This window comes from Thunnus maccoyii, chromosome 23 (assembly GCF_910596095.1).
Source record: "Thunnus maccoyii chromosome 23, fThuMac1.1, whole genome shotgun sequence".
In the NCBI taxonomy this organism is placed as follows: Eukaryota; Metazoa; Chordata; class Actinopteri; order Scombriformes; family Scombridae; genus Thunnus; species Thunnus maccoyii.
This window is the reverse complement of record NC_056555.1, coordinates 18,617,863-19,766,905: the sequence shown is the minus strand read 5'-3', so window position 1 is coordinate 19,766,905 and position 1,149,043 is coordinate 18,617,863. Positions and strand designations below refer to the sequence as shown.

At 39.7% G+C, this 1,149,043-nt stretch overlaps 32 protein-coding genes and 1 long non-coding RNA gene across 68 annotated transcripts; 13 read left to right on the top strand and 20 right to left on the bottom strand.

Annotated features, from left to right (window-relative positions):
- Positions 1–4,054: 4,054 nt before the first annotated feature.
- Positions 4,055–35,881, bottom strand: tmcc3 (transmembrane and coiled-coil domain family 3). Its single transcript, XM_042403881.1, has 5 exons — positions 35,583–35,881; positions 10,806–10,976; positions 9,081–9,859; positions 7,329–7,464; positions 4,055–6,076 (listed from the first exon to the last, which is right to left on the bottom strand). The coding sequence occupies exons 1-5, from the start codon at positions 35,583–35,585 to the stop codon at positions 5,774–5,776; spliced, it is 1,392 nt and encodes a 463-aa protein (XP_042259815.1). The 5' UTR covers positions 35,586–35,881; the 3' UTR covers positions 4,055–5,773.
- Positions 35,882–66,024: 30,143 nt separating this feature from the next.
- On the bottom strand, positions 66,025–69,050 carry ndufa12 (NADH:ubiquinone oxidoreductase subunit A12). Its single transcript, XM_042403655.1, has 4 exons — positions 68,927–69,050; positions 67,706–67,791; positions 67,400–67,487; positions 66,025–66,296 (listed from the first exon to the last, which is right to left on the bottom strand). Exons 1-4 carry the CDS (start codon positions 69,013–69,015, stop codon positions 66,116–66,118), a joined length of 444 nt encoding a protein of 147 aa, XP_042259589.1. The 5' UTR covers positions 69,016–69,050; the 3' UTR covers positions 66,025–66,115.
- A 1,659-nt stretch (positions 69,051–70,709) lies between these two features.
- On the bottom strand, positions 70,710–93,718 carry fgd6 (FYVE, RhoGEF and PH domain containing 6). Of its 2 annotated transcripts, none has more exons than XM_042403674.1 (21): positions 93,426–93,718; positions 89,292–91,338; positions 84,296–84,407; positions 82,574–82,641; positions 82,418–82,448; positions 79,347–79,498; positions 78,177–78,333; positions 77,683–77,770; positions 77,346–77,396; positions 77,165–77,223; positions 76,999–77,070; positions 75,911–75,979; positions 75,685–75,768; positions 75,246–75,325; positions 75,034–75,136; positions 74,809–74,952; positions 74,624–74,726; positions 73,711–73,805; positions 73,489–73,617; positions 73,259–73,407; positions 70,710–72,503 (listed from the first exon to the last, which is right to left on the bottom strand). In XM_042403674.1, the coding sequence occupies exons 1-21, from the start codon at positions 93,433–93,435 to the stop codon at positions 72,461–72,463; spliced, it is 3,846 nt and encodes a 1,281-aa protein (XP_042259608.1). In that variant the 5' UTR covers positions 93,436–93,718; the 3' UTR covers positions 70,710–72,460. The 2 variants fall into 2 exon arrangements, with proteins under 2 accessions (XP_042259608.1, XP_042259607.1); XM_042403673.1 differs by lacking the exon at positions 93,426–93,718 and adding an exon at positions 92,253–92,350.
- Positions 93,719–95,150: 1,432 nt separating this feature from the next.
- vezt (vezatin, adherens junctions transmembrane protein) lies at positions 95,151–108,443 on the top strand. Of its 3 annotated transcripts, none has more exons than XM_042403739.1 (12): positions 95,151–95,332; positions 96,563–96,700; positions 101,115–101,204; positions 101,305–101,489; positions 101,936–102,220; positions 102,658–102,804; positions 103,388–103,535; positions 103,871–104,229; positions 104,743–104,936; positions 105,272–105,378; positions 105,500–105,707; positions 106,734–108,443. In XM_042403739.1, the coding sequence occupies exons 1-12, from the start codon at positions 95,297–95,299 to the stop codon at positions 107,294–107,296; spliced, it is 2,460 nt and encodes an 819-aa protein (XP_042259673.1). In that variant the 5' UTR covers positions 95,151–95,296; the 3' UTR covers positions 107,297–108,443. The 3 variants fall into 3 exon arrangements, with proteins under 3 accessions (XP_042259673.1, XP_042259672.1, XP_042259674.1); XM_042403738.1 differs by having other exon boundaries at positions 102,646–102,804; XM_042403740.1 differs by lacking the exon at positions 95,151–95,332 and adding an exon at positions 95,418–95,745 and having other exon boundaries at positions 102,646–102,804.
- A 2,237-nt stretch (positions 108,444–110,680) lies between these two features.
- On the top strand, positions 110,681–119,910 carry LOC121891145 (methionine aminopeptidase 2-like). The gene is made up of 12 exons (XM_042403913.1): positions 110,681–110,879; positions 113,179–113,274; positions 113,370–113,432; positions 113,540–113,642; positions 114,771–114,932; positions 115,028–115,209; positions 115,940–116,034; positions 116,158–116,254; positions 117,399–117,502; positions 117,720–117,835; positions 118,781–119,060; positions 119,126–119,910. The coding sequence occupies exons 1-11, from the start codon at positions 110,723–110,725 to the stop codon at positions 119,031–119,033; spliced, it is 1,428 nt and encodes a 475-aa protein (XP_042259847.1). The 5' UTR covers positions 110,681–110,722; the 3' UTR covers positions 119,034–119,060; positions 119,126–119,910.
- Positions 119,911–121,546: 1,636 nt separating this feature from the next.
- On the bottom strand, positions 121,547–133,697 carry usp44 (ubiquitin specific peptidase 44). The gene is made up of 6 exons (XM_042403848.1): positions 133,543–133,697; positions 127,417–129,127; positions 126,154–126,352; positions 125,236–125,344; positions 124,872–125,125; positions 121,547–123,554 (listed from the first exon to the last, which is right to left on the bottom strand). The coding sequence occupies exons 2-6, from the start codon at positions 128,974–128,976 to the stop codon at positions 123,430–123,432; spliced, it is 2,247 nt and encodes a 748-aa protein (XP_042259782.1). The 5' UTR covers positions 128,977–129,127; positions 133,543–133,697; the 3' UTR covers positions 121,547–123,429.
- A 10,283-nt stretch (positions 133,698–143,980) lies between these two features.
- On the bottom strand, positions 143,981–173,106 carry ntn4 (netrin 4). Its single transcript, XM_042403524.1, has 10 exons — positions 172,549–173,106; positions 170,326–170,879; positions 164,089–164,367; positions 157,662–157,788; positions 156,137–156,322; positions 149,631–149,844; positions 148,061–148,155; positions 147,548–147,616; positions 146,765–146,938; positions 143,981–145,200 (listed from the first exon to the last, which is right to left on the bottom strand). Exons 1-10 carry the CDS (start codon positions 172,592–172,594, stop codon positions 145,061–145,063), a joined length of 1,884 nt encoding a protein of 627 aa, XP_042259458.1. The 5' UTR covers positions 172,595–173,106; the 3' UTR covers positions 143,981–145,060.
- Positions 173,107–179,179: 6,073 nt separating this feature from the next.
- On the top strand, positions 179,180–182,141 carry snrpf (small nuclear ribonucleoprotein polypeptide F). Its single transcript, XM_042403577.1, has 4 exons — positions 179,180–179,311; positions 180,301–180,426; positions 181,175–181,239; positions 181,838–182,141. The coding sequence occupies exons 1-4, from the start codon at positions 179,309–179,311 to the stop codon at positions 181,902–181,904; spliced, it is 261 nt and encodes an 86-aa protein (XP_042259511.1). The 5' UTR covers positions 179,180–179,308; the 3' UTR covers positions 181,905–182,141.
- A 274-nt stretch (positions 182,142–182,415) lies between these two features.
- amdhd1 (amidohydrolase domain containing 1) lies at positions 182,416–188,869 on the top strand. The gene is given in 9 exon segments (XM_042402549.1): positions 182,416–182,552; positions 183,813–183,919; positions 184,033–184,097; positions 184,172–184,449; positions 184,535–184,760; positions 185,297–185,466; positions 185,557–185,665; positions 185,667–185,905; positions 188,283–188,869. Coding segments are annotated over 9 exon segments (1,437 nt in total). The 3' UTR covers positions 188,389–188,869.
- Positions 188,870–188,893: 24 nt separating this feature from the next.
- On the bottom strand, positions 188,894–195,033 carry LOC121890368 (tetraspanin-9). The gene is made up of 9 exons (XM_042402550.1): positions 194,787–195,033; positions 192,418–192,459; positions 192,102–192,181; positions 191,757–191,948; positions 191,319–191,393; positions 191,130–191,231; positions 190,698–190,829; positions 189,419–189,502; positions 188,894–189,316 (listed from the first exon to the last, which is right to left on the bottom strand). The coding sequence occupies exons 3-9, from the start codon at positions 192,162–192,164 to the stop codon at positions 189,245–189,247; spliced, it is 720 nt and encodes a 239-aa protein (XP_042258484.1). The 5' UTR covers positions 192,165–192,181; positions 192,418–192,459; positions 194,787–195,033; the 3' UTR covers positions 188,894–189,244.
- A 2,580-nt stretch (positions 195,034–197,613) lies between these two features.
- On the bottom strand, positions 197,614–217,713 carry LOC121891146 (endosome/lysosome-associated apoptosis and autophagy regulator family member 2-like). The gene is made up of 22 exons (XM_042403914.1): positions 217,457–217,713; positions 211,964–212,084; positions 211,118–211,307; positions 210,856–211,003; positions 210,316–210,405; positions 210,119–210,224; positions 209,790–209,939; positions 208,949–209,037; positions 207,917–208,097; positions 207,115–207,243; positions 206,013–206,103; positions 205,810–205,912; positions 205,499–205,636; positions 204,313–204,585; positions 203,499–203,672; positions 202,449–202,638; positions 202,275–202,371; positions 202,095–202,196; positions 201,593–201,719; positions 200,473–200,651; positions 199,506–199,668; positions 197,614–198,076 (listed from the first exon to the last, which is right to left on the bottom strand). Exons 1-22 carry the CDS (start codon positions 217,559–217,561, stop codon positions 198,005–198,007), a joined length of 3,018 nt encoding a protein of 1,005 aa, XP_042259848.1. The 5' UTR covers positions 217,562–217,713; the 3' UTR covers positions 197,614–198,004.
- A 5,125-nt stretch (positions 217,714–222,838) lies between these two features.
- Positions 222,839–227,869, top strand: klhl42 (kelch-like family, member 42). Its single transcript, XM_042403368.1, has 3 exons — positions 222,839–224,026; positions 224,740–224,933; positions 226,468–227,869. Exons 1-3 carry the CDS (start codon positions 223,263–223,265, stop codon positions 226,920–226,922), a joined length of 1,413 nt encoding a protein of 470 aa, XP_042259302.1. The 5' UTR covers positions 222,839–223,262; the 3' UTR covers positions 226,923–227,869.
- A 2,517-nt stretch (positions 227,870–230,386) lies between these two features.
- nrip2 (nuclear receptor interacting protein 2) lies at positions 230,387–263,982 on the top strand. Its single transcript, XM_042404076.1, has 6 exons — positions 230,387–231,006; positions 249,195–249,509; positions 256,274–256,356; positions 257,023–257,129; positions 260,432–260,484; positions 261,662–263,982. Exons 1-6 carry the CDS (start codon positions 230,851–230,853, stop codon positions 261,776–261,778), a joined length of 831 nt encoding a protein of 276 aa, XP_042260010.1. The 5' UTR covers positions 230,387–230,850; the 3' UTR covers positions 261,779–263,982.
- Positions 263,983–279,043: 15,061 nt separating this feature from the next.
- Positions 279,044–289,265, bottom strand: itfg2 (integrin alpha FG-GAP repeat containing 2). The gene is made up of 12 exons (XM_042404053.1): positions 288,502–289,265; positions 288,232–288,327; positions 288,092–288,133; positions 286,551–286,728; positions 286,319–286,458; positions 285,094–285,242; positions 284,912–285,006; positions 284,700–284,753; positions 283,374–283,465; positions 282,636–282,753; positions 281,873–282,046; positions 279,044–279,191 (listed from the first exon to the last, which is right to left on the bottom strand). The coding sequence occupies exons 1-12, from the start codon at positions 288,595–288,597 to the stop codon at positions 279,127–279,129; spliced, it is 1,299 nt and encodes a 432-aa protein (XP_042259987.1). The 5' UTR covers positions 288,598–289,265; the 3' UTR covers positions 279,044–279,126.
- Positions 289,266–292,520: 3,255 nt separating this feature from the next.
- On the top strand, positions 292,521–293,826 carry ascl1a (achaete-scute family bHLH transcription factor 1a). The gene is made up of 2 exons (XM_042403813.1): positions 292,521–293,136; positions 293,261–293,826. The coding sequence occupies exon 1, from the start codon at positions 292,521–292,523 to the stop codon at positions 293,121–293,123; it is 603 nt and encodes a 200-aa protein (XP_042259747.1). The 3' UTR covers positions 293,124–293,136; positions 293,261–293,826.
- A 2,645-nt stretch (positions 293,827–296,471) lies between these two features.
- LOC121890373 lies at positions 296,472–361,285 on the bottom strand. Of its 4 annotated transcripts, XM_042402557.1 has the most exons (16): positions 361,060–361,285; positions 351,244–351,309; positions 344,329–344,512; positions 341,591–342,094; positions 340,182–340,646; positions 336,468–336,620; positions 330,934–331,149; positions 329,522–329,617; positions 328,116–328,192; positions 325,682–325,787; positions 319,210–319,440; positions 304,024–304,094; positions 302,915–303,025; positions 302,720–302,817; positions 299,752–299,821; positions 296,472–298,776 (listed from the first exon to the last, which is right to left on the bottom strand). In XM_042402557.1, exons 3-16 carry the CDS (start codon positions 344,456–344,458, stop codon positions 298,525–298,527), a joined length of 2,580 nt encoding a protein of 859 aa, XP_042258491.1. In that variant the 5' UTR covers positions 344,459–344,512; positions 351,244–351,309; positions 361,060–361,285; the 3' UTR covers positions 296,472–298,524. The 4 variants fall into 4 exon arrangements, with proteins under 4 accessions (XP_042258491.1, XP_042258493.1, XP_042258492.1 ...); XM_042402559.1 differs by lacking the exon at positions 329,522–329,617; XM_042402560.1 differs by lacking the exons at positions 296,472–298,776; positions 299,752–299,821 and adding an exon at positions 301,154–301,353.
- A 13,287-nt stretch (positions 361,286–374,572) lies between these two features.
- On the top strand, positions 374,573–390,933 carry pah (phenylalanine hydroxylase). The gene is made up of 13 exons (XM_042403804.1): positions 374,573–375,004; positions 376,296–376,418; positions 382,136–382,316; positions 384,610–384,698; positions 385,216–385,283; positions 386,609–386,805; positions 387,138–387,273; positions 387,388–387,457; positions 387,643–387,699; positions 388,405–388,500; positions 389,051–389,184; positions 389,301–389,416; positions 390,423–390,933. The coding sequence occupies exons 1-13, from the start codon at positions 374,588–374,590 to the stop codon at positions 390,464–390,466; spliced, it is 1,728 nt and encodes a 575-aa protein (XP_042259738.1). The 5' UTR covers positions 374,573–374,587; the 3' UTR covers positions 390,467–390,933.
- Positions 390,934–391,264: 331 nt separating this feature from the next.
- Positions 391,265–398,577, top strand: th2 (tyrosine hydroxylase 2). Its single transcript, XM_042403805.1, has 12 exons — positions 391,265–392,265; positions 393,643–393,817; positions 393,999–394,087; positions 394,221–394,288; positions 394,371–394,421; positions 394,509–394,654; positions 395,831–395,966; positions 396,055–396,124; positions 396,223–396,279; positions 396,536–396,631; positions 396,732–396,865; positions 398,264–398,577. The coding sequence occupies exons 1-12, from the start codon at positions 392,035–392,037 to the stop codon at positions 398,427–398,429; spliced, it is 1,419 nt and encodes a 472-aa protein (XP_042259739.1). The 5' UTR covers positions 391,265–392,034; the 3' UTR covers positions 398,430–398,577.
- Positions 398,578–403,549: 4,972 nt separating this feature from the next.
- On the bottom strand, positions 403,550–416,058 carry nup37 (nucleoporin 37). 4 transcript variants are annotated; one of them, XM_042402669.1, is made up of 10 exons: positions 415,951–416,058; positions 414,007–414,199; positions 413,802–413,923; positions 410,841–410,913; positions 410,542–410,636; positions 405,507–405,597; positions 404,467–404,648; positions 404,318–404,368; positions 403,836–403,929; positions 403,550–403,749 (listed from the first exon to the last, which is right to left on the bottom strand). In XM_042402669.1, exons 2-10 carry the CDS (start codon positions 414,160–414,162, stop codon positions 403,636–403,638), a joined length of 978 nt encoding a protein of 325 aa, XP_042258603.1. In that variant the 5' UTR covers positions 414,163–414,199; positions 415,951–416,058; the 3' UTR covers positions 403,550–403,635. The 4 variants fall into 4 exon arrangements, with proteins under 4 accessions (XP_042258603.1, XP_042258605.1, XP_042258604.1 ...); XM_042402671.1 differs by having other exon boundaries at positions 415,954–416,054; XM_042402670.1 differs by having other exon boundaries at positions 415,946–416,042.
- A 186-nt stretch (positions 416,059–416,244) lies between these two features.
- Positions 416,245–429,113, top strand: LOC121890434 (PARP1 binding protein). 2 transcript variants are annotated; one of them, XM_042402667.1, is made up of 11 exons: positions 416,245–416,350; positions 416,781–416,937; positions 417,706–417,939; positions 418,066–418,170; positions 418,751–418,921; positions 419,068–419,222; positions 422,278–422,461; positions 422,625–422,806; positions 424,478–424,559; positions 427,267–427,483; positions 428,121–429,113. In XM_042402667.1, exons 2-11 carry the CDS (start codon positions 416,788–416,790, stop codon positions 428,441–428,443), a joined length of 1,803 nt encoding a protein of 600 aa, XP_042258601.1. In that variant the 5' UTR covers positions 416,245–416,350; positions 416,781–416,787; the 3' UTR covers positions 428,444–429,113. The 2 variants fall into 2 exon arrangements, with proteins under 2 accessions (XP_042258601.1, XP_042258600.1); XM_042402666.1 differs by lacking the exon at positions 416,245–416,350 and adding an exon at positions 416,571–416,653.
- A 78-nt stretch (positions 429,114–429,191) lies between these two features.
- pmch (pro-melanin-concentrating hormone) lies at positions 429,192–434,329 on the bottom strand. 6 transcript variants are annotated; one of them, XM_042402678.1, is made up of 5 exons: positions 433,352–433,431; positions 431,856–431,984; positions 431,546–431,760; positions 429,427–429,568; positions 429,192–429,286 (listed from the first exon to the last, which is right to left on the bottom strand). In XM_042402678.1, the coding sequence occupies exons 3-5, from the start codon at positions 431,717–431,719 to the stop codon at positions 429,237–429,239; spliced, it is 366 nt and encodes a 121-aa protein (XP_042258612.1). In that variant the 5' UTR covers positions 431,720–431,760; positions 431,856–431,984; positions 433,352–433,431; the 3' UTR covers positions 429,192–429,236. The 6 variants fall into 6 exon arrangements, with proteins under 6 accessions (XP_042258612.1, XP_042258614.1, XP_042258610.1 ...); XM_042402680.1 differs by lacking the exons at positions 431,856–431,984; positions 433,352–433,431 and adding an exon at positions 433,766–434,329; XM_042402676.1 differs by lacking the exons at positions 431,856–431,984; positions 433,352–433,431 and adding an exon at positions 433,503–433,722.
- Positions 434,330–436,793: 2,464 nt separating this feature from the next.
- Positions 436,794–466,731, bottom strand: igf1 (insulin-like growth factor 1). 2 transcript variants are annotated; one of them, XM_042402674.1, is made up of 5 exons: positions 466,514–466,731; positions 460,080–460,239; positions 442,903–443,159; positions 442,232–442,267; positions 436,794–440,619 (listed from the first exon to the last, which is right to left on the bottom strand). In XM_042402674.1, exons 2-5 carry the CDS (start codon positions 460,231–460,233, stop codon positions 440,560–440,562), a joined length of 507 nt encoding a protein of 168 aa, XP_042258608.1. In that variant the 5' UTR covers positions 460,234–460,239; positions 466,514–466,731; the 3' UTR covers positions 436,794–440,559. The 2 variants fall into 2 exon arrangements, with proteins under 2 accessions (XP_042258608.1, XP_042258607.1); XM_042402673.1 differs by lacking the exon at positions 466,514–466,731 and adding an exon at positions 461,577–462,298.
- LOC121890440 lies at positions 452,599–459,651 on the bottom strand. The gene is made up of 4 exons (XR_006093789.1): positions 458,964–459,651; positions 453,730–455,044; positions 453,119–453,277; positions 452,599–452,939 (listed from the first exon to the last, which is right to left on the bottom strand). It is a non-coding gene; the product is annotated as an uncharacterized LOC121890440 (long non-coding RNA).
- A 4,675-nt stretch (positions 466,732–471,406) lies between the features above and the next one.
- Positions 471,407–479,094, bottom strand: LOC121891129 (zinc finger protein 585A-like). Its single transcript, XM_042403892.1, has 7 exons — positions 478,743–479,094; positions 476,899–477,101; positions 476,185–476,286; positions 475,997–476,092; positions 475,732–475,842; positions 475,491–475,614; positions 471,407–474,304 (listed from the first exon to the last, which is right to left on the bottom strand). The coding sequence occupies exons 1-7, from the start codon at positions 478,768–478,770 to the stop codon at positions 471,681–471,683; spliced, it is 3,288 nt and encodes a 1,095-aa protein (XP_042259826.1). The 5' UTR covers positions 478,771–479,094; the 3' UTR covers positions 471,407–471,680.
- Positions 479,095–486,234: 7,140 nt separating this feature from the next.
- LOC121890896 (ankyrin repeat and BTB/POZ domain-containing protein BTBD11-A) lies at positions 486,235–682,335 on the bottom strand. 2 transcript variants are annotated; one of them, XM_042403522.1, is made up of 17 exons: positions 681,110–682,335; positions 550,540–550,689; positions 521,713–521,920; positions 512,516–512,668; positions 510,035–510,200; positions 505,261–505,350; positions 502,777–502,878; positions 501,839–501,932; positions 499,120–499,255; positions 493,818–494,050; positions 492,089–492,267; positions 491,707–491,812; positions 490,441–490,543; positions 490,234–490,315; positions 489,725–489,793; positions 489,507–489,620; positions 486,235–488,275 (listed from the first exon to the last, which is right to left on the bottom strand). In XM_042403522.1, exons 1-17 carry the CDS (start codon positions 681,972–681,974, stop codon positions 488,045–488,047), a joined length of 3,081 nt encoding a protein of 1,026 aa, XP_042259456.1. In that variant the 5' UTR covers positions 681,975–682,335; the 3' UTR covers positions 486,235–488,044. The 2 variants fall into 2 exon arrangements, with proteins under 2 accessions (XP_042259456.1, XP_042259457.1); XM_042403523.1 differs by lacking the exon at positions 681,110–682,335 and adding an exon at positions 627,483–627,543.
- A 3,611-nt stretch (positions 682,336–685,946) lies between these two features.
- On the top strand, positions 685,947–704,733 carry LOC121890535 (cryptochrome-1-like). The gene is made up of 14 exons (XM_042402896.1): positions 685,947–686,938; positions 697,005–697,113; positions 697,237–697,379; positions 697,605–697,789; positions 697,891–697,979; positions 698,205–698,345; positions 698,551–698,862; positions 701,005–701,156; positions 701,415–701,617; positions 702,691–702,801; positions 702,933–703,031; positions 703,203–703,280; positions 703,515–703,619; positions 704,526–704,733. Exons 1-13 carry the CDS (start codon positions 686,781–686,783, stop codon positions 703,613–703,615), a joined length of 1,881 nt encoding a protein of 626 aa, XP_042258830.1. The 5' UTR covers positions 685,947–686,780; the 3' UTR covers positions 703,616–703,619; positions 704,526–704,733.
- An 854-nt stretch (positions 704,734–705,587) lies between these two features.
- Positions 705,588–708,238, bottom strand: LOC121890536 (transcription termination factor 2, mitochondrial-like). The gene is made up of 2 exons (XM_042402897.1): positions 708,076–708,238; positions 705,588–707,228 (listed from the first exon to the last, which is right to left on the bottom strand). The coding sequence occupies exon 2, from the start codon at positions 707,206–707,208 to the stop codon at positions 706,069–706,071; it is 1,140 nt and encodes a 379-aa protein (XP_042258831.1). The 5' UTR covers positions 707,209–707,228; positions 708,076–708,238; the 3' UTR covers positions 705,588–706,068.
- Positions 708,239–710,433: 2,195 nt separating this feature from the next.
- tnnt2c (troponin T2c, cardiac) lies at positions 710,434–793,602 on the top strand. 4 transcript variants are annotated; one of them, XR_006093889.1, is made up of 4 exons: positions 710,434–710,523; positions 737,575–737,682; positions 778,895–779,006; positions 793,433–793,602. XR_006093889.1 is itself a non-coding variant. In XM_042403203.1 (2 exons), the coding sequence occupies exon 2, from the start codon at positions 714,446–714,448 to the stop codon at positions 715,289–715,291; it is 846 nt and encodes a 281-aa protein (XP_042259137.1). In that variant the 5' UTR covers positions 710,434–710,523; positions 714,140–714,445. The 4 variants fall into 4 exon arrangements, 1 of the variants encoding a protein (XP_042259137.1); XR_006093892.1 differs by lacking the exons at positions 778,895–779,006; positions 793,433–793,602 and adding an exon at positions 757,729–757,836; XR_006093891.1 differs by lacking the exons at positions 778,895–779,006; positions 793,433–793,602 and adding an exon at positions 747,581–747,653.
- Positions 737,589–749,188, bottom strand: syt10 (synaptotagmin X). The gene is made up of 7 exons (XM_042403202.1): positions 748,767–749,188; positions 747,630–748,023; positions 744,583–745,144; positions 742,055–742,175; positions 741,542–741,713; positions 739,178–739,307; positions 737,589–737,675 (listed from the first exon to the last, which is right to left on the bottom strand). Exons 1-7 carry the CDS (start codon positions 748,951–748,953, stop codon positions 737,604–737,606), a joined length of 1,638 nt encoding a protein of 545 aa, XP_042259136.1. The 5' UTR covers positions 748,954–749,188; the 3' UTR covers positions 737,589–737,603.
- Positions 793,603–812,840: 19,238 nt separating the features above from the next.
- Positions 812,841–847,883, top strand: ppfibp1a (PPFIA binding protein 1a). Of its 2 annotated transcripts, none has more exons than XM_042403754.1 (25): positions 812,841–812,929; positions 822,851–822,929; positions 824,638–824,843; positions 825,909–825,989; positions 826,650–826,763; positions 826,919–827,029; positions 828,739–828,831; positions 830,474–830,591; positions 832,285–832,346; positions 832,432–832,498; positions 837,353–837,471; positions 837,710–837,783; positions 838,867–838,903; positions 839,238–839,388; positions 840,359–840,494; positions 840,580–840,702; positions 841,132–841,282; positions 841,845–841,956; positions 842,045–842,133; positions 842,325–842,447; positions 842,573–842,698; positions 843,603–843,791; positions 845,265–845,423; positions 845,575–845,640; positions 845,759–847,883. In XM_042403754.1, exons 2-25 carry the CDS (start codon positions 822,866–822,868, stop codon positions 845,849–845,851), a joined length of 2,664 nt encoding a protein of 887 aa, XP_042259688.1. In that variant the 5' UTR covers positions 812,841–812,929; positions 822,851–822,865; the 3' UTR covers positions 845,852–847,883. The 2 variants fall into 2 exon arrangements, with proteins under 2 accessions (XP_042259688.1, XP_042259687.1); XM_042403753.1 differs by lacking the exon at positions 812,841–812,929 and adding an exon at positions 813,222–813,411.
- Positions 847,590–853,243, bottom strand: LOC121891043 (NADH-cytochrome b5 reductase 3-like). Its single transcript, XM_042403770.1, has 9 exons — positions 853,103–853,243; positions 852,682–852,807; positions 852,458–852,530; positions 852,201–852,307; positions 851,982–852,111; positions 851,802–851,885; positions 850,614–850,699; positions 850,362–850,461; positions 847,590–848,471 (listed from the first exon to the last, which is right to left on the bottom strand). Exons 1-9 carry the CDS (start codon positions 853,121–853,123, stop codon positions 848,299–848,301), a joined length of 900 nt encoding a protein of 299 aa, XP_042259704.1. The 5' UTR covers positions 853,124–853,243; the 3' UTR covers positions 847,590–848,298.
- A 2,483-nt stretch (positions 853,244–855,726) lies between these two features.
- syt1a (synaptotagmin Ia) lies at positions 855,727–1,060,235 on the bottom strand. 14 transcript variants are annotated; one of them, XM_042403757.1, is made up of 14 exons: positions 1,059,933–1,060,235; positions 1,059,477–1,059,521; positions 1,042,431–1,042,512; positions 992,538–992,592; positions 969,460–969,531; positions 953,634–953,729; positions 905,458–905,661; positions 891,383–891,555; positions 888,361–888,486; positions 881,252–881,419; positions 877,253–877,420; positions 873,233–873,350; positions 863,863–863,996; positions 855,727–859,870 (listed from the first exon to the last, which is right to left on the bottom strand). In XM_042403757.1, the coding sequence occupies exons 7-14, from the start codon at positions 905,630–905,632 to the stop codon at positions 859,664–859,666; spliced, it is 1,269 nt and encodes a 422-aa protein (XP_042259691.1). In that variant the 5' UTR covers positions 905,633–905,661; positions 953,634–953,729; positions 969,460–969,531; positions 992,538–992,592; positions 1,042,431–1,042,512; positions 1,059,477–1,059,521; positions 1,059,933–1,060,235; the 3' UTR covers positions 855,727–859,663. The 14 variants fall into 14 exon arrangements, with proteins under 14 accessions (XP_042259691.1, XP_042259689.1, XP_042259699.1 ...); XM_042403755.1 differs by having other exon boundaries at positions 1,042,431–1,042,492; XM_042403765.1 differs by lacking the exon at positions 1,042,431–1,042,512 and adding an exon at positions 976,878–976,938.
- Positions 1,060,236–1,070,797: 10,562 nt separating this feature from the next.
- pawr (PRKC, apoptosis, WT1, regulator) lies at positions 1,070,798–1,140,217 on the bottom strand. 2 transcript variants are annotated; one of them, XM_042403308.1, is made up of 7 exons: positions 1,140,006–1,140,217; positions 1,139,002–1,139,695; positions 1,089,307–1,089,432; positions 1,082,339–1,082,373; positions 1,076,527–1,076,653; positions 1,073,748–1,073,852; positions 1,070,798–1,071,264 (listed from the first exon to the last, which is right to left on the bottom strand). In XM_042403308.1, exons 2-7 carry the CDS (start codon positions 1,139,548–1,139,550, stop codon positions 1,071,178–1,071,180), a joined length of 1,029 nt encoding a protein of 342 aa, XP_042259242.1. In that variant the 5' UTR covers positions 1,139,551–1,139,695; positions 1,140,006–1,140,217; the 3' UTR covers positions 1,070,798–1,071,177. The 2 variants fall into 2 exon arrangements, with proteins under 2 accessions (XP_042259242.1, XP_042259241.1); XM_042403307.1 differs by having other exon boundaries at positions 1,139,002–1,139,692.
- Positions 1,140,218–1,149,043: the final 8,826 nt, after the last annotated feature.

Here is a 1,149,043-nt window from a genome sequence, read left to right as displayed (position 1 = left end):
TACAAGTTAATTTAATCAATTGTCAAAGCTCCACTTCTCTCTTGAAATATTGAAAATGTATTTGACAAAATTGGAGCTGCAATCATTAGTCGATTAATCAATTAGTTGCCAACTATTGAACTAATAACCAACTATTTTGATAAAGCAATCAATCATTCTTCCAGCTTCTTAAATGTGAATATTTTCTGGTTTCTTTAGTCCTCTATGACATTAAAAACAAGACATTTGAGGACATTTTTCACCATTTTCTGACATTTTATGGACCAAACAACTTATCATCTAATCAAGAAAATAATCAACAGATTAATTGATAATTAAAATAATCGTTAGTTGCAGCCTCAGACAAAATGTTCCTGACAAAATACACCAGAAGCACAAACTCGACTGGAGGTTTAGTGAACTGATCGAGTTGCACTTGATTTAATTCTCAGCAGAGCTTTTCTGCAGCTCTTGCACGTAGGCAGTGAAGATATTGGATTTTTAAGGATCAGTTTCAGTCTCCCCGAAAAAAGCAGACAATAGGAGCATTCAGACATTCCTTCCACAGCACTTTGAGTAGTTTTATCAGGAACACTGAGGTTCCCTGAACAACACAAGTCAAATAACTCACCTTCATTTCCATACTAACCAAATTCGACAACCTCATTCGCTGAGCCTGTCGCCATCCATCATTTCACTCTAAATTATTTTTCCATGCATGCTTGTCAATAACTCTGACCTTCATCATCTCGTCCAAAATTTGCATAAGTAAGACACGGTATTCAGAGGAATAGTTTGATTTTCTGGGAAATGTGGAGAGAATTAGATGAGAGGACTGATAGCACTCTCATGTCCAGTGGTGGAAGAAGGAAGTACTCAGATCCTTTACTGCAGTAAAAGTACCAATACAGCAATATAAAAATACTCCATTACAAGTAAAAGTCCTGCATGAAAAATCCTACTGAAGTAAAAGTACATAAATATTGCAGTAAAAGTAGTGGTTTGGTCCCTCTGACTGATATATTATTATATATGACATCATTAGATTATTAATAGTGAAGCATCAGTGTTAGAGCAGCATGTTACTGTTGTAGCTGCTGGAGGTGGAGCTAGTTTCAACTACTTTATATACAGTTAGCTAGTTTAGTCACCAGAAAGGTCAGCAGATAAATCTGAGGGGTCGTGAGATGATTAATGGGAGAGGAAAGAAGAAAAAACAAAGTTCTGATACACAAATCTGTTTTCAGTTTTTGGACTTTTTCTCTAATCTTTGATTTTTGCTGAAATATTGGATCATTTGAACATTTACTGAAATGAAACCATGTGAGGAGTTTAGAGGGAAAAATCACTATTTGGTGGAGCTGTTAACAACTCATAGACATCTGAAATGTGACCCCGACTACACACTGCTTTTTGTAAGACATCAAAAGCCAAAAAGGTTGGAAACCACTGGTTTCATCTTTAACAATGTGTTGTATTTTAAAAGCTTGTTATATTATCTATTGTGTCAAATCTTCATCTGAAAAGTAACTAAAGCTGTCAAATAAATGTAGTGGAGTAGAAAGTACAATATTTCCCTCTGAAATCATTCACATTGAAAGCACATTTGAAGAGGATCTTTTTCAGTGTTTATTTGGGCACCTGGTGCTCACTTATAGAGCCCCACATGATCAGGCCCCACAGTATATTAAAAACCTTCTGCACCCCCTTAGGTCCTCTTAGGTCCTCCACCCAGGGCTTTCTAAGTGTACCTCAGACACATATTAAGATTCTGGGAGATTGTGCTTTCCAGTCGGCAGCCCTTAAGCTTTGGAATAGTCTCCCACTGGATACTGTGGACTCTTTTACAAAGCAGCTAAAAACCCATCTGTTCAGACTGGCATTTGGGTAGTAGGTGGTATTTTATGTTTTAATTTGTCTCTTATGTCTGTTCTCCTTGTATATTTTAACCGGTGTCTTTGTTTTTATTTATTTTGATTTGATTTCTTTGACTGCAAAGCACTTTGTGACTCAAAATAACCAAAAATAAGTGTTGCAAAAGTAATATGATCTATTTAAGTTTAAATGTAATATCTAACTCTGACCCTGAATACTGTAAATACTGTAACTGAATACTGTTACACATAAAAAATATCACCAAGTGATCGAATATTCTTTCTAAAACTAGACAGAATATCATTAGTGGAGTTTTCTCTACATCAGTGCAGCACACTGCACAGCTCTTGTGTGTTTGTTAAAATAATTTACGCCTATTTTATGTATGAATTCCTTATGGTGCTCACAGGAAGGTTTGATCTTTACAACAGAGCTTACATCATGTAGTCTGTCTGATCTGTCATGTATAATGGATGAGATATTCAGAAATAAAAAAAAAAAGTCCCAAAAGGAAACACATCAAGAATTTTTTTTTTAATAGAAAAACAAAGATTTATTTTCTCATTTGAAAAAAAAAAAAATGTTATGGAAAACCCATAACCAGAAACTAATGCACATATAAGAGACAGATATTTGAAAATATACATTATGGACTTACAAATACAGCTTTGGATGAAGGGTGCATGTCACTCTGGAAGAGCAGACAGACATAGTGTTCGGGCCGGTTTGGGAAAAACAAAGACGAATGTGGTAAGAAAACAAAAAGGAAAAAGTCATCTCAGCGTTTCTTAGAAAGGCTTAAGCGCCTTAAAACTCCCTATTTGGCTTTTCTGAAGGGACACAAACAGAGTACAGAGTCACACAGTAGAAGGATTAAGCTGCATTGAAAAGGCATCAGTCCCATTTCATCCTCCTCATCACAGTGAAACAGGGCGAGGGAACGTGGAGCTACATTGTTCACTTCCCTCTGTGTCCAAATTTACGATGCTGCAATCACGTCACATGTGGAAAAAACGTCGCTATGAATTTTCTAAGATGTTCCCGCTGCAATTTTTCCATCTTACTGACACATCAGTATTTTAGAGAAACGGCTGACTTGCTAATTTCAAGTAAAATAATCATCCTAGGAGTCATTACAATTCATACATTTTAAAAGGTGATCGCAGGGCAGGACTTCCTGTGCTAGTTTTAGACACCGTCATCTAAAATGAGTCACTTCCCAGCTGTGCAAGAGTCAAGTGTGAAAAGGCTGAAAGGAATTATTATGAGCAATTAAAAAGGTACAGCAGTAATCACTCATGGGTCTCTCTGCAGCTCAAAACAAGTCTCAACAGGTGGGTGTCCTTTCAAGTCTGGACTTTGAACCGTCAGAACGTTGTTGCCGTTGTTCCCGACGGACGTGAACGCAGCACAACATTAAAGGCTTCACACACATTTCTTCTGTTCACCTTGTAAATAAAAAAAAGGCAATTCAATAAAATCAGGATCTTAAAGTCAAGCAAGCTTTTTGTTTCTAATCGTCAAGGAGGAATCACAGATAGGCTGTCGGTGCTGCTTACAAGTATCAGGTCGGCCTCTGTTACAGCTTACAAAGCAAGCTAGTCGATGCTAAAGCTGCCGTCTTTGGAACTGAGGAAAGATCGTCGACTCTCGGAACAGTTTTTACTTCTCAAATCTCTTTGAGAAGTAAAAATTACCGAAAAACATGAAACATATTTTACATGACGAAAACCTCAAAGCATCAAATGAACACAACAGGAGCTTTCCTATAAAGGAATAGTTTTTTGAGAAATACACTTGTAAATGAAAAAGGTGATTAGCTGATTAGCTTAGCTTAGCATAAAGACTGGAAACCGGGAGAAACAACAAAATACAGCTACCAGCACCTGTAAAGCTCACTAATTAATACGTTATGTACAACGTTTATACATATACGTTGTGCCGGGAAGCAGACAGAACCAGGCTAGCTGTTTCTCCTCGCTTAGTCTTCAAGCTAACATAAGCTAACCAGGTAGCGGCTGTAGAGCTGCAACAATTAAACAAGCTGTTTCACAACCGCCAAAAACATCAGAAGAAGAACAAGATTCGAGTATTCAATTGACAGAAAATATTTTGATAATTTTGGAGATAAAAATGCTAAATTTCTCTGTTTCCAGCTTCTTAAATGTAAATATTTTTTGATTTTTTTTAGTCCTTTATGACAGTAAACTGAATATCGTTGGGTTCTGGACTGTTAGTCGGGACAAAACAAGAAGTTTTAGGTTGCATCTTGGGCTTTTTCCAGCTTTATATTTACCATACAAACAGTGGTATCTTCTAATCCAGGGGTCAGCAATTAGATTCAACTATGGCTCAGGATTTTTCACTGGGGGCCTTTTAACCAGTGCAGTGGAAACGCGGGCCTATGTGTTTTATTTCTTTTAATTCATTTAAGAGTAAAATGTATTCTTAAATTACTTAATTGATTTATAGCATTGTATGAAGGATTGTAATATTGTGTTTCCCATTGGTTCAGTAAGTGAGGCGTAACAGAGTTTATTTTACTCATTCAGCTAGTAATGACTCGTATGCAAATACAGTAAATGTTCTGTGTTGATTGAATGTACTGTTGTTGTAGCCACAGAAAAAAAAGGCACCTGCACACAATTTCTGTTAAACTGACACCTATTTGTGTTCACAAAGAACAATTCTGCTTCTCTAAAGCTGTGGAATTAAAACAGTGTTAGAATTCACACATGAAAATGTTATTTCTGGTAGTTTAATTAGACTTAATTTCAGCACTGTGCGCTGTTCCAATAACATGATGCAACCACTGTTTGTGAGGGCAGAATTAGATGTAGCAAGTTGCTATTTATTTTGTTATCTACAGCAGATTTGGGAAGAATTATGTAAAAGCTTTAACATAAACAATGAAAGTCAAAAGTCCAGCTTTCATCGGCGGGCCAATTTTTTTTTTCTGGAGGGCCGGATTTGGCCCACGTGTCACTATTTGCTTACCACTGTTCTAATATAACACACAGCAACAAGGCAAACAAGTGTATTTCCCAAAAATTCACACTATTTCTTCAAGAAACACAGTATAAACACACAAACAGGTGTACAGTACATGACACAAACACACCCATAGTTTAAAACAAACGTGTATGCCAGACTTCAAAACGTCCTTATGAAGGATGGAGACACTGGTGAAGAAAAAAAAAAAACATCACACAAATACAAGAACAGTTCAGACACACAAGTACAAATCAACCTTCAGGTGGATTTGTCTTTGTGTTCGTCACAGCTGGCTGGTGTACGAGGAGGCGTACGGGACTGTAGGCGTGTGCAGGTTCAAGACTGATCGACTGCCAGTGAGGGTTTTGTTTTTTTTAGAGGTGATGCTATAACAAATACACTTCACAGGGCCAGAAATAATCTATTCCAATGCCCCGATAAAAGCCCACCCCTCTATGTTTAGACTTTAGTGTCATTTGTTGGTGAGACCACAATGACATGATTGTGGTTTTTATCTGATCAATTCCAGCTGATTTATCCTTTACGACTGTAGTGATACACTGTTACGGCAGTGCAGTGCCGTACTCGTATTTATGCACCTTCAGCTTTGTAGACAGCATGTTGTAGAGCTTTGTCACATTTCTGTCACGAGATATCAGCTTACAAGTATATCTGTGCGTTATTCGTTTAAATTATTTTGGCGAGGCATTCTGGGAAAGGCTCTCCGCCCGTCTGGGGATCTATGTGGACCCCGTTTAAACATGCAAAGCACAGACCCCGTAAATCAAGTCACCGCTGGAGAACTAGGGCTGGTGTAAGGCTACATGTAAACTCCTCCCTGTTTTCCTGCGTCTCCATGACGACACACCTACTGGAGACCTGGACGCAGGGTTGGCCGATGTTTGCTGGTCCCGTTTTGTACTCCTCAATGTGGGAGGAGCAATCGTTCCAAAGCGCACTGTAAATGTTCCCAGTTCTTCCACAGCAGCGCTAGAACGGACACTCCCACGCAGGTGAGCGCCAGGTGGAGGCGGCTGCGCAGGAGCGGGGCGGTGAACTTGGCCGCCGTGGAAACGCACACCAAAATCACGGTGACGATTGCCAGCATGATGTTGATGCACTTCCCGAGAAGCACCTTGGCATCGGTGTTTTCCAGCTGAACCGTCTGTTGCTGCTGCTGCTGGAGCTCCAGCTTCGATACCCGAGTCTGGCACGACTCCAGGACCTCCTGCACACACACACACACACACACACACACACACACACACAAACACAGTTAAGATCAGAGAAACACTAGAGAGCAATGACTTAGAAGGGAAGGGAAGTCAAACTGCATTAGATATGAATAGACACCAAGCTGTTTATTACTTTATAAATAGCTGTGAGACACTGGAGGCATCTTGGTGGCTCCTGTGTGTGCAATGTAAGCACAAATCAGTCTAACCTGTCTTTATCTAACCCAAAATAATGTGAATTGTATGACAATTTAGAAAGAATGTGATATTTTTTGCAATGACAGTGTGTAATGTGTCGGTTGTGGCTCGTAGATGATGAACCTATCAGCGACTCTGCAGCTCCTCTTGGCTTTATGGGGCTTTACAGCGACTTTCAGCTCATTTTTTATCTGTCCAGCTGCAACTTTACTGTTATGGTTCAGTCTCAGCGCTCTTATAGTGCCATTTTGGGCCGCAGCAGGCAGCTGTTTTCAGAGAAAAAGCTCTAAAAAGCCACTGTACACTACCTGCTCAGCACAAAACGGCAAACAGACACAGTTGGCTGTATACTAGCTGGTGAACATAGTGGAGCATTTAGCAGCTTAAGAGACAGATATTTCTCTCAGGAGTTGGTAGAGAGCGTAAACAGAGTGAATATTGGACTTTTATTCACCGAGTCGACAGAAATATGACTCCAAATGGATGATAATGTTGCTCCGTAACTGCTGGATGTGGAGATAAACAACTGTTTGCTGACAGGTTCAACATAATAACTTAAAATGTGTCAGTGTTGTGTCTCACAACTTGTTTCTGCTGCCCCCAAGTAGCTAGAAATCAGTTAATGTAGGTTGAAGTTTGGCTGCTTTTGAGTAATGAATTAATCATTTGATCAGAAGTGACTGAATATATTGAAAAAATACCCATTAAAACTTGTTTAAAGTTGTTATTTTATGTAACCAAACATCCAAAACGCACAAATATTTAATTTCCAAAGATATAAAACAAATAAAAGCAGTAAATTATCACCTTAAAGAAGCAACAGACAGTGAATATTTGGTATTTTTGTTTGATTCATGACTGTTTTCTGTCAATTGATCAGTTAATCATTTCAGTACTCGAGTCAAGTATCCATATAGTCTAAAATCAAACAGATAAATTCCAGCGCTGTGCATGTGCAGCATCTTGTTCGTTACATAACTGCTTCGTAAAAGGTTAACTGTGTGTCAGTGTGTGTGTGTGTGTTTGTATGCAAAACACACACATTACCTGTATGTCTCTGGCCCTCTCGTACGCCTGATAGGCAACTTTCTCCTCAATGCTGGCCAGTTCCTGCTTCAAATTACTGGTCTCGTGCTGGTGGAGCTCCGTGAGGTCATTTAACTGGTCCTCCAACCTCTCATACCTGACAGACAGAAACACACCCCCCACCACCACACACACACACACACACACACACACACACGCATGCAGAGTGGGTGGAGGCAGAGAGCCAAGGAGAGAGCGGGAGAAACGATGCATAATTGAGTGCGTGTGTGGGCGAGTGACAGTACAGCAGTTTATCTACTACTGCAACTAAGCTGCTGAAACATTTGCCCTTGGTTGACTTAGCAACAGTCTGGGGGTTTGTGCATGTGTAAGCCACGCTATCTATTTTTAGTTTTACAAAAGCTTATAATAATGGCCCAGTTAACTGTCAAAAGCTCTTTAAAGTTCAGCACCAGATGTGTGAAAACAGAAATTTGCCCGGTTAGGAGTGTTGTTACAGCGGAGCAGATTCATTTTGTTTGGGTAGTGAAGCACCTGCAGCGGAAGAGCTAATATTTCTTATCAGCTATATTTATTTGACATGTTAGGTGTTAGAACAAAGTTATCTAGATCAGTGATTCCCAATCGTTTTGGCTTATGACCCTTCAGCACAGATTTTGGATGTAGGATCCTCTGAAGGACTTTTATAGGCTCAAGAGGATGAAAGTATCCGATATTTTTCAAGGAAATAAGCAAATATTTGAGGAAGAAAAAGAAAAATATACATAATTTTGTTGCACAGAAATATATAGTTTTTCTTTCTTATTCCTCTAATCATCTTGAACCCCTTTAGAAATATCTTGGTTAGGATTCACTGCTCTAGATGGCAGAATAGATATTTAAAGCACTCCACCTTTTTTACAACTTAAAAACAATTTACTGGAGATGGAGAGTCTTATTCAGCCTGTGAAAACAGTTAAATGTCATCTCTGTCAAGTCTGACAACCTGATTATCTCGACTTGGGTTTGCAGAATTCACATTTTTAACAGCCTGTGTAACAAACTGGGGCCTAGAGTTGTGAAAGACACAGGCATTTACCAGATGGGGAGTTTTTATGGTGAACTATTGAACTGCATTATGGGAAATGTAGGATCCAGTGTTTTGGTGCTTGAGCCATACAAGGGATTAATAGTCAGGATATCTCTGCTTCTGCTGCATCGATTTTTGAACTTTATTTTTTTAATCTGTCTCTCAAAAGTGCTTAAACACTTTGGAAGTGACATAAAAGAAATGTCTGAAGTACTTTTTAACCTACTGAAACACTGTTGGTGCTTATTTAAATGGTTGATTTATATTTCTTAAAATATATATTTTCATTCTTATTCTGTGGGTTTTGAGATTTGGTTTAAAGAAGACTAATTAAAAAGGCAGAAAAATGCCAAAAATATATATATTTCAATATTCAGTTCAGTTGAGTAAAGACTCTTTTCAGTAATTAGTGTTGGGAGAGAATGTGATGGCACTAATTGACTTTTAATAGGGTTGAGTTGGGGTCAATATAATCACTTATAGCAGACATCTGTGTTCACATGAACTGCTACAATTAATCTAATAGAGGAAAATTGAAGTGAGAAATATGTGAGTGTTTGACCTTCCTATTTGTGAGTTTTAACAGACCATAACTGCGTGTGTGTGTGTGTGTCTTGTATATCTGTCAGCGGTTAAATCAAATAATTTAATTAGAAAAACACATTTTCCGCGGCTGCACTAACCTGTATCTCTCCTCCTGCATCATCTGCGTGAAGTAGCTGTAATCTCGTTTGAACTGCGTATTCAGAGTTTCCATGTCATCCGCCAGCTGTTGCTGGGCCTCCCTGATCTCCCGGACCATCTCCAGCACCTCCCCCAGGCGCCCGTTGGAGTCAGACCTGCCCGGACCTCCCGACCCCGCCCCCGAGCCCCCGGCCGGGTTCCCGTTCGAGTCGGCGGATGCAGACGTCCCGGTGGAGCACTCGTCGTCGCTCTGGTACTTGTTCGTCTTGGCTACTGTGTTGGCGCTACCGCTCAGACCCCTCGCCCCGCCGTCCACCTTCAGCCCGGACTCCGTCTCCATGGAGCTCTTGAGGTGCGCGATGTTGTCGGCGCTGCCGAACTTGTTCCTGATGAGGTTGGCGAACTCCCTCGACTTGTTGAAGAAGAAAGGCGGCGAGAGCGACACGCCGGGACCGATCGTCTTCACTTTGTCCAGCGCCGGGTGTCGTCCGGTGGAGCTGACGTCACGCAGGCTTCCCTCCTTGCTGTGAGTCCCGGACTCTTTGCCGTTATCCTTGTGGCCGTGCTTGCCGTTGGTCTCGCTGTCTTTCATGCGACGGTGGTACTGCTCCAGCTTCCTCTGCAGCCTGGCGATGCTTTGCGCCGACTTCTGGTTCTTCTTCTCAAAGACCTGACGTATTCGCCCTACCTGCTGCTTGTCCGCGTTGTTCACCAGCTTCAGGTACTCGGCCACATTCTGGTCCCGAGCCGTCTGCTCCACCTTGATCTGCTCGGTCACCTGAAGAGAACCAGACCAGAAAAACTGATTTATCATGAAAACAGATGTATAATCATTTAGGGATGCAGCGTTTCAATGCGTTTATTTTATCGAGCTTTGTTAAACATGTAATAAAATATGTTCTGTTCATGCAATTTAAACCTCCTGATAAAAAAGTGTCTTCATTAAAATGCATTTATCGTGAAGCACATGGAGGAAGAGGGGAAGCATCAGCGGTCTGCATGTTAGCTTATTGCTGTAAAATTAACAGTATGATGTTGATTGGTGTTGTTCGGTCGATACCTGATCGGCTTAATAAGGTCATTACTGCCGTTGATACCGATCCGAACATCCACAATATTGACATTGAATAAATTATTCCATTGCAGTTCATCTTTAAGTTGCAGTGTTGGGGTCGATACTTCCTGTTACTTGCTACAAACTTTACTTTTCTGTGTTTTACTTTTTATTACTCATTGGGAGCAGTAATTCATTACATGATGTGTTAATAATCTCTCCATTAGGTTTTGGTTACAGCCCTGAAATAAGAAAAAAAGCTATGAAACTGATGCCCAATGTTCCTGTGGTGGGAATTATTCCACTCTGAGAAACTTTTCTAATTTTTAATGAAAGCTGAGACCACATGGACTGTGATTAAAATGCAGCAGAAGATGGGCTGGAATAAAATTTCTTCTTAAATCAATCAATGAATTTAATATTTTTGATGAATGATAAATGAGCTATCATAACTGAAATTCAAATGGGAAGCAGCTCAATATTAGATGGCAAAATACTGCCGTTATTGCTCTGCAAACTGCGACCCAACCGAGCTACAGAGATACTTAAATTTTCCTTTTTGTCCAGCGTGATGTTTGCTCAGAGGGCCGACGCTTCAGCCGTGTACACACCGCTCTCTCTAAGTCAAACACCAGATATCACGGAGAAGGTGACTAATGTTTCCTCTGACCTTGAGGATCTTCTGCTGCAGGCTGTCGATACCCAGCGCCCCCTTAGTGAAATCCAGGCCCACTCCGTCATCTCCGACGCTGTCCACCACGTCCAGGTTGGACTCTGAGCCTCCGCGGCGGATGGGCACGGGGATGCTGAGGATGTTGACATTGCAGGCGCTGCGCTCCGCCTGATAACACAAAACACACAAAAGGAAGGAAGATAAATGATTTTACTGGAAAAGCAAACCTTCAGATTTCAGTGTTTTATCTCTAGAAGAGCTGATATAACGTTGGGTTGAACGTCAGAAAACATCAGAAACTGTTTAAAACTATTAAAAAAGGAGAAATTATGTTGTGCAAAAATTCCCTGAGTGACATAAATGTTAGCAGCCGTTGTTGAAACAAATATTTGAAAGGTGCAAAATTGTATAAAGCCTCATTCAACAGAGAAAATGAAAGCTCTTCTGAAGTTAACTAACTGCTATTCTTGCAGCAGAGACTAAGGACACAAAAATATGTGATGTATTTTGCAGACAAAAGACACTCAGATGATTCAAAGACCTTCAGATGCTGCAGTCTGAACAGGCTTTCAGGTTTAACTACGTACTAAAAACCTGCTGCACAGACAACGATCCGTCATTGATCGGAGATATCAGGTGTGTTTGTGAGCCTTGAAGAAAAGCTTCTTTCATCGCAACAGTTCACTGCTTTTCTCTGTAAGCACGTCGCTCACCTCGGCAATAAAAGAAAATAAAGGGCGACGCTAACAAAAGAAAAACAAGAGGATCAAAACACTATCGAGTGTGCGGTCTTGAGAGGATTCTGGTGTTTAGACTGGATTGAAAGAGAATGAAAAAAAAAGCAGCTGATGAGATAGTAAATCTGTCTTAAGACTGCAAAATGGTCAGTTAATGGCTCCAAACAAACAGCCCCCCAGTGTCTCTTGTACTGAAAATCCTCTCTCTGTATTGACAAAAGCAGACGATTATATAAGGCAACCTAAAATATTAGTACAGTATGTGGTAACTCTAGTTGCCACGGCAGCAAAGAGCACACAGACAGACCGAGCTCTAACATACACACACACATGAGCAAACTGCTGACATACCCCGAAGGCGAGTTGTTGCTTTTTCTCTTTTTCTTACAGAAAGACAAGCAGAATAATGACACTTTTATTGCCTCCTGCAGCTTGTAGCTGTGTAGCCTGCAGAGTCGACACGACACCGAGCAGCAGTTAGTACCTTAAAACATCTTTTTTTTTTTATTAACTCAAGAGTCATTCATGCAAATACATTGTTGTCAGTTCTCACTACTCCTGAGTACAGACGGCTGATACGTAACACATCCATCAGTTCAACCCGATGGGCAGAAATCCAGCCAGTTCAGAACCAACCTGTGTCGTAAATAATGCTGCTAGAATTAGTCAGTCAACAGAAAATACAACGTTCTGCACTGATGATTGAAGTAAAAACAACTTGCTGTTTGTAGCTTTTGAAAATTCTCTGTTTTATGTCATGATAAACATAAATAATATGTATTTTTCTTACCGCTGGTCAGACTGAAGAAGCGGTTTTCACGGTCTGATAGTTTGTGATGACATCTTTAATAATTTATAGTCTGAAGGATGAGGACATAAACCCTCTAAAGCTCACCCCTGGAAACATTTTGAAAGGTTTCGATTGCCATTTTTACAACAGGGACTTTTTTGAAAATGACGACAATCGAGGCTGTAGAAAGTATTTCTGAGGTCATGAGTCTGAATTCCCCTCTTATAGCAACAACATTTCCTACCAAATGATTTGCTGGCCTTCCAAAAACAAAGAAACAAATGAAAAACTAAAATATTTGTCACGTTTTGTTTTTGTAATTTCGGTAAATTCAGTTATATTTTCTGTACATTTTATCTCCCTACATGCTGTTTTAAGATTCCTTTTATATGAATTTAGGTATTTATTTTTGTGTACCTAAAACTTCAAAAAAAGAAAAATAAATAAAGATATTGTGTCTCAGATCGTTAAAATTTCCGATCACACCCTCTGACATGACCTTTGTGTCCTCAGCAGCAGCTTTTTACTTGAACTCACTGATCAAAAACAAGTCAATCAATACAAATTAATTCTCATATCAATCTAACTTTTCATAGTACAAACAGTCTGTGAAACTTCTACATAGTTAGCGTCTCTTGCCTGGAAAAATAATTGGAGTTAATATATTATTTGATCGTTAAAACTGATGAAGTTAATAATTGTTTGTTAATAACAGCCTGAGTTATTAGAATATATCATGATCCATACATGATTACGCTGCGAGACCGCGGCTGTGAACGACATACATCATCTTCCTACTGCGGCAGCATAAACTAAACCTCCTGCTTTAGACTCTCAATCACTAAAACACACACACACACACACACACACACACACACAAAACCGATTTCTCTGCCTCTCACGGCTGTAAATCAGCTGGGATTCAAGTGTGCAAACACGCTGCTGTCGGCGCCTCGCGCTCGTCAGTCCAAACACGTATCGGACATCCAGTGGAAAAGTGGGTCTGAGGGTGAAAGCGGGAAATTATTAACATGTGAACACACATCAATTTGTAATGTTTGAAGCAAGCTGCTGTCCAGCAAGCTGTCAGTAGCATTTATGTTATCGGTTATCACTTTATAGTCTTTACTGCAGAGATGCATGGATGTGTTTAAGCACGTATGTATGAGAAGGTACATGTTAACTTTATTTTTTTAAGCTGTGTGGATGTATATACATATATATATGTGTCTGGGCTTGTACTGTATATTCATTTGCATTTATTATAGTGACTTAGAGTGATGTTAAATGTGGTTTTTGTGGGTCTTTTATTGTTTTTTATAGTCATTTTATTGTTACACTTTACTAACTGGTCTTTATAACTATAGTGTCTTGTTTTATTACTTTTATTCGCTGCTGTGTTGCTGATTCTACATTTCTTCATGTAAATAATAATAAAAATGTGATCACAAAAAACTAAACGAAACATGTGAACACAGAGAGAGGCACCATATGTCTCAGAGGTCACACGTGTCTGGTCACTACTCGTCCTGTGACCCTGATCTGCACTCAGGCCATTAAGATTATTATACAGATGGATGGACATACAACCAAAACACACACACACACACACACACACTCACACACCGGGGTCAGGCATTAAGCGTTTTCCAAAGCGTTTGTCCGCTGAGGGATATTCACTCGTCTGAAACTAGGTGATTCAACAACTTGTCTCTTTAAGAAATAAAAAATGTATGAATGAATGGTTGTGAATGCAGAATGTGACACATTTTCTCTGAACCTTAAAACTACTGCAGAAATGCTCTAAATTTGATTTTTCACAGCAGCACAATATGCAAAGTGAAAAACCCAACAAAAAATTTTTACATAACATCTGCAGCATCCGGGGTTCAAGTCCGGCCTGGAACCTTTGACGTGTATCAAAACCATATATTTATTTATATAAATATACACAAAAACACCAAACTTTGCATTATCTACTGCCTTTCGGTTCTGTTTCTTTCACAAGACGCTGATCTTCTCACTCCCAAAAACAACCACACAGTTACATGAATATTTTAGTAGTCGAAGATTAGCCAGTTCATTTAGTAAATATTAAAGTCGTTCATCAAGTAAAAACTGAATTATCTGTTGTTGTTTCAGCTTCTCAAATGTGAGGATTCGCTGCTTCTCTCTGTTTTATATTATTGTAAATTAAATATCTTTGAGTTTAGACTCTGGGAACTTGTGATGGTCATTTTTACACATTAATTTATTAATTGATTCGTCTGAAAAATGAACATAAAGCACAGTTGTGTTGGTTTTACAGGTCAGCTCATCATCAAAATAGATTTAATTCGTTCTGAAGGGGAGACGAATATCTGTATCAGTTTTATAGCAATCCATCCAACAGTTGCCTTGACATTTCACTCAAAACCACTTATGTAAACCTAATGGTGGCGCGAGAGGAAAAGTCAGAGGATCACTAAAGCCATCAGGACGCATCGTTATGGTAACCACGAATGTCTGTGCAAAATTATGTGTCAATCCGTCCAGTAGACGCTGAGATATTTCACTGGATAAGTGAAGATTTTAACCTGCTGGTGACGTTAGAGGGAAACTCGGGGAATCATTAAAGTCAGCAGAATTCATCGTTGTGGCGCCGCGTATATCTGCACCAAATCTCATAACAATCAATCTGATAGTTGTTGGATTATTTTAATCTAGACAAAAGTGGCGACGCACTGACTGACCTCGCTAACCCTGGAGCCACGCTGCTAGCACGGCTAAAAATAATTAATAGATTAACTTATCCTAAAATAATCATTAACCCTTATCTGTTCCAAATTCAGTAAAAAACCCAACGTGTAAAGCGTACGAGATGAGGCAGATATTATGTGTCTCTGCTGTGCGTCGGTGTGTGATTTGCATTGGCTTCCTATATTCAAAAATCTAAGATTAGATACTGGAGACGTAGCTTGTAGTGTTGACTCTGTGTGTGTGTGTGTGTATTGTATCTGAAAAGGAGAAAGAGAGGAAGTGGGCCAGTGAGTGCTACTCAGACTCCCACTGAGTAAAGCCGGCTCATGGGAGAGTCTCATTGATGGGAGCTGCGAGTAGGGGACCTTGCCACTGGGAGAGGGAGGCCTGGCACCGCCACACAGGAAACCGCCGAGGGGAAACCTTTCTTTTGTCGTTCCCAGCAGAGTCAGGAGCTATTTTATTCCTGCCTCTAATCCATCAATTTATTTTCCGCTAACATGAGCCAGAGGTAGAAACGAGTCATGAGAGACAAGGAACCAGTAAAGCTGTCGTCTCTCACAAACGAAGCAATCCGAGGCCTTCGACAAATCAATGTAATTTTCAAAAAACGCCAATACGCAGAGGTGAGACACGACACTCGGTCAAAAACCAATCAGCAGCTGTCTGCCCGGAGACGAATGTACAAACAGGTTCACAACACTAATACATCAAGCCAAGGCTGTTTACTGAGAATGTAGAACTCCCTCTGAACGCTACTTAAGATAAGTACTTAAAAAAAAAAAGTCATTAGTCAGTGTCAACAGTCTCACAGTTAGCTTGGCCATACATATTAATGTGCTGATAAGACGTCATACTCAACATGCATGTGTGAGTAGATAACATGTGGTAACCTATGTTGTCTCTAAGGCGTGATAACAGACCTCTAAAGGCAGTTTTATAGTGAATATCTTTGGGTTTTGGTCGTCACCTTTAACAGACCAAACACTGACTCACTTAATCAAGAAAAAGATAATTAAAATCTTTGTTTTTCTCCAGTTATATCTCTCAGATTCTCATTAGTATCAAGAGAAGAATGAATCTAAAGAAAAATGTGTGAAAGCTAAAGCAATTACAGATTTTTATTGGTCTTCTCTCTTATAAAGCAAACAGATTTAAAATAACAGAGATAATATACAACATTAGTCATCATCTATGAGTCGGCTCTAACACAGCATGGTGCCACACACACACACACACACACACACACACACATACACACACACACACACACAGCGAGTCTGAACCAGTGCACCAGATTAACACCAGCTGATTTAAACTGGTCTGTGTTTAAGTGTTGAGGGGGGGAAGTAATGGGATTGGGAGAATCCAGATCAAGAGATTTAGTGGTGGAGAAGTTTAAAACCAGGCTTTTTAAGCCAATCACAGGAGGGTACGCAAACCAGAATAACATAACATAATAAAGACATAATGTTATCATATAACTGCCTCATAGATGGATAAATGTGGAGGATCTGCATGAGCAAAACATTGGAGAATGTATTGCCGTGGTATAAAATAAAACTGCAAACAGTTAAATAATTTTTCTAATTTAGTGCTCTTTAGCTGCAAAGTAACCATAGCAACAATACTGGTGCTTTATGTGATGTTAATGGTGGAAATATTAAATTAACCGAACATATTTTAGCCAAAAGAATTTTTAAACAGACTAGGAGTCGACTTTGTGAGGCACAGCGATACTCTGATCTAAATGCTAACATTAGCATGCTAACATGCTCACATATGTAGCACTTTTACAAAAAGAGTTGCGAGCAAAAAATCAACAAAGTAAAGAGTAAAAATGTTAAAATAAGTAGATTACAAGAAATATTTAACAGTACAACACAGACTGAAACAGTAAAAGAATGAAGGATATAAAAAATTAGACAACAAGAAGATAAAAACAATAGTAAAGGTTTTTAAAAAAGGCAATCTGATAAAAATGAGTTTTAAAAAAGTGATTTAAAAGATGCTACTGAGTCGGCTAACCTGAGATACTCAGGCCTGACATTTCATAGTTGAGGACTAAAAAGGCTCGGTCACCTCGGGTAACAAAACGAGTGGTTGGAACAACCAGGAGACCCCTGTCTGAGGACCTCAGGCTATGCTGTGGCTCATAAGGGATCAACATATCAACAATATAACTAGGTGTCTGGTCATGCAGAGACTTAAAAGTTATAAACAAAATCTTAAAACCAACAGTAAAACTCACAGGGAGTCAGTGCAAAGATGCAACAACGGGGGTAACATGATCTGATTTGAGTTTGCTAGAAGCCAACAGCAGCATTTAGGATGGTGGCAACGCTAACATGCTAATGTTTAACAAGTATAACTTTAACCATGTTCACCATGTTAGTTTAGCTTGCAAATTAGCACTAAACACAAAGTACAGCTGAGGGTGATGAGATTGTCTCTTGTTTTGCAGGTATTTGGTCATAAGTGATGAAAAAGTCAGATGACCACCAAAGTTATTACAATTCAACCTGAGGGGGGACATTCATGTTTTTACCAGATTTAATGGCAATACATTCAACTGTTCTACCAAATTTTACTCAAAACCACAAACGTAAACCTCATGTTGGCGTAAGAGGTAACCATCAAAATCAGTAGGATTCAACTTCTAGGCAACGTGAAGGTCAACACATCCAATAGTTGTTTAGATATTTCACTCTGGATCAAAGTGGTCGGCTGACTGACTGATACCTCAATAGGTCTACAACTAACGATTATTTTCATTATTAATTAATCTGCCAGTTGTTTTCTTCATTAATTGATTACTTGTTTGGTCCATAAAATGTCAAAAAATGGTGAAAAATACCGATTTCCGAAGCTCAAGATGACGTCCTCAAATGTCTTCTTTTGTACAAAGAAGACTAAATATTCACATTTGGGAGGCTGGAACCAGATAATTTGGAATTTTTCTTTCTTAAAAAAATGACTCAAAACAACTAATTGATCATCAGAAAAGTCAGTGATCTCAAAAAAAGGATGATAAGTTTTCCTGTTTTTTCTTTGGCCATGCTGTCAGTGTTGATATTGGTTGGAGAAACACTCCACTTTGAATCACAGCTGTCTTCTTTCTTTGTCCGTTACGTCCTGTATTATGACGTTCTTACTTAACAGCACAAAATATACGACGGCTCTCTGGACAAATATGGAGATGTACTCAAGACATGATTTAGGTTTTTGAAAGGCTTAATCCAGCAAACCCTTGTTATATTTGCCAAGGCCGTTCTGTTCCGAGCGAGACTTTTGAGAATAACACACAGCGAGTTTTCCTGGTAATTTATGACTGTACTTCCTGAGCCCTCGGAAAAGAAAGCTAATGCATCATGCTAGTATAACAGCACAGTTTACACAAACCGCTGCACCTGCAAGTAAATTCAAATTCATTCAAACCTGCGAGACATAAATCAACTCTGAAATGCAAAAAAAAAAAAAGAAGAAGCAGGCAGATGACTAATGCTCTGCCTGGAACAAATCGAACAGAAATGGGTACAGAAGTATTATTTGTGCTGCATGAATAATGAATGAAATAGTCCCACACTGGGTCTTTAACAATATGTTATGCATCATTAAGATTAGCTTGTGCGCTCTGTGGGGCTACGAGACCATCTTAATGCACCACAATGTATAATTTTCACATGATCTTATAAAAAAAAAAAAACTTTCACATCATCTCGGTACTTCTATCTCCGCTGATGTGATTTGACAGCTCATTACTTCTCTTATCTCCTCCGTCGAGATTTTAATTTAAGCAAAGGAAACCCACGATTAAAAAAGGAAACCTCTGGAGTCGCTTTAAAGCAAAGTTTCTTGATGTTGAAAATGAATAAAATGATGAAGATCTGACCTAGTGACGTCAAATAGTAAAAAGATTGGGGGAAAAAATGTATTTGTGCCAAGAAAGAGAGTAAATAACAGCTTTGTTTTGGTGAAAAGGATATGAAAACTGTATTCACATCACATACCGAGATAAAAAAGAGATTTAAGTTCACCTATGATTAAAAAAAGAGAGGACGCTTTAAGGTGAAACGCGACATTCGGCTCATGTGAACCAGGTCTATGGAGCCTCCCGCCTGGAGGGGGATCAGCCGTGACTCTGCGACCAGGGAGAGGAGCCTCCTGTGGGGCAGAGGAGCCGGCAGACAGGCTCACCGCCCCCACGGGGCTCCAGATATAGAACAGTGAATTACCAAGAGAATTAACGCGGAGCAAAACAGTCACAGAGCAGACGGAATAATGAGGAACGGGCTTGAATACAAACACAGAGAGTTTAGGCATTATTCAGCATATAATGAATGTAGGGGCAATATTATTGTTTAGCAGTGGAATTTTGTATTTATATCATAATATTTTATTGTTTTACACATTTATGCTGTTTAAATTAATGATTCCAAGAAGACATGTCAATGATTAATCAACAATCGATTAATTAATATAAGTTTTATTAAGGTTTTAGTTGTTAGATATGTTCAACACATTTAGTCTGATCTTATTTATGTCCTCTAATGAAGCAGAAGTGGGAGATAATTTTAAATAAAGTCATTATTTTGTGTTGTTTAATGTATAAACTAAGTAGTTTGGTGTTTATCTGTTCTTTAAATTCATAATTGACTCTGATTTTGCAGCAAACTTTGTTCACGTCAACAGTTAAAATGTTTATATTCTGGAAAACCACTGTATCCACTGTATGTAAACATTGCTGACTATAGATTAAGTTAGCTAATTCCAAGTAAATCAAATGTGTGAAGAATTTCTTAATCGATTAGTCATATTGACTGAAAATTTATCATCGACTATTTCCATAATCAATTAATCATTTCCATTCCATCTCACTCAAAAGAAGGCAACTTGAGTTAATCGAGTAATCAGTTCAGTCATTTTTTGAGCAAAAATACCAAAGTTGTACTGGTTCCAGCTTTTCAAAATAAAAGTATTTGATGTTTTTCATGTTTAACAGTAAACTGAATATATTTGGTTTTTGGACTCTTGATTGGACAAAATAAGACATTTTAAGACCTCAACTTGGCAAAATATAATGGACATTTTTCACAATTTTCTGGCTTTTTATTGACACAATTGATTAACAGAGAAAATAATCAGCAACTTCCAACTAGCAGCCCAACTATTGAGCATCTATTTGATTATTTTACATGTAATTGCGCATATAGTTGCCACATTAGGATACATACTGCTATAAAAATATTATTATTAACATCTTGACATTGATTTCAACCATACAGCTGAGTATGTGTGTGAAAAGTCAAGAGAGAAAACAGAGATCCACATAACGTCAGACCTAAAAGAGCATATGAAACAGTATCTTCCATATAAGGCTCTGCTTTTTGCTTTGTTTTAATAACTTCACCTTCGTTCTGCCTGGAATAACACACACACACACACACACACACTCCTGCCGCTGAGGCCAAACCCAAGGTGTGACCGAAAGGAAGTAAACAGCACTGACTCAAAACTTCAAGTCTTAACAGGCTACTCCGCGCACGCACACACACCCACTCACTTATTGAACTCGTGGCGGGCGAAACGGGACACGTTATACAGACGTGATGTATGAGACAAACACAACCCCGGTGTCCGCGAGGTGACGTTAGGCCACACTGAGCCGAGCTGTCACGTCTGATGGATCACTCTCCGAGCGATCTTCATCACTCCGCTTTATAAATCGCTCTGACACTGCTGATATTCACAGACATTACAATCTAATCGCCGCACTTTCAGGTCATCATGATTATTTTAATGCTGCTTGCAAAGCAGTTTTATTTGATTCAATAACAGTTTAATCTTCTTTTTTTTTTTTTTACTGTGGTCATATTATTCTGTCTCTATCTGTACACTTGATCTAATCAAAGATGTACCAGGAGTCAGTGAGATGGTGATGAAGACAGTAAGGAGTCACTGTCTACTACTGCAGAAAGTGCTGGAAGTAAAGTGTTTAAGAGGACGTATAATGCACATTTCCAGGTCTATATTTTTATTCTGGGGCTCTACTTGAATATATAAAAAATTTGCATGATTTACAGTTTTTTTTTTTTTTTAATTATTTATCATATACTGGCTCTTTATGCAGCCCCTCAGTTCAGTTTTAGCTCCTGCCTCGTTAAGACCCCCCCCTCCACCTGATGAACTCTGTTCTGATTGGTTAGCTTCCAAAAGCTGGCCCTCGACAAACTGCGCCAGCTCCAAAGGTTACGTAAACAACAAATACTAATAAAATTTTGCTTCCTTTTCTCTTTATTTACTAAAAATATAAACTGCTCAAGTACATCAGTACATGTTTGGGATCCAAAATATGCGAGTACACAACACAAACAACCCACTTTAGCGACAGAGACCACCAACGGATGGCCTTTTTTGGGCATGCACAAACACAAAAAGCATATTTTATCCCCTTAAAAATCCCCTAACAACAGCTCTGTAATGAGAGTGAAACCAGCAGCGAATAGAGAGAAACGGTGGCATCAAAAACTGAAGTGAAATGAGTTGATTAAATGTACTTGTGCATTAATGTCAGCAAGACAGAATTCAAAATGACAGCTTGAATGATCTCTTGATAGCTTTTTTAACACTATTATATATGTATGTATATGATTATAAGCACCGTTTAACTCTAATCTCTTTGCAGCTTCCCTCTCATGCCTCACAGTAATCTATTCTGACAGGAGTCCAGAGGTGTGTCACCGTTGCATAATCTGTGTAATAACTTGATAATAGAGGGTGTGACTTCTGACGAGACGGAGATCTGAGGTTTAAAAAGGTAAAACGCGACGCTTGTTTTCAACTATATGTCAAAAACAGAAAAGAAATATCTGAGAGAGAACATGAAATAACTTTGTATTTGCATTTTTCTCGGTGCCTCTCAGCTCCTCAGACGCAACTGTGTGCAATATGTGTGGTGGGAGATAAGACATGAAAAGCAGCCCGATTTCTAACAGAGCTCTGCAGTCAGACTCAGATGTCCATACAGTATGACAGTGTCATAGTGCCCCCCCCCACCCCCCCACCCCCCTCAGAGCCTCATTAACAAGCCACAGATGGAGAGATGAGGGTGGAGGGCATGTCTGACTGTGTCTGACTCTGGCTGAGATATCCTGCTCTCCCCATTACACTCGCTGCGAATTTAAGCAGTGATCAGTTAGGATGATCCAAGGGGAACGATGGCTGGGAGCTACTGGTGTAGACTGTAGCGCCAGAGAAAACAGTGACGTGGGTTTTTTTATAAAGGAGACGTATGAGCTAAACACTGGGTTCATCAGGGGTTAAATGCTTAGGATTAAGATCTACAGAACTAAAGTCACTCAAACAAAAGATAGACTGGTACATTAGCATGAAAAAGACTAAGACCTCAGCGACGTAAGCGGCTCTGAGGATGTACTTAGACACAATGTGAATTGCCGGATACATTAAAATATGAGAAAGAACATAGTTGGAGCATAATAGAAGAGTGCAGTACTGATTTACCACAAATAGAATAACATAATAATCATTCTCACTCATTATAACATATTTTCAGACTTCCTTCCACTGCTTTTTCCTGATCCGGACCACATTAGACAGATTAGAAAATTTAGTCTATAAAGATGATTAGGGCCCGAACACAGAACGGTGCGAAAGACGAGCTCTACAAGGCCATAACTAACGAAACGGAGAGACGTGGAATCATGCTGTGAATGTCTAGCCGCAACATTAGTGACATCAGCATTTTTGTGTTTCCACAAATAGGTTTGTTTCCATAAAGGTTTGACAAAGCTGAAACTGTGTTTTAATGACTCTCTGGAGCCTCCTCAGTAATCTACTCAAGATTTGTACAAGGTAAAATTTCAGCAGTGACGCCACACAGCTCTACGTTGTGATTCCAAATTATTTGTCCAACATGACTCTGATTGGCTTAGATTTTTTTCATCATCGACTAATCTGTCATTTATTTTCTAGATTCATGGATCAGTCGGTTGGTCTATAAATATCTGAAAATGGTGAAAAATTTCAATCACTGCTTCACAAAACCAAAGATGCAACCTCAAAATGTTATCTTTTGTTCTGACCAACAGTCCACAACCCAAAAATACTCTGTTTACTGTCAGAAACCAGACATTATTCACATTTAAGAAGCTGAAGAAGCTAAGAACACAAGAATATCAGCATTTTTCCTCAAAATTTATCAATTAGCAAAATAGTTGCAGATTAATATTCTGTCATGTCAATCGACTAATCGATGAATTGTCAAATCATTGCAGCTCTAAATTCATCTAATAATTGTAGATATTTCAGTCAAAACCACAAATGCCAACCTCATGTTGGTGCTGGATGATAAAAAGCCAGAGGGCTTCCTCCTCTGGGGACCATAAATGTCAGCAAAAAAAAAAAAAAATTTTAAAAATCAAGCCATCCAATAGTTACTGAGATATTTCAATGGGCCAACCGACATGGGCTTCCCTAGAGCCATGCTTCTCATGTTGCTAAAAATAGCGGTGCTTCAACGTGCCACACATTTCAGTTTGTGCTTCTAAACTTCAAACCACATTTCGCTGAAAACTCCAGCACTTCCTGACACAAAGTTGCTGCCACTTGTCTCCACTCTGCAGCCGTCCTCAGCTGCTGCAGGGTGGACAAGGACAAGAGTCGACAATAGCCTTTCATAACAACAACAACTGTGCATTTTAAAACATGGTGCTCAAACTATTTAAGCAAAACAGTACATGATTTGCTTTAAAAATTAAACCGGATGGCGCACAGAGTTAAATGCATCTGCCAATATTTTCAGTAATCTGGTTTTATCCAGTTGTAGTAATTAAACTAATGTCTCTAAAATGAACCACACTAATGATATTTAATGATAGGGGGATATTTAAAAAGTTTTTTGGAACATTTCACACAGTGTAAGGGATCATTAAAGCTCCTCTTGTTGTTGTGCAAGTATAAATAATGTTGGACTGCAGCACACGGAGCCCTTTAGGTAAGAGTGGCCTTTTTTTAAGCGAAAAGAAAAGAGCAACACAACAAAAATGATGTACAGTGTGAAGAGGTTGCTCTTTTATCTACACCAGAGAGAAACTAGGTAATAGAGTGAATCAATAAATCACACTCCAGGGAGAGAGAGAGAGAGAGAGAGAGAGTTGTGGATGGTTATTGAGTTAAAATCAATAAACTGTTGGCAATCCATTTACTATCTGGAGAGCTCAGCGTCAACTAACGATTTGGTAATATAGAATCTAAATATACAGCAACAGCTATATCTATATAAAGCTTTTAAAATAGAGTACAAGATGTACTGCACTATCTAAGAGAAGGAGGTTTATCAGTGTGTGAGAGTGACTCGACACAATCTGGACCACGTGTGTGTGTGTTTGTCTATGACCTGCTTTACACACCCACATGCAGTTTGGGATTCAATGAAAAAAAAAAAAAAAAAAAAAAAAGTTGTAATCCCTCCTCTTCTCTCTCCTCTCCTCTTGTAATCTGAGATTTTAATCTCCGCTTTCCAGCACAAAGATTACCCAGCAGCCCTCGCTCTCCCCATTCTGAAATGCTCAGGAAGAAGATGAGGATACAGATGTGTTAGGTTGTAATCTTGAGAGAGAGAGAGGAAAAAGACAGATATGGTACGACGGATTTAAAGGGCGTAGAAGAGGAAATGATGCGGATATTAAGTGACAGAGGTACAAAAAAAAAAAAAAAGGGAGCGAGAGTTAAAAAGAGAGAAAACGGTTGCCTGCTGTTACAAGTCGAGGTCAGTTATTTGAACTCCGCAGGTGGAAAATCAGAATCGGATTAGTTTTCAAAGACGGAATATTCAAACACGTTAAGGTCGGAGTTTATATCAAGGTCTTTAAGGGAACATCTGTACAGGTTACAGAGGTAGCATGTCTGCAAGGTGAAAAGTCATTAGCCAAAGCAGTTGTCTTTAACATACTAATATTAGCAAATATCTCATGATTATTTTCAACATGGCGGACCTGCTCCCTATGTAGATGTAAAGGGCTCATTCTAAGGTGACAAAAAAAACACAACAATTCTTATTTTCAGGTGATTATACACCAATTAAAACATACTTACGATTATTATACTCCATTTCTGCTAAGTCCGTTCCCGCTAGATGCCGCTAAATTCTGCACACTGCACCTTTAAGGCATCATGCAGCTAAAATATCTGCTTCTATCATACGAAGGTGAGCTCAAGGTTGCGGTCCAAGTAGAGTTTTCTCTATTCTTTCCTTTGAAAATGGGTCAGTGGCCTCGTTACAGCCTGTAGCTGGATGTAACCTGAGAAAAAAGTTGATCTTTATGGCCACTCTGTTGACCAATTAGGAACACTTGATTGATGAGAACGGCCGACTTTATGGTCACTCCGGTTGTTTGTGGTGCTCCGTCCAGTTATAATAAAGATGGTAGATTAAATGTTAGTGAAACCTGTCAGTATAACAAACAAAAGCCTCCAAAATGTCCATAAAGTTGAAGCAAATTGAATCAGTTTATTGTCGGCATGTTGCATTAGACTGTAATTGTTTCAGCTCAGTGTACCGAATATATCTGTTTCCAGTTTATTGTCAGCCTAGAAAGGATTGTAAGAGTGTGACATTTTCAAACTTGTAGTCTTACACACCAACTGACACTGACTCAAGTGAGTTTATCAGGTTTTCGTTGCTCCCTCTGGAGCCACAAAAGGCTTTAGTTTGGAGAACTTCTTCACATAAGACCTGAAAACAGACTTTGATGTGTAAAACTGCTGGAGTTCCCCTTTAAAATTTAAGTGCTGCACTCATTTCAGTCAATGACGCACACACGCTGTCACTTTGGCTAATTATTTTTTCATGCCACTCTGCAGTACAGTCACAGCTTCAAGTCTGCTTTTACACCTAAAAATAAGAGAACAAGAGGGGAAAGACACAGGAGCAGCCCAGCAAGCCAAAAACAACAACTTGATGTAAGAATATGACGACAGCAGCTGAGAGGTAGAGTCCACTACTGCAAACCTAAATCAATGTGACAATGAACTGCTTGAAACATTCTTCATGTGTAAAAATAAACTGGAACTGGAAATAAAACTGCAGTTTTATTTCCAGTTCCAGTGTCAAATTTTGGTACCTTGTGGGACTGAGAGTGAGCACAGCCCCCAAAATAAGTTTTAAAAACACACATTTACCCACTGAAGCATCTCAGGCGGAGGCTCCGACACAGACAGGAGCACCAACCCGCAGATACAAAGAGACGGATTAATTTCACCAACCTGTACGGCAGCTAGCAGCTAATTAGCATGGCTAGCATCGTTAGCATAGCCATGCCGTGCTGTGCGTATCCCATAGACTGTATAAAAATAAGGCGTCTCCAGTTTAACAGCACCGTGCTGAGCAGGTGACAGGTGTGTTTTTACAGTTTCACACAGTTGACAGACTGTTAGCTTAGCATGCTAATCCTACAGTCTATCTGTAATGGTCCTATTTACACCTGGTATTAACATGCGTCTCGGGTGATCCGATCACAAATGGACAGCTCTAAATACGGGTGTACACATTTGGAACTGGTCTGGGCCTCATGTGGCCACATTCATGTAGCAATGTAAACGCAATGCGTACTTGACCACATTGAAGGACCGCCTACTCAACTGACGTCCTCTATTTCCCGGCAGACTAGGCAGGGAATTGCATTGCTGCCTCCAGGTCCAAAGCTGTTCAACTTGTTTGATAACAGGATAAACAATTTAATTTGTTTTTCATGTGAATTAAAAAAACGTAATCCACCTCCCGTTCCCCTAACCGGTTTCCCTCTTCAAATCGACAGTTAGAATAGTAATTAAACCAAAACCAGAAACTAACTTGTTTTTCGCTTGTCTGTTTGAAGCTAAACGTTGCTGGATAGTTTCTTCTTTCCTTTCAAGTTGATAACGACAGTTTTTAGTTTTGCTGCGCTGCTCGACATGATGAGCTCAGGATTTATCAGGAGGACGACTGCTTTACTCCAAACAGTATGAACCTGGACTGTGTGTGTAACAGCTGATCTATGAACAGGGCCTGTAATAACAACACAGGTGCTACCTTGTTATTAGGCCAGTTGGTGTGCCGAATGATCGAGACTGACATGCTGCCGGTCAGTGTGGCAGATGGCGAGGGATTGAAAGAGCTAGTTTGGTACCTCAAGCCCGAGTACGTTACGCCATCGAGAGCTACTGTGACTAAATGCATCGAAAACACTTTAAAGTGAAGAGGGATGAGCTAAAAGTCAAGCTAACCAGGGCAGACAAGCTAGCTTTGACCACCAACTGCTGGACAGCTCTAACAAATGAAACCTACATCACAACTTTTCTCAAAAATGAATGGGTGTTGGTCTATCGAAAGCACAAACTGAACCAAAACATCCCTAGTCGGAAAATACATGTATCCATTCGTAACACTCCTCAAATTCCCAATCTCAAATCCTTGATATCCCAGGATATTCTGGGATCAGTTGTTCCTACTATAATGTTCTCATGCAGTCACACATACACTCATCTGTTCTGTATTTAGATATCAAATGAAACAGAGGAAGGCGTTCAGCTACATTCCTCACCTCTATAGAGAGACGAAATATTTTTGGATGCTTGAATCAGAACACAGCACCGCTCTGCACTTAACAAACACACACACACACAAACACACACACACAAACACACACACACAGAGCCAAGTGCACTGAAATGTTGGCGCGAGTAAAAGCCAGAGCTATCGTGCATAGTAACTTTGAAATGTGACCGCACAGTCTGAATGATCCTGTTTTCTTCTTTCAGCACACAACCGAATACAAAACACTCCCCTCTGAATTACATAACAGTAAGTAGCAGGTGTGCGCAGGGGCAGGAACTCTTCACTCTGACAGCACTTGAATATCTATCGTGACTTTATTTACACACAGTATGTTGGAGTACGTGCAATATGAGGGTTCCGACTAACAACTATGATCTTTTGATTTACGGCTGCAGCTGAAGATTAGTTTCATAAATCCATCAACTGATAATTAATCATTTTTTTGAGGAAAAAATATCCAAATTCTCTGGTTCCAGCTTCTCAAATGTGAATATTTTCTGTTTTTTTTAGTCTTCTATGATAATTAACTGAATATATTTGGGTTGTGGACTGTTGGACGGAACAAAACAAGACATTTGAGGACGTCACCTTGCGTTTTGGGAAACAATGATCAACATTTTTCACAATTTTCTGACATTTTACAGCCCAAACAACTAATCAATTAACCAAAAAAATAATCAACAGATTGATTGACATTGAAAATAATGATTAGCTGCATTCACAGTTTCTTAAGATATTCAATTTACTGTCATGTATGACAAAGAAAAACAAATATATCCCAAATATCACATCTGAGAGGCTGGAACCACAGTAAATCTCTCATCACAGATTGCTTGTTTTGTCAAAAACTCAAATTATATTAAATTCAGTGATATAAAACAGAGAAAAACAGCAAATCTTCATATTTTAAAACCTAGAACCAGATGATATTTGGTATTTTTGTTTGATAAATGTCAAATTTCTGATGATGGTCTTGTGGTTTCAGCTCTATTATGCTAAAAATAATACTGGATACAAACACGAGTTATTAACCACATATAATTACATGAATAAGTGATCTTTTATTTGTATTTTTTTAAATTTCTGACTGACCTGTCCTTTTAATAATAATTATGTACAAGCTGTATCGTCAAATCTGAAAACGCTGCAGGGGCTGAGCCAAAATTATAGAGTGTAATAATTGGTGATGAATCAGCTTTAAAATATGACTAGGGGGAAAAAAAAGCAGTGTGTGTGTGTGTGTGTGTGTGTGTGTGTCTGTGTGTCTGAGAGAGAGCCCAACACAGGATCTCTTTGATGGGCAGAGTATTTGTGTGCTGGTTAATCCGCACCGTGTTACTCACACACCCGGCATCACTGCTGGTGTGTGTCTATTCACTGTCAGCTTAGCCCACTCAATCCCTAATCCAAAAGTACGGAGAGAGAAAGACAGACAGAGGCAGAGAGATAAACCGCTGCACCTCCGTGTTAAATGTCCCGATAATCTACGTTTCAGAGATTGCCTCTCTTGTTGCGCTCCTTGCTCACATCTTGCCTCACTTTTAACAGATTTACATTTATCCCGGGATACGAGAGGCAGAAAGAGAAAGAAGCGGATTCCACCGGTTGCCCTGACAACAGACGCGATTGAGCAGAGCCCGGGCTAGCACCTCCATCGTAATGACCAGTGAGGCGAGTCGCGGGTGCGAAGACCATCAGTCAACCCCCCCCCCCCCCCCCCCCCCCCCCCCCCCTTTCCATTCAACAACATTCACTCCTCCCCATTCGCCCTCTCTCAATGGCCAAACAATGACCGGGGCTTAGCTCATCACTGTGATTTGTGGTGCTGACGGGGAGGAGGGGGGGGGTAGACTCGGTGTGTGTGTGTGCTATAAAACGAGGCTAACTGCAAAACACTGGTTTCCTGTGACCTACAGAAATAGAGCAAAAAAAAAAAAGCTCTGACCTGACCTGTTGTTTCATATTCAAATTGTTTTAGTCATTTTTTTTAAAGCAAAAATGCTCAAACTTTGCTGCTTCCAGCTTCTTAAATGTGAATATTTAAAGCTTTTCTGTGTCATATATGATAGTAAACTTCAGACTGTTGACAAAAGACAAAACCAGACATTTGAGGACGTCGCCGTGAGCTCTAAGAAAATCATGACGGGCATTTTTCACTATTTTTTGTTATTAAAATAATCGTTAGTTGCAGCCCTGAAATGGAGCGTTGCTGCAGGCGATAACCATCATACTCCAAGGCAGGGAACATATTATATGACTTTTGAGCTCAATACAGTCAAGGCAGCGGTGTGCTGTCAGGAACTAGTTTGTGTGAAGTGTTTTCCATCTATAGGAGCCTTTAGTAAATATTTCAACAATGAAGGGAACAAAGAGAGAAAGGTATACGACTGGAAACAAAGATACCCGACCAGAGTCGAGCAGGAACATTAACCACGAGGCCGTCAGGACAACGCCTGTCTAAACATGAAGTCTTAATTTTATCCAATTAACCAGTCAAATCTGAACAGAGACCGAACACAGACAATGAGAGATAACAAAACAGGAAAGGGGAAATAAAAATACAGCACTGATAAGTTGTCTAGTCTATGAAATGTCAGAAAATACTGAAAAACAGCCCATTATAATTTTCCAAGGTCCAAACTGACGGCTTTATCCGACCAAAACACAAAAATACTGAATTTATAATGATATAAAAACAGAGAAAATGAGAAAATCCTCACATTTGAGAGACTAGAACCAGGAAATGTTTGGCATTTTGAGAGATAAATGGCTTGAAATAGTTGGCGAATAATTGTCTGTCAATCAAGTCAATCTGTACCAGGAAGAACACCTACAACACAAAACTACACTGACAGAAGAAGAAATTACAGACGAGCTGACAAAACAACCCACAACGATGATTTCGGGTTCTCAAATGTGAGAATTAGCTGCTTTACCTTGTCGTACATCATAGTAAATGTATTATTTTAGGGTTTCGTAATGTTGGTCGGACAAACCGAGACATTTGATGACGTCACCGTGGGTTCTTGGAAACAGCGATCTGCATTTTTTACTCGTTTTTGATGTTTTGTTGACCGAACGATTAATCAGCGGATCAAACAAAGTATCGTTAGCTGCAGCCCTGGTCAGATTATTTGCTTTTCATGAGTCTTTTACAATGAAAACTCTCAGCCAAAGCAAACTGAACACACAATAACAAACCTTCACCTCGCTTCACTCATAGCAGAAACGTACTATTTGAGTAATAAACAAAATCTTTATTGACATGAATCCAAAGAAGAAGAAAAAAACTTAGCAAACAAACACACTCCTACCCAGAGGGAATACTGTCAGGGTAACAGAAGGAAGCAGACCCCCATCCCTTTCCTCTGGATTAAACACACACACACACACACACACACACACACACACACACACACACACACACACACAAGAGAACAGTTCACAGAGGACAAAATCCTTCTCTTTGAAAGTGATCTAATGATAGCAAGAGAAAAGACACACACACACTCATTAGGCGTATATAAACACACACAAGAGTGGAATGACCTTTAAAGATCATCCACATATCCATATTGATGTTTCCATAACCCAAGTCAACTACAGTCCTTCTACTGACTGAGAATATTAATCTCCTCACTGATATCAGTCGCCTTCCCTTTTCATCACAGCAGACAGCTCCACATGTCTCCTGCGTCCGTGTGACAGGAGAAAATGGCCATTTAGGACACATTTAAACCCTCCAGTAGACCGAAAAACCTCTGATCTGACCCCGGTGGATCCGCCGTGGAAATGTCTTCCTGTGTGTTATGTATTCATGGAAAAGAACAAAGAGACACATTTTCTTCCCAGTAGCATCACAGGTAGGCCTCCGACCATGAAAATGTTTGCTTCATTTCATCGACGACATATTAAATCTACATCAGCAAACAGAAAATGAATCGGCAGCTATTTTAATAATAATAATAATAATAATCTCTCGTTTTTTAAGCAAAAATGACAAAAAAAGTGCTGATCAGAAGATATTTGAGGACGTCAGCATGAGCTCTAGGAAATTATAACTGGCAATTCTCACTATTTTCTGATATATTATAGACAAAACGATTAATTGAGAAGATAATAGTAGATTATCGCTAATGAATTTAATACTTAGATTATTAAGATTATTTTGGGGGGGTTGAACTGTGGATGTTGTGGTTATGTGTTATCCTTGGACAGACTGTAACAATGACAATTTGTGGTTTTTGAGAGAGTTACGTGCTGTAAATATTGATGTACAACAAGACGGGAAGTGAATCCTGCTTCTGTTAGACAAAATATTTACAGCATGTATCTCCCCCGAAACAAAAAAAAAAGTTTTTGTGTACAGATTTAACGACACAGATAACCTGTGTTTGGTACTTTAGAAGAGTTAACAGGTATATTTTAACTGTAGCTCTGTACTTAATGCACAGAGACGACAGTTGTATCAATCTTCCCTTAAAGAGGGAAGCGTATTTCCAAAGATATTGAACTACTCCCTTAAAAATCATTCATTTTTGTAGTCGACACTACTTCATTCAAGACCACTTTTGACTTAATCTTCAATATAAGATCTTCTGTCCCAATCTGAAACCCAGTGGATCACCTGGCTACCAACTCATAATGAAATACAGTCAGTGCGAGACAGAGAGGTGAGGTAAGTTCCTGTCGGCGTAAGTGTTTCCTCCAACTTAACCTCTTAACATCCACCCGGATCGCCGGAAACCCACTTAAACCAGTTGTAAGCAGCTTAGCATCACGCAGTAATGAGCAAAAGCAACTGACACAATTTGGCCACTTGGAGATGTTTTGGAGAGGTTCCTGGACACCAGTGACACCAAAAACTAAAAACTTTCAAGAATCAATAAGGTTAGGTCTAGAGGTCTGAAATTTTATACAGCTGTGGTTGACAAGATGTAGAAGGTATGTGGTTCTGGCATAAAGCATGACCTAGTTATTGTTATTCAAGTATGACTCATTAGACAAGGACTTAAAAAAACAAACACTTTTTTTGAGCCATATTTTGAACTGATGTAGTTTTGGTTTTGTTTTAGCCACACGCTAAACAGAAACTGCAAGATTTTGCCTTTCAAATGAAGCCTAATACATGCATTTTGGCCTCACAGTTCTTCTATTATAAGATTTTTCCATTTGAGTATGCCAAATAGGGGAAAATTTCAAAAAAAGGATGGCTGTTTAAGAGGCTACGACATCCAACCCTACTCCGTCCGGCTCTCCCTTCCAGACACCAGACTTTCCAGCTACCGCCTGGAAAGTGAATGACTAACGCCGCATCCTTCCACAACAACTACTGCTGCTGAGGTGCCCTTTGGCAAGGCACTTCCCTCCTGCACCAAGAGAACGGCTGAGCAGTAAACTATGTTTATACCGGGCAGCTCCCGGGAGTGAAAGACGCTCCAGTCGACACCACCTTGGTTATCAAATAAACTTTAACAACTGAGGACATGATGATCTGTCCTCCAGACTCTGAGCAGCTCATAAAAAAGGTGTTATGGATTGAAAAATGCCTTCCTGTGTGTTATCTCATGTGTACCTGCCTTGCCGGTTGGGTGTACTGATTTCTAACAGACAGCAGGACAAGATATCACATGGTTCACAGTTGTGTATGTGGGTGTCAGCTGGTGAAAAAACACTGCTGCCAAGGATTGTGACTGCTTGACTGCTTCTTTTTAACAATTAATATTCAATTTAAGTCCAACTGAAGAGGATAGTTGCCTATTAAAAGCAATTTCACAGGGCTTTTAAACTGTGGATCACTAAACAAACACACCTAAGGATCAGCCTAGTAACCCAAAAGCCTCTGAGCTTTACATTTAGGCGTGACTCCTCTTTTGGCAGCTGTCACATGACTCTTAGCCTGGAAGTATGCACGCTTACTCCGTACAGGGCTGCACAAAGCAACAGAGCAGCAGCAGCAGCAGCACTCTGTCCGTGAGCTCCCTGCAACTGGGTCAGAGAGGAATCTGTGTTGTTGTTTTTTTTTTCTGTCTTAACGTGTCACGTTTTTCAACCTTTAAGGGAGAAATAACATCATGACACAAACCTGTAGCATGTGTGTCATTCATGCAAAACTTAACAGGAAGGGACACACTGTTAAATCAACACGGAGATATGTGATACAACAGGAACTCGAACACAACCTGGGGATTGAATAAAGAAACATCCTTGGTGTCTTGGTCTCTTTATTTCCATATTCAAACCATATAGCTGAATATTATGAAACACTTGAAATCAAAGCAACACCTGCCGACAGACTGGATAAACCTGCACCACTACTGGGTTTACTGACTGGGAGTGTTTTCTGCTTCGTAAACAGTCTAGATGATAAAAAAAAGCACCTGAGCACAGTGTCATATTGTCTTAAAAACATTATGACAAGTTCCGTCTGGTCAGCAGATAATCTGAAAGATTATCAACCAGACTCCATGTAAAAATCTGTAAATTTAACGCTGCTTTACATATAAGTACAGTAGCGTAACATAACATATGAGCCTGTAGGACTGGCTGACACTACATTTTTGTAGAGGAAAATTGTAGGAATAAAAAGATCTTAAGAGAATAATATTAAGAACAGATGGCCAAAAAATATCACGATATTTTTGACAAAATACCTCGATATCAATATTGTGACAAAATTGAAAAGCATATTAAAATGATGAAGGTGTGGTTATATCAGAGATCTGTACCAATTAAAGATATTTTCATCTCTGCAGCAGAGCCCGACTGATACTGAACTTTTGGGGCCGATGCCCATACCGATATCAGAGAGTAAAAAAAATTCCATTATCGATATATCGGCTGATAAACTTCTATGTACAGAATATATACACATGCAAACATTTTTTGCAATGATCCCTTAAATGTGGTTTTAAAAGACTTGTGTGATATTTTACATTTTAACAGTAAACTTTATCATATTAAATGACATCAGTGGACTGAAACATGTAATATATGTGCATATATTATGTATATATATGTAATACACATAAAATGCCGCCTATACAACTTTAAAAAACATATCGGCGCATATCGGACAATATATACACCAATACCAATGTATTGATGATAGGCCAATATCGGCAGATAATATCTGCTGACCGATATATCAGTCGGGCTCTACTCTGCAACATGACAATATTTCAGTCGGTCATACTGTGATAAAATCTGGAGTAATTGTTCAGCCCCAATAAGGGCTAAATTGCATCATTTTACTGTAATGTAGCATTTAAAACCAGGAAAAGACAACAGTTATGCCACCTCATGATATTATGATCCAATATATAGACGATATACAGTCTCATATCACAATATTGATATGATATCGATATATTGCCCAGCCCTGGATCAGTGTTTACTGCACTGAGGCTCTCATCAATACCTGAGGGGCATTTGATTATGTTGTGCTGCAGCTGATGTGCACATTTTCCCCCCATTAACAAAGAAAAAATTTAAATTAACACGTCTGTCTGCAGCCGCAAACGTGTCAGGACTAGTCGCTTTAGAAAAAAAACAAAAGTGACAGCTGAAAATATCACCTGAAAAAGAAAAAAATATCTCCAACTCTTTTCCTTCTCGTCCAACGACAGTTTCAAAGATGCTCACCTGAATCACTCCGTCAACTCTTAATATACTCGTTAAACTTGAGCATTTTTCCCACCTAATTAACACCAGATTTGCATTTTTATCGACGTGGCCAAAGAGGACACAACGTACACATGCAGTATGGAATATGTCTCAACACGGAGCGCTCGTTTCTTTTAACAATGAAGCACTAATGTTTGTTTTTGGGCAGTTTAATTGAGGTTATTTAGCTAACGTTAGCTAACTTCGTGATAGTAAAAAACGTTATTTACCATATTACCGCCGTTGGTGTGACTGTATCCCGACTTCTGATAAACTTTTCGCCGCAGCAGCAGCACGAGCTCCGGACATAATCTCGGCACTCGAGCTGGTTCTACCGTTTCGTTGTCTTCAACAGCGGAGTTGACGGTTGTCCGTTAACGTCGCCGGTGCCTTACATGCCATCACGGCTCTCCTCCGCTCTGCCGGTTATAGCTGCTGGAAAACCGTCCGACAGCAGCAGCGACGGTAGCGACAGTGCGGTTCGCTCCCCCTGCCAGCCCCGCCGCGGTAATCCTCCTAACCCCCGCGAGCCAAGGGAGACACACAATGTGTGACTACGCCCCGCCCACCGCGTTACACAGAGGGAGGGGCTGCGGAGGATATCAAGTACACCCACATGAATTAATTAATAACCAGAGAAGCCACGTAAATAAAAGCTGTTGTTTTTTTAGTTAAATATACAATAAGTATGTATACTGTGGAAGACAAAGTATAGACAATAAAATTGTAATGATGTTTAGATATGAAAAATATTAAATTATGTTATTATTCTTACTCAATGTATCCCGAAATAACTTACAAAAGGCCTACAAAGCACTTATTAAAATACGCAGCTGTATAAGAGGATACATTGTACCATTGCATTAACCTGACAGATAAATGTTACTGGTTACAGATTCAGATTTTACTTACAAAATATAACAATTAAAATATGAGGCATTATTGTTGATTAAAACTATCCAGCATTATATAAAACAGTTAGAATTAAAAGCTCCACCTTGAACACAAGTTAAGTAAATTTAAGTACATTGTGCTTTACGTTTAAACTTTGAATGCAGTACTTAAACTTTTAAAATACTTTTAACTGTGTGGTATTACAGTAATAGTTTTACTAGGCCTATTAATAGTTAATAGTTTTACTTCAGAAAAAAAAAAGTTTTGAGTTCTTCTTCTAGCACTGCCAATTCCCAACAATCCCATTTAGAGAAAGGATGGAAATAAAGCAAGACAGCGTCTGTCTGCAGCCCTCAAATCACTGAATCCATCCCTGAGTAGACATTAACATTTATGAACAACTAACTCAGGCACTGTATGATAACCCTGAGATAATTATTATACATTAATTTTAGTCTAGAATACAAAATGTGCCATAAATTTAATTTATTATTGTATATTTGAACAGGCTGTACACAACTACTATATGTATATAAGGTAACATGTCACTTATTTTTACCCTTTAATAGTCATCTCAGCACTCTGTGAACTCCTCACCTCTTTGCACTATTTGTATCCTGTTTCCACGGAAACAGTTTCACCTGTTTATAGACATACCTTGTGTATATTTCTGATGATCGTTGCGTTGTGGGGTGTGAATACATTGAGAGCCATTAAACCGGAGTGAAATTGGCCAATAAAGATGATTCTGGTTCTGGTTCTGAACATAAGTAGTCAGTGTTGGAAGAAGTATTGGGATCATTTACTGAAGTGCAAATACTAATACAACAATATTGATATATTTAGCAAGTAATAGTCCTGCATTTCAAAGTAAAGTACACTGTTATAAACAAAATGCACTTAAAGGACAGGTTCACAATTTTTCAAGTCTGTCTTAAAACAACAATCAGGAGCCCAAATGAACATTGAAACATGTTTTTCTTGCTGTAATCATTCCTCCTGTTCATACTGACCATTAGAAGATCCCTTCATAATGCACTTACAATGTAAGTGATGGGGAATAAAATCCACAGTTTTGTGGGAAAATGTACTTAAAAGTTTATCTGATGCTAATATGAAGCTTTTGCTTCATCCAAATGAGTCAAATCAAGTAGATATCTTTCAACATTACAGTCTTTTTAGTGCCAAAGTCCTTCTTTTTGTTACTATACTTCCACAGGGAAACACAAAGAGGGAATTTGATGCTAAAAAGTCTGTAAATGTGGCAAATATCCACTTGATATGACTAACTCAGACTGCTGAAGCCTCATATAAGCTTCACATCAACTTTTAAATGACTGTGTGGACACACTGTGGATTTTGGCCTCCATCACTTACATTGAAAGCACATTTGAAGGGTCTTTTAACAGTCAGTATGAACAGGAGGAATGATTACAGCGAGGAAAACCTCTTTCACTGTTCCTATGGACACCTGACTGTTGTTTTAAAACACACTTGAAAAACTCTGAACCTGTCCTGTTTAAGTTATCAAGAGTAAAAATACTCATTATGTAGAGTGTCCCCTTTCTCAGTGTTATAGTCATATTATTTATATTATTGAATAATTATAACTGACACATTATCGTGTAAGCAGCATTGTAACGTAAGTTGGTCAAGATGGACCTAATTTTAGCTACTTTCTTTACTTCTATGAATTGAATCGACACAAATGCATCATATTTCATAGGATTATCATGTGTTTTGGGTGAAAATGTTAATCTGAAAATATCTGATAACTATAGTTAGTAAATAAACTTGTCCTGTTCTGTTTCCTTCAGTTGAGAAATACTGCAAAAATAAGACCTATATTGTCCCCTACTGCTCTTGAACAATTAATCCACACATTCATTTTCTCCCGGTTAGACTACTGTAACTCCCTCCACATCTGCCTCAGTCAGTCTTCTCTAAAATGTTCACAGTTAATCCAAAATACAGCGGCTAGACTTCTAACCAGCACTAGCCGTAGGTTCCACATTACCCCTGTTCTTGCATTCCTCCATTGGCTTTCAGTAAAATTCAGAATAAACAACAAGATCCTGGAGATTACAGATAAAGCGCTCCTTGACCTCGCCCCTAGCTGCATTTCTGAGCTCCTTGTTCCGCATTCCACTTCACGACCTCTATGATCCTCAAATCTCGGCCTTCTATCTATCCCCCGCACAAATCAAAAGGTGACCGCGTGCATTTGCATTCTGAGCCCCGACTCTGTGGAATCATCTTCCGCAATCTGTTAGATCTGCCGAATCCTTGGACTGTTTTTAAACGACGCCTAAAAACCAATTTATATCAACAAGCCTTTCTATAGACCTCCCTTCTTTCTTTCCATGTCCTGTTTTATTTCAGCTTGGTTGATTTCTCTCTGCGCCGTGTTTGTCTATTTTATTAATCTATCTGTTTCAATTATGCATGTGTATGTGTCTGTAAAGGGCTTTGTAACTGTGTGTTTTAAAAAGTGATATATAAAGCTTACTTACTTACTAGCTGTCAGATAAATGTTACTCTGAAATGAAATGAAGTAGAAGTATAAAGTAGAATAATAAGGAAATACCAAAGTATATCAAAATCATATACCTTAACATACTTTAAGCTCTGTTTGGGCTTTTCATTAATACATCAGGTGGTTGTTTGTCTCATTATGATCAGCAGCTGGTGGTTATTTCCCCCCCGATAGCTTTACATTCATCCCCAGTAATCCTCAACCCTTCTCTTTCCCATCATTTACAGGCAGACTGTTCAAAAGCCCCGAAAGCCGTTTACAGCCGGATGAAACACATAAACACGTTGATAATTAGATAAGTGAGATACGATAGACACGGCACAGGTCATATCGCAAGTGAAAGGATAGATGAATTGCACCGCAAAGATCCGAGAGAATGTGTCATGAATGATTTAAAGGCACAGCAGATCTACTGTGGTCTTACTGATAAAGAAACTAATTACTATGGTTAGTGGCCCTGCAATATGATCTGAACCTGCTGCTGATAGTTTACTGTCTGAGCACACATTAAGTATTCATCCCCACAGACATGGAGTCCTCTTGCTGCCACCTGCCATCTTAGAAAAAAAACAACAACACTAATAATCACTTGGGTTTTATCTGTTGTCTTACTCTCATGTCATTCTTTATCACTTTCTTCCCTCTCGTGGATGTATCGACCCCAAAGCCCACTTTACGAGGACGGCGAGTGAGTCAGCCTGACTGTTAATCACTGTGACGAGTGTTTGTGCTGACAGGTTGGACGCTCCGAGGCCTCGGTGATTCACCTGGCACCAAGGCTGCAAGACCCAAACACGCAAGAGCTCCCTTGTCGAAATTTGAATCTGACTCAAGCATATGATTTCTGTGAGTGAGTGACTGAGTGAGTGCACATTCAGAGGAATCAAAGATAGATCCACAATAAATCTCTCAATCTGCTATGATCAGTTCTAATAACCTGATAATACACAGTCTATTTCCACTGGGTATTGATTTATAAATATCGATACTTTACAAGATTTAAATGTGACATTTAATTAGATCCAGATTGGTGCTGTCTTTGTACTATAGCATTGATTTGGTTCTGAGAGGGCGTAGTGTGTGCTCACTAAAAAACAACTTTAGCCTTATGTAAATGCCATTAGGAGCAGATTTCTAATGGGTATTGCAGCACTGCAGGCTAAAACTGCAAAAGAGCAACAGAAGAGCATTAAAGACTGTTTTCTCTCTGCCTGCTCTGATTCACTGCGAGCGAATCAGACCGCTCTGTCAGAGCCGACCGGACACACAGACACTGACTCTCTGACATGCAGGCGATTCTTCATCTAAATGTCACCGCATTTGACTTTTAATGAGTGCGGTAGAGTTCAAAATCCAATTATCCTGAATAAAAAGGAGGGCGAGTACGGGTTTTATGATGATGTAAAATCCATGTGTGCGTCAAAGAATGAAGTATTTGCGTGTATACATAAAAATCTACACTGTTAATCACCAAGATGCCATTGTTCCCTCCATTCCCCCCTCCCACCACACCCCATCACTGATGTTTGTGTTCTTTATGAACTTCCTGCAGCACTTCCTGTCTCCATCTCAGCTGTAACACCAGAGACGTCAGGACACAGATACTGGCCTGGAGCATTTAGGTGGGGCTCTGGATTGTTTAGGTGAAGGGCAGGATCAGGGCGTCCTGGTGAGGCTCTGGAATGTTGGGGGGTGGGGGGGAGGAGGTTCTAGAATGTGTAGGTGGGATGATTTAGAATGTCCTGATGGGATTCCGGAATGTTTTAAGGAAGATTGGAACATTCTGTGGAGGTTCTGGAATGTTTTGCTTGAGGAATATGTGCATTATGCAATACGCAAGCTTTAAACAAGTCAAATAAACAAGTTTATTCTTTAAAGGATACGGCTGATGAACCTCATGGGCAGAACCAAACCAACTATGAATTGATCTACTTACAAGTATTGTGTGTGTGTGTGTGTGTGTGTGTGTGTGTGTGTGTGTGTGTGTGTGTGTGTGTGTGTGTATGCAGGGTCAGGAATTAACACCCGCCAAGCAGCAAATGTGGGTAGATTATGTATATACGTGACTTTCAGGTCGCTGCTCATGTGGTGATCAGCTGGCACGCAGAGTAATTTTCTTTATATTTACTAGTGTGTTATTTCTTGTTTATGTCGCTCATGTTACATTTACATCTGCCAGGATATTGTGTTATATTAATATTAATGGCACTATTATTATCTTTCTCACATCATCATCATTATTATCATTATGTGCAAGGCATATATGTGCTTCATTATACTGCTTTATACCCTTTGCACTATCTTTTCATAATCATTATTATCATAATGTGTACAGCTATTTCTGCTTTTTTATGTATATACTAATGTGTACAGCTTTTTTCTGCTTTTTAGGTATTTTTAAATTTCCCTGTATTGTGTTGCTTGTTGACTGTGCTTCTCTATGTGCCTCTGCAAATTGCTCCTCAGGGACAAATAAAGTGTTTTGAGTTGAATTGAACTTAATTGACATTTTCCGTTTTCCGCGAGTAAGTCCCGGAAGGCTGTCTGCCACATTGGCAGGTAAATGTTTGTACCAAAATAGTCATGTAATAAAATATCTGGCATGATGGCTCGGAGGAAATTACCCCATACAGTGTAGACACACTCACTATGTGTTTTTTAACGCACATCTAAACAGTGCTGCAAAACTGTAGATGTGCTCGAGACAGTCTGAGGCGAAGGAGCATCAGCCACAGACCTCGAGCGCTGCTTGTTATTTTGGCCGGTAAAAAATATGTACTTGGCCGGTGGATTTTTTCATCAACCAGTCCCCTTGGCAGGTGAGTCAAAAAGATAATTTCAGACACTGTGTGTGTGTATCCAAAGCCTGATATATCTTATTCCTCTGTGCCATGGACCTCCGTTATTGTCCAAAAACTATTAAAAACATGTTACTAAGCCACATGGCTGCACTGGGTGACATGTTCCTTCACCACAAAGATTTATGGTCACAGCAGTCTGTTTAGAAACACCTCCAAAGACCAACAGCGATTACATTTTCAGTCTCCAGAGAGTAGTTCCGTGTAAGGCAGAGGCTGTTTTGTTTACAGTGCTTTGCCAGCTTGTTGTGCTGCATATCACAGCCTCTTGACTTTATGCTACATTGTAAAGAACTTTAGTGCAGTACCTTACTCAGAACTACTCTCCAGAGACTGAAAATGTGATCAGTCTTTGGAGGAACATGTCTCCTGGTGCAACAGTGGGGGCTGATTGACATGTTCTTAATAGTTTTTGGACAACAACAGGTCTACGGCACAGAGGAATAAGATATATCAGACTTTGAATACACACACATACCTTCAAGTTGCTCAATTCATTGTTGGTTTTGCTCTGCACATGAGATTTATTGACAATAAGAAAATGTTATGATTCAGTCTCAGCCTTGTTTCCAGCCACAGCAGCCAAAAAGTTCTAATAAACCAACTGCAGACACATCTTACAATATAATTGGTGCTATAACTAAGGATTAGTTTGTAAATTAATCATTTTAATTAAGCTAATAGAGAGAGAGCAACAGAGAAACATGCACATCATAAAGATGACATTATCAGATTGGTTTTTGAACTGTTGTTTGGTATAAACAACCAATTTGATGATGTCATATTCAACTTACAATGACTTGTGCTTGATGAAAGACTTTTGCTGCTTCATTTTCTGTTTATCAACTACTTGTTTCCACACTAGATATAATGCAGAGTTGAATTACACCTATTAGACCAGTGGTGTTTCTATTTTTCTATTCAATAAGTGTACTTTGATGCCACCATAAATGACTTCAACGCTACTACAGTAAATGTCACTTGCTGCCAGTATATCAACCTAATGTGTTAATGATAGCTACTTCCAAGCCAGTAAAACTGACGTCAAATATAATATCAGTTCCAAAACCTCGATGTCAGTGAACCTAACAGCTTCCAGCATGTGTGTGAAAGGAAGTGACAGACTGAGAAAGTGAGACAAGAAACTGAGAGCTAATTGACACACAGCTTTCCTAATCCGGCCCTGACGTTGCTTTGTCTCTGAGTCAGACAGGAAGAGAAACTCTCCAGAGCAGACTGTGTGTTCAGAAGAAATGTCTCTTTGCTTCCCCATTTTCTTTTGTTCCTCGGAAGACAGAACAGCTCTTCCCGTACAGAGTCGGACAGACAGAAAACACACCCACACACATGTTATACACACTGTCAAATCAGCTGATGTTACAGAGCTGAGATTAAACTTAGAATAGATGTTGTTTAATTAATCTTGCACTCGTTGTTCTCCATTATTGAATGAATGAATTGTATCATGACAAGCAAATGATAACATACATCTTCAGGAGCTCCAGGGAAAAGGTCATTAAGTGGAGACAATTACATTAAGACACCTAATATTTTGCGGTAATGACTCCTGTCTAATGTCTTGCTGATGTCACTCTCACAGAGACGCTCTAATTTTGTGTTTTGTCCGTTGGGAGTATGTCTGCATCTAGATGAGCACAGAGGCAAAAAAACTGCTGTGTGCATCTGTTGGCATAACTCATCGTCTTTCATCGTGAGCGCCGTGCGGGGCGAAGATGGAATCAACATCAGCGCAGTCAGAATCAATTGAACATGGAGACATTTCCGCATACACAAGCACATCCTTCGGGCTCAGTAATTAGAGCAGTGAAGTTAACAACGTATTTTTTTTGGATTACATAACCCCACAGAAGCCCTATCCAAAAAAAAAAAAAAACATCCCATCTTTCATCATACACCCCTTTATCTATCCTGCCCTCACATCACACCCTCTTCTTATTATTAAAGCTGTCACCCCCCTGCTCACTTTTTTATTATTATAAGTCAATGCTTTAGTGCCGGCAATTACATTTTCTTTCATGTCTGTCTCTCTCAGACAGTAATTTCCTTGTCTTTCTTTCTCACCTTTTAGCTTTTATCTCTACCGCAATCTCTACTTCCTTTCACTCACATGTCGCTGCACTTTTATTACTTTGCACTCATATTCAATAAGCACGCACGCCGACACTGCAGCCGAGCTTCAATCGAGCAGCACTCACAATCTGCGTCTTTCAGTTTCTCCCTAAAAAAAACTTTAATTTATGTAATCCCTCTGGCGCTCGTTGCCAAAAAGATGGATTTTGTCAGCAAAGCTTGTTTCAGCCACACAAATGTCCTTTTCCAGCTTGTGCTACTGATGCTGATAAACCCCATTAAGGGGGCTTGGTAGTGGGTGAGTAATGATGCTTACTAGCACATAAACACAAACACGGTGCGACAGAGAGAGGGTAAAGAGAATGAAGGAGGCTGCTGCTGTGGCCACCGCTCGGCAATGGGGACAGTGACTAATCAGTCTGAGCATCTGCATACATCACCAGGCAGAAGTAATCTGCAGAGAAGACTCAGTCATGACACGGCATTATCAAACAAACCCCCAGTGGCAGGGTCAGTCATGGTACCCAGTCTGAAATGTAGACTTAAAAACATCTTGACAAGCCTATGAATTAGAGCTAGTTTGTATGGTGCAACCTGTTTTTATTCAGTAAACCTCCAGTCAGTAAACACTTTTGCTATTTGAGCTGATGCAACTGGCTCCAGAGCTCCTTTAATTCACTTTCCACTTTTCAGCTATTGCCTTCTATCCTCTCTCTCTGCTATCTCTACCTAAAAAGCAACTCTCTCTCACAAACAAATTAAGAGACAAAGCCTCTCTCCTCCTCCTCCTCATGCTCCTCAAGCTCTTTTCAGACTCTATAATAGAATTTCTTCAGGGACAGCTAAGGTTCCCTACTATCCAGCTGTGTCTTTTGTCCAAGGCCTAGCAGGGGAACTAAATCAATGGGGCACTTGAATGGCCATGCTGGGGATGTAAAAAAGAAAGGGTTTGGCAGTTTTTAAGGGGCACTGGTGGTAAATTTAAGCTGACTGCAGTTGAAGCTCCGCAGCAGATAGATGCAGCACTGTCATGGTTAATCACACCACAACAATCTGACAGACCCCGATGATACCGTTTTATTGCGCAGTTGTGTAAATGGAACTGATGATGCCAGTTATGAAACAGATGGTCTCCTGAATAGGCAGAACAGAGATGAGGGGGTTTGATAGCCTCGAGGTGAAAAGAGCAAGCTTATAAATCCACAAACTGACTCGGAGAACACAAGGAAGAACATAAATCAGTTGTGCTTTTCACTCCCTTAAAAACTACTGAATAACTGCACTCTACCTGCAAAATAAAGGAAAACCATGTGATGATATACAGCACAAGATACAGCAACTATTACTTGGCAACTGCCTAAAGGGGTGTTTACATACAACAATTAAAAATGTTCACTTTAGCCCCATTTCCACTGCAGGAACTTTCTCAGGGGACCAAGAACCATTTGAGGATCTCAAGTCCAATATCTGCTTTGCCTCTGGAGGAACCAGAAGTTTCTAGGTGATTGTTCTACCCCCAAAAAGTGCCTGCTCGGTGGATGGTACTTTCCAAAGGAACTGTGGGTAATTACAGGCTGATTCCAGTGTCTTTTGTCTCAATATACTTTAAGTACTTGTAAGCCAACAGAGAATAAATCCATAAAGGATTAGAGCTGTGTCTAAATTGGTGCTAATATGAATCCTTTCTTTGGGGAATATAAAAATGATTTGACCCTTTTTTATTCATTTTACAAAATATATCAAACTGTAACTGATCAATGAAAAGCTTTGCCTGAATAAAGTAAAGTTTAATTAGTGTATAATCATCTTAAAATAAGAATCACTGTGTTTTGTTACCTTAGAATGAGCCCGTTATATCTACAGACAGAGCGGGTAGCCCAGAACGGACAAACCAAAAGCCTCTTTCACACATAGTTCCTGGTAAATTACTGGGATAACCTTTCAGGCAACGCTAGTGTTTTCACTATTCACACATGCAGCTACACTCAGGAACATTTCCATCTTGCACCTTGTCACACATTTCATGGCGATGCTGAAATAGATGGAGCAAGGCAGAGTCCATCAGACGGTGGTAATGCAACACTTATGGATGCCAACTGCCATAAAACTCAATAGAAGAAGAGGACGAAACTCACATAACTCGGATCAAACTTTCAAACTAGGCAGTCCTGATTAAATATGAATCAAGATTCTGTTATTGGCCGCCATGTTGAAAACAGACGAGCCAAAACCAAGCACCTCTCAACTCACAGTTCGTCAGCCACACATCGAGTCTTGTGATTGGTTCGCTCGCTCCACGTGAAAGTGTCTTTCGTCAGACGAACATAACCCTTTACGCACTTGTCCCTGCGATGTTACTGCTTTCATTCATAACACGGTCGTACCAGCATTTTCCCTGAAATGTTATTAGATCTTGAGTTGGGAAATTGGTGGTGCAGATTTCCCTGAATATTGATCCCTGCTTCCATTCACTCATGACCTCATGCAGGAAATGTTCCTGAACATTTCAGGGATAAAATGCATGTGTGAAAGGGGCTAAAAATCAGCTCTACAGAGGGCCTTTTGCGTTTTTCGCAAGTTTCATGGCTACCATACGTTCTCCCATATGCTTGGAAGGGGTGGGGGAGGTAAGGGGTATTCAATCATTTGCAGTCTGCAACTTCACTGCTAGATGCCACTAAATCCTGCACACTGGACCTTTAAAGTAGAGCTGCAACGACAGATTGATAAGTCGATTAAGAGAAAATTAATCGGCAAGTCATTTTTTCAAGCAAAAATACCTGATTTAATGAAGAATTGGCTGCTTTTCCTCATCTTACATTTCAGTAAGTTAAATATTTTGGGGTAGATATTTGATGACTTCACCTTGGACTCTTTTCACAACTAATCGATTAATCAAGAAAATGATCAGCAGATGAATCGATAATGAGAATAATTGTTAGTTGCAGTTTAAAGTAAGAAATATTTACTGATTTACTGATCAATGATGTACATTATACCTGGTGAACATGGACTGGTGCGATGTGTCCGTGCTGAAGATTCGTGCTTTCACATTAAAGCCTTTTGCATGTTTTAACGAAGCTTTTGTCTTCAGTTTTAATATATTTAACTGATGGAAACACTGGAGACACACGGTAATGTGAGCTGATGTCACTATCATAATGTGTGAATGCTTTCATAAAGCACAATACGATCTTCTGTGAGGGAGCACGGACACCAGAGGCTGTTTGAAATAAATATCTAAGGGGTCACACTTTCAAAGCATATGTGGGGGAGGAGGGGTGGGACACCAGCCACCCTTTTATGTGTCATCTCGCTACACGCCCACGTCACTGTCTACCCCACATCACCAGACTGTGACATTTCAGTCCCTTTTGTCTTTCTCTGAGTGGTTTTAGGTCCCTTGTGAGATTTATTTTTGAGAATAAATGACAGCTGCTGCGCTATGTGGGTGTTAAGAGAGCGAGTTAAAGGAACTGAAAGACACAGAGGTGTGACATTTAAGCGAGAAGTCATAGAGAGGTGAAGAGCAAACGTTAAACAGACTGATATATGACAACATCCCTATTATTGATCTGTCAAAATATCAAATGACTCATAAGATAAAATAGAAACCTTCAGGGTGGCTGAAAAGTCTCCTCTGGAGCTTCGAATAATTCGTAGCTGATTAGTCGGTTTGTTGATATTAAAAACAATTGCGTGTGTTTAAAGGAATAGTTTGAATAGTTTCATCTTATTGTTGAGAGTTAGATAGCGCACTTGAATGTCTGTTAAATCTTTAAGATATCACAGTATCAATCTTCTCATCTACCTCTCTGACAAAGCGAATAAGTGTATTTCCCAACATGCACAATATTAACTACTTTATCTTTTTTATATTAGTGTTTATATAGTTCTTTGACACCGTAGCACCATGTTTTTTGAGGGCTTTTTTTGTCCATTAAAACTCTCTTACAGTACTACCAACTGTTGCAAATAACAATAACATATGTTCCTGCATCCCAGCACTTAAAAACAGATTAAGAGTAAGTATATACATAAATTTAGCAAAGTCTACCTATAATAGTCTTCATAATATGCTTAAAGGGGGCAAATCATGCACATTTTCAGATCTATATTTTTAATCTGGAGCTCTACTAGAATATCTTTGTATGATTAACAGTTCAAAAAACTCCTTATTTGTTTTATATTTGACCTTTATGCAGCCCCTCAGTTCAGCCACTGTATGAAACAGGCCGTTTTAGCTCCTGTCTCTCCCGATGAGCCCACTCTGTTCTGGTTGGTCAGCTCCCACTTGGGCGTCTACGTCAACAAAAACCACGCGACAAACTATAGTAGTCGGATTTCACTACTTTTTTTTGTTCTTTACTCGAAATGTCAGCTTCTAAAATACATCTGCACATGTTCAAGCTGGAATCTGATCTTAAATATGTGAGCAGACAACGTGAACATCACATGGAAAAACTTTAGCAACAAAGGCTAACGTCAGCTCATCGGCAAGGTAGAAGAAACCGTCACAAATGAAGCGTTCAGTGCAGACTGTAGCCCTGACTTTTGACTTGCAGGGATGATTTTTACATACGTTCACTCAGGTTTTAGGACTTTGACCATGTTTAACAGAGACATCCGACATTATAACAGTATAAAAATAATAGAAAATCTCAAAAAGCATGAAACTGAAACAGAAATGGTTGCATGAACTTCAATAATGTATATGTAAATATGTACATATGTAGCATGTGATTACAACATAAACTAATAATAAAAGACAACTATGTGCCTAAGTAGCACCGTTTACTTGCACTCCAGTATTCAGGTTTTGAGCCTTATACTGGTTTTGATGTGATAAAAATGATTTACTTTTAATAGTGTGGACAAAACATTAGAAAAATGTCCGTCAGTAGAAGTCAGCCCCCACAAAGCTGAATCAACACCTTTTCAAACAGTTTCAGCAAAAACGTATTAACCCGAAGGCAAAGATTTATTGCAGGACTGTTAAATTAATTTCAGCGAGGTGGACCTCGTTAAATGGCAACTGAGTGAATAAAGTCAAGACGATATGAAATAAAGAGGAGCAGAAAAGGAATCTGATGTTTCTTTTTCTGCTGACTTCACTGAGAAAATACATGACATGATAGAAAAAGAGGCTAAACCTTTGTTTATAGTACACAGCTTGTTTTCCCTGTTCGCAGCAGGTATAGCTCGAGGCACCAGACACAGACAAGGTCATATGTTAATGAAGCTGAGTACACACACACACACACACACACAGATTTACACACACACACACATTCACAGATCTGTTCACCTTGATTTAAACAGACAAGTTAATTATGAACAAATCCAACTATATCTGCTGTAATGTTATTCACACAAGTGGAAAGAAAACGTGCCCTTTTTTATCTCGCTTCCCCTTCAGACTTTAATGGCAGCTCTCTCTCTCTCTCTCTCACACACACACACACACACACACACACAGTGGTTGCGTGCCATAAATGTCATTAATAATTGCTTGACGTGTTTTGACATCAATGCTCAAGCCCTCAGCAACAAGTGGAAACACTGTGTGTGTGTGTTTTTCTATATTTGTGAGGACAAATTAGTTAGTTTTAATTAGTTTTAGACCTTGAAGTGATTGTTTTTCTTCTTTCTCATCCTATTAATATTGTTTTTATTGTTTTTTTTTTATCTCTTTCTCTTCATTACCTCTACACTTACACACACTGATACATACTACTACATTCATGTGCTCTGCAAAGGTAATATCTACAGTATCTAACCCTGTAACTCCTGTTTTTTTTTTTTTAAATTTTCTTTTTATTTGCCGTTTTCACATACATTCTGCTTACAACTGGTAAACAATGACGTATTCTTTTCTCCATTCCTAATATTATAATATTATTCATTTAAACATGACAGTCTTCCTTAGTTTTTACTTTGGATCCAGATAGAGAACAACTGTGCCTACTCATACCTATCAAGAGGAAAAGTAAAATAAAATAAAATATAGAATATATTATTCATATACCTCTGGCTATATATCCACACATGGATACATATACACATGTCCAAAGCACAACAGTTCTTCACAGTCTTCCATACCTCATGGCCAGTTGAATTAACAGAGTTCTACCATGTAATCGATTATGCAGATATTGTGAAATAGCATAAAATTTAAAAAAAAAAACAAACGAACCATAAAAGAAAACAGAACCTTTCAACATCTGTAGCTATGAAATATGAACTAGGGGTCTTTGTTCCTATGATGTACATCTCAAATAAAGTCTGATCTAGTTGGTTTTATGTACTCTATCCAATTTTCCCAAATTCTTTCAAATCTGTCCCTCTCCAGTCTCACAGAGAAAGTTAACTTTTCCATCCCATATATATTGTGCATAACCTCAACCCAGTCCTCGACCTTAGGTACCTCATTCTTCAACCACTTTCTGGTAATCGCTTTTTTACTTGCAATCAGCATTATTCTGTAAATATATTTGTCCCCAAATCTTGTTAGATCTATGCCCAATATCCCCAAGTATAACACCTCAAATGTAAGTGGAAGATTTACCTTCAATACTTTATCCATACACTTTTTAAGCCCCTGCCAGTAGGTGCGAATGGAGGGACAACTCCAGAACACATGGAAGTGGTCAGCTTTCTCAGCTCCACACAATCTCCAGCACTTTGTATCGTGATACTTTGACTGTGCTGGTGTTCTAAAAAATCTTATAATATTCTTCCACCCATGTTCTCTCCAAGATAAAGAACAGGTTGTTCTCCATTGCTGTTCATTTATCTCTTCCCATTCATCCATTGATATAACAATATTTGCATCCCTCTCCCACCTCTCTTTTATATACACTGTGTCTGTTCCCTTTAAGTCCTCCACTGCCTTATATAGTCTTGAGATAAGCTTCGTTCCCAATTTTGATTCATATGTTGCAGTAAACATCTCAATAATTTCTGTCCTCCTCCCGCTTATGACCCCCCTCATTGTATGCTCCAGATAGTTCCGTAATTGCAAATACCTATATTGATCCGAATTTGTTAGGTGATATTGGTCTTTTAGCTCCTGAAAACTTTTGATTTTCTTCTTACTTAAGAGCTCCAGGAATATTGTAGGTCCCCTTTCCCAATTTTTAAAACTCTTATCTAGTCTATTTGGCATGAATTCAGAATCAAACCCAATCCATCTTAATAATCTACTTTGAGTTTTCAAGTCATTTTCCACAATTAATTTGAACCAGATCTTCAATGATATATCCATCCATGGGTTTGCCCCTTCTCTAATATGCTTTCTCAGGTTACTATCCCCTATTATAGCCTGTATTGGGACCCCATCTGTTGTGCCGGCCTCTATCTCTTTCCATCTCGCCGAGTAGTAAGGATTGTATATATTCAACAATGTTTTTATTTGTGCAGCTTGGTAATAGCTCTTCAGGCATGGAAGTCCTAACCCTCCTTTGTTTTTGGGTAACTGCAGCGTTCTGTACCTGATCCTCGGTCTTTTTCCCCTGCCAAATGTATCTAGAAATCATTTTATTCCATTCCCTATGTAACTCCTGTTTTTAATGCCTTTTCTTCACTTGTCACGCCTCCCGTGTCATATTTATCTCCCGCATTAACAATGTACACTCATCTTCTCTTGTTAGTCACAGAGAAAAAAAAAAGTTTTAGACCTTGAGAAGGAGGACATTTGTTGGAAAGTAAGGACTTTTTGTCCAGTTGTCATTCTTCAAAGGGCTATACTTGAGGGTTAGAAATTAAATTAAAAGAGAAGTTATTCAAAAGCCTTTTGAAAGAGATAAAATTTCTTCAAGGAAACTGTCACTTAAAAGTATTCAAAGGACTCAAACTGCAGAAAAATGGACCCTGTGAGCATTGCACTATTACATGTTACATTTCTGGTTTATTCTTACTGATGCATTAACGTGCAAGTAGCATTTTACTGGTGGTAGATTAATCTGTAACAGTGCATCATATTTTATTAACTCATATGATTTTTTTAGGGAAAATCTTAAGCTGTATATGAATAAGTGTAGTGGAGTAAAAGGTACAGTATGTCCCTCTGAAATGTAGGAGAGTAGAAATATAAATTAGCATTAAATGGAAATTATAGCTATATTTCATCACTGGAATTAGGTTAGTCCCAGTTCTTGTCTCACATTTGTTCAAGAGAAAAAGTACAGGGAAAGGAGATAGCTACAATCATTGTTTAGACAATAAAAATAGTTTTTATTGTGCAGCTGAAAGAATATTTATTCAGCCACATGAGCAGAAGAGTCTTTTAGGATACTGGAGAAACCTTGAAAAAAGCAGTACATGCTATAAAACAACCTACTTTTTCAAAGATTTAAAGATTTATCTTCCAGAAAAGAGACTTACTCTCATTTCACCAGTGTGAAATGAGAGTAACTGGGCACTGACATCATCCCTTGTTTCCATAGTGATAAATTGAGTGGTGCATCTGTAACAAACATGATGAGAAATGGATGGAAACTGTGGAATGACAGCTTACGTGTGTGTGTGTGTGCAGAATTAGAGGTTGGGGTCTGCGGACGTAAAAGCTCAAACAAATGTACTTTGTCAGCGGTGAAGGTCATCATCATCATCAGAGGAAATAACATACTTGCAGAGACACAAACACGAAGCCTGAGTCTAATCAGTGTGACTGAGCTTCGGGCGACGCCTGCGGCTGATGAGGTCGTGTGCAGGTTGTGTGTGTATGTTGTCTCCGGGGGATGTTAGTGAAGGTCCAGTGATGACCACAGATTCTAGTTACTAGTCTAACTGGGTCATATGTGCAATAACATCTTGTTTACAGTGGTGGAAGAAGTATTCAGATCCTTTACTTAAGTAAAAGTACCAATACAGTAATGTAAAAATACTCCATTACAAGTAAAAGTCCTGCATGAAAAATCCTATTGCAGTAAAAGTACATAAGTATTATGAGCTTGATGTAGTTAAAGTATTGCAGTAAAAGTAGTGGTTTGGTCCCTCTGACTGATATATTATTATATATGACATCATTAGATTATTAATACTGAAGCATCAGTGTTAGAGCAGCATGTTACTGTTGTAGCTGCTGGAGGTGGAGCTAGTTTCAACTACTTTATATACAGTTAGCTAGTTTAGTCCAGTGGTTCCCAACCTAGGGGTTGGGCCCCTCCAAAGGGTCACCAGATAAATCTGAGGGGTCGTGAGATGATTAATGGGAGAGGAAAGAAGAAAAAACAAAGTTCTTATACACAAATCTGTTTTCAGTTTTCGGACTTTTTCTCTAATCTTTGATTTTTGCTGAAATATTGGATCATTTGAACATTTATTGAAATGAAAGCATGTGAGAAGTTTAGAGGGAAAAATCACTATTTGGTTGAGCTGTTAACAACTCATAGACATCTGACTTACTGACTTATCTGACCCCGACTACACACTGCTTTTTGTAAGATGTCAAAAGCCCAAAAGGTTGGAAACCACTGGTTTCATCTTTAACAATGTGTTGTATTTTAAAAGCTTGTTATATTATCCATTGTGTCAAATCTTCATCTGAAAATAAACTAAAGCTGTCAAATAAATGTAGTGGAGTAAAAAGTACAATATCTTTTATATACTGTAATTTTCACTGTAATGTCACATAAAAATTGTTTTTTTAACAGTTGAGTGCTGCTAGTTTGAAGTTGCAGCAAACTAAGCCAACTCCAGTGTTGGCTGTATACAACCAACACAATGCAGAAGACCATCGATTACACTTTAATAATGAGTTGACATTATTGGCATATTGTTTAAGTCTTTTATCAAACATTATCTGGTTCCTGCGTCTAAAATGTGCTGCTTTTCTTTGTGTTATATATCGCTGTAGATAGAATATCATACAGTTGTGGACTGTTTACTGATTGTGGACTTTAAGGTACATGTGGGAGTCAGTAGAATCCCACTGACAGCTGCTGAATGCTGACTCCAAAAAGCATCAACTTATTATTTCTCTAGAAATATTAAGTCATTCTTTTTTTTTTCAACGAGTCATTATGGCCTCAGTCTCTACATTCAGGCCCTCTAACGAGTGTGCTGGTTGTCATTTAGGAAATGATTGCTCCTTTAATAAGATTTAAGCTAGTTAGTAGCTAATTATACTAGCTTTGATGTCTGCTGTGCGGGCGTTGATTGACAGCTGTGATCGACACCCAAATGCTTGATTCAATTGACATTTGCTAATTGAACGTCAGCAGTTTTGCAGGTATTTCATCATAAACCAAAGTACTGGACAAATTATAATTCTGACCTTATGAAAAGTCAGGGGAACAGCAAAGTTATTATAATTCATCCTGAGGGGAACGAGGATGTCTGTACCAAATTTCACAGCAATCTATCACCGAGATATTTCAGTCTGGACAGAAGTGGGGAACCAACCAACCATTGCAGTAGTTTCAGTTATACAGCAGCAACTTTTACCACATCAAGTTGTTTCTAATGCAAACAGCCTTCTCATAAATATATATCATGAGAGCAGATACTTTCCTGGCCTCCTGAAAATGAGTAATGTCCAGCAGCAGGAACGAAAAACACGTGAGTTTAACTTTTTGTTAACAAAATGGCAGACAAAAGCAGACACACGCAGTACACTCTGTAAAATGTCTGCGAGCAGAAATGGAAAGCAATTACTGCAGGAGATGAATAAGAGTAATAATGGGACAGCACTTAACCAGTTGAGACAAATAACCAACCATGAAATATGTAATTTTACTGAAGGGATGTTTTGTTATGCAGTGACACATTGATAATGGAGCATGTGGAATCAGTAAGATGAATGTTCCTAACCCTGCCTCTCCGTTAGCAGGTCAGTCATTACAAACTCACGCTGTGCAGCCAAACTTAGCTCAAACCTGCAAAACATTGTCCTTAATTCTAGTGGAGACTTTATATATTGTATGTATACTTTAGTGCACAATATAAGTAGATATCTTCATTTGATGGAGGTGGTTCAGCTTCAATAAAGAGCTGCAACAAACTGGTAAATAATATGTATGTATACAGTATATATACAGTGCCAGTAAAAGGTTCCAGTTCACTTGAACGAGAAAGTGTTTCCAAACTTTTGACTGTGTGAATCTGTCAGATAATATTTAAGATGGTTTTAATAACATTAAAGCGACCACAGAGGAAAAATAAAAGGGAAACTAACTGGATTTTAAGACCAATAGTAGTTGTTTAATGTGATTACTGCATGTTTCAAATTATTCTGAAGACACACAAGGACAATATTTGTAAATGAAATTAGACAAATCCAGTGAAAATTGATGCTTTCAGCCCTTCGTTCCCCATGACAGTCAGATCTGTGATGTGTCACGGCGATTTTAAAAGCTGGAAATTTGTAGATTCGACACGCAGTTAATCATAAATAATGAGCTGTTGTTTAGCTTTATCTGTGTTGATTAGAGATCTTACTTGATGGGAGGGAGAATCTTGGGGTATGCAGGCTTATTTAAAGCACAGGGGAAATATAATTTGCAGGAAGCAAGAACCACTAATATCACTTTAATCCTTAATGTGATCCAAATCAAAAACTCATTTTAATTTGAGTCTAGCGGTGGGCAATATGGGTAAAATCCTGTCATGTATATGTTCATTTATAACACAATCAATATATGTCATGAGAAACTGTTTATGAATAACTTGTGTTTCAGTATTTTCAGTTATTTTTTCTATATTTTTCTTCTTGTCAATGTGCAGAGTCAAACCAACAATGAATTGATCTACTTACAAGTGTAATCATCATTATGAAGATTGTGCTGCATATCAAAACCTCTTGACTCTGTATTACATTATACACTGTAAATAGCTTTGTAAACAGAACTACTCTCTGGAGACTGAAAACATAATCGCTGTTATTAGTCTTTGGAGCCTTTTCTAAACAAAATAACATGAGCATAATCAGGGTGAATAATCAGGTCACCCAGTGCAGCCATGTGGCTTAGTAACATGTTTTTAATAGTTTTTAGACAACAACAGAGGTCTACGGCACAGAGGAATAAGATATATCAGCCTTTGGATACACATATAATACTTATAAGTAGATAAATTCATTGTTGGTTTGCTTCTGCACATGAGATTTGCTGACAATAAGAAAAATATAGAGAATCACCAGCCTTATCTAATCTATCTAATGGCTACTGTACCAGTCTGACAGTTGGCACATTTATATTGATTCACTTTCTATTTCGTCGTATTGCCTCCTCTATTCTCCAATCCAATCCTTAACTAACCGCTTTACAGGAGTGAGACTCTGCAAAATGTTCTTACATAATTTTTTCCGGAGAGCATTTAATACTCCTAAAGATAGAAGTACAAAAACACACACATGCACTCAATGAACTATATTAGCGAGAGAATTGTATTGTTGACACATTACACTGCGATGTCCTCAATTACCTCTGTTAGGGGATAAATACACAGGGGGGGGGGTGATGCATCGGCCAAGGTCTTGAATGCTTTGTGTCTGAGACACTGCGATGGTTGCCATGGTAAACGTTAGTGTTAGTGACCACAGTTGGAGGGTTTTTAGAGAGTAAATGGTAAATGCATTTATAAGGCTCCTTTCTAGTCTTATCAACCACTCAAAGAGCTTTATAATACATGCCAGCATTACACATACTGATGGCAGACGCCGCTATGCAAGGTGCCAACATGCTCAACAGGAGTGATACAGCACTTCCTATCCAAAGCACCCCCCGATGTGTCTATACTCACAAATTCACACACACATACTCACAATTTAGGGTTCAGTTTCTTGCCCTTCGACACTTGCAACACGCAGACCGGAGGAGCGGGGGATCAAACCACCAACCTTCTGATCAGTGGACGACCCGCTTTACCTCCTGAGCCACCGCCGCCAGATATATTGCACACAGACGATTAGACAACATATCATGATCAGGACTGATTGCAGACTTGTTGCAGAACTTTTTTTCCGCAGAGCTCAGACCTTGATGAGGGCGAAAACACACTAAGGAGCAATAAAAAAGCAATGTCCTGCTGCTTCTTCCTTCTTCAATTTCCTTGTTTGTGGACTGAATGAAGGCTGTTGACTTGACAGGAAAAGATCCATTATACTGGATGGGGTTACATAACATTATTTTTTATGGAATTTTGTTGTGCACATACCGGCATAATGTATGCACACACAAGAAAACACACAATGTCAGCACAATAAACCCAAAGCACCGACCGTCTAGGGATTCATATAAGGATGCTTTGCTTTTAGCGACTGGGCGAAACAACCAGACATTTTTTTTATGTTGCAGAAGAGACTGTGATGGACAGATAAAGACAAGAGAAACACAAACATGACCTCCTCCTGCCCGAGCACTCAGAGCCTGAACAGAGGAGCTTTTTCTAAGAAAGAGAAATGAAAACATGCTCCCGGCAATTTAAGAGGTGTGTATGATATATGGCATGCTATAGACATTCCTTAAGTGTTGCTCAAGCAGCAAAAGGCCAGTCACATGCTTCATATAGACGCAAACTGGGAAGTAGACTTGTTGAACTTTGTCTGTCTCTACATGCAGTTGTTAAATATACAAAGCAACTTCCTTAATGATCACTGTTCACAAAAAGAACAACATGTTTTACTTTAAAACGACCAGAACAAGCTATCCATTGACAGACTCTCGGTATGCAACAGACTTAAAGCCTCGGCCGTAAACGAACTGATCTCATTGACACAAACAGCTCTTCATGTGACCCCAGGTAATCGCAGAGTTCACTATGGAAATAATGCACTGCTGATTACATGTGACTCCGCAGCTGACTTCGTTTTGCCTTCCAAGGGAGCAGCTGCCTTTTGCAGTTGTTCATCCATGCAGGAGAGATAAACAGCGAAAACAAGTGATTTCCTCATTGATAACATTGAACAGACAGAAAACTCAAAAAAAACAAAACAAGGAGACAGTTTTAGAGTCTTAACAAGCGTTAACACTACCTCTGTCACATAGATGAGCGGAATAGCGCTGTGGTTCTTCCTCATGCTTCCTCGTCCTCAGACCCTGAGGTCAAAGTGCATGCCCAAACCGGCTTCTGAAGAGCCCTGCACATCAGAGAGCTCTGTCTGCCTCTTTGAAGTTTTAAGACCACCCTCAAAGGGAGGAGAGAGTGAGTGTGTCTAGTCGTTCGTGTGTGTGTGTGTGTGTGTGTGTGTGTGCAACCCTGTTATTGTGAAACCTTTTGCTTCCTGTGTTAGAAGCTATCAGGCTCAAATCAGCGGCTCCCTGTGTACCTTCGTACACTCCAACATTTCCTCATCCTGAGGTGCGTTCCCTAGCTGTACTGTTCGTTCTCAGTTCTGCCCTGTTGGGGAAAAGACTACCTTAAAAGGCATAAAGCAGCTCGAGACCGAAATCCTCTGATCCCTATCAAGCACCCTCCACTGGCCCGGGCACACTTTGCCACGGTAACAACAACCTTCGCTGCCAATCAGGCGGGAGCAACACTGACGATGGAGAGCCTGGGAGCAGGGGGTGAAGGAGAGGGAGGAAGAGGAGAGATTTAAGGGTATGAATGAGTGTTGGACTGTCAGGCTGCTAATGTTGAGTTAGTGCAGGAATCTCATGCCAGACTCTGTCCCTGAGGGGTAAACGCACTCTATGGGACGGGGACTCTGACGGCACTTCTAATCTGCAGAGCCAGATAACAGCCTGCATGTTTGTGTGACCAAGGCTGGACCCTGCAACCGCTCCCACTCATGCTCAAAGGCAATCTTTAAGAGTGGGAGTGAGAGAGGAGTAAACCAGCCAATATAAAGGATAACAAACAGGCATTATTTAAGCGTTATTTCATTATTTAAAAAGACTGGTGATCTTCTATATTTTTCTTATTGTCAACAAATCTCATGTGCACAAGCAAATGAACAATGAATTGATCCCACTAATAAGTATTGTGTGAGTATCCAAAGCCTGATAGACATCAAGAAGATTTTGAGTGTGTTGTTTTGTTTAGAAACGGCTCCAAAGACTTACAACAGCGATCACATTTTCAGTCTCTGGAGAGTAGTTCTGTGTAAGACATTGTACTAAAGCTACTTACAATGTGTAGTGTAATAAAAAGTTGACAGGTTGTGATATGTAGAACAACAAACTAGCCAAACGCTATAAACAGAGTTGTATTCCCACACATGCAGTGTCTTCTGTCTTACACAGAACTACTCTCCGGAGACTGAAAACATGATCGCTGTTTGGAGGCTTTGGAGCTGTTTCTAAACAAACTAAAATTCCCAAATGCTCAGTGGTGAAATAACATCTCACCCAGTGCTCAATAATGTCCCTGGAGAGTAGTTCTGTGTAAGACATTGTACTAAAGCTACTTACAATGTGTAGTGTAATAAAATGTTGAGAGGTTGTGATATGTAGAACAACAAACTAGCTAAACGCTATAAACAGAGTTGTGTTCCCACACATGCTCAGTGGCGTCTGCCTTACACAGAACTACTCTCCGGAGACTGAAAACATGATCGCTGTTTGGAGGCTTTGGAGCTGTTTCTAAACAAACTAAAATTCCCAAATGCTCAGTGGTGAAATAACATCTCACCCAGTGCTCAATAATGTGATTTTAATAGTTTTTGGACAACAACCGCACAGAGGAATATGATATATCAGGCTTTGGATACACACACACACAATACTTGTAAGTAGATAAAATCATTTTTGGTTTGGCTCTTGCACATGAGATTTGTTAGTAAGTAAGGGGGATATTTTGCCCAAAGCAAGAAAAGTACAGTCACTACTGACATTTATTACCAGAACTTGCAAACACCTACATGAAATCCAGCCATAGTTAATATCATTACTCACACCAGCGCTTTTCCTCCTGCAACATGTTTAAATGTCTTTCTGTGAAAAGTCAATTTCTTAATAAAAGTCCTGTGTTACACAGAAAGTGAATCATTTGTTTTGAAGCATTGGAAGAAGAGCAAGTTATCTGCATGAAAAAAAACCCTGCAGAAGTTAAACAGAAAAAAGTGCAGTGCGCCATCTACAGAAAACCCGAGGACAAAGAAATCAAAGCACTGGACTCAGTGAATTATGGAGTCTGACAAAGATTCTGATTGTAATTTCAGCTCGACTTCTTCTCAGTCTAGCTCTGAGTTTCTCCCTCTTGTGTGCAGAAACACAGATGGGAAGTGGGCAGAACTGGGACATTTGTGTTTTTACAGCACAATGCTCAGAGGAGAGGCCTAAAAAAAAAAAAAAAAAAAAAAAAAAAGACCCAAGGCACTGACTCTGACCCATTAAGCACAGCTACAGTCACATTTGCAGAATTAGAGATAAAACAGGAGCCTGGAAATACTCATCAGTGATCTTCCTCTAGGAGTCAAATCCTTCCATGGGAGGAAGTCGGGCATGCATGATGCAAGAGGAGAGGTAAGGAGAAAGAGAGGAGAGAGCAGACGACAGTGACATTAAAGAGAGGAGATGGGGGCGAATGGGAGTAGAGGAGGTGATGGGAGTATGAGTGCAGTTCGGATGAGATATGACATTTGGCAGGAGGGAAAGAGGGCAGGAGGCCAGACAAAGACTGTGTCTCAACATCAACATGACCCTCTTTGGCCTCTCTCTCTGGTGCCCAGCTGCCACGTCTGTATAGTGCTGCATCAGCAATCACAAATGCAGAGAAAGAGAGATTATCTACTTCATTTTGCAGCGGATGAATCAGACGATGACTATCAGCCGTTAATGTGATATTCAGACATAACAGAAGAGCAACAAATGAGCCATTCACTGATGAATACACATGTACAATTTGGATTAGAGAGCGCATTAAATGCCACTCAGGCTTACTGTCATTTGTTAAAGCACTTCCAGCACATTGTCCTTAATTAATTTCAAGGATTCAGATGTGATGCAGCCACTCCCCTCTCCGAGCACTCTCCTCTGATTTTTAAATAAAGACGAGGAGAGAGGACGGTTGTTCACTGAAATGCTGACTCAAGAGGATGCCACAAGCCTTTTCTCATTCCCTCTCACTGATGTCGCACTGACATATGAGGGGAAAAGGCTGACTAACAGGTAGAAATCTAAAAGAACAGTGTCCCCTCTTGGCCAGTTAACACTATTACAGAGATGATGTGTCAGCTGGAGCTTACGTTGAGGTGACTTTCTGCTGCTGCTGCTGCTGCTTCCTCCTGTTCCTCCAAACTGTCCACAAGAGGACAAACAGATGTCAGAGTGAGTCGCCTCATTTAACAGCTCCAGATTCCTGAAACTGCAGAAAAAAGGTCTCAACTGCTGACACACACATATAACATCACTTTAGCCCTTAGATACTGACCCATTTTACATGTGGGAGCAGTAAAAACACTCTGAACACAATTCTTTTAGACTGAAATGTTATGACATTTCCCAAAGTGACCTAGAATAGAGAAAAAAATTGGAAAGTTTTTGTGCAACTGATACATATTTTTGTACATAGGGGTTCTTGTTCCAAAAATCACCACTCAACAATGTGTATATTCAACAAAATTCATTGAAATCATGATGGATGTCATGTTCTCCTGTTTAAAGTAACATTAGACTGTAATATAGTGAGATTGTGAATGTTTTTTTCTCTATAAACAAATTACAAAACATGAAGAGAACCTAAAGAATACACTCTCTCGGCTTTTTGAAAGTTCAAATCATCTATCTATTAATGACTGATGAGGTATTTATGCATAAAAATAGATTGGTGGCTCAGAAATCTGGTATGGAGAATAATTATGACCAGTGTGTAATGGTTAACATCATCACAACACTTCATTTTAAAATGTAAAACACTGAAGCAAGGCCTTTAAAAATGTGCAATAACAATTTCTTTTGGATACATCACAAAAACAACTGCTTCCTCTACACATTAAAGATCATCTCCACAATCTACATGTTTTGAAGAATAAAAATACTCTTTTTTTAAATAATAATTTGTGTTTGATATGGTTAAAAATTTGATTTAACTATTTAAAAATTCCATAAATTACATCTACTCTTTTTCCCGTATTGAAACATCCAGAATCTATGAATATGCAAAATGTATTCATTTTAGAAGTTTAACTGCTGGACACCAGATGTTTCCTCACATTTAAAGAGAAATTCTGGTATTTGTTTCTAAGTGACTAATGGGGACATAACTTTCTGGAATTGTCTAATTCCTGTGTTTACTTTCGTTGTCACTTATAATAACAATCTGAGCCTGTTAATAGCAAAAAAACAAGAACTTTTAGTGAACAAACTTTGACGGCGCAATTGCCCCCAAAAGATTACATTGCAGCCTGTTTTGCATCTGCCGGCTGAAGCAGTCTTGCACAATACTGGACCAATTCCAAAAATCTGTGTCTCCATTAGTCACTTAGACCCAGAATGACAGGAAAATAGAGTCTGGGTTGAAAAATACCAGAATTTTCCTTTAAAGTGAGCACAAAGAAACTTTCATCATTCAGCAGATGAATGTGAAAACAAACTCTGCACAGTGAAGCTCAAACATCCAAGTGAAGTAAAAATAAGAAAAACATATATTTGAGTGAAGGGAGACTTTAAAGATGTATACATATAAACATGATTTTGTGACATCACAACTAGTTATCATGAATTACACATTAAAGATCTCCACAATCTACATGTTTTGAAGAATAAAAATACTCTTTTTTTAAATAATAATTTGTGTTTGATATGGTTAAAAATTTGATTTAACTATTTAAAAATTCCATAAATTACATCTACTGTTTTTCCCGTATTGAAATATCCAGAATCTATGAATATGCAAATATTCATGATAACTAGTTGTGATGTCACAAAATCATGTTTATATGTATACATCTTTAAAGTCTCCCTCCACTCAAAAATATGTTTTTCTTGTTTTTACTTCACTTGGATGTTTGAGCTTCACTGTGCAGAGTTTGTGACTAATGGAGACACAGATTTTTGGAATTGGTCCAGTATTGAGCAAGACTGCTTCAGCCGGCAACTGCAAAACAGACTGCAATGTAATCTTTTGGGGGCAATTGCGCCGTCAAAGTTTGTCCACTAAAAGTTCTTGTTTTTTTGCTTCTAACAGGCTCAGATTGTTATTATAAGTGACAACGAAAGTAAACACAGGAACTAGACAATTCCAGAAAGTTATGTCCCCATTAATCACTTAGACCCAACCACCAGAATTTCTCTTTAAATGTGAGGAGACATCTGGTGTCCAGCAGTTAAACTTCTAAAATGAATTTTGAATATTCATAGATTCTGGATGTTTTTTAATGAGGGAGAAGGAGTAGATGTAATTTTAAGGATTTTAACAAGGTAATTGATTTTGTTTGGTGAGAAAACCACATCAGACACAAATCATTACTCAAAGAAAATCATTTGTAGATGCTTTAAAACATGTCTGGAGAGGATAAATTATATCTTCTCCTTATTCTTCACTGGATAACTCAGAATATATCGATATGCAAACATTGTTTATTTCAAAAGAGGCTTCAAGTTTCCACATCACACTTGTGTCAGCTGATACTGGTCCACGACTGGCTTCCAAACTAGTTGTGAGGCTCATATGTCCAAACAGAATTTAAACAGGATTTTAAGGCGAGCACAGAAAAAAACTTCAGCAGATAAACGTGAAAACAGGCTTCTAGTGTGAAACTCTACACATATATCATCCTGCACAGTGAAGCTCAAACATCCAACTGAAGGAACAAGAAGAAAAACACATTTTTGTGAAGTCCAGAGGGACTTTAACATGTACTAACAGTTGACAAAAGCTCAAATGTGCCTTGTCAGCAGAACAATATTCAAAAAGTAGGAAAAAAAAACAAACCTCTTGAGTTGCAGTGGTGCCACATGAAAGCTGCGGTCTTGGATGGTGTTTCACAGTCACTGAGTCATCATAAATGTGTCCGTTCACTTCAACATGCTCTGACCATTTTAAATCCAGTCAGCTCTGGAGAAGCTCTACAACACCTCAGCGTGAAATGCTGCATGTTGCAAGTCTCCCTCAGCTCAGCATAATCCTGCAGTGATTAACCGTGCTGTCAGCTTACTGTAACACACAACTGTGCTGCCTGTTCTGACAAAGTGCCTGCTGTAATATTAGCATCAGCGCACTGATACAGGCTCTTAATTCAGATCAGTTCACTGACTTTAATGCCTCCTATGTCTTACAGTTTATTGGATTACATATATTTTGTAGTACGTACTAGGGATGTGCAGAGGACCCGGTATTTGTATTTATATCTGTATTTGTTGAGGCAGCAAAATTATTTGTATTTGTATTCGAATAAAAGAGGTTTAAAAATCCTGTTTTTGTTTTTGTTTTTATTACGCTTTTAATTTTAGAAAATTAAAGTGTTACAATAAGTGTTCATGAAGCGTTCCCTTGGGTGCACTTCATTTGTGTCAGTATTTCAGCTTTATCTCTGGGGAACACCCCCAACTCCGGGACTGATGTCCAAATTAGGAAATGTGCATCATGTAGCAGGTGGATGTGACTCCCCTCATTGAGATCTGCTGATAGACGTAACAGCGAAGCAGAGGAGAGACTGAGATAGTGATGTAACCGACCTGTGCGCTGGTATTTAACATGATTTTTTTTTCTTCCTGAAAACAAATAATTTTTAAAATATTTGTATGAAACAAATATTCATAACCACTATTTGTGCTTTGCCGAATAACGCATTTGTATTCGGGCACACCCCTATTATGTACACACTTTATATTATTTCCAGACTGAAAAGAAAAGACCAAATATTTAAAAACAACTTGACATCACTGGCGTTTTGGAGCCAGATGACAATAGTGATTGATTGAAGCGTAAAGATAAGGTGATGTTTTTTGATTTCTATGTGAGAGATTTGCATTTGTATTTTTTTAAATATGTTATTTTGTTCAGAGTTGTATCGTCTCTCTTTTCAGTTGCTTTATTCCTTGGAAAGCTGCTTTATATGCAGGTTGATCACTCTTGTTTCTGTGTGTTGTTGGGGTGATAATGGGATGTTCTGGTTGAAATATAATCTACTATATCATCTTTCTGTTGTTTGGCTGATGTTATATCGCAAAACAAAAATTTCAAGTTATAAAAAAAAACAAAAATAACTTGATGAAGTCTCTGTGCCAACACACAGTGGTTAAATAAAAGTAGATACTTCTAGTAAGTCAGTAAGTCTCAAGAATAAAATTTTAGGGGGAAAAACATTGAATAACAAATTGGGGAATTTTTTTGACGTAAAAATTTAGATACGTTGCTCAGGTCCAAATATGGAAGAACTGAGATCTGTTTCACAAAAGCGATTAATGTGTGAAACATCAAAATTAATAAAAGTGTAAATGATCTCATGTTGCAGATCACAGCTTGCATGTTGTAAATTTGGTGAAATGGGCTCCAGGATTTCAAGAAACAACGTAAAACCACAAATTATGGAAAAATCACCAGAAACATATTCAGTGTTTCCCATAAATAGAATTTATCTGGACAGTTCACCCACACACATATGTTTTTCTATGTAAATATTTAGGTTTTCTCATTAAACACCTGCATGTAAATTCTGACAGAACGCTGCAGTTGTGTTTAGTTGTATTTTTCAACCACTAGTAGAACTATGGAGCAGTTGTTTTTTTCTTTTACATGTAAGTCTGTTTTGTTTACACACATGCATGCAGGTGATGCGATTTACTTTCCTGTGGTGTCACACTGTTCCACCGATCTACAGGTGGCAGTGATGCACCAACACACACAGCAACGTACCAACAAAGGCAGAGGAGAAGAAGACTGGTGGACGTAAACAATGCAGGAATCAAACTTGTAAGAAAAATCTGTTTTGCAAATGTTTTATGAGGAAGTAAAGACATTGTTAGACCTCAAGGATACACAGTGTGTTTTGATGGGTAACAGTGGATGTGAATAGAAACCTCATTTACAAAAAAACCTCCCCAGGGAACCTTTAAGTAATTGAAATATTAGAAAAACACTTAATTTTGTCAGTCGGAGAGTATAGCATGTATTGTGAATCATCTAGTTCCAGCTCTTTGTTGAAGCTCTATGATGTTTATGTGTTTTATTGCAGCACAATTCAATCAAATGTAAAGATTCCTGTTTTGTGCATCAATTTATGCACATTTCTACAAAATTCAGCCTGACATGTTTGCTATCTTTGAAAACTTTGTGATTTTCAACAGAGTTTAAAATGAACTCATGTGGGTTTGAAAGGTGAGAATAGAGGGATTGTGTTGTTTAATCAGAAGTGAAGTTGTAAATTTAGACGACCACAAATTAATTCAAGAGAAATACCACCATAAATGTGTGTATAGAGATTTTATTGAGGACTAGTTGGACACAGCGGCAGGAAACCATAATTTACAGCGTGCAAAACGAAACATTCAGTCAGAGGTCACTGAGATCCAGCTTTAGGGGGAACCCACTCGTGGATCTTCTTGCGGGTGGTGGAGAAGGGCACGTACTGCTGTGCGCTGCCGCTCACGTTGAACTGATGAACCTCAGCCAGGAACTTCTTGGGCTCTGGTGGGTGCGTGGTGGGGGGGTCGTCCGTCATACAGTGCAGCCAACGATGCCTGGAGAGCAAGAACATGAGGAAGGAAGAAAAGCTTAAAAAACTAATTTAAACTGTTCCTCTGAGGAGCAAATCATCAAAAGACTTTATATCAGACTCAAAACAGTCTGGATCTACTAGAAAATCTGTGTTTTAATTAATGTAATTTAGCAGAAACTAAAGCGTGTTGTTTTAAAAGTACGTACATGTAAACCAGAACTGGAATAACAGATTCTAAAATTTTGCTAAATCAAATATAAAAAGTGTTAACAACTTATGCCAAACATAGTGGAAGCTGCTTATCAGGTAAACAGAGGAGGTACTGAATATTAATTTTCAGAAAACATTAAATTAACAAAAAAATGAACCTTCTATGGAAGCAAATAAGCTGAACTTGTAATTTTTATTTTTAATTATCCATTTAGTTATTGAGATTATTCATCTATTTATTGTCATTTAGTTCTGTCTTTTCTGTTCTGTTTACTTTTCTGTTTGCTTTATTATTCTTAATCATGATTATGTTTACTTATTGTTGTTTGTCTTATTGTTTGGCTGATGTGTGTTTGTTCAGGGGTGGGGGGGCGGAGTAGGGGAAATAAAAAAGGGAAATGGTTGTTTATATATCTTGCTCAGCTGTTTAATTAAAAAAAATGTGATAAAAATGAACAAAAAAATTATACTCTCTCTCTCTATATATACACTACTATTATTATTTTGCTTTATACTGTTATTGTGCTGTCATATGTTTTAATTGTAAGGGACTGCAGATGAAAATTAGCTTTTATGTTTAAAACTGTACAACAACTCCATCATTTGATTTCAGAAGGAAAACACTCTCAGCACTTGTACAGCAACACTGAACATCTTTCATGTTTACTTTACTTTACTGTCATTTAAACCAAATATTGACATATACAGCAGAATGAAAAGACATTTCTCTGTGAGAAAGCTGCAAGACAAATAAATAATGCATGTTTGGGACAGATACACTTTCACATATTAATGACATCTAGCTTTTGTTCCCATGGAGTTTATAAGTTGCTTTGGATGAAAGCGTACAGTAACGTCTGACTCCATGTTGTAACTGTTTGTATTCATTTTAATTCTACATATCTCATGCCGTACCATTCAGCGGGCACCATGCTGCCGTCCACCTCCCACAAGGTGTTCTTTCCGTTCATCTCTGTGGTGTAGATCACCCAGCGGTGTCGTCCTGAACACATTTGACACAAAAAAAGAGTTTATTTACCAAATAACACAAGTGTCACACTGAAGCAGTTACAGCATTCTGAATATTTATCTACCAGAGATATTATAAAAGCAGCCAAATCTGAACATTTGTTGTTAAATCATCCTGTAAACAATCAGTTTAATCTCGTCTGCGTTCGTTTTGGTACAGATTTTATGCATATTTGGGGAATCTCGACTCACCAAAGAAGTAATGCTGCTTGTCCTCATAGTATTTGTTTCCATATTTATCCACACCAATCAGGGTTCCTGTCTTCACATCATTCACCCTGCAAACAAAATGATGATAACAGTGGTAACTGACCCGACACATGCAGATCTCTCAGACTTGTCAGTCAATCAAAAATCTGTCATCTGTGTCAACAAACACACACACAGTCACTTAAGTGTGAAAATGCTCAAAAACGTTCTTTCTCACATTTTCTATTGTGAAAACAAGCTGTTTTTAATTCAGAGTGGTGTCAACTCTCTCATCTAACTCATCAAAGAAGTAAAAAATGGGCAGATTTCCTTAAATGTCAAACTATTAATTGAAGTCTGTTCCATTTATTGAAGGTAATAAATGAGTGATTGCTTCAGTTTGAGCACTGATGGTAGTCAGTATCATCTGTTGTCTCAAATCTGATGTGTTAGATTTAGTTGTGACAGAAAGGTTTACTGCACTGTTTAAACCTTTTAGAAAGATTATTCTAAGGACATCAGTGTTTAAACCAGACTAATATCATGTTGTCATGTTGTAGGGCTGAAGGAAACTCACTCATAAAGTTTTAAAGGTGTAGATTTAAATTAGAGCTGCAACAATTCATCGATCATGACGAAATTAATCAGCATCTATTGATAAATGATTAATAGCTTTGAGTAAACTGAATATCTTTGGGTTGTGTACTATTTTTGGACAAACCAAGTGATTTGAGGACGTCACCTTGGGCTTTGGGAAACAGTGTTCAACATTTTTCACCATTTTCTCACATGTTAAAGACCAAACAATTAATCAAGTAATCGATTCCAGCTTGTTAAATGTGAATACAGTATTTTCTTTCATCTGCTATGACAGTAAACTGAATATATTTGACTTGTAGACTATTTATGGACAAAACAAATCATTTCAAGTTGCATTTTTCACCATTTTCTGACATTTTATGGACCAAACAACTAATCAATTAACGAAGGAATAATTACTAGATTAATAGATAATGAAAATAAAGGTTAGTTAGCCGCAGCTCTGATTTAATTCGTTATCAGCTGTTTACAGTTTCAGTCAGTTAGCTTAGCTGTCAACATGCTAACTTAACATTAGCTCTGAATAGTAAACTCGGGTCACACATCTGTCTTCTGTCTTTATTAAACTTTCACAAACATCACTGTGGTTCAGTATAAACAACACAAACATTTATTTAAACTCACCTGAATAACTGAAGGAGAAACCCTCGGACTCCTCCATGACCTCCTATTTGCCCCAAAGCCCTTCGGACGATGTTCGCATACTCCGCCATCTTCAGACGGAACTATTACGGAGACGGACCGTTCTGCGTTATTAACATGTCCGGGTAACACAAGCCAAAGAGTCTTTGGTTCCACATACAGAATAAACGATACTGCGTTATGGATAAAAACATAAACATCTAAAGTGCCTAAAACTGTTGCAAAGTACTGTTTATACACATAGTTACCTGTCAATAAACACTTAAATAACATTACTTTGTGTGCAGGTTGTTTGTAGTAATATAATATTATGCAGAAAATTATGCTGCAGAAAAGGTGAAAACCTGCAGACAGCCATATCATAATATTTCGTAGTAATATTAGACATATAGACAGGTGACAAATAAAAGTAAAAACAACATATAGTGTCTTATATATTAAAGTGAAATCTCATAATCTTATATTTGTACATCTGCATATACTGTTTACACTACGAACATTTGAACATTCCTGGTCAATTTGTTGTTCATTTTATTTAATTCTCTTCAATTTAAATTTAAACCTTTCGAAGCTTTTCTCACTTAGAATATATTTTACATATTTTTTACTGTAAATTTCTTTCTTTTTTTAATTATTTAGGACTACTTCATTTTGTGTATATTTTTGACGGTTATGCACCACAACAACATCAAGGCAAATTCCTTGTGCATGCAAACCCACTTAGCCATAAACCTGTTTCTGATTCTGATTCTGATGAGATTAAAATGTTTTTCCACAACAAGCTGGTTTCTTCACACACTTATTATAGTTTCTCCTTTAATTTTTGTCGTCTATCTGTACATGAAAAGTAGTTCTGTCATGTTTAAAGCATTTAAAATCCTTAAGGCAGAATTCACACACTACAATGCTAGTGATGAGGTTGTGTTTAAAGTGGCCAATAAACAATTAAAAAGGAAAAATATAAATATATAGTCATAAATAAATAGGAAACATATCTGAGGAACTTGATATTAGAAACAAATATTTACTAAAAATTCTCATGGTAGCAAACAAGAAGGCAATTACAAGATGCTGACTTCTTAAAGATCCTCCCAACCTGAACCAATGAATAGATATTGATACGGATATATATAAGCGTAATGGATTAAATGGGATACATACCTGACTAAAGAAGAGTCTGACAACTACCATTCTGTGACTAACAACTCCCACTGCATACCATCCAATGTCAATGAGTGAATTCATGTTTATTGTGTTATAAAACAATAAATAAGGTATAAAAAAAAAACACCTTCACAGGGAGGTCTGCTGCAGTACAGAGACCCTGTAGATGCCGAGTATTAAGCAAGGTTACTAAAGGACACTTGAGCAGAGCCGACGCTTCCTGACACAGACTTGAACTGGTGCTTTTTTTTTTTTTTTTAAATTAAAGGACAGTCTCTCAACCTGCTGCTGCACAAGAGAGCTGATTTAATACGGTCCAGTGTCACTGCAGAGGGAGACAGAGGGGAAATATATAAAACTGCAGCAAAATTCAAAGCTATGGTACATCATAAAAAACGCCTTATCTCTAAAACCAGTGCTTTGATCACCAGCTCAAAGAGAAACCCAGACTTCATTAACGGATGCACACAGATGTATACCTGCCTCCCACATACATCTGTCTGCACTCTGTAATTAAGTAGCGACAGTGGTTTGTGATTATTATACTCTCACACAGCTTTTCATGCCTTGAAGTGAACAATTAAAAACACAAAGGACAAGATTTATATTTATATATATTTTATTAAAAACTGTTGCCTGACAGTTTAGAATCATTGTTTATAGGAGACTCTAACTCTGAGTAGAGCGTATGTTTACAAAATGGTCACTGTTAATGTACAAATCGTGAAAGAAAACGCATGCTCGGCTAGTGTTTTCAGACCAGGCTGCGGCAGATTTATCCTCTCGAGCCTAAATCAGATAAATGAGCCAAAGCCAACTCTTTAATTCTTTCCCTAAAATAGTAAGATTTAGGATTCTACAACTGTGGGAATCGACTAATTTGCCGTGATGGGAGTAGTGCAACAAACGGCAATCCAACCGAGAAGGAACAGACCTGAAAAATTACTGTTTTTAAATCTAAAAATCCCCAAAGTACCCTGGCTAAGAAAGTGAGTAGTCATGAAATCTGGATCTAAATTTGATCGATGTAAATAACTTCAAACAGAGCACCAACTAATGTATATTATTGCAATTTTATCTCAAAAAATAAGGCAAAAAGCCTGCAAAAACAACCATAATTCAAAATGTCTTCTCGCTTTTAAGCATTTCCTCAGAAATATAGTTCATGCAAACTTTCCACAGTATTTGCTCATAAAAAAAAACTGTTTTTGTTTCTGTTTTTGTTAAAATGGTCTAAAACAATTTTTAAAAAATAACGGTTTTGATGGAAACATGTTTCCTAACAAACCCTGACTCCCAAAAATAAAAAGAAGACAAAAAAGTGGCAGCCTGTGCTTTTCAAACAATAAATCAGCCTCTTCCTACTTTATAAATATTAGCTCTTGGCTTTGATATAAAAAAAGGTCAATGTTCCTCTTTCCTATTCATATACACAATATCACCTATTACCTAAACAGGCAAAGATAATATTATAAATTGTATGAAAAATATATCTACATTATTCGTGACATTTCCAGTTTTCTCCAGGACGTTGTTTTAACCCACGACTTACATGTTTTGGTGTTTTAAATCTAAAAAATATAAGAATAAAATCTCTAAACCAGAGAGATCAACCGTAAAAGAGAAGAACATCCAACCTCTGTTTCTTAGTAGAAGCCTTGTTTTCACAGTTAAATTTCACCTTGTTACATCATTCAATCCATGAACAAACATCAGCAATACTTTTGCATCCATGATTTAGTTGAAACATTTTAACCATTTTGGATATTTTATAATGTGTGTGTGTGGTTTTTTTCTTTTTAGATTTTGTTTGAACAAATAGACACTGTAGTTTTTAACACTACGAGTAAAGAAGCCGACATCAACATGTTTGAATGAAGGTGGGAAATTTTGCATTTTTTTTTTTTGATTCACAAAATGTGATTCCTTCATTCGCTTTAATTTAAAAAAAAAAAAAAAAAAAAAAATCACTCCCAGACTTCAGACGTTTTAGTATTAACTAGGATTTAAATGGTCCTGACAACTGTTCTGTCTCACTTCCACACACATGCTTCTGGACTTGACCTTTGACCCACAGCTGTGACACACTATTAGCTCTTGACCTCAACCAGCACTGCTGAGCATCAGTCGCTGTTGGTAGATAGAAATATGTTAAGAGAGCAGAAAAAAAAAAAGAATCCAGTTCTTTGAGGGGAAAGCAGTCTGGTTTCCACAGACAGTAATGTTAAAGTTAACAGTCTATCCCGGAGTCCTTCCTGAGCTGGTGACCCTTGACCTGAGGTCAGGGGTCGTAAGTTGTCTTATCAACTGGCTCCGGGGCTGTGATACGACTTCACTGCTATAAAAAGGTGATTACTGTTCAAGAATCATGGCCTCTTGGAAGGCCTCGATCCATCTATAGATGAAAATACAAAAAAAGAAAGAAAATTAGGAGAAAACACTTTAAAATGAGCAAAATAACAATGTTTCAGTTTAATTTAAAGGATATGGCTGGCGTTGTTCTATATCATATTACTATTGTGTATTTTTAAAGCCTGATATATCTTATTCCTCTGATCCGTAGACCTCCGTTGTCGTCCAAAAACTATTAAAAACACGTCAATGAGCCGCATCACTGCACTGGGTTACATGTCCCTTCATTATGAAGAGTTTGGTCAGGTTAGTTTGTTTAGAAACGGCTCCAAAGACTAATAACAGCGATCACATTTTCAGTCTCTGGAGAGTAGTTCTGTGTAAGGCAGACGCCACTGAGCATGTGCAGGAACACAGTTCTGTTTACAGCTTTTGCTAGCTTGTTGTGCTACATATCACAACCTCTTGACTTGGTACTACACTGTAAATTTCTCAAAGAACTTCATTACAAAATCAAGAAGTACACAGAACTACTCTCCAGAGACTGAAAACATGATCGCTGTTATTAGTCTTTGGAGCCGTTTCTAAACAAACTAATATGCCCAAACTCTTCATGTGGCTCTTTGACGTGTTTTAAATAGTTTTTGGACAACAAAGGAGGTCTACAGCACAGAGGAATAAGATACATCAGGCTTTGGATACACACATAATACTTGTTGGTTTATTGACAATAAGAAATATGTAGGAAATCGGCAGTCTTATCCTTTACTGTATCGTCAGCCTCTTAAAGTCAGATACCTCTGTGCTGTGGGGATGTCGTCAGCTTTAAAGATGTAAAACAGCGTGTTTTTATGGTACAGCTTGAACTGCAGCTTCTGAGCCGGCCCGTTCTTCTCCTCTCTCAGGAAAAACCCAAGCAACGGTTGACTCTCCAACGCAGCAACATCCTGATGAGAGAAATAATTACTCAACAAAAAAATACAGAAAAGCTACACAGAGTTCAGAAAACAAACAGACATTATGAGTACCTCGCTGGCAGCGTAGGTGTACAGCACTTTGTTCTTAATGACAAACCAAAGCCTCTTCCACTGCTTCTTGTTGCCTTTTGACCTGTTTAAGTAGCCGCTCATGGAGGAGTTCTCTGTGTTGGCGGACACCTGGGAAAACAGCGAGAGCAAAATGAATCTCCTCACAAAGTTGAATACAATAATAATGTGTTGAAGAAACTGAAGTGTTTTTGTGTTCCTCACCTCTTTTAGTGCAGCAGGAATCTTCTTCTGTTTTCTAGTGAAGGAGAAAGCTCCAGATTTGATGGGAGAAACTGATGTTGAGGCACAACGATCACCTAAAAAAAAAGAAATTCAGTAATAAGAACAAAACCACATGGTTTCACCTCAAGCAATGATCCATATAATGTTAAAAGATACAGCTGGTGGTACTCTATATTTTTGTTATTGTCAACAAATCGCGTAAAAAGACCAACACCACAAGCTTGCTTTTTATCTATTTTTCAATATTTTCCCATTTCCCCAGCATGTCTGTAACTCTCCACCCCAAACCAACTGGCTCCTACTGCAAATGTGAATCTTTAAAAACAGCTCACAAATGTATTATTTTATTTTTAAAATAGGTCCAGTGATTTTCTAAAACAGCTGGGCACTGCAGGTTTTAGCAAACATGACTAAAACAAAAAGAAATAGTGCTTTTTGGGGGGACTATTTTCAAAGGCGGATTGATACACATTTTGTACTCTACTGAGTATTTCTGGCAAAAATCCAAGCCAAATCAGAACATAGATAAATTAAAAATAAGAATACTATTCCTTATTTTGCTGTGTTGGAAAGACAAGACTGCTCCACTTTTAATTTATTTCTTGATCAAATATCTTATTTTCTTCCCCTAAAGAAGTTTTCATAGGAAAACAAAAAATGTGGACATACTTTCTATGATTTTTGGTCAGCTTTGGTATCTTGTATTTGTTATAAAAAATGTGGTTCAATAGACTTTTTGTAAACACATAATTTTGGCTCATTGTATATAACTTAAGTGCTGTTTTTGGACAACAATGGAGGTTTATGGCACTTGGCAATAAGAAAAATACGTAGATCACCACAAAACATCCTTTAATCATATTATCAGTATTTCCAGAATAATTTCACTCACTGTTCTCCTGTAACTTGGCGAAGCAGTGGTCACACACGCGTGCCGGCTGGTTCTTCAAGTACTCCAGATAGTACTTATTAGCGGAGCATGCCTGACACACCACCTATCAGATACACATAAAACTTTGATGAGAAGGGGAGTTACTTAGATAACGTTTGTGTAGAAGCAGTTGTAGCGGTGCAGACCTTTCCGCAGGCGCGACAGTGATGCCTCCTCCAGGTGAGGGTGAACTCGCAGGTGCAGATCATGCACATGGTGGCCCTCAGGTCTGGTATCCAGATCGGAGCCTTCGAACCCAACGGGGCGCCGCTGTCGACAACACCCTCAGCCTGAGGTGATAGAGAGGAGGGTGAACATGGGTGCAACCACAAAACAGCATATATTAACACCCTCACAGATCTGAGTGTTACCTCCTCCTGACTACGGCTTGATATGAAGGTAATTTTCTTCTTCGTGTAGTCGTCTATGGCCTTGGCGATGGCCTCCAGCCACTCGTCTCTCTCTGTGGCCGAGCTGTAAGTACAAAATACATCAGAACCCTCAGCTACAGCGAACACAACCAGCTCATTATACGATATATTTGACTCAACTGTCAGCTGTTATGACATGTGTGAGTGCTGACCTGGCAGACAAGATGAAAGAACGTTCCACACTTTCGATGTTCAGCTCGTTCTGATAGGCCTCCTGACTGGGTTTACTCACCTGGAAAACACAGAGAAGATAACATTGATTGTGTAACATTGCAAATATACGAGCAACGTTGCTGCAGACTCAGCCTCGACGCATCAATAATTCACTGAAGCCGTGTTTAGCTGTAGATGAACACTAGTAAATTTGTAGGACTGGGTATCAAAAACAGCAGTACATGAACCAGCAAGTAGTTGAGCTGAAGATATAATAAATAATGTAATATCTATTATATCAATATTAAAAACACAATTATTAAAACAAAGAACATCTAACTAGAGAATAAAATATGAAAAAAATTGATCTTTTGGCTCCAAAAAGTGATTCAGAATAAGATAAATAAGTGTATATAATACAAATGAAAAGTCTCTAACCTTCATCCCAGCCAGAGAGAGGACACTGTTGAGTTTATACTGGCCAGACTGGACAGGAGTGGTGTACATGAGAGCGTCGTTAAACTGAAGAAACAAAAAACACAATAAACCTTAAGAACGAAATACAGCAACATGCAAAGTTAACTTGAAACTGCTCTGAGAGTAAAGACAGGAAAGCAAAACATAATATTTTCCAGACTGGTGCACCAGTTCACTTATTGCTCACCAGGAAGAACATCCGCGGCTGCATGACTTTCCTGGACAGCTTCATTAGAGTTCCCTCCTTCAGAAACACCTGCAAATATGGACGTGTTTGCTTTAAACAGGCTGCATTTAAAATATAGAACTCAGAGTCTGATTAATAACTATTCTGACTCTAAAAACGACCAAAACATAAAACAACAGTGGATACGACGTTTGGGTAATAAAGGGAGTTGAGGCTTGTTATTGTGGGTGATATCATCAGTTGTACCATGTGAGTGCTATAGGGTTGTAAAAAGGATTAAATTTAAAGTCTTGGGGCAGAAGATGTTGTAATATCAGCTAGATTATGATTTTTGATGAATGTAGATTGTTATTATTAGTTAATTGACCTCTGAACCGTAGCGATTTTTAAATATATTTTATAAGATATTCAAATGTTGCCGGCTATGTGTCTAAAGGAGCCTCTACACTGTGCGATTTTGGGCTGTTTGAGACAAAAGTGAGAGAATTGTGGTGAAATCTTTGCTGCTCCTACATCATAATATGAAACATGTCCAGCTCTGGTGACCAAACACAACAAAATTGACAGTGTCAGAAATTCAAGACTAAATTCTCACAACATCACTGCTGCTTTGACCCCCAACAACACACAAACCTATCAGGATACGACACGGAATGACACAGAATACAATAAAATATGTTCACGGCGAGTTGCGTGAACATCAGAGCGGCACGGATGGATGGATGATGACGTACCTCTGCTTTCATAGCCTTTATTTCTAATTACATCGTAGCGCTGTGATTCACCGCGCATTCATCACAAAATCTGACATGCCTCATATTTTACAGTCTGACACGGACTGTGACCAAGATTTTTATCACAGGCATCTTGCACAATGTGACACGCAAGAAACTTACACGATTGTTGTTGTCGCACAGTCTAAAGGTGTTGTTTTTAAGTGTGGGAAATGTGTTTTTTTCTGCATAAAATAATGAAATTTGAACATGTTTCTATGTCTGATGGCATTTGTGTGGAAATTCTCCCACTGGGAACAGTTTAAAGAGGCTATCAACTTTGGTTTGGGTAAGATTTTACAGAAAATAACTTACTCTGCCTGGCTGAACAATCTCATGGTGACCATTGAGGCTGTACTGAATCTGCATCAGTTTCTGAAAGTTATCCTGCAACACAACACGAGAGAGTTTAGAGGAAACGTGAGGCTACAGTAGACCATCACCTCAAAACTTAAAAGTTTTAAAAGGAATCATTTCTTACCCCTTGTTTCATGATGTCATTGGCATGGTTGGCCACTTCCTTCACTATGCAGAGGGCAGCTGCAGGGAGAACACAGATGAAACATTACATTTGGCATAAAGATGATTTTTAAGGCGTATTTATTTGTTTTCTATCTCTGTGTTGTTGTTTTCTGTTGGTGTAATAGTGTCCTTTGTCTAACCTTGTGTGTCTTTATAATCCTCAGAGTCCTCGGGAAGATTCTTCAGATAATCTGTAAAAGAGCAAAGAGGTTTCACATGACTTTGAAGGACGGAAATTTGTTTTGCAAACGCAGGTTTCTGTAAGTGTTTGTCCACTGGGTGTCAGTATAAAATCCTAATGAAACCTAAACAGACAGACCTCAGTTTGTGTTCATGTGCTGCCAATAAAAAAAAAAAAAAGAGCGCCATAATTCAATAAAACCTTGACCTGAGGTGTGCGGGAGTTGCTACAACAAACCGAAACAGGGAGCGAGTGTGTGTGTGAGTGTGTGTGTGTGTGTACGAGTGTGTTTGTACCTGTGAGCAGCAGCTGGTACTGGGGGATTCTCTGCACTGGTTTCAGCAGGTAGTGTTTCAGAGCCAGACTGGCACATCTCGGACTCATCTGAGTCAAAACAAACACAAAGTTGTTTTTCACACACAAGCGCTCCAGATACCAGGATTTTTTTTTTGATGGTTGCTACTGATAATAACGACAACAACAACAACAACAACAACAACAATAGAAGTTACTGTAAAGATGTAAAGGCCTGCAGAACGGAATTTAGACGATAACGTTGCATGAGATGTTCTAAATAAAAACCCTGGTGGATAATAGTAGTGCTTATGATGATTATTTGATTCATTGCTTTGTAGTTGTAGCTTGGAGTTTTCTTTTTTCTTGTCAGTTGATTCTTTAATTGAAAGAGAAATCAGTAGTGAAAACATTTAGTTAGCTGCAGCCTTGATTAACAGCAATATAATAATAAGAATATAAAAAATGTAATGACAATCCGATTTTCTTGCTTTACCTCAAACTCTCGGACGACGGCGGCGAAGGCGGGGTTTTTCCTGCACTGTTCGTCTAACAGCGCCACGTTGTTGTCAAACTGGCGGATGTAGGTGGAGTACATCTTCAGGTAAGGACCCTTCTGGACAAAGATGTCCGACAGTCTCTGGTGATCGCTCCTGTGACCGGACAGACGGGAACAAAACACCCGTCAGACAGTAAACAAACTAAAAAAGGCAAAAAAACAACTTTGTGCTTTTGACTCCAAGTAACAAACAATGATCCAGAAGTGAGTCAGAAGGTGAATTAAGCAATGAACTCCAGTTGGGTATTGTGAAAAGGCAAGAAACCAGTCACAGTGACAAATAACAACAATATCTGCAGAGCTGTGTTCATTTATTCATACTTTTTTGTGACTGTCTAACCTTATTTAGCATTTATAAGCACTATAGAAACATTTAATAAGTAGTTTATAACACTCAATTAGCAGATATAAGTGTTCATTAATGTATTTGTTAACAACTATAACTAGTGTTTAAACAGATAATGAATGACAATATATTAAAACATTCCTAGAAGACAAATACTGTACATTAATAAACACTTAAAAACATCCTTATATCTGCTTACAACTACATTATAGTGTGTTTTAAAGCATTTATTAAATGTTTATATACTGCTTCTTAATACTAACTCCAGGGACTCAAGGTTTTACTGTGTCACAAACTTACAATCTTATTTTCATTTAGGATGTTTTCGTCATTACTCTAATGGCTTATGGTAACGTTTTAATCATCAACTTGACTGCTAAGATCCGGGAACGCAGCTAAAACGAGTTCAGCGGGGAAGCAACATGAGTAAACAAACCCCCAATGAATTCACAAATCTGTCAAACACTGCAGAAAACAACAGTATTGTTCTTACTGCGCTGCAGATGTTGAACCGCTTATCCTTCACTTTTATATCTTATAAGTGGCGTAATAATATAAAATAGTAACACTGGAGGTTTGTTTATATCATGATAACTGATCATCTGACTGCTAATGCCATAAAGCTGCTGGAAAAACCTCTTATCATAACCAAAAAGAGTGACCAAAACACTGGAAGTGAGCTCCGGTTTTTAAGTACACTGATAAAAATGTGTTTATGTGTGTGTGTGTGTGTGTGTGTGTGTGTGTGTGTGTGTGCGTACCAGTGTGCCACCCGCTCCTCCAGCTCCCTCAGCAGGTCTCTGTTGAGCTGGTAGAGTTGCGGCAGGTAATACAGGATCTGGCTGAGGATCCTCTCGTCCACCACCGGTTTCCCGTTCTGGCGGGTCGCCTTGGCAACAGCATCCCTGAAGTCCTTTAGAGACACAAGAGGATGAATTCTATCATTACTTTCACATTCACACACAGCTGTATAGGGTGGGGTGACACATGACAAAATACTATATCGCAGCTGAACAGGAACGCCTGGTTGTCACCTCGTAAACTTGCCCCCCACTCCCACCCCCCCACTCCACCCTTCCCCCACACCTCTGCACGAAATTCATGACACACACACACACACACACACACACACACAGCTGAGTCAGCGGTCTTGACTTTGTCCAGTGTGCCAACACACACATCCACCTGGAAGGAAGCTGGGAGGCCACGTAGGATCCCAGTGTCCCAGTTAACTTGTGCTAACACACACATACACACACACACACACACACTCGCAGTTCATGTAACATTGACTTTTACGATACAGCAGAGTGTATTCAGCGAGAGCAGACACGTGATGACATAAAACAGTCAGCCAAAAATCATATTTAATATCCCATAATCCCATAAGTATTTTTTATAGATCTAATTTGATAGTTTTTAATCAATTATATGGCAAAAATATTTATTTTTCTACATACCTGTTATGTTTTATTTGTCTTTATAAGTTAATTTAACAATGTGTGTTTAACTTATATGTTATTTTTAAGAAGTAACACATAAATAACTTGATAATAAATGTAAATAGAAATAAAAAGAGGAAACTAATTGGGTTTAGGAAGAAAAGCGGTTCAGAAATTCAATAATTATATCATGATGAATCACTATTATCACAGCTCACCTGCACCACTTGTGTTTTGTGTGTGTGTGTGTGTTTTCTGAGCACCAGTTTACACAAAGATCTGCCAAAATTGTCCACTTAAGGTCCAGTCATACAGTCTTAAAACAAATACAAACACATATGGATGTTAGAAATAAATACACCGACTTCAAAAGGGACAGAAACATTTAAGGAAGCACGTCGGCTGGATGACTCGCCACAAGTATGTACACACAGTCACCGACCCACGCACCCACCTGCACGCATACAGCATATACTACACACACACGCACACACACACAGGGAGAGAGGATTATCTTGGTATGCGTGTGTCTGGAGGTCGTCTCTGTGGCCTGAGGAAGCAGCTGCTGCGCGGCCGGGCCGTCCGCGGATAGAGAAGAATGCGAGCTGACCTCTTTTCTTGGACAGAGCTGTGCGCCTCGCCCTCCCCCGTCGGCCACAGGGCGACGTTTTCTACTAATCCTGCAGCGGGTTTCGCTAAAGCTGCGTCTGAGGCAGCCAGACAGGTGGACCTTCGACCCTCGGTGTGGGTTGTCTGAACCCGCTCACCTGGGATTCCCCTACGGACAGGACGGATCCAGAACAGGATCTGTCCTTGAAGTACTCATAAACAAAAGCACAGCTTCCCTGTCAAATGTTACACCTAACAGACGAGAGTTTAAAAAAAAACAAAAACACTGATGAAATAGCGAACACTGTCTCCATAAATCCATTATTGTTTGGTCTATAAAATGTCAGGAACTAGTGAATAATGTTTAACTCTAACCTTGTTCACTTTACTTTCACGTATGACAAAGAAAAGTATTAAATCATCACATTTGAACAGTTGAAAACTGCACATTTTTGACATTTTTGCTTAAAAAAAAAAAGACAAAAACAATTATCCGATTATCAAAATATTTGCCGGTAAATGTCCCGTCGACCGACTAATCGATTTATTGAATCATTGCGGCGTTTAATCGTTGCAGCTGTAAACTCAAATCAATAAGTTCTGTTAAATACGTTTTATGGATCTCAAAGACAGAACATGTACATAGAGCTGCATCAAGTTCACCATCACTAATATTAAAAGTCACAAGACTGACTGAGTTCTCTTCATGTCAGTGAAAGTTCTTTCCGTCTGTTGTGCAATAAAAAACAAAGCAAAAACAAACAAAAACTACAACATCCAGTCGTCCTTCATTCAAAACAAACAAGCGTGCGACACAATGACGCTTCAATACAGCATTTAGTGGTATCATAAATTATAATTATCAATGTAAATTATAATAACTCAGCTTTAAATGGACAAACTAAAAAATAACATCTGCAAAAAAATATATTTTCAGAGCAGCAAAGGTCAACTTGTAAACTACTGTTACTCTTTCTGGGCTTTACCCTTTAATTTCCTCATATTGGCAAGAGATTGCTGAAGATATATGGAAAATATTTGTAATAAAAGTTTATTGTAGCTACATTACACCCTTGCAAAATCCTGGAAAAAACTTATGGTGAAGGTGAAAACCTCTTTAAAAGATATTCAACAACTGGACTCTAACTGTCAATGAAATGAACTATGTGGAGAAATTAATCAATATGTAAAATACTGGAAAAATGGACAACACATACGTCAGTGAAAGCCCACCGCTTTATAGATATATATATATTATATATATATTTATTTATGGGCATCTAAACTCATCAGCTCATCCTGCCAGACCAACTCTTAACTCAACACAGACTAATAATCTTTCTTTTTCCTGACTCATGGTCTACAGACAAACACACACACACACACACACACACACGCTCGTCTGCCAGTGTCTTCTATGATGAAACTGATCAAAGCACCGCCTCCCTAGTTGTGGCTGTGTGTTTACCTGCCCACAGGAAAACCAAAAACCCTCCGACGCAGCAACTTTTAAAAGCCTCAGCTGTGGAATAACTGCATTATTCAACTCTGTGCGAGCACTTGAACACAGACAACACAAGCCAAGAGCTCATTAATTCATGTCCATCCCCGGGGAAAAAAAAAAAAAAAAAGCTTTGATCACCATTCAAAACCATCACAGTGTCAGCACCGGTAAAAAACCCCACAATAAAAAAAAAAAAAGCGGGTTAGACGCTCTTCTTCTCTTGACTATTAAAACAACATTCATGAAAATGTTCCTTAAATATAAGTAAGTCACTCACTATGTGAAGAAGCTTCAGGACATCCACAAACCTGATAAAAAAAGCATAAAAACATCAGTTAGACGATCTTAAATGCAGCTAATTTGGGCTTTTTTTATTTTAAGCAACAAAAGGAAGGATTAACACGTGTTCCTGGTTCATTATTAAACCACTCACACTTTCTCAGAGCTCATGATCTCCTGGGCGATGTGCACCACCTTCTTCCTCTTCATCTCATCCTCTTGCTGAAAGAGAAAGAAAACACAGTCAGAGAGATGATGCTAACAGAGAGAGAGAGAGAGAGAAAAAAAACTTTTTGTTTCTGTTCACTCACAGGCTCACTGCAAATCACCATGATCACCGGATCCCTGCTTCAATGTGGGAAACCATCGGGACTGAACTGTTCAGTCTCCCAAACAACAGCTCTATCAGAAAGTAGAGCAGCAACTTTTCCCTTCTCTCTCTCCCCTTCTCCCCCCCCTCTCTTCCCCCTCTCCCTGTCTCTTTCTGATGGTGTGTGTTGTGGAATGGTAATGGGGCGGTCTCTCTCGCCCCGACTTAATTTGGACAGCGGCCTTGGCCCCCCCTTCTCGACCGAAATGTCCTACTGGTCCTATCGGAGCCTGTGTTTGTGATACCCTGGAGCTTTGAGGGGCGTCGGGCACAGGTGCTGACAGTATCATGGAGAGGGTCACGCAGGACGAAGGGAGAGGAGGGAAAAAAAACTCTTTGAGTCATTAAGAGAGCTATTCCTGAATGTGTAACCCTCCTGTGTTTGCTCACCATCCCCCCCTTTCAACACACACACACCCACTTCTGACAGACTACACACTCATTTGGCAGCATGCGTGCATACAATCTCCCTGCGGTTACAGTCACCGGCGGTTATATATGACGTGTCTGTTGTATTCTGTAAATGATTTACCGCTTTTATACGTCGGCATCATGAGTATTTTTCTCTGTAAAACCAGATCTAGTAATCTGCTTACTTGGTAACATTTTCCACTCATCTTGTGGGTTTGGACCTCCCAACGAGCTGTAAGATAAATCTGAGGGAGTCACAAGATTAGAGCTGCAACAATCAGCCATTTTTTAAGCAAATATGCTAAATATTTGCTGTTCTTAACATCTTAAATGTGATTTATTTTGTCATATATGGGGTTAAATTGAGCATCTTTAGGTTTTGGACTGTTTGTCGGACAAAACAAGACATGTAAAGACATGCAGCTATCATTTTTACACTATTTTCTGATTTTTATAGACCACGCTTAATCGCAGATGAATTGATAATGATAATAATCGTTAGTTGCAGCCCTACGCAAGATGATTAACAAGACAGGAGATAGATTAAATAAAATCTAGACGCTGCATCGATTAGCCATTTTTTAAGCAAAAATTCCAAACATTTGCTGTTTTTAACATCTCAAATGTGATGATTTCATGATGTATTTTGTCATATATGGTATTAAATTGAGCATCTTTGGGTTTTGGACTGTTTGTCGGACAAAACAACACATATGATTAATTTTAATTAATAATAATAATTAACATTAATTTTGACTCTGGGAAACTGCGACAATCATTTTTTCACTATTTTCTGATATATTTATAGAGTACACTTAATCGATAACTTGAGAAAATCATCGGCAGATTAATTGATCATGAAAATAATCGTTAGACGCAGCCCTACGCAAGATGATTAACAAGATAGTGTTATAATAAGTCATCTCTGCTGGTGTAAACTACAGGTATGATGCTACAGAATATAAATTTATTTGTATTGGCCTAAGTAAGGAAATAAATGATCAACTACTAAGTTTCTGTTTCAATTTGATTCATCCACCATCGGTTTATTACTTCATACTCAGCCACCATATCAGTTAATAACGGCTGAATTACCTGTCTGTCTACCACGTCCAGGTTCTCCTTGCTGGAAGTGGAGCTGTTGTCCTCTTCATCCGAGCTGTGTATCTCCTCCTCCTCAGAGTGGACGTGCTGCCTGAGCCAGCCGCTGCCAGTCGAAACACCGACACCACAACAACACGACAGACAGAAACATGGTAACAGTCAGAAGAAGATTCAACTTAAGCTTTTGATTTAGAAGGGATGTTTAAATATGTGGGAGGGCTGGAGAGGAGTTAGTGTCTGTGTGTGTCCAGACAAACACTCCTTAGATAAATAAAGATTAAGTAGGTTTTGTGCAACGGATTGAACACACAATAACCTTTACTCACAATAGCATGAGTCAGTAACTCCAGGAGATTTTACAAAGGAAAATATCGGCTACCCTTTCATATCTCTGATAAAAAGGGGTAATTCCAACATTTTCATTTAGGAAGTTATGCTAGCTATGTGTCACGTGGCATAAGAAAAGAAAAAAAGACAAGACAAGACGATTCAATGCAGTAGGAGAAAATGTTGAAAGATACAAAACCACCGCATCCACAAAAGATAAAACAATCACACACAGCGGAGGCGTGACAGATGGAGTGTTTGGGTGCAGAGAGTTTAGTGGAAAACCTGCCGCCAGGACAGAACAATGGAAACAAAAAAACATTTGTGCCACAAATTGAGTACCGAAAAGAAAAGAAAAAAAGACCAAAATGGCCCCGAAAAAACAAATTAAAGCAGGAAAATAACTCCTGAAAAAAAAAGAGGACGTAAGTGTTTTTAAATGATGTGTGGAGATGCGACAGTTAGTCGATTCATCAATTTAATCGCCGACTATTTTGAGAATCGTTTAATCTGTTTGAGTCATTTTTTAAGAAAATAATTTTAAAGTTCTCTCGTTCCAGCTTCTCAAATGTGAATATTTTCTGGTTTATTGACTCTTCTGTGACAATAAACTGAATATTTTTGGGTTATGGACAAAAAAAGACATGTGAGGACGTCGCTTTGGGAAACAGTGATCGACATGTTTTATCCTTTTTTTTTGACACTTTATGGACCAAACAACTAATTGATTCATTGAGAAAACAATCAATAGATTCATTGATAGAGAAAATAATCATTAGTTGCTAATGATGTGTACTACCTGTTATTATCGCTATTATTTCATTATTATTATCCAGTATTGACATTTACTGACTTTTGGTGGGATTAAATTGAGGAAGATATGATCATATCATGTTTTACATGTGTGAAGAGTTTTGTTTGATGAAATGCTAAACTGTTAACTGCATTAAACCTAAAGTTTATTAACTTATATGTAAAAATTTGAAGTTTTCTGAACAGCAGTGCAATTCAGTTGAGTGCAGGTTATGTGAGAAGAACAAAAAATGAAGATGGGAGTTTGCCAAGCACAAAAAAACTCTTGATAATGACTTTAACCTTTTATTTCCAAGTTGAAGAACAAGCTTAATCAGACTCACTTAACAAGTTAGAGACGGAGCTTATTGTTTTTAATTTTTCATACACATATCAATATCAGAAAAAACTATAAATCCTATTAATGTTGCCATATCAGCTACTTAATATCATATCATGTTTTACGTAGGCCGACAGCATACCCACTACACTCTACTTCAGTGAACATTTTCAGCTAATTTTACCTTTAGAGCTTTAAAACCTGTATTTCTGCATGCTGAGTTCCCCGCTGCGTCTCTATCAGCCCTGCTGCCGCTGGCAGCAAGACAACATGCTGGCTGGGCGCGACCCATAAACAAGTGCCGTCTGCCAGGTTGGTACAAGCAGCAACATGTGTTTGTGTGTCGCTAATGTTTTGATCTGCCTCTCATCATCTTTTCTCTCGAATTTAGCTGTCGGATTTGAAAAGAGCGGCGGAGTGGGACAGTGCAGAAAACGAGGAAATAATGTGTTTTTGATTTTGTCTCTTCCTCTCTGTCATCAACACGACTGTGCATGGCGGCCTGCGGAGCTTGTAGATGTTGTAACCTTGGCGAGGCGGATGATAGCTAAGAATAAGATTAGATTAGACACACATTTCCTTTCACTCTCATCAGCAATTGCCCACTTTCTCAACTTCCTTGTTTTTCTTACACGTCCCTTGACAGTTTCTTTTTACCTAAAACTCAATACACTCACTCTTCCTTCCTTCTTCCTCAAAGTCTTTCGCCCCTACGCTCCTTTCTCTCTATAGTCGAGCATTCCAACACACTGGGTCAGGCACAGAGCGCCACTTGTTTACAGCCCGGGACGCTACTTACATAAACTTAACAGGCTCAGATGCCTGGGAAACACTACAGATTCACTCGCTCCCTCTTTCTCTCTCTCTCTAACACACAAACACCCCTCTAACCACTTTGCATACCAGACAGAATTAAGAAGCAGGCTACGTCTTAAATTGTTTTTAACGGCACATTTCACACTGCTGTAACCTCAATGCCACGTAACGTGGCCTTGACCTCATCACTTGTAGTGCCTCGGTCTGAGAAGAGGAAATAGGAACCGTGCCATCTATCATGGGAACAGCTCCTGAGTCTGGGCCGACTGTCAAGACCAGAGTGACTCGGTGGAATCTTAATAGCATGAATGCCACTAGATGACCCTTACACTTAAAACTAACACTGAAGTTATGACAACTGACAACAATTCTCATAATCAGCTGTTTAAGTCATTTATCAAGCTTCTCAAAGCTGCACGGAACAATATTTTTCTAAATTAACAATGGATCAAATGACCACTGACATTGTGAACGTGGTGACAACCCTGCAGAAAATGATCCCATGACTCAGTTTTCCAGCTCTACTAAGCGTTTTGGTGCCTTTCAGCTGGTTGTTCTGGTTTTACGGCCCACAATAGCACTGTTTTAGTTCTCTCTCAGTGTTCTCACTGTACCATTTTCACTGAAGAAAGCACAAAAATGACCACCATACATTACCTGCCCAGCACCAAACAGCAGGCTAACAAAGTTAGCAACTAGCTGGTGAATGTAGCGGAGCCTTTAGCTGTTAAACACATGGATATTTCTATTTATCAAGCAACATGCACCACGTTCCAGCTTCTTAAAGCTGCACTGAACAATATATTTATATTAACAATGAATTTATTTTTAAAATGGCTATGTGTAATGTGAACAGAATCGTGATAGTGACAAAGCCACAGAAATGTCTCACATGACTCCTCGTGTTTTCCTCAGTTTTGCTAAGTGCTTTAGCATCTTAAAGCTCGTTTTGGTTTTACAGTGCATAATATTACTGTTTTAGTTCAGTTTCAGGCTTCAATACCTGCAGCAGAGAGCTGTTTTCAGCGAAAAACACACTAAAACTAACTTTACATTACCTGCCCAGCACCAAACAGCAGACAGACATAGTTAGCGACTAGCTAGAGCCTGATATTTTCCTTCCTAAAGCGAAAAGTAGATTGAATATTGGACTTACATTTATCAAGTGGCCAGAAACAGAAACATGACTCAAAATGAATTATAATGCTGCTTCATATCTGCTGGATGTGTAAATAGGCAACTGTTTCCTAACATGTTAGCTGTAACAACTTTATAAAAGGTGATAATATGTCAAATGTTTATTTTGCTGCTAATGAAACTACTTGTTTGTTGCAGCCCTGTTCAAAACACCTATAATCATCTTCACTAAATCCATCATTCTAGTTTGACTTGCTTCGTAATATCTGAAAAAATATTAATAAAGTCTAATGAAATTTCGTGAACAGCTGGCCAACAAACAAATGAATGGATTTTGGTTGTAATTTGGATTTGTTAGAAACCGCTTCATTGCTGGGGGTTTTGTAGTTATTTCATGTCCCATATCTTTTATATGATGTTATTTATTTATGTATTCATGTTCTATTCAATGTCCTCTTTTTAGTTTCCATCTCTTCCTTAAATACTGTATCTCAATAAGTTTGTTTTAATAGTGTCTTTCATGTGTAGCCCTCTGCAAACGTTTGTTGCTCTTCCTTAAGTACTGTATAAAAAGATTATTTGTTCATTCACAGGGATGAGTACAAAAGTACAGTAAGCTCTCACAAAGAAGAAGAGGAGGAGAAGTGATGAGGTTGAGACGAGGCTAAACGCAGTGCGAGGGCAGGCAGCTGAGGAGGAGGAGGAGGAGGCTGGTGGTTGCTGGAGGTTTATTTTCCCTGTTCTAAAGAGCTGTGTGGCGTTTCTGCGATTCTCAGACATTTCCTGCCCTGGCCACTGAAAATAACCCACAGGAAAACAGGCTGACCTGCTGCACATCAATGCTCTATTCAAATTCAGTGCCACTGGCTCAAAGGCTGACTTTCACACTCTTGTAAACACAAACCACTAATGTCACCTGTGCAACCTGCTGCACACAACGGCTTGCCGCAATGTAGCTAGGGGTCGCCTGCAATTACACGGTGATAACGGAGGTTAAGTGTCATACGGCAGATCTGGACGTCGGCCTACATCACACACACACAAACACAGTCGTGCCATTGTTCTTAGTATAAAAATCTCTTTTCTTCATCTATTGATAATGTTAAACACACATGTTTCTGTTTGTTACAGTGTTATTAATCTTTCTGACTCAAACGATTGGGAAACAACATTTTGCGGCCGTAACATCTACAGGATTAGTGTTGAAATGATTAGTCAGTTAGTTGATTGTTAAATGAATAAATAAATATGAGGATTTGTTGGTTTTATCTGTTTTACAGAGTCCTGAATTGAATAGCTTTAAACTTTGGACTGCTGGTCAAACAAAACAAGCAATTTCATAGACTAAACAATTGATAAATCATTAAAATAATTGACCAATGGGGTGCCCTGGTAGCCTAGGGGATATGGCTCCTATCATTTCCTGTCATCTTTCTACTTTAATCCCTCTAATGATGCATAAAATGCCAGGAAAACACTAACAAAACCGACTATTAACCAATAATAAAAGTAATCATTAGTTACAAGCTGAAACAAGAGGTTTCCAAAGTTCTAAATATGAGTAAAATACCGTACCTCTCGTACTCGTCGTCCTGGCATCTTTGATAGGGATCCTGCACTTCATAGATGTCTGAATCGTCTCCATCGGGATCAGACTGCCAGCCCAGCCTCGCGCTGTGAAAAGGCAGGTTCATATACTCGGGAATCTCCTCATATAGAGGAACATTCTCATACTCCACTGATTCCCGTCCACCTCCTCCGCTAAAGTCAGCCTCCCCTATGCAGCTATTGGGCCGCTCCAGGCTTTTCTCCCCTCGGTTAGAGTCCACGCTGGTGCAGTCCAGGGACTGCCCTCCCTTGGCCAGCAGCTTTGGCAGCATCTTGACAGACAGCCGGAGCTCCAGCAGCTTCCGGAAAGAAAGGCTCCTCTTTTGAGAGTCGGCCCGGGTTGCCAGGTCAGCTGCAGAGAAAGACTGCGCCCTCTGCTTGCCCCCCAGCGTCGGGGCTCGGCTCTTCGGAGGCACGCTGCTCCTGGTGGGCATCTGCCGGCTGAAGAAGGTCACGCAGGGTCGGGTAAAACGCCATGCTGTTTTCTCCTGAGGAGGCGCGGGCAGCTCTCTCATGGGGGTGTTAGCATGTGGAGGGGCAGGTGGGCAAATGGAGGGTGGAGGAGGCGCCGGCAGGCTGTGTCTCTGAGGTTTTCTGGGCGGCGCCCTCAGCGACTGCTGGTCCTCGGCAGAAAGGGCCTTCCTCGCGTTGACCAGAGGCGGGTGGCAGCCGAGTTTGATCTGCTTGGGGAGGCTGTGAGTGATCGGGTACCGCTCAAAGTCGCCGTACCCGTCCTCTTCGTCCTCCTCCGCCCGATGCTCCTCACCCTCTTTGCTGCAGCACATCGACTCGGGTTGTGAAAGCAGGTCTAAGGAGTGGGAGGTGTTTTTGTTTAGTGGAGGGAACATGTGGAATGATCTGTGGAGGCGAGGCGAGAGGGAGGTCTGTCGAGGAGGGGGGACGGGGGCGCTGGGCTCATCGTCTCCCCGACATGAGTCTTTTCGGGGTGAAGGGGTGTCCTGTTGGAGCTCCTCGCCCTCTGAACAGAGAGACAGACCAGCAAGACTCCCCTCAAGCCCCCGTTTTTGTTCCTCCGCCAACTGATCCTGGGCGCCGCCCTCCACACCATCCTGCCTCACCAGGGCTGGCTTCTTAAGTTTACGCGGGTGAGGGACCGGGAGAGGCTTACTGGGGGGAGCAGGGACCTGCAGATCTGGGTGTAAACTGGTAGGAGACGCCTCGACGCTTTCAACCTGAAGATTTTCTGCGGAAGGAGCTGCAAACTCATGAAGAGGGACACTTGGGGAGACAATGATGCTGCCTGCAACATCACAGGCCCACGTAGAGTCTTGTAAATCTGTGTTTGGGGCCTCAGTCTGATCAGCTTTTGCATCATCAGGCTCAGCAACAGAACGTCTTTCCTGATGTTTGACAGTCTCCGACACTTTCCCCTTCTGCTCCTCAGTCCTCTGCGCGTCTTTGCTCACCGATCTCCTGTCCAAGTGTCTCTGTCTTTGGGGTTTATCCCTGGGTTTTTTACTTATCCCTCCGCCTTCGCTCCTCTCTACAGACACTCCCTTCTCCCGGTTTTCCGATTTCTCTGCAAATTCTTCCGTAGAAATCCCATTCTGCAACAGGTCTTTGTACAAATCGCTCCCAATCTCTGTTACATTTCCGTTTTCCAGACGCTGGCACTGGGAACATTCCTGAAGCCCACATGAGCAGGTGGGAATGATGTAGACTGATTCACGTTTGTTAGTCTCTGATAAAATCCCATTTTTGGAATTGAGAAGGGAGAGGCTATCATCTAAAGCCTCCTCCTGGTCCTGGGAGAGGATGAAGGCTCCGCTGGGTTTGGGTGGCGGGGGTGAGACAGGGGGAGAAGAGGCTGAAGATTTGGGGATGCATGGTTTAGGGGCAACAGCCGGTTTTGCCCTCTTGAGGGTAGCAGGAGAAGGTTGGGAGATGACGGAGGTCTGGGAGAGCAGACCCGGTTTGGGGGCGATGGGCGGGGGAGAGGGTTTGGTGGTACCAGGGAGTTTAGGTTTGGGAGCTAATGGAGGCTTCTTCACACCTGCACGTAGAGAAGGAGGGAGGAGATTTACTGAAAAGTCAAGAATTGTTTATACACCCTTCCTCTCACATGAATCATGCAGCACTAGCACAGCACGTAACAGCATCCTCCCCTCCTCCTCTAATATAAGCATAGACAGCTGCAAGCTGTGGTAAAGGTTCGGGTCGAAAGGTCACTCTCAGGGTCAAGAGGGGAGGAACGTGGGGTTGGATTTAAGTGTGAACAACTTCAGGGATCCGAATTAGGATGCAAATCTTTGACAATAAATGATACTAAAATGAAACTAAAATATAAATAAATACACTAAACTAAAAAATAAATACATTGTTCGGTATTATTTCCTGCTTCTTTGCTTCCTTTTATGAATCATTTAGCTAATAAATGAGTACTGCCTGAGCTTACATCACACTTGTTGCAGCACACACAAAGCAAAACTGGATTATTCAATAAAAATTACAACTGAATTGATGCACTCCTCCCTTTTCTTGGAGGAGTTTGGCATGTCTCAACTTCTTGTCTACAGCTTTTTACACTACAGTAAGCTAAAAAGCAATAAATCTAATAGAATTTTTTTTTTCTTCCTGCAGTTCCCTCCTACTGGCAGCATTTTTCTGTATTTTCTCTCTTTCTCTGCTCTAATAGGTTACTGCTAAACCTCACACCTTATTGGTAGATTTATACATATACACAAACTGATTTATGACAGTTTGTGTTCTTGCTCTTTAATTTTTTTTCCTCAAAAAAATGACTGAAAATGATTAATCAGTTATCACGATTTATTCAATAGTTCACAACTAATTGATTAATTGTTGCAGCTCTAAATAATGTCTGAATCCCTTTGCGATTCACCTTGTTAAATAAAGGTTAAACAAAAAAAACTACACACACACGCACACACACACACATACACATACTTATAAAAAGCTGTGAATTGAGATTGTAGGCCATATTTTCCGCTCTACTGGCTGAAACTCTCGGCTGGGCGACACCACGAGAAGCGGAGTCATCGAGCGGATGTTTCCGAAAAGGCCAACGACCAAAAAACCGCTTCACCTCCCCCCCACACCTCCCCCCACCTCCCCCCGATACACGCTGCCGCTGTCCTGTGCAGCTAAACCCAAACTCAGTTCAAATATAACTAAACTTAATGAACCTCTGCTTATAACAACTGTTACACGCAATAGGAAACAATTAAAACATTATTTAAGGCACGATTAAAAACCACTTTTTAATTCGGCAAACACTTTATAGAGTTCAATATTAAAAAGTTGGTACATCCCATCATTTACAAATACTTCTTCCAAGCGGTTGGCAGCAATGAGAGCCAATACTAAAGTTTTTAACTGTTGTTTGCTTACTAGATGTAGCTGCAACTTATTTATTTTATAAGCCGAATTGACCAAAATATGCTAAAGATACCATCAACTATCCTGTCAGGTTTTATACGCCAAACAATAAACAAATGAGCATAAATTTCCAGATGTTTGAACGAAGTTTGGCCCTGATGCTTTCTCTAGAAAAAGCCAACGCCAGGTAAAGCTGAGCTAAAGCCGCTCATGTCGTGAGGGGGGGAGAAAAACAACCAGAAAAACTGCGAACATGACCAGTTAAGTGCACCGGATTCACTCAGATAAAAGTTTAACCACTGTTTTACATGATGAGTTAACATTGCAGCTTATTATGCAGTTTGTCTTGCTGCATCAACAGCAGGACAGATGTTTTAAGACAAAGGATTTAACCCCCTCCAGCTGCAACTGTGGCTGTTATAACAAAAACGGAAAAGGGGGATTTTTTTTGGATTGTGAGTTATGATTGCGTTTTTAGAAAGCACTAAAAACTGAGGTTTATTCTCTTTTATATATCTTTTTGAAAGCTGTTATTAAGAAAAACTGTAATTAACTGTGGCTGTGTAAAAATAGAGTGGATGCTAACGTCCGTTACAACGTTCAAATTGGGAGAGTTTTTCTTTTTTTATCTTCTAGAAACAAAGTATCAGAAGTAGTAAACACGTATATTTTGTTAACTAATATAGGCGCTTGCAGAGTAGGATTTTTGCTAAGTAAAGTTAGCTCCCCCACGAAACAAACCTGTGCTCATGACTCCCGACTTGCTCCTTTCTCCATTTACTTTCAATGGAATTGCGAGAAAATCTGCGTTTTTTCCTCCCTCGACACCATTGTCAGTTGGAAATCCGCCTCAGGGAGAAAACATGCAGATCCATCGCTGTTTTGTTCCTTATCTCGCCAGAGCATCCACGGATAAAGACTTCATGCCTGTTGCTTTTCCCATTTTTCCCAAAGTTTTTTGGCCACGGGTGATTTTTCCCAACAGCGTCAAGTCGGATACAAAAAAGCGACACACTTCCTGTACGACCTTTAAAAAAAACCTCTTGCTGGCAGAAGTATTCAGAGCCTTTACTCCAGTAAAAGTACCAATAAATCACTGTAAAAATACTCCATTACAAGTAAAAGTCCTGTAAATCCTACTTATGTAAAAGTACATAAGTATTAGCGGTAAAATGTAGTTAAAGTATTGCAGTAAAAGTAGTGGTTTGGTCCCTCTGAGTGATATATTATTATATATGACATCATTAGATTATTAATACTGAAGCATCCGTGTGTAAGCAGCATGTTACTGTTGTAGCTGCTGGAGGTGGAGCTAGTTTGAACTACTTTATATACAGTTAGCTAGTTTAGTCCAGTGGTTCCCAACCTAGGGGTCGGGCCCCTCCAAAGGGTCACCAGATAAATCTGAGGGGTCGTGAGAGGAAAGAAGAAAAACCAAAGTTCTGATACACAAATCTGTTTTCAGTTTTTGGACTTTTTCTCTAATCTTTGATTTTTGCTGAAATATTGGATCATTTAGAGGGAAAAATCACTCTTTGGTAGAGCTGTTAACAACTCATAGACATCTGAAATGTGACCCTGACTACACACTGCTTTTTGTAAGACATCAAAAGCCAAAAAGGTTGGAAACCACTGATTTCATCTTTAACAATGTGTTGTATTTTAAAAGCTTGTTATATTATCCATTGTGTCAAATCTTCATCTGAAAAGTAACTAAAGCTGTCAAATAAATGTAGCGGAGTAGAAAGTACAGTATTTCCCTCTGAAATGTAGTGGGGTGGAAGTATAAAGTAGCATCAAATGGAAATACTCAAGTAAAATACAAGTACCTCAAAATTACTTAAGTAAATTAGTACATTTTAAACAATAAAACTAAACTGAAATGAGCAAAACCACTCTGGAAACTAACTGAAACAAAATGAATTGAAAAAAAATTAAAATAAAAATTAAAACTAATGAAAAATACAAAACTATAAGCACAGAAGTGAGCATGAAAATGTGTTTAAATGCATATATTGATGATGTTTGTGTACTGTTCTGCATGTTGAATGTGCATTAAGTGATAACATCAGATTTTTCAGTGTTTTACCTTTAATTTTTAATGGATCTTAGAATTATTAGAGTATTTATTGATTATTATTTTTCACCCTGACTAATTTATTGTACTTTTTTTATCACTCTATTTATGAGATGTGTGATGTGTAGTAATTATTTGGCATTGTACAGCTAATTTTCCCTCTGGAACAATAAAGTCTTATCTTATCTTATCCTAAATTGAAGTGAAATTGCTGCTGTTTTTCTGCATTTAATCACAGCAACGTTAAAAAAAGGTAAGTCGCTGCTAGTTTTCCGTTAACTTTACACTCCAACGGTTGGGCCGCCATTTCCCTTTCGCTACCAGTGAAGGCGCTCTAACTGGCGCGAGCACACGTCCGTTGGTCGCGAGGAAGCGGCGACGGCGGCGGTTGGAGAAGAGCTTTGTGGGAATTGTAGTTCTATGCGACGCTTTAGCAACCGGCTAACAACCAACTTCTAATATAATACGCGCTGGCTGTTCCTGCTGACAACTGCCGCCTACAACTTCAGAATGCAAAACGGGCTGGCGGAGAGCAATGACTGAGGAGTTTGATGAAGATGTGGTATTTGAGGTTTGTATCACGGCCGCTGTTTGTTGACGAAACTTGTAGCTGATGCTTTGTCATACCTACCCGGGCAGAAATAGACGTTAGGTAGCAAGCTAGTGGGCATGCTAGCCTCACAGTAAGCAGCCGTCTTGCCCTGTTGCCGTGCATTGACAAGCCCAAAACAAATCCTCATATTTGGCTGGTTGCTTACTGTGTTTCTGCCAAGGAGCTTTATTGGTCATGAGAGGGGGCTAAGCTGGGCTAGTGTGCGCATTGTTGTCGGCGTTTCATCATTACTGGACTGGTAGTTGGAGGAGGTGAGGTGGGGTGGGGGGGATGACCTGATCCAATGCGTCGGTTCTGACACATAAAATGTAACGAAGCTAAATACATCTGGCTGGTGACAACATGAGCTGCGACTTCGTGTGACAATGCAAGTGAGTAACATTTCATAGTATGACTGCTACCATTAGGCTATTTGAAGATGGGTGTGTAGAGGCAATATGTGGGTAATAACATTAAACTGCTGTGCAGCTGCCCAGAAGCACCAAAACACAGCAAAGATGCTCCGAGTAATCTTTTTCCCAGCAACAGAGGATCAGCAGTTTGGAGAGAACTGGGTCAGGCATCTTTTAGTCAAATTTTAGCAGGGGATGTTTGCTTATTTCATGGCTGATTAGTTTCAGAGCCTTCTTTGTTTAGGCCAGGGAACAGTGTAATGCCTGTGTATATCTTTGTGCCAGAAGATAGGATTATGACTTTATGACTTGTGCTTACATTCAGTGTCCTGTTTATTGGAGAGAAGCATGTGTGATGACAGTCCTGTCATTTGTGTGAGAGTATGCTGATGTACAGATTCACATGTGAATTCACTTAGGCTTTACAGAATTCCTCCCAGAATAGAATAATAAGCTTCATGGAGGAGAGATCGGCTAAAGGTGGAGCCTCAACTTCAGCTGATGGATCCTGAGGGGAAAGTAGACCGGCTCATGAATCAAAGGTTCTTTTGCCTCGCTTATCAGAGTCGGGACACCTTTTAGATTCATACTGGGGGGAAAAAAACTAGGGCAAAATCAGGTGGAGTTTTAGCTCAAGCAGCACCAGACTAATGACCTAATCACCACTCTTTCTCCTCTTCTCCATCCATCCACTCCTGGCACTATTCTGTCTCCCGCTCTCTATTTCCTCTTCTTCTCATCCAAAATTCCTCAACTATTCCTCAAACTGTCTGACCATCTCTCTTTCTCTTTGCAGAACTCTCCTCTTTTCCAGTACCTGCACGATCTAGGGCACACAGACTTTGAGGCATGTCCAACGGCATCGCAAGAGGAGGAATATGGAGGACAAGAGGGTGACCTCGCCTCTCCCGACGAAGGTCCACAGAAAACTTCAGTGAGTCCCCGCCATCGCTGACACAAACATGTGACTGCCATCAGCGCTGCTGTTCTCTTCCAAAGAAATTATTAGTTTTCATCAACCAATTTACTAATTGACTTTAATTGAAACATTAGTCAGATGTAATCGCTTGTATTACTGCCTGTGCAGATGAGTGCAGTTATACACAACCTCAACTTGAACTTTTATTGTCCCCAAGATGGAAATTAGTCTTGCTGCTGGTTAAAACACAGACCACACTCAGGCTTGAACATGAAACCTAATAAAGCACATAAAACATATTACAAAGATGCATAAAACATACACAAACCTACCTCCCACACACTCAAGCTCACACAAAACTTAATTGTAGTGTACATTAGATGGCATAACCAAAATAACCATAAAACAACAACCAGAAGGATCAATATCTCATAATTAAGTGCTTAAAAGAGACAAATGTTTTGACTTGACCAACTAACTTAATGGCTGCATTTATGTAGCGCTTTTTTTCCAAAGTGCTTCACATTTCTTGCCGCTTACTCACCCATTCATACTCACTCACACACACACTCACACACACTCACACTCCCTCCATTGCACCTGATGATTCAGTATCTTGCCCCGGGACAGTCTGACATGTGGACAGGAGGAGCCGGGGATTGAACCGCCACCCACGGTGATTAGTGACAACCCGCCCAACCTCCTACACGTGTGAATATTGTTGTGATGTTAGAGATACTCCTGTCATTTTCAGGAGATATTATTTTCATTCTGACCAAATACAAATAGGGCTAGTACACATTAATAAACATTAAATGTGTTAAAAGGCTATTTTTATCCATAAATAAATCATAAAATGACCAAAAAAATATTGAGAAATTGTGGGGCTCCAACTAGCAATTATATTTATTATCAATTCATATGGCAATTATTTTCTTTATTAATCATTTGGTCTACAAAATTTTACAAAATAGACTAAAATGTGTCTTGTTCTAAAAGATATTCAATTTACTATAATAGAAGAATAAGAAAACAAGAAAATATTTACATTCTAAAAAGTGGAACCTGTGAATTGTTGACATTTTAGCCTAAGAAATGACCTAAACAATGAAGATATTATCAGAATCGCTGCTGATTCGTTTCCTATCAATCAACAAACCGATTGATTGGGTAACAGTTTCATCTCTAGATCATAAAAACACAACAAATGGACTTCAACCAACCCAAGACGCCATCAGGTCAGACTCGGTCAACTAATCGTCTAAGTAGGGGGGCAACCCCAACTAGCACCCATAATTACTTTCACTTCAAAGAATCTGCATCCCTGACCCGGGGCAATATGTGTGTGTGTGTGTGTGCGCACATGTGTGTTTGTTTGAATTGTGCAGTCAGACAGAAAGTAATTAATTTGACTATTGACTTCAAACAGTGACGCATATTGACACACAGTCACCCACAGCCCAGTTATGTACACTGCTTTATACGCTCCGCTTCAGTCAGACAAGATACTATAGAGATGGCGAGAAGTGTTCCCTGCACACAGATGGAGGTATTTAGTGTTGCATGTTCTCTTTCCTCTCTCTCTCTCTCTCTCTCTCTCTCTCCTGCATCTCGCTCTCCTGCCGTTGTTCCGATTTTTCGAAGAGATAGTCCAAATGTGATTACAGAGACCACACTCTTGCTTTCTCGCTGACGTTATTCCTGCTGCCTGCTGTGAGCATCCTCTTACAAGCTACATCTTTCTTTTTTGTTATTATTCACATGTTGTATGTTTGCTTTATTTTTTTTATAAATGGATCAGTGTGCGCTTCAACTCTGCAATCAAAGGATTAAAAATCCGCAAACTCTTAATAAAGCTGGCATTAATCTAACAGTTGATGTCTGTAGTTGGACTCGACCTGTGGTTTAGTCAGATGAGTAATGTGTCCGGGGTAGCTCAGAATCACTTGACTCAATCTCCTCTCTTCCTCCTCCCCTCCCTCCCTCCCCCCTCTCCTCTTCTTGCTACGGGAAACGGTGTTGTGTTGGCTTCGTTCAGGAACTTTCCGTACGTGTCACGCTTCCTCTCTGGTGTGCTGTTGTTGTAAGGAGTTAAGGAGGATGAGGGATCGAGATGAGACAGGAAAGCTTTTGGGTCGTCCCCCTGTGACCAATTTCCTGCAGCTTAGATAGAGCTGGAGCCGAGGTAAACACCTTGTTCACGTACATGGATCATAGTTCATCTTTCATTACGTTACCAATAAAAGGCTAAATTGTGATTTTTTTTATTTTTTTTTTGCTGTTTTACTGAACGCAGCCCGGAGAGGCCGTTTGTGATACGATATGTGACAGAAATAGTCCTGTTAAGAATGAAAGAAGAGAGAAGTTCAAACCTTTCGGCTCCTCTCTCACCTCCGCACAGCTGGTCAGTTGCTGGTCAGTCGCTGGTCAGTTGGTGTAAATGTCAGATTGTGTGATTTGAAAACAGCGCGGCGCAACCCGGCGTAGGAAGGGTGTTGAGGGAGGGGGTTTCCGAAGCTACTCGACCATCAGACAAGCACGCCTGACAGAGTATACCAGCCCTAATCTGCTGACTATGCTTTTTATTCATTGATTATTTGATATAAAATATAAAAAATAGTGTAAGATGTGATGTCTTCAAATTTTGTCCATCCAAAACTTAAAGATGTTCACTTCCAAGAACAAAGAATGATATAAAAATCTTCAAATTTGAGAAGTTAGAACAAGCTAATGAGTGCTACTTTTTAGAGCTGCAACAACTAGTCAATTCAACGAAAAATAATCCACAAATATTTTGATTGTCGGTTTATCATTTAAGTCATTTTTTAAAGTAAAAATGCCAAAAGTTTGAAGTTCCTGCTCATCGTTTCAGAGGATTTTCTGCTTTTATTAGTCTTAGCTTGTAGTAAATTCAAAATATTCTTTGATTTTGGACTGTTGGTCGAACAAAACAGGCATTTTTCACTGTTTTGTGATGTTTTATAGCCCGAAAGGTTAATCAAGAAAATAATAGTCAGATTAATTGATAATAATAATAATAATTGTTAGTTGCAGCCCTACTATTTTTGCTTGCAAAATGACGTTAACAGAAAAACACACAGAGCTTTTGTTCATTAATTATCTACCAATTGATTAATTGACTAATTGTGTAACATATATATATATGTAACATACGGTGTATGTCCGTTCTCTCACATTGTTGTAAGTGTTCCCTGTGTGACACCAAGCAGAACACTGATGAGCCACAACAACACTGAGCCGTGATATTAACAGAAGTGAAAGTAATCCGTGTGCGGTTTACATCATCTCCGTGATAGTATCTGATGCGATTAACAATAGAGTTGTGTTCTACTCGGAGCGTGCACACACAAACATACATGAATTCACATGTGAATAACCCCCCCCCCCCCTCCTCCCGTCCGGAAGCTCAGTCTCCAATCAGTAATCAATACGACCGGAGCCTTTAGACTAATAACACTTGTGCTTTTCCCCCCGCAGAGAAGGGTCATCATGCAGGATGCCCGGTCTGGATCAATAGCTTCATGCTCACACACACACACACACACACACACACACACTTCACACACACTCACGCCTCACATGTTATGATGCTTGTTCTCTGATTTTTAACTTTATTTAAACATGAACGGAAAAAGAACAAACATCTCCCCCCTTTTTTTTATTTTTATTTTTTTTTAACAAAGCATTTTTCTGATTCCATGAAACACGAAGTAGATTAGTGAATATAAATCCTATTCACGATTAGGCTTTACACATTTTAGGATTTTTCTAGGCTCTTAGCACCTGCAAGCAAAACAACGAGCAACGTTTTCAAGCCTGAGGTTCGTTATATATGGAAATGTCAGAGCACTTTCAACTGTGTGGCTCTAGATTTGTCTTTCTGGTCGGGACTGTTTACAGTGGGAGTCCCCGCTGCTGGGAGATTCTTTGGAAGTAAGACATGAAACAGAGATGTGTGTGTGTTTGCATAGTGCCTCTCTCTTCTTTTATTTTATTTTATTTTTTTTCCTAGAACTCAAAGAATCCTTCCTTTCCATCTGACAACCATATATTTTGAAAGGTTAAAAGTTTTATTGATGCTGAATGCCAAAATGGAAATTAAACAAAGAGAAGCAGTTATGTGTGTGCCACAGTGGTGCTGTACAAGACCCACGAGTGAGTGTAATATAAACACATATTGCACTAATTGTTGTTGCCTCCTGGACAAACTCAACTATTCCAGGGAAATTCTCTCGTAGCTGTGTAACATGTGTGATTCCTGGGAAATATACAGAATGCAATGATACACTAGTGAATGAGTTGTCTAAGTCTGGAACATATTTAAACAGTACTGAATGGTGAATGAAAAGGGGGGTGGCGGTAGTTAATTGACTGAGGAATAATATTTTCCTGTGTGTTTGATCTGCAGGGAGGACCTTTATGGAGACTGGCTGAAGCCTTGTGGAGATGGAGCCCCATTCACCAGGCCGCTGCATCTCGTAAGCTGGAGCAGCAACTGGTGGGTAGAACGGGCAACAGAAAGGAATGCTGGCACTAAAACCATCAAGGCATCTGTTGTCTTTAAACCCTTTTTTTTTTTTTTACCTCGCTCCTTGCAGGACTGTGTGTTCGGTCAGTACTCGGTGAGGTGCATTCTGGACCAGGATGTGCTGCTGCAGGAGGATGTGGAGCTGATTGAGCTGTTAGACCCCAGCCTGCTCACACTGGGCTCTTCGCCCTCTGGCTCACCCAGCCGAGCCAGCGCCCTGCCCAGACCGAGCCTCATCGCCAGACCCTCGCTATGGTACGCTGTTAGGAAAGAAAGAAACACACACACACATAGATCACAAGAAGATATAATACATTTCAATACAGCACCATCACAAATATAAAACTATGGCCTTAAATATTACCTTTACAAACTGTACTGTGTTGTTAGATGTTACTTTGTCCTCCCAGTGTATTGTTTTTTGTAAATGTGCAAGATTTCAAAGATTTTCAGCATTGACAGATTAATTGATTATCAAAATAGTTGCAACATCTAAGAAACTGGAATCAGCTGTAACTGCTCGGCATTTTTACTTGATAAATGACTTAAATGATTAATTAAATAAAGAATTAACAAAATTCCATATTTTATTAGTTCTAATAATATTTTATTAATCTCAGCCACACACAGATCTCATGATCTAAACTGTGAAACGGTCATAAACACTATAATCAAAGTTCCTTCCTGTTCTCCTCGCTCAGGGACATGGCGGGGCTGGTCGGCATGGCTGCGGTGCTGCTGGGTCTGTGCTCTGTGTCTGAGGGACTGTGGTCGCTGGCCGCAGCCCCGTGGGGCCTCGCCCTGCTGGGCTGGATGGGGCTGAGGGGGGCCACGCTGTGGAAACGGGGCCGCATGCAGAGAGGCGTCCACGCCAGAGCCACGCAGCTCCAGACTCTGGTCCACAACAGCAAGACTCTGACCGGCTTGTCTCGCAAAGCCCTTCGCCTGGTGCAGGAGACCGAGGTCATCTCCCGAGGGTTCACCCTGTAAGTGTGCTCGTTTTATGTCCACATACGTTCATATCACCCAATCACATGATGTAAAAATTTGCATTCATTTCTCCAGCTGTCACTACTGTCTCATTAATCCACTCCCATGTTGGTAGAGTCCTGTTAGTTAAGCTAATTCTTCAGGTGGTGTTGTTTATCTATAGCTTTAGCATCGTCTATAGAAAACACTGTCTGTCCGGCTTAGTCCTTGAATCACCAAGTGATTTTAGCATGTCATACTGTCTCCTCCGTCACTACTATCTGGTGTTGTTTACATTTCTGTGTAGTCTTCATGTCTCTGTTCGTGTTTGTCTCGTCTTGTGTGTCGTCTCGTTCAGTGTGATGTCATGTGTTCAGTGTTGTGTGTGCCCCCCTGCCTCTTTGGGACGTCTCCACAGTTGTATCACATTTCACTTGTCAAGTTTGCTCGACAGGGTGAGTGCGGCCAGCTCCTTTAGCAGGGCGGGGCCGGGGGCGGTGCCACGCGGCCAGCAGCTGATCGGACTGAGGAAGGCCCTGTACCGGGCGCTCCGCTCTGCCTTCAGAGCCTCGCGAAGAGCCACCTGTCACATGCTCAAGGCATATCCTTTACCTGTCGAGAATAACGGCCTGAATATGGTCTGTTTTGTAGCGACTGGATTTGGTTATTAGTGTAAAGCTGAGAACTTATACTTTCTTTTCTGCAGACATATTGACAAACAACCAGCTCTTCTTCTTCTCTTTTGTTGAATCAGGTCACTAAAAAGCAGTCAGCATCATAACGTCTCTTTTAAATGTTCATATGTCCTTAACTTATGAACTATGTCAGTCAAAAGATGACATTCCTTTACCATAGTGCCTGCTCTCCTTGTGTCTAGGGCTTTGGAATAATGTGACACTTGCTTAAAGATACTGTTGCATCCAAAAGCAGTCAGATATACAGTATATAACTTGAGTATAGATGTGAAAAGGTTAAAGGGAAAAATATGATTTTGAGGTTAACAGTTGTTACTAAGCAAGAGGAGAATGTTGATTCTTCAGGGTCTAATATGATGACTTTTAAAGTTGATGCCTTTAAGTCATTTATTGGCATAAAAACGCATTTGAAGTAACACATTTAAATAGATGAATATGTCTGTAAATACGCACATTTTTAAGGGTGACGTGTCCTTAACGCTTCCCAACGTTCCCTCTGAATTCTGAGATTGATAACGTGACCAACTATGTGTCTGCGGTGCCTCTTAAGGAGCTGGGCCTCGGCCTGGGAATCGAGCACCTGGGTGACGAACAGGCCCAGGAGCTTACAGACGACTACAGCCTGCCTGCCCTGAAGGTAAAGCCTGAGGGGGGAACCAGGGCGTGCTGGTAGCGGCGGGAAAAAATAGAACCAAAAAGACCATAGAAACGTCTCTCAATCCACTTAATCCACCTCCCTGCTTTCAACCTGTAAGCTCAGTGTCTTTACAGATTTGTCAGAGCTTTGAGTAGGTCGATGGCGTGAAACTCAAGTAGCGTATTCATGAACTGACCTCAATTTTGCTCTTGAGGTAAAAAGACTGAAACAAGAAACCCTTGACAGTTAAGAAACCAAAGTCCAAGAAAGGAGTGGGTTGTACTTTCATGCATGAATGGTATTTAGTTGGTGTTTGTTGGTTTGTCCTCCTGCAGATGCTGTTCCAGCTATGGGTGGGACAAAGCTCTGAATGTTTCCGTCGACTTGCTCTCCTCCTGTCACCGCGGCGAATAGAGGAGCAAGAAGAGGTCGGTCCAAAAGGAGACAACTCCCCTCCTCCTACGCCAGCGTTACACCGGTCCATCGCCGCGGTGACCGAGCCCCTCCATCACGCTCTGGCCAGCTGTCTCGGGGAAGTGCAGCGCAGCTACGACTTCCACCGCCACTTCGAGACCCAGCCGAGGACGACGGGCTCCGACAGGACCGGGCGAGCCAGGGAGAAATGCCGAGAGCTCAACACCCTGCACACCTCCATCCGAAGCCTCCAGCTGCACCTCAAGGCTGTGCTCAGCGAGTGAGACACACAAACACACACACACTGGCCTCATTTTACACCTCCCATAAGATGAAACTTTAATGACCAATATGGAGGAAACTGGGTCGCTGTATAAGCAAAGCAGTAATAACACACAGTAAATAAAATAGTACATAAAAAATGGAAACTGCGGTTGTAAATATGATTTTTTTTGGATGTACATCCAGGTAAAAGTAATAGCAATCAGAAAGGAGCTGGTGGTGATTAAGAGAAACAGAAGAATTAGGTTTTAGGACGTATTTTTAAACTCTGAGACAACTGAGAAGTGTGTTGAAGACTAGAAAAAGGCGCTTCAATCAGTACACACAATATAAAAGTGCCATTTAATGACCTTTCACGTTTCACACTAGAGACCTAAAAGCCAGCAGGTAATCACACCTCCAGTTTGTGCCCTTCTACGAATCTGCGTCTATTTTAAACCCGAGTCTAGCTAGATTTCTTGTGCGCTTTTTGTTACATTCCTCCTCCCTCTTCTTTGTGCGATATCTTCAGGATGATCATTCTGGAGGACGACCTGGAGAAGTTGATGGTGTCCAAAGAACTGGCGGAGTTGACACTGGAGGGTTACAAGGATCTCAGCGACCGGCTGCACCAGCTGCAACCGCACATGCAAGCCAGCTCCGGCTGCTGGGAGGACACCATCACCCAGGTGGAGCGCATGCTGAGACGGGCCAACGCCTGTCCGGGTGAGCAGAGTCAGACTTTCCACGGTGTTACAGATGTTTCCTCACACATAATTTCCCAATTTACCATAAAATATGTGCAAGACAAAGCAGTGACACCCCTTCTTTAGTGGTATATCGGTTTCCACATTTAAACTGAGGCTATTTTTAGCGCAGACTTCCTCCTTCCCCCTTCCTTTGCCGTGATTCAAAACTACTGCCAGTCATATAGGAAGTACGTGTCTTCCCCAGAATTTAAGACAAGAAACACACAACCAAACCAAACTCCAGAAATAAGTTGTTGAGATCATCATTTTTTTTATTTGTTTCAATAATATCAGTGCACATCATCTCTGCAGGTAATGCTGAGTGCGCGGAGCATTGTGGTCCTCCTGTACCTGAGATCCCCGCTCCTCCTCCTTCCTACCCCTTGATCCTGGACAGAGACCCGGTACCGGAGGAGCTGGTAAGATGATCCACGAGTGTCACGATACAAATCTAGAGCTGATTTCGCTACATTTTCAGCGATCGCAGCTCTTGTCTCGTTTCCCCGTCGTCAATCTCTCCCCGCCGCTTCGTTTCACCAGGAGTGGGAGGCCTACGTGTCGGACTCGGACTCGGACGGTGAAGGCAGGGGTTCTTGGTGCGACATGTTGACACCGGAGGAACGGGAACGCCAGCGCAGGGAGAGGGAGGAGTCTCGTCGCGTCCTGTCAGAGCTCAAAGCTGTGCTGGGCTTCCGTGCGTCCGAGGGCGAGAGGATGAAGAGGAAGCAGCTGCTCTTCAACGACCAAGGTCTGCACTGAACAGTGTCATCTCTCCTCTGTGATAATTTAAATATGATGAAGCTGGTGGGTTTGACTGATGGTGGGTTTTCCTGGTTGCTGTTTATTCGCCTGTTTTCATCCCGTCTCCATGTTTCTCCCACATTTTTTTTATTACTGGCAAAGTGTTTAGACCTTGTTACTGTACAAGCCGGCATTTGGCTAACGCTCAGGATGATGATGATAATACGAGGTAGTACGTGTGTACTTCCTTTTCTATATTTAGGCAGCAAATTCAGGGAAGGAAAGACCAGAGATTATCTGCACTGCAACTGTCTATAAATAAAAGTAAAAAAATGACCTTCACAAGTTCCAAATGCTCAAGGTAACGCTGTCAAACTGTCCAAATGCCCCAAAATATTAAATAGATGATATGAAAGAGTGAGAACACTAAGTTGCCACTTTTGAGACGCTTTAACTTAAAAATATCTGATTTGTTTTTCTTGATAAGACTGAAGCGATTACTATCAGAGTTGTTAATGATTATGTTTCTATCGATTGAACAGTTGATTAATTGTTTCAGCACAAGTGTAAAGTCAAGTGAAAAGCTTCATTTCACAACAATTTTAATTATTTAATAGTTGTTAATGCAACAAAAATACAAAAAATTCACTTGATCCAGCCTCTCAGATGTGATGATTTACTGTTTCATATTATTATAAATAAATCTCTTTTGGTTTTTGACTGTAAGTTACACAAAACAAGCAATTTGAAGATGTCAACTTGTGTATTTTTCACTATTTTCTGACATGTTATAGACTAAACAACTAATAGTATATTGATTATGACAGAAATAGCCTGTAGATTAAACATTGATGAACATAATTTTAACTAGTTGCAGCACTAATCCGGTCAAACTGTTGCATTACAGTTAAATACACTATCAGTGTGCTATTAATCACACTGACTGACTCGTCTGTATCACATTTGTAATTCAAGGTCAAGTGTTATGTATCAGTCCAACCCTGAATCAAACATTTCTTCTTCATTCTTGCAGCTGCTGTGCCGCCTTCAGCTCGCAGTGACGGTTCAGATCCTGCCGTGGAGCCTTCAGGCGCTCCGGCCTCTGTGGGCTCAGCAGAAAGTGGAGACGAAGAAGGAAACCACCTATCAGAGCGCGCTGCAGGAAACGAAGGGGAGGAAGAGGAAGGAAAAGACGAGAGGGTGGGGCCTGACCCCTCCACAGAGCCGGTGACGGAGTTCAGCTGCGGTTTGGAGGAGGAGGGAGGGGAGGCGGGAGGAGCTTCGGTCTGCGCGAGAGGAGGAGGCGGAGCGTCCGAGCTGCACCAATACGACGGCGTCCTGGAGGAAGGGGAGGCGCAGAACGGTCTGGACTGCTTCCTGAAGCCGAAAGTCCCCGCTGTCACTGTGATGGACAGACTGACGGAGATGCACGGCTCGCAGGCTCTCAGCTTCAGCTCCGCCCTCGCCGCACAGGTGGCGGCGCGCTCGCACTCGCTCATCAACATGGAGGAGCAGACGTTCGGAGACGAGGAGGATGAAGAAGAAGAAGAAGAAGAAGAAGAGGAAAGCAACAGACGAACCCCTGAGAAGGACTGAAATCAAACCCCGCTGCTGCAACCGAGCACTGAGCAGAGACTGTATTTATGTCTGATTGTCTGGGTGTCTTTTAATCGATGGGTCTGTGTCACATCTTAACTGTTTTATGGTGTGGAGATATTTCAAAATTTTACGCCACTCTCTGTTACCGATCCGTCCGTGTTACATTACCCACGATTCTTACTGCTCTTTTGCTGTTAAAACTCAGGTACCAGAACCACTACAACAAAAACACGACCTTATGGTGTTAAGGTCGGAAGACCAGAATGTCTACAGTTTACTTGGTGACATCCGCATAGTGTATATCTCACAATCGTTCGGTAGATGTGGAAACAAAGATTGTAAGAAACATAAAAAAACGGTTTTAATTGCAGTTTACTTAAAACACTCCGAGTTATTTTATTTGTCAGGAAAGCAGAAGGTTGAATCAGCTGATCTTAATTCTTTCAGGCGGACAGATACATACACACCCACGAGAGCTAGAGGGAGCTCTGCGAGAAGAGGAAGTGGATCACTATTTTTACCGTCAGCGCTTTATTTTCGTCCCGGCCCCCCTCCCACCTGATTGGACACAATAGGGTTACACATAGCCGACCATACATTCACAATCCTATTTTCAAGTGGCATATTTGGAATACAATGCTATTGTATGTAAAAAAAAAAAAAAAAAAAGAAACAATCCACGGAGCGTCTGTGTTTACACTCGGCGGAAAGGGAAGGTCAGGAAGCCTCGTTTATGACTCGACACTTTATGGACTGAATTGTGTGATGTGGATGGCATGAATTCATTGAGCTGTGCTGCTGCTGTGAGGTTTAAAAATCCGATACGAAGAGGAGGGGTGATTTTTAAAATATAAATAAATAAACAAGAAGAAGAAGAAGCATTTTCTCTCATGTGAGGGCAATCTATAACTTTTTTTTTTGTTTGTTTCATATGAAGTTGCCATAAGAGTGACAGCCCTGATGTGTGTGTGCCCCCCTCCACCACCTCCTCCTCCTCCTCCTACCCCTCCCCAAGTCTTTCTTGTCACCATGTCTGCCTTGTCCTGACCCCTCCCTGCACTCTCCCCTCAGGGGGGGAGGTGAGGTCTATTACCCCTCCTGCATTTTTTCCAATGTGAAAATAAAATATCATTCTGGAAGTGTTCGATGTATCCTGAAGTCTTTTCTGACACTCATGTTTGTCTGTTTCCCAGTCAGAAACAGGTTTGGTGGTGTTACTTGATATGTTTTGTGGGATTCTGCATTTGTCTGACCCCACAACAGCTGCTGCTTCCCCTTTAAGCTGTTCTTGCCTTTTTCTTTGCAGGAGAAACCTGATGTGGTGGACTGAAGACTTAACTTTTAAGTCCCCCTGTCTCGGGGATTTAATACATCTAAGAAGGGGGAACACCACATTTCAGTAACTCTATCTCTTGACTTTAAAGCTCAGCTTTAAACACATCATGGAAGGATTTGACTCCCAATGAGGCCACACATACCGAAACTGTCCTGTAACATGTCACGAACACAACAAAATGTGCATCAAGTAGTGAAAGAGCTTCTAAATATAAAGAAGAGCACAACTTTATTAGTGACATTATTTAATTAGATCATTTACTGTTACAGCTTTGCCATCTAGTGGCCAATTCTGTTACTGCAACTGGTGCTTAGGATCTCAAATAAGATTTTATAAAATATAAACATATTTGTGTGGAAAAATTTAACACATAAATAATCCAATATCTTGCTTCTTCAAATATATTAGTTTAATTGATTATTTCAATTTAATCTATTCAGTTTTGTATTCTGTATTTAGTGTACTTAATGTCTTATTTGCTCCTTTTTCATTGATCAGGTCATTAGTGCAGTTTAATACTTTATTTCTATCACTTCACGGGATATTTCTTCATTAGACTCACTGATCGGTGCAGAAACTCCACTTTAGCTGATTCAGCATGTTTTACTTTGTGCTGCGTTCAAGGTCTCTCCAGAAGCTCCGATTTCTGACATAAACACGTTAGTAAGCCTAGCTATTAAATAATATCAGATAAAATAAGACTTTATTGATTCCCAGGGATGGAAATTCACACATTAAAGCAGCATGAGAGACATGCTTAGAGAAAAAAAAACATAAGGAACTAAATGAATGATATAAATAATAAAGGAATTTAGAGAAATTAAGGAAATTAAAATACGTTAGAATTAAGGCTGCAACTATTGAATATTTTCATTATTGATTAATTTGTCAATTAGTCCAAGGCAACATCTTCAGATTCCAGATTTTATCCAACCAGCAGTCCAAACCAAAAATATTCCGTTTACTACTGTGTACAATAAAGAAAAGCATTAAATCCTCAATTATGAGAAGCTGGAACCAGTAAATGTTTGTGATTTTTACTTTAAAAATAACTAAAATGATTATTTGATTATCAAAATAATTGATAATTAATTTTCTGTCAATCGACTAATTGATGAAGCAACTAATCATTGTAATTCTACTTAGAATAGTCTATGTAAAGGAATTTTTCAAATATTTGTGCAATAGAAATAATAAACTCTGCATCCTCACTGAAGTAATTAAGTGACTTGTTAGACTTTTACTGATAATATGATAATAATTATAATATAAATATCATAATATAAATAAACTAGGTATATAAACTAAGTGTTGACTAAAAATACAATATGCATAAACATACATCATATTCAAATAATTTGTCTTATATGCAATACTTGTGCAGGATATGTAATAATGTAGAGCTGCAATGATTAATAGATTATTTGCCAACTATTGCCTGTTGACAATTGATTAATTATAAAATGTTCAAATTCTCAAATGTTGGATATGGATATTTTCTGGTTTCTTTAGTACTCTTTGATAGTAATCTGAATATCTTTGGGTTGTGAATAAAACAACAAACAAAAACATTTGAAGATGTCACCTTTGGCTTTGAGAAACAAACAACAACAATGATTAATTGAGAAAATAATCGACAGATTAATCAATAATGAAAATAATTGTTAGATGCAGAATTATAATATACAAACACCATACAATAATAATACAATACTATTATATATATATATACTGTAAATAAAATATAAAACACACCAATAATAATATACTACTACTACTACTACTACTACTAATAATAATAATAATAATAATGATAATGATAATGATAATGATAATAATAATAATAATAATAATAATAATAATAATAATAATGATAATAATAATAATAATAATAATAATATTATTATAATTATTATTATTATTATTATTATTTTCATCATCATCGTCGTCATCGTCGTCGTCATCATCATCGTTATCATTATCATTATTATTATTATTGTATACATTCCGAGTGTCCGTGAAGGCAGCATCACAAACAGCACTCCCACAATCCCTGGCGCTTCCTCTTCCAGCAGCAGCCTGAGATCATGGCGGACGTGGCTGCGGAGCAGAAGCTCGTCCCAGACCGGGAGCTGAACGGGGAGGCGGAGGACCGGGAGGAGAACCGGGAGGAGGCCGAGCCGGTGGAGGAGACCGCAAAGAAGAAGAAAAAGAAGAAGAAGAAGAATAAGTCTGCCACGACAGGTGAGAGAGTCCCGAGCAGCTTCAGGCTAACAGGCTAACAGGCTAATGTTACTGAGTAGAGCGGAGTCAAGGTAGACAGAATGAACACACCCGGAAACACTGGGAGGATACCTTCAAAATAAAGGCATCAGACTCGTTGCTCGTGGAAAAGTGGCTAAATTAGTGCTTTATTGGGTCGCGGATCAACCCAAAATTATTGATATATTGGGTTGTAGATCATTTTACAATGATTGATTTATTGGGTTGTAGATCAGCAGACTGATCACGTAAGTCGTCACTATGATCATGAAACTAATTACTTGGTAAAGGAGGCCTGGAGGTGCGTGGTAAACATATTGATTATATATTATAAAAACACGTGTAATAAAACTTATTTGAAAGAAGTTTTTATTAATGTTGATATGAACATTAATAGAGACCCGCAGGACGTTTTACCAAGAATAAAAAAGCACAGAGTAATTGTTTTAACAGTCCTCTGATTGGTTGAAGTGTTCGATTTCATTTAAGATCAATAAACTTTTGTTAAATGTATATTTCGATTTGTTGGTATGGATATTATTTCAATTAATATCCAATATCAATTAACAATTAATTAAATTCTATAAATCCACTTCTATTTGCCAATGTTAATGAAAACTCTTGGAATCAAAAAGTATATTTTCCAAACATATCTTACGATCAGAGATTATACGTCATCTGTTATGATTTTTTTTATGTTACACCTCAAAAATTATTATAACGACAAAACCAGAATGAGTAAAACTGTTTCTGGTGGCCTTTTAATATTCAAAAACAGAAACCTACGCAGATGTTATTCTTACACCACTGAAGAAAATGGTTGGCGTGGCAAACGCGTCCATAATCTTGGAAGAAACGTCACTTTATTGGTCAGAAAATGGTTATAAAAGATCAACATGTTGTAAAATTCTAGAGAAATGGGCTTGGTGTTGTCGAACGTGACGTTTATATTGAAAGTCATGCCGGAAGCGCTCTGATGAAACATGGCGGACTTGACGCAGATCCTCATTAGCCATGTGGGTTGTGTAGCTGCGGCGCCTGTCAGGCCTCATGAAACACGCCGGGCTGTGGTCAGAGTCACAACCAGGATCAGAGACGTTTAACTGGGTCGACAGAAAGAAAGTCATCGATCACTCGAATCGAGAGAAGAAAAAAACAAAATCAGCTGCTCAAACCGCTTCCTCTGGCTTTAATTCCCCTCCGGTTGAGCATCAGCCAAGTTTTGCTGTTTCGTAATTTGTCAGAGTTATTATATAAGACTGAAGGACTCAAAAGGAGGATTTTTTTAAAAATAAATCAACCAGATTAAACACGTGAATACGTTTAAATCCAAACTCCAACAAAGCAGCTGCAATTTAAAGATAGTTTAGTAGCTGTCAGGTGTTTATAGCACATAAAACATGATACAGGTTGATTAAAAGCAAAGAGTCTCCAGTCTTTCCACCCGGAATACAACTGAATAATTAGATAACATCAGTTTTCATAATAAAGTCACTTTGCAGTGGTTTTCCACTGTCTTTTTCCTTATAAAAATTGCATCTAGAAACAATTTCTTGACGTTTATTTATGTTTTGGTTGTTTTGTTATTAACCTGAATGCCTTCTTGCTGTGGAGAAAGAAAAAATAGTTGTACTCCTCCTCTAGAAAGGAAATGTCATCAAAAAGTGGCAAAAATGAAGATGGACGTGTTAAAAGATGTTTATGTTTTAACATTTTTACTAAATGGTTCGTTTGTGGTTCATCTTTATGCCAAAATTGCCAGAATAATAATTTTTATGTTGTTGTATGAGCTGTGTTTCAGAATAAAATGACATTTATTTTTTCTCAATTCAACATTGTAGTTTAAAAAAAATTCTTCCTTCATTATTAATTTCCTCGTTTTAGCTGCTTTGTAAATATTTTAAGAGACCTGCTGTACATGCACATCGATTAATTGTCAACAATTTCGTTAATTGATTAATTGTTTAATTTGTTTTAAAAAATACAAGAAAACCTCTGGTTCTAGTTTTTTGAAACGTGAGGATTTGCTGCTTTTATCATCATAACGTCAACTTGGACTTGAATATTGTTGTTTTTCTCAATTTAACAATTAGATGATTAACTATAAAAAAAAAAAAGTCAACACACGAGCCGATAACGAACACAACTGTAGCCGTGCTCTCCCTCCTCTTTGTGCAGCTTTTTGCTGACGCAGCACCTGTCGGCTGAAGCTCGTTAGATCGCTTATTGGAGTGTGTGCGCTTGTAATTGTTATTGACGTTATTTCCCCTCGCCGCCGCAGGCACCGAGGCGGAGACGGACGGAGTCGCCGTCGTGACCAAACAGCTGGAGAAGCAGGCGATAGAGGACAAAGAGAAGGAGGAGGACGGCGAGGAAGGTAACGCCTGAAAACACACATCCATCCGCTGTGTTGACACAGCGGCGACGCGTCAAATATCAGATGTTCTAATCCCCCCGTCTTTGCTCGCACAGATGGAGATGACGGAGAAAACACTGCAGGGAAAAAGAAGAAGAAGAAAAAGAAGAAGAAAGGACGTAAGTTGCTCACGTTTTCGGCTCTTTGTGTTGTAAATTCAGACCTTTACTGTAAGACGTCGGTTTGTCAGTTTGATGGGATGTTTTTTTTGCCTTTTTCCTCGCAGCCAAAACTCAGACTGATCCCCCATCTGTGCCCATCTGCGATTTATATCCAACTGGAGTTTTCCCCATCGGACAGGAGTGTGAATATCCCACCTCACAGGACGGGTAAGAAGCCAAATCAGAGCACGTTTGTTTTCTTTGTCTTTTTCTTGACTTTCTACATCTTATTTTGTTAGTTTTACACTCAGTTCTGCTTGTTTTTTTATATTATTTTCTTGTTTTATTGTCTCTTATCTCCTTCTTTCCCTTTTCCATCTTCCAAAAAACCACATCATAACCTCTGATTTGAAAAGTGCTGCAGCAGCTCTGCAACTAATGGATTATTTTTTATGATCCATTAATCTGTTCGGCCAATAAAACATCCAGAAACAGTGAAAAACAGTCATCACAATTTCCCAGAGTTCAAAGCGATGTCTTGTTTTGTCTGACCAGTGATCTAAAACCCCCCAAAATATTCAATATACTCTCATTTTAGATGAGGAGAAGAAGAAGAGTCTCCCATTTGAGAAGCCAGAACCATCACGTTTGGCATTTTTAGCTTGAAAAATGACTCGAACGATTAATCGATCATCAAAATAATTAAAGGTTGTGTAAAAGCTCGTTTGGACACACAAATTAAGTCACAGTGTCGTATTTTGCAGGTTGTGTAAAAAGTCATCCTGCCTCTAATTTAACAATATTGAATTTGGTGTCTGGACACTAAAAACATGTTTATTTTCAGGGAGAGGCTGGTCGACTGCAGGTGTTTAAATTAGCTTTAAAAACTGCTCTCATGTCTAAATTTAACCTGCAGACGGTTTGAGAACGAGCTCATCACAGTCTGTCAAAGTTTGAATTTGAACAAATTCCACTCAGACGTGAACAATGTTTAAATATTGTGATTTACATGTCAGTAAAAGTCGGGTGGTGATAATAACTCTGAAGCTGCTTGTAAAGACAGACGTCGCTAACTGTGTGCAGACGAACTCACTGACCCCGGTCAGGTGACGGCGGCCAGACGATGAGTCAGCAGCTTCATTGTTGTTTTTACGTTGTAAAACCAGTTACAGCCTGCGGCGGGAACATGTTGAGTTAATCCACTGATGGCTCAGAGTGTTTTATTCCTCATTAAGACTTTTTATTAGAATTTTTTTTTTTTAAAATCAAAAGGCACCTTTTCTATAATCAGTCTCCTTTTAATATCGATGCGTTTTTTGCCAGTTTCCTTGTTATAAAATCTGTGTCCGTCTTCAGTCGCAGCGCGGCGTGGCGTACGACCAACGACGAGAAGCGGGTGCTGGATAAAGCCAACGAGGAAGTGTGGAACGACTTCAGACAGGCAGCCGAGGCCCACAGACAGGTCCGCCAGCATGTCCGCAGCTTCCTGAAACCCGGCATGACCATGATCGAAATCTGGTGAGACAGTTAAATCCTGGATTCTGCAGAGTTTTAACTTAATTTTCTCTGTTGAATAGTGTTTAATTCTCTGTTTCTTGTCCGTCTCTCCTCAGCGAGCGGTTGGAGGATTGTTCCAGGAAGCTGATAAAGGAGAACGGGCTGAACGCCGGCTTGGCGTTCCCCACCGGCTGCTCTCTGAACCACTGCGCTGCCCACTACACTCCCAACGCCGGAGACCCCACTGTCCTGCAGTACGACGACGTCTGCAAGATCGACTTCGGCACGCACATCAACGGTAACGCACGTTCAGATACTTTACAGATTGAAGCGGCTGCCCAAACGGCGAGCTACAGGTCTGAAAAACAAACCTGCATCCTCTCTAACGGCCAGCAGGGGGCGACTGCACTGGTTGCAAAAAGAAGAGCGATTGTATAGAAGTTAGAGGTGTAACCGTACAAAACAACTCAGGGCTCTGGAGTCACAGTTCAGTACGTTTTCAGTGGAAACTAATAGTGAAAACTGTTAGTGAAACAGTTTAGTTGCTGCTGTGAAAAATGAAAACAAGCTTTGTGTTTCTTGCAGGGAGTCAGAACTCCTGCTGACAGCTGTTATATGTTTATTTATGGTAACTGTAACTGTAGTTAAACCAGTTAGTTATGTTGTTGTTTCATTTGAAAAGTTGGAGAGAGCATTTTTGCTTGAAAAGATGAAACAACTGTTCACTAATAGTTGCAGCTTTAAACCAGCAGCTTCCAGAATTATAGAAAAATACACAAAACTCAGAAACATGACTTGCAACAATGGTGAACAGTGATGTAAATTACAGTTTAGTTTATAGTAAAACAAGCAGAATCGTTGGTTTGGGCCTCTACAGTTGCCGTAGTTGTAAACTGATTCTTCTTACCGACTCCAAATGAAAGCAACCAGCTCAGATGTTCTTTAACTGTTGAGCTTTAGAAAACGTTCTGTTTAAAATGAGGTCGAATGCTGTTAAGTCTCTGAAAGTCGCTCTGCTTTGTTTCCAGGGCGAATCATTGACTGTGCCTTCACTGTCACATTTAACCCAAAGTATGACAAGCTGCTGGAGGCTGTGAAAGACGCCACCAATACTGGAATCAAAGTATGACTTTGACAACACACACACACATGAACACACACAAACACACACACACACATGTTTCACTCTGATGTGTTGTTTTTTTACTTTTCCTGCAGCTCATGTTTTGTTGTTGTTTCGTTGCAGAACGCTGGTATTGACGTGCGTCTGTGTGATGTTGGAGAGGCGATTCAGGAAGTGATGGAGTCTTACGAGGTCGAGCTTGACGGCAAAACCTACCAAGGTTTGTTCTCATCTCCACCTGCATAAGATACATAGACTCTAACAGAAGATTGTAGTTAATTTAATTATTATGCAGGTGTTTTGTGCTGTTTTATAAGAGCCCACATAGGGACCAACATTTCAAACTATCTGGTTCATGCTTGCTCCTATGAAAATAAACATTAAATAGATAAAATGAACTCCTCCTAAAAATGGTCTTTCTGTTTACATGAAGATTGTGCTGTTGGAAGAGTTTTAGGTTGTTTTTCTGCAGATTTGTTTTATAAATCATGAAAAAACATTTCCTACAAAGCACCTGTTGAACAGTTTCTACATAGTGAAAAATAAATGCATTAATGGGATTTGAGACAGTAATTTTACATCATTATAGAACCTGAAAATGACAAAAATACACATTATCAGAGACCAGAGTTAGTTGAACACTCACCCACCAAACAGCAGTGCAGATTTACAGCATGTTGATGTTACAAAGTGTTTAGTTTGCATCAGGATTTACTGGGTTACATCATGTTTTTCATGTCTTTTAATACTAACACAGCTGTATGTAACACTGTGAACTCATATTTAAAGGTTGTTTTAAAGGTCTGTTTACTATTAAAGTGAGTTCAAGTGCTGCACAATTAGAAAAACCTGAAATCTGACTTTCAGAAACCTTATTATGCAACAATATGACATTTACTGCACATATAATACTATCACAATTATTACTCATATCAGAGCTTCAGCAATGAGTCGACTGACACAATTAATCACCAACTGTTCTGATAATTAATTGTTTGAGTTTGTTTGAGTCATTTATAAAGAAAACATAGAAAACGTCTGGTTCCAGCTTCTTAAATGTGAATATTTTCTGGTTTCTTTAGTCGTCTGTGATGGTAAACTGAGTATGTTTGGGTTGTTTATTGTTGATCGGGAAAAAACAAAACATTTAAGGTTTCACCTTGATGTTTAGGAAACAGTGATCAACATTTTTCCATTTTCTGACATTTTATAGACTAAATAACTAACTGATTACTCAAGAAAAACAATCGATAATGGAAGTAATTGTTAGTTGCAGCTTCACAGTTCATATGTGAACTAATAAACTGCACTTTTTTTCAAAATGTCTTGTATTTTATTAATGAAACGTGTGTTTTCTGTTCCAGTGAAACCAATCCGAAACCTGAACGGTCATTCAATCGGCCAGTACAGGATACACGCTGGTAAGACTGTGCCCATCGTTAAAGGAGGAGAAGCAACGAGAATGGAGGTGAGTTAATAAAGACCGTCGTCACTCAGACTCATAAACACATACAGGATGTTTATTTCATAGTTTTCAGTTCTTCAGGATGTCTGCAGGTGACGAGTCAAGTCGTCTTTATGGCAGAAAGAAGTTTAAGACTTTCATGCTTTAATTTTAAATAACTTCAAAGCTTTTTCAAACCTGCAGAGTTCGTGTTGTTGATTGTGTGTTTTTTATCCTGCAGGAGGGAGAAGTTTACGCCATCGAGACGTTCGGCAGCACAGGGAAAGGTGTGGTCCACGACGACATGGAGTGCTCTCACTACATGAAAAACTTCGACGTCGGCCACGTCCCCATCAGGTAAGAGTTCAGCTGCCGTCGTCATATTTTTCTGTGTTTGGTTTAAAACGTCTTCTGGTAGCCACAGTGGAGATGCACAAACCTGCTGCTGAAATGTGTATACGAATGGATAGAAGGTTAATCAATGCCCTTTTATATACCCTTATAATTAACCTTTAACACCTGATTAAGGTGTTTTGCATCACACCCTCAACTCTGTGAGTCATAAATGGGTCAAATCAGAATGTTTTTTGATCTCTGGTGAAGATAAAAGTCCATAAATTAGAAATGTTATTAAAAAATCATCAATAAATTTACAACTTCAGCTCTCCATTAAAAACTCTAAATATTCATAAGATAAGACAAAGACCAGTCCACTGAAAATATGAGCGATTTTTCATTTTACAATATTTTGATAATTAAATTATAATTTAAGCAAAAACATCAAACATTTGTTGGTTCCTGTTTCTCAAATTGTGATAATTTATCACTTTTCTTTATCTTTTATTATAGTAAATTGAATATTTTGGGGTTTTTTGACTGTTTATCAGACAAATCAAGACATTTGAGGAAGTCACCTTTGTGCTCTGGGATACTTTGACAGACATTTTTAATCATTTTCTGGCGTTTTGTCGACCAAACGATTAAATTGAGAAATCCAATTAGTTGATAATGAAAATAACGGTTAGTTGCCGCCCTCACTGACACTTTATACTGTTTATACTATTAATTAACAGGTATTTGGTTTGTATTTTAAACCTGTGTTCATACAGGACAAATTACCTTAATGTCACATTGTGTTTTATAGTATGTAGAGAACAACTGTCGAGTCTTATGTTTACTAACAAAATAACAATATTTGATGTCTAGAATCTCTCAAAAACAGGAAGTGAAATTAAAACTGTGGTTGTGGCGTTTCTCTGCTAAAATCTCTGATGTTTACTTCCTTCCTTCTTTCCTCTCCAGGCTGCCCAGAGCGAAGCACCTGCTGAACGTGGTCAACGAGAACTTCGGCACGTTGGCGTTCTGCCGGCGCTGGCTGGACCGCCTTGGCGAGAGCAAGTACCTGATGGCCCTGAAGAACCTGTGTGACCTGGGTATCGTGGACCCTTACCCTCCCCTCTGCGACACCAAGGGCTGCTACACCGCTCAGTTCGAGCACACCATCCTGCTCAGGCCCACCTGCAAGGAGGTGGTGAGCCGGGGAGACGACTACTGACACCCCCCTCCTCCTCCTCCTCCTCCCACATCCCCCCACCCGCCCCCTTCAACACCACCACCACACCCCCTCCTCCTCCTCCTCCTCCTCACCACCACCACCACACAGGACCTCCAGACCCCGTTAGCAACAGATAAATCAGCTCAAACAGGGAGCGGTTGTCTCAGAGCAGCAGTGAAGGATGCCAAAACGCTACTGTATTCTACCCACAATGCACCACTCACAGCTTGCAATGAAGAAGGACTGGCTTTCTGAAATTGCTGAGTTTTCTATGTATGTGTTTTAACACGGCTAAAGAAAAAGTGTAAACAAGGCCAACGAGTTTCTGTCTGTTGGAGGAGGCGTTGCCGTTTGCTCTCACTGTCCTGCGGACCTCATTTTACAAAAAAACATGAAAAAGTTAACTGTCAAACAGTTAAAAAAGTCTATTTAAGCTGCCGCTGCGTTTAGTGCGACCCCAGTATTCCAACTGATGGTGAGCGTAGGAAACCCCTTCATACCTCCCTGTTCATTTTCAAAGTTTCTATGGCGCCCCACTGAGCCTCCAGTGCTTCGTGCTTGAGTTAAATTAAGCACAAACGCTACTGACGGGTTTAAGAAGTGGTCAGGCCAAAATGCATGGCCACGTATCTCTCCGCAAACAGACAATTCCTTACATTTAAAGCTCGGGGTGTCGTCGTCGTCGTTAACAATAACAAATAAACGCCATCTTCTTACAGACACCGTGCATCTGCAGCTGTATGTTTGGCTTTCTGTCGCTACAGGAGGGAACTCTGCACTCTGGCCCTCCAGTCATTGTTTCTTTGATATTTGTAAAATATCTTTGGAAATGGCTGCTGCCACTGTTCCCAAAAATAAAGAAATGCTTCATTTTGAACTCCCTGAAAATGTTTTTTGTAAGAAAAAAAAAGAAAGATGAATAAAATAATTTTGCTCATTGTCTGCTGTCCTCTTCTTAAGTCTCTTTAATTACAGGCAGGAAATCTAATCACAAGACTGTATAATTAGTGTATAGATATACATTTATAGCTAAAATATAGTTTATTTTTTTAGTTTATTTGCACATATATATAAAAAAGACTAATTTAAAACAATTTGAACATTGTGCAGAGAGGTTTGAGGCCAAAAATGGCTTGTGAAGGTACCTCCCCCATATAAATATCAATTCATACTTAAAAAAAAGAAAAATTGTTTTATCATTGAAGTTTCAAGACTAAGCAATAATAGAAAATTGATAGAAATGTGCTATTTACATAGAAGTTTCTTAACAAGTTGTTATACATTATAATGAAGTCCATGAAGTGTTATAAATCTCTGCTAATTAGTCCCTTTTCAGGTGTTTTTTGAAAAATGTAACAATTGTTTAAGCAATTAATAAGACAGTCAATTTACAGAAAAACTTTATTTTTAACAATATAAGTCACTGAAATATCGTTTGTCCTTTTTTGGGGGGGATAGTTTTACATTTTTGGGAACTAGTTTAGTCTCTTTCTCGCTAAGTGTTGGATAAAACTGACGTCTCTGTGTTAAATATGAACATAACTGAAAATGGGGAAACAGCTCGTTTGTCCAAAGACCATCTGAAAACCGCAAATTGCTGTTTTTACACTTCTGTTTTTTGTTGGCATTAAAAATAACAATATATAACATGTTACAGAAGCAGGCTAGCAGTTTCCCCTTGTTTCCCGTCCTTGTGCTAAGCTAAGCTAACCGGCTGCTGACTGTAGCATGAAAGTGAACGAGTATATCAACTAAAATGTCAAAATATTCACATAAATCAATAAGAGGCAAAAGCTCAGTGGTTCCAGCTTCTCACATGTGAATATTTGCTGTTTTTTATTCTCATAAAGTAAAAACAAACACACTATCTTTGAACTGAAGACTCAACTTGGACTCTGCGAAATTATGCTATATTGAAATTAAATTAGTTACAGCCTTAATGTGGATTTATGATCAACAACTAGCCATTACGTGAAACTAATAGTATTGACGGGGGGAAAAAGCTTTCTTAAAGTACTGGATCGATATTAAGCAATTATATTAAAAATGTTTAAGTGTTTTGAAGCATTTCTGCTGAACTATTGGTATCTCATTTGTTTGGATTAAATCTGTGACCGTTAGTCACAATATAAGTGATTATACGGCTTTCCTTATCGTTACTTTGTTCAATAAAGTCTACACTATTAAAACTGATCACTTTTAAACAGTCTACAGCTCTTTTTTAGATATTGAGGCAGATAGAGAAGAAGCTGCGGTATCCAAAAACATCGTAACACCTCTGTGATACGAGTGTGACGTAAGAAGGCCGCGTGTAGGGTGGTGACGTCAAATTGAAACGTTTTGCTGCCATATTTTAGCGCTTCCAGCGTAACATCACTAACTGCTAGTTTTAGCAATTATACATTAATTTTATTTGATTTAAAAACACTACAGCTCCTCAAAACACTGACACATAAACCCCGACTGGCTGTGAAAAGTGACTTATAAATAAGAAAAAACAAGACACCAGCATCTTTTGTAGAAAAATGAAAAAATATTCTCATTTATTGAGGTAATTTTCTCTAGAAAAAAAAAATTGAGGTAACAATTTGCATAGTATAACTTCCATAAATTTACACACACCAAAAAGTAGTAGTCAAAGTAATAGTAAACAGAGTTACTACTACTTTACTAGTACTACTACTAACAAAGTAGTAACCAAATGCCAACAAACAATGTGTCACAATGTCTGACAATGAAGTAAAAAGAAGATGAAGTGTGCTTTGAATTCCTCTTGGATAAATCAGAGGAAACATAGTTGAGGCGGAGAGGGTCTTTTTTCTTTTTTTGTGCAATTTTCTCCAGTATGGAGATAAATATCACAATCTGTATACACTCCAGAAATCCTGTTTAATCTGGCTTTTTTTTTTGTACTGACAGATGGTAAATAAAATACCAGTATATGTACACATACAGTACACACACACATACACACACACATACACACACACACACCTACTTAATGGTGAATGACAGATCTGTCGTAAACTGCTGGTGGCGTTGAACAATCAGCAAGAAAAGTAAAATCAGCGGTTGTATAAAAACTTTTTTCCAAAAAAAAAACAAAAAAAAAACAGCCAATGGCCTTTTTTTTTTTTTTCTTCTAAAAACCTCTGAGAAGAATTGTATAAAAATACATTCATTATCTAAATGCTGGTCTGTGTGTGTAGGACAGATTCCCACGTCGCTGAATGTGATATGAACTATAAAAATATATCTGCTTTTCTCAACAGAAGGGCACTTTTTTTTTTTTTTCTAGTTATCTGTCGGGGTTCAGATTTTACATTCTGGTGCAGAGAGGTGGCAGCATTTCGCCGTAAGAAAAAAACCTCCCGGTAGAAGCTTTTTTTTTTCCTCCTCTCCTCAATCCATCATTGAAAAAGAAGAAGAAGAAAATAAAAAAAAACAACCCAGCAAATGTTAAACCGTTTTTGGAAATGCTGAAACATTTCCCTCCAGGCTTTGGCTTGAGGTCTGCCAATTATTCCTGACAGACCCAGGAGTACTCCAGAGTGAAAAATACACTTCCTGCCCTGCTTTTTGTGCACAGATTTGGATGTTTTAAACCAACACTGAGAGTCTGAGTAAAAAAAAAAACAACAACAACAACAACAAACAAAAAAAAACACAATGCTGACAAACCTACTCTGTAAAAATTAGTGCATTCTTGGCTGTGAAACCTTCCCAGTTGAGGCCATTTCTAGTGATAGTGAATGATTTTTTTTTTTTTTTTTTAATATAACAACCCTACATCCAGTTTTGTGTCGACTATCTAAAGTGACTGAGAAACATTTCAGTTGATTTAAAAAAACAAAAAACAAAACAACAAACAAACAGCATTAATAATCATCAAGCCACCAAACGCAGGCAGGCAGACACCTGTACGACTTGTAGAGGACACTTTGTTATGTAATGTAGTCATGCCTCGGCCAAAAGTCTGTTGGCTGCTACTGAGACGCATCTTGGCTGATACTCTCTCTCTCTTTATAAAATACGACTGTACACAAAAAATCACAAACATCACCATCTTTTTTTCTTTTTAAAAAAAAAAAATACCTACATATAAACACCATATACAAGAAGTTCACAAAGCAGAACTGTTTTAAAAAGGAGTTCTTCCTCTCTTTTTTTTTGTTTTCCTTATTTAGAAAAATAGACTAAAAAGACCCATCCTCCCAGGATATAAAATGCCCAAAGAAAGAGAGAGGGAAGAGAGAGAGACAGAGAGAGAGAGAGAGAGAGAGAGATAAGTGGGGCTGTGCTGATATCTTCTCGCTGAGTGGTCAGGCTGCAGCAGAAGAGGAGGAGGAGGAGGATGAGGAGGAGGATGAGGAGGTTCAGGGGAGGGATTGTGGTCCTATAGCGGCCGGTCCTTGTCCTGAGTTACACGCTGTGTGTAGAAGAGGATGTAGGCCTGGGCACGGCACACCTCCTCCACAGAACACACATTCATCTTAGAGTCATTACAGTGAACCCAGAAGCCTGCAGGAGAAAAAACATGGAGAAAAAAACGGTTTAATAAAAAAAGGGAGGAAGCTGAGGGGCTTTCAAGTTTCATCAGGAGTCATTAATAACAAAATCAAGCACATCAAGTTTAATTAGGAAAGTAGTTTTAAAAAAACACGCACACACAAAGGGGGAACATTTACTGCCGTTAGAAACCGAGTCCAATTAGTTGATGATTAACCTAATCAGCCACCGTCAGTAATCAGTACAAACACACGTTATTAGACTGTAAACCATTAATCAAACCAGTAACTAACATCAGTCAGACAAACTTATCATACTGAAGCATTTATTAACCTGATGTTTCTGTAGTGATGAAAAAAATATACACATTAGCTGTTTGAATTAAACTGAAGGAGTTGTTTGTGCAGATTACACTTCAGTAAATGCGTCACTTGTGTGCGTCTTGGAGTCTGTTTGGATTGATAGATTTAATAAAATTGAAGCATTTCTGTTCTGTGAGTCAGTAAGTAATCATGTTAAATAATCATGATCTTAATATTGACTAATATAATCGTGACTCTGCAGCCCTACTCTACAAACACAAGGCAAAAGGCGTCGTATGTCGACAGTCTTCTTGTCATTTGGCATCAATATAATCCATAAAAATAAACTGTATTTCTGTACAAACTTTACATTTTGGATTTTGTCGCCTCAACTCGCTACCAGTTTGTTTGCACTGTTTCAGCAGGAGAAGACGGTGAGAATGAGAGTCAAACTGTTTCCAAAATGAAGATTTCTCATTAATATATGCGCTGGTTGGTGCATCAGATAAACATTAAACACTGACTCATAACACAGTTTCTTCACCGTCTTATCATATGTGTGAGAGGGCATTTTGGCCGTTACCTCAGTAACTACACGGTTTGTTGCTTCCTGTTTGGTGCTGGAGAGATATACATGCACTGACGGTAAGAAAAGGGGTTTTTTGACAGTGAGGTTTCAGTTGTTTATTTCTATGATTTCATTATGGATTTGTTGTTCACGACGTAGCGTCAACGAGGATGCAGGACGCCTACCTATCAACATCATTGCATATCATTAACAATAACCCAAATTTTAGTGATTTATTGTGCCAACAGTCAGATTTTTGCCATAAAAATGGTAAAGTTTTCACTTTAAGGGCTACTTTAACAATTACGTGTTGTACTTTAAGTAGTAATACAAGTTAAATGGTAGTAAACAAACTTCTAATTAGCAGCTTCTATCTAAAAACAAATGAACTGCAGATCTAAAAACAAAACTACTTGTTTTAAAACATGTATTTCAGTTATTGCAGTTCTCTCTCCTCACCTCCTCCTGTGTTGTAGCAGTAGGCAGTGTAGTGGCCAGAGCCGAAGCCCTTCCCATGATGCATCACCACAGCAGAGAGTTCGTAGAGGAAGTGCTTGGGGCGCGGCGAGCCTGCAGAGCCGGGGCTGCTGGGACTGGAGCACGGCGAAGCTTTCACGGGCGAAGGCTCTCTGCAGCAGTAGGGCTCCATGTTGAGAAGCTGGTCGAAGCTGACGTGAACTCCGATCTTCTCCCGGTGGTTCCGCCCAGACCACCTGAGGACCAATCGCAAGTCAGAGAGACAAGTCAGCCACCAATCACAGCACTCCTCAATTAGATTCATTAGAGCCGAGCGAGTCAGAGTGACTGACTCTGGTCATCGTACCTGAAGCGTTTGAGGTGAAGCCGCAGCACCTGAGGCAGTTTGTGGACCATCAGCTGTTTTTGTGCTTCGGTCAGGATGACGGGTTTGGAGGAGGTCCGCCGTCGAGCAGCTGCAGACAAGAGGAGTGAGTTTCGATACAAGATAAACATCTGTGTTGCTGAGGAAGATTTTAAATTAAGATACTTCTTTTGCACAACGCCCAAGAGGAGAGCAGCGTCTGAGACGGAGCTACAACAGATCTGACTATCGGTACTAACAGAGCAAAGAGAAATACAGCGTTTATGTTACATACAAATGCTTGGGGGGGCTGGATAGTTGAGCCCAGATGTCCTTTTTTCCTGCAGTCCTCTGCTTTAGCACCCTAGTTGTGCTGACAGACTGGCTTCAAATGAAAGAGGGGGCTGCTTCTATTCACACAGGGCTGAAGTCACTCTTAACGGAGCCTCAAGGGCGTCCTGGTAGTCCAGTGTTTAGACCCCTGTGCCCTGTACCATGTAATCACAACCCCTGTACAATTCCACCCAGTTTGTCTCATGTCATCCCTCTTTCCCTCTAATAATCTTTCAATGAGTTTACTTGTAGCTTGATGATCTTTTCTCTCACACAGATATTTTACACATTCTCTTTCAAAAAGGGGAAGATTTCTATTTCTACTTTTTCTCCCTGACATGTTTTACAGACATCTCAGATTTGGGATAAACTGCATGCTCTGGTGTTTCACGTAGACTTAGATGAGGAGATAAATATTTGTTTAATCTCCATCACTATCAAAAATATTTCCAGGACATGTTTATCCAAGATCTAGCCATATTTATACAGGGTGTAAATGGGTTAATATTAACTAAATCCTTTGTCTGTGCAGTTAATGTAGCTGAAAAGTGTGCGTGTGTTTGTTCATGTGTGCATTACTGGACTCACAGTTACACTGGTCACAGGCATAGATGTTTCCCTCCAGTGCTTCGGTCTCTGTGAACTTGGCCAGCATTTCAGTCAAATGGCACGAAGCCTGTGCAGCCGACTCCCTGCTATTACTGTGATACCGCTCAGGGAACTCCAGGGAAAGATCCCAGAAAGGCTCCACAGTGTTGGAGCGATGATCGCAGGCCAGACACGTCACCTGCATATGTGAGTGAGGGGGGAAAAGATGAGCGGGTCACAGAGGATAATATGGTGATACATTAAAACTTTAATCTTTATCTAACCCTACTTGTAACTGCGTCTTGAAAGGATATGCAAGTTTCATGTTCCCCCCCCCGTTACGGCTTCCTACTGTCTCAAAAAACATAAAATATAAAACACAAAGCGGTGAAACTCCGAGATACTCAAGAAACCCCAAAAAACCCCTCGCAGACACAGCCCTCTATTCAGCAGGAGCAGGTGTCACAGTGTGTGCTCTGCCTCTACAAGTAGACACTCAGCTCCTGTCCTCGAGCTAACTCTCCGACACTCGCACGCTCCCTTCATCCTCTTCTGTTGATTACATGAAGCGATGCTGAACTTTGCTAGAACCCAAACTGTACATCCTCACGCCCATAAATCTGAATAATGTTCCAACTAACTGTATGTGCAAGCAGTAAACCAGGTGTCACAATAACATTTTTAGGACATAAACTAGAGGAAAGTAGATTATTTTTCGTTCATAAATAAGTCCTGTAACTTATTCTTGAGAAACTGAAATGGAATTATTCATGTGATATTATCCAGGTAGTAAATATAGGTATGTTTACATCTTTAAAAGTTGTTTTTGTTAGTTTTAGTAGTTAGTTTTTTTTAAATATAAAATGGGAAATTCTGTTCTATTCCTTTTTGTTTATGTGCTCTATGATTTTGAGGACTCTTTTGTCAAGCAGTTACAGTGAATAGATGACACAATTACCAAAAACATGAATTCAGTTCAAGTTAACCTTAAAAAATAGACTCACAATGTAAAATTCATGACAGTGTTGGAAGCTTAACCTCTACCTTTAAGTGACAAGTGAACACATAAAAGTCAATTCAATCTGAGTTATGATACAGTTCAGTCGGAGCTGATGATGTTTGTCCGAGTATCAACGCAACTCGAGTGTGTGGGCAGATTTGAGTGGGTGCGTGTGTGCATGCATGAGTGAGTGAGTGAGTCAGCGGAAGCCCAGTTAGTTAATGGTTGGAGAGTAAAGGTGACTGCAGGTGTGTGTGTGGTACCTGGCTGAGGAGCTGGCCGTGAAAGATGGTGTTGACCACACTGAGCACCTGTTTGATGAGTCGTTTCTGTGTCTGCGGGACTCCTGCGGTGGTCGTGTACTGGCCGGTGCTCTCCAGCTCGTGCTGCACCTTGTCCAGCAGCTCACACAGGAACTCCTGAGCGTCCTGCTGAGCGTAGCCCCGGAAAGCCGGGATCAGCTGCCACACCGAGTGGAGCATAGCAAAAGGCGATACCAGCGCCCACTTGCCAGACCACATGACCTGGAACAAGGTGTGCAGCTCGTGGCAGAGAGAGATGTGCTTCGAGCTGGGCTCTTTGGGTTGTATCAGCTCCATGCTGCGGCCCCGTGAGGCCCCGCCGCTCAGCCCGGCCCCAGAGCCCGAGCTGGCTTGGAATCCCTTCCTTTGGGCTAGGGGGAACTGGGACGAGGTCTTGCCTGTCAGTTGGCCGTGGACGGCAGATGCCAGTAGCTCCAAAGCCTGGGTCAGATCCAGGCGCAGGAAGCACTCCCTGAAGACAAGCAGGTGGCTCAACACCTGCAGGATGGAGTTCATATAACAGGTGTTGCCCAAATTCCTCAAGCCCGTCACTCCAGGAGTGACTGTGGGACGCCGTTTGAAGGGTGAACCACCTTGTTTGGTACTCTGCTTGTGGCGGACAGGAGTTTGGGCATGGCGGGGGGTCGCTGATGAAGTTTTGGGTTTAGATTTGGTGGTAGAAGAACGGCTTCGGGTCTTAGGCGTTGGTTGGGTCTTTTTCGTGCGTCCAGTTTTCTTGGGGGTGGGAGTGGCGGGGCTTTGAGTCCTCGGCCTGCGGGTGAGGGACGAGGGCACGGGGCTTTTTGTCTTGTTACGTGGCCTGCGAGATGTTGGTGTTATGACTGCCGCGTCCGCAACTCTCTGGCTCTTCCGACGTAAGCGCCGACTCTTCCTGAGAGGCGCGTTCTCCAGCTCCTCCTGCAGCTGCCTTTTGAGAGCCCGCCTCCTCTCCCTCGCTTCCCTTTTCTGCTCCTCCTCCTCCTCCCTCTTTCTCTCCTCCTCTTCCCTCTTCTTTCCGCATTCAGTCAGTCCAAACCACAAGCGGAAAACACGTCCCATAAGCGCCCTGCGGCGGTGCCAGAGGGCGGTAAACATCCTGTCCTCGTCTCTTAGCTGCAGCTCGCGGGCGCCGGATGGCATGAGGGCATCAGGCGCAGCGCTTGCGGAGCGGAGGGTGCGCCCGCTGCGGGTGGTGACCTCATAGCGTTGGCTCTGGATGGCGCTGAGCGTACTACGAAGCAGCTTGAGGTCTCCGGTGGCATTGTCATTCAGGACATAGTCGTCACATAAGTAGCAAAAAACATAAAGTTCATTAACCTCCATAGCCAACGGGTGGTGTTGCTGCTGGAAGTGTTGCAGAGCGTGTTCCTCGATATAGCGTCCGCACGCCACATGAGCGCAGCCCAGACAGGCCCATATAGACTCTGAGGTGTTGCAGTCCACGCAGTGCCACTTCTGGGGGTTGAGGATGGAGTGGTCTGGGGCCAGGCGCAGCCGCCCCACATGCTTACACCTGTCCATTACACAAGCCTGCCCGCCGAGCTGGCTGGCTGGCTGTGTCAGTCAATAACTGACCGTCTGTATGTGAGTCTGTGTGTGTGTGTCTGCGTTTCACACTGGCTTCATATCACCATGGTGACCATGGTGAGCTGAGAACAGGGCATGGTGTTGTCTACAGGGGGACAGAAAGAACACATTTGGTTAGTCAAGATGAATAAATTGAATAAAAAGCAGGTGATGGGAGCTGACTGTTTAAAAGAACATAGACATAGAGAGAGAGTGCAATAAAGTCCCGTCCACCCTGTAGGGGAAAACAGTTCATCGACTTTGTATTGCGTGAAGGTGCCTCCTTGTCACTTCTGTCTGCTATCAAACAACAGAAAAATGCTTAAAAGTTGCTGTGTGGTAGGATGCACTACCAACAGGGTGAAGAACCCACAACTAAGTTTTCATAAGCTGCTGAACCCAAAAACTGAGCCTTTAAGAAGACAAAAGTGGATACAGGGTTGTGTGCCGTGTGGTGGGAGAGACAGACCCGACCTGAGCTGCAGCCTGCAGCTCAAAAACCTGCGTAAAAATGACACATATACCTGGACACACTGCTGAGAACATGCAGGTTGAAAGTTAAAACAGAACAGCTGTTTAACTGAAAGGCATGCATTGTTTGTAATAGACGTTTAGATCACAGAATAGCTAACCTGCATACAGCTGAAACTGTAAAAAAAGAGCCTGAATGGGAAATGACTGCATGTCTGTGTGTGTAATTTCCCGCCTTTATTAACAAATTGTATTCGTCGTATCTGTTGTGAGCAGCCCTTGCAAGTCATCAAAGCATATACAATGTAACGGGTTTCAGGATATGCTATAAACTATCACATCAATTCAAAAACAGAAACGGCTAACAGAGACTGTTAGACCTGGATGTGAAAACACCAACAAGAGAAGTCTTGGAGCTTTTCCAAAGATAGTAACAACGAAATAAAAACTCAGCGGGCGCAAGGTGATTTCACAGGGATATGAACATATTTTACTATATAAAGACTGTGATGGACAGCTTAAACGGCACAGAAGCTCCAGAGCCTCTTCGTGAAATCCCGGTCTTTATTCTTAAGCTTCTGAAGAGTCGTTCAAGAATATTTATTGAATTATGGATTTTAATTTAATTAAAATACCGAGGAAACGACAACAATCAGTCTCCACTCAACCTCTTCCTGCTTTTTATTCACATCCCTGGGGTTGGTGTACCTCAGCTGAGAAAGTGGGGATCCTTGAGTGGGCTGAGCCCCATCAAACCCCCCTCCACCCCCCCACTGAGGTCAAAGAAGAAAGATTATCCAACAAAAGGGGGACTGAGCTTGCAGAGTGGTGCACCCTTTGTCTGGGTACAGGACTACCTCTGCTGGGGAAATGAAAGAGAAGAAACTAACGGAAGAAATCTAACTGCTAGGAAATGGCTTAGATAACAGAGGGGGAAAGTGATGGATGGAATGCGATAAAGGGAGGATGGGTGGTCTGCTGCGAGGAAAAACCTCCTTCAGAGTTCATACGGACACCTGACTGCTGTTTTAAGACACACTTGGAAAAACTATGAACTCATCCTTTAAGTTTCTCAACTTCAGAAACATCCAGTTTTCTTCCTGCTCCGCTCGCTGTCTCTTCATTTCATAAACCACTTTTTTTTTTTTAAAAAAAAAAAAAGCAAAACAAGTGTGACTCAAAAGCGTACGGGTCAACGTAGGCGTTTGTTTACCGCTTATATCGCGCGAGTGGGCGTTGTTTGTTCGATAAGTGCTCATCAGAGTGTGTTGCCATGAATATGTGCAGCCGCTGAGATATATAAATAAATAAATAAATAATCACTGCTGCAAAGGGTCCAAGACAGTCCCCACAGGAACAGATATACAAGCCAAAGTTAAAATAACTAAATAACAGAGCGTTAAATGCTTCGAGCTGAATCTTCAGGTGGCATCGTGATGATAATAATAATGATAATAAAGTTTATTTATTTGTTTTAAATGAAAAAGCAAGAAAACACATGCAGACACATTCTTCTAAATTGAGGGAATTAAGTTAAAATACATTTTCAGAAGCAAGAAACTAATTTTAAATAAAGCCTTTTGAAAGACACGTGTTTTTCAGAAGCGATTTAAAAGAAGACGCTGATTTTGCAAGTCTGACTTCATTGTTCTGAAGTTGAAGTGCCCTCTAACAGCAGAAAGCTCTGTCCTCTTCAATCTTACATCTGGATGTGGGAACCGCCAACTAGTTCCTGTCTGTGCAGGCTGATAAGGAGCAAGTCATTCAGAAATATAGCCTGGAGCCAAGCCATGAAGCGCTTTAAGAGTCAAAAGTAGAATCTTAAAAAAATCGATTCTGTAATAAACTGGTAACCACTGTAGAGTCTCATCTCTGCTGCGTTCTGCACAAACTGGAGTCTATGAACTGTTTTCTGATTTATGACAGTTAGGAGAGCAGTACTGTTATCTACATGTGAGGAAATTAAAACATGTTTGATAGATTATGTGTCTCTGAAGCTCAGATATGAACAGATTTTAACAATACTCATAAGATGATAAAAGCAAGATCGGACAATCTTACTAACATGAATTTCAAAATTGAGATTAGATCAAATAAGACACAAGAATTTGTGCTGCTGGAAAAGACACCAAGTGAAAATTTTTAAATGTACATGCAGATGATAAGGATCTCAGTTTTATCTGGATTTATCTGGAGAAAGTTAACAGATATCTGGTTTTTAATGTCAGGATGAGAAGCAGCAGCACTTCTGTTGAAGTCTCAATTCAAAAATCCACTCAAAAATGTGTTTTTATTCTTGTTCATGCGATCGGATGTTTGAGCTTCACCGTGCAGAATGATGTATGTGCAGAGTTTGACACTAGAAGGCTGTTTTCACATTTATCTGCTGAAAGTGGAAAGTTTATCTTGTGCTCACTGAAAATCCAATTTTAAGGAGCGAGCCTACAAGCATGATTTGAGACATCGCAACTAGTTTGGTCCAATATTTAATTTACACAAGTGTGATCTGGAAACTTGAAGCCCGCAGTGCACAAACACTGACAATGGACTTTAAGAGACACCTTGAGTCCAGCAGTTCAACTTTAGAAATGAAATGTATTTGCATATTTATAGATTCTGGAAATTTTATATGAGGGAGAAGGAGAAAATGTAATTTTAAAGAATTTAACAAGACAATTTAAAGATCCCCTCCAGACATGTGCTAAGACATGTCGAAATACTCTGCTTGGAACTATAACGTGTGTCTGTCATGAAGAGAAGGTATAATTATGATCTTAAAATCTTTAAAATTACATCTACTCCTTCTCCCTCATTAAAAAAATTCCTGAATCTACAAATATGCAAATATATTTCATTTAAAAAGTTGAATTGCTGGACACAAGATGTCTCCTACTTCACTGTAAAGTCTGTTCTCAGCGTATGTGCGCTTGAGGCTTCACGTTTCCACACCACACTTGTGTAAGTTGAAGATTGCACCAGAAATGGCGCCGTGAACTGTTTGTGATGTCACAAATCATGCTCTTTAAGGAGGTACACCTCTTAAAGAGAAACTTTCCTCTTTCAGGGAGATGAAGGTGAAAAACAGCCTCCTGGTGTCAAACTCTGCACATACATCATTCTGCACAGTGAAGCTCAAAGACTGAACTGTAGGAACAAGAAGGAAAAACACATTTTTTTGAGTGACATTCAGAGTGTTTTACATATATACTTAAAGCATGTCTGCAGGGGAGATCTTAAAGTCAAGGAGTAACTTCAATGAACACATCACAACCTCCCTCACCCAGAGAGCACTGTAATGATTATCTAACTTACACCTTGGAGCGATCACCACTCTGACCTTTAGATATAAAGCGATTGAGCCGATATGTTAAAAGGGAGTGGCGTCAAATATGACAAACAAGTGTTCAGACTCTCTTGGGGGAGCTGTTTCAAGAGTTTATAATGCCTCTGAAGTTTTATCAGCAAGTTAGCGCGCCTTGCCTGGTTTGTCCTTGTGGCTGCGTGGTCTTAAAAGTGGCTGAACACTGCACATTATTGCGTTAACTCGAATTAAATAAACCACTGCAAAAGCAGCACCAACTAGTTCACACTTTCAACAATCTGCAAGGCATAACAGCAAACCGAGACACATGATAAACTCAGTGGAAACAGCAGAACTTATAAAGGTTAGCGTGTAATTGATACAAAAATACTAAAATCATGCACAAAGAGAGGCTAAACTGATTAAAAAAGCGTACACAATACGTGTCTAAAATACAAGCAATACATACACATACACGACTAAGCACCGGTAATGCTGGCGCCACCGTTTTTAATGTATTTATTAAAGAGATTAGTGAAGCCTTTAGCCGCTAACGTTAGCCTAGCTTAGCTTCAGGCTAACCGCGATAATCCCCAACAAGTTAGCCGGAGGTCAGCTCCCGGCGCCCGGGTTAGGCTTCGCAACCGACCCGCTGAGTGTGTTTTCAACCGGAACACGTTCACCTCCGGGCACACCGTTACACCTGTAATGTGAAAAGACTTCCATGTGAAATAGGTAAAACAGCCTACCGAGCCTCTCCTTCACGGCAGCAGCTCCTCTGTTTCTTAAATGATCGCCATCTTGTCAGTCCCTGTCGCGTGGTGCTGGCTCGAGCGCGTCCTCGGCACGTGACGTCATTGTTGTTGTTGTTGTTGTTGATTTGGAGGATGGTGATGTTCACTTCACATATGAAGTTTAACTATTTCTACCTATTGAAAGTAGCAGCAAGTGGTGGAAAGTACGTTAACTCAAGTACAATTTTGAGGTGCTTGTACTGTATTTCCATGTGATGCTACCCTATACTTCCACTCCACTATGTTTCAGAAGGAAATATTGTACTTTCTATTACACTACATTTATTTGACAGCTTTAGTTACTTTTCACATGAAGATTTGACACAATAGATAATATAACAAGTTTTTAAAATACAACACGTTGTTAAAGATGAAACCAGTGGTTTCCAGCCTTTTGGGCTTTTGACATCTTACAAAAAGCAGTGTGTAGTCGGGGTCACATTTCACATGTCTATGAGTTGTTAACAGCTCCACCAAATAGTGATTTTTCCCTCTAAACTTCTCACATGGTTTCATTTCAGTAAATGTTCAAATGATCCAATATTTCAGCTTTTTCAGAGAAAAAGTCCAAAAACTGAAAACAGATTTATGTCTCAGAACTTTGTTTTTTCTTCTTTCCTCTCCCATTAATCATCTCACGACACCTCAGATTTATCTGCTGACCCTTTGGAGGGGCTCGACCCCTAGGTTGGGAACCACTGGACTAAACTAGCTAACTGTATATAAAGCAGTGTAAACTAGCTCCACCTCCAGCAGCTACAACAGTAACATGCTGCTCTAACACTGATGCTTCAGTATTAATAATCTAATGATGTCATATATAATAATATATCAGTCAGAGGGACCAAACCACTACTTTTACTGCAATACTTTAACTACATCAAGCTCATAATACTTATGTACTTTTACTTAAGTAGGATCTTTCATGCAGGACTTTTACTTGTAATGGAGTATTTTTACATTGCTGTATTGGTACTTTTACTTAAGTAAAAGCTCTAAATACTTCTTCCACCACTGTAAACACGAGGTTATTGTAAATACTGTATGACCCAGTTACACTAGTAACAAGGATCTGAGTACTTCTTCCACCACTAGTAGTCGTGTTTGCTTTTAGTATTAAAGTCAGTTGTTGCTTTGTGCTACTACATGTAGCCTAGTACTCCTAGTTGTGTTTTACTGTGTGTTAGTTTCAGTTAACAATGTCAGTGTCACCTTTTTATGGAAACAGCCAATGGAGGAGCAAATAAAATCACTGCTTTGCACTGATAGTGAAATAGAAGTAGTTTAATTTTATACCACTAGATGGAAGTGTCTCACCATTTACATTCACAGTCTCAACGACTTTGTCACCGTGGCTTTTATCCACAAACTTGTACACAAAAATGCAGATTTAAAAAAAGTAAGAAGCCTCCTCACATGATGCAAGGCAGAAAGTAAGACCTACTGTAGGTGCATACAAGTACACTTTTGAGGTATTTGTACTCAATCTGAGCATTTAATACTACTTTCACTATATTTTACTTTATTATTGTCATATTTTCTCCACTACATTTATTTGTTACTTTGCAGATCTATATTTTACATGCAAAACAGATGATCAGTTTATTAAAATATGACGTAATTTTATAAATTAAACTATCCAACAGTATATAAAGTAGTTCAAATAAAAAAATATTTTTACACATTGATTAAGAATATGATATATAACACTGACAGGTACCATGCTGCTGCATAATGACTACTTTTACATGTGATATTTTGACTATACTATCTTTAACATATTGAATGCAGGACTTTTGCTTTATATGGAGTATTTTTTACTTGGAACAGCTACTTTTACTGTATCTAAATGCTTCTTCCACCACTTAAACTACACTTACGGTAAAAAAAATCAACTTTCACCTATCTTATGCCTATCTTTTGTATGTAATGTGATCATGTAAATCTGCTAGTTTTGTCTCAAAGCCCTTTGTCTATCATTTTCAAGGATCACAAATGTATGTGTATTACCTGTTGCCCTATGTCCCTGAAGTTGTACTTTTAGGGTAGTAGGTATTTTAAAGTCTTGTGTGCTGGTGTGGGATGCAGGTGTAGCGCTTCATGCTGGTTAATGGGGGCTGGTGGCACTCAGTATGTACAGTAGATCCTATCAGTGTTTTTCATAAAACAACACTTTACTGTCTGCTGTGCAGACTTAAGTCTCAACTGCAACCCTGCCAACCATAACAGCACAAAATATGATCATTATATGCTGTAATGTACATGACTATTGTGTCGCTATTAGGGCAAAAGATTAAGAGAGAGAGAGAGAAAAGTTTAAAGTGAAGTTTATAGAGTGTCCCTGTATAAATATTACAGTCATTTCTCATTTAGTAAACTTCTCTATGAAGAGATGAAGGGAGGAGTAGATTTTCATTGAGGAAATTCTGCCTGAAGGCACACTATTAATCTCAACACACGCACCTCGACTGCATGTAAAGAATCCCTCTCATGTACTGATTAGTGGGCAACTGATCCACACAAGCCTTCTTAAACCCCCATTGAGCAGCGAGAGAGTGGTAATAGTTGTGTGTTTTAATGCAAGTGTGTGTGTGTGTGTGTGTAACGTGTGGTGTGTTATTGGCAAGGAGAAAGACGACAGTTTGTGTGAGAGAGATTAAGGGGCGTTTGTGAGTGACTTAGAGAAAGAGGTATGTGTTGATGTGCCATGCGATGCCTGTGAATGGACTCTAATGTTTTTCTCCCTCTATGTCCCCGGGCCTTTACTGCCGTCATGTCCACACATGCTACCACTCCCTCCCTCCCTCCCTGTCCTCTTTTCATCTGTACCCTCTCCCTCTCATAAACACACACACACACTTTTGTGTTACTGTACCCAGTGGTGGAAAGTAACTAAGTAAATTTACTCAACCACTGTTCTTAAGTGCAGTTTTGAGGTACTTGTACTTTACTTGAGTATTTCCATGTGATGCTACTTTATACTTCCACTCCACTATGTTTCAGAGGTAAATATTGTACTTTCTACTCCACTACATTTATTTGACAGCTTTAGTTACTTTTCAGATGAAGATTTGACCCATTAGATAATATAACAATCTTTTAAAACACAACACATTGTTAAAGATGAAACCAGTGGTTTCCAACCTTTTTGGCTTTTGACGTCTTACAAAAAGCAGTGTGTAGTCGAGGTCACATTTCACATGTCTATGAGTTGTTAACAGCTCCACCAAATAGTGATTTTTCCCTCTAAACTTCTCACATGGTTTCATTTCAATAAATGTTCAAATGATCCAATATTTCAACAAAAATCAAAGATTAGAGAAAAAGTACAAAAACAGGAAACAGATTTGTGTATCAGAACTTTGTTTTTTCTTCTTTCCTCTCCCATTAATCATCTCACGACCCCTCAGATTTATCTAATGACCCTTTGGAGGGGCCCGACCCCTAGGTTGGGAACCACTGGACTGAACTAGCTAACTGTATATAAAGTAGTGTAAACTAGCTCCACCTCCAGCAGCTACAACAGTAACATGCTGCTCTAACACTGATGCTTCACTATTAATAATCTAATGATGTCATATATAATAATATATCAGTCAGAGGGACCAAACCACTACTTTTACTGCAATACTTTAACTACATCAAGCTCATAATACTTATGTACTTTTACTTCAGTAGGATTTTTCATGCAGGACTTTTACCTGTAATGGAGTATTTTTACATTGCTGTTTTGGTGCTTTTACTTAAGTAAAGGATCTGAGTACTTCTATGTTGAACTTCTAACTTTAAAGCTGCATTAGTCACATTTTTTATTTCAAGATTGAATCAAATGACTAAATCTAACGTAACCATTGTTGATCACAGAGATTTATCACTCAACATTGCAGCTGGATAGCTTTTGAGCCTCTTTTGGCTCATTGTTTTTGTTTTCCGGCACATTTACTGTATTGTTCAGTGTCACTTTTCTCACGAATCCTTGTTTTCAGCAAACAAGGCGATGAACACGCTGTACTCACCTGCTCAGCACCAGACAGCTCCTAGATAAAGTTATCAAACAGGTGGTGAAAACAGTCAAACATTTAGCAGGAAAAAAAGCAAGATATTTTTCCCAGCAGTTGGTGAGAGATTAAAACAGAGATACAGTGCCAGTGAATATTGGACTTATATCTGTCAGCTGGCCAGAAACGTGACTCTTAATGGGATGATAATAATAATGTTGTTGTGCGACTGTTTGCGTGGAGTTACAGCAGTTATGGAGATAACACATGGAGTCCACTAGAACTGTGATTAGTCAGCTTTGGCTACTTGTGTTTTCTCTCCCACAAGTTTCTGATGCCAGGAAAGAGTGCAAGGCTTGTGCTCAATGTAATTCCTGCTCTCTATCATAGTGAAACAATGTAAATACGGGAACTTCATGGAGAAGTCTCATACTGAGTAATCAAGCAAAGCATACCCTCCCACCATCACTCATATCACAAAGTGAATGAAAGATTGTAAGCACGTATAAAAGCACAATACTGCCTGATCATGTATAATACATCTGTCTAGAGTTGTGGTGATGCTATCAACAGGTGAAATCAGATACTGGATTACAAATCAAAACATTCCTTGCTGTTATCTACAGCAGGGCTCCTATTTAATCCTTTGTATCAAATTATAAATCCAGTTTTTATTACTTGTTGGCACGTTAGCCATAATATGAAGTTTTCTGCCCCCTAGTGGCCAGAAATGAGGTAATACACCTTTAAAGGGTTTAGCTGCTGATAATCTGTATTTTTCTTATAGTCAACAAATTTCATGTTTGGAGCCAAACCAGCAATGAATTGATCTACTTACAAGTATTGTGTGTATATATCTTATTCTTCTGTGCTGTAGACCTCCGTTGTTGTCCAAAAACTACTAAAAACACATCCTTCACCATTCATTTGGTCATGTTAGTCATCTCCGCCAGGGGTAAGTAAGCCTGGGGATCACGCGTTTGGTCATGTGTGTGCGTGTGTGTATCTGTCCGCAGCTAATCTCATATACCACTGGACCCATCAGCCTAATATTTTTTGTGCACATTTATGACTGAATGCTGAAGGATCTCTCGTGGTTGCGGTGATTCACATTTTTTTGAAAAACCTGTTTTATAACGCCATTGACTCCTCTTAACCAGAGTTTTTTTTCCAGTTTGGAATCTTGTTTCCACCAGTGACAACCAATCATGCTTTGTTGCCACTTTCGATCAATCGGTGCCAAATCTGGTACCTTGAGAGCTAGTTATGTTGTGAATTCAATTAAATATTGATAATATTCCTTATGAGCCTATTGAAGAGCTTAAACTTTCGTCTTTTCAGCATTCCTCGCCATTTTACGATATGCGTTATGATATAACAAACAGTTGGCTAGGCTAAAAACAAGGTTTAATTAGTCTGTTGCAGGCCACGTTTTTGTAATCTTTGCTGCCATATTGACTGTACACACCTGACGGAGATCTGCCCTCTACTGAGTTTACTCTTCCAGTTTGTTTAGAAACAGCTCCAAAGACTAATAACAGCGATCACATTTCAGTCTCCAGAGAGTACCTCTGTGAAAGGTGGATGCCACTGAGTATGTGTGGCTCAGTTTCACTAGCTTGTTGTGCTACATGTCACAACCTCTTGACTTTATACTGAAGTTATATACTGTTCAGTGTAGTACATATGTGCCCAAAACTCTTTGGGGCCAAGGAACATGTCACCCAGTGCAACAGTGTGCCTTATTAACATGTTTTTAATAATGTTTGGACAATGAGAAAAATATAGAAAATCACCAGCCATATCCTGTAATGTAAAAGTTTTGCTGTTCTCTCTCAAGAGAGTCAGTGAAGAGACGGTACCTGTAGCTGGTCTAAACACCTGGTGTCTGGTGGGTCTTTCTACTAGGATCAAAGGTTATTTACGTCTGCAGCAACTGTGTTTCCTTTTGAGTACATTTTTTTAAAAACTGGCTTGTTAGCATGACTGAACACAATGAATAAATCAACCAACATTTGATTAAAAAGAAGGGACTGTTTGCTTGGGAGGTACAGTAAAAGAAAGAGTCTTGCAAAAGTGTGGACCAAGAAAATTGCATCGTAATTAGTTTAAAGGCTTTGTTCTCATCTTTAAAATATGAAAGGGAAAACCTGGACCTTGTAAGAATGGAAATTCATAAACACACACGCAGGGAAACATGCAGCTTTGCAAGCTGTTTTCATTGAACGGTGGTGGATATTTAAGTGAAAGGAAGCCATTCCGGTGGTTTCACGGTGGTGTTAATGCAGCTGGATACGGTGTTGGTTTTGTGGCGGGTGAAAACACAGGTGCTGATGAAGCAGGGGAAGTGCTTTACAGCCTGTAAATAAACACATCACCTGTAATTTCTGCTTTAAAGATTTTGCGGCCTGCCTGCTCTGGTTGGTGAGGCTGAATGTTACCGTTGGCAACACGACAGCTAACTGATATTTTAATCTGTTTTTTAAAGAGTGTCCCAGCTTGTTGTGATTGCCTGTTTTCCGTCCATCTGCGAGCCAATCCCTCCAAACTGACAATGACATCAGGTCCTTGTTTGCAGGTCCTCTCTGTTGTGGCTTGCTCTGACGCTCCTCTAGTGGAGAAACATTCCTGATACATGTGTGCCTGCATGTGCGTTTTTGTGTGTAATGAAGTACAACAATAGAGCATGGATGGTTTCTGAGGACAGAGCGTGACTGGATATTTTTAGGGTGCAGGCCCTGAATCGAGGAATTGTGCCTTCAATTCATTTTAGTTTCCTACGACTCAATCTTTTCATTTCCTCTGTAAGTGAATCATAGCTGATGGGATAATACTGACCACATGACTCACTTATCCAGCACACACTTCCTCTGAACATATCGCTGAGGAGAAATCCTCTCTTCTCATATTTTCTGCTTTTATTTTCCTCCCTATGTCCTCCGCGGGACCTCTGGGTGCTGGTTGCTGTGTGACACCCATAGCGGGCCTGTTTCGGGCTGTCTGTCTCAGGGTGATGGGTGCTGCCGAAGAGGGGCATTGTGACTCCCAGCGAGAGGAGGGGAGGGGAGAGGGTTGGGGGGGTTATTGTCCCCAAGCCTGCGGGAGCTGCCATGCACTCCGGGGCCAATAGCAACACAAGAATGCTGACAGGACAAAGGCCATAACTCCATTCTATAGCAACACAAGCGGGGCATTGTGTTCATACAGGCACGCACACACTCGTACACGCACATGCATGCATTTGCCGTTACTACAATAACACACACACACACACATACAAACTATACCGGAGCAAACTATGCATCTATGCAAGCATGCCAAACACTCATTCATCAACTAGTTTCCCACACCATGCAACCCCCCACAGGACATCTCCATCACAGGCTGAGAATGGCCAGTCATTCTGGGGACAATGAGTGAGCCAACGAGTAAGAGAAAGAGTGAGAGAGCAAGAGAGCAAGAGAGAGAGAGAGAGAGAGAGAGAGAGCGATGAGGTCCCCGGTTCAGCTGCAGCAGTGCATGTGTTTGTGCCTCCCTGTTGCGTCTATGCTTCAAGGCCAGTTCCTACCACATAAAACACCTCCTTCTCTTTCAACCTGAAGGTCTGCGCTGAGCAGTGTTGGAAGAAGTATTCAGATCCTTTACTTAAAGGGGACGTATCATGCACATTTCCAGGTCTATATTTTTGTTCTGGGGCTCTATTGGAACATCTTTGTGTGATTTACAGTTTAAAAAAACTCCTTATTTATCTTATACTGGCCCTTAATACAGCCCCTCAGTTCAGCCTCTGTCTGAAACAGGCTGTTATAGGTCCTGTCTCTTTAAGGCCTTCCTACTGATGAGCCCACTCTGCTCTGATTGGTCAGCTTATGGGGGTTTCCTGGAGGCTACGTGAACGACTGTAAAAGGATTTCACTTCTTTTTCTCACCTTTTACTCTAAATATAAACTTCTTAAATACATCCTTACATGTTGGAGCCCGAGTCCGAATCCCATAGAACAACTTTAGCGACAAAGACTAAGGAACGGACGGCTGTTTGTCGGCATGTGCGAACAATCTGATGTCATCACGAGGAGGAAGTAGAGGTAACATGAAGCCCTGGCTTTTGACTTGCAAGGAGCATTTTTACATAGGTTCACCTTAAGTTTTGGACCTTTAACATCTAACATCATTACAGCATAAAAATAACAGAAAACCCACAAAAAGCATGATATGTCCCCTTTAAGTAAAAGTATCTGTACAACAATGTAAAAATATTGTACTTTTGTAAAAGTACATGAGTATTATCAGCATTTTTGGCATATTTCAAGTATCTAAAGTAACAGTAGAGGTGGAGCTAGTTTTAACTACTTTATATACAGTTCAGTAATTTAATCCAGTGGCTCCCAACTGAGGGGTCGTGACCCTTTCAGTGGGTCATTAGATAAATCTGAGGGGTCATCAGATGATTAATGGGGCTGGAACATTTTTTTGTACTATTCTCTAAACTTTGCTGTTTTGGTGAAGTAGAATTGATATGACCTCATTTGGCCACAAACCATTATTTAAATGAAACCAGCTGAGAGGTTTAGAGGGAAAATGTGTTTTTGGTGGAACTGCTAACGACTCATGACAAGGAGCTCTGTCTAGACACAACTTTTTTGTAAAAGTTGGGATGCACTAGAAGGATTTTTAACAATTCATTTTGTTTTAAAAGTTTATAATATCCCTTTTTAAAGTGAAATCTTTGTCCGTAAAATAACCAGTAACTCCAGCTGTCAGATAAATGTAGTGAAGTAAAAAGTGCATTTTTAGAGGTGTAAAGTAGCATAAAATGTAAATACTCATGTAAAGTACAAGCGCCTCAAGATTAAGTGCAGCACATGAGTAAATGTACTTAGTTACTTTCTGCCAGTTGCACCGAGGCATTCCCCCCAGTCACATTCCTCTTCCCTGTATGCACTCGTTCAACCCTTCCCCTGCTGTCTGGAAACAGCCCGGCAGAAACTAGGAGGAGCCGTGACCCCTCTGCCACAAATCTGTGAATGGACCGTGAATGAGGAAATGTGGGTACAAGAGGCTATCCGGCCTCGGCTGCGAGAGAAAACATCCATTCCTGCTCACCTCTCGCTGTCGAGGCGAGGCCGGCAGACAGGTGAGTGACCTTCGACCTGGCCTGCTGCAGAGCGCCGCTCGACGCGCCAGGAATGTGTCCACACCTCTCAGCCAACCACGTCACGGCGAGTGGGCGAGGAGGCGGCAGAGAACACGCACTCCGCCTAAACCCAAACAGAGTGTGTGTGCTCGCCCCGGCCTCTCTGTTTTGGTCTACATTCTGTGGCGCTGTGTGAATGTAGGGGAGAGTGTTTTGGGAGCGAGAGTGATGGATGACTTAATCTGAAGGGACACAGCGAGAGGAAAGAGAGGTGTGTGTGTGTGTGTGTGAGAAAGAGAGCAGGGTGATAAGGATATTTTTGTCCAATTTATGTGAAGTATTTCAAGGCCCGGGCAGTTATATCAACTGTTGTTGAGAGTCGGTGTTCATGTGACTTGAGTGTGTCTGGAAATAGTTCTGCTCAGAAAACAATGTTTCAATGATAAGGAGAGGCTGCTGCAAGCTATTAAAGGATAATTCATTGCAACTTGGGTCTTATTTTCAGAGTTTTGGCAATCGCTACTATCAGTGGAAATCTTGTGCTCATCAAGTTAATTGCTGAGATGTGATCGGATGTAGCAATAAACACAAGCAGTCAGATGATTGCACAGGTTGTAAACAAACTCTCAGATATTAAAGGGGACATGCTTTCTGTGGTTTTCTGTTATTTTCATACTGTTATAATGTCTGATGTCTGTGTTAAACATGGTCAAAGTTCCAAAACTTGAGGCGAATGTGATGTGAATTGGTTGAAAATGCCATCTCTGTGCAACTGGTTTTAAAACGAGAACGGTGTAAAAGGACCAGTGTGTAGAATTTAGTGGCATCTAGTGGAACAGACTTGGCAGAAATGGAACATAATATTGATAAGTATGTTTTAATTAGTGTATAATCACCTGAAAATAAGAGTCATTGTGTTTTCGTTATCTTAGATTGAGCCCTTTATATTTGCATAGGGAGTTTCTACAGTAGCCCAGAGCAAACACTGGCTCTAGAGAGAGAGCCTTTCGCGTGTTTTGCGAGTTTCGCTACCACTGTAGGTTCTCCTACGTGCTAGGAAGGAGATGGGAGGGGCTGCAATCTGCAACCTCACCACTAGATGCCACTAAATCCTACACACTGGTCCTTTAATGTGCAAAATAATGGCTACATACATGATATCATGCTAAAAGATTGACGCTAAAGCTGTGGCTAAACCTTTAAAATATAAGACTAAGTTGTCATACACCGGATTAGTTTTGATATTACCATACACAAGGACAAAGATGAACAATAATATTTATATAGATATATACAAATAATACTGTACATGAGCACAAAGGAAGGAATAACAAGAGTTTTCTGAATTCAGCAGTGGAGTGTAATATGATGAATCAATATACATAACGCTGTATCATAAACATTGGAACGGCTGTTTTTGATGAGTACACAAACCTAAAGAAAAGCTGCAGAGCTGGACTGAATCTGGACTGTGCTCGTAATATACGTCTGCGTTCAAACATTCTCTCTCACATGCACACACACACACACGCACACACACACATTCGCAGGCAAATACATTCACGTTGGGGGTAAAACCCATTCACTCTGATTTCAACACAGGCACACCTGGACTGGCTAAGATTTAACCACCTGTAGTGGCTTGTATGGCTTGTTCAGCGTCACTCTGGGTGCTTTGCACATTACGTCTGCACACACACACACTGCTGCCACTGCTGTGAGTGTGTGTGTGTGTGTCCACTGTAACCGAGCACACACAGGGAATGGACGAGCTCCATCCACAGTCACACCACACATACTGTGATTGTGTGTGTGTGTGTGTGTGTGTGTGTGTAAATCCTCCTCTCTTTTTGTGTCCATATGTCCTCAGTCCATCTTCGGCTAAAGTGCTGCAGAGAGGAAGAGAAGTTTTGTGTGTTTTAATGTATGTCAGTGGGTTCTGGGGGGCATTCAGTCACTCAGAATAGAGAACAAATTGGCCATAGCGCTGAATTCCTCAATTTCTTGAGCTGCAGCAGCGACAGCAAAGGAAATTTTTTTGCTTGAATCTTACACGGAAATGTAAGAGTGACAGTTTGCTCAGATGTGAGACGGATATGTCTTAATAAAATTACGTCCTGTGTGCTTTTAGCTGACACAATCCATCAGCAGAATCATGCTCTCATTGGACAAAGCAGAGCAAAGGAAGGGTTTCAATCGTCAGTCCGGTCCTCCAAAATCTGCCCCCGCCCAGTGCGACTTAATCCACATCTGGAGGACAAGATAACACGAATCCAGTTTTGTCAAAAACAGTCTCATCTGTCCATGTGTCCGTCTGTCCTCCAGTGCTTTCGCCGTCCGTCTACCAGTTGCAGTCTTTCTTGAGTAGCGCAAGGACTTTGCGCCCCAAGCTGGCTTTCCAAGGCTTGACAAAGCTCTTCATGTTGACCAGGAGGCGACCCTGCTTACGGTCCGAGTGGCCCGCCACCAGGTACTCCACCCCTGAGAAAAACAAGGTCAACAGGTCAGACATACTTTGCCAAGCAGAAGGAATTTAAATTTAAAAAAAGGCTGCCAGATATCAGGATGTTATTGGCCTTGATGCCAAAGCCAAGAAAAACACTTGTTCCTGTTTCTTGTTTTCTCTGTAAGCCTGCACACTGGCAACATCTTGACACCAGATATTGTCCTATTTCCGAGCTGCAGCGTTCTTCGACATTTCATAACATTTTTTTTCTCACAGATACCGACTGCTTTGCCATTCGAGTGCTGCTGGAACGAGTTTTCTTTGGGCTGCATGCAAGCAAACATGTGTCATTAAGAGATGTAGCTGTTTCTTTTCTACTTGTACAGATGGGGGTACAATGTGAATGTGTTTTTTTGTTCTCCGTTTCAAACCCAACTGCCAACAGGAGGTTGTATCAACAAATCGGCTTGTTTGACACATGTTGTCGTGAAGGATTTGAGAGCTTTGTTGGCTCCCCTGAAAGCCTTCATGACTTTAAACTACCTATTACACCCTGTTCTGTACAGATCTGTAGATCTTTAAGTGCGTCTTAGAAACACAAGAATTCCACCTTGACACTTGACAAGTGTGTGAGGTATATCCAGCTGCAGGTATCCATAGCAACAGCAGCTGCTGCGGTTACTACTTGCTGACAGTTAAGCTATTTCCTTTTTTTGACTCAGCTTTTGACTTTTTTGACAGCTAACTTTAGGATCAAACTGAAGTTGATGCAAAATAATATTATTCTGTATTTATTAAATGCATCTCCTCGAACTCTGTTGAATGTGATGAATTCAGAAGGATACGACTGCTGCCAGTTCAGCTCAGAGAAGAAAAGCGTTCATGTAAAGTCCTTCGAGTAATTAATGCAGACAGGTGTTTTTTTTTTTTTACTTTGGTGCCATGTTGTGGACAAACCCTCCGCTACACATTCAAATAACCTACAGAAATCAGGTTAGGACTTTAATTATGGAACAGGGTCACAGATTTATAATGAAATCTTCGACATCTTTAGTTAAGCTATCAAATTGTCCTTGTTGTACTTAGTTATGTCGATGTAGGCGTTAATATTTTTTATTTAAATTGTGGTGATGTGTTTTTGGATTTCAGGATTTAATTGCTTATTTTGATGTTGAATGTCTGGTGCTTCTTTATGTTTCTTTGTGTTTTAAACATCTTGGGACCATGCTGATTTTGTGTTATCCATCAATAAATCATATCATTTATCCTTCTGGTCAAACAGATCAAACAGCACAGGAGTTTTCTTGTCACTTAATCAAAAATCTGATATGATCCAGACACACTCGGATACTGTGTAATAAATACAATAAAGCTTGTTTGATTTATTGTTGACCCGATAAATCTGATACCAGCATCAAGACACATTTGATCATATTTTTTAAAACATATGCATGAATATATCGTCCTTAATTTTTATCCATTTCAATCCAAGATATCTCATATCTGTCTTTAAAACCTGGCAGCACCTTAATCTTCACATCCGAGCTGCACTGGAGGAGGGTGACAGTAATAATAAGTGAACGTATGCGTGTGTCTCACCTGGGTTGAGGATGGGGCAGGTGCAGCCCCGTGCCGTCCAGGACTCGGGGTAAAGGGTGACCCGACCCCGCTGTATCTTCACCTTGGCGTTCTGACTGAGCACCTTCTGAACTTTGACCTCCACCTCAGCGTGGGAGCCCTTGTCGTGGGCTGACAACACCTTCACCTTCAGCACTGATATTGGGGAGGGGATGTGAGGAAGAGGCGAGGGGAGTCAGGTGAAGGAAGAGCCAAGATGTTAGAAGAATGAAGGTGAACTACTTTTCTCTCAAAGTGTCAAACTAACGATCACTTTCAACCCAAAAATGAAACTCCGTCATCCTGTTTATCACTTGCCAGCTATCGGAGGAGATATACTCCGCACAAGAGGATGAATTAAAGGTGGATGAAGTAGAAATACAGCTGCTGTGTGCTTGATGTGTTTGGTAGCTGGACAAGCTTCAAAGGAGTTTTATCTGATAATGACAGCTTTTTTAATTGGAACTGTGCTGTTTATTTATTGCTATTGCTCATGTTTTTATTACCAGTAGCAGTGATGGCCAAAACTGCAAAAGTAAGATCCAAGTTTAAAAAAAAAAACAACAGAATTATCCTTTAAGTGTCATCCAGGGGGGAAAAAGTTAGTATATTCTAATCACAGACACAGTTATTTACAGTCCAAACAGTATTTCTGAATTATTCCATTAATTAATTTCATTAATATATTTGATTTTTGACACTTATTAAAGTCTTGGAGTGAAATCTGGCTGATGAGTTATGTGTTGAAGTGTGTGGAGTTCTTACCGTACGCATAATTCATAGTGCAGAAGAGTTTACTGTTGGTCAGGGCTTGCTCTTTGCACTCACACTTCTCTGCAGGGGACAGACACAGGAACGCATTAATATTTGTACCATAACTGATGTGTTGTGTGTGTGTGTTACTCTGTGTGTGTGTGTGTGTGTGTGGTCTTAGATATTGTACATGGTGTCCTAAGGATGCGAGCACAGTGTGTTTGTGTGTCCAGTAAGGAATGTGCCTATGAAAGCTGCAGTTACACGGTGGTGGTGGTGGTGGTGGCGGCGGTGGTGCGGGGGGTCTGAGAGAAGGGACACTTGGAAACAGTCCACACACACACACACGCACAAACACACACACACATAATCTTTGTTCCATGTCCTTCTGAGGCCCTATCAAGACTTTCATTACTTAACCATTAACGCTTAGTCACTGGACTGTGGAAGAGGATGAATACCACCCACACACACCCCCCCCCCCCACACACACACACATACACACACACAGTTTCTGTATCTCACCTGAGTAGTGGAGGGCAGAGAAGAGTTCATCCGCTCTGAAGATCCTGACCGGCTCGCTTGAGTTTCCATCTAAGTTGTACAGTTCCAGATCAGAGCTGCAACACAAACACACTACTCCATTAGCACACACACAAATCACATCACAAATGTTGAACTACCATATCTATTATATGAGAATTTTTGATAAGGTTTGATAAGATCTAGCCGGTGTTTGGTTTGTCCAACATGTTGCTCCGGAGCAAGATATCTCAATAACTACTGGCTACAATGTCAGATCTATATTTTCCTTTGACAAATATGAATTATTTCAAAACATAATAGCCACACTCCCATGACTCTTCCATGACTTTTGGGGAATTTTATGTCTTAATTAGACACATTAGAGAGATGACAGGAAATGAGGGAGACCGAGAGATGCAACAAAGATCCCCTGTAGGATTTGAATTATGTTGCAGCTCATGGTAGGTGTCTTAAAGGGGACATATCATGCACATTTCCAGGTCTATATTTATACTCTGGGGCTCTACTTGAATATCTTTGCATGATTTACAGTTAAAAAAAACTCCTTATTTATCTTGTACTGGCCCGTTATGCAGCCCCTCAGTTCAGCCTCTGTCTGAAACAGGCCGTTTTAGCTCCTGTCTCTTTAAGGCCCGCCTCCTGAGGAGCCCGCTCTGTTCTGATTGGTCAGCTTCCTCCAACTCTGGAGGCTACATAAATTAACAATAGCAGTAGGATTTAACTTCGTCTTCCTTATTTTACTCGAGATAGAAACTTCTCAAATACCTCCGTACATGTTTGAGCCTGAATCCGATCAGAAATATGCGAGTGGACAACGTGAACGACCTTAGCAACAACCTTAGCAACAAAGACTACTGAACGGACGGCAGTTTGTGTGCATGTGCGAACAATCTGACATCATCACAAGGAGGAAGTAGAGGTGTCTTTGCAAATGAAACGCTCAGAGAAGGCTGTTTAAGCAATGTTTAACATAGAAATCTGACACCATAACAGTATAAAACAAAAAAAAAACACAAAAAGCATGATATGTCCCCTTTAATCTCTAAGCCAACGGGGACGCCAGATCTCTGTGAATCACACTGTGGACCTTTATAGAACCCAGAGCATTAATCCTAACTGGTAAAACAGTCTCACCATAAGGTCCATTCAGTAACTGTTCTTGAACTTTTGACTGTATCACACAATGTTCGTTAAAATTTGCAGATGTTTACTTTTCTATTTTCTGTCAGAACTTGTGTGGCATTTGTTTTGCCAAGTCCTGTTCCCAACGTCAAGAATGAACTAGCACCACAATAAGGCCAAAATTTCCACTTTTACACAAGCATTATTGTGGTCAGATTGCAATAAATTCTTTTGAGCCTTCAGGGAAAAACCCGTCAGGACAGAACGCAAGAATTTAAGACACTGAACTTTTTGTCTTTTATTTAAAAACACATACAACAGTTTCTGCACATGAGAAACAGCTTTTATAGATTTGGTACTGCTTTTAAATCTCTTTTCTATACTTTGTCTCCTATGTAGTGCATGCATCATTTTTTTTTTTACTCACCCAAACATGCAGTCTCCAGTGAACGGATCACAGTCGCCTGCACAGTCACATGGACGGCAGCCATATTCGTGGAAACCCCAGTATCCCACCATGCACCTGTCGCAGTGGGCTCCACCTACTCCTGGTTTGCAGATGCAGTTTCCGTTGGAGGGGTCACAGAGCGAGCCGTCGGCCAGGTGGAAGGGCATGGAGCCCAAGGGATGACAGTTGCATGCTGAGAGAGGAAAAAGTTGAAACCGTAAATATAAACTTGTTTCTACATGTAGCATTTTATCATCGTTTTTCTGGCATTTTTGCCTTTTTTTTTTTTTAGATAGCTGTCAGCGGAGAGTAACAGGAAATATGAGGAGAGACAGACAGACAGAGGGATGGCGTGTTTCCAGGGCGTGAAAGACAACTCCCTTCCTTATTCAGAAGGTCCTGGCTCCGAACGGAAAAGATGAAACCGACTAAAATTTCAAACCGGCTCGAATCCAAACCAACGGCTCAATTTATCATTAATAAACCACAACTTAGTATTTCATCAGTCATCAGTTGTTCTATTTGTCTTTCTGGTTTTGTTGCCGGAACTTCTGATACAAAAGGTCTGTAATCCATAAATAAATCATATATCCTACTGGTGGAACAGAGCAAACCGACAAAAACAAACACTCTTTTGGCCTGTGGTTGGCGGCTATGATGTACTATAAATGTAATAATACACTCTGAGTGGGGCTGATATTGGACTAGGAGGAGAAAACATCTCTCATCTGCCTTGCCTTTTTTTATATCAGAAGACCTAGTTGTGTTTTATTACCACTTAATCAATCAGACATGGTCCAGACTCTGATACTGTGTAATTGACATGGTAAAGCTTGAGCTATTTATTGTTGACCTGATTAATAGTATACCAGCATCGAGTCTGATTTTTAACATATATGCATGAATATATTGTCCTTAACTTGTGTTAAGCGTTAAGTTTCAAGGTGATTATTTGTCATAAATTATCCAAAATATCTTGTATCTGTCTTTAAAAGCTGGCTGCTAATCTTCACCTCTGAGCTGTACTGAAGGAGGGTGACAGTAATAATAGGTGAGTGTATGCGTGTGTCTGAACTGGGTTGTGAATCTTATACCGTTTATGTTTAAAGTTTCTCTCGTCTAAACTATTAACTGCTCCTGCAACAACTCAATTTATCATAAAAACTTTCTTACTAAATCTATATATAAGAAAACAATCCGGACGTAAAACAAAAATCAAACCAGATGAGTCCAAAGGTCCTTTTTAGCTAATAGTTTACTGACCTGCGAATTCTAATTTATCACCACAATTTAGTATTTCATCACTCATCACTTGTTTTATTTGTCTGTCTGGTATTGTTGCAAGAACTCTTAATACAAAGGCCCCTCTCTTTTTCTTATCTCAAACACACCTCTCCAGCTTTCTCCCTCCCACATGTCCCCTCTAATTGTGTGCTGATATGGTGTTCCTTAAACAACCTCCAAAAACAATATACTTGCTCTGCACGCACACACAAACACACACACACACACACAGAGTACATAACACTCATCCGTGTTTCCCCCCCAGCAGTCTGAGAAAACTAGCGTCTGCTGTCTTTTTCTTTTTTTTTTTTTTTGCACTGTTGTGAACACAGAGACCCTTGCAGGAGGTGTCGGGCCTCCCCCATAAATCTGTCCCTATCTCGGGGGCAGACGGGGGGGGAGGACGAGGGTGGGGCGGGGGGGGGGTGAGACGTGGTGACGGAGAAGTAGAAGACGAGGAGAGAGAAACAAAGAGGGGGTGTTGTTTTGGAGCCATTTCTCTGCAGTTTAATGATGCTTGAAGCCTCACTGGCAGTAAATGACTCCGAGTTCTTACAGTAGACCCAGAGCCTCGTCTCCCTGCGCTTTTAACTCCTTTTTTTTTTAAATGAATGCTCTCTTTGATTTTAGATCTAAGTGGAAAATATAATAAAAAATCAACTTTTAGTCAAACTTCTAATTTGGGAGGTTTGTGTTTTATCAAACCAAAGTTCATTAAGTTCACATGACATTCAACTGTAAACAAATAACACAGGCTGAGATTGACCTTGGAAACAGTAGCTGACAAAATAATCTCACCGCAAGGTCCACTGAGTAGCCGTTCTGACGCTTTCATTCCCGTCACACAGTCGTCTTCGACAGATGGAGTTTGCCCAGAAGTCATGAATTCGTAGATGTTTAAACTTTTTTTGGGACGCTTTAACGACTTCTCGCACATGTTGGCTTAAAAGCTTAAAAGAGAAACTATGAAGTCTTTTTAATTATTGTTCCTATACCAATACAGTGTCGCTGCATTAAACCTTTACAGTCTTTTCAGTGTGTGTCCATGTTTTTCCCAACTTGGCAGCTCAAACGCACAGAAGTCATGAAGGAAACTCATATTTTCTAACATTTGAAAGTTAAGTACTCCTGCAGTGATTCCACAGATAAGTTTCTAGATAAACAGCAACACTTTCGAGCCTATTTTAATACTTTATAAATTGATTGATTTAATGACTAAAATGCATACGAGTCTGCACTGCAGAGCACAATCATTGAGGATAAAAACACAATAAAGCCTAATGCTGTATTTCCACTGTTGTTGTACTTCCAGACTGATCGGCTGATTATGACTTTAGTACTGAAACAATTAGCCGATAAACAATCAATTACCAAACTTACTTTTCTGGTTTTTATGAGGCAAAACCGCCAAACATTTCTTGTTTCTAGATTCTAAAATGTGACTATTTGTTGCTTTTCTCTATTTCATATCATTGTAAATCAAATATCTTTGGGCTTTGGAGTGTTTGTCGGACAAAACAAGACATCTAAAGACGTCACCTTGGACTGTATAAATTAAGATTTTTTAGTATTTTCAGACATTTTATAGACTAAACTACAAATCAGCTAATAAAAATCAGCAGAGTAATCGATCATGAAAAGAACTGTTACTTGCAGCCATTTGGGGGCTGCAGTTTTACAAAATATGTGCAATATTATAATTATATCTCCTGAATTTAAGATGTGCTGTACTTCTGTGTTGTACAGGGTGAGTTGAGGGTTAAACTTTAAAAATATATGGATGTAGAGTTGTATTTTTTTGCAGAACTTCCTCAATAAAAAAGCACTTCTTACACATATAAAAATAAAGATGTCACATCGGTCCTACTGAGTTCCCCGACTTTTATTAGGCGAATCACACGGGAGAACAAAGATAAGATAAAACGTATCATAAGACTAAAGTGAACAGTATCAATAAAATCATAAAGATATCGCATTTATAGACGAGGTCATGCGCAGAAGCACACACGGTCGTCGGACTACTGAACACACACTGACCCTTAAAAGGCAAGAATTTAATTTCCAGACTGAGAGAAGCTAGAGGTCTAACATCAGTCTGAAATGTGTGTTTAGTTTGTGTGTGTGTGTGTGTGTGTGTGTGTGTGTGTAGCTATACTATTGTTTAGTGAGTAGCCTGCTCTGCTAATAATTAACAGCAGCACCTCAGTCCCATGTAAAGCCCAGACACGTGTGACTATGTGTTTGGTAAGTATGTGTGTTTACATAACTGTGTGAGCATTTGAAGGGGTCACGACACAAGGACTCCTGTATGCAAATGTGTGTGTGTGTATATATATGTGTGTATGTGTGTGTTCAAGAAAGCTGCGGGATCTCTGACAATGAAAAATTTATGAGCGTGTCCTGAGACATGACAGGACACCTGCCTGAACAACCACTAAAAAAGCACCCAGTGTAGGACAACAAACTCAACACACACACACACACATACACTGTAACTTTCCCCCGCTTAAGTGTTTTGGTGTGTACGAGCTTGCGTGGAGTATTTTCTTTCCCGGGCCCCTCGGAGCCTGGTATGAAAAAAATGTTCCTCACGACCGAGGGAAATTCCTCCATTGTCAGCGAGTGGCTGCAGTGGGATTTCACAACCTGCACCTTTGTCTCAGGGGTTCTCCAAGCATGCCATCGCTCCTTTTTTTTTCTATTAATCAGACATCAGTGATGGTTGTTAGCACTCCAGCCTCCATAGTTACATTACAAATGAGTTTTCAAGTGCAAAAAAAAAACCCTTCATGGAAACCACCACAACTCTGACAGATAAAAATTGGATGTTTCCACGCAGGTGTTTTTGTATGGTCTGGTGCAAAATGACAGTTGTTTTAAATTTAAAAGGACATGTTCACAATTTTTCAAGTGTGTTCTAAAACAACAGTCAGGCGTCCATATGTACAGTGAAAGAGGTTTTCCTCGCTGTAATCAGTCCTCCTGTTTATACTGGCTATTAGAAGATCCTTCAAATGAGCTTTCAATGTAAGTGATGGAAGCCAAAATCCACAGTGTGTCCACACAGTCATTTAGTGCAAAAAATTTAAGTTTAAAGTTGATGTGAGGCTTATATGAGGCTTCAGCAGTCTGTGTTAGTCATATCAAGTGGATATTTGACACATTTACAGTCTTTTTAGCATCAAATTCCCTCTTTGTGTTTCCTCGGACAGTGTTTCCCTGTTGAGCTGTGGTGGAAGTATGGAACTAAAAAGACTGTAATGATAAAATATATCTACTTGATTTAACTTATATGGACGCTGAAGCTTCATATTAGCTCCAGATAAACTTTTAAATACATTTTAGCACAGGAGGAGGACTGTGGATTTTGTCTCCCATCACTTACATTGTAAGTGCATAATGAAGGGATCTTCTAATGGTCAATATGAACGGGAGGAATGATTACAGCAAGAAAAACCTGTTTCAATGTTGGGCTCAGACTTGAAAAACTGTGAACTAGTCCTTTAATGAGACATGTGTGCGCATAAATGAATACACACACACACATTCGAGCGCACAAGTCCAGCATACCTGCAGGACTGAGCTCACTGGGTCAAATCTGACAGATAATCGGAGGGAGAATGTAGCCACTGCTCTGTGTTTATAGATGAGTATCTCGTGTTTACTTAAGACTCGTCTCATCACTGGAGGGCAGCACGCCGCGTGACCCACCCACCCACTCATACACACACACACACACACAAAGAGGACCCTCACACATTTACTACCGATGATTACCCTGAAGCTACTCGAGCTGTGAGTCACACGTGAAAAACGGCAAAACATGCTGAGATGGACAAGCAGGCTTGTGTGTTGAGCTTTGAGTCAAGACGAAGGTATGCCGCCATCTGATGATTAACTATGGTGTAAACCTTGGACGCAAGCGTGGGCCGTCTGCGGTCTCTCTCTCTGTCTCTCACACACACGCACACACGCGCGCACACACACACACACACACAGAGGGCCAGGTGCCCATCAGGAATCAGCGTCATCCAGCACGTCCCAGCTTGCGATCGCAGTCCTCGTACATTCCTTGCGAGGATGAAATTGCTGTGCCAGTGTAGTGTATATGAGGTTAATGTTATGATTCACATCAGCAACATTTTATCAACACTGATATGATTAATTGCGCTTCATGACATTTTACGATGTGTTCTACACGTCACAGTTGTGGGTTTCACAGTTTACTAAAACGTACGGTATGGCAACGTCCCTGCATCTAATGTTACCAGTGAAATTCCTGAAGTGATCTCATACAAATAGCATCTTGGGTGCTTAATGGAGGAATGACTGAGATCATTAATTACATAATATGAGGTAATCTGATGTGAGATGATTTTTTTTTTTTTAGATATGACCGTATTATACATTACCGGAAAAGTTTGCTCACTGTTTGAATGATGAGAGTGGAAATGTGTGGCATTTCTGAACATGAACAAGAAATTTCAGCCCACTAAAACAAAATCCTTTCAAAATAAAATTAAACAAAAAACACATAGTTTATCTTTCAGGTTTCCTGTACTCATTGTTTAAACAATAGGAAAATGATGGATGTCATGGTTACAGCAGATGCAATGTACTGCACTACATCTACAGTATATGTGCACTGTCAGTTGTATTTGAACAATTCATTCAGCAATTTATGAGTTTTAAATGCCAATTATAATTGAAAATTAGACAAATTTCAACACTGGGAAAACTGGTCAAAGTAAATTATTTCACAGTATGCCCATTTCTTCCTACTAGACTTCATCACTGACTGACAAATTAACTGTTACACCTTGGTGTAAGTTCAGTAAATTTACCACATTGGTGGTGGTCACAGTCTCACACCAGGGATTCTGTTATTGCTGCTTCTCAAAATTCAGACCACATTTCCCATAATCCCATATTGCTCGCTGACGAATTAAGGCTAGGCTATTTTGTCCTCCTCCTTGATTATTTTTTTCTCTTCCTTTATTAAAAAAGATGAATATATAGGAATGGATTTTTCCTCTTTCACTTCTTTTCACTTCTTGTTCTGCTTTGTGCTATAAAACAAACAGCATAAAGATCCAACCCAGATGTATAAAAGGTCAAATTTAGTGCAGCAGTTGGCAAAGGTTTGCTGATTCATGTTTCGTAAGAGGTACATGATGTCTGTTTTGGTGTGAGTGTCTTACGTTTGCAGGAGTCGGGGGCGGTGGTCGGTCGCTGGGGGTCTCTGAAGAAGCCGGCCTTACAGTTCTGACACTGGCGTCCTTCGGTGTTGTGCAGACAGTCACACACGCCTCCGCTGCGCTGGCCGGACTCGCGCCACGCCGACCAATCAAAACGGCAGCTCTGAGCGTGTCCGTTACACTTACACTCTGTGTAGGTGAGAGATCACACATCGTCAGGAATCTGCTGTCAGTAACTTTAGTTTGCCATGTGGTGCAATATCCTAGTAGATATTTTTGTTTCTTACAGCTCCCTCTTCTCCCCAAATACATGTCAGGACTTGGATATAACATTATTTTACTGTTACAATAACAGCCCTCTTTGCAGTAGGAGTAGTAAATAGTGGTTGTTGTATTTTGTTCGTTCTCGTATTTCTTTTTGATGTTGATATGATGCAATATTTGCTCAACCAATCATGACTGACAAAACTGCTTTCACTGACTGAAACCTGAACGTTGTATCATCCTGAGCAGTGCTGAGACTTAGCTTCACAAACTTCTCCCCAAAAAAGATTAAATAAAAGCAGGACAAGTGACTATGGCTATGAATTACATAACATTTTATTAAATATAGAGCTGGAAATGAGCATATTACCTATTATGCTCTATATTTTTATTCTGAGACTCCACTAATATTTAAAAAAAACTCCTAATTTATATTATACTGGCCCTTTATGCAGGCCCTCAGTTCAGCCTCTGTCTGAAACAGGCAGTTTTAGCTTCTGTCTCCTTAAGGCACCCCTCTCGATGAGCCCACTCTGTTCTGATTGGTTAGCTTTCAGGAAGCTGTATCAGAGTCGTGTTAAGTTACCGCTGATGCAAACCCAACATTTCCTGCTTTACTGCTTCATATTAAAAATTACTAAACAATGGGAGACTTTTACTATGAAGAATTTACAGGAAATTAAACATGTTCCTCACTGAATTAGCAGAGCTTTGTTAGCGGCGCTAAAAACCGGGCGATACAACAACATATGGAGATATTTGGAGCTCTTTGTTCAGCAGATCAGTTAGAAATAATGCAGAGACAAATAGTACAAGCATAAACAAGCAGCTCACCCCCAAGAGGTAAACAACTTATTTTACTTTGCCTTGCTGTGTAATGGAAAAACACTCACAGCGTGCCAGCTCAACTTGAGTCATGGCTCGGTGTGACTACCCTCAAAACAATGGAAAAACACCATAACGTTAGCGGAGCGGAGCAGTGAACTCGTGCGCTGTGTGTGGATCAGATGACCATATATAGAAATCACGAGCCGAAGACAGAAAAAACTGTTGGAAACCGAGTTTTCAGAGCAGTCTGAAGCCGGTGCCTTTTGCTCACAGGGATTACTTCTACATACATTTACCTCATTATTTGCCACTTTGGTCACGTTTAATATGAACATCCGACATTGTAACATTATATATATATGACTGAAAATAAGGAAAAGCATAATAGGTCCCCTTTAACTTCCTGTAGTGGAAAAGGTGTCAATGTTCGACTCACTCCGACATTCTTGCGGAGCCCCCGTCAGTCCGTCAGCGGGCTGCCAGGGTCGGTCGTTGTAGAGAGGAGCGCATTGCTCGCAGTGATCACCTGCAGTGTTGTGTCTGCACACACACTTCCCATGGACCTGAGAGAGAGAGAGAGACAAAAAAGAGAGAGAGAGAGCTCATTAGCAACAGCCGAATGATAGACAGAGGTAGAGATGGAAGGATGGGAGGAACAAAGAGGTCAGTGTGATGGAAAGTTTCCCACGTGAGAACAAGCCTGTTGGAGGTGAGGACTTCCCTCTTCCTCTTGATTTAACATTTCTTCTTCTCTCTCGCCTTTTCCACGACTCTCTGTCTCTTTCTCTTCTTCTTCTCTACTTCCTCTGATTTTCTCACTCCATCCCTCTCTCAGTCTCTCTCCCTCGCCAGAAATTAGTGAATGGAGATTGATTGTTTGGCTTCATCACTGGAAACAAGAACGGGCCTCTGGTCTGAAAAGCCTGTGTGTGTTTGTGTGTGTGTGTGTGTGTGTGTGTGTGTGTGTGTGTGTGTGTGTTTACAAGTGTGTGTGTATGAGACGAGTGCAAGTATGCAGCACTGAGAGCACAATAACAATCTCCTTGTCATTCCTGCGAGCTGGAATGCCATGCATGCTGGATAATGATTGAAGGGGGGGGGGCAAGGCATCTGAGGAAGCTCTTTATTTGTTTGCGTTACACCGTGCAACTGTAATGTAGGACACACACACACACACACACACACACACACACACACAGAGTTATACAATGATTACAGAGGTAGACACACACAAAAATGCTCGCTAATTTCACTAAATTCGTTTCCCACGGTGTGCGTTGTGTCATTACCTCACAAACAGCTCTGATTCACACACACACACACACACACACACACACACACACACACACACACACACATAGAGTTAAACACATCCACATGCTATAGGAATACAACCAACATGTCCTCTGCCTGAACTGACCCCAGATCAGTCCAGCACTGTGCAGGTGAACACACACACACACACACACACACACACAAATATATGCACACATGACTGATTTTACACACATCACACACCATTTCAATCACTCTAATAGGGCAAGCAATTGCATAAATGAGAGGTAGGCAGGAGACCTAATGACACATATCGCAAAAAACGGAAGAAGGAGAAGTAATTAATGAAAGTTGAAGAAGTCCAGAGTGGAGAGAGAAAAGGAGGGGCATGGAAAAAGAAAAAAAACATGACAAGAAGGAAGGAAAAGAAGGGGAAAAGGCCAGCAGCAGCTGGCTCAGATCCAGACAGCTGGTATTTCAACCCATTTCACATGTTTACCATACCGTGATACGGGACAATTAACACATGTACACACTGAGAGCTGCACACACGCAAACCATGTAAACTTGGCCATACAAAAGACAGAACAGGGCTGGACTGATACAGGATTTTCAGTGCTGACAGATATATCTCTGGAGGCTGGTGATAGTTAGTATGTTTAAATTTCACCACTTCCATGCCTAAAAAGGATAGTTTTGTACTAACATAACAAAATCCAAACACTCTGGGCTTTTTGTGTGTCAACTATGATACACTACATGGGATGAAACCATAAGTTGTTGTGCCCATTTTGATCCCGACACCCTATATCTGCCATGTTGGGCTCATGAAGTCACCCACTGGTTTGCATTGGAGCCGTTTGAAGCCAAGAGTTGCAGCTTATGGTCGGCATCATCTTTTCCATTTGGAGCCAGGACCTTCCTAATAAGGAGTGCAGGGTGTTGCCTTTTATGCTCTGGAAACATGCCCCGCTACCTGGGACTGAAGCTAACACGGGGCACACTCGGGCTAATGTTGTGCTAACAGAGCAGGTATCATAATCAAGTAACATTAAACTTAGTGAAATATTGCAACAATGGTCCAACTCAGTGCGAGTGCCAGAGCCAACTGTCAATCACAGCTGTCAATCAACACCCACACGGCACACATCAAAGCTAGTATAAGTCTTCAAATCTTATTAACGGAACAATAATTTCCAAAATGACCACCAGCACACTTATTAGAGGGCCTGGATTAAGCGATTGAGACCACAATGACTCGTTGACTTAGTATTTCTGGAGAGAAGTTGAGGCTTTTTGAATGGGAGTCAGTTGGAGCATCTAGTGGCCGTCGGTGACACTCTAAGGTACTTAAACATTGACTTCAGCCTCGAGCTGTGGTAGTTGCTGCTTGGTTGGGCTATTATCGGGCGAATAGCATGGCGTCTGAACCTGGTACAAGGAGAAGAAATTGAGAAATTAAGTGCAAATCAAATGAATCAAATAGTAAAGAAGATGGAAAAGAGAAAGAGATGTGGAAAGAGAGGCAGATTGTGAAACAGAAAAACACACACACACACAAAAACACACACATCCTGGCTGAACTAATTGCTGCTAACGCTCCAGTAGCTGTCCCTGGACGTCATTATGTGTGTGTGTGTGTGTGTGTGGCTTTGTGGCAAACTAACAGACAGTGTAATCACCCTGGACCACAAAACCCCATGTGGGGGGACAGGAGCGCAAAAACACAACAACAAACAAACTGGTCCCTTCGTCCTTGTTCACACTGTCTGGGCAGTAATGACTCGACGTATCAGGGCCACTTTCACACACACACACACACATGCGCAGACACACACACACAGAGCAGACAAAACATTGCATGCTTAAGCACACACACCTCACACATGCAGCAGACCAAACAAACATAGTGTACATATATGAATAGAACAGAATAGAAGCCTGCATTGTATGTTCAGTGTATACACATGTATGAAAAGCCCTGAAATACACACACACACACACACACACACACACACGCACACGCACACACACATTCATGCCCTTCCCATCCCTTCCTTGAGTAATCTCTGCCCTCATCTCCTGTCTTGTGCTGCTCTGCTTGTTTGGGTTTTGCTAGAAACGTCGGCTCTGGCTCGAAACGGAGACACAAAACAAACTGCTGATAGGCGGGAAAAGGCACTTATATAACCTCTGTGTGTTTACCGAACGCTCCCGCATGGCACATAGCAAAGCGACACTCCGATGACCTGAGGTAATGTTGTCAGCACAGTCGAGAGGGATTTACTGTTCAAACTTTAAGTCTTCTGTGCAGTTAGACTAATATTTGTGGCCGATTTATGTCGAGAAATGAACTGGTGCTTTATATTACACACAAATAAGCATTAAAATGTTTTATCATTATTATTAGCATGGTGCGCAGAGGAGAGTTTTACAGTCTCGTTGTCTAAATACGGTTTAAGAGGATTTTCTATCCCTCAAAAGAAGGAAATCCTGATGAAAACACTAGTAGAGCTTCTTGGAATTTCTTGGCATGGAAATGGTTAGATTTTAAGATTTAAAGAGCTTCAGCATCCTTCCAAAAACACATATGAATCGACATGTTCATTCATCATGTAAAATACCGAACATATTCCCTGTTTCATATCAGTATAAAATATGAGCACTTCAAGATTTTTCCAGCTGTTGGGGCTTGTCTTTTTTATTGTTTCATACACTAAATGACTGATTGAATATTTGAAAGAATGAGCAGTAACAAATTTAAAAATAATCATTACCATGAGCTCTATCTGCATTATTCTTCATAAACTGGATCTTATTATTGTTAGGGATGTTCCAGTGAAGGTTTTTGGCCCTGAGTCTGACTCAGTACTTATATTTACCTCAATAACACAGCTGCACAGTGCATACTCTAGCTACATCCTGAAAAATGAGATAAGAAAGAACATGACCTGGATGTCTGACAATCTTCAAAGACAAGATAGAACGTAACTCATCCCGAAAGAAATTTTTGTGCCAGAGATGTTCAGCTATAAAAATATACATACATTCATAACAGCAGAAGACACGCAACACTGATCGCAGCTGTAGCTACTAAATTTGGCACAACTTATTCTTTACATGCTACTTGATCCAAATACTGCTAGCCCTGGTTCAAAACTATAAAGTCGATTATCTTAAATTATTGATATGATATGAATGAAAATGCAAGTGGGAGAATGTGACTCATGAAATTGATGTGAAGGCTCCTCACTGTCTGGTCTTGTCAGAACAACAAACACAATCAACTTGCAATTGTACAGCATTGTCAGAACGAAATGATCTTTGGCCGAGCACAGACGACATCTCGCAGAGAGCAAATGTTTAATTTTGGGCTTCCGACAAGTTACTCACGGAATTCACATTAATTAACGACAGCTGATATAATCTACCGCTGCAACAGTTTTTCATTTTAACCAGTGAAAGCGACGGTAAAAATGAGAAGCTGCAACACTAATGTTTTGCACACTCCGATAAGACAACAGAAAAAAGTTGGCAAAAGAGGTTAGCTATCAGTAATTATATGAGATATAGCTACTGATAGCTACCAGGGAAAGCAAAAGTGATATTCTCTTCCTCTTTTGTTTGTGCAATCGTTGGCACACTACCTTCGTTTCGTAAATCGAGCCTTCATCTTCCCGAGAGATCGTACCCGGTGGCAGACAGGATTGCACAGTGATGGCGAGACTTATGGGGAAACAATCTTAACGCTGATAGTGTCAATAGTCTTTAGCCATTACACTGTGCAATCAACATTTACATCATACTGATAAGTTAAAGCAAAAAAAAGTCTATTTCCACTTTAATCTGGGGAGTACGATGTCATCATAACCAATATAAATGATGAAATGCTGGAAATAAAACAAAGAGATCTTTTCAGGCTGTAAATTCTGTGACACACTAAAAAAATATTACTTGAACAAACAATAAAACTGCATCAGAATTAGTTCAGGTTGAGAGTTTCCCATAGAGATCCAGCCACAAATTGATCAGTTCTTCACTAAATACAGACTAAAATGAACCCGCATCATATTTGTCATGTCAACTCTGACTGATTTCTCATAAAAGGCCCGTATCCATCCTTCTGTATATTGTAGTACCGCTATTTATCTAATGTCTTTGTTTATAAATGTAAAGGAAACTCCTTGTTGACTCTCACTTTCCCTGTCGAGCTTCACTGATTGCAGCTGAACAGGCACTCTGCTTCAAAGCCGTCCAGCGATTCTGTTTGTGGAGATGGCTGCGATAGGAACCCGGCTCTGAAACACTTATGGTTGATCTCTAGCAAAAACACTGTCTGTTCACACCTTTATCAACGCGCACACACATCAACACCATCATTAGCCCTCAGATGAGTCAATATCTACATCTATCTGGTTTGTTCCTATCAGGAAAGGGGGCTGTTTATCTGACCAGACAGAGCTAGAAGACCAGAGGAAGCAGGAGAGAGAAAGGTGATCCCCCTCCACCCCTCCTTCAGTCTGTTATTAAGACGACTGCCAACACAAAGAGACCGAGAGGCAGAGCAAGCCATTTATTCTGGTATCAAGCTTTATAATCTTGATTTACATAAAACAAGTGAAAAAATCTGCCCATGGGGTGTGATTACTTCGTGATGATTATCAAAACAAGTGAAACTTGAAGAATGGAAAGAAATGTCTAAACAAGGCAGCTTAAGGACAAGTGTTGAATTGTTCAAACTATTTATCCACTGCTGAAGACAAAGATGCAGTTGAAATCTCAGGAAAAAGCGAGTAGAAAGTTTTATTTGGTCAAACAAGTGTATCTAGGATTACAAATGAACATTCACACTAAAGTTGACAGATTCAATTGTATTTTTATACTTGTAATTTTTCAAAAAGCATTTTTTTAAAGTTAGTTTTCAAAATTTACAAGCAGTCTTTGACCACTATTGGTGCTATGGAGCAATATTTTTATAAGTGCGTTCCTATTTCGTTTGTGCTCTACTTGCACGTGCAAAAGGATGCACATATACTGTACATGTGCAAGTGATGCAATACATATTGACAGCAGAGGGTAAATGTGTACTACATGCTATTCCACTGACTGCAGTTGGTGGCGGTAAAGTGCCAAGAATGTAGCAACATGCTAGCAAAAGGCAGTTAAGACTGCTAGCTGCTGCTAAAATTTTGGCCTTACAAATGTTTTATAAAAGAAGAAAATACATTCAACTGATTTGTTAGTGAGTAATGCAGAATTTAAACAAGTGTTTTAGTTTACATGGAAACTCCACAGTGTACCTTTAATAGTAAAGTACGATTTGGCGAAATATTCTTAACTCAAGGTCCACTTACCTGCTTTTTGTGGAGTTCTCAACTGCAACTCACAGTCTTAATGAGAGGACGGAGTTCGGATGCCATAGAAATATACAACCACCTTATATCATGACTCACGTTCCATACTTAGGTTATGTGATAATAACTGAACCATCTCCATGACAACTGAGCAAAGTCTATCCATTGATAAAGACCATGAGATGTGGTTGTGTGTGTTTTTTTCGATACACTCACTCACTGCACTTCTCTTACCACGTGGTTGGTGCGGTCTCTCATGGGCTGGTACCCCGGCGCAGGAACACACTGCTCGGCGTGTCCGTTACAGAAGCAGCTTCCCTTCACTATCAGGTCATAGATGGCAAAGTGTCGAGTGGGAAGGGCTTCATGTGCGGAGGTGGGGTCTTTGGCCTGGCAGGGGCACGACTGGCGCTTCAGCAGCCGGATTCGGATGTTGGTCACCCTCAGCTGTTGCTGACCCTCCATCCCGAACGGATCCAGGGACTCCCACTTTGGGAGGGTACGGTAGATCACCTGTCAGACAAAGAGAGAGAGAGAGAGAGAGAGAGATCCAGTGTCAGATATCACAATGAATCAGCTACATATGGAGGTTGTTTCATCTTCTGATTTTACGGGAAAAAGTTCTTTGTAGAATTGGTGTTAATTTAATAGACTAAATATTTTCCAGGCATCAAAAAAACACAATCGAGACCTACAATCTCACCAGAAAACACATCACGATTTAGTTCACAAAACCAGACGTCTGTTTTTTTTTTTTTTACTTTGATGAATGTGATTTGATGCAGCCTAATCTGCATTTTTTAGCAAGTAGACTGTAAAACAGATGGTTGCTGGAGCGTGCCACTCACTGAGCCATCACTAGTCTTTGTCTCTCAGTTTCATACAGAAAATGTTTCTTCTTAATTATCCAGCAAATTTGGTTTGTGAATAAATTTGAGACTGGAAACAAGCCGTACAGGTGCAGAATCATGTGTAGCTTTATATAGTTTAAATAGTTCATTAGATTTGGGAGTTTTAAGAGGCAGGAAGTCAGGATCACTCTATTAGATTATTGCTTCAAGCTATAAATTTAAATCATTTCTCAGGGGATGTTTTCCGGGAAAAATTTGCAGGCACATCAGTAGCCAGTTATATCAAATCAGACTCCAGGTTTCTTCAAATAGAAATGAACTGAAACTCACTATAAAGCTCCATAAAGCCGAAGGGAGCTGTTAATTCTCTGTAGGTTCATCACTACAAGCAACATCTCTGACACTACACGTCATTTGAAACCTTATCAATAAGAAAAATATCAATTATAGCTGTTTTTATAGTACAAAGAGGACATTCAAGGTTCTTCCCACTGCAGCCCCACTTCATGATTTAGAGGGATCAGGCGAGTTTATTCAGTGACACAATTGGTTTCATTGATGCTGCTCATGTTACTACATCTGTCATGTTAATGGCGTTTATTTTGGTGCCATTTGTGCACAAAACTATGGCCTCACACCCCGTCGTCATTGACTACATCCTCACGTGACCATGAGGGTGCTGGGTGTCCTTGAATGAATGCACCCAACCTTTCTCTCTCTCTCTCTCTTTACCCTGTCTGGTCCAAGACCTTCAAATCGAAGATCCCTTTATAGGCTGCCATCGCCATGGCTACTGCTGCCACTAGCAACCAACACCGCTGCTGTTGTCGGGGTGAAAAAGTTGGTGTCTGCCCCAACTCTCGCTGTGAAACAAAAGTGTGTGTATTTGCAGTGTGTCTCTTCACCAAAGTGTGTGTTGTTGTCACTGACTGGCTGTCATTGATATTATTGGACAAGTATTGTGTGTGTGTATGTGTATGTGAGTGTTTTTGGTGGAAGGTTAGGGGGAGATGCAAGCGAAGCCCCCATGCTGATCCCTCATTGGCTAGATGACTGGCCGAGAGTGTGATGGGAGGAGCACTATTAATTTCCCTGTTGTTGGAAAAGGTCACGGGGTCACGGCATTGTGGTCTGCAATTAAGAGAACACGACAAATAGGACGAGGGGCGCCGGTCCGCGGGAGAGCACGGAGAGCAGGACCAGACAAAGACAGGGACGGAGATGCAGCTTCACATAACTCAGGGCCGGACAAAAGGCCTGCGACAGCACGGCGACACCACAGCAACACCAGTACACACACACACACACACACAGACATACACACATACACATCCACACTGGCCTGCACACAGTAACACATCAGCGTTTTGCATTCCTTAACACAACAAACATTCCACATGAGGCCTTCTTAGAGCTTTTACTACATAATCACATCTCATAGTTTTCATTTGAATGTGGAAACAAAATATTAGTGTTCGCAGATACGCCGACGACACCCATGTTTATGTAACTCTGTGTGCTGCAGAGATGTGAGTCCAGGGATGCCCAAGAGTTTGTAAAATTACAACTGAGAGAAGTTTAACTACCCTAGGAATGTATGTTTATCTTTAATTTTAAAAAAAATGGGTGACATTTGGATCTAAAAAAATAAATTATGGTGAAATTGGATGATGAAAGTACCATTTGAAACAGAAACACTCAAATGTTTGGAGGCACTGCTGTTCATGATCAGCAGCTTATTTGTGTTGTCTTGCCCCTTTTTGTCTTTTCTTTTTCAATTACATGAAGCATTTTCTGAGCTGTGTTTGTCGCAAGAGGAGCTAATTTAATAAACTAATGTGAACATTGTCTCTTGTAGCAGATAAGACAACTTTTGGAAGTTTTGTGAAATAAAATCTGGGAGAAAATTAGTTTGAATGAATCTGCTCCTTTCTAAAAAATCTGGATATTTTTGGATGAAAATCTGTAGAAATCCCCAAATATTAAGCATTAAAAGGTACAGTGTCAAGTTTTTCAGCACTAGTGGCTTTATGAAGCGATGTTTTGATGAGCCAATCCATTTTTTGTTTGTATTCATGCTCTACTAGCATGCACCCAACAGTGCACATGTTCATACATGGATGACACAACACACATTCCTAACAATTTATTGCTATTCCACAACTTCTCCACAGAAAAATAGTGCCACAAAAGGCGGTAAAGACGATGACAGTTGCAAAATGTGGATATAAACTAATTCAAAATGTTCTTTACAAATGTTTTATGAGGAAGAAAATGTATTAATTGGGTTTGTTGGAACACAAAGATTGAAAAAATGCGTTGTGGTGAGAATCACTGAATGTTAACATAAATGTAATTTACAAAGAAACTCCGCAGGGAAACTTTAATTAAACTTTAATTCACTGTAACATTACAAGTAGAGAATACAAAGCGTCAACTATTATTAATCTACCTTCCATCACTACTGTATAACTGCTGTGTGTCTAGTGTGGGAGTCTAAAAACATCTGCCCTACAGAGGATATTAATCATTACCATCATGATGGAGGTTGGAAACATCAGAGACACAATGGAGGTGCAGAGTTGAAACCACACGGGTGAAAAAGTTCAAAAATATGTAACAAGTAAAAATATGTAACAGGCTAAATGAGCCATATTTGAATTTAGTCTCACTGAGGCCTGAGGCAGTGGGCTCACTATGGGCCATGTGTTCACTCATAATCGTTCTTCCTGTTTCAGGCTGAAAACTAAAGTAAGTCTGGCTTTAACAGCCCTAATTCCATCAAAGCACTGTGGACTGTAATCTGGTAAACAGGCACAATGGGCATTGATGGAAGGAGAAAAACGGAGAGAGAAACAGAGAGGGGGGATGGGTGTCTAGCCAACAGTACCGACATCCATCAGAGCAACGGCACTTCCTTCCCAGCAGACAGACGGAGAGCCGACTGTATGTGTTTATTTGAAAGGGCATGGATGTGTGTGTGTGTGTGTGTGTGTGTGTGTGCTCGAGGAAAAAAGAGAGAGAATATGTGTGCTGCCCTCGCTCCCTTCCCTAAGGAGGTCAGTCTCTACAACAAACACTCACATTCTTTCAGCCCAGCTGACCTCATAAATAAGACAAGGAGCCCTGCATACTCACTCACACACACACACACACACACACACACACACACACACACACACACTCACTACCTTTTCCCCACATTACAGGTGAACATGAAAAGCTTTCAGCGCAAGAGATGACATGCTTTCATGTTTGCGGGAGAAAGAAGACAGGTAGAAAGCTGAGAATACCTGCTCCCTGTAATCCCCCCTCCTCCTCCTCCTCCTCCTCCTCCTCTTCACCCCACCACCCCAAACCTTCGCTGCTATCCATCACAGCTCCCATCATCTGATCACGGAAAGCTCAGACGCTCACATGCAACCCAACATGCTTTGATACACGCTACAAAAATGCACGTGAAACACACTCGGCCAACAGCGATCCCACACATGCACGCATGCAAACGTGAAATCGAGTTATCAGTCAGGTGATGCACCTTTTGTTTACTCTGCTTAAATAATTCAGTACATATTGTTAATGCAAAGATATTTTGACAACTTAAGTTTTTAGTCTTTTAATATATTTGTTATAGTGTGCAGGGTAATCTTTCCTAAAATGAGCAAATCTGCCTTTTTATGAGGCACAGAGCTGACCCCTTTATTAGGCTTTGGGATGTACCTTCATAGTTCAAGTTGCCAGTTTTGATCAGTCAATTAATTTTTTACTCTGTATATTGTGAAAAATGTCAATCACAAGTTGGACCAAGAGTCCCAAACACAAAGATATCCAATTTACAATGATATAAAAGAGAGGAAAAACAGCAAATCCTCATATTTGAGAAGCAGAGAGAAGCAAATGTTTGATATTTTTGCTTAATAAATGACAAACAGTTATGAAAATTGCTTTGGTGTCATTTTTGTTTAAAAAAACAAATTATTGGTCTTCTGATAAATGATTTTCATTGACAATCTTTTGATGGATGATTGTGGTTATGAAACGATTAGAGGTTCATGGTAATGTTGATACAACTCCATCTTCTGATGGAAAAGCTCTGGAATTTTTTGTCAAAATAAGATTTCCAAAGCCAAAACTGAATCTTAAGAGGTTACATGCTCTTCATATTTGTGCATTAAACAAAGAGGAGGTGAGTTATTGTAGCCAAAAAACACTAAAACTCACACTTAAAAACCCTAAAAAATACCATGTTTTAATCACCTTTTGCAGGCCACAGACAGTAAAACTGTCAGCATAAGTGATGTACAATCACAACAATACACAGAGGCAGAAAAAGTGTGAACAGCTGAGCAGCTGCAGCAGCAGCTGTAGCAGGTCTGTCAGAGCACCACTTGACCTCTTTTGACCTCTGGGTCACTGGTGGAAGGGTTGGAGAACAAAGGTTGTGCTCCTAGCACAGGTGGTTGAGTTGTACAGAAACCAACATGCGAAGCTTAGAGTCGGAGAGAGAATAAAAGGAAAATAAGTTGCTATTTTCACACCTTCATGGACAAAAAATAGAGAAGAAATCATGTCGTAAATGCACAAAAAGTGCTGGTTTCTTTCTCAAGCACAAACACAGACGTGCAAACATACACACATATAGAGAAACACAGCAGGAATACATATAGAAAGATTTATGTTACAGCAGCAGAATAAGGCCATAAAAGCTGTCAGGAATACTTGGAGGGAGTCGTAACAGGGAGAGCCCATCAAAGAGGGCGTAAACACACATTACATATGAGAGCACCGCAGGGAGCCCAGAGCTTCACCACGCTTGGCATGCGCCTCCACACACATCTGCAGAGCAGCTCCTGACACACACTGCTTCAATTAAACATCAATGGGCTTCAGGAAGCCCTCTCGTGCTACAGTCAAAGTACGCCTATTAAACACTCACTCATGCACATACACACACTCACAGTGCTACCCCCACCTGGTTGCTCAGTGTGCTAAGTACGTCGTATGACTCTCGCATGTTGCGTGACTTACTGCAGAGAGAACTGAATTTGTTCCAGCAGGAGGGGTGATGATAGAGAGGGTGCACTTTAAATCATCTGTTTAGAAAAGAATGAGCATCCATCTTGCTGTCCGGTAGCATGGTTTACCTGCCATACATTGCGTGTACAGTATGATATGACATCATTTGCAATTTGTAGCACAGCGGGAGAAGTGGTTGCCTACTACTGAACAGGAAACTCCTCTGGTTGGCCCCTCCAGCAATTCACTGCAGATGTGTATCTGCCCTCCTTTCCACCTGCATTAACCTGCTTTCTGAGGGATCTGACTGTGTTTGGATTGAGGTAAAAATGTATAATATCCAGATGGGAATGTGACTAAAATAAATCGGATCATGGCACCTCTAGAAGGTTACACGCCCCTTCACAGCTCATTGTTTGGGAAAGTGGTGAAGAAAATCTGCTGTTGCAAGTTTAAGTATTATAACTTTAAAGAGTTTCTTGTGAAGAAGGTGGGAAGATTTTAAAGCTCTTTGACACAAATTTGTGATTTTGATAAATAAACTTGACTTTAGACAGACTTTGACATCACACAATCTGGACCAGACACACAGCTTCCACCTCACCTCTCCACGGTTGCAGGGATAAGCCCCTGAATATTTGGAGGTGCAGGTGGCTCCATCCCGGCCCGCGCCCGCCTTTCCCTCCTCCAGCCCGAAGGCGGCGCTGCAGTTACTGGCGTAGTACTGCAGCATCTTCCACGTTCGCCCAAAGTCCTGCGAGCGCTCCAGGGTCATGGCTGCAGGCCGTGGCGAGCGAAACACTATGATGAGATGCGTGAAGTAGAACTCGGCCTCCAGGTCCAGCTGCACCGTCTCGGACTCCACCCCCTCAGCTGACTGCCACCAGGTGTTGGGGTGACGGAAGGAGGAGTCGGACATGGCGCTGGCCAGGTGGGACATGAGGGGCAGGCCGGCGTTGCACTTAGCACACTTGGCTGAACCGCAGGCCAGATTGGCGTTGGGGTCGGCGTAGGAGCAGTAGAGCTCGGTGCCGTTGTTACCGCAGACGGTCTGGGTGAGGACGCGGCGGCCCAGAGCCAAGTTGCCCATGCGGGGGTTACAGGCCCGGCTTTCACAGCGAGGGGCCACACCTGCGCGAAACACGTCCCCCGACAGGCCTGAATGAATGGATGGAAAGAAAGAAAAAAAAAAGAGAAGTTTACACAAGTACTTTGGCAAATATGGGGTGAGGTGACATAACGGCTTTGTAGAGAAAACAAGAAAAAAAAAAAAAAAGAGTGAAAGTGTGGGTGCGGCAAGGTGTGGCACTCAGGATGCCTCAGCTTAAAGGGTCAGTTCATCCAAATCACTCATCTCTACTGGAATCTAGCCAGGCAGATGGTTTTGATTTGCCCATATTTTGTCTCTGAGATGTCTGTCTTCAACGGAGGTGAATTCAATTTAACTTCTGGTGTTCACAGAATTTCTTTTTATATATTCAATAGCAACATATCTTTCCAGACACAGCACCCTGGTTACTCTAGATAAACCTCAGACCTCACAGTTTTCTTTTGGACTACTCCTCTGATAGAAAGGAAGAAGTGTCAGACAAGAATATCATAAAATCTAGACAAATAAAATACACCAGAGGATAATTTTGTGACTTATGTCTAATAATTGGCCATATTAACCAATAAATGATAACTTGTTAGAGAGAAATGATTGACTTTCTATGCAGGTTTAGAAGTTCTGGAGATGTTTAGATGTTCCAATTCTGTGAACTTTAGTGAACCGAAACACCTGAGTTATAGTAACAGGATGTTAGTGAGAGTGAGTGGGTGAGCTGTGAATAAGAGTGACTCACTGTGTGTGTGCATGTGTGTGTGTGTGTGTGTGTGTGTGTGTGTGTGTGTGTGTGTACACAAGTCAAGTGATTTACCTCGATCGGAAATGTTATGCAAAAAAGGATAATAGAGGCATTGTGCACCTGCCTGCCACAGACTGCAGCCAGCGTGGACTCTGACACAGATAAAGTTTGGCAGCTCTGGGAAGATGAGCAGCATTCAGACGCCTTCCAGACGCTTTGCAACCGCCTCAGGGCCACAGTGTCATCTTCCACTGTGGATTTATTATCTTAAACCTGGAGCTCTATTTCTTTTTTCACGTCAAAGACCTCACAGATGGACTCATATTAAACCACTGGGCCTTAATTATGAGGTTTTGTACTAAGGAGCTTTTTCTGATGGTTTTCTCTTTTTGTTAGACTGGAGTTCATGCTGAATTACATAACTGTCTGTAGGTGGGTAGGTCACACTAGGAAGACTGTAACATTTCATGTAATTTGTAATCACTCACCCATTGTGCTAATTACAAGGGAGTAAACAAGTGATTAAGATAGTACAGTAATGTTAAATTAGGATATATTCAATTTAACAGGAACTTTGATACACCTAATTTGGAAACTACTCATCTAAATATAAATTCAAATACAAACCACGACTCTTACAATGTTTTTTAAATACCAAACCTCCATTAAAATCTGTGGCAGTGAACAACAATGAGACTCAGACATGTTCCCTGTTGTTCTGTTCATCCATGAGGTTAATATGAACACTGGAGCTTGATAATTAAGTGTATTATCGTATGATAAACTTCCAGCTTTTAATATAAGCGGCCTCGTGTGTCAGGAATCTGTAACAAACGCTCTTCTAGGCAGATATTAAATTGCATAATAATTCAGGCGAGTTCTGCACTGCTGCACTTGTCCCTGAGGTGGAGGATCAGCGACAGTAACTGTGACAATGGGATGTTTACGCATGTGAGTTATAGATGTGAAAACACACTAACCTGCATCTGACAACACGGCCAGACTGATCACAACTAAAACCAACATACTGCAGCTCCTTGTTTCTTGAATAATCCAAAATATGTGAGGAAAACTTGAACCGGAGAATCCGCTGGTGTTATTCAGACATCAAGTATGCAAAGACCTCATCCACAGTGGCTATGGGGGAAAAAACAAAAAAAACAACAAGTGCGCAGGTTCAAATCCAGTGTGGACTTTCTCTTTCACTCAGCTGCGATCCAATAAGGCAGAAATAACTCTGTCTGAGGAAAAAACATGATCCCGCACGGTGTGTGGTGTCCCGCAGAGAGAGGAGGAGGAGAAGTGAAGTAGTGAAGGAGAGGTGGTGAACGGCTCTGCTCAGCTCGTCTGCTGCTGCTGCTGCTGCTTCGGGACCTGCAGCGTGTTTCATTTCCCTGCAGTGTGAGCCTGCCGCCTGCTCTATCCCCGCACATCTATTTCTAAGGAGCGCAGAGAGAGAGCTTGTGTAGTGACAGCGCCGTGCAGCAGCTCCGCCTCTCCTCCGCCGCTTTTCTCGGACTTAAAGGAACATTCCAGTTTGTGCAAAGCTGGCATGGATGGAGCTCACATCCTGCTCCACAGGGCCGTAATTATAATATATAGCCTGTAGAGGGCCCCCCAATATTGAAATATGCTCAAAATTCCCCCCTCCCCCAATATATTGATATAAGAAAATATGAATTAAAAAAAAGTTCTCTGCTACGACAGGCAGCCACACACACCTGTCTGAAATACTAATTAGCAAATGTAGTCATAATCATAACTAAACTTAAAGGACCAGTGTGTAAGATTTAGGGGGCTCAATTGGCAGAAATGGAATATAATCTTCATAAGTATTATTGTATAATCACCTGAAAATACAAATCATTGTGTTTTTGTTACATTAGAATGAGCCCTTTATATCTACAGAGGGAGCAGGAACCCGCCATGTTGCACTGCCATGTAGAACGGACAAACCAAACACTGGTTCTAGAGAGAGCCTTTTGCGTTTTTTGCAAGTTTCACAGCCAATGACCAAAATGCATCTCGCTTGTTAACCTGCCGAGTTCAAGTTCAAGTTTATTATTTGTCCCAAGTGGGCAGTTTGTACTGCAGCAAGCATAAAAACACATAACAAAACAAAACACAACAATATGCCACAAAAACACACAACAGTTTACATAGACAGTAAGTATCCACCGTAACCCCCCAAAGACATCGGCGGTATTAATGATCGAGGTAGCAACAAGGTAACACCAGCAGCAGTTACTTCCTCCTGACAACAACGTTTATGGGAATTCATAGGGATGAAGGAATTTATGCACCCATATTCTGTGGCCATAAGGGCACTAAAATGTAGGCCAGATGGTCACGGCTTGTACTCTGAACACTTTCTAATCGAATTCTCATAGCTTTATTAAGCACATGCTTTTTGAATATATGATTCAAACTACTGAACTGTAGCCTACTCCCACTATCTTACTTGCCACCTTCACGATCTTATCAAGGGCATTCCTCTCTTTGGTACCAAGGTTGCCATACCAGCAGATAATAGAAAATGAGATAACAGACGCAATAAAAGCTCTATAGAAACGGTGTCATTAGAGTCTTATCAATCTGGAATTTAGTAAGTTTCCTTAAGCAAAAAAGGCGTTGCTGACCTTTCTGACATTTCAACATTTCAACATTTCAGTATTTGAATCAAATTTCAGGTGGTTGTCAATCATGTTGCCCAGGTATTTATAATTGTTCACCATATCCACTGCCTGACCTCTGACAACACTGCTCTGGCGAGTCTATACACATATCTTTTGCTTTAGAGATATTAAGTTGTAGAAATGCATTTTCACACCAAGAAACAAAATCGTCAACAACTGGGCCATGACCAGCTTCATTATCACCAAGAAGGCTAACAATTACAGAGTCGTCAGCAAACTTAACAACGTGTCTGTTGGCATAATGGCTGCGACGGTCGTTTGTGTATAAAACGTACAAGAGAGGGGAGAGAACGCAACCCTGAGGCGAGCCGGCGGTCTCTTAGCCCTATAAGCAAAAGCAAAAGGGTCCAGAAGGCACTCAGTTTTAGCTAAGATCTCTCCTTTAACTAGTTTTTCAAATGATTTCATAACCAAGGGAAGTTAAGGCAACAGGCCTGGGGTCATTGAGGGCTTTAGGGTGGTTACCCTTAGCAACCAAGATGAACGCTCTCATAAAGATAGTACCCTCTGCTGAGTGTGTGACAGTTGAAAGATGAAAATAGGACCTCTGCACATACTATAAGCAGACGTCTACCTACATTATCTTGGCCTGGACTCCTCCTGGTTCTACAACCTTTAAAACACTTGATCACACTGTGCTCATCAAAGGAGGGATTAAAGGTCTGATTTGTAGCCGTTAAGCTCTATATTACTCCTGCTACCTTTCTTGAGCCCTGCAATAGTTTTCATGCGGTGCCCAGATTGTTCATCCTGAGCTGTGTCTTAATTTTGTCCTTATGCTTCCTTTTACCGGCCAATTAATTTCTTTTTGCAGATTTGCGCAGTTCCAAGATGTTCCCTTTTCTAAATTACCTTTTCTTTTTGTACAGTAGCATTTTAAGGGATGTTGATACCCACGGCTTGCTGTTAGGATAGACCTAAACAATTTCTTTCCAGTGAATATTCAGTACCTTGCCTCTTATTGTGTCTGGTTGGGCATGTGACATACTGGTGGAAGTCTCTCAGTGTTTGTGTCAATGTGCAATGGTTCATATCACCGAGAATGATGTTAAGGGCACCAGGAGATGTTGTTTGAAGCCTCAGTGTTAATTGGTGGATAAGTTCACAGGCATTACTTTCATTTGCTCTCAGATGTATGTACACAAGAGTGAAAAATATCTGAGGAAATTCCCAAGGCAATTAATGAGGACGTAATGAAACTGAAAGTAGTTCAAGATCAGCAGAATATAAGTTATCTCTGACAATAATAGATTAACACCAACATTCATTAACATAGAGGCAACCCCCCTTACAGTCATAGATGACTAAAGAAACCAGAAAATATTCACATTTTAGAAGTTGGAATTAGAGAATTTGGACATTTTTTTCCCTAAAAAAAGACCCAAAGGAATTAATCGCTTTTCAAAATAGTTGATTAATTTAACAGTAGTCAACTAATCGATTAATCCACTAATCATTGCACCTCTAGTCGGGACTAAACAAAACATTTCAGGTTGCATCTTAAACTTTGGGTAACAGGGATTGATATTTTTTACCATTTTCTGGAATTGTATACACCAAACAACTAATGATTAATCAAAAAAATAATCAACAGATTAATCGGTAATGAAAATATTTGCCAGCTGCAGCTCTAGGAGGAAATATTCAAACATTTTATTTGAGTAAAATATTAGATTGCAACAATTTTCATTACAAGTAAAAGTCCTGCATTTAAAATATTCCCTAAATAAAATAAACAATTTAAATATTATCAGCTGAATTAAAGCAGCTGTAATCAATATTTTATATGTATCAAATGTGATGTGTGATGTCAGAGTTGTTGATCGTAATGATGAAAACAAACTGAGTGTTTTTTCGTCAGAGGTCAAAAGCTAAAAATGTTGAGAAGCACCAACCCTGCCAATACATTACATTTTATAAGTGTATCATATGTTTTTTTTTATTTAAAATGCTACATAACTAGTAAATACAGCTGTCAAATAACTGTAGTGGAGTAAAAAAGTACAACCTTTCCTCTGAAATGTAGCAGAGATGAAGTATACAGGAGGATATCGCTCACTGCAGGTTTTGTGTGACTACTAAGTTTTATGAATGTATGCTTGTGTTTAATACCACTAGGTGGCAGCAGAGCACCGTTGACGACAAACCTGTGAGCATCAAATCACGTTTTTTCCCTCCTGAACAAGTCCTGAACTCCACACAACAGTGACATGAGGAAGAGCTGCTACAAAATGTAAAATTTCCTCACTGACACTCAACCATCAACAAACCTCTGTTTATTAGTTGACATACTATTGTAAAACAGTTTACATTCATTTTGATTAGAAAAGGATGGATCAGACATACATTAAACTTCTTTCCCAAGCAGCCAGAGTCAGACTTTAATGTATAAAATACATCAGGAGAAGCTCCTCACATTGAACCACTAGCAGGAGACAAACAGCCATGAAATGTAACTCATTTTTAGAGAGATTTTGACCATCCTAATATTCAATTTGGATATGGGTTGCAACTACCGATTACTCACTTTATCGATTAATCTATTGACTATTTTCACAATGAATCGATTAGTTGTTCCCAACCTAGGGGTTGGGCCCCTCCAACGAGCCACAAGATAAGATCTGAGGGGTTGTGAGATGATGAACGGGAGAGGAAAGAAGAAAAAACGAAGAAAAAATTCAGATCTTTGGACTCTTCTCTAATCTTTGCTTCTTTTGTGAAAGATCGGAAATATTAGACATCTGAAAAATGACAAAGATCTCCAAGACACAGCTTTTTTTTAGGGTTGAAAGCCAAAAATGATGGGAACACTTGTATAATCTTTTAGCAACATGTTGCATCTTATAACCTTATCATTTGTTTCTATATGTGACATCTTCTCTGACAAGTAACAAATAACTATAGCTGTAAAATAAATGGAATACAAGTACAATATTTCCTTCTGAGATTTGGCATAATGGAAGTATTTCAGTTGTACTTAAGATACAATACTTGAGTAAATGTTCTTTGTCATTTAGCATCAAATCTGACTTACAGTTTTGAAATATGATTAAAACATGCATGTTGATATTTCACAGCATTCTTAATCAGAAAACTCATTTGCAATGAGCAACAAAGTGTCGAGATGCATGAGGAATATTTCAGAAAAACAAATTTGAAAAAAGAAAACCAAGTAGCTATACAAACAACTAATGATACAAACATGAAGAAGGCTGCAGCAGAAGGTTATACAACTTGTAGGAGTTAATCATTTACACTCACGCAGAGCTACACTGTCTGTCTATCTCCCTGCTCAGCACACACTCACACCCACATTGTCATCATACCGTATCTGACACGCTGACTGACTGACGGATTAGTTAATTACACAGAAGGCAACTCAAAAGGAGCGAGAGAAGAAAAAAAAAAATAGGCTAAATGATGTAAGGACACAAGTATTTCAAACATGCAAGGAAAAGCTCTAGTGCAATTTCTGAGGAATTTACAGTCAGAACCCAACCCTTTACTGTAGGAAGTTAGATGTTAGGTTTATTTAAAGTATCAGGTTCGAACTTGTCAGATGCTTTAGTAGCAGATGAACACTTTAGAGCAGAGAAATGAGGGAAATCTTCAGACTGTTTGTGCCCGGAGAGAAAAAAGCTGCCCAGACAGAGAGCCGGCATGACCCAGATATGACAGTCATTTCACTTTTTTTGCTCCTAAAATAGGCCACGATTTTCAATTACTGAATAATTCTTTGCGAAAGTTTGTGTTAAAATGAAATATTTTATGGAGCAGGTGTTGTACATGCAGTATAGTGTAGTTCAAGTAAAGGCAGATTGAGAGATTCATAGAGAGGCTGGATTGTATTTGCTTACGACTTAATGATACAGTAATCTTAGGATAATTTTAGAAACCAGACAAGTTGAAACAATAAAGTCATATAAGGTCAATATTGAGGATCACAGATTTACTGTGAGTTGTTCTTGGTAGATCTGTAATGATGAGTTGTTTAATCTGTTTGTAGATACATAAAAATAATCTGCAACAGCTTCTCAACTTGTGAAGTTTTGCTGCTTTTCTTTGTTTAACTTAACAGTAAACTGAACATTTTTAGGGTTTGGAGTCCTGGTCAGAGGAGACAAGCAACTTGTGGACATCACCTTGATGAAATTTAAAGAAAATTATAAACATATGAATCAATAATGAAAAATAATTGCTAAAGTTGTTGAAGTTAGAAGTTAGTTATATGGATACTTGAGGGTCAAAGTTCATTCTTGATCTTAGAAATATCTGAACTTAAAGTCCTCTTATAAGCTTCCTCAACAGTTGGAGTTCATTCGGTTGTCATGGACACAAAAAGGTTTATAAATATATATAATGTCAGTTTAAAGTAAACTGTTGTGATTACTGGCTAAGGTAGAATATTTAAAAAGAAAAGTTATATTAAAATATATGTGTATATAAATATATATACGAATGTATAAAAAAATGTGTTATACTAATGTTTAGGGCTGCCATTGGTCGGATTAATCAGTCGATTATTTTCTTAATTAATTGATTAGGTGAAAAAAGAAAAAAGAAAAATGTCATTATTTCCCAAAGCCCCCATGATGCAGCATAAAATGCCTTGTTTTGTCCCATTTGCTATCATAGAGGACTAAATAAACCAGTAAATATTGACATTTAAGAAGTTGGAACCAGAGAACCATTAATTGATTATCAAAATAGTTGGCATCTATCTATCTATCTATCTATCTATCTATCTATCTATCTATCTATCTATCTATCTATCTATCTTCAAACATACATCAAACATCCAGCTGTAGGAACATGGAGAACAACCCATTTTTTGAGTGGACCGAGCCTTTAAATGACCTGCAGTGTGAAACTCGGGCCAGTAGGCGGCAGTAAGTAAAAACATGAAAATCTCCTCAAAGGTCAAAGTTAACATCCGGTCCGGCGGTAAAGCGTGTGTGCAGTTTTTGTAGAGCAAACGTTATTGTGACGAAAAGACATCAAATCCGATTTACACCTTTCCATAAAATAATAATACTAAAGAAAAATGGTGAGTATAACGTACTTATGTTTGCTATCAACTCATTAGGCACTTTTTAAAATGTATTTGTCTTCGTTATCACCGCGCAATGATAGCAGGTTAGCTTGTTAGCATTAGCCACGTTAGCTTCTCATTCATAATCTCGACCGAATGAATGAAGTCCTCACATTTACGCACACAAGTAGTGTTATAAGTAACATGTACTTACTTAAACGGTACTTATGTGGATTTATTACCCCCCTCTTACGTGTATAAATGTAATTATGCTGCCTTTTGTTTGAGTTTGGCCCATTTTTTGTGCGGGGAACAACACACCAAACTTCATTTAGAAATCTTGCAATTCAGCTTGTAACGTTATGTGCTTAAATGCAAATAAAACGTGTTGTACTTTTTAACATTTGACTTGGCTCCACTTTAAGTCTCTAATGTTATCCGTAAAGCCTGTTACTGTTTGTGTTGTTTGGCCTGTGTGAAAGTAAGTGGAGGAGGAAGTGTTCAGATCCTTTAAGTAAAAGTACCAATTCAGCAGTGCAAAAATACGAAAATACTGCAGTATTTCAAGTAAAAGTGCTGCATGAAAAATCCTACTTGTGGTTTGGTCCCGCTGACTGATATATTATTATGTATGACATCATTAGATTATTAATACTGAAGCATCGGCGTTAGAGCAGCATGTTACTGTTGTAGCTGCTGGAGGTGGAGCTAGTTTCAACTACTTTATATACAATTTTTATATAGTTTAGAGGGAAAAATCACTATTTGGTGGAGCTGTTAACAACTCAAAGACGTCTGAAATGTGACCCCGACTATACATCCATCAAAGCACATCTATTCCTCAGATAGCAATGTGATCTATGAACTGTGAATTTAGAAACAAATGTTTAAAAGGGAAGAACTTTGCAGACAGCTGTTAAATGCATAGTTATGTAACTTAGCTAAAGTGTCTTAAGCAAATTTCATGTAATGTTTTCAACCGGTTTCATTTTGTTTGTCTGTAGAGTTTACCGCTGAACCCAAAGCCATTCCTGAACGGCCTGACAGGCAAGCCAGTGATGGTGAAACTGAAGTGGGGTATGGAGTACAAGGGCTACCTGGTGTCTGTGGATGGATACATGAACATGCAGGTAAGAGAGTAGTCATCATTAAACATTAAGTACCATACTTCTTGCATGTTCCAATAAAAATGTGCCTTTTTTTTCTCTCTGCTTTTATTAAGGAAGATTTTAGTAAAGTTGAATTTGTAATTTCCATTTGGCTTTGAGTTCAGTTAACTAGAGCTGCAACAGCTAGTTGATCAGCATTTGGGTGTTGCATCTTTGCACATGTGATTTTTTTATTTTCTGTGTCACATGATAGTTGATGTCATTGGATTTTAGACGAGACATTTGAAGATTTATAACAGCATTTTTCACGATTGTTCAGATATTTTATAGACAAAACATCAACAGCAATTTTTTTCAGCAGGATAATTGATGATGGAAATAATCATTAGTTGCAGCTCCACACTCAACACAGTCAGAATAACTTCCTTTACTAGATCAGCAAGGTTATCGGATAAAATCACAGACATAATTTTGTTTGAGGGATGATGCACTTGTGGATTTTCTTCTCACAGAGGCAGACAGACAACTTCTTTCTAGCTGTCCTTAATATAAAGAGCCTACTAGTGACTATGTTTTGTGTTAGTATGAACTGCTCAGTGTACATCCTGTTTTTTATCATTCCCAAACTGTGCCTCTTACCTCAGTGGAAACAAGTATCAACCTTCATATTTCTGGGGTTTATTTTTGTTGCTAAATGAGATTTAACGATGCAAACAGACCTTTTATCGGTAGCCTTTTGACTCTTCTATTATACATGTTTTCCTGACAGCTGGCGAACACAGAAGAATACGTGGATGGAGCGTTGGCGGGTCACCTTGGTGAGGTGCTTGTCAGGTATGTTGAACATCTGCTCATCTTCATTCCAAAACTAGATCAGTGTAGCTTTAACTTTTTACTAGTGCTGCAACGTAGATCGTCAGAAAATTAATCTGCAGTTATTCTGATAATCTAATAATCATTTTAGTCAAACGTTTGCTGGTTGCAGCTTCTCAAATGTGATGATTTGAAGCTTTTATGTGTCATGTATGATAGTAAACTATCATATTTTGGACTGTTAATAAACAAAACAAGACATTTGAAGACATTACTTTGGGCTCTGACAAGTTAAAACAGGCTTTTATAGACAAAACGATTAATCAAGAAAATAATAGGCAGACTTTTAAACTAGTATTCAACAAGATTATTTGAAATAAGATTTATGAGACCTGTCAAACAGCAGTGTAGACACACAGGTGCTGAAAATCAGATTTTGGCTGAATAATGCAGAGAAAGTGTTTTTTATGGCCTCTAGATTCTAGTTAACTACCTTAACTAACCTGAGGCAATAATTAACATTTGTTCAGAGAAATCAGTGGAGTTTTACCTTATAAATGCACTGTTCTTCTGTCTTTCTTTCTGAGAGTAAAGTCGTCTTTTCTCCCCCCCCCCACAGGTGCAATAATGTTTTGTACATCAGAGGTGTAGAAGAAGAGGAAGAGGACGGAGAAATGAGAGAGTGATGTTGGTTAAGAGGACTCGGCCCCGATGTTCTGTATGAGTGTGACTGTACCTTTGTAGTTTGAGTTAATGTGTGTTTGTGTTTTCACCATGTGAAACAAATGAACGCTTGGGGGTTTAGGTTATTTTTTCCAGCTTTTTTTGAGAAAGATTTTTTTTTTTACTGTACATGAGGCCAATGTAATGTTTTGATGTTATAATACAAAAACAATAAAATGATTATTGTACTCTTTCTTAAACCGGAGTGCTGTGGTTTTTGCTGTCTGACGGTAAAAAGATAAAGTAGAAATTGTAAATCCTGCTTTAATTATTACACTGAACAGTGTAACTACAGAGATAGACTCACAGTTTGAATGGTTTTCTCTCTGATGCCTGTGACAGGAGCACCGCCCCTCTTTGTGCACTTTAAACTCTGCTCTCCTGGATAAATATTTGCCTGTTTCCAAACCGCTAGTTAAAGCCAGTCAATCTGCAGCAACAGTCTCTGAAGAAACCGTGTTGGATGAATTTAAAATGTCCAGAAATTACAGACTACTGGTGAAGAACGCCAAACAGGTGGTTCTGATCTGCAACAATGGAGAGAAATACCTGACGAAGAATGGGATGCAAAGTCTTTGTGTGATTGAAAATGGGAGCGTTGTAATAGGGAGGTAAGAGAAAGTCATATATATACATGTGATGCAAACTTCAGGCATCTGAGAGTATTTCACATGTGACAGTCCTGATTAGTAGTGATAAGCAGAGGTTTATCAGGCTAAATCAACCAAAACTAGGCTTTAGTTAAATTAAGAAATGTGATGATCTGCAGAATTAATACTGTCACAGCTTTACTTGATCTGCAGGTTTGGGAGGTTTTGTTAAATAAAAAAAATGGAGGGAAAATTATTCTACTACAGCATTGATGTAGAGTAAACGCCCCCCCTGAGGCTGCAATGACTCATTACACACCAGAAAACTAAGTGAATGAAAAAATGAATTGAGACAACTTTGCTATTATGATTTCTTTTATCATTATCTGACAATTTTCTATTATTAAGTATCTTTAATGAGACATTATTTGAGTTCAGTGTCCATATTTCTGGGTTCACAGCTCTAATTTAATCACGTTTCACAAGTTTTATGTGCAATAGTGATAAAAAATCATCAAAAATATTACATAATTGTGATTCACGTAGGAAAAAAGTAATTATATAAATAAAATAATAATAGAATAATATAATGAAGCCATGACAGTGTCTATGAGTCAGAAAAGACTGGAGATATGCTGTTTACCTACATATCTGTTTGCATGCACACACAGACAACTTCTTACTGTTAGTGGGGGCGAGAATGTATGAATGTACAAAATCTATATTATTGAAATTGTTACTGTACAATAGTCATATTTTCAGATATACTTTAAAACTATCAGCAACAGCAGGTAGAGCTGGTTAGGAAACAACAGCCAATAACTGTCAGTGTGCCAGTTAACTGCTCAGTTGCATCAGTTAGGCTGATGATGTCACAGGCCTTTTGAACATCAACACCCGTTGCTCTCAGTGTCATGTAAAGTTCATGAGAAACAAGCCATCAAAAGCTTAAAAGTGTAAAATATGCTACTGTCTTTTTTATGTATTCTAAATAAAAGTTGAGTCTCCTGGTTGCAGGAAAATTACTCTTCTTATACCAGCTACCACTCTTGATATTTCCTGACCACTACTGAGGCAAAAAATGGAAAGTTTGGCCTGAGGAAAGGCCACGTTGTTACCTAAATCAGCGAGGTTTATCCTCTGTAAGGACATCTCAGACTCATCCTGTCAGGCTCAGTTCAGCTTTAATCAGTCTAAACTGTGCATCGTCAGGCTCAGCTGTACTTTAAAGTCAACCCTGACATTAGTGTGTTAATTAAATGAACTAATTTCTTCTGCCAGTGATGGGCTGATTAAAGCCGTGGGGCCTGCTGACACCATCAGGACTCAATATCCAGAAGCATCTTTTGATAAAGTGATCGATGCAACAGGAATGTGTGTCCTGCCTGGTGAGTATCACACCACACACAGGCTCAGTAGAATCTACATGCAAGTAGTAGTTTTGGACGCTTACATAATATTCCAATCAGTGTTTCACATTTAAAGAACGCTCTTCTTTCAGGATTGGTTGACGCCCACACCCATCCAGTCTGGGCTGGTGACAGGGTGCACGAATTTGCAATGAAGGTACATCATTATGACCGATATGTTTTGACTTCTACAACTGCATCTAAGTGATGAAACGCTTGTCACTCCTGCAGCTGGCAGGTGCCACCTACATGGACGTACACCGGGCCGGCGGAGGGATCCACTTCACGGTGGAGCACACCCGAGCTGCAGAGGCCTCAGAGCTGCTGGCCTCGCTGAGCAGCAGGTTGGTTCGGATGCAGCGGACGGGTACCACCCTGGTTGAGTGTAAGAGCGGCTACGGCCTGGAGCTGCAGACCGAGCTCAAGATGCTGGAGGTGATCGAGGAGGCCAGACGCACCCTGCCCATCAACATCTCCTCAACCTACTGTGGAGCCCATGCCGTGCCCAAGTATGGCCTTAAAAAATGATCTCATTTCACATCCTGAACGTTAATCTTCACTCTAATCTTTACTGTTTCTCTGCTTCCTATTCAGAGGGAAGACAGTTGCAGAGGCCACACAGGACATTCTGCAGGTTCAGCTGCCTCGGCTGAAAGAACGTATGTCTGCTGGGACTCTCAGAGTCGACAACATCGACGTTTTCTGTGAGCAGGGAGTGTTTGACCTCAGCTCTACGCGCTTGATCCTGCAGGCTGGCAAAGACATGGGTCTAAACATCAACTTCCATGGAGATGAGCTCCATCCTATGAACTCTGCTCAGGTTTTGTTTACTCTTGCATTTATTGATATTTTTGGTGATACACTTGGAGGCAGACAACTCCACACTAAACTGAAAAACCCCAAATGTCTCAGATACTGCTTTTCCTCCAAGACTATGATTCAACAGCAGCACAAAATACAGCCTCCAAAATGATTATAAAGCTGAGTCAACAGCTCTCTAAAAACTGTTTTAACAAAAAGGGAACATTATATATCACTCAGTGTGGTTGTGGAAAGGATTGCCTGGTATTTACACATCCAGCAGACATTAAGCAACAATATTTACTCTGTGTTGGTCTCTTGTTTGCACCAGAAAATAGTAAAAAAAAAGTCATCACAAGTTCTGAGTACAAATTGCTTTCACAGATATTCGATTTAAAATGGTATGAAATAGAGAAAAGCTGAATTTTTCACATTTGAGAAGCTGTAATCAGCCACTGTTTGGCATCTTTTCTTGATTAAGGTCTTTAGATTATAACTTATAACTAAGTTTATGGACTTTACTGCAATGTATTACAATAATTACCTTAAAAAAAGACTACTGCTTATTTGATTGTGAGCTTTGTTAACTTGTGTGTGTAGTTGGGAGCGGAGCTAGGAGCCTTAGCCATCAGTCACCTGGAGGAGGTCACAGATGAGGGGATTACTGCCATGGCAAAAGCAAAAACCGCTGCAGTCCTTCTACCAACTACAGCTTACATTCTGCGGTATTTTAACACACACATGCACGCTAATATTCCCACACACTAAGCCTTTACGGCTGTGAGGTGTCTAGTGATATGTGTGTGTGTGTCCAGGCTGCCCCAGCCCCGGGCCAGAGACATGTTGGAATCTGGAGTAATTGTTGCCCTCGGCAGTGACTTCAACCCCAACGCCTACTGCTGCTCCATGGTGAGTGCAACAGGAGAGGTGTGAGGTGTCAAGAAACACGTCTCTATCCTCGGTTTATGCGCTTCCCATCTCTTTAACTTGTGTCCTTCCCCAGCCAATGGTCATGCACCTGGCCTGTGTCAATATGAGGATGTCCATGCCAGAGGCTTTGGCGGCTGCCACCATCAATGCAGCCTACGCCCTCGGGCGCTCCCACACACATGGCTCCCTGGAGGTCAACAAACATGGAGACCTGCTGGTCCTCAACGCCACACGGTAAATCAACCACGACAGAAAAAGATGTCAATGGTCATATTTACACACAGAAAAATAATCTGTCATTTGTTCAAAGATTTGATGTCTTTATTGTCTTGTTTTTAGTATAAGTTGAACACAGATATGATTTGTGTTTAGTTGTCAGCTACAATTTTAAGTCTTATCAAGGAAAACCACCAGAGAACCATGCAGAGTTTAATGTTCAAGATAAAAAAAATATTCCTAATATTTTGCCCCCTTTGTGTAGGGTGAAGTTAAGTAATGTGGGACATCAGGTAAAATGGGACAAATAAGATTTTACATCTTGGGCTCATCAAACATGGTATTGTGTTGTTGCTACAAATGTCCCTTACATGAAGCAATCATTTTGATTGGTCTGAGATAACTAAGATCAGCAGAGCAAATATTAAAAAAAATCACTGGTCCCAGAATTTGCAAGGTGAGACATGCAGCATATTGATTTTCTCTTTTTGGTAATAAGAGTATAACATAGTATAGTATAACACCAAAAATAGTTGTGGGATGTTGCATTTTATTAACTGTTTGACTTATAATCAAAAAAATTTCACAATACACTTTACTTTTTATGGGAAAGGGTTTTGAGTGACTGTCCCATTTTACCTGAATGCAATCAGGTGAAATGGTAAAATAAGCTAAAATGGGACATTTTTCTGAAGTGAAACTGGCATGTTTCTGGGTACCAGGTTCAAACATGAAACACAATTGTTCTTCAGTTAAGCGCAATTGTTTGGTGTCCTTTTTAACCATCAATGACTGTCCCATTTTACCTTACCAGCTGTCCCATTTCACTTGAACATGTCATTGGAGTGAGGTAGGGGCTCCTGATGTGTTTGAAGGTCCAAAGTTTCTAAAGTATTTTACTTGGCAACATATTTTCTTTATAGAAATATAACAGAGATCCACAACAAGTTCTTAAAGTAACACTTAAGGTAGTCTTCAGGATTTTAGATGGTTTTTGTGGTAATCCACCACAAAGTGTCCCAACTTACCTGACTTCACCTTATATTAATGGGGTGGACAAAATATTTGGAACATTTTTTAAATATAATGCACTCCAGTACACCATCACCACCCACTACGGCCTCAATAATAAACATAAAGTGAAATTATCACCTTTTTGAAAATGAAAATGTATAAGCTTCATAAGACTAGAATCTATGGCAGAGCTGTTGTATTGGATTGCATTTGATTTAAACAGATGTCCCTAATAAAGTGCTCAGTGAGTGTACATTTAGCTCCTGCAAAGAGGAATAGTTAAAGCTGCACATTCAGTTTGACCTGAGTGCACTTCAGTAAACATCCAGTAGAGGGCTTCAAATACCTCAAACTAAAAAGAGCAGTCGGTGAGACCACTGAGATCTCTGTGTGGGTCAAACTTCAAGAATTTGATATTACATTACAACACATGAATCTGGAGGAGAGTAATATTAAGAAGATCAAAGTCTAAGACTGAGCCTATGAGAGGCCATTTATCTAAAACTGTCTGTGTGATTTAACTGTGAAGTGGTTCCAAAATAGATCATTTCCTCTTTTGATCTCTCATCTCAAGGAAAGTTTTTGAGACTCAAAGTTCATTTGGCCATAAATCGCAGCTTTGCAGAGATCCGGCTGTGTAAACTTATCTGTTTATTAAACCTTTACAAATAGTTTACTTCCTTATTACTAGGAAATGTGCAGGTTTTCCAGTCAGGCTGAACAACAACAACACATTCCTAGTGACAGCAGAAACAGCAAACGGTGCAAAATACGTGGGATGTTTTATTAGCTGTTATTTTTGAATGTTCCAAAAATATGAAGAGGTTGCACATCTCAAATGTACAAGTCAAGGAGGACAAAATACTAACATTTAACTTGTTTATTTGGCTCACATCACAATAGAAAAAGCCAAATAAACAAGTGAAGTGTTATTTTGTCCTCCTTGACTCGGATATTTGAGACGTGCAGCCTTTTTATATTTTTTGGAACATGATCACTGGATTTTGGGTTTAGCCCTCCACTGAGAATCCCATTGTTGAAGCATAACCTCCTTTTCTAATTCTGTTTTAATAAGATGTTTGGACCTCTAAAATGAAAATGTAATGAAGTCCTCTCAATATGGCTTTAATTGCTGAATGAACTGAGTCTTGTGTTGTTGCTTTCTCAGCGTAGACGAATCTAATAAACCTGCTAAAAACCGAGTTGAACTAAAACTAAAGTATAATTATGTTTGTGTCTGAACCACAGTATCGGCTTGTACAGGGGTTTTTTTTATGTGTCAGACACTAATATTTATTCGTTATACAACTGCATACCTCACATGTTTATATGTTGTATTAGTGTGTGGAACAAACGTTGTCCTCTGGTTACTTCACTGCAGATGGGAGCATCTGATCTATCAGCTGGGAGGACATCAGGAGCTCATCCGTTATGTCGTCATCAAAGGCAACGTTGTCTACGATAACGACAAAACTGTGGACTTATAACCAGGGGAAAAAAGAACGTTCTGCCTATAAATCGATGCGCTGAGGCCGACGAATCAATGTTACTATCTTTACAGTATTAATGAATTGTCCACAGAGCAGTGTTTTTTAGATAAAACATCATGTTTGATGTCTCCCTATCCATGTATCGCTGTTACTGTGATGGATAACAGAACTTAGGTCAACTTATTCATGGACTTTACATAAGAGGAATTTCATTATCAGCACAGAAGCAGGTTAAATATTTGGCACCTCAGATGATCAAAGAGTTTATTGATTGCAGTGATCTGACCTAGAATATATGTAACGTTGCAATGACCTGACGCTCACCCTGCTTTTATCTGTGTGACTGAAGAGTGTCTGTGGTGAAAGCAGATAACAGAAACTACAGAATAAAGATTAATGAAGCAAAAGAAAACAGCAGTAATGAAGTCAATGAGTCAGTAATACTCGTTTTCAGCACTATCACCTGAAACAAAACGTTATCAATTAACCATTCACACACGTGTGAAGAGTGCTCTCTGCTTTTATTGAACACGTTGACACACACACACATGCTCCGTTTTTATCTAAATGGATCCACAGGCATAGCTTAACCAGCCAGATACTGACAGAGACCAATACTTACCAAATATTTTACATAAAAACACTCATTATATAATGTGATTTAAAAAAAAAAAAAGCTGACGATAAGAAAAACTAGTTTAAATGCTATTCACAACAATAAATGGGTGCATAGATAAAAGGTTGTAGTGGCACACACGGCTAACTGGCTTGTTTTTATTATAAACAACAGATGAAGGTAACAGATATGATGTTTTCTGGGACTTTTATGTCACCAGGATTGACTGAAATCCTGTCAGGCTTCGTACTTCTTCCCTGCTCGGTGGATCTGTTGGTAAAGCGTCATGGAGAAAGCCATACCAAGGAGCTGGAAGACCAAAACCACACTTGGTCAAAATATATCATCATCATCATGATCTAGTAGCTGTTTGAGAGTTTGAATGTAAGCACCACGTAAAGAGTTGTTTACCTGTATGACCAACACACACATAGCGATGGTTCCCAGAAGGTGTTTGTTGTCATCCAGCCATTCCTCTACTTTCTCATAGCAACCCTGGAAACAAACAACAACAGTATTTAGCAAAGGAGAAAGAAAAGCAGATTAGAGGAATCCAGTTTGAAACCCAATCAAAAGGTTTAACTGGGAATGTAAAGACTTTTTTAAATGCTGAATAAAATCACAAATACATTTAAAGAAATTGATCTGTGACATCCTTGTTTTATATCTTGTCTACTGTGGTGTGTTTTTAGTTTAATTTCACTGCTGATGAGGTCTGATAGGGACATGAAACTCCTTTAGTAACAAATTCACACACATGTAGAAAAGATGCAGGTTATGGTATTTATAATAATGTATCAAATGAAATGATTGTAGTGATGAACCTACAGAGAATTATCAGCGACTCTGCAGCTTCCCTCGGCTTTACGGAGCTTTACAGTGAGTTTCAGCTCATTGTTTATCTGTTTGGCTGCAACTTTACTGTTCTGGTTCACTCTCAGCGCTCTCATAGTGTCATTTTCGGCCCCAGCAGGCAGCTGTTTTCAGAGAAAAAGCTCTAAAAACCAACTGTACACGTCCTGCTGAGGACCAAACAGCAACACAGTTAGCTGCAGACTAGCTGGTGAACATAGTGGAGCATTTAGCAGCTAAAGAGCCAGATATTTCCCTCAGGAGTTGGTGGAGAGCAGAAACAGAGCTAAAAGAGAGTGAATGCATTATGCATTGATGTTTATGCAGAAATTTTAATGTAGCTGGTCGAGGTGGGGATCATTTTAATTACTTTTTATAGTGTTGTTTAGTTTTATTTAGAGCAATGGAATGTAATTGGTGACTACAGTATAGCTGCCAAATAATCTTAGTGGAGTAAAAAGTGCAGTATTTCATCTTATGGAGCCCTTCCAAAGTCTTTATCTTGTGTGCACAAGATATGGAACTTGTGATAAATAATATTTCCATCTGGCATGTATTGGAGTAGAAGTATAAAGTGGTAGAAAGTGGAAATACCCCGGTAAAGTACTTAATAAATGTAATTAGTTACTTTTCATCACTGCCAACATTCCCACCAAGAATGATTTTATCAACTTGACAAAATCAGTTGTTGGTCATAAGAATGCTAATAATGTACTGGAGCTGAGTGAGAGGTTAAATTGCTTTTTCTTGTTGAAATTTGATAAGAAATGTCGTAGTTTGCCAGTTTTGAGACTTAATGACTACACCCACACACACACACACACACACACACACTGACCCGTGTCCAGAAGGCGTTGGAGGCATTTCGTCCGCAGCCCTCATAAAACTGCTGGCAGCAGAGGTCGGGAACCACGTTGACTTGCAGGGCAGTGTACCAGTCACTGTGGCTCATCACTCCACAACACTTCCACTGGTGCACAGGCAGGAGAGGAAAACAAAGTCAGTAATTAATAATAATGATAATAATGAGAACTTTATTTACCTGTAAAGAGCTTATAAAGCTTATAAAGCACTGGCAAGACTAAAAACAAGAGTGCATACACTTAAAAAGAAGAAAACTGGATAGAAATAACTACATAAAACACAATATAAAACAGCTAGAGAACTTTTTTTTATTCTTAAAACATCTCAGGACTTAAAATATACCTCCATAATTTCCAAAACTAAACATAACCTTTGCTATGTTGTGGTATGTGTGTGTAAAACATACTCCTCCCTGTATGGTGTCCCACGCATCCTTCAGACCAGCGTTGTTATCCGTGTTGTACAGCACCAGCCCTTCTTTCAGGTCCCGTCTGGCATTTTCGTTCACCTGCGAGGACAGAGGTGAAGAGGTGGATCACAGGACGTGTAGACACACTCGTCTATAACGCTCATTAATAAACATAAACGTTCCTACCTTGTCGGTGTAGACAAAGAACAGGATGAGGAGGATGAGTTCGGCCAACAGGATGATCAACAGAACGATGAAAAACTGAATAAAATCACAAGAAAAAGTAGAAAAGTTCAGTTAAACATGGCCAGAAACATGCATGATATACTGATGTTGCATTTAAGTCAATGAAAAATATGGGAAATATGAGCTCCTTACTCAAAAAGACACTTCATTTTAGCTTTTTGGGGTAAATCACAAAAAATAAACATGAAGGTTTGGTGGAGGATTCTCACTTTTCTGATATCAGCGCCACAAAAAAGCCAAAATAAATTAATTAATTTAGAACGTCAGGTTGTTACAAAAGTTATAATTCCCATGCACCCTGAACACAACCTCATTTAAGTACTCTGATACAGAAACCAGCACACCAGTGACACTTGATGGGTACTGTATTATACTCACGCTCAGCAGCAGGCACTTGTTCTCCTTGATTGCACCCAGGCAACCCAGGAAGCCCGTCACCATGACAACGGTGCCGAGGGTGATGATGAGGTTGGCGGCGGAGAGCGACGGGAAGGAGGGCGACAGCGTGGCAAAGCTGCCCTGGGAAACCGACAGCCACACACCGACACCCAACAATCCACACCCGCCCAGCTAGAAAGGCACACAGGAAATTAAGCAACTTCCTGCCGATTTAATGATAACTGAGCGCTTTAATTGGCATACTGATCTTTCTGCTGATTCATTGTAACATCAAAAGTACATTTTTCTGAGTCAGTGTGCGTGGAGCTGATATGTTATAATTACCCAAAAGAGCAGGTTGAAGAGGAAGAGCATGTATTTAACGCAGCAGATGCAGCCGCGAGCCATGATTGAATCGACAGGCGCTGCAAAAAATGATAAGGGAAGAGAAATGACAATATTTTTAAGAAAAAACTGGACTAAGATTGAGTTTTATAACATCAAATTATCTACTGGATGATGTTTGGTTGTTCCATGATCACAAACCGGACATTAGAGCTCACCAACCATCTTTATCTCCCCTTTATATCACAGTAACTGTAAACATTTTGTTCTCCCTGGAGACTCATACTGCAGCCACACCAGAAGGAGATAGACTCACCACTTCAACACGCAGATGAACCGAGAAGCTCGAGTGGTGAACCTGCAACAGGAAGTGGACAATAACATTTATACGATACTGTATTTTGTAAACAAGTTATCATTGAAAACGATGTCTTAGGTTTACAGGAAAAACTCAACTGACTGTTATTGTTGTTTCAAGATTAACACAACTGCACAGAGATTATTCATGTTCAGGGTCATTTTTTAAGAAGAAAATTTCCAAATTCTCTGATTCCAGCTTCTTAAATGTGAATATTATCTGGTTTTGTTTAGTCTTTTATGACAGTAAACTGAATATATTTGGGTTGTGGATAAAAGAAGACATTTGAAGACGTCATCTTGGCTTGTGGGGAAACAGTGATCGACTTTTTTCACCATTTTATGATATTTTATAGACCAAAAAATTGATCGATTAATCGAGAAAATAATCGTTAGTTGCAGCCCTACTTGAAAGATACTGTACCAAAATCAGATAATGACCAATATTCATTTATTATATATACACACACAACATTTTTAAACAGACAAGTATCTCTTAAAAATCGTTTTTCTTTTAAGAATTGTGATCGACATATATAGGACACATAATCTTTTAAGTGTTGGTGGCCTGAAACACTGTTTCTACATGATCTCAAACATATATTTCATATTTGTTGACTGTAATTTCTTGTAACTTAACAGCCAACATATATACAGATAAATATATATCTGCAATTAGCTAATTAGATTAGTTGATAAACAGCAACTGTTTTGGTAACTGAATCATCTTTTTAATCATTTTTGTAAGCAAAATATTTGCTGGTTCCAGCTTCTCAAATGTGAGGTTCTTATGGTTTTCTTTGTCTTCTGTGATGGCAAACTGAATACATGTAGATACTGGACGTTTGTAGTCATCACCTCGGGCTTGGGACTATTTTCTGACATTTTATGTCATCAACAATTATTCAATTAATCACAGAAATATTTAGCAGATTAATTGGTAACTAAAATAGTCATTAGTTACAGCCCTAAGCTAATAACAACTGATATAAGTGTGCCATAAAGCAAAACACTTTGCTAAGACAAGTACTTTAGCTCAGATTATTATTATCAGTGATGGAAGAAGTATTTAGATCCTTCACTTAAGTAAAAGTACCAAAACAGCAATGTAAAAATACTCCATTACAAGTAAAAGTCCTGCATGAAAAATCTTACGTCAGTAAAAGTACATAAGTATTATGAGCTTGACGTAGTTAAAGTATTGCAGTAAAAGTGGAGGTTTGGTCCCTCTGACTGATATATTATTATATATGACATCATTAGATTATTAATACTGAAGCATCAGTGTTAGAGCAGCATGTTACTGTTGTAGCTGCTGGAGGTGGAGCTAGTTTCAACTACTTTATATACAGTTAGCTAGTTTAGTCCAGTGGTTCCCAACCTAGGGATCAGGCCCCTCCAAAGGGTCAGCAGATAAATCTGAGGGGTCATGAGGTGATTAATGGGAGAGGAAAGAAGAAAAAACAAAGTTCTGATACACAAATCTGTTTTCAGTTTTTGGACTTTTTCTCTAATCTTTGATTTTTGGTGAAATATTGGATCATTTGAACATTTATTGAAATGAAAGCATGTGAGAAGTTAAGAGGGAAAAATCACTATTTGGTGGAGCTGTTAACAACTCATAGACATCTGAAATGTGACCCCGACTACACACTGCTTTTTGTAAGATGTCAAAAGCCCAAAAAGGTTGGAAACCACTGGTTTCATCTTTAACAATGTGTTGTATTTTAAAAGCTTGTTATATTATCCATTATGTCAAATCTTCATCTGAAAAATAACTAAAGCTGTCAAATAAATGTAGTGGGGTAGAAAGTACAATATTTCCCTCTGAAATGTAGTGAAGTGGAAGTATAAAGTAGCATTAAATAGAAATACTCAAGTAAAGTACAATTACTTCAAAATTGCACTTAAATACAGTACTTGAGTAAATGTACTTAATAAGTTTCCACCTCTGATTATTATTATTACAGTGATTATAATTATTACAGTGATTATAATTACCACAGTATTATTACTACAGTATTATTATTACTACAGTATTATTACTACAGTGTCCTCCATCTCCATCTCGTCTCGACGTGACGTCACTGGATTGAACTTCAGTCTGCGGTTTTCCAAAAGTTTGCACTAAAAAACTGACAAAATAAGCAGTCGCAGGCTTACTAAAACAACTAATATTATACTTTCACGATAACCAAACACGAATATCTTTGCCTACGGACAATGAAAACACTTCCTCGCTGCTCAGGCCGTCATTGTTTTCATGCCCATGCCCTCGAAAACGAGACAAGAGAAGGGGGGAAAGAAAAAAGAGGGATAGTTTCCTACCGTAGGCTACAAACTGGAGCTCATCGTCCCGCTTAATGTCTCAAGTTTCTGCCGCAGGAGCTTTCACATGCCTCCCCTTCACAGCATCACCCGGTATGAAAATATAAACCCGACGTTTGCAAGCTATGAACTCGGCTTTTAAGTTTCGACGATGGTTGGAGAAGAGGAGGGTAGTTTCTTTACAGAGGGCGGAGCTCAGCGGAGGACGAAGCCGACCTGGAGGCGTGACTGTCGGTGGGGTAGAGAGGGACCCACCGGCCAGCGACCCTGGTTGTGAAAGTCGGATCTTTAAAAAATAGCAGAGCTGGAGAGTAACTAAGTACATTTACTCAAGCAAGTACTTAAGTACAACTTTGGTCTTGGTGCTACTTTATACTTCCACTTCACTACATTTCAGAGGGAAATATTGTACTTTCTACTCCACTACATTTATTTGACAGCTTTAGTTAGTTTTCACATGAAGATTTGACACAATGGATAATATAACAAGCTTTTAAAATACAACACATTGTTAAAGATGAAACCAGTGGTTTCCAACCTTTTTGGCTTTTGACGTCTTACAAAAAGCAGTGTGTAGTCGGGGTCACATTTCACATGTCTATGAGTTGTTAACAGCTCCACTAAATAGTGATTTTTCCCTCTAAACTTCTCACATGGTTTCATTTCAATAAATGTTCAAATGATCCAATATTTCAGCAAAAATCCAATATTAGAGAAAAAGTCCAAAAACAGGAAACAGATTTGTGTATCATTTGTTTTTCTTCTTTCCTCTCCCATTAATCATCTCATGACCCCTCAGATTTATCTGGTGACCCTTTGGAGGACCCGACCTTCCCAGCAACATGGTGCTCTAACACTGATGCTTCAGTATTAATAATCTAATGATGTCATATATAATAATATATCAGTCATAGGGACCAAACCACTACTTTTACTGCAATACTTTAATTACATCAAACTGCTAATACTTATGTACTTTTTTTGAAGTAAAGTATCTAAATTCTTCTTCCACCTCTGAAAAATAGGTCACATGTTTGTTGTTTTTGCCTGAACCAATCTGAGGAAGTCTCCCCTGGTCCAAACCAAACAACAAGGCCAGATCAACAATGGGGCCCCAAGGCAAAAACGAGCTTTGGGGCCTCCGCTGACCACCATTCCTTGCTGTTCATCCTGTACTTTGTCGCCTTTAAGTGCCCATCATTAACAAAATTCTACCTACCAAACACTAGCCTTCTAGTTTTAATATGCAGGAATAGCTTATAGCTGGCTGCAGGTTTGCCACATGTCAAATTTTCACAGTTTTTTTGTGATTATTGCGGCCAAAAAGCTTGATTTTTCATTTTGAAATATGACAATAGGTACAAATCACAAGCGATCTGTTGATTTGACTTTTCATACAGAAAATTGTGGTAATTTAGCAAAACTGCAAGCTCTTGCAAATAATGCAGAGATTTCTTGAATTTGCATTAATTACTGAAATCGCATTTTCCTGGAGGGACTGATTAGTTTGTGGTATGACTGTGTTCGATTAAACACGTTTGTTTACGAATATGAACCACTTAGTAGCAATAAACTAAAATAAGCATCTAAAAACTAGCTGTTACACTGATGTATGACCTCTGTATAAGACAGGGCCTCGACATTAATCACAACCTTGTTGATTGCTACTTCTCAACCAAATTTGTGTTAACTTATAGGAATATTTCAACACTTTGGTAAATAAACTGACTATTTAGAGGTTAGAGGTGTTGGTAGGCAGACTTTTTAACCTTTTGACAGAGCCAAGCTAGCCGTTTGCTCCTTCTTCCACTGTACACTAAGCTAAGATGAACTAAATATGAGAGTGGCATTGATCCTCTAATGTAGCTTAACTCTTGACTAAAGTGTAGTTCCCAAAATGTCAACACATTGAAGGGCTTTAATAATAATGATAATAATAATAGTACATTTTATTTATAGAGCACTTTTCAAGGTACTCAAAGACTTTAGAGGCCCCTTGGACAGTTGTTATGTTTTGACAAGGTGTAAATTTATTGTAATGAATGGTATGGCACCTCGAATGCTGTTACTCTTCTAATTTTGAACTTTTAAACCATGAAGATTTCATGCATTCACCTGTGATGTCTTTGCAGTATGAAGACAGTATTCACTTCCCAGTCCTGCTTCAGGAACACGCAACATGCTAAAGAGGTTAAAGGTGAAAACCCTTTCAAGTCTGCAAGCATGAATTCTCTTACGACACATCAAACTCTCACTCATTCAAGAAAGGCTGGTGTCACACCTGACCTTCTCTCAAGACTCCATCCCCCTTTTATTAGGCAGGTAATGGGTCTGGATCCACCAGGAGCCTCTTAACCTTCACAAGCTCTGTTTTACTTCATTATTATATTACCCTGCTAAAACATTTTCTAGGTTTTAATGAGATTTCTGATTCAAAAGAAAGAACAACACATTTCTGACCTTGTAAAATATCCTATTAATTTACACACTTTCACTATATGCGCAATAACTTTTATAATTTAGGCTGTTTGATCTACAGATTGGCAACTGGTTTGTAACACAGAACTTGATTTGTGTGCAGTCTGACGTAAGTTTTTGATGATTATTTTGAAGACAGTATATCACATAGGGTCCTGCTTTTAATTAATGTGTCAGTATTTATTATTTTTGTGTTTTGCTGTGATTGGTGGACAGTCCTCTTATCTCTGCTGTCTGTATTTTGTTGTTTTGTTACATTATGATTCTCTAAGCCACATTTCCAAGATAACACAGCCTCTATATCTGTCACACCTGCGTTTTATAAGACCTCTAATCATGTACACACAAATCCCAAAGCCAAACAGGATTTTAATAAAGGTTCATCATTATAACATTGATATAAATACACGACTCTGAACAGAAAACCTCAAATAAAAGTACAAAATATACAAAAAACATTAAAAGCATGTTTCTCTTTCAGTTGCCTGCCTTATAGCATCCATGGCATTAAAGCAGGAGTGTGTTTCCTGTGTATTCTAGGGTCGAGGAGTAAAAGCCGTTGTCCAGTTTTTGCCAGCATCCTAGTGGCGACCAGTCTCCAGTGAAAACTGGGACCTGGTTGGTGGGGTGAGGGGGGGGGGATCAAAGGACATATAAGGAGGTGGACAGTGATACCATCACTGACTGACTGTTCCTCCATTATTGAACTCTGTCGCTCTTTCTCTCTGTTGGTATCTGTTTTATCCCAGAACCCATCGATCAGACTGGGAGGAGTTCAGCTGCACTGACTCGCTTCTCTCTCCGTCCTCGTGCTGAAAGATACAGAGATTAAAGATGTTATTTGGAATATCTGTTACTGTACAACAAAATATACATGTTTGACAGTGTTAACAAAGATTGGGAAGGTAAAAATGGTTGTGGTTTTCTTGATAATTTGGACTTTTTTTGTATGATTTGGGCGATTTCCCCCATTGAAAGATCAGGCTTCATTCCAATAAACTGGCCCCTCTGATTATGATGGAGACTGGCAGTTTCAGCGCACCTGACACGCAATGATGGGCAAGTGATGACCGACAAAACCAAATGACATATAACATGTAAGTAAAGACGTTTAATGTAAGGTAACCCAAAAGACTCAGTGGAGATATTTTTTTCCACATTGTAATAGCGTTTTTGGTCTTACGTAAATGTGGTACAAGCATGTTTTAGGATTATTTTCATACTGTAAAACTGTAATCAGGAAAAAATGAAGAAAAATAATTGGCTACTTTTAAGTCGGGTTTGAAAGTCTGATTTGTAGGTCAAATCTCACAACAGTTCCTTAGAGTGTCATAAAAGTGACATATTGCAAGTACTATATCTTATTATCATTAACATGCAGATAGGATGGCTGTAGATTACACTACAATAAATTAGCAACTTTACATATAATTTACTTTATAATTGAGACCTTATTCTTATTTTATTAAAAGTTAAATTAAAATTTACATGTTCTTAATGTGCAGGACCTTTCTCTCACAGTATGTGGTCCATATTAACATTTGTTTCTCCATTGATCTGCATTTTTAAGGAATTTTCTGCATTCTTGCTGCTTATTATTAATGTAATTGTATGTGAATTTTGCATTTTTCTCTTAATTTACATTCAGTGAGCACTTTATTAGGAACGCCTTTGCAATCTAATGCAACCCAATACAACAGCTCTGCCATAAATTCTACATTGACGAAGCTCATACATTTCATTTCAAGCAGCAGCACATTTCAAGCTCATACACGTTTTTGTTCATCTAATGTTGTGTATTTCAAGCTCTGCATGGGAGGTTTGTGAGGACAAGGCCAGTGTGAGTCAAGCTTGAACAGATTTGTTCTGGAGCAGCACATGATTAGAGCCACACAGACTGTTTTAAAACGCTGTAAAACCTTGACTGAAATGATTTCATGTGATTCCAGTCAGCTCCTTTCAAGATTTTTTTTTTTTTTACAATCTAATGGTAATTTCTTAATAAAAGTGCCTAGAAAACTGAAGGCGTAAAGCTAGGTGGCTAAATGACTTGTTAAGACAGGTATGCTTTAGTTATGAGCTACACAAGTCAAATTATAACTTACATCTGGATGTAGAAAGTGAATCTAAGAGACACTGAACACATAAAGTGAAATAAAGTTATTGGAGGGAGCAGGCAGTACATGCTCAGCTCAGTCAACCTTCTTAAATAAAGTTTAAAGTAAAATAAAAAATACACACTTTGTTGGCGATAGCTCGGAGCTTTCCCAGCAGGGAGGGTTTCTGGGTGTAGACCACGTCATCGTCAGGCTCCTCTCCTTCAGCCAGAGCACAGCTGTCTGCAGCTGGCAGCTCACACTCCTTGTTGGCAGACATCACCAGACGAGAGTACTTGTACTCCAGCCTGGCCGCAATTCACAGAGAAAACGTCATCGTGAGGCAGCATATTATTATTTGGCACAGACAGCTTTTAGTGTGGGTGTTCGAGGGATACAGATACAGATATTTTTGGACTGATATTTTGTGAAAGTATCTAATGAGCTTAATCCAAGAATTAAATTTTTATTTTTCTGTAGTCACAATTAAACCAGTGGTTCCCAACTTGGGTGTCAGGACACCAGAAATGGTCGTAAGATATGTCTGAGGGGGTCATAAGATTATTTGTGTTACAAAAAATTATGTTTATTATTTTCAAACTTTTCTCTAATTTGTGCTTTTTGTGAAATACTGGAAATTTTCAGTTCCTAAGGCAACTACAATGCCTTCAAATGAGACAATATATGAAGTAAAAACAACTTTTCAGTTGCTCATACTGTAACTCAAGTTATGAGACGGCCATAAAAGTGCCACAAATAGACTTTAATTTGTCGCCAGCCAAAAAGCTCATAACCAAGTGACACTAAAACTGTCTATTAAAACCCAGGATTATATAAATGGGGTTACTACTAGTGCTTTTATGGGCTTTAGGCCTCATTCATACTTTTTTCATTTGCATGTACAGTGGTAACCAGCAAAAACAGTGTAAAAACATGCCTGACAATGTTTAACATCTGGAAATTGAAAATATTATTATCCTTTACTGTCACTGACAATCATCTGCTGACATCTCTACCTTTAAGTAACAATTTAAGCTGATCTTAATGACTATGTTGAGCTGGGATGAGATACAACAGGTGTTAGTGTGTCCTTGTTGTCTGATGCCTCTTACCTCTTGTTTTTCTTCCAGAAATAGCAGGTGAGGGAGATGAGCAGCACAGCCACGAAGGCTCCGCCGCCAACCCCGACCTTCAGCCACAGAGCGATGGCCTCACAAGGGGAGGAGCTTCTAGCAGGCAACGATACACCTTTGGTGCACAATTTTGGCTCGTTCCACATGTACAGAGTTTCCTGGACAGACAGGAGTGAGATACACAGAAAATTTCCACATTTTTCTATTCAAGCACAGAGTAGCTGCATGAATTAAATTAAACTGACAGATGTCTGATGTTTATTTTTTTTTATTTCTATCCTGATTAAGTTATTTGGTCCACATGAGAGGGAAAATCTTGCAGTGTAATGTAGAAAGACAATTTAGTGTACTTTTAATCAATAAACCTGTGATTTGAACTTGTGAATGAGTTCAGATGTGACTTTTGTTGGTCACGTTTTATCTTTCATTAAGCATCCAGATGTGTTTTAATTTGTCTTGTGAGGAAATTCCCATACCTGCATGAACTGACTGATGCAGTTAATAATTAACTTTCATTCAGTTAAGCTAAAACATTTACACGATGACTTGGCAAAAAAAGAAAAAATCAAAATGGTACTTTTGGATTCAATTTGGGGTTAATTTCACATTATTGAATCAGAATCCAGCCAGGACTCAGTTGATTGATTACTTACTTTATTTAAATTACTCTTTTAATAAATGTGACAAAGTTTTAATAAATTAGGTACTGTAGATTATATATTTGCTATTTAGCTAAGTGACTACCTGAGTGTTTTGTACACACTTTAATAATGAAAAAAAGAGTGTAGACATCATCAATTTACAATTTCAAAGAGGTTTAGTGTGCTCGATGAACTGGAAACCCTTGTTGGATTTGTTTTAGATTAGGATAATGTTAGAGAATTAATGCAGGTCTCAAGTATTGTAATACAAATTTATGTGTGAAAGAGTGAATCACTTTGTGTCCATAGTGATTTATTTCTGTCAGAAATGTGACAAAAAGCAACTGTAGTGTCTTTTGTCCCCTTGAGACAAATCATGTCAGGAGTTCAATAGTAGAACTGTTAATCTGGAGCTAATGAGGTATGAGGCGTGTGAGTCGTGTGTGTGTATGTGTTACCTGGACGCCTCCCTTGCATGCTCCCTCTATCTGGTGGTAGTCATCCTCAGTGCATTGCGGACAGGCGCTGGCGGTCTCCCACAGGAAGTGGAACGTACACCCATCACATGTTCCTGCAGGACAGGAGCTGCACAAACACACGCATGCGTTCACACATTTTTTTTTTATATTCTTATATTATTAGTTTTTTTAATGTACTGATACATCATATAACTGTAGTTCTTCATACTGCAAGTATTTTCATATTCACATGCTTTGATATGGTGTATATTTGCATATCAAACCCATTCACATGTTTTTCATTATGTTTTACTACTGACATTTTATGCAGTCTGCGTATGTGCGAAACACATTCGTATTTCTATTCATATTATATTGTGGGTTGTATTCTGTTCACACTCATAATAATGAATCAACAAAAAATTAAAAAACTGAAAGAATTTGAAAGTCTTGCACTAAATGACGCACACACACATACTCTATACAGAACATTATCACCCACCTGGGCACAGAGAGCTCTCCACGTTCAGACTTCTGTGTGTTACAGCGAACAATGATGACCGAACTCCGACCCTGATCACAGGAAGCTGTTGCCTGTGTTGACCTGAAAGAAATTTGAGATCACAGTTAGGACTGAAATACTACAAAAACATAGACTAACTCTCTGACTTTTATACTGTACCTGTAGAAGAAGTTGATGTCTGGAACATTCTTTGAGTCTTCTGGGAAAAGTTCTGGTTTAGCGTTCATGCCGTCGAGGACGGTGTCTGCTGTTACTCCTGGAAAATAAAAACAAAAGACAGACATGTCAAAGCCGTTATGATCAGCTGATGGTCAAACAGCCACGACGTCTTACCGACGAAAGTGTCTGCGAGGCTGATGGACTGGGAGGAAATGGCCATCCTGAAACCCCGCCCATCTGCCGGGATGATGGTTGATTGACAGATGAAGCTGTCCACTGAGTTGACGAACTGAGCTGAGTCGCTCTGGTCGTCTTTGCTGGAAACGTCGGTGACGTTATCTGTGCAGATGGCGGCTCTCTTCCCCTGTGGCAGACACATGCACATGCAGATAGCATGAAAATCATCTGTCAGTTGCTATGGTTACACCTGATGTTTCCATGCAGCTTTTTTTTCTAATTTTTATCACACCAGGATGTATGGGGGCCCAAAAGTGACAGGAAATAAATAAATAAATTAATTGCAGTTATTAATTAAAAATAAATAAATACATTTAAATTTTGCCAAAAAAGGATAGATTAAGAAAATATTAAATTAAAAAAGTGTGGAAAAAGATATTTATAATATCAGTTTATTTATTGATTTTTAATTAATCATGCTCATTTATTTATTTCCTCTGACACTTTTGGGCCCCAGCAGGTGTAAAGACATGAAAAAAATAGATTATTTTTCACATTGCAGTTACAGTACCAGTCAAAAGTTTGGATACACCTTCTCAAGGGAATTGGAAGGTGTATCCAAACTTTTGACCAGTACTGTATATCTTCAAAACAGTATTTATAAAGAGATTGAGAAGAAAAATAATATAATGCTGATGAATATTTGAATATGTCCAGCCACAGAAAGCTCAAAATATTAATTTCTAAGTGTGGACATTAAGTTAGATGCAATGCCATTAAATCTAACATTAAAAATCTGTTCTAATTAAATTTTAGGCATCAAAGTGATGCTTTGATACAGGACAGCTAACCCTAAGCATAATAAGCCCCAGTTCCTACATAACCAACTCCATACACAACAAAAATATTGAGTAAAAAGTAGAAAATAGTAAAAAATAGAGTCAGATCTATGGAGTGATACTAACGAGGACACTGACAGATCTTCAAAACTGCATTGAAATAGTAGCTGTAGTTATTATGACATGATATCAGGTGTGTGTGAATTACCTCGTGGCCACACAGACTAATGTTGAACAGGTGAAGGTACTTTGTGCCTTTAGAGGTGAAACTCGGGCCGATGGTCATCGAGGCCACGTCGCTCAGAGCGCTGAGGTCAAAGGTCATCGTGCGGTTGTTGTCCGTGTAGGAGAAGGAGCAGTCGCTGTAGCAGCGAGAATGTTCCTGACAGAGAAGAAAATACAATCGGATCAAATATTATATTATTAGATGTACTTTGGACAGTAATACAGACTCAGCCTTAGTTCAGAGAGGAAATAAAATGGTTCTAAAATAATGAATAAAAACAATAAATATAATTAATGATAATTTAAAAACATTTAGCACTCATGTTGGTCGACTACCTAATCTGCAGAGTAGTGATGGGATTGTTAATATAACAGACAGAAAACATCACTTATATACAATATTTCTTAAGTGACAGCTTGTTTTTAGCTGTTATGGTCTGTTACCATTATTTTATAAAAGGAGGATAAGCCTGTTATTGGTTTAAGTCACTGTAATTTCTGAACAACTAACAAGGTTTTTAGATCTAAGAACATCTTCTATGTCCTGCAAATATTTGTTAAGTAATAAAAGTAATAAAAATTAATTCTCCTACATTCTACATTTTAGTATGCCATACATTTGTATTTTGTATTAAAATATGTTGAGAACTCCAAATGTAATATATGGATACTATGACATACAGTATTAATTATCTTTATTTAGAAATAAATCAAACAAACACCAATATATCAGTCTTATCAGTATTGTGTTCCCCTGAGAGGGAACTGGAGAGAAGAGCCTGAGGAACTCTCTCTACCTTGTTGCTAATGCTTCCTTGCCCACATGGGACGCAGGCGTCCTGGCCGTATGTGTGGTGTCCTGCCAGGTGTGTGTTCGGCGGGCACTCCTGGCAGCGGTTGGTGTCTCTGTCGATGTAAAAACCAGCGGGGCAGGGAACGCAGGCGGACCCGGCCCGCTGGGAGTTCTGGGGTATCAGAGCGCAGGCCCGACAGGCAGACGCCACCCCGTCCAGGACGTTGGTCACACTGATGGAGTACAGCTTCACCATGTCACTGACATAGTGACGCACCTACAAACACACGCAGGAAAATGACAGAAACATATGTTAGGATATACATAAATATGTTCTTGATGTTTAATTTAAGTGCATATATTTTCACATTTTGCACTCGTCAAACCTTTGTCTTTGTCACAGTGTGCTGAGATTTTATTTTGTACACAATGATAATGCTGCAATGTATTTTATATATATATATGCATACAATTCAAATCAATATCTTTTAGTACTGGAATTGTCAGTTTTTTTAATGTAAAATGACACAAAAAATAAAACATAAAACCAGTCAGTGATACGGAAATATTTATGTTTTTTGAGTAGCTGGAAACAAAAATTCCACTTGCAGAAAATAACAAAACAATAATGGGAATGACATGATTATTAACAAGATTAATCAGTGAGACTGTAACAATGACAATGCTAACATGCTGCTATGTTACGCACGTATTTACCATTTTCACTCTTTTTGCATGTTAGCATGCTTACATTTGCTAGTTAGCACTAAACAAAAACTAAAGCTGAGGCCTGCAAATCTTTTTTCATCATTAAATCGCAAAAACGTTTGGAAGAAATAACATTTTTGACCTGAGGACGATGCTAGATGAAAAGTCACCAAACTTATTACAATTCCTGCACGGGACATGAATGTCTGAAACAAATGTCATGGCAATTTACCCAGTAAATATCAGGACATTTTAATTTAAAAGTACAAATGTGAACATCATGGTGGTACTACAGGAAAACTAGAAGATCACCAAAATCATACGCATTTATCCTCTGGGGAACATGAATATCTGTACAAAATTTCATGGAAATCCATCAGTTATTGAGATATTTCAGTCTGGCCCAAAGTGGTGCTATATGTGATAAAACATAACATTACATTAAGAGGAATAAGGTGTTTTTAGTGTGTGTGTTCACTCACGTCCAGAGCGTGGTTAGTCCTCTGGAAGGCCCATGTATATGTAACAGAGGCGTTCCTGGTCATGCTGTGTGAGTACGACTGTTTCCCCTTACTGCCTTCCCACGACTCCACCACCGTGGTGCTCTTCCTGTTCACATCCTGCAGGGGGCGTCACAGTGAAACAATTCAAAAGGAACATGTGGGATAGAATACACTTTATTTATAAACTGGACCACAGTGAGACAGTGTCACTATTTAGGCTTAGTGGTGGAATAAGTCACGTAATTATGACCTTCTGCTCAAAACACACACACACAAAAGCAAGCACACACCATCATGAAGTAGAGCTCACAGTCGGAAGAGCAGATGGTCTCAAACACAAAGGTTATCCGGCCGAACTCACTACCAGTCATCCCTGACAGTGAGGCTGGGACCCTGCCGCAAAAAAAATACACACAAAAGCAGAGGTTTAGTTAACACACACACACACACACTAACTGATTCACAGCATCTGAGAAAACACAAGCATACTTACTTGAAGCCGGGTACGTGCAGGCTGAGGATGAGATAGTCGTTATCTGAGCTGCCTGCCCCACTGCGAATGTGGTCTCCTGCTACCTCCCATCCTGAGAAACAGCAGGTGTGACGCACATGTTATTAATCACACGACTTTCATGTACATCGTACCTCATAGACATCTGGATTACAGATCTGTGCATATATTATTATTATTATTATTATTTTATAGCATAAACCAAAACTGTCTCAGAAACAGGTGGTGTCTGTGTGTGATTGTTGTTCTCAGGTGGACATAAAACATTGTGTTTATGTCGAGAAAACAAGGTTTATTTTACATCCAGTAGCTGCTCTGCTGGCTTTCAAACTATCACATGATTGATTTTATTTGACAATTTCATTTTAAAAACACCAGCTCTGCCGTGGCATTGAGTGCTTTTATCAAAAGGAAAAGTAAGGATAACATAATAAAGCCCAGAGGTTTATTTCCATTGTGGTCCCTTTGGGGACGGGGGACGGGGGGTGGGCGGGGGGGGGGGTCATGACGGGAACAGTCAGGATCTTTATCAGAAGAGTTTGAGAAGTTTGAAAAGTCTTCAAAGTGATCAGATCGAAATTTAAACATCTACTATTCTGTCAGCTTGATAAACTCCATGTGCTGATGAAGATCATGTGAGAGAATTCAAAGCTCCAGAACAGCAACTAAATGCACCTTGTGGTGAGATTTTTTTCTCAAGTGCAAAGATCTAGAATAAACTTGAACAGACCGATGGACAGTAGGTAGGTAGTCAGTTACTCAGTTGGTTAGTTAGTTGGTTAGTGGTTGGTTAGTTAGTAGTAGTAGTCAGTAGGCTGGTTGTGGGTAGTTGTTAGTAGTTAATTACTCAGTCGGTTAGTTAATGCATATATAGTGGTTAGTTAGTTAGTCAGTTAATTAATTACTGAGTGACTTAGTTAGTAGGTATGTATCTAGTTGTCAGTTAGTATGTATTGTTTAGTTAGTAAGCTAGTTAGAAGATATGTGTTAGTTAGTTAGTTAGTTAGTTAGTTAGTTAGTTAGTTAGTTAGTTAATTTCATCTGACTCAGTTTCTAAAGGTGTGAACGTCTCCTTTGTTCTCACCATTCATGTCGTCACAATTAGAGTTTCCCACATTGAAGCAGGAAGTCTTCATGTTGGAAGGCAGCACATTCCACCATTTATACTCGTAACCTAACACCGGCTCTGTACCTGCGGGGCACTGGGCACATACTGGTACACACACACACACACACACACACACAAACACAAATGCTTTATTGTGATACTACAATGACATTTTCTTCCTTGGTACAACATTATGTTTGCACAAGAAACATGCTTTCAGGAGAGGATTATCAATCTGGGTCACCCCCCCTCTTTTTGAATACATTTTAGTGGATGGGGTGATCAATATGTGACCAGACGGAGAGGATATTTTAAGTATATTGCTAGCATGAATTGCATTGGCACTATGAGGGAGCGCAGGAAGTCAGGACTTTGAATGGAGTATGCTGAAGGTTATAAAATGGACTTAAACGTTAGATGATAGAATGGGTGCAATGGAAATAAGTATAGCTATGTATGTGAGCATATACTGTATATTTATGTACATACATATGCATATATGTTCAGTATATGCATATATAAATATATATGTATGTTTATGTGTATCTTTTGTTCTGTATTTTTATTTGTTCTGTATTTATTTGCTTTTATCTACATTTCTTTTCTGTTTTGTAATTAACTTATTAATACATTTCTGTATTTGTCTTTATATCAAATTCATTTAAAAATAGAAATAAACAAAGGCCTTAACTGATAATTAGGAGAGTGTCTTGGGTGCTCTTTAGTTGACTTTTGTTCGATAAATAAAGATTTAAAAGAACCAAGAGGTCAGGTTTACCGTAGGTGCCGTCGGAGTGGGTTCCAGGTGGGCAGGGCAAACAGGTGGAGTCGTTGCTGTTGTAGTAGCCAGGGTTGCAGGGCGGGCAGGGCTCTCTCTGCCCAGTGGCAGGCAGCTCCATGGCCCCGGTGACGTTCTCCACACAGATCTTTGGTTCCACCCACCGATACAAAACCTGCGTCTGTAACCGGCACAGAAACAGAGGTCATCAACAGGAGCGGAAGAACGTACTGCAAGTATTTAAATCTAAGCTTCGAATATATAAAAGGAAATAACACACATCAGCAACCGAAGGATGTGTTTCTTTTCTGATAATTTTCAATCATCACTCTTACTCAGGGCTTTTCAGAAATGTGAATCAAAACAGGGCCAAGGTCGTGGACGAGCGCCAAGAAAGGTGACTTTGGATCAGATGACATGCAAAGCTTTCACTGAGCTACTCATCATTTCCTTCCTCATCACACTGTGTCCCTGCTCTGGTGCCTGATGCAATCTCTAAAGAGAGCTGACAAGTCACTTATTATTATTCATCATCAATTTAAATGTAATGCAGTATTAATCGTTAGGTCAAAACAGAAGATATCCTCTTCTTTCTGCATGAATAAGCAGAGGTCTGGGACAATGTGCGGAAGGGTGAATTTAAACAGGATAAATTATGAGATGTTCTTTGGTTAAATGTAATTGTTAGTTAAATGCTGATCATGCATTTAGTATAAAATCAGTCATGGGTATTTGTGGTTGTCTTGTATGTACAATATAGTCAAAAATCTTCACATGTTCAAATTGTCTTGCTCTAATTTTGACACATTATAAAAGAAACTGAAGCTAAAAACAACTACATTGTCAACTAATCTTTCACAGATTATTAAATATCACCCTAAAAAGTTTTGCTAACTTGTATTTGTATGCTCATTTTTAATATACACTTCATGAGAAAGGGCGTGTTTGTAAGTATGTACGTCTGTCCTCGTCTAGGTGAGAAGGTGAGGACGTCTGTGTGTGTGAAATACGAAACGTGTGGATGCTGCTGACCTTCCCTTCGCTGTCGCAGGCCGTGTGGATCTGGAAGTAATCCTTCTCTGAGCAAGGCGGCCTCACTTTACACTCTGCCCATCCCTCATCTGAGAGAGAGGAGTCAAACACAGAGCGGAAGGAGACAAGAGGTTAAACTGAATTTACCTGCCTTAAACTTTATAAATAAAGTTTAAAAAAGTATGAAATATTTTAAACTGTAGTGAAAAGCAGAGCAACATAGCAGCAGGCCAACCAGCTCATAACAGATATATTGGTCTCATGTTTGTGTTAAAGGGATGCTATAATATGCATCATACAGGTGCAGAGCTATTAATAAAACAGCACCAATGGAAAAAAGGGTAATGGCTGCACTCTTTCTCCTGAGCCACAATTTTTATTCAAATAGACAACGTTTCGATCCAAGTCGGATCTGAAAGATCATAAAATATTCAAAAACATTTTGACTTGATGAAGATCTGACTTGGATCGACATTTTATATGAATTAAAAGTTGTGGCTTTGGACTAAGTGGGAACGTTACTCTATCTTGTATGTGTTGACATAAATACTGAAGGCTACATATTTTGTATTTTGGACTGTTTTTCAATTCAAATTTTTACATAAAGTAGTATTTATATTTTTAATTAGAGCTATTATTTATAATCAGTTCATTTCCAGTTGTGTTTACTCTACAAAATCTCTTTTATTTACAGTTACATGACAAGGCCGCTGTTGTTCACACTGTATATAACTAATTAAGCCAACAACAGAACCGCAGCTCATAACAGTGCAATTATTGAGACAACAAGTCTGAGCTTTCATGATACGCAGTTATATACTGTTGTCACATGTGTGCATACGTGAGTAGTGGTTTTCAGGGCAGGCGGTACATGAAGACGCCCCCTTTGTGGAAAAGGTGTTGCTGGGACACGGCTGGCAGGACGAGGAACCAGGAGCCGGGCTGAACCAGCCGGGTCGGCACAGAAAGCACTCCGATGTGTAGGCTACACCTGGACACACACATTTGGACATACAGGAGTAGCACGATATGGACACACACACACACACACATGACAATGTCACTTTTAGTCTTTTGAACTGCAATTCAGCAGTCTACATCTGAGAGGGGATTCATCACAAATGTAAAACAGAACAGTTAAGCTGGTTTTTGAGTCTACATTTGCTTTACCTTCTATTTGAATGTTCTTGAGCAGCACAGGTTTGACCATCTTCCCTCCCACCAGGATGCCGGTTGTTCTCCAGTACAAGATGTTTGTCCCAGACTTCAGATTCACCTAAAATATAGACGAACATGCACACAGTGAGCCACACATACAGTACATCCTAACACTGTCGCCATGAACACAGGCGGGATGACGTACTCACCGTGTGTGTGTCCCATTCTCCATTGTTGGTGATTTTAATCCACTTCTGGTCATCGGTCTGGGCCATTTCCTGGCATTGCTCATTCTGGACCTGAACATATGTTAATGTGGAAGCCATTACCCACAAAAAAAATCTTTTCCAAATAACAGCTGCTGCTCCTCACTCATCCACAATAAACCTCCACTAATTAATTAGCTGTTAAATAATTTTAGAGATTTTCGAAGATGACAATTTTTGGCAAAGAGCTGAAAATAGGGGATATTTTGAGCCAATATTCAGTGTTTTATTCAATGTATTTTTCTAAGGTGCAAAAAGTGCCTCTACAAAAAAATTTTAATCCATTACGGGAACTTAAAACTCTTCATATATTAAATAACTTGGCCCGGATAGTTCATTAAAGCAGAGATTTCCCTGCTTTTACAGATTGTTCAGGAAAATCCATAACACTTATAGCAGCCAATAGGCAATAGCACCCTGATATATTGGCAAATGATTATATCAGTATATATTGATTTGTAGGAGGCAATTAGAAGCACTTACATAAAACTCAAAGAAGATGTTGTTGTCGGGATATTGGTAGGTGAAGGAGACCGAGCCCTGTTTCTCCAGATGGACGGCGTAAACCAGAGACACCGTACACTCATCGCGGTTTGACTCCAGATACACACCCTGCGGCGTCCATGATGAGCTGCAGCACATAGTAAACACACTCAGCAATCCGCACCTATCTCCATCTTTATCTGTCTAATGTGTGTGTGTGTGTGTGTGTGTGATTAGTAGTGTCTATGAGAGTGTGTGTCACCTGTTACAGGCCTGAATGTCCTCTCCAGATGGCCCGGGGTCCAGGAAACTGGCGAGGCTGGTGAAGCCTGCAGGGATGGCGTCCCATTGGTCAAAACGAAGGCCGCTACCCAGCGAATAAGAGCCGGCTGCACAGGGCGTGCACTGCTGGGTAGACATCTCTAAAAACTTCCCAGCTGGGCAGGAGAAGGCTGTAAGACAGGGAGAAAAAGATGGTCAAGTTAGATGGTTTTAATGACCCCGACCTCCCAAACTCTAAACCTATTGGTTGGTTCTGTGTTGCTTTTCTATTGTATTTTACAAACCAGTAAGGATCAGATGTCTAAGTTAGACATTGTAAATTGAAATTACAATAAAGTCCTGCAAAAGACAAATAGAAAGGACAATAAGAGGAATAAATAAATACAATAAATACAATAATACATTAGAATAAAATAAAGTAAAAGCAGATTAAGTTCTGCATTTTTGTTTTGAGGAAATTTCAGAGAGTTCTGTAAAATATGTAAAATCATGAAGAAAACGTGAACAAATCGATAATCTTTTTGCAAAACTGCTCCCATTATAACCATTATATTTACAAAAATATCCATCTTAGAGTCTTTGCATTTAAATATGTTATAAAATCAGTTATAACATCCAAATGTGGTTGTAAGGTTACAATTTAAAAAAGTGTTGAATGTGTGATTCGATTGATTTTCTATAAAAACTACAGTTAACATCAACATCAGCAAAATGTGTAAAAAAGCATGTATGGGGTTCATGTTATGTAGGATTTTTATATGTATTTCTCTTGCATTATTAGGTATGCAGAGTTTATATGGTAATGAAAGACACTGGCAGTACTCACAGCAGTCTGTTCCTCTGCTTGGAGGTGGAAGGTCTGAGCAGGAGCCTGGATTAAGAGGGATGGCCACCCTCCATCGTGACCCTGTGCTGTCACACTCTGTGTACTGGTAGTAGTAGTCTGTCTGCAGAACACACACATGAACACACACATACACACACACATATACATAAAAAGATACTTCTACAGATACATACAAACACTCACATACAGCATTTGCCTTGATACGAGCATCCATGACTTTATATGAAAACAAAAGCTGGTCATACATAAGAGACATTTGAGGAGGAAGGAGGGGGGTTCTCAGGGTGAAAGCGGTGCCTGACCCGATCACCACGGCAACCAACTGCTGGAACGCTAATGGTCCATTAAGAGCACAACAACAACAGCGGGTCATCTGCACGGTCGCTCCTTTCCGAGGACTGCTGGTTGTGACATTATGTGCATCATGTGGACTGATAGAACGTTACTTTACATTCATTTAGCAGATCTCTTATCCAAATTGACTTACAATGAGTGTAATCAACCTTCTTTAGAAACCGGAGCTGGATGTCATGAAAAACTGGAAGCAACAAAGTGTTCAGTACTTCAGTACAAGTACAGAGTTATGTCACATTTCTTTGTTTTTCAACAATGTTTGCTAGTTTTGTTTCTGTTTTAAATTATAGTTTATATGCTGTGTCCATTGCTTTTAAAGATTCTTGTAAAGCACTTCTTTTAGAGGAATCCTCGCTTGAATGAACTCCTGCACAATGTTTTGCTTTTTAGCTGCATTTCATATTATTTAAAACACAGTTTTGGTTTAAACAGCCTTCATCACGTATATTGTTTAGAGCTAACAACAAAATAAATGTGAATAACATGCGAAATAAATCAGCAATAATGAGAAAGTGTGCAGGAGATTTTCGAGTTGTGCTGCCCTCCAACTAATCTGCAACATATTCCGGTGTGCAAAGTTATAATTTTTAATGATTTTGAGGAAATGCTGTCTAAATACACTTAATTATTTATTCTCTTTCTTGTTTTTCATATCTGTGGAGTTAAATTAGAGACACTCGCTCCTCTGAGGGACTTTAAAGTTTTGTTAGCTGATATTATTCATCATTTTCGTGATTGTGATGTGAATGAACGGCCTTATTGTGTTCCTGTGTGTATGTAACCTGCTCTCAGGTCTCTCTTGTAAAAGAGATCTTGATCTTGATGAGAATTCCTGAATAAATAAAGCTTAATAATAATAAAACAATAAATATGAAGCTAAAGCCGGCAGCTGATTAGCCTAGCTTAGTGTAAAGACTGTAAACAGATGGAAACAGCTAGCCTGGCTCTGTCCAAAAGTAACAAAATCTGCCCACCAGCACCTCTACAGCTCATTAATTATCACTTTATATCTTGTCATATTTATACAAAAAATTTAGTCTAGTAACAAAATTTTTAACAGACAGATACAAGAGTGCTATCGAACTTCAACCTGCTCTGAACGCTTACTCTTCGTGATGACGTCAGATTGTTCACACATGCCAACAGATGGTGGTTCTTCCTGTAGTCTTTGTTGCTAAGGTTGTTTCATGGGTTGTCCACTTGCATATTTCAAGTTGAATTTCTACTCTAACATGTATGGATGTATTTGAGAAGTTTCCATTTTGAGTAGAGAACGAGAAAAAGAAGTGACATCCTGCTACTATTATTTGTTTATGGGAGATACTGTAACCAATTAGAGCAGAGCGGGTCATCAGGAGGGGGGGTCTTAAAGAGACAGGAGCTAAAACGGCTTGTTTCAGACAGAGGCTGAACTGAGGGGCTGCATAAAGAGCCAGTATAAGATGAGTAAGGAGTTTTTTTAAACAGCAAATCATGCCAAGATGTTCCAATAGAGCCCCAGAATATAAATATAGACCTGGAAATGAGCATGATGAATCTCCTTTAAATTATCACTCTTAACTTAACAATGTATTTCTAACAACCAAGGATGTAATATTGACATTTTAATGTCTTGTACTTTCCTGTGGATATATTGTATTTCACCCTATAAATCAGTTTCCCACCATATGCAACTACTGTAGAATTAAGGCAGTAAAACCTGTAAGCAAATAGCTCTTGCGTTGTACTTTTAATGCTCTGGCAGAACTCCATCTCCTCCCCCAAACCTGCTGCTAAACTGGGCAGACAGTCAGCAGAGCGCTCACATCTAAGTAGCAGCTAATTGAACTGGAACAATCACAGAAATGACCTGCGATGTGCGGACGAAGAATTAATCAGAGATTGAGAGAGGTGGTTTGCAGATGCTGTGTGTGTGTATGTACTATATATATATATATATATATATGTGTGTGTGTGTGGAGATAAGCTTGAGCTCTTCTACATGACTAATCACCTCTCTGAAGCAACAAACATGGCCATTCATGCTGCACCCCCTCCCTCCCCCAACACACACACACACACACACACATACAAATTGTGGCGAGGCGGCAGTAGAGACCACTTCATTAACATGTAGCATAGCAACCTGTGCTGCGATTCACCTGCCGTCTCTCTCTCTCCGCACACGTGGACAAACAGGAGGGCCGTTGCCCGCGCTAATGTGTTGACAGTGGAGGGAAAAGGTGAGGCTGATAAAAAGGACACGGGCTAATGTGTTCCGCCGGTCTCCTGGGTGACTCACGCCGGTTGTCATGGAGACTGATGAGAAGAAGAAGGGGGGACAGGGGATAAAATCTCCACCATGACAAGCCATATACTGTGACTCAGGAGATTGTAGGACTGGACGGTTTTGGGGGTTTTACGCAGATTTTATGTGAGGCTGCAGACGGCTGATATGTTCTACTGAAAGTTTGATGCCAAGAAAATCTTTTTAATCCCAGAATTTAACTGTTGTCACGGTGAAAAAGCCTCTGAAACAGAATTTACCACCATCACTCACTGAAAGCTTGAATAATAAAACTGGTTCCAGATGGGTTAGCATCTCCTAAGGCAAGTTTTATTGATTTCTACATATTGACAACAGTGAATGATTGGTAATATAACTGAAAGGCCACGTCAGACAAAACTAAAAATACTGTTTCATGTCCTGCTGGATGAACAAACCTGGATTTTCCTCTTATTTGGACTTGTTCTTTCATTCAAAAAATAGGAATTTTCTTCTGACATTTAACATTTTTGTCTGATGAATTTACGCCTAAATGGCAGATGTGACTAATGGAGCGTCTCTCTCATAAACTGGAGCTCACGGGTTCATCAGCCTCCATCCATCCGACTGGACTGTGCTGAGGAAGTTGGAAAATTTGGGAAATGCACTTATTCACTGTCTTGCTTTTCTTTTTCTCTTATGTTGTTCTGAGTTTTTGAGAGAAATGCTCTCTAAATACAGGTCATTATTTATTAGAATAATAGAAATATGCTTATTCTCTTTATTGCCTACAGTTATTTTGGTCAATAGGAAGCTGGAGTCAGGAGCCAGTTAGCTTAGCTTAGCATAAAGACTGGAAACAGGGGGAAACAGCTAGCCTGGCTATGTCCAAAGGTAATAAATACCAGCTTTGTGTTCAGACTCAATGCAAAACAAATTCTAAAGGCGATGCAAGTACATATAAAGTCAATGGAAGGATGTAGATATAGCTAAGTAGCAGGGCAGCAGTCTTTGTTGTTATGATTTGGAGCGGACCAGGACCACTATGGAAATAGGTTATTTTTAACTTTTAGTGTTTTTATTCTGTCATGACTCAATTTTATACATAACACTTTGTGCTCATTGCAGTTTGTTTTATGGTTTTTGTATGTTATGCTCATGGTTTTAACCTGTGTTTTTGTTTTCCTTTTGAAAAATGTGCAAAATGTGTTATGTGTAGGTTGTTTTTATGACAGAATACAACCAAATCAAACCAAATAGAGCGAAAAATGTGTGTGTATCCCGGGGCTTTAAGAATGTGTTTCATAAACATACAGAGGAGAGGAAACAGGAGAGAGAAATAACAGAAAGAACCAGAGTTTCTGGTGAGTTCTGAGTTCAGTTTGAAGTTGAGCTGAAGACAAAAACACACAAACACACTCCCACAGACATGGTCGATGTGTCTGTTGGGCTGTTTGAGGCGAATAAACACAAACGGTCCAGAAGTCAAATACATGCAAATGACGCAAGATGAAAATTTGCTTCATGTTCTGTCTGAACACACAGTAAAACTCACTAATTAGCAATTTATATCTTGTTTGTTTAATCTGTACAAAACTCAAGCGTTAAAAGAGTGATTATGTGCCGGACTATTTCTTGGCTGGGAGCAGTGACTTCCTGGAGTCTTCTTGTCATCACTGTGAGGTGGAAAAGAAACCAGAGGAGGTGCTCTGTACTTTTGGACAGAGGGCTAGCTGTTTCCCCCTGAAAAGTTGCCAACTATTAAATTAATCGCCAACTATTTTTATAATCGATAAGTCATTTTGAGTCATTATTTAAGAAGAAAATGTCCATATTCTCTGATTCCAGCTTTCAAATATGAATATTTTCTGGTTTCTTTGGTCCTCTATGATAATAAACTGAATATTTTTGGGTTGTGGACTGTTGGTCGAGACAAAACAAGACATTTAAGGACGTCAACTTGCGCTTTGATGGATATTTTTCACCATTTTCTGACATTTTATGGACCAAACAACTCAATTGAGAAAATAATCAACAGATTTATCAATAATGCAAATAATAACTAGTTGCAGCCTTATTCCAGTCTAACTAGCTGATGGCTGTAGCTTCTCATTCAACTCTGCAAGAAAGCGAGTGGACAATTTGGGAAAGTGCATTTCTCAAATTGTCCAACTATTCCTTTAAACCCCTGGATGTCACGTACATTTCTGTAAAAATGGGAAAACAAAATTGAACTTAATACAATATAATAAATCTCATCCTGCAACTTCCTCATTTTGGCTTATAGGTCCTAAAAAAAAAAAAAAAAGACCCCCTGGAGACACCTGAACTCCCAATGATACTGGCTGCTTTATTGATCTGCCTGGTTAACAGAAAGGACAGCCCGGTGTCTCCTCCTCCTCAGCGGGTAATCCTGGCCCGTGTGGCCGCTGCAGAGAGGCAGGATGGAGGCCAGCAGACGGTCTCAGCGCGGAGCTTCATCTTGTTATGGAGTTTTGTTTGTATGTCAACATGAACCGCATTTTAAGCCGATCAGCGGCGTGAAGAGGATCGTATGTTCTCGCATATATACGGAACAGTATATCCACACACTGCTGAGCCTATAAAAGACTGGAAAACGACTTATAGCCTAGTAGTGTTTTTTTATTCTGCATTAGGAGCCTTTTGCATTTGATCTGTTTGTTTCTGTGGCCATTTTATTGGCTGGATCCCCGCATTATTTATGGGTGATAAACAATTGTAAGATCAAGATAATAATAAAAGAGAGCAATAAAGAGCGAGATGTCTTTCCTGCACAGTTAAATTTTAATGTAAAGTGCAGGATAATTTGCGGGTAATACTAACAATAAGCGGGCGGTGGATATGCTACTCACCTCATGGCACGGCCGCAGGTCTGTGTCCGCGGACGCTGATGTGTGAGCGGTGATGATGAGTAGAAGGCAGCGGGGGAACCAGGAGGCCCACACCTGCTGCCGCATCCTCAGCTCGGATCACAAACAGCCCGCTGTCCGCTGCCTGGAGCCAGAAACATGGAACAGGCCGAGCGGTGAGTGTTTGTGTGGTGTCCCTGTCATTGATGCGCCTGCCTGGCTGTCCGTCCGCCTCTCTCTCTCTCTCTCTCTCTCTCTCTCTCTCTCTCTCTCTCTCTCTCTCTCTCTCTCTCTCTCTCCCTCTCTGTCTCTCTCTCTCTCTCCCCACCCACACAAGCATCAATTCACACACATCACTAATTGCATTTCCGGCCCAGGCTTTCAAATTAAAACTCGCCTGTTAGAAATATGTTTATTAAAGTCGCCCCTCCACTCAAAAAATGTGTTTTTCTTGTTGTTGCATTAGTTGAATGTTTGAGATTCACTGTGCAGAATGATGTATGTGCAGAGTTTGACACTAGAAGACTGTTTTCAACTTTCATCTGCTGAAAGTGGAAAGTTTCTCTGAGCTCATTGAAAATCTGATTATAAGGGGCGGTCCTACGAGCAGGATTTGTGACATCAACTAGTTTGGAGCCAATATTCATTTTACACAAATGTGATGTGGAAACTTGAAGCCTCCAGTGCACAAACACTGAGAATAGACGTTACAGTGAAGTAGGAGAAATTTTTTTAGAATTTAAAACTTCCATACAGAAATTAGATGCTCACGAAATGCCGTTTCAGGTTTCATCTGAACTTAAGTAATTATACATAAGTATCAATTGCAAAATGTACTTTAAGTATCAAAAGTGAAACTATTCATTATGCAAAATGCCCCTACTATGTTATATTTGTCATATATATATATATATATATATATATATATATATATATATATATATATATATATATAAACAGATATACAGTGCCTGTAAAAAGTATTCACCCCTCCGGCTCCAGCACTTCAGATAAGTCTGATACTGGGTCAGTGGTATATTTTTATATAAAAAAAATTACAACATTGAATCAAAAAGGATTGAATGTCAAAATGAAGTTCAAGTTCAAGTTTATCTTTATTGATCTCTACAAAGTAATCTAAATTAATTACAAATATAATAAACAGGGCTAGGCTATAAAATACATAAACTGTTTTACATATAAGATCTAGATCTGAAAAGTAACTAGCTGTGAAATAAATGTCGCAGAGTAAAAAGTACAATATTTTCCTCTGAAATGTAGTGGAGTAGAAGTATAACCCATAAGAACCCATGGTGACACAGGTGTCACCAACCCTTTCAGTGCTCTGGAAAATTCCTTATTCAGCTTTATCCTTGACTTTAACTCATGAAGTCCCGAAGTGACATCTACTGAACATCCTGGTGCAGTCATGTGACAATGTGCGAATCTGTGAACCCATGACATCACTTCCAAAATGGCAGTGTGCTTGGTCAGCAAATCTGACAAAACTAGCTTATTTTAAAAAGCTTGTTTTTTGTTACTGAAGGTAAGTTTCAACCCATTTAACAGTTCTGATGCTTTAATAAGACGCCCTGTATTACATTTAACCTGTTCTGACCATATTTCTTGAACAAATTCATATAAAACAAGTTAGGGAAATATCGTTGTGACATATACATGACATTACAGATTTTTGACACTAGGGGGTAGAATTAAAAAAAAAAAAAATCAGAAATGTGTTCCTTGTGGTCCATTTGGTCTGTTTTATATTCCCCATAATTTTCCTTTAAGGAGAACTGGGTCGGGGTTCTTATGGGATAAAGTACTGTAGCATAAAATGGAAATAGAAAATAATTAAGTACAGTACTTGAGCAAATGTACTTTGTTAGATTCAACCACTGATAATCACATATCATCTGATATATTATATGATTTACTATTAGCCTAATTTAATTACAGTGGTGGAACACAGCCAAGTACATTAACTCAAGTACTGCACTTATGTCAGGGATGGATGACTAATGTACTTTTTTTTCCAGGCCAACAACAGACTGATGTATCCACAAACAAATTAAATATAAGCTGTGTTTTTACACTCTGCTCTACTTGTGTCTTTTATTACACAACCAGCATTATGTCTGCCGTCATTGTGAAAGCACCGCTGCCTGTCTGACTCCGGTTCATTCTCGGTGCTTTCACTCATCTCGCTGCTAAAACTCTCACTCACTCAGTGACGCCACGAGTGTGATAACACACGGTTATCTTGATTGACAGCTAGAGATGGACAACAGGCTTGCTGGCTGCTGAGCTTATTATAACTCTGATAGATGAGGATGAGCCTAAAAGTAACACGTCACATGCAAGATATTATAGTTTAGATTAAAAGAAGGGTGCAGGAAAAAGAATTTTGTATTACATTGAAATATAAATCCACATTCAGATATGTATATAACAATTGTGTCGATCTTTAGTCACTGTCATTTGTCACCAGAACTTCCACACACACTTATACTGATTGTTTTTAGATTCTTTTTAAATGTTTGGTCTTTATTTAATGATTACAATTTTCCAAATTTAAATAATAAAGCCAGTGGACTCAGAACAATGGCTCTTAAACAGCAGGTTTTACTGACTGACTGAGTCACCATGCGAGAAAATGAAGATTTCAAATGAATATTAAAGACAGGGCAACAAAAAAGACACAAAGGCAATTCAAAGTGCAACATTTAAAAGACAACAAAAGCACAATAATGAACTAGAAGGAGGATAAAATGATGCATATGGAACATTTCTGCCTTTCACTGTCCAGTGTAATCGCTTCGCCTGAAACAAAGGCTCACGTAACACCTCTCAGCTGGGGCTCATTGGCATGAAAACATCATAAAATCTCTGCGTAAAACCCTGCGATCGCACTTGCAAACTGACGGTGTTGACAGGAGAGCACTGCATGTTCTTTTAGGACACTCATCGGGCTTACACTTCCCTCATGAGTCATGTTTCTGTGGAGCGTGAGGAGCAAAGAATGCAGAAATGTTTAATGACAACAAAGCTGGTTTTAAAACCCGGTGATTCACCATCTTTCTGAAGTTAGATCACATGCCTGATGAACTGTGAAATTTGAGACATTCTTTCCTTTAAACATTTGCAGGTCAAGAGATGCAACTGACAGATTTAAAGTTTTTTTTTAAACATCTGGGTAACATATAAGCATTGTTTCAACAGCATGTAAATGACCATATCTCACTGTGAAGAAAGTCAAACTATATGTTGAAATATAATTATTTAAAATGTGCTGAAAAAACTATGAAAATATACCCAGAGGTCCAAAAAAATGTTGACTTTTCAATCAACTTTAGACATCAAGGCATCAAATCACCACATCAGTGCTTAGTGAGTTGACAGTTAGTATGTAAATGATGCTGAAAAACTAATGTGGTGCATTTTAAATTGTTGTTAATTTACATAGTACACTCTCACTGGTGTTTAAAGCAAAACTAGCAATATTTTCCACACTTTGATGAAGTATAATACTGATAAATATGCAACCATCTGATAATGTTGTTTGTGCTGCAGAAAGACGTCAGTATTCGACTGTAATTCAATATATTTTTTTAAAAACAGGTGTAATTAGTCGAGATGAGTGGATGTATTTCATATTTTACTGTTGATATACTGTGTAAAAGCTGAGTTTGAGTGGCTTTTAAAAGAGCTGTATGAATAAAATTTATTCAAATGTATAAATATTGTCTGTTATTAAGTCTATTAAGTAGCATAGGCACACCATTTACTGCTGTTATCATGATGCTTTATGCTTCAATTTAATGCATTAACACCTTGTGTTGCATGTTATTTATAGTTTGTTTTATTTAATTCTTTGATTAGATTTTATTTTTGTCTGTGCAGGTCCGTCTCTCATGACGTGTGTATTTGTTTTTGTTGTTATTTGTTTTCTTTTTCTTCTTGGGTTTGTTTGATTTTATATGAGAAAATATGTTGTCATGGAAAGGCTGACTGTCTCCCCTCTTTTCTATGATGGATCAAGGAGGTCATGATGTGTCTACAAATTGAGAAGATGAGATCTGAAAGGCTCACAGAACCTAGTTTCCCTTTATTGATTATGTGGAGAACCTTTACTTCCCAGCAGCTTGATGATACATTTTATACATGAGTTGACTCTGACCTGATTCTAATTTTTTTCCCTTAAGCGCAAATAACTTGTGTACATTTCCTGTGTAGTACAGCTGTTGTCATCGTCTAATATTTATTCTTTTAATTAGAGCTGCAACGATTAATCAATTAATTGAGTCAGTTTGAGTCTTTTTTTAAAGAAAAAATTAAAATTCTCTGATTCCAGCTTCTTAAATGTTAATATTTTCTGGTTTCTTTAGTCTTTTATGACAGTTAATTGAATATCTTTCAGTTGTGGTCAAAACAAAACATTTGAGGACGTCATCTTAGGCTTTGGGAAACAGTGACCAAACAACTAATCGATTAATTGAGAAAATAGTCAACAGATTAATCAATCATGAAAATAACCCTACTTGTAATCTTTGCTCATGGATCCTGTCTAAGTGTCATTTTCATTAAACATGGGGGGTCTAAAACTGTCCAACGTTCTTGTATTTATCTCTGTTTTTGTGTTTTTTCTTCTTGTTGTCTGTTTTGCTTTATTGTATGTGGAAAATGAATAAATTAAATGCTCAAAAAAAGAAAATGTTGTCAAATAATAGAATAAAGTCAAATGGGATGAGGAGTTATTAGTCTATATACCAGCAGGTAGCAGCAAAACACAGCAGCTCTGCAAATATATATCTGTGAAGAAGTTTTAGACCTGGAAATGCATCAGAGTTGTGCGCAGCATTAATGACTGTAAAATTTTGCAACTCCAGGTATTTAGAGGATTTATGTTTGAAATACTTGAGTCATTATTCAGAATTCACCCTGCTCATACTGGGTCCCTGCTCATACTGGAATTGATGGGAATGGGAAGGCGGATAAAGCAGAGAAAAGGGCTTTAAAGAGTGGGAGTAGTCACATAAATGTAAATATCAGCAAGTTAGAAGCGAAAGTTGTGATTTAAATGACAACTTTAAATGATTTACTGCTATCAGTAATAATCTAAAAAGGTGACAAGTATAGGAAACTCCTACTAGAGTATTTAAGATCAACAAGATTAATGAATAGAATCTAAGAAATATTAGTAATAGTTATTTGTTTATTTTTATTTTCATTTAGTTCCCTTTTATTTATTTCATTATGACTATTTTGTTTATTGTTTTGATTGTAATTCTTTGTTTGGTAGAAATAAAGACTCCAGATCAGTGGGTGGCGGTAATGCACCCGAAAGCCTATAAAACCAGAAGAAGAGGAAGCAGCAGCAGCAGCAGCAACAGAAGAAGAAGAGGACCCGGAAATGACGCAAAGAGCACAGAACCAAAACAGTTAAAATCTGACAGCTCGGCAGCTGACCGTCCTGCTAAAGGTTTATAAAATGCAATGGAAAATGTTACTGCCAGTGTCCGAAATAATTTACATTATGTAACCAACAACTTTAAAAAACAGGAGAAACTTTTTCTCGGACTGTGGAGGAATGCTACAGCGAGGAAAATGCTCTTTGGGCTACTTTATAGCTGCAGCAGCTCTTCTCTAGCTTGCTCCATGGCGATCTATGGGCTGAACATTACCATATATAGCCCGGCCACAGACCTCCCTCGCCGGTGAAATGTAAACGGTGAGTTACTCCGTAGGGCAAGCAATAACAAAACCACCAGTAGAAAAGAAAGACAAGAAAAAACACCAAGCTTCCACCATGTCATCTGACCAGATTATCGCCATCGTCATGGATGACAAAATCTTCGAGGTGAATAAAAAGAAGCTAATAGAGAAGAGCGACTACTTCCGCGCATTGTACAACTCGGGCATGCGGGAGTCCACGGAGGACTGTGTGCAGCTGCAGGGGCTCAGCGTCCCCGGCCTGGAGCTGGTCCTGGAGTTCATCAACACCTCCAAGGTGCAGGTTGTCAACGAGACTCTAGAGGACCTGATTGAGACCGCCTCCTTCCTGCAGGTCACTTCCATCCTCAAGCTCCTCACCTCAGAGATCCGGCAGGACAACTGCGTGGAGCTGTACAGCCTCTCTGAAGTGTACGGCACTCATGATCTGCGTAACGCCTGCCTCAAGTACATGACCTGCTACTATCACCCCATGCTGAGGCGTCCAGAGTTCAGCAGCCTGCCCTCTGCTGTCAGAGAGCAAGTGAAAGAGATGCGCATGAAAGGCACCGCCACCCTGGTGGCCATCGGGGACTTCACCTGCTTGTCCCTGGACGTGCCAGACCAGGATGAACCCTGGTCCATGCTGAGGTACGGAGAGGTGGAGCAGCGCTGGAAGCCGCTCGCAAACAACCTGCCTCCAGACATGATCAACGTCAGAGGGTACGGCTCAGCTGTCCTGGACAACTACCTGTTCATAGTGGGTGGATACAGGATGACGAGCCAGGAGATCTCTGCAGTGCACTGCTACAACCCCTGTAGGAACGAGTGGAACCAGGTGGCTCCGCTCAACCAGAAGAGGTGAAATGCATGTGCACATTAGGGCTGCAACGATTGTTGTCAGTATCAATTATTTTCTTGATTAATTGATGAAATGTCATCATGTGATGTCTTCAAATGTCTTGTTTTGTCCAGACCAACAGTCCACAACCCCAAAATATTCAGTTTACTGTCATAGAAGACTAAAGAAACCAGAAAATATTCACATTTTAGAAGCTGAAATCAGATTTTGGACATTTTCCTCTTAAAACGATGAATCGATTATCAAAATAGTTGGAGATCAAGTTAAAGTCTCCCTCCTCTCAGAAATGTTTTTTCTTCTTGTTCCTACAATTAAAAGTTTGAGCTTCACTGTGCAGAATGATGTCTTTGCAGAAGGGCACAAAATTAGCAGCAGCCACCAGCCAAATGCAGGTAAAATATGCAAAACATGGTTGGTAGATTTGCTTCACTCACCAGCCAAAAAAACAATGATAATCTATTGAGTTGCTGGTAAAATATGAACATTCACTAGACATTTGGCCAGTGGACAAAAAAGTTAATTTTGCACGCTGATGTGCAGAGTCAGATGCACATTATAGTTCCAAGCAGAGTATTCTCATATGTCTTAATACATGTCAGGGGTTCTTTAATAGTTTCCAACTAATTGACTAATCATTGCAGCTCTAAAATAGATGTTCACATGTCCTCTCACAAATCAGTCCTATGTCAGCTGTCATGTTTTTCTCTTTCAGGTCCAATTTCAAGCTGCTGGCGGTTCAGGGGAAGCTGTACGCTGTAGGAGGCCAGTGTCTGGGCACGGTGGAGTGTTACAGCCCGGAGCAGGACTGGTGGACCTGTGTGTCCTCAATGCCCGACCCGTTGGCTGAGTTCTCCGCCTGTGAGTGCCAGGGAATGATCTACGTCATGGGTGGATACACTGCGAGAGGTCGAGTATAGTTTGGTTGATATTGAAGTAATAAATGCTCCACTGTTACCGGTGTGTTAGTGTGTCTGCGTAGGTGAATGTGAATTGTTCTGTTCTCAGATTGTAGTGTGACATAAATGCAGTCTATTAATCATTTATTTATCTAATAAGAAATTACACTGAATTATTCTGGAGATACACTGAACTGCTGCCAACAACCTTAAACCACTGGATGCCATTTACCACAGTTCACATTCAAGTCATGACAGCTAATGCAATTAAAGCTGGATGATCATCACCCACATGCAGAAGGTGTCAGCATACCTGATGTTTACCTGAGATATTTAATTCAAACTGACTAACCATGACTTAGTTTTAAAAGTTCTTTCATACCAACTCTGAACTGGGGAAGACTGGTTTGAGCTGCTACGCACCTCACTACTGGAATGAACTGCAAAACAAAGTGAAGTTAGACACTTATTCCTCTGAGGGAATTGAAAGCTCTACTGATATTTTGTTTATATGCATTGTGTTCTCAGGTTTCTGATGTAAAAGAGATTTTGATGTCAATGAGACTTTCTGATTAAATAAAGTTCAACTAACTAACTATCAAAACTAATTAACTTTTACATCCTGAAGTTGATAAAACTCATTATCATGGTATTATGTACAAACTTGGGGAGTCAGGAGTCAAGGGGTCCCTAGATGCATCTGAGGGGTCACAAGATGATTAAAGGGATAAGAAAGAAAAACATATATCTCCTCCACAAAATTATGTAGAGTTTTTTCAGACTTTTCTCTAATTTTTGCTTCGTTCTTGTGAAATACTTGACACCTTTACCCTTGTTATGGCTGGTAAAATAAGACAGGCAGAGCAAGGAGAGAGGTTGTATTAAAAGCCTTTATTTAGTTAGACATATTGTTAAAACGCAGACTGGTTTCGACCTCACAGGATCTTCACCAGGCTGGAAAAAGTCACTCTGGTTAAACCGCCCACCAATCATTGTCCATATTAGACATACTGTAATCTGTGATTAGGGTGTCACTAGTAAACATTGCTTAATTTTTGGGGGTCGAAAAGGTTCAAATGAAAAATGTCATGCAGGAAAAATAAAGGAATAACACAAAAAGTTGTTATAACAATGTTGACTGAACATTTAAATCCAACTTGAGTCTCAAAACTCTTTTCCATACAGTTGGTTTGGAGGCCATTTTTCTGTGCCGACCTGCTGCTGGAAGATCATCCCATCGTCCTCTAATAATCCTATAAACTGTATTTTTAGTGGTTATATCTTGCTGCACCAGTCAACAACAAAAACAGCAAATTACCACTATCACTGCTCGGCACTGCAGCGTTCTTTGCTTCTGTTTCTGTGTTTGTTATCAGGACACCTTGTTGTGTATTATTGCTTATATAACTTTAATTTGAAGGGCTTTGGCATTAGTGGGTGTTGCGGTACTTCTTGCTGCTATATTTTTTACAAGTTGGTGGTAAAAAAAGAAAACCTATCACTTCTGCTTGTTTGAGATTAACTTTTTTTTCTGTGTCTGACAGACAGGAACACAAACCTCCTCTGTTACTGCCCCACCTCTGACACCTGGACGGTGTTTCGATCCTGTTCGTCGCACATCCGCAAGCAGCAGATGCTCTCAGTGGAGGACACCATCTACCTGGTGGGTGGCTACACCCACGAGCTGGAGCCCGGTCGGCGGCAGCGGCGTCCCAGCCAGACGGAGGACGTGCTGACGGTGCAGTCCTACAACGTCACCACCGGGGAGTGGATCCAGCTGAAGGAGAACACGTCCAAGTCGGGCCTGAACCTGACGTGCACGCTTCACAACGACGGCATCTACATCATGAGCCGGGACGTCAGCCTGCCCACCAGCCTGGAGCACCGCGTCTTTCTCAAGTATAACATCTTCTCCGACGCCTGGGAGGCCTTCAGGCGCTTCCCGGCTCTGGGACAGAACATGCTGCTGTGTTCGCTTTACCTCCCTAACACGCTATGATCGTCGGGGCTGATGGGAAGAACTTCAGGGGACACTAACAGGGAAAGTGAAGCCCGTACAGCATTAATATTGGCCAGAGCGTGGCTTGCTTGTTCTTGCACAGAATGTGGCTCTGTGGGATTAGTGGGAACAGTGTGTGGTTGCCAGGTTGAACGCCTCGTGACCTCTGTGCCTCAGAAAACGCACTACCATTGTACATACTGCTGTGGATGCAAATACAAAAGCTACATTGACAAGTATGACACTGATGAATTGCCATGGCCTGTAGATCAACAGCATCATAACAGCATGCTTCTACATCTATAGGCCGCAATATTCCTGATGTTTACACTCCAAATATGGCATTGACACATTACATATTTATCCTTAATTCACTACCAACCTTAAATTATCTCAGAAACAAAACACATTCTTGTCTTTGTGTACTGTACATAGCAGATAATCATGAAAAATGGCTTTGGTTTTACACTGCCAGTTTCATGGGATTTGAAAGTTATTGGCTCATGTGTTATTTGCACATTTGTTTTATTTTTCAGAGATACACTAAGCAAAGCTTAATGCGCAATTCCATGAAATGAAACGATGCACATGTGCCTTCTGCAACCTCAGTTAGGAATTTGATACAAATAAAAATAATAATAATAAAAAAAAAAAAAAGCACAAAAAGCAAGACTTTGTTACATTGCCAGCAACTGACCAAAACTGCTGTGTTTTATTTTTCCTCTGTGCTAGAAGCAGATTTTCAGTTCTTCGGTTGAATAATTAGTGTATGCAGACATGAAAATACACGCCTCAAATAGAGATTATTTTCTGAAACTCTTGGGAGTTTTGAGTAAATACAACACTTAACGATGTTTTATTTGGTGGATTAAAGCTTCTCTCTGCGTTACTCATATGTTTGACACTTTGGAAAATTAGGCCATGACAATAAAGATGATGTTCAGGGGTCTGTTTTGTGTCATTGATCCTCATTCCACTTGTGTCTTTTGAGGGTTTTTTTTTCAACATTCACTGAGAGGACAGGCTGTAAGATGTATATAATGTTTGATGTGACATCTTCCCACAGTATCTGCCTCGTTGTCAGTCCATGTGACCGGGAGTATGACCCCAGAGCGAGCCCTCTCTCTGGAGGTTACTGCGCTCTGTTCCTTCCCAGGAAAAGCTTGGTACAAACCACCCAGATAATCTATATTCATGCTCCCCCTCAGACCCCGATTGGATGCCTGCTGTTGCCCCCTGTAGGGAGTCTGAATCCCCTGCTCCTGATTTTTCTGGAGCTGGGAAAGTTATAGCATCAGGCAAATGAAAAGTGGCGGAAAGTTACAGAAAGTATAGTACAATTTTGAGGTTGTGTTACTTCGCCTACACTACATTTCAGATGGAAAATTTTATTTTTTAGGAGGTAAGTGGTAAGTAAACAAGTTTATTTAGAGTCTAATACCACAGAAGTCTCAGTAGACTTGAGTTAATCAAATAAAATGAATATTTTCCACAGTTAGTTTTTTTAGTAAAATTTTCCCTCTGTGTGTCCACAATGTTTTCCAGTTCAGCTGCAGGGGAAGTATAGCAATAGATAGAATAGATATTGACTTGATTTGACTCATTTGGACACTGAAGCTTCATATTAACTTCAAATAAACTTCTAAATACATATTTGCACAGAAGGAGGACTGTGGATTTTGTCTCCCATCACTTACATTGTGCATTATGAAGAGATCTTCTAATGGTCCGTATGAACAGGAGGAATGATTACAGCAAGAAAAACATGTCAATGTTCATTTGGGCTCCTAACTGTATTAAGACAGATTTGAAAAATTGTGAATTTCATTATCTATTGATTTACCGATGATTGGATTGAATATTTTGTCTATGAAATGTCCCAGAGGCCGAGGTGATGTCTTTAAACTGCTTGTTTTGTCAGATCAACAGTCAAACCCCCCCCCAAAATATTCAGTTTACAGTGATATAAAACAGAAAAGCAGCAAAATCCTCATGTTTGAGAAACTGGAGCGAGGAAACATTTGACAAATGACTTAAATTATTTTTCCACTATCAAAATAGCATCATCCCACATCCCAAATCATTAAAATAAGTCTCTTTTAGAATTTCTGTATCCAGAGTGTGATCAGCATCAGCATCAGAATACACCTTCCATAAAGAACATTCTCAAAAGATATCTCTCTTTTCTATGAACTGTGACAGACTCCACACCTCCAGAGCTGTGTATCTTTTAGAGATACAAAATATACAGCATGTTTGGCAGAATTTGATTCAGTTCAGGCTGCAAAATCCAAGAAAAATGACCAGCAGGGGGCAGCATATGCTTTAAAAAAAACAAAACAAAACAACAAACTGATATCTCAGCAGGCACATTTTCCACTTCACCTTCACAAGGACTCCCTCCTTTAATAATACATATCAAAACTCTTTCAATTCGATATTAAATCTGTTCAGTGTTTAAAATGCAATTCCATTCCAGATATGGCTCGACAGTGAGGACACGAGCACAGTTTATTGTATTGTATGACACCTCCCATACCTGTAGGCTGAATCATCACTGTTATAAAAAATGTGTCATCATGTGGAGGTCATGAACACGGAAAGATGTGATTATTCATAGGTTTTTGTTGGACGGATGGACGGATGGACGGACGGATGGTAGAAATTGCATTCTTTAATTCACGGTAGCTGCCACAGGGGAGGCAGAGGAAATCAATTGTGGCCATCAGCGGTCCAGATTGATCCTCTGTAAGGGGTCAGATCACAGTGATATCTCTCACACCTCCACAGCGGGGCAGCTGAGGCCAATCACCGCTTCGAGGGACTAATGTTGGCAAACTATCAGGATTAGAAACGAGATACTGAGTGTGCTGCAACATCACTTTTAATAACTAGATAGACAAGATGATCTGATGTTAAAGGATAACCGTTTCACTCAGCGTTTAGATGACACTGCAGTGGAGTGAGAAGGTTTAATAATTAAGAGTGAGAATGTAAAACACAATGACTGTCCAGCTTACCTATAATGAAAGTCTATGGTATTGGTGGAGGCTTTATTTATAAGTTAAAGATCCTTCATTAAATCATGGATTAACCTTTTATTTTTGTTTTTTATCGATCCTTATCCTTGAAGAGCACCTGTTTTTTTTTACTTCAGCATTACCAACACTATTGGTTTTGACACAGTGCATCACTCCTTATTTTTTCTTCATTAATAATTAAGAGTGTTTGCTTTTTTTTCCCCTTTATGCTTCCTTTTCTGAGAGTCAAACTGAGAAAATGTGAGCTGTATTCGGAAGTGAGCATGCGTCTGTGTCGAGTGTGTGACGGAAAGAGGAGGGCTCAGAGAGAGGGGGGGAAGAGAGAGAGAGAGAGAGAGAGAGAGAGAGAGAGAGAGAGAGAGAGAGAGAGAGAGGTCCAAGGACAGACGGCACTGAGGGGAGGGGAAAAAAAAAAAAAAACACACTCACTCACTCTCAGTCACACCTACCCAACAGCCTCGCACAGCCCTCTGTGTGTGAGAGACAGAACCGATCTTGACATCCTGAGGAAGATGATGCATGTCTACACCAGAGGAGCATCAGCATCCAGGACAGGAATATAGCTCCTAAACCTGCTGAGACAAATACATGCCAAGGACTGCACAGACAGACAGAGAGAGAGAGAGAGAGAGCCCTGAGGGAAGGACAGCAGCAGCAGCAGCAGCAGCAGCAGCAGCATTTCAGAAAGGGCAAAGCAGGGTGGAAGAGGCAAAAATTTGCAGGTTTATTCTGTTGCTAAGGATCTTTAAAGAGGACCTATACAGCATCGTGGGAACACAGACATCAACTCTCTCTCTCTCTCTTACTGTCTAACAAGAGATCCTGCTGCTGCTGCTCTTACTATAGAAAAAAAAACACCCATTAAAACTGCTTCATAGTCTGAGACCATGAGTGAGGCGAAGAAAGGTGAGCTAGTCATCCGGGATAAAGCCATCCTGCACCAGCAGAGGCGTCTGAAGCAGGCCACCCAGTTCACACACAAGGACTCAGCTGACCTCCTGCCCCTGGACGGGCTGAAGAGACTGGGCACGTCTAAAGACTTGGTGAGTGGACTCCAAGGAAAATGCCTTCAGAGACGATCAATGAGCGCTTAGGCAGTTAGTTTGTAATTTATTTGATTGGAGAGGCTGATATCTGTGTGGGAAGGTGCTTCACTGAGTTGTTGAGGGATGAGTTTGAGTGGAAATAGGTGTCAAAATTGTACGGCGTCCAGTAGCATGTCTGGCAACGTTTGAGAGAAAGATGGTACTTAATCACCTCGTTGCTGCTTTGACAATGGATCATCTGCTCAAGTAATCAATTAATCTTTTAGTCTATAAACTTGTCAGAACATAGTAAATTAATGTCCCAGTTTCCCCAGAGCCCAAGGTGACGTCTTTAAAGGCCTTTTTATTGGTCAAAAACCCAAAGATATTCAGGTTACAGCAATATAAAACAGAGAAAAGCAGCAAATCCTCACATGAAGGAAGTAAAACTGTTGATTTTTTGCTTAAAAAAAAACAAAATAATTACTGTTTTTCTGTCAATTAACCAACTAATTGTGTCCAACTCTACTACATCCTGGCTGTCGATTGTGCAATGTCAATTTCATGCATAGGGAGCTATTTAGAGCTGCAGTGATTAGGCAATTAATTGATTAGTCGATCAACAGGAAATTCATTGCCAACTATTTTGATAACTGATTAATCTTTTTGAGTCGTTTTTTAAGAAAAACTGTCCAAATTCTCTGATTTCAGCTTCTCAAATGCATATATTTTCTATTTTCTTTAGTCTTCTATGCTGGTAAACTGAACATCTTTGGGTTTTGGACTGTAGGTCAGGACAAAAAAAGACATTTGAGGATGTCACCTTGGACATTTTTCAGACAACATTTTGTAGACCAAACGAATAATGGAGAAAATACTGGACAGATTCATCAATAATGAAAATAATTGTCAGTGCCTAGAGCTAATTGACTCCTAATGCATGAGTATGACCATCATTTCCTGTAAGCTTTTATGCTGCTACTGTATATATTGTATGCCAGAAAGTAAGTGCAGCCTTTAAAAGGAAATACGTCATCCGAAGGGTCATGAAAGATTCAGAGTCTTGCACTCTGCATGAAGGGGAGGGAATGTCTTGTCGAAGCGTGTTACAGTACTCTGTGCAGGGGCTCTGAAATAGAGTGTGATGTCAGTATACATTCAGGAACACACACACACATATCAGACCATGGTCACTTTTGGGGACATTATATAGACTAGCATAGACCCTAACCATGACCACTACTTGGCTAACCCTAACCCTAACCCCCCCTTAACCCTAACCTTAATCTTAACCACTGACCCAAAAATCAGCTTTTTCCCAATTGAGGACACAGCTTTTGTCGCCAACTGGACAAGCCGTTCCCAATTAACTGGTCCTAAGTCTGAAATTTGTCCCCAAAAGTAGCTTACGACAGACCACACACACGCACAATTTAGGGTTGACATATGGGGTGAAAGACAGTGTGATACACAACCTCTGCACTTCCTCCTCCTCCTCCTCCTCTTCTAGCAGCCTCTGAAACTGAAGCTGTTATACACTCTGGAGGAACTCCCTGTAATAACGTGAACAATTTATTGCTCCACCTCTCCTTTGACACAGTTTTTGGTTGGTTTGATGGCAGCTGCCCAGATTCCCCAGAGCTTTCCAAGAACCTCGACAAAATCACTCTGGCACCGGGAAGCAGCACAAGCAGCGCTCTGTGCTCTGCGAATATCACACTGTGCATTCATGTCTGCCAGATTTTAAAACCAACATTTGTTGCTAGAAAAAAAAACATCCCACCGCCTCCCCGCTTCTTCTTTGACTGTTTTGTAATCTAGTGATAGATATATATTTCACTCTCTTCTCTGCTTTGGCTTTCCCACCTCATTGTCTGAGATAACATATTTCAAAAACTGCAAGTCTCGCAGTAATAACCAGATGTCATTTAAGGTATAAATACCAATTTCTCAGAGCTTTTTTAGCTAGCAGTGGCTCTATGGATACAGATTGGTCTGTCAGTTAGGCGGTTGGTCCAGACTGAAGTATTTGAACAGCAACTGGATGGATTGCCATGACATTTTGTTCATACATTCATGTTCCCCAGAGGATGAATCCTAATAACTTTGGTGAACCCCTTACGTTTCCTCTAGCGTTGCTATTGAGGTTCACATTTGTGGTTTTAAGTGGAATATCTCAACAAATAATTGTTGGATTGCCATTAAAATGTCATACAGACATTCATGTTCCCCTCAGGATGAATTGTTATAACTTTGGTGATATCTTCTAGATATCTAGCACCACCAGCAGTGGTCATGTATCCATATGACATATCTCAATATCTACTACATTTACATTTTTTCACTTGGCAGACACTTTTATCCAAAGTGACTTACAATCGAAGAAAGAAAGTCAAACATTAGAGGTGTAAATTCTCAAGTAGCTGATCAGGTACAAATGCAATGAGAAAGAGTGCTAGACAGAAGGTTGTTGTTGGTTTTTTAAATTATAAAGTAAGCAAGAACAGAAGTAGACAAGTGCGTAACAACAAGAGAATAGTGCAACAATCAACAAAGTGCTAAATGGTTGAAGGGGCTCAAGTGTTGAGGTGTTCACAGAAGAAAGCATCACTTACTAGATTGATTAGCACAAAAATGAAATTGTTTTTGACATTAAATTTGGTACAGACATACATGTTCCCCTCAAAAAGAAATGTAATATCTTTGGTGATCTCTTGACTTTTTATCTATCACGATCATCAGGCCAAAATTTCAATTTGTTCAATACTTTGGTTTATGACTGAATACCTCCAAAACTAATGACGTTCTCATCAGCCTCAGCTGCACTTTAGTAAATGTCGTCCTCCCAAGAAAAATGACACAATAGGTCGTGATGTCAGCTGCCCAAAAACAACATGTAGTTACGTTTGAGTGACAGATGCCACCTAGTGGTCGTAGTAATTATGACCTGGAGCAGTGGTGCAGTTCAGATGACAGGATACATATATGTTGACGAATTTCCTCATTTGTGGAAAGGGGTGGATGGAGGCTATAACCCAACATTGGACTTTGCCACAGGAGACTGTTGTTTGTTTCCTGTTTCTAACCATGAATCAGGACAGTAACTACAATCGTCCCCTAACCTTAACAAAGTGATAATTTTAACCCAAACCATGATCTTCCCCTAAACCTAACCAGGTGGTTCTTGTGCCTAAACCTAACTAGACCTTAACCACAGCGTTGTCACATCATAAAACATTATTATTTTTTAACAGTGATTCGTAGCAGTGTTGGAAAGTGCAGACAAATGTCCTGTTGTTTACTGCTGATAGAGGCATCATGTTAGAAAAAGGTTCCTATGCATCGTTCAGGAATGCACATTGTCAAACCATGTATTTGGTTGTTTAATTTGAATTTATTCCTGTGATGGCAGCCGGGGGCAGCAGGTATGACTCCAATAAACATCTAAACACAATAAAAGAAAAAATGGAAAAAATAATCTAAGCGGAGATGAGATTCCCCAAAACTCTATTACATTAAAGGAGCTTAATGTACAACTCATCTGCTGGCAGCCTGGGATTCAACATCTCCTGCAGGGGCCCGAGACCCTCTTATCATAATACCAATTATCTTCTCTTTGACGACAGAACGGAGCTCTTCTCAGTAGCTATCAGAAACCCAATCTGTGGCGCAGACGTGGCCACAGGGAGCACAGCGAGATTTACATGGAATCTGTGACAAGTAAATTTTTGATGTCAGAATAGCTTTGGGAACTTGAGCAAGGAGTACCTAGAAATTGCCAGCACTCTGCCATCATGCCTGTATCTCCTCTCTGCAGACAGCCAGCAACATCACTCAGGCACTGAATAGATATGGATACACTAAAAGAAAGAGAAAGCATGAGTTTCTGAGATGCATTGCATACAAAACATTCATAGACAAAAGATGAGATCATCTGGATATGACTGTCAGATGCATTTGTACGTCTGTCGTCTGTTTGGCTACAAATCAATCTGTTGTCTCCGTTTTTCAGTGTGTATCTTAATGTTTTTATCTAATTATATTAGATAAAAAATACAGTTTTTCTTTTTGGCTTGTGGCCTTAAATGTTAGACATTGATCTTTGACAGTCAATGATAATTTTTACATTCCCTTTTCTCATTAAGCCTATATGCAAATATTTGTAATTTCAAATGGAAAAGCAATTAGTTTAGCTCTTAAAAAGGGCTTAATATACTTAGTTTGGAAATCCAGATTCCAACATTTACTCCTGAAATCATTCAATTGATTCTAAAACCTTGTTGTTGTAATTGATCATTTAATTAATAGAAAATGAATCGACAGTCGCTCATTTTAGCTTCTCAAATGTGAGGATAAGACTGACATCTCGCTGTTTTCTTGGTGTTTAAATCTATGGTCTGCTTCACACTGCCCTTACATAAAATTATTTTAAAAAAAGATGCATCTACTTTTTTATCTACTGATTTTTATCCTCTCCCGAGAATGCCCGAGCTGCGTGCAGACCTTTAAACTGTAACCTCGTCTTTCTTCTTCTTAATTTCTGCTAGCTGGCCTGTCCTGCCCTGTGTGTAATTCAGCATTGGAGCCTGTTATGTAAGAGTGAATTTGTTTTGCTGCTCTTTAGCCTGAGGTCCTCTCAGTCTCAGCAGCAGCAGCAGCAGCAGCAGCAACAGCAGCAGCAGCAGCAGCAGCAGCAGCATCATCATCATCAAGCAGCATCAAGCAGCATCACTCCAGCCATGTTGTGCTGCAGAGTGAGAGGAGCTGTGAGCATGAAAAGGACAAAATCCACCGTTCCAAAGTGACAGCGATGGAGGGGAATGAAAGAGATGGCTGGAGATGGGGTCGAGGAGGACACTCGGCTGCTTTATGTAACACAGTGTAGATACACGGGTATAAAATGTACAAAGAGCAAACAGGACGAGAGGGAATTGGTTGCAAACATCTGAGCCCAGTGACATGAACACCTGAGCTCAGCATTGACTGAGTTATTGTGTAACCAATGTGTAACCTTGCTATTCTCTACTGTAAACTATCAACATTTGCTCTCCAAAGCTGCTGCAAAATGAAGGACAGAAGAAGAAAATGATGGCTTTGAAATAGCAAGTTAAATGCAAATGCAAAACAAGGCAATACTATTATGCGCTGAAGCTTACCATACATATTTTTCCCCCCATTATTTTCATTTAAGGTTAAAAATTAAAGACAAAAAATTTGATTGTTTTCCGAGAATTTAAATCTCAGGTCATCAAAGCACTGAGGTTATCAACCGCTCCAGTGAAACCCATACAAGTTAAATTCTCTAGGAGGGGTCGCCGCTCTTGAACACTGATCAATACAGGTTTTCATGCTGGTTTTTAAAGGGTCAGTTCAACCAAATTACAAAAAATACAACATATTCTCACTTGCCTTTAGTTTTGAGCTTATTTCATTCTTGACTTTGGAAACAGCATTTCACAAAATCTCAGCTCAAGGTCTACGTACTCGCTTGTCTGGGAGCTTTCAGACATATCACATGGTCCTCATCAGCAGATTGAGTTCGCTCAGTTGCTTTGAAACTGGCTTTTATTCTGGGCACCTCCAGAACTTCAGCTTGACAATTCATTCTTGGAAAAAGCAGCCGAACAATCTCATTTCAAGGTCCACGTATTCATTTTTTCACCTTGTTTTTGTCTTTTTTGTTCAGGTTTGAGATTCAGATATCGCTCTGCTTTGCTGTTGAATTTTTTAAATGTAATAAATGGTAAATTCCATTAATGGAGGAAGAGAGAGATATCTCAAAATAAACAGAATCAAAATGATCTGCATGGTTAATACTACTAGAAGTAAATGAGAAAATATGATTTTTTGTAATCTGGGAGAATTGACCTTTTAAACTTTGCCAGTCCTCAAGCTGTCTGACTAAATCAGACAGATTTCAGTGGCACACTTAGTTTTTAGTGTCACTCTTTTTGATAAGGCTAATCATGATCATCATGATCAGGCTAATATTCCAGAAAAAAAACATTAATCTTCTAGTTCTGCAAGAATATATGGTTTTAAAGTGGTAAAATATCAGGTCTAAACACACGTATTGACTGTAGGAAGCTTTAACATTTAAAATATGCCCTTCAAAATCTCATTTTGGTCCAATTTCACTGCACACACTTCATCTGCCTCTGCTGCAAAGCCTCCCTCCTCTTCTCCCTGCAGCTTAGCTGTCCGTTTGCTCATGTCCCTCTCTTACAGATGAGTGAATCTGAAACCTGTGTGTGTGTATGTGTGTGTGTGAAAGAGTGAGGGCCTGTCTAATCGAGAGGTTGGAGTCTCCAGGTACTTCTGAGGATGATCAAAAGCTACAGAACTGGGCTTGAATATAGAAGAACTGCGGCATAGAAGGAACTGTTTGTTTCCTTGTGTGCATCAAATACAACTTATTTACAACAGATTTAGTAAACATTATGTTCAATATTAACCAAAAAATCTGCAAGTCATTTAGAAGACATTTTAAAAATACCGAATATCCAATTAGGAAACGTGCTATGCTTTCGTCAAACCAGAACTTTACGAACTTGGTGATCTACTGCTCTTTCATAAAGTCATGGGTTTTAAACAGCAGATGGTGTACAGTGCATCTCATCCTGGAACGGGTTTTTAAATCCATATGCATCTTGACTCGCATCCTATGAGCTCTCGGTTGTTTACAATTTTCACCAGAAGGCCAAGTAGCACTTCAAAGTGACAAGCAAACACGACACTGTCACTCAGTGAAATCCCCTCGGTGCTCTTGGGAGTTTGTTTCCCTTCGCCTTCTTCCCTCCAGAACAAACCGCGTTGAATCGGTTCGGGTGCAGGCTTTATTATTAGCTCCGGGACAATTAGGTGGGCTGGAGAGAGGTTAGTGTGAACCTGTCTCTCTCTCTGTCATCTGGAGCTGTGGATGGGCGGTAACACTCTCCCTCAGCTGCTCCCTCGGGAGGCTAAAAATACCCAACACAAACAAATAGGACAAAACAGCCTCAACAACAGTGGAGAGGAGAGAAGGCAATACTGAGACGGAGACGGAAAGCAAGAGAAGAAGAGCGAGTTCAGACATCAATATTTGTTGGATATGGCAAGTGGCTCCAACTTTCATTGAATAATTCACATATTTTTCATTGAATTTTCAGAATAAAAGGCATCCAAACCATTCTAACAGAGTTAGAGCTGCAACGATTAATTGATTAACTGATAAGTTGATCAATAGAATATAAATTTGCAGCTATTTTGATAATTGTTTAAATATAATAACATTTTTAAAGTAGAAAATGGCCAAAATTTCAAGACATTTGTGAGGATTTGCTGCTATTCTTGTTCTTGTTTGATAATAAATTCAATAAGTTTGGATTTTGGACAGTTGATTGACCAGAAGAGGCAATTTGATGACATCAGCTTGGACATAAGAAAACTATGACAGACATGTTTCACTGTTTTCAGGCATTTTATAGACCTAACGATCAATTGATTAATGGAGAAAATAATTGGTGGAGCCCTACACAGATTCACTTCTCAAATACAGAAGCATTAACACCAGCATACACCTGTCCTATACGTAAATACACATACACATATATTAGCTTTCCTGCTAAAGTCTCCTTCTTATCTAACTTATAAACATGAACACATGTCTTATCCTGCAGCCAACGAGCCCCCAAACAAATATTCACCAGGGGAAAAGTGCACCGCTAACATCAGTTAGCAGGCTGGATAGCTAATTAGCTGCTTAGCCACAGTACATTAAACAGGATGTTAACATACCTGCAAATGTCACTTCAGACCCATACGATGCTGGTTTGGTCGTTGCTCTTTAAAATCCGTGGGTGACTCTTTATTATAGAGACCTCTTATTTCCTGTTAATTATCTGAGTAATTTGCTGGTTTTAAACAATTATTTTTTAGGACATTTTACAGAGAAGGTGGTGCAATTATGGTACAAATTATAAGAAAAACAAAATCAAAAAGTTGTTTCAGTTGGTAAGTACAAACTCATTATATTTGGGTTCATACGCAGTTGTTAATTTGCAAAAATTCTTATTAAATTAGACTCTTAATTCTTTAACAGACAGAAATTACTGAAAACTACATATTAGCATATTAAAGTCTATTAAAAACTCTAATAGAAACATCCTAACATGCTAATATATTGAGAGTCTAATTTATGAAGAATCTACATATGAACCCAAATATACTTAGTTGACATCAACCAAACCAACTTAACACTTTTTTCCTTATAATTTGTAACAAATTTCACTGCCCTTGTCCTAAAAATGTATCATTAAATACTTACAAATTACTCTGAAAATTTCCAGGAAACGACATACTGTCTGTCCATGACTTGTAGCTACAGCAGTTAGTTTACTTTGTCTGTCGTTCGGTGTAGCACTACATCAGTAACCTGCCAGCTAATGTCAATCAAACAAGCCTCTGACACTCTCCTCCAGCCAGCTGAGAAAAATTGGAGCCTTTCTAGTAATTTTCCAAAGAGCTTTTTTCTTTATCATAATTTAACAAAAAGACACGTTGACATTAATTTTGAATGTAAAGAGGGATGATTAAATGTATTTTCAGAGCCAGACTAACACATGGGATGAGATTTGTTGACCATAAGAGCTTCACTTCCATAATTACACTTATTCATTCTTATATGTTATTGTTGCTCTTCAATGGAGCAATAAAATGCTTTTTTTTCTCAATGTCTAGTCTGTTAAAGTGGGAAAAAGTCTAGGTAAAACTAGTTGCCAGTCTCTCAGATACAGTGTTCCTTTTTGTTCCTTCATACGTGGGCTGTTGTTGATTTTCCTGATGTGAGTCCTGCGGTGAACCCCTGAACGCAAACCAGTCCAAACCGATCTCCTGCCAATCGGACAACTGCTAATGTGTAACCCAAGCGCTCCACATCCATCCTCTGTAACTCTCTCTCTGTGAGTCAGATTAGAAGCTAATTGCCATGTGGACTAATTACCTGCTTGCAACAGGCTCCAGCCAGTCACGCGAGCTTTCTAATGCCCTCTTTCTCATTCTGATGGAGGTCCCCATGCGGCTGATTTCCTGTCGCACCGACCAGGAGGCTCCGGCAGCTACGCATCTGCCGCCTGCCTGCCTGTCTGCCTGTCCCTCCTCTTCCTCCCTTCCTTCATTCTCATTTTACATCTCTGTCTTTTATCTCTTTTCTGTCTACTTTCTTGCGTCACTGTTTGTCTCTTGACTGAAAATCATTTGGTTAGTGTGATAAAACAACAGCAGTGGTCATCAGTAGTGCTGAAGGCCTATTTGATGATTTGATCCCAATAGGGAGGGGCTTTGTTGTAATGCTGAAATGATTAGTTGTTTAATTGATCAACAGAAAATTAATCCACCACAGTTTTTATAATCAATTCATTGTTAATTAACTGTCTGTGTGTTGTCTGCCTGCAAATGAGCCTCTGTTTTAATTTGCTAGAGTATATCCTGATCTTTTTAATTACATTAGTGCCGAGCAAAAAGTCAATTAAAGCTACAGTGTGTAGAATTCAGTGGCATCTGGCGGAACGGACTTGGCAGAAATGGAATATAATATTCATTAGCATGTTTTAATTAGTGTTTAATCACCTGGAAATAATAGTCATTGTCTTGTTGTTACTTTATAATGAGCCCTTTATATCTACATAGAGAGCGGGTCATCTTCCACGGAGGCCGCCATGTTGCACCGCCATGTTTCTACAGTAGCCCAGAATGGACTACTGGTCCTTTAATCGATTACTCCAACAAGAAGTCTTCTTTTTGTCATTTTTATTGTCCCTTTTGTAGATGATCTGCAGCGTTCATCACCAAATGAAGCATGTTTGTTATGGTAAATGAGCTGCATTTATAGGCTATAACACTTTTCTAGACTACCGACCACTCAAAGCGCTTTTCAACACATGCCAACATTCACCCATTCACACATACATTCACACACTGATGGCAAAAGCTGCCATGCAATGTGCTAGCCTACTAATCAAGAGCGACACAGTGCTTCACAATGTTTCTAATGCTCACTCACCCATTCACACACATACACACACACACACACATACACAAAGAGTCATTTGGGTTCAGTTGGGGATCGAACCACCGACCCTCTGATTGGTGGATGACCCACTTTACCTCGTGATGATGATAAATAATCAAAAGGCCATTAGCTTAGTTAAAAAAAGGTATAATATAAATATGCTGAAAATCTGGATTTTACAAAATGTACATTTTTAGAACAATAACTCCACTAATCATCCCACTGGCTGCAAAAACGCAAAGAGCTTGAAACTACTCACTGTTTTAATCTATTAGCTGATCAACTGATCATAAATCAGCAACAATTTTGATAATCAATCAATTGTTTTTAAGTAACTTATCAAACAAAAATACTAAAACCAATGCTAAAATTTGGACATAATCTGTTTTATTGTCATAAATTCCCAGTAGAAATTTAACATCTTTTGGGTTTTGGACTGTTGGTCATAAAACCAGCTATTGAGGACATCACGTTGGGATCTATAACCATTTTTTTGACATTTTACATTAATCAATTAAAAATAGTTGATATATCAATCAATAATGAAAATGATTACTGGTTGCAGCCATAGCCACCAATCTACCTTTCAAAATCACACATGCAGGATGTATATTATCACCTACCTGTGAATTATACATACTGTATGTTTTTGACCTGTCTATGTCTTCATTACTTTTGGATACCTTCTCAAATGTATGCATCACAGTTATTGATCCTTACTATGTGACACAAACTAACCCATATTTGGGGTGTTTCTGGACTACTTAAAGATCCCAGCTGATCATAACTGACTGATACTGTGACTGATTCTCATCAGATGGATTGAACCCACTGACTTCTAGTGAAGACGTAAAGCTTTCAAAGAAAAATATGGCTGGCAATTTGTATTTTTTTCACTGTCAACAAATCTCATGTGCAGAGCCAAACCTACTTACAACTTATTCTTCTGTGCCTTAGTTTTTGTCCATAAACTATTAAAAACACATCCATGAGCCATACTGTTGCACTGGGTGGCATTTTCCTTCATTATGAAGATAATGTCTACCATAGTTTCTTGTGGAATCTGCCTTACACAGAACTACTCTCCGGAGACTGAAAATGTGATCGCTGTTATGCTTTGGAGCTGTTTCTAAACAAACTACAGTAATCATTGCCTTTGTGATGAAGGAACATGTCACCCAGTGCGACAGTGTGGCTCACAGACGTGTTTTTAATAGTTTTTGGACAACAATAGAAGTCTACGGCACAGAGGAATAAGATATATCAAGCTTTGGATACACACACAATAACTGTAAGTAGGATCAGTTGTTGGTTTTGGTGTTTTCATGGGATTTGTTGGCAATAAGAAAAATATGGAGTACAACAAAGAGTAGAGTATGCCATAGAGAATGGCAACAAATAACATATTTTGACTACTGCTGAGCTTCTGGCTCAAAAAGGAAAAGCACAACAACTTCTCAGCAAGGAAAGGAAAGATTGATGGCCTCAGTATTAAATCAATGCCTTTAATTCTCTGATAATCATGATGACTAATACTGAAAGCTTTCTTCAGCTGCTGTGATATCTGTGAAACATGTTACAATCAGCAGCAATGACTGTTCAAAAATGATATCGTCCTAAATCACTCTGGAAAAATGAACAAACAGATTACACCTCAGCGATGCCAATTCCACCTCAGCTGCTTCAACAATAAAAAAAAAAAATCACTAGCAAATGAGGCGTATCACCAGCTTGCATTGTGTTTAGTAGATAAACTGTTTATGGGACCATGCTGCCTGCTGTCTTCGTTGAATACAATGATACATCTAAAGGGGTTTATCCTGAGTTAATCTGCAACATATCATCATGGGAAAAGGCCACATGATTCATGCCGTTTCATATATTCTCAGCCTGTTAACAAGCAGTCACTTGAATGAGGTGAGAAATTTCTCGAAACCTCGAGATGCGTCACGATGGAAGAAACTCTTCTCACATGACATGACAGCTCACACAGTTTATCTTGCAGGAAGTGCACTATATTAAAAGGCAGACAGAGAACAAGTGTAAGGTGCAAGATTAGCAATTCACCCCTGAACTTTACAACAGAGCCGTGGCACATGTGGCGACACCGAACGCCGCCTGTTGCTAACATGATTTGCTGGCGAACTGGCCCTGGAGTAGTGAGGGTTCAGCAGAAACAGACGCCGACCATCAGAGGACACAGACAAAGAGGGGAAAAATTAAATTGTATTCATTGTCTATCAGATTAATCTCTGTCTGATGAGAGCACAGATGAGGAAAACATATCAAACAAAGAACCCGTAATCAAAATCTCTGGCTCTCGTCGTCCAACTGTTAGCTTGATATGATTTCCCTTCTTCTTATCCTTCGCCTACTGAATAAAAACATTCTGGTGTGCAACCAGACTTGATAGCACTTTAATCTAAATGGTATTTTCCACAAATAAACCTTCATCTGTCACTGTTTGCGTCCCCTTTCACGTGCTGGTTTTTTTCGCATTCGGAAAGGAGGGTAATTATTGTTAATAAATGTATGATTTGCAGTGCAGAGGTGGGAAAGAGGTCAAGTGATCTGCAGCATATTGAGAGCAGGAGAGAGAGAGAAAACTCTAGCCAGAGCTAGAGGTCATTGTTGAGATCTCAACAATAATAACATCAGTTCAATATAAAATTGGATCCAATCAGATTGGATTTGATTGGTGCAGATGTCAAGGAGTGTATAGTAAAGGCTCCCATTTTGGGCGAGCTCCAGCAGATGCGAGAGGGTTTTTAGGATTGGATTACTCTTATGTCAGGCTGGAGGTTTTGATTGGTTTAGGGAATGTAAAATAAGGAAAGAAAAGGTAGAGGAAGGTGGTGGAGGTAAATCATAGGAAAGGAGAGAAAAAGAAGGAACTGTGGTGAAAGCAAACAAAGAGAGGAAATGAAAACAAAGGAATGGAAAAGAAAGGAAAGATAATTGGAGGGAATGAGAGGGTTATGGAGAGGAGAGCGAAAGAAAGAAATGTAATGGAAGCAAATGAGGAGAGGGGAAATTAAGAGAGGAAATGAGAGGAAAATGAGAGAAAGAGAATGAATGGTAAGGTGAGGAAAAGGAAGAGGTAAAGACAGTAAGAAAGGAAAGAAAAGATAGGAAAATAAAAGTACAGGGAGGAAATGAGGAGAGGGGAATAGAGGAAAAATAAGGAAACAAATGAAAGGTAATGGAAGGAGAAAAGTAAAGGAAAGATAAGGAAAAGAAAGAAAGGAAGGAATGGGAAATAATGGGAAAGTGAATGGGAGGTCATAAGAAGAGGAGAAACAAGGAGAGGAAAGAAAAGGAGAGAAAAGATAATGCAAGACGTTGAGGAGAGGAGAGGAAACAAGAGAGAGGATGAGACAAGAGAGGAGAAGGGAAATGAAGGAAGAAAAGGAAAAGAAAAGAAATGAGGAAAAGAAGGAAAGGGAAATGACAGGAAAGGTAACAGAGGGAAATGAGAAGATGAGAGGAAAAACAAAGAGAGGAAAGGAGAGGAGAGGTCTTCATCAGTGCTTGTTTATAAGCCAGCAGCTCGGCGCTCCTCAACCACAGCTGGAGCTCAGAGAGAAACCAATGGGCTAAATCGAACTCAGTGACACGGGTGGTGATTACTAGTGCTTGCTGCTGTTTCGCAGCCTGGCCTGGAAGCCTGGCAGGTTGATGAAGAGCAACCTATGAATAGCAAAACAATTTACTACAAAGCACTAAAACCTGATTTTTTTTTCAAATGAATGCTTTTTGACCTGACAGGCAGACAGAAATGACCCGTTGATGGCATGTTGAGGTGGATTGAGCTTCACATGACTAAGACTGCCCCCCCCCTCCTCCCCTTCTGTGTTCATTTCCCTGTGTCTCCTGTCTCCTTATTGCTTGCCAGTCCATGAAATTGTCCTTATCTTCATTCAAATTCTGCTCAGGAATACTTTAACAGCAGAATCTCACATTGCTGAACGCATGTTAATCAGAGCAGAACATCAAATAATGACCAGTAATGTGGAAAAAAGGGAGCAGGGTCTATCTTTGCCGTTCCATTTTGTCTGCCCAAAGCTTTCTCCTAATAGGGGTCAAAGTCACACAATCACAGCTGCTGGATGGAGTTCCCCTCGTAGACACGAGGTCAGCATTTGTAATCAACCATTGTCATTGTACAACGCAATCATGCAGCGCATTGTCTAAACTGTCTAAACACTGATGCCAACACGACGTCTAAAAAGACTTCTCACAACAAGTCTTATTCACAGTGCTCTCGAAAATATCTAAATTCAGCTACCATGCTACTTTATTCTAAGAAATGAGCAATCTCCTCTTTTATTTAACGAGACGGCTCATATTGTCTGCACATCTGATAGGGCTCAAAGGTCACTGCAAAGAATGGCCCAGTCTGTGGAAGTTGTCGTCATTGCTTACAATAGTAAGAGCGTCAACAGCAATGTTTAAATGTTGTTTCCTCCAAAAGGAACATTGTGAAGTGGACAGACACACCAATTTCTGTTAAAATGTCATACTGCAGGTACAGCGGCCTGTTGATTGCATTAGGAAAGAGGTGAGAGATGACTGGATGTAGACATCTAAGGAGTAATACAAAGCATGTGAGAACAACAGGTGGGCAGATGGTGTTGTCCTTTATGGGATTGGCATTCAACCAAGATACTTAAACTGTGACCTCATGGTTCTTTGGATGCCAATGTTGGCTGGCAGGGTGGTTATTTGGTCAGTTTGTTCAACATTTTGGTCCAAAGGACAGGCTCAAATGACAAAACAAAACAAAAAACAAACAGGTTTATGCTTAGATGAATGGTAATATTAGTCAGTGTTTTGGTCACAAGTTCTTAAGTTAAACTCTTTGGTCCAGAGTGAAACATCTCATCATCTATTGAGTAGATTTCTGTGTCGTCCTCAGAGGATAGTTCCACATAAGTGCAGTTACATTTTGACTTCTAATCTAGTGCCACAAATTTACACTTGTCCAACACAAATTAAACAACAAAATAGATCATTTGTCCATGCCCTCTAGAACAACACATGTAAGTATTCGTCATCATCGTTACAGTCATAATCATGCGGTTAAGGTTCGTGGTTAAAAGAAAATAATGCTGACTGATGGACAGGAAATGGGAACTTCCTCTCTCTGCAGACTTTTTGGTTCCAAAACAAATGTCACGAAAGGACTGATGGTGTTGTTTTTCTTGCTATATATTAAACATTAGCATAATAGTAAGATACCTCTGAAGATTAGACTTTTTCACAGCAGACCTTTTGTTTTTGATTAGTCATAGTTGGAAAAACCACAGGTGTTACCAGTGGGTGATTTGTTAATTTTGAACAGGGGGGATGGCCCAACAGGAGGGTTAGGTTTAGAGTTAGGGTTAACCTTAACCCTAATCCTAGGACTGCAGGATTATCATATAGGCCTAGCCTAACTCTTGATATTACAATTGCAGTCCAGACCTGCTATTAGGTTTAATACATACTTTGTGTAGGCCTATTTTTTATCTGGATGTGGACATTAAGCATTTTAATAATGCTTATTTTTCAAAATACACTGCAGTATAAACTTTACCTTGAATTATGTCACTGTAGCAGCTGAGCACAGTGTGGTCAGTGCAGGTTCATTTCCTCAGTCACATTACCTGCTCCACTCCCAGGTTACACAAAACATCTATAGTCATAACTATATCTGTAGTCATGTCTCCCAAATATAACTAAATTATTTTGTTACAGAGGTGGCTTGGTACGAGGGTGTATTTTTAGCAGCACAGACGCTACTGAATGATCATAGAAATATTATAGGAATATTATAGGAGGCAGTGTGTCTCTATGATCATCTCGCTCTTCTGCAAATACATGTTGCTACTTGTCACTTTGATCATGAAGGTGACACTACTCTATAGAGTATAAAGGCTGTAATATAGTATAGAATTGAGTATTTATAGTATATAGTTTAGAGAATATTATAGATCCAAGACAAAACTGACAGAAAGGCAGGACTGAGAGAAAAAATCTGTCTGCCACTTCAGCACCAGGGACAGCGCCATGGATTTATCAATACACAGCACAGTTAGGCTACTGATATTGCAGAGCCATAGATTCTAACTTGCACAAACCTTAGTCAGATAAAGGTTGAATGAGTCAGGCAGACTAGACTAACATCTTCAACTAAACAACCCCTCTGCCCTTGTACTCTCTCTGCTACTAGGGGATGGAGAGGGGTGTGGCCAGTTAAAATGCAATTTGGTCATTTTGGTCAACAAGGGGGACGGCATTCCCTGTCATCCTCCCTCAAATCGCTTACTGGGTGTTACTAATAACATTAACATCCCAGTAAGTGTAAGTAAGCCATGACATTGTGACATCCTCTACAGTTTCACCCTCTACAGGATTAGTTTTTAACATTTCAAAATGTATTTGGTATTCAAGTACAAACTTTTTATTGAATATATCAAAACTGATCCAAAAGATCCTATGCAATTATTGTAATTTCTAAAATATGTGTTGATTTTTAGTCACTGAAATCTCCTTATTCTTGACACTTTTTACAACAATTGATCAGTAGTTTAATTTAACTTTATGACACATGTTGATTCATTTGGACACACCGTTGAGCTGTATATCATCTTGGTGAACCTTGAAAGGAAAGCAAATGCTTTGTGTTTAATTAAAGCAGTGACCGCCTGGTGTTTGGTGACTGCTCTTTTCAAAGCATGCTGTCTGAAAGTCTGTACCCAGACTGTGCTGGTAGAACAGCAATGTGATTATAGAGGAGCAGGCAGCTTAAATATGATTTGCTTTTTATATGATCCAGAGGGAACAGCAAATCACTGGCCACGTGTTCTTTGGAAACAGTGGAAGTCTCGCCTTGAACAAGATAAACATATTTTTATTCGACATGTATGGCACAATAACACATACATGTTGTACCTTAGACAATATGTAGTTGAAATTGTGTTTGTGTAGCCATAAAGAAGACTATGTGCGTTTTTTGCTAGTAGACTGGTTCAGTAAAGTGAAGACAAGAGCAGAAATCTTTTGATGTGTGCTGACCGTGATGACCTGAAAGTGTTACCATGCCCCTTGAATTGGCTTTCATGACATGATAATGTGCCCTTCATTTCAGCAAGATTAGAAAGCTTTTCTTTTTACCTTGCTGAAGCTAAAGTTAGCTATTTCAATCTGCATGGTTGTTATTTTGTGAGGGGGTGGGGGGGCATGAGGGAGAGGGAAAAGGGAAGGAGGCTCTGAAATATCAAAGCCTTGCTTAAATCTCTACAGTCAATATAGCCTCCATTTGCCACAGCATGATAAGTTTTGGCTTAAAAGATGGTTCTGTGTGACTGATCTGATTCTTCTGGCAGTTTGTTTGAGAAGAAAACAGACATATTTTGTCTGACACTTAAATTTAGCTACATCATGTATAACAGATATCTTACTTGCTGGTACTCCATGCCGATGGGTAATGGCTCAATCCAAACTAAATACTAAATACGCAAATATATCAGTTTTTGTATAATCAAGCCAACATTTCTTTTTAAATAATAACTCAACTGTGTGATATATCAAGCAGTTAGACTGATACCACTGGTTGTCTGTGTACTGTAGGAATAATCTAACCTGAACGGACTTTATCTGAACGCATGTGCATAAACATGCTCAGTTATTACTATAATGGGAGAAAATAATGACTTTTCCTGAATGTACAAATGATCTGAAGCCACAAGGGTAATGATGACATGTTCGTCACACAGCGACCTAGACGCTGTATCTTATTTTTGTTTCTTTTAGATTAAATATATCTTGAGTCATGGTGTGTCACAAGCTATCTGTGACACAGTCTATTAAGATAATGCTACGAATTATCTCTCAGCATGCAAAGGAAGATAGACAAGAGGATGTTGCCTACTCTTTGACACACAATGAATTGACTCACTTCAGTTGCCAGCTCAGAGAAACTTCACTGAAAAATGACTCAACTCTATTTAATTATTGTGGATTTTATTGGGCTTTTAGTATTTTTCCCTGTAAAGACTAAATTTAATCAGAATTAATTCAGAATCTTAGCTTTCATCAATGCTGAAATCAACTTCCATTTCCACTTGCACATGTTCCTGTCTGACTATTCTATTTCTCTTGTGCCCCCCTCCAGCAACCTCACAGCATCGTCCAGCGTCGCCTCCTGGAGGGAAACATCACACGGCTGCGAGGGGAGGCCCGGGACCCAAGCTCTAGGGTTCGCTCCCCACTCGCCGACACCAAGGATGGACCGGCCGACGCCGAGGAGAGGAGCGAGAGCACAGCTGACGACTCCACAGAGGAGAGAGAGTCTCTGGAGGAAAGCGAGAGGAGCTTACGGTCGGATGAGGAGGACGACAGCAGTGAAGCCGGGGCCAGACAGACAGCTGAGAAGACCGAGGGCACGGAGAGCTCGACCCTCCTCACAGCTCTGGTTGTTCAATGCAAGGTACCACACTGTGTAAAATGTCTCTCCTCGCTCACATTCAATGCTTTGACACCTTACTACTGCATAAAAACTGAAAACAAGAGTGGATACAAAGACAGCAGCATTCTACTCCTATGACTCATCATTTATAGCCGACACTTCATTTATTCTCCTTTTACAACACAACAAAAGCTTGGCAGGGCCCGGTGGCTGATTGACTGGATCAGAAAAACAGACAACTGAGTCATTTAGTGACTAAAAATCCAACCTTATCATGTCCACGTGGGCCCAAAATGGATTGAATATAGGTTACAGGGGTAACAATTGCATGGGCTTGAAATGGGCAAGGTGTGTGGGCCTCAGGACAAAAGGAGGAAACAAAACGTGAGGAAAATGTGTGCAGTAGCCTATTGAAACCCATGTTTAACCCATGTGGTAACCAACAGACAACCCTACCAATGGGGACCCACAAGTTTTGCCCACTTGTACCCCATGTTGTCCCCTTAAAGCCCCCTTGAACAGGTGAGCCAACTGTCAATCAACACCCACACGGCAGACATCAAAGCTATTATAGGTCTTCAAATCTTATTAATGGAGCAATAATTTCCAAAATGACCACCAGCTCACTTATTAGAGGACCCGAATTTAGCGTTTGAGACTACAATGACTCTTTGAAAAAAATTTACTGATTTAGTATTTCTGGAGAGAAGTTGATGTTTTTTGAATGAGCTGTTGGTGATATGGCATTTTAAGGTACTTCCACATTGACTTCAGCCTCAAGCTGTGGTAACTGCTGCTTGACTTAAGCACAGGGACCATTACAGTTTGAGGTCGCACCAACTATTTGTGGTGTCAATCATCTGGTGTTTACACAGTACAATATTCTTTTGCCCAGCTTGCATGGTAACAAGTTCTTGATACGCTTTGAGCTAAATGGGTGACAATTTGGAGGTTCACTAGTCAAAATATGTGCAAACAACTGTCAGTACAAGCATTTTATGCCTTTGTTAGACATTAAAGAGCTGACAATAAAAACAGGGAGAGGAAGGGGTCCCTTGTATGCAGGAATCCACTTATGACATAAAAGAATTCCAAGATGCCTGATTTTTTCCTCAACCTTCCTGGTGGCTCTCCAGTGGATTGCTATAGATTTTTCCGCAGAGCGTACTACAGTGTTGGAGTGCAATGGAAACTCCCTTAGGTACAAGAGTGCAGCAGTGAATGCAGACAGTGCAGAGGGGATGGGGCAGGGTCCATGCTGACAGCTTTAGACAGATACCATGTAATCACAATGTCCCCTGTTTAAATCCAGATGGGAAACTTTGTTGCATGTTATTTCCCCTCTAGCTCAACCCCCCCAAAATCCCATGGTGATGTTTTCAAATGTCTTGTTTTGTCCGATCAACAGTTCAAAATCCAAAGATGTTCAGTTTGCTATCATATATGACACAGAAAACCTTCAAATCCTCACAAATAAGAAACTGCAACCAACAAATGTTTGGTATTTTTGCTCAACAAAATGATTATACAAATATCAAAATAGTTGCTGATTAATTTTCTGTTGATCAACTAATCGACTAATCGTTGCAGCTCTTGTAGCTACCATCAAATAAAGACAAAAATGTTCAAAGTACATTTATTTTGGGTTAGGGTTAGGGTTAATAAATAACCCTAAATCCAACCTTGACTGCAACTAGTGGAGTTAACCCTAAACACACCTAAACCACATGGGAGGACTTTAGGGTATGTTCAATTCTAAATCCTCACCTCTTACTCTGTGATTTATAGAGAAATGTCAGGTTATTCTCTGGACAAAACTGTGGGTTTTAGTGCCAGATTATGGTGCATTTTAAACAACCACTTTAAATGAGACAGGTCTGAAAAACCCAGAAGAAAACAGCAGCATTATGCATGCAGTGACTCAGTATTTACGCTTTTATTTGCTGCACATTAAGCATTATGGTTGCCTGGTTTCACATGTAGATGCTCACTGTGGTCACACATCACACAACACACTCAACACTCCGGTGACTAATATATACAGAAAAGTCACACAGAATAGTCAAGTAATGATTCAGTCCATCCTCAGTGTCAGGCCAGCACCTCATGTGATACTTCATGTTTTCAGCTATCAAACAGTGAGTACTTGCTAGGACTAGCAGCAGAGGAAAAACAAAAAAGTGATTAAATCAAATAAACAGAAGATAAGTTATTCCCATCACACATCTGTGAGAATTTTAGTTTAAATAATATAATTTCTATTCTCTTTAGATGCTCTCATATACATTTTTTTTAAACAGAAATCTGCTTGTTGGTGCAGAAACAGAAGATAAATTTGGTGTTTGGTTTACTGACAACACTGCTATATATATTTTTTAAAAAAACAACATATCAGATTTTGTCAGGGATTGAAATAATTGTCCTGAACTAATTTCCATCGATGTTTACTTGTGTTTTCACAGTCTACCAACTATTTAATTGACTGAAATGAATCAACAACAAGCTTTATCATTGATTAGTCACTTATCATGCAGAAATACCCCCCAAAAATACTCTTCAAGTCACTCTTTGCAGACTTTCTCTGCATTATATCTTTATATACTTTGGGGTTTTGGTTGGTAGACTTTTTTGGGGGGTCTGGGCGATTGCGATGGGGTTTACGGTAATAATTAATTACAGTCCCATAGCCTGTCTTATAACTTGACATCCTTTTCATGCAAAAAACATGTATTCTTTCATTGTTTCATTCTCTATTAAATCTAACCAAGAGCAAACAAAGTAGATAGTAGATATAATTAAAAACATAACCTACTATGTCCACGGGCCAAAGAGGTAATATTTTGGCAATTTGAATTCTAGTTAGGCAGAAATGCAGATTGGCATGACACCAAGGACAGAGCTGTTTCAACACCATGGTGCCCTCCAGGCTTGTTAGTAAGCTCAAGGATCTGGGCCTGAATGATGATGGACCGCGTCCAGGTGGCGAGAGTGGACAACCACACCTCTTCTCTGCTGACTCTCAGCATGGGAGCACCACAGGGATGTGTCCTCCGTCCCCTCCTGCACTCCCTCTACACCCACGACTGTGTGCCGACAAAGGCTACAAACACCAGCAGTTGTGGGGTTGATTTTCTGCGGCAACGACACAACCTTCAGGGAGGGGGTGACCATCCTGGAACAGTGGTGCCAAGACAAACACCTCTCCCTGAACGTCTCCAAGACCACAGAGGTCTTTGTGGATTACAGGGGGGAGGGCACTCACCCCCGAGTCACCATTAATAGCACAGTGGTGGCGAGGGTAACAATTTCAAATATCAGGGAGTTGACATCCATGAAGACCTGACATGGGCCCCAAATCCTCAGACACCTCTACTGGGGCATCTTAGAGAGCCTGTTGCTTCATCACCTGGTACAGCAGCTGTACCAGCACAGACCCCAAGGTGCTGTGGAGGATGGTGCACACTGCCCAGCACATCAGCAGGTGTGAGCTGCCCAGCCTGCAGGAGCTGTGCACCCAGTGGTGCCTCAGGAAGTACCTGAGGGTCATTACCCACCCCCACACAAACACACCACACCACACACACAGACACAAAGTGCAATCTAACCATCTGTGCAACATCTGATTAATGATTAAATATGCACATTTTACTGCTGTTATACCTTTTATCGCTACTTATATTCTGTTTTTATATTTATTGCTTTGTATACTTTTTATTGCTTTTATAGCCTTTATTGCTATTTATATTCTGTTTTTATATTTAATGCCTTATACATATTTATTTACTGTTTTCTGTAATGGAGCCTCCCAGCCAAAGAATTTCACGAGTGTACTTGTACAACCGGAGTGACAATAAACATCTCGAATCACTTTTCATCCGTTGCAAGAAATCAATACAGCGATATAAAAGAATCCCTACTCCCGGAGGTGTTTAAAGTACGCAGCGCAGCGTCTGTGGATCCTGTATGTGTGTGTGCATGTATTTAAAATCAGTAGACCACTTAAGACTTTTCTAGTGGATTCAGCGTTTTCACCTATTACTCATTGTGCTTTGCTTGGTTTTATCATCAACTTATTAAATGCAAAGTGTTCCCCGGTTACTCATTCAGCAGCTATTTTTAAACTTCAACAAGAGAGAGAGAGAGAGAGAGAGAGAGAGAGAGGGATTTTTGCACCGGCGGGACTGAGACAAAAGAGCAGGTTTGTGGTGCTGCTGATAAGCCTGTGTGCCTGTGAGGACAAAGAGGGCTCAGCTCAGCCTGTACAGAGTGTGAGGGATCAAAACAAGGCTCATGGAAACTGAACATGTTTATTTCCAAGGGGGGGAAATGTCCATGAGTCAAGTGGATAAGGTATTGATTTATGAATGATGACGGAAAGGAAAAAGATATACAGACATTGTTCTTGGGAATCAGGTTGGGTGCTGGACAGTAAAACCCTCAGATGTTAGAGAATCTCTTAATATAAAGCAACTATTTCTGACTAAAACAGACATAAAAAGGGCTCACCATAACTTCTATAATGCTCTTAATTTTTTTTATAAGATGAAAAAAAAGTTGTCAAATGACATTTAAGTAAATAAAAACTCAATCAAAAGATCATTAATGCTAAGGAATACAGAGACAATTATGCAACAGATATATAAAATATACAAAACATATCTCAAATATATCAAAAGCATACAGAAAAACAATTGTAAACCCCTTGAAAGAAAACATTAAAGTATCGTACATGACAAAAATCACTAGAAATCTCCACACATGCACTGAAATAAATCTATGTTATGGTCGAGACTATGGAGAGCTATCAACAAGAAGTTATAACCAAAATACATCTAACTGTACAAAATCCTCCTTTTTGAAGTTACAAGAAATGTTTTATCTCATATTCTTGGTTCAGACCTCTGAGTGTCAGAGTTTGAAGTGTAAAGATGTAAAAACTCTCCCTTTGGTGAAGAGGAGCATTCATGTCCTCTCCTCTTCTTGGCGTACGAGCGCGCTTGATGCAGATGTGACTCTGCGAGGGCATTGGATGTTTTACCTCTTTCAAATGCACTGCCGCTGGGCTTCGCTGGTCCTGTGTGCCAATACAGCTCCTCTTGTCGTTTGGAGTCATTGTGCAGGTGTTAAATCAATGCTGATTTGTGACTTGCACCTGTGATGTACAATTCTCCATCTAAAATTGCATTGTAATTTCATTTTGAGTGGTTAAATTAATTACAATTTCAAAAATCTACTCAGTCAGTATAAGCTTGGTTATAAAATCATATAGTATCTATATAATATATAGTATTAGTAGCTCGTCAAGGTCCAATATTTTGACTTAAATGATCACAAAAACTGTTTCCTGAACTGCAGTTTGCAGACAGTCTGAAAGTAAAACCATGCAAAAATAACTATAAAAGACCATAAGGTAATGTAGCTGGAATGTATTTGCATCTGTAAGTGGAAAAATATAAAATGTATGCACAGCCTGATGCACACTTACCAGTGTGGGGGTGGTGTCTGCATACTGCTAATCTCACATGCATGCAGAGCTACCATATGTTCTGAATGTATTCCTCGTTCTTCCATTACTGTATTTTTTTCCCCCCCATAAATATGTCCTCTCATTTGTAGACCAGTTGCATGACATTAAGCAAGAAGATGTTGAAAAGGAAAAGGCCATTACAGACATTACAGACCGTCCCCATAAACCATTACAATCTGCTGCACCATAGGCTTTTTCTTTGCTTCCCGTGAAACATGTCTTTGTGATATGAAGTGCCCTGAAGGCAGCAGAGCAACTGTGAGATGCAGAAGAGGAGAAATGTCAGAGGAAATTAGGACAAGCCGCCTGTTAGTTTTGCCACTGTAAAAATCTAGCTTAGATGATGGAAAAATCAGAAAAAAAAACAAAGATTAATGGAATAGTGTGGGAAATACGCTTATCTGCTTTCTTGCTGAGAGTCAGATGAGAAGATTGATATCACCCTTGAATCAATCTTCTCATCTGACTGTAGGCCAAAAAAAGTTAATAAGTCTCGTTTTCCCAAAACGTTTAAAGATGAAAATAATCGTTAAGTCAGCTATACTGTTAGTTCAAAGTTTGTAAAATGAATCATGTGACTTAGTGTTCATTTTGTACTTTTCAGAGTAGTTTGGCTGACTTATGAGTTTAATATTCACATATGACTGACCTGGTTAATATTTTATGCTCTGGTGATGCATTCAAGATCATTAAGTTGGTAAAAAAAATCAAAGCAGACTCAAGAATCAGCATTTTGTCAGGAAATGGAGCCAGCAACACGTGCATAATAGATCAGCAAATAATAAAAAACAACTCATGTGATCCTTAATAGCATACAGAGTGGCCTTGTTGGTTAATTTTTTAACTTGATTATAAACTGTAAGACTACTCAACCAAACACATGCAGCGCTTTACAGAAGACCAGTGATTCAACACAGAATCAATACAGATCAAGTTACAAACACAAAATAACATTAGGCTCCGAAAAAACCAAGTGCTGGCTTGGAAATACTTCAGCAGCAATGGGAGATTTGTTTTGTTGGTGCAAAGTTGATTAAATATTCGCCTCGGACTTTATATTTCAATCTGGCAGTTTCACAATCATGCTGCAGCCGAATGGGTTTGTTCAAAAGAAAAGAGATCAGTGGTTTTCAAAGGCTCCACAGAGTTGCGTTAATGTGCTGTTGTGACTAGTTGTTTCCTTGCATGTGGGGGGGGGACCAGACTGAAGTGAAAATTCACACTGTGACACCAAAATCCCCCTCTGTTTTCCACACAGTGCTGCGAGACTGAAGTCAAGGCATCTATCAACACCGGCAGCCAACACAACCACATCTCCTCCTCCTGCTGCCAGAGGCTGGGGTAAGAAACACCGAGCAAATGCATATCTACCTTTTTAAAGCGGTTTTTAACAGTCGGATCAATCAAAAGCAAACACTTCACTCTAATAATAAAGAGTAAAAGTAAAACCAAGAGGAAGCCTGATAAAGCGATAACAATAGAGGATAAAGACAATTCAACAGTAAAAGAATTTGTTAAAAATGAATCTTTGAGGTGAGATTTAATAATGACAGCCTATAAGCTTTTTGAGGCAGGTTGGTGTAGATCATAGGAGCCTCGATATCACCTTCATCCTAACATTAAGACTTCAAAATGACTGAAAAAGCTCCGCCTGAAGATCAGAGGCTGTGCACTGGCTTAATAAAAGTATCAAAAGGATGTGACATTTTGTTCTCATCTTAATTTCAAATCAGATCTGAAGGTAACGGGTAAATAGTAAAAGCTGCTGAAGTTTCTGTACTGTTTGTCTTTAAAATCCTAGTTAATTTGAAATCCCAGCTGCACAAACTTTTGATTGTCGTTTTAATAGAAACCTAATGCAGTTCATCACAGAGTGACATATAATGAATAAATCTATTTCTGGGATAAATCAAATTAAATGTTCCAAAATGTTCTTGTCTTTGAACTATTGAAAATATTGTTTTGTGTGTCTCTTTTGTGTGTGTGTGTGTGTGTGTGTGTTATCAGACTGGTGCCCAGTCAGGACAGCCCACCATGTGGTGGGACCAGTTCAGTGACGGGTCTGGAGCTGCAGCTGGGCAGACAGACGGTCCAGTGTTCAGCTTATGTCAAAGGTAAGAATGTTTGGTCATACTAGTGTAACCGGTGGTATCTAACGTTGTGTGCGTTGTGTTTTGACAAAGAACAAGAGAACAATAAAAAACTGGTGTTGCAACCAACACATTAAAACAAAGAAAACATACCTGATGACAGAAGTAAATAACAAAATCCTCCGGTCAATGGTGACGTCTAACTTGAGCTCCTACACACATTAAATGACATAGAAATGTGTTAGCATACTGCACAATAAGTTTAAACTAACAAATAAACTTACAACCATAACAGGAAGACCACAATGTCGCTTACCTCTCCCATGGAGTACAATAAAAAAAGGGGAGACGTAAAGGCGAGAGACATCATTTATAGGGGGGGGGGGGACGTCGGGGTACAGAAACTGAGACTCAAACATTCCACATATTGACCCTGGAGGAGTAGCACGTCAGGTTATAACTATTTAAAGATTTTGTGTAATTACAATTCTGCATATTACTGCTGTATGATTGACTCTGTTACACTAGAATAGTGCTGAACTGGGGAAATTAAGTGATACTACTTAATGATTTGGAATTTTTTTGCTAGCAGCTCTGAGAGGTTGTACTACAGTGGTGCTTTGAGCTAAATGCTAACACCAATATGCTAAAATGGTCAAAATGACAATGCTAATGTGCTGCTGTTTATAATTAGCATTAAACAAAAAGTACAAATGAGGCTGATGGGAATGTCATCAATTTTGCAGATATTTGGTCATAAACTTAAGTATTGGACATTTAAATTTTGACCTGATGGTGGCGTTTCCTCTAGCTTTAGTAACGTCAACAGGGATCACCAAAGTTATTACTATTCATTCTTAGGGAAACATGAATGTGAGTGTTGAATTTCATAGAAATCCATCCAAACTATTAATCTCAGCTGTCCATCAACATCCACACAGCAGACATCAAAGCTACTATAAGTCTTCAAATCTTATCAACAGAGCAATAATTTTCAAAAGGGTCACCAGTACACTTATTAGAGGGCCTGTCTATTGGAGCCAGGGGTTTTTTGGAACCAGCATCTAGCGGCTGTTGGTGGCATCGCATTATACTTCTGTATCGGCTTCAGCCACAAGCGGTGATAGTAGCTGCTTGGGTGGCACTAAGGAAAAGGCCTAGGATCACTTAAGTCATTAAAATTCATCCTCTGAGCACCATGGTGGATTGACCACAATTCATCCTGAGGGGGAGAAGAATACGTGTACCAATATTGGCACCCTTAAAGCCAAGATGGCTAAAAACCCAATGTTTTTACTGTAGTGGACATTTGAGTGCTCCCAAAGGGTGCTGGGGGTTTTTCAAACTGTCAAAACAAACTATGCATAAATGCAGTCACAGCTCTTGCAGAAAATACATGCTGTGTAATTTCTGTATAGTTGCTGTTAAAAGAGGTTTTGAGTTGTGCTTGTCTGTGTATTTAGCATTTAGACAGTGCACCCTTCCATCCAGACAGAAATTACCATTAAACAAAACAATAGATAGGGAGACAAGAATAGCAATATTTTCAGTCCAACAAATGTCTGTTTGGCTGCTCTGTGACACTTATAATGATGTATACACTGTTTATGAGTATTATGTTTACATCTGCTGTAATAATAACGTCAAGTACGTCTTTCCTGGGAAAAATCCCAATGCCTCAAACACTATTGGATAGATTGCCAAGAAATATTGTACAGACATCCATGGTTCCCATAGGATTAAACCTACTGACTTTGGTGATCCTCTGACATTTCACCATGAGGCTGACATTTGTGGTTTTGAGTAAAATGTCTTGACAACTATGAGATGGATTGCTATACAATTTGGTAGAGACATTCATGTTCCCCCCCCAGGATTAATTCATAAAGTGATATCTTTGGTGATCTCTTAGTTTTTCATCTACAACAACATCGGTTGAAATTACAAATGCTTGCAAAACTAAGGATATTCCCATCAGCCAGAGCTTGAATTGTTGGTTTGTGCTAATTATCTAATGTACATCTCATGTATCTAACTAAGATATAGGGTGTTTCCACCACAGGAACTTACCCAGAGGACTAAGAAACTTTAGGGGAACCCAAGAACTAAACCTGCATTTCGATTGGAGGAACTAGGGACTCATTTAGTTCCTGTAGGATAGTCCTAGGGGCTACAAAAACCCCTGGTTCGGGTGCACTTTCCGAAGGTACAGGATCTTAAGGGGCAGGGTTTGCAGGGATGAGTGTTGCTGATTGGTCGAATACAGACACCGTGGCTGCTTCAAATTGTGTATCGCTTCATTCATAAAGCAAAGAAGTACTAATATTAATATTAGGATGAGGGGAGGACATTTCTCATTGTTTGTTAATGTTAAAAGTAAAGTTAGGCTTTGCAAATTTACTTAATACACAGTTCTTCAGATAAGGAGGACAAGAAAGCACAACAGTTCCTGAGATTAGTTCCTCTGGTTCCACAGTTCCTGGAACATTTTGGTTGAAAAGTTGCTTTAGGGATCATGGTAAACAGTATACCAGCTTGGCATTGTCATTGTGAGTATGTTAGCATTTAGCTCAAAGCACCACTATGCCTAAGTACAACATAGAGCTGCTAGCATGGCAGTAGACTCTTGGTCTTCTTTTCAGGAAAGATGTATCCCGTCACGGATGTTTTACAGCAAATGTAAATGCTCTCATGAACAGGGACATCCTTGCTTCTAAGATAGCTGAAGATTAATTCGTCAAGCACATTTGTTCCATCACTTGTAAGACTTAGAACTTATTTTAGAGTCAAATCCTATTTCGAGAGCCCCAAACCATAAAATTAGAGAAATATCCTCACATGGTCAAAAATGTCGTTATACTCTGGAGACTTATCTTAAGCTTACCTTAGTTATGAGGACATTTGTTCCTCATAAAGATAAAAGACCACACACAGTTATTTATTTTGTAGTTCTTATCTGGACCTTCCACTTACTCCTTAATTCATCCTCTCCAGTGAATAATGACTCCAATTCAATCCCTAAACCCGGCGCTTGACTCTTTCATGGACATTAAAATCTCACTTGGCTCCAAAACTCTCACTTCACCATTACAAAACTCACATCTCTCTCTCTCTCTCAAGTTCATATGCTTATCAGCGCTCATTAACACAAGAAGGAATAATTTAGTTGTGTTGATGACTTAACCTGGATTCAGGCTAATATATGCATGTTGAAAGTGTTAATGAGGGGAAATCAGTGTGGCTTTCATAATGCAGTAATAAAAAATTTCACTTTCTTTCTTTCCTGTCCCTCGCCGCTTATCTTCCTTCTCTTTTCTCACTTTCAGAGGATGAGGCGTTTGAGCTGTGCCTGGGTCTTCAGACTCTGCTGGAACTTAATGTAAGGTCCTCATTTGCTTTGCTAATGTTTTGTGTGGCCTTATCATGTCTCTTTTGGTGTGTGCTATTTCAAAGAACCACCTGCCTGGCTTGAAATTAGGAGCAAAGAGAAAGAGCAAAAATACATATTGGAGGAAAAATTAACATTTGAGCAAAGACATACTGTATGTGGTGTTATCACAGGGGGGAAAGGCTAGGTAGTTATTTTGGTGGTACAGCTATCTGTTCGCTCCTCGCTGTGCGAGTGAAGCCTAGATAAGAGTGAATCAAGGACATGTGGAATTTTGAGTTTGCACATTTGAAAAACGCTATTTAAATCCCATGAAAAGACTACCTGCGCTCCGGTTTCATGATTACATCTGCAGCAACTGTTTCATATCTTCTCAAAAATCTAATTAGAGTAAGACTTGAGGGTGTGAAAGGAATATGAGCTGTAATTTTGTAAATTAGCCCTTAAGGACTTTGTAATATAAGATTGAATTTTTCCCTCCGAGCTCATTCCTCTAGTTATGTCTGCTAAATTTTCATGAACAAGTTTAGTAATTAATGATTAATGTCCTTCATGATCATAGTGTTTACATAAATGTTGTTTAACAGAGATGCATCAGATATATTATAGTCAAAAGTCTTCATCATGTTAAACCCACAGCTAGGTGATTATAGCATCAGTAAGTTATTTAAATTACTCTGATTTGTTTATAGGCAAATGTAGAGCTGTATAATTTCTGTCATTGCTTAGTGTTGATTATTTTTTTTGTTGAATCTATGACTTGCTTTGTCTAAAAAATGCCAGAAAATAGTTAAAATTGCTGCTTGTTTTGCACGACCAACAGGCCAAAACCCAAAGTTATTCAATTTACAACGATAATGCAGCAAATCCTCAAATTTTTTGCTTAATAAACGAATTTGATTATCAGATTTGTTGTTTATTACATTTCTGTCCACTCACTAATCATTAAAAAAAACACACACACACATGTTTCCTTGTCAGATTGGTTATTGTTTAATAATTTTTAGATGCCTGAAGGGGTGAGCTTGTGTTGCTGAATATATTTTTTATTGCTTTCTATCCTGTTAATCGTCTCCTTGTCCGTCAGATATGTCTTGTGGGTGTCCTGAACCCCCGGACTGGGAACTGCTGATATCTAATCATGTTTCCCGTTTATTTCACCACACAGTGCTGCTTGGACCTGAGCAGTCGGGTGCTGAAGCTGCAGGGCTGTGACGAGGAGCTGCCCTTCCTGAAGCCTTCGACCGACAGCCAGTGCCAACACGACACCAACGAGAACCTGTGAGCCCGATTCGACGGCGGCGATCGCTTCCTCGCATCTCGACTGCTGTTTGCGGCGACGCGGTGCGATGCAGTTTGTGTCTGGACCGTCCGATCACAGTGTCTCCACACTGCCAGAACACGGATGAGCATTTGAGTTTACATCATTGTGTTTGTAGAAATGAGACATTCACCATGATTATCTTAAACAAAAATTAGTCTAGTTTACGGAGCGGATGAAAGCCTGTTATGGCTCAATCCGATCTCCGAGAGTCTGATCTTTCTTTCATGATTTATCTGTATATTCAAACCAATTTCTCTGTTGAGCTGCTTGAGTGCACTGACGCTCTCTAAAAAGGGAAAACCATTATAATCATCTTAAAGTGAAATTAAGTGGAATATTTTGTGATTTGGCTGTTCAGAAAATACTTTTAAATGATCAAGTGAATGACTAAAGTGGCAGTAGTAAACCTAAATTATTTCACTTCAGATGTTTAAGGCATTGTTTGACATTTTGGGACATAGACTTATTTGTTTTCTGCGATGAAAGTTAGACAAGAAGATCAATACCACTCTTACGTTTGTAAGGTGCAGCAGCTGGTTAGCTTAGCTTAGCACAGAGACTGGAAACTGGCTCAGACTGACTATCAGCACCTCTAAAGCTCACTAATCAACATGTTATATATCTCTTTTGTTTAATTCGTACAAAAAATTAAGTCTAAAAATGTCAAGTTGTCACTCCTGGCTAAGAAACAGTCCAGCATATAACCCCTTGTGAAATCACAACTAGACATTTATGCACTTCAGTGTTTAAACAAATGAGATATAATGTGTGAAGTGTAGAGCTTTAAAAGTGCTGGTAGTGCAGTTTTGCTACCTTCGGACAGAGGCAGGCTAGCTGTTTCCAGTCTTTATGCTAAGCTAAACCTTACAATTAACAGACAGATCTTCTCATCTCTTGGCAAGAAAGTGATAAATGTAATTTTTTTTTCCTTTAAGAATCATCATGACTCATCTAAAAAAAAGTGTTGGTACTCAGGATGCCCTTTTGAGTGTGTTCAAAGGAAATTTTGAGATGCCTTGAAGTTTTTTTGAAATCTCGTGTAATTATGTGTGGCTCAGGCTACCTCCTTAACAGACAAGGACGGATTCTCATCTAGAATTTTAAAAGAGATCTGAGGAAAATGCCCCCCTTTTTTTCCCGTAAGATGTACAGTCAGCTTTGTAAAGCCCCTTTTGCCCCCCTTTTTTTTTTTCCAGGAGCAAACTTCCAGCCTGTCACGATGGCCTAGACGGAATTACAGTAGTTCCCTATAAATCCCCTCTAATAAAAATAGACTTCGGGCCAGCCAGCCAAACGTATTTGAGTCAGACTCAGCTACAGAAATATCAAAACATTCCATCTGCATGACTTTGTAAAGTTCAGCCTTTGTATAAGTCTGCATGTTTGTGTACTAGTCTGATTGTGTGTATGTCTGAAGGGTATGTGTGTGTGTGTGTGTGTGTTAATGTGTGTGTGTGTCGGGAGTTGAAGCAGGTTTTTACTGCCTTGTTATGGCTCGTTGTTTCACATGGGTGGGGGGGGGGGGAAGTGGAATGAGTCTTATCTCCCACAACCGGTCTACCGAGCTCCGGTCAAAACAAGCTGCCAAAAGCCGACCCCAGCTGCCTTCCCTCTCTGCCTCTTTCAGGAGATTTTAATCACTCGGCTGAGGCTGCACTCTGTGCCAAGGCCCCTTCTTCAAGCTCATCTTCCTCTTTATTTAGAGGGCCGCTCTTCTTTGTGTACGTACCAACTTTTTTGGCTGACGGTTTTCACTCCAAACACCTCACGTTTGCTAGGTCTTTTACGAAGCCTGTCACGAGAGAACGAAAACAAGCCCACCGTCTCCGCCCCACTACAGTTGCCACCCGCCTCTCTTGTCTCTCTTGTGTTTTTCTTAGTGTGGAGAATCAAGAACTGCCTCAGATGTGCTTTCCGAAAGGCCATCAACGCTCTGCTTTAATAACACCTTGAGCTGTTGCCGTGCTTATGACTGTGCTACAGTATCCATTCTTCATGAGGGGTCATCCACGCGTAGTTTGGCAAATGTTTGTTTCTCTTTGATGTACTAGTGACCTTCCTACGCTGTGTGAGAGGAATCGATGTATGACAGAAATTTATTTTTGGTGTTCTCTCTTCTTCTGAACAGTATTTTCTCTGCCTAATAAAAATATGTATTCTGGCTAGCTCCGTTTATATTTGTAATTTTTTTTAATATTAACCAACACAACAGAGGAGTGAGAGTTCTGTTTTGACAAGCAGAGCGATATTATGTGAAAGGGCAGCCGTTTAACATCTCTAATCTCTCGTCTGTGTGAATAATGTGACTCAGCAGGCTGGTTGTGAACGGGCTCCACTAGAAGACAGCGAGAGCAGCCAATTCCTCATAGTGATTCCCATGGTCTGTACTAGCAAAACACCCCTTCATGTGCCCTTCATTGGTACATTCTGCTATATAAAGAACCTCGTCATGTCAGAACAGAGAAAGCAGATGTTCCCAAAGCACCAGGGGGCTTTGACGATTGACCCCTCTGACCATCGAAGGTTCCCATCTCGCTGTACTGCATTTCTTTCAGATAGAGAACGGTACAAGTCAAATCTTCAGGATTCTTCTTCTTTTATGGGAGAGCCATGGAGAGACAAGTCTCGAGTAAAAATTACATTAACATTTGAACAGTTTCCTTTCAAAACCCTGTTTTCCAAGGTCAAAACCTGAGATTTTGTCAAAGATATTTTTATAGAGCATTTTGGTTCATATACAGATGACAATGAGTCAGTTATTGCTCACTGTGAAGCCAAAGGATGAGTTATATACGTATCCACTTGACTTTCAATCAGTGATGACTAAAAAAGAGAAAGAAGAAAAGGTGGAACAGTAATAACAAACTTGCTTCCTCTAATTCTTTCATATTTGTGTGATATGGTGAAATGTTACAGATGGAAAATATAGTTTGTCTCTAATTTTAAGCTGTGAGGTATTTAACGAGGGGTTGCCAACTCTCTCAAATAGAGAGTTGTTTTTTTTTGAAGCAAATTGAATCTTTTCTAAATGTAAGTTGTTCATTGAGTCATCCAGACACATCTTTAAGGGTTTGAACCCTGAGATTTTAAAGTTTTTGCTGTCAGAAGTGAAAATCCAAAAAATCAAGTCAAGTCTGTTGACAGTCAAGTCTTAAGTCTTACCAACAATCAAGTCCAAGTTAATTCTCAGGCCCTTCGTTTGGAGGAAAAGTTATGTTTTCATACAACCTGGTAATTTTAGCCATCATCATGATTGCACTCAAGTTAGTGGCAGTGACTTCACTAAAAACAGACTCACAGGTCAGTCTCCAAACGCTTCGCACAACTAGACACTGACGACAATCTGACAGCTTTCATTGTCAGATTGAGTGGAGAACAGAGTGAAGACAATTAGAGAGTTTTAAAAAACACTCTGCATTGCAGAACCAATCCAAAGTCTTTAGGGCGGCCCTTCATATTGGGGCGGTGACATGCACTTCACTACGGAGGAGAATGGGAGGGAGAGCATCATATCCAGTAAGGCGTGTCCTTGACAAAATGTGAGGGGCGTAGGTTTGTTAGTGCCTGTTCTCACCACCGATCAAGCAACTACCGAGCATTTAGAAATCCCCAGATGAGATCTCTGATTTCCTGGTATCGTGAGACTACACTAAAAATAAATCCAACAAGGATAGAAATACAAGGAGTCAAACCATCGGACATGTTATGAACAAACTCACCAGTTAACCAAATGCATTTGGAAGAGAACAATACGATTACAACTCAATTCGTCTGCTGGAAACATCCATCACATTTTCCAGACTGACCTCCTTTCCAACTCAGATAGCTGTAGTTGAATGCGCATACAGTTTTAATTTAAAAAAAAATGAAGGGTCAATGACAACATGTCAGGTTTGAAATACGAATGAAGTGGTTTAGATAATCTGCAGAGGTGGGCTGATGCTATAACTACTAATTACTGTTATGAGTAATGACACTAGTGTCAATACAATCAATACAAAACATCTCTTCTACACTGTGCACATTTTAATTTAACCAAAGAGTAGAGAAACTGTCTCTGCAGACACCCTTCTGTTGTTATCCTTCTTTGACTTTAGATCACTTTCTTCTGGGTGAAGATACTTCTTAGTGCATGCATTCGTTTGGTCTTGCAGTTTTTAATAAGCATGTGATTAAGTAATTAACAGAGAACAGTGAAAAGAAGTGTTTAATGTCTGAGAAAACAACTGGTGGTTATGAAAGTAGCATTCAGAAGCAGCCTAATGAAGCATTGCTCATTTATACATGATAATACACTAGCACACATGTAATAATAAATAATACTGCTATAAGTATTGATAATTCTGGCCCTTGTATAACATGCTATTGGATCTAGAGCTGCAACGATTGGTGGCCAACTATTAAATTAACCAGCAGCTATTTTGATAATTTATTAATCATTTTGAGTCATTTTTTAAGTCGATAGTTAAAAAAAAAATCAAATTCTTTGATTCCAGCTTCTTAAATGGGAAAAAGGAAAACATTTGAGGATGTCATCTTGGGTTTTGGGAAACAGTGATTGACATTTTTCAACATTTTCTGACATTTTATGGACCAAACAACTAATCGATTAATCGAGAAAATAATCAATAAAGAAAGTAATCGTAAGTTGCATCCCTAATTGAATCAAAACCAAATTTTGTGTTATCGTTTGACTTCTCTTCTTCAGGATCTTCTCCAGAACCATAATGTTATCATAACTAATAGAAATGATGGCCAAAACTATGAAAATAAGACCTAAGTTGTAATAAACCGTAATTTGTGTGACTTGAGTCCAAGTCGCAAGGATTAATAGGCTCAACATATATGACACTACACATGATGACGCTAACAAAAACCAACAACATTTCACAGGAAAGCTAATGAGAGTAGATGCTAAACCTCGAGGTGTTCAGGTAAGAGATGTATAAAAAAAGAAGTCATCCACTTCCATTACTCTTTTTTCAGGGACACATCTGCATTAAATTGGTATTTCAGTTCTGGTTTGACTGGGTTGTTTCCTTGCAGAAAAAGACAAACTGCATTCATCATGTCAGCGCTGCCGGGCGATGCTATTTTTTTGGTTAAGCTCCATGTGACAGCTCCCTGCAACCGATAAGCCAAGGAGAGCACGAGAAAAGAGCACGAAATTACAACAAACCTTGTTAAAGAAGATCCCCCTCAATCCGCCCCCTCGCTTGTTTTGAGTCACTCTGTGCACCACATCCTGTTACCGTTGCAGCAGGTAACACCCCTAGTAGGAAAGTACCATTATACTCACACAAAACACTGCGTGGTAGTGCATTTTAGACAAAGAAAGCAAGACGCTTTGTCTCAAAACCACAGACTTGATCACTCGAGACGCTGCAGGAAGAGAAAGAAACGAAAGGAAGGTGTCTTAAATTTTTGACTTTGACCATCAAGTTGCTCTTTAAGCAGCAGTCAGCGTTGAATTGTGTGTGTTGCATTAAGCAGTGTCCCTCATATAGTATGTAGAGAGGCTCCTCTAACTGAGAGGGCAGAGTTTTATCTAGACTAGAGATTGCAGTAGAGGGGGCACGCAGTGATCTGCAACAGAGAATGACTAATATAAATCTCCACCCAGAGGAATAGAAGCACATACAATAACACTGTGATCTCCCCGAGCTTTCAGTACTCATGAGCAATGAATCCTCTGAGGCTCTGCAGGCATCACAGACTTTAAGTATAGAGCTGCATGCTTAGCTACCCATGTAATTGTATTTATAGATAATTAATCTAATCTAATAAGTGAAGTCAGACGTAGGAGCAGAACTGGGAATGTCCTCAACAGATACAATAAGACAAGCGGATATACTGTACAGGAGTTATAGATACTGTAGATTTGTCTGTGAACCTGCTTCCAACATTAACTGCCGTCATCATTATCGTATCCTTTCAAGGTTGTGCAAGTTTTTTCTTAAAACAAACAGAAATGTCAGTGGATTGAAGCAGTTTTCCTTCTTTCCCATATAATTCATCTTACTTAAACCTGCATTAGCTGTTTTTTTGGCCATATGGGGGCAGCAGAGACAAGTTGTGAACGCAACATTGACATATCCTCACCTTTTATGTTGATATATTGCACTTGTTAGCAAACAGTTGCTTATTTCCACAGAGCAACATTATCATTCATTTGGAGTCATGTTTCTGTCCATCTGGTGAATCGTTTTAGAGCTTTTTCTACAAAAACAGCTGCCTGCTGCAGCCAAAAATGGTACCATGAGAATTCTGAGAGTGAACCAAAACAGTAAAATTGCAGCTGGACAGTTGAACAATGAGCTGAAACTCACCATAAAGCTCTGTAAGGTTGAGGGGAGCTGCAGAGTTAGGTGATAATTCTCTTTAGGTTCATCACTACAAGCGATGCCTCTGACATTACACACTGTCCTTTGATACATTGTTATAGTGGAAAATATTGCTTATAGCCACTTTAAAGGGCTCTAAAGAAATGCTGGTCAGTCTGCCACTATGGTGCAGACTAAAACATCTATTATGTATCATCTATAATGTCATTGCCGTGACATTTTGTACAGACATTCATGGTCCACAGAGGCTGAATCCTACTGACTTTGGTGACCTGCTGACTTTTCCAGCAGTCAAAGGTTTTCTCTTATCCAGTGAAATATCTCCACATCATAATTTGTCCAATACTTGGAAAACTAGTAACAATCTTAGCTGTAGTTTCTGTTTGGTGCTAATTAGCAAATGTTAGCATGATAACACGTTAAACTAAGATGGTCAATATTTCCTTGTTCTGGTTAAAAGATTCATAAGATTAATGAAAGCACAAAGCAAACCAAATGTTCTTAACCTGTGATCAGTATTCTTGAAATGATTAAAACAAGATTGTATGAAACTCTAATCTGCACTTTTTAGATTTCTACTTCACATTATTAGGATTAGGATGACTAGATGGTGAGATGGGAGGGTTAATGTGGGGAGAAGGACCCTGCCTTTGTCACAAACCTTTGATATAAGCACAGCCTAGTCCTCCATCCAGAGCCTTATCACAGCATGTTCACTCCCACACCAGCAAGACTGTCTGCAAGACGGGCTGCAGAAGAAATTATTTACTTTGCCTGTCACCAGAAATAGCTTTCTATCTGTTTTTGTCCTTCATCTCTATCAATAGCATCTCCTCCAGCTTTGTATCACTTCTTCCATCTGGTGAAGTGACACACACACACACACACACACACAAAGTGCAGCCCTGCAGGTTTTAGTAACTCAGTGGGAATAACCCGCAAGCCTTAACCTCAGCATGTCAGGTAGGGATGCTGAGAGGGGAATATCGATCAGACCAGGTCCTCTACGGTGAAGCAGCTGTTATGTAACGTGCTGTGCCAGTGAGTGGGAGATCCTCCGGAGAGGGTTTGAAATGAGACAATGAAAACATTTAAGCTCTCGCCTCGAATGAATCTCATGGAAATTAAGATGCAAAACCAGAAACATTCATTATTACAGGCTGTAGGGAACGAGGACAGAACAAGACTAATGCCGCATTTGTTTCATGTTATTACCGAAGGTTATTTTTACCTTAAGGTATTACTGTAATTACCATTTTCTGATTTATAAATACCGCTCATGTGCACGCCCCAGTGAAAAATCCCATTTTCCCTGTAATTTCAACTGGGAAAGCTGCAACACTTGAAAGTACCTGAAAAAGCAAACAAACATGAACGTACAAGGTAATTAAACACAAATTTAATCCACATAGTGTTGCTGAATATGCATAGTATTATTCAACCCTCATACGACCGTTTTGAATGTTTTGATGAAGTGAATTCTCGCAATTCATAAACATTGGAATTTTTCCATTTCTACCATCCATCTCACATGATGAAAACACGGCAAAGAGGCCGGAGATCAGGGTTTGTATGCTGGGATTAATTAAAACAGTCAGAATGTAATATCTAGGGGACAGGGTTGTGTTGAGGTATATTCTGTCCCATTCTGAAATGTTTGACAAGTACATGTTCTGAACTGTCGGAGGCTGCTATGGTTGTTAAGGTGTTTATAGTACATAACCGGCAAACCCAACCCTGCTGCAGCTCTGAACAGCTCATTTCTGTGGAGAAATGTTCTTACTTTCCTTTATGTATATACAGCATATAAAAATCCTGTGACATAATTGATTCTGTGCTGCATCTTAAAAAGGCACTGCAATATAAACCCCACAGCGGCAAAATGACGTGGGATTAATTAAAACAGTCCTTTTCTATTCAGCCTTGCACGGACTACCTTTCATGCTTAGTCTCAAAGTGACACAGAGTTCAAAAAGAAGCATTAGCCAGTCACATTTGAGGCGTACTGTTCTGCTGATCAAAACACTATTAGGACTTTTAACTGCATCTGTAAAATGGATTCCAATAAAAACTAACCACTTGCAGACTACTGTGTATAATCAAGCAACCAGTTAGATTTAAATCGTCTCTGCATCTGCTCAGATAAAACTGGTGGTTATTAAAACTGCCTGTTGTGCTGTTCATCCCGCAGCTATCCCCCAGTGTGCCTGAGGGGATGATGAAACGGCGCAGAGTTAAGCCCGACGTAGACGAAATTGGGTGCTGTTAATCAGTGGTGTCAGTTCCCTCAGCGGATTGGAGCTGTTGATGGAATGTGATAGAGCTGGTGTCAAGCCCTGCCCCCGCTTTGGTGGCTGGGGGTCCAGCTGTCTGTCAGTCAGGATCAGATCCACATTACCACACCCACCTCCCACTGTGTCGCCAGGACCGAGCATGGGCACTGGGCAAAAGCTATTTCTGCAGGGTTTTCCAAGCCTTTACAATCCTCTCTCCACTTAAAGAGGACAAATCATGTCCATTTACAGGACTATTTTTGTATTCTAGGGCTCTACTGGAATATCTTTGCATGATTTACAGTTCAAAAAACTCTTTATTTATCCTATACTGGCTCTTGATGCAGCCCCTCAGTTCAGCCTCTGTCTGAAACAGGCAGTTTTAGCTCCTGTCTCTTTAAGGCCCGCCTCCTGATGAGCCTACTCTGTTCTGATTGGTTAGTTTCCAGAAGCTGCTCTGAAGCTACGTAAACAAAAGTAGTTTCATTTCATTATTTTTCTCATTTACCCAATATGGAAACTTCTCAAACTTTAACTTCATGTTCGAGCAGATCCGAAATATACAAGTGGACAACATGAACAACCCGTGGAACAACCTTAGCAACAAAAGCTAAGGAGTGAACAGCCGCTTGTGGGCAGGCATGAACAATCTGACATCATTATGAGGAGAAAGTAGTTTGCAAACAGAGTGTTTAAAGCAGGCTGAAGCCCTGGTTTTTGACTTGCAGGGAGCATTTTTACACCTCAAATTTAGAAACTTTAACCATGTTAAACACATCAGCGTCGCCTGGTAATTTTGCGGAGGCTTAACCCCCGAATGTTTTGAGTGTAGCTGCAAATATAATTTTACATGTAAGCCTATGTGAAGCTCAACAAAATACGTAATGTGTGTGACGCTGTTCAGCCACTTCTCAATTCAGAAATAGCGTAACTTGCGCAGACTTTACAGCTGTTAGCTCAGACTGACTTCCTACTGCAGTTTCTGTTGTAGCTACTAGGAGCGCCCAGTTTTGTTCTTCAGTTTGAACACTGTATCCTTGCATGAGACCCAGAGACAGCTGTTACTGTTAACACGGACCATCAAGCCACCACCAGCTCCCGCTACGTGGGTGTTTAAAACAAACAAACCCTCCATGCTGACGCTAGCAGGCAGACTGGAGCCGCTTTCATGAGACAGAAGAATGAATCAGAGTTCAGAGGATCATCTATGATGTGCAGCATCAGATAATAATGTCAGACAAAATACAGCGGAGTAAGTGGTTAGAAAAGCTCTTAAGTGGAGCTAAAGTTTATCAAATTGACATAAGTGTTGTTTTAACCATCCAGTTTATCTGCTGCTGCTGCTTTTCATGGCAGTAATGTTAATGTAGCTGATGGTTTAGATAACTTGATTGCTGATGTATTCCTACTGTGCGTCGTTTGTCCACAATTACTGTAATTAACACCATACAAGTAAAAGTTCTGCTTCCTGCTTTCAGACTTTTAAAAAGGAAGCTTTTTATATTTCCAGAGTGAATGAAGGAATCAGGAGAGAGGAGACAGAAGAGAGGAAGAACTGTGAAGTTAATGATGCTGAAATAAAAATTAGAGAGAAAGTAAAGAACTGATTGAAGATTGAAAGAAAGAGTTGAAGGAGGAAAGAGAAACACAGAGAGGCCATCCAGAGACATGAACACATTCAAAGCAGGAGGCAGAACAAACTGGCAAGGTCTGACTTCCACCTGTATCTGGATGAATTACTGTTCTGTAAATATTTTTAAAAGGCACAATCCCTTATCCAAATGTAAACTGAAGGACATCCTGGCAAACAAAAGTCAAAGCACGAGATTAAAACCTGCCATAAAAGGACTTACAGATACTAACACTACACAGCAACTCTATTAACGTGATGTTAAAAAAGGATGTTGACCTCGGTAAGTGTCGTAAACACAGCACTAAAAACTGACAGATAGGTTCAGTTATTAGGAAACACAAAATGCTGATTCATCATTCAACTGATTCATCTATAAGTCAAACTGTTGTCTTGATTTGACTTTAAGTTTGAGCAAATTAATCCCCCATAAGTCAGTTTTGTTATATTACAAGCATTGATCTATATTCAGGACCGTAGAGACGGTGTGAGCATTGAGATTTGTTTTTAAGATAAAGCCTGATTGGTCCATCTATCATCCATAAGGCCGACGTTTATTTATGTGTTGCAATTACAATTCGTGTGAACTCATTTCCTTTCAGCTCAGTGTAGAGAAACACAACGATACGGACAACCGTTGCAACGACACTGTCAACATCACGTATCTGTATCCGTGACACGTCCGCCTCCACGACAAAACTAGTAGTTTCAGGAGGTCGTCCCACCCACCACCCCTGAAAAAAAAATCCTGAGGTAACAGAAAGACAGAGAGACAGCAGTAGATGATGGAGAGATGAACACTGCATTAACTGTACCTGAAAATTGTGTGTGTGTGTGTGTGTGTGTGTAAGAGTTTTTTCCTCTAGTCTGGTACTGAAGTATGTCAATATATGTTTAATGATAGCAGCTGTGAAGTATTCTGCTTCTACTCAATACTAATACTAATTACTAGCAACTACTAATATTTATAACATCACAATTTATAATTAACCTGGAAAGTAAACAACAGTTTCTGAGGTACATATTTCAATTTCATTTGCAATGATTAATCATGTACTTTGAATGTAAATAAGGTGCATAAAAAGCATCAAAATAGAGTTTGTTTATCAAAAATAACAAACAAAAACCCTACAGAGGTCCAGGCTAAACCCTGAATGTCCTCAAATCCTACAAACGCCCTCTCGTTTAACACAGACGTCTGACATCATAACAGTATAAAAATAACAGACAATCTTTACAAGCATATTATGTCCCCTTTAAGAGTCACATCTCACCATTTACAACCACAGAAACATCAGGAACTGTGGTTCCAGACACAATTATATAGACACAAACTGAATATTATGAGCTTCAACCAAAGCAGTGCAGTAGAATTGATTTGTATTAAATTCGCCGGTGTTGTTGTTTACCTCCGTCACCTGCAGCGTTATAAGGCCTTGGAGATGAGCTTTAGCTGCAAACCTTGATCCATGTTCTTTCAAAGCCTGCATGTAAGTATCCTCATGTATCTAAGCAAATACAACCATCACTGCTGTGTGTGTTTTTCATCTGCTTTCTGCTCAGGATGTGTATGAGTAGTGTAAATGGATAGTGCCGCTTTGTGTAAATGAATGACTGGCGTTTTTTTGTGCAATATATGACACAATAGCTGTCTATATTCCTCATGAATCATATTCAGGTGTAAGTGCACATCAAACAATACTGTGGATCTTAAAGTCTTTTGATGGTGAAGTACAGAACTAAGTTAATCTATAAGTGGAAAGCATAATGAGAGCGATTTACTTTCCTCTCTCCTTTAGACGCACAGGACCGTCTTTACCAAAGACTTAGAGGATTCAATGGTTTATTTGTCACTCACACAAGTAATATCTAGTGCTATGCAATGCAGCGTGCTCCAATGGTTGAATGGGAATAAAAGAAGAAATAAGAAAAAAATAAGGAAAAGAAATAAAAGCTTAAAATTCAAGATATAAAAACTAGTGTAAAAATCATAAAATGTACATAAATCATGGGTGAAAATATGCAAAGTGCAGGTCAGTGCAAAGGATTCTCTGAAGGCAACGTGCAGGAGATATTCCCGTCACTAATTCAAGGACCGAGTATTGGAATATTTGCCTGTATCGATAACAAAACAATATGTTTGATATGTTAGATTGGGGAATATTAACTCTTTATTTCATTTAAAACAACACGTCAAACTGCTCAATGCATCATCATCATCAGTGTTTCTGGATTTAGATGAAGGAATCATGTATTAAAGATTAAAGTCTGATCAAATATTTGATGCCAACTTTCAATTCTTGGCTTTTTTCTTTTCATACAGTTTTTCCAGTTAGTGCTGAAAGAGTCTCACTCCTACTGAATTTCTATTTCCAGAAATATTTCTAAGAAGACACACAATCTGTTTTACCACCGCATATCTTAGGTATTCTGTTCTGTTTCCTAACTTTTCTTCTTCACATCTTTCCTTGACATCATGACACTGTGCTTCAGAAAGTTAAAAGAAATGTTTTCAGATGAGCTTTAATCAAACTGTCAAGGTACCATTTGTCTCCTCCAGTACTCTCGCTCGCTATTCAGCACAGACTCTGTTTGATACTACGGTGAATCTTTTATTTCATTATGAGAAAAGGATGAGTTGTTGCTAATTGTGCAGAAATCTGCAGATAAGGTGTGAAGATATTTTATACCACCACTTTTACTTGTTTCTTAATTAGATACTGCTTTAGTACGGCAACAAATAGACAACAATTTTCATAATTTATTAGTTGTTTGTCATTTATCAGGTAAAAATGCCAAACATTTCCTTGTTCCAGTTTCTCAAATGTGAAAATTTGCTGCTTTTTACTCTTTTATTTCACTGTAAATACTTTCAGATTTTTGCACGGCTGCTCAGACAAAAGAAGCGATGTGTGTGTGGTTTAAAGGAAGCAGAAGCCGCAGTGATGTTTGGCTTCAGTATCATTTGGTCCTTCATCAGCAGAGCAGACCTTGTGCTAACAATGACAGCGGAACAGCCATGATATTTCTGCCACTGATTTGTGGATGTTTTCTTACTGTCTCACGCAGGAACCATGACAACAGATTGTCTCAGTCGAATATACCTGACTCCCCTGTGACCCCAGGGTTATGGAGGGTGGGAGGATGCAGTGTTTGCTTTAGGAGAAAGATGGGCTGTCAGTTCATGTTCAGCTCATCGAGGAGATTTTTTTTTTTTTTTTCATTTCGGAGCGGCTACGTTTCTTTTAACAGATTAATCTGTCACGACTTTTATAAAGTTTACAAAGCTCCTTTAAAGACGGATGAAACCATAATAATTCCTCCACCGTTCACCTCATTAAAGAGTTTTCAGCTTAATGTCTTGAATTTATTTATAATCATAAAGAAATCATGATTAAGTGCAGCTCTGGTACCCTGCAAAAAAAAAAAATTGTATTTTACATAACACATCATGATTATGTCGTCTGTATCTGACAGAAAACCAAGCATGCGGCATGTATTCATAGGAGAGCGCAGAGCGAGCAGCCTCAAGGGAGCGTGGTTACATGCTGTCAGATTCCACAGACGGGGTCCTTGTGATGGGTTTATTAGTCAGTGAAATGTCTCATGGCAGTGGTCTTTTATAGACATAGTATAGACATCTCAACCCTTCAGGTTTGTGTCTTCCATATAGAAAGCCATACCTTGAATTCCATTCATCTTTGACAGTAATTGATCTCTTTTGTTTTAATTTTTCTAGCTTATTTAGATTATTTATTACTGGATAAAACTTCAATGGGAATGTTTTATTGCAGATGAAAAAAGCCAAATGTAATCACATCTGCCGGTGCTTTAAAATCTGTAATTCCAACTGAAGGTAAATCGTTTCCCGCTGAGAGTAAGAAATAGTCTTTTTGAAGTTCTCATTTACCTTCGTTCTAAATGTTTATTCATAAATGTTTAACAAGCATAAACATTTATGTCGGTACCGTCCTCAGTGTTCAGGGTCAATGATTCACACTTCGACCTCTTTTTAAACAGGTAAGCAGTGTCAAGTTCACATAAATAGAGCAAAACAAGCACTGCTGTAGAAATAGACAATACGAAGCAGATAACAAGGAAACTATGTGTGTGGCAATTACATCGATGTAAAACTTAATAGAGGAAGAGTGAATATTTAAACGATAGAAAAAGAAGAAAAACTAAAGAAATAAAGAAAAAAGTAGATTTCAAAATTGAAAAAACAAAATAGACAAAAATATACAACAAATTAAATAAGAACATATATCTTAAAAAGGGTTTCATTATGTTTGCTTTGCATTGAAATACTCCAACAGCCACTATAAAATATTCAATTTCTGGAAGCTGCTGAGTGAAGTCTGTACATCCAGAAAGCTTCTCTTTAATTACATCTCAAAGTTGTTTCCTCTGCGTAGTTTCAAACAGCAATAAGTTATCCAACTGATGATCCAAGAATAGGACCCACAGCAAATAGAAACCTTGTGCCATTTTCACAATACGCTCTGATACCATGATGAACTTTTCTTTACTAGAGAAGTGAATCCAACTGAACAGTGACCGACTCTCTAGAGGAAATATCCCATGTGGCCCCGACTTCCAGATGGCAGTAATGCTGCTAAAAAAGGGCAATTTTGAGTTTTGGGTTTAGTTAATACATGAAATGATGTGACTGAAATAGTTCCAGACAAATCACACACACACACACACACACACACACAAGGTCAGTTAGATCACAAGGCCGTTACCCCTGTGTGGTCGTGTTCGGGGGTCTGAGAAGTGTTTTACGTCCTGCCTGCTTGTTTGTGGAAATTACTGGAGCAAAAGTCAAAGTCACACAGGATTCATCACTGGAAACCACGGAGGACTCTGCATAACAAATAGGATCCATAAGAACAACAACACAACATATCAGCCTGGTCCTGTTTGACCATTAATGGTCATAAACATGAACCAGTCTGAGCTTAGTGCGCAGGAATGTTCGCCACTTATAAGGACAAACTGCAGCTGGGCAGCTGTTGACTTTGTGATAGAACAGTAATTTGCCATAACGTGAACCACTGAGGTTAATCTCAATCGAAAGTGAATGATTACGTCATATAAAACACATTTATGAGGTGAACATATTATCATGATATAACACTTTTTTTTAATGATTGAGGAGAATTAGAGGTCTTTGAAGTCTCTTATTGAAATGATACCAATTAAAAAGAAGGTGATGAACAGAAAAAGATCACCTGATGAGTGATTTTTAACAACTGAGATATGGATTTACCTTAAAGGAATAGTTTGACATTTCACTTTCTTGCAGAGAGTTAGTTGAGAGGATTGACACCACTCTCATGTCTGAATGGTAAATATGAGGCTACAGCTATCTTATATTAGCTTAGCATAAAACCTGTCCAGCACCTCTAAAGCTCACTAGCAAACATCCAAGATATGACGTGTTATATCACAACTATTTAAATGTTTCGATTGTGGTTTCTTTAGTCGGATGTTTGAGCTTCACTGTGCAGAGTTTGACACTAGAAGGCTGTTTTCACCTTCATCTGCTGAAGGGAGAAAGTTTCTCTTCTCACCTCAAATCTAAAAAGTTCCAGTCGTGTACCTACCAGCAGGATTTGTGACAGTTTCCAGAGCGCAAACACTGAGAATGAACTTTACAGTTAAGTAGGAGGAGACATCTTACATCCGGCAGTTAAACTGTTGATTTGCATATTGATAGTCTGGAATTTTTAATGAGGGAGAAGGAGAACATATCATTTTAACAAGGTAATTGAACTTTACGGGGGGGAAAGAACCATATTAGACACATTAATATTCAAAGCAGAGTATTTTTTACATATCTTAAAGCATGTCTGGAAGGGATCTTTAAGTCATTTTTTAAGCAAAGTTGCCAAAAATATCTCATATGACTCATATAGAACATTTTATGGACAAAATGATTAATCAAAAAAAACAACAACAAAAAACAATTGGCAGATTAATTGATAATTAAAATAATTGTTGCAGCCCTAATATTTAACACGAGAGGTATCAATCTTCTCATCTCTTTCTCTGCAAGAACGCAAATAACTGTATTTCCCAAAATATCACACTCCTCCTTCAAAAGAAAACCAGATGGAGAAGGATCTATAGGCTTTGAAACAACAAAGATGTGAATTTTTCTTCACAGCTCTCAGTCCTAAAGTTAAAACCTTCCCTCAAACGTGTCTCTAAAGGGCAGAAGCACAGGAGAGATGACAGGCTGCGGCCTACCAGGACACCTGAGCCTGCGTTTACCCTGCAGGCGCGCAAACACCCTCGATTACACAGAGACAAACACACACACGCGCGCACCACTCATTTATATTGCATGAGAAAAAGAGAGGCAGTCTACATAGGTGGTTATAGGATCCTCCCATCGGGAACAGTAGGTGATTCCCTCGGTAACTCCAGTCGTCACACCCTGCAGGCGCTTTGCTGCACGGCTGACAAACAATACTGCCGTCTTGCTGTCAAACACATCTGATTACGCAACATATATACTGTATTATCTCTGGTGTCTTTATGTCTTTGAGATGATACATCAGATAAAAAGGAAATCTAGTCTTAAACACTGACAGACGATAGAGGATGAAAAAGGAGGAAGGCCGTTTGATCGAAGAGCTCTTTTCATCAGCTTGTCAGCGCTGACTGACAGCGGCATAAAGCCTCCGCTGATCTTCCTTGCTCACGAATTCACACGCTCACCGGTGAAAACAGCAGGTTAAAAAGTATAGAATATCCCCCCGCATTGTGTCCCACCTTTTCAGTCTCTCTCAGCCTTGTTAAAAAAGCAACCTGGGTGAACAGAATACCAACAACAGGACAGGCGGTGCATGTGTGTGTGTGTGTGTGTGTGTGTACATCTGAGATTAGCAGCCTGCAGTGAGCGGATCAGAAACCTGAACCCTGACACGTCTATCTGCAGTGGACACGCAAATAACGAGAGACCGGCAGCGCTGGAGACAGACGTTCAGTGTTTATTAACAGAGTATTTACAGTCACGGTGAAAAACAAGAGAGGGCAGCGTGTTGATGTGTGTCACTGTGAATCCTTGTAGAGTACATTCGCCACCAGTGCTCTCACTGCTGCTGGGTCCTCAGCATCTGTGGAGGGAGAAAACAAAAACTTGGCAATGACCCTTTAAATGAGACACTTTGTGTGTGACCAGATGAAACTTATCGGGATTTCTCAACAGCTGAAACTTCTGTGGTAGGAATTATATCATTCATTTCCACTGACACAGTATAGCTTGTTTGTTGTAGTGATTTTTCCATCCTAGCTTGACTGTCAGGGTCAACAGGCTGGTGGTCGATACGCAGGTGACATTTTATTTAAAGGATATCTTTAGCCATTTTCTACATTTTTCTTACTGTCAACAAATCTCACATGTAGAGTCAAACCACCAATGAACTCATCTACTTACAAGTATTGTGTGTGTGTATCCAAAGCCTGATATATCTCACTCCTCTGTGCCGTAGACCTCTGCTGTTGTCCAAAAACTATTAAAAACACCTCAGTGAGTCACACAGCTGCACTGGGTGACATGTTCCTTCACCACAAAGATTACGGTCATGGTAGTTTGTTTAGAAACGGCTCCAAAGACTAATAATAGCGATTTTCAGTCTCAGGAGAGTAGTTCTGTGTAAGGCAGACACCACTGAGCATGTGCAGCAGCTTCACTAGCTTGTTGTGCTACATATCACAATTTATGACTTTGTACTACAGTGTAAATTCCTAAAAGAACTTCAGTACTTGTGAAAAAGCATTTTTACATTGTGGTATTACTACTTTTACTTAAAGGATCTGAATATTTCTGGAAATACTGCCACCGCTTCTCTTTCGACATCCAGTAAAATATCAAAATATGTGCAAAATATTGCAATGCACAATTCTCTCAAGCCGAACAAGCTGATGATTGAACTCAAATTCGAGACGATGAGCACGTAGGAGAAGCTGTCCATCTATAGAAACCTTCTCTGGCTGTGATGGAGACCTGGCAGACTCTTCGTAATTACCCTTTGGCTAAAGGGCGGTTATGAAGGTGAGCGAACAGCAGGGAAGAGCCTCGGAGCTGCTGCTGCTGACATTTCTGGGAAGTAAGGAGGGCGAGGCAGCAAACACAGCTAACAATTTCAGTATAGAGTTGCACATTTCAAATATTGTGATCCCTGTGGCTTTAAACTGATATTATGTACAATGAGGCTGTTTAATTTAATTCCTTTTTTTTAACTGCATGACCTGTTTGTGATAGAGGTCTGGTTGCCTAAATCACAGGTTGACATCTGACATGTATATACAGGGCAATGCTAAATGTCCCCTCCCCCACACTCTACATATCAGACACATTTTTACACCATTATTTGTCCTTAATTATGTCTTTTTCGTCTGACAGCCCCCCCTCCTCCTCTTCCATCTATCTCTTTTTCTTGTCCAGAGGCTGCTACATCAGACATTTTCCACAGCGGGTTAGGAAACAAGCCTGTGAAATCACGGTCAAAAGAAACAACAACAGTCCCAGAGGTTGAATTATTAACACAGGCAGCAGGAAGCTAACACGACCACCGGGCTTTAAAAGAAACAAATCAGCTGCAGGAACCTGTGTTTTTTTTTTTTTTTTTAATCTGCAATGATAACGCTCCAACAAGTGCAGCTAATGTGTCATCATTTTTTCCCTCACTAAATAGGTTTCCACTCTTTCCACAGAGATTTATGAAATGAAGCGGTTGACTAGCCGATAAGCCATGCGGACCAAACAGCAACGACTAATTTGTAATTTAATCAGATTCGTCTTCTCTTACAGGACATTTTTATTATTAACAGCATGAGCCAGAACTTGGTTACAGACGAAGAGAGATAGGCTGAATTAATATTCCGCTACAAAAGGACATTAACGGACAAAGGAAATTAACAGGAAATAAATAACCACTGTGAGCCTTCACGATGATAAGCGAAGTTACTGACTTAGTTAAACATGGTATTAGTCAGGAGGAGGATTGCATTTGGAGGAATTCCTGCACACAATTTATCTGAGAGAGGAGGGTAAAAGGATGAAGAGAAAGAGTCAGAGAGCAGGTCTGTGTGTTTATAGATCACAGCTGCTCTAAAAATACTTCAGTATTATCAGCCCAGTCGACTAACAGGCTATAGATTTATATACATTTGGATGTAGAGAGGAAAACTCCCTGACCTCTTCCTGTGAGTGTATGTGCGGTTCATTTGTTAAATAGGACACATCCTGCACATTTCAAGCTCTATATTTATATTCTGGGGCTCTACCCGAATATTTTTGCATGATTTACAGTTCAAATGATCTTTATTTATCTTATACTGGCTCTTTATGCAGCCGCCTCAGTTCAGCCTCTGTCTGAAACAGGCTGTTTTAGCTCCTGTCTCTTTAAGGCCCGCCTTCTGATGAGCCAACTCTCTTCTGATTGGTCAGCTGCCAGGAGCTCGAAAGGCCACATAAATAGGTGAGGAGGAAGTAGAAGTAGACATCGCAAACATTGCCTTTCCAAATACGTTCACCTCTAGTTTAGAACTTTGACCGTCCGGCATCATAACAAGACAGCGGAAAATAAACATGCCAGCAAGCAGGATCTTGTTGTCTCTTTCCTCATCATTAGTATTCAAGTCAGGGTCCGAGTGTTATAACTGGACGGCAGACAAGTTGACTACAAATGGTCACAGTTGGTCTGCAGCGCAATCGCAACGACAAACAGAAGAGACGTCGGCTTGAATCTAATAGCGGACGCTCTAATCTGAACAGAATCAGCTTCCTACTCACCGACTCCCAGCGACTTCAGGTGGCTCTTGAACTCGGGTTTCTCCTCCAGGACCCGCAGCATGTTAGTGGACTCCATGCGCTCCAGCTGCACCTTCCAGTAGATGTAGATTTTATGATTGAAGCTGACGTAAACGAGGCAGGGGCTGTTCTTACCCTCCTTACACGTATACTGACCTGCAACCACAGATTACATGTATTACACACGTTTTTCACTCAATATGTGGCAGACAGTGTTGTGATACAGTGTGTTATATGAATCCTAATGAGCGTATCAGTAATCCTCTGCTGCCTGGCTACTAACATGAGCCTCTGTGGCGGGGCCGGCGTCCACACAAACAGAGAAACCAATCTAATCTGCTTTAATGATCGCACAGAGCAGGCAGAGAGCGGAGGGGAAGAGGAGGGAGAGTCGGCCTTGTGTGCCACAGGGTTGACTGTTTTCACACATACACACACACTCGGTACGTGCAAAAAAAACCCCACAAAACCCCCGTGAAATCAGGCAGCTCAAACAGACTCTTTTTTTCTAATCCACTTACTACTGTACATGTCATATTAGCTCGCTCAAACAAACTGTGGCTTGTTCAAACACTGCAGAAAGGTTTGAAAGGACAGACAGAGAGAACGTAGGAGGAAGAGCGAGGAATCCGTAGCTCGATGTTGCCACCTACTGGTGTTGAGAGACGTGTGCATGTTTGCAATTCTACACGTTTACTGGTATTTACTGGTGTCAGACGATAAGATAAAAAATGAGGTTTCTAACCCGCACAGAAGGCGTTGACGTTCTCGTCGAACTGGAACCGCACTACTGTCCGATTGTGGTCGATGATGTAGGTTTGACCATCCCAGGCACACGCCACCACCTCCTCTCTGCCGTCGCCCTGGAAACAAACAAACATCCTCGTCCGTCATTCTCAAAACTATCAGAACCGTTCTGCTTTGAGGGATGCAAACACATAATTACAACAACTACTTTCATTGATCAAACAAAAATGCCAAACATTGTCTGGTTACAGTTAGTAAAATATGAAAATTAGCTGCTTTCTTTGTTTTTTCTCTAAATACATTAATGTTTTTGTCTGCTGGCCTGACAAACAAGCAATGTAGAGATGTTTTCTTGAGATCTGGAAGCTTCTGTTGAACATTTTTCACTGTTTTCTGACATCTAACAGTTTTTTTTAGTTGTCTTTTTTCTTTTTCCAGTTTGGAAATATGTATAATTTGTTTATTTCACTCGTTTTTATCTTGTTTTATTTTGGGCTATCTATCTATGTCATTCTTAAACCTTTATCTGCCTGATTTTATTCAACTGAAGTGCTGAAATGTTTTAATCTTGATATTCTTGTGCAAAACTCATTGTAACTTTGTTTTAAAAGCTGTTTTATATATAAAGCTTCTACTTCTTCTTCTTATATCTTTATTAAATTCTTAATCTACCAATCAATTAAACGGAAAAACATCATCAACCGATCAACTGATAAACTGATGGAAGCAAACTCACGGTGACATCAAGCTTCTGCAGAGCAAAGAGCTGATGATCCACCTGCACCGACCACAACAGCTGCTCTGAGCTGTCCATCAACTTCAAGGTTCCTTTAACACGTGAAGACAAAAACAGACTCAAGTATAAAATTAAAGAATAATACATTTTATTCTACATTATTATCAGCTGGAAACAGATTTTTGCTGATGTTATGAGAAATAAAGAATAAATACTGCAGTCAGTACTCACTAGATTTGCTTTTCATGGCTCCTTTCATAAAAGAAATAAGTTTCTGTGACCGTGTGGCATTTTATTAAAAATGAAAATCACAATGAGAAGCCACAAATCTGTTACAAGAACCAATATGATTCAAAGAAAAGGGCACAGAAATGAAATGAATTCAACCCTGAGTTCAGTTTCAAAAGAACACATCCTCTTGCCAAAAAGGTGAGAATAAGAAAACGAGAGGACTTATGACACCTCCGCGCTGTGGCATCCTTCACAAATAATCCCTGACGCTGTTGTCAACAGAACTGAAATACAGCTGGTAATAATATCTCTGTTCCTTGTGTACAATTTACTACACTCTAAATGTCTTAACGTCGGCTCACCGGAGTGTCAACGAGAGAGAGACTGTGAGAGTAACGTTGGCAGCCAGAAGCCTTCAGTGATGATAATCCCACCGGATCGCCTCTTCTTTATATATTGATGGACTCACCAGCTGCTCTGAGAGCCGTTTGCCAGTTATCTGCTGTTGGCAGGAGGATACCTCGCATCGCAGGCGGCCAACTGCGCACGTTGCAGGCTTTACTACATCATCTCTGCTCTTAATACTTAATTAATACTACTCCTAAAACACCGAGGGGATCACGAGCCATATGGCGCTCACAAATGGAGGAAATGCTTTATTTTATGGGTCATTTCCCAGAAATATCTTGGACCGAATTTGGCCCTAATTTAAAGGAAGATAACTGTTCAGATGATACACTTCCACTTATTTAATTAATGTTGATGTATCTCAGAGAGTCTTTCAGTCAGAGCACAACAGGTCAGCTGAACATGAAAAAATGTATAATATGTCAACGGACAAATGCACAATTAAACATATATGAAGACATGAAGTTGCCAGTAATAAATAAACAATGAATGGATATTCACAGGGGTTTGAACAGAGCTTTTCTCTTTGTAAAATGTACATTTTCTCTATCCGGGGTTCCAATTTACAGAGTTCTTTGCAGGGAAATTACTAGGAAATTATCAAGAAATTAAGTGTTACCCAAATTTTCCTTTTACCTTGTTATATAAATACCTTCTGTTGACTGATAAGGTATTATTATGACTTACCATCTAAAGTGCAGAGAGCAAACAGCCCACATTTAGAAGATTCCTCTTTTGAGCCTGTTGAAAAACAAAGATCATCACATTTTCTTAACCAATGTATTTTGAGTTACATCATCTTTTTCATATGATATAACTTATGATTTACTAATCTAAAGTGGTCTATTGTAACATAAAACCAGCTCACTATTTGGTGGAAGGTTTTAACTGTTTTGTACCTTTGCTTATGCTGCCGATGAGGTGAGTTGAAACATTCTTGTTGTGAATCCGCCCGGTGGTCAGGTGGAGAATTATATCTCTGGAAGGTCCTTCACTGTGAGAAGAGACATCAAAGCATGTGGTTGATCACTGCTCTTTATATCTGTATGCCTGTAACTGCTTTTTTTGTAACGGTGTGTACCTCCCAGGGGTGGCAGGGGCCTCCTCCCCGGAGCCGGAGGAGTCTTGTTGTGTCCAGGAACACAGCAGGATGGCGTAACCACAGCCTGGCTGCGACACCATCAGCTCCGGTAAACCTTCTGGACCAGGGTTCACTGACAGACTGTCCACCTGCAGCGCAGACGATATCATTATACACTTGGGACTTAATGTTGTGTAATAAGCTACTAATCTTACATGTCAGTGTTTATGAAATCTAAATACTCAATGATGAACATGAATAGCAACTTAATATCTGTCATTCGATATTTTTCTGACTTCCTGTTTGGATGGAGAATGAAATAGATGCCTGTAGTCTCTGCGTACCTTCACGCTACAAAAAAAACAACCCCCAGACCTTTCCACGAGGATAATTGCTATTGATCCAAATTCTAATTACTTTCCCAGACGTGTACAAATGTTAAATATGGCAAATAAATCTTCTAAACAAAACAAAAACAGAGAACACTGACCCTGCTATTAGCAGAGCCAACATAGCATTTAATTAATCAAACTGATGTTCAAGTAAAAGAACTGTGTTCCTCTATTATTCACTGCCTGAGACTAAAGAAAAACTTCAGTAATAAATGCCTGGAAAAACTGACTTGGACGACAGACAAAAAAGATTATATTGTCTTACTATCATTCTGCTTAAAGTCAGTAATACTCAGTTATCAACCAGCTAAACCAAACTAGCTCCTTTCAGATTTGCTCCTCACATTTTCACTTACTACATGTCGTGTTAATAATTAATGTATCCTATTACTGTGATTCAGTTTGTACCAAATAAATGAAAACCATCGTAAGGGACTTCCTGTTGAGTACTGGTGTTGCAAACTACAGCTGCAACTAACATCATTGATTAATCTGCTGATTGTTTTCTCGATTAATCGCTTAAGTCTATAAAATGTCTAAAAACTGTCTCAGAGCCTGCAGTGGTGTCTTCAGTTTGCTTGTTTTGTCCGACCAACAGTCCAAAACTGTAAAATATATTTGAATTTACTTTCACGCAAACCAACAAAAGCAGCAAATCCTCACATTTAAGATGATGGCCAGAGAATATTTGGCCCTTGTGCTTAAAAAATTACAGAAACGATAATTCGATTATCAAAATATTTGCAGATTAACTTTCTGCCGATCGACTACTTGGTTAATCAACTAATCGCTGCAGCTCTAGTGTGAACGCTGAGCACTGAAGTGAAGGTTACCTGTCCTTCCAGAAGCCATTTCTTCAGCAGAACCAGTTGTCCAGATCCTATATCTGAACCATCAGACGGCTCCTCCCAACGGAAAGCTCGCACCACTCGGTCTGTGTAGCCCACCACCAGCTCACAGCGCCCGTCACCATCTCCGGTACAAACATGCACACACTGTAGTCAGATTTATATAAAAGGTATCAAATGCACATATGATAAATAATAAAGTAAAACAAGAATTTACCAATATCACTGATGAGGATGACTTTGGTGTTGGCAGGAATATGCTGGGTGAAGAAGGGCCTCTGGTCTTCAAATGACAGGAATTCATGCTGGCTGGATGAATCCGATTTGCTCCCAGTTGCAGCTGTCAAGTCAAAGAGGTGAAACCATCCCTCTGCACCCACGGCGACCACCAAGTTCTGACAAACAGGAAAAACACAAGACACAACACTAAACGACTAAAATATTCACAATCTTTAACATCACATTGTTTGCTATTTTTTCATTAATTTCAGAGTCAAAGTAAAGTGCAAAGTAGATTTACACATACAAGGAACTTACCTTGCTGTTGTGGTGCATAACAGGCAAAATATACACAAAATTAATATATGAATAATATAAAAAGAAATTAAATTCATAATAATATATATATATATATATATATATATATATATATATTCTAAGTGAGAATTAGCTTTAATATTACTCTTTTCCTGGTGAGTTTGAGGCATTAGACCTCTGTAGGGTTGTTTACACCTTAAAAGATTACTCCACTAATTTAGCATTGCACTTCTATAACATTATCAGACTCACAATGGACAGTTTAAAGAAAAAAGTAATAAAATCGATGAAGCAGAACCAGAAATATCATCTTTTTTTTCTCCACGCATTCTTCTTTGTTGTAAACCTGGCGCTTACATTACCCACAATGCAACTGCTGGGTGTGTTAATAGAAGTGGCTAATGTAGCCTCTAGCAGAGATGAGGAGCGGGCTTTTCTATCTCCACACGTCTACATTTTTTCATTTTCAAACTTGTGGTCTTCAGTCTCAACCAGTGTCTTGAGGAAATTCATCAGATATTCCGCAGCTCCCTCTGGAGCCACAAAAGGCTTTAAACAGCTTTTCCTTTCACATACACAGTAAACCCGTCCTCCCGTAAACAGACGATGATCTGTAAAATCCCCTTTCCCCTTTGAGTTCCCCTGTGTGAGTTACTGATGCCATATGTGGGTCATTGGTCCACCAGACCAGAGGTTTTCAAAGTGGGAGGTGGGAGTCCTCAGGGGGGCTCCAAATAGTTTCAGGGGAGGCTCAGTGAAGAAATATTAGCTATTACATTAGTTATCAAAAGGAGATCACGTAGAATAGCCGAAATGTGTGTAATTTGGTTAAAGACATAGCTCAGAGATACAGTAGTTTTGAGGAATTTCCAGAGTAAGAAACAAATCAATGCCCTTGGAGAGACATTCGTATGTATTCAGTGTAGCCTGAAGTTATGTCAAACAATAATATTAGGCTATCTTGGCACAACTGTTGAGTGCCTATGGGATCAAATAACATAATCATGATCCCATAGGCATCCAGGAATTGAGCGAAATTAAGCAAGTAAACTAAGGGGGGGTGAGGGAGCACTTTTTTCTAAGTTTTGTCTGAGGGGAGGCCCAAAGTCTCACACTCAGACTCTCAAGGTGTAAACACTACAGAGGTTAAATGCGAAACATCCTCAAGAATCTTAAACAAGTCCAGTTCATGACCTGCACTGTGGATCATCTCAGACTTACCTTCCCTTTGTTGCAGACGTCTCCAACTGCAACACAAGTCAGCTGGAAAATCAAAACACATGATGAGTAATGAGAAAAACATACACCACATATAATCATCAACCTTTAAAGTCCGTTTTTTTTTTGGTTACTGTACCGACCATGCCCACACAGTGTCTTGTGATCCAGGGTTTGGAGTCATCATTCTTGTAAACAAGCAGCTTTCCACTGGTGTCCCCCACAACCAGCTCATTCAACTACAGTCAATGGAGACACAAGATGTTCATTTTACTATAATACAGAGCCAACAACTGTTTTTGTTCATCACCACTCTATAACCACACTGTAAAATAATCGGATTGCTTTTGACACAATATAGGAAACATGATTAGAGACGTTAGAATTAGAATAAGAAAAGTTAGCTTCATTACCGAGTCGTTGTCTGCATCTCCCAGGCAGATAGCATGAGGAAACAGAGTTCCCGAGAAATCCAAGCTGACACGCTGGACGTAGTTCAGGGAGCGCATATCTGCAGGCTGTGATGGTTTAAAACCGCTAAGTCACACTAAACATGAGTTTCTTCTTATAGTTAGCTAGATAGCTTATAGCAAGCTCCAAGACACGAGAAGCTAAACTAAACATTACATTAACTTACACAGCGCGACATAAGACCGCAGCCTTAGTACATAAATGCTTTTTAAAAATAGGCATTTTTAGAATTACTTTCAAGTCTTTATGTATATATTTTTTTTATGGTTTAGCAGCGATATAGTTGTGAGCTCAGTTAACGAGCATGCTTTGCTAGTAAACAAAGTCATATGACCTGATTGAGTACGGTAGCTCAGTATAGACAAAATCAGTTTCGCGAAATTTACCACTACTTTCCCACTTTTACTGGTGCTGAGGTATTATTATTGTTTGGCTATGAAAGTGGGTGACTAATATGTATACAAAAAACTATTAGGAATCGATGAAGTTTGATTGGCACCGTCCTTTAAGCCAACGAAAAATGGGGAACATTTTAATTTCACTATTATTTGTGAGAGAATGTATAAAAATTACTATTCTGTTCACAGGTTTCTCTTCACTGTTAATCTGCCAGTCTACAGTACAGACAGTTATGGAATAACTACATCTTATCAGATGGGATCTCTGAGACTACATCTTATCAAATACGGGTCCGCGGCCTGATGTCTATCAATATGGGGGTCTTTGATACCAAAAAGTTTGAGAACCACTGGTTTAAGCGACATTAGCGGTGAAACAGTGCTATCTAGCGGTGACAGAGCGTAAAGTGCCTCGTATATTTACTCCCAGTGTTAAGTGCTACTGTTGTCCTCTAGAGTGCGATGTTCATTCACAACTGGTCATATCAGGCAGAAAGCATCACAGACAACAGAGACGTGCTGTTCACACAAATATCACAGAGGAGGCAGAAATAAGAGAAGTTAGTTAAAAAATGCCATAAAGTCGTTGCAACTATTTCGGAGGACGAAATGTATCTGTATAGTTATATTGTATATGATGTTTTCTTCATAAATTGCATATACTGTATATATGCCTAGGTCACTCAGTTGTATGCTCTGTGAATGGTATGAAAAACAAATAAAACGTTAATCACAAAAAAGGTAATTGTACCTTCAGTATAACTCGTGTTCCTGCAGGGTTAGACCGATAATGTCCTCAGCAAACTTCTGAATGTCTCCCCTCATATTTGTATGCTCTGTGTGTGCTGAAATGTTCACACCATGCACTAAAGTTTGTGCATCCATTTTTGGAAAAGAAACTATTAAACCATAATCTATCCAATGCATTATATATAAAACGTACCACAGTTAATTCAGCCCAGTTTTACATCCATTTACAGCTATGTTGCCTTTGCTACAGTATTCAATAAAGTTAGTTAATATAGGAAATTCCAACTTTTTTGTGTGTTTTATGTCAGCTAACATGAGTTGTTGCTTTAAAAGTCCACTTCAGTGCTAACATGACTCTTTATTCCCTCTGTGCACCTGCTGAAAGTAAACAAAACACTGTCAGAAAAACTGTTTTTAATAGCAAAGAAATTGAAAGATAATCCTTTACATCACACAGGGAGATTATCATCGGTGCTTATAAGTTTTTTTGTTTTATTATCCTCCTCCTATACAGCAAACTCTTTAAATAAAAGAGAAGGAGAAAAAAAGACAGAAAGTGGTTAAATGGGAACTCGGGCGCCCAGATGTCATATTAATTATTACACTCAGCTATGACTGGAAAGCCCCTCAAGTAAAGTGAGCGCCCTCACAGCCTCTGGAAGACCGCAGCGGAGAGAGAAAGTCCTTACAAAGCGCTAATTGGACTCTGGAAGCACACTGACAGGGCATGGATAGGTTTCAGAAAGCCTGGCGATGGTGAAGGGGTGCAGGGGGAGGCTGAATAGAACCCACGCTTCTTTTCTAAACTCTCTTGCTGGGCCAAAGAGAGAGAGAGAGAGAGAGAGAGAGAGAGAGAGAGAGAGAGAGAGAGAGAGAGAGAGAGAGAGAGAGAGAGTGAGAGAGGGAGGGAGAATAAGGGGGAGGGAGGGAAAGAAAAGAAAGTATTGGTGGTGGGGGCTGGGGTTCCTCAATGCAAGCTTGATTTTGAATGCCACTGCCAACGCAGAAAAATTGCACAATTTATTACAATCCCCTCTTCAAGACGCGCGTGCACAGAGGCACAGAAATAAAGGAACACGCACGCACACACACACACACACACGCACACACACACACACACACACACACACACACACAGGCTACATAAATGAATTTTACGCACGCACGAATGACCCACCCAATCACATAGTGCGCACAAACTCAAAAACAATCTTAATTTCTGGCTTCTCTGTGTGTGTGTGTTGGGTGTTGTTGTTGTTGCACACACACACACACACACACACACACACACACACACACACACACACACACACACACACACACACACACAGGGCATTAGGCTACAGTTTGGTCTTGGTTTTTTGTTCCCCCGTTGAAAGACATGTTTTATTATTCTGCACTTTTCAAAGCGACAATAATCGACAGAACACACCGCGTCGACGCTACTGTAACCATATCGGGTGTATCAAATCATACACAAAGCCTCCTGCAAACTGCTTCTTAGGGCCCCTCCGCAGATTTGCGCCCCTCCGTTCCGCCTCTGCGCTGCTGATGATCTGCTCTAATCAAAGTGGAAAATTCGGCCCTCTGATGCACAATGGTGCCTCAAATGAGAGGCATTCAGACGCGTCTGTAATGTTAACAATAAAACTAGACTGCGTTTGAGTTGAAACGCCACCGAGCAGCTGATTTACATGCAGAGCTCTCAGATAAACTCCAGCAAACCAAAGTAAAATAAATAAATAAATCTGAATCCTCGAGGTGAGCTGTCTTTCAGCACCACAGTTCGGTCCAAAGCAGGGGAAACCCACATATATGTACACTGTACAAAACGAGACTTTATTTATTTTATTTCTTACTCTGACGGATTTCTTCTGCTAGACTACAGTAATCCTTTCATTTTTTCCATTCCTATCGACTGGAGGCTTCTTAATATACAATAAATGTATCATCTGTTCTTCCACAGGCTACAGAAACGCCGTTTTCGCTGTTTAACAGACTCGATTTGAAAACACAACCTATGATAATGTTAGTTATAATAATGTCACCTGTTGAAATGAGAGTGAGAATGAGAGAAACATATTTTCTGAACTCATTTTCCATCACCGACAGCTCGTGGGATGTTAGTCCAGTGAAGCACAAGAGCAAAAAAGTTCATATACGTCGATTTTTACAGGACAATGTGGAGATGATTTGGCCAAAGTGATAATATATTCCCTGCGAGATCTCTAAATGCCCTCATAAATCTTTCTCAGTTATATTTATCTTATCTGTATAGGCTTAATGACGGACACTTTGATAAAAGTGGCGCTCTTTAAAAAAAAAAAAAAGAACAGTCTGGTTTGGCATAAAACACTCAAGTTTACTGTTCATGACACGCGCTGACATTGTTGTTCACATCTTGTCCTCCGTGTTGGAAACTTTCCTCTGTGCTGTGCCGCACACCTAACTGACACCCGTGATAGATAGAAAGAAAGAAAAAAAAACCCCTCACCGCTGACTGTTTGTTTAGTGCTTCAAGTGGCACGCGTCCGGCGCGCGCAACGCACCGGCACCGGGGCAGGAGCCCTAGGTGAATCCACGCGACCGGAGGGCGTGGCCATCCCCCCATCCAAACGTATTGAAAAGCAGTGGCGTCTTTCCTCGAGGACTCAGTGCAGCTTTGAGGAGCGCGCGAGGCAGCAGCCCAGCGGACTGCCCCCACTGAAACAAGTGCGCGTCAAGCGGCCACACCACGTGAACGGCACGAGCGGGACGCACCGCCTCAAGACTTTGCGATTCTTTTAAAGTTTGTGTTTTTTTTTTTACTGTGAATGGACCACACAGCCAAGATGGAAATTAACATCAGCCAGCAGCAGCTGATGCCGCCCGCTTGTTTCTTTTCCACCGCAGCGGCGCAAAGCATCCAGTTGAGCCCGAGCGGCAGCAGCCAAGGCAGCGGGAAGTCTGTGTCCAAGCAGCCCAAGAGGCAACGCTCTTCATCGCCGGAGCTGCTGCGGTGCAAGCGGAGGCTGAATTTCGCGGGTTTTGGCTACACTCTGCCTCAGCAGCAGCCGCACGCAGTAGCCCGGAGGAATGAGAGGGAGCGCAACCGGGTGAAACTGGTCAACAACGGCTTCGCCACTCTCCGGGAGCACGTCCCCAACGGCGCCGCCAACAAGAAGATGAGCAAAGTGGAAACGCTGCGCTCAGCCGTGGAGTACATCCGCGCCCTACAGCAGCTACTAGACGAGCACGACGCGGTGAGCGCGGCGTTTCAGTCCGGCGTCTTGTCGCCCACCATGTCGCAGGGATACTCCGCTGACATGAACTCCATGGCAGGTTCACCGGTGTCGTCCTACTCCTCCGACGAGGGTTCCTACGACCCCCTCAGTCCAGAGGAGCAGGAACTGCTAGACTTCACCAACTGGTTCTGAGCATCTATATAAGGTAAGAACAGACTTAAAGATGTCCAAGTCACCATCAGACACTTTGACTTAAAAACATTCGTGATAAACATTTTGAACAGTGATTAACCCTCCTATTCTTCTTCTTCTTCTTCTTCTTCTCGCAGAAATATGGATCAACTCAATTTACTGTTGTCGTGCGCTTGGGATGGTCCCGGAGGAGGCAAGGTGTCCTCAAGAACAAGATGCACTGACTACGCGTCCTTAAAGCCCGGTCCTCCCAGACAGACAGACAGACAGATAGACAGACAGAAACGGCCTTAACGTCCTGAAAACTTGGGAAAATCAGGCCCGAGATCAGCGCCAAAGGATTACAGGAAGACGGGTCTCCTGACAGCGTGGGAATCCAAGCTTCTGTGCATTTGCCCATGATAAACAAAAAAAAAACCCTAAAGTGAACTAATGCTCCTCAGCAGCACATTAAAAACATTATTTAATACGTTGCTCTTCAACTATGCTAAATCCAATCACAGAACACCAACCCTTTGGTAAACCTCTCAGACGTTTAATTCAGAAAATGCTTCCAAGTCGCGGATTTATTCTATGAAATTCTATATCAAACGCTTTTTTTTGAAATATATTAAAATATTTTTGTATGTAAGAGATTTATAGATGTTTTGTACACATCCTTTTGTATATATTTTGTCTATATATTGCGAAGTTGCTTCTATACCTCCTGCCTATGTAGACGTGTAGTCTATTATTCTCTGGCTCTTCTGTTCATGAGGTTTCCAGAAGGAGTTTGACACTCCGACGTTTTATTCTAGCACCAATGTGTCTTATTTAATAGCAAAACCATGTTATTGCATTATGTCATGAAGTTCACAATGATCAAAAGTTATGCAGCTATTGTCCAAACAGAGCGCAATGGCCATGCATTGTCTCTTTATACTGCCAGCTCTATATTGTCTTCACATAAACAGATGTTGGAAAAAGAAGTCTTATAACCATATTTTCTACACTCTAGTCCAAGAATAAAATGATTTGCTACTGAATTATTTTCATGTCTTATTTTTTTTTTGGGTGTAATGAAAGGAGGGAAAGACACTTTTGGTTACAGCTTTCAAAATGTGGTCAGTAAGAAGCTGAGGGAAAGGGAAAGGGAAAGGGAAAGGGAGGGGGAATGATGAAGCTATATGATGAGATACACACTACACTATGGGGATTTAAAAAAAATGCCATAATTTGATCATGAACAGCGAAAACTGACTTTTACGCACAATTACGCACATTTTACGCACGATATATTTTCTTACTCGTCTTTCGAAATTCAAGACACAGTGACTCCTTACAGCCTGCAGTGACCGGTCACTCGGCTAAGCCCCAATGTCCAACTCAGTCTTCTCTCTTTTGTAATACTGCACAGTATCTACTCAAGAAAAGACCGTTTTTGCGCAAGCGCAAAAAGTAAGTCTGGTAGCACCAGTGCGTGAAATTTAAGCCTTCTCTGTTTAGTTCTACCTCCCCGTAAGAGATTATAAAATTGTAATCTGGTACTACATAAGCAAAGGAACACGCAAATAAGTGTTTCTCTCTCTCTTAAGAGAACGATCTTAAATGAAAAGAAACAAAAGCAGAAATTATGATTAATTACACATTTCTGTCAAGTTAAAACGCCTCATCCTCTCACTCTGAACTAAGAGTGAATGGGTGTATAAAAAGCAAACTGGGTATACATGAAATTACTATCTGTTATGTCCAAACGGACAAACAGGCTCAAAGTTATAAAAAGCACGAGGGTTACACTTTGGAAGAATAAATAATGATAACATATCTGATGATGAAAAGTCTTTATGTTCACCAGGAGTCTCTTTTAAATGAGCAGTTGGAGGGAAAGGTCACATCACCAATAGATTTTTGAAGCGGGGCTTGTGTTTCTGCAAAACTAAGTTTGACAGGTAGGGCGGAGGGTGCAGCCGGACGCGTGTCTGGTTTAATGAGTGAGTGGGGTTTGTATGGTGGTCGAGTGGAGACACAGAGCTGAATTGGCTGATGGCGTGTGCCTCCTGACAGCAGCATGCCGCTGAACACACAACAATCACCACCTGGGAGGAAAAAAAAAAAAAAATCCAGTTCGTGTGTGGCTGAAGATGAGACCGTTTGGCTCGTTTTGTTCTCAAATTCTTTTTTTTTTCCTTGCAATTATTGTAACTCCGAGGAATCAAATCAAATTATGAAATTCAAATATTTGACTCAAATTCTTGGAATTAAAAAAAAAAAAAAAAAAAAAAAAGATTTACAGAGAGAAACAAATTGTAAAGCTTGTGGTGTGTTCAGGGTTCATTGTGTAAGATGCGCGTGCGTGACATCAGTTATACTCAAAGGGAGGGTTCACGGACCACCAGGGGGCCCTGAGCGGGGGCTTGAGGGTCCCATTAAACATGAACAGAGCTGCAACACCATCATTACTCACTGGAAGATAAACAATAGTAAAGACATGCGCATTAGTAAGAATTACTATTTAACTAAGAGTTTTATTTTTATCATTATTCTCTGCTTATGTGCAGATCAGTATGCTTAGGAAATAAAACAAAGTCAACCCATTTATTAAAGACACAACCCTCCATCCAGATATAAACATAAGGGATGTTCCACCTCCAAAATACAGGATTGAAACCTGCTGTCACTCCCAAACTGATTGACAGGCTTTTTCATTCATAAATCTAATTTTCAAAGTGTTTTCTGAAGGAATTAAAGTTTTATTCACAATATGAATATTTGTAAAACAGCATTGAAGTTGGCCCACACTTTCAAATACAATAAACTGACAACAATGTTGCTTTTCTAGAACTATAAATAGTCTATATTTGATAGCAAATTCTTCAGTTATACAGTATATATGAATATACAGTATCTTAAATATATATGAAAAAGAAAATTACTGATTGGTCTTTTAACATGACACCCTGCATATTTTATTTATCTGATTCATTTAGACAAACACAATGCAAAACAAACGTCTCATATAGAATAAGATTCTACAAATCAAAAATATAATAGACACATTGAAATACACATAAGATAGAACAATGTAACCAAACATACTTTCAACCTCCACAGTACAGACAACACGAGGTAATGTTGTTTTCGCTTCAAGATGCATTTACTGCAACCTGCAGAAAACATTTAGTTCTTTTGTCCAACTGAGTACAAGATTCTTACATAGTCGACACACTTTGAACAGGAAATCACTGTCTGAACAGACGCTGATGATAGATTGTTGAGACATTTCAGTGGGGGTTTCTTCTTATTTGCAAACAGCTATTTAGGGTTAAATTTTTTTATCTCTTTGGTTGCAGAGGCCAGAGAGCACACAGAGAACTCTTGGGATAACGTTCAAGACATTAGAGACGAATATATTCTCAGAGCTGCTGTTGTTATTTTAAAACAGTGATAAAACCATCTGGCACAGGATGCACAGGTAGAGATAATTTCCCAACAGCTTAGCAAGAGAATTACCTTGTTAAGGTTCTCAGTCTGTTTTAACCACATGGTGGTAACAGTCTTAAAGGTCACAGTAAGGAGGGCACTGCAGCTGAGAGAGGAGAAGGTGAAAAACAGGGAACGACATGTAAGAGGGACATTTTATTTAACATCAAAGTGAGGTTTAAGTCTGTTTCTAATAGTTTTTAATTCAATAGTAGAATTGCATAATGCAGTAATTTTAAAAGAAACTTTACATAACATTTTTTTCTTTTCGTTCTGGGCTGTAAATGATGGCATATGCTGCTTACAGAACGTCCCTGATCTAACAGTCCTGGTTTGCTGCCTGTCAGAGCCCATTATGTTTTCCTCCGTGGCGGTCTGTCAAGCGTGCACACACCGCAGGAGAGCACGGCCATATCTAATTGGCAAAGCTGAGGCAAAACAATGGCTCGAACTATATTAGTTGAATATCTTATTGAACATCATTCGTCAGTGTTGATTAAGTCGGATAGAACTGGACAACAGTCTATCTCTGTGGCTATGTTTGCTCAAATATTGTTTTTTTTTTTTACTTCTGGACTATAAGCAGTTGTTGCATCAGCAAATTTACATGAACCCCGCCAACCAGCCCCCCCCCCTCTCCACCCCCAGAGCAGTGTGTCAGATCAATTTTGTAAAGAAGGTTGAGAGTTTTCATCCAGTGCTCACTGATACAATAGTTGTGTGGTGGGTTTGCAGTGTTGCTCAGTGAGCAGTTGTTGTAGTGGAAGAGTTCAGGGCAGTTCAGGACCATAGACAGCACTTCACAGCTCTGTCAAATGGTCCATGTGCTCAACAGCAACAAAAAAACTCCCCATCAACTTAATATTGCCTCTCCTTGTAGGGTTTTCTATACACATCTGTCATTATCCTATCATGATCTTTAATGATCAAAATATTATCAATGTGAGGAGGGACGGTAAAGCGTTCTATATGCACTGTTGTTCAAAGAGGCGAACAAATACGTTGGCAAAATAGTCACATTAATCCGCAGGTAGACGCCATCTTTGTGCATGAAATAAATCGTTGTTAAGACCAATTTTACAATCAACACTTTGATTGAACTTTTGGTGATGTATTAGAATGCAAATCCTGTAGAAAAAAGTAAATTCTGCACATGTTATGTTGATGTAAAGTGACTCAGTGTTAAAGGTTTATTACCAAGTATTTCAATAGATTTTAAGGTTTTAATCAAATCAGAAGTATTCTTCAAAAGCGAAGGAAGAGACATAACTTGAGTTTTTAAGAAGAAGTTGACAAAGATGGAGAATTAACAGCATTGTTATGTGTTTTATTCGGTGTATATTATGTCAGCGGTGATAAGATGATCTACCTTCATGAAATCAGGTTCTTTTTAGCATTTTCACAACTGTATGAAATATATTCATTGCAAAGACACTTGCTTGATCTGATCTTAATTTTGTATAGAGCAGGGTGCAGATTAACTTCTGTCATAATAGGAAAAGTTCATTACAACTGTTGCTCCACCTTTGTTAAAGTCATTTTAAATTTCTAATAGAGCTTGCCTCTTGTCTTTTATTAAAAGCATGTAAAATAACAAAGTGCATTTTACTTCAAAAGCGTCTTGCGTTTGAGATGCAAGAGACTGATTTCTTTTGCTTTGGAACAACAGTTATAACTGAATGCTTCACATCATCTTTTCCTTCCACAGATTGGTCTCTGGCGTAGATGTACAGCTCTGTTTCACTTTCAATTATGACTTCTCCAGAATCAGCTTGCTTGATATTCTGATCATTAAAGATCATGATAGGATAATGACTTCCCTTTTAAGGTGGAAATGATTTCAGTGTCTTTGATTCAAACCTTCTCTGTTAGTCAGGTATTACCTTTGTACACAAGACTTCATCTCTGATAATGGCAGTTCAGTTCAGTGCGGTGGCTGAGGTCAGAGGTTGCTGGAGTCATCTAGAGGGTTGGAGATGACCGACTTGTGAATGAGCATGAAGAGGGGCAGGTAGGCCAGGAAGTCCAGCAGGTCGAGGGGGGGAATGTGCTGGAGCTCCAGTCTTATGGCTGCCTCCTGCTCCAGATGGATTCCCCCGGCCTTCAGCTCCAAAAGCAGCTGCTCGGCACTGATGAAGCCCTGCTGAGTACCGACCTCCCCTCTCTGCTCCTCCAGGAGGAACAGGAATAGTTGCTGCAGGAGTCATAATAATAATAATTATACACATAAATAAGGTTTGAAACAAGGAAAACTGGCTCTGGACTTGTTGTCCGCACAGTTGTGAATGTGTGGGTGCACGTGTGAGTGTGTTATTGTGTGTGTGTGCTCTTCGGGGTAGCCTCAGATTACCTCAGCCTGTTTCTAGTCTTGTTTGAGTGCACCTGTTTGCACAGTTAATGCAGTCTAGGTAATAATTGCTGTGGGTTTTGGAGGAGGGGTGTGGGAGGTGGTGGTGGTGGGGGGAATAATCCTTCTGGCAATTAGCCCATTTCCCCCTCCAACCTCTCCAGTTAACAACCCTATCCCTAACAGCTCTATAATTACAAAGCCTCCCCTACCTGGCCAAGGGCTCAGTTTCCACACCCATGACCACAGGCTTTCATGTTCCTTCTGCCTTTCAGTTGCTCACTACTTCCTTGTATGAATGAGGGCCGGGCCGGCTTGTGAGCGGCCAGCTGCTAGGCTAGTCCCGGTCCATCTGAGATGAGCCGTGTGTCTCAGGCTGATTACAGGGCTGGGCGGAGTGGACGGCATGTTCACTGCTGGGCACTTTAATGAGATTAAGGCTGTGCTAATCTATGAAAAGGGAAAAGCACCCCTCTCTTTCTCTCTCTGGCTTGCTTCCCTCATTTCTATGCATGAGGGCTGAGTGGCTTTCATAAAAAAAAAAGCTAGCTTTACAAAGCATGCTTTGGAATTGCTCTTCAAAGTGTTTACCAGTATTTATTTCATTATAATTATACCCGCAGAGCCATGAAAGAGAGACGGAGGTGGTGTTTGTGGCGTGAATGTGGCTAATGTGGGAGTTAATCTGATGTTGCATGGAGGTAATCAAGTGTACCTTGTGCAAACAAATCTGAGAGTATGAAAATGTGGTGGCGAGGTCTTCCCTGCACATCAGCACGCCAGCAACATTTACAACAAATACAAGCCAAACCATGACTTTACCTTCGCTTTAAAGAGCCTCACTTCAAGAGAACGGAAGTCCATGTTGTTGATAAGTGATCTCATAAAATCACTGTAAGAAAAAAAACAAAACAACCATCAAAATAATACCATTAACTGCTAAAAGTTGTCTATACAAAGAGCATATAAGAAGTTTTTTTAAAAAGCATTTTGTGACACACAATCAAAAAAAAGTTTATTTGTCATATCAATGTAAAATGTGTACAAAATAAGATGATCCGGGGGTCGGCCTCAGATGACAGCCTTAGGTCAGTCTGGTTGCCATGGCGGGTGATTTTTGGCGGGTTCGTCCCATGCGATGTTGTGTTTGGAGAGACGTGATGGTAAAGTGTTCTGAGCCCATTGTGGTTGCTCACAGTGGCCTAGCTGCCAAACAATGCGTGGGCACACGGGGACATCCCGCCACAGTAACGGATAAAACTGCTGTGGTTTTGGGACGGTGGGTGTAGGGGGGGTGGGGGTGGGGGGAGCTGGAGCAGGGTGAGCGGGGTTCGTGTGGAGGTTTGAGGAGGGGAATAAGCGACCGGGGCACACTCTGGTGCAATGTGACCACTCGCAGACCGATAAAATCTAGGTCCACTCGGATAATTAGAGGGAGACACAACCGATTGTGTTGGGACAGACCTCTCCTGTCCAGCGTGTGGCACAGCGACGGTCGTCCCTTCTCTAATGAGCGCCCGGTGTTAATGAGCCCCTCCTCATCGTGCGCTCAATGGCCTGTTAGAGCGAAGAATGGCCAAGCGCTAGGCCATCGAGTGCAATGCACGCCTGAGTGCTCCCTGTGCCGTGATTGGCCCTTGTCCTCCAACCACGGTGCAGGCAGGGGCTTGATGGGGATGAAGCGAGACAGGGCAGCTAATGATCATTAATTGCACTTGGTTTGCAGTAAAAGAGTCCAAATGCTGGTGTGCTAAGGACACTGGCGTGATAATGGCTAGCGTAAACTAGGGGCTAGGGGACCGGTGATGGACTGCAGGGAGGATAATAGCAGCCTAACCCATTTTCTTTTGTTGGCCCTCCTCTGGCACCCTGCTGAGGCCAACACAGCAGCCTTCTCGCTTACGTAATGCCAAAAAATTTGGCGGTCTCCTCGTTGGGGAGGTGCGCGGGGGGTGCTGGGTTGCAAACATATTCTGACCTAGTTTGATTTGACAGAATTGAGAGTTGTTTTGGGATATTTTAGAGCGGGCTGCAGTGACGCTGTGCTATAAAGGGAAACTCTCCGGAGGAGGAGGCACATGTATTGTTTGACAGTTAATGTGGCGGGGAATGAGTCTAGGTTGTGCTGTTTCATGTTTTCCCTGACATACTGAATTAGCGCTCCTTCGCTCACTGACTCATTTAGTCTGGTGAATTTCCAGGAACGAGGAGACTTACTGTAACTCTCAGCGCACGCATGCATGCTCACAAACCCAGAGGGACCACAGTGGTGATGAGCACGACCGGTGCGGCTCCACTGATGCTGTTTGGGAATCCTGTGTGGCAATGTGCTTCTTGGCAGATCATGTGACTTGCCCTGAGGGAATGCGGCGCTGTGTGAGGTGGACTTGTCAGGGAGCACAATGCTACACAGGGACAGATGGGCTGAGTCAAGGGCCAAAACAGCATGGCACAGAGGGTGAGAGGGAGGCAACAAGAGAGTCGGGGGAGATGAGAGAGATGACGGGGACGGACAGTTAAAGTTGAAAAGAAGAGAGAGGAGTGTGAGCGGGGGGAAGGGTGCAATTAGTGTGAAGTAAAACTGGAAGAAAAAGAGATATATATATATATAAATGTGGGATACACCTTCTCAGATTTCAAAGCCTTACATGATCAGAAAGGCTGATTGTGTAACTACTGTTGCAGCTCATTTCTAAGCTAGGATTAGAGACAACAGGATTAAGTGAAACAGGTAAGAGGATCAATTTAGTTCAGTTGGGATGAGATGACAGAAGGATGCTATTGTTTTCTCCTTGTTTAGGTGGTGGTATTATGAATGCTGATCTTCTCTCTTCGTATTTAAATTGCAAGAAGGAGTTTTGTGAAAAGAGGTTTAATATGGACATTCATTATCATTACTATAATTGCCTCTATACAGAGCAGACACCCTGGTCTTTCTGTGCCAGTGAGTCAGTCAGTCTACAGGCCTCCTCTAATACAGAACACAAAGGGCTGGCCGTAAATCAGAAGACCCATGACCCTGGCCCTGTCCTCGCTGAGAGGGAGCTCTCACTCTGGGGTGAGGGCTTTGGGAGCAGGCCTTGACCCTCAGGGACCTCCGGAGTAGGCTTGGCTCCACACACTCCTGTCTGTAGGAAGCTATAAACCCCAGGGCAGGAGCAAAAAAAAAAAGCGCTGTGTGTGGGAATCTGCAGCATATGGGGCATAATGTAGTGACACAAGGACGCTGAGGCCAATTGAATCAGAGTGATGGTTTTCTGTCTGCACAGGGTTCAAGCCATGTTTTAGCTCCATAAAAAAAATCTATAAAATGTCAGAAAACAGTGAAAAATGCCAATCTCAGGGTCCAGGATCTTCACTGCAAAAACCTTGTTCTTACAAAGTCTGTTTTGTATTATATTTGAGTCCTTTAAGCATTAATATCCACTATTTTCTAAAAGCAAGTCATGATTTTAGTGCTGCAACCTGCTTTATTCATTTATGTTTGAAGATAAAGACAGTTATCTCTAGATTTCTATTGGGTTGAAATATTCTTATTGCACTGAAAAATTAGGTTTTAAGAGGCAATAATGGACAGAAATGGCTTCATAAGAGAGATTTCTTATGGTGGTCTACCCTCAAACATCATATAAAATGTGACGAGAAGAAGATCAAAGAGAACCCCACACACAACGACAAAATCGCTGGAACAGACTTGCGTATACACTCTTATTCTTATTTATGGCAGGTCAGTGACTCCTCTTCCGGCTTCATTGAGAAGTGTGGAGTGTGTCTGTTGTCTGTCACTTACTCCATGGTGGCTATTTTCTGTGCCAGGCTAGCAATCACAGCAAAGAGTCTCAAGTCCACGAGCCCATCTCTCACCCTGAAGTCCACCATCTCCAGGATCTGAAAAAGATTCGACAATCAAACCTTTTAATGTGACAGTGTGTGTGCGTGTTTGAATGAGTATATGCATGTGTACATATATAAAGTAAAGGCAAACCCTGTAGACGTAAATCTCTTCTTCGTCAGACAGCAGCTCAGGTGGGATGATGTTTTTAATAGCAAGTAGAACCTGAAGGCAGGAGATGTAGCCATCACCATCACTGTCCTCCTGCAAATAAAGAACATCATCATCATCTAGAGCTGAAACAATGAATCAATGAATCCAGTTATTTAATTATTTCTAAAGCAAAATGTGAATAAATGTTAATATTTGCTGGTTTTCATAGTCTATGATTGTTAATTGAATAACTTTGGTTTTGGTTTACTGGTTGGACAAAACAAGTCATTTTATTGCGGCAACTGTTCTGGGAAATTATGATGGACTTTCCTTTAAAGGGGACATACAGTATCATGCACATTTCCAGGTATACATCTATATTCTGGGGCTCTGCTGGAACATCACTGCATGATTTACACTTAAAAAAACTCCTTATTTATCTTATAGTGGCCCTTTATGCAGCCCCTCAGTTCAGCCTCTGTCTGAAACAGGCCGTCTTAGCTCCTGTCTCTTTAAGGCCCTCCTCTATTCTGATTGGTCAGCTTCAGGAAGCTCTGGAGGCTACGTAAACAAACAATAGCAGTATAGGATTTCACTTCTTTTTTTTGTTCTTGACTCAAAATAGAAACTTCTCAAGTACATCCGTACATGTTCGAGCCCAAACAACATGAACAGTCTTAGCAACAAACTTAGCAACAAAGGCTACGGAACAGACAGCCATTTGTGGTCATACGTGACCGATCTGACATCATCACGAGGAGGAAGTAGAGGTCACTTTGCAAACAAAGTGTTCAGGGTCGGCTGAAGTCCTGGCTTTTGACTTGCAGGGAGCATTTTTGCATACGTTAACCTCAAATTTTGCATCTTTAACCACGTTTAACATCCAACATCATAACAGTATATAAATAACAGAAAATCCCAAAAAGCTTGATATGTCCCCTTTAATATCTTCTGACAATTTGTAGACCAAATGATGAATCAATGATCATAATAATCTCCCTGGAGTCATTATTTTTTATAGGGAGTGCAACATATTAGAGTGAGTGAGAGTGAACATCCAAAGCACAGGGAACATACAGTATAAAGGTTCAAAATCCCTTTTCACTTACTGCTTCAAAAGCTCTTTTGTACTCAGCCAGCTTCTCCTGACTGAAAATGCAATACTTTGCCAAGAAGTCGACTGCAAAGAGAAGAGAAAAAGACAAACGTTCAGAGTTTGCAGAATCCATATATGCACTATATACTTTCTGACTGCACACAAACAACCTTTGACAACGTGTTTCTTCTATGTATCAAATGTTACACCACATAAAACAGTGATTTCTAGCTCGAGCAACAATCTCAGGCTGCTGTGCGTGTGTGTGTAGAGTGGATTAGAGCAATATTTCTCCCCTCTGGTAGCACTGGGGTCAGGGAGAGGGGACAATACAGGGTGAGCGGTTCACAGGGCGTCCAATTGGCTGTGATCTGGGGGTGGAGGGGGTGGGGGTGGTGGTGAGAGTGGCACTTAGCTGCTGTGCCTTTTTATGAAGACAGAAAGCGAGATGAATGGATGTCGGAGAAGTATAGTGGTCAAGGCCTTGAAATAAACCACATTATTCTGCTTTTTTCGAGACAAAGATTTACTGTCAGTGAATATTTTGTTGCAAATGAAAACAGCATGAATGGACTGTGAACAGTGACTGGAAATACACTTGGATTGGTCAAAATGATAAAAAAATCAACCTGACATCTAACAACATCTTTCCTAAAAAAGACTTTTGCATTGATTATGTACAAGATCTTGAAATAAGTGACTCATAATCCTCAAACACACTTGTCAAAAGACTCAAAGTTTCACTCGTGTTGATGATAAAAACAGTAGCTTGTTTCTTCAACTTGTGATCATCAATGCAAAAGTCTCAAATATAAAAATGATGATTACATGAAAGGCACAAACTGAGGCTAACCACACCCATGAATATTTCAGTAGCTAAATTTGGGAGTGAGAGAGACTTGGGGAAAAAAAAGGGGGTAGAAAATGGGGGCTTTTAAGCTGCTGCCACTTCAATTTAGGAGATGAGAATGAGTCTACTGAATAATGGATCTATTCATTGGTTTGGAGAAGAAAGAGAAGCAACAGAGTTGATATCAGTCTGGACTTAAACCCCTGGACCTCTGGGGTTTCTCCGCAATAGCAGGGGGCTGTTTGAATCTGCCATTTATCAGCTTAGGCCTAATCAAAACCAGGCCTTCCATGGCCTTGTTCTTTCACATGCAAAATGTTACATTCGCATGTAGTCAACTTGACTTGTTAAAGCTTGATTGATCAAAAAACCTGCAGGGTCGGCTTCGCGCATCTGTTTGCAAATATCTGTGATGAGAAGAAGGCTGCAGCGCCGGGATCTAGAGGCACACATGCAGCCGCTGCTCAGCCTGCATGGGATTTAAAAGTCCTCTCTCTTCAAAAGACACACACACACACACACATGCATTCACACAGTGGCTGGATCAGTGCACTGATCAATCTGCTAAAGTGAGATGGCAGCTTGTGCGACAGAGTGAATGGATCCACTTTCTCTATTTTAGAGCGAGGCTGGCCAAGGTTCACTGGCCATCTGGAACAGAGAGTCCAGCAACACAGATATGATAAATATTTAAAAATGACCCATGCTGGTTTATTTTACTCTATACTGACTGACCAGAACCATGCAGGTGGGTCATCTTTCCTCAGAGGTGGAGAGAAACTAAATACATTTACTCAATTTGGAAGTACTTGTACTTTTCTTGCACATTCTGTACATCTACTTCACTACATTTCATTTACTACTCTACTTTTGACTCATTTTAAAGCCAAACCATGTGATTTTACATGATAAATTCATGATAACATATCACATAACTTTATTATAAACAAGGAAAATGCTTTGTGACTTTGTGCCAACAACCACTAGTTTGATGGAGCACCACATGGATGAACTAAAACTTTAAAATGTTGCTCAGATGTAAAGCATCACCGATGTAAAACGCTCTAAAATGGTCCATTTTGCATAATAAGTACTTCTAACTTGTGATACTTCTTTATTTTGCCAACACATCTGTATTTTTATTCTCTTTTACTGTCACTGGATCATTTTTACAGTATTAAATTGTTACTTTTAAGAAATTCAATACTTCTTTCCCCTCCTGCTACAGTTTTTAATATGCCAAGCCACTTTTTGGTGAAACCTGATTTCAGTTATAAGAATTGATTTTCCAAATTGTTCCCCCTTGATTGTCTGCCTCTCAGCAAAATGAGTGATTATGATGAACTAGACAGAGCACAAACCATCTTGCTTTGCAATAAATAGATAACCGGAGGAATATTTTTGATGAGTTAAACACAAGGAGAGCAGTGGGAGGCCACTGGGACATGATCAGGAGCTTCATGGAGCTGCATCATGTAACTTAGTCATCGTGCTGTTCTGTTTGTTCACACATTTCCATCCATTCATCATCTATTCATCCACTAACTACTGCTTATCCTGTAACAAAATAACAATATGCTGCTTTCAGGTACCAGAACTACAAGTTAAGCAAGCATATGTTGTGTTTTGTTCATACTTAAGTTACAAAAGTTAGTTAAAAAGTTTCAAATACACATATTTCTACTATATATATGCAATCTCCGAACCCATCGGCTGTCTCTCTGATGACAATTTAGCCTCTGGGGGCAACAGCCAATATTTTGGGGCTTCCAGTGTAGCCAGCGGATATCCAGATAACAGATAATGGATTTCTGGGCCAAGACTTCCTCTTTCATGCACCGCTCTACAGTCCGTTTAGCAACTTGAGACGGTCTAGACGATATTTCAGCTAATCTCTGTAAACAGATATATGCATATGAGTGCAGATACATTTTTAAAAAAGCTTATAAAAAGCTAAATTGTCGGGTTCTGAGATTGCATTTCAGCCAATGCATTCTGCCTCTTTTGCTCTCCACATGGTCTATTTAGCTGCATGCAACCAAAGCCCGCTCAAACGTGACTGGTCAATACCACTCCGACAACAAATTGAAACCTTAACATAAAGTAATGAAAAGAAAAAAAATGTGTGATAAATGTGTGGATCAATCTGGTTCAACTTTTCAGGCCCAATTTCATGTGTATTTTTGCAGATGGCTACTGTGTTCAGTACCAGTAATGCTATTCCTGATGCTAATGGTTTCTCAGTGTTATTCTAAATTTATTCACTTTTTCTATTTTCACCAGAGACAAACAGACAGCATTGTAGGGTTTAGCACAAATGTGACTGGGGGCTAAACCATAACCTCTGCTCAGTGATTGTGAAAATCCACCTGAAAAAGAGGTGAAATCATTTGTTTTGATGAAAATATATAATAAAACTAAGATACATTTTATGGCACTTCCTATAATATTCACAATGATGTTAACTTCTTATGATAAACCGCAGAGTAAATGCTGTTCTGTGAATGAAACAGAGTTTAAGTGAGTTCACCCTCAACATCAGCCCTGACTGTGTGCACTGCTGCTCTCTCTGCTGCTGCTGGCCTGCAGTGCAGTGTTGCTGGAGGAGGTCGGGGGCTCCCTGGCTGAGGGGAGCACTCCGTCAGGGAATCAGCTGCACAAAAGGTGCAGTGGAGTGAGAGATTGAGGGAGGAAGCGAAGGCGGGTGGAGGAGCGGGACAAAGCCGAGGCAGTAAAGCCTCCTGCCTGATAGCCTTATCTGATTCCACTCCAGCGCTTGATGGCTTTTTTTCCACCCTGCCTTTAAAGCGCACAGGTTGTGCCTTTGGTGTGAAGCCTAGCAGAAAATGTTAATCAAGAGAGGGACTGTGAAAGGCGAGAGAAAGGGGAGAGTCACTCTGTTGAGGCCATAATCTGTAATGAGACCGAGGCGATTCAGTAGCAATTGAGAGAGGAAGAATGGGGCCATGATGATGATGAGCAGGGAGGTTCACTCTTTCACTGGCGTTTGTTTTTCTGTTTTGTTCCTTTTCTCTTGCAGAGTCACTGCTCGTGCACCGGTCCGCGGGCTGCAAACAGCCCCGGGTCACAACTCATTTAACACACACTTGGACGTCACTTTCAATGTCTGCAGCTGACAGATGAAAAACACTGCTGACTGCTCGTCTGACAACTATTGGTACTCATCTGTGTATGATTTATACTTCCCTCTGTGGCCGGCAGGGCTGGGTGTCAAACCTCAGTGCTTTTTTTGGTAGCAGCTGAAATGTGTCTGCAGCAATGAGTATCGAAAACTGTCAGGTACTGAAAAGCTGGCATCAAATGTCTGGTCAGATTCGTAGTCTTGATTACTAATTTGTTTGATCAGATGGTTTCTTATTTAAATCGTCTAAAAAATCGGCCTTGTGTTAAAACATTTAACATTTAAGAAGTGCAAATTATCTGAGTAAGGCCATTAACAACATGGGCAGGTAGAGGAGTGCTAGAATTGGAGCAACATTTTGTTCTTGTCTTTTTTTAAAGGTGCATGCTTATCTAAAACTGAGTTAAAACATTGGTAAATAAGCTAGTTCAGGATCAGGGATTTTGAGAGTGTCAGTGATTGGACTGGAGTAAAGGTCATGTAGAAAGTTTCCTCTGATCTACTATGTGTGAATTAGTTTTCCTCTGTTTCACATTTCTAATGCAAACATTCAGTCAATGGTCACTAATATCAAGGTCAAAAACACCACAGGCAGGATATTTGTCTGGTCTGTTTGTTAATATTGGGATGTAAAATAAGCTTGTAGAATTAAAATTATAGAAAAGTTCTTTAAGATTATTAGATGCCGAGGTAAGCCGCTCTAAATTTAGATCACCAAAGATAATCACCTCATGATCAATCAAAGGTGCAATTAATTCACACAATTTTTCCTGGGCTTCTGTAGACATCAATTACTATTATTGAATTATTACGCCCCAGATCAATTTTCAAGGAAATTAATTAAGATTATTTAGGAATTTTTATTGAAGCTCATGTACAGAGAGAGATGATTTTACATATATTACCACATCGCCTCCTTTACCTGCTCTATCTGCTCTGAAAATATTAAAACAGCTAAAAGAAACAGTTTGATTATCAGTCTCTGTTAAAATCATAACATCCGGATGAGTTTGAGGTAACAGGATACTTAAGTGATCATATTTGTTATGACTTAGTAAACTACGTATATTTATATGTAAGAAACCAAAAACACTTCTACTAATATAAACCTGTGGATCATGTAAGACCCACTACAAGTGTGTGGCGGTGTATTTATCTGCAGAGACTCTCCTCTCTGCCCGTATTTTCTTATTATTTTGCTGTGTTCAGGACGTTTCTAGGCATCAACCTTTGAGCAGTGGGTGTGTAGCCTCCAGCCAATAACAGTGCTCATGTGTGAGGTCGGTGTAGCGACCAGGTTACATCACTGTCTGCGTCTTGCTCCTCTGCTCCGCTCTGCTCTCTGTCTCTGTGTCATAGATGTATAAAGAGCTGCAGGTCTGTGTGTCTGCTTGACCGAGGGCGGCGCTGAGCTACACACATACAGAGCAGAGAGGCCACAACGGACGGGATGAAGCTCTGCATTCACACAAAATCCGACAATGCGGCACCTTCCTGCAGGGTTGCGCAAAGGCGTGGGCGTGTTTATTTGTGCTTTAGAATGTAACCGCCGTGAAACAATCAGAAAATAACGTTTTATTTATCTGACTCACGGGACTCACCGGCGCCACTCGCTCTCTTCATTCAGTCTCTAGCTCGCTTGACTGGGGAGGACAACTTTGAATGCTGTGTGTTTACAAACACCAACCGATAAATCCTGCATAGCATATCTTTAAGTAAAAGTACATAAGTATTAACAGTAAAATGTACTTTAAGTATCAAAGTAAAAGTACTCATTTCATCCCTCTGACTGATATATTATTATATATGACATCATTAGATTATTAATACTGAAGCATCAGTGTTAGAGCAGCATGTTACTGTTGTAGCTGTTGGAGGTGGAGCTGGTTTCAACTACTTTATATACAGTTAGCTAGTTTAGTCCACTGGTTCTCAACCTAGGGGTCGGGGTCCTCCAAAGGGTCACCAGATAAATCTGAGGGGTCATGAAAGTTTCAGTTTTTGGTCTTTTTCTCTAATCTTCGATTTTCACTGAAATATTGAATCATTTGAACATTTATTGAAATGAAAGCATGTGAGAAGTTTAGAGGGAAAAATCACTATTTGGTGGAGCTGTTAACAACTCATAGACATCTGAAATGTGACCCCGACTACACACTGCTTTTTGTAAGACGTTAAAAGCCAAAAAGGTTGGAAACCACTGGTTTCATCTTTAACAATGTGTTGTGTTTTAAAAGCTTGTTATATTAACCATTGTGTCAAATCTTCACCTGAAAAGTAACTAAAGCTGTCAAATAAATGTAGTGGAGTAGAAAGTACAATATTTCCCTCTGAAATGTAGTAGAGTGGAAGTATAAAGTAGCATCAAATGGAAATACTCAAGTAAAGTACAAGTACCTCAAAATTATACTTTTGTACTTAGTTACTTTCCACCACTGCAGTTTACTGATGTGCATTTACATGAAAAACACTTCTGTAATTCAGTGAAACAATGTCAGAGCCTGGATGCAATTTTTAACACACACACACACAGACAGGGGTCTATTGTGTTTTTAACGCATTCACTTGTTTGTTGCTCTCTTTCCCGCTTAATCCCAGACTTTTGTCTCTGCTCATCATCTACACTGTATAAAGTGTCCCATAATTCCTTTAACAAAGGTCACATTCAGCAGCGGAGAGGAGCTGACCCCCTTTTTAATAGCAAGAGAATGTCAGAGTGCAACATGCCCCACATATACAGCCCTAAACTATGTGATTAAGAGCGCGAATTTAGAGCAAACAGCATTCACTCACACACACACACACACACACAGAGATAAACAGAGTCTAAACTGATCTCTAACGGATGAGAAATAGGTTTATGGGAGGTTCTGGGTTTAAGTTCTTAAATATGTGATGATCCTGTAAATCTACCGCCTCAGTGCGATGAGACAAAGCCATAAAGTATGAAGTATGGTGCAGCAAGATAAGGAGGTGAGAGGTCTGAGCGCCAAAGCAGACCTGTAAACCAGGCCAAGCGTATCATTTCACAATAGTATAGAATGAGGCATTGTTGGGTGTTTTGAACAAGCTCCACATCAAAGGTGAAGATCGAAATCTTATCTGATAAAAGCACTGCAGGAAAACAGTGGGCAGTGCAGCAGACCAGCAGGAGGTGCAGTAGAAGGGGCTGTGCAGGTTTTCAGACTGATAAAGCAGTCAGACGACCCACATGTGCACATGAAGAGTGACTAAATGTGGTTTGAGCTGTTGTAACCTTCACAAGTGTGCACTTATGTCTGTTTGCGGATGAGTGAAAAAGCATGAAAAGTAAAATGTAGCACCTGTTTTCATCAAGCAGTCGAGTCAGTAAGTAAAGTGGTGTATTATTTACTGAATTTCCCATTTACCTACTTTAGTTTGATGCTATGATACAGTAGAAATGTGTGTCATACAGTTTGAGTTAAGCCTATAAAGATTAAAGGATTAAGATTAAGTCCCTGTTAACAGTAAAACTGCATATTAGCTTCACATTCCCAGGAAACAATGCTCACTGGCACGTTCACACATTTTCATGTAATTTCACACGATATACTTTTTCATTTGACCATGAAGTTAGAGAAATGATACAAAATCACTCTCTATTTGCTATCTAGCAAGCAAGATAGGTTGCTTGTCAGGCCAAAACAACCCACATGACCATTACAAAAACACTTTATATGAGTATATTCTGCTCTGCCACCTGCCTGGTTATGGTTAAAATGGGATGTAAACTGTGGTCTGTCATGTGATTCATCCAATCTGACTTTCTACTGAAGATCTTTTGTAGAGCCTGAGTGATACTGTGTTTCTGATATGCTGATATTGAAATTTAAAAATCCAATCCAACAACATATCGGCTGATGATCTGCATTTTTACAATGTTGTCTTTCTTCTCCTGCTGCAGTTTTTAATATGCCAAGCATATTGGTAAACACTAACTTCAATTATGAGTCAAATTTTTCATGTTGATTGATCCAAAATTGTCCTGTTGTACGCCTGTCAGGTCATCAACTGTCTTCTTGCGTTGGCAAATAATAATAATGATGAACTAGAAGGAGCGTAAACACATAACTTAAATAATCTTGATTTGTTTTCTTCTTTTTCGTTGTAATCAAGATACATGCTGTCGTCTTGTCAGTGCTCTCTGCTGGACAAACTATGTAATGGTGCTACTGTTTCTAAATGACCTGAAATCTAGTTTGGTATTTCTTGTTACTAGTTACATATACACTGATACCAGTATGTCTACTATAAGCTGATATCAGCTGATGTATTGGCCTGGAAGATTTATTGGTCTAGCTCTAATGTTTTGTGACGTCTTGCCACATCTACTATTGCTACTAAGAGAAGACAGTAAATACTCTCATGACCACAAGAAGTTGCTTGTCAGGAAAGTGTAAACATGATTCATTTTAAGTGATGGAACAAACGATCTGAAGAAACTCAAGCAGCCAAAGTCAAGTTGACCTGAAAAGACGCAAACTAACACTGGCAGCAGCATAACGCTGCACCGACGCTGTTGTAAAGAGCAATGATACCTGTCGTTTATCTTGCACTTTACAGTTAACACTCTCCATCTCGCATCAAGAGCATATTTTTCTTCTGTGATCCGGGCTGATAGCGAGTCCGCTCTTATCAACTCGACTATTAGACATTCAACAGATCTGCGGCAACCCTACAGTACCAGATGTGATTAGACTGAATATCCTGATGTCAGGTCTCAGTTACTATGAGGTGAGCGGACTTGTGAAAACCGCCGTTCACATCCCATCTCCTACTAACAGTCAAGATCGATTTCTTTTAACCATGACTATAATTTCTTCCATATAACCACAATCCTTCCTTGATAATAATCTAATAATTTTAGCTGCCTCAACTTAACCAAACCATTGAGGTTGAAGAACAGCTTCTATCAATCATTTCTTTTAATTGTTAAATAGATTGTGTTGGAAGACAATAACAAAGGGCCTATTTTGTTGTTTAGGTTGTTGGACTTGTTGGACTGGTTGTTGTAGGCTCATGATTCTACAAATACTGAGGGATGGCACAATAAAAACAAAGATCTGCAACACATTGAATATAAAAGCAGTCATTTTGCTTCTATATTCAATGTGCTGCAGCAGTGTAGTAAAAAATAGTCTTTTCAGAGCAGAGTTTGGCAACATGTGCTGGTTTCTCTTGAGTGCTTACTACAATGTAAAAGAGGGTGACAGTATTTGGCAGCCTTCTCCTTCTGCAGTCGCTGTTGTTGCTCCATGAACACACGACTCCTCCCCCTCACTTTCTCCAAAAAGACTGAGAAGTGTATGTGTGTGTGTGTGTGTGATGAGGCGGAGGTTAAATCTCTGGTAGGAAAACAAACAAAGACACACGTAGCGGCCACACTCCTGTCTCTGGCTGCACGCCATCGGCTTTACCACAAACCACAACTTATGCTTTCCACACACAAACACACACACACACACACACACACACACACACACACACACACACACACACACGCCTACGCCCAATCAGATCCTGCCACAGATCCTCACTGATATGCCCCCCAAAGAGTCTAAATCATCTGCTATATTGCAATACAAGATCTCCAGAGATAACCTCACAAAGCCAAATCATCTGCTATTATTGCCCTGCCGCTCCTTGACATTGTGCCATTAATAAGGCCATTGTGGAGGGCGCTCTCTGTTTGGACACTGTATAATAGACTCTTTGACAGATTTACTTTGCACTCTCTCTCTCTCTCTCTCTCTCTCTCCCTCTACCCCTTCCTTTTTTCTCTCTCTTGAATACAACGGGCATATTCCACGCTGCCGCTCATCAATAGGCAAGCTGTTTGTTTGCCCAGTCATTCTGGACTGCTGGTAAATACATAGAGGTATTCTAGACCAAAGGCTGAGCAAACAGGGGTTACATAAAGGCACTGTACCCGAACGCACCACAAGGAACATCCTCCTGCACACACACACACACAAACATCTCACACTACTTCCTCCCTTCATCCCTCTAGCTGTCTTTTTTTAAGCGATTGTTTATTTGGTATGCCTTGTTTTTTCCTTTTTGCTCCTTCATTGACTTGAAAAACAATATTTGGCTCCTGATCCACGCCCACAAGTATAGGACAGTAATGTAAGCTGGTGTTGGTGGTGGTGGGTGGGGTCAAAGTGAAGCTCGCCCCGAAGCCGCCAGGTGTTCCATATCAACACTGACATTCATCCCACAGAGTCCCTCACACCACACAGTGATTCGCTGGTTAACAGGTGCTAGCTGCTGCTCTGTGGCGACACAAAAGGAGACCACAGCTACTTGACATCGGTGTCACGCCGCTCTCCGTGACTCAGCCTCAGTCTGTTCAGCCCGCGTTGTTCATCACGGTCAGAAACTAATGGAGCCATTTTGCAATAAAGGCCACAGTGAAGTTCAGATTATGTAAGCACAAATTGGCAAACTTCAATAAATTCCTTTTGTACAATTCATTGTATTCCTTCAGTATTTGTCAGCCGTTTTGTCATGTGAAAGAAACTGACTGTGGCTCAACTAAAGGTGAACGAAGTTATTGAAGCATTATTGCAATATCAGCATGTTCAAGATATTTAAGTATTTCAGCTTGTATGAAAAAATAATGTTTATTTCATTGACTCAAATGCATTTTTAATGTTTTCCTGTCCTTTTATTTCAGATATCTGTGACTGATTTTGGTAAGATTTAGCCACAAGACAATGAACATGAAACACAATATCTATATATGAGATAAATAATCTAATTATATGGATATAGAAGGACAGTAAACAATTATCATCCAGTCCTTGGTCCACCATACTTGGCTCATGAGAGCCTTTTTTTTTTTTTTTACATTTTTTTCCAGCAATTTGGGAATGAAAAAGTGAGTGATTTTTGATCGAATAACAAAGTTTGCAGCCAGCAGTAGAAAAAAATGCAGTTTTAACCCAAACCACTGTGGTTAAAGAACAATTAAACATCCAAAAATATAAAATACTAGAGGAGTGAAAGATGAACAGGCAGGGACAGAGCGGAAAAAATCAACACCAGCCTCTTCTGTAGAAGCCGTTTGGAGTTTCCAGTGGTTGAAGAAGTGTGGGATATGTGGTATATAAGGATAAATAAAGAATAATTAGAGGCACACATTGAGGTTGAGTCCGTATTTGTCGACATGTAATGCCGTGGTATTATTTGATAGTTTTTATTAACAGGAAAGAGAAGTAAAGATGAAAAGAGTTTCATCCTGGTGAACTAGTCTTAACTCATACTCTCTCTCTCTCTCTCTCTCTCTCTAAACCACTGATCTGTTGATACAGGAATTTAAATGCACTAAATTTAAAAGGCATCAATTAGGAAAAGTTAATGCAGTGGGCAAAATCTCTTTGGTGAAAAGCAGCTTTCTCTGTTGGACATTTTTAACAGATAAACCACATGGAAAGCTACATCCAGACCATCCTTTCTTTAAGGAATTTGAGATACAGGTTTCCAAGTTTTCATTTATCCCACCTGTAATAAATGCTGTTAATTCTAACACATTATAAACAGCCTCTTGGTTCTTCACACAGTTCAATGCTTTATTTCTCTCATCTATATTCTTCTTGTTACAGTTTTTCTTGCTTTTAACATACATCCTTATTGTCTGAAATGCATGTAAAATACCAGCACTTTTAATGTCTTATTGTTTATTTTATTGTGTTTATGTTTTCATGGTTTTGTGTCTTTATGCTGCAAAAAGAATTTCCTCCCGATGGACAGTAAAGATCTGAACTGAATCTTAAAATAAAACTCAAAAAAATCTTAATCTGTTTAGTGGTATATAATTCATGTGCTCAACACTTGGCATTATGAGTCAACAAGGAGGGGACAGGTTCGGCTCCACTCGTCTCTGTACTGAGAACATGATTACATCTGCTCTTTGTGCTTTATGTACATACATTATCCTCCGTGCTCTTACTCTCGTCTGCGGCACGGATGTTGACTCCAAATACGAGCCGCATGGCAGCGACCGCTGACTGATGACAACCTGGAGGGTCACGGAGTTGAATGGATGGATGAATGGCTGAGTACAGGAAGTTATAGGTGGGGGTGTGTGGAGGGGGGGAGGGGTCTCTCTATTTTGGGAATCCTTTGGCAAGTGGTCAGTGTTGGACAAAACAGAGACAATTATGACCAGTTAGACCCTTTCAGAGCTTAATGAGGGGCCACAGTTACAAGTGTTTGGATGAGAGGCGGCCAACACACACACACACACACACATGCACACACACACACACACACACAAACAACAAATACACAAACACTTTAATGTGCTTGTGCACACAACCCACACATGTGTGTATGTGCAAGGACAAACACCACAAAACAAAAGCACCCTGGCAAACATTCAGGAGCAAAATATGACAAATTGTACCAGAACACACTTTGTAAACACACCACACCCATAAACACAAGAACAGAGAGCACAGTGAGTGAGTGTCTTTCTCTAAAGAATACCGCAGACACACACACACACACACACACACACACACAAGTTTGAGCAGCTATCCTTGTTAGGACATTGCATTGACTTCCATTCATTGTGGACCCAAACTGTAACCTTAACCTTAACCAGGACCTCAGAGATGACGTGTTGTCTCATTAGGACCTGGCTTTGGTCCCCATGAGGGCTACTGGTCCTGACAAGGTTGGTGTTTATACTGGAAAAGGTCCCAGTGAGGTAACAAAAATGCACACGCACACACATACACACACACACACACACCCAAGGCACATCTTTGTACTTTTAGTATTATGAGGGCCTTTAACTCTAACCTGAAACTAATCTTTTTAGCTTTTATTAACCTAAATCTAAGTTTGTTTGATAAACATAACAGAGGGCTGATGTGATATACAGTAGAAAAACATGATCCTCTCCTGATATCAATATAAGGTATCTGATTAGGTGCAGAAGACAAATGTCAAAGTCGATGTTAATCACACTGGATCACACGGTGACAGGAAATCAAATTACAACTGCTTGTTACTTTTAGCCACTACAGGCAAGAAACATATAATTTCTTTCAATAATATTTATTTTTATTCATTATTATCAGATTTTATTAAAGGGGAAATGAACCTCACCTGTGTTTATTTTGTTGATTAAAAAAATCTAAAACAAAATTAATACTGAATATGGACATTTGTCACCTTATACAAACGTCACCTCTATTGCGTCACTTCTCTGGGTCATAATAGATAGATGGCGTCTGTCACACAAACGTAACTGTAGGTCGTTTTTGGCGACTGAATTTATGACCTATTGTGTTGTTTAACGTGGGAAGGCAGGCTCATTACAGCTGCATTCATATCTAAGCAGCATTTGAATGTTGTAGTCAAAGTGAAGCTAATTTTAACTACTTTATATATCACAAGTAGTTTTATCTGTAACAGTACATCATGTTTTATAAACTGATGATTTATTTTGTGTGTTAACTCTTAAACTGCAAGCTGTCATATAATTGTAGTTAAGTAAAAAGTATCAATATTTACGTCTAAGATGTAGTAAAGTAGAAATATTGTAGCATAAAATGTAAGTACCTCAAGGTAAGTATTGCACTTGAGTAAATGTACTTTAGTTACACTGCAGCTGTAGCAATTAACTAACATTAGCCCACGTAACGTAGTGTATTTAAATGAAAAATGATGTTTTATCGCTTGTGAATTTCATTTGTTAGAGGAAGATTACATAGTATTGCATTAAACCCAAAACCTATCCTTAAATATGCTCCTTAAAAAAGCAAAGTCCAGCCAACATGACATCACTTTGCAAAACTTTCCTCAAGCTCTTATGATAAAAACGTAGCCTGGTTTCATAAGAATAAACGTACAGACACACACACCACACTCCTGTAATACCACTACAGCTTTCCATCAGTAATAACCTCACAGCAGAATAGTGAGGCCAGCTGCAGGGTTCTTCATCTTGCTTGATTACCGTCTGAACAAACCTGTCCAATCAGTCCCATTCATGGGTGCCAGCATTCACAGGAGACCTGACTGACCTCTGCGGAGGGCCGGCCCCTCAGCCTTGACCTTAGGTGTGGATGCTTATTGTCGGACTCACCAGCCCCAGCGCTCTCACAAAGGCTTGGATGCCAGAAATTAGGCACTTGAGGGAAACTGGAGAACTCCTGGCTAAACTCCTGTTTTTTTAAAAAAAAGGCAATTCTAAAAATCAAGTGCCGTAATTGAGGGGAAATTTTTAGAGTCGAGAGGAGTGTTGGTAAATGCGTCGGGGTGTTATTGTTTTTCCCACATGGTCTTTTGTGTGAATAGGAGGCAAATAGGAGTGCTGGCAGACAGAGAAAGATACAGCCTTCAAACACTTAAGTATAACACTCAGCATTTTCAACAAGGACCCTATTTACTTGTATTAATTTATCATAATGACTAATTCTGACCAAAATCAAAGACTGATTCAGTAATAAACTGAAATTATTTTTTGCATATGGTAATCTGACTTTAGGTAGCTTTAGGTTTTCTGCATTGTATATTACTTAATTTTCCTTATATTGACTTGATAATTTATTGAGTTTTTAATACTGATGAGTTATTTGTTTCTTTTAAGTACATTTGATTAATCATACTATATTCCATTGATTGTCTTTCTTTTTGCGTCAATCACATCCCTGTGAACATTTCAGTAAAAGTACGCAGAGATCCATTATTCATATATTTATTTATTTCTTTTTTCTAACTTTTGTTGTTGCTGCAATGTTGGAAGTGCTAAAAATTTTCATGTTCCCTTATTTGCTGGCTTCAGCTGCTGTCTGAACGGCCTGTTTCAGATGGAGGCTGAACTGAGAGGCTGCATTAAGGGCCAGTATAAGATAAATAAGGAGTTTTTTGAACTGTAAATCATGCAAAGATATTCCAGTAGAGCCACAGAATAAAAATATAGACCTGGAAATGTGCATGATACCGTACGTCCCCTTTAAATAAGCTGCACGTTTCATTACAGATTCATTTCAATGTGAGACCTTTGAGCTATTCAGACTGTATTTGACAGCTGTGAAACTATTCAAGCTGTAGCTCTACAATGAGGCAACTGATAAGATTTTGATGAAAAATAACTGAATAATAGGGTCCAGATTGAAAATGACAAAGTTTTGTATTAACGGCTAATTTTCATTTTATAATAAACTCACAGTCCTCAAAGTTGGAGCGGCCTTTGTTGCCACTGTGCTGACGAGGTGTGTCGTCCTGCAGTTTGGAAAGTATGTTCAGCACCTTTGTTTTCCTCTCCTCCATCCCTCTGTCCTTCTCTTCATCTTGGTGTTCGGTCGTCTTCCCTGAGGACGCTGAGGACTCGACTTGTTCCTCCCATCCTGGATAATTGGACTCCTCCTCGGTGGGGCCCCCTTCATCTGCACTGGAACCTGGAGCAGAGGCATACAACATAAAATATATTAAAAAAATCAAATGAAGTCTTGCATCTAGTAGTCTTTTTGCTCTGTCTGAAATGTATTTATCACTGTAATCAACACAGTTTCGGACAAAAAAAAAAACACATCTGTATTCATGGTCGTCTACGTGGAAGTAGCCACTTAGTAAAAAGCACTAAAACCAATTCCTGTTCCTTTAATAAACACTAATTCTCATCACATTGTTCTCCTAAATGCCACATCACACCTCCCTTCAGTCCTTTCAGAGTCTCACTAAGGAGCGGACACTCTCCCTGAAACTTAAACAGCCATCCATTTTGTCACTGACCAGCCAATTAAGAGTCCCATTATCTCTGAATACAAAGTCCACAGAATACACCTCTTGGTATAGCAGCACAGAGACAAAGAGCACCATCAATGCAGACTTGAGCTTAAAGAAGGCTCAGATTGTCTTTTGCAACAGTTTCCATTAGAGTTTCGGACTCTTTTCTTTATACTACTTTTGCAAACATGAGTGTTACTTGTGTTAGTGCATGAGCGATAATTCCAGTGTCATACATTTGGAGATGGTTCTATTCATTAAGAGGAAAAAGCTTGACCAGTCGAGTAGCTGACAGGCAGCAGATTCATCAAGCCGTCAAAACATGGCGGCGCGTATTCATTTATCCCGTCAGTGAGCGAGCAGAGGTCAGCAGCCCAGATTGATGGAGCCATGTCTCATTTGACGGGGCCGTCTTCCACCACGCTGCACACAATCACACGCTCCCATCAACCTCCATGTCCCCGCTGAAGTCTCAATGTCACCAAAACAGATGGCAAGATGAAAAATTTATTCATCTTTAGAGCACAGAATTCATCATTCCTTGGTGTTTTTTTGTATGCAACATAAACCAAATGTCTCGGATGTCTGCAGGGACATCGTGATGCATGTGATGTGAAGAAATTAGTTTTCAAAAATCAAAAACTTTTCTTCGACATGCATCTTACATAGCATTTAAATTAGCTTCAGCTAACAATGCCAACAATTTCATTATTGATTAATCCATATTTAATGTATTGTTTCAATAACCAATTTACTGATTAGTCTACAAAATGTCAGAAAACAGTGAAAAGGCTCTTTATAGTTTGCCAGAGCCCAAGATGATGTTTACAAATGACTTGCTTGTCTCCATAACCCAAAGATTTGCAATTTACAGTGATATAAAACAGAGAAAATGGCAAATCCTCATATTTGAGAAGCCACAGCTACAGAATATATTGATAAATGACTAAAATAATTGCTGGATTTTCAAAATTGTAGTTGATTATTTTCATTTCAGATGTTATATGATGATACAAAACAGAGAAAATGGCAAACGATCACTTTAGACAAGCTGGAAACATTAAATGTTTGGCATTTTTCTTTGGGAAATAATAATTAATCAAGTATCATATTTGTTGATGATTCATTTTCTATCAACTAATGATTAATCAATAATAATTAAAGTCTGCAAGTCCAGACTATTTCTATGATGTGCAATCTTTAAAGCCGGGTGAAACCACGACTGAAATTATTCAGGATTTGGTTTCTTCCTTTTGAAACCCTCCTATCCTAACCTCCAACACGGCCTAATCCATGAATGCACCGCAGTGATTACTGGTCAGTTCAAGCTGGAAACAAGAGCCCATCTAAAACACACAGAGCAGGTTACCATACCAACCATAGCATCTGAACACAGCAGATAGCTGGATTTGGCTGCAAGCGGGCAAGTCAAATCCCCTCGCTAATCTCAAAAAGGCCACTGAAGACAATAAACGCACACACACATGCGCCGCCCACCCTTCGTCCGACTCCCTTTACACAGCATGGTCCAACATCCAGCGCACCAGGCAAAGGCAAGAAGGTTGGACTTGTATCTTTTTCTTTACATGTTTGAGAAAGGGATGAGCATCAGCGAGACAATCAGCGTGCCGAGGCTATTCACTGATGCCACCCAGAGCCTTCACTCCTCTATCTCCTGAAAGAATGGCCCGAATAGAGCGGGGTGGAGTAAAAAGGAAAATCCTCGCCAAATTATTATTCATGGGGAAGGGATTTTCCTTTCAGGGCTCCTTTATCGAAGCCTTTCCCAACACGTCACCCTCTCTATCAGCCCTGACAAGTGCCAATCAAAGGGTGAGTCCAGGTTTTTTTAGAGGGCGAGAGGGGGGGGGGGGGGGGGGGGGCAACTTGGAGAAGCGCTGGAGGATTTCAGAGACAATAGCCAATGAGTCCACATTGGTGGTGGCTTAGCGACAATGGTGACATGGCTACACTGTCAGTGTGTGGTCCTCTGGGGGGGAAACGATCCTTGCTTACACGACTAATCTCTGCTTGCACCATCTCTGTGTTTCTGCAGCCTAATCTGTCCCGTTGCTTCCTCAGCCTACCGGAACAATCCACCAGGGTCAGTTCAGATTAGTGCTCTTTGTGGCCCCGCAGATCGCTACATTCATTTGGACACTAACATCTTCAGTAACAGCTGAATGCTAAACACTGGGGTGAACGTGGAGTGACCGGGGCAGTGGGGAAACAGTCATGAAACAATTATGAGGGAGGGATTATTCTACCTATGAATTCCTGATGAGCAAAAACAGACAAAGGTCTTATCATGAGCCTCGCTGGGGAGCAGGGACGTATTATCGCAGCTGAGTTTTGGCTTCAGATTGATCCAAAAACAGATTTATTGAAGTGGAATCAAAGTGGCGACAGAAAAATATTTCATAATTGAATTAAAAAAAAAAACATTCTACATGATTTCGGAAAAAAGTGAAAAATATTGGTGTCTGTTTTGTCCAAAAACCCCAAAATATAAAAGCCGTAATAAATGATTTTTATGGCCACTTGGGGCAACATTGACATTTTATCACCTTATAAAGTTCATATGACAAACTTAATGAATGTAAGTTCAATATTCACTCTACTTTTAGCTCTGTTTTGGTCTCCACCAACTCCTGAGGGAAATATCTGGCTCTAGCTGCTAAATGCTCCGCTATGTTCACCAGCTAGTTGCTTCTTGTTTGCTGTTTGTTGCAGAGCAGGTAGAGTACTGTTGGTTTTTAGAGCTCTTCTTAATGAAAACAGCTCGGGAGCAGTGAGAGTGAACCAAAACTTTAAAGTTGCGGGCCGTAAAACCAAAACAATAAGCAAAAAGACACTAAACGCTACAACGAGCTACAGGAAACAGCAAAATTGGGTGATAATTCTTTGTGTGTGCATCACTATGAGTGAACCATTTCACATTGCACGCAGTCATTTGATCCATTTTTAATATAAAATATTGATTATAGCGACTTTAAATTCATAAGAAAAGCGGCAAATTGTCACTTTTGAGACAGTTGTACCAGCAAATGTTTGGCATATCTGCTTGATAAATAGCTTAAACAATTAATTGAATATCAGAATATTTTCTACTGAATTGTTCGACTGACAGCACTAATATTATATATTTTCAATCCATCCTCCCCAAATCTAAATGTAAATCGGCACTTTGTGTCATGTTAACTGGTCATCTATCCCATATGCAAATGCTCGTACAAGCCTATTTTCTCAACTGTCTCATATACGTTGAGTCAAAATGGGGTCATCCCCTCCATTAGTTAGGAGCCTCTTTTGAAAGGTTGAACTGCTCGCACCTCCAGGGTAACCAAATCTCACCTATCCACACAAAGACATGCCACACACTGGGCATCTTTTAGAGACTGTGTGACCTCAGGCGTGACCTCTCTACGCCCTGCTGATGACCCCCTCCCTCTCCTCCTCCTCCTCCTCCTCCTCCTCCCTTCTCCTCCCTCAGAGGGTGACCATGCCTTTGGCCTCTAAAAGGTCAAACAAAGCACACAACCACCAGGATCCTCTGGGTGACATCTTTTTTTTTCATGAGTGGAGTTTTCCTAATTCTAACAGCGCAGTTAAACAGGGAAAGTCTTGTTTTTATATGTTTGGGAAACTAGAAAATCTGCATTTTATAGCTGAAGGGAATTCCACTGATTGTATGCTATGACAATGGATGTATATTGTGCAGATTTAACAAGCTAATAAATCCAAGCATTCTCTCTCAAAATATCCACAAATTGTGTCCCAGTTACAGAGATGAAAATGGATGTGGTCACTCGTTTTGGTCTCCTTCTTGTCAGAAATACACAGAAAATCAAGTATCACATTGCACAGCGGAGTCAACGTTTGGGAAAGGCGTATAGCTAGAAGTTATGAAGTAAATATCTGTGATCACTGGTACAGTGTGGGCTTTGTTTAGCTCAAGGTCGCCTTAATCATTCACTGATTCATCATTGACTTTTTCTTTCCATTAAAAGAGTACATCAGCAATTTTGCATTGCACTTCCTTAAAGTTGGGGGACTTGGGAAAGAAGGATTAAAAAGGCAATTTGAAGCAGTAGAAGTAATATAACGTAATATAACAAAGGGGTTCTGTAAAAATTGACTTTAGAAAGGTCCTCCTGAGCCACAGAAGAAATTATACAACCATTATCCCAGGAAAAGTCATTTCCCATCATGATTGTTAAACTGATTTTGGTTTGCAAAGGTGGTGACGCATTTCAGCAGATTGTAAAGCCCCCTGAGGGGTGATTTTTGATATTGGGCTATACATATAAAATTGATTTGACTTGAAAATTGAATAGAAGCATACAGTATCATCCCCATGCATGATGCAATCACCCAATATACCAAACACTAGCAAGATGCATTATTGCCTAAAGGTTTTGCAAAATTGCACCAGCAATAACCTGAGATGCTACATTTGAGATTAAAAGTTTGACCTTTAAAAATGCAAAATATTATACAATATTAACAATGTATCAAATGACTATGTATAATATGAGAGGTGTTGTTTGTAGTGATGAACCCTCAGATAATTATCACCAACTCTGCTGAGCTTTTTAATGTCTTTCAGCTCATTGTTTTGGATTTAAGGCTTTACTGTTTTGGTTCACTCTCACTGTTCTCATCAGCATTGTTTCCGGACTACACTACACTAACACTACCTGCCCTTCACCAAACGGCAGACAGACAAAGGTAGTGGCTAACTGGTGAACATAGTGGAGCATTTAGGAGCTAAAGAGCCAGATATTGTTCTCAGAAGTTGGTGGAGACAAAAACTGAGCCTAAAGGAGAGTGGCTATTGGACTTACATTCATCAGGTAGACAGAAACACAACGCTATTATGTTGCTCTGTGTCTGTATTTTGCTAACACATGTGCCATAACAACTTTATAGGGTGATAATATGTCAATGGTATGTTTACAGCTTGTTGCGTTGCCCCAAATTGGTCAAAAAAATCAGGAGAGAGAGAACAGAGAACAGTGTCAGGATGATAATTTCTGAAGGTTTTGTGAAAGCTGATGTCAAAATATTTCATGTTTAAAGCCTGATTAATCCAAGTTTCTGCCACCGGATTCACAAAATTCCTTCAGAAACACCAAACACTGAGTAGTCATATAATTAAACCCAGCAGCATTGTCTCTCTGACATCAGCCGTGAAGGATTAACATGACATATCAGCTGCCTTTGGTCCAAACAATTAGCTGCAGCTCAGATGTTATCAATCTCTGATATGATGGATGCATCTGTAACATCCTCTATGAGCACAGCATACATGGACCATTAGCGTCACAGCACAATGACTGATACTGGACAATTGAGTCAACAGCGAGAAAGAAACAGAACATGATCACAGTCTGACAGACGTGGTCCAATGAAGGTGGGAGGGAAAAAAGAACGAACCATTAGCTCAAGGATGGCTCTTCATTTCCATGTGCTGACAGTACTCCTGACCTTTTTCTTGTCTTGCGCTGCCAGTTTTCCAGTGTTTGTGGTCTGTACTGTAAGCACTGCCTCTGAACCATCACTCATGAATGTACACAAGCCGGCCACACAGGTGAAGGTGATACTGCGAGCCAGCTGGCCCTAGGATTAGCAGGCTTAAGTGTACTGGAGGCAAGGGAACGCCAAACACAGCGCTGACAGTGAGGAGACAATGGCTCCTAATAAACCAGAGCTGACAGGGACTGAGTGGGCTTTTACCGGATCAGACGCTAATGGTTAAGACAAGCTCTTGTATTGATTAAGTATTGTTGTTATAGGCGCTTAAGAGGGAGCGCCAGTTTTAACAGAGAGGTGGTATGTCATAGCAACACACACAGATCACGAAAAAAGTGTTTGAGGACACATTCTGAGTAGATTTAAGGGATACAGTACCATGGTTGGACTTGCAGGGAGAATATGAGGATCTGAACATGTTGTATGACGGACTCAGGTCTATTATCCATGATGAAGGCGACCCAGAACCTCCTTCAGACTGGTCCTGCAAGGAAGCAGAAGATAAGCTTTGAAGGGATATTCCAGATTTTTTGAAGTGGGGATGTATGAGGTACTTTACCTTGCTGTCACTGCTTTACTTTGCCGTGAGACAGCCCTTTCCTTTGGCACTACATTTTCTTAACAGTAGAACGTCTGTATTCCTACGCATGCTGTACTGTATTATGCCGCAGGTCAGCTGTTTGGGTCAGAAAGTGCTGCTATGCCTTAGCAGCAAAGGGCTGTCTGACGGCAAGGTGAAGCGGTGAAAATATTCTAAATATAATGTACACTTAAACTGATATTGATTTTTTTTAGGTGGGCTTTTATCTAGGTGGCTAAAATATGTTTTGCTGCTGGCCCCGTCCACAGCAATACATCGCATAGCTTCTGAGTCACTACTGCTGCCTGCTTCTCCAAACTGGGGCGTGCCAACCCCCATCTACTGCAGGTAATAAACTGACTATGGATAAGTACCTCACACTTCAAAAAAATGCTAAAAATCCCTTTAAATAACAGTGTCATTTTTGGGCATCCAGGGTTCTTGATGTAAAAGTCTGGTTCATTTTCTGCATAGACAATGTTAGGCACATCCAAGGTTTGGATTGGCATGAAAATCTCCTGATAGCATCATGAACAACTGTGTTTAAAATATCTGGTCATATCTGGTCAATTTCCCTCATGTGTGGACACCTGCAGCATGCTGTGAGGAACTGGCATTAGAGCCTGTGATGCAACTATGGTGCAAATGGATGCATGTACAACAGAAACTTTCTTTTTATAGGTGCTGCTTCCAGTTTAAACTGCATTAAGAACCAGAAGCTCAACTGATGTAATGACAAAAATGCACCTAAAAATGTCCATACCTTGATGTGAATCAGTTTTTTAAATATTTAAAACTGAAGGAGAGAAGTCAACAATAATTCACAAGGAGCATTTTTGGTAAAAAAAAAAAAAAAATCCAACCACAAAACTTTAAATTCTGTTGCAGTGCTGAGGTAAAATCCAAAACTGTTTTAATTTTGGCAGAGTGTTCATGTAAGACCCCATTACAGAAAATAAGAAATACGGTTATTAGCTTTCTTATCAGCAGTTAGATGAGAAGGTCAATACCACTCTTGCTACAGACACTGCTTTGCTTAGCATAAAGATTGGAAATGGGGAAACGGCTAGCCTAGCCCTGTCCAAAGGTAATAAAATCCATCTGCCAGCACCTCTAAAGCTCACCAATAAATACATCATATCTCATTTGTTTTATCTGTACAAAATTCAAAGTGTAAAAACAACAAGTTGTGGTTTTAGGGGGGGGTTTGTCTCGGACCGTTGCTTGCCTGTGGGCAGTCACTTCCTGGAGTTTTCATTGGTTGCCAGGCAACCTCATGGTATCAATCTTCTCATCTAGCTCTCTGCAAGTCAAAGGAATAAGCATATTTCCCAAAATGTTGAACTATTCTTTTTAAACTCTGAGATCTTTGGAGATATTACTAAAACTTTCAAATGGGAATTTATAGTGGTAGAAAAATACTTTTGAAACCAGCAGCTCCTCCCACTTCACAATTTAAAAAACATACTCCTGGTTTATCAGTTTCTCTTCATTATAAATAATCCCATGTGTGGATACTTGCTTCAGGGAGGTGCATTATGCAAATGACTGTATGAATCCTGCTCTGAGCACTCCAGCTCGTCATTGTGGTGGGGCATGATTGTGGGGGGCTTATGAGGCTCATTCATGCTTTTCAGGGGCTCCCTCTCATCCGTCATAAAGGGGAGATTAATCTTAGATCACGTGGAGCACCTGCGTTCATTCCGCTGCAGCGCAGCATGCACAAGCCCTGTTTACCCCTCTGACCCCTCAAACCCTGTCTGATTCTAGTAGTGGTGCATCCTCCAAAAGAATCCCACCGTGTTGGGCGTTTAGCAGAGCGAACCCCCCTGCGACAGCAATGAGCTGGTGTAAAAGCCCGCCTGCTCCCGTACAGTCGGGCCTCCCCCCTCCTGCAGCCCGTGACTGATTAACCACACACCTGCTGCACGCCGCGTGCCCTCTGTTATATTGTGTCTCAATTATCAACAACAATTTGGCTCTCGTCTTTCTGGAATGACAGTTATAAATGCATGCCAGTTCAAGTTTATAAATGGGGGTCTTTGTCTGGGAGAGAGACTATGTGTGCCAGGTTTGGGGTTATTGTCTAATAGGAGTTGATTCTCGAAGGTCTAGTGTTTGTTCAGGACAAGGCGCAGTCCTGCTTTTGCGGGAAGTCTGATAGATGAACGGTGTTGGGGGTGGGGAGGTTAGAGAGTGAAAAGCAATTTCACAAGGGGCAGTGGCACTCACCGATTTGTTTTCCGGGACTTTCCCTGCAGAGTCACACCTTTCAGAGATGCTGCCAGCTGTGAGGGGCCTCAAAACACCTGACAAAACCACACAGGACACAGCGTCAAGCCAAAGGGAGAGGAAACAATTGTGTGCATGCAGTTGTGGTGTGTATGTAAGTCGTGTTGTAGGCAGGCAGGAGTGCGCGTCCATGCATATGTGTACATAAGTGTTAGCCTCCGGCACACACTTACATGCACTTGTCTTTTGTACTTGAGTGTGTGTGCAGAGATATGAGTAATGTAGTGTATTAGGTCCAATTATGGTCCTTAATCTCTGAGCAAATAATGGCAGAAATAGAGCAACAAAACCCTAGCGGAGCACCTGTCTACAGAAGCGTGCCAGGTGCAAACATTGTTCTGGAGACACAGAGAGAGGAAAGACAAGCTTCCAGCAAACTCAAATGGATTTTCTCTTGTTGTAAATATTGGTCACACAGATGCATGAACAGAACAAAAGACATTCACCATGGTTATCATATTTCTCCTCTGCTGCTAAAGGGCCAGTCCATCCAAATAACAAAAAAAGAAAAATGCACCTTTATTGGTATTTAGGTATTTATGCTTTGAGATATGAGCCACTGGGATTCTTGCTGCCAAACCAATACAATGGAGGTGAATGGAATTTCATCTGTGGTGGCCGTAACATTGGACAATTTAACAGTAACATCTTTCTCCAGAAACAGTGTCCCTGTTACTCTGAATAACCCGCAGTCAACAGTTTTCACAGGAATTATTTCTTCCATAAAGCACTTTGAATGAAAACTATTCACAGCAAAGTCTGTGGTAAAGATATGGCCCCATAAAGGCTGAGGTATTCTTAAAACAAATTAGTTTATTCAAAGTGTCTTCTGACCACATTTAAAGGCAGTACTTTGGTTGGAGCATATGCCTCAATGCTGTAAAAATCAGGGTAATGGCACTTTGCTAGAATGATAATGATTTCCCAACACAGTGCATCATTATATATAATTTTGTCATCCTGTTTTGCCATGCTGTATTTCTATAATTTTGTAATCTGGTCTACTCTGTACACTACATTTATTGTATGTCTGTCTGTCCTAGAAGAGAGATCTCTCCTCTCTTGCTCTCCCTGAGGTTTCTTCCATTTTTTTTTTACCATTAAAATGCTTTTTTTGGGAGTTTTTCCTTATCTGACTTGTTGTATCCCTGTTTAGGTTGTAAAGCCTCCCTGTGGCAAATTTGTGATCTGTGATTTAGATTTATTGGCAGACTGTGCAAATTTGCAGGTCAAAGTTGAACCATGCACAAAAACAGGAAATGCAATCATGAATTGGTAAGTCAAAGTGGCTTAAATTGAAATGAATGAGTGAATATTCACAGAGAAAGGTGCTAGTGTGTCCTTACCTAACGCTTTATGGAAAGAGATGTCGCTGTTGCTGATGTTTGCTGTGGCTCTTGGTGATGGTAGTGTTGGTCTGTCGGTCCACCACTTTGGTCCATCTTATATGATAATATTGGATAAACACAAATTTGTGGTTTCTGGAGGATGCATTCGACTGACTTCAGTGATCACCAACCAACAACTGTTGGATAGATTTGCATTATGTTCCCCTCAGGATGAACTGAATTAGCTCTTCACTTTTCATCTGACACCATCATCAGGGGGAAAATTTTAGATGTCCCAATACTTTGGTTTATGCCTAAACACTTGCAAAAGTAACGACTTTCCCATCAGCCTCAGCTGTGCTTTTCTTTTTGTTTGACAAATGTTAGCATGTATGTGTCTCAAGTAGCCTACAGCTAAGTGCAGCCTCACTGAGCCTCAAGAATGGGTGCTGACTTGTTAAATGTAATTTTTCAACACTGTATGCACTAAAAATTAAATTCCATTCACATCCATATTACTGACATAGAGGCAGTCATCTCTGAGACAAATATCTCAAAACCTGCATAAATAAAGCAAACCAAACTATCAGCATGACAAGATACCACTAGACATAAGTGAGAGATGTTTCTTTGTAATTTAAGTGAACTGACCCTTTAAACATCTGTGGTGTTTATCTTTCTCTCCAGTGTTATCATATATAGACAACAGGCGCTAGACTAAATGAGTTTTCTGTACACACTCTCCTCAGTCTCTTATCCATTGTTATGTGTGCACTGCATGGTTCTAAGTATCTCCAGCTATCTTTGTCGGACTTTCCCGGTTAATGATCCACTCTAGCGGTTTGATCTTTATTAATATAGCACATCCTGATATCCCTATAAACCCTTCTTCTAAGTTGCCACACCTTCAAAAGCAGTTAAGAGCTCGCAGCAGCATGCCTGGGAGCAGATGAGAGGCGGTATCACAGCTTGTTAAAAGAAAAGCCGCTTGACGCAATAAAGGCATTGCTTACTCTCAAGGCCGGCCACGGATCAAGAAACACACCTACGGTGTCATGTTTTTCCCCCTTGTCTGGTCATGTGTTTTTTTTTTCTTCTCCACACATAAACACACACAGACACACCTGTCTGACTGTTCCCTGTTATTAATGTGACGGTTTTTCGCTTATCAAACGATCTCATTCAAACTGTCAGTAAGATTTGTCAGAGCAGGAGGTTTTACACTCAGTAAACTGAGATTGCTTGTCAGTCACTCCTTTTCCACCTGGCATTAACATGCTACTTGTATTGTAAGTATCTGGATGATTCTGCTGGATTATAACTAATCCTGGCATTAAGCTTTGTGTATGTTGCTTTCCCTTATATTCCCATGAACGTCACTTCTTCCCACAATATTAAAGGTCTGTTTAAGAACTCTTGGTTGAGCTTGCCTTTCTTTACTACACCTGCTGAAGTCAACTCTAGATCATAGTTCATCCCGAGATCTGGCCAGTCCTGCACTGGAGAGAACTCCTCATCATGACAGTAGGGACTCGGCAGGGTCTCCGGCTCCAGTCGGTCCAGGAGGAGCAGCTGGACGCGGGACAGCGAGCCCAGATTCCCGGAGTCGCAGCCCACCGTTAGCGCTGCCAGGCCTGGAGACAGCTCTGCATGGGAGACAACAAAGTTTAAACTACTATAAAAATATCCTGGGGCACCGAAGCACGAATAACGATGTATCTTCTGTCAAACAGTGTTGTTTTGCATAATTGAATCATTTGGAGAACTGAACAGACCACTGATGGTTCTGCAATTCATCTGTTAACAATAACCAGCCTAACAAGTTATTTCATCTCAGAGATAAAATATTATTTTTCTTATATTGTTGGAAACTAGATAATTTCGTCCTATTTAGTGCCGTTCCGATGTTTGTTTTAGGAAGAATTGTTGAAACAGGTTGATTGGTGAAATGATGTCACCAATTTTTAAAATGAGACTAAATGAATCTTCAGAGCTCCCCACAAAGAAAATGAGTCACTGCAGTAGCCAAATAATGAGATACATGCAATTAAAATAGATCATTTTGGTATTAAACTGTATTAAAATATTTCATATTTCAATTCCGTCCTCCCCCATTACTTATAGTGTTTCACCTGTCCAGGACTTTTACTCTATTTTCAGGTTTCAAGGTTTCAAGTATCTCTAGATCTTGAGATAAACGTTTGTCTCATTTTATGTAAATATTTGATCAGTTATTGAAGGTGTAATTTGTGGTGTAACTGGTTATGTGAATGTGATGTAGTACATGCCCGGGGGCATTTTGTGGGTTTTAGGAGGAGCATGTGAGTTTTCGTTACAGTACAGTATGACGCAAGTTGGTGGTAACAAAGATACGTTTGCAAAGATACACAGTTGTAGTGATTTCCCACGTAGCCAGAAACGATAACACAACATAATTGTCTAAGGTGTCCTTATTATTTTTTCACAAAGCACATCCAAAATAATAACAACAACCACAGTTGTAAATTAAACTGAATTAAATACAAATCTTTTTTTTCTTCAAAAAGTACAAATGAAAAGTATGTATATACATTGAAAAAGGAGCGTACACAGCGAGGTGCTTTAGATTGGACACAATCCATCAGTCTTAACCCTGAAAAGATTTCAGTACAGGATCCCAAATCTTATCAAAAACACCTCCTCCGCCATTTCTCTCAACCACAAATCATACATAGGTAGAGAATTCATTTTCCACACCTGTAAGAGAAACTTTTTTGCTATTACCGTTCCACACAAAACAGTTATTTTTCCTTCTTATTGGCCAAAGATGAGGAGCTTGTTGAGGTGTCCTTTTTTGATTTGGTTGCTGCGACCTGTGGCAATGCTAACATGCTTACAATGAATATGCAATATCCATCTTAGTTTAGTGTTTACATGCTCTCCACCGCCATCATCAAAACACCAAAAGAGTTGTAGAATCAATGCCGAGGCTGACGAACACTGTTCTTCCAAAAGATATTCCCTCATTTGGTGTTTTGATGATGGTGGTGGAGAACAGCGTCTAACACGTCAGTCCAAAATCTCCCATAGGTGTTCAACTGGGTTGAGATGTGGTGACTGTGAGGGCCATAACATATGATTCACATCATTTTCATCCTCATAAAACCATTCAGTGACCCCTCGTGTCCTGTGAATGGGGGCATTGTCATCCTGGAAGAGACCACTCCCATCAGGATAGAAATGTGTCATTATAGGATGAAGGTGATGACTCAGAGCAACTTTACGTTGATTTGCAGTGACCCTTCCCTCCAAGGGGGCAAGTGGACCCAAACCATGCCAGCAAAATGCCCCCCACAGCAGAACAGAGCCACCAGATCCCCTCACTGTAGGGGTCAATCATTCAGACCTGGACCAGTTTTTCCTTTAATTTGTCCCCCGTTTATGTGTCTTTTACCCTCAAATATAAGGATTCAAAACTAGTTTGAATGACTTGAACTGGGTTATGAAATTACTGTAGATTACAACTTTCTCTCCACACAAACTCAAACCTCCAGAGTGACTAACCCCCCCCCCCCAACACACACACACACCCCTACCTCCCCCCTCGGGCTTCAAAGTTCTCATCGTCACACCCAATTAAAAGCGGATCAGTGACAGTGTGGCTCCGTGCCCATGCAAATCCCCAGCCCACGCTGGCTGGGTGTAGAGCTGCCATTCCTCTCCGAGGGGATTTCACACAACACGCTCCGCTGCAGGTACCCCGTTACACACACACACACACACACACACATTTCCCAGCAGCATACCAAAAAGCTGCAGAAAAGCCTCCACATCCCCCCTTTACATTAGAATAGCTTTCACAGACAGAAAGTTTTTAGTTTGCCCTTGAGAACTGATTGTGTTATGTCCAGTTTGCTCTACACACACACACACACACACACACCAAACTCTGTTTTTCAGTTGGGAAGTCAAACTTGTGTGGGTGTCTGTAGGTGTGCTGATGCTTGGTAAAGTAATCCCACAGGTGAGAAAAAGGAACTGTTGCCTTGGCTGATAAATTAAGGAGTCGTTGAGAGGAAATCCCTGGGATAACTGTGGGTGTAACATAATGTGACGAGACACACTTTCAGTTAGGCCGGGAATTAGTCCATCATTAGTCAAAAGTAGCCAGAAGATCGAAAGACACTTAGCAAACAAAGTTGCAGATAACAAATGACTAATCTTGTGATTAAGGTGTTGTATACACTAGTTACCACCCACTTTGTGTCAGAAAGACAGAAGAGTGTGGACACATTTAGATGCTTTATAAGGAAAAGGTTCTTAAAAAGTGGATGTTAGATACCCAGGAATCATAGAGTGATACCTATAAACTGCAAGGAGGAGGATCATATTTACCAGAGTTGTTTTTTAAAGTCTTTTAGAGAAAGTTAAAGTCATGTCTAGAGTCCTTTAGAGCAAATACAGGTCACAAGTCCTCATAATCAAATTGCAAGTCAGTTGCAAATCTTTTAGGTGTCTGAATGCTAACCCTTAAAATGACAGAGGCTGGGTTAATAGTGTTTGTTTTACAGCTGAGACCAGTCCTTACAATGCACAGGCCTAATAATTGGTCTTTGGCTATGCATTTTCCCTTGTTCTGGGATTTCAAAACTTGTCCAAAGTCCAAAAACTCAAATCAAGTCAGGTCTTTAAGTATGGAGTATCACAGCAATCAAAGTTTTACGTCCTTGTTTTTGTGACTTAAATCTGGCTCAAGTCGAAGTCTCAGATCTTAATCCGTGATGTTTACCAACCTGTCATGATCTACATCAGTCAAACTCAAGTCAAACTTAGTTCTGCAGGTGCTGCGGACTGCATTCAGTCATTTCAGTAGTGATACACTTGGACATGCGGACACAAGTCAGGTTGGGTCTCGATTATTTCCAGTCTAACTGGGTCAGGCAGAGACTGTTGCAGTGCTGTCGGTCTGCGTGTCAATATGTCTGATATGTGGGTGGACACACTATAAACTCTGATCATGTGTTGCAACACAATGATCGCAGAAGAAAAAACTTGTTTTTTTGTTGTGAGGAGAATTTGAAATCTCAAGGGTAAAATGATGTGTGTTACTGCTATTTTCCACCGCAGTTTCTCTTTAATTGGTGGCGCATCATGCTGCTGCCAGTGTTGGTGTTGTTTGTTTTGGTCTATTTTAGAGTGGGCCTGACCGTCTTTGGGTCTCTTTTTTTTTAAATTTTAAATTTTTCTAAGTATTTGTGTGGGTAGATTTTCCTGTTTCAGATTGCTCTTAATTGCTCACCACCACAACTGCGCAATTAAGCAAATCTGTATTATGTCAATTAGTGATGACGAAATGTTCCTGGAGACACAAGAAGACAACTAGGAGTTCATTGCACACAAAAAGCGAAAATACACGCCGCCTACCTTTCTGCATGTTTTGCTGCAACTACTCTGATTTTACTCTGACGTGCACTTTTTGCATGCAAAAAAATGGGCCTGTTTGGAAGCCATCTGGTCCCACTTGTATGTGAGGATAAGTTTTTGACAAATGTCTGCCACTTTGTGATTCAGCCTAATAAATTATCTGTATTTTTTTAGTAAAAATCCTTCTCTCTGCAGGTTTAAATCTTTTCTATACAGATGTAAATTGTGCCTCATGTAAATCTCTGATAAAGATCAGGCTGGTGCATTAGTTCACATTTGGCAGAGCATTTAGTTTTAACCCCCCGAGTTGATTTTATCACGCCGTGGTTGCTGTGGCAGCGGCCGCCCTGATCCTTCCACATCCTCAGGGCAAAGGTCGCCGGGGTCAGACAGAGGTTCGGGTCAAGCAAGCAGGTTAAACACCTTGTCAGGGATTAGCAGGCCATGAGGGAGGTGGAGGAAGTCTTCATTGGCTAACGTCTCTTTCCGCAGCTCACTGAACTATCTCCAGGACACACACACACACACACATTTACACATGCTATCTAAAACAGGCATGCACACACACATCACATTTACTCGGCCTTTGTTGGCCAACACGGGCTGATACAAAGACCTGACACAGTGAGTGCTCAGATAAGCCCATCCCTGTCTGTAACAGGACAGAAGTCACAGAGGAAGGAGAGCATGTCTAATTGAGACATTACTGGGAGCCACACAGAGAGAGAAACAACAACAAACAAACACAAATACATTAAGTAGAACACAATGTTGGCTGTTACACCTTTTCAATTATGGACATTTTCCTTTTGTCGCAATTTACTGAAAAAGGAGCTGGAACAAAGTCAGCAGCTGATTATCCAAACCTTAATATTACATAATATCAAAGGCTTTAAAGCAAAAATACCCAAATTCTGTGGTAGCCTCAAAAATGTGACTTTTTTGTTTTTTTTCTCATGAGTGTAAACTGAATATCTTTGGGTTTTGGTCTGTTGTTCTAAAAATAGAGCTGTCTGAATATGTGAACATGGGCTTTAGGAAGTTATGATGGACTTTTTACACTATTTTCTGACATTTTGTAGTCTAAATGAAAGTTTAGACAAAAATTAATCAATAATGTAAATCATAATTAGTTACACCCCCTCATAATATATACATACATAGTGTAATATGCATTTAAACAAGATCAGCACAATTAAAATGGTTCTTTGAAAATGTAAAAGCTTCAAATTCAGTGTTTAAGTTGATGTTTTGAAAGCATTGAAAAAATACTCAATTAGTTGATGGACAAAAAAAATCAGCAACATTTTTGATAATATAATGATAATATTTTAGTTATATATCAAGCAAAAAATGTCACACAAAAATGTATGTTTTATATGATTGTAAATTAAATATTCATGAGTAATTTCAAGACTTGACACCTTGGGCTCTGGGAAACCGTGATGGCACTTTATAGACTAAAGAATAAATAAAGTAAAAATAGACTGATCAACAATGAAAATAATCATTAACTGAAGGTTTTGTTTGGAGGTAGACTTATGTGTGTGTTTGTGTATACCTGTCTCAGGTGAAGGGCAGCCCGATGAGTCTGACGGCTCGTCCAGAGACGGACAGGAAGTTGACCGAGGAGCGATGGCCTCCAGTTCGTCAAACACATGAGACTGACTGCAGCTGAGCTCCGAGTAACGTGATGCTGCTGAGACGCAGCGTCCTGCAACAGCACAGAGTGGGTGTGTTGATGATAATCACGATCATGATGATGATGAGGATTAGATGTAACTTTAATGATGCTCGTGGGCACAGTGGGCTGTTGCATTAGGAAATAATAAGACAGCAAAGGAGTGTAGGAATAACAACAAAGCTCTAGGAGTACTGCGTGACCACACTGCAAAAAGGGAAATTCAGCAGACATATTATCTTTTTATAGGATTATTAGATTATTAAATTCTCACCAGAGATACATTTGTTTCATGGTAAATGTTTGTGATATTTCTTAGTAAGATTTTTCAACAAAACAAGACTAAAATGTGGCTTCTATTGACTAAAAAACAAGATTTAACTTGTTAATTCATGAGCTTTAGAGGTTCATAAGCTAAGCTAACTATGGCTTTGTACCCAACAGACAAACATGAGAGTGGTATCGAGCTTCTCATCTAATTCTCTGCAGAATTACTCTTACAATGTAAGTTTTTTGCTTATCACATTGGCAGATTTCTTGGGTGACAATATTCTCAATTACACAAATTCCACTTATTTATAGAAGGAATTGTTTGCGGTGCACTTAAAGCAAAAAAAATCTGATTATCACAACAATAACAAAAAGTTACATCATTTTTATCACTACACATTTTTAAAAAATAATGTATCACATTACAATTTGGCCACTTGTGATGTCAGTAAATCCCAGGGTAGTTTTGACTTATAACTAATGAGGTGTAAATAAACAAAGAATACCACAGAGGCCGACAGCTCAGAAAGCTCCTGGAGGACATTTTCTGATGCAGCGTTATCAGACTATAAATCTAGGCTGGATGCTGTAGTGGGTTTAGTTAAAGCCTGTCTCTTCCAGGTTTTTACACTCTGACAAGCCAACAACTCTCAACACAAACCCCAGACCTCCATGAGTGCCCCTCAGGTGAGGTCGGGGGGCTAAAGTAGTCTCATCTCACCTTCAATAAACACAGGACACGAAACTCTGCCCTTAAGCCCTAATCACCACAGACCTCACTCCAGAGGAATGGTAGAAAACTGTCAAGCTAATCACTAATTCCTTATCTCCTCTCAAAATATCAAAACAAAACTGTTTCACTCTGCCTGGTTTAGAAATGAGAGGATTAGCAAGTGAAACAGTTTCACTGGGTGGCGTGTTTTGTCGTCGTCCTGAAAGAGGCTTGTCGAGGCTTTTCTCACATTAGAAATGCAGAACAGCTTGGCCCGGACAAAAGGATAATATATACGGAGGCTCTAAAAGGAAAAGGCAAACTCAGCTCCTTGGTGTCTGCCCACACGGACAAGTATAAATGTACACATCAAGCCTCCCTCACACAGTCAAGTATGTGAACAACTGCACACACACACCAGCGCACTATTGTGCACTTGAGCAGCTCGACGCTCTACTCAGAGAGACAATGGAAGGACTTGACTTGACACTTCAAAGCATATTGCTGCTGTCAACTCAGCTGTCATTCTCGGACGACGAGGGCCGCACTGAGTCAGGGTGAGTTTTTCGGGGAGGTTAAGGGTGGTGGTGGGGGTCAGCGGGTTTGATATGACAGAGTTAGAGGAAGAGAAGGCCTTCTCTGTGCGCCTATGGCCCCTCTTTTCCTGGTCACAGTGCCAGGCTGAAAGGCTCTCAGAGGAGAGGGCAGGCCAGGCCGGGACAGTGCCCCGCTTCATTGTAAGGGGCAGTTCCACTCTGGAGATAGTGCTCAAAACAGGTCAGTTGGGGGTCAACCTCTGGATTGTAGGGGGATCTGAGAAAACCGTGCTCGGGGCAAGCGGCAACCTCCAGGGATGAAAAATGAAGCTAATGCCAAAGTGCCAAAAAACTGCAGTTCCTCAAATGGCCACTTGAGGCTCCAAAAGTTAATCCCCATAGACCCCCATGTTAAAACGCCCAACTTTACAGCAGAAATAAACATGGTTTTGTTCTCTATAGGTAATTTCCCCGTTCATGACAACTGTACGGGGGTAAACTTTTATATAACTCACCCATTCAAATTTAATAAAGACTTAAAGTTATGCATAATTAAGGCCGTGGCCGCTTTGAGTGACAGGTGCATGCCATCATAGGCAAATCGCTACCATGGTGACAATGTTGGTTAGGTAACATAACCATGGCGTAATCCCCAGATTCACAGAGTAGAGGCGTAGCTGTAGCCATCGCTATTTCAGTGTGTTTTCACAGTTCATGACAGTTAATTGTAACATTTTGATCACCTAAAAAAGTCTTGTTCAGCGGTAAGTACGTTTTGTTTTAATAGTTTTAAGCCTGTTCACAAGTGAAAATTAGCATTAGCATTAGCGTTATTACAATTAACCACAGACTGTAAATCCACCATGATAACTGAGCTAGCAGCTAGCAGTTAGCATTAGCCTCAGCTCCACCCTCTCGTCAAAATATGGTCACTTCTGGCTCCAAAAATCCAAGATGGCGACGGTCAAAATGAAAACTCGAGGCTTCACAAACCAATAGTGACGTCACAGTAGCTACATCCATTGTATTTTTACAGCCTACGGCTTGGTGTTACAAGGGGCTGAGTGGGAACTAATTTTTTTTAGTTTTGGCCTTCACTCTTACAGTATACAGTAGGTAACTGCTGAGATCTGGGAGCACGCCACATCTCAGCAGTCACTTTGATGAGAACAGTCTTATCATAACTGTCTGAAATGACAGCCAAAACTACAAAAATAAGACCCAAGTTGTAATAAACCAGACTTATCCTTTAAGCTTTACACGCTGCCACATTGAGCTTGAATTGCCTCCATCTGCGGTGAAATAAATGAACCAGTGACACTCGTCCTGTGTCTGCGGTGAAGAGAACAGCGTGCTACGATACAGCATGGGCCCCCCCGCAGCACAGCACCACACAGAGAACAGTAGATGTCTCTGATAGAAAAGAGAAAATCCCTACACAATTTCCACATTGTTTGCTTTCTTTCATAAAGTTCTCGGAGGAGTCAGATGTCAGTGGCCCGGTTCTTTATCCCCATTCGGAACGGTAAATTAGCGGCCGCAGGAAAGCCGCGGAGGTATTCTATTGTGGCGGCCCTCCTCAGTGTTCTGCCGTCAGCGAGCGGTGGTCAGTGTGGATTTATGACCATCGGCTACACGTCTCCCTCTCAGAGCCCAGAGAATAGCGAAGGCATGGGGGAGAGGCACGGCACACGAGGCAGGGACCCCAACCTCTATTGTTGGGGCCTCATGCCTTTGAACAGGGAATCAAACGGTACCAGCTTTTCATCAAAAGCTCTCCTTTCTATTGCTGATTTAGAGGAAAAAGAAAAGCTTTCTGTGTTATTTATTATGGGGTGGGAGGAGGTGGGAAAAACAGGCTGACAGCAATGCTTTCACAATGTGTTGATGGGGGCAGGAGCATCTGAACGCCTCACTAAGGCAGCAGGCTTTGATTTCTCTGTGGCTTTGTTTATGAGTGGATGTCCAGCCATGCTCAGGACAATCCGTCCTTAAGAATGTGGGCAGGGGTGTAACGCCCGGCCAAGGAGGAGGCTGTGAACGGTCCATATGTGGCCGGCAGAGCTCATTTCTCACCTTTGACAGGGGAGATCGGAGGCAGGACAGGCCAGCGATGAGACTCCAGCTGAGGAGGAGAAGAGGTCAGCTTTGCTACTGACCCTGAGCGGTAAGTGGTCCTTTGCGGACTTGGGCAGGAAGACCAAGTAGTGGAGGGAAAAGCCAGTGTAACAAGGCCATGATCAGAGTCCAAGGACGGGTTGAGACCAGGATCTATGGATGTATCTTGGATGAGATTTTTGGTGCTCCTACGACTGCTCACAGGCTTGTCTGAACAGGGACGGATGCTTGAAGTCGGGCGAGGTGAGAGGGGTTTGGTTTGACTAAAGAGCAGCTCACAGGGTGGAGGCGTGGTCGTGGATGTGGATTGGTGAGGGTTGGATCCTGCTGGAGGGGAAGAAGCCAAAGGTGACTGCATCACTGGGGAAGGCTGGAGTGGGGAGAAACAAACGCTGCCCTCTGGGTCTAAATCCCTGATATCTGCTGCAAAAAGACAAAGGAAAATTACAGAGTAGCTTCATTCAACACACCATTTTCTACATTAATGAAATGATAAAGACTGTAATCCTGAATTTTAAAACCCACAGTTACATTAATTAGTTCTGGGACCCATTTCATAGTATTTGCACCATGCAATCTGGAATTTGTGACCTGTTAATTTTGACACTTTTACCTAATGAAATGAAAATGCGATATCCCTTTATGACAAATTTATCTTCAATTCGTGAGCAACAATTATTTGTGAATTTGTGTTTTTTTCCTCCTAACTTTAACATTTATTGTTGTTTATTTAGTCCTGACTATTTGTTGCAGTGACCAGATTTTCCCCCATACTGGAACTTATAGAGAATGTATCTTAATAACTGTTTAGATAGCGGAAAAGTACTGTATTGTTTAGCAGAGACAAATAAACATCTACATACTGCCAGATGAAAAATAAAAGACTGTATATTCATTTTACTACAATGACTTTTGATTAACAACTATTACGTGTTGTTGCTCATGATTTGGGGAATTTTCTATCCATCAATCACCCATCCATTCATTTTATTTACTGAAGAATTCCAGTAAAACAAGTAGTTGATTAAATTATTGCGTCATTTGACCAAAAATTAACCAAGAAAACTAAATATTCTGTGGTTCTTGCTTCTCAAATATGAGGATTAACTGCTTTTTTTCTGTTTCATATCAAGGTAAAGGAATTATCTTTAGGTTCGGGCGTGTTTGTTGGATACAATTTGAAGAAATCACAAAAAATGATGCATTTTCCACTTCTTTTTTGTCATTTATTAGATTAAACAAATCGATTAGCCAATTAACTAAGTGGTGGATTGATCGATAATGAAAACAATCATTAGTTGCATCCCTTAAGTATTGACAGGAGATGCTACAGCTAATGCTAACTCCATTGTCACAGTAAGTTTTACCAGACAGGACACTGCTCCTGCCGCTGGACAGGACACTGCTCCTGCCGCTGGCGAGGTTCGTGCTCCGGCTGAACAGACTGGAGGGTGGACGACTGAAGTCTGAGAGAGACCCGTGTGAGACCGTGGAGGTCGGCGTCTCTGAGCGCTCTGACCGAGCAGGCCCGAGATGCAGCTTCCAGTCTGGCTCGGCAGCCACTGTGGTAGACACCAGGGCAGGTTGTGGCACTCTTTCCCTTTCCTGAAGTTCATCTTTTTCCTCTGGAGGAAAAGGGGGGCAGGAGGGAGATGCTGGGACAGTGTTTGTTTGTTGCTTTTGCTTGCTTTGTTGTTTTCCAGAGTCGGACTGAAGGGTGTGCTGGTGGGGAGGTGTTGGATTGATGGTTGAAGATGGCGGAGTAGAAGGGAGTGGGAGACAAGGAACAACAACGGCAGAACGCCTTCCTATCGTCAATCCCTCATTCTGCACACCACTTCTTCTTCTGTCAGGGTTGAGATGGAAGAATCCTTCAATAAAGACAAAAACACAACGTTTTTTTCTTACTTTAAGGCTTTAAATATGGGTTTAGATAAGTTGGTGCAAGAGCCAGAGTTAAATAAAAGGCACATTTCTGTTTCTGAATGGTCAACATGGTGCAGGTCGTCTTTAAAACTGCCAACGTCTGCTCGTGGCATTTTCATTCCCAGTTTCCTCAGCCCTGGAGCAAACACTTGTTTCCCTGCTGGGTGGGTCGGCCTGCTAACAAAGGCTGCGAGAAATCACCCCACTGGAGCAGCTGCCTGTTTCCCAACTCAATATTCACAATACCGGAGGGCAGGGGAGCATGTATGCACACAATCTTCTTTACAAGCTGGAGTTGGCGGACTGTCATGTCAGTTACAGGTTTCCCTAAAAACAGATTTTGGCAACAAGTGCTTGAGGAATGTCATTGGCAGCGCTGCCATATTAACCAGTTTTCTCCCCTGTTGATTTGATTTGAGGAATGAAAAATATTTTGAGAGGGTTGTGATGGTTTGGGCTAATTTTTTTACCATTTGGATGGTGTCCTCTAACAAAAAGCAAGGCTAATTTGGTCAGCTGTGTGATAAAAACCTTGTAAAAGCTTACATCTGTTCATTTAAGTGAAGACTTTTAACTTTGTATGATTTAAAAGATTTGATCGCCTACTAGAAGACAAGAGAGGCACATCTTTGGACTTGTATAAAGCCACAGAACATACAGTATATAGATTTGCATATTTTGGATGTCAGATGGACATAAAATCCCATCCTACATCTGAAATGAGCAACTTTTATGGTGATTAGGCAGATCTGAGGATCCCACTGGGCTACTTGGTGTCAGTCAACACACACTTAACACTTACTTACTTAACATTCACTTAGAAAGAGCTGAAACTACCATTTTCATTATTTTCCATAGAGTAGTGAAGAATAGAGCCTAAAGAGACAAATTTAGCTGCTTGTTTTGTCCAACCAACAATTCAAACCCAAAGATATTCAATTTATGAAGATAAAAACTGGACTAAAGCAGCCAAATTGGCACTTCACTAGCTGGAACTAGTGAATTATTTGGTATTTTTGTTTAATAAATGACTTAAACAGATACTTGTTTTATCGTTTTCAGCACTACTGTAAAAATACCCATACACTGCACAAACCCAAACCCATTTCTCAAGCACCTGTAGCACTATTTTATCCATCCAAACTTATCTCTCCTGCTCAAACTCCTCTTTCTTCTTCTGAACATTTCCTTTCATCCCTCTAAGATTCTCTTCCACAAACATCAACTCCATCCAGCGCCGCCCATTTCCCTTTCGCCTTCTCCATTCTTCCCCTTTGCACACCCCTTCTTTTCTCTCTGCCCCTTTTTTTTTTTTTTGTTGACCACTGAGTATGTGTGTGTGTGTGATGGGGGGTGAGGGGGGGGGGGGTGTAGAGGGTGTCAGACAATCTGCTCTTGTTTCCTGGGGGTCTGCCACCAAGAGGAGTCAGCACAGGGGGATAAAGAGAACGCATTGGAGAGCACATTTCTGCACTGCTCTTCTTACAATGCCCTGCCATTCCCATCTGTTACACACACACAGAAGTGTACGTGAATGCGCGCATATGTGTGTGTGTGTGTGTGTGTGTGTGTGCTAATGTGCATATTAATGACATGTGTTAGAGCGCAAAGCCACGGCGTTGGGCGCAGCACGTTTCTTCAGGGAGCAGGGTTAAGAACGATTGTGAGGAAGGCGACCACCATATGGCAGAATAATTAGTATTAGACCTCAGTGCTGAGAAATGCCCCCCTCCTCTGCTGTACACACACACTCATACACACACACACACACACATACACAGAGGCCAGCATGCTGAAAGCAGTGCCCTGCTGTGGAGCTGAGGTGAGTGCTGGGAGGAATGCCTTCACATCAGAGGCCATACTCTGAAAGGAGCGGCAGGTCTCACAGGCTCGGGCCTTTCACTCCCACCAGAAGACCACCAGGAGGGCGGCGCTGTGGGCACTTCCTCGCCAGAGAGGATGGGCAAGATTTGCACTTAACCAAACACAACCACAGAGGGAGATTAAGAGCTAACGACGAGCTTGGTGGCCTCTACCTCCTCTGCTCCAGGAGAGGAAGAAAAGGCGAGGAAAAAATTCTTAATGAGAGGAGTCAAAGGAGTCAGCGCCCCCCTCCTGACGTCGAGGCTGAGGTCTGAGATGGTGTGAAAGCACCAGGTGTTTTGTTGATAAGCCTCACCCTCGAGCGTTTGGGTCTTTAAGGCAGTGAGGGCGTTTGTATTCTGCGTCCTCCCCTGAGATGGAGGCTGTGGTCTGGACTTGGAGCTCAGGAAACAAGGAGGTCTGAGGTCTTCAGGACGGGCTTTCATGTGAGACAAGAACCGTGGACACAATAATGGGCGGTGATTTGGACTGGCATGTGTCTGTAAGAGAGGAGAAGTAGAAATGCGCTCATTAATGTGCAAGATAATGTTGGAGAAATGAACTATTTTTAGTATTTTCACATCAAATGTGACTACCTTTTTTAAATAATAGTAAGTAAGTTAATAAAAACTGATCACATAAAAGAAATAAGCCAATTAAGGATAAAGAAGTAAAAACTGCAATAAATAAATCAGTAAAAGCTTAAATAAAAATGTTACTATTTTTTATAAAAGTCTAAATAAAAGTAAAAATGTAAAAGACAACAAATAAATAAATAAATAAAACTCTAAATAATTAAAACCTAATTGAAAAGATTAAAAAAAAAGTCAAAATAATAATACATGCAATATTTTAATTAAAATAAATTACAATAATAATACAAATAATATGTAAAAATAAACAAATATTTAAAAAAAATGGGCATACTGGAATAATAATTTAAAAAACTAATTAAATATTGTGAAAAATAAAGTTTGAGTGCTATTTCATATTTTTAACAAACTAAAAAATTAGTAAAAATGTAAAAAAAAACAACAACAACATTTTAATGTATTTTAAACAAATAATTTTAATGTAATAAAGGTTAAAAAAATTCAGAAATCCTAACAGAATTCATTTAACCTGGCAAGAAATTATTATAATTAAAAAATAAATATTGTGCAAAATAAAATTGGAGTGCTCATCTATTTAATATCCAAATACTCTTAAACATCATAAACAAGCAAACAAATAAATAAATAAGAGTAAGAAGTGAAAAAATAAAACTAAGTGAAAATAAAAAAATATTCATGATGAATTATTAATATGTAAATGAAAAAATATATAAAATTAATTTGATTGTATTTTTAATATGATGAAAAACAATACAAAAAAGTGGGTTTTTTTAATCAAAGCAAGAGGTGATTTTATTGCTTGGTTTTATCCTCCCATTTAACCTTTTATAGTGATCAACATTCCTGCCAATCCAAAGAATATTTGTCCTAAATGCCAATTAGTTTGCAGAGTGAAAGTCACACTGACAAACAGCTGTGCTCCAGACCACCAGAAAATGAAAGCCTGTAGCAGAGAACCTTCTGTACTGTATGTGGAAGAGAATTCAAATGATGCATGGTACCACCGCTGCCCCCTTGTGTCCGCAAAACAGATCACAGCTTTCTCCCTCCAGCACAAAAAGTACATCCAGCTTTCTCTCCCGCTCTGCTCTTCTCTTCTCAACCTCCTGCTTTAAAAGAAAGCGGGGAGAAAATTATCTCAAGGGTGATAAAACTCTTTAGAGTACACTGTCACGGACACGGGAGATAAAAGCAGGCAGGGACGGTCAATATTGAAAATGTGGAGGGACGGCTGCCTGCAGCACGCCAACCAGTGAAAACCAGCCCAGCGTACAGCGGCGGTGCCAGTGACTCATTCAGTTCCTCTGTGGCCTTTAGAGAGCAAACAATTGTAATAAATGGCCCTGTGATCCACACACACACACAGATGCAGTGCTTTTATTTGTCTTGGATTTAAGCGGCATCGGAGGCTCCGAAACAAAGTTCAGCTCCTCACCCTTTTAACACACAATAAAAACAAACAGAAAATGCACATGCTACATCTGTGTGTGAATACAATGATGAACCAGAAGACCTTCAGACAGAGGGAGAAAGAGGAGGGTGGGGGGTGGGGGGGAGGAAGGTGGGGTCACTGTCTGTGACTCACACAGGGAGGATCAGCTTTTAAATCCCCCGCACCATCTCCACTGATTCCCTTTTCTTAGATCTAGAGGCTTTAAAGATTTGCATTCTTGTGATGTAAAGAGGGAGAAGTGAGGTAGAAACGGCAGAACAAGAGCCGGTGATGGGGCCTTTCTCCTCCACGCTCCTCTTCCTCCCCTACGGCCTCCTCATTACCTGTCACTCAGGCTCGTCAAAAGGCTGACGAGGGCTTTGTGAGGCTAGACTCGGCCGGTGTCATCAAACCAGTGAACTTCTGCGCGGCACGCCCGGGCACGTATGCTAACGTACGTGTGTGTCATTACAACCCACGCAAAAAGCCCTTTTAATGCATCCATACACGCCATCGTACATACAGTACAGGACGATGCTGTGTGGCCTTTACACACACACACAACTGTTTTTTATCACAACATGGCCACCTTGCAGATTTTCTGTGCAAGAGAGAGCTGTTTTCAGACAATATTACTCAAAAAATACGTAATCTATTGCATGTCTGTCCAATCTAGAATCCAATCTGATGTTTCTTCCTTCTTTTATTGCCGTTAAAGATTGTTTTGGGTAAGTTTTTCCTTACCTGAATCAAGGGTCTAAGGATCGAGGGTGTGGTACGTTGTACAGATTGTTATTGAAGCTTTTGTCATCCATGTGTGAAGAGTTTTGTCTGGTGCAACAGTGCATTATATTTCATTGCTTTCATTGCTTCGTTTGATTTCCAGTAAGCACACATTTGTCATACTGTTGTACATATTGATGTAAGAACATCTACGAGATCATGCGATATGATCAGAAGCTATTTAACAGCTCCTGATCGACCTTTTGGTGACATTGTTCTGTAAAAAAACAAAAAAACCTGATGCGGTGAGAAACACGTGCAGTGAAATGATCAGGCAGTTTTTGAACAAAGCCCCAACTTAGGCGAACATATTCGGAAGACAAAAGCAAAGACAAACAGTAAAGTTATTCGCCAAACTGCCACATCATTACAGTTTAAAAACCAACTCCCTGCATGGTTCAACTTTCACCTGCTGTACCAAACTTTTTCCTCTGCAATGAGGGCGTATTATCAACATTTCAGGTGCGCTCACGTTCGGGTTTACCTCCAAATAAAGTTCGTAAACTGGCTGAATTGTTGCTTTACAAGTTGTCACACGCGTCTGACCGCTTGTGGTTCTTGCTTGCTGTTCAGTGTTATCATAACTGATAGAAACGATGGCCAAAACTATGGAAATAAGACCAATGTATGTTCTAATAAACTAGAGGTATCATTCAATATTGTGATATTATTGTCAATAATTTTAGCATCATTTAACTTGTGTGGTCTTGGGATGATCAGGGAATGATCACCAGCCAATGCCCTTATGCTTGACAAAGTAAACTTTTCTCTGTTTTTCATCTAAACTGAAGGGATTATATTAAAAAATGCATCAGGAGAAGGAAGTTGGATATTGTGTTTTTTGGATAATGCAGCTTTAATCTAATATTTACTGAATTTACTGAAGTCAAAAGTTGAATCATTTAAATTATTGAAATGAAAATAGCTCTCTGCTGCACCAGTAATTACTGGAAAAGGGTTTAACATCATTGCAATGTGTCAATTATTGTAGGAAAGCATTTCCAGCAGGGACAGTAGGTAATACTGTATCTTCTATGGACACCCATAACACTTGTGTGGGCTCCTTCAGGCCCCTGCAGGCCCCCAGGAAACAGGCTGACCTCCTGGCGTCAGGCAACCCACACGCTGTCCTCACACAGCCAGAACTGGCTAATGTCATTATGGGCCTGTTTGTGGTCAACAGCTCCCTGATTGAGATGTACAAGTAGTGCTGCTAGATGAATGTAGGAAGTCTATTAGTTAGTCAGAGTCCCAGATGGCCTGCAGAGGACAGACTTGCGTGTGCTCCTTCACCCCCCCTCACCCCTAAACACACTCTGATACACACATATACACACAAACGCAAGCATACATAAGCTGACACAGACACACATGCGCACACACACACGCACTTAATTACACTGCCTCCGAGTGAACCCTCTGACAGGCGGACGACTACGAGCAAAGACAGAAGTGTGTCTATGTCCCAGTGTCTGCAGGAACAGAGAATTCTTCACAGAGCTGATGCACAAGAAAGCCAGGCTTAGGCCCTAACAAGGTTAAACCCCTGAAAAAGAGTGACTTTTTAAATCATGGAGATTTGTGTTTCTGCGGGGTGTAATTAGCTTTGCTGCAGGGGTAGAGGGAGGGTGGATGAAGGGTCGGGATGCTGGCGAGGGGGCCGGCAAGAGGCGAAGCGGGGGACGACGACAGTGGGGCGCATTGTGGAGTCCGGCGGATTCAGGGGAGTAAATCTGATTATCAGCTCGTGTCAGAAGCCAGGCTCAGATGCAGCTTAGCATTCAGAGCAACTTTCTACTTTCGATAGTTAGACAATGACCCCGCTTTTCAGGCCCACGCAGCCCCAGAGGGCCCGTCAGCTCTCCTCCCGAAGCCCCCCACATCCTGAAACAACGCAACACACCACAGCAAAGCACAGGATGACACCACTCCAAATGACATGCAGTGGAGGAAGAAGTGCTCAGACCCTTTAGTTAAAAGGGGAACTGCAACGATTTTATACATCAAAGTCAGTTTTCAGGTGTTGGGGAGTAGCACTGTATGTCTGAAAATAGCTGCATAAAACTTTTTGTGGCTCCAGAGGGAGCTGCGTCTGATAAATTACCTCAAGTGATGTTATTTAAGTGAGCAGCAGTTGGGGCTGAAGACTACAAGTTTGAAGATATATTATCAGACCTCTTAAAAATGTATACATACGAGCATGATTTTGTGATATCGCAACTAGTTTTGAAACCATTCCCAGTATATTATGTAACTTACACAAGTGTGATGTGGTAACTTGTAGCCTCAAAACACTGAGAATGGACTTTTCAATGTTGTGGGAGACATCTTGTGCCCAGCAGGTCATCTTTTGAAATGAAAAATATTTACATATATTCATAGCTTCTGGATTTTTCAATAAGGGAGAAGGAGAAGATCTAATTTCTAATGTAATCGAGCTGTTTGTGGAAGACGGGTCTCAGACACAAATTATTATTCCAAGCAGAGATGTCTTTAAATATGTCTGATGAATGTAAAGTAGAAAGTAGGTAAAGAGTAAAAAGTACAATATCCCTCTAAAATGTAGTGGAGTTAAAGTACAAACTAGCATAAAATAGAAATAAAAGTATAAAAAGAACATGATGAAACTTAACAATAAAGCAAAACTTGTCAAAGCTACTGTAAGTCTTCTGTATAAGAGGTTTCAGCTTTGGTAACAAGTGTAAAGAGTGATGAAGCTTTTCTCGTCTCACTGTCGCAATTTAAGTAAACAACTAAACATACCGCTGAAACCATAAAACCAGGGGTTTGTGCAAAAACACATATATTAAGGTTTCAAGCGGAGCTCTGCAGCTCTGTTGCCTTGTTTGGGCACCTGTGCATTCTGACCTGGACTGTCCCATTGCAGCTTGTGTCCCGGGTGACAGTACAGGAGCTTTTGACGCCTATATAAAGCAGACCGATGGGTCAACAGCCTCTTGTCGGCTGTCTGTCTGTTTAGACAGGGACACCCTTGTTGTAAAAGTTGTGCCACTGTATGACGGGAGCAGTTTTACCATCACAATGCCCTCGTGATTTATAAGATTTTGCAGTGGCGGAGCAGAAACGGAGGGTGATGCCAGGTCTGATGAACTTGCTGAATGCAGAAGTGCTGAAGGCAGTTGAGGATGTAAATGAGGCTGTAAGGACCAGCGAGCGTCTTTGTCTGCTGACTTTACTTGTTTGTTTAACCAGAGGCCAAGACAGGAAGCCAGCCCACACTCTGCTGTCCCCATGGCAACTCCACTGTTAATTGTGGCACATCCACTCCCAGACTCTTTTGAGCAAAGGGGAGAGGTGGGGACTTGTGAGTGTTAGAGGAGAGAATAAGAAGAGTGTGTGTATGTGTGTGTGTGTCTTTCTTTTTGCTTATTAGGGGAAAGGCAAACATATTCAGATTTTGTATAATTTTTTTTTAAAAAGCCTTTATTGAAATTGAACGTTAAAAATTTGTCCCAGTGAATAAATCCTATAATGGATGAATCATTTTTGTCATTTATCAAGCAAAAATGACAAACTTGGTGCTGGTTTCTGTTTTAAATCATTGTATTCTGAGTTTTTGGGATGTTGATCAGAAACAACAAGACGTTTGAAGACATCATCTTGGACTCTTAGAAATCATGATGCAATTTTTACTATTTTTTTTAATGACTAAACAAGACTGAACATCTACAGTCACGCTAGCGACTCTGTGATGATGTTTAGCAGGAATAATGTTTACTTTTGTTGCCAGAGTCTGTTAACATGTGAAATTTACTGATTAATTACCAATAAGTACAGCTGAGGCTGGTGGGAAAGTATTGGACTAAAGTTTTAACTTTATGATGGTGCTAAATGAAGAATTTAAGAGCTTGACCTGAATGTCTGCATCAAATTTCACTGCAAACTATCAAATAGTTGTCCAGACATTTCTCTCAAAACCACAAATGTCAACCTCATGGTGGCACTAGAGGAAAGGTCAGAGGTCATTAGGATTCGTCGCCTTGGAACCATGAATGTTTGTACAAAATGTTGTGCCAGTATATCTACAGTAGCTGTTGAGATGTTTCAGTCTGGACTGAAGTGGTGAACTGACTGACGGGCCGACATCGGCAGCACTAGAGCAATACCACTAGGGCGACTAAAAAAGCCAAACATTTGCTGGTTTCAGGTGAGGATTTGCTGCAGTCTTTTGGTTTTGTTTGTTGGACAAATCAAGCAATTTGAAGATATCACTTTGGATGTTTTTGATGGTCATTATTCACTATTTTCTGAAATGTCACAATCAATTAACTGATTGATATTAAAATAATTGACAGACTTGAAAATAATCATTAGTTGCATGCCTACAACTGCTCTCAAACGTTGCAGAATCATTCAGTTCAAATAGTGTTTGAGCACTCACAGTCTCGTGGCAGAGTCCTTTATCCCATAAGATGGCCTTGCTGACAAAAGACACATAAATGGGTTTCTGCAAGAAACAGAAAAAAAGCCAAATAAGAACACAGACATATTGACGACAGAAACAGAACACTTACATATTAAATTTTTTAAAAACAGATCTATCAGAACTAGATTGGGATCGATCAATCAATGGAGTTCAGAGATGAACTGCTTTTAGTAGCTCAATCTCCTGCTCTGTGGGCCTCCAGGCTGAGAACAATGACTGAAGCCTGGTAAAACAAATGTAAAGCCACACAGTGAGAGGGCTCTCCAGAGACATTTAACCCCCCACCAGTGCATTAATAACCCCTCTGTCTTGATTATTGAGCTCCTGTGAAACACCTCCAGTGCTTTGAGCTAGTACAGCAGAGGCTGAGGACTCAATGATGGAGTCTGCTCTCCCACGCAACCACTTTCCTCCATCTGCTCGGTTTACAAAACGTCTGTTCCTCTCTTTCACTTTGAAGCTTCTTCAGGACAGTATGGTGGTCTCATGAGCGGGGCGCAACAGTTTGACCCACGGTGCAGGGGGCGCTGTGTTAACTCATCCATCACTGGAGACACATCACCAGCCAATGCCCAGCAGTCAGCACAGCAGCTCATCCATCTCTCTTTGCAGCTCCTGGCAGCTCCCAGAAGCACCGAGTCAGCTCCAGTAGTCAGTCCACTCCAGGGTGCAACAGAGCAAATCCTCCCAGGACTCACCCTCTATTCATGGGCTGTAACCTCAGACCAGAGTGGGTGACAGGGGGCACGAAAGGCTCGGAGGGTAGGAGAACAATGGAGCTTGATGTGTGTCTCCCTTTCCTTTGGAGTGCACTGGTGTGAAGCTCTCTGCCAGCTTGTGCCAGACTCTCAAACCCATTCACTGCCACTATGAGAGGCTAGAGGGCAGCGTCAGGTCTGGTCGTCTCACCGCCTTTGTCTATTGGCTTCATTTAGGCTGTACCTGTTGTATTCAACAAAGCACACCACATATGATTATGCACATTATGCCAAAAATACCTCGCAACTCTTCCGTCCTTAATAGAAGCCTTAATTGCCGCCGAATAATGAAGCGAGTGGGGAACAACAACCAGTTTCCCAATAAATCATGGGTGCTTGTGGCCCAATGACCTTGCTGTTACTAATTATACGCTGAATGTGAAATCAAGTACATTTTCAGACAGTAGAGGATGAAGTGGCTTGGGGGTTGGGGACGCCTATGACAACAAAGTGGAGAAATTAAATGAACTGAAACAGAAAATAAGGCAAAGAAAAGGGCAAGATTCAAATGAATGTCTTTTTTTTGCCTTCGAAAAAACCAAAAAGACAACGTCAAAAGTGCAAAGTGCTTTTTCAGATGGTCAGAAAAATGGAAATTTGTACATTAACAGGTCCATGAGAACTGGACAAATTGAAGATGGCTGATGGAGATAGTGTGATATAATCAAAAGCTCCAGTATAGCTAGTAAATAGAACTTAACTACTATTTCCAAGGTCACGAATTAAGTTTCACTCTCAGCAGCTTTGCTAATAATACAGATGACAATTTGATGACAATAAAGATTAAAAAAGGCATCGAAATTATATTAACTTGTAAAAACACTCCAAAAGCAAAGCTAGCACTCTGTTAGCTTTAAAAATAATGCATCCATCAATAGCCCCGCTCTGCCTTTGATGTCATCGTTTGACCCGTCATTGTACATACAACACATAATCCCATAGAGAGTTTGTCTAAAGTGATTGCTGCTCCTCTTTTCCTTGTTCAATTCAGATGATGAGATTAAGGAGATTCCTGGCAGATGGGATTTCCACTGTGCATGTGTTGACAGCATCTATCTCCCCCTTTTCCACACAGACTCCACCTCAAGGTACTTCCTGTCAAATTCGTCGAAAGCATTTTGGCGTGGGCTGACAGGACTCAAGTGGACAGGAAGTGCTGTGCTGCCAGTGTGAGCCAGCAGGGGGAAATATGGTCAAATATGGGCAATCTTATCAATATTGAGTAGGTGGAACTGGCCAGATCAAATTACCAATTTAGAGCTAATCACCAAAGTGGTGGCTGGTCTTTGCTTTATCCCCTCTCCCACTCTGCTTTTTCCTCTCTCTGGTGATTCCTGCCGCCATCTGTCTGTCTTTCTCAGGGGAGCCCTTCCTTCTCTCCTGAGCACTATGCTGGATGTTTTATTAATTCCGTTTCACCTGATTACACCCTGTCTGTGAGTCAGAGCACATTAATAGGCATTTAATCAACGTTTAATTAAGGGAGCAGGCACTGAACAGAGAGCCAGAGATCAGAGCCGCATCCTGCAGAGGTCAGCACCAAGGACACACCAACACACACATTATTATTTAAACCAACTAACATTGAGACAAAAGAGCTACACAGTTGCCAAAGCACGGACAAAACTTTAAAAAGCGACGCCACGGGAACTCGTCAATGCAGCGCAACACAACAGATGAGGAGATCCAGTTCAGAAGACAATCAAGCAAACGGCCGAGCTATCAATGGCAAACAAAAGGCAAGGGTGACCACCTCAGCATGGTTTTGGCCAGGTTAGAGCCAGAGACAGAAGAGGGGAGCACCCAGATTGAGAGAGAGAAAGCCCGGGGTCAGCTATAATGAGCCGTGAATGTGAGCATCCGACCAATCCTGTTTAATGGGGTTCATCCCTGGAAAGGTTTCTGTCCTGCCCCGCACCGGTGTTTGTGTGTGTTCACGTCGGGGTCCGGGTCAGGGGACTGCAAGGACTCTGTGACCCTGAAATGAGCTCTGGGAGTCAGTAGGGACCCCTGCTGGTAAAACAGAGCTCCTTTTATGCTTTAATCTGCAAGCAAGGGGGATCAATATGGCGACTATTGGCGCTGGGATTGTGTGCGCAGGAGTAAGCGGTCCAGCCATTTTAGATGTCTCAGAGGGGGTTGGCGCACCCTGACAAAAGCACAGCCCCGCTGCAACCACCGGTCACAATGACCAGTGGGACAGTGGCACACCAGCAGCTAACCTACTTAACATTCATTAGTGTCAGAGAGGTGGACAGATGCTCCGGGTCTTACGGATCTTCTCTCTCATGTTCTCTACATGGGGCTCATTCAGCAGCGTTTGACGTGTCTTTCATTTGGGATATTGGAGTTGTGGGCGGTGGCGGCAGCAGGCCGCTCAGCTGTGGATTTAGGAAGAGCTGGGTGGGCATGGATGGACTCACCCTGTGCGCGTGGTGTGCAGAGCGGGAGCCGTCAGGCAGCCAGGTGCTCATGCTGAGGGGATGCCTGGGCCGAGCCAGAAACCTCCGAGGACGCATAAAATCCTGATTTCTGGAAGGTCTGTTTTCCAAGTGAGGCTCTGGAGCTGTTCTTCTCTCGACAACAGACATGTCCAATAAGCCCTAGTCTTTCAATTTACTCATTTTCTCTGTCAAAAGATGAACATTTCATAATTTAAGTCCTAAAGTAGCAAAAAAAACACTGACACTTCCCCAAGGACAGTTTTTGATAATACCTTCACTCTAGACTAGAGAACTGAGCGAACACAACAGTTTCCTGTTGATATGCCTCTCTGTGGGAGGCCAAAAAAATGCAGTCTATTTAAATAGCTTATGGCTGTTAATAATTACCATCTTGCTAAACTGGTGCAACTCTCTCATGCACATCACTTCCTTGGCAAACAAAAGGCACAGAGTCTGGGCACAAAACAATATTCCCCTTCTGAGTTTGCTACAAGTTTTCAGGCTAACAATGCACATCAGCCCTGTGTTTTTTGCACATGCAACACAAAAACAAGACCGACAATAAACCAAAGCTTTCAATTAAGCAGTGAACAGCACTGTAGCCTCACACAGTGACAGAGGCCAGAGCAGAAATCAGGACCAGCTGGACAGAGAGAAGGCTTTTCAACCCGACTCCAGACACAACATGGATCAGGTTCTGGGCTGCTATACAGCGGCATAAATCTCTTGACCTTAATTACATTACAGGGCATATAGTGACATGCTCTGTGGAAACAATGGACCCTATCAATTCCACAAATCAGAGCTCTGTGGTGTGTATGTGCCTCTGTGCGTGAGTGTGTGCATGTTCTGAACAGCCCTCTATCTGTATCTCCAATCAAAGCTTATTATCTAGAGTGTGTCTTGGGCTCGAGGTTCTTCATCTTCAGATTTGTAGAGCAGGAAAATCCAAGTAAATAGGTTCTTGGTATAATATTAACAAAGGCTCTGGACAAGTGGGGAGTAGTCAGTGTTTTCCATGGTGACCAGACTAAACACTTACAGCAGTGACACAAGCAGCCAACCCCTACACAACCCATGTCCCACTTCAGCCTTCAGCTCAGAAATATGTTTTAAACTTGGTCCAAATCCGGAGACATTTGTCTTCTGCAGAATCAAAAGTAAAAACAAGAGTCTGTTTTATTTCATTTCTGTAAAACTGGCAAAGAAAAAAAGAGAGAGACATGAAAATCATTTGATTTATAATAGCACAACTTGTGACATGTATTAAAGCTTCTTGGGACCATCTGAGATCAAGACCTTTGCTTTACATCTCCCTTCGTAAAGCACACTCTGCCTGAGGTGTCCCTCTGTTCGGCCCTACGGGGGCTCTGCAGTGCATTTTAGGGTAATCCAGATGCCACAATACCAGTTGCTAAGACACTGCAAGAAAATGCATTGTGTGAGGGGAAGTAAGGTTGGGAATCGCAGTATTTTTTTGGCATGGGCAGTGTGCTGCTTTTGCTTTTATTTTGTTATAAGGAGAACTTTTGCATAGTCAGTGGGTCCTTCTCTCAAAGCAAGACTGTACCTTAGTGGTGGTCTGTGACTTATATATTTTTATGTAGGTTTGTTTATTGTCTTGGATAATCTATTCACTGAAAACATTTTTATTAATCAACCGCTTTTCAACTTGTTTGTCTTGTTTTGATTTCACATGAAGTCCTTTTTATTGGTAATTTAAAGGCTAATATGCTGTAACATCTTACTGAAAGACAGCAGTTTAAAATAAGTAAAAAATGCTGGCACAGTTACAGTGATGTTGGTCAATGTGTGATGTCCCTGTCTAAAGCAATTTTTTTAAAGTCTTAAAGACATAATATGTAACTTTTCTGCATTAAAAAGTCTAAAAATGACTAGACTTACATGATGTATTTTGTTGAGTTGTGTTCTTACATTATCCCAAAGTCTGTAAATTTAATCAAGGTAACAGTCCGTTTCATTTGGTTGCCTGTCAGTGGCGTCATATCCCCTTTACGCCCTCTACTTACTATAACTTCCGGGGAAACACTGGAAAGACCAGATGATGCATCAGAGAGTGAGGAAGGAATTCGACAAACTAGCTAGCTAGCCACTCTATTGTTTACTTTTGTTTGTATTGCTCACTTATTGCCATTTGCTGCGTGTTCTGTCACCAAAGCTCTCCCTGTAAAGTGAACATTAGCTAACGTTACTTGTGGCTATTTCATTAGAATGAAATGACATAATGTAAATATAGCTTTAATACATTACCTCATCCATGAGCATCATTTCACCTCTCTTCTTTTCTTCTTCTGTCCGAGTCACGTCAGATCAGTTTTTATTGGCAATGGTGGTTGTTTAACAATGAAGACTCCCATCATCCCACACTACTTCACAATGTCAGCAAATGTCCTATTTTATTATTTTGATTGAGAGACCCCTAGTGGCAGAAATTGCATATTGTGCGTTTAAGATGAAGTTTTAAAATCGCATTAACTGTTTTTAACCGCTAAGAGGCAGCAGAGACAAGCTGTAAACACAACATGTGCTAACAAACATTGGCCTATTTAAACATCCAGCAGACACACAACAACATTAGCATTAATTTCTAAGTTGTTTTTCTGGTCACCCAATAAATATCCAATAGTCCAATATTTACTCTACTTATAGCTAGGTTTTGTTCTCAGCCAACTCCTTAATGACATATTTTGCTTTTTAGCTGCTAGATGCTCCAAGATGTTCACCAGCTAGTCACTAACTGTTGGTGCTGAGCAGGTAGTGTACAGTTAGGTTTTTAGAGCTTTTTTTTTTTTTACTGAAAACAAATAGCTACCTGTTGCATCCGAAAACTACACTAATGAGGTTGATGACACTAAATCAAAACCAAAACAAAGAGCTGAAAGACACTAAAATGCTCCATAAAGATGAGGGGAACTGCAGAGTCTGATAATTCTCTGTGTTTCTACTACGAGCCACTCGTTTCATGAACAAGTAGTCATTTGATCCAGTGTTCAAAAATAGATGTTTTATTTATTTTCATTTTTGAAAGAAATAAAAGTTTAAAAAAAAAATCTTTTTCACCTCTTTTCTCTTGTCTTAATTCTAAATCTGCTTTACTGTTAATTTAATGGCTAATAAAACATCTAGCTGAGAGAAAGCAGTTACAAAAGTAGCCACTTAGCTAGCACTGGCACATTTATAGTGATGTTGATTTTGAATGTTGAATAAAATAAAGCACTATTTAGATGAACATTTAATTAATTTTCAATCCTTTCTCTTTAGTAGATTAAACTGTAGTCAAAAAATGCTAAAACACACTCACGCTCACTCACACACACACACACACACACACACACACAAATAAACACATACATCAGTACACAAAAGCTGACAAAGCCTCTCAGAAAACACATAAAAATACCATTACAAGGGCTTTCATGCTGTTCTAAGGAAAGCAGCCCTGCCCACTGCGTGCTGCCCTTTGTCGGCTGCGGGACCCAGAATCAAAGAGCGCTGACCTGCACCGGCTTTGCCTGGCAGGCCTGCGGGGAGTCCTGCTCTGACTCCAAACCCTGGTTGCCGTGCCATGCTGGGATCCCCACCCCCCCTCTCTCCACCCCTCCCTCCCGCCCCCCGGTTAGCTCCGTTATTTCCTCATCTCATCAATCTGTCAGCTAAGCCCTTTGACACGCAGCACAATATGGTCCCAGTATTTCTCAGTTCATGCCCTCTCTTTCAATATGGTTCCAGCATTTCAAGATTAGTCAGTTCACCCACAAGGTCTGGTCCCCTGGTGCCTCAGTAACGGGGGGGGGGGGGGGGGGGGGGGGGGGGGGAGAGATCAACGGCAAATATAGTTGCTACAAGTGGTGGCAGCTTTCAAGTAGCCTAAGATGTTTTTAAAATCTCTGTATAATCTGTGCGATAACTTGTTTGCAAGTTCCAAACGAAGATTCAGACGTGGTGTAATGTCATAAACTCTTTCTTTGGGTATACTGGAACCCAGATCATGTACATCAGATATCATTGTGTCTTCTTGACTCATGAGGTATCAGATGTTGGTATCTGAGTGTCTCTGCGTGGGTAATTTTTTTATCATGCATATGTTTATCCAACATTTAAGATGTATTAAAAGCTATTTTTTCAATCAGTTAAAGTTAAAACAGTTTTGGTTCTTTCATATCATAACGTCTTTCTGTCTGTGTCTATCCTCACTGGTTTGAAGTTGGCCTCTGTTGGCAAAAAGTAAAGTTGCAGACCTCCGCTAATCAGGATTTAAGATTTGAATCAGAATCAACAAGTTGTGGCGTTGCCAGCTCGCGTTGCCAGGCCTGTGTCGCATCAAACAACACACACACACTGACAGTCTCGATGAAGCGGATTAGCTGAGTTTTTGAGCGTTAACCTCTAAATAAATAATATATAAGGATGTTTTTTTTTCCCCTGAACTTAAATCCTGATTGTAACTTATTATGAGTCATGAGTATTTTGTTTCATCGAGGAATAGCTTTGATAGATTTGAAGCACAACTGGACAATTTGAAGTTACTATAATTTAAGCTATGAGAGGTGGAAGAGGGATTGAAAAAAATGTTTGGTTGAAAGATCCTAATAAATTATTTTGGTGTCAATTGATGAAAAGTTTTAGATGTTAAAATGAAATGAGGAGGAAAATCTAAAGCAGTGGAGTTCAGATATCTGGGAACAATACACGCTGAATATGCACAATGTTTTATGACACAGACAAATGGTTTAGGACATGAATTATAGCATCTAATTATGAACTAATTGAAAGGACTACTTGTGCACTTCATTCAATGAGTATTTCTGTTTTTACATTACAGCAATATTTTAGTTTGCTCCATTTGATTTTATGCAGAGTACAAATCTTGCAGGCTCTGCCTTAAAAACTGTCTGCATTGTGATTGTGTTTGTTGAAGCAAAAAGCAACACGGAGACGTTTCCCCCCAATAATTTTACCTGTAAATCAGTAAAATTAAACCTTATTGTCTTTTCAGACTTTGCTCGTAAACTCTGACCAGCTTCTCCTCATATCTGCTCTCTGTACACTCATCAGAAATGTGAACGATGAGCAGAGAGACTATTTTTATAGACTTTCTTGCTTATGTGAGAGTGCACCAATGAGATTAAGATAAAATCCATCTGAAAAAATATATTTAGGTAAAAGTTGTTCGTGCTGGCTGAAAATTTTCTATCGAGCGAGAGATGAACAGAACATAACGAGAGAGTGTATTCCTGTTTTGAGATCCCTGCCGCTGGACTGCACTCACTCGAGAACGGACCATTCAATTTATTTTCAAGTAAGGATGAAAGGAAGACTCCAAACTATGCATGTAGTCTATTCACTGGTGACGCTCTTTAAAGAAAGAAAAAAAAGACAGCAAAAAGAGTTGGAAAAGGGTGGAGGGGTGGAGCGCTGCATAAATTTTACATACACAAGGCAGCAGACAAAGTGATTGTTGCTTCCCCAAAACTTTTTTTTTTTTCTCCTCCAGAAAACACTTTCCTTGCTGAATAGGCACCTATTAGTGACTCCATTATGGGCACAGGGCTCTTCAATGGCTCCTCACTGTGCGTCTTTATCATAGTCAGGCCATGAATACAGGCAGCCCCCTCCTCCTGCAGCCCAACCAAGCTCCTTACAGCCTGTATTGATAGGTGCTGTGGTGCTGGTGATGATGGGTGAGTTGGAGGAGGTAGTGGGGAGGGGGGAGAGAGAGAGAGAGAGGTGGGCTGCCACTCTCACCCCCTGTTGTGTGCTCCAGGTGTGGTGGGTTAAGCATAGAGCTCCGGAGCCTCTATTGTGCCGCACACTTTTTCTTTACCACTTGTTCCAGTAAAAAAAAAAAAAAATGGATGCAGTGTTTTACATGCATTAGCTGATCTCCATAATGCCATTCCCCCGCCCCTCCCGCTGCACCCCCAAAACAAGTCAGGCCTCCGGCGAATCGCTGCACACCGCCACAGAGCCCTGTATTGTTGCTGGATTATTCAGGAGTTAGCTGAAAGAAAGAGACGGGGAGAGTGGGGTGTCTGTACTTTATCTCCAGGGGAGACAGGGGCTAAAGAAGGAACTTCTTTAGAGGAGTGAGTTACTGCAGCAAAAGGCCCGAAAACACCTGCAGAAGACAAGCGCAGGGAGGCCGAGGCAAGGAACCCCTATTGTTCGTCTTTACTTTCCCTCTGTCTGCCATCCGAGGGCTCGACGTACAGTACACCGGCCTCCGCTGAATGCAGGAGCCTCTATTTATCACTCGTCCGTCTAATAACCTGTCACAACATTATCACCTCGCCTGGTCTGCACACACCACGTCGTATTGACAGACCCATCAGAATGTTGGCTGTTTCAATCAGCAATTCACAAAGAGCAGAGTGAACAAATATCTCGTGTGTGTGTGTGTGTGTGTGTGTCAGTGAAAGTGTGATTCATCAAGGGGAGGGTTGAAAAACTTTGAAGTTATGTATGCACATGTAGTTGAAGGAGGCAGAGACAGAGAGAGTTAGAGAGACTTTATGATGAATATGGAAGCATTGTTCAGCCATGCTTACCTCCACAGGGAACCATCTGCTCCCTGTCAATGCATCACCTGCTCGTCTGAGCCGTCTCCAGGCAACAAGGGGTGGGGGGATTAGGAGAGGTTATGGCTTTGATGGGAGGGGCCGTCGCTGGGGACAGGGAGGAGGTTGACTGGAGGAGGAGGAGGAGGAGGAGGAGGTGGGTGGGTGGATGATGGGAGAGAGGTTGGCGGGCGAATGTCGTCCTCTGCTGGTTGAACTCTTTACAGCAGGGTATCCCTATAAATATAAATGCACAAACCCAAAACAAACCAGCATTTGATGAGATTTCCTCCCACAGAACCCACTTGTTGAGCACATTTCTGGTGGTGAAGATGAAATTAAATGCCAAAAACTCACTTAAAGGATCAGTTCACTCATATTATTCACTCACTTACCTCTAGTGGTGCAGTATAATGTTGTGCAGATAGTTTTTGTTTTACTTGACAAGGTTTTGAGACATCTGTCTCCAACTGAATACAGTCAAGATGAATGATTTCAACTTGTGGTGCTCACACATCACTCTGGATGATCAGAACACACAGCCAACAGTTTTTCAATCAATAAATCAATCAATCAAACTTTATTTGTATAGCAACTCTCATACAGGTTAGTGCAATTCAAAGTGCTTCAAAGATGACTGATAAGCCGATAATAAGAGAATAAATGCAAACATTAAAACTATTTGAGACTAATGCACATGAGAAATAAAAATTATGAATATGTAATTCAAACTGACAACAACAAATCAGCAATCAACAAAAAATTCAGTAAAAGGGGTTTTAGGTTTAAAGACACTTTCAGCTGCTCTCAGATCCTCAGACGGACTGTTCCAGCGTCTCGGAGCATAAAAACTATAAGCTGCCTCACCAAAACTTTTTGTCCTGCACTTTGAAACATCTAAACACTCCTGACACGCCGTCCTGGTTCATACAGTGCAAACATGTCAGACAAGTAGGTTGATGCATGACCATGAAGTGCTTTAAACATAAGTAAAATCATTTTAAAATCAATATAGAAACTGACAGGCAAACAATGTAAGGACATTAAAACAGGTGTGATGTGTCTTATCAATTGTAACTGATTTTTAACTTTTTTTTGGAGGATCAGACAGTAGAGCATTATAACAGTCTAGTCTGCTGGATATAAAAGGGTGCATTAGTCTCTCTGTGTCACTCAACAAGAGGTGTGTATGTATATGTGGGGGGGATTATATTATATCTTTGGTAGAAAGTAGTTCCAATGAAAACTGGTCTCAAAGTGTTCTGTGAACCCTTGAAGAGAAAACTGAACATTGCACCATTTGAGGGAATTTTAGGGGCCTTGATTTCAATTTTACAAATTGTATTTCATGTCTTTATCATTTGATCTCATGTATTTATGTTTGAATTATTGCTGATTTTTTGTTCTTGTATGCTACGTCTTGTTGTTGCACTTGATTTTTCCGACCACTGGAAAGCACTTTGAGTCTCTCACTTGAAAGATGCAATCTAAATCCAAATTATTTTAAATAATTTATTTATTTCTTGTCTGTTTTTTAATGTTGGCTGAGTCACGGGTGCATCCAGGTTTTGACAGTCCTGAAACAGATTTAGGAGATTAAGGAGTTGGAGAACAGCTTCACAAGTAAGCAAGTATGAACAAGTATGTTTGTTTGTTTGTTTATCACACTTTTTATAATGTAAAGAGAAAGTATAAGTTAATTTTCAACTTAACCATCCTTGAGAATTTCCCAGATTGAAAAAAGAGTGGAACTTGCAATCAAGGTGAACTGCATTATAAAAGCACCCGTCTATAGTGAGTGTGATTAGCAACTGAAGAGTGACAGCGACGCCGTGTCTTTGTGGTCGGCAGCCATACAGACAGTCTGGTGTTGTGTGACAAGTGACAGTGAATGTCGGTCAATCGCAGGGTTCTCATTAAGTCTCCTCTTGTTCCTCCACCTACAGTACACTGTACGATCTGCCCGTGACGGCTGGGTAAACACAGACCTGAGGACAGCTTAGAAGGCAAACACGTACTGTAAGAGTTGAAATACACCTGATGAATGAATCAGCCGGCAGTGCTTCAATGTTTGAGTCAACAACTCCTAGTACAGTGGCTTATAAGATTAAGCTTTACACGGAACACATGTCTTAGTATAAATATGTACTATTTATATGTAGTGACAGTGAATTATTAATGCCATCTAGTGCCTTTAACAAATGCTGCTAACTTCCAGTGAGCAAAACATTTACAAGACATTTTTTTATCTCCTTATTGCAGCGTTCCACATTAACATAATCTCTGCTGACATGGGGATTTTGAATTGCACAGAGGGTTTAATTGCATTAATGAAAATTTGTGTTTCATGTGAGTTAAAACAAGTCTGTTAGAACTTATAATCAGGTGTATAGATGAGACAGCAAGTTTGTCAGTTTTTGGTAGCAGAAGCGGATATATTACCCATGAGCCTCATTGACCGTTGCTGTGGAGACGAAGACAGTCCGCTTTGCTTTACTTTACAAAACTGTTATTTACTATTTAATATATCTGCTATTTACTTTCAATTACTTAATTTATTCCAAACTGATCAAGATTTTTGTGTGCAGCTGGTTCATTGAGTCCCCCCCCCCATACACACACACACACACACACACAGTGGCTGAACAAACATAACAGACAAGCTCCTTAAACACAGTTTGAAGCGTTTCATAACTCCCGTCAACATTGAACACCAACTCAAAACCCCATTTCTAGAATAGAAACAAAAATATCTTTACTTGTTCTTAACACAGATCATCTAGATGCAGTGTAATTACTAGTTCGCCTGTACTCAATATTTGATATATTCAGTTGATCTTTTTACGACCCTGTTTACAGCCCTGCTTTGCAAACCAGAAGAACTACAAATATGGTGCTGATTTGTATCAAGCTGCATGATTCTATGATTCTTGGTGAGTAATATTAAAATTAAATGAGTATTAGTATTAAGTATTCACAGAATGGAATAGTAATAGTTTTTTCAAATGAAATATTGAATGTGCTTTGGACAAAGAAATGAAGTGTATGAACTATATGAAGGTGACAAGCGCAACAATTAAATGTGACATGTGCAATAAATAATTAAATTATGTAACAGTGGAGGTTGAATGCAACACAATCTAAAGTCCCGTTTGATAACCTCGTCTTCATCCCGTTTATATGGTACATGGTACAAGATTTGATGCAGTTTAGTGCAAATGCAGATTAGAGTTAGTACCCATGATTTATTTATATCTATTTTATATATAATTTATTCCAAACTGATTAAAATGTTTTGTGTGCAGCTGGTCCATTTATTCCTCCCCCTTCACACACACTCTCACACACACACACACACACACTCACACACACACTGAGAGACACGTTGGAGTGCTTTATTGGATGACGTGGCTAAATATTAATTGAGGAAGACTGTATGTTTTAAGAAAGATGATTTCATATTAAATATCCCCAGCAACATATATTTAGAAATATAAAATTAAATGAGCAACTTCACATTTTACAATCACAGGCTATAAAAGGCCTTTTCTTAACAGAGATAGTGGCGTTTGGATTTGGGTTGCAGCTTCTGGGGAACAATTTGAAATGGAATGAAGCCCACTGACGGCAGTAGTCGAACGCACCCTTCCCTCCCTTTGAGCCACGTCATCCGATAAAGCTCTCCAACGTTATGTGTGAACCAGCTGCACACAAACATCAGTTTGAAAAAAATAATCAGTAATTAAAAGTAAATAGCAAATAAAGCTTTTGTAAAATAAAGTGAAGCAGACTGTCTTCATCTCCATAGCAACGGTAAATGAGGCTCATGGGTAATGTAGCTGCTTCTGCTATCAAAAACTGACAAAAAAACTCTGAATTCTTAGAATTGAACATGAAATAATTAAAACAGATGACCATAACATTAACCAATCATACTGTCGAGTTATCAAAGACACTTTTGAGTTTTTGTATTGAGACATGTTGAGGATATCATTAAAATCTACAGCGAGGAATGTAGATTCTCGACAGATGTGTACAGGCACATTGACTGCGTGGGCAGATAGACCTAAACTTCATTGGCCTTCTGGCAACTTTTCGGAGGATACTGGGAGACGCCAAGTTTCTGTCTGATATGCAATCTTCGTCGTTGACCTCATTGAGACATTACAGGACACATTTGTGCACTACAGCAATGAAGCATTTTTTTGAGGAGCTGCGGACAGAAGTGCTGGACATTGCTCAGCAGTGCAACATTAGCAGCAAGAGAGTTTCCAACAGGCAGCCAAAGACTGACTGTGCTTCATGGATCTGTTGTCACATCCACAGTCGGTCAGCGAAACAGAGATCAAGACAAGGACTATTTTTTTACGATTGTTTTCTATCCCATCTTAGACACTGTGAATGCTGAGCTAAAGAATATCATGAAAGGGATTCAAGCACTCAATCCCAAAAGCAACAGCTTTTTGGAGGAGACCAAAAGCTTTTTGGAGGAGACTCCTCTGTTTTTGTTGGGAACCATTTACAACACAAACCTGGATGATCTTAAGCATGAGCTACATCAAGCCAAGCGGATCATGGAGAGGAAGAAGGATGGAAGACTGGAATGAAGAATCTAACCCGTCTGCTTGGACTCACAGATTCAGTGACGTCTTCTATGAACTGTTCAGAATGTGCAAAATTGCCAAGGCCCTACCTGTAAGAATAGCTGCTCGTGAAACGCAGCTTTTCTGCATTAAAATTGATCAAAAAATCACTTGTGCACCATCATGAACAATGAAAGAGTGAGTGACGGCAGGGTGCAAAGTGTGGAGTCCAAGAGTGCCGAGGCCTTGGATATGGACAAGTTCATGAAGTTTTTTAGTAGCCGACATGGAAATCACTAAATAAATGATGAGAATTTACTGACTGCTGCTTATTCTGTTTAAGACTGATTACTATACAGAACACTAAGATGTTTACTGCACAGAGAGAACATAATAGTAATAAATATTGCAATATTTGAAAATTGACAGTGATGTAAATAGTGTTATTCTTGCACAACACATTGCAACCACTTAATCAGCCTATTAGGCTACTGTTGGTGAGGCTACTACTTGCACATAAGAGCCAGAAGTTGGTGAGAATATAAACAAGGGGACGTGTCCATCAGAATTTTAATGTTGACAGTGCAGAATGAAAAGGTCATATGCACCGTCTTTACAAGGTGAAAGAGTTAATGTAGCCAACAAAAACACCATGAAGACATAAATACACTCTGTAACTGTACAATCCCCCCCCCCTCCCCAATTTAACTGTTGTTCCAACATGTGCCCCACACCTGAAAATAATCTGCATACGCCCCTGAGTATATCTACTGTATGTTATAATGGAAAAATACAATATGTATATTTAAATACAATAGGTCATACTTATTCTGATACTTTGCTACATACACTTATACTGCGGTGATGTTTTATGATCTGGTGGATGATGACACTACTTTGCAGAGATAACAGGCATGTCGCATCTGTCCGTTGAAAGGACAATGACGGTCTGTGCGTTGCGTCGACATTGGAAAAGAAGGCCAACTGCACTGTCCGTTGAGAGAACAATAGTGAACTGTGACTGTAGAGATAACTGAAGAGGAGGCCGGCCGTAACTATCTGCTGAGGGTATAATAATTGACTGCTCAGAGAATAACTTGTGCTTTACTTAAGACAGCTCTCTGTATCTGTTGCCGGTATTGTACCTGTTTACAAGTGTAATATTAAACCCAGAAAGACATTTTCTGGTTTGTGAGTCTTTTATTGCAGAAACTGCCACCACAATGTGCAGAAATATGCAAAGTAATATATGCTCTTGTTAATCTAAATTTGATCATGTTGTTTCTGATCATTTTAATGGAGAGCTGAAATATGCTAATAATGCACAAAAATGTGCTTAGATTTAAATTAAAAACCATAAAAAGGGAGCATTTAAAGAGAAATGTCTTTCTAAGCTGGTCCGAAGTCCATCGGTCATCATTCATTGTTCCACAAATGGACATTTTGGTGGTAAATGACATTAAATGCTGTTATTCTGCACACACACCAGGTGACGCGAGGACACAAGAGCCTTTGGGAGTTTTTGCACACGCTGCGCTCACCAGAGGAGCCGTTAGCCACACTTGAACGCTCACCTGAAACCGTCCTCCACAGACTCCGTCAGACACAGAGAGAAAGTCTGAGTGACAGGTGAAAGTGACCACGGCTGCAGGGAGGAAACGCTTTTTGTGTTTGGCCAGAGAGCCGGTGAGGGCGGTGACCCAGGTCTCCCTGCCTGACGAGATCATCAGCCTGAGGGTGAGGTGGGAGGGTCTGGATCACTCTCTCTTCACATCATCAATTCACCCCCCCCCCCCCCAAACCAGCCACCTTAACATGTCATCCCCCTCAGTTAGGAACCTCAGCTCTCCCCCTTAAAACACAACTCGTGGGAAACAACACACCGATCTAATCTACATCTTTGCCACATGTTGTGTTGGAAACTAACAAGATTACTCAAACAGCCAGTGGAGAACAGTGTCCACCTGCATGTGTTCTGTAAAGGTGATGAAAAACAAGCTCAGAGACATAATCAATGCACAAAATATTGGGTTTTCTTTCTCTTTTACAGAGGAGCATATCTATCCAGTATCCCTTATTGATTTCTCTTATTAAATCTACTCCAATCACAAAGCAAGGGACGTCAATAAAGAGAAGCAGATGGGGAATTTGACCCTTTGAGACGTGAAATGTGGATTGTGTAACAGGCTGCAAGTCAGTATCAAGAAGAAATTGTTCCTTCACATCACGGCACCGTTTTCCTCTTGATATTCTGGCTTCTTACGCTGACACTGGGCCTAAACTCAAAGTCTTTCCCTGGATGAGATGTTGATCCTGGGAGAGTTCCTGTCAGGGCCACGTGTAGCGGGGACACTGCCCAGGGAAGGGGGTGACTTTTCCTGGGTGTAAAATTCAATTATCCAGTGGGAGAGCGTGTCTGAGCGTGTCTGTTAAGAGCGGCGGGCGGACGGCTGCCCGTTCCCAGCGTGCGACAAGGGGGTTAAGGACCACAGAAAGGCCTCCATTATGCCGAGTGAGAACGGCCCATGTGGCTGGCTGCACGGCCCCCGCTCTCATTCACTCCCCTTTACAACAGCACTGCCGAAAGCCTCAAAGTTTCATTCTCTTTTCTCTGCTCCCATTCCTTTTCTTCCTGCTCCCTCCTCCCTTTTCTTGCTCTCCTACTCTCTCAGAAAAGAGTCTCCACAATGCTGCTGGAAGGCTGGAGTGGATTCTTCAGCACCCCTGCGGACAGTGCACATGTGGACAACATTCACAGGATGTCTGTCAACTAGTCCATTAATCAACGACATCTCATGAAAGCACAATTAGGAACCTCACAACTCTATAACAGATTATCATCTCTAAGCACCCCTGCTACTCCCTCTGCAAAGCAATGCTCTGTGCTGAAGTTTCCCCTCGTCCAACAGCACTTTTTCACCACAGCGCTTGTAGAAAAAGCCGTTACATAATCATGACAAAACAAAAAAATTTTTTTTTTTTTTTTTTACAGCGAGGGCAGCTGCAGCGTGTAAAAGAGCTCATTCCTTGCAGTTTGAACCCATCGGTCAGTAAAACTGACTCGCATCTGGCTAATCATTAGTGTGAGAATGGATCTTCAGTGTGTGAATAAGACTGAGGCCCTATGGTGCGAGCCATTGTGGACGCACACTGCACCACTTCTCGTGATAAATGAGCAATTGTCTCCATCACCATTAATGACAGTAAATGACGCAGTAGGGAGCTCTCCACTGTACAATATGAAGAGGACACTGAGGAACCTTGGGAGTTTTATGTGACATCATGCGCACGTCTCGTACGGGTTCATCTGCAAATTGCTGACAACCAGACAGTGGCCCATTATGAAGTCTCATTGGCAGAAAAACATGGATGCTACGTATATATGCTAGTAGCCTGTGCAGCATTTCAAACATCCACGGTTGTCCAACATGATTGTCCACTCCATTAAAAGTCTAACTTTTCTTTTGATCCTAAACAGCTTTAATATACAAGAAATAATTCTAAAAACTAAAACAAGATTCTTATAGTGAAAGACCTATACAGTGTATGATCTCTCATTCTCTGGTATTGGCGGCACAATCAAACAACAAGTCCCCCAAACTGAAGGACCAAATACATTGTTTGATCATTTCTAATCTGGCGGCCCCATCGGCAGGACAAAATCATTTGTCAGTGCTTTCCAAAACAAATCACTGTTACAAAAATAATCATGTTTTATGATGTGACAACACTACAGTTAAGGTTTGGTTAGATTTCTACAGTCCTTGTTTTGAGCGAAAATGTATTTAGAAGTTTATCTGAAGCTTATGTGAGGCTTCAGCCATCAAATAAAGTGGAAAACCGCCACATTTAGTAAAAAACATCCCTGTTCCTGTTCAGTTGCAGTGGAAGGATCGTAACAAAAAGAGGGAATTTGCCACCAAAAAGACATGTTTCACTTATTTGGATGGCGAAAGCCTCGTATACTCTTCAAATACACTTTTAAATACTTTTTTGCACAGAAGAAGGACTGTAGATTTTGTCCCCCATCACTTACACTGTAAGTGTATTATGAAGGGATCTTCTAAAGGTCATTATGAACAGGAGGAATGATTACAGCAAGAATGCACCTGATTATTGTTTTAGGAGAGACTTGAAAACCTGTGAACTTATCCTTTAATGGTTGCATAACAACAGTAACAGTTACAGGCGCCAGCATAGCCCTCAAATACTATGACAGCCCTTTCAGTACCGCTAATGTAGTCTGGATAAAAGATACTGTCACAAGTTCTTTGGAGAACTCATGACATGTCAAGTGATAAATAATGCTTGGAAATGTTGGGATGGTAATTTCGCTCCACCACTTTGGTTCAGTCTGAAATATCTCAACAACTATTGGGTGTATAACCATGAAATTGTGTACAAATATTCATGTTTCCTGCAGGATAAAGCTTGCTGACTTTGGTGATTCTCTGATGTTTCCTCTAGCACCACCATGAGGTTGACATTTGTGTTTCAGAGTGAAAATGACAACTGTTGGATGGATTACTATACTATACTATGTTTGGTGCAGACATTAATGATTTTTGTGAACTTTGCTGACTTCTTCTACTTGCCATCATCAGCTTAACATTTCAATTTTTTTTTAAATACTTTGGTTTTTCTATCTGACACTTTCTTTTCAGAGAGAGCTGTTGGTGTGGCTGCACACTCTTTATGTTGTTACTGTGTTTTCTATGCGTGCTGATGCTGTTCTCTAAACATTACCAACCCTACACTGCCCTCATGTGGCACCTGTTGATCCTCTCAGTGTCAGGTGTGATGATGGGAGCAGCAACACTCCAAGCACTTTAATAAAAGAGTGATAGTGTTATTTTTAATCTTTTTTTTTTGTTCAATTAATTCTTTATTGCTCATTATAATTTTAAAGACTCCAGGAGCAATCATCATCCTAAGAGGCAAATCTCATTCTCATAATGATGTCAGTGAGTCCACTCTTTTATATTTCAAATGTTTAGAAGACGACCATGCTAGTTTGTGTGTCATTCATTGTCTAGTATATCATGCATCCTATAAACCAGCTGAATGAGTGTTATTACCTGTAAAACAAAGAATTCTCAGCAGTGAGGAGCTTTGACGCTTCATGAGAGCACAGACAGGTGGTGAAGTAGCCACTTACAGCATCTCATGGGCCATGTTTGCTTTCTCCATGATAGTCATCTGTTTTTTCTCCTGGAAAGGGAAACAATATAAGTTAAAACCCAAATACATGTCATGAGTTCTCCAAAAGAACTTGTGACAGTATCTTATCCAAACTACATTAGTGGTACTGAAAGGGCTGTCATAGTATTTAAGGACTCTGTTGGCCTTTAATCGTCTCTTTTGGATGTCTTGACTGAAAGCTTTGTTGTTATTGACTCTGCATGTGATCATGTAACAACTAACCTTTAGATTTTGTATGACCCCCAAGACCATCTGAGCTGTTTTCATTTAAAAGATAAAAAAAACAGAAAACATACAAATAACGATTTGATCACGTTGAGCCAAAGTAGTTTATAGGCTACGCTGCTAATTAAACAAGGTTAATGCATAAAAGGAAAAAGCAGAGAAACCAATTCAGAATTTACATCTCAGACACGCTGCAGGAGGAAGAGCCAGACACTACTGGAGCCACTTTGATCATAGTTTTAGAGGATTTTACAGCTTAAAAGACAAGCGCTCCTCTGTAGTTTCAAGACCTTCTCAGATATATTTCCCTGCAGTGAATGTGAACACTGAGTAGCCAATGTAATAAATATACTGTGTATATACACTCACTGGCCACCTGTGCAATCTAATACAACAGCTCTGCCATAAATTCTACATTTATGAAGTTTATACATTTACAGTTTTTGTTGACATTGTCAGAAAGGTGAAAATTCTACTTTATGTTTATTATTGAGGTCATAGTAGGTGGTGGTGATGTTCCTAATATTTTGCCCCCCTCATGTATGTTAATGGGGTGGTCAAAATATTAGGAACACCATTCAATATAATGCACTCCAGTACACCACCACCACCACCCACTATGACCTCATTAATAAATATAAGGTAGAATTATCACCTTTCTGACAATGTCAACAAAAACTTAAAATGTATAAACTTCATAAATGTAGAATTAATGAGAGAGCTTATGTATTGGATTGCATTACATTGCACAGATGTACCTAATGAAGTGACCAGTGAGTGTATATATTGCAACATAGGAACAGAACAGCTGTACAAACATAGAGGAAAGCAAAAGGTTCAGCATTGCAAGAATCAAGAACTCAAGTACAGACATTATGATGAATGATAGGTTAAATAGCATTTTGTAAGTTGTTGCAGTGTATATGTGAGTTTGAACAGTAACACTATTTTATATCTATTCATTTTAAAAACATCTATTGCTGTCAGGGGCCCCGTTTAGTTGGGGGCCTCAGGCAGTTGCCCACCTTGCCTATTGGTAAAGTTCATCCCAGGTCAATCACACAGAGGTCTTTGCATTGTTTCCTGGAATTTCAGGGTTTTTATGTGTAATTACACAGAAAATACACATGGTGACTTTTTTAAGGCGGGGCCTGACATTTATAACACTCAGTATTTTTAAAGGTACACTATGAAGGATTTGTCCGTTGGTGTTTGTAAACACAGCATTCAAAGTTGGCTCCTCCTCCCCGGCTCAACCAGAGTGAGCTGAGAGCTGAGCGAGAGAGTGAATGAAGAGAGCGAGTAGCGCTGGCGAGAACAAAGCTGTGACTCAGAGAAATAAAACGTTATTTTCTGATTGTTTCACAGTTACATTCTAAAGCACACACACCCACACTTCCACACAGCCGTGCAAGAAGGTGCCACACTGTTGGATTTTGTGTGAATGCAGAGCTTCATCCTGTCCGCTGTGGCCTCTCTGCTCTGTGTGTGTGTAGCTCAGCCCTGCCCTCGGTCAAGCAGACACACAGACCTGCAGCTCTTTATACATCCATGACACAGGACAGAGAGCAGAGCAGACCAGAGGACAGAGACAGTGATGTAATCTGGTGGCTATGCTACGAGTACCAACCTCACACCCTGTATGCTGCTATTGGCTGGAGGCTACACACCCACTACCCACCCACACCCACTTTACACATAGAAATGTCCTGAACACAGCAAAATAATAATAATAAAATACAAGCAGAGGACAGGGTCTCTGCAGATAAATACACCGCCACACACTTCTAGTGGGTCATAAGTGATGACTGATTGAGAGGGATTATTTTTGAATGAGACTTTTTGGTGGCTATTTGAAAAAATTTTGGATGGGTGGGGTTGTGCTGGGAGAATTTAGGACTCTAAAAGGTCCGGTTGGCTTTATAACATGCTATTATACTGTATATTGTTTTTCAAGTGTTGAAAACATTTGTGGGAAAAGTGAAACTTTTTCTTTTTCTTCTTATGCAGTGTCCAGTCTTCAAATTGAATAGGGGAGACCAGGGACAGTTGTGACATTTTTTGCGATTTTCCCAATAAATCAAAAACTATTGGAACTGGAACAGTCCTTTTGCTATATTATAAACTGCAATGTGTCAACTACTGAAACAATATATTTAAGTGATTTTATGAAATATGTACAGGTCGCAAAATTGATTTAAATACAGTATACAGGGACGGTTGTAACAAAAATGACAAAATGACAAAAAATATTTATCATTCATGTTATTATGACTATTCATTTCTCTTTTTTAAAAATAATGAATACCTTTTTTTTTACACTACATGACAAAAAAGAGGGGAAGCCACCAAATTATAATGCAAGAAAATTATTTAATGGGTAGAACACGCATCCTCAAAAAAGTTTAAACATGAAATCAAAATGGATTAGTTTGAGGACAACATTCAGTAAAGGGTCACATGACAAATTCAGTATGATTTGGCCACTGTCCTGACTGATTTACCCTGTTTTATGCCATCTGAAGCCCTCTGCAGTAAAAGAGGTGGGACTCCCCTGTCTGTCTTCCTCTTTCTGACATTTAGCATGCAACTGATTATCATTAACTTAGCATGTAATTTTATGACATTTTACATTTAATTTTCTATCTATCTATCTATCTATCTATCTATCTATCTATCTATCTAGTTTATGTAGGCCTTTAAGTTTTTAAAATAAAAATGAAACTTGGTTCAGGAAAGGTTGTAACAAGGTGTTACAACTGTCCCAGTATCGCAAGCTATGTTTTCACCTCACGTTAAGTAGCTTGACTGCTAGTTTGACACATTTTAGCCATTTCTTTTTTTTTTTTTTCATTTGATCTCAGGACAGTATCCAAAAAATACATCTGATAGAAAAGTCAAATTTTTACCTCAAAATGTGGCTCCTTTTTTGTAAGCAAGAAGACAATCTAACTTAGCAAGTGCAGAGTGAGTGTAATCACTGTAGCTTGTTTCTGATTGGAGGAATTCAAGGTGTTACAACTGTCCCATGTTACAACTGTCCCTGGTCTCCCCTATTGGGTTTTTTTTTTTCTTTTTTTTATTTTATTGATTTTGGCTTTCATAAGGGACAAAAACAACACAAAACAAAATGAAAAACAGACAAACCAAAAGAAACAACAGAAGTAAATAAAAAGAAAAATAAATCACACATATCATACAATACATATCCATATGCATACATAAGACAATCACTAGGAAGGGAACTTAATTGAAATAAATAAATAGCTTTCATATGTTTAATTTCATAGGTAATTATTGACATCATTGTAGTTTTGATTTATCTTATACTTCCATTATCTACTTCATTATTGTTGATTTCATTCATCCGGAACCTGAAACTCTCCTAAAGGCCCCCATAAAGGTCCTCCAACCGTGGCTTAGGAACCATGCTGCTGCAGCTGTATAATCAGACTTGTTTGTTTCGTTGGATACAAACAGAAAATGTCCAATATGTTTATAATTAACGAATGACTACGCGTGTTTTGTATTGTTTCCTGCTGTTACCTGTTGTCAGGTCAGCCAATCTGCATAAACGCGCGCGCACGCACAAACACGCTCACGGGCTTCTTGGCAGCAGCAGCGGTGATAGCTCAAAAAAACTTGAAACGCAAAGCCCGCGTACCCAGCGGTGGACAACAAGAACCACATGTGCCATTGTAATTCTGTTTCACAACAACCGTCCCGTGACATACCGATGCAGAGGGGGGTGTGGTGTCACGTGGCCCGGCGTTAAAAAGGAGAGGTGCCCCAGACAGAGTCCACTGAAGCTCAAAGCTCAGCATCAAACCCAGACACACTGTTTACCTGAAGAACAGAGGATGGACGCAGCGTATAAGAAAATCAATGGAACCTACCCAGATGCAGACCAAGAACCAGGCACAACGGTATCTGATTCTTGACATGTTATAGTATCTGTTAAATGACTTTAAAAGTGCCTTGCATTTGGTTTTATCACCACTTCTTTATTTCCAGGAGCAAATGCATCAACTTATCCTTCTTTTCTATGTTCTTTTTGTCAGCATATGATTACTTTAAGATGAAAAAAGCAAGTTGTTGCATGTAATATTTAATCTACTAATTCAAATCTTTTTTTTAATGCAACAACAGTGAAACAGTCAGTGATAACTGGAATATTCCAGGTACAACAGGAGACAAAGATAGGAATTGCAAAAGGTCTCTCAGTGAATAGAGTAAAAAAAAACAGCTGATGTTACTGAAAAATGGACAATAGCTAATAGTATACGTGGTTAATATGACAAGTTCCTGCAAAATCTTCTCCAAATATGTTTCAAACTTTTTAAAGAAAATGCTTCAGGTGAAAAAAAAAAGGACAAATGATCAATAGAAAAGGCTTGTGCATAGACCTTTTTACTCACTAAACCTCTGTGGTTTTACAGAGAAGGAATTCCTGCATACTCTTCCTCTTTAAATTCTGTTTTTGCTCAGTGGAAGAAAAAAAATCTAATGAATATGAACTAAAATGTTAAATCTGGACTGTGCAGGAATTTCCTCATCTGTAAGATATTTTGCTTTTCTCTGACGCACCTGCAGATGAAATACTGGATGTGTTTTTGTCCTTTTTTTTTTTTTTTCTTCTTCTATTTGTTAAGGAGCATGTGACCCTGACAGCGTTACTGCAGGGGTCAGAGATGAAAGGTTAAAGGTGTGACTGTGTAAGATCAGAGAATGTCGGATGTCATGGTTTCAACTAGATTTCATGCTCTTTTTTTTTCTCCTACATATGGCTGTGATTAAACACAGACACTCAAATAAGATCAAAACACCAAATCAAACAGAAATATCAAGAACTGACATCAGGAATCATCGTTCCTGCATATCTGTGTATCTTGCTGTGGTGTTTTGAAAGCTTAGTATGGGTTTGGTAGAGTTACGCTGCCAGATTTATGGTTAAAAACACATGCTTTTCATCCCAGTGATCATAAGGAGATCAAGATGATGACTATAAAAATGTCGGTTTTGTTTCGGGCAATAACTGCATTTAATATCCGTTCTTCTCTGTCATGTCTGAATTCTACAGTACCAGTAGTATTAGCTGCTCCCCTGACAATTCCACTTTTGTAAAACATAAAGTCCAAATCACAAACTCCATAAATTTCTGCACAACTCCACATTTATGCACCGAGTTATGACTGTGACTGGATTGTTTCTTTTCAGCGGAGGCGAAGGGGCTCCATGTACCTGGAGGAGGAGACCAACAAGAAGTCTGAAGTGATCTCTTGCATCTTCTCGCTGAAGGAGGAGGTCGGAGCTTTAGCCAAGGCCCTGCGGCTCTTTGAGGTAAATCCATTTTCTCCACTGGAGAGCACACATACATGTCACCCCTTCACTCTTATCCCTCGAATCCAGCTTATTACGTGATAAGACTCTTAATTATCTGTCATTAGTCACCCCCGCGGCAAACATACTGTAAAACTGGCATCATTAGAAGAGCTATTCCTCCTCTAAGAACATGAAAACCTGGTTCGGCTTGACCCCCAAGTGATGAGGGCAAAATTACTAGCAGTTACTCCTGCATTTAACAACCAACCAGAGGACGGAGGAATGTTTATTAAGTGTTTGGGTGGTGTGGCCTAGTTTGGGTAAAACTAATCTCTTCATGGTGTGGTTAAAACTCACTCTTCCAGTCGCTAAGAAAGACTTTACATCACCTGATCTCCATTGTTTTAAAGGTCAATGTTATAATGTTTTATTTAATCAGAAGAATCCACAAGATAATTGGTGTCTGATATGGTTTTTCCACATAAAAAAATCACTTTGTTTAAAAAAAAGGAGGCTTCAAGTTTCCACATCACACTTTCGTAAGATGCATATTGGACCATGATTGGCTCCAAACTAGTTGTGACGTCATGAAATGCCGCTCGTACGTGCAGATTTAAGGTGAACACACTTTCATGAGATGAATGTGAAAACAATCTTCTAGTGTCAAACTCTGCACAGTGAAGCTCAAACATCCATGTAAAGTAACAATAAGAAAAACTTAATTTTTTTGAGTGAACGGGGACTTTAAAAGAGTGTAAAAAGGCTGAATGTGTAAAAGAATAATCGTCTGATCCAAACAGAATTGACCATCAAGCTTTTTCAGGTCATTCACGTCCGTAAAGTTACTGATTAACATTAAACAAAACAAGCTACACAAACAGAACATTTAATTACATTTCCTTGAGGTACTAATATATTACAGTGTTCATTACATCATTTCAAATAGTTACACCATTTAATTCTAACCGCTTTAGTCAGAAAAAAGCATACGTATGATTATCTGTAGTTGTTTTGTTCCAGTTCTTGTGCTCATCTCTCTCCCTTCAGAAAAAGAAATTAAACAAACGGAGCTTATCTCAGATGTTTGTCTATCAGTCATGTGCAAACAAGATAGGTGGTTCTTTGATCCACAAACCCACCTCCAATGTTCCTACAATAATGAAATACTCAAACATTGGACTGAATGTGACTCAGCCTCCACGAAAATGATCCTCTGTCCCACTGATAGTGAACTGATCGACCACTGGTAGTTTGCAGATTTGGGTAAGAACTAAGTGTACTCACTCAAGTATTGAACTTTTGAATTTTATGTGCAAAACATATGATCTGTTAATACACTGCTATAGACTAAACTACCCAATATTATATAAAATAGACATAAAATTAGTCAACCATAACCAGCTACAGTATTAAGCCTCTTTCACACATAGTTCCTGGTAAATTACTGGGATAACCTTTCAGACACCGCTGGTGATTTTCACTATTCACACATGCAGCTACACTCAGGAACATTTTCATCTTGTGCTATTCACACATGACATGGCGATGCTGGAATAGATGGAGCAAGGTAGAGTCCAGTAGATGGCGGTAATGCAACACTTATGCAACAGAAGAAGAGAGCGAAACTCACAGAACTCAGATCAAACTTTCAAACTAGGCAGACTTGATCAAATATGAACCGAGATTATGTTACTGCATTGCCTGTTTCTAAAATCAAATGTTTCCAGAAACATATTTTGGTGTACGGTTTAGCCGTAATATGAGAAAGTTCCAACTCGCAGTACGTTGCCCACAAGTCCAGTCTTGTGATTGGTTCGCTTGCTCCAGTAGAAAGCGTCTTTCGTCAAACGGATGTAACCCTTTACGTCCTTGTCCTTGCAATGTTACTGTTTTTATTCACAACCAGCATTTTCCCTGAAATGTTATCAGGTCTTGAGGTGGGAAATTGGTGGTGCAGATTTTCCTGAATATCCATCCCTGCCCCTCCCTCCCATTCACATATGATTCTATGCAGGAAATGTTCCTGAACATTTCAGGGATAGACTTCATGAATTTGGAGGGCTCACAAGATTGAAAACAAAATGGTTAAAAATCAAAGCTGCAATGGCCGAGATATCCTGACCTATAGTCCCTAGTATAGGTTAAGCTCCAAAAAGCTACTGGATCCTGTGTTTCCCATAATGCAACTCAATAGTGTCTTGTATTAAAGGGCCAGTGTGTAATATTTAGGGGGATCTAGTGGCAGAAATACTGACAGAAATGGAATATAATATTCATAAGTTAATTAGTGTATAATCACCTGAAAATAAGAATTGTTGTGTTTTCGTTACCTTAGAATGAGCCCTTATATCGACATAGGGAGCGGTTCCTCTTCCACAGAGCCACCATGTTGCACCGCCATGTTTCTACAGTAGCCCAGAATGGACAAACCAAACACTGGCTCTAGAGAGGGCCTCTCACATTTTTGCGAGTTTCGTGGCCACCATAAATTCTGCTACGTGCTTGGAAGGGGAGGGGAGGTATTCAGTTGGTTGTAATCTGCAACCTCACCGCTAGATGCTACTAAATCCTACACACTCGCCTTTAAACGCATCCTAAACGCCTACTTCTTTCAAACCCCAAGACCTCCACTTTATAACACCATAATAATAATAATAATAATAATAACTTTATTTATATAGCACCTTTAGAAACACAGTTTACAAAGTGCTTTGACAGACAAAGCAAAAGTAGTACAATGCAAAGCAAAGACACAACACAAAAAAAACAATAGAGAGATGATAAAAAGATTAAAAGACAATACAAAGATGCTCGAAAGACAACATTAAATAAAAGAAAGTCTGTAAAAATGGGTTTTAAGACGTGATTTAAAAGAAGTCACTGATTCTGCGAGCCTTATATCCTCAGGCAGGTCGTTCCAAAGCCGAGGGGCCCTGATGGCAAAAGCACGGTCAACTTTAGATTTAAGCCTCGACACCATGATATCATCGGGGTTATTTTTCAATTTGGAAAGCTCCCTGCAGAGCCACAAAAGACATTGTACAACTGTTTTCAGAAGCAGGGTAACACTCCCCACGATGAGTAAACTGAATTTCATGTGTAAAAATGGGTGGAGTGCCCCTTTAAAATGTTGCTTATGTAGTAACACATCAGTAATAATGATCCACCATAATAAAATTACATTGTAAGTGACCATTTAGTATAACAAGCACTTCAATTTTTGATACTTAATTACATTTTTCTAATAAAACTTGAATAATTTTACCAAAGCATGATTTCAGATGCAGGATTTATACTTTTAATATAGTATTTTTACAATGTTTGCTGTATTGTTGCAATAATTTAGCGAAGGATACGAATACACAAGAAGGTCAGCATGCCACTTTTTATTCTCTTAGGTGGCTCAGATCTTATCGATCTGAGCCACCTGTGTGTACGTGACTGGATGAAGGCTCGAAGGCTCGAAGCAAACACTGATTGGCAGCACCTCCATTGTTTGATCTTCAACATCGATGTCATATCAAGGTTCGAGTTTGCTCTTCTTGCAGGCAAAACACAAAGTGTGCCTCCCGAATATTTCGCTGGAAACGGTCCAAAAAACATGCAAAACATCCCAAAATGCAAGATGGTTTAAATTAAAGAAAAAACATATTGCGGGAAATTCTTTTCTTGGGGGTAGATGTGGGCGTGTTGAGTCTGATTAATACCAAATATGAGCCAAATGCTGCTCTGCAAATGCAGCAGTAAACATCAGGATCCTCTTTGAACCTATGAGCTCGCATTTTTCAGATCCTCCCCCTGCTCCACCCCCTCCTCCTCCTCCTCCCTCCTCCTCCTCCTCTCCTCTTTCCAGCCTGTCTGTAAAACAGACCAAATGACCCCCAAACCATCGACACACCCCTCCCTTACTCCAATGTAACATATGTTGATTCCCCTCAGACTACATCAGTGCTGATAGTCTGAAAAACACAGCTTTAAAGAGAACGCACTGCACTTCTCCCTCATTTTTTTTTTCTGTCAAATTGAAAACGACTGCTCTGTGGAGCCATGTGCTAACGTTTAGCCGAGCATCTATCATGTGCTCATTTTCATCTCGTGTGAGTGTCTAATCTCCATATTTCATTATGAAAGTCCTTTCTGAGACCGCCACATTGTTTATCCGCTTGAGACTCCGGCGCATGTGACATGGCAGCGTGGTTTTCATGTGACGAATCAGATCCATGGAGCGACCTTGACCTTGCACCTCAGTCAGGGTGACAGAGGGGCTATATCACCTGCTATAAAGCAGAGGGAGAGCTCGGAAGGGTACAGAAATCTGATAAAACGACCCCTGCATCCAGCTGCTTTAGGATTTAGTCATGACCATGTTAAGCTGGACTAGGCCACCGATAACACACATGCAGAAATATTTCTCTTTGTACACGGCAACATCACTGAGCTCTCTGAGCTTTTTTCTAAGGACAGGGGCCACATATTTGGTTCAAAGCTGATCAAGTGACCTAATATTTATCTTACTTGACTGTAGAAATGTACATAGATTGTAGCTTAATCATTCCAGTTTATTGTTGCAGTGCACAAACAAAATATGAAAAGGGCATCAACCACATATTGAAGTGAAACCACTTTTGCACAAGCCATATTTCAATTCTTTAAAGCTTAAAAATCTCTTATAATTCTCTGTATCTAGACCACTTTGTGATTAGTGTAGATTTAAAAGTCAATAATGCATAATAGCCTTTATGTGGACTCACTTCATGAGTGTCCTGTATACATAATACATTCAGTATAGGTTGTATAAATGTTTTTCTTGAAAATATATCTTACCCTTGAACTTGTGGGGAATAATTATGTGAATTAAGTTGAATAATTGAAAATTTGAGTTGCAAAATATTATTTATCACCTTTGACATACGCATCAGGCTACAGTGAATCTGCTGACAGTGACACACAGCACATCACAGAGAAAGAGTTCATTCGTTCTTTTAAATGCCAACCTGGACTCGTTCCAGGTAAACTCATTTCTACAGTGACTCCTGGGGGATGCAAGCCCACATATGGCCCTTACTGTGATAGACAGAATAGGATCCAGATGGGAGAAAACGGGAGGCCCCTACTCACGCCCTCCTCTTCACTTGGCCTATAGTAAAGAGAGAACAACATACTCCCTCTCCCTCCCCAAAGTTACACAAAACAAAAACACATTTTTTGAACCTAATTGCCACTTAAGGATAGTCATGCCTTCCAGCGTAATCCAGCGCCGCTGTGTCTAAAAAAAAAAAAGAATCTGGAAACATCCCAAAGGTCTTCTTATGTTCATGCTATAGAATAAGAAATGTATTTGACGATGTTGAACTAAACCTCTACAGTGTGTCCTGAATGCTTTTATTATGCGTGTCCAGTTGGCTGGCTGAGTGTCAGTTTTCAGAGAGAAAGTTCAAGGCAGCTCTGACCCCGAGGTCACGGCGGACTCCACAAAGTCTGATAAATAGCCATCGCTTTAGTGACCACACGACTCCATCTAGTGGTCGAACGAAGGCAGTGCCGCAGCCTGATAGAGCAAACACATTTTCTGTTGTTTGCCACAAAAGTGTTTATCTTTTATGCAATCATTTTTTAAATAAAATGGATTTCTTTCTCAGAGATGGACAAGCTAAACAGCTAAATAAACACTCTTTAAAACACCAACAAAGATCAACCCAGGTCTCACCAAAGTCCTGTGTTTCTGTAAACTGCAGGACAAGGGCATCAACCTGACGCACATTGAGTCCCGTCCGGCACGGATGAAAGACCAATATGAGTTCTTCATCAGCGTGGACTCCAGCTGCTCCCAGGCCTTGGATGAGGTCATCGACGGCCTGCGCACACAGATCAGCGGCCACGTGCATGAGCTGTCACGCAACAAACAGAAGGACACAGGTGAGGGAGTGTGTGCACAAGCGCAGTGAGGAGGATGTACAGTGAACAACAAAACCATGAATCCTCAACATGATAAAAATATGTATAAATGTTGATAATATATATGGTGGGAGAGTTTAGAACTGGATGCCACTGATCATCATATGAAAACTGATAGAGAATAAGCTGATCCTACATGTGATCTTGCAGTTTTTATCACTATATGAGGAGCCGAAATCTAACAAAAACTCTTAAAATAAATATAATAATAATAATAATTAAGTTTATTTGTATAGCAACTTTGAAAACCAATGTTTCAAAGTGCTTTAAACACAACAAACAATAAAAACTGTTACAAGTATCAACAGAAAATTAATCGGCAACTATTTTTATAATCAATTAATCATTTTGAGTCATTTTTTTAAAGAAAAAAATGCGGAAATTCTCTGATTGCAGCTTCTCAAATGTGACTATTTTCTGGTTTCTTTAGTCTTCTATGACAATAAGCTGATCAGTGAGCAGTGATCAACATTTTTAACCTGTTTCTGACATTTTATAGACCAAACAACTAATTAATTAATCAAAAAATAAATAATCATCCGATTAATCCATAATGAAAATTAGTTGCAGCCCTAACAGCAGTAAACACCAAGGTTACAATGTGCTTTACTGACACACAAGATAAAAATATACAACGTGCAGCCTGTAAAACATAATAAGAATATAAAAATGTCACATAAAAGATATAAATAGAAATTAGTTTTAAGGAAAAAGGAGCCCTGACGGCAAAGGCACGATACCCTCCAGTCTCAAATCCAGAGACAGGAACAGCCAGCAGGTTATTGTTTGGGCAACTCTGAATCTAGAGCCTGAGGCCTTGGTTAAAATACTTAAAGTAATCAATAAAATGTTTAAATCAATCCTAAAACAAATTTGTAGCAAGTGTAGTGATGCTGCAGCTGTTACTAGTTGGAGTCTGTTGACTGATCTCTGGTTTTACTCCTGTTTAAAGACCATCATCGTTGTAGTCCAACTGTGAGGAGAAACAACTCCTGCATCTATAAAACCTGTCGAATCTTGGAAATATTTTTTAAATAATAAAATAAAACATTCAGGACTCATCTGATCTCATTTATCATAAGTAAGTAAGTCACAGATTATTGTGTTGCACAAGACAAAACCCCTGTGGATGTACAAGACAATTCAAACGAAAATAAAAAAGAAAATATCTAATCGACTTGGGGATTTGATGCGTGACTTTGGTTAACCGCACCCGAGCTTATGTCAGTGATTTATATATATTTTTAAATAAGATTAAATTGAGACTAACACAGCTGAAATGGTCCATTTATCAAGTGAGCACAGTGTTGGGTGGCGTTTTATGAACCGTCCCAGCCAGACTTGGTAATAGACAGCCAGCGTCGCAGATAAGACTGATGGTCCATCGCCCTCATCTAGACCCCTTTATTAGTTGTTTCCAGAATGACATTAGTTTAGCTACTGAGGACCAACAGGCCTGTCAGAAACAGAGGAGCTCTGTGTCTCAGTCCCAGACTAACACAGGCAGCGAGAACATGCCAAGGTCACGGCGGGCTGAGACAGACAGGGCCACCATGGATCCTCCTCTGACCTCGGCAAAGACGCTGGTCTACTGGTCAGGGTCAAGTGGACGATGGGATATTTATGGCCTGTTTTGGAGACGGCCTGTTTATCGAGGAGCCTGGCAGGGGCCTATTGTCTTCCCGGGCCCTCGGGCTGGACCACACGGCACAAATGTAGATTAATGATCGGGCCCCAGTGTTTTTGAGTGTCATAAATCCGTATGAACAAGCAGATGCTCTTTGTGTCCTGTTCTGCTGAGTGTCAAAATGCCACGGCAACGAAAAGAAAAAATCCTATAGGCAAAACATCGTCTTCACCATCATCATCAATATCAATTTGTACTCATTTATATCAGTCCAGAATTACACAATATTCAGTATAATTATATATAATATCTGGGGGTTTTTTGGTAAAATGTCAGAAAATGAGAGTTCAAGATGAAAAATTATTCAATTTACAAAGATATAAAATTGTGAAAAGCTGCAAATCTTCACTTCCTGTGCTTTAAAAATGACTTAAACCATTAAATAATTAGAATTTTCTGTTGATTGATTGATTACATCCTAATCAAACATATGCCAGTTACTCTAGAAAACACTTTTTTCTAACAGTGAGTATCTTAGAATGAATATTTAATTGATTTGACCTGCATAAATACAAGTTGAATAAAAACATAAATTACTGACATTGAATAACTGTTATTGTCTTCCAGTGCCATGGTTCCCTAATGACATCCAGGACTTGGACCGTTTTGCCAACCAGATCCTCAGTTATGGCTCCGAGCTGGATGCTGATCACCCAGTAAGGACTGACTCATCCATCACTGTCTGTTTGCGACATCCTGCCTCTCTGCGTGTGTGCGTGTGTGTGTGTTTGTGTGTGAATTTGTGTGAATACATGTCCACTCACGCCCACATGTCTTATGAAAGACAGGCCTGCGGAGATGACAGGCCGCACTCTGCCGTCTATTCTAATGGAAACTATCTAGACACACAAAATTGATGTCATTGCTTTAATTGAGCCCCTATAATTATAGATAATTGCTCCCTTTTGCCACCGCCATTAAAGCGAAATGTATTCATCATAAGCTGAAAAACACTCTACAAAGGCTTCATTTGAATATGTATTTGCGTGCTCTTATTAGAGACGGAGTGCATAATGCTGTCAAAGGCCACAGGGTTTAGCCTTAGCAGAGGATTTCCTCTCTTTGATTTAGTTGTGAGTGGCTCGGCTCCGATCATGAGATCTAACATGGCTTTCCTTTGTGTGTGTGTGTGTCTGTGTGTGTGTGTGTGTGTGTCCGTGTGTGTGTGTCCAGGGCTTCACAGATCCAGTCTACAGGGCCCGCAGGAAGGAGTTTGCCGACATCGCCTACAACTACAGACAGTAACTACTCTTAAAAATGTTTCTTTTTGTTTTTCAAGCTTGGAGAAAAGTTATGGAGGAAAGATTTTTTTTTATAATCGAGCGGCTGATTTATTTCCCTGCTTTGCCTTTAAAATGATCGTAAACAAATAAGGACAAATTATAGGGAGCCGCTGGTGGATTTAAAGGGCCCCTGGTCTTTGTGTGTATAATTAAGAAGTATTATTCACAGGCACTACAAAGAGCATCAAGCCCAGTAAAAATGCCCACTGAGGTGGTTCACATTTACATACTGTAGCTGTCTAATACTGACAAATAATGGAGTTCAACTGTGCTGATGTGGTCCATCATCATTGGGGAAATGTGGTCACACAACCGAAACAACCGAATAATTTAAAAAAATAGAATAAAATACTAAACCGACAACTTAAATGTGTTCATTACTCTGTGAAGTTTAGGAATATTAGGATATTATGTGATTAGGGTGTGTAGTGTAGAAGCAAAAAGACTTATTGTGGCAACTTTTATAGTGTGAACAAATTACCAAAACAATGAAATAGATTTTGTTGAGCCATTATAAAAAAAATACTGATACTGTATATGAACCGAGGGTTGCTGTTGACATGCAGACCTACATGAAAAAGTCTGTAGAGGGTTTATAGATATGGAAAAAATGCGGATTGTAGAAAAAAAACTGAGATTTTTGTGGGCCAGCATGCTTTAAATTATTCTGAAGGCTAAAAGATCCTCTCCAGACATGTTTTAAGACGTGTGAAAATCCTCAGCTGGGGACAATAAAAAGTGTCTGACAAGTTTTTTCCACAAAAAATGTTCAGTAACCTTGTTCAAAATCCATAAATTGACATCTACTCCTTCTCCCCCATCGAAAATAAAGAATCTATGAATATTTGTTTAACTGCTGGACACAAGCTGTCTCCTGTTTCACTGTAAAGTCCAGTCTCAGTGTTTGTGCGCTGGAGGCTTCATCACATTTGTGAAAGTTGCATACTGGACCACAACTGGCCCCCAAACTAGCTGTGATGTCACAAAACATGGTAAACGCTTTAAACTCAGATTTTCAGTGAGCACAGAGAAACTTTCCTCCTTTAAAAGATGAATGTTAAAAAAGGCCTCTAGTGTCAAACTCTGCACATACATCATTCTGCAAACATCTCCAACTGAAGGAACAAGGTCATAGACAAATATGACAGTCCCTCCATAAAACGTGCTGCATGCGTGTCTTTTCTTCATTTTCCTGTGTTTTGTCTATTTACATCCCGCCATGCTTCACTTTTAAATATATATAACAGTTTATAACTATTAAAACCCTTGTGTCTTTGTCCCAGTGGCCAAATCATCCCCAGAGTGGAGTACACAGAGGAGGAAAAGGTCACATGGGGGACGGTGTTCAAGGAGCTGAAGACTCTGTATCCGAGTCACGCCTGCCGCGAGCACAACCGGGTCTTCCCCCTGCTGGAGAAATACTGCGGCTACAGGCAGGACAACGTCCCCCAGCTGGAGGACGTCTCCCGCTTCCTGCAGTGTAAGTCCTGTCTTCATCACCTATCATCTTCGTCACCTGTCATCTTCATCTGTCATGTGTGCTGCCTCGACTCTGACTAATGAATGATCCTGAGATTTTTATCTTTACTTGTCTGCCTTATTTACTTGTTAAAATTAAAATATATTATTGTCATTATTAGTCATTCTCTTATTGACTGAGTCATACAGTTAATAATGTGAATGTGGGAAGTAGGTCCTGCTCAAATGCCCAACTTCCTCTTCCTCCCTCCCTCTCTCCTCTCACCAACTGCTCTTATTCAACACAACCAAACACTCATCCTCCTCCTTCATCTCTCCGCTCCTCCGCTGCAGCGTGCACGGGCTTCCGGCTTCGCCCGGTGGCCGGTCTTCTCTCGTCTCGGGATTTCCTGGCCGGGCTCGCCTTCCGTGTCTTCCATTCCACGCAGTACATTCGCCACAGCTCCAAGCCCACGTACACACCTGAGCCGTGAGTGTCGAGAGTCCATCCTCAACCGTTGAAAGATGGAGAAACACTGTATATAATATAATAATAATAATAATATTAAAGAAAAAGAGAGTTTAAATTGTATTTCTATTATAGGGATATCTGCCATGAGCTGCTGGGTCACGTTCCTCTGTTTGCTGACCCCAGTTTTGCCCAGTTCTCACAGGTAAATAAGCATCTTATCATAGCCAAAAATCTATTAAATATAGCTTAATTTACTTATTATATACTGTGTGTATATACAATAACTTTCTAATTACATATCCTGTTACCTCTAAGATCTGTTTTTGCTGCTGCTGCAATAAAGCATCAATTAAGTGTTATCCTAACATCTCTTTATCTCCTGAATAGGAAATTGGTCTCGCTTCCCTCGGTGCCCCTGATGAGTACATAGAGAAACTTGCTACTGTGAGTACTGTGTACAAGAGAAATATTAATATTAGATGAACTAATCAGCATTTGGCAGCTTCTGATTCTGGTAGATTGTATTGATATAGGTTGCATTCATTTATAATTTCATCCTTGTTGCACTAATTTAAGTCAGGTGTGTTTTTCACCTAAATAAGACTGAAACAGGTGCTTCTGAACTTTTACATCCCTGAATGATAGACTTTGTGTAATGTTTAATATTTCATTTTTGGGGTCAGGTTACCCAAATCACAAAAAAAACCAGATCTTCTCATGTAGCTGTGCTATGGAGATAGTTTTGGTTTCATTTGCCTAGGTTCTGAGACACGTGTCTCTGAGATTTCTGTCGCCATGCACACTGAACAGTTTCCATTGGAAACAAAGAAATATTCACCATGAAAACTGTTGACACTGAGGTCTGCGGATTATCCATTAATGTCAATGCTGTGAGCATCATTTCTATTGCATTGTGCAGCAAAAGAAATATATGATGGATATTTTCAAACCGCGTCAAATAAAAACCAAAACTATGTGTTTTTTTGTAATTTGGGTGAACTGATCCTTTAAATCTTCTCAAGTATTGGGTTTCTGGATTCCAGAGGAGCCTGTTGAATAACCATAGAGCCTTGCTTTTCTGTGTTTACTGAATCGTTGCCTGGGTTTGGTGTATAAATCATATTTTATGAACCTCATGTCTGTCCTCAGGTCTACTGGTTCACAGTGGAGTTTGGCCTGTGTAAGCAGGGCTCAGAGATCAAAGCTTATGGAGCTGGCTTGCTTTCATCGTTTGGAGAGCTGCAGGTAAGGAGGAGGAGGGGGGGAAGGGGGGGTGACACAATTGTTAGAGTCATAAGCTGCAAGAAAGCAACCTGTACGTCAGTTTCAGTAAACATGGACCCCCCGCAGCTGCAAGATAAATGGTTTGCTTTTCGCCTACCTCCTGCTGACTCCCCATCTGTTGTTATAACACATTCGCCTTGTTGCACAACCACAGCGGTGCAGGCAGTGGGTTAGTGGTCCACTCAGATTCGGGTTTAATGTGTCACTGGGGGAGTCGGAACGGCGGCCTCGGCTTGCCTGCCCAGCGGGGTTGTGGGTAAAGTGGTTCACTGGGTAAGTGTGGGCAGAGAGAGGATGAACAGCGGGCGCGTTATCCAGGTCATAAATTACATCAGCCGCTGTCAGGAGAGGATGTGCACTCTGCAGATCCTCACATCAGCAGAAAAGCCGCACCTTGAATCATGCTGCACTTCCTGTTTACCGACGACGCGACGGAAACACAGAGACTCATTGAGAAATCGAAACCTGTACAGTTTATTAAATATATCATTTCTACACTGTTTTCTTCTAGTACTGCTTGACAGACGAGCCCAAGCTCCAGCCATTCGACCCAGATAAGACCAGCCTCCAGAAATACCCAATCACAGAGTACCAGCCTGTTTACTTTGTTGCTGAGAGCTTTGAGGATGCCAAAGAGAAAGTGAGGTATGAAATGATGTCTGATTTTAAGCTTTCCTATTTCTCCTGCAGTGCATTTATATACAGGAAGTTCAGGCTACATACAAAACCTGTTGAACTCTGATGTCTCTCTCCGTCTACAGGAAATTTGCAGCCACTATTCCCAGACCTTTCACAGTGCGCTACAACCCCTACACCCAGAGTATTGAAGTGCTGGATAGCACCCAGCAGCTCAGCAACCTGGCAGACAGCATCAATAGTAAATATCACCCCCTACATCAGTTATTTTATCATTTTTGTGCATCACTTATTATCTAAAGCTTCGGTTCCCAACCTAAAATGAAGCAGTGTCCTCCTGTGACGCCGTCATGATTGGTTGTTTATAGGTTACAATTAGGTCAACAAAAGAGGTTTTCCCCAGGAAAGTGGTTAGCTGTGGTGGTAACACAACCTGATTGTGACTGATTGGGCCGTTTGTTTTTTCGAAATTTAAACTAAAAACTCAGCAGTTTCTCTATGAAGCAGATGTACGATGTGATCGATCAATGTGTCACCTGATCCTGACACATCTTGTTACTAGATGATGGTTTAAACAACCGTTTCATTCATTTAATATGTGGTATTTGGTGTGTGTGTAATGCCGAACCCCATTTACCTTGAAGCTTAATAAGCCTAATATGATATTTTAGAGCTGCAACGATTAGTTGATTAATCGCTTAGTTGATCGACGGAAAATTAATCAGCAACTGTTTTGATAATCAATTAATGATTTTAGTCATTTTTTAAGAAAAAAATACTGAACTTCTTTGATTTCAGCTTCTCAAATGTAAATATTTTCTGGTTTCTTTAGTCCTCCATGACAGCAAACTGAATATCTTTAGGTTTTGGACTGTTGGTCATCACGAAACAAGATATTTGAGGATTTGAGGATCTTGAAAATAATCGTTGTAGTTTCAGCCTTTTTATATTTAATAAAAGTGTAGTTATTTCTTCTGATGGGGTAGGTGCTCCTTATATCAGCTGAGGCGGAGTAGACCATAAAAGACTGTGATCAATAGTTTTATTTTGAATAATTTAGAAGAGGTAATATTATCCAGTTATTCACAAGAAAAAGCAATTATAGAAATGTCAATATATATATAGCATGAATGTTTTATTAGTCGTTTTGATCATCTAGACAGTGATTTTAGGGATTACACATTACATTCACATCATGCTATATTATGATTTCTTTTTACAATTTGACATTTTTCTTTTTATTTCAGGTGAAATGGGGAAACTGTGCGAAGCCCTGCGGAAGCTGGAGTGACGTATCGTCCGAGCCGAAGCGCTCAGAGAATCTCTTCTTCTCTTCATTGAAACTGTCCTTCATTTATTAAGCTGCTGGTTTGTTGCATTTATGCTTAGCATGCTTGCAAATTAGCTTTCTTTATATTAAAACAAATATACAAGTCAAATAATGACAATATTACTGTAATCCAATTAGTAGGAAACATTGTCTATGTATTTTAGTGGCATGTAGCCTGTTACTTATGGACGATAATAAGGAGTTTGTGGCGTCAACAGCCAAAAATTTCGCTGTCAATATTTGTTATTATAATATGCTTTCTCTGAAACAAGAGGGTTTTGTCAATCAACATCTCCTCTGTGATTTTAATGAATTTAAAACCCAATATGTGAACATTTAATTTTGCTTCTTAATATAATGCAAAACTTTCTTTTTCCATTTTTTCTATGCATTTTAGAGATATTTTTGTCTCTATAGCTTTCATTTCGCTTGGCTAAATTAAATATTTTGTATATGCATGAAATGTTTTAATGAAACAAATAAATAGATAATTCTCCTTTTAGACCATCTTCTTTATTTCTGTTTCTCTTTTTTTTTTACCTCTATTGGTCATTACTTATTACATATCTATTAATAATATTATACAGAATTATTACTGAAAGAATGAATGAATGGATGTTTTTATTATGGTTTCTTGCAAGATACCGTAAATTCTAGTAAACCAGATGCAGGATGCTACTTCAAACAATACAACAAGCCCAGAAATAAAGAAAACCACCTCAAACAACTTTCACAGTCAAACCGTCAGACATTCTTGGCTACAACAAAATTATTAAATCTCTGACAAACACATTTTCTGTATAAATAATGGATAAATCAGAATAAATACTTACTAAATTGCCAGCTTGCCTCCTTTTCCAGACTTCTAAGATGCAGTAAAAATACTTGAAACATGAAGCATTCCAATTTTTGGTCTATCTGCACAATATTTCAAGAGTTTGCTGAGCCATTTCATGGAAAACTGACTCTTAAATCATCACCATGTATGTAGTAGGAAAAAAATGTGATTACTTACCACTCTTCCTGAATAACACAGATATCACAATTTGTTTTCCTCCTGAATACTGATGAAAAATTATATGTTATATAGTACATAAAGGCATCACTGTTTTTAAAATGTATTAAAAACTAAAATACTGATAAATTAAATCAACCAGTCAAACAGCATCAAGTCACCTCATGTTATTTTTCCTTTTATAAATAAGATGATGTAATATTTATGCAACCTAATAATGACCTGTTTTGGTTGAGAGCATCTCTGATCCATAATGCTGTTTTGGTGCATCACTGCTAAAATGGGCTATTTTCCTCCTGATAGCACTATTTTTGTCCCTTGAAGAAAATGTATCATCATGACGCAAAACAGGCCTTTTAAAAAAAACAAACGCACGTGCTGTGCTTGCGCAACTCATCTCCATAAAGCCTTCAGATGACAGGGTATTTAAACCTGTCCGCGGCGCTGATGATGGCACACACACTGGGGGCTCCTGTGACTCTGAAGCCTGACTGGTCCAGCAAATCCCACATAGATGAAGACTGACAGCGTGGTGCAGACTGCGCCGTTTAGCGGGAGGAAGCAGAGTCTGATCGAGGATGCTCGCAGGGAGCGCAGCAGCGGCTCCTCGGGCTCCCCGGGGCCCTCCAGGTACGGAGACAGCTTCGTGTTTGAGGAGAAGGACGGCAGGGTCACCCTGAACGTCCTGTTCGCCCTCAGCAATGAGAAGAACGCAGGATTCTTCAAAACGGGGAAAATATTTGAGGTAAGCGTCAATTACACAGCATTCATACCTTTGATTTATGTAGAACTGGCAATACTGCACTATAAAAAAATTCTGTTATAAGTAAAAGTCATGTATGTAGGTATATATATAGTGTTACTGAAGTAAATGTAGCAATACTACGCTGTAAAAAAAAATCTGTAACACGTAAAAGTCATGTATTTATAATTTTAATGAAGCAAATGTAGCAAATACTGCACTGTTAAGAATATTCAAAGTAAAAGTCATGCATTTGTAATGTTACTGAAGTAAATGTAACATATACTACACTAAAATATTCTTTTACAAGTAAAAGTCATGTAATTTTAGTTAAAGAAAAGTAGCAATACCACACTCTAAAAAATATTCTGTTACAAGTAAAAGTCATGTATTTATAATGTTACTGAAGTAAATGTAGCAAATACTACATTAAAAATATTCTGTTACAAGTAAAAGTTATGTATTTATAATTTTACTGAAGTAAATGTAGCAAATACTACATTAAAAATATTCTGTTACAAGTAAAAGTCATGTACATACAATTTTACTTAAAGAAAACCAGCAATACTACACTGTAAAAATGTTCAGTTACAAGTAGAGGTAATGCACAGTATTTATAATGTTACTTTTGTGAAAGTAGAAAATACTACACTGTAATAACATGGTGTTAGAAGTAAAAGTCATGTATTTATAATGTTACTTAAGTAAAAGTAGCAAATACTACATTATAAAAATATTCTGTTACAAGTAAAGGTCATGTATCTATAAGGTACTTAAGCTAAAGTACACAAGTATTAGTAGAAAAATGTATTTACAATGTCTTATGCAGCCCTTGAGTGGTGAATTATTATTACTGATGTTTTCATGTGCTGTAAATTCTCTGTTTCTGTTAATTAGTGAATCATTCTAACTAATGTTAGGTAAATAGTTTATAAGATAATCGCATTTTTTGTTTGTAAGTTCTGAGAAGTAACTAGCCAGCTACATTATTATATCTTTGAATCATTATTAGTGGTGCATTTAAGGTACTTTGATGTTGTAGTTGGTCGAGTGGATAGTAATGTTATACTGTTGGGTAGTTTAATCTATAGCAATGCATCATATTTTATAAACTGATTATATGTTTTGTTTGTTAAATCTTAATCTGAATAGTATCGATCAAATAAATGCAGTTGGATGAAAAGTAATGAAGTAGAAGTGACTGATGAGTGACAAGATATTATTATTCAGTCATAGTGAGAAAACATCTTATTAAATGACAGTATTGTGGAAATTGCATCTCCTCGGTGGACCTTGATGTTTAGGAAATGAATACAAGATCATTTCTGGATGTAAGAGTATTTTTTCCTGATGCTTTTTCTCATTTTTTTACCCTTGCAGACATTTGAAGCTAAACTTCTCCACATTGAAAGTCGACCAGGGAGGAAGTCAAAGAACAGCACAACAGACCTGGAGTTCTTCATGAAGTGTGAAGTTCACAGCTCTGACCTGGATGTTTTCATCAACTCACTGAAAAGAGTGGTCGATGACGTTCGCTCCATCCCAGAGGAAAAAGGCAAGTGCATGATTTTATTATTACGCTTTCTTTTTAATATTAATGTCATGCAATGTTATCAGGCCTCATTTATCCAGTGAAAGCTCCTTGTTTGTTAATGCTACTACATGTTAATAACATGCAACCAGGCCTTTTACAAAAGCATTAATTAGTTCTTTTTTTCCTCCTGGCAACGTCACAGTTCCCTGGTTTCCCCGACAGATAAAAGACCTCGACAGATGCAACCTGTTAATAACCAAATTTGATCCGGATATGGACCAGGAACATCCGGTGAGTGTCTCCATTTTTACAGTAAAATTTCACTTTCATTTCATTTTGCTGTTTACTGGTCAGCCATTTTTTATCAATGACCATACAAAAAAATAGCCTATTTATGGGGGTTTGTGTCACATGTCTTTTGCAGGGCTACAGCGACCTAGAATACAGAAAAAGACGTGCTTTCATTTCTGAGCTTGCCTTCAGATACAAACAGTGAGTCTAACAGAAAATCACTTCCATAAAACTTTGAAAATCACTCAAATATTCTTTAATAAATTAATTTTGTTTGTTGCAGGGGGGACTCGTTGCCCATTGTGGAGTATACAGCAGAAGAAATATCCACATGGTGAGGATTGAGATTATAGATGCAGATGCATTGTTGGGAATGATTAAAGTGCAATAATGTGATGATGCTGTGTTGTTTTGTTTAAAGGAGGGAGGTTTACCAGAAGCTGCGGAGTATCTATCCCAGTCTGGCCTGTCGGCAGTTCCTGGACGGTCTGCAACAGCTGGAGAGAGAGTGTGGCTATGGAGAGGACCGCATCCCTCAGCTCAGAGAGGTTTCCGCCTTCCTCAAAGGTGACAGAGATGAGGAGATTGAAAGAGTTCAATTAAGAACGGCTTCTATTTTCAAAACACAGCATACACCAGATTTAAAAAAGTAGATTCAAGATATTTCTGACTTCCTAAAAGATGACAGAAGTAGGAAAAAGTAGAATTAAGACAGGTTTGTCCACCTGGAATGTAACAAATACTGAAAGAGTATAATCAAGAGAAGTTTCTGGCACTCTAAAAGGAAAAAAAAATGATTCAATCGAAGTTTCTGCTGCCCTAAAATGAGCCAGAGAAAGGAAAAATGAAATCAAGACATGCTTCTGCTATTACAGGTTTTCTACTGAGAGATAAAAATTCAGACAGATGTTTTTGCTATCCTAAAAGATTGCAGAAATAGAAAAGTCAAGTCAATTTGATCTGTATAGCTCAATATTACAAATTACAAATTTGCCTCAGGGAGCTTTACAATCTGTACAAGCTAGACAGGTGTCCATGCTCTACCAAAATAAACAAATGTTAGGTGAGAACAGCTGGGCTCAAAGCAAAAAAGAAATACTGACAACAGTCTGATAACAGAATGAGACAAAAGTGCTGAGAAACATCCTGCAATGCCCGAAAGGTGTCAGTGTGGTGATTATTTATCTGATGCGCCATCTTCTATCTGTAAATACTGCATGCATGAACAGTTTGGAAGGCTGCACCTCACAGTTACAGTACAAGTAATCAAAATGTATACTCAGTTATCTGCTACAGCATCTGTAGCACACACAAGTAACAAAATGTGAACAACTTGTAAAGTTCATGAGGTCACAAGTCCAAGTTTTCTTCTGTGTGACATGTAAGATGAAAAACAGATCTCAGCATTTAAACAGTTGATGTTAAACAGTTTCCCGCTCTCAATTATGTCTCTTTACAAAAGTAAAGTTAGCATGAACACAAATATTAGATAATACTAAAGCAACAAAGGGTCATTTCAGCAGTCCAGACATTACATCAACTATCCTTCTATTCATGGACCTGAGATAGTCAGAGATGAAATAGAAAGAAGGAGGAAAGAGAGCCAGGAATAGAGATTCAGAAATGGTGAAGAGACAAGATTACCAAATGAGAAAAAAAACTTGTGAATTTGTGGATATTTAAATGCTTCTGTTGGCTTTAGTGTCAGTGTTTGACAGTTTCTCTCCTCTCTGCTCCTCTAAGAGAAAACAGGCTTCCTGTTGCGTCCAGTAGCCGGCCTGCTGTCAGCCAGAGATTTCCTCGCCAGTTTGGCCTTCAGGGTGTTTCAGTGCACGCAGTACATCCGTCACCCCTCTGCACCCATGCATTCCCCTGAGCCGTGAGTCAACCCTTTATTTGGGAACTAACTTATGCATGCTTGTATTCATCTGCTTTTCCTGTTACTGACTTTCAATTTCCTCTGACAGAGACTGCTGTCATGAACTGCTCGGCCATATTCCCATGCTGGCAGATAAAGAATTTGCCCAGTTTTCCCAGGTAATTGAGTGTTGCATATTATTTTTTATTGATTTAGCTTAAATTGAGTGTAATCTAGTTGTATTATCTTTAATAATCTTCAATTTGAACACCTCCAGGAGATTGGACTTGCCTCGCTTGGAGCATCAGATGAAGACATTGAGAAACTGTCAACGGTAGGTTTTACCGTAGTTAGATTTCCTGCATTAAATGAGACAATATTAAAGTACCTTAAGTGTAATTTAATCGTATTACATTTGTATTAAGAGACCTTAAGGTAATAAACCATCACAGGAGTAGGAAAAATACTCAATTTCTCCTCACTGTGCATTTAATAGGCCTTTAATGCCATCTAGTGGCTAAAGCTGATGACTGCATGACATGACTTAAAACTTGCTCATATGCCTTCTTCTCTTGTTCTCTCCTTCTTAGTTATACTGGTTTACTGTGGAGTTTGGCCTCTGTAAGCAGAATGGAACGGTGAAAGCTTACGGCGCTGGACTCCTGTCATCCTACGGCGAGCTCATCGTGAGTATAATCTCTATGTTCACTCAGATATTTTGCTGTAGTGTGTTCTTCATATTCTTTTCTGCTTGGTGTGCTGACTGTCATTGACCTGTACTTCCAGTACGCCCTGTCTAATGAGCCGGAGTACAAATCGTTCAACCCAGAGGAGACGGCAGTCCAGCCATACCAGGACCAGACCTACCAGCCTGTTTACTTTGTGTCTGAAAGCTTTGAGGATGCAAAGATTAAGCTGAGGTATATATTTATTACTTTATGATGAAAACATTATTGTTGTTGGTGGAAACCTTTTTCCAACTGTGATATAGTGATGCACCTATCCAATCACTATTAGGGCCAATATTGACCTTAATAAGAGGATGGCAGAGATGTTATTATAAAATTCAGTGTTTCCATTAAGTCACGCTGGGCCGCCAACTCAGTTTTTAGTGTCACAACAATCATGCAATTCGTCAAATGAAGTAACAAGATAAAAGTGACTATGTGGGTTTTAAAGAACAGCAGTGATGTACAAATAAAAGCTCCTGTTTAACCTAATTTCTACTCTTAAAAACTAAATTTGTTACTCTTAAGCTGTCCACTCTTCTGTAACAATAAGACTGCACTAGGGCTGCAACTATTTTCATTATCGATTACTTTTTCAATTAACTGTTTAGTCATTTGGTCAATAAAATGTCAGAAAATGGTGAAATGTGTAGATCACTGTTTCCCAAAGCCCAAGCTGATGTCTTCAAATGTCTTGTTTTGTCCTGATAAAAAGTCCAAAACCAAAGATATTCAGTTTACTGTTAATGAAAACTAAAGAAACCAGAAAATATTCACAGTTGAGAAGCTGGAATCAGAGACTTTGGACATTTTTTCTTAAAAAAAATTACTCAAAACTATCAATTGATTATCAGAATAGTTGATTATTAGTTTTCTGTTGACTAATTGTTACAGCTGTAGACTACACATAAAATTGTAGAATCGTTATCTGTCATACATACCCGTCATACTGTGTACTTTACATGTTTATTAGCCTAATGCTAAATTTGGTAATTTACTGTGTATAGTAAATACATATTTGGACTCAAAAATATGGCCCTAGTTTAAGTTCAGTTTATATTCTTAACTTTATTTTAGTTTTTTGTTTCTTATCCACTTCCATTTGTTTTATTTTGAACACAATTTCCTATTATTAATAATTAATAAAGTACTGTATCTATAGATGGCACCAAATTAAGGGAAAATCTGAATTAAAATGTATCTTATGAAGTTTTCTTGTAAACAAACTAACAAAGTTTCTGTTTACATTCAGTGTTACTCACCAAAAAACACATTGTGTATCCTTGAGGTCTAACAAAGCAAACATTTTGAAAGCTGCATTGTTTACATCCATGTTTACGTGCTTGCAGTCTTCTTCTTCTTCTCTGCCTTTGCTGGTGCATTACACACAAGCGCAGACAAAACAGGGACCCACTCATAAAAACATTGTTCCATGGTACTACTAGTGGTGAAAAACCCTGCAATGTACCTTTAATGAGTGGAGAAATATAACAGATGCAGATCCAGAGACTTGTGTTTTTTCTTATATCTGTCACCCATCTGAATCTATGCATCTTCCTAATACTGAGCTGCATTCATTCACTCCCACAGGAGGTACTCTGCAACCATCAAGCGTCCTTTTGCGGTGCGCTACGACCCCTTTACCTGCAGCATGGAGGTTCTGGATCAGCCCAGTAAGATCCAAAACGCTCTGAGCCAGATGAGAGAGGACCTGAAGACCCTGCACAGCGCCTTGGAGAAGCTCAGCTCATCTTAAGGTCATAAACAGACATTCTGCAGAGAAGTCAGGCCGATAGAAACACTTGCAAGCACAAGGTTGCACGACTGATACATGTACATGAGATGCACTATAAATGAATAAAACATGACAAGCAGAAAATCACAACGTAGACAGGTTTGTGAGGTTCCACGTGGGCCATTTATTTGTGTATAATGTATTGTGAAGATTATGTAAAAAGAAATAAACATTTATTTTCATGAAGATATCTCCTCAAACTGTCAGTGTTTTGCATTCCAGAGAGACAGGAAAGATAGAAAAGGTGCTGAAGAGAGAAGTGTTGTCTTATGTTTGCCAGCAGGAGGAATAAGAGAGAGAGAGAGACTGAACCACTACAATACAGGGCTTGTAGGCCATTTTCTAGCTTTTAATTCCAAACCAACTATTTCCATTTGGAAAATTCTTGGAACCCATTTATCTTCATGTGTTATTAAGCAAAGGGAAGGAGCTAATTATGAATGATTTAAGTATCATGTTCCCTCTGCTGGTCAAGGCCAGAGCCAGCACTGAGGCCCAGCACATCAGTAGGGCCAGGTCACCGGGACCTCACAGTCAACCACAGCACGGTCCGCAGGGCTGCACTGCTGACAGATGCTCTTCTCTCTTTATTTCTCTTTCTCCGTGCGACTGGAGAATTTGGCCTTCAGGGTTTTGACGGACGTCCAACGTTTTGATCTGCACAAAGGCGATAATGCGTATCAGAGCCGCGCACGTCAAAGCTTTCCCTTGAAAAGACAATTCATCCTTATCTGCAGGACTCATAAAGCATCACCACCATCAGCACGGTGGCTGGCAAACCCTCCGAACGGCCACCTTGTGTTGGGAAGCGTTCCCTTCCCATAATTCCACTGTACAGTAAATCAAGCCCTGCTCCGGCCTCCCTGGGAAAGCCTGTGTTTGCAGAGTAGAAAAAATTGTGTGTGAAGCGAGAGAGAGAGAGAGAGAGAGAGAGAGAGTGGGATGAAGCAAGTGGGGGGAAAGAGTGATCTACTGCTTGACAAGTGTGCAGGGACACACACATGCACACTCTCTCTCCAACCAAAAGTCAAACACTTTATAATTTCTTGTATCTCATTCTACATCCAGCGCCCTCAAATCAACAAATCCCCATGAAACCACCGCCAGGATCCGAATCTGCAGAGCGCTAAACAAGAGCAGGTTGCCGCGGCAACAAGGCGACCAGTAAGGGATCCAGCTAGATTCTTGTGCCTCGCGTACTCGCCACAAATCCCAAACGCTGTATCATCCTGACTCCAACCATAAGTGTTTCCTTTATTGATGTCATGGCCATCCCATCCCTACGCTGGCTTGGTTGCCTCCTCCAGGCTGGAAACAGGGTCATGAGGTTCACTTTTTTTCCTCAGGCCTGAGAACTGAGAGGGAATCTTGTGATTTCTAGCACTTTAAGGGCCTGTTAAAGAGCTATTAGCTTTATTAACACTTAACAAATCATTTACTGATGCTTTACAGATCAGTTATAACATCATACATCTGTTTAACTTGTATAGTGAGATAAATGCAAAAAAAAATGACAGTTTGTAGTTTTAGGTGGAGTTTTCCCCTTGAAACAGTTTTTCCTCTACGTCTTTTTTTCACAGTGAGGTTGTCAGGTTTGGCATCATTGTGCCTGAACAGAAACTGAAACCACAACTTGTGCTCACCAAATTTGGAAAACCATGCTGTGCAGATGCTGCACAGAAGTACTCTAAAGTGCAACTCACCCAATTTTTTTTTTAAACAAGTACAAGTACCAAACAAAATGCATGTAAAGAAAGTTTGTTTCTCCCTGGTTCCAGTCTTTATGCTAAGCTAGGCTCAACACTTCCTGACTCCAGCACTTAATGCACAGAGCAAAGATTGTTATTGATATTCTCATCTCTCATAAATCTTGGAAAGAGCAAATAAGCATACAAAATGTTGAGCTAATCCTTTAAAAAGAACAGCTTTTAGAGTTGCCAGGTAGTGAAAAATTCCCTTGACTAGTGTTTATCCTCCTTTAGTTCATCAACTGCACTGCAGATATACATTTTTGTAGTCATTAATAGATGCTCAGGAGTTTCTCATTTATGTTAATGTGTTAAACAAACTAACAAACAAACAAGGTGTTAGCTATACAGGTGGGTGGTTGGATGCGCATTATTTTCTTTGGAACAGAGCCAGACTTGTCCTTGTGCTAAACTAAGCTAACCACGTCTCAACTCTTAACACACTTCACACACAGCCATTAAATTGATCCTCTCATCTCTTACATGCCTTGAAAAGAAAGCAAATAAGCATATTTCCCCAAATGTTGAACTACTGCCTTTAATAAAAAAAACAACTATTGGGTTGCCAGGTCACAAAAAATGGTTTGTTTATCCTCCTCAAGGAGAACATTTTGTCTTTTCAGCTAGCTCTTTAGCTCATCAACTCCACTGCAGTTATAAATGTGAGCAAGTGACCAGATTTTCACATGTGTATATGTGGGTTAAACTAACAGGATGCAAGGTGTTCATGTGTCAACTTCCAAGGTGTTGGTAAGTTGTTTTTTATTCACTTGGGACAGAGCTAGGCCTTATACTAAGCTAGCATAAACATGTCCTGACTCCAGCTCTGTACTTTACACACATGATATGAGATTGATATCAATCATCTCATCTCACCCTTCAAAAGAGTGTAATTAAGTGTATTTCCCAAAATGTTAACCTATTCCTTTCATAGGAAAAACTTTTACCAGGTTTACCAGGTTGTCAAAAAATCCCTTTGGCTTGTTTATTGTCTTCCAGAATGACACTAGCTTTGGGTTCAGTGGACTGTCAATAATGAATCCTCGTGGGTTTCTCACTTTCTTTCTAAGTGTTTAAAACATCATTAATAAATGGACACAGATCCTCCACTTTCTAATAAGCCAACAACAAAAGATCATAAGTTGTCTCAAACTATAAATGTTAATGAATTAACTATAAAGGGTCCTAATAATACTAGATCAAGTCTGGAGTTGTAACCATGAATAAGCTGTTAGATGGATGTTAGTCCAGATGCTCTGCAGCCCTTTTACAGGAGGTAAGTGGTCAATAGTAGTTTATTAATGATTTATAACTGACCTATAAAGCATCAGTAAATAATTTAATCATTTATTAGTAAAGTTACAACTCATAAAGGGTGCCTCATGTGAAAGTGGTACCATTGAATTCATTCTACAGCTGCATCGACTGTTTAGATGATCAACAAACTCCACTCAGAACTAGTGATGGAGCACTTTTCGACCGAATCACTTTTACTCATCAAGACCAACATTATTGCTTCATTCTGGGAAAGCATCGCACAACAAACCGGCCGTGAGATTAAATCAAACACCAGCCTCAAAGAGCGTTAATCTCTTTCTTTGTTTCCCTTCATATCAAGCTCCTCATTATTTTTATTTGCTCTGCTTTTGTTGAGCCCGGGCTTAAAGTTGGCAGGGCCGCAGAAGAATTATCTGAGGAGGAGATTAGGAGAAACTTGGTGAGGATTTTAAAGGTGGTCTGATCTCTCTTTCATCCATTTCAAGTTTATTAGTCCACACACCGTCACAAGAGATCAAACTGTTTGTGAGGCACAATCGCTTAAGTCAGGTTACATCAAAGGTAACATGAAGGCCTCAGGGGCAGTGACATCTGCGGACGTGCTTCCAGGAAAGAATGGGCACAAGGTGAGTTTGTAAGAGCTCCAAGATGGATCATATGTTGCAGAAATGAGTTCCCAGACAAGATGGAATTATGTTTTGATGCTATTCTGCTCATCAGCCATCAGATGGTGTCCTTGAGTCACTGGGATTTGTAAAGCCACTGAGGCTCATGTCTCATATTTCAGAGGAAAGTGTCTCAGTTAGCGATTCCAGTGCCCTCTGAGGGAGGTTTTATACTCTTTGGAAAACATTCAGTGTGCACAGATGAAAATGGCATCTGAAACTGACATCTCCGTGTTATACGCAGCTGCTCCAGCACCACTTGCACCTAAAGCACGGCAAACATAGAGAGTAGAGACCACATTGGACTTGTTCAAACAAAAGAGTGGACAAGGAGAGCAGTAGCATGTTATGCTTTGTGGATGGCGGTTAACGCGTCTAGTCCAAGAAATATACGAGGTTGACGAACTGGTTTGAAAGAGTGGAGGTCTCTGAGGCCTATACTCGATCTGTTCTGTCATGCAGAGACATCACCGTACAATACAATCTTGTGTTTCAGTTGAAATATACATTAATAAAACAGCTCTGTTAAGACGTCTGAGTATGAATGCACATTTATTCGACTTCAAGTACATCTGTGGAAACAAGTGATCAGCTGTCTCCCACAATGATGCACGATCAAGTCCATTAAATGAGTGCCCTCTGCAGTGTAGAAGGGTGTATGGCTGCCTTGAAATGGAGATAGTGGTTTCTCACGCATGGTATTCCAGTGACAGTACAATGAGTTCTTGTTTTAGTGGAGAACATTACAAGTTTCTGCCACACGATCCCTTGTTCTTCCATGTTTGGTCTATGGAGCATTGATAATTATTCAACAAGGTGATGCACAACTCTTCCTCTCCCTGTAACCTCACAAACTTCTCATTTTGCACGCCATAGAGTTAGTGATGACCTGAATTGCCCCCAAACTCCTGTGCTTCCCAAAGCTTCTCCTATGATTACACTTCTTATGACCACATTCCCTCCTGCAAGGCTTGTCCAACTGCTGGAATACGGCCAGATCCCATAGTTTTCTTTGTGCAACGGCAGGTGGACCAGACCATCCAAAGATAGAGGATATTCTTGATATAATTCAAAATCTGCCATGAATAGTGAGAAAAATGAAAAACACTTAGAGACAGAACACCTGTAGTACAATGATCATGTTGACTGGTGAAGTGGAGAGTTGGCACCGGTGCCTTGATGCATTCCTTTGAACTACAGCTCTCTTGGCAGGACATAACAGACAACTGATGTAACCTACTCTTCAGAGAAAAGAAAAACGAGCTCTTCACAGAGACCAGACCAGCCTGTTGTTTATCTGAAGCTGACCTTAAGTGGTAGTCAGAAATAAAAAAGAACAAAGCCAAAGCATGCAGCCAATTTCCATCAAATTCCAAACAAAGTCGGTAGATACTCAGAAAAATATTTTATTGAAATATTTACTCAAACAGAAACAGAGGAACCAGTTATCCCCCGTAGAAAGTGCAGCACAGATGGTTACATTTCAGTCATCCAAAAGCAAAGTTTTCTGTCACCGCCGATCACGCAGAGTGGGAGTGTCCGGTGCCAGCTGAGGCCTGACCCTACTGTGGCCGATCCGAGCATCACAGGCTGTAACAACATCAGTATGTGAAATCAGACTGGAGCTGTACCAAACATTAAAAACACAAAAGACTGTTAAAAGGCATCTGACTGACCTGTGGGTGGCCAAGATGGTGGATGAGTAACTGACTACTGATCTTTCCTGGACATCCGGTAGTGGCGAAGAGGTTTTCATTTGCTCGAGACCACCTGAGGTGAAGAACAACATCGCTTTGAATGTCATCACACAATTATACTAATTCTGTTTTAATAACTGCTGGGAACCAGAATATTAACACTTAAAGCTCAAAAATACAAAAAACAGATTCTAAACATTCACCTCTGCTGATTTTAAAAGAATCAAAAAGATTTTAAATATAAAATTTTTAATTTTAGCACTTTTTTACTTTAACCATGTCCTGTTTTTTGCATATGTAGAATGACTCTCAGTAGGCTGTTTTTTTTGGTAATGAGGACATAAAACCTGGGTGACAAACAATTAATACAATCCACTCCTTTTGAAAAATATGGGATATCAGTAAAAACTAAAATTAAAGAACTTTGCAAGACTTCAAAAAAATCTATCAATCTTCCTTACTTGAATAACCGTGCTTTATCTATGTGGGCTGGTCTTTTTTCTTGTGGGTAACTGCAAAGACAGAAAGCAAAGTTTAGACACATTCCATCCTGTTGTGTGCCATAAATGCAGCATCAGTACATAGTCGTCGTCCCCGAACCCCCACTCACCTGGAGCGAGTTATGTCCCAGATTAACCAGTCGTTGCCCACCACAGCGCCGACTTTGATAGTGTTTGTGAGGCACCAGTCAGCGGACATGAGAGGTGACTGGCCGCAGTCCAGTGACAGAATGGCCTGCTGGGTCACTAGGTCATAGAAGCGAATCGTCCCCTTCTTCTCAGCCACCAGTAACTGAAGACAACAGACCATTTATCCTTACATGTATGTCATTCAGGGTCACACAGAAACTGAAAAATTATTTCAGCATACAATGGTAAAGAAAGGGAAACAATCTGGACAGGTTGCACCCCATTGCAGGGCTAACACTTGAGCTACATGCACAACTTGCTCTGCTATTTTAGCGAACCGTGTTGTTAACGAAATCCCTCTCCTTGCAACATTGACGGAATTGGACAGAACCACCAAAACAACATGGAGGAAAAGCCTTGAACGGTTATCACGACTGAAATGTGAAGCTTGGTTTGAGTGGCTTGATTCTCATGATTAGTGATGTGGTTGAAAAAGTTGAAGAACTTTCCTTTTTTGTCTAAATAGAGCAGAAATATTTTGTTTAAGAATGAACACCCATCATTCACTCTCTACATCCGGTTTTACTCTCGGTCTGGTTTCAACACAGTTTGAAAAAATTCGTCGTACACCGATGGCCAGCGTATTCAACAGCCACAAGGGGACACCAGTTTGTTATTATCCGTCATTCACCCTTCGTTGACATGAATGACTTCGAGTCTCTGTCAATCTGATAATACATGAAGTTGTGCACGAACCTTTGGGCCAGACTTCCACTACACAGTTTTACTGGAGGATATTACTCAGCGTAATTACTATTTTAAGTAGGCAGAATTCGGCTCATTTGACCTCTCACAAAATTATGTTCTGCCATCTAGTGGCCACTTGGCATGAGCCTATGGAAAATAACTAAAGCAAATTTAGATTTTACAGTTCACCTGAACTCACAACTTTCTATGTAGTTGCATAAACTGACCTCAGACCTCCCAATACGAGCATGTATCTGAAACAAACCCCTCCTACCTTAAATACTTCCTCTGGGTGCCAGCACACACTGATGCCAGGAGAACGAAGTCGGAGAGTTGTATTTTCATTTCCATCCAGGTCCCACACCCTGTAGAGATAAATTAAGATGAGTATTAAAAACATCAATAAGATAGACACAAGATGAGACAGACTGTAACCTTGTATGACCTAATTTACAAGGGCACATTTTGCAAATAGTCTCATTCAAGATTTATAACTGATTACTTCATTATAAACTCAAAGTGTTGTGGAAATTCTTTGCAAAAACCCATGCGGTTATCTGGTTATTGTGGCCAACAAACAGGACTTCTAATCAGTTCTCATTAGCAATGTCATGGACGGATTAAACTTTGATACGCAAACCATTCTTAACCTTAAATCCAAAACAAAATCTACTACCGCTTAATTAACAACAAAGATGGGGTTTTGCAGCACAGTTCTAAAAATAGCATCGGTATTTGAGCCACCTTTGGATGCTTACATAATATCTGAAAGAATGCACTTTTCCAAGGTTTCTTTCTCGGTGGTGCTTAATCTAAAACTAAATGACCTAGTTCATTGTCCAGAAGGCAAATAATCTTGACCCTAACAGATATAAGGTCAAAAGTTTCCTTGTTACCATATTCACAACTGTTTTTACAAGAGGCATTTACTTGTTTTTGCCTCTGATGCTTTTTTTCTACAGAATTCAAGCTATACTTTCCCCTAAATTTGTGGTTCAATACAAAACATACAACTAACAGGGATTTATGGCACACGGTGGAGCCAATGATGGACGACATGTTTTCGTCCAAGTTCATGTTTGCTCCTAATTTATCTAACTCCTGCCAGTTGTGCGCAAATAATGTACAGGGTCTTTGTGCTTTTCCAAGGAAAAGGGCTCTTTTCTCAGATCTAGGCCCTGAACTGTGAAGACAGACAGACTTCTGCTGGACTCCTCTTACAGGGAAAACGCCAGCTTCACATTACATTGAGCTATGATAGCAGGGGCAGAGAGGGAAACATCACCCTCGCCTGAGTCGGCGTTACGCTTCACTCACATTACAGCAAATGTTTCGCTGTGGGCGGCCCGCTGCCATTCATTTTCTGTGGAGTACACAGAGGGCAGCAGAACGCACGTCAGTTGAGGAAGAGCAGCGGAGAGAAGTTGAACAGCCTCCTACTTTATGCAAATGAAACAGACGGGTCCCGCAAGCAAGCGCCAACCTACAATCAAAGCTCGTGTGAGGATTATGACCAATCTTTATTAAAATAATGGCAGATTCAACAGCTCAGTAAGACCTATGATAGCAAAAGCAGAAACACTGTGCAAACATGCACACGGATGTAATGAATCACTTGGATGGAGAGAGCTGCGGTTCCTGAGACCTGGATCTATGGTTAACCACATCTGAACGAGCCCTGAACTAGAAGAAAAGGTGGAGATGGGGACGTAGGGGTGGGGGGGGGGCTGCAAGTGTTTCTGGGAATATAAAACAAACGCTTGTGAAGCATGGGAAGGTGCTGACTGATGAGGTCATGCAGAAGACATCATCTTATAAAGCCCAAAAAGTACCTCCAAAGACCATCTACATGTGAGCTTGATGTCCTCAGTGGTGTGGTGTAGGGGAGGACATGCCCCGTCTCAGATGAAGACCTCAGTAAACAACTCAACTTTTCCTGCCTCTTCTCCTCTGCTGCAAGATAGAGCCCTGTCGAAACTCTGGGCATCTTTCCTTTGCCCATGTGCAGACTCAGCCAGAGCCTCCATTGTGGAACATGAGTGAGGGTAAGAAGAACAAAAAAAAAGAAAAACCCCCAGACCACACCAGGAAAACAACGACTAAACCCTATTCTTTCAGACCACTAGCCAAGCAGAGCTCAATTGCACGCTATACCACCAACGGCCAAACTGTGGTCAACCACTCTACCCTTCAAATGGAGAGCACCGGCTCCCCAAAAAAACATAACCTTTGCCGAACGAGGTGAAAGACATGAGACACGAAAACACGCGTGACCGCCTCTGATAAAACACTGTGTAATTGCATAACACTACATCAAGCAATAACACTCGGCTTCCATGTACAACAGAGTTCAAAAGGACATCTGAAGTCCTTTATTGTGTTATCTAAGTGAGAAAACAGTGAGGCCAGAGCGTTATGGTTTGTCAATGTTTCCCAAAAGTGGAGGAAATGGCAAACACCGTTAGCGCTGTGTGATCTGATTTATTGTAGAGAGCAGAGTAAATAATCGAACGTGACTCTTTGGAAGGAGAGAAGTGGAGAAGTTGGACAATATAATCTCATCGCAGTGCCTCGCCGGGCCACCCTGCTGAAAGCCGACATAGTATAACATATAAGTGTAAGGAAGTATTGGATAAATAGTTGAAATACATAGATAAAAGTAACGGTCAGTCAACTGAAACAGATAAAAATAATGCATAATCAGTTGAAATAGATTGCTAAAGCTAATGGATAACCAGTTGAAATAAATAGCTAAAGGTCATGGCTAAACAGCTGAAGTAGATAGCTTCATTCAATAGATAAATTGTTGAAATAGTAACCAACAGTAAAATAAGCTAAAAGTAATGGATAAATGGTTAAAATAGCTACAAGTATTGGTTAGGCTACATGGTTGAAAATGTTAGCTAAAACTACAGATTTCTAAAAGTAATGGATAAACAGTTTAAATAGGTAGTAATGGATGAGAACACTGGATAACTGGTTGAAACAAATAGCTAAAGGTCATGGCGTAAGAGTTGTAGTAGAAAGCTTAAAGTAATAAATAAATGGTTAAAACAGATAGCTAAAGCAAATGGATAATTGGTTTAAATAAATAGCTAAAGGTCATTATTAAACAGAAAAAAACTAATGGATAAATGGTTGAAATCTCCAGGTTCTGGCAGTAGTACAGTTTGACCAAAGCAATCTAAACATTTACATTTCAATTGTATAAAAAATTATTGTAACAATAACTACTTTTATATAACTGTTAAATAACATCAAGTTTATAATCCATTCATAAGAACATACATATGTAGAACCTGATGGGTCTATGACGCACTTGATCTGATTGGACTGTGGGGATATATCACACAAAATAAACCCCACTGGGATAGAAGCATGGATGAGATATGTAGCTGGTATAATTTGTTTCCCTTACACAACATATAAGGGATGGAGTAAAACCAATGGATTATCGCTGAGAACAGGACAAAATGCTTTGAACGATACACATAATGCAGCAGAAACAGCAGCAGCAGCAGCAGCAGCAGCAGCAGGTGTGCGTTATACTAAGTTCATCTGCGAACTCAGTCAACCTCAAATCCCCTCAGGAACCTGCAGTTTGCCCTGATGATCTCTAGGTGGCACATTTCCCCACAGACTCCCTTCATTCCATCTATACTGATACAATGAGTTGTTTAGACTACATGAACCAAATGTAAAACTGCCCTGAGGAAGTGGAGTCTGGTTCCCCACCTAGATGCGGCAGCGTCAGGTTGCATGTTGGCAAAAGTCGAGTTCCCACAACTGCAGGGGACAGTGATGACAAAGCTAAGCAAACTTATAGTAGAGGTACTGCTGCCAAACGTAACAGAGTGATGGAGAGGTCATGAGCCTATACATGCAAGCATACACTACCCTCCCTCCCTTTTCACAGGACCAGTTTCCTCCTCTCATATCGAGGCTCAGTTTGTGTGGGCTGACTGGAAGGTCCTCTCCTGTTAACTTGAGCTATCCCTTGTTCCGCCTCTGTCTTCCTCCTGCGTCCCATATTTTCTCAACATGACAGAGTTTAAATCTTTCAGCAGATGGAGCGCACTACTATTTTCTCTGGCTGGTCAGAAGAGGGAGGGGAAGAGGAGAGTGGAGGAGATTGTTCTCCTTTCTGTGCGCTCTCAGACGGTCAAATGTGGCAGGACAGGGCGATGACCTAGATGGGACAATCACCAAGCCTGTGACTGTCAGAGTGTAAAATAATGACACGAAATAAACCAGCTGTTTGGTTTAAGATAGACACACTGCTTTTAAAATAACATGAGAGCATGGACATGCTGTATCCTGGGCCTGGACAATAGACCAACTTCATTAAATTTCCTCCTGACCTTTAAGTACTGTCATCACAGTTTGCCATAAAATTAAATTAGTAGCTACAACAATCAGTGTAATCTAACCAGACTAGGGCTGCAATGAACAATTATTTTAATTATTGATTCATCTGTTGATGAGTCCACAAATGAGGAAAAACAAATGTCCATCACATGTTCTGAAAGCTCAAGCTGACAGTTTCAAATGTTTTGTTTTGTCCAACAGTCCAAAAACCAAAGATATTCGATAATGATATAAAACACAGTAAAGTAGAACATTTCTACATGCAAGAAGTTACCGAAATTATTAATAACTGATGAAACAGTAATGGTTGTGAATCATAAAACCAAAACAACAAGCTAAAAGACACTGGTCATAATTCTCTGCAGCACCAGTCAAAAGTCCGGAGACACTTTCTCATTCAAGTGAACAGGAAGCTGTGTCCAAACTTTTGACTGGTACTGTGCCTCATCTATGTTACTCATAGTCATTTGACTCATTGCTCATATAAAAATATTGATCAGAGCAGCTTTAAAAGAATGTATACCCTTACTGTGCATTACTAATATAAGAACAAGACTGGGTGATGCAACACAGGTCTGCATGTTGCAAGAGACCCAGCCTCCTGAGGGGGGTGTCCCTGAGGTGACCCTGGCTACTGACACACTTTTTCCCTCCTCAAGCATTAATTGAAAAGGGAAATTTGGGGACCTTGTTATAGGTCCCCCTTAGAGAGGAAAATCTTTCTGCAGCTAATTGGATTTCCATATTTAACCAATTAGCTAGAAAAGCTACAAAGCGGCTCTGTGCTTACGCACGGTCACACCGGAGCATGTTGTGCTTAGCATCATGTTTCACTGTGGAAACACAGTCAGGACTTTCTGCACCATTAACAGAGAACAGAACTCAAAATCAGAAGCTGGGAACATACAGACACACACACATGGAAATAAAACGGTTTGGACCTGCAAGTGTGGTCATCACTGACGGAAGCAATTTGTTTCCCCTCTGTGGGTTCGAACACCAAATGGTTAATGTAGCTGGTGTGGCCCTCCATCACCTAGGCAACAGTATAGAAAAACAGTATGTAAACAGCACAACACATGATCAATAAACTGTTAAGTGAAGATTTTGTTGAAAACTTTCTGTGTGTACGACTACATTTCCTGTATCACTAAGTACCAAATGTTAGTGCTAAGTAGAGAAAGTTTGATGCCAGCTGACAAGCGCAATTCTGGCCAATTTGCTCCAGATGTTGCACTACCTTGACTTCATGCCTATCCTGAAGATCAGAAGTCAACAGGCGTAGCTTTCTGTCAGCTGCAGCGGTGCAAAATCTGCAAAGAGAGAGGAAGAGGAAAAGAAAGAGGATATAAAAATAAAGAAAGAAAGAACATCAAAACAGAGTCAGACTGTATAGACCCAATGACAGATGACATCTCTTTCTACATACATGCCCGCAACCGCCTAGACTGACACCTCTGGATGAGAGTGTCAGTGTGTGTGGTAGAAACTTGGACAGTGATCAGTAGAAACGCTGCCAGGGAGATTCTAATTGCAAGCTAAGATAAACACGGAGAAAAACAAGATTCCTCACGCCATTTACGCATGTCTCTGTTCAAAACCTGTGCAGAGCCAGGCAGAGGACTTTCCCTCTAATCAGTCCTAGTATATACCAGTGCCTGCAATTATTCACACAATTACACTAACTCACTTATGACAAGAAAAACACACACATATCACCAGAATAAACAGACAGCGGTTCACACATTTTCAGTCGCAGGCACAGATGGATTTGGCATGATGTCACTACAAACACCCTTAACGTGCTTCAGGGTATTACTGCTACAGTAGATTAGATTATATTAGGATAGGCCCGCTAAGCCTACAAATTAGTGTTGTACTTTGGAATAAAGCATGGAACACATTTCAGCTGTTTTCGCTTTTTTTGTTAAGCTTAATGTCAAAGCCGTTTATTGATTGATCTCCAATAATCCTGCTTAATAAAATAGAAGTCGCTATTAACTTAACTTCAGCACCACTGAATTTAAGCTTTGTTGTTTTAAAGCATTGTGGGGTTTTTTTTTTTTTTTCACAAGACAGAAATGAGGTCTGCCCTTTTTAGCATGTGATATTACCCCCAATATACAACTCCACAGAGACCTGAAAAGACAAAGTCATCTGGTTCAGGGGTACAACTTCTAGTTTGAAACCCCCTCCCATGTGCCCTGTTCAGTTCTGGCAGGGACCACCTGGAACTGGGGGAATTTTGGGGGCATTTTTGCTTGAAAAATTTGCAAATAATGAATCAATTATCCAAGTTGTTGACAAATAATTTTCTATTGATTGACTGATCGATTAACTAATCGTTTCGGCTTGTTTGATACATGCTTCCTTTTGACTGTTGAGAGCCTAAAGTGTTAAGAAAGACAGCAAATCATCACATTTGAGAAGCTGGACCAAGAAAAACTTTGGTATTTTTGAATCAAAAATGACTGAAACGATTTATCGATTATCCAAATATTTTCTTGACTAATCGCTTAATCGACTAATTGTTTCAGCTCTAGACTGAAAAGTCTGTGTATTCAGTTATGTGTGGGGTGTTTGGTCTTTGTAGGTTTCAGTAATCTTCAGGTCTCTTCCCTTTACAAGCTGCTGTGGTGGATGGTGGCGGCGCTGCAGCTCGAGCCCCCTTTTCCTCCCCTCATCTCTCTCGCTGGGCCCCCGCTCGAGGCAAGCCCGTGAGAACGTTGTACTTTTCCTGGAAGGCACAGCTACGTGCAGACCAAAAGAGGGATGGAACCTGAGTGGGTAGTCATCAGCGCAATAACATGTGCGCACGTCACAGGGCTGGCTCGAAGGCCCTGTGGAGTAAACCACAGAAGGCCAGGAATTATCGCTGCCTTTCCCTTTCAATTACAGAAAGCCTAAACACCTCCGGAGGGACCGCGGAACCTTCCCATCCACCTCTCAAATTAGGAGGAAACTCTTGCTTTCTAACAATCTACAGTTAGGCTACTTCCCTCCTGTCCAAGGCCACCTGAAATAACTTGGCTCACATCCTGGCAGCTGCAGTGTGACAGTGAGAGGCGGCGATGACTACTTTCACACAGCGTGGCTGCTGTGCTTTCTCTACAGCTGTCTCTTGTTCTTGTCACAAGAGGAATGTTTCTGAATAATTTTCCTGTTGTGTTAAAAGACAAGGACGTCAGGTTACTATGAGGGAGTGAAGTACTATGGCTTGACACCTTTTAATCCTATAACAATGCTCTGATGATCTCTTATATAACAAGAAGCACTTGAACTGCAGATTTCACACCATTACACCATCTTACATTGAGGTCTGATTAATGTATAAGCACATTTCACATAATATATGGACGGCACTAATATGAACTCTGGATAACTTCTGTAACTGGGGCATTTTGGATGTTTTAGTATTATCATATTATATTGTGTATAAATAACAATACTGTTTATGTTTTTCCAAAGCAAACACATTTTTTTTTACAGTTTTTTTGTGTGAGATCTGAATCATATGAATTTTATCATGAATTTATGAATTTTAGTTTGCCAGCTGAAAAACAAGAATGCCTTATTTTTCAGGATTTAATTTTTGTGCATATATATTTTGACAAGTGCCCTTTCATTTGCATAGTTTTTCAACCCTAATAGGAAACTTCCAAGTATCATTTTTGCCCTCATGTGACAACAGAGAGGTACTTGAGCAGCCAAAATGCCCTTCTGGTTTTCTCATGTGCTGCTTTGGCTTGACAAGAGTGAAAAATCAACCCTCACCTTCACCCTATATCCGGTTGCAGTGTCCTCTTTTTCCATTTTCACCCCTAACACTTAGAGAGTCTGTGAACACCACTGTATGTGTGATATTGTATTATATTGGATTGTCCGTGGCAAAGTGGAGAGTTTTTATTTCCCATCAAGCAGTAAATCAATGTGTATAGTGTATCACTGAGCCCAATATGCCTTATATTACATTGCAACCTTTGCTATTTAATGCTGACACAATATATTCTTCAGCCCTGCTTCACAATTTATCCTCAAGGTGCTCCAAAATCTACTAAAGTCATCTCTGCAGGGGTAACCTGAGGTTTCAATTGTTGTTCCTTTTCATAAGAATATGTCAACACACAAAAAGGGGCACCTTGTGTGTCCTGTGCAACATGCAACATGGTGGAGACATAATATAAATAGTAAGTGGCAGTACCTGATAGTGGGTATCCTGTCCAGGTGGGATTCTGGGCTCCAAGCAAGAGCATCGACTCGCAATTCATGATGGAAAGCACGAAGAACGTTGAATTCAACTCCCTCAATCTCCATATCTTCCTCCTGTGGGAACATGCATGTTTTCAGAGAGGAAGGAATAAACTGGGCTTTAGAAAAACCAAGTTGTGTGAAGGTGCATCGCTCACCTGGAAGAGGCAGGTGCCAACTACCACATACTGGTTTCCACCATAAGCCAGGAGAGAGGCAGGAGTACCAGAACTGAAAGGACTGAATTCCACCACATGAACATAGTCCTCGCACGCCACCGTGTAGCTGGGACTGCGGCTAGTGTCCTCCTGCATGCTGTGTGTCCTTCTGCGATTGGCTTCAGATCAGAAACTGTACATCAGAATGAAAGAGGACAGAAAGCAGTTAGTCTCATGTTTGGTACAATCATCAAAAAAATCCACTTTCTTAATACTGAACAAAACTAGATACTGACTTGAGCTAAATTAGGGTGATATATTTTGCCATTCTCCTTAATACAAAGGTATTCCTTTAATATTTCTAGGGATATTAAGTCATTATTGGCGATCGTGCATATCAACGAGAATGTCGTCTTTAAGGCAATGTTGGAATTTTTTGATTTTTGCATCAATGTGATGAAATTCATTCCTGTCTGGTTATTTTATACATAAAGATTTTCTTAATAGATTCTCCAGAAAACTTATTATAATCATGACATAAATGAGCATATCTATGATAGAGAACTGTGTCAATATTAGCAACTCCTATCTTGAGCAGAACCACAAGTACTCCTTTCTGTATATAATTAGATTGAAAAAAGGACATTATATGACATTTTCCCTATTTAAAAAAAACAAAACTGTATTCAACATTCACCTGAACTAACTAACTGAGCACTGTGTCCAGTGGCAGGACTCAATATATTCTCAAAACACATTATTGTATAATGCTGACTGCTCAGGTCAGTTTAATGGCACAAAAAACTTGAATCCCTGCTGTCATGGATCAAGTAATTCCTTAACATCTGTGATGAAAAGTTAGACTGTAAAATCAGACAACCTCACAAGGAGGGCACTAGATTTTTCTCAGGTTGCTTGGAGACAAGGTCAGGCCAAACCTCATTTATATCTTTGCCTGTTTAGTATATCCGGTCTTAGAAAAGGCACACACCTAGATACTGGAACACGAATCAGGTGTTATGAGTCAATTTTCAATTCGGTGAACATCATAAGATGAAGAAGTGTTTTACATTTGATATGTTTAACTCCAAATCAGAATTATCCCAGTTTAGCTGGGGCTAAATTAGAGGGTCAGAATCAGAAACAGGTTTATGGCCAAGGAGGTTTGCATATACAAGGACTTTGCCTTGGTGTCGTGGTGCATAAATCACAAATATACACAAAATTAAGTAATACTACATAATATAGAGAGAAAGAAATTTATAATAAGAAAGTATGTAAAATATATTCTAAGTGAGAAGAGCTGCTACTAGTTTAAAATTTAAATTGAAGAGAATGAAATGAAATGTACAACATATTGACCAGGAATGTGCAGATGTATAGTGTAAACACTGTATGCAGTGTGCAAGTCATAATAATAATACAAACTGCGTTAATGTAACGCATCACAGATATAATATGATAATGAGGGTAGACCGTTATTCCCCCAATGAACCAATGACCTTATGGTTGTAGTAAGTTAAGATACATATGCCTGAATTACGGGACGTAAAATTAAGCGAGGCAACCTAATAAATGGATATGGTGTGAAATTATTTCGCTATTTATAGCTAAATGGCTCGTATCCGGATTACATTGGTACATTTACACTTACTTATAATGTGTACATTACTTTCTGTGAGCTACCGTTAAACCGACAGAGTGTTAATTACACGTGTGACCTGACAAAAACGTGACTCAAATGTGACAAACGTGATAAACGTGACTGAATTATTTGTATTAGAAATGAGCGCACAGCTAGTTAGCATTTAGCCAGACATAAGTTTATCTTGCCTTCTCATTCCTCTCGTTTGACGCCCCGTTTTATAACTAGACAATGAACCTTTAGTTAAGTGAGTCTCGTCTATTCCGGTTCAGTTTACAGCAGTGACTGATATACCTTACCACCTTATTTTCAACAATTTCGTTGAATCAAACGGTCCGCGCGTTTGAGATGTTTTCAACCTTCTTCCTGGTACGACATGGAATGTACCATCGAGTGCAAATGTCAAGGGGTGGTTCGCGCAACGTGAAAGAAAACATCACTTTTTTTCGCAGTGTATCGGTATATATTTTTAAATAAACGGTTTAAATTACTTCAATTAATATGTGTTAGCATTCAGACATGAAAAAACAATATTTAATGTGAGAGAGACATCGTATGTTTATGGACGGCTCCCACTGTTATCTATTACAAACTGATTGGTCGAGAGGCGGTTAACGTCACTGGCAATTTAAAAATTCAAAACAGCTGCTTTTTGTCGTGGACGTGTGTTGTCGTTGGAGTCGACTACAACATTTAGAGGTTTGAATCGTTTAATCGACATTGTTTGTGATTTATTGCATCCATACACTTAGAAAACTCTTATATTTATGCATGTAGTCGGGGGTGAAATAAAAACACGCTGATATATGTTGTTTTGAATAAATTAACGTTACATGTGCCACCCACGCCAACGAGCCTCTTACCAAGAAAAGTAGAAATCTTTGCACCCCACCCAGTCACTGATTACTTTTTTATATATACTTTGATGTTACCTCACTTTATTCTGCCCCTTCAAAGTTATTTTTTTGTAGTCATTCTTTGCCTTTTGCTGGATGCACTCAAGTAAAAGAGAAACCTACTCTAGATTTGAACGATTTCACATGTTTATCTTTGTTTTAAGTCTAATAATCCACGTGTTGCACAAGTTTTGACTGAGTTTTTTTTTTTTTTTTTTTTGGTGCTGTTCTAGGGGAGCAATGGAGACTTCAGGAGACCGTCTAAAGCAGATGGTGAAAACCTTCAGGAGAGAGTGCCACAGGATTTTACAGTCTGAGAGGACCACCATTCATGGAGCTGATAGCATGCTGATGGTGCTGCAGCTGGCCATGGCAGAAGTAAATAAACAGGTAACTGTTCAATTCAGTTCAAAATACTTTACTCGTCCCTCCAGTTTGCAGAAACAAATACACACAATTCATTCACACCCACAAAACAATCTGCAAATACAACAATGAGAATGTAAGAAAAAGAGAGAAATGCACAAAGATTAATGGCGATGACCAATCCCTAGTTGACCAATAATATCCAACACCATGAGGCCCCATTATATCAAAAAATGCATTTATTAATCTACACACAGGGTTAACTGACCATTTCTTGTACTGTGACTTTTCACAAGTCCAATGGCTTCTGGAATAAAGCCAAACTTTCTGCTTGTTTCACATAAAGGAAATCCAGGACATGTGTGGGGTCATTTATAATCTAAATTTTGAAGACTTGTTCAGTATGAACCTCTGCAAGATATTTGTTTTGCTAATAATTTTAGAGCTGAGGTCTTTTGAGAAAAGGATGTAAACCAGCAAATAAATGAGAAAGTAAAAAATATTTTCAATGAAAGAGGAATAAAACAGTGTCAATATTCTCTTGTGATCTTGCTGTAAGTCATCCACCCAGGGCGCACTAGCCCAATCCACATCATCATCATTTCAATTGAACCATCAGGCTGACTGTCATCACGTCTATAACTGATGACATTACCACAGATTTCCGGCTGAGACCGCTCATGGCCCATTTTTGGACTGCAGGAGAAGGTCTCTCTGCTTTTGAACTGATTGGTTCCAGGCCGTCGGTAATTATGGCTGCTGCTTTCACTGTTTTCTCTCTTCCTGTGACAGCAAAGCGGAGAGTTCAAAGTGGCTCTGAGTGATGTCCTGATGGCCTGGAAACACTTACTGTTACACAAACTTCACCTGCCACCCCCCAACTTTGCACGCTTGGAGAACTATGATCTCATCTTGGAAGCATACGAATCCTTCCTGAAGCGCTCCAACACTGTGGACCTGGTTGATATCCTCTCCATGTATAAACAGCTGAGAGTGGACTCAGACCCAGACGAGCCTGTGAGCCCGGTGAGTAGGAGCTGGTTGAAATCAGTCTGATGATGTCGATTGTGGTCGATCAGATTGGCTACCGAGTTAGAGATAAGGCCGATTAATTTATCTCTCTGATTATGTTTTTCTTATTCTTTTGCCAAGATCCAGCTGTTTGAATTCCTATCAGGCAACACGGAGGTCTTAGAGGTGCTTGACCTCTCAATCCCGTCAACACCGTCTAGTAAAGATAGGCCCTGCCGCTCACAGGTACTGCTTACACTCTTTCATGCACTAATAAAAGGTGCAACATGTACATAAATGGCCATGAGAAACTCCCTCTCTCGCCCTCTTTCCTCATATAAAAGTTTTTGTTGTAATATAAAATGCATTTTCTCCCGCTGGCAATAATCCATGCATTTACTTCTCCAGAATTCAGCGTACTTAATTCCTGTCTGGAATCCATCCTGCTCTTATTGACAGGAACTCTAGATCATATCACTTGGATTTAAGAGTGCAATGTGAATTCAATTACTGGGCAGATGTTTAAAACACAACACAATGTGTGGCTGGCCAAGAGCTTCTGTAACAGTCTCTTTTCTGCACTTTTCTCTGTCACTTGCAAATTTATGAGTTTTTAGTGGAGGCTTGCTTCTGCTACACTACCAGCTAGGGGTGACGTAATTTTTTTGGAGTTTAATATGAGCTGTCAGCTGCTGTTACTCAGGCAGTAAAGCTACTGTCCCTTTTTCGTAGTTGATAAACACAACCTGGCATCAAGCCAAAGGTTTTGTTTTCAAGGCGGGTTTCTAACCTCCAAATGATCGTGTATTCTGTCTATTATCAATAGGTGAAAATGGCAGTGAGAAGGGTTTTCTGCTCCTATCTGACTTTGCTCGTGAACGCCAAGAACGACATGGCCTTGGCGCTTACCCTTGATGTCCCCAGTCGCGCGCTCGGACGACAGACATTTACCGACATAAAGCACGCCGCACATAACAACAACACTTCCTTCTTCTTGGTAAGAAACATCCACACTCTGCATGCACTTATACTTTAGTGGTGATGTATTTGCTCTTTACATAACGAGAAAACCAAAACTCTGACTTTTAAAATTGGAGTAATCCTCTCTGGTGCAACATTTGGGGCTCTTTCCCGCATTTGCAGGCTGTGACATCTTTCGTGAGGGCCATCCAGCTTGGAGGAAAGGGCTACGCTCCAGCTCAGTCTGACCCACTGAGGAAACATGTCAAAGGCCTGTCTGACTTTGTCCAGTTTCTAGACAACCTGGAGGAAATACTGGGGGAGATTCCTGACCCAAGGTACACAATACAGCATAATCCAGGCTTCCACTCGCTCCCTGTCTTTCTGTTGCTTTTGAGGTAATGCCTCCCTTCTTGCGACAGGATCAGCTGTAAAAGTTGGGAGGCATGAAGGTGCTTCATTCAGAACTGAGCTGTTAATTCCCGAAAGATTCCAGTTCAGTTTTGAATTCGAGTAAAAGTGTCACAGAGTTGCAAGTCAAATCTTAGACAAAAGGAGAAGAACTGAATGATTCAAAACTCAAGAAGTATACACATGACTCATCTTTTACTGTACAATATATATTTTCATGTTTCATAGATTTAAAAGCCATTATAAATTAAGGGAATAGATTTTTAAGAAATACACTGTCTTGCCAAGAGTTAGATGAGAAGATTGATACCACTTTCATTTGTCTGCTAAGAATGAAACTACAGCAGCTGCAGATTAGCTTAGCATAAAGACAGGAAGTAGGGAGCTGGCTTGGCGTTGTCCAAAGTTTAAAAAAATGTTCCTACCAGCAATTCTAAATTTAACTAATTAACACGTCATATCTTGTTTGTCAGAAACAGGCTAGCGGTTTTCTCCGCTTCCAGTCTTTATGCTAAGCTAAACTATGCTAATCCTCTGCTGGCTTTAGCTTCATATTTACCATACAGACACAAAGGTAAGGTAAAATTTCCCTGATGCCAGTCTCCAAAATGTTAAACTATTCCTTTAAGTACTGAAGCTTTTAATTATTGTCATTAATTTTCCCCCAAAATGTCCGAAAATATATTAATAAGATCCTAACGGACTCTAAAAGCACCCGCTCTGATTGAAATTATTGCTGGTGGGTTCACAGTAGTACTGTTACCTTTTTCTCGGTATAACTTGGACGTACTTTGTTGGTGGCCCCAAACCTACTTTGTAATCTAATATCACATCTGAGCTCCAGAGCAGATTAGACAGCACATTTGGACGGCCACAGGGCATGGAGACTTCTAGGAACTCATCAGGACGGGTTTGTTCTGGTGACGCGATGCCTCGTGCCAAAGCAGGAGACCATCAAGCCATTTAGAGCTGTTGCAATATTTCTGTCTGTGGTCCAGTTAAAATCACTTACAGTTTCAATAAGTATCTGAAAGTAACCGAACTGAGATTACAGTATTGTGGTGGTTTATGATGGTCTTAAGTGGTTTTGTTGTGTAATTATCTCTATCATTTATGGCTAAATATCAATTTAAACATGTCAAGATTAGGTTGATTGGAGTCTTTACACGTTCTGAAACATCTTCTTGATCACTGTCATTCTTTTTCCCTGTTTTTTTTCTCATATTCTTAAATCAACGATAAATCACTTAGTTTGAAGTAGATAATCCTAAACATTCTAGGACCGACAATATGATGACATTTCCATCTCAAATAATGCATCATGAAAAACGCTGTATTTAATTTATTATAGTCTTATACTCATATAAACATACTCCCTTCTCCGGAGAAATCACCCTGAGCCGAAGATGGGAATACACAGATTCCAAGAAAAGTCGAGCACGCTTCGGTATCTGGCAGCGACTGAAGTCAAATACAATGAAACTCGTAATTTATTATTGAATGGAATTTGCTTCACTTCTTCTTGCAATTCAAATTCAGGTTAAATAATTCAGTTTCCTCTCTCTCTCTGATGTGGCCCATTCAATTTTCATGAATTCTGATTAAATTCAGAAAGCTGAACTGATACCGGTTGGCATATTTGCAGCCGTGGGCACTGAAATCACACCTGTGATCATAAAATCCACCTGTCCCACTGCGGCTTATTATTTCCCTTCAAAACCCTGTAATGACTCCCCTCTTCTAAACTTCTTCTCGTGATAACATTTGAATTGCTAAAGCATGTTCATCTTCGCTACATCAAAGCCTGTCTGTGTTAAATAACTTGTTCCCTGTCTGGTGCGCTTACTTTGATGAATTATCATCAAATCTCGAGCCCCACAGATCATTCTCCATACCATTACAGATTATTTTGGACGATGAAGCCTCTGGCACCACAACAGAAGTGGTTATCAGAAATGATTTAGCCATTCAATCATGTGAGGGGTCGAGCTCAAGAGGTGAAGCCGTTGAAGGCACCCTTTGTAGCAGTCCCAGTAGCGACTATAGCTTCACTCAGTCCGAGCCATAACAACACATTGTGATGTTTGTGTAGTAGTGGATTGGATTCTCTCTGCTCTTCTGAGAGTTCTCAGTTCATGCAGGCTGATGAGACACTGATGAACTGGGCCAACACGTGTCTTTCAACAGTCTGTGCCTTTACGCTCTCAGCGGAGTACTGTATTTCCTCATACAAACACCTTCTATGGAGAGTTCAGGGCCCCTTGTTCAGTGAACATCTGTTTTCCCAAATGATTCTGTTACTGAGCCCCGATCCCTCACATCAGAGCTGGGTCAGGGTTAGACCACCGCCTCTCCACCTTACTGCAATCTTTTTCTAACATGCTTTAGTGCACTTGCCTGTTAGAAATGTACAGAAGTGATATGTTGCTATGATTTTTGGACACGCAGTGCAAACAACGTGTGGACAAAAATCCCCCAAAACTATAAAGAGGAAAATCCTGGAGTTTCTCCGCTGACAGTCCATCGGTGAGCGCAGTGACAGTGCCCAGGGTGACTTTAACAGGGATTTGGAGCATATTTTCTGCTTCATAACTGTTAACATTGGCAAAGCTGAGTTACAGTGAAATAAAGCTGAACTGGATGTTAACACCGAAACAATTACTCTGAGCCCTTAAAGTCAGTGTCCAATTAATTGAAAGTGAAGCTGCAGTATATCTTTTGATGACATTCAGAGTAAGGCCCTGGCTTTTCTGGGTTTTCAGTTTTAGGAGAGAGTTATTCATGTTGGCAAATATTGGCTGAACTCTTGAACACTATTAATTCCATCCAGATGAAAACCTGCGCGTGTGTGTGTGTGAATGTGTGTGTGTGTGTGTTCAGCAGAATAAAGACCTTTTTTCCAAAAAAGTTTCCCTCTACCTACAGCACAATACAGCTCTCCCAGCAGATGTCATTGTGACTGTCACTGTGTTTAAATCTCAGTGTGTGCGGAGCCAGGCTGGTGACCGCCATAAGGACAGCGCTGGTGAAGGGACGCAGCAGTGGCGATGCAGTGTACGCTGCGGCTGAAGAGACTGCAAAGGAGCTGAAGGAGAGGATCTGCCAACTACACCAGATCCAGGAACAGACTGCTAATGCAGGCAGGACGGGGATTAGCCCTGCCAGGGTAATGTATAACCTCCGCTCTCCAGCCAGTGAGCTACAGTTTTGGCTTTTGCACCTCTCCTGAAATCTATAAGTTCATGCAGACGCCACTTCATCTTCTTTGATTTTCAGCTGTGTGAGCTGACAGTGCACTAACCCGAAGTTGTGGTGTTGTTCCTCTCCAGCCAAAGGCTTACGCAGTGAATCACTCCACTGCATACGGAGGTCGGGACACCGTCAAGGTGCTGATGGCGCTGCTGGATGAAGAAGCCTTGACTCCTCCGTGTAAGAACAAGGCAGAGCTGCTGTCTGAGGACCAGCCCGTCCTCAGTGGAGCTGAGGGGACCTGCGTCCTCATGTTGTTCAGGTTGGCACAGCTGGTCATACAGGATAAACTGGGGTTTGACTTGAATGACCTTTGTATTTCTAATATGTCAGTATGTTTTATTTGAGGCTCACAGTGATATTTTATCAAGATTTTTAGCCACACTAGCATGGTTCCACTTTGGGTTCAGACTGAAATATCTCAACAACTATTGGACAGATTTAGATCAAACTCTATACAGACATTCATGATCCCCAACGAATGAACCCCACTGACTCAGGAGATCACAACTTTTCCTGTAGCGCCACCAGCAGGTCAAAGTTTTCACTTATCCAGTGAAATATTTCAATATCAACTGGATGGATTGCCGCAAAATCTTGAACAGACATTCATGGTTTTCAGGTGATGAATCCTAATTACTGTGGTGATCCTCTGACTTTTTATCTGGCGTCACACTTGTGGATCTGAGTGAAATAACTGTTAAACATGGTACAAACATTCACGTCTCCCTCAGAATTAATTGTAACTTTGGTAATCCTCTAACATTTCTTTTAACATCAGATTAAACTTTTAATTTGTCCAATACGTATGACCGAATCCTTACAAAACTAAACATCTTCAGCTGTAGTTTGTATTTAGTGCTAAATAGCAAACGTTAGCATGCTAATGTGCTAAGCAAGGCATTAGCATTAAATGACAAGCGATTGGCATTTATCAAGCACAAATGCCAAATATTTTGCTAGTTCCAGCTCCTCCAATGTAAATTCATCATCTTTGGGTTTTCGACTAAGTAAAATATGCTATTTGAAGATGTCACTTTAAGATTTAGGAAACTGGGATGGGCATTTTTCCATACTTTGTTGACATTTTTCACTATTTTCTACTACTCGATTAATACGTAAAATGATTGACAAATTGTTCTCTAATAAAAATGTCCGTTAGTTAGCTCTATGCAATGATTTAGCATATCCGCAACATCATTCTACTGTAAATTTCTCAACATTAGACATTAACAAGTATGTGCTACCTGTACCTCCTAAATCACAATATATAAGGAAACGCATGCAGAGTGGAAACAATATTGTTTTTACCACTACCTTGTGTGCTGCACTATAATTTTGCAGCATTGTACTATCTTTATAACATAGGGCCTTAAGCTAAATGTGGTGGTGCATCCTGTCAGGGTCAAACGTAACATTTGAAAAGTTATGGTTAGTATTTTATATTGAAATAGTCATCACTAGAGAGCTTTGTATTAGATTTGACCATTTTCATGACCACAAGGATTCAGTCAGAGTGGGAAAGCCCCTGAAACATCTATTAGACCAACACAGGACACTACAACTCTCCACTGAAACCATACAGAGGAAACTCCTCCCACACCACACTGGAATAATTTCTCTGGTCAAACATCTGAAATAAAGATAATATTATAAAAAGAATAGCTACTGGCTGTGGTTGGGGGGAACCTACATTATTGTCGGAGGTGGATGACATTGGATGGCCGGTATCCAATTTGTTGCAAAAAGCCAACATCGGCTCAGTCTAGTGAAAACATCTCCCACATGTTGAAAATATGAAGCTGCAATAAAGAGAGAGCAGTGTTTGAGAAAAAGTGGGCAGATTTCTTGGTGAGTGTGACCATGTAACCTTCTAGCTTTTTATAATTTATAAACCTCTTGTCTTTGCCTCTCATTGTGGCTCGCCTCTCAGATCCCCTGAAGTGTCTACTGGATGTTCTCCAGAACCCCTAAGGAACCGAGTCCAGAGCCGGCTAGACCTGCTCAAACCCAAGGTAACATTTATTTGCTTAGCTGAAGCTCACATCTTAACTGACTTCCACCGTTCCCGTTTGCACAGCTGTGTTTTAGCTCTTAGTGTTGGTTTGAGGGTGCTGTTTAAATCCATGGCATAAAACTACTTATTCATGGGGGATTCAAACCATTAACCAATCCTGATGATAAGTTATCCTATTGTCAGGGCTCAGGTCCATTTGCTTACAGTGCACAATGTAGTATACTGTATATCTGATATCAATATCTCTTTCCTTCCTTCCTGGCTCAGCTGTTTTGTCACTTTACCTTGCTGTTTTTTGGGGTCAGAATAAGACAATCGGACTGATTTTTGGCAGATTCTCCTTCTGTTGCATGTTCATTTTTGAATAGTTTGACTATACACTTGACTGTTTGTGTGCTACAAGGATTATTTCATCAGACTCTTGCAGGTATCATAACATACTCTCCACAACTGCTGAGTCACCCTTAAAAATACTGACGAAATCAGCTTTAGATTTTAAGGTTGGACCACTTTTAACATGAAGTAGCTCCACTGTGTGAACTCCTTGTGAAACATGTATGCTAAACACATTTTGTGAAATGGCTCCTTTATTTGATTGCGCTAGCAGATGTCATTTTAGCTCCCCACAATCTGGCTGCCTTCCTGTTTGAGTGCGCTGTAATGGTCCCTGGGCAGCTCACCGCTTCCTGAACTCGGTGAGCGGAAGCTTTCTGCATCAATTTCACTTTGAAGATGCCATATCAGTCGCGTAACTCGACTAGCAAGGGAAACTTGAAAGGTTATTGTTTCCTGTTGTCTGCTGAATGACTTTATCCCAGACCTCTCCAGCAGTTTCATCATGCACTGACGTCAACTGGCACACACAGAAATGGACAGATTTAGTTTCTGCTTTTGGGACAGTTCCAAATCTTTTCCTCAGTGCCACAGATGATCCAAACAGCACTGAAAAAAAAAAACTTTTACTAAAACTCTCAGTGCCAGTTTAGTGTTGCTCCTCTGACGTTATCAACCTTTGATTATATGATAATACTTTATACATTTATTTCAGAATGACTCCATCATTCTCTGATGATAATAATAGTAATGGCACACCTGTTACCCGTTCTCTCTTCAATCACCTGCGTATGAGAACACAAAATCAGAGAAATTGCTTGCACCTGCTTTTGGAAGTATTATCAGGAATGTCTTGGTCAGGTGTCTCCAGCGTCGGGTCAGGCAGTGTGCAGGGGTTATTTGAGGACAGCTTTCCTCAGAGGAATGAGGGCCGTCTGACCACACGGTGCCACGTTGGGCTCCCACCTGTTGTAATTGGATTAGATGTTCCCCGTCAGTCATAGTTTGGCCGTGTTCACTCTTCCATCCCCTCCCATTGTTTCTGGGGCGTTTCAGATATGTTTTATTAGCATGCAACCAGGGCAGCATACATTTTTAGCTCCATTATTGAAGTGTGCCTCGATCTTAGGTTTACTGTTGTTTTAGGTGCTCCTTTAAGAAGTTCTTTTGAAAAAGCACAAAGGCTTTGATCCCTTTGTGCTTTATGGACCCACCCAGCTTTGCTCGTTGTATTTTTTCCCTCAGATTTCTCCTCCCTACTGTGGCCCACTGGCCTGAAGGGTGAAATCCTTGGATTGTGATAATCCCAAGCAGGCGTAGATCAAACAGTGGATGAAAGCTGTGGATCTGTGTGCCCCAGGGCCTGGATTGAAGTCTTCAGTATCATTCACTTTGTTACAACTATCCACTCTGTCCAAAAAGGCTTTTTGATGAGGTGTTACACCGCTGCCTTAGACATTTTGACTGTGATAAGATTGAAGACTGTTTCTACACCTAGGCTTAGAGGTGTACATTTGGGTTGATGTATTAGGTGTAAACCTTTAGCAATGACTAAGGCAATAAATAGTCAAATTGTCATAACTAAGAGGGAAACTTAGCTTATTACAGCAGAAGAGATTGATGTGCAAAACACTGTAACATGTCTTTCTCTTTACTTTATAGCCACATTAGCAGGAAGGTTCAAGGAATGTCTGTTGATCAGCTGGTCTACCACTTTGATCCAGGCTGAAATATCTCAATAACTATTCGACGGTTTGCCATTACGTTTGGCACAGACTTTCATGGTCCCCAGACGACAAATACTAATGACTTCCTGACTTTCCCTCTAGCGCCACCATGAGGTTGACATTTGTGGTTTTGAGTAAAATGTCTCAACAGCAATTGGGTTAATTCTCATAAAATTTGGCACAGGCGTTCATGTTCCCCTGGATGGATGGATTGTAATAACTTTGGTGATGCCTTACTTTAATTTGAGCACCTTCAGACTCAGCTGTACTTTGTGTTGAGTGCTAATAAACAAATGTTAGCGTTCTAAAACGCTAAAGTAAGCTGTAACCATGGTTAACATCATACCTGCTAAACATCAACATGTCATTGTGAGCATGACATTTTAGCTCAAAGCACCACTGTGCAAGCATGGCTGTGAATCAAATGTCATTTGGCACTCCCTTCTCTTTTCTTGAGCACTTGAAAACATGCAGGAGTGGGAAAGTACTTCTTGAAATTGTAATTAGTGAAGGGGGTTTTGGTTCAAAAGTCCGAAGTAAAAGCCAAAAAGCTTGGCCACCTGCCTCGAGTCACTGATACTCAACAACCGTGTCAACATGTTATATCAACTGTATTAAAGATTTTTTTTTTCCCGTTTATTTCAGGCTAGAGACCGAGTCATCCGATCCCAGTTCGCCTGCACATACAAAGATGAAGAGCTGCCACTCAACCGTGTGCTGGAGTTCCCCAGCAGCAGCCAGGTCCCTACCTGTGTGCACCCAGCACCCAAACCCAAAACCACCCCAGGTGTGGAGGAGCAGCAGGAGGAGGAGGAGGAGGACACAACCACAGTTACAAATTCATTTTCAACAAATAATACAGGTACTTTATGTACTTCACTGTATGCTGAGAACAGCTCAAAATGTTATCATAAGCTGTGCAGCGTTTTTTTTTTTCTGCTGGGATAGATTTCTGTTTCCTCTGACGCCACACAGCTGGACTGAGGCCCAGGCACACCTTCTCAGCTCCAGCCTTGAACCCTTCCCAGTCCCAGCCCTGGGACTGGTACTTACCATCAGCCATTAAATGAATCCCCATTCTATAAAACCTGCTCACCCCCACATCTGTAGTAAAAACCAAAAAGCACACACACTCACACAGACTTTTTGCCCATTTCCCCTTCTGTCTTTTGTTTTGTGGGAATTCAGGCTCTGCTCCATCAGGTTACATGACAAATGTTCAATTTCAGTTTCGCAGAATAAACACACAGTCTGCTCAAACTAGGAACTAACGTCAGCAGTTTCATCACAACTTTTTCCTGTTATTTATTTTTTTTAAAGGGCCAAGATGGCGGCCGTGTTGCTCACCCCCGTACAAGCACTGCTTCTGTCTCGCACTTCTGTCTGCATTATGTGTTAAAAATACATTTAATTTAATAAATTATTTATTGATTGATTGATTTTTTTTTTTTTTCTACCTGGTTGTCACACTTCCTTATGCTTTGTTCCAATCTTTTCAGCCAAAGCAACCTCTGAATGTCCAAGAAAGGAGCCGAGCAGCGCAAAGCAAGCGGCTGCTCTCGGGGCAAGAAGTGGAAATGCCCAGAACAGAGGTGCAGGCCCGGGCAACAGAAAGAAAAATGGCGGTCAGACACAGAGCAAGGGCAACAAGAGGAAGAAGGCGGATTCTGACCAACATGAAGGATCAGAAAACGAGCCTCCAGGGAAGAAACTGCCCACTAGTGTCCCGAGTAAAATGCCTGCAAAGAACGTCAGCAAGGCTTCGAGTAAGAAGAAGCTGATAGCTGGACAGGGAAAGCTAACCAGCTTTTTCCGAGTTTGATCGTTAGTACTGCTTTCATGACGGTTTATGGACTTCCTGTCAAAGCAGCTGTTTTCTCCCAGCGACAACAATGATGTGTATATAGTATGTAAATGTTCCAATTAGAGCTGCAACTTGTATTTTTTTTAATTATTTTTATTTTCAGTTCATCAGTTGACTGTTAAGCAACCGAATCGTGGAAAGTGGCCAAAAAATAATATTTCCCAAACTGTTGAACTGCTCCTTTTAATAATGTGGTCTATAAAATGTCAGAGGATGTTGAGAAATCTCTTTCAAAAATTCCCAGATCCCCATGTGATATCTTCAAATCAATTATTTTGTCCAACCAACCTAAATATATCCAAAATACCAGGAAAAAGGGGCGAAGCTGCTTCTTTCACATGTGATAGGCGGGAACCAGCAAATGCTTGACATTTTTGCTTGAAACATGACGAACTGTTGCTGATTAATTTCCTGTCTATTGACTAAGCGATTAATCATTTCCACCCCAGTTGGTATTTTTACGCATGTAGCATGTTGGGAAATGTGGTGCCAGTAAGCTTCATTTTACGCTTGAAATTGAATCTAATCACTAGTTGTATAGTTTATTTAACCTGTAAATTTCCACAGTATGATCAAATCTGTAAATATGATGCAGACTTCATTTTTAATAAACTTTTATTTAGTTTTACACACTTGTGTTTTTTTGTTGTTGTTTTTTTCTACAAGGAATTTGCATTTCAGTGTAACACACATGAGGAAGAAATTTTTACAGAACATTTTGGAGGAAGGCGGCAGCACGGGGAGGAAACGTTTATGCTTCCCAGCAGGGTCGGTACACTCTTCCTATCATACACCGCAGCACTAGAAAGAGATGGAGAGAATAAGGACAGTGAAATTAGACATTCGTCATGTATAATACACATGGGAAAAATCTAAATTGGAAGCTTTTATTCAACACTTTCTTGACCTTAATGCAGAAACATGGAGTTGCAGGTACTCACTGTCGAGGTCAGTGTCTCTGCGGTCTGTTTTCAAACTGTACTCGGCAGGAGTGTGGCTCAAGCTTCGTTCCGTGATCAGAGGAAGGCTCCGAGTAAAGGCTGGGTTCAGTCCACGAGCACTGTGTCCCTTCAGCCTCATGTCCTGAAACACAGCATTGATCGGTGATTACATGTGACAGAATAAGACCACACATAAAGGCATACTACAGGATCTGAACTCTGGTTGCAAGCTGCTTTTTTTTTTTTTTAAAGATGATCTTTTCTCTTGCAGCACAGGTGTTGGATCACCATGTTTAACAGCTGATCCAAGCCACATGAACCCCAAATGGAAGAAATGTGTTTCCCAGTTTTTTACTATATCACAGTGGCCCGTTTTCTTCCAGAGCCCGGGTTCACCCAGATGGCTTTGTTCTCAACATCATGGCTGCCTGTTCCCCATTACCGCAGAGATAACCACCATGTTCATGACACACAGGAGGCACAGCCGCCAGATAAACTCTTTACACATCTCAGCCAAACGTTTGAGGGAGAACAGATATATCATCATTCTTCCCACTGTAACTCCAATAAATCTTTATAGGCTTGTGATCATTTGACCTTTTCAGCTAACACTATTTCCCGGTTTTCCAACGCTGCTGTAAAATATTTTCATAGATGTGTATGAAATATTGACTTAACAGTAGACACGAGGACGGTGGCCAATTGAAAAGGGTCAAATGTTCAGTCACAGGATGGAGATAATGTGCTCCTTTGTTGTTTTGAACTATGGTTAGATGAGGTTGTTTATAGAAAGAAATCTCATACAATGAATAGTTATGACGCATGACTCTCTTTGGCAGAATAGTACAAGCTGAATGACTTGCATAAGGAGAATAGCCAGACATTTATTTGGGTTGAATAAACAATCGAATAATAACCGAAATAGCTGGTAAAATTGGATTCAATTAATTTGTACAAATCTAACAACTTTAAAGGAATAGTTCAACATTTTGGGAACTATATTTATTCGCTCTCTGGCGGAGAAGTAGATGAGAAGATCGACACTCTCATGTCTGTCTGTTAAATGCGTAGCTTAAGCCAGCAGCCAATTAGCTTAGCTTAGCATAAACACCAGAAAAGAGCAAATCATCGCTTTTACACTTTGGTTTTTTGTACGGATCAAACAAAGAGATTATAACATTTTAATGTCTTTTGTTGCCTGTTAACGTTTTGTTCCCAGACTTTGTGCTAAAGTAAGCCAAGCAGCTGTTGGCAGCGGCTTCATATTTAACTTACTTGGTTTCAATATAAAAGTAAGTATTGATCTTCTCATCTAACTCTCTGCCAGAAAACAAATAAGCGTATTTCCCACAATGTCAAATTATTGCTTTAAAAGATTGGTTCATGAAAATGACAACATATTTTCTTAGTTAACTATTGTGGCATCTCGCCATGCAGATAGTTTTGGCTTTGTTTTTCCAAGTTTTGAGATATCCATCTCTGAAATGTTTTACTTCTTTACCTATTATGTGAGCACTTTAATGCTTCCTGGCACGACTGAAGATTTCTCATTGACCCGTTTTTGCAATATAAATAATTATGTCCAGAGATACTTGTTTTGTTGTTGAAAGCTCCTTCTTTTAATGATTGTTATCGTGTAGAATAGGCAACTCAACTTGGCTACATAGTTGCCATTATGTTTTATAGATCATCAGTGCCAGTTTGGATGCCAGAATGGGCATCTGCCCGAAACAAACGTACATAAGTAAGGAACTTAATTTGAGTGCTGTCCTGGTTGTGATTTTGATTTTTGCTTATAATGATTCAACACCCTTTTACATATGCATGCTGATTTATAATTAGGCTCAAAGGCTCTTTTTCACAGATGGATTTCTCAAAATCTAGGCAAATAATACCAAAACTTTCTGCATGGCTAGATACCACCAGAGATAAGTCACTTTCTAATAATTAGCTCTTTATAAAAGGGTTATAAGTTGTAACTAATTGCTATATTCTTGGTAAATAAATTAAGAAACACTTCTGGTTTGTCAGGTTTGGCTTTGGATGCATGGCTAAAACATTCTCCTTCTAAGTGATATATAACCAACTCCTTAAACAGTGTTTGAAAAGTCACACTTACTGAGACAATGATGATTTTTGGGTTTCCATCGTCATCCCTGATGTTGCTGTCCAGCACGAGGCTTCGTCTGTACATGGGGGGAACCACAGCCTGCTCAGTCATGGGCCCGTCACCCAGTAATGAACCCAGGCCGTCTTGCTCTGTTTCGCCATCTTCTATTTTGCTTGCAGGCATGGCTACAGTAACCAAGTGGCTGCTCAGTTCAGAGAACAGCACTAGAGTAAACAGGACAGAGTAGATGGAGATCATGGTATCTACAGTATTAAGTTCTACACTACACAACTTTGACATAAAACTGGACCGTCCTCACCTAACGACTGTTGTGACTGAGCTCTCAGCCGTCTTATATATTCAGGGAGAGGGCATTTTGCTTGCAACTTCAAATTGTTAGATGTAAAAACCAATCACGTCTCCTACAGTGATGCATCTATCCTCAAGGCTGAAGGTCACAGGAAGTTTAAGGGTCACAGCAAAAGCGTCAGTGAGCTACATGATTTCATTAATAGGTGTTCCCTTGTAAAGAAAAAGGTGAATGACTCTATTTTGTCTGTTTAGAGATGGGATGAATTCAAATGGATAAAGAGGGGAAACAGGGTGGGCTGTAATTCCTTCCAATAGGGTCAAAAAAGCTCACAGGAGGTCAAAGGGCAGGGATTAATTATGTATCTCTTCCCTCAATATCCACATGCTAAATTGAACCCAGCAGGTGACGGGACAGGCCGAGTGCGCTGTGTGACAGATGCCTATTGAATTCTCATAGTGAGTCATTTTCTGTGAATGGCATCAGTGTGCTTCACGTGGCACAGGTCACGTAATAAAACATCCAAAGTCTAGCCACTGATGACACTAATGACGACACAGAAAATAACGATGAGCGATTTTAAAGGAATAGTTTAGATTCATGTTTGTCTGGAAAATGTAAGCCCATCAGCCCATGGATAAGACTGGAAACCAGACCGAAAATGGCGCCCGTTCAGTCCAATAAGAATTGCTTGGGTGGCGCATACGCCAAAAAAAGTTTCTAGCTTCTAGGTTTGCTTCCGCATCGTGCAGCCCACTGAATATGTGCAATGGTGTTTCCCTCGCTGGCCCCATCTGTGAGTTCCCGCTCAACCCATAGACTTTACATTGTGATGACGTCTCAGATTTTTAAATGGCTTTTCTCAGCTTGAGGAAAGTTCTTCAAGTATAAAACCCCCTGCAATACCGCGAGTGGCCACTGGGAAAAATTTGCTGCAAGTCTCAGTGGTGACGCCCTATCCAGGTCTTATAATACATCCACGCAGCAGCCAGTTAGCTTAGCATAGCATAAAGACTAGAAACAAGGGAAAACTTGTCAGCTAGCCTACCCAAAGTTAACAAAAAACACCTAGCAGTACCTCTAAATTAACATGTTATATCTTATTTGTAATTTACTGGAGTCTTGTCATCACCATGAGGGTCCAGACAACCACCTGAGACCCCTGGATATTACCGTGCTAAGCCAAGAAAAAGTGCAGCACATAATCCCCTGTAAGTGTTGTTTTTACACTCTGGTTTTTGTTTATAATATACAAATAAGATATAATGTTAATCAGTAAAAAATCAAAAGAGTAAAAGAGCCAGGCTAGCTGTTTCCCTCTGCTTTTGGTGTTTATGCTATGCTAAGCTAACCGCCTGCTGGCTGTAGCTTCATATTTACTGTATAGACATGACAGTGGTATCAATCTTCTTATCTAACTCTTGGCAAGAAAGCGAATAATAAGTATTACCCAAAATGTCAAAATATTAATTAATTAATCATTATTAGCAATTATTTAGTCTTACAAATATCAGAAGACGGTTGTCCAGGAAGTAAGTAATGAAATATGTTGTGTTAATCAGTGAGCTTTAGAGGTACTGGTAGGTGGATTTTGGTAGAATGAGACAGGCTAGCTGTCTCCCCCTGCTTCCAGTCTTTATGCTAAGGTAAGCTTACCGCATGCTGGCTCTAGCTTCATATTTAGCAGATACAGTAGTGATATTAGAGTGAATAGGAGTATTTTCCAAAATGTTGAACTTTTCCTTTAAAGAATAATATAATATGCCACAGCTCTATGATCAAGGCCTTGGGATGTTTGATCGACAAGCACCCACAACCAAGATGGCAATCATCGGCTGATGATAAAAGGCAAGCACAACCAAAGGGCTTTCATATTGACATAGCTCCTTGTAGGCTCCTTCTCAGCTCCGAAGGCTTACCTTATTAACATCACAGGAGCCGTAGCGCAGGGGATGGAGAAACGGTACATGAATAATATCTATTGAACCCAGCTGAAGTGATTTTACTTGGAGCGGTCAGCCTTTATTTTGTAAGTATTATTGTTGGAGGGTGAGGACTTCTACTGAAGGACTGAACTTGTCCACAGGGGCACGGCCGTTCCAGCAGAAGCACAACTGAACTTGTGAGCTTCGTGCTCTGTTGTTGTAACCTTTCTCGCTCTTTCTGATAATCTGTCTCTCCCTTTTCCCAAACTTCTCCTTTATCTCTGCAACAGCCAGTGTATGTAGAAAAGAGATTCTGAAAAGTTGCATTATTTTTCACTTATTGCACTAATATGGACAGTACATGCTCTGCAAATATGCGGTCCCACCACAACCAAAGCTTCTGGGCTCTATCAGCTTCCTTGGCACTTACTGAGAGGATCCAACGAACTCTGAGCTGTGGTGAAGGTCTTTATCTGGTAACTCTGACATTCATTTTTCCCTAGTCTAAATTTCTAAGAAATCATTACCATAATTCTCTAACAAAGAACATTAGCAAAAAAGCCAAGAGTCAAATAATCTTATGAGGACCAGATGTGATTCGGTGGTATCCATGAACATTATGTACTAAATCTTTATGTTTACTCAATGAAGTTTCCACAACACAGCTTGTCAAATTTTCAGCTGATGCCAGTAAAGTTTATTGAACTACTGACTGAGCTGTCACTGATTTACAGTTGGTCTTGTTTGTAAGCAGTCGTAATTGCCTCCAGGTCCTTTTCGGTCTCTGTGCATGTTTTAAATTTTGAACTTGAGGAAGCTGCAGAGTAGTTTTTTCATCAGCTCTGTAAGCTGCTTGCATCACCTGTCAGTTGCCGGTGCTGTATTTCAGTCACACCGCCTACATCTTTCTGCGTAAAGAGTCCTCAGAAGTCAGGGCCCTATGACATCAGTAGCAGCATTGTTTTATAATCCTCGCGGGGCCAACACAATATTTCCTCGTCCTGTATTAACACGCTGCCTTTCATCACCAACACTCTTCTTCTAATAAAAAATAAAAAGACAGAAATAACAAACACAGAGTGTGTCGCAGCAGAGAGGATGCTCCAGTTCCAGGGAAATGTGATGCACTGATGCTCCATGCATGAGTGTGTGTATCCCCGTATGTGTGCAGCAGGGACTCGAGTTGTGCCAGAGGCCGGCGTGCTGCATTCAGCAGAGATGCGGGTGCAAAAGGGGGGACCGCATTTGGGCAGGATTCTTTGGTTGCCCAGAGAACAGACCATGGTTTCCTGGAACAATGCAGCTGATGAGAGTCTCTCCAAGGAAAATAAGGCTCTGACATCATGGGTTCTTAAAGCACACAGCTGAGCCAACACTCTCTCCTGCTATAATCAAGCCTCAGTGAATTTCCACTGTCGACTGAAATTGAGAAAGAGGGAGAATCTCCTCCAATGGTTTAGACACTTTTTTTTCACATTCTTTAATCTAACTGCTAATATTCCCATTGTAGCATGAGGCTCAACAGTGCACTTGCTGGACCCTTGTGCCTCTATTTCCTTTTACATCTGGCCTTGGCTCAGGATAACAATAAAATGTGACACCAGACTACTTGTAAATTTGTCATGATCAACTCATCGTTGGCCAGGAATGGATCTTTCGCCGTATTATATGAAAATATTCGGGATTAGAGACAAAGGTTAAACACAGCAAAGTGAAATCCTGTGTGTCCTATTGGGGGAAAAAAATGAATGGTTGAAGACTGATGAAGCCTTACAACCACTTTTCCTGTAAAACAAGCAGTAGAATAAGTAGTAAAATTGGTGAGAGTAGTAAAACAGACCACAAGGTCATTCAAAAGACAATTGTGTGCTTAAGATGAGGAGTTGAAGAGTGTGGAGAGATTGTATTTCAGGGCTTAGTCCAAAATGTGTGTCCTTAGATGCACTGAATCCTGAGTACACGCAGATCAATGGGAACAGATTGAGTTCTTTCCAGAACCATCCTGGTTCTTGAGGTTATTCAAACATCTTTGTGTTCCACTCTCTTACTCACCATGAAATCCAAAATTAGCACGTTAGAGGATAAACAGAGCGTTTTTAAGATATCCTGAGCTTTGCATTTTGTAGTAATTACAACAGGATGATACTGTATATCCGTATCTTGGCTTATTTGTTATGGCTTGGTTACCTGCCACTGCCCAAGCCTCTCTGCACACAATTTCTCTCTGATTTATTTGAACTCTAAATCTTGCAAGCTTGCAGACTGCAATTGGACCATTAGGGTGAGATAATTGATTCTGTATTAGTCATTGAGAGGGATGAAATAACATCCAGGATGGCCGGGATGATCGAGACCTTGCCAACCTCCCTGCTGCTACACATTTTGATCTCTGCCATCTGCTGAGCGCCGGCCAGAGCACCCGCCAATTCATCAGGGTTTGATTGTTGCCCTATATACATCCGTTTTAAAAAGTGCTGACAGTGAGTGAGAGCTCGGCGCTGTCACTGCGAGCATCCTCCAAAGAGCTGAACACGCAGCTCTGGCCTCAGGGAGCACCACGCCCCGCTCTGTTTGCTTTGGCAGACCCTGCCGCCTCGTAGGAAGTATCACTTTGTCATTCTGCACACTCACAGTACACTCAGTTTCATCCTGCATGGTGCACAAAGCCTCAGCTTGAGTTACGGCTTCATCTATAGCCGAAATGCCTTAAAAGATTTGCACATGCTTAAGAGAGAGAAAACCTCTACTTTGTAATTATCTGCTGTTTATGTGTCTGAATCCACAGGGTTCCTCATAAAAGCCTTATAGAGTTTACTAGTGTGATCTTGCGTAATAGGGAGAGTAATGTCTTTACAGGATGATGTTTCCCTAGAGGGTTTACAAGTGTATGTGCACACCGCATGAAAGAACTCTCCAGCCATTTCTGTGATGTTGACAAGTGGTTTATTCAGCAGGAATGGTGAACAATTTGTCAGTATTTTTTTTTCTACAGAAGGCAATCGAGCACCATAAATAACAGCGCTGTAATCAAACAGTTTATTGGACAGTGAGCTTACGCAAATTACATTTCCTTATTAAACACCTCACAGAGTCATGAATGTCTCACAAACTCCCACATTTTTTTATGTTTTATTTCACGTTAGTGACAAACAGAAATGTTTGAACGATGATTTCAGGTTGGTTGTCGTAGGTTTCTTCATTGCTGCTCCAAATTTACCAGATACACTAAGGGACTTTTGTCTGGCTCACTTAACTATCCATTACACAAGCTGTATTTCAGGTACCGGAGACAGTGTGTGAAGGGCGTATTGTAGCTGCAGTGCAGTTCAGACAGGGATGGCATGAGTCTTTAATGATCTGGTCATAGGTTTAGTTCATGACATAACAATGCTGAGTGAGGCTTTGTTCTCATCAAAAAGTCTTTGGTTTGTACTGTATATCTGAAGAACTGGAAGGACCAGAGATGTTAGCTCTTTGTTCACTTCCGCCGCCAGGTCGACTGATAAAGAGAATTTGTAAGGAACAGACACCAAAGCACAAACGCAAATTCCCATTTGGAAAATTTTGATCATTCAAGATAAAAACACACTTTTAAATTACTTGGTGAAAAGACTTAATTCAGAGAGCTGCTAACAAATGTTTTGGACGAAATAAATTAAAATCCTAGCTTATTCTTAAAGCGAGACTACGTAACTTTTTATAATTACAAATAACACAATCCTTCCTGTTACAAACGAATAGTTGAATTCATAAGCGATAAACGCACCCTTGCTCACTTCAATACACTCAATGGTTTTGTCGCTACAGCCTTATTTGGTCTGGTATCACCAGTAGTTTATGCAGGCTAATGTTAGCAAACTTAAAGCAACAGTTCATCATTTTGGGAAATATATAAGATGAGAAGATCCATACCACTGTCACCTGTCTGATAAATATAAGGTTACAGCCAGCAGCTGCTTAGCTTAGCTTAGCATAAAGACTGGAAGCAGGGGGAAACCAGTGTAAAAACTACATGTTTTGCTCTGTCTCCAGTCTTTGTGCTAAGCTAAGCTAACTGCCTGCTGGCTTCAGCTGACAGATGTGAGAGTGGTATTGATCTTCTCATCAAACTCAGCAAGAAAGCGAGGAACTGTGTTCTCCAAAATGTCAAACTTGTCTTCCTTTAAGCTAGATATTGAGTAAATTTACTAATTTTATGGCTTCTCTCTACTTGTGCTCCTGTTACACTACATTTTAGCGTGAAACAGATAAACATGATGATGTCTTTAAAGCGACCGACTCGAGAGAATCTTGGGAAATGAAGGCAAAGTCAATGTGCCACGATTGTCCTGTAATTACCACTTGTGGCCACAGTGGCTGGAAAAGTTATGCAGTCTCGCTTTAAGTGTTTTTTAATAGTCAATACCTTGGCTTCCAGTGAGGTGCATGTACACACACATCTCAGGACAGACAAAAGCACACAATGACTTTTAACAATCTCAATACAATTGGAAGAATCACAGTTCACAGTACTTTTGTCAAGTTATTTGGCATAAGGGATCTATATTGAGAAAATAATTTAAAAACAGTAGAAAAAATAGCATTTTGCCTTCTTGGGACCACAACATGGTATTTTCTTTTTCTTTTTTTTTTCTCCATGCATTCACAATTTCACACAGATACATTTACTCGCTTACACTACTACCTTATTGAAACAGCTTACAAATAAAAACACTATTAAAATGGTGGCCACAAGGCTGTGCAAAAGGGAAGACCTCCAATGTAAGCCCTGCCATCTGTCTGTCTTAGCCATCTCTTGCAAGTAACAAACTACAAAATAGCACCATTATACAGTGGATAGGATTCTTAATAGAGTTTTGTTATATGAAACCATCATGTACAATGAATGATAGTAATGCATAGGTTAACATAAATGGGAGTACTGTTTGATTATACACAGGCAGAGGAGGCAGAGCCAGAGATGAGATGTCTTGGGCGGTTTGTGTGATAAAATGACAGTAAATCCGCATGGAGGCTTGAATAAACAGTCAGTCCTCATGCAAGGACTTCTCAGAACTGGCTTTTCATGGAGCTTGTGTGTGTGTGTGTGTGTGTGTGTATGTGTGTGTGTGTTTTGTGTGTCTGTGCTTGACCCTTGCTCAGTTACACAACTCTCATTTACACTGTGGGTGCTTTGTATGTGTGTCTGCGTGTCTGTGTCTGTGTTTGTGTACTGTTAAAATGTGTGCCTAACTCACATCTCGGGAGTACTTGTCACTTTGGTTTGCAATATTTACCAAATCGTCTAATCTACGTGTTTATCCGGTGGACTTTTCCACGGATGCTGTGGAGCCAAGATGTCAGGTCTATGTGATAACTGAAGTTGCCAAATTCTCGGACTCCCCATTAACTAACAACATATTGCAGGCCAAGATCGATCAATCATTAAACTTCCCCATGTGGCTATTGTTAGAGCCCCTCTGTCTTTTGCTTTAGTGCTTTAGTAATTAATGACATTTTAACTCAGAATAACCGCAATAAAAAAAAAGATCTTACTATGGTTGATTGTTTTTTTTAGAGCGCCCATTGACTTGCTGTGACTAAACTTTTATGACTTGCGCTTAACCTTGAACACAGGCCTCCACTCAGACTCAAATGTTGATCACCAGTGGCTGGATTGTTGACAAAAATCAAATTTGGCCACAGTGGTGACATGTGAAAAGGATGCAGACAACAAACCTTTTGCCTCATTGTTGCTATTTGACTTATTCCACTGACTTATGCCAAATGCACTTTGAATCCACCGAATGACCCATTTCTGACAACCAAACAAGCACCACTAACTGGCCAAAAAACTTTCACTCAGTTTTACTTCAGGTTAATTTATTCTTCAGTCTTATTTTTCTAGTACTGTATTTTCCATCTTCCTGCAAATCTCCTCTAATGGTGCTTGATCTGTTGTTATAGATGTGTTTGGATTGTAGACTTCGGACCTCAGGTTCTCAACACTTCCTGAGGCTTAGGAGGGATTTTGGCAAACCTTCTAGGGACTCCAATTAGACAGAAGAGCCCTGACTTGGTTTGAGATACTGAGAAGTAGGATTTGACGTGGGCTCAAGGTAAAATAACTACAACAACTGTGTTAATGTCTGATGATGAACCACCTGGTCTTTGTCTTTAAATCAAACCTTGTTTTTACTTTTTTAAACGTATCCTCAGTAATGCATGGTGCATAAAAACAACTGTAGTTTTTGCAAAAACAAACTCTGAAGGTAAAATAATCAGATTTTAACTGGGATTGTAACTGTTATATGTGACCGGTGACAAAGTATCCTGTCTTACCAAAGGAGTAAATGAATCCACTCTCTCAGAGTAAAAGGATTTACCTCCGTAAAGTTCAGGAGACAGGATGGACCACTGATTCTCATACACAGCCTGCAGCTTTCGGTATGGCTGAAGCCCAGATCCGTTCCCACCTCTCCTGGAGCCAGGGGATGCTGCAGCTCACACATGGAGGTATAATAAGCTCTTGTTCGTGTCTCAGCAGCTAAACTAGTCTGTTACATTGCATTAACAAAGAATTCCTCCCGATATGGAATGGTGCAGTGTATAAAATAATCACAAGATCCCCCATCAAACCCTTAAACACCACTTAGCTCTCAGGTTTCAATCATTTTGAAGAGCTTTTCGGACCATTGTTAGCATCCTCTTTGTTTTGTTTTACAGTGAACCATTCCACAGGGGTACCAGGTAAGGCCACTCCCTTCTCTCTTCCCATGTCGGTGGGTATTTGTCCATTCGCTCCTTCCCTACATTCTGTAATTTCTGCCCCCCGCGCTGCCTCGACTTGAGTTTTTCTGATGCACTTCCTGTAACGAAAGAGAAACACATTTAGACATATGTTAGAGATAGATACAGGATAAAAAAGAGCAAGTTTTGGGATAGATTCACCCCAAAAACACAGCTGTTCTTTGGATGGTGAAATAAATAAAAACATACAAGCTAATATATGTTTTTGCTGCGACAACGTCCTCCACTTTAGTGTCCAATGGTCATAAACTTTTGGTTCTGACTGACGATGTTGGTACTGTATTTCATTGGTGCAATATATGTGCACTAAAAATAGTTTGTTATATCACGTCAATTCCAACTTGCCGGTCCCCGGCTGGGGATTGACGTTGATTAGTCCCATCTGTGACTCGAGCACTCCCTACGCTAATCTGTGTCATGATTTGAATCACTGAATAATGTAAGGAGTGCTGTGGCTACAACACTACATGTTGCTGTGAGTTTTGACAGTCTGGTCATTTGCAGTCACCATATCTGGACCCGTAAAAGCCAATCCTTTGTATAATGTGGGAACATTGAGTGTGCAGGAGCTGCCAATGACTCAGCGGGTGTTGAAATAACATGAACAAAAAGTAACATCTAGTAGGAATCAGCAAGCTATGCCAACTAGCTTCCACTTTCCAAGTAAAATACAAACTTAACAGCACGATGGGTTTCTTCCAAATATTCAATGTTATAACGGGACAGATTTTAAATAGCTAACAGTACCTGACAAACGTTGTGTGTGCTTTTTGAAAAAGGGGAATAAACCTCTTGTATCAACGTTCGAAGGGCTACAACGAGCTCCAGTCGGTAGCGCACCAGAGAAGTTAATGCATGTTTCCTAGCAACTCCTAATCTCAAATGTCAGTCAACTTTTACCAAGCAAACCGCCCACCTACAGGCATGAAGCATCGATGCTATTTCCACAAAATATGTGCAAAAATGCTTTTAAAATTATGCACAATAGTTGCTGTATCATTATATTTATATTTCCTGAGACAAAAAGTGAGGAGAATACAAATTTCTATTCGAACATTGAAGAGAAAAACTTTAGAAAGTGTCATTCTGAGCAGGAATAGCAGCATTTACAGTGTGCCACAGTGCACAAATGAACAGATGAGTGATGTGCAAGACACTGACACGATAATACACTAAACGTGATATGCGTGCCTGATCAAATCTGGATCTTGCATGCGTCACCCTGTTATGGTGAGATGCCAGAATTTCAGCACATAATGTACAGTAGCAGAGTGGAGATTCTGCCTGGGGAGTGGGAGTGCCACTGGGTCTACCACAAAAACCACTTAGTTCCTTCTCTTGCTAATGGTTTTCTTTTTTGAGAGAAGGATAAAAAGCACATGGTTCAATCTTAAAAGGATCACACTCTCCCGCAGGTTGGCAACTCGAGGATGAAACAGACTCTGCATTTAGACATCAGGCTTTCTTTTGTTGGCCAAGAGATGAGGATTTCAGAACTGATGACTAAGAATGTTTCAACGAATCTCTCTCGTTTCAACATGAAGTTTGTTCTGCTTTTGAAACTTTAAAGAACACCAAAGTGGAGACAGTGTGGTTGGTAGAAGTTTAAATTACATAATAATAATACAATAAAAACACAATGAGATGAGAAGTGTTCATTTGCAGGCATACCTTGAAGGCTGAATGACTATGTCCAGATGAAGGTCTCTGTGGGAGGAAAATTAAGCCACTTAAGTTGGATGGATTAATTTCTCTTGATATACAGTAAACTGCATGCTATTGAACATATAGACTCCTTAAACAAATAGTTTGACATTTTGGGAATATGCTCATTCACTAATTAATGCATTATATCTTGTTTGTTTAATCTGTACAAAAACCAAAGTGTAAAAACGACCAGATGTGGGCTTATGCAGGGTTATGTGGGAGACTACTATTTTTTGGTTGGGCACAGTGACTTCCTGGAGTTGCTTCTGGTTGCCTGGCAACCTCTTGGTGATGACAGGTAAACAGGTAAACAAACAAGATAATTAGTGAGCTGTAGAGGTACTGACAGGTGGATTTTGCCACTTTGGACACAGCCAGGTTAGTTGTTTCCAGTCTACCTGACTGCTGTAGCGTCATATTGAACAGACACATATCATAGAGGTACTTAACTTCTCATCTAGAAAGGAAAGCAAATAAACATATTTCCCAAAATGTCTAACTATTTCTTTAACATACTCAAGTTATTACATGTGCATGCTCTGACATATGCGACCAAAACATCAATCCCATCCTCTTATTTTGTCAACATTTCCTGATTTTTCAGACAGAGTGTATCTGTTTGGTGTTGTGCTCACCTTCTTGTTTTTTGTCTTGTCTGGCTGCTGTGCCGTCCTACGCTCTGTGCCCTTGTCCGCTTTTTGTCCCGCTGTACTAACCTTAGGTGCTCTCGGCATGTCTGTGTGCCGCTGTGCACGCACAGAGCGAGCTGCCTTGCTAGTCTTGGCAGGTGCACAGTACATCTCCAGGCGCCGCAGCTCACAGCTTTGGAAGCAGCACTCGTCCACAATGCCACGTGACCGCCGTGCGTTAGGGCCATAGCCTGTTGGTTTACCTGTTGGAGAAGAACAGCAGGAGGAGTTAATCAAACAAACAGCATTAAAGAACTGGCCAGATTCTACAAATTGACCGTTGGCTAAACCCTCTTCCCCGAACAGGGATTATTGAGTTATAGTTTAGCAACCATGACTAAGGTGAGGCAGGCCTTCCTCCACATATTAAAGCATTGAGCATGAGGCTGTAGTAACAGCAATACAGCGTACACAAAGAGTTTAGATGTTGGCTTCTTTTATACCCTCTTCAGAAACCAGAAATACAAGAGCAAAAGTGGGAATCAAGGAATTTGATTTGTCTGATTTATGCAAGCAGCAAATGTTCAGCTAAATAGCTCTTTACAGTAGTAACTCAGCGCTACTTTGAAGGCCACAGGCATTTCATACTACATTAGTTTGTGGGGTTACAGGTCAAAAGAAACCCTGTTCATGACTAGCACCAACACTGTGTAGTATTTCCCCACTATGTGGCTGGCGGTCCTGGATGCTACTATGAGAATTTAGGCTAGCAGCTCTTGTGCTGTTGATTACTTTTAGACTCCAGTGACAGCCAAACTTGTTATCCAAGATAGAATTACATTTTCCCAATACATTAGTTAGTCTTCATCCTAATCTCTAACATTAAAAGTGAAATATAATGTTTGCAAATACAAACAATAAAGCCTAAATCTAACCTCTGCTTAAACTAAGCAGCTGAACAGGGTTATGTTTGAATTAAATATTATCTTACATTACAACTACTACTTTAGCCTCAGTCCTTCTGCACAATATCACATATGTAGCTCTCAAGTGCATATTTAAGACCCCTTTACAGGGTTCTTGTTTTAAAGAAATCAGCCGCAGAGGGCGTTTTCAACCTGAAGCTAACATTAGCTTGTTAGTTAAAGCTGATAAAATCTGCAAGCAGCAATTCCCATTTCAGAAATTACAAACCTACTGATTGAAGGACCCTTTCTTTTGAGAATAACTAGAATTTCGAGTATCAAATATTTGCAGCAGTTAAACTACATAAGTATGTTGTGCAAAAAAGGAAAGTTTGACAGGCATAGCAACAGTAACTTAGAGCGGTGGGACATCTCAACTTCTATCAACAAGATTTTTTTTCTCTCCGAGGCTTTACCATTTCGGGAATTAATCAAAAAAACTGTGGTTAATGGCCCAGACACTACACCTAATAACGTAATGATAATGGCAAGATCATGGGTCTGATTCCTCTGATAAATGAACAGCCCTAATTACATGGATTTCTTCCGTTCAAAATTTACAGCGTATCACATTGCACACTGTCGACCCTTTATGGCAGTTGTTTCTCCCATAAAGAAAAAAAAGGGGTGTCGCAGTCACCCAAACGTTGAGAATATCACACTCAGCCATTTTGGCCCAGGTATCTTTTACACAGAGGCCCATCCAGCGAGGCTAAACCACAAGCCCCCTGGGCCCGATCAACCTGCAGAAAAAGCCAAGGAGGCTTTAAGGCTGCACCCCCATTGGCTATACCCCACTGTTCATTCACATTTTCATTTGGCAGAAGCCTGAGCACCAGTCAGACAACACGGATGCTGAAGATGGAGGCACGATGCACGTTCCATGCCTATGAAACGTAAACAGAGGAAGTGAAAATGCTCATGTATTCGTCTCAGTTAAATGGATAAAAGTCTATCTGAAGGTGTGATATACATCTTTTTGACTCAGTGACCACATCAAGTTACCATGACGTCAATACTCACTTCCTTTTTCAACTCCCTTACCCCCCAAAACCCACCCTCTTTTGGTGGCCTTTAGAAAATCTCTGACTCTCCATTTACAATTCCCTGCTCACCTTGAGTAATATAGCCCTGATGGGCTTTTCCCTGTTACCAAATGAAATAATAATAATTTAATATGGCATTTACAAGGAGGAAATGCCTTTCCCTCTCAGAGTTAATAGCTCTTGGCTCAGAGGCCTGCCAGTGCTGACAAAGTACATTAACTTCGGCTCTGTGTCTACCTTGTCCTGACAATGTTGTTTTGGACAGAGAGCAGCTTTCATTCAGAAACAGAAGCATCTTTCTCCTTAGACCCCCAGACCACAAAGCAGGGTGGACGCTAATGGAGGTGTGAATGAGTGGGAGGAAAAGGGGGGACGATAGGGAGGCTTTCATGTTGCACATAAGGTAGAATGATGCTAAAAATACACTGTGCACCTGCATTATTTAGGGAACAGAGGAACCGGATTTACCCAGATCTCAAACTTCCAAACTCAAGTGTTGAACGAAACATGGAGATGACAAAAAAGATCTTAGTTTAGCTTTTGAAATATGTATCTTTATTCATCCCAAATGCTAATTTATTTACCTCTTATAACCGGGTATTCCACTGTGTTTTTGTAATGCATTCTTTTCATCTGAACAAACAAAATCAGCAATTTCTCCCCTGTGGTGTCTAGCAGTGGGACCAGTACTGGCTGTTATATTAACACCTGATGTCAAGAAATTTAGAAAGAGAGAAATATGACATTGAGTCCTGGCTAGCGATTATATAATGGCTGCTGAAAGCCAAATATGGGGCCGTGTCTCGTTGTCTGGACTGTTTTCCAATCCCTCCCAATAAAGCCTTACAAATTAACATCCGTTATTATTCTGAAAATAGCTTGCAACCCTGCTGCACAAACAGCTGGAAGGGAGAGAAAAATCAGCTGGCACCGGTTGTAACATGTAGGATAATCAGCTCGGGCAGGTTGGGGAAAAACATGCATGTAATAATCACGTCTAAAAGCCTTGGAAGGTTTTAAATGCTTCAATTCCATGGATAACTGCTGTAATCCCTCATAAACAAAGAGATGTTTTCTGTGACTGTTGTTAAACCAGGGCTGCCAACTCTCACGCAGTGAGCGTGAGAGTCACGCAACTGACACAGATCTCACGATATCACGCCACACATGCCTTTTCTCACGATATTTTTTCATCTTCGCTTCCTCCAATGTAAAATTTGTGAATTTTAAGCAAAGGAACAGCAGTCTTTTCAGTTCAGAGGCACAGAGGCTAACAAGGTTAAGATGGCACTTTTCACAGATGTGAACGCACCAGTTAACATCTGTTTGAACCGAAAGTGTGCAACAACAAATCATTGTGATGCACATTCAGGTGGAGCAGCCATTCACAATGATTTTGTTGGTTGAGCAACTACATAACTCACTGAGCATGAGTGGAGGAAGGCTGGAGAGACTGCGGTGTTAGCATTGTTCGCACTGTGCAGATCACTATGTCTTTGTTGCAGTTATACTAACGTTAGTCAACCATGGTTCAATATTCAGTTGTTAAGTACCAACTACTTAGTTGCAAATATTTAATTGATATTGGACATAATAAATGGAAGAAGAATCAGTTCATTGCTGGTTTGGCTATTGACAATAAGAAAAATATAGAAAATCGCCAGCCATATCCTTTAATCTTCTTGCTGGTAACCAAATCAAGGAATCCACTTTCGTCCATGAATCTTTGTGTGTGTGATATATCTTATTCCTCCATTGTTATTAAAAACACATTAATGAGACACACTGTTGCACTGGGTCACAATAGTTTGTTTAGAAATGGCTCCAAAGACTAGATGATGCCACTGCTCTGCACATGTGAGATATATCACAACCTCTTGACTTTGTATTAAAACTTTTTGAGATATTTACAATGTACAATGTAGTACAAAGTCAAGAGGTTGTGATATGTAGTGAAACACTGTAAATGTAACAGCGTTCCCGCATATGTACTGTATTTTACTGGGCAATGCAGCACCTTGCCGGATGTTGTTGTTTTTTGCGGGAGCTCTCTGCTTTGGGACCCCTGCTGTGCCAACACAGGGTCTCATTGAAATGCATGAGGGGGGCTACGTGGCTGTAGTCTGTCCAGACATTGCCTTATGCTGCAGGAGTCGTTTGAGGAGACATTTTGATATACTCTGACATGTTTTCACCGTTGGAATCCATTTTAACTGCCATGGATTCAAGCTCATCCTCCACGAATGAACAGGTTATGACATTTCAGGACCATATTTCATAAGAAGGTTTGATACTAAAAAAGAGTATTCCTTTGTAGTGAAGTATTCATATAAATGATTTACATTAGATGTCAATCAGTAAGCATCCCTCTTCACATGAAACTATGCAGAAGCACTAACTCTCTTCAACGTGTCAGATTTTAGTCTTTGCACAGTGTTTCATCTGATGCCACTGCACTACTCCATCTAACATCTTTGGTTTGGTCTTTGACAGGCACAGCACACATAGTGTTCGTTCCTCTAAGGAGCAGCACTGGGGAGAGATGGCTGGATTACCCCATTCCAGAGTGGCACAGAAAGCATCTGAGTTTTATAGCTTGGTCATGGTCAATAAAAACCAGTGGATTCTTGGAGCCGGTGCACTGCTCTTCCTGCGAAGTGTCAGGCAGTTTACGGCTGGGCAGGGACTATAAGAGCTGCTAAAGTACTGGAAACTACCTCTTTATCACTGGTACCACAAAGAGTTTATGGCATGAGTGAAGTGTTCCTTATATTACTGTGCTGTGACACTGGAATCTTATCTAAATGCATTGGCACTAGCATTAAAAGTATTCTTCACAGCATTATTGATCTCTATCAAGGACAGATTTTTTTTGTTGATAGTATAAGACATCTTTTGGAGATCGAACATATCCCAGGCCGGTTTTGAAACTATGAGATAGGAGAGGGTTTACAAATGTACAAAACACAGGTGGTTCTTTAATAAATTAGGTGAAAACACATAATAAATCATCAAGTAAGACTATGAAAAATGGGTGTTAAAATCAAGGGGTGTTAGACAGGGTTGTCCCTTGTCACCGTATCTGTTTTTTTGATAATAGAAACATTTGCAACAAAATTTTAGCGACTATACACAGTATCATTCAAAAGTTTGGACACATTTTCCAATTCCCTTGAATGTGAAAGCGTGTCCAAACGTTTGACTGGTACTGTATATACTGTATATAGTTCATCCTTTTCTTGTGTACAGCTGGAATCCAACGGTTAACAATTTCAACAAAGCCCTATCTACATGCTATAAAGTCCTATTTGGCAGGTGCATAGGATCAAAAACTTGACTGTGACTCTGTCTCTTTATTAACAAAGTCTTAGTCCAGAACTTTACCTAATAAAGGTAAAATTGAAGGTCTAAAGTTGATAAAGTAAGTACACATCATGAACAGTGTGCTGCATTTTCTTGGTTCCTTTACAACTGGTAAGTGAAATAAGAGATTATGTGTGAGGCAACCTAAAAAGAAATAACGCACCAGAAAGGTCCATGATATCAACTATAAATCTTGGTGATCTCTGCACTAATGCAACTAGATATATCCTGTTTTTTCTTTGTAGCGTTCCTAAATTATGTGATTGGATTAAACAGATAAAGAGTTTCAAAAGGTAAAGTACTTTTTAGTCCTAGAGTGCCCTCAAATCCCTCATGTCTCAACCTCACCTAATGTACAGATCTAAATCTGGAGGATGTCTGTCTGTCCTTTTCATGAGATGCCTCTTTGTTCCACTGAGCAGTTATTCACAGAGGGGTCGGAGATTTTTAGTTCAGGTCTTAATGGGAAAACGACACCTTTTCACAGTGATGGAGAGGACACAGGGGGTCTTTCTTCAGATCTCAGTGGCTTTCGCTGTGTGTCCACTGTAAAACTAGGGAGGGAGGAGGAGGGGGGTGTCCTGATCATCCTGTAATCCACATAATCCCCTGCTGCTGAGGGACAAGGCCGAGCTATGTGTGTGTGTGTGAGTGTGTGCATGTGTGCGTGCATGCATGTGACGTCCTGTTTACACATTCTACCTCTCTCCACAGCTCCAGTAGCTTTGAATAAAATTGACAGGGACAAACACTGAAGAGGAAGTCTCATCAATGGCTGCTAAAAACAATTTCCACCTTCCTCAATTCACATGCCATTAGTACAAGCCAAAACAACACCTTAAAAAAATACCACATTTCACATTTGGCTGCTCTGTTTTTATTAGAACTTCATGTACCAGCAGTTAGCTCTTGGCAAGAAATGATGGATTATTCCCTCTTGTCGTAATTCCTGAGAGTGTGTGCATCATTCATTAGCCAGAAATAAACAGTAAGATTAAAGATCTCACACTCACTCTAGAACAAATGTGAACATTTCAGCATGAACTAAAAGTGACTAAGGACAGGGAGCTACTTAGCACTTACACTTTAGCCAAAAAAACTCCCATAACATCTGATTCATGGAATGAACATCCCAGTCAAATCACCCCACGTTCCTGCCTGCTAAAGCATTGCAAAGACAACTGAGGATTTCTAGGTCAGGCTAATTGGAAAAACTGACTACAGTTGTGGATTTTTTTTCTGTTTCTGAGACCGCAGTTTGTTTCATTACCTAAAAAAAAAAGAATTTCCACCAACTAGTATTTAGCATTTCTGTCAGGGTAGGAAATCTATAGTCTCGAAATGCAAGTTTAGGCTACTTAACCGGTGTCATGCGTAAGGTGGATTGGCAAAAGCCCTCTCACCGCAGAAAGCCCACTGTCGTTGCAACACTGTCTCTGGACACATTATCAATCTTGGGGCTGCCAAGTTCAACACAGCCAGATTGGAGGGGAAGAGTTCAGGGAAGGGAGCATGCCTCCTTTAGCCAAACTATTACGCTGCCGGGTCCTATAGACGACAGAACCCAAATGGATTCTCCAGATATTTCACGCAAACAGCCACTGGTACATGTGGCAACGAACGAGAGGAGAGGGAAAAAGAATGACAGCGAGAATATGAGAGAGCGAGAGAAACCGAGGAAGACAGGGAGAAGCATATTTTCCGAGGCACAGCACCCTGCTGCTCAAACCTCATCGTCTCTTCAGAAAAAGGATGGAGTGTTCGTGAAATACACTTCTTTTTCAACACAGGAAAATGTGGTATTGATAGATGGACGCTGTGCAGTTCAGTGACTGCTCAGTGTAAGGTAATGCGGGAAAGACAAATACATTCCCTGTACCACAAAAAGGTCTGTTCCTGTTTAAGAAGTGTATCCTGCATGAGGATTCATGAGTTACATTGGCCTCCATTCAAACCTTTCTCATGACATGAATATGGACAGTTGTGCTATACTTCTATAGCCCTTGAGAAACATTTATAAAGCTGTAGTAAAACTCTGCTATCAGTAGCCAATACTTCATCATACTCTCACATCATCCAATCTCTGGACACCCTCATACCTTGTCAAAATCTTAAACATTTCATCAACTTTCAGCTACATCTGCAGCCACTTCTTGGGACAAATTTGCAAACGTTCAAACTGAGATATGAAACATTATTGTTGGGATCTAGCATTGAGTTTGAATTAGAATCAAACAACTGACCAAAAATTTTTACAGCTATCACCATCTATAAAGAGGATGCCAATGTCTTGTTGGTGTTTGATTATTGCAGTTTACAAGAGAAATTTAAGGCCTGCATTAACTAAAATGTAATCTTTGATCATGTAATCCATAATCTTCCACTGAGCCTGAATGAAGAGAACATGGTCATTTATACAGGAGAAGTGCTGCAGCAGAAGGAATCCAAAGACCAAAAAGTCTAACTGGCAGAAAACTGGCAATCGAGCTGGCTGTCATGACCACTTCACAGCATGCGGGTGTTGCCAGCAGCATCTGGATGAACAAGACTCGCAGCTTTGCAGCAGCTTGGTGGTTCTCCAACAACTCTCTGGCAAACTCCGTACAAAGGGCCCGATACAAAGAATGATGTTGACTGGTCTTGGAAGAGGTGCTTGCAGAGGTGGAAGAATGAGACAGTTGGATGGTGGGGAGCAGCAGCAAGGTGCATGGTGGCCCTACTGCCAGACAGAGTGTTGAAATTAGATGATTCTGCAGAAAACCCCAGCATGCATGACAACAACAGTATGGTTAAGATACGATCCAGGTTAAGCAAATTAAACACTGTCAAGGTTAAGGTAAAGGTTAGGGGTTAGGTTAAATACTGGTGTGTGACAGGACATAAACTCTGGTATCACCCCCTTACTTTCCACCTTGCTACATATAGGACACTACTTCCTGCATTGGTCGTGACTGTCAATACTGGGTGTAGATTGTGTGCTTCAGAATCATCCAATATGAACTTAATTATTGGGCGCACTGGGCTGTGCATGGACAAAAAGAGAGCATGCAGTCAATGGAGTTGAGAGGTCTGCTGGTCAGGACTCTGGGTGCTTCCCTGTCCATACAACTTCCACAAAGGCAAAGTGGAGCCATCATATCTAATGCACTTTAAGAGCACGATTTTGGGGTAGACCCAGAACATGCTGGGGGGATTATGATCCCATCTGGCCTGGGAATACCTTGGGATCCACCAGGAATAGCTGGAGAACATGCCTGGGGAGAAGGACATATAGGCTATCTTGCTTAGTCTGCTGCCACTGCAACCCATACCCAGATAAGTGGCAATAAATGGATGGATCTTCAGCTCTTTTGCTAGCACAGTTACTAGGTGTTGTAGGCCGTAGAAGACACCATAACCACAGGTATCGTCCACAGCGGAAATTTCTACAAGCACGACAGAGATTTGATTTGGTTGAGGCTGAAAAAAGCCTCACTCCATGCAAAAATAGTCACTTGAGCTTTTCACAAGTATTAAAGACTAGTTTGTGACATACAGGAAGGCGGTTAAAATTCTCAGAAACCTGTGCAGCGACCTTTTGTTGCTGGAACATAATGTTGTCTGAAACAACAAGGCAGGTGGTCCTGATGAAGGCCGTTCACAAAAGAATTGGGCTGTGAAGTTAATCAGATGAAGATTGCCAAGAATCTTCACTTTTCATAGTACATCAAGAGCAGTTAAACAGTCACAGCTGACTCAACTGGATTTGGCCAAGATAATAAAATTACCATGACAATTTCTTTGGAAAAGTATTTCCAAGTGTGATTGTAACTTGAACAAATGCAAAAATGGTCAATACTTTCTAAATAGTATGATTAGAAATGAGTTTTAAGGTTCCACCAGTGGATATGAATAATATGGTCTATTGTCAAGTTATTAGCATGTTATTATGATACCCAAAAACTGATATTTACAGTAAATTACAGGTAGCAGAGATGCCACCAATATACCGTAATTCTGCAGTATTCATACTGTTAAATGATTTTACAGTCTATTACAGTAAAAATTAAATGCAGTATATTTCTGTGATTATTTGAATTTACAGTAACATTCTGGTTTGGGGGTTATTTTAAATTCTCATTGTTTTACAGGCATAATCTTAATACAATAACTCAGTTTACCAGTTCAGAATATCTAAAATATCAATCTTCATTGTTCTGTGGGCTACAGACATCTGCTTAAAAATATGCATTTTTATGAAAATTATGCAAAATAAGCAATTAACAACTTAGAAAAGATATGAATTAAAGAAACTTTTATTTATAAGGGCAGTGTCACCATAAATACTGCTAATGTAAAACAACAACAATAAAAAATAACAAAATATCTACAATATCTAAATTTACTGCAATGTATTCTCTGCTGTCTGAAAACATACATCAGTAAGAACATTTTGAAAATATGCATCATTAGCAACATTTGGAAAACAAACTGTACTATTAAGAACATTTTGAAAATATGCATCAATATCAACATTTAGGAAAAAAACATTGGTAGGCTCATGTTTTACTTCTTAAAAGAGTCATGTGATGTAGGTGCATGCATAAGGGGAATGTTCTTTGTTTAGGTAAAGATGACCATCACCTTGCTGGTCATTGTTCCTCTCCCTAGGTTTATTCCAGTGTAACCCCTGTAAAACAGCAACAAACATAAATAACTCTAGAATTGGGAATGTACAATAAAAATGCCGAATCAATGCTTATAAAGCTGATTATAACCAACCCTCTTGTGGCTTAATGTGGCAACGTCATTCTGTCAGAGCAACACATGGAGTGAGAGAGAGAGGGAGATGAGAGAGAGCTCACTGACCTATATGAAGTCCCATTCAAGGTCAGTGAGGTTCTTCAGTAGTGTGGAGACGTGTTTATTGACTGTGGCAGACTTCTTCTGGACGATCACACCCGTCCTCTTGGAGACAACCTTGCCCAAGATGGCCTTTGTTCCTCTCTCTGGATACCAATGAAGCGCCTGAAATCAAAACAGTCTAAGATCAGAGACTGAATGGAAAACTATTAGGAACACTTTGTGGTCTTAAAAGGATAGTTTGGGTTTCCTAACATAAGGTGATATGAGTTACTAACCGGTGCTGATATCATGAGGTATTTTGTGTAATTCTGCTGCTTGATTTTCCTATCAGACCTCTCTATATCTTGGAACTATTTTGTTTATTTTGTTTGTTGAAAATTGGCAGTGTATTACTGTATTATTTAAGCCTCTCTTCAAGCTTACGGGCATGGTGATATGAGAATCGGCTCCACTGCATAGTAATACACTTGCGTAATTCAACAAAGAAAATATTTTCAATATATAGAGAGGTCGGACAAGAGCATCAAGCAGCAAATAATAGGTATGATATGTGAATAAATAGTTATGGCATTCAAAATTTAAAACACAAGGCAAGAAAGAGAATATAAGCTTACATCTGTAAGAGGGACCAGCTCTGTTAGGCTCTGTCCAAAGTGTGTGCCATGAGCAGCTGAACAATTCGATGTTCCATCTCATTAACTTCACTCTCAGAGAGGACATCCTTGACATCTTTGTTGGTAGGTTTTCCCCTGGCGTCTTCTGTGATGGCTCTCCCACATTCCTCCACACTGAGTTCCAAGCTACGAAGCACATTGATGTCTGTGAGCAACTCAAAATGAGCATATAAGCATCTTTGAGTGAAAAGAAAAGGCCATTTGCTTCTCATATCTTCAATGTCAGGAGGCAGAAGTGCATTTATATTACGATATTGTAGACAGAATGTGAGCTCCTTTAGATTTTTGACCTCTGCTCTTTCAGCTCCACGTGCACCCTCCTGTCGGTAAATCTCCTCCAGTCTTCGGTGCTTCTGCTCCACAGTCTCATTAGTTTCTTCTTGAGGGAGCTCTGGCTGAAATCTTGTACATCCATAAGTGTTGGATGGCCCCATCTTGTATGTAGAAATGGATCTAGAAGCTCGGTGGCGTGCATAGCTTCCTTCACTGTTCACATTCTCTATGTGGTTTTTCTCGTGAATCAAAAGTGATGTACTGTATAACCTCCACCCAAAAGTGACCTGTCTACTGTCATATCAGCAAACCTCTTTGGATACTGCCTGATGATATTTCTAATCACAGTAAGGCACTGTGAGCAAGTGAGGTTAGCCTCATACCTCCCCATTTCATCTACGAGTACTCATACCATCTGGCGTCACTCCACTGGTTTAGGTCTCTTGCCGACTACAATTGCAGAACGTATCTCTTCTGGCATTTGTTCCCAACTTAGGGACCTGGAATGTTTCTGGCCATGTTTTCAGTACTTGAGCTGTTTCCTGCCTGGCTTGACAATAATGCAATGGCTGACAGCTGTGATGGGCTAGAATGAGGCGGAGTGCCTGATGACGGTCATGGAGACTCAGAGACTGACAAAGCACTACTCAGTGGTGAAAAGGTTGGCTTGCAGATCCAACACAAAGAAAGATTTAGGGTACATTGCTAATAAGCTATATGGTGTGACTGGTGCATCCCTACTTAAATGCCACACTGAATTAACCATAAATTACCTAATTTAAATGCATCCAGGAGTTTTCGGAGCTTAACAACAGGTAACAGATCAGCATTGTCTTCCTGCTGTATATATTTTGAATCTTCTTTTGACCCCAAAGCAGAGCTCTGAAGTTTAGAAATTACTTGCCACTGGGTCTCTTCAGAGAGATTTGGCAAGGTCTTGCAGATGATCTCCTTGATTTCTTCACTCAAGTTAGCCATTGTTCTGAAATAAAGGGAGAGAATGGTGAAGAATTATCATTGGTGTGGCAAGGGATACTAATCTAGTAGATTCTCCTGATTAAAACAACAGTAGCTTCTCTTCATCAGTGAAAGGCTATGGACACCCATGTCAGGATGACGCATGGCATGATATTTTTCAGTAACAAAATATACTGCCTTATGAACAAGAACAACTTTGTTTCTTCCTACTACAAGTCCCTTATCATCATCATCGATCTCAATGATCACAATGTTCTTTTTGAATTTTTTCTACCCTTCACAGTCACTTCATGGGCTATCAGAGTGTTTACAGCCTCAAAATTATGTTGTGCAACTGCCTCTCTGACGTCATCATTGTAGTCGCTTGAGACTTGAGACTTTTCCACTAAAACAGCTGGAGGGAAGTTGCCAGCAATCCGAAAGGCCAGTAGAAGCTGATGTCTCTCTGCAAGAGTAGCACATTGATTCTTAATGCAATTTTCTCAAATAACTGCTTAAAATATGTGTGTTTGCTCTCAAAACTTAATGTCCATAGATGAATAAGTGGTCCAGACTAGAGAATGAGCTCTGGATAATGACTGAAATAATGATGTTTGGGTACAGTGTGTGGTCAGGAAAGGCTCGCTTTCAGCAATGCAAATTATTCATCGATCAGAACACTTAGATAGGCTATTTGGCCGGTTGAAATGGCTGGTGCACAAATGAGGTCCACGACTTCTCTAAGTTGTAAAACAAACTGCCATATTTCGTCGTCACCTGGATTTTCTATTTTGTCTCCAATCAAGGCAGGCAACATTCTGAGTAAACACTAATTTTGCACAGCATGTCCCCTAAGTTTTCCACCCTCTGGATTATCCTAACAAGGTTTGTCGTTAGAATACTTACTGAGATACTTGAACTGATTTATTTGCCGAGCCAACTCAGGATAGCTGGACTGTTTATCCACCATAACAAGGTGGTTAATGTACAATGCCAGATCAGAGGATACAATACCTTCAAAAAGATCATGGCTAAGACATGGAGGAAACCCTGGCTGACATACATGGAAGTATATGAGTGCATTAAACACAGAGTTAGATTTAACACCTCCACTAGATTAAGACTGTCCTTCATCTTTATTGGAAACAGGCTTATATTAGAAAGATGCCTTTATTTTCTATTCTATTCCCTCTGTTTGATAAGTATATTTGCTCATATTTTAGTATGAAGCCTCCTTTTTTTTTCTGATCTGCTTCCATTTGCTCTGTTAAATTTTTTGTTATATTGTGCTAGTTTTTCCTTGCTAGTATATCCTTGCAATGAGACATGAAAAGCACAAAATACATAGCTAGTGGTTGCTGCGTTTTCCACATGAAACACTAAAAACAACGAAATAATGAAATGCTAAAGCAGTGTTAGAAATGCTAGACCTAAAGTGCATTCAGTGCACAACACCTAGCTGCAACCAAATAAACAAAGTCAATACATAAAAACAGAAGGTAACCACTAATCTTGTTACCGCTCTGTGACACTCCTCAGTTTTCTCTTTGGTCATATTTCCCTGTATTGCCAAAGAGAACGGTGTGTCACAGCTTGGTATCCCTGGCTCTACTGAAGGTGCTAGCGAGTTGCTAATGCTGGCTGATGACACACTCAGACTAAGACCTGCAAGACATCAAACACTGAACATTCTTTTAGATCGATGCCGTGCTGCCTTAAATGTTTGGTCAAATTTGATGTGCAACCTCATTTATAGGTAATTGGCTTCCCACATGTGTTGCCTTGTCGTTTTCTTTCATAAAGTGAGGCCACACTTTTGAGCGTTAACCACACTCCATCTTTCACTACTGCTGTGACGTTAGCCATGCATCTTATTTAAACAAATCGACACGTTGATGCATCATGTAGACAGGACCTTGCAGATATGTAGCCTTTGTTTGCAATAATAAAGGAGTATTGGTATTTTAGGAACCGATAAGCAGAACTGAAATTCAACTTTTTTTAACGGGTACCTGCTTCTTGGCATTTTGGATTTGGCTCTAATTTGGAACTGGTTTTCTGTTCCCAACCCTACCAGAACCCCCAGTATAACCAGCTCCTCTCTCAGTTTGAAAAGCAAATGTGACTGGCTTATATCATGTATTTCCTGGAAATCTTCAATAATTGTCTGAATGACAGAGGACAGAAGCAACAACTTTGCTTGCAATTTCAAATAAAACAGGGCTATATTTTTCAAGAACTGGGATTCATCAGCATTTTCTGCATAAAGCTCTGATTGCTCATCACCTGCGTCACTGGGAGGCTCAATCTGCATATCAGACTGCTCTTTTTCACTCTCGTGGGAGATCCCAGGATTCAAAACTGAATCAACCAGATTTTCCTCGGCACCATTTTTATTTTTCCTACTCATGTGTGACGTGAATGTGGATAAAACTGCAAAGCTCTTGTCACACTGTCTATAAGGACAAGCTGTTTTCCCCTCTCTGATGTGTATTTTCAAATGAGAGTAAAAGGCCTTCAAGTTCTCACACATTGCACTGCAGAAGTCAACTTGACATGTTAGTTCAACTACACCAGACAACCTAGGCCTGACCACACATTTGTCTTTATGTCTGTAAGTGTGACACTTAAAAGTTGAAAAGTTTTGAAAAGTCCGACTGCAATCTGGCAAAACACACTTAAAAGTTAAATTAGGTGTATTTTTATGAATTCTCATGTGCCTTACATAAGCCAATATCGTGGCACAGTTATGACCACAGACCTGACAGGGGAACATTTTTGCTGCCAATGCGGGAAAAAATAAAGTGGCCTACTCAATTGCCAGATTTTTACTCCAGATAGTCAATTCCATTTCATCAACATTCAAAATTAGTGTTGACATTAACCAAATGCATAATGAAACATACTATGCATTGATGGTAATAAGGCTAAAATATGTCAACAAGAAGCCCAGTATAATTACTGACTGCTTTTCTGTACCATCTGTATCAGTTGTGCTGAAATTTCTGGTCTTAAACCACGTCGTAATGTTAACCTTGGTTGACTATGAAATCAAGGGTGCAAGAAATCAATGTTTTAATTGTATGTAAACATTAACGCTATCAGCTCGCTCTCCTCTCAACGATAAACCACCTTTCTGCTTGAAATTATCCCATCACCATTCCAACCTTCAAGTTTGTTTAGTGTTTTTTCATGGCATTTGCAGCTATTAACAAGGGGCAAAAGGCTATCAGCTAGCTAGCTAGCAACAACCGCTACCAATCTTAAACCTGCAGTGCGGAACTTTTGTCTCCTTCTGGCAGTGAGAGTTAATCATAATTACTTGGATGTAACTCCAGTTCTATGAGCACATGTGTGAACCGGTCCCTGTCGCTGCTGTTGCGGCTGTAAAACGGTGGATAAATTTTATCCCGCAAGTTAGCGGAGGGGCTAAACCAGAAGTCTGGCGGAAGTCTCTGGTGCACATGCTCTATGGGCACCCTTAAGCTCTGGCAAACCAATCATTGCTGGTTGACGTAAAATGAATCACTACCGGTTTGCCAGGGCGGGAATGTCACCACAGACACCACATTAAAAACTCTGGTATACTGCGAAATACAGAAAGATTTATCTGGCGGTGATAGGCTTAATCAGCATTGTGTGAACTCGTTTGGGCTTGAATGTAATGGATGCTCATTTATATGTAAAAGTCCCGCACTCCAGCTTTAAGAAAATTCACAGATAATCCAAAATGGTGAGCATTTGATAAAACACAGTGAATCTAAAATTCATATAAATATAAATGTTTGAGCTATTCACATCTCAGCCTCACTGATAAGTGACATTTTAAAATCACACACTCACTAGCTAGACAGCTTGCTGAGATTGATTTCAAACATTGTTTTTGGTAATGCTACCTTTATGAATAAGATACTAACAAGGAAAATAAGATTGTTTTTAATTACCGTCTAATTTGTAGATGCACAACCCCGATCGATGCAGATGAAGCAGGACGTCTTGTTGATGTGTAGCACATGTCCTCGGAAGTACGTCCTCCTCTGGAAAAACTGCTTTTCAAATGACCGTTTCTAAGAAAATCCCCTCACGAGTTCCTAATGGCAAATTATTTCCGACTTTTTTTTCTACTGGAAAACGAACTTTGACAAAACAGTAATTTTAGTATTAAAAGACTATGCCAATTTATTATCAAACTTCTTATCAAGCTCCAATATTCTCTGTGCAAAAATACTGTAGTGTAGGCCTACTGTAATTTAAAACATTAGCATACTGTTTAGGGCCTCTGTGCTGTTGCTTCATATGGGGCAGCCCACAATGCATTGCTAACCGCAGTACAAAACCGTATTACATCAATACAGTATATTAGTGTTGAAAACCGGCTGTAAATTAACAGCAATTGCTTACAGCGTGCTGCTAATGTACAGCCGCTCTGCTCGTCTCTGACAGACAGATCAGGATACATGTTCTGAGAAACAGTGGCAGTCGGTGGAACATTGCACCTAACCTCGGTAGCTCCATATATCCTGTGCTGTTTTGGCCTGGGTTGTACCCTTAATGGAAAATCGGAGATTTAAATCCTGGATTCTTGGTGGAGGGTTTTCTTTGGGTAGCTTTCCCTTCTCTGGTGGAAAAAAGAAAAAACTTCTCTCTAACATTTAGTTTCTACCCCTCCTCTTTCTTAGAGATAGTCAGCCAAATTCCACTTAAAGCCTTTTCCCCATGGGCAAAACTGTGATTTGCCACAAACGATAACTAACTACAAAAATGTAGTTACTTATCATTATTCCATATTTCATTAAGGTTTGCTTGTTCAGAACCTGGGCTTCAGTCCATCAATGAGAGTCAAGCATTAAAACAAATGTGCAGGGATGAATGTGAACTTCCACAAGAGAAGATGTAGCAGTGGAAGAGGAATGAATGAAGGAAGAAAGAGAACATTAATGCAGGGAAAGTCAAGACAAGATGTCAAACTGGCTGCTTTTTTATTTATGAGCCCGCTGGAGGTGGAGAGCTCTGGGACAGATACAGCCAACCTTTATGAATAAATAAAAAGGTGCACTTACTGAAATAAAAGCCTCTCTCTCCACACACAAACTGCAGCGTGTCGACCAGCTCCGCCCCGCACAGGGTCTCTGGCCCCGCCCCTGTTGCCGTCGGAGTCAGGGTGAGGACGCACAGCAGTAGTGAGAGGGTGTGGCTACAGGAGATACAGCACATCGCACTCTGTGCATAGGGAGAGAGGGAGAGCTTTAATATTATCACTGCCGTAAAACACAGAGCATCATCAGAGACAGAGTTTCATTAAATCAATAACTTAACCGAGGAAAGTCACACTTTTAAAATAAATGCTCTCTTATTACATAGTCAGCCATTGAGCAAACCAGCTGGCACAGATGTTGGCTCAGTGCCTTGCTCAAGGGCATCTCAACTGTGGCAATACTGAACATTTTCCCGGACCAGTGAGCTTAAGGCTCCAACTTCCAGGCTTTCCCCTCTGCTAAACAAGAAATACAAGTGGCCGTGGCCACAGATGGTAACTTTACAGGGTTTTGGAGATGTAGAGGAAAATGTATTAAATCCAGACTTCCACTTGGTGCCAGAGTCAAACAGTCAAACAGGAGGCTGACAAGCTCTGATGCTCCGGGGCGCCTGTGCGCAACGGAGCCGAGCGCGTCCAAATTGAAAACACACTTTTCCTGCTTATCATCCAGCTACTCAGCCCCTGTATGTGTCATAATAAGTCAATAAAAACATATTAATAGATGAAATCACCCACTTCACAAATCTATCATCAATGGCCACTTGGCAATAAACCTTCAGCATGTCCCCTGTGCCATAAAGCAGCTGTCAGTGCATTATTACGCACAGAACTGAGGCAAAAGTGCTTCAAGATTGAAAAAGCAGAATAAAAGATGCAAAAAGCACCGGGGATCTTTCCGATCCAAAATGTGAGATGGAAAACGGCTCTCCCGCCAAACCCAGCAGAGGAAGCTGAGTGGGCCAAATATACATAATAAAGAGAATAAACACAGGGCATTACCCATCTACATTACAACCCCAACCGCTGCGCCCGTAAGCATTTCATGTTAAGATCTCCTCTCTTAACCCTGCAGCCTCAGGTTAGATATTTAGCACTTAATAATGCAGACTCAGCAGTAATTGCTTTGAAAGTTGCAGAGCTGTATTAGGGCTTTCTGGTGAAAAAGAGCGCAGGACGCACAGAGGCGCTGAGGATGAACCCATTCATCCGACCAGTGAAAGTCATGCACGATTCATGTCAAGATTCCCAAAAAAGAGAAAAGTCAGTTAAAGCAGAAGTGGACATTATCTGTGGAGAAAATCACCAAGACATGCAGGATAAATACTCTGTAAGAGAATGACAAGGATAAAAATTGAATAAATTCACATTTATCATGCATTTAAAAGCAGTAAAATATAAATAAACGTTGAATGTCCCCTTTTATTGCTCCAGTTTAAGTTAAGGATGCTCTGTGCGAATAAAGAGCAAGTGAAAAACCAAGGTGATAATCTATAGTGTCAAAGGAAATCAGGTAAGTTACCTTGAAGACATCACATAAATGCCACTGAAAGGAAAGAGCGCTAGACATCCCCACGGGTCTCCGCAAGACAAAACCCGGCGAAAATGAACTTGTTTGAAGTCATTAAAAAACGGGAGAAAGAGGATGAGATGCGGGCAATGTCACATCTCAATATTCCGACTTTGTTCCATTGCGCAGGCTCGTTTTGGAGAAGTGAGATTTAGCGAACAGGAGACGGATTTAGAGAGAAAATCCCTCACATTTACACATTACACACACATTACACAGACATTTTCAACAGGAAACAGCTGGGGCAGCATTTGCCTCCTACTCGTCCTAAGTTATTCATTAAGGATTTTGGGCACATATTCAAATAACGTCATTTCTCTTTTTTTTTTTTTTCTTAGAACTAGATTGAATTTTGATCTCTGTAAGACTTGGTTAGTAGTTCAGATCAAGATAGAGAGAAAAAAAAAAAGCGGTCCTTCCCCAGCGGCAGCAGCAGCAGCTCACACTCTGTTTTATGCGCTGAAATCTCATGAAGTCGAAGTTAAAGACAAGCTGAAGGTTATGATATGACTGCTGGTTGTTGTGCGTAATTTGGCACCGCGTATCTCAACAGCTCATATACCCAAAGTCTTAACGGTAGCAGATTAACGGTCAAATTAATCATTAAACCCACTTTCCCCACTTAATCACCACTGTGATACGAACTTGGATACCTAATAAAAAAAAACCCTAATACTAAAACTGAATACATGAATATGGACAAGTGAGGCACTTTGCTTGTCATGCAGAGCAAATATAAGCCAGAGATAACACCTGAAGTAAACTTTGTGCCTCTGTGCAGGATTTGGTTCTTTTCTGCACTTTGTCACTTTCATTTCTTGGTATAAATCAGTCACTGCTTTGGCTCCTCTGCAGTCAATACAAACAGGTTTGTTTGCAAATGATATCTGATGACATTTGATGCTTTCGTGAACTGAGTGGACATATGAAAACACAAGAGAGTTTATGATAAGGGAGACAATTATTACATGTTTTTCCAGATTTCAGATTCGAGCCACCTTGGAGCCAGATGCTTTACTGGTGGACTGACAAACACTGGATGGCACTCATTGTGCAAAGCCACCCACAATTATCACAGGGGCCCCAGTGTTCCCACTGTGTCAATGCAAACCCCCCCCCACCCCCCCAGCAATGACAAACCACAGCTTCACATGAGGCGAGGGCTTAAAGAGAGTTGTTTTCAGCAGTGATGGGATATCAACACTGATCCAATCACTAAACATGAGATCAGTGCTGTGACCCAATCATAAAACAGGACACAAGCACGTATCCCAGCATGCTCGGCCGGCGTGTGTCAGTGCATCACAAGCAAGGTCGGATCCAAAAGGGGAACCGTGGCTCAAGACACGCAACAGCCTAGTTTGTTGGAGTAAAGTGGGTCAAAAAACATAAGCGTGACCAAATGTCCCCACATGACACAGGCAGCACTGTGAATCACGCTTGTGGTATAGAGGCTACAGGTTTTTACAAGGCTATAGGTCTCCAACATAAAGGTCAGGGGCACACAAAAGGGTCATGAGATAAATCTGAGCAGTCACAAGTTGATTAACAAGACAGACAAGAGGAAGAAAAAAACATTTCAGCCACAGAAAATTAGGTCTTTGCGCAATATTTTTTGAAAAACAGATTGTTCTGTAAAAACAAAAACAAAAAATTAAACAAAACAATCTCGGAAGGGAAAACCGCTTTTTGTGGGAACTGCTCACAGTCATATGCAACCAGCAACAAATGTTCGTCAGTTTGGATCGGTTCATTTTTAAAGAGTCATACGCCAGAAATGTTGGAAACCACTGAGCTAAATAACTGACAGTGATTAATCTTCATTTATCTTGTGGCTTCACACCAGAGTTGAAACAATTAGTCAGTTAATTGATGGACAGAAAATAATCTGCATCAATTTATGATTTGACTTAAGCAAAAAAAAAAAAAAAAAAAAAAAAAAAAAAAGCCAGAAATGTACTGGCTCCAGCTTCTCAAATGTGGTTTTCTTATTCCTCTGTCATAGTAAATTGCATCTCTTTGGGTTTTAAAACTGTTTATCAGACAAAACAAACAACTTAAATATGTGAGCTTGGGATCTGGAGAAGCACAGACCAAACACAGTTGCAGCCCTACTTTACGCCATCACATTTCAACAAAACGCATGTTTGCAGACGGCTGGCGGATTAAATAACATCTGCACTCAAAACGTCAGCTCCTTGCCAAACTTAGGTTTGATTTAAGGGTTTTTCATGACTAACCTATAACTCTCGACTTTAGGTTCACTGCCACAAAATGCAGGTCCACGACCTCAATCTGTGACCTGACTTTTCTTCCCGTCAGGACTGCTGTTTGGAGGCGAGATGCACACTGAGCGGCGTCTCAGTTTGCCTCCCCTGGTGAATTGCGTCACTGTCAGGACGCTGCTGATATAACGTGGAATATGATGATGATGCTCCTCTGATTAGAGGGACAAAGCTGCTTTCAGACCACAGGATGACCTTGTTAGCATCAGATCAGGGACGTGGCCGGTCACTGATGCCTATAAGCCTCTCTGTCAGTAGCTGATCTTAGATGTGAAATTATCTCATCTTTCACTGCCTCTTGACATAAAAAAAACCCACAATGTAGCGTGTAAATGCTTCATCACAGACTTTCCTGTTATCACTGTAGCTGTGGTCTGGCAGTATTGATGATGGGCTTGTGCAGTACATCTGCTGATGCAGTAGTAGGAAGAGGAGGGGAAGGGGGGGGGGTAAGGGGGGGTGGAGGGGGGGCTGACCTTCCCTTGTTCGCCGTCTCTAATGCCCAGTGCTCTGAACTGTCTTGGTGCCAGGTTTCTCTCCCTCCCTCGCTCTGACTCTTTTCTCTTCGGTTGCAAGACTTTTGAACCCCCCTACCACCACCACCACCACCCCCTCCCAACCCCCCCGCAGCCTTGTCTAAGGAGACGTCCGCCCCAGTGAACTCATTGACCAGAGAAAGGCTTGTTTTCTCACTCCCTTTTGCTGTAGGAAGGAGAAAGTGTTCACTGCAAAAAGTGTCCATCTCAAGTCATTTTGATCAGGAATGACTCTTAAAATCTCTTTTTCTTTTAAAGAAGTGTTTAAAAATGTCTCAGTGTCACTTATTTACAATACATTTCTACTTTTTACTGTATTTTCCCCTAGATTTTAGTATAATTTTCTCAATAATAAGTGAGTGATCTGCCTTGTTTAAAGAGTTATCCTTGCAAAAGAAAATTCTTTCAACAAAATTGGCTACAAGCAGAGTTATATCACCCCATTTGGAGGATTTTTTATGTGCTAACAAAAATCTTGCAAAGATGGACATTTTTTGCAGTGTTAACAGCATCCCGTCTGGTCTCTCCTGCCAAACAAATGTCAGAGTCAGAGGGATACATACAGACAGCAGTGCAGAATGCAAATGAATGCAAGCGGATGGAAGAGAGAGGACGGAGGGAGAATGAGAGAGCGGATGAAGATGAGATGGAGATAAAGCTGTGCGAGCACTACAGCGGTGACAGAGGATGCAGGGCTGTGTGTGGGGTTTGCAGGGCTGGTACCCAAGATGGGAGGGAATGCGTGAGGTTGGGGATATGTCTGGGCACACACACAGGTTCACTCAAGGACACGCACACACACATGCAAGTGCATGCACGTACACACACACACTTGATTAGGAGAGCAATCCTTCTCTATTCTCTTGATTAGTCTGAGGGTTTTTCCAGCTCAGTGGTTCTCTGTGTTATATTTCCTCCTTTATCCATTGACTAAAACAAAAAAAGCTTTGCAAAAACAATGAAAGAAGGGTATCTATTGCAAGTGATTGTAGGGGTAATTTGTGATTTTTTTTTGTGCATGTGTGTGTATGTGTGTATTACTTTCCCAAGCTTAGTGGTTAAACAGGGTGTGGTGCTGGTGTACACGAGTTTGTGTGTGGCACTGTTGTTCATGCATTCAAAGCAGATATTGTTATCAAAGCGCTCCGCTGTGCCATACACTGTTCATATGGAAGAAATAAAGGTGCGTCATGGAGCAAAAGCAAGAAATGGGGCGCTTGTTTTGATACGCTATGTTTCCGTAGTAACATGCAGGGGTCATAGTATTTTGGCAAAAAGGCCAGGAAATTCCGTTGTGCCTGTTGATGATCAAAACCTACTTTTTCAAAAAATCTCTGGGACAGTTTAACTGTTTGTGATCGCTGAACCTGCTGGGAGTTGTAGGACTTTCAACAAACTGTATGATATAATAGAAAATTAAACCTGGAGGCTGTATTCCACCCACCCTCCTCCTCCTCCTCCACCCCAATTTCCTGGTGATGAAAACAATATAGTCCCACGTTGTTGCACAGACACTGGTTGTTATTTACTGTATGTTTCTCTGTTACCAGTCTGTTCAGCTACAATATGATTGTGTTCTGTTCTGTGTGACTGGACATAAAACTAGGAGGTCAAAATAAAAGGGATTTTTTTGATCAGTAACGTTACGTAACTTTATTACAAACAACAGTGATTCCTATATCAGTTAAAGCTGCACTAATCAAAATTTTTATATCAACAATGGAACAAATGATTGCATGTAATGTGAAAGTTTTTCCTTGTAGTGACAAACTCACAGAGAATTATCACCAGACAGGCAGCTGTTTTCATCGAAAAGCTGTTAAACTCACTGTACACTACCTGCTCAGCACCAAACGGCAGACAGACGCAGTTAGCAACTAGCTGGTGAACATAGTGGAGCATTTAGCTGCTAAAAGAGCCAGACATATCCCTCAGGAGCTGTCAGAGACCAAACCAGAGCTAAAATGAGAGTGAATATTGAGCTTAGCATGTACCAAATTAATGCTACATGTCCACAAGATGTTTAAACAGGTAACTGTTTGCTAGCATGTTCACCATATCGACTTACCAAGATGTTAATGTTGCTTATCAGGATGCCAGAAGAATAAAAAGACTGCACCCGTTAGAGACTGTTGTGATTCTTACTGCCAAGGGCAGCTACACCCATAGTGGCAAAAAAACCATCAGTTAATGCAGGCTTAAAGCTGGAGTGCCAGACTTTTACATAACGTCTGTAACATTCAAGCCCTTGCCAAACGAGTTCACACAATGCTGAGCTTAAGCCTATCAGCGCCAGGTAAATCTCTCCGTATTTCACAGTATACCAGAGTTTTTAATCTGGTGTCTGTGGCAACATTACTGTGCTGGTGCACCGATAGTGATGCGTTTTACATCAACTAGCAACACATGAGAGCAGGCGTACATCACTTCCCTGTCGTCAGAACGACCACGCCCCCTTAAGGGTGAAAATAAACGCTGTAAAAGTGCTGCCGCCAAATTGGAAAAACCAGTGGCAACATGCCTCAAAGCTGCATAAACAATAAATGTTACTGATCTCAAACCCGTTAATTTAGCTATATTCTTCATTACAGTGGCTAATTACCTGCTGTACATTTAAACTTACACTAGTTCTGCTCAAGCATTCAAAGCTCTCTCCTTCTTTAAGCAACTTTCTTGCTAATCCCAAAGTTGCTTACATGCTAATCAGATCTGTTAGTTACTTTAGCTTAGCAGATAGCGGTGACACTCATCAACCCCTATTTCTTTATCTAACCCTAACCACACTCGCGAGTTCGTCCCTCTGGCCCATCCAATCTAGTATTTACCCTGAAGGGCGCCCATAGAGCATGCACAACAGAGACTTCCTCTGGCTGAGCTAGCTAACTTCCAGTTTAGCCCTCCGCTAACTTGAGGGATAAAATAATTTAATTGTGCTTTCTAGACTTTTCAAATGTCATCAGACTGAATTTGTTGTTGTTGTGACACTCAAAACAATTGTACAGCTGCAACATTAGCGACGGGGACCGGCTCACGCATGTACTCATAGCCCCGGAGTTACATTCAGATAATTACTATTTTACTGTCACTGCCAGAAGGGGAAGACAAAAGTTCTGCACTGCAGGTTTAACTTGCACTTTGATAAATGAGTTTTTAAAACTTCAATAATTTGTTTTTGGCCACTTGGGGGCAGAGGAACTGAAATACAAACAACCCTAATGTTTTATCACATTATTAAGTTGTAAGTGCTAATGTATTACAAATAAATGCCTATTTACTCATTGCAGCAAACACAGAGGAACATTCATTTGGAGTCTTGCCTCTAGCCCCTTGATAAATGTAAATCCAGTGTTCACTTTTTCTTTAACTCTATGTTGGTCTTCCCCAACCCCTGAGAAAAATATCTGGCTCTAGCTGCTAAACGGTTTCGCTAACTCTTGTTGTTTGGTAATGTACAGCGGGTTTATTGGAGCCTTTTTTGCTGAAAAATGCTGCCTGCTGCCACAGGAAATGAAAGTGGTGAGAGTGGAGGAACTGAGCCGTGAAGTAAAACCGATGTAAAACCAAAACAATGAGCTCAAAGAGGCAAAAAAAGGACAGAAGAATTTCTACATCATCTGTGACCCCTCTTAACATTCTCACGTTTCATTCATTTATATAAAAATATGGGTTGGTGGAGATTTAAAGCAGTGGTTCCCAACATTTTTGGTTCATGACTGAATAAAACAAACCACTGCCACCTTGCGACCCCTTGTCACAAGTTATGGCCTTATGTGGGCATAAACTGTGAGTGGTTTGACCAAAGAATGGTTTTTCCATCTCAAATTGTTTCATTTGAAGGATTTTTAGGAGCCCAAAGGAGGAGGTGAAAGCATCCAAAAATTTGAGAAAAATCAGTTTCTTTCTTATACCTTGAATCATCTTGTGACCCCTTGGTTGGGAAACGCTGCTTTAAAGCATCATGGAGAGCTATAAGAGCTCCAGAGAGACCACATAAACTGCAGGTGCATCGGTTATACACATGATTAAAGGTCAATGAAGACATACTGGAAAAATCCTGGCAACACATGCCACAAGACGACAACGACAATCTTTGTAGCAGTGTTTACAATGGTGGCTCCCAGATCCTTGTCCATGCATTATTTTGTCAACCCCCACCCCCCCCCACCCCACGCGTTTGTGACACCATGGTAATCACGAGACCTGTTCGAGCGTGCAAGCATTCCATTTATTACAAAATCCAGGAATGTTCCACTGAGTCAGGAACAAAAACACAAAACAAATACTTGAACAATAGCATGTACAGTAATTACAGCCTTAATATGTGATTTCAGTAAACACAACTAATCCTGGAGAGAGAGACCGCAGACAAGAGCCAAAAATGCACAGATTCAGGACTTTTTAGTGTCAGTGATATTGCAGCGAGCCATCCGTCCCATCCAGCTTGACTGATAATGTGCTGTCTCGTGCAATTAGAGCTGGACGAGGGCCTGCGAGATACCTCAAAGCATGCAGGGAAGTGTACTGTTTGTGCTGTTTACTTATCCCACAACGAGGAGCGGTTTTGGGGGGTAAGGGCCACGTTCCCTGGCTCTCTCCGGCTGGGTGTTTGGCTGCTCGGTATGGCTGGGGAGTGGGTGCGGTGCTCCTCTCTGCCCACCACCTGGCACCAGAGAGACTATGTCTAGGAAAGAGACCTCTGCCAGGCCTCAATTACGGGGGGAATAATCCAGGACACACTGAAGCAATTACAGCCCCATATAAATCAATATGCTTTGGGTTAAAAAGTGATCTGCTCCCAACACTCTGGAGAGGCTCTGACTCAGTCCGCCTTTGATTTCTGAGAGATGGGAGCAGTTTCTCTGAAATTGGACAGGGATGCTGCTCGAGCTGCTGCTGCTGCGGTTTAAACTGTCACTCAGGCTGAGTAAACAGTCAGGTGACACGGACTGTGGCTTCAGTTTCAGACGGAGGAAGAACAGAAAATAAATATTGATTTGCAGCCACTGGGCTTGTATAAACAATTGTTGGGAAATTTATGTTGCATAAAGTGAAAAGCAGCATAAACAAACAAGGCTTCCTCGCAAATTACCGTGTAAACAGATGCCTTCATGCCTGCACTGATTTCAGCATTTACTGAGAAGTGATATATGAATGCTAATGAAGGATACATTAGCATTATTTATGTATCAGGAAGCTTGCAGAGCATAAAAGCCTCCAACACAAGCTGTGGCAGCAGGGGGCAACACTGACAGCTTCCTCTCCACTATGTGGTTCAGCCACTGAGTCGTGAGCCTTATTATCACTACTATACTGCCATCTTGTGGTTAAATGAGACTACTGCGTCTATAATGTAAAAGCAAAGATGTATTATCAGTAAAATGTGCTTAAAGTTGATCTGCAGAAAAATGGCCCCTGTGACTGCCATAATATTATAAGATTAGTATGTGTAAGCAGCTTTTTAGTGTTGCAGCTGGTCATGGTGGAGGTAGTTTTAACTACTTATTAACCTAAAAGGTCACAAGATAAATCTGAGCAGTTGTCAGATGATTAAAGGGGTACGAAAGAAGAAAAAACAATTTTTTGGACACAGGACTGAAACTTTGCTTATTTTCTTTCCCAAAATATTGGATAATTGAACCTTTCTGTATCTCAAACTGTTATTTACATAAAACCATTCGAGATGTTTAAAGGGGAAATATTTATTTGGGGAAACTAATGACAACTCAGACATCTGAAACATGACGAGGGATCACAAGCCAAAAATGTTGGGAACCGAGGTTTAGATTGTATTGTGTTTCATATGATTATTATGTTTTTAATGTAAAATCTTAATATGAAAACTAACTTCTAACTATAGCTGTCAAATAAAGGCAGTAGTTGAAATGTATTGGAGTAGAAGTATGAAGGCATAAAATGGAAACAAAGTAAAGGTACATAAATAGAGGTACCTCAAAATTGCACTTTCTAAATAATCTAAATTTGCAGTTTCTTCCCATCACTGCCAAAATAATTTAATATCCGCTTAAGGCCAAAACAAAATGTTTTTTTTAAAACTTTTCTTTCATGTTTTACAGATTTAGCTCAGATGGATTAATACTTTAGTAAGATTCAATATTATCTAAAACAAAGTGAATGTATTATCTGTAGCCCTAAAGCACATTATTAATACTTTCAGTTTTAATTTCCTTGAATTTAAAATGCATCTTTTCTCTCAATAACCTTTATGTTAATAATAACCTTCAGGGCTGAAACTAACAATTATTTTTAATGATCAATATCAATGTTTTCATTAATTTTTTAGTCTTTAATATGGAAGTTATGAAAAATCCTTTTCACCCATCACAAAGACTTCATTTTGCTTGTTTTGTTTGACAATCCAAAGATATTTAATTTACAATAATAATAAAAAAAACACAAGACAAGTAGGTCATTTTCCATTTCTAAAAAGCTGGAACCAAAGAATGTTTGGAATTTTGCAGGACTATTGACTATAATTGATTATAAAGTTGTTGCTGCTTACTTTTCCATCTACTAATCCATTCATTGACTGATTGTTTCAGCTCTATTCATCTTACTCGTGTGTTTACTTGAGTGGAAACTACTAAGTTAAACTGTTACTATTTCTTTAGTGAGTCTGCAGTCAATTGTTCCTTCCATTATTGATTGATCTGTCAATAAAATGTGAGGAAATGAATGAAAAACGCCCATCACATTTCCCTTTTTTTGTCCAATCTACAGTCAAAAACCAAAAGATAAATAATTTGACAAAACAAAAGCAGCAAATTCTCATATTTGAGAAACTAGAAGTAGTGCATGTTTGTCATGTTGTTTGATAAATGACTTAAAACTACTAATTGACAATCAAAACTGCTGCCAATTAATTTTCTTTCCCTCAACTAATCTATTTATTGATAAATCATTCCATTTCTACCCTTTACATTAAAATGAAGGGAACAAGAAATACATTTAAAGTTGATTTATTTCAAAAAGCCATTTAAGCAGAAATGATTTCATTGGCTTCCAATATGTACATGCCTTATAGATCATCAATAAGCCTTATTGAACATGTGAATCAACACTGTAACACAACAAGAGGAAAAAGAACAACACTAACTTACAAATTGGTCAAACTCAAATAACAAAAAAGGAGGAAATTGAGTGTTTTTTTTGGTGAACTCACTGGAAACTGACGTCCAATAAAAAGGAAAACAAAAGTCATGAAAACAAAAGAATTTCTACTGAAATTCTATTCGCACTTCATCAGTGAACGACTCTTCGATTTTCACATCGTGAGTGAGCGAGTGTTCCCAAAGTGACTTTTTATGGAGGAACCCTAACCCGCACTCCTCACATACGTAGCTCTTTGGCTTTCCGGCGTGAGTCCGCCTGTGTTTCTTCATGTGATAGGACAGTCTGAAGCCTTTATCACATATGTCACATTTAAATGGCTTCTCTCCTGTGTGGATGCGCATGTGAGACTTCAGATATCCCGACTGGATGAAAGCTTTCCCGCACAATTCACACTTGTACGGGCGTTCCCCGGTGTGATACCTGTTGTGGAGCCTCAGCTCGTTGGCGGTCAGGAAGGTCTTCCCGCACACGGTGCACTGGTGAGGCCGCTCGCCCGTGTGGGTGAGCTCGTGCCTCTTCAGGGACGTCTCCTTCATGAACTGCTTTCCGCAGCTGTTGCAGGGATACCTGACGCCGATGTGGACCTGTTCTACGTGGTTTGTCAGCTGCAGCTTGGTGCGGTACGCCATGTCGCATTGTGTGCAGGCCCAGGGCCTCTCCTCAGAGTGGGTACCCATGTGCACCGTGAGCTCCGAGGCAGAGCGGTAGCACTTTCCACACTGCCAGCACAGGAAGGGCTTCTCACCTGTGTGTTTCCGCTGATGCACCGTCAGACAGTTGGAAGACCTGAACTTTTCAGGGCACATATTACAAATGTAAGGGAACTCTCCTTTGTGGATTCTCTGGTGGATGGCGAGGTAGGACAGCTGGATGAAGGTTTTGTCACACTGAACACAAGGATACGGTCCGGTGAAGTTGTGCTGCTTCTCGTAGTGTTCCCTCAGGCGTCTCATTAAGGTAAAAGTCTTGTCGCACATTGTACATTGCATTGGTCTGTGCATCAGTTTGTGCCTCTCGAACGCAGCCTCACTCGCGAGGATCTTCCCGCACTCTTTGCAGTAGAGGGGATCGTGAATCCTCTGGTGCACCTTGAGCATGGTCATGCTCTTGAATTCTTTCCCGCAGTCGTCGCATTTCATGATTTCCCTCATTTCCACTTTGCAAACGTTTTCCTGGTGCTCCTTCAGAGCGGACAGGTATTCGAAGTGCTTGCCACAGTTTGAACACCACACGGGTATCTTCAGAGGTTGCCCCTGCTGGGTGTCCACGCTGGTCACTTCGCTTTGGCTGGGTCCTGCTCGTTGCTCCTTTTTCCACGCGAATCGAGCTATTTTCTTATGACAAATGGCATAAATCTGGTGTCTTTTCAGCCCGTGCATGTGCTTAAAACGCTTCTTGCAGTGGACGCAATGGTACGGACGATCCTCTGTGTGACACTGTATGTGCCTGTTGAGTGTTTTGACGCTGTCGAACGCCCTACAGCAGACGGGACACACTTTAAGAGCCTTTTTGCTAGCTTTTTGCTGAGCGGCAGACGGGGGCTCTTCTGAAGTGTCAGCAGGCGCGTCAGGGTTTTCTTCTTTTTTATCGAGGCTGCTGCTATCGCTGCAGTTCTGAGTGTCGGCTTCGGCCAAAATCTGTTCCACCGTCTTGCTCTCTTCCTCGCGGATTCCCTCGTGGCCGTGAATAATCTGATGCTTCTTCAACGTGTCCTTGTACTTGAAACCTTTCTCGCAAGTGATGCAAATAAAGGGACGCTCTTCCGTGTGAGATCTTAAATGCTTCGCTATGTCCGCGGTGCAAGGCAAGATCCTGCTGCAGATGGGGCAGATCTTGCCCTCAGTCAAGCCCTCCAAAGGCGGCTGCGGATTTGCGCGCGGCGTTTCTTTCCTCTTGGCCGCCATGGCGGACTTTTTCAGCTCTCTGCTCTTACATATCTCCTTCTGATGCCTCTTTAAAACATAAGGATTCTTAAACTTCTTCTCACAGAATGAGCATTTATACGGGCGGTCCTCCGAGTGAGACTTCATGTGCCTCTCCATGTCTACCTGGCGAGCGAAATACTTCCCGCACAGAACGCAATTTTTGTTTTCCGACATCTCAGACGTGCTAGGATCCGCCAAGTCCTCCGATTTAGCATCGTTGCTCATCTCTTCCTTTTCATGAACGCGCATGTTGTGTCGGTTCATGTCATAATGGTCCCTGAAGCGTTTGTCGCAGTTGGCGCACTTGTACCTGAGATCCCGATTTGAAGAATGAATTTCCTGGTGTCGCCTCATGGCCGCAGCCCGCAGGAAAGTCTTACTGCACACCGGACATGTCTTATTATTGGGGTATTTTTTTCTTTGTCTCTTAGCTGATGTTGAAGAGTCTTTCTTTTCTTTTAAAGCTTTTCTCTTTAACTGGAGCCTTTTGCTTTGTTTTAGCGGCTGAAAAGATGCCGGCTTTAGTGTGTCGCTGATGTCCTCGTTCGTGGCGTCTCCGGCCGTTTCCTCCTCGTTTACAGACTCGTCTTGATCGACCAAACCTGACGGCTGTTCGATCTGTATGTAGTCCAACAGTGTGACGGTTTCACCCTCCACCTGGACAGTCATACACCCTGGTATCTGCTCTGATGGAGGCTGTAACTGTATTTGGTCTGCGTCAATTACAACCTTCTCCAGCTGTGGGAGAGACAGGGAGGAGAGGATGCAATTCCCAAAGGAAGATGGAATGGTCTGAGTTTCATCTGTGGGGAAAATAAGAATCATATTAGCTTTATAGTTAGCGGTACGAACAAAAATAACTTTGCTCTGTCACACTTTCATTTGATGATATTTATTCATAAAGAATGGATCTTTGTGGACCTGGATCAGGTGTTGATAGGCCACAGTATCCAGGTTTCTATCAAATACCCCAGCTAGCATATCTAGGTTTACTAAAACTGACATAAAGGCTTTTTCAAGTTTCTGAAACCAGCATATGATGCTTACATGCAAGAAACATAACTGGAACACTCAAATATTGATACTGTAGATGCCCTCTTTAACCAATAATTAATGTATAAAATCTTATTCAACAAAAAAAAGATATTTTGGTAGCACTTCATTTTACAGGTACCTTAACTTTATACTAATTTATAGTAAATAGTAATTTGCAGGTATGTAACTGTTCATTTTTAGGATATTATGCGAAACATTTTGGTGCAAGTTGGTACAAATTATGAAAAAAATGGAACAAAGTTGGTTTGTATGTGGGTTCATATGTTGGTATGTTGTATTCAATTTGATTTTTAACAATTCTTCAACTGTAAAAACTTTTTTATTTGTTTTTTTCTTAAAAATGTTCTAATGAGTGAGCATCTATCAACAATTTCAGTAACACTTGATTTGATGGATCCTTACTTTCCTGCTCACTTCCAGGATTGTTTTCAACAGTTTCCTGCTTTAAGAGGTTTTGTAATTTGGGAAGAAATGTGCTCATTACAGATTTAATCAAAGAAGAAGAAGATATAATCAAAAATGCTAATGTCTAGTTTGACACACAAAACTACACAATGAAAACTGAATAGTTTCTGTCAGTTAAAGAGTCTAATTTATTAAGATTTTCTGTCATTTATTAAGATTATAAATTACCAACCAGATCATAATGAGTGGGCACTTACTAAATAAACCAACTTAACACTTTTTTTTCTTCTAACTTGTGACAAATTGCACCACCCTTTCTGTAAAATGCATTAAAAATTGACTGCAGCAGATTACACAGAATATTATATTCCATTTCTTCCAATATTTCTGCCAGTGGATCCCCCTAAATCTTACACACTGGTCCTTTACGAGATCTGTAAAATAAAGTGGTACCAATACTTTTTTTTTTTTTTTTTTTACCAGTGACCAAGAGTTCAGACACTATATGCAGCCCAAGAGGAGACTCACCAGATAAATCGAAATGTCCGAGTGTCGTGTGGTACTGGAGCACAGATTTCAGGTGCTGCAGGTCGGGAACAGAGTGCACACACTCCTCCAGGGCAGACGGGACAGCGCTGAGCATGGACGCAGTCTTGAGTAGAGAGAGAAGATTGGGTTGTTTATTCTACCTGCCTGCAGTCACAGTTCCCTTTTATACCTTAAAATAAATTTGTCTCAAATGTTAAGTTTTCCATTCTGGTTAAAATACCTGCTGAATGTCTGGTACTGGAAGAAGCTTCTCCAGTCTGGACAGGAAGTCCAGCATTAGCACCTGTAGAGCGCTGTCATATTCAGGCCCAAAATCGGTGGGGAAAACATCCTGGAACAAAATGATCACCGCTTATAATTTAACACTCAAGTAATACACAAACACTGCATGTTATTTATTCTGCTCCTGTTAAGATTGCTTCAATTATATAAAGAGATGTTTAACATAACACATAAATTCAAAGAGCCTAAAAGAAATGACAAACCTGGAAAAACTTCTCCTTCTCTTCAGGGTCTTTTAACAGCATTTCAACTTGATCCACAAAGTTTGATTCTGGAAACTTGACCTCTGCAAAACATGGCTGAAACAAAAATATGCATAGTTGCAATTCAAGCAGGAAAAACAAAACAATCTGATGGAAAACTGCTGCATATCACATTTTCAGAGGCTAACCTGTGCTGCCCAAGTAGATACGAGGGCCTTGATCCGCTCCAGGTCCATCTCAATGGTCTCCGTTTCTGTTATCGGTTCAGCCCGACACAATTCAAGAACCACCTGCAACAAACGATTTCAGCTCAGGGTAAATACAACTGACAGGACCTGGAGATGTTATTCACTAACAGTAAACTGTGGAAAGTTAAAAGATTTAATAACCCTTTATTAGTGAGATTTAAAGGGCCTTGCAGGCGGTGCTGACATTTTCTGCTCAGGAAAACTTATCTGTTATCATCTTATCATTACTGTCAGTCAGGCAATAACTCAGCTGTGAAGTTTGGAATGATGTTGGTATGATTAAACTCAAGGTGACTGCTCTCCTGCAATGCATAACAATAAGGCTCTGCACTTTGTTTTGGCAGCTAAACATCTGCAAGAAAGACAACAACCTACTGCTGTTGTCATTCTTTTCACTGTGATTTCTTATAAAATGTATTTTCTGAACACCGAACGAGCCGAAGAGTTTACAGCTTTTAGTTTTGCAGGTATTTAGTCATAAACCAAAGTATTGGACAAATTAAATTGACCTGATGGTAGCAGCAGAGAAATAGTCAGGGGATCAAAGTGATTACAATTCATCCTGAGGGGAACATCAATGTCTGTGCAAAATTTTTATGGAAATCCGTCTAATAGCTGCAGAGATTATTTCCGTCTGGATCAAAGTGGTCTTACCCGTGCTCTGAGACCCAACAGGAGTTGAGCTTTCTGATCTGCATTTAGAAGTTCAGGTACGATATCTGTAACCGTGCTGATGAACTCCTCCACCATCCCGTAGTCCTGCACGTCTCCCCTCTGGACGACCTGCCACATGGCTGCAGACACCAGGCGCAGCGGAGGTATGAAGAGGCGAAGAGACGGCAGCAGAAGAGGTGCATCTGAAAAATGTATAATGATTAGAGCGTGACCAATACTGGATGTTTATTTAGCAGATACAGATAAACATTTTAGTGTCAAACAAATACAAAGCTAAGGCTGCAACTAACAATTGTTTTCATGATTAATTGGTTAATTGTTTGGTCAGAAAATGGTGAAAACTGTTAATCACATGTTTCCCAAAGCCCAAGATGACGACCTCGAATGTCTTCTTTTTATCCCAAACATAACCGACCAATCAATAACCCAAAGATATTTAGTTTACTATCATAGAAGACTAAATAAAACAGAAAATATTCACATTTGAGAAGCTGGAATTAGAGAATTTGGACATTCTGACTGAAAACGATTACAAAATTAGTCGGCGATTAATTTTCTGTCAACTAATCGATTAATCAACTAATCACTGAATCTCTATACAATACCAGTGTATTGGCTGATATTTTTAGTCTTTTAGCATTAATATTTTTGATAAGGGAACCCTTAAATCTGGTAGTATGTGGTAGGACCAAATACACAAATACAGAGCTGCAACAATTAATCAATTAGTTGCCGAATATTAAATTAATCACCAACTATTTTGATAATCAATTAATCGATCTAAGACATTTTTTAAGAGGAAAATTTCCAAATTCTCTTATTCCAGGTTCTCAAATGTGAATATTTTCTAGTTTCTTTAGTCCTTTATGACAGTAAAATGAATATCTTTGGGTCACCTTGAGCTGTGCGAAAAAGCTGAAATTTTCTGACATTTCATGGACCAAACAACTGATCGATCTATCAAGAAAATGACTGACAGTTTGATTGATAATGAAAATAATCGTTAGATTACACACATACACATATATTTAGGAATATGCACAATGTAAGCACAACTTCAACTGTTCTTTGACCTAAGACCCTCAATAACATGCCTCAAGATCAGTTAATGATATAACACCTGCTTAAGGCCCAAATTACTTTCCCTAACACAATTATCCATAACCAAATTTCATTAATTAAATGATCTCAAAACAGCTGTCAGTGAACCTGACAGTGATGACGTTACCTCCCACCTGGCCCGAGGCTGCCTTCAGGGACTGGCGAGTGTGTCGTAATCACGACTCACCGCACATGAGCATCCCAATAAAGTGGTAGCATGGCTGCGACAGTCGTGGCTTTCTCTGCTACCCCAGTTGTATAAAATTAGTCTTCTGTGTGACATTACTTTTCTTTTTTGGGCGTTTTAATTGAGAAAATACGTTGCTGTACGTCTCTATTGTTCGCTTGTTCGACTTTCAGACGTTGACGTTAGTTGTATTTTTGTAATTAGTGGACGCTCATGAAGGCAGCATCTGACAGTCGTTTCAGTGCAGATTTTCAGTCGCTAACAAACGTTAGCTAGGTAGACAGTTGCCGCTACCAGTTATGTTTAATTATTTCTGTTATGATAAAATGTCAGGACGAACTGTTAGCTAACTAGACGTTAAAGCTGCTTCTGTTACTACCGCACACATCAGCTTGTTGGCGCCGCAACGCCACACAAAGCCACCGCCGCCATCTCATAGCGGGGTACGCCATGTTCAAAATCGGGCGCACACAATCCCAAAGAAAACCTGATAACTCTCGAAGGGCGGCACATGAGTCAATCCCCGTTGGCTTACCGTTCTCGGTACGATGTGGGTTGTCCATTTTATGTCGGAAAGTGTTCAATTAGACAAGCAAATGAACTCAGGGTTGTTGTGAGTCCACGTCCGCCCGACCCTGCGGTGCAAGTTGGCGGGGCGGAAGGGCGGCTCGATATTCTGTTTTGAGTGCGCAGGCGTCGTCAGCAACAAACGTTTAACTGGTTTCATTCAGGAGCCGCTTTCCGTGACGGGTTCATGTCTACTCACACGACCTGTTTACACATATATTCTGCTCACTTTAATCATGGAAACTACACCACGTATCACGTTCACCAACTTTCAGATTGCCTGCAAAGGAAACATGTTCTTCTTCCTCTACTTTGGGGTTTATTGACGGTTGGCAAACAACGAATTGGTGCATTACCGCCTCCAGCTGGTATGGAGTGTGGACAGATGTCTAGTATTTACAATATTCATTAAACAAATCATCATATCTTCTCAATCAAATTAGTTAGTCTAATAGGATTTGATTACACTCATCTCCTGAGTTCCTCTGTAGATAATCTTAGATCAAAGTGTATTTTTTATCTTTCTGAAGTTTTGAATCAGATGCCTTCTTTCTGCCTCATATATATATTCTTCTTGCCCACATTTGCCTGCATTATGTTAACCTATTTTGAATAGTGTACTGTTTAGTCCAGTGTCCAAAGCTAAGTCTTGATATTATTGTCTGTACCTTCCTGCATTTCTCCCAGTTTCCTATGAACTCTGTAAAACCATTGTCCTCTCTTCCTCTCATTACTTTTGCCATCTTTCCTTCAGTCTCTGCTTAATAATTATCTTTTTTGTGGCCTCCTTTGCAATCTTATCTGCCATTTAATTTCTCTTGATACCAATATGCGCTGCTACCCATAAAAATATTACTGTAAGACCCATCATTCAAATTCTGTCTAATGTTTGTTGTATTTCTATCCAAATGTCTGGTCTGCTGTCTGAACAACGATTGCTCTCAATGGTCTTGCATCCTCTATCCACTGCACTGCTAAGGATATTTCCAGAATTTCTCCTGTGTAAACTGATAAATCCTCACTGATCATTTTCCCTACTTTGAGGTGAAACTCTGGAACAATAAATGCTACAAGGAAACAGGTTCTTCTTGTTCATCTAGGAAATATCTGGCTCACATGAAGCTGCTTTGACTGCCCTCTAGAGGCCGCTTGGAGAAATGAGCCTAAACATAAACATCCTCAGCAGCAACTTCAACAGACTACTCTACTCTTAAACAGGCCCTAACCTTAACCCCTTGTTAAATTTTGCATTAGTCTTTCTTTTAAACCTTTATTTATTCAGGGAAGTTTCACTGGGAGGAAGTTTCTCTTTTGCAGGAATGACCTGATCACATTCACACAGTTGCACACATTCACTCCTGAAAGCTGCCCAGTACAATCACAGTCTGATCTGCCGGCTCCACTGGAGCAGTAGGGGTTTGCTCAAGGGCACCTCAGTGGTGGTAAGTGAGAGAGGGACAAGTGCTGCTTTTTTACTTTCCCCACCAACATTTATCCTGCTGGTCCAGAGACTGAACTGACGACCTTGCAGTCACTCCCTTCTCTAACCTTTAGGCCACCACTGCCACTCAATGCAGTACTATTATATAATCCTAACATACCACATCGCTTTATATAACATACTGCATCACTGCACAACTGTATATCTGAATATCTACATCTTGTTTATCTTGTAAGCTGCTCATAGTAATTTATATCATGCACATCAGCACTTTATGCCTAAATTGCACTCTGGTAAGAGGCCAACTGCATCTCGTTAAGTACCTGTACTTGTTCAATGACAAAGTTTAATCTAATTTATTAAGTTATTTTCTGATACAGTTGTAACTATGAGTAATGTGCAATTCTACCTTTAGGGGAGGACAGTTGACCTGATGTCTATGGGACCAGTGATTACTGTCAGCAATGATAGAGTTTTGCTACAGAGTAGAGGTACAGTAGATATTTTATATTAAGGCTGCAACAAACAATTATTTTAATTGTTGATTAATCTTCTAATTATTTTCTTGAATAATCCATGAGTTGTTTAGTCAGTAAAATATCAGAAAAGAATGGAAAAATGCCCTTTGCATGCTTTTGTAGATGTTGTCATATTCATACAGCTTATTTTGTCCAAGCAATGGTATATTTGTATATTCAATCTGGCATTTCCTGTAAAGAAAACCATAATTTAGATGTAAACCTAATGTATGTGTTCATATTTACATAAACATTACCAGTCAAGTGTTTGGACCCACCTTCTCATTCCCTTGAAATAGAAAGTGTCCAAACCTTTGGCTGGTACTCTACATCATACAAATAAATCAATATTATTGAATTTTCATGGCTACCGTGGTATAATTCTTCCATGAAGGAATGGTTGTGGTTCCTTAAATATCTTTGGCGCAGTGTATTCCTGTGGAGACAGAAAAAAAAAAGAGGAATCCCCCAAAAAAGGACTGTCAGCCAAACTCTCCCCCAGACTTTTTATGACCTTGCATCTCTCATCATCAATCTGTCTGCAGACAGTCCACTGGCTTTGTGGGGGAGCTGTCACGACTTTAGTACTTTGAGTCATTTGCTCGGTCGAAGTAAAGGGATCAATAAAACACCCTGGTGCTGGGCTTTGGCCAGATTTGTCACATTTTTATTCAGAGGATGCTGCAGTGTCCCTTTAATACAACAAAGTTTGCTCTGCTGGCTTTGATCTATTATTTCTGTGTTGTTGCATATTGTCTGTGAACGATCCTCTTTTTCATGAGTTGCTGCAAATATTTGGAATCCTTCAGGAAGCATTTGCAATTTGCAGATAAATGTTGTTTACATGTATGAGTGTTGATATGCGCTATATGTGTTGTTCCTACAAATAGGAGAAAATCCATTTCAAGGATAAAATGTTCTACTATCAGCTGCCACACACCCGTTATACTATTTACATTATATTGTTGCTCACACCTCTTGCTGCTCCTCATGATGGTATTAAATTAAACTGAATGCTTTCAACAGCAAACATGCCTCAGCCTTTGTGGATTTGGTCTTTTACTTCTTAGAGGATAAGTCTGCTGATGACGTTCTGCATTTTTCTTACTTTGAAAAGACCAAAACCAACAGCTAATTGATCCTACTAACAGGTATTGTTTCTGTTTCCAACGTCTGATATGTCTTAATCCTCTATAGTACGCCATTGTTGTCTAAAAGCAATTTAAATGAACCACCGTTATACTGGGTGACATGTTCCTTCAATACTATGAACACTGACAATTTAGTCAAACCAACATACACCATCCTGCTGCCAGAAATACTAAATTAGAGCCAAATGTGTATTAATCCGCAACTGAAAAGTATTTCAGGGTCATATTCACAAGTGAGGGTAAGATGGAGCGTGAGGTGGAGATGGAGTTGGGGACCGTTGGGGTGAAGAAAGAGCTGAGCCAGAAGGCAAAGCTCTCAATTTACCAGTCGGTCTACGTCCCGACTCTCACCTATGGTCATGAGCTTTGGGAAGTGACTGAAAGAATGAAATACAAGCGACTGAAATGAGTTTCCTCTGGAGAGTGTCTGGGCCCAGAGTTAGAGATAGGATGAGGAGCTTGGACATCCGGGGGGAGTTCGGAGGAGAGCCGCTAATCTTTCACATTGAAAGGAGCCAGCAGAGGTAGTTTGGGCACCTGGTTAGGATGCCTCCTGGACGCCTCCCTCTGGAGGTGTTTTGGGCATGTCCAACTGGTAGGAGACCCCCGGGCAGACCCAGAACAGGCTGGAGGAACGACATATCTCTACTGGCCTGGAATTGCCTTGGGATCCCCAAGGAGGAGCTAGAGGGAGTTGCCACTGTGACCCGGTCCCAGATAAGTGGCGGAAAATGGATGGATGGATGGTTTTTAAAGGTTTAAGTTTTCAGAAAGAACAGATGGGCTTGCAGTTGAGTGCCACGGGCAGGGTAAGTAAGTCAAAAAGTATCTGAAAGGGACTAATGTATTGTTGGTTTTAGTATTTTCATGGGATTTGTTGACAATAAAGAAAAGAGTACTGCTAAAATTATCTTTTTAAGTCCAACTGCTTAAGATATTAGACATTTCTACTTCTACCAGAAGCATTTGTCATTGGTAGTAGTAGTTATGAGCAGGTTTGGGTGTTTATATGATGTTGTGAGAGTTTATTTTATTGCATATGTTGATGTTAAGTCTCTCAAATCACTAGAATACAGATCTTTTACCAATGACTGGATGTTCCGCCATCAGCTGTCACACCTGCTATGTTAGCTGTTGTTGCTATGACCTTTACCTCGGTTCATAATGTTGGTTTAATGTTTATTCATCATTGCAAATATTAGACATTTCTACTCCTACCAGAAGCATTTTTCATTAGTAGTGGTAGTTATGAGCAGATTTGGTGTTTATTGTCAAGTGGAGTAGCAGGAATGGACCCAAATGCAGAGACTGACATGCAGGATTGACGAAAAATCTTTTGCTACACTAGATAACCACCATGACCATGTCACCTACTCCTGCACCAGGCAGGATGTGACAGTTTATATAATGTTGTGAGAGTTTATATTTATTGCATATGTTGATGTTAAGTCTAACAGATCACCAGTATCCAGGTCTTTTACCAACAATTAGATGTTCCGCCATCAGCTGTCACACCTGCTATGTTAGCTGTTGTTGCTATGACCTTTACCTCTTCCTCATGATGATTTTAAGGTAAAACAGAAACCTCAAAACAGCGAAAATGTCTTTGTCATGGTGGATTTACCTTATATTTCTTTAATGTCAGTCAATATCTTTGTGTCCTTTTAAATGTGCAGGATTTGTGAGTGTTAGAAGCAGATATAACAGTTAGCAGTACACAAAAACTATACTGACAAATACATAAAAAACATGGCAGAGCTCAAACAGAAAAAAAGATCTTCATACAGATTAAACTGTGGTCGTTTATTAGCTGTCCACAAAAGTATGTCATGGAACGACAGAAACTGTAGCACGAGTGTAACATTCCTTTTTGTTGTTATACTCAACCACATCCCTGCTTCTCACACCATGTATAATTTATATTTCATATATATATATATTGTACAATATACATGTTCTCATCAAAGAAAAAAGAATAGCAAAAGTCCGCCCCTCCCCCCCACCCGTGTTGTTTCGAAATCTAGTGAGTATCCCATGCATGTTTCCACTGCGTCTAGGAGAAATGTTGTTTATTACCAGGAACAAATACTGTACGCAGGCAAATAAATGCTCAGACAAATTAAGGGGAGAGTCTTGTCTAGACAAAGCTGGTGTACACAGCACATTCTCGACAACATTAAACAAGAAGAGCCATGCAAACCGACATTTACTCTACGGCTTTGACCCAGTTTCGAATCAAAAGCACCAGTACAGGGGCAAGCTAAAGTCAGTCTTTTGCTAATGGCATAACTTTAAGAGTAATAGAAACAGACATAAGCTTAAAGTCTTTTGGCTTATGCTCATATTTTCATGTTAAAGCCATATTCAGCTGCTGATGGTTAACAATAAGACTTCAACTTACGCTTGTGGTTAAAATACTAATGCTTTTGATTGTGTGTGAGGCTACAGTAACACTAGCACAAAAAGTGCTTGACATCATTATAAACCCTTTTTTACCTTGGTGGAGACAAAATGGTTTGCATCTTTAAGTTACATTGCACATTCAAAGAGCAAGTGGTTTCAATTCAAATGTGGGCGTGTGTTCAGCGTAAAGCCAAATATAAAGATGAATTATCTCAACCAGAGTTAATCTGAATAATTTAAGATGAGCTTCGTTAAAGCTATCAGGGTAAAAAATCAATAGATTTTCATTTTATAAGTTAGAGATATTCCTTTCTAAAATGAGTGACATACATTTAAAAGAAAATACATCATGGGATGTCACAAAAATATAAACAAAAATAGTATATTCAGGTTTTTTCAGTGACTCATTTGTCCACTTTGTTATGTTTCTCAATTCACATTTATCACTCCTATATCCTGTGGCATATTATTCATTGTACTACTTAAAGTAATACAGTCTTAAGGAAATATTGCTTAATTTCAAACTTTAAAGCATCTTTTTATATAATCTTTTTCACTTTTGTAAAACAAAATAGCTGTGGAATGTAAAATAAAATATATAGTGCTATGTATGTAGGTAAGAAAATAAAGTCGTAGGTTAGTATCTATATTTCATTTTCTGTAGCTATTTACAGAACGTAAAGCTAACTCTTACATGCCTGTTTTTTTCCCCCACTTAAAATATTTTTGGCCCAAATAAACAAATGATTAAGTAATTTTGAGTGTGCTACAACATCTGTTATAAGATTTGCCTCTTGTCTGAAGGTAGAGAGAACCAGCACGATCCATGAGGACACTTTAGAGACGTTTGCATCGTAAGCCGCTGGAAACAGAGGGAAGCATCTCTTTTTGGTTTGTTGCTGGACTGGAGACATTGCACATTTTGTAAATATTAAAATTTTGTTGCTTTGTTACATTCATAAAATATACTGTTGGTTCAATGGTTTCCTCCTAAATTCGAATGTATTTTGTCTGAGTGAGTGGGGTCGGGGTCAAGTCAACTGGGTTTTATTCAAATTCTGTTCAACTGCATGACATTTGATCCTTTTTGAGTGAGTGTGCATCATTTAAACAGCAGGGCTGATACTCCAGAGCTGCTGCTGGATAAAATCTGTCTGGTTTAACATTTGGTCCTTTTAGAATTGATGTTAGTGAAGTGTTATCTAATGCACACCTGGAGGACAGAACATACCGTAAGGTGGTATTTCCACTTTCAGCAAGTTTATTAGAGACACAACATTTCTCTCATGGACCATTGTCACGCATCAAATTCCCAACATGAAACAATAAACCTATATACTAGAGTCATAATAGACCAATCAAATAGAGGAACCAAATCTCAAAAACGCCTGAGCCAAATCTCAAACTGAGACAATTACCACATCAGTAGTTGATATAAACATCTGTAGAATGAGTCAAAAAATATGTAAAAATCTGTAAAATAAAAATGAAACCTGATCTGCAACCCATAAACCCTCTTTTTCGACATTTTGTGTTGATAAATAATTGCTTATTTTGCATTTCTGATCTAATATTTTATCTAAAAAAATATTGCTATTTCCTTTTTTTTTTTCAATTTTCATTGGTATTCTTTGGATTTGGACTTATATTGTTTGTCTCATTCTAAGGATATTTTCATCATTATTGATGTGATGATTGTCTCGGGTGAGATTTGGCTCCTATTCTGGTATAAATATGTGTTGTTTCACATTTTGAATTTGATGCCTGACAATTTTTTCTTTAAACAATATCCTCACTGGCCTCTCCTGGATAATATTTCATTCATATATGTTTATGTTATGGCCACCAGTTAAATTGTTTCAACTTCATCAGTTTGCCATGGCAGACAGCTCTTAACACTACAATACCCAAGAGCCTCTGCTGCTGTTGCTATGGAGAAGGAGCCAGTCAGAGGCATGATAGTTTATTCAAAACGCTTCGTAATGAATTTGTGAACAAAATGTGGCACCACAGATGCTAAATTCATCCACAATTCACCCAGAATTCAAATTAATTGAAGCTGCACATTCTAAAATTAGTAAAGTTTACCTTCAATCCAACATTAGCAGTTTACTCTAAGATCATTTTAAGCTTGATGATTGGGTGTTTCTTGCCCAAATGCACCTTGGGAATTATAGGTAACTTCTCCCCTAAAGTGTTATTGTACATAGTCTTGTTGTATCTTTTGTACTGATGATTCATCCGGGAGAGTTTCTAAACTCCGTGCTGACAGTGTGCGGGAATTTGGCCTTTTCTTTCACAGAAGTTATGTTATTGAGAGATGTTATTGAAGTCTAAAACAAAAAGGGTCTTGTGGTTGACCTTGATAATTTGGAATGTGTCAGAAATGGGGAAAACTCCTTTCAACTGGTTTCTGAACAATCAACAACCTACTCAGCCCTACCAATCTACACAGAAAGCACACCTAAAGCGGAAAACGGAGTCATACAAACAGATCAAACATGCAACTTTGCATAAGACATACAGCTAGAACAAACTGTTCAGGGAGCACATTCAATGAGACTGGTGTCATCAGCCAAGCGAGTGTAGGAGAATACTGTATATCAGTTTACAAAAAAGAATAAACAGCACGATGACTTTTCAGGACGTATTTACACTTTGCTTTAAATATCTTTAAAGAGAAAGTCCCTGCCATCGAAATCCATCTCCAAGCCCGCTCAAGTCTGTTTTGCAGTGGATAGAAAGTTAATAAGCAGCGTTTTTCCCTTACTTCCCCCTTGCGAAAGTGGTCCGTGAAGTAAGCTCTGCATAAAAAGCAATATCAGGGCAGCTCAGTTGAGGAGGTGTCATGCAAAAAAAGTCGACAGTGTTCGTGGAGTTATCACAAGTTAATTTCCCAGTTGGACATCCATGTTTCAAGCATACGTCAGCATAGATTTCACTGAGTGGGCCGTTTTAGTAAGTTGAATCGGCGCTGCAGTGTCGGCCACGGTGGAAGTTCGTGTGATCAGTTTGGCCTCTGCACACAGTAGATAACACAGTGAAACGTATCCGACACAGAACTGACAGAAAGAAATGCAAATAAGTTCAGTTCCACCTAAATGTCCGTCTGCTGGCATTGCTACTAATCACTTATTGTTATTTTTATTGATTGTATAGTAGGAGTATATTTTGGCATGTGTCAAACTTATACTACAGGTGACTTCACTGCAGTGGCATCCACTTCCATTAAGTGATTTGTAAACTGAAGTCTCATATCTGAGATGATGAAAAAGCTGCTTTTATTGAATTATTGAGTTAAAATTCTAATCTACCTTTTTAAGCCCAAAAAAAAAAAGGTGTACAGTGTGTATTTCATGCATGTATCCTATATGAAATACAGTAGAAAGTTTCATAATCACGGCTAGGTCTAAGTGATACTGTTGGGTCGAGTCTGTTTTGCTTACAGTTTCAGATACTGGTGGGGTGTGAAGTGATCAGTGGGAGCCGTTGGGACAACAGAGTTCAAACCTCTGACAAGGCGAGAAAGTTCTCTCTCTGGTTTTGTCACGTATGCCAACATTAACGTCCCCTCAGGGAGCTGCAACAGGCGGAATTAAAGGGAATCCCTGACATAACGACATCCGACAGCTCCTCTTCAGCAGCAGGGGGGGCCAGGACAGGTGGACGGGGCTGTATAGTTAAAGACACTGGATGTTAAAAGTGGTGTTACATGGATGCTGTGGCTGGATCGGAGGGGCTCCGGAGCGGGACGACGTCACACCACGGAGCCCTTGGAGGTGGAGAGGTGGATGGAGTGGATGCGCGTGGCCAGAGTTTTCTCCAGGTCGTAGAGGATGTCGGAGCAGACGCCGGGGCTTGACGCGGGGCTCTCGGCGGGAGGAGGATCGTACAGCAGCTGCTTGAAGCCGTCGAGCTCAATCAGCAGCACCATGTTCTTCAGGAAATAGCCCTCGATGAAAGCCGTAAGCTCCGTGGCACCAAGGAACTGCATAATGAAAAAAAAACAAGATGAGTGGAAGAGTTTTACAGTTTTAAAGGCAGAGAAGAACTTAAGTATTACTAGATTAAAGTCATTTTGTGTAGGACTTTAATGTAATTGTAGCTTCTTTCATAATATTCTGATATAATACGTTTTTGTTAGTGGAAAAGTTAAACAAGCCTGGTGACAGTAGGTGCAATGTTGATTGCTTTTACAAAGAGTTATTAGTGTGGATGAGTCTTTTTTGATACTACTACTGTCAGAAATGTTTCAAAACATCTGATATTGGTTATGCAAATATTACAATTCGACCATTTTCATGACAAAAAGTCCAACATGACTAAAACCACACTTGTGGCTCTGTGAGGCTACGCTTAAGCATTGCAACACTTGGAGCTAAATGCTAACGTCAACATGCTAACATTCTCAAAATGTCAATGCTAACATGCGGATATTTAGCAGGTATGACGTTCATCATATTAACCATCTTCATTAGCATGATAACATTTGATAATTATCATTAAACACAAAATACAGCTGAGGCTGCTGGGAATGTCATTAGTTTGTCAAGTATTTACTCATAAATCAAAGTATTGGACAATTTGAGGAGAGGAGGAGAATTGAGGAGAGTTATTACAATTAGTTGTGAGAGAGATGTGGATTTTTGTACTAAATTTCATTGCAATCCAGCTGTTGAGATAGTTCACACAAACCACAAATGTTGACCTGCTGGTGGCGCTAGATGATCACCAAAGTCATAAGGCTTTATTTGCTGGGGACCATGCCAAAATACAAAATTTAAGGTAGTTTACAGTGGGTTTTTTGCTAAAAACAGTTGCCTTCTGCATCTAAAAACAACTGATAAGAGCAGTGAGAGTGAACCAAAACAGTAAAGTTGAGGTCCGAAAACCAAAACAGGGCTGAAAGATGCTAAAATGCTCAAAAGAGCTAACGGTCACTGCAGAATCAGGTGATAATAGACATTGTTTATAGTAGGAATTAGAGGAGCTTTAAATAAAGTAGATATAAAATAGACAGTACAATTATTTTATTGTCAATTTAAAACATATTTTATTCATCTAAACTTGTCCATTAATGTAATGTTTGCAGCTTATGTTAGAATTTATACCATAACATTTTTGTTACACGTCTGGCATGTTTACATTGACATTTGATGACAACTTGACAAATAATTTGATCATCAGTTCTCCACCAGCTGCTGGAGATGGTTTCTCACCTTGGCGTGTTTGTAGAGGTCCACACAGGTTTCGGTGGTGATGTTCTTGGAGCAGATGATCTCACAGTGTCTCTGAAGGGCCTCTAGTTGGAAGAATTTGGCTGCAGACAGGAGCTGCAGGGAACAGTACAGCCACACAGAATGAGGCACAGGACTCGGGATTAGATATGCTAATACTTTCGCTGTCGCTCAGCAGGCTTTGGTTAAGTCTCTCTTACCTCCATAACTTCAGTGTTGCGTATATGCAAGGATTCGGTGCCTCCACAGTACAGATACTGCATAACCAACTGAAAGACAAAACAGGACGGTTGTCAGTCTGTAGTCTGTATAATAATGTAGATTTAAATTATGTTTAGAACATGTATATTAACAACAGTTTTGATAGTTGATTTATCCTACAGGTCATACAGGTACTTGGACTTGCTGCTTTCTCTGTTCTATGTGATTGCAAACTGAATGTATTTGGGGTTTGAACTACTGGTCAGTCAAAGGAAGCAACATGAAGGCATCATCTTAAGCTCTAAGAACTTAGTATTTTTCACTCTTTTCTGATGTTTTATAGACTCAAGGATTAATCGATTCATCAATAACAAAAACAACTGCTGGTTGCAGCCCTAACCTAGTCTGCATTTTAAACACAACCACAACATAATGATGATGGGATCTGGTTTTGTCTCATCAATGAGCCTCCTCAAAAATTAAAAATTTGAGACAGTGAACGTCTTACGTGGAATATATTGTACTTGACATGGCTGATCTCAATACAGGTGTTCTCTGCTGCTGGTCGGTTTTGGAGCAGCGACTTGAACCTGAACGAAGAAGAAGAAATTATACATACTGTATATTCTAGTATATAGTATCGCCCACTCTTCTTTTATTCAAAGACAATAAAAAATGCAAAATAAATAGCAATGAATTCAGAATGTGACTTTACCTGGCTGATGCTGTAAACAGCAAAACCTTATGTGCATAAAATGGTTTCCCCTCCACCAGGAAAGTGACATCAGACATCTCCTTGTTGTTGAGGAAGTGAGGGTCTAAAAAAAAACCCCAAAAATGTGACAATTAGATCCAGTAAAAACAGCTAAATGATGCCTCATTATTCAAGGCTCTGAAACTACAGGTGCAGAACAGCAAACAGCAGACGATTAAACTAATGTGGTAATTAATTACTGTACTCTACAGGTGATTCATCACTCAGCTATCAGCGCTGCATAAATCAAAATACATCAATTCCCAGTTCATTAGTATTCCAAAAAGCAGCCAATTGAATTTGATATCAGGGCCTCGTTGTTTCTTAAAGTGTATCCCGATAAATTAATGAGTTGTCAAAGGTTTTTAAAGCATTAATTCACTTCACTTTAAAGTAACTAACCATTTGTCATTTTATTCTCGCCCTGTTATTGAGTGAACATTAGGTGGTGCTACAGCACAGTCGCTGAATATTTCAATGCCTCCTCATGTTCTAATAACAGACCTTCCTAACTTCTAAAGAGCTTTAACTCCAGATTATAATCTCACTATTACTTACATGTAACTACAAATATCTGCATGCAAAACATATGATCAGAAATGTGTGTTATTAGCTGAGGGGACAGAATATCGGAGTTGATTTAAGAAAAAAACAGTTGGAAACAAAACACTTGTTAGTAGCTTGAACTACATTTCACTCCTCCTCCATGTTTTGTCGACTAAACACTAAAAAGTTCTCTAATAGTTCCCAAATATCAAGAAGACCTTGTTGTACTAGTTAATAAACCGAAGTATTATCTCTGTAATCTCTTTATGTTACGAGTTTGAAGCAATAATCTGTGACATTTCATGTGTACATTTGCATATTTGCCATTCTGAAGCACCGAATGATGTTTTTTGTTAAACGAGGCAATTCATCCTGCATCCTCAGTTCATAAAAGCTTTAACATCTGAAGTTACAAGGCTGAAAATAAATAACATGTCTGTCACAGATGAAGACAAACCCGAGGAAAAAAAGGTAATAGGTGTTATAGTATTTGTTTGATTGACAAGTGTTCTTTGGCCTCAACAAAGTTGGAGACAAAAATTCCTCCCCAAAAAACAGAACTCTGGGCTTGCCACTTTATCTCTAACCCCGCTGTCACTCCCCTCATCACTCAGCTTCATTTAATACAGAAAGTGGAAGAAAATGGCAAAAACAGCTACTATATTTAACTTGCCCTCTTACCTAAGCGCGAGGTCTGTTTCTTCTTGATCTCTGTCAGCTTAGGAATGGGGAAGGGCCCGTAGCACTGGGTGAAAATGACTGACAGCTGCTGGCTTATCACCTCATTCTGCAAACAGACAGCAACACAAATGAGGACAGAAACTTTGCACAGATTACAGTGTTGTGGTCTCAGTTTTCCACAAGCTATTCGGGACAACATTTTATGCAAATGTATGATAATATGGTTTGGAGTGCAACTAAATATATGCAAATATGAGTGTTAATGTCACCCTCGAATATGAGCACAGGACAGTTTGTATTCCCATAGAACCAGGCTTACTTTTTCTGATGTTTCTATAACAAGCATTTTGTTTACATGCACATGAAAGAAAACCCTGCTGACCTTGCTGGCTCGCAGGATCTGGAACATGAGCGGCAGGCCGTGCGTGATGAGCTCCTCTGTGTACTCCTCCTCCTGGATGCAGCTGAAGTCTTTGAGGAGGCCCTGGATCAGCGGCCGGCGGTGCTGGATGAAGCAGGTACGCAGGGACTCGAGCCAGGTGTGCAGCGTCCAGGGAACGCCTGGGAACACCACCACACCGACAGTGAATACAAAACTTGCGCAGAGCAAAGCCAGTCTGATGTCTGAGCAGTTTCAAGGGCGACAGAACCGACCATGTTTCCATCACTTTGGTTATGGTGTTAGTGCGAGTTGAAGGGCGATTGCATGGTGAGCGTTGGATTAGTGGAAAGTCTGAAGCTCCGGCGGGAATATAAAGACAGCACTTGAATATAATTAAACAATGTCCTGTTAAAAAATGGCTGTAATGTTCTGTAAGAATCTGATGGCGACTGGAAGATGAAATTAATATGACCCATGACATGACAGTGGGAGCTCTGTGTATCAACAGCACTGCTGGAGTGATCAGTTGAGTAATCGAGTATGAAATTAATCAAATTTTATACTAGATTAATCATTGAAGTCATTAATCATGTAAAATGCCAAATTTTTGCTGGTTCCAGGATCTCAAATGTGAAGTTTTGCTGCTTAAATTAAGTATCTTTGTGTTTTGGACTGTTGGTCAGGCAAAACAAGCAATTAGAAGATGTCACCTTAGGCTTTGGGAACCTATTGTGGGTATTTTTTAAAAATATTTTTTAGCTGAGTTTGACAGTTCTACAGAATTTGACAAAACAATCTCACCACAACTGTTCTGGAGCTTTCAATCGATTCACACAATCTTCCTTGTAGTCAGATTATAGTGTTGACTGCTGTTTCCAAGGTCAAGAATGAACTTTCGGTTTAAACTTTTAAGCCGACATGGAGAAGAAGGTGAAGCTTTCTTTCCAAGAGTTAGATGAGAAGGTCAATGCCAGTCTCATATTTGTTTAATTATGAAGCTACAGTCAGGAGATGGTTAGTTTAGCCTAGCATAAACAATGGAAACAGGGGCAAACTGCTAGCCTAGCTCTGTCTAAAGGCGATAAAATCTGCCAACCAGCACCTCTAAAGCTCACTAATTAACATGTTATATCTCATTAAAACCCCCATAAAACAATAAAGTTGTTTTTACGCGTCAGTTTTAGTACAAAACAAGTGACATATACTGTTCCTTTTAAGTGTTTGGAAAAATGGAAATTTGAACATCTACAAATGGGGAAAACCCCATTTGATGAGAAAGATCAGGTAATACTACCAAAAGGTCTTGAACAGCTGCAGAATGTACCTTGTTGTGACACTGTTTTGTCAGCTATAATCAAACAGTCAATTAGACTAATCAAATCCTGATAAACAGCCACATTAGGTGCCCAATGAACTGGACGATGTTGGGGTGAAAGCTGATGATTTGCCACATCTACAGAATGAGCAATGCTTGAGGACACTGTTTCATCATCATGTTCACACCTTTGACCCAAGCTATTATCGCCTTGGATATAAAAAGTCCTCCTTTGGTGACTGTTTCATGGTTGGATGAGTAGTGGTGATTGCTGAGAGTGTATACAGGACAGCACAGGACTGGACAGAACGAAACGGGACAGGACAGGCACAGCATGAGCACATCTCCAGGACAGCTGGAGGCACCAGAGAGCGAGGCATGTGTGCCAGTGAAGCATGTATTAGTAAATCTGACCTAAGCTGCGGATGTCTATGGTGATGTCCACATGGCCGTGCTCTGCGCTATGGTACATGGCCTCTCTCAGGGCCCTCAGCTTGGCCTTTCCTGTTCGCAGGGTCCCTCCACCATTGGCATGCGGAGCCAAAGTCTTCTCCCTGGGATCTGTACCCTCGGCCAGGATCTCCTCCAGGGACAGCACATCCCCCTTTTCCTTTTCCGACTGGGACAGGAGCTTCCGAAACACATTCCTAGAGGGGACGAAGTATCAGATAAAGACACAGACAGAGATTAAAGGAATTCACAGTGATAAAATGCTGTGACAGGTCAGGCAAAGAGGTAAAAAAGGGAAGAAAGCCTTGAGGAGAAGATGAGGGAACAGCAAAACACGTAGCTTGGCCTGAGGTCAAATTGTCGGAAGAGAAGTTGTGAAGTGGATGATTGTAGACCGGAAAAATAGCTCTAAATTAGGCTTAAACATACTATGTTGAATCCACATTAAGCTCAATCAGCCCTCCAGCTTTGATGACACTCATATTATTCTCATCTAACTATAAAGGAAAGTCTCTGTCTGTCTGTCTGAATGTCCTTTGCTTTTCTCGATAACCGTTCATCCGATCGACTTCACAGTTGGCGGGTGTATTGCTGAGGACCCAAGAAAGTGCAGTGTTGAGTGTGAAGTTGTTTGGATGAGAAATGTTAAAGATATCATTAAAAGAAAGCATTTAGCTGACCTCTCCAATATGGCGGCCATAAATACCAGCGCTGCATTTGTTTACTAGCGGAACTTGACCTCTCCAATATGGTGGCTGCGTAGACGAATAGCTGCAACATACAGCAGCCAATCAGGTGCTGTTTCTGTATCCATACAGAAACAGCAACATCATAACGTTTTACATATTTTAACATTCTTAGTTTCATCACCGTTAAAAAGGTTTAGCTTTGGCTTTCTGATGTCTATGCTCTCTCTTTCTCTCCGCATTGTCTACCTCTCTACCTCAGCCGGCAGCCAGTATTCGATTTTCTCGAGAACCGTTCAACCAATGGACTTCACAATTGGTCTGTGTATTGCTGAGGACCCAAGGAAGTGCAGTCTTCAGTGCAAGCTCATTATAAAAAATAAGATATTGAGAAATATTAAATTCTGACAGAGCGTTTCTAGTTTAAGTGGCACAGCTTTTCTATTCTTTTTGTCCTCTGAGCAGGAACTATGTATCTACGGTCTGAAGGCAGGAAGTCAAACTCTCTCTGCAGGGGCTGATCAGGACAGTCCAATATGGCCTTGGCCTTCCTTAGGACCTGTATATAGTAGAGGTCAGAGAGCTGCAGCTGACTCAACCCAATAACATTACTGGCCACTTTGACAAGCTGGCCAAGCCCATTCTTATTGGCCAGATTCAGGTTCCCAAACCAGGCCACAATACAGAAGGACAGAACAGACTCAATGAAACTTCTATATAGAACAGAGTCATCATTGTAGTGCACATGTTACACGGTTTTGGGTTTATCAGGTGTCATCATGGTGCTGCGACATGAATCAGACCACATGGGCTTAGTCACCTGCTGTCCAGTAATCGTTACGCAACCCCTGTTTTTAATTTTTCTCAAGAAGTACAGACATTGTTGGACCTTTTTAGAAATTGCATCTACATTGGGTTGGAATCTAACTTGTTGTCAAACATGATACCCAAATACTTGTGATTTTCTACTAGGTTAATTTCATTTCCCTCAATATCTGTTAGTTTTGGGTTTGGTGCCGACTTCCTAAAATCAATGACCATGTCCTTGGTTTTAGACACATTTAACTCAAGAAAACACCATGACAGAAAGTCGTCAATTACTGGGCCATGACCTAGTTCCTCTCCTTGATGATTGATGATTCTGTTATACAGAATCATCAGCAAACTTTATAATGCGTCTGTTGTGGTATTTACTTTGACAGTTGTTTGTGAAAAGAATATAAAGGAGGGGAGACAGGACACGTCCTTGAGGTGAACCAGTGGATGTTGTTTGAAAGGACACTGTTTACTCTCACACATTGTGACTGATCTGTCAAAAAGTCTACAATCCATCCAATGACATTAATATCAAGATTAAAATCGAGAAGAAGTTTCTCTGCAAGCAAAAATGGCTGAATAGTATTAAAAGCAGAGGAAAAGTCTACAACAGGAGCCTGGCGTGAGTCAACAGACCCTTAAGATGATGATACAGGTAATTCAGCATGGTCAGGGTGGCGTTTACCCCTCTGCCAGCCCTGTAGGTAAACTGTACAGGGTCAAGTGAACTCTGAACCTGCTGTAGAACAGCCTGTTTTATAATCTTCTCAAAAACCTTCAAAACTAAAGATGCAAGGGCCACAAGCCTGAAGTCGTTTAAAGGCCCAATATGTAACTTTTCTGCATTAAAATGTCTAAAAACAACTAGACCTATGTTATATATTTCATTGAGTTGTGTACTTACATTATCCAAAATGTTTCCAAACAATGTTCAAACCCAGAGAAATCCGTAATTTTAATCAAGGTAACGGTCCGTTTCATTTGCTCTCATGTCAATGGCATCATATCCCCTTCACGCATGCATCAGCGTTGTGGTTGTCCACCAGAAGCTGTCATAAAGTGATTTTTTATCCAGTTTTAAGCCACATTTTTACAATACACTTTTTAGATCTTGGTCATTCTTAACTGTGTTTTAACCGGATGAAGTATTTTAGTCATCTGATGTCTGAATCTTAAGTTATCAGAGAAACAAGCTGAGCAAACATTAGCAGCAGCTCGCAGCCCCTCCGGATGTCCTGTGTCCACCGAACAGCGTCAGAGAAACACTGATTTTTAACGTGAAACTGTTTTATTCAGCATTTTTACCAGTTTTAATCATCTGGTCCATTTGTTTTGGAGAGGAGGAGACCTCTATGGATAATTCGGCTCATGGTAAAAACCTCCTGAGCGATGAACACTGAAGGAATCCTAACTGGGAGAAGCTGATTGCAATGACAACAATGGTGGTTGTTTAACAATGAAGACAACAACTCCCATGATCCCATGCTAATTCACAACATCATCAAACTCTGTCTTTTGTTATTGTTCTGATTGAGAGACCCCTAGCAGCAGAAGATTACATATTGTGTATTTAAGATCTTTAGATTTTTGCATTTAGCAGTGGTGACAATGGTAGAATGTTTCCATGTCACTGGTATCTTTTGTTGCTCATGAAATGAAAAATACTACTGAGCTGTTCTGCACAAGTCCTAAGTACTCTGTAGGAAAGTAAAAAATGTGGGAAAATAACATTTATTTTAGCTCACATGTACATTATTAACATACACACTGAATAACATCACAACACACTGCCTCTGCAGCAGAATGATGCAGCAGCAACAGATGCCCTCCTTTGAGAAGAACGGATTTCAACATGTAACGTATACAGTGTGATCACAGCCTGATGATGCATCACTGCACCATCTGCTTTAGTACAGGACGGTAACATAACATCATATCCTGTCGGTGTGATTGTTTGATCACAGTCGTCACTTTGAAGCCGTTAATAAAATTTAATTTGAACACCACTAACAGTTGGTTGACTGTTTTGCTATAAAGAAATACATGAGAATATGGTGTCACATTTACATGTTGTATCTCATTTATTTAACTCATGTAGGAATAAAAAAAGAAAGAGTCAGTGAGTAGTTAGGTTAAACATTTCAGCTTCTTACTGACCAACATCAGCTTAGAGTCATACGTCTTGTCCTCACAGTGATGTTTCTAGCTTTGCTCACTTTCCTACCTCAGAACAAAACCCAGATTATTGTAGGATGTTTTGCTTGCAAGCTAACAAGATACAACATATAAAAAAGCAAATCTGAAGTAGATCATATAAATAATATAAATAAAATTTTACAATAAAAAATAAGTGTTTGTTACTGTAGAGCTGTTAGAGTTAAAAAAAAAAATGTGGGAGATATTGTGCAATGTGAAAATGTTCGCATTATAAACAGTACATGTAATGTGCAAATGTCATAATACAAATCATTTTGTTAATGTAACGCCCCATTGTTCAAGATGAAAAGACAAAAAAATACCCAATAACTTTATTCATGACAACCACATTACTAGTGACCACATGGCGTTTTAACAAGTGGTCCTTTGACATGTCTGTGTAGAAAAACCATTAATCAGGAACGAGATAGCTGTGTAGTTTTTTGTCTTTTTGTCCTTATCTCTGCAAATCTCCAAGAAGGGAAGGAGGCAACCCATGGATGTATTATAAGAGCTGGATAGGGAGTCTTGCAGCCAATTTTTCCCAGTGGTCACTCGCAGCATTGCAGCGAAAAATACCCCTACGGCCCAGAAAGCATTTTCCCCTTAGACCACCATTGTAAAGGAGATGTCTGTAAATCTGTTGTAAATCTGCAAACAGGGTCAAATATGACTCTTTCTATTATGAATTTTTGATCTGTGGAGGTTTTATATTTGTAAAAGTTTCCTTAAGCTGAGAAAAGCGATTTAAAAATCTGTGACGTGATCACAATGTAAAGTCTATGAGCCGAGCGGAAATTCAAGTACGGGGCCAGCAAGGGAAACACTACTGTACACATTCAGTGGGCTGCACTACCCGGAAGCTTGAAACTTTTTCTGGCGTATGCGTCAACCGAGCAATTGTTATTGGACTGAATGGGCGCCATTTTTGGTCCGGTATCCAGCTCGTGGTCCATTTACTGCATCATCATATAGCCTAGCCGCGGTGTCATCTCTATTGTCACATGAGCGCTAGCGCTGACAGTAAAAGTCCATTTCTGATTTTACTGTTGTTTGCACTAATGACTGTTCTCGCATTGCAGCCCCTTACTTAGTTGTTTTTTTAAATTTTGTTCCCACTGGGGATAAAAATAGTTCAGCAGAGGCGCCCCCACCTCCCAACCAAGCAAATCGCACCCTGCCAATCCTGATGCACATGCTACAGCGTGATCATCATGCTATAATTGATTGTCTTAATAATGCTGTATTGTGTTGTTGGCTTGCTCCTCCACTCTACTTCCTGACAGCTCTCACTGCATTGAATGTTAATGGGCTTTATCTTACTCAACTGCAGGGAAATGATGTCAAACTGAAGCCATAAATGCTGCTGAATAGACTGCGAAGCTTATCATCGCCTGCTGTCTGACAGGGAAGCCAAGATATCTGCCTTCTCATTTTCTGCAGGATTTTGCGAGAGGCAGATGGACCAGGTCAGAATGTGTAAATAGATCAATACTGTGGTAACGGATATATCTCAGCTAGCTGTGTGAGTGTGTGTGTGTGTGTGTGTTTGTGTATGACAGTATTACCTGTGGCCGTGTGATGCTGCCAGGCTGTATGAGTTCATGTCTCCCAGTGGGGCAGAGGAGATGCCGTTTCGACACATGGTCCCGATCATGGGGTCTGCCCCTCTCTCCAAAAGCAAACTCACCAACTCAAAGTTACCTAACAAGGTCGACAGTCAAAGCAGACAAATAAACACTCAAATACAGCAGTGGTAGAAAGTAGACACAAAGTGCATTTACTCAAATACTTAAGTCGAATTTTGGAGTACTTTTAATGGCAGTTTTACTGGACCATTACCTTTTTATTCTACCTTATATTATACATTATATATTCAACTCTCTATAGTTTTTACTCCACTACATTAATCTGACAGCTATCAATCAATCAAACTGTATTTGTATAGCACTTTTCTTACAGGTTAGTGCATTTCAAAGTGTTTCACAGATAACTGACAAGCTAATAATAATATAGTGTAGTAATAGTAACACAGACGCTAATGCACACAAGAAGTACAAACTCTGATTCTGAAAATGTGATAACAAAACCAATAGTTACTTTGCAGGTTAGAATTTTACATACAAAATGTATGATCAACAAAATATGCATTTTTAATGATTAAACTGCCCCACAGGCTATAAAGTAGTTAAAATTAGATCCACATTGACCAGCTACAACATTAAAATGCTTAAATGCTAATACATTAATAATAATAATAATCCAATAATTTAATATATATTACAATACAGCTTTGAAATTAATTCTGCATTATGATTCCTTTTACTTTTAATGTTTTTATGATAATACTTCTTCACTTTTATTTATAGTTTTTTACTTTTAAAAAACTATTTAATAAATTAAACAGAAACAGAAGCACAGCAAGACATAACAGCATTAATATCAAAACAGTACCAGAATTAATTAATTCAAAAAATAATGTAAGAATACTGGAACTGCATTAGTCAGCTATAATATGAATAATCTAAAAGAAAATTAGAGCAACTAATCAATCAGTAGATCAACAGAAAACCAATCTGCAATTCTTCGGCCCCACAGATGTGAATACTTACTAGTCTTTTTTGATTTCTATCATAAAAAATGTATATATCTGAAATACATTCATGTGAATACATTTGGATTGTGTCACAACATCTGTACTTGTTGTGAGGGGCTGAAAGTGTCTCTGTAAATGGCTCTTTAAGTGGCTGTTCAAGTATACAACAACAAAACGTAAATTGTCAAAATACCTTTTCACATTCCTAAATTCTGCACAGTAGTTTTAAATCAAATCAAGTGACCATAGCAGCAGTGAGATCTGCTCTACTGAAAGCAAAACAAGACATTATCTAATCCCTGATGTGCTGTTCCAAGCAGAAACAAAACGTTCAATACTCATATAAATGAGATCTTATCCAACACAATCAAATTGTTGCCCCTTTCCTAACCTGAATTTCTGGATGCCGGCATTGCTTATTTGAGCTTTTATGTTCCATTAAAGTTAACATGACAGCAAAGTAAAACAGGCAGGAGTTGGAGAACGAGCCTGAACCTGCTGCTGTGCTTAGAACGTCTCTCACTCATTGCTATTCATTAACAAAATTAGTTCTGGCATTGTGGTCTTTATTTCCCCTACATTATTTATTATTTAATGAGTAGGATGTTAATTGTATTCATTATCAGTGGCTGCATGTTTTAACTGCATGTTGCCATGGCAACATGGCTGCCTACAGTCGTGCACTGACACATGAAGATACACTGCTATATGTCAACATGTTACATTTCAATTAACTTGTAGAATTAAAGGTTAACAGTGTACAGACCTTTGATGGGGCAAATATGTAACACATTTAAAGAAATAGTTAGACGTTTGGGAAACGCTTATTTGCTTTTTTTTTGCGTCTTGTCTGTGCGTTCAGCAGCTAGTTAGCTTAGCTTAGCATAAAGGCTGGAAACGGCTAGCTTTGCTTTGTCCAAAGGTAACCAAATCCATCTGCCAGCACCTCTAAAGCTAGTAAAGTAACACCTCATTTATTTATTTATCTCATTTGTTTTATCTTGTACAAAAACTAAAGTTTACGGGGAGTCATGCATGGGACTATTTCTTGGCCAAGTGCAGTGACTTCTTTAAGTTGCCTGGCAACCTCAGAGTAACAGCAAGACTCCTTTGGTTTTTATACAAACAAAACAAATTAGATATAACGTGTTAATTGGTCAGCTTTAGAGTGTTTTTTGTTACCTTTAGAAAGGGTCAGGCTAGCTTTTTCCCCCTTTTTCCAGTGTTTATGCTAAGCTAAGCTAACTGCCTACTGGCTTTAGCATGATATCTTATAGAGATATGACAGTGGTATCGATTTTCTCATCTAACTTGGCAAGAACACAAACTTGGTTCAGTTCTGACAAATGATCTCAGCCCATTTTGATTGAATAAAAACACCAGCTGCACGTTTTTTTTTTTCTTCCATATGTGTCTGCACAACTATATCGCAGCACGATCATGAGAAGCAGCATTTAGAATTCACTGCACTCTTGAATTCCAGATAGTAATTGAAAGTGATATATTAATTAGATGATTAAAGCAGAGGGAGAATGCCCTCTGGTGAGCTTAGATCCAAGCATGTCATGACTAATCCCTTATACGCCTTATGAGGAATAATACTTAGGTCAAGTGTGTGAAGTACTGAATGCACGTCTGGAATCCTAACACAAAAGAGGAATCCACATCTTTGCTTGCTCGTTTGTGATTACCTGCAGCGGCGGCCAGCTGAAGCGGGGTCTCTGTGTAGTTCTCCGCCCCATCCTGCAGGGCGCCCTCCACATTTGCGCTATTATCCAGCAACAACTGTGTCGGGGATGGAAGGAGGTGGAGAGGGGAGGAAGGGGGAAAACAAATCAGGAGGGAGAGTAGGAGGGAGAAAACAGGCGAGGGAGACGGTGTGTTACAATCAGGCTTGGAAACAGGAACAGCCTCAACTGCTGGAAGCCTAATCCACCTCATTTTGGAGATTGTCCTAGCTCTGGACACTACACACACTGCTAGCTACACTTCCTCATTAGGTGTGTGGGTTCTGTCTGGGGGGCTTATTGTTGTTGATGGCTCGCCTGAACTGAGAACAGGAAGAAAACGGTTTTCTTTTTTTCTATCACCCCAAAAAAAACTCACCGTTAAAATGTTATTGCGGTGGTGCATATTAATAATGAATCCGAACCCGACAGTGTTCATCAGATTTTCAACCAGTGTCAGCTCATACACTAAGTAACAAAATGTATTCATATATTAAAAATGAACAAACTGAACTGAACAAAACATTGAAATCTGGCATCCCTGCGGCTATGTATCAGCCTGGCTGAGCTCTTCTCTGGAAGTTTCTCACTGCTGCTGTAAGACCAGTCCTTAGACTCAGTTATGGTGAAAACCACGGGGCTGGGTGACTCATCTGCACATCTTAAGAGCATACATAATTAAAAACAAACTTAATCTAGAGAGTTTGCCTTGACTGGCTGCAGCTAAGCCAAGTCCTCTTCAAATAACTGAGATAATTACTGCATAGATAGGATCAAGAAGGAGAAATCATTGTTATTATGATGCACCTTCATAAGAATCATCATCATTATCATCCTCATTTTGGTGCAAAGGTGAGGGCAAGGGCCACAGGTTAATGGTTACAGGTCATAAACGTCACTACCTGCACGACAGGGACGTGTCCGTGTAACACGGCGAAAGTGAGTGGCGTCCCCTGGCGCGTTTCAGGATAAACTGAGGGGTGCTTGTTTACTGTGCTTGGCACCTGGGAAGTCATAGGTGAAGTTCAGGGAGAGAGATATACAGCCATTAACATTCACAGCTCAGGGCGGGAGATGGGAGGGAGGAGGGAGGAGCGAGAAGCAGTATGCAGGAGGAGTGTAAGCAAAGAAGGGCAAGATGGCAAAGGGAGATTTTCCTCTTGAGTTTCACAGAAAATCTTGAGCAGCTTGACTTCTACTTTTCATCTCAATCCTCGTTCTAAATGTGAGACCAGTTATATCTGCCTGGGCAAGGCACTCTGACCACACTTTGTACTATCTGCGCAGCTCCGACTTTAAATAGTGTTTCATTTCAAAGGGGAATGAAAAAAAACACAACATTGGCAGAGACTACAAACACTGTCAAGACTGGTGGTGCTGACTCATGAACAAAGCGGCAGCAGAATAAAATTAAACAGCCGTACAGCCTGATGTTCTGTGATTTGTAAATTGGTCTTATCACGGGGTAAATTAGAAAAATGATTTCTAAATGTCGCCTGGAGGAGGCCTCTTTCAAACAGACGCTTGGTATAATTTAACATTTCATTTGAGCTCTGATGCTAAACAAGAGTGGGACTGTTGGTGTTTTTGTGTTTACATGCAGTAATGAATTATTAATTACGTTATAACATCACAGAGTTTTAGCAGAAAGAGAGGCCATTGCTAACTACAGTGTCTTTAAATATTAGCACTCTAGAGTAGTATTTTAACTAAAAGTTTGCATCAGTAGAATACTCAATCAGTGGTTTGCAACATCATCTGTTTGTACTTTATTTAAAGGCTCAGTTCACCCAGATTACAAACAAAAAGAAATATTCTCTTACTCCTGGGTATATCTTGCCAAGACACGTCAATACAGTGGAACTTTGTTTTTTGGTGCTAATGTTTCATGTACAGCAAGGTATCCTCCCAGAAACAATGTCCCTTTTATTCTGGATAATCAATGACATCACTGCACAGTTTTTATTGGACTCTTTTTCTTTTCCAAAGAGTAATCCTATATAAAAACCTGTTGACAGTGAGGTCTGGGGATTATCCAGAAGTGTGGACCCGAATCTCTTGTCTTAGACATGAGTCAGAGTTGAGTCATGAATCTGATAACTAGATTAGACTTGAAAAAAATAAAAATAGTAAAACAAACTTTGAAACTCGACTGTGACTTTAACACCAATGACTTGTGACTTGACTTTGAAAAGCCTTTTGATTTGAAATGACTTGAAATCCTCAAAGAAAGTTGCCGTCCAAGGAATAGTCCAGCATGTGAGACCACGATGTGTCGTTTCTTGATCTTCTTATCTAACTCTTGGGGAATAAGTGTAATTCCCAAAATCTCAAACAACCCTTTATTTACTGAAAATAACATTAAACTCAGTGAAGGGCGACTTATCAATAACTAAACACTAAATTTAGGTCTTGGAGTTGACGTGAGACTTTTCGATTGTGACCAAATCGCCATGACTTGAGACTTACTTGTCACATGCAAAACAGTTACTCTGGGATTATTTAGTCAAACTGTGACATTATTTTTGAGGAGAAAATATGAAATTACAGTCACCTCTGTTGTATAGCTGAGATAGCTTAAATTACAAATGGATACGTCAAAACATTGGCACATAAAACCGTAAATATCTGCATGGACGGACTCCACTGAAGCTACATGAGAAGGTATGCTTTTTGTAATTTGGGTGAACTGACCATTTAAAACTCTTGATTAGTTTATACAGGTAGTGCTTTGCTTTTGAGTCAGCGCACCTGCACTACATACAGGCACTAAACCAATGGAGCAATCACGACAGTCAACGATGGGGTCACTATGGTGGAGGAGAAGTCCATGAAGCATTTTTTTACTCAGCTACACACATAAGTAGGATTTTTATACAAATATAGCTTCAGTTGCTTTAAGTGTTCTGTTCAACTCAATAAATAAGTGCAGTGATGTTCGTGCTTCATGTATAGTCTGTGGTAGCAAGTTACACTAAGTGCACACATACAATAATAACGCATTATTGATGTGGTATGAAGCAAACTGCTTCTAAATATCTACAACATGTAATGAAGTAACTGCCTGCACTGAGGGACTATCAATGGATTATTATTCTATATCACTGAATAGACAAACTATTACTGTGCAAAATGATACCCGTTTATTGCTTATCAGTGCACTTCATGTAATGAGCTGCCAGTGGAACAGAAAGCATGCCGAAAGCAGGTGAGACAATGAAGACAGAGAGGAGGGAAGAGCAACACAAAGTGGGTTCATCGTTTTCACTGGTACACACAACAACAACAAAATGTAAATGAACATCTTGGACAAAAAACAGAAAATGTGGAACCAATGTGACTTTACTGCCTTCGGGGCAGACTGATGGTGTCTCATCAACACTGACCTCGCTGTTGATGTCGGCCCCGGCGTCAAGCAGCATCTGGACCATGGCCTCATCGCCGCGGACACAGGCGTACATGAGAGGGGTCATTCCCTGCAGGAGAAGAGAGTTACAGGCTGGAGGTTAATCTACTGTTATTTAAAAAAAAAAAAAAAAACATTAGTTGCTGTTTATCTATTTTTAACAATGCTGTGGTGCTTTAAGGGATAGGATTGGTGATATTCTATATTTTTCTTATTGTCAACAAATCTCATGTGAAGACAAAACCAGCAATGAATTGGTCCAACTAACATGTATTGTCTGTGTATACAAAGCCTGATATTCCTCCTCTGTGCCATAGAGCTCCATTGTTGTGATCCATGCTGTTGCACTGAATGACATGTTCCTTCATTACCATGAACACACACACTGTAGTTTACTTTGACTCAATCCTACATACACCGTCCTGCTGCCGGAGATACTCACTAAAGCACCAAATCTGTGGCTGGAAATAGTCCCAAACAAATTCACTATTTACTCCTGTTTGAGTAACAGGAAGGAAGGAAATCACTGAGCCTTTTATAAATATAAAAATTATATATTTGTTACTTGTTTTTAATGGGATTAGGGCTGAGTGCCACAGACAGGGTTGAGAAGTTGGCAAATATTGAGTCAAGTGAAGTAAAATGTATTTATATAGCCCACACAAATTTGCCTCAAAGGGTTTTACAATCTGTATGTCATTCAATATACAGTACTCAGTATATCCTTAGAACCTGGAGAAACAGACCCAACACATTGTTGGTTTTGGCTTTTTATTGGATTTATTGACAATAACAAAAAATAAAGAATATCACCAGGTTTACCCCTTTAAAATTGAGATTTCCAGGCAACCAAACATTTAAGGTTTATTGGTTAGCGCTGTTGCTTCAGAGCAAAAAAGATCCAGGGTTAATTTCCAATAAATGAGGCTTTTCTGTGTGGAGTTTGCATGTGATCCAGGGCGTCCACTTTCCTCCCACAGTCCAAACACATTCAGGTTAGGTGGATTAACTGTCCACACGCTATAGGTGGGGTGAATATAAGAGTGAATGTCTGGCTATGAGTATGAGCCTTGTGATAGACTGGTGACCTTGTCTAATGCATGCTGGGCTTGGCTCCAGCCTCCACGACCTTGTATCAAAATCAAAATAATTGTAAGAAGACTCCAGAATTATTTAATCTGTAGCAAAAGCTCTGTTCCTTGATTTGAGTGCTGTCTTGTTTATGATTTGTTGTCAACCTGATTTTTAGGATTCAACGACCAAACAAAGCCGGGATAATGGTTCTATGAAGATACACGTAGATGTGTTTGTGGGCGTACTCAGAAAAAAGGTATCATTGGTAACCAAGGTGTGGTCGATCCAACACATATATCCTCAAAATCCATACACGTATAAAAAAATCAGCGAGTGTGCTAGCCTGTTGGAGTTGAGCATGTTAATTCATTATCATTCCCAACTGAAACCCATGAAATTGGATTGCAAAGGCGGTCTCTTGGGTAATTTCTTTCAACTATACGATGAAAAAAAAAAAAATCTGGATTTCAGTGGGAAGCCCTCAAGAGACCAATAAGAGTTCTATAAGGATCTCACCAGGAGCTGTGCCCATTAGTTCTATAGGAAACCAACACACAATCATTTAGTCTCCAAGTCTTTCTTTAAGTAACGTTCTTTAAATCACCAGTTTGTCGTGAGGGAACCTCTGAAGGGCCCTATGCGGTTTTTGTAAGTTCACTGCTAATCAGCACCATACCTAAAGATTGCACTAAAATATACTCCGTAGTCATAGATATCATACATCTCAGAGCTCATTACCTGCTCATCAATCAGAGAAACGTCAGTTGCTTGCTTGCAGGTTTTAATTTTCCAGACATGATCATTACCGCCTAACCGTGTCTTTTCAATGAGAGCGACAGGCTAGGTGGGTTGTGCAACTCTGAACATAACATCTTATATTTCTACATGCTACCACATACACAGAGCACTCTCTTGAGCCTGATACGCCCACACACATTATGCTCCGAGCTGCAGGGTGAAGCTAATACTTCATGCAAATGTTATTGCGAAGTGGTGTGTAAGAGTAAAAATAACAAAAGAACTTTATTGTAAACCAGGCGGCGAGATCTCCCCAATATATCAGGCTATCTGTACTGAAGCAAAGCACATTTTAAAGTGTTTTGGATGAGGTTCCATAAAACAGACTTCAATCATATGTCTGATCTGGGCCATTATGTTCAACAAAGGCCTTTTATGACTCGCTCATAACACTCCACAGCACTTTATGTTGAATACTGATATCCCTTTGTGGTGATTCATTCTTAAATATTTCCTGGACACCAATCTATTTAATCAGCAGACAGCTAAAGGGCGCTAGACGACGGACCCTGATGATGATGATCATGATGAGTTCAAATGCCTCTCAGCCGAGATGACAGAACGCAGCTTTTATTTTATTGCTCCTGTAACACTGTCTGGTCCCTTGCATCATTTAGCTGGTTTTACAAGGAAATAAAACTCTGTATGTCACAGCGGCTTGTTATTTATGTGACAACTGAGGAGGAAAAGTGTCAGTCAATACAATTTGTCGAATTTACAAGGACCTGTAAATACTGAAAACCAATTCAGGCCTCTTCCAGTCAAATGACATGACTGAATGTTGCATGAATCAACCTGCAAGGAGCTCTGGATGGCATAAAATATGTTTTATTACAAACAGATGTACATTAGAGCTAAAAACAGTAAAAAAAAAAAAAAGGGCTTGTAAAGGTACAAATCCTACATATCCGAATAACTTAAGAGTATGTTAGTTGACACCTGCCAAGTTTCTAAATTGAACTTAACCAAGCACAACGTTTGACCACGGAAAATCTGATCGCACTATTAGCTTCCACTTAGCAGCGCAAGGAATAACCAATATTTCCAGTGACTCAGGGGAGGAAGAAAATCCCAAATGACATTAGCACTTGGATGAAGTAAAGCTGCAATATCGACCGGATGGTCAAACCTAACCCGTCAAAGCACAGGCCAGCAGAAGTGTTGCAGTATCAGGTACAAATGGAACAACAGATCATTCCTTTCTCCTTCACATTTTAGTTCAACAATGAGGGTGTGACACAAAGCTACTATCTGTATCTGTTTATTTCACGTAAATATCTGTATTTGTCATTGGATTTATATCAGATGTTAGAATTGTCGACACAGCTTCATTTTCTGTATTCACCTGTTTTCTACTGCCATTTATTCTCCTCATACATAAATGTATAAGATCAGCTTAACAAGTTTATGCATATTTTTTTTAACCGGAGGTTGTGTATATAATGGGAGCAGGTCCAGCTGAATGTAAAGTTGGTTTCAAGTGTGTATGATTGAAAATGAGAAGGCTATTGATGAAAACATAGCTCATTGAGACATATAGCATTTTGAAGAATTTGAAAAGACATGATTTTTTATATTTGTCTTATTGTCAACAAATCTCATGTGCAGAGCCAAACCAACAATGAACTGATCTACTTAAAAGTACTGTATGTGTATCCAAAGCCTGATATACTTTATTTCTCTGTGCTGTAGACCTCCATTGTTGTCCAAAAACCATTAAAAACGCATCAATGAGCCACACCGCTTCACTGGGTGAAATGTTCCTTATATCGCGAAAATTAGGGTTATGGTAATTTGTTTAGAAACTGCTTCACTAGCTTGTTGTGCTACACCTCTCAACTTTGTACTACACTGTAAATTTCTCAGAGAACTTCAGTACAAAGTCAAGAGGTTCAAAATAAGCTAGTGAAGCTCTGTAAACGTAGCTGTGTCCCCGCATGCACAGTGGTGTCTGCCTTACATAGAACTACTCTCCTGAAAACGTGATCGCTGTTATTAGTCTTTGGAGCCGTTTCTAAACAAACATGACCGTAATCTTTGTGGCGAAGGAACATGTCACCGAGTACAGCGGTGTGGCTCATTGACATGTTTTTAATAGTTTCTGGACAACAACAGAGGTCCATGGCACAGAGGAATAAGTTATATCAGGCTTTGGATGCACACACAATACTTATGAGAAGGGTCAGTCCATTATTGGTTTGGCTCTGTGCATGAGATTTGTTGACAATAAGAAAAATATAAAAAATTGCCAAGCATATCCTTTAAAGGATGTTATGCAAGCAATGAGAGGAGGTCTCGATTTAAATAAAAAGTGTCTATGAGAAAACTTGCACGCATGTCTGATAATGTCCCTAACTTCTGCTCATCTACTGTTGAATCATACTTTACTCATGAGGATAAGAAGTCAAGAATGAACCTCACAGAGCTTTAAAATGCCTTAGTGTTTTCAGTCTATTTGCATTGTACATTTTGGCAAATATGCATTATGATTACTTTTGATACTTAAGAAAAAGTCTTTATGGATGTTAATCCTCAATGGCCATCAAATATTAGTGCAAAAAATATGAGTAATAATGTATACATTGCATAATGTGCAAGTAATGCATGTATTCATTTACATCCCAAATAAGAAGACACAAAGAAACCAACATTGTCTTGAAAATAATGTGAATTTTGGCATAAAATTTAGGCATAAAAATGTAGCACATTGCATTACTCATAGGAAGCAGCCTGCGCCCAGCATGTGTGTCAACTATGATGGTTTGCCAGGTAATACTTGTTAAAAATTCATAATTCATTGTGCATTACTCTCCACTATGCCTGTGTAGGTGTGTGATGTTAATGCTGTGTATACGTGTAGGTGTGTGTGTTAAGTGCCGGACCTGTTCGCTCATGCTGTTAATACCATCAGGCCCCAGCAGGTTCACGGCCTGCTTGACCAAGTCCGTCCGTCCGCAGTTCAGCATCCTGAAGCCCAGATCCTGCAGGAACTTGGCCTCTGTGGAGGCTGCATCCAGCTTTCTGGTGGCACAGAAACAATCCTCGGCTCTGCAGATGGAAACGGCAGATCCATTACTGTGATTAAATGGGAGCTTATCTCGGAAATTGATTTTGAGATCTGTGGATATACATCTCCACAGCGCGCTGGAGGAAACAGAAAACAAGTTCTTTTCACAACTTAAACTTTATAACTCAATTTCAAGCTGTCTGCATTCAAAGTCAATTCACTAATGTTTGCATTTGTCAACATTTCATTTTTTATCGCTTACTTCTGCTTCTCTACTTTCTTCATTTCCTAAAGTAGCTTTTCTCCAGGTAAAGCTTTCCCTATGACTCATAATTACTCATTCATGTCTACCGTAAAGCCTCTTAATCCAAGCCGCGAGCAGCTGTCATGCTGAAGTTTCCACCGGGTCACAGAGGAACCTTTTCATGATGTTTGTCCAATTTTCATGTGACAATTATATCTGACATCTGTAAAGAGATGTTAATTGGCAATTCACACCTCTCAGTGTTTCATTTATTATTCCTCTGCAAGTATTTGAAATGTGATAAGACACTTAACCCGCTGACACCAACTCAAAATTAGTGACTGAGCAGCCATATGACAAACACTGCATGGCTACGTGACTACTGCAGTGTGTTTGTCAATGAGAGAAGAGAAAGAGGGGGGGCGGGGGGGAAGCTGGAGAGACAGCAAGCGAGACAGAAAGACATATTCAGAGAAAAAATCATGAGCAAAAAACAGATGGATGATGAGAGAGTCGAAGAATAAGATGGTCTAGCGATGACAACCCAATGAAGGGAGTAAAAAACACTTAAGATGCAGATGGAAGATTTATTCGTACCCAACTCAGACAGCCAGCAGATAGATTGCTGCTGTCCATTAAAGACGGACAGACGCGCTACATTTAGTATCTCATGAACGAACATTTAAATTAGACACTGTAGTTTAACAAGACTAAGAATCTACAGCCACGCGAGCAGCTCTGTGAGGCTTTATTTAGATACTTTGAGCGGTGCTTTAAGCTAAAATGCTAATGTCAGAATGCTAACATAGTCACAAAGTATAATGTTTACTACTGTCATCAACTTAATTTAGAATGTTAGCATGTTAATATTTGCTAATTAGCACACAAAGTACAGCTGATACTGATGGTGATGTCATTTTTTGAGGTGTTTGATTGTAAACTATACTTATAAATATACTGATATTCAAGACAAATATTTGAAATCATTCATGTAAAAATAATGTTTAATTGGAAAGCTGTAGGAGGCAGCTGGCCCCCAGATACCTACAGATACATATACGCCGTTTTATGCTGAGTCCTTGTTTCCCCGAATCTCTATAACGGAGTTGGCCAATGCACAGTTAGCATGACCCGTAAAGCCACAATGGAAATTATCCTTTACATAATAAAAAGTATTGGATAAATTAATGAAATGAAATGTTTAGTGCACCAAAACTGCACCAAATTTCATGGCAAACCATCCAATAGTTGTAAAGACATTTCTCCCAAAGCCACAAATGTCCATCTAATGGTGGTGCCAAAAGAAACGTCTCCACAAAGTCTCCAAAGAGAAACCATTCTCTGGGAACCATCAATGTCTTTGCAAAATTTTTGTGCTATTCCATGTGAGATATTTCACTAGATAAGTGGAAACTTTGTCCATCTGGTAGTGCTAGATAAAAAGTCAGGGGGATCAATGAAGTCATTAGGATTCATCCTATGGGCATCATGGATATCTGTACCAAATTTCATGGCGATTGATCCAACAGTTGTGATATTTCAGTCTGGACCAAAGTGGTGGACTGACACATCTGGAGCCACAACATTCAGAAAATGATCTTACTGGATGGTTTTCTAATTTTCTAAATAGTCATGCAAATGTAATAATATGGAAACTACATTTTTATTTGTTTCGTGCTCAATTTTTATTTAGTTATTCATCATTTTTTTGACTCAATCTCATATGATGACAGAGTGGTTCTCTGGCTTTTATAAAATGCATATGATTCTTACTTATAACCCAATAGAGAGCTCAGTTTGACAGTTACACACTGTATCCTGACTTTTTTTGGAAAGTTTTACTGATGATTTGAACAGCTGTGTACATAGTTGGAAATTCTGTATGGCCTCAGAGATTTTTTTTTGTTATGGGCAAAAATTTATGGTGATATAACACTTTCAGAACCAAGAGGGAATTCCACCTGCCAGCTGATACTCTCTCTTTCTTGCATTATGGGTGTTGTAAATGGTTGCAAACCAAAATGACTTTCCTCCACTGAGGTTGATTTCTGCCTCTATAGAACAGCTTGCTTGTTGCACTAAAACCTCTCTTATGGTGTATTATATCCTTACTTTATTTGTCGTGGTTCACAGTCCACACCGGGTAGCAGCAGCCTGGCAGCCTGCCTCACATCATCGCTGTCCACAGAGAAGCTTCGTCGATGTTCAGTGTGGGCGACCGCCACCCGAATCCACTCCATCAGCGGAGGAAGTACCAGGAACGGCCTTCAGGGGGGGAAAACAGAATTTGTGTACTCATGTTAAATGCTGTAAAACAGATAAAATGGGATGTTGCATGCACAAATAGAAGGATACAGTAAAACAGAAACATAAATAAAGGTATAAAGTATACTAAACATATAGTACAATCAACATTTATAACAGTTGTAACATATATTGTGTGAATGAAGAATGCAAAGTATGAAAACCTAAATTTAAAATGATTAAATTACAAAAATTATGAAGCATGAAAGCAAGAAATATAAAGACAGAACAAGACAAGGACAAATTTACATAATATACAGAGTTTTTAAAATGTGTGTCCTATGCCAAATAACAGTAAACTTAACTTTAAAAATGTAGATAGCACATTGACAGAATGTTCCAGCCCGTATGAATATACAATAACATGATTAATGTGACCTTTCTGTGTCAAAATGAATTTTTCAAACTGACAGTGTCACCTGATCCTTTAAGATCCATTGCTGGGTTTCATCATGCTCAGTGCGCTCTATTCACCTTTCAAATAAATCACTTAATAAAGACTCCGGTCCAACACTGATATCCACAAACTTTCTAATTAAAGATGCCCTTATAGATAGCTAAAAAGGCAGCTACACCAAATCAATATTCATAATTTATAACATAAAACATTTATAACTAAGATAGTCTAGAACAAAAAGAGATATAGAAGCTGCAACCTCCCTAAATGCTGTTATTACCTTCTTTAATCAAAATCAGTAATGGGTCTTGCCTGGTTGACAGGTTCATATTTCATAATTTATTTCTAGGACTAGCATGTGTGTGTGTGTGTGTGTGTGTGTGTGTGTGTGTGTGTGTGTGTGTATAGTCTCTAATCACATAACCTGTAAATTACCTAATCTCTCTGTCTCACGTACACACATTCATCCTTTGTACCTGTCCTCTATTTTTCTTTTCCTCCACAGTGCAACAGCAGGCAAATTCAGGTCACTCATTTATCAGAGAATTAACTTTTTTTATACTAGTCCACTACCAGAATGAGTTGTTGTCCTGAGAAAATATACTACATAAAATATATATCTTTTTTTTTTCATTTCGTCAGGCGCACTGAGTCATACCGAAGGAGCATTTAACAGACTTTTCATGAACCTCCCCCAAAAAAGATGCACATTACCACATTAAAAGAAACAGTTTGAGACTTACTCCCTTTCTTGTTGCATGTTAGACGAGAAGATCAATACAACTTTCTTGTCTGCACTTAACACACACACCTACACGTATACACAGCATTAACATCACACACCTACACAGGTGTTAAGTATAGACCTGATGCTAGGAGGGAATTAGCTCAGCTTACCATAAAAACAGGAAGTAGGGAGAAACAATTAGCTTGGCTCTGTCCAAATTTAAAAATGACACCTACCAACACCTCTAAAACGTACTAATTACTCTAACACGTTTGTTTAATTTGTACAGAAACAGAAATATAAAGTATAACGTACCCGCTAACACACTTATGCACAGACATACATAGCTTGATCTTCTCATTTAACTGTTAGCAAGAAAGCAATTAAGCACAATTCCCAACATGTCTATTGTGTATTCCCTGAATGTACCTTGTTTAACACTTAAATAAGGATGATAGCAATCACACTTTGACTAAATAATTACCACAAGTGATCACCAGCCCGAACAACAGCTGAAATTTAGCATTTTTCTGGGATGGTAGCACATTTTCTCCTCAGTAAAAATACAGTTACACTGAGATAGCAAAGCAAAGCACAATCAACACTTGGGAGCACATTGAAGGAATAGTTTGACATTTTGGACAAAATGATAATTTTTGGTTGCAGTTAGTTAAAAAATAGTTAAAGCACATAACTCCCTGTAACACCAAGTTGATTTCATTTTTACATTTCTGTTTTTCTACAAAAAAAGAAGCAGCATATAAATTACTGAGCTTTAGAGGTGTTGATGGGTGTATTTTTTTAAACTCTAGGTGCTAGCTCCCTAGTTGCTAATGAAACATTTTGGCAAACAGGCTGATGTGTTGCATGTAGGAATTTTCTGTTTTTGAGGACATCTGGTGAATATATTATTTCTAGAACTGTGATAACTTACACACCTACAGTAGCGACAGTAGGTGCTGAGGGACTGCACAGCTTCTGTTCTTGTTCAACGTGAACCTCCCTGAAACCATATTATGATTCAGGACTTAAGTCCCGCTGTGCTGCACTGTGTTGTCGTTTATTCCCTCCTCAGAGGATAGAATTACAAAGCACATCTCCCAGCAATCAGCACCAAGCTCCACCGGGGGCAGGCTGTAACTGCCAAAAAGATGTAAGTCAGTCAGGTATTTATAAGTGCAAGGAAAGTATTTTATCATGAATTGACATTTCCAAGGAATCTTTTAGAGTGAAGTGCTTCTTTAACAAGGTGATGGTCGGATATCTATTCAGTCACATTGTCAGTCATCCAGGTTTGGTTATCCAAGGAGGGTTGAATCAAGGGCAACTAGACTTGGTTGTAGGAACTTGAAGATGTTTTGGTTCTCATTCGAGGGGCTTCTTCAGTTCTAACAGGTATTTAACCTCTGTGAGGTCATTATCAAGGTAATTGATACCACTTGGTTCGTTAGTGTTCCTGGCTGTTGTGGTTTACACCTGGTCTCGGAAGACTTCATCGACTCTAACGACTGTCGTTACAACAGCCAGGAGCACTAACGAACCGAGTGGTATCAATGACCTTGATAATGACCTCACAGAGGTTAAATACCAGGGACTCCAACGCCAGCCATCAAAGTCAAAGTCTCACAGTTCACAGATGACCTTTGCTACTGGTCCAGTTCCAAATGCCCAAAACTAGCAGCTAAAAAACTTCACATGTGCGTAAATGAAATAGAAAACTGGTCAAATATGTGGAGAATCAAACTGAACCCTGCCGAGACACAATGCGTCCTCTTCACCAAAAACCTGCACCTGCAGCCCAACAACAGCGTCAACTTAACACTATAATCAGTATCAGTAAAGAAGCAACATTCCTCAGTGTAACATTCAAAAACAACATGACTTGGACAAAAACACATCAGTAACCTGGAACAAAAGGCAAACAATAGACTCATCCATCTCAAAGCTCTCTGTGGAAAGCGTGGTGCATCACCCTCTACAGTCATCAAAGTCTTCCTGTCATACATCCAACCACTCTTTGAATACTCTGTCCCCACCTGGATCACCATTTCTGACAACCAGCTACAACGCCTGCAAATAATTCAGAACAAAGCACTGAAACTAGCACACAGACTCCCATCCTACATCAGTAATCATTATGCACACTCATCATAACAGGCATCCGAACTGTAAGACAAAGACACCAAGCAATAGCATTGAAATACTTGAGGACAGCAACAAACAATCCTGCCGTCCAGATAACTAACTCCCCTGTCATTCATTAAACAGCTGGCCAAAGCCCCCCAGCCACCCAAGTCCCCATGACCGAGTAACCAAACCTGGATACACCACTGCCGCTCAATATCACCCACATGCTCACACATACATCAATGTAAGTGACACAAACCAAACACGAGGTTTCTTTTTTTTTTCTTTATTGTTTTTGTGCCTTGGCCCACATGTGTCCTCCAACCTCACAAGTCCTCCAGCTCCTTCTGCCTCTCCTTCTACCAGTCAAGACCAAATAGGATATAAGACCACCCACTATGGATAGAAAAGGGCATAAGCCCTGAGCTATCCCTCCAGGCCCATGATCTTCTAGTTTAGTCAGTTAGGACTGAAATCTGAAATAGCTCCTTGGATGAGAGGCAAAACGTCTTCAAGTATCTACAACCAAGTCAAGTTGCCCTTGATGCAACCTTCCTCGGCTATTCAGTCACATTAACTTCTCACTACGATGTGGAAACTCACACTGAACCTAGACAGAAAACCCTGACAGAAAAAAAACTGCTAATAAAGCTCTTGTCCTTTTCTGCAGCCTCTTCTCAAGTATAATACCAGTTAGAAGAATAGTGAAATCACTTTTTTTCTTTTTTAAAAGCTTTTTTCACAGCCTCTGAGCTGAAGCTGCGTTCTTAATTTATCCTTGTGTGTGAAAATGGGACTGAACAATGGCATTTATTCCAATAAAAAGCTGTGTTTAACTGTAATCTAAAATATATCTTTTTAGCTGTTGTTAAGTGTTTTTAAAAGATAAGTTTTTGGTCATGATCTTACGTTAGCTCATTGTGTTTTCATAATGCTAACACCACATCAATAAATGAAGCATTCTGTATTTTATTCATATTTTATAAATGTCATCTGTATTTTGTTTTAATTAAGTAATTATTTTTGCCTTATTGTCCATGTTGGATGTTAGCTTAGCATCATAACACCCATAAGTAGCCTGAAGAATGACGATATTCATTAAGAACATCAATGTAAAGCTATTATGTGATCACAGGTGTGTGTTTCAGTATTTTTACAATTTCTTACCATTAATTAATCAATAATCACAGCTGGGTTATTAACGAATGCTTGAAAAATAACATTACAATAAAACCAGACAAGTGGAACTTTCTAATTAGTATATTCAATTGATATTAGAATATATTATATTTTTAATTAGAATATACCTTGTTACCAACACTGAGGAAATAATTTGAAATAAGTGATAATGTCCGCCTCTTTCAAACATTAGTCTGCTCTGACTCTTAGCTTTGACCCCCAGCCAAATGCTTGGTTATCTACATCTCTGATTTACCTGCTGTTTATTTGTTTTTAAAGCCAAAATAATCATCTGCCAAACATTCACTGAAACACTTGATAACTCAGCTGTTTTGTCAGATGCTGTATTATTGTTTCATGTTGCCCCAATTCACTGTGAAAGACAAAATGACAAAGCTCATGATTCTCCTGGCTTGGATAAACTTCATATATCTCAATGATGATTACACGTCCATCCACTGGCAGTGTACCTTCAGCGCATCCTACTCATTAATAATAATTATCCTCTTAGGCTCATAGAAATTGTCCTTTTCTCTGCTCTACATTAGCCAACTCATGACAAACAGAAAAACCTTGGGACATGGATAATATGAGCTTTTTTTTTGTAGTGCCTGACCTATCCCTTAAAGTAGGCCACTGGTAGATAGCACACACTTTAAAAGTGGTTTTTCACAAGGTCCTCATTAAGCCAATATTAGTGTTTGATATATTTCCATCTGCACTTAGTCATCATGACAGTGCCCTTTTTATGAACTTAACTATTCAGTATGCTTTTAACAACAAAAGTACTTATTCTACAAGAAACATGAATAATGGTAGACTTAAGAGTAGTTCTGACTCACCAGATTCCAGTTTAGATAATAATAAAAACAGACTATTTTCCTTTAAGGCCTTTAAAACCACAAAGTAGTCTGAGATGCACATTAGAAAACCTTAAAACATCAAATAAAATTGGCTAATTCCATTATATAGTCAGTTAAATTATATTATGAATCCATCAGAAAAGGTCTCTCATGACCCTCTGGCGACTATCATTTCTCAAAAAATGATTTCAAACAGAACCACAGACCCAACTGAGAGAAACCATTTGGGACTGTTATGTTTACCATGCATGCAGCTGCCTGGTCCTTCTGTAAATTTGCTGTAAGCACATGTTTAATCAAAGCAGCAGCTTTTAGATATTGACATGCTGTGTTTGACTAGTCTACATTTTGTGTGCATTAGTCTCTCATTCCACAGCCACACTATCCTTTTTCTTTACACTTACAGTCTGCCAGGAAGTTGAACTCTGGCAACAGCTAAAATAAAAAAAAAAAAGCAAGGCCTTCACTGCTGTTTAGCAGTTGGCTGACTAATGTGACAATTCAGACCTCCTCCCTTTTCTAAGAACTTGTGCTCTAACTGATGTCTGCTTCCTGAAAGACATATTTACCGTTCTAGGTTTGAAAAAGCAGGAGGCCCAGACTGGAATGAAAACACTGAGGGTAATGTTATTCATTGATACAGACAGCAGGCCTCCAGTGACAACCAAACCCAGAGCTGCCAGTGTAAGAATTCCTCTTTTGGAGTTAATGTTTGGGCCAAATTACTGAATATATCAAGCTCTGTTACTTTTTAAAGGGGACATATTAGGGATACCACCGTGAGGTAATTTCCCACTGACTGGTGACAACACCGATGTTACCGGTTACACCGGACATTTTACAAAATAAGATATTCATCAATGACGCCAATCCGTAGAGCACTTACTTTGATCTTTAACATTAGATTTTTTGTTTAGCTTGTGTGTATAGTCGGGCTGCCGCGCACATAGACAGGGACGAGCCAGAGGACAACCGCCGAACCAGAACTGGAGCAACTCGCCTGCCATCCGGGAAGAGAAACACTGAGAGCAAGCTGAGCAGGCAGAGAGCGGGAGGGTTGCGGCCGAAAACCAGCACCGAGACCCGGGGAGACAAGAGAGCAGCTGCTCACTAACAGCTAGCGTTACGTTTGTTTACAGCAGCAGGACGGAGAACAGACGTCTCACTCTGCTACTTTTTGCTGCTCCTGCACACGCTCCCGGAGCAGCAGTTTCTAATCTGTCATCTGACAAAGTATTGATAACACGCTTGGTACTTTACGAATTTGAGTTTTTTATTTGATGAACGTGGGCGCTGATACACGAAAATGAAATAAATGGGTTTGTTTCTATAGAAAAAAGCAAAACTACAGTACGTGTGATGGGCAAGTAATGTAATTAATGTAAGTAATGTTTAATATTTAAGCAAAACATGGTCAAAGTTCCAAAATTTGAGGTTAACATATGCAGAAATGCCACTTGCAAGTCAAAACCCCAGTCCTCAACGTGCCCTGAATGCCTCGTTTGCGTCATTTTTTTCTACCTTGCTGACGAGCTGACGTTGTCCATTCAGTTGTCCATTCTGTAGCCTTTGTTGCTAAGGTTTTTCCATGTGATGTTTGCGCTGTCCAGCCACATATTTCAGACCGAATTTCGGCTGGAACATGTACAGTTTCCCAAGAACTGGCTAATCAGAACACAGTGGGCTCCTCGGGAGTGGGGCCTTTAAGAGACAGGCTGACAGAGACAGAGGCTGAACTGAGGGGCTGCATAAAGGTTCAGTATGACTTATATAAAAAAGTAAATGTGTATATGTCCCCTTTAAACTTCCTCTAGATTCTCATTATTTCTTATAAACTTTTTAAAAATCAGAGCAATAAACCAGTTTTCTTTGTTTAAGGCTAATTTAGCTTCAGGTAGATATTTAAAGCTTAGTGTAAAAGTCATTTCAAGCAACTTACCTCACAGAGGTTTATCTGAGGCTTCACAAAACAACCCTAAAAAGATTAGTTTATCTCATTTAATCACATTCTGTCTTTTCCTCATCCCTCTGTGTGTTATTCAGGCCTTCTCTACTTGTCTTCAACCTTTCAGCAGAATGCTAAATAGAGAATTTTCTCTCTGGGGACCAGGGAGCCTGCTGACATGTCACTCTGTCTGACATTCCTTACGCTCCCCAGGGTCATCAGGATGAAGTTTTATCTTTTCAGAGTGGAGGAAAGATGTTGGAATATCTGTCCATCTGTCCATCTAAGTGAAGTCCCCCTGGTTCCCATCAATCTGCTCAATGCCTAAGGAAGTGTCAGCACTGACCGGCCCACGCAGCATCTTACAGGGATCGCTTGTGGGGCGAAAAAAACTTGTGCAAGAAAAAGTAGGAAGGTCTAACCTTTACAACAGCTGAAATTATTCTAGCTGTAGTGTGCCATTAACTGACAGTGGCAATATGGCTGAAAGGATATATGTGTCTCAATATCAAGATGGAAAGCTTTTGGAGTTCGTTCCCGATAAATGTGGTGCTTTTACGGTGTGTGCAGTGTGCCAGAAATGTGGGTGATAGATGTGTCGGGAGATTGGATTTTAACTTAGACAAACATTTCTCAGAGACAGAAATCATCTCACTGCTTGATTTAAAACCTGATGAGAGGAGGCAAAAGGCCACATATCATCAGTGTGCAAGTTAGCCAATTGACAAAATTGAATGGCAAAGAAGGATTTCTGGTCAAAATGGCTCTTTTTTGACTTTTTTGGAACACACTTCAAAGTCTGATTTTCAAGAGTGAATACATCATAAGCTGCTGACAAGGCCTGTTTCATTTCAAAGGCAGCTGAGTAATGGAAATTTCTTTTTCCTATCTTGAGTCTTTTGAGGCCTTTCAATTCATTTTGACTGGTCAATTGTTTAATGGAACGTTCAGGTGATTGTAGAGGTGTAAATATCCCCTGACTATGTCATATTTACCAGGTATTACTGTTCATGTTAGCTTCAATGACTAGTAAATACATGACATGAAACAGACCAATGGAAAAAACATTGCAGGATGTAAACAACAAAGTGCAAGTGAAGAAAAGTGAGTTTTATTTGCCACTTTACCATCATGTGCTGGCATGAAATGTCACCATTCACACTCAAACTCTATAACTCTTGTCTATTTAAAACATATTTAGACTGATGAAAGTTTAAGGGTAACGTCTTTGAAAATATTTGACTTGATAAGCTAATGGAAAGTGCCTGTAGTGGGAAGGAGGCCCAGGCATCTCCTTTCATGGGTTGCGTCCATTGGAGGATCAAATTACCAAATTGGGTCATAGCCTTTGTCTCCACCTACTGACCCTTAACTCAACTATCCAGATTGTATCTGTGAGAAATAACTGTGCATTCGAAATCGCACACTGGTGATTCAAACTTGTGAAATTTGTTGGCAGTTTCCACACAGAGTTTGTTTATTTGAGTCCAAAACCTATGTTCAATCATCCCCCCCCGACCTTAACCCTACTTGTCTGCTTTCACACTTCTTTTCAGTTGTAATGTCATTCTCACATGTCCTGTTTTCTTGCTTGCAATTCAAGAATACCACCAATGATGCTATCCTCCAGTGGGAGTGCAGATAACAAACTAAACATTTCAGACGAAAGAGTTCATTGTACCAACTTTTAGACAAACAGTTCCTGGATTTTTGACTAAACTACCAGTGTGAATGCAGCATCATTTCCAGGTCTGCTGTTGGACTCACCTCTCAGTATGTAAGGTGATTTTGGAGGGCTCAACATTTGGGTTCTCCCATTCCATCTGTGGGCAATGCATGAAGTAACACAGGGTGTAGAGGGCTTCGGGCTCCCAGTGCACTGTGGTGTTGGTCTTCTGGTGGACTGGAGTCCCATTGCTGGGGTTCTTGATGTGCAGTGGCTGCAGGTGGTGCATGGCCCGGGACACCAAATCACCTAGAGGATTTATTCATATATGAGAAAAGAACATGGATTTGATTAACATGATATGATAAATTAAAGTGACACACATAGAGATCCATTGCTGAAGATAAAATAATAACATTGTGCACAACATTGAGGGAGGATCGAGTCATTACAACAAAGTCCTACGCATCACTGTCAGCGTACAAATCCATTTCCTTCATGAGTATTCGCAGCACCTCTGTGATGAAGTAGAGACACACTCCCTCATTCACACACCCTCTGATTCACCGTACATTTAGTCATACACATATGCCCACACAGTCCTTGCTGAGTGGGAAATTGCTGCCTTGAAACTAAATCTTACGCACATCGTGCCTCTTTCAGTAAATCACTTAGAGCTCTTATTCTATCTTCTTTTTATTTTAAGCTCTTGTTTTTTCTCTTTCTTTTTCTCTGGAAAGCACTTTTAAACCTTGTTTACTTCCTGTCATTGGACATGTGATTGTAGACTAGGGTTGGGTTGGTTTTGCTGGTCCGGTGTTTGGCTTAATATCAAACCAGTTTGAAACCAAACCCAACCCTGTTGTAAACTGGGATAGCACATGTGCATCCTATTAAAGGACATGTGTAAGATACATGAGCCATCAGATGATCAGAAAGGTTGGAAACAAGCCAACAGTTGTGCCAGATTACCCAAATCTGTTTTTTTGGAGGTAAAGCCAAAGGTGAGAGCACCCAAAATGTCTGGTTGCTTGTGTTTTTTGTCCAATACAACTTCTTTATAACAACGTCACCATGCTCTTAGCCACGCTTCATTCTTTCAGCCTGACATTGTGTTCATGTTAGCTAATTTCTTGTTTGGAGAGTCAGTTATTTTGTTTTGTCTAATCCTTACTAATCGGTAGTGAGTAACATATCCATCGTACCTCGTCATTTTCAAACCACACGTAAGCTACGGCAGCATTTGTTGTAAGCAGTCAACCTTTTTCACACAGATAAGACAAAAATCTTTAATCGATTAGTAGAGTTTTTATTTCTGTATGCATACTTTAAACAACATGTGCATCTACGTCAAACTCATCTCAACTCTTGTTGCCATTTTTCTGTCACTATTGTTGATGAATGTAGCTAGATAGCCAGCTAGCTATATAGGAAGATGATGTCCCCTTTCTTAATCCAGTTCACAAAGCTCTGATTGGTTGACTGTGTCTCCAACACCACATCTATTTGAATTGCGGAAGAAATTGGAGATTTGGGTGTTGATTGACAGCTCTGGAAACAAGCTTCCACACTCCCAGATCTCGACAATGAACTTGTTAGCATAATTAGAAGTAGTAGGAATCATTTCCAAGTTGTAACAAACTGGAATTATCCTATAGTAATATTGTAGGGACATAAATCTGTTCACACAGACTTGGTCTTTGGTTAAGGTTGAAGGGTCGGGGTTCAGTATGTAGTAATGGTTAAGGTAAGGGAAAGTCTCCAGAGAAGTTAAAGAAAGGCAAAAAAGTGTATTTGAGGCCTCATTACTCAAACATTTATTTTGTTTTAAAACTAGTTGTTCAATAAAGTTCAACCTCAGTTTATTCCTGAATCAGAAAATCATTTCTTGAGATACTTGAAGGTTCACCTAAAAATCCTTACAACTAAAAGTTTTTTTGGAGAAACAACACAAACCACAGAGATTAAATAAAGCTTCTCAACACAGAAAACATTTTCTGACAGCTTCCTTGATAACCATGGTCCACTGCTTTTGCCATGAACCCATTTCAAGCTGTGTCTGTATGCAGCAGGACCAGGGAATAAATGAAAGTCAGAACAAATTTTAGAATTCTAATAGTGTTGAACACAGGCAGGGGTATGAATTACTAAGTCTGAAATTCAATACCTCTGTACTACAGAGGCAGATATGCAGCGCTGACATTTAGAAAGTCATAATTCTCTGATTTAAGATTTTGGCAACTTCACAGGCGTTTATCGATGAGGTCATTAGAGATGCATTTAAGAATAACGAGGTTGCTCTGAGAGGGAAAATACTGCAGTGTGAGCCTGCAGGGTCGATTTCTCAGAGAAATGAATACCCTCATTGATCTAATTATTTACATGGTTTATTGGAGCACTGGATTTATGGGAGAACGGGGACAACTCATGCATTCTCTTACACATAGTGAATACATGAGAAATAAAACAATATATGTGTGAAAGTCAGAGGCTCTGAGCTGCAGTGCACCAGGAAACACATCATAGCACACTCTTTCTCTGATCTTGTTTGATTGTTTGTTCCAAAAATGTCCAATCTGAGGCAAAGTTGGCTTGTCTTGAAACCTCGTTTCTTGGACAGAATGACACGGTGAGTCTGCGCCAAGGGTTCTCCATCTGTCAGACTAAAGGCCCCTGACAGAGTTCACAGGCAATCAGACGTAAACAGAGCACACTGCTAACAGCACAGTTTGCACTTTGGCTCCAGGGACCCCCATCGACAGTTATCAAGAAAGAATTAAGCACATCAATAAATAAACAAGGCAAACACGGCCTGTGTTCATGATTGTTTTGAAGATGTGTGGCAGGTCAAGGTTCCTATCTCCAGGTATGACAAATTAGACAAACATGATTAGGTATGGTCACTGAGTGCAGACCAAAGATTACACCTATTTATACTGTGAAGTTTGTGACCTACAGCAGATGTTAAAGGTAAAGTTAAGGTTATTTTGTGAATGATACCAATGTTAGGCTGCTAACAGTTGTGTTAAATGTTAAATATGTGTCTTAATATCAATAAATCCCACGAAAACACAAACCCACGATGCATTAGTCCACCTCTAAATACTTCCCTGGCCTATCTGTGTCTCTCAGTCACACGCCCATCCTTTCCTTGCAAGACTGTAAATCTTAAAAAAAAACTTTCTTTGAATCTTTTTGCTTTTTTGAACTTGTTTAACTCTCTTTATGATACAAATGGTGGTGTGTGAGGTTTTGCTGCATGTCTTTGGGCTCTGAAATGTTTATGAGTTGGGCTCTGGGAACATGCCATGCACATTTTTCATTACTGTCTACCATTAGATTGAAAAAGTAAAGGGACATTCCATGAAGTTGGGTGACTCACAAGAGACTTATAATCATAGAGACAAGACTCATAATTCAACTCGATAACATCTTTTTGTTAGATCCTCCCTGTGAGCTAAAGAGCCACGTCTTTCAAACTCCTCCAGTTTGTAAAGCCAAGTCAAGCCCAAGCTGAGATAACTCTGATGACATCACTATGACATCATCATAGTTATTGACCATGACTTGAAAAAGCTCGTCCACAGCCACAGAAAACAGTGCACAGCAGTTTCCACAGGCTGGGTGGTGTTCCTCATAAATGGTAAACTGATTTATTTAAATTTGTGGAGTTAACCCCTTTAATGAGGTTAATAAAAAATATGCAAATATAATATCGGTTGCAGCCCTAACTACAGGTATAAATATGATTTGGGAATTGGCTCCCTGAATGTGCTACACTCTGCAGCTTGCAGACTCTGTTTGAAATGCATTTTTGGTGCTCAGTAGGATTTATTTTGCAACTTCAAGCAGGCGGAAGAAACCAAGCACAGAAAGCCCTTCCACTCCAGGTACTCAGGAAGTCCCCATGCTGCTCAGTGTGTGCTTCCGCAGTGTGCTACTGGCTTGAACAGTACGAGGAATAGTAAGACATCAATAAAGATTAAGGAGATAAAACAAAGAGGACAGAAATACGCATTTGCATTAGGAACCCCCTCTCCTGCTCAGCGGGAAACTATCTAAGCAACCCATAACAAGAGATAACAGAGAACAACTAACTCTAAGAACTGACAGTGCTCCCCTGGGGTTTGCAGACCTCGCTGAACAAAAACAAGAACTCTATAACCACACCACATCCATAAATAATAGACCAGATTTTTAACAAGACAAACTGGTATGTTAGCCACAAACATCAGAGGCAGCCACCATGCAAACAGTTAAACCGCCGCTGTCCCTCTGAGCTAAAACAAGTGCTGGGATAGTCAAGCTTTCTTTTCCTTCATTAGTTGTTCTTGTGACTTTGGTTTTAGTCAGCAAGACAACATTTGCTCCCATCTCCTTTGCTGTAATTATCTAAGCAACATTCCTATGGGGTTCATGCTTCATCTCATTTGAATTAATCATAGGAGACAGCTTAGTGTCTTCCTTTCTCCCAGCCAAGTCCTTCCTTCTTGGAAGGACTCATTACAGAGCAAAACTTTGTTTCCTATTCCCACAGAAAAAAAAACTGGTGAAACAGCATAGAGCAAAGATGCACTACTATAATGAAATGTCACCACTTTAAATTTTGTCATTCAGCAGCTACATATCCGGTAATTACCTTATCTCCGTTACAAGCAATGCATGAGAAATAATCTAAGTTTAGGGTCGAATGTCTTCATGGAACTAATCATTTCATCACAGATAAAAGTTTTACTTGCAACTCCACAAAAACAACATAAAGGGGACATAACATGCTTTTTGTAAATTTCTGTCATTTTTATACTGTCATGATGTCGGATGTCTATGTTAAACATGGTCAAAGTTCCAAAACATGAGGTGATTGTATGTAAAAAGCAAGAGTTTTAGCCTGTTCTGAATGCTCCATTTCCAAAGTTACTTGTAATTCCTCCTCGTGATAACGTCAGATCATTCACAGATGCCCACAAACGGCCATCTGTTCTGTAGCCTTTGTTGCTAAGGTTGTTGCTAAGGTTGTTTGCGTTGTCCACTTGCATATTTCGGATCGGATTCAGGCTCGAACATGTACAGATGTGTTTGAGAAGTTGACATTTTGAGTAAAGACCGAGAAAAAGAAGTGAAATCCTAGTTTCATTAGGAGTGGGGCCTTAAAGAGACAGGAGCTAAAACTGCCTGTTTCAGACAAAGGCTGAACTGAGGGGCTGCACAGGAGTTTTTTGAACTGTAAATCATATTCCAGTACAGTCTCAGAATATAAATATAGACCTGGAAATGTGCATGATACGACCCCTTTAAATAAGACTGAGTTTACAACAATGCCAGCGGCTCTGTGAGGCACAGTGACGCTTTGAGCTAAATGCTAATACCAGCATGCTAATACGCCCACAATGGCAGTGCTTTAGTAGGTTTAACGTTCACCATCTTTCAGTCTTTTTCAGTTTCAAGTCAGTAGGATTTATCCTGTGGCCACTGTGAATGTCTTTACAAAATTTCTTGGTTCTCCATTCAGTAGTTTTTGAGATATTTCAGTTTAGACTAACATGGTGGACTGACCGACATTGCTATTCATACAGCCATGCCGCTAGCATGATTAAAAGACTTAATTATTAAACATAGCAGGCATTTTAGTAAGGCTTCATCATTAAAAACTCAAGACGACCTCCTGGCATGGAAGCAGAACACAGAAGTGTAGCTGTTTGAACTGTACTTTTTAGATGTTAACGCCTCAACAAATTAAGCTTTTTGATGTTAATGGCTTGTTTTCTCTATTTCATGTCAGTATATGGAGCCCAATTAAGGCATCTCTGTTGATGAGGCTGCTTTTATAACATCCTTTACTTTACACTATGTACTTTTTGATCTATAAATTTACTCCATGCAACAGGTACAAAGACGGACGGTGTTGTTACAGTATGTTCTCATAACTGAGGCCACAGGGAATCAGGTTTGAGTTCTTGTACTTGGAACAGTGTGTTTATCTGACAGTAAGTAATTTGTTTGAGATAAGTTCCTCATGCAATATGTATTTTTTTAAAAACTTACTGTGAGTCCAATAATATCCTTTGTAAAGTAATTAAATGTGAGATGTCGTGCACAATAATGCCAATATTACCAAACCTTAGAAGGAGCACATTAAGGTATTTCAGTGTTTCTATTTGCTCATGATATATTTTAAATGTGGTGTTTTTGAGTGAAGTCTACATTATCTAATAAGTAAGTTGATATTCCCCAAAGTTAATGTGAATATTCTTGTGCAAACTAAAACTCTTTTAGTTTGCACAAGATGATGCATGAGGAAATTATGAACACTTAATACCCAGAAGTCATGTACTGTGATTATACATTTTTTTTCATACACTCATTTTCTTGTCAGTGTATATAAGAGGTGGATTTATTGAATCAAGCTTTTTACAGATGGACTGCAAACTTTTAATGATTCCTATTTGCACAGGATGAGTTCTATTCATCCGGTGATTTGTGATGATTTAAGTGGCTGTCTGTGTTTTCAGTACTGTGTGAATCTGCCATGTCACTTATCTGTAAATTTCATATTTAATTCAAAACAAATAATGTTATTTAATTATGTATTAGTAAGTCATTTAGGGCTATTTTTGTGTGTGTGTGTGTGTTTTCTATTTTGCAATCTGTCATTAATTTTTTACCAACTTTTCTTTGTTCTTCTTGGTGCAGAGTTGGGGAGGACGGAGTGGGAATTATTAATGCGAGTTCTGATTCAGGAAGTTTGTTTGTTTTATATACCATCCTAACTTTTTCTTCTTTTACTTTGTGCAGATTTAGGAACGATCTCTCCTGTCGCTACTCAGCATTTAGACTTTTTTTTGGGAAGGAGCAAGCCTTAATCCATCAAAAAAACCTAAATTTTTAATGATGTGATGGACGAGACTCAATGCAGGCTACTTGAGAACAGCATGCTAAAGTGTTGCATCATGTTTATGTCGTATCTGGACATGACACTTTGAGTGTGGTCTCCAAATTTGAATGAAACATTGTGCGGGGTTTAGATTCCTAAATCTAGTTCTACAAATGTAAAAAAGTACAAAGTCCATTTTGGTCAAGTGACATACATGGTTTGAAGATCCCCTCCAGACATGTTTTAACATGTATATAAAATATTCTGCTTTGAATAATAGTTCAAATATCTTATTAAAATCTTTAAAATGAAATCTACTCATTTTACCTTATTAAAAATGACAGAATCTGTGAGTATGCAAAAAATTTTTTTTATTTCAAAAATTTAACTGTTGGACACAAGATGTCTCCTGCTTCACTAAAAACTCACTGTATATGTATTGGAGGCTTCAAGTTTCCATATCACACTTGTCAGAGTTGAAAACTGGACAACGATTGGCTCAAAACTAGTTGTGATGTCACAAATAATGCATGTAGTTACACTCAGATTTAAAGTGAGCTCAGAGAAACTTTCCCCCTTCAGCAGATGAGTGTGAAAACAAATTCACTGCACATACATTATTCTGCAGGGTGAAGCTCAAACATCCAACTGAAGGAACAGGAATCAAAGTGCATTTTTGAGTGGAGAGAGACTTAAAGGGACGTTACCTCGCTTCAAGCCAGGAGTATTTCTTTTTTTTGTTTAAGAGAAAGATGCAAATCGATTTTAAATGCAACACATCTAAAATACACAATGTCCTGCAGACAAAGTCTAGACAAGACTGTGTTTGAAGGTTTTGTGAATGTAAATATCAACCCCTGCTTACCCAAGATAACCGACAGCTCAAACAGGTGCAGTTTGAAAAATGTAAATCAAAATTCAGACACATGTTTTTCAGAGTACATCGTCGCTCTTCACTGAAACAATGGTCAACAAGCAGGCCTGTAATTCAAGCTGACAAAGTGAAGTGAGCCAACTTCTCATCAAATGTGATTATCACGGTGAGACAACTGTTGTGTTCTCTAATGGAGGACGGAGATGGAAGATTCCTCCGCTGTCCTCTGACACACTCTCATAGCCTATGGCTCCCTGAGGGCCCGAACTGAGGACATTTAATCATCACTTGGTAATACGACCGACTCAGAGCTCTGCCTTGGGGCACGTTAGCAATTCCTTGGCAACTATTAATCACAGTCAATTACAGGACATGTCATCATCAACACAGAACTAGCAGATACTTTTACCAGTGCTTCTTAAGTGGAAATTAATCACCTGGTAGACTCATACAATATGGGACATGTGAAGGAAGGTCAATGATAACCGTCTGTGTTTAAATAGACAGGGGAACCATTGACAGACACAGTACAGTAGCTGCTTTTAAAACTCTCTTTTAACGCTCTCGGCTTGGTGGTTTCATAATCGAAAATCACACTTTTATAGTAACCTGGCTAGGATGCAATCATAGGCTGAGTGGCCATCTGGAGTACTGGGAGTTTACCCACTGGGCCAGTCGACCTGTGAGCCGGCAATGAGCCAAAGAGGAATGGAGAAAAAAAAAAAAAAAAGGGTTTAAATATATCCACCACTGTTTTTTTTCTGGTCTTTTTTACAACAGTCTCCATCGAAGGAAAATAAGAAGGGTTGAACATGAGAGACAGCAGCACTGATCCATCTTCTATCCTATTGTTTTACATACTGAGCTTGCAGTAAATGTGACACACTGTGTTCTGAATAAATCACAACAACACAGAAAAGCAGCAACTGCAAAGGTGAGGCTGAAAGAAAAAAAAAACCTAAGAGAGAACAAAAATAGTGCTACAAATGCTAGAAAATGATTCATTCATTTTGAAGCACTAGTGATGTTCCAGCTATTATGATGCCTTGAACCACTGCTGACAATATTACATGGTACATTCATGTACAGTAAGTGAAAAATGCAGTACATATGACAAAAACAGCAAGGATGAAATGTAAGAAATGAAAGATGGCATATCAGGAGCTGAGTATATGACTATACAACCAATAACACAGCTGCTATGCAGAGATACTGTAGAAAGAAATAATAAAAAAAAAACTGTTAACATTAGAACGATAAAAAATCACTGTTATTGTAGGTAATCTGGGGTTTTACCTGGTGACAGCTTTGAAAAGGAGAATGAATATTGGACTTATATTTCTCAGGTGACCAGAAACCGGACCCCAAATGTGTAATAATGTTGCTCTGTGTCTGCTGGATTATAACGTGATCATTTGTTAACGTTTTCAGCCTTTTCTGCTGCTCCAAGTGACTAAAAACCTTAATAAATTCAGCTATAAAGTAATTATGTTACTTTATGACACCAAATTGCACATTTTAAAGCTCAATTTATTAATCTTTTTATCAGGGAATAAAACTCACTGGAAGTTAGCATCAAACTCTGCAGGGCTTCTTTAGTCTTGTTAGCTCATTGTTTTGGTTTTACAGCACATTTACTGCTCATATCAGCGGCTGGCAGACATAGTTAGCGACTATCTGGTGAAGAAAGTGGAACATCTAGCTAAAGAGGCAGATATTCTTCTCAGGAGTTGGTGGAGATGGAATATAGGAATTATATACATCTGGTGGCGAGAAAGAAAACTCCAAATGAATACTAACAATACTCCGTTTCTGCTGGATGTGTAAATAAGCAACTGTTTGCAAATAGCTTCACGATATCAACTTTATAAGGTGATAATATGTCAATATTGTGTTTTGAGTTTGCTGTGATGCCCTCAAATGGCCAAAAATAAATCTATGTACACGGATTTAAAGTTTAGGTGTCACACTGATGGTGTAACTTTGTTAAAATTTAGCTGATGTACAGTTTCTATCCAGCTGCTGCACCACAAAATACTGTATCTCTGGAGGCAGGCGCTTTAAAAGAAACACTTGAAGGCAGCAGTATGATACCATCTGTTTTACCCCAGGATCCAGTGACAATTGGGTACAGAATAATTTATTGAAATGTTAAGTTCTGAATTACAAATGATCATCCATATGTAAAAAATCTAAATTTGTTTTACAGAGTTTAGATCTAGTGTGGTAAACCTCTGTTTTCCTCCTAAAATGTCTAATTTTTGGAGAGTATCAGGGCCAGCCAGGGTCAAATGTCCGGGGTTGTTTGTTTATTTCCAGTCCTCCCTGGAGGGAATTTTCACTTATGATGAGGAATGAGGGTCCTATGATGCAAGATGCTAAATCCCTGTCCAGGAAAGTGCTTTTTATACCATATTTACAAGTACTGGTGCTGCAGAAACCACAATTCCTCCATTATAATCGTCCCAGAGAAGCCTCTGTCTGCTGCAGCTGTCCACTCCTGAACTGATCTTGAAACTATACCAGACAGGCCCAGCGCGCTGAAACAAGCTGTGATGGCTCATTTGTTTAAGTCCCAGAGATCCCTGGAACAAGTTTGTTCATTAACAACCAGTATAAAACTGGGGAAAATAATATGAGACCCTTCTTGATAATGACTTCTCTCAGTCTAAAGAGGTTTCTGAACCATAGCTTCATTTTGTCTCATCGTCTTATCTTAGGTTTTCCAGATATTTCCAGTCTGTGGAAATGGAGCAGGAGATTACACACACGGTATCTCTCTCGTTCTATTATCATCATCTTTCCTGCAACTCACAGGAGGAGACTTCTAAATGGATGACACTTCATTCTGTCTAATGGCTCTATAAGGGACTTTAATTGCTCCCCTGAGAAGATCTGCAAAAGCACTACTGCAGACTGCTGCAATTTATAATAAATAACTTTCCTATGTGGTCTTGATTATCCACTGTATCAAATGTGCTTAAATAGTACTGCACCATTCATGTTTCAGCTGAGGGGCTTATTTTTGTCCCCCCCCCCCCACCACCACCCTTTTTTTAAGACAAGCATCACAATTACAATGTGGCAGGAAATTACTAGCCCTGTTGTTTACAGCAACAAATCAAATCAAAAAGTACATATTTAATCAAAAGGTCTGCTTAGCATTGCAGCAACAGCTGATTCACGATGGAAAACATTATGCAGGCAAAGTAAGTAAACACACAATGTCGAATTTACAATGTTATGGTAAAATATATTAATTAAAAAAGATTATATGCGTCTGAATAAAATGTACACTGACAGGATGCTACTTTGAAACAGCAGCAAGTGAAGATACAAGCTTCACTGGTAGTTAGTTGAGCTGCAGCAACACCAGTAGTTCAAAGCTGGATTCAAACCCACAAGCTTCTTTTTATGAGGAGACGGTGCGAACCACCTCCGCTGCCTCTTCACAAAATGAAAAACTAAAATAACTGAAGTAAAACTGAGGCTTAAAGCTCAATAAAATAATTGACATTTAAACAACAACTTAAACTATTTTCACAAGACATGTATGTAGGAGAATACAAAGAGCAGTTGCATTGCTGAAAATGATAAAGAAAAGAAAAACTGTTTTCAAGGTTTAAATCCAGGCCAGTACTTGACTACATTTTCTTCTTCATTTTCTTTTTTATGTTCAGTCTAAGTGAAACCAAGCTGAATATGTTCAGTGTCAGTTTCATTCAATCTGTTGTTGAGGAAACCTCTTCTTCTCGTCTTTGAAAGACCGCTACAGTCAACGGACGTGCAAGGCGAGGGTCACAAGAACCAACAAAGCCAGCATTGATAGGTTTCTTGTACTGTAAAGCTACACGTGATGCCGGTACTAACTAGGAAGCGGTAAATAGCACCTCAAAATACAAGAAATTTGCTACATTTCAAGGTATCATGTAGCTCTTTAAAGCAATACAGCTATTTAGTCTAGTGCTTCAGTGTCCACCTGCAGTGTGAGATGTTACAATGGTTGCAACCAAGCTAAGGCATGAGAATAATAATTATGTAGAGAAATATTTTGTAAGGCTCAACTGAAGTGTGTTGCAGGCACATTTATTATTCTAGCCTCTTGAAAATCGTAAAAAGCCAATTCTCATTTGGCCTTGTTCCTACTCTCTGTCTTTTGCTAAATTATATATATAAAAAAAAAGCCCCCCTGATGATGGTAAGTCAAAACACTCCATCAAAATGATTTCCTCTAAAAAAAAAAAAAAGCCATGAACAAGAGGTCTTTTGTTGTAATGTTTCATGGCATACTGTGGGTAAAAAAAAGGGAAACGAGTACAATTAGCAGTGAAAAAGCCTAAGTTTTTCAGTTTTTCACTCTGAAGTGAAATTATACCTGAACTTTCTATCACTGCACATACTTTAGGTAAGTTTTCATTCAAGCTGCTCAGTTACTCAGACACTTCAACTATCTTACATCATTTAAGTCTCACTGTAACCTTGTTATAATGCGCCGAATAAAAAGATATGGAACTCGAAGATATGGAAGATAAAAGTTCAGTCGAAATACCAACAGCTATTATGCCCTTTTGTGAAGTTTCCTCTCGCTGAAGCGCTGCTGCAAACAGCTGCTGGTATTTGACTTCAAACAGATGCCCCATCTTTTTCTTTTTTTCTGGAAACAGTGAGGTGAGAACTAAGAGCAGCCTGTTCAATTCACCGCCTTATTACCCCCAAACTTCCATTAGCCTTCTGGGCTCCCTCCACAACACTCAATTAGTGAGTCTGCATTATCTGTCAGCCCCACTGTATAGTCTGTACCCCCTTTTTATACAGCCTGTTCGAGGCGGGAATGTTGTGCCATTATTCCGCCTCGCCGTTCTGTACAATACCAAGCGGCAACCTTCAGGGCTGGAAAATGAAGCCAATGTGGAAGTGCCAAAAGCAGTTCCTTGAATGGCCATTTGAGGCCCCAAAAGCGAATCAATCCCCATAGACCGCCATGTTAAAATGCCCAACTTTACAGCAGAAATAAACATGTTTACAGCCTGGTATAAAGAACAGTTTCGGTCTCTATAGCTGATTTCCCCTTTCCCCCCATTTGAATGTTATTAAGCCGTACAGTTATGCATAATGAAGGACAAGGCCGCTTTAAGTGGCTTGTTTCCACAACCAGGCTTCATGCAGCCCTCCTCAGCTCCACCTCTTTGCCCATTTTGGATTAGTGTAAAAAATCAAAGCCAAGGCGTAATGAGGCGTCTTCTTTACGGCCTTCTTTACGTCTGTGCAGGACTTGGAGTGTAAAGTGGTTGTTAAACGCGGATAACTTCAGTGTGTCCCTCAACCTCTGAAGTCACTTGTAGTCAAGGAGCTGAGGCAGGCTCTCACATGTCAGGCTGATGGGTAATAATTATTAATGAAGAACATCTGCCTGTGGGTGTTGTACCTCTCCGGAGAGGTGCTGCACACTTGAATGCTTACACATGCCGATGCAGGGGCACATCCGCCTCGTTGGAAATGCAATACATTCAATAGACTTTAATTAGAATCCAACGCTTGGGCCGTCGACGACACGGCAACGATCGAATGTCCGCATCGACAAGAGACTTAAATGAAGGCCGCTGACCTTTTACATGAACAGGAAGCAAAGTAATCCCCACCTAATCTCCACTAAAACCAAGTTGGTGATTATTAAATGCAAGAGTTCTCACAGCCATACTGTGTGTCCTTGTGGAGCAAACCTCTTAAGATCATTAGCATGAAGAACTGTCCTTAGAGTGTAAGCTCGCTTGTGTGTTTGAAGTTGTATAATCAGTTCAGTCATGCGGCGACTCAATTTTCTAGCCATTTTGGGTCTGAATAATGGAGTACAGCGTTGTTCGGGCGTGATGTGTCATTCTTTAAGTGAATCTTTGGCTCTCCTTCGTTGTTCCGTTCACCGCTGCTGGTCAAGTCGCCGTGATGTGATGCATTTTATCCACCATCCGTCTTTGTGTTCCCTTGTGTTTTTGTAATTGTACATCAGCCTTAAGAAATTTTGTTTTTTGGAAGCGAGAGCCAGGGTGAATAACAAATCCAAGAATGGAAAGTCAATACTCGTGTCCTTGAGTTTTTTTGTTTTTTTTTTCTGGCAAAGATTCTGGAGGTGTCTTCGAACAGAATGCAAAGTGAAGCTTTAACATGATTACATATAAAGTCAATGCAAAGACGTGAACGAACACAAAAGACTTGCAAGACTTGTTCGTGTGAGTTGGACATAATTCATCTTGAGTGAACACTTTGTGCTCTTCCCAAAGCGTTATCGCTCCACGTCTGGAACTTACGGTACAGTAGCTTATGTTTGGGGCAAAGAAACATGAACTGCAAAAACACTTCTTGGGTCAAATTTACTCAGATAAATCAAGTTGAAATTCTTCATGTTGTGTCTGAACGTACATTTACAGCTTCCCATTTAGCCAATGCAGTAATCTGCATCAAAAGATCTCTAGGTTAAAATGGGATGCATTTGTTTAGAAACTGCATCTTCTTTAGACATCTATGTTGAACCCATGTTTCAGCAGCATTTAAATTATTATATTAGGTCATAACTGTGTTGAAACATTAGCTAAAAACTTTCTCCTTTCAACCTGATTTAGCCTAGCTTTCCCAATTTTCCCCCAATGTAGCTTTAAGGTTTGTAAAATCATCTTAATCTGCACTGTCTGACAGCATCATATATTCTGTATCAACTTGTTCCAGCTCTTCATTGAAGTGTTATGATGTTCACACTGAGTGAAACAGTCAAACACAAGACTGCAAGTTTTTTATGGCGTCATTTTAACATCTCCCCATATTTCAGCCATATTTGTTGTTCTGTGGGTTTGAACAAGGCAAACAGTTTGTAATGAATATGGTTGAAGAGGTTAATCTGAATATCTTTTGACCTGCAAATGACCAAAACCATGCTTACTGAAACGTTAACATCCTCGATTGAAAGTTACTTTCAAATGTTAACCTGTCTTCTGACTTTGAATACTTTTATTTGAAGCAGTACTACATGTAATAGTTGTTTTAATATCATTTAAATTAATATAGTTCAATGTCAAGCTAGTTGTAAGTAGATTGTTGTAAGTTGTTGACACTGGAATGCTGCTGGAAGTACACTTATGCATATCCTAGAAGCATAAAAACATTCACTTTTCAACCATATTTAGCCTTGTTTTAATCTCATTTGACCTTGAAACAAGCAGAACCATGCTGACAGTACTTCAGCTAACGATACGCTTACGATACTTCAGCCTTTACATTTTACAAACACATGAATGCAAACTGAGAAAGTGTTAGCCAAGAAAATGTTGTCTTTTATCCTCCTTCGGGAAACTACTTGAGTTACTCCTCAAGCAACTTTTTAATCGCAACTCTAATCTTTGCAGCGCTGAGCTCCGACGAGCGAGTGGGATCCTATGGCAAGTATCGAGGGACGTTAAACCATTATACAATAATGAATCCAGCCTCACATAATTACTGCAGCATGCAGCAACGGCCTACAAGATATTCCAGCATGTGTCTTTTGTGTTAGATGAAGAGAGGTGTGTGTGTGTGGTGTTTGGGGGATTGTGAGGAGGGTTATTTGTGTCAGCATGCCCTCGCTGTCCTCGTAAAGGTGCTGGGAGACAGATAAGGAAAATGGCCGCACCCTATTCCTGTGACTGAATGCATCGAGCCATCCTCATCATTAAAACTCAGTCAACATTTTTTTTTTTTTTTGTTAATAAATCATGGCGTTTCCAAGATGGACAGACATGAGGAAATGAATGGCACTGTAGACCTCTGGAAGGACGTAGAAAATGAAGTGAAGAGGACAAAAATGACAGCAGGAACCTTTTCCCAGCACAGCGAGATACTGTCCCGGCTTGACGTGTCCATCAGAGAGAAAGTGAAAAGGACAAGAGGGCGACATTATCATCAGTAGCTGAAGCAGTCAAATGAGTGAAATTAGCTCAAAAACAGAGAAACACAACTTTATAGATCAAACTACGTTACCCTGTTTACTACCTGGATTAATGTTTTTATGATATATTATCAACTTAAGAGAAAATAAGTCTGACTGACTCATTTTTCTTTCTTTTTTTTGAATCTATCATCCTTGCTGAGAAGTGGGTCAGACTCTATGAGATTAAGAATAATGATGCACGGTGAAGGAAAAGTATTTCTAACTCTAATATAATGAAAAATGAGAATAGCACGACAATACGATGGTCTCAAGATGAAATGTAACACCTCCCTGTGAATCTTCCCGGTCCCCGTGTGTGAAACTATCCCATTATCCCCCCGCTCATTATGTGAATGTGGGATAATGGAGCAGAGACGATGGGAAAATGGTCTGAGTCACAGCTTCAAAAAGCGTGATATTAATGAAATCTCGAAATGTAGGCTGTCAAAAAAAAAAGAATAGGAAGATCTTTATTAAGCATTTATCGTGAGATTAATGCTTGTTTATGGATAGCATGCTTGAAGCGTTATCTTCACATGCAATCTAAAAACAAAACAGAAATGTACGCTCATGTGCACCCAAAAGGCCAAAAAAAAATCATGGTTTTTCCTGTATTTCAGTAAGCAATCACTTCCTAGAAAAAGAAAAATACCACCTCATCTTTGTGTCATTTTCTGTACCCTTTCAAACCAGCACACATCTCTTGCAGCTTTTTGCACGGGGGGGGGGGGGGGGGAGAGGGATTCCTCTATTTGTGAAACCCTCTCAGCCCTGAAGAATAAGTACTTTATTCTCTGCCTAAGCACAGTGGAATACACAATGACTCATTTTTCAGGCTGGCTATTGTCAGCTCGGAAAAACACAGAGAGCGACTGGTGCCCGGATGTTTCAAGCACACAGCCTGCGACAAACATCGACGTATCATCAAAGAGACAGTAATGTGTTGAGTTGTCAAATGAAAAAGATACAAACTGACAGACAATAGACTAATTGATGATTTCGGTTATTAAAGACACATTTTCCGAGTTCTAATCCTGTTTCTCTTAATTATTCAGATATTGTGTGAAAAAAAAAGCTGTTCTGCTCAAAAAACTAGCTTGTATGTGTCAGCTTGGATTTCGGTTAAGCTGAATATGTAAAAATGCCGCCTTCAAGTTAAAATCCAGGTCGCCAGCCTGTTCTGTATGCTCTGTTTAAATGTTAGCTCTACTCTAGAGGGGAGGGTTACTCCAAATAACCTTTGCTGTCATCGTGCCAACCTCGCTCAGCAATTTATTTATGAGTTTATGAACAGTAAACAGTGAGTCTGTTATTGATGATATAAAACTAAAAACAGTAATGCCCCGTTTTCTGTGAATGCTTCGCACAAGTGAAGCGCAAAAATTGCAAACTCCACCACTAAAAAAAATACTTTATAGATTTAAAAAAAACGAATAGTCTCGAAAACAGTTCATACTTTGCATATTTGCCATCCTCTGTGGTAGAGGCACACCCAGCTTGAGGAATGGAGGGCCCCATTGTTAGAGGCCTGCACTGTATTACATTACTCCGTTTATTTGCCTAGTGGCTGCTCTCTGACCCGCAGGGCAGCGGCTGCGCTGACAAATGAATGGCCTTCCTCTGTCACACCTGGTCACAATATGTCTGTTCAGCAGCCTATGGAGTCTATACGCCATACACACACAACTCCAAGTAAAAACAGAGAGAGAAAGTTATCCTTCACGGCCGAGTGTCACGGGAGATGAGGAAAAGTGCAAACACCCGGAGCATCCACCGCCCAAATGTGCCATCAGCGGTCTGCCGTCCTCGCTCAGACAAAGACGTGAAATATGAGTGTGTAAGATGAGCAGAGAGATAATGGTGACCTCAGGAATAAAAGAGTTATTTTTCCAACTCAAGAGAATGAGATTATGGATATAGTGATGAATGTTGCTCTTTAACAGCCTCTTCTATTATCCGTTAATTACAGAACAAGTCGGGTGTGAAATTGCCCGACCGGCTCTGTGTGGCCCGCTTTACTTTCAAGTGATCTTGTTTATTCTTCAGATATTAAGCTAATGGGTTAAAATTGATTTCAGTTTAAACAATTTGAATGTGTTGATATCAAGGCTGATTTTCATTGCTTTATGTGGGGACACAGTGTCTGACCATGAAACACCTGCTTGCTGTCATCAATTTGTTCCAGGTCTCTGCTGTGATATTGGACGTGGTGCATGAAGTATTTTTCATATTATCCTATAATTCAGATGCGGAGCGACCACAGGGGAAAAGGGGGTGATGGCCTTGGGGCCCACGCTCAGTAGGGGCTCCACTGGGGACGTAGCACGTGACCCAACTGGGCAGCGCAGCAGGAATAGTAGAGTTTAACTCTCTTAACTTCTTCTATTCATTCTCTATGCTTGTTCTTACCACTATGGATGTAATCCCCCCTCTGACCACAGTGTGGGTTGTAATGGCAGAGTGGCGCTGTCCATGTTTCTGCTCGCTGGCTCCGCAGGAAGTGAAGACTGCAGAAGCAGTAATTCAAAGTTTATGACTAACTTTGCTGAAAACTTTCGCCAAAATATGAGATATTCATATCCTCTTATGTTTGTGGTGAATGAAACTCGCAAGACGAAGTTTCAGCCGTCTGAGGATCATTAAGAACTATTTGTGTTCGTGCGTGGATGAGGTCACACTATCCAACATCACTTTGCTGTGTGTTGAGCTGGACAAAGACAAAGAGGTTGGCAGGTTTGCCACCATGAAGGAGAGGAGGATGAAGTTTTAAAAAGGGACCGTGACATGTACAAATTTTGTTAACCTGTTCAGATTATTTTGCTCTATGGAGGATAGTAGAATACACTACACTAAACTACAGCAGGCTGAGCAGGGACGACTCAATTGGTGAAAGAAACGTCCATAATTAGTGTTTATTAACTTAAATTTTGGTCAGTCAGAACGTGAGCTTAATCTGTTGTTTAACTCCATGTTTACGGCATCTGGGCACTTGTCTGTGTGTGTATTTGAATGAATAGGCCTTGCATGGTTTTGTAGACCGCCATGTCTATTTTATGTTTATGTTATTCCTATGTAAGAAAGACATGGTACTGAGACAGTGCACAATTGGCGGAGGTGCTGAACTGCTAGTCAATCAATGCCCGTGGAGCGCTGCGTGCTTTGAATGCGACTGGCAACCTGTTTTCTTCTTTTGTTCTTAAGAACAAGCTTGTCTGGCAAAGTGGCTTCACTGTATGTTTTCTTAGACATAGGCTTGCTTGGCTCAATGATTGACAGTTTGTGTTTATGGATAGGATATCGAGGATTCTCTGCCCTCTCTGTGCTGAGAGTCTAGCGCCGCCTCTGCTATCATTACTACATTATTTCTTATAATGAACATTAGTGTAATTACCATAAATCGACCAGCTCACCACACAGATGACTGACAGCCTCTACTCTGATTTATACATTGAATGCTACCGGTGCTATGCTCACATGCCCTTGAAGGTCCAGTGTGTAGGATTTATTGGCATCTAGCAACCAACTGAATACTCTCTAGAGCCAGTGTTTGGTTTGTCCATTCTGGGCTGCTGTAGAAACATGGAGGTGCAACATGGTGGATTATGTGGAAGAGACCTGCTCCCTATGTAGATATAAAGGGCTCAAATCCAACTATTTTTATTTTCAGGTGATTATACACCAATTAAAACATACTTATGAATATTATATTCATATTTCTACCAAGTCTATTCAGCTAGATGCCACTAAATTCTAAACACTGCACCATTAAAAGTGCATTATGAAGGGATTTCTTAATGGCCATGAACAGGAGTAATGATTACAGCAAGAAAAACAAAATGTGTAAACATTCATTTGGGTTCCTGACTATTGTTTTAGAACAGACATGAAAAATTGTGAACTTCCAAATCAAATTAAATACAGAAGATGTGACGTGGATGTGGTGAAACTAATGACTTTGGCTGTTGAGTAACGACTAAAGTAATGTATTTACTTCCTTAATTAGTAATATGTAATGCCTAATTGATTAAACCTCTCAAGCAACTTGCCTAAATTACATGTGAAGCAGTTCGGGAATTAAGAGAAAAGCTTCATTCGGTGCTGGTGAAATTGATTTGTTGACAAGTGAACGAGTAGAGCACTTAAGCATTTTGGAGTCCAAATGAGAAAAACATTTATTTTGGCAACTATTTATCTGAAAGTTTGTGTTTTCATGAGGTACAAATTGAGCAGCTGTAAAGAGCAGTTGAAAAGAACAAGGACAATAAAAGCTGGTGGAGAGTGTTTATGTCATTGATAAGGCCGATATGTAACTGCAGTTCACTGACAGTTCCCTCTTTGTTTGCGATAAGATGGTTCAGTTATTTTCAGCTGTTGCACATTTTTTCTTTCATAATGCTGTTTTCCGTTTGTATTCTTTAACTAATTCATCATGACTCTCCTGTCTGCTTTTTATAGTGTTCTCAGACTTTATTTTGTTTATTTTAATTTCAAATTTAAACTGACCCTCATATACTACATCTATCTGTGGGATGTAAATACCACTGGCAATTATAATTATATTCTGCAGGAACTCAGTACCAGAACTTGTTACTGTTGTGGTCTAATGGACTAATCTGCCACAGGAGAAATACTACCTGCCTGTATGACATCCCTAATTGATCCTTATCCTGTTTGTTTTCTGTTATTCTGCTCAGTAATGCCTCTTTCTGTCATTTTATTTCTGTTATTCTTAGCATTCCTGCACAACAGCCAACAGCAGTAAAAAAATCGTTAAACATGAACATTTATAAATCCAGTGAAAAGCAAACTCACACTTAAATTCTTCTCATTATTGATGTTGTTAAAGCATAAGGCTGGGGTTATTCTATTTTTTTTTTCTTATTGTCACCATATCTCATGAAAAGACCAAAACCAACGATGCATTAATCCATCAGTCGATATTTCTCAGCCCTGTCTGTGGCCCTCAGGCCATTCCTTCTTTCTGAAGATGTCGATCTTAAAAATGGGGTCACAAATACATAGTTTCATATTTAAAAAACAAGTAACTAATTTCCTAAAACAGATGGATGCTATTTTTAGCTGTGGATGCTGTACTGTATGTGTGTAGAGCTGCAACGATTAGTTGATTAATCAATTAGTCGATGGACAGAAAATTAATCTGCAACTATTTTGCTAGTCGAGTAATTGTTTTTTAAGCAAATATGCCAAATGTTAGCTGGTTTCAGCCTCTTACATATGATGATTTAATGATTTTCTTCGTCATACAACTGAATACGACGTCACCTTCGACTCTTTTATTATTATAACAGACATTTTTCCTTATTTTCTGACATTTCATAGACAAAATAAAATAATTGTCAGATTAACTGACAATGAAAGTCATTGTTAATTGCAGCTCTGTATGTGTGATTGGCTCTAAGTTAACTACATTGCGTACATTAATGGTAGTAAAGGAACATACCACCTGGTGTAATGATGTGATTCTTTGATGTTTTCGGACAATGGAGCTCTATTGCACAGATGAATAAGATATATCAGGCTTTAGATGCACTGACAAAACTTGTTAGAGGGTAAATTTCTTGTTGGTTTGAGTCTTTTGATGGTAAGTAAAGTAAGAAAAATACAGAATATCACCTGACTTTCTCTTTAAATGCATGCATATACAAGAGAGGCTGATTACACACCAGCTGCACTTCAGATTTTTACGTCTGTTTGCTTGTAGGTTGAAAAAAAAGTATGAAATGAGATACAAAAGCTCTAGAAAATCTTCCCCTTTAACTTTCTCGCGAAGGCAGATGGTGCAACACGCTAAAAGTAGCACCCTTAATCAATCATCATACACTTGATAAGCAGATTCACACTCAATCTGTTAATAAAATGCGATATAAGGTGGAAAACGTGCCACAGAATCCAGTGAAATTCCCTTAAATGACTGCAAGCAGTTGGCAGCCACTGTATTACGAGCCACATGTCAACCTCTGGCAGCGTTGGACTGGCCGACCCCGGAGGTGAGGAAGCCCAGCTGAGGCAGCGTGGCGGAGGGAGTCAAACACACGGCACATTAAACAGGAATCAAACAGCAGCCGGTGATGCTTTTTCTACTTTCTGATCCGAGTGCGTGAACAGAATGCCTTTAATGTTTCAGAGTGATATGTTCAGATTAGCGAGCATAAACACAGGAGAGGAGCTTTATAATGCATATTTGCATTTCCGCTGGTAATTAGAGGAGGTGCACTCACTTATTTGCTTTTATCCTTAATGTATGCATCACCGGTGCGTTTCCTGCTGTGTAGTTCAGAATAATTGATTGAATAATCGAAGCTCCAACATACTGTATGTCGCTAAAATGCTTTTTAAATTATTTTTCTTCTCTATTTATATTTATAGTATCCTCGTCATGTTATCTCTCTTCTAATACACTTACCATTTTTAATGAGCCGGCCTTAAAAGAGTTAAAAAAAATTGGCCTTATTAACTCTGTGTGGATGCTATAATTTCCCTGAACAGACTTCCAGATATCTCTTTGCCAACTATAGTGAAAACTGGAAAAAAAAAACCTTAAAAAATATGTTGTGTTTTATGAAATAAATTGCACCATTAAAACAAAAATCCTTCTCCTTATGTCTTGGAAATAAGTTCTTAGAAACAGTTTTAAAATTGTTACTTGTATTATGCAGAGTTTGAACAGAATTGTTCCATATCGTGCTTAAATGATATACTGTATGTAATAGCCTATTCAATGAGTAATGACCGATATTAGTTTGTGCATGTTGGCAGTAACTGTTGCCCGGCAACAGCTGCTGTAAGCAGGAGAAGATAGATGAGCGCTGAGAGAAAGTAAACTAGTAAACTTATGAATGTCAGAGGAGACCGGGTGCATAGACGAGTGGAGGACTTCTCATTATCTGGAATGTACCTCATGGAGAGATAAGAATATCACAGTGAGATGAGAGTTACGTTCCGGTCAAAGGATAATTTTCTGTCAATTTAACAAGCAAGCTGCTCGCTTAATACGGCACTAAGAGGCTTTCTTGTTTGTCAGATTTTTTATGATCGTTACAAAGGAGTGAAGTGATTAGCGGCGGTATGTATGTGTGTTTACACTATTACTCGTTACCGTTTTTGAGCAACACTGCTAATAAAACCTGTCAAGGACACCAGCAGGAGCCCACAAATTGTTACACAATTTACAGAGATTTTCACCAATCCAGCACCAAAATCAAAGCTGAAGACTTGTCAGTTTGCAGCTGCCTTTTATTAAATCAAATTTGAGACATTTGATGAATATCTTACACTGCACTGTAACTTTTATTCTTGTATTTTATCTCTTTTATTCTATTTCAGCTTATCTTCATTTCCTATTCTCTTAACTCTTAAATAAACTCTTAATTAATTGTATGTCTAATCTAAATGTCCTTTTATAATGTGTTTCTTTTGCACTTTGTCTTAATGCTTTTGATGTTTTATGCAAAGCACTTCAACTTGCCTTATTGTTGAAATGTGCTGTACAAATAAACGTTTTTGGTAAACTTAATAATGATGCTCTCAAACAGCAAGCATTAGCGCTACATCTCCCACCCAGCAATGTTGATGGTCTATTTTTAAACAGCAGCAAAAAAGCAGCTACCATATACTACTACTACTTTTGCTGATCTCCACCTATCTATGTTGCATAACATAATTCATATTTGGATATCATTGTCCCCTGCAGGCTTAAAAGGTGGCTTGGAAAAGCAACCGTAGTGAAAATATCACATCTGATGACACTTTTGACAATTAATGATGGAATTACTATAAAGTTACTGCTTTTTCACGTGCACATGTGTAATAATTGCTGTAGATATTTGATATTCCGGTTAATATTATTTTCATCATCAGTAAAAGGGTGTTTGGTCTATTGATTATTCTGACTATAGGTTTGTATTGTGTGGAATGAGATACTTCTGAAGCACTATTGTTATCACCAGTATAGTTGAGAATATACCCTCATGCAAGTCAAAAGTCTAAAACTTAAAAAACATGTGTTTGTTTTGAAACTACAGAGCTTAAAATAAGTGTCAAAGCATACTGGAGGTCCTGTAACAGACATGTCCCTCGTATCTAGTCAAAAATAACACCAAATAATATGAAAATTGTTAATTAGGAAAAGACAACAAGTGACATTTACTTCATATAAGTCAAACATCTTTGCATAGTCAGCACTAGATAATCCAATTCATATTCAAAACAAGTCAGACTAGATTTTAAATCAAAATATAACATCATATCACTTATTTAGAAATTTTCTAGAGTGTAAATTTTGTTCATACATCTGAGAAAATTCTGAGTATGAAAAAAATCTGTCCGTACGAGTGGCTCTTGCACATCAGGCTCATTGCGTTTTGGCTAACGAGGTCATCTGTTCATTTCTCACTTCTAATTATAATAGCATGGTGGTGGTAGTTTCAGCGTTCACGCCTGTTTGCTGCTCATTACTTATTACTCATTATCGTGTTTCAGTGCTGCAGTTTCCGGAGTGTGAGATCTTCTCTCTTGGATTATCTTGGAGGTGCTCTCCTCTTTCTTAATTCAGCCGTGGCGACTATCACTGCTAATTAGGTTATTTTTCAATGTCTTCTAAAAGTAAGTAAAGTTTCTTTTTCCCCTCAGTGTCGCCCTTGAGGCTGCTAAGTAGAGCATCATTCACAAGCTACCTACAGGCAAAGCTAGCGATAAAACTAGTGATAGTGATAGTATTTACAAGAAAAGACTGCTAATTCTTACTTTAATCAATGGTGCGAAATGAACGGCTTGCTTAGACATAGCCTGGACAAATGTGCACGGACACAAACACACACACAGCCACACATAGAACAAATATCTGCAGGGGACAGGATGATCTAATATGTGACTTTGGAGAGGATGAGGATGGAGGTGGAGGGGTGTGTGTGTGAGGTGGGGGGAAGGGGGGTGGGCTGTGTCAGAGTTAAAGGTGGAGCCCTTCCTTTCAAGTTGAGGTTAAAAGCCTCTGAGGCAGTGACCTTGGATTTAAAGGTCCCCAGGCGGGGCTCATAAACAGGTGTTAGAACAGCTGTAATAGAACAGTTCCTGGCTACGGTGTGTCACCGGCTGGGGGATGGATGAAGTGAGCAGTGAGGGGACAGTAGAATAGCGGTGGGTTGGTTTCGGACCACCATGACTGCCCACAGGGACAGGGAGTGTACATTCCTTCATGCTAATGGGGTTATTTGGCTAATAGGAGTGGAAAATCCTTGAGCAGATTTGTTTTAAAGGACAGGTTCATAATGTTCACAAGTCTCCAGTTCTTAGATCTTTACACTGGCTTCCTGTCTGTCAAAGAATTGATTTAAAAATAGTGCTGTTGGTTTATAAAGCTCTGAATGGTTTAGGGCCGAAACATTTCTGATCTGCTGCTACGTTATGAACCATCTAGACCTCTCAAGTTGTCTGGGATTAGTCTTCTTTCTATCCCCAGAGTAAAAACTAAACATTGCTCCACATATCTGGAACAAACTCCCAGAAAGCTGCAGGTCTGCTGCAACTCTCAGTTCTTTTAAACAGCTGAAGACTATCCTGTTTGCCGCTGCTTTTAATTAAACCAAATTTGAAGGTTCATATCTTACACTGCACTGTAACTTTTATTCTCCTGTTTTATCTGTCTTATTCTATTTTAGCTTCTTTTTTATTTCCAAATTTAACATTTTAATTGTATTTAAATGTCTCTTTACATTGCCTTATGTTGCTTTTATATTCTGTCTTGATGCCTTTTATGCTCTGTGTAAAACACTTTGAATTGCCTTGTTGTTGAAATGTGCTATACAAATAAACTTGCCTTGTTAATACTGGTCATTATAAGATTGTTTTCAATGTAAGTGATGGGGGACAAAATCCAGAGTTGTAATGTAAAAGTTTATCTGACGCTTATATGAGACTTCAGCAGTCAGTCAAATCAAGTGGATATCTTCCAAAGTTACAGTCTTTTTTAGTACAGACTTCCCTCTTTGTCTTTTCCCCAGACGGTGGTTCCCTGTTGAGCTGCGGTGGAAGTAGAGACGGATCCAGGTTGCCAGCAGAAGTAGCCAAGTCGCGGTGGCAGCTCACTTGTAAACCCGCATATAGCACTGTACTTTTTGTTGCTTTATGACACTTTTGCAAAGAAATATGTCCGACATATTCCATAAAAGCAGTTATATGAAAATATAGTCCTCATGCACCATTAAAATACAGGTTATAATCTACCACTAAGGTTATAATCAACAAAGTTAAGTCCGGTTTTTACAGATGGCTCTTTACTGAGCTGTGCCATTATCATCAGCTGCTCTACAAAGAAACTGACACAAAACAGAAAATGAAAGTCGCAAACCTCTGCTAAATAAAATATTTTTTACTTTCATAAATCTCCATTAAATCCTCATGTTTTGAGTCACATTCTGACCAATCAGGTGCCGCTAAAGGCCGAGTGATCTACCTACATGCGACACAAACCAGCCACCTGATTCATAACAAAAAGAAGGAAACTGGTACTAAAAAGACTGTAAAGGTGGAAGATATCGACTGGATTTGACTAAATCAGATGACTGAAGCCTCATATTAGCTTGAGATAAACTCCATGCAATAAATTTTTGCATGGAAAAAGGACTCTGCGGGGCTGTACTTGGGCTTACTTTATGAGGTTTTAGCACTGGTGCCAAGAGGATGAAGCTTTCAGTAGCACAAAGAACATTTTAGTAGTACACACAGGTGGACTGTTAACCCTTACATACTTCATATCCTGAGCCTTCATAGTATGGAGAGGGTCATTTTTGATCCTGCTCCAGTATCCCTTATGATTAGTCCCTGCACCAAATTTTGCAGTCATTAATAAATGGGTGATTAATCCTTCATTAATGTTTCAGAGAGCAGAGTAGTAGCAGAGTGTTTTTCTTTAGGTTTGACACCATTCGTTTATAGAGAAAATACATTCACAATCACACTTTATTATGATCTCATGTTATCTAAAACAGGAGAACAAAACAGCCATAATTATTTCTATGAATTATATTGAAAGTGAAGGCTGCAACAACATTTTTGAATGGTAGCTTTCATTATAACCATTAAACCATCAATCAGCAGTGCCTGTGAACCAAACGCCCTCCTTCTCTGTCAATTGTACACAATCCACTCTGCATGGAGTGTATTAGTCATTAAACAACAAGCTGGTTTGCAAATTTCAAACGAACGAAACTGAAAAAAAACCCTGATTTTTGCAGGTCTTTTTTGTTGTGCAGAAGTTGCATCTCCTTCTCTTTTGTCCTCTTGTGGCAATAAACTGTGGGGCTGCGGCTGCTGCGGCTGGCGTGTGGGGAAGGTGGTGTCGCCTTTGCATGAGAGAAGTCACAATGACCTTTCCTCCATTTTCTCTATGTTGTCCTCTTCCTCTTACTTCCTCTTCCACCCACTGTCTCCTTTTTCATCTCGGATTGACAGAGCCACCAAATCACTCCTTCCACTCCACCAAATAGGTGAAATAGGCACTCAGGTACTTTCTTATAGTCCTGTGAAAGCTGCCCTCCATTACAGGGTGAATTATAGTGGACAACCACTATGTTGGTTGCCTGGTAGTTGATGGGTTTGATTTGTTACTTTCTATAGGCTTGTTTACAGGTGCAGATGCCCACCTGGGTGGGAACTCTGGCAAGTGTGACAATGGACACATTGTTAAGGGAACATGGCCAGTTCTTGTGACAGTGTCAAGATCCCCGTTGAGCTCTGTCCCCACTGTCCCAGTGACAAAAAAATCTATAGTTTCACTGTTTCAAGATTCCACATAATAAGCCTTTACCTTGATTTGAACCCATGTAGTGACTTTAAAATCCCTATGAATAAATACAGGTCAAATTTGACCTGGAATACCCTCTATGTGCAAACATTTATACCAGCTGCACAAAGATAAACAATTTTGAAATATATCCATTTTTGTAATATATCCTGGGCCACTTTAAGAACAGTCATGAAATTTCAGGTTTAAAGGATGTCATTTGGAAAAAAAAGGAGTGTTCCCCTCCTGACTGAAGTGAGCCAATGTCCTTCACAACTAGCCTACAGTGCCAGGGGCCTGAATGATGGAGAGACACAGTCATCATCTTGAACAAAGTGGCTCAAAAGTAGGCCAAGTTAACCAATAACTTAGCAACAGCACCGTAATGAGTGTTATCGTCAACTCAACCACTTCACTGTCTATCTTCTGCTCCGCTGAGCTCCGTGTGTGTGGAGCAGCAGCCCCGCCCGCGGTGAAACAGAGAAGAGGAGAGAAACTCATAAATAAATGACCATAAATGGCCGCAAAACACAGTAGAAAGTCACACTGAGCTGAAATGAGTGCATATAAATTAGGTAAATAACATAAATAAACATGGTCTCTCTACTGCGTTTTGCTGTCATTTATGGTCGTGCCTCTCTCCTCTGCTCTCTGCTCAGCTCTCCACACACACATCGCACTCAGCGGAGCAGAGGAGAGACAGTGAACCAGGTGAAGTACTTAAGTTTAGGACAACTACACTCATTACGTTACTGTAAGTGCAAAAGGGAGGATCATCTTATAATCACGGTCTTCTTATATTTGGGCCAATAGGGTAATGTGTCTTTCGCCGGTTTTTACAGATATGATACCAGCACAGATATATATTTCTCTTCACACAGAATAACTTTTAATAGCATGTGCGATCAAAAATGTCACACTGCACAGGCCTGCTGTGGATTTTGTCCCTTATCACTTTTAATGGCCATTATGGGCCGAGGAATGATTAAAGCAAGAAAGACCTGGACAGCTGAGTATTGTTTTATGAAAGACTTGAAAAATTGTGAATCTATCCTTTAAAGTGCAGAGCAATTACTGCTAACATGGAACACTTTATCTCTGTTGGCTGAACTTTTATATTTGAATGTTTTACACATACTGTAGTTGTGCTCATCTCCGTCTCTGAGAGCCAGCAATGGTAGCACTTAGTTGCCAAAATTTAATGTCAATATTTAATCTCTTTAAATGTGACTGTTTTAATGCCATTTTAAATCTTTAGCAGAACGGCTTTTTACAGCAAGGGAACAATACAAATATTGTGAAAATATTGTGAACTCTGTATAATGTCGCCTCCCGAATGCTGAGCCGACTGTCATTACACTCCTACTGTAGTAAGCAGTTTTGAATGTCAGTTCACACACTGTGCTTTGCATACTGATAGTAAAAGTTCACTCACTCAGCTCAGCGATGCTGCCCACCCGCGTTGCGAGCAGCGACTGCTCCAGCGTGCGGAGCTCGGCCTGGGAGTAGCCGTGACCCTCGCTGCCTCTCCCCGAGCGCTGCTGATCCCGGTGCAGGTTCAAACTCTCCGGCAGGCTCAGCACACCTGTAGACAACACAGAGCAAAGGTCAAAAGGTCACAAACAGGAAAAGCAATTTATGTGTCTTCTTTTAAGTAGGGATTTTTCAGTTTCCGGTTTTTGCTGATGTTAAATGAAACACTGAAATATGTAAGAGAGCAGGGCAACTCACAGATCAGCACTTTCAGTTAAATATTCAAAACAGGGTTGGTAAGCTGGATGATAAAAGCACATTCATTTCACATGCAGCAGCCAGTGAGCAAACATTTGTTTACACGATTAAACAAGGAAACAAAGTCGCAGGTTAATAGCATACATCTTAATTTTTATGTGAAAACATCCCAGCTGGCATCATGAATATTAACTCGGACTGAACATGCTGAACGGGATGCTGATTTATTTTGTCTCCAGTGATGTTACATGCTTCTTATTACATAATTCTAGCAGAATCGCTCATCATATTTCAAATAAATTGTGAATTTTGAGCCCTCTTGTAGTACCATATGACCCTCCGCTTGGCTATCTGCCCGACACGTAGCCTAGTTTGTAGCTTGAACTCTAATTGAGCAAATTAGGCTGCAAGCCACATTCGTTACTTCAAAGCTGTGAATTCAAAGAGCAACCTTGAACACAAGCAGTGTTGGGATGTCTTTTTTCCCTTTTGCGTTACATCTTGTTGTGATAACAGGTGTGCACTGTTTTTTTTCTGCATACAAGGTGCAGCAGAGGTTTAATCCATTTGGGTGCAGCTACTGCAGCCTGGTTGTTGTTTAGTTGTGGAGAATAGCTTGTGACAGATGGGATATTGCTTGTTTTTTTTTTTTTTGCTACAGGAAAATGAAAAGAAACACCCTGCCGAGTGCTAATCCTAATGACACAGTGCAAGGGGATATGCCGTTTCTCAACAAACAGTAATTACAACACAGAGGAACTTAGTCAATTTGTCTGTTTGATGACAGCACCATAAGACAAAAGACCCACGCACCGGACACAGTGCAGCAGGCTCATGAGTCTCATTTTATAGGAATTTTCCCTCTATGAGCTCTCCAGCTCCAGATTCTTCCCACCATGTCCTGCCCAGGAATTCCAGTATTCCCCCATCAGAGACCCGCTCCCTCTTCTTCCCACAGCCTTTCCAGGAGGTCAGTTTTTTTTTTTTAGAGCCTCCAATAATTATTATAGCAGTCTTTTCCATTGCTGTTTTACCACTGACCTGTATTGATGGAGCAGCTGGTATTAGGGTGTGTCTCAAATAGAATTCCTCAAGAAAAATATGCGGTGTGTTGAGGAAAAATCAATGGTTTTGGTCTGCAGTGTAGTTGCATTTTTATATTAGAGTGGAAAGATTCCCCTGAAAGCATAAATCTGGATGAAAAGAGAAGGTTTTTTAGACATCTAACCATAGTTTCAACAGCATTTCAGTAACTATATTTCAAGGTGTAGGGAGGAGCTGCTTCACACTGAAATATAATCATTTAAATGCTCCTGAACTGGTTTTCTGTAACCTAGACATATAAAATGCATTTCATTTAGCCACTTAACCAGTTAATCTTCACATCTACATGTCTTCAAATCACAAAATAAGTGCTTGCAGGGTCTCCAAATGTAAGTACCTTTTTATGCCTTAATTCACAAGTTAATAGAGAGATGACAGGAAATGATGGGAGAGAGAGATGAGGAATGACATGCAACGAAGATACCCAGACAGAGTGAAACTGGGGATGTTGCAGTTCATGGTCAGCACCATAGCCAGAGCCAGATTTCCCTGGGGCAGGAGCAAGAATGTAAACATAAGAAGAAGGTCCTTTGACCAAATGCAACTGTCTTTGTTGCGTTAGTCCAGATTGGATCTCAATTCATTCTTCGGCTAGCCGCTAACAACTGTTGATTTCATTCAACCACATCCCGGTATGCAAAGTGTACCTGGTTATGGGAACCATTTAACTCAAACTTGCAGAGTATGCCTTGTAGTTGGGTCAGATCGAGGTTGGATCACGTTCCTACCATAGATGAACTGCTCCAGAATTCGTACGGGACCGGACCGAGACCTCATCCTCAAAGGGCACCCAAGTACAATTGCTGTGTTCAAACCTGTCCAAATGAGTCACACCAACAGGGAAGATGAACCAAAGTCCGATTCAACCGGACCAAACAAGGCAGGTTTGAAAACACCCTAACACCCCCTCTCTCTACACCTTTCTGATGTTGGAATCAGGGGGGGGCTGCATCCAACAAGTTTTGAAACATTGCTAAACCAACAATCTGACAATTATTCAAGCAGTAATTGGCCAGGTGTAAGGCAGGATTTGAAGTTCTTTTGATGCGAGGTGAGATGACTTAAGTTCATTACATCACTAACAGTCATGAGGTGGACTAAATACCTTCCATGAATGTGAATCAAACACATGATTCAAGGAGTTTACAGTATATTACAACATTTTTCTGAACAAAAGGTCGACTGGAGTAAGAAAAAAAGTCTGTAAAACTGCAGAGTAAACAACATATCAGTGTTGCCCTGCTGCAGTATGTTCAGCGCTGCAAACGTCTAGGGACAGCAAAGCCCAGAAAAGTTAAGTTAAAATTCTGAAAGAAGACTTCAGAACGAACGCCTGGTGGCGAACCGAAAAGCAGGAATTCCTCAAACTTCGGGTTTAAAAGGAAGCTGCCTGTCTCATTGCATCGACCGTCCCAGAGTGAAGCAGAAAAATCTCTTCAGCTTCCTCTAATCACCAAAACCATATTGGCATTCACAGCTTCCTCTGCTGGAGATTCTGCACTTCTATGTTTTTTTTTAGGGGGGAAAACAGGTTTGAATAATTCACAGAGCCCTCCGTTATCAAGGCCTCCCATCTTCACTGTTGCCCCCAACTTTTTTTGTTTTCCCCACTGCCCGAACTATCCTTTTAATATAATCCTGGGATGCCAGGGTGCCTTTTGCTGAATTATTCATTCCGTCAGATCAAGACATATAAACAAGTCTGCAGCTCTCTCTTTCCCCACCTCCCACTCCCTTTGCATGTTATCTCTCACTAACACTTGGCTTCTCTAGATAGAGGAGGAAAAAAAAAAAAGTAAGAATATTTGATCCTAGGTGCTGTTTGTGTAATAAACATCAGAGGTGAGAAAGAAGCCAGCCTGGCCCCTTGGAGACGAGAAAAAGGAACAGGCGGGGGAATGAGGAAAGAAGGGACGCTGACACAAACATCCGATTAAAAAAAAAAAACGACAAGTGACATGAGACACTGAAGCATTACAGGCGTGTTTTATAACTTCATGTTTCTGTGTCACTTTAACCACATCTTTCTGTGACCTCCGAGGCAATGGGGTGAGATCAGCGGTACATATTCTTGAGAAACAGCCTAATCCCAGATAAACAGATACGACCTGCATTTTCTATTCTGGGGCTCCCTTCATCTCAGTTGCTGTCGGGCAGATGAAGACGGAGACTGGGTCACGGGGACAAGGCTACTTTAAAGCACCGAGCCGCATACCAAACTCCCCCGAGTCATCTCAGCAGAAATACTGCTGCTCATGCAAGTCGTCATAAATAAAGTAGGGAATATTGAGCTGTACAGACATATACACACATCAGCTGTCTGCATGGGAATCAATCATTCATGAAACAGTTTGGAAAATGGATTTTTGCAAAGAGGAACAAAAGAAAAAAAAGAAAAATCACACGGCCTAGAACAAAGCAATTAACAGCGTGAAACTGTTGGACAAAGACGCTGCTCTTTGATATTATCTGGCTTTAAAGCCTACAGCCGCTGTCTTGTTAATGAAGCCACTTTTCAGCCAAGTTTTTGATGTTTACATGAGCCTGATGAGTTGAAAATTGCTCAAGAAGAAGCAATGCAAATATGGTTTCCCTTTAGTGTTATAATTTTAGAGCTATTAACACAGACAATTCAGGGTTCGGTTTACAGCTCTGAGACAAAAAAAGAGGTTTTAAATAAGTTTGTCTTTTGCAAATGCCTTCAAATGTACATACTGTTAGCAGCTAGATTCAGAAACAACTCCAATAGTGAAAATAAGTTGGATTTAAATGCAGGTTGCTCAATTGGATGGAGCTTAATCTTATCAGAGAACACCAACTCTGCAGTGCTTAAGCCAATAAGAGATATTGTCATATTGTTGTATCTCAAAATAATGCAATATGATATATATGTTACACCCCGGATAGCTATGGGGCTAACTTAGCAATAGGATTCAGCCATGCTAACAGCACAGCAAGCCCGTACTTAGCCACAGCAATGCTTCTTTAAGCTAAATGCTCGAAATATTGCGCTATGACAGGCTACATACTTGGTGGTGCTAATGCTGCAAGATGTAAAAGTGCAATGGACCCATCTAGCCCGAGTTCACAGACAGAAACACACCTGACATCACAGCAATATGGCGGCGCACACAGCGAGCAGTAAGCAGAATCACCTTTTCATCAATTTTACTTCATGTAGTGTTTGTGTTGTGAAAAATGCTGTAACAGTTACGCCATTTGCATTTCCATTCAGTTGATTTGTCCTTGATAGGATGCAGTAGTAGCCTTCTCCTCCTGTCTCTTTTTAAAGTGTGCTGATCTGTTAAATCAGCTGCTGTTGTGTTGGGTTGGAATGAAATCCTGCGTGTACACGGCCCTCTAAACAACAGTTTGCTGCGGGCGTCCATGTTTTCCCGAGCAGATGCACTGGGACGCATTTAGAAAGTTGAGAATACAAACTGTCAACCAACTATTGACTTCCTACTTGCAATAGATTGCAGCATAACATAAATAGGATTCAGCAAAAAATATATTAAAAAAATACAATATGGTCTCATTTACATGTGTGGATTTATTCAGATGAATCAAACTTGAACAAATATGAAACGTATATGAAATGTTATGTATAAATGCACAGTTTAAATTGAACAAAAATGCTGAATCTACATGTTTACATGCAGTCTGAACACTTATTGGTATAATGTTGCTCTTCCCACAGGAAAAAAAAACTCCCAAACTCCAAAAAGCTCAAATCAATCTGCTGTGAAATTTAAGAATAAACTCGGCAGTCCCAGTGAGAGACGGTCTGTGAGATGAGTTCAGTGGACCGAAGGCAGCAAACCTTCTAAAAAATCATTACACAGTGTTTACTGAACCTTGATGGAGGTGAATGTAAGCATGACCTGACAGATTCGTCCATTCTATCAATACAGTATACAAGCTGAGAGCTTTGTATCTTCAGGGTATGAACCTTCCAGGAACTCGGAAAAAAAAAGCTTATTTTTCAGCCTTGTGACAATAAAATTTTAGCATTATCCAGCACGTTTTTTTAAAGCCTCTGATATGAAAGCCTCGCAGCCTTAAAATAAACCTCGACATTGTTTTCCAGATCCACCAGATCCACTGAGAGACATGAATCTGAGGTCCAAGAGGCACTCCGGACACTTTTACTCTACTTTTACAGTACAAACTTTGAGGAAAAAACACTGCTGGTTTACTGACACACCTTGACATTTTGAATTCTAGTTATATTTGTGCATTACTCAAAAAAAAAAGAAAAAAAATAGTCTTGTTATCCTTGTTGGGTTTTCTCAATGAGCCAGAGGCAATGCCTCATGCCTCTCTGCACATCTGCTGCTGACTTTACTAAAGTTTGGGGCCAAATGCTCACACTAGACTTACATTATATAACCTAAACTTTTTATTTTATACATTTATTTTTTATATTTTTGTATGCTGCAAAAAAAACAAGGTGTAAACATGTCATTGGAATGATTATATTACATTTGCATGTGGGTTTTAGCTATTCATTATGCGGTTCTACATGAGTGTACAAATGCAACACTGACAAATACATACTTGTGTGTGTGTGTGTCTATTTAATTAATGGCTCATTATACAGACTCTCCTGTCTCTGTGGTATAAGAGCGCCATTTGAAAAAAAAAGCTCTTTTCAGAAGAGAAATGGGAGATGGGATTGTCTGGACTGTTTGAGATCAACCCCAGGGCATAATGAGGTTCGTGATCAATGCCATCCCATTATATGACAGACGGCCAATCCCTCCTGAATGCCTGCACCACTCAGAGCAAAGAGCAATTCCTTAATGCCCGACCTTTGAACAGTCTCCTCCTGAGAATTCACTGAGAGCCACACAAAAAAAAAAAAAAAACACTTTTAAGAAAATTACTTCCCAATAAGAACTAAAGCTTGTATCACTGTGGTGACAGGGATGACATTTTGAGTTGCGATAAGCCAGGTGAACCGAGCCTGTGCTCCTCTGAGCGACAAATCAAGGTCAATTGGGTCACTTTGATGGTACAGTATGAACCATCAGCTCCAGCGTGTGCAGGTATTGCACAGCACCGTCGTTCTCTCTCTCTCTCTCTCCCACTGACCACATGGCTCAGCTCCCTTATTTTCTACAGGAATGTCCAATCGATTTTTCTGTAGCGAGAAAGTGGCGCTCTCCCCTTTTGTCAGTGAGAAAACTCTCCCGGAATATTAACAGGTAGTTACCATGGCAACAGGCGAGTGCTGCCTAACAGCGTAGTGATTGGCTGTGCTGGGGAAAAGCTTCTTTTTTTTTTTTTGTTTTCTCTCTCTCTCTCTCTCTCTCTTCTTTACTGTAAGGAAAGCACAAACACAAGAAACTACAGCAGCTTTGTGCCTTTTAAGCCCCAGAGCCAAACACACATGGATGACCAAAAAACATCTCATCATTGGGGGATGATTCAGTCGGGTAATTGCTGCATCCAGTATACTGGAGAGACATTTATTCTCTCATCAATAATGAATGAATGTACTCGGGACTCAGAGCACATTAGCGGTGAAATGGCCAAAATGATTAAACGGTCCGACCCAACAGGCTAACTGCAAATGTCAGCCATAGATCCATGACCCAGCTGCTGGTAGAAGCCCATGGCAGTAAAATAAAGAGCAGCTTTTGAGTGGACGTGAACAATACCAGATTCTATACAGTCCCATAGTGCATTTATAGTAATGATGTAAAGGACTTAATTAGTTATAAATGTTTTAAATGTAATCTCAGCTCCGTGGCTCAGCTGCTTTCATCTCTTCTGTGGAGAGTTATGAAACGTGTGGCTTGTTGACGTCAGCGGCTCAGTAGTGAAATGCTGTAGATTTTCATTCATCGCCATAATAGTTTGCTTTCTTTTGTTTCACAAAGAATGGCGTCTGTGTTATTTTGGTGAAGTTTTTCCCCCCGTACACACTACAGCGCCAAGCCATAGCTTTTTCAGATTTATACACTCTGGAGACTGCTTTGGAAAAGTTCAGTTTTCGAGGGACAAAAATGACGTTTTAGTCTGGACTGAGGGCTAAAACGGAGAGAAAAACATGTGTTTACAAGTCTAGACGGCTTAGTGTGGGCATGGTGTAAGTTTCAAATACTTACAGGCAGGGATGTCATGCAGTCAGTTTTTTTTTTGACAGGGTTACCAATGTGTTGTTACCAATAATTATCTGCTTTGGCTTTTCTGTTTATGATCAAACCGCCCTCCTATCAGTAACCACCTACAACTGTAATTGAATGACACTGTATTCATTTATATCACTGAAAGAGAAAATGTTAGCAAAAATGTTAACAGTAAGTTAAAAAAAGCTAACAAACATGCTGTAGCTTCTGTTTTTACTGACACTATTTAGCTCCTAACTGTGAAAAATCTCATGTTAATCCTGTTTTGTACAATAGGACATCAGTGCTGCAAATTTGTTTTGACAAAAACAATAATTAAGCTACTTATAATAGCAATTAGCAATGAGCTAACGCTAATGTTAATTACTTGTGGGTTAAAGTTAAAACCACTGAGGCTAAAGTCACTTTGAACAGGGAGATTCTGAAGCTATAACTAATTCACAAATTCATTAAACTTCATCACACTGCCGTTAACACAACTAACAACAAATTGCAGCAATTTTACACAATGTCCACAGCTGCTACTACACTACTACACAGCGTTGAGGGGGCACGTACGCCTCTCAAATAGCTAAATGACCACAATGCCTCTGCTTACAGGTTACAAATTACAAATACTTCTTGGCAGCAGAGTGCGGAGCCCCTGCAGCCCTAAAAGATAATGTTTTTCTGCTCTTCATTCAAAAAAGGACTTCCGTGGCAAGACATGGACGACTGGTCAAGCTCTCCACGCCATCAAGCCTTTTTACAAATAAGTACTTTTGAAAATAACATATGCAGGTAAACTTAAAGAAAGCCGACCCGTATGATAAAGGTAACCACCAGCAAACAGCAGCCAGAAAAAGAGCAAAGCGTGAATGTTCGCTAGACTGAAAGCAGATTTAAACTTGGAGCTGAAGTCTTTTTGTAATGAAATAAAAAAAGTGGTTTGTGTGACTGTGACTGAATGAAATGGTCAAAAAACTTAACAGCAGACATGAAGAAGCAGAATATGTCACAGAAAGACTTATTTCCTTCCTTCTGTAAAGCAATCAGTACCTACAAGAGAAATGCCAAGATCCAGAAAACTGACAGAGGTGCAACAATTTGTGAGTCTATGGAGTGATGGAGGACGCCGAGAACTAAGACACGCTCAAATGTATTGACCCGCTCATTAAAGGAGTTTTAAACTTATCCCCTGAGCCCAATCTGGGGATAGAAAGAGCCCGCAGGTCACTTCAGAAGAGACTAACGAACCCGCTGGACCCTCCGAGATCAATGGTGACGCAGAGAAAGCGTCCGACACGGAGCTTTGAAAAAGAAGAAGACTGAGTTCAAAGGGAAGCAGATTTTTTTTTCGACCACAAACCTTTTTAATAAGAAAGACAAAAGAAGAAAGAAAGAATACATCAAGATTAAGAAACAACTGAAACAGAAAGATGTCAGATTCCAGTTTCTCTATCTGAACGAGCTCCAAGTTTTCCTGGAGGCCGTAGTGGTGGTATTCACCTCAGCAGACGGCCTGCGCGGACACGGAATCAACTGCAAGGTGACTGAAGCTGAACTCGCCTGAAAAGAACAGCGTGGTCTGGGCCGATCGGCTCTGTGGGACACGAGGTTCGTGACTGAACTGAACTGTCTAATCATCAAGGACATTGTTGCTCTCTTTGGGAAAGGAACGACTCTAAACCGAGAACCATTACAGACTGAAAGACTGGTATTTACGCTCACACACACACACACATGAATAACAGGCTTCTTACTTCCTTTTAGGGGTTGACAGGGTCTACAAATATAGTTGATTTACCTTTGAATACATTGAGGAGTTATAAATAAGGTTTACAGATAGCGATAGTGTTATTTTGGCCTATTTTTGCTCGTATATTTGCTTTTCCTATTTGATTTTCAATCATCTCAAAGAGGTTGGCATGGTGAATTCTCCTGTAATATTTTTTCCTTATGCACATCACTGAATGTATCCTATGATTAAGGACATACATTGAAGATTAAAGGTTATAATGTATTGTTTTGATGGTGATTTTGACACTATTGTCCCTTAAACTATAAAAACATTTGAGCCACCTAACTAGATGCAAATACTCTGGAGGGCTGTTTCTATGATCTTGCAGCTCTGGGTTTTAGCTTAAGGTCTTAGCATCCATGCACAGACACAAGCATGTTTTGTCATCTTAGGAAATTTGAGGATATATTCAATGTTTTTCTTCTACAAATAAGCTATTTAAAAGTATCTGCACAGGTTTAGAAGGTCTAACAGAAATGAGAGAACTGTGGCTACAGGGAGTACGGCTTTAAAATAGAAAATATTATGTGTTAGTGTATGAACATTAACATAATTTGCTCGTCTAAACGAGCCAATTAAGGGGAGCTAAGTGCTCGCACAAATGAAACATCAAGGAGGAGATATTGTATTTATGCAAGAAACACATTTGTCTAAAATGGAACCTGAGAAATTAGAAAAACTGTTTTTTATGCTCAGGTTTTCTATTCATCCCACCACTCATCCAGCAGAGGTGTTATAACTATGATAATGTGAGGTAGAAAATACAGTATGTGACAAAGAGGGCAGATTTTTTGTGGTAGAGAAGATAAATGGAGAATATATCACACTATTAAATATATACAACCCCTCTGAGGAAGGTCCAGTTGAGAAGATTATTGATTTAATTACTTTACAAAGTAAAAAGGATAATTGTGTTAGGAGGAGACTTTAATTTATTGATGAATGAAAAAATGGATTCACAAAGTAGTACAAAACATGAGGCTCAGAAGGACAAACTTTTGATGAGGAAATTCTCTAAGGATATTAGATGATAGTGGATGTATAGCGAACTTTAAATCCAATTCAAAGGGATAACACGTACTAATCTACTATATGGAATGGAAAAAATAGCCATGAGATTTAGAAATCAGGTTCATATCTTTGAGGAAAGATGAGGGAAACGGGTGAGTTATACAACACACAACGTAATATATAATATAATGACCCTCCTGCTAGATGTGATAACTAAGACAAAGGGTAAACACAAGATTGAGTTTGTGAATATATGCACGTATACGCACACACTCACAAGTTTATCAGTTTATTCAATTTATTTTTATCTGTTTCTTTGATTCTTTTGTTTTTTTTTTCTTATGCTCTGTAACTCCGGTATTTCATTTCTTAAAATGCAAATAATAATAAAAAAAAAAAGATAATGTTTATCTTATCTTGTGCGAGCAAAGTATTATGTTGTGTCACACTGTGAGTTATCATATTATCTTCAGCAAATAAGATCTGTGTCTTGAACAGAAGCTATTTATCTCGTGCAAACAATATCCAAATTATGAAGGAAGTTGAGGAAAGTTCATATGTTTCTCTACCGTGCAGCTCAAGATGAAGAGATCTCAGCTCATAAAGTTTTATTTTATTTTTTAGCATGCCGATTCATTCCTGAGCTTGGGGACACACATATGTGGTGAATATTCTTCTAAACGCAAGTTACATTAACTCAAGCTATTCCCTGAACTTTTAACCGTGTCCAATAGTCTTTTTCAGCAAATGGAGTTACTTTAATCTGATGCATACAATGAAACGCTTGCTGCTCGAGCACAAAAACAACCACGACTGTCCTCAGCAATAATTATCTTCTCTGTATTTTAATGGACAACAGGCTTAGCTGATTCAAAGGTTACTCAGATTAAGAGCATGTCATTGACTTCATCCACAATTAATCTCACAGTCTGGGAAAGATGCGTGAGTTTAGATGGATGTTTATGAAGTGCTAACAAGATTACCTCAAAAATTTAAATAAGGGAATTTCAGTCAGCCAACTCATGTGGAGTAGATTATTATTTAAATGTAGAATATGTTATATATTAGTGTTTGGCGTCTAGGTTCTGACCTCATCGCTCCCCACAGGGAAACACTCGTCTCGCACAGCAGGGAGTGGGGAGCGACGATGCTAACTTCCACCCCGAGAGGAAGATAGACTCAGAGTCTACAGGTGGATGCTGGGGCGGAGGTTGGGCTGTTGAAACACTATAAGAACGGCAGCGGCGGCAGCGGCCATAGCAGCAAGCAAGCATGTGACGACTTAAGTATGCCACCATGATTATAAGGGTGCGTTGGATATATGTTACAGTGAGGGGAGTACGGCATGTGAGTGGCTTGGCAGCTCGGGTTCGGTGGCCTGAACTAGCTGGCAGACGTCGCTTCATTAAGAGTCACATTAGCCGAACTGGATCCTGAGCACTCAGCACGCAGACGGCAACAACTTCACAGAAGAAAGTATTTCTCAAAAGCCCCACAATTAATCCAGCATGTCAACCCATATTTAGGGATATGCATGTCGATTTTCTACATTTTTCTTATTGTCAACAAATCTAATGCCAAACCAACAATGAACTCATCCTATTTACAAGTATTATGTGTGTATCCAAAGTCTGAAATATCTTATTTCTCTGTGCTGTAGACCTCCGTTGTTGTCCAAAAACTATTAAAAACACATCAATGAGCCACACCGCTGTACTGGGTGACATGTTTCTTCAAGTTTGGACGCATTCGTTTGTTTAGAAACAACTACAAAGACTAAAAAGCGATAATGTTTTCAATCTCCAGAGAGTAGTTCTGTGTAAAACAGACGTCACTGAGCATGTGCAGGAATACAGTTCAGTCTACAGAGGTGCACTACCTTGTTGAGCTACATATCACAAGATATATTTATTATGACAGTGTACTTTTAAAGAAACTTTAAAACTTTTAAAAACTTATGATTCTGTGTACAGTGACTGACATTAATCTGAATTTATGTCTCTTCTCAACTTCTCAACTGTTATGCTACATTTTTAGCATGTCACAGACAAACATTATGATGTCTTTAAAGCTTTAAAAAAGTGCTATCATCCTGTAATTGCCATTTATGGCCAAAGAGGTGACTGTTCAGCAAAGGTTTCATAGTCTCTCTGGTGCATATATTGACAGCTCCTCAGGGAAAATCACCACTAGATGCCTTACCACATTTACAGGCAGTGACCTATTTTAAAGGATGTGCTCGGTAGCTGTTTCAAGCTTGTGCACACTCATAAATAGATCCCATTAGATACAAATCTTGTGTTCACAGGGTAATTATTTGTGCGCTTATTCCCATCAGATTAAAAATAAAAAAAAATTTTAAAAACACATTTTAATAATTCAGGAGCTCTGTGGCAGAGCCACTCTGGAAGCAGAAACTATTTCATTGTTTGAGTCAAAAATCTACAGTTTTCTGACTATGTAGCACGGACCGTGAATTCCCTGGTTACCAACAAGAAAAAAAGATTTCAATCTAATCTAAATTTTCACCAGCTCTGTTTCCAAGAGATATCTGTTTACCTACGTAAATCTCCAGTCTGCACATGGCAACAGCTCAGCAATAAACACTAATGAGCACCTTCTGCATCATAGATAATAACTCAGTTCGGTGTGGTAGCCATATTCTGACACTGCCCTTACAAACGTTTATTTCACTGGCTTTCAAAACTGGGTGTCTGCCTGTTCGCTCTGCAGACAGACAGCACACAAAAAAAAAGCTATGAGAGAGTACTACTATTATCTGTCTCACACAAGCATGACAGCAGCACTAAATGGAAGTCCCTGCACTCCTGCACCTAAAAGGGGTGACGTGGAGGTCTTACAGTTATTATGAAACAAGAGCTCATTGGAAATCAAAGCTTAACATACAGTAAATGTGCTGCCACGTGTCCCAAAACATTTAGGCAGCACAAGATTTAAGTCTGAAACATTCCCACTTCTTCTGATTCAGATAGATTCAGCGTAATCTGCCAAATTTTGTTCAGATGCAGGGTGGGGACACCGACAAGATGACTCAACGCAATATGTCAGTGACTGGACCCATTAATGATGACTGTTGTGAAAAGGTACATTTTCGCCATCTTCATCCCCAAAAGAACTACTGAAAAAGTTAATTTCACACCATTAACACATCACTGCAAATTTCCTCTGTCCAATACATACTTCATTTCATGACAGGATAATGCTACTGATTAAATTAATGAGAGAAATCCCAGCAGACTCAGCTGAACTTTGAGTTTAAAGTTGCATTCACACCTCGTTAGCAGCAGAGTGAGAAGAACATGAAAACCTCTTGTTATTCTAAATGGTTGCTTCCATTCATCACCATGTAGTTAGTCCAGATAAACGGAAATCAATGCCTAGTTTACAACATGTGTGTGATGGAAGGTAACGGTGGGAAAGATTTCCGTCTTGTGAGCACATCATCGGACATGACGGTTGTATGATTGCAGAGTTAAAAAAAAATACTGTGTAGCTCGGTCAATATTCCACTATACATCCGTCTTGAATGACAGACTTCGGCTAATGAGAGGAAGGAATGTGAGTCATTAGCTTTTTCATGCACTTCTCTATTATTTACTGTTAAACCGGATATGTCAGAGCTTTCAGGAAAATCAAAGATTTCCAGTTGTAATTACAAATTGGACGTTGACATTTATGGAAAATTATAAGACGGTTATCTCCCACCTGACATGAACACAACATAAGCTTATATTAACTATTGTAGTTGTTTGATAATTAACAGATACAAACAAATAGTAAAGATTATTGAATTTCAGATTATTTATTTAGCTGTAACTCACTAGTTTGTAGTTCTTTTCGCCAAATGGGAGATGCAATACCTCTCAGAAATTCCCCAAAATATCTACAAGTTACAACTCTGCAGTTGAAGCTTTTTCCCACTTGACTGCTCATAATTACAGTCTGTACAATATTACGTGATGGAAATCCTAAAATGGTCACAGTAGAGAGAATAAAGTAAAATTGTTACCAGTTAAAACGTTTGTATTCTGTAGTGTAATGAACATTTCAGCCTCATGGGGCGACTAGCGAGACTTTTTAATTTTCGTCTTGTTTAATCTCCACTCGCTGCTCACTGACCTGAACATTGTTCCATCCGTTCATTAGCATTCAAATGATCCACTGTTTTCCATCACACTTGTTTCCAGTGAAATTTCTCCTCCTCCAGTTTAATATCTTCCATCAAGATGGGCCCTCACATCCTCATAAATACACCACAACAAACACTCCAGCCATGTAATGAAAACACATGCAGATGTGTTTACTTGGGAATGATTCAGCGGTGTATGCTCATCCACTAAACTGGCAGCTTTTCACTAACATTGTAACTGTGTATTCCTCCTTGTGACCAGCTCTGCACATTTGCAGACTTTCTCTTTTTTCACCATATTTACATATTCTGAGATGCATCACTGCAGTCTTTTTCTCAGTTTGTGTTTATGTGTGTGTGTGTGCCCTTGGTCTTCTGTCTCAAGCACTATAATGTTCTCAACGTGATTGAAGGTGTCACTCAAAATTCTCCGACAGAATATGAAATAAGCTTCGAACTGAGAGTCTGGTTGGTTTGGTTCTGACATTCAAGCTTTGGTTTTTGGAAATATCTATCTATAATATGTATCTGAATCACCATTATCACTTCTTTAATCATAAAAAGCTTATTAAAAGACAGAGAAACAACCACAATATGATAACTGTCTCAAATAGGTGGATGCTGAGAACTGAAACAGCGCTGAACGCCACAGCGTCATGATGTACGTATTAAAGTGCATTTTCGCTGTGATGTGATTACTAAAATGACTCGCTGAAGTCTACAAACACAGGACAGACCACAAATAAAGATTTTTTCCACCAACTGGAGTTGGTGTTTTTTAGTCTTTGACAGTCAGGAAGGAGCATAAAAACCGACAACACAATCAATGACTGCTCGGTAACAGCTGGAGTTCCCATGAGAACGCCAATTATCGCGTGTTCTTGTACCAAAACAAACAAGAATGGCAACCAGACGCTAGTACTGTTTATATGCAGTGCAGAATGAGCTGAAAAGGCAAAACAACAAAGAAAAATGTGGACTGTAGAGCCGACGGGAACGGGAGGTGAGTGGACTTTGTAAAAACGAAGCTAACTCTTTGATTTTATGTTTTAGAGACATTTACAGCTCAGTCAGCTCTTCCTCCATTTCAACTGTCCAGTGTCTCTTACACCACAAACATTTCTTCTTTTGTTTATTTACCAGTGCAGGGTGACACACAAGTGACATCATCAGTGGCTGATGTCAAATATCAAACATGTTTTAAAAAAAAAAATCTTTATGAGAATGACTGGCAGCGGCTGGATCTGAAGATTTAAGATTAGTATCTCAACACTAACTGATCCAGACTGGAACAGACCCGCTCCAACTCGGCCCTATCAGCGGTCACACCCAATCATATTCATAATCCACTCACATGTCTCTAGCTTTAGCCTAGAAAAATATGAATGAACGACAGTGACTACCAATCTTTGAGCTGAACAAAGCAATCCATCATTACCACCTTTACAACAAAGGGCGAACTTCACAGTATATTTCATCCTATATGTCTTGATCTTATATATATGACTACATGCTGTCCTATATGTTACACTTGTGTAAGCCTGATAATGTTCAAGGTCTGCGTACAGCTTCCTTTGCCAGCAATGCACGACCTCTAAGTCTTTATTCTGTATAAAATCTCAACTTAGTAAAGCATCTACCTGAGAGCTGTGATTACAGTTAGATAACAAGACATCTGTAAAAGCTGACCGACTCAAAGTGAAAAATGATTTGCACATGAAGGCACGCTTGTAACTAATGAGCTGTAACTACAGGCATAGCGTATTGCGGTTATCTTCTATCATCTCTAAACTTTCAAACCCTGACCACCGTCTCCACCACCTACTGGGCGAGACAGCTGAAAACTTCCTCTAACAGACTGGTTCGCCTTTGCTGTCAAAAAGAGCAATACAGGAAATCTTTCCAACCCCTGAAGCAATATACTCTCTACAACAGAGACCTCTCGGCTTTTATAGTTTCCGTCTCAACCAAACTCCACTCTGTTTTGCTCCTTTAATAACTTTTCTCATGGCGAATCTGCACATCTATCTATCTAGCTACAGCAATTACCATGAGACATATCTTTTTCAGGGTGAAAAGTGCTCCACCAGATGGCCTTCCAAAACAACTGTCTGGTCATGTGCGGAGTCCACAGGAAGCGAGCAGGTGCTGCATCAGACGCATCTTCGAGTGAGGTCAAAAAGAGCCAATACGAGCCTTGGTATTTATGTGATAAATCCATATGCTCTGTATCATAATTTACATATAGTATTCTGTATGTGAATAATGTGGTGTGTCAGTCTTTGCAGGTTGTTTTGTTTTGTTGCTTAATCTAGCTGCAAAGTCATCAGCGTGAGGAGCCTAATCCTTCATCGTTTGGGCACTTTTATCACGCCAAGCCAGATGGATTGCAGGTGCCATGCCAGATGCCTTACTATATTTACAATCTCCATCTAGAATAGGGAGCCATATCATGGCACAAATTAAATCAGCACACAACCTTCTTTGTGCCTTGAATGACACCACTGTCTGTCGGCCAGTCTGTTGTTTGCATTAGTGGATATTATTCAAAATGAGTGGTCTGCATTCCCCGCGGTTAAGATGCCGTGTGAGGTTCAGTGTGTGTTGTCAATGGAGCCGTCTGACTCATCCCAATCACCGGGAGCGAAGAGACGGCGGCGGCGGCGTAATGCAATCAGATGCAACACGGATATCAGCCGGTGTTTAACGAGCGGGGACGACGAGGAGAAAAACAGCGGTGTCAAAGAGGGTCGGCATTAAGTGCTCTGAAAATGATAAAGCAAACACAGACATCTATTTACGGATTTCTATTATTCATGAAAACACAACAACCATCAAAGATAAGTGTCTTTCTCAGCAAAAAAAACTCTCATTCATCAAGATAACTTCAGTTTTTGTCTCACTAATGTGGACCCACAGTATACTGGTGGTGATCCAAGAGCAGGTTGTCTATGTTGTTTGCATAAAACTTTGATATCCTACAAATAATTCTCCTTTATGATAAGAATAAAGCCTTCAAAAGAATATTCCAGTCCAACTGTGGAGTCCTGACAACAGGTAAAACAATCGGTTGTACTGTTGTATGAAAAAGGTTCAGCCATCAACTACAACACCTCCTTCCCAATGATAAGCAGCATTTCTAGTATAAGTAGTGATAGTAAGTAGTCTGGCTCTGGATCTCTGACTCATTGCACTTATCTCCAGTTTTTTTTCAGTGATTCAGATAAGTTTGGTGTTGTGCTCATTGGCACAAAAGCTTGTTGGAAGTCAACTTACTCTCATGTCAAACATTCATTTAAAGAAATAATTTAACATTTAGATGAGAAGATCAAAACCACTATCATGTCTGTACGCTACATCTGAAGCTACAGCCAGCAGCTTAGCATAAAGACTAGAAGCAGAGGGAAACAGTGAGCCTAGCTCAGCCCAAAGGTTGAACGAATCTGACTAACAACACCTTGTAAAGCTCACAAATTCAAACATTTTATCTAATTTGTTTCATTTTAAGTTGTTTAAAGTAAAAAAACCACAAGTTGTTGTGGTTTCATGGGGAGTTATGTGCTAGATTTAAACAAATAGTGCAGACATACAACTGCTATCAATCTCCTTTTCTAACCCAAGAAGCTTGTTTACCAAAATGTCAAACAATCCTTTAAACTGCTATTTGATCCATTACTGTTGCTTCCATGTCAACTCAGATTTGTAAGGCAACATACCCCCCTTCTCTCAAACAAAAACAGGCTAACATGAACACACTGTTGAGCTAAATAATGAATTGAAGGAGATATCATGCTTTGATGATTTTCTGTTGTTTTTATATTGTTGGTTGTCTATGTTAAAACTTGAGGTGAATGTAAATAAAAATGCAGCCTTCAAGTCAAAGTTCAGGGCTTCTACCTGCTCTGACGCTGAGGGGATTTTGAGCATTTTAAACTGAAAATCATGCAAAGATATCCTAGTAGAGTCCCAGAATATGAATATAAACCTGGAAACAAAACTTTCTGTGCATGCTTGTGTATTTTCTCAGCCATTGTTAGTCTCTCTACACATGAGCACCAGCTACAGCGTGTTATTGTACCAATCACATTCATTTTCAAGCTTGTACTATTTGCCTGAGGAAGACAAATAACATCTGCAACAATAACGATGAAATGAAAGGAACACGAAACTCACTTCAAAATGATTGTTATTATCAGGAATCACACAGTGTCTCAAAGTACAGGCTACAGAACTTTATTTTTTTTGTCTCCTAGTGGAGATTCAAGCCTTAAAACTGCAGAAAACAGTATCTTAAAGGGTTAATATTAAGCACTTTAAAGCTTGTGCTTGTTGGTACAAAAAGTCTGGACAGTATTAAATATGAGTCAGCGCAACACCATCCAGCAGAGGTTTCAGTCTGTTGCTGACGGTACTGTGTTACAGCCACATTAAGAGAAATCTCATTATCATGTCTTTTGCTTGGACTGTCTGGTCTCATTTTGCTGCCTCACTACACGAGAGCATCCTCACAGTGCTTCCACTCTTAATCCAACAGCGTTTTAGAAGAATTACCTGATCGATAAAGATACGTTTTGAGGGGATTTTTATTTGCATCACGCAGACTGATGATATTGTGAAAACATCCTGCTGAATACAGGAAACAGATCGGTGATTTAAGGTAGCAGCATCCTAATTTAAGACATTTTTTCATACGGAAAACAAGCCCAAATAAGCTGCCAGCAGTTGCACTTTTATGTACTGTAATCACTGATTTAATGAAGCCACGTGTTCAACATCTCACCTGCTCCTAGTCCCAACAGAGGTGTATTACAATATGGCTAAATATAGCACATAAATTGATTTAATGGTCAGCTTCAAGGTAGCAAGTTATCTCACATTTACACCTTTTTTAATAGTGTGGAGGATACTCTTTCCTCTGGGGTTTTTTCCCGCGGCCTCTGAACCTATTTCTCACTTAGTTTTGGGTATTTCACACACAGAGCTCTCTCCACAGCGAGCGTACCAGGTGTAAAGAGACACACTGATACCAGTCAGCCCCCTCAGCCCCTCCCATGCTGCCATGTGTACCCAAATAGAACTGTAATTTGGCACGGGCGATGTTGACATTTGGATCCTCGGCCCCGTGGGAAGGGTAACAACCTCACATTAGGATGCCGCTGCCATACAGCACCTGATCTGTTCTCCGTGTTCTGCAGGATGTTCTCACACTGCATCAGTCAGTGTAACTCAAACAAAAAAATCCCCTCAAAACGGACGATTATCGATCGGGTAATTCTTCCAAAATGCCATTCGATTGAAAGCAGAAGCACTGTGAGGCAGCGGAGAAAAAGAGGCTGCGGAGGGGAGGTCGTCCCCCTGAACAGAGGGCTTGGGTCTGATCCTCCCCTGCGGCCGTATGAAAGTACCCTTCAGCAACCTCTTTGGGCTCCAGAGGGGGCCACAACATGGCTGAATCTGCAGCAAAATGAAGAGAAGAGACATTTACAAAGATTATTAAGCAATCCAAGACTTCTATTGAATTTGTAGAATTAGGAGAACATCTGTCAAAGTTGTCTCTCCCCACAAAAGCCTCTGGAAGTATTTCAGCCCACCTCTCATTTCTTTCCTACAGAAGCCTAGAAATGACACTTTTAAAAGTCTGTCAACTGTCTCCTGTAAGGAATTTTTTTTATTTTAGATGGTTTTACTGTTCTAGTTATTTGGAAAAATGTGTGAAAGAACACATTCCTCCTGAAGCTAAAGAGGAGCACTTCAATATATGAATGAAATTTGCCTTTCTAATACATTTCTAACACCATAATCCATGTAAATTTACCAGATATCTTTTTTTTCTTTATTGAACTATTAAACCAAATCTTTGGTCCAACTTAAAAGTTAAAAATTAATGCTAAAATTGACAACTTATCACCTTTTATATTAGATAATATCAAATTTGGTTTGCTTTTTAAGCTCAGTGATGTTGAATTTCTCACAAACGATTTAATTATTTGGGCAAAAATCTTTGTTTGGCAGCTTTTGAAAATGAAGGTGACACTTTTCACGAATGTCTGAGATGTATGAGTATGACTCTCTGTAATCACAAAATATGACATACTTTAACGCTTGGTTAGCCAAACCTCAATGAGGCAGGTTGTAGGAAAAGGAAAGATAAATGTAAGAAAGCAAAGAACAAACTGTTTTGTTGAAACTACAATGTTCAGATGAGATGATTCAACACAGAGCCTTTAATCTGAGTGTTCAAGCCTCTACAACACCCAAAGGCCACGTTCACGCTATGTGATGGTAGCGTTGGGAAAGATTACTACGTTTAAGACTTATGAGCGCTCATGCGATTGAACAACTCAACACGATCGGTCGTGTGAGGATTAAAGCTATTGTGCATTGAAAATATGACACTATATCCTTTAAATTTGGGTTTAATCTCCTTGAATGAAGATCTTTGGCTGACATAAGGCGTCCATGTTTGTTTGGTTTTCACATACTTTTATAATACGAAGCGCCAAGTTGGATGTATGGGAGCTTTTACAAAATCCCAGTCGTAATTAGATGTTGACCTGAACCACAAACTGGTAATTATGATTTATGGCTTCAATATGACATAAACATGGCAATAGTCCACCCACGCAAGTTTTGTTTTGTTTTCTTTAGTCGTCTGATTAAATCTCTTCTCAAGACTGTGTGGGTGTGTACAGACGTCAGTTGATTAACAGCTCCCTCACTCTGCTGTTGGTTTTGTTGCACTTTCTAAGGCTGTTTACACTGTTATCAGCGTTATGTTAGAGTTTGATCTTGTAATTCTCATCGTAGCTCAACCCAACTTTAACCTGACAAGAGGTCTAATCAGTATTGTAAAGTATCTATATATATATTTATTGGCTACATTGGACTCCAGTGGTTGATGATTGTGACTACAACAATCACAGCAATAATAAGCTCAGAATTTCATTATTTTGAGGCTTTTTGAAGCAAAAAATAATAAAACATCAGCCTTTTAGCTAACGTAACAGATGATTATGAGGTGCTGAATTTCACCGAATCTTTTTATGTACACGTGTTCATGCATGTACACATGGACACCATCAGTATAGCTACATAACCATATGGCTGCAAGCCGTAGGGATGGGGATCGAGAAGCGGTTCCAGTTGAGAACTGGTTCCAAATTGTCCGATCCATCAGAATCTTATGCCTCCGAACTTTTCGATTCCTTTTATTGATGCCGGCATGTTTTTCTGACAGCAGCTGCGCATCGCAAAATGACGTCAGACTCATGCGTCTACGTTGCTGGAAACTTGCAACAAGGAATAATGGCGAAGAGGAAGAAACGGTCCAACAGTGTGGCTTCATTTCACAAAGAAAGATGACAGTAGTGAGAGTTGTAATATCTGTAAAATGATCATTTCAAGTTAGAGTGGAAACACAATGAAACATCTTTCTTACTGCTTCCTAACTGAGCAGCACGTCCATTACCGAGGGTAAATATCCTGTGTTATAATAACATTAGTGCCACACAGACCAGGAGATAATAAAACAGTTGTACTGACACTAAAAACCTTTGTAGGCCTATTTTTTTTCCACACAGAAAATTGATCAGGAATCAATAAGGGAATCGGGCTGATAAGCAGAATCGATAATGGCATCGGTATCAATAAAATCTTATCAATTCCCGTCCCTAGCGAGCACACAGTCAAAGCTTTTTCTGGCTATAAACTACGGCGTCGAGCCTGATATGACACAGCTGACGAATTTTGTGTTTTGTGACCATTTTAACCAGAGTGCCAGTAAAAGGATCGACCCACCATTATCTCCCGACGCTCCATTTGCCACATCTCAACGCACAACAGTTACACACACAAATTTTAGATGAGGAAGTAACAACAATGTCAAATATAATTCCTATTTACATCATTTCACCCGTTTTATGAACACAGCTGTTGGTAAATGGGATCCAGAATCCCATTTATTCTTGCTTTTATATCCAAAAGAAATTAATAGAATAAAAAAGGGCAAACTATCAAAGCCGTTCCCGATAATAAAGGTTGTGGTGATTATTATTGATGGAGAATCTTATCATCTCTCACACAGATGGTCATTTTTTGCTGCAGGGCAGTAAAAAAACAGACTAATTTATCTAATAACTGCAGCAGCCCCGTGTCTTCTGGTGATATTTTAAAAAGCAAGGCATGAAAAACCACTTTGAACAGAGACAATAGCCGTGATGCAAGTCAAAAAACCCTTTGCAGATTTGGAATGGCAGCTCTATATTTGGGGCTGGCGACATGACTTGGTCTTGATGTTAAGGCTGGCGACACGGCTGATGCGGCCGCGCAGCGTGCTCACAGGTCACTGGGCTGCAGGGCATCGCGGCCAGTCGTGGAAGGTTGGGAAGTGGCTGAGGTTACACAGCTGTGACTGGCTGCAGCCCATGGGCCAGCCTCCAATGATTTCACACATCCCAGCAGTGCTCCAGCATCCTGATCCCACAATGGAAGAGCGCTAGCACGCCAGAGATGATCAAGAGAGTGTGAAAGAACAATGGGGACGAGCTACAACCGACCCGAAGGATGCAGAAAAAGTGTATGGCGACAGAACAAAAAAGGGAAAGAATAAAAGTGATTGATGTGTGGAGATTGAAAAGTGGGGGAGAGGAGGGGGGGGGGAAGCTGTGAGCACAGGACAAAAGGCACGTTTTCATCTTCCAGCTTCACAGGGATCGACCTTTTGAGGACTCATCATTTCTTCCTGACCTGAAGGAAAGTGACCTCAAATGATCAAAAATCATCGTGATAAAAAAAAAAAGACAGAGTAAGATACCTGGTTTTGCATAGACAAGCAGCTGTGAGGTAAAATTGTTCACATACTTGCCTACCTGAATAATTAAAAAGTATATCTGCTGGAGGGCACATCAGAGATGAATCATCCCAAATATCATCCTTTAGAACTTCCGATTTTGTCTTAAACATTCAACATTCGAGGATGTTGTTATGTTGTACATGTTTAAGATCACGGCAGAAAGAGTAAAAGTGGTCTCTAATCAATATTTTTTATATGAATAATAGATGAAAGCACCGTGTGTAATGAAATGGTGTCGCTTGTCGTGACGAACCAAAAGAATTTTCTCCCATCTCTGCAGGTCTGCTCATGTTTTTAGTATCTTCAGGCTCATTGTTTCTGTTTTATGACTGCCAACTTTACCGTTTCGATTTCACTCTCGCTGCTCTCATCAGCGTCACTTCCATACGCAGAAGGCAGCTGTTTTCAGAAAAAAACAAAATCATTCTGATAAATGACTATCTGCCCTGCACCAAACAGCAGACATGAAAAGTCATTAGCTAGCTGGTGAACACAGCGGAGCATTTACAGACAGATATTTCCCTCAGGATTTAGCGGAGACCGAAAGCAGAGTGAATATTATTATATCAATATTGTGTTTACAGCTTGTTCCACTGCCTCCAAGTGGCCGAAAAAAAATCAAATAAGGCGGGTTTAATTGTTGTTGTTGTCATGTCTGATGACACAAAAATCCCACACTTCAAAGAAAGGCAAAGATATAGTTAATAGCAATACATTAGAGGCTTTATTGTCAGCTAATTCTGCAAGGTGAGAGGCAATGATGTCCATTTCCTGTGGGGAGAAGCAGCTATAATAAACAAGCACTCTCAGGTGAATGAAGGACAATGTAGAGGCACAAATCATCATAACAGAAAATGACAGGACTCTGATAAGACCGGGACCGTTCTTGGAACTGAAAGTGCCCGGTATAATTGTTTGTGAAAGTGTGTGTGTGTGTGAGGATGCAAGTGTGTGACAGAGAGAAAGAGAGAGAGAGAGAGAGAGGCCGACGGACAGAGACGGTTTTTCCATGTGTCAGCCAGGCCGCGGCTCTTCTCACGCTGTCATTCCCAGGCCGACTGCTGCGGCGTTAGCTCGTATTAACAGTCAGCCGTCTGTCCTCTCTTCCATTCGCTCGCCGCTGAGGGGGTTAACGCGACCTGCAGGGCCCCACACCCCCACCCTCGAATATCACCCAGTCAAAATGTTCTGACATCCCTGGGCCTGCCCAGATGGTCACCATATGGCCACACATCACGTACAGCGAGCCGGGAACGGGGGCAAGGAATGCGCACTTTCTAAGCGCCGTGGATTGTTTATTCGTGTGTGCCCCTCTGGTGTTTGTTATGGGTCTTTCTAAAGGAGCAACTGTAGCGATAACATCTGATATTTTGTGCAAATAACATATGAATAACCAGAACGGTGCAGCAAACAGTGGTAGGCTCCTCACTCCAAAAACACAGGCATCCATTAATCTCTCTTTAAATGTTTCATTACACCCACAAAATTGAAGATTGCATCCTCTGTTACCTTGAAAGTAACCAAATAATCTATTGAAATAAATGTTTTTGTCATCCTTTTGTCAAATTAAATCAAAGTGGTGGGTGTTTTTCAGAGGGAGAGAACTACTTTTTCTGCCATTGTTGATTTAAAAATCATGTTCTTATGGATAGTAAAGCAAATATTATAATTATAATTATTGTATTTTGCATGAAAGATCTGCAACACAGTAAGTTAAGTTGGTCAAATTTGAGCCAGATAACTCTGAAAAGTCTACTGAACTTCTACAAAGGATAGTTTGGTTAATTATTTCAATATCTACCTTTAATTTATCTTCCAAATAAATATAAAACTCTGCCTACACTATATGTGTATTGTAGCTCCACATCTATGCAGCGAGCTAAACCCACCTCCAATAGAGGTCGTTTGTTTTATGTATTAATTTCAGGAGCGTTACAGTCTCTTCATCACTCCAAAACAGACTAAATGTTTTTGTCTGCTGCTATTTTTCGTCTCTTCAGTGAAGCAGAAACGCAAGCAGACACTGAAGTCACATGCTTCATGTACAGCGTGTCATGATATAGTCTCTAAATCATTGCACTTTGCTGCGTTTTGCTTTCAGCGATACGCCATGTTTTCAATCTCAGCCATGCATAAAAAAAGCTTTTTTTGCGATATTTTGGCGTTTCCACTTAGTTTCTTTTAATGCGCAAATTAAAAATGCAAACATTTGGATGGAAACGCACCTAATGACTGACTGCTGAGTCATATGTTATCATAAGCAATAGAAATAATGGCCAAAAAAATACAAAACAGCCAGAACAAAACTGTTTAAAAGAAGAATATTACTTTCAGCCTGGTGGAAACATTTCCACAACTAAAGCTATTTAGTATTAATAATACTTTTTTGTTTACCAAGGCTTTATATTAGAGATAAGTGTGTTGTCAAGTGCGGAAACAATTAATGGGGTCATTTGTTATTCAATCAGCAGAAAATGTGTTGATAATTCGTTTTTAGAAATAAAAATGCCAAAACATTAGTTGGTTCCAGCTTCTCAGATAAGAGGAGTAGCAGCTTTTTTATGTATTCTGTCATTGCAAATTGAATCTCTTTGAGTTTTGAGTTGTTTATTGGTCAGCTTGGGATTCTTGGAACATGTGAAGCACCATTTTCAGTATTTTCTGACATTTTATAAACTAAATAAAAGGCCCTTTTCACAGCAGACATGTGATTTGTCATAGCGGTAAAAGGACAGGTATTACTAATACCATTAACAATGGCTCGGCTCTTTTCAAGTGTCCCAGTAAACCATGTCGATGTGACAGTAAGCCAGCGTGCCACAATACCAGGACCCTGAAACTGAAGCAGCTAGTAAATGGAATTCGACATTTATTATTTACACCTGTGCTTTTCCCCGTTGTGGCGTGTCAAAATGTCCTCTGTTGACAAAAATAGTCAAACAATTAGATTTGACACAGCACACATCCTACAGAGACTCATACAGGTGGAGGACTTTCAGCATTCAGTATATAAAGATAGCAGGTGGGAGAGTGATGAATATAAAATAGAGAGAAAGAACAGAGCAGATTAGCCCACACGTCTCTCTCACAAAAGGACAAACTGTCCGAACTGATTTATTTCAAACAGGCTACAGCGAAACAGAATGTGAGTCTTGAAACATAAACATTTTTACAAGTTCAAATGTTCAACACGGATTTAAGAGAGGAAGATGAATTCAGGAAGAAAGATTAGGTGGGTGGGTGGGGGGTGGGGAGTGTAGCAGAGAAAGGAATCTCCTTTTTTTTTTTTTTCATGTCAGAGGGACGTGACAAAGCTTGCCTCAGCGTAAGAATATGAGCCGGCTGCATTTACCGCAATTACTGTCTCTGTGACACCGAGTCGAACAGCTTTATACCACGAGACACCGACACCTGAGGAAGAGTCCCAGCTGGCGGCAGGTCTGATCATGTCTTTCACACACTTACAGTACACAAGCACTCATGGACGGGTACACTGGATCAATGGTCCACCCAAACACGAACATCTGCCCTAACAAGTGACTTATTGACTGATAAAAAATCTGGTGTTGCTTCAAATAACAAGTCACAGATTCGACATTGAATACTGTGAAGAATGAAATGTAACTGAGCCAAACATGTTGCACAACACCCCACTGCTTGATTGAAACATGGAAACAAGAAAAGTTCACTTTATCACAGCAAATGTGTACATATAATCTGCCAAGTCAATTTGATAAATAATTTAATCTGAATTAATGACATTTAGGTCACAATTATTGTCATAATGCAATGATTCATTAATCATACAGTGGAATAAATGCAAGATCACTACCGACTAATGTGCATTTGTGGATTTAATGTTAAAATGGGTGTAAAACATGTAAAAAAAACCCCCAAAAACATCAGATAGATGGTTTTCTGGTGAAAAAAAGCTCTTTTAATGAAGAATATTTTGTTTTTATGTGACCATTTAGGATGCAAACCTGTCTGGCAAGCGCAAAACCAGAGCTAAATAGCATCCAATGAGACGCAGTATAAATCTATTTGGGATACTAAGGCTAGCGCTGAATTCAAGAAAAAGGTTTCAGACACCACAAAGAAATACTTTTTAAGACTTTTTGCCTTGAGAAAGTTTTTGTTACCAAGGAATACTATGAGAAGATGATCAGAACCTTCACCAAACGATACCGTATATACAATCATGCACATACTTTACCCTGTTAGGCTTTAGTATCTTTTGATACTTTTGCAGGTTTGGCATCCAAGAACTTTACATAAATAGTAAGACAAGCCTGTATTGATCAGTGACCTACTTCTTCTAAATATCAACATAATAATTGATTGAGTTATACATTCTTTCCAAATAGAGACAGAAGTTAAAAACTGCATATAGTTTGAACTTATGTAACTTTTTTTTCCAATATCAAAATCTATAATATATCACAAGAAAAATAAATATATATTTATTTGTATCCCAGCATCATTTAGACCTGAAATAAAGTGAAAACTGCTAATGGAGGAAACATTTTACTTCTCCAACTGTTGTTTGTTTTTTGAAAGGCTGATGAAACAACTAGAATCAAGACAATCTCATTTAATTACAGAAAACTAAGAGACAAGAGTTTAAACTGTTTTAAGGAAAAGTACAATTTTCAAGATTAAAATGTTTTCCAAGAAACTTGAACTGAATGTATTCGCAGCATGCAGACACACCGCAAAAAAGGGAAACGCCCTCGTCTGTGGCATTCATACGAGTCTCTGGTAACAAATCATCAAAACCACAGCAGCACCCTCCACCCTATTACACGGTTGTGGCAGATGTGTCATCTGGGACTCAGGTGTGGTCGCGTTATTACGCCTCACTTCTTTCATTGAGGAACACAATGATGTTGCTAAAAGTTTTAGACAGTTGCTGTGCTCCATTCTGCCGGTTCAATTATGTTCAATTATTCTCAACTGGAGCTCGCAGATGCTGCAGCAGTTGTGGTTTGTGTTGTTGCTATGCAGTGCTTGTTCAATTTTGTGGAGTTGATGTCATGCTCTATCTCAGAATGTGCAACGGTACTAAAAGCTGTCAGTATATCCCTGCAGCAAGACCAATCAGGATAATTCATGTGCATTTGTTATATAATTAACTTTTTTGTCATTTTTCTTTTTCAAATTTTGTTGATATCTTCGTTCTTTGTCCTTTGCTGCGGTGTGTCTGCAGGGAACTTCACATGTCAATTAACCAGTCATCAACAAAAGTGACTTTTTTCCCGGAATATCTGTTGATGGACTTCCTGTAGGTGCTTTTTCCTTTCTCCGATCAGCTCCTTCTAGCTGCAGTGCTTTTGTTGTCTAAACCTAATCACACGCAGGACTCAGGATACAAAACCAACTCTCTGGTATCAAAGTCCTACAGATTGAACGCCCACCATCCACCCCAAAACACCAAAACAACAGCTGTCCTTACAATTTGCATGTGGTGCATAACTGTAGAGGTTCACAAAACGTTGCCAGGCAATCTTATCCACGCAGCAATTACATTTCCCTAAAAAAAACCTAACAGGGAAAGTAAATTAGTGGCATATAATTGTAATGTCTAGGAGACAGGGTTTAGACATACTGCACAGGAGAAATAAGGAAGAGGTTCACAACCTGCATCCCACTTGTAGTTAGGTTTAGGTTATATATTTAAACATTGGCTTAATATCGAAAAAGCAATGTGTCAGAGCGAATGTTGTGCTTCTACTATGTGCAGTCCAATTAAGTATTGACTTTTTCAGTATTTAACCAAGACAAAGATCTCTCCCTCACCTTAATCAGAGGGCTTTAGTAGCCTAAACCAGCTCTTTTCGACAAGTCTAAGTCAAGTCACAAGTTTACAAAATTGCAAGTCAGCTACAAGTTTTTCAGGTCTTTGAAAACTGACCATTTTTTGGTCTACTACAGTATACATTTCTGCTCTGTAAATCATTCATCCTGTATTCACCTTGGAGAGAAAAAAATCAGAGAACAAAAAGGAGAATTCTTTTGATTTCATGATAGTGTTCTCTAGTTTTACAGTATTTTGAGTAAATACCGTTCCGTCATCTGCTTACATAGCTTGAGTCCTTATTTCAATACAGCACATCAAATGTTGCATAAAGCGATAACGTGTCGTTCTATCATCGGCGAAGCAGACGGTCACACTGAGCCTGATTGCATCCTGCTACACAACACAAGACTCTGAACAACAACCCACAATAACTTTGCTGCTAAAGTCTCCTTCTTGTCTAACTTGCAAACATGAACACACGTCTTGTCCTGCACCTTGTTGAACGAGCCACCAAACAAACATTCATCGGGGGAAAAGTGCACCATTAGTGTCAGTTAGCAGGATAATTAGCTAATTAGATGCTCAGCTGCAGCACATTAAGCAGCATGTAAACATACCTGCAAATGTCAGTTTGGACCCGTTAGATGCTGGTTTGGTCGTTGCTCTTCAAAATCCCTGTTAGTGACACGCTGTCTGTCCATGACTTGTAGCTACAGCAGTTTGTTTACTCCGTGTCCGTTCTGTACGGTGTAACACCGGCAGCCTGCCAGCTAATGTCAATCAAACACAAACACCAACAGCTGGCTGAGACAAACTAGAGCATTTCTGATGTTTTTCCAAATACCTCTTTTCTTCATTTTCATAATGTTAAACTAATTAATTCTTAATATAATTAAAAAAAAAAAACATGTTGACATTACCTTTCACTGCAAAGAGGGATAATTACAGGGGATTACAGCTGGACTTTTAGAAAATACCTCATTTAAATATTATAGCAAAGCTGTGTCAATTGTGTCTGTGACCAGTCCTTTCAATTCATAGTCCTTGTAATTGAATATTAAAACTGTTTGTAAAGTCAAGTCTTTAGGAAGTCAAGTCTCAAGTCCACACTTTTGTGATTTAAGTCTTACTCAAGTCTCAACTTTTAAGTCTACTGACCTAAACTTCACAAAACCACGATGTGAACCAAGGTGTCTCCTATGTCAACCATCCACCATGACTGTCATCTTTTCTAAACCTCAATCAAGCACTTTGAGTTGCTTCAACATTTCTAAAAAAAAGAGCTATCATGAGTTGCCTGGTGTGGATATTTTAAGAAAAACAAATGAGAGGGTAAAACGCCTTACTTGAGTATTTTTTCAAGCAATTATCTTCAAACTTCTGTTGAAGACTGGCTTGGGGCCAAATCTCTCTATTATTACTTGCAACAGAGAGTAGCATGTTCATTTATTGATCTATTTATCAATATGAAGCTACAGATTCCAAAAAGTCATAGTTGAATTACAGCAACTTTAATACGTTAAACTCACCGGAGCAAAGCAGTACAGTATGTCGGTGTATATGTCGATCACAGTGACTTGCTTATTGCTCCTCAGCTGTAGGGATCAGGTTGTTACCCCTGGTCCTGGTTTGTAGATAGGGAGGGGGCCCTCTACAATCCCTCTTTGAACCCAAGAGCCAAGTGAGACGAGACACACAGAGCAAACTGGCTGCCACAGAGGTTGGGCTCTAGTGGTATAATTATACCTCAGGAAAGCTGGAGTGCGTCTGGTCCATCCCCTTACAACATCTCCTTGGAGGCAAATTAGCTGAGCATGCTCTCAACAGACAGCCAACAGCTCCAACACTGAGGGAGGGGGGGCGTTGGGCATGTAGCCAGGAAGGTTTGGGAATTTAGTGAAAGAAAAAAAAAAGGAAAATAGCCCCCCTCCTGTGTGTCTCACATGTCAGATTAGCATAGTAGGCGGAGAGGAAGATGATTTGGCATGAATATTGTGCTTTGAAATCTGAAATCAGACTGTACCGGGCTCCCTGTAACTCCTCTGACAGCTGCCCTTGCGTGACTTTGCGCTTGCGGTCTGTTTGAAAGGGGATAAATCCTTGATGGGTGGCAGAGAAGGAGAGATGAGGAGCTTAGTGTCGAGCTCTGACGAAGCCTTGAAGCCGAGGATCGGCTCTTCATGAACATGACGGGAGGAGTGGAGTTACATGGTCACCAACTCGCTGCTTGTCTGCTCTCACCTGAAGGTTAATAAGGCTCCTGGAAGCCTGATTCTCAACAGAGGTGTCTGTAGAGAGGCTATCAGGTTGCTTTTCCAAAAACAACAGAGAATTTCGAGCTAATGAACAAAAGGTCCCTTTTATCAGTATTCCACAAAGTTTAGCTTCAGGGCTCATTGCCTCAAAAAAACCCCAAAACTTAATCATCTAGTAACTTCAAAGCTACACTTATCAATATTTTTATATTAACAATGGATCCAATGACATGCATAACTAACTAACAGAGAATTATCATCCGACTGCAGTTCCTCTGAGCATTTTAGCCTCTTTTGGCTCTTTATTTTGGTTTTCTCGTTCTTCTAATTTCTTAAACTCACCGTACACTACAAGGTACAATGATTATTGTGCATATAGTCACTAATTACAGATTAAACTCAACAAGTCGAATCTACTGTTTTGGAAATTACACTTCATAACTCCTATAATTACTCCTTATAATACTATTCCTATAATCATAATACATTCAAGACCCTCTGAGGCAAATGTATTATCTATTATATAATCTATTTCTGACCAGAAATACCTCTTAGATGCATTTCCACCACATCAAAATGTCCATGTGACGCCATTCATTGTGGAACTAAGTCCTTAAACTTGAGTATAAAAAGGTGCAACTGGTGTAAGTGTTCATTAGTGAATTCTTCACTGCCTTCATTGTTGAAAATGTTTGCTTTTACAATTCTTCTGCTGGAGTCTTGATATCACAACTTCATCTGGTTCAGTTTTGTGGTTTTTAATTTTGTTCTTAACAGGGACGTTTGGTGTCATAGTGGAGGTCTGTGTTCCCACTCTTCATTATGGCCACTGTTTCAGGCCAAATGGTCTCATACTACCCTCGGGCAAAATTAACACATATTTCTCAGTCCGGCCATCCTAAATGCATGTTTTTCATTGTCAATCTTCTTTTTTTTTGTATCGACTTGTTTTGAACAAGCCATTTTACATTATCAAGCAGAGCTCCTACATTCCACAACAACCTCGCTAACTGTGGCGACTAGTGGGTGGCTGAATGATGACAGTTGAAGTGACGTGATAGCAATGTGTCATTCAAAAGCGGTCCAGGTCAGGTTGCAGTTAAATTTTGTTTCATGTCTGGATTAAATTGTTATTCGGTCTGGATCCAGACTGGAGTCCACCTATTGAATATGTATGTCCAGGACAGTGGAGGAGCAAGATTAATCTCAGGAATCTTTGGATGATTAACAGGATATAAATACAGAAATTGTTTATTTCTATAAAACACAAAATTAGTGGAATAAAATCTTTTGTTTTTCTTGTAAATTACTAGATAATCTAGTCTTTAAAAGGACAAAAAACTCTTTATCTTTTCACAATACGCAGACATGTATGCAAGCTGATAATTGCTTCGTTTTAAAGGGGTCACAGATTATGAAGATGCTCTTTCGTTAGCTACAGTCAACATGGCAGCAGTAAGATTGGGCACAAAGACCCGGAGAGCAACAACGAGCCAACTCGCCTGTCAGGCAAGCTGCTGACAGCAGATGGTGACGGGTGGTGCTGACTCGTGGAGAGGCCAGGGGCCACCCAAGAACCTGGGTCAGAGCTCCAGCGGGTGTCACATCAGGGCACCATTACTGTCACCGCTGTGCCGCCCAGGGGGATTGTGGGTGACATGGCACGCTGTCAGCTGCGCCTTTGCAGCCAAGGGAAAAGCGGACGTGTCACCCTTGACCTCCGCTATCACCTTTTAATGGAGGTGTCAGGTAAGAAAGGACCTCGCTGCCTCCAAAAATCCGTACCGAACCACAACTGACACGTTTCTATGAAATGACACCACAAATTAAACAAATAGTAGGAAGGGGGGGTCGCAAATCTCTGCAGGGCAATAGACTCAAAATGTCGCTCCTGTCCTGCCGAAGCTTCTTTCTGTGTCAGTGTCCTGCTGCTATCAGCTCAGATTAGCTAGATGGCATTGGTGCAAAATGAGACAATTACTGTGCAGATATGGCAGATCGTGACCGCACAGGAGCAGGTGCGTCAGCTGTCAACTGTGGAATCTCTAAATTGACAAAGAGAAAACAATCAGAAAAGGGCACCATGACTTCATCTGTCTGCATCTGTCTCTGGCCGTAGATACTGTATCTGTTCATTTTGTGGGATGGAGCATCGCTGTAGAGGACATGAGCAAAGGCAGACAAAAAAGGGAGAGGTAATATCTGCTTTTATTGAGTAAGTTTGTGTAACTGTGCAAAGGCAGCCACACATTGCAGGAACATGTATTGGGTGAGGCTTACGCATGATCTGATATCAATAGTCCTGTCCCTTACTGTTAGGCTTGGTTGACTTGAGCAAAAGTTATGTTCAGTTAAAGTTTATTTTTGCACTTCATACATTTCATTTCACTGATTAGTCCAATTACTGTTCTGTAATGAGCTATAATATCTGACTTATGATTCTGATAAATGCTTTTTTTTTTTTAACCTAAATTCTAATTTTCTAATCTAAATGATTCCCTATCAAATAAAGTATAATTATGAAAAAAGAAAATGTGCAATAAATCTATTTTCGAAGCTAATCAGAGACCAGTAAAGGCAGATTTATATGGGAGTAATACAAAAAACACACTTTTGGAGCAGGGACTGAAATCATTTAAGCTCCCAAAATGAAGTATTTTGGTTGTCAAGAGTATTCTTTTCAAACATAAACCCATCAAATGAGCCTAAATTACAATCTGCTCCACTTTAAATTCCATAAATTTGCCCAAATCTGTTTCTGGCACCTGGTATAATCACTGCTGCAACATGTCAAACAGGACTCAGAGATGTTTTTCACCTCACACAAAATCTTTCAGCTCTCTATCTCACTTCCGTTTGAGGCCAAAAAAGTTTGTTTGTTAGTGAAACTCCTGTTTTGAAGCCTTACAAATATCTCGTGACCTGTCACAGGAGACAGCAGGCTGCACTTCATGGGTGAGCTGTGATTGAAAGGTGGGCCTACTGTAAATCCTCCACAAGCTGTTTGGTTGGAGGCAGATCGCGGATCAAACAGACCTGCCTGGTCACATATCCTGCCGTGGCTTCAGCTCCAGGCAAGCAGAGGAAGAGCCAAACTGACAAAGACAGTCTGGTTTATACATGAACTCCTGCATGAATTAAACATGCAGACAATTCCAGGAACTCCGAGCACACTCTCTGAAACATAAACAAGACGGGGTGGGGTGGGGGGGATGCACAACCTGAGCAGACAACTGGGAAGTGATAAGTAAAAAAAGAAAAGTAAACTTGTCACCCAACCCACGCATGATGCAGCCCCCCTCTGGGTCAGTCAGAACAGAACTGCCTTCAGTGAAATGGTGAAAAATTCAACATGACGTACAGTACATTGATGATCCAGGAGGCAAATCTGCAGAGTAAGGACAGCTGAACATGTGCTTTACATTTCACAGTTATTCTAGTGTGGGGGCAACATGACTACATATTAAAATTCATAACTCTGACCTATAGTTGTGACGTTTCCCCTTGAGCTAATCAGTAAACGTAGTGGTGGTGACATGAATCACCCCCCCCCCCCCCCCCCCCCCCCCCCTCCAAGTTTCATTAAAACTAACAAATTAACAGAGAGGCAAAAAAGATAAACACAACAGATGGATTGTCCCACACATGACTGTATCTCGTATGTAACTGATGAGGTAAATATAAAGGTGAGTAAACTACGCCTACACTGCAATCATCATATGGTAAATAATCCCCAGAGGAAACAGAAATCAATTATTTATACAGGAAAGCATTGATTTATGCTTATGATTTGTTGATTAAAAGCCCGATCCGCATAGTAACTAATATTATTTGAATGCTTTTTAATCTTGTGAATTTACATCATCAGTAAAAGAGCCTAAAAAAAGGTGCAACGTAGGAAGGTAAGAGTGAGTTTAGCATCCTTATAAGCCAGCAATCTTAGTGACCCAGTTCTAGGCAGAAACTCCCTCTGCACATCTCTTTTCAACTATGTCCCGCACCATATGGCAAGCAGCCCGACTCTGTGGGAGTGGAGGTGGGAGTTTGGGACAGCCAAGAAAACGACAAGTCTCAGTCTGCCAGTACATTTCTGATACAACTGCAGGGAGAGGAAATTCCTTCTTCACACACACAAAAAAAAAAAAACATAAAATAAAAAATCCTGCTTTTTGACCCAGCTGCAACTAAAACCCCTCGACTCTGCGAGCTTCTTGTACTACGAGAGTGACGCAAGAGGAGGATCTCAAAAGTCACAATCTACCCGCAGCATCCTCTGCAAACCCACCTCCGTCGACCGGCAGGGCTGTTGCCTAGATACCTGGCTCTGCAGAAGTGCAGTGAAGCATCATGGGCCAACGTGGAGACCACTTCACTACCCACACTGACTGTGTTACCACGAGGGAGAGAAGAAGTGTGTCAAGTTGTTCTCTTCTCACAGGATGTGGAAAAGAAACGAAAACAAGGAGTGTGATGGTGGACAAACTCACACGTAGGGGTTGAGTCATAATGGTTGATATTAATTATAACATCGTTTCAATATACATCGTGGTAAATATATGCAGAATCACATTGATTTTCAGTGGGACCCTGTTTCCTGTTTTGGGACCAGACAGAAATCTTCAAATGTGTAAAATTAAACTTTCAATAACTAATTTTGTTAGATTTTGATCACAAGTTGATCAGGATCTTTCATATATATATATATATATATATATATATGGCTATAGCTAGATTTTATCAAACAATCCCACAAAATGGTCATTATCATCCCCATAGATACAGCTCAAAGTAAATGATAATGCCCAGCTGTTAAAATGATGTGAATCAGAAAACGTTTACATCAACTACCTTATTGCGAATAAATGAGAGAATGTGACACAATTATATAAATAATTAAGCACCAGTAACTCTGAAACATCATTTCATTACTACTTCCCACTTTTTATTAATAATTGAGCTCCAAAATCACTATTCACCAATTAGCCTTAATAGTAGTCGTGTAGAATCGTTGCAAATTGCAGCTGTGAGGTGTGAATAACTAATATCACGCCATAATACAGTATGATTTGAATGAATTTGTAAATTAAAGCTTCAGAATTTCCTTATTTAAAGTGACTTTAGCATCAGTGGTTTTAACTTTAACCCACAAATAATTAACATTAAGGTTAGCATGTTATCCTTTGCTAGTACTAGGAGCTAAATTATTGTTGTTGTCAAAACAAATTTGCAGAACTGAAACACATTAAACAAGACAGGAAATTGATATCAGGAGATTTTTTTTTTTTTACAAAAAACCAAGAGATAAATAGTGTGAGTAAAAACAGTAGCTACATGTTTGTGAGCTTTCTTTACTTCACGTTAAATAATCAGCAGGGTTGGCTAGCTAACCAGCTAACATTAGCCCTAAGCTTAAAGCCTTTTTGCTAACATTTTCTTGTTCGATATTGCTATTAAATGCAATACAGTGTTAAGTGTCATAAGGGGGTGGTTTGGTCATAAACATAGAAGCCAAAGCAGATTATTACTGGTAACAATTCAGTTTCCTCAAAGAAATTGACTTCATGACACCCTTGGCTACAACAACAATATATCTGTAGCGCTCTACTTCACACATCTTGATAGAAAGCAATGTGTGGAGGAAAACTCATATAAACTGGAGGAGTGAAAAGTGCAGTTTCATCAGCTTGGGAGACAGAAAGTTAGCTGTTATTGTCTGACATCTGTAGTTAACTGAATGACCCGAAACCATTCGGGATCTCTGTGGGAGTCCAGGCAGTCAACCAATACATAACTCAATGCGGTGAATGGAATTGCTATTAATAACCGCCACTGCAAACGATACACGCAGCATTTTATTAGATCCAATGAGACACTTCTATAGGGAGATTGCAATCCCACAACACTGTTATTGTATTCTGTTGTGGTTATTAGGTCGCTTGTATTATCTTCCCTGCTGTCGGAGGCTCACTCATGTTTAAAACAGAACCCCTCGCTGTGATCATTTTCACAGGTAAATGCATCTCCCACTGTCTCTCATGGCTTTATCAACATGAAATAGGTTTTCGATTGCTCTGAACATGATTTCAAACATGACATCTAGCCAGTCGCTGTGACCAAAGATTGATTTCATGGTTCTTTTCGAATAAAGCAGGGAAATTGTAACGCCTCATGCATTACCCGGCTTCATTAGCATTTACATGAAAAGGTAGACTTAGCTGTAACAATATGTCTTGTCTCCGTTAGATACGTTCGAGGATATGAATGTGTACGATCACTAGTGCATTCCCATTAATTATTCAGCTCGCCCCTGAATGTCAAGATTTGAAAATAATGACCATACTCAATCACTAAATTTGAAAGTAATGAGCGCTATTAATATTTATTTTTAAGCAGAAGCAGGTGCAGCATGAACAGCCAAATAACTACTGTCACTTGCACTGTTATTCTTCCTCTAATTAATCTCAAATAAGTTTGTTTCTCAGGAAAGTTATGCAGTATAGAGACATTAGGAGTGGAATATTTATGCATACTGACTATTACTCCTAAAGTATGTTGTATCAGGTTGACAGTATATTGTAATTTAAATAAATGTGCGAAATATAGCTCAGGAAGGCGTATTTCTGGGGTTGGGGTTTTTGAGGAAAAAATGCATTGAATGTTCTATTTACAATGATCCCAACAGGTCATAGCTAAACAACTAAAATGATCCAGTTTAAAACTACTTGGTAAAGTTAGGGGAGAAATGGAGGTCATGATTAGAAGAAACCAGCACTGACTGCTGGTAAGAGATGTAAAAATCTGACATTTTGTACATCTAACCGTACACTGCTTCTTCCTGAACTCTTATTTGCCCTTTTTAGATATACTGCGTGTGTCTGAGGGAGGACAGTCATTATCCGCATGACCACAAAGAGTAACTACACACGCGCCAAAAAATCTTTCTCCACCAACAAGCCCTCAAAATTACACAACAAAACACATTATTGGTCCATGTACTCCAGAACAGCACAGGAGTGTTTCCTAATCTGGTGCAACCTATCGGCAATAATTTGCACTTGGAGACACATCATTTGTCTGTGCTTTTTCTGTCCAAAACTGTTACAAATCACTGTTAAGAAATAATTATGTTTTATATTACAACGCTGCGGTTAAGGTCTGGTTAAATTTAGGAACAAAAAAACACTTGTTTAGGCTCAGGAGAAGATCATGGTTTGAGTTATAATTACTCTGTTGTTGTGGTTAGGGAAACATCATGGATAAGAGTAGAAATTACTACTTCCTTTGTCGTCATGGTTACAGTAATAACCATGTTAGAGGGGATGATCCACCAACCCACTCTACCTCCTGAGCCACAGCAGCACTTGAAGTAGTAGATAGTAAGAGGTGAAACGGGCTTGAAACATTACCTCAGTGCACATGATTATGTTGTTGTTTGTTCTCTTGACTGTTTCAGATGAAAATGGCTACTCTTAGTCTTATGCAGACTAAACATTCCATGTTTTAGTCTGCGGTTAAGAGAGCTTTCCTCATGTTTGACGATGCAATAGTCTGTAACCTTACGGAACATAAAAACAGGTTTTTTAACTACAGTCTGTGTGGTTTTTGTATTCTGTGCTACATCATGTGTGCTTAATGTTTTATGTATTTCTCTTGTGATTTGTGTATATTGCATTTTTTAAAAATCATACAATGAATAAATGACTAATAAATGTCTTTTGACCTTGGATGCATAACTGGATCTATAAAAAATGTAAGAGGTTGGAATAGGTGACAAAAAAATAAAAACTAACACCAGACAAATAGCATTTTTCAAAGGATAAAGGCTCACATTTGTGAGCACACAGACAACAAATGATGTTGCCTCTTTAATCCGTGTGGATTGGCTGATAACAGAAGAGTTTGTCCCTTTGAGCCCTGAGATTTGACGAGGCTCATGGGAGGTCCCTGTCTGTCATCAAAGCTCATCAAGGTAGCATTTTTTCTTTGTTATCAATAAAGGTGCCCTTTGGCAGTCACCTCTATTATTGCTTTTTTTTCCCCTTGATGGTGGCCCTGAGATGAAAAGACTTTACCAAGCATGAAAATTGATGACCTATTTCATATACAATAATTCCATGAGAAGTACAGCTGTAATAAATGAGCCTGGCAGAGCTTTGTGCTTTCTATTACTTAATACTCCAGGCTAAAAAAGAAAGGCTCTGTGCCTTAAAAGACAGTAAAAACTGTACCATACTTCATCTGCCTTCAATGCTGCAACTTAAGAAACCCACTCTCCTGCTCTGATACTTTTCATGCTATAGGTGCATGCCGATGAGGCTGCAAAATGAATGATTTGATTTGAAAGTGAATCAGGACAGCTTAGGTGAGCTGAAAGGAACAATTGGGGATAATCTCCCTTTCACTGCAGCGCCAGAATATCCTTCATTTTCAAGGCCTCGCTTTCTCTTTGACTCTAAACGGATGTTACTGCAGTGCTTGAGCGGGCACCTCACCTTTGTTGTCATTTACTGAGCCCTCTATTCAGCCATAAAATCCATGCCTCATTTGACTATAATGGAGAAGTAAAGTCTGGAAATTTTTCCTGATATATCCACCTTTTTTTGAGTGACATTCACTGCTTCCTTTGTGACCAGGGAAATTGCTTTGTTTTTGTTTTTTTTCTTTCTGTACAACCATGACTAAGTGAAGTGGTCCAGGAAATCTAGTAGTTTCCTTCACCGCCTGTTTTCCACATGTTGGACCAGAGCCAGGAACTGTGAACACATGCTACCGTACCCACTGACTTCTTTTTACACCCAATCTCATAATCCTTCAGGCTACCTTCCTTTATTGTTATTTATTCATGATATCAACAGCCTCTGCAGACTTTTATCATACTAACTGATTTTGCATCGAGCAGAGAGGACTTCAAAGTTGTGGAACGGATTAAGATGTTGCATGGGTGACGTTGTAAACTCGAGCATCCTCAAGTAACAAGCTGAGGGAGTAATTGGACACTTATGAGGCGTTATCGTCATCCTTTGGAGCCCTTAAAAAAGAGAATTTAGTCACAAAGCATAAAGCCCAAAGCTTCTTATTTCCCCCAACACCTGCGCATCGGCAGCAGCTTTGCCAAAACTTTCTAATGCTTTTTCATTTTCAAAGCCTGACAGTTCAATGGTGAATAATAAGTAAATAACAACAGTGGATTTTCTTAGGAATATATTGTTATTTTCTGCTCATAGTTGTCATTGTTTGACTTTGCTTCTGTAGGAATAAAGACGAGGAAGAGCGACTGTACAACCAGGGAAAGATGATTGAGTGCATTATTACTATGACATCTCTTCTAGCTGTATGATTCTAGGGATGACAATCTGTTGATCAGCCCACCACTTTAGTTCAGACTGAAATATCTCAATAACTATTGGACGGATTGCCATGAAATGTTGTGCAGACATTCACGGCCCTCAGAAGACTTTACCTCTAGCTACCATGAGGTTAAGCTTTGTGGTTTTGATTGAAATGTTTGGTGATCCCTTAACTTGTCCTCTCGCCGCATCATCCTCTCACTTGTCCTTAACTTGTCCTCTAGCAGCATCATCCCCTCACTATTTTAAGTTGTCCACTACTTTGGTTTATGACCAAAGACCTACAAAACTAATCATATTCCCATCAGCCTTGGCTGTACTTCATGTTTAGTGCTAAATAGCCAATGTTAGCGTGCTAAAATGCTAAACTAAGATGGTGAACATGGTCAATTACCTGCTAAATTTGAGCATGTTAGCATGTTGACATTAGCATTTAGCTCAAAGCACCACTGTGTGTAAGTGTAGCCTCACTGAGCTGCTAGCATGGCTGTAAACTCTTAGTCTTGCCAGCCCACCCCCCGTTTTTTGTGCTGAATCTCTTCCCTTGTCATTTGACCAACTATGACCAGCTAAGAGGTCTGTGTGAAACAACCTAATCTGTTGGCATGCACATTATATTAATCGTAATAGTGGAGGATAATCTGCAGGAGAATTTAAAAGTCCTTCTGGTATTAGCGACGCCTTGGATGTAGACAGATGTGTTCATACCAAACCACAGGAAAAGACATTAGGAACTGAAGATCAACAGTACAGTAGCTGCACTGATTGGGGATATTTGCACATGTGAAAATAAAAATATAAGCAATAAACCACGAATCATCAAATATATACTCTCCAAATGTTAAAAAGAAGCAGCATAGTTTCACATTGGGATGAACTAAAGATTATACTTCTCAGACTGGTTTATTCTACACACCAACAAAACACTTCTAAAATTAGCCCTGTAATGACTCTCCTGATGGCTTTATATGAGATGAAACAGAAAGTAGGGGTAGCAGTGCGCTCTGAGCAGACTGTAGCTGGAAGGCTTGCAGATCCTGGTGAAACTAATGAACTGAATTCAAAGACAACTTTAAAACTATAGAAGATTGCAACTTGAGAATTTACTGTAAGTATCTGCAAAATCCTCTAAAACGTTGGTAACAAGAGTGCAGCATAAAGCTGTTGGCAAAGACAACATCCACTGCCCACTGAGGGAATCACGGCTGCCAATTAACAGCGGGATGCAATCAGGCTTGATGCTTGAAAATAACATTGTAGAGCACTTTGTATTGTCATTGGTTTTGTGGATTCAGTCAGTGTGGAAAACTACACAATCTCCACAGTTTTTCTTCTGCAATCTTCTTCTGCAAAGCTGAAACCACCATTTTTAAAAGTGCAGTGTGTAGAATTTAGTAGCATCTAGTGCAATGGACCTGGCAGAAATGGCACATAATATTCATTAGAGTGTTTTAATTAGTGTATAATCAACTTAAAATAAGAATCGTTGTGTTTTCATTACCTTAGAATGAGCCCTTTATATCTACAGAGGGAGTGGGTCCTCGTCCACGGAGCCCGCCACGTTTCTACAGTAGCCCAGAACAGACAAACCTAACACTGGCTCTGGAGGGCCTATTGCATTTTATTGCGGCCACCGTAGGTTCTCCTACATTCTTGGAAGGGGGGGTTGGGTGGGGTATGCACTTTGTTTTTTTGGATGCCATTAATCCTACACACTGGACCTTTAAGCCTTAAAGCTGGAGTACGGGACCTTTACGTATAAATGAATGTCCGTTACAATCAAACCCTTGCCAAACAAGTTCATACGATGCTGATTAAACCTATCACCGCCAGGTAATTCTTTCTGTATTTCACAGTATACTTGAGTTTTTAATCTGGTGTCTGTGGTGACTTTGTGTGCTGGTGCACCAGTAGTGATGTGTTTTATGTCAGCTATGACTAGCTTACGAGTGTCAACTGGAGTGGACTGTCATCAGTGCGCCCCAACCACATTGCGTTACCAGTGCGGGGACCAGCTCATGTAAAAAGCACCAGGGGTCTGTGGCGATTACGTCAGCAGTGTTTATGTAATTACTCTCACTGTCAGAAGGGGGAGACAAAAGTTCCACACTGCAGGTTTAAAACCACACTGTACACCACTACATACACACAAGCACTGTGCATCCTTGTCTGCACACTCTCTGTTTTCCTTCAAGTGCACTGGGGGAGTCCAGCTTATGTAACGCCATCCAATTAGGAAGCTGGGTCAGCTGGAGGACCAGCCGTCCATACAGCAGCTCTCCTCTCAGGGTGCGACCTTTCTTTTCTTTTCTTTTTTTTTTTACTCTGAGTACCTCGGCGGCTGAACGCGCCTGGCACAAGTCGAAGTTCCACCCACAGCAGTGGACAGGAAGGCTGCCTGGCCGGCTGCTCTGGCATCTCACGCCTGACCTCACCCACTGGGTTAGCATAAGATATACATAGATGATCCGTAAATATACAGCAGGGGAGCCAAGAATGTGGCTTTTGGAGAGGGAAAGAGGTGGTAGCAGAGGGATGATTTTTGCAGCAACCTAATGCATGTTTATTTTTTTTATATTACTCTAAGACTTATAGATGATGCAACTCTAATGAAGGATGCTGCCTACAGAAAATCAATTAGCCACTATTGTGACATTTTCAGGCAAAAAGCCCCAAATTCACCAGTTCCAGTTTTGCACTTGTGAGTATGTAAAGTAAAGTAAAATTGTAGAAACCTAATATGTGTTTGGGTTTTTTTAATATTTATTCTGTCTATAATGTATCTCTGCACTGTCTATAAAAGTCTCTTGAAGGATGTTGCCTACAAGTCCTGTGACACCACATTGTTTTAGTAAACTGAATACTTCAAAAATACTCCAAATGTTAGGATTTGCTTGTTTCCCATGTTTCATATCATTGTAGATTTATTGTTTTTGGACCATCGGTTGAACAAAACAAACAAAACGAACATGTTACTTTTAGACATTTTATAAACTAAATGATTAAAATCAATAATTAGAACAACCATCTGTTTCAGTCCTACATGGGTTTTATATAACGGTGGCTAAAATAAAATATCATGGCAAGGTTGGATATCATGTGAGGGGAAAAAAAAAAGAAACTCTTTCCTCATGTTTTTCTTGACTTTTGCGACATATTTGACTTCAAAACACGGGCCCTGTGTGCTTTTTGAGTTGTTTTACTTATTGAGGTCAGAGAGCCTCCGTGAGAAACAAAAAGCTCCATTAAAGTTGCTGTAGGCTGCTTGTGCGATGAATTTGAACTGCCAGTGCCTCACCTCATTATTCACAAAAAAACACACAGTAAATTCCCCAGAATTTCTGGTGAAACCTCCAGACAGGTACATCCTTTAATGAGCACCAATTCTCTCATTCTCTTTACATAGAATGAATTTCTTATTATATCTTATATTTTTTCCACATGTGACCTATGAAGACCTTTAGATTTTGTTCATTTGCATAAGGTGTTGAAGTACCACCACTTAATGTGTGACATGGCCATGACCTGTTTCATATGTGACACCAACTATCCTGAAGTTAATTTACAGGCTGCTGTATCTATATTGGATAAGCCTGCGGTGTAAATCCCCAATTCAGAGCTGTTTTAAAATGATACTGTACACACATTGCTTCTTGGCTGGAAAATCCAAGCAGGAAATGAAAACAAATGGCATGACACCATTAGCTTTCCTGAACTATGGGGTATAAATATTTCACTTTGATGGTTTTACATCTTTGCTCCAGAAGGATCTCATCCTGCATCTTATACTCCTGTCCTAAATCCACTGCTATTACCGATCTGCCCCTACATACCCCGGATGGGTGGAGGCTTTACATAACACCCACTCTCTCTGCAAAAACACAAACACACATACTGGAGCCAGAGAGCTGCTATGAAAGTACCACAGCAGGCCCAAATAGAACAAATCCCTCAAATAACCATGGTCATTGTATTTGATGTAAAAAAGAAAAAAAAAGGGTGGCCTGTGTTTTCAGTAGTGGCCATTAATCACTCAGGAGGAGAAGAAGCAGCCCCTGGTTGTGTACAAGCTATTTTCTACAGCATTTACAGTGACAAAGGTGTTTTTTATTAAAAGCCATACATGAGGTTGAGCCACAGTATGTCTTGTAAATCTGTCCACATTAGACTTATCAAGTAGTCAAGGGAAGATATTATTTTTCCAGATACAGATCTATCCCTCTGGGGAGCGAATTATCTAACCGTGGATCTCGGTGGCGAAGATGAAAAGAAAAGCGGCAGGGTTTGGTGTGCAGTTTGAGATCTTTTCAAGTATCTCATTTCATCCTGATCAATTTTCCACAGAGTGTGTTTTAATTCTCTAAATGCTGTGCTAATCCAATTTGTTGGCATGCTGGTTTATGGCAGTCTAAGCCCTACTGAATAAAAGGCCCTGGAGGTTTGGTGTATGTTTGTGTGCGTTCCTTAAGAATAAAAAAAATAAGCTATTGTTTCAGCACTGTAATTGTCACAGAGACATTATCATAACTGGCTCTTTGTATTTATCTCACAGCTACTACTAAATAAAACAGTTCAATCATCTGGCTTTGCTTTCAGCAAAAACATGCACCTGAAATCTGTTTCATTAATCCAAACAGTAATTTTCTTGTTTAATTTTGCATTGTGTTATTCTGCCCGACTCACTGATATGACTGTTTACAGCTTTGAAAGCTAAAGTATCATCTAGAATAATTTATTCTAAAAGTGGGATGAAATCATTTGCTGTAAACAAATCATTAAAATTAGTCAACTGACAGAAAATAAATAAACAAAATATTTGATAATTAGTTCATTATTAAAGTCCCTTATCATGCATCTCAGTTTATATCATTGTATACTGAATATCACTGTCAGACAAAACAAGCAATTTTCACCTTCGGAAATTATGGTGGCCATTTTTGGACATGTTAATTGATAATTAAAATGGCTCAAGTTTGTTAGATGATTAACTGTATTCTGATCTGAAGGCAACAAAGAGCCTGTTCTTGTCTCGAGTGTGTACCGGGCAAACAGAAGGACGACCCAACTGCAGACACAAAGGCAGAGAGTTTGAATAAAAAGATCCTTTAATAAACCAAAATCCAAAAACAGCCTGACAGTCCTGCAACTTGAAGGCAGTCCAAACAAGCAAACAAGTTCCAAAAGGGGCAAGGCAGGCAGGTCATAAACAGGCTTAAGGTCAAAAACACAGGTAGCAGATAATCAAGCAGGGAAATCAGGAACAGGTTCAGGATCAAGGTAAGTGGATGGAAGTATACAACAATCTGGCAGGGAATGGATGGCAGAGGACCAGTGTATAAGTTTCTGAGACTGATGAGGTAATGAGCAGCAGGTGAGGATAACTAGGGAATGGCAACAGGTGAGTAGATGGGTGTGGGAACCTGGTAAGAAAGTCCAGGGGTATCTGGTGGACAGGTACGGACAGGTAGAGAACGGCAAAACCAAGGGAGGAGAGAGTGGGGCTGAAGGCCGGGACAGAGGCAGAATGGCCAAAGGAAACTAAATAAAACAGGACCGTGACAGGAATCGTGACAGTAGCTGCGCTCTCTGCACGCACTGCCTTGATTTTCTGCCAAGTTGAGCAGTCAGTTCAACTAAATTGAACTTTGACCCCGAATACAGTATGCTGACCTCCACAAAACACATCCAGTGGGATTTTGGCGTTGACGGGAAGCAGGCGCTATGACAGCGAAAATTCCACTGTAAAGGAGAATGGCAGGAAGTTTGTTTTGTACATCTCTGAAATCCTGGAGTTATATAACTCTACTATCTGATCCTACTGGGATTTGAATGTAAAATCTCAAGCGTGGCAGGAAACATCAGAGAGGATGGGGATACCAGGCTAAAAAATATATATTACTGTGATTATTTACATGCCAATGTAATTTGTAGCATCCTAATTGCTGTGTTTTAGGATTATGTACTGCTCTTTATTCCACGTACTACATTGTACAAACTACTCTTGCACATTTCGAGCGACTGTCACCCGTGAGAAAATAAAAACGAATAGAAAAGACAAAAATAAGCATATTGTAACTCAACAATGGTTCCATCCACCAGCGCTGAACCAGAAATGTCAACTAATCAGTTTGGTAAAAAGCAAAGAAGCAAGAAGTTTGAACATGTACGACACCTTAACAAAGTGGAGAAATGCAGCAATTCACTTTTTTTTTTTAGTAAAAATCTGATCAGCAGTTTCCTTTCAATGTCTCAGTGCAGTGCTAAATGAATAAATGACATGTGATGGTCTGTTTCAGTTGAACAAATAGAGACCGTCGAGATTTCCTTCTGATGAACAGCCAGATTAATTAAGGTTAAAGTCAAAATCAATCCAGATTAGCATGTACTTGATTAAGCCGGCCAGAGTAATTAAATATCTTCTCTCCTCAGTCCGAGGAGGACTGGAGTCAAGTGAGAAAAATCATGATTTGCTGTTAGGAATCGAAGCCAACTGAACTTCATCCCCGCAAAGTAGAAAATTCTGAGCCGGTTTGATATGAAGAATGACAAGTAGGATCGTTACCACACTTTTCATCATCAATTTTTTAGAGCCTTATCCCCACATTATTGTAGAAAATCCCTCTGTATGAATACAATACAGTGAATTTAACAAAAAAGAGACTTTTGATGTGATATATTATCACCGAAGCAGAAACTTGACAGAGCAATAATGAACACATCAGAAGTGCACTTCTGACAGAGGCTGTTGAAACAAATGGTATCGTATCTAAATTCAATTAAAGGATGTCAAACTTGAACAAATTCAGGTACTACGTGCTTCCTTTTTTTTTACTATATTTACTCAGGATGTGGCATGATTCTGTCTCACCTTGGACATAACAGTGAGGTTTGGTTTGTCAATTTGGGCAACAGGACACAGTGTTTGACAGGATGGTAAAATACTAATCATATGTTTTTTTTAAATGTTTCAATTGATTTTTAAATTGAGGCTTGACACAGTCACCCCCCCTCCCTCCACATTACTTACATCTGGCTGCAATAAGATTTTGTGTGTGTGGATATATACCGTAGTATATTATGTGTAAATATCGTCATATGTCTACATGAGATGTGTATCTGTATGTTTTTCATGTGAGACACGTACACACATGCAGGCTTTAAAAACAATTTTCCCTCCTAGGACGATAAAGACTACATGTATCCATCTTAGCTGCCAGTATTTTTTCTTTTTATTTGTTATCTTTCTTTATATTTTACTGTTCTCATGCCAACACAGTTCTAACAAGGCCACATCTACTGCCAAACAGCCCTGTGAGGCTGTAGTAATTGAGAAACAACATAATATTGTTAAATATTTACCACTAATGAGACACAAAATGTTTGGCCTGAGGGTTGCGCTTCAGGAGAGGCCATATGTTTACCTAAAACAAGTCAAAATCATGTGTCCCCTGTACTGTGGCCATAGATTTTCTGTGAGACTCGGCTCACTTTTACTCAAACATGGACTTTGCAAGCCTTGAACTTTGAGCTGAATGTTAATGGCCATGTTAGCTAGCCTGCTAACGTTCATAAGCATACATGCTAACAATAGTATGTTCATAGGGTTCTCCATGTAAAATTTGTTGGTAATTAACATCTTAGCATGTTAACATACATACAAAGGTATAGCTTAGTGTAACAAGCCAACATTTGGTATGTAACTCATGCTAAGCATAGTGGCATGCTATGTTAGCTAGCCTGCTAACGTTCATAAGCATACATGCTAACAATAGTATGTTCATAGGGTTCCCTGTGTAAAATTTGTTGGTAATTAACATCTTAGCATGTTAACACACATACAAAGGTATAGCTTAGTGTGGCAAGCCAACATTTGGCATGTAACTCATGCTAAGCATAGTAGCATGCTTTGTTAGCAGTAGCCTAAAACTAAGGTTGATGACACTTAAAAGGTGTCCAATCATGGACGTAAAAGTTGGACAAGTAGAAACTTTGAACCTCTAGATGGTGCTAGCTGTCTAGTCAGGGGTTCCACAAAATACTTAAGATTAATCCTCTAACGGCCATCAATCTCTACACTAATTGTATTGTAAATCTATCGAATATGTTATTCAGATAATTCATTCTAGATTGACAAATGGACCTATTGACTGACAACTGACAGCACTAGTCTGGCTAAAAAGTAAAAGAATTAAGTGTTGGAAAAAGTAGAAAATCCCCTGAAACAGCATACTGTACTGAAACCAATTTAAATGAAATTCTTTTAAGTGAACTGACAGCTCCTTAGGCAGAGTGAGGGAGGTCTCACTGTAGGATTTACAAACCGACACGCCTGAAACTGTTGAATATATAATCCTTCCAAACCACATTGGGACTATCTCTCTGCTGTGGTTTTGGGTTACACTTGAGTAATGTGCTGTATAGGTGCATCTCTATCTGAAACTGTGGAATATTTTTGACATAGTAGATCACCTCAGAGTGTTTTCTTCAGAGTCTGAGTCAAGTTTCTAAGTACCAACACTTGAGACATAGAGAGAGGCAGTAATGCTGTGAAAAGCAGCTGTTAATCTCAAAAGAGAATGAGTCTAAGATGAGACCAGGTCCAAAAACGTTAAGACCAAATCAAGAGATTACCACACATGTCCGAAACAGGCTATTGAGTTTGTTTCTAAATAGAAAGAAAAGGAGTTTCCTAATGACCAGAAGAGATTTTGATCATCTGCACGGCTCTGTATTAAATTGGCAGGACTCAAGCAAGAAGCAGCTGGAGCGGCGTGCTGCTACTCTTGCTGCTCTATCATATTGTCTTCAGCTTGCCAAAAAAGTGTCTGATCAAAGACTGGATGTCTTCCTCAGAAAGTCTTTGTTATCTGCCACCTCTGACCTGAGCGCCTTCCTGTCCGCAAAGATAAGAGCAGATCAAAACGGCGACATGATATCACTGCACGGCTACGGCACTGTTACAGCTAATCAAATTGTGTTTTACAAGTGCCGCCGTATGTATACAGCATACTGACAACACATTGTAGACATGCGGGAGACGTTATAATGTCAATGAATGCATAATGCACTGAGGTCAAATGCAGGGCGATAGCTTGGAAATAATTTCTTATAACCCTTGAAGGATCCTCAAGGTAGATTATTAAGTCCTGTATTCAACATTTTACTTATTTCAGAGTGTTATATTAATGTTATATTAATATGTATATTATATTATTATACACATGATATGACTATAACTGAATTCTTGACTTTAAGCAGCATTTAAATATTGCAGCTGGTTGGGATGGAGCTAATTTTAACTAGTTTGTTTCTTCTTTGTTTTCCTTTTCTTTTACAGACTGGAAATTAAACACATATATTACATACATACACAATACATACACAAATGACAAAAAACCCAGAACAACATATGTGCACTAAAGCAAACAGGAATATGAAGACGAGCGTGCGGGGCATAAATAAATACTTAATGTAAGATCCTTGAAAATCTTCTTGTTGTAACTCATCACATTAAGCACCAATTACACATAATCCGATAAAATATGACCTTATTGTATCCCACAATCCCTCTAGGCCCAGTTCAAGGTGTGGCGGCAGCTCTTTCAATCCCTATTAAGTCTATAAACTCTTCCAACCAACTGCTCAAGCTAAAACAGGTTGGAGTTCCTATCTTCCAATCCATAAAAATTTTCCATTTAACAGCAAGACAACCCAATGTTACAAATCTCCTTTTCCTTACAGATAACCCATCTATTTTGTCAGTATATGACATTTAGAAACATCAACCTGGAGGATCTCTTTGAGGACATTTGTTACCACTGACCAAAGGGAGTTCACTGCAGGGCATCCCTACAGACTGTATCAGGGTGCCTCTTTTACTGCAGCCATGCCAGCATATGTCTGAGACCATAGCATTCTCCCTTACCCTAGATATTATTGAAGTATTATAAATTCCTTGCCACCCCTTATGTCCTTCTCCCAGTAAAGTTGTGTTGGTGAGTAACTCTCAAGTTTCTCTCAAGACTCACAAGTTTATCTATACTAGAGACCAATCTTTTCCTCGCAAGAACATCCCGTAACTTATCGTCTATACCCTTCTCTGTCACCATTGACACCCTTTTATGCATTTTAGCTTTAATTATGGAGTCTATTTGTTGATAAGGCAAGAAGGAGACATCATTCGGGTTATAGCGTTCCTTCAGATTACTATGTGAAACTATCTTCCTATCTCCCAGACACTTAATGTTAGAGCTCTGCCACTCAGCATTGACTAATGGTTTGCCTCCTGCTGAAAATAAAGGATAATGCCAAAGAGGGCAAGATGGGAGAGAGATTCCCGTAATTTTGAGCCTTTTATGGACTAGTTTAGCAATTCTACAAGAAAAGTTCTGCAGGAGGACTTCAATAAAACCACAAAGAAGCCAGAGATACTTTTTTGTTAAGATTAGCAATAATTCCTCCTTCCAGCCTTTCCTAACAGCCTATTAAATTAGGGTTACCATGACCCCATGTGATCGGATATCTGGCATTATAAGATAAATAATATTGGTAAATGTCTGGCACAGTCAGACCACACTTTTATCTTGGCACTCAAAGTTTCTTTAGGCTTATTTCAGGTTTCTTATTACACCACAAAAAGGATAAGAACAAAGATTTTAACTCATTGAACCAGCTTGATGGAAACTGCATGGATAAGGCTGACATGATGAATGACAATCTGGGGAGAATATTTATCTTCAGCACCTCAGTCTCCTCCACCACCGAATCATTAGCAAAGAAGAGAATTTTAACTACTTTATCGTATGTAGTGCTGTTCATTTAATCTATAACAATTCGTCATATTTGGTAAGCTGATTGTAGGTTTTTGTAATGAATAATGATGCAATAAGATTTTATGCTGATTCAATTTCATACAGCTGAGCTGCAATTTGATATCTCAGATTTGATATAATTTGATATAATTTACTCCATGAATGAAAGTGGATTAGTTTTGACTGACAATACTTGCACTGAAAAAATAAATATCACTATTTCACTTAAAGTGCTCAGAAAAAAATACATCTCATTTTTACATAGAAGTTGGTTTGGATGTGTAGTTTTTTATTGAATGTAGCTGCATTGTCTGATCTGTTAACTCTTACTGTATATAAACATACATATACAGCTGTATATTGCTGGTGTTTAGGGTTTTGTCCCATCTTGAAGCACTTGACATTACTGCATTAAGGCTCAGTCACACCAACATTTAAAATGCCAAAATTTCATTGAGAAATCAATTCATTTTTAATGCATTTGCTTTAAGGTAAGTAAATGTCAAAAATTTTTGCATCTACTTCAACTGTCAGGAAATCAGAGAGCCGGAGAGTCCAAAACAGAGGCTTATTAGCTACAGTACGATAGTTCATCCACGTTTATTTTGCTGACAGTTGGCATTCTTGCTAGCTTGGAGAGCTTTTTTCCCCCTTCAGTAACTCTTTATTGAACAAACTGCCAAGGGGAGTAGTTCCTTCACCACCAAGCCTCTTATACATAGACTGTATATAAAGATGGACGTGGCGAGGTGTGATGTCACCCATTGGTTTGCATTGCAGCATTATGGTCGGCACCATCTTTTCTGTTTGGAGCCAGGACCTTCCAAATAAGAAGTGCAGTCTGCTTCCTCGGTCCGCTACCTCTAGCTAAGGCTAGCTTACTGGGAACACTGCACACTTGGTCTATCGTTAGATACGTTAGCCAAATTGTGCTAGCAGGGCAGGTATCAAAATCAACTGACATTAAACTTCAACACCCACACAGCAGGCAAATGAGTCTTCAAATCTTGTTAACGAAGCCATAATTTCCTCCATGACCATAAACATACTTATTAGAGGGCCTGAATTTAGCAATTGAGACCATGATGACTCGTTGAAAACAATTATTGACTTAGTATTTCTAGAGAGAAGTTGATGCTTTTTGAAGTCAGTTGGAACCGGGTTTTTTTTGGAGAGTTGGTTTAACCACTGTTACACATCAGTGCACAAGGTGCGTATCAGACTAATGGTAACCATAGCAACAGTAGATGAACTGCTCCCATCATGGTACACGTCACAGCATTCTTTACCCTCACCTCACCAGTTATTTTAGTATGTCACGACATCTCGACGTGTATCATCACTTACTTCTAACATTATTAGTCTCCATCATGTGCACAGGGAAACAAAAACAATGGTACGCCTGATTTATTGCTACAGAACTCCATCTGTTTCTGAGTTTCCTCCAACAATGACTTCACTATTTTTCCTCTAATCAGCTCTGATTGTTTTTCTTTTACGTTTTCTGTTCATGCCGACGAGCTAATCCTCAGTGACAGATCCAGATCCTGTAACATACTATACTTTTCTAAATATCCTCTTAAGTTACAGGTCAGAAGCCAGAGACCATAAACCACCATTAGCACCGGGAAATTAAAAGCACAGCAGGATTTTAACTTGGAGCTTGATTAAAGTTTTTAAACTGCTCTGGGGAATTTTTAAACTTTTCATCTCAAAATTGAGTGCGGCCCCCCAATGCCAAATCTAAATTAGTCTGCACAAATTATTTGGAAGGTACTGATGCGTGTTATTACATTACAGGACAAGGACAATCTAAAATCATATATTAATTCATTTTCTAATTAAAAGAAATATTTTGTTTTTTCTCATTAAAAGTCAACGGTTTCCTGTGCGATGACTGTGCTTAAAAAAATCTATTTTTGAGTTTATATTGATTTTAGGGTCTTCCTCAATATTAGTGTCCTTTAAGTCTGAGCACTTCCGCTGATCCTTTTTGCTGCTTGATTCATATGAGCCCCCCGGCACGCAGGGTTAGGGCTTTCACTTTTACAGTAAAAACACTGAGATGTCTTATATAATGCTGCGTGAGCTGCCAGGTGAATTAGAGGCCGGCACTTGACGGGGAAAATGTTTATAGACAGAGGAGCTACGCCTCCGACAGAAAACCCCCTTGTCGGCCCACAGAGAGTGAAAGACTGCCTGCTGCACCGAAGCGTCCTCATCAGCAGATCTGGAGTGCTGCCACGGTCAGGCTGGGTCACAACTCAGAGGGAGCTTACTTTAATCAGAGACACGCTTCCTTCTCCACCTCCTCTCAAGCGCTCAGAGTGGATTGTTGTGTGCATGAAAGGAAACACACAGCAAGATCGGCGTCACTGTAGCGGAAGCTCCGTGGGACTCATGCACCGTAGAAAGAGCAGATTGATCTGATACCCACACCAGTGACGATGTTTGTTCAGCTGGAATGGTTGATATTGACTGCTACTTACTGAAAAGAGGACAGGGAGTGACACTGTCAGAGGACTTCACTAACTTGAAGTAGTGTGCCTTCTTTTTGGCGAAAACCCCAATTGTGAGAAGAGGACTGGCACGAATATTCTAACTAATTAGTTAATTAAGATTGTATATTTCTTTTGTCAATGGCAGCATTTACGTACAGTATGTGTCTTCATTAGCCAGATTACAAAACTGATTGCATTCAATTTGCTTTTCCCACACTAGATACAAAGCTGGGAATGCCCTTCTCTAATTCAGCGATCTATCTCCTCTAGAGCTGCAACGATTACTTGATTAATTGATAAGTCGATTGACAGAGAATGAATCGGCAACTATTCTCATAATCAATTCATTGTTTTGAGTCATTTTTTAAAGAAAAAACACTAAACTTCTGTATATTCAGCTTTATAAATGTGAATATTTTCTGGTTTCTTTAGTCATCTGTGACAGTAAATTGAATATCTTTGGCTTGTGGACTGAAAACAAGAAGTCTTAGTTTGCCTCTTGGGCTTTGGGAAGTATCAATTGGCATTTTCCACAACCTTGTCCCTAATCATCCTGATTAGGGACAAGGTAAACATTCTGTATGACTGCAATGACCGGTAGAAGGAAAACTAGTTTAATTGTAATTTCAGCTGCCATTATCACAGGAACAAAACACTTTAAGACTTTAACCCTTTAATTGCATCCATATTGGTTGAGTTCACACCTTGTAATTTACGTCCAACGCCGATGTTCAGCGCCAATGCAAGAAGTAATGTCCTTTATTTCAATTCAGTTTTATTTATATAGCACCAAATCACAACAAAACAACCATGGTCCCCTTTCACATTGAGCAGGTTTAGACTGTACTCTTTAATTTACAGAGACCCAACAAGTCCCCTACAAGCAGCACTTGGCAACAGCAGCAAGGAAAAACTCCCCTTTAATGGGAAGAAACCTCAAGCAGAACCCGGCTCTTGGTGGGCGGCCATCTGCCTTGACCAGTTGGGTTGAGAGAGAAAGAGGGAGGGATGGAGGGGGGAGAGGGGTGTAACAAGGTGTGAAGTATCTCAACATCTAATTGATGGATTGGCACAAAATTTGGTGATACCCTGACTATTCCTCCAGCGCCACCATCAGGCCAAATTTTAATTTGTCCAATACTTTGGTTGATGACCAAATACCTACAGTACAAAACTCATGACATTCCCATCAGCTTCAAGTGTTCTTTATATTTAGTGTTAATTAGCAAATGCTAGCATGCTAAGACGTTAAACTAAGCTGGGGAACATGGTACGAATGGTAAAACCTGCTAAATATCAGCATGTTAATACTGTCATTGCATGTTAGCATAGTAAGATGGCAGATTTAGGAGTAGTAATGTATTGTAAACGATCATACTTATCATTTCTTCTTCTTTTCCTCTTTACTCTTTAATGCCTACAGTATTTCTACATGGCTCCTTCCTCTTTAGGGCTTATCAGTACATCTGATCAAATGATAACAGTTCAGCCCAGTCGATGGACATGAAAAGAGAGATACATATACGCAAACCTCCCCAGATCTCATTAGAACGGAAAGTCAAACACTATAGGGACAAAATATTCACTAAGCAATAAATCCTACACCTGGAATTACACTTCCAGTGAGTGAAATATTACATGATTTACAATTTACAAGGTTCATCAGATAATTTTCATCATGGAAGCTAATGTCAGCCAACTTAATATCCTGAATTGTGATTTCAGAAAACAAATGAAGGCATCTGATATTAGCTAATGAAATGTCAGGGCCAAAACGAAGCCCATGCAGGTGGTTATTAACCATGAATAATTAACAGTCGGGGTGACAGGTGCAGAATAACAGAGTGTGATAACAAATCCATAGGAGTGAGTGTGGTATGTGTGGAGTGCTTGTGGGAAGAAAATGAGACAGCCATGTACCTTGGTGCCTTGCGACGGCATCCTGCTGATTTTTAATTTTTCAGGAGAGAACAATTTAACACATCGGGTCTTGTTCAGGGAAGCCCACTGATTAAAATTGGCTTTTTTTTATTACCAAGTGGCCACATACTGATATCCACAGACCTATGGCAGCAAATTTAAAGTCACAATCTGCTGATCACCAACCAAGTTAAATCAATTAGTGCTGAAATGAGTAGTCAACTGATCGATTAGTCAGTTGACAGACAATTTAAGTTGTTTAAGAAGCAAACATGAGCTATTTCCAGTCTCTCAAATGTTAAGATTTGCTGCTTTTCTCTTTTTTAAACCATTAAAAATTGAATATCTTTGAGTTTCAGACTGTTGGTTGGACAAAAAAAAAACAGTTTCAAGGCTAAACCTTGGGCTCTGGGAACTTAAGACAGGCAATTTTCATTTCTGTCTGACATTTAACTGACCAGAAAGCATTACAGCAAATAATCCAAACTGCTTGAGACATCAGTGCCTGACATTGACGCCATCTACAACTCACGCCGACTGACCTGACTCACCACAGCAATCATCTCTTTAATCTCTCACACTGCGGAAGGAACATCTTACTCACACATTCAGATTCAAGAGCAGCTTCTACTCCAGGGCTGTCACTCAAGTGAACAATGCCCAGAAAACTGTTATTCTCATGTACTAGTCCTCTGGCACATCCTGTATGCAATCATGGATAACAAGTCCTCCAAATGAAATGATGCCCTCTCGACAGGACAACAATGCTGTTACAAAAAATGCTTTATGATCTGACACAATGGTTAAGGTTTGGTTGGATTTAGGCACAGAGGGGGACCATATCAATGCATTTTTAGCATCTAACTTCATGTCAAACAGTACGGTCCTGCTCTGATGACATGTTGTTGGCAGCTTATTAATATTTTCTAAAAGTTTGGGATCAGAATATGACTACTGACACTTAAAGTTGTTTTCATTTGCTGGACTTCACGCTCTGCAGTGTGTATTCTTTCTTTTCACTCATTGGCTAAATTTTTGTGAATGACAGTTAACTACAAATAGAGCAGAACAGGTAGCCTTACATAGAAATTTGGGGGGGGGGGGGGGCGTGGATTATGTTAATGATCAAATCTCACACACACACATCACTTCATGAACAGGTGGCATTCATCAGGTTGAAATGTGCGATTAAAAGCAGGTTTCTGCAGTTAAGAGGTGGTTTGGCGGTCACGACGTGGAACACTTCGATATTAGTATGATTAGATTAGTAAATCTGACAGAAAAAATACAAAATTCATGCATGAGGCCCATTGACAATAAAACTCAGCCCGTCCTCACAAGAAAAACATCATTATTCTGGCCGGCAAAATGACGTATGGTTACGTGTATGCCATCTAGTAGCTGTTGTAATTATGTCCCGGGGAAGTGACGCTGTTCAGGTGACGTCAATATGAAGTGACTTCCTATCAGGAGGAGGCGTGTAGGGAGGATGGCTAGATAGATATCAGAGACGTCTGCACTTTAGCACTGGTTGCATTTTATTGTTTGATATATTGTATTTGTAACTATGGTACTGTGAAAAATAATAAAATCTTTGAAAAAAAAAAGAAAAAAGAACCGCCTCCAACTAAGTGTTCTTCCCCGCTAAAGACACCGCGATTCGCCGCGGCTCGGGTGTGTCTTTCCTCACAAGAAGCAGTGTTTCACACCATGATTCACCACAGCAAGGGTGTTCCTAACCATAACGAAGTGGTTTTTGTTCCTAAACCTAAACCAGACCGTAACCACAGCGTCGTCACACCATAAAACGTCATTATTTTCTAAAACAGTCCTGTGGGTCGTCCCCATCTGTCCTCTAGAGGGCGTTGAAAACACTCATATAGGTAATTTTGGCAGTCATTGGAAATAGACCTACCTGTGGATTGATATGATTTGTGCAGCCCTTAAACAAATAAAATGCATTTCCTAACTAACCATCATTGGTTTGTAGCTATCTCTGGATTGCACACAGAGATACCACAGACAGACTGACAAGGATATTTAATAGACTATTGAATTCTGCTAAAACACTGCTAATTACCAAGCTCTGCTTCCAACAGCGTGCTTTTGTATAATAATCCGATTAAGAGGGCTTTTCTCATCCTGCTATGCAGTAAATGCACACACATTGACCGGATGCAAAGAGACCTCCAAATTCAGCCAAAAAAAAAAATTCACTTATGTGGGCTGTAATTGTTTTTGACATTTCAGGGCTCGGATTAAAGTTTCCTCTGACCTACAGCGAGAAAAATAAAGTCTTGCAGCCAAGGATAGAGGATAATGAAGAGAAAACTGTTTGTACAGACAGATTATTGTCAGTCCTGCATTTATAGGGAGTAAAAAAAAAGCAAAGCAAAGTCATATAAAATCAATGGTTTGCTATTATTGTAGGCTCATACTCTATCATTGAAATACACAGAGGCAAGAGGTTTCTGTCTACAGACGGCTGATGCTTTTGTAAGAACTGTACAGTACAGACATTAATAGCTCTAAAGGCTACAAAGTGTGTTTTTTTTGTTAAACAACAAAAGGAAAATAACATATTTCCTCTTCTTCTCAGGAGACACAGTGACCGCCTCTCCCTCCCGTCTTCCCCGAGCGGCGCTCCAGCAGTCAGCCTCATCCCTCCAAACAGCAGCAGCAGGATTAGACAGCAGTGTTGCCATGCAAGGCTGGAGCCAGAGTTGCCCCTGTTAATGGCTGCTGTGAGATGAAGGGAGGTAGACAGGGTAGAGACAGCTCATAAAGACGCAGGCTGATCTAAGGCAGGGAGGGGAGGGGAGGGGAGGGAGCTGGGGGCCCAGCCAAAGCACAGGGATACCCCCATAAACCTGGACCATAACTCCGGCTGACAGGAGCCGCTGATGCCAGGGCAGGTCAGGATTATAAAGATCATTCTTTCACCTCTGCCACCAGCTCATAAGACACAGCAACTGCTCTATTAGATGATCATATGCTTAGTATGACCACGCTGCAAAAAGTCTCCATCTTATCAGCTCGTTCTTGTCTATAATGGAGTCCTAAAAATCTAATTTTCTTAACAAAAATCTAATCTAATATTGATCTTTGTGTCTATATCTTGAAACAGGATTGTACAGTATATTACATGTTAGTGCTCTAGACAAATGAAACTCGATTTTATGAAATACTTGACTCTACTGCAGACGTTTTCATTTGTTATAATTTACCTAAGTAGTATGATTCTGTTAGAACAAAAACATTAATTTTAGCCACTTTATTTTGGCAATTACAGATAAGATTACGCAACAAAGAGATTTTTATCTGCATGCTTTAAGTCTTGTGCAGTATTTCTCTCAGAGTGTTATGAAAAAATGGTGGTAAAGCCTTTGAAACAACATCAAAGGACAACGAAACTCTCAGCTGCAAACCAGACTAAGTATCATTTCATATAGATCAACAGCTCTAAATGCAGGTGAAATTCTAGTACCACACTGTACATACTATACACTAACTTCCCATGTGTATTTGCATGTATTTGAGCCAGATTCAGCTAAATATGTTGATTTAGTCTTGCATCTTTGCCAAACTTTCTCGGTAATGAAAGAATAAAAGCAGGGAGCCATCCTCGTTTTATTCCGCCTCTTTATTTTGTGCTCTAATTGCACCACTGATCAAAAACTGTGAAGATTTTTGTCAGCTCTGCACAGTTTAACTCAAATTACAGCCTACGCCAGGGCTCATGATAAAAACAACAGATTTAATGGAGTAATTGAATTAGACTAAAGCTCGTTTAAGTGTTCTATCCATCAGATTTATGCAAAACTATACATTTAAAAAACTTCTTGGTAGAACTTAACATATCTGTTTTGTTTTTTTTACAACTGCAAACCAGCTCTGTAAACGATGAATATTGAAACACGCTGAACTAAAGTGTTTCTGTGTCAGTAGGTGTGATTTAAAAGATAATATTTCTGAAAGCACAGTTGTGCTGGTACAGTGAGATCGATGCGTGTTTGCCTGCAGGTAGTGTCCACTCTGGCTGGATGGGCTGAATGATTTTTGCCATCACAACCCTCACAAGATCAATAATCACTCCTCCTGCCTCGCTCATCACTGCAGCGGCTGTTGAGATTGTTTTTCACTCTTGATTATCAGGCGAGCTGCAGTGACTGCCGCTGGGTCGAGCTTAGGTTAATTGCAGACTGGAAGGCAAGGTGATAGTGCATAATTATGTTTATATTTAACATATTTACAAAACACTGATTTCATGCATCGTGCAATGTTCAGTGCCAATGTTGCAAATATTGTGAAAAGTTGTCATAAAACCCTGAATTCAAGCAAATCCTGACAGTAGTATAGTTGCCATGTGCAGATATTGTAGGAATAACCATTTAGATTATGAGCAGTGAATGTTTCTTCTCTCTTTAAAATCAATATGAACATTTAAGGAAAGTTTTATTTGTAGAAGATGCAGCTGGCAGGTTGGCATGACACAGATCATGAACTGTAACTATGGCGATGCTCTATATGTGGTTTGAGGCTAACCAGCCTTCAACCCCAGAAACGACTAAGTGGTTTGTAACTGGTGAAGTCTAAACCAAAGAATGTTTAATCTGTAAATAATCTAGATACCGACGTCGATGCCTTCAGAGCTCAACATCACACAAAACAATCTTAATTTATTCAACTGCTGGCTGCTATCTGAGCTTCATCTTAACCAGAATTTGGAAAATGTCAGAAAATAGTGGAAAAAATTCCCAGAACCCCAAGGTGACGTCTTTAAAATATTCAATTTCATCAAACCAACGGACCGAAACGCAAAGATATTTAATTTACAATCATAGGACATACAGAGGAAATCAGCAAATCCTCACATTTAAGAAGCTGGAAACAGCAAAGTTTAGACATTTTGCTTGATAAATGCAATAATCAATTTTCTGTTGATCGACTAATCAACTTGTCTGGCCGCTACAACGTCATGGACATTTTCCCATTACCCATTATCCCAAAATAATCATAGCAAACAACTATATAGTGTAAAAGGAAACTGGTAGAAAATCAAGGTCAAAGTAACTCTCTGTTTCCGTTCCTTTAGAGACAGTATCTTTCCTCTGCAGCGCTGTGCTTGTATGTTTAGTGTGAAAACCTTGTAAGACACAGACTGTTCTGTCTTAGGTTGAATCCACCCAAGAGGACCACCCACTCACACACACACCAATAACCTATGCACTACAGTACACGAGGTGAATGAACAGGGCAAGGTCTAACACAAGTCTATAATGTTACATAAAAACATCTCAGAGAGGTGGCTAGGACCGTACAGAAGGACTCTATGATCGCCTTTTTAAAAAGGCCATTGTTCACTGTCATTGCTGAAATGACACTGTCCTTTTTCCCTCTCTTCTTTAGATCAATATGAGAGCTTAACAGAGCATATTTCAAAATCCAGAGAAATGAAAATCTTCAGAGCGAATTCAAATCTCTGAGAAAAGCCCCAATTTTCCTGGATATCCCCCTAAGGAGTCGTTGCCGTTCCCTCTCTAAATCCACAAGTCAAGCTGCGACGACTCCCTGATCACTGCAATGTGAGACCTTGCGAGTCACAGCTGATTCAATTGATCCCCTTCAGGAGACTCAATACTGACTCAGTGAAGCCAATAGGGGCAACGATTCCTGATTAATACCTCCGCCGGACACGCCACAGCTGTCTAATTTATTGCTTCAGAAATAGAGAGCGACGCCTCGCCCCTCTAAAGAAACATATCGGCGATGTCGAGCCCTCTTACACCTCACAGAGAGAGATTGAAGGAAAGAAGCTCTTTTCTTCTCACACTTGACTGTTTCGCCAGTTTTTTTTTTTTTTATTTAATTTGCCTCTCTATGTGAGTATTTGTCTCTCTGCTGCGTGTGTGTGTGTGTGTGTGTCTGTGTCAGATGATCTGTTGTGAAGTGAAAGCGAGAGGGGGGGACTGCGACAAATTCTAATTCAACCCCTGCAGCAGCGCTTCACTCCAATCGATCTTTTATCCCTCAGCTGCCTTATCTGTTGGATCACTTGTCTGAAGAGTAAAAAAAAAAAAAAAAAAAAGCTGCCTGAGCAACAGAGGATAATTAAGAGATTGGACAAGCAATGAGATAAAAGAGAAGGTTTATGTCATCGCAAGAGGAGGGAGAGAGCTTGTTAGGGCGCAAAAAAAAGCATTGATATACCTCGCGGAGGATAATATATTCAGTGCACCTACGGGTGTAATTCTACAGGATGCATTTGTCCGTCAGTGTGGAAAAGTGGAAGAATAAATGCACGATCTGGCACATTAGATTTGTTTATCCATCTGTTGCTAGAAGCATTTTTTTTGGCATTATAAAAGAAATGAATTTGATTAGATAATTCTTTTTTTTTTTTCTCCGCTAGACTTGTTTCAGGAACATAACATAAGGTTAAAATGCCGTAGGGATGATATTGTGTGAGTTGCTGGTTTTAGTCAAATTTAACATTCATGTTTGGACTTCACAGTTTTGGATCACAGTGATTTTGGGTCAGAGGAGAGAAAACAAAAGAGAACATTTCTCTCACACTCATGGGTCATATTTTGTGCTGTGAAGGCACTCGATACGCTAATCTAGTAAAACACAAACAGCAATGTATCAGTATTGCTCCAAATTACCGTATTGGCCTGAATATAAGATGAGTCCTTGACAGTGTTTACCTTTGAGGGAACAGAGATAGCGTTAGCCTATTTTAGATGTGTGTTTCATCCAGTTTTATACAACTCTGCTCTCCCAAATGAGAAACAACACCAGCCCTCTGTATCTGTTTTGCAACAATCTAAACGAATAGTAGCCACAACACGACCCGTAAGCATTCACTGTGTCACCAAACGTGTTTTTCGAGGACATGCAAAGGAATTTTACTGGGCTGCTTTCTTTCACTGATGCAAACTGATGCCCAAATCATCTTTGGATTGTATTCTGATATGAGAAATGGAAAGTGTAGACTAATAAGACTGAAACTATTTCATTTATAGAGCAAACTGACATTTTGCACTGAACCGTTCATGATGTTCTGTCACACCCCTACTGAAAAGGCTCTTGACTTGAATGTTGAAATTTGAGAAAATATAAAAAGCTCCACTTCACTTTGCTTCCAAAATCAAGTTAAATCTCAGCTCGGTGTGAAAAATGGAAGTGGATGTGACAAAAAAATTGCAGAGGACACAACCTCCGTGTCCTCACTGGTTGTTATATCCCGGAGACACATCACTGCACTACTATCGAGAAAATGACACCTCATTGAGGAAAACACTAGAAACATGTCAGGGGGGCTTTACATCTAATAGGAAAAGAGAGACACTTCAACCCAGTGGAAGATTTTTCTGATTTTAAGTCATAATCACGAGTTAAGATGGAGACGTTTTATGGTTTAAGTATCATCCTGTTTCCTCAATACATGCACTTATGCAATAACACACACACACACACACACACACCTCTTAATCTTTTCTCAGACAGTTATGTGAGGGAGGCAGAGTCCCGGCGAGACACGTAGACAGTAGATTGTCCAACCGTGACCTCTCAGTTTTGCCCGCCTCACCCCGCTGATGTGAGGAAGGCTGACAGGCCGGCCCAGTGCAGGGCCACAGTCAGGCCACAGGGGCATTCTGGGAAGAGACCGGCTTCTTCCTGAGTGCTTCAAGTCTTCCAACAAGCTCGGTATATGAGCAGAACAGGCAAAACCCTGAACATCTAGGTCATAAATTCACTGACATATCTAATTCACTCACAACAACAACCTAAATACATACTGCAGCCCATAAGGAATAAACGTAAAAAATAAACATATATGTGCAAATGGCCAGTTAGTTACTGTTGCTATGGCTGCAACCGTTGTTTTTGCTGTCTGAAACGACAACTGTCCCTGGCAGATTTTATCAGTGGTTGCTATATAGCTAATTAAGTTAGCGTGACCTCCATAAATTGGTTGAAAACACTGTCTGGCTAACTTTTTAGTCTTGTAATAGGGTTACCTATGCACTTTATGAAAACTGAGGCTAAAACTGTATGTCTCATGCAAAAAATTAGCATCCCGACCTGCATCTACTTAAAAGACATGGATATAAAGACACATTATTGTTCTTGTACTGCAGTGTAGAGCTAGGTCCTGAAGAGGCAACATCAGCCATTAACATAACACTGTTTGGCTTAGCTTACATGCTTATTCATATTTTCAAACTGTATGTTTTTACATTTAACATTACAAGAGAAAAGGCTTTTAAGATGAGGACTAACTAGGACGATGTGTTTTGCTAACGTAACGCTACCTTCAGTAACATTGGCTGGGGTCAATGGAGTGTAAACTTTCCCAAATCCAATAAAGACCAGGAAAGAGCGGCTAATATTAGCCTATAACTCTGATAGCATCCACAACCAGCTTCCCCACAATGGGGAAATAACTTCCCAGGCTTTGGAAGAACACACTACATTACTCCTATAGGTAGTAAAACTACTACTACTAGCGGACACACTGTTTAATTCCTTTGCTTTTCCTTTTCCGTTCTCCTATTTTTGGTTTTGGAAAGACTTAAAAGGAGACACAAACCTCCAAACTCTTTAGATACAGAGTTTTGGTTTTACTACAATCCCATAGACACCCCTTCAACATATGAATAATCCAAAGTTTGACAGGCCTCCTGTGTGCAGTTACAGTTGTTAAGCTATGATTGGAAAATTGTAGGCCTTTTGAATTAAATGCTGCATGACAAGCCTAATAAATATATTCTCTAAAAGTTCAGAAATACTTTTTATATACATTTTCATAAACTTTTTATGCATTTCCTGCATCTTTCAGTACATGTTGCCTCCATGACTTTGATCACTGACCCTCAAAAGGCAACTATCCAACAATATCCAACTGATTAAGTCCTCTTGCTCTACAGCCAAAAAGCCTGTGGTAACCTTGGCATAGGGGATCTCTCCGCGAACCCCCCGTGGCCAGCGTACCCTTGTCCTTCATGAAAAAACATGACAGCAAACACGTAAGACGAGGGGCAGCAGCAGCTTGTGCATCTTCATGGTAGCAGCTCTGAATTATTCACTGAGCGGGCTTCAGAGATGCTTCTTAAAAAATGCTCTGCAGAATTTTGGCTCCCTCTGTAGCGCCCTGACATGTTATGTAACTTTGTTTACAAGTGCAAAGCCTTATAGTCTGTGGAGCTGCACTGCAACAAAACACAGGTTACTCTTGAGATGAAATTTAGGTCAACAGGTGGGGGAAAACAAAATTAGTGATTAACAGCACACTGGATGTCCATGAGGATTTTTTTTTTGTGGATGCCTGTCATAAAAAAAAGTACATAAATATATTTAGTTTCAATATATACTGCGTTTTCTTCATTGTATCCTTTATAGCAGTTGCTCCTCTGTGTGCTCTGGCATTCATTTATTCAAGGGGCTCTTTAAAGGCAAACGCAACAGCAGCCAACATCCGTCGAGTTAAATCATATTCAGGCTAAATAGAATTGAGAGGCTGGTTGATTCTTTTGACTAGAACTCTGCCTCAGACTGACTGACCTGAGTCAGACACACTCCATTAGCTAATTATATCCCTTTAAATGACAAATGCAGAAGTCAGAGGGCAGCCGCCGCATGAATACTAACAGGATTTTACCATGAGGTTACAGGCAGATTCTTTAACAACCTATAGCAAGAAGGGAGGGAAGACGGGAGAAAAAAAAAAACGAGAGGGAGGAGAAAAGACTGAAGGATCCCTGCTGCACCAATCAAATCAAGATCTAGCTGTGCTATTTGAATGTGATTAGCCTGGAAGAATTCAGAATAAATGAAAATAATGAACAATGGTGGGAAGTGAAGAGTGAGCTGAACAAAACTCCTCTAATGTCGTCGTCTCACATCAGGGGAAATGTTAACTCTTTTTTTCCATTCCTCTGGGGTTGAATGATAAATCACGTTCACTGTAAAAAAAAAAAAAAAAATTCTGTGCAGCAGCTGCACCATTTCAACCATTACTCCAGCTGGCTGAGGTCACCGGTTGAAATACCATCCCACCTGGGATACAGGTGTTAACAGTAACACCTCATGCACTATGCAAGCCAAAGTCATACATCTTTGTGTCTCACAAACGTCAGAAGGTAATGTCTTGAGATTCACAAAACTTTCACTAGACATTTATTTCACAAATGTAATGATTTCTTAAGGTTTCATCAGGCGTCAATATACACGGACAATGAAATCTTTAGGTGTTTTCAGTCGATCGTAATGAAACCTAAGGGAAACAAACAGTGTGGATTCATTACAGCAAGTAGAAGTATGATTTATCATCCTCCTACAGCTACTGTATATGTCAATGTATAGAGAGCAGATTTTCTCTTCTTCTTCTGCTGCGTACTGATCAGCTTGATGCAAATGCGATTCACAGTATACGTACTGTATTTACATATGGTAAAAGTAGTGAGGCAATGGAAATGTTAATTGGCGATTGCCTGAAGTGACTAATTTAGCTAAGTGTTGTGTATCATTTTACTCTTAGTCATTAATCTTAGTCAAAAAAAGTAGGTGGGTGTTCTGAACTCAAACGATTTAGTCATTTACTATAAGTTTCATTCATTCATGAATTGTTTTGCTGTAAGAATTCAACCTGTCAGCATTTGTCGCACATCCTGATAATCCGTCTACTTTTAAATGACATCTAGCCTGCAGCTGAGCTATCTGGCATCTGGTATGTCACTGAAAGCAGACGGTGAAGTCAGCCAACCTGTGATTGTAAAATAATAAGCCAGAGTTCTTGAATGAGTATAATCTGTTGCTTTACCCTGCTTTTACTTTTTGCATTAATTTCTTGTTTTTTCTGAGACTTCCCTGCTCTGATTGCTCTTTCATACACACTATATAGACACTGTTTTATAACCACAACCGCAGCAGCTGTTGGCAACACCTTAAATATCCAACTGACAGGAACTGAAACACCATTTTCAGGCAAGCCAAGCTGTCTTTCTATTTTGCCACAAGCTCAAAAGTTTCTCTTTCTGTTAACGCCTTAAAAAACTGAAATTTTGACCACTAAAGACAGACGAACACGACAACAAATATTTTATATGACCGGTCAGTCCAAGGTTGTGAATCTACAGCTTTCTCTGTTCATCTGTGTGAAGAGCCACCATTGGCAGAGTGGTAATTATACTGTGATAGAGAGCCTCTTGCTATGATAAATAGCCCAGCTGCATTCATCATGCTAATTTCACCCTGTTGCAGGGCACGATGCCCGACAGATGAAGCCAATACCCAAAATTTACTTTCTGACCCATCTGCCAGTTGCAGGTAAACTGTGAAATTTACCATCCAAACATATCGGCCATTAAACTGCATCATACATACCTCTCACAGAAACAGCAAAGTCCTCAAAAATGTTGTTTGTTTTGCTGAAAAACCTTTATGTTGTGGAGTGAAAATAACGCTGCAGCTATTTCAGACTTTGATGTAATAGTTGCCTTACATCCGCATCATAATGACAGTGACGGTCATATTGTTTTTCCTACATGATTTCAGCTGGTCTGAACATAGAAAACAGTGATTTCAGCCTGGCAGTCATTCTGAGAATAAATTACCACCCGATTAGCTGGTGACCCCATTTTATTTCTTCGCCAAAGCCAATTTTTTGTTCGTATTTTGGCACTTAGTGGGCAAGAATTTCGGATGGTGGCCAGAGCACAGTGAGGCTGTCAGGATCAAAGCTTCAAATCCCTCCTGGAGGACACATTAAAGCAAATACAGGAAATACTCTGTAACAGCAACATCCATAACCGCTAAAGGGAATCCTAACTGGCGAGGTTTTTTTTGGAAATGCAACTGACAGAGCTGGAAAACGAATGTTTGAAACAGATGCTCCAACATCATAATGAACATCCTGTACTGTATGTGCTCCAATTTGTTTGATATCAGGGAATAGATTGGTGGGTAAAGCTTTATTTGGCATGTCCTTATAATACGTTGTATGATGACTGAGATGCTCGTATTAAAAAAAACTACATTATATTGATTAAATTTGGGTTTAATGATATTGAATGATGGACTTTGGAGGCTTAAGGTACCATGTTTGTTTGGTTTTCAAGCATTTCTGTATTATTAAGTGCCAAGTAAGATACATCCCAGTTTCCCAGTGTAATTACAACTTGGCGGTTGACACGAACGCTATTTACAGATCGGTACATACATAAGTCCACTTTGGGTGGACTTATGTATGAAATGGTCCTTGGCCTCAGACGTAACTCTGGGTTAGATTACTACTGTAGTGAGCTAGTTAGCTGGATATGTGTTTACAGCTCATGTTCGACAAGCAGACAAACACAGTTTAATCAATTCCTTACACTTTTACTCTTGTATTGTTGATTTTGGAAAGACTAAAAGTAAAACACCACGCTCCAAACACTTTACGGTGTCTCTCTCTTACTCCAGTTCCATGCACACTTAAATGTAAAGAAATCCAATGCTTGAAAGGCCTGCGGCGGTGCCTAGTTACGGTTTCTAAGCTATGACAATAGCTGATCAGGACAGGGGTCAATTAATTCTAATTAAATGGAAGTGCACCAATTGATCACCCTGTCTATTTTCCATATAATTAGCATCAAATTAAACCATCCATCTCAGAAACGTTCCTATGCATTTAAAATTACATATCAGTTCCTTTTAAGCAGATGACAGATAAGTATAGGACTTAAATGAAGAGGCAGCGTTCGTTTTTTATGCTCCACATATCTGGAACAAACTGTGCAAAAACTGCAGGTCTGCTGTAACTCTCAGTTCTTTTCAGTCTAGGCTGAAGACCTTTCTATGTGCCACTGCCTTTTATTAAACCAAATTTGTAGATTTTCATTAACATCTGATACTGCACTGTTACTTTTATTCTCCTGTTTTATTCTATTTTAGCTTATTTTTATTTCCAATTGAACACCTTTTAATTGTACTTAAATGTCTTTTTTATGTGTCCTTGTGTTGGTTTTATATTCTGTCTTGATGCCTTTTATGTTTCGGGTAAAGCACTTTGAATTGCCTTGTTGTTGAAATGTGCTATACAAATAAACTTGCCTTGCCTTAAAATAAAGTGTTACTAAACAATGGCACCAATAAATGTGCAGTAAATACCATTTTCTTAGAATTGAGGTAAAAACACTGACCAATGCACCTTGCACAGCAGTGGTAGAGTCTTTTTTTGGCCTTTTTTTTAACCTGTAGACGTTTTCTACAGAACACCAAAGAGCATCAGTATCCCCAGTAACATTAATGCAGAAAGAGAGAAGTTTGTATCACCGCTGACCTGCAGAGAACCCCAAGCACTTTTGATAAGTCTGAATTAAAATGCACAGCCAGCTGTTCCCAACTAACTCCAACTTCCGTCATTTTCTCGAAATGTGCCCTCCTGATTGCAGGGCAGTTTAAAATCTCTGTGATTTGGAGAGCACAGGTGGTCTGGGTTTTTTGATAAGAACAGGTCGTGTACTGCCAGAGGTTCAGAGTCACATTGGTTATATTCAGCAAACCTATGCACCGTGTTGTTCATCTGATGCACTACTCAGATAGATACCTTTTAAAATATAATACAGCAACACAAACAAGGTTATAAAATATAAAAGACAAACAGTGACAGATATGATGCACATTTAGATGCAGGTAATAATGAAGTGGGAATATAAAAGGAGAGATAGTTGAAAGGATGTGCCTGGTTTTTTTTTGTTGTTTTTTTTTAACAATTTATGGTAGCAACTAAAGCATGTAGCGCTTCATTGAAGCATGAATTTGTGATAACGAGCCTCTTGAGAGTGTAACCGTTAAAAGAATTAAGAACAACTCTAAAAAAACTGGCAATGAGATATCACACTTTCTAAACTGTTAAAATAACATAACATAATAAAAAAAATATATAATCAGCTGCAGCCTTGTAATGAGATGTCACACACTGAATTGTTGTGAGGAGACACCAAGAGAAAAGGATTTTCTCTCTGCTTCCTCTAATCTTTTACACAACATACTAACAAATAGCATGTTTGCTTTTGATGCTGCCAACTTCAGAGCAATGAAATAGAGCCAGCACATCTACTGGCTGTAATACAGTTTGGAAAATGTACAGATTCCAATTTCACAAGTTGTTCGGATGAGGTAAATTATTTTCATGCTTGGCAAGCGGTCTGAACCATTAGGCTGCGAGTAAAGTGAGAGAACACACTTAGTCCAATGTTAATGCAACACAAAAGAGGCTTACCTGTAGTGGACAGAAGGGGAGATCAGGTTCAACAGCATGGAAGGAAGGAGAGAGATAATTATGTTAGCAAGGATTACACCCTTAAATCCAACTGAGAATACAGACACACATGGTGGGATCATTGCTATTCATATCACTAAGAATCATTGAGATGCTAGCTAAGGCACTACCTTATATTATAAGGGTGTATCACTAAAAACATTCAGCTACATTTGCTCAGTGATTGTTCCAAGACGATGGCACATAAATGGCCTGGAGGTAATTATCTATTCAATGATATCATGAGCATTAGGGTCTGATGGATGCCTCGGTTTTCTATTTAAGGCCCCCTGAGGAAACTATTACTGTTCACAATCTGGACAAAGAAATGCCTGAACCATGTCAATGAATTATTCCACTTATCTAATTTCACTGGTAATCATTTTTAAAAAAGCCGGCATGCATGGAGGTGAATTCCAAGAGTTTCCAATGACACTCCTAACAATCCATTTTTAAGACTGTTCATTGGATTCTCCTTTAGGTTGGCGCGGCGACAGAGAAAATGGATGCAGGGTTGTAGCCAGGATTTTAGAAATACGGAGGTTTTGGGTCCAAGTTCCCGAAGGTCATGACTTCAACCATTTGGAACTATATTCATAATTAATTCAGTTAACTGCTCAATAGAGATGTGTGTGAATGTGAGTGCTTAAAACCTTTGTATGTACAAGGCCGACTGCCTCGAGGGCCCCTCAGAAGCCCCGAAGGGCCCAGGTTCATTGTGCAGAAATTAGTTTGTAGTTATTTTATTAAATGGTTATGAAAAGGAGAGAGCCTTGGGGCAACTCTTGCATTATTACAGAATGTTTTCAATTACGTTTTTTAAGTAAGTGAAAAATAAGTTGGGTTTTTTTTATGCCTTCATTGCAGATTTGACATGAGGAAATGAGGGGGGAAGGACGGGGAAATACATGCAACAAAGGTCCCTGGCCGGTCTCGAACTGGGGACATTGCAGTTCATGGTCGGCGCCCTTTGTCATGTGGACCACAGGGGGTCTCACAGGGGCCCACAGCTCAGTTTTTGCCTTGGGGCTTCTCTCCACACCATCAGATTACAATTCTAGTGGGAAAATGGTCATTTATGTAATTATTATAAAGATGATTAACTTTTTGTTGGCCTACAGTTATCAATACACAAAGTGAAATGCGCCAAAAGTTGGGTAAGCATTCCTATGGAAGCCCAGTATAAATGTTTAATGATGTTGACGTATCATTAGGTCCTGCAGTGGGTATCAGACTGTGCCGTCATACATCTACTGAACCCTGACATTTGATACAATTCTCTAACCCTGACCTAACATACCTTTAAGCTGTCTTTAAATCCTACCCTCAACCAATCAAAGAGCAGATACTTATATATCTACACTGTATCTTCTTGGCTAACCTACAATGGTTGTCCCTACTGGCTCGATTGGCAGTTTCATCTGAATGCCATGCCAGTGCCTGCTTATCTATCTCCACTAGTCTTACGTAAAGCCACTACTTATATCAGAAACAAAATACTGATCAGAGTCTTCAAAATACTGGAATCCACTTATAAAATATTCACCAAATGGTAGTTATGGGATGTAAACTCCCCTCACATTGCTAAAAACCCAAATTCCCCAGAAAAAATACAGACGACATGACCACAATGGTCTCAGTTGTTTCGTCAGCCCTGAAGGATGCATAGAAAGAAACGATTAACCTGACAATTAATTTAGGTTTATATACTTCTAAGAAGTGTCTTTAACTATGTAGTGCGCTGGCCTGTGGCTAAAATGGCTTACAAGCAGCCTTTAGATGTCCGAGGCTGGAAGGAGGGTTGTATCCAAGAAGCAGCAGAGAGAGCAATCATCCCTGCATCAACTATTCGCCTTATGTAAGTTACCACCCACTGAAATAAAAGAAAGACTGCCTGCCAATCAAATGGTCAGATGATGTGGGGGAGTAGAGGAGAAATGAATGTGCTACAGAAAAAGACACTCCGCTGAGGTTCATTAACACTACTGACACCTTTGGAGTAAAATAATTATTCTGAAGGATAAAAGAAAAGGATAAAATAAAGCCACATAAAAAAGGACTTGGACTTTGACGTTACTACATCACAACACGGCTACACAGGCGGTATGCCAATTTGCAGTGTTGGCTTTGAAATAAGTCTGACATTCAGCACTCTAGTGCTTTCATAGCAACATGAGGGGAAAAGAGTTTCAAAGGGGCCAAATTGTCACACATTTACATCATGTGGATAAGACCTGTGCCTCAAAAACGACTAAAATATGTTGCAACAGAACCTGAAGAGCACCAGAGTTTATAAATCAAAGCTGATAAACACAGATTAACTCAAAATTGTGGAGACAAAATTGACCTTGATTCCAATTTCTACAACAATTTCAATAACTGCATTTGACAAAGAGGTTGTTTTCAAATTTTACTGCTTTTGCAACCCTGCCTCTTAAAAAATATGTTTATATAATACTAAGTAGTTTTGCTAAATATGTTTTGGAGACAATATCATTGCTGCCCATGCTATTTGTCACCCTCTAATATTGGTTCTTTAGTTGCCAGGAGAAATACAAAACCAAAAAACAAATTGCAGCAAATATGCCAATAAATAGTGAATTTTATGCAGATACGTTCATTATGAACACTCATGCATGATTCAAATTTTCTAACAATACGTCTGGCCACACAATTATATTTCATAATTATATAATTATATAATTATATATAGTTCCTGGTTCACATAATGTTGACGTCTGATTAATGAGAGTGATAACGAGATAAGTTAACCTGCCTAAAAAAAATGGAGCTCAAAAACAGACATTCATTGGAGTTCTGCACTATTGCATGATAAACTGTTTTTGTGGTGGTATATTTTGTTTTTGTTTTGGAAAAACACAAACAACAGTGTGAACATTCAGTCCCAACGATGAAATTTGAGAAACATATCAGACTTGCCTACAAACTGAACCCTGGACAGGACACATAATCTAGATTGTCGAACAGTGTTAAAGCCTGGTCATACCAACTGTCTTGACAATGCTGACCTTTGAGTGAGCCGAGAGTCTGAGTTTGTTAGCTGTGTTGCATCACATTCGTTTGATTATAACCGTCCTCTGCTGCCCCAATGGTTTATAGACCGTCATGAGACAAACTATGTCAACCTATTGTCTTGTTAGCGACTGCATTAGCTAGCTAACTGCCAATTGGCGAGCCAGCTAGCTTGGAGGGATAAAGTGACTTAATAGTGCTAAAATGTTCCCAGCTGGCCAATTAGTACTGTGAGTACATCACCAAGCTTCTTGCATCACCCATCATGCAAGGTCTGATGGATAAATATCGCTATATGCCACTTCTTGGTGTGACCAATGCTTAAACAATGTAATCTTGCTGTTTTAGTGATCAGATACGTTTCTTCTATGATCAGATTTTTGGTGAAACACAACAGATGCCGCCAACTTACAATGTCTGCAGCCAAGTGGTGGATTTGTACTTGTACAGCATCTACAAGGAGTCATAAATTGGGATGATTGCACAGCATGGACATATAGTCAAAGCGTAAGAGGACATTTAGTACCCTAGGTTACACCTTAAGACCCTGATGGTTCCCAAATCCCTAAAAGATAATGATTTTGTGCCTCCTTTTATATATTATAAAATGAAGAGTGATTTAACTGACGTCTATCAGCTTCTACAAGCAGTTTAGGACTATAGTAAATACTATATATATATGAGCTTCTACATTAACCTCAAAGCTCTTCATCTAGATGCATGTCAAGCGCTGCAGTATTGTCAAATATTTGATCGCCAGATGAACTGCTACCTCAAAAGAAAGTCCCACAGAGATGTTTATCCGTTCACCCCTTGCAATATTCATCAGCCTTGAATTTTAATAAGTAATCTGACTGAAAAGGGTAAGGAGAGCACACTGCACTGGAATTGGAGTTAAAAAAAAACAAAAACTAACAGATGCATCAGATTGTCCGTGTCAGAACCAGTAGAATTTCAGAACAGAATTTCCTGGTGCATCGATGCCGATGTGAACAGACGTTAACCTGGATGTCAGACTGTCAGACTGAAGCACGTAGAAAATCCCTCCCGCTATGTTCCAGAGTCCAATTATCTCCCCGAAAAAAAAATGACATTTACTTGACTCCCTGCGGATGCAGAAAGTACCCAAGGATACAGGCCCGAGAGGAGACTTGAATACTAAGTAAAAAATGGAAACACTGAGGAAGCATCTTAATAAATCAGCCGAAGGTCAAAGATTTGCTTGTGGGAAGTGTCGGTTTAGGAGGTCAGGTGCACCAGGACATGGCCAGGGATAGAGCTTAAGCTTGTAAAATCCTGTCGACTCATGTAGAGCTAGGAGTTAAAAGGTTACGCTTGTCCAGAAAGCTCTATCCGTCTCAATTGAATCAATGAGGTGTAAAATATTCAGTTCTTTCTCCTGTATAATAGAAACTGAGCTAAGGACAAGGAGAACGAGGGAGGACAGAAAGACAGAAATTCTAGCCGGTTTGATGTTTTTCGACCATTTTGCAATAGATAATACCTTTAATTAGCCAGGACAGAATGGTTATGAACAGGTCTTGGGCCAGTGATACTTGAGTTATTCCAAAAGTAAGACTCACGTGTGGAAAGTTGCTGAATTAGATCAGATAGATTTTAACATTGAGTTATTCTGTGCTGAGTTAGGGAAACTGGAGTGACATTTTAAACAGAAAAGAGAAAAAAAAAGTCAGAAAAGTAATAAAATAGAAAGATATGAAATATAATTAAAGTCTCCAATCCAGTCAAACAATATTCTGCAGACACTTGTCGTCCTTGCAGTTTTGGCCTTTACTATTAGTGGTTGTTCTTAATGAACAACAGCATTAATCAGATGTTAAATTTGCCGCTTTAGAGGTTTTAACGGGCCTTTGAGAAAGCAGTTTATAGTCTACAATTAGACTCAGTTGGTGTTTGTGAAAAACTCTCGCAATGTTAAAAGTCAAGGAAAATGTAAAAGTAGCTCTGGTATTGCCTTAATATTGAAGCTGACTTCTGTGCCATATCAAGTTTGTCAACAACAAGTCCCGTTGGCCCTTTTGGCTTGAGGGCAAAAGTGTTCCTGGAGCATTTTAGACTTTTTATACTTATATTTTTATCAGCTGAAACAACAAGTATACTTAAACTGCTATTCGACACAGCGATCGCACAGCAAGATACACTTCTGCTTCAACGAGTGTCAGTCTCCATCAACTCCAAAAGAGAAATCTTTCATTTATTTACATACTGAGGATATTTTTTTCACTTTTGCATGTCTTGAGAAGTGAAATCCTCATTAGCAGCCACTCAAATTACACACAACTTCTATTTTCTATGTTGTGAACTTGTCAACCTAACTTAAAAGATCTATCAAAGTCTCTAGTTTCACTATAAACTCTTTGGTTTCACTATGGCCGAATGTCATGTCAACCTTGTCTCCTAGAAATTACATTTTATTATATAGGCTACTACTAATTTGCAACAGCACAATGCTGCCCGAATTACAATTTTATCAACTTAATAAGGAAATGTTGTTAATGAACGTATCTGGCAAGACGCAAAGAACATATTTCATTTGTTTTCCACCAAAATATCCGATCTTGAAATACAATAACCATACACAGCAACTAAAGCATGATTAAACTTCTGCAGTACACAGTGTGGTTATGTTCAGGCACTGCTCAGCATTTGGTTAAGATTAGGGAAAGATCGTCCTTGGTCTCCAGTGTCTAAAGTCCTGCTCTTTGTATGAGGCACCTCATTTACTCAGTAAAAACATACCTGTCAACATAATCCAGGCTGCAATTATGTTTTCACCAAAGGTAATTTCTAGGAGACAGGGTTATATAAACTATACGGATCAATAAATAAAATACTCTTCTTCTTCTTCTTGTATGTTTCTTAGCCCACCTGAAAACAGTTATTGCCCATTGAACTGATCAATAAATTGTTAAAAGAAAAACTCAAAGTTCATCTTTGGAAACAACAGTTAAGAAAACATTTAGTAGCTGTCCAGGAACTTTCAATCATCTCTTATCAGCAGATGGAGTTTGCTCAGTGTCAGAGAAGTGTAGGTAGTTCACATCTTCAGCTATTAAACTGAGCTTGTTGTGAGTCTTTTTTTGTCAAAAGATCAATAAAAAGTTTTGAGTTTTATTTCTAATATGTCGGCTTGGTGAAGACAGTTTGGCCAGCCGCTGACGTAGCATTTACGCATGACTGATTTCTCCGGTCCAGAGTATGAATCTGTCCTGGGAGCCTTATTTCTCTCAGTGTTTCCCTCCTCTCTCTCCACTGTGAATGTCTAATATAGGCACAAAAAAAAAAAGTAATGACAACATGACTGTAATTTGTGATAAACTGCAACTGACCAAACCGAATGCAAAAGCTGAATTTGTCATCCTCTTGATTAAAACCCAGGGCTCCTTCAAGTCTGCTGCCCTTCCGAGTGAGATAAGCGCCAGTATGACTGCCAGAGAAACCTCTACTGTACTGTAGGTACTGTTCCTCTGTATCCCCTGTGGCTTTCTGTGTGCAGTTTTTTTTATGACCAAAAGAATGACAGCCTGACCTTACCAAACCCTAGCAGCTGACAAAGTGATTTATACTTACTGCTGATGAGTGAATTTGGCAGATCCCCCCCCCCCCAAACTGTATAAATACCTTCAGACAACCTCCACTCTTCAGCTGAGTACGAGCTGGAATGGTAACGCCAACAGCTTTCTCTTTGAATCAAGGCATCGATATGACGAGGATGTATCCACGGAGAGTACGGCGTTCGCAATACATTAGATTTCTGCTGATCAGCAGCACTGGAGGAGAGATGTGATGTTTACTCTGCATCTCTCTCTCTCTCTCTCTCTCTTTCACTGTGTTTTTGGCTGGACTGGTCACGGACCAGCCCTATAACCGCAGTTGTCAGTGAGTGAGTGAGTGACAAAGTTACACCATTGGTTGGCCGGCCGAGTGCTGTGCCCATAAGTCTTACATTTTTGGTTTTGTCATCTGAGGTATATTGTGTTTTTTTCTGTGAATTGTAAAGTGTCAGGTCAGATAAGGTCACCATATTCCATATTACTTCTTTTACTTTTCAATCTAAACGGATGAGATATTAGCAAGCTAACGTTAGCTTTGTCAGTTCATTTAGCAACAGTTACACCTTGAAGTTCAATATGTCTACGAGTTGTGGACAGTTATTTGAACAATGTTTATAGGCCAAAAGAAGTAAAATAATCAGAAGAAAAAAAGGTAATGATAAGAGCAAAGACAGGAAAAAAATACTCAGTTTTGTGTTGCAGAAATACATCTCTTCAGTTCTGTATCCCTCAGATGTTTTTTGGAGGTTTTTTTAATTGAATCAACCCTTTAAATATAGAAACAAATGTGGTTTAAAAGAATAGATTGTACCATTGTTTGTTGTCACTGAACGATATCAACAACAAAGACAGCCCTGTCTGAGCCACCACCTTCCTCCTGCTTACCTACTGTGATGGAATATAAAGCCCCGTGGTGGAAATATCCCCACTACAACTACTGGAAGCACGACAAGCACATCCAGCCTGAAGCCATACTACTGTGTCTGTAGCTACTGTAATTGAGCTTGTTAGCAGGAGTTCACCAGAGATAAAGGGCTGCTGCCTCAGTATGAAGCCGGCTGTGACATCATGGATACAGGATCCTGAACAGCCCCGTCTTTTGAACTCTGGTCTCACGCTCCACTGAGTTCTGGCTGAGAGTGAAGCAGTCGAAGTGAAAGTTAGAGAGCAGAGACTGCAGAGAGAAACCCAAACAAGTAGAAAATTTAAAGCTTTGATGGAAGAAACTCCAGAATTATTTTGCCATACAGAAAATCTTGTGCAGTTATCGGTTGTAAAATACGGTACAAATTAGGCACTAAGTTCACAAGTAACTCAAAAATACATTGGGAACCTGTTCCTAAATACCTTGTTAGTGAAAACAAGAAGGCCACAACATACAGTATACTTTATGTGTACTGGTTAGCTGCATCTAGCCTGGCTAAGATAATGAAATGTGTTGATTTTTTTTGTAATTTCAGTTCCAGCTTATGTCAATAATGAAATAATGGCACATTTCCAGCAAAAACAAAAGAAATATTGGTCCTTTTTGCTCCACTTAACATCAAGGGACACAAAATCGAGGGCAACATTAAGTATCGATTTATTGCCTTTGCCATTAGGGAAAGTAGGGTGATATGGTTGAAGTGGTTAGTAGTAGTTGTATTTATATGTATTTATATGCCAGATACAACAGGTTTAAATCAGATCAGATCAACCTTGGAAAACAGCAGCTGAGAAAATAATCTCATCTCACTGAAAAAAGTCCATTTTGTAGCTGCTCTGGAACTTTTGATCATATCTTCATCAGCAGCAGATGGAGCAGTTGAAGTGCTCAGGAAAAAAAAAAAAAAAATCAATTTAAACCTCTACACAAGGAGAAAACTCCTGATAATACAGATCCTGTGGTGAGATTGTTTTCAACTTGATATTTATTGAATTGTGTTACATCAGACAAAAACTGCTCACGTATGTAAGATAAAATCCTCATTCAATCAAAATGAGCTATTAAATAGAATTTTATAAAACATTATTACTGCAATACATATCTAATGCTTATTTTCATTATCAATCGATCTGCTGATTATTTTCTCGATTAACTATTTGTATGAACTATTAGAAAATAATTAAAACAATTTATTAGAGGCTTGTTCTGTCTGACTAACAGTCCAAAACTTCAAGATATTCAAATCACTGTTATATATGACAAAGAAAAACAGCAAATTGTCACATAGAAGATGCTGCTGCTTGAAAAATTACTGATTATTCGATTAGTTACAATTAATTTTCTGTCGATCTACTAATCAGTTAAACGTTGCAGCTCTACACAGAATACCAGAGGTCATCCCTTCTCCTGCACCTGAATTGAACCGTTTCTTCTTTACAAAACCTCCTCCAGGTCCAGCGTCTACCTCGGTGTATCTGATCTCAGACTCTGCTCGTGATCTGTCATCACGGTCTTTGTGTTCAGCACAGAAAGCCCATCAGCTCTTTGTTGTTGCAGTGGACACGTGCGATCGCTGCCAGTTGCCCCCAAAGGAAGTAATGTCACGCTCGCTCACATGGGGCATTGATCACAAACAGCATGTGCACCAACACTTTTTTGGTCAATGATACAGTCCACATAAAGTCCGTGGGGAGAGGCTGATGACCATCCAGACATACCATTATCTGTTTATCGACTCACCATTAGAATATAGCATCAGCATTGCTCTGCATATACCAAAATGTAACCTAGTTTAGCTTGTGCTTATATACATGCTTCTTTATGTCTGAATTTAGATGTTCCCCGAATTCCCAGAATTATGTTGGCTCTTCATGCATTATAACCAATTCCATCTGCTTTTGCTCTGAAGTGATTCAGCTGAGCTCTCTGGTTACACCACCCAACAATCACTGCAAACTAGATCAGGAAAAAAAGATATTGACCTTCCACAGTAATGCACAGATCATTCACAGGTGGTGAAATTCAATTAGCACTGCGGCGTGAGACGACGACGACTAAAAGGGGAGGAAAAATGCAGAACTCACTGTGCATTGATATACAGTAGAGGCAGCGAACGTGTGCGGGTGAAAACCGGCAAAAATCATGAGAGACAAGAGAAGATTAAGGGCAGGAAAACAGCAACAAACAAAAAGCTGACAGTACAATACAGCTGTTCAAAATCCAGATTAGAAACCTGCTTACCACCACCTCCAAAAACCCTCTTACAAGATGAAACATGCCAGTGGCTCTGCAACGCTGTTTTTCAGCCAAGCGGCAACTACCAAAGCTTGACGCTGAAGCCAAGGTGGAAGTACCTTGAAGTGCAAAAGCCACCGACAACCGCTAGATGCTGGCTCCAAAAAATACCAGGCTCCAACTGACTCCCATTCAAACATCCTGAAATACTAAGTCCAACATTTTTTTTCAGCGAGTCATTATGGTCTCAACCGCTCAATTCAGGCCCTCTAATAAGCGTGCTGGTGGTCATTTTGGAAATTATCTCTCTGTTAATAAGATTTGAAGACTTACAGTAGCTTTGATGTCTGCCATGTGGGCATTGATTGACAGCTGTGATTGACAGTTGGCTCACCTGCTGCTCTCCTCACGCTGTCTCAGATTGTCTGAGCTTCTGTTTAAAGAATAAACAGTGATTTTTCTCCAGACACTCAGTTCTACTGTGTTTGTGGTTAAAGAATTACACTAACAAGACCATCACAGGATGCTGTCACACAATATTTCAGCAAGTTATATGCTACTTGATAAGTGTGCACAGCTCGTTGTTCCCAGTAAGCTAGCGTTCGCTTCGGTCCAAGGTAGTGAGGCATGTTTCCAGAGCGTGAAAGCACCCTGCACTCCTTATTTGGAAGATCCTGGCTCCAAAAAGAAAAGATGGCGCCGACCAAAAGCTGCAACTTTTGGCTTCAAATGGGCTCCGATGCAAACAGGTATCTTTATATACAGCTTTGCTTTGAACTCAATGGTAACATCAGCATGCTAACACATTTACAGTGACAATGCTGATGTGCAGGTATGCTGTTTACAGTGTAAATAGATTCTGTACCAAACTCTGCGCCAATCTATATGGTGACATTTCACGTTATAATCAAAACTTTGGCCTGCTGATGGCACCAGAGGCCAAGTCGGGGGATTACCCTGGTCAGTATGATTCATCCTCTATCCATTCAATAGTTTTTGAGATATTTCAGTTTGAATAAAAGTGGTTAACTGACAGAGAGACTGACAACACTAGAGTCATTCTGCCTCATGGCTAAAAAATCCTGAAATACTAACAATAGCCTGTCCTCCACCAGCCAAAGAAGATAAGATCTCTAATGCTCTGTTGCCTAATTTTCAAGATTTATCCTCAATAAACATCCTGTCTTCCTCCATCACAGTCAGGGTTTCATCCCTCTTAACTTCTTCCAAAAAATAAAATGTGCGTTGCCAGCTGACCTCCAAAGAGGCCCTATAAGTCGGAGCAAGGAAGTGTACACAATACATCGCCCCTGACCCCGCTCACCTTCTCACCACCCACCATCTCAACATCCTCTTCCCTCAGGGTGTCTGCATGCTCAGCCAGTCATCCTAATAAGTGAGAACTGGCCGAGGAGCCATCCCCAGTGGGCGTCTTGCACTGTCTACTCTTGCATTATATGGGCTGTGAGATCCTTTGTCCTTGTACTGTTTGTATCAGTAAGTGCTCTCTCACTTCATTACAATGCGGCAGTATGTATCTAAGCTCCAATCTCACCGAGATAAATTCAAAGTGCATGTGGAGGAATTGTAGACGGTGCCAGTGTAATGCTTTAAGAAAGAGTCACAGCTCTTTGAAGGCGCTAAATTGGAGCAGAATCGAATTTCAGTAGGAAAGAAAGAACATATTGAAAAACTAAATCTAAAAAAAAAAGTAAATGTCAATGACATATTTTTATTGTATTCATGACCATGAAGAAAGTTTATGATTGTGGAAAAGCTGGCTAATGACCCATACATAGCTATGGTAATATGACTTGTCTGAACTTGGAATTTAACTAGATAAAGGCACCCCGACGACAGTTATGTCTTTCCACATCAGCACATCAAGAAGTAGCTGACGTTAAAGCGGCAGTACACTTTCAGCAGAATCTGTGTTTATTTCTGTTTATACAGGAGATAGAAAGAGAGTGCTTTAGTGTTAAAATATTGGTTTCAGGCTGAAAAACATGGGCTGAGGTGGTGTTGGGCTGAAATGAACTTCATTCATTGACTGCACCTATTAACCTTTAACCTTTCTAACTCAACCAATCAGTTATTTTTGCCTCTAGAGCAGCTGTGCTTCACTTAATAAATCCTTCACCTCCCTTTGATTCATGAACAAAATATTTAATAATCATAATGTGTTCATAAATAAAAGACTTGATGCTAAGAGTTGTCAAGAATGGCCACAGTGACCTCATAATTACCCATAATTCATCACTTCTGCGACTCATTTGATTGCGGCGGCTGGTCTTGAGCAGTAGGGTGTGTGTGCCCTGTAACAAGTGCGCTGCGGTACCAGCGGTATCCGTTCTGCCACATTAATCGCAAAATCTACAGGGTTGTTTTTATGCCAGTGTGGGGTTGTGTTGAGGGGAAATCAATTTTGAGTTACACTGTGTTTTGGAAATAAGCCCAGCCAAAGTTCCTATGTTCAAGTTTAATTGCATGATGTAATGGTGAGTGATGAGTAGGGCTGTGTGTGTGGGGGGGAAGGGAGGGAGGGGTAAGTGCATGAGCGTGTGTGTGTGTTTGTTGTGTGATGTTGTGCTTCAATCTTCGTGAGGATCATTTTTTTTGACAGACAGTGAGGATGTGCGTGTTTGTGTGTGTATACAGTGAAGGATATTATGAGGTACTGGTGAGCTTAAACACTGAATTTGACCACAGGGATTAAACGTGTCCTACTCTGTCTTGTGACAGTCTCTTCCCTACAGCAGAATAAGGGATGATGACCCGACATAACATACAGTTCAATTTAGTGCAGCAACAAAGCATGAAACAAAGCATTCAGACATATTGTCAAAGGGAACCTATTATGCACATTTCCAGCTCTATATTTTTATTCTGGGACTCCACTAGAGTAGCTTTGCATGATTCATAGTTCCTTATTTATCTTATACTGGCCCTTTATGCAGCCCCTCAGTTCAGCCTGTCTCTTAACAGGCAGTTTATGATGAGCCTTCTCTGTTCTGATTGGCCAGCTTTCTGGAAGCCTGCTGAGGGGCAGCCGTATCAGAGACGTGTTAAGTTACCGCCGATGCAAACCCAACATTTCCTGCTTTACTGCTTCATATTAAAAGCTTTTAAATGACTTAATAACAGGAGACTTGTATTGTGATGAATTTACAGTCGACACAACAACATATGGAGATATTTGGGGCTCTTTGTTCAGCAGATCAGTTAGAAATAATGCAGGGAGGAATAGTACAAGCAGAGACAGCCACAGCGATGATGATGATTGATGAACAGCTGCAGACGACCAGCACACCTCAAAAAGGTAAACTATTTATTTTACTTTGCCATGCTGTGTAATGGAAAAACACTCACAGCATGCCAGCTCGACTCCAGTCATGGCTCAGCATGACTACCCCCAAAACAATGGAAAAATGCCATAACGTTAGCGGACTGGAGCAATGAATTCACGCGCTGTGCATGCAGCAGACGACCATGTAAAGAAATCCATCACAATCTGACGTTGGCTCGGGCTAAAAGTACAAACTGTTGGAAAGCGTTCAAAGCAGGCTAGAGTCTGCTTTTTGCTCACAGGGATTACTTCTACATATGTTTACCTCATTATTTGACACTTAGGCCACATTTAATATGAACATCCAACATTGTAACATTATATATATATGGCTACTGCTTTAAAATCCACAAAAGTGTGTTTAGAACAAAATAACAGTTTTTAGTGTAATTATTTCTCTCAGTAGTATTTTCAGGTTCTCTCCTATCTGTAATTGCTGCAGGGAAAGTTTTTTATCTGCAAAGTTCCAGTCCAGAAATTTCCTTTGAAAGCAGTAATTCAGCTGAGATGAAAATGACGGCAGCAGAAGACACTCTGCCAGCTCCGCCACCTCGTTGTGGTGCCGAATTTTGGAAGACTCTGGCGGGGGGAATGAGACTTTCTGATGTCATCCATGACCCTGGTCATCTCTAAACCCAGAGCAGAGCTGTAATGGCTTCTTCCACAGGCACTGCGCTGTGGCCAGGAGGACTGGCTGCGACTCAAATTAAGGAGCCATAACAGGCCCGTGAATTTGGAGGGAATCTGCTGAGAACGGTATGAAAACGAGACACAGGGACAAGGAGGAGCAGCAAAGCTTCATTTTCTTGGAGTTATAAATGTGTTTGCAGTGACATTTTAGCAAACTCCTGGGCCAAGACACTGCTGTGCTGTCTATAAACCGTAATCTGATTGAAATTCTCCTCTTAAAACACAATTTAAAAACATTCTCACCACGCAATGAACAATGTACTTTGATCATACCAACAGTTTCACGAGGCTTCTCTCAGTCCCCCTAAATGAAATAAATGGCAGTTTCATATCCTCACAACCCCAACCAACTATGACTACTCCCACACTCAGTAATGAAGGTAATGTTCCCATAATTGCCCTGAATCTTAGTACTGGTTTGGTCGCCATGGCAACACGATCAAATGAGCTGCAGACCAAGGCAAAAAAAAAAAAGACTTTCAACAAAGATTTGTCTTTACAGATTTACAGCTTTTAAAAAATACATTAAACTGTGGTTTTCTCCAATTTATGATACTGATTGTTAAATAGTTTCATAGTTCTGTCCCCTTTTTGTTCATAATTACTGTGATTTCTAGGAGGGGTCTTTGCACAATCTTTTAGTTTCATGTTCTACAGTATCATCATACAGTCACAGTGGAACACTTAACCAGACGACATTAAGAGCTGCAGGATTATGAGAAGCTAGATTTAAAAAATGCATCCCAAAAAGAGGAAAGGACACCCACACACTGTCTTCACTTGCTCAATAAAGATACTTTATACAACATTTCGGTCAACGACTTTCTTCAGGTATAGCTGCATGCATTTAAGGACGACTGGACAGAGAAATACACATTCCTTTTTGTGCAAGGGAAGTACGAGACCATTGACTTGCAATGAAACAGTGGCCATAATGAAGGGTTGGAATGCAAAACGCCACTTTGACACCAAACATGCCTGTTTTGAACAAAACTCTCCCAAATAAACGGAGGTGAGAAACCACAAAACTGAACCAGTTGAAGTCGTGATATCAAGAATCCAGCAGTATAATTGTAAAATCAAACATTTTCAACAATGAATGCAGCGAAGAAGCACTTAGATACATCAGTGTCTCTGCCTGGACGTCGCACCTTTTTATGCTCAAGTTTAAGGACTTAGGTGTCACATTTCCCATTAATACAGACACACAAGTGCACAAGTTCTGGAGCGTCAGTACTGAAATATCATGCTGTAATGCACCCTTACTGGACCATTGATGCAGTGCAAATTTATTAATTGGAGCTCTAAAACTTGTGATTGAGTATCTCTGGTATATAAAAGGTTTACATTGCTGTCAGTAACTATGACTGTAATATTCAAACAAACAAACAACAACTAACCTATTTAAAAAAAATACATTTTTGAACTGCAGGCAATCGTTTCTACTCAATGTTAGAATGATTTTTCCGTCATGGCTGGCATTGATTTGCCCCAAGACCCTGTGCAAACATGCTGTAAAGTGAACAAACAATAACCCCCTGCAGCTGATGCCTCCCTCAGGTTACGCTGTTGGTCACTGTGTTATTCGAGCCTGTCAATTATACACACACATTGTTTTTAGACACCATTTAACTTAGCTCCCAATGCACGAGGGGGTTAAAGCGACTTTAGCTGCATGTGATGGCTCAGTGCTGTGAAAACATGTGAGAAAAACAAAAACATACGAGAGCAGCTCATGTGTAAAGACCGCCACGAGCACACGAGGAAACGCTTCCGCAGGGCTCGGTGTTTGTTTGAGGCTCGGCGGTGTCGATAGTTTCGCTCGGTCAGCTCAGTTTGCGTACGTGTCGTGGTCGAGCAGTGACTTCCTGACTGAACGGCGCAGAGATGCTGAGCTTTATATCCATGCTGCAGATTTAAGGCCGTGGCCTATTGATCTTTAAAGAGCACAATTAGAATAGATGATGACAAAGGTTGCGAGTCAAGATGTCTCGCCAAGTGACAGCAGAAGTCCAGTTCATGACCTTTGTCGTACGTGATGTACTCCCTCTTACTATTTCTGTCCAGCAAAATATTTAAAAATGGACATTTAAATCCACTTCTTCTGAGCTTCTTTTTTAACATTCATGTCCTTCATGTCATTGTTTTTAATATAAGCAAGATAAATCATGCCCTTATGCTTAAATGTTTGTCTGAAATAATGAGTAAAAATAGAGAAAACTTCAACAAAGAGAGCTAATCTTGTTAATGATTTAGTTGGTGGTATGAGTTTCTGTGGAGAGCCTACAGAAGTACGGAATGTGTCAGTCTCTTCGCATGTTGTTTATATCTGCACACTCATAATCAAATTAAAAATATTGAGGCTTAATAGGCCTAGACTTAATTAAAAAAGCCTTCAGGAGCTGCAAACTGTCTGCTGCCGACATCAAGGTGACAGGAAATGCCTAATAGAGTAGAAAATAGTGTCAGTATGTGGCAAAACTCTGCGTTGATGACAGTGACCTTATTATCAACATGTTGATTCAGCTTTTGAGCTGTTCTACCAACATGTCATTTTTTAAGGAAATTAGTGAAAAAGCTATGTCAGCCTTTTCTTGTTCACAAAATAGCATCTTCAAAGTATCAAAAAACCGAATGAGCAACATCAACAATGCTATTGTTAGCAGGTTGTGGTAAAGTTGACCTTTCTCTTTCAACATAATTGCTTTGCTTCTTCGTCACACCGGGTCCTTTGTGAGGGTAATAGTTTCATTATGGCAGAATCCATTCTGAACCTCGGCAGAGTCATTCAACAGGGCGCTTTGCCCTCTCGTGTCACTCGATTTGTCAATCCAGCTACCTGCTTCTCCCTCTGCACTCGCTTTCGAATTCCTACCTTCTATTCTCTCTGTCGTTTCCTTTTATCCTCTGAGTGCCATCCTCGTTTTTGTCAAGAAAGAAGCAGAAAATCTTTTTTTTGCTCCTTGTGAGTTTCTATATTATGACAGTAGGCTCTTTGCAGAAGGGGTCAACAACAATACAAACTGCTGCAAACATTTCTGACTCTGAAGCTCAGTGTGGAACCTATATGATGTGAAAAACAAGATCACACAACACTGACATATTATCGCTGCATACAGTTGTTACAGAGAACATCTATCAAACAGCTTCCTATTTACACATCCAACAGACTCGGAGCAACATCAGCATTCAGCTGGAGTCATTTCTAAGTCTCCATATAGACCAGTAAGGCTTTGAAAATCAAACCAGATGAAAATCCATGCAATTCAATAGGGAAAAAAAAGAGGCAAAATGTTAAGAAGTCAGAAAAAGTGCATATTTCCAAAAGTTGTATAAATGCACCTGTCAGTAAGGAAAAAAAACACTCATTTGACGCTCTATAGGCAACGACCTATATGGCCTATGTTACAAGCCACCCCTGAGTTTTAAAGCCAGTATCTTCGTCAACAGTAACAGCAGGAGAATTTCTAATAAGCTACCGAACATGGATGTCCTGTCACGTGGGAGGAAACTCCACAGAAAGGCCTCAGTGTTATGTTTTATCAATCTGTATGTTTGCCAGCTGTGAAATATTTCTTGTTGACTCTTGAGTAGCAATTTTCTATTTGGTAAAAGCTATAATTGGTTTTGGTAAAGTGACTCAACCCAGAAACTCTCCTGATTGCCGACTGCCTTGTTGTTGTAGATGATTGTGACTCTCTCTCTCTCTCTCTATTGTCACCTTATTTTTTTTGTTTTCTTTGTCCTATTTGTTTTTTTTTTTTTTCTGTTTATGTCCTTGAAGAAGTGGAACAATTGTGGAAGTAAACACAATTATTTTCTCCTTTCTGTGCCTTGTTGAAGCAGCCCAGCAAATAAACAATGTTTAATCTTGGTGTGTGACATGTCAAAAGCAGCAAGTTGGACCGAGCGGTTCGTGCTGGAATAATTAGGTGGTGTTGTCCCAACATGGCCTCTGGTACACTTTCATTCCCAAACAGTATAATGTGTCATGACATGAAACAGCAGCAATCAGAGCTACAGAGAGAATCCAGTAGAAGTAAAAATGTGAGCAAAATTTATGAAACAATTTAGCTCCTGCACAGCTGGCGAGCATCCAAAGCTGCTTTAGTGAGAGCAGATGACTCAATTGGACCGGAGTTCAGTAAGGCAAATCCTGAACAACTAGATGTATGACAGATGGGGGTCCTTTAGGGCCGCAGAGCACAATGACAGTCAGTCAATAAAAGACCAGCAGGGAAATTACACTGGGGTACCATTACCTCAACAAATGTCCCCTACTTGCTCATCATTCTCCCTAACCCACTGAAAGCCCCCTCTCTCCTCTGTATACTTTTCTGCACACACGCTGATGTACGTAAGATACACACATTCATACTCGACCACTACAGATAAAAAAAAAAAAAGCAACTCTCTGTGTTCTCATGAAGCGCTGCATCCCTGGGATGGATTGAGCCCACGTGGCGATAAGGGGTGTGATTATTCATTTGTGTCAGGGATCTAGTGCCTGGAGATAAGATGGGCCATCGGCAACAATGGAGGGCCTCAGAGAGGGTAGATAATCGAGCCCTGACCCCTGTAGTATGCTAGACTCAACCACTCGCCTGCTTCCTCTCTGCTTTCTTTCAGCGGGCTTATCTTCTGTGAGTAGCACAGTGTTGCGTGCCTATCTTACTGTACCAGCTTGGCAGCGTTCCTACGCGTCGATGTCAGTCCCCAAGGTACAAAAGCCTCTGTACAGCTGAGAGTTTGCGTGGTGAAACCAAGGGGGAGCGGAAAAAACACAGGGGGAGGATGAAGGAGATAATCTGGCATATGGTTTCTGTTTAAGGCCTGCGGATCTGGAAATGAGAAAGGAACGTACAAGACTGCAGCTTTATCATATTTTCCTTCCAAGTTCTGCTTCTCTTAGAGAAAGTAAAAATATCTTCATCAAACATTTCAAATACTGTGGCTTCAGACATTGTTTAGATTAGGGTTGCAACTTATCATTTTTTTATGATTGATTTATTTGTTTTTCTAGCTAACAGTTGGCTTATTATTTGCCCCGCTAGCGCCACGGCCCTAGGGGATGGCAAGGTCAGCCTGTCAGACATTTTGTCCACTACTTTGGTCCAGACTGAAATATCTCAACAACGAATGGATGGATTGCCATAAAAGTTTGCACAGATGTTCATGGTTCCCAAAGGATGAATCCTACTGACGTTGGTCCTCTTGACTTGAAATTTCACTCAAAAACTCTCGACTTTTTTGAGTGAAATGTCTCCACAACTGCTGAATAGTTATAAAATTTTGTACAAACATTCACGTCCCCCTCAGGATGAGTTCTAATAACGTTGTTGATCCCTTAACTTCATCTTTTTACCAATTACGTGAATAAATAACAAATGAAAACTTTGGGTTTATGACAACAAGTCACCCATCAGCCTCAGCTATACTTTGTGTTTAGTGCTAATTAGCTAATGTTAGCATGCTAACATGCTAAACTATAATGATGATCATGGTTAACATTAAACCTGCTAAAGACCAGCAGCATGTTAGTATTGTCACTTTGAGCATGTTAGCATGCTAATCTTAGCATTTAGCTCAAAGTGCATCCTCATGCAGCTGCTAGCTTGGCTTTAGACTCGTATTTAGTTAATACAATGTCAAAAAATAGGTTTAAAAAACAGTCCATCACAAGCGCACAAAGCCAAAGGTGCTGTCTTCAAAACTTTCAGTTTTGTCTGCCAAAAGCCAAAAATTCTGCATTTTGAGTGACTGATTGACCTTACTGTCAATTTTCAGTCAGTCAGATTTATGACTAATCAGTTCAGCACCAGTTCAATACCCATAGATGATCCTCACATTGTTATAATTATCCATGACTAATCAATTAATGAACTAATCATTTCCACGCTTGTCATGATGCAGATGAGTAGTGGCCTCAGGTAGAAATGAATTTCCAATACAACCTCAAATAATTCTGATTATGCAGCACTGTGGAAAATGCGAAGAGGCCGACACAATATCTTACAACAAAGGATTAAAAACCTTGCAACAAGTCAACTTGCTCTAATTTTCTACCAATCATTAGACTGACAGCGCTGCACCTGCTCAAGGGTGAGTGAATCAGATGGCTGGCTAATTTTTAGTAACATTAATATGAATCTAACCCACCTGGAGGCTGTGAGTCAGTCAGTGAGGCCTCTGAAGGAACCCAGCTGAGTTGTCTAATCACATGCTTGAGGAACTATTCTCAGCCAAAAGAAAAAAAAAAACAAAAAAAAAATGGCCTTATAAATGACCTTTCATGTGCTTGTTATGTCTGAAAGAGTTTTAACTGTTGTGCCAAGCTATGCTGAAGATGCCATAGTGTCAATGCGCTCTGCAGTAAATCTCACAGATGATATGTGCAGCATAGAGATAGCCTCATTAGGCTCTGATTTATGTCAGTGCGGTGGAACGTTGGCTACCACTGGAGCTAATGGTTTCATGCGGTGGATGAGAACGGGGGGGGAGAAAGTAAAAGTGAAAGTCACATTTTGTGGTAAGAAAAGGGAACGAAAAGTACATTAGCAGAATGGGTTACCAGCACATTTAACACAGACACACAAAAGGGGCATCACACACGGTATGCAGTCTTCCAGTTGGTCTTGTGTATGATAGAGGGTAGATGGAGCTTGAAGCAGAGTTTTCTGCGAGCAGCATACAAAATACCATCTGTACCACTTCAGGCACCAGAGCCACATGCCAGGTACAGGTACTAATCTGCATGGATGATACCGGTGCCTTTATATTATTTGGATTTTCATAATTAACACAATTCATGCTTGCATTTATATTCTACCCACTTGTGCATGCTCTTTTTAATGTGTTTTCTACAAGCTGGAACATGAATTAAAATGACCCTCTCTGTGACCTACCCAAATAAATATGTTGTCCGTGTTATTCTAAAACCACTTGGTGATTTTTTTTTTTGTTTTGTTTTGTTTAACAAACGCAAATGTCAAGATCGGCTCAGAGTGACCCAGCTCAGGGCTGCGCTTGCCATTCACAGTAAAGATCACATGCATGCTTAATCAGGTGTGAGTATCACCGAACACAGAGGCAACATCATCTCAGGAACTGGCCTTGGGGCCCCTGTTCTGGTCAATTAGAGAATTAAAGGTGCCATGCAGGGTCGTTTTGCTCCGCTCATTTATTCATAAGGCTCTGCGGAGCCCGTGGGTCTGGACTATGGCGAATATTTTATATCTCCTTTGCACATTTATTCTGCAGGAGGACAGACAAAGGCGCTCGTCGTCTCGGTCTAACTGCTGGTCTGGAAGGTTATTCTCTGAGGAAACACTGACCGTCACCCTCTTCAGCAAGAGCCTCTCAGCTTTGAAAATACCCTGCTGCTGCTCTCGCCACTGCGCCGACCTCTTCACCTTCACTGCGTCATTTTGGTAGAGGAGCTCAAAAAAAAAAATATTGACCATGAAGCAATTTATAGGCGCCACCAGATGGATGGCAAATCTAGTTTTTGAAGGAATAGTTTGATATTTTGGGAAACACGCTTATTAGATTTCTTGCTTAGATGAGAAGATCAATACCACTTTCATATCTTTCTGTTAAATTAAATATGAAACTCTAGCTGGCAGCTGGTTAGCTTAGCTTAGCACAAACAGTGGAAACAGGGGGGAAACAGCTAGCCTGGCCAAAGGTAACAAAATCCTTGCTGGGGGGATCATTAATGGAAACTACTGTGTGCTTCTTTATTCACTCACTCATACTCTGTACAAATCATGTATGTAGAGATATTAATAACCAGGTTACTTTATCCCAGATAAGATCAAAATCAGAATAAGACTCATAACCAGAGTGCTAGTGTTAATGTAAGCATACTCTTTGAATGAATACATGCAGCAGAAGGTGAGTGAAGCTGAATAAAGTTAAATTGAACTAAAGTAATTTGGCCATGAGAAAGTATAAACCCCCCGGGGCGCCGATAGATGTTAAGCCTAAGCCACTAAAATGGCCAGACAAAGCCCTGCATGCAATCTTTGAATTTCTCTGATAGCTACCTTAAAGCATTAAGGTGCACAGGAGTTTTAGCATCTCCACAAACTATTTCTGGTGCATTCCCTGAAGGAAAGCAGCCTCATCCCTCTATAATTCAAGACCTAACTGAAAAAAAAAAAAGTGGCACACAGAGATACACAAACACACAAGTCTCCTCTCATTGTTAAACTGGCTTAAGAACACAGGAGATGGAGATATGGTAGTGGAAAGATGGCACAAAAGACTCAATTCTCAAGGTTTCCTTCATCTACTTCATATATCTGGACTTTTATCACATACATTATGGTAATGATTGCTGCATAAATTGGCTTCTCGCAGCCTGTCTGAGAATCTTTACACACTGAATCCCAGATGTCTTATTTTTTCTATGAAAGATTCAAAAAATCTATAGTGCATTAAGAATATTTCGATATATATATTCAAAACAAATTAACCTGTCACAGAAAATGTGTGGGTGTCTGCATCTTGATACAGAACAGAGAAAAATCTTAATAAATTGATTCGTATTGGCAGATTGTTTCACATCACATAAAAATAAAGCTTTTAGGACTCAATAACAGACAAAAATAGAGATGATAAGATTGAGACTTTCACAGTGAATTAACAATTTAAGCTGTCCATCTGTGCCAGCTATAATAAAATACTGAGACAGAGCTTGAACACATTGTCAGTCTGCCCAGAGACAAAGCATCACGTTGAGTTTTCTTTGTCAGATGGTATTTTCTTTATTAGATATGTGACACGAGCTAATGCACCTCTCCCTGTCGGTCGGCTCCTGCTGAAACTTTTGATGACTTTATTCATCAGCATCCATTATGCGATGGATTTAAATTGGACACTGATATGCTCATCAGTCACTTTTCATCAGCCCTGACATGTTTTCTTTGACATCTCCGAGCGCCGCCTGTCGATGAAGGTCCGCCATGCGTTTCGGATGAGACCTGGCGAGGTGCAGCTCCGTAGTCCTGACTACAGTGTGACAAACTCGGCACTCTCCGGTCTTTCCATCTGCAATCTGCATCACACTCGCTAATGAGTCAACACGCTTCGCACCCAATATGAGCTGCATTTAATGTCACTGGCCTCCCACACACATGCTCTCACACATACAGTACATGCTCTGCTGTTTGACTTCTAGTGTGTCTTTACATGACTCATGCATGCACATATATATACCCTGACAAGCCTATACAACGTGAATTCCTAAAGCTTCCCATGACGATGTCTGATAATTATTTTCATTATCCATTAATCTGTTAATTGTAGTCATTTTGTCATCTATAAACCTGAATTAACTGATTTTCTGGCTACTTGGGGGCGACTGTAAACACAACACTGACATAACTTTAGTTGATGTGGCAAGCTTAGTTAGTTACTTATTTACACAATATAAGCAATATTAACATTTATCTAAAGTCATGTTTCCTGGCCACCTGAAGTCCTCTTCTTTTAGCTGTTTTTGGTCTCCAACAACTCCTGAGAAAAATATCTGGTTCTTTAGCTGCTAGATTCTCCCCAATGTTCACCAGCTAGTCACTAACTACTCTGTCGTCTGGTGCTTTGTAGTGTATGGTGGGTTTATCAGAGCTTTTTCCGCTGAAAGCAGCAGCATGCTGCAGCCAAAAACAACCCTGATGAAGTGATGCATTACACTTGATCAGTCAGCAATATAAAAATATTGATTAAAGCCACTTTAAGGTATCAAAAAAGTGGAGAACGTTTATCACAAAGTCCAATAGCCCAAGTGGCATCTTAAAAATGCTACTTTCGCACCTCCAACAGGCCACAACTATTTCAAGAGTATTTCAAAACCAGAAAATCCTCACATTTGCAAAGCTGGAGCCAACAAATGTTTCATATTTTTACTTGAGGATGAATACTCATATGTGTTTGACTGCAACATCATTTACGAAAAAGAAGCAAACCTGTGTTGAATAAGTTGCAGGTTCAAACCTCTGCAGATTTTTCAGAACGCAGCAGCACATCTGGTCAACAAACAACCCGAAACAGCACGTTACCCCACTGTTTGTATCCCTCCACTGGCTCCCAGTTGCTGCCCGCATCAAATTCAAAACCTTGACACTCTCTTACAAAACCACAACTAAAACAGCTCCCGCCTACCTGAACTCCCTCATTCAGGTCTACACTCCCTCCTGCTGACTACACTCTGCCAATGAAAGGCACCCGGTACCGCCACCACAACAGGGCCTTAAGTCACTAGCTGGACTCTTCTTTTCTGTAGTTCCCCGGTGGCGGAACGAGTTACCAAACTCAATTCGATCCACAGAGTCCCTCTCTATTTTTAAGAAAAGGCTTAAGACCCAGCTCTTTTGTGAACACCTCTGCCACTGATGGACTGAAAAAAAAAAAAAAAAATCAGCTTCTATGCACTCTATGCATCGCCTCTGTTGGCACCTACATCCTATCAGACTTGAACTTGGCACTTCTTGGCACGTTCTCTCCTGACTACATCCCTACTTTTGTTGTATTAAATCTCTGATGTACTTCACTTTGGATAAAAGCATCTGCTAAATGAAATTGTAAAATTGTAAGTTACTGCTGGGACTCTGCAGGCCCAGTTTGGTGATATAAGCTGAGCTGGTTAAAGATCCTTATTGCAGCTTTAACCTGCTACATGGGTGACATTGATACAATCCTAAATAGCCGTATCTGCCACTCATCTCTTTAAAGTTTACCTCTCAAGTGAACTGATCGGTGTGATTTTGTGGGTTGCAGGACATATTTTGATTGGGCCGACCTCTCACGGAGAGTGAAAAATAAGCTCTCCCTCGTGGCCGTCCCCCCTGGCAGTTAGTGTTTACTGCCTTGTTTATTTCTCTTGGCGGCTGATCTCCCAGCAATGGGCCCACAAGGTGTACTTCAGGCTGGGACTCAATCCAGCCAATTGGAAACCCGGGCTCTGATTCCCTGATATAGTCCAGTCTGTCTTCTCTTACATTATGTTTCACCAAGTGTGACCCAGTGGTGCTATATGGGGACATGTGTAAGAGAGAAAGAGACAAGAAGGTATAGATTGTCTATTTTCCAGACAGTTGAATAGACTGTTTTTGGCAGCAGTACAAAGTTTGGATTATGAGGGTGCAGTACAATATATCAAGCTTGGTTTGAATTAAGAGCAGGAAGTCTCTAACATTTCTTTGCTCCAGCAGATGAAAAAAATGTCCTCAGGAGCTCCATATGTGAAGATATTTAGTTGTTGACTTGCTGTTTAATTATCTAACTATCGGCACTGTGTAATTACTAAAGTCAATTGATACATTTTACACTAATTTCTTGTAGTGACAATAGGTCATCCTTCCTTTCAACATCAAAGACACATAAAGGATCATGGTTTGTGGCAGAATTTCACTTTTAAATATGAAAATATGTCTCAGAAGCTGCTCTGGAGGAGTACACACTCGGTTGATTTAAACCTTCAAGCAATACTCCAATGAAAACCAATGTTTTGAATATCAAACACTGACCCCCTGCTGACTTGAAACGTGGCCCAGAGAAGTTGACTTCTTCAGGGAGGATATCAGCTCTAGTCAGACTGGGTTCATAACAGTTACAGTGGATTAAAATCATGGCTAAAATTAAGTATCAAAACATCCAGACTTTCTCCATTTCTGCTACTATTTCTGTGTATACTCCCAAGAGGCCTCTTATATTTTTCCCCAAATATCCAAAATATGATTTAATACATACTTGTTTGTGGCTAGCAGGGTTGGCTGTTGACCTCTGCTTGGTTTTGTAACTATGTCTGCTCGATCCCAAAGGACAACCCAAACAGCTGACCGTGCTTCCAAAAACTGAAGCTGTATATTAAGCCATATTTTGGCACACTGTGGCCAAAGAAAATGTGTTAGGAACATACTTAGCTAAAAAAAAAAGGACACAGGAGGAGGACTATATTCTATTAGTGGCTTTAAAAGGAGTTTTATATGGACATTTCAGTGCTTTTTTGCTGTAAAACTGGGTTGCTATTGGAATCCTTTGCCATCATGAGGTAGAAACTACAAAATTCTAAAAAGATACTTTTTCAAATGTGCTGAGGATGAGTGTTTGATATTTAAAACATTGGTTTTTGGTGGAGGATTCAAACCACAGTCAATTATAGCTGACTTACTGAAACCCAGTCAAAACATCAGGGGAACATGTGGACAATGATAATACCAGAAAGCTTAGATTTCTTGCTAGTTTTTGAAAAACTCAGCCTGATCATACAGTGTATCACATTCTTGGAGGGATATCTCTCATTTTTACTGTTAAAGGAAAGAAAGTTAAAAATGCCAATTGTCTGGATGGCAGGCAATCTTCTCAGCAATTTATAAGGAGTAAAAAAATATTTCAGGTGGGTATAAAATTACAAAACTGTGCTTACTCTGACCAAGAAAGGTTTCTACCATTGAAGTCAATTATAAAATAGCCTAAATAAACAAATCAAAGGTGTTGGAAGATTTCTTCCTGCTCACTGCTGCCTCTGGTGGCCAGAAGCTATATTACTGCACTACTCAATAAAACAACACTATTTTACACATCATATATATCTTCCTTCATATTATTTAAACATTTTTTCATACTAGTGGGTATACTACATTAGTTAATACATGTAACTATCCTGCTGACTGTCTAACAAGATTAATGCCAATATCATGACTGGATGATATTTTATTGCTTACTTCTGCTCAGAAAAGCTGTGCTTCTTTACCTCCATCTGTTGGGGTTTAAATCAACTTCTGAGACAGTTTCAGACAGAGAAATATTTGTATTTCCTTCATTTCTAACATGTTACTGATGTGCCAGGTGTAAACCTTGCTCTCAGTGGTCATTAACGAACACATTTCCACTTTATCCACCTCCTTCTTTCTCCTCAGTGTCTCCTGATACCTGCTTCTCTGACCACCTGCAGCTCTCTGCTTTCACTCTTCACAGCCCTCCCCTCACCCCCGTACTCCTCCCTCTCCCTCTCAGAGGAGTGTGTTCACCGCGTGCTGCCATCCATCAGGCTTGTCATCGGTCGCTCTGGGGCGGTTGGCGAGGACTGCGTGGGACTCGGCTCATTTCCCTGCTCTGATTATCCCGGCCTGCTCAGCGGGAATGGGCCCCTGCCACACGGGCCTCCTCATCCACCTCCTCTCCTCTTCTTCTTCGCACTTCTCCTCTGTCTTCCTGTATTCATTACCCTTTCAGTCAGAGCAATTATTACACTCCCCCTTTTTCTGACTTCTCTCTCTCCTACTATACACAGAATACATCAGCATTTACGACGTATATGTCTGCAGTGTGCCTATGTGTGGATACATACATGAATGCACTGAGAGTCTCTCTTTGTGTCCCCCCCCGGCTGCAGGAACGACGGAGTTTCACGAGAGACGAGATGAAACATTCATTAAATGAGCTTTGTCTGGCAGCATGGGATTCCCTGACTGTTTAATAGCTATTGCTATTTCATCATAAAAACTGTTAAAAGTCTCCCCTGGTGGATTTTTGACAGTTAAATAAGTGTGGAGGCAAAGTCCTGCTGTGAGCGGCAGTGAAAAATATACGCCATTCTTTTATTTATGTAAAAGTGGAGATATCTTAAAGGGAATATGCCTCTGATACAACTCATGCATTAAAATTTTGATAGAGTAAGTTTAGTTTTCTATAAAAATATTGAAATAGCAAAATTATATTCAGATTTTTAAACAAATGCTTAACGCTTTCTTCTTTACTTTCCAAATTTATGATTAAAGGTGTCGGTTGCGCTAAAATTGTGCTAATTGTCAACAAGTTCAACAACTGTCAAAATTGTTTTAAGAACTATACAAATGCTTTTGCAGCTTTTCTGTATTTCACATCATAAAAAAACTAAATTCCTTTGTGGGTTTTAACAGTTTTTCAGTCAAAATGAGCAATTAGAGGAGGAAAACTAGAGTTGTAGGAACTTGCAATGGGTACTTTTTCTTATTTAGTAAAGTTCGGGTGAAATTGAAAAAGGGAGATCTTTCACATTCTGCTTTTATTATTATATAGGTTAATATCTGCTATCTTCTCTGTCACCTATATTCACAATCCTGACAACACTGTATCTCCCCAGTGATTTTCCTGCCCACATTCCTTGAGCCAATAAGTCCCTTGATGTTGTTCTTTTAACATCATTGCAATTCTGTCGCTTTGTCTTTCAGATCTACAATTGTGCAGCCCGCCTCCCCTCCATCACTACCATGACCTCCAGGATGTCCAGGGAGATTCAACTAAGAGTTTCCATCAACCACCTGCTGGCTCTACTCCGCCACCACCAGAGTCTGGACTCCAGGGATCCTCTCCTGCCTCCTATCTGCATGTGGGCTTAATGAAGACGCCTCACGATACCCTCGGCGTCTTTCATATTACAATTCATCCCTCCTTATTGAACTGACATACATTATTATAGACAGAGCAGTTAATTGAAAATGAAAACAAAACTCGCTTGCAGCCCTCAGCAAACATGAAGCTTTCTGCACTGCAAACAGGGATTTTTGAGGAACCAAACCAAACAAGCTTCCTTTTTTGCTGCATTCGAGTGCTTCACATTGCCTTGACAGCACAGGCTCCCTGGAGGCTCCTCCAAAACGCCGCCTCACACAGCGACAAAGGAAGTTCATTTGGCACGGCTGCTCCCAGGCATGAGCTGGCCTACTTTAAAGCCCGATCTGCATAACCAACAGAGCTAGCCTGGCCTTCCTTCACCTCCCGTACTACTAGCCACCCTATCTTGAGCCCCCAGATGAGGTCGGGAGGATCCAATGATGAGCTGCGTCATCTAAAGCACATCCTCACTGTCCACTGGTCCATTTACACTCAGCTGAAGTCATGACCCCATCTGTGGCTGAATCACAAGCCGTGCAAACACACACATGGGCGCAGCAGGCGACAGTGGTCATTTGGGGCACTTGGTTGGCTGTAGCTTGTCTATTACCCAAATAGGCATTGAGGGGAAACATGCATCAGTGCATTAAATTACCGTCTGCAAGCAGATTTTTAGTGGTAAAACAGACATACAGTACAGTGACTTAACCTCATAATCATGTAGGAAAAATATTTTGTACCAGGGTGAAATAGGGCAAAAACTTGATGATCTATAATCAACAATTTCTAGGATTAAGAAATCATTAAAAAGCTGTTTAACACAATTTTTTGTCTGAATTTTCCTTCTCTCATCATATCTCCTCCCTGCCAAGCAGACGCCTCATCCAACCCTAACAGTTGTGGCAAACATAGAAAAACCCCATTATGTGAAAATGTAAAAACAACTCACGCTGTACTAGATGTCCTAGGGTGATCAAACCTCAATGCTTTTAAGACTTTTGACTGAAATGTGTCTGTGTGTGTGTGTGTGTGGCATCAACTGCTGAAAACTGTCAAATAAGGAAGTTTGCATGCTTTGTCAGATTTATAAGTGCAACACACACCAATTGACACCAACAGAAACTAACAGAAGAGATAGTCATGGTACGGTAACTGGGGCGTGCCGATCCGGGGAGCGATAAAATTGCTGTTTTACTGAAGAGTTGACACATGTCGACGCAGAGTCGTGCATCCCCACACGTTCACAAATGACATGTGTCAAGATGCCATGCACAAGCTTATATAGAAAACAATGGATGTGGGGGATTTGACAAACGTCAGAGACGCTGGTGTGTGTTGCCCTTTAGTCTTGTTTACTTCTTTCTTTACATAAAAATCCAACTAAAGGTAAAAACACTTCTGACAGAATGTTGTTTATTGAATATAGCTCTGCATTTAATACCACTATACCATCTAAAATGGTGTTAAAGCTAAAGGACCTTTGTTATTCCATCTGTAAGTGGTTATATGACTCTCTGAAACGCAGATAGTGAGAGTAAATACCTGCTACTCATCTCCTATAGCTCTCAACACAGGAGCATTGCAGGTCTGTAGCCGTAGTCCCTTTCTCTACAGCCTGTTCACACATGACTGTGTTGCCAAATATCACAATAACAGAATTGTGAAATTCACAGATGACACCACAGTGACTGGACTGATAAATGACAACAATGAGGACGCCTATAGGAAGGAGGTGCAATATCTATCTATATGGTGTCAAGACAACAACCTCTCCTTAAATGGTGAGAAAACAAAGGAGATAATTGTTGATTTTAGGAAAACTGTTCAGCCACCAGTTTACATCATCAGACTCCCTCTCCTGGTCTCTGTTGTTAAGAAGGCACAACAGAGATTATACTTTATGCGACGCCTTGAAAAATATGGAATGACCACACAAACCCAGGTCAGTTTCTACCGGGCTACCGTAGAGAGCATCCTTACTGGAGGCATACTGGTGTGGTTTGGCAACCTGACTGAACAAGACCACAAACAACTGAGGTGGACAGTAAAAACATCTCCACAGCCACAGATTCAGGATATTTACATCTCCCACTGCAGAGGGAAGGCCGTCAGTAATATGGAGGACAAAGCCACCCAGCAAATGGTCTGTTCTCGTTCCTTCCCTCAGGAAAACGCAGGATTCGACATAAACCATGGCCCGATGGACCAAAGCCAGTAAAACTTAATGCAGGGCAAGTTGATTGGCCAGTCACTGGCCTGTCCAGGCAAGTTACAGCCAATCAGAGTCTGCGACGTGATCGCATTTTAGGAGATGAGAAAGAAACTTACTAAAAGAAAGAGGGGCTTTCTACTTTTGTGGAGGCAACAATACTCTTGGGTGGAAATCAGCGACTGTGGTATGTTTTGTACAGTTTGCTGGCTAACTCAGTTAGTATCCTCATTGTGTAGTTATGTGCATGTCTTCTGTGTGACTCTGACAGCAGCAGCCTCTGCAGGAGACACACAGTTCTCTGTTTAAGTATTAATCATCAACGTTTATTACCAACAGCTTATACAGTTTAGTTAAAACCAACTAAATGCTTGCTGCTGATCACCCTGAGTGTTTTTATGACATTATTGAGGTGTAGCATTCATCTCTGTGGCTCCTGCCAGCTTTGACAACATCTACTGCAGATATTTGGTTTAACTGCAGTTAATATAAAGTAACTAACCTGAGGTTGAACCCAGACTGAACACAAACAAATGCCATTATGTTCTTTCTCTCACTCTTCATTGTTTGTACATTTCTGCATATCTCACGCAATTATTTAATTGTTAATGTTGTTAATGTTAATTTGTTTAATTGAGTTTATTATCAAGGTCATCCAAACTCGCTGAAATGTTATTATCATAAATTCTCTTCTCTTCTCCCTATGTATTCCACATTATCTGGCTTTACACAAAATATAGAGAAACCTACATTCATACACATTCATTTATGCTTTAGTGTCTTGTCTTGTCACAGGGTCTCCACCACAAGAGCAAGGAGCCTAAAGGCGATGCCTCCTGTTTACTGGTTGATCTACATTCATACCATCACCTGAGACCACAAAAGAAAACTAAACCAAAAGAAAAAGATTATTATGCAAGTTATGTTTCCATTGCAGTGTGTCTGGGCTCAACCTGGTCCAAACAGAATTACTTCCTCTTCTTCAGCTGAGGTGGTTCAGTCATATAATTACATGCCTCCCCTATGCCTCCCTGACGGAGGTATTCAGGGCACCTCCAACTGGGAGGACACACTGGGGCTGACCCTAAACACACTAGGGAGTTATATTAACCATCAGGTATGTCTCAAGATACGGCAGAAAGAGGTGGAGAATGATGGAGGAGGGGATGGACAATCTGACAACTGCAGGGAATTAATGAATAAACAGGTGTATGGATTTAATCATTAATAACAGGCTTCTAAAATTGCAGATGTTATATATATTATTATTATGTTGCCAGATTCTTATGTACTCACAGAGGAATATGTGGAGGTATATAAGAATTGTTTTTCTCAAAGCCTGAGTTGCTTTTTATGAACCTTTGATAGGTGCTATCTCACTCAAGACGCAACACAAAGCTGGGAATGCAACATAACAGCAGGAGCATAGCAACTGCAGCAAGCTGCACGACATGTGGGTTTGATGAGGGTGACTGAGTGGGTGTATGACAGCAAAGTCAGTGCTACTCAACACTGTTATTGTTTCCAAACCCTCCTGTGTAGGCACAATCAAAAAATGCTGAAATTTGCTCCTTTTTCCAGGGTCCAGCTGCTGTGAGGACAAAATTAAGATGAAATCTGCTGTATGAAATGTTCTTTCTGCAGCTGTGTTGTAGAGGTAAATTGTTTAAATCGGTTAACAAAGGGTGAACTATAAAGAGCAAAGTACAGTACCCAGCTGTTTTATGAAATGATTTAGCCTCTGCAAATTAAACTATATAGTTGTGAAGATTTGCAGTTTTAAGGAAGGAACGCTGGATAGGAAATTCAGAAGCTGATTTTGTCCTTTCATGTCATTTGATGACATTGAGAAAAAAACACAGTAAAATAACGGCAATTATATCCTTAATGTGAAAATTACTAGTGACTCTTGCTCTGTCCATGTAGAGTGATGAGTTGAATCCAGGTTAAAGCCATTATCCCTTACTGATTTTTCTCTTTAAAATCTATAACAATACCAGAGAAGGTAATGTCTAGCACAAGCAAATTGCAAAGTCATATTTTTCCTGCATCTTGACTTTGCAGTTTGCACCTGAAGACTTGTGAGATGAGACAAACTTGACTTTGATTTACCCCAAAAGGCTTGACAAACAGCTCTGCTTGGAGATTATTAAACTCAGTGACTTTAAAGGATACAGCTTTCGATTTTCTATATTTTTCTCACTGTCAACAAATGTTGTGTGCCGAGCCAAACCAACAATGAATTGATGTTTCTTACACGTATTATGTGTGTATCCAAAGTCTCATATATCTTATTCCTATGTGCCGTAGACAAGTAATTCCCAACTTGGGGGTCGGGAACCCCACAAGGGAACGCTGGATTAAAATGGGACAGGATAGGACAACAGAAAAAAACATATTTCTGACACAAAATTGTTGTTTTTTTAAGCTTTGCTCAAATTTTTGCTTTATTTATTGTGAATTACTGTATTTTATCTCTTCAAGCCTCTAAAAGTTTGTAAAATAAAACAAAATAAGGCCTCTTTCATTACAATCCAATGTGGGACAAGGGGTCTCAGGTAGACTTTGCTTTATTTTACCAGGTCACACACCCGTAAGGTTGGGAACCATTGCTGTAGACCTCCTTTGTTGTCCAAAAACTATTAAAAACATGTCAAAGAGCCACACTATTGTGCAGGATGACATGTACCTTAGCCACCAAGGCAATGGTTATGGTAGTTTGTTAAGAAACGCCTCCAATAGCTAATAACAGCGATCACATTTTCAGTCTTTGGAGAGTGGTTCCGTTTAAGGCAGATGCCACTGCGCACAACCTCTTGACTTTGTACTACATTGTACATTGTAAAGAACTTGAGTATAAAGTCAAGAGATTGTGATATGTAGCACAACAAAGCTAGCGAAGCACTGTAAACTGAACTGCGTTCCTGCACGTGGGCAGTGGTGTCTGCCTTACACAGAACTACTCTCCGGAGACTGAAAACGTCATTGCTGTTATTAGTCTTTGCCGTTTCTAAACAAACAATCTTCATGGTGATGTAACATGTCACCCAGTGCAACGGTGTGGCTCATTGATAATAGTTTTTGGACAACAACAGAGGTCTACAGCACAAAAGAATAAGATATATCAGGCTTTGGATACACACACAATACTTGTAAGTAAATAAATTCATTGTTGGTTTGGCTCCAAACATGAGATTTGTTCACAATAAGAAAAATAAAGAAAATCACCAGCTATATCCTTTAAGGGGAAGTGTGCAAATTATACACATCATATGCAGCATTACTGCAATGACAGTTGGAGCTGAAGGCTACAAATTTGAAAATGAAAATAATTGTGTGTGGAGTTAGAAAGAAGCGAGGTTACCAGACCGCTAGCAGCTTGAGGCTACATTAGCCGCTACTAGCATTACACACCCACATCGATCATGGCAGGGTTGCCAACTCTCACACTTCCACCTTCAGTCTCACACTGACCAAACAATTCTCACACCAAAAAACACTGCGACAACAACAGAGTTGAACAGGCGAAACATATTATGGTCAGAGTCTTTCTGGCATTAGAAAACCAAGTGTTTCATCTGGGTGTTTCCATGCATCTTAAATTACTCTCTGATCAGTGCGCAATGTTTATCTCCGTATGATTGGACAGCTGCTCATGTTCACAGCCAGGAGCCCAGAAGGCGTTCAAGCAAGCCAAACACACTCCAACTAACCTGGCATGAACCAAGGTAAGTGACTAGAACAGCTATCAATCATGGATTAATTAATTAACAAACCCAGAGTGTTTGTTATAAAGACGCTGTCTTCCATTATGTGCATCAAATGTAATCAGATTGAATCATTCCGCTATAAATACGAACCGCTGGTAGAAATCAAGTCCAAGTCTGCTACTTGTAATTGTATTAGGTCATGAAAAAACATAAATAGTTTTCATGGTCAGAAATGGCAGATACAACATTTATAAAGCACTTGACTTAGTTTTATTCATCATTATCCTTATTAATAAGAATATGAAAAGAGTTGAAAATATCTGCTGCTGTTGCTGTGCAGCTTTCAACACCACAGAGGCGAGGAAAAAGAGACTGTTTATTAAAATAATAACAGTAGTACACTTTATTGCTGATAGAAAATATGTTCAAAGACAATTTTATTAATCCACCCTCCTGTGTTGAATAAGTACACCTTCGTATTCCTGACTTCTACAGATCATACATTAAACTGTTTTATTTTCTGTGTTACAAAAGCGAGAGGGAAGATCCTGCTAATTCTGAGCAGGAAAACGAAAAATGCCTTTTTCGTTTGTGGATTTTGAAATGAAAATCAAATCAATCTTCTGTTTTCATTCCATTTCTGTTTCTGAAAACAACAAAACAACCATAATTCCTAACAGCCTACGCTTTGCAATACTTACAGTCTCTATGTGCTTGCCATATTTGGTATATGTGTGTAATGATTTTTTAGACATACCCTGTAATGGTTTTCCATGCAAGCCTCATACAGGCCATTTATGATGGAGATAATGATATTTAGCATGACGGGGTACATTGGGATGTGAGTTGCATTCAGATTGGAGTACCAGGGGAACGGCTAGTATGGCATTTGTAGGCCTGTGTTTGTCTATGGTGTCAGGTTTATGGTTGTGTCTGACATTTTTCTGTAGTATATGTGTTGAGCCTGTACTTAAGCAATAAGTTCATGTAAATCTATGGTCTTTATACCCATAGTAAATTTCCCTTTTTTACGTGTAAAGTGAGAAGAGGGTGTGTGTGTGTGTGTGTGTGTGTTGGCTATGTGTCTGGAGTAGAATAGGTGCTTCTTTGTTTATTTCTGGTTCTTTCTACCGTTCTGATTCTCCTCTTTTAACTTGTGAACATTCAATAAAATGTTCTAGTTTTGATATTGAAAACAACACTTCTGACTTTCATTAGTCAACAAACCTGTGTGCCCTTTATTGTGTTATTGTACTGCATGTCTGATATTGTGAAATTTTGAGTATTTCCTGGGGTGGCATAGTCAGGCTAAGCTCCAGTTCCTGCCACATGTGTAAACTGCTAAAAATATCCACCGTGTTAAAGCCGCCCCTTTTCCAATGATTGTCAATGGAAAAAACGCTTTTTGGGCCTCTGTCAGACCCGGAAGTTGTAATTCCACAGTTTGACCACTATGTCAAATTGGCTTGAAAGCCCAGCGCGCTTCCTAGAAGGCTTGGAATCGCCTAATTGATCCGTCGGGGTCAAATTGCATTATGGGTAATGTAGGCGCCAGGTTTCCATTGAGTAAAAAAGATAATATCTCTGGTTGTGCTGCATCGATTTTGATACTTGTTCATAAACTGTCCAACGCTGTTATGCCAAATTGAGAGAGTACTCTTTTAAATCAATGCAGCACAGCCAACAACTTCATTATAACCCTCACAAACTATAACAACAACACAGGCAGGGAATATCTGAATGTGTAAAAAAATGTACCTTTAATGTGCCTCAATGTACTTCTTTTGTCTTCTTTAAGTTATTCCAATTATAAGCAGCTGGTTTGAAGGCTAAGCTCCCTAAAATGACACATGGATGCAGTGAAATGTTCATTGTGCTTAACTAGACCTCAGTATTGTCAGTTCCCCGTTAGTCCTCTTCCAATTACTGTTCTTCACAACGCTGACTGAGGAGCGCTGGCTAACAGCTGAAGATCATCACACACACTGTGACAAATTAGCTCACTGGACTGAAAGGATTTTTTTTCTTTTTTTTTTGAGGCGTGCTGTCTATTTATGCATTAGGTAAAGGTTTTTCCACCGCTGGGTGTAATTACATTCAAGACTTAGGATTTTCAAAGAGGGAAACAAGTGATCTGAAAAACAAATTAGAGATGTCGGGACATGCAGCGTTTCCCTCCTCCTGAGCAGAGCTTCTGTAAGTACAATCGGGAGGCTATTTATGAAAACTGCTTCACCATTAAGATATAAAAAAAAAAGATATTTGATATTTAATTTATTAGTCTGATCTGAATCCATCCTTTCATCCACTAACACTTATCCCTGACTAGATCACAGGGGAGCTGTATCATAAAAGGCACCGGACCAAAAGGCAGGAAAAACACTCCAGACAAATTGTTAGTCCATCAACAGAAAGACAAACACACTCTCATTTACAAGTATTTGCACATTCAAGCCTTAAGCTGAGCTGGATGTTGTTCAGCTGTGAGAGGAAACACCTATAAAAGACCCACTTGAACACTGGGAGAACACGCAAACTCACTTACTGTTCAGGTCAAATTTGACCTATTTTTGCATGGTAGAGCAGTAAAAACACCCTAAACACCTTTCTTTGAGCCAGAAATGTTCTCTAAAGGGACCCAGAATATTCAAACTTTTTTATTTTTATGCAGCTGATAGACATTTTTGTGCATGCTGTAGGGGGTGGTTAAACTTGACCCATATTTATTCAAAGAATCAAAAATCACTGTTGAAAGATGTCGCTGCCTTCTTCACATTCAATAACATTCATTGGAATCATGTTCTCCTGTTTTAGGGAACATAGAACCATAATATAATGTGATTTTAATGTTATTTCTCCATAAATAAATAGCATAAAACCTAAATAATACACTCTATCTGCTCTCTGAAAGCTTCATTAAGGATTAATCACCCATTTATTCACGACTGATAAGGTGTTTATGAATGAAAAATAGATAGTTTGGTATGGAGGATGCTGTGAAGGGTCAGAATATGAACAGTATGTGTTACGAGGCTGCCAGTTATGACTGACCACACCAAATATTGTTACTTATTCACCACAAAACACTGTTGCATAGCTCTTTACTGCTGTACACTGTGCTTTACTTATTTATAACTATGGTTTCTGGTCTCCTCATATGCGGTCTTTTGATTAGTCATGTGGCTGACGGGTCACAATAAACACTCAATGGACAAAACCACATTGCCATTGTCTTTTTAGAGCAGTTTTTACAAATATATTCAACTTGTGGATATAGAAATTCACAAGAGAATTATAAATGACCATAAACAGCAATGCCTTCAAGTCGTTTACCCTCTTGAGCTTAAAATGCCTAATTTAGAAATCTAGTATGCCTTCCTCTAGATAAAACTTTATAAAACCTCCAAGACAATATAATACAACATCTCCAATAGTTAGGTCAGGAGGTGAAGTGTAATTAAAATGTTACTTTACACACAGGAGAAAAAGATCCCCAATCAATGAAACAGAGAAATTAGCACTGGTTTTGTGTTGGTAACCAGTATCGATCAATATCTTGAGTTCAGGAATGGTTACTGTGGGAGAGAGACTGGATTGGTGCTTCTGTCCAAATAAGGCCTTTAGCCTCCGTTTGTGTCTCACAAATCTGTTACATAACCGAGTTCATGCAGGGCGAGAGTATAAACACAGGATGCAAAGTTACACTAAACTTATATAAAATCTTTGCTGATCTTTCTACAAACGATAAAATGGTTTCAGCAATGAAACCTGCAGCTATCAGGTCCTTTAAGAACTCAGTAAACATCCTGCCTCACAGCCACAATTCACATGATGGACTGTTCCAGTGACTACCATGTGGTCAAGGGTCACGATGGATACAAATCATGAGACGTTGCGTCATCCTGGAGGCTGTAAGTTTGTTCATATGTTTCATAATTTTTTTTAAAAAGTCACTCTGCAACCATGAAATGAAGGACATATTCACATCTTAAAAATTAGACGACACATCCAGCAGCTGAATCACGACAGCAAACTTCAGAGCGAACAAGATCCTGGTCAAATGACCATCAAATGACACCTATTGTAGGTTGACTATATATGTAATTGCCTCATATATTTGTCCTCTGATGAAGACCAGTGGTTGAAAGTACATTTACTCGAGCACTTTACTGGAGTATTTCCATTGTATGATACTTCTCCACCACATTTTAGAGGGTAATACTGTACTTTCATAACTACATAGTTACTTTTCAGACTGAGATTTTACATACAAAACATATTATGCAGTTATAAATCAAACCACCCGACAGTATGTAAAGCAGTCCAAATGTACACATTTGTATACATTTAAAAATTTTTTACCAAATGACATATTCTTTTACTGAGAATTCACTCTTAAAAATAGGTATGTTTTTAGCCCATGTATGTATATGAAGAATATTTTCTGTCTGACGTATTTTATTCTCTGCTTGTCTTGTTTTTTATCTCATTGTGGGACAACAGGACACCTGCTGGAAAACTGTTTTTAATCTGAGTCAGGCACACAGCTGGTAATGTTTTACATGTTTCTCCTGATAAAACAAATAAATAAATAAAAATGAAAAAGTGAAAAAACACATACTACCTACTACATTAAAGTACAGCCTACTGAACATGTTAATGTCCAGTGTTGCCATTTGCACAGACACAAGATGCATGGACATTGGATTACTTCTGCGGTTTAAAAAAAGAATCAAATTTAAAATAAATTAAATTAAAATTAAATTAAAAAATGTTGCAAAGGTCTGAGAGAGATTACATTATTTACAACAATTATTTACAGCACTCTAATGAAGTGCTGGAGCAGCAGTTGGAAGGAGAAATTGCACCACAGTGTAGCAGCATGTCATACCGACAATTGGAATAAATAAGCATAAATAAACAAGCAAGTTGCTTGAGTGACATCTATCAATGTATCAATAATAATGATCCAGATATAGATATAACACTGACAGTGGTCATCCTGAACATTGAGTACTTTCACTTTTGATACTTTGAGTACATTTCATTGCTGAAACATCTGTAGTTTAAGTTTTGGTTTGTTTTTTTAAAGTGTGCTGCTGCTTTTACTGATCTGAACACTTCTTCCACCACTGTAGAAGACTTTTCCTTACAAATATCTTCATAAAATGCCAAAAAAAATGTCCATCACAACTGCTCTGGGCTCATATGATGCCCTTACATGCTTGTTTGTTCCAACCAACAAACTAAAAACCAAAGACCTTCATATTACTGTGATAAAAGAAAGAAAAAAGCAGCAGATCCTCACATTTGAAAAGCTGAGAACCTCGAGGATATTTGTTTGCTTGATGAATGACTCAAATCATTCAGAAATGATCAAAATGGTTGACTTCAAAGTGATTAATAGACTGACTAATCATTTCAGCACTAGTTGTTGCCGTGGCGATGGGATATAACAGTCACAAACGCACCCAGTCATACTATACAACTACAATTATAATCCTCACAACATCAAACAAGAGTTAAATGCCAAAATCAGTGAAACACAGAATTTCAAACACTCCACACCAACACATACAACTCTTTTCTATTTGGGATTAAAAGGAGTGTTTATGCTTCTGAAAAGCTCTCAGGGGGGGAAAACCATTTTTTGTCTGTCATCTTCTATGCGCAGAGTGTGATCAATCTCTGAATGTGATGGAAGTGTATTTTTCAATTAATCCTTTCCCACAGATTTCTCCACAGACAAAAACAAAAGAAAAAAAAACGACAGCAGAATTTTTCAGACGCTTCCTTTAGTCGTCACGTTTAGGTTTTCGCATAAGAAAGATGATCAAAGCTGATTTCTGAGCTGTCTGAGAGTCTTTGTCGTTTTTCTCCGCAGAGGGGAACTTGTTTATTTCCCCTGGCGGACCGTGTTTGTGTGTCTGTGTGTATACTTCAATGATTAACGGTGTCAGCCACAAAATGTCTGACAGAGCAGTATCTGTGTGGCATAAAGGCTCATGCACTGATGAACACGCACTATAACAGCAACAAAAGAGCGTCTGACGCTCGGGACAGACTGACAATGAAGGCAGAGATTGGTCTACGAGTACATCTGGTCCCGTAGACTTATTGTCATGCTAAATATCGCACACAAAATGATGACAAACCACACAAACGTAAAAGTTTGATAAGTTGAGCACTGATGTGAAAGGAAACCGGGGAACCACAGCACATTTATTTTCCAGGCTTGATAATAAGCAGCTACCGCGGCTACATTTTCCTCCATCTATCACTCCGCAAAGTCTCCTCTGCATATAATTTACTCTGTCGGATCAGGTTATTTGTCTGCAGTGTCACTTTTCTGACAGCTCGCCATAAACACTGGAATTATATATGACTGGTCAGGTCGCTGTCTCATTTCTGCAGCGATGAAACTCCGAGACAGATACTAGTGTCTTAATCCATCTCACAGGAGGCGGCAACAACAGGTGGTATCATGGCTCCAGTGATTTATTTATATGTTAAGTTATTTATTGTTTTAATAGTTTAATAATGATAATAATAATGTATTTTTATGGTTTTCTACAATTTATTTATTTTTGAATTGTTTATTTTTTTGTGGTTTTATTAATTTTTTTTGTTTAACTAAACATTATTTTATACTTTATGTTTTTGTAAAAAATATAATTATATTGTTTATTATCATAAGTATTCATTTTTATATTTTATTTAAAAGTTAAATGTATATTAATTAATCTTAATGTTTATTTTACAGTCATGTATTATTATTTATTTAATTTTACCATTTTATTCCTATTTTATGTTGTTTTATTGTGTATAATATTATGTTACTATCAATTTTTTATTTATTTATTTTTATTATTTTTTTAATTATCATATTTATTTGACATGTTTATTCAGTTATTAATTTAAAATATTTGTCTAATTTTATTTTTTATTAATTTTTAAGCATATTAAATGTATTAAATGTATTGTGAAATCTTTATTTTTAAATTTATTTTGTATATGTTCATTTAATTTTTTTATTTTTTTAATAATTCTGTTTATTTTGATTTATTTTTGTTTATTTTGATGTATTTTTTATTTCATGGTATGACATAATGTAATATTTTTCTTATTTTTCTTTTAGTTTGTTTTTATTGATATTATTATTTAAATCATTTGCTTACGTTTTATTACACTTTTACTTTATCTTAAAATGTTTATTTTTAATGTTTATATTTATGGTCAAACACACAGAATGGGACATTCATTTGATACCATAAACTACAACATTTACAGCCTGACATCATTCCTGACGCTTGAAGAAAATAAAAAATAAAATTCTGACATCCAATCCATCTCCCAGCGGGGGGAGTTATCTGGCACATCGCTCTCCTCGGTAACACTGGCTAACCTCTGGAGCGAGGTTTCTAAAACACATAAATACATCAACCGCGTTGCACTAAAACATGGATGAGCCCAATCTTTCCTAAGGAGAACTTATAGCAGGGCACTCTATCAGCCTCTTCTCCCATGAGGATGCAGGGATTTATACAGCAGCGAAGGCTCTCAAAAACCCTTACAAGGGGGTGAAAACCCTTGTAAGAGAGCCAGCCAGAGGTAAGGGTATGGATGGGGGGGTGTGCGGGTGGGGGGTGGGCGGTGGGTAGCCTGGGAAATGAAGGCATGATTGATGTTTCCTGGGCAATTTCACAGCCATCGACTTCCAGCAGAGAAGGAGAGAAACAAGCAGAAAGAAAAAGAACAACTGTCAACTGTTGCCAAATTCACACTAAAAACTCCTACAGGAAGTGATGTAGAGTCACCTTGAAATGTAAAAGTCAGTTTAATGGATACCGTTTCAAAGTTTTAGCTCCTTAAATACAAATCATGTATATAAATCTATAAATGCCACGTTTATAGATTCATTTACGCGTTTATTTCTACTTATTCTAGTCATCCATTGGTTTCCATTCCTCACTGTGTGGTATGAAAATCAATAAGCAGACTACTAAGTTGTGTACTCATGCATACAAAAGAGAAATATCTGCAAATAATTCATATCTTCTGACGTTCTTAGTACGAGGTCAGCTTACTGGAAGACGCATCTTGTGTCCTTCATCAGCCACCATTGTCTCCAATACAATACAGCACGTTTATATAACAAATTTGGTTTCCTAATTATGTTGTGATGGAAAATGGAAATGCTGCCTGGATTCTGTTTCAAAGGCAACATTTTTTTTGTTTTTTGGGTTTGTTTGGGGTTTTTTTGAGCCAAGGAAGTGTTCTCATACTTCAAGTCATTGTGGAGTTTTTCTGTATTAAACCAAGAACACAATCTTTCCCAAACTAATGCTTTAGTTACAATGATATACAGAATATATACCGTATATGTGGGATGTGGATATCATATGTGGCCTCATGATGTTCATAAAAACAGTAATCCTGCCGGCATTATGCATCCTTCAAATGGTTCAGATATTATCATGTGACCTCAATATGGAAATTCAGGTCAGTATATCATAAATAAAAAAAGATATAGACCATTTCCAAGGTCAATGATGAACCTTCAATCTCAATGAATATTTTGAATCATTTATTTTTTATTCCCATTGCAGGATACTTTAAAGGGAACGATGGTGACCTAAAACAGCTTTTAGGTTATATTTAAACTATTTTTTTTAACATAAAACTGCATAGATTAATTGTTGAAGACATTTATCAATGAAAAAAGCCAAAAATTTGCCGATTTCAGCTTCTCAAATATGAGGATTTGCTGCTATTCTCTGTTTTGTATCATTGAAAATGAAATATTTTTAGATTTTAGACTGTTGGATGTCACCTTGGTTGGTTTTTTTTTTGGATAATTTTATGGTTTTTCACTATTTTCTCACTTTTTTATAGTTTAAATGAATAACTGATTAATCATAAAAACCAACTGACGGATGACTCAATAATAGAAAAATAATCATTGCAATCACTGCAGCCCTAAAAGTTTCCCTGTTATTTTGTAGTTCATACTCATATTGACTCAGCCTGACTCACACGTTGAAGCCAAGCTCTCACCGAACAAAACGCGGGTCAGGAAGAGAGATGCTACCACCCCCTTGATGATACATTCACGTGTGAAAACAAGCCAAAAAAAAAACAAACAAACTGTATTTCGACGACGACGATATCGGGCAGCCTCTGGGACATCGTGATGGATTGTGGGTACTGATGAGATTGAGTGTCTGTTTTGAGAGTGTGGGAAAAAATCTGCTGCAGTGAAGCCCGAGGATTATCTACTTTGAATGTGTGGAAGCAGGAATGGTGGCGTGCAAGCTGGCTTGTGTAGGTGTACATTAGCATAGGTGAATGAGTTCCTCGGTGAATAAACTTGGCAGCGCAGGATATGCATGAAAACCTATCTGTGCACTTTCTGATGGCTGTGCTCCGAGAGTAAAGCTGTCTGACACATAAATTATCATTTTTTTACCCTTTTTTTTTTTTTGCTGTTACATTAACATGATGATATTATTACTATATGAGACGGCTTTGAGAAAATCTGTAACTAAATCAAACAAAAAATAGACCAGATACTGTAAGTTACACAAGCTTTCTTTGTCAGACAAAGGTGCAGCAGCAGCAACAGGTGAGTGACAATACTGCATTGTTCACCGGCACTTATAACCCGTGTGTGTGTGTGTGTGTGTGTGTGTGTGTGTGTGTGTGTGTGTGTGTGTGTGTGTGGTCCAGGTATTCCTAGCGTAGTGGGGACGTAAATCTGTTTACACAGTCATGTTGTGCCTCCTTTATGGGGACAAAAAGCAAGGCCCCTTAATGTAAAATCATTAATTTTAGGGTGATGACTTGGTTTAAAGTTAAGGTTAGTTTAGGGTTATGTCAAGGTTAGGGTAAGGTTAGGGTTATGGTTATGCATGTGGTGGTCATGGTTAAGGTTAGGATAAGTCTCCAGGAAATGAATGTGACACAATGTGATGTCCTCTGAAGTGATGGAAACACGACTGTGTATATGTATGTGTGTGTGTGTGTGTGTGTGTGTGTGTGTGTGTGTGTGTGTGTGTGTGTGCGTGCTCTTGTACTTCTGTCTAGACATTGTTGTTCTACTTTCTATTTCTGTTCTCCTACATTTTTATTGCAAAGTTTCTTTTTCAGGATAATGTCATCTATTTGAAAATGAAGATATATTTGATATATTATAATTTACGGTGGATTATATATATACATAAACAGCTTAAAAACTTTATTAAAATTCTGAAGGTGTCCAATATGAGAGCTCATTACAGAACAGTGATCCAACTAATCAGTGAAATCTGTGAGCTTTTTGGTGTAACGTCAGCATCATAATAATACAGCAACTACCACAATGTGGAAGTATCTTAAAGTGCAATGCTACCGACGGCCACTAGATGCCAGCTACAATTGACTCAAATTCAAAAAGTGCCAATTTCTCTCTGGAAATATTGAGTGAGTCATTGTTTTTTTCAACAAGTCATTATCTCTAAATTCAAGTTTCAAGTCAAACCACATCACTAACATCTCTGACTTCATAGCAGCCAAGAGTCATAACTTAGATTGTGAAAAGTTTACAAAAGCATCATAAACGATAAATATAGCCTCATCAAAGAGAATGAGACACAACCGGCTGATTATTTCATTATCGATTAATCTGTTGATTATTTTCCGATTAATTGAAGAGTTGTTTGGTTTAAAGAATGTCAGAAAAATGGTGAAAAATGTCCAACACTGTTTCCCAAAGCCCAAAATGTATCCTGAAATGTCTTTTTTTGTCCCGCCCAACAGCCCACAACCCAAAGATATTCAGTTTACTATCATAGAGGACTAAATAAACCACAAAATATTCACATTTAAGAAGCTGGAACCAGAGAATTTGGGCGTTTTTTCTAAAAAAAAAAAAAAAAAAAGACTTAAAAGGCTTAATCGATCATTGCAGTTCTATGTGTTGCTTCGATACGTGATTTACAACTAAGCATGACAGCTCATTTTTCTTGGAAGGGGCAGAGATCTCTATACTTGTAGTCCTCACAAATATAGAAATAAACATGTCTTATGCTGTCCTGTTGAGATCTAGTGGGAGTTATGATATCTTGCAAAAATGAAGAGATTTTGCTCACCTTCGCTATTTTAAAGGATTAGTTTGGAGCTGAAACTTGAATTTAGAGTCTGATTAGAATTGATTTAAGGTCCAGGAAAGAGCCCAAATATGCATGCCGAGGTGTGTTTTACGACTGTAATTACTAAACACTCCCACAGGTGCAGTAATAAAAAATATGCAGGAGTGACTGTATGTGTCCAGACACCTGTTTCAGTGTCGATATGCACGTCCGCATTAAGTCAGTTATTGGCAATGAATCAGAGCGCAGTAAACCGGAGCTGTGATGCAACCTGTCTGCACCACGTTGTGTCTCTACTTGTCTGTCAGCCAAAGAGCCATAGGATGACGCAAAACAGGTTCAACGAGACCGGTGACAGGAGAGAGAAATTAAAATATAAAAGGAACCTCAAGGGGAAATTATAATTTGTTATTATGCAATAATGTGTTAACGTTACAGGTGTACATAACACATGTATTATGAGGCACTCCACAAACAAAGCAACCAAGCTTGGCTACAGAACAAAACGAGGATGAATGATGCTATCACTGGGAAAATATTTGTTTCACACACACACCCAAATTCCTTTTTTAGTTTTTTAGTTTCAGTTTCAACTCTCCTTAAAAAACAAAGCTCTGCTGGACTTCTTGGAGTTGATTTTTAGGACTCAGTGGAACTTCTTGTTTGCATTTTGTCTCTGCTTTGTATTGATTTCATCTTTTTATTTCCCCACATTAGTTCTAATGAACTCCTTTTCTTTATAAATCATCCAATTCCTGAACATAAACACTAAATTTATCCATTTATCCTCTTCACTGAGTGTTGGCAGGCCAGTAACGCTATCCAAACTATTACTGACATAAGTGTTTCTCATGATTAGATTCATGCATTAAAAAAAGTAAAATGTCAAACCCATTTCAGGTGATCATATTCATCAGCAACATGGTGATTTTTAGCCGTACACAACCCCTCCAATCACTTACCAACGCCACTTTGTATGGAAACACGGATCCCTAGTTTAAACCAATCTTCCACTCAAAAATACCAAATTTAGCTGCATATCTTTTACAGTTTGAAATCATTATTTCGCCTTGTGGCTGCTACATGCTCTCATTATTTTTAGCTGCCCTCGTTAAGAAAAAAAAAACAGCTTTTAGAGGAGAGGACAAGACATGAGGCATCAAATGTCTAATTAAAGGACCAGTGTGTAAGATTTAGTGGCATCTAGCAGTGAGGTTGCAACCAAATGAATAAACCTTCCCTCAACCTCCCCATCCAAGCATGGAGAACCTACAGTGGCCAGGAAACTCACGAAAGGTCCTCTCTAGAGCAAGTCTTTGGTTTGTCTACTGTAGAAACATGGCGGTGCAACATGGCGGTCTCAGTGGAGGAGGACCTGCTCCCTATGTAGATATAAAGGGCTCATTTTAAGCTAACGAAAACAAAACAATTCACATTTTCATGGGATTATACACTAATTAAAATATACTTATGAATATAATATTCCATTTCTGCCATTTCCTCTTCCGCTAGATGCCACTAAATCTTACACACTGGTCCTTTAAACATCAATAAAGGGTCAAAGGTTCAGGAGAAAAGTCACCGATGGGGGCTGGTGGGTGCAACAACCATGCACTGATTGCACTGAGCAGAAGTTCGCCTTGTACCTTTCCTTTCAACGTCTCTCTTGTAATCGTTATGAAATACCTCATGTCAGTAGGAGGAACTGTTCCTGCCTACACAATAGCAGTGAACAAAATTGCTACATCTTCATACGAGTTGTAAGAAACTCAGGAATACTGAAGTGGGACTGGTGTTTGTCACTGTCGTTGTTTCTCAATGACTGCTCATTGAGAAGCGGCTTATGTAACAGCTTTAAAAGAAACAAAAAAAAAAAGGTGTTCCTTTTGTTATTGTGGGCCGTGTGAGCCGGCGATTGCACTTGTCACGACAGGATTAAGTGGTAGAGTCGGCAAACAAAGCAGAGCAGGGGAGGGAGATTGCTTTCCAAGTTTCATACAAGTGTGGGTCTTAATCACCAAGGGTATTTCCCTAGACTCCATTACCCAGAATGCTAGGTATCCCTATCATTGGCCTGTTTCGTGTCACTGTGGCACCAGATGGTTCTCCCTAGAGCAAGGAGCCTAATTTCCCATCACCACCTGGGAACAGCCAGAAACTGATCCCACACTCAGCCCTCGTTAATTAAATGCCGTAATGGCATGCAGTAGCCGCCTGTCCTGTCAGGATACAACACAGCACAACACAGTAAAACCCCGTGGCTCAGGGACACGCACCATGTGCAGCAGGCTCTATTTATCTGTGTTCACTTTAATGACCAGTGCAACATTTACTCTCTACTCTCCCTTTCCACTTCCCGATGGCAAGTGGGCGTAACCATGCAATCACAAAACATAACATAACATCTATTCGCTTATAGCTGAGTGTTTGAAATGAATATCATGATATTAATATTTTCATATAGGGCTGCAACAAACAATTATTTATATTATTATTTTATCGTGATTTTAGTTGTTTGGACGATGAAATGTCAGAAAATGGTGAAAAATGTCTATCAATGTTTTGTTTTGTCTCAATCAACAGTCTATAACCCAAAGATATCCAATTTACCATCATAGTGGACTAAAGAAATCACAAAATATTCACTTTTTAAGAAGCTGGAACCAGATCATTTTTGTTTTTGTTTTTTTTTTACAAAATGACTCAAAAGAATCAATCGATTAAAAAAACATCTGCAGATAAATTATCTGGCAATCAGCTATTTGATGAGCTGACTAATCGTTGCAGCTCTGGTCTTATGTGTAAATTACTTTTTATTTACAATTTCCTGTGAAACCACTGAATTAAATAGGATAATTTTGTAAAATGATATAATCATATTGTTACAATATGATTTAACTGTATGTCAATAGATGATAATATTTAGCTCAGGCCTAAAAAAAAATAGTGAAAATGTCCGACACAAGTTCATACAAATAAGTAGACATGTTGAAATTCCTTCTTTAGTCCGACCAAGTCGAATACAAAGATATTTATATGTAACAAAAAATCTAAGCTCAAAGGTACACTTACTGGCATTTCAACTAAGGCTTTTAACAGCCTCTCATTGTCTTAATTCGGCAAATTCCTCATCTGCTGAATGAAAACAGCAGTTGAAAGCTCCAAAATGCTAGGAAGTGGACCTTTGAGCTTAGATTATTTTGTTACATGACACTGTTAGAGAAAAGCATTTGAGATGCAGTAACCAGGAAATTGACTATTGAAATTGTCAGTAATCAAATCAAACTATTAATGCATTGTTTCAGCACAACTGTTGTGATTTCAGCCAGATCAACATATAAGTTGGTCTGACAGAGATCAGGACGGGAAGATACAGCACTACATACTATAAAAGTTGTTGTAAAATAGTGAAAACCACCATATTCATTCAAACATCTGGTATCTCTGCTTTCTGTCTGCAATCTTGAAGAGGAGACTTAACTGTACTGTATACTGAGAAGCTTCTCTCGGTACATAATTTTCAGGTATGACACACGTATTACATAATTCAATGCATGTGGACAAAGTATGTGTTCTTAGTAAGCCTATGGATAAAAACTGTGTAAAGGAGATCCACCACTGCTGTCCACCAGCTGAGGGAAATCATCTGTGAGGTGTTTTGTATGAAATCATCCAACTAGCAGAAATGCTAACATTCAGCTCTTAATCTGTTTTGATCCCTTAAAACCAACCTACTGCAGCTCCTCCACGCTTGAATTACAGCCAAAAGAAAGTAAACAAAAAAGGTTATTGCCTTCTGGTTGAGGCCACAGTGAAGTTCAAAATGACAATACATGAAAAGGAAAAAGTGCAGTTCTACTCTGAATCGGTTCCTGTCTAAGTGTTGACATGCAAGCAGGAAAAGCACTGTCAAAAAGCCTTTCTTGTTGATTCTCGCAAAGCCTTTAATCACTGCTGCTAGAACATGACGGACAGACGAATGGAAGCCAAGTAATCATGTCAGAGTTTTGAGTAATCTGTGCTTATCAAGGCTGTCGGGAGACATCGGCTAACTATCACATTGAACAAAAATGTGACCAAACCTACAGGAAGGTGCCAACACAAAAGGTACAAACAAACCGAGGGCCACTGAAGACAGTGAGCCACCGCAAGGAAACATATAAAAGACTTTGTGCACAGGGTAAAGAAGAGACACATAAAAGACTTCCTGTTTGCGTAGGAAGTTCTCATAAAATTTACAGGAAACCAGTAGAGAAGAAGTGCCAACTTTCAGAATGAAAGGACAGATTTGTACAGCAGGGGGGAAGGTGGGCTAGAGAGGGAGGGTGAGATTTGTTTTTCCTACCGCATGTGTTTTGAAGAAGAATGGATGTCACATCTACAATGTGCATTGGAAAACTACCCAATAAATGTTAAATGGATATGGCTGACAACTTTCTATATTTTTCTTATTGTCAACAAATCTCATGTGCGGAGCCAAACCAACAATGAAGTCATCCTACTTAGAAGTATTGTGTGTGTGTATCCGAAGCCTGATCTTATTCCTCTGTGCCGTAGACCTCCGTTGTTGTCCAAAAACTATTAAAAACACATTCCCACACATGCTCAGTGGCGTCTGCCGTACACAGAACTACTCTCCAGAGACTGAAAATGAGATCACTGTTATTAGTCTTTGGAGCCGTTTCTAAACAAACTACGGCTGCAAATACTGCAGCCAGAGGCCAGGTAGGAAGTAGGATCAATTCATTAATGGTTTGGCTCTGCACATGAGATTTGTTGACAACAAGAGAAATATAGAGAATCACCAGCCTCATCCTTTATGTTGCAAAAAAAAGAGATTATTGCTAAGAAATCTTTACATGTATCGCTGTTTTTTGTTTTGACTTGTGCAATTATTCAGTCATAATTGACATTTCCTAAAAGAAGGACTATCATTTATACTTTTTGCAGGGACATTAATTACATTAGTTTTCTCTTGGGGTTGTGAATTTTTGATTCTGATTGACGATGACAGTTTGCAGTACAGTCGTGACTCAAAGCAGCTAACATAGCCGGTTATCATCTATGTTACTTCTTGACCTTTTTGTGCACTTTTGAATGACTCGACTTTGGAGATGTCAACATTTTGCACTTAAATTTTATGAAAAAACAAAAATTGATATTGATGGAATTTATTTAATATATCGTACAGTTGTACATTCACATATACAGGGCTTTGGCGTTGTTCGATCAGTAGTGCATGTCTCCTAGCAACTCAGATGTCAGTCAACTGTTGCCATGGGAAACACCCTTCCAGAGGGTTGAAGCTTTAAAACTGCTCCTAAAAAAATATGTCAAAAAATAGTTTTATCCTGTTTTGCAAAATGGAAAAATACGCACAACAACCACATGTGACATTATAGTGTATTTTCTTACACAAAAAGTGAAGGGAATTCAAATTTCAGTTCGACTTGAAGTGTAAAAAGGGAGGCGAGAGCAGAAATAGTCTGGAGGAAAGAAGCCAGTGGAGAGATATACATCTGTCACTTTTATTCATTTTGAAGTACAGTCAACAGTGAGGCAGACATCAATAACTGCACACATAGTCTGCACAGAGCACTCAGAACAATACAAATGTGACGCTGCATTTAGAGATCTGTTTGATACATTTTGTTTGTGATTTGAATGTATTTCTGCTCACATATAAACAACTTTAACTCCAGGAGTGTGTGTGGTAAATGCATGTAATAATAGCACAGGAGGATAATAAGCATAAGGGGAAGCTGTGATTGATGCCTGCTGCTTTTAAAAAACAACTCACACGGTACTGGAACAATGTAAGTCATCTGCCCGCTGCCTGAATTTTTACATAATTCAGTAGCACAAGGGGTGGGTAGCAATGAGTAACCAAACTAAGCTTGAATACATTGTTGAAGTGATATGATTGCATCCAACTTTACATATATGTTTCCTAACAACTGCTTTGATGAAACATTTAACTCAAGAGGGTGATTTTTTTTCTTTTCTTCTAATCAAATCTTACAATGAGGGCCTGCCTACCTAATGCTTTTTTAATGCTAAATCTGTGAGGTCATGTTGGTTTCACCTTAAGAAATTCCCCTTTTTGATAGCGTGAGATAAACACAGTTAAAGTGATACCGCCTATGTACTGAGCACATGTTAAAAAAAGCAATCATGAAAAGTCCCAGAAATACAGACACAACCTCTGACTCAATAAATGAGGATGTGTTTTTTACACCAACATCCTGATTCCCCGTCCATGAATGACATCAGTGTTACTGAACGCCAAATATTTCACAATCAGTCAACTCATACTCATATAGTAACATCTGACTCTCAGAACTGCTCAATAGCTTCGGTCATGGTAATGTTTTCCTAGTTTTGATGTTAGTGTCTGACTGTTAAGAAATGTCAGGGACAACTCAAACCAGGCTAGGTTTTATTGTTCGAAAAAGAAATTCTCAAGGATTAGCGCTTTCTAAAGCACAAAGAAGAGCTTTGTGAGCTACAGAGCATGAAAAAAATTGTTTGTTCTTAAGGTGTGATCAAAAGAATCATCAGTGAAAACAGTAAAACAGGCTGAGTGCAACAAGAGTGTATGGGGTGATAACAGAAATGTACAGCCACCTCACAGGAAGGAAAACATACAGTATAGCTGACAGGATAGAAAGTGGTTTTCCCCGCAGATGCAATCTGACAGATTTTACCTCACAGCATCACCAACTACATAATTCAGCGTCACAGCAGCTCAACAAAGTCACACATTTGATTGTAAATCACTTTCTTTTCACTTCTGCTGTATTTCAGATATGTTTGAGCTGTGTGATTTAGGGCCTTGCCTGTAATTTATTTTAGCTTAGACATTTTTTTTACATAGTTTTCAATTCTCCCAAAATACAAAAAGTTATCTTTCCACTTATCCCTAGTCATGCAGATAGTTTTTTGTTGGATACCAAGGTTTTGAAATATCAGTTTCTGAGATTTCTGATGCCGCCACGGTGCAGGTTCAGTTGTGATGTTCAAAATAGCTTTTGAAAAACTTAACAGCAACTTCTATTTCTCTATGTGGAAATATGTACGCTGAAATTGCACCCATATTTTATGGTATTGCATTTTGTGACACACCTTGTAACTGGTTTTGAAAGGCGCAACAGAAATAAAATTTACTTACTTACAATCTTCAGCCAACTTGGTTTAGTGTGTTAGCATGGTATCATTTGCTAATTTGCACTGAAAACAAACTACAACTGAGACTGATGGGAGTGACATTAGTTTTTCAGGTATTTCATCACCAAAATATTGGAGAAATTCCAATTTTGACTTGGCGCTAGATGAAAAGTAACAAGATCACCACAGTCACTTAACATTATCATAAGAGCACTTATGTCTGTACCAAATCTAATGGCAATCCATTCAATATATGTTGAGGCATTTCACTAAAAACCATCATGGTGGCTTCAGAGGAAAAGTAAGGGGATCACCAAAGTCTGTATGATTCATCGTCTGGGAACCTTGACTGTCAGCACAAAATTTTATGACAATCCTTCCAGTAGTTGCTGAGATATTTCAGTCTTGACCAAAGTATCGGACTGACCAACAAGTTTCATATACTACTAAAATATTGAAGTGCATAAGAAGGGGAAGACAAAAATTCCGTTTGATCTGCAATTAAAAGTGAAACCAAACCTTTGAAAATCTGTTTTAATCATTTGAGTGAACTGACTCTTCAGTGCATGTGGTGGTTGACATTATCCTTTAACAATATGACTCTCCTCACATATAAAAAATAAAGGTGCAAACATGTATTTGAAAACTACAGAGTAAAAAACAGGAAATTATTACTTTAGTTAAAACTATATGTTGCATCACAACCCTATCAGTAGAGAATTCATTTTTTTTTTGTAGTCCTGACAGATGACATCAAATAACACAGTATGTTCTGACAGCTGCTGTCACAAGTTGTGTCGACATCAAAAGAGCCCCAGTGAGTCTCAGACTTTCAGGATGTGTCTCATCTCACCGCGCTGGCGTCTTCGTGCTGTGTATTTGCTAAACTTTGTATGTACAATTAGGTCAATTTGACACCGCAGTATTGTTTCCATTGAATTCTTCCCTACCCGCTGAGGCGTGAGTTCACAAAGAACTCATCAAACACGGCTAACTCCAGTAACAATCAGACACCTGTTGTACCGACATCACTCCTGTAGCACAGGTCAAAGGTCAACAGATGGAGATGATTACACACAACAGTGACTGCATGTCTTTCAACATGGTCTTGAGCAGAGTGTGAAAAATACAGAGAAAGAGAAAACTACTACACACATGGGACGTCCTTTCTTTTACTTCCTTACAATGTTATCTGAGAACCAACACAGAAAGTCAAAGAAACGTCCCCTTCTGTGCACTGCTGTCTTATCACAGCTGTTATTGAGCAACTATTCGACGCGACGGCCACAATATTGATAACACACACGCCTACAATTACAGGAAAACCCAGATGTGTGAGAAACAAATGTGAATTACCCACTCATTTGATTTTTACCACACAGAACCACAATTAAAGTGTTTTATTATCAGGTATATTATCTATATTAATGCTTTCCATTGGAGGGAAAATACAAAAAGACCAAAGTGATATGTCAGTTACGCCCAACATCTTTTTTTGGATGAGGAAATAGTTTCAAAACTGGGGAAAGAGGTTAAAATGTCTCATTAGTGTGCTGCAGAGAGGGTATGTTTTTTAATCCAAATGGTCAGAGGTGTCTTCTGGAAATACTTTAAACCTACTGTAGGTGTTTTTAAATACCTCTCTGGGTTTTAAAAGATCACCAGGGATTTATCTTTCAGAAGCAGATAAGCATTGCTCTGTGTCTTGAATGTAATATAAATACATCAAACGTACAAACCAAGGTTATGTATGCCAGTGAACTAATACAGCACATGCCAGTAGATGTTTAAAAAAGATTTAGCTTATTTGACTGTATTGGACTGTGAATGCTAACATTAGCCACTGAGCTGTTAGCTTGACTAGTAGCTGATGTCTACCTCTGAACTGGGCTAATTTTACTTTTTGATGAACTTCTACACCAACTATTTCCTCACTTTCCTCAAAATCTGGTCTGCAAGAGTAGACTTAGGGTCACAAGAAAGCCCCTTTTGAATGTCAATTTTTAATCTTAGCTAGCTAGTGTTAGCTAGCTGGCTGAATTTAGGGTGTAGTGTCATTGTATCCACAATCTTTCACTCTGCTCTGCCTTTTACGTCCTATTTCTACTGTACGCACATTATATTTTATGATTTTGATATTTAATGAATATTACTATACCTGAAATATACATTATTTCTACTTTTAAAATTATGTGCACAATGCTATGTTCCCATTTTTGATTTTACATTTTCATTATTGTTGGTAGACATTGATTTGGATGTTTTTCAGGCAGTTGGTCAGAGAAAGACAAATAGCACATCTGCAATTATACTAAAAAAAATCTGCATTCATATTAGTGTCTGACCAATAAATCTGCCAGGCTGTGAGACCTATATCAGCCAACATTGTTTCCATATTGGTAGCAATCTATCAACTGATAAATATCAATATATTGCATTACAGAAACTATAAATATGGTACATTGAGCTAGCACTACCAAGCTTGTTTAAAAAAAAAAGTTTAAAAAATAAATATCGGCCAATATGTTGTTATCAGATTATTGAAATTCTCAAATATTGATATTGTTATCAGCCTCAAAAATCAATTATCAGTTGGGATATAAATCATAGTGACATCCGAGGTCTAACCATTGTCCTTTTTTGATGACATAAACACTCAAATGTACTCACATCCAACATCATTAACATCCTGACATTCCTTCAAAACTATGTAATCCTGCAGGAATCTCTGAGAAGTTGTTTGATGTAGTTTTTCTGATCAGCCATGTAGACTTCTGTGCTGAGACTGTAGAAACATGTCGCCATCAAGGACGAGTGACGCAACAACTTACTTTGTCCAACTGTTCAATAAGGAGCCATGGCTGTGACAGTCCACAGGTCTGAATGTCTAGAAGACATTTTATCTGCAACCACGCAGACCAATCAGATGAATCATGCTGACGTGAACCTGCACAACGGGTATTAAAGATGAATGAGAAGAATTATAATCTTTGTTCTCTCCATTTCCCTGGTGTTTCCCGTCGCTAATTCCTAATCTTAATGACTACCAGATAAGCACAAGTGTTAATTAAAGAGAGCTGCATGGTAATTATATCTCTGAGGGACCTGCGCCAATGCCCCCTCACCACCACCTCATTCCAGCTGACACTCCAGTCTAGTTTTCCTCCCTCACAACATTAAGCATTCACTGCTCTCACACTTCTCTCATTATCTCATCCTGACCCAGTGCTTTCACCTACTTTCTCAAAATGGAAAGGGGATCCACGCTCCAATGACATGGAAGTAATAAAACCACAAAATTTTGGGCTCATCCCTGTTGCCCAGGGCAGAGTTATAGGTGTTATTGGAATTCCTACTAGCGAAGCATATGAAATGAAAGTCAATATTTTTACAAGCCGGTAACATGAAGAGAAAACTAGAAACGGATGCAGCTCATAAAATACATCTCAGCCCCTGAAAACAACCTGAAATAACTTCACAATTACTGATGTCTTTCCCTGAAAATGAGCCGGTGTGGTGTGTGGAGGGGTGTGGGTGCAGCCTTTGGTCTTATGAAATTACTATGACATAAAAATCCATCACAACCTTGCCTGCTCGGGTGTTTGCATCCCCACCAGAATGACAGCAATCTGTCAGCTCCTCTGTGAGTCCACCCCAAGGATGAGAAGGACAGGCGGAAAAATAATAACAGAATGGACAACAAAGGCTTTGCCAGAATCATGTGGTTATGAGTTGAGCTTATTAAAAACCACAGTGGAAAATAAATATGCAAGCACCGAGCCCGCCTCCTAGCAGAAAACACAATAAAATATGGTGTGAAAGACAGAGAGAGAAGAAGGAGGGAGAACAGACGCCCCACTGCTAATTTAATAGACCGACTATAGCGAGCTATGCAATTCCATTATGTTGTGTCATCTGTCCCGCGGAGGTTGGATCAGTTCCTTGGGGAAGGTCACGGCAAATGACAGACATCATCAGATACAATCAAGTCATTCGGGATTCCAAATTTAACAGCCACCCCGGCAGGTTTGGAAGCTGATGACCATGCTGTTTGTTTCTGACGTCACTTGTCATTTGATGGTTTAACGTGACTGAGAAGAGAGAGTCCAACATGGGGAATCCTTGTTGAAAGCTATACATACAGATTCAGATATTCACCTGTAGCATTTCTGCATACAATATTTGTACGATATCGCATGAAAGGTTAGACCACCTGATTTGCACTATGTATGTACTACTGGCATAATATGATAAAATTGCAGCTTAGGATAGAGTTAAGGTTTGGGTTAAAGCAGCTATAATCAATACTTTTATACTGACTGCTTGTATGTGAAAGTACTGACTTTGCAGTTCCCATCAGCTCTATGAAGCTTTATAGCATGTTTCAACTCACTGTTTTGGTTTTACGGCACCCACAACTTCTCTCTAAAAACTCCCTGAGAGACGTAAAATAAACAACTGCTTACTAAGACGTTTGCATATCAACATAAAAGGTGATAATGTGTCAATGTTGGGTTTACAGCTTGTTTTTTCTGCCCCCAAGTGGCCAAAAGATAACACTATTGCAGGTTTAAGGTTGGATAACTACAACAACTTGGTTTGCTTTAGCTTTAGCAGTTACATAAGAAAAATAACTCCAGAAAACTTTAGTGTAAGTTTGGAACATTAACCCCTGGATGTAAGAGCTGTGTGAAAATTCCTCACCAGAGAAAAAGCCAAGACCAATTTTTACATTTTCCTATGAGCGGCATCTTGTGATCATGCAAAAATGACCGTTTTCTCTCAGAATCAAAGGCAGGAGTAGCATAACTCATAGCACCGCAAAAACAAAGTTGAATAAACAAAGCATGTGACTCTGACAGAGAACACTGTGGTTTGAATCTTTTCTCCTCTTAGTTATTTGACCACATGACTACAATATTTCCCTAATCCCTTACTTTGAACAAGTTGATTTAATTACCTACATTTAGAGGTGGCAGATCAGAAAACACTTATATGAATTGTTTCTGTACTGGTCATATAGGTTGTTTTGCTGCCAATTAAATCAACCTACTGTATTTTGTCAATCTGGTAGGTGGACTTGTTGATGAAAACATCACAGCGAGCTATTTCCTCTTTCAGTCATGAGGCCTGCCTCCTGCTTTACGTGACTTGAAGGACATAATAAGAAATTACAGTTAGTTGTTTTCTTTCATAACTCGAGTTTTGTTATGAGAGCTTCCTATTCTCACATCGTTTTGTTTTTATTTTTACTTTCTACAGCAGTCTTTTAACATCTCCACCTAATCCACCACCTGTAGACAGTTAAGCATGTTATAGGTGTTACTACTTTCAGAATTAGTGTTTGTAAGCACATCAAAAACCCCATGAGAGATACATAAGATACCTACATAAAAAGCTTGAATCTGTGCACTCTGAATTCATATACACAAAGTGTCCTTTTTCCTATAATGGTAAATGTTAGAAATCCTATATATATATATATAATCAGAATGTACCAGCGTATATTACTGAAAAAAAAGGGATGTAAAGAAAAGCTTCCACTTACTCCAGCTCATTAGTCAGAGCAAAGAGGCTGTCATGTATGGTAAGTGGGAGTGCAGAGCAACATGGATTTAGTCATTATGTGCTGCACCGCTTTTGTTCCCAGGTAAAAATTTTAGACAGGAGACCGTGCCTCTCACAAGAGGGGTTACCCTGCTTGCTCCCACCTCTCACTCGCATCAGCTTTGTTTGCAGAGGCTCAACACAACACAGTGAAAAGGAGAAATTACACACAAACGAGCGAATGATGTTTAAAGGTCTGACATTTACAGTGTGAAAGATATTTTTCATATTTTTCAGTTCATGGTCGAGGCTGTCAACTACAGCATCTTGAAATGTTTGATAAGAAACAGTAGGTCACATTTTTCGCCTTCATAACTGTCACAGAGTGACATCATGCTGTTGCGCCTGAGTGCAAATTGTAGCCTCCTCTGCACCAGCAGGAAATGATGCGTTCGGCGGGTAGGAGTGGAGGGGGATGCATGCTTGGCACTGCATCTTGTCTACAGAGTGGTACCTGTTTCTCTGCTACATTTTCAAGACAAAGCAGTTGTGTGCAGCATTGTCGAATGAAGACGTATAAGAGGGTTTATGAGGGGATTAAATGGTGAGACGGAGAGTCCCTCGACCAGTTTGTTATTCATATCAGAGCTGCAACGATTACAAAATTAACTAATTAGTCAATCGGCAGCAAATTAAACTGCCACTATTTTAATAACCTATCAATCGTTTCAGGTATTTTTCAAGCACAAACACCAAACATTCCCTGATTCCAGCTTCTCAAATGTGATGATTTTCTGCTTTTCAGCGTTTTAAATTAATGTAGAAAATAATCTACAGATAAATCAATAAAGAAAATAATGATAGTTGCACCTCTGATTCAGTTTTATGTTCTTATTCTTTTGTGTGTTTGTGTTGTTGTTGTGTGGGTTGTACATGACAAAGACTAAAAGGTTTGGATTATAGAGAAGAACCTGTTACATTAGAAAAATAACCTGCATCCATGAAATTGAATTTGATATGACTCAGGAACCTATGAGAGACATTTCAGATCAATTTTTCTTCATACAGCTTCTGGAACAATCCTTCTCTGATGGGCTATTATGGAGGCACGGCTCATCCACAAGACAGGTTGCACACGTGAAAAATTCCTCTCACTGCCGACATCTTTGTCTCTCCACCTCCATCAAGTTCACTTATAAGTGCTGACAGAAAACAATCACACTGCAACAATTAGCAAAAGAGCTGCAATACCCAAGGATTTTTTTTTTTTGGTCAATATTGCACAGACCAGTTTGGCACTCAGTTAAAGAATAGCATTTCAAGTCCCTTCTGCTTTATAGTTTCAGCCAGCTCATTCAGGGCTTTGGATAAGAGGGCCAACCCACACTGACAGCTTACACCTTCTGCAGTGAGACAGTAATAGCATTACCAACAAGGCCAGCACACAATATAAACACAAATCCTGTTTCTGCAACATCACGACACACATAACATCTCTGCACACCACGCACCTCTGAGAGTCTCTGATTGGATGAACTACTGAATCAAAAACAATCATTAACATTAACATTATTGTCTCTAATTAAAGTCTGAGAACACAACAGCTTCAAAGAATTAGAAGTTTGAGCTTGTTTGATCTTTTTAGACCATAAATACCTATTCTGACTGTTGCTGCTGCTGCTGCTGCTGCTGGTGGGGGGTGGGAGGGGGGGCTGTCATAACCAAGATAGGAAGCTCCTGTTTCAGAGGTGGGCCTTGAGGTCTAAACTGAGAGTAATAAATATTCAAGAAACTGTCAAGTCCTTTTGTTTGGAGTGCAATTACACGAGCTAGAGAAGCAGTGGTTGTTCCCCGGCATAATTACACCGTTAATAGTCCTTTTCCAACACGGTTCACCAAGCAGATTATCACTTTACGCACTGCAAAAAGTAGCTCATCGATCACGTATTCGGATTTAAACTTGTAATGTCCTCCAAACAAATAAATAGGCTAAAACTTGAAAGGGAGGTATTTGTTTTTGATTAAATCCAGTTTTATTGAATCAAGCTTCATTGCTACCAAGTGAGTCATCACTAAGTCATGATACAGCCACTTGTTTCTAGATATTTCTTAGAACAGAGGACACCCATCAGATATAAGTGGTAGCCTACTTGTCTTAAGGGGAAACGACTGATTATGATTATATGGATTACATAGTGGATTTTACAGTGGATGGGGAGTGTTGACTGAATACACAAATAAGCCCCCAGCACGGACCACCAGTGGTTCAGAGTCCAATTATGTTTCATTGAATCATATTTCAACAATTAACCAATGATTGGCATGTTATATGTTCTTTTTTTGTTAACTTTTCTTACCACTTGAATTCTTGCCACATATGAGATGCTGGTAGGGCTGCAGCAGACCCCAGATCTCCGAGTCGTTGTTGATGGCTTGCTCCAGTGACTCCAGCGTAAACTTGGGGACCCCGTTGTCCCTCTCCACCAGCGCGCTGCGCAGGACGCGGCTGAACACCTCTCTGAACAGACTCTCCATGCAGGCGGAGAGGTATATGGCAGCGTGTTCGTGGATCCTGAGGGCCACCCGACTATCAACCATCCACCTGAAGAACTTCCCCACGGAGAAGACCAGCCCGCAGCGCGCCGACTTGCCTCGGCTGAACTTGTCCCCGGTGCTCATGTTGTAGAGGGAAAGGGCGCTGAGAGCCGCCGTGATGCAGTTGACGGAGATGGTCCATGAGAGCACCACCTTGATGGCGCTCTGGATCTCATACTTGGTGCACTTGGCGTAGCGCAGGCTGAGCCGCTGCGCCTCCCGGGCCACCCTCACCAGCGCGCGGCTGATGAGAGCCGATAGCCGCGCCAGGACCTCGGGTGGCGGGTTGCCTACCATCAGCTCCTCGTCTTTCCTCAGTGCGCCCTCCACCTCGCCGAGGCTCCATGGCACGTCCTCCAGCTCGGGCAGCTTGGCGCACTGACCCGAGCACTCCAGTATCTCCGTGTCCTCCGCCAGGACGGTGTTGACTGTGTCCAAACTGTTCTGTCTGCTATGCATGGATTCCGTCAGATGCCAGCAGTTGCCCCCATGCGGAAAGGACTGATGCGTGTCGGAGCAGCACAGCGACACGCTGGACGATCTGACCGAGTCCGCGGCTCCACCATAACCAGAATCAAGCGTTAAATCCTCCAGCGTCCTCACGACTGTCTTACCATTGCCTGCCATAACTGCACCGCATACTGTTGGGTATGCTTGGTCTCTCAATTAAATGCCACAAACTCGTTTTGGTGTTTTCGGTGTTCAGCCGCTGTCCGAGGGCTTAACTGTATATTCCCCGCATGAAAAAACATAAATGAGTGAAACGACAGAAGTGAGCCTTTTACTTTCCTCCTTCTCTAAGTGGCTGGATGTCTTCGATCTCCTCTTGTCCACAACTTCATACGCGTAACCGGAGAGCGCACAAACCCTCGGCGCTCACTGCAACAAGCGCAGAACAGGCAGGACTCCGATAGGGAGGAGGGGCCTGGAGCCCCGCGGGCTAAAACAAGCCAATCCGCATCTCCATCAGCGTTGACTGACACACACAACCGGCTACCTTTCGGCAACGACTACCTGCTGCTGGAGAAACATAACTGCAGAATTAGAGATACACACGTAGGCTGCTGTGCCAACCAATCTGTTATTTGTAGTATAGCTGCAGTGAAGTGATCATGGCAGTGTCAGGATGAGAGGTGGATCCCCAGCTGAGACAACACATGGTGGAAATGTGAATTATGATGGTGGGAAGAAAATTAGGAGAAAAATATAGGACTGCCTGTTTTATTTTGAAATTCAGGTGATAGATCACATTTTCAGAGTCCAAATGGAGGAGAGTGTCACAATTTGAGCAGTCCCTTTTTTGATAAATATCATTTATTTTTCTAGGTACCTACAGCCATGCAGCAGTTTCCCCACCTTTTTATTTACTATCGTGGATTACCAGCTCTGTTGGTGTCAGTAAAGAGTGGACTTGTGATTTAAAGTGGAAATAATTTCAATTAATCATAGATTTTCATCCACAATATTGACACATACCAAGGAAGTTGCAATTTCTCTCATACTGCTCAACTAATAATGATAATAACACACTGCCAGACTTCCACTTTAAGCTTTATAGAATCTGGATGAAATACCAAATTTCTGAATGAACCTCACAATCTGTTTTGATTGATTCTGAATGGCGAAATGATGAAATACACAGTCCTGGGTCCTGCAGAGACAAGCTGCTGTTTTCTGGCATGCATACTTACAGGAGTCCACTATTGATCATTTTAATTGAGCAGTGAAAGCGGGTCTGCAGCAGAAGTAGCTTTTCTCCAGATCCCTATAAATATTTTAATGTTCAAAGCACGTTGCTCTGAGCTTTTCGAGATCAGAGATGTAACTTCTTCCAACGTCCATTGCTAACCAAGACCTGCAGTCCTGCTTCTGGGTGTAGCACTACTTTATCATCATCATCATAAGGATTTATCGTCCATAAGACAATGTTTTTGTCAGGCCATAAAAACAAAGAGTGAGCGAGTTGAATTCTGAGGACATGCTGAGAGGAACAGTTGGTGGACCGATGATTCATCCATTCTGCTGGGGCTTCTCCTTGTACGTCTGAGCTGGACCAACCATCTGCCACATTGCCTAACATGCCAAAGGCCCTTTCATATTTTCTTTGCATGACACTGCACTACTCATGCCAAAAACTGCCAAAACCTACATCGGACTCAAGGCGTACATTGATGTTTTTGAGAAATGATGTGATGCTCGCTGACAGATAAACTCACTGATTGATAAATAACATTACCAGAATCAAGATGTCCAGTATGTTTTTTGAGCAAAGAATATATTAATATGTCAAGACCCTTCACAGAAATGCACTGTGCTTCTAAATGCTATTGGATAAGATGTTTTGGGATGAAAAGGACCAATTTAGCAAGATTTCTGTTGACTGAATATCAATTATTTAGCTGTAAAATGGGAAGATATTGAATTCCAATGAGGATAATCTCTGGAGAACGTGTATGATTGATTCCGTTATTGATGAAATTACGCATTTTGATCAAGAACTCCAATTATAAAGAGGTTTCCATGTAAGCAGATGTCACTATGAGAACAATCCTGTTCTCCATTCTGTGACATTAACCGAGTTCCTCCTCAGCAGCGTGCCACCGCCACGAGCTCTTGATGCAATGCAGCATATCTTGCTGACTAACTCAGGTGAGAGCGGTGGAGGTGGGCAGCTGTCAGCTGCTTCTCTACATGCACTGTGGTCCTCTAAAGCTTGCCCTCACTTATTAAGCCTTGGTTGCCTGGTAACAGCAAAATGATCATGATTTTCCCAGCAAGATGATAAATTGTTAGTATTTTGCCAGCAGAATGACTGTATCACATGATTGCGCTTCTCTAGTCATTCGATACAGTCACGTTTTTTCATGTAGTGATTTATGAATTCATGTTTTTTTAGATTTGCATTTATGTGATGGGCTTTATGTTATAATCTTTAGCCTTGAGTATATTGTTTTACAGTGACTTATCTCTGTATATTGTAGAATTCTTCTTTGACTTGTTTTAATATTTTTACATATTTTGTTCTTATTTGACTGTACTGTTCAAATAAAGTTATTATTTCTAATACCTCCAAAGTCGACATACATGTACTGTATATACACTCACCGGCCACTTCATTAGGTACATCTGTGCAATCCAATGCAATCCAATACAACAGCTCTGCCATAAATTGTACATTTATGATGCTTATACATTTACAATCTTTGTTGACATTGACAGAAAGGTAATAATTCTACTTTATGTTTATTATTGAGGCTTTAGTGGATGGTGGTGGTGTACTGGAGTGCATTATATTGAATGGTGTCCCTAATATTTTGTCTACTCCATTAACATACATGAGAGGGGCAAAATATTAGGAACACTTTTGCACAGGTGTTTCTAATAAAGTGGCTGGTGAGTGTAAGTTATAGTTATATTTAATCATATATTGTTATATTTTATTAATTGAGAGACTTGTGCAGCACTAATAGAAATACTGCATCACAAAGTGTAAAATACTGAAAATGAAGCCCCCAGTATGAACCACTCATCATGCATCAGTGTCTTGTCAGGCATAGAGTTGGCCAGCGTTAGTGGTGTGATGTTATGCTGCCACTCTGTGGCCAAAACACGGCACTTCCTCTACAGTCCAAGGCAGCATTTTACGTCTTGCATAATTACAAACCTATTTATATAAGATAATATTGTGACGCACTTCTTATCTTGACAAGAACGAAAACCGAGTTAAAGGCAAATGAGGTATTACATAGCCTGATGACAACAACGACAATAATAATAATAATAAAAAGAATTATATTATTATTATTGTTATTATTATTATCATTGTATGGAGATTGGTGCGTGCATGTGTGACCCACTTTAACACACATAAATACGTAAATAGGCAGGTAATATTACTATTATACCATAAGATAGCACATACATGTATATAATTTTGACTTTGATCATAGCCTTGGCCTATGAATATACAGTAGCTATATAACCTTAGTCGGCAGCCGCTTCACACAAAACTACTTTCAACTTTTCAGTCTTTTCTAAACTTTGCATTGACCGCTGAAATAATTTTTGCCACCATGTGGAACAGCTTCCTGGCAAAAACTGGCGACGAATGTTAGCTTATAGACATAACAACGGATTTATCACACACACACACACACACACACACACACATGCACACACGCGTGAGCCCCGTCCGCGCGGTTTATGCCAGCCGTCGTATGCTTTTCCGGGTTTTCTTATGGTAAACATGCCAGTAGGTTTTATAGCCAGACATAGATATAATTTTTATTTAAATGTTTATATTCCTTAAATATTTATATAACATGTAATATAACATGTATTATAAGTGTATGTGCACACCCCATATGGGCAAGTCAAACTTCAAGTAAAGAAAGTAGTGAAGTAGTTTTTACTTTCGTCTTCACGTAAAATAATTATTGGCAGCATTGTAAATTAGCCACACGACTGCCTATTATTACCACCAGTTATGTTGACCGTACATGTGAACTGTCTTGCCTGTTTTTAGGGCAGAGGAAGCACGCTGTAGAAACGTGACCACGCCGAGGACCGCACGCAGTGACACGGACCAATCACAGAGCTCGGAGCCGTGCGCGTCGTCTAGTGGGCGGATTGACGACTGTAGGTGCGGCGAGGAGAATGAGCAGCTATTCGTGGACAGTTGAGGGAGAAAATTTCTGATATAGCCGCTCAAAACATCAGCTCGTCAACGAAGGAGACAAGTCATACGAACCAGAGAACGGTTTACGACAGCTAAGTATCGGTCTGCGTTAATTTAGGACGACGAATTTGACAGAATCGCAGTTGTAATTTGTGTTTACATAACCAGCTTTTCCCGGTGTTCGCGGCGGGGAGCAGCCGGTCTTGCCACGGTGTCTTGTGGTCGTTAGAAACACCAGCTGCCTCAAATTCAAACCAGTTTATTAATCTGCTATTCAACATTGCTTAAATTACGCGTTTAAAGTGCATATCCGGTGAATCGTTGTGTATTTTTACGCGCATCATTTCAGCATTCAGAAAAACAAGTTATACAACAAGCCCGGCTATCGCCCGTCAGCGAACCAGGTCCTAAAGCCCGCCGGGTTGCCTGTCACATTGCCGGAGAGCGCGCGCTGTCTCGTGCTGCCCAAATGGTTCAGCAGCCAACGGTTTCTAAATTCTTCGACATAATGGAAAAGGTGCTTTTAGAGCAAGGTTGAATTGAAAAGTTGGACTGTGAAATCAAAGGGTTGTATGCTCCAACAGCATACATACACTCGCTATACATTTGGATTCCCAAGTGGCCTTGTTGTCCCCGTTTTTTCTTCCTTGGATATATATATATATTAAAAACTGTCAGTGAGTCGGAATAAGAGCGGAGCGAGCACACACACAAAAAGACTTTATATCATTCAAAAGGACTCGTCCAGTTGAGTAATGGTCATTAATACGATCCACTGGTTCAGGAAGGGCTTGCGGCTCCACGACAACCCGTCGCTCAAGGAATCTCTGCTGGGAGCGGATACAGTCCGCTGCGTCTACATCCTCGACCCCTGGTTCGCGGGATCTTCCAACGTTGGGATCAACAGGTGGAGGTGAGTAAAGCAAAATCCCCTGCATCTACCCAACCACACACACACAGACAGAGATGTAGATGAGTAGGACCATACACACAGCATGCACACTTCTATGCATTAAATTAAAGAAGCCTTAGCACTCATCCTCCTTCTTAATGTTTACATATACGCAGTTGTCAAAGGTTAAAGGTTAAAGGTATAAATGCATGATGTGTTTAATGTGCTATATTGTCATGTATCCACTGAGCTTTTGAGCATTTCACATCAAGGTGATGTTTTTTGCTGGTTTAATTGATTAACCAATTGATTAGGTTCATTTTTTGGGTCAGTTTTCAAGCAGAAATGCCAAACTTTTGCTGGTTCAAGCTTCTTAAATGTGACCATTTGCTGCTTTATTGTGTTATATATGATAGCAAACTGAATATCTCATGGTTTTTGGGGAAAAACAGGCAATTTTAAGATGTCACAATGGGCTCTGGGAAATACTGATCACAGTTTTTTACAATTTTCTGACATTTCATACACAAAACGATTAATCGATAATAACTGATAGAGAATAATGATCATTAGTTGCAACCCTAATATGGTTTCTGATCATTTGCATAATGTTTTTGTTTGGTTTTTAACTGGAGCTGCAACGATTAGTCGATTAATCGATTAGTCAAACACCAGAAAATTAATTGGCAGGTATTTTGATAATCGATTGATCGTTTCAGTCTTTTTTTTTAAGGAAAAGTGTCAAATAATCTCTGGTTCCAGCTCCTCCAATATGATCATTTGCTGTTTTACTTCGACATATAAAACAGTCAGTTGAATATCTCAAGATTTTTGACTGTAGGTTGGACGAACAAAGCAAATCACTGCGGGCTCTAAGAAATGGTGAATGGCATTTTTTTTTTACTATTTTTGAAACATTTTACAGACAAATAGATGAACTGATGAAACGAGAAAATAATTGCAGATGAATCAATAATGCAAATAATAATTAGTTGCAGCCTTGATTTTAGCTATTATGCCTGTGGTGCCTCTTGGTGCAGAGGCAGATGTCTCCAGGCTCTTTTTGTCTCCAGGCTCTGTTTTGAAGTGTCTGTAGTCACTCAAAGAGGTGATTTCACCTTATTTCATGTCAAACGTAGAAATGATGTGACAAATAATTAGTTGCAGCCTTGTCAAACAGCCTTTCTCTTGCATTCATTATATTACAGGTGCTTTTTTTTTGAGTTTTTGACTGTCAAACTTAAAGTTTTGTTTTTGTTATGTCACATAAATCTGATCCTGATAATTGTCACAGATGAATGGGCAGAAAGATGGTAAATTATATTAGTAATAAGCTTTTATTATCTGAATTATAACAGATAATATGGAATCATGACTGCATTACACTGATATATCAGCCAGGATCTTTATATTTGTCTTGATAACATTACACACTACAAGCAATAATTGTCAAATTATCAGACGATTAATTTATATCGTGCACTCCTAATGCAAGTTTGCACTTCTCCATTACATCCAAAGTCCGAAATTAATCCGCCAAGCGTCAAATGTGGGTAGATTTTCCGTCCGCCACACTGGCAGCTAAATATTTGCACCAAAATAGTCATGTAATAAAATATCTGGCACGATGTCTCGGGGGAAATGAGTCATGTTTGTCCTTACGGTGTAGACATGTGCACCATATGTTTTTTTTTTTACTCACGTCTAACTGTAGGAGCGCTCAAGGTGAAGGAGCTCAAGACTCAGACCGTCTCGAGTGCTCCTAGTTTCGCTGCACTGTTCACCAGCTACTTGACATCGTAGCTCTATGCTAAACTGTACATATGACACAAAAAAACCCCAATTTATTATTTAGGCCAGTAAAAAATATGCTTGGCTGGTGGATTTTTTCATCTACCGGTCCTCTTGGCAGGTGAGTCAAAAAGATAATTTCCGAAACTGATTACATCCTTAGATGTAGACGTACGTAAAACTGTAATCTTTTCCCAGTAATCATCATTAAATGAAATATCAAACGCAGAAGAAACATCAATTACATCTCTAGACACATATAATTTATAATATCACGTCAGTCGGTAACATTTCAAGTTGCTAAACAGTATTTTGGTGTGTTGATCCTTACCTCCCTGCTAGACGGTAATTATAGCCAAACTAGGTCACAGTCTACATGCCGATGCTTCAATGTTTATAAAACGGTTTATCATTACACATTACAGCAGCACTTCCCAAACTCTCACATTATATCATATCACATAAAGGTTCCCCAGCTCATTTCAATTTAGACACACTGTGACCTGTGTTACTAGACTCACATTCATATCATTATTTACTCCTTCTGCAGGGGTTAGAGACCCGGGGTCTTTACTACAAAGTAAGTTCGGGGTTTCCACATATTAAAAGTAGGCCAAGTCTTAAAACACATCTAGGACTTATTATATATGACTTAAGTATAGAGTTAGTATTTTTGCTATTTAGTTGGATGATGAATAAACCATTCTGAATATGTCATGCACATTAAAAAATCTTAAAACTAACGCTAGACTGTTTCTGCTACCAAAGCAAAGAGTGGAACAGTAGTTAAGGACTGATGTGGTTGATCTGACCACAGTGTTGCATTTATAATCATGGGCGCTAATTAACAGCGTGTGGATTATTTTTCTAATAAAAGACAATCTTTCGTTTTTAATCCCAGTTATCATCACACAGTTGTCTCATGTTATTGGGATCTGATCCTCTGAAGTTTACCTGGTTAGCTGTTAAGCATAAGTTTCCATGGTGATGAACCCCTGTAAGAAGTGAACTACCGTTGTAATCCTGAAAACCCAGAGTTAAACCTGAAGTTACTTCGCTAACCCCAAATCCTGCTTCTTAGTACAAGCTTCTGGCCTTTCCAATATCCTGAGCAACTCATGTTTGAAAATACTGTCCTGACTAGAAATAGGAAAACATCTTGGTCTCCAGTCCAGACATACTCAGACTTCTCTGTTAGCTATAGCTGAGAGTGATTAATTAACAAGCTTTGTTTTAATCTGTTTGGATTCTAAGTAATGGAGTCAGTTCTTAGTCTGAAAGCAAAAAAGAGAAATTAGATGCTTAAAATGAAAACAATCACATCTGTTTCACCAGTATGTTCTTCTTCTGCATTGAAGTGAACAGCAGCTCACCGTGCATCAGAGCGGAGAGTGTTGTCAGACTTTGACCTGCATCCATATTTTATCGGTGAATAGAAAATGAAAGTGTTTTTACATAACTGACTTTTCCTGAACTCCAGACAGTCAGTAACTGCGTGTGCGTGCTTGCTCGCTTGAGTGCAAGACAGGGAAAGGCCGGTCCAGTCCGGTGACACAATTAAGTATATGAAGCTTTATCATGTGACAGAGATAAGAGCGAGGTCTGTTAAAGTTAGTGGTGTGTTTGACAACCTATAACTCACACAGGCTTTGTCCTCCTTTTAAGCCTTCACCCTATAACCTATAACATAAATATAATCAGGTTTAACCTTCAGTGTTACGTGGAAAGTTTTCACAGTCAAAACAAACAAATGGGTTTTTTTTTTTTTTACCCAGCTTGATATATGACCCAGACATTAATTCATCACAACCCCATGAAAGTGTGCCGTAGCCTGCGGTCAGCTAAATAAACTGCTTTCTGTGTGGGAATTATCTTGTTCGGCAGATGATTCTTCATGAATGAATGAGCTCCTCAGGTTTTACAGTGCAGTAGGTGTCTCGTTAAATGTTTTTTTTTTGTTTCCTTTCCTGTTGTGCGGTCTGGTTTGCATTGCGGTCCCATGCCGTCACTCGAAGAGTAGGGCAGCAGCAGCAGAAAAAGCACGCCTGTTATGGATGGAGCATCCATGTTATGCTTCCACAGTTATGTAACAACAACCCGGAGTGACGCAGAGCTCACACGCATATCACTCGGTATGCCCTGATTCAGTCCCTTTTTATTTAATTTTTTTATGCATATAGACAGGTGCGTGACATAAAACCCTTCATTTCTGAAAACAGTAGGGTTGCGCAAGAGAAAATATATTTAGAGGATTAAAATCTCTCTTTTTTTTGAAGTCAAGAGACTATAATGTTAAAATATATGTTTAATTTAATTGTTTAATTTAAAATAAATTGTTCTCCCTGTGTGCTACTGCTGTTTTTAGATGTTTCTTCTCTGTGAAGTCAGTTTGGTGTCATGAATGGAGATTTTAAATCCATGCAGAAGTCCTTAGAAACACTTCTGTTGAGATTTATTGGAGCAAATGTCTAAATTTTTGATGCACTGAATATTTCAAACACTGAGATTGACATATTTGCTTATGCATGAGTAAAAGCTGAGTAATAATGTGCCACAGTTGGGATTTTTAACAGCGTAGGCTCTTTGTCATTTCAAGAACTGGACTCAAACTGCAGTGAAATCACTTCCAACTTTTATGTCTCTGATTTTGTATCTCATGTTGCTCAAAGCAAGAATAAGCACAATCACTAAATAATATGCTAATGACAGATTTTGCTAAAGGCGGTGCGAAGCTCGCTATAGTCTGCAGCTTCTGTAATTAGCGTTTCTTCCTGCTCACGTTTTTATCATTCGAATTCCTCGTGAAGATTTGAGTATTGAGCAGTTCTGTCCTTGAGATCTAGGCACCGATTCTCAGTGAATCAGGGGGCTCAGTGCCAGATGACACAGTCAATAACTTTCCCTTCCCCCCCTCCTCCCCCGACATCATAGCGCATGGCAGAAGTAGGTCAGTGTGTTAGTAGTAAAAACCCTCTACCCTCCACGTCTTTTTGACCTACTTCTTCTTTTGCAAGGCACCTCAACTATCTCTGGCGAGCAGTGAAACCGTTACCGCTAATCCTAACAAAGCTGCTTCCATCTGATATCCATTTTAACGTCACTGCTTTATGCTTTTAAACTGTTTGACAAGAGAAATGCTGGGTGGCCCGTGATAAAGAAAGACCTTTTCCTTCAATTGAGAGATATTCATGAGGATGTAATTACTGTGGAGTTGCCCCATAAAAGAGATGTTTATAACAAGTAGGAGGAAAGTAGGGGATGTCAGAGGACACTGCATAGAGCAATAATTGAAAACAGACACAGAATTTTATATGTGCATTGTAATACAGCCTTGTAATTTCTAAACTCCCCATATGGATATAGATGAAGCCCACTTTTTTTTTCTTCAGGAGTCAGATGGTCTGTCTTTGCAACATCACATTGACCTGGGAGGTCAGGAGGGCAGGCAGTCAGCAGAACGAGTGACCCACCTCCCAACCCCCCAGGTCTCAATCTTTTCAGATAAATCTTAGCTGAACTGTAAGAGGCCTGCTCAGTGGTCATTAGATAAGACTGTGCTTGTAAATGGCTTCCAGATGTGAATATATGTAACTGAGAGTAGAGGTAGGGCGTTCCTGGAAAAAAACAAACATTCATTCAAGCATTCAGTGAGTGTACAATTTAAAAAAAAATACAAGACAAATAAAACCTCTTCCCATATGTATAAAATAGGAAATCACCACTGAAAACGTTCTCACATGCAGCAGCCACAACTCTGTGGCAGCCGGGGCTTTGCAGTATTTTCAATATTATCATTATTTGACTTTCAGTAGAATCGTATCTAGGGCTGCTGGTTATTTTTATAATTTATGCATTTTTTCCATGGAGTCATGAATCATTTGTTCTATAAAACATCAGAAAACAGTGAAAAATGCCTGTCACAGTTTTCCAGAGCCCGAGGCGATGTCGTCACATGTCTTGCTTTGTCTGATCAACAGTCTCAAAGGCAAAAATATTCAATATAGTCTACAGAAATGTTAAGACTAGGAAGTGCAGTAAATTCTCAAATTTGAGCAGCTGGAGCCATTAAATGTTTGGCTTTTTTGCTTTTAAAAGAATGACTTAAGCTATCAAAATTGCAGCTGTAATTGCACCATGATGACGCAATTATATCTTATTACACATTATGATTGATTCCAAGCACATTATAATTAAAAACTATCAAACTGAATTGAGTTTCACATGCATTGATGTAATATATTTCATTGCAATGAATGAAATGGTTTGAATATTTTAGTGATGTCCTGTAGATTCGTCCTATTGTGCTATATATCAAATTAGAAAATATTATTATGAATAGCAGCCCAAATTGAATCAGGCTTGGATTTTGTCCCTCTGAGCTTATCTCACTTCTAAGTTGCTTCTCATATTCGTCTGAGGTTACGTTAGAAGTTTGGCTGAACTTACCCTTCAGTACAAGCATAACAGAAGAGCGAGGTCGGACATTTAGGTTGATGTGGGTGTATATAACATACGGACATAATTTTGTTGTTTTACTTGGTGTGTGTTGATGGAAAAATGGTGTTTGTTGAACAGCTTCCTTCCTGCCCAAAACCCTCAGATTCTACATGATCTGCTTTCCTATTGTAGCCTGTTTCTGTAGAGTTCAAATGATGCACATTTGAATGCTGACGTACCCTCTTATCTGTTTCCCACAAAACAAATAACATAACCAGAATCTGATAAATCCTCAGTCTCCACAACTGCCAAACTGTGTGAAAACAAGTTGTTTTTTTTTCTACTGTAACTCTGACTGAACCCCTGATAAGAAATGATGGTGGGTGATGGGTTTAAGTTTTGAGCAACAACCCTCAAACCTCGTCATTTATCGACTGAAACATCTACGTTATGGTAATAAATAGGAAAGAGATGAGAAAAGTATTTTAACCTCACCGTCAGTAAAAAAGTTTTCACAGTACGCTTGCAGCACCCACCTGGCTTTCATATAGGTGACAGACATGAATAGACCTGAATGATACAGGAAGCTTCCACCTACGAACTTTGGTACCTATAGCAACAGCACGGGAAGCACCACATTACTGCCGCTCTGTGTGCACGTGTGTGTGTGTGTATCTGTGGTTTCTGACCACACTGGGATGTTTACAGTTGGTAACAGACGCACAGTTCAACTTATAGAAATGAGCAGCGATGAAACACATTGATTACTTTGTTTTTAAAAGTAACAAAATGCTTCTGTTCGGTCAGTGTGTTTTGTTTATGTTCACTGGCGTCACATACAGTGATGATTAAACTAAGACGGATGCCGGTTGGTTGACTCATTCACTGGCTGCATGATTCAGCCTCAAGCATGAACTCAGGGTCTGTTTTTTTCCAAATGAATGATGAATCACAGTCATGTTTTGTCAGAAGCGACACTGTCAGAAACAAAAAGTTATGCTTTAGCTTTACAAATTAACAGAAATTTCGTTAAGAGAAAGACAGCTTTGGAGTGTGTGTGAGAGAAATACTATATGCGTCTCTATCGCCTGAGCACAGTAACCTGGTCATGTTTGTTTATTCGTGCAAAGTGGAGGTTAAATTGAGTTATGTCCGGATTACAAAAAAGGAAAATTGGTGCCCTCAAGGAAAATAGTTTAATTTCACTTTGTAGTACTGCTGGTTTGAAACTCTGCACAATTAACGAGGGTGGAAAGTTGTCTGCGTTAATTTGTCCGTAGGAATAATTAACACGTGAAGTGAGCAAACTCATGTCAAGAGTACTATTATTCAGAATTTACATAACAGGACATTTGCACGCTTCAAGCAAAGACAGCATCAGCTTAAATTAATTCACACATTTTACTAGAACGTGAATTTTATTTTTTCAGGAGAGATCTAACAAAATAAATGTGGATTGAAATTATACGTTGTGCCAAAAGTCAAGTATACAAGGCACAGAACTACATGCAGAAAGTAGTTTATCATCTGTGGAAATATGTACTCAAAGACGAAGCCGTTCAGAGTTGAGCCATTCATTAGGCTTGAGTGGTATCTGTTCTTTCATACCTTCATACCTTCCTGACATTCACCAGGGTAAACAGTATATGATGGTATTTGTGCAAAAAACGCTGAGCTGCTGTCATTGTCGCATGTGTGACATTGTTAAGCCTACAATGCTTTGTGTCAAATATGCAGTTAGCCTACTTGCTGGCCCATAGAAAAATGAATAGATAGGAAATAAGCACCCTTCCTCCACAGATTCTTGCTGGAGGACCTGATGACACTTGTTGCCGTGGCGACACATCAGTGGGCTGAGCGGTGGTGGTGGCAGACTGGCGGTTGAATAAAATCATGTGTCTAATAAACTGCTTTTGTAGTTTCGAAGAAGTCATCTCAAGATAAAGTTATAGGACGCAGTCACCATCTTTCTCAGCTCACCTTACCTTGGGGATTTCTAAATACCCTGGTATACTGTAATACCTTGATACCACCCAATCCTACCATTCTTTGGTTTGGTTAAATCAAATCCTATCTCTTAAAACTGTCTGAAATTATGTTATCGAAACTTAAGTCCTTTAATGTGCTTGAAGAGGGTTGCAAATTTATACCATAAAGTGATTTGTGATTTTCCTGTCAAAGATTTTTGCATATACTGTAAGTATATATGTAAAGTATTGTACACTTTCCCCTTAGTATAGCCTACTTTATTTTTATTAGAACGTTGCAGACAATAATGCTGTTTGGTAATATTTGATTTACACAATTGGATGCAATTGCATCAATCTGATGAAGTACTGTGATTTGTCAGATTTCACTTGATTACCCAAAATGAGGTCCTCTGGTGATTGTGATTGTTGTTTAGTCTATAAAATGTCAGAAAATGGGGAAAAAATGTTGATCACTGTTCCCCAAAATCCAAAGTGCAACCTAAAATGTCTTGTTTTGTCCCAACCAACAGTCCACAACCCAAAGAAATTCAGTTTACTAACATAGAGGACTAAATAAACCAGATTTTGAATTTTATTAAAACACTCACTCACTCATGTTCATTCATGATGATTTGATGTTGATTTGATTGTATCTTGTATTACGAATATCCTAATCAATTACACATTTAGTTTTCACTATACATTTTTCTATGTTTTTGATTTTATTCATTTGTTTTACAAAGTATAAACAGGGGGGAAATGATAGAAAAATTCATGTATTAGTTAAGTAGATATGGTCATATGTATGTATGTATTTGGCGGCAGGGCCTTGAGGGGAACACTATAATAGACATAATAGACATCATGGTCATGTGAAAGTGAGAGCTCTGTAAAGTTTTTTCTGGGGCTGTTAGAAGGAATCTGTAAACAACTAGAGGTGCCTCCCAGGGCATCAAGGCCGTCAATATATACTAATGTCTTTCCTTTGTCTTGTCAGAATTCTCCACGGAGACTCTGCGTACTCTCCGTGTCTACAACATATGTTTGGTTTGAATTAAAGAGACGCTTGACTTCAACCAACCTCAGTCTATTTGGTCATTTTTACCTATCACTTTTTATTTCACAGCAATGAATATGAATGCACTCAAGGCTCGTAGAGTACTCTTGTGTACTCTTGTCGAACACTCCAGTTAAAGATGAAACCTGAATATTTTAACTTGTTGCTCATGAAGTGCAAGCATTTGTCTGTCAGCTCCAGAGAAAAAAGAAAATTAAATGTTAGACATTTGATGAATTATAGTAGGTCCCTGACTTCATATCTTCAAACTATGTAAGATCCTCTGTAGGGCTGCAATCAACATTTGTTTGGTCTATTAAATGTTAAAAAATAGTGAAAATGCTCTCTGTGATGCCTTCAGTTTGCTTGTTTTGTCAAACCAACAGTACAGAAACTTTTTTTTGTTTGAATAAGAACTGAACCGTTCATCGATTATCAAAATAGTTGCTGATTAGTCAATTAATTGTTGCAACTCTAACCCTTTGTGTCAGCACCTTGTTTTGAACAGTAATATTTTATTTCAAAGTTTGATTCTTTGTGCAGGTTGCTTATTAGATTTTGCTGCATCGTGGCGCATACATTTGCATATTAATGAGCAAATTGAATTAAATCTACTGCTTTAGTTTACTGCAGTTATCCAGGACAACCCTAAAATAATCATTCCCCTTAAATATTCAACCAGAACTGGAGACACAACTTTGAAAACTTGAACTCATAACTAACTTTCTGTTGCTTTGTCCAGCTTAAACACCTTTTAGTGACATTGTAAAACGCTTCTGAATATTTGTTAATATCAGTGTTTTAACCACTCTATATTTCTGTCATCCTCCAGGTTCTTACTGCAGAGTCTTGAGGACTTGGACTCCAGCCTCCGTAAGCTCAACTCTCGCCTGTTTGTGATTCGAGGCCAACCCACTGATGTCTTTCCCAGACTTTTCAAGGTGACATGTTCATCTGATTTAATCACCGAGCTACAACACCAGGCTGCTTTCAACACAGTGTGCAAACCCAAAATATTCTGCTCTGTAGCTTATTTGACCTTTTTGTTTTCCATTGTTCACCAGGAATGGAAGATTTCTCGTCTGTCTTATGAGTATGACTCTGAGCCCTTTGGGAAAGAACGAGATGCAGCTATTAAGAAACTGGCCTCTGAGGCTGGAGTGGAGGTGACAGTTCGCATTTCCCACACACTCTATGACCTGGACAAGTGAGTAATCTCTCATTTTCAGTGTGTTTTATACTGTAGTAAGTCTAGAAAGTTAAGTTGCTTTGGATTAACCCCATCTGTGATAGTTAGATTAAAGTATTTTCTTTGCATACTTGTTTTATCATTTCATTGTTATTAGACCCATAAAAAATTACCACATTGAACTTCTTTGCATCTATTATGTCCTTGACTCTTGACCCTTTTGTTCTCATTTGACCCATCCAGGATCATAGAGTTAAATGGGGGTCAGTCCCCACTTACCTACAAGCGGTTTCAAACCCTCATCAGCCGCATGGACGCAGTGGAAGTCCCTGCAGAGTCCATCACAGCTGATATCATGGGGAAATGCACTACGCCGCTGTCCGAAGACCATGACGACAAGTTTGGGGTCCCCTCCCTGGAGGAGCTGGGTAAGTGAAGTCAGAGAGATATATGATCGCTACGATAGAGACACGAAAAATGAAAATGAAAGGCTGAATATTAATGTGTTATTTTATTGATTTCCCTGCAGGGTTTGATACTGAAGGCTTGTCCTCAGCTGTGTGGCCAGGGGGAGAGACTGAAGCCCTCACACGACTAGAGAGGCATTTGGAGAGGAAGGTCAGTCCAATCAGATAAGCCGAAGAATTTTAAAACCTTTCTTAAAACATGGATTAAAAAAAAGCAGTTGGATTTTACAGTTATGTAACGCAAGGTTTTAGATAGGAGCTTCAGTCTCTTGTTGCTCCTTTTCCCAATGTGACAAACTTGATAGAAACCTTGTCAAATGTTATGACTTTCTCTCATGCATCTCCATATCTGATCTTGTGACTGTCTTTCACTCAGGCTTGGGTAGCCAACTTTGAACGTCCCAGAATGAACGCCAATTCGCTTCTCGCCAGCCCCACAGGACTCAGCCCATACCTGCGCTTCGGCTGCCTCTCCTGTCGTCTCTTCTACTTCAAACTCACCGACCTCTACAGGAAGGTAAGTCTTCTGGACGTCTCTGATAATAGAAAGGAGGGTTCTGGTACAAACTAACAACCAGCCGAATTGATTGTGCTGAAGTAGAGCCTCACAGAGCTGCTAGCATGGTTGTAAACACTTAATTTCAGTTTTTCTGAGGTAATGATTAATACTCTGAATGCCTGAGACCATAACGTGTGTTCTGCCACTTCTTTAACCCCACAAGGTGAAGAAGAACAGCTCCCCTCCCCTCTCACTCTATGGTCAGCTTCTGTGGCGCGAGTTCTTCTACACGGCAGCCACCAACAACCCCTGCTTTGACAAGATGGAGAGTAACCCCATCTGCGTTCAGATCCCCTGGGATCGCAACCCGGAGGCGTTGGCCAAGTGGGCAGAAGGCCGGACTGGCTTTCCCTGGATTGACGCCATCATGACCCAGCTGAGGCAGGAAGGCTGGATCCACCACCTGGCAAGGCACGCTGTGGCCTGTTTCCTGACCAGAGGAGACCTGTGGATCAGCTGGGAGGAGGGCATGAAGGTAGACAATGTGGATAAACAGGATGGGAGGATAAAAATAGGGTTATTGAAATTTTTACTCATATTGTCACCTTGAATTCTCATTTCTATCCGAATCAAAAACACATGATGTGATGTTAAACTGTACCTTGTGCTATTAGGGGATGAGCACTTATATGAGATTCACCTTGTTGTTGGGATAGGCAGATGGTTGACAGGTGGGGGTTCTCAAGTGGGCACCCACTACATCTCTGGAGGTTCTTTCAACCGCCTCTGGGACTGATCTGATGGTCTCCCACAGAGCCTGTCTGTGGATTCTTTCTTCCTTTAGCAGTCTGATGGTAGAAGTAGCTACAAATTCTCTGCTTCCCACTTCAACGGGATAGGCTTTGGTATTCAAGCCACGCTGTTTTGCTTCTGCTTCCAGCTCTGCGTAGTGTAGTTTCTCATGCTCATAGGCGTCCTCAACCGAGTCCTTCCACGGGACTGTGATATCTATGATGTAAGTAGTCTTCAGTGACCCAAGTGGGTAGTTCTGGCTCTGAAAAGTGAAGCCAATGCAGAAGTGACTTAAACCTGCATTCTTGCCAATGGCCATCAGGGGGCGACTCCACTGGCTCTGATTGTATGGAAGTCTATGAGAAAATGAACCTACTTCTCACTTGATTTATTACCTCAGTAAACAGTTTCACTTAATGAGTTTATGGTCTCCATCGCTAGTTTCGAGTCTTCAAGACAGCACGATGTTCATTTTGTAAATTATGGTCCCATTTAATTTAAATTTGACGACAAAGCAGGGTATGCTTTAGGGCGTGGCTACGTTGTGATTGACAAGTTGCTACTACGGTGATAACGTTGATCAGGTAACGTAAACATGGTGTAACCCCACCTCTCGTCCAAATATGGTCTCTTGTCATCATTTCTGGTTCCTAAAATCCAAGATGGCGACAGTCAAAATGGCAAACTCAAGGCTGCAAAACAGGAGTCCACAAAACAATGGGTGACGTCAAGGTGAAAGGATCAGATTACTAAATCTGGCCTAAGGTTGGTGGAAGCAATCTAAGGTGAAAAGATGAGCTGCTGGCCGATATCCACCAGCATCTTCCAGTCGCGGGCCATACATAGGTGTCCTGTTTCTGGTTTGGTAGAAGGATGTTTGGGCCTTTTCTGTGCTTCTTGGATGAATGTTGTTGCCTTCAGGGGATTGGTTGCTCTCGGGGGCAAGGAGTTGGTTGCCCCCCGCTTGTTCTCAAGAGCTGATGCCAGACTCTTGAGGACTGATTGTGCTGCCAGGTGTAGTGGCCTTGCATGAGGCTGAACTTACAATCTGTCATGATGTGTTTGGGAGTCACTGGAGTTGGGCAGAGAGTACAGGTTGGATCCTCGCCAAACCACTGATGGACATACTTTGGTGCTTCGGTCCCACTGCATCCATTCATTTTGTTTTGCAAGGAAAACAGCCTTCGGACTTGTTGCCATCTCCTCCTGCTGGCGCGCTTCTTCAACCACCAATTTCCTCCGCTCTGACATTGTGGCCTTGTGCCAAGTTGGTTCACTTGCCGCCAGTTAAGACGGGTGGTGCAGCATTGCTGATAGTCTGTTCTCTGGAGTCCTCCGGAGTGTCATTAGGAGTCTTACTTTAGAGCCGTAAGACTAGTGAGAGGTAGTTCAAGGACCCCTTTGCCATAGAGGCCGATGTTGCTTAGACATCCTATTTTATTTTTACTGTATCTTCTTCTTTGCTACCATTTTTCTCTTCAGGAATGATCTAATTTATTCTCATGACTCATCCTTTCAGTTCATACCCCTTTTCATTGAAACAAATTGTACTTTTATATATTAAAAGGAACAATTTCCTTTTAAATTTCCTCCTAGATTTTGAGTCCCCCATGAATCGCAGAAGTTGTGTTTTCTGCTTCCAGAAGACATCGCTCACTGCAGTTGAAAGTGAATTTCCTCTCACTAGTAGCAGAGCACAGACAGTATCCACTATAGTTCCTTTGGCCAGTTTTCATTAATTTTCTATTTTCAATCAAAACCAAAAATATCGAATCCTTTGTATTCTAGTGGTGGGACCTACAAAGCTCAGGAGGACCGAATGATGCAGAGCACGTTTGAGTGTTTTCTCAGCTAACATGAGCCTTGTGTTTTTGTGTGTGTTCAGGTGTTTGAGGAGCTGCTCCTGGATGCGGACTGGAGTGTCAACGCAGGCAGCTGGATGTGGCTCTCCTGCAGCTCTTTCTTCCAGCAGTTCTTCCACTGCTACTGCCCTGTGGGTTTCGGCCGACGTACAGACCCCAACGGAGATTACATACGGTTTGTTAAAGCTACTTAATTCTGACCCTACCCAGACTTAAAATTATTGGTGTATTTGGCCTTCAAATCAAGGGCTAATGTAATTGAACAACTGTATTTGTAATTGTGCCCATTTTTTAATGTTTCGATGACTTGACTCGATCACACAGACCAGTATTGGCTAAGTCCACCAAAGTAGATGTAGAAGATGTTTTTGCTTTTCATAGATGTAAATTATACCAACCTACATGCTCACTAAACCTCCATTTCTTCACTCAGGCGCTACCTGCCCATTCTGAGGGGATTTCCAGCAAAGTATATTTATGATCCCTGGAACGCTCCGGAGAGTGTGCAGAAGGGAGCCAAATGTATTATCGGAGTCCATTACCCCAAACCCATGGTGCACCATGCAGAGGCCAGTCGTCTCAACATTGAGAGAATGAAGCAGATCTATCAGCAGCTCTCCTGCTACAGGGGCCTCGGTAAGTACACAACACTAGTTACTGGACTACATTCTCACAAGCAACTTTAATATTAATATGAAGCAGGATCACCAGTTGAAGTCAAACATACTGAAGGTACCCAGACTTTCCTGCCCATGGTGACAATACCAATATTAGTTCAGTTGATAAGCAGTTAATAAAGGGCGGAAAACTACATACACAGATAAAATTTACCACAAAAGCAAACATATAAATATGAGTTTGAAAGGATGGAGGTGAACTATAAAGGGGATATTTAAAAAAATCAAAGACTAAAAAGTGAATTTTTAGAAGTTGAGCAGCAGACAATCATGTAGGTTAAACCATCTTAAACTAAACAGGTTTTTGGTGTCCAGAATGTGAAGAGGAAGTCACCTCCTTGTTGAGTTTTGAGTGTTTTAATCTACAATGTGAAAGATTCCCAAGTGAAACAGGATGTATGGGTGGGGTTTTACAGAGGAATCTTAATCAAATCCCTCTGATTTGTTGTTGCTGGCTGTTGGCCTCCACTCACACATCCCTCACCTGCATTGTTAGATCAGAACAAGGGAGAAATGAATAAACCAGACCGCAGCCACATTCTTTGGAATAAGGTTTTGCGAACTACCATCCTAACAGATAGCTCTGACCTGTTCTACCTACTAAAATACACAAGCCAACAGTCAAGTGCGGTTTTATATGATGGACAGCTTTAGCTAGTCACCCAACATCACATTTGATGGTACAGATTTATGTACATGCCCCAGAGATGTTTTTAAAAGAAGAGAAAAAAGACATTTTTTCCAGGTATTTGGCATATAACAAGATAAAACTGTACAATTTATATAGCGACACTGGATTAGAACTTATGTTTTTATTTACGTTTCTTTATGAATGGCCAATAAGAACCTGCCTGAGGACCTTATATTATAGTCTAGCTCATGTGGTGTTAAAATGTCATTTAGCTTTGCTCCAGGATAGATAACTATTGTAAAAAATAGCTTCTACCAACAGTATATCTTCTGTATATTCAGTATATCTTCATTATCAGGAGACTTTTCTTTATGTTGGCTGTCTGTTGTCTGTGTCCGCAGGCCTTTTGGCTACAGTTCCGTCCAACGCCAACGGTAATGGCAACAACGACGCGTCCTCAGATGTGATGGGATTCTCTGTCGAAGCTTCACATGACGCCGCAACTCCTTCTGGCAAGTGACACAAGACCAACATCTCTCTCAATCTCACAAACTTCTGAGCTGTTCATAACTTCCTCCGTAGCTGCTGGCAGCAAAGTTGACTAACATTTGTTTTTTTTTTGTTTGATTTTTATTTTTTTCAGGCTATCAGATGCAGGTTCACTCCCAGGGAGACTGGCAAAGCGGTGTCATGATGTACCTGCAGGGCGATTCACAAACCAGCATCGGCACACACCAGCAGGGTGGGGACCCTCAGCTCCTACATATTTAATTCATCTGTCTCATTTGTCTGAACACATTACGCATTTGTTCCAGTGCCTTATGCTCACTCGAACCTCTTTATTCCTCATTAGTTTTGCTTTATTTGTTACCCTCAGGTTACTTATTGCAATGTCTTTGTATTGTGCTTGAAGTTCCAGGTTATGCAGGCACCAGTACCAATATGATGTGTTACACACAAGGGACCCAACAGATTCCTGCAATTCAAAAAGGTGTGTTAATGTGCTATTAGACTGAAAAAAATGCCCAAGAATTTACATTTTACTACAGCTGAGGATTTTACTCATGAATTCCTCTCATTCTGTTGAAGATGTGTCTTTGTTTGGATGAGCCTGTATCAATACTTTATCCTAAGCTATGTCTCTTTTTCTTATAAGTTAGTCTGTGAGATGATTAAACTGTGTTTTAAGGGCTGCTTTTTAAAACCCATTTCTTGTCTTTTTCAGGGCCTGAGCACCACACGACCACACACACAAGTGTCAAACGGCACAGCGAGGACTCTGGAAATGGCAAAGGCTCTAAAGTCCAGAGACAGAGCAGCCGCTAGACAGGTTAGCTGGAAACGTATCCCATTTTTTACCATTTTTTATCCTTTTATATATGTTTTTGTTATTGTTATTATTTTATTCAAATAATTATTATTTGTGAGTATGCCAGCCTGCTTTCTCCACACATTGTTTGTGTATGTGGTAAATAAAATCCTTAAATACTAAGTTTCCTATGTGGCCAATATAAACATAGAACTTTGACTTTAAGTTGAAAACTTTGCGATGCTCATTATAAAATTGTTCTGAGATTGTTAAATTATAAAAACAAGTGTCTAAGCAACATTTAAGATGGTCTTTTATCAGTTGTATTGAAAGCTGAGGTCAGTAATAGGACTTGCCAAGCAAAAATTGGGATTTGTGTAGCTTATTAATAATTCATAAAGCATAAAATCCACTGAAGGCCAATGTTGCTAATGTTTTCACTGCATTTGTCAGTGAAGGAGAAATGTTGTAAACAAGGCAGTTATGAATAGTTTATATTGAGATAAACAGAGACTATTTAATTACCAGTTGCCAGTGGCATAGTGCATCTTGATTTTAGATTAGGAAAAACATTACTTGCACATAATCGCTTTAGGTTTCTCTATTCTGTTTTAGTTTTTATCTTAAAGCATTAGTTCAACATTTTGGTAGCTTATTTTCTGTCTTGTGGAGAGTGATGTTCATTTTCTCAGCTAACTCTCCTCAAGAAAGCAAATAAACATATTTCCCAAAATGTCAAGATATTCCTTTAAATGGCTGAATTTACATAGAGGTCAGACTTATTTAATGTGTTTTCTTTTCCTCAATTAACTTAACATTTATTAGGAGTGAGGAGTTAATTACAGAAACTGTTGAGTGCACTTTATTAGCTGAAACATGTTCATTGTCAATATCTTACTATCCTTTTTTTCTCTCTTCCCAACACAGGTGTCTCACTGACCATCACATTGTGTACAAAGACAAGATAAAAAGGACGCTAGGACTTACGTTTTTGTCACAGCACTACACTGTTAAATGAACACACCTTCAAGAGGAGCATATGAACCCATCATTAAACACATTCACATGTTTCTCAAGTAATTGGACTGTAAATTATCATTTGGACTGCACAGCTCGGCCAGTGCTGACATCCTGGCAGTGGAGAGGCTGTTACACTGTGCTCATCTTGGGGTTAATATTGCCGGGACTTAAGTCTTTGTGTATATAATGAATTTGCTAATTTCAGCTCACATACAACTTGTACATATTTGGATATTGTATGTGTGTATTCTCTCTTTGTGTAGCCATAGACCCATTGATATACAGTATTTTTGATATGAGAAATCATTGTGGATGGATCTTTCTTTTTGGAAAAATTTTCAATAAAAATGAAAGCATTTATAGACCGTCCATTCCAAAAAAATGGTGAGAAATCTTGTATCTCTTCTAATACAGCCGCCTGTCCACATTTATTCTTCATCATTTCCAATTGTCTCCCTTTTTGAGCCATCCAATGTATCTATCAACAGAGGTGTTTTATCATCTCCTTTCTCTGTCTTAGTACTAGTCGGCTCATTTTATTCCTTACCCACTTCGGAGGCAGTATCAGTATGACATTGCTGTCTAGTTGTTGCCCTTATCAATGCTTATTGAGAAAAAAAAGTGAAAGGAATTACAGAGTTTTCATATCATGGTGTCCCCACTGTATAACCCTCAATAAATGTACCACTGGAACAAACTGCTTCACTTGCTTCTTCGTCCTTCTCAATGTGCTTGTTTTAATTAAAACTGGGTTAAATATACAAACGGTTTCAGTCTTTTCTTTGGCGCTTGAGTGTTCAAATCTGTCAGATTGTGTTACATTTAAACTTTGGGAAAGAATTCCAGTCAAATAAACCCAAAACACAACTGAATGTAAACTAGATTGTGATTATAATACACTATAAACCAGTATTTGAATTAGCCCATTGGTAGATTGCTTTTTTTCACTGATCAATGAAACTAAAAGACTTCAAACTTTCACATTTATTTCTCATCTGACATGCAATTACTACAATGAGTTTAACTACAGTAGTAAATCTCAGTAGTAACATACCAAAATGACAGGCAACCATTGGAAGTAATTGATATAGACTACTGCATCAATGACAATACATTCTGTGACATATTTGTCTATAAAATACTTGGTTATTCTCCAAATCTAAGTTAAGATTTTAAAGCAGTCACAGTGTTATGTAGTATAGTGTTTTAAGTGCCCTAAGCATTAAATCAAAGGGCACAGATGAAGGTTTTATAGTAAAGGTGTCATCAATACAACAAGTATTGCAGGAGGTTTGATATTTCAGATTGCCTCCTTTCCTTCTACACCTTGCACAAAGGTGAAGATGCGAACCTCTTTGCAAAATCAGCATCAAACAATCACATAAACTTTTTTTTCCCCACACAAACCGTCCATTTAACAGAATACTGCAACATATCAACAGTCTGAAAGTCACTCTTCAGCAGATCTAAGGGGAGCTACGGGGTTGAAGAGCGGTCGCCGTGTCCTGAGGTGCAGCTTGTCGTAGCTCATCTCAAAGTCCTTCTTGGTTCCCACAATAACGTCCAGGCTGCCACCACGTACGTCATAACCGTAGGAGGCCAACTTCTGGATCCGGTAAAGCACAATCTGCGTGGTGAGCTCCAGGACATTTGGAGATTCCTTCACCTGCTCCATGCTCACTCCCGCATCCATCAGCCCCTGGAAGCGCCCGATCAAGGTGGGCAAGGAGTAGTACAAAACGGCTGGACAAAGGATCACAATTTGTTTGAGTTCGTCTTTGGAGCAGGCGAGAGCCCCTTCAATATAGCCCAGCGCTTGGTGCATAGATTCAGGCTGCAGCTCTGCAATGGAGGCCCTGAGGCTGGAGACCAGGCTGAGGAGCTCCTCCGTGGTGAAGCCCTGCTCCCTCAGGAAGCCCAGACTGTCCCTCCAGGCCTCCGCAGGTCGCAGCAGGATGTACGGGTTCTGGCTGAGGAGCTTCTGCAGCCAGATGCGTAGGTTGCCTTCATCTCCACCCAGGTCCAGGTAGGTCTCCCTCAGTGTGTGGATAACCTCCTGGTTGCGCTCCACAGGCCGACTGAAGCTCTGCGGGGCGCTGGCCATCAGCTTTCCGATGATCCGCTTGTTGAGGCGCAGGCTCCGGAGGTAAAGGATGTTGGCCTGCTGGTTGCTATGGTGAGTTAATGTGAAGAAGGAGGCGGGAAACTTCTCAATGATGCTCATCAACTCTCGCTTGTTGGGGCACACGGACACCCAGAGGTCTCTCTGGGCAGCCACGTCCTCTGGCCGACACAGGACGGCCTCAGGGTGAGTTTCCAGGATGCTGGCGATTACTGTTGCGTCTGCACCCATGTCCCTCAACAGGTCAGCAGTTTCAGACACGTACGCAGTGCTCTCAGACAGAACCCAGCCCTTTACCTTGCGTACCTTTCTGATGTCCACAGACAGTTCGTAAAGGGAGTCCACTGTGTACTGGTTTTCCAATCTTTTGTTGGGAGAAGTCACTGTGGAGGAAGAGGCAGACGGTGGGAGAAGGAGCCTCATCCTCTGGCAGTAGGTGCACAAGGAAGCAGTGGTGACACGAAGCATTGTTGATAACTGTAGTGGATCTGTGAGGAGAATAAAGCATATCTATAAGTACAATGAACAGGTGGCACTCTTCCCGTAAGTGTAAAGTAGCCCTAATTTGAAGAACTGAGATAATAGTCTACATCAAAAAGCACTGCAGAATCTATTCATTGTATGCTGAAAGCAAAAATGTGTTTTAGGTTTTAACTTTCAGCTAAAAGTAAAGAATTTTAGAAAATAGTGTTAAGGGTTAGGGTTAGGGTCATTGCAGATTGATATCTTTGATAAAGATTCATAACAATAAAGTTAAAATGTCAGTTAAAGTTACAGTTACAGGTGTTTATGGCCCATAAAGCCAAAGTTCACAATTTCTTACACTGAAGAGAAACTTAAAATTACATTATGACCCTTAAATGCTTTGATTGTAGACTCAGGATCTACATATTGTACATTCTGTCATTTGACCAAATACTGTATTTTGTTAGTTATCAGCGAAATATATTGTAATTAGTAAATATTGCAGACTCACAGCTTTGAAATGACACCACAAGACAAGTTAAAATAAACAAAGCTCTCAGTTAATTTATGTTGCAATGCGTGAAACAACAGTTCAGATTATTAAAGTTTTAGTTTGAAGCAGCTCAGCAGCTGTCCTGAGCTTTCAGAGACTGGAACAATCACAGGGAACACTGTGTACTGACTGCTGGCTTCTACATGAGATGTTACATGTTATGCATGTATTGTGTTGCACTGGCTATGTAACAGTGCTCACCAGCACTACATACAATCACGAGCTAAACATTCTCAGTAAATGTAATAACAGCGTCTAAATAACGCAAAGAGCATGTATAATTTGTATTAGATTAAAAGTAAAACCGATTATTTTACCAGTTTTCCAGCTTGCAACCGTAGGACTCCTCTTTCCACACCCACCGTTTTGCTTTCATAACATGAGATGAGCCTGTGGGCGGAGTCAAACGCATGACACGCATGTGACTACGGGCATGTCTACATGGTAACCTAGATTTGCGAAAGATCTCGCGAGAGTGAAAATTTTAACCCAAACGATGATCTTTCCCTGACCCCACCAAAGTGTTTTTTGTGTCTAAACCAAACCAGATTCTAATACAGCTTTGTCACATCATAAAACATAATTATTTTGTACAATGACAAACAATGGCTGAAAATCTCGCGAGATGTTCTCACATCTAGGGTTACCATTTAGACACTACCGTGTTAGGTCAGCCAATGCTGCACCGCCCCCAACAACAACCTTCATGCTCGCCTTTGATAGACAGACAAACACTGTATTGTGTAATGCTGTGTAATATTGCACTTTTAAAGCCGAAGATGTGAACGTGACCTTGCTTGCTGTGAGTTTCTGTCCACCCCAGTGTAGAAACAACCCACAACTTGAATAATTATCTAACTATAGAAATACTTAGTGCTGCCATTAGCGAACACTGCTGCCAAGAAAAGACTCGAATGGATACTTAACATGAGTCATACACACTGCAGATAATTAAGAGGTCTAAAAGCCTCACATTAAGCCAGTAAAAACTACTTACGTTTAACTGTAATACTCTGTCTCAGGGGTTTAGATACCTCTGGTACTCTTAAAGTAATTTATCACCATGATACTTAAAGGACGGGTTCACAATGTTATCTTGAAACAACAGTCAGGTGCCCAAATGAACAATGAAACAGGTTTTTCTTGCTGTAATCATTCCTCCTGTTTATACTGACGCACTTACAATATAAGTGATGGGGGCCAAAATCCACAGTCCTCCCTCTGTGCAAAAATGTATTTAAAAGTTTATCTGAAGATGATATGAAGCTTCAGTCGTTCAAATGAGTCAAATCAAGTAGATATATTTCATCATTACAGTCTCTTAAGTGCCAAAGTCCCTTTTTTGTCACTATACTTCCACCGCAACTCAACAGAGAAACACAAAGAGGGAATTTGATGCTAAAAAGACTGTAAATGTGGCAGATATCCACTTGATATGACTGACTGCTGAACAGTACATTGAAAGCACATTTGAAGGGGATCTTTTAATAGCCAGTATGAACAGGAGGAATGATTACAGTGAGGTAAACCTCTTTCAGTGTTCATATGGACACCTGGCTGTTGTTTTAAGACAGACTTGAAAAAATGTGAACCTGTCCTTCAATGACTTTTCCTAATATTATGAGAATAACTTATGAACATGATGACACGTAGGAAATTTTACCTGATAACATTCATGTGCAATATATGTGCTTTATAATTTGGTTTTCACACAGCACTTCCTCTCCTTAACCCCAAATCTATTTGTTTTTGTTTTATTGGAGCATCACTAGGATTTTACTTTCTCTTCATTAACCTCATTTATAATATTCAAAGTTTCAACAACACAATATAAAATGCCACAGGGGGGAGACGAAGAACATGTAAACAGAACAAAGGGCACAAAATAAATACAAAACAAATGTAATGAGAGCAAAGCTAAGTAAATTGAGTAAATGAGGGGAACAAACAAAAAATGAAAATAAATTGTATCTGTTAATTAGTCTGATGGTTTTAACAGCTTTTTTGTTCAGACAAGAGGAGGTTAATAGCTATTGACATCATTCATGAAAACAGAAAATAATGGTTTGCTTCCATTGGATTTTGATTTCTGGATGTAGTATTATAGCAAAATAAGATTAGTCACAGTCAGAGTATTCTTTCAGTAGAAAATCAGTATATCCAAAAAATAACCTCAAAGAAGTTAGTATAGTGATACACAGAAACTAATATCCATGACTTGCTTTCAGAATCAAGATTGGACATTGTTTGTACATTTTTTTATCTGTCAATGACATTTTGGCAAACAAAAAGAATATATGCATAGCAGGTATAACGTATAAAACATGAAATATTTTATCATTCATATTAATAATAATGCTTTATAGTCATTTCTGTTATTTGTCAACCTCATTAAATGTGTAAGGCCAGTTTGTGGGAAAGAGAAGTTAACACATTTCAACAAACTCGGTTTAATGAAGTCAGAAGAAACGAAAAACACATTTACATAGAAATAAATGTGGATTTTTTAACAATAATGATAATAATCATTACACATACTGTACAACAGATCTTTGAGACCCCAAACAATGAGGAAGTAAAGCCAATGTCAACAAAACAAAAGGGTTTAAGTCAACACAATAAATATTAGCAACAAGTCCAAATTAATGCTTTTCGTCTTTATTTTGCAGCACATTTAACTCTGGGAAGCTGCCGGGGAAACACAATGTCTCCAAATCCACATCTGGCTGCTGCAGTCAGAGTTTATGTTGAATGAGTTGTGATGGGTGAGTAAAAAGAGATTTTATTTTTCTCTTCATTTCATTGTTATTTCTCTTTTTAGTGACTGCATATTTATATATATTCCTCCAATAAAAATACTTAAAAAGTAGTGTTGGGTCATTCATGAAACCAGATACACAACAAAAACTAACGCTTGGTCGTCTTACCTCACTTGTGAGTCGCTTTGGATAAAAGCATCTGCCAAATGACAAAATGTAAATGCAAAAACAGACACATATATAGTGAATTGAGAACGGTATTTGGCATGCCATAGTCTATAAATCTATGGTCTTAATCTGGTTGTTCAATTAATGTCCACAATCTGGCAGGAATGGTGACATACAACATAAAGAGGAGAGGAATAATATGTATGGGTACATTTAACTGTACTGCATAATGTTGACCAGAGGGGGTCACTGTGCCTCCAGGCTGCAAACAGTAGCCTGTTGACATTCAACTGCTACTTTCTTGAACTAAACCATACATTTTCTGAACTTTACAAAGACTTTTCTTGTCGAGTGAAGGACATCTCCATAAGCTCTCAGCAGTCTGCGTGGACGCCACTGGGTGATGAAGGAAAATCGAAGATGAGAATTTTGAAGTTAGAAGCGGGAGAGCCTCAGGGAAAAGAAAGGAGAAGGAAACTTGATTCATCGAATCATAGTGAGAGTGAACATGAAAAAGAAACATGGTTAGAATGAAGATTCGGGGTTTGAAAGAAGTTGCTGGATGATGTGGAGCTTTGTCAGAAAAGCACACTGTGGCAAAGTGAATTAAGAATGAAGTGGGTGAAGTTATAGAAAAGGATGGAATGGATGGAAAAAGCCTTGAAAATCTTGGTTTTGGGTTTGGAGATGAATTTGTACCCAGTGGCATGTTTTCCGCTCAGCAAGAAAGCTCCAATAAAAGGTGTTGGAGTCTAACACAGAGTGGATGCAAGGAGATTTAAAGAGTGTAAAGAGGTGACAGACAGCTATAGAATGAAGAAGTTTGACAAAGTTGTTAATCAAAAGTGTGAAACTAAATCTGTCATACTTCACTTTGATTTGGAGTACTTGCCTGATAGGAGTGTTCTTATCCAGTGAGGCAGTATGTTCCCCGAAACTTTGCAGTGCAAGAACTGTTGGAAGTTTGGTCATAGTTTGTTTGTATGTAGGAGTGATTTTGCCTCATGTAGGGAGAATGATTGTGAAGGAGACTGTAAGAAAGATCCAGAGTGTCTTCTTTGCAAAGGGAATCATGCAGAATGGGAGGCTAACTGTCTAAAGAGAGTAAAGTAGGTAGAAATAATCAGGGTCAGATCTAAGGGGAGACTTGATCAATCAGTCAAGAAGCATGATGAGTTTTGCTTTTGTAGGGATCAGTTGAAGTTTGTGGCCTTTGTGGCAATTAACTGTACTTCTGGAGTAGAGAGGAAATTAAATTGGAGAAAATTGACATAATTGTAGATGCAGCCAGGAGATTTCTGGATGTTGTGGAAGTTTCTGGAGAAGGTGTGCAGCAGCTGTTGAGAGAAGCTTTTAGGCTCTCTCAAACTCCTGAAAAATAGAGAATTTATAGCAGAGTGGGAAATGGATGGGAGACTTTTAGTTTAAATTCAGTAGATGGTGGTAATGCGACATTTTGGAAGCCAACCGCCACTAAAAACCAATAAAAAGAAGAAGACTTGTCAAAGAAAAGGCTAAAAGCACTGGTTTGATTAGGACATGGCATCACTGTGAGTAGTGGATATTGGTATAGTTGCAACTGATATAGTGGAAACAATTTATATTAAACAACTTTTTAAAAGATTTCTAAGATGTCCCAGCAAGGCATTTATGCCTTTGAAGAGCCCCCGTACTGATTTTTCTCAATTTGATAGCAAAAAATTGTAAGCATAGTTTTAATCTGCTTCTTTATGTTCATTTTGAACTGTGTGAAACAGCAGAGCGTATTGCTATTTATAGGCCTGGTCATTTGTTGCTTTTCTCTGCTGATAGACACAGTTGTCCCTTGCCACCAGTAACCAAGACTGCCTTGATTATACTGGAACCACCTGCTGTCCTCATGTTGTGCACAGGCATGTTCCAGTAGAGCTCAGTCCACTCTGGGATGAGACAGGCATGGGACACGTTCTCGTAGGCATTAAGATTTGTTTAGGCCACAATTAGCCTATCTTCACTCAGTCGCAGCACCAGAAGATTTATTATAAGACTGAAATTGAACCCCCATAGAGATGTTATCTGCCGCATACATGTACAGCAGGATAACGTCAGGAGCTTTATCCTAAGGAGGCGCATGTAACAGTTTAATTGGGATTCTCAGACACTACGGAGCACCTGTCTCCTCCTGTCAGTTATCTCATCATCCTAAAACTGCGTTTGTCCTTTTCCACTGATAACTCAAGACTTGGGAGCATAAACTCTTGACATCAGTATTTAAATGTTGCAGCATGGGAGCAATTACCATTTAATCCACTCAGCGCTTAAAAGCAGAAAGCCCCTAAAAGCAGGAATGTTTTAATTACATTCCAAAGTGGAGACAAAGCCAGAGCAGTAAAGCTCATCTTGCACGTCATTGTTCTTAGTGAAGGTCTTCTGTCTGTGGCGCCTGTCTTTCTTTAAATGTTGTTGTTGTTTTTTTTTTTACAGAAATAACCCTTGGTATTAGAGGTGCAGCATTTAGTCGATTAATTGATAAGTCGATCGACAGAAAATTAATCGCCAACTATCTAACTTTGATAATTGATTAATTGTTGAAATTCTATGATTCCAGCCTCTTAAATGTAAATATTTTCTGGTTTCCTTAATCGTGTATGTTGGTCGGGACAAAACAAGACATTTTAGTCTGCATCTTGGACTTTGGGAAACAGGGATCGACATTTTTCTACATTTTCTAGACCAAACATCTAATCGATTAATTGAGAAAATAATCAACAGATTAATCTATAATGATAACTATTGGTTGCAGCTCTAGTTGATACACAAATACCAATAATTAAAATACATTGATTGACTGCTATAACAATAATAATAATTACAAAGTGCTTTACAGATATAGAAACAGACTGAAACACTGGAATTAGATAGATAGATAGATCAAATGGCCTATATGCGTACATTGACTTGCAGGAGAAAGAAAACAAAGAATGTAAATATAGTTCAGTTTTTCCTAACTCAAAAGCAACATTAGTTTGTTGGTGCTACAGGGCACATGCAGGATATTCAAAGTAATAGCTCATTTTCGAAAATGCGACAGCTGTAACTTGCCCTCATTAAAATCCTCATTGGCTCTCTGACGTACTAAAGAGACTACAATTTGCCTTGTTAATGGAAGTTCTTAAGCACGGCATGTTTTGCCACGGTGGCTTTTAAACTATCACGATGGATTAGCAAGTTTGCTAAACTGCGCACACTATGGATGATCCATAGGCTGTCCATAGAAGTCGGTTGGATGATCTATAGTTTAGAGGGGACTAGTTTTCTCTATCCATCCTCTGTGTTTCTGCTTCCACAGCTCTATCTCTTATCAACGCCGGCGGCTCAGTAGGCCTTTAAAACTATGGATGGTATTTGTTCTGGATGATGCTATGTGTGCATCTGTTGTGCATCTGAAATAGTCTCTCATCTTGTCCTTACAAAGGAATGAGGAGGGCTGCAGGGTCAGAGTGGAGCATGGGGGTCTATAGGGGATAAGTGGGGGTGTGTGGGGCTGACAAGACTTGCTGAAGGAGAAAATAGACTATTCCATCTGTCTCAAAACCCGCCCTTCTGCTGACCCACACTCTGGAGACTTTGATCAGCCTACGGTCACATGGTAAAGCCAAACCTTTAAAAGACCCCCCGAGCAGCACACCCAAGACCCCAGTCATCTCTTGTGTGCCAGACACCAGCTGGTCTTGGTGTTCATCCTGCTTTCTCTTCCCTGGAAAGCCTCCAAAGTACCATCATGTCAGACACTGAGGAAATTGTGGAGGAGTATGAGCAGGAGGAGGAAGAGGAAGAGGAGGTGAACGAGGAGGAAGAAGTTGAAGAAGAAGAAGAGGAGCAGAGAGATGATGAAGCAGAGAAAAAAGAAGAGCCTGCAGAGGAAAATGAGCATGAAGGAGAGTCCAAACCGCGACATAAGACAACTTATGTGCCAAATATTGCTCCTCCAAAGCTCCCAGATGGCGAGAAGGTGGATTTTGATGACCTCCATCGCAAGAGACTAGAAAAGGATTTCAACGACCTCCAGAGCCTCATCGAGCTGCATTTCTCCAGCCGCCAGAAAGAAGAGGAAGAGCTGGTCGCTCTGCGTAACCGTATCGAACGCCGCCGATCTGATAGAGCAGAACAGCAGCGCGTCCGTGCGGAGGAGGAGCGTGAGCGCCAATCACGGCTGGCCGAGGAGAGGGCGAGGCGCGAGGAGGAGGCGGCAAAGCTGCGCGCTGAGGAGGAGGCCAAGAAGAAGAAGATATTCACAAACAAATCATTCGGTGGCTACCTGCAGAAGGTCGACCAGAAGAAGGGCAAGAAGCTGACAGCCAGAGAAGAGAAGAAGAAGGCGTTGATGGAGCGCCGTAAGCCGCTCAACATCGACCACCTGAACCAGGAGAAGCTGGCGGAGAAGGCGCAGGACCTCTGGAAGTGGCTCCATCAGCTGCATGCTGAGAAGTTTGAGCTGGCAGAAAAGCTCAAGAGGCAGAAGTACGACATCTACGTGCTCCGAAACCGAGTCAGTGACCACCAGAGGGGCTCCAAAGCATCCAAGACCACCCGCGGGGCCAAGGGCAAGTCTGGCTCCTGGAAGTGAGGACACAGCTCCAACTGGACAGCCAAGTTGTTTTTGGACTATTTGGCTTGTATTTCCAGTTTGTATTATATAAGATATTATATCAGATTAGACTTCATGTATTATCTGCGATTGTTCTAACTTTGAGATGCTGGTATTTACCAGTCTGTTTGTTCACAAGCTGAGGCTGACGAGTTTATTGAATGCCTGCAAACATTTTCTAAAGATATTCAGAATTTCGTCAACAAAGGTTTCAGGTCGCCAAATGGGGGGGGGGGGGGGGGGGGGGGATTTAATGTGTTTGGAATAAATCAACTCATTTTAATTGCTTTTAGAGTCAAGTGACATCATTTAATCAAATATTGATTATGTTTATGGTTATGTTGACTGGGTTGTGTTAAACGTGTGAAAGAAACTTAAGTCTAACAGGTGTTGTGCAGCTGACTTTTTAGGCAGCTAATTTAGTCTCTCAAGCTCAAGACTAGCAGTGCAGGCCTGCAGTGTTTTTAGCAAAAAGACCCAACAGTTGACTGACAGGTGACGCCCAGCAGCGGAAGAAGCTTCACAGAGGGGTGTTTGATGTCTACAATAAGCTCCTCAAAATATTAAAGTACAAATTAAATGTTTTGTAGGGCTTTTCAGTTTTTCTAGTCCTTTTTGCAATTTATGATTAGACCAATCTTGCTTATTTTAGGGAAAACTTTATCAAATTTATCAGAATTTTGATCATAGACCACAATTTCGCCATTAGTTGAATAAATTGACTAATGAAGACCTGAGACACCTGAGAAATTGTAAAAGACTTTATTCACATGTCTACACAAACATACAGTACATAAGAATGGAGCAAAAAAATAACATTGGCACTACTTTGCAAAATAATTCAAAAGAAATAAATATTTTCATTCACAGATTCAGGATTCCTTAGCAAATGATGCATCAGAGGAGAAGCTAGTAAACACATTTGCTGCTTATTTAATAGAAGAAAATGTAACATCAGGAAGTTCCCAGTTCCAAGTTATTTCCCCACATCCTCTCCAGTTCTAATTTCTTAGTTATACTGCATTTATAAAACCTTCTTATTAGAACTACATGGCTTTAAAATGATCATAATCTTAGATCCATCAATATAAACCTTAATGTGACTGACTCAAATATATTTTAGAGGCCTGGTGGGCAAGCAGTCTGTGATGCATCCTTTTCTCTCTTTCCTGTCACTTTCTCCTGCCACATGTTGAATTATTTGCCACAACATCCAATCAGTTAGTAAAATATCATCCCATTTCAGGTCAAATGTATGTGAAAGTGTATAGTAGTAACATATCATGTCCACTAGATGGCACTAGAACACCAGTTTGTAGCTTTTAATGCTGGAAAAAGTACATTACATAACTAAATGTTTACATATGCAATACATATTTTGTTACTCATTAAATAATACAGTTTACTCAGACAGACAAGCTTTTAAACACCAGTTATGTGTTTAACTTTAAAACTACAAGAAAAACCTTTATATCCAACAAAACATTTAGGTAACACTTGTAACTAAATAATTGCCAAAGTACTTCTTGTCTTTGTCAATGCACACAGGTTATCCATTTCATGTTCAGACAGACTTTTTCAATGCACAGCAGGGGAAAACAACCTCTTAACCGACAGTTATTCAGTGAACTGCAGTGAAAATATATGTCAGACCAAGGTACAGGAACATTTCTCTTCCCTGCGGCTTTTGATTGTCACCCAGGCTTGGACTGTCAATGCCTTACCGCTGTTTTGCTCTCATGGCTGTGACAAGCCATTAAAAGCCCCCCCAGACATGGCTGTATGCCGGCAGGTTACCATAGAGACTGGGAGAGGCCATCTATGCTATCAGGTCTCAATACACCCCCCCCACTCCTCTCCAGCTTCAACACGCCCACTCGCGCATACACCCCGCCACTTCAGCCTAAAGGTGTGGGGATTGTATTGATGATGGTGTAAAAAAAAAAAGCCTGACTCGACACCATACCAGTACATCAGTCGGCCACCTAAAGAACAAAATGTTCCCAAAAGTCTGAAGTAAATTGGACGACAAGTGGTTGCTCGGTGGTGATACAGTTTATCTCCCTTCCCCGCTGCTCTGTTGAACCATCACAGTGGATGGATCCAATTTAGGTTTAAAAGGAAGCATGCACTTCATGGTGATGCACACAGACTTGAAACATATCTATTCATATCAGAAAGGCTATGTGTGTGTGTGTGTGTGTGTGCACGCACCTGGAACAGCAGCTGCAAGGTCATCATGAGGTCGTTGTCTGCTCATTACTACCCAGCAGAGACTAGAGGATAATGTAAGTGCTTCATGATTGACAGCACCCGGGCCACATTCTCAACCCTGAACAGGAACTATGATATTTGTATTTAAATTAGCTGTTCAGTGGTCTGTTATCTGTTGTTTGGCATTGTAGGGATGTTTTTTGGCCTCAGTGTTTAAATATTTGTACTTTCAGCACTACAAAAAATGTCCTTTAAAATCTTGTTTTCCTTCAAACAGGATTAGAGATCTGCCAACAGAGTGAGACATCTAGCCAATTTAACTGTTTCACATCTAGATATCTGACTATAATGGTGTTTTTTTAAAAAAAAAAAGATGTCATAGCTTCTTGATTACTGGTTGATAACACACAAATTGCACAAGGAGAAGATTAGAGTCCTGTCAGCTGATGTTTTGTTGTGATGATATGATACTACATATCAATGCTCGGAGCAGGCATCTCTCGTTTTCCTATTTAGCTGTAAGTCCTTTTTCATCACAGCCTAAAGCACCTAAAGATATAAACACGCTACAAATAGATCTGTGTGTCAGTCATGGCTGTGGTGCAAATTCACCTTGCTAGAGGTGCAAGAGTGTCACAGGTGGACAAAAACTGTAAATTTTTATTTTCATGAAATGAGTATTTCCACACCACTGTCATATCTAAACCCATGTAAAACCACATCTAAACAAATGATATATGACATGTAGGGGTGTGCCTGAATACAAATACATTATTCGGCAAAGCACAAATAGTGGGTTTTATACGAATATTTGTTTCATACAAATATTTTAAAATTTATTTGTTTTTGGGAAGAAAAAAAAAACCCCATGTCAAATACCAGTTTGCAGGTCGGTTACATCGTTATGTCAGTATCTCTCCTCTGCTCCACTGTTACATCTATCAGGGGTAAGTCCCAAGGGACTCTCCATAACCTGTTGTTCCCCTTCTCCTTTCCACAAAATTAGGTTGTAAAAAATAGGCAATAAATGAAAAGTGCAAAGCCCTTGAAGTTCTTCTACATGTTACATGGTGTGCTCTGTGTTATGGGTATATAAATAGGTAGAAGTCTGTCTGCAATGAGTCAATGAGCAAAATTTTAGCTCAGTAGTCAGCGCAGTCGTCTATGATCAGGGAGACTCCAGTTTGAGACCTGGTGTGGGGACCTCCTTCGTAAGGTAGTTTATTCACGAACACTTATTGTAACACTTTAATTTTCTAAAATTAAAAGCATAATAAATACAAAAACAGGATTTTTAAGCCTCTTTCCACTTTTATTTGAATACAAATACAAATACAAATAATTTTGCTGCCTCAACAAATACAGATAGAAATACAAATACTGGGCTCTCTGCACATCCCTACTGACATGTTAAATAGTGAGCTTTGTTGAACCTTTGGGACCAGGCTAGCTGTTTCCCCCTGCCACCAGTCTTGATGCTAAGCTAAGCTAACCAGCTGGTGGCTGTAGCTTCATATTGAGAGTAATATCATCTAACTCGCATTTCCCAAAATTTCCTTGAAGCCTAATCCACATGGTGCCTACAAATAACACCACACTCATGTAGTGTGAATTGTTGAGGCTATTATGATCACCATTATTACTCCATTATGGACTGTACAAATGTACTGTACTAATGGCTAAATTTCAGAAGTTTTTCTTTTTGAACTTTACAGAAAATGTTAAACTCTTAGCAAGAAAGCAAATAAGCAAATTTCCCAAATTTCTACCCCCAAAAAGCTTTGACAACATTGTTAGAACAACCTGGTTAAGTTAACAGGAAGCCATTTAAAAGGCTTTGGTTCTTCTTCTATCAAACAGGTTGCTAAACCACAGAAACAAGTCACTGCTTTTACTCTGCCTGAAAAGGTTGAAATTGGTTATGATGATTCTCGCCAAACAGAGACATAATTACAAAAATAGTTCACATAAATATCTGAGAATATAAACAGCAGCTGGCAAAGGCTGCTGCCTGCATGTAAATGTGTTCAGGGAGGAACAATATAATACTGGCTTGGCTGGCTGTGTTGATACAGTCATAATCTCTAAATTTCCCGTTTGTCTGTATGCCTGTGTGTATATTTAACTCCACAGTATCCACCATAAAGGCTGTCAGTCTATGTGATGCAGTCACTCACGATTCCTTTTATTTTGTTTTTACAATTTTCTTTAATGACAATTAAATGAGATTATGCCTGTTGGTTAGCACTGCGAGAGATAAAAACACATTTTCAGACTTATCCCCCTGCTTTGTGATACAGCAGCAAACGTCTGTGTACTTTTCCATTTATAACATTTCTGTTTTATCTTGTTTTGCTGCAAATAACCTTTTAACATTCAGTGAAACCAAAGACAGATCAGTTCCTTGCTGAAATTAAAAAAACATAAAGCAACAAAGATTACTTGTCACATTATTTCAGCTTTCATGCCATAAATGCTTTTATTCAGACAGGCAGCCTGATGTTGTTTTGAATTTGTTCACTCATTAGTATTGAGTCGATTAGTCCGCAAACTACAAACTAAGACATAGAAATTCTCTGAGGAAGAAAGGTATTATGTATTCACAACATCAATAATCCATAAAGATATTTGCTCTCAAATGTAACCACAGAAAACTGCAAATCTCTGATAGGATGGTGGAAATACTCTCGATCTTACTCAATTAAGGCAAATACTTTTTACTCCACTAAAGTTATCTGACAACTGTGGTCACGATTTTACATTAAAAAAACATATAATGTGCAAAGAATGAAGCAAAGTCAAAGATTAAACTAAGAAATAGAACAGAAAGCCTTTATTGTCATTGTAGATACAACAAAATTTGGTTGGTGCATTAAAAAACACAGTACAACATAGTCTCACACAATCACACAAGTCCTAAAATAAATAAATACATTTATATAAAATGGTAAGGTGTATCAATTAAAATAGGTGTAGTATATACTGGAGTAGTATGAAATATTGCACATAAATAGATGTGATTGTTGCACAGCGTGAAATTCAAAAATGTTTTCACTATCCTGAGATCTATTGAATATTAGATTCTTTAGACTACAGTGAAAAACGTCCATTACAGCTTCTCAGAGTCCAAGGTGACGTCTTCAAATGTCTTGTTTTCTTCCTCCAACAGTCCAGAACCCAAAAGATATTCAGTTTACAAAAATATAAAACAGAGAAAAGCAGCAAATCCTCACACTGAAAAATGTTGCTGTAATGTTGATGTAGCAATGATAAAAATCTCAATTAATACTGTACCATACATTTAATAATATAACATTCCTTAAAGGGTCATTCTTCATAATGAGAATTTTACTTTTGATAGTCTCCCTCCACTCAAAAATGTGGTTTTCTTCTTGTTCCTACAGTTGAATGTTTGAGCTCCACATGTGCAGAGTTTGACACCTGAAGGCTGTTTTCACATTCATCTGCTGAAAGTGGAAAGTTTCTCTGTGCTCGTTGAAAATCTTATTGTTAGGGGCGAGCCTTCGAGCATGATTTGTGACAATTAGTTCTGAAGCCAACCCTGGTCTGTTAGTTAACTTAGAAAAGTGTAATGTGGAAATTTGAAGCCTCCAGCACACAAACACTGAGAAGGACCTTTACAGTGAAGTATGAGACATCTTGTGTCCAGCAGTTACACTTTTGAAGTGAATACATTTGCATATCAATAGATTATAGATTTTAATGAGGGACTAGGAGTCAATGCCATTTTAAGGGTTTTAACATGCTAATTATGCTTTTTTTTAATGGAAAAACCATATCAGACACACATTATTCTTCCAAGCAGAATAATTTTGTATGTCTTAAAAGTCCAGTGTGTAGAATTTAGTGGCATCTAGAGGAACGGACTTGGCAGAAATGGAATTTAGTATTCATTAGTATGTTTTAATTAGTGTATAATCACCTGAAAATAATCATTGTGTTTTCGTTACCTTAGAATGAGCCCTTTATATCTACACAGGGGGCAGGTCCTTTTCCACGGAGGCCACCACGTTGCACCGCCATGTTTCTACAGTAACCCAGAATGGACAAACCAAACACTGACTCTAGAGAGGACCTTTCACATTTTTTGCGAGTTTTGTGTCCACCATAGTTTCTCCTACACACTCAGAAGGGGAGGTTGAGGGGAGGGGTATTCAGTTTGTTGCAATCAGCAACCTCACCACTAGATGCCACAAAATCCTACACACTGCACCTTTAAATAATACATGTCTGGAGGGGATCTTTAAGTATCTTTTAATGGTATACTTCTGTACTTTTACTTTTAGTAAGAATTTGAATTTTACTTTTATTGAGGACCTGTATACTTCCTCTATTACTGCGTGGTCTTAAATTCGACCATTGTTCACTTCACTTAACTGAAATCATTAATAAAGTACCTGCTATTTATTAAACAGAGAACTGGGTGCTCTAGTAATGACTTTGACTTTGATTTGATCAAAGAGGGTATTTTTCCCTGTGCAGCATCTTATTGAATTAGGAGATAACTCACAGGTTAAGTAATATTTAAAACAATAAAACTCATAATATATAAGAAAATTTCATGGATACTTTAATGTCTATATTTGGTTTGAAGTTTGAAGTTCTCTCTTGTAGGTGGTTTGCATTTTTCCTAATTGTAAACAGACTTTTGTGTTGTCATATTATAAACACACACATGCACACAGGATGCCAATTGGGAAAGCAGCACAGAGCAATGCTTGAGCTCCAGCTCTCAGGATGCCTTTAGCCTGTGGATAAATTAGCCTGCCCTGGAGACAGTGCCATTTGGGCTTATCTCCAGCCTCCTCCAAATTGAGGTGGGAGTTGGTAGCAGCCAGAGGTATAAAGGAGATTTAGCCTATCCGACAGGGCATTAATCTCTGCACCTCTTCAGCATCCTCCAAGTTTTCAAGCTCCGATCCCTCTGGCCATATAAAGATTTGATGTGGCCATGCATCCTATCAGCACCTCATTGCGACCCTTGGAGAGTGAGTTCATAAGTACATAGCTTTAGTGTCTGTCTGTGCTGGAATGTAGCTATCAGTCTTTTATTAGTGTAGATGAGAATAGTAACAGTGGAGCTTTAATTGCTGTGATACTCAGCCAGCCCCCCTTAACTGGAGGTTCAGCTTAATCTGAAAATCGTCTCTGTGCTCTGCTCACTGTTGCGACTTAATTAAAAATGTGCAATTTTCTGTTTTTATGACAAATTCATATGAGTACTGTGCTGTATGTCTCTGAAGAGCACTGGTGACTTTTGTTTTCACCAAAGGTTGTTTTGGTTTTCCAGAGCTCCACTAAGCTCCACTAATGTGTCGTTGGTTCCACCCCTTCTCTTCACATACATCATCATACATAAATACATACATAAATACATAACATACAAATTATACAAATAATCAGCAACCATAAAAATCTAAAGATTTCGAAGCAGAAGAGCAAAAACACCCAAATTAGCAGCTTTGCAAATATAGAAATGTAACAGCGCCAGGTTTTTATATTTGTAGCTTTTTATTCTAAGCAGCTAAAGTTTTCCTCTCAATTAAAAATTTCAGCTCCTTTAATGAGCAATTTTGACTGATATAATGCACCTGGCTTTGCATAGCACCTGTTGCTTCAGTGCTTTTTGGCAAGCTCTCTCTGTTCTGTACTGATTCAGAGAAAATCTTATTAAACCTTGCAGTCATTTTCCTGTTTACATTCAAAACATTCAGTCTTCTCAGGAAATAATATCTCTTGTAGCCCCTTTGTACACAGTGTGAAGTGTTAGCTACTGTTTAAATCAGTGGCTCCAAAACTCTTTTACTTGAGACCCTTTAACATGAAGCAATATCTCCCTGTAACCAACCACTAGTCATAGGTTGCATGTCGACGGGATAAGTTGTGAGCAGTTCAATCTAAGAGAGATTTTCCCCTCTCAGCGTTTCATTTGAGTCTTTGGTATGGGCCTGAAAGGATTTCACTACAGTATTTCACAAGAGAGAAGAAAAGATAGGAGAAAAATCCAAAAAATAAACTGAATTTTGTGTGTCAGAATTCTTTTCTTATACAAGTCTTTAAATCTTTCAGTAGTACCTTTCTGATCCCCTTCAAAGTACTCTCTCTGAGATGTGATACACTTTTCCCATTCCTGGAGACATTTCCTTTAGTTATCTTTTGTCACCATCTCTGGAATCTTCTGCGTTTCTTCCTGGATTTCTTCCATGATGGCGAATCTTCTCCCTTTCAGTCCCAATTTTAGTTTCACCAAGCTGTAGGCATGCTTCTGTGCTACCAATGGGGATAACCTCTCCTGATTACAAACCTGATTAAGACCCCAAAAAAAAGAACAGCTACATGCTGAATTTCATTATTTTTGTGGCATCAAACCAAGGGGCAGGTTGATGCAGTTTCATCTTGTCAAAAAGCTGGTGAAGCAGAACTTTAACTGCTCTCAAACGTCTTTATATGCTCATCAAACCCAAGACTAGATGGCAGTGATGCCATATTACCTTTTTCAATAAAGAAAGCTGATGCTCTTAGATCATCTTCCTGTTTGTGTTTGATAATAGCACTCATTCTCACTTTTTCTCATTTGATGTGTGGGAAATGTATTGGACTGTAAGATGGTATAGTCATGTAAAGTAAACAGAGCCAGTAAGTGAGTCATTTTGAGTGTGTGTGTCGTTCCTGGGTGACAGGGAAACACCATAAATATAAAGCCATGCCGTTACCTAACAGCTTCCTAGCGGTGCCACCCAGCCGCCCACAGGCACATTGTAAGGACGCAGGTCAAACTATGACTCACCATTTAAATGTAGGAGCTCAGGCTGTTCATTCATGGAAATGCAGCGCAAATACAATGCTGACATCAGACATCTGTTTACTGCTGTTAGCACAGGCTTCAGACTAAGACGCTGGTTGGGAAATACCATGTTGTTTATGGTGGGTTTCAAAGAGCTCTAAGAATGACTGTGTGTCAAACTCAACACCATGCCAGAGTCTTTATAGAGTTGTAAGACAGTGTTAACATTGTGTCAATGTTAGATCTATGACAGGACAAGCAACTCTTTTGCCTTGATGCCAAACAGTGGCTTTTGATTAGTCAAACAAATCAAAGTAAAAATACCGTACATACAGCAACATCCCTCTGTCAATGTTTAGAGTAATTCTACTTCTTCTACTTATACTTTGTGAGTGTCAGTCTCATTTAATTGTACAAAAGTCTGAAGAGTTTTGGTCCTGTTGTAGAAGTGATATGGCTCTAATATGGGAATTGAGTGATTTCACAGGTTGGAATTGTGTGAATATAATGTTGATTTCCAACTCCAGTGATTATTCCATTGGGGCTACAACTAACAATTATTTTCTCATTTAATCGATTAATTATTTGATCTATAAAATAAAAAAAGAAAATAGAGAAAATTTGCCATTACAACTTCCCAGTCAAAGGTGACGTCTTCTCGTTTTGTCCAACCAACAGTCCAAAATCAAAAGATATTCAGTTTACTTTCAAATATAACAAAGAAAAGCATTAAATCATCACATTTGAGAAGTTGGAAACAGCAAATCTTTTGCATTTTTTCTTTAAAATAAAACAATGAATTGATTATTAAGTGAAATATCAACAATTACCAGATGGATTGCCATGAAATCTTGTACAGATATTTACAATATTTTGACAGCAGCTAGATGGATTGGCACAAAATGTGGCACAGACATTCTTTGTTCCCAGATGATGTATTGTAAAAACTTTGCTGGTCCCCTGACTTTTCATCTAGCGCCGTTATCAGGTCAAAATTTCCATTTGCACAATACTTTGGTTTATGACCGGCAAATGTTAGCATGCTAACACGTTAAATTAAGATTGTGAACATGGTCAACATGTTAATGTTGTCATTATGAACCCTAAACCCCAAATTTAGGCCATCTTACAAAGTAGTTGTCTTTACAGTGAGTATTATTGCCTCACAGAACCACCAGCATTGGTGTGGTATTAGGGACTGTGTCTAAAATGTCATTGCAAGTTGGTTTTGTGAGCATACGACTGATTAAGCGTGAAGAATAGAATCCCTGAAGACAACATTTCTGTGTCAGAATGTATTCATTGTTTGTGCCTGTAGATGTGGAAGAGATCTGACGTCTCTATCTGTATTTATGTGTTCTGCTGGCAAATGTTTCCCTGTACAGCATAGCCCACCTGTTTCATTTGGACATTGGATGTGTCACCGGTTATGAATCGCCTTACTGCTGGATGAGCCATACTGACGGAATGAGCAGCATCTGATAAACGGCTGCATTTAGATTCAGGCTCACGTCCTCCGCGGTGTCCTCTCTGTCTCTTGAGTGATTCATGCCGACTCCTCCACCTCTGCTCACCATGTAAATCAGCAGAGCAACTGGAGTGGCCTGATCACACAGAACCTTCTTCTCCCAACCTATTATTACCACGTCTTCCGGACACTTTGATGGCAGTGATGATAATACCGCTGCTCACACCTGTTGGAGCCACATTGAAACCTCGTTTCCCATCTCGGTGGCACTTACAATGTCTTAATTACCATCCTCAGACTAATTTTAAAACAGTGTTTAATACAAGAGAGTATCAGAAGCAAACAGCAGCAGGGACGATTTCACAGGAGAGAAAATCTTCAGAGGGCCTTATAAAGCTTGAGTCTTTATCTTAGTGAGAACGCTCATTGATATTAATTTTCTTATAATACGGATAAAAAACCTTTTGGTGGTGAAATAAAGACATTTGTGTATGATGGGGGGAAAAACAGTCTTTGTGCATTTGAACATTCATTAAAAGTGGAAGCAGGGGTAAGGCTAGCTGCTCTGTCTAAAGGGAAAAAAATCTACCCACTAGCACCTCTAAAGCTCACAAATTAACATGTCAAATTCTGTTTATTTAACTCTTACAGAAACTGGCACATCTCCCCCCACCTAAAACACACATCTTTTAATTTTTACACTGCAACTTCAGTACGGATGAAACAAACAGGATATAAATGCAGGTTAATGAAAATAAGCGTACTCTGTGATTGGCTATATTGACATTTAAAAGCTTGCCGCACAACTACTCTGATTGCGACATTTAAAACATTCACACATTTAGAAGTTTCACTTCTAAATATGAGTCCACATCATGGTTATTCATGAGTTGGATGTTTCTGTCAAGACAAATCAATTGAAGGAGCAAGAGTAATGAGAGAGGATTCCTGTGCTCTTACCCATGGGGTAAAACGTCTATTTATAGCCGCTCAATACGTTTCCCCTCCATGTCGCCTCTGTCTAATGCTTCATAAAGCAAGCTTTGCAACCTTTCATCTCCTCTCTGTTAGTGATGGTCATGGCTGGTTCCAGCAGGAGCACTTGACACTATGCAGCTTCAGACGCTTTCAGTTTTGTCCTCTTGGTATTTTTAATGGTTGAGCAGGTTATGCTGAAAAGTAATTGACAAGATGCTTATTAATTATTTATTCGTAAGATTACAGGAAATCAAAATTGGACAAATCTGCAACCAGAGTGACAAATGCTTTTTCACAACTGGAAAAGCATTGACCCAGCCATCATGACTATTGACCTCCAGCACATCACTTGCATCAGTGGATGAACTAGTGGAGCTCTACAATACATCTCTGAGCCATGTCTTTGATTTTCATGCCTCTGTCAAGACGCATGAGGTAATTTTTTCATGCTCTGCTCCCTGGTTTACTCATGCAGAAAATAAAAACAACTGGATGTGTCCTGGAATGATGCTTTAGATGCTCCGGGCTCACTGTCCATAAACTGGCCTTCAGAGAACGTCAAAGGACCTTCTCAAAGTCCGTTAAAGATGCTCTTTCACAGTTCTACTCCAACCTAATTAATAACAATCCTAAGCATCTTTTTTCCACTGTAAATCATCTCCTGAAACCACAATCATCAGCAGCTAAGGCTACAGTGGAGCAATGTAACAGCTTCATTGACTTTTTCAGAGCCAAGGTCAACAACATCCGCTCTCTGATGTCCAGCTCTTTCTCTCTGCCTCCTACTATCATCGATCCACTGTCTGGGAGCTCACCATCTCTACTCCATTTTATTGGCGTCAGGCAGAGCCACATTGAGGAAATCCTCAAGAAAATAAAACCCTGTACTTGTGCCCTGGACCCCTTTCCCACAGCTCTGCTCAAATCATACATCCCCATTCTCAGCCCCCTGATCACCCAAACTGTCAAACTCTCCCTTCAAACTTGTATTGTTCCATCTGCCCTCAAGGTCACAGTCATCCACCCCCACCTCAAGAGGCCCACCCTGGACCCAGAAGTTCTTAACCTATCTCAAACCTCCCTTTCCTGTCCAAGGTGTTAGAGAAGGTGGTTGCTTCTGAACCTCAGGACCAACTTAAACACAACAACCTATTTGAAAAATTTCAAATAAAACTCAAATAGTTCTACTCAGGGTTGTGAATGACCTGCTGATGGCAACTGATGTCCCTGTGGTGTTCCACAAGGACTGGTTCTCGGCCCCATCCTGTTTACCCTCTACATGCTCCCCCTTGGATGTGTCATCAGCAGACATGGGATATCTTTTCATTGCTATGCTGATGATACCCAGTTGTACATCAAAACTGCCCAAAGCCCCTCTGCAGCCATGTCACACCTCAGCACCTGTCTTAAGAAGATAAAGGCCTGGATGAAAACAAATTTCCTCCAGTTAAACAGCAGCAAAACTGAAGCGCACCTTATTGGCAACCCACACCAGATTCAGTCATCCCCCATACTTCATCTCACCTTTGATGGCCAGGACATCCCCCGTTCTACCTCAGTCACTAATCTGGGTGTTAGGTTTGACCCTCAGCTGACTTTTGATGACCATATAACCATATAACCATACATATATGCAAAACCTCTTTCTACCATCTCAAAAACATCTCTTAACTCTGCCCCTCTCTAACCCTGTGAGATGCAGAGAAACTTGTCCATGTCTTTACTACTGCAATGTACTCTTCACAGGGATGCCTGGCAGGAGCATCCAGAAGCTCCAGTACATTCAGAACAGCGCTGCTAGGAGAGTGTGAAAACATGAACATATAATATCAATTCTGTTTTCATTGCACTGGCTCCCTGTCTCTATCAAGATCGACTACAACGTCCTGTTATTCACATACAAATCCATCACGGACATGTGCCTCCCCACCTACAGGAACTGATCATACCACAAACCTCCACCTGCGCCCTCAGATCTGCCAACAGCTTGCTCCTCCAGGCCCCCATTACTAAGCTCCACACCATGGGGGATCAAGCCTTCTGCTCTGCTGCACCACACCTGTGGAACAGCCTTCCTAACCATCTGAGGGCAGCACAGACCCTAGACTCTTTTAAAAATGCCTAAAAACCTAGGCTTTTTCATCTTAACTCTTATTACTATTTTCTTTATGTTTTGTTGTGTGTTCCATTATTAATACTGTAGCACTTTGAGTTTCACTAGAAATGAAAAGTGCAGTATAAATTCAATGTATTATTATTATTATTATTATTATTATTGTTATTATTATTATTATTATTATTATTTATCTGACCTCAAACTCTTCAATTAGCTATTTGATCAAAATTTAATCACAGATAAACATATTTAAACACCTGATGAGATCAAATAAGATCAAGTAACAGTTTCTGTCTTTGATCCTTCAATAAAATGACCTCCAGGCAAAACCCTGCCTCTCGACTCATATGCATTATTCACCCTCCACACCAAGACAGGAGAGGACTGTTAATGTCAGATCAGTGTAAGGTTGAAGACGAGTTCCTGATACTCTGCCAGACAGAGAAATCATTAAGCAACCACAAGGCTACGTCTGACTCTGAACAGATGTTCCAGGGAGGTGCCGGGGGTTTACATTCACTCCATGAAGATGACCTATCAAGATAGTATTACAGAATGCCTCATCTGTCAGAGGCATTGAATTGAAAATTAGCTTGTGCCTGTGCTATATTCATGCTTTTCATGTCTGCAAAAGGGAACCATTTGTATTGTATCTAATACTATAATCATATATAATTTACACATTTGCTTGAAATCTTTCACGCCATAAATTTAATATTGAATTGTGTAATCCAGCTCCTACCAGATGCACTCTAGGCACGGCCACGTGCCAGAGAGCCATGAATTATTTTAATGGAGACACCGAAGGCCATAAAAACGACCGTTAGCCTGTAATGGGTGATGGCATTACATAACTGTCTGTCCATTTACCCCTTTAACTGTAATTGTTCTTAGAATAGAACTAGCCCTCACTACCTCGCCATTAATGGGTTGACCTTTGACCCTCTGTATCCAATGCACCATGGAAAATCAAACTTGATAAAGCAAATCTGTCTGAGCACACAGATATCTTTAGCTGTGAAGTGTCAGTGTCTGGGAAATGTGGTAAATGCAAGTATCCGTAACACCAATCAGATTTGATCTCACATGACTTGATCTTAATTAATATTTAAGAACAGAACAGGACAGGCGGGAGAAAATTAAGTTTTATCATATTGGCATTACTGAGGCTCTTTGATAAGCCAGTGATGGCTAATTAAAGATCTTTATTCAAAACAAGATATCTCTTCAAAGAGCAGGATTTGAAAGTAGCCCTAGTCTTCATTTAATATCCATGTTGACAATTTGAAACTGGGATGGATCATTTCCCCCAAATAATGACTAATCCTGCAGGTGCATTGTTGACGGTAGATACGAGACCAGTCCAATCTCCTCCTAAGTCTTCATAGAGCAGTGGTGTTAAATACCCAGCACAAATAAGCTTTCAGGAAATGACAAAGCCTTAATTACATGCATCACCACGTGGAGCTATTAGCCTCTGCTAAAGATACAACTCCACTCTAAATATGGGTTTAGTTATCAGAGAGTGGGAAGCTTTCATTGCCAGGGAAACTAATGCAACATCCCCCTTTTGTCTGTTTCTGTCCAATATTGGGGATCAAAAGGAAGTTGTGCTCCATGTCACGCTGCACAAGAGATCAAAATGTTCTCTACATGCATCACCATCAAACGGATGCAGGCTATTTGACAAGCTTTTTTTATTTCATCTTAAAGGTCTTAAAAGCATTCACCAACTCAAGGCCATGCATCACTCAATGGAGTGGTTATCTAACATGTATTATCTGCTTTAGTAAAAGTGTTAGTCGTGATTGTATGAGCCAGTGTGTTGCCAGCTAAGAAAGACAAGGACTACATTACTTAACCAGCTCAGTTACATTTTATCCCAGTTGTAAAAATCACCTTTAGTAATGTCTTTAAAATGAAACAGTGCTTTGCATTTGAGGAAAAAGCTGACGAGAAATGTTCTCTTTCTACTATTTTATTTCATGCTGCTTAGCGTTCTGAAGCACTTAAACTCGTTGTATAACATTTCTTGCTCTCACCTCCAGGAAAACTGAGAAGTTATTTTTATGATTGTCTTAATAGCAAGTTGAGAAACCACTTACAAAGTCTGCATCATGCAACACTAGAAGAGGAAAGCAGCACAAACAAAACCTAGTAGAGTATGTGAGACAGAATTAAACTGTATGAATTGACAGTGTGTGTGTGTGTGTGTGTGTGTAGGAGACTTCTGGCCACTACATAGGAGAGTGTGAACAGGCACTTGTTATTACACACAGAGTGTGAAGTGAATTTTTGCTTCATTTGCTATGTTTTGACCAATGGAAGGTTTTTGTAGTCCTTGTTTGTTCACTACAAACAAACAATGCAGCAACAGTACAGATATTAACTTTAGCTGGATAACAACATACACTGATCCCATGTGAGAGTGCCTTTGTATGTGTGTGATACAGTTTTGACACAAAAATTTTTTTAGAAAAATTACCAGACAGTTCTGTCCTTTTCTCCAGACCATGTACATTTCACTCTTGTCCTTGTATGTTTTTTGAATAAGCATGAATTGTTCACTCAAGTTGCACTGACATATCTTCATGTCAATTCCTGTGCCTAGAGAAAACCAATTGCATCATTCAATTGACTATCTATGCAATCATACCACCTCCAATATGAGCTTTTCACTCAGTTTAAACAAACCTTAAGGTCATGTCCAGACCAATAAAAGCACTGCATTATAGAAAATCACAGAGGGCAGTAATACATGAAGCCTTGTCAGACACCAAAACACGGCACAGCGGTAAATAACACAAATACAGCATTTTCTATGGAAAGTTATCACAGTCACAATCATTTGTATTGTATAAAGTATTTGTTACTGGATGCCGTTGAATTGCATTATGGCAAAAGTTCAGCAAAATTCATCCTTTTTACCATATAACACTGCATTTTTTTCTTCATTATTTGCATGGCACTCTCATTGAAATGAATGAGGGGCATGTGAATGTGTGTTTTAACACCAGAAGTAGTCAAGATACACTAGCCAGCATTCACTGATCCAGGTAGCAAAGTGATAAAATTGCAGTCCTTCTAATGAATTGATATGTCTACCCACAATGATGCTGGTCATTTCATCAGGGTACACCAACGTTCTCTTTCCCTGTGCATAAAAGCAACGTTTAACCCATTTGCTTTCAGGATTGGCACATACTGACAACAGTACCTTGATCATTTCTATCTATATGACCATCTGGTGTGTGCTTTGGGTGTCAAATGCATAGATGTATAAAGAGAATTGGATATGTCAAAGTGAGACATAATTGTAGTCATACTTGCATGTCTTAGTTTTATTATAGGCATCTGGTTTTAGTGAGTTGCCCTGCATGCTTTTTTATATGGTTTTATATTTTCTGATATTGTGTTTTTACTTGGACTGAGTGAATTGAACTCTGATTGATCAAGTGATGGACTAAGTGAGAACACCGGGGTGAGTGATTGGATGACACACCCCCCCTTTACTTAGGATTGGCGGACTGGACTGAGTTCCTTGATTTTTGGCTGAGTGTGAGAGGTGAAAGGAGGTGGACAAGGAAGGGAAGAGAGGAGAAACTTGGAGACACAGGGAGCGACGGATGTGAGAGGGTTCGCTCCACAGAAAATAGGTTGCAGTTGGTCGTGGGAACCTGAGGACAGAGGCTACTCGTTGAAACAGTGTGGATACACCGGGTGAAAGGTGCAGCTGGGACAAGGAAGCAGACAGACCACAGCGGGACGAGCCAGGCGCCGATGATGGAGACTTGGTTCAACGCGCACTATTATAAGTAAAGGAATGTGAAACAGGCTACTGTGAGGGCGTGTGTGTGCTAGTGGTAGTCACTTGATTGAGGATATTTATTTTCCTCCTCCTACAGTGGCTTTGTATACAAGGTCCCAGAAGAAGTGGCGTGGCTTGAACAGAGGAGTCGACAGCTGCAGGACTTCCCTTCCCCCTCGTGTCACAGAGAACTTGAGTATCCCCCTTCCCCTACCTATTTATTGGCCCTCACCATTGGAACAGACATTTTAAGGACTTTTTTATTCCATTTTAAATACTCTTGGTTACCACAAGCTTCTTTTAAAATAACTAATTTTTCGCCCTGTTTGAATAACTTGTGAATAAAATTCCTGAACTGTCACTGTGCGTGCGTTGTATTTTTTAACAGTGGAAATTCAAGCTGGTATTTTTAAAAGAACCTCACACTCGTGTGACAGATACAGCGTAAGAGGTGGGGCCCCGTTCATCCCTATGAAAGTTGCTCAGTGGTGCATGAAGCCAAAAAAGTTTGACTTCTTCCACATAGCTTCTGTATCTGAGGGGCCCATAGAACAAGCTCATTAGTGAGCCGTGCCGGCTACTTCCGGTTTAGTCCTCCGGCTAAGTTGAATGGGGATAAAACAATTAAATCGTGCAGCTCTTCTAGACTTTGCAAATGTTATCAGACCAAATGGATCAAATTCTGATAGTGAAATGTCATGTTGCGGGAATTGTGCTCAAAAAATGTATCTGCTGATTTACACGTCTCTTTCACAATGTAAGTATATGTGAAAAAGTCTTTTTAGGCCTAATAGTGTCACATGACATTGTAATTACACGGTTTGGCTACTATGTCAAATTGGCTTCAGAGACCGGTGCTGTTTTGGAGGTTTGGTCAAATGATGCAAAGCTGCAATACCTCCATGCAGTAAATTGTTTTTGTTGGTGAATGCTAACAAAGTCATCCTCACTTGATCTCGTATAAAAACGCCTAAAATTTTACTTTCTGGTGCAATTGTAGATATCCATTTAACTTGGGAGTGTGGACAGAAACCCCAGCTTTTATGACAGATGATAAAAAACCTCTATGACAAAACCCATTAAGTTAGAGAAGCTAAATAAAATAAGCTAAAATAATCATTCTGCCTTCCCAAACAAAGAGAGACACGTTGTGACTCTTCATTTTTTTTATTTATTTTGTTAAAATACATATGAAACAGATACAATAAATTATATTCCAAATGTTTACTTTAAATTGTTACAAAAGTTATCACAAACTGTACACATCATGACAGTAGTTGCAGTTGTTCTTGCTCAATATAGATTCAACCAATATGCAAACAATTACAGCTCAAAGCTCTAAACTCCTAAACATCAATATCTTGATAAGGTAGAGTTGGCTTCACTGGGTTTTCCAGTTTTACTAATTGTTCACAACAATAAAGAACGTGTATAACTCTCACTCTATTACAAGTCTGAGCTGTTCAAATTATCACCAAACAATAGAAATACATTGTGATGTCTCTATTTCCATAAGTTTACGACAACTTCTTGAATTTCACTTTTGAATATACAAACAGTGCCATACACAAGTATACTTTACAAATGTAAACACAAAGTTTGAAAATTGAAATACTCTAACATATTAATTACTTACATTTTGCCTTAGTAAGTCTGTTTTTTAAAGTGGTGAGAGGCATGCTACAAAGTAAAAATATTTATTTTTAATATTAAGGGCAGCGCAGAAGAAAAAGCATTATTATATTTATGTGCAAGTTAGATAACAGTACATAGCCTTTTTTCTATTTGCTATGTTGGTTTTTTATTAGTTTCTTATTACTGACATAAGGAGAAGCTAAATCAGTGTTCTGTTAGGTGCATTGAACTTAATTTCATATGGCTTAACGTAAAAATATATATACGTTTTGTAAATGTTTGTGTAAATTATAATTCCCTGTATTTGTAACTGGCCAGGAAAAGTTGGTGTACAATAAAGTTTGGCTTTTTTCTTCCAATTCTTTATGTGTATGTAAATATTTGATCATGATTTTTATTACTATAATGTTTTTGATGTTGTTTGGCCAATTGGCCGCTTGCTAAGCCCTGTACTTCCTTAGTTACCGTTGCTAAATCTGTCAAAATTGCGGCTTGAAATTTGTAGTAATTCTCTATAAGACTTATGTTTTGTTGACGGTAGGGCGGTGGGATGAGAGGTATATGTGTTATGTGTAAGATGAATGAATGTGATATGAATGTACATGTGTCTTGTGTCTTGTCTTGTGTATGTGAATGTACTAATGTGTCATGTTAGCCTGACACCATCCTAGGATCGTATATACTATCTTATACATCAAGGTATTATTATATATGTTTGTTGGTGAGAGATTGTTAGCAAAACCTCATAGTGGAAAACATGAAATTAAATAAAGATTTATTTTTTTAATTTATAATATAAAATTTATAGTAATTCTCAAACCAATGGGTCCTTGATTTTAGACAGTGGTAGACAAAATTTCTCATTTCTAGCCAATGACAGGCTATTTCGTTGGATGAAATGACAACTGTTGCTAGCTAGCTAAACAAGCTAACGTTAACGTCATGAGTTGGCTAAAAACGCAGTCTCCAGCTCACTTTTTATGTTTCAAGATGACTTGTTTCAAAATGAGAACCCTGTAAAGGGGTCTTAAAGATGCACTTGATGGCTACATCCAATATATAAAGACTGAGGCTGAAGAAACATGTCACAGGCAAAACGTTAGCGATCTATGTAGGAGACATTGCATTGTTCTGGTACTGCAATATAGAGCTTGTTAGACCTGGTATAAGCATGATGAAGAAAAATCTAAGATCCAACTGTTAAATTCTAATATAATAAACTGTTTAGCTGCTTTGCTCACATACTTGGACAAGCAAGCAAGAGGTTTGATTTATGCTTTATTGTTTGTATTTTCAAACTGTTTCCGGTCAATGATTTAAGAGGCTCAGGTCAGGGGTTACTGGAGTGTAAACATCCCCTCATCCAATAGAGCAGGACTGAACAGCTAATATTATCCTAGAATCAGGATTTTGTCTTTGTTTTTTTTAAAACATCAACTGTAACTCCATAATATAATGTAAGACTACATTAAGCCAGAAAACGCACCGTTAAATCCATTTCTTGTGCTTTTACTCTGGTATTTTTGGTTTTGGACAGGGTAAAAAAGAAAAAAAACTACTATTCAAACTCTTATATACAGAGTATTGCTCTCACCCCAGCACCATGCACACCGCTTTAACATGTGGAGGCATCCAAAGCTTGACCATTGACTGTATATAAACATGAACGACGTGTCTCCACTTCCTACCGCTATGCAAAAGTGAAGTCAAAATATCTCCTTTTCCAGAAGCCGCCATCTTGCTTGTTTGACAAGCCCCTCAGCCATTTTCGGTCCGGTATCCAGCTCTTTTAATACTTCCATCGTTATGATGTCCATATTTATATACAGTCAATGAGCTTGAAAGGCCTGATGTGCATTAGTACTGTTGTTAAGCTTTATGATTGGACAATCGCTGTTCAGTGGAGGGGTTTAGCAAATGGTCACTTTGGATTGAAGACCTTTTGAATCCTTTTTTCTGAATCACTGTCACATGCATAAATTTAAAACAACATAGTTGGTTAATCTACTGATATCCTCTACATAAAGATCCTCCCTTTATCTTTTTACAACCAATTTATACAGTTAAACTAAGCCGTCAACCAATGTGTCACTGTTTATAAGTGTTACTTCACTTTTTAGTTTCAACATGATTGACATTTGCAGAGTAAACAGTTTAATTATATTTACATTACAATAGTAATAAGAGAGTCTAATTTTATATATGCTGCTTTGCAATAATGTGCTGAAATCAATCTGATGTGTACAAAAATAAACATGACATTGATATTTTTTAAAGTTTTGCGAGGTTCAGCCAGGTGTTTGGAAACAAATTTATTGTAAAGTTATTTTAAATACACTTTGATTTGAGTGTTTATCTTTCTATACATATGTTTGCTACATGTATCTGCTACAGTTTCTCTAAATCTGTCTTTTCTAATATCTGCAGATAAGAATGGCAGGTTAATAGCTGGCTTTACACACCTGTGACAGTTATGAATTTTCTGAGACATTAACCAAGCCCTTGTAGAAACTCAGTTACCTGCATTCTACAATAAAAACCTGGATCATGACTGACTGGATCTATTGACTGTTTTTTTTATCAAGTAAATGTTTTCATACCGGGGCGCCCTGGTGGCCTAATGGTTCAGATATATACCATACAACCGCAACGTCCCCAGTTCGATTCCCAGCTCTGCATATCACACCCTTCTCTCTCTCCCCCCCACTCCCTATCTCGCTACACTGACCCTCAAATAAAGGCATAAAAAGCCACAAAAAAAATCTTTAAAATGTTTTCATGCCACAGAGCAGCATAGCCCTTTAACTTTGTGTCATTTCAAGGTAAAACGGTGACTCACTAAAGAGCTCTTGGGCCAGAGAAATGTTGCTCAAAACATTGAAAAGGTTGATACTGCTGCAAGTAAGTCACCAAGGACGTCTTGCAGTGAGGCTTACCATTCATGTGGTCTGTGTAAATGTTTGGTAAATAAAGCATTTCTGAGAATTTCAAAGCATATATATATATATGACAAACAAACTCTTGAAATTGAATGACAGTGTGTGCTGCATAGCCAGCTCTGTAGAGCGCTTGAAGAACTCCAGTTTAAACAAATGAATAAAAACAATTTCGATTTTTTTTTTATGAACATATAAGAAACATGTCGGAATGAATTTCATTTTCACACAACATGCTCACGAGAGACTCATAGGCGACACAACTTCTGAGCCAAACAAAACAAAAGTCTGTTTTCTTACAGAGGTGATGTCATCACTCTACCTGTGATCATCAGGGTGTCTGTGGAGGTTTGGGCGAAGGACACGAACCTTGACTCTCAAAGCTTGCTGCTCTTCCAGGCCACTGTAAGGTAAAATATTACAAAACATAAGACATTATAGGAGTATGCTGTCCATGTTTGGTAACTAAGCAGGTATGTCTCTACTAGTCCTCAGGATGTACTGTGATCATCGGCAAAAAGGTTTCATCAGATCTCATGAGGAGTTTACAGCATCTAGCAGGGCCAGATCCAAGTTTAATGAGAGGGGTCTTTTCTTTAGCGTTTTCTTTATGTCATAGTTACACATTGATAGGATCAAGTCCTCACACATGACACTATCAACCTCACAAGCAGATGTGTGCATTGGTGTTCACTCACTGATATGTTCCCACAGCACCAATCACCCCTGATAATAGAACCATCATACTAATAATAAGTAATATTACCAATAAAACACCAAGTCAGACTTTTGCTATCTCAAAGGTTGTCTAAGTGTTTGTGACAGCTATGTCCAAACCATAGCTGAAGTTGAAATCATTTGGACAAGTGGTTAATAGGGTTTACACTGTTTTGCCTATGATCACAGTTTTAACCAAAGCATATAAAGTTGTTTTACCTCTGAAAATGGGTAATCACCTGTATTTTCCTATGCGTCAGGTGAGGATTGGGTGTGGCAAAAGAGGAAGAAACATTGATAACATGTAAAATATGAAGTTACATTAACTGGAGTGAAACAGTTAGCCTTTGTCAAAAGAAAAAAAAAAGCCTTCCAGCAACTTATTTACACATTGTAACTAGTCAGCAATACATCCAAGAGTCAGCTGGATTTTGTTCAGAGATGCAAAAGTGCACGAAGCTGGAAATTTCTATGTGGAGACTTTTAAGTTTAGTGCAGAAAAAGCTCCAATGTGTCCAAAGCTAACAGCTCATTGAACCACTGGATGTCTCACTTTAATATTGTGCATCATGTTGGCAGTTTTGTAGTTGTTGGAAAGCACTTTTAACAAAGCTGGGCTAGCTGTTTCCCCCACAAAAGCACATTTGTTACCTCTCTATTGAATGAGTAGAGATTAAATTACAGTAGATTTTTTTTTTCATTTGAATTTTGGTAAGGTGGCCAATATATTCTCAGAATAACCCTTCAGGACTCAGTGTTTTTGGTGATTTTACAGAAAACCAGACTTTTTATGATAGGAATTTGGTTTAATTTAATTTTAACATGGACTTGTGTCTTCCTGTGCATCAAAAAAGTTATTGTTCTGGGTGATGACAGTACTGAAAATGCTTTTAGTCATAGTAAATCAAGAGAAAAACAAAACATCTGCTTATTGTGTTACAATTCGTTTTGATCTTTTTAAAAAGAAACCTAAATACAAAGATAATGTCCTCTTCAAAGACATGACAGGACATGAAGGCGCATGTAGACAGAGCTGCGATCGCATTCAAAAACAATGTGACATGTTACCCTGATCAGAACAGCATCTGTTCTGGACATTGTCACATGTAGGAGGCTTCTAGAAATCTCTGTAAATGTGGTTTCTTTAAGAAAGGAAAACAGAGTCTAGGATAAAAGAAGTCTCTGTACCTCTCCCAGAGCGTGCCAGTGTGTGATGGGCTTCCGTGGGTAAGCCAACATTTCGTTCCAATGATCTCGTCCAAGACCCTCAGCGTCTGGCCCAGCGTGACACACACCAATCACCTCATTGTGTCCGACCCTGTTAGAGGGAAAACACACACACACATACGGTAGTGATGCTTCTGGTAGTCCTGGAACAGACACAAAGACGTGACTTGGAAATAAATGCATATTTTACCGATTTGAGATGCATTAAATGTCTCAAAAACAAGCTAGCGAGTACATTTAGGTCAAGTCCAAACAATCAGAGAGTCAACTAAGCTTATTACACACAGTTATAGTTCTGTTCCAGTCTGGCTCTAAGTTCTTTAGCTGCCATTATCCACCAGTCCACCAGAGACCCTCATGTTTTTTCCCTGTGGACTGAGTGGGAGAAGGACAGTTTCTTTGAATATTAAGATGAACTGACTGTTTAACCCTGTGTTGTGCTCTTACATTGCCATAAATGTGTTTATGGATCTGTTCTGTATCGATATTCATGGATAGATTTAAGGGGAATCTGTAAGTGGACAGAAGGTGGATGTTCTGTAAATATCTAACATGCTGAGGTGATTCGGCAGTGTCGGTCTGTCGGATTTTTATCGTTCTTTGTGTTGGTTTCACTTGTATGTTCGGAGGTCTGAAATGTTGGTGTGACGTGTTGAAGAGAGGACTTTGTTTCTGGGTTTTTGGTTTTGGTGCAACCCAAGTCTGTTAAACTGCCCTCACTTGCATCTTTTCCTTGCGTCTTAGTCCCTTCCACCGTGGATGCACGGAGAGACGCACGGAAACGATGCGAGGAGAGAGGAAAAACGAGGAAATATGTTTTTAGAGACATGAGACGTCCTTTCCTCTGAAGCGTCATGCGAAGCAACGTCTGTTTCTGATTACGGCGGCGGCTGATCACCGCTGGATCATCTGTCAGTCGGCTTTAACAGCTGTAGCGACTTCTGATGGAGTTTGTGTCTGCACATGTGCACTGTGCTAATACTAATAAAGACATACAGTTATCCCTGCCTGAGCAGCTGTTTTCTCTCTGCAGCCTGTTGACAAACACCTGCACATGAATAAAAACCTGCATTCTGTAATTATACTGTGTCCTGTGTCCTGCTCAGAGGCACATGAACCATTTCTACTGGCAGAATGCGTTTATATTATTTATTCATTATTTATTGATGCCCTGATAATGAATTCATTATTTAATAAGTCAGAACATGGTCAGGTTGTAGTTTGAACACTATTTATTTGGCTAAATGTTTCAGGGAAAAAGGAATTTTCAGCCTCACATGTGACTGAATGGAAATGACGATAAATTATGTAAAATATAAATGTGTTTCAACTGTGTTTCTTGCTGACAAACAGACTCTCCCTGACTTTAATTTTATCCATAATAAAAGTTAACGGGGGAAATAACAGATCATAAAAAGAAAAATTTGTCTAATAAATGAAGAAAGTTGTTTATTGTTCTTTTGTTGTTCAGACCAACAATTAATACAGATTTTTAACTAAAAGGTGAATCAGAAAACAAAAAATTCTGTTATCTGTCTTCACTCTGGTATACAGTATGAAACTACAATGATGTTGTCATGTTTCAGATCAGTCCAATCAGCTGCAGCTTCCAATCGATAACTGCTATCCAATAAGAGGGCGTGTCGGCCGGTAAAAAACTTCCGTGAAGGCTACTCTGTGTATCCTCACTCATAGCTAATCTGAGATCCCTCCTAGCTCCTCGCTCCTCAGAGCAGACATAAGAGACTTGAGACGGCCTTTAAAATGGCGGAGAACAACTTCAAGCTCAAGCAAGGAGCGAGGAAATATTAAATAAGAGATTTGGGATGTACCCTGTGTTTTTCCTCCTGTGTCCCTAGCCTCTTTCCCTCCACACCTGCCCTGCATTAGTCTTGTTAGCCCTGCCCTCCTCGCTTCCCCAGCCTATCAGCTCCTTTCCTGTTCTCCTGTTCCACCTGCACTTCATCCCCTCGTCAGTTTAGTCTCTATTTAAGTCCTGGCTTTCAGTTTAGTATGGTTGGATCCTTTGTTCTGCTCTGTTTGTTCAGTTCAGTTTTACTTTGCCAGCACCCGAACCTAGAATAAAGAAGTTATTCTTCAACCTTGCTCTGCCTACGGTATCCTGCATTTGGGTTCACCCGCTCCATGTCACCTAACACACACCTTCTAAAAGCACTCTAATAAATTGTGATTATCGGTCTCTGTTTTGGAGTGCTTTTGGCACACTCATGATTACACCAATTCCTAAGCTTTTCTGTCGACTTTTATTCATGGCATAAAGCATGTAGCCGTTAACATGAACTGTGTAAAGACAGCTTCACTCACCGATCATAATCCATCACCATGATGGTCAGACTGACTTGTTCCACGTTTTCCGGAGGGATGTCGAAGATGATGGCCTCGTTGTACGATGGATTAAGTGTGCTCTTCTTGGTGGTTGTTTTTCGTTTCTTTAACCGCCGTCCATCACATATCAGGTAAACCTTCACATATGGATCTGGGAGACACGTGTTCACTGTCATTTCAGACAATCTGGTCATTTGCACATATGTTAAAAAATGTAATGAAATTGGATAAATGTGGATGTGCAAAAGCCCTACTATATCTAAAGATACTTTTACAGGTGATTTACTTTTAAAATGTAAGCACTGTTGTGTATCGCCTTATTCTGACAGAAGGTAACACTTTTAATAATCTGTTTCTCACTGGCCTCCCTATTTCTCTTCTCCCCCATTTCCATTCTAAGTGGCCACCTGCTGTCTGGTCTCAACTAAGTTTGATTTATGGCTCAGTTTGCGCTTTTGATGTGAGCCGCATCTTATTTGCTGTCAAGGTTACCTGAAGAGCCTGTGATGTCCATGGCTTTGAGGTTTCTGCATTTGATGACTGTTAGGGTCATTCTCCCTGCTGTGGGGAGGTAGCACAACGAGTACATGATCTCTCCCAGGTCAACACTCTCCTGGAGGGAAAAGGACAACAGAATAAGTACATTTTGTCCATTTGGAATTTCTTTGAACACATTATGTGGCATCAAAATGCCAATGCAGGGGACTGAACAGGTTAGTAATTAAAGGAGGTTGTGTTTTGTCAGCTGGAAAAGACCATTTAATTGGCATGGCTTGGCAGGTTGTTATTAATCTCCTTAAATGCACTATAGCCACTAGGTTTTTAATAGCTAGAAGTTTTGGCTTTCTTTGCTAGCCAGCAGGCCAATTTAGCAAATGTTAGAGTTAACACATAACTCCTAGAGAATATTAAAACTCAAAAGCATTCAGAGGTGACTGCTTTGTATGCGCTTTCGTGTGTCAATCAGATGTTTTACAAAAGCACTGCTAGTCAAGAGGCGATACTCCAGAGACACATTTACTAAAAGCCACATGACTGCACTTTTTTTCCCCCTGTATTTTCTTTAGCTAGTCAGCTGGGTTGAGGTTAACCTTTTATGTTATGAAGCCGTTGGATCAACATGGGCTTTGTGTTGGAGTGTAGAGAAACTGAAAGCCTGGAAAGATCTATCGAAGTTTGTTTTCAGTGTTGTGAACTATGATTTTATGTGCACCCGTTGTTGTTGAAATCTGCACGGCAGCACATAAAATCATAGTTCACAACACTGCATGGGCCTTAAAAGCTCACACACATAAATATTTCAAAAAATCCCCGGAGGTCTGGATGCATCCAACACTTAATTTCAAGTTTTAGTCCAAAGAGTTTTAAAAACTAAAAAAGCCTCAGGTGTATCTATGCAGGAGGAGGTTTACAGTTTAATCTATGGCCTGCACATTGAGGATAACAGGTAAAAATAATCTTCAGAGTAGAATGACTCTGCCTCTTTTGGTATATTTGACTTGAAAAACCAGAGATCATGCACTTTTATGATATTTTGAATCTTCTGCAGCTTTAGTTTTTCTCTTTTTCTCCTGGATTAGTTTAAAACCAAAAGCAACCAAAAAAACTCACCTTTTCATTACCATGAACACATTGTTTACATTCTAGGTAGGTTAGCACAAGTTGCATACAAATGTTGCCCGATGCACACTGTCATTTCCTGATTTTGCAGGTTCATTGCTTATTTATTGTAGTAGAAACTGACCTAAACATCACACAAAAGCACCTTTGTGTGGTTCATATTGCTTGTTGAACTCCCACTTGAAGTAAGTGGTTCTCGAAAAAAATGGTTGTTACAAAACACAATGTTACAAAATCTGTTTTAAAAAAAATCATAAAACTCTGACTAGAACTGGATCTGCATTAAAAAAAACCTCCTGTTCAACACTTGTTCTGTGAAACTTTCAACCAAATTAAACTTCATTAAAATCTGTTGATGAATTTGTGAACTTTTCTACTAAAAAGCAAATGAAACAAAAAAAAATAATCCCCATGGTGGAAGTAACAATGTGGCCTGGACATTATGGTCATTAAACTCTTGCAAGTAAGAATTTAGGCTACTGAGTATAGAGGACACAGCAGAATGTGACCTCGTTTTGCACAATTATCTCTTTCTAATCCTTAAAAAATACCCACAAAGCCTCATTGTGCATGTCAGGTGCAGGTGCTTGGTCAGGTGAACAGGTAAACACATTTGATGCTATCGAAAACAATAATGTATTATCCTTTTTAAACATGCAGATTAACAAATAAACTTTGACAATCCTAATGCCTAGTGCTTTTAAGGAACAGCATTAAATAAGATAAGAAATGGAGAATAACGTGTAGTTAGCATATGTACAAAACTGAATATATGGTTCTTCTTTAGCCACTAATTTGGCCTACAGAAGCTAATGTGATCCTGAAGACAATGGCTCAGTGTTTCTTACACTGAAAACACTCATGAATCAAGCTGAGGCTCTTGAGTAAATTGTGATAAGTGTTAATGTAGGAGTAAACTGCATTCTGCTCTAAATTACCATGTTATTTTCAGAAAGCGTTCATATGAAGACACACTGTTTACATGACATTATAACTGTATGTCTTGTTTGTGTAAATACTGAGAGCATATTGCTGCTGTCAAATAAAACCATTTATATATCTGACAATTGGGTAATTTTATTCTCCTTGCTATATTTACGTCTGTAGAGTAACCATCAGTTTCTGGAAAATGTGTGTGTGGGAGTTTGGCTGATGAAATGCATTTCCCAAAGCATTTGAATTATGCAATGTGTTCCACCTGCCGCTTTTGAGAAGCGGTGTTGATGAATTCAGGCTCTCAGAAGTGATTCAGTGCGATGCTTCATGGTCAGACCTTTCTAAAAACAGTAGTTTCCATTCACTACCCTCAGTGACAGAAGTCTGGTGCAACATTGCTCTCATCGCAACAATATTCACCAATTTGAGGATTTGGCAGTGCGCTAGTGTGGACGCCAACTCACCGTCGTTGCTGCGTGAATATCCTTCCACACCACCGCCTCCCTGGAAAGATCAGAGAGTTCAAAGAGGTTGTCCACAACCACCTCGCCAATCATATCGTGGCTGGTGAAGCGGTCAAAGTCGTAGACGCTGAAGTGCAGCTTGCGGTTGCAAATCTCATCGTACGCCACGGGGAAACAGAAGGTCTCATCAAACATGGGGTTCAGATTCTTGCGGTGGACACGCGTCTGGAACTTCTTCTTCCTCTCGGGCAGCAGGTAGATCTTCACATACGGGTCAGAGGTGCCCGTGAAGTCTTTGGCAGGGAGGTCCAAGGCCTTGAGGATTCTCACCACCAAAGCCTGATCCTCGTAGTCATAACGCAGGGAGAAGCTGAGCTTTCCGCAAGTCTCCACGGGTTCTTTGGCCTCGTCCTCTGAGTCCACAGACTTCTGCTTGTAGAGTTCGGGTTTTATTCTTCCGATGCTTACTGTAGAGGACTGTCGAAGGGGAACTGTGTCCATACTGAAGTCAATGCTGGTGACATTCATCTGACGAGGCAGGTGGCGCCGGAATGAATTGTGCCTGTTGAAAAGGGTAGAGGGCATCTGGTAAATGTCTCAAGTGTCAGTGTTATGCATGAGTGGCTTTGTTATGGTGGGTGCTAATGGTTTGTCAGGAGAGAGGAACCTCTACAAAAGCATGATGCATAATAATGTGGAGCTCATGCAACATGTTTTGACATATTACAGTCTGGTACAGTAGCTCAGAGTAGTCTTCAGTTTGTCTTTAGAAGCATGAGATTCTAGTATAGAGGAGTGTAGAGATGAGATTATTTACACACACTGGCAAATTAGCAATCCAAAGGGGCTGCAGCTCCCCCTACAGGACAAAACAACACTTGCCAGTAATTATTTTTCAAGCATACTGTAGCTTTCAATACATTCAGTGCACATTATGAAAAATATCATTATAACAAAATGATAGCTTAAAATGTTCACAATAACGTAGCCAATCATTTTGTATCCATACAATATCATTTTGAGCCCCATTACGTGGTTTAATTTTCTTAGAATCAAGACAACTTTAATGCTTCAAATCTAACACACTGTTCTTGCTGAACAACTGGTTCCACCCTCAAAGTAGCAGGATGTAAAATCACAAGTCTGACTTTTTTATTTGAAAAGATTTTTGCCACCACTGACCATGACTTTTTACAATGAAAATAAGTCTCCATCATTTGTATTTATCCTTCTACACAAAATACCTGAATGCAGCAAATTTCTGTGAAGTTGCTATCTTTTTGAGAAAACCATGGCTGTGTTTGACTCGCCAATCTTGTCACCTAGCAACTAGCCATCCTCCTTTCTGACAGAAAGACAATCACAGCGATCTGTCAGCCATGGCACAAATGACATGGCACAGGAAGCACAGCTGAAAATTAAACACTACACTCAAGTATTGCAATGCAATTGTCAGAAATACAACTAAAACACACAAAAAACACATTGAATACTATCTGAAAAGAGAATAGCATTAACTATTCACCTTGTGATATCAACTTTTATCCCAAATTTTACAGTCTGTTATTTTAATTTTCAATAATGTTTTCATTGACTCTGACTTGGGAGGAAATGTTGGTTCAATGACGTCTTCTGTCTTCTCCTTTCTCCTTAAATTCTGAAAGTTTTTGCAGTTTTCAAAAACTGGTGCCAACATGCTCACAATATTTCAAAAAAACTGAACAGTACATGGTACGAAGAGTACTTATTCAACTTTTTTGATAATCAATTAATCATTTAACTACAACTACATCAAGCAAGAATGTCAAATATTTGCTGGTTTCAGCTTCTCAAATGTGACAATTTGTTGCTTTGAGTTGTCTTAGATTTTAGTAAACTGCACATCTTCAGGTTTTGGACTGTTGGTCGACTAAAAAACTACCTGAAGATGTCACATCGGGCCCTAGGACATTGGGATTTTATTCACCAAACAATTAATTGAGACAGATTCATGGATAATACAAGTAATTGTTTTTTGGCCTGTTAGTACACACAGCTAATAGAAAAACATTAGAAAGACCTACATTTCCTGCAACTAAACATTAATAAACCTTAAAAACAAGACAACACAGCAGTGAACACAATCTGGTTGTAATATCTACTTTATTGTATATTAATTACTGTTGTAATTGACATACTTCTCCAAACAATATTGGTCCTAAAATGGTATTTGGGCTTGAGCTAAGACTTTATTGTATGTTGTAGGTATTTCTGGCTTTTTATATTTCAAAAAAAGGAAATAATCAGTAAAAAATGTGAATCACTGTCAAAAGAGTAGGTGGAGAGATCGAGAAAGTAGGCGTTATAGTCTTTAACCTGGCCTTACTACATCCATGGTGGGTGTTTAATTCATGAAGACCTCAATAGAATATAATTAACGAGCCAAACGACAAACCAAAGCAAGTGTCAATAACGGCTTCCTCTGAGAAACTGAGCGCAGCTGCCTGGTGCGTCTCACCAGAAGCCAGCCTTCCACCATGACAGCTCCCACCCCACAGCAATGCTAATTATGGACCTTCTACTTTAAACACAGTCCTGGAAAACAAAGAGAAGCAAGAGCTGATTGTTTAATTACTAGGGTTGCTTCCCGCCGTTACCATGGCAGCTTGACTCACACATGCAAGTGATTATAGGGTTTGAACTGAAGCAAAGGAGACATGTCATGGCCCTGGCTGATGAGCCTACAGGAGTCGATTTTTTTATTTTTTTTTTCTGGCCAGTAAGAGCAAGAGACAGACAATTCAACATGTGCAACAGCGTTTCAAGGTCACCGGCCAGTCCTTGATGCTCTGCATGACATGTGCCAAATTACCTCGAGGACAGTGGCCACGCACTGTCACGAACTGTCAGGATAGTTTTTGCATTGTGTGGGCTCAAAAATGTTAGTATTGTACTATAATTGTAAGCACCAGATACTTGTGTATGACAAGATTGTCGTGTTATTATGTCCTCAATGCAGGGGCAGACTGGGAGGGGTTGTGTGACTGCAGTGGGTTCATACAAGGTACCTGGAGGAGGATGTTGGCTCGGTGGTCTGCCTCTGGATTTTAGCCTGCTGGCTGAGCTTCTCCCTCAGCGCTGTCTGGACCTCGGCGGGGATGTCTGGGGACGTCTGGCTGATCTTCATGGCCGCCTCCAGGAGCTTGACAGAGCTCCGTCCGTTCACCTTCACTTCTGGAGGGTACTTCTTTTCCACCTCTGCCACTTTACACTCGTTGACCGGTGGGGAGTTGGGTGGAGGCGCCTCGGGGAAACCGACATGCAGGCCATTTTCGGTGTGGGCTGAGAGAGCCTTGCTCCTCCAAATGGGCCAGCACAGCTTCCAAAAGACAAAGAGAGAGACTACCAACAGGGCGAGGCCACAGAAACCCACGACCACAGCAAGGAGACTAATAGAGATGTCTACATGTAACCATGGAGAGAACCATAAAGGAAGACAGAGAAGGAAAAACACATAAAAAGGAAAGGAGAAGCAAGCGAGGGACAAATACGACAGACAAACATGCAAGGGAGAAAGAGAAAAAAGGAGAGAAAGCAAGCTGTAAGAAAGAGGGGGCAGCATATGCACCTGTTTAATAAAGCAGGACAATATAAAGTCACAGAAAACCTCAGTCACTGCTTCAAGCTCACTGCCTGAAGAGGAAAAATCATTTGGAGCTGATATTTACAAACTGATATTTAAATAGCCTACAAAGTTTACTCTAACTGTATATCATAAGGAAGAAAGCTTAATAAATGCATTTTTTTAAAATTGGTTAATCATATTGATATTAAATGCATGTCCAAGATGTGGAAAGTGGAAAAAGGAAAGAAAGATGAGAGAAAAGAAGACTAATCTTCTCCTCAGACAGATGCCCACCTCGGTTGTTTTTCCACCTGTTGCTATTTCATCAGTCTGGACTGAGCTGCAGCAAGATGCGTAACAGGTAGATCAACACTTTCATAGCAGTTAAATACGCTAAAAGACATTCAACTAAACGTTGTAATAAAGTTAAAAAAGCTCAGAGCTGAAGTTTAGTTTTTCTTTTTTTTCCCCCCTAAACGCTGCAACTACTCGATTTCAAGGAAACAGAGAAAAGTGTCTAATTATGGGAATAAGGGAAAGAAAATAATGACTTTATTCCATTTACCTGCGTGACCTTTACCTGGTATGGTGCTCTCCAGGGGAAATATATCCGAACATTTCTCCCGGTCTACGTGCCCCGTAAGACAAAGTTCCGTAATGATTTGGAGAGCCCTTTGGCACAAGGTGATGCTGTCCTCTGTCCGGACACTCATGTCTCTCCTGTTAATCCATTGGACGCCGGAGGAGCCGGGAGGGCGGCGGTTCATTTGGGCACCTTTTTATTTTATGCGCCGCAGAGTGCAGCCTGTCCTCGGGAGACAGCGGGGAGGCGCGCTGCGTCCTGATCCATATCCAGTGCGCAACGAGAAGCGAGTGGCCAGACGCGCTCCCTGCGTTTGAATAACAGGCGGCTGAGTGCTGGAGCCCAACCCTCGCTGCGTCCAATAGCGATGCGCACCGGTTTGTGAGTGAGCGAGCTACTGAGTCCTGCTGGTTGGCTGATTGTGGTAATGATTACTTTTTCTACTAATGACTGTAGAGTTCCCCGTGAGGGACTGGCGACCTGTCTGTGTCCCCGCCTTTCATCCAACCTATGCTGGTTTGTACTGTAGACTCCATTCCTCCAAAGTACCGCCAACAGGTCTTTGTCCCCTGTGACCCTGAAGAATGTAAGATGATGAATGGATGGAGTATATAAGTAGATGTGCTAAATACTTCATGATACCTTTTTGTCACTGAGGGCATCTGGTCCTCCACGTGCAGCCACGTGATTACAGCTGCAGTGTTGTTCCTGACTGTCCATGATGCACCGGCAGGTTGTAACAGGTGTCATAGAAAAGTTACAAACACTTGTGAAATGCATTCAGCTTGTGGGAAAAATAAGGAAAATTATATATACATTGTATACACATATATGATATTTTTATGTACATTGAATGTATTATTCATGCTAGCTGTGTCTACATCAGTATTGCTCATAATAAGTCACATATATTTTTAAACAAATATTTGCACATTTCCTTTAAAAATTGAAGGTATTGTAATTTATTTAATGTATATACAGTATGTTATATTATACATTACTCAGTTTAAATAGTTACAGTATGTAGTTGGAGAAGTCAGGGATAGTTGAATGTTTTATTGAAATGTGCCAGTTTCCCCTAGTAGATCAAAACTCACTATCGCCTGACCTGCCAGTTAGTTATGCTATAAAACACCTGAAAAAGTGATCTTCAGTACAGCTCAGCAACGTGTCAAGGACAGCTGTAATCTGTCTAAATTATTAAGTCTGAAAATGAAAATCATAACTTATCTCTCTGAAATCAGTTTTTTTTTAAAAACACAGTTATACCTTTTGGCTCACTTGAGGCTTATAAAGAGTGATTGCTCGCAGCTTGTGGTAACTGAAAGAACTCTTCATCTTTGATGGTTGAATATCTAATTATTTTTTTTGGATCCTATAACCACAGAGACATGCATATGACCAAAGAATCATTCTTGATTAATACGCTGATATCACTTATAAATATATAAATGGAACCTGTTATAATTTCATTTACATAGCAAATGGGCTGAATAATACTGCTGATGTAGTTATTCTAGGTTACTTTTTAAAAATGAGGACGCTGGACAAGAGAAAGTAAAAAAAGTTCAAGGACCTGTTGTCACTGTTAAGATTGTTGCTTCCACTGCAGCAGCACAATCCTTACTGAGCCTATTTTCACTGGTTATTTCTATTACTTACCTTATACTCCATGTCAGTTGAAGGAGGGGCGGGGGGGCACAAAACTGTAGCCAGGCAGGGGAAACTGGAAATTGAGGTGGCAAAAGAGAGAGAACAACAACAGCTGCAATGAAAGAGTGACAAATACAGCTGCGGGTGTTTCTGAATTTTGGTGCCATGGTTACTGCCTCTTTTAAAGGAAAGATGTCAACAATGGAAATGAGCCAGAACAGGAAAGAAAAAAACTCTTTTTCACAATCCAACCATGATGTCACCATGTGATAACTGAGACTATTACAGCAGTATATCCACAACTGTTGTTTTATGTTTGCAAGAACTGGTTGATACTCATGCTCCTATTCTTGACCTGTTTGTTTATTGAACACCACGTGATTTAGCATTTTTTTTAAGCTGATGAAAGGAAAAATGGTTCCTTATACTGTATTTCCATGCATATAGAGTGATTTACATATATGTCTAATCAAAATGCATTTTCATACGGTTACTTAAGGAGCTTCTGCAGCTTTGCTTTCACCTCCTGTGAACTCATTTTACATGACCTATTTGACACGTGTAGTTTCATATTTTGAAGTGGTACCTCTAACAATACATAGATATATAATTACTTTTAGGCTCTATAGGGATGGTAATGTTGGTCAGTCCACCACGTTGGTCCAGAGTGAAATATATCAACAGTTACTGGATTATCATGTACAAGGGTTGAATCCTAATGACTTTGGTATTTGCCACAAATGTCCCTCTAACACCACAATGAGGTTGACATTTCTTTGTTTTAGTGAAACATCTTGACAACTATGGATTTCCTTGAAATTTGGTACAAATATTCTTATGAACTTCGGAAAGCTCTGGACTTTTTATCTAGCACCATCATCAACCGTTAGTATGGCTGTAGAGTTTCGTTTCTGCAGAAGTTTGAGATACCAGATTATTTAAAACTACACTAATTGCATCACTCCCGTCCAGTCTTGCTTGTTTCTGACTAGATATTAACATCCCATCTAACTTTAAAGGCAAGGCAAGTTTATTTATATAGCACATTTCAGCAACAAGGCAATTCAAAGCAAGGACTCAATGTCTGTCTGTTTGTCTATTAGTCTGTATTTATGTCCTTTGCATATCTCAAGAAACATTCATCCAATCTATGTCACACTTGGTGGGTGTTTTGCTGGGGACCCAAGGACAGGCAGTGTCAAATTTGGTGCAATTTGGACATGTTCAATATTAATAAACTTTGAAAAAAACAAGCGAACTGCGCTCTGTGCAGCAGCGGGGTGGGTCTTCAGGGCTCTGCGATTGCATGTCATGAGTCCAGCTGACGATCAGAGCTCTACAGCAAGTCAGAGAAATGTTTTTTCACGTGGCATGCTCTAAAAAGAGAAAAGTAAGACAGCTTTTAATCAAGAATGGCCAGACTCTTAGGCTGGTACGTAAACCTACTAATCTTTTGAGCAAATAGTAAATCTAAGAGCCCAATATGATTGATTCACTTTATTTTAGGATGCACATTTTTCTCTGTTATGTAGGCCCCTGTTTTATCTTTAATGCAGCCCTAATTATACTTGAAAAGAGAAAAGATTCACTGACAGTACTTAACATCTCTGTACACATGTAACATGTTTATACTCATTCACACCTCACATCAACAGTATTCATTTTTCTATGCCTTGAAGCAGCCGGAGGTCAAGAAATCAGTCACTGCACTAGTGTTAAAAAACTGCTGGTCCTCCCTGATTAGTGATGTATCACATTTTTGAGTGATGTGCCCAACACTGTCTCAAGTCATTAAGCCAAACCCAGAAAGCTGTTTGGCAGACCTCCAGAACTGGGAATTAACCAACAGAAGGGCAAAATAATCAACTGCTGTACTGAATTGGAGTTGGCTGAGCAAACTCAATTCAATGTCATGCAATTGATATAAGCAAATGTATGCACTGAGCCAGCAGTTTGGCATTGCAGAATATAATGTAATCATTTAATTGGAAGATGCTCTTTAGGACTCAGAAGGACAATTAAAACATGCTCATCTGCTTGGAAGCCTCTTTTGGCAGTTTCCAGTCATAAATAACTTCCATATTCATACAAGACTCCATGCCAAACGTTGCATCAACCTTTTAGCTTGAGCTTTTGTGTGTTCAACACAATCGGTGCATCTCTTGCCCCCAGAGTGTTTAATTTCCCATGGTGGTTTATTCCCAACCGCAAATCTCCTGACATGAGGGACGTGAATCAAAAGAGGGCCGTTTCCAAGACAACAGTACACACTGATTGTCAGTAAACTGTCTGCGAGAGTGCCTCTGTCTCTGAGTTAATGTCTTCTGTTTATGTCTAGAGTAGCATTGTGGAGAGAAATAAACAGCATTTGTGCCGCGGCCAAACCTGCCGGGACGTCGGTGTGCTGCCGTAAAATCAACTCCACTTTAAAATACATTTTAATGGCAGTTTTAGGTTCGCTGAAAGGAGGGAGCGCTGGATGATGAAAGGTTAGTGCGTGATTATGTTAATGCCAACTTGTAAACACAAAAGTAATCACTGCCCACATTGTCTGTATTGCCCTGTTGGTGTTTTCATTAAGCTCCCGAACACAAAGAATGAGGCAAAAATGTAGAATACCCGCTGTGCCTCTTTGTGATGTGAATTTGCAGTTATCCTATCAGGACTGATTTACAATTATGTGTTTTTTCAAATTGAAATTGCTTTACAATATTCAAATTTTTTTTTTTTTAAAATGTCAATAACCCCAATTTTGCAGCCTCTTTGAGGTAATCTTGACAAATTACACACTTTTTACACCCAGACGATACCCATCAGCCAATAACTGACTAGAAAATGTGATTAGAAAATCAGGACAGTGGAAGACAGGAATACCAAACACATTAATTTGCATTTAATGTGAGATTGTTAAGGTCTGTTTAAGTGTGGACAATCCCCTCCAAGGATAAACCAAACAGAATACAGACCAAATCTTTAATATCTACTGCCAGTAGCGAGAAATTTGTGCATTTTATGGGTAAAAATGTTGATAAAAAGGTTGTATCTCTATTTCTAAACTAGGGTTGTGTTTATTTCTGTTGGGTTGAGGGAGGACAGAGCCCGAGAATGTCAAATGTCACAGTAAATGTCAGTGGAGTGGCCACCAAGACGGCAGTGTGAAAGTGTTCATATCTGTGAAAGAGGGTACACTGTTCAGTTTCTTTTACTTACACAAGAAGGTAAATAACAGTTTCTTCAAGTTACATCAAGCAGAGTAAATATAAGAAGAAAAGCTGCTTAGCGTCAAGTATTTCGACATCAGTAGGAGATTTATTTGGCATTAACAAATTACCTTTTACATCAGAATTAGAAAGCTGTTCATCACCTTCAGTATTAAGATGTTATCATGATATTTCAAAGCGGGCAACCAAGGAGCCTTGTGGCGACAGACACGCTTCAAGAACATGGGCTGTTACATCTGCTGACATTAAGGGAGCCTGCGAGTGAAGAATGATTTCATCATTAACATTCATGAGCGGGAACATGGATGGCTTCCAACACGCTGCGCTGCTGCCTAAAACAAAACACAGCCAGACAATACTGAAATTACAGCCGTAATTGATTATTTTGGAGACAGTGAGAACATCATCAGAAATCTGAATGCATCAGCACAACTTGGGGAAGACAGACAGTCCTTTGTCAATGTCAAGAACACTGATTGTGGAGGAAAAAAATCACAAAAAACCCCATTTAGAGTACAGGTTACACAGTGTTTGTCCCTCAAGAGCTGCACAAGTTTGTGGACGATGTTTTTACATGTTTTAACAGTTGGTAGAAGGTGATAATTGGTCTTGTTTCTTGCAGCTTTTAGTTTTTCTTGACTTGCTGCCCTGTCTCAGCCATAAAGACACGATTTGTTGAGGCTGGATCAATTTGTTACTAAACAGTTTAATGACACCCTGGCTGCCCCCCCCGTAGCACGCTCCTAAAAAGACTGTTTTGTGTTAATTATTCTCACAACACTTGAGGCTGCTGAAGCTGGGATTTGTTGCCTGTGAGTGCCATTTGGCAGATTTAAAAGCCTCAGCAACATGACAGGCATTAATTTCTTATGTTTATACACCCCAGAGAGTGTGTGCCTCCGTGCTCAATATATTTTTGAAATGGGACACAACTATTTAAATACAAAAGAAATAACTATAGGTGTGAGGTGCTCAGTCTAAAGGGATAGTAGAAATAGGAAAATGACAATATATTATTTACTCCACAATCTCATCTTCCTCTTAGTTTTGAATATGTAATACCTTCACAGTGCATTTTTCATCAGGAAAAGTGACAAATATATACTGAAAGATGCCAGTGTGATCACTGTTCCTGTTGGTAGACAGGATTGTCCTGATATACAGCGCAGAAAGTAAAATGGAAGAGCTATAGATATATTTTAATATGTTTCTTATCTTTCCCAGCAGCCATTAATTTCTATTAAATTCCGTACGGTATGAAATTGAATCAGCAGACAACTGGAACTTGCTTATGTTTTGTAATCCAACATCAAGTCTGCATTCATTGTTACGTTCATGTTACGTTATCGTTATGCAGTAATTCAGTTTAATTCAGTTGAAAAGTCTACAGTGCAACATCTCACACTGATAATGTAAGTTTGTCAGAAACTAATGCAGATATGATGTCCACTAAGATTTTAATATTATAATAAAATGGAACGGAAACCACTGGAAGCCATGAAAACTAGAGAAAATACACAAATTTGTTAGTATCATGGTTTGCAAAATGGTTATTGATCCTTGATTCATACTAATTGTACATAGAATAAAATAATAAGAATAATTCTGGGTTATTATTCAAGAGAAGTGGGATTGTGGTGCTAAAAAGAAGTCTGACAATGCCAGAAACACAAGCAGGAGGATGATGCAGGATACACATACAGGACTGAGACAAACGTCCGGGTTAGCAAAGCTGATTTGTAGGAGAAGGTGACGAGTGAAATTATTACCCAAACTGTCTCACATTCATCACAGTTTACGGTCTGACTTCCTGGTTCAAATTTATCACGCAAGCTCACATTGCGCATTTACACAGTTTTCCTGTGCAGTGAGGGATTATTTTACAGTTTACATCCAGATAAAGGGGGGATGTTGGATAGTTTGGCTGTTACAAACTGTCTGGGGAGTACAGCATTATCATAACTAATAGGAATGATGGAAAAAACTATGATAATAATAATATAAATATACTTATAATTAACCAGAGTTATCCGTTAATTTTATATAAGTGTAGTGTAAGTAGAATTGATGGTTTTTGCAGGTTTCATAGCCTGTTTTAATTGAAGATATCATGCAAAGTGCCTGTTTTTAGGCTCATTCTGTGAAGTTCAGTCCTTTAGCTCACAGCTCACATGAATGAACCGACACACTATTCCCCAATTATGTTGAAAAAGAGAACGAAATATGCACATTCAATAGCTACCTTTGCCGAGAAAAGTCTGCCTTGCAGTTAACCTGTTAAAAAGGCATCTTTCATTGCCCTCATGCAGCAGGTTTGATTTAATCACGGATTTCCTAATGGCTCTGTGGTTTAATTAGGCCATTTAAAGGTTAACTGCCAGGTCTGCACCCATATCCACAATGTCTTTCACATCTTTCACCGCTGTGCTCCCTCTGCAGCTAGTCCCTATCATCTCCACCTTTGTCTATGGAAAAGCAGATATAGGGAGCCTATTTTCCCAGTATACTTTTATATAAATAATGAGTGTTCCCTAGCATGCATTCACTTCATCTCGTCTTGCACATTAATGCCTACAGACTCATTTTTCACAGCAGGTACTCTTATTTCTTCTTACACTTTATAGCATACATGATATCTAACACAGAATGCAATCAAATTATATTATACTGAAACAATAAATCTTTGAAGTCGAACTTCTTTTTCTTTTTTATTTGATAATTCATTAACCACCTGACATTTCCTGTAAGCAACTATGCAGCTATGTATCTGTGAAATAGGAAAAATCAACCATTTATACTCCATTTTACATACTTTTCTTTGTATATATTTATTTTTTATATATATATTCTTTTCTGATATCGGTAAAAATCACTTTAAAAAGATTATTAAGTGGGCAGCAGGGCTTCTCTGTGGTTTCTCTTGTGTGCACTTCTGTTAACACTCAAACAGCTCAATAGTTAAACTGAGGAATGTTTCACCACAGTTTTATTAATATTGATCAGGGTGTCATGTGTTTTACTGCTGCATGACTCTGCCTAAATGCTTTGTGTTATATGTGTATTTTTATTATCCTGCACATGTTTTAACTGATTTTATTCTGTTTCAATATACATTTTACGTTATGTTGGTCTGTCTGTTGATTGGTCGGTCCACCACTGTGGTCCAGATGTAAATATTACAGTTATTGCATGGATTGCAATTAATATTTTTTACAGACATTCATGTCTGCATGGTTCCCAGATGATGAGTTTGCCTCTGGTGGTTGACATTAGTGGTTTTTGGTGAAATGTCTTGAAAACGACTGCATGGATTGCCATTAAATTTGGTTTAGGTATTAATGTTCCCTTCAGGACAAATTTAACGACTTTATGTAGCGCCGTTAAAAATTTAATTTGTCCAATACTTTGGTTTATGACTTAATACCTGCAGAACTAATGACATTCCCATCAGCCTCAGCTTTGCTTTGGGTTTAGTGCTTATTAGCATATGTTAGCATGATAACACACTAAACTAAGACGATGAACATGGTAAACATCAAAACCTGCTTAACATCGGCATGTTAGCACTATCATTGTGAGCCTGTCAACATGCTGACATTAGCATTTAGCTCAAAGCACCACTGTGCCTGAGTACAGCCTCACAGAGCTGTTATAAGGTGGCTGTAGACTTGACGTCTGGCTAGTAGCATTAGATGAAAATTGCATATTCTGACATTGGTGCATGCATGGTGTATTGCTCTTTCCATGCTGCTTGTTGCTGTTCTCCTTGATATTGTATATTTTATACTTTGTGCTAATGTTATTTCATTTTAGGCATCTTTGTTAACACTTGAACAGGCACAATATTAAAAATTGTACCTTTAAGGCTAACTCATTTATGGTTTTTAGATGACCAGTGGGTATAATCCCTTACAAATAATTGAAGGAAATAAAAAATAGATAAGAATTAAACTGGTCTCCTATGGTGGCAGCTATATCAGGGCTGTAAATTATGATCTCATGCACGATAAACATCAGTATGAATTCATAAGGCGTCAATCTTTCCCCACTCTTAATCTCTGTTTCACTCTGGCGTGCACACACAGACTCTCACCACGGACGCACTCGGATAAGCGGTGACTGATCACGCTGAGAGCGTCTCACTGGGATGTTCAGAACAATTACCTCTGCCTCGCTGCCACTCAGGACCCCTCAGGTGAAGTCATTATCTTAACCAGAGGCTGCTCGCTACAGTCACAATTAATTCACATTAACAGTGCAGCTTGGGCCACCAGGGCCATCTGGATGCATGGCTCCAATTATACTCATTACTGGACAAGGCAAGGTCCTTGACATCGGGACTTTTTAGTCAGCTGCTACAAAGCAAAAAGGTACTTTTAGGTGGCTGCTTTACAAAAGGAAAGGTAATGGTTGCTGGAGTTTTAATGGTAAGTATAGAGTTAGAAATTTGAAAAGTAATTTTCAAAATTCAAAGGAGTAATTTGCCTAATTTGCTACTTCAAAAGCTAAAAGTGAGGAAGGTCTAGGTGACACAGATTTGTTTCGTATTTTTTCATATAACTGATTATCAATCGTAGTGGATACTTGGTTATATCCAACTTAACAGAAGGCAGCGTTAGCAGAGAAGACCATTTTCTCTTGGAACAAGAAAATATATCTTGTATCCTTGTGGTTCTGTCCAAAACCACCTACTTTATTTAACAGTATGAACATTTATTTTCTTATGTTCCATTATTAAACAGCTGCACAGGCACTGATAGGCTCCCTTTCTGTCTTGCATTTTGTCTGTTTTGATGTAGTCCAATTCTTTCATGATGAAAATGAACCTTAAACAATAAATGCTGGAGAGTGTGTGGCGTTCAAACAGTTGGTCTTGGACAGAAGCGTTTTAAATGTAGAAAATACTCCAATCAAATACTCCTTCAAACATATACACAGGATATATTTATATAGATATGGGTTACTTAAAGTCTTCTGCAACTCATATTCACTTATCCAGCTTTATATATCTTTATCTGCTGGTTAGTAGTTGACAATTTGCACATCCATTATTATTTTATAAAGTTCTATATAAGACATGAATGACTCCTGTTTGATTATCTAAAAGCAGATGACAGACTGTTCTCACCAGAAAAATGACAGCGTTCGCCAGTTGTTCAAACAGGTAAAAATGACACATTTACATTTTAGTGAGAAGCGACTTGTGGCCAGGCAAATGATAGCGGTTCGGAATGAAAGGAGGAAGTACTGTGACATTATAGTGCTACAAAATTTTTTGCTTTCCAGCAACTCCAGAGGGAAATATCTGACTCTTTAGCAGCTCCGCTATGTTCACCAGCTAGTCTCTGGGCAGGTAGTGTACAGTGGGTTTTTAGAGCTTTCTCTCTGAAAACAGCTGCCTGCTGCGGCTGAAATTAATGCTTTGAGAGCAGTGAAAGTAAAGTTGCAGATGGACAGCAAAACAATGAGCTGAAAATCCATAAAGCCGAGGAGAGCTGCAGAGTCGCTGACAATTCTCGATAGGTTCGTCACTGCAACCCAACGCCAACACATTACACATGGCTGCGTTTATAAAGCGCTTTTATTCAGAGCACCTTACAGTATTTCCCCATTCACACTCACATTCACACTCACATAGATGGCAGCAAGCCACCACGCAAGGTGGCTACCCTGCTGGCCCAAGGACACTTCGACTTCATTGATACATTGGTATTATAAAACATATTGATTATAGCTGCTTGCTTTCTTTTAACCACGATAACCACTATCTCTCCCTAACTTTACCCAAGTATTTTTTCGTTTCCTAAACTTCACTCAAACTTAACCATCAAAGTGACACATCAGAAAATGTTCATATGAATCTTTTATAGCGGTCATTTGAAAGTTTTGGATCAGAAAATACTTAAATCAGTTGTTTTGGACAGCACTGACAAACAACCTATGTTGTTGTTAAGGTCAGTGGACTTGTGATGATGATAAATGGCTAAATTGTGATAGTAGTAACCTAATAGAAGATTATTGTATCCCTTGCTGCTTTATAGACATTTTACATCTCTTATATCACAGATTTATATGTTTCAAAGACTGTGTGCACCTCAGAGCTCAAAGACGAGAATCTTGGAGTGACTATTAATAGACTTTGTGCTGCTCATCACTTAAAAGACTCCTAACATTTCAAAACTGCAAAGAGTGTAAACAAGGCTGTTTTTCGGGGGACTCCTTACTTAATATTATTCTCTGTAATGTTTTTGTGTTGTTTGCCTTTATAGTGTGTTTTTATTTTGATGGGAACAAGCTTTTTCCTTTAAATATTATTAAATTTGTGGAAATTTGTATGCTTGTGTGTGCAGATCGAGAGCATTACAAAGGCACACTGAGCACATTAGGAAATACGGCAGCCTGTCTTTGCTTTTAGCCGTCTTTTGATCCAGATTGATTTTACCTTTTACTGTACATTCATTTTGAAATGACAAGCCTGACCTTAGGACACTGTAATCATGATAATAAATGTACTGTCATATCTCTCTGATTAAAGGCAGCGCGGTGGGAACGGTATCAACGAGGCTTAGCTGAAGTAAGTGATGGCTATTCAAGTGTCTTTTAACCTGACTGTCAAAACAAAGAACCTTGTGTTCACTCACTGAAACAAGAGGAACCCGAAGGCTTTATGTACTTTATGCTTTTTTGCATAATGAATCAAAAGTTTTCAAATTAAAACTTTAGCTGGTCTTCTTATTGCCTTAGTGAAGACATTACAAAATATATTTATTCATGATTGTTTCCAAAGTAATAAAATCAAGCCTGCTCTTCCCTCCTACACCCAGACGAACGTGTGTGCTGTGCATCTAATGTATTCTCTTTCAGATGGACTAATCAATAACCGAGTGGCCATGCTTTCACTCCTGCTGGGGAGGCGGGAATGAAACATGTTGATGATGGAGCTGTAATTCACTTTAAAAATCACCCCCTGCAACTCTTTCACCTTTGGCTAAATATTACTCCTGAGAGTACAGTCATAAGATATGTCTGCAAGTATGTCTTTCAGTTGTTGTCTCTTTTGTACTTTATTTCCATTTTGGTGTGGGAAACCACACGTTTAATCATTTCTCCTCCTCTGTCCAGAATTACTCCAGTGCAGACATCCGCAATTCAGTAGTGTTGGTCTTTGATTGAGCTGTTGTCATGGTGACCTGGATGTTCGATAGATACCGAGCTGGAACGGAGAGACTCTCCCCGCTTCTAGCAGAGCTATAATTAAACACAATTTAAAGCAAACCACAGCGTTAATCTCTCTCAGTGCCGGCTGATGCGGTTGTGTATATTGCAAGGATGTGGAGAGTGCGTGTCAGTCAGCTCGCCAAACCCTCAGCGTGATCCTCAAGAGAATAGGGTGATGGCGTGCCAAGATGAATGGCAAGATAACCTCACATCCGCCAAAACAGTGGCAGGAATGTAACTTCAAGTTATATAATTTACTGTTTTCTGCTGATTACATGTCTGGTTCGGATTGCGTGCATGCATGTCTCATTCATTGTCGAATAAAATTTGATCAGCTTGTCTAAACATTGATCCTCTGAGCATGTAAATGTTAGATTACACTGGATGGAAGAAGCACGGATGGCACAAAATTGCTAGTCAGACTGAGAGATGTTTATCAATTATTATGTAAGTCAAACATTGCACAAGACAGATGACTAGCTCAGACAATCCCCAAAAGAGAGGAGAAAAAAAAAACAAGAGAAACATTTTGTTTCGAACATGTGCTCCTTCCCTGAATAGCTGGAGATAAACCTCATGAGAGGTGAGCAGACGAGACGGGAACACATAATCCCAGATGAAGACACGAGGCCTTGGCGACTTTATTAGAATTCTGGGGTACATTTGACCGAAATCAACAGTACAGACACCCAAACAAACAGGGCTAGAGAGTGTTTTTTATTGAGCTACTTGCACTTCATTGTCTAACCACACTGACAACCCCCGGCGAACACTAGATGACCTATTCTTAAATCCTCGCCCACGCACACAACAGAACTGTCAATGAAGCTCCCGTTTGAAGGATTCTTCCTCTTCTTCATCATCAAACTTTGTTTTCTTTTCTAAAGGTTATCAAAGGTAATACAGAGGCACAACGCTGGCTGGGTGGTTATTAATACAAGGCAGGGCTAAGACGCTCCATGTCTGTTACATAAGAGTGGATAGGTACCGTGTTATGTAACACCCGTTGTGCAAAGTGCAGCACCTGCTGTGAATGACACACATGATTCGAAAATCATCTTTTCACACAGAAATACACCAGAAGTCCGTTAACGGCGGCAGACTGGATCCTGGTGGATTTATTAAAGCTTTAGTTTTAGTTTCCTTCACTGGTTTAATTAGACTTTTAAGCGTTTTATGTAATTATTATCAATTAATAAATTGATACATTTAAATAAAGCATTATTAATCAAATAAGCTACTGTGATTGGTGCATTGAAAAACTACTAAAGTTAATTAAATTTGCCAATAATTATACTTCCATACTCTGTTTAAATAAGTAAATAATTAATGATTGAAATTGAACATTGAAATAAAATTTGTTACATAAATTCTAAAAAGGCTTTTAATCTTTGATCACAATTAAATGTGTCCACATCATATTCTACTTTGCTTTTTATTTGTTTTCTGCTTTAAAATTCACAGTTTCCATTTTGTTATCCCTTAAATTTAAAATGTATGTATAGGCAGTGTGTCCCTGAAAAATTAAATGACATCCAATCAACAACATGCAAACAAGAGCTCAGTTGAACTTGGTCACTGACTTCCAACACCACAACTCTGGTCAACATGTAACAGCAGGCCAACGTTTTTTATCAGTTTATTAGTTTATTAATAGATGAGGTTAGGAACCAAATGGGGCTACCTGACATGGCAGATAAAGAAAACTTCCCGTCTTTGTTGTCCAACTTAAATTTTCGAGTTCTGCATCTCTTCACCTCATCCTGGTGCACCAAGCTGTAACAGACTCATTACTGTCATGTGGCTGAAGAGCAGAAAACACCCCCTCTAACTATAGTTAGGTGAGTTTTTTTCCACCATCGGACATCAGCAATCAGCCAGCCCACACTTGGAAACAAACTTTGGCAATTTTCACCACAGACAGTAAGATTCACCACAGTGAGATTTATGTTTTATCGAAAGTGGTTTCAACAACCATGTTTTGTTTTTTAAGACTTCGAGAATGAGGACTAACTGGTTGGTCTGATTCTTCCCAACCTCTCGATCTTTTCTATGGAAAGCATCAGTGACAGTCCCAAATGGGGCAACTAAAAAACATTTATGCAACTAAAACTGTGTGGTCAAGGCTATGGAAAAAATGTTGTGATGGTTAAAAGAAATCAACATTTCTGTTGGTAACAGATGGGGTACCAACAGTGGTCTCTTTTGTCAAAGTTACATGCTTTGTTGACCCAACGCTCCACTCTGACTTCCTCTCTAAGAGTTTTTGTGTTATGCAACGTTGCCAGATGGGAAATGTAAAAGTATTGTGCCAGAGGCTTAAAATTACTGTTTTTTGAGGAAAATTATTGTATGTGAGTCGTAGCCAAGAGAACAAATAGGCGTAAATGTGTAATTTCAGAAAACACAGCCTGTGCTGGCTGCAACGTGTGCTGTGTTCATGGACGCGCCATAAAGTCCCACTTCAAAGATGCTCAGTCACAAATACAACTCTACATTTCTAAATTACTAACATCTTATCAAAGGAGGCATTTCAGAGAACAAAAAACATGCATGTTAGAAGCTATTTAGACAGCGTGACATTTAGATGTTGCTGTAGACATCTAGGCTACTGTCCAATTTGTTGTGTCTTCCCTCTGTGCTGTTGATGTGAGTCTTTAATCTCCCACAGCACTGGAAGGCAGCAATTGACATGAATTGTGAGACATAGCACGTACAGGTTGCCATGCACTAATACTAACTGTCACAAAATTATCAAATTATCGTACATTATTGGACTTTTGGCATTGTTGATCGTACATCATACAGTTAGGAAAATTGTCATACAAATATGATAATTATCATCCATCTGGCAACGCTGGTGTAACATCACACTACTTCTATGTTTGCTTTTGACAGACAACAGTCATTATTTAGATAACCACAAGAGGTCAACATAAGTTACAGTTTTAGGAGTTTGAACAAACAACCAATGCTGTTGTTTTTCTGGTGAGGACAGTCTCACAATTAAGGACCGAAAACATCTTTAATTATTCATGTGGCACACCTTGTTGATTCTTGTTGATTCTTCCTCGCCTCAAAAACAACACAGAATCTGTGAAACAACTTGACAAAAGGACATAGATGAAACCAGCAGCCTGCCTCGCCTGTGGCTCGGACCTCTCGCAGGCAGGCGATGATCCTATCTGTCTGTGTGCACCCTGTGTGTATGGGTGAGCCACAAAGATAGTGAGCCTATAGGGAGAAGCAGCTCATCAGCACATCACCTGGGACAAAAGGCCAAAGCAGGAGGAAGGATAACACTGTTGTGTAATCACAGCTAACAGAGACGCCGCTCAGGTCTGGGTCTAATTCCTTTTTATCGGACTGGATTATCAGACTCGGGCTAATGGTTTTGGAGAATGGACAGGGCAGGGATGTAAAAGCAAGTGATGTGTGTTGTCAGGCTCTTCTTTATTTCAGTTTCAGGCTTTTAGGATGCAGAGGTTTGAGAAATGGAGAAATAAAAATAGCAAGGATAGGAATGAAAACTACCAACACACAACATACATTTTAGTGAAAATCACTGTTTTGTTTCACAAGAAAACTGCACAGCGTACCTTAAAGATATATTGTGTTTATTTTAACATTGGCATGACGGTTGTGTAAAGCAATGTTCTGTCCCAAAAGACAGACAATGAAAGCTAAATCATAGTCATCCAGGGTTTTCCCATAATATGTAATTTCTTACTTGGAAAGATAAAAAAAGAACGATGCATCAAGATCAGTGGCCACCTCCATTGTTGATGCAAATGGTAGGCTGTGAAATCTCAGTCCAACCCACAAGCCATCAAGTCTGATTGCCCTGTGAGAGTTACATTATACTTTGGATTTCAGCTCTACCTGGTAATTAATGCGGACAGCGTATTGCCTCAGCTCTACAAATGAGCGAAATGTCCATCTATAGAAGAGTGCAGGTTGGATGTGGAAGTGAAAGCGTCAATTACTGCGGTGGCACGTCACTTGTAAACCAGCATATACAGTAACACTGTAATGATTATAGAGTATTTCACTCGTTATGTGCTGTTTCTGAGAAATATGTCCAAGAGATTGTGCAGAACTTGTTACATGTTGAAAATCAAATGCCATAAAAATAAAGGTTATTTAGGTTTAAACAGACTGTTCTGTTATTAGCTGCTCTAAAAGGAAAAAAACAAAGCAAAATCCACAAACCATTGCCTCCATGAAATCCATTTCCCTTTTATAAACCTTAATTAAATCCTGTTTGGTTGCATTCTGAGGAGCATGATGACAAATAACCAACCAGAAATTGCTAAAGATCAGGCAATGTTCCCATATGGGGCCGATGGTTAGCCGCAACCCCTCATATCTCATGTTAGCTTGATATTTTCATAGACTGTGTGTAAAAATGGACATAGCGAGGTTTAAAGTCACCTATTGGTTTGCATTGGTGTCGGTTTGAACCCCACTGTTGCAGCTTATGGTCGTAGCCATTTGGAGCCAGGATCTTCCATGTTCATCTTCAATGTTAGCTTACTGGGAACACCCAGCATTGCACACTTTGGCTAACGGTAGCCACTTAAGCTAACAGGGCAGGTATCCTACTTAGCAAAATATTGCGACAGTCCGACCCTGTGCGAGTCCAGGAGCCAGGGAGAGCAGCAGGTGAACCAACTGTCAATCACAGCTGTCAATCAACGTCAATGATTTTACTTTGTTTTCTAGTTTGATTATTTATAATCTACCAAGTGATTCCTGTTTAATTACAGCACAGTCACATTCACTCTGTGGAGGTCAGACAGAAGTGCTACATTATTTTGTTGTTGTCATTGTTATTTTTTTTCCAAGAGCGTCATAACTAATTTCAGATTAGCGTCAGAGGGGGTGTGAAAAGCCCAAACATCTGTGCTTTCACTATCAGTGTGAATGTGTTTAATTCAACACTTCCACTGCAGTAATCTGCAGCCGGCAGATTCATCTATAGGTAATTACCCTCTTTATTTCCCTCTTTGAAATCAAATGAATCCCCCTCAGATGTAAACTGGTCAACATTAAGAGTCAGAAGAGAAGAGAAGCCACTTGGCAGATTTGTGTACTAATGAATTAATGGCAGTCATGGCTCCTCTGAGCCTCCTGTGGAGAGAACGAGCACTTGAGAGATTTTCTATTACAGTAGTAACAAATGTGAGTGAAGAGAGGTTTCACAGACTGAAGGTTTCTGTCTTCGTCTGAATCTCAAGAGACTTTCATTTATTGCTCTCTTGAATCTGAATAAACCACTACATGCTGTAGTGGATGAAACAAGGCAATAAAGTCTATTGACAGCTGAATTGACAGGTCGATCAACGTTATTGTATTACTCTTGGTGTGAAAGCTATGAAATCAACCTCTTCTGTCATTTTGAATAATTCTTTTACTCACAACATGGCTATAAATCAGTCTGGGAGCAGATTTCTATACACTATGAACTCATTTTTTATGCTTTCCGGGAAGGTGGCGTGTTTTTGCCAGTCTACTGAAGTAAAAAATAAATTGTCTTGGGAAGCAAAAGGTTAGTAAGAAGGATGTAAGTTTAAAGTCTTTCTCTTCCAGATCGTTCTGTCTGTCTGGGTCTGAATATGTCTGTCACTCCCCTCAGTCTGAATGCTTTCTTTGAATTCGCCTCAATTCAGCAAAGTGCTCTTTACCATAGTCTCTGAAGCATTTCTCTGTGGTATTAACAAAATGATGGATTCAAAATGGCCTTTTTGATTACTTTTCCACCATCAGTGGGTAATGCTTGCAGTTTTACATGCTGCTACACACCGTATGTCATAAAATGGAGAAAAAAAAAGACATTTGATGGAAAGGAGTACCATTTAAAGCCTAGCCTGCATATGTGAGAGACAATGCCTTATTGTCAGATAGGTATGCAGAACTATTCATTAAATATCTCATTAGATGTTTTAATATGGCCTTGGGCAGAGATCCATCGAGGATCAAGACATTTACTCCCCTCATTAACCATTCAAAATGACACTGTCTTTGCTTTCTGGCCTCCATATTTGGACCCAGAAATAGTCTTGGCATATTGTCATGTGCTTTTTCCTGCCTGATTTTGAGAAGAATTATCATCACTCGCGCGGACTTACAGAAGTCTTGCCATCTGGAAGAGTCGAAGTAATAATCTTAAAAACTGGCACCTACCTCCTCCAGTATCAGTTTTCATTTTAAGCATCTTGTTATATTAACCCTGATGAATTTAATTAAACCGTCACCTTCCTCCTCCTCCTCCTCCTCCGCTTCCACACACACACACACACAGGTGGATTATTGGAAACGTGTAGCTGTCAGCTCCTCTTGGCTGTCCTTCTCTCCTGGATGCTTTTGCTTTGTTTTTTTTTTTTTGATCCAGTCCAATGTGACTCTGGCTGAAGCCTGAAAGAGCTGCACTGTCAAGGTTAACAGAAAAGTTTGTTGTATATAGTTCTCAAGGTTACACTGTTCTTTGCTTATGATCCTAGTATTTATAAAGGTTTGTGTGCATCTGTGCGTACTCTGAGAGTGTTTTTGTCTATAACCTCTTTGTCACATTAGTGCGGAGGTGTTTGTTGTATTTACTCACTTGCAGCTACATGCTGACATGTTGGAATAGCTTTTCCCCCAATGTCCCTGATTTAGTGTTATGTTTTCATTATCAGTAGCTCGGCTAGGTTGTAATTTTAACAACATGGGCACAACACACACGGGTTCTCGTAACTGGTGTCAGCTGTATTTACTTGTATGAATCAGTAAGTGTGCTTGATCTATCCTCTGCTAATAGCCAAATATGTTTTGCACTGTTTGTGCATATGATAAATAGCTTCAGCCCTGCCAATTAACAGTCTGGTTTCAAGAGTTATTGCTTTGTTATTGCTTTCTATTGTGTTCACCAGCTGTCTGTGGGCTTCTGTTAATAAAGACAGACCTGTAAATTTTACATTTGCCTCAAATATCAAGGCTTTAGTGCCATGTTAGTAAAAACTGTTATGATTTATACCCAAATTTTCACCCAATAAAAATCCTAACATCCAAAATACAGCCATGCTTAATGATGGTATGCTTCAAGTACAGAGTAAAATGCCTCCAATGTGGCTCCAATAATACATATATTCAACCTTTATCAAATGCATACATGTTCCTGGAGTATGGAAGAAGGTCCTAAATGACACTGAATAAATGCATAATGTTGCTTAAAGTGCCTCATATACAGTGCAGCATATATATATAGTTTTAATAGATAAATGTGGCTACATAAGCGATTACTTCAAATGTCACAAACTGCAGGGATGCGGTGTTGCGTAGAGCGAGAGGCCTTTCACTCAATACTTTGCAACCTTTTTCCTGAGGAAAACATTTGGAAGGGGACAATTACAGAAGGACAGGATTTAGTCCCTGCACCATCATAACCATCCCGCTGGCGAGAACGGAGGCGGGGAAGTTGGCTTTGATTGCGGATGCATTGGGTTCAACTCTGTCCAACACTCCCTTTTACTGATTTCTTGCTATATCACATCAAGATTAGAAGAAAAAGGTCAATGCACTTTCAGGAACTGCTCAGTAAAATTGCACCAGTGCTTTTTTTTTTTTAGCCATCCCAACCTTTTTATGAGCCGCATCGAAGACAATTTCTTTGTTATAGAAGGTGATAAACTGACAGACCCTGACATATCTCATCTTGTTAACGTTATGTAGTTAGTTACTAGATGACGCTTCAAATCACTCATCAAATATCTCATTAAATATGTGGCCTTGTGTTTTGTGATGTTGAGCCACTGCTCACTTTCCCTGAAACCCTGTCTCATAATGGAAAATAACATTTTTATGAATCTGAAACTTAAGAGAGGGAAGAAAATTTGTCCTAAAAAGTGTAATATGACTGTAAATGCAGCAATTTCCTTCTTATCTCATTAATATTCAACTTGGTTTTTAAACAGTAATTGCTTAAGACTGCATCCCTTCAACATCAATCACATATGCTGTTTCATCTTCCTTTATGGTAAAACCCGCAAATGCTGCATCATCTGCCAATGTAAACATTTTGACAGCCTCAGAGACTGTCAAACAATAACTGGTGTGCAGTGAAAACTGGAAAAATGAAAGGGTACAACCCTGGAGAGCTCTTCTGTTCCACAAGAGTTTGAATAAACTGCTTTAAATATTCCCAGTGAGAGTACCTACAAACACTTTAGTGAGCTTGAGCAGTGATTTGTATGTTTATGTTCCTATCAAGCCCCACCTTCCCACCCTACCCCCCCCCCATTCCCACTCTTGTATGCCTGTGCTTCATTACTCCACATCTCCCCTAACCTTTAAATACAGATGCATTTGCTCCCCTCCCGGCCAGCTTAGTGATTCTCCTGCTGCCTTAAAGGTTAATAGATTTCCCACCCCCCTTGTGCAACGGAGCGCAACTGGATGGCAGTCGTGGACATGGTGTGGTGTGTGCATCACATTGGTCCGTCTGACACATACAGTGAGAAGTGGATGACATATAATTGACAGGAATTTGATGGTGCCCTTCTCTAAAATACACACACACACACAGTGAATTTGATAAATGTTATGTAAAATACTCACGCATTTGCAGTTACAAAACAATTTGAGTGATTTGAACCCAAAAGCACCACTCTTGCTGCTTCAGTATATTTTGTCTCCAAGCACCATGTTTCATTAGGAATAAGCTTCAAACAGAGACCAGTCTGTATTTTGGTTTGTGGGCAGAGTGGTAGCCTTATTTGTCAGTAACCATGAGGGGACTCCCACTGTTCACCCATACAGGCAGGAAAGACCGAGAACACATGTCTGACACAGAAGAAAGAAAAAGGATTGAGCTATCAGAAAGGGCATGGCGAGAACTGATGGGGCAAATTGATTTCTCTCAGGGAGACAGCAGCTCTGATGATCATGCATCGTATGTTGTGTTACATAAGCATCTTGCCGCAGCTAAAGGGAATGACAGAAGTAAACAAGGCATAATTGTGAATACAAGCAATTGGTAGTGACAGGGTCGGAGACGTGGGGCCACTGGAAACCAGGGGGGAAAATTCTGCACTGGAAAGTCACCAGGAAATCCAGTCATTTTCCATGATATTATTGTCTCACATCACCGAGGGCTTGTTAGCCGTAAGATTCTACATGACAGTGGAAATCAGTTGCACTCACAATACTATTTTGGCTTTCAAATGGTGCTACTCTGAAATTATTGAGTGATGACAGTTGCATCCAGGCATGAATTTGGCATTTATTTTCATTTTAGGCATAGTCATTTGCAGACTTTTTGATTTTATTTTGGTCTTAATGCATTACTAAATCTCTCTCGCTGGCTGAATTCATGTTGTTGAAGAAGAGGCAACACAGTGAACTGTAGGAGGAAAATGCAGAAAATACTTGAAATTTACATGAACACATCTTTGATGAAGCATACAGGCGAAGATGATGGAGATGCTCAGTCATTGCTGACTGGATTTTCATCAAAAACCATGCATTAAAACAGCTTTACAGACAGGGTGAGAAAAACATTGTAATAATGACCATGATGATTACTTTGTGTGATTGAGCGAAGTAAAAAAATCAAAATTTACAACCACACTAGTGGCTCTGTAAGGCTGTACCTGTGCACAGCAGTGCTTTGAGATAAATACTGTTTAGCAGGTATAATGTTTACCAGTTTTCAACATCTTAGTTGAGTTTGCTAGCATGGTAACGTTTGTTAATTAGTACTAAACACAAAGTACAGCTGAGGCTGATGGGGATGTCATATTAGTTTTGCAAGTATTTGGTCGTAAACCAAATTACTGGACAAATTAAGTTTTATTTGACTTCATGGAGGCACTAGATGAAACCTTAAGGGATCATCAAAGTGATTACAATTCAAATTGAGGGGGACATGAGTGTCTGTATGAGATTTTATGGTAAGTCATCCATCCAGATTTCACACAAAACCACACGTCACTAGAGGAAAATCCAGGGGATCACCAAAGTCATTAGGATTCAACCTCTTTGTAAGGAAATTAAATTTTTGTACCATGATTTATTGAGCTTATCATACAGCAGAATGAGCATTGATTCATATAAGTGCCAACTGCTCTCACTGTTCAGTATTTTTTTCTGTATAGGCCCTCCTTTTTTCTCACAGCTTATGTAAAACCTATATATGGGTACCTATTTTCCATTTATGATGTACATATATATGTTTCTGTGTAATCTCATCTCATGTTTTCCCATCTTTATTTTCAATTAGTGTCACCTGTCTGGGTTATGTGATTGCCTCCCACTGGCTGTTGCTATTATATAAGTGACACCACACCCTTATTATCTGTTTTAAAGCCCTGATGAAGACATACAGTGGTTGAAACATGTTGATTTTTTAATAATTTAGCCACTACAATAAAGGGTTTTCAGTATTTCCTTCCTCGCTGTTACATTTTCTTATATTTGGAGTGCCTGGATTGCTTTCTTGTTTGAAGCACTCTGTTTTTTTCCCCCAGTTTTCCAAGAGCACCCGACACATTTTTGATCTAGGTTTGATTATATAAAGCAACCAGTCATCTCTCTTCACAGCCAGAATCCCACTCATTAGCAGTGAAGTAGTCCTGGCTGTCTCTCTCTTAATGGCATTGCAGATTAGATTCTTAGCTCTGTACTTTCTTAACGTCACGTTCATGCTCATCAATCTGGAATAATCCCTCGAACAGAGTAATTTTTGTGTATTGTCAGGCAGACTGTATTCACTGGCACAGAACTAGCTCAAAGCCATGAAGCAGACACTAATTTGCAAAATCTATTCATTTCGTCTGTAGCAGTGTTGTCATTCTTTTTCATTCTGTTTCTTTCTGATTTTTAAATGAGTGATGGTTTGCATGGTGGATGGACGTGAACCATTTCGTCAACCAACTTTCATGCCTGAGATTGAAGTTTGCAATAACTGATTATTATTTTTTTTCTTTTTTGGCCACTGTGGAAACAAGCTGTAAACACAACAGTGATATGTTATCACATTTTAAGTTTAATGGCGAGCAAATAGCTGCCTATTTACCAGCAAACCCACTGCAACATTAGCAGTAATTCAGGGTCGTATTTCAGGCCACTTAATGAATAAGTCCACTATTCACTTTTATTGTTTTTCTCCACCGACTCCTGCAGGAAATATCTGGCTCTTCATGTTCTCCACTATGTTCTCCAGTTAGTCACTAACTGTGTCTGTCTGCCGTATTTAGATCTTTTACCCTGAAAACACCTGATGTTGTGGGCTGGAAAACAGTGAGCTTGACAGAAGCTACAAAGTGTAGAGCTGAGAAGAATTGCAGTGAGTTTGACACCATGAGCCAGTGATGCATTGTTAATATAAAAGTGTTTATTATAGCTGCTTTGAAGTCGCACAAATCTATACTTTTATATTACCAGTGGATCAAATAAATGACTATGTAATGGGAGAAGCTAGTAGTGACGAACACACAGAGAATTATCACCAAACTCCAATTGACTTTCAGTCAAGTCAGTTTTATTAATATAATGCCAACATTAAACAAAGCCAGCATTCCCACATGAACAAGCATTTGGCCACGGTGGCAAGAAAAAACTCCCCTTTAACAGGAAGAAACCTTGAGCAGAATTGGGCTCTAAGTGGGCGGCCATCTGCCTACAGTGATGCACAGCAACAACAATAATAACAATAACAACTGTAATAATAATAGAAATATGACTAATAATAATAATAGTAGCAGTGGGAGTAAAGCAGGACAAAGGCAGCAGGTGGTCCGCAACCACTAACATGGAAACCTGTGAGACGAGAAAGCACAAAAACTCTGGGGAAGATGCCAAGTTAGTAACATGCATTAATGGGACATGAATGCATACAGATGGAGAGGAGGAGAGAGGAGCTCAGTGTATTGTGAAAAGTCCCCTGGCAGTCTAAGCCTATAGCAGCATAACTAGGGGCTGGGCCTAACTATTAGCTTTATCAAAAAGGAAAGTTTCAGCACTTTGGTTTTACAACCTGCAGATTCCACTCTCATCAACCTTGTTTCTAGGTTCAGCATGTGGCTGAAAGCTCTAATTAACCCACCTGCCCAGCAACAAACGTCAGACAGACAAAGATAGCAACTAGCTGGTGAACATAGTGGACAACTTAGCAGCTAAAGAGTCAGATATTTCCCTCAGGAGTTGATAGAGACCAAAAACTGAGCTAAAAGAGTGAATATTAAATACACCAGGTGACCAAAATATGATTTCAAATGAAAGCTAATTGCTTCTGGATGTGTGAACAAGCAAACGATTCCATATACATTAGCCATAACAACTTGAGAAGGTGACAATATGTCAGAGGAGTGTGTGTGTGTGTGTATGTGTGTTTTTCAGCTTTTTTTGGAGTTCTTCTGCCTCCAAGTGGTTGTAAAAACCAGTTAATGCAGGTTTCACCAAGATTTTATCTTGATCAGCTTCATCAGAGGCTTCCACACCCGAACTGAAGCTCAAGACAGATGACAAACCAAACAAATTACATCAGAAAGTTCATTCTTAAACAGTCTATTAGGGCTTTTTCGTGCCTACCTTGATTGTCAAAAAAAAAAAAGTTAACTGGAAAAAACTCATAAAAACAGTTTCCAGGTATTTTCAGAGAGGATGAGAGAGAGAGGATAAGAGAAGACGGGAGAGTAATGCCACTTGAAGATAAAGTAATGTCACAATACTATTATTATAGTGGCAATGAAATGAATCTATTAATTAATTTTTCTCCATCAATTCAAACAGCAGTAGAAGGCTACCCGCTGAACTGACAACACGCCCACATCAGATGCACCCGTCTACAAACCAATCAGTGTCAAGTAGGTGTACAATGTGAGTTTGCAATGTGAAACCAAAAGTAACTGGATCAAATCTATACAATGTAACAAAAACATGAGATTTAGTTCAGACTGTCAGGTGTGAAAAAGCCCTTAGATTTACTTCTGATTTACGTCTCAGGTCTTTACACCTTACTACTACTCACTGCCTTTTAAGCTTTTTTAAAAGATTTTCCAGCCTGATATCCTCTCTTTGACATACTGTATGTGTTTTACTTGACAGTTATGTCCTGGTGTGATCATAGAGTACAATCAAATTATTATAATTTAAGTTTCTGTCATGAAGAGAAGGAGAAGCTGATTTCATTTGGATACCAGATTTCTCATGAACACTGCACAGGATTTAGGATGACAGGGTCAAAACTGTGGGTGAACAGGAAGTTTTCGGTGAGTTTGAGATATTCTGAATAGAAAAGGAAAAAAAGTGACTCAGGAGTCATAATGCAAAACAGTTGAATATGCTTCAGTTTTCTCTAGCGGAGACTGAAAGGTTTTAACGCTTTTGCATTTCTGTCAGGAACATTCACATCACTTTTCGCAGACCATTTGGCTGTGACAAAGTTGGCAATGAAGACAGGAAGTGAACCACATCTCTGCAAGGCAGATTGTTCACTGAGTAGACCTCGTTATGCCCGTGTGCAGTGTACTCTGCTTAATGTGCTTTTATATTGTTCTAAAAATGAGTGTTTACAGCTATATTTTACTTCTTTTTTTTTTAATTGCAGCTTCAAATTCTGTGGAAATATTGATGTTAAATGGAGGCAAAACAAAGAAACCATTAGAAATGTTTTACTATGGCTGCATAAAATCAATCATTTTGCACATCTATTCATTTCATGTCTTGCAGAAAAAGATTTTAAAAAATTATATCTTGAAAGGATCAAATGAAGCTTCTATTCAGTTTTACCTCTACCAAACTCAAACTGAACCTTTACTTAACATCGCTGTGACTATGTCTGCTGACATGATGCAGACTGTAATGAGGAAAAATGTAGCAAGCTGTTATTTTCTTGTCCTTATTTCCCCTCCTTTTACTTTTGGAATTGATATTTAGTTTTGTATGTGTGTGTGTTTTCTCTTACTGCTGCGAGTCTGACCTCTGGCTTAATCACTGACCTTTTAATACCCTTTTGAACATGAACACAGCCGAGGACAATTTTGGTTTTTTACAAAGTCTAGCCTGGAGACAAAAAGCAGTCGGTACTGTTCCATCAGGTTTTAGAGCATCTAGCCCTGTGGGAGGCGAGTGGGGTGACCAAATTAGCAGTCTTTGTAAAATATTTTCATTATCCTGTTTTTCCCTCATTGCACAACGATAATCATCTTAGCAATACTTACTAATAGTTTCTAGCCCAATTATGTTTTCCTTTCCTCCAACAAATAAGTGAAACTTATAAAACTTGCAAAACAAGATTATTTTGGCCTAAATAATCACAAAGTAACTTTTTTTTAATGATGTGATATCGGACTTTACCATTATTTACCAGTCATTTGATGATAAAACTTTATTTAGATTCAAAGACAATAAGTAGCAGAAGGGTTTGCATCCTCTCCCTTGTTGTCTTCCACCAGCTGGACTCTTAAACAAATCACTGTGTGCTGCCAACAGGTCTGAGCGCACTGCCAATACAATTACTGGATGTCCGTTGCTTTCCCTTTTTGTCCTTCCCAAAGCCATTAAGGCTCCCATCGCCAAAAACCTTTCATCAGACCTGAGAGCACATTTTGATGGACGCGCAGCCAGTTGTCAAGTTAATCAAGGTGTCTGTGAGAGGAGCTGCTCACAGTGTGGTGTTGAGGCCATGAACGGAAATAATGAGCCAAGTCTAGCCTGTGACCCACAGCTAATGCTGCACACTGCAATCCCTCTACCCTTCCTTCGCACAAACATCAATGTCAGCAAACAAAAAAAAAAAAGGTTGTTTCCCGCAACAACCTGACTGTCACAATTTCTCCTTCATGTATAATTGCTAATGACATAGCTTTAGAGATTAATAGTTGCCTGAAAAGCCCAGTAAGCCATTACATTATTGAGGTTAAGGGGTAATTGCAAGCAAGCTAAAATATGACTGAGTACATGCACGGCTTCAGCAGAATCCAATTTACAGAAGCGAGGCATGCATATCCATGTTGACAACCTGAGACATCCTGTAGCTTAGGTAAGATATAATGCCGTATTTATATCCTAGAGTTTTCGTGCATACACACAAGCAAATTAAGGAAATAAATGCATGAGCAGCGCAGATAAGAAAAGAACTTACTGTCACAGTTGGTGCAAGAAATTAAGTGTATGAACAAATTTCGGAGAGACAAATGTAATCATTTAAAAGGCAGCTGAATTTAGTATGATGTATCACAGATAGAACGCCATCATACATTTTTTTGAAAATGACATTATGACCACAGCTGATACTAATAATACTCACTGAATAAATAGTATTTTAATAATGATTTAAATAATTCAATGGCTTTTTCTGCTGGCTTGTTTTGAGACTGTCCTCGCCAGGAAAATAGTATCATCTGTTGTTTGTTGAAATGCTTAAAAGGGACATACAAACATTTTCAGGTCTACATTTTTATTCTGGGGCTCTACTGGAATATCTCTGCATGATTTACAGTTTTAAAAAGTCCTTATTTATCTTATACTGGCCGTTTATGCAGCCCCTCAGTTCAGCCTCTGTCTGAAATAGGCAATGTTAGCCTCTATCTCTTTAAGGCCGCGCTCCCAGTGACCTCTCTCTGTTCTGATTGGTTAGCTTCCAGAAGCTGCCCCTTAGCAGACTGCCGCCGGCTCGAGAAGCTACATAAACAAACATATTTTGCTTCTTTTTCTCGTTTTTTACTGAAAACGTCAACCTCTCAAATACATCCGTAAATGTTTGAGCCGAAGTTTGACTCAAAATATGCAAGTGGACGATGTGAACAACCCATGAAACAACCTTAGCAACAACCTTGGCAACAAAGACGACAGAACAGACGGACATTTGTGGGCATGTGCGAACAATCTGACATTATCATGAGAAGGAGGAGGAGTTAACATTGCAAATGAAGCGTTCAGAGCAAACTGAAGCCCTGGCTTTTGACTTTCAGGGAGCATTTTTACATACATTCACCTCAAGTTTTGGACCTTTGACAATGTTTAGCATAGACATCTGACAATATAACAGTATAAAAATGACAGAAAATCACAAAAAGCATGATAGGTCCCCTTTAAAGATGGATAGTAATACTCTAAATAATTTGTGTCTGATATGGGTTTGACCTTGTTAGGAATGCTTAAAATGATGAGGACTAATATACAGTCAAACAGGCAAACAGGCAGCACAGAATCAAGCAAGAGTGATACTAAATGCAGCACTGCTGAAAAGTCTGTAGATTGAAGAGTTTCTTCTCTTGTGTGTGCGTGTTGCTGTTCAGTGTGTAACTTGCTGACGTCAGATGTGCGTGTGTGTGTGTGCCAGACATAAGGAAATGGCGTGCTAAAGCTGAACTTTAAAGGTGTCTGCTAAGTGTCCCTGGAATCAAAGTACAGGGTTTTGCTTCTCTGTCAAGACTCCCTCGCCTCAGACAGAGAGAAAGATTGGAGGGGCAGCAGATGTGATGATATTTCTCCCAAATCCATCTGTTCTCTGCAAATTTCAGTTGTTGTAAGAAGTAGCAGTAACACCACGATACAGTAAATGCCAAAGAATATACGCAAAATATCATATTTTCATGTCAAAACACTTCTACATTTTGACATGAGAAACGAACTGCAATGGTTCGATGAGTGATCACTGCTATTGTGAGTTCAGTGTGATGATGAGTGACAAGAAACAGCTGTCAGCAGTGACAGGTTCTGTAACATCTGTGAAATGACTGACTGCAGTTTGGAGCTGATAAAAGGGAAAAATCAATAGCAAAAATATGTTAATAACAGTATGAACAAATCACAATTGAAGTTATTGATCATTTTGTTATAACACTGTGAAGAAACCTAATATTTCTTTAAAAGGGGACATGAGATGCTTTTTATTGTCTGATGTTAAATGTAGTCAAAGTCTCAAAACTTGAGGTGAATTCAGCCACGCTTCATTTGCAAAATTACCTCTACTTCCTCCTTGTGATGATGTCAGATTGTTAACACATGCCCACAAATAGCCGTCTGTTTGGTAGTCTTTGTTGCTAAGGATGTTCCACGGGTTATTCGCATATTTCAGTTCAGATTCACGCTCGAACATGTAAGGATGTATTTGAGAAGTTTCAATTTCGAGTAAAGAACAAGAAAAATAAGCAAAATCCTGCTATTACTGTGTGTTTACGTAGCTTAGACAGCCTGTTTCAGACAGAGGCTGAACTGAGGGGATGTATAAAGAGCCAGTATAATATAAATACAGAGAGTTTTGTGAACTGTAAATTATGTAAAGATATTCTAGTAGAGTCCCAGAATATAAATATAGACCTGGAAATATGCATAATATATCCACTTTAAGCTAGAGTTCTTCAACACACCACAGTAGATGGCCCTTCATATGCTTTAAATGAAATGTGAAACTCTTCTCTGCCCGGATGTATCTGCTATCTCAGTACTGAGCTGCTATAAAAGGAAGAGCCAAAGGGAAGTTCAGCAGGCTTTGACAGGCTGACACCAAACTGACGCAGTAAACCGGAGGCCGATCCTTTAAAGCATCGCACAGTGAAAGTGCTGCGGACCTCCGGTCTGTGTCAGATACTTCTGCTGCTACCATCTATTATTTTATAACGGAAGGATGAGATGAATCACTCAACCTTCATCCATCAATACCAACCGCTGCATTGTAATGTGCTATCACTTAAGAACCAGCCAGCATTATCGAGCAGGCAAATATTATTGTATCAAATACTTTCCTAATCAGCACCTCAACTGCATTTCTGCTCTAGTTTCTCTTAACTTTCTATACCAGAACACACACAACGCACATCATGTTTTAACACAAGCTATCTCACACCACAGTATCTTTTTTTATTATGGGCTAAAGATCAGTGATCACTTTTGGCTCAAACCTTTTGCAACAGGTCAGATGAAGCCAAACTACTACTACTCAGCTTTTTATCTTGTCATATTCATAAATGACTACAGTAAAAAAAATGAGTCAGCCAAGGTCAGGAATGCTTCTAGTTTGATGACTGACTGTTTTTTCTTCAATTGCAGATGATGTTTTGACCTGTGATCTTCAATGTGCACTGAGGAAGTTTCTAAGCTGAGAGTCGGAGCATCCAAATCTGAGTCCACGATGCTATGGAGGAAAAGAGGAGGAATTCAGGTACTTGGTTAATAAATGAGTGAGATTAAAGCTCTATGTGATGAGTCTACATGATGATACCGACAATACCTAAATCTTTTTTTACTTTTTTTTAAACATAAAGATATAACACAGACAAGGATCACTTGGGTTAGTTTTTAAAGAATTGTGACCACGATATGTACTGAGTGGGACATTTCACAGTTGAAAAATAAACTAGTCAGTGCTCTTTGTTGGACAAATTATGTAACTGAGACACTGTTTTGTATTACTTTAAACGTCTTTGACATTTCTACACTGCAACTTCTTGTTACAAATCATACACATATATCTTTATATGTTTGCAACAAGCTAACATTGGCCAGTATATTGTCATGGCAGATTTATTCATCTAACACTAAGAATTGTCTATTCTGATCATTGTGCTGGAACAAAATTGTATTGCTGCACAAGAAGTGATGCACATGTCTGCTTATGTGTCACAGAAATAAACGATGTTGGTACCACTACTTATGTGCAGTTACAGCGTCTGATCTTCTGTCTGGACTGCCGCTCGTGTGCCAAATCATCACATAGAGCTTCAACAGTACATTTTTGTTTTATGTGCTCAGGTTCCTTCAGACATCAATGTCTGAAGGATCAACCACCACTCCACTACAATGGAGTTTGTGGTAATGAAAGCATTGAAAGATAACATATAAAAAACGTTGACTGTGCTGTCAACAGTTTTCACTTGAACGCCTCTCTAAATAAAAAAATAATCGTCCCTTTAAAGACAAGCTTTTTCCATTCAGCTCCAGTGTGTCGCTGGTTACAGAAACAGCTGCTGCCGTAACACAGATATTATATCAAACTATGGCGGTAAAGAGTCTAGATATGAACTAATGAGGCAAACCTTGACTGTGATTAAAGGAAGAGAGGTGTGCATACAAGCAGTATACAGTAGAATACTGGGAATGCCTAACTGGGATTAGATTCTTTGGAGACTTATTATACTGTCCCAGGTGGCCTGAGAGCGCTATTTGTTGCTCAAACCATCTGTGAGAAGCTGCAGCACATGAGGGACTTCTGAGTTCAACCCTGTCTGATGTCTATAAATTATGTTTAATGTTTTGAGAAAGTGTTCTCCCAATTAAGTTGTGATTACAAAACAACTATGACTGAAGGAAGCTCTACATTTATATACTGCACTGGTTTTGGTTAAATATTAATAATAAACTTTCTTGTGCTCTAGGTCACTGCAAACATTTTCTGTAAATAACTCTCTCCCTAACTTTAAGCCTGCATTAACTGATTTTTGGCCACTTGGGGGCAGCAGAAACAAGTAGTGAAAACAACTGACCTTTTAAGTTGATATGGTGAACTTGTTAGCATATTGTTAGTGTTTTTACACATCCAGTAAGCAGTTACGGTAACATAAGTAACATTATCGTTCATTTGGAGTCGTGTTTCTGTCCACCTGGTGAATGTAAGTCCAATGTCAATCTCTTTTAGCTCTGTTTTTGCTCTCTATCAACTCCTGAGGTTTCAAATGCTAGTCGCTAACTGTGTCTGTTTACCATTCGGTGCTGAGCAGGTAGTGTACAGTAGGGTTTTTAGAGCTTTTTCTCTGAAAACAAATGCCTTCTGAGGTCGCCACTATGAGAGCGCTGAGAGTGAACCAAAACAGTGAAGTTACAGCCGGACAGCTAAACAATGAGCTGAAACTTGCTATAAAGCTCCATCAAGCCAAGAGGAGCTGCAGATAGGAGAGGAGCAGAGAGGAGCCTCTATTATTATACACTGTCATTTGATACATTGTTATTATGAAAAATATCAATATAGTCACTTTAATTTTAAGTGTTTCCAGTATCTAAACACAACAATGAAGAAGTTTAATCATGATGTGTTCACTACTAATGGATATTACACTTCAAGATCTGATATTTAGCAGAAATCAAATTGATATGATGTCAGTGAACATTTTACTGATACACTCTCGACATTTTTGCAACTTGCCACATACATTTCCTCATTATGTAACTAGAGAGCGGAGTCCAGCTGGCATTACATTTCCTACAAAATATATTTGCTGTTGCAGCAGGATTTCTGAGTTTTGCTCCCAATGCAAACACTGCAACAAATGGATGGATGAATGGATTTCTGTCACTGAGCTTTATGGTAATTTTATTGTGTCGTTGTTTGTGTTTTGTGCTGTTCTGTATGTATCTTCTTGTTTCATGCTACACAAATGCCCCTACATGTTAATATTAGATCAAAAAAACCTTACTATAAATGTGTAAACATTACTATGAATCTGTAACCATAATAACAATTAATTACACAGGCAAGAAGAAGACAACGTCAGTAGGAATCGTGCAACATTTCTTTTAACACGCAATCAGGTTTAGTGGAGCAGGAGCGAACTGTCTAGACGATGGCTGACCTTTCTTCTAAGACCAGTGTTTTGCCGGATTTCAAGGCTTTTTGCTCGTTTTTGCATAATGTAAGCTGACTGGTTAACCTTGACCTTTTTTCCTCCACAAACAGCATTATACTCTCTAAATACAGACTCAAGATAATTTTATGTGTGAAATAATTTGAATTTGCATCATGTTTTTCACAATTTTTTTACTTTTGTTAGCCTCAGCTGCCTAAGAAAAGGAAAGTTTCTCTCATTAATAAAGTGTTCTGCCAGTTATTGTATGAGATTGTGTGGGGAATAGACTAAATTGAGTTTACTATCCAGCATAAGATTGACATACCCCAAAAAAATCTCTAATCCTTTGACACAAATCATCATCATTCTCTTGCAGAAGCACAACAGACAAACCCAGCGCATCCTTTCCAAACTTTGCTTCAGTGCACCAACCGGTTTGTCGACTGGGATTAAGTATGTTTGTTTGTCTCGTGATGTTAGTGTCAAACATTTCAGTGTGGCTTTTGAAAAGCTCACAGTTGGTCTTCTCCTGGCTCCAATCCAGCACCACCTGCTGAGTTTTCCCGAGGAGCTGGAGCTGTTTTCTTGTCCTGTCATCAACCAAGAAAATTCACAGATTTATTGCAGCATTTTGTATTTCGAATAAACTGTCCTGTCACGTTTTGATTAGGCCCGGTGAGGAATTCACATGGCTACAGGATATAGCAGGAAAAAAATAACACAGGTGACAATTATGGCATTATAATGCAAAAGTGTTCCTCTTTGTTGATACAGTTTGTCTGTTTGTCATCATTTTCCAGACGCTTCCCATTGGCATATTATAATTTTGACAGTTTTTGAATGATGCACCTGCAGTTTGGGCACAGGTGATTTGGCTCAAGTGCTGCAACCCCATGTGGCTTTGTAAACTCTCGTATCAAAGCCCTGATTAGCAGACAAGCTTTCTGGCTGATTAATGCAGCTCGCTGGAATTCAGCAACAGCAGCTGTTTGTCATTATGATTAAAGTCTAAACCTGTTATGTTTTGACCATATGGTAAACATTCAGTAGCATCAGAAAAAACTCATAACTTATATCTAGTTGCTGTCCAGTGTTGTAGGTAGGTTCCAATGTGTTTTGAGATTTGCTGGTGAGTTGTTACTTTTGTTTACAGTACATTTCAGTTAAAGATGTATTAAAGTTATAATCCATCCTTACATTTTCATTGTATCAAATGCAACTACCATGGCGTGGAGCTGAAGCCGATGCAAGTTCCTTAAAGTGCCGTGCCGCCGACAGCCGCTAAGTACTGGCTTCAAAAAAACAATGGCTACAATTGACTCTCATTCAATAAGTCAGTCTCTTTTTTTTCTCAGCAAGTCATTATGGTCTCAATCGCTAAATTCAGGCCCTCTAATAAGTGTGCTGGTGGTCGTTTTTGGAAATTATTGCTGCATTAATAAGATTTGAAGACTTAATATTAGCTTTGATAAGAAGCAAGAGGTCTATCTGCTCTCACTGCTACCATAACTCACTGAATTATCAATCAATCAATCAATTTTTCAGCAGTTTGGGTTGTCACAAATTACTAGACATTTATGTGTAATATAGAATATTTTGTTGATCAAAAATACTGGTTTTCATATCAAAATACTTCTGTTTAATGCAAAGTAACAGTAGATTTATATTACTACAATAAATTTAAGTTCAGTCTACATTTTAGAATTATATTCTATTTTCCTATTGTGTTGTAATATGGCCACTATAATGATTTTTAAAAATACAGGATAGAGATTTAAAATAGTTATAACTATTAAAAATGCAAAATGTCGATGTATGCTTCCCAACTGATACTTTCACAAACACTCTACTGACATTTACCACACTACAGAAAATATGCATAGAGAAAGTTATCTGTGCACATAGTTCCAGTTTAACAGTTACACATTCTGCTAAACTGTTTTATAGGAACAAAAGCAAAAGCAGCAGGAGAATGAGCTATGAGCTGAATGTTTGTGTATGAGAGACACGATCAATATAAATTTAGCCTTAATCTTGTATACAGTAAATTTCAGAGTTTATTCTTTGAGGGAGATCATCAGTTCAGTGCTTGGGCACTGGTGGTGTGTGAATGTGGTTGTATCCAGGTTTGCTGTCAATAAATGGAATAATAATAATTCTCTTCACCCATAACTTCACGACAGAAAAGTCCTATTGCAAAGAGTAATAGCTACTTAACATTGCTTAGTGATAACAGTATATTAAATTCAACATGTTCATGACAGTGGAGTGTTACCTAATAACTACTCACCCATGAAATTATTCCTTGTGTCTCGGTTTTGGCATTTCTGTCTCTGGAACATCCAAATGTTGCACGAAAGTCTGGTATTCTCAGCTGTGAAGAGCAAAGAAAACCCCACACTAATATGATGCCGGATGTGGCATCTACATGTATATATCTATGGAAAATAACCATTCAATTTACCATATTTGACCACTCAGTTTGTATTTAAACACTAAGCAATATATCAAGTTTATTGCTAGAGCTGGATGGAATAACAGACAACACGATTGTCAGGTTACAGTATTCAATAATAATTGAGAACAAGTAATTTTCTTTGGTAATTGAAGTTCTTTTGTGTTGTAAGAAACTTGTTTAACTTAAAATCTTGTCTGGACTTTTTAATATATGAGCTGAATGATTCATTAAGTTGTTCATTGATTGATTATTGATTATTGATTTATTCATTGATATAATAATTCATTACACCTAGAAATCAGTGTAAAATCAGTTTGAATATAGTGTAAAGGCATTCTACCTTCCTGCTTTTATGTTTTTAGTGTTGGCGACTTAGTACTGTAGAGATTACCGTTAAAAAGAAAACATATTTTAAACTGTCAAAGCTAATATTAGATCTTTATGTCCCCTGTAGAAATTATGTAATGTTATCACAATGGAAGGCAGAGGTGGTGTTTACTGTACGCATCGTTTATCCCTCAGTCATTCTGAGAGAGCTTAGCCTGCAGGAGATTTATAACAGGATTACTAAAGCAAGGACCGCGAGGAACGCCCACGCTTAACCACTTGTTTTAATCTGGGGATTTCATAGACAACTAGCAACACTTCATATTCAAACTGAACATGTGTAGATCCATTTTGCTCTCTTATGAGACATAAAAAAAAAACCACAAACGCTCCCAAAAGAGCCACTGTACTGTATTGTACTGTCCATCTGCATGTCAACTGGAGGAAACAGTGGCAGAAATATGTATAATAATGAAGTCTCTTGAGTAATGCTACAGTTCAAAATTCATAATCAGGCAGTGAATTGTCTTTATAAATAGATTATAATTATATAATCAGATGTACAGAATAGAAAGATGTCTGAAAATGTGTCATATATGGAGTTTAAACAGTTGAAGCTGCATTAATTGATTATTCTGGGGCTAACCGGCTCTACAAAAAGCTAAAAAAAAATATTCTTTAGCTGCTAGATGTGTGACTTCCTTCACAAGCTAGTCATTAACTTTGTCTGTCTGCTGTTTGCTACTAAGAAAAGTGTGAAAATAGCTTTTGTTTTGGCCTGCTGCACCTGCTGAGAGCATATTTTGCAACCCCTACTACCAAAATGTCGGCTAAAATCCAAAAAAAACATAAACCTGGTGTGTCTGGTGATAATTATCCATAGCTACATTACTATGAATGATTTATTTTGCTTTAATAATATAACTTTAATAATAACTTTATTTACATAGCATAGCTTTTCAAAACAACCGTTACATGTGCTTCATAACAAAGCAGGAAAACAATCAAATACAAAATCACAGTCAACAAATAAAATAACACATAAAAACAGTTAAAAGTAATGATAACATAATGGATAAAAGTAACATAAAAAAATAGATAAATGAGTAACAGGTAAAATATTTCAGCAAAAGCCATACGGTAGAAGCAAGTTTTGAGAGACGATATAAAAGAAGGAATTTAATTTTCTAGTCTAAGTTCTTTAGGTAAGTTATAACAGCAAAAGCCCCTGTTACCCCTGGTCTTCAGCCTTGATCCAGGAATAGATAACAAGGCCTTATCAGAAGATCTCACGCTACAGGCTGGTGAGTAATGATTTAGAAACTCAGCCAGGTAGCTCGGTGCCATACCGTTCAGGGCCTTAAATGGCAAGACTAGAATTTTAAAATCAATTCTAAAATGGATAGGCAGCCAGTGAAGGGAAGCTAAAGTCTGGGAGATATGATCATGCTTTCGTGATTCGGTTAAAAGTCTAGCGGCTACATTTTGGACACCCTGAAGCCGTGCAATCATGTTTTCGCCAAGGCATGTAAACACTGTATTTCGGTAATCCAGAAGTGATAAAAGCATGAATCACTCATTGAAGATCATTAAAAGAAACAAAATATCTAATTCTAGAGATATTTCTCAAGTGAAAAAAAAGATTTGAGTTTGCCTTTTAACATGGGACTCAGGTGAGGTTCTGGTCTAAAATAACAGTGGTGCACTAGAGAGCCAAGAGCAGGCAGAACTTGGCCATGAGTGTGCTTAAGACCTATAATAAGGATTTCAGTTTTGGAGGAGTTAAGCTAAAGAAAATTTACTGCCATCCACTCCTTAACTGCAGCTAGGCAATTATGCCATGGATGTATAAAGGGAACTGAATACAGCATCGGAGGCGAGGCCCCGTTCATTCCTATGCATGAAGCCAAAAAAGCCACTTCCCACTGTAAAGAAATTACCCGGATGAAAACATACTACAGCTAACTCCCAGTTTAGCCCTCTGGCTAACTTGAAGGGGGATAAAACGATTCAATTGTGCAGCTCTTCTAGACTTTCCAAATGTTATTGTACTTAATGGATCAAATTCTGATAGTGAAACGAGTCATTTCATGGGGGTTGTGACACTCAAAAAAATGATCCACTGTTTTGCAGCTGCTCCTTTTCCCATGATTGTGTGCGGGAAAATTGCTTTTTGGGCCAGTGTGCATCACATGACGGACCCAGGAGTTGTAATTCCACAGTTTGGCTGCTATGTCAAATTGGCTTCAAAGCCCCACGCACTTCCTGGGGGCTTGCAGGGAAGATATCTTAGCTGATTGAGATGGTTAGCAAGAAAAGTACAGCGGAGTATCATCTGCATAGCAATATAATGAAACATCATGATTTTAATAATGTAATATGGCCCAAAGGGAGTAAATAAAGAGGAAATAAAATTGGTCCTAGAATGCACCCCTGCTGCACTCCATACATAGACAATGCTTTAGAGGAAGTAAAGCCAACAGAAACAACAAATTTTCTGTTAGAAAGGTATGAAGAGAACCACTGGAGAGCTGTCCCAGACATAACAACCCATGTTCTCAACCTTTCAGTAATACTGTTATGATCCACTGTGTCAAATGCGGCCCTAACATCAAGCAGGACCAGTACTGAGCATTCACCTGCATCAGCCTTCATCAAGATATCATTGACAACTCTTCAAGGGCAGTTTCTGTGCTGTGTTTCAAACCTGATAGAAATTTCTCAAAAATATTGTTATTGATCAAGATTTCCAAAAACTGATTTGATACCATTTTCTCTAGAATTTTTGATATAAAGGGAAGCTTAGAATCGGTGTATAGTTGCTATAGTCAGAGGGATCAGAACTAGGTTTTTTGAGAAGTGGCTGGATACTAGCACATCCAGAAAATAAAGAACTGTTGATGATTGAGAGCAGGTATGGGGCTACAGTATCTAGAACCTCTAATAAGAGTTTGGTAGATATTATGTCCAGTGGGCTTGATGATGGTGTGATATGTGAAAACATTTCAGTTCATTCTTGGATAGTAATTTCCTTAAAAACACATAAAGTATCAAGCTGAGGACAAGCTAAGTCAGACACAGAAGTGTGGGGGTGAATTTTCAATCGAACGCCCTCAATCTTATCAATGAAAAAGGTTAAAAACCTTTCACAATCTGCATTAGAAGTAATACGGACACCAGGAGAACAGGCTGACTAATCGATCAGTGGTCTTAAATAAGAAACTAGGCTTGTGCTGGTTGGAGGTGATGAGCTCTGAAAAGTATTTTGCTTTTGTATCTTTAATTTCACGGTTATGAGATTGTAATAAAAAATTTCATATGCTCATAGTGTACTGAGAGCTTTGATTTCTTCCACTGTCACTGTCACTCCCAGTCTTTCTACACTCCCTTTTCATGCCACAGACTCTTTTAGTATTCCAAAGTGATACAGTTGATTAATTGGATTTGAACGGAGTTATTTGATCCATTGTTACAGTAATATAAAATTTAGAGCTTTAAGCTATCATATGTTTCTGATTTCTAAAGCCTTCATCAGCCATGGAGTTGCAGTTGCTAAAAGCTGTATTAATTTGTTTTTTTTGGCCACTTGGAGGCAGCACAACTGTAAACAAAACTTTGACCTATTACCACCTTATGAAGTTGATATGGTGAACACGTTAGCAAACAGTTGCTGTGCAGACACAAATCAATATTAGCATTCATTTGGAGTCATGTTTATGACCACTTGATGAAAGTCCAATATTCCTTTTAGCTCCTTTTTGGTCTCCACCAACTCAGGAAAATATGTGGGTCCTTAACTGCTAGATGTCTACCTTAATCAGCTAGTGATGAGAGTGTAATTTGCAAGCTTTAAAACCGCGACAAAAATGACAAAAGTTTGGCCACTTGGGGGCAGCACAACAGGCTGTAAAAACAATGCACATAAACCTTGTAAAGCCGGCAAACTCATTAGCTACGTCTCAGATACATTAACAAACAGTAGTAGCAGGATTTCACTTCTTTTTCTCATTCTTTATTTGAAATGGAAACTTCTGATCCGAAATATTTGAATGGACAACGTGGACAACCCATGGAACAAATTTAGCAACAAAGACTCTGGAATTGACGGCTGTTTGTCGGCATGCGTAAACAATCTGACGTCATCACAAGGAGGAAGTAAGGGTAACATTGCAAACAAAGCGTTCAGATCAAACTGAAGCCCCGGCTTTTGACTTGCAGGGAGCATTTTTACACAGCTCAGGTTTTGGACCTTTGACCGTGTTTAACATAAACATGCAACATCATAACAGTGTAAAAATAACAGAAAATCACAAAAAGCATGATATGTCCCCTTTAAGCTATCATGTTTCATGTTTCATGCTTCTTTAAGCTGATGCATGAAGCCATGGAGCTGCAGTCACTTCAAATAGATTTGTTCTCTACCTGTTAAATATAAAAGTTGTCATCAGTTGTTACGGCACAGTCAGGATAAGTGAGCTTCCCTCCTCCATCGCAAATTATGTAAATGTTGCACTCACTTTCAAGTACCTGTTTAAACTGTGTAATCCCACTTTAACACACACACACACACACACACACATACACACCTACACAACGAATGAAGTGTCTCTTGTTTGAAGGAGAACAAATCTTTCTCGATGAGGCAGTAATGTGATCTCCTATAGACAGACCGACAGCGGAGTGGAGGATCAGTATAAACATAATTACATTTATGACAGAAACGCGCCTCATCTCATCAGTCAGCGGATGAGAGGGAGGCTGGGGTGATGCGTTTTGTTGTCCGTCCAGAGAGTGGAGTGGGGATATCACTTTATCCACTTATAGCATATTAGGCTACAGCTAATTGAATGAATTGGATAAGGCTTAAACCACACCGAGAGTTTACGCTCCACATCGCCTACTCACTAGCTCATCTGTAATGAAATCCTTCACACTTCTGAAGATATTCGTATTAAATGTTTTGTCCTTGTTAGTCACATCTTCTTACTTCTGTAATATTTTTAATTGAGCTCAATTATTTGAGGGATTTTGCTTTTTTAAAGACATGTTTGAGGATCTACATCAACACAAACTAATTTTATTTATCTACGCAAGCTTTAGCCTTTAGGGAAGGTAAATTGCGGAATTAAATCAACATTTGTTTCATAATCAGGATGATTAATAACAACTGATTGATGCCCTTGTGTGTAATTATGGTATCTATTATCATACCGCACAAAATCCTTCACCCTTCTGGCACAGTATGTGACAACAACATTTTTGATTCCTGAGTCTCGTCCAAATCCCTGGTGTGCACAGTATGATGTGGGTGGTTTTATACTGGTAACAGCATTTCAAGTGCAAACAACCAGAAATAGAACAACGTGTGGGAAATAACACTGAGCATATGTACCTTTTGATTTCCATTTATTACTCAGCGAGACTGGAGGTTTGTTTATTGAGCTGTGCCTATCTTTAAGGGGTAGTTTTAAACTTAGAAAGATCGAACTTGGTTGCCAAGAGAGTTTCATTAGATTGTGAGATCATTAAATCAAGAGGAGGAAGCCTCTTTGTGAAAGCCGATACTCTGCCACTAAACAAGACAAGATATCAACTTACTGTAATTGCAACCACACAACAGACATAATACACACTGTAATCAGAATCATCTGAACATCTTCTAAGACTCTGCTTTAAAACTTGTCAGTTTTTCACATCCAGTTGTACTACATTTTGTCATACTTTTTGTTTTCAAAGGCTACTTTAAATTTAGTTTTTGTCTAATTTGTGTTGTGGAAAAGGGGTAATCGACAAATATTTTCTCTCATAGTTGCCGTTGATGAAATTAACACTGGCAGAAATGATTCTATTCATTATTTAGTTGATTTATTAAACTTCCAACCCACTGCTTTACACTGCATAGCAGGTGGTAGTAATGTATCTATGTGTAGGCTTGCCAGCTGCCAATAAGTACAAAGTAGACGTATAGTCTTACTTGTACTTCTTCCCAATATCTTCCCATTATCTGCACAAACTCAGGTGCTTTATATGTTTTACTTAATTTACATATAATGAACAAATCAGTAGGATCGACCATACAGCATTATAGTTACAAACCTACGATGGTGAAAAAAAACAGCATTAAGGAGCCGAAAGGGAGAGACAGTAGGCCATATAATTAATAAGCAATTAAATTAAATTATTTAGAGGCATGTTATGAAGGTTGACTTTACATAAAGGAGAAATAACATTATTTTAAAAGATGTCTGTCTGATAAAACATATAGGAAAGGAACATATTTATCCAAAGCATTGATAAAACAATATCATATTTAATATTTATTTTTTACAATCTCAAATATGCAGTTTTATCTGATAAATAGATATGTAACCAATTTTTTTTATATGAATATATAAACAACAGTGGATGTTCTGCTGAATATTGAGGAGTGTTTGAAAAATGATTTCTAATATTCAGGTCAACAACTGGACTGGTGTGATACCAAATTTTTGAAAGAAGTGGGCATTTAAGTGGCAGGGATATACAATAGTTGCATTAAAGTTTAGGATCCAGTGTTCCTGGAATTTGGCCCATATAATTAGAAAAGATGAGATGAGATGAGATTTGATTCGATTCGATTCGATTTGATTCAACTTTATTGTAATCATGCAGAGTACGAGTAGAGAGCCAATGAAATGCAGCTAGCATCCAACCAGAAGTGCAAAAATATAGTATTGTGTACAGATGAGTACAGGAAAGTAAGTGAATAAGTGATGCTATATCTTCCAATATGTACAGTGATCAACAGTGGAGAGTTACAATATACAAATATTATATATGTAAATATTTTAAATACATTATAGTATAGCATATACAGAGGAGAATTGGACAGAGTTGTATGTACAGTATGAACAGCATATGTACATTTGGTTTAGTATGCAGAGTATAAACAACATATGTAGCCTATGTATAGTAGTACTGTTGATTATATGTACAGTAATATTATTTGAACAGTGTAGGGGTTCAGACTGTGAAAATATGAATAGTACAAATTACATGTTCATTAAAGTACTGTAAACAGTGCAGTAAAAAAAGTCCCAAATATACTGGGACACAGGTGAGCTTTCTTAAGGCTCCATAGGAAGTAAAGGCGCTGTTGGGCCTTTTTGACCAGGAGTCAAAGGAGTTAAGGGACCAGGTGAGATCATCAGAGATGTGGATGCCAAGGAACTTACAGCTTGACCCTACAGCCCTGTTGATGTAGATGGGGATTTGTGCATGGCTCCCAGCTCGTCTGAAATCCACAATGATCTCCTCGGCCTTCTGGGTGTTAAGCGCCAGGTTGTTGTTGAACCTCATCCCTGTAGGCCGTCTCGTCATCACCTCTGATAAGACCTACCACAATGGTTGGCTGTGGTGTTTGAGCCATAGACAGGAACGCAGTACAAAAGAAGGCTCAGCACGCAGCCTTGTGTCACACCAGTATTCAGGGTGATAGTGGAGGAGGAGAGGTTATCTAACTAAACAGACTGTTTGTCAGAAAGTCCAGAGTCCAGTCGCAGAGGGATGTGCTGATACCAAGCTGGCTAAGCTTGGAAATCAGCTTTGAGGAGATCACAGGGTTAAATACTGAACTGAAGTCAACGGACAGCATTCTGACATATGAGTTGTGACTGTCCAAGTGGGTCAGAGCAGAGTCGAGTGCTGTGGAGATGGTGTCCTCTGTTGACCTGTTGCAGCGTCATGCAAACTGGTGACAGACTTCAAGATTTCAAGTGTGAAAGAACCAGTCTTTCCAAGCACTTGGCAATGATGGGGGTGAGAGCAATAGGACAGAAGTCATTCAGGGTCATAGCAGTGGAGTACTTCTACACTGGCACTATGGAGGTGATCTTGAAACTCGTTGGAACAACTGCCTGGGCCAGGGACAGATTGAAAATGTCCGTAAAGACCCTGACCAGTTGCTCTGCACAGGCTCTAAGCATGTGGCCAGGTACTCCATCAGGGCAAGCTGCCTTCCTTGCATTCAACTTGTTCAGGGGGGAGCAAACATCTGAAGTGGAGAGTGAGAGGGGCTGGCAGATCTGCTTTGAGGATGGTCTCCTTATTTCCCCGGTCAAAGCGACTGTAGAAGGAGTTGAGCTTGTGGGGGAGGGAGGCAGAGCTGGTTGGGGGCACAGTGCTGGGTGGTTTGATGTCTGTGTATGCTTTGATTAATTGACTAAAAGTTAGGTCAGCTCAACCTCTGCTGCATTGATTTGAACCATTTTAATCTTAATTCTTCTATTTTTCTGTTTGCTCTTTTGGAGCATACTATGGACAACAGAACATCAAATCAGAAAATAACTTATAACCTACAAATTGTTCAGTTTGTGATTTTTAATAGAAAAGGTTGTTAAGACATTGGCTTTGCTAAGAAGCACAACCATACATATTTTATCAGTCAGTTTCGAGGTTATGTGTTTTAACAAAGGACAGAGCGATAACATCCTCAGAGCATAAACAACAAGGTCTTTAAATGGTGCATATTTAGTTTAAGTGCATAAAGGACACAGTTTAACAGATGAATCATTTGCCTGTGTGCTTTTTGATTAAATACAGTTGGCTTTGTCAGACTTCTCTAACCCACACAGTGTCATAGAAAATTGGGTCAATTTTGAAACATCCGTAATTGCCAGAATATGCTTATCTGGTTTTTTTGTATTGGAACGGTCAACAGGGTGGAATATTTTCAGGTCACTGCGCTGTGTAATGTGCTTCTTGTGGCACAGTGTGTACCCAACTGAGAATTGCAAGTGATGCTCATTTGCGCGTGTATGTGTTAGTCTACTTGTACGTGTGTTTGTTTGTAGTTTGTGCCTTGATAATCTGGAGAACAGCGACAAGCTCAGACTGCTCCTGTTGCTAGATTTTTCCTTGGCTCTACTTGGCAGACGACAAACCAAGCAGATGCTTTTGTCTCAGGAAACTTTCTGATTAGTCACTGACCGTATCACACATAAACACCGTGTGCATGTTTGTTTTTGTACTGCATGTTTTTAAAAAAGATTAATATTAAACCCATACCTTTAGCCTAGAATAAACATTAATATTCTGTCTCTTTACTGCCTCAGTGTGACTATCAGTTTGTTTACTGTCAGAAGGTACCTCATTACCTCATAGTGGGTTAATATGTATTGTTGTTTTCATATTTTTATGTTATTAACTGTGTTCGCATCTGTTGACCTTATCTGCTGATTGATGTCTGTTGTCATTGTTTCACAGAAGCTGGACAAACACAAATAACCACTGGAGTGATCAGCTACAGTTCAACAGATCCATCACCATGACAACTGCTAACCCTGCCTCCTAGAAATTTCGTTCATATACAACTAAATTGCCACAGTAAATACATTTTGGGAGAAACATAATGCTGGCTGAAATACATTTTTTCTCAACATAATGAGAAAATGTTTATTTCAACAATGTATTTGGCAAGTTGCAAAAATGTTGATGCCGAAAATATGAGTGAAATGTTCAGAGACAACGTACCAAGTTGTTGTTTTCTTCACCAAAATATCCGATCTTGCAGTATAATATCCGCTAGTAGAAACTAGTATTAAATGCACTGGCAGCACTTTGTTAAGGTTAGTGAAAGATCGTGGTCTTGGTTTAATATAGAAAAAATATGCAATGACTTGAAGCACAACATGTTTGTTAACATTTAAGCCACACCGCGATCTTTCACTAACCTGTACCAAAGTGCTTTTGTTGCCTAAACTTAACCACAGACAGGACTCATGATGTGATGTGAACCCTGGTCTGTGTTGCCAGAGACCTGCAGATCCTTCTTTGATTTATAGTGATGTAAAAAAGTGGTGTACAAAATGAAACATAAGCCAAAGTCAAGACAATGTAAGACAGTGAAGAAATGTCTAAAAGATTAAAAGCAACAGTTATATTGTATTGGCATAAAATATTAAAAAAAAAACCACATTTTTGGCACAGACAGAGCTTCATAAATTGACCACAGTGTATTTTTTAACTTCACTTTTTGTATTCATATCTGTTTTAACATTGATGCCAAGGCCTCTACCTTCTATATTCAGTGTATTATCATCAAATGTTTGCTTTCTCATTGCATTTTCATCAAAACCCAAACTCCATATTAGCAGGAAAAGGTAAAAAAAAGAACAAGGAGTTGAACCAGTCACTTTTGCAAAAAAAAAGTCATCAATCATTCTCTTAATTAATCAAAGAATAAACCTATTAATCACTTTGGTTTATGTCAACCAAGCTGAAGAGTTAAGTATAGTTTCCATCTCTGTGTCATGCCAAACATTGTGCCCATCCCACATGGGATTACAAGACACTGCTATGTTACAAAACATGCATCTCCCGGTAATTTGTACACAAAAGCATGTGGTAAAAGAAAATAAGAAATAGAAATCGTTAAATAGTTAAATAGAAATCTAGAATTGCTTCATAGATTATCCTGATAAAGGGTTTTTCTTCTCTTCTCCCACGCTTCCTCCATGTGGCTGCCTGATTTATATGATTCATACATGAACAGCCAATTCAGTCTTTTGTGTATCATCCATACTTACAAAATCATTTTTTTATCTAGTCTTCTGTTAGTCTATCAAATCTCAGTCCTGTGCAGTTCCCAGTACAAAGGACAGTAGAAAAAAGAGGAACCTTTTTTTTTATCATTATAACATCATCATATACAGCACGTTGAACAAATCTGCTCTTCTTCTTCTTGATTGACAAACCGTCCAGTTTCAACCGTAAGTGGTAAAATACCAGATGTCAGATCTTTAGTTTTCAGACAAATTATATACAACATAATTCTCGGTACCGTATTCATTCTTTGTCATCCTAAATATGCGGTTTCTTTTTAGTCCGTATTTTATACCACTGACCTTTGCTGTGAGCAAACAAAGATTCCCTGAACAAACAAACGTTGAGCTTTTTGTTATTAAAATAAGCCTCACAAAACCCAGCAGTTGTAGAACAATGTGCAAACATCTTTAGACCAACAAATATCTGTCTCGTCGGCCTGCTTTCTTCCATATCTAAGATGTATATAAGTGCCTGATCACTTCAGGGTAGGTGGTGTCTTTCAAGGGACACATTTCTGCATCTCATGCTCCTGAATAGAGAGCCCCCTGAAAGTCCTGCCCCTGGATGGATGGCAGATCTTTTCCCACAACTTAATTCTGTTTCGTTCCTTTCAGGCTGCAGCTTGTTCCTAAGGTGATGGAAAGCCTAAAGAAATCTAGGTTTCTCTATTTCCCAGGCATTGATTGTCAACCAACTTGATTTTTTCCTTGTGATCACACTTAAAGCTCTTCATGGCCAGACACCGTCCTGCATCACTGATACCACCAGTAGGTCTCTGAGGTCTTCTAGAGAGGCTTGTTGGTTGTTTCATGCTCCAGGCGTAAAACTGAAGGAAACCCTGTGAATGAACTATCTGTGGATGCTTTTGTACCCTTTAATGGTCTCTCCCAATAAAAAGCAATGGAGAACATTTTTTGCTGCATTTCTTTGCTCCTTTAGGCACTAAAAAACCAAAAAACATAGTTTTTCCAAAAAAGAGATTTTTAATTATGAGGCTCTACTTAATGGTCAAGATGTCCATTTACAGAAAAAGCGCACTTTCAACAATTTTCTGACATTTTCTCCATTTAAGAGAAATAATTTAATTTCCCCCCAGTTTTTATGGACAAGAGCAATGTATAAAACCCAATAAATAATGTATTTTACATGTAACATATTAAATAATATTAAACATGAAACCTTTTTAAAGGACTGGAGTTATCTGTGTGGTGGTGCAACAGCACAACAGTTTTTTTGGTGATGAATCCACTTCTTGTTGTTCTCTGCCCTTAACAACTCAAACTGGGCTCCACCAAATGGTTGAAAAGAACATTAAGGGTTGAAAAAAGTAGTTCAACACGCAGCTGTTACACTGGACTTTTATTTTTTACTGTTCTATTGTGTCGTCTGTCTTTTGTTGTGAATTGTGTTGTCTGGTCTAGAAAGTTGCAATGACGTTCGTTGCTTTGTACCAAACTAGAATGGAAAAGGTGGACTAAAGGTGAATCACAGCTCTGCAGCGGTTTTCTAACTGACATCAATCTTTTTCAACTGTGGAGGGAAATAGAGTCGCCAGTGAGCTTTTTTGACAGTAAGGCTGTTATTTAGTTCCGATAATGGGGGAACAGTGGTTAGTCGATAGGGATTGGTGGATGGTAAATGCAATCTGCGGACAAACAAACAAGTCCTGGCTTCATGCTGTGATCTGGATACGACTACGATTTAGTAAACCACAATCATAGTCAGACATGGGCAGTCAAATGCGAAAATCTGTTTCTCGTTTGTGGCTTCAGTCATGGCTAATTTCTCATGCCATTATGTAATCCTAACTGCTACAGTATTTCCATTATAATATTGGCGATGACTCTGACATAATCATAGATATGTAACAAATTGTGCATGAACATATGCATCCTCCCACATACATCTGTTGTCACTTGCATTTCATGATGTTTTTCGCTGTAGGACTGTAATTAGTCTTTCTTGTGTAAATAATGTATATTTTGCAGTTAGCACATTTGCACATTTTATCAAAGCATTTATTAAAATATTAATTTGCGAATCATAACCGTAATTAAAATATTTTATTTATGTATTTCAAGCTGTCACCACTCTGATATCTACTCTTCTGGGTGGATAATTACAACAAATTCATTGAAATAATGGAGTACAGTCTTTAAAGGGTAGCTCCGCTTGTTTTACACATGAAAGTCAGTTTTCGCCTCCTGAGGACTGCATGTGAAAATAGTTGTATAATGTCTTTTGTGGCCTTGGAGGAGCTTTGTGAAAAATAACCTTGAAGATGTCGTGAAGGGTTATCTTACTTTTAACAGAAAGCCCTTGTTAGGCACCAGGGTCATGGAGTTTAAAGGATGTGGGCTTTTATCAGGCAGGCAGGGAGAGTCTATCATATAACTGTCATATAATTTCCGTGTAGATACATTATCTGTATTGTGTGTGCTCATTTAAAAGAAAAAATGGTATTTGTTAACCTTGGCGTTATTCTCATATGACCCATTATGACAGTTGAGAGAGAGAGATTCGGAAAAGTCAGACAAGAACGAAGTCGATCAGAGTCTTCTAAAAAAAAAAGTTAGTGCAACAGAAATCATCTCAAACATTTGTCTCTCTGTCTGACTGAAAGTAAACACAGAAAGTGATCTGCTGAACTGCAAAGCAAAAGAAATCCATCCCGGTTTGTCTCATGAGAAGGAGGTCGATGTGGATAGTGGGCATAAAGTTTAGAATACAAAAACACTGGTTAGGGAAGGATTCTGGCTTTGGATGAATATTAAAAAAACTAAAAATGTCCTGTCTCATGCCACTATTAACTTTTTAAATATTCAATCAAGACCACGATCTTTCCCTAATCTTAACCGCCTGCTTTGAGTTGCCTAAACATAACCATAAAAACATGCTTTAGGTGCCACAAGCAGATATTGCAGGAAACAAATGACAGCTCAGTCAGACAACTCATGTTTGAGATGTTTATTTATAGCAAGCAGAATATAGAGTTTGGCATCTAGGCTCTGACCTCATCACTCCCCGCAGAATATGTTTGCACAGAGATATTGGGGAGTGATATATGTCCCCTAGTCGGAGCACGCAGGTGGTTGCTGGGGCGGTGGCGGTGGCTGAATGAGCAGGCAGCAACACTATGGTGCAGAGCAGCAGCGGTGTTAACATAGCAGAGGGGGAGATGGTATAATTGGGGCTTAAATAGACTGCCGAATTCGGAGGGTGCATTATGATAGATAGATGATATGGAGAGTGAGGCATGTCACGTGTACGTAGCAGTGCGGCTCGAGTCATTGCAGTTAAGGTTTTGCAGATACACTCAGTAAGAACATTTTGTAACTTTGCAAATAAGTTCATTACAAAGTATCCTCATTTTGTTGAGAAAAAATGTAACCTGTGCGGCATTGTGCTTCTTTTAAAAAAGCATATTTGCTGTTGTACAGCAACAAATGTCATTTATAGGAGGCAGAGTTGGCAACAAAAGTAGAAGGAAACACAGATGGTGAATATCTACAAGTCAAATTGAAAAAAATAAAATGACAAAGATACTATTTTAGTTGCTCTACAGTTGCTATGCAGTTTGCTACAACAGCTACAAGGATATCCAGGGGAAAACTTTCTGTGGCCTCAATCAGACCAATGTCTGAGGTGATTTCTATCCAATTGAAGTTTTCTAAAAAGCTAGGAGGTTAATACAAATCTCTACCACAGAGGTGGCGCGTAAAATGTCAGGACCAATAGTAAGAATGGACAGAAATAATAAGAAACCACATTGTCAATTTAAAACTATAATTAGCTTTTCTTCTACCACTATGGTCGTATTAAACGGTGTTGAGTCAACATGAACCGATGCAGTCATTGGCACTCTGCAGCTCATTTGTGGTCCATCTCTCTCGGCCTTCTTAGTGTTGCCGTGGATTCTCCACATCTCTGAGCGCAAAATTTTCAATTGGCTCTCTGCAGGGCAGCCGCTACTTTATTATTAGCCTCCTGACAACTAGGGAGTAATTATGGGATGTCAGGAGGTTCTCCGTGGCTGATGGACAAAGCTATTTGTGGTATGTTCTCTTTCTTTGTTAGTACAACTTGGAATCCATGTGATACGTCGGGCTGAATGACTCTTTTCAGCAGCCTAGGAATGGAAATGCAAAGCTTAATGCCTGCAGTCGGTGGTGATGGTTGCTAGTGTCTTGTCACAGTATGTAAATCAGTTGTCACATGCGATTAACGATCCCACTTGCTCTTTCTGTAACTGCATACAGACAATATGTAATGCATGCTGGATGTATGCTCACTATGTAAAGAGAGAAATAGTCATCACTCAGTTGTTTAATTTGTGGAATGTAAAGAAAGATATTGATCACTGTGAGACGATTCTTGCAGATGGGAGAGAAAAGCGAGCTTTGATGCTTTGAAGTGCATTGATGAATAGCACTTAACCAAGCAGGCGTACATTAGGCCATGGGTTTGAACCTATCACTGAAGGGGGACTCAGGGACCTCTGCCACCTGAGCTCTCATCTCATTAATTATCACCCTGTCAGGTGTGTTACATAAGAAATAACGAAATAACAAAGGAATGTGATCTCCCAGCCCTCATCAGGAGGGAGCTGCATGAAATGAGATGAAATCATCTCAGCTTCCTATCCCTCAACTCTCAGCTAATGAAGGGATCACTCAACCTTTTAAAAGTTGATCTCACCAATCCTGGGGCCTTGACAACAAGGAGAGTTTGAATCTTGTCACTCCAGTTGCTCTTTACACCCTGCATGTGTAGTGGGCACTACAAAGTATAAATCACTGTACTCTTGAGTTTTATTATATACGATGTTATGTGTGTTCATGTCGTTTACTGTCTTATTTTATTTTGACTAGGACAGAAAGGGGAAATTCAGAATTTAGTCTGTGATGTCACTTCAGCTACACAGCCTATTTGGGGAGCTCTTGTTCTGTGTCTCAGTCATTATACTGACTTGAGAGCTGAACAGTCGCCATTGTTTCTAACTCAAGTTGTATCTTCCCTTATTCAGGTAACATGTTTTTCTTGGTTTGTACTCCTGTGTATCCTTGTTTTATAACTAACATTAGTATAACTACAACGCAGACGTCCTGAGCCACACGGTGTGAACAATGCTAACATCTCAGTGTCTCCAACCTTGCTCCACTCATGCTCAGCGGCTTAGTTGCTCGACCACAAATCATTATGATTGGCTGCTCCACTGGAGCGCATTGCAATGATTTGTTGTTGCACACTTTCAGTTCAAACCATTGACTGTATATAAATATGGATGTCATGACAGCTCCCCAAAGGTGAAACCAAAACATCTCGATCTGTCCCTGTTGGTGGGCTGCAGTATAGGTCATAAATCCCGCCCCCTCCATGTTAGCGGATGGGACATGAGCCAAACTAAAAAAATCAAATTACACGTCAATAAATTTTTGCCAAAGATGGTTTCTGTCATTTTAGGTAGTTCTTATCACGCTGTTGTTTGTTCAAGTGCTCATTTTTCTGAAAAGTTTGTTTTAATTAGTTATTTGATGATCTAAAAAGGGGGTGTGACATCATGATTGTCAGGCGGTGGGACGGCTGAAGGGGCGTTTCCTGTGGGATGTCATCCCACCGCCCGACTCTACAGCGCAGACTCTGGCTCCAAATGACGTCACACACGCAAGATGGCAGCCCCTGGAAAGGAGGCATTTTGGCTTCACTTTTGCATAGCGGCAGGAAGTGCGCTATGCGTCGTCCATATTTATATACAATCAATGGTTCAAACAGATAATGATCGGTGCGTTCACGGGCAATCCCTGAAAAGTGCTGGCTTAACCTTGTTACACTTTGCGTCTCAGCCCATCTGAACTTGGAAAAAAAAACTTTAAAAAATCACAAATGTTACATTTGATGAAGCAAAGATGAAAAGTTAGTGTGAGAAAAGGCATGTGTGACATGAGATTGTGAGATCTGTGTCAATTGCATGACATTCATGCTTAATGCATGATGGTGCAGACACACTGGATCTGTTGTCGACAGATCCCATTCATTTTCTATGGATAGCAGGAGACCTGGCTGCGTGGTGCATGATGGATACAGCACAGCGGGTTGATCTTGATAGATTGAGATTATTGAGATGATCTGAATTTGCATAATCATGACCCAACCTCAACTTTATGCAAATGAGTCCATCCAGTGCAATGCACCAGGCCTCATGAAACTCAGATTTAACTGTCAAACTACAGTAGGCAGTGCTGATCAAATATGAATCAAGATTCTGTTACTGCTTTGCCTATTTTCCGCCTCAAATGTTTTCAGAAACATATTTTAGTTGACTGTTTAGCTGTAAAATGAGAACGTTTGTGACCCGGCCGTCATATTGAAGACAGTTGAGCCAAAACCAAGCACTGCCCAACTCGCAGTATGTCACTCACTACGTCACCACCAGCTGGAGCATTTTGTGGGCCGGTGCGTCCAGATGCGTCCTCACGAGAGTCTGTGTATCTCCACTGTAAGAGTTGGCAGCCCTGTCAAAGGTAAACCCAGTTGTCTCTCAGCTACTCAACTTACCCTGGTCAGCGACATCAGGTGGTAAAGTAACAACAGTGAGCTGCAGGATATCTGAGCACAGCCTGCCTGCGATCTGAGGTACATCACAGTTACCAGAGCTAAAGCTATCACAACATACTACTGCCCCCGTCACCATGTGGAACATGGAGTCATCGGAGCAAGAGAAACTGCAGTTGGAGGTGACACCAACACTATACATGCTGTCAAGGGTGCGTCTTGTGGACTTAAGTTGTGGACTTTTTTACTATTGCCAGTCCAGAATTTGAGCATGTAAGTGGCAAGAGCAGAGCGTCACCTATTTCACTGATAAGCAGCCACCTGCGAGAGAGGAGTTAGAGGAACTGGAGGATAAAGGTATAGCTGAACTTCTGTGCTTCACAGATAAAATAAATGAGTGTCAGATTGCAAGTGAGGCACCTCCAAAATTATCCAAGGAAACTGAGGCCCTGCAACTTAAATTGTCATTGATGTCAGCCCCCTCTCAAGCCCCTCCTTCATGGCATAAAGAGTTTTAAAATATCTGGCCAAACTAGTGAGCCTGGGCAGAAAGACTGCCTCACCTTTTCCAGCTTAGCACGCCAGATAGGACATGGTTTAAGCAAGAGCTATTGCTCCTAGTTACCTAGAGGGGAAAACTAACCTGATACTAAACAACTAAGTTCTGAGGTGCAAGGTGCCAAAGAGACCCCTAAAAATTTTGTCATCCATGCATTGGATGTGAGACCTCACAAGAATCAGAGTCAGGTTGAGAAAGCCATTCATTATTGTTGACACACAGAACACCTGACTGCTTTCGTGACCCCCCGGGGTTTGTACAAGTGGATCAGGATACCGTTTGGCCTGATGAATGCGCCTGCCGCCTTCTGGTGATGTATGGAAAACTATCTGGAAGGTTTGGGGGATGAAATTTGTATTCCATATCATGATGACACAATAGTATTCAGCAAATCATTCTTAGCACACGTGTAGGATGTCAGGACAGTGTTCAAGCAGCTCAGACAGCATGGTATAAAGCTAAAGCCCAGCAAATATGAGTTGTTTAGGCAGGAAGTATGCTATCTGGGGTGCATTATATCAGCAGAGGGCAGTAAGATGGACCCAGCTGACACCATTGCAGTGAGGGCTCTGAAGGAGAAAAGACCACACACAGTAGGAGAGCTGAGAGCTATCATAGGCCTCTTGAGCTACTACAGGCAATATATTAGAGATTTCTCCTGCATTGCTGGTCCCCTTTACAACCTCCTGAAAGCTTCCCCAGATACACAGAGGTCAGAAAACTGAGGTGCAAAGACAAAACAGATGAAAGAAAAATACACTCCATTTTTAATGGGCTCCCATCAGCCCATTACATGGACTGAAAACCACCAACAGCTGCTGGAGAAATTGATAGACTATCTGGTAAAGCCACCAATCCTTGCATTCCCAGAGAGGATCAGTGTTTTGGTCCTGTGATTAAGTGTTTGCTGTTTAGTACCAAGCCTGGAGGTCAACCTCTGAAATCATTCAGTATGCAGACTAGATGCTTGTTGCATGAATGGGAGAGACAGACACTGGATGATGATGGTATTTTGCGTCGCAAAACAGCTGTAAGAACGCAACTTGTCCACCCTGAAAAATATAGAGACACAGTGCTAAAAGAATTACATAATAAGATGGGACATCAAGGAGTGGAGAGAGCAACTTCACTTGTAAGAGACAGGTTCTCCTGGCTGCAGATGCAGAGAGAGATTATGTTTTTTGAGCTGCTCCTGTCTAAAAAGCAAGAAGCCCAGCAGAGAAACCAGAGCACCTCTCACCAGTATCATCACTGCTCAGCTGTTTGAGTTGGTGTCTGTTGATTTCCTGCATGTGGACAGATGTTCTGGAGGATATGAGTGCCTATTGGTCATAACTGACCATTTCACACGATTTGCACAAGCTTATACCACAACATCAAAATCAGGCAAGATAGCAGCTGACAAGATATTTAATGACTACGCCTTGAAGTTTGGATTCCCCAGAGGAATGCATCATGATCAAGGAGGCGAATGTGAAAATCAGCTGTTTGCTCAGTTGGCAAAGAACTGTGGCATTGCAGGCTCAAGGCAACACCACATCACCCTGAGAAAAATGGTCAAGTTTTCAACAGGACGCTTCTGCAAATGCTGAAAACACTCACAGAGAGGAAGAAAGCCAACTGGAAGGAGTCATTAAACAAGCTTATCTATGTATACAACTGTACAAGAGGTGAGGTCCAAAGGTTTTCCCCCCTTCTTCTTGTTCAGGAGAGCCCCACAACTTCCTATTGATTTTACTATTCCAGCTAACACAAGAGACTGGAACCTCAGACCACCAGCAATACATGGAAAAATGGAAAAATGAAATGCAAGAAGCGTGTGAGATTACCAGAGAGACTGCAAGGAGATCTGCAGAGGGAGGCAAAAGGAATTATGACAAAGTCAGGAGTTCTGTGTTGGAAGAGGGCGATCGCATCCTTGTCAGAAACATGACTACCAGGGATGGAAAAGGCAAGCTCCTTAGTCACTGGGAAGACTGGGAAGACTGTATTGTATTGTACCATTAGAGATTCCTCTCAAAGTTGCTAAGTAGTAAAAGAAGAAAGTAAAAGAAAAAGAGCATCAGGAAAGACTAAGAAGAAAACAATGCAGCATGACCTGAGAGCAGTGACAATGAAGATGACTGGCATTACTACTTGCCAGTACAACCTCTACCAGCAAATGCAGTCTCAGGCAGATGAAAACAAAGACCCAACTGAAATGGAGTATGTTAACAATTCAATGAACTCCGAGTCAAGGGAGGGATAAGTATCATAGAGGGATGAGAATCAAAGTGAACCACACTTGCTGGATCAAAAGGGCACACCAAATCAAGTGGAAACTGTCTTTCCAGATGAGATTGCTTTAGAGGACAGCATACCGGCACCCTCATCTCCTGGTCTAAGTGGAAATAACAATGAGGCTGTGCAGACTCTTGGGAAGCCGAGGAGAGAAAGATGAGCAGTCTTCACCTACAATGAACTGGGTAAACCAATTAGTTACAGCATCAGACCACCAGCTCATCACACATCCTTGTACCAGCCTTTGCCTCATGGACTTAAAACACCAGGGACTCATTGGAGGAATACTGTGCCGGTCCTCCACCACCAATCAGCGTCCTTACATGGGTACTGACCATAGAGCGCTCCTACATACATTTCATGGACTGTTTCCAGAACAGCAAACACACATTTACACATTTCACGGACTGTTAACAGAAGAGCAAACACACATGTAAACATTTCATGGACTGTTTCCAGAACAGCAAACGCACATTTACACAATTCATGGATTCTTTTGAGAAAACAGAAAACACTCATTCACACATTTCATGGACTCTTTTGAAAAGCAGTCTATTCACACACTCTCACCATTTCATGGACTGTTTCCAGAACAGATTATACTCATATGCGCATTTGATGGACTGTTCCAGGAACAGAGAATATTCACGCACATTTCATGGACTGTTGTCAAAAGCTGAGCATATTCACATAAACACTGATCTGCACAAGAACCTACGATTTATGGACTTTTTTAGAAAACAGTATATATTGTAATGCACTATTTGAGAAAAAGCTGAGTGTTCACACAGAAATTCATAGAAGCTCAAAGAAATTAGTGTCACAAAATGTTATATCAGAGTACTAATGTGTTTTTACATCATATTCAGTCTGTTTTGAATGCAACTTGTACCAAAATAGATTAGATAGACTTTTAAGTGTGTTTACAATCTCATGGTTTGCCAGTGTTAGGGATGAGTACTTATTTCACTACCGGTAGCCATAGTCAGCCAAATCTTTGGTGCAAGATCTGTTTTTGGAGGTGCGTGTGTAGCGGGAACTATACAAAGTATAACTTAATGTACTGTTGAGTTTTGTTATATATGATGTTATGTGTGTTCATGTTGTTTATTGTCTTATTTTATTTTGACTAGAGCAGAAAGGGGAGGTTCAGAATTTAGTATGTGATGTCACCTCAACTAAACAGCCTATAGAGGGAGCTCTTGGTCTGTGTCCCAGTCATTAAATATATTGACTTGAGAGCTGAACAGTTGCTGTTGTTTCTAACTTGAGTTGTATCTTCCTTTATTCAGGGATGTAACACATGGTCACTTAACTTTTGACAGGCTGAAAGAAACTCTTTTGGCTGAAAATGATTGATCTGGGAGTCAGTTTTTGTGTCATTATACTTATTATCCTCCTCAGTTTCTGCTACACTAGACTTATAGGAATAGTTCAACATTGTGGAAGACCTGCTAATCTAATCACAGATTTATATTATCAATTGAGTACATGACACACATAAACCCACAGAGAATTATCACCTGACTCTGCAGCTCCTCTATGGAGCTTTATAGTTGCTTTCAGCTCGTTGTTTTTGGGTTTTCCAGCCCACAACTTCACTGTTTTGGTTCACTCTCACTGTTCAGATAGATATTTCCCCTGGGAGTTTGTGGAGGCCAGAAACAGAGCTAAAAGGACAGTGAATATTGGAGTTACATTCAGGCGGCAGGACATAAAACTCCAAATGAATGTCGCTCTTTATCTGTTGGATGTATAAATAGGCATCTGTTTGCTAGCAGGTTCATCATATCAACTTCAATTGTGATAATATGTGTTGTGTTCCAGGAGGTGATTAGCTTAGCTTGGCATAAATACCTGAAGCAGGGGGAAACAGCTAGCCTGCCTTGTCTCTATACCAGCATCTTTAAAGCTCTAATAACTATTTTATAGGTTGTATCTCATTTGTTTTCATCTGCAATGAACAGAAATTTAAAAATATCTATTTTTGGTTTTAGGAGGAGTCACAGTTTTTGACAGTTTTTGTAATTTAAAGGATAAGGCTGATGATTTTATATATTTTTCTCTTCTGCAGAGCCAAACCAACAATGAATTGATCTATTTACAAGTATTGTATTGTATTCATCTGTGCCATAGACCTCTGTTGTTGTCCAAAAACTATTTAAAAACATGTCAATGAGCCACACTGTTGCACTGGATGACATGTTTCTTTAACAGGAAGACTTTTGGGCACATTGGTCTGTTTAGAAACCGCCCGAGGACTAATAACAGTGATCAGTCTCCGGAGAGTAGTCCTGTGTAAGGCCACTGTGCATGCACTGGAACACGGTTCGGTTTACAGTACTTCGGTAGCTTGTTGTGCTACATATTACAGCCTCTTGACTTTGTTCTGAAGTTCAGTGTAGTAGAGCGAGTTTCTCTGGAGATTGATTGCTGTTATTAGTCTTTGGAGCTGTTTCTAAACAAACTAATGTGATGTAATCTTTATGGCTCATTGATGTGTTTTTAATAGTTTTTGGACGACAGCGGAGGTCCACGGCACAGAGGAATAAGATATATCAGGCCTTGGATACACGCACAGATCAATTTATTGTTGGTTTGGCTCTGCACAGGAGATTTGTTGACAGTAAGAAAAATATAGAAAATCACCAGCTGTACCCTTTGAGAGAGAGTGAAGTTCTTGGAAAATAACAGCCAGGTGCAGTGACTTCCTGGAGTCTTGTCACCAGGGTTGGTACTATTATGCCTATACAAAGACTTATACTAAAACCTGCAATCACCATCTGTATCTGTCATTAGACTTTGGAATTATAGCCAGAGCTTAATGTAGTAGACCCCAAATGGTCTCCACTCAACACTCACACTACTTTAGAGTTGAAATAGCTGATTTTAAACTAATTGCTGTTAAACATAAGCTGCTAAGAATGAATCACCGCTTGAGATACAAAGCAATTTTAAACTGATGCTTGTCTGCTACAAGTTATGACATGGTAAATATTTGTTGTTTCTTTCCATTTTCCTCCAGGGAGAAGTGAAAGCCTCTGCAAAGAGAAATAATATGTAAGGCTTCATATAGAAGGATGGAGAACCGCAGCAGTAGCAGGCAACAAAGAAGAAAAAGAGGCGGTTATAAAGAGGGTAAAATCTGGATTTACAGTACCTGTCCTCGTGCAGTCTTGTTGGTATTGTGCGTCCATTGAGCTTTTGTTGTTGTTATTAGAATTCCTGCTCCTGTGGACAATAACAGCTCTGTGAAGGGTCAAACACAGATTGGCCTTCTCCAGCTGTCTTCCACAAACCTCATCTTGGTGTCCTCTGGATTGGACTTGACATTTATCCAGCAATATGTCTGTGGAAAAAAAATGGCCAAAACTGATGATTGTTTTCAGTATTTTGACTACCTATTGATTGCTAGACTCTAACTCTGTAGGTGCTTTTCTATAGTTTGTTCAATGAAAAAACGTGTTTGCACCTATAGAGAAAACTGCGGAGGATTCAGTGCAGCTTTTAGAACTGGCAGGTGAGTAAAATATGAATTATGATCTCTTTTTGCACTGCTGGATATTTCTGTAACCTGAGTGCTTCCACATCCATTAATGTGCACCAACAGGAGCACTTGACCTGGACCCTCACACTCCAGCTTTAACCAGAACAACTTGACATCAATTTAGCCATGTCAGTTTTGAGATGCTTCCGTCTCCCTCACCATGCAAAGAAATTAAAAACTGTTACAGGGTTGTATAGGTACTTCCAAGCAACAAGGTTGCCATGGCCACTAAAATCACTATGCATGATTGAATGCTTTGGGACATTGTCTCCAGAGATTGTGCTAGATAGGCAAAACATTTCATGAAGCCAGAATGACAGCCGGCCTCAGAATCAAAGCTTTCGGCAGCATAATTTCCCTTCAAATGATCAGAGTAATGTGTCAGAATTCCAGTCGACTGCTGTAGTTCTTCAGGATTTCATTAACAGTAAGTGCTGTACTTAAAAAACTATAAAAGTCTGAAGGAGGTTGTAAAAAATTTAGTAATTGCTTTTTACATCTATGATTGCTATATAATGAGGAGCACAGGGACGCTTTCCCCTCAGGCTTAGGCACATTGAAATATGTCTTATGGGATTAATTTGTGTTAAACATATATGGTACCATATACAGACTGAACCAAGATGTATTCACAGAGCAGCACTGAGGCTGTCAGAATTCACAAGGACTATTATAAATATACAAGTAATATTTAATAATATGTTTTAAAGTACTTAGGTCTCCCTCAGCCTTATAATCAGCATGAATCATCATTTTGTTTCTCTCCATCATCCAGTCTGACATTGTGTTCATGTAAACTAATATCTGTTTTGAAATAGGGGTTATTTTGTGATAACTAATCTGTAGGGAGTAACACATCCGTCCCCCTCGACATCATTTTCAGGTGACACAAATGGTGTGGTGGCAGTTGCTGGGACATTGTTCATGTTGATCGAGGAGATATGACGATTTCATAGTTGTAAATTCTGCAAATCAACTTAGAACAACCTGAACACCTGCATCAATCTCAACCACTTTCAAAAATTGTTCCCATTTTCATGGCAATTTTTCTTTTGCCATTTTTCTAGCTGTGGCACACAAATACAACATATCCATTCCTCATCCCAACTGCAAAGCTTTAATCGGCCAGAGTTATTTTTCCAACAGGACAGAATAAATCAATTGGAAGTAAAATAGAAAAAAGCACATAAAAGTAACACTAGAGAAGAAATTATACTGGCTATTGACTGGGGACAAAATCTGCACATTTTTGAGCAAAAATGTATTTAAAAGTTTATCTGAAGATAATATGAGGCTTCAGCAGTCTGAGTTGGTCAAATAAAGTGGATATCTTCCACAGTTACAGTCTTGTTAGTACAAAATTCACTCTTTGAGTCTTGACAAACAGTGTTTTCCAGTTCAGCTGCAGTGGAAGGATTGTAACAGAAAGACTGATTCTGGCACTAAAAAGACGATAACTTTGAAAGATATTGACTGGATTTGACTCATTTGGACGGCTGAAGCTTCATATTAGCTTCAAGTAATCTTTTAAATACATTTTTGCATAAAAGGAGGACTGTGAATTTTGTCCCCCATCACTTAAAGTGCACTATAAAGGGATTTTCTAATGGTCGGTATGAACAGGAAGGATGATTATCGCAAGTAAAACATGTGTCAATGTTCATTTGGGCACCTGACTATTGTTTTCAAGGACAGCCTTGAAAAATTGTGAACCTATCCTTTAATAAACTACCAATATACACCAAGATTCCCTTCAAGGGCTGCAAAATCTGGAAACATAGACCTATGAATGGTTAATTCCATATTTTCCAAGCATTTAAGTGTTGTGGAGTGAGTATATGATTAAAAAAAAAAACGTGCTCAGCCTTTATTCACCTGACTAATCCTCTCATTCAGTTATATGCCTACCTTACACTTTACATTATAAAGAATGGTCTTCAGCTTTAGAGTGATTCTGTCGTCCAGCCTCTATCAGTATGCACTACATTGATCTATAACTGAGAATAATGAGAGGAAACGCTCTCATGCACATAAATGACTAGTAGTACCTTAGATATCTTATAGAAGCATGTGGATAATCTTAGTACACACTCATTATACTGCACTGCAGGCTGCTACACCATTATCACCCTTTTTCCCTCAGGGAGTCTGTGCTGGTTAAGCTTATAATGTCATTGAATCAAACACTGTGTGTGCAATGTCTGTGTTTTCTCCAGACTACACTCACGCAGACATATTTCCTACATTTTTATTTCTTGTGCTCCGGAGAGTGGCTGTAACATCTGTGTAGTACATTTACCTTTTTTGTGTTTGTTTGGCAATGTCAAGGCTCTTTCATAAAGGCAACTGTTTCTCTGGATATACTCCAAAAAGCATGAGAACACCTCTAACGCCACCTGCTGGTTGATCTGCCTGTTTTTTTTTTGCCTTAACCCCTAAATCACCCTCCAACTGTTGAAGAGAGAAAAATATTTGCAAGGAGACTTACAGTGTGTGTATATTTATTTATTTATTAAAGCAAACAACAGGTGATTAATCCAAAATGGACTGACAATGAATATGACCTTCATCGCTAAGAACGGGGCTTTCAATTTGCACACGGTGTAATGTGATTTGCTGTCAATTTGCTCCCACCCAACCCACACACTGACCACTTTATTATAGCTCAGCTAACTCTTTTGTGCACTGCCTTCACTTATCTCACCACTTAAGTCCTGCTCTTGTTCATGCTATAAATACTGCAACAGCTGCTAATTTCTGATAGTAAAGTAAGTTTAACTGTGAAATAGAATTCAAACAGTCACGGTTGCAGTTTCACATACTTTTATATCTTACAGTGTGTTTTCTTATGTATCTTAATACTGTTTTTATAGTATTTAATAGTTGCACTGAGGACCTATAAGTAATTCCTTGTCATACAAGTTCATTCAATGTAAACATGAGCTTTTGCCTGTCATGTGATGTTTCTATTTTTTCATGTAAGTTGTTTAATGGTGGCTCGAAAACTCCGGAGGGTTTGTCATAAGTTCTTGTTATTTAAAACCAGCAGTATATTCAGATCCATTGCTAAGGTTAAAGTAGTGATATCACAGTGAAATACTATAGTAAGTGTGATTATTAGCTTCATAATGTACTTTAGTATCAAAAGTAAAAGTACTGACATTTTGGACGTTTGAGTCTGATGCACTGTTGTACAGGCAGAATTTTACAGTTGTAAATGCATGAGGTGGAGCTAAATTTTTTTTTTTTTTTTTTTTACAACATTTTACCAGTAATCTACAATAAAGCATCATATTTTATAAACTGATATGTTTTGGATCAAAATCAGAATCTGCAAAGTAACTGTTAACTAAATCTATGAAGTAAATGTAGAGGGTGCTATATTACCCTCTCAAATGTGGTAAAAGTATAAAGTAGCAAAAAATGGAAATACTCAAGAAAAGCACAAATATACTCTAGTAGTAAAAGTTACTTCCCATTTCCTTCATGTGGTAAGACAGTTTACAGACAAGGTCTTTATCAGAAGATTATGCAGGAGCCGATGCATTTCATACACTAGATGCTATTAGTGGCTCTTAACTCTTTTAATTTAGTGCATTGATGAGGTGAATCCAGGTGAAGCCATTATGACCTATTCAATCAAGTCAGCATCTGTTTTTTCAACCTCAATCTCAGACTTTTTAATGTTAATCACAACTGGTGATCTAAAGCCTTTTTATGGCTGCTATCAGCAATGTGTCAGATAAGCTGCTAAACTCTCATGATCATTGATCTTGTCTTCATGGTATCCTCATAATTTTCAAAGTTTTGTGACTTTTCAGCCACTATAAATAGTAAAAGTTTGATTCTGATAATAAAATGTGGTTGTCTGTTGTTTTTTTTAGTACTTTGAGAAGCAGCACAGGATTAAAGAAGAGTTAGAGCCCATTGGGGTGTCCAAAGACAGTTTGACTTTGAAGGAATATAACTGAAAACTCTCACTTTCCCAGTAGTTTAGTGTGTTACTTTTCTTTTGTTGTTAAAATGTGTGCAAAGTTATTAAAAACAGGAAATAATTATATATATCCTATAGCCTATTAGTCATTTTATATTGCTCGAGCAATTTGCCAGTGTGTTGAACACTCGCACAATGTTAAAATACTGGAATAACAAATATTGTTTCTGCTAAAAACTTTTAAAATAGCTTATATTTTAGTCCTAAACTCCAGATTTTATGCATTAATGCATTGTGGGTTTTAAAATGCCAAAAATACCCAATCCAAACTGGCCATGTAGCTAATTAGGCTTTCCTTTCCTTCTAGGATCTTCTACATCCTAGTACTGAAAATAATACACACACACACACACTTAAAATTTTTGTTGCCTCTGAACAAACAGGTCTTGCCAGAAAGATAATATTTAAATGTTTCTTTTGGAATAATCAGAGACTGTGTTGATGGAAAAGATCACATTAGGAAGTAATCTTTTCAATCTAGATCAGTGGTTCTCAAAGTGAGGTCTGGGGACCCCCAGGGGTCTTTGAGGGGGTTCCAGGGCATCTCCAGCAAAAAGGGGACTAATTTATTTTCACTATATTTCCATCTATAAGAAACACAATGACAGAATGTGTGACTATTTTGGTTATGGGTTTCATACACTTTCTGTAATAAAACATCTAAAAGCAAAAATCTTATCAGATGGGGGTCCGTGATCTAATTTGTATCAGTTTAAGGAAATGTTAAGTGCTGTTCGGATTGTATAACCAGTTAAAACGAGGGCTGAACAACTGATCAGGCTTGTATCGAAATCTCAATATGGCCTACTGCAATTTTCAATTCTCAGTAGGTGCAATATTTGTCAAAGGTGAAATATTGTCGTGCTGGCCTGCACATCATATTCTACAGACTTTAAAAAAAACATTTGTTTGGTATAGATCCCCGCAAAAATCACACCATAATCACTTTAATATGTTTTTCAATGAAAATGAGAATAATGATTCATAATGATTCATTTCCTCTAATATCACATCGTATCTTCCGGCTTTGTCCTCGCTCAGTGTTTTCAGCTTGACGCCGACCGCGTATTTTGTGGCATTCATATGCTATTCGGAATAATCGGAAAAATGAGTTCCCCACTGGGAAAATTCACGTGAGGCTCCCCTTCAAGTCGGAACAAGAACTCGGAAAGTCGGCAAAAAATGTGGTACACGACTTGCCGAAAGTTGACGTCATACACACAGGTACAAAAGTAAATGTCTGGTTGATGGCAAGAAACTTTTTACTAATTCACGTATGGCATATCAATTTTTTGCTTACATGTAATTTGTATTATGGTATTAGGTTGTAACTGTTAGTTTCTGTCCACGTAGAGTGACAAAGATTAGCTAGAAAGGATGTATATTAATATCAACCTTGATAACAAGTCAGGTAAAGCAATATTTTAGTGGTTTTAGGGAATGTACTGATGTAGCACCAAGTCTGGGACAAAATACAACTCATCTTTGATAGCGTCCATGTTGCTTCCACATTATCACTCAAAAGTCCGAGGAGCACGCGAACGCAGCATTCGTCTGTAGTTGGCATGAAAACTTCAGTTCTCAGAGAAATTCAATGGGAAGCTGAACGCTGACAATGAAGCTCCGCTGAAAAGTGCAGAAAGTGTTTGGAGTAAGACTTCTGGAGACAGCTGGATCCCTTTTTTCCACATTTTTGGTCGAAAACTGTAAGTTTACCGAAGTTTTCACTTAACTTTTTTATTGTTTTTACTGTTAACGCTTATCCAAACTTCCTAAGACTGCTCGCTTCAAAATGTTGACAATTTTCTTTTTACACTCCGTATAATGAGACTTTACGAAGCTAAATATAATGTGTTTGTGTTATCTAACGTTCAAACTGAGTGCTTAGCTTCTTATCTCTTGTTAAAATGTTCTGAGTATCAATTATGTCACTTATCTCTGTGGGTAGTTTCTAAAAATATTTACAGTATCTGCGGTGTTATCTGAGTTCAGGTTGAAGTTATTGTTGTTTATTGTTTTGTGTATTTAATGTTATTCTCATTTCTTGCTTTGGTATCAGTAAACATCCTCATAGCTAGCTAGTTACTTTGCTATTTTATTATTATTTTAAAGTTCATGGCATAGTTGGTATGCTTCTCAACAAACACAGTAACTGCTTCATAGAGCTTAAATTTCATTTTCACTAAAATACACACAGAAAAACCTCCAATCCACACATATACCATCTAAAAAGAAGTGCCAAAAGACAACATTTGTCAAGAGAGAGAATTTTCTTTCTTTTAATAAGTGAAATGATTTATATTTTTCAGCATATATTGAACAATTACATCTATTTTTGTTTGTAAACACCCTTTCATTTTAACCAGAGCTGACGCATTATGCACCACATGTCCATGAATGTGTGATCTCTCTTCTAGTCAGGCTCAGTCTGGCTCCCAGAAACATAAAAAGGCAGTAGCAGCCAACACAAAGCCAGCACTTTAAAGTTGCTTCTGGTCCTGCGTCAGCTTCTTTCATTATCAGTCTCAGACTTCTGCAGCCTTTGTTTGTATGAACCTCTGTAGTATACAGTTGTTCAGGAAAAACCTCCCTCCCGAGGCACTGCATGACCTGCTGGCAGCTCCTCACTCTACGTACGTCTGCTGATGTCTTGGCTCCCGGGCTGAGAACTGAAAGCATAACAAAGGATTTTATTTCCCTCGCTGACAGTAACCATATTTTTATCCCACCACTCTCACTCGGCCAACGGTCAGTAGCTTTAAGTCCATGCTGTTGCACACTTGCTTCTTGCGCAGCCATATCTGATGTTACAGTTGGAGAACAAACATAATAAAACACGTATTCATATACTGCATCCCCAAGTGATTATTTAAATGACTAAAACAAATAAATCTAATCTCCAGGCAGCAATCATCTTGTTTCCCCTGGCAGCAGGCATTCTCATTTGTTTGTTTTTCAGGTAACGAGAAGACAAAGTCCATTAATCAGACCTGGTTTGTATTAGCAGAAAACTTAGCCTGCAGTAAGATCGACATGAGTAGACGAAACCCCAAGAGATTTCAAAGTTTTAGGTTTTATTTATCTTGACGCCACTTGTCCAGAAAATTGACAGGCGCCTTCCTATCTTGGAAAACTTTTTCTAGGCATTCGCATTCCTCGCATTCTTGGTATGGTGCTCTTGTGGTGGTGTATTTTGAAACAGGGGAGGTGTCACTTTTTAAATGATGATGTATTGTGATGTTTATATGCTTTTGAAATTAAATTAAAATCTTAATTTGAAACATTTGCTACATACACATATAATTAAAGGCTCAACTTTTTCATATGAGCCGTGTAAAATCCTCTCTAAATTGAGAAAAGTTGATACTCCACTATGCTCTATGATGTGATGAAACTGGTACAATAGCTTTAGGAATTTTAGTTTTTAGTTTTAGTGGTTCTTTTGTTGGTCAGTTCTGGGATTGCTGGGAAATGTCAGTTTGTTACTGGGAAGGAACACATTTCTCCTGAATGTGCCAGGAAACGCTTCCTGACAGGACCAAGCAGAGGTCTTCCTGAGTGTGGGGATGCCTCTGTTTCATTCCTGTTTATGGTTTCATTCATGTAGAACTCATTTCATTTAGCAGTATTTTACTTATCGTCTGAGGTTTACAGCAGCAATTCAACGATTACACGCTAAACAGGACTAAGACTTCACACTTAGAAAGGTCTGCTTTTGTGCTGAGACTTTGATAACACAAGCAATGAAAGGCAGTTTTTCTTGGCTTGCTGTGATCTCTTACTCAGTTCCTCCAGCTCCTTTCAACCATCCTCTCCCTCCCCCCTCCAATGTGATTTCTGACTGTGATGTAGTTGAGGCCACGTGGAAAAACTGTAATAACTTGGGATCAGTGTCGCCCTGCTACCATGTGAGTCTCTGAAAGACAAAGAGTTGTTTGTGCAGTGTCTCTCAATGTGGCCACCACCGCTGCTGCTGCTGCAGTGAGAAATAAAGCACTAGTTTAAAGTCTGGGCTGTCGTTTCTGTCAAACAGGCTAACCTCACAAGCAGCCCAGACTAAAAGTCCACTGGTCCATCTCTCAGGGGGGAGTGTAAACAAAGACAGGGTGTTTGACTGGAGGTTGGATTTCACGTCGGACTAACCTCCACAAGTTTATGTCACGCTTTACATCCAAGTTAATGTGTGCATGCACTGCTGGAGCTATTACTGCTGTACTGCTTAGGGCTGTGACTGAATGGATTTTTTTCTTACCGCGGTGAAAAAGCAACGTATCCCACCGCCAAACCGCGGTCTTGCAGCCTGGTGCCCGGAGCAAGCCGAGGCAACACAGATTCTCCAATGTATCTCCATCCAGTTGTGTTTGGCTTTTTTTTTTTTTTAAATTGTGGTGATGACGGTAATGAGCTCATCCCCGTGGTAGGCATCACATGATCACAGTAATGACGTTATCGTCACAGCCCTAGTACTGCAACTAATTGAGATTAAAGCTGAGGCATTTAGTCAGTAGTAGTTAATCTATCAGCTGCTGCTTTTGATAACTGGGTAATTGTTTGAGTAATTTTTCACGCAAAAGTTTTAAACATTTTCTGGGTCCAGCTTCTTCTATGTGAGGATTTGTTGCTTTCACCTGTCTCATAATCAAATAAATGTATCAAAGATTTAGACTGTTGGTTAGAGAAAACAAAGTCATGAGATTTGTCCATGGGCTCTTGGAAAACAATTGATACATTAAGCGATTATAAAAATTGGTATTTGCAGCCCTGATGGAACTACAGTATCACCACTGCAAATATTTCCTATTTCCATCTTCTCCTACTGACGCCACTACTACTACAGTGACACCCAGAACAACTGCACCTGGTACTACTGACAGTTTAGTTTATTAAGATTTGAGGAACTTTTTAAACTAACTTAAGATGCAATCAGATGTCATGGTTTTTAGCTGTAAATTCAATCCTGTAAAGGATGGTTTATATCTTTTGCAAATTAGATAGTGAAGCTTTCTAAATTAAAACACAAATGTGCTGCTGACTTCTTGATGCAGTAATGAGATCTGAATATCGTGTTTCTCTCAATGGTAAGACCAGTAGCTGTCTTGACTGAAGAATCAAATGTAATCAAATGTTGCTGGATGCCAGTGGTTTAAGAGTAGTGATAACAACACAAGCATCCAGAGAAACAAGCTCTGTACAGGAATAACAAATTAAATTTCATTTTTAGTTATTGATTAAGTCATACATTATGATTTTTGTTGGACAATCTTCTATAAAATGAAACAACAATGTATAATTAATATATCAACGAGTATTACAACGCAGTAGTCATAAAAGTTAGATAACTTCTGAGGGCATGGACAAAAAGCAACGTCATTGTTCAGGCTATTTTAAAATACAGATTTTTAATTTATTTAAAGACAGGAGGTAGACTGTGACCTGGATAGAGCCTGGTTTGTTGATGACTCTGACAGCTTACAAGATGGTATCATCAGCATTACAGATATCAAAATGTTAAGTTGGAAAAGACAGTATATATTATTTATGTATAAAAAAAATGGCAAGGGACCCGAAATTGATCCCTGTGGGACACCTGCTAAAATTAAAGGAGTTCTACTAGAAAGATATGTGTTAAACCAGATATTGCAAAATAATCAAAACTAATGGAAAGTAACTTAGTTGCTATAGTTTTAATTAACAGTATTAGAAGCTTCAGACAGATCCACAAACGGCCAGGGTACGAATAATTTTCCTTTTTATTCAGGAAGTTAGCAGTGTTGTTACAATAACAGTTACCAGGTCTAAACTTTTGACTCCTACTACTTGGATTACTGTACTACAACAGCTAATGCTGCTGCTATTGGTACTCTGAGCCGGTTGTATTCTGAAATGCACATCTGCACCACAGCTGGAACTGAGTTATTGGACCACGAGTGTTTGAGGCACCAGTGGAGGCGTCTGTTTGTGTGTCTCAGAAACCGACCACTCAGCGTAGGGTCAAGTAATCCCAGCCTATTTTCTTTTCAGATGCATTGTCCCTCCCCCTCCATATCTTTGTCTCTCCATCTGGTTTATGTTAAAATCTCCTCACAGCTTTAGAAAAGTCAAGTGTGATTCTCTGATAGATGTGTCTTTCTATAAAATAGACTAAGAAATATTACTTCTGTCAAACGCATTTAGATGGACGATGTTGCTGCCTTTTAACACTTTTATTTGAACGTTTTGTCGAGAGCAGAGCCATCGATTCATTGTGCTTGTAATGTGGTTTTGTACAAGGAGCCTGCCTGTCAGAGCATCAAGCCTCAAACAAAGTGCATTCAGAACTTGAGATGATGAAAATGTCATTGTAGAAAAAGAGGTCAATTTGAAGAAGCTGTCACAAGGCCTTTGTTCAACTCAGGTTTTTATTCATGCCTTTGTAATATGAACATTTTGCATTTGGCACTTGGCAGTGAGCTGAGGGTTGCCAATGAGAAGTTATTAGCATGACAGAAATAAGCAGGCGAGGTATTCTCTCAATATAAATCTTGAAAAGACTTGAAATGTATAACTCCTTCAAAGGATTACTTAAAGGATAAGGTCACAGTGTTAACAACTTTCATGAAAAGAACAAAAACAATGTGTTAGTCCATCTGTCAATACCCTCTGACTTGCCTACACTCTCTGTGGCACTCAGCCCCAAGCCCTTTCATTCCTACTAAAGTAAATCTTTGAAAAACAGCTCTCAAGTATATAGCCTTAAAAAGGCTCAGTAATTTCAGCTGGACACAGTAGGTTTTCAAAAACGTTACTCAAACACAAGGCAATAATGCATTTGTTGGGGACTACTTTCAGCTGAGGATCAATACACATTCAGTGCATTCAATCAACTGCAGTGCCCATGTTCATTGCATTGAAAAGGAACCCAGCTCAACAGCGTGGCTCATTAACGTGTTTTTAATAGTTTGTGGACAATAGTGGAGCTTTATAGCATAACAGCATCGGTTCTCTGATGGTTTTGGTCTTTTCAGGGGATTTGTTGACAATAAGAAAAATACCACCAGCCTTATCCCTTTAAGTATGTACAATTTAACCACATTACAGATTTAGTTTGTTATTGCATTGTTGCTGTTTGTTTGTTTACTTCAATTTTTGAGCTGAATTAAGTCCTCACAGGATTTTGTGTGATGGGTGGAGGGAAGCAGGTTGCAGAGGTCGGTGGGGATGTCAGTACCAGCCATTAGTGTTTGGTTTTCGGGAGAACTAACCTGCTCAGGAATGTGTGTAGTGCTCACTCCTACGCTGTGGTGTTATCAATCATCATTACAGACACTTTCTCACATGGCTGGAGAGATGGACCCTCATCTGTGGGCTTTTCCCTTGAGTTTGTGGACAGAAAATTCTTTATGGATGACCTGCTCATCACTGATGCACAAGGAAGTGGAAAATGTCTCTAACTGGCATTTTAAAGGGTCTGGTTTTATGCATTTGAAGAATGAACAGACTAGTTTACGTGGCAAGTTTTAATACCATTTTCTGCCACATGACCAGCACAAGATTGATTTTTTTTTTTTTTGAAGTGCACATCTAATCCTGGTTTGATTCTTTCTCAGAAGTTAATTGACCCTACATTCTGAATTGCATGTGAGCAGTTAAGATGCTCTGTTTTCCACCAAATGATGTGATCTCTCATGAAACTTAAAACACCAGGGGCCAGATGCATAAAACTCTGTGTAGATTTGTGATTAAAATTGTGCACGCACAAAGCCAGAAATATGCGTACACATTCTTTTCGTAAGACTTATAAAGCCTTGCTTAGACACGGTTGTGTTTTATAAATCTCAATCATTGTGGAACTGGGTGCACAAGCCTCATGTCCTCTCCCACAATTATCCATAAATGGATGAAGACCCACCATTAACCAGCTGTTTTCATATCAACATGCTGTCCGCTCCACCAATCTGTACACTTGTCAATGAAACAAATGAGAAAGAAGACATGCAGTCGCACAGATTGTGTGGTACCAGCGAAGTTCTCCAACAGCGCCAGAACAGCTGTCATTACGCACAGCTGTTTGGCTCTTTATAGGGTCCATATCATTAATTCATCACATGGACCTGTAAACTATTGTCCGCAGTGATATCTCAGAAATGTAATCAATGATTAGTTTGTATCGCTCTTATGTAAACCAACTTTACAAGGCGTGACACAACTAAGGATAAAATAAAAAGAATATTAATAGCAAAATACAGTGTTGACTCATATGTGATTTAAAAGTATGATAAAATGAATCACACACAAATGATTAATCAGCATTACCTTTGTAAATGGGTTTCTGAACTACAGATCTCTGTGTGAAGGCAAAAAATCCCACAGTCAGTGCAGCTGGTTGTCAACCAAAACAAACAATGTTTTACTAAAAGAGTCAATCTCTCACCTCATATTTCATCTCCAGCTCATCACATCACCCTCAGATCACTTTAGAAAAAAACGTTTGCACGCCTGGTCTGAAGAATGCGTGAGATGCACACATTCTCACTGCACATTGTGATGATAAACACCAGTTTGTGTGCAGGAAATGGTGTATGGTTTTTGTGTGTACACATAGTTTATGCATCTGGCCCCAGATTTATTGTGGCTTTTATCACAAGACAGCAGAGAGAGGAGGAAAGCAGCTTAAACAAGAGAGATTTGCTAACACTGCGGTTTGTTTTATCTCAGAATGTTAGCATAGCTGAGTGGAGCATAAGATAGCACACGCTGGTGTTCCTCTCTTCATGCAATTTGTTGTTTCCAGCATTCATAGGGAGAGAGAAAATATTTGGATTCTCAACAAAAAAGCGTCTTTTTTTAGAAAAGGGATAAGCTTTAGGTTTCTCCCACGGGGTGAAAACAAGCAGCTGACCAAATACCGCTTCCACCCTGGTGAGAGTGAGTGATGGTTTTCCATCATACTACGGAAATACCTGCGGAGGAAAACGTATTAGTAGTAAGACGGGTCTCTCCTCCACCCTCAATCCTCATGGGAACTATAAAATCGAATAGGAAAGCATCTTATTTTCAAATTTGAGGTATTCTTCAGCCATTAACCAGTAATTCTGTTTTGTGTTACTTTTAAGAGACATAATGTGGTTCATGTGTGCACATACATTTCAAGAGTTCTGTTCATAATCAATCTTATTGATATGTTTATGGAGTAGTGGAGATATACAGCAGTGTGCATATGAAGTTTTTGGGAGAAACTTCCTCCCTCTTTCTGAGAAAGGGGGAGGATTCTGTGCGAGTGTGAAGCTGAAATTAGTCAACGGAGCACTTAAGGCCCCTTGTGTTAACAGCAGACCCCAGCCCCCAGCTCATATTGAGGCCACTGGTTTAATTACACTCTTAATGCCCATTTTTACCCTGCTGGGTGTGACACTGTGACCCCAGAGAGAGAGGAAATGAAGTAAAGCTTTTCAGTCCCTGCCCCCCAACCATGGGACTCCTGAACAAGTAGAGCCACTGTTTTTATGTTGTTAGTTCTAGGCTTTAGTTTTACCCACATGCACCATCTCAATCCCTTCAAATCAGATCTTGTTTAGTGATAAGTGGTCAATGTAAGAAAAGGAGAGACATGTGATAAGTGTTTGAATTCAGCGGTCATGGGGATACTGTCCAACTTTGTTATGGAAGTCTGAGATGCCAAGCATGCCATTGCTACGAGGCCTGAGACCCCTGGGAGAATAGTGTCATTATTCCAGATAGGAGTCTGCCCATGAACACCCGTGACTGCATGGTTGCCGGAAATGAGGGCCTGTTGGATAATAAGTCCTGGAGATCACTTTGTTTTTTGTCTCTCAGGCAGCCAGTTTCTGTGGCACAGACTGCAGGGTTAATTTAATGCAGCAGTCATTTGAGAAGGAAGAATGAGAGTTTGTACCATAACACGATTAGTGATAATACAGTTATATTTTTTTTTTCAAATGGAAATGTAATAACACGCAGGCAGGCTTTGTCGTTTGAAGCTGATAGTTGTGTCGGTGCAAAGCAATTCTCAGAACAGTAATAATAATAGGGATTAGGACTCCAGCTAATTATTTTCACTGTTGATTAATCCGCAGATCATTTTCCTGATTAATCGGATTGTTTAGTCTTTAAAATATCTGAAAATGGCATCATGATTTCCTAAAGCTTGAGGTGACGTATTCAGGTTTTTTTTGTTTGGTCCAATAAACAATCACAACCCCAAAACTACTGTGTTTATTTTCACAGAAGATAGAGGAAGAGAGGAGAGGAAATCATCACAAATCAGAAACACACATCACATTTTTGCTTGAAATATGACTTATCCTGTTATCAAAATAGTTGCCGATAAATTTTCTGTTGATCAGCTGATCCGTTAATCGAGTAATTTGTGATCTGTTAGACTTTTGTTGAATCCCGGGCTTAACTCATGATGACAAAAAAAGAAATCATTACAAAAGTGCAGGAGTCTTCTTTAAACAGAGAAAACCCACAAAGTTTATTAGACATCTTTATCAGACCCTGCGCCATGATTTACATTCTGGTTACACTTGTTTACACTCGGCCAATATTTCAATCCCCTTGCCTGCCTGTTGAAAGTGGCTTTCCTCTCTTGATCCAAATGTCTCCTCCAGTAAGTTTAGTCTTCTGACCACAGCTTGACTTTTGAGAATAGTTTGAATCTGTATGAAAATGACCTGCCAGCTTAAATAGCCTTCTTCTTTGTTTACTTTTGCAAGCCATTCTGGTCTTTGATTTGCAAAATGTATCCGTGACACTTAACCGTTTGTTTAGTGCTCAGAATTTCTATGTTTTGGAGTTTGACGTCGTCATCGGGCCTTCAATAAAAATGGTAATTTTTTTTAAATGTTGTCTCTCTACCATGACTTCATATTACATGTCTGTTTACTGATTGGTAAAAATTGCAAAAAAATCACTAGAAGCTTGTCTCACTGCTGCAGACATCCCATAGCTGGCTACTGCTCTCATTTGGCTGGAAGCTGAAATTTTTGGGGATCCCCCTGTCTGTACAGTTGTTGGATTTTGAGAAAACTCTGTTACTCTCTATCCTCCTAGAACTGGCAGAGTCCTTTATGGATCCATCTTTTCTTCTCCCTCTTGTCTCTCTCTTCTTTTTTTTTTTAAAATACACTTTATTTTCTATTTCAGATTCATTGAGCAGAGATGATGTCTGACGCCAGCGAGATGTTGGCAGCAGCCTTGGAGCAAATGGATGGGATCATAGCAGGTAACCACAGTGTACACTTAGACTTTAAAACCTGGCCAAAGCACTTTTTTAAGTGGGCATAGCATACTATGGGGTCGAGCCACATCTGGAAACCATTGAAATGCAAGCTGGGAATATCAAGTCCAGTGGACGGCAATACAATGTGTCCTTCTCATTCTACTCCTACCTGCTGTTTAATGTAATCCTGCTGAATATACATAAAAGTTTGGAATAATGCAAGTTGATCACAGGCCTTTTCTGCCTCCATTGCATTCCTCCACCATGAGAAATGAAAGTTTCCATTGTCCCCGCAGTGACGGAAACTAATGATTATTCAAGTTTTGTGCGTTTGGAATACAAACTCCTGCTTGGGAACTTTTGGCCACACTCTATATACTTGTGCTGCTGCAGATGAGCAGAGCAGGCTTCAGTTTCAGAGTCCCCACTTTTCCGCTGATGTGTGTAATTATAGCGCTGACCTTTCCAATGGGAGCCAGGCGGCTGATCACATGACATCCCCCAGTCCCCCCCGTTTCCGCAGAAGCCACAGCCTTCATCAAGACCCACTCCCTCGCTACTGTGGGGAAGCCATGATTGTTGGGATGTTTATTTATTTAGCTCCCTCTGTGATACCATTGGACATCTTCATTATGGCTGACATTTAAGACAGATGACAGATGGTGTAGAGAACGCTGCAGCACACAATGCATCATGCATTCAAGCTCAGTATACATGTTGCTGCATTTGCATTCAAGAAAAAAGTAGAGCGGTTCACAGAAACAGGAGGAGGTGTAATTGTCGTTCTTTGCTGATTCGTTATCATGTGATGTTTTATAAAATCCTTGTAAACATTTGCTTACGCAGTATCTGTACAAGAGTGTGTATTAGTGCTTACGCAGGGATGGAAAGAATACTAATAAGCACCAAAATAAAGTTTTTTATGAATTGTTTTGCAGAAATGTTAGCTTGAGTAGGAGAAAGTTACTACTAACATTGTCACAATGTCAGCAAAAGATTCAGTCACTTAAACTTAACTGAATGTTCTTTGGGGAAATGATGTAGGGGCCACATTTGGTTCTTTAATTGCAATACTCTATCAAATAAAGTGGATAAACAGCAGCGATTGTCAAGCAGCTTCAATGCCCATGGTGGCTTACCCATGATGTTTTCATACAATATTAGTTTTTTTCAAAATTGTGGACAAGACCATTGGATTAGATCTATTACCATGATGCATCTCTAATCACACATACAGTACATACAAGTGAAATGTTGCGTTACTTGTTCTAATAAGGTGGGCAGTGTAGTCTGAACTAAAAGCTACATTTGGTGTGTTCTGGGGACACTATGAACCATCACCAGTGTATACGCAGTGACTCCAAGTCTGTTTGTTTCATGTCATCCAGATGATGGAGCTTGGTAGCAAGTTCAGAAAAAAAAAAGATGTAAACATTCAGTCACACAAATACTAAAATTTACAGCTTTGGTTTGTCATTATGATCACACCACCCCCATAAATGAACACCAGCTGTAGCTTCAGTCATAAATCCTTCTTTTCAGTCATAGTCTGCTGTTTTTCTTGTGAGAATTTACATTTTAATTTTGCACATCCTGCCAGCCTAATGAGCTCTTGTAATTTCACAACTTCACTCTTTTGTTTATGATTTGTATGAAATAGTGTTTCTTTGTGTCGTCCCACATCTAACTCTTTTTCTCTCCAATTTCCCAGGCTCCAAGGCCATGGATTACTCCAACGGGCTGTTTGACTGCCAGTCGCCCACTTCACCCTTCCTGGGTGGCCTCCGAGTGCTGCACCTGCTGGAGGACCTGCGGGCGGCGCTGGAGCTCATGGACAACGAGGAGAAGGACAACCTGCGATGTCAGATTCCTGATTCGACGGCAGAAGGGGTGGCAGAGTGGCTGCATGGACGAATGGTAACAAAGGTCCTCTTGTAAAATGTCAAGCCTGTCGTGTTTAGTCTTTGCTGTATGTTTTTGAAACAGAAGATTATATATTTGTGTATATTTGACAGTTTAGAAGTGTTTGTATATGTAAACGAAATCATAAAATGTGACGGCGTGTAAACTGAATGCTTCTCAGACTTAAATGTTTACCTCTTGTGTGCCGCTGTGGTTGGAGCAAACCAGACTCTGACTCTTTAAAACCAGTTTCTAGGTCTAAGCCCCCCCTGTAGTGTTGCTTTTGATTGGACTGTAACTGGTGACTAGAAGAAGTCATCCAGCATTAATCTTATAGCCAAAGTTTATCTTTGTGCAGAAATCAAAACTAACTTTCTTTTTTAGCACATTTTTGTTGAAGCCCAAGTCTGTAAATGATAAGATCTTTGTCTTTTGCACATTTTTAATGTAGCCTGGTATGAATTATCTTCTGATCTGCTTTGCATCTCTTGGTCCTGCTCCATCGCCTATACCGAGACTCTGTTTATTGTAAAAGTACTGTTATGACGTGCTTTGTGAATGATGGAGTTTCTATAGGAGTCCTGCTGGAAATAGTTTCCATCTTCCGAACTCACGTTGAGTCAGACTGAGACTTTTGTTTTGCTTCCCACATGGCCTCATCTCTCCATGTGTGATATTTGAGAGAAGAGTTTGCTTTTGATTCAATTTTCAAATCACTTGCATGTGAGAGCACTATTTACCCTCACATGTTTTGTAAAAAAAAGAAAAAAAAACTCAACACACATATCTTTACTTTTCCTCAAGGGAAAACCATGTGAGTTCATAGTCTGGGAGGTTATATGGTTATACACTTAGGAGGTATGCACCCATTAATAAAAACCTATACGGCTGAAGGCCGGTGTGTATTTTCATTTGGACTCCTCAGCTAGACCAGTATTTCAACATGACAGCTAAAGGCCGTTCCCCCTTGTTTTTTAATGAGCTTTCCTCTGAAAAGAAATAATGGTGTAAAGTCTTATTTCACCGATGCAGCCGTTTGTTCAGACAACACAAATCAACACACATTGTCTCTCATTCCAGACTAATGGCCATGGCTCAGAAGCAGTTTACCAAGAACGCCTGTCACGACTGGAGAGCGACAAAGAGTGTCTTATTCTCCAGGTTTGTGAGCAAAACTCTACATCGCAGATGTAAGGCTGCAAAACAATTGCGCCTGAATGGGCAATTAAGTAGCATTGTGCCTGGTTGCTCTAGTGTAATTATCTCTGCCAAGGAGATTGAGAATGTTTACCGTCCTGTGTATTTCATTGTCTCTTAGTTAGCGTTAACTAATTTTGTAGAAATTTACAGAAAAAGAGCCACATTTGTCTTATTGAGCCTTAGCATCACCATGTGGTCATTTGTAAAGCATTTTATATTTTTCCTCATAACTTTAAACCATGAGGCATAGATGCAAAATGTCTTTTTTTTTTCCTGGATTTCTTGGTTCAAGACTAATCTTTAATAAAGTCCTGACCATTTCTGTCTAAAAGATTTCCTGACAGCTTAAATTTTGAGCAGAATCACCCTCACTCCTACAAATAATGTACAAAAAATCTACCCAAGTTGCCCAATTCTTGTAGATGTGGACCATTTAACATAGTGTCATAACTCTTCAACACTTATTTCATGTGAAACAACCAAAACTTTTGCAGAAATGTTTTATAATCCCATTGCTCAAATTAAGAAGCTCATTATATAACTCATTGCTATTTAACAGACCTATGTCGTCTCTCAGTGCTTTCACAGTGTGATTAATAAAGATGTCTCACTATTTTCCAGGTAAGTGTTCTAACAGACCAGGTGGAGGTGCAAGGTGAAAAGATTCGGGACCTAGACACTTGTCTTGAGCATCATCGTGAGAAACTAAATGCTACTGAGGAGCTGCTTCAACAGGTAAGACCCCTACAAAGAAGACAGTAGGGTTTTTCAGCTTTGAAAGTGCTATCTAGATGAATGGAGAGGCAACGCAGAGTTTTCTCAACTTACTTCCAAACTGAGAACTCCACAGAATGCTTCCTTGCAGCTTTACGAAGTGTCTGGTTCCACAGGAGCTGTTGAACCGGACAGCGCTGGAGACCCAGAAGCTGGAGTTGATGACCGAAGTATCAAGTCTAAAGCTGAAGTTGACTGCTGTGGAGAGAGATCACAGGGACAATGAGGTAGACCCTCATCCTTAAGTTGTACCCCATCTTAGCCTGTGAAATGGATCAAGGATAGCTGACGGTTTCAGTTGCACCTGCACCTCATTTCATTTGATGTGTGACTCTGAATTCTGGCAGCCGCCCAGTCATTGTTTTAAAGTCACAAAGGTTCGTCTCACTCGGCTGGAGGACAGACTCGGATCTGTCATGTGGTTCAGGGTGAACTTCTTTAAGGGTTACAAAAGAGGCTTAAACACCCCTTGTGCTCCAGCAGCTGCTTCCTGCCAGACAACCCCCATCCATTCCTCTCCCCCTCACCGAGGGGCTAAAAGGCTGTGAAAGTTAAAGTTTCCATACACTCTGTCCATATATTTGGAGAATATTATATGGTGTTTCCAGACAGTAAAAGCTTAAAGGAGTTGACTGATTTGTCTGCAACTGCACATATTTATTTTTGTTTCCATTTAAGCTCCATTAAGCTTTTTTAAACCCTAAAGAATACGTCATATCTATTCCATCTAAGAAACACTGATGTATTCTGATTTGCTGTATTTGTTTATTTTTTTAGCGCCTCTGATTGATGCATTTTGTGTCAAAAATATCACTGATTCTTCTCAGTTCTTTAACTTTAGGCAAACCAGATCTCAGCGCAACTTACTCTTTAATTTGTGTTGAGGTTAATTGTCTATAAATGTATTTAGGATTCATATAAAAAGAAACTCCTTATTAGAACCTAATATATACATAAACATTGCTGATACATGGACACAGTCCATGGCAACATTATACTTCCTGTTTACACTGCTCACGGCATGATGGGAACTGTAGAAAAGCTGAAACGATTAATTGATAAGTGAATAGACAGAAAATGTATCTTAAACAATTGTGATAATTGATTAATCATTTAAGTCAGTTATCAAGCAAAAACATTCTGTGGTTTTATATAATTGTATATTAAATATCTTTGGGTTTTTGTTGGTCAAAACAAGCAATTTGAAAATGTCATCTAGGGCTTTTGGGAAATTTTGAAAGGCATTTTCAATATTTTCTGAATGACAAATTAATCGATAAATCCACAAAATAATCGATACGTATTCCTCACAAATGGACAATTTAACAATAAAACAACTGGGACAAAATGTTTGTTTTGCACTATCAATACATTTTTTGACAGTATTAGTGCACTGACACTGTCTCCTCCATTTATGTACAGATATTTGCTATGTTAAAAGTCTTTTTTAAGTTGTTTAGTCCATGTATAGTACCATTCATGTAGCCTAATGTACCCTTAAAAGGACAATATATTGCATGTCTAGCTGAGATATGTGACAGGACTGTAAATAAAGTGAGAGAAAACCGAGTTAAGATGAACTAGAGTTCAAAGCTAAAAATGAATCGGTTAACAGTCCTCCTAAATAACAGAACATATTTCATTTAGTCACAGTTTCTCTGACTCCTACACTGTTGCTGATAGGGATAAAAGCAGTTTCACAGTAACTGACTATGACGCTTCTCTTTAGTCCAGGATTTGTCTCCGTGTGTGGACAGAGCTTCTCAAAGTCTCTCCTGAGGGACATCAGTCTGTTAATAATGTTTGGTGCCTTTGGAAGGAATTCTCCCCTCTGTTAAAAAATCAGAAATCTCTCCCACACAGTCTCCATAAACCTCCCCAGTGCAGGTTTCGCTGTGAGTTTAATGGGTAATGGGAGTTCTTTTCTCCTCCCCAGGGCTTGTACCAAGAAGTAACGGACCTGCGGTTCAGAGTGACTGACATAGAGAATGAAAGACTGCAGTGTGAGAAGAAACTCAAAGCTACTAAAGTGAGTGTGTGCAGTTCACTGCTAAAGGAAGTCCAGCTAGCGCCCACTTCATTCTTGTACATTGAACTATGACAGCAGATCTGAATTGATTTGTCCTTTTGAAGTACATCATTACATGTTTAAAACCTTGTGATTACCGCCATGACATTGTTTCTCTGCTCATTCCTTCCTTGCCCCCTTTTTCACCCGTTTCCACTCCTCCTCCTCCTCCCTCTCTACTGTTATTTTAACATCTTTCTGCAACATGCTAACCTGTCAAGCGTCCAAAGTGGAACACTAAGCGGTTCACTGGAGATGAGGTGAACGAGATTTAATCTCCAGCCTGTACTCTTCTTCTTCTTTCTGGCCCCTTAAGATCCTCTAAACCCGCTCCTTCTCCACCGCTGCACCCTGTTTTCCTGACTTTCCACCACACTCGCTGTAAGTGCTTCCACCTGTACCGGTTACAAGATTTGTACCAGGTTCAAATCCTCTACTAGCTTTTGTCTATTAACACCTGTAGACAGAAACAACATATTAACTACACAGTTTGAGTTACAGTAAGCACATTCTTCTTTTTATGGTACATTTCTCTGGTCATAAAGCTACACTTCTTGTTAATCGGTACATCTTGATTGGAATTAGTTTTCTGAACAGTACGTTCTTCAGGCAGCTTTTGATGTGACAGTTTGTGTGCGTCCAGTATTTTATACACTACGGTTTGTATACTAACCATATAACATGCTGCAGTATACTGGTTTTTGTGCACTGGTTCCCAAACTGTGAAGAGTTCCCGTGTATATTTTTCAGATGTAACTTTTTTTTCTTGTGAAATTCTCAATACTTTCATCTCAGCAGGCCTCTAAAAATCTTAAAATTAAAGCGTTAATCATATTAACAATAGTGGAGAGACAAGTAACAAAATGACTTGAATTCCATTGAAATAACATTACACATAGAAAACAAACTGCATATTTCTACCCATCTTGTACTTTAGAAGTCATTTTACTTTCCGAATGAGTCTTGCTGACATGAATCTTGTGATCTTGAATCTTTTTTTTGATAATTTGTTTCCTTCGTAAATGAGATTCATTAAACAGTTTGAGAACCACTGGTCATCTCATGAGATCTACAGTGTGTTAAATAGTGAACAGAGTTTTACTAACTAACTAACTAACTAACTAACTATTTAACTGATCTACTGACTAACAAAATCTTACTAATAGTTTTGTTGTCTTTGTAATTCTGACAGTTTGACTAATTTATACACAATTAATTTATTTCATAACTGACTGAATTCACAATAGTTGGCAGATTTGAGTGGATAATAAAAATAATCACAAGTTGTAGCCGTAGTTGGGCGCTGCTGTAATTGTAACATTATCCTGCTCGTTAAGTTTAATAAGTTGAGTTTATTATGATTTATTATACTGTAAGTCTTGGTAATGCCCTTCCTTTTTTTCTGTTTATGAATTTTTTCAGAGGCTAACTTTGTATGAGTCACATACTCAGTAATGTGCGTCTTGGCTCTAAAAAAAACGATGATTCAAAAATTATCTTGTAACCTGACTAAATGAATTACATCCGTCCTCCCAAGCCTGAATTACTAAAAAATGTGATGGGGAATGCAGAGTGTTAACTTAATGTCTTCTTTTATCTGTAGGAGGAGCTCCAGCTTTTGCAGCAGCAGCTGGAGGAGCGGGAGGTGGAGCTGAGGAGGCTGAAGGACGAGAGCAGACTGAGGGTGGAGAGCCACAACAGAGCTGACGGAGGAGAGAGAGGTCGGAGCTGTTTTAATAATGGTCTGAGAGCGTCTCGTACCATTTCATGGAGTCCGACTCTAATATTACAAAAGGGTTTATGAGGATTGGACAAATAAGCATTCCTTGTTCCAGTAACACCAGATCCCCCTCCAGCACCCTTCCTGAAAAAATAATGAGTACCTCTCTTTCATTTGGATTTGAGAAGTGAAATTCCTCCATTAAACTTTTTTTTTCACTGTCTAACATTTCAGACAGTCCAAACTGTAATGAGGTAATTTGAGGTTATTTTGCTTTATCTGTCTGTGGGTCGACACCAAACATCTGCCTGTTTGACTTCCACTACTCCTTCTGTCTGCTGCTGACATTATCTTATCCACTGTGATGGTAAAGGAATGCCATTTATTTAAAGGGGAGTCTCATGTTGCTGTATAACACAATCTTATGTATTTGTTCTGTCTTTCAACTCCCTGTACAGACTCGAGTTGTTTGTTCAGACACTGACAACATCAAATCTGCAAAAGCTACGCCTCTAGCTGATGATTTTGAAGCAAAGTGTTGACTGGGAATTTTTTAATTGCAGTGCAATTAGGTAGAGAAATTTGCAGTTTGCTGGCTTTCCTCCCAAAAAGGTCAGAGGTCCAGGTCACCTACAGAAGTGGAAGTTTTTCTAAAGGACTTTTCAGAAGCTCATTTGAACCCAGACCAAGAGGCCACCCTGACTCTTATATTATATAGAGTAGGGTTGAGTTCTGATAGAGGTTACCATTTTATTTTGGATCCAGTTCCAAGTAGTTACCATATATTTGGGAAGCTCATAGTTTAACTCATCTTATCAGATCTTTTATCTACTTTTTATAGCAAAGAGCAATGCTCTTTTAGCTTTGTGGCTGAAAACCCTGTTCTTTGAGCATCAATCTGTATGTTTTGGTTCTCAAACATCATGTTGTATATAACCTTTGTGAGTTAAACCTGTAATAGCCGATTTTGGGACAGAAACAAGCTGTGAACACAGCTTTTACATATTATCACCTTATAAAGAATGCCTCCCACCACTTATCAAATCTATGTACAATATTCACTCTGCTTTTAGCTCTTGTTTGGTTTCCATCAACTCCTAGAGGAAATATCTGGCAGTGAAGCTGATAAACGCTCCACCGACTTTCTCTGTCTGCTGTTCAGTGCTGGACAGGTAGCGTACGCTGGGTTTTTAGAGCAACGCTGCGGAGACCAGTGAGACTGAACCAAATCATGTAAAGTATATTCATTAGAGCAGTTTTAAAGTTGAAACAGCAGATTCCGTACTGGATAATGATCGGATTAAATGCTGTAAAACCTCAACCCTACTTCTCTACCACAATATAATCAGAAACTCTACTCATGTAAACACATTTAGAGTTCACATGAGGTTTGCCTTGAGGATAAACCTGCTTTGGATTAGATTACCCAGTGGTTGGCATATGTTTAATTGTGTAGCGCTCCCACTAAAACAAACAAAGTCCCACTTTTCAATACTTTGTGGCGATAATTGAATTAAGAGTTCATTGCAGCAACAAGCTGAGACAGAAGCTTTGCTGACAAGCACACTGAGCCCCTGTGACTTCAATATTTCTGATTTGTGCTGGCTGGTTTCAGAGCTGGGTGAGCTTGAAGCTACACTAAACCTTCCACAAGCATAAAGCATCTGTTTTTTTTTCTGTTTTGTTTTTTCTAGATACAGAAATGTTGAAGATGAAGAGGGTGTTGGAGTCACTGACGTCCGTCAACAATGAGAAGGTGCAGTGTAATGTGACGATGTGGTCACTGATTTACTTAAAGCAGTCGTCACTGTAATGTTATGTGTGGGTTTTTTTTTTTACAGGAGCGACGAATAAAAGAGCTGGAGGAGTCGCTTACAAAATGCAAGAAAGTGCAGGAGCTGGTCAAAGGTCAGACTGTGTTTAAAGATCATACATAATAATGTTGCTCATCATTTATGTCATGTACTAACCATGAAATTTGCATTAATATTGAATTAAAGTTGAATCAAAGCAGCTTCACTTGTTGTTAAGGCTGATAAAATGATATCTTGAAAATCTATGTTCTTAAGATCTGTCTTAGTAAACAGACATTTATTTATCAAATTCATCAATGATATTAGGGGTTTAATTAATAGTTGATAGAAAGTCAACAGTTATCAAGATTGATTAATTGATTCAGTCCAGCTTCTCCATTGTGATGATTTTTAGCTTTTCTCTGTTTTTAAATTATTTGAAGTTCAAAATATTTAAGTTCGTCGGACAAAACAAGATTACAGACTTCTTCTTGTGCTCTTGGAAACTGTGACCAGCATTTTTCACATTTTATAGACTAAAGAATTAATTGATTATTTGAAAATATGTTTCACAAATGAATCAATAATAAAAATAATTAAAGCTGCAAGCAGCGTTGAACGGGCCTTCGCGCCCTTGCGCACAGCAGGCCACGGCGCAGTCACCTAAGCTTCTGGGAACCAAGAAAACGTTTGGAGATGATCAGTGTGAGAATCTTTAGACACACAATACTAACCAGTGTCTCTCTGTGAGCCCACCCCTCTGTTCACAGACAATTATGGATTATGAAATCAAAATATTGTTAACCTTAATCAATAATTCAGGCACCAACTGTAGGATCTGTGAGGAACACAGTTGAGTATTTGCTATAATTATCAATTATCAATAATGATTAATTAAAACAATTAATAGAATTATTAATATGAACTAGCAAATACGGAGCACCACCCGGAAACCGGGACTAATAACCGAACAAGGTAATCTCATAAATGGGAGTTCACCTAGAATGTTAATATCTGAGAGATAATCATTCAAGGGTGAACAAAGAAGGGTTGAATTCGAGCTCTGACTCCTTCAATCAGCCACTTTTCACAATATGTTACCAATAATGACAAAAGAACTTCTCTTTAAAGATATAACAGTGTTAATTAAACTCAGCAAAATTAACAAAGTTAACAAATGCTTCATTCAATAAATAGCTATTCTAAAATCTAATTCTACCAAACAAAACACAAACAACTTTGCACAGGGTTGGACACTTGCAGGTTGGACACTTTTGTCCGACGTTATCTGACCATCAGATGTGCAAAACGATGTCGGTGCGTGTATCTGTGCGCGCGTGAGTGTAGTGTTAGTCACAAGAGAGGGAAGAGGGAAAGCGATCGTGAGAGAGAGAGAAGCGGTTCTTTTTCCACAGAGAGCGCACGTACGGACAGCAGTCTGTAACGCACGTTGTCTGATTTCAGATCGACAAATCAGTTTACTTTCTCACTCACGGCAGCACAAACACAGTAGTCCCGAGCGGGACAAACACAAAATAGTCTAGCGTGGTGAACACAACTAACAGGCAGCAAACAGGCAGCAGCGGAGCATTAACTGCAGCATGACCGAAAGAAGCACAACCAGTTAGCCTCTGCTAGCCTCTCAGCTAACCCCGGCTCTCTGCTTAGATCCAAACGGAGCACCGAGTCCCGATTTGTTATTCAGGATAAAGCGGAGAGAATCAGCGGGTCTGTCGGCCAGCTGAGTGAATGAGACCCGCAGGAAAAAAAACCGTGACCATCACGGTAAAACAGTCCGTAGAGAACTACTGTGTTCAGCTGCACAGATAAGAAATCCCTCGGCTGACAGGATGTACCACTCTGTGAGGAAAAATACTTTACCCTCCCCTTTTTGGTTTATAACAACGGTTGGCAACCAGCATATTAGGTGCATTACTGCCACCCTCTTCCTGAGTTTTTCCCTCATATCAGCTATAGTCTTTCTTGATCATTAGTACAATATATGATCACATGTGTAATAGTCCCCTCAGCCATGTTAGAAAAAATATGTGCATGTATGAACAACAGCAATTGGAGAAGATGACAGTCAAAAAGTAATCATGTTAAATACTCATGATCTCAATATTGAACAAAAATGATCGTGATTATAATTTTTGCCATAATCAAGCACCCCTAAAAACAGCAAATTGTGATTAACATACACACACACACACACACACACACACACACACACACAGAGTTTAAATATGTATGTGATAAATTGTAAATATGTATGTAATGAATTGATTTCTTTAAGAAACTCTTACTTGAACATTTTTCAGTGTGCTCCTAAAGTTATATGTATGCTCCTAATTTCTGTCATTTAGGAGCACATGTACTCCTTGAAAAAAAGTAAGGATTGAACACTGCTGTCAGATATGTAGAAGCATTAAGTAACTGGAGTGTGGTGCAGTCCAAGGGCTTCTGTCACAGGCAGTAGATGTTTACTTAACCCATCCCCCCCCTCCCATTCTCTCTCTCCCTCTCAGCTGGAAGGAAAGATTTCAAAGTGGTCTTCTTGTGAAATATCCTCATAAATCCCATAACTTTGGCCAAATCCTACATAAAAATCACATTTTTTTGTAGGAATTTTCGTCGCGAATCCATTGATACAGGTTTGAAAGTGGTCGGACTTATAGTTTAGACACCAGATGCCCCAGTTTGGCACAAAGTCCATGCCCAGAGATTGCCTCCCCATTGGTTTACATTGTAAGGTGTAATGTCGCACTCCAACTTTCAGGGCTTACTAAATCTAAGCCGTTCGAGTTATTACAAAGTTTTTAATAACTTTTGCTCAACACAGTGTGATAAGTTAAGTATTAAAGTTTGAAGCCGATACCATTAACGCCCTAGGAGGAGATAGCGTTTATTCAAGGTCCAAAATTGGCACAAAATCATATTTTGAAATTGAGATTGCGGACAATGATGAGATACATAAACGCGAAAAATGACCACTTCTATCAAGATGGCCGACTTCCTGTAGGACTTACAATACGGCTCCAAGAGGCTTTTTTGTGCGTCTTCACATGATACATAAGCCTCCCGAATTTCTTTTTCCTAGGTTAATCTGGAAGGCGGGGCTACAATTTTGAAATTTTCAAGGGGGCGCTGTTGAGCCATATTGTCACGTCTATGCAAATGAAGTATCGAGGATTTTAACTGGTGTCACTCCAGACATGTGTGCCAAGTTTTGTGATTGTAGACCCATCCCTTGTCCCTAAAATACAGCATCGTATTTCATGGCGAAGGATGTGTCGCCATGGCAACGGCGTTTGGTCATGGGTCATGACCTGCCCAATGTAGCATCACCAAGGTCTTACATCTTAGCTGAGTGAATTTCAGGTGCATCGGCCAAATTTCCTAGGAGTAATACAACAAAGAACGACGCATGATACTTCCTGTTGCACTCTGGCCCGTCGGGATCAGATCACGCTTTTTAAAAATGAGGGATATTTCTTACAAGTGTGGTGTGCTTTTATTTTGAAAGTTTGATTGACATGTGTACTGTCAGGTGTGTAGAGACAATAAGTAACTGCAGCTGGACACAGAAAAATACTCATATATTTTTGAATGGAGAGTGTGAGCGAACCCACACCTTTTTGAACATTTACTGCTTCCACATAATTTTAGATACAAACTTCATTTGAACTTTAAATGAGTCACGAGACTTTGACCTACAAATCTTGAATTTACATGTTTTTTCTATCTTTTATTGTTTTTGAGATATTAGAGTGTGAGTTTTAAAGTCTTTTCTTGCTCCTCCTGTGATTTTATAATGAGTGTGTATTGCGGAATGTTTCAGAGCACTGAGGGAGTGACATCACCAGGAGCAGTTGGAGAGGAGGATATTAGAGAACGCTTCTTGTGAAATATCCTCATAAATCCCATGACTTTGGCCAAATCCTACATAAAAATCACATTTTTTTGTAGGAATTTTCGTCGCGAATCCATTGATACAGGTTTGAAAGTGGTCGGACTTATAGTTTAGACGCCAGATGCCCCAGTTTGGCACAAAGTCCATGCCCAGAGATTGCCTCCCCATTGGTTTACATTGTAAGGTGTAATGTCGCACTCCAACTTTCAGGGCTTACTAAATCTAAACCGTTCGAGTTATTACAAAGTTTTTAATAACTTTTGCTCAACACAGTGTGATAAGTCATGTATTCAAGTTTGAAGCCGATACCATTAACGCCCTCGGAGGAGATAGCGTTTGTTCGGGGGCCAAAATTGGGGCAAAGTCTTATTTTGAAAAGCTGATTGCAGACTTCCTGTTGGATTTAGGTCAGGGGTTTCAGCGTATGATTTGTAGGTCTTGATGAGACGAATAATTGAGTTTTAGTTCGATCTCTCTACGACATTCCTACGGGCTGTGGCGGCCGTTTTAGATACATAGGTGGCGCTAGAGAGCACATTTTGGCACTTCGGGGGTTAATTTTTACATTTTATCAAATTTTTCACCAGACCTGATGTGCGTGCCAAATTTGGTGAGTTTTTGAGCATGTTTAGGGGGTCAAATTTAGAGTTAAAGTGGCGGATTAATAAAGAAAGAATAATAAAGAAACAAACGCACGAAAAACAATAGGGTCTTCGCCCTTTGGGCTCAGGCCCTAATAAAGAAACAAACGCACGAAAAACAATAGGGTCTTCGCCCTTTGGGCTCAGGCCCTAATGATTGTTGCAGCCCTAGATAAAATGCTTTGGTAATTAATTGGGAACCATTTAACCTCCAAATAACCACTAATATGAAGAAAATAAACTTCAAGAGATACATTTTTGTGTATTTTTGTACTCAAAAGACTGTTTTCATGCACTCTACATTATTTAACTGCTCTCTCTGATGACATACACTTAGTTTTATGGCCGGATAAACTGATCTAGGTGTGTCTATGATTCAGTTTATCCCTGTTAACTGTACTAATTGTCCTCTCAGAGAAGTTGAAGGAAGACGACTATGACGATATCCCAGATGATCCCTCACTTCCTGTAGCCATGGAGGTGGATCAGGTCACTCTACCGTTGGAGGGGGAGGCAGGAAGGAGCTCTGGCGAGGTAAACACAAACCTCTGTCAAAACAATTTGCACACAGGATGAACGCCAGACTCTAGACTTCCTTTGAAAAAAAAAAAAAAAATTAAAATTCAGCCTCCCACGCTGAAATAGTTTTAACCAGGAATTCAAAGCTTTTGTTTGGCTTATTATTTGTTGTGCTGTGTAAATGTTCTGCTGTTGGAGAAAATATGTCCAATTAATCATGTTTTTCACTGTTACTTTATGTCTTTTTTTTCAGTCAATTCCATGTATAGCAGTGTTGTCTGAAATGAATGAACTGGACAGAGAACGACAATTACAGGCAGCAGAAAGGTAACACCAACGCTCATCGCTCAACGCTTCTCTGTCTACTTCCTGTTACTACATGTTATTAAAAACCCACCGCACGGTTGCAGAGAGCTCAAGCACTGAGAGCACTGTAGCTTAAGGACATGCAAGTAAACAGACTAAATACAAGGAAATGGAGAAAACATTTTCACCACATTGACAATTTAAAAAAAAAAAAAAAAGCTGTGACTAATTACAACTCAGTCTAATTAAGAAACATATTCACCAATGTGATCACACATATGTGTCATAAAGAAATGCAGTGCAATAAAAATACAAAAATGCTTGTTATGCTTGTCGCAATACAACAGAAAACATTAAAAACTGTTGTGGCGTCCCCAGAAATATTCTGTGCTGCTGGAGCTAGGTTTAGCTTAGTTTAGTTTAGTTTAGTTTATTTGCTTGTGGTTTTTTTAAGTTTCAGTACGTTCGATCGGCCACCAAACCTCCCGCTTTTGCTTTATTTACTCTCATGGGTGGAATTGGTGCACTGGATACATTGAATTATTCACACAAAATTTATTCTAGCTGATGTTTTTGGCTGAAGTTTCCAAAGTTAATTTCATTTACAAAAGCAGACAGTTTGTCCTGAACAGTCTGAATTTATGACGGCTGATGTTGCAGTCACAGATTTTAGAGATCATGTGCGGGTTACTATGTTCACTGAAGTTGGCAGTTTAGTTTCAGTTGTCCAATCGACAAATTAGTTACTCATGTTACTGTAATTGTTTATCTTTGTTCTTTTATCATCACTTTGTAAAGAGTCACTTTGTCTGAAGTATTGAACTTTGTAAAGGGTTTATCTTATCTTGCTTTGAGACATTGTCCTTTTTTTGTTGAATAACATTTTAAATTTTTAGGGAATTCATGTCATTCTTATTTGGCGTAAACTGTTACATGAACCTTTTTTTTCTCTTTCAGAAGTTTATACCATTGATCTGACTTTATAAACGTGATTTCTCAGCAAAGTAACAGTACTTCTACTTCATGCAGAGAATATTTCAGGACTCTGTAACCACTGGTTCAGTTCTTGAATGAATCTTTAATATTTTTTTCTTGCTTTTTCAGTTCCTCAGACGTCCCACAGCCGGGCAGCACTGACCAGGTAAGACCAGGCCCTCTCCAATGTGCACAGGTCGAGTCTCTAGTGGAAAAAGTCGACTGATCCGACTTAACAGCATAAATTGCCTGATAAAGTCATATTAATTGCAATAGTGTAAACACTCATTTTCTTTTCTTTTTGAACTTTGATTATGAAGAATGTGAGTCCATCCAATATCAGTTTTTATGTGGTCACAGGACCAATCACAGGATTCGCTGTGTGAGCCTGTCCTGCAGATAGTCCTTGTCTGCCTCCTAGTGGCTGAATCGTGAAACTACATTTCCCTCCTTTTCCCCTATTCTGACTTCTCTATATGGACTTTTTTTTTTCCTCACAGACTAAAGATAAAGCAAGATCTGGTTCCTCCTCTCCAAAAGCAAACGCCACAAGTGATGACAGTTTTGGTACCAAGAAGGCCCGCGCCTCCTTCGGTCGTGGCTTCTTCAAACTGCGTGGAGGCAAGCAGACGGCCAGTGCTCCAAATCTGGGTGAGCTCCTGATTGCCATGCAGTACTGGAATTTACAACAGTCACATTTTTCACTATATTAATATGTGTCTTTTTATGTTTTGTTACCGATTCTCATGTTTTTACCACGGCTGGTATTTATGAAGATCGCTCACGGAGTGCGAGTGCACCTGCGTTAGGTACAGTAGAGCAGAGTGGCCCCACAGCTCTGGATGATACAGCTGGATGTGCATAAAGACAATACTGACACAATAATGTGACCATATGAGCTCAGTCTAATGACAAATGATCACATTGTCACACTGCCCTCTGATACATACAAACAACTTTCCCCCCACTTTTCTAAATCAGTGGTTCCCAACCTTTTTTACTTGTGATCCCTGAACATAAGTCAAATGTCAATGAGGTGTGAGCAATTAAATCAAAGAGTGATTTTCCTCTTGACTGTTACATTTGAATAATTTTAGAGGCCTAAAGAGGTAAAACTAAATTATATTTCACAAGAAAAGTTGGGAATCACTGCTTTTATCTTCATTAAAATGTTTTTTTTATTTCATTGAAAGATGTTTTTCTTGTTTCGTGTCTGTGGTTTGAGGTGTTTCTGTCAGTGATCTCACTAAATCATCCAGCTGTCCCTCATCCATGACTTCAGACCATCTGCAATTAAGCTCTTTTGATGGCGGCCAGTTAAGTTGTGAAGCATTTCTCATTCGCTGGAAATGTGGAATGTGTTGTAGTAATCTACTAGTCCTTTGCATGGGTGGTCTCAGGCGTGATATTCAAGGTTATTGAACTTGGACAGTAAAATAAAAACCTGGATTGTAGCGGAGCTTCCTCTAGTTGTGCTGTAGTGTTGTTTGAAGCTGGTAGATTCCTGAAAGAAAGTCTTGTAGTGCAGCATTTGGCCAAAATCTCATGGTTGGTTATGGTTGGTCCAGTTTTATTTAAATATTTGGCTGTACATGTTAATATGTACGTAATTATTTTACAGCTGAGACAGATCGTAAAGGCACAGATCACCTGGACTTGGCTGGTGCTCCTTCACGGAAATCCCAGGATGGAGCTCCTCCGTCCTCCTCGCCAGAAACCAAAAAGAAGTCCAAAGGCTTTAAGAAATTCTTTGGCAGGTAACAAGCCGGGGTCTGTCAGCTGCTTTTTATTGTAATATAAGATCACGTTCGGTCATTTATTCTGTGATATTCACTCCTGCAGGCTAAAGAGGAGTCACTCCACCTCCTTCAACCTCGACGATGCTGCAGAGATGGAGTTCAGGAGAGGCGGAGTCAGAGCCACAGCCGGCCCTCGTCTCGGCTGGTCACGTGAATTGAAAAACAAGTAGGTGGAATAATATTTATAAATTATAGGCATAACCTATAATACAGTGCAGACATAGATTTAAAAACATAAGCTACTGCAAAAAAAAGTTTGTGATTGAATAGTTTACTAATGAGGGAGGCTGCCAAATGTAATCCTTCATTCAAGTCTTTCAAATTTTTAACTTTAATAGGTTTTTGGAAATCATGATGGGTACTTTTCACTATTTTCTGACATTTTATAGACAAAACGATACATCAGTTAATCAAAAAATTAATTGTCAGATGAATTAATTTAAACAAACAAAAAAAACATTAGTTGCAGCTCTACAGGCCTTCTGATCTTATGGGAAAGAAAATACTGTATACAGAAAAGTCTTCTAAATGACTTCAGTGTTTAGTTAAGGTTCTATATGTTGATTTACTGTGATCAATACTCTGTCTCTGCCAGTGCTGTTGATGTTCCTTTCTCACGGTGGAGTAAAGACGAGGTGTCCGAGTGGATGCATGAGCAGGGCCTTGGTTTATATGTCGCCCAAGGCCAGAGCTGGATCAAATCTGGACAAACACTACTGCAGGCTTCACAACACGATCTGGAGAAGGTGAGAATGTCTTCAGGAGAAATATTTACTACACCAACAGTTTGTTTTCTTTGAACAAAATCACAGTGCTGCTTTGTGTTGTTATATGGCACATTTTTCAGATTTCAGGCCTTTTCTATACCTCTTAACAATGTATAAAGAAATAATAAGAGAATAAGCTGAAGTTTGTTGGTTGGAGCACACATGATTGGGTGACCTTCTGTTAGTTCCTGCCTAGTCTATTTTTGGATTATTTGACTTTTGACAGTTTCCTGTTTTCAGTGGTGTCAGAAAACCTAAATGAGCTAAAAGACCAGATTTTAATCTCTTAAAGGTCTATGCTATATTTCCAGAATTCAACAATTATGTTGAAACAAAGCACATTTACGATTTGTAGTTTTCAAAACCCCTTTCAAAGCTGACTTCAGACCTTTCATATTTTGGCTTAAAGTTTTAAAGATTAATGAATTGTGAATCAGATTTAAGTTCAAAGAAATTGGATGCAAAATTACTGTTTCACCTTTGACCTGCTGCTGTCTGAAGTTTCCTGTGTGTGATGTTTTATTGCTGTTAACATCATCAGGAGTTGGGCATGAAGCAGCCACTACACAGGAAGAAGCTCCAGCTGGCCCTGCAGGCTCTCGGGTCAGAGGAAGACGATCTGAAGGGCAAACTGGACCACAACTGGGTGACCAGTGAGTGTGATGTCATCTCAGAGCTTGTGAAAATGACTGTTCTGGACTGTCAGACCTCCAGATTAAATCCTTGATGTTGATGTTTCAGGATGGCTGGACGATATTGGCCTCCCGCAGTATAAAAGTCACTTTGATGAAGCTCGGGTTGATGGACGCATGCTGCACTACATGACAGTGGTGAGCTCACGACCTTTCAAACGTTCTCACGTTGCAGTGGAGCCTGTGTGAAAGCTTGTAGAGCTACTTTGTCTTTAAAGTGACAAGAAACTTTTCTATTCTGACTGAACTTGCCCACTAAATAAATCATTCAACAGGTGACATGACTTTGTGATAACTCTTTGTGGTTTGATCCCGTGTCTGTTTCCCAGGAGGACTTGCTGTCTCTGAAGGTGGGCAGTGTTCTCCATCACCTCAGCATCAAGAGGGCCATTCAGGTTCTCCGCCTCAACTCCTACGAACCCAGCTGTCTCAGGCGACGACCCTCTGATGAGGTATCACACAGGAAGTCACAACCCACACATTCTTCCTTTTGTTTTAAAACCTTTTTAAACCTGTGTCGGATCTATCTGCTTCTGAAATATGCTTTTTTTTTTTTTACTCTGTCGTCTCGGTCCAGAACAACATCACACCGGCAGAGATCTCCCAGTGGACAAACCACAGAGTAATGGAGTGGCTCCGCTCCGTAGATCTGGCAGAATACGCCCCGAATCTGAGAGGCAGCGGTGTTCATGGAGGGCTGATGGTGAGCGGGTGGGGACAAGGGATGAGTATTATGAGGAAAGTTTGGATAAATTAGATGAAATATAACAATTCCTTTGGGAAATAACTATGGTAGCGGCAAATTAGAGAACATGTGAAATGAAATTTGCAAAAAAGTAAAATGAATACAGGGCACAATTACAAAAGTAGAATGTAGTAACTTACATAGAGCTGCAACTGATGATTACTCAGTGGTAATGGTTACTTAGTAGATTACTAGTGGTTGTTTGGTCTATAAAATATCAGTAAAAAGTGAAAAATGTTGTTTTGTCACAACCAACAGTCCACAAACCACAGATATTCAGTTAGAAGACTGGATCCAGAGAATTAATGCATTTTTCCTAAAAAAAAAAAAAAAAGACTCAAAACAATTATTTGATTATCAAAATTGTTGTCTATTCATTTTCTTTCGATCAACTAATCAATTAATCAACTAATCGTTGCAGCTCTGAACTTATAGCTTCTATGCAATGTTTCTAAAATAATAGCAGTAGAAGTGCCTTTTCACTGCTGTATTTTGTAAACTTTCAAAAAATTGTTCTGTCACTTCAAGAGGATGAGAAGTTATTCGTGATAGATAGTAAATAGATCTACTTGCTGAATAAACTGAACAGGGTTGATTCGGTTTATTGACGACATTCTAATTTATATATAAGATTATCAGATTACATCAGGGAGAGAACGATTGACTGCCGACCTTTTGTTTCACGTTAAGATAGAAGAAAGAAAGAGAATTACAAGACTGAGTAATATGACTAAATAATTTCTCATTATTTTTTTCACAAAGCGGACAAGATAACAAGTATCAGACACTGTTCCCTGTCATGGCTGTTACCCTCTTTGACCTCTCCCCATGATGTTTTCTCAAATATCTACGTGCTCCGAAGGTGTTGGAGCCTCGTTTCAACGTGGAGTCGCTCGCCCTTCTGCTCAACATCCCTCCCAACAAAACCCTGCTGAGACGCCACCTGGCCACACATTTCCACCTGCTCATCGGCTCCGAGGCCCAGCGGCTCAAACAGGACTGTCTGGAAAACCCCGACTACACCGTCCTCACCGCCACCGCCAAGGTCAAGGTAAGTGCAAGTCCACCGCCTCACAAACAAATCCCTCTCTGTCTAACTGTGTTTTAGACAAATATATTGATTGAAGTAGTTATTATGAAGGTATTATGTCTATTACAGAATTAGATATACATTAGGCTGTTTTTTCATCAGGCCTTTTATTAATGAATAATAATGTTGTTGAACATTATATTGTCCATGTTAGAAGCTGCTTAATGTACTTTAAGTGGAAAATTTTAAGTCTTTTTATGGTCTAAATACTGTTTTTGTGGTTTTATCACGCAAACAAGACCAGAAAATACTGCTGTTGTACATTTTAACATGAACCTAACAATTATTTTTATTATAGATTCATCTACAGACTATACAAATCTATCTGCCTATAAAAACAAAAAGATTCAATGCAGCCTTTGCTGAACTCTTTAAAAGATATCAAAACTTGGATGGATTTAAATTTTCTCAATCTTAATGAAAATAAGACTGAGATAGTTATGTTTGGACGACCTGACCTGTTGGATGACTCTGATGATACTTTTGGCCCTTTAGCTTCTCACAACAGAGCTTTTGTTAAGAACCCTGGTGTGATTTTTGACAGCTCCTTCAAATTTGATAAATAGATTAGGTCAGTTGTCAAAACTAGCTTTCCTCAGTTAAGACTCTCAGCCAAGGTAAAGACCTATCATCTCCTTCCCAAAGATTTCAAAGGAGTTATTCATGCTTTTATTACCTCTGGGTTAGACTGTTGTAATTCTTTGTATGTGGGTGTGGATCAGATGTCTCTTCGTCCTCTGCTGTCGGCTGCTTGTCTTCTAAATGGTAAAAAAGCGTGATCACATAACACCGGTATAGGCCTCTCTTCACTGCCTTCCTGTCTGTTTTAGGATTGATTTTTAAGATTTTATTGCTGGCTTTTAAGGTTTTAAATGGGCAGGCACCATCTTATCTAGCAGAACTCCTGCATCATCATACTCCAGTTAGAGCACTGAGGTCGACCAACCAGATGCTTCGATGGATGTTCCGAGATCCAGGCACAAATAGAGGCAACCGAGCCTTTGTGTTGGCCGCCCCAGATCTCTGAACAGCTTATCTATTCATATAAGAACTGCTCAGAACCTAGAAACCGTTAAGTCATTGCCGAAGACCCTCCTCTTCTCATTGACTTGGCCATAAAATATCAGAAAATAGTGAAACATGTCAATCACGTCTTTTTGTTTTGAGTCCCATTGTGATCAGAAACCTATTTTGTAAGAGATCTTGCAAAGTAGTTCAATTAACCATCACATAATACAAAGAAATGCATCCATTGATACGCAGGAAGTGGGGAATGTTTAATGTTTCCGCCTGAAAAAGTGCTTCAAAGATTAATTTTGTAGCTTCAGCTCCACTTAGTGCAAAATGCTGAACATCAGCAGCTTCCTTATAAGTACTGAGATTCAAAAACATGTATTCCATCAAATAATTCTTTCTTTTCTTTCCCTCCTTCAGCCAAGACGGCTGTCATTCGGCGGCTTCAGCACTCTCAGGAAAAAACGCCATGATGACAGCGAGGAGTACGTCTGTCCCTTAAATGTGGAAATGCCCAAAAGCAGCAGCTTCCAGAGGGGCGTCCAGATCTACGAGGAAAACTTTGACCACCTGGAACAGGTAAGACCCCCACTGGTACTAAACCAGTCAGGTGGTGTCAAGCTTCTTTCATCTTCAATTCAAACAATGATTAAAGCATTTTGAATGAATTTCTTTACTTTGTACTTGAGTTATCGCTCATGTTTGATCCTCTGTTTTTATATTTTGTCAGATGGAAGACTCTGAAGGGACTGTTAGACAGATAGGAGCATTTTCTGAGGGAATCAACAATCTGACGGTGAGAGACTGTCCTAACGAAAAGGATTTGTTCATTTATGCTGTGTAAAAGATTGACCAACACTGTACAAACCTTGAGCCATTTATAAAACTCTTCGGTGGTCCTTTTTGTGTTTCAGAGCATGCTGAAGGAAGACGAGCTTTTCCAGGAGGTCTCTGTCTGCCCTCCAGAGGTTCACGTTGCAGAAACCGACGCCAACTCCAACATCTGATTGAGACACCGAGCTCCGTGTCACTGTTCTCACCCGGCTTTGTGAAAAAAAGAACAAACTGTGCCAATCGCTCCACCTCCCACCAACCTTTACAGTAAACATGTGAGACCGCTGCTTTTCCAGTATTCTCATCATCAAGCACAGCCATAGCCTCCATCAACATATATATTTATTGAAGCCAAACTATAATGCATGACCTGGAAATGCGAGATTTTTATTCCGTCAGTGTACCTCTTTCTGCATTTATTTTATTATTCAAGCATTTGTGTTTTCAGTAATCAGTGAGGTGAGCATACTTTGTTTTTTCCTCTCCCTTATTTTAAGGACTTATCCTCAGCTGTATTACTGCTCTTTGAGTGTAGCACTGAACGGTTTTCATGTCCACGGCTGCAGTCAGATTCATTCATTTTTCGTTTTGTGGTACGTTCATTTGCTTCATATTATTGTAAAGGGTGAGTTCATTGAAATAACAGAAAACATTTTCTCACTTTCTCTCCTTGTATTTAGCCATGCAGATAATTTTGAGTTGCTTGGCCGGGTTTTAAGGATTTATCCCAAGTCTAAGAGTTCTGCTCCAATACAACAGAGATGAATGAAATTTGAATGTGTGGTGCTCATATCTTTAGTAAATTACAGAAACACATGGTGTGTCTTCTGCAGAGTATTCAGAGTAACAAGGACATTGTTTCTGAAAAGGGAGATTGCTGTTGAAGTTGAATTTTTCGAAGCGCACCACAAACCAAATTCCATTCACATCCACTGTATTGGGTTGGAAACAGAAGTCAATCAAGTAAATATCTGAAAACCGAAGCAAATAAAATCAAAACAGTGTGGCTAGATACTGGAGGAACTGAGAAAATGTTTTTTTTGTAATTTGGCTCACCTGATCCCGTAAAGAAATGGTTTGACATTATGTGAATACACTTATCCAGCCATTTACTGAGAGTTAGATGAGAAGACACTACCTTCATGTCTGTGCCTTTTAAATATAAAGCTGGAGGCGATTATATTAGCTTAGCATAAACACTGGAAACAGGAGAAGTTCAAAAATACACCTACCAGAAATTCAAATTAACATGTTTTATCTTGTTTATTTAATCCAGATACAGTTCACCAATAAATTGTTACAGCATATAACTCCCCCTAAAACCACACCTTTTTGTTTTTTGTGTGGATGAAGCGAACAAACTATAACATGTTAACTGGTGAACTTTAGAGTAGTTTGTAGGCAGATTTTTTTATCCTAGTTTGGACAGATCCAGATTAGCTGTTTCCCTGTTTCCAGTCTTTATGCTAAGTTAAGCACCTCCTGCTTCCAGCATTGTACTTAACACACAGACATGGAGGTAGTATCAATCTTTTGGCATGAAGAGTGAATAAATATCATTTCCCAAAATGCTGGAACCATTACTTAAAAGAAACAGCATGATTGAAAGTAAACATGGAAACCAAAGTCGTCGTTTTTTTGGAAGGAATTATCCAAATCTATATTGTCATTCATACCAATTATGGTTTTATTCTGTTGTTTTTAAATTTTTTGGTAATAAAAATTAGAAAAAGCATTTTCTCTTTTGAAAAATTGTCTTTACTCTCAGTAGCATCTCCTTTTAAACAGCCGAGGAAAATACTACGACACCATTATAATCAAACACTTGTAGATGAGGATGATTTATAGGTTTGACAGAGTCCTGTCGCTCCATCATAACACAAGATAATTAAATAATTGAAGCATCAATAATTCAGTAGCAATTGATTTTATGTTGCATATCCAAACACAAGTAGCAGCTGTTGCCAGACTTAAAGCAAAGACATCGCATAAGTAACCACATCACGTTCAACAAACAACTGAGAACATGTTTTTGCTAATTATTGACACCTTTGACGTGACAATTTTGACACTGCTTAACAACAGATGAACAGCAGGTAACACATTGTCGAAAGCCATAATGGAATAATTAATACAATTCTGTATAAATGAAGTAAGTGCTCACAATTCTCTTAACAGTGCATAAAAAAAAAAAAAAAAATTTTTGCAAGTGTTAAGGCACTCAGAAAAAAGCCAGTAAACCTCAACTTCCTGGTATGTTGAAACCACAGAGGCCGCAGCAGGTTTTGGTTTGCAACAGGTTTAGAATCACATCCTCATTTACAACAAAACCATCTGAAAACTTACATCTGAACAATCCTTCTCTGCATCCTCATCTTCAGTCCCAAACACACTCAAATATTCACAATTTCCTGCCCTTCCATGACACCTACGACTTACATGAATTGGTCCGTGCTGTGATTCTGTTGCATGATGAATATCATGGCATAAATATAGCATATATAGTGCAATACCCACTGCAACTGTACTATATGAGTGCTTTAATGCTTTCAGGGTAGAGAAAATGATAACTGGACACCCTTCAATGGCCAAACCTGAATTAACCGGTGTGGATGGACGTCTAGAAGGTGAACCTGCGGCTGTTGGAATGGCCGACTTTGTCCAGATTAGGGTTGCAGGCGAACTGGATCATTGGTGGAGGTCCACACATGACGATGAGGGTGTCTTCACTGGGAGGTGGCAGGTGTTCGCTCACCATGTCTTCATTGATGAAACCTTGGCTGTACTCCCAGTCTGAAACACACAGAGAAGACACACAAGTTTAAATACAACTCAGTCTAAGAAGGTTTATGTTTATAATGACCTCTGTAAGCTGCTGTGAGTGTTGGCAGAACAAGACTGTATGAAACACTGATTAACAGATTTATTAGACTTACTTCAGGCCTCATTTAACACACTGTTCACTAGTGACACCTACTGGTGACAATGATGTACTGCAGCCAGGAGTGTCATAGTATTGACATTATTGGCAACTCTTTATTTTACAGGTCCCTTAATTTTAATAGGGCTGCAACTAACGATTATTTTCATTAACAATTAATCAGTTTATTGTTTTCCTCAATTAATTGATTAGCTGATCCATAAATTGTCAGAAAATGGTGAAAAATCAATCACCGTTTCCCAGACCCAAAGTTGATGTCTTTAAATGTCCACAACAGTCAACAACCCAAAGATATACAGTTTACTGTCATAGAAGACAAAAGAAACCAGAAAATATTCACATTTGAGGAGCTGAAACAGAGAATTTGAATGACTTAAAACAATTAAAGGATCAAAATAATTGCTTATTAATTTAATAGTTGGCAACTAATTGATTAATCGACTAATCATTGCAGCTCTAAATTTTATATTGCTTTTCTGTGTAATTTGACAGTATGTAACTGTTAATTTTTAGGACATTTTACAGGAAGAGTGGTGCAATTTGGTGTTGTGGTTCATTTAGTAAGTGCGCACATATTTGGGTTGTAAATTTGCAAAAATTCTTAATAATAAATTAGACTCTTGACAATTCCTTAACTGACAGAAAATGCTCAGTTTTCAGTGTGTAGTTTTGTGTGTCAAACTAAATATTAGCATATTAGATTGTTTCTTAAGAACTGTGAGTGCATTTCTCCTTTACCACCATATTACCATATTGCGTAACCCTTTCAAATAAATGTCCTCAGAATCAACAGTTACACAGTAGTTTTAAAAATGTCCTGAATGTAAGGGATCTGTAAAGTGCCACCAAACGTGTTGATAGACGCTCAATCTGACAACTGTCAAGGCATAAAACCATTTTTAAATTCTTCCTTAAAAAGAAAGGCTGCATGGTATCAAGTGTGATATAACTGCCATATATTTTTTGGAATGTATCACACTAAGGCCATATGGTCAAATTGAAATAATTATTTAAAATGTAACAACAATAACTTATTTTACCAATCAAGAGGTAACAAACTATCAAACAGAAAAACAAAAAGAAGAGCCACTAGATGGCAGAAGGGTCCTTTACAACAACAGCTTGAGTTTCCTCACAGGTGAGGAAACTAAGTTTAAGTTTTAGTCGTGTTGCACTTTTTAGACGGTTCCTGTGCACTCACCTCACAGCTGGCTGTACACCAATGTGAGACCAATGTTATTAGTCCAGCTCGTTTTGGTGAAAATTGGGTTGTAGCTTGTTTTCTACCTTACTACGATAGGAAAGAGGCGTCGGTTGTGTTTTAACATTTTGCTTATGAGTTGTTAATCTGGGAAATTCAAAACTGTCGATACATTTCCAACTTTCCTGAAGCATGTAGCGTAGGCTAGCCTACAAACTGTAATTTTTCTGTCAACGACACGTTCATTGTTTACATAAATCATGGGGAAGGCAAAATGTTGCCACAACAGTGATATCGGTGAAGCAAGAGGATTTTCCAGTTCTGTTCTTTCTCCATCATCTCCGACTGTGGCAGTGGCCATGGTGTCTCGAAAAGTAATGCAGCTGCAGGCTATTTATAAGCTACACTGTTGTTTTTGAAATTTTTTTTTTTTTGGAAGTAAGCAAGAGTGGAAAGAAAAAAAATACAGGGACAATTGCCAATCCTGCTTTTGATTTCAAGGTCGAAATTGAAGGCCCATTTTGACACCCCCAGAACTTACTGTCAGGTGCTCTGTCCAGGGTGAACCACAACTTGAACCGGTCTGGATTATTGACCTGAATCTCTTCCAACTCTGGTCTCAGCAGGATGTCTTTCTCTGTCTGGAAGAAAAAGGTGTTTGGTTTTAAACTACTGCATGAAACAGTTCAGCCAGTTTCCTGTTTGTTACAATCAATTCCTTCATATTATATAAGCAGGCAGATAACATTAATAACAAAAGTGCATCATGTGACCCTTGGTTACTGAAACACACCTGGTTAGCAAACAACAGGTGGCACACTGTCTGGTCCTGTGGATCCTTCATTATGGCTGTGATGAGCTGCAGCATGGGAGTGATCCCTGCAAGAAAAAGAATGAGGTGCATTGTTTTGTTAAGTTATATACACTAATATTTAGACTTTCAGACAAAGAATTTCAATAATTTTCACTACATAGTCAAAAGTATGTGGCCCTTATTAGTATTTCCACTTTAAGAGAATCTTGATGCTACAGCAATGATATTTTAGACAGTAAAGTTCTGCCAACTTTGTGGCAACACTTAGTTTAGTGTTTAAGAACTTGACTGGCCTGCATAAAGCCCCGTCTGGGGACTTGAGCTGTGAGCCAAGCCTTATCAGACAACATCAGTCACGTCCTCACTAATGCTCTTGCTGCTGAATAGGAGAAAATCCCTGCAGCCAGGATCCAAAATCTTATGGAGAGGCTTCCCAGAAGAAGAGAGGAGGCTTTTATAGCAGCAGATTAATGCGCATCGTTTTGGAACGAGACATGGGTGCAGTGTTTGGGTGTCTGCATACTTTTGCATCTCTGCATTCATGTACTGATGTAAAAATCTGACAAATGGGAAACGTTTGCAGCTTAAAAGCATTGCACTAATGCACTGGGAAATCAAACTTAGAACACAACTGTTAAAACAAACATGAGCTGGTATGAAAACGTTGGTTTTGCAAGTTGAAGAATGATTCAGCAATATTTATTTAGCCTTTTTTTTTTTTTAAAGTCCCATTGAGGTCAGAGTCCTGGCCAGGACGACAGCATATAAAGTTACATCAGACGTCGGCAGTCCAAGCATTTTTTAAGTATTTCATAATGTGTTTTGGAATAATAATCCAAATCCAAACATGAAAACTGAGCTGGAGCTAATTTTTAGGGTTTCCTGCAGCTTGTCTAAAATACAGACCATCATCAAAAAAAAAAAAAAAAAAATATATATATATATATATATATATATATATATATATATATATATGCATTTTTGAGAAAAAACTAACAATAACTTCCTGCGAAAAAGAGCAGAAGTGCTATTTCACACAGCAATATCCTGTGTATTTAATGAATGTGATTATTGTTCAGGCTGTCATCCACCAACTAAACTGATCACAAGGAGAGATGTCCCTGCCGATCAATTTCCTGAGTGAAAAGGGTAAAAAGTTTCTCTTACCTGTCCCTCCAGCAATCATGCCCAAATGTTTGGCTGTTTTTGTCTCAGCTGGTGACTTTTTATCTGGTTGAATAGCGAACACTCCTGCAGAGGGAAAGTTGAAAGTTACAGCATCATACGTGTCTCATCTGATTCACTTGCTACAAACATCTGTTCATCTACATATGATTTGATGCTCACCTTTGCCTTTGTAGACCAGAAGGCCGCTGGGTCCTCTGAAGTCAATAGTGTCGTTGATCTTGAGGCTCTCCAAGTACTGACTCATCTTCCCACCCTCTGGGAATTTAGGGTTGACATCTTTGAAGTAAATCTGTGAGGGGGACAACAAGGAAACTGGCTTAGAAAAACAGAATGAAACCTCTAAACTGAACAGCAATAACTTTTCTTTGATGACAGCACCTTCACCACCAAATCCACACAGCCTTTGTCATCATCACTGGACACCGGCGTGTACGGACGGACGACCAGCTTTCCGTCTATCTTTGCAGACAAATAGATATGCTGCCCTGGGAATGAAAACAGATGTATTCTTTGCATTTGGGAATAACAGGGTGTCAACAGCTCCTTATCAAGCTTGATTATCACTAACAGCAACTATGTCCATTAGTTTTCATATTTTGAATATACAAACACATGATTTGAGTGCACATACTAACCAATAGGAAGACCAAGGATGTGTTCAGGGGACGGCAAAGCAAAGCGGAACCTCCTTGTATCATGGCTGACGATCTAATCAAGCAGAAACAGTTTCTTAGAAAAGGAAGCTGCAGTGAACATGCACGACAAAAACAAACAGAACAGTGGCGTTCCTTGAACGCGTCTGCTGCGTTTGTAAATGTGTAGAGTTCAATGTTTGTAAGAAAACATTCAGATTTGTTACCTGTTTGTCTATCAACCGCAGTGCATACTTGATGTTGGGGTCCTGTAAGGTGATTGCAGGCCTCCTCTTTGAGAAGAGAAGTCTGAAGATGAGGTTGATGATGCTGTCAAAGCCGCCTCGGATCAGCTGCGATAAAGATCAGAAGCGACAGACTGAGTCAAGACCGCTGTGCTAGCATTAGCTAACAATTGTTTGAGACCTCCGCAGGGCGTTGACTCACTAAAGTCAAGCCATTTCATGTGTAACCCAAACAAGGAGAAATGAGTCATAGCTTGGCTAGTACATATGGTCAGGCCCGTCTAGCTCCCCACACCCCTTGGCTGGGGAAAACTAAACGGTAGCTAATGTTAGCCGTGGCTAACGCAAAAGGAATAAGCTGATTTAAAACGAGTCTGGCTACTTTTCATTAAAGTGTACTTACGCCAATGATGTAGGACAACATTTTCAGTCCGTTCAGCCAACTGCGAAACTGTTTGTCAATGCACCAGAAAACAGCACCAGACGAGTTGGCTGCAACTACCAGTGACAGTAGTACGAACTGTCATGTAAGCCAGTCAAGCTAGCTACAGCTAATATACACATCCGGTCTGTGCTTGAAAATAAAAACCTTGATTTGGAAAATAATTCGTCTGTTTTTTCACTAATAACACCTATAAAGTCTGTTACAACAATAAATATAATTATTATTGTATTATTTACTGAGTAATTTTTAAAAAATCTTTCATAATACGGTCTTTATGTTGTTTTAAAGTTACATATTATTGAGTATTAGATACATTTGCCACAACTTCCGGTCTAATAGCGGCTACTTGACACGCTAACGTCACTTCCGCATGGCAGTTTCTGGATTTTCAGTATACAAGTCTTCGATAAATACAATGAAATATAGAAATACTTCCTACAATAAAAGTCTATGATTGATAGATAGCATAGAAACAAGTGCATTGGGAGTTTAATGAGGCCAGGCAATAGATCAGTATTAATCATGGGCAACATATGAGCATTGCTTTGGTCACACTTTAGCTGAAATGGATCCTAGCTTTGATTATTTCAGTGCAAGAACACAGAAACAGCACCGATGGTCTGCAGAGTACTCAGCAGAAGCCATTAAAACCACAACATGAGGTGCATTCAAGCCAAATTGTACTTATTGTTTATGTATACTGTATTAATTCATTCTTATTTTTCATACTTCATATTGTACCTAGTTTTTAAGGTCACTAATCTATTGTATCTAGTTCTTCAGGTTCCTAATCTCTACTATGCATCTTTACTTCTCGTACGTCTTCTTTTGCAGTGACACAACACTGTCCCAGAGGTTAATAAAATTTATCTTGTGGTGTGGAGAACAACTTTCATTATGAAGTCGTTCTTTCCTTTTCCACGTGAGCGTTCGAAGTAGGTGAAGTTGTGCCAGAAATTTCTACCCATACTCAATAATATCATTTGTTGCTCCACCTTTTCCACAGAAAATTAAAATGACTAATTAAATGACATCACAGCACACTGCACAAAATAGACTATGAGTGCCTCTTTGTCCTTAATTAAAGTTTACTATGTCAAACATGAAATACCTGATTTTCAAAGGCTACAAAACTTTTGATTGACAAGCTATTCTAGACATATTTTACTCTCTGTTTAATTTCTTTATTCTCATCACCACCACCCCACTAGCAGGACAGTTGGTATAAACCCATGGTGTGCAGTCAAACTTTGTTCAAACCCACAGAACTTTATTTCAATTCTAGTGGATGTCCAAAGATACTAAATATGTCAGGCAAAATTTTGGGGAAATGTGCATAAAATTTTCATATTTATACTACTGCCTATAGTGTTTACATGTGATCAGTGTGTACATCATGTTCTTACCATACCTCGAACTGTTTATGCTGCATTTCCTAGCATTTACATTTCATACTGTTACTAGTGTTCACACTGTGTATAGGCTATCTTAGCATATTCATATCACTCTGATCATGCTGTTCATTCTGTTAATAGTGTTAATACTGTATATATTTTAGCATATTCATACCTACCCTTACTGTTTATTCTTATTATATATTATACATAAGTACATTACACTGCACTGCACTTTACTGCTTCTTTTGCACTTCTGATTAGATGCTAAACTGCATTTCATTGTCTCAATATATACATGTACTCTCTGCAATGACAATAAAGTTGAATCTAATCTAATAAAATGATGCACAAGACATCTAGAATATTTTGAGTCTTTGGTTTAAATTTTTCAGTCAGTGTAAACATTATATACCTGCACTGAAGAGATGCAACAAGCTGACAAAGAATAAATATATATATATTGTGAAATTATGTAAAATAAGAAGATTTTTAAGCTATTTTAAGGGGAAATTAATGGAGCCCAGATGTTAAGGGTTTAGGCTAGATTGTATAAATGTGTCACTGACCACTAAGAAAATTCATCGACATTCTTGACTGATGAGAAGTTTGAGCCTGAACTCTTAAATGAGCTTCATTTCGTAGCAGCAGCCTAGAATCTATAAATCTACATCCCCGGGGTGCTCTCATCATCAAATCCATTTTCGGCTGGGCTTCACATTGATTGACATCATACATTTGGTGGGAGGACAAATTCTTGTTTTCTGGCTCTCATAGACATCAGTGAATATTCACTAATAGAAATTGATCAGTGCCCTGGGCAAAATGGAAAAACATAATCCATTTTCTTTTTTTCATTGTTGTGCTGATCTTCTGTGTTATGCTCCTTTACGTTCTTTAGATGGCAGTAGTGACCTATTTAACAAGCTGGTTTGGATGACTCAAAGCCAATTCAAAGTGTTTAGAAACAAACATCATCATTAAAACTGGAATTTGTCATGCAAGTAACGCATGGAGACACTTCTCTTAAGAGCAGTGATTCATACTTCTTCTGCCAGTCAATGCCAACACTGTAGTTGTAGTAGTGAAGGTTGTTTTTGTTATTGAAAGCTTGATATTAAGAGGCACTGACAGCATCTTTTGCTACTAAAAGGAAAATATGACATGATAAGGTTCTGTATCAACAGGAAATAAAACATTTTTATTGATCATTTGTGTATATGAAGTTATATAACAACAGTCAGAAAACTCCACAGAGTGAATCACTACACAAAGTGAAACAAAACTGTAAAACACCTCGTCAAAAATGAAGGTATACACAGCAAATATAACTGTCAGCGGCTCGCCGTCACTGCGAGCGATATGGCAGGAAAAAACACCCCAAACAGTTCTACAAGATTACAGAGAAAATTTCCACACACAAAATACTCAAGCAGGCAGTTGATATACACAAAGGCAACTAGGATCTTTCTACAGCATCAGATTCTAATACTTTACACAGCTTTGTTTTTGAAAGGTCAGTGTGGCTTTTCGTCGGTGTCACTGGAGAGAATCTTGACTTCCTTGTCACACAGAGAGCTTGATAATGTATCTTACACGAGGAGAATTTGGGATTTGATTATGCATGCATACTTTGGTAGGAAATCGTAATAAGAGGAGCATTGCGATGCAGTGCAGGTAATGGCTTTTGCTTTGTAGTTTTTCAACACACCTCGCAATCTGATGGGTTCTGCAATGCTGCCCATTACCCAATTCCCTGATAACGTTTTACACGTGTTACTTCTGTCGTAATTCTGTTTGATTTTCTTTCAGCTTTGATCGGATAATTCCGTTAGTACAACCTATTTGCATGAATATTTAATTGCTCGGGCCATTTTTGCAGACCCTTTACCTTGTACTTTAATCCTTTTGTTTCCTCATTTAAATCTGAAGCTGTACTCGTTAATCTACATATGTAAAACATGTCAAATAAAAGAATCCCCTGGTTGAATAGTGATCAGGAATGCAGCTGTATTAAAGTATATTCAATGATTTTGGAATGCTATCGGACAGGGGAGGTTTTTACCCCAAAGGGTTATGAAATAAATTCGTAATAGTTGAAAAAATATAAACAAAATGACTTTTTTTTCTTTTTTTTTTACAACAAAAAGTGCAAAGTACATCTAATCTCACGGTTAAAGTAATCTACACCAATACAGTCCATACTGTACATTCAAAGTTTTCATCTCAAATATAAAAGGGTTCTTAATCAACAGAGCAGTTAACAAATAAAAAAAAAAACTCCAGAATGAAAATGAAATGATGATGAGATATAGTATTATGGATGATAGATATTATAACATGATATTTGCAGCTGAATAATCATATTCATGTCACTTTATATTTATTCTAGATATACATTTTTGACACGATTATGTAAATATATACATGGCATTTTAAGGGGGTTATTTAAATGTAGAATCTCGTTTGGTATTAACTCCCTGAAACTTCTGATGCTGGAACTGTGTGCAAGAAGAAAAACGAACCTGCGAAAAGGGAGGGAACCCTAAACAGAGGTCAACAAGTGGTGTCAAGCTCCAACCTATACGCTGAATCTACGTGTGCTGTGTCCTAACCATTTCACTGGAAAGGAGAAACATCTCTCTGGACTAGAATCCACCTCTAGAGTTAGAATCCTTTTCCTCGGGCAACGCCACCCACGTTAACACCATGGGATGAACATACAAGTATTGCACAGTGCTCAACAAAATGCTGTGTGAAGCAACCCGCTCGTGCTCAGATAAAACCTCTTTCCGCCTTATTTTTTTTTTTGGCCGCGTGCAGTCGGGCAACGTCACGCTCTCTCGCTCTCTCTCTCTCTCTCTTTCTCTGCGTGTAGAAGGGAAAATGGCATTAAACGCTACGACATCACTACAGAACAAACTGGTTTCGCTACCTACTGATAAGTCTACATCTCTAAGCACACACGGCAGTCACAGTGATACACAAAGCAGTCCTCGGAGACTCCTATGGAATGACAAGTAGCTTTTTCATAATAGTGCTATCAACTACACAATAACATTGAAAACATTTAGAAAGTCCTCCTGAAGCTAGCATCGAGTATATGCAAGAGGTTCCTCCAAGATAAGAGACTTCATGGTTTTCATGGATTAAAACTTATTCCTTTCCTAATTGGACCCGTAGTAAAGGACATGATGGACTAATAGCCTACGCAGACCATTAACTTTTACGGTTGTTTCGCATTCTCTTGGTGTAGTCCTGTGCCAACAATAAAACAAAACTGATGTAGTTGCTGTTGGCTGAAACGTGATTTGTCATCATTGCTTTCTTTTTTAATTAAGCCGATGGAGCAGGCGTATTTCTGGCTCCCCCTGCAGGTGTCCTGGAATAAAGCCAGCCAACAATCCTCCAAAACAATGGTTGTAAAGAAGTCAACAAGCTAGTTTAAAGACATCCAGTGCAAAACAGCAGCCACATAAATGTTAAAATTGGCAGTAAAACATGGCTAGCTCTATTGTCACTGTGAGAAGGCAACGCAAAGCAAAGACTGCGATTTAGGGCACCATTGCAGCCAAAGACATTGTTCCCAATAAACCAAAGCTACAACCACTAGCAAGTGGGAGTGTGCATGAAAGAGAGGGCCTCTACACAAGTCACCTCCCTGAAAATGGCAGTGTTTAGAAAGTTGCTTCACCTCTGTCAATATAGTCATACATTGACCCAAAGTTTAAACATTACTCTTGATTTTTTTTTTCTTCCTCTCCTCTGATTGAAGGCAAGGGGATCGTATCAGAAGAGACAGCCCCTGGTGTCAGTAGATCTCCCCCCGTCCCAGCCTTTAGTAAAGATTGTAAAAAAAATCATGCAGTTTACTAAAAATAGTCAAGACGTTCATTGAATTGCTCTAAAAAATAGTCCTCTTAAAACCAGAGTCGCGATTCTTTTTTTTTTTTTTTAACTCCCTCTCAAAGATCGGACCCCGGCCTAAATGCGATAATACCTCCAACAATGACAAGGCTGTTCAAAGAAAGTGATTAACAAAATATTGTTAAACAAGCTTAAGGACACAATGGCTACAGCTTGGTGCTTTTTCACAAGGGGTCTGTTTCTGAAGGGTTAAGAAATAAGTCTTTTTTTGGAGGCAATATTTTCCATTTTTGGAAAAAAAACAAACAAAAAAAAGCTAGTAGAAGTGAACGATGGCCTTTAAAATGAGGACCTATTTCACTTAGAAGAAACTGCAAAACATGGAGAGATGAAATGCTAACTGGTTTGCATTGACTATTGTTTCTGATAACAGTGTGCATCAAGCTAAATATAGGTCCTCTGATTGAGAAATAAGTACAAAAAGTTGTAAGAAATCATGTGCTTGTATAATTTCCAGCAGCATAATTTTCCCCACAGAACCATAGTAGTTAATGGCCTTGTATTTTGGAGTTTTGTGTGTATATATTCATCTGTTTGTCTTTTCTGTGATGACGCTTTGCTGAACTTAAAGCCAGACATTGTCCTTTACAATGTGAATATATTTCCACTAGCATCTTGTAGGTTGGAATTACTTTTTTTTCTGGAATGCAATAAGGTAATAAGGTAGAATTTTTAAATCCTGGGATATATAATATTGGCTTTCCTCTATATCTGCATTTACATAATTTAAAATAGAACATCTTATTAAAAACATCAAGATATACACAGATTAGGAAACGGGTAACAACATACAAACACATAAACTAGAAATCATTTTTGTCTGCATACTTATATATACAACTGTGGTACAATAAATTCTTTCAGTCATGCGCTATCTATACAGATCATATTGCTTAAAAGAAGGGGGCATTTGGTCGGGGTGTGGCGATGAAAAAAAAACAACTGCTGAATCAGAGACAAAAAAATAAAGAAAAAAGCGAGAAAAGTAGGACCCTGATAGAAAAAAAAGCAGAGGATGGAAATGAACGCAGGAAGTTTGAACAATTGGGATTGTTTGTGAAATTAGGAGCGGTAAAGCTGGGAGGGGCTGGGAGGTGGGGTAAAGAGGGGGGTTTACATGGATGGACCCATATATCACTGAGGTATTTACACATACTGGCTAAAGAGTACTACAAGGCAGGTGCTGAAAGGGCCCTGTCTATTTCTTGGTGGAGAGCTGAGCGTCCACCTCCTCCTCGGGCTTTAGCACATGCCACTGGGCGATGGGTCTCCTGGGGTTGGCCAGCATGTCGGACCAGTGGCGCAGCTCCGTCCCCGAGCTGTTGAGGCCCACAAAGACCTTGCCGATGGCATCGTTCTTGCCGATCTTGTCATAGTCCAGAACAGTTATAACAACTTGCACTTTCTGTGAAAAGGGAAAAGTGGGAGAAGAGAGGAGATGTAAAAGTAAAGCGAGGTGTCGTCAGCATAAAGACGATTAATGTTTATGTCCTCTACCTCCTTTATCTCTCCTCGTTTGCTTCAGTCGAACAGTGATTTCTACTTTTTTAAATCACTCCTTAAAAGAGCTTACCCTGATTATTTTCTACTTCCCAAAATTGTACCAATGTTTCCCCAGTTCATTGTTATGAAAAGTCTTTTTTTAATCCGTATTTTTTCATGTTGATGTTGTCTTTTATTTCTATTTTCTGGTTTAAAGCACTTTATAACCTTTGTTAATGCTCTATAAATGATCAATTAGTTATACTTATTTATCATTATTTATTACTAGATTTGTACCAAGACCTCCAAAGAAATAAAGAAAAGAGAGGTAGATGTTCTAACAGCATTATTTGTAAAGTCCCCTACACACATTAACAGTTAGAATCAAATGCATCATAGTGAAATGTTATTTTTTTCCATACAGTCAAGCAAACGTGTCTCTGCTCTTAAATCCAATTTAAGTGAGTTCCAGTGGGTGTTCGTTTTCTTCTTGTCAGTTGAGCCGTTACTTTGTATGCATATATGTAATTGTTTATAACTTGTAGATATGATGTAGTTCACCCTTTTTATATACTTTGTTCTATTTTATTGCTATTTTATATTTCTATTTTAATATTTGTCAATACATTTTCTGTGTGTGTAGCGTGGAGGGGGCTAGAACTGCATATCCTGTATTGTATAGTGACAATGAAACTGAACACTGAACCTTATATTTATTCCAAACAAACTGTAATTGTAAAAAGCATCAAGGTTTGTGCAGCTGCACATTTTCCTGAGAAAGATGCTGAGTGGTTAAAACAATATATTTAAAGGCCGCAATAAAATAAACACAGAATCAAAAAATGTATGCATTTTGGAATAGTAAGCTGTATGAAACTGTTTCTAATTATTACTTGAAGTGGTACATTAATGAAGAGAATGAAGCGTTCCTTCAGAAATTAATGTGGATTAACAGTAACTGACATTCCAGACCAGGCCTCAGTTACAGTCAGAGCCAAATACGGCAGAATGTTTTATTACTCAGAGGTCTTAGACTCGGCCTCGGCATGTGTTTATTCAAAGGGACACTGCAAAAGAGGAGTGACCTGGACATCAATCTCTGGCAGAGAATATGAATTAGTGCACAAAGAGCCCTGATTAAGTTTCGATCCACTGGCACACTGAGACGGGGCTATCGCCACCTGCATGAGCACAGAGCCACTGTCCTAAAAGAGCATGCCTAATACTCTATGTAATGAAATACTGAATACGGCTCCCAGATGGCCAGTTGGGGTCAGTTGGTTTTAAAAGGTACAGTTCACCTTCAAATTGCTCAATGAAACAAGGCTTTTTTTGACAGCCACAGACCCTTTTTGGTAATGGCCAGACAATAATGTTTTGTCGCTTCTATACCCCAATAATACTCAAATTGCTGTTAATAATTAAAGGAATAGCTCAACACTCTGGGAAATATGTTTATTTGCTTTCTTTTTGCGAATGAGATTAAAAAGACTGACATCAATCTCATGCCACAAGCAACAACTCATTCATCCAGTTAGTACTTCTGTGTTGTCTGTTTGGCTAAGAGCAAATTTTGGCAGAACAAATTCTGGCAACCTCACTGTTACGACAGGACTCTGGGATGCTGAACACAACTGTTACTCGCAAATACAATAAACAGTTCCAGCACATAACTCCCCAATGTGTTAAATAGTGATCTTCAGAGGTGTTGGTGGACCATTTTTTCACTTTGGACAATGCTAGGTTAGCTGTTTCCTCCTGCTTCCAGTTTTTATGCTAAGCTAGGCTAACCATGCCCTGACTGCAGCTCTGTACTGAATACACAGACATGAGATTGTTATCAATCTTTGACTCTTGTAAAGAAAGCAAATGAGCTTCATTTGCAAAAACTATTCCTTTAAAATATACCTTTTACATTTTCAGATTGAAATCAAAACAGGGAAAAATGTACTAAATAAATGAACAATTTAGCTAGGCTTGCTCTGACTGCATTTAAAATCAGGCTTAAAAATCAAATTCATTACGTTTTCTTACTGTACATTCATTTTGAGTCTTAAACTCTCATCATTAATAACTTTAGGCTTAAATCCTGAACCCCTTCTATGTATTTCTATGATTTTACAGTTTTAAATTTCTTTAAAAATGTTTCTCAATTTTACCTAAAATGTTTTCTTTTTAATTTTCTTCTTTGTTTAATGTCTCATGCTATAATGTCTTACATGTATCTTTTTTTTTTTTTTTTTACAGTACTTCAAAGTGCTATATAAATAAATTAACCTTGCCTACTTTTTTGTATGCATTTCAAGCTTCAATAATCTTGTTTTTGCTGACCGTTGTTGCAGTGATGTACAGTACAAGTGCACTACAGAACCTTGTGACATTATTGTTAGGTGTGGTTACAGGTGCAACAAATCACACTTCTCAACCACACCCGTTACTGTTGTTGGGTGTGATAACAGGTGAAAGAGGAACTTTCAACCACAAAAGCACAGCATTACGTTACTCTCTAAGTCATATATGAGAAACTCAAAAATGTGGAGACAGTTTACATGTATCATTATTGCAAAACAAAATGAATACATTAAAGCCCATAGATGAAAACAAATTAATCTAAACAGTATCACTGAGTGCTGCAAAGCTAATTTTGTGTGAGCTGAGGAAGATGTGGATCTACCTCAGTCAATAACAATCCTTCTGTTAGTGTAATGAGATAGACCAATTAAAAGCATTGTTTGTAATTCCCACACATTCTCTGAGACAATTAAAATCTTAAGATTAATTACTCAAAATGTCCCAAGGTCAAGTTTAACTCAAATCAGACATTCTGCTTCTGCTGATAAAAGCAGTTAATTTGCAGCTCTCTTTGTTGTGGATGTTAACATGACTTGGAAAAAAAAATCTTCCTGAGAAATTGATTGACAAATTAAACTGTATTTGTTTTTCCTAAAACACTTGACACATGTATTAACTGCGGGAGTAAGACCGCAATTAAAAATCACCACAGCCTTAAGTGTCTTAATGTAAAATCAAATATAATGCAGCCAGAGGCCTAAAGAGCTGCCACTGGTGAAGTTTAAACAGTTGTAACTACTAACTGGCTTAGTTGGTGTTTGACTGATTGGTCACAGTCAAATTAAGTCCTTAAAGTACATTTTTAACTCGCAAAATGTTCTCACAGCTTGTGTGAGAGTTCAGTACACCTAATCAATGAGAAGTTTATGATTCAATCAGTGGCACTAGTAATTATTTAATGATCAGCCTTGCTCTTGGTGGTAAGATGAGAAATGCAAATTTAGCCAACATACTGGTACCAGCACTATTAAGCAAGGGCTTGATTTGGACAGGGTTGATTGGGATCAACACAGTTTAAATAGAATCTGAGGCTCGTGGACCCAAACCCGTGATTTGTGAGCTGTGACAGGCTTAATCAATTTGACTCAATTACTGTCTTGCCTGAGGAGATAATGTTGTTCATTGCTGTTCCCTACTGCAACAGTGCATTTTTCATCTTTTCCCTCACAATGTTCTCAAAAAAGGACCTTTGCTTCTTCTTTGTCTTGAAACAAAGCTAAAGCTATAGATGCTGCTGTGTGTTCTTTATCATAATCATTGTAAAACATGTCACAAACAGCATTGTGATACACGCTTCAGGCAATAACAGTGCAGAGAATCACATCTGCAGAGCAACTGGCCAGTCAAATTGCGAAACCGACGCTGATTCAAACTGACTTTGATTATACTGTCATGATGAAAAGCCTCTAAACTGATTATTTGGTAAATGAGCTCCCACTTATCAATTGCTTATATGCAACTAAATCTTTGCTGGTTCTTGCAGTACAATTTGTCCCGACAGTGTAGCACACACTGCCGGATATTTTGCAAACTCTCAGGTTCTGTACATGGATGAAAATGTACCTGGATTTGTTCAAATGGGACTTCAAAGCTAAAGGACTCATTGTAGTAAGGGTTGAGGGTGTTCTTCTTGATTGTCGTCTTCTTCTTCTTCAGCCTCTTGCCGTTTTGCATCAGGTGGATCTTCACGTATGGATCTGCAAAGAAAAAGTAAGAGACATGATTTTACAAATTTTTCCTTTTTGACAAAGATTTAAAGACTTTCTTTTCCCTCATTTGCCTATCTTTAAACCTGCATTAACGGATTTTTATGGCCTGAACAAGCTGCAAACACTGAGATAATATCACCTTAGTAAGTTGATATGGAAAACGTGTTAGCAAACAGTTGCCTATTTATGCATCAAGCAGATTGTTACGTACAGAGCAACAGCATTCATTTGAAGACTAATCCCTTCTTCAGTTTTTTTTAGATATGATTCTTGGGCATTTTTGCCTTTATTGGACAATTGATAGTTGAGAGGCAGACAGGAAACAAAGAGAGAAGGGCATGGCATGCAACAATAGTCCCCAGCCGGAGTCGAATCAGGGATGTTGTGTCCATGTGGCATGTGCTGTAACCATTCAGCGACCAGGTCGCAAGATGATGCTGATGAGAGCGGTGAGAGTGACCCAAAACAGTAAAGTTTCAGGCTGTAAACTCAAAACAATGAGCCGAAAGATGGTCAAATGCTTTCTAGAGCTGAGGGGATCTGCATTGATCCATTTAAAATGAATGAATACCAATTAGAAAAGCTTTAAACAAACCTTCAAACCTTTAGTACTGACATCACTAGATTAATACCAAAGCAAGAATTAGGTTTGATTATGAAACATGACCATGAGAGTCCTGTGTGGGCCCCGTGCCACAAGGGGTCTTAAGGGTACTTTGCCTTGTTTGAGCTTTATGTATCTATAGAAAAATAGCAAAAACAACAAAATTATTGGCCAAGATACATGTAACTATTGCTAAGCTGTTGTTTCAGAACCATGGACAGCACTGTTTGTTGTGTGTAGGGTGTGTGTGCACAGCAAGTGACACAAGCTAGCTTGTTTACTGGTAGTTCAACTAATGTTAATGTTAACGTATCATCTGTGCGTTACCCTGCTTGTTTGCTTAGCCATAAAACGCAGTTCAGGAATAAGGATGGATAGAGGGTATTTTTGTAAGAAAAAACAAAACACGGTAGAGATCTCAGCCAAAGCCAGTAGCCCCAGCAGTAGCAATGATATCACTGAGATTGAGCTAGCCGAGACCGTTAGCCAAGACCGAGCTAGCTCCTCCAGCTGCAGAAGACGTCACTCCAGCGGCGGCCTCTTCCATAACAAGCACGGTCGGAATGGGTCCACAGCTACGTTCTTATGTGAGCGCTCTGAATAATAAATGTATTCTTTGATTTCGAAACAGCAGCCTTATGTTGTTGTTATTTAGCCTTTCTTAGACCATTGCATGGTTAAATCAATTAATTTTCTTTCATGAAAACGACTGCCCCCTCACAATTTTTAATAGCCCCCTCAGTCACTTCATCCTGGCGCCGGGCCCGGTCCTGTGTGTTTACATCACTCAGTTAACCTTCCTCATTCAAGAGCCTCATTTTCATCTGTCCGAATGCCATCTCAAGTGGAACCCAAGTGGTTTGCTCCGTCCATCCTCATCCACTCTCTGGCAATCAGGTAGAGTGTGTGTCTGAAAACAGCACACCACCCATCGCTTTCGATTACAACGCTACTCCTCCTGATTTGTTTGCATTCTCCAAATTGGCCTCACAACTAAATTGGAGGAGAGGAGAGTCGGTGTCTTAGTTTGGACTTAGAGGGAAAACTGACAAGAGGGCAGACAGCAATTGCCTTTTTAAATTGGGAAACAAATGCCATGTTTTTTGGCTTGTAATTGAGCTATTAAAAGGATGAGGTGAGGCTGTTAATATGCACATCCAAAGAGAATTTAATTAGTCCAACATATAGGGAGTTTGAGAATGTAATGAGTTCCATTGCAACTTTCAATTGCAAACAAAAAAGGATTCAGAGGATGAATAATGACTGAATAACTAATGTGGTTCAAAGAAAATGTATACCCTTCTTGTTCCTTCACATTTTTCCTCACTTAATATGGTCTGTTGCTGCAGCCGAGTGGAAAGTCAGAAAATTATTACGTGATCAATGACAATACAATCAAGTACGTATGTTACGGAAGATAAATCAACATGATGCGCATCTATTTATTATTACTAAGGTACCATAAACTTGTTGTAACTCCTGTAACCCATAAAACACACAAAAAGCAACCACCATGGCTGAGTGGTGAAGCCAATCAGTAAATGTACATGCAGTCGGCTTTCTGCAGTAATGTGATTTTTTTTTTAAAATGTCATGTATACACAAACATGGTTTCTGTAATCAGGTTAGTAATGGAGATTTCTTGGCCATGCATGTATACACTCAACCAGTTGTCTAATCTGCTGTTTATGTGTGCAAATGCATGGCAAAGACTTCAGAACGTATCACTGTGACATAAACTTGATTACTAACATTCGATTATTCGGATTCCCATTAACTGCTACCAAGGTAGTAACTATTCTTCCTGGGGTCCACATTAAAATAAAACATTAACACATGACATACAGGAACACACCAATCACATAGTACATTTTTAGGGGTGTCTGCTTATCATCACTTAAATCAACATTGGGTAGATACTTGTTGGGAAAATCTGTATAACATTAATATGGGGGAACTATCCAAAACAGCAGATACAAACTGCTTTAATTTTAAATGAATTAGACAGGAAATGAAGTAACACTTAAAACGCAGGCCATAGTTCGCTGTGTGAAAAATGTCGAACAGATTGTTGAAAATTCTGGTTCAACATGTGCATAATGATGCTTAATGATCTCTGGTATCAGCTCACAATCATGAAGACGACAAACTACGGAAAAAAAATTAATGAAAACCACTTTGTGTTATTTATCATTTAGGACAACACATTGCTTGAGAAAGACAAAAACAAATAACCATAATAATCTCACTGATGCTAATGAGGTAGTCAGTTGCCTGAGGTTAACAATACCCCCGCCTAACTACTGAACCTCAGAGTTGTGCATTGGCATGAATAAAGAGTAAGACTTTGAATCATAGAATCAGAGCTTATAATTAATTGTTGAAACATCGCTTGCTCTGATAATCTGGATTTATCTCTGGATCCCATATGCACAAAGTCTTTATAATGCTTCATTTTTTTTTCTGCACTGAAAAAAATCTCTGTTTTTAGCGGGAATATTGTGGGATTTCTAGCAATAGCAAACACTGAACAAGCTTAGCTCCCTTAATCTTTTATCCAATTTAGGGGGATAAGGACCTGATTGCAGACTGGCGAGCTCATTCAGGGCAGCTGAATATAGACAGAAAACCACACAAACAGAGAAAGGGGGGAAAAAGCAGCCGAATAAATAGATGACAGAGACATGAAAAGGTAACAGGCTCCTAATGGAGTGGGTGTCCATTATTACTCTCTCTGCTGAGAGGAGCTAGAGTGTTGGGATGATAGAAACAGTGAATGAGGGTTGTGAGTGTGTGTTGTGACTTTGTGTAGGAAATGAATACGTCCAACAGGATCTAAATTAGGAAATTCTGCAGCCTTGTCAAGCATGTTTCAAACAGCAGTGTGAGCCTTTTATATACCGATTGTATCCATCAAATCAGTATCATGTTCAAAATGTATACCACAAGTCTTAAAGTTTGGGACTAAACCTAACTTTTAAGTGTTATTTTGTGGAATTTTCTGTCATAAAATATTCTCTGTACTCAGTGCAGTGGTGTTTCAGCACTGAACTCCCAGAAATCATTTGCCGTTTCCTGTCATATTCCCCTCCTTTGGGTTATCTGTATGTATGAAGTTTCTGCAGGGATTTTTTCATTTGATTAGCCACGGGTGGCTGTGATTGCTCATACGAACTCCTCATTTCTTTCTCTACTTATTCCAAATATACCTCGTACAGACTCTGTCTCGTCAAGCTCAGGGAGGTCTGGAGAAAGTCAAAAACAAATTCTGGGAAATTATGTTGATACAGATGCATCTTCTGGGAATTGTTTGCTAAGCTCCCCATCATGCTACACCTTTCAAGATTTCCGTCCTCGCCCTGCATCTACAATATGTAGTTTACAATGATAACTGAGGCAGATTTACTACTCGAAATTCTCAGTAATTTTTGAAGCAACGACTCCTTGATTTCAGACAGATGTGGACAAAAGCAGCCTTATTATTTCCAGCTGGTGATTGTTGATTTTTCAGCCTTTCCTTGGAAGATTTGATGAGCTTCAGCTAATGTTATCGTATTCAGGCTATCTGTTTTTCATAATAATGGTAAAAATAAAACTTTATATAGAAGATTTTATACAAAAAGATACATTACAATGTACTTCACACAACATGAAAATACTCATAATAAGACAGATGCAAGAAATAGGAACTAAAATAAATAAAAAGCATAACAGACAGTAATGTTTCCATCTGACTTGTATTAAAATGAGGATGTTGTAAAAGGGTCTTAATTATGCACTTGATGGCTATACACATATTCCATATTGAGCTAAAAGCCTGAGGCTAAAGCTACATGTGACAGGTTGATGATCCATGTAGAGGACATGAACATAAAGGAGCAGTATTGTTCTTGTATTGCAATGCAGAGCTAGTTAGTTAGAAAACTGTAAAATGAATGTTTTTAGGAGGACAAACCGTCGAATGTTAACATGTAACACTGGCTGGGGTTATTCTCTAAATCCAATAAAGAGCAAGACAAGAGCTGCTAACATTATGCTGTAATGACATCTATCATTGCATAAAGCACCATAGGACTATGTTGAAATAAGGCTATAATATGTATAGTGCATGTCATGTATCCTCTTATATTGGTAACTGTGTCTGATTAAACACAATACAGCTGAATGGGATTACGCAAGATAACCCTTTCTCAGGCTGAAAGGGAGAAAAAAGGAAACACACCTGTGGCGCCACATCACTGCTATCCAGACACCCCTTATCTTTCTGGCCAGCAGATGAGAGTTTGGCATTATTGAGTTTTGGGAGGCTCGCCGTACCTCATATCCGGCCCATTTTACCGTCTCATCCCAGACGGATGTAATCTCTCCCATTTTATGGATGAATGGCAAAGCTCCGAATGCAAGAGCGCTTCCCACATATGTGTACAGCACAGAGGCTTGCCTTCGCTATCCTGAGGGTTACTCATCTGAGTCCTGGATCTTGGCCATGGTTTTATGAGGCCATGCACTATCAGTGGTCCATACATTTCCCCAAGGAGGCTAGAACTGGGTTTCTGGATAAGTGATGAGCTCTCAGCCAAATCAGCTGCAGAGTTAAGTAGAGCCACTAAAGCTGTCTAATATTAATGTGGTTACGTACAGTTTGTATTTGAAGCCGTGAATGATTGCCAGCTGTGAGTCATTTGGATTATTTTTGTGAGTATAGTGCCTGTCACAGTTGGGGCTACAATACTGTATTATGTGTACAGACATTCAACACCAAACACAGAATTTGGATCTTCCTCAAACATTTTGGTGTTCAAGTGTGGCTGCTGGCAGAGTTGGGCCAAATGAACACCAATACAAGCAGGGTTAAATATAGCCTGGCTGTCATCTTAGCTTTCCTCCCATCATTTTGGATTTGCCATGGTGGGCGCAGCCAGGGGTGACTGTCGGTTTGGTTTTACACACTTAACTCAGCAGTGAATCACACACATGCCAAACAAACACAAGCGTTTACAATGAAACTCTTCTCAGAGGCACAAACCTCCATAATCCACCATCACAAAATCAGAGGGGGATCTTTGTGATATTGTGTTACAGTCTTGTTAGCACCAAATGAATCTTAATTGTCTACATCTCTCTGTAACTCATGTGCTTCTAATTATCACATATTTTGAATTTGTATGGATTAAAGAATATTTTTTAAAAGTTCTAGACACTGACAAAAAAATTTACATTCTCTAATCACTTTCAAATTACTTGCTTCTTTTGGGGCCTGTTGATCATCTTAAAGAATCTCTCAGTTTCTCAGTTTCCTTACTGACTGGGAGAAAACCTCTCAGTCTGACCAGCCAGAGGAACAAAACAAATAAACCCTTCAGCCAAGAGGCTTGATGGTGAGCGGGAGCATCAGGTCGGAGCAGCGCGGCTACCGCCGACACTGTGCCTGTGTGCTTTGATAACCTCCCCCACTGTGGGTCATTACCTGGTTATGTGCCGCCTCACAGCCCTCTGGGACATCTTCAGAGGTACAAAGGGACAAAACACTTCTGCTGCCACTACCTCTGTAAACCCGCATGTCCCCTTTCTAAGTCACTTCCAGGCACTCGCGAGCCGCAGCAGTTCAACGAGGTAGATGTCGCACACGGGTAAAGGTAGGCGATGTGGCCCAGGCATCAGACTCAAAAGGTTCACCTTTGATGGTGCACCATACCGGAGACACACTATAGAGAAGCTTGAACTACTTAAAATGCACCACTTTAAACAGACTGCCCCATAGCACAAAATAACACGCTACATCTGTGGGAGGTTGAAACAGTTGCTGACTCACAGTTGTCTTTGCCTGCTGCTGCAACTACTGGCTTTTATAATTCACTTTGTAGTCTTTAGTCTGTTCTGTAAAACTGTAAAATGCACCACCCACCGGAGTTTCAAGACGCTTTTAAATCTGATTGCCTACAACTCCACAAAATTGATATGTACTGTATTGTAACCATACGTTGCTGTTGAACCGTTTGAAGCAGGAGTTACTTATCTATAATCAGCCTGGGATTATTTTGAGACGACAGCTAAAGAGCATGGTGCTCGGTGCATCACCGCACTTAAGTAGCAGCAATCCTGAGGAGCACCAAAAGTAAACTGTACCCTCAAAACTATGATTTCAAAAGTCTGTTTTTGTATGAGACACAGCACGGAGGTAGATTTTTGGGGGGGATGCTTCATGAGGAGCCAATCAAAAGAATTATTTCTGATTATACATTGGTTAATGATAATACCCACATCTTTCTCTGTGAGCCATAATTAGGCATGGTAAACAGGATGACAATAGAGGAGAAGGCTGATCCCAGGCCATCAATTACTTGTCCTCCTCCTTTAGCTCTGGCTGAGCCACCCTGGATGGAGGCTAATTATTGTTATTACAGACCTGCCCATTATTTCATCCATCTGCTACAGTTTTAAATCCATTCGCAGAGCAGAAAAGCAGTTGCTACTAACAAAAATCAAAACTCAAACTGCAATTTGCAGTATATTCTGGTTGTATGCAATTAGAAACATGCAGTGTGCTATTACTGTATGCTAATAATTCACCCTGAAACCCACAGACCAGTGCACACAGATAAAACATGCTCCAATTAAATGTGACATACAGTACACGTAGTGTCAAACTGTCTGGCTTCCCAGCTATTTCCTCTCTGTCTAAGAGAGAAATCTGGCCCTCAAACAGAACAGATTCACAGATTCACACCTTTTTCATACTGGTTTGTCAATGTGGCTGACAACTCAAAATGTTGACAGTCCCATGATGCAAATGGGCACAGGTGAGAGCTAATGCCAGTAGCATAAAATGGCAGCGGGGGAGGGCTTTTTTTCTGCCAAATGGCTGCTTGCGCTGGTCTGACAGATGAAAGGGAGCTCTGGAGCTTTTAATGTGTGCCGTGTTACTGTACTGCAGGATGTTTAGGCTTATATGGGGAGACTGGGCTGTCAGGCAGAAGGCAAGTGGACCCAGGTGTGTGGTAATTGCAGCAAAAAGAGTCGAGGCGGGAGGGAAGTGCACACTGGGGGATTTAAATGAAACCATTGCAGAAAGTCAAAAGAGAAGACGGAGGGTGGGAAAGAGATCAGCTTATTGTGTGATTTTGTATTTGTGTTTTTTTTTTGGTTTGTGCATGTGGAGGCTCTCTGTGTGTGTCTGTGTGTGAAATGTGTGTGGGCTGACAGGATCAAAAATTAGATATTGGCCGATCAATATGTTGTCTAGCTCCAGAATGATGAACATGAAGCCAAGTGTTGTATCTATCACATATTGTATAAGGTGGGAATTCAGTGGTGAAACTTAGTTTGGGATGTGACTAAAGACTTTTCATTTATTTAGTCCATTAAATTACAAATAACAGCTCTACTGTTGAATCCAGTAACTACTTAACCTTAGATATCTCATATGTACACATTAATCTTGGCAGAACTGGTTTCAGATGTTATGCATCTTTTAAATGAAATGACTACCATCAAACTAGAGTATTTCATACTGCTTGCAGATATTAAAGCTTTATTATCTGATGTTTTTTATGACTCTTGTAACTGTATTTATTCATTCTTTGTTGATTGAGGCTGTCTGGCTTGTATGATTATGAATGTTTCTTGTTCTCAGATCTCTCTACCAAAAAGAGATCTGAATCTCAATGAGACTACCTGATTAAATGAAGATTCAATTAAAAAAAAATTTAAATGGTGAAAATTTCCTTTTGCAAGTTCCTGGAGACAAAGGAAGGATCTTCAAACTGCTTCTTTTGTCCCATCAACAGTTCAAAACCTCAAAATATTCAATTAGCAGTGATATATTTTTTTTTAAATCAGCAAAGTTGCACATTTGAGAGGCAGGACCCAGGAAATGTCTAGTATTTTTGCTTGATAAATAACTGACGATCAACTAATCAGTAAACTGACTGTTTCAGCTCTAACCTTAGTCTTTAATAATCAAGACAAACAGAGAGGCTTTTAGAGGCTTTTACACCTGAACAAGAATAAAATTCTGTGAGAGAACCCATATTTTGGGACAAAATATCAGCTTTTACCAGTCCTCAGTCCTCAGGTGTTCAAAATCCAGTCCAAGATGAACTCTAACTCTAAGTGGCATATTCTGTTACCATGACATCAGACCAGCAATTCAGACTTGAATGTATTGTGATAAATGTCATCTATTGATCTTACTCTTACACAAGTGTATTGTTAGAGCTTCACCACAGCAGAAATATGTTTCATTTTTTTCTTCTTCTCCGTTCTTTCTTCATTGGGGCTGAAAATATTGTCTTCATTAGTGTGTACTACAATCATTAATGGCTGCGTATGTGTCTTCTACACAACGTTGGATCTGAGCATTGCAGTTTTGTTCCTACCAATGTGAACATCTGTATAAAACTATTTTGATTTTTTGGGGGGTAAAAACTCTACTTTATGTCATCTTTTTTCCCTTGACAGATACAACATTGGCCAGCGATGATTATAGATTGTGGAAAAAAGCTAGGAGTGTTGTTGGAGAAGCAAAGCGAGTGCTGCAGTGCATGTATAATTACAGACAAAGGGCCTGTCAGAAGGAAAGTCAGCGGGCACACATGCACAACCTTTCAATTCTCCTCACCTGACAAGCCTCCCACATCCATTTTCTTCAGGTTTTTGGCCTCGAGGATGACTACGGTCAGCTTGCCGGCGGTGGGAACGTATCGCAGAGAGAAGCAGATATCGCCCAGCTTCTCTTGCTGTTGGAGAGACATTGCAGAGGTGAGAACAGTTTTAACAGCAACCACTAAATTTAAATTTACTGCATCACATGCGCACAGCAGATGCTCACTGAGAGGGTAGATGAGGAAAAAACAGAGCACATTAGAAATTGTTCAGTCAACCGAATCTGAAGCTCTTTGCCTTTTTAACATGCTCGACCTGTTGTTTATTTGTCTCTGAGCTTCACAACAGAACAGAAAGGATAGCTTTCAATTATAAAATGTAGCTGCAAGCACTAGCATGTCTATTTCAAACGTGATAGTTTGATAGTATTTAAAGTTAAAGTACAGTACTCTGACACTGGTATACAGAGGTTATACTGGAGAGTTGTTTACAATAATTACAATGTTCAGTTTGAATCAAGGCACATATATGCAGCAAATTTACATAATTGGCTGAAACATGGTCTTGCAATCATGCATACATATCTATGTACAGTGTTTTCAATGTAGTCTAATATATGCATTAAAATGTCAGTATACATAATTTAGTGGTTATGTAAAACCTAGATAATCCTAGATAAATCTCAGTTTTGGAGAAAGCAATATGTGGATTTAATATGTCATTTAGTGAGAAGTACGACATTTATGTTTCTGGTAGTGCAGATACATTTCCATTGTTGATTTTAACAAATGATCCATGACTAGACACATGCGTTTGCATCGATGTGTTTTGATTTTCAGACAAAAATCTTACAGGAGAGACAACCTAAGATGCAGTATATTACCGCTACTAACATTGATCTTTGACAATATGAGAGGTTGCAATCATCAGGAACATTAAAATTACCCCTTCGAGAAAATCTACTCTAAGTGCATGTCTGATATAAGCAGTGATCATGAGAAGGTGAAAAAACACAGCTGTAGCATGTTCATACTGTAAAATTGTTTCTTTTATGACTACCCCCAGAAGTCTGTTGATTAAATACAACTAGTTATTAATCAATTTAATTAAATTTCATTTAAAGTGACTAGAACTATTACAAACAAGGCCTGCTAGCACTACTGCAGCTCTTAGTACAATAATAGTAATAGAACATCTACACTGTATGTGGCAAAAACATAGACCGCACAGTACTTTTAAAGTGTATTCTGTAGTTTTACTATCATTGACATAGTCCTGGACTCTTTGACAGGTGTATTATTACTGCTATTCAAATAGAAAATGATCAAAGAGCATTAAAACTCAAGATTAAATTGTGTCAGGTAGAATCAGAATTAACACAAGGAACAAAACACATACATCATATCTATAAAAAGTGTCTTACTGTGTGCCAAAAAAAAAAGTAGAGCATGTCAAATGTAATCACGCTGCATGTCTGAGTCATAGCTTCACAGTCGTAGTGAAGAAGATCTTAGATGTTATCAATCTCGCTCTATGGATTGGGTCTCTTGTTTGGGTTTGAATGCTCTCTAATATCGGCTCACACTTTTTGTTTTGTCACTCATCACTTCAAAGGGAAAAGTACTCAGAGCAATCACTTCACTGGTTCACAAAAATCACCATCACAACACAGCCTCATTATCATACGCTGAGCGGAGAGCGATTCATATTCTTGCCATATCCCTTATCAACACGAGGAGCAGACACAGTTAAGAACTCTCCCTCGGGTCACACCTGCTTTACATGCGGCCATTTTGAATGGAGATTATACATCAGCGGCAAACCCAACCTGAATATCGACGTTTGTTTTATTTCAGGACCCTTTCATAAAGTTCTAATCAAGGCTTATTTCCACATGCAGATCATCATCAGTGAGTTGGAACTATAAGTACTGTAAATGGGAGCAAAGCCCCCCCGCCTCCATTTAATATATCATCCACTACTCCTGAGTGCTAGTTGCACTATAAAACCAGTGACTAGATACTCTTGCTTTGGTGACAAGGGCCGGGTTTTCGTCAACACAAATACACGCTCCCCTGGAGGCCGGCGAGAGAGAGGGAGCAACGGTTAATTACACCTGTCGAGAGCAGTGACCAGACCCTTTAATATTTTCCATGAACTGTAAAAGGCCAACTGCTGCCTTTTCAACCTAAAGGGCATTTCCTGAACTCGCTACTTCATATTTGACCTTAAAAGTAAAGAGGATTGGTGCACCTGTGTGTAGGTAGAGTATTAAATCTTGAATCATATTCGCTCTTCTGCCTTTTTACTGAGCTCACTGCTAAAAGATATTGAGTCCTCAAACTGCAACCTTTATTTAAAACTTTTTTGGCTCGTTAACTTTTAAAATGAGGCAATGTTTACCTGAGATTACCTTGTCACAAGTTGCATTGTGAGCGGTTACAGCAAAAAGTTCATTTTAATATCTTAAGAGGCCTGAAGCAGTAAGAGTATCCTCCAAGGAAATAGAAAATACAGAGAAAAATGGAAAACAAACAGCAGAAATAAGTATTTTTCGGGGGGTTCCTGAGTCGAATTGAAATGTCCTCATTCAAGTCCAATTAGGAATTAGGTTTATTCCTCATCTATCTTTCTCCTCATTTCCTGTCTCTATCTCTTTTCTGTTGACTCTAATAAAATCATAACATGACCAAAAAAAGAAATATGTATTCTCTGGTTTCATATACTGTATAATCATCCTATATTGACTATATAACTGAATGAGTTTTGCATGGATATTGCAGATGTCAGACTGTGTTGTGCTCATATAGAACATTTTACATTGTTTCTTCCTTCATTTATTCTGAACTTTATACTATATGTTGCTTCAGAGCAACCCTTATATTGATCATGATGCTACAATCTCACAAACATCTCACTTAAGAAAACTTAATCTCAAAAAAAGTAATTTGTTAGTATGAATTCTCTATTAAATGTTAGTTTGCTATGAATTCTTACTATTGCCAGGATTTTGTATTGTTTTGCCCAGTAGAGTTGGAAGGGAGATGAGGTGTGATATGATGTGGTTTATTTGATTTTTATGATTCCTTCTTTTTCTTTGTCTATTTCGTTTAAAAAATAAAATAAAATGCCACTAAATCTTGAAAAAAAGTGATTTGTTTGAGATCTTAAACTGTTTTTTGGCTTCTACAATAATGTTACAATGGCTGAGTTGCTGAAGGAAAGGAGGCATACCATGAATTCTGCAAACCATCCAGCAGTGCACATATTATGAAAACATTCTTGATAAATGGATCACATATTGTCACCTTAATGCATTCACAATTACTGTTCACTTGTCACATTGTGATTAGGGAGTTCAGTTAATAAATACACCGTCTCAATACTTTTAATCAGTAGTGAAAAGTAGTGATTTCCAAGGTCTGCCTCCGCAACTGCCCTCTGCTGAGCTTCAACAATGCAAAGCATCGCTCCAGTGTCTCAAGCCTTGCGTAAAATTGTCGGGTGCAGCTGTGTGACCATATGCTAAGGAAAGTATAGTGATGCCCTTAAACTCAAACAACACCACCAGCCATTCGACGCTGTTATAATTAACCTTTAAATCAAACCGCCGTAATGCTAAAGATGAAGTTCCCCCGGCAACACGTGCTATATGCCATGACATTTACCATGAAAATTGAATCTTTTGAACTGTTGCCTGGAAAGTCACACTTCTATTAATTGAAGGGGAAGTGTGGACATCTGATTAAGTGACATTTCCAGGAGAGATGGATTACATCAGCCACGGCACCACGTTTGTGGTTCAAGCACAAATGGCTAGCTGAACACAGCAAAATAATCATTGTGTTATCACTTATGCAAGCACCAATACGAATACTCTTATTACAGAAACAGCAGCTATACTACATGTACAAATCTGAGTCTTGACACTTAGACATGTGTAACAAAATGAATTCAAACCTCATTTCCCATTTTGTAGGAAGTGATTGAACTTCTGGCATGTGTATCTGCCTACGCAGGTTTTTATAAGCCTCACCTCCTCCTTCTCTGCGCTCTGCAGATCCCGCCACTCCTCTGTTATGTGGCTGAAGTCAACCTTGTTCATGGGCACCTTAATGTCACCAATAGCATCATGTTTGGAGAAGCGGTCGAAATCGTACACCGTCATTACCAGTGTCTTCCCACCAAGCTCTACATAGGGGACCTGAAGAAGAGGACAATAATATCTGGTCAAAAAGGGTTAGAAACATAAGCATTAGCACAGACAGAATTTCCAACACATAGTATATAAATGGGTGGCTTGTCAAGTATAACAATGGCCATCAAACTTTATTTTCAGCCATTAAATAATCATAATAATAATAATAAACTTTATTTATACAGCACTTTTCAAAACAGTTACAAAGCACTTTACAATAAAAACAGAACACAGCATAAATACATAAAAAGATTAAATAAAACAACATAAAATAATAAATGATTCACTGAAAATCAATTTTTAAAAAGCGGGTGATTAAAAGAGGAAACAGAGTTTGCAGCCCTGTTGTCATTCCAGTGTCTAAATAATAATTAAGACGTTTTAAATGTATTTTTCTTAAAGACAGTTTGACATCCAGGTTGTTTACAATTTTGTCTCAGGGGTTAGCGCATATGCATTTTTGCATCCGCTCTTTTTAATTCAAAGAGAACCAGTGTCATTTTTCTTGACAAGACTCAAATAAACATGCCTGCACTGACTGACTCCAATCCAAAAAGCTGACAGGAGTGTAATTAAAGATGTTGCTGTGCTGAGGAAGGAAAAACACTACTGGTACAGAAAAAGAGCTTGTCTAAGGGTTGACATGTTGTGCATAGTATATAAAAAAGTGAGCTGGAGTTAGCTGCTTTGAGCTAACTTTGAACTTATCTTCATTTTAGCTTGTTAGCTCTTGAGTTTGCTCTTCCCAGCTTATTAATGTGATGGAAACAAGGGTATACATGTGCAAATTTAAATGTAAACAGTAAGTCCTATCTTTGTAAAGATTATAATGTCCAGTCATTATTGACTGTGTCATAGAGGCAGTGATTCAACTCTGAAGCTGTGATTAGTATTGTAGATGCATTGCACCACATTATACCAAAAGGTGTTTCAATTTCACTGATTATAATCTCATATAGTAAATTCTGGACTTTCACAGTAAAAAGTTGTAGTATCTGATCTAAAGTTAATTACATGTCAAGCAGATGTGTGTGTTTTTGGGGTGGGTGAACGTTGATCTTTTGGGTGCTTCTCTTTCCACCTCCCTCCCTGACAGACGGCGTTATCAGGCCTACAACCTGTGATAGGTAAAAGACAGGTGAGGGGGTTTTACAGCAGTACCTGTGATCCTGGATTATCTTCCATTTTGAGACAAAACTAATAAAATGGAAATGACTTGTTACATCACAAAAAAGGAGATATGACTCCCTGGTTTGTCCCTGACATTATCTCAGTACAGTTTATTCTTGACAGTGTCCCCTCTGTTTATAATCACCTATCCTGTTTTTTTTTTTCCATGATGCATCACAGATTTGGAATTATTACAAAAAACACAAAAATAAATCTGGTATTGAGATGGATATCACATCACATTATGCTTAACTTTCACCAACACCTGCGCTCTTCTCTGCTGGGTGAATAACAAAACTTTCCCCACTGCTGAGCAACAGCCATGCATCCATTATAGCCGAGGCAGGGCCAGGGTGTAGTGGTGCATCTGCCTGTGTTAATCCCAATCACACCGAGCCTCACTGTGTGTGTGTGTGTGTGTATGTGAATGTAACTGTGTGTGTGAGAGAGATATTCTGTCAGGAGCTTGTTAATGTGCCAGCTGGTTGCTGTCTCCACACCTTCTCAGCATTCATGGCTGCACAGCGGAACCAAAAGATCTCCAGCTACAAAAACAACATGTTTTTGTGCATGCAAATGAAATTAAACTTTTTTTTGAACACTTTATTTTTCGGATTTATTCTTCACAATTATACAGAACACACAACACCAAAGAAACCCTGATTCCCTACCCTTCCTGTATAAACTCAATTAGAAAAACGAAAACGCTGCACCAACACGGTGTTATATCCTTTAAAGAGGCCTTCTGGCTAACCAGAAATGATCACATCCCTATAGTGGCATCAGTGATGTGCCTATATACTCTAGGTAAGGCTGCCAAATTTTCAGAAAGGTATATCCATTTCTAAAACTGTATGTGATCTTTTCAAGAGGAATACAACTGTTCATTTCCAAAGACCGTCTATCAATGAGGAGAGGGGAATCAGATTTCCATGTCACTGTTATGCATTTCCTGGCCACATAAAAGCAATTTCCATAAATTTGATATGGGAATTAGTTGAAGATATACTGACACTTGTGAGATTCCCAAGTAAGCAGAGCTCAGGATCTAATGGGAAGGTAGCTCCTGTGATCTTGGTCAAGGTGTCACAGAAGTCGTACCAAAAGGGCCTCAACTTTTGTACAAAGCCAGGTACAGTGCAGGAAGGAGCCGACCTCTATACCACATCTGAAGCATTTTTTGGATTTATTGGAGTTTCTGTGGAGTGAGGTACAGCTGATGGAGATATATAGTGAAATAGTCTGTACCAGGTTTTAATGGTAGCTGACAAAATCCCTTGACATAAACCTGACCAGAGCTGTCCATCAATTCAGATCTGATTCCCATCTTGCTCTAGATTTGTGCAAACCTGGCTTTGGGCCCTAATTCAGCAGTAAGAAGTACAATTTAGAAATAAATTTGTTGCCCAGGTTGGTTCTAAGAAAAGATCTTAACTGATAGCAGAAGAAGGTCTTGCTGAACAAGTCATACTTCCTCTTCAGTTGTTCAAAGGACATGAGAGGTCCTTGTTCATAACAGTCTTCAAAATGCTGGATCCCTTTATGATACCAAGTCTCCAGAATCTGGTTATTTGGAGTCATGGGCATGAATTCATTTATTCTCAAAAGTGTTTTTGGTGACAGTCCCATTTTCAGTCCAAGACTTCCATGAGTCTCACACCATATTTTAATCAAATGCTTTACATTGGGATTGTCTGTCCTGTTGCATATTTCTAATTCTGGATTTCCATTTATAAATAAAATCACTTAATAACTTTTCTTTCAGGGGATGCAATCCAATTTGTATCCAGGAGGGGACACCGTCGCCCTCAAAAAAAGGATGAAATAAATTGCATTTGAGCTGACAAACGACACTTTTTAAAATTGGGTAATTGAAGACCCCCAGATCTATAATCCCACATTAATTTTTCCATAGATACCCTGTGCACTTTCCAATATAAATGTAAATTGTCTGACATGTTTGTTGAGGGTTATAAAAAAAAAGTTTGAGGTAGTGGAATGAGCCAGGACTGGAGAGATATTGTAACATTGGTAGTATATTCATTTTCACACAGTCATCTCTGCTAATTAGAGTAACAGGCAAACTCATTCACCTACGTAGATCATCTTCAATTGAGGTAATTGAGTTTGTACACATTTTAAGGTCATTATCTACAGTTACTCCAAGATATTTTATACCACTCGGAAGCCACTTAAATACTGCTGATGCTTGTAATCAAAACTCGTTAGTGGAATAATTTCACTTTCTTCCCAGTTCAACTTATATCCTGAAATAACACCATGAGCTTTTTAATAGAATCTGTAATTTGGTGAGGGACTTACCAGGGTCTGTTAAGTACAAAATTGCTTTATCTGCCAGGAGATTAATTTTATGATTTGTCTGATCCACTTTGAAACCCTTTATATCAGAATCCTTTCTAATTGAGACACGACAGAGTCCTGGAGACAAAGGGCAGATCTGTCAACTTGATCTACTCAAAGGAAATGCTGTTAAGATCTGTCTGCTAATTTTGGCCCGGGGTTCATGATAAAGGGTTTTTACCAATTAATAAACAACTGGCCAAACCCAAACTTGGCCAAGACTTTAAATGAATACAGCCAGTCCAGCCTATCAAAGGCCTTTTCAGCATCTACGCTCTGAAATTAAACTTTTAATGTAAGGTGTACCTTGAAGGTGAACTGCTCATTGAAGACAGGATTGAGGGTCTTCCTGTGGACCTTGGTCTCAAACTTCTTCTTCTTGTCAGGCAGCAGGTAGACCTTCACATATGGGTCAGATGTGCCACCCATGTCCATAGCGGGCAGCTCTGCCGCCTGAATGATCCCCACCATGAGCTGCGAAAGGAAGATGAAGGGTAGAGAAGAGAGGGAAATCAGAATGTCCACAAATCTACGTCACAATAATCTGCACCTTCATCCCACCAACATCCATCCAGAGCATCCATATCTTGGTTAAAGTAATACCTAGAAATATTTCTTAATCAGAACGGCAAGACCTTCAGGAACATTGGATTTTTAGTCACATATCTCATCTTTTGATATCACCAGCAATCATTCCTTCATAACGGTGCCTTAATGATGATTCAGTGCCATTTTTCTGGGATGTGGTGCCAGTATTATAAGGTTATATTGGCAGATCCTGGCAGCGGCTGAAGAGATGGTGAAGGTCAGGATGTGTCAGACCAGGAATAAGAGGACTGTTTCTCTTCACATAAGGCTGATAATTGATAACCACAATGGGAGGCTGATTGACCTGCCAGTCAGTGGCTCTACTCAAAGGCCTCTCAGGAGGCCTAGCTAGTCAGTCAATCAACTTCCTATCAGGCAGCCATCAAGTTGCAATCTGGAGGCTGACCAGGGCACTCAGCCATGGAGCTCTACAGCTGTCAGGAGCTGCATCGGTTTACTGTGTGGTGAAACCAATAAAAAAAGTGGGAAACACTGACCTCCAGTTGGCAATCATCATAAGGCAAACAACCACCAATGTGAAGGAAAATCAATTATACAGACAGAAAAACAGTGATCTATGTTTTTATTTATTTTTACTAAACAAAGGTAGCATTTTGAGATACTTACACAATTCTCAGAAACAGAGCTGCTCTGAAATAATCTTATTAGTTGTTAAAAAAAGGTGTGTAGTCAAACAAGATGTAGGCAGTATAGTCATACTAGGCTACTAGGCTATCCAGTTAGCCTATAGACCTCCCAACCTCCAGAAACATTTATCCACCTAACTGTCTTGCTAAAATAGATAGTTAGTCTACTTGGCTTCAGTGAAAAAGCCAGTCATTGCTGTTGTTTAGGAAATGTGCTTAATTGCATTCTTGCCAAGAGTCAGATGAGAAGATTGATGTCTGTGCATTAGAGCTGGAGCTAAGAGGCCATTAGCTTAACTTAGCATAAAGCCTGGAAACAGGAGGACCAGCTAGCCTGGCTCTGTCCAAAGTGGACAAATATTCCTACCAGCACCTCTACAGCTCACTGATTAACACTTTATATTGTGTTTGTGTACTCAGTTCATAAACAAAGTTGTAAAAATGAGAAAACGTGGTTTTACAGGGACTTACATACAGTAACTGTTACTATACCTTGACAAACAACAGCTGGGAGCAGTCTTGTTGTTACTGTGAGGTTGCCAGGCAACCAGTGTGAACATTAGTTACACTATTTATCTCCGTCTACCACCACAATTTGTTGTTTTCAGATTTCTGTTTGTATATGGATTAAACAAGCATGACACAACGTGTTAATTAGTTCACTTTAGAGATGTTGGAGAGCAAATTTATTAACTTTGGACAGAGCAAAGCTAGCTGTTTCGGTCTTCATGCAGAGCAACAGTAATCACCCCCCAGGTTTAGCTCCATACAAACATGAGTAGTATTGAGCTTCTAACTCTCAGAATGAAATCTTTGCTTTTCAGGTTTGTCAGACACTAACTGATGCTTCCGCTTTACAAACTGTGGCTGTTTGCCTTCACACATTACTGTTTAACTCAACTAATGAGATTATTTCTGTGTCTGGAGCAGCTCTTTCCCTGAGAAGTGTTTATATATTAAAACTCCAATGTGCTAAAAGAAGCTGCTCTTGTGTACTTGTGTACATCAGTTTGTCAGTACTTACTATGCCATGTACTATCTTTACAATTCATGTCAGTGTAGGTAAGTTTACCTTCCACTACAGTATATGAACCCATACTGTCATTAAAAACATACATGCGGCACAAGTTCCCATGTTATATCTGTCTCAGTGCTAAGTTCAGCTTTGCATTGGATGGTGGTGGGATTCCAGTAGGGAAAGGTCTTCATGGAATGATGTAGTGATGATGATGATGATGATTACACACAACATACTGTAAATGTACCACAGACATACACATGTAAACTGTACACACACACAAACATCATACATGACAATCTCCGACACAAGATAAGCACATTATGGAAAGAATGGGACTTCCTAGATTAACTGCTCAGGTTATGCACAACAATTTCTTGACATTACCACGAAAATACACTGTAAACACTGAAATGAGATCCTGTCGTGATTTCAATGGATCACTTTGACATAAATATTATTTCTATAATTGCACACCTACGCGTGTAGCTCATCAGGATCACCTGCAGTGTAATATCTACATACCTCATAAGGCAAACATAAGGCTTGCAATTATCAGAGCTGTCATTTACCTAAACCTAAATATAAGGACACCATAACCATGTTTTGCACTGTAGCGCTGTGAAACGGCACTTGTATTTCGAGTGTTGCAATTCATCCTTGCATGCTGTCCTTCTGATTTCCACCCATCCATCAGCACAGTCTGTGGCAAACACAGCATGTCACACCATCTTTATTCGGAGAGGCACTGATGCTTGACAAGAGATAAGAGCAGGAAGTGGTTCGAAATGTTGATATGCAGTGTGCTGCTTCATCTAATCGTATCTTTCTTGATGCTGTATGACGTTCACAACAAACTCAAGAGGGGCTTTCCTAAAACTAATTAAAAATACCTTTGAAAAAATTCAAACCAAGCAGATAGCACGTCTGGCAGCAAAACTATGCATAAACTATACCCCTCCTCCCTGCCTAAATTTCACTTAACCCCCAACTGTGAAGCTACTGAGCTGTCGCTAAATTAACCTTTTCTTCCTTGTTTTCTCAAAATTGGTGTAAGTGAAAGGAGTGACTTTTTGGAGAACCCTCTTCAATTACAATAATGGAGGAGTTTGGTATTATATGCTAATTTTCCAGCTGCTACCATTTCATTTAAACTGCTTCATTTCTTGCATGCACTGTGAGTAGAGTACATACTGTAGAACTGTGACTAATGATTGAGTATTGTTTAATAAAAAAGTTAATGACTCTTTTTTAGAGCCTTTTTTAGAAACGAGAGTATAACTAACTACAGTAACTACTGCATATACTGTATTTGTGACCCGATTTTAAAGCTTTACTTCTTCAGTAGGGCCAAATGGGCTTTTGGCTGAGTGCCACATACAGGGCAGGGAAATAGTAAAAGTATTGATCTTTTCATGCAATTTGTCCATAAAATAGAATATTGCCAACCTTATTATTTAGTCATTTAGTCCAAAAAAATAGTTAAAAATGATGAATAATGTCCCATCACCATTTCTCATAGTCCAAGGTTACCTTCAAAATCCAAAAGTATTTGATTTATACCAATTTAATTCAGAGAAAAGCCTGTCTTTGATTATTTACCTGGATGTCAACTGATCAAATATTCTATTATTCATTTCCAGACAAATTATAACTACCATTTAAAAATTTAAACACCTGGCAATTGACCATTGCACCTTTTAGAGAGAAAAAAAACTAACTGCGGCCGCGTGTTTGCACATCTGTATGTGTGTTTCAGTTTAACTAAGGACTCAGGCTCTATCGCAGCAGAGGGCTGCTGGTATTAACCCCTCTCTGTTTGTGTGTGTCCAATGAGCAGCACACTGCACCCAGAATGGGTACAGGGTGGTGATTCAGCCCTTGGCAGCTTATCTTGGAGGGCTTTGTCCCAATGCATCACGGCTCTGCTGTCACTCTAAACACACATACATACACACTTCCAATAGTCCTTTTCCTGACCAGTATTTACTGCAGATGCTTTGTGTGTTATTTTTAGATGTGAATTGTATAGGGGATATTCTGAAATAAATAAAAAAAATAACCTGAATGTTTTGAAATTCATCCCTTCTTAATGATGAGTTTAAAATTCACATATTCTGACTGGACACAATACAATAGGCCTGCTCTTGACCTGCGGAAAGAGCAATGAATATGGTAATGATGTTGAAAGTAGGAATGACATTATAATTCTCTTCCTGCTGTGCTGAGAGGGCTCTTTGTGGTTCATTTGCTGTGTATTTGCCTGATGTAGCCGCATCGCCGCTCCCTGAGTGATTTGGATCCTTTACAAAACCTTTCGTCTCATTAGTGTATAAACCCGGTGTCATCAACACTAGGGGCAGCAGCCATTTGCGGTGGTTAACAGACAGAAACAAAGATGAGGCTTTTTGCCATGAGGACCTGACATTAATCTGTAAGTCTTTTCCCACTCAGTCTAATATTCTTGCCTCAGTCTAAATACAAATAAACCAGTGTTTCCCCCTTTTTCATGGCGGGGATGATAAATTTAGCGTCACAGCTTTTAAGTCATCATAAGACCCAAAGTCCTTCGAAACTCAGACAATCAATTAGTTAGGACTTATGGCAGAATTTTAAAGGGTGTATTTTCTCATTTTTTAGACTCACATGTGTTTATGAAGCTTACTTGTGACATTTTTTTACCAAATGTTGTTAAGTTTAACCAAAAGTTACTCAGTTTCCAGAACTCTAAAAGCACATTTACTGAAACAGGCTGTTTAGGGTTCATAAACATAGCAGTAGCATTATTCATGATCCACTACATTGATTGGCTGGTACTAATGATGGTTCTGCCCCTTCCATTGGCGTAGCATATCTAAACATCACATCTAGCACAATAAAATCTGACTCAGACCCTAAATTAGAAAACCAAATATGATTCATTTTTTACCACCCCATCACCAAGCAGAATACTGATAATGGGTGATCTGGCAAAGCACCAGATTTACGACAACATTTTTGAGTATAAAATGCAATGTTGTTCTACAATATCTGCACATGGCAACTATAGCAAATAGCAAAACCTGCACTACACAGTGGATCTAATGATGTGTAATGTAAAATGGGTCACTTGTAGTGACAAACCCATCAACCTAATCTGCAGTTCCTTTCATCAGCAGGGTGTTTTAGCATTTTCAGCACAATGTTTTGGTTGTACAGGCCCTAACAGTTTGCAGCAGCAGCAGGCAGCTGTTTATAGTGAAAAAGCTCTGATAAACCCACTTCACACAACCTGCCCAGCACCAAATAGACAAAATTAGCACCTAGCTAGTGAACATAGTTGAACATTAATTAGTTAAGGAGCCAGAACAGGAGCTGATGGAGACCAAAAAGAGCTACAAGGAGATTGAATATTGAACTTAAACTGGCCAGAAACACATCTCCAAATGAATGCTAATGTTGCAATTGTTTGCTAACAACTTCACCACATCAACTTTATGAGTTGATAATATGTCAGTGTTGTGTTTACAGCTTGTTCCACTGCCCATCTACCAACCCAGCTACTGGTGCTGAGTGTTGGCATTGGAGGGAAAATGGTGCACTGCAGACTCATCCAATATGAACACAACTGCTAGGGATACTGGGCTTTTTTCCCCCATTTGTGACATCACACAGGGGGGCACTTCAAATTGGCTTATTGGAACAATGCAATTTCATCGCATGAAAAGGTAAGAGAGACAATGAAGAATAACAGCTTCATTGTTCAACAGTAATTAAAAATCATTCTCTAACTGCAAAATTTACCCTAACAAGACCATTATTGTTCTCCATAATACTCCCTATTTAAAAGCCACCTATTCAGTGATTATAGAAATTTCACACGGTTCCCAGATCATCTCTTGGCCTTCTACTGTATAAAGGAACACAGACAAGGTGTTCAACCAATCACCTGTGCCAGTTCTCCTTGAGCAGTTATATGGTGTTCACATTGATTGCATGGGCCTGAAATCCTAAGGATTAAGAAAAAAAAAACATTTCCTGAAGACTGCTGTGCCTCTGGACTGTGTCTGTCACTGAGCTGAAAGTGGGTCAGATGAACGGCTGCCTACCTCGGTTTTTAGGTCTGCCTGTTGCGAGCTTCTTTAACTTCAGAGGCAGACAGAGTGGCAGTGAGCTGAGCTTCTCTGAGGTCACCGTCACAAACCGTGAAAACTGTCATCCATTCATTACAGTTTAGCTCCACTGTGGAGCTTATTACCAGTGTAATCAGGAACCTCACAGAGAGACCTGTCCGCCTCTAACTATATGACAGATCAACTCTGTGAAATGTAATATTGTCCATATAATATCCCTTTATATGAAATGACTCAATACTTTGTCATATTGTCTCTAAAAGAAATAAGGTCCTGGTTGACTGAACACTAATGGCATCTGCACCTTTGAATTTTATTACTATCATTATTGACTCTGTAATATGTGTACTGATAAATATTGCACAGTTTGATTGCTACAAATGTTTGATTATTGACCAGTCAACGGGACACAAACTGCATGAAGACATTTTTACACCAATTTTTTGTGTAGATTAGGTGGATGTACCTATGCCAGTGTGTGAGTCTGTGTGTACTCTAGGAGCAGTGAGTGTTACTGTCTAATCTCAGGCTGTCAGTTCTGTTTATAATGGGGAGTTAGCTAGCCCAGTGAGGGACAGCATTGTGCTCACGCACCGCGTCTATTATCTGTCACACAACATCTGGCGCCAGGAAGTTGATGTGTTTCCTCATTCTGTTTTTTAAAACTCAGTCAGTGGAAAAAATAAAGCAGATGGATATCTGCAGGGGCTGTTTTCAATCAAGTAGAAAGAAACAAATTCAGAGAACAACCAAATCCCTATTGTGTATCTTTCACAAGGCTCAGTGGCAAGCGCACAAATTCGACCACCATGATATCCCTGTGAGATTGCTCTTAAGCTTCAGTGACCAAACTGTGTTTACAGCGTTGGTAATGCCACAAAAGGAGAAAGTTGTGCAAAGCCTGAGTTGGGTCATGTTAAATCGCTGTGGGTAACAGTGGAGAGATGATAAGTTGGACCACCTCAAATGCTGGGTGTGACCATACTTACGAAGGAGGACCTTTCGCAACAACGACACACAGTGACAGAGATTCGGAGAACTGATCCTTACCGTATTCTCTGTGAAATTGTAATCCAGGGAGTATTGTAATTTGCCCAGTTTCTGGTCCTCCTTGGGCTCGGCCTCTTTCTCCGTTTCAGTCAGCCCTGTCTCCGCATCCTCCTCATCCTTCAAGGCCTGAAGGAGACACCCACCAAGAGTCAGTGTCGCCTGTTTGTCGCTGGTGCTAGCACCCAGCCAGCCGTTCCCTGCCCAGGTCCTGCCAGTGGACCTACTCCTGTAAAAGCTGCCACTTGTTTTATGGTGTATAAGGGGGAAACGGGGGAAGCAAGCACTAAAACACCATAGCAGTTAACACCAGGACATGCTCTGTGATGCACTAAAGCCCCGGGCCTGGTCCCCTGATGATGCTTTTCTATCAATCTCTGGGTGTTTCTGTCTAAAGGGAGGAAAGATCAAATGATGGCGCCAGAGATGAGAGCAATGGGCAGGCATTAGAGGAAGAAGAGGGGAGGGAAAGGAGGAGCATAGAGAGACATAGAGAGAGTAGACAAAGAAGGAGAGAGAAATGCTTCCGGAAAAGATCACAGTAAGACAATTCCCTTGATGTTATTTCAGGCAGATCAAGTCTCTGGCAAAAACACATATCAACTGGGAAGTGTCTGAAGTGGCAGAGAGTGAGAAGTGAAGTTGCCCTTTTGCTGGCCTAGCACTTAGGTGAGGGTGTGGGTAGCAGGTGGTGGCATTGGTGGGGGGCAGGAGGGGTGGGGCGGAGGAGTTTGTAATAAGAACAACATGCGATTGAAGAGGCAAAGACTAGTTCTCAAGGTCATTCATTCAGCTTCAAAAGTTGCCTTCCAAGATGTCTCTTTCGTTAGGCATGCAGAGCATTCTCTGTTGTACAAACCAGTGCTCTCATGTGATTCCCCATTCCCCAAGTCTGGTTACGCCCTCAGACATACACTCACATTGTCATCATAACCCTAAAGCTTTTATGTTATCCCCTACGCCGATGGTAGCTAGAAGCATCATGCCAGCGATGGGTGGTAAGGTGTTGGTAAAAGGGGTTGTAATGTACATTGGGGCCTGCTCCTAATAGTTTGTCAAGTTGCTTATGTGAAAGCAAAAAGCTGAACAACACTGATTGGTTTTAAAGTTGCAGTTGAGCCACTTGGTCTCTGCCTTTTGCAAGCAAATCCAAATTGAGTGGTTTATAGGTTTTGTTTGACACATTAAAGTGGGAAAAGTGGAGCGGGTAAAATGATTGAGGAAATAAAATCCCCTAATTTATCAAAAGCGTATTTTATGTGATTTTTATAAGGTTAATCCAACTTTTATCCATTTGTGCTCCAAGAAAGGTATGATCTGGTTCACCTGGGTTGACAGATGTGAATGCAAATGCTACTATGCGTCAAAAGTTTCTTTTTTATCACAAGTTTTAAAAGAACATTTACTTGTGGAGCCTCTCAATCATTCTACGTTTGCTTGCCGCCACTCGTTTGAAATGTAAATGAAAGATTCAAAAGGCAAGAGACTTTAGCTTGGCACAAACATCAGTGTGGTTCAACCTTGTCAAGGCGCACCCAGTGTTTCTTTCATACATATATATGTGCATATGCAGGTTGTACACACATATATACAGTAGATATACATGTACTGTATGCATAGTTACATATATTTGGTTCAATGGGAGTAAGTTGTTGTCAAGAGGCTATAAAAAAACGTCAGAGCAGCAGGCTTAAGAAGATCCAACAGCAATTAGGAACCTACCGCCAGTGACCATCCCGAACAGTCATCAGACACAACACAGATAAGGAGGACATAGAAGGAAGAAACACAAATTAAAACAACCACACACAGGAGTTAACACGCCAGAGTCTGGGCACACCAGGAGAAATGACCGCTTGCCTCGGAAGTAGCAGATTCACTGATTTCAGAGATTAGTTATTAGGGTGACCAATAACTGAGGTCTTTTATTTTGATTAATGGCTATTTGAAAATAAAAATTGGATCGTACAAAGGCAGTCAGATTACTGGAAATGAATGGAAAATCTTTTCCTCTAACAAGTGTATGATTTGATCGACCTTGCCAGTTGTTAAAACTTTCCACTGTTCGCTGTTTTATAATAAGTGAGTCATAAAACATTTAGGTGTTAATTTACGCATTCCTCTAAAAGTAAGTAAGTCAAATGAAGTATGAAAACATTGTCACCGGTTTCTGTCGTTGATTCTGATCTGCTTCTAATAGCAGAGGTGTTGCAGCAAATTAAACACACTTTGTACACGATTCCACTGAGGATGGCAGTATAATGATGATCCGCTGGTGCAATTAGAGTGCTAACTCAATTTTAAGTGTCAGTGTTTCATAACTTGCCATTCTGTACAGTTGAAAAGTAGAATTGAATTAAATGCCCTCTCATTTGTTTGTCAGTTGGTGATGTCATTTCTCTGGGTGGATACCACTTCATTACACGGCAAACGTTACTCACACTCTTCAACAAGTGAGCAGGTCCTCATATGACAAAAAAAAAAAAAAAAGAAACACTCACAGGAACAAAAGTAGGAGAAAAGAGATTGAAACACTCTCTCTTCAGTCTGAAGCCATTTAAATTACTTCAATTAACTCTCCTGTAATTAGACTGAATTCTATTTTAATTAAACAGTGAAATATGATCTAATATGTGTACATGAAGGTAATACTGTATGCATCTCTTTGGCACCAATAAATATAAAGTACATACAAAATACATACAGTACAGAAGCAGCCATTGCATAAAATATTGGGAAGTATTTGACAAACATATTTGCAGTGAAATCATTTGTTGATTGTTCATGTGTTGATGGAATTACTGCAAATGTGACCAATCAAATTTGTCATTGTATAACATTAGAAGCACTAAAACATGAGAACACTAAACATTATTGGATATATTTAAGACATACAATTTCTAGCATGACTTCATGGGTGAGGGATTCAGCAAAAATAAAATGTTTTGGCAGTAAGCGCAACATCAAAAAATCTTGTAAGGAGGGTTATTTCTCTGAATTGTAAACAGTAGTTCAAAGTCTTTACCTCGGTTTTGGCTCCATCTTTGACGTCCTTCATGTTGATGGCATTTTTGCCCTTGTCTTTGCCCTTCTTTTTGTTTTTCTTCTTGAATATCCATTTTTTGCAGATGCAGAAGCAGCATGCTAACACCAGGATGATAGCCACAAAGGCAATAGAGACAATGGCCCATGATGGCACTGGGGAAAGAGCAAACAGGAAAGAGTTTTGGAGATTAGACCATTGGAGGCAATAAAACGTGGCTGCATCTTGCAGACAAGAAAGCAACATTTTCGTGTACTACTGGCCAAATTAGGATTTGAACCAAAGTCCCAAAAACTAGGGATTATACCGAGTGACAGGTGAGATAAAAGCAGAAAAATGTGTGTGCCTGCAGAGCTGGCACACCAGATCAGCACCTAAGCCATCAAGAAGTGGCAGACTCCTAACGATCAGTCCTGGCTAGCAGGACAAGACCCAGCTTCAGCCAATTTAGTGGAAGTAAAAGATGTTGGCATTTTCCATTCGCCATTTAAACAAAAGATTCTCAGACAGCTGACACTTTCACAGCAATCATCGGCAACACAGAACATGCTGGGACTGAGAGCGGTGGTAATTTCGCAGGGTGTGCTCGAGAGGCATTAACAGTGGTACGACCATGACAAACCAATGATGCAGTCAAAACAAACAGGTTCACGAGGTTTTGACAAACATTGTTCACATGCTTTCAACTCTCATATTACCTGTAAAATAATATGAAATTAGTCTTTTGTGTTGGGTTTTAAGGCGTAGATTTTAGACAAAACATCTCTCAGAGGAAGAACTTCTCCATTTAGACGCATTTAGAGTTCAGTCAATAGGAGGTTAGAGAACAATCCAGGAAGGGTCAAGGATACGCTTGCCTCCTTAATTTGAAAAATGGAATCACCTGTCAGCGATCCCACAGTCGAATTGTCAATTTACCGGTAATCATGTCCTCGTCTAACAGACAGTTCCCTTTATGTGCCTCAGCTGAGCCATTTTGTTTTTGTATGGAGAGAGCAGAGCCATTAAACATTACTCACGTAGTTCATCATGTGTTATAACCTTTAGGGTATGTTTTCCGAGTCTTAAATATAATGTTTATGGTTTAGATGCCTTTCAAGCATCTAAAAGAAAACCCATGTTCACTATTTTTCAATGTAGACCATATTTTAGGATTTCTGAATGTTTTTTAATCTTCTGAACATTGTGTTGTATGTTTATGCAAAGAACTGTATTAAGAACTGTCCATTATTGTTAGTGCATTTAGGTGGTTTTGGGATGGTGGGAAAGACATAATTATTAAACAACCTCTGATGTGCTTTGGAAAACATCCATGTCAACCATATTTGTGAGTAGTTTAAACATAAAATCTGGGTTTTGTTTGGGGCTGTCACATTTATTTAGAGTGAATTCTGTTTCGTCAAATGTATTTCCTGTAGAAAGGTCTGCGTTATCTTTGTGTCCACCTTAAATTTCACAAATTTCTTCCTCTATTAGAGCTGTAAGCTTTGGCCTATTCTTCATTTCATATTAGTGTAACAAGCAATAACACAACGTATTCAGACTCCAAAAAGAAACATGTAAACAAAACAGTTAAATGGATTTGATACAAGGATTAGTAGATTGAGGAACTAAGCTGCATATAAGATAAATGCATTACCTTCGAGAGAGGATGCAGTCCTCTTAAACATGAAAATACTGTTGTGAGAGCTGATGCAATTAAACTAAAAGAGTGATTATGACAGACTAAATAAACACTTTCCATACTGAATCATAAACTTAATTAAATTTATCAGAGGACATACTTTTTTCTTTTTTACATTTTCTTACTCTACACGTTTAACTAAAGAAATAGCTTACCCTTCAAACTTTTTTATTCAAGAAAATTTCATACCCCATTTGAGTTGACAAATCAGTGTAAATAACACATTTGTGTAAGAAAACTACTTCTTTTAAACCGCAAGAGTCTATACAAAAAAAGGCTGAAGGACAAAATACTCCTTGTGATGGATTATCCATCTCTAACAAGTCTCTGCGTTTATTTTTGTACCATAGAGAAATAAATCAAAATCAGTGGCTACCAAAGTAGAAAATAAATTTAAAAAATGAATGTCATGATTTTTAAATAATGGTTAAAGTGCCAAAACATGCAAAACCACCAGTGTGGTCTGTTAAGCAGCCAGATGTCTGGCTGTAATCACTGAGGTTTAACACTACTAATGAGATTATTTCTGCCTCCTGAGCAGCTCTACCACCCTATAATGTTTGTATGATAAAAACTGATTATAAAAAGCTAAATCTAAAATGCACTATTTAATGTAAGAGACGTATATTGTTGTTTTCTCCTCCAACATAAATCCTCAGTCTACTGTATAGACCTAACTAGGTAAATTAGACAACAGAGTCAACTGTGTCACCTACAGACTATCAGACACTCAGCTCAACAACATAGTGACAGCTCTAACAACCAGCTGACACTTACAGTACCCTCACTATAGTCAACAGCCAGCTAGTGCTCCCTGTTGCATGCACACAGGTATACAACACATACACACAGACACAATGATGGTAGGAGAAGAGGGTTGTTCAAAGCATCGGAGAGACAGCATAAAGTCCAGATGGGCTGAAAATAATGAGAGACCTTGCAACAGACTTCTCCCTTCAGCAGTCATAATCATTGCTCCTACACTCTAGTCAACAGACACCAAACACCTGGCAGCCCACCCCTCATTTTAATAGACAGGAATAACAAACAAATGAGCCAATTTTACGAGCATGTTTTCAGTTTGGCAGAGCTTACGACACTGAAATGTAAAGGGAACACTTAGGCCTGAGGTAATTTGGATATGCCATATATGAAAAAATATAAAATATCATTGATCTTCTCCTTGAGGAAGAACGAAATCCAACACGACATGTACAGTACATGTAATGGTTCATTTTAGCGTTCAATAGTGTTCATAAATCCAACAAACCAATAGATAAAAAATAAGTCAGGTCAGACTCCAGTACTTTGAAGACTTTATCTGAAAAACTTGAGAAAGACCCATCAAAACAGAAAAGTATATTACAGTCTATCACTCTAGGGTTTTGCTCACAAGTATTCAGCTGTGGTTCCTTTGAGGTCCGAGGGGAGGGAGAGAGGGGAAAAAAAATCGATGCTCTGTTGACAAAATCAATAAGCACTCTCCTCCAAGGAAAAACTGTGAGTCAAGCTCTAAAATAACTTTAGGATCTACAGCTTTGGCCTTGCCTCGGAGCTGTGTGGCAATGGAGGTGACACTGGACGGGCCTCGTTTAAAGTGAGCCACCCAAAACCAGCAGCATTCCCTTTAGAAACTTGAAACTATGCAGAGAATAAAGTGTGGGTCAATTATTATTCATCAGGTTTATACTTTGGATACATAGAAAGTGACTGAAGTCCCACTGTAAATGTAAATATTGTTATATTGATGTTTCAGAAAGATTTAGTAGCCAAATGTTGGGTAGTAAAGGACAGTCTCACGCTAATTTTGGCGCTTATGCTCTGATTTTCATAAAGATGTGTGGTGCCACTTTACTGACACCTTTTGTGAAGGTTTTACAAGTTGTACAAGTGATAAATGTTAATCAATTTATCATCATGGGTTTCTTACTTGCTAATAAACCATCAAGTCTAGTCTCATTAAGTAAATAATAATAAGTTGTTAATAAAATGGATTTTGGTCCAGATCTTCTGCAGCTCTTTTTACAGAAGGTCAGGGGTCAAAAGGTCCAACAATTCAAAGGGATTATTCACAACTTGGAGACCCAAATTCTTATTCTTAGATAATCATTAGCTTCCATAAAGTGGTCGCCAGTCTTCCTGGGGTCCACACAACAAGTTTAAAATCACACTGATCAATAAAACAAGAAAAAGCCAAACAAGCCAAGTATAAATATCATAAAATAAGTAAAATACCTACATATTAGACAATACAAACCTATGATAAAAAATAACATCAAGATAGTCAAGATAGAAACAAAAAGAAAGTAAAAATAATAAAGTTCAAAAACTGCAATAACTAAAAGTAACATGTTCAAATGTTCTTATAACTGGTCTATAAAGCTTTAGTAAATGGTTTATTGACCATTGGTTACAACTTCTAAGATATTTATAATCTGTGCCTTAAGTGGTGGGTTTGTCCCGACTCTTTTTCTTTTGGAAAACCCTTTTGACCTGAGCACTTATCTGAGACTTCTACCTCTGAGGGTACTGTGGCACATTTCAGCACTGGAACAGCTACTTTTACCTTGCACATTCAAATACAAACACAAGGTATAGTAAGGAGACAGTCTTTTAATGGAAGTGTCGTAGATGTGACAGGTTCGTATTTCAAGCTGGCAAACCGCAGCGATAAGCAATCACGCCTCTAAAGGAACTGTCGAACTGTGATTTTTTTTCCCCAAATGGAAGCTCTGATTAACAGAAATCAAAATGAATACATGGTAAAATCTCTCTTTCATAACTCCAAATGCTTATGGTACTCTAAAGCAATTTTGGCATTTCATCAATGCTCAAAATGTCTGATGGAACGCCATTTAACTAGTTACAGTGGAAATCAATGCATGAACCAAGACCTTATCTTATTCATCAAGCGCACGTCTTCCAGTGAAAGGCACTTCTGTGTTCCTTAATTAAAGGAACCTGAGTCCCAGAAAGCAATAAAAGCATCCACTAATTAACTACATTGTGTGACTGTCTTTTCTCGAGAGAGAGAGAAATAGAGCGAGAAACTGAAAGAGAGAGCGAGAGGGAGTATTGCCAGCATGCGCACTGCACTTCAACTCCCAGCACTTATCTTTTGTTCCGCTGTGCAACATGGCATGGAAAATGGAGTTTCTCTAATGGGTGGGTTGTGCATGATGAAATCCATGTTTGCTGTTCCTCAAGGCCTCAAATCACTTTTCAGCACTGTCTTCAAAATGGCATGGCATGGAGGAAAACCAGAGCACCCAACAATAAGAGACATTCACAGTGCTTAAACACTGAGTGACATATACATGGGTTCTTTCCCTACAGCTATCTTCCTTTTTTTTTTTTTAGGAGTTTTCAGTTGTTTTGATGTACTGCAGATCTTCATCTTTTGTCTCATGTGGCCAGGAGGAGAGGGGAGTCAAATAGGCAACCCTGCGATTATTGGATGGCCTGCTCTACCTGCTGAGCCACAGCTGCCCCACTGCAGTCCATTTACAATATAAGTGTAGTTCAATTGCTTTTCGACTCTGGGAACTGATTGTTTCAACGCTGGTAAATCCTTAAGTTTTGTGTTAAGGACATTTTCATAAACATGTGAAAAAGTGTAGCTGATAGACAAAACTCTCCGAAGTCAGTCTTGACTTCCATCTGACACTGATATGTAAAATCTCCTGAAGTAAGAAAATAAAGAAAAAAAGAAGAAATTTACAGCTGTTCTTGCACAAGGTTAGGAGGAGTGGTGTTCCTGACTTGTTTAGCCCCGTGAGGAAAATTTCTGATTCGTGATATTATGATCTTGACACTCCAGCCAAAACCAATTTTTATACAGCCTAACCTTGAGACATTGAGATGTGGAGTCTTATAATTTTGTGCATTACAACAATGCTAAAGATTACAAGGTCCCTTCCGCATTTACATGAAGGTATTGGCAGAGCAGTCAGTGAGATGTTTAAGAATATAAATGCTGCTAAACCTGTATGAACATGATTAGATGTTTCTGATCAGCTGGCAGCTGGTGAATAAGCCACAAATGCCAATCAGGAAATGCTGGTGCAACTTTGCTTAACTAATGCAATGCTCTGTTATCTGGTCAGCTAACAGTCTTAACATGTCTTATTTGTGCAATATTCTCAATATTCTCTTTTTGCAACAAATATTCATTAATTTTTGGGACATTTTGTGGATATAGAATATCATTGTGGTAACTGACTGTTTTTTTGTGACTCTCTTCTAGCATTGATAATGAGCTGATCTTGATCAGGAGTCGATGGTTGCAGGAAGTTGTGTTTGTGATGACGTTGGCATGATGTATCTAGTTCAGTGTCTATATGGGTGTCTATTGCTCTTTGTCAGGGTGGCCATTTGCCTGATGAAGACCCAGTGGGGTCAAAATGTTGCTTTTTTCAGTCAGTAATAAAACTTGAGGAGCTACAATCCAGTGTGCAGACACTTATTTTACTTTCTCACCTTACTTCAAGGCTGAAAGACAGATACAATATATATATATATGTTGTATACTAAACAAAGACATTATACTCATATTCCTATGTGCTATTTCAGAGTCTAAGTTTAATAATGCCTTGCAGAATGTGGGTGTAAACCAACACAAGTCGGATGAGACAATTTTCACAGGGAAATTCCTTCTTAAAATCGGGTGACACTGAGCCATATCTCCGTCTACCAATTTCACAATCAAAAAAACCCCCAACTCTTTCATATTCATATCAAGCTCATTTTGCTTCCTAAAGCACAGGATATTTTGGTGGTTCCCAGCACACCAGTGGAAATAATAATTCCACTGAATAACACCATCATACTGTGGAGTTTTGAATGACAGGGACAAATTTAGCCAATGGAACAGGAAATATAATCTGCTGCAAAACCGCAGCCCAGCTGATTTTGGCTCTGATGCACCACAGCGCCGGGTTTGGGTTTCTAGAGAAGAGCTTATCAGATATAATTTTTGAGCCGTGAAAGGAGGTCAAAGAGTAGCAACCTCAGCATAAAGCGAAAGGTCACATTTCACTGGCTGACATTTTGAGTCCTTGAGTCATTGCATAGATATACAGTAAGTAAAGTATAAAATACGTGTATATCTGTGAGTCATTCTTCTGTGCCAGTGAATGAGATCATTATGATCTCATGAGAGAAGAAATGACTATATGCAGTATAAGATCATCCAGTGCACAAGTTACTGTAAAATGGCCCATACACTGCACACTTTTTCATTAAATTACATGTTTTAGTCAAAATGTTCAGATTAGAACTTAAAAAAGTAATTATGGTTTATTACAACTTATTGTTATGGCAGTTTATTTTCCTAGTTTTAGCCATTATTCCTATTTGTAAAACCCACCATACTTACTGTTGTGCCAATATACAGTTTTCTTGTACAAAGAAAAATTGCTATCAATATTTCACATGTGCTTAGTTTTGGTCTAATGCCCAAATAAACTGGTTTAGAAAATCTGGATAAACTGTTGACTTGTTTATGACCAGTCTGATCATTTGACTGCTTGTTTTTCTAGTCAGACTTGCTGTAACAATGTTGCCATGTTCCTAGAGTTCAGCAATTACTTTGGTGAGTGCAATGCCATCATAAGTGATAGAAATGAAGTATAAATTTAACATCTAACAGGAAATACCCTGCAATAGTTATATTGATGCAACTAACTTGAGAAAACAAGCAATTTAAGGGTATCACAGTCCAATCTATTAAGTTACTTAGTGTGTACTTAGTGTTTTGGATGCAGGGAATGAATTTCATCCCTGTTTTATATACAAACTTAATTTTGTGATTGGGTCTGAAAATGTGGAAAAATATCTTTTCTTTAGCATTTAATGTTGTGCTGTATGTCTTACTTAATGTGTAGGGATGTAGTAGCAAACTAAATGATGAGTGAACTACAACCTCGAGCAGATAATATAATTAGCATCAGTTTTTGCCATTTAAATTGATAAATACTTCAAATTTACACCCTAAAGGGTATGCTTGCCCTAAAAGATGTCTCTGTTGTTGTTCTGCTGCATTCATACTACTCTACATCTCTGGTAAAACATGGCACTTTACATTAGAGAGAAAGGTTTTATGAACTGGATAGAGTCTGCTGGATGCATTTAAAAGGGTGGTGTTTGTGTATGTGCATGTATCATTGTATCTGGGTTATATCCACTTCCAGCAGGCCACACTAATCTTATGTGACAGGACCCTGTTGGTCAATTAACCTTGACATTATATCTTGTTATGCGTACGAGAGCAACACTCTCTGTCCGCGCCCTTTCCCCGCTGTGGCTTGTTTAAACAAACAATATGACTGCAGCAGGGAGCGTCTTCCAACTATGTGCAACAATGACTCACCATACTGTAACCATCTGATCTGATGATAATTAAAACTGTATCTAGAGATCCTGTGTGTGAGATCTATTTAATCAAAGGTGTTATGCCTTTCATACAGTACAATATTTGATTTCAAATGGGCTGGTCCTCTGTCTTCTTTGCGATTCGGTGGAATTAAGTATTTCTATTATGTTTGCTCCATTATTTTGAATATTATCAGAACATGTGCATTGACCACATACAGTAATACAGTTGTAATCTATGGGCTGACGTGACGTTACATTAACAGTACATGAGGTGGATTTACAACAATAGATGTGACATGACATGAGATAAAAAAGTGGTGATTGCCATTTTGAGGCACAAAGAAAGGTAGAGATATGGTGCATAAAGGGGAGTCGACAACTCTATTGATTCACCCTTTGTAAAGGCGTATTCAAACCAAGTATGTACTGTATGTGTGGAATGAGTCATTTAAACCCAGGAGTGTTTGGTGGTGTGCAGTGTTCCACCATTGGTGCAGTTTATTTGACCATTTAAACTTGGGCTGCATCAAATACAAGCACCAACTCCTGAGAGTGCTCTGTTGCTCCCCAGAAGACTGATGCATTAAGAGCAAAAAGGAGAACTAACATCCCGAACCAACTACAGGAAATGACCACAAAATGAAACACATTATGCATATAGAGAACCTAAATCCTACTCCGCTACTCCATGAGCTTTCTATTCTCAATATATTTTGCCTCAGGAGGAAGGTTTTTAGCCACGCTAATGGCAATATCGGGCAGTCCACCACTTACTGAAAGTACTGTACTGAATTATTTCAACAAGTATTGGATGGACTGCAATAGAATTTTGTACAGGCCATTATGTTCCCTTTAGGATGAATTGCACTATCTTCCTTACCTTCATCTAGCACCACCATTGAGTCTAAATTTAATTGTGTGAATAGTTCAAATACCTGCAAAACAGCACTAAATTACAAATGTTAGCATGTAAACACCCCGCACTAAGATGGTGACAGTAATCATTACCCACTAAACAGTATGTTACTGTAGCATTGTCATTGTGAGCATGTTAGCATGTCAGTATTTAGCTCAGAACACCACTGTGCTGAGCACAGAAATGCTAGCATGACTGCAGACTCTAGTCTCTAGTCTTTTTTTCATCCATCTTTCTGAAAAGCATAAACATGTTCCTGGGTTTTCTGTCCATATTGCAAGAGAAATAAGTATTCACTATAGTACTGGACATAAAAATTTAAGTAGCGCTTTATTCTAACCAAAGTAAAATGACAATTATTTTGTTAGCACTTAACAACTTTAGCTTACATGAGTCTTGTCAAAACCTTACAGGTGCTGTAGTTGCAAACAAAATAATAATTTAATAATAATCAAGATTAAAATGACTAAGTGCTCACATTGCACTGTCCAATACAATAATTTATGTCCATTTAACTTCCAGGTTTTATGAAAGACCAATGAAAAAACATTATTGCTAGGCTAGTGGAACACAGGCTAGCTTGAAAAGGAAAGAGGGCCAGATTTTGGCTCTGTATAACTATACAAACGTTGAGAGCAAGACATCAGTAAGGGTTAAAAAGGCGTTTGTGACAAAATACAGGACAAACTGTTGTCTGGTCTGCTGTTTTTCCGGGGTGTTTACAGATGGAAAATGATGGCAAACAGCTCAGACAAGTCATCCGTGTTTACAAAAGTTCCACCACATGACTCACAACAGATTTTTGACCCTCTGATGCTGACAAAAATCTCTAATCTCACTGGACAATAATACCAAAACTTTTTCAGACGTCTGCAAAGGTGAGAAGTCAGAAGGCAGAAGGGTTGTTGGAGCCGTTTCCCATCTGTTGACTGTGATCTGGCTTTATTTGACCAGCCCCTGATGGTGTCTCATGGTAAGCAAACTTTTATAAAGCGAGGGCAGAGAGTGGAGAACCAGACTTGTTGCCAAAGCAGCAGGCAGGCAGGGAAGAATAGCTCTACTGATCCACAAGCATAATCCCCTTTAATATACTCTGCTGTCTGTTGACTGTGAACAGCCCCTAAGTCAAACAAGTATTAAAACTCTGACGTATCGTTTCGTGTTTTTCCTTTAGCTGTGTCTCGAGTTACACCGCAAAGTATTTTGCTCTTGTAGTCAGTCTTAATAAACAATAGTCCCAAAAGTCAGACTCTGTGTACAGAGGAAAAAAGCTTTCTTGTGTATGTGCTGTTATGGGACGCAGCATATAAAGACGACATGAACCTAAATGCTGTGTCACTTTTGAGGTTAACTCAGCAGAGACTTAAATTCTGAGTGAGAGAATTCAGCATTTCTATTTTGAAGGTTGTTGTCTACATTTTGCTCCCAAAATTCAGTCTGAAAATGCTTAATTAGTCACAGGTAATCACAAATTATGTTTTCATCCTTAAAATGGAAGGAAAATGGATTTCTTAATATAAACCAATGGATTAAAAGGACTGTACCGGCTCCAGTAGAAGAAAGAAAATAACATTTGAACCAAGACTATTTGAATTTGAAGCAAAACTTTCACCATAATAGCAGATTTGAATTTCTTTTAAACAAGATTTTACAGTTTATTACTTCACATAAAGACTTGTTAAGGACAGATCTCTTTGCAGCTTTTTAAAATGTTTGAGACTCACTTTGGCTGCCTAAAAGTGTAAAGGCCCTGATAAGGAAAAAAAAAAAAAGAAAAGAAAAGAAAAAACCCACCATTATTTATTTTCCTGAAATGTCAATCGCTTGTCTGTGTTATTTGGAGTAATGGCTGGTGGAGCCGGCAGTCATGGATCAAACAGCCTCTGTGTTCAGAGGTTAATTGTTATCGGAAAGTGAAGCCTTGGGTGTTTAGAAAACTTACTAAGAAATTCAATACGCTGGTTTCCTTGGAGGCAACCTCTCTGCTCGATGAAGAGTCACAATATGGATTAGTGCGATTACACAGTCGGATCTGTGTGTGCGTGCGTGTGTGTGCGTGCTCATGTTTCAGTGGAAGTGGAAACTCATTCACAAACTGATCAGAAGGTTTCACAAGGTATCAATGTACTCAATGTAGATTATGTGCAGCACATTCATGTTGACTTATTTTACGTCATATCACTTACTTTGCCTAGTTTTATCTACTTCTTTGAAAGCGTCATTCAATTGGTTTCAGCTTTTCCGATGTGAGGATTTGTTGCATTTCTTGGTTTTACATCATTGTAAATTAAATATATCAAGCAACTGAACAAAACAAGCAATTTCAAGACGTCAACCCTGAGGTTTGTGAACTAGTGATGGGCATTTTCATTATTTTCTGACATTTTATGGACTAATTGATTAGCTAAATATCCAAAAACGTACTAAAAATAATTGTTAGTTGCAGCCCTGTAAGGTGATTTCATAGGAACTGGAGATTTATATACATATAAAAAACTGAAACATCAAACTAGAGTAAGCAGAGGTAAGATTACTCAATAGAATATGTATGTAAACATATTTTTGAGACTACGTTTCTTTCAAACCAAAAAAGCAAACACGATAAATTTGGAAAGATTGGAATACAATCTGCTGTTTTTCTGCATGAGGAGCCATCAGCAAACAGATGGGGCCGAGACAATATCCCTGGCTCAAAGATGTGTCTTTCAGATCCTGATGGACAGCAACAAGTTAGGCCAGTATGACAGCTCCATGCGACCAGCCTCAAAGCCTGCAGGGCTTAAACTGGGTTATAAACCCAAAAGACAACCTTCTGCACCGCAAGAAGAGAGGCTGTGCGTGCAGCTTCTCCTCCTGCATGTTGTTAAATCTGCTACCTGACTTTCTCTAGACGGTATTGATATTCCACGGAGTAAACAAGTCTTTGGGCATTCATCATCAGCTTGGCAGCATCAGGGAGCAAACTCACTCCTTTAGATTGAGGGGATGAGGTGAGAAAACAGTAATTTAAGACCCCGTATACCTTTTTGGGATGATCTCAGAGAACTTTTCTCAAAAGAATCAATAGAAAAGAATCTTCTCCAGATTTTAATGCAATGGAAATGATTGTCTACCCTACTGCCAAAGATGAAGTGAAAAAGGTGTTGAGCGTGGGCTAGATGTGATAGGAATAGCAGTACGTCTCAGTGACAGACATTCAATGCTGAGCCAAAGATGACATCAGCCTCAGCAAACCCATACCGCAATCATAATCCTGTTCTTTCACCTTCAACACTAAATAAGTTTTTCAAAATCTCAATGTGTCCCAGGTTTTCCATCCATGACAAAGTCGTGTTCAAGTCCAGATTGAGCTAAAGGGAGTCATTTTGGTAAATATGCACTCTAGTGCATATAAATCTTCTGTGGTAGGAGGCATTTCTTATATGACTCCCTGCACTATTACATCTCTGGAAGGGGTATATGACTAGTAGTGTCATTTGAAGAAATAAGGCTTCTATTCCACAGGAGCCATTTCCTGTTGCATGAATTACTTCCACACCAGCCTGTGGATATATCTATATTTAGATTCCTACTGAATGCAAAAACCCTTGGATCTCTAGGGAGTGCTTTATTCTGGTTGACACAATGACAACCATATGCTCATATACTTAATACTGCAAAATTCTTCAGGGAAAACCATATGGATGTACAAGTATATGGTTGTAAGGTTTGGTTAAAGAGCAGGCAGGTTTGCGGGTTGTATTATGTACAAGTGAAGAATAGAAGAAACAAGTAAAATATAAAAACAGAAAAGAATAAAGCCTGTCGTGCATAATTTAGCAGTTTATCATGTCAAACACTTGAATTATTGTTTCCAGATGTTTGTTCTCCACTTCAAATGCGTTTAATTAAACTAAATTCAAAGGGCTTTATTGGCATGAAAGTTTTGAGAACAATGTTGCCAAAGCATGAAAATACAATTTGTCCAAGTGTTTGGACAGTTCAAAATAAACAACAATAAGAACATTTACAAATCATTAAGATTGATATATATTAATTATATATGCACAGTATATCCTACCAGTTAATTAATTAAAGTTAATTTAGAGAGACAATTCCATCTGATCTGCTCTGTGCATGAAATACTCAAATATGTTACTGCTACTTGACTTACAGGCAACAAAAGGAAAAATGCAATAAATCATTAGTCCACCTGATTCACTGGACGTCTTAGTCAAAGGTCGTGGGTGAGACAGGCGTTTTCTTGTGCGTCATCCACAAAAGTTTGCTTATAATAACTGTTGAATCATTTTTGACTCACAGTTAAACCAGAAACACTCTGAATCCATTGAATGGCTAATTTTCTAATGGGTTCATTTCATATCAGAAGGAGCACAAGGCTAGTGGAAACAGCATCAGTTAAAACTGTAATGGCTGCGCACAAAAGTTGAAGTCTGCATACAGATATAGTATTACTCTTCTCGTTGACTCATTGCACTCAGTAGACAATACCTTATTCACCAGTGCATCCATCTAGATTCTTGTCAGTGAATTACATGTGAAACATAAGTTTTTCCTTTCTGTTTTCTCCTGATTTGAATTTCTCCTGATGTGCATGCATATATTATATTTTATTTTTTCATTTACTAATACGACACTATAACTTATCTAAATCATCTGAATAACAGATGACAGATAACAGATTGTTACATAAAACTCAACTGTTCGTAGTAGCACAAACACATCATGGATTAAAAGTTGTCTAGGGCGACAGCTAACAATTATTTTCTGGTCAATTAATTGTTTCATCTATAAAACATCTATAAAACATCACAATTTCCTGCAAACCAAGGTGACATCTTTAAGCTGTTGTTTTGTCCAACAAACAGTCCAAAATCCAGACATTTACAATACAGTCATATAAGAAAACCAACAAATATTCACATTTGAAAGGCTGGAACCAGTGAATTTTGGGCATTTTTTGCTGGAAAAAATGTCTCGCTGCCAATTAATCCTCTGTTGATTGATTTATCGATAAATTGACCACTTGTTTCAGCTCTAAAGTTGTCCCACTGTAAGACTAGAGAAAAGTTACACACTTACATGGGATTTTATTTAGCTCATTCATGAACTTGTCCTTCAGCTTGGAAAAGGCCTCGTCCTTCTCGCCGCTGCCCGGGCCGGCCATGTTGGTGGTGTTGGAGCCAGCCGTAGAGGAGGAGGCGGTGGTGGGCGCGGGAGCCGCCGCCGCCAGTGCTTCCCTTCGACTTTCATTCATCTTGCCGATGCTTTGCAGCCAGGCAGATGCTGGAAATAGAAAAAAGTAGAAAAAGAGAAAGATGAGACAGAGTGGGTTAGTTTTGTTTTTTGGGGTTTTTTTTTCTGATGCTGTGACAGCTGCATGTCAACGCTCTCGCCTCATCAGATGACTGAGTTGACGCAGACCGTGTGAGCAGCTGCTGGCTCAGCCTGAGTAAACATCAGCTGGGGTCCAGAATGAATTGGCCAGCACGTTGAATTCAGAACAAAGCCACTCACTCATTGCTTAAACTCCAGATTAACATCACAGAGCAGAGATAAAATGATTATTTATTACTCTCATACAACACAGGCAGTAAATCTCAGCCCTGCTACTGGCCTAATTGAAATTCTGTGTGTTTACAAGTCAACCGAAAGTACAGTATACTGTACAATGTCTCAGTGCAGAGAAGATTACAAGTCAACTATCTTATCACACCATGGTCTTTGTACACAACAGGTGTATTTACTTTACATTCAGGTCTTCGTGCAGGGGAAGAAAGAAACGTGTGTGTGTGTGTGTTTTGTACGTGTGTGGATGCACTCATGTGTCCATGCATGTGCAATACTGTGTAAAGTACTGTATACCGCAGCAGCCTCATCCCTGAACATGTTAGTCATCACTGTGAGAGGCTGGTTCCACATGAAGTTTCCACATTATTTCAATATTGCCTCAGGACAAAAATAGGAGACACTTACAATATATTACTATGACACTAAAGACTCAAGCATTATGGTATAATGAAATGTATACTGTAAAGAGGAACTTAGGTTGCTTATAGTAAAAATATTAGTTGCAGCAATTAGTTCTGCAACTAACATATTTTTATTATCAGTAAATTAGGTAGTTATTTTTGTGATTCAATGATAAAATGTTGTGAAATGTCTGTGAAATGTCCAAAAATGGTGAAAAATACCCATCCTAATTTCTTAGAGCCCATTCAGATGATGTAGATGTCTCTAAATGTCTTGTTTTCATTGACCAAACAGTCCAAACCCCAAAGACTGTCATATATGACAAAAAAAGCAGCAAATATTCACATTTGGGAAGCTGGAACCTGCAAATGTTTGGTGTTTTTACTTGAAAATGATTAGTCAATCAAAATAGTTTTAATGGGTTTTTTTTAAATTTTTGATCAACTAATTGAATAATCCGCTATTTGTTTCAGCTCTATAAGGTATAGAATAAAGAAAATTGTGAATGTGAAAATGTAGTAAAAGGAAGACATAAATTAGCTTTACCTGTCATTTGTACCATGTTTTTTCATGCATGTAAATGTATGTATAAAATTTGTAGGCTGGCAAACACCAGTTAACCGGCATCCTTCTTGGTTTGACGTCACAATTCTCCTGTAGACAGGAACTATTTATTGTCCACTGCTTTTGTGCAGGTTGTAATTTGGCTCTGTCACCATAGCAGTCCAAGAGGATAATGGCACACTAAAGTTGTGAAGTTTTTTCCATCAGTACACGGTGAAGGTTGATGGCCTAATTCTCCTCCTTTGCAATAACACAGTGCCCATTAAGTTAATATTTTCCCCATTTGTTTCATAAAGGGTATTGGACTGGTGGCAACAGAAGAACTGTTAAAGGTTTCTATGTAATTGAAAAATCTAAATGTAACCCACAGATTGCCCTCCAATGATGTCCGTTTCTAAACTTCAAAGAGCTGAGAACAAAGTGGCGGCAATTCATCTTAATACAATCTTTAAAAACATGAAGGAAAAAAATGCTTCAGAGAGCTGAATTCCAATTTGTTTCTTTGAATGTATAAAATTATGTTTGCATAAGCAGTGAAGTGATTTAAACTGAATTATAGCAGAATACGAAGTATCTTTTCATTATTAATGCTTCTCAGATTCAGTTCAGCTGTTTTTGCACTGTATGTTCACACTTTCCTCGGGCGTCCGGAGAAAGAGTTTGTCTAGACAAAGCTGATGTCATACAGATGATGTGCTTTACAATAATATCTTAAAACAACTATGATCTACGGCTGACTGCTGACACATGAGTAGTTGCGTGGTAGAATATTCTCTTGCTTACTGAGCCCGGACTGAAGTTTGTGGGGGAAGGAAAATCATTTCTGATCCTCTGTACTCTTTGAGATAGTCTGGCAATTTTCCATCCACAATCCTGTTTCTCTAAAATCTAGGTTACCACAGCTACTGTCGAGACTGGCGCCGGCAAAAACCACAGCCAGTAGGTTCCAGAAACAAAGTACATTCATCTGAGCAAAATCGATTGGCCATTGAATACATCAAGGATGGTTCTTGGATGAAATGACTTATATTTATTTCAAGTTGAGTGGGATCCAAGAGGCCTGCTATGAAGAATATATTCCCAGTTATTGCTATCAATATGATGTAACTTTATATAACTCATAGTTAGCAGACAACACTCATATCCAACCCAACTGGGCAAAGGGAAACTCAAAAGATCAAACTATAAAAGCAGTCAAAAAAGTTTAAATTTTTTTTTCAATAACATCCTCTGTGAAACTAGACTTGATTTAATCTGATATTTGGCATTTCCGATGTTTGGTCTGAACCTCGAGGATTAGATACATTTGACCTAGCTTAAGTTACAAGGAGATACCAAGTAAGTAGGAAGAAATATAAGGTATTTAGATGCCACATTTACATCAAACTTAATATCCAGTGAATATGGACTGTGGACTGTGAAAGTGATATTTACAAATACAATATGTAGCATGTTTTGTGGATGTACGTCACTAAGTACAGTAACTCAACATTAATGGACCCACATGGCATTGTTTGGCCCAAGCACACATATACTGCTATTTCAAATATCACTACTCTGACTCATATTATACAACAAACACTAAAGTCAGCACCATGGACAGCAGTTCTTTGATCTCTAAATGAAACAGTATGAGTAATAAAAAAGAAACATACTATATCTTATCAATGACTTCTAACATGTAGTTATAGTTTGCTGCCATAGGTATATGTACAGAGAATAGATACTATGTATAATATCAGCAGTCCAAGGTAAAATAAACCCAAAAAAGGCCCATGTTTCCCCACCTAAATCAATATTTTGTGCTTCAACATGTCCTCCTGTAAAGAGATCCATATATATCAACACTGCCATCACATTACATGTCAGGACATTACATGGTGTACAACAGAAATCGCTAAGCGAGAAATACAGTATAAGGAGCAAATTCACAAGGCAGAATACAGAACATCAAAGAACCAGAGGCAATATGATTATTCAAATTCAAATACAAACACCGGCTGGAGAGGATGCAGAAAGAGACTAACAGTGGCATAATCCCTAAACACATTTAGTGATGCTTCACCAGCAGATGAGCTGATCTGATTCTACTGTGAACAACATGGGCCCAAACGATTTCCACCACTTTTCTTGGAGACACTCATACACACACAAACTACACAGGTAAATTAACTGTGCTGTGATTCAACACCTACTGCTGTCTTGAAGTTGTTTACTTAATGGAAAAGTTCATATAATTGCAAGCCTTGGTTCATTTGCTGTAGATTCGTGTCTCAAAATTGTAAGAAAACTGAGGTTTGTAAACAAAAGTTGCACGGAATGACAAGTAGCTCTTTAATTAGACAGACTTCGATAATGTGTCATCCCACTAGTTTAGAGGTATTGGCAGCAGGGGAGTCAAAACAACTCTGCATGGAATTTGAAAAGACCACTTTATTGATTTTCAGTCTTTTTTCCAGTTATCAGCGGGATGACATTTCTATACAACTCACAACACCCAATCACGACTTTCTGTTAAACACACTACACTACACTACATCGTAACCAGCTCTAGCAGCCTATTTTGTGACCGATTCTAACATCAATGGATGGCGTAGAAATTACAGGAAGACTATGTGTTACTTTCCCCTCTCTGTGTGGCAGTATCACTACAGTTCAGTCTCACAAGAGGTTGATAACTCCATTTGGGCCAGCTAAACAACTTCCAAGTATGCGCATTTCCTGGATTACTTCATATTTTCTAATGGTTGTTTAAACCAAGGCACATTTGTCAAGTCCACTACTAAGGAAAAGAAAGCGAGGCTGGCATCAAGCATGGCCAGGAAATGGCCAACTGTGCTGGCCAGCAGTGGCAGCCAGGGACACTAGCTGGGACAATTAACATCAGAGCCACCAAGAGCCAGCAGATTGACTTGACGGATAGTAAGAAACCAGGTCGCCCGGAGAGAGAGAGTGCCAGTGTCTGTGACAACAGGGTGCTTGAAACCTTCTTGGGGAAATAAACCAGAGAAAACACACCTGCCAACCACTGTGGTGCATGGCTCAGCCAGGCACTCCAGTGAACACAACTGGTAGTGTTTGCCAGGAAAACAAGGATCATATCCTGGGCTCTGCATTAGCCACTGCTGGTGGTTGGACAGGTTGCCTGTACAGAGCAGGGTAGGATCTGCAGGGGAGTACAGGAGTTAGACCCCCTTAGTGAAGGTCTTCAACAAAAAGTGTAAAAAGAAGCTTCAGACTTCCTAGCGGAGGATAAATGCTGCAATTTACACTCTCGAAACAGAGGGAGTTATCAAAAACTGTTGCCAAGAGAAAGCAAGCATTCAACTGTAACATAAAACAACAGTGTTTGTATGACAAGTGCTGTTGCAATCAATTCTTTGCTCCGTTTATGACTTCTAACCCTGGTGAGTGCTGCTAGTAACAGTAACTAGGTAGCAAAGCTAATAAGAAACTTGGTTGGAAAATTGGTTGATGGCAATGGTTCATTGTTTTGTAACCACACCTTTATTAACAATGGTTCAGTTGTTGAACATTACATGTACTCTTTCAGTGTTGAAAGAGTACATGTTATGTCAACTGTATCTGCACATTTGGCAAACACAAACACACAATAAGGAGGTTAAACGCTAACAATCAGGTAAACATGCTCACCAAGTGATGTTTATTCCAAATCATACAGACACACTAATAAACTAGCTGAGCATTTGTCTAATTTCAGTCAGCCAATGATTGTTCTGTGAAAAGATATTATGTACAGTGTTGTTATTTGGCATCTAGGCTCTGACCTTGTCACTCCCCGCAAGGAAACACCAACATAAGCACACCGGGGAATGGGGAGTGACAATAATAAATTACCCTCTAGGAGAATATAGTGGGTCCCATTTTGTTTGTCTTTCTGTTTTCTGGACTGTACATAACTGACAACACCTGCACTAAAATGAAATAATAAAGTGCGGTTGAACTGCCTTTAGGTGATTCTGCTTCATTCACCCAAGTTTTAATCCCCGGTGTTGACAATGAACATGGCAAACAAAAGCGATTCTGACTCTGTGCTGCTAGCATGAGGTGGTGTTCACAACCACTTCATTTTTGCCAGCTTCTGCTTCACAACATACTGTGAAAGCATGATATTACTGCACTCTCCAGCTGTGATTTTAACACTTAGCTAACACTTCTTTAACATCTTTGTCTGTCACCAACAGATATATTCAAGACATGTCATGCTACGCTTGTACAGAAAATCCAAGCAATACAGAAAGACATGATTCATTAAATATAATTTAACTTCAGGTAAAGAGTGGCAATGAACCTTCCCTCGCTGCGAACAAAGCAGCCATTGGTTACCTCAGCCCTCTCAACCTCCCCCTTGGTTGAACAGACACCTACGCATGTCCATGCTCGCTCAGCCTCCCTTTGGTCTCCCTTTGAAATGCTGCAAGGTTAGTGTGGGGGCTGAGCCATTGAGAGGCACGCTTGGCAATGACAGAGATACTTCAACACAGGCGAGGACTTTTAGGGAGCACAATGATGCTCTGCAAAGTGCATGTGGGAGGCTTCTTCTATAGAAAAAGAATTGATCATGCCACGAGGGGGGGGAGGAAACATAGGCTTTCAGTCAATATTTCCAAGTGAGCTTGTGTCTGATGTGAGGGACAGAAATGCAAACATGACGTCACAGTAAGCTCATATAGGGATGTGGACTATATAACAAGCTACATTTTCAAAAGGCAATAATTACGCCAAAGAATTCAGCAGAAAGTGGGCACAGATTTTTATGTAAATGACACTATGAACTGTGAATTAGGTACCTTTCAAACACACATAATGAGACACGCATCTGAATGAAACACAACATTGATATAACATCATTTTTCTTAGGATTGTGTAAGGCTGGTGCTTTTTCATCGTCTTACGGAATGACAACCAAATATGAGCAGTGAGTGTAGGGGACCACCCACTGAGTGTGTTATTCCTCTCACATCAAGCCTCACATCACTGGTAAAAATGAAACATTAATTCAGCTCATATTTGCACCTTAATGACTACTCTCTTATTCAAGCATAAAATGACAACTTCTGTCATATCTTCAATGTCTCCAATTCCTCACAGCAGGCAACCCACTTGAACAGCCAGTCTCAGCTGGAGTGGATCAGGGTTTTGTTTATTTTTATGGAAAACCTGAGAGCAATGTTGACCTTTTTCCCTTTCCAAGGGCTATCATGCCGGTGTAATCATGCTGTCTATTAATTGCAACACAAAGTTAAATTTGCGCTGTCATTATTACGACCTACTTGGGAGACAGCTTTAAAAAATCTTGTTTTTGCTCAAAATGGCTGCGCTTTCCTCTTACAGTGACTGCAGCAGGTCCTTTCTATACCAGTGTTAAAGTGTGAGATTATATCTTCACCAGTTTGTAACCTGTGGCCAATATAAGATAAAAGAGTTAAACACAGAAAAAATATTAATATAAATTTAGAGGACACTATGGTAACAATTGATCTAACCTATTCTCAACTTTCACATTCATTCCCACCTTCACTAGATTGCAGGATGCAATACAATGCTTGTTTCCTCTATTTTTTTGCCAACCCTCTCTTTGGAGGTGTGCCGCTCAGGTGTAAAACCCCAACCCAATTACAGGCCCGCCAGATGGCCCAGCAGGTCCCCAACGACAGTGGCGACGCTGGCACACAGCTCCCTCCTATCACCTCTCTCTCTCTCATACTCTCTCTCTCCTTCTCTAACTGGGTCAGCTCCCTTGCTCTCTACCTCCCTCTATCCTTCCTGTTATCTCCTCCATCATCCTTTCATCTTGCTTTCCCTTCACCAACGGATTCTTGTTTCCCCAAAGTGGACTGCTGGAATACTGCAAAATGAGTATTTTGATAGACTAAATAAAAGTAGACAATATAGATTGGAAGCTAAAGGAGAAAGAGATGTTTGTTAACCTTTGCTTGAGTTAATTTTTGGACAGAATGTTGGTATCATGTGGATTGCTCTGCTCCCCGCTGGCTCCAGTTTTTGCCAGCTCTATCAGTGTGCCGGGTGTTACATCTCATGCTGTTTGAGGAAGTCATAAAGCTGCCAAAATCAGCCCAAACAAAGGCTAATGCTGTCCATTTTGTCATCACATTCAATATAATTCACAGATGATAGTAGACTGCATGGTAGAGTAAGGAGAGCAAGACATGCAGGCAGCGTTTTGCCAATATCACTTCCCTCTTGTCATTTTATTGGGTTTCATGAGTTAATCACCCAGTAAATCACCAATTAAACCCATTTTATCTAGAATTATCTGGTAATTATCATAAAATGATTTGGCAGTTGTTATATGTCAGCCTAATTTAAACCAATTGAATACATGTATCCACCAACCCCACAGTTAAAAAGGCAATGAGTCCATATGAGAGAGTACGTCATCTACATGCCCAAAATCGTTATCTTGGCAAAGACGATATGTGCATTATGCATAATTGGAGTTGGTAAGTCATCATTTCTTAGCCTGAAGCTTATTAAAATTAAAATCCAATAGAAAGTTGTGTTTAAAACCCATTTCATGCAATTATAGCTATTTTTCAACAGTTCCGATAAGATTCTGACTATTAAATTCACACTACAGATGCAAATAAAATCATACTCAAAATAAATTTAAAAAACAATATACAGTGGATTCAGGAATTATTCAGATTTCAATTTGTTGTGTTTAAATACAATTGCTGTTTTTTAAAAACATGTTTTCACTTTGTCATTATCAGTTATTGAGTGTAGCAAAAATGACAATTTTATCCACAATTTTATTTACAACATAGTAAAATTTAAAAAAAAGTGAAGGAGACTAAGGACTTTCTGAATCCATTGTATACAATTTGGTGGTGGAATATTTCCAACTTTGGTGATTTTAAATTTCTAAATAAAAAGACAGATTAAGTTTTTTCTTTATAGGTTGAAAATAATAGAGGTACATGATTTCACAGGACAGAAACAAAGAGGGAACATAGAAAAGAATCCTGCGGTATTAGCCTGTTAAAATATGAAAACTACAAATGTATTTTGTATAAAATAGTAAGTGAAGTATGTCAGGTTAATGGTAAAGGTCAATGGATACAAAACTACTCTGCTCCAGTAAAACTGACATATGTCAAATTTAATCATCTAAAATTACAATATTGAGGCCAACATTGAAAGACTGATGTTCAAATCTCTAATTCAGTAATTCAAAGGGACTGTTGTGTTTTTGACTTTTAAACAGGAAGAGACTAATTGTGTTGTAAAAGTTTCGTCAAAGACAAATCAAATGCAGCAAGAGACACAAATGCTGCCGTAGGACTGGGATCAATAGTCTGGATCAATAGAGAAGTACTTTGACTAAACAAGCAGACCCAACTAACACTCTGCTCCTGAGTCGTAGGCAAATACATGAGACAGGAATAAGTGGAACATGTTTTATTTGAATCCTGAATCCGTGTTTCGAAATTCCCTTTACAATGACATGATACTAATGAAGTCATATTATGTGCTTTCGAACAGTAAACCATGACAGTCTTGATCATTTACTAGTGAACAGTTGCTCAGAGCTTTTAAACCATTCGCAGGTTTGATTACAGTTCAAAGCATGGGAATTCCTTCTGCTTAAAGTAATCCTCAGGAAGACACTTGGTGATTGCTTTACAGATTTGGATAGACTAATAATCATAGCAAGGACACTTGTTTTGATCCAAAGGGAGACGTAACAGTGTAATTACAATAAATGACACAGAACAAAAACTCAAAGCTAATTAAAGCTAGTGTTTGCCTGCGTAAAACACTGCTGTATCAAACAATTAACACCATTATATTGAACTGGGGAGATATTCATCAGATAGATTAGAATTTTTTTAATTAATTCTATGACCACTTTATTATAAAAGAGTTATGACTCTATATTATCTTTATTGAATGAATTTTGCTCTTTCTGGCGGCATCACTATTACATGTAGCAGAAAAATTGCCATTCAGGTCTGGCCTTAGTCATCAACATCATTTAGCTAATGGCATTAATGCTCAACAGTATTATGTTTTCATGTAATGGAGTTTTTGGATCTTACCTTGGCCTTATTCTAGGCTGATGCATGCTTATTTTACAGAGTAGAGCTAATGCCATGAAAACATCTCAATCTTTTCACTGCTGATTTTTACTGTCTGAAGTGAACTACATATATTTATATGAGTCTGTTTATTCTTATTTGCTGATGGACTGCTCACTATTTGTCAAGTGGCTTTTTGATGGCAACCAGGCACTTCCATCTGAACTAAAATATACAAACAGGTTAATAAAAAAAGGGACCTAAAGTACAAGCCAAATCCTGGCTTACTTTGTGCACATAAACGTAACTAATGAAATTAATTCATGCGTAAACCTTCAGCCTGCACCTCAGATTACCTCCAGATCTCAGCATGCTCTCTCACTTTCTCTCTTTCAATTCAATTCAACTCATTTTCCCTGTCTTTGTTCACTGTCCATCAAAGAAAATCACAAAAAGCACCAGTCAACCGGCAGCAAACAAATTGCCGTGTCACTGCTGCTTCACAAGAACAAGTAAGAACTCACTTTTATGAAGTCAAGTTGTTAAGGAAGCAACACAAATCAGATAAACCAATTCAGCCCAGTGAACTGGCATTAACTTCAAAATTGAAACCCCAACATAACAACACTGATGTATACTGTGTGGGTGGGACTCCTAACCGACCAAAAGCATTAGTAAAGTGTGCATGGAGGAGATGTGTTGTGGCGTACAGGACATGAGTTATTGAACTGGCACATGAATTACTGGCTGTCAGTCAAGTATTCACCACCATCTGCCGGACACTCATTTGCTAGAGGATAGTATTTCCAGACATTGTGGTCACACACACACATACACACAAGGGGGGAGTCTTTTATGTATATAATAAGTCACGTAAATGATTGTCAGGTGAGCCGCCTGCAGTGAGGAGAGATAAGAGGAGGCTGAGAAGGCCCCCATGGCCACTTCCCCTTGTCCAGTGCAGCCTCTTTACTCACCTGAAGCCAATCTCAGGGGGTAATGGAACTGGAAAAAGTTATTAACCCCGCTTTGCAGCAAGGGCAGGACAGCTCTATTAAGCCAGTGCACAAAGATTCCCCCATTTTCAATTACTGCTTCCAAAGCGCTGAGGAAAGTTAGAAAAAGCAGCCTTGTTGTCTGCCTTAGAGAGGGACTGAAGGGCCCCAGATCCCCAATAGCTCTTATCATCTACTCTTGTTCCTTATACATCGTAGTTCTGACACACTCCCTGAGTTGTTGGTGGATACATTTAGTCTATTTATCTGACAAACACTGCAAGGCGGCACACCTCCTGGAAAATGGGTCTTTCATCCAGGGGGCTAAATGAGAGGCTGGGGAGGGGGACAGAGAGCAGGGTGAAGTGTAGAGAACCCCAGTGCAATGATTTGAATCAATACTGAGATGTTACGAAATGCTACAAAGCTTTCTGTGGGCAGTCCAGCTGCAAATAGACTTTTCATAATTCAATGTTAACACTAATCTAATATCCCATTCAGACTGACTCAGCAACATGGGTTGGAGGTAGGGGTGGGCCCGAATACAAATACGGTATTTAGCAAAGCACAAACATTTATTATCTAGGTTGTAACAAATAGACAATAAATTAAAAGTGCAAAGCAAGAATCTCCTTTGAAGTTCCTCCCTGCGTGTTACATGCTGTGCTGTCTCTGTGTTATGGGTGTATAAATAAGTAGAAGTCTGGCTGCACTTTTGTGATGCACTTGGTTTTAGCTCAGCAGTCATTGCAGTCGTCTATGATCTGGGAGACTTGAGTTTGAGCTGAGTCCCCCCGGTGTGGGGACCTCCTTCATAAGATAGTTTATTCATAAATACTTATTCTAACACTTTAATATCCTAAAATTAAAAGCATAAAAAAACCAAAACTGTATTTTTACACCTTTTTCCACTTTTATTCCAATACAAATACAAATATAAATAATTTTGCTGCCTCAACAAATACAAATACAAATACAAATACTGGGCTGTCTGCACATCCCTTGTTGGGGGTCTATCTGAATGGGTCAACATGCATCGGCGAACCCTCCTTCACGATTAGGACTGGATGCAGGTCACAGACTGCACCACTTTGGTGACCTGGCATTGATGCCAGGAGGGGAAATTAATTCAATTATACAAACAAATGAAAAAACTTCATTTCACTTACTCGCCACAAAGAGACTAAGAAAGTGATAGAAACTGAAAGCCAAGTCAAGAAAGAAGGAGCATGCAGAAGGACAGACAGAGAGGTGGTTTAAAAAGGTATAAAATTGACACTATTGTAGTCTTTACTGGCAGAGAATTATTTGACCTTACTTGAGATTCAAATCTGGTGATGATATCTGAATAATTCAGCAATGAAAAAAAGACTTCTTTGAGCAAACTATTCACAAAACATCCTCCTATATGAAATAAAATAATGTTAGGGATTAAGTGCAATTGAACTGCCTGCACATTGTTGGTACTATCATATGGAACCTTGGTGATTTCTATTCATGGGAAACTAATGATCATATTCAATATTTCATTCTGTGATTCTTCTAGGTATAGCTACAGAACTTGTGTTAACACGAGGAGGCTATAGTATACTTGTAGCTCAAGACTTAGTTCTAACTATATCTTTTTGGCATATGAAGCTCTTTTAAAAACCTCTGGACAAAGTCAATAATGCATGTTTCCATAAAGCCAAAGAATATTTTCACCTCACAAAGGATTGAATAACCATAAACATAAAAACACAGGTTTGATTTGCTAATTTATTTGTACGTATTCATGTACTTAAAGGAACTTCACATACAGCGTTCACATAGTTTTTCAACTGTCTGTCTGTTGTTTCATCCTAGTTTATGGTGGGTGTTTTGTTGCTACAATACAGCCATATGATATGTTGCGTAAACCTCTCTGTAAGGTAAGTGTCATTCATACTGATCTATCTTGACTGCACCTTTTTACATTTTTGCATCTTTATGTCTGTCTTTATATCTTTAATTTTGTTTTTCTCAAAATTTTATTTAGCTTCTGCCCTCCAGCTTCTCTTCTTCTTTGTCACAATGTTAAAGTACAACTGAACTTATGGGGATAAATTAAGTTGTACTGAATTGAAGAGACTGAATGACAGCTAGAGGTTTATTTTTCTGTTTATTTCCAACACTGGGAGCAGGCATTTCTCTAGTTATTTCATGGCATTCTGGTGTTTCCATTTGGTGAAATAGCATGCAATCTCTTCTGCTCAAACCTTAAGTGAACCTGGGCTGCGGTGTCTGACTAAAAAGGAGGTGCACTCCAGTGGATTAAGTTGAAGTGGAGTTCAAAAGTAGTACACACACCTTGATGTCTGAATGAAAAAACAAGGCCTGCAGGAATGAAAGTAAACACTGTAAAAGAATATCTCAAAATTGTAAGTCTTGTTTGAGCATTGTAGCTTGGGTTTGGCCATCAAAGTTTCATTACTCACAAATTACTCACACATGAACTACTGTAGAACTGTGATAGTCCGCTGTTTATCTTCCCCCGCATTTATTAGACAAATAACATGGATCAAGCACTATAGTTGGCCAGCTGACTTGCTGTATCACGTCTGACAAATACAGTCTGAAGGACCTTGAAAACCCACCTCCTACATTTAGTGACCCCTTAGCCCTGATTGTATTCTTAGTTGGCGGGGAGGCTGGAGGGGGCAGCGGGGAGGGGCTAATATAGCAGCGCCTGGGGAGTCGTGTCTGTTGGAATCAGTATGATGTAGAGGGCGAGGCCAGGGGACATGGTGCGACTACTGGTAGGTGAGTCATACAGATAACGAGAGGCTATTTGCTCAACCGCTGCCTGCCTCCAGGGTCGCTCTACAGGGAAATCTGCCTGGCAACCACAGGCAGTTTGACAGGCTGGGCTGGGAGAGGCAGAAAGTGAGTTACGAGATTTTAATGGTCAACAAGTGAGACTGACCCTAAGGACATGCAGGGCAATGGATGTACTCCAAAGGGCTACGCAGTACTGGGTTCAGTCTGTCAAGCTGAACCAGGTTTAACTTGACAGGTGAGCTGAAAAACCTCTCTTGAGAAACTACAATGTGTCTGTGGACAATAATGGAGTTTTTAGGAGCTCAAAATTCCCCAGCAGAACCTACAATACATATATGTTGCATAAATATCTCTGTAAAGTAAGTGACATTCATAGCGATCTATTTGGACAGCACCTTTTTACATTTTTGCATCTTTACACCTAACTGTGATAAGAAACTTATGAATATTTTGCCTTGGAGTGCTGTAAGTCAGCGTTGGAAAAACATAAATGTCATTGAAACTACACAAAATCTCTTCTGCTCAAACCTTAAAGGACCAGTGTGTCAGATTTTATGGCATCTAGCAGTGAGATTACAGATTGCAACCAACTGATAACTCCTCCCCTCACTTTCCCCTTTCAAGCGTGTAGGAGAACCTACAGTGGCTGTGAAACTCACAAAAAAAGCAAAAGGCCATCTCTATAGCCAGTGTTTAGTTTGTCTGATCTGGGCTACTGTAGAAACATGGCAGTGCAACATGGCAGCCTCTGTGGTGGAAGAGGACCCGCTACTGATGTAGATATAAAGGGCTCGATCTAAGATGACAAAAACACAGTGATTCTTATTTTCATGGGATTATACACTAATTAAAACATACTTATGAATATTAAATTCCATTTCTGCCATGTCTGTACCACTAGATGCCACTAAAATCTACACACTGCACCTTTAAGTGAACCTGGGCCTCAGTGTCTGACTAAAAAGGAAGTCCACCCCAGTGGATTAACTGTCAGAATGAAAGAGTTCAAATGTAGTACAGACACCTTGATGTCTGAATGAAAGAACAAGGCCTGCAGCAATGAAAGTAAAAATATTGTAAGAGAATATCTCAAAATTGAGCATTGTAACTTGGGTTTGGCCTTCAAAGTTCCATTACTCACAAATTACTCACACATGAACTACTGCAGAACTGTGATAGTTCATTGTTTATCTTCCCCCGCGTTTATTAGACAAACAACATGGATCAAGCACTGTAGTTGGCCAGCTGACTTGCTGTATCATGTTTGACAGATACAGTTTGAAGGAGCTTAAAAACCCACCTCCTACATTTAGTGACCCCTTAGCCCTGATTGTATTCTTAGTTGGCGGGGAGGCTGCAGGGGGCAGCGGGGAGGAGGTTGAGGGCCGGGGCTAATATGGCAGTGCCTGGGGAGTCATGTCTGTTGGAATCAGTATGATGTAGAGGGCGAGGCCAGGGGCCATGGTGTGACAACTGGTAGGTGAGTCATACAGATAACGAGAGGCTATTTGCTGAACCGCTGCCTGCCTCCAGGGTCGCCCTACAGGGAAATCTGCCTGGCAACCACAGGCAGTTTGACAGGCTGGGTTGGGAGAGGCAGAAAGTGAGTTATGAGATTTTAATGGTCAACAAGTGAGACCGACCCTAAGAACATGCAGGGCAATGGATGTACGCCAAAGGGCTACGCAGTACTGGGTTCAGTTTGTCAAGCTGAACCAGTTTTAACTTGACAGGTGAGCTGAAATGCTTCTCTTGAGAAACTACAATGTGTCTGTGGACAATAGTGGAGTTTTTAAGAGTCCATTTGGAGCATATTATATTCATTTCAGTCAGGAAGCTTGCCTCAAAGCATTTCAGTTTTGTAGTTTGCTCTGCTTATGTGATGCTCTAGACAAATCTGAACAAATGTGGCTCGAGAATTCCTGAGCGCACAATCCCCCAGCAGAACCTACAATATGTATGATATGTTGCATAAATCTCTCTGTAAAGTAAGTGACATTCATACTGATCTACTCTGACTGCACATTTTCACAGCTGTGCATCTTTACATCTAACTGTGATAAGAAACTTGTGAATGTTTTGCCTCTGAGTGTTGTAGATCAGCGGAGGAAAAACATAAAGCAAATGCCCTGTAGCTTTGATTTTATTTAGCTTCTACCCTCCGAGCTTCTCTTCTCCTTCATCTTCTTCCTCCCGCCCACTCCTTCACTCCTCCCTCAGCATCACCCTGCCTCCCGCTGGGCTCAGCTACGGATATCACAACTGACACGGTTTTTCAAGGCAAATAACGTGAAGGGGGGGAAAATATTGCATGAAGTTGGGACTTCACCATAAGGTGGCAACTAATTCCAGAATGCCTTAGGTCATTATCACTTCATGTCTCATTTTGATGTAAAATATCTCAAATTTATGCAAATTAAGAGATGATAACAAGAATGTTTGGAGATCTGTGAAATCTTGTTTTTCTTAGAATTCTTGGACTTAAACAGGAAGAGGTCTGTTCTTTCTTGTTCCTTGTTTTTGTTGGTTACAGATGATGTAACAGATGGAGCCGTTGCACTTCCTTATTTGTTGTTGTTGCCTCATCATTTTCTTTGGTGGCCATGTCAAAAAGACATGTCTCCAGAGCTGTAAATGTTGTTCACAAACAGATGGCCCTTCAAGTGCTCTTTCCAGACATTCGGCAGCTGACCTTTTAATTCTGTTTAGTGTGTGCGTACGTGCGTGCTGCCATGAACTGGCTCAAAGAAGAAACGACTAGTGACTAAGACATGAATGTGTGTCTCATCTGATTTGTCACTTGGAAAAGATCAGATTCAAATGGGGAAGAGAAGGTATTTCGTTTAAGTTGTGCATTTAAGAAGAGGCAGTTCTCATCCGACACTTGCCTGTGGCTTGACTTGATTTTTTTTTTTTCAGCAGTCACACATATCCAAAAGAAATTTTAACTTGAGGTGACATTTTCAGAAGGAAAAAAAAAAAAAGAATATGCGCTGCCTTATCTGATATGCTAGTCTTGACAAGGATGTGTGAGTTTCGACTTCAGAGACAGTTTATGCCATTGGGCTAAATTACGCAGTATCAAAACCCTTTGCATACATGTTGAATGAGGGTGAATTCTAGGTCACCAAACATCAGCATTCAGCTGAGTGATGGAATAAATCAGCTCATCCGGGACTTCTTCACCACAAACACCCATGTCTTGAAACTAACTGACACTTGCAACAGATTGGTGGTCTGATTTCACATTTGAGTCACAGGATCTCTGAACCACCTTCTTCTTAGTACACACACAACTCCCCCCCCACACACACACACAAACAAAAATGACAGGTTGCTAATCTAATAAAGGTGTCATAGAGTGATGTGAGAGTGTGGTTAGAAGGTGACAAATAATTCAGCTTCAGAAATAACAAGTGTCACCTATCTGCCATTTCAAGCAGATGTGAATAGATCATGGCAGCACAATGGGCGACTACGTAATGATTAGGATGATTAGGGCATGACGATTCATATGCTAGCTTTCATATCTGTGTCTTGACTTTTCCCTTCATTCATGCATCTCCTCATGGTGTCTGTTTCTCGCACACTTTGAAGGTTTTTTTTTTTCTTTCTCCTTGTCCCTCCATTTGAAAGCCTTTCCCCCACTGGGCACCTTTTGATATGCTTACAGTCTCTCACCCACGCACTTTGTTTGAAAAACAGTGTGCCTGCCCATGTCCAACTACCTCAGTGATTGTCAAAAAATTATAATTTATCTGCGTTCATTTTGTTTCTCGACTGCATAAAGTAAATAATGGCTTCAAAAGTAGCACATGAATATTCCCTGAATAGGAATGTAACCTTTGTGAAGAGACACAATGGAATAATAAAAGATGCTATCATTTTCCATCTTTTTTTTTTTTCTTTGAACTAGACTGAGCTGTCAGATCGGATCTTACTGGCACTATCATTTAACATAACAGCCTTCCTAAATCATACTCCACAGTGCGAGGGTGGCTTGAAGAGTGAGACCGAACTCATTGACAGTGGTGGCAGCTTGATAGATAACATTGTGAGGGTGACATTGAAATAAACAGGCATTGTGACCAACAATCTTTCAGCTTATCGCTCGCCATCAGGCGTCTCTGACACCACATTAGCATGAGTTTTGATTTTCTCATTTGGGGGAAGCTCTCTCATTTGCAAGCACGTTGTTATCGCTATGACCCAAGGTTGTGAAAGACTCCAGTGCTACAGCGAGACATAGTGAGGAGAAAAAGCAGAAGAGACAGATGTGTCAGTCATACATATATTTCTCTCTAGTTCTTCTCATCTTCATATCTCAGATGTGGCTTTAGCACAGGTGTTATTGGGTTTTAGCAAAAGAAACCTACATATGGCACGCACTTGACAGGCAAACTGGATACCATCAAAGAGATTTCTGTTCCTGTGAGCATCAGGACTGTAGATTGGGATCAGATGCAGCCATATCAAGACAACCCATGAAATTGGGTTGAAATTGCTCTTGAATAATACAGTCTCCAGCCATGATAGTGCGATACAGAGATGGAATACTAAGATTGGATGTTTGGCAGTATACACCCAATGAAAATGGGACAATACGCTCACTGCCTCAGTGCTTACAGAGGTGTCCCCTGCAGTTGACCCTTTACTGTACTGCTTCACTGATCTTTGCCTCTTTTGAGCAGACAGATTTGTGTGATGGCTCCGTCTGTCCTGTGATTATGGCTACAAATAATGTTGTTCTTATAGATTGGTCTACTTGCTTACTTTGATTGACTGATTCATTGTTAAGTCGATAAAATGTTCCCAGAGACAGACGGTAATTCTTCAAATTGCTTGTTTTGTCTGACCAACAGTCCAAAATATAGATATTTAGTTTACAATGGTAGAGAATAGAAACAAACTGAGCAAATTCCTGCATTTTTGCTTGATAAATGACATAAAAGACTAATGAAATAAACAAATCTTTTAATAGACTAATCAATCCAGCAACTTTGCAACTTAAATCCATGTTTTCTCTTGCCTCTTTTCAACTAGCTAGCAACTGCAACTGACAGAAAAAAGATGGATTCGTATAATAAAAAGGTTAATCTTTTCCACCCAAACACTGCGGCGCTTCAGACAACAGCCAGCCCCTAACTTCTAACCCCTCCAGCTCCGCTACAACCATCTTACTGGTCTTGACACTTGGAATCATAATCATTATGATCCCACTATTGCAGACGAGCCTAACCAAAACATCTGTTGCAGAGGTACCTCCAGGCAACAATAGAGAACCCCTCTCCACCTCCCACAGCCCACATGATAATTATCACTGCTGGCTGTGGCCAAGTCAGCAGTGTACCATCCATGCTGCCATGTCCAAGTAACGCTTCAGTGAATTTTGGGTACTGCATGGTCCTGTTATTAAAATAAATTAGGTCTATGGGGGGCTAGGATATTTTAAGCCGCTTAATAACTTGATTAACTTATTTTCATTATGTGGACTGTATGCGTTTCTATATAGTATGAGTAAATTGATCAGTATGCTCTTTAACTGTACTGGGAGCTGTCCATGGTGCTGAAGAGGCACATACAATAGCACTTCATACAAATTGGTGTTTTGGTTACACAAACAGACTGGATGGAACTAAAAGACTTTATTTTTATTTATTTATAAGTAACATTAGACAACAAAACACTGCAGCACAGGGTACTACAGGAGAACAGTTAACTACTACACGATTATGTTAAAGGTCATGAAAACATATTTTCTCAATCACAAACACACAATTTTCTACAAAGGTTGGATCATATTTGGTTATTTCAAATGAGAGATTTCTGTCTGTGCTCCTCTCACCGGGTTGAAGTGGGCGGGGTGCACTTGTAAAAAAGGTGATGTCATGTACTTGTGTGCTCCAATCAAGATTTAGCAATATTTCAATCAAAATGTGATGACAATTGTTGGGTTGTCTACTTATGTTGCCAGGGGGCTGTCAATTAAATAAAACCACATCCACACAGAACAGGCGAAGCAGATAAGCTAAGCTAAATGTTTTTCCCCCCAAATTTAAACTCTGATTGTTGCTTATTTAATCATGTATATTTAGTGTTAAAGAGAAATACTTTCGAAGCCAAGTTTTCAGGGGCTTTAACATTATTGTACAGAATGAACTCTCAAAAACATGTCCACACACTGACAAAAAAGAAAAGAAGAAAAAAGATGCAGAAAAGAAACAACTCATTATGATAGTTCACTTTGGCTTCAAGCACCTGATGGTACTTTTTGACAAGTCTGGTCAAAAAGTGCAAACCTTTTCACATGGTTTATTTATCACTTTTAATATGTAGTCAAGTGAGCTACATTGTTGGCTAAGTAGCTTTGCTGTCCTTGCAAGTTCATATTATAAACTTGTTGAGATCAACCAACTTGAAGGGGCCTTAAGACACAAAATACATAAATGATAAACAAAGCAAATGAGAAACAAGGGCAAAAGACATTTAAAAATATCTTAACTAATTGATTGACTGACTTTATTCAATACTTTGAAAAGAAAACATGCAGAAGCCAGCTTTTCGTACACATTCTTACAAAGTTATCAGGGATTAAACACAATAAAACTAGAAAGCTTATTTCCATTGTGGTCCTTAATAAGCTAGTATGAGAGTGTGTACCATCGATAATGTATATGTACTATTGTTTGTTCTGTGTACTTTGTACATACAACATAGTACATGTCTGTTCATCCTTGAGGAAAGCTCCAGCGTTTGTCATTTCCCTTTCTTTTTGGTTTTTTGGGGAGTTTTTCCTTATCTGAACCCTCTATCGGGAGTTGTAAGATATTCACATTATAAAGTCATTTGAGAAATTGTATTTAATTTTGGGTTAAATTAATAAAAGTGACTTGACTTTCATTACCTGCCGGCCACCCATTAACATAAATGGTAATTTCATCAAAAAATACAAAAGAAGTAGTCATTAATGATAATTGTCATTTTAATCTCGATTCTCAGCAAATTTAGTTTTTGAGCATTCAGGTTTCAGTTCATCATCTTGCACAATGTTGTGATTTTTTGTCTCTGCCAGATCAGTTACACAGCACTTGAGATTATTTCTGCCTCCAGAGAAGCTCTGCCACAGAATTTGTCTAAGTAAACTCCAATCTGTGTACTTTGTAGAGAACTGCATCTGACACACCACCCTGTCAGAGTGGATCAGGCCCAGGCCCAAACCCCATACACATCCAATTTCACTGCCCGTCTGTAGAAATCTCCCCCTATATAAACCTCTCTGTCATGGCTTCTCATGAGTCACTGAGCCTTCTGACTTCACCGATCCCCCATTTATAGCTGCTCCATCAACACTTTTTTTTTTTTTTTTAGCAGAGAACAAGCGTAAAGATTCCACATGGATTCAAATAAGATGTTTGCTCATTCAGATGCAGCGCAAAAGCTTTCACAGATGACTATGACTAAAGCCATGCAATGACTAACAGATGCTACAAACACATAAGCCTTTTGTCTCCATTCTCAGAACAGAATTATCAGCCACACTCAGTCAACAGGCTGTTGATTAAAGGGGCAATACGTAGATATTTACTGCGCCAATGACACACAATAATGTGAGGGCATTTATGGGAATGTTGGAGAATATCAATGAATCTCAGTTGTTGCGCCGCCAGGTGTGGAAGCTTCAGGCTTTTCTTCTTTCTTTCTGATACAAAACTTCATCACTTATTAGCCATGAATCACAAGACATTTAGGCCAAAATGCATTTTTTCAAGCCTGAAAAAAAGATATTATTTTTATATCGCTGCATAATCATAGACTGACACTGCATTACATTTTCACTTTGATGTTTCTGTTGAATGTCAGCTCTAATTAGCAGGCAGGAGGAAAAGATACATCCCATTAAAAGTTCTATCAGACATTATTTAATGTACCTGTAAGTTTAAAGAGACAAAAAATTGGATAAAAAGCAGAAGATAGGATCATCTAGGTGCAACCCCAGCAATGAAAACGGCAGTAGAAATGTAAATCAGAGTCAGATTTACCATTTTGCTGACTGAGGTGTTTGGCTGAAGAAGAGGGTGCCACCAGAGGGAGATAAACAAATCACACAGAGTGAAAGGGTAGGTAGAGAATAGCCTAATGGAATACCTAGGAAGGAGTAAACCACAGGAAGAAGAAAGAACCGCCTTTTTCTCTCGTCTGTCTCGTGCTCAGGTCAGATCAAACAGGGCTAACGCCGGACTTGTACCGAGGCTGAACGCAGGGCCGGGAACTGGCTCGGTGAAACATGCCTCTGAGAGCAATTAGGAGGCCAATTATTTTCTTCTTATGGAGGATGGCATGTCAGAGCTTGCCAGCGTCAGTGTGGAATCCTCCCTGGAACCCGTCCCCAGTAACAACCCATTCTGATGCTTTTCATTTTCCCCTATTCTGGTCAGAAAATACGGCAGCACAGCTGGCCAGCTGGACAAACTCAACAACATCACAAAGGGGAAGTCCAGTGGGGCTGCAAATCCACAAGTACAATGCTTGTTGAGCAGTTCCCAACGCTTTGGTACACTGAACAGATCGATTATGAGCAAATGAAGCAAAAACATTCAACTGTCTTTAGCTGTTTACCACCCTGTCAGTTTTGGCCTGATTTTTCTAAATGTCTTATTAAAATCGAGATACTTGGAAATTTAAATGAGGTTTTTAATTAACTAAGCAGGAGTGCCATTTGGTAATTTAAATTATGAGAGGTGACAATGTGAGGCAGTGGCTGCTGTGATAATTCTTATTTTTGGTAACAGCAGGAGATTTGGGAGTTGGAGATGGATTGGAGGGATATTTTCCCAGTGAGACGTCTCTGCAGAGAGTCACTTTGGCAAGAGCAGAATGCCAAGTCGGCCTCTGCTGGGCGCTGGGAAAACAGTTGTGTCATTCAATTGCGGCCCAATCCGATCAGACAGAGAAGAGGCCGGCGGACCGCCGCCACATAGAGCCAAACTCCCGAGCCCAGTGGAGGTCAAAGCAGACAGAAGCACACTGTCCAAATCCTTACTGCTGTTCCCCATCTGACAGGACTCATGTGGCTACAGCGGGGGAAGAATATCATCTAATAGAAACAGAGCACAACTGACAAATAATGATACAGAATACTTCATTCACAACTGCTGCTGCTCTAAGGTTTTTACATGCTTTCACACAAATCTTCCGACAAATAATTCATAATTCCATACTTTTCCAGAGTTGTGCAAGCACTATGAATTCAAGCAAGTCATCTAATAAAGATGGCGAGGCATCTTTAATAAGCAAAGAGATATTTAAGTCCCCAGAGTTTGTCTTAATGACCCCAGAGTCTACTCTGAAATTGGCGAAATTGTCTTTTCATATTAAACACCATGAGCTTGAAATAATCTACAAGAACGACTTCATTGTGCTCCATTGTGTTGTAATTTGATTATGTGTGTTCTCGTGTTAGCTAATCTGTGCTACATTCTGGCCAGGTCTCTCTTGTAAAAGTGATATATCAAGATATTTTCTAGTTCAATAAATAAACAAATTCTCACTTGTGGAGCCATCGGAGCTGGTTATGCACTGCTTCTACCCGCAACAAGCTACTGCAGTTTCTGTGTCAAGTGATTTCTCTTTCCACCACACCAGCTCACCCTGCTCTAGTGTCTTTTTTTATAACAGCATCTCTTCCCTTGTGCATGTTGTGAGTCTCAGATATGTGTCTGCTGAGTTCTGTTATCTAGAGCCCTTTGGGGTTTATTGTGTTCTGTGCTTGGATTCACTTGGGAGCACCAGCATGAGACAGTTCAGCAACATTTCTCTGACATAAATAATAATGAGTAGGCATAATATGTAATAACTGAATGACCATTTAACACTGACAGTGTTTGACTGTGTGCTGTAAAAGATAATCATTACCTTTACAGTAAGGAGCATAATAACTGTAAGCAGTGAGAGACCAAGCTTCAGAGTGCTTTTCTAACAAGATGTGTGAAACCCACGTAGCTGAAATAAACCCAAACTAGAGCATTGCAAAATCAGTGAATCATAACAACAATTATAAGAATAAAAAGTAAAAAAACAAATATATATATATATAAAATATGATAGATAGCAACAGTGTAATTGGTTGCTAAATGACACATTAGTGGTTGTCTGAATAGTGACTTTCGGTATTTAGTATAATATTTACAGACAGCTACATATGTTTTATATTCCCCCCCTCTTTGTTTCTTTAGTTTCAGAAGTATTTCTCAAACATTGTCATCATGGCCTGTTTTCTCCCTGTCACACTCTGAATCCTAGGCTACAATGCTCTTTTGTACTCCTCTCCTCCTCCTCCTCCTCTCAACTCTCTCTATTTGCAGCCGGATGGAGCAGTGTGCTTATTACCTCAGACCTCACTGTGTGATTGGACCTAGCCTGCTCCACCAGGGGGACCCAAATACTGTAAGCCTGGGCCTGGCCTATTCCAGTGAAAAGCCCCTGTGACCTTGGAGTGAAGAGTAGAGCCCTGGGAGCCTGCAGAATGAACAATATGAGGCTGGGAGGGAGCCAGGCATCCAAACAGTCCATTACCATCCATAATGTGGGCTTTCTGCTGTGTCTACCCAGAAACCTTATGGCTCTACCATCTTCTTTCATTTTATCCTGCCAAGGGTGGGTGGGGGGAATCTCTCTCTCTTTGCCTGTGCAATCTGGCCAAAGAGGAAGAGACCAGAGTACACGAATAAAGGGACTGGTTTGCTCCAGGCAGAGCTGAAATTGGTCTATTACGGGGCTCCATTTGAGATCAGTGTGGGATGGGAGTGGCAGGGCCAAGCACTGAGGGTTTTCCCTTTTTGCTTTCCTTTTCCTTTGCAGTCTGGAGTTCTGGGTAGTATATGTTGCAGAAACAGCTGCATTTTTATTTGTAAACATGGAGACATTTGGACTTTAACTATTGCATAAAGCTGTATGACCTACTGTAGATTTTATACCCTTCTCATAATAGTCTCCTTAAGGACTCATAAAGATGTTCATATTCTACCATGTAGGACAATATCACTTTAATCAGTTTTATCCCTATTCAGCTCAATGATTTAAGTGGAAAATAGGAACGGAGCAAGTATGATTAGCTCAAATTGAATATATGAAATTGCTGCATTCAGCTCTGACTCGCCACGATTATAGAGATGGATCACCTCCTGTATAGCACATAAAAAAAAAAAAAGATTTTATTATTACACTATAAGCAATGCAGCTGCATTATAAAAGCACTGTTCATCCAGCTTTTTCCTCACTTTTTTTTACACTCATTGAAGCACAACAGAGAAAGCATCATAACGCCTAATCAGAGACGTCAAACAACTTTTATCTAATCACTCAAAATGGCACACAAGTGGACTGATTTGTTCCCCCCATTTTCCATCTGCGGTTGTGCGAGTGGATAAGGCGACTGAAGGAGCTTAGCTGAAGAACAATTATATAAGAATAAATGCTCTCTTTGAGGTATTATCTATGAACAAAGGAGTTGCAACTGATGTGAAGTAAGACCAGCCTGGTACAAGCTATCTCTGGTAACGCTGACGACCATACAATCAGGCAGCATTGTAGTTGGAGTGGGGATCCTCTCCTGCATGATCATTAGGCGAATGGAGACGCAGCGTCAGAGAGTATGCGGTGTGTTATTTGCTGTGATTTTTCTTAGTTCCAGAGATATGAAAAAAGTGACATGCTACATTACCGTTGCCGCTGTGTAATTGTCTTTGAAACGCTAAGAGATTTGCTCTCCCTTGAAAGAGAACTACACTGTTATTGTAATCACGCTGTATACACATCGAAGTTTGCCGTATGAGAGAGAGTCTATTAAACAAACCGGAGGAGATGCGTGCAATCTCCCCGCTCTAACTTCCTGAAACGCCTGTAACCTTGAAAAGAAAGAGCAGAGCAAAATCGAGGTCAACTTCTCAACTTCGAGGCCTCGTCTGTTAAAATTATAGGGGCCGTTCTCTTTAATGACTGCGCTGAGGTAAACAGAATTAATCAAGATTACCGGACAGGATAGCTTGAAGGTGGCTCACTTTAGGGAGAGAGAAAGACTGAGACTCAGCGTTACTCGTGAGCTTAGCGCCGCTCAGATAAATAGGTGATTTATAGGAACCATTAATAGTGAGGGGCAGTCCACACATCTCATTACACAAGTTAGATTGTTTAGAGTTGGTAAAAGAAGCTGTGCCATGAATGAGAATATTCAATCACGAGTCCTGCTTGATATGAAAGGTCAAACTGATGCAAACAATGAAAACCTGATTGGATCATTTGGAGAGGGGGAAAAAAAAGGAAATATTACAAAAAGGGGCGGGATTGCATCATTATATGACTTGGCTTAAGACATACTGTCTCAAAATCCCCCACCCCCATGTTTGATCATGTTTATTGTCTTCAGCCATCTGCAACTGATAACCCTTGACTGAACAAGCTGTTAAATATCCCATGAGGGAGTGCGGAGAAATATCCGCACTTGTTCAGAAATGACTTTCCTGTTAGAAGGTGGTACTGTGCTGCACAAAACTGAAAGAGGGAAAATCTACTCAGATGTCTCAGTTTCTTTAGATTAGAAGTAGAGGAAGCTTGAGAGGTAAAGTTCTAAGTAGGGCTACAACTATTGCAACGATTATTTTCTTGAATAATCATTTTGTAAAATGTTAGAAAATAGCAAAGAATTCTGTTATAATTTCCCAGAGTCAAAGGTGAGTCTTCATATGTCTTGCTTTGTTTGACCAACAGTCTGAAACCCAACAAATGTTTCACAAATCTTCACATTTGAGAAACTGAAACCAACAAATTTTTAGCATTTTTTATAAAAAAATTACTAAAATGATTATTCGATTATCAAAATAGAGGCCAATTTTCTGTTGAACGACTAATTGTTGCAGTTCTACTAAGGCACTGTTGCTCTGTAACTCACTGATGTAATGCTTCAAGTTTTGTCACCAGGAAAGTCAGCAAACACAACGACAAAAGGAAAAATAATAGTGGACTGAACTTTATCACTTAATCTAACCCTTCAGATTCCATCATGAGAGGAAAGATAAACAGAGGATCAGCCAGATGATCGATTTTAAAAAAAAAAAGAAAAAAAAAAAGGGCAAACCAAAGAAAGAAACAGCATCAACAGGTTTGACACTGTTGCTCCCATTCAGCACCGGCTGAATGTGCTCCTGTGACATTTAAGGGAATTAGGTGGTGTTAGAAAAAATGACAAGTGCTTTGTCTCTGTTAAAGAGTTTAGCCAAGACACAGGGAGCACTTTTTGTGAAGCTCTTACACAAGCTTTGAAAATAGAAAGGAAAATCTAGAAGTACTTGACTGCACCACTTGCTGGGGTTAAAGTTTGTCAAGGTGTTTCCATGACTTTGGGCTCATAATTTCCTTTTTGGCTCAATGATGTCTGGTTTACATAAAAATACTGCAGTGACTGAGTTGTGGGAAATGATGTCAAGAAAGAAAAATAATGCCAAAAGGAATCGACAGCATTAGTCTATTTGATGTCATGATATGAGACTAATGTCAAGTTACCACTGGGGTGCTCGCAAGCGTCTGACATTTTAAGAGACAAGCTGTGAGACTAATGCTGTGATTTGATCACTGGGTTTGAAAAAATGGGAATTTTCAAGTTTGACGAGCAAAACTGAATCTGATCTTCGTATCTTACGTCAATTAATATGATTTAATAAATGTAAAGGCGTACACATTAGATAAACAATCTTGTAAACAACAATTTCTTCATCTTCAAATATTGTGGTCAGCCATATAAAGTTTTATACATCCTCAAATTCCTTTAATTTCTGTCTAATTGAACTTCTCTCAGCATTTTCCAGCTCTCTCCAGATGTCTGCTGGTTATTCTATAAATCTCCTCCTAAATTGGCCGGTTTTATGTGAATGATGTTGTGTGTGTGTGTGTGTGTGCATGTTTGTTTTGACCTTCAGCTGTGGGCCAACAGTCCAGACTGATCAGGCAAAGGGAAACTGCCAGCCCTACTTCGTCCACTGTCAGGTGTTGACAACCTGCATAAACATCGAGTGAGGAGCGCAGCTCACCAGAGGGGCAAAAGCCAGGATGAATGATCTGACGAGTCACTCAGATGTGAACATGTAAAACCGGGCTATATCTGTGGTATGAAAGACAAGGTGAAAACACTCGGTGGAGGACATTAACATCCAGAAGGTTTAGCCCTATCTTTTTAAATTCAAAAATGTGTTTGACTTATTGTTCCTACAGTTGGATGTTTGAGCCTCCCTGTGCAGAATGATGCATGTGCAGAGTTTTCACTAGAAGCCTGTTTTCACATTCATAAATTAAAAATATCCACATATTAATAGATTCTGATTATTTTAATGAGGGAAAAGGAGTAGATGTCATTTTAAGAATTGAACTTTTTGTGGAAAACCATATCAGACAAATTATTAATCAACATAGAGTAGATTTATATAATAATAATCATAATAATGATTAACTTTATTTATATAGCACTTTTCTTAACAATGTTACAAAGTGCTTTACAAAAAGGAAATAAAACCAGACAAGGCAGATAAAAAGAAAGTAAAGACAATAAAATGAATAAGATCAAATAAATAAAAACATATATCAAACATTTCTAAAAAGAGAAAAGTATTAAGATGAGATTTAAAAGTAGCTAGCAAATTAGTGTGTCTGAGTTCAGTAGGCAGAGACTTCCATAGTGTGGGAGCTCTAACAGCTAAAGCTCGATCACCCTTAGCCATAAACTGTGACCTGGGAGTAATCAACGGGGCTCCATCCACAGATCTTAATAGCTGAGAGGGCATAAACCAGGTCAGAGATGTATGTAAGTGCGAGGCCATTCAAAGTCTTAAAACTGAGCAATAAGATTTTATAATCAATGTGAAAACAAGGAGCCACCGTAGGGTGGTAAGCTCAGGGGTAATGTGGTCATGCCTTTTTGTCCCGGTAATAAGTCGAGCAGCAGTGTTTTGAACCAATTGGAAACGGTGGTGGGTGTCCTGGCTAATACCTGAGTAAAGTGCATTGCAATAATCAAGTTGAGAGTAGATAAAATCATATACAACTTTTTGTATTCAGCAACTGATAAAAATGACCTAATTTTGAGCTGGAAGAAACATGACTGAACAACATTTTTGACTTAATCATCAAAACAGAGGTTAGCATCAAGGATTACCCCTAGATTCCTAGCAGCCTGCTAAATATTATTTGGCAGATTGTCAAAATTAGCACCAAAAGAGCTGATGGAATTTGGGGAATTGAACAGAATGACCTCAGACTTGTTAAATTTTGGGACATCCAGGATTCAATATGAGAGAGGCAAGTTCTAAGATCTGCTAAACTGCTAGGATCTGTGGGTTTTAATGGCAAATACAACTGAGTGTCATCAGCATAAAAATGGTAAAGCACATCATGATTCTGAATAACATGGTTGAGAGGCAGCATGTATATGGAGAACAGAAGGGGGACAAGAACAAAACCTTGAGGGACACCGCAACTCAACTGAGCCATCAAGGAAGAAGAGTTACCCAAGTTCTGTTGGAGAGGTATGAGTGTAATAATCTGAGAGCCGTGGCCTTAAGCCCCAAGCGATGTAGGATACCAAGATCAACTGTGTCAAATGAAATTAAATTACTTTCTTCAAAATGTTAGTTGAAAAAGACAATTTGGAGATTGGTCTGTAGTTACTTAAAGGGAATTTTCGGTATTTTTCAACCTGGACCCTATTTTCCCATCTTTTTGTGTCTAAGTGACTAATGAGGGACAACGATTTTTGAAACTGGTCTTGTATTGAGCAAAGGACTTGCAGCCGGAAGCCACGAAATGGGCTGCAATGTAATCTGACGGGCAACTGTGCACCGTCAATGTACATCCACTAAAAGTGCTTCTTTTTGCCACTGACAGGCTCAGATTGTTATTGTAAGTGTCTGACATCATTATGGAAAGGACCCTACAGAGAAATAAAACATGTTTCGTTACCTTTCACTTGATCTGGCCTGTTTGTTATTGTGTCTAATCAAGTTTCCCTTAAGGAGAAGTCTTGTTCTGAAATCTTGCGAGAGTTGAGTTATCGAAATCCTGATCACCCTGTTGATCTCACCCTGACATTTTTAATTATTGAATCACCTAAGATTAAGGTTGTAGGCTGACTGGAGGGCTCGAAACCCCAGCTGGTGGTATGGACTGCTGCGCTAGACCAGGAGGAGGTTCAATGTTCTCCTCCTGAGTCGTCAAGAGGGGGCTTGCTGTTGAGAGCAACAGTCAACAGGAGAGACGGACTGCTTGGACACAGCTGTGGAGAGTGGAGGCGGTGATAAGACTCCAGAGACAGAGGGTCGTCCGAGATGGAAAATTTGGTTAGCTGGAGGGCTGGAGGCGGATGGGGACAACCATGTTTCCCCTTACAGGCAGCAGTCCATGGCTCCTTCTGGCTAGGAGTGGAGCTAACTAGGGCCTTGGTTGTGGTGGTGACAGTGGGGCCCTTGGCAATCAAAGAGTCAAGGATCCGTTCTTGATCATTGATCTGGTGTAGGATGGATATTCTCCCTTCCAACTCTAAGATTTTCTGGGTCAGGCAGAGACAGCTGTCACATCCAGATGGTGAGGTGCATGGAGGCATGACTTATAGGGTCTGGGGGTGGTCACTGGGGAAAGGGAAACAGCTATGGCCAGTAAAAGGAGTCATGACAGGGGTAAATGCTACTGTCTTTGGTGTAGTAAGCAAGCAGGAAGTGACACAGGGCAAGACTTACCCGCCAGGGCTCCACAACGGCAGCCCACAGCGGAAAGTAGACTTAAAAACAGCGCCAGTTCAGGAGGTTTTTCAATATAAGTCGAACCATACCTCCTCTCCCAGACAAGTGGACCCAGTGGTCAAGACCAGCAGTCTTAAATTAAAAAACAGTGTTTATCCAGCACTGTTTGGTGAGCAGAGGCCAACCAGAGCAGCTGAAAGCTGAGTCGCGTTCTCACTGCTATGAACAGTTCTTGAAAACAACTTGAACTCCACGTCCAATGACTAAAATCCTTTATCCAGTTAAAAGATAAAGTTAAAAACAACCAAAATCTAAAGAGTGTATCATAAATATGTGACTTAAAACTAGGTAAAAAGTCAATCTCGGACAAAGCTTATGGCCTGTAAAGACACTGATGCATGATCTGTATATCTGTCTGGAGTGGATCTTTAAGCTACATCCTGAAACTCTGCAAGGCTATGGCCCCAACTAGAACTACAAAAGCCCCAGCAGACCGTAGCCCTACCAATAAAAATGACCAGATATTTGACAAAAAAAACAAAATCCTGTCTAGTTTCCTTTATTTAGCTGCTGTTTCTCCATTGATCCAGTCTAACAGCTGACTGCTGTTTATTTCTGCATTTGCCTGCCTATGTACCAGTTCTATCACAGTGCTGAATATTGTTATTAATTTTACTTTACAAAATGTGTTTGGTTGTTGTTGGTGTTTGTATTTGCAATAAACACATTGGTACTTGAAATTAGCTTTCCAATCCCACATGTCTCCACCTTGCCTTATGTATTCATGTACTTACCACAAATGTTGCAACCCCACCAATAAATAATTAAGCCCTGAACAAGCCCCAGCAAGAAAAAATCTCTGGCGCCGCCTATGATTGCAGCAAAAAAGGAACTATTAAATATGATCTCTAACAACACACAGCAGGTTTTCCCAACCTTTCCGGCTCATTACATGAAAAGAAACGCATGTGGGTTGTATATGTCTAGGAGCTATGAGCAAATAATGAGTCTTACATTCTCAGGTTGTTTCATTTGAATATATTTAAAGGCCTGGAGAGGTAAACCTATCCAGTATACAACAATGTGTGTCATAGAAATAGGTTTCTGCTTCACTTTTGCTATCTTGTTTGTCATCTAGCGACTCTTCAGATTTATCTTTCTACCCTTCAGGGTATCTCAATTACTGGAAATGTTTTTTTTTTTCTCTTGGGAAACCCACTTTGTGATTTAGTCTGATAAAAATGTGTTGTTGTTTTTTTACTTTTCCCTTGTGCAACTTGTTATATATGGTAGATGCACTGTAGATCTACTCTATATGTTAAATTATACTGTTTATTTTTGATAAAGAAAAGAAACTACCCCAGTTTGCAAAAACAGAGCAACAGTTCGCAAACAGTGATGTTTATGCAAATCAATTGAATCCACTGTAAAGAGCAAGCCTATTTTGGATGATTGACACAAATATGATTGGTCTATTAGCCTATCAGTCATGCTACTGAGGTCTGCCATTATGAATCAGGCTTGATGGTTTGTGATTGGACACTAATGCATGTTGGGCTCATTAGTCCCTACTGTTCTCAGCAGATCTGTCCGTAACCAAATCAATGAATTTCACTTTTTAAAAGGACTATAACAGCTGTGACCTTTGGAGCAGCAGGGTCAATGTGATGGCAACGTCACCTCAAATTGCTTGAGATTGATTGTTAACAGAACGAGGCAGCTTCACCTGGTATCCTACCATTTGGATCCTCACACTGTTTCACAGCATCAAACACTGTCACTAACACGCAGCTGCAAACATGAATTACTTAACAAGGAAAGTTATAGTGATCTGTAGATAATGTAGAGGGCTTCAGGGCTTTATGTACATAGCCGAGGAAAATGAATCACGGGCATCCTATCCTATCCTGTAATTATGCATGCGGACACTAATTTCCCACAAGGGAGAACACTGTGTGCCTGGCCTATCTCTCCTGCACTCTTAGTGCTATGACAACACAGGGGGGGAAAAAGCCCATGCACACAGACACACACACATACAAAAACACACGGTAAACCAGAAACCAAGTGCTGCCCTCCAGGCACATCTCCAGTACACAGAAAAACTTCATTATGGTGAAACAAATGTGTCCTCAGCAGCAAATCATCCGCGGTAGAAGGTGCTCTTTTACAAACGTCTGGACTGTATTGAATTATACAGAAACTGACACTGCTGCTTAGTCCACCAGTGCTTCTGGCTGATCCTCTTGATGTGTGTTGAAAGCCCAAACAAGCTCTGAAACTCGTTTGGTCTCTAAAATGTGCTTTTGATGGTTTCCCTGAGAAACAGTGTGCGCTTCACAGAACAGGTCTGTATTTTCTCAGAAGCGGTTTGCCATGCATTACATGATCCTATTTTGAATGGTCCCCTGTGGTAATAAGGTCATTTGTCTTGTGCAAAGGAGAGGGGATCTATAGTTGTCATACTATGAGCTGGAGATAAATTTAAAAGGCTAAGACTGCGCCAATGAAAAGAATTCATGCAGTCAACCCTTTCCTCTCAGAAAACCCCCTACTGCCTGGAAACTAAAATGGATGCAATTAAAACTACAGAACTGAGTGTGGTGGTTGTTATTCAGTCACTTATTAATCTCCTGGACAACAATGGCGATCTTGCTTCTCAGGTTATGCAAAACTAATCAACTTCCTGTCTGTGTACCTTAAGTGGATTATATGCTCTTTTGTGTAGTGTGCTCATGCTCTGTTTATCTTTTGTTTCCACTTTTATGCAGCCCTTTTTAGCCAGGTTTCTCTCGGCACAAAAGATTTCAGGGTGCTTTCACACCTAACCTGTTTGGTTTAGTTAAAACGAGCAGACAACAAAACTGGAAAGAGACTGCCTGAAGACGAGGGGCTTGGTATGCTTCCAAGTGGACTCTGGGGCTATTTGTTGGTGTGAAAGCTAAACTGGCCGACCACAGGATTTGTCGCATACAGACGTGTGATTTTAGAATGAATTTAAAAGCCAAAGTACTATTAAATTCATCTGCTAAACATGAACTGCTAAGGAAGCAATCTGTATATATATATATATATATGTTGTATTTATGCTTATCATTTAGTGTGTTGTTCTTGTGTCCCACTGCGTGTATTTTTGGCAGTTCTTAAAGTGAAACATAGTGACCACAGTAAATATCTCTCTCCATCATGTTGCAGTAAAAAACAACATCCAGTTTCTACCTGGTCAACATTACACTGTACATAAAATGAATTTCAGTTGCAGTCTCATTATCAGCTATTTCTTTGTAAGCTCTTGTGACACACCAGAGAACATAAAGAAAATAAGGCACAGTAAAGTGCCGCATGACTTGCTGTCAGTTACTGGAATTTGATTTCCCCATATGGGGTCCAACCGCTGAGTTATCTGTCAGTCCATATGACTTCATGTTTACATCTCTTGGTTCATTTGTATTAAGTCAACACGAATTGGACCAGATACTGTAACAGGCAACAATCTAAGGAGGGCTTGAAGAAAAAGGGCTAAAAGAAATACATGCTGGCCACACAAAACCACACAACAAATGGCTTCTTGTGCTTCTTCATCTTCCAGTAAGTAATGTGAAAAGCAGGTGAGTCATTAATGCTCTTCTTTTTACTCTTAAAGCTTTTCTCCCTCTAATACCAAAGTGCACACATATAAAAACAAAATTGTTCAGCCACGACGGCTAATACCTGTTCTGTCATTCTCGTTTAGTAAATGGCTTAGCTCCTCTGCCATACTGCACATACTATAGCTTTTGTGGTCTACCTTGCTGCTGCAGTTATGAATAGACTCGCCATAGACCCGACCCTGTAGGCTGGCTCAGCTACAAAGCATCTTCTTCACTCTGGCTGTTTATCGTCACGCAGGCAAATTCCTCACTGCGGTTTCATGTTATAATTTTCTTGGATCAGGCAGGAATGAGTGTTTTCACAGCTATAGTGGGAATCCGATTATCATACAGGGATCACAGTCGTCATGGAAACCAAGGATGGTGCATGGTGTTAAGCCATCCCTTACACATCCTAGAACATTGGGAATTAGTGTGAAAATTCAGCTCCCTTAAAATAAAGATGTGACAAAGTCTGTCTTTCATATTAAGCACGTTCTTGAGCAACTGGCCATACTCTGAGTTTATAGGCTGCATTTGTGATAAGAACCTGTAGAAACATTGCTCTGTCACACACTTTCTTGTAATTTTTGCATGCCTTAACACACACAAAAAAAAAATCAAATATCCCATATTCAAAAGGTACAGCTGCTACTGATCACCGATGATTAATCTGTACTCTCATGTTGTGATGGAATTAATAGATATTTTCTCAGGTTTATAATTAATGGCACTTTACAGTTAATGACATACTAAACTGAATGTAATTTTCTGGTATTTATCTAAAACCAGTTTAAAGGACATTTATCTAGGCTTTTATGCACTCTGAATCTGTAAATTGTAATTAATAACATACCTCACGTAAAGGGTTATCAAAATGTTGATGCAATCTAAATTCTCTTCTCTTTCTAGCAGCCTGCAGGTGCAAATAACAGCTTGCCAGACATTTTTTTGATCATTTTTTTGTGCGTTGCACTTAATGTCTCTTTGGAACAGTTGGGATAGAACAGGCTGTAACAGCTGTTGCAATAAGGACATACTGTAGGACTGATTCAAAACAGATTCATGTTAGGGTACCTTTTTCAAGCTCATGTCAACTGCTTCCAACTGAGCATATTTTGTCCAAATTAGAGAACATACAAACAGCTGCAAACACACGCTTGCATGGACAAGTACTTTTTTTCACAAACGTGGCATTTACTTTTGATATTTGCCTCATTGTATAGACAGCAACAACTCCAGCATATAACTGTAAGGCAGGGTGATAATTTAGTGTTATCATTTATCGATTTTCAGTGGGATTGTATCTATATTGTGTTATCATTTTTCAAAATTCTTGTGTCCAAAGTTCAAGCTACTTTTACATAAAAACAAAAAAAAGCTTAAACTAGTGAGCTATTGAAGGTTTTGTATATGTGACTGTCATGGCGCAGGTAGTACAGGTAAAGTGATTTGTTGTTTAATCCGGGGCATTTAATTACCACTAAGCCTTTTGGATGTACCAGCTACCAACAGGCCTCAACATGAACTGAATGCCTCGGTTGCCAACGACGATAAAGGATGCGAGTCTTACCTGGACGCCGGCGAGTTCGACTGTCGCTCCATTTGTCCCCCCACGGCGTCGCTCACTCGCTTCTTGGTGTTGGTTTCAGTTAATTCAGATTAACAAATAAACTCAGGCAAAAACAAATAAAATACTCAATCAGGGATGGCTGTTATCATCCATTGTCCATCACGATCTTAACGAAAAGTTGCTCTCTAATATTATCTGCAACACGCCACTCTCATGCGTCCATATCACTAGTCTCTGTTTCTTGGCTTCTGTGCTCTGATTGGCTCATATTAGACAAGACCCGCCTTCTTGAAACTTGTCAACCAATCGAAATGACAAATGACAACCTGTGCTCATGATATGATCATTTATCGATTAGTTTACAGAAAATTATTGTGCAACCATTCTGATAAGCAATTAATTGTTTAAGCAATTTTTTAAGCAAAAAAAATAACTTGTTCTAACTTCTCAAATATGAATATTTGTCAAGTCCAAGTTTTCTATGACAAGTCAACAGAATATCTTTGGACTGTTTGGACAAATAAAAGCAATTTGAAGATGTCATCTTGTGCTCTGGGTGTTTTTCACTATTTTCTGTCACTTTATAGACCAAACGACTAATTAATGAATAAACAAAATAAACAGTAGATTACTCCATAATGGAAATAATGGTTGGTTGCAGCCTTAGTCTGATGTAAAGCTCAACTATGGAGCAAAGTTCATTACATTTATCATTAGTTTGATTACTTTACATGTAATTTTGCACATATGTGCCATATATGTCTATCAAGATTGGAAAAATACTCTCATAAACATTGTGATATTAGATTCTACTATATCACATGTCAATAAGGCAAGTTAAGACTGGGCTTCATGCATGTGGAAGACAGAGTCATCTAGAAAGAAAGATAAATCAAGACAGAGTATCTTGACCACGCCAGGAGAAGACAGCCATCTGCGAGCCCATACTGCAAAAAAGCTTATCTTTTAACCAAACCTCCTGAAGAGTGAAAACTTTATCTTTGTCCCATCTCTTAATCTTCTTCTTGTCGGGTATCTTTTCAAATCACATCTGCCCTGCCTTTCTTTTCTTGCTTTTTTGCATTTCCTTGACAAAACAGTTTACTATTAATACTATTAGTGTGACTTCAGACTTAATTAGAGCCTGCTGCAGCTCCAATTTATACCAGTTTATGAATTAGAAAGGCCATCCTGTTCATTACCCTCTCCAGACATTCCTGCTTCATTAATTGAAATTATCACACTATGCCTGAAAATTATCCAGTTTAGATTCCACACTATGTCATCAGAATATTTAATGACCACCTGCTTGAAAAAAAAAAAAATATGGACACAGAAATCCATTATTGCCTCGTCATCCACCAACAGTGAGCAGAGACAGAAATGTGTCTTACTGGTAAATAACGGACACAGAAAAAACACAAAATTGTGCATCTTTAGAGGGGCTGTTAATGTCCTCGTCATTCATTCTGTGGAGTGTGATATTCCGTCATGTGGTGTGGAAACACAGCTCAGGGTCGACCCTGAACCCTCGACCCCACCCGCCTTGCGCAGCGCTGTCTTGGGGCCACAAACAGCCCCCAACTCACTCTGGTAAACACAACAGTGCACAATATGCCCGTACATACAACAAAAGACATGACTCCGAGCGCTGTCACCACTCATCATGCTGACACAAAGGAGGATGCAACTCAGACACTGTGTGAGTGGTATAATAATGTGCACACAGACATGATAGCATATTTTCTGTATGCTCAGGGACAAACACATAGGCCCAGTTGAATAGGATCAATGGAGGGATCAATACAGGGGTGCCTGGTGAGCATTAGAAGCACAGAAGAGCCGGGCAATTTAAGAGCCAAATGACCCGACAAGGAAGGTCCTTGACCGGCAGGAGTGACTGGTTTCGCGGCCTTGAGAAAGAGCAGGAGCTGATAAAAGCAAGTCGTAGGAAGAGATAAATCTCTGATAATCACAGAGCGGCTATCATCTAGCATTTCAGTGTAGGCGTATGATACTGAGCGGTTTACTGCCATTTTGAGTAACATTCCTTGTAGAGGCAGATAAAAGAATACAGAAATGTGTAGATATGTAAGCATATGATCTGGCTAGCACCACACAGTGCGCTCTAAGACTAGATTCCCTCCTTAGTGCCAGTCAAGCTTACTAGAGCATGATGCTAGGCTGGATTGATTGATGGGGAAAAGGCAGGTGGGGTGGGAGAGGTGTGCAGGAGAGAAGCTGAGGTTAGACATTGTCACTGATCTGACTGCTGGTCGCAGGAAAAAAAAAGTGCCTCGAGGGCATAATTCAGCTCACTAAAAGCTCTTAAACCTTCAGCTCCGGCCCCACCAACACTTTCCTCCTCTTGTCCAGACGGAGTAAACATGGAAAGAATAATGTGACTGACATCACATTTTGTTTTCAATTACAGAGCCGCTGTAAACACTGACCTCCATTGTTTTTTCTTGTCAGTGTCAATGTTGTATTAATTTTTTCCCCCGTGTCACTTATGATACATGCACACTTTCGATGATTGTTTGCAAAACAAATTTGAAGATTGTAATCACATGTAAATTAGTATGCAATAACTTGTAGCAATTTCCATCTACTGGACATTTTGGAGATTGGACATAATAACAATTTGTACTATAGTGATAAACAAATATTAATACTCTATCTCTTTACCTCCCACAGAAAATAATTAGTGGATAGAAGAACTCTGTTAAAAAGATATCACGCAACGGTGACTTGTGATTACTGCCTATGATAGAAAAATAATCTTCAAGAGTAGACTTCTCATAACAAGACTGAAACCAATGATGTGTTATTCTGTTTCTCAATATTTTATGACTTTGTTTCCCTGTCCGTGGCTCTCAGCCCCAACTCTACTCTGTCATCTAGATGATGTAAATCTTTCAAAATGGGTCATGAATATATATTTTTATTTTTTTAAAAAGTTCAATAATTTCTTAAAACAGTTAGGCACTGTTGTTTTTAGCAAATGTCAGTCAAATAGGTGTATTTCTGGTGTATTGGGAACTACTTTCAGACATGGATTAATGTACTTTTGGTGGTCCAGTGAGTATTGTTGAACTATCTTATGTATAATGTGACAAATTGTTTCAGCACTAACTGAGATCATTAGTCAGCAGAGGAGATGAGAGATGTAATCAGGATAATCAGAGTACTAGTATCTAGATATTATATATAAAAGAAGACATTAAAACAAACTTGTACCCACAGAAAAGTTTCTGCTTTGGGATGATGCAACAAACTGCAAAACACAAGCCTGCAGCCCCAGACACCGACCAAACTAAAAGTGGTGTGACTTACCCTGTAAAAGAAGTAAAACAGGTTATCTTGGCCCCTGCACTCGCTCCCTAAAGACATTTTAGTCCTGGGAGGGTGAACTCTGACCACGCGTTGACTATTGGTGGAAACGGTAAATTAGCACTGCGTATTCAGTGAATGTCAAATTCAAGCCACTATAATCCAGCAGCTCGTTCTCTGCGAGGACCATGGCCTCTCTTGTGCATCCTGGGTAATTTGTTTCTCCAGGGGGTTTATCATATCAGGAGCCAGAGAGGTTATTTATACTGACAGTTCTAGCACAGAGAGAGAAAGAGAGGGAGGCTGGCTAAGTAGAAGAGAGAAAGAATTGATTTACACTTTGTGGAGGATACTTTCCTAATAGGTTACCGATATATTTTTAATTCAACAAAGTCTCTTGTTCTAAAAGAGTAAAATGCTAATAAACTTCCTGGGATTTTAACTTTAACTTTCCTCTCACAAGCAAACATGCTTGACAGGGTTGATAGAGGCTGTTTAACATGATATGTGATGTATAGTCTTCACGCCGAGGTGGTCTAATGTAATAGACTCAGACATGGAAGGGCAGATTTTGTTCATTTGGCTGCAAATTTCAGGAACAACGCATTCCCCCCCAAAAATTCAGTCACGACTTTTGGCAGTGGGTGAAGGTGACGACGGATGAATAATGCATCAGCTCAGTGTGCTGCTGTTAATCACAGTGATCTCACACATTGCTATATCTTTCTTCCTCCTACACACATACACACACCTTCACCTTTCTCCTCTTGTTACCTTCTGATATGAGAACAAGTGATGCGAAATCAGGTGTAGACATTAGATTGCGACAGATAAAAAAAAAAAAGGAAGAAGAAAAAAGTGAGGAGGAATTATTCTCGTACTGCCTAAACATTTCACTTTTGCCTGTGTGCTCACTTCCTCCCGGCTGACTGAAACTCATAACAATGTGCATGTGTTTTGGAGACAGCGGGGGTACTTCTCCAAAGGAAACTGAAAGGCACTGATTGCCTTTTCTTACAGGCTTTTTCAAACCAAGCCTTTGTGCAAGTCTTTGCCAAACGAATCCGCGGAAAAGGTGAATTTACGCTTGAACAGAAGCCTTTTTGCATGACCTTCTCTTTACTTCTTCACTCAGCGGGAAGAGGAAGAAACTTGAAAAGCTCGACTGTATCCGCGACGCTGCCTTTTTTCCCTCCTCAGCCTTTGCAATCACGATGACATAAATCAAAATTCTGCACATGAAAAAGGCGTTCATTTACACGGATGTGTATTCATGTCAAGACTGTAAGCCCTGTAAGACACATCTGTAATGGGATCTGTTTCTCCCACAGTGCATCCCAACGATGGGGTAGCTGATAATGTACTCCCAAGTGGACATCTAAGATCAGTGATTACCCTCCATTTACCACAGCCTACTCTCCTTCAGGGCATGTCGATGCATCAAAGGACAGGGTTTGGAGAAAATGCCTGATTTGAAGATAACCTCCTGGCTTTTTCCTTTCTGTGACAGCCTTTTAACGTGATAGATCTTTTAATTGCAGTTAACCGGGAGTGACCGGAAGGTTACGGAGAGAACCGATGACCCTTGTAAACAGAAAGGGTCACCACTGGAAATCCGAAGACAGAAGTGTTTTGTCCTCGTTGTTGTTCATTGGTTGGCAGTGTGAAAAAGACGCTGGTCAACAGAGGAGGCTCTAAAAGTTGGTTTTAGTTCACCAAGAAGGAAAGTCAACAAACACTGTACTTAGTAACAGGGGCCTTTCAGGTGGGACAAGGTCAGTAGTCTCCACACAGCATCTGAATTTTCTTTAGCCAGCCACATCCTGAAAACTGTGGGTAATACTTTCCCTCATCTACATGTAAATGATATTTTACAAAAGAGAATATGATGTATGTATTTGAACCGATTAAAGATGTGAAAATAATAAAATAAGATAGAAATATTATGAGATAGATGAGTTTAAACAAGCATTTATATGCTGCTTTAATTTAAAATAACACCCACACACCTTTTGGAGTTAGTGCTGTGACTACATTAAAACCAATGGACAAGTTTTAATAGTTAGACCTTCACGAAGCATTAAAGGTTTTTAAGAATTTATTATAATGTTGGATTGCCTGACTGCTTTGAAAGTAGGGAGATTTTCAAGGTTTTACATGCTGTATGATGTACCTGGATTATGTTATGAGGGTGTTCATTTTGAAAAAGACTACGATAAAAAAAAAGACTTGAGTGATACATGACTGATACAAGGCTTGTTAAGAATTCATCCCAGCTTGTTTTTCCTGTTTTATAACAATAAAATTTGCACTTTGCCCTCATCATATCAATATTCAGGATTTTCTGATGATAATATTTCTGACCCAAGAAATTATATGGCTGCCTCTCCATTACTGTGAGCTTTGATATTGTTTTAAGGAAAACTTTGCCAATTTTTAACCATCATTACAATGTGGGTAGTATATGCAAATGAACAATGTTTAATGTCCCTCCATATTGCCTGCAAACAGAGCTCCCTGCTCATTTGCCAGCAGAAGTCAGGCGAGTGTTGCAAAATGCATCATCCGTGACTTTGTAGATCTGCCTTGGACTGCAAACTATGTTTCACATTGTCTGTAGTGGTGCCTTCAAGGACGGTAAAATGTGGGTCTCCCAAAACACTCCCGTCTACCGTGTGATGCTAGTGATAGGGAAAAGCAGACACTAAAATATCATACGACGAAATACTTTTAAATAACAGTATATTTGGAGGAGAACTAGTTTCATGATTCAAGGACGAATATCGTGCTGTTGAATCAGACACAACAGGGTTTTGAAGAGGAAGCGACCACCGGAGCGACGTTACAGCCGCAGCTTTACTTCAGCTGCTGAGTTTCTCTGTGATTCCTAACAAACACTAACACTTACACAAACAACTAGTTTTACAATATAATGTCGGAGCAGAGATGTTCCGCAACTATTACAACTTAGGAGGCCGAATATAGTGCTGTGGAATCAGACACAAATTTTCCCACTGATTAATAAACTCATGACAACACCGGTGTTATCGGTTACACCGGACATTTTACAAGATGAGATCTTCATCAATGACGCTCAATATCTGTAGAGCTATTACTTTGATCTTTAACCCCTTACTTAAGAGTTAGTTATGGTGGGCTTCGGGCTGCTGCCAGCGGGTCGTCCTCCATGTACAGCCGGTCTGTGACGCACACAGATGCATTTAATGAACGCGGGCGCTGATACGCGAAAATGAACTAAATGGGTTTTATTTCTATTTAAAAAAAGCAAAATGACGATGGTGGTGGCAGGCAAGTAATGTAATCGGTATATGCCTGAACATCGTATAACATCATTAACCCTGACTACCACGGCAAACCTACAAGTCATAGGGCACCAAATTCAAAAATAATTGCACATTTCTACTACATAGGTGACCAAGTTTTAAGAAATCATCATATTCACAGCGGTGAATTTTCCCTTTAAAGCTTAAACTTTTCAAACACTGACTTTGAAGCTGACACCCAGATCAAAGAACAACAACCCAGGTGATGAGAAACAAGAGATTGGATGATTTATGGTGTCTGATATTTTATTACCACGAAACAAAATAGTCCATCATCCAACATCTGTCCAACCCACCAACTTGTTGAACTTGTTCCAACTTGTTGAACTTGTTCAAATGACAGAGAGTTCTAAAATACATTTATTCATTTTATTCCCACCCATTATCCTCATTCTGCATTCTGTCAAACACATCGCTTGGTGCTTCAACAACAGAAAACCAGTGGGTTGTTGCTATGCAACAATTAAACATGTTTGAGGTGTGCTACTCTCCAGTTTCCTTTTACTTTTCAGTAACCTGTGCTGAAAAGAACTTCACTTTCATGGTGCTGTCAGCTTTGTCCTCTTCCCTCTCTGTAAATAGAGGTCTCTGGTGAATATTCAGCCTTCTGCGGAGTCAGAGATGTAGTGATAAAAAAGTAGCTCTTTTTTTTCCCGCTCAGATCACAGCAGACAGCACACTGATTTACACAGCGCAGTGACAAGGACAACGGCTGCAGCATACCGACATGGAAAATATATTCTTACTCCATCCCAATCCGTCTTCCTTCATCCCTTTCTGCCCAATTGATATCACCTCTCTCCTCATGTACCCCACCTTCTGCCGTCAATGTTTCTGCTGCCCGACATCAGGGCTTCTGTGCTACTAGGTGGGTTTATTGATGGGATTTGGATGACTTCAAGATGAACGGACTACCTTCCAGCGGTGGCGGTGGCTTCCGTGGTCAGGTCAGAAGGGAAAAGCACCTATGTGAACTCTCCCCAGCCTCGCCTGTTTGACACAAGAAAATTAACTTGCAGTGGCAATGTTCCCAGCTCTAGCTAACACATAACCTACAGAGACAAGGACATCTCATAGAGAAAAATGACCACACCTTCGTTTTACGCCGTTGACAGTTGGCGAGGCAGAGCAGTGATGCGGGGCGAAAGGGGAGGAGACTGAACGAATAAATGCCTCAAGGTTCATGACAGCGTTGAGCCGAACGGACACAGTAACACGTGTGTTCGCCTTTTTTCCGGACTGCGTTATTAACACACCAGTGGAAAACACTTAACTCATGCCTATTCAATTATGCTAATGCGTACATATACAAATGACCCTGGTTAGTTATTAGCTGTCTCAATTAGGTGACATGAGTATGGGGTTTCAGAAGTGAGAGAGAGAGAGAGAGGGGAGTGACGGGTGGTTTGCTGTCCACTGGTGATAACAGAGGCCTTGGGGCAAGACTTGTGCTGCTTTTATTGTTTCTGTCGGCTGCGGGGGCGTGGGGGGGGGGGGGGGGGGGTGGGCGCTGGAGATCCTCTGTACTTGGAGGACATGCAGCGAGGCACAAAATCAATGTCATGCTGAGTTTATGTATGCATATTTGTGTGGACATGGTGTGTGCATGTGTGAGGGTAAACGCATGTATAGAAGTCTCTCTTATCTTTCTAGCTTCACCAGTGTATCAATGCGGCGATGAGGCTCTGAGTGGCCACGTCTAACGTTTCCTGTGAACTCCATCACTACAGATCAGAGAGCAGACTACAGTAAGCTTTCATCTAACTGCCTTTACAGAAGTAATATATTTTCATGAAAGATTACTCACCCCTCTTACTGTGTTCACCGTTATCACACAAAAGATGTAAAAATACAATTAATTCAACCAATTAATTTATTCATGAACGTCGATGATTTGCAACCAGTGACGAACACACAAACACACACGTGTTACTGTAGCAACAAGTGTACTAAATTTTCGATTAACCAATAAATCTGAATCATGAAGCTGTGGTTTTAAAATGCTTTGCACGTATATACATAGTAAAACCATGCATTAAAAGGAATAAAAAGGATCGCCGATGCCATAACTGACTCATGCATCACATTTATTAGAGCCATAGCAGATTAATCACAATGATTTGTAGTGTGAAATGAAGCATGTTGCTATGGGAGAGAACGTTCTTCTTGGGTTTGATACACTAACGCTGAGCAGGGCAAAGCTGAGGTGAAAAAAAAAATGCTTGTACGATATGTCAAGATTTGTGTCTGCCAACTATTGCTGAATGTACAGTTGGGGTGGAGTAGAGGCCATTTTACTTAGATATAGCTGTTTTTATTTGTGTGCATAAATCATACACCACACAAGCAAGTAACTAAACAAAACATGACTCCATAAAGTCAGTTTTTCACACACTGCCGGTATAACAGCCACTGAAAGAGAGCAGACAAGTCTTAACTGTTTATGTTGTAGGTGTGAAAGTTTATAATAGTAAGTATTGGTTGAACAGTTGGATATTTGCATCTTGAACTCAAGACTGTTTTCTTTTAGAGTAAATTTCCGTTTTTGTGTGACTGTACATTGTCTGCCAAGTTTTTTGGTTCTTATTTTCTAATATATCTGAATGTCAGACATTGAATGGCAGACTGCGTAAACACCAGGGACAACAATGGAAATGAGTCCTGCGGCTTTATCATTCTATCCCTGACAAAGCATACGTTGTACTTTTATAAATATATGTGAATGTTGTCAATAAACCAAATCAAAAAAATCTCTGCCCACCTTCCCATTCACTTGAATGAGAAAAGTGCATCCAAACTTTTGACTGGTGCTGCATATCTTCATTGACTGAACTTTAGCTATTAAAATCATGGATCTACAGAGTACTAGGAGATTAAGCTATAGGAAAGAACATCGTGAGTATCCCTGACTGCAAGCCAACACAGAACTGTGAACTGTATGCACTGTGGCGAAGCAGCATGTATCCTGTTTGTAAGCTTTACTGGTTTGCCGTTCGCCAATTTGGCAACTGTTGTAATATCATTAGCCAGGTTACCTGGTTAATTACTGAGCACTATTGCCCGTAGACTCAACTGACAGTCAGTGTTGGTTCGTAAATAAACAAAACAAATAGATTAAGGCTAGTAAACAGTCAAACACTACTGTGCCTGCTCCTCAGCAACAGTGCCTTCTGCAACCAAAATGTAAAATCTGTCATTCCCCACAGTGTATTATCTAATCACCGTATGAATCATTTTTACAAACAAGGCAATATCCTCTATCATTTCCCTTTTTTGAGATCGTAAGCTTGCGGTATGTCTCATTATTTTTACCTTCATCCCTAAAGCTTCCCTCCCTGTCTGATCCTTTGTCATCTCGACTATGTGGACTGTTGGTGCTGTCCAGAAGAGGTGGTGCTGAAATTTCACACTCTTCTACTTGTTTCCACAGGAGCGCTGTCCATGGTTCTGAAACAGCGCTGCATGGCCCGAGCAAAGAGGCTCTTCCCACAGAGAAGAAAATATGAATTTTGCTGGCAGGATGGGTGGAGTGGCATGGACCTTGTCTGTCTGTAAGAGGCAAACAAGGCAGAGCAGGCAGGGAGCTCCACGCCCTGTTTGCTTCAGAGCTGTCACATGTGACAGCGTCATCTACAAAGGGATGGGGGGATTGAAGCCTGAATACATCCCTTAGATGGATACAAAACTGCCTGTTTGGGACTTAATGGAATACTGCCTGTCTCTAAAAGTATGATCTCAGTAATACCCATTTTGCTCACATGTTTGAATGTCTGTGGCAGCCAGTTGCATTTTTGACACACCAAATGACAGCACGTATGCTGCCTTTCAGCAATCAAAAGCATTTCCTGTTCTTTCAACCCCTTTCCTTCATGCCTGTGTTTTATAATTCAGATCAACACATTGTGAATGTGCATCCAGTTGGATGTTGTGTGAAAAGAACGGCTGATCCCTGCTCATGTGAGGCCAACCTCTCTCCGTCCTGTCTTTCCCTGGAGTAGAAAAGCCAGCCAATCAGAGTGGATGAGGCAATGAGTCACAGAGAGAGCGGACTGCATCCAGTGGACCGAAAGGGGCTGCCGCTCTGGGCAGGAAAGCTGTAACCTCCATGGATGGAGTGATCCCGTCAAAACTCTTGTACACACCAACACCCACACACACACACCGGGAAAATAATGTAGATTTACAAATTCATTCTTTTTTTGCTGAAAATGTCAACTTAATGTCAAAAGTATCATTTTCCCTTGCTCCATAACACATCTTATTAGATTTATGAGACAAGTCATTACTCTCAGATATTGCTACGCCTTAATAACTCGCCAAACACCCACCGTGACACTGCAAGGTTGTGTGAAGGTCAGCATATTGCCTGGATCCAAATCCACCTCAGGCTGAGCTGTGTTTAAGCTTCATAATGGTATAGTACAGTACATGTCACTCAATGCTGAACAGCCGTTAGATAAACAAAAACACTGTATGAATGGGGTGTGTGAATGTGTGCCAGAGACGCTCATTAACTATTGATGCAATGGGAGATCTCACAGATGGATACACATCACACACACACACACACACGCACGCACAACAGTTGTCGAATCACATGACAACGCCAGTGGTTGCAATATTTTCCAAGAAAAACGATTAAATTGTCCTCAAAGAGAACAAAGTAGATTAAATAGCTCCTGTAAATGACTTGAGATTTTACGCATAAATTGAATGGTAACAATGGCTTCAATGTAAGAGGTGAGCAGACTGTTCAGCTCCACTATTGGACATACAAATCCATTTTTCAAGGAGCTACAATGGTACAGTGGATGTGAATAGGATTTATTGGACCTTGCTGGAGAATAAAGGATTTGGAAGGTGGTGGAAAAATGGAGTCAAAATGGAACTGAAATCCAGCTGAATTGGTTTTGCGTTTGAAAAGACTGAAGCTACGTGTTGGCTTTCATGGCTTGTTTCAGCACAAGACAATGGAATCAAATAGACAGATGTTAGGGTATTTGAAGCTCCACAATCTACCAACCTTCACCTCTTTCATGTTTCTAAATGAGAGAAGGAAAGAAGGAAATAAAAAAAAGAGTGCAAATGTTATTTAGAACAGAGAGGCTTTGTTCAGCCTCTGGCCTCCTAGTCTGTCTTTGTTTAATCGGAAAGGGAAGTTTACTGTACGTCAGCGTGGTAGGAGGGAGGGATGGGGAGGAAGAGAGATCGACTAGTTCATTTCAGTTGAGGCTGAGATAATGAGGACGGAGTGGGAGAGAAGGAGAGATAAGGGATGACAAAAGGGGAAATGACAAACAGCAGGGAAGGCAGTGCGGTGATTCGATTACAGTGTAACTTCTCATTAAATGACAAAGAAAGAAAGCCATGTGTTAGGATGCTACAGTATCTTACCGTAGATACTCTACTGCCAAATACGGCGTGGCTTTTCTCTCTCTTCTGTAGGGGAATAACCGTCTCTACTGGCTACACTGCTGCCACCGATGCCACGCTGAGCCCGAGGAGCAGCCGTTGATCTGGAGCTCGGCCTAACCCTCCGTGGGAGTCTTGCTTATCCCCGCCTGTCACTAATGCAATGCTATCCTATCAGCAGCTCTACATCCACATCAAGCCGGGTCACACTTATAAACATGTAGAATTGCTTACACACTAATATTCTGACCAGTTTTCTAGGAACTCCAGGAGGAAAATAAGTCTACTTAAAGAGAAAACATTATAGCTGTAACACTTTTTTATTCATATCAGGAACTTTGAGGGCAAAGAAACAGCTGAAAAACAAACAAGTAAGACGGAAAAGTGTTTCCACTCTTTCCAGTTTCTCCAAAATTGATCCAATCTTTGAAATTAGTTTTTTTTCCTCTTTCAGTAATCCCCTTTGTCATTGTGAATCTGACATCCCCTGACATCTGTCATCCTGGATGAGCTGCTACCCAAAAGACACTTCCTCCTCCTCCTCTTCCTTCGCCATCCGACCTGACTCTTCCAATCACAATTACATTACGGTGTCCTGAGAGCCATATTTGCTGACATGCTCACACACATGTGCACACGTCAAAAAACAGCACGTTCTCTCCATCTCAACCAGGCATGACATATAAGATTTTCAAAGCACCAAACGGAGGTGAGAGCTCAATAGTAAAGGAATATCTGACTGTATAACCATGCTGTAACCACGTTTTGTTGTTTTGGTTTTTTTCCTTCTCTTACCTGGCAGCACGCTTTCTTCCCTGGGTCCTCTTCACAATCCCAGGAAGGGGGTTCAGCTTTTAAGTTCTGCTTTTGCTGAGGGACCTCGATGTGGCACTTTACGAAGAAAAAAGGAAAGAAAAAGAAAAAACAAAACGCTCAGAAAGCGGTGTCCCTTTTTTTTTTTTCACACGACGGCTCTGGAAGCACTCACGATCACACACTCAAACACCCAGTCAACAGCTCCGGCAAGCTCGCAGCTCGCTATTCCTTCCCTCTCTCTCTGTCCGTGACACTCGCCTCCTCTCTTCCCGCCCACCTACTCCAGCCCCCTCCCCCAACTTCTCTCTCTCTCTCTCTCTCTCTCTCTCTCTCTCCCTCGCTTGCTCTTCTTCTGTCAGACAAAATGCACACATCCCCTCTATCTCTCAGCTCACTATTTTCTGACATTTTCCCCACCCACTCACACCTTCTGCTCCATGAAAACAAATATCAGTCAGAGGTACTATTACATGTGCATGTCTGCACATCATCAACAAACTTATTCTTGGTTTATGGAGCATTTCAGAGGAGATTTGGTCTTGGAATAAGACAAAGCTCCTCGTGAAAACCTAATAACATCAGATGATTAATGAATAATGGCAATGAGGCATTCATGCTGTATATAATTACACTCCTGACTCCCTTTTTAAAGCCATCACCCAGACTCTCAGCTGCTCATTCACATTTATTCTTCTTTATTCTCTCCTCTCCATCTTTCTGTCTCACTCCACCTCTTCCCGTCTCTCTCTCTCTCACACTGGTGTATTTCATGCTGCTCACGTCCCATTCTTCAGACAGCTAGTCAAGGGCATTCCCAGAGTAAGTGTATGCTAATGCTCTGCCTCAAGGAGCTGCCTGGCGTCCCCTCGACTCTTAGCCCGACCAGATGTGGCACCTGGCTCTCCCAGGGAGGGGGTAGCAGATGCAAAGGGAAAAGAAGGACCGGCAGCAAGAATCTGCCAAACAGTAGAGTCTCATTTGACCACTAGTATGGACATAGTGAGGCCAACAGTACCTGACCTGATGGAGCTGTGGATGTTTAATGGTGCTTTATTGGCATGGAATGCAAAAGCACTTAAGCGCACTGCCAGCTTCAGTCTTCAGCCATGAGACCGATGTTTTTTTTTTATAGATGCATTCATAGAGTCTCAGTCACAGGGTTGTTGACTCATTAAGTCAGATGAGCTGACCATGAGTTATAGCCTGGCACAGAGTAATGCAGCATACATCCAGAGAAGAAATTCAAAGGTGGAGCCATGTTTTAAGTTTTATTACTGGAAAACCTGGCAGAGATTGTTGTTTTTATACCAGGCAGGATGCAGACCAGTATAGAGAGGTTTCTATTAATACCATTAATGCCGACATGATACCTCACATCCTGTGCCATTACCAAACAATATTTTTTTAGATACTTTGGGGAATAGAAACGTGTTTTCCCACAAATTCTCATCCTTATTCAATTGACAAGTTGAGCCAAATTTCTCAAATGTTAAACACTGTCTAAACACGAGCAGCCATGCAAGATGTTTGTCAAAATAAAAAAGCTTAGCATCCCTACCTGAGGCTAATTCACCATTTGCTTACCACATGGTAATTGTGTGCACTGCAGCAAAGTAACGCTTTTGCTGCTTGCATGTTTAACAGGAAAAACTATTCCCTGGTTAGGCCATTCTTTCGAGCTTGTCCAATTAGGTTCCTTGCAACATTTATCATACCCCAAATTTATGAATTAAAGCCAATCAAAGGCACACAAACAGAGAGCCTTGATTAATGGTAATAATTTGGGGAATAAAGGAGACATGTTTACAGGAGACTGCTAGACAGTGCTGCATTTTGAGTCACTGAGTCATTGGGTGGTTTATTTATAGCATTTAGAGTCTGTGTGTCCTGTCAGGACATCCTCATTGTGGATGTAGTCCAGTAATTTGTCTGTATTGCAGTGCATCAATATTATCGAAATCAATACTGGTGATGGCTTTGACAATAGTAACTCCTTTGATTCATTTTAGTCTTCTGAATGCTTATTAGAGTAATGCACTTATTGTATCCTATATCAGTAAAAGTAGTAATACTTAGTGCTGAATAGATGGACTTACAGTACATTTACTCTCAAAACTTTTTAATATTTTAATAACGTTTAGTTTGAGTGACAAAATCATTTCAGATAAAAGCAGAAAAAAGAGAACATTGAAGAATCAGGCTTCATAATCCTACATGGCTCAAATTCATGTACTCACACTGACAGAATTCAGATTTTTTGTACCACCAGAGTAGCCCTGCACAGTTTGTGCTTTGGTCATTATCATGTTATAGTATCTGTGCCATGTCTAGCACTATGTTACATAACGTGTACCATGGCAGAGGCATATCACAGCTTTGTTCTGGGATGTAGCTACATTTTCGTCATATAATATGTACATTTATTGAAAAGGCAGAGTTTCAAAGTTTTGATTACGAACATCAGCAGCGGGATACATGCCTGGTAGTTCGGACCAAACCTGAGAAGTGGATTGCAATCAAGTCCATTAATCTGTAACACTAAAACTAGGCCATACTGAAAGCTTAACAAGAAAAACAAAAGTTTTTACTGTAATCTATGATTAAGAGATCTACAGCACCCTGCTGGTGTGTTTGTCGTCTCTGTTTCCTGTCTGCCCTTCCAGCCACAATCAGCCATGCACTCATTTCCTTGATGGGTCATCTCGCATCCAATCAATCCTCCCCCCCAGGAAAATCCTTGAATTTACCTTGTTTGTTTGCTTCTTTTGTCTACGGATTAATCATGAGCCTGGTATCCATTTTCATACTCTACAGTTTAATCTGTCTACTACACTCATTTGCGAGATGCTGGAGGAAAGGACGGCTGCTGCAAACTGTAACTCTGAGAGATATACAACCGTGGGCATGAACAGATGTTAAAATGCATGATGTATGTGCAGATGTGTGTCGATGGAGAGACCCAGTGTGTAAATAAAGTTCACGGGCTGATATAGCACAGTGAGACACATGGCACTGTTGACAACACACACATACATAAAGGCTTACAGACATACAGGCAGGGCAGAGGCAAAGCAAACAGGGAGTCTGTGTTAATGATTACCAACTAACACCCTGCCTGGACACTGCACAGCTTGCTCTTCTGTACATAAGCTTTGGTTCAGTTGCTGTGTGTGTGTGTGTTACGTGTATTGTGTTGTGTGGCCATAGAGGGGGGGCGATTATTGGGTAAGGTGATGTGCCTGGAGCAGATTTGTGGCCCAGCAGTCATATGGTTCAACCCTAATGAGCAGAGGAAGAAGTGCAACCATGCTGAGCGGTGCAGGCCATCCTCTATAGAGAATATTGTTGTCTATCCCAACGAAGTCGGCCAAACACACATCTCAGCACTGCAGAGGTCATTCGCTATCGCAGCCAGGGGTTGGAAATTGCCCACCTCCAACACCACTGAGCTTATCTCCCCTGCAAACGTAAACTGGCTGGAAGATAATAGTTTTGGCCAAACACTCTCTCTGAGAAAGAGAGTGAACACTCCGGAAAGTCTCCATATGAGTTGTTTTGAGATTAATGGCTCTCTGAACAGGAAAAACCGGCAGCTGTGAAACCGCTAATGATTGAACTGGATCTCTGGGTGCACATTTCTGCCCTCCGTGGACGTCACTGAGCTGTAAAGGTGCAGCAGATATCCGTGTATGTTAAAACAACAACAAGATGCATTCAAAAACTCAAGAGATGAAGATTTATGTAGCATGAACATGCTATTCTCTGCTGCAGAGAATCAATATTTCCTCTACTAAATGGAAACCTTCGAGTGGTCACGTGTCTCGCATCCAGAGTCCATTAAATTCTTATTTCACTTTAGCTACTGGAGTACTAGATACTATTTTGTAGTGCATGTGTGTATGAGTGTGTTGAAAGGATTGAGTAAACAGTCTCACCACAAGGCCCATTAGCATTAGCCCAGTAGCTGCTCTGAAGTGTTTATTACTAGATGGAGTTCACCAGTTGTCATGCTAATGTAGATGTTTAAATTTCCATTTTGTTTCTGAGTACTACTTCCATGGTGGCCTGAAAATATAGCTTCAAAGCTCCAGAACAGCTACAACACGGACCCTGTAGTGAGATTCTTTTCTCAGCTGCTCTTCCTAAGGTCAAGAATGAACTTTGAACCTCAAGTTAAAAGATGTCACAGTCACAGTATAGCCTAGAGACAGGTGACTTCTGAGAAATGCAACACAGAAATACCACTTAGAGAGGATATAACATGCTTTTTGTGATTTTCTGTTATTTATATACTGTTATGATGTCGAATGTTTATGTCAAACATAGCTTAAGATCCAAAACATGAGGTGTACATATGTAAAAATGTCCTTGGGCTTGTCCTTGTGATGATGTCAGACAGTTTGGGCAACGCCCACAAACGACCATCTGTTCTGTAGCCTTTGTTGCTAAGGTTGTGTCTTTGTTTATTTGCGTTTGCCACTCACATATTTCGGATTGGATTTGGGCTCGAGCATGTACAGATGTACAGTACCAGTCAAAAGTTTGGACACAATGGGAAAGTGTGTCCAAACTTTCGACTGGTGCTGTATTTGAGAAGCTTCCACTTTGAATAAAGAGCAAGAAAAAGAGGGGCTGCATAAAGAGACAGTATAAGTAAAAGTTACTACAAGGAACTTTCATTTTGTGTTGATTTTAGGGGCCCTTGTGGACAAAAGTTGTAGTGTTTTCCCGAAATGAAGACTGCATCTCCCATGAGCACCGCTGCCTTGTGTCATAAAGATCTGGCTAGCGTGTGCATTTGTTTTGGAAGCGAGTCAAAGAAAGATGCCATTTATTTTTAACACTATTTTTCTTTTTTCAACACAGCTGTTTACTGGATGCATAGTGATGAGGTTATACATCTATTTGTGGCTATGTAAGATTGATAATTGTAATATGACGATGGTGAAGCAAAGTAAACTTTGTTCTAGTATCGTTCATACACCTAGTTTACACGTAAAGCTGCATTCACACTAAATCTGGTTGCAGACATTTAGCATAACTATATAGAAACAGTCAATCTTCTCCCTGATGGTCTTGTTTGCTTATGTAGGTCATATAGATGCGTCAGAGGCATCATGAGACTGTTTCATAACTAGCTACAAGTTACTTATAGTAACTTTAAATAATTGTAAATCATGCAAAGATATTCCAGCAGAGCCCAGAATATAAATATAGATATATAGATCTGGAAATGTGCATAGCATCCCCTTTTACATCATAGATGGAGACTGATAAATAAAATGTTGAATGTAACCAGTTGTTCCCATAGCAGGATGGAGTGCTAGTTATGAGCCATAATTGTGTTAAATATACCAATGATCATTTCAATGTCATTTAACAAACTATTCAGTATAGGATAAATCTTCCACTTCTCAGTTATGACTGACAGAAAGCTGATCCAAATGTAACACTGACTGAAATTCAACAAGAGTCAACACCTTCTAAAGCATCTACGTCAACACCCCTGTAAAGAAAAACAAACAATCATTATTCCTTCTCCTCGCGACAGAAACCTTCATCATCTCAGTTTTTTGCGTAGGAGAACGGAAGTGGCACTTTTTCAACATTTCAAAAGAACCAGACAAGGAACATGACCAGAAAAAGCAAGAAGAAGAATGAAAAAAAAAAGTCAAAGCAGGGGCCTGTCAGTGTTCAACCTAGATGGAACGAGAGAGGAAAATGAAAGAGGAGAGAGATCAACCGGGTGAAAGAGGAACGAAAAGGGCGAAATGGCATTTAGAAGAAAAAAAGTGATGAAATAAAAGGATATGGGTGAACAAAAAGGGACAATTTCCCAAATGTCAGGAGCATTTGAATGGTCACCTTTGGACACTGCAAATCACTGGTCTTATTCAACCACTAAGAGAGAGGATGAGGAGCTTCAGGACTGGAAGTACGTACTGTAGCTTTTATAACTCATCTATACAAACCTTTAATGGCTAGACTAAACTGTACACAAATTGTGCTACATTTAAATGACCATCTAAAAGGTAATAATTACTGTCATTGTACTATTGCAATGTTAAAGGATCATTAAGTGACATTGAAATCTTATGTACAGTATCTTCTAATTAACACTCTTTCCTGCTCTGGGAGCCACTAGTGACATTTTATTTATTTGTCTCCATCTGTGATGTTAAGCGGCATTTCTGCATTTCTTCCAAAAAAAAAAAAAAATCTGTATCTCCCCTTTAATGCCTTCAAATTGTATTGCTTTGATCCACCCAGAGTATCCAGTGCTAATTCTCTCTGAGACAGAGACATGCACTTCCAAATGGAGGAAAGCAGCCCTAATTACAGCTGATGCTCTCATTTAATCTCTCTCTGATTCTCTCCCCCCCTCATCCTCTCTCTCTCTCTCTTTCTCTTTCTCTCTCTCACTCTCTGTCTCTCTCTACCGCAGGCAGGAAGCTGCCACGAATCACTTACAGCTTTATCGGCGGATAAGTGGCTGTTCAAATATGGAGCTATTCAGAGAACTCTTTTCAATACACACAGGTGCTCCTTTTCACCACCATCCGGCTTCTCTCACTTACACACACACACATGCATGATGCAGATACTGTACATAAACTCCACACACGCACACATATACATGCACAAACATGCACGCAGTTACACACACACACAACACCTGCTGGGGTCAGTAACACTTGCCAATGCCACTGATGTCACACAGATGTTTGGCTGTCATCTGAGGTCACAAGAGGAGCGGAGGAAGACCAAGGAGCTGCTTGTTTGCCCTAAATTTTCCATTTTTAAATTGCTAACAGCTCCGGCGGGTTTCTTCGGTTACTTAAAGGAGCATCACCGTGGTTTTTAATGTTTTATCCAATCAACTACAATTTGCATACGCTTACTTCATCAGCATATAATAAGCGTTTGATTTTCCAACTTCTAGACAGCTATTCTCCAATCATTGTAATGTGTTATCAAAGTCATATTTGTTACTTTCATTATATGTATTATTATCTTGTCAAGCTAAATTATCATGGTATGCATTTCATATTGTAAAACATATTGCTGGTGAACACAGAAATTTGGTTACAATGTGAAAATGGTAATTTCTTGCATGAATAGAGTTGCCAGAGCATCTTTGAATTAACATACTAGGAGCGTCTTCAAAACAACATCCAATTAATTGCATTAATTAATCTTTTCGGCCATTTTGGGGCAGTGCCACTATTCACTGTGTCTTTAGGTCTCTTTTGGTCTTCTGAGGAAAATATCCGGCTCTTTAAATACTCCATCATGTTCACCAGCTAATCGCCAACTTTGTCTATCAGCCGTTTGGTGTTGGGCAGGTAGTGAACAGTGAGTTTATCAGAGCTTTTTCTCTGAAAACAGCTGCCTTCTGCATCTGGAAATGAAGTTGATGGTAGCAGGAAGTGTAAACTAAAACAGTAAAGTTGCAAGTGGGCAGTAAAACCAAAACAATGAGCTAAAAGACACTAAAACACCTCGTAGAGCTGGCTGATAGTTCTTTGTTTGTCACTATGAATGACACCTTTCATTTCATTTAATCCACTGTTAATATAATATATTGATTAGTGCAGCCCTCTGTCAATTGATATTCACACTCCAGCTGCTTCTTGGAGGGTATAAAATAATCTAAAACCTATAAAATCTATAAATATGCTTTGGAAAATCAACTAATCTCACTTATTTAGCTGTTTATTACTTTCGTTTAAACATAAACCCAGAGGAGGACAACTGATGACTCCAATTGTTTTCAGGAGAAAGCCCAATCTGCATGCTCAGTATAGCCTTTATCTCCTCTGCTTCTCTTCTAACTCCAGCCACCAGACGCTGCTGCTTACAGAGGTCACACATCCTGCTCATCCCAGCAGTGATAATTACGACATTCTTATGGGAAGATGAGTGGCCCTTTTGACCTGAGAGTCCCCTTGACTCGCACGTATGAGGATGGGGGAGAGCGAGCGTGAGAGGAATTCATCGAGACTGATGACCGGAGCCCTTCGGACTGAGAGTACACATCTAACACATAAACAAAACCATCAAGGAGCATCATGGACCCCTGTCTGGGACGGGATCAAGGAGTCAGCGCCGCCTGTTAAAGCACCCCAGGCCGAGTCTGTGTAGGGGACTCAGAAGGGGGATTAGTGGGGATTTAGAGAGCAGTAATTACCCTTGCTTGTGGAGGGTCTGTTAATTAAATTACCTTAGCAACCCCCGTTACTGCCCAGCCACACAGAGCCTCCAAGGTCAGCGAGAGTGAAATTTCATGATATGCAAAATTTGTTTTGCGTTGTCATCGGAAAACATTGCCCTTTGTACGTTCTACTTATCAGAGGCTCTTTTTTAGCATATAAATTGAAAATGTGACTAGGGATCACATGCATTATGCATCAAATTCAATGTAAATACCATATTTTTTTCTAGGTATTTTCACGGTCTCATTAAATAAGTCACACTGCATCCTCAGAAAACATAATGCTGGTGTACTTTTGTGCGATACTTGTCCACACAATAGAATATAGCACGCCTGTGTGTGTGTGCTTGGGAGGGAGAGAAGGTATACATTATGTTATAGCTTTGTTTGCATGGATATATCATAGCACCTTGTTGTAGTCACATTAATCTCCAAGTGATTTGATAATACCTATATGTTCGAAAAAAAACATGGAATTAAGCTATTGTGAAGAGAGACATCCTATGGCTTTGCTTACCGATGGTTGCGCCATACGGTGTATTGGTGGTTAAGTGAGAAATAAGCTGATGTTAAAGACCAGCGGATTTGGAGTGAGAGCAAAGAGAGAGAGAGGGAGAGAGAGAGAGAGATGCGTGGGAGTAGCAGCAGCTCCCACACAGACAGGAAAGTCACGATCCACCACTGAACAGCACTGGCTCCTCTGCTCAAACTGACATATAAACACGCCAACAACAACTCCAAGGCAGAAATGCAATCTCACATTCACGGCATGTATGGAATGCAACTTGGCACAATCAATGTTAAATGAATACCAATGAGGCCTACGATTTAAAGCTGCAACGATTGGTCGATTCATCAAGTAGTCCATCGACAGAAAATTAATCGCCAACTCTTGTGATAATCGATTTGAGTAGTTTTTTTAAGAAAAAATGCTAAAATTCTCTGGTTCCAGCTTCTGAAATGTGAATACTTTCTGGTTTATTTAGTGCTCTGTGGTAGTAAACTGAATATTTTTAGGGCTGTGGACTGTTCATCAGGACAACAACAAAACATTTTAGGTTGAATCTTGGGGTTTGGAAAACAGCGATAAACATTTTTCACCATGTTCTGACATTTTAAAGACCAAACAGCTGATTGATATTCAGTATTCAGCTGTTTCTTTATGACTTCTATAGATCCATAAGCTGCAGCAGAATGATAACGTCCTGCACCCACGTCCGCATACACTGACATACAAACGTGGACGCACGAGCACATACACACTTTAAATACATACAAGCAAACCAGATCGCACTCAAACACAGACACCCACATTCTTCACCAGGGATGGTGGCTTAACTAAAATGGATTAGCATGTAATTAATTGCCTGCCATTCCACTACAATTACAGGAAATTAATTAATTCCTCTTCCTTTAAATTGTGATCAAACAGACTACAGTAGTTTCCTTTGGCTCATTCAAGCTTTAAGATGAAAAGAAATCTCACTCCTTATCCAAACACCCACAGTCTAACTGGTCAGCCTCATGACAGCGTCTAACAAAATAATGATCATACTCCACCGCTGAGTGAAGGCGATAGATCCGAGTGTCTGAAGTCATTCAGTTACTCAGGCGAAAAGCTCTCCTGTGAAATAGGTTGTTTGCAGTGGGTAGTGTTGATTGGTTTATTATCTGACTAGGGATGTTAACCACTGAGAATATTTTTGACCAGTTACACATGTCGGCCTATGAGTTAATTTGCATACTAGGGTTGGGTACTGAACTCGTTATTCACGTTTGATCAATCTGTGCCAAATTTCGGTGGCTTCCTTGCAGGACTAAAGTGAGGGCAGCCCCGAAATAAGTTTTAAAAACACAGATTTACTGACTGAAGCGTCTCAAACAGAAGCTCTGACACTGACAAGAGCACCAACCTGTAGATACAAAGAGTCGTGACAGATCCATTTTACCAACCTGCACAGCAGCTAGCAGCTAGTTAGCGTGGCTAGAATCGTTAGCATAGCCGTGCCTTGCTGTGTGTAGCCCATAGGTGTAGCTGCGGTGCCTCCGGTTTAACAGCACCTCGTTGAGCAGGTGACAGGTGTGTTTATGGTGTTTGTGTGCTCTGAAAGACTTCACGGTGCAGATATAAAGCCACACAGTTGATAGACTGTTAGCCTTGCATGCTAATCCTACAGTCTATCTGTAATAACAACGTAGGTGTTACTTTGTTATTAGGCCATCACCCAGTTGGTGTGCTGAATGATTGAGACGGATATGCTGCTGGTTGAGGGTTAAGGATTGAAAGAGCTAGTTCAGTGCCTCTTATACCATCAAGAGCTACTGTGACTAAAGGCATTAAAAAACACTTTGAGGTGAAGAAGGATTAGCTAAAAGTCAGGCTAACCAGGGCAGACAAGTTAGCTCTGACCACTGACTCCCACAAAAGAAAGCTGCATCACAACTTTTTGAAAGCAAAATTAACTGAAACTGATCTATAACTGACATATCTGAAGCATTTAACTAAGCAGGCACAAAAAAATATTAGCTCATTTACTACCAGCTTGTAACAAATAAGCTTTGCTCCCACAATGCCAATTCATTAGTTTAACAGTGTTCTCAGAACAACAAATGAAGAGAAGAAACTTCTACAATAGGTGTTCAAAGTGATCAGTGTAATACTCCTTATATGTATGTACATGTAAATAACAATATGATTCCTTGTTTATATTTCATTCTTGATTTCATTCCTAAGTCTAGAATATTGGGAATCTGGTCCAGTCAGGGTTAAAGCCTTCTACTCAAAAATGTGTTTTTCTTCTTGTTCCTACAGTCGGATGTTTGAGCGTCACTGCTTCATTTCACAGTTTGACACAAGAAGGCAGTTTTCACATTCATCTGCTGAAAGTGGAAAGTTTCATTGAAAATCTGATTTTAAGTGGTGGGCCTACACACAGGATTTGTGACATACTAACTAGTTTGGAGCCAATCGTGGTCCATCATACAACTTACACGAGTGTGGTGAAGAAACTCGAAGCCTCCAGTGCACAAATACTGAGAATGAACTTATCAGTGAAGCAGGAGACATCTCTTTCATATTTATAGAATAAAAAAAGATGTAATTTATGGTGGTAATTAAATCAGACACACATCATTGTTCCAAGCAGAGTACTTTTATGCGTTTTAATACATGTCTGGAGGGGATCTTTATATTTTTATAAACAAGCACCTAAACTCTTCCATCATTCAAAGAGTGTCATGCTATCAATCCCTTTGTGGCATAAAGAGCTTCTTTTATTTACGAGGAAAACTCTTTAGTTACAGAAATGCATAAATGTGAGCAGAGAATAGGGCTGCAACCAACAATTATTTTCATTATAAATTAATCAGCCATTTATTTCCTTGATTAATAAATAATCTCTAGTCTATGAAATGCCATCCAGCTAACAGTACAGAACACAAAGAAAAACAGCAAATCATTTTTGAGAAGGTAAAACCAGCTATGTTTTTGGCATTGTGAAAATAATTCACAAAATGAATCGATTCTCAAAACTGTTGCCAGTTAATTTCCTCTCAATCAATGAATTGACTAATTGTTTCAGCTCTGGATTGGAGGGTTGGACTTCAATTCCAAGAGAGCACCATAGTTTTTGGAGCTCAGACAAAAAAGGTGTTTGGGTGGATATGTACCGTGTCTGCGTGCTGATGAAAGCAGTCTGGTCAGATCTGGTCCCTTACTGTGCATAACAGATAGTACAGAACATGGCAGCACAATTGCTCATTAGGCAGAATTGACTCTGTCTGTCAAGCACCTGTGTTTTGGGGGGGAAAGGCGGCCAGCCATATGTTTCTTGGGACTGCAGAGGATGATTGATGCCCCTATTGTACATCAGGTGTTAAAATCCCAGACACCCAAGGGTTTGCATGTCTGTTTTTTTCCCTTTCTACTTCCTATGGTTACGGGTGGAAAGAACCGGAGGTGGGTTGGCAGCTCTCCAGAAGACATTCGATCGACAGACATGTATCACATAACAGTGCCATTGCCTTCCACTGCAGCCTACCGGAACATGTAGAAGGCATGAACAGCTGGTGCCAGATACCCTCTATAGCACCTGACGGGTGTGATGCTATCTACTTGGCAGAATTAGGCCGCCTCACAGAGCAATAATTACAACAAGAGATCTTAATCTCAACCGTGAGACTGAAAGCAAAGGCAAAGTGTGAGGTGAAATCTCTCTGATAAACATGTCCAAGTCACATAGCCTCTCTGAAGTCATCACGCCCCCCTTAACAACGCTCGCATCCTTTATTCGTCACCCCCAGAAGTCACCTTGACAGTGCCCTTCACGGCCCTCCGTCACTACACCGCCTGCATGTGACTGAACAGATCGGACAGAATCGTTTATTCGATTCGCTGAAAGGTGTTTCAGAACATGCTTTAGGGATTTGAATCTAAAGACCAGCTTGCTTGAAACATAGGACTAGTATTATATGGGGACCTCAAATATAAATTTCCATTCAGTCTCTGCTTCTCGCATCTGCTGGATCTCATCTCTTGCTCTGGATGTGAATCAGTGCATGAAATTAAGGAGAAAAATAAGAGATAATTACACACACAAAAACAAAATCCAGCTAAAATTACACTTGATTGGTGCAAAAATTTTTATCAACACAAATCTGTCTGAATCATAATATAGTCGATAATTTGCGCTGGGATCAGTTAACCAATTACACACATTCAGACACATTTGATTAAAATGACAGATGGTTTCAACAAATATGAGAAAGCAGAGAAAATTAGTCCAGTGCAAAGAGAGTTCGAGCTTAGAGTAAAAAAAAAAAAACTTGGGTAGAGGGTGGGGGGTAACATCTTCATTTAGCCAGTGTCACGGAGTAAGTTGGACTCTAATGAACTCTTTATCCTGTTTGTAAGCTTCCAACTCGCATTTATTCTCTGGATAAATGACAAAGCTGAAGGCAGAGTAAGTTACAGAGAGGCAGGAACCCTGGGACTCTCAGTTTAACCTTGTCTGCCCTAATGGACGCTGGTGAATTGCATTGTTTTAGCAAAGAAAATTGGGGCCCTGCTCAGGACTACATAAGGAAGAAGTCGAGCTACACTCCTCCCAGTTCATCTGAGCTCCACGCTTCTCCTCACTTTTTCTCCCTCTCTTACTTCCTCCGTCTCTCTGCGGACAGCACTCTGCCACTTTGGATATGTCATGGGCAATAAGGATGAAAAATTGAACTGCTCTTTGGGTCCCCAGTCAGCGTGCCGGCTCCGTCCTCCACCTTCACATGCCTGGAGGAGGCCGAGCTCCACGCTCACAAAACAAAATGGGATTTAACAAGGCTAGAATCACTCACAATGCCTCCGTAAATAGCCGGTGAACCCTACCTGAACCGGCATTGGCGGTTTAAATATGGACTTTAACATAGAAGTGTGGAGTGAGAGGTTGGAGTTTTGACAGCGCAGGGAGGATTGTAAAGGTTTGTATCCACAATAAAATACAAACGGAACAACCAGGTTACATCAAAACACATACGCCGAAGTCAGCATGAATCATGTATCTGCTTCACCACAGTAGGGAATGTGTGCTCTGATAACTAATCTCTTTCAATGCACCATTTTAATCAGAGTCCTCTCTTTATTTTTCTTTTTTGAGTTCCTTCTTTTTCACTCAGACTCTTGAGAAAGATGTGTGATTTCTGTTATTTTCAGACTGTAGACATACCCAGTGTTTTATGTGAAAAGTATTTTCCGATGCATGTGATTTCGTCTCCATTTTCCATATTGTGTTATATATTTTCCCATTATAGTTGTCACAAAACTTTCAGTCATATCATACCCGCCCTGGTATTTTTGGATTAGGGCTGCAAAGATTTATCTGCCAATTAGTTTCTCAATGAATCGTTACTATGATGTCTATACAGTGTTTGAAAATGGTGAAATATGCCTGAGTAAACACATCCAAATATCTTGTTTTATTTAACCAACAGTCCAAAAACTGAAGATGTTCAATTTCCTATCACAGAAGACCAGAAAACTGGCAAATATTCACATTTGAGAAGCCACAACCAGTGGTTGTTTTGGTATTTATGTTTGTATTAATGATATAAACATTTCAAAGTAGTTGCCAATTAATTTTCTGTCATTAGACCAATCAATTAATGGACTAATCATTTCAGCTCTCTCTCTCATTGTGAAAATGAATTTGTGTTCATATGGCAGTAGGAACAAGTAGATTGCTACAAGCTTGTTTTTAAAAATTCAAAAACACTACCTCTACTGTTCATAGTGGTCTAAATATCTGTTTATTGGGCCTCTAAACTTGCAATAATTGTGTACTGTATGACTTTAGGAACATGTGCTGAACCAATTAAATTTCGACTGGCCATAAAAACAGGGTATGAACAGGACCACTGGATCCAACTAAACACTGCATGTGACTTCACCACATTTCCATATTAACATTGACGTGGGCATGTGTTGATGTGAAACAACAAAGTCCCTAGTCTTCTTTAGTGCTCGGTAATCAGCATGATAAACAGTTGCCATCAGATTCCCAGACGACATATGATTCATCTTGTTTTTCTTTTTCTGCTAATAACACAGCTTGTATGATGGCAGGTGGATGTAGTGTACAGTCAGCTAGTGATTCTATTCTCCTCTGAGGTAAGGTAAAATCAATAAGACATTATTCCACCCATATGTATTGGACCCTTATGTAATCCATTGTCACAGTGTGAAGACACGTGGATGGCGGAGAACAATCTGCATAACTGGCAGCTTGCTGGTTTACCATACAGTGCATCTAAATAGTGGGTACATCCATAAATTGGTTCTCTGAGCAGCAGAGTGTCCTCAAGGGTCAAAGCAGACTTGCTAATTTCTAGTCATTTATTCACAGCGTCAGCCTCTTTTGTGAGTTTTCAGTACACTTCGGGTTTGGGCTGAAAATGTTCCAGCCAAATAAGCTTTAATCAAACCAGCAAAATATGCAATTAAGCAGGCTTCAGCAACTCCGCACAAAGCAAATAACTTATTTGGAACAGATTACATCGCATTTTCATTCACGATGGTGCGTCATCTTCCATCATCGTGCTTATCATATGAAAAATATATGTTTTAATATTACGCTGCACCCAGAAAGCGCTCCTTTTTCATAACTTTCTATTTAGGAGATGCAACCAGATAGATTCTAGGTGGTAAGGCTGTTTGTAGCAAAAGTATTGAAAGCTCAAAGGGAAAAAAAAATGATAACACACTTTATGAGCCATTAAATTTATGTTCAGATGAATTCCCAGTGCAGTATCAAAACAATGAAATAGGTTTAAATGAATTTTACATTATCACCATGGGGAATATAGCACATCAAGCAATGGGAGAATACATCAAAGGAAAACAGGAAATAAATATGAATGTAGCATAACAGAACTTAACTAAAGTTTCAACACAAAAAAGGTACGGATTGAAGCAAAATACGAAACAAGGACATATTTTTTGTATTTGTTTAACATTACTGTGGTTGAAACTGAATAGAACCTATGACATTTCAGCAAAAAAGCAGATAGATTCTCAGTGTTTTGTAAAAAGAAAGACAGACCAACCTTTAACTCAACGATGCCTGCTGCAGTGTCTCTTTAAATGCTTCCTCCACTCTCACCAGCAGTCGCTCAGATCTAGGGGAGATGAAAATGGAAAAATATGAGCATGTTTGCACAAATGAATGAAAAACAGCAGTCTATCTTATGCTGATTCTCACAGTCAGCTCCAGTCGTCCCTGAGATACTTTCAGGGGCTCTTCCTTTTAAAATGATGCTAAAAGGAATTAACTGCAGGTACACAAGACAAAGAGCACATGCCTGCTTTGCATCAGAAATCCCAGAATAATAATAATAGCTCACAATGGGCTCAAACAGCTGTATCCAGGAACTAGGCACAGATAAATAAACCTACGTCTTTTGCCCCTGTTGATTGTTCCATGAGCTCAGTAATCTGTGCATGTCAGTGGTAGGGTGGCAGATATCCATTATCGATGGACTGTTTTCACAGACAATTGGCCGTATTCAGTGAACGGCCAGTGGAGAGCAGCCATGTGTTGGAGGACCAGTACAGACAGCAGCTGGGGATCTCCTCTCAACAGATGCTGCCTGCTGTGGAGGTGCGGGAAGCTTTCCAGTGCAGCCCTGGTGGGGGAATGTGGTGGTCTGGGTGCTGTCTACCCTCACTGCTGCTGCTGCTGTACATTACTCTAATGAGGATATCAATGCAATGTTAAGTCTCTCAGATGGGTTTAAGCTCTGGTAATTAAATAATTAGTTGATTAATGGAATTGTTGATTGATTTGGTTAATTTTTATAGAACTGACAATTGAATGTCTTTGGATTTGGGACTGTTAGCCAGACAAAGTAGGTGATTTAAAGAAATCTGTTCAAACTGTGGAAATTTGTCATAGAATTTTGACTTTTTTCTGACATTTTGTACAAAAAATGGTTAGTTGAAAATCCAGAAAATTAGCTGCAGCTCTTATTTATTTTAGGAGAGCTGTAGTGATTTGGAGGCTTACAAGTAGTTTTTGCCATAATGGAAATCAAACCTAAACCTAGAGGTACTAAATTCAGTATAACATATTGTTCTGTAACAGTAGCGACACATGAGTCGGATTGTCGTCTAGCGGTTTTAGGTAGATACAGTGATGTTTAATAAGAACTATTACAAAAATAAACATGATTATCATTTTAAGTCGCTGTAAGACAAGAATCGGTTTCATCTTTAGACTTTATTTAGGTATCCTTTTGGACCACTTGAAACCAGACTTTTCAAATAACCTACAGTAATCAAAGGGATTTGTTTGTTCTTGTTTTGGTAGCTGGCTAAACAGCCAGAAATCCAATTTAGCACTTTAACCAACGACATTCATCCTCTAGGGAGCATGAAAGGATTCAGTCAATTTTATAGAAATCTGACAAGTTTCTTGCGTGGAAATTTACATTTTGGCCTGATAGTGATGTTAAAAGAAAGGTCAGGAGGTCACTGAAATCATTATAAATCATCCATCTAGGAATTATGAATATGCACTGAAAATTTTATGGAAATTTGGCCATTGATTTTCTAGATACCAAGACCAAAGTGTTTGTTGATGTAAATAATGATGTAAAACTTGATAAAAGATCAGGAAGTTAGCAAATCATCATGAATCATCTCCTTGGGGTCATGAATATCACTCCCTCCATAAGACAATTCATGATAATCTGGCCAGTAGTTGTTGAGAGATCCCACTTCTGAGCCAAAGTTCGATGGACAGACAGACTAATCGACCAATCCACCAACCAACATCCTTGTTCTAAGGTCCCACAACTAGTGGAGAACAAATATCCAACATTGCTGTGCTGCAGTTGTGTGTGAATGTGGTCTGACTACTGATGATTTGCCATTCATTATCCCCCTCATACTGTGAAAAGTGTATTTACCGACCAAGTGATGCACAGATTAGAAGCCATTACCTCTACTTGGCAGGAGTATAAAAGGAAACAGCGCATTCATTCACATTTCAATGCACCTGTCATGCCTTATCAGAATACAAAATTATGATGGAAAGTGAAAAGGTAAATAAATACAATTTTACACAGCACCAGTCAAATTCAAACATATTCAAATTCATTATGCTGGTGTGCGATTCTTTTCTTTATTTTCCCCATAGATAGTCAGCATATTAGTTAAAAAATGATGGTATTATGAAACATATAGTAAGTTTTTTATATTATAGATTATGCTATATTTTCATGTCACTCATTAAACTCATTCTGTAGCATTTAATATAATAAAACAAACAGTTTTATTGCTAAGTGTAGCAGGGTTTTTGTATTTGTTGTTTGTAAAGAATTCAGAAACATTTTGTGCTGGGTTTTTTTGGGGTGTTTACATGTCATCCCATTTTATTTTCCCTGATAACGTCATATATTAGCTGTATATTGGGTCCATACTGGGAACTGAGGGGCTGCTCTCAACAGTTTCTCACACGTTCCAGCTGTTCTTGCATGTAAATCACATACAGAGTGCGGGGCTGTGGTGACAGCAAGTCGCACTATATTCCTGTTCACAAATCAATGATGCGTCATCATTGAAAATGCGCTGCTAAATATGCATGCATAACAAATAGCATGATCGGAACACAATGAGCATGTCATCGTGATATTAGTCGCTCGCAACAGAGTATTTGCCTTTGTGACTTTCAACAGCCATCTGCACACATTCTTTTGTGAGGCTTCATAGAACACAGTTCCCGTTTCCTGCTGTGTTTTCACATTTTCTCCTCCAATCCTTCTGCTCATCAATTTTTTTTTCACCACTTTTCAAACATACTGGGACTCTGGAATAACAATTCCTCTTCTTAATAGCTCTCTGTTTTGAAGTGTTTGTCCACCTCTCTGTTGCTCTCTTGAATGTCTCTCCCTAGATACATATGCAGGTCTCACCTCCATCATCCACATGTTAAACTTGCACATTTATGCAGCAGACTAACCTATTCCATCCATAAGTAGTTTCCATCATTTATTCACTTGTAGCACATGCTATGAATGGAATCGTAAGCAGAGGCCAACGTCAATGATGCAGTTCATGAATAATATGGACCCCTGCCCGATTTTTTGCCAATATCTGAGCCTGCAATCATGCAACCACAAGCCATTCCCGCTTCCCCAACCCCACTCTGATATCACTAGTAGAAATGACATTCATTTCTCTCACAGCATTCCAGATACGGCAAGTGTAACACACAGTACGATATCCATGCTCAACAACCTGTACAGTAGCTTATGTAATGACATGATGAGGAAGCAAGGACACCATCTTTACATCTGAGTGTAGACTGAGAACCAGTCATTGGGGGGATGGGAGACACTTGACAGGAGAGATATTACCACAGTAATCTACACTGAGAGGGTGAGCTGTAGAGCACGCTGACCTTGAAGAGTTTAACCTGCCAATCAAAAGAGTGTTTCTCCTCTCTGATAGGCAGCGAGGCAGAAAGCAAAGCCCCAGATATGTCAGCTGGGTCCAGATGTATAAATGATGTGGCGCCACAAAAAGAATATGTGCACCACTTTCCACTCTGAAACTGGGAGTTTTTTAAAAAAAACTGAAGATTGGGTTTATGTGTATCTTCATGCATGCTTTACACCAGAAACACACCAGCCAGTAGTTTGATGGTGATTGCTGTAACACTAAACCGCAAGTGGTTGTTGACAGACAGAAGCAGTGCTGTCAGCCATGTTAACATGTTCACTATGTCAACATGCTATGCTAATGTTTAGCAGGTAATGTTTACCATGTTCTTCATCTTAGTTGAACTTGTTAGCATGGTAATATTTTCTAATCATCACTAAACACAATTTGAGGCAAATGGGAATGTATGGTGGTATTTGGTCATGAACTAAACTAAACCTTGGCCTGATGATGGCGCTAACAAAAAACTAAAGGATCTCTAAAGTCATTACAATTCATCCTGTGGGAAACATGATTGTGTGCACCAAATTTCATAGCAATACATCCAATATAACAACCAAAATACATAAACTCATGATGGCGCTAGAGGAAAAGTCAGGGGATAGCCAAAGTCAGTAGACTTAATCCTCTGGGGATCATCAATGGCTGTGCAAAATTTCATGGCAATCCATCCAATAATTCAGTCTAGGCCAAGGTAGTGGACTGACCAACCCACACTATCATCCCCAGACCATGCCTTGCAAGTTAAAAACAGCAGTAACAGACTGAAAAAGTGGGGCTAATGAGAAATAATGAGCTGCATGGGTTGGCCCATGTACCAGCCATATAAGATACTGATATCATGAACCATGATTAGAACTAAGAAACATGTCTCCTTCCCCTTCAATTGGGCTAATTTAGCGTATGTAGAAAAAATTTTCTTTTACTCACCACTAGATTCCTGTAGCATTATTAGCCTACTGTCCATGACAGCAGCTATAATCACCGACTGTGCAAATGTAATCACCACTGACAAGCTCAGTGTCAGAGAGGAGCCTTCCCTTCTTTAAAAGCGCCATAAAATGAATGTGGTATCAATGGCACCAAAGAAGAAGAAATATTTTTGTAAAAAAAAATCACTGAGGCACACATCATAGTATATTTAATATTAGAAAGCCTATTTGTGAATGAATGAGGAGGGCAGTGCTCGATTCTTTGTGCTTCGACACACCATCAATGTGTGTCCTACTACAAAGATGAATGCCACTAAAGTGCTTAGCAACTGTTTCCCAGCATGCCTCACAGCAACCACGCTCCCCTGTGCAGAGCATCTACATAAGGTAAATCTCTATGTGCATGGGTCTCCACCAGGCTTTCCATCTGCTGCAAGGGAGATGCTTCCACTGGTAAAAACAGTGAACATGTTTATAGCTGAAGCTTTAATTTCACTGCCACTTTATGTTTACTTGCTTTATGTAACAGCTCCTACCCCATAACTTTACATTTCTATCTCAAATAGATAGAAATCTCACATATTCTTCCACTATGATGTCTTGAAAGAACAAGGAGATAGATCATCCTTGCATGATCTTTGAGCCCCACTGAGATTTTCATAAAAATACATGCTGTCGTTCCCTTTCTACTCATTTCTCGAGATCTTCCTCCCGTCTCTTTGCCACATGCGGTCTCTCACCCTTTGCTTTCACCCAGATGCGTTGTTCTGTTGTCCATAATAAGGTTTGGTTCTGCACTGCACCGAGTTTGCTGAAAATATTGAGTGACAGTGAAGTATAAATGTTACAAGGTGCAGAGATTGACACCCAATGGTGGAACGAATGAGAAATGAAAAAAAAAAAAACATGACACCCGGTAAAGCTGCAAGCCGAGACTCAGACTTGTGTTTTATCATTTTTAACAGTTCTATTTTTGCGAGAAAACTCACTCAATATTCTCATGCATTTCTTATCCCCCCCCCCCCCCCCCCCCCATCAACAACAACACCCCGCCTGCTGTTATTCACACCAAAGAGTTTGAATCGAGTCTTGGTTAGAGACATGCTGCACCTGGGTAAAAAATGCAGGCTCTGTAGCAGCTGTGGTAGTGGAGGTTGAGTTATTCTGTTGTGACACAATTGCAATCCTCTCCTTCTGTTTTTGATGTCTGCTCACTGGGAGAGTAATTATGAACCCTGGAGATCACTTTGAAAGGTAAACTCCCCTCATGCAGAGACAGCCATTTCAAATTACAACAGTCACAGGTTAGGTTTTATAAAAAGGTAAGTAATTGGTCTTGGGTATACTTTTGTTTAAAGCTACAGGTGAAAATGCTTTAATTTTAACACTCCACACACGCCTCCCCACAAGTGGCCTCCCACAGATTTTGCCATACAGCTTTGCGGGTCACCCTTCATGTTCAATGACATCACACAGATTTGTGTCTACACATGTTCAGCTGCAATACCACTCCGTCCAGTCTCCTTTTAAGATGAAAAACAGGGATCAAAATATCTCCAGCATGGGCCTTTATCCTCGTGGCAGTGTGCTGTCCTGCACAGACACTGCCCTCTGAGCAAATAAGATTACCTTGATGAACAGAGGCAGCCTTGTTTACTCCTTGTGCCAAGGTACTTTGGGGGTGACTCACTGTCGGTGAGGAGAGGAAACTTTGGAGATGACATGCAGCTCTCAGGTATCTGCTGTGATTAAAGAAAAACTGTTTCTGCGAAACAAGTTCTCAAATAATTACCGCTTCTCAGGTTGCTGTAGGGCAATGGCCAATTATGAGCTCTTATTAAAGGCCTCATTTGTCATCTTATCTATGATTTTCTTTATAGCTTTGCCTTAAAATGGACAAAACTTTGTACATGTAAGACATTAACTTTTTATTAACCATTTTTTATTCAATCTGTCTCTTGAGTCCCCCAACTTTAGGAAAATGCATCACTAAATTGCTGGACAACCCCTTTAAAGTGTTTAGGTTGCTTAGCTTTAACCGCTTTGGCTACAATGACCACAATTGCTTCAGAAGCAGATTATGATATTGGGAAAATACATCTATAATTTTGTCATCCTGTTTCTCCATGCTGTATTTCTGTAAATTTATCTGGTCTATTCTGTACAAACATCTATTTCATGTCTTTCCTGCAAAAGGGATCCCTCTTCTGTTGGTCTTCCAGAGGTTTCTTCCATTTTTTCACCTATTAAAGGTATCTTAGGGAGTTTTTCCTGATCTGAATCAAGGGTCTAAGGACAGAGGATACTGTATTGCTGTGCAGATTGTAAAGCCCCCTAAGGCAAATTTATGATTTGTAATATTGGGCTGAACAAATAAAATTGACTTGACCGGGAAAGCAACTGAAAAATGTTGCCAATGAACGTTTTCCAGACACATGCAATAAGAACAAAATCCAAATGGCATTACGAGTCCTCCAAAACATATTAGCCGATGCAATATGGACATAATGAGCAGCCTCTTCCTGCTGGCTTTCTCTTACATACATGCATGTATAATATCCTTCTAGAGATGGGTAATCCATTGCAGAAGACATAAAGGGCTCATGGTATCTTCTAAACAGGAAATACTGTGGCAGTTTTGTGGCTGGTTGTTAACATTTTTAAATCCTCCAGACAACAAAGTCAAACGTTTGATTCTGGTGGTGCTAGAGTAACTCAACACAATGCTACAGTCTTGTTTGTCAAACCAGTGAATATCCCCATGTGGTTGGTACACGCTGCTATACAGGCCAACGCTTGGTCAAGCAATATTTATTGTGTCACTACATCATGTACATGTAGTACTCACTCCATGTAAACACTGTTCATGGACTAAACCAGTTTAGGTCACATATGATCATGATGGATGTTGACATGTGTCTGGTCTGCCGTGCAATTGCATGAACAAGAGATAGCTGTGCGCTTGGTTGGCAGACCGCCATTTGAGAGTGGGCTCCATCTTGACCAAGGATGGGTGATTCCTATCTCATTCTATGTCATTTCCCACAATAGTTTATCCATCTACTGGAGGCGATGCTCTTATAGCTTACCTGAGGTGAGATGATTGTTATTCATACACATGCCTGAAGCATCACAAGGTGCATGGGGACCCTAAACGGTGTGTGAGTAGAGAGGGCGGATATATCATTAAAAAAGAGATTGGAAAAGGATGTGGAGATCTAGGATAAACAAGACCTCCAACACTTCACTCAAGATATCCTGTGGCTTTACAAGAATAAAGCGAGAATACAGGGGAAACTCCACATGAAACATCAGGAGATTAAAGGCATGCCTCTATAAGAAAGCCAAACCATGACCCGTAAAAAACCATTCAGCAATATTGTTATGTTTTGAATGCCGTGCAATGCACATTTGAAGGCGACAGCATGTAATTTAAAGGCAATAAAATCTCTTTGGAGCTTCACCCTTGTTTCTGTTTGCATGTTTTACAGCCTGCCAATTCTCAGAAAAAGGAAGTAACTCAAAAGCTTATTTGCAGATCCTAAAAGATGCCCTCAAAAATGTGTTTTGCACATTGTTACTTCACTTGGATGTTTTACCCACACTGTGCAGAATCATGTATATGCAGTATGTGAATGATGAGTTGGACACTAGGGGGCTGTTTTCACATTCATCTGCAGATGAGGGAAAGTTTCTCTGTGCTTGATTTAAATCTGAGTTTAAGATGTCTATGTATGAACGTGATTTTTGTGACATAACAACTAGTCTGGAGGCCAGTCATGTTCCAATAGTAAGTCGATAAACATAGATTCTGGATTTTTTAATGAGAGAGATAGAATGTGTACAATTTTCAGAAAGATAAAAAAATATAGACAGTATTTTTTTCAGCAAAATAAGTTAAACAAACTCCAATCCTCCTTAAAAGTGGGCATATCATGCTTTTTGTGATTATCTGTTATTTTTGTAGTGTTGATGTCAGATGTTTATGTTAAACATGGTCAAACTTCCAAAATTTGAGGTGAACATATGTAGAACTGCTCCCTACAAGTCAAAAGCCAGGACTTCAACCTTCTCTGAACACTTTGTTTGCAAAGTTACCTCTACTTCCTCCTCATAATGACATCATATTGTTCACATATGCCAACAAACGGCTGTCCGTTCTGTAGCCTTTGTTGCTAAGGAAGTTCCACAGGTTGTTCACGTTGTTCACTCATTCAGATCGGATTCAGGCTCGAACATGTACGGATGTATTTGAGAAGTTTCCATTTTGCGTAAAGAATGAGAAAAAAGCAGCAAAATCCGACAACTACTGTTTGTTTACGTAGCAGTGGCAGTTTCTGGAGGCTAACCAATCAGAACAGAGCAGTCCTTAAAGAGACAGGAGCTAAAACGATCTGTTTCAGATGAACTGAAGGGCTGCATAAAGAGCCAGTATAAGATAAAAAAGGAGTTTTTTTGAATTGTAAATCATGCAAATGTAATTTTTTTACTGTTTTAATGTAAAACTCTTTATATTGCAATTGCATGCAGATTTACTAACCTACTGAACATCAACATGAACACTGCATAATGTCTGAATAACCTTGTAGTGTAGTGTAGTGTAGTGTAGTGTAGTGTAGTGTGTGTGTCCCCACCCCCACTTGCCTACAATAGATGTGATTATGACTAAGTGATGTCTGAGAGATCATGAATTCTACCCTCTTCAGGTTTATCACAGCAGAAATGTAAATCATGATGTGTGAACAGGAGTGTCAGCTCTCCGAGGAGCAGTGCAAGAACTGCACTCATGTTTATGTGCTAGGAAGGGCAGGCAAACAAAACTAGGCCAGAGGGGGGTCGTCTCCATGGTGACAGCAGCGAAAGAGCCAGATGCACCTGTGCAATGCCAGCCACTAGTAGTGGGTTTTTTTGGGGGGAGTATTATGAGAAAGAAACTGGTTAAATTCATTTGTTGATTCACTCAAACTGCTGTCTATTATTCCTTCTTCCTTTCCTGACACTTGAAAGGTAGTAATCTTAGAACAACAACCTTCATCAAGGAAAAAAAAATACACTGTCATTACAGCATCTGTCATTTTCTCTGTGTTAGTATTTAAAATGTATCTGCTGGGTTTTTATCCTCACATACTGTATATTTGCTGCACCTATGTTCAAACATCTGCACAAGCTTATCACAAAAACTACTATTGTACAGTATAACCTTCTTTATAAGTGAGAAGTAATAAGCCCAATACTATTTTAGTTCAAGAACTAAAGGTCACAAATGTTTGGTCCCTTGAATATCATAAAGTTTGTGTTTCATACAGTGTAATGGAAAGTATAAGCTGAAGCCAGAAATGTGCATTCATGTATTCATCTCTGGAATATTTTTAATACAAGAAATGAGGCCACAAAATGAAGCCTAATGCATTAGCATCATAAAAAGATTGCCATCCCAGTGCCTCTAATGCACCTCTTCAGCTTGGGCTTTCCAGCAGATGATCAAAGCTGGTCTGAGCCTGTAAAAAGCTTGACTCTAGGGGCAAAGGGGTCCATTGACTCCAGCTCCTTTCCCTTGCCTTTGAGGGTCCAACTGGGCTTTCATTTGCTCCTACTGCCTCGCTGCTATTACCAAGAGCAGATGCCCTGAAAGGCGCCTGCTGCTTTTTCATCTTTCAGTGCGAGGGGACAAGGTGTGCTTGAAAACTGCCAAAAAGAATAAATACTGTAATTTCTCTCATTTTTGCTGTGGATTTTTTAAAAGATATGATTAGTTAGGTGAGGCAAAAATGTTTGGAGATCTGCGGGGAGGGCCAGCCTAAAAGGGGAAGCCTGATGTGTCAAGTTGACCCCTGCTGTGACAATTACTGCAGTGGGACGCTTGGAGGCTTTAGTGCTTTTATGCTCTGGAGGTAAAAGCACTGTGGAATTTGTTTAGACTCTGCATAAAACGCTCACATCACGTGTACGCATCATTCTGAAGCTGTCTGTTCAATAATTGCGGCGCATGTGTCATTTTGTGTAATAAATATAGACAACATGTCTCCACTTCCTACCACTATGCAAAAGAGAAGCCAAAATATCTCCTTTCCGGGAGCTGCCATCTTGCTTGTGTGACGTCATTTGGAGCCAGAGTCTGCGCAGTAGAGTCAGGCGGCGGGATGACAGCATGCAGGACACGCCCCCTTCAGCCATCCCGCTGTCCAAAGCTTTGTTTATATGTTTATATGCACGAGGTTTAATTTATTTGACATGTATTTGATTTGTTAGTTTGGCTCATGTCCCATCCGCTAACATGGAGGGGGCGGGACTTACGACCTAAACTGCAGCCACTAAGGGGCAATCGAGATGTTTTGGCTTCACTTTTGAGGAGCTGTCATGACGTCCATGTTTATCTACAGTCAATATTTTGTTCGTGCACATTTTTCCAAGAAATGGCATCTTTCAGGCTTTGATCATGTTCACAGGACTGCTGAACAGAGTGAAACGTGTTCCTGACCCTCCACTGTCTTCATAGTTCAACCTTAATGTCCTGCTTCAATTTCATTTGCATTTTGTGGTCCTCATCTTCAGTATATTTCTATATAGTTTCTATACAGGTAAATTCTTCAGAATGTTCAAGGATTAATAAAAGTTCTTCTGATTTCCCCCCGAAGTCCCAAAAAAAAAAAGAGATATGATCATATTTTAGTTTTACTTTGGCAACACTCCTCAGCCTCTCTGCCTAACAAAGCAGCTTGTGAGTACAGCATTTATTCTTGGAGGTGTGAAAAACCTGACGTCGTTTTCAGAAATAACAGCACAGTCTTAGGAGGCGTTTTGGTTACCTAGCAACTCGACTGCAAACCTACATTGACGCAGTGCAACTGGTGAAGTTACACATTAACTAAATAGAATTGTAACATAGTTCGAGCAGACAGTGCACTGATGAGAGAGCAATACAAGAAAAAAAAACTTAATCTGCCTCGTCTTCTGTGGAAACTGTTGCATCGGGGTTCAGCTTGTTGCCATCCTTCAAACACGGGAGGCAGGAATTAAAAAGCCCTCTCTGAAGTGGGTGAGCGCTGATGAAGCCACACAGGCAGAAGGTTCACCGGTGTTTGAACACAACAAACAGACACCCAGAATTATACTCCCATGTTCAATTTACAGCCGACTGTGCGCCAGCGCAGCATTAAACAAGCATCTGGGTGTTTTGGCTCCGGCTGGTGTCAGCTAGACGAGAGAAATCCCTTATCCTTTGTGAGGCTGAGCACAGATATCCAACCACGTCTGAGGCCACCTCATTCCATGTGATATGAAAAAAATAAGTCTCCCAATTCCTTCGCTGGTCACAACTTCATTTATTTATGATGCTGTTATAGTTTCCCATCATTGAGTGTTTGTTGTGGAACTTTACAGAAACATATTAAACACAGAGTAAATGTGAATCTTATGATAATCAATTCTGTTCTTATGCTGTAAAGGTCATAATATTAAACTTAAATTTGTTTTGGCTCCTGACATACACTTTCACACCAGTATATTCATTTAAAAGTGAAATACAGAGAAAAATCTCAGTTTCAAGGAAACACATAAACTAGAACAGTGGTGGTCAACCTGTGGGTCAGGACCTTCCCTCTGGGTCACGAAATAAATCTGAGGGGTCGTGAGATGATTAACTAGATGGAAAAGCAGACATAAATTATTATTTTCTTTATTAAATAATATTTGCTTTTTGCTTGTGACTTATTGGATAATTTGGTAACACTTCATTTCACAGGTTTAATTCCTGGTAATTTCCAGAGAGAACTGTGTAATTTGGTACTAATTATAGGTAAAACAGAGATAAATTTAAGAGAGTTAACTGTATTATAAGTTTGCCTCCCACACAACTCTGAACTCTGTAATTTCTGCGTACAGTCCAAAAAAGGTTGGACAGCATACTGTCACAAGTCCCACATTTCTCCTCTGTTCATGTAGTGGTTATTTCAGTTAGTTGAGTTTAAATGTAATTACAGATTTCCAGAGAAACACCTCTGAAAGACCTGCTCTATTTAAACTCAACTAAACATTTATGAATCATTCATTTATTATCATAAACTTGATTCTTCATATACGAACGCTGAATTGTACATTTGTTCAGCTGACCTGTCAAAACACTAGGTTGTGTGTAGCAATTAAGCTGAATTGAACACTGTCTCTATTTTACCATTTATTAAATAGTTCTTTTCAAAAAACTTCCCAGAAATGGAAATGGCCATTGGAGTGGCCAAAGCTTTATTTCAAAGGGTCACAAGCCAAAAAGTTTAGGAAGTATTACACTATAATTAGATTCTGTAGCAACATACACTGATGAGAACCATTGAACCATCCAGTGAAGTAATTACACACCTACAGTAGGAAAGGAAACGGAGCCCAAAAGGAGGATCATAGGATGCAACCACCTGAAAGGAGCTAATTATGTTTGTATTGCATGTAATGAGTACAGCATCACAAAATGGAGACATAGAAGAAAAAAAAAAAAGAAAATTACAGCCAAAATAGCAAATCCATGTCCGCGACTGACACGCTGCTGCTAGCGATGATTTTCACTCGTCTTACTAATCCATCTGAGAGTTTTCGGCCACGAGCTCTCATATGCAAAGTCACGAGCCGGACGGGCGTCATCAGTGTGATTGAGAGTCACCCCTGCGGTCTGTTTAAATATTTCCTCGCCAGATTAAGTTTGCTAAACACACAATTCAGCGCAATTATGTTAGCCTCGGCGTGTGTCATTATGACGGTGAGGAGGAAAGACGGGCGCGGACCGCGGTAACGCTGAGATGCAACTAAAGTGCTCCCCGCTCGGCCTATCAATCCATTAGCAGTCTAATTCAAAGCAGCCTGCGGGCAGGAAGTGAGAAGGTTAAATGTCTTCTTGGTTTAAAGTTCGGATGCACTTCAGTGGCACAGAGAGACTGAAAGAAAAGTAAAGAGACCTGTATTTCAAACAGAAGCAGAAGCAAAGTGATGTGTAGAAGGGATGAAAGCAAGTAGCTAAAGCGATAATTAAAACGAGAAAATACAATATCCATTTGTCTTTGGACTTCTTAGACTTTATAAGTTTCTTAATTAAATGGAGAGGATAGTAAACATACTCATGTTTAAACCAGAAATAGTGTCAAAATCTTAGTCTGTCACCTTTTCCCCATCTATTCTCATTGATGTGATCTCAACACAAATCAGCAGGTGGGACAAACACTTCCTTGTTGTTTGTTGCTCTGGGAAACAGTTGTAAGCAGGAAAAGTCTGAATGAACTCACCAAGAACACAGGACTAACATTTGAGAGCTAAAACGCGGGAGGGAAAATTGAACTTTGCAAGATAAAATGTATCTTCAGCTCTACAAATGGTGACATTTAGGCTCTCGACAGTCCATTTTGACTGAGAGACTCGGGTCTATTTATCATCCCGTTATCTGTCTTGATTTCTAAGGAAAATGTTTGTGCGTCAATGGAAGAGATCCAACCTCTCATCCAGTCCGGTATTGTACATCAGAGAAGAATTTAAAAAAAAAGGAACAGATAGACCAGATAGTGTTTAAGAGTGTCATCTGCTCTGAATGTGTCGAGTCTGTTTGTTCGCAGTAGGTACAGTAGCAAGAGAGGCCTTTGAATTTTGAATATTTACCAAGGAACAGCTTAATCCCCGAGAGGAAAAAAAAAAATACCACCCACACTCCCTGATGAGAGGAAAGAGGGATTAAACCCACAGTCTTTACCTCACACATACAGTATACACACACACACCACCTCCCACTCAAAACAGCATTAAATTTTCCCAAACTCAGATATTCTAGCCTCCCCGCGGTGTTACACAAAAACAAATGTTGCTTAGTTTTGACACTGACTCGGTTTGGAAGTGCCTTGGGCTCAGGCATCGTGATGAGTCACCAGAAGCTGATCTAAAAGCAGTTTGAGAAGCTTGCTTGCCCCAGATATTTCAAATAGTCGAGGAACAGATTAGAATGAGGCAGCTTTGATCCTGTTAATATGATGCCTCCCATCATTTCTGCCACCTTTGGTACATGAGACGATTTGCCTCTTCCTGCCAGCAATCAGTAGAGTGGGTTGGGACTGTGGATCTTTCTGTCTCTCATACTTTTTTTTTTTTTCCTCCTCACCAGCTCTCTCTGGCTCTCAATCATCAAGTAATAATGAAATACTCATGTTCAGTGCTTTTGCAAACCTACAATTCCAAACATAGAGAACGAGATGCAGCCAACAATTACTTGTCTTAATTCCGAGCCGTAGCAGGAGAGTTCACATATCCAAGACCTGATTCATTACAACCAATTTGGGGCTTGTAAAAAAATTGTAATTTTACTTACAAGTTGCTTGTTACTAGGGCCGTTGTGTTTGATTTCAGTGGCGCCAGTTATGAAAACATGGAGTAACAGCTGAATATGAGCATCAGGCCGTGTTGCTTCAATTTATTGTGCAGGAGTTTTTAAAACAAGAGGAATACTGGATTTCAGATGTTGATGTTTTCTTGCACGTTTGGGTTGTTTTCTGACTGTAGGTGGTTTGGGTTGTGTTGTTGCATCAATTTATGCTTGGATGAGACCTTATAGAGTTGTGAAGTGGTTCAATTAGTAAAAATCCCATCACTTGTTGCATGACATGAGTTGAAGCTCTTCTACAGCTTGGATTGGCATTAAATTCTCCCAGTTTAATCATCAGTAAAAAAAGATGCTTTAGAAAAGACAGTCCATTTTGGCAAGAAACAGCCAATCACCGAGCTGAAAATTCGGCAGATGGACAACAGATTTTATGATCTACATTGTAAATCAGTTTACTTTTCATTTCAGGGTCACTTTTGAGTGAATTCAGCAACAACAAAGCATTTTGAAATCATTTTATCACTCTGTTTTGCACTTCTAAGTGGTTTCTTCTCCATAGCAACGATGCAAAAATCACAAACAAAACATGATGGTTAAAATCATTGAAACTGGTGGTCATAATATAAACATATATGATCGTTACATTATCCACAAGAGTCCTGTGTTTCTCTGTTGAGTAATATTGAGAAGTGAAATTGAACTCTAGTCAGGCTAAGATCCTTCATGGAGTGTTGTTTTTATTTATATCCACATGTCTAACCAGAAACTGCCTCTAAGCAAGATCTTGGAATCGTTTGTGCTACTTACAATGCTTTACTGATTTAATTTGCATAAAGAGGACATCGCTGCCAACTTCCATCAGAAAAGCCAAATTGCACTGGATTATCTGCTGTTTTGTAGCATTAAATTCTTTAAAGAGCACATAAGAGGAGTACCTAGAGATACTTCTGTAAAAACATGATCATAGGTTACATTTTCTTTTAGTTTCAACTGGAAATAAAACGTTGAATACAAGCCCTCTAAGAGTGGCATATTTTACATGCAGGATCCAGACAAGCATCAAACTACTCACAGTGACAATCATGGGTGCTTGCTCCAGGTTCTTTTCATTCAAGTAAGTGCAGTAGTTTATCAGAAAATAGTAAAAATGTTAAAAGAGGCCTTATCTCAAAATGTGAGGAAATCTTTTATAAGAATCCCTGGATCCACACCAAAAACTAATGACTTATTTCTTGGCTCACTGCTTGACTTTTAACTAACACAAGTCTTTGAGATATCATGTCAATTAAGAAACATATAAACAAACAGAACCAAGAAATAATCTCCTTATTGGAGATGAGAATTGCTTTTTGTGTCTTTAGTTTTTTCAACGTCTCGGAGTATGGATTCATATTTCTTTACATAAGTCTCTGTGAATCACCCATGAAGTCCAAAGATGAAGACTATAATAATGTCTTACTGGGAGGCAGTGAGCCATCTTGGGTTTGTATCTACTTTGGTCCCCATGAGTTATACGGCAGCCGTGATGGTTTCTTTCAGGGGACAAACTCAAGGCACAAGAAAACCTGCTTTCAATTTAACACACACCAGGAGTTGGCGGTGCCCTTCCACACTGTTGGTTTTCTATCCTGTCTGTACATGAACAGAAAATGGACTAATTCAGAAGTTTGAAGTCTGTCTCCCAAAGAAACCAGAGAACTAGTACATGTCTCTGCATGCTGAGGGGGTTGGGGGGAGGGGGGCAAGCCAAATCAGTTTTCCGATTGGCTTTTTTGGGTTATTTCCAAAAACATACACAGGCGCACTTTCCCCTTAGTGAATGAAATGATATCTTTTAATGAAATGTGAGCTGTGATTTTGATGATGGGTGATCTCTATAGGAACATGATGGGAGGGAGATAGAAGCTACATGATGACAGGCTGGTGGAAGAACAGAAAAAAAAACATCTGATATCTTTTTGGGGTTAGTTAGTTCCAGTGCTTTTGTGTTAAATTCTTATTTTTGGGTACTTTTTTTGGCTGAATTTCAATAAAGAATCCAAGTTGAAATGTAAATGATTTACTGTTCAGCACAGCAGCTAAAAGATTTAGATGTATGTTATTTTATTTATTGTTTAACCATTTCTGATTATCAAAGCCAGACCCACTGCGCTGCAAGCACAGTAAATATTTGAATTTCATCCAGTTTTATTAGAGTGCAGCTCTCTTTTTTTTTTAGTATTAGGAATGTATGCTAATTTTCTGAAACTTAACTAATGAATTTGACAGCCCTCCAAAGAAACCAGAAGTGTCTTAGACAGCTAAGCCCATACGATATCAATGAGCCACACGTTATTCTCTCAAGGGAGAGAAGCAAACAGGGTCGGTCTTTTGTATTTGTCATATCTCCTCCAGCCCATGGTGACCGCAATGTGTCTAAGACGCTTTGGCTCACAAAGGACAGATCGACACCAAGGAGCCAGGGGACTTGGGAGTATTGTGGGAAATGGCTTCCCTGTGGCCATTTTGAACATGCCAGACCATCTTCCTCCATGTGTTGTCTTCTTCTTAAGCTTATCCAGAGGGGACTCTTTTTTTTTTCTCTCACCATGTTAGGATCATAGAGCTGCACTGACAGAAACAAGCCACCCCATCTGATGGTTACTAAACACCGCATGGCAGCCTCAAGCATGCATCAGAGTCACTGAGGAACTGTTGTGCACACATACGGAGCACACTCTTTCATTGCAAGAAAATGTTCGTGCTGTTTGTGGCATAATCTGATATGCTATGCTTTATATACTGCTGTATACTGTGTATCCAATACTGTACTTCAAATGCATTAAAATAACATTGCCCTGCTATGTAGCACATTATGAGTGTTCATAGGGGTTCAGAGCAACACTGGAGGCTTTGAAATCCATGAAGGTCATCTTTAAAGAACAACTCTACTTTATTAAAACTGGAGTTTTATTTTGCTATGTCTAGCCATTGGTTCTAAGGTTGTGATAACACTGTGCTGACCAAAGTAATGGCTTATATCTTCGGTCACAGAGGCTTAGCTGAAAGTAGGTCCAACGGGACGACAAGCACAAACGGTCAGTCGACAAGACAGGTTGTAAACAAGCAAACAGTTCTGACAGATTAGGTACCGCTTTATTTGGAGTTAAAACCAAAAGTGAGTGCTCCTCCATCATAAAACAGGAAAACAATGAAAGTGCAAAACTGCAGCAGATACGGTTCCTAAAAGTTGAACTGGAAAGCTGCACACTGGTGGATGTTGTCAACGGACAGTTTGGGTCATAATTTCACTGTTAGCCTTTGTTTTCTCATCAAAATAAATGAGGGTAATCTGGTGGGATTGTTTAAAATATTTCCGATAATCTGACTGCTCATGACTCTTTTGACCTATTTTTAATAAATAAACCCAAGTAGTAACAAACTGTACTTTTCCTTTAACACACATAACCTTGCAAAGTTATACTGCTGAATAATCCAAAAATATCTTTTCTATCCTTCAAAATATAAAACCAATCTATAAACCTTTAAACACCTAGAAAAGGTGCATTTCACTCGATTAATATTCTGTCAGGATTTTCTCCTGTGGAAGGCAAGGCTGAGTGAATAGGCTTCAATTAGCAAGAACAAGCATTAAAACTGCCAATTCTGCCCCCACACGTAATATAACCATAGCAACTGTGGGTTAATGATTATTAGACTTTATAGTTTTTCAAAACTGGATAACAATTAGTCTGCCCACCATACACCCTTTGCTGATTAACCAACTGTGATCATATTCTACATATACTGTACTGCACTGTGTTTAAACTGTGTTCATTGTGACACATCCATTCTTATATTACAACCTAAGAAGTGATTTGCTTTATGTTTTGTATTCTGTGGTGTATTTCTGGGGTTTTGTAAGCCTGGAAGCATTTAAATTCATAGTCTTTTATTTCCCCATTTCCCAATTTAAAGTATTAACTTGCTATTCATAATAAGGATTATGACACATCAATTAAAAACTAACTGCACTATTGGTTCTGTCAGAAATCCCCAAGTCTGAGAGTGACATGAAATTGTGTCTGCCTGGTGTCACCCCACCATTATTGAATAGCAGGCTTGGATTGATTCAATGAACGAGGCAGGAAATGAAATAGTGGCACAGCAAGATTAAAAAGGGGGACAAGGAGTGCCGTCTGTCCCCTCTGAAAAGGAAACATGGCTGAAAACTAACCTTGACAGTGGGGAAGGAGGATTTCATTTCGTGCTGGTAATGACAAGCCAAAAGAGTGAATGAGAATTGTGACAGATAGAGGTCTAGCCTGGTCTGGAAAATATTATCGTATTTATGAAGCTGGTAATGGTGAGGGATTATGAAACCTGCTGTGACTCCATTTTCCACTGACTTCATTAATATCTTCACTTTTTCCACCTATATTGGATGTGGTTTGGCCTGTTTCAGACATTTTAATTTGTTGAATTTTCTAGCAAACAAAAGCATGATTTAGTTTGATGAAGCTTGGAAAATGTAATGAGGGACTTATCTGCCACCTCTGATTGGATATTTGGGCCTTTCTTTACATATAAAAATGAGGTTAAAACTATCTGAGAGTCCCCCAGCGATAATTGTCATCTTTATCGTCATCTTTACAACTTATTTGATACCATGTGCATTAGTTACATATATGGCGAGGAGCAGAACTTGCCATAATGAATCCTACAGTAATTAAGTCCACATAATTGTTGTTGTGTCCTTTATCTAGATGAGCAATGATCAAACACCAAGACTAAGAGCCACACTAGTTATTCAGGGAGGCTGTACTGACCTAAATGCTGACGTCAGCATGCTAACTTCACCACAATGACAATGGTAAAATGTTTACCATGCTCATCATCTTAGTTAAGCACGCTAACATTTTTTAAGTAGCACTATACACAAAGTACAGCTGAGGCTGATGGTCATTGGACTTTGGTCAAAAATCGAAGTACTGGACAATTTAATATTTGACCTGATAATGCTAGAGGAAAAATTAAGGGATCATCAATGTTATTACAAGGGAGACATGAAGGTATGAACCAATTTTCAGGGCAACAAATCTAATGGATTCACATTTCAGTCAAAACCACAAATGTCAAACTCCCTGTGGCGCTAAATGAAAAGTCAGAAGATCACGAAAGTCATTAGGATACAGCGTCTAAGAACCGTGAATGTCTACAACATTTCATGACTTTCCATCAGGTAGAGGTTGAGATATTTCACTGGATAATTGAAAACCTGAGATATTTCAGTCTGGACCAAAGGGGTTGAACCAACCAATCGACCGACCGACATCAATAGAGCAACGCTGCTAGCATGGCTTAAAAGAGTGATTTCTACTTAGCAGCAACATCTTTTGAAAGTCACATCAGAGGAAAATTCAGGATCAATGATATTTCCCAAGTGTTAGTAGCTGGTGACCTGATAATTGATCACAGGCTGAATAATAGCATCTTATCAATTATCAATCACTGCCCCATTATGTCCAGAAACATTCAGTCAATATTCACAAGTGACCAATCAGACTTTGACATACATTATGGTTGTAGTGAATTCTGTACCAACACAAACATGCTCATACATCTACAATTAAATATGCTTGCTGCTGTTTTAGATCTCTGAACTGTAAAATATTATGTATGAATTGGTTTATTTCTGCTATATAATTACCTTGGCAGCACTTTGTTTACAGTCTGCTCACACGTTTACAGGAAATAAGAGTTTATGGGGTTGAATGAGACAGTTGTCAGTCACCATGAGAGATGACATCCACTGGCAGATTTAGTACTGATTGACCCAAATGGTGAGATTTATATATCTTGATGTGTCAACAGACCAATAAGCCAAAACATCAACCAAAGCAAAATCAAAACTAGCAACAGCATTTTAACTCTAATGCGTATATGACTCAGGTAAGTTATGTAAGTGCTTCTGCAATTTTTCAAAACACCATACTTACACTTTTAGTATTTGAATAAGGGTAGGTGAACTCTGCAGAAACCACTTATTAGTTTTTCAAGTAAAATTAATCCAGAATGAGTCACCTTACAAACTTTTCTCTGCTATCTGCACACTGAAAATGCCGGGAGGTTACAGAGCTGTCTGGGTCAAACTCAATAAAACACTCGCAAATTAGCAGACACTCACAAAAACTGCTGCCATAAAAACTAGCAAATTACTTAATGGAACATAAGGTTTTTAAAAATTCCCCATAATGATGTTTACTATAAGTGATGGAAAAATAAAATAGTTCTGCAAAACAACAAAATCAACAATGCTGGAAGCATTTAAGACTTGCCTTTTATCACATGGATAATTTGGTCAAACCATTTCTGGTCTTTTTTTTGTTTCTACTGTGGACCAGAAGGAACCCAGGGGATTAGTGGTACAGTAGGAAACAATTCTTTCTGGGGATTATTGATGGCTACTGAACATGAAACACGTGGAAAGGAGGAATAAAGACTCCGGCAAAAAGTGGAACCATGGTACACTTGGATTTTAACCCAATCATATGGCATGAAGGATGATTAATATGCCTGCTAACGGGAAAGGGCTGAGACATCTCTGGATGTGATATCAGGTATGAGGCGTAAACAGCAGTGAACACTGGCAAGTGAAGGTGGGAAGTGCACAGTGCATCAATCACCGGTGACAGCTGGGACAAGACGCAGGGAGCTTCATCGAGAGAGAGGAGTGGGTGCTCCACTACATCAAATCAGACAGTGCTAATCAGTAATTTCTGCAAATCTATGTCTCCAACCAGGAACCAAACAAAACCTCTCCAACCGCTGTCATGTATAAAAAGATACAAGAGAATTATCATATAACTTAACAGCTACAAAATCGATTGGTGCTCATCAATCCTGATATATAAAATAATAGCTCTTTGGGGTATCCTATATTCAGACCAACTTGGAGACTTTCCTGAGGAACAGCTACTGATCAATCTAGTGACTTTTTCCAACTTTTTCTAACGTCTGGATTCCCAAAAGACTGGTACTGTTGATGCCACTTAATGGCTGCTTGCTTTTTGACTACAGTACCTTGCATTCAGTATAAACTCATCCCTTCATCATAAGCAGGAGGCTACATATGCAAATAATCAAATGATGTCTAGCAACTAAACAGCCCCTAAAATCTTTTAATATTTAACATCTCACCTTGCTGCAGTGATGTAGATGTGTAGCAGTACATTGTGATGTAACTAGTGGGTGTGGTCACCAGTGCAATTGAGCATACTTCACCAAACCACACCCATCAAAGATGATTGGTGGCATAAAAATGTTTAGTAAAAAATAAAAACATAAATAAGTATGGTATAAGTGCTGACAGCAGGTAAGACATGAAAAGGACTAGGACCACTTTGCCTTGGCTGATCCTGCAACAACTGTTAACCTTGTCAACACATTAATGTTAGAAAAAAGTCCAGCATCAGACAGCAACAAGTAGAGAAAGTAGCTACCAGTCTGAAGCACTTCCCAGGGAAAAATCCATTCTCAGCACTTAAATGTATTCGTTTAGCCCATCTGTGAGGCAAGTAAAGCACTTTATTTTTCTTTCATTTCTGAAGTCTTCAGAAGTTGAACTATGTAATTATACCTGGCGAGTTTGACTTATGTGAAATGTGTTCATTTTTAAACCTGAATGTAATGTCAAAGCTTCTCTGCCTCACTGTGCTTAATGTAGCCAAAGGAAAATCAGTAAAACAGGAGCTTGATGGTGTTCTGGGAGAACTTACACTAGTTTAACACAAGTATTGTTATATGTTCATGTGTCTATATGTTGACTTTATATTTCTTTGTTTTCCTATTAATCATTTTTCAGCCCAAAAGCTGTTCTTCTTTTCTTTGAAAAATATTTCTATGAGTCAAAGTTCAGTCTACTAAATAGAGAATGCACACAAACAAAGACTATTAGTACGTCACGTATAGAAAAGGCTAATGCCTTTCACTGACTGAATGGCCACTCCAGTTCTTCTGATCACAGCTGACTTCACTCCATTGAATTAGCACACAGCCTTCTGGGCTACAGGCTCAGGGGCCATGTTGGAGCCTCAGTGGTGAATATTAGATTGCACGCCTCCAGATCTCATTAAAGGAAGCAACAGGACAATGTCTGCATCGCAAATGAGACCAGAGGCCATCAAGCATCCCGACTCCCAGTTGGATTTACTGATTTGATTGATATTGTGTGTATGCGTCAGAGAATAACAGGGTAAGATGTCGTTTTCAGTAAATATAATTAGACCACTTTTACAAATTACACAATTGGTGGAAAATTGGAATTTGGGATTGTAAAGCAGGCTGTAAATGGCCTACATTATACTGTCCATTACATACACAGGTCATATGACAGATTCAATGAGCAGGCTATTAGCCAGACACTTACAATATGGTCAGATTGAGGGGTTTCTTCCAGTCTTCCTTTTCAAAATGGCAGTTCACTGAAAGAGAAATATCATGATGTCAGTGACCATATACATACAAATATTTGCCTTGAAGACATAAGGGAATACCGTATAAGCCTATGACAAAATACATCATTATATAACACACAAGTGGTTCAAATAGTGGTACAGTGTAATCAGTTGTGTCAAATGAGTTCATGAAGACATATAAAGTTTCCCTGAAAATTTAATTAGTGGGCCATTGCAGGTTTTTTAACAAAGATGTCCAGCATTAGCCTTGGATCATTAGCCGATGTTTTAAGTAACATCTACTTGTGCCTGAAGGCAGAAGTTTTACAGTAATTAACCAGTGGAGTAGCCCCTAATTAATACAGTTCAGTGCCAGTAAAATTTCCCAATGTCCACTATTAACTGAAAAGAAGTAGGTTGATACTCCAGAGAAGTGGAGCGATAGCCAATAATAGGCAATTTAAAGTAATTAAATTCACTATCAAATCCATAATACTTTTCATTAGACTGAGCAAACCTTACTCATTTATTCCTGTCTGTATTAATACAATAAATCATCTGAGTGACTAAAACACACCTTATGTCAAGCTGCCCCCATGTAGTTATGCAAAAAAAAAAAATTTCACACCACATTACTGATAGGTATTATGACGTGTATATGACTCAAACACAATGTAAAGCCCTTTAAGTACTTATAGAAAATGTTTACAGCATACCCTGCATATGTATGGTTAAGCTCTCTGTTTTTGTTTGACTGTCTCCAGGAAAAACAGAAAGTGTTTTGGCAGTGCGAGAGAGACAAGAAGTGATAATTTTTCCAAGCTGGGGTGATCTCATCAATCAAGAAATATGCAGGCATATTCTCTTCCAGATGGAACACTTTTAATTGACCATTACTTTGCTCTCTGTTTCATCATGCTGCATTTCTACCACCTAAATAAAAACAATACTTATAGTTTGTGATCCCAATTCTCCTTTACGCCTTCCTCAGGAAAACAGTTGGTGTTAAATTGGGCAGAGATAATTAAGCTTACAATCAGTTAGCTTCAGTTTCAACCAGTTAGGTTTCTATAATGAAAGACTGACTTCACCCCAACCTCAGTCCTCTATTTCAAAATGTTAATAAGTCTTACAATAATTGGTGACATAAATTGGTGGTCTCGTTTGCAAGCCGCAGATGGCACACCATGAACCAATAATACAATAATAACAATGCAATAATACAACGTATGTTGGGCCACTTTAATAGGTTTAGAGGACAAACAAGCAATATGAATCATGAATGTTTATAGCTCTCCTTGTGGTACTAAAATACTGGCTGACCGCACTGGATACTCTTCAATTGATCTTGTACAGCTAACTAGGAGATACGTCACATTTCTGAAGGTGAAGACACGTTTCACTTTGACTTTAATTCTCCCTGGAATCCAGCAGGGTAAGATGCCACCAATCCACATCTCAGTTAATCTCGGAGAAAGGTTAAAAACACCCTGTAACAAGTTCCAACCTTGACAACGCTAAAATTGTATTGTGTACTGGCTTCATAGTGTTTCTTAATTGGCCCTCTACAGGGATACTGCTGTTAAAGAGAATATAGCGAATATTGCTGGTAGTAATGGAGGCAGGACCCTTCATACAGATGAGGTGTTACCCTTCTAAATTAGATGTAAGTGGGGTGGCCAATATCACACCACGACAGGGAGTTTAAAATTGAGATGCAATTAACAGGAATGGGAACTACTGTGCAGTGTAATGAAGCAAACTTCAGTCAAGTCCAAAAGTTCCAAGTACCTACTTTTAAAGCTCCTTTTCTTGAAATACACAAATCTATTTTGCAAAACCAAATCCTCCTGCCAAAATGAAGATGAAAGAAACATTTTCCAATATTCATGGATTTATCACTTCTTCTCTAGATAGAAACATACAGATGGAGAGAGAAGACAGTGAAAGTTTTGTTCATTGATTACTAATGGCAAAAAATAGGTACCAGAGCTGGCGTACTGTGTTCCAAAAGATGAGGCCGTGAAAGATATAAACAGCCGCTAATTAGTGGCTGATATTTACCAGTAGACAGCAGGAGGGCTTTGAAAGCTAACTCTGTGCTTTTACTGAAAAGGTGTTTAATGAACGTGTAACAGTCATGTGGGTTTGAAGAACAAACACCTCACTGTCTGCCTATTGCGATCTATGATCCTAAAATAGACTTCAAAATGCCCTGGGATGCCTCACAATCATGGACACCCAATAAGCTAGGTGAAGAGGGCCTTAAGACATGTCTATTTTTAAAGGGAGCGGGGTCAAGAATAGACCATTTTCCCTGAGTGATGGGGACTGATGGCCCTGCAGCTAAATCTCACCATAGGACGCCTGAAAATAAGATGTCAGTGTGCTCACATCACATGCAGGGAATGCCCTGAAATCAACCCAGGAGTTCTTGTTAAATACTCAAAATATCAAGGTAAACATGCCATATCATCAGGGCTGCAACTAATGATTGTTTTCATTATTGATTAATCTGATGAGTATTTTTTTGATTAATCTTTATTAGGCCTATAAAATGTCAGAAAATGGTGAAAAATGTCAATGTTTCCCAAAGCCCAAAGTGATGTCCTCTAAGTTAACTATAGCAGAAGACTAAAGAAACTAGAAGATATCCATTTGTATCATATTATATCCATTTGAGAGGCTGGAACCAGATAATTTCAACATTTTTTCTTTGAAAATTAGAAACAATTCATCAATCATCAAAATAGTTGGTGATTAATTTTCTGTTGATTGACTAATCAACTAATTGTTGCAGCTCTACATATCATTATTCCTCCTCCCTGGACTCTTATTGCACAATGCATTATCCTGGCAGGGTTTCATTACTGATGTTGGAATTTACATCGTCGTCCTTCTGAAAAGAAAAGCTCTGGAGCGTCAAACCAACCAGAAGTATGTGGATTACAAATGGATCAGCCATCACCAAAACGACAAAATTTAATCAAGATTTATAGCATAGTCTGTCATTGTTTTTGCTTCCAGAAAAAGAAAAAACAAAATAATACAATTAACGGAAAAGAAATACTGTCTATACCAGGACAAAAAAAATAATCACAGTATGTAAACAGACACCGAGGATTAAAAGCTCATCACACAAAAAATCTAATTCAGTGATATAACAGATTACTGAGAGGTTGTAGAAACCTAATATTAAAAAGTCAATCAGCCAAAATCCATGTGTTTTAACCCATTTCATAGTATTCATAGAGCTCATCGTACCCTATTACCCCTCTAGAACACTGCATTCCCAGAATGCAGGCTTACTGGTGGTTCCTATAGAGTCTCCAAAAGTAGAACGGGAGGCAGAGCCTTCAGCTGTAAGGCCCCTCTCCTGTGGAACCATCTTCCAGATTCAGTCTGGGGGGTAGACATCCTCTCTACATTTAAGAGTAGGCTTAAAACTTTCCTTTTTGATAAAGCTCATAGTTAGGGCTGGCCCAGGTTTTGCCTTGGACCAACCATTAGTTATGCTGCTATAGGCCTAGACTGCCGGGAGACTTCCCATGATGCACGACCTTCTTTCTCCTCCTCCCTCTCTCCATCTGTACGTATTTATGTACCATAAATGCATGTTACTAACTTGGCTTCTTCCCCGGAGTTTTTGTGCTTTCTCGTCTCACAGGTTCGTATGGATCATGGTCGTGGACCTCTAAGTTACGGACAGTGGACTTTTCCAATGACCGTGGCTGCAGGGAACCGGTGCTGGTGTGGTCCTGCTTGATGATCACGCCTGCCATTATTATAATTAGTCATATTTCTATTATTATTATTGTTGTTATTATGCTTCTCTTAGTCTCTCTCTCCACTCTCCCCTTCCCTTCTTCTTTCTCTCTCAACCCAACCTTTCAACGCAAATGGCCGCCTACCTAGAGCCCGGTTCTGCTTGAGGTTTCTTCCTGTTAAAGGGAAGTTTTTCCTTGCCACTGTCACCAAGTGATTGCTCATGAGGGAATGTTGGGTAAAATAAAAAGCACAGTCTAGACCTGCTCTATGTGAAAAGTGCCCTGAGATAACTTCTGTTATGATTTGGCGCTATATAAATAAAATTGAACTGAAATTGAAAATGTCATAGCTTTCATAGCTATTACACCTCCACAACTTTGTCATCCTGTCTTTCATTCTCTGCTCTCACATTCAAAAGAGCCATCTCATGCTGTCCTGCCTTCCCACTAATATCCACAGCAAACATTCATCCTGGGAGCCTGCTGGAGGTGAGCTCAAACATTATTATCACGAGGTTTCATTGCTTGTCTGTGGACGGAACAGGAGCCATCAGTCTCGTCATCAGCAGAGTGACCAAGCCAGACTGGAGTGGCATATGGACTGGCAGTGTCTTTTCATGTTACACGCTTACTCAGGCCTTTTAGATCTTTTTGCTGCGTCAATTCCACTAGACATCAGAAGAGTGTAATAAGGCAACATCTGGTAAACTGTTTATGTTGATGTCATGTTATGTTCTGCCAGCATTATAGAAGTTTATATATCAGTTTTATGTATGTTATTGATTTGTTAATGATGCCAACATTACTTTTTTGTGTGCTAAAAAGAGCAATTAGGTGATTGAAAAAGAATTAATCTGCAATTATGCAAAGCAAATATGCAAAAATATTTGCTTGGTTTCTGACTCTCAAAAGTTACAGTTTATTGCTTTTCTTTGTCACTATTATAGTACACTGAATGTCAAAACAAGACATTTAAAGACATCACCTTTGACTCTGAAATTATAACAGGCATTATTCACTACTTTCTGATACAGACAAAACGATTAATTGACAAAATGTTCAGCAGATAGCGAAAACAGTTGCAGCCCTAGTGCTAAAATACAAATATATCATTTCATTTCATTTCATTTCAAGTGTTCATCTTAAAGTCAGTGGAACTACAATATGGTGCTACTTAGAGAGAAATGAGCTGCCAAACATAAAACCATATAAAGTTTTTGACTGTGTAATATATAATACAGTCATTAATTCCAAAACTGTTCAGTCTGAGGAGGAAATGTCTGCTGGTCTGGATTAAAGTTTTTGAAATTACTTACAAACTTCAGAACTTCAAATAAACCATCCTACAACTTGTGACTTGTCAATTTCAAAGAAAACTGTGCAAGGTTTTCTACTTTTTATATCAAATTTTTCACTCGTTAGGGGCACCACTCTTCATTTCATTAAAAAGAAATTTGTCTCAATTTAATCAATCTCACTAACCAAAGTAGTACCTGGAAACATGGACCTCTAATTCTCTGCTTTAAAGAAACATACAAACAGTTTCCTAAGGATAAATGAACATTTACTCACTAAATGGGTTAACAAATGAATAAATGAGAGAGTAACATTAACAAATAATGGCATCAAGAGTCAAGTAGGATGAATGCAATGAAATTTTATATGGCAAGTTAAAAATGATGACTTGAACAATGGTGAAGGATGGTGATGTGACCATTAACCTGCTGGAAAATAGTTGAACACTAAGATAAACCAATCAAACTTTTCTAGAGGTTTAAAGTTCGATTCAGAGAATAAACAACACCAACTCTTGATCAGCAGGAAAGGATTCAGTCTGCTCTTCATAGTGGTTTCCTCAGATGCACTGTTGGTGACTTTATTGGTTCAGTGCGTCCTCCGATGACCCGGGGTGGTGAGTCGGTGTCTCTTCAGCTGACTCAAACACGGATCAGCTGCCTGGGGCTTATGTTGAACTCAGCGGCTACCCAGCGATGTTGTTTCTCTTGAGAGCGATGGGGGTGCCCACAAAGACAGGGTCAGTGGATTTCTTCAGGTGACCTGGTTTGTCGCTGGAGTCACAGCAACAGTTTTGTAGGTAGAAAACTGCATTGAAACAACTTTCTTAAGACAGCAAGTGCTGTTGTCAGGGCGTTGAAGATCTTGGTCTGTCGTGGAGTGGGTCGTTTAGACTTTGAATCTGCCGACTACTGACTAAACTTTCTTAGCTAAAACAACTAAAAGTAACTCTGATGGCCCAGCGAAATTACTTAAAAGCTACAAAAGCGAAAGAATGTTAAAATTGAAGTTGGCTGTCATTAAGTTAGACTCTTACTTGCAGTCTGGGTGGAAAGGAATAAAACTACAGGTGTTCCAGACTAAAAAAAAAGACCGAAGAGAAACAGAAATGTCTCGGACAAACTGCAGATGTGTTCACAAGGTATAGATGAAAAGAAGAGAGCCGTTTTTTTGGTTCAGGTTCAGGGTGTTACCAAAGAATGCAGTCCCTTTTCTGGTCTGGCCAGTATGTGCTAACACAGACAGAGAGTAGAAGAAAAGAAACAGAAAGGGGATAGACAAAAGAAACTGGTGACAGGATTGCCTTAATCAATTCAATCAATCAGTCCTTGTATGTCTGAATTTCTCTTGATGTTCCCTTAATCTTGGGATGAATCGATGAAGGAATGTGTGATATGTTCCAGTCAGGTGTCATAAACTTCATGACACAGCCGGGGTCCTTGAGGTCAATTCTGCGGAACCTTTAATGTCTCCACTTAAAAGTCCCTTTTCCAGGAAAAGTTTCTAGTCCTTTTATGTCTGAATTTCTCTTGATGTTCCCTAAATCTTGGGATGAATCGATGAAGGAATGTGTGATATGTTCCAGTCGGGTGTCATAAACTTCATGACACAGCTGGGGTCCTTCAGGTTATTTGAGCCTCAGTGTGATAGCCTGCAAGGTATCCAGACCAGACACCTTGCAGCCAAATAAAATCTTGTATTTTGCTTTTACAACTGTATTTAATTAAGCAGAACAAGAATAAACTTGTATTAATTTGCTGTGTATGGTATAAATGGCAACTACAATAAGACTGATTAGACTAACACTTGATTCATTTTGTGCTTTCAGTCAAGAGCAAAGGTTTTGAATGTAGTTGAAATTGACATTGTGTCATACATACAAGGTTCCCAGTCCACTACAGATAAAGTACAGAACACCTCCAAATAAATACATGTATGTCATCTACATAGAAAACTATTCAGAAAACATCAATATCGTACAAACAAAATATCTTTGCTTTTAGTTACCGTAACCAATACCTTTACAAGATAAAACACCACAGAAGACAACATCAGGTCTTTCTCAGATTCAAAAATCAACACATCAAATATCCTCCAGTACACAACGCTGCAATACTAGAATGCAATAGGAAGGACATACTCATGATAAATACAGCACACAATACTAAGCTTTGGCTCATATTGCTGTTTAGATCTCAACATCTATTTAATAAAAAGCCGAAGGGGCCAATGTTTAAGGAACAATGGTGGACCCTCTGTTTAGCAGCAGGGACACAAAGCCAATATCCGGTATGAAGATATTACCCCTGAGAAAGGAGAGCCTTCATCATTCTGTAAATCTGTCATCCTCTTCTTAGAGTTGGATGGAGTGCCTTCCATTGTTTTCCTGAAGCTGGTTGCTTCCTTCCAACCAGACCAGCAGCCTTGACAACAGCCAGATCCGAGGCCCACTTGAATTTGGCTCAAAGAATTTGGCAGAAGGATACCAACCAGGCTGTCAGCAAACAGTAAAAAGATGAATACACTTCTATTCTGCCAAACCTTTACACAGGGGCACTTGTATTTTTGTGGGATGTAATGAAACTGCCATATGACTCCTGTCTTTTTCTTTTTTAGCTGTTTACATATCATACATTAGTCATGGCTTCTTTTGTATTCAGAGTGACATCTGGAGTTTACACCTCTACTCTCCTCCCCCAAAAAATTACAGACTAGGACATGATGTTTTTTGTTCTGCTGACATATTTGTTATGGATAGAGTTACATAAAAACAAATGATGACATGACTAGCCATTACATGTGTGTTCCTTATACTCATTTGAGTATCCGATCATGAGTACTTATTTGAGAATTTTTAGTTATAGTCAGAGTTTCTGGCACAACTTTGCCTGCTTCCAAAGTGCATGAAGAAAGGAAAGCAGTCTTATAGAGTCACACCTCCAATTTGACTCTTTAAGAACAGTATTGTGATAGTATTAGGAACTTTATTGTAAAATATTGTACAAGCCTACAAAATGTTATAGACTACAAGCCAAAACAAGTTAAAATGTGTTCTTCACACAAGTGTTTCTGGAGTTTTGACACTGAAATACTGTCAGTTATGAACTTATTTTTACCCCATATGGTGCCTTTAAATGCACAATCTTAAGTACATCAAATTACTCATTGAACAACCCTTAGTATCGTATGAGAGAGATCTTTCATAGAGCCCTGTTTATTCAAGTTCTTCAACATTGCATCCTTGGAGCTGACAACTTTCCTTGATGAGTTTAGTTAAAAAGATGTCCTCAAGCTCAACAAGTAATCACAACAAAAACTGACAGATGAATCTATCTAAGGAAAAAAATATGTTGCCCTAGCCCAGAGAACCAGCTGAAGGACAAGCTAAAACTTCTCAATTATAAACAAGCTAGATACGGTGAAGGTCAGGAGTGTTTTTTTGCTAGTCAACACACCATCTGGCTAAAGCAGGCAAGTAAGCTTTGATGCCTGTATTCACACATCCAGGCCAGGACCTCAGAACTGACATCTAACTAAACTGATATAGTGAGAGACCCAATTAGCACTGAGAGACAAATGAAAGATAAACCTGAGCCCAAGACATTTTAGTCCCCGGCGAGCGGCATGAAAGTTATCGTAAAACGAGCGGACCCAGGAAGTCTTCTGGTGTTGATGAATAGGAACACAAGGGTGATGACTAATGAGACAAACTCCCAATGAGGCATTTATAGATTTAAACTGAAAGCTGAGACTCTTTTCCTCCCTGTATAGAAATAAACTCGCAAAGAAAAGCACTTGAAGAGTGAATTCTTCTACATCACTACTATGGTAGACATAATAAAGTAGGTCATTGCACTCGGATGCTGATGACGTGCATGAAACATGTTCTTTGTGAATATAATTTTCATGATAAATAGCTGATTTTCACAGCACCGCATCATTAATTTTAGGTGATGTTTTTTTCTTGATGTATGCATTCTTATGAAGACTTTTTTTTTCCTTTACTCTGAGATATTACTGTTTAAGCTTGATCACTTCAGAGCGTTAACAGTGAAACCGCATAAGAATGGCCCGGCGCAACTCATTTCAGCACATCAATTCTGCTCCGCCTGTCTGCCGAGGCTGGAAGAATAATTAAATGTTTTGTTTGCTTTGTTTTTTTGTGCAAAAGGAGAAAGGATGGGTCTCTGCTGTCAGTTACTGGATGATCTGGTGCTCTGGTCTGGCCAGGCCTGTCAGTCAACATTTCTGTCTCTTGACATCAAAACATTTGATAATCACGCTGCTACAGATGCTGAAGGGGAGGGGTAAGAGAGAAACAGCCTGGTACGCTGCGCCTACTAATTATACTGCATGAGATGTCTCTTTGTCATCAGACTAAATTGCATGACATTTAACAATAAATTGCATTTTTGCCCGTTTACTAAGCTGAATGTGCTCGAGTAACAATTGAAACTGAATGCATGCAAATGAAAAAAATAAATATGTGACAGAAATATAAGAAACAGGCGTATCCAGTGTGGAGCATCCGTGGCTTTCGTTAAGATTGTTTAAATGGAGAACATAAGCTGATCAAACAGACTTGTCACTTTGATTATGGAGATAAGTTTCTTTGGCAAACATATGTTTACTCCTCAAACCACTAAAGGCTTTGCTGGCACGCTGCTCTGCGTGTAGGTGGAACACAGTCGATAAACAGCACTCTAAAGCTGCAGGTAAAGTGGGCAGCCTCAAATTGAACTGACCCTCTAAAAGAACATTTTTAGTCTAATCTGGAGTGTGTGTTTTCTTGTAGAGGCACTTTGATTGGTCACGAGGGGCCAGATTTACTTAACAACACCGAGGTTATAGTTTATAGATGTTTAACTCTGATGGAGCCAGCAAATAGCGATTACCTTGGAGCAGCAGACAGCTTCATCATGAACATTACTACAACTCAGCTGAATGGAGCGAATGTAAGCACTCAGCATTAACTAAATGAAGTAAACCTATTAAGAGTAGAGTAAATAAAGTGAAATGTTTTTTCTTTTGTATAAATGAGATGCTGTTTCGGTCTGGTTGAGTGCTACAAAGAACTTCAATAACTGTCTGGGTAGAGTAAAATGCCCTTGAAGCTGGCACTCAAATCAGACAGCATAATAATATTCAGATGGTCTCCCTGCATGATGATGACACAGCACTGGCAAGCCCTGTCTCTCCGGGGCTTTGCCCTTGAATGATAAAGCCTTTACCCTTTGCATTTACGCAGTTATTTCCATTGCAGGCTTTTCTGCTCATGCAACATCACAATTATATTTCTTGCATCTATTATTGCCAGTTTGAGCACCTGAGACAAACGACTCCCTCTTAACGCGGGGAGTTGAAAGGTAAGCAGACTTTGCATAACTTGAAGCCTCACACGGTTTATTGAAGGAGACAAGCATGACCATGTGCGGCGTACTGCCAGGCACGATGGTCACCTCTCTGGTCAGGATGACCCACTTCGAGCCAAGCATCGATCAAACCCTGTTTAATTTGAAATAGCATCTGAAGTCTCAGCCAGTGTGAGTAAGCTGTTTAAGACAATGCTCTTAGGATTAAACCTAGATCCATAACGCAATTCCGTGAGCGCCGATCTGTCTTTGTTTAAATGATACGGGACTGGACCGGAAGATAGCGAGCTAAACCTGGTTGCTGGTAAACAATTTTATAAGTTCACAGAATACGAGCCAATCTACAAAGTGGATCAGACACTCTTTGAACTATCCCTCCTGTCTGCTTAGGGTTGATCAGGGTTTCATCCTCTCATGTAACACAATCAAACTGAATGACAGCACTCAGAGTCTGCACTCTGGATAATCATGCAATCAAATTGCATTATTTGGCTTCCACAGGTGCAAAGCGAATGTGGAGCATTTTCCACTGATGCTAATTTGAGTCGTGTTTGGCTCATTTGCCTCTACAGATCTCTGCGGAAATCATTATTCTATGATGAGAGGGTTTTCTTCATATTTGAATGTTTGGTAATGGGATGTTATAGACTATAATTTCAGTGATAACAATTCTGTGAAGGACTTTAGTGCCACATTATGTTATTCATTTATAAACATATACAGCCAGCTATCTGGTCCGCCCCAGAGGCCATGATCACCTGGTGCGACTGCAGCCGTGCAGACAAAAGATCATTTCTGTCAATGCAGATGTTTATACAGGGTACATTTTTACTTCTCTGGCCTATCATTATGGCAGAGAAATACATATAGATATCACCCATCTCTCTATCTAAAATATAAATTACCAGCTTGAAATGTAGTATGAGTTCTCCCCATCATCCATGTTATTTCATCAAAGACACGGCATTAGGGATTCTAGATTGTGGCTAATTAAGAATGCAATGTAATTATGCCTTGGCAGAAAAGGACGACCTTTTTTGATGTTAATGTGAAAACGGGCATTGTTACTGCATGCAGATGGCACATGAATAGCAAGTTGAGAAGAAAAGCAAAAGATCTCGCCGAGCAGGAGTCTTTTTTTTTTGCCAACGCTGACTTTACCAACCCTGTTTTAACGGTTGCTAGGCGACACTCATTAGTGTGCTCCGCTGATAGGGAGAGAAAGATGGGATGTATGAAACCAAAGTTAAGACTTCTGCTCAGAGGCAATTAGATCTCTTTAGGGACAGTTTGGTAACGAATACCGACGGCTGATATACTGCTCTGGTGAGCCTGAATATACACTGTATAGACAAATATTAAACCTGTGTTTTGCAAGCTTTACTGATTATGAGTGGTTGGAGTTTCTTCCAGGTATTTTGTGGTGTGGTTACAAACATTTTTGATATGCTCACTTTACTTTAAATTGCTTTTGTCAGCTTATATTCATTTATATACATTTTTTCAACAGCCCACTGAAACCATTATTAAATTATTGGGTCTAACTTGGAGCTGAGAGCTATAAAGTGATATCTTTTCCAGTTCAGAAAAACCAAAGAGACGTGCCTTTCATTTAAACCAAACCATGTGTAGCTGCATTGTATTCTGGTCCATTCTTGGTTGGTGGATGAAGAGGAATGTCTGTCTGTGCTTTTGATGAATTTCTCCCATCATATTGCTAAATATCAGTGGAAATTCAAGGGTTGAGAAGTTTTAACGCTCCAGATTTTTTTTAAAAAACATTTTCTGCTATCAAACTCCATTAAGGCTTCTGAAAATCTCTTGATATGAAATCGTCAGTATCCACAGGAAAAAGTAAAAGGGTCCATAACAAAAAAAAACTAGAGTGGAGATTTGGAAAAAACCTAGAATTAGCTTGTTCCCAACTTGCTTTATATTCAATAAACCTGTGCCTCTACATTTAGATAACGACTGCTAGTGTTGCACTCTATCACAGATATTTCATTACTGACAGAAATGCCTATTTGCTGTTTTATTGCCTCAGATGTGAAACTAGCTCCAAAAAGGGAACGTACAAAATGTAAGAAATGAAAATATAAAGCCGGATTACTGAAGCGTTATTGGAGAAAATCCACAATGTTTACTGTTTGAAATGGGCAACTGTGACCTTATGATAAGCACAAATCACCCGAGATACATCTACATAAACACACACACACATACACACACTACACTTTGTTTAAATACACTATTTAAATAATGTAATCAAATAGATAAATTAGTTATTCTTTTCATTTGGAGTATGGAGAGGAGAAAATAACTAGTAATCTTTAAAAGGGTATGTTTGCCCTTGTTACTCATGGGTGCATATATTTGATCTCAAACACATAAATCATATCCACAACCAGTTCATTAGTTTCAGATTGAGTGGTGAGTATTTTGCAGTTAAGAGAGTAGAGAAAATCCAATTTTGCGCTCATCCTACTCGCCAATTCTTTCTTTGGGAATCTTTGAGGTGGCTCGTCTAATGAGCTCCCATGAAATTTGGTTTCCACACTAGACAATATACCTCATTGTGTCCGGGCCAACATTTATTTCTCCTCTCCTCTCCACCCATAGTGCATACACGTGCTTACACACACTACAGAGAGAGAGCAATTTGAAATTTGAGGAAGCTGCCAAGTGGAAGTATTCAGTGATTACTTTGAATACAATTGATATGAACATTATTCAGATGAGCAGAATGGCCTTTTAGGTGAAAGGATTTATTAGTAATTTAAGTACAATACACTTTGAAGGTCAGTTGTACAGACGGGACTTGCATGAAAGGATAGGTTCTGGTCTTTTCAACCCTATTTTAATACAATACTCACATGCTATAGATATATTTAAAGAGTTATTGGTCATTGTAATCATTCCTCTTCTCTATTCTGGCCATGAACTTTTGCAGCAAGACTACGCTGTAAATGGGGAACAAAATCCACATACTTCAGTTCAGCCAAAGCTAATATGAGGCTTCATTAGTTTGAATTAGTTTACTTTTTTTTTGGGGGGGGGGGGGGGACAAAATTCCCTCTATGTTTTCCAGGATGAGGATTCCCATTAGATTTGCATAACTGAGACTGGTGAAATGTCATGTTAGCTTAGGTTGAACTTTTGAATGCATTTTTGCAAAGAACGAGGAGGACATCTTTTAGTCACTCTACGCTGTAAAATATTGCTTCGCGGCAAGTACGGAGAGAGGGGTAACTGCAGCAACTCTTTAAATGTACATATGGCATGTGAGAATTGTTATAACTTGAAAGAATGTGAGCCTCTCCTTTCAAAACCACTTCAGTTAAAAATCGTTGCCAAATTTTTCTTTGCTGCCTAAAAGCATGATGGGCAAATGAACATAATTAGAAAATACACAGTTGGTATGATAAGGAATTTTGAGACATGATCATATCTAAGGGTGTACACTATTTCTAGTGCAGCCATATTGTGTGATCAATAAAAGTACTACTATTCTGATCATATTGTCATTGTAGTCCTCCCAGATCCTACAATGCTTTCCTTTACAAAAGTAGATCAACTGCTCAGTCTGGATTGTAATGCATGATGCAACAGACTTTTTTGCCTTTAATACTGAACAGCAGCATGTTTTCCAAGTTACAAACTGCAAGGGTATTGCCACCATGGTAGCTGTCTGCGGCCCTGAGTGCCCTACATGCTTATTTTTGGCCCACTGTCAGTATTTAAATAGATAGAACGAAGGTCCTCTTGTACGTCAGGACATCAGGACACAAACACACACTAACACACACACACACACAAAGCATCATCTAGCAGCCGCATAGATTAAACTGTTTTAATCAAGTTTGTTTGATGAGAGCATGGTTTGACTGGGACATGCATCTGGCAGCAAAGGACGGAAGAATTGAATTAGTCCTGCTGTAGACAATACAGTAAACCTTTGTTCCTGAGAGTGACCACTGACCATTTTCCATAATATTAAGAAAAAAAACGTCCTACCTATTGCAGATGAGAATTATAGGAACTGTCATGGGCAGCATACCTGTATGGCTGACGGTAAACATTTTGGGTTTTTACAGATTTTCACCAAAGTATCAAAATTTGCTTTTGCGGTTGCCTGGATTATGTTTCTCCACACACCCAAAATGCCTGTTTTCTGTTTAAGAAGAGGCTCGCCATGTTAGTTGTCAGTAAATTGGGCAGTCTCATGGACGGCACGGCACAGAAAATTCTTCGATAATAGAAAATAAGGAGAAAACGGGGAGAAAACAGAAATTACCTGCTGATTATGCACCAGAACCTGTCTGGACTGGTTATATTTGTATTTCAGTAACAGACTTGTATAACACTATGAAGATGATGTTCCTCAGCAATGACAATCATAAATACAATGTGAAAGGTGTCAAGATGCTCATTTTCGCAGCAGGGGATATTGAAACTGTGAAAAAAAGGCAATCGCTCACCTCAATGTAATCATATTCTCAATTCTTTATTTGTTCGAGGCCACCAGTGGTTGCCAGTGACAAGCCTATTTCCACCTCCATTTTAAGATAGCAGTGAAGCCAGCGGGGTGCGTGCAGGATCTGACTGCGGCCCGTCACAATGGCATATTAAAACCCTCCTGTTATCCTCAAATTTACTAACATCTTTTATCCTTGAGGTCAATTTGACCCCTGCAATTTAAACCTCCAGAAAATGATTATAATTAGAATTGTTACGCAAGTTAATGTGTCAGGAGTGTGTGCATGCTCCTTGCAGACATATTTCTTCCATTTCATATAGGTGTTGGTCTTAGAGTCTGTTAGGACAGACCTGGAACCTGCCATTTTTCCTGCCTGCAGTTTGAACCACTGGAGGAGCTGGTGTGTGTGTCTTTGTTTGGATGTCCTTCACAATAGTTGTAGCAGCTGTTGATGCTCTTGGAAGGCACCGTCTTATCTTGATATTAGGTTTCACCCAGCTGCTCCAGGAAAATCCTGCTTCGACTCAGTTTTCCGCTGTTCCAGTCCTTGTTTATTTTGCTCCATGTTACAAAGGCATTGTAAGCACTCACTTCAATGATGCTGAAAAAAATGACAAGGGGCCAATGGCAAGTCATGCATCGGCAGCTGTATGTGGCTGTGACCTTGTCCAGGTTATCAACCCCTCCCTGTGTCTCATTGTAGTCCAAGAACATTTGTGGTTTTCTGTCTTCTCTGGTGCTCAGGGCAGCATCTTTGTGCACGGTGCTCATCAGCAGGATATTTTCCCTTTCTTGGGGCCATAGGAGACGACAGTGATTCTGCCAACGAAGGCAAACATTGAAGATGTTACCTTCCTGTTTTTTTATCTTCCTCTTCTTCACAAGAAGCTCAGACTGTATTTGGCCGTTTTGCTTGGTATGTATTGTCTGAAGGGACAATTCCCATGAAATGCAACCAGACGTTCATCCACAGTCACTGGATTGTAAAGAAAACATGAAATGTCTTTATAGACATGGTGGCTGGAAATATTGCCCTTCAAGGGTCAGCGTTCCAAAGGTTGGCCCATGCTTCACCTTTTGACTTGTACACCCAATGTAGGCTTGCGAGTGGGTCACATCAAGTCTTTCCAACTGTCCCCATACACACACCTCTCCTCTAATTTTTTCATCTCAAATACATGATGATTTTATGTCTTGGACACGGCTGACAGTTTATCTGGTGGGGCCTGGAACCATTTTGATAACATTAGCAGCACTAAGTCTACCCTATCCTTCAAGTGAGGAGACGAACCATAATAACCTTCCATTTTTGGAAGCTAACGTGTCTGCTGGTAGTTGAGAGACAACAGGAAGGTTAACACTAAGGGTCTCATTCTCATCAGAGGAGGATGCCTCATAATAAGGGTGATCTTCAAAATTATCCCCTGTCTCAGACACATTCTCCTCTATGTCACTTTCACTGTCAAAGCACTGTGACAAAACCTCATTGGCAGAAAACCTTTGCTTAGAGGTCATTTTCAATTAAGAGAGAGCATAAAGAAGGTCATTTTCAATTGAGCAAGAGCTTAAAGAGAGAGCACACAGAGCACCAAGAGAAATGGTTTAGAAGGCTGATGTACAAGCTATTATATGTTTACTTCTCCCCTATGTTGTGTGAACTATCGAAGTTCTCCTGGGAATTATGTTTTCCCCTCCATGTTGTGTGAACTATCAGTGTTTCTTGCACTACAGCAGGTATGGTTATGTTAGGTTAGGGCCATAAAGCAGAGGGAAGTTTTAATATGATACAATGTTAGTCTCTGGCTTTTGTTTGATATCTAGTGTTGCCGACACTACAGATGGGTGACAAATAAAAGGAAAAACCAACATAAAGTGTCTTAGTAAGGTGTTGGGCCATCACGTGCCACCAGAACAGCTTTAATGCACCTTGGCATTGATTCTACAAGTCTGTGGAACTCTTCTGGAGGGATGAACACCATTCTTCCAAAAGATATTCCCTCATTTGGTGTTTTGATGGTGGTGGTAGAGAACAGTGTCTAACACGTCAGTCCAGGTGTTCCATTGGGTTGAGATCTGGTGACTGAGAAGGCCATAACATATGATTCACATCATTTTCATACTCATCAAACCATTCAGTGACCCCTCGTGCCCTACGGATGGGGGCATTGTCATCCTGGAAGAGAGTATGCCCATCAGGATAGTTGTTTCATCATTTGATGAAGGTGAACAGTCAGAACAACTTTGTATTGATTTGCAGCGACTCTTCCCTCTAAGGGGACAAGTGGACCCAAACCATGCCCGCAAAATGCCCCCCACATAATAACAGAGCCACCGGATCTCCTGTATGTCCTGTGTACAAAATGTGTACAGGACATTGAAAACATATTATCGTGTTAATTTTATTTTTACCCAGTTGTCCCCATTAAATTAGGAAAAGTCATTAAATATGAAGCTAAAAAATGATGTCAATCATTTATTTAGAGATGTTAAACACTGAATGGGGTCAAACTGACCCCAAAGATAATAAGACGGTTAAATATTCGATGAGTCAAGCTATTTGAACTTTTTATGACCTTTTATGTTTCATTAAGAAGTCAGAGCACAGTGCCCAGCAACTCAGACTGAACAAAATGGCCAAGGTCTCTAACAGCTCTGACTATGATTTGTCAAAAATCTACTTCTTTTGAAACTTCTCTTTGAAAAGAACAGAGTCCTGATTTAATAACGCAGGGGGTAACAGCAGTTATACGTTAATGATATGCAATCAAAGTTAGTATAGTCTCTATGAATATGTTTTGATGTATGAAAAGGCCAATTCTGTGAGCCTGCAAGGCACCGGTCTGACTGTGACTGAATGTATATTACCACCTACAGTGATGGATGCTTTACCTTACGAGGTAGCTGCATTTATGAGATCACGCGAGATTCTATCTCGTCAGGCTTCAAGTTATGCGCTTGTGGCCGAACCACCAGTGGTTCAGACCAATCAGCGTCTTAGAACTACTGGCAGCTACGGGTGTGGTTTAAGTACAAGGACAGCAAGAAGTGATAGAAGGTGATAGAAAGACGGTTCAAACAATCACCTGCTGAGTATTTTTTGAAAGTGGCTGCCCTTTTACAAACAGTTTCTACAGAAGACTTCTCAGACGGTTCTATGTAACAAACAAAATCTGGCGCGTCAGGTTAATGTATACTAGGGGTGTGCCTATCGTATTGTTCACAATAATAGTGGTATAATTTTAATGTGATAAAAAAAAAATCAATATCATGATAATGGCAATATTCCAACTTGCTGATGTAATGACATCATACCGTTATGCAAAGCAACAACAAGCATGGCTGAAAGCAAAAGTAAGATTGCTACTGGCTCCACAGTGGAGCAGATAGTTCTAAAAAGGGTCTTCAGTAGTGTGGAAGTGGTTTGGTTACTAAGGATCAGATGTACAACATATCACATAATATGTAAGAAGTGCAAGAAGACTTTAACAACCAAATGGGGAATACAACAAACTTATTTCACCACCTCAAGCAGAGGTGGCCCACCCCTAATGGATACAGATTAGTTTACAGCTCAGGCTGACTAGACAGACTCTGAGGCAAGGTCAGAGGTGATATCTGCTCCACTGGAGTAATGATGCAAGAAGAAAAGTCCAGTCAGCCTGATCGGTGACCAAAGCGTCATCATCTCTTTGTGACGCAGCTCACTCTGCCTAATCATTTGTTTTTGTTCTGGCAGAAGGTACTCTACCTCCCTAGCTCATGTCCATTATCCATAATTAACAGAGCAGAGGGCTGCAGATGAGGCAGGGGCTCAGTATGGAGACAGAAGTGAGGTTGCATTAGTTGAGCTCCTCCACCATGATTTAAGCAGATTCAAATAAGGATAAAAGAAGGATTAGAAAATAATCCTTTAGCTTTCCTTATCCAGCAACATTTACAAGAAAGTTTGTGAATAATAAGCACCATTTTTGCAGAAAATGACCCACTGATTTTTTACAGGAATTTACGGTGCCTCAATCAATACAAGTGATTCAAAACTTCAGAAAACAATAATATGAAAGCTAATAAAACTTGTTAAAATGAAGAATGACTATCTGGCATAGTTAAGTACAGCCTCTGTCAACAGTCTAATCAGGTTCCTATTCAATAGTGAAAAGTATCGTTAAGCAGCACTTATTGTCTAGACTTCCCAGACGGTGAAGTCTGAGGACAAAATTAAATCAGTGCTTTCATTCTTGCTTGAAAGCGGAGTTGTTGAAACACACTTCACCAAAGAGTCTGGAGTTTGAGACAGAACTGAGAATTTGACCTTCAGCTGCCACCAGTGGAGCTAATTCATAATAGAAGGGCACTGAAACAATCTGTGAACGTAGATAGATATTACCTTGCTTTCAAATTCTGAGAAATTCATTTCTGTCATTCCATTTGCTGTTTTATATCAAGAGTTTCATGCAATCTCTGTGAATTCAGTATATTGATAGTAGAGGTCCTGACAGGTCCACTCTGTTCCTAGTAGCCAGGACCCAACCTGAGACCTGAGTGGATTTATCAGCTATCAGCTCTGATCATGTGGTGTGTCAGTATACCCGCAGGATAATAATAGTTCCTTGAGGAGAGGTTAAGACTTTGAAATGTAAAGTGCAAGGAAAAGCAACATGTAATATGTCTTCTAACAACTCCAACTAAAAGTTAGCAAACTGTGTAAAGCCAGCAACTTTCAAGAAATGCAAAATGCTCAGTTCAGCCTCTGTCTGAAACAGACTGTTTTAGCTCCTGTCTCTTTAAGGCCCCCCTCCCGAAGAGCCCACTATGTTCTGATTGGCCAGCTGTCAGAAGCTGCCCCCTCAGCATATATCCACCAGCTACTGAGGCTACATCATCAAACTATGAAACAAACTACTGTATAGTACTAGGAGCAACAAAGGCTATGGAACGGACAGACATTTATGGGCATGCACAACGAGCCGATATCAGCTCATCAGCAAGGTAAAAAAAAACTTTGTAAACAAAGCCTTCAGGGCAGATTGAAGCCCTGGCTTTTGACTTGCAGGGAGCATTTCTACATACGTTAATCTCAGGTTTTGGTACTTTGACCATGTTTAACATAGACATCTGACATCATAAAAGTACATAAATAACAGAAAATCAGAAAAAAGCATGATATGTCCCCTTTAAGCTAACTGCTTGTAAATGCAGTGTGTCATTTTGTATTTCTATATGTTAAATACATGATCATAAGTTGAAGTTTAAGTGTAAGAGTTGTTTAGAGTTGAATTCACCAAGCAGCTAGGCTAACTCAAACTATTCTGCAATTCCCAAGACATCTTTGTATTGAACGCACAAGGATAAAAGATATTTTGATCACTCATGAGATGTGGTTGAACACTCATACATCTAGAAAGTTGACCTTCAAACTTAGATTACTTAAATGTATATTGATCTTCCTACTTGCTGTTGCTTAGACAGAAACGACAAGCGAATTTGCCATAATGTTGAAGGGCTAATCAGTGATGACTGCAACAACCATTATTTACTGTCCTTGTCATGTTTGAGTAGCTTATTTATTCACTTGTAACTGTTTGTTTTCCTCATCTCTTACACTCTTCTGTCAATGTCCTCTTTGTCTCCTGATCTTAGTTGTTGAGAGCAGCGGCAGCAGTATAATCCAAGCCTCTGTCCCCCTTTTGTATCTGGCCTTTCATATGATATAATCTATTAAGAAAGTAACTAAGCGACTGTGCAGATTAGTGTCCCTGCTGAGTTCTGGCACTGTTCCATAAAGTACAAGAAAATGCAAAGCAGTCCACTCTGCTTTAGATAAGAATTAAGTGTAGTGTTTAATAGAGCCGACATGTGACGGGCATTAATCAACAGCTGTGTATTTGGCCGAGATAAACACTATGAGAGCAGATATACGTAACATTAACAGACCTTTCTTATGTGATCAGTATGCAAAAAAGTATGTTCAATTTTGATCATCATGATTAGTATATATGGATACTAATTTGGAAAGTGGGATATTAAATTGGTTCAGCTTTGGCATTATATCGTGCATATAATCAATGTCAGTCAACCCTTTCATTTCAGGATGCTCAATTTCCCCTTTTAATAGGAACTTAATGTCCATAGGAAATGCCAAAATGAGGACTGTAATTTCCCAGAGCCACACTACATTCATTATCAATGCTTGGTAAACAAAAGCTTCCATTCTTGCCATGCTCAGTCTCAGCCCACAACTTCAGAACTGATCCTAATCCATTTGCATTTCAGTATTTTGTAAGAAGCAATTACCAACGCTATAACAGACCCCTCTCTAGGAAAGTCATATATTGATTACTAATTAGTGCCTAATGAAAACGCAGCCAGCCATTGTTTGGTAGGTTAAATTACTTTTCTGATTATGCTTTCTGCATATGCATATACACAATTGTTATTTTAAAAAAAAGGTGATGAGCTCTCAGGGAGTGGGCGGAGACGCTCCTATGATTGGCTCATGTGGTTTTCTGCTACATTTCCAGCAGAGATGTGTGTTATATAAGGTGGTCTGTTGCGTCATGTGAACCAGTCTGTGCTGGACAGAAGTGCTGCTTCTTGCTGTGGCATGTGTGTGTATGTGTGTATGTACTGTATGTGACAGAGCTTGCAGGATTTTATAACTGAGCTGTCAGTAAACGTGGTAGTATTGATTGTAGAAGAAATATCAGGTGGATTTTCCTGATGCAAAATCCACATGTCAACTGGGTCAAAGCATAAAAATCCTCCTCAAACAAAGTCTCCCTGGGAAAATGATAATATTGGGCGATTCAGCAACAGCTTTTGATCTGCGTCAATGCATGAGTGACATAGATTTCATTTAAGAAATCAGTAGGTAATATCTGCTTAACCCAGGATTTACTTCAATGCGCTTCATGAACAAAGAAGCTGCCTCCAATAAGGCATTAAACTGATTTCTGATATGTTCTGAATATATCAAATAGATATTTTTTAGGCATTTAAGAAAAGAATTATAAAATACACTATAAAACACTGCTTACAAAAATTAGACTGTATAACCGACACAGTTTAAACTCAGTTACCAGTTTGTCATCTGTAGGTTCACTAGTACTAATGCAATTTAATACAACAGCCCTGTAAAACATCCTCCCTTCAGGAAAGTTATAATGTTCAATCTATATATAAATGAAGGTGGACTAAATATTAGAAACACCTCTCAACACAGTTCAAGTCAATAGCACCATAAACATCAGCCTCTAAAATGACCATCAAGTTGAATCAAAAGCTCTTGAAGTTTCAACAAAAGCTTGATGAAGGTGGGATTTATCGCAGGTTTGTATTAGACTGTATTATTTTTAGCTATGTGACTGTAAACATGTAATAAGTGAACAAATAAATCACATCAGTAGTTCATCTTCATGGTTCATGAGTGACTATTTAAACGCACGATATGTAATTTTCTGCTGCTGGGGGTCTCTCAGTCCAAACAATAACAAAAGACAGAGTTTGATGATGTCGTGATGTAGTGTGGGATCATGGGAGTTGTTGCCTTCGTTAAATAACCACCATTGCTGTCATTGCAGTCAGCTTCTCCCAGGTTCAGCGTTCATCGCTCAGGAGGTTTTTACCGGGAGAGCTGAATTATCCAGAGGTCTCCTCTTCTCCAAAACAAATGGAGCCGGTGATTAAAACCAGTAAAAACACTGAATAAAGTAGTTTCACATTAAAAATCAGTGTTTCTCAGACGCTGTTCAGCGGATGCAGGACGTCCGTATGGGCTACAAGCTGAGCTGCCACTAACGTTTGCTCGGCTTGTTTCTCTAAAAACTTAAAATCCAGACATCCAATGACTAAAATCCTTCATCCGGTTAAAAGATATCAATGAGCAAGATCTAAAAAGTGTATTGTAAAAATTTGGCTTACAACTGGATAAAAAGTCAATTTATGACAGCTTCTGACAGACAACCACAATGCAGACACATGCACAAAGAGGATTCGACGCCACTGACAGGCAACCAAATGCAACGGACCGTTACCTTGATTAAAATTAGAGATTTCTCTGGGATAATTTAATTATACAACTCAACAAAATATATAACATAGGTCTAGTTGTTTTTAGACATTTTAATGTGGAACAGCTAGATATTGGGCCTTTAAGTCCAAATCACAGGACAATATGAGAATAAACTCATTGTTTGTCCTCAGGAGCACTGAGTTTAAGTATTTTGAAGAGTAAAGAGAAGAGTGCAATCAAGCCCCTCTTCTAACTTATTATTCCTGCATAACAGCTCCCACTGAGCTCCTGTTCCCCTCAAATCACATGCAAATGTAATTTATGTTCCCAAGTTGGCCACATAAACTGCCCACCCACCTCCCAGGATATTTGCATGTGAAGATTGCACTTCTACACCAGTGAGAAGGTGGAGGGAGACGACATGAGGAGGGGACTGTTAGGGGGTGAGACTGTGAAAGCGCGGTATGTACCCGAAACAAATTCATATTCATCAGTTTGTTCTGGAAAGCTTGTGGGACACCACAAACCACAGAGCGTAGAGTATATCAGTCTATGCACGTCAACGTGATGTATATGCCATAGAAAAGTCTCTCGACCTTGTTAGGGCCTAAATAATAGCTGCGGTTACATGTACTCACACTCAGACGCCATCTGGTTTAGGTGTTATTTTGTACATCTCTTCAACTGCTACTCGCTGACGTAGACATGCCTGACTAATGGCTGTTCTCGAAGATGTACTGGTACATTGCGGTATCACCTTTGTATATTCTTCTGCTTTACAGTGGCTGCACTTTAAATGGATTGAGACACAGTTCACGCCAACAGTTTGACCCACGACTCATTGATTGAATGCTAAGAAATCAAAGGGCAAGATTCACCAAGCACAAAATTGGCCTTAGAAAAGAAGTCTGTGCATCTTGTACCACGTCACAACCAAGACCAGAGTAAATCTAGTCCTTCCAAAGGACAAAAATGACCATGTTTATCTAGCCAAATTTAAAAATAATTGAGAGGTTTGAGGATCAATAAGGATCAATATGCTTTTCTTTCAACTAGTCAAGGCAAAGTCAAGGCCAGGACCAGGCAAATAAACATAAGACAAGGACAAGAAATGAAAAACGGTGGACTAAATCCATGTAGATGTAATAAACAAGAGATTTAATTCAGAAGTATTGTACATGGCAATCTCGTTGTAATGAAACAAACAAAACTTTTCCAGGTTTTCAAGTTGGTGGTCAACACTTTGAACCCAACTGAAGCCAGAGGGCTGTCTGCTTTAAGTAGCAGCTAATGTTCCCTCGTGTCCCTTGCTCTGCAGCATGCAATGTTAATAAAAGGCTGGAAATGTAAAGTGACAGAGAGCACTTTGAAAGCCAGGCCCCTGAAGGAACAAAACCTTTAGTGTCCAGTCTGCCTGCATTGGAAACAACCAGACCTCACCCACAGTCACCATAATACAATGACACCAACAATAAGTCGTTTTTTTCAGTTGCATTCAGGGAAATCCTAACAATGGTATCAGGATTGATAATAATCTGACAGACTTTAGCCAGAAGTAAAAGAGAGAAATACAGATGCACAAGATAGAATAGGAGTTATCAAAAACTACTTCTCCTTTATGCTTTTGTACAGTAGAGGGGAGGAATTGGTTGCATTGAAGTGTGATTGATAGTGGTGATAAAGGAGCTGGGGGGGGGGGGGGGGGGGGGGGAACCTCCAAGGTTGAAACAATGACCAATGAGGCATAGTTGGTGGAGTTGAGATGATCGATACGGTGACAAAGCTGGCAGTCAGACCGACAGGTTAGACTGAAATAAGCTCAAACAGGGTGGCTTGCATGGACCGCAGTCACACCAGTCAGTACTGGAAACAAAGCAATGTGTCAATTAACATGATTTCCATATGGTGACAGTAAAAAGAACATATTTTTATGGCAAAGAGTATCCTACTACTCATAATGTACTTTGTGTAAATATAAGGTGCTTTAAGAAATAGACTGCACAAGTTATTCTCTGGTAAAATTGATGATTTTTATACATCAGACAGAGGGCATCATGGGAGAGGGCAGAGGTCTGACACTGCAAGAGCCATAACTTTAATTATAGCTTCAATTATTAACCATGTTTTAACAAGCTGGAAAAACTTCTAATGAAAGTTTAGTCTGCAACCGTCAACTTTGCCATAATGACAGCTGTAGCGGGCACAGCTGCAGCTAATTAATGTTAATTCCACTGACTGACTACTAACAAAATGGAAATCACTGATGTCTGGTTAATATGCACTTTAAATGCTGGCGTCAGTATTAATGGTCAGGAAAAGACGGTCTCCTCAAGAAACATTTTGTTGTTTTAAAAGTGACTCTTGACCTGTATGAGGGTCGGGGGTCATCAGTCAGGTATAAAAACATTGTTAGCAGTATGCCTTTACATTAATACCATAAGAGAGTATATATGTATTTGTCATATTTTTTTCAATACATTTTTGAATGCCATGATTATGCTTATTAATCCATCTACATAGGAGCTAAATTGGTACTTGTAGTAATAAAAAACTGCATAATTTTATGTAGGGCTGGACAATATATCAATATTATATCGATATCGTGACATGAGACTAGATATCGTCTTAGATTTCGGGTATCATAATATCATGATATATCCTGGTTTTAAAAGGCTGCATTACAGTGACGTGATGTAATTTTCTGAACTTACCAGACTGTTCTAGCTTTATGTGATTTTTATATGTGTAGAGATAAGTTTGTGATTATGAAAATATATACAGTTTAAAGGGTAAATAATATGAATACCAGGTAATGCAGGCCTGGAGATTAACTTAGAGAAAATAATCATAATTTAAATCAAATTCACAATATGGGTCAGAATAATTGCTAATTGCATCCACTTTATCATCTTTACCATCTACTGTATTCCCCTACAGTGCATCAAAACATCTGGATGATGCTGAAAAAACGAATTGACTTGATATTGATTGAATCCAAATGATGTATTGATATATTTCATCTCTACTACCTTTGTACCAACTTCTGTCCGAGGACAAAAACACACCTGAGTTCAAGGCACCCGGGAGACCAAGCAAGAAGGAGTGAGAGAGAGAGACAGAGAGAGAGACAGAGGCGATGGGGCAGAGCCAAGTCTCATCCCATCTCTGCAGCCGCCAGATGAGCACCTACCTGATCGCCACCCCCGGGGGCCGCTGAGCAGCATACAACAGCTGGCAGAGCCACGTTTATTACCTATAGACTATTCCCAAGCAAGAGCAATTATCAGTCTTTCATTGACAGGCAGGCACATACTGTAAAGCTCGAGTGTTTTTCTCTGCATGTAGGATGAATAAGTAATTTGAAATTGACAAAAAAGGAAGGCAAACAGAAGTATTGATGGAGGGAAAAGGACCTGTCAGATTTACTAAAGAACCACTGAAGGTATGCCGCCATCTTGAGTCAGTGCAAGCGCCGCCACTTGCTGTGAGTCATGTTTATATTTAGATTGGGGAGGAAGAGGAGCAACCAGGCGAATAATGCACATCACCTTCCCCCGGTGGAGGCATTTGGCTGTGTGTGAGAGAGAAAAGAGAATATTTGTCTGTATGTGTACGCATGTGATCCACTGTCTGACCTAGAAAAGCAAAGTTGCACCAATGAGAAGATTCGTGGCAGTTGGGCAACACACTCCGCAGTATAAATAACTCGCCGTGTGCCAGTTGCATGCATAATTATGTGGCAGAAAAAAAAAAGAAGCCTAAAAGCGCAAAAATAATAAGCCATGAAGTGTTCCCTCTCTACTGGTTATGTGTCTTTACCATGGCTTGGACATTGTATGCTCCTGTACAGCAGGTGGGGCTACAGTATCTTCATCATCATTCAACACATATTGTGCTATGAATGCTGGTAGATCAATTATGTATGGTACTAGATAATGTCCTTCTAGTGTACTGTAGGATTCATTCAAGAAAATGTGTTTATACATGCTGATAAATAAGTTGTTTATGAAGATGAAATGTTAATTCCAGGGTCACAATCTTCCTGAAAACGCCTGAGGGAAACAACCCACTGACATGATAAGATGCATATACACAGTATATCATCAATCACAGCTATCTCATACTGATTTCTTATGAGAATGTGACCTTATCGCAGCTTTTGGGACATAGCTTTGGATACTTAAAAACATCAGTACAGTATATACATCGAATGTAGCGACATATGGATAAATTTGAATTGTTAAGTTGTAAGATCTTTTGATCTCTGTTGTGTCAAAGCTTCAAAATCTAACTCACCTGCTTCTATTTGTATTCCTTCCCATACACACACAGTGAAGGGGAATAGAAAAGGACAAAAATGTTCCATGTTCATTGTTAAGGTCCCTGTATAAATATTATATCCTGGAAAAAAAAAGCAATACAAGCAAATGGAAGAGATAGAGGATAAAGGGAGCAGGGTGACATGGCTAATGAAAACAGCACACAGTCAGAGTACATCAGAGGTAATTCATCTATTTGCTTTGGTCCAGCAGTAGAAGCTTAGTAGCCAGAGGGACGTAATGGCTGCTTGAAATATATATATATATATACACACATACATATAGATAAAAATTTGAGCGTGGGTGTTCATAGTTGGTTTAAAACGTAACCACAGTTTAAATCTCATTTGCAGGAGTCACACCAAGTTCAGCAGAGAGGGAGGGTATCTGACTGGAGGTCAGTGGGGGATCTTGGCGAGCAGAAAGGGCAAATAACGAGGCAGGCAACGGAGGATGCTTTGACCTTTTACTGCTCGTTTTGGAGCCAAAAGAAGGGCAGGGGGGCTGGGTGGAGGAAGCTCTTGCCTGTGGTGAACTGGAAACACCTCAGATCTCTGGCATCTCCGCCCTCTTTGCCAAACCTCCTCCTTCCCCCCAAGGAGTCGAACGGACGTTAGAGAAAACAGGAAGCTTTATAGATGCTGACAGATCTGGACGGCCGTCATAAGGATTGCCCGACCGCTTTAGCGTTTGACCACTCTTTGCACACGGGAAGAACCAAACAGCCTCCTTTGAATTTATTTTATCAAAGGAACTGTGTCAGAGTTCCTTCATCCTCGGAAATCTGATCAAAGGCTAAAAGAGTATAGTCTTCCATGATAAATCTGTCTTTCTTTACCTTGTTTTAATAAAAGAAACAAAAACATTCCTCATTTTTTTAACAGTCCTACAGTCAGTGGACCAATTACTTGACAATGCATCCATCTTTGCCCTTATGTTTGCATTGACGCTTGTGCCCTTTTCAATTATTAATAGTGTGGTTATCCAAGAGTTTGTCAACAGCATGCTGTCTGATGAATATTATATTATGTTATTATATATGTGTCAAAGTGTCTGGTTGTAGCCTAGTAAGCAAATCATAAAAGCAGTTTTTGTGGATTAGATTTGAAAATGGGTTGTGTTCAACATCAAATCCCACCACTTAGGACTTTGAGGGTGGGCTCACATTCCACATTAACCTTCTTATTCCAACCTAAAAGTTAACACATTTTCTGGTATTCCATCATAGTACCTCAGGAAAACTGAAAGTGGGTTACAAAGAGGAAAACACGGCTCTCTTTGGTGCTCATTAAGATTGGTAGAACACTCATCAAACAGACTTGAAAACTACAAGAATCATGTTTTTATCTTTTCTGTGAAAACAGAAGCTTTCTTGTCTAAGGATTTTCTCCCGTTAATTTGGTCTCACATTCAGACAAATCAGCTCGGTACTGAAAATTGAGATGTAGCATTTCAACGCAATCCAACTCAAATGATGAAAGATTTTGTTTTTAGAAAGTTTTGGGAAGCTTTTAACATGATGAAAAAGAGGTAATTTTAAAAGTAAAAAGCTTCAGATTCTTTTCCATCCTCCCTTGATCATGAACAGCAGAAGCATCAAAAGCTCTACGCTGGTACAGATGTGATGAAGAGCAGATGAAAAACTGCAGGATTATTTAAGACTGACACTTAACTAAAACCTAATTTGCATATAAATACAAGGCTGTGATGAGTGATGATATGAATGAGATATTAAGGAAGACTTTATACAGTTACGGACAGGCTGCCTGTCTGTACATATTTTCTGGAAGATTTGATGTTAGCCATTAATTTCAGCTTGCTAAACAAACCTGTTGTCTGGAGACTAAGATGGTAAGTATTGTCAACTGCACTACACTAGTCTGAACGCACGATGGAAGGCATCTTCTGAAGGAGAAAAAAGCAAAATAGCTGGAAATTCAGTCAGTAAAACAGACCCACAGCCTTCAGAGAAAGAAGTACGAAGAACTACAAAGTAGACGCTAGCCTACTAGGAACACTGAGCGGTGCACACTTGGGCTAACGTTAGCTACATTAGCTAAATTGTACTAACAGGGCAGGTATCATAATCAAGTTATATTAAACCTACAAAATATTGTGACATTATTCTGACTCAGTGTGAGAACCAGAGTCAGGGAGAGCAGCAGGTGAGTGAACTGTCAATCACCGCTGTCAATCAACGCCCACATAGAAGACATCAAAGCTACTATACATCTTCAAATCTTATTAACGGAGCCATAATTTCCAAAATGACAACCAGCACACTTATTAGAGGGCCAGATTTAGACATTGACACAATAATGACCTGTTGAAACTTATTGACTTAGTATTTCTAGAGAGAAATTGACTTAATTGGAGCCTGTATCTAGTGGCTGTCTATGGCATTACACTTCAAAGTATTTCCACATTGGCTACAGTCTCAAGCTGTGGTAGTTGCCGCTTGGTTTCAGTTCATATTCAGCAGTATTGCATTTGTGGTGTTTTTGAACAAGTCATACACACCCAGAAACCCAATCTTTTATCCAATCCAGAAGCAGGTTTTTTCAATTGCCATGATTACTAGTTTGATCATCTCTCAGGCAGGCAAGCTCACGACTCAAACAGGGCTGAAAACTCAACTGTGATGGAGCTACAGGCTTTGTCAGCATGAGTGAAAAGCACAATAGGGCATGATAAACATGACCAGTTTGACCATAAACCAACAGCAATGTGGGCATTCAAGTCCAGTGCTTCAATAAATGCCAGTTTAGAGCTTTGCTTAATCACACCCATAGGCAGCAGATTCTGGGGAGGATACTGCTGTTGCTGTTGTTGCTAAACACTTGTGCAGTATTAGAAGCCTTATTGCAATCATCAATCATCAAAAATTTAATTTTTTGGATGGAGATTTACTTGAAACCACAGTCCCAGGCGCATCAGGTGTCAGAAGTCCTAATGTTCAAGTCTACTTTTCAAAACAGAGCAGAATGTTTAAAGAGTTAAATAGGACAGATGTACGTTAACATATTTATGTATATGAAGTAAACACAATCATAGGATCAGGCTCATCCTGCAAGATGCATCCTAGTCTGTTTAAATCCACTGTAAACTTGATTTAAAATGTCTGTTCGTTCTTAAAAGGTTAATATCCTCTCCTCATGTGTGTCTGTGCATTAGGCTTTGTAAATAGTATCAATCCATATCCATTTTAACCAGCATATGAGCCCTTTGGTTTTTGCATCCCATAAATCTATGAGGAGAGATGAGGTCTGCACATTGACTTTCATCAAGGCCGATTAGTCCAACAGTTTCAGACACTCTGGATGCACTGATTCCCATTTTGGAAAATACTAGGCTATATTAGGCATGGTTATTTAGCTCTGGCTTCTGTTTGGAGCACGTCTGCTTGTTGTTCAATACCGGGTATTAGCTCTAAGTGAAGGAAATGGATGTTGACAGACTGCACACACACAAAAGGTGGAGTGTGCTTCCATGCCATACTGCTAAAATTCACAACCACACTGTTTCGTTTCTCTTTTGTGATTTCAGCTCTTTAGAGTCACACAAACAGGGAGACAAATGCACAAATATTTGGTCATGGCCTACAGCAGGAGCCAGCAAACACAGCACTCTCTGCCTCCACAGTCCACTCAGAATTTATTCAAATTCACTGCACAGACATGGAGGGGAGGAAAAAAAGGAAAAATATATAGTTCTCTCTTACTCTCTACAGATGTTCTTGGTAGAGAAATGTGTACAAGAAGATGTATAATGAATCTTTTGAAAAGTGTTGTTATCCCTCAGGATTTTCCTCTATGGGGACATAATTATCTACCACACAATAATATGAGGTTTTTGGGCAAGTTTCTAAATGAATTGGCTTTTCTAACAAATCCTAAATTGCACAAAAAGGCTTCTTTTAAGAAATCTAAACGGTGGTAAAACATTCAAACCAATCAAAATAGTTTTAATGTGCTTCCTGGTGGTTTCTGAGAGCCTCAAATCCATTTCAAGATAAGTGAATATCTAAAACTTTAACATATGAGTTGTATAATCTTAGAAATACAAATTTAAGTGTGTTTTCTCATGTTTCATTTACTTTTTTGAACGACTTCACCTGGAAATGTCTATGTGTGAGCCATGTATGTTTTAAAAAAGGTAGATTATAAGCCATTCATGTACTTCAACCAAGTCATTTATATCTATCCTTTAACTTTCACTGTGTGTTTAAGATTAAGGTTCTAGAGGACTTCAGGACTTCTATCAGAATAATATAAAGACTTATTAATTATTAATGTACAGCGAGTTTTCAATTCCAAAGGGATTTCTTAGCCAAGATTCTCTTTCCTGTTATTCATGTGTGATTATCTCAGGAGTTATTTCTGGAACACGGTAAATAAACTTTAGGTGTTCATTCTCCCTATAGCACAGTGTGCAGTATACAACTGCATAACCTGCTTTCAGTTATCTCGTTACACATTAACTATATGTTACAGTATTCCTCAAGGTGACTTTGAACCTTAAAGAAAATCTATGGTATAGTTTGAGTGCTTCCCTTCATGGCAGCAAAGATAACACTTGTACGTGGTGGTACTAAATGCAGAAGATCGATATTGTTCTCCTGTATCGATTCGGGGATTATAACATCATGGATCTACATCACTAAGATGCTGCCATGCCCTCTCCGGGTCAGCAAACTGGAATTAGCTAAGGGCACATATGTAGAAGATAAGGCGATTCCCACTGACTGAGGAAAAAAAGTGCCCGTTACGTTGGCATTTAATGGTGTTACAGCTTGCTTAAAATTACTCATAATAGTCTAGTAAAGAGGAGAAGGCTGTTAAACGTGTGTCGAGAGGGCAGCCTTTACTGCTCATCTTTCTGTGGCACGCTGCACTCCAGCCAAGTATGCAGCGTCCAAATAAACAACACCGTGTCAGCTCTCTGCAGCCCATCAATCTCCGTTCATCCCCGAGAGTCCCGTGAGCAGATAAAAAGCTAATCAAACTCTCCGCCATGTAATTCATCACTGGCTGCTCATGAACACTCCGTCTTCCGTTCCTTCCCCTTGCTCCCCCCCCCCCCCCCCCCTCTTTGGCAGCACCTCCATTTCTCTGACAACTGAGGCGTAATGGTGCTGACAAGCTAACAAATCAAATTTATCTCTATGCAGTCATTATCGGACCCATTAAGATATTGATATTTGATTGTATTATGAGACTTTTATTCAAGATTTTCAAATAAGATTCTTGATTTTATGTTTAAGAAGTCATTGCTGGCCCTTTTACCCTACATTTTGGGTTTGGGTTGTTGCGTATGGATATCACCAGCACATTTTCCATGGGGTACCAGTATGCTTTAGTGTTAAGCACCATCTTTGGGCCCAAATTCACAATACTGTGGTCCTTCCTCCAGGCAGTGAGGAGGAACACAACAAAAATCATTCCCTCACTCATGAACTGCTGTCCCACTTCAGTGAGTCTGTCAACAACCTGCCAAATTTGTCCTTTTTCCTGATACCTACTGTACATCTGGTCCACACTCCTATCATTTATGGAGAATTCCTGAAGGATTACGAAAGCACTGATGCCTGTAATAGGTTAGCAAACATGTTTATGATCACCAAAAAGGTGAATAACAGATAACTGAATGAAACTTTAAAAGGTGGTTGTGGTAACAGTTGAAAACACCCAAAATGATACAGACAAGATAAACAGATAGTCACAGATACATGACTATAGAGAAAAACTGATACAGTATGATGGATGAAAAGACCAGTCCAACTTTTTAGTTGGATTAACAGTTATTCTATTAACATTACTTTTTATTAAAGCCTGACTGATACTGGACTTTGGATACAGATATCAATATTGATATTTGGGAGTTTAAAAATATTGATATATTGTCCATTTTTTTCTTTTTTTAAAAAAAACCCAGAAACATATAACATGAACAAACATTTTAAACATTTAAATTTTATTTTTAAAATAATATAAGGGAATTTTTTGTTACTTACTGTATCAGCTGATACCGATAAACCTGCCCATATATTGGCCTTCCAATATATTGTTCTGGCTTTACTTTATAATGTTGGGTTTTATTCATAATTATTTAGCCCTACTTCAATTAAGTGCAGTGCAAAAAAAGTAGTTCAGTGGTCCCTTGTGATTCTGAGAATAACTAAGTGAAATCTTGAGGAACATTCTTGATAGGTTCACAGACCATGTAATGTTTCATGAATGTTCTGGGAACAATATATCCAAACTGGAATGATCTACATCCATTAAGATCACTTTGCTGGGTAATGGGGTGTTACTTAGAAACCTTAGGAAGACCTTTAAAAAAAAACCTTCCAGGAACATTAATGCAGACAAAAATGGTGAACTGGGAAGCACATGACTGCAAGGACTGGGCCATGTGTGTGTGCAGAGTGCATCCCAAAGGTTGTGCTGAGATAGACTCCTCGAGGCAAAATGAAACCTGGTGGACCAAAGGGATTAACTTCGCTTAGAGGGAGGTTTAACATGCTGCCAATGAGAGGGAACGGTGAAGGGAACTAAGGCAAAGCAGGTTGAGGAGAAGCATGTAAATACACAGAAAGTAAAACTAGTTAGTTATAAAAATAAGTCCTGATCATTTAGAAAATGGTATCTGAAAAGTATGTCAGGACAGATTTTTCCTTTTATGTACTAATTGAATTGTGCAACAAAGATTCAACTCAAAATACAACCTTGCATCATCTTCAGCTCTATTTGGATGCATCTCACACAGCTCACTCTTCCTAATACTCAGAAATATGCTAGACAGGAATACAAAGAAGATCTTTGGTTGTTAAAGGCAGACTTAATGAATGTAAAGTGGAAACTGCACAGCCCAGATACAGTATTTCCACACTTTGATGAAGGAGAAATCATTACCATTGATGTAGGTGGAAGGCATGCCGAGGATAAAAGGGGTCCAGTCCATTATTGCAGTTGCAGTTATTGAAGGTTGCCACTACAACAGTGGTGCAATCCCATTACTGCAACTGAATGAATTAAGAATATGCCATGCATTCAAATTGATGGGGCATAAGGTGTCTGATGCCAGTGAATCACTCTGATTTTGTATTTATGCCTAATGAATATTTGCGGAACCATGGCTGCAAACCTCGGTGGAGACTATAAGGGAGGGGGGGTCATTTTACGGTGAATTAAAGGAGGACAGGACATTTTATGTTTTGGCCGTTGCTTGCCTGATGCAATGGCATTTCATGGTGTGTTGTCTTTGCTCAATTTCCAAATCCTCTAACACTCTCAAAAGAACTCATCATTGTTTCGACAAAAGCTCTTGATCTTGTGTTTTTTTGGGGGGATTTTATGAGTTTAATCTGTGGGCCTGTTGTAGAATCACTCAACCACAATTAAATTTAAGGGAACAAAGAGCATTTCTTTGAGCAGCTCTATTCGGTCTCTTCATTGCATTCTGTTTTAGAAATTTAATTAATTTTCAAACAGCAGGGTGTCGTTTTATTGAAAGGTGTAATTCATCCTTTGTGGTTACAGCGAGTCATATTCATCTACATGAACCGGCCTCTTAATACCCTCTATGAGCAGTACCTTAGTAATGGTTTAGATATGGTTTTGCATGGGGAGGCATATAAATGCTAATCATATCTATATGCAGGATGAACATATACTTTTATGCAAACACACACACACTCAATTATTCAAGTGTTTGTTTTGTTTGTTGTCAAATTTAGCAATCCTTTCATTTTGTGTTTTTAGTAAGGCTGGAGATATCCACCTGTGGTGTGGTAATCCAGTATGTATATTATCCTTGGTGGCTTCATGTCACTCTGCTGATATCTTCACAGTGAAAAACACAATGAAACTTAGTGCGACGGCCATATTTCTCTGGAGGGACACACTTCAAACACATGGCCCTCAAATTCAGCCAGTGTCTGTCTTTCTGTGTGTGTGACAACATGGAAATTTTGACATTTCTGTGGCCTTAGAATTCAACACTGGGCCATGGGGCTTTGAGACTGGCCTGCTTCGCCAGTTAAAAAACATTTGAGCACGTTATATCTAGAAATACCATATGCAGTAGAATATGCATGGACAGTTTTTATAAAGAACACACACACCAGAGGCGTATGACACATATCAAAACACTTGCATCCATTGTTCTCTACCATAAACCTGCAAAACCGTTTATGGTAGAGAAGTTGAGAAGATATTCACTTATTACCGTCTCATTTCCCCCACTCTCCAGAAAAGCATCAGTTTTATCATAGTAACTCCAGGATCAGCACATACCACTTGATTACGTCTGTGTGGTGCATCCGGTGTGTGCTTCAGGTGTCAATTGATTCTTATCAAATGATATGACACCTCCAGTGTGTGTTGCACTTAAGTCATCCTTGAGCTAAAAGATTATTGAACTGTATTTAAGGGAAGTATTACAGTATATTCAATGGACAGCATTCTGTTTCCCAAAGATATTACTACACAGACAGTTATAGAAGTTGAAATACATGGGACCTTTGCATCTTTTTGATCTTGTGGTAGTCTAATATGTATTTATGATGCAAGAAACAGAGATGCATCAGTGATTAGAGCCTAAAAAGGTTTCTGACATTATAAACAGTATAATTTTGACTCATATATGCAGTGAAATGCTAACACTGTCATAAAGGAGAGCAGTGTTGCAACATAAGCAGGCTGAGGTGGAAAAAACACAGTAAAGGATCAAGATTTGATTGGGTTTATTTTAGCCGACACTGATTTAAATATGCCCTAAATCAGCCCTGATACCCATTCTTAGGATCTGCTCATGACAAAAGACCAAAACGGGTTTCTCAGACAAAGAACTCAATATCTGAACTGAGATGAGTACAATTTATTAGCTCAATAAAAAAAAAATTGACACTAACACTGAAAAAATGGTCACTAAAAGCTGAGACATCATCCATCTAGAGGAAATTTAAGTCAGTGTACGTAATATCCTGTCATCAACTGTTTCCTACACACTGTAGACATCTTGTGTCACTCGCGACACAGATCACGCTCTCACATCTGCTTATGATGTGCTTTGGATGTCCCCAGAACCACAAGCCAAGACGTATTACTTGGAAATAAACCTAGTATCACACACAGACCTCAAACCATTCATCAATTGAAAACCATTCTGTTCCACCATTTAAACAACACTGTGCCTTTGATCTTGGTGCAATTTCAACCTGGTCTAAAACTTTATGCTCCTTTCATCTGAGCAGAGGCTGAACGAGGAACGCTGTCTGGAAACAGGTGTTCTGGTTGTTTGATGTTAGCCTGCGAGTGGTCCGGCAGGTTTGGAAACATGAAGCAATCATGACCCCATTCTGGAGACCCACAACACACTCACTCTCCTCCTCCTCCCTTTCTGATGAAGCAGCCAGGTGCCAAAAATACACGCAGCTGTGTTGAATAAAACATCTGACACACTGACTCCCTGACTGATGGTGGGACAGAAGGAGCCACCCTGGGGACAGAGGGGTCTGGGACTCGCTGCATCTATACACTCAACTCATTACACAAGTTAATGAGAAAGTTTCGGAGAAGTCTGCTGCTGCGATGAGGCTCGGCCTTGACTGCTGACTGCTGCCCCGGGTGAGGAAGGGAGCTGTCCCGCAGGCTGTGGTGCTGAATTTGACTCTGCTCCTACCTTTGTGGTTATTCAGGCATTTAACATCTGCTCTGCTGCAGAGTGACTTGCACTTGGTGAGCATGATAGAAGATCTGTTTCTTATTTGATAAACAGCACAACTTTTTTTTTTTTCAAGGACATATACAGAGATTTTTCAACTTATATTTTATGTCCTCACGCAGGTAAAACTGTTGTATTTCCTGCTGCAAGAGAATGCTGATATAGTGTAGGGCTGAAACTAACAATTAAGTTCATTATTGATTCATCTGCCAATTATCTTTTCTCTATAAAATGAAAGAAAATTGTGAAAAGGGCCCATCAGAATTTCCTAGAGCCCACGGTGATGTCATCAAAATGCTTCTGTTGTCTGACCAATGGGTCAAAACCCAAAGATATTCAGTTTATTATAAGTAAAAAAAGAAAAAAAAGGAATAGCTCAGAAAATCCTTCCAATTTAGCTGGAACCAGGGAATTTTTTGACATTTTTTCTTGAAAGATAACTTTCTAATTATTTTTCTATCTTTCAGCTAATCAAATACTCAACTACTCGAGTATCAGCTCTACTGTTAAGTAGTAGAGTAAACACTGTAGTCTAGAAAAACAAATGAGCTGCTGGTAATGGCACCAGTCCCTCTAACTAAGTAAAAAAAATAATTGCCTAAGTACAGTGCTTCAATTCCAATGTAAATGGTATTTTTAAAATCCATTTTTGAAACAACTCTTTGCATTATTCATGTTTTTTAATATTAAAAAAAACACTGCAAATTTCACAGATTGTTTTTACGTCACATGGAGGCATCTACAGGTGGGAAATCAAAAGTAAAAATGTCTTAATAAGATGACAGGCCCTCACGAGCCGCCAGAACAGCTTTAGTGCATATTGGCATAGATAGATTCTCTAAGTCTCTCTAACTGTACAGGAGAGACAAACACCATTCTTCCAAAAGATATTCCTCATTTAGTGTTTTGGTGGTGGTGGAGGGAGCTGTCCAACATGTCAGCCCACAGCTTATGATTCACATCATTTTCATACTCATTAAACCATTAAGTGACCCCTTGTGCCTTGTATAGAAGCATTTGCATTCATTATGTTTCTCCACTCATTTATTCTTTTTTTTTTTTCCTCCTTTAATTTGTCACCAGTCTGCACGTACAGTACCAGCCAAAAGTTTGGACACAGTGTCTGCGAGGCTGTTTATATCTGGTAACATCATCCCACATCATCCCAACAAACCACATACTCGCTACACAAACACACTGCCTCTGACTGACAGTCGGCGTCTCCAGGCCTGTGGAGGTCAACCTAAGAGGAAGTGAGAAAGAAGCGCAGTTCCAACAAGGTTGAAGTTGGAAAAAAAAATCACAGCGACACCCGACAAAAGGAGTATCAGGTTATTTTTATCAACAGGGAAGGAGTCATTTGGATCACCATCCTGGCACACCACCAAGACCAAGCGTATATCGATTTAACATTTAAAAGACTAGTTCACTGGCTGTATCAGATTACTGGAGCCGCTGCCCCTTTAAGCCTCTGAACAACAACAAATCCTGTTTTAAAAAGCACTACAAGATAAAGTGGGCTTAAGGATTTGCCACCCATGAAACACAAGAATCAGACAGAAGTATTAACATAATTCACTGACTCTTCGGTAATTGTGCAGAACTCCTGATGATCCTGAGTCTGTTAAAGAATCTGGGTCACATTCAATAAATCTGTCAGTTATGTTAACACAGGTCAACACAAGATACTATAATTTTGTCTCTGTGGAACAATTTTAACAGAGGTATTAAGAAAATTATATTGTGCTCCAGGGAATGATGGTTTGGAGCAATCCTGCAAATTCAAAGAATGAGAGAAACTATGTCTGTTTTCCCACTGAAGCTAATTATATTTGTATGCAGAGAAAGACTGATGGACAGAACAAGAAGGGGAGAGATAACAGAGAGGAGCGCAGGAGAAAGAAGGAAGACGGAGGGTAAACAGAGAGCCAGTTAGAATGTAGTGACCCCAAAGCTTGAGATGGAGTCATGAGTCAGTAACTGTGTTTACTGTACACAGAGACAACACAGAGGGACAACATCATTTACTGACACACCTCAGAGATACAGGGTCAATCAGCAACTGGTGATTTGCAATAAGGATGCCAGAAAAGAGGGTGTTCTCTGTCCGCAGAGGATATATTTTCCTTGGAACAAAGCAAACAGCTCAAACAGCAACACTGAGCGACTGACAGGACAAAATGTATTGCAGGCAATTAAACCAAACAGTAACTCAACAGCCTGAGACATGTTTCTGGAATTTGAAGCTTCTCCAAATAAGATTCTTAACATTTCTAATTAATTTTTTTTTACCAGTTGACTAGTCAGGAGTGGATTGCTGATCAGAGTACAGTATCTCAATTTTGCTTTTTGAAATTGTAACGCAATTTGTGCTAGCAAAATTGAATTCCATGTGCACCAATGTGGAACTGAGGCCAATTAAGAGATGTTAACAGGTCTTGTCTTTTAGCAGAAATGAATGTGTCAACGGTGATGCAGTTTATGCCGCTCGGTGGCTCACATATTATTCAAAAACTAAATAGTGAGGTATTCAGTTAGTGCTGATAATGTGCATGCCAGCTCTTTATTCCCCTTTCATTAAAAACAAAATAAAAATAAAAATCCGTAGTGCTGAAGTACTTATGAATTTGTTTTTTCTTTAATCTCTGAATCTCTGAGCTATGACTGCCTGATTCTTGGGTATTTACATATGAACAAATGAAGGTGTTGTTGCAAGAGTCTGTTACGCAACACTGCCTTGGCTCTCAGTGGCCACCAAACATCATATCTGATTTGCCAAAGGAGCTGCCAGATTTCAGGTTGCAGCAGTATCTAGTGGCTGTGATGCCTCACTGCACCCACTCCTCCCAAATCTGCATAGCAATAAGTCCCCAGGTTGATCATAAGAAGAAAAAAAGGCAGGTTCAGTTTGCTCACATCTTGCCATGCAGTTGTGTTTATGACTTCATAAAACTACACATGGAAGTAACAGGTCTGAAGCCAGTACCAGGGATATCTGTCTGTACTTGTCTGGTGCACAGGCCCCACGGGGGCTCTTAGTGGGGTTGGTCAGCCAGAGTGGAAGGATGGGCTCCGGAGTTATTGATTGAAGCTTCTCATAATCTGTGAGCAGGTCCAGGGGTGCTGCAGGGCTGAGCACGGCGAGGATGTTTGTGTGTGCTGGTGTGATGCTCTGACATTGAAGTTGCCCTTCCTGCTGCCTTTGAATAGGTTCAGCACCTTTTCTGAAGAGCCAAGGGGTGTTGTGCTGTTGCCAGAAAATGGCTCATTATGTTACACAGCGGAACAAAATAAAGAAGGACAACGTCCTCAAAGAAGCGAGATCCTCAGAGGTCATAAAATAACCATATTTTCGAGTACATCAATGGCTGTAAGTACACAGTAGAGGCCACTGTAACCTTCCTGCAGGGACACTTCACGGCATGTTTGTACAACAAAAGTGGACACAAATGTAGAAAAATAGTGCTTCATTGATGCTGGACTGCAGTGCGAATAGTCTTGCTGGCTGAATGTCATGAACGACATCCAAATCATTTAATTTCTAAATCACTTTTTGCAAGGGAAGACTTCTTAACTACTGATACTAGTTGTGGCTTTTGTGGAGCTTACTTAAGATAGCAGGAATCATCATTTAGGTGACCTTTCAACTTGTTGGGATGATTTTTTTTTTTTTTTAAGAACATGGTACAGATTACATTTACACCTGGCTGAAATTGGATCACAATGCGAACCTGAACACCTCTATGAAGGTTGGGTGATCCGATCACATTCGGATCCCAATGCTTTCTGCATGCTTTTACACTTTGCATTAACATGCGTTACACCATAGTCAGATACAGATCACATTTTAATACAAGGTGTAAATGGGGTATAATTGTTGGTATTAGCATAAAAATATCCAATGACGTCCTGCAGAATGTTTTGCTTTTCTTGTTCATAGCTCTTTGTCGCCATCTCAGTGCTAACATGTTGTTGTCAGCTCTTTTCAAAGTAAGTCAGCTTGCTGAGCTTGTTAGAGGATCTCTGCACCTTCAGCACTGATCACATGGCTCATTTTTTCCTTCAGCTGCCTTTGTCGCCACTCCCCTGCAAACTCTGCTGTTGTTGTACCCCTGTTTTTGGTTTTCCGTGGTTTCGGTAATTCTTTAATCTTCTCACAACCCCACTGGCATTAAGTATAAATAACCAAAAGGTTTCCTACTAGCATCTGTGGTATCTGCATCCGTCTCTTTGTCCTCCAAAAAAAAAAGTACACTGGTCACCAAAGTGAAAAAAATCCTAAGATATCAAAGAGTGGCAAGAGCAACAGAGATCCATAGACTTTAAAGGGTCAGATCCCCCAAGTCCCACACAAATACATTTCCCCACTGTATTTGTTTGTGCTGCTCAAAGCATCAAAAAAATAACATTTGAAAAACCCATCATTAACATGTTTTTCCAGAAACAATGTGCCAGTTACTTGGATAATCCACAGATCTTGATGTTTTTGTGGTTTGGCAGTATGAAGGTTGAATAATATTCAGTCTGGTACTTGTGCATGAGAAAAATACCTCCACTGATTCGACTTTTAATTGGAATACTTTTTGTTAATGGCAGCAGCCTACAAGAGTTTGTTTTGCAATGCACAATGCATGCATAATCCACATTTGTAAGTGGCTTGCCTCTTCATTAACAACGTTTAAAAAATGAATGTGAGGAAATCTATCATTATCGCAACTCGCAATCACCAAACCCTACAGCGGTTACAAACTCATAATCTTAGGCAATTTGCATATGCAATTAGTGTAAGCTTCAAGGAAAGGATGTGATTGACAGGACTGAAATGTTTTGCCTAGTTGGTCTGATTGAACCCAATTTAAAGAGTAACCGTGGTCGACTTCATGGAAAGCGTTTTGTACATTGTGCTATATTTCTAAAGCTATTTTGAGATGCTACAGCAGATAGAGGTTCAATATGTTGTGTGACAGCTTGACTTCCAGGCCCCTATTGCAGCAAGTATGTCCAAGAGACAACATTTTTTTTGGCAAATCGCACTGAATTACCTTCACATACTCCTTCCACTTTACAGGTGCACACAGCAACAACAAACACATACTCCAATAATCAATAAAATTCTTGTAAGGAACCAGGACTATTTTTTGCCGATTTTGGCGCCACGCTAAGAAACTAAAAATCACACTGCCGGTTTGATAGAATTTCATTCAGAGAAGTCACGGACAGACATAGGAGGTATTCTATTTTTGCTCAAGCTCTCATCTTCCATTCTTTCTCATTTTGGCCCCCCCCTCCTCAAGGTTATTCATCTGACTGTGTGGAGTCAAAATCAATGACAAGAACAGGGCAATGAACAGAACAGAGTTAAAGGCTTGCACTGAATCTCTCGCAGTGCATATGGGACGTGAGGGGACAGCCATGTTTCATTATAAATTCAAGGCCAATCTGTTCCCAGGGAGGGAAAGCAGGATGTCAAGGTAATGAGTTAATTTAGGAGATAAGGAACAGCAAATGTAATCTCTGAAATTTCACCAGCAGCAAAATGGCTCCTCAAGCCTCAAGCCCATCCTATCAAACAGAGAGGGAAAAGTCACTCATTATCATGATAGTCTTAGTTCTTGGTTCTCTACAGAGAAGTAAATAAGGGTAATCATCCTCTCAGAATACAGTGAAGTTTACCCTGAGGTTTCATTGTAAAGACACCATTAAACCCTCTGTTGTGAATAACGGAGCAGGGTTGTTTCAAATGCTTCAGCTTAAGCAGCAAAGTGCAGGAGTCAAACAGCTTAAGAGAGCACAATAATTTCTGCCACTATCGCAGACCCCAGACTACCCAGTACACCAGCATTATATCAAATTTAAGCAGATGCCTAGTTATTATCCCCAAGTGGGCCGGGTTGGCCCTGTGGCGCTGTGGTAATGAGTGTTTTTTCGTCTGACTGGGTGGACATGTTTTGGAAGAAAGGCCGCTGTCTGCCCCCCCAAGAAGCTTGGCTCTGAGAATGAACTCTGAACAGCATGGACCTATATGCCTCCACATTTGCATCATCCTTCAAGGGAGCCCCAAATGTGTCAGAATATTCTGGGTTTTTTTTTCCAAGGATGAAAGGATGGGAGAGTGAACGAGAGGAGTGGAAATTGAGGCCACTTGCTGTTATATCTCTCCATCTTTTGAGCTGTGGGCTTTCGCTGGTTGTGCCATTATTCCAGCAATTGACTCTGGCTGCGCTGGTTGGCAGTTCTCTCAAGTGAAAATATTCCTGTAGCTGAGGGTGTAGTGCTATGCAGCTGCTAAAAAAAAGGGGACCACCTCGAGAAGGAGTAGGGACAGGCAACGTAATGAGAGCGGCTTATGGTGATAAGGATACGGGATCATGTAGAACGATGTACAGCGCTCGCACGTGTCATCTACAGTACAGCGCTAATGGGTGAGGAAGAGCATGGGGGAGGCGGCTGGCATGACAACCTACAGCAGGCAGGAGACTTGGTTGCCATGGCGACAAACAAGGATGTTTGCATCAGAGGCAAATCTCAGTGGTCGGCAACGTAGGGCACACATGCCGTTCGACTAAAAAGTAATGGAGAATCGTCGGGGCCGGAGATGAGAAACGGTGAGCTGAAAGGGAGGAATGCCTTTCCCTTATCACTCGGCGTTCCCTCGCAATCTCTTTCCCACAGCAGGGCTGAGCCACACCGTAGGAGGGGGGTTCCTGTCTAACAGGGAAACAGAGACACACTGGTTCAACAGCTAATGACCCCTCTTGCCTTGTTGTATTAGAGAGAAGAATGAAATCATCTTCACAGTAGAGTCACTTGAAAATATTAAGGCTGTAACGGTGATTATGTGCCTGTGCATTTATTCTGTTTAATCCATCCACAGTGAATTTAATAAGCATGCAGTGACCTTGATTGGTAGCGAAACAATACGGCAATGTGACTCACTTGGGCATGCTGCTGTCTCTAGTCAAACACGGACTCAGTTGACAGGGAAATAGGGGTAATAAGTTGTATATCTGTGACGACTATTAATGCTTTCCAACACATGTTGAAATAACTGTGACACTTTTTAAAATCCACCAAGGTCATTTGTGTCATGGACAGGGCGGTGTGGGGGGGGGGGGGGGGGGGGGGGGGGACGACGACACTGACTTTAATTGCTTTTTTTTTTTTTTTTTTATCCCATCATGCCAGTGTATCTTGCACACACTGCTGGGTGTTGTGTTGCTTTATGACTCATGCATCCTCCAAGGGCGCCCAGAAGCAGCGACTGAACTGAAGCGGAGCCAACAGGCAACTTACTTGGACATAGTTTGCTCTGTTTCCCCTCGTCATGTTAACATATTCTCAGGACACCCGACGGAGGCTCTGGGGAATTAAGAGCTTGTACGAGCTGTAAAAACACAATTAGCCTTTTCTGCCTTACATAAGACTGTGCAGTACTTGAGTTGGGAATGTGTTATTTTGTTTAAAGTGATGCATTTGGTCCAGATTTTCAGGGCATTCAATTTCATTTCACCCAATATGACAGATGTTAACTCTTACAAACTCAAGAATGGAGGATAGACTGAAGAATGGATAGTAGTAATTTGGATTCTAGGCTCATCTCCATGTTGACACTGTCAATACAGAGTGGCTAAATCTACAGGGAAACCATAGTGGAGCAACTCTGATCTAATAATTTCAGACAAAAACCTGAACAATATGAGCCAAAAAGACAATTACACAAAACACAGCACTTGATTAGGTTATTAGTGACATTACCCTGGAGATAAGGTGGCACTTCCTCCTCCATTTTCAAAACTACAAAGTCACTGCCTTGATACTAACATGTCATGCAGGTGCATCATGGGATCCCATGTGTCTTTAGGGCTGGATGGACGTGCATGAGCGTTTCAGGTTAGCACAGGAAGAGAAGAATGGCCTTCTTTTTTCTTTTAAGGCACCTTATTACATTCATGAAACATTGAAAATATCCTCCAGGGCCTCTTTTTTATACCACATGCCCTTCTTCAGTAATAATTAATCCGCTCTTTCGTTGGGCAAAGGGGATGTTTCGCCAACTGTGTAGAGGGGAGGCTGGGGGGCTCAGGAGGACAGACATGGAGCACACGGGGCAAGGCTTGCGTCCCTCAGCAGTCCCACACACCCAGATGGTATTAATCTCTAATAACTTCCCCATAAAGCACCTTCGGGCAGCGGTTGGAGAAATGCTACGGGTAGATGATGCGTTTTACCAGCGCTAAGTATGAATCAGGATATTAAAAAATTGTAGGAGGGCAAAAGCAATTTCCTCCTAAAGGGGATTTTAAAATTACAGCTCTCAGACTGGAAGTAAGTTTTGCCGTAAAATCATTTTCTCGTTCTCACCTATCACAATGAAACACCTCCCCTCCGCCACCATCGATATATGTGTACAGCCAAGATATCTTCTGTAAATTAAAATCTCTCTGACAGACAGTCATGACAAAGCCATGAAATAAAACCTCCTGAAATACACTTTGTACGGACTACTGTACATTTATAACAGCAGGCTAGGCAGGTTATAAGGTGGTGGTGGATATACATAAAGAGATGGATTCTCCAAATGTATGTATATCCTGTAAAAAAACATTTTTTGTAACGATTTTCCTTGGGAAGACAAACCTGAATGAAGTCATTGTAACATGAATTCACTTAAAGTCATTCACTTAGTGCATTTAATTATGCAGACTGTTGTTGACAGAGGTATCCGACGTAGCCTTGTTTTTTTATAGGCTTCATTAGACATTGTTCAAGCTGCTCCTTTGATTGGTTGATCCTTTCCGACTCGCTGCGACTTAACGCCCATTGTTTTGACCGTGTCGCGGCTGATAAATATGAATTTAAATGCAGTGACATACAGCTGGAAGAATGGGCTTTTGTCGCAAACTGAACAATGATTCGGTTCTTCCTCACAAATGAGAACACCCTTTGAGCTTGTTCTATTGTGAGGAGAGGTCTTCCTCATGCTCTGTTAAATTCAGCAGCTTTACACCATGTGATGTACACAGTCAAATAAGCTGCCTGATGGAATTAGCTGACAATTGAAGGGGGTCATGTGTGTTTTTAAATTCAGTAGCTGTCTTTGGTGCCAAATGATTTTTACCTTGATGTTTCTGCACAGCGCTTCCCAGTTATCAAAAAGTGTTTTTTCCTGGACTTTCTATTGAAGTTCATGGTCACAGCCCTCCTTTTCTTTGCAAGTTTAGCCTTGGTTGCTGTCAGCACTCATATTAATGACACTTTCTAAGCAAACAGATGCTTATTTCTATAAAAATGTCTCAAATTATGATTTTTCACCTTCTCATACTATTAAAGTTTCGCCCTTATGAAGCACAGAATGATAAAACCTACTTTAATGTCGTTATTTTATAAGGATATGTATGTGTCTCTGTTGAAGGTGTGTGCCAGTTGAAGGTGTGTGTTTGTGAGCACATGTGTGGATTGATCATGTAATCTGAGTCTTATCTCGGTGGGTCTACGGAGATCAAGCAGTCCTGAGTTCTATACACCCTGTCAAACACCGAGCTCCAAATCAGGACTTAGACCGAGCTAATTAGCCTATCAGCGTTAGGCCTTTAAGATGACGCTGATACCAGTTAGCCCAGCAATGTCAACTACGGGGAGCTCTCTCTCCAATTAGTGCATTTTTACTGAACACATGACAGATTTTAGGGTGTTCTCTGCAAAAAAGACAAATTTGAGAAGTGATGAATTCAGTGCGCTGATGAAATGTCAAACTGAGGTGAAAACTGATTTTAGCCAGAACTGAGCAGTGTGATAGAAAAAGTCCAGGATAAAAATGATATGCTTGTCTTGAAAATCAATTCAGATAAATCAGTTTAGCTTTCTTTAATTTAGTTTGTGTAATTGACTTACATTGATCATTCTGAGCGTGAAATTAAAAGTAATTTATATGGAGAAACAAAACTGATTTAAATGAACTTGACTTAACTTTCACTCGAAGCTTTGTCCATGAATGGAAAAGACGATTTACAAGCATGCTTGAGGTGAGATTCAAGGCTAATTAAATAATAAGTCTATGTTTACTGTACAGTACATGCACTGAAGGCTGGTTAATTTGCAAAACAACCTTGTAAAAGATCATCTCTCTCAGCGGTGTCACACCATCTCGCTGACGGGCGGAGTTCGATATTTCATTTCCATGAAGACAACAAACACAGTTAATAGAAAACTGCGTGCGGCCATGTTTATTTGGAGAAATCAAAACACTGTGCAGGTCTATCAGCTTGAATTCGTATTTAATGATAAAAGGTGTGAAACATTTGAGGAATGATGCAGATGAACCTAATATGAACCTCTTGTGTCAATCTTATTTTTTTTTGTGACAAATATCTTCTTCCCTCTTTCCCAACTGAATACATGCAGTTTAAATTTTTAATGACTTGATCTCTTATGATTGACTCAAGCTGATTCAAGGTCAGCTGGATTGCATACGTTAAACTGATACAGTAAGTTAGGGCTTGTATTCTTATCTTTTGTGTTCAGTCAGTGTATCATGATGGTAACTGGACTGGAATGCAATTAATAATCAATCAATAATCACATCCAAAAAGACCTCATTATTTAATACTGCAACTGACCTTCTTAAGAATGATAATCCTGTAATCCATCACCACACTATTATTCCTTGCACTTTTCTATACTACCAATGATGATGATGATAGAATGATGATGATAAAAGGATAAGGATGATGATGATGATGATGGTGAGGCACTTGGACACGGAGAACAATCCCAGCAAGAAGAGTAGGACAACTCGTCCTGAGGCATCCATCACCAGAGATAGTCAGTATCTCTGGTGTCAGGGATATGTGTTTGGACAGGCACCCACTACCAAATGGCCACACAAGGTCATATCATAAGAGAGATGCTATTAATATCCTTCTTTTTGTATTGCTATCCGGAGCGGAAATAAACACCAGCCTTGTTTTCTTTACGTTGCTCTTTCTGTGATTCTGCCTCTGCTTTCTTTCTCCTCATTTTCCTCCATCTTATAATAAACTGATCATACTGTAAATAAGAGGCTTCGGCTAAACGCAAAGTAGTCCTGGCAGATGCCCTTTTATCTTGACGGCCTTTGGCTTTTTGAAAAGTTCACTCAAGATAACTTGGCCCAAACGAAAGGTTAGCGACGCTCGGACATCAGGCTCGGGACTTTGGGCCTGTAGTTCTCGTTAATAGCTCTTTAACAAGCCTGATAAAACATGACGACACCTCCGGCGACTTGCTGAGTGGCCACTTGGGAGTCAACATCTGCCCTCGCGCTGTCTGGTTTGGTGTAAATAAGATAAGAAAATACCGCGTTGAGCTTCATTGTCACCCGAACTCAAATTACACCGCTTCACAAAAAGTCCCGGGTGACGCTTACACTCGTTCAGGACCCCGAGAACATGAAAAATCCCCTCAAGGTGTTTCAAAAAGCCATTAGCAGCCAATAGTTAACAGTGCATCCATCAGTCCAGACACAGCCTCAGCCTGTCTGATTCAGTTAGTGCTTATGAAATGGAGCATCTGCAGAAGCTCCCAGAGAGTATGTAAACATAAGCTCTGTCTTGGGAAATGAGCTGAAGGGTCATTGGGTGGGGGGGGGAGCATTGAGTGCCGCCTTGCTTCACACTCTCTCTGTCACCTGGTAACAGTTTTGACACACGGGAGCTTCCTGGCTAATGTATTCTGAGCGCTAGGCTAAACCGCTACACCTGAGCAACCCACCCTCCCTCCCTCCTCCCCTCCCTTTTTCTTCCTATCCTGTTGCATTGGATGATCCTGCCTCCTGAGATATTAGGTAATCCGGGAGCAGCCGAGAGGTGATAGGCCGCCTGTCTTTTAACAATGCCTTATTTGTCAGCGAAGCCACGCGACAATCACCACGGATATGCTTGACATGTTTGCAGAGAGCCAGGAGCCATCCATTCCATGCGCGCTGTGCGGTAGCCAATCGGCGCTCTATCAGCAAACCTGCGGGAAGTGATAAGCCTGCTCTACCAATCACAACAATAGCAGAGATATTGGGTAACATATAGAACTCGAGTGGGCTTTCAAACATATCTGCTCACTGTATGGACTCATGAGCTTAAAAGATTGAAAACTATGTGCAGGGATTCATTATGATTGGAGAGTTTGTATAATACATTATCACCAAAAAAAAAGGTACAGTCAGGAACAAAAAGCATGCAGGAGGAAAAAGTCACAGACAGAGAGGGATGTCTTGTTCCCTTTTCAGATGGCATTACAGCTCATTTCCGAATCAATAGCTTGCCTCTTTTCTCCCTGCCCAAGATAAACCCATCACAATTGAAGGATGGAGAGTGGAAACAAACAAAAAAAAAAAAAAAAAAAAAAGAGACAGGGCACCAGAGCCACAGCCAGCCCATTTTATCTGATGGAGAGAGGTGAACAAATGGAGGGATTAGCTTCCATGGGATGAAAGCAGCTGCTCGTCTTCCGTCTCCATTCCCCTCCCCTCCCCTCCTCTCCTCATCTCTCCATCCGCCCACACATCCAACACCGTGGTCTCCCCTCGCAACCAGAGACATGCTCTATATGTTGCAGCTGATCTACTATCGCCAGCTGCGCTCCACCCCGTACCTAAAGCAGTTTCACAGCGAGCACAAAAAGCTGTTTTTTTTTGCTGCACATGGGGGAAAGAAAGGCGCCAAAAAACGGTGTCACAGCGAGGGGTTGGGAGTTGTAGCAAAGTGTACTTCCCCTGTGGCTCCCTCGAAGCACCCACCCTTCCTGATTATGTCACCTAGACACCAACACAACACACATCCACTCCTCCACGGCAACAACACACTCGCAAACCAAAACCATTCCTTCATAACTTCTGGAGTAGCCCGAAGAGGAAATGTGCGCTCTTACCTGGTGACAACAGCACACCTTCAGCTCCAAATCTGCTCGCCCTGATGAGGAGGCGCGCTCATCTGGAGTAGGAGAAGGGAGTCTCGGAGAGAGAGAGAGGGAGAGAGAGAGAGAGAGATAGTGAGTATGTGTGTTGTGTGTGTAAGGCTGGGAGAGAGAGAGAGAGAGAGAGAGAAAGGGAGAGAGAGAAGGAGGGAAAGTGAGAGGTGGAGCCTGGTTCGGAGGAGAGAGGGAGGAGGAGAGAAAGAGGGCTGGGTGATGACTCTGTCTGCCGTCTATATAGCCAGTCTTGTGTGAGCAATGTGGGATGGCGCTAGATCATCTCCCGTTCAAATACACGCGGCAGATACACCTCGTGCGAGGCTGGGAGAAAGAAACTCAGGGGCAGAGAACGGAGGGAGGAGGAGGAGGAGGAGGAGGAGGAGGAGGAGGTGTGAAAGAAACAGGAGAGACTCTGGGTTGTTTAAGCCCAGCATCGTCACGCGGCAGTTCCTAGGAATCCCTCCAGTAAGAGGGGCACTGCATCACTGAGTCCTTGGCTGTGATTGGCTGGGTAGTGGGGAGACGACGAGGATGGTGGGCAACGCTGTGTAACCTAAGATGACCCTTTCAACACATATTAACATGCCCCGTCTGTGTTCTTTAGCCCCTGTGGGCAACAGTCACCTACAAGGACGCTTCAAAAAAATCCCCTCCCTGAGGGTCTTGGGATCCATGGGAACACGTCTATGTGTGTATATAAGTTCATAGTAAGCCATGACCTGCACTTGCACATGAACACACACACACACACACACACAATCTTTCAAGAACTTGTCCATGAAGGGAAGATGATTTCCCTAGAGGAAGGCTGAGCCTGTCAATAGAAAAGCCACACAAACACCTGCAAGGACAATCTTTCATTAGAGTGATTGAATATGTTGTCACGCTGACCTCAAAACCGACGAAGAAGTTGTACAGAGATTGATATTTTAAAACACGATTTTAAGATGTGTGTCCTCGGCACAGAGCATAGTCATTTTTTTCTGTTTAAGCGAGAAAAAACATACAGTACAATGAAATCTGCAGCAGCAATGAATTAGATATATTAACTTCAATTATTTAGAAATTCACTGACGTAAATTCAGCTCTGTAATTTAACAAGACTGATGCTGTATGCCTCAGTTGTGCATCTGGGATGTTTTTAAATCATCATGTAAAAAAAAACCTCTCAGTCTTATATTAACGCTTCAAATTCAAAGGAGGAAATGAAGCTGCTGAAATATGCCAGCAAAGTGATCATGTGACACAGGATTTCATGAATATGGAAAGGGGCTGATAACGCCTTTTTCTTTTTTTGCTGCCTCAGGTAGCAAACAAGGTTTTCTTTTGGCTGCGTGGCATGAATAAAAACGGTGCCCAGCTGCACTCAAAGGTCAGACAGAAACTCGGGCAGGAGAATGAATAGAGCTTTTTGTCTTATGCTTTCCCATAAAACACTGGGAAGTCAACATGAGGTGTTGCTCCGGAGGCGCTATGAGGCTCCAGAAGCAACACGACAATGTATTTTAATCACTAATCAGAAAAAAATCCACTTAATTTAAAATGTTACCAGGCATTCTGAGGATTTTCTGTTTATATATGCATGTTCAATTTATTAGAAAGTGAGGTGTAAGAGATTGTCACTTGGTTCAATAATGTTATCTTGTAGTATTTTAATAGCTAAATAATATATGGTAATATATTCATATAGAATACGAACATGTTAACATAATATTATGCAGTTGAACTTAAACTCTGTTCAAATATTCAGCCTGTAGGCTACATGTTGCATTGTTAATCATATCTACACATCCCAGAGCTCAGCGCCAAAGCATCATTTCAGTGCATCAGTTGTGAACGATCACTGGCTACAAATTAAAAGTAGACGTAAAAGTACAAATTCAGTTTTCACAACTAATATTTAATACTAACTCCAGGCCTGGATAACCACTGGGAGAGATAAAAGTGATGCTTCTATACATTCTTGTCTTGGGTTTAAAAGAAAGGACAACACTGAATACACATTTCTGTTCATTAAGATGATATATGATCTGATATATTCCTTCCTTGTCATGTCATTGTTTTTATGCAATCAGTCTGCTGAAAACTCCTCCAAAAACCAAGAAAAGACAGTCTGACTGTTTCTACTGGTGAGTCACCTACTGTAGCACCCTGTGGTGATCTCTTTTTATCCAGCACTTAAAGGTCAGCCTCCTCTCCAGCGAGCTTTGGTTTTTATTACAAGAATCCAATAATCAATAGGCCATTTATAGTAACAAAACATTTTCAGTGTGAGCATATTTTGGGCCTGGACTTGAAAACGTTATGGTTTTTAAAGCCAATACATGCACCGCTATTCATAGACTCTGCTTTAATGCTCATGTTAATGTGATTATCAGGTTGGATAACAGTTAAAATCAAAGTGCAAAGATGTAATTTTGATTGCACTGAAATCCTTTCCATATGAGTAGTAGCTTGTTTTGGTGGAGCAATGTTTACTTTTAACAAAAGGCTCAGAATATCAGTCTAACCCTGCCAAAGTAAAACCTTTTGTCCTTGCGTGTCCCCAGCCAAGGCTCTGGCTATGGGTTGTAAAGTGATTACTGCCCTTAATGGCCGTTTGTCTTGATAAGGGAGAGCTTATTGGTTCTGGAGGGGCTCCACTGGCACAGTGACCCTGTCACAGCAGGAACACCAGCTGTATCCTCCCCGGTCCTGTTCAGAAATAGCTTGGCCTGAGTCGTGGCCCTGGCCTTGTCCCAGTCAGCAGTCCCCAGCAGACAGGCGGCAGGCCAGACTCCAGCAGCCCGGCTCAGAGAGCTCCCATCCTTGAGGACAGAGGTGTCTCCAAGTCCCAGAAATGACGGGGGAGGCAAATATCACCAACCCCTCTCTGTAAAACCAGTGTCCTCTGTCACAGAGTCTCTCATCTACTGGACTCAGTGCAAAATCAAAGTGACAATATTAATCATGTGATGAGGAAAATAATTAGAGGGGCAATAAAGAACTGAGCAAGTCCCCCCCACCCCATCTCCCAACGTACAGCAGATAACTGATCGCTGCTTGGCTCGGTGAGTGATGAAAGGGTGTCGGGCTGGTTTTGAATGTGGCCACCGGCAGCCAATTTCTTCATAGACACCAGGGATCTTGTAGCCGTTACAACATAGGTGCCAATCAATAGAATCCATCTTGTCAGTGTGATCACTTCAACATCAATAATAATAACTTGGGGGGAAAAAAAACAAATTGTCGCCCTTACTGTAAATGCCATTCAAAAGACTAAATAACTAGCAACTTTAAAGGACCAGTGTGTAAGATTTAGGGGGATCAACTGGCAGAAATGGAATATAATATTCATATTTTCATTAGTGTATAATCACCTGAAAATAAGATTTGTTGTTGTATTTTCGTTAGAATGAGAATGAGCCCTTTATATCTACATAGGAAGCGGGTCCTCTTCCACAGAGGCCGCCATGTTTCACCGCCATGTTTCTACAGTAGCCCAAAACAGACAAACCACACACTTGCTCTAGAGAGGGCCTTTTGTGTTTTTTGCATTTTTTGCAAGTTTCGTGTACACCGCAGGTTTTCCTACACGCTTAAAAGGGGAGAGTGAGGGGAGGGGTTATGAGTTGGTTGCAGTCTGCAACCTCACCACTAGATGCCACTAAATCCTACACACTGGTCCTTTAAGTACCCAGGCTAATAAGTAAAGTACTAAAAACCATCTGGAGATATCCATCCTAATTATTTAATCTAATAAACCAATCAAACTGCTCTTTTCAACGTACCAAAGCGAAAACACTCCTGCTGTCAGTTTCTCCCAGTCGACATTACTCCCTCACAAGGCCGTTGATTGTTTTCATGCTTGAGACACATCCGGCCGTGTGGATCAAAACCCGCTTTGGTCAAATCAGCTCTCTGGCCATGTGGTTCATAGAGGGAGAGGCTTGCCCTGCACTCACTGTCTACGCATGGCGCCTCAGGAAGCCTGGTGTTTCTCTCTTGTTTACAGATCGACAGCATCTCAGGGAGAAGGCGGGCGACAGCCTGTGACAGACTGATGGATGATGTGACACTCATGCGCCCACTGTGTCATCCCCACATCCACCTTCCCCCATCTTCCCCTCACTAACTCACCCACTCACACTCATCACCTGAGGGGAGGATAGAGGATTGTGTGCACGTGGTAACTAGGGTTTCCGTTAGAAAAAAAAAAAAAAAACTGGTGGCGGTTCACATGTCCTGGAAGATTTCAATGTCTCGGATCAAATGGGAGAAACTCCGGTCAAATGTTATCTATGTTTATCGAGCTTAAAAACAATTGACAGGCAGGCTATATAAAGAATGACATCATCAAGGCATGTAGCTTTATAATATTACGCTAGCCTACGTTCGTTGGGGCAACACGTAAACACAAAAAGAATTTTTCAGCTTTACTTTACCTACATATTCTCAGATGAAATAAAACAGAATAAATACTATTTGCAAAAAAACAAAAAAAATACATGTAGGCCTATCTGGCTCATAACATTTTAATTACGGTGTGCTGCTGCTGACTTGAAATCAAATAATTTCCTTTCCTTACAGGCCTCTTCTCAGATAAAATAAAAACTCTTTGAAAGCAAATGAAAAAATAACCATAATCTATTGCTGGCTCATATCATTTTACTTCTTCTTCTTCACTGCTTTTTTCACAGCAGTGAAGAGTGTAGCTGCTGACTTAAAATCAAAGGTGCCAAGTGTCTCTCCACAACGTGCGAAATGCGCATGAGCCTTGAGACCTCGTCCTCCCCGAGGCGACTTCACTGCGCTGTTTTGATTCAGTTCTGAGGAGAGAATCCTCTCTCTGCTGGCACGCTGGAGACGGGGATCAAGCAGGCTACCTCGGCCGGTTTGGCCCACTCGGGACCGATTTTGCTGAAGTCCCTGATGAGGACTTCACAGACCATTGAGAAATTGAAGCCATAACCACAGAGCGCTATTACCAGATATTATGACCGGAAAGATTTAAATATGTCAGACCTCAACAGATTTTCCCAGTAAAAAACAGTAATTACCAGATGGTGGAAACCCAGGCGGTAACGCATGACAATCAACCTTAAAGTTGCCCCTTCCCCCTATATCACACATCTGTATGTAAGGAAGAGCCTGATGGGTAAGTGGTGGGCCGCTGTCAGCTCGCCTGACCGTTAATGGCCAGATGACAAGACTAGACCCGCCGCCGATAATGATGCTCAGGAGCAGAGACGAACAGACCAGATGGGTGACAAGCGGAGGTGACAGGACACGAGACGCAAAATTACACATCTCAAAATGTCATTGCAAAGAAAAGACGTAGTTGCCCATCAGGGTTGGAGAAAACTACTGCCAGTCAGCAAATGGACAACCGCTTGTCTGAAAGATCACTGACCAGTCATACTCTGAAGAAAATGTCACATGATAGTGATAGTGAATAATAAATCAGCAGGATGAGTCACATGGTAAAGGAATGAGAAAATTAAAAAAGTATAAGCAGATTTGAATGGACAAAAGAAAAAGAATGTTACAGTCAATATTTAATTTGAATTCATCCTTTGTGATGGAGTGACATGGCTAAAACTGGACATAATCAATGGACTTTTTTGATAAGGCATTCTGGGTAATAGGCCTGTTGAAATTCAAATTAAGAGCTTAAAGTCTCTCAGACATGTCTGCCAATTTCCCAGATCTGTAAAGCGAGTAAACAGCTCTAAGTAATGTTTTGTATGCTGTTGGACGGACTAATCTTCTTATATTGATTTTACCTATACCCTGCCATCACTTAAATCCTCCAACCACATATTCGAGGAAAAAGACGGCAATTAGGGGACCGCTGGGCTCAGATTCAATATTGAATAACAAGAATTTCTTATGTAACATTTTCAGTCGCTCTTTCTGTGACTCTCAATCACAGAGAAGCAAGAGAGATCAATAGCGTTCGTCCAAAACACTCCGTGATGTGGAACCAGCTCCTCTGAAGTTAATTACATTCGAACTTTTACATTTGCAGACATAAATCAGTTTGTTTGAAAAATGGCAGAATACTGAAAGCCGATGATTCATAGTCGGGTCTTTGATTCTGTAAAGCAGTTTGGAGTCTTTGATTAAGTGATTGCAATAATTTGAGGTGAAAAGGGAAACGAACAAAAGGTGCTTCTTACTGTCTTCTCCATTCTTCACTTCTCCTCTTGAACAATTACTGTCAGAGGTCATCAGTTACTTATTTCCCAGTAAATTAGGCTCATCTGGTTGATTTTTGAAGGCAGCCAGATGTGGCTTGGCGGTAGCCCAAGCGGGAATTCTTCCTCTTTTCTCTGCTTCCACAGTCAAAGTGGCCTCTGCTACCCAATAGGTCAATGAAGCTGCAACGCAACGCGGCTTTGTTGACTTGCTAATCCACTCCTTCACAACTCCTCCGACCTCCTCCGCTTTTTCCTCCCCCATCTCCACCTGCTTTGTATTGTTTGTAGACTAGGGCTGGGCAATATATATTTAATAATTTATCAATATCGTGATATGAGATTAGATATCGTCTTAGATTTTGGATATCGTAAGTGTTGTCTTTTCTGTTTCTGAACTTAGCAGACTGTTCTAGCTGTTCTATTATCTGCCTTTACCCACTTAGTCATTATATCCACATTACTGATTGTGAAAGCACCAATAGTCATCCCTACAATGTTGTTGCAATATCAATATCGAGGTATTCGGTCAAATATATTGTGACGTTTTGTCCATATCACCCAGCCCTATTGTAGACACACTGGAAATCTCTTTCTGAGAGACAAAAAGTGAGAAAGCCTCAGAGGAACCTGTTTTTCAAGAATTCTGTATGACAACTTCATTGGTACTGGGCAAAACTCTATAATTGTTATGGGCAAAAACAACCTAATTTTAGGTCAGGAATAAACATATGAAGTCATATAATGTTCATAAACTGACTAAGACAGCAGTTTTGGCACTTAACTAATCCAGAAAGCATGAGGGGGATAAAATCCTGTCATGTTTTCCCACCACTGAGCCTGCTAATGGTTTCTATTGTTATGGTAAAATTGAGTTGAGGAGATTAGCTTAAAGCTGAGACATGGTGAGGTAATTTTCTAAATACACTGAGCGCATCGCTGACTAAATGGGAAGCCGCGATAACATCTAGCCTGTCACGTAAACACAGGGCAGCAGGTATCAAGGCTATAGTTTGTGACATGCAGTCGTTCATACTTAGTCATTGAGGAATTTTGATTTATTTTAAAGATAAAAGTACTGAGGTGATTTATAAGTCTGCAAATCTTAAACTCGTCAGATCTGATTGTGAACTTATAAAGAATATAAAATAGGTTACAAAGAATTCAGCTCAACACAACCACCTTTAAGGAAATGTCCTTCACTTCCTCCTTCACCACAGCAACCCTCATCCTCTCAGGGGTCATCTGAGTAGGAGGTGAGCCACTTCCTCTTATCAGTCCATCCAGGCCTCCTACCAGGCTTATCGCCCAACTTGCCCCAGAGATGTTTGGGCCAGCCATGCACCAACACCTCCACATCAACACATGATAACACATGTGATCGTATGATCATACATCGACCTGTCTGTCAGCCCATTCATTTTCAGGTGCTTGATAAATGGGGCTAGCATGTCTGCCTGAGAGCGCATCGTTTTCTTATAGGAGCCAAGATGGCTGCCTGTCTGCCTCCCAGTGACAGGACAGTCAACTCTACATATAGTGCCTTGAAGGTAATATATAACCTGGCCATTGGATTCACTGATACGCAGCATTGTGGTTCAATCCCATGCCGAATGACCTATTATACAAGAGATCTTTACACTGCTCACCCAAGGGCAACAAATCACAACCGTACATGAAATAAATCAAAGCACATAGCGTGGATATCATATGACATGTTTAAGATGAAAAAAGGTGGTCCTTAAGTCTTAGAAAGATGCAATCTCATATCAACAAGGTTATTTTCAATGCATAAAGAAAAAAAAAGTGTATCTTTGTTAGAAGGTCTTACAGTTTATCTTCTAAAACATTTTCAGTCCACCTGCTGAGGAAAGCTAATATCTTCTTTCCAACTCTGCTGGACCCGTGTGGTCTGTCTCTACGCGTGTTGCATTGCTAACATTGTTCAAATCCATAGAATTTACTTTAAGTTAAAGATGTGAAGAGGTTTTCATTGTAATATGATGTTGTCATTGCTGTTGTTTGTCATTATTTTTGTTTGTTTGTCTATTTGCTTGATTTGTCTTTTTTTTTTTTTTTCCTTTCCACTATGTCTTGTCAACAGTATCACCAATAAAAAAAATAAAATAAAATAAAAAAAAGAGATGTGAAGAGGTGGAAATGTGTATAAAATGCTACACAAGACATCTTTAAAGGTGCAGAGAATTTAGTGGCATCTAGCAGATAGGATATAATATTCATAAGTATGTTTTAATTAGTGTATAATCACCTGAAAATAAGACTTATGTCTTGTGTATCACATGTGTGATAGCAAATCTTAATATATTTTCGGTTTTGGACTGTTCATTTGGTTTATGGTCCAAATTAATAATCTATTAATTAGGAAAATAATCTGCAGATTAATTGATCATCAAAACAATCAACAGTTGCAACCATAAATGTTGCTCAAAATATTTTTTAAGGAACATAAGTATAAATTTACAGTAAATATAAGTAGTTTGGTAAGATCAATGCAACTGCAGGCATGTGTTTACTATGTCAGTGTATATTCTTGGTATATGATGACAATAAAATCTATATATTTCAATCAATGACTTAATTACTTATACTCTAACATTTTTAATTGAGAAGTTGGGTTGCTTTTGTTTTCACTGTCAGTATCAGAGATCATGACAAATCTAAACCTTAATGGTAACTTTTTGTACTTTATGGCAGAGCACATGATACATTTCTGCAAATCTGACTGAAAACACTGCACCTCTGCTGGGTCCATTAACTCAGTATCAATGGCTCTTTGATCTGAACAGCTGAAGAGAGAAAGACAAGTGAAAAGAAGATTACAACAAACAGACTAGTGGATACACTGATCATGCAAAGACCTGATTCCTTATTATTGCCACAAGCTGATTTACTGATTGATTTTTTGACTTCTACTGTACAGTACATCCAGATGACTGATTTTTTTAAAACCCTCCCCTCATTCTTCCAGGTTAGTGCCCTCCCACACTCCCTCTACTGGAAGCTAGCAATGCATCCACAGCACTGTTGCTTACATCCAAGGCTGCTTTTACCTCGAGTCAAGGTCCTGCCCTACACATCTAAACATGTCTTCTCTCCTATACTCAGCTGATACCAACAAACCCTCTGCATATCATCCAGTCTGCCAGATAAATATCTTGATCTTTATAGTCTTGGTTCATTCTTGTTTTTGCTGATTACAGAAGTGAAAGGTGTACTTAACTCTTATTACACTCACAGTAGATTAAAGCAGCAGTTAAACACCCAAAAGCCACTGTGCTTGGCGCCTTTGTTTACCCAGCCTGCCAAGGTTACAGCTAGATTCAATTTCTTAGCAATCTTTCCTCAAGTCAATTAGCAGAGATGACTGCAGGTAGGAGCGGCATGTATACCTGACAGCTACAAAGCAATGACTCTACTGAGCAAATTATTCTGTCACGGGCTTGGCTGATATCATATTGTTTCAAGCCAGAATTATTCAATATTTTCTCGTTGTTTCACTGATGATTTACTATCATGTCGTTTCCCTCCAGTGGGCCTATTCTTAGTCCCGGTATCATCCTCGTCATGTGTTGGAGAGAGGGGGTTATTTTTAGTCAGATTGTCACGTGATGTCACTGCAAGTGGAGTCTCGCAGCTGTAGGCTACTGGTACGACATGTTACAGATCCACAGCTCCCAGCCTGGAACAAATGACTAGCATCCTGTGGGTCTCAGGAGTAACGTTCAGGAACATCATTTAAATAATTTATACACATTTATCCACATGTTTACCAAGGAAATTGGACACAGAGGTTTCCTTGTGTATGAATGGTGATGGAAAGGAAAAGGCTGCCATGTTTCCAACAGATATTGGATTAATTTTGACAGCTTTCAGTGGGAAAAACAACTTTTTTTTTTCTAAACGCACTTAAAGAATCGCTCAGTAAGACATATTGTTTGCCAGTGGTCTTTCTAGATGAGTAACTGCACTGATAAACTGTTATTAAATCTTTTTTTATTACTATTAAAAGGGATTATATTTGACTACAAAATTTCTCGGCCATAAAACAGTTCTACTTTGTCTTGCTCTGTAATTTTAATGTGGGAACAACCCACATGCTTGACTGAGAGTCATTCGGAAATAATGACAAGGAAAAAAAAGGTTAATGTAATTACTGATTCTTGGAGGATAGAGGACATTTTCTGGTTCAAAACTATTAGCCCTTCTATAAATTATGAATTAGTACAGTTTGTATGCTGCTTGAATGCAGATCACTTGAAGGTGTATGAATAATTCATTTATGCATTATGCCATTTAAGTAGCAAATGAATGCAAAAACCACTAAGAAGCAGGAGAAGGGCGCACTGAAACTTATTTACTTATGAAGATTATTCCCACTAGTGTTGCTGCAATCTCTTCTTTCATTTAAGCAGTCATTAACATAACAAAGACGTGTTATTAGCTGCATATTTCCAGGCAAACCGCAAGTCCAAAAGAAGAAGTGTAATTATAAAGTACCACTCTGCAATTGTGATGTTGTGATGTTGCGGCGTTGCGATGTTACCACCTGTGTTCCGAACGCACCGGCGCAAGACAATCAAGTTCTCATAAAGAATAAACGAGGTTTGTTGCAAAAGCAGATCCAGCCACACCTGTAAGGATCAGAGCTGATCTCGGGGGCCAGAACAATTAATCACAGGATGGTGAAGTAGAGATGACAGGAGCGGACGGACACCCTGTAATTTTCTTCGGCTGTATTATCTATAATTTAGCTCGTTACATAACACAAAGAGACTTCGATCATTACTGAAATGTACTAATTTACATACCTTTCTGCTACTTTTTGAAAAAAGGGAAGGTTTTACGCTGTAATTGTCGTCTCAGATCATCCACAGTCGTCATTCATGGTCAGCAAACTCTCTCTTCCGGACTCACCAACCTCCAAAAAGAAAACATATTCAATAGTTTCAAAGAGCAAAGGAAAATAAGAGGAGGTCAAGTTAGACCTAGAGGAAGAGCCATCATTCTGCCAAAAGGTTGTAATTAAAAAAACTTTCTTTTCTGAAAGCGTCACAGCAGCGGCAACAAAGAAAATGGGAGGTCAGGCATCATGTCAGCATCAGTTTACACTAATGGCTTTAAAAGGAAGAGCGGTCAAGTATTATAAGGGAAAAAGTGATTAGATTGACAATGACTGGAGCATTTACAATCTAATAAACTGACCGATTTATATGGCACTTTTACAACACTGGGAAATTATGAGAAAAGTTCCTAAAACCGACATTATGACTTTCTAATTTCCTAAAGTCATTCCTTCACACAGGCTGCAGCAAACCCTGTGAAACTTCAACAACGACGACAACAAATCGAACCCTACAGGCCTACAAACACAATCAGTCAGAGTTTGCTGTGTCGGCATTGTTCCACCTGGCAGTTTTAAGAGATGTAATTAACCATGTGTGTCTGGTCTAACTCAGATAGACAAAACAACCCAAATATCAGAAAAATTGCAGCCGGGGGAGGTTAACAAGCTGCAACTACCACGGTTTGAGGCTGAAGCAAACGCAGAGGTAGTTTAGAGTGCAATGCCACCGACGGCTCCTAGACCCTGGCTCCAATTCAAAAAGCGTCAACTTCAACAATTTTTTTTCAAACGAGTCATTATGGTCTCAATCGCTATGTTCAGGCCCTCTAATAAGTGTGCTGGTAGTCGTTTTGGAAATTATTGCTCCTTTAATAAGATCTGAAGACTTATAGTAGCTTTGATGTCTGCCGTGTGGGCGTTGATTGACAGCTGTGATTGACAGTTCACTCACCTGCTGTTCTCCTCCGGCGCCGGGACTCGCGCTGAGTCACACACTCTCCTTATTTGGAAGATCTTGGCTCCAAACAGAAAAGATGGTGCCGACCGTAAGCTGCAACTCTGGGCTTCAAACCGGCTCCAATGTAAACCGATGGCTGAAGCAGTTTGATTCAGATGCAGCAGTCTATTACAAACTTAAAAAACAATGTCAATCTTTACCCTGAAACTTACGGCAGAGAGAACAACACAACCAACGCCTTAACAGTGTTATCCAAACATATTTCTAATAATCGTATGCATGTCAAAGGATTATTTTACCATCTGTGTCTACCAGAGAGGAAAAGCTAGCTTATAGCATATGCTGAAACCTGTTACATTAAGATGCTATACATGAATGCAAGGGCTGACATCACGTCTACAGTAGAGATAACACAACACCACTTAACAAGCTGGCATGACACTTTTCCCAGCTGGTATGGCGACTATAGTAGGGAGGAAATTACATGCACAGGCTCCTGTTACAGTTAGCATCTCAGCTGGATGCAAGCTAGCTATTCTGTGATTTAAACATACATTTAAAACACTGCATACCTTTCAATTAAATAGCTGTTCTGTTTTTATTTTCATGTGTTTTCTTTACCCTGCTGGTAGTGCATCCCTCCACACAGCAGCTTCTGGACATTTTTCTCTTGTTTACCAGCAGACAGAAGTGACAAGGAGGCACCTTCACGCAGTACAAAGTCAATGGAGAGCGATGAATTGTTTTCCCCTCCGGGGTGAACGGGACTTATTACGCTCTGTCTCTATAGCAGCTCTGAAAACATCGAACATAGTCCTTGATTTTCTCTGATATTTCAAACAGAAATTGTGAGCTTGTTGAAAAAAGCGGTTGTGCAAGTTTTAGCGGCTGTTCTGACAAAGGTAGTTATGATTGGCTGTTCGGTTCAGACGTGGGCTCGGAGTCTTTAAGGTTAATGTGAGGAGAGTTCACAAGATAGTGTCACGAGTTTCTTTCTGCTTTCTTTCTTCTAATACTATAGTGTTTGTGGAGCTACTGGAGGCAACACTAAATGAATCAGTAATAGCAAAAGTACAATATGTATTTCAAGTATTACTGCATGTTTCTGGAGCCATTTTCATTGTCAACACACCAACGGCAGAATGTTGTATCATTAGCTTTATCCACGGGATCCTGGACACATACAGCGCTGGATATACTGCAATATTAATACTGTATAATGCAATATAGTGCAGTAACATCAAAGTAAAGCCCCAAAAATGACACAGTCACAGTGCATAGTAAAAGGCTGTTCTGTGCTTCAGATAAGAGGCGATATTACATTATGTCTGCTTAGCTTTTAGGACAAGCATAGCATCAGCTCTAGAAGTCATTCACTACTGAAGTAATGAAAAGAGGCATGTGTCATTTCATCCCATTTTCCAGCACATAGGCTATCAACCCTTATTTTAAAAGAAAAACATACAGTAATATAAAAAAGAAATGAGAATTTAGTTAAGTCAAAAGGTGAACATGAATCTGCTGTGAAACTGACTCTCAGGTTAACAGTTTGACGAGGCAGCCGACGGAAACGCGGACATGTTATTTATACAACCATTTAAATGAGTGGAAATTACAGGCTGTGCTGCCATGCGAGCATATTTTACCTGCACATTAACTCCTTAGCCTGATGAAGTGTATTGAAGGTGTCATTCGGTGGCCCGTAATCAACACAGAGACGCCAACGTCGAGAGACACAAATTAAGATTTCGGTGTAACTATGAAATCAGCTGGTGAGAAGTCATATTATGTGCTGCTAAACATCTAGTGTCAGGAGCAGCAGCACAATAATCACTCAGATTATCATTTTTTGAACATATTTCAAGTTTTAGAGCAGGTTACCGTATAATCATGTGTTTTAAATAAACCCCCAAAACTCACATATTCAGTCAGAGCGGGGAAGGCTGATTGCAGCTCATCAGCCTGTCAGCTGGAAGTGCAAAGTGAATGGAGCTTATGGTCGAGTGGCTTTCCGCACTGTCACGTTTTCTTCACACGACTGCAAATCAAACAGCTGTTGTTTCACTCTTGAGATCTGTTAAGTAGGGTTGGGTATCCATTGAACCTTATCAATTCTGATTCTGCTTATCGATTCCGGTTCTTGTCGATTCCCAGTTTCCATGTTTAGATGACTAAAATATCTTTATTCTTTTAAGCTTTTACTCTTATTGTTTCATTGAAAAGAGGAAGTTCAGTCTTTTTAACTGGACATTGACAAAGTAAACAGAATAAAAACGTATGATCAACAGTCAGTAGGCCTACATGCATTTTCTTGTGGGTGCTGTGGTGTTTGACACTCCTCACTTTTCTCCCTGGTCATATTTCTCTCTATTGCCAAAGAGAGCGGCGTGTCGGGGCTCTGTGTCTCTGGCTCTACTGGAGCTGTTAACGCTGGCTGATGACACACTCGGGCTAGGAGACTGCAAGACATCAAACACTGAACATTCTTTCAGATCAATGCCGTGTCGCCTTAAATGTTTGGTCAAATTTGATGTGCAACCTGACTTACAGCTAATTAGCTTCCCGCATACATCGTGCTTTGCCTTGTGGTTTTCTTTCATAAAGTGAAGCCACACTTTTGAACGTTTGCTGCGGTCCATCTTTCATTACTGTTGTGATGTTGGCTGTGCACACTTGGTGCATGACGTACACAAGTCCTGGCAGATATGTAGCATATGTTTGCAATAAGAACCGAAATTCTAGTTTTTTTTTTCAGTTCTTTGCATTTTGGATTTGGTTCTAATTTGGAGCCGGTTTTCGGTTCCCAACCTTACTGTTAAGTTGTGAAAAAGATGAGAGAAGGTGGATTATTTGGCACATCTCGGCCTGTTTACGGCCTCCATTCAGATATAGGATGAGAGCCTGAGAAGGGTTTATCATTTGAAAAGCAGATGAAGACCCACTGAGGCGAATGTGATATGTGTGTGGACCCGCTGCGGCTCGACACGTGACCGACTGCTCTCGCTACCCCTTCCCCTGCAGCTAGGTGCCATTGTACAATGCCATTACAGCTGAATCTCCTTCCCCATACACTCCAAGCTGAGCTTATCCTACAGATTTCACGTCCGTGCGGCCCTTGGATCCTATAGCTGTACGTCACAGCACACACTGCAAATCCTCTGGCTGCTTAACACGATTATAAAGTAATGGAAGTTCCCGAGTGAATCTGCTGCCTCCTCTAAACAGTTAGAAAGTGAAGCACTCTTCTTTGTCAAGGCCAATATCGGCTGTGTGAGGTAAATGAATATCCTGCTGATGATTAAGTGACTGAGGCTGTACAGGACGGACACAGTAACATGGAAGAGCTGCTACTCTATGGACTATGCAAATTTGAAAGGTGATAAGAACGCCTGTGTCTCTAGGCCAAGGGGTGGTTTTCTAATTTCAGTAATACGCCTAATAGTATTAGCTGTTCTACATTTCCAACAACCGGCAAACACGGGCTCTTTATTTTCGGGGCTCCCAAGGCAGTTGAGTAAGAGCTCAGATAACATTTTCACACATCAATTGCTCCAGTTGCAAATAAAGCACCATATTAGCAGCAAATATCAAATTATGCCTCTCAATTACAGACTTTTTAATTAGGGGACAGTAAATGTGTTTTGGGAACGCGCAGATGTGCATCTGTTCTTTTCATTCGCTTTTCTTAGTGGGCTCAAGAAACTGCATTCGAACAGAAAACAAAGTCCCGATAGCAACATTTTAAAAGCATTTTTCAAAACCTGTGATTTTGAAAATGATTGTTTTTGTGAGCCTGGTGAAAAGTGGCCATGATATGTGCTTGGAGGGAGAATAATACTGATATCTGGAGTGAGAAAGAAAAGTGAAGAAAAGACAGTGAAAGCCCACAGAATGAGGCAAGGTCATCTGTGCTTCTGCACAATATTTGAAGGAAGATGATGTATTGTAAGAAAAAGAAAAACACAGCGTCAAATGAGTAGTTGGATTGCTGTTGTTTGTCCCTCTGTCTAAAAGGTAATCACTGCAGCAATTCACTCTGAAGGTTTCTAGATAACTCACAAGGAACATTTCTTTGTGTGTGTGTGTAAATGCAGAAACCGTAGTGTTGATATTAAGCGTCATCTAGTCTCTTAGCTGCAAGCAAACACCGAGCTCACCACAGCACAGATCGGGCAAAGTGATAATAAATCTTGACCCAGGAGGATTAAGAGCCTAGAGGTGGATGTTGGGAGTGGAGGTAGGACTGATGTGATGCTATATGACCAGCAGTGTAGAGGAGTTGTAAGTGAGCAGAGAAACAGCAGAGAGAGTGAGTTGAGAGCAGCAGGCTCAGATGTCAGCTACACAGCAGATAAATATGAACTGAAGCAAGCTAAACTCTCAAAATGTCTTACAGCGTGAATGTTATAGCTTGATTAGCAGATGACCATCAGTTCATGGATATGAGCTTAAGGTTCGCAGTGAGTGTTGAAGCAGCGTAAACAGTAGAACACAAGCTCAGCAGTTTCGCAGTTCAATTATGATAAGAACACTAAAAAGGCAACCAACTCGTAACCCCATTACTTGGAGGAAATATATTGTATATCTGATTACTATGTAGTCATGCGATGTAAATTTAAGCCATGTTGAGCTTCCCATGACACCAAAATAATAAAGTGCAGAGACTGAATGCAAGGACAGTCAATTTTACATCCCTAAAAACAGTATTAGTATGGGAAATACAGGGTTTTAAATAAATAAAAATGCAGGTAATTGTGCAGACTATGATTATAGCCTAAATAAATACAGCATATTTAACCTACACAGTCCTGCTCCTTTGTTGCATATTTGAAATACCTAATTTATGTTTTTTATGCCCCAAAATACATGAAGTGGTCTATATGCAAGGGGGAAAATGCTTTAGAGGAAAGGTCTTCACACTTTTAAACATTTTTTGGATACAGGATGTTAAATTTTGTGGTATTTTTGTTCAGCTACACATGGACTGAGTGGTTGGCAGAGACCTTGCAACAACCTGCAGCAAAAACCAGTTCAGAAGGTGAAAAGTCCTGCAACAATTTGAACAATTTAAATGTTTAAAATCGATGTTTTCCAGCCTACGACCCTCATGTCAAAACAAATGTAGTCCACTTAGCTGACACTGAATACTGAAGCATGACTATCAGTATTCATATTTCACCACTTTATAAAATCAAACAGCAAGCAAAAGAGAAAAGAGCTCAAGAAGGTGACAATTCCCAATGACAATTAAACAATGGCAATATTGGATACAGATGGGTAAAGACAATAACAATAATAATAATAATAATTTTAAAAAGCAGCCACACTAACAACACAACCAGCAGCTGGGCACCCCATAGCTTACTGAATATAAACCAAGCACACAAACACAGACTGAAAAGTCAATATATAGACTCAGTATATGTAAGTTAGCATTAGCACAGGCAACAAATTCTTACCTTGTTGTAGCAAAGCAGTGCGGACATCGTAGTAAATCCCTTAATTGGATAATAAGAGGACAGAAAACTCCAGCTTCTGACTTGAGGTGCGTCGATGACAGTTTGGTAGAGGTCGACGAAATGATGAACCGTAAGGGATAGAATCAGAAACATGGTTTTTCCTCCAGAAATTCCTCCCAAAGTTACAATTCAGCCAGTTTCTCTCCCTAAAAAATTAACCCATATTCCAATGAATCGACCTTTTTCATTAAGTTTGAAACAGGTGCTATTAACGACATTCAAGCTGGAATGCGGGACCTTTGTCTCCCCCTGTTGACAGTGAGAGTAATTACAAAACCACTGTCGATACATGCTTACGTCATAGGCTCCTGTAGCCTACTCTGAGGCTGTAAAACGGTGAATAAATTGTTTTGAGCGTCACACAATTCCACAATGGCTCATTTCACTATCATAATTTGATCCATTCGGTCCATTTACATTTGGAAAGTCTAGAAGAGCTGCACAATTAAATTATTTTATCCCCCTTCAAGTTAGCAGAGAAATAACCGGAAGTTAGCTGCCTCAGCTGGCGGAAGTCATTCATGCATTCATCCGGCCAGCGCGGGAATGTCAAACCCGACACCAGATTAAAAAACTCCGGTTTATCTGGCGGTGATAGGCTTAATCAGCATTGTGTGAATTTGGCAAGGTCTTGAACGTGGCATTAATTTATGTATAAAAGTTCAGCACTGCAGGGTTAAATATGGCCGTAATCCAATTAGTTTTTCCAAGTTAGTGACCTTGGTATTGTTAATGTTATCAGTTCCACCTATGCTTGTCTTACTATAGCAAATCAAAATGTCTACTGTGAAAATAGTGACAATGTCAAACAACCAAATGACATTTAACTTTACTACAAAGCATAATTTTTTTTCTCACACTCCTTTCAAGTTAATTGAAGCTCTATGATAAAAGCCTTGTAAACATGTTATATTATATTTCACTAATATCTGAATTATAAAAATTGGGCTATTTTTATGGCAATTAGACATGTTTGAGGTTCTGATTGGCCTACTTGGTGTCACTTGAATCTCACAACATTGCAAGTGCCTTAACTAGCGTGGATGATTCATTGTATTACATCACTTGCATTATACTAAACTATAACTAGTGATCAAAGCAGATAGATGCAATTGCAGGTAGTGGAGTGGTCATATGATGCATGTAAGGGTGAAATCATGACCACAACAAAGGCCTTATGGAGCTCTCGGTGTCTTTCATCTGGTTGAGGCGAGGGATAAAGAGAGGCAACATGCGAGAGAGCATCATTACAAGTCCATCTACACTCTTTATCTAATCACTAATGGCTTTGGAGAGGAGTTTCAAAACCATCAGCACTGCTGTTTCACAATGTTTCCCGCAATATCTCCCTTACAGCCAGCCATTATGTAAACTAGAGTACAAAATATGCTGTTCCAAACTACTCTCCCTCTCTGTCTCTTTCATTCCATATGCCACAGTTAAGATGACCTTTTTCTGGTGACGGATGCCAAAGTTACAGTGATCTCTTGTGGACTGGCAGTGATTTTAACATCTTTTCTTTTGTGATCAAATGGTTTTTATTTTCTCAAAGGAGAGCATGGAAATTACATCCAATACACACATAATACAGAGTACAACATGTGACTTTAACATCTGATGTGGCAGCCAGATTTTCAGGTAATTCAGAACACATCAAGAGCCTGTCATGATGACCCCCATATCTGAGAAAAACTATCTTAATGTGCAGACTGTCATACAATGAGACTGATAATAGAGGGATAATGACGTTTGGTGGAGGTACTAAGCTGACTGTCTTGCCTGTCTTTGTGTTAAAGGTCAATATTTCACATGGCTTCTTGAAGGCCAATTCATACCAGCCAGATACAGCTTTTCCTGGCTCTATACCATCATGTGCCCCTGCTAGTGTGGGATCATGGGTAGCACCACGTGGAGAATGACCTTTTCAGCCATGTGTCACCTGCCCGTGATGCTCTGGGTGGCCCCTCTCACCATAGCGTGTCTGAATGTCAGCGTCGTAATGCTCCAGTGAAGCAACCAGGACCCAAAAGATAGGAAAAAGGAAAGAGGAGTATTGGACACAGTATTGGACCCAAGCACACACACACACACAAACATACAATCACAGATACATTTTGTTTTCTGTTAGCAGCAGTTGGTGAGTGTTTGATATAAAAGAAGGCATTTGGACAGTTGGCACAAGTCAAAAGTTGGCAGCACCAAATGGCATTAAGAGTTGTGAAAAAAAACTTTACTGCCCATGAAACAAATGACAGGACATCAGCTCATGTTTATTTAAGTACAACAAATGAGCAAAGCAGGCAAATATCAAACACTGCTGAGTTCACTTTTATGTGGGAAGAGCACCACTTCTGCTGTTCAGGAGAAAGGTTGTTTATCACTTTTGAGGTTTGGCAGTAGAGCTGCAACAATTAGTCAATTAATCAATACAGACAGAAAATGAATCTGCAACTATTTTGATAATCAAATACTTGTTTTAGTTAACTTAAAATGTCAAACATTTGCCTGTAGGTTGAGGACTTTAACCTTTTCTGTGATAGTGAACTGAATTTTGTTGGATTTTGAGTGGTTGATCAGACAAAAAAGAAAATTAAAGATGTCACCATGAGATCTTAGAAATTATAACTGGCATTTTTCACTATTTTCTGACATTTTAAATTGATTCATCAAGAAAATAATTGGCAGATTAATCAATAATGAAAGCAATCATTAGTTGCACCCCTATTTGGCACTTCCTGTACAGAGAGAGGCAACCACCGTCAGTTGCATACAGGTGCTAAAAGAACTTACAGATACTCTGAGAACCAAATTCACTCTGTCCTTTTCAAAAAATGTTTTTTCTTTTTTGCTGGCAATGAACTAAAACTTTCAAAACGACCCATGCGGCCCCTTAAACGGAAACATTAATCTTGTCTAGTTTCCTCAGCCAGCAAGCCTTGCGGGGAGGCTTCAAGGCATTCAAGGTCCAACCCCTCTAGGACGGTGCACCTTGGGCTGGAGTCAAATGAAACCTAACAGGGATAATTGCCTTGTTAGGGCTTCCTATGAAGTCAGCTCCCCTGCGAGCTGCCATAGGAATGGTCATGCATATATGGATGAACCCTGCACTCCTCCTACTCAGCTAGTAACCACCTACGAGCTGTCTGCCAATGCACGTATTCCATAGATGGGGCGGGTACGTGTGGGTGGTGATGGCTGACGGATGAATGGAAGGACAAAGAGGACAGAGACGGGTCCGTTTAGTAGTTGACAGCCATTTTTCAGAGTAAGTGTAGATGACAGATGGATGATTAGTGTATGAGTCTGTCTAATCCATCTGTACAGAGTCTCTTCACACTCTGTTTACATATTGCAGGATGGCACAGAGAGGTGAAACTCCAGCCACTTTAGTTTCTGCACACCCAAGACTCACCGCAAATATTTCTCTTGATCCCCCGACAGCCTGGTTGATGATACTTGTGTGTGTTTGTGTTTCCTTTCCAGGGGAAGGCTCAGAATGAGGCTCTGCTCAGGGCTGAACATGCACCTCTGCCTCTCCCCTGCTGACTTGGTAGTGCTGATGAGGAGGAGGAGGAGGATGGAGGAGGGAGGGAGGGAGGGTGGCATGCGTACATGCCGAGCAGGAGTTGTTGTTTTTTGCACGCAACCTAAGGCAGGTCTCCTCTTAAATCACACTACCTAACAACACAACGGCAACAACTTCTCCGAGGGAGGCCGGCGCTGTCATGGTAACAGCGTAGAGTGACCTTCAGAGGCTGTTGATGCTCCCCAGAGCCGCCTCCTATTCTGCTTGGCATGGACTTTGTGAGTCATCAACAACATTCAAATTCACATGCTCTCTCCCTAGAGGTTTTGGCTTATTAAAATGGATAAACAAATGGGGGAAAATGATGGAAACAGCGACAACTGAACTAACAACATTCTCAGCAACCTGAAGACTATAGTCAACAACAAATCTGTCATAAACAAGACTCATCATGAATAAGATTATGACAATTGCACATTCAGGATTAAAGGATGTTGTGTTCCACCATTAATCCATCAGTTCTTAAATAGAAGCGTGTTACCTTGTAAGATGCTCCCCGAATACAACATGTTATACCAGAAGTGCATCAACACTGACTAAGAAAGAGCTCCTCTGAAATTACTGATAAACCACAGGTGGAGTATGAAATAATGTTTTATATGACAAGGATTTGTTGGGGGATCCCCATACTAACCTCAGCCTACCTAATATATTATGAGGGTGTTCCACCAGGGGAGCTCACCAAGGATCACCGAGCACATAAGCCTGTAAAAAAGAAAACACACATCAGAGCCATGATAGGCTGTCTCTTAGCATCACACTGATGGGTTTCCAGACTGGTTAGTGTCTCTGGGAACACTGCCACCCACTGGAAGAGTACAGAAAGTGAGGCATGGTGGGGGAATCTTTCCATCTTTTTTTCAGCTCACTGAGTTAGTTTCTGGAGTCACAAATGCTTTTTTTTTTTTTTTTTTTTACTGTGCAGTTCAAATAAATGATGCCAGTGCATTTAAAAGATTAGCACTGATAATGTTTCCAGCAACCATTAAGACTCACTGTGGGTGGCAAAAATGTAGAGCAGCACTTTGTCATCGCATTTATAGTATGTGTTAATCATTTATCTGGCAGTCAGTCCATTGGCATTTTGTACACAGTGTGATGGTTTTATATGCATTGTGTGTGTGTGTGTGTGTGTGTGTGTGTGTGTAGGGTTGTCAGCGGGTAAGGTGGGTGTTTTGAGGAAGAGGAGGAGACACAAAGCATGTCTCTTAGACGGATGCGATAGGACAGGCAGACACAATTCTTGAAAAGATTGATTGGGATACACGTCGTGCCCCGTTGCCATGGCAACCCCCGGGGGTCGGGGAGAGATCTTCGGAACAGATGACTTAATTCCCAGAGGAGAAACAAGCCACTCAAGTCTGTCATCCTCTGCCTCTGCTAAGGGGGGGGGGGGTACTACTTTCTGTATGGTGTGTGTGTGTGTGTTTGTGTGTGTGTACATAACAAATTGAAGGAGTATGTTGTGCTGTTGCTGTTGGTTTGCTTAAGCCGGGTAGAGTGTCCATGTGAAGCTCATGCTAATCAGACTGATAGCTGTGCATGTAGATTTTTGTTGTTTGCTCCCCAGGACGGAGTCTCAAGGTGAAGACAGCATTTATGCAGCATTTCATTTCCCTCAGAGGAAGAAGAGAGATTGGTGACGAAGAACTTCATGCAGTTGCCTCTGGGCACAGGGCTCAAGGACTGGTCACTGATTAGCCTGAGTGGGAAAAATCCACTATTATCCAAAAGCCAGTATTTTTTTTTTAGGTCACATTTTGTGCAAAAGTCAAATACAATGAATAATAAAATACAAGTTTATTATTCCTTTAGAGTATTGAACATCCTATAGGACAGAAAAACTACTGAAACCCATGAATTATAAAACTCTTTAAGCAGTAATGAGAAACTTTCTGATACATTTTATTTGGAATTTTTTTTAAGAAATGCTGGTTTAATGAAATATGTGCAAAATTGTAGAGAGGAAATGTCATTGCAAAGTGACAACTCATTTTTGCCCCGAGGCCCCTTTGCGGATTAATCTGGTCATATCTGTAGCTGTGGTTTGTGGTTTGGAAGGAAGATTGATCACACAAACAAACATCTGATATGCAATACAAAGATAAGATTGCAGCAATATAACCAAGATGTTAGTCTAATACTGTATAACACTACGTCCTTGGAAGAAAGAGAGACATGTGGGTGACGTTAGAGGAGACACTGTTTGTCTTCTGTTAATTCAAAATGCAGAGAAAAAGTCAAGGCCCCACACACACTCTGTCAGCTGGAAGTGCTTTGTGTTTATTCTCCAGCCTGCGGAGCTTCCTCATGAATATAGCATCCTTACTGGAGGCATACTGGTGTGGTTTGGCAGTCTGATATTATGGAGTATTATGGAGGACACCAACCACCCAGAACATGGTCTATTCATTCCTTCCCTCAGGAAAACACCTACAAAGCATCAGAGCTCAGACCAGCCGCCTCAAAGACAGTTTTAACCTCCCAGGTGGTAAGATTACTGAACAGTAAGCACTTACATAACTCACAGTTATTTATTATTTGTGAGATTTCTTACTTATTGTTTTTTTGAAAGATGAATGTATTATTTATATATAGTTGTAAGGGCTGAGAGAGCCAGGGCAGATGCATTTCATTGCATTTGAATGCAAAATCGTGCTTTTTAAATGTACAGTATATGACAGTAAACTTGAGCTTGAAGTCCAAATCAAAGTGTGTTAGTTGCTAATTATATTCAGAATATTTTTCACTGTGGCTGTTAGATTGTTGAATGTGAGAGAACAGATTCCTCTGTAGGAAGTGATGAAGGACTGTCTCACTACTAAGTCCTGGTATAGTTTGTTTTTTGTTTAGTTCTGGTTAAAATATGTGCACAGCACAAAATTACTTGATTCAATCCAACTTGACAGAACTCCACCAGACAAAAATGGACAGAGCTGAAGGACAGAGAGATGAAAGGCAAACCAACAGATATGCAAGCTAACAGGCCAAAGGTTTGTAGTGCCATCTCAAATAGATCTCTTTTTTTAGGATAATGGGTTATGAGTGAGGGATAGTTAGAAGTTATTTTGGTGAGAGAGTGATTTTGGTGACAGCTGCAGTGATAAAATGGGCCAGATGTAATGTGTAGAAAGTGTGCTTTATAGCAACTGATAATGTAGTTGCTGTATCACTTCTAAAAGAGGTTTCAAAATGGGATATAGCCTGTTAATCTATTAATCCCTGGCTTAAATGATAACATTATCAGCATGGCATTATCTTTTTACATTAACTCCCATTATCATTAGCATTTTGCAACATTTTGAATTACTTTAAGAGGCCATTTTAGCACATTAAACAAGCTGTTACAAGCTGCTCCTACATTATTGGTGCTAAAACCTCTGCATCTGTGGTGGTGATAATGGAAAGATTTCCCTTTGTGCTCCTCTAATGCAACATTTCCTCAGACAATTGCTAATCCCGTGGAGTCTAATGAGTTAAATTATTCCATTTGGTAAATGTCATGTCTTTGGACTGTCATTAGTTAATCCCAGTTTGTGAACTGTGTCAGTATCCCATTGACTTTTACAGGGCATTTCAACAAAGGGCAGCCGCACATGTGGTCTAGGTGTTGAGGGAAGCGCATGTGAGGCGTCAGGTCTCCAGCTCCAACATGGTGCCGTTTGTCTTCACAGAACGTCTGGCCAGCATGACTTCAAAAAGCACTTTCATGGTGGCGAGACAGAGAAATCTCAGCGACTTGAAAGAGACAGAGAGAGATTGTGCCGTCTGCTGCTGGAAGTACAGAGTGACATGAGGTTAGGATAGAAGGTCTGAACGCAATAATTTCCCATCAGCAAGGGCACCTCAATTTGAATACTGGCTTTAAAGAGTCACCTCGGATATCACCTACAGTGGTTTTGGGATAATGAGGTATAGAAGGTGTGTGGTTTGGCACAAGTCATTTTCAGGTTGGTGGTTGAGAAAACGCTCCACTGTGATGAATCGAACCTGAAGGAATAGTCAGAGTAAATTGCAAAAACATGTCCAGTATCGTTCTATCCATCAGTTTTCTCTTTTTCTGGCATCCTGACCCCTGCCATCCCCTATGTGGATGAGTGCTTCTTTGCACTCGGGACCCAGGAGATTGAGGAGATTGGTCGGAGAACCAAAAGCATGAAACCAACTGATAATGAAATATAGCCGGATTTCTTCAAGAACAAGATAAGGCCTGCTTCTCATCTCTGTCCTGACTATCAGCTTCTCAGGATCTAATGCACTTTGTGGAGGCAGATATTTCTATTTACAGCCTTACTTACAAATAGTTATATATATCATCATGGAAATAATTGTTTTTATTTGAAAAATAAAAGTAAAAAGACAGTGATGTCAAAAAAAGTACCATCCAGTTTAAGCATTTGCATGTTTTGGACAACAATTAGTAAACTTTTATTACTAAATGTTTAAAGTTATGCATATGATAGCTTATAGAAAGTATGCAGGTGACATCAGCATATGCAGAAATTGTCTTGATCATGCATTAAATGGCAAAAAAAATCTAGATTTAGTAAGAATTGGGGCATAGGTATTTACAGACTGCTGAAGACTTAAGAGAAAAATGTGATGGAATCCTGGTGTTGACATTTGGATATGTAGTTGACGTTTTATTTCAGGTCAGTTACACTTGCCAGTCAAATCTTGGATCCTTTTTGGACTCCATCAAACTTTTTTCTGTGTCAGTGTTGAGCATATTTCCCTGGTGTCCAAAAAGTTATATAAATATGTCAGGAAACTCTTTTTCAGGCTACAGTTCAATGTCCGTGAGCTGCAGACGGTTCGGTATGTCTCACAGATTAAAAATATTATGTTTTTATTGCAGCTCTATCCATCCGTTGCAGCTATAGGGTTTGTTTTGCCACTTAGTGGTAGATAGAAGGGTTGTACCACATCATAAAGTGGCATAAACCCATATCCCTACAGGTTATCATACTGATCAGGAGCCCATATGTGCTTGAGTAGCAATGAGGAGCAGCAGTAGTTATTCATATCTTGAATAATGTGATAAAATCTATCTTTTATGATGTGATTTTTTTTGAGTATCTTTGATGCATTTTATCTGGTCTTCTTCAATATGTCATATGATTAGATTTCTTTGTCAGATATCGAATGCCTGTCTCCATCTTAATCTCCATTTCAAAGGTTGATGGACTATAAAAACACCAGGGACAACAATGGGAATAATTCAAACATTACATCTTTCCATCCCTGAGGTCTGGTATGATGTATTTTAAACATATGAGGATAATATCAATAAAACCAAACCAAACCAAAGTTCATTCCCAAAGCTGTACACTCATCTAACATAACAGAGAGATATTCTATGTTTTGGAGTGTTAATGACAGGTTAACACCCAAAACACAAGGACGATAATGATGATATAACCAGTCACATATCTGAAAAGGTTGCAGACGTAATGGATTCCAAACAAACAAAACTCACCCTTAACAAAGATTTCTGCTGACAAACTACGTTCAACATGCAGTGAAACCTACAATTTATTCAATGATGACTGAAAAAGAATGGTATGAATAAATGGAAATGAAAATATTCTAATATCGTCTGAACCTCAGTGGAGGTCTGGTGGTGCTGGTGAGAGTGGATGAGCAGCTTATCCTGACAGAGTAAAAGAGGATATGAATTGTCTTTGCCCTCTGTGACTATTCCAAATGACGAACCTTACAACGTTCCATAAAAATGCTAATAGGGATTATGGATGGAGGCCCCAGCACTTTTCATCAGCTCAAAGAGGCCATTATTTTGAAATTTAGTTGACATTAGTCCTGATATGGCTCCTATATAGATGTTTCCCTCCTCGCTATCACTAGGTGAGGGAATTAATGGCTTTCAATAGCATAATAGAGGTTTTGAAGGTGGATGGAGGTTTCATGTCCCAGGATGGCAGCCTTTATGCAGTCAGGTTGGTGATTGGCATGTTGAATCATCATGGAAATGTGTGTGTGAGTGTGTGATGAGAGCCAGGCAGAGGAACCAAACCCCCCTGCCACCGTCACATTGCATTACCGACTCAGTGGCATGGTATCATCACATCAAATTAGTCTTAATGAACACAAGCGAGTCGACTGAGGAGAGAGATAATCAAACTTTTATTAAATGACTTAATCTTCTGTACATGCATAATGTAATGGAAAAAAGAGATGGGTCTGTGATGTCTGTCTGCGAGGGGGATGATCTTTACCCCCAAAATATATGTAAGCTATGTATCTGTGTGCGCGTGTGGAAGTAGAGAGATCTATTGACTGTCTAAAACCTAAAGATTATTTGCCACAGTGCAGGAGCTCAATGAAAAAACTCCTCAAGTAAAATAAAACGATCTAAATATAGAAAGTTAAAAGAAAAACGCCTCTACCAGCCGAGCCTGTTCCCTTGAGTAAACAAAAGAGATGCATTTCAAATAGTATAGTCCTTCAGTTCATTTGGTTATCATACAAAAAAATGCACTGTAGCTCACGCCACACATCTTAGATGCTATAATCAGAGCAGCTTAACAACTATCAAATATTGCAGACATAACTTGTAAACCAATTAGAGAGAAAAATGCTTTAAAAAAAAAAAAAATCCACATATATACTAGATAAGGGTTTCACCCCAAAACATTTAATCACTGACAAGTATAATAATCAAGATGTTGAAATGCGTAAAGCATACGATTTGCTCGCTTGTGTCAACTTGCAGCATCTTTATTGGAAATATTTAAAATACTTTTTTTAAAAAGTTCAGGCTTTTAGATGCCCCACTGGGATTCAAATGTACCAAGAAATTACTGGAAGAAAGTAAATCTGGCACTACTGTTCATTAATAAAGCACCAGGCTTTTTTTTTTTTTTTTTTTTTTCTTTCCTCAAAGATTCGACAAAAAAATCTCCCATGCATTGCAAGGCACTATGCCCACTTTGGCTGATAGTACTGTAGCAGTAATTATGTTGAATTTGGTCCAAGTGCTTTTAGACAGTAGCTCTGCTGTTAAAAGTTCACTGATGAAACTGTAGTGGCCTCAGACACAATTCAAGCATTGCAGCACCGGAGATGTTTTTGTATTTTCCTGGGTGACGGCTGTGCGCACAGATGTGGAAATATATAAATTGAGACTTTTTTTTGTTTTACGCCTCTACTTTGTGTGCTTTTGTTTGTGCAGCACATACATTCATTTAACTTTTTTAAGATCTTAAAAAAAAAAAAAAAATCAAAAAAAATGAACAATCTAAATGGCCTATATACAATACATTTACATTAAATATGTATACGATGACAGACAATCCCCATGTCAGGACAGGAGAAGTTAGCCTCTAGTTCACTCAGGTATCACGACAAATGGAATAAATCCTCCTCAGGGGATACACTTAAGGCTGTGAGGCTCTGAGGACGACTACTTTACAGTTTCACCTCTAACAGACAAAGAGACAGAATCAAACAGATAAAAGGCCACGCTGGTGAACTTGTCCCAGGGCAGGAGGTTGGGAGACAATAAAGATGCTCCAATTCTTCAGGTGGGGGGGCGGGGGGGGAGGCTGGGTTGTTGGATCCGAGCGGAGCGGAGCGGTTCTACCTTGTCAGCTGACCCACCACTTTCAGCAGAGTCTTGTTCTCCTGTTTGAGTTGCTCATTCTCATCTTCAATGTCATCCAGATCCTGGGAAAAAAAAAAAAGGCAGACAGCTTTGGGGTTAGCACTTTCTGGACACATTTAAACGCATCAATATTCAAGACCCTGCCTCTATACCTTTGAGAGCCCGGTCAGGTTGGAGTGTTAGTCTGAGAATTAGGGTGAACATTACTTGCTGCCAGCTTTCCCCCTCTAGCCGGGCTGCCTTGATAGCAACAAATTAGACATTAACAGCTTCAATTAGTTGCAAATGAGAGAGGCTCTCTGTTGCCACAGCACCATCTCATCAAAGTGACACTCCTCATTTTCGGTTTCTTCCATCACCGGTCGTGACTGCGCGGCTGTTGGGAAATGAGCCTAACTGCGCTAAGAGGAATTTAAAAAGTCAAAGTGAGGAGGTCACAAGTTTCTGCACAGCATGCCGTGGAAGGAAGGAAGAGTGATAAGACAGATCACACAGATTGGCTTTGTGTACAGAGAAAGTAGACTCCGGTGTGTTACTTTAACCTTTGAAAATGCTAACTCGACAACTTGCTTTATCATTAGATGGAAGATCTCATCAGCTTTCATGGCATGGATAGATGAGCTTGCGGGGATCCGTAGCTCTCTATGAGACAAGACTTCTCTCTTCAAAGCGCATCGAGAGGGAGACACAGGTTGAGCTTTATCTTCTCTTTTCTCTCCCAAATAAACTTCTACAATGACTAACCGAGGGTTAAATCTTCCTCTGCAGACACACCGGACTGGATCAACTGTTATCTCCTGCTTTCCCATCAGGCCTTGCGGGAGCCTCTCTCAGGGACATTTCTGATGGCTATCACCACGTCGGCCGTTCCTTACATAAAGCCCTTCTCTTCTGACCATCTTCCTGTCCATGTGATGCTATCAGTGTGATGTCTCCTGCAATATTGCAGTCTTTGTGTTTGCAGATAGGTTGTGTAGGGTGTATCATAATGGCAAACGTGTCAAGATAATAATCAAGCGGCACTCGTTCCGACTGGTGAAAAAGTGCATACCGCTGATGGTTGTATTTGTTGGCAGAGCTCGATCTCTTGTTTAGATTTGATTGCCTCCTCAGGGGAGAAGTACGATCTGTTTTGTCAGAATATTTGAGACATGAAAGCCTTTCAGTTCTACCCCCTCCCGCTGCGTTTCCCTTCAGAGATGCCAAAAACAGAACTGTACTTTACCACCAGCCTCGGTGACCCAGAAAACACGGGCGAAGGCTAAGAGTTGAGGAGGGATTGCTGACAGTTTGGGGTGAGAAGGAGACAGGGGTTCAGAGGGTTCGGGGGATGTTTCACTCCGGCTGTTGAATATAAAGGCAGATCAGCTGAAGGAGTATCACCTGACCTCTCAACCCTGACCGCAGTGACAGGAGGAAACAGAACCCAGACACATGAGGCCAAACCAAACTTCAAAACACGCACGACTTCAGCTCTTCAGTGTGAAACGATGAGAGGTCTCTCAATAACCATTTGGATATATACCGCATATCACTTCTGGCACTAATCATGAAGTAGCACTGCTTATCACAACTCGTCTAGACATTCCTAAATGAGAACTTTTCTTCTTTAGAGAACAACTTAATTAAAAAGAGCCACAACTGAGTCTCACTATGTTTACAAGCGAGTAGGTCAAAAGACAGTGAAACATGGGCCATAGTTAAAAAAAAGGGTTAGCAAGATTGTGGATCAATTCAATAATAAAGATCAAACTAATTAACAAACTCAATCCTGCATTGTACGGTGAACGTGGAAAACTTGGTGGCTGATTGTGTTCTTTTTCTCACATCAGAGGTAGACTGACAATACCACACTGATTGGCTGAAGATGGTGAGCTTGTAATTTGGTGATGATTTAGTTTCATTTCACCGCTGTTAACTTGTATTCAGTCTACCAGACTACTTCAGATATGCCTGAGAGCACATCAAAAGCCAGTGAAGTGAGAGATGTGACCTCACTGAGACATGGTGAAATAGAAAAAAAAAAGGTAGAAACTGTGGTTTTCAGCTGCGACAAAAGTCCTCACTTATTGATCTTTTTTCTTTTTAAGTATTCATCATGTAAGACTGAAAATACCCCCAGATTTTGGCTGACAAAAAGTCAGTATGTCTCAACTTTTGAAATTCTCATCCAACAAGCACCAGATTTGTGTTGGGTAAATAAATCGATAAAACATAAATGTCACCTGCCTCACTGACATGTAACTTTAGAGGCTCAAATGTCATCAAACTACTGGGCTTTGTGTAGTATCTGAAATGAAAATTACAATTACAATGCCTCTGAGCAAGAATAGTTAATGTTACAAGTGTCTAAATCAAAAAAAATAAAGGTTTGTTGATGTCCAAATTCTAATGGATTGCAAGAAAATCTTTGTAAAAATACACAACTCCACTAAAATGGCAGATGATGATTTACAACCCCAAAAAGCCACCCACACATGTAAACACAAAGGAACGCTCTAAATTATCAGACATCAGAGCAGAAAATCACGTAGGCTGGACTCACTCTGTTCAACAAGTCGATTTCCTCCTTCAGCTTCCCGATTAGGTCGTCTTTGTCCTGGTGGGCCTTCAGCAACCTGGCGGTCTCCTGACGCTCTCTGGCCAGCTCCTGAAAACACACATACAATACACACATACACAGTTATCAACATGATTACATCACGGTAAGTGTTGTCTGACCACGTCTAGTATAACAAGCTAGTTGAGATGGTTTGGGCATGTGATTAGGACGCGTCCCTTTGGATGTATTTCAAACATGTCCAACTGGAAGGAGACTCTGGGGCAGACCCAGACTGTGCTGAACAGACCACACAGTACATCTCATCTGACCTGCCATCTGAACGCCTTAGGATCCCCCAGGAGGAGCCAGGGTCAAGTAGCTACGTAGAAAGGCATCTGGGTTACTTTTCTTAGCCTGCTATCACTGGGACAATCCAGATAAGAGGCAGAAATATACTGTAGATAGATGGATGGAAAAGGATATACAGTAGATATGTATGACCTCTGCTCAACAGCATTTCTGCTACATCTATACTAGAAGAAACCCTCCAAACACTTCAGACACAGCTGGTCTTCATCAGGTGACTTCTATGTGCATTTATCTTAACTACTGTCCAGCTTTGGAAAGCATTCAATGTTCTGTTCACACTTTTCCTATCAAAGGGTTAGAAGGACAAAAGTAAAATTGCAAAGGGCTGAATTCAGCAGTTTAAAATCATGATAAGATAAAGCTTGCATGAGATTACAAAGAAAAACATTTTTTTAAATGTGTTTTGTCAGTTCATAAGAAAAAGATACTGTATGACAAAAACCAGTGCATTCCAGTCCACCCCCTTAAGTACCAGTTAAATAAGTGGATACTGTTGTACAGAGAGAGAGAGATATATATTGTATGAACGGTAAAACACAGAAGGTTAACATGCTCAAACGTTCAAACTGCTGTTTGTTTATCATGAAAATGAAGATCAGACCAGGGATTCCACTTTCCAGTTTCACCTCCTTTCTGTTGCAGATAAGCATGAAATCGTTTCCATAGAAACCGATCGAGCAGGTAGAGGAGAAGGCACAAAGCATAATGTAGCCGCCATAAATATGCTCACCAATGAAACCCTATTCATCCTGTTTAATGAAGCTACTATAGATAACTGCGGCTTTGAAGTCTCATAGGGACTCATGAACAAACGTCTCTCTGTCCAGACTGATGTGGGTTTAACCTGCAGTCTGAGGGCGTCTCATCTGACCTGGGTTAAAGACGGACACTTGTTTTGGTGAACAGGTGTTGTTGATAGAAATGGGGATTTAATGGTGTTGAAGTATGGCGACAGAACTGAAGTTTACCTATTTTTTCCTGTGTAATTCTGTGGTTTTATAGTTATATAATGCTACAGCTGCAAGAGTCGTAGAGATTCAGAATGCTGTTTCATCAGAGGTGCAGTTTTTAACAATGTGCACAGTGTCAAAAAATATGTGTGAAATGTGATTTTAAAAGTGTTTCTCGTCAAAAAACTTTTTTTTTTTTCTTTTTTCAAAAGCTTCCCATGTGACATTTGATTCAGGGTTGAGTTTCTACTGTGGCAGCGATGAGGGGCTGAGTGTCTGATAGGAGTGGCGTAGGAGGAAAAGACATATCTGCACTGTAAAAGGTCATCTCTTCAACAACACTGAAGAGAATTTCTGCCAGTGCTGAGCCACAAAATCAGCGCTCGGGCGGCCGTTCAAAAGGACTCAAAGTGGAAATTCATCTGAACAAAGAACCGTTGATGGAAGGTTTCAGTCGGGCCAGAATAGTTTTGGATAGATCTTTACAAAGTAAGGTACGTGTAATAGCAGATGTCAATCATACAGCTGATGTTTCCTCTGTGATTTTAGATTTCCATGATGCTCTGAGTTCAATATGACTTTTGTTACACACAGGGAAGTGGGTGAGAGACAAAAACTTTGCACTTACTCGCTGATATTTCATCAGAATTTATGTTCTATTTTCCAGGACATAACATAATGAGATGCAATTTGTATAAAAAGATACACAGACTTTGTGTATATGTTGGTTCAGTCAGCAAATTGAAGACACTGAGGACATGTACTCACTACTGCTTCTGACAATCTGGGGGCTTTTACATGATATAATAATAATAATAAGATAATAATATATGAAAATACTAGCCGATTAATTGAGGAAATAATTGACAGATAACTCAATAATGAAAATAATTGTTAGCTGCAGCCCTATCTATAATTACACTCAAATTATGCTTAGTGAGCTCTTTAAGGCTGATTCTAATGTTTGATAGAGTCAATATTCTTAAATTTGACTGTTTTAGGCCAAAAAAATGAATTAAAAAGGAGAAAAAGTGAAAAAATAATGATTTAATCTGTATTTCATAGTGTTTCTTGCCAAATTAAACACATCAGTGAGGTGTCCTGTTAAACATCAAGTATGTTTAATACGGATCTGCTTGCTGCAGATGGGGTTGCATGCCCAAGACCAACAGGGCGCTGACCTTCTCACAGCAGGGAGGCGATAGGCCCTGCCAACATGTGTATTCTGAATACACACAACTGGACGACTTACTTTCCTTTTAATCAGCCAAAATCAGGTTTTATCTAAGGCTGATATTAACCTTTCAGAAGTAGACATGCAAATTATATGATAAGTGCACTATTAAAACATGATCTAATTAGCTTGTGTGTGTGTGTGTGTACTGGTGGCAGGTGTTCACCTTTTATAAATGGCGACTGAAGCCGAGCAGTAAAAGGACAACAGAGAGGGTTAGTAGACAAACCTTTTCCAGCTCCTCCATCCTTTTCTCCAGACTACCTGATGCTGCAGCTCCTCCGTCTCTGCCATGACGGTTGTGTCGTTGTCTGCTGTTCCCGCCCATGTCCTCCTCAGATCCTGGTCCTGCAGAGCTGTTCCAAACACACAAACACACACTAGTACACAGGGTACAACTCGAATACTCATGTCTACTTCAAATTGAACATGTGGAATAAAAAGTTGGATATATATGTATATATATATATACTTTGAATAGTGGAAATTTTTGACAATTTCCACTGTTCAAAGTGTTCACTACTGCATTCACAGTGAGGCCGTTTGAAGGTATGAATCATACCCACATTATTACACTTCAATGGGATGACACATCCATCATCAAAAGAGCAGGTGGGAATATCTTCAGCGTGTTTGCCCTTTCAATTAGGCATGCATTATTAACACACCTCTGCCTTTTTATTCCATAAATGGAGAAAAGGACATCAAGGGTTTGCAACTTTGGTGCAAAAAGGATTCTGATTAAGAAACAATTTACATATTACATCTTCAAATAGGCTCAAGAATGGCGGTGGCAATTTGTGCGTCACTGTTCTTAAGCCGGGAAGAAAAAATTGTTTTAAAGGTTTTTGTATGCAGCTCGAGCAGAACATTAACCTTATCTCTTATTCGCTTCCTCGCCGCTTAGAGAAGGATTCTGGGGCAGCCAGGAAAGAATATTCATGTGCAGTTTATTTTCTTACTGACCTTATTTCAATAATTATTGACGTGGAAACTTGGAATGAGTTGCTGGCACTATACCCTCCCCGACTACAACAACTCCCACTCTCTGGTAGGAACAGATTGTGCCAGGTTTATAAAATCAAATTATTGGGGAGTCTGTGGGCTTCACTGAATTGTCTGAAGGGGGCTGTCGGCATATTTCTACAGCTCAAATAGACAGGAAAGCTGCTGGCAAGACAAAGGACAAATATAACTCCTTTGTGCCATCTGCACTCCGTCTCTTTTCAGGATCTGCCAGATATGATGTACCCATTATTAGACTGCTTTACAAAGCACTTTAACTCTAAGATTGGAGAAGCAGTGCTGGGCAATATGGATATAATCTGTCACAACATAGAAAATGGAAATCCGGAAGGTCTTTTTTCTTTATTTTTTATTTTTAGAAGATTTTCATTGTATAGATAACAGTGCAGAGATAAAAAAGAATACATGGGGAGAAAGAGGCTACCAGGATGCTCCGATTCTGGAAATTCATTTGTAAGACCATTAATACATAAAATAACCAGATAGGAACATCTTTTTTGACTGGTTTAGTGGATTTAACACCTGAAAAGTCAAGGGACTTTATCACATTGATGTAAAAATCATATTTAAAGTCAAGATGAATAAAAAATGCCTTTTTAACCCTTTAAGGTGAGAATCCTGGTCATATTGTGTACGTATTTAACAATATATGCCAAAAAAATACATTATTATATTATATCAAAAATAAAATCATGTGTTCATCCAGCAAAACAAAATATGATGTGTGCCTTCGTGGGCTTGAACCAACCCATTTCAACCAATAATATCATGACATCCACCAATCAATCAAAATTCAACTTTTAGCAGCACAGAGCTAATAAGACTCATTATGACATGCTCACTTTTCAACGTTCAAATCAAATTCCGTTACGAAACGTTACGTCCTGCCCGTCTATCCTGTTTCACTCGAAAATATGTCACAATGCAGAGGTTAGATATTCTAGAAATGCTTTTTCATCTGGACTTTAAAACAAAACAGGAGATTTAATTGTACAATTTGGTCTTAAGGGTAAATAGACTGTCTGGAAATCTTTACGACTAAAAAAAATATTGAATAGCACTGTCATAAACAACCACATTGTGCACACAGCTTCAAAAATTTGTTACAAATTTATTCATCTAATGTGAAAAACTGTTATAGTGGAGAGATCTGGGAGTGGAATTTGAACATGCAAATGTTTTGGTTTGCAATCCCTTTGACTAGATTTCAAATACCAAATACATGCAAAAGTGCATTTTCATATCACCCAACTTTAAGGAGCATGACTTGATGTAGTGTAAAGTCTTAGAATAGTGGTAAACAACAGACACGAGCCCCATCCTGTAAACAAACAGTAGGTATGCAAACATACATACACACAGTGGTAAAAAGTGTGACTCTTCTCTCAGAGTTTTATATCTATTTTACTCAACTCAGCCATTCTTCTTTTCTCTATTGAGGCTACTGAGACATTACAGATACACAATCAGAGGTGGTATTTTCTGTAGCCTGACATTTACAGAACCAACAGCTTATTTTTGCTCATTCTTATAGAGAGCAAAACATTGCAGCGGCCATCGTTTATGATCAAGAGGGAGTCCTTGAAACCCTCTCCGTGGCGCTCGCCTACGCCAAGATAAAAATGTATTTCATTGGTCACTCTCATCGTAGCTCTTCAAGGCCGCTCTTCCTTTATTGGCATTAGCACACATGCAAAACGATTGTGCACGCACACACACACATACATGTATACATTACAAAGCGTGACAACAAATACATCCCCTCACCATGATGCCCTAAGAAGAGCCAAACACAAAACAATGATATGCTTTTGTAAGGGGTGTGTGTATACATCCATGCATGCCATCTTGTTTTGAGAGATATCTCCCATGTCGCGCACAGACACACAAACAACACACACACTCTACTCTAAGGCGCTCAGCGGGTGTTGAAGCCAAGCCTAAACATCCATGTCCTCGATACTAAATATCACACTGTGGCCCATTAGCACCCTGCAGGGTGAGGTCTGGGGGAGAGACAGGCTGAGCCAATCACACACTCTTGGGAGCCTCGGCAGGTGGGAAGGAGAAAGCACAGACAGGAGAGCCAATAACAGCAGCAGCCACAGGTATAACAACGTCTCTCACAATCTCAAGTGTCAGTGTGGAATAAGTCAAAACTACACTGGAAACCACAACAAACAGTACTCAACCATCTGATTAACACCCTGCCTAGCCCTGACACATGATATTCCTCTTATCTGGAAAAAAAAAAACATCAAGACAAACTCTGTTCAGAGTTGTCTTGAGCTGGTAGTTTTAAGATGTAATCAGAATATTTATTTTTCTCTGTGTGTTTCAGTTTTGAATGCTCCTTTCTCCCAGGCCCCCTGAAGTATTCACGATCTGTTAAGTACTTAGTGTTGTTTTTTTTTCATTTTAAAGATGAAAGAAGCTTCAGGCACTGACAAAATTTCAATACTGATGAAGTAATAAGCCACATAAGCTAATGTTTTTGTAGATGCAGCATAGAAAACATCAGCTCGCCATAGTATTGCACTTGGTCACAACATCCAGCATTAACAGCAGATGTTGAGCCTTGCCAAGCAATATGCTTGTCAGTTTATGAAAAACATACATAAACTAGAAGAGTGCACTCAGTGGAGTGCACATCTTGTGTGTCTTGGGGCATATATAGTGTCAGTTTTCTTTAAGATGCACAGAATAGTGTAATGGTATTTTAATGGAGCATCCTCTTGGGTTCGCCTAACTGTATAAACTAAGCAGCAACCTCGGGGCTGAAAAATGAAACCAATGCGAGTCCCCATAGAGCCCCATGTTAAAATGCCCAACTTTACAGCAGAAATAAAAATGTTTACAGCTGGTACAAAAAAATGGTTTTGGTCTCTATAGCTAATTTCGCTGTTCATGACAACTGTATGGGGGAGGTGAATTTTTTATAAAACTCACCCCTTTAAATTGGATTAAGGCTTAAAGTTATGCATAATTAAAGTCGCTACCATGGCGACAGCGTTGCCAAAGAGCAAAATAGTTGAATCTCACTCAATTGTCCCTCCCGGCTCCCTTACAGTCAAGATAGCAGCAAAGCTAACAAAAATGGGGATTTATTCATCTCCTATTGTGCCCAACTTTAGTGGACCATAACATATTGAGTGTGGAATTAATCTGCGGTTCAAGATGAGACCAAACTTTTCTATGGATGTCAGTTTTTGAGCCACGAGAAAGACCAAAATGTGGTTTCCAACAGATTTGTTAATAAGCTAGTCGGAAACGACTTTTGCTGCAGTTGTTGATCACTTGCGGCCCCTACTGGCTGGTTAAGAAAGGTGAGGAGTCAGCAGTCAGTGGTGGTATAAAACGTGTTGTGAAATAGGTTTTTCAACAATTGTGAATCACTGCAACCATGAGAGGTCATTGAGCATACAGTCAGAAATGTGCACAAAAAATACCAGGCTGATGGGTCCCGTGGTATGCGAGATTAGCTGCGGACAGATACACAAACACAGACAGAAAGACAAGTAGACAGTTATACTTTGCTTGCCCGGAAACACTGTTTTTATCTAATTCTCCCTTTTTGTACAAAATTTGCTTTCCAGTGATGTTTGGCACATTTCGGCATGTTAAATTTTGCTGCGGACGTGCCTTACAGCGATGTGGTTGTGGCTATAAAAGGTAGCAGTCAGTCAGAAGGCACAGAAGTCTGAGCAAAGAGCCTGATTTACTTTTTAGCTGACAGGGTGTTGGCGTAAGACAACTGTCCAAAAGCCAGGGCATTTTAAAATGCTAGATATTTGAATGGACTTTGGTATGGCAACAGTCTTTTTAAGTAACAACACAAAATTTTGTGGACAGCGGGGACAAACTGTGAGGAAGCTTTGCCAAACACTGGCATGGTTTGTATCAAGATAAAGAAAAAAGAGGAACTGACAGAGAGGGAGACATGTATGTATAAAGTTGTTCTATCAGCCATCTTGTGCTGCCCAGCCCACCTGGCGGGCTATCCGTTGCAGAAGCGCAAAGCGTCCAAGTGTAGCCAGGCCAGCTGATGAGAGCATTAACCATAATTACATGGCCAGATTGAATGTCAGCTGGTGAAATAGGCTGTTGGGGTAGGCCACAACTTAACAATTTGGTTGCAAATAACACAAAATAAATACACTGGGATTGTCAGAGATTCTCAGAGGATTTCAGCACCTGTAATGTTGATCAAGTGTTGCAGGCTGCAATTTGAGGATTCAATAACGTTGAATTTTGCATGATTTACTCTGTTGTACATCATGATTATTTGAAATAAAGTATGCAACAGGTTAAGAAAATTGTGTGTTGAATGTTCTTCAAGATCTTTGTCCCACAGAAATTTAGGGAATGCACAAAATATAGCACAAAAGTCAAATTTATATTATTCTCTATCATTTCAATGCTGTAATACAATGCAAGCAGATCAAACAATGTGTATTTCGACCACAGTTCTGTGCTTTCTGCCAAAACTTCAACAGGAAACTGTATAAAACAAATGAGAAAATCTGCCCAGAAGGAGGTGTCTGTACAAACATCAATCTTTTTGGATGATGAAAAAAAAGAGTTTTTTAAACCTGTTATCAAATGCCAAAGCAATCTTTGGCTGAGCTGAACCGCACATTTTGGACCCCAAACCTTTCAAAGTGAATCATTTACTTTCAACAACTTTCCGCCAGGTACGGAAGTGAAATGATGGTCTGAACAAAGTGTCCAAGGTCCAGATGGTGTCCTGTCAACGTCTGTTCAAAACATTCATCGACAGTCATTCTTCTTGAATCAGAAAAGCTTGAAATGAGAAGCGCTGAGGAAAAAAAAATAAACTCTACGGTGACACACCAGGAAAAGGCCCTCGGACATTTTCAGTGGAGCTGTGTAATTAATGACTCAAAACTGCTGTTTCTCATCCCAGCCTCTGCTCCTTCTCTTGATACATCACTAGTGATGTTGAGGCTGATAAACTCCACTTGCAGTGTCAGGATAATAAAAATGAGTCTCACCTCTTGTGGCGGCCGCTCCCAGATCTTGGGGTTTCCTGAAATTTAAAAAAGAAAAGAAAAATCACACATGAGGATAGGAATGCCTCTGGTTCACAAACAATAGCTCAGAGGTGTAAATTGCATCACGTGTTTTTGGGGATTTTTTAATTTTCATAGAGTAGTGTTGTTAAGTCTCTAATTTCGAGTTGTCAATTAGAAAAACTATGTATCATCTGTTTTGTTCATCTGCCTTGGGTTGTGTTGGTTCACTAAAGAGGAAAAAACACAAAATTCCATCTACAGGATAAGGGAAATTTATCAGGAGCAGCATTTATAGAAAGCCTTTAGGTTGTGTGTGAACGTTTGTGTATCGCAGCTGCTGAGCTGATATATAGATGAGCTTTTGTTGCATTTAATAGTTCAGCAGGAGCCCGATAGCCCCGAGTTGTGGAAGGCAATCTTGTTTTGCAACATGGAAGTGCGTGTTTATCTTGTTTTCCCATTATATTATGATCTAAAGGTTGTTTAGATCTAGATCGCAGTGATGCTCCAATAAAATCGCCTTCAGTAAAACAACGCCCCCCCCCCCCCGAAAAATGAGGTTTGTGTCGCTGACACTGTGAGATGAATACGCATCTCCGCTTTCCTAAGGTCTTGTGCAGTGAAGGGTCCCGAGTTTGATTGAGGAGCCTTGGCTTTGCTACAATCTATCAGTCAGAGCTTGGCTTTAGCGGGTGAAGGGAAACGTTGTGCCCGACTCTTAGCATGCACCAGCCTCTGTGTCTCGGTGACATCTCATCCATTACCTGTGGATGAAACCCCAACGCTCATCTCTTCCCCGGCTCAAGCCTGGATAGATTTACTAAGATGGAGGACAGTCTGCAGCAGCAGCAGCAGCAGCAGCAGGTCATACATTTAATAATACCTGATGTGTGCATCAGGCATGGTTCAAGCAACACCTGGATTTAAAAGCGATTTGATGAATACTGTTTTGGAAACTGACATTTTCTAGGATTTTGTGTAATCCAACATCTGCCAAAGCTGCACTTGAAAAGTCAGTTCTACAGAAGCCGTTTGATCTTTCTCCACCACCTGTCTTATCAAGAATTTAATCTACGGCAGACAGTTGTTGCTACTCCACAAGTGTAAGATAACGGACTGAGTCTGAACCCATAAAGCTTAATACAGAGAAAGACTTCAACTATGGAGCTGGTTCATCAGGGACATTTAGAAAAAATTAGAACCAGACTGTGAGTATTTAGGTTGTAGACACTATAACATAAAGACCAATGAATCACATTTAAGACTAGAACTGAAAGTTATTTATATTATGGATTCATAAGGATTGCATGTTTCCAATTAACTAATTGTTTAGTTGATAAAATGTCAGAAAATAGTGAAAATACAAAGAGCCCGAGGCTTGTTGTGTCTAAACTGTCAGATCTGAGAAGCTGGAACAAGTAAATATTTGCCATTTTTGTTTGATAATGACTTAAATAATTATTCACATTTAAAAACACTCATGTATTTTCTGTCAAATTCCTGTCTTAAAGTAAACAGTCATAGTAAAAAGTAATAGCAAAAGAAGACAGAAAAAGTGTGAGGTCTCATACAAAACAGTTTTAGTTGAGATACGATGTGTTTAGTTTTCAAAGCAGATGTAGTTCTTCAGCTGTAAACTCAGGTTTCTTCCTAACAGCCCCGAGTCACTACAGATCAGACTAAAGAAATAACAAATGCTGTCTAAATGTAAATGTATGTTGCTTCCACCATCTAACTTGCATAAATCAATGGGTTTATATGACCTGGAAACCCAGTCAGCTGATTTCCAACAGTAAAGCGACTTTGTGGGATATAATTATTTGCTTTTGAGTTTTCAACAGATTTACTTTGTGACATATGCATGAGCATCATGTCTCATATGTCAAGTGCACTGACCTACTGATAAGGGTCTGTAGACTGGATTGATTATTTTCTGATGTGAAAAAGGGGTTGAAATATGAGTCAAAACAACAATCTGAGAGAAGGTCACAGCGGTCAGCAGACATTGTGAAGCTGCGCCAGCCCTCATTTACACATTTTGATATGTGTAGTCAAAACAAAACAGCAAGAATGACTCTTATATGATACTGAGTGTAGACCGTGAAGCTAAAGCAGAAGGGCTGTACTTACTGGCTAGTATAATAAGCTTATTGGGCTGGTATGAAATGAAATGCAGCTGTTAGTTATGGTAAAACTTCAGACTATGAGTGTAATGCTCTCCTAAAATGACCACAGACCGACCAGATCAGTTATGCATGAGCAAGTCTCGCTGTATAGTATTTCAAGTTAAGAGCACTGTGCCACAAATAAAAAAGGATCATGTTTGATTCGTTGTTTATAATCACTTGCAGTTTGTCATTCTAGTTCATTTTCTTTTATATTATATAGTTAATTTCAGCAGCACAGTCAGAGTACTGTAGACAGCGGCAGCATGTCCACCGTACTGCAGATACATAAACAGAAAACACTGTTCTCCCAAGTGTTTAGATACTTTTCTTAAATTTTGGTAACCACACTGAAGCAGCAATACAATAGAAACACAGTCACATCTCTTCTTCTTCTTCTTCTGGTTGGCAAACCACAATACTTCAAGTTAGAACAGACACTTTAATATAACTGATTATGTAATGATCATGATTATTTCATGACAGATAATTATTTGAGTACATGGAATAACAATCAAACACTTCATGTGCAGTGACAGTATTGTGTATTGTGTTAAGTGTCTATTTGATAAGCTCTAAATATCTCATTTTAATACTGCAGTACTAATAATACTAATAAGTCTGATAAAAAACAACTTTCATCTACATACTGTGCAGTATCAAACAGGTTTTTAATGTTATACAGCAATCTGCAGGTCCTCATTCCTTCTATTACTTGGGGACCCTGAGGATAAACGGATCAGCCACATCCCTCTGTGTCTGATATGCAACCTAAATTCTGAAAATGAAATCTTATGATGTTTACAGTGTGCGGTGCAGCTCCTGTCTGGGATATGAATCTGTGAGACAAGGTCAGTGTAATTCATGTAGGACTACTTCACTGCACACAACACAAGCCTGTGCAACTTTATTTATCATGCTTGAGCTGTGCTGACAGCTCCCATAAGCCCCGCTACAGACCTCAGAGCTACTATGAATACACATAGACAAATGTCAACAATAAAACAAGTACTTTATCACTGGACTCGAGCAGATTAATTCCTGATGTGCATTTCTGTGTGTTTGTGTACCTGCAAGGAATTCTCTACAACACTGTGTGCCATTTAAATACCGGATAAAACACATTCAGATGTCTTAATCGGATACTTAAGGTTCTTTGTGATCTATAATTTATGCTCTGGCAGGTTATTAAATTTAAAAGTCTCTAAAGGAATGCAATCCTAGTCCACCAAAAAGTGATCTTTGGCATTCCATCCACCCACAAAACAGCTCAGCGCTCTGACCGTTCCTCCTTACAAAGCTGATAAAGATCACAATTTTACTGGAGGCATTCAATAAATTCAAGAGAGATGTCCTCTTCAAATAAGCATGCTTGATTAGCATTTTAAGAAAAAGCAGAGAAGCCAAAGACATCAACCAGCGAAACTTGGCTACCGGAAAAATCCCAGGGTCCTGGGAAAGATCTGTGGTAAGTGTTGTATATGTTTACATGAAAGCATTTGAAACCTTTTCCCACCAGCGTCTAATGCTGCAATTTATTTATGCCATACTGTATTATGTATATGACATGTTTGTCATGATAATTATAGGCGAACATTGTACTTATTGTACCTTACGGCTGTATTGTCATTGACACAACGCTTTGGAGCTCTTTCACACAACATTTTAATTAAGATGCTAACATCCCCTCAGCTGTCTGAGTCTTTGATGCCAGCTTAAGAAATAGATCTCAAAATGCCAATGCAGAAAATAAGATGAAAACAAGACTGACCTGCATACGACACTGTAAACAGACAGTCATGCTGACCTCCTGTCCTTTCTGTGACCAGTGCAGCTACTGCACAGATGTTGGTTAAATGTATTTTCCTCTGTGGTCCTTAAAGGAACATTTCTAGGAACCATTTAGTTCCAGTGCATTGCGTGGGTGCTAAAAAAAGAAATAAAAATCTGCAACATCACTCTCTACTCATTGTTAGTTTGAGTGACACCAAAATGAGGTTTAGGTCTGCTGTATACTATGTCCCTTGTTTGTGATGGAGTGAGGCTGCTTTTTAACCAACCACTTTTAGTATTTGTTCTGGTAGCAGAACATGACAAACATGTTCTAGTAGCAGTCAAAGATAAATATTGGTGTGGGTTAGTTGGCTTATATAGGAGCAAAACTTAAAATCTTGAATCAACAGAGGTGAGAATGTGATCAAATATTGTTTTAGGCAGCAACATGACTTCTCTGTGCTGCTAGCTCAGGAGCTGCTGCTCCTTGCTGGAAATGCCATGTGATTGGTAGTGAACGTTTCCCTGCTGTTCAAGCAAGATGCTTTGCATCAGCACCATTTTTGCAAACTGAAAGGTGCTAATTAAAAATGCAAATGAAGCTTGTTAAAAAAGTGCTGGATGGAGACTGTCAGCAGTATGTGTTTTCCATGTGGGAGAGAAAGTGAGAGACCTGGACTTCTCCTCTGTGGACCTGGCGCCACATTAAAAGTAGATGATCCCCAGGAATGTTCCATATGCTTCTAGCTGCTGGATCACTGAAACAGGTTTCCTTGCAGGACTCGCATACCAGAGGGAGGTAAGGCCTGATAACCAGGACCACATGCCTGCAGAGGGCCTCTCTGACCGGTCATCACTGAACATACACATATCAGATACATGCATCCAGCTACACGGAGAGGAGATACTGTATGTGTGTGTCCATGCATGACACACAGATAGTGCACATCGAATGCACAAATTTAATGTTTCCCAGGTTCCCAGAAAGAGATGGAAAGAAAACATCGCCACAGAATTTAGACATCATCTGAGAAAATATTTTATACTGAAAAATCCTTGGTGGAGTTTCCCTTATGTCTTCAGCAGCAAAGAGTTACAGCTTGTTTTGGTTGGGAAATGCTCTGCAACCCATGGAGACGCAGGCTGAACTTAGTTTCTTTTTCAAAAAACTTTTTGTCCAGGTTTCTTGATACCAGCTAAGAGGCCCGGCTGAACATTGTATATCATAACAGGTCTGACATGGCAATTGCTTGTCTCCAGGTGATAAATGGGGCCCGGGAGGAACGGCACATTTTTGGGATGCTCCGTCTTCAAAGATGCCTAACTGACAGCTCCGTCGTAAATCCACTGACCAAACTCTCTGCAGCTCTTTATTTCTCTGGGTCTCGGCCTCCTTATAAGCTTGTTGACACAGGACACCCAGCAGAATATGAATGTCAGTTTTACATGACATGTGATGGTTACTTTCTGCGTGGCCACATCTGGTCTGTGTTAGTCCTCATGTTGACATGGTAAGAACAGATTCAGCAGAAATTAACAGACTTATTCTCTTTGAACTGGTGGACTGAGAACCCTTTTTTTCCTAAATGGACAGATGTGTGGGCAAAGCTACAACAGATTCTACTGAACTGCTTGTTGTTTGCTTATGCAATGACTACTTCACGTAAATAGTCGAATCCTTTGCTTTTTTTTATTTTTTTTATTTTTTTATTCGAGCCACATCTCAGCAGGTGCTGTCACAATCTTCCTGTTAGTGTGGTGTGTGTGTACATATTTTATACACAAGCCCTCGCTTTGCGTAAACAGCCTCAGACGATTCCAGGTCCAAAACAAAATAAGCCTGCTGATGCATAACAGCCGATCCGTCTGGAATGCGACTCTTAGTTACATCCATGAGGATTGTCACTCAGCAGCAGGGCCATTTTTTTTTTTTTTTTTTTTTAAATAATTTCTTTCATATGGCAATTTTCATGTCAGCCAGATGATTTTTTCTTTTTTTTTTCCAGAAATACAAACAGAGCAGGAGAGGTTTCAGTCATTGTTGCACAGCTGGATTCTTTTCATATCCTCTGTGTGCTCTATTTCTTATTAATAATCATTCTGTGTATATTTGAAGCAAGTTTGAAATTACATATACGCACTACTGAACGTATAATACTGGTGTCGTCAAATATAAGACTCAAATTACGAGCGTGTCATCTCTGATTTGGATTTATTTTTTACTAATTCATTTATGTCCTCACTCTACAGACACGTCCCAGACTTATTTGGAGGAAGAGCAGACTGTCTCTGCATGGGCTCACCTTTATTTAATAAACCCAGGATTACTTGCCAAGATTAAAAGACTCACTTTAAAGAGACATCAATTGTCCTCACACTCTTAAGAACCAGACACCTCATACACAAAGCAGATCCTAACACTGGCTTCGAAATGAGGTTTAATTTATATGGCTCTTCGCTTTATGGACTGCACAGTGCTATTTTACACTATGTGATGGATGATACTGCTTTGTTTCTCTTATTCCAGTAGCTGAAACTGTCTCACACTGTGTATATTTGTCCAACTTTAAGAATAAGCAAAATGGTATCACTAAAAAAACCAAAAGTGCCAGACAGACTTCTGAGGCGCCCTCTCACCAAGTAGCTTTAACAGCATTTTAGGGTGTTTCTTTTTGCTTGTAACCGATTTCACAGTGATGATGAAATGCCAAGACACCTTTGGGTTTTGCATCACTGCAGCTTTCCACACAGAAAAGTCAGCTCTAAAACTCGCCGGGTGTCTCCCTGAGCAACAGTGCCTCTGTTTGGCAGCACCGATGCATCAATCTGTACAATATTTTTGCTCAAGAAAAGTGTGGAGGGAAAGTAGAATATAATGTGATCCTATGAGAGATAATACAGACTGGAAAAAAAAACAGGCATTACTAGAAACAAAAACATCATGTCAGTTCTTGGATGTTGTTAGTGTGCTGTTCTTTCTCTCTTCTCTCCCGTCATGTCACCTCTTACCATTAAGTGGCCAGTGGAGGGGTCAGCTGTCATGGCCTCGTTCTGGACAGTGTTGGCCTGAACCAGCTCCTCCTCCTCCCTCCTGGTTTTCTCCCCTGCGTCGTCGTCATCCAGCTCATCCAGGCTCTGAGAAGAAGAAAAGGGGGAAGAGAAAAATCAGCGTTGAGGGAGAGTGAAGACAGTCACTCAGACTATGTTTACATGCATGCATGAAACCGATTATAGGGAGAAATCAGGTTAAGGCAACAAATTGTGCAGCATATTTACACTGCGGTATATGTCTCACCTACCTGACCATATTTTTTACACATTTTTTGTATTAGTGATATAAGATGCTGCTAACTTGAGATGTTTTTGTTTTGTTGTTGTAGAAATATTTGGACTAATGACTAGTGTTGCTGTGAAATGTATCATCCTTTAACATCTTATTTAAACTTTGTAAGCTAGAATTCTTTATTTTGGAGTCAGTTTGGACTTTGGATTGAATTATTTTTGGCTATAAGGATGCACTGGTGCGACTGTTAATGTTCCCTTTATCCCACCACACTGCTGCCTCAACCGTCCCCTCTCAGAAGATTTGTCACGCACGCACACAGGGCTCGTAAAAGCTCTGTTAGAAACCTGTTAGTTACCGTTATACATGGCCAAGAAATCAGCTTTCTCCGACAGTAACAGTAACTCAGTCACTTGAGTTCATGTAAACACACTGACAGATGCGTAGTGACAGGCCAGGTCATTCCCACCATAACAGCAATGTTAACCTCTAGCTCAACGCAGCCAGGGACTCCTCTTAATCCTCTTAAGACATGATCACATTCACTTCCAGGAATCCATGAGGAGCTGCAGCTCAAACGCTACCCAACACTAGATGGACTCTGGTCAGCCAACAGGAAGGCGCCCTGTTCGAGGGCCTTTCACCTCCTGGGGACAGTCAGAGGGGATTTTTGACCAGAGGAATGTCCCTTGAAAACACAATAAAAGACATGTACAAACACACAGAGAGCAAACATCCCTTTGACAGTACTGAGGAATGGGGAGTTAGCTTTCATTATTTAAGCAGAGATCTTGCACATTGCCTTGGAAAACCTCCAACTCGACTCCTTGCAATCTGGATTCGTAGCTTTTATCGTGAAATATGTGCTTCCTATTTGCATTTACTTTGCAGCGAACTGTGCGGCGTAGTTAACGGGTTCATGTGTCGGGAGCCGTGAAGATATGTTGCGTAAAAAAGAGCTTGACATTAGGACGGATGGTTGGATGATGACGAGAGACAGAGATCGGGGGCCAAACTCCCAGAGGGGCACAATGCAAACCACTCTTTCCTGTTTCACGCTGTAGGGCGAACAAAAGGTGCCCGCTCAACGGGCCCTTTAGTGGTAAAAATAGCCTTACAAGGTTAACAAGGAATGCAGTCATTTGCAAGGCCTTTCCTGCCAAACGGTTTATCAGCTGTCCTTGGGGAAAACGCCAGCTCCTTTTTCTTTTTGACTCTCACTCACAGTCTGATGTTTGCACTCTCCTCCTCCTCCACCAGTCCTTTCTTCATCTCTCACATGCAAGTACAAGTGGTGGACACAATGACAGGAATGAGCCCTGTAATAAATCTTCCTTATTTGATTCAACTCTAAAGTCGTGTTGCCATAGTTTGTGGTATTCTTCCATGGAATTGCACGGTTTTAAACTTTAATTGCATCCATCCATACCCACACAAGCCTACAGATTAAACATTTTTTTTCTGAATCAATTTATAGCTGCCAATTTGACAGAGCACCATTTTGAGACTTGGAGCAAACATTATGTGGGAAATAAAGTGTAGAAGTTTTGGAGTTTAAAAAAAATGAAATTGAACAGAAGTCTGTCTGTGTCAACACAGTGAAATGTGCAGTGACTAACCATTCAGCTATGCACAAATGTGCCTGAAATGTGGAATTGGGAATCTCAAAGTTTATTTTGGATAGAGAAGGAGCCCGTTTTGCCCTCCAGTATTCCAAATTGCTGTGCATTTTCTTCTATTCCAAATAAAGGGAAAGAGGGATCTGTGTGTAACCATATAAGGGATGTTTTTGCTCCTGACATCATCAAAATGAGTCTGTGTATTTTTCTGGCCAATTTCTTACCTTTGGATGATGGAAACAAGCAGAGAAGGTGTGGAAGGATGAATGAGTGGTGCTTTTGCCTGATGTCTTGAACAATATGTTCATATTCAATCATAATGAAAGTTCTTAAAGGTTAGACCAGATTCATATGAAAAACTGTCAAAGATAGGAATCACAGCTCTTAAATTTCACCCTTTGCTCTTGTGGTTGAAGATATGGCACATTTAATAGATCGCTCTCCTTACGTTTGGAAATGAAAGTAGGTCTCACAGTGACCGCACATGGTAGCTAATGTCAGCCAGCATATTATTTACGCATACTGACAGGACGCTTCATGTTGTTTCATTGAAACTAATGATGTTATCTAATGTATATTTAGTATTTTGCAGGATGATTTTTGCACAAGTTTGACAGAGCTAACAATAGCTTATTTGGATCCCGCTTTTAGCTAAAAAAAAAAAACAACCCAGAAGAAGATTTGTTGACTCGTGTGGCTTTTTCCACCCAAAATGGTAAATTTAAAGTCTCAATCTGCATTTCTGTTTTGGTCGGCTGGTTTCTGCTCAGCTGTGGCTGATTATGCATGATGGAAGCACTTTTTAAACCAAACCAGGACTTTCAGATTAATTGAAAATATACCACACATTTCAATATTGCTTATTTATGTGATTATGAAACCTGGAAACCAAGTCTAGTTATACCATCATCTATGATTAACTGCCCCTTAATAAGACATAGTTAAAATAAATGTAAAATGCAGCCAAACAGCAACATCAGAGTGATTAAAAACAGCATGAGCTAAAAGAAGCAGCCAGATTTCCAGGATCATCTCTGCTTCCTGTTTACAACAGGACAATGTCAGGGCCTCACAAGAGTGTTTACTTAAGTAAAACAAGTAAAGCACATATCCTGGTCTGCTCCGGCCTCAGTACCCGTGTCTGTCACTCTGCACTCTGAAGAATTAAAGAAGCTACATCTGGAGAAAAGCGTCACGGTCTATTGGAATGTCTGTTGTGGTTGGAAACTCTCTCTCCGGGGATGAAAATGATCAGTTGTCTATTCTAAAGCTCCATACCCGGCTGCAAGAATTTGAATACATCTGATCCTTTGTCTACATAACTGCTCTGGCATTTGCCTTTTAAGTCACTGTCAGGGTGATGCTGTATGATGGTTAATTAGAGTGAGTGGAGTACATTGTGTGGTGGCAGCAGGCATTGACATCAGACCAAAAAAAAATATATAGAAAAAGTAAGAAAGGCTTGGCTGCCAAAGACGATGATGACACCCAATCGTTCAGCAGCAGGTACACACAAGCCAGGGTGGATCATACCGCAGAAGTTCCTTGTTCACATAAATACTTTTTTATGTAAGCTGGAACATTGGAAAAAAGATATATGAAATAATAACTTAGCTCTAAAAGAAGTATGGAGGTATAATGTACTATAAACATTTCAGTGCTGTAAAATAAGCTCTGACAAGGGACATAAAGTAAAGAGTTTCTTAGCATGGGCATTAATTTTGCAATAATCCTGTCAATTTGCAATACGATGTGCAGATATGATGTAATCTACATATATCTTACACATATTTTATTTAGACAGAGGTTTAGCTAGAAGTCTTTATCTTCTCCCTGCACTTTATTTTCCATGTTTTTACTTTATTTGAGGTCAACATGTGCAAATAAAAACTCAAACTCAGTGTGAAACTTGCTGTACATTACCCCCTCAGTGCATTCAGCAGCACTGACGTAACACTGTAGAGGCAGTTACAGCTACAGTGACATCCAGTGATCAAAAGATTTATGATCTCTAAAAAAAAAAAATGCTGTTCAGGGTTCTTTACCTAATAAGAAGTTTCACCTTTTTTGGGCACAGTCTTGTACCCATTTCAGTTGATTATACATTAGCTAAATGTACTTCTTGACTCCAGTGTGATTAGATATGAAAGTGTGTTACTCAGAAGGAAAAAAAAAAACATTATGCAATATATTTTCATTAATAAAAGCAAGTAAAAACCAAAGATGAGGGTAATATTATAATATTAATACAAATGTTTTTTATATCAATATATATAATAATATGGCAAATATCTGCAAAATGACATAAAATAACCAAATTTATGTTTAATGCATTTGACTGTATTTTTCCTTTTATGTTTTACATCAGACAAAACTTTCCTCACATGTAAATCAATATTAGAAGTTTATAAAACGATACCAAAATATGATCCTGTTTATTGGATGTATATGATGAATATTTAATACCTACCTTGTGAGGCAGCTGGATTCAAGTTATGTGCTTGTGTCTGAAAAACCGGTGGTTCGGACCAATCAGCATCGTGAATCCAGCTGCCTTGCAAGGTAAGACGGCGACATAGAGATGGTTCATCCAATCACCTGCCAAGTATTTTTTTTGAAAGTGTCGGCCTTTTCCAAACAGTTTCCATGGACAACTTCTCAGACGGTTCTGTTTAACAAACCATCTGGTACGTCAGGATAATTTAATACCCCCCCCCCCACCTTAAAAATGTGATAATCCAAAGATTATCTACTTTTTTTCAGAGACCTCAGTAAGATCCAACATGCACATGCTGCTCTGTCACCCTGCCAGTGTCCTGTCCACTTAGTCCTCAGATTTATCTATAAACAAGCAAAGGGCACCTCCGCCGGAGGCAGCACACTCTTATACAGCAGGCTTAATGACTTGTGTGTATTAATCACCTGCCACTCACCGCAGCACAGTGACTTCATTAAGATGATCTATTAGAGAAGAGGGACGCTGGCACATTGATGCCCACTGTCTTTCAATCAGGACTGCCAGTCAGCTAAGACGACAGTAAAGACGTGCACAGCGCTGCGCTCAGGTATGGCAGAGATCAAACTGAGGACATCCACCCCAGAGCTGCTGGATGATTAATGTGACATTACAGGCTGCCAAGGTCAGTGTTAGGTCCAGGAGTGGTAAGCCGACTCTGAGTGAGACATCATTTGACAGTCTCAAAAAGGTGTGACTGGATCTTCACTGATCTGTGGCAAAACATTACGTTTAATCCTGTAAAAAAATGAAGCTTTCTTTAATCAAAATATCACAGAGAATTACTGTTAGGTCTGAAAAAAAAAGTGTAGTGGGAGTACTGGATGTTTGTTGACATTAATTTAACATGCAAACATCTCTTCTCTGCTTTTCTCATCAAACTCTGAATCTTTTTTGACCTTTATTTAGCCTGAACAGCCTTTTCAGATTGAAATCTCTTGTTTTCAAGTCATAGCCAAAATGGCAACACTTAGAAACAACATGCGCACAAGGAATAAGAGTGACGAAAAGAAAGAAAAACTCATTAAAACATAATTTCACAACAAAAAAGTAAAGTTGTACCTTTTCAAGATTTACTACCAGACTAATTTATGATTTATCGCCTCCATCAATCCTCATCTGGTTCCAGTCATAAAAATCTGATGCTTTTTCATTTGAATTAAGTCCCAGAATTGCACAACAGAGGGTCATTTGGGGACAGAGTCAAGTCAAACAGCGTACAAGACATTCTCAACAATCAAAGCTTTTATTGGCCACAAAGCCCCCGGGTTCCTCTCTTTACAATTGCGCATTTATCAAACGAAAGTCTTTCACTTTTTGAACTTGAAAACTGCTTGACCCTCGTTTTCACCCCAAGTGAGACTATGATATTATAATCAGCGCCCAGCCAGACCTCAAAATGAGTTCGCTTTACATGAGGGATGCAAGAAAAAGAGAAAGAGCTTTCAGCAAACAAACAGCAGGGGTCCACCATTGTGATTGTTGACCCAGAGATAGCAGCATCAGCATTCCTCTGGATGTGTCAAAGAGAGCTGAGGCGTGAGGGCAGGCCAGACAGGCTCGGCAGGGCTGGGCAAAAAATCTTTGAATGTCCGCAAGAGCCTTCATACATCGACCTCCGCAGAAAACCACACGGCCTCGTCTGCACAGACATGTCGAACTCGGCAAGAAGTCTGACACTAGAGCTGACCGATACGTCAGCGGGCCGATATCAGACATGTCGGTATCAGTGTGAATGTGCAAATATGCAAAAAATACATTGCACACCAGTAAAGTGCAGAATTAAATGTTATATTGGCAGCATTTGTATGTATATTTGTATATATATTTGCTGATATCAGTTGTAGTTTTAGTACTTTTTCTTTCTTTCACTCTTTCAGTTATTTTGATACAGGACTGATGATGGGCTACACGTTGGATATGATAAGATATACTTTATTGTCCCCGAGGGGAAATTTGTCTTGGAGTCTTGGAGTGTTGCATACAGCTGCGCATAGAAAAAACACAAGATCCACAGAATATAATGTCCGTATGTACACTGGACAGACAAAATAGACAACTGTACTCCCTAGTACCTAGATTTAACACTATTCCTGAAATAATAGAGCACAACGACCTGTGGTCAGTAAAGCGTCAGATCATATTTAAAAGAATTAAAACAATAAAAAGGTAAAAAACCAGATGTGCAGAGGAGGCAATGTCCATGAATTAGACATTGTATTAGACATCGTATGCACTCACTAACCCGCTGTTTTTCACGAGAACACATTGTACCTGGTGTACATCCCAGTCCATAAAACTAAAAAATTGTGCAATAGATTAAAAGTCTCACAAGTTCTTCTTTCACAGCAGTCTTATGGAAGGACAAAGGAGAGCTTGAGACGGTTGGTTTTGTATTTACTGGCTCTGTAAAGTCTACTAGAGGGTGAACAGTTCATACTATAAAATATTGATGGGTGCTTCAGTATTCTGTGTACTCGTCTGTTTACAGTTTCCTCATAGGTAGAAAGAACAAACGGGTATCCTTTTGTCCCCTTTGAAATCTTTTTTCACCATGTTGTTGACCCCAGATTTTAACTGGACTGCACCTTCACTGCCCAGTTACTTAATAGAACAGGAGTTACATCTATATAACTTCTATTTCATTGTGTCTCATTACTGAATAGGAGACTACCGCCATGCATTTGTCATGGTTATGCTCCTTCATTCACTTTGACACAGAGTGGTGATCGGGCGTGCAGAGGGACTGCAGTGCGGATAGCTTTGCTAGATTTGTGTTACTGAAAAGGATAAAATTACACCACAGCCTTTCACTTGTATACACTATTAAAAATCTCCAACAGCATAGGAAAGTTGTAGGGGAAGACACAACCAGCCCAAGCTGACCAATCACAGTAGCCCTGACGTGTATAATACAGTGGAAATCGATTATAGTGATCACGTCTGTCCGGGTCAAATTGATCACTATAAGCGGATGTTTTTTTTCTTCTTTATCTCTCATGCAGATTACTATCTAATTGACATTTGTATATTTAATGCATGAATATAAAGTAATGAAATGGACAGCTTTGCTATTTACTGAATTTTATTGACTATAATATAGTTCAGCTGTTTCAAATGCTTGTTGTTTCACTGCTGCATCGCGTTGGCTCGTTTTTGGCAGTTTGTCATAAAGAGACTACGATATAGCCAGCCAGAGATGGCCAGCCTGGAAGCAGACGGGTTACCACGAAGCAGTAATGGTGCCGCTGTCACTAGGTACATATCAAACCTGTATCATGAGAGTGAAGTAAAAAAAAAATAGGATTACCATAGTTTTAGATCTTTTTTCCATATGTTGTATGTATGAAAAGACCCAAAATGAACATTGTAAGTGGACTACTTGATTACTATCAGCAAATTATTTAAACAGCATTTGTATAGGAATAATTCTGTACCAAACTTTTTGATCCATATAAGCAGTTGATCACTGTAGTTACATTCCTGAGGATGTGTACGTCAGCTACAATACCTTCAAATACATTTCCGTATGACTAAGAGAGCTCTTCATAATGCATTACAACACCAGGATGTGTGTAAGAGGCCAGTTGCAGACCTTAAATGACCCTCTTCCCCGCTCTAAACAGGCTTACTGCAGCCCACGCTGTGCCTCTGACCCTCAGTAGACCATAATAGTCTTGCAGTCGTGACCCTTCTGCATGCACAAACTGACTCTTAAGTATCTGTAGTTTTCCAAGCTTTTCATCAACACCAATGGCACTGTGTGAGCCCGGCTGCTGAATATTAATCCAATGAATCACCATATTAACCTGAACAACAGCAGTATTTTGGCCGTCAACCTCAGATGAAAAACATTCATTATCAATGCAAACCAGGATCCAGCTGTGGATGAGCTCTTAAGTGTTTATTGGAAAAAATTAAAAGCAGAAGGCAGATGAAATTAAGAGTTGCAGGTACTGTAAGCGACACTTAATGAGTCAAATAAAAAGCAGAGGATAACATGTCAGGCAGTATAAAACTGTAAAACATTGTTAATGGATGACATTAACTGATTATGTTTAATGCCATGAAATTATTCAAGATCATGAAAAATTGTGTAATTACATGGCAGTGCCTTGGATTCCTGATAAATATTTAGCTGCTGTTTGAAATTATGCATAACAGATTGGTTTTACATAACTGGAAAGAAATACCAAATGTGTTGTGCTTTTCAAATTATTTAAGATGCTATTTTTGCTTTCTAAGATAAAAACCCCTCTAATCTATTCCTGCCAGAAACAGGGATTTCTCAACATGTAGTCGAGTGCTAAATGTACTTTAATCTTATTATGCATCCATGGTACCTAATTGAGGTAGAAAAAAAACACCTAAACAAGGTCAGATGTGCCTCTGTTTAAGTGCACGTACAGTAATTTAAACACATTTCCCTTTGAATCATAAAACCTGGCCGCTGCCTGTTTTTGTGTTCTGCATTGTGTTTCCTCCAGGTATAAACACTGTCATCCCAGGAAATAAAGAGCAGGCTGAACTCTCCGGTCCTGTTATGCAGGAGGTCTTAATCTTGTTGTGTATTTGCTCAAGTCTCCTCCTCTTATAAACGCTGCCGACCTGTTTCTGAATGGAGGAGACGCAGTCTGTAGTTATGACTGCATTAGTGAGTCGGCTGTTTGTTTTCTCTGGTGTTTGACCGTGTAAAAGACACAAACTGACACTGATCTACTGAGATACAGGCTTGGCTTTCTGAGACACATCTATAAAGTGAAAATTCATATCTCACTTTTCTAACTCTTATAAACTCTGCTAAACAATTTCTTTAACTTTTACTCAAAATTCTTTCACTGTGACTTGTGTTTGAAGATTTTTCTCAGTTTGACAATCATGTAGCTTCAATAAAATGTTGTTGGAACAAGCACATACATGATATAATATGACCTTTATCATATTACCATACCAGTTGTGCTTGTGCATATTTTAGCTCATTACCTACAAATCACACACACTTACAGCTGCCTTGCAAAATATTTTGCTTTGTTTTGGACATATGGATGTATATTTCCTACTATTCAAGCTACTGATTTAGTTTCCTCCATGCATCATGAAGATCTATTAGCTTACTTGCTTGAGCTTGCGCTGCATATTTCATCACAGTGATCATCAAGTCTGCCTTCATTTAGTCAAAACTTCATAACCATTATGAGCTAAACTCAGTGCAGACTTTTTAAAATGATCTGCACTTTAGCTGACAAAAATTAATGCCGACTTTTACTGATGTTTACTGCGTTGCATTACATCACTCAAGCATGGTTTAAGAACCTGCTGACAGAATTTCATAACGATCAGAGCATTGACTGTATATAAATACGGACGTCATAACAGCTCCTCTAAAGTGAAGCCAAAATATCTCGATGCCCGCTCCATGTTAACGGATAGGACATGAGCCAAAGTAAAAAAAAATCAAAGTACATGTCAAATAAATTTTTCCCAAAGATGGTTTCTGTCATTTCAGGTAGTTCTCATCACGCTGATGCTTGTTCAAGCACTCATTTTCCTGATACGTTTGTTTTTAATTAGTTATTTGGCGATGTAAAAAGGGGGTGTGATGTCATGATTGACAGCTGTGACGGCCGCTCTCAAAGCTCCGTCAGGCGGCGGGACAGCTGAGGAGGCGTTTCCTGTGGGCCGTCATCCCGCCGCCAGACTCTACTGCACGGACTCTGGCTCCAAATAACATCGCACAAGCAAGATGGCAGCTCTCGGAAAGGAGATATTTTGGCTTTTGCATAGTGGCGGGAAGTGGAGACACGTCGTTCATATTTATGTACAGTCAGTGGATCAGAGGCTGCAGCGAATATAAGAGAAAATACAGTAATCTAAAAAAAAACTGCACAGCCTGCGTCTGAAAACTTTTGAATAACTTAATTAGAAAATTTAAGGGCAAAACCAGACGCTTAAGGAGTTAAAATACATACAATGCTTTGTGAATTTAAATCAGCAACTACATGACGGGAAATTTCATGAATATGTCTGTTGTCTGCCGGGCAACACAAATGTTCAGTTATCCTGACATGTCGGTACTGACACTCATCCTCTTAACACATGACATTGAGTAATAACAGCTTTCTCCCTCAGTTAGGACAAGAGCTTTGGGCTGTCTTGAGAGGGGTAAGATAGTTTTAACATCTGTGTGTCCCGACCACAGACCAGGATGGTTGCAACTCAAGCCAAAGTGAGACGGCGGGGGCAGGCCGGTGGTGACGGCTGCTAGAATGTTTAGCCCGGCAGCCCTTCGTCCCCGGTATTGAATCCTGTTCCTGCTAACCGGCAGTAATAACGGGGTGCCTGCTGTGTGCTGTACCAAGGCCGCAGGGGGAAGTGATCCTGTGTTTTGTCTAACCCCTAATCTTGTTTTCGCCCCGGTGCTGGCATGCGCACTTCTTCTTCCTTCCTGCTCTGATGTTTTTTTGCACAGCACGGCACAAAGCAAGAACCCACCAGTCCTACCAATCTGCAGCATGACAGCGGTGTTCCAACACATTTTTTACTATACATATGTTTCTAGCAGCCCTCGTGGAAGGACAAAACCGCTGAATAACCCAGTAGTTTTCTATCTTTCAGCCCATCATCAGGAAGGATTTAGAAAACCACACAAGCAGCTAAAAAATCATAAAAAGAAAGAACAGAAGATGAAGAGCCAGGAGACAAAAGGGCACAGAGGCAACATCCAACATCCTGCCACTTTTGAATGTCCTACTTGATCCTCTTTTTCTCTTCCACAGTCTCTTCATTTAGGCTTTTATCTTTATCTGAATATTAAAAGTCAAGGTTTGTCCCAAAAAAAATAAATCAAGGTCAACTAAATGGCGTTTTTCCAAAACTTTAAACCACATCTTACGATCTTTGTCAACGGACAGAGTTAGTCCAGTTTGCTGAGAAAATTCCATCCAAAGCTGAAGACAGATTTTATGGTCAAACAGCTATTCACAGTTGCTATTTTCAGGCTCAAATAAAACAAAGTGAATTAAGGATCCGCATGAAAATCAGATTTTACAAATACCATTTGTTTTGTTATATAAAGGGATTCTTCTAGTGCATAAATCAGCAACTCTGCATTAAGCTTTTCTAAGCTGTGTTCATCACAAGAAGACATAATTTACTGACAACATGAGCAAAAGTCTTCAGTGTCTTCTTGCAGGAGGAAATGTGATAATTTGTGAGTACAGAGGAAGATCAAATTTGAATCTGTTCCTTTCAAAAACGTTTGAATATCTGGAAAATCGGTGTAGCGAATAACGGTGAGACATCCTATTAAATGCAGGTTGAACAGCCATAGAGGACTAAACTGAGTGTACATACTGCACATCTGAATTTATGCATGTTCACACTTGTGACAGAGATGGATAGGGAGGATACCATGTGCTAACTCAGACTTAATAACTTCTTATCTCTTGGCCAGTTTTATCAGCAGACTATAATGTGGCCTCTGACCCCGAGCTGTGGCTGACAGCCTCCGCTTCTCCACAAACTTCTTCCTTGGAATGTCTGGTATCTCGTCACGTGTACGTCCGATCCTCACCTCGGCCCACAGCGTGATGCCAAATGGGTTGTTTAACATCTGCTATCCCAGACCATTCTTCTATTTTAGCCTTAGCCTCTTGAGCGCGTTAGCCTGAGTCTTCTTTGCAACCTTGCATGGATTGAAATCGTCCATTTGGCAGAAGAGAGACAACCTCAACGTGAAGACAGAGAGGTATTGTGGCAACAGGCCCCCTTTCACGATGGAGAAGACACGTCTTGGGCCTTTGTGGTGCTCTGACACTTGAGGAGCAGAAATCTGTCCTGCCTCTCTGTTGATTGGGTTTATCTAATGACAACGAGGTGGTCAGAAGGCCAAGAACCATTCAGTCATCGCTGCCTTTCTGCTGGGCCATCGTGTTTTTTGGCGGCTGACGCTGGGTTTTCTTGGCCGAGGGCTTGCGCTCATTCAGAGCTCCAACAACTCTGGGACTATTCAGGTTTCATAGACCTATCAAAAGAACCACAGACATGCTGGGCAGGAGTAAAGCCAGGTCCACAGCATCCAGGAAGCTACAAAAGTGGCAGCAGCAACCACAGTGCAAATGGTTTTCTCTCATTGTCGGATTGCTCGATGACACTACTGCCAAATGTCCACCAAAATGTAGAGTGTGAAAGGTAAATTATTTACAAAAAAATAAACTACCTATCCTATAAACATTTTAGTACAGGTTGCTAACCTGGCAACGAGGTGTCAGGCTTTGGTTTTTAACCGATAATCAGCCTGTGCAATTACGCTTTATATTTCAGTACTCAAAACATTAAGAAAGGCTAAACACAGACCATTTTATGCAAGTACACAAATTTCAAAAGGTTTGCTTTCTCCCTTTCTTAGACAGGAAATAGGTTTATATAAAATTGATTTCATTATTTCATAACTATGGATTGTAAACAAGTGTCTTCACAAGCAAAACAAATCAATGTTAACAATGTTAGACCAATTCCATTGTGTTAAATATAGGTTGCAAGGTAATGTCTTAATTTAGGGGAAATTACAACATGCAGATTAATTGCTTCCTGGTTTGCATTTGTATTCCAAAGTGAGGTTTCCTATTGTAGAGCTCTCTGCACTTTCTTGTTTATCAGCTCTGATTCAGATTGATTGTATTTTAATTTTCAGCTTTATTGGACAGGGCGGTATAGAGGCAGACAGGAAAAAAGGGTGCGGGGAGAGAGAGACGTATGATATGCAACAAAGGTCCTCAGCTAGAATCGAACAATGGGCTCTGGCTTTTATTTGTTTGTTCTTTATTTGTTGTTTGTGCAATGCTGTTTGTATTGTAATGGTATTTGAATTTCTATCTTATGTATGATTGTGTTGTTATTTTGATACTGTGTTTTATCCCCATTATTTTAATCTCTCTGTAAAGCACTTTGGGCAATGTCATATCATTCATGACAAGGAATTTCTCATGGCAAACTAAACATGTACTGCTGTAAATATAGGTGTTGTTTTACAGACTCAAATAATGACAAAAATATAAACCAAGGATCAATAAGAGCCAGAATCAACTACTATTGAAATACTAAGCCCGAAGATGCCTACAACATGTCTGTGTGGAATAATGAAGACCTTTCTGCACAGCACAAAAGACTATAACCGAGATGGTCTGTACCTGCTGAGTGACTGAATATGAAGGTTATGAAGACATCTGTTGATAGAACAAGAGGTGGTGAGTCAGCCTCGCCCTCTGTGGGTGTGTTTTGTGTGTGTTTGTTGAGTAACTGGTGGACAGCTGAAGAGTAGTAGCAGCCTGAGGGCACCTGATGGCACTGCTTAACCATCCTGTCTCCCAACCGGCACCTGAACAACACACCTGGCAATAAAAGGTTTTGAGTTTGTGTCACATGTCCTGACAAACACAGCAGTTGCCATCATGGAGGCAGAACAGGAGAAAGATGAAAAGCTGTCCTGAAAAACACTAGTGTGACTGAATGGGCAGCAGGCATCTGCAGATATGAAAATTATCTCTGAAGCTTTTTTGCTTAATTTTTTTTATCTTTTATTTTATATCTGTTATTGTGGACTCCTGGTGAGATCTGTAAACTACTTTCTTCTTTAGTTAACATGACAAAAAAATGTAGTTTCTTTGAGGCAACATGAAAAAAACAGCTTGATTTTCACTGTTTTAGCTAGCTAACTAGCTAACAGTCTAATGTGCAACAAGACCATGATGGTTACACGACCAGAGGATATCCGCAGTTACTGTAACACAAAATCAATCAGTTTGTCTAACGAAATGACTTGTTTCTAGTGGAAGGCAGCAGATAAATCAATCATTTGTATGTTCCTCCAGTAAGGCTGCCAGAAGGTCTTTTACATCACCTGAAATCTTCCTTCAGACTCCAGAAAGGGTCTTTCACAGATGATCAAACCACAACTAACCTCTATGACTGATATTATTAAGCAGTTTAAGGGACACTAAGATCTGCCAAACCAAGGAATTGTGTCCATAAAATGGATTTTTGTCCTCATGTGTTTGAAAAAGGTAGTTTCTAAGCTGGTTTCTATTATTTTTGAGTTAATTGTCATGTCCAAGCTTGATATTAAACCAAAGCGCTAGATTCAGGAAACGTCTGGCACCAATTTAAAACAAATTTGCCAGTAATTTCATTCTTACAGAAGTAAGAATGTAAACCAGAAGGGAATATTGTCTCTTTCAAAACAGTGGCCGGGTAAATTTAGCATTCAATCAAACACAACAAAAAAACACTGTGGTCCACTCAGGATGCCAAGGCACTTGGGCATTTGTAGTTTGCTCAGAGCCTTGATCCAGTCATTAGTGAAGAATGACTTGGAAAGCAAAGATTTCCTCCTGAGATTGTTTCCTCTCCTTCATTTTAAAGGGTCTGGACGGTTGGAGAGGAATTTCTAAGCCTAAATCACAGCCTAATTAAGGAGATAATGTCGTGTAGATACAAAACAAATACCACCGCCAACTAGCATACCCTGCGGTTTCAGAGCAGGTCGCAATTCAATTATTTTAGACGGAGCGTCTTTTGAGGCAAGGGCCATCTCTTAAAATCAAATTTACCAATGGGATTAGGCAGCTGTATAGGAAATAAATTGTCTTCTTTGTCTTGTTCGCTCTGGCTCATTTTATATTTTCCACAACATGTGCTTCCTTTAAAAAAAAACACAAGGAGCTCACATTTTTTCTTGTAGTCTGAGAACAGATTTGCATACTTCTAATTACTTTGACAGAGAAATGCCACAAACATAAGGTGCCTTCTCCAGTTTGTACAGATAACATATTAGTCTACACATGAGGTACAAAAAAAAAAATCTGCAAATTTGCAAGATCCTTATAATTGATACCATCTGCAAACAACCCATAGTGAGTTCCCCTCTACTCCCCTCCCAACTGAATCCATCTGTTCTAATTCTTATTGTACCCCCTGTTATTTTCTATAGACCCTTTTTTTTTGTGGGAGGAAAATCTGTTTAGATGAAACCCAATCAATCACAGGACATGACGTGCATGGATTACTGGAGGTATTTGCTCTTTGAATGCTACAGCAAGAATGTACTCTTTTCACTTACTCTCTCCGTTTTCTCATTTGTCAAAGAGAAAGTTCAACACCAGTAGGTGTAACAGGTGGCTAACTCTGCTATGTTTGGTTCTTTCAGGATTGTCAAAGTGAAAATGCCAGAAGCTTTGGATCCATCCTGGATTTTCTAAACTCTCTTTGATCTCTTCTCACTCTTTTTTTCATCGTGCAAATCATTAAGGTAGTTGGATTATTAGTTCTAGCCAGTGTTGGACACCACGTTCACCGGTCAAAATGTCAAAAAACAGGTGGTAGATTTGATCATCTGTAGCTAATTAACATTAACTTCATGAATACTTTCTCAAGGTTAATATTCTCTCTACAAGCCGGTGTTATTCAGATTGTTTGTTGGACAAAGAAACCACTCTCTAACACAAGTGGACTTTCAATGTTTTTTGCATATCATAGCAGTATTTTAAGCTTATTAAGAAAATCTGCCTGAATCGGGACCTCCAGTAATCAGAGCAGGTAGCTGTGAAAAAAGTAAGTAGGTTACATCTGAGGTTCAGGTTGAGGTTGTGAACATTTCTTAGGCTACTTCTCAAAACTACTAAAAATAAACCGCCACAGATCCTAATTGAATTTTGGAGTTTTAGTTACTTATAACATTATTTGCACATGCTGAAAGCTAAATATATTGGATAAATGGATTTGAAAGGATTCACATCCGACAAGCAAATTGAATGATGATTCAGATTTGATAAAATACTTTCAACCCCAACCTTACATACCGTAATCTGCTTTCTGATATTACTTCCAAGAAGAGCATTAAACCCATGCCAAACCTAAACCTTGCTTGATATTAAGACGCATGACTAATGTGGAATGGAAAATGATGCCAAATTTTAAGTGCTTCTTAATAACATATCCTCAGCCCTTACTTTTGCCTGATATTGCATGACAACTTATGTGGTTGAACCCATATGTGGAATTCACAGTTGAGCCCGGTAATAGCCCACGGGAGCAGCTCCTCCAAATAAACAGCGGACTGAGCACTATCTACCTACCGCACAACACAGCAGGAGAGGGGCCTCTGGGACTACTGTAGCTATGATTGACATGGCTTACAAAAGGAAAAACAATGAGTGGAAAACACAGGGAACACTTCTATTTAAAGCCCGCGTCTGCCGGCCTATTCTCCGTGCAATACCGTTCCCTCTTTTCATTTCTATTCAAGAGGACTCCTGTTGAGAGAGTGGCCATTCCAAATGAAAGAAAGCTGTGATGGCAGACACACCAAAAAAAAATGATTTACAATCAAAGTCATCTGACATCCTCCCTATTCATGCGTGACAGAAGTGGTGAAATAAGATGTTAGAGAGAGATGGGTTTTTAAGCCACCGCGTTTTATAGCTGTGCACATGTTGTGAGCCCACTAAGCATTAACATCACTCCATCAACACATTCCCAAACCATTTGGTACCATTTAAGAAAGACTCCAAAACCAAAAGAATGTTTTGTTTACTTCTGTGTGTTTCTGCGTTCCCTTTGTAAACCAAGACAATTACAGAAAATTCACAAACATCTGACTAATTTGTTCTGGTTGATGAAGTGAGCAACATGAGCTTGTGGCAGGTGTTTGCTATGTGGGTAAAGTTAAGACAATCAGGAAAAAATGGCACAGCAGCTTGACCTACTTCAACTGATGTGATGCAATGAGATGAAATGCTAATAATCCCTACATAGAAACTGCTGCAACAACAAAAAGTATGATGAACAATAGGTAGCAGTGAGACACATGAAAGTAAAGCAACTAATGAAAGTGCAGAGAGGGAAAACAATGTCCAATTTAGAGTCATACTGTGTTGTGCAAAAATGTAAAATCTTCAAGTAAATGTGCATCTTTGTGGACATACGACTGCGGTCATATGAAAAAAGAAGTCATGCAAACAGGTTGCAATGTGCAAACAACGCAAGTGCTTATGAAAGTTATTTAGTTAGTTATGTAACAACTGGTTCAGCAGCTTAAGTTTCCCTGCACATTACTGTGTGCGTGCATCATTATTGTAGAAGTAACCTACTTTTCAATCTGTGGACTTTTCTACTTTTCAATCTGTGGACAGCATCTGTTTCTGTTTTGATTAATTTATCTTAATTTGAGTACAGCTACATGTACAGTAATGACTTTTCCTTATATCCTGATGTACTGTTGCCACCGTGATACTTTCTCCTCAGTTTTAATACTTATATTCAATCTAGTACTCTTGAGCTACTAAAACACACATTTGAGGTACTTGTGCTATACTTGAGTATTTCTATTTCATGCTAAAGTCAAGCCACATTATACCTTCCCTCCACTGAGTTTCAGAGGGGAATATGGTACTTTTTGCTCTACTTAAATCTGACAGCTGGAGTTACAAAGATTTAGATTTTGCATACTAACCTTCATCATCTTAAAAAGTATTGTTATAGATTGCGTTGCTATTTATCTGACAGTATTAGAAAGTAGTTAAATTAGCTTCACTGACAACCTCAAAACACTGCTTACACATGAATAAATCAGTAATAACACAACAATGATGTATAATAACATTTCACTGTTTCATATTGAGTACTTTTACTTGTGACACTCATTGTTGGAGATTTATTTTTACTGAGTAGATTTTCATTGTGGTGTAACCATTTTACTTAAGGATATGGATATTTCTTTCACCACTGCTTTCACTGTAATGGGCTTTTGGCATGCTTAAAAACCCTGTTATAAACCCTCGCTATGCCTCTACATGGCTAAGAAATAAATGAAGCAGTAGAAAAACCTTTCACAGCTCAATCAACAATACTCAGGGTTGCTGGACTGGTATAGTATTTCTGAATTAATGATCATTTGCAAGAGAAAAAAAAAGAGAAATAAGAACCGAGGGTTTGTTTTTTTCAATATGAATAATATAAGAATTAATAAGTGGCACGGTAACAATGGTGCATGTGAGTGCTAGTCTCTAGTTCTGGAGGAAAGGGTAATCAGTCTGAAAACTGGCCCAGCAGTGAGCAGCAAACCAGGTTCCAATATCAGAGGAATTTCAATGAACTGCGAGTTGATCCCCAGAGCCACAGCAGTGGGACACTTATCAAGTTTCTGTGGGTTTGCTTTGGCAGGTAACACCACATTCTCTCCAGAGTCGGCTCTTCTCGTCAGCAGAGATGAGTAGCAGACACTTAGGAAAATAACCATTTTCCCCCCCTGTGCAGCTGCCGAACATGAAAATTACATCTGGCGGAATGATTAAACCTGTGTGGCCACTGACCACTCCAGCCAAACCAGAATTGCTATCCCATTGCAAATGTTCGTGTACGTAGAGCAGAGTAAGATGTAGAGGAGAGCGTACAATATAAAAAGACTGTTTCCAGACCAAGAGATACAAACCTAGAAGTCAGTGCTGTTGAGAGGAACACATGGTGTGAGATTAATATGACAAGAAAAGCCACCAGGCACTGAACAGAGTCAGTGTTCAATAAGTGAGGTGATATTATCTATGGCCTCACAATAAACAGACTTACACATCAGTCTCATTTCACTGGCAGGTACGGTCTTATCTTCCTTCAACAGACACATATCAAAATATGAGACAACAAAGATACAGCAGAGAAGATGAAAGTGAGTTACTTTTTATGTGCACCGGTGTGCTTGCGCTGCATGCCATACCCTCAGGCTGAGGACAAACAAAAGATGTTTTGCCAAGATTGGCATTTAACCAACTCCAAATATAAGAACAAAACATACGTGTTTACTCCTTCTCTTCTCTTGTTGTCTGTTCACTTTGTGATGTAATGCTCTCTTGTTAGTTAGAGTTTATAAAACAGCCCTTATACTATATTCTACTATCTTCACGGTCAACCATCCTTGAACTGAGACAGAGTTTAAGATCTCCTCAATATAGACCACTTGTTATCATGTGACCAAAGTTTCACACATAGGCCACATAATGATACCTGAGCTCCAGTCACTGAAAAAGGCCGTGAAATGTAGTTGAAATGTCCAAAATGCTGGTAAGTGGACCTTTGTGCCTAGAGTATTTTGTTACACTTCATAGCTGTTTTTGGAGTTAGTAGTAGTAGCAGTAGTTGGATTCTCTGCTCTGGACATAAACTAGTTGAAAAATTGGTAAAATATCTAGATTGTACAATTAATTAATTTTCTTATGAAATCTTTTAAACTTGTCTCTCTCTTTTTTATTAGTAAAGATCAATGTAATATGTATGTATCAATGTATCAAATATATCTGGAAAAAGAGCTTGTTAAATGTTAATCTTAGATTTTTAGTTCTGAAAAATTAGATTATTTGTAACTTTTTGACTTGAAATTGTTGAAACTAAATGGAAATGTGTTGTGAGATTTGTAGGTATAATGACTTTTGACATTGATTCATTGTATTCTGGCTATGTGAGTTTCTGTTTTCAGTTTTTATTATCATTTATTTTAACTTGAGGACCAAAATAAAAATGTCAGGCAAAAAAAAATATATGTATCATTAAGAAATTAATGCATTTCACTGTTTTGTACTGTCAGAAAATAAGGCAGAATGTGCACCAATAGACAATCAAATCACAACTTTGGAAGGTTACCACCAAAAAATGTTGTTGATAATATTTTGAGCTTTTGTTTTGAGATGTTCCTGGAGCCGTCTCACCCCTGTCTACAATTTGTTTTAATTTCGTCCAGCCATAGCTACCTCATTTCTGTCATGCAATGCATGAAAAATCAAGTGAATTCAATTTATTTTGCCGTATACACACTGAAATCTTTGAGGAAAATTTAATTTTGTCGACTCCAAACCTGTTTAGAATTCTTATGAAGTCTGGAAATGGGACTCAGCGAAAGCTTCCTGCCCAAAATAAACATGTTGCTGGAAACTCCTCAACAATGAGTGGGGGGAGATTTGATAAATGTAGAAGAAGCTGGATGGGGAATTCTACAGTACTGTGTATGTGAGTGTGTGTGTGTGTGTAGCCTATGATTATGTTATGTAATTTCCACTGGAGGTAACAATGGTTTGCCTCTTACTGCTGCATGCTGGCCTTCTCTCTCTCTCTCTCTTTCCACAACGATTACATCCTTCCTGGCATTAATGGGGTCAAACCAGGCCCTTATCTTTTTGGGGCAGGGGTCTGTTTTTCAACTTTACACATGCCCTCCTTCCTCATCCCTTGAGGGTAGGAACACTCTTAGGAAACTACAAGGTGCCATCTGCTCTCCCCATGGCAAACTCTGCGGTGCAATCAACACTGCAATTTCAACCATAAAACAGTGGTTAAATGGATTTCCCCTGCGGACAAAGCGGAATTTGCACTGCGGAGAAGCTGAAACGAGTCTTTAAGTTGACTACATATCCCAGCATGCTTTATAGCTTTGCTTTTGGCACAAAAACAACCAAAATGTGGATACAATAGCTTGCCACATTTGCACAGATTAAAGTAATTTCAAATAAATGACTTTCTAATGAAAACTCCGACTGAACCGGTTACACAAATAAAGCAATCTGATAATGTGTGTTCACAAGCACCAAAGCACGTAATCAGAATAAACACTAGCAGGACTTTCTCAGAATCATGTTGGCGTCTCTTACTTTAGGTGGGCGAACATGAGCAGAAATAAGTGCTTTGTCTTCATGTTCATGTGCTCTTAGTAATTTAATATTTGCTTACTGCGGTGGTTCTTAAAGGCTTTGATGTCATAGATCTTTTCAAACAATTAGCCAGTGACTCATGTTTTATTAGAATCATTAGTATTATTATTAGAATGTGTCACAGATGTATTTTGAGATGATAATAAGGCTAAAAGTAGAAGCTATTATTAGCATAGTCATGACAAATAGTGGTGATACATAGAAACATTACATCATGTGTTTCTTTTTGTATTGTTTTTTTATAGAGGGCAAAACTCACAAAACTCAGCTCAGACTTTCAAACTAGGCAGTCCTGATGAAATATGAACCAAGATAATGTTACGGCATTGCCTATTTATCACCTCAAATCTTTCCAGAAACATATTTTAGTGTACGGTTTAGCCGTAATATGAGAAAGTTTGTGACACGGCTGCCATGTTGAAAACAGACAAGCCAAAACACACCCACATGTCACGTCTTGTGATTGGTTTGCTTGCTCCAGGTGAAAGCGTCTTTCTTCAGACGGACATAACCCTTTACATGCTTGTCTCTGCAATATTACTGCTTTCATCCACAACACACCCGTACCGGCATTTTCCCCTGTAATGTTATCAGGTCTTGAGGTGGTAAATTGGTGGTACAGATTTCCCTGAATATTGATCCCTCCTTCCATTCACATATGACCCCATGCAGGAAATGTTCCTGAACATTTCAGGGATAAAAATTCCCCAAACTACCCTTAACAGGGGAAAAAAGAAGAACATTACATATTTATACTCTATGTTGGGCTGTAAAAATCAGGTTATATTGGTCCTGTAACAGACCATAATAACAAGCACTGACAGAAACAGAGGGAAAACAAACAGTGATACAAAGTTAAGCTCTTCTAGAAGTGGACATACTGTTGTAACATTGGTGTCAGTATAACTAAATAATAAAACAAATGGACTGTTTTTGTTTGATAGACAATCAATGCGATAAATTTGGATATAATGTTTTTAACTATTCATCATGAACCAATATGAAAACAAGAAGACACTATATTTTTAGGGTTTCAGTTGTTTACTCTGCCTTGCATTATACTTTTTTATTATTATTTTTTGTTTAATAATAAGGTGTTCCATCCATCCATCCATTTTCTTTACCGCTTATCCTCTAGAGGGTCGCAGGGGAGCTGGAGCCAATCTCACCCTACATTGGGCGAGAGGCGGTTTACACCCTGGATAGTTCGCCACTCAATCACAGGGCTAACATATAATATAGAGACAGACAACCATTCACACTTACAGGCAATCTAGAGACCAATTAACCTAACCTGCATGCTTTTGGTCTGTAGGAAGAAGTCGGAGTACCTGGAGAGAACCCACGCAGAGAGAACATGATGGGTTCAAACCCAGAAGCCTCTCTGCTGTGAGGCGACAGCGCTAACCGCTGCACCACCCTGTCTATGCAGATACTTTGGGTTTTACTGGTTTTGACAAAATGGAGGTGAACGTGATTTTGGTTCTGAAAACCGACATTTGGAAAAGCTTTTCTGAAGCAGCTTTTCCAAAGCAATGTTCCAGTTACTCTCAATAATCACAGTCACAATCATCATCATTAGAAGTACTTTTCACTGAATTTAAAAATGATGAAAACTGGAAAACTGGTAAGAAACACGCAGCAACCTTACAGAGAAATGCTTGTTGGACATCTACCTCCTGTTCAGATGGTAATTCTTCTGAATTTGATACCATGATTATGTTTGTGGTACCACCGACCACTTAACTCACATTAACCTGAAATTACAATAAATGCTTTGGTTTGGAGCTTGAAATGAAGCTGTTGGTTAAACCCAGTCAGTGATAAGTAATTTTAAAACAGAGATCCAGGCAACGTAAATCATTTGAACAAAGAGTAATAAATTCATAGGTTATCTGATATTTTTATAATGTTTGGCTCGAGTAACTGGAGACATTTGGTTCAGACACAAAAACAGCATAAGATGGTTTAGATGTGTTTTATCTCTAATAAACACAAAGAAACATTCAAACATACATACACATCCTGTCAGGACATGCTGCGCTGCATAACGCCAACACACCACTGGAAAATTATCAGTCATACCAAGTTCAATAAAATACAACACAGTCTATAAAATACATGAGTGTTAGACCAGTTTTCTTTGACTTGGTTAGCTGTGGCTCAGCAGGTCAAGTTGGTCACCAACTAACTGTAGTGTTGGCAGTCCATTAGCAGTACTAACAGAAGTAGACTAGCAGTATTACTGTCAGTGATAGTAGCATCAGTCTGCATTAAAGTATAGAGTTTAGCTGTTGTTAAGGTTCATTTCTTGTGATTTTACAGCTTTTTAAAGAAAAATACCCAACTTTTTAAATAGAGATTCTTGGTTTCAGCTGTCTATCACCTGAATTTCATCCGTACCGCAAAGTTGTTGAGCTGCCTGATGCAATAAATCACTGTTTACAATAAATATGGTTAAATTGTGACAAAGTCAGACCAGAAAATGCTTCCACTACAACAAAATGAGGAGGTAAATTGAGAGAAATGAGCTGATTACACACCAGAGTAACTGAAGTAAACAGCTAAACTAGAGCACTTTTGTTTCCAATAGGGTTTTAAAATCATATTTTCACCATGAATTTATTGTATTAAGGTTCTGTGTTAAGGTTCATTACTGCTCCAAAATAATAAAAATAGCCAAAATAAAAATGGAAACAGGCAGTTCCACAGCAAAACAACTGGTCTTAACAAAAAAAAAAAAACAAAACTACTCAATGTATTCAATCAACACTAATGCAAAAGCGAATTCTTAGTTACCTGACACTGTCCCAGCTGTAATCTAATCCATTTCATAATCTGTTGAAAGGAGGACAAGGAACTGGACCCAGTGCAACATGTAGCACGCACAGCTTTGATCATCATCCGAGCACGCACAGGCTGTCAGTTTGCTTTGACGTCTGGAACAATCCAGGGCCTTTTGTGTGTTTTGACTGGCGTTTTCTAGTGTTTTTACACTGACTTCTTTTTATCCAGTTGACACCAGTTGACTTTTTTCATGGTCGACGGTTGTTTTGTTTGATATAAACCATGACAGGAGGAAAACCAAGAGACAGTGAAGGAGGAACATGAGGATGAACAACGTAGAGTGTGAAGTGGATGTTTGATGACAGTAATAATTGGTTGTATGGACATAAAGGGTAAGTCGCCATTTAACTTTGTTGTAGTGGTAGATAAGATCACAGTCTATTTGTGAGCTACAAACACAAAGAAAAACCACCAATACTACCTAAATCTCATCAGAGGATGTTTCAATAGAAATAAACGCAGTAATTTTCACTTATTGCTTTAATTTCATGTACAGTATTTGAACCAACTAAAAACTAGGGCTGCAACTAACGATTATTTTCATGATTGATTAATCTGATGATTATTTTCTCAATTAATCATTATAAAAATGCCCCTTACCATTTCATGGTGACAACTAGTAGTTATCAGTTCATCAAAATAGTTGCTGATTAATTTTCTGTCATTGACTAATCATTGCAGCTCTAAATTACAGACATATTCAACTACATAACGCAGGATTCCTGTCAGTGTTTATAATAGTGGAGGCCGTGCCTCACATTAAATTAAGTGCACCCCTGTTCACACCTGGAGAAATTAATACATTATTATGAAACATAAAATTAGGCTTGTTAAGGCTCAGAGAAAACGAGCACTGGCGCTACATCAAACAGCAAAAGGTGACAGTTTAAACAGAGTAGGTAACTATATTGAAAACAAGAAAAAGATGTGTTGGGATCCGTCTTCCAGCTCGGCAGATAATTGATCGATTAGACCGCGCGTTCGCTTTCACCCTCCGAGTCACCACGCCAGATGTTTTATTACATGACTATTTTGGTACAGACAGATTAGTGTGACGGATAGCTTTCCGAGAATTACTCGCCAAACGGAAAATCTACCCACATTTGGCGCTTGGCGGGTGTTAATTTCGGACCCTGGCTGCACTTCTGTTTTCACATGGAAGATGAATTATGTCCATTTTTATTGAACCCTCTACAAAACTCACATACTTTCACAACATGTAGGAAAATAATAAAAAGGAGGCAAATATGCGCAGTTTTCATAACAATAATTTATCAAGTAATAAGAAGGAATATGTTGAAATTATCAGTGGGTGATTCTTCATGAAAAAAATATGCAAAACAAAGCAAATATTATTAACTTATGGCAAAAAAAGCAAAAAGTCAAATTGATCACTGTGCCTTGAGCAAGAAATTCAACAACTTCACACTATTTCACACACTCTGTCTGTCTGCTTTCCGCTGTCAATCACTCATTTCCAAATGAAAAATAATCAGAAAAAAAATATACTGGAGGGAAATAACATAAATCTAATGAAAAATGTACTTTTCTTCGGGCCAAACCGGCAAACTATGCGGAGTCCAAGATTTATTTTTGTAAAAACGCGACTGGTTACAACATTACATCAGAAAACCAGAGCAGCAGTATAGTTTAACTGGGGGAAAGCAGAGCACAGCATGCTCCAGGAAACAATAAGTTTTATGCTCCAGCTCAGAATAAATCTCTCTGCTATGTAAAGCACGCAGCTCCCGTGCAGACTGTTTTTGGCTACGTTCAACTGTGGAGTTTACTGTCTCATAAAATACTTCTTTTTCTTACTTTTACTTGAGTAAACTCCAAGGACTTACAAAACACTCTACTTCTGTTAGTATACTCCAAAAGGAAAGCTACTGTATATGTCATAAGGAAGCCAAAAGAAATGGTGCTGATATCCGAAGATGTTTTTTTGGGACAGGTGATGAGTTTTTAAGGCTGAGAGAAAGAGTGGAAAGAAGACACTGTGAATACGACCTATTGTTCTCTGTGGTACGGTTCAGCCTGGATTACTTTTTGTGTCACAACATTCCCGTCATAGCGAGAGAAGAAGACAGAACTGGGAAGTTGTGGAGGTGGAGGGGAGGGGGGCGAGGGGGGGCATTCTCCTCTTCCTGAAAGACCAAGACAATAAACATTTCCTTCTCTGAGAACAGTTTTCTCTCTTTTTGTCTCTGTATGTAGTTTAGAAACAGACAAATGGTTGAAACCTTTATACTTTTCTTTGTTTTGGTTTCCAAGTGCAGACAAAAGGCAGGGCTGCTGGCGAGGGCAGGGTAGCTCAGTTGCGTGATTAGTGCATTCCTCACCACTCCACCCAACCCGGTGCAACGGCACACATGCAGTCAGTTGACGGGCTCAGACCGACAATAAAATGTCCCTTCTCTATTCTAGCGCTCGCTAAAGGGCTTATTCAACGCATTGCTGCATTCCCATATTTACATACAAATAAGAGAGAGGATGTAGGTGGTTTATCGCTGCATCAGCGTTTCCCACAGGTTGAGAATTTACGTGTGGTGGTGGGTGGGGCGCTCTGTGACGGGTGGGTTCAGTAATAAAGTAGTCAAACAAAGGTCTATGAATAACTCTATTCATTGCAAATGAATAACTACTGAAAATAAATTACTATCTATATGTCAACATAGATAACTATTAAGAAATAAATAATTTACATAATAAGATACATTTTCCATCTTCAAAATATATTAAAAACAACAACAACAGCCTCCCCTCCCCCCAAAAAAACCCCAAAACTCTTCTTTTTGATGAACATGTCAAAGTAAATAACCATTTAAAGATAAATAACTATTTACATAATAAATACATTTCACATTTTCAAAATATATTCAAGAGATCAAACCATGTTAACTCTGCTTTTAGTCCAGAGTTGTTCTCTTTAGCCTTTTGCACAGTTGGCATTCCCTGTTGGAAAATTTCATTTTCCTTGCTTTGGAAAAAAAAGCAAGGTATTAAGAGTGGAAAAAAAAAAAATCGATATTGCAACATAGGCTTTTGTGATATTTCCATTTGTGATTCTTTATTGATACACTGGCGCCGAGTATCAACACATTTTTGTAAAACTTAGGACTGCTCAGAACTGATTCAGCTACTTTGACTCACCACTTCCAGACCGCCACGACCCTCCCTCTCCTAATGGAGCATTGAACAGACTAGTGACGGTCAGATAGACGGCAGTTATAGGTGACAACGAAGAAGAAATGCAAGCAAACCAACCGGCCATAAGCTGCGACTGTCAGACTCATAACTGCCTGATGTCCACGCTGGAAACAGAGAGAGTCCGGCGGAGCTTTAAAAGTCACTTGAAGCACATTCACGGGCCTTTCTGTTCAGTACTGGCGTTGTAGCTGAGCTAGTGACTCTATGAGAGGCTCTCCGCTGTGTATGTGTGTCAGCACATAGCCGTAGCCCCGCTGTTTATCATGTTAATGTTTAGCCTACCATCATCACTTATCAGCCCTGATTATTTTGTTAAGCTCTGGATATACTGTAGCAGTTAGTTATCAGCGGGTCGTGTCTTGTGTTTGCTGTCACAAAAAAATAAATCTTTGGGCTATTAGCACGACGTCGTCTCTCTGTTGTCTCTTATCAGACTTGATAACTCTACTAGAAGCTCTGTGAGAGGCGCAAACTGAGGCTACAGTTAGCAGTTTTGTGATATTGATATTGGCGGCATTTCTGGGGCTGAAGGTCCGCTGGTTTGTGTCTTGATTGGGGAAAAAAAAAAAGCAATTTGAATTTTATCTACCTGGGCGGGCCACCAAAGTAGGGCCTATGTATGGGAAACGCTGCTGCACACCCCCCTCTGCGTGCCTGCCTGTTTGTGGTTATTTACCAGTTTCCCCCCTTTCCTCAAAAAAAGCTGCAGGGATGTCAGATTAGAAAAGCCTCTCAGTTCACCGAGGGCTATTCGAGCTCTGGAGCCTTCCTTAACCTGGACGAGGAAACACAAACAAGATATAAAAAGACATATATGACTTCTGATGGCAGCCAGCAACACCGCCTTGGTACATACAGGTGTGTGATGATAGCAGCAGGGGGATAATAGTCTGTTAAATAAAGGTTTGTGCATGCCACACCGGCTTGTCGACTTCCTCCGGTGAGGACATAAATCACGGCTCATCTACAACTGCCCCTTAGGCGAAAAAAGCTCCCGTCTCTATGACAGTAGCACGTAGATTTGCTGCATGTTCATTCCACTGCTCCCTTTGCTTAAGTCTAGCCCACAGAGAGGATCACCCCAGAAATTTGCAATAAACTCTGTGGGGCTTTCAGAAGCAGCCTGAAGGTCTAAGGTGAGAAAGCAGAGAGGGAGAGAGTCAGTGTGAACTCCCTCCCCTGAGCAAAGCTCTGTTTGTTATTCATGAGAACGCTGGCTCTCCTCGTGAGAATCTGGGAAAATTATACTGCGGGTCTGGACAAATGAACTACTTCTCTCCAGCACTGGACAGAAATGGCTGCCATCAATCCATAGTCTTCCACGACCCTGCGCCCCGCTGCGGCTTATCTTGCTTCGCGGAAAGGGGGGGAAAAAAAAAAAAAAACAGAAGAGGGTTGGATTTGGAGAGTATGTGAGAGGAGGAGGAGGAGGAGGAGGAGGAGGAGAGAGAAAAGAGGGAAAAGCAAGAGATTGAGTGGGGGAATTAGTTCAGTATTTTGATAATGGATATCCTTGGAAGGAGCCCAACCGCTCATCAGGGCATGGGGGGGAAAATATGCAGGGAGGAAGAGAAAGGGGTGAAGACAAAGAGTACAAAGCAAAAGAATGTGCATTCAGGCATGTCCTGAGGCCAAACCCAAGCTTGCTGAGCCTAAACGTAATTGCGAAAACAGATTTGATAAATACATTTCTCTTTATCCATATTAACCCCTTAGCTATGATGTTAAAAAAAAAAAAAGTTCTGCATCATTATGTCTTGCCACCCTGCACACAAAACTTTCAGTCTCCTTCATAGTGAAACAACAGCGATATTTGATTGTGACGCCTTGTGATACAGCGACATAACACACAACCACAGATAGCTGATTGCACCCTCTTAATTTTTCAAGACTAAAGCTTTTCATGTGTTCTTTGAAGCGTCACTTGAGAAGAGAAGGGCTTGAGCTAGAAGAGAGAGAGAGAGAGAGAGAGAGAGAGAGGCAGAGCTTTGCATGCAAATGAGGAAGCCAGCTGGAAAACACGGCTAGATTAATGGAAAGCACCTCGTTCCAGCAGCTCACAGCAGGCCCTGAACCAATACTCAGACACCTAGACATGTCCATCAACCTCCCTGATATCCTGCCGGAAAAAATGATCCAGACATTAAATAACACAGCTAGTCTTATCCATGAAATCCAAAATCATCTCTCTCTAATGGAAGACTGGCAAAGGTGTATCATGATGGCTCCTGTGCAAGGATGCAGTTGCATAACAGCAGATGCACTGTAACATTATGTAACTGATCTCGAGGGCGACTCGATCCCCATTATAAATCATTCTCCACTGAGGCGGTCGTGATTCACTCAGGAGTTTCATGGCAGGCGTTCAGAGACAGTAGCATCATAGACACACAACTGGGACGCACACTGCCGCGTAAACCTCCCTCACATATTCATCCTCCGCCCTTCTGCATGCAAGGACATGCCGAATCCCCCAGTTACACGACTCTTTGGAGAGGGAGAAAGGGAAGGAGGGAGGGAGGGAGAGCATAGAAGCGGAGGGTGGATGCTTTCTCAGCAACGACAGGCCTCCCATTAACATGGAGTGAGTGGGAGGAGGGCGGGCGAGCGATAAACACGACTGGGAAACTGACTGCCATGTGACAACTCAACGGCGAGTCGGTACCTCTTGTGGTATTTCAGAGGAGCTCGTTACCCGGCAGCGGCGTTACTGTAACACAGAGAAGTTTTCCTGCAAGAGAGAGAGAGAAGAAAAGACAACAAAGCGCAGAGCAGACATGGAGAAACCCGGCCGTCTGCATGTGATTGGCTGTTTCTTGAGGCTGCACTGCCACAACAATCACGCTAATCTTTGTGAATGTGCCACAAGTCCCAGAGGGGGCTCGACTTCCAGGCACTGACATCAGAAGTCTTCATGTTAACACTTCCTGTTTAAAGAACTTTTCCTTTCCGCTCAGAAGTAATAAAAACTGATATGTTAAGAAGAGAGAGAAAGTTTTGAGTGGCATTCCAGTGAAATAACTGTCTGTTCTTGATGCTAATTGCTTTGGCCTTTCTGCACTTTTTTGCACAGTACTGTGATGTCTTTTTTTCTTGTATTTTCTTTTAATGGGTGGCACTCTTTTCTTGCAGTGTTCAGCCGCAGGCCATAACTGCTCGTGCTCATTACACAACTCTATTCTATCCCATTTATGTCAGACTGGAACAGGAAGTAAAAGTAAAAATGTTAATAAGCTGGCTATAAGGTGACATAGTCTGCAGGCTTTGCAAATAATGACTTTATTAATGGTTATTATATAATTTATACATTATTATTATATCATTTACTTAATATTAAGGCTGCAACTAATGATTGTTTTCATTATCGATGACTCTGTTGTCTCGATTAATAGATTAGTCGCTCAGTCTTTTAAATGTCAGATAATGTTGAAATATGTCAATCACGGTTTCCTAAAGCCCAAGATACAACCTAAAACGTCTTGTTTTGTCCCGACCAACAGTCAACAACCCGAATATATTCAGCTTACTATCATAGAGGACAAAAGAAACCAAAAGTTATTCACATTTAACTGACTTGAACAAGAGAATTTTAGCATTTTTTCTTAAAAAAAACGATTAATTGATCATCAGAATGGTTGACGATTTTCCGCCTAATGAGCTAATCGTTGCAGCTCTACTTTCTACTTCAGTTAAATTTGATGCCGCGCCACCATACTTAGTACCTCTGTGGTTGTCTGGGTATTTGTTAAATAAGTCGGGTGTTTGTTGTGGAGTGCACCTTGCCTGCTTGCAAAGTAACACAATACTCAGATATACAGTATCGGAAACCGTTAGAGCATGTTTTGCATTCCAGCAGGAGAGAGGCAGGCCTATTGTGTACAGAGGCCATTGTGTTTGTCCGCTGGCAGACACCAAACCAGACCATGAGTCATGCTAAGCACAGTCTGAACTCCCCACCAGCAGCTAACAGCATGGATTGGGAAAAGGTTACAGTCTGTTCGCTACACGGTCTTTGAATCAACTCTGTGGTAAATTCGAGCCTTGTTCTCCTTTTCACCTGACTACCGTGACAGACAGAAGACAAGCATGAGATATGACACAAGTATATGAGCTTGAAAATGAAAAACTGGTTTACAGCACAAAAGCGTGCAGTACGTAAACAGTTTTTCCTGCCAACATCATGTCACGGAGGGAGAAAAAAAAAGCACTGCAAACAAGAATTTCAATTTCATGTGTCAGTCTGCCTACATCAGATCGTCGCTCTCGCTTATTTGCTGGAAACTGATTCACTGAGTTTTGAGGGTGGTTATTTCTTATGGTATAACCACCTTCTGTCCTGGTGGTGCCGTGCATAAGGACTCAACACATTAGCTGCATCACAATTACCCTCAGAAAGTGAATTATTTAACGCTGTACTGTGCAATTTTACACAACGGAAACATCAAACGGTAGAAAAGAGGCGGTTCAAAGTTCTAACCTCCAGCAGCTAAAAACACACACAGCACTCTGGGGTTTAACTATGATGCTATAAAAAATTAATTACAAGAAGACATTTAATGTTTTTGAGTCCAGACAACAGAGTGAAGTATTTGTTCACTGCTGCTTTTACGGTTTAAGGTTCATTTTGTTAAATCATGAACCCACTAGAACCCTCAGTTCATCAGGGTCCGGTTTATTAGTTGTCACTCAAGTTAACGCTACGCATGTGGAATCAGCTTCCTGATATTTTAAGACAGGCCCTATCCGTATAAACATTTAAAACCAGACTTAAAGCTTACCTGTTCTCCAAAGCCTTTGACTGAATGATAACTCCTTAGCACGATCGCTCTAAGTGCCTTTATTACTGGACATGTGTTTTATGTGCTTATATTATTTGATTTATATCATGCTTTTACATGTGTGTTACATAGTTTTCATATATATTTGGTTTTATGTTCTCAAGTTCTCATGTTCTGCATGATAATAATCCAATTCTGGAACAAAATCAAAAAAAAATATCAAGCCTCAATCTCCACAAAAAAAACAAACCCTAAACTAGCAGCTAAAATTAGCCATCTGGTGTATGGAGTTTGTTGGCAGCAGAATACAGAATGGTGGGAAGCGGAAATGTTACCTTACAGATTCAAATCAGGGGAAAAAGAGAAGTACAAGTGCAATAAAGTTTATCCCTAGCAGCTACCAGCAGAAATGCCCTCAAGCAGGGCATTGAGTTGACTGGAACCTATTATATTCTTTATCAGGAAGTTCTGTATATAAATACAATTCTTCAAAAAGGTTCTGGGCCACAATAATCTCAAAAAAAAACTGCAAGATCCTGAAGAGACTGAATAGCCCCCATTTCAGTGCTTCGAGTAGGTCATGCTCCCTACTGCAGCTCCACTTTGTGATGCGGAGTATACGAATGAAACAATCATGTCTAGTGCAACTTAGAAGTCAATAGTACAGGACTGTCATGCTTTTTCACCGTTGTGACAATCATGAAGTTGTTGCCAGTCCAGCAGAAGCACCCTGTTTACATTTGGTAACCTCTCAAAAGAATCCCCCAGGGGGGGGACATGAAACACTCTCTCGCCGTCCTCTAGATAATGGCGGGCCAAACGACTGTTTTCACTTGATTGTGTGACCTTTCGGGCTGACACGAGGAAGATAAATCCAGCCCTGTGGACAGATGCAGCTGGTGACATCGGCCCATTCATCCTGCCCTGGACAGCTCCGCATTTGGCTACTGGACCGATGGTGAAAAAGGGGAAGAAGAAGGAAAAAATAGAGGTGAGGAGATAGAAAGAGAGAGAAGAGAGGCCATGCAGGCCACACACACAGCTATACCTCATGTTTACTTATGAGCTCGCAGCCTGAAACCTTTGGACGCAAACAAATGACTATGGATGCTCGCAGGCTCCAGGACTGATTTACTAATGAGCTGTTTGAGGAGATAGCTGAGGACGCCAGTATTTTTATTAGAATTGGATACGGAGAGAACAAATGGAAAAAGGGAAAATAAACAATATGCATCCACAGGCCAAAAGCAATAAGACAGATGAAACACAGAAAGACAAGGAGCTGGTGGAAAAGGGAGATTCATGACATACGGTAGTGAGAAAACCATAAAATCAGCCAGGGCGGCTCGTGATGAAAATCCAATCTGTCACACTGAACTGAGAAGTTTCACTGGCTATGAATCTTTTAGGAGGCTGTCAGCGCCACAGGTAAAGGTTAATACCCACAGAGGGGAGAAAGCAAGACACCGGTACGCTAAAAATGACCTCTCGGCTTCTCTTTCTCTGAACACGGAGGCATGACCGACTCTTGTAGCTTTGATGGCCGAACAGAAACGAGTGAAAACAAATTAGCAGAAGCATCAATAATGCAACATCTTTTTTCTATTAAGTGAATTAGAAAATAAGATAAAACGGCTTGGACAGAAGTATTCAGAGAATAAATAAAAAGTTCCTAACATCCAAGAATGATGGCCGGGGGGAGGTCTGGAATATTCCACAGCTGTAATCAGCTCATGGGGCAGCGTGGATGATGCAAAATTAAAAGGGGTGAGCGAAGAGACGCCCGAGGTTACAAACACGGAGCAAAGTACATGCTGTCTGCACTTCACTGAGACTCGTAACAAGTTGTTCTCTTCCGTTACGCTGCAGATCTGAGGTCTGTTCATGTTAGTGTCATCTCTTTTCAATTATGTGGAACGTACTGGAAAGCCAAAGCAGCAGACTCGCTGATACTTTTTACAGCTGTTTAAATACAGCAGGTAAGCCTTGAAAAAGTTGTTATTCTGATATGTTAATACCGTATGTGAATCTTCAAATCATCAAGGTTAAGAATCAGTGTGATAAGAGCAAAACTAGGTGCTAATTAGGCCAATATGCAAAGGTCATAAATCAGTGAAAACACAAATCAAAGTGTCTAGTTCCTGCTCGGTGCCTTGATCATGACAGGTATCTTTAATTTATTGCAGTCAGATGCCGTCAAATTGAGGGCAAAGAGCACACTACTATATGTATAACAGATATATATATATAAAATGGTGACAAATAGTATTGTCAGCTGTAATATGAAACATATTTCCATTTGAAACAAAAACAGACAAACAAGATATATTATTTATTATTAGTCTGTCTGCATTCCTAAATCCCGCTGTTGCTCTGTAAATGGGTCGCTAACCGATCGCAATAACCAATAACAGCAACTAGTCATGATTATCAATATGAACTTAACGCCTATATCACAGGAAGGTCATTACAATAACAACAATGTCTGAGGAATGAAACGAAACTACAGCAAAGGTTAATGTGAGTCAGGTATGCCCTGTTCGAGAGCACGGCGAGCCTCCGGTGATCCGTGCTGGCATCATTATCTACAGAAGGTGAAAGCGCACAGAAGGGACGCAGCTCTTGTTCGTTTGTTGTTGGACAGGTCTGACATGAGCTGATCTGTGACGATGAAACAAGGGTGCGGTGTTATAATATCCAACAGAGAACAAGATTTGGAAACGCTTCAGTGCCTCACAACAAAAAGTTAAACCTGTGAAAAGGACGAAGAGTCGCTGAAAGCCAAAATACGGCAGGTAATAGTCAAGCATCTCGTGCTACTTGTGTGAGGTACACTGTAATATCCTTAGCTAGAGTGCAGCCACACCTTTTTTTGTTGTGTTGCCAATGTACGCCAGCACATTGCATTGAAAGTAAAACAATGAGTGTGAGGTTCAAGTACTGACTTTGAGCTTTATTTTGATGGTCTTTACATCCACATCAGATGAAGAGTGCAGGAACTGTAAAGCTTTACATCCTCCTCCAGTTTTTGGGGACAGAAAGTAATTGAACAAGCTAAGATGAACTTAAAGTATTTGTGTAAAAGTCAATAAATGGCTAAAGTCTATGACACACAGACATCAATAGACACTTGGTATCTTTCCAGGTGATGTTTGGCCAGGCCTTACTGCTGCTACTTCAGGGGCTTTCTGCCTTGAGTCTGGTCTTCACCAGGTGAAAAACATGATCAATTGGACTAAAGTCAAGAAAAATAACTTTCTGTGTTTCAGATCATTTCCTCGCTGCACTGTCCTAAAATTGATGGACTATTCTATAAAAAGGTCTACAAGTCCTACACTGTTTATCCACTACGGATGTGAACATAAAGGCATGACTGAAACATCCTCATTGTTTCATTTCAAACCCAGAGTGCTGCAATAGAGAGCCAAAGTAATAAAAAAACACATCACTGTCCTGCTGCTCTGTTTGCACTGTACAGTGTGAGTGTCCGCTAACAGGGTGTGCCTGCCAACAATGTCAAGATTGACAGCGTGGCACTGGTTACTGTTGTATTTGTCTACATGTTGCTAGAGCACCATGTTTACATGTTCATATCTCAGTGTAAAGTGAAGTCACCAGATGTCGGTCCAATGGTGTCGTAATGTAACTGTGGCTATAGTTCACTGATAAGCCGTGACTGGTATTGTGCCGTCATGTTCACTCATACACTTGCCCCTTTAATAAACACACGTATTGTAAGGGTAGGCGTGATGAGACATTACTCATTAGTCTTTCAGCAGAAGAGGCGAAGTTGAGTTTTCTAGGAAGCTATTTTTCATTCCAGTGTAGGAAATTTCGAGGGAACTACTGCATACTGTGCATATTATTTTACATTTAGCAGTTCAGAAACTCAAATGTGACGACCCCTTATTTATTTACTGATTATTTACTGCACAATAACCCTGTAGTGTATCTAAAAGATTTCACTTTTTAACCGCTATTATGCAGCTTTTGCTGACAAAAACTGTATGCTCAGAAGAGTCTGTGGAACATGTTACATATATAGTATTTGAAATGATATTAAAACAAGTAAGCTAGCAAGAAGGAGTGTAAGCAAAGGAGATAATGAATAATAATAATGTATTTAATCTAATTACAATGCAAGAAATCATGAATTGCAAAACTAATGCTGGGTAAGCAGAAATAAAGTCATATCCTATCAAAGACTTTACATTCACATAGGTTAACTTCATCCATCAGACCATCTTCACTCCCAACATTTTTGCTTTTTATCGCTGCACTGTTGCATTTCATTTGACTTTTCTAAACGAATTCAACTGAGGAGGTGTGCAAGTCAGAACGTGATAAGACCTGGAAGGAGTTTGAACAGCGGGTTCTACGTCAGGTGTTTCATCCCACGAGCTGCTTTGATGACGGATGATCGGTGGAAATGCTTTGACAGAATATATTACACCGGGACTACCCAGTAAATCAGACGGTTGTCAGGGTTTCCTCCCTCTCAATGATGTAACACTATAAAATGCAGATGAAAAGGCGTCTGGTGTTTCCAGAACTCGCAGACTCGTGTTAGTATTTAACGTCACTATCTAAAAGTAAATGTTTTTCTATGTCCCTTATCCATCTACTGTCTGTGCACTCGGTGGTTTCATAGCTGTTATGTTACTCTTTTTAATGCTTTGTCCTCCAAAAAATTGTTTAGTGAAGGTGGTAAATTAAGTTAAGTCAAGAAAATTTCCCTCCCCTCGACATAATAATGTATCGCCTTTGATTAATTACCACAAAAACCTTTTTCACACTAGATATCCAGACCTGTCATGATAAGAAAAGTACAGGTGGTATTAATAACATTAACGATGGCTCAGCTCCATTCAAGTGTCCAAGGAAGCCATACTTCATGCACTACACCTGGGTCATGAATTTGAATAAAAGCTTAATGGGATCATTAATGTTATTAATTGCACTAGTGATTTTTCTGCTATGACATGTCAAAATGTCCGCTGTAAAAAATGTGTATTAATCTTTTTTTTTGGGGGGGGGGAGGTTTCTGGCATATCATTTGTGATTAATTTTGTTAACTAAATGACCATGTGAACAGTTGGCTTTTAACAGTGTAGTAGTGACTCTAAATGTTTTACTTCAAAACAGTGTGCTGATGTTTTCTTACATTAACAGAGGCTGTCATTCTATCAAGTGGATTCTTTTGTTTCCTAGTCTATTGTGTATCTTATGTACATTTTCCACTACTGAATGTATCTGCACTGTACAGACAGCAGGAGAAAGTTGGAATGAGAAATAGGGTATTTTGCTGGGTGGTAAGAAGATAACTCCCTCTACTGTTGTGTCTAAATGGCACGTTGCCTCGGTAAACACAACACAACACCAGAACATGCACAGACATAAAGACACTCGAGCTTCAAGGCATACGCTTGATAACAGGTAGGCCCTTCTCTTCTGCTGAAGCCGGTTTCAGGCTCCTTTGTTGGAAAGAAAGGCTTAAAGATCAAGGCTTCCTGCGTTTGGCAGTTTTGAGCCACATATTTATTCGATTTCAAGGGTTCAACTGCATTCCTGGGCTGTTTCACTGAGCTGTGTTTTCAATACTGCGTCGGCATGACCTTTTGATGTGTGACTTTCTGAGGCCTATGTGCAATTTTTCAAACAGCCATGGGGGGATAATCCTCCATATCTATCTAATATTCCAGCGAGTCTGTGTAAAGTGGAAAATGAAATCAATCCGCTGGTGTTTAAAATATTTCTTTAACAATCCCACTTCTGCCTAAATTACTACATAAATCCTCATATGTCTTGTTCTAATAAATCTTATTTGTTTTCATTTAGGGATAGCACATGTGCCAAGAACACCACTGAAGTTCAGTATTGAAATGGTTTCTTGCACAGCTCAGTTTGTGTTTGTGAAAATGAAGTTTGTCCTCTCCATGGTAAGAAATGAGAAGCAAAAAAATCGCCAAACAAAACAACTGGCGAGACTCAAGAACATCATCCCGTGAAGCCAACATTCCTGCGTCTGGGTCTTTCACGTTCCCTCCTGAAGACATAATATGTAACTTTTCCGCATATAAATGTCTAAAAACGACTAGACTTACGTGATATATTTTGTTGAGTTGTGTACTTACATTATCCAAACAATGTTCAAACCCCCAGATGTCCATAATTTTAATCAAGGTAATGGTCCGTTTCGTTCGGTTGCCTGTCAATGGCGTCCCCTTTTGCTATAACTTCTGGTCTTTCCCGTGTTTCCCCAGATGATACGTCTGACAGTGAGGAAGGAACTCGATGAACTGGGTAACTGGCCGCTCTGTTGTTTACTTGTGTTTGATTGCTCACTTGTGATGGAGCACTATTTATCATCGCAATTCGCTGCACGCTCTGTCGCTGAAGCCGTCCCTGTAAAGCGTCCATTAGCTAACGTTACTTGTGGCTATTTAATTAGAATGAAATGACATAACGTGAATCTAACTTTTAATACATTACCTCGTCTGTGAGCATGATTTCACCTCTCTTTTTTCTTCTTCTTCTGTCTGAGTCAGAGTGATTTTCATTGTTTAACAATGAAGACAACAACTCCCATGATCCCTAACTACTTGACAACATCATCAAACTCTTGTCTTTTGTGATTGTTTTGATCGAGAGACCTCGTGCGTTTAACTGAAACAAGAGGGGGGGAATTGTGTTTGTCATCATTCCTCAAGTGCAGGTTGGGTTACACATGTAAAAACCAGCTGGTCTGATAACGGCGATGCTTATCGGGGGGGGGGGGGGGGGGGGGGGGGGGTTTGAGTGAGATCTGTGGTGACATAACACGCAGAGGCAGAGCGTGAAACCTGTTGCACTGTAGACAGAATCAGTCTGTTGGTGTGCATTCACTCATACAAACATAACTGAGGCTTATTGTCCCTCGTGCAATAAAAACGGCAGAGTGAGCAGGGGAGTGCGGCTGCAGGCTGAGAACATGAAATGTCAGGTCAGATCTCAAACAGCACCGGTCTGCTTTTGAGCAAACGATAATTAATGGTAAACATTGTTGATTTAACTAAACCTGCTGGGGTGATACGTTTTGGCTCTATGTTCTGGCATTTTGAAAACATTCAACTGAGTGACTTGGTGGAGGTGCTACATGTAAAGGTCACACAGCGTGTAATGTGGTTAATTAAAGAGGACATTTTCTGCACATTTTCAGCTCTATATTTGTATTCTGGGGCTCTACTGGAATATCTTTGCTGATTTAAAGTAAAAAAAAACTCCTTATTTATCTTTTATGGCTCTTTAATGCAGCCCCACAGTTCAGGCCGTTTTAACTCCCGTCTCTTTAAGACCCCCCCCCCCCGTCCCAATCAGCATCGGTCAGCTTCCGGAAAGCTGCCCCTCGGGAGACTTCTGCCAGCTCCGGAGGCTACGTAAAGCAAACAGTAGTCGCAGGATTTTACTTCTTCTTCTCATAGTTTACTCAAAAATGGAAACTTCTCAAACAAGATGAAATCCAATCCGATATATGTGAGTGGACAATGCGAACAACCTTGGCAACAGGAGGGACGTTCGACACATCACAACAGTATAAACATAACAAAAAAGTCACAAAAAGCATGCCATCCTCTTTAAAGACAAGCTTAAAAAGGTTGTGTAACAGTAGAACATGTAGACGAGAGCCATAAAGTCCCACAACATCTAAAGTTCAGCTCACATTAGCCACCACCAGCTACTGGTCATACCAGACCAAGTGAGGTTGTAGCAGCAAAGCCCCTGAGTGTATTCAACTTTTTATTTGTAATGAGATTGTGTCATTCTTTATTTCAAGAGTTTAACAGTCTAACTTTCAAAAGATCCCTCTTAAAGGACATGAATTCTCCCACCACCGCAGGGACGTCAACGTTCACAAGAGTGAGAAACAGACATATCACGTGTGTACAGCAGTTTAAAATAGACAAGAGTGGGAAAAAAGGGGAGAGCAGGGTCTCTAAGTAATTCTACTTTAATGAATACAAACAGACAGGCTCCCAAATGCCTAATCATGCAGACTGGCCTGATTAGGGCTGACTCACAAATTCCCCACAGTCGTCAGCAAACACACAGGAATGTCCGACAAATAGGTTACACATTACACACACACACACACACACACACAAAATCACAACATACATTCCCTCGTTCCTCTAATCCACTACTTTCTTAGTGAACACCCCCTGCCGTGTCTGTTTGTGCTGTCAAAGTAGCAAGACGCCTGGCAGCTAAAGTACAGAAAGTTCCTCAACAACCACACACAACAGGGGAGGGGGGGGGGCTTATTTTAAAAAAAAAAAAAAAAAACGGAAGCATGAAACCGATTATCGCTTATCTCCGCATGCCTCCATTAACTATTAGGATTAAAATCCCAAACAGTAAATGTAAGCTGTGTGTCAGTTATCACAACACAAAACCAGTGTGTGGTAATGTGCTCAGCGTGAATGCTGGTGATGAGGAAGGAAAAGAGATGAAAGGCGGTTGTGACGTAAGCTCTCAAAAACGTGTAGATGAACTTAAATAATATAAAATTATCGAGGGGGGGAGGATGGATGGACTCGGAACAAAACAATGGCCTGAATCCAGGGTCAGGCAAGGACACGGCTATTCACTCTCACATTGTTTTGCGGCTGCAGTGAAAACAGTCAAAGTGGATTCGGTTAAATATTTACATGAGTTATGTTGCACATGAGTTTAAAAGGTTTATTCAGAGAGAGGCCTCAGAGCGTTTGACGGACGGATCAATCATTTCTGCTCTATTTAGGGGCTTATTTGAGAAGTTGACGCTAATACAATACTAGTTTATTGACACCCAACTTGTATGCCTTGGGACTTAAAGATTAACCAGGAAGAAGGCACTCAAGCAGTAGCAGAGAGGTGAGTAATGTCTCATGCAAACACTGACTCCACATGCCTCTCTGTTAGGAAACTATCTGCTTTTTACCGACGGCTCCGTTTTAGTGGCCGTCCATGCTGAAACTGACTATATTACCCTCAGTTGACCAGACTTTGGGGATAAAAAAAAAAAGGCTCACTTGCCATGGAGATCTGAGAGCCGTATTAAAGGGAGGAAAGCGGAGAGAGAGCGAGTCAGCCTGCAGGCAAACATGCAGGCTCGGTCTCACTTATTCACAAGATGTGAGCTCGTGACGTCAGCGCTCGCGGGGCAGCGCAGGTTTTGCATGACTCTGCATTTTTTATTGTGCATGCCGTACGAGGGAGGGGGGGGGAGCCCTTATTCTTCAGTGATAATCTACAGTTGGATAAAGTTCCTTAACTGCCATAACTAAAGAGCAGTGACCTGGATTAAAAAGACTTTGTGTGCAAATAGCAGCAAAACTCTAAAAAGGTAAATATCTAACAGAAAGGCCAAGCGGTGCCAAAAAAACAGACACTGCAGCTATAAATATCTAAATACTCCAAACAACTATGAGACCAAGACAAACAAAAATCAAAGGAATTTTTAGTGTCTGTCTTTGTCTGCTCTGAATTTCCTCTCAATGTTTTGCTCCTGAAATAAAAAAAATATGTAGACACAGATTCAGTTCGAGTTGCTGTGGACATTTTTAAACTCACATTTTTCTTGGTTTGACTCCTAGGAGCCACTGACAACAAACAAACCGCGACTGAATCTGTTCCAAACTTTTTAACTTTTTCATTCCACATGTGTTTAATGAAGGTGATACTGAACTTAATTTCAGCAAAAAACCTTGTACTGAACACTAATGCTTCTGCAAGAAAGGTAAAATGATGATAGGAAGTGCTGAGTCTTTGTAAATCTAACATGAACGACAGTGTGTGACTGTGTCTGTAAGGCATCTTTTACTTTATATCTAGTATGTTACAATGACGAGGAGACACTAGTGAACAGGTGAAAACTCTGCATCACAAACAGTTTAATGTTTCAGGAGCCCTTCTTAGTGTTTGGAGACGACACTGACACAAAATTTTGATGACATGACAAGAAAATCACTAAGATTAGACGTAGTGTTTTAGCCTGACAACAAATAAGGTGGTTATCTTTTGAAACATTTCAACAGAAGTGCTGCTACGATACTCGGGTTTCAGTAACAATATCATATGTAGTGAATATATTATTTTCCCAGAATATCAACTGAGAAATAGGAATGTCTTTGTTTGGTTAATCCGGTGAAATAAACACTTTACACATCAAGGTACCGGTTATTTCATCACATGAAGGCAAGAATCATTCAAATCAATCCAATATTTATTTGCAATATTGCCCACAGTGACATTTTGCAACCAGAGGTATTAAAATGATAGCTATCTTGGCATAAACAGTGTGAAAAGATCTCTGGTGGTATCATTTTTCATCATCAGACGATAGAGTCATATTGCTCAACCGTACTTTGAAGAACAAAAAACATGTTTTTCTACAAAAACCTTTTGGTTAATTCCATAAAATAAGCCAAACTTGTATAAAGTGTTCAATGCTGTCCAAACAACATTTTTGCATGCAACAACTTTGGCTTCATACAAAAGTCTATCAGGGACTATCAGATTCAACTTGTGGCACTTGACAGTTGTCTTTGGCTTGATACTGCACTCACATTTCAAACAGAACCAAGAGAGTATTGAGATTTAACATGCAGGTGTAGGTAAACTGACTAGCAGCTACCTGGCTAGTAGTTCAACTGATATTTCCTTCTCACAGCCTCTTTAACTCCAATCCAGTGATCTGATACCATCTGACAGCATAATGGACACTCACCTAGTCAGGGGTCACTTTAATGGGAGCTAAAATTTACGTAACATTCCTGACACGTAACACAAAACCACGTGCCACGGCCCATTACAAGGGTGCTGCGTGTTTTATGAGGTGCTAAGAGACCCCCAGGTACCGGTATGGAAAGGGTTTGAGCTGGTAACGACTTCATCTCAGAAAGCAGACAAGCAACACTTCCTCTTTCCTCCCTCTTTGGAATTCCCTCAACATTCACAGAATCGCTCCACCGGGAATTTTTTTTTTCTCCCCTGTTAGTCACCCCCTTTGAAACATTTCCAGTGACAGTGGCTCTTGAAAACAACCCAGAGTTCATTCCAATAAATCGACCGGACAAAATGTTCTTCTTCTTCTTCTTCTTCTTCTTGGGAACTTGTGCCTCTGGCTTGGGAAACTTCACTTTGAAGAACACGTGTTTTAATTAAAGAGTTTAGCATTCCTGTTGTTCAATCAACAAGAGAAAAGTAAGAAACAAAAACACCCTGCCTAAAAAGCTCATTGCTTACCTAAGCCCATGATAAAATCTCTGTGGTATTTACTGTGATGATGTGACCTTGTTTGGAGAAGGTTTTTACCAGCGAGTGAAACACGCACCCCATGCAAATTAACATTCTTGAATTCTTCTGCACAGCTGTGAACTGAGAGCCTAATTATATTTGATAACCAAACTACTTTCAGTATTTCACGGTGCTGATTCAAAAATTCATGATCATCGGTAAGTGACGGAGGTGCCGCAGCTATTTTGGATACATTTGTAAAAGGAGAAAGAGAGAGAAAATGTGACAGTAATTTACATTTTAATTAAATCCAACATTGAATTTTATCCAACTTTTTTTTTTCAGCTTATTATTCATTGCACAGTTAATTTTGTTCACCATACACACACACACACACACACACCGCATCTGATCTACAGCCAGTGTAATAAAACATGAAAAACCGCACTAACATACAACTTTTAAACAACTTAAGAAAGTGTTTAAAACAGCAAATAAAGCTTCAACTTTGCCACTAATGACAGAAATGATTACAAAGTTCATTTCTCACAAATCTGCAGCTGCTTTTGCTTTAAGATGCAACAAAAAAAACACACGTATTAGTGTTATTTTCCACTAAACAAGTGTCAAACCGTGTATTGTGTAAGGCCACTTTGGGTCAAAACTGGATCTAATGTTGTCTGGACTCTGTGCACTCTCAGCACGGCCCCTCTCAAAACATACAACTTCACCCTTGACTGAACTTCAGCTTCACCACAGAAGAAAATGGAGCAGAAAGAAATTTGAGCGCAAACAAGGCCGGGGTGTGTGTTGAATTCAAGGCATTGAAGGCTTATTAGTGGCAGAAAGAGCAGGTGAGAGTTAACGCCGAAACTCAACGATGTATACAGTTTATCTGGACTGACATAGAGCAACATGGATGTAAAAACTTCCAAAGTAAGATTGAGCTTTGATTTAGCAAAAAAAAAAAAAAAATCAGGAGAAAAAGGGATTTTCATACAATTAACTTGATGTTTATTAGATCTGGAACATTTTGTTAAAAAATAAATTGTCCGAAAGTTCATAAAAACAAACCACAGAGCCCACACACTTTGCCATTTAACATATCCCTTAACATCTATTTTTTTCACTTTTATTAACTTCTCAAGTGGTTTTAAAGTTAAAAAAATCATCTTATACCACACTGTGACTTATAATAGCTTGTTTTGTGCATCCAAGAGTCCAAAACCTGAAGACATCAGTCATATTAAACAAAGAAGAGACACTGAAACCACCAGATATTTGCCATTTCTGCTTGAAAAGTTATCAGCATAGTTGTCTTTAAATATACATTTCCACAAACTGTACCCTGACATATTTAGTATCTTTGTAAAATGTGGGATCTTCAATATAACTCAGCATAAAGTTCTGGCTGCACAGTGTGAGTTTGTAATGACTGGGGGTTACAGAGGTGAAGATACATTTGCATAACAACACAGAACATATCAACAAGCCTCTAGATTCATAAAGGATTGGGTTAAACAAGGACCCCACTTGTTCCCCTTGTCTGTCATGTTGTCATATCACCAGAGTGTTAACTGCCCGAGCGCTCGGCACAGTATCGCATGTTAAACCTGTTGACCTCTTCTGTGACGCTGCAGACAAATAGCTGAGAGGAGGAGGAGGGGGCCGGGCTCCACACACCCAGCAGCAGTAGCCTCTGTGGGGCCGCTCCAGCCCCGTCCACATGAAACAAAAAAACTTCACACTCCCTTTCTGGAGCGCCTGAACGCAGCGTTATAACTCACCGAGGTCATTAAACGCAGCACAACGAGCGACGTGAATCACTGTCAGACCTCATGGGGCACGCTTACATCACGACCCGGAACCTTTTCAGATGAACAAACCCGATCCCCGCAAAGATGCTCGACCTCTCTCCGCTCACGCTCGCCGGTTTCCACATTCCTCTGTTGCATAAGCACGTCGTGAGCGGGTCAAAGGTCAGCCTTCGCAACAATGCGCTACAGTCTGAGGCGGCGAGAGGGGTGAGAGAAAGGAGACACCTTCCTGGAGAGCAGGAGAGGTGGTATTGATTGATGCGGCGCAGAAGTGTCTTTTTCTCCAGTGAAGCAGCGAGCTTTTATCGGACCATTATAACCTCAACAGGCAGAAGATTGGGTTCCCCAGATGCTCTAAAATCCCGTTCAACAGCTATTATGCTGCACAGAACGAGCGGGGAGATAATCCCAGGCATCTCTATTCACACCTGTTCACTCATATTCACATCACAAAGAGAGCTTGTGTGAGGGAGGCTTCATTTGCATAGTTTGGTCTTCTTTATATGCAACAGGAGGAGAAAGAAAAACATTTGACGAGAGGAATATATATATATATATATATATATATATAAATCTGACGCGCCACCAGTTTGGGCATTTTTTTTAATGTTTCCAAAGCTCACAGGATATCAGCTCATCAGACCTGAGAGATAAAGCTCCTGTTATTAAAGTGGGATTAGAAAACTTGAGCTCTTGTTTAGTGAGAGTGGTTTAAGTTGGCTAAACATTTAAAAACGGTGAAGTGTGAGAACAAAAAAGTATCTCAGAGTTGAACAAGTCATCACTTACAGATCCAATGTGTCTAAACAGGAGGAAGAATAAACATTACATACATTTAATACAAGTTTTTGTATTGAAATGATTCATTGATTAGTGGATCAACAGACAGTTTCAGGCAAAAATACCAAACATTTACTGGTTTTAGCTTTTAAATGTGAGGATTTGCTGCTTTTTTTCTGGTTTATATGTTTGTACATTGAATATATTTATGGATTACTCAACAGTTCAACTGGGGACAGGCTCAGGGGCCGAACAGTTCAAGGGGCCCTTAAGCCAGATCCTCTGAGAGATTGAACTATTAACATTTCTTGTTGAAAAGTGCTTCTAAAAACATCTTCACATTGAAGATGTCACAACAAACACACCATCATGAACAGCGTGTAGTACAATACAAATAGCCCATCATCTAATAATTCACTATATTCTGACACGCAGACTAAACTATTAAACATAATGATGATGATTGTTGGCTGCAGCTCTGAGCTTTACATCGTTTTAAAAGCTGTTTTTCTTTGCCGCGGATTTCCGTTTTAGAGCGAAAGATGAAGACGGATGCAGGAAAAAGGAAAACAGAGCTATCTCAAATCATCACAGACAACTGCCAAAACAACATTTCCAACACCGTTCACGTCTATAATACTGAAAAACGGCGACTTTCACTGTTTCTGTTGTTCTGTGATGAGTCCCAGGAGATCACATTAGCTGGTAACTGCGTGACCCTGTTGACCTCTCGCATGATTCACACATGACACACAAAGCATTAAAGATAAACTGAAATTCCAAGTTAGTGGATGTTACTCATGAATAGAAAGTACCGCGGTTCTGAGTCTCATTCTAGTCAAAATAAATGAGACATAAAGAAACCTGGTTATTCATATCTCTGTTGACATTATAGTCCTCATACTCATCCATATTGAGCAAATCTGTACGCCTAATGTCAACAATCTGTCCTCTGCATTATCAATGTCAGACTTTCACTTTCATTTCGACCTATTATCACGTCCCGCTCATATTCCTACTTTTACAGTCTGTTATGTAACACGAGCGGATAAGGCGCCTGGCACACAAGGCGGAGAATGATCATAAACGTCCGAATACTTCAACTAGCATATTCTGGATATCTCGAGGTTTTGAAACCAGGATGTGATACTGTTATACTCCAAAAAACCTGATCCTAGTGGCGCTAGTGCTAGCGCCAAATGCTAATGCTAGCGAGCATGCAACAGTTCATCGATTAGTGGAGCAACAGAAAGTGAATCATTAACTGTTTTGATAATCAATTTGATAATCGAGTTTGCTCATTTTTAAAGCGACAGTGTGGAACGTTTCCCAGTTTCAGTCGCTCGTCTGTGAGGATTTGTTTGTTTTGAATATCTTTGGACTTTTGGACTGATGGTCAAACAAACCAGGCAATCTGAACATGTCACCTTGGACTTTAGGAAACTATGCCGGCCACTTTTATCACTGTTTTCAGATGTTTTAAGCATCAGATTAATGAATAGTCATAATAATTGTTAGCTGCAGCTGTAATAAACACTCTCACTGATGGGGAGCTGAGTCGTGAACATTGGGATCAGACACTTCCAGTTTTCACTCAAAAAAACCAACAAAAAAACAGCACACCACTTCATCAGATGACCTCCCACCTCCACCGATAATAGTCTGTTCACCCACTTTACTACATAATCAGCTGCCTATGGGCACGGTCTAACATATCTGGCACGGCTCGGAGTGCTGAAGCCCAGCATTACAGCCTGGCTTGTGACCAGTTTTCAAACGGCTTTGTTCGGCACTGCTGAGCACCTAATAACAGGATGTGGAGCGCCAACTGACAAACTGGTCAAACTCCAAGTTGTGCTGCCCCGAGGGCATCGAGCTCTGTGTGGCTTATCAGGAAGGAGGAAAAGGAATACCATCACCTTAATGAAAAAAACATGTATTCCGACAAATATGTGTACGATGGTTTTTAAAACGTATGCGAGTGCTCATAATCACAGTGCAAGCCTGACTCTCATCGCGTTGGCTGGCTGGCTTCATATCAGAGTTCCTGCATGTGTCTGAACCACAGGAATTAGGCAGGAGTGTGACATGATTTAAACTGAATAACAATGAACGCCCCAATACACACACACACACACACACACACACACACACACACACACACACACACACACACCTCCACCACCAGCACCAGCCGACAACCCTTCCCTCTCTCTCACCCTCCCCTTCGCCCCTCCCAACATCTGAGGGCTGCTTACATTTCTCTCGCTACAGAGGGGAGATTAAACCAGACACATGTATGGGAGGAATTTTGGAAAACAAGTGCTATTCTTTTTGATTTGAATTATTTATGGTTCTCCTGAGTTCGGGTAAGAGCACAGTAGATCCGTAACGAGTAAGAACACTTTTTCTACGTGGTCCCGAGATGTTAAAAAAAAAAAAAAAAAAAAAAGAAAGACAGCCAAGAAACATGAAACATATTTTCACAAAAGAGAAAAGAAAAATCTTTAAAACCAACTCACATCTGAACAAACTAACCCCCCAAAAAACGAACATCCGTATCAAGTATGACACTAAAATACAACAATAACAAACTGAAGGAAGCCTTTACTAATAATCTAACACCTCGCTCCAAAGATAACTCTGATCTGACCTCTAAACGTCTCTTCGGATTTGGATAATTTGGCATTTAATGTAAAAAAAAAGCAGATTTTGGAAGTCGACGTCTGCCCTGTTGTTACAGACATGCTGAGTATATGGACCACAGTTATCTGTGACCACAAGTGTTCTACAGCATGCCCACCAACTTTACTCCACTGATACACTGGCCAAGCAAGTGTTATCAGCCAATGTCATGTTGTTTTTGGTTTTTATAGAGCGCTTAATAGATTAGTTGACTGATTGATCGGTCAATCTGCAACTATTTTTTATAATAAACAGTCATTTATTTAGCATAAACGCCAAAGAAATCACTAATTTCAGCTTCTAGAGTGTAAAGATTTGCTGCTTTTCTTTGTTTTATATCATTGGACAGTAAAAACTTTTAGATTTGCACTGTTGGTTGGAAAAAAAAACTTAGTATATGGACAATAATACAGACTAATCAGCAGATTATCAAGTTAGTTACAACCCTAAAATATCCTGCTCAGTACATTTTAGTCTTGACTCTTTTTTTTTAACTGAATTTAGGGGATTTTTGTGTAAAAAGTTTGATCATGTTCAAATAAATCGATAAATTGTTTAATCTATTAGATGTCAACAACGATTAGGACTGCAACCGATGATTATTTTCATGATCAATTAATCATTTAGACTATGAAATGTTAAAAAAAAAAAAAGTTAAAAATAGCCACAGTGAGAACTTCAAATTGCTTGTTTTGTCTGCCTAACAGTCCAAAATGTCATATATAAACAGGAAAAACAGCAAATCTTTACATTTGAGAAGCTGGAATCATCATTTTACAGCATTTCAGCTTGAAAAGTTGATTATTCGATTATCAAAATAGTTGCAGTTTAATTTTCTGTGAATCGACTAATGGTTGCAGCTCTAATACTGATATGGGCTGGTCTGGCTTTGTTCTTCATGCCATTACTGAGGCGTTCCTGCTTTTCACATGCAACAAAAACACACACACACACACACACACAAAGAAACACTTGTCAGGTGGTCTTTGTAGAGGTTTTGACAGCTGCCTCCATCACAACATGGGCCTCCAGGTATCATCATCCCACTTCAGAGCAGCATCAAACACCAGTACAGTATAAACAACCATCCCAGCTTAGCCCTGAGACAAGAGGGGGGTAAGGGGGTGGGGAGGGGGTTTCATTTAAAGGGTCAAACATAACTGACTCACCTCATTAGATGGCATGCTGACAACACCTGTCGACCTCCTCTTTTCTCTCAACTTCCTCTTCTCAATCTGTCCTTTCCCCTTCCTGGCACTGGGACCGGTGCTCTTCTTCTCTTTGCCCTTACTGGGTGATGGGCTCTCCTTGTCACTGTCATTGCAAGCCATGGGGCTGGAGTCCGGGGAAGCGCAAAGCTGAGCCTTTTCCATCTGAGGCGGGGCCTTCTTCAGGTTGCCCCCAGGGGTGGCTGTGGCTGTGGGCGCAGCAGGGTGGGCAGGGTGGTGCGTTTCCTCCTCTGGTCTCTTAAGAGCCGTGCCGGAGGCGGACCGAACCACCGCGTAGGAGGAGGGGAGGCAGTTCCCAGTGGAGGCGCTCCGGTCCGGGTTGCCGTTGTTGTTGAGCTCGGTGCGGCCGCCGCCGGTGCTGTTTGCGTTAGTGGCACCGGTGGCTGCGGCAATGTCCCCGAGCATTTTAGCTCTCATTTTCTCCCTCTTGGCCTTCCATTCTTCCAAAAAGTCCGTCGTGGCATTTGACTTAAATCCGCCTGTGGCCATGATCCCTTTTTTTTTTTTTTTTTTTTTTGATAAGTTCCTCCTCGCACGCCAAGTTGTTGAAAATTAACTCAAGTTGAAGTTGATATGAACTTTCAGCTCTCGTCCTAATGGCACCGCATTCCTCAAGTGATTAACCCGGGTGCTGCTGACAGGTAGGGGGAAAATAAAGTCAGCCTCATGACAAACAAAACTTTAAACTGTCCTCACTTGCTCTTTTTTTTTCTCTCTCTCCTCCAATTCCCATAAATGTTTTCTTTAAGGACGCGGCTGTTACATAACGCCAATAAAAAAAAGAAAAATAGCACCAGGCTTTCAAAGTTTGCGGCGAGTTTATGACATGAAAGTTGCAAAGCACCGAGTCTCTCTGATGATTTCTTTCTCCAATAAAAAAAGTGAAAGTGTGCCAAAGTTGTCGAAAAAGACAGCAGAAGTATAAATACAGTTTAGAAACTCACCTGTGTGGAGCTGTTTTGTGTCGTTAAAGTGCTCTCCTCTCCTCGGTGAGACCAGGTGTGCCCTCGCGCGCGGGTCCGCTCGGATGAATGGCGTTGGTCTCGAGCGCTGAGAGCGGCCGCTGCGCTCGCTCTGCCCTCTGGCACACCGCCGGGTGAGCCCGACAACACACGAGCAGCTCCGACTCGACCCGAAGTGAAATCTGGAGCCCTGCCCGAGAATAAAGTCACTGTAATAGTCCTTTAATACCCCAACAGGGTCTTATAGTTTATCCGAGGTCATTTATGGTGTATTTTAACTGCATTATGTGATATTCTCATAAAGACTATGATCCAAATATGATCTTGTATTATAATATGTAGGCCTAATAGTATATATGACTTTATTTTGCTACAGTGTATTGTTTTATAATCCATTGTTGCTTTATAGTGACCTTATCAAATAGCATTTCCTTTGTTTTTCATCTTATTTCATCATGTCACCGTATCATTCCTGTAATAGTCTAATAGGAAGTTATACAATAGCCTATTCTCTATCTTTTACAGTATCAGAGTAAAGTTTAATAATGTGTGGAAAGGTGCAGTGGTGAAATGATTAGTTGATTATTTAATAGACTGGATGAAGAAATAATACAGTAATGAATGATAATTCAAAGAATCTATTGATTGTGAGTCATTTTATCAAGTAAAAAATACAAAATGAGTTGTTTAGTTTGCTTTTCTAGTGATAAACTGAATACTTTTAGGGGTTTTACATACATACATTTTGGTCCCTCAAAAGTTGGGATTTGTCATTATTTGTGATTTTATAAACTGATTAAATCATCATGTAATAAAAAGATAATTTGATGATCAAAATAAGGGTTAGTTGAAGCCCAAAGGGGTTGTCTTGTTAGAATATACAGAGTCCCAATGTTCTTTCTTACAAAGTCGCACCACAGGGAGGTAGAGCTGCAACGATTAGTCGATTAGTTGATAGACAGAAAATTAATTGGCAACTATTTTGATAATCCAATAATCATTTTAATCCTTTTTTTAAGCAAAAATGCAGAACATTTGCTGGTTCCAGCTGCTGAAATGTGACACTTTTTTAAAATCATACATGATAGTAAACTCATATCTTTGTGTTTTAGATTGTGGGACAAACAAAACAAGACTTTTGAAGATGTCACCTTTGACTCTTGACATTTTTCACTATTTTCTGACATTTTATAGATCAAACAATGAATCAATCAATGATGAAAACAACCGTTAGTGGCAGCTCTACATGGAAACACATCCTCATATTTAGGAATGAATCATTTAAAAACATCCTGAACAAGACTGGCATGAAATATCTCCACCTCCAGAGTGACACTTCACATGAAATCAGCTTTACACAGAGTAGTGTTAGTGGCGGTTTAAGAGCTGAGGACTTTCAAAGCTACATTTCAACAGTCTGGCAGTAAATTTAATTGATCAACCTCAGGAGCGTGTTACATAAGACTACTGTGTAAACCTCTGCAACCCTGTATTTCACCGACAGCGGAGCGTCTGTGAGTTACCGTCTTCAATAGGCCTTTTGATAATTGCACAGTCGGAGTGCAACATCTCTGCAGAAGACTGTTTGTCCATGATTGAGCTCTCCCACGCAGATCCCACAGACTGACTCCCTTGGGCGCCGGATGACTCACCCAACCGGCTCTGATCAGAGGAGAGCCTCCTTGTTAAAACCTCTTCACTCAATTCCAGCTAATGGGCAGGTTGAGGACAATATAAGAAGATTGAAATGATTATTTCCTCTCGCCTCATGATGCCGTGGTTGCAGAGAATACCTGAAGACTCCTCTGTATCTTCACAGATTGCAATACACATGAAAGATTCAGCTTTTCATGAAGTATTTTCACTCTAAGCCCTCCAAAATGTTCCTGAAGTATTTTTTTTAAAGCAAAATCAGGGTCATAAGCTTCTTTACATAAGACAAAATAACCCAAAATGTTAAAACTTTTAGTAAAGACTGATTTAAGGTGAGTTAACTGACCCGTGCTTGGTATTTATCAAAGTTCAGAGGGAGGGAAGCCTTCTCCTGATAGTGGATGTTTGATTTCTTTATCTAATTTTACCCACATCATCTTTTATTTCTTTTATTTTAGGCTCTTTTTGCTGGAATTTGAACTATGTTACTAAATGTCTAACTGGGTCCAGTTAAATTTATTCGATCAACGTTCGTGTTTGTTTTTCTTTATTTGATGATTTGTGTGAAGTACTTGACTTTTGGAAAGCTCTCCGTAAAATAAAGGTTATTTTTATACTGTTGAATTAAAGGGCAGTCAGAAGAACTTTTTTTTCTGCAGATATGAAGGACCCCGGGAGTTTTATGAGGGGTCATAGATCGACAAAAATCCTTTCTAAGGCCAAGAATTTCACTCTAAACAAATCATAAAAATGCAGCAGGATAGAGTAAAATATCTCAGCTTTGTTTTTCTTCTAAAAAAAAAAAAAAAACCCAAAAAAACAGCTGCACAGTCAGCATCATCTCCTTTCTGGAGCTCATCTGCGTAATGATCACAGTTTATAGAGGAAAATATGATGAATCTCTCATACTGAAAGTCATCGCTGCGTGTTGATGCAAAGCTCCCATTGTAATAACCCCGTGTGGCATTCCACTGATATTCAATCCCAGTGCTTTCTGCCATTACACCATTGTACGGGCCCAGGTTTCTCCCCACACGGTGATTTAAACCTGCTATAGGCGCTTACTGTCAGAAATCTAATTTCATGCCACGATAATAGAATTATAAGTTGACTGTGCTGAAGGGTATGAGCCTTATGGTGTGAGATTTGTGTGTCTAGCTTTGCTCCCAAGGGTGCACTGACTTTCAGGCAAGTTTATAACTGATATGTTAATTTTGCTAAATATATATATATATATATATATATATGTGTGAAAAGATCCTGTTTACATGCTAATAGGCCCGTGTTATTTGCCATAAAGGGCTAAAAATGTGAGCAGGCATCCAGTCATTATCTCCGCTGTTACAGTTAATGAGAAAACTTTAGGTGGAGCAAGAGAGTGAGGCGCCTTTCCCCAAAATAAACCTTTATCTATGGACTCAGGTCACACTGCTGCATATTTAGCATATTTCTGTCTGCTCTTGAGGAGGAGGGGGGGGGAATGAGGGTGCACAAAGGTTGTCACGGAGTGTTTCCTTCTATGCAAACATGAACGCTGCTCTGCTGCTTTTTTAAACTAGTGTTCCAGTAATGTATTCCCAAATGGAAATATCAAAATATCCTATCTGGAAGCTTTGCAGTGTTTTTTTTATTTTTTTTAAAGGAATGGCTATATTATGCATTAACATGTTTGTGGTAAAGAGGATAAATGCATTGCTCGCCAGGCTGTAAAATGATCATCGCAAGTATACCTGAAATTTATATCAAACATAACACAGTGTAATAGCCACTCTTGCATTCACACGTTTTCATTTATTTGACACTAATGTTTCAGTCAGAAGCTATTAGGTGGGTAATTTTGTAGCTAGAGAGCCCTACACCGAGCTCACTCCCCCATGAAATTGTTTATCCAAGAGTAAGTAAGTATTTGAGAAATGTTTCTCCCAAGCCTCCCAGATGTTGGTCCTGCAGATGCCCTCCGCCGCAGTCAGGATGAGAATTATAAGCTGTGCAACAAAGAGAATGTTTTTTATGCAAGTTAGTCTGGAACAAAGCGGTGGCTGAAATTATTATCTGTGTTTATGTGAAAGGGCAGAAGCATAAATCAAGTGTCTGTGACGTCATTCGGGACGCTAAAGTTCTTCTTCTTTGACTATTTATGAAGAATAAACTAAATATTAAACAAATTAACCTTCACATACTCTTCATATTCTGACTCATAATTAGTTTCTACCTCAAACTTCTGAACCACGAATCTATTTTACATTCATAAACACCTCATCAGTCCTAAATGATAATAAATGTGATTAATCCTTAATGAAGCTGTCAGAGAGCAGACAGAGTGTATTCTGTCTGTTTCTGGAGAAAAAACATCCACAATCTCACTTTATTATGATCCAGAAGAACATTTTATAGAAGGTGAAGAATACAACAAAATGTTTGAATAAATACAGGTAAAATTTGTACATTTGTATGCACAAAAATGTGTACGAGCTGCACAAGACTATAAGAATTCATACATTTTAAATCCATTTTTATACATTCTGGGTCGCCTTAGGAAAAAGTCAGGCTGAAAAGAAATGCCTTCAGGATGTTTTACAGCTCTTAAATGTAAAAAACGGGTTAAATTTGACCCTGAATGTTGACATTTTTCAGTCCAGATCAAAGTGTTGGACTGCGCTCAAGGCTGTGAGTCAGTGGAGTTCTGTTGTGAGCAACACGGTCAACACCAGGAAGGAAGTTGATGGACAACGGAGAGCTTGCAGTGACACTCTTCCTATGAAATACAGAGAGAGAGGGGGAGTCAGTTTGAGGTCACCGGAGGAGGACTGTCAGGGGTTTCATAGAATGAGAATCTAAAAAATTTACTGGGAAAATGCAGCGAGGAAGCGTTCTCCAGTGAGGATTTGTTTTTCCCTTTGTGTCATTTGTTTTGTGATGAGTGACAAAGATGAATTAACATATTACTTTTCTGCATAATGAGCCTCTGTTATGCTCCTGTTGGTTTTGAAGGTTTCTCTTTATTCAACAGATTCAATTTTCCGTCCAGCTCGCAGGTTTGTTGTCCGTTATCTGCCTCTGTGCCCTCCAACGGCTCCCGGTTACCGTCCCTGTGCCATCTGTGCAGGGTGCCATCTGTTGATGATGATGATGGTGTGATGGTGGCTGAATGGGTGGGTCAGCGTGCCAACCTCCCTCCCCCCCTCCCTCCCCTCCCCCCTCCCTCCCCTCCCCTCCCCAGCTTTGAGTTGCTGAGTCGGCTGCTCACGCTGCAAAATCCATCAGTTGTGTCCTGCATAAGTCAACTCAGTTAAAGAATGACTGTACCTCCAATCAGGTGGTCAATCAAGGAGTTTACCATATAAATTTGAGCTAAATTCATAAATATAATTGCAGAATTTGACATGTGCCTGAAAATTCTGCACTTTTTTTGTTTCCAACTAACTGATCATAATTAAAAGAGGATATAAGCATGTTTTACTGCTCATAACATCAGACATTAACAAGGTAGATTTAGATGTTTTAGTGTAAGTATGAACTGAGTATCTGCTTATATTTGGATCACAGGTTGAACTACATAACTGAATGAAGATGGAGGATTTTTTTTTTTTTGCAATCCTCTGTGTGTCCAGATGAGCTCACTTAATAGTTACCATAAATATTATGAATACTTATCATATACTGGAGGATGTTTCACACGAGAATCCGGTGTTTCAGGTTTATATTGTGGTTGTTTTTTGGCTTTAAGAAGGATTCTGTGTTTTATTGAGTTTTAGTATAAAAACGCAGGAACAAATAGTTGTCATCAGGTTAATCAGACAAGTTTTTACACATTTTTATTTAGAGATAGGCTCTCCTTTATTTGTATCCTTTATTTTCATTAATCAATCGATCATTTAGCCTGTAAAATATGAAAAAAATTGTTAAAAATGCCCATCATAAGTTCCCAAAACCCAAAGTAACACCTTCAAATTGTTTATTTTGTTCAACCAATAGTCCAAAACTCAAAAACAGGAAACATATAGTGCATGTTGGTGTATATGTATGGTGGCCCTGAGGTGCAAAACACAATAACATTTCAGGAAAAACAACAACAAGAATGTCAACACTCATACGGAAGCACATTCTCAAGTGAAATCTGGTGTTTCAGGTTTATATTGTGGCTTTTTTTGGCTTTAAGAAGAATTCTGTGTTTTATTGAGTTTTAGAATAAAAACACAAGAACAAATAGTTGTGATCGGGTTAATCAGACAAGTATTTATACATTTTTATGCAGAGCCACCATCTCATTTTAATCAGTTACTTGATTGGCTGCTAGTTTTTCCTACTTTCTTTTTAAAAGGCTCTCCTTTATTTATATCCTTTATTTTCATTAATCAATTGATCATTTAGTCTGTAAAATATGAAAAAACTGCGAAAAATGTTCCCAAAACCCAAAGTAACACCTTCAAATTGTTTGTTTTGTTCAACCATGAGTCCAAAACTCAAATATATTTAATTTTCAAAAACAGAAAACAGAGAAAAGCAACAAATCCTCACATCTATGAAGCTGGAATTAGCATCACCCTAATAAACAACTAAACCAATCAAATTTGTTGTTGATAAATTCTCCCTCCATTGACTGATTGAACTTATCATTTAGCACTACAGGTTTACTAAAAGTTCCAATAAATGCAGCTGGTGACACCGCAGTCAAAGAGCGAGAGAGACGTCTCTATATCCTCTTTTCAAGATGCATCCACAGCTTTGAATCATTCTCCTCTAATCGAGTGTGTTTGTCTTTGTTTCAGCGACAGACCCGAGCTGTCACTTCATCACGACGCCTCGATTTGTCATTGTTTGTCATCGGAGAGAAACCCTGCCACTGTTTGTTCTCATCACTGAGGGGGTTTTGCTCATCCAGTGTGTCTAAGTCTAGTGTGTGTTCGGGGGAGGGGGTGGAGGGGGGTGAGGGTTTAAAATTGCAATTGTGGAGGAGGTTTGTTTGGGTTGCTGCACTTTACGGTAGAGAAGAGAGGAAGATTAGGCCATGGCGGAAATAAAATGAGTAGGGAGGATGAGTGTGAGTGTCTCTGTGTGTGACAGCAGTTGCCAAGATCTAATTCCTTCTTTATGGATGATTCCCAACCTTAGAAAAAGTACAGCACGTCATTTCATGCTGGAACTACTGTCTGAAATCAAAGAAACCAGACAGAAATCACAACACTTTTTTTTTAAAGGTTTCTCTAAGCTCCTGCTGAGACTTATTACTGGTCACATTGCGGGGCTACAAACAAGCTCTGCCCATGATACTTAAAGGGCCATACTAATGTTTTTTTCCCCCCATTTGAGCACATTATTGTCTAAAATATTGTTGTATGCTGTAGCAGTAAGATTTCCCCTCACTAGAACAAAGAGATGTAGCCCAAACAAAGATTTTTGGTCATATAGTGCATGTTGGTGTATTTGTATAGAGGCCCTGAGATGCAAAACACAATAACATTTAAGGAAAGACAACAACAAAACAGAAAACACCACAGCATTTCAGAAACAGAACATCATCATAATAATTGTGCTTTCTGAAATATTGAGATTCTGAAATGTTGTGTTTTGTACCTCTGGGCCACCGTAATGTTGCCATCATCTGGTAATGGATTTGTATTTAACTGCATTACGACAGATCTGATTGTGATGACTTATTCATTAAAGCAGGTTTTTAACTCTCTGCAAAGGTATCATAAGAGACTGAAAGACTGGGAAAATTACTTTCAAAAAGAATGATTTGAAAATTGTCAACACTAAGGTAAAAATTGTGCTACAAGATGTAAAAAAATGTTCCTTCAAATGGAGACAAGTTATAACATTGTTTAACCGGTGATGGAGTTTTCAGATTGGGGTAAAGCTTGACAGAAACTACTGTAACAGGCCGATGCGCCGTTCGAGCCAGGAGAACACCACAAGAAGTCTACAATAATTCAAACCATTTGTTACTCTAACTACACATGGTCAATCTCCGGGGCCAGGAATCTGTCTAAACAGATCTTTTCCTCATTATCTTCTGTCAGGTCCTGATGAAGACAATCTGCAGGAGACAGTTGAGGAAGCATGTCCATGTCACAGCGAAGACACAAACCAGACTTCTTAACCACGTGCTGAGGCAATGGAAAATAGAAACAACTTTTGCCTGACTGTGGGCAATTACAGCAGATACCACAGCTTATCCCTAAAAGCTTTATCTAAAGATTGTAGCTCTTCATTTCAGACCTAGAGAGCAAGTCACACCCTGTGAGTTATTATTCACGATACAGGCAAAGACAAGAGCTTACGGTTAAGTCAGTTCCGCAATCACAGTCATATAAATCACATAAAGAGGAATTTGTCTTATTCGGTGGTGGAAGTGGCAGCAAATGGTTGTGTTTTTTTTTTTATATTATCAAACACTGGGCTGCACTTTATTTGTTCCAAATCCACTGCCATCTGGGATTACACTAAAGACCAGTGAAGCGTTGCAGATTCAGGAGAATGAATACATCTGTAGGGATTTTAGGGCTCAGGGAGAAAAGGGAAGACAGAAGAGTGTTTTTTTGTTATTGATGTACAACTTCACACTTCTGCCACGAGACGTTTATTCCCACCCCCGTTATTGAAGGAGAGGCTCTGCCGGTTCAAGAGATAGAGGGCACGACATTCAATATTGTACTTACAGCTGATGAATACAGACACATGAGTCTGAGTGGCTCGTTTATGTGAGCAGTTTGTTCCATTATCAGCTTTATATTTGTATTAAAGTGTGAGAATTTGATCAATAAACATGGGTGATGTAGCTTTGATCAGAATTTAATACTCAGTGGCAACAAAACCCTTTTACTGACAGTGGAATGATGTGAAATGCACCTGACGGACACAGTGTGCAAAGCGGTGCACCATCTACTGGTATAATGGAGCATAACAACGGTGAAGTAGTTCATCTGTTCTGCTGTCAGTTAAGTGCATTTAAGGAAGTATTAAAGACAGAAGGAATGAGCTTTAACATACAATTTTAAGCTTAGAAACAGCCTTAAAGGGCAAGATCACCCAAATTACAAAAAGATCTGGTTTATTGTCAGGTTTTGCTGCTGAAATGTTGACCTTTGCTGCAGTAAAATAGAGGTGAACAGGTTTTTGTTTGTGATGATCACAGCATTGAAACATGACATTTAAAAAAATCAGTAGAAAGACATTTTTTTTTTGGTATCCATTGATGTTATTCAGATCTCATTGTGACTGTTTTCCTCCCAAGAAAGTACAAGTTTGAGGCGCCGAGCACGAACCACAACATTCCTACTTGATGTCCAGTTGGGGACTTTTAATACACGTCATTCTTCCCTCTTTTCCTGTGATTTCTCTGCAGTACATTGTCTAATAAAGGC

Excerpts from the sequence above, each read along its gene's own strand:
- tmcc3 (XM_042403881.1), bottom strand. Across the intron at positions 9,860-10,805 it reads TGCAGCAGAAGATCCTCAAG|GTGACCGAGCAGATCAAGGT; the intron begins GTCAGAGGAAAC and ends GGTTCTCTTCAG. Across the intron at positions 6,077-7,328 it reads AGAGGGCCAGAGACATACAG|GAGGTCCTGGAGTCGTGCCA; the intron begins GTAATGTGTGTG and ends GTGTGTGTGCAG.
- ndufa12 (XM_042403655.1), bottom strand. The coding sequence starts at position 69,015 with ATGGCGGAGTATGCGAACATCGTCCGAAGGGCTTTGGGGCAAATAGGA. Across the intron at positions 67,488-67,705 it reads CAAGCAGCATTACTTCTTTG|GACGACACCGCTGGGTGATC; the intron begins GTGAGTCGAGAT and ends AAATGTGTTCAG. Across the intron at positions 66,297-67,399 it reads AGCATGGTGCCCGCTGAATG|GCATCGTTGGCTGCACTGTA; the intron begins GTACGGCATGAG and ends CTTGCTCTCCAG.
- fgd6 (XM_042403673.1), bottom strand. The coding sequence starts at position 92,286 with ATGGCCTACAATCTCAATTCACAGCTTTTTATAA. Across the intron at positions 79,499-82,417 it reads TCCTGAAGCTTCTTCACATA|GACTTCAGGGATGCTGTTGC; the intron begins GTGAGTGACTTA and ends GTGTCTCTAAAG. Across the intron at positions 75,980-76,998 it reads AGATTGTTCAGCCAGGCAGA|GTGTTTCTGAAGGAGGGAAC; the intron begins GTAAGTTATTTT and ends CCATATTTGCAG.
- vezt (XM_042403738.1), top strand. The coding sequence starts at position 95,297 with ATGACTGAGGAGTTTGATGAAGATGTGGTATTTGAG. Across the intron at positions 96,701-101,114 it reads AAGGTCCACAGAAAACTTCA|GGAGGACCTTTATGGAGACT; the intron begins GTGAGTCCCCGC and ends TTTGATCTGCAG. Across the intron at positions 102,805-103,387 it reads ACCTGTCACATGCTCAAGGC|GTTCCCTCTGAATTCTGAGA; the intron begins ATATCCTTTACC and ends ACGCTTCCCAAC.
- LOC121891145 (XM_042403913.1), top strand. The coding sequence starts at position 110,723 with ATGGCGGACGTGGCTGCGGAGCAGAAGCTCGTCCCAGACCGGGAGCTG. Across the intron at positions 113,275-113,369 it reads GGAGGAGGACGGCGAGGAAG|ATGGAGATGACGGAGAAAAC; the intron begins GTAACGCCTGAA and ends TTGCTCGCACAG. Across the intron at positions 117,836-118,780 it reads GTCGGCCACGTCCCCATCAG|GCTGCCCAGAGCGAAGCACC; the intron begins GTAAGAGTTCAG and ends TTTCCTCTCCAG.
- usp44 (XM_042403848.1), bottom strand. The coding sequence starts at position 128,976 with ATGGACAGGTGTAAGCATGTGGGGCGGCTGCGCCTGGCCCCAGACCAC. Across the intron at positions 125,126-125,235 it reads CTTCACCTCAAACGCTTCAG|GTGGTCTGGGCGGAACCACC; the intron begins GTACGATGACCA and ends ATTGGTCCTCAG. Across the intron at positions 123,555-124,871 it reads CTGCTACAACACAGGAGGAG|GCTTCTGGGTTCACTGTAAT; the intron begins GTGAGGAGAGAG and ends TTTCTCCTGCAG.
- ntn4 (XM_042403524.1), bottom strand. The coding sequence starts at position 172,594 with ATGTTGGTTTTAGTTGTGATCAGTCTGGCCGTGTTGTCAGATGCAG. Across the intron at positions 170,880-172,548 it reads GGCCGTGTTGTCAGATGCAG|GCCTGTCGGGGGACGTGTTT; the intron begins GTTAGTGTGTTT and ends CCATTCATTCAG. Across the intron at positions 145,201-146,764 it reads CTGCCCCATCCTCAACCCAG|GGGTGGAGTACCTGGTGGCG; the intron begins GTGAGACACACG and ends TGTTTTTCTCAG.
- snrpf (XM_042403577.1), top strand. Across the intron at positions 180,427-181,174 it reads ATGGATACATGAACATGCAG|CTGGCGAACACAGAAGAATA; the intron begins GTAAGAGAGTAG and ends TTTTCCTGACAG. Across the intron at positions 181,240-181,837 it reads CTTGGTGAGGTGCTTGTCAG|GTGCAATAATGTTTTGTACA; the intron begins GTATGTTGAACA and ends CCCCCCCCACAG.
- LOC121890368 (XM_042402550.1), bottom strand. The coding sequence starts at position 192,164 with ATGGCTCGCGGCTGCATCTGCTGCGTTAAATACATGCTCTTCCTCTTC. Across the intron at positions 189,503-190,697 it reads CCAACGCCTTCTGGACACGG|GGTTGCTATGAGAAAGTAGA; the intron begins GTCAGTGTGTGT and ends GTTTGTTTCCAG. Across the intron at positions 189,317-189,418 it reads TGTGTGTGTTGGTCATACAG|CTCCTTGGTATGGCTTTCTC; the intron begins GTAAACAACTCT and ends TTGGTCTTCCAG.
- LOC121891146 (XM_042403914.1), bottom strand. The coding sequence starts at position 217,561 with ATGCGGCAGCAGGTGTGGGCCTCCTGGTTCCCCCGCTGCCTTCTACTC. Across the intron at positions 209,038-209,789 it reads CCCTGAAAACCACTACTCAC|ATGAGGGATGGGCAGAGTGT; the intron begins GTATGCACACAT and ends CCTCTCTCTCAG. Across the intron at positions 202,639-203,498 it reads TTAGTCTGTGTGGCCACGAG|GGGAAGAGAGCCGCCATCTG; the intron begins GTAATTCACACA and ends TGTCTGCCACAG.
- klhl42 (XM_042403368.1), top strand. The coding sequence starts at position 223,263 with ATGTCATCTGACCAGATTATCGCCATCGTCATGGATGACAAAATCTTC. Across the intron at positions 224,027-224,739 it reads GCTCCGCTCAACCAGAAGAG|GTCCAATTTCAAGCTGCTGG; the intron begins GTGAAATGCATG and ends TTTCTCTTTCAG. Across the intron at positions 224,934-226,467 it reads GGGTGGATACACTGCGAGAG|ACAGGAACACAAACCTCCTC; the intron begins GTCGAGTATAGT and ends TGTGTCTGACAG.
- nrip2 (XM_042404076.1), top strand. The coding sequence starts at position 230,851 with ATGAGTGAGGCGAAGAAAGGTGAGCTAGTCATCCGGGATAAAGCCATC. Across the intron at positions 231,007-249,194 it reads TGGGCACGTCTAAAGACTTG|CAACCTCACAGCATCGTCCA; the intron begins GTGAGTGGACTC and ends GCCCCCCTCCAG. Across the intron at positions 260,485-261,661 it reads AGACTCTGCTGGAACTTAAT|TGCTGCTTGGACCTGAGCAG; the intron begins GTAAGGTCCTCA and ends TTCACCACACAG.
- itfg2 (XM_042404053.1), bottom strand. The coding sequence starts at position 288,597 with ATGCGCTCCCTGAACTACGTCCAGCGTGTCAGCTTGGATTTCTCGGGA. Across the intron at positions 285,243-286,318 it reads AATGGCTTCTGGAAGGACAG|GTGGACAGTCTGTCAGTGAA; the intron begins GTAACCTTCACT and ends TCTGCGCTGCAG. Across the intron at positions 282,047-282,635 it reads CGTCAACGCCTTCTGTGCGG|GTCAGTATACGTGTAAGGAG; the intron begins GTTAGAAACCTC and ends CTGTGGTTGCAG.
- ascl1a (XM_042403813.1), top strand. The coding sequence starts at position 292,521 with ATGGACCACACAGCCAAGATGGAAATTAACATCAGCCAGCAGCAGCTG.
- LOC121890373 (XM_042402557.1), bottom strand. The coding sequence starts at position 344,458 with ATGAAAGCCCGTCCTGAAGACCTCAGACCTCCTTGTTTCCTGAGCTCC. Across the intron at positions 331,150-336,467 it reads CTGCCCTTCACCTGAGACAG|AGCTGTCTCCAGGCCTGGCA; the intron begins GTATACACAAAC and ends TCTCCCATGCAG. Across the intron at positions 298,777-299,751 it reads TGAGGCTCTTTAAAGCGAAG|CAACTATTCCTGTTCCTCCT; the intron begins GTAAAGTCATGG and ends TGACTCCTGCAG.
- pah (XM_042403804.1), top strand. The coding sequence starts at position 374,588 with ATGACTACGCGTGTTTTGTATTGTTTCCTGCTGTTACCTGTTGTCAGG. Across the intron at positions 382,317-384,609 it reads CAACAAACAGAAGGACACAG|TGCCATGGTTCCCTAATGAC; the intron begins GTGAGGGAGTGT and ends ATTGTCTTCCAG. Across the intron at positions 389,417-390,422 it reads CCTGGCAGACAGCATCAATA|GTGAAATGGGGAAACTGTGC; the intron begins GTAAATATCACC and ends TTTTTATTTCAG.
- th2 (XM_042403805.1), top strand. The coding sequence starts at position 392,035 with ATGAAGACTGACAGCGTGGTGCAGACTGCGCCGTTTAGCGGGAGGAAG. Across the intron at positions 394,088-394,220 it reads ATATGGACCAGGAACATCCG|GGCTACAGCGACCTAGAATA; the intron begins GTGAGTGTCTCC and ends TGTCTTTTGCAG. Across the intron at positions 394,289-394,370 it reads CTTGCCTTCAGATACAAACA|GGGGGACTCGTTGCCCATTG; the intron begins GTGAGTCTAACA and ends TGTTTGTTGCAG.
- nup37 (XM_042402669.1), bottom strand. The coding sequence starts at position 414,162 with ATGCAGGAGGACACTAGCCGCAGTCCCAGCTACACGGTGGCGTGCGAG. Across the intron at positions 403,930-404,317 it reads GATAAAGCACGGTTATTCAA|GTGGTCTCGAGCAAATGAAA; the intron begins GTAAGGAAGATT and ends TCTTCACCTCAG. Across the intron at positions 403,750-403,835 it reads ACCATCTTGGCCACCCACAG|CCTGTGATGCTCGGATCGGC; the intron begins GTCAGTCAGATG and ends ATGTTGTTACAG.
- LOC121890434 (XM_042402666.1), top strand. The coding sequence starts at position 416,577 with ATGTTACCTCACTTTATTCTGCCCCTTCAAAGTTATTTTTTTGTAGTC. Across the intron at positions 418,922-419,067 it reads ACAACACTTCCTTCTTCTTG|GCTGTGACATCTTTCGTGAG; the intron begins GTAAGAAACATC and ends CCGCATTTGCAG. Across the intron at positions 422,807-424,477 it reads TGCGTCCTCATGTTGTTCAG|ATCCCCTGAAGTGTCTACTG; the intron begins GTTGGCACAGCT and ends CTCGCCTCTCAG.
- pmch (XM_042402675.1), bottom strand. The coding sequence starts at position 431,836 with ATGTCAAAGTTGTGTAGTGTAGAACTTAATACTGTAGATACCATGATC. Across the intron at positions 429,569-431,545 it reads CAAAAATCATCATTGTCTCA|GACATGAGGCTGAAGGGACA; the intron begins GTAAGTGTGACT and ends GCTGTGTTTCAG. Across the intron at positions 429,287-429,426 it reads CAGAGACACTGACCTCGACA|TGCTGCGGTGTATGATAGGA; the intron begins GTGAGTACCTGC and ends ATCTCTTTCTAG.
- igf1 (XM_042402673.1), bottom strand. The coding sequence starts at position 461,624 with ATGTCTAGCGCTCTTTCCTTTCAGTGGCATTTATGTGATGTCTTCAAG. Across the intron at positions 460,240-461,576 it reads ATTTATGTGATGTCTTCAAG|AGTGCGATGTGCTGTATCTC; the intron begins GTAACTTACCTG and ends CCCTATGCACAG. Across the intron at positions 442,268-442,902 it reads ACAAGACAAAAAACAAGAAG|AGACCTTCATCTGGACATAG; the intron begins GTGAGCACAACA and ends TTCCTCCCACAG.
- LOC121891129 (XM_042403892.1), bottom strand. The coding sequence starts at position 478,770 with ATGGACAACCCACATCGTACCGAGAACG. Across the intron at positions 477,102-478,742 it reads CCCACATCGTACCGAGAACG|ATGCACCTCTTCTGCTGCCG; the intron begins GTAAGCCAACGG and ends TACATTTTTCAG. Across the intron at positions 474,305-475,490 it reads CGGACATTTCGATTTATCTG|ATGAAACTCAGACCATTCCA; the intron begins GTGAGTCTCCTC and ends TTTTCCCCACAG.
- LOC121890896 (XM_042403522.1), bottom strand. The coding sequence starts at position 681,974 with ATGGCAGGCAATGGTAAGACAGTCGTGAGGACGCTGGAGGATTTAACG. Across the intron at positions 512,669-521,712 it reads ATCACCTTACATACTGAGAG|GCCGTTCCTGGTACTTCCTC; the intron begins GTGAGTCCAACA and ends CCCCCCCTGAAG. Across the intron at positions 490,544-491,706 it reads GAAACAGACCTCGCGCTTAG|ACCCTCACTTCCTCAACAAC; the intron begins GTAAGAGGGCAA and ends GTTTTTTTTTAG.
- LOC121890535 (XM_042402896.1), top strand. The coding sequence starts at position 686,781 with ATGGTCATTAATACGATCCACTGGTTCAGGAAGGGCTTGCGGCTCCAC. Across the intron at positions 697,380-697,604 it reads ACACTCTATGACCTGGACAA|GATCATAGAGTTAAATGGGG; the intron begins GTGAGTAATCTC and ends TGACCCATCCAG. Across the intron at positions 697,980-698,204 it reads AGAGGCATTTGGAGAGGAAG|GCTTGGGTAGCCAACTTTGA; the intron begins GTCAGTCCAATC and ends TCTTTCACTCAG.
- LOC121890536 (XM_042402897.1), bottom strand. The coding sequence starts at position 707,208 with ATGCTTCGTGTCACCACTGCTTCCTTGTGCACCTACTGCCAGAGGATG.
- tnnt2c (XM_042403203.1), top strand. The coding sequence starts at position 714,446 with ATGTCAGACACTGAGGAAATTGTGGAGGAGTATGAGCAGGAGGAGGAA.
- syt10 (XM_042403202.1), bottom strand. The coding sequence starts at position 748,953 with ATGAACCGCCGCCCTCCCGGCTCCTCCGGCGTCCAATGGATTAACAGG. Across the intron at positions 748,024-748,766 it reads CCTGGAGAGCACCATACCAG|ACATCTCTATTAGTCTCCTT; the intron begins GTAAAGGTCACG and ends GGTTACATGTAG. Across the intron at positions 745,145-747,629 it reads GAGCCAACATCCTCCTCCAG|GCACAATTCATTCCGGCGCC; the intron begins GTACCTTGTATG and ends CCTTTTCAACAG.
- ppfibp1a (XM_042403754.1), top strand. The coding sequence starts at position 822,866 with ATGATGTCTGACGCCAGCGAGATGTTGGCAGCAGCCTTGGAGCAAATG. Across the intron at positions 825,990-826,649 it reads AAGAGTGTCTTATTCTCCAG|GTAAGTGTTCTAACAGACCA; the intron begins GTTTGTGAGCAA and ends ACTATTTTCCAG. Across the intron at positions 837,784-838,866 it reads CAATTACAGGCAGCAGAAAG|TTCCTCAGACGTCCCACAGC; the intron begins GTAACACCAACG and ends TTGCTTTTTCAG.
- LOC121891043 (XM_042403770.1), bottom strand. The coding sequence starts at position 853,123 with ATGTTGTCCTACATCATTGGC. Across the intron at positions 851,886-851,981 it reads TCTGGTCTACAAAGGCAAAG|GAGTGTTCGCTATTCAACCA; the intron begins GTGAGCATCAAA and ends TTCCCTCTGCAG. Across the intron at positions 850,700-851,801 it reads CATGATTGCTGGAGGGACAG|GGATCACTCCCATGCTGCAG; the intron begins GTAAGAGAAACT and ends TTTTTCTTGCAG.
- syt1a (XM_042403757.1), bottom strand. The coding sequence starts at position 905,632 with ATGAATGAAAGTCGAAGGGAAGCACTGGCGGCGGCGGCTCCCGCGCCC. Across the intron at positions 888,487-891,382 it reads AAGATGGAGCCAAAACCGAG|GCCTTGAAGGATGAGGAGGA; the intron begins GTAAAGACTTTG and ends TGTCTCCTTCAG. Across the intron at positions 881,420-888,360 it reads ACAATTTCACAGAGAATACG|CTCATGGTGGGGATCATTCA; the intron begins GTAAGGATCAGT and ends TTCCTTTCGCAG.
- pawr (XM_042403308.1), bottom strand. The coding sequence starts at position 1,139,550 with ATGGCCACAGGCGGATTTAAGTCAAATGCCACGACGGACTTTTTGGAA. Across the intron at positions 1,076,654-1,082,338 it reads GGGAGCGGCCGCCACAAGAG|CTCTGCAGGACCAGGATCTG; the intron begins GTGAGACTCATT and ends TGTTTGGAACAG. Across the intron at positions 1,071,265-1,073,747 it reads AAATCGACTTGTTGAACAGA|GATCTGGATGACATTGAAGA; the intron begins GTGAGTCCAGCC and ends TTTTTTTCCCAG.